Below are 1,005,710 nucleotides of genomic sequence, written 5' to 3'. Positions count from 1 at the left end.
CAGATCTCTAAGGAATTTTTTTTTCCTAGTATTAATATTCTCCCGGACAAGATTGTGAATTTGTCACTGGCCATACTTCCCTCCCCAGCTTTTTTTTTTTTTTTTTTTTTTTTTTTTTTATCATATGCAAGAAACCTTAGAATCTAACTTGTGCATTAAGTCCAGGAGAGGTAGTGAATGCTGTGCTTCTTGTAAACTCAACCCTGGCTTATTTTCTCTCTCCACTTTTTCTTTTTTTCATCCCATGTTACATGTGTATTATTTATTTTTGGTGCATACTTTTGAATTGAATTGAGGGTTTTTTTCTCCCTGGAACATGATGTGTAGAATAAAGTAAGAACTAAATGATGACACTTCTTCACTTCCTGGAGAGAGGCAGGAGCATTCAGGTTTCTCCCTGGTGAGGGAATAGTTAATCATCATCGAATAGCGGCCCCTTGTGGGTAAGTAGTGTCAGAGTTGCTAGAAAACTTTTTTTTCTTAGGTAATTTTATTTATTTTGAATAGGCAATACATTCAGATGGTGTGAAATTCAAAAGACACAACAAAGGGTCTTACAGTGAATACTCACTCTTCTGACCCTGTCCCTTGGCCATCTATTTCTCCTGCCCAGAGACAACACCTGTTTAGTGTCTGCATTACCTGCTCTTCTAAAGCCAATCTCTCTCTCTCTCTTCTCCTCCTCTCCCTCTCTCCCCCTTCCTTTCCATAAATAGTAACAAATTTGAAAATTACATACACTTTTACTTTCCCACACCTTTTTTTTTACAACATATAACTCAAGAATTTTTCCATATCAGTATATAGAGAACTTTCTCATTCTTCTTTGTTTAAATCATGGGCTGTAACACAAACAGTAAAGCACACACACACAAAAATACAGTAGTGCAATTTTACTTATTGTAGAGCAAAATTTTATTATAAAGTAACCACCATTTAGGCCAAGAAAAAGAACATTGCTAGAAGCCCAGAAGTCTACACGTGTCCCTTGCCTACCAGCCATCCTTCATAGAGGCAATTGCCATCCCGACTTTATCACTTTCTTGCTTTTATTTATAATATTACTGACATATATGCATCCTTAAGATAGCTTAGTTTTACCTCTTTTCGAACTTCAATATATTTTTTTACTTATTTATTTATTTTTATTTTTTTACTTATTTATTTTAATTGATTTACTTTTTTTATTTTTTCCTTATTTTATTTTACTTATTTTTTTTACTTATTTATTTCAATTGATTTATTTTTTACTTATTTTTATTTTATTTTTTTACTTATTTATTTTTTATTTATTTATTTTAATTGATTTATTTAGACAGAGAGAGAGTGAATGAATGAGTGAGGCAGAGGGAGAGAGAGAGAGAGAGAGAGAGACCTAAGCAGGCTTCATACTCAGCGCAGTACCCAATGCAAGGCTTGATCCCATAACCCTGGGATCATGACCTGAGTCTGAATCAAGTCAGACCTTAACCAACTGAGCCACTCAGGTGCCCCACTTGTAGTCATTTTAATTTATACTCTTTGTTAATGAAGTTACCACTGTTTCACCTGTTATTCACAATTTGCTTTTCTTTTTTTGCATAGTGCTTTTTTGTTGAGTAGTCTTTTTTTTTTAAGTGGACATTGGATTTGAGTTTTATTCTTTATATATGTTGCAAATAACATCTTTCATTCTTACACTCTTATATGTTTACTTTTCTAAATTTTATTTTTTATTTTTAAAAATTTACACCCAAGTTAGTTAGCATATAGTGAAACAATGATTTCAGGAGTAAATTCCTTAATGCCCCTTACCCATTCAGCCCATCCCCCCTCCCACAACGCCTCCAGCAACCCTCAGTTTGTTCTCCATATTTATGAGTCTCTTCTGTTTTGTCTCCCCTCCCTGTTTTTATATTTTGTTTCCCTTCCCTTATGTTCATCTGTTTTGTCTCTTAAAGTCCTCATAGGAGTGAAGTCATATAATTTTTGTCTTTCTCTGACTGACTAATTTCACTTAGCATAATACCCTCCAATTCCAGTTCCATCCACATAGTTGCAAATGGCAAGATTTCATTCTTTTTGATTGCCGAGTAATACTCCATTGTGTGTGTGTGTGTGTGTGTGTGTGTGTGTGTGTGTGTGTGTGTGAGAGTGAATATAGTATCTTCTTTATCCATTCATCCATCGATGGACATTTGGGCTCTTTCCATACTTTGGCTATTGTTGATAGTGCTGCTATAAACATGGGGGTGCATGTGTCCCTTTGAAACAGCACACCTGTATCCCTTGGATATACACCTAGTAGTGCAATTCCCAGGTCATAGGGTAGTTCTATTTTTAACTTTTTGGGGAACTTCCATACTGTTTTCCAGAGTGGCTGCACCAGCTTGCATTCCAACCAGCAGTGCAAAAGTGTTCCTTTTTCTCTGCATCCTTGCCAACATCTGTTGTTGCATGAGTTGTTAATTTTAGCCATTCTGACTGGTGTGAGGTGGTATATCATTGTGGTTTTGATTTCCCTGAAGATGAGTGATGTTGAGCATTTTTTTCATGTGTCTGTTAGCCATCTGGATGTCTTCTTCGGAGAAGTGTTTTATGCATATCTTTGCCCATTTCTTCACTGCATTATTTGCTTTTGGGGGTGTTGAGTTTGATAAATTCTTTATAGATTTTGGGTACTAATCCTTTATCTGATATGTCATTTGTGAATATCTTCTCCCATTCTGTTGGTTGCCTTTTAGTTTTGCTGATTGTTTCCTTTGTTGAGCAGAAGCTTTTTATTTATGAGGTTCCAATGGTTCATTTTTGCTTTTGTTTCCCTTGTCTCTGGAAACATGCTGAGTAAGAAGTTGTTGTGGCCGAGGTCAAGGAGGTTTTTTCCTGCTTTCTCCTCTAGGATTTTGATGGCTTCCTGTCTTACCTTTAGGTCTTTCATCCACTTTGAGTTTATTTTTGTGTATGGTGTAAGAAAGTGGTCCAGGTTCATTCTTCTGCATGTCGCTGTCCAGTTTTCCCAGCACCACTTGCTGAAGAGACTGTCTTTATTCCATTGGACATTCTTTCCTGCTTTGTCAAAGATTAGTTGGCCATACATTTGTGGGTCCATTTCTGGGTCCTCTATTCTCTTCCATTGATCTAAGTGTTTGTTTTTGTGCCAGTACCATACTGTCTTGATGATTACAGCTTTGTAATACATCTTCAAGTCTGATGATTGTGATGCCTCCAGCTTTGGTTTTCTTTTTCAGGAATGCTTTGGCTAGTCTGGGTCTTTTCTGGTTCCATACAAATTTTGGTATTGTTTGTTAGCTTTGTGAAAAATACCGGTGTTATTTTGATAGGGATTGCATTGAATATGTAGATTGCTTTGGGTAGTATCAACATTTTAACAAGATTTGTTCTTCCAATCCAGATGCATGGAATAACGTTCCATTTTTTTGTGTGTGTGTCTTTTTCAATGTCTTTCATAAGCTTTCTTTAGTTTTCAGTGCATAGGTTTTTCACCTCCTTGATTAGGTTTATTCCTAGGTATTTTATGTCTTTTGGTGCCATTGTAAATGGGATCGATTCTTTGATTTCTCTTCCTGTTGCTTCGTTATTGGTGTAACAGATTTGCAACAGATTTCTGTGCATTGATTTTATATCCTGCGACTTTGCTGAACTCATGGATCAGTTCTAGCAGTTTTTTTGGTGGAATCTTTTGGGTTTTTCCATACACAGTACCACGTCGTCTTCAAAGAGTGAAAGTGTGACCTCCTGTTTGCCGATTTGGATGCCTTTTATTTCTTTGTGTTGGCTGATTGCTGAGGTAAGGTCTTCTAATACTATGTTGAATAACAGTAGCGAGAGTGGACATCTCTGTCATGTTCCTGACCTTAGGGGAAAAGCTCTCAGGTTTTTCCCATTGAGGATATTAGCGGTGAGTCTTTCAAACATGGCTTTTATGATCTTGAGGTATGGTCCTTCTATCCCTACTTTCTTGAGGGTTTTTATCAAGAAAGGATGATGTATTTTGTCAAATGCCTTTTCTGCATCTATTGAGAGGATCATGTGGTTCTTGTCCTTTTATTGATGTGATGTATCACATTGATTGTTTTGTGGTTATTGAACCATCCCTACATCCCAGGTATAAATCCCACTTGGTCATGGTGAATAATTCTTTTAATGTATTGTTGAATCTGGTTGGCTAGTATCTTGTTGAGAATTTTTGCATCCATGTTCATCAGGGAAATTGGTCTATAGTTCTCCTTTTTAGTGGAGTCTTTGTCTGGTTTTGGAATCAAGGTAATGCTGGCTTCACAGAATGAGTTTGGAAGTTTTCCTCCCATTTGTATTTTTTGGAACAGCTTCAAGAGAATAGGAGTTAACTCTTCTTTAAATGTTTGGTAGAATTCCCCTGGAAAGCCATCTGGCCCTAGACTCTTGTTTTTTGGGAGATTTTTGATTACTAATTCGATTCTTTATGGGTTATGGATCTGTTTAAATTCTCTATTTCTTCTTGTTTCGGTTTTGGTAGTTTATATGTCTAGGAATTTGTCCATTTCTTCCAGATTGCCCAATTTATTGGCATATAATTGCTCATAATATTCTCTTATATTGCTTGTACTTCTGCAGTGTTAGTTGTGATCACTCCTCTTTCATTCGTGATTTTATTTATTTGGGTTCTTTCCTTTTCTTTTTGATCAAACTGGCTAGGAGTTTATCAATTTTGTTAATACTTTCAAAGAATCAAGTCATGGTTTCATTGAACTGTTCTACTGCCTTTTTGTTTGTTTGTTTGTTTGTTTGTTTGTTTCAATAGCATTGATTTCTGCTCTAATATTTATTATTTCCCATCTTCTGCTGTTTTGGGGTTTTATTTGCTATTCTTTTTCCAGTTCTTTTAGGTGTAAGTTCAGGTTGTATATCTGAGACTTTTCTTCCTTCTTTAGGAAGGCCTGCATTGCTATATACTTCCCTTTTATGGCTGCCTTTCCTGCATCCCAGAAGTTTTGGGCTGTGATGTTATCATTTTCATTGGCTTCCATGTACTTTTAAATTTTCCCTTTAATTTCTTGGTTAGCCCATTCATTCTTTAGAAAGATGTTCTTTAGTCTCCAAGTATTTGTACTCTTTCCAAATTTTTTCTTGTGGTTGATTTCGAGTGCCAGGTGGCACCTCCCTTTCAAGTTCTATCTCAGATGGGGCTGTGTTTCCAAACCTCTCACTTCTGAGGGCTCTGCAGCTCTGACCCCACTCCGACCCTCTGGAGGGAGGGTCTCACCGAGCAATGGCTGGTGCCAGCCGCCCCCAGGAATGTTCGCACAACTGTGCTGCTGCAGATGCCCAGAGACTGTGGCTGGGTGCCAGCCTGCCCCAGGAAAAGTTCGTGGGATTGTGTAGCCGCAGCCTTTCAGGGATTATGGTAAATCACAACACACATCTGGTGCCAGGCTTCACCACATCTAACATCCTTGTTCCAACATCAGCAAACATGGCTGTTCTCCAGAGTCTGCTGGGACCTTTGCCTGTAGGGAGGCCTCACATCCTCTACCAAATGTCATCTCAGCAGGGGAACTGCCTTTACCCATGTGACCTGACAACCCCTCGGACCTCCTCGTTGTCTGCTCCTGGGGATTTGTGCTTCCTACCAGAGCTCTGCCAGATATCAAGCTATGGAATTTCAGCCTCTACACTCCCTCTATTTATAGACTCTTAATGGTATCCAAACCCTCTCCTTTCTCCTTTCTCCCTTTCTTGTTAATGGGTGTTTCCACTCATTCTCTGTTTGTCCAGCTGCTTTCAGGCCAAGTGCCTGTCATATACTTCCCCCAGCAACCCCCCCCCCCCCATCCTCTCTCCATAAGCAAAAACAGCTCCTTACCCTACACGGCTTCTGTCTCCTCTAGTTCACCTCTCCACACTGTGTACCTGCATGGTTCAAGTTATGCAGATTTTTGAGTTAGTCCTCAGATCAATTTTCTAGATTGCAAGATGGTTTGGTGTTGATCTGGCTGCATTTCAGGGACGAGAGATGCAAAAAACTTCCATGCTGCTCTGCCATCTTGGCCTTTCCCTGAAAAGATATTCTTAATTTTACTATATGAAAATGTATCAGTCTTTCTCTGTGGCTTTTGCTTTATATCATGTTTTATAAGCTTTTTCATAGCCCAAATTTCATTTTCTTTTCCAAATGAATACGCAATTTTCACCAGCACTATTCAGTGAAAAGACTTTCCTTTTCCTAGTATTTCCTTTGGCATAGCTATAGTGTTCATGTATGTGTGGGTCTGGTTCCAGGTTTCTAATTTATTTCATTCCATCTACTCTGCATGTGCCTATGCCAGGGCCAATGCCATAGCCAAATTACTGTAGCTTTAAAATAAACCCTCATAGGGGTGCCTGGGTGGCTCAGCTGGTTAAGTGTCCAACACTTGGTTTTGGCTCAGGTCATGATATCACAGTTTGTGGGTTTGAGCCCTGTGTCCAGCTCTGTGCTGACAGTGTGGAACCTGCTTGGGAATCTCTCTCTCCCTGTCTCTCTGCCCCTCCCCTACTTATTCTCTATCCCTTTTTCTCTCAAAATAAATAAACATTTAAAATAAAATAAAATAGGGGCTCCCGGTGGCTCAGCAGTTAAGCATCTGGTTCTTAATTTTGGCTAGGTCATGATCTTACGGTTCGTGAGTTTGAGCCCCACCTCGGGCTCCACACTGACAGTAGGGAGCCTGCTTGAAACTCTCTCTCTCTTTCTCTGCCCCTCTCTCTGTCTTTCTCTCTCTCCCTCAAAATAAATAAAACTTAAAAAAAAAATAAAATAAAATGAAATAAACCCTGATATTTTGAGCAATTTCACCCACTTTGTTCTTCTTCAGTAATTTTCTTGACTATTCTTAGTGTTTTGCATTTCGATCTAAGTTTTATAATCAGTCGGTGAATTCCATAAAATACACACACACACACACACACACACACACACACACACACACACACTGAGATACTTTCTAGCTGGAAAGCATACCATATTTAGCATATTGGGTTTTTCAATCCAGAAACATGGCTTCTCTCTCCATTTGTTTGGGTCTTCTTCAAAATCTCTCCAATTTTATACTTTCTCTCAAAGAAGATTTGCCCCTCTTGTGTTAGATTTATTTCTAGGCAATTATAGTTTTGTTTTCAATTTTATAGTAAATGATATCTTAAATTTGCTTTCTGCTGTTGGTGATATATAGAAATATAATTAATTTTTGTCTGTTGAGTTTGTATCTAGCAACACTGCAAAACTCTTATTAATATTCATAATCTGTACATTTTTTGGTGTTTTTTTTCCTACCATAATCATAATGACAGTATTTTATTCTTTTCTTTTATTTCCTATCATTTGAATGATTGTCTTACTGTGCTGGCTAATCCCACAGTTCAAAAGAATAGCAGTACATTTCTTCAATTCTAAGTAGATAGGATTTCCTAGTTATCCTACTGGTATTGATTTTTAACAAAATTTCACTGTGGTCAGAGAATATGCTCAATACATTTTCAAACCTATGAAATTGGTTGAGACTTGTTTTATGGTCAGCAAAAGGTAAGTTTGCATATATGCTTTGCTTGTGCCTGAAAGAGTGTGTGCTCTCAATGTGGGCATTTTCCTATACATAATCATTAGGTCAAATCATGTGTTCAAAACTTGAGTATTCTAACTGAATTTTGGTTTGCTCATTTGGTCAAATACTGAAAGAGGTATGTTAAAAATCTTACTCTTGATTGGCATTTGTCTATTTCCTGAGAGTTTTTCTCTATATGGAACAATCCACATTTAAAATTGCTATATATCACTGGAAAAATAAAGCTTTTATCATTATGAAAGAACCTTTTTATCTCACGGTATGATTTTTTTTTCAATATATGAACTTTATTGTCAAATTGGTTTCCATACACACCCAGTGCTCATCCCAAAAAGTGCCATCCTCAATACCCATCACCCACCCTCCCCGCCCTCCCACCCCCCATCAACCCTCAGTTTGTTCTCAGTTTTTAAGAGTCTCTTATGCTTTGGCTCTGTTCCACTCTAACCTCTTTTTTTTTTTCCTTCCCCTCCCCCATGGGTTCCTGTTAAGTTTCTCAGGATCCACATAAGAGTGAAAACATATGGTATCTGTCTTTCTCTGTATGGCTTATTTCACTTAGCATCACACTCTCCAGTTCCATCCATGTTGCTACAAAGGGCCATATTTCATTCTTTCTCATTGCTACGTAGCACTCCATTGTGTATATAAACCACATTTTTTTTTTATCCATTCATCAGTTGATGGACATTTAGGCTCTTTCCATAATTTGGCTATTGTTGAGAGTGCTGCTATAAACATTGGGGTACAAGTGCCCCTATGCACCAGTACTCCTGTATTCCTTGGGTCAATTCCTAGCAGTGCTACTGCTGGGTCATAGGGTAGGTCTATTTTTAATTTTTTGAGGAACCTCCACACTGTTTTCCAGAGTGGCTGCACCAATTTGCATTCCCACCAACAGTGCAAGAGGGTTTCCATTTCTCCACATCCTCTCCAGCATCTATAGTCTCCTGACTTGTTCATTTTGGCCACTCTGACTGGAGTGAGGTGATATCTGAGTGTGGTTTTGATTTGTATTTCCCTGATGAGGAGCAATGTTGAGCGTCTTTTCATGTGCCTGTTGTCCACCTGGATGTCTTCTTTAGAGAAGTGTCTATTCATGTTTTCTGCCCATTTCTTCACTGGGTTATTTGTTTTTCGGGTGTGGAGTTTGGTGAGCTCTTTATAGATTTTGGATACTAGTCCTTTGTCTGATATGTCATTTGCAAATATCTTTTCCCATTCTGTTGGTTGCCTTTTAGTTTTGTTGGTTGTTTCCTTTGCTGAGCAGAAGTTTTTATCTTCATAAGGTCCCAGTAGTTCATTTTTGCTTTCAATTTCCTTGCCTTTGGGGATGTGTCAAGTAAGAAGTTGCTGCAGCTGAGGTCAGAGAGGTTTTTTCCTGACTTCTCCTCTAGGGTTTTGATGGTTTCCTGTCTCACATTCAGGTCCTTTATCCATTTTGAGTTTATTTTTGTGGATGGTGTAAGAAAGTGGTCCAGGTTCATTCTTCTGCATGTTGCTGTCCAGTTCTCCCAGCACCATTTGTTAAAGAGACTGTCTTTTTTCCATTGGATGTTCTTTCCTGCTTTGTCAAAGATGAGTTGGCCGTACGTTTGTGGGTCTAGTTCTGGGGTTTCTATTCTATTCCATTGGTCTATGTGTCTGTTTTTGTGCCAATACCATGCTGTCTTGATGATGACAGCTTTGTAGTAGAGGCTAAAGTCTGGGATTGTGATGCCTCCTGCTTTGGTCTTCTTCTTCAAAATTACTTTGGCTATTCGGGGCCTTTTGTGGTTCAATACGAATGTTAGGATTTTTTGTTCTAGTTTTGAGAAGAATGCTGGTGCAATTTTCATTGGGATTGCATTGAATGTGTAGATAGCTTTGAGTAGTATTGACATTTTGACAATATTTATTCTTCCAATCCATGAGCACGGAATGTTTTTCCATTTCTTTATATCTTCTTCAGTTTCCTTCATAAGCTTTCTATAGTTTTCAGCATACAGATCTTTTACATCTTTGGTTAGGTTTATTCCTAGGTATTTTATGCTTCTTGGTGCAATTGTGAATGGGATCAGTTTCTTTATTTGTCTTTCTGTTGCTTCATTATTAGTGTATAAGAATAAAACTGATTTCTGTACATTGATTTTGTATCCTGCAACTTTGCTAAATTCATGTATAAGTTCTAGCAGACTTCTGGTGGAGTCTATTGGATTTTACATGTATAATATCATGTCATCTGCAAAAAGTGAAAGCTTAACTTCATCTTTGCCAATTTTGATGCCTTGGATTTCCTTTAGTTGTCTGACTGCTGATGCTAGCACTTCCAACACTATGTTAAACAACAGCGGTGAGAGTGGGCATCCCTGTCGTGTTCCTGATCTCAGGGAAAAAGCTCTCAGTTTTTCCCCATTGAGGATGATGTTAGCTGTGGGCTTTTCATAAATGGCTTTTATGATGTTTAAGTATGTTCCTTCTATCCCGACTTTCTCAAGGGTTTTTATTAAGAAACGTTGCTGAATTTTGTTAAAGGCCTTTTCTGTATTGATTGACAGGATTATATGGTTCTTATCGTTTGTTTTATTAATGTGATGTATCACATTGATTGATTTGCGAATGTTGAACCAGCCCTGCATCCCAGGAATGAATCCCACTTGATCATGGTGAATAATTCTTTTTATATGCTGTTGAATTCGATTTGCTAGTATCTTATTGAGAATTTTTGCATCCATATTCATCAGGGATATTGGCCTGTAGTTCTCTTTTTTTACTGGGTCTCTGTCTGGTTTAGAAATCAAAGTAATGCTGGCTTCATAGAATGAGTCTGGAAGTTTTCCTTCCCTTTCAATTTTTTGGAATAGCTTGAGAAGGATAGGTATTATCTCTGCTTTAAACGTCTGGTAGAACTCCCCTGGGAAGCCATCTGGTTCTGGACTCTTTATTTGTTGGGAGGTTTTTGATGACTGATTCAATTTCTTTGCTGGTTATGGGTCTGTTCAAGCTATTTCCTCCTGATTGAGTTTTGGAAGTGTGTGGGTGTTTAGGAATTTGTCCATTTCTTCCAGGTTGTCCAGTTTGTTGGCATATAATTTTTCATAGTATTGCCTGATAATTGCTTGTATCTCTGAGGGATTGGTTGTAATAATTCCATTTTCATTCATGATTTTATCTATTTGGGTCATCTCCCTTTTCTTTTTGAGAAGCCTGGCTAGAGGTTTATCAATTTTGTTTATTTTTTCAAAAAACCAACTCTTGGTTTCATTGATCTGCTCTACAGTTTTTTTAGATTCTATATTTTTTATTTCTGCTCTGATCTTTATTATTTCTCTTCTTCTGCTGGATTTAGGCTGCCTTTGCTGTTCTGCTTCTATTTCTTTTAGGTGTGCTGTTAGATTTTATATTTGGGATTTTTCTTGTTTCTTGAGATAGGCCTGGATTGCAATGTATTTTCCTCTCAGGACTGCCTTCACTGCATCCCAAAGCGTTTGGATTGTTGTATTTTCATTTTCATTTGTTTCCATATATTTTTAAATTTCTTCTCTAATTGCCTGGTTGACCCATTCATTCTTTAGTAAGGTGTTCTTTAACCTCCATGCTTTTGGAGGTTTTCCGGACTTTTTCCTGTGGTTGATTTCAAGCTTCATAGCATTGTGGTCTGAAAGTATGCATGGTATGATTCCAATTCTTGTATACTTATGAACGGCTGTTTTGTGACCCAGTGTGTGATCTGTCTTGGAGAATGTTCCATGTGCACTCGAGAAGAAAGTATATTCTGTTGCTTTGGGATGCAGAGTTCTAAATATATCTGTCAAGTCCATCTGATCCAATGTATCATTCAGGGCCCTTGTTTCTTTATTGACCATGTGTCTAGATGATCTATCCATTTCTGTAAGTGGAGTGTTAAAGTCCCCTGCAATTACCACATTCTTATCAATAAGGTTGCTTATGTTTGTGAGTAATTGGTTTATATATTTGGGGGCTCCTGTATTCGGCACATAGACATTTATAATTGTTAGCTCTTCCTGATGGATAGACCCTGTGATTATTATATAATGCCCTTCTTCATCTCTTGTTACAGCCTTTAATTTAAAGTCTAGTTTGTCTGATTAAGTATGGCTACTCCAGCTTTCTTTTGACTTGCAGTAGCATGATAAATAGTTCTCCATCCCCTCACTCTCAATCTGAAGGTGTCCTCAGGTCTAAAATGAGTCTCTTGTAGACGGCAAATAGATGGATCTTGTTTGTTTATCCATTCTGATACCCTATGTCTTTTGATTGGCGCATTTAGTCCATTTACATTCAGTGTTATTATAGAAAGATATGAGTTTAGAGTCATTGTGATGTCTGTAGGTTTCATGCTTGTAGCGATATCTCTGGTACTTTGCCTCACAGGATCCCCCTTAGGATCTCTTGTAGGGTTGGTTTAGTGGTGACGAATTCCTTCAGTTTTTGTTTGTTTGGGAAGACCTTTATCTCTCCTTCTATTCTAAATAACAAACTTGCTGGATAAAGGATTCTCGGCTGCATATTTTTTCTGTTCATCACATGGAAGATCTCCTGCCATTCCTTTCTGGCCTGCCAAATTTCATTAGAGAGATCGGTCACGAGGCTTATAGGTCTCCCTTTATATGTTAGAACACGTTTATCTCTAGCTGCTCTTAGAATTTTCTCTTTATCCTTGTATTTTGCCAGTTTCACTATGATATGTCGTGCAGAAGATCGACTCAAGTTACGTCTGAAGGGAGTTCTCTGTGCCTCTTGGATTTCAATGCCTTTTTCCTTCCCCAGATCAGGAAAGTTCTCAGCTATGATTTCTTCAAGTACACCTTCAGCACCTTTCCCTCGCTCTTCCTCCTCTGGAATACCAATTATGCGTATATTATTTCTCTTTAGTGCATCACTTATTTCTCTAATTTTCCCCTCATACTCCTGGATTTTTTTATCTTTTTCTCAGCTTCTTCTTTTTCCATAATTTTATCTTCTAGTTCACCTATTCTCTCCTCTGCCTCTTCAATCCAAGCCGTAGTTGTCTCCATTTTATTTTGCAACTCGTTGATAACATTTTTTAGCTCCTCCTGGCTGTTCCTTAGTCCCTTGATCTCTGTAGCAAGAGATTCTCTGCTGTCCTTTATACTGTTTTCAAGCCCAGCGATTAATTTTATGACTATTATTCTAAATTCACTTTCTGTTATATTGTTCAAATCATTTTTGATCAGTTCGTTAGCTGTTGTTATTTCCTGGACATTTTTCTGAGGGGAATTCTTCCGTTTCGTCATTTTGGATAGTCCCTGGAGTGGTGCGGGACTGCGGGGCACTTCCCCTGTGCTGTCTTGAATAACTTGCGTTGGTGGGCAGGGCCGCAGTCAGACCTGATGTCTGCCCCCAGCCCACTGCTGGGGCCACAGTCAGACTGGTGTGTGCCTTCTCTTCCCCTCTCTTAGGGGCGGGATACACTGTGGGGTGGCGTGGCCCGTCTGGGCTACTTGCACACTGCCAGGCTTGTGGTGCTGGGGATCTGTCTATTAGCTGGGGTGGATGGGCAAGGTGCACAGGGGCGGGAGGGGCAGGCTCAGCTCGCTTTTCCTCCAGAGATCTGCTTCGGGAGGGGCCCTGCGGCACCAGGAGGGAGTCAGACCCGCTGGAGGGATGGATCTGCAGAAGCACAGCTTTGGGTGTTTGGGCGGTCAAGCAAGTTCCCTGGCAGGAACCAGGTCCCTTTGGGATTTTGGCTGGGGGATGGGCAAGGGAGATGGCGCTGGCGAGCCCCTTTGTTCCCCGCCAAGCTGAGCTCTGTCGTCTGGGGCTCAACAACTCTCCCTCCCGTTGTCCCCCAGCCCTCCCGTTCTCCGAGCAGAGCTGTTACCTTATAACCTTCCAGATGTTAAGTCCCGCTGGCTGTCAGAACACACTCCTCTGCTTTTGCCAGCCAGACTCGGGGGCTCTGCTTGGCCGGCGGGCCGCCCTTTCCCACCCCCCCCACTCTCTCCCGCCAGTCCGTGGAGCGCGCACCGCCTCGCCGCCCTTCCTACCCTCTTCCGTGGGCCTCTCGTCTGCGCTTGGCCCCGGAGACTCCGTTCTGCTAATCCTCTGGCGGTTTTCTGGGTTATTTAGGCAGGTGTAGGTGGAATCTAAGTGATCAGCAGGACGCGGGGTGAGCCCAGCGTCCTCCTACGCCGCCATCTTCCCAGGATCCACTCATGGTATGATTTTTTACCTTGAAGCTTAATTGTCTGGTATTCAGATTTCCTTTGTGTATTTGTTTAGCATTTGCATATTATATCTTTTCCAACCTTTTAATTTTATTTTTTTTAATTTACATCCAAATTAGTTAGCATACAGTGAAACAATGATTTCAGCAGTAGATTCTTTAGTGCCCCTTACCCATGTAGCCCATCCCCCCTCCCACAACCCCTCCAGTAACCCTCTGTTCTCCATATTTATGAGTCTCTTCTGTTTTGTCCCCCTCCCTGTTTTTGTATTATTTTTGTTTCCCTTCCCTTATGTTCATCTGTTTTGTCTCTGAAAGTCCTCATATGAGTGAAGTCATATGACTTTTGTCTTTCTCTGACTGACTAATTTCACTTAGCATAATCCCCTCCAGTTCCATCCACGTAGTTGCAAATGGCAAGATTTCATTCTTTTTGATTGCCGAGGAATCCTCCATTGTGTGTGTGTGTGTGTGTGTGTGTGTGTGTGTGTGTGTATATATACACCACATCTTCTTTATCTATTCATCCATCGATGGACATTTGGGCTCTTTCCATACTTTGGCTATTGTTGATAGTGCTGCTATAAACATGGGGGTGCATGTGTCCCTTCGAAACAGCACACCTGTATCCCGTGGATAAATGCCTAGTAGTGCAGTTGCTGGGTCATAGGGTAGTTCTATTTTTAGCTTTTTGAGGAAATTCCATACTGTTTTCCAGAGTGGCTGCACCAGCTTGCATTCCTATCTTTTCCAACCTTTTGATTTAACTATCTTGTATCTGTATGCTTTTAATGTGGCCTTTGTGAACAGCATTCACTTAAATATTTTAAAAACCCAATCCACAATATTTATATTTTAACTTGAGTCTTTTGTTTTCTATAGTCTTATTAAGATAGATCTAGGTAAAGATTGTGTATCCTAATAGGGAACCATTTGGTTTCTTACATATGTGGATTGGTTTCTTTCATCAGTTCTAGAATAATCTCAGCCACTACCTCTTCAAATATTGTTTAGATTTCCACATTGCTTACACTTTCACCTTTATTTTTGTTTTTTGACTTTTTGTGCTTTGTTATGCATAGCCTTTTTAATTGTTTCCCAATTTATCAATTCTCTTTTCTTCTGTGTCTAATCATCTGATAAACCCATCTATGGAGGTCTTGATTTTGACTATTGTCATTTTTAGTTCTGGGATTTTTATTGGGTTCTTTTTCGTATCTACTGCCTGATTTTTATTTTCTAGTATCCTTCCTCAAATTCTCAAACTTGTGTTTTGTAACTTAACATAACAAACATGATTGCCTTAGGGTCTGTGTCTATAATTCTTACAGTGGTTGTGGGTCGCTGGTTATTTATTTATTTTGGCAGGGGGACAGGTACCCATGATCTCCGATTTCCATGTACACATTTTAAACTGAGCGCTCAAAATTATATTTGAAAGAAAAAAATAGGGGTAGTTTGAAGCCTAAGATACCAGTATAATGCTTTAGAGAGGATTTATTTTTGCTTCTGCCATTTTCTGTGGGTGTTCCAGCACTTATTTGGTGGGTAAAATTAGGATCTGTCTGTTTCTAGAATAGTTGTTCCTTTAGTATCTATATGGGTCCAGATGAGACTAAGCTAGTGGCCTTCATTCTATTTGCCCTCTTTTAGCCTAGGGATTCAAAACGTTTTTTACACAACAAGGATGTGCCCATTTTGAGTGTTATTCACCTGGAAGACATGGAAGTACTCATATTGGCAGTTGGGCACAGATAAGATATCCCAACATTTACACATAATTCTCTTTTTAATAGCTGGAAAGCCCTCTCTCTTTAATAGCTGGAGAGCCCTCTCTCTTCTATTCAAAGAAGCACATCTGCTAGTATATCATTATCTGAGTAACATTGCATCTCAATTACTTACAAAATAACTTTTAAATTGATACTTCAACTCTTATGAATGTCTGTATTGGCTCACCTCGCAAATGATGTAATTAAAATGATGATTTATGACATTGAGATGGACTATGAGGATGCTGATAGCTGTTGTTCTATGACATTTCGAGATTATTTATGAGGTGGGTCAAGTTAATTTCCAGTTATGGGCTAAAGAAACATGTATCAAACAAGTAAAAGAGATAAAAAAGGTTAATAATGAATCGTGCATTTCTAGACAGCCTTTAAACAATATGCTGATAGACTGACAGGTAATGATTATCATTATTTTTTGTAAGTCCCGCTCTTTTCTCATTTCATTCTCAGTGGAATAGATAAAATTACTTTGTACTGTTAACTCCCAGGAATTCCCTCAGTCCCTGTAACAGGGAGAGTCCATATTACAGGACTTTCTCCTGGTAGGTGACAATTTTCAAGTCACATCTTGCCTTTCTCTTTCTTTCTTTCTTTCTTTCTTTCTTTCTTTCTTTCTTTCTTCTTTCTTTTTGACAATCCAAATCTAAGTGAAATTTGAATGTATAAAGTAGCTACATTTTATAACAATATCTGAATAATGTGGATTTGATGTCCCTTGGGTTGTAAGAAGGAAGAGATAATTAACTTTTTGTATAAGGTTGGGCAGGGGAAAACGGATTTGGGTAGAATGTCATAATTTATGACTTTTGGAAATTGAAAGATAGCATGAAGGTCTTGGGTGCCTGGTAAGGTAACAGGGTGTCAAAAGCTTAAACAAAGTTTATTGGTTATGAAACTACAATTTTGAGCATGGCTAGTTATCCCTCTATTGTTCCTAAAAGTCAGGAAGAAACAGTTGCCCCTGGGAGGCCTCAGGAAGTTAAAGATTATCACACCTTCTTTCTCTGGAGGGCTTTCTTGAGGGTGAGGAGAAATGAAGAACCTGGTTTTCTCCCATCCTCTGAGCGTGAAGAACTGGAGGCTGTGGGACAAGCTAGGGATTATGGGGTAACTGCTGTGTCAGGAACAGCTGCAATTCAATCTCTTTGGGATTCAGTTACCTGTTAATCCCTAAAATAGGTCCTTTCTACCAGAATGACTCCAAGAGGAGTGTACTTTATACTATGCTTTACAAGAGACAGTATTTCCATTTCTCTCTGCATATATTTATATATTTATTTATACCAATAAATCAGTATTATTGGGAAGAATAAAAGTTTATAAAAAAATTAGCAGAGGGGCGCCTGGGTGGCGCAGTCGGTTAAGTGTCCGACTTCAGCCAGGTCACGATCTCGCGGTCCGGGAGTTCGAGCCCCGCGTCGGGCTCTGGGCTGATGGCTCAGAGCCTGGAGCCTGTTTCCGATTCTGTGTCTCCCTCTCTCTCTGCCCCTCCCCCGTTCATGCTCTGTCTCTCTCTGTCCCAAAAATAAATAAACGTTGAAAAAAAATTTAAAAAAAAAAATTAGCAGAGATTAGTTAATACAATATTTGCTCTGTTGTTTTCGTCATTCTCCTATGGTTGAAACAGAATATTATCTCACTTTGACGAATGCAGCTTGCTCAATAATTGTTTATTCATTTCACCAGGGCCTTTACACTTGCAGCTATTTCCTGGAATGCCTCTGTCTTTGTATGGCTAGCTCTCAGTGTTCAGGTTTCAGCTCCAACACGATATCCCTAGGTTTATCACTCTGCATAAAAGAGGTGCCCCCTCCATCGTTCTCTAAACATCTTCCTGCTTATTTCCTTTATTACCTTTACTATTATATGAAGTTTACTGTTTTTGGAAACCTGGTTTATTTATTTACTTATTTCATTAGCAAATAAATACTAGTGGAAGTGAATGGGAAGGAAAGTCGATGGACTCAAGATATAATTTTGAGGTAGAATGGCCAGGATTTGTTGGTAACTTGGGCATACTGTCTGCATTTGTTGGGGAATGAGAGCAGAGTTCAGAAATCAAAGAAGACTCCCAGGTTTCTAGCTTGAGTAACTGTTGGAACCATTTACTGAATATGAAAGAATGGGGAGGGGGCGGATAGCAGCTAAGACATCGTTTGGGATAAGTTGGAGATATGAGTATTGAGTTAGGTAACTAAATAGGGATATTAAGTATGTAGTTTGATACATAAATCTGGAACACAGAGGGCAAGTCTAGGCTGGAAAAATAAGTTTGGAGGCATCTGTACATAAGCATGAAGGTGATATTGAAAATCATGTGAAGGGATAACTCACCTTGTGAAAGAGGAATGGCTAGGAAGATGGCTGAGAAAGAGAATAATAGCATGTGTATTTCATTCCTATTTACATAAAATTTGTAAAATGCACTAAACTGCATATTTTTATAAGAACACATACAAATAAAATGATAGAAAAACATTATAGTAGTTTTCTAGAGTCTAAAAGTAGTAGGGGATGAATAGAAAAGAAAAAATATTGAAATCAAATATGAATTGACTTTATACTTTATAATGTGGTATAAAGTTAAGAGTGTGGTTAACTCAAACCTCTCTATGGTAGCTTTAGCAGAATTTTTAAAGGAAGAAAAAGGAAAGATCATCTAGCATTGATCCCTGGGTCACTTCTTCATCTACAAGTGAAGAGCTGGGGAAAAATAGTGTGAAGAAGTAGCCAATGAAATAAAGGGTGAGTTCAAAATTACAAAGATCAAGAAAGATATTTTCAAGGGGAGAGCATGTCAATTGCATCAATACTGCTGAAAATGCAGAAAACTGTCCATTGAACCTGCCCCTTGGTTAGTGCAAGGCATTGGTGACCTTGACAAGAGCAGTTATCAGTGGAGTGATGGGGACTGAAGGCAGCCTGTGACTGAGGCAGGCCCTCTCACTGAAGAGAGAATGAGGGGTGAAGATGTGAAGATGATGAATAAATACAGTATGTCCTAGAAACAGGGAGGTAGTTGAAGTGGGATGCAAGGTCAAGGCAGGTTTGTTTTTTAAACATGAGAGAGAATACAGGAAGTTATAGCATTAATTCGTGGCAATGGTCCAATAAACTGATGACAGAGGGAGAGGGATGGAAAATTTAAGGAGCAATGTCTTTATGGGGCACCTGGGTGGCTCAGTCAGTTAGGCATCTGACTTCAGCTCAGGTCATGATCTCACAGTTCATGAGTTCGAGCCCGGTGTCGGGCTCTGTGTTGGCAGCTCAGACCCTGGAGCCTGCTCCAGATTCTATGTCTCCCTCTCTCTCTGTTCTTCTCCCACTCATGCTCTGACTCTCTCTGTCTCTCAAAAATAAATAAAAATGTTTAAAAATTTAAAGAAAGGAGCAATATCTTTGGGAGGATATGGAATCCAGCATATTAGTACAAGAACTGATTTTTTTCCTTTATTTTTCTTAGGGAACAGAGAGGCAGCTTGTGTTGTTGTTGTTGTTGCAGTTGTTGTTGTTAATTGTAGTGTATTGCCAAGGTTATTGTACATTGTTTTAAGAATCAAGAAGTTCTACAAGACATTCAGCATAAACAATAATCACTCTCTACCTTCATCTTTTCCAGCTCCAGGTATATGTCTATCTCTAAATAACATGCCAGTACTGTTATTTCTTGTTTCTTTTAGTTTATCGTTTTAGGTAATGACTTCCCACTATCAGAGAGGAGGATTAATGTGTTTTCATCTCTTTATTCTTTTAACATTGCGTCATAAATTTTGTTAGGTCAATATTGAATATTTGATTTATTATAACTGACTATTCAAATGTAATAATGATTATTTTTCCTTTCCTGAGAAATACAACTATTTTTTTTCTGGATTTAATAGTTGTCTTGTTTTCCTTTGCTGAATTTTCTAAGACTTATCAGAAATTCAATTTCCAAATTCTCCTCCAATAATCTAAATCTCTTCTGAATATATTCCAGGCTCTAAAGATTTTATATTCTGGAAGAAATACCTCCTGGGGCCTCTGATTTGCTTCATTCTGTAATGGTTGTTCTATATGCTAAGTGCAAGCTGTCATATGTTCATCTAGAGAATTCTCCATGTCTCTGTTGCCTGTGTTGGAGACTATTTTCTGAAGCCCATGACTTCCTTTTCTTGGTTTACTCCTAGTTTTGGTGGATCACTTTCTCTGGGGATTTTTTGAAAAAGGATAGATGGGAAGCAAGTTTTTTTGAGAACTTGCCCATGATAAAATATTTTTACTCTATCCTTACACTTGATTTGGCTGGGTATAGAATTTTAAGCTGGAAATAATTTTCTTTCAACAATTTGAAGACATCAGTCAACTGCTCTCTACCCTCCAGTGTTGTGGTTGAGAAGTAGTAAAGATTCCTAATCCTCTGCATGTGGCTCATTTACTTTTTCTCTCTGGAGACTCTTCTCTTTGCTCCCCATGTTCTAACATTTCTCAATGATGTGACTTATTCTGTCCTGTGTTCCCAATTGTTCTGGTCACTTGGTAGGCTTTTATTCTGAAAACTCATGTCTGCTGGTTTTAAGATATTTTCTTAAATTTATTTGCTTAATGGTTTCTTCTACTTTGTTTTCCAAAATCATTGAGATGTTGGACATAATGGACTGTATTTCTAATTTTATTAACTTTTGTCTCATATTTTCTTCTCTTTGCTCTACTTTCTGGAAGACTTCTATAGCCAAATCTTCCCACTTTGCTACCAAGCCTCTTCTAAGAAATTTCCTAGTAATCTCCCAGGCTTGGAGAGATCCTAAAGTAGAATTTTCAAAGTCTTTACTTAGGATAATGAGGATATTTAGATTGATAGAAATCAAAAGTTACTATCAGTTTTGGCAACAAGCTGTTGAGATTTGGGACAGATGAAAGAGAAAACTATTGCATTGTTCAGTTGGCTCATGGCAGGACATCAAGTTATGACTTGAACAGAACGTAAACAAAATAGAAACAAAAACAAAACACAAATATCAACAAGAAGAAAGCAGGTCAATATTATTATAGACAAAGTTCAAGGTAAAAAAAAAAAACTACCTCTACATAAAATAAAAAAAACTTCTTTCACATGGATAAAAGTTTGTATCTGAAAATGAAAGTATATAATGTCAATGATTAACTCAAAGGTATTTACATTATAATTTCATTAAGTAATGAAATAAATGAACTGGCCATTGTTTACCAAATCTCAATTATTGCATAACACCTTCATAATATAATTAATATTTTATTTCAAATTGATGTACATTTTATTTAAATAAAAATATAAGTTTATATTATGGTTTCAAATGGAAAATCAGTTTCATTGATGAGTAGAAGGGAAACATAGAAGTTGTAGCAGAATTCTATACCTATAGATGAACTTTCACCAAAGACTTTCCCTCTATTTTTTACAAAAGGATATACATTTTCTTTTTTACAAAAAGATATTAGCAAGTGTTACAAAGATGTAAAATATATATTTGCACCAAAAAAAAAAAAATACACTCTTTCTTACTAAATGGGTAAGGCTGGAAGAAAATAAAAAGTGAGATAATGATCAGTGTTAACTAATCACCTTCAATCACCGGGGTACGAACATTGGTATACATCCCACCCTTGCAGAAACTCCGAATTAGATTTCAGGTCAGGAAATGGGGAGGGCGGGCGGGAGAACCCAACAAAACACAAAACTAGCCTAAAGAAAATAAGAAGAAATAAACCAAAAAAAGCACGTTAAAAAAAAAAAAAACCAGAAAAAAGTTGATATATGAAGCCATAATTCCATTTCTAGAAAATTCAAGTTGTCATCGGATGATGCGAGGTGAGCTGGGCTCCTCCCCCAACAAACTCCTAGTGATGATCACCTTTCCTCTGCTCCCAGTAACAGGCTTACCAGAAGTCATAGGAAATTTAAAAAGTGTCAAAGGTAAGTCTGAGAGGGCTAGAACAACCAGTTACAGTTTTTTTTTTTAATTTTTTTTTAATGTGTATTTATTTATTTTGAGAGAGCGAGAGCAAGCCAGAGCATGTGAAAGCAAGGGAGGAGCAGAGAGAAAGGGAGAGAGAATCCCTATGTGGGGCTTGATCCCACAAACCATGAGATCAAGACCAGGGCCGAAATCAAGAGTCTGACACTTAACCGACGGAGACACGCAGATGCCCTTCCAACTTAAAAATTACTTTCTTGAGTCCTATAAGACCGATATGCAATATTCCCAGCGAACAAGGCAGAGGTGACTCACTGAGCTTAGAAACCTAGAAAGAGGTGGGCTAGATGGGTGTCAAAGCAGAGTGCCAACCTAGGCAGGAACAATCAAAATATCCCTGGAACACATTGCGGGTAGGGTGCCAGGAAACAGAGATTTGCACACATGACTCCTTATATGGAGAGTCTTGATCTTCCTGAAGTAGACAGACATTGAATGGAAATGGGAATAAAGAATCAAATTTAAAATGTTCCTCTCTTAGTGACACAGTACAACCAGAGACTGTATCCAGTCCAGACTGACACTAAACCTAAGAAACTCTCTTGGGAGTGGCAGTCAAAGTCAGCTGAAATTCTGAAAATGCGGCATAGTGCTGTGAATTATGCAAAAGATTTAATTTGTAATCTAAGTTTCACACCTTCCAATAGTTCTGTTGCAGACAGAGTATAATGAAAAAAGGAACAAGAGACATAAAAAGGTAGGAAAGCATATTTCCTATTAAAACTTTAAAACATTCTCAGTAAATATCTTTGTAACTGTGTTCATGAGTTGTCTCTACTCTTTAAAGGTTCAGTGAGCAATGCTGCCCATTAGAATTAAATGAAAACTTTTTACGTGAAAGACAATTCTAGAAAAGTTACATTACTGTGTTGAGTACATCTGATATATCTCTAATTTTTAAAAATGATGTTTTCATGAATTTTTTTTCAAAGCTATGCTTCTGATAATATTTTGTTTGTTTTTGTTTTGTTTTATGTTTTATTTTTTTAAATTATATCCAAATTAGTTACCATATAGTGCAACAATGATTTCAGGAGTAAATTCCTTAGTGCCTCTCACTCATTTAGCCCACCCCCCCTCCCACAACCCCTCCAGTAACCCTCTGTTTGTTCTCCATATTTATGAGTCTCTTCTGTTTTGTCTCCCCTCCTTGTTTTTATATTACTTTTGTTTCCCTTCCATTATGTTCATCTGCTTTGTCTCTTAAAGTCCTCATATGAGTGAAGTCATATGATTTTTGTCTTTCTCTGACTGATTAATTTCACTTAGCATAATACCCTCCAGTTCCATCCACATAGTTGTAAATGGCAAGATTTCATTCTTTTTGATTGCCAAGTAATACTCCATTGTATATATATACCACATCTTCTTTATCCATTCATCCACTGATGGACATTTGGGCTCTTTCCATACTTTGGCTATTGTTGATAGTGCTCCTATAAACATGGGGGTGCATGTGTCCCTTCGAAGCAGCACACCTGTATCCCTTGGATAAATGCCTAGTAGTGCAATTGCTGGGTTGTAGGGTAGTTCTATTTTTAGTTTTTTGAGGAACCTCCATACTGTTTTCCAGAGTGGCTGCACCAGCTTGCATTCCCACATGAAAATTTTTAAATAGAATTAATAGTACATGGCATTTACGGGCACCTGGGTGGCTCAGTCTGTTACGCATCCGGCTTTGGCTCAGGGCATGATTTCGTGGTTCATGGGTTCAAGCCCTGTGTCGGGCTCTATGCTGACAGCTCAGAACCTGAAGCCTGCTTCGGATTCTGTGTCTCCCTCTCTCTCTCTGCCTCTCCCGCACTCACACTCTCATCTTTCTGTCTTTCTCTCTCTCAAGAGTAAACATTAAAAAAAAAAAAAACATTTAAAAAAATAGTACATGGCATTTTAATATTTTAACTAGATTATCCCATTCTGCTTTGCCAGTGATTGATTTGGAAGCGTCATATGATCTGATATAGCTCAATGAGATGTGAAGAGAGGTTTGCTAAGGTCTTCTGGGAAAGTTCTTACTCACATCTCAGGGGAGAGTTTCTGGAAAGAAGAGTTCCCCTCTTTCACTGAAAGTGAAAGACTCAAAGTTTGGCATGGCTGCCGCCATCTTGTCCCCCCTGAAGATGAAACCTACACAAAGAAAAGATGTTTGTTCACAGCCTTCTTGGTCCTTTCCCCGGTGTAATCTGAAACCCACCCCCAAATGTAGAGGGCAGGGAGGAACTCAAGAGAGAGGTAGGCCACTGTGGGTTTGTAGGTAGCTGTTTTAATAAGCAAAGGGAACTTGTGTATGAGGCTTATCTTGAGTTGTGGCAAGACTAATGGATCCCCACACCCAACTTCCAAATCTTAAAAGTTTGTGAAGAGGTCCTAACTGGGCTCAGCCACGTGTACCCCGCGATGTTTTCAACACATCATCATCTCAAGCCTATGTCCTTGGAGCAATCTCTAGGGACAGGAAAGACATTCCAAGGACAGGGGAGGGGATTAGGAGCCTTGAATACACTGGTCTAGCGCATGGGTCAAGCAGTGGTCACATCTTTTTGATGAAGTTCAAAAACAAAAGGGCAGAACCAAGGGCAGAACCAAGAAGAGAAGCAGAACTACAACAGTGAGGTTGGAATCTGTTCTATTTGTGGGCTTCCAGTTATGCAAGTCCATCAGAGTTGTGTATCTAAGATGCCTCACTCACAAGGCTGAGAACTTAAGCTAGGTGTCAGCTGGGAGAGCAACCAGGGCTGCTGACTACAATGCCTGTGTGTGTGTGGCCTCTCTGGCATGACTGTCTTAGGGTAGTCGAACTTCTTTTTTTTAAGTTTATTTATTTATTTTGAGAGAGAGCAAGCAAGCAGGGGAGGGGCAGAGAGAGAGAGAGAGAGAGATGGAGAGAGAGAATCTCAAGCAGGCTCCACATTGTCAGCAAAGAGACTGATGCAGGGCTTGAACTCATGAACCATGAGATCATGACCTGAGTCAAAGTCAGATGCTTAACCAACTGAGCCACCCAGGTGCCCCAGGGTAGTCGAACTACTTACATGGTGGCTGGCTTACCACAGAACAAGTGTCTCAGGAAACCACAGGGAAGAGACATGAGCTTTTCTGACATAGCTTCAGCTGCCACTGTTCTGAGTCTATTGGTTATCAGCGAGGCATAAGGCCAGCCAATATTAAAGGGGAGGGTATTTAGACTCTTCTGTGGCAAATTTATACTATGGGGGGGCATATGGAATGGGAGATACTGTTACAACACTATTAGGAAAATAAACTTTGCCCCAACTTTTATTTATTTATTTATTTATTTATTTATTTATTTATTTAGCTAGCACAAGTGAGGAAGAGGGGCAGAGAGAAGGAGAGAGAGAGAGAGAGAGAGAGAGAGAGAGAGAGAGAGAGAGAGAATACTTAAGCAGACTCCATGCCCAGTGCAGAGTCTGATACAGGACTCAATCCCATGATCCCAAGGAGATCATGACATGGGCCTTAGTCAAGTTGGACACTCAACTGACTAAGTGACCAAGGCACCACATTTATTATTATATTTTTAATTATTTTTAATCACTGTGCAGTGCCAGGCACCATTTCCTGAGAAATATTAATAATGATGCAGAAAATAAGTCCCACAATGTGCCTGCAAAATTGTTAAGTCGAATGCCCCTAAGCATTCTTTGATTGTTAAAAGAATTAATGCATAAAGTGCTTAGAAACATTTCTGGATTGTAACACGCATCAACAGGTTGGAAGGGATTAAAACCGACCATTTATTAAAAATCTACCAACTTGGATTTTAAAACATTAAACTGTGTGGTGGAAACAGGAGGTATGCTCAAAGCAAAAAGGAAACAAAACTATCCAAAATAAAATGAGAAACATACATGAGGCAAATAGTAACTAACTAGCATAGAAATATCAATGCTGAAAAAAAGAGTTCAAACTGATAAGCAGCAGTAGGAATATAGAGTGATGTCATTCCATGATGTGATGTTACTCTATGATCTATGAAGAAACCATAAACTTATGTTCACTGAAGCACTGTGTATAATAGCAAAAGATGCCCTTCTTCAAGAAACTGTATAAAGAAAACATTTTATATTTATGCAGTGGAATACTAAGTTTAAAAGATTGTTAAGAAAATGTGCTAAATTCATGTGATGGGAGTACTATTAAGTTAAAAATACCATGGCTAGATCTCAAAAACAGTTTAGTTATAGAACAGTAAAGCTTTAAAATTTTAAACCCATTGTGTTTGCATATCAGTATACAAAGCAAAAAATACACAGGTAAACTGAAAGGATACACAGCAAAAATAATGATAGTTTCTGGGAAGATGGGGAAGAAAATGCCTCTCCGGTGTTAGTAATTTGTTCTTTCTTTTAGTTTATGAAGGATATGCAGCAAATGCCTCAAAATGTTAGCATTTTCTAGGAAATGATAGTGATTGTTAGTAAACGTTCCTGTAGTTTTCTGTCAAACTGATGACAACACTAAGAATACTACTTACACACTAAACTTTGTGTTGTTTGCCTTTTAATTGTGGGAAGCCTAAACGAATGGGATAGGGGGTTCATTGCTTTCTGAAACCATTGCATTACCTTTTGATTTCTGAATTTCTTTTATTCTGTCCTTCTAACTTCGAAGTAACTGCTGTTTTCACTTTTTCATCAAGTATTTTATTTTTTTTAAAGTTCATTTATTTATTTTTGAGAGAGTCAGAGACAGCGTGAGTGGGAGACGGTCAGAAAGAGGAGAAAGAGAATCACAAGCAGACAGAACCCAATGTGGAGCTTGAAGCCATGAAACGATGAGATTATGACCTAAACTGAAACCGAGTCAAATGCTTAACTGACTGAACCACCCAGGTGCCCCTCATCAAGAACTTTAGTAATTTCTGAATCATGAGTTGACACAGGGAGGTGACACTGAGGTATAAAGAGTTCTGGTGAGCTTTTTGGAGTGTTTTGATTGTAGTTCAAGGATCATGCTCTCTCATTTAAATTTTCATATTTTAAATACATGAGTCAAATTCATAACATAAGCAGTGTTACCCAGGGGTTTGACAGAGGCTAACTCTTATAATAAGCCTGGCTTTGCAAGTCCTGGACTTTTGACTTCTGGACATCATCCAATGTTTTTCTTTCGTGATTAACTGTCATCTGGTTTCAAGGAATACAAAGCAGAAGAGAGAAGAGATAAAACTGTGGTTCACATGTAATTTTATATCAGTTCGTGCTTTTCTGTCATCACCTCATACTAAAACAATATGCCTTTAATGTGAACATGCATATATTATCAGTGCAAAAAAACTTGGGAGAACCTAAATGTAAATAATAAAGATTCCAAAGTCACCTGTAACTGTGGACACCTTCCACACTACACTTTAAAAGAGAGTTCTTGAGTGTACCCGTTTAGAAGAGAAAGGAAATTGCAGAGACCTCCACATGACTTTTTAAGTGTTGGCATTATGGATAATTATTATTTCATTGTCTATACTTCGCTTCGATTTCCAAAATTTCTATACGGAAGACGTCATCTGGAAGAAATTTTATTTTATTTTATTTTATTTTATTTTATTTTATTTTATTTTATTATTTTATTTTATTTTATTTTATTTTATTTTATTTTATTTTTTAACGTTTATTTATTTTTTGATACAGAGAGAGACAGAGCATGAACAGGGGAGGGTCAGAGAGAGAGGGAGACAACAGAATCCGAAACAGGCTCCAGGCTCTGAGCCCTCAGCACAGAGCCCGACGCGGGGCTCGAACTCACGGACCGCGAGATCATGACCTGAGCCGAAGTCCGACTGAGCCACCCAGGCGCCCCCTGGAAGAAATTTTAAAAGATTCCAAAGAGAGAACATGTAATGAGTGATTATATGATAAATAAATATTTCTTTCTAGAATGTCATCAACCAACACTGACTCATTCACCAGCTAATACTCTCGCTGATCCCTCAAACAGCGATCAAGCTGTTTCAAAGAGGTTTCAGCGTAAACTTCCTTCCCCATAATTCCCTTCTCCCTGGTTTCCAATGAATCCGAGGGCTTCCAGGGTCCGCTCAACTACACGGAAGGTAAGCCCGCCCCCTCTCTCTTTACTGGCCATTCACGATTGGTCCCACCCCACCCCCTCGGCTTGATTGGATAAGAGCGAGGCGCCGTGGGAGGGATGTGTTCAGACAGCGGGCGTGGAGGCGTGGCCTCAACCGCCCCCAAATTCTACCCAGGCTCCCGGTGCACCATGTACCGCGTCGTCCGACTCCTCGCGCGCTCGCGTCGCCTCGTGCGGCCTCCCGGCTCAGCCTCAGCTCCCGGCCTCGGAGGCGTGCCGGGCCTCCCACTGCGGGCCCCGAACGCCGCTGGAATGGTGAGCGCTGGCCGCCCGAGCCCCGGCCTCCCCGCGGTGACCTTCAGCCCTCCGGCTCGCCGGCCCGGCAGGCGGGAGGGATTCCCGCGGCGTCCCGGCCGACCCCGGCCTGGGCCGCGCGCCCGCGTGGCGGGCTTCCGGGCCTCGTAGCGCCGCCTCCTCCCCGGGTGAGCGCGTGGGCAGGGGCTGCAGCCGCCGGCGAGGGTCCTGCGGGGACCCCTGGGGTGGGCCGTAGGGGCCCACCCCAGCCGCGCGTTCTGCGGCGATCCGGCCGGTGCGGAGGCCCCCACCCTGGGGCGCTGCCCTGGGGACTGTGCCGGGGTGGGAGGCGGGGGACGAGGGCCGCTGCCGCCCCTGCCCCTGAGCAGGCCCAGTGTTGATCGTCGCCCCGGACCTGCGGCCTTTTATCACCACTGGGCGGTGAACTTCTTTCAGGCCTCGGGGTGGGGTTGAAGGTTCTTGGGAACTTCAAAGACTTTACTTTTCACGAAGTTGCCAATTTTGGTAGGCTGACGATGGTTTTCCCCACTTTTGTAAAACCTTGAAATTTGTTGAGCGGGACAGTGTGTCCTTAAGTATGTTAGGGAAGTTTGGATGGGATCTAACTGTAGCTGAGTCAGTATTTTTTAATTCAGAAAGACCAAAGGAACGTCAAGGTCCAAGTTCAAGTCCTTTGCTTTTTCGAGTGTCACCTTCAGTAGTTTGGGCTTTGACGAGCACTTTAAAAAAAATTTTTTTTTTCAACGTTTATTTATTTTTGGGACAGAGAGAGACAGAGCATGAACGGGGGAGGGGCAGAGAGAGAGGGAGACATAGAATCGGAAATAGGCTCCAGGCTCTGAGCCATCAGCCCAGAGCCTGACGCGGGGCTCGAACTCATGGACCGCGAGATCGTGACCTGGCTGAAGTCGGACGCTTAACCGACTGCGCCACCCAGGCGCCCCTGACGAGCACTTTAAATACATAGGCGCACGCGTATTGGTAGGAGGAGTTTGGAGAGTAAGTGGTAGTTTAGTAAGAGTTACAGTTCTGCACAAGTTCACCGTGCTGTAGTATGAGCTCTGCAGTCAGAGATGTGATTTCAAATCCTACTCTGCTGCTCAAAGTTCAGATTTGGGGCAACTTGTCTTTGTGCCTCAGTTTCTGCATGTAAAATGGAAATAACAGGTACCCAGCAAGATTGCCCATGTGAAAGTACTTTGACAGTGTTTGGCAATAGTAGGTGCTCATTAAATAAATGCCTCCACCTAGCATACTTCAAAGGCCCAAGACATGTTCCGAACTGTGAACTTTAAGATAATTTCATGACATTACTGTACTTGAAACTACAAAATCAGGGGTGCTTCATATTCCTGCAGTTTCCTGCTCTAATAATTTTGGTGCATTTAGAGCCTTTAAAACATTTATGTATTTTTTACTGAGTGTTTTGTAAAAAGGGAATTGGCGGCTGGAGAACTGAATCTGTCCTGTTATAAATATTGAAAAAATAGCACTGCCTTGCTTTTTTAATGTTGTAGTGTTAGCTAAGATCAAATGGAGGTAGGATTCCCCCCTCGCCCGTAATTCCAAATCTATCTTTTGCCCTGTAATCTCAGTTCAAAATCTTTGTGTTGATTTTATTAAAAGCCTTTTTTTTATTGCTACTGTTGAGAATTTACATAACCATAAATGCCCTAAGTTACCTTGTATCCAAATGAGCCATAAATGTTCATCCACTAGGAAGATAGCATTTATTGAGTGCAGGCTGTGCATCTGAGTCCTGTGAAAAAGACAGTCACTACAAGCATAAGATAATGCATTTGTTGAACACCTGCTATGTATCAGGCCCTTTGAAAAAGACAGTTGCTACAAGCATAGAGTTTAGAGACTACTGGGGGTGTTTAAATAAGAAAAGAAATGATGCACAGTTAATTACAATGTGATAAATACTGCCTAGGAGAAATAGCACAGTGAGAGTGAGAACATGTAGTGGAGACCAGCTTTGACAGTGCCTTGCTGGCATGGTGGATGGAAAGCCCCACATCTTTTAAAGTTTCTTTTCTGTATTTCCTTAATGGTCTGCAGGATGGCCATGAAGACTGGAAACAGATTATATCTTCTATGTTACAATGTAATATCAATAAAACAGTTATTGTATATTTGCCAGTATTGCAAGACTTTGTGGTCACCCTATATTTTAAGTTGAGCCAGAGTTTTCCTGAAAGAAACTTAAAACCCAAACACTGTGAAGTCAAACTTTGGATTTTTATCTTTGGAGATTGTCTTTTTACATGAGAAATGACTTGGATTTTCTTGAACACTGAATATTCTTTTAAACCACCTGAAACTGAGAATCTGAAAGACATTTTTTAGAAAGTGCCATGGTTTAGTTAATGGTTATCTTACACATGCATGTGCAGGGGGACATCTTAGAGGCTCGAGGCCTGTATTTATTGACTTTTCTGGTTTAGACTGGCAGGCAAATTTTGAGACCATTTCATCAATTTCTGAGGTTCCTGAGTTAGTGGCTGCTAACAGTACATGGTATTTCTGTGTCTTAATGGCAATAAGCCTGCAGAGAACAGGACCATTACCCTTCATGCTTCTCCAGAAGGGGGGCTGATTTTAAATGAGCACAAACCTCACAGGAACCATTGGGAAGTCACACTTTGTGTCTGCCTCATGCCCAGCTGGTTAAACTCTTTATTTTTTTTATTCTTTTTTTTTTAATTTTTTTTTTAACGTTTTATTTATTTTTTTTGAGACAGGGAGAGACAGAGCATGAACAGGGGAGGGTCAGAGAGAGGGAGACCGAATCTGAAACAGGCTCCAGGCTCTGAGCTGTCAGCACAGAGCCGACGTGAGGCTCAAACTCACAGACCAAGAGATCATGACCTGAGCCGAAGTTGGCCGCTTAACCGACTGAGCCACCCAGGCGCCCCTGGTTAAACTCTTTAAGCCATGGTGTTAAATACCTGAAGTGATAAACTGCCTTCTGCTAGAAACTCTCTGAATTATGGCATAAAAAGGCATGGTTTTCAGAAATGCTACTTTTTTGTAACAGTGGATTATATGAATTAAAAACTTCTATTTAAGAGATGCCATTCATCACTTCATCCTCAAAAGCACTGATAATTTTCAGTTATTTGAGGATGAGCGTTCTCTTCATGCCCAGGCCACTGGGAAGAGATGATGTATGTGATAATGTGGAAGATTTTGAAAACCACACGAGTGCTTTTCAGACCTCAAGTGGACTCATAGGTAGATGGTGGAATCAGTGTAGTGGGTAGCTACCAGTATTATTATTATTATTATTAATATTTTAATAGAATGGAAAATACGGGTGTGTAACATACTGTTTCATGAAATTTTTGTTTCAGCCTTGTGTGCGTGTATGCACGTGTTTATGTATGTACCGGATCACTGTTGGTAGGTTTTTTCTGTGGGTTATTATTGTAAAGAACATTTGAAAGAATGTTTGAAGAGACCTGGCAGTTACCTGGTTTGTTGTTCCCCTATCCATATACATATGGATACATATATATCCATATATATGGATACATATATCCATATATATATATGGATATGGATATATATGTGCTTATCTAACTGATGCTAACTCCACATAAGCATAGCCTCCTCTGACAGTTTTTCTCTAATTCCTGGTGCCTTTCAAAGTGTTTTACAGCACTGCTTCAGTTTCTGTTCAACAAATGGATGCAACCTATATATTTCCTGGGGTTAAATGAAGAGATAACTGTTTGGCTTTTTGGAATGGTTTGTTGTTAGCTAGCTAAGCTGCTGCAGACGGTGTTTATTGTTGCAACTTTGGGATGTTTATTTTTATTATAGGGACAGTAAGCATATTTTTGGAAGTTTTTGCTTAGATTATGATTTTGGCCATGATTGACTTCTGTACTTTTCTAATGATCACTGTCAGGATCCTAGAATTTGATTAGGTTGTTGTTTCTTGATTTGGAATACAAAAATTGTTAAGGTTTAAGCTGAAGAACATGGTAAAATGTATTCGTCTAGATCTTTCAAGTAACTTTTAATGGATCTGAGTTTCATCATAGCAACCAGTTACTTAGGGGGCAAAGATACTGCTGTTTTATGATGAGAATTTAATAATTTTGAAAAAAAAAATTTTTTTTAATGTTTATTTATTTTTGAGACAGAGACAGAGCATGAATGGGGGAGGGTCAGAGAGAGGGAGACACAGAATCTGAAACGGGTTCTGGGCTCTGAGCTGTCAGCACAGAGCCCGACGCGGGGCTTGAACTCACGGAAGGCGAGATCATGACCTGAGCCGAAGTCGGCCGCTCAACCGACTGAGCCACCCAGGCGCCCCGAGAATTTAATAATTTTGAAGCAGAAAGTGGTGATGTAAATCTAAGGGGTTGAACCTGATTTCACAAGTGACTGATGGAAACCATTCTCCTTTTAGAGCTGGCATCTTGTTGCTGTCTCCTAACAAGGTGATGAGAAGAAGAACACTGAGTTTATGAGTTGAGTGCCCCTGCTGTCAATGCTAGTGTCATCCGGTCAGAGTATACTTTAACATACGTGAAGATTTATTTAGGCTACCCAAAACAGAGATCGTAATGCAAAATATTTTCATTAGCGCTTCAGAGATACAGAGCCCCAGGTGCTTTGGGTCTACAGGGTAGGAAGCAAGTTATAGTGATGTATAGTGGTGTCAGTATAACCAAGCCGTGTTAGAGAAAAATCTAACCACACATGTCCACCTCCTTTTATTCTTCAGGGTTAGGGGCACAACTCAAGGCTCTGTTGTGGCCAGTCTGGAGTTACTCCCTCTGTTTCTTGGCTTATGGAAGTAGTAATAAAAAAGTAGTAAATCCAAACAGCTTTTGGGTTTTGCCACTCCAGGCTTTGAGGGTTTCAGGTCTTTCCCCTTGCTAACTGGGTGATCTCCTGAGATTATTTAATCTCTTCAAAGCTCCAATTCCTCTGAGGTGCAGATGCAATAGCACAGTCTCCTAGAGTGATTATAAAAGTCAGATAAAGTGATGCTTGAAAAGAGTTTGCTGCGTAGCATACTGAATGCTGAGGTGTGATTATTTTTATTAGCTGCTGCTGCTTATTGGCTTAAGCTAGTCCTCCACAGACTTAGACAATAGAAGAAAATGTACCTCATTGGTGATACTACTATATGTCTACATAGATACAATGATACTTTTCTGTTTCTGCAATCCAAAAGGCTTTATAACATATAAAGGGTTTTGTAAATCTGTCTAGTCCCAGGGTATAACTACAAATTACGTTTTTCTTTTTCAGAGGACTATTAGTAAAACAGAATTACTTGGCTAGGAATTTTTAAATCTTTTGAATCATCTGACCATGTTTATTTCATAATGCACACTAATTAAAGCTCTGAGTATCTCTCTGGAGACTCCTTGCTATAAAGTATCATGTAAATTCCAACTTTTTATTATTTTACAGTAAGTCTTTTTTATAGTATTCTAAAATATTTGTTGAGCAGTTAATTTTTTATTAGTGTAAATATATATTTAAAAAATTTTTTATTAGTATAAGTTGATGTACTTGATGGAATCTTGGAGTCTCCATAATAGGGACTTTAGATCATGGGCTCTTATTCTGGGTAGTGGATTGGCTTCAACATACAAACTCTCTAAAATCATATGTAAGATTTTGCATACAGTATATGTATTTGTGTTCATTTTCCTAGAGAAAGGATCCATAGCTTTCCTCATATTCTCAAAGGGTTCCATTGCCCTGAAAAGGTTAAGAACTGACCTAGCCCATCCTCCCTTGTCTGTACATTTAATTTATAGATGAGAAAAGTTGACTTGTTGAAGGTGACACAGCTACTAAGTGGGGGGCTGTCTTGACTGCAAAGCCTGGGCTGTTCATATTGCACTCATGTATCTGTCATGCCTGGTATTTGTAGACCATGGCTGAGCTCTGCTTCAGTATGTAACATTTACAACCTTTAAAGTATCATTTTTAGGCCATTTTCTAAAGTTTCCTGTAAAATAAAGATTAACCCAAGCACTGCACATTGAATTGGTCAAAGCTTTTCCTACAGGAGATATACTTCTGAACTGGAAAAGATTATTATTTTTACTTCAGAGTCTTTCCTTTATTTAACCTCGGCATAGCATGTGAATTCTACAGTCTGTCCTTAAAATCTGCAGTATTTGCAAATGATATCTGATAAGAGGTTAATGTACAAAATATATAAAGAAGTTACACAACACCAAAAAGCCCAAATAATCTGATTGAAAATGGGCAGAGGACCTGAATAGACATTTGTCCAAAGAAGATGTGTAAATGGCCAACAGAGACATGAAAGGATGCTCAACATCACTAATTTTCAAGGAACTCCAAATCAAAACCACAATTATGTATATTACCTTACACCTGTCAGAATGGTTAGCATCAAAAAGACAAGAAATAAGTGTTGGTGAGGATGTAGAGAAAGAGGAACCCTTGTGCACTTTCGATGGGAATGCAAACTGGTGTGGCCACTGTAGAAAACAGTACGGAGAATCCTCAAAAAACTAAAAATAAGGGTACCATAAGATCCAGTAATTCCACTACTGGGTATTTACCCAAAGAAAATGAAAAAAATTCAAAAAGATAGATACACCCTTGTGTTTATCGTAGCACTAACAACAGCCAAGATATGGAAACAGCCCAACTGTCCATTGATAGACCAGTGGATAAACAAGATGTGATATATATACACAGTGGAATATTACTCAGCCATCAAAAAATGAGATCTTGACGTTTGCAACATGGGTGGACCTAGAGGGTACTATTCTAAGTGAAATAAGTCAGAGAAAGACAAATACCATATGATTTCACTTCTATGTGGAATTTTAAAAACAAAGGAATAAACACAAAGCAGAATCAGACCCATAAATACAGAGCACCAACTGCTGGTTGCCAAAGAGGTGGGGGATGGGGGAGGTGGGCAAAATGGGTGAAGGTACAGGTTTTCAGGTATGGAATGAATAAATCACCAGAATAAAAGGTACGGCATAAGGCAATAGTCCATGGTATTGTAATAGTGTTGTGTGGTGATAGAGGGTAGCTGTACTGTGGCGGGCACAGCACGGACATAGAGTTGTGGAGTCATCATGTTGGACACCTGAAACTAATGTGACATTGTGGGTGTCAACTGTATCCAAATTGAAAAAAAAAAAAATGACAAAAAAATTCTCAAGAAAAGAACTGGGTAGTAGAATGAGAATCCAATGGGATTTTTTGGTCTTTGTGGTACTTACTAAGGTTTCTTTCCCCTTACAGCTGACAAGGTGTTATTGCTTTGATACTCGGTTTCTTTTTAAGCTATAATAGCATCTTATTTTTCTCTTTAGGCAAGCCAAAATTCCTTTCGGATAGAGTTTGATACCTTTGGTGAACTCAAGGTCCCAAATGATAAGTATTATGGCGCCCAGACTGTGAGATCCACGATGAACTTTAAAATTGGAGGTGTGACGGAGCGCATGCCAGTAAGTGGTTTTGTGGAAGTATTGGCTTTATTCAAATGAGTCACTTTACTCTATAAATACTTTACAGAGTTAAAACATGAAGTTATTATGTAACTGGCTTTGTGAACAGTAAGATATTTCTCTTTAAAATATCAAAGACCTTTTTGAACTTTAATACTATTATTTTGAGCTGTGACTTTGAATATTTTAGAGTTTTATTTGATAGAACTCAGTGACTTGTCTTTTTATTCTTGCTGGGATTATTCAGATTTTTACTAGAATTTTACAGTTTAAACATTTTTAGTTTCAATACTTAATTTTTTAAACTGGTTTAAAAGAAAGCATTTTTCTTCAATATTATATTTTCTATCTTGGTTGCAGTTTCTAGGAAAGCATACACAAATACATAAAAATATTCTTCTTAACCATATCTGGCATATAATAGGTAATATATAAGTATATGTTCATTGCTACACGAATGATTGATTAGAAAACTTTCTACCATGTTTCGCTAAATTTTTTTTTTTTAAATTTTTTTTTTTCAACGTTTATTTATTTTTGGGACAGAGAGAGACAGAGCATGAACGGGGGAGGGGCAGAGAGAGAGGGAGACACAGAATCGGAAACAGGCTCCAGGCTCTGAGCCATCAGCCCAGAGCCCGACGCGGGGCTCGAACTCACGGACCGTGAGATCGTGACCTGGCTGAAGTCGGACGCCTAACCGACTGCGCCACCCAGGCGCCCCATGTTTCGCTAAATTTAAGATGACGTCAGTTAGAAGATACACCATTATGGAGCCCCAGAAAAGAAAGGCTGTCAGAGCTGTGACGTGTCATTGATGCGCCTTGGTTTCAGAGATGTCAGAGTGTGAAAAGAACTGAAGGTGTAGATTACCTGTGTTACTGGAGCCCATCTGCACTATGAGCACTAGTCGGTGCCACAGTGCAGGATAGGATGGGAGCCTAGGAGTAGCCAGCCTTCCTCTGGTGAGATATGGTTTAATAGCTGTCTTCTAAATACACTTTTATCATACAATAATTTTAACTTCCATGTGGAACTTCAACCCATTCCTAAGCCTTTACGACTGAATCTTTGACAGGCTTATACAATTTTACAAGTGGCTGCAGTTGACTCCTCTTTGAGGAAAATCTTTTTTTGTCATTGTCACTGACAGCTGTCTTGGTGATGAGGTAAACTCGGGTCAGACGACGTGGTTAGGCGACAGAGGGTAGCAGCTGATCCTAAAATATCCTCATCTAGTTCAACTCTTGGGATTAAGGAGGTCAGTCCTAATCAGTGTTGGTAGGAGTAAGCGTGTCACTTCTTAATGGTCCTGCTTCAGGCGGCGAGGGATGGGGTTCTGGGGGGTGTGATTGCCGCTGCTCCTCCAGAGACTGGGCAGCTGTGCACATGACAGGTCTGTAAAAGGTGGACTTGTGGGGTATCTGTTTTGTCACGTTTTGTTTCATCTCAGTTAAGATCCTGAACTTTTAAAAATATAAAGCAGACGATGATGTGCCCTGACCTGAGTAGTATGAGTGAACCCAGCCCTTTGCCCCTGAGGTCCAACGGAAAACAAAACCAAAAAAGATCATGAACTTCCAATGTGAGTCAATTAAGAATAATGAGACCCTTCTTTTCTCCCCAGTGTCCTTTTACCATTTTATTGTAGTAGTGTTCAGTGAAACTCTGCTGTGACCCTCTTTCATTTTTACGAGTCTGTAGACACTGGGGTGAGTCACTTCATTTGGGTGGCCAGAGCTGACAGGCTGTCACTTATGACTTTGGCAGTAGTTTAAGCCACCACCAGTGTGCTCCTGTAGAAATTTCAATTCCCATCTGTTTCATGTTTTAAAAAAAAATTTTTTTTTTATTAGGTTTATTTACTTAGAGCACATGCATGAACAGGGGAGGGACAGAGAGACAGTGAGAGAGAATCCCAAGCAGGCTTTGCACTGTCAGTGCAGAGCTCGATGCAGGGGGCTCGATCTCACGAACCATGAGATCATGATCTGAGCCAAAATGAGAGTCAGATGCTTAACAAACTGAGCCGCCCAGGTGTCCCGCATCTGTTTCAGGTTTAAAGTTTTTAAGTTTCTAATCCTATGTGCCATTTGTCTCTATCTCATTTGGGTAGAACACTTAAAATGTTTTAATTTTAGTTTCTTTGAATTCAAAATAGAAAAACTCTTTAGTTATTTCCTTTTCAGTTTGCCCCTCAATGTATCCTCTCTTTGGCCCAGGTTTAACGTGTCCTGTTCCTTCCTTTTCTTTGTTTTTTTTTTTCACCTTGATTTCCCTTGAGGACTGTAGCTTCCATTGTGCTATTCCTTCCTCTTTTCCCCACCCTTCCTTTCTTGCTTGCACTCTTTCTCCCTTCAAACCTGGTATGGAATCCAGACTACCGTCTGCACTGTTAATTTTGGCAAGAACACATAATTCTTTCATCTTGCAAAAACCAGATATCATTTCATTAAAACGTCATCAAAAGTTACTCGGTTTCATCCCTTTAAATTTGGTGAGGTGATTCCGAGCTGGAAGTGAAAAGATCTGCAAACTGAAAGGGTTTGAAATTCAGTTAGATGTATCAGTGTGTAGTACCCTGGGCTTGAAGAAATATTCAATGACTTACAGGGTGTCAAGCCCTCAATAACTAGAATATCATGCTTTTTGACTTCGGGATGAAATGATACCCATTTAATAACTGGTTATTTAAAACTTATTGGCAGTTAAATATTATTTTTATTTTTATTGCTTTTAAAGAGAAAAAAGGAAAATAATGATGTGGTATGAGATCCAGTGAGGGAAAATAATGGTGCTTGCTGGTGAAATGATTGAGCACCATTTGTTTTTATGTATATAAACACATATACATTATAACATATTATAAAAAAGCAGAATGAGTGGTAGATACATTGCATATGTGCACGTGTTTGTGTGGAGGGAATAGACACACGTGTAAAACGAGTCAACATACTTGCTTTTGTTTGGTTCCCTAAACAGATACATGACGAATCTTTGTCCATTCCACGCCTATCTGTCTGTAATCCTATGTTACTGTAGTGTTGCTTCAGTTAGCGTTTACTTAGTTTTTGCACTTGCATAAAATATTAATCTTAATTTTTTATGCTAAACAAAACTTGATAATTTGAGATGTTTTTCTGATTCATTTTAGATCCCAGTTATTAAAGCTTTTGGTATCTTGAAGCGAGCGGCTGCTGAAGTAAACCAGGATTATGGTCTCGATTCGAAGATTGCTAATGCGATAATGAAGGCAGCCGATGAGGTAGGAGCCCATAAGTGTGCTGTTTACGCTGTGGCATCAGGCCCCTTGCGTTTACGAGATGCTGTCAGGCCTGGGCGGAGGAAAGGGCCACTGAGTTCCTGAGTTAATGAATTTCAGAGTAATGTGGCAGCCTTCTTGTTTGGTTAGGATGAATATTAATATGGTGCTTAAAATACTGTGGCAGAATTTCTGGATGATCTTATGCCTTTTATTTTTAACTCTCTTGACTTTTCCTTTTAATTTATATAATTTAAAGAAAACTTGAAGAGGCGGTATTAAACTTACAGATTTGACTTTTTATTTTACGTATACATGATTCCTTTTAAAACTAGTTGGTTATTTGATGATGATATGTATGGAGATGTAATATCACTAATCCACTTTTCATGTAATCTTAAGAACATAGTCAGAAATAACAGTTAAAAAACTGTATATATAGTGGTGTTCATTGCAGTACTATTTATGATGGTAACAAATTAGACTGTATCCGACCATAACAGATGCTTATACAAGTTATATTGTGAGGCGATAGAAAATTGGTTTCTTGAAGAATGTTCTAGGATAAACCTAGCATGGAAGAAATATGGGGTGAGGAGAGTAGCAAAATATGTATTCATTTATTTTTAAAAATTAAAAAATATTTTTTTAATATTTATTTTGAGAGAGAAGAGAGAGAGAGAGAGCATGAGCAGGGAAGGGGCAGAGAGAGAGGGAGACCCAGAATCTGTAGCAGGCTCCAGGCTCTGAGCTATCAGCACAGAGCCTGACATGAGGCTTGAACTCATGAACCATGAGATCGTGACCTGAGCCAAAGTCAGACACTTAGCCGACTGAGCCTCTCAGGTGCCCCTAAATAAATATATTTAATGATCATAATTGTGCGCCGAGAGTCACTGTTCCTGAGGGGTAGGGCTGTTGTAATTTACAACGTTTTCACTTCTCAAAATGTTCCACACTGATCATCTATTATTTTTATATAACTAGGAAAAAAGTTTTACTTTAAAATGAACTAATTATTTAAGGTGCTAATTTTCTAAGGTGCATGCTGATTTTTTTCAAGCTAAAATCATTCTAGAAGCTGAAGTTAACCACTAACTCTCTTAGAGAGCTTATAATTCAAGAACTGATACATAAAAATATGACAGAAGCAGGGACAGATCTGGACTGTGTGTATGTCTCTGCACTTGGCAGTTGCTACTCATTGGACATCTGCAGTGAAGTAACTATCAGCGAACTCATTTTCAAGTAATTCGTTCATTATCATGCTGACTCCAGCTGTAACATCTGTTGGATGTTCCTGCTGAGCACTGCAGTCAGTGTACCTAAAAACTTACCACATGTGCCAGCCTTTACAGGTGGCCCTATCTGGATGTTATTAGAAGAGGCAGTTGGAGATACAGAAGAAAGATAGCTTTGATTCAGTTTTCATTTGGAATCCATGAAGTTGCATCTTTCAGAATAGATGAAATTTTCGTTTTATAAGTAGCAGTGGTTGGAACATGGGATCCTGAAGCTTGGACTTCCTGGACAACCACAAGCTGTGCAGCACCATCTGAAAATCATGTAGCATATGAGAGAAGTGGGCATCTTTAAATAGCACTTTATAGGCGATCACTTACTTGTAGTCGATTATGGTAGTTTATGTGAATATTGAATACTGCTTATTTTTTAAAAATTCGTTTCTTAAATTTGTTTTTCTGCAGGTAGCTGAAGGTAAATTAAATGATCATTTTCCACTTGTGGTATGGCAGACTGGATCAGGAACCCAGACAAATATGAATGTAAATGAAGTCATTAGCAATAGAGCAATTGAAATGCTGGGAGGTGAACTTGGTAGCAAGAAACCTGTGCATCCCAATGATCACGTTAATAAAAGCCAGGTCAGTGGACCATCTCCTCTTTTCTTGGTTATAAATTGAAAAGAATACCTGAGATTATTCTTGTAAAACAGGCGTTAGCTTTTTGGCAAAGAAGCTTCGTTTGGCTTATATTCTTTAGTAGAAAGGACTTCTTACATGGGTTCTTACTTCTTTTAAGAATCTTGGGTCTATGCCTTAAACTTCATAAAAATCCCTATTAGGACACCTGAATTTAGTATATGTATATTTGTATTGTTTGGTTTGTTTGTTTATTTATTAATGTGTATTCCTATTTGAGAGAGAGAGAGAGTGTGAGCAGGGGAGGGCCAGAGAGAAAGGGAGACATAGAATCCGAAGCAGGCTCCAGACTCTAAGCTGTCAGCACAGACCCGGATGCAGGGCTCGAACTCACAGACTGCGAGATCATGACCTGAGCCGAAGTCAGAGGCTTAACTGACTGAGCCACCCGGGCGCCGCATTATTTGGTTTATTTTTTAAAAACTCTTTATTTTTGAGTAATTTTAGAATTCTGAAAGAATTACAAAGATACCTCAAAGAGTTCCTGTATACCCTTCTCTCAGTTTCCCTTAATGTTAAACATTTTTTATAACCCTGGTATGTTTACCACGCAATGAAATTAATATTGGTATACGATACTATTAACTAAACAGACGTTTTTAGGATTTCCCTAGTTTTCTACCGATGTCTTTTGTTTTCTTGCAAGATGCAGTCCAGACTATACATTGCATTTAGTCATGTTCTCTTAGTCCACTCCAGTCTCTCGACAGTTTGTCTTTTGTCAGCTCAACACTTGTGAAAGTAGCGGTCAGGCATTTGGTGGAACGTCCCTCAGTTTGGGTTTGTTTGATGCTCTCTCATAATTGGACAGAGGCTGTGGGTTTGGGGACGACTGCTCAGAAGTGAAGGGCTCTTCTTGCTTCACGGCAGGGGTATGTGATGGCATGCGACTTGGGACTGGTGATGCGAGCTTTAATCACTTGGTTAGGCGGGGTCTGCAGGGCTCTCCCACCTTCCATTTTCTGTTGGAAGTGAGTCACTGACGTCTGCCTGTGCTCGGGCATTGCACTTAAGCTTCACTTGCTAAGGGAAGTAGCATCAAGAAATTTTTGGTCGTATGTTAAAATCAACACAGAATTGATATGTAATGTTTAGACTGCAAATATCTTCTTTCTCCTTAAACTTTTGCCCACCAGTGTTAGCATGCGATAGTGGATCTTGCCTATAGCAGTTACTGCTGTGGCGTTTTAGTGGTGATTTTCTACTCCTCTCAGTCCTTCTGCATGTATTTATTGAAACTTGTCTGTAAAGATTTGTTCTCTTCTGTTTCCCCCCCCCCCCCCGCCACTTACATATTTATTTAACTGTTGATGTGTATCGACATGAATTCGCGAATATTTATTTTATTCCTAAGGTCCTAACCCAGTACTGTTACTTATGTTGTTGCTCACATCGTTCCAGCTTTGGAAGCCCTCTGGGTTGGCCCTGTGTCCTTTGGATGTGCCACCATCCTTTTTTTTTTTCTTTCTTTTTTTTTTTTTTTTAAAGCAGTTCTTTGCTTTCTTATACCACTAGGTGTTCCATGCTCATCAGTGTTTTCCCTATCCTAGCCCCCGTCAGCACCCATTTTTCCAAGGAACTCTCAGAGGATCTTACTGGAAAATATTTAGAACTCAAGATCTGGTGCTAGGTGTTATTTAAAACGTTTTTAAATGTTAACGGGGAAGTGTTTTCACATAAATTTATTGTATGAAGAATTTTTCAAACTTATTACTTGCAATTAAATATAAACTTTTATATATACTTCAGTGTGAAGTCTGCATGAGAATAATCCAGTATGTATGGTCTGATGGAGGAGTTGGGTAGAGCTACAGGTGAGGCAAGATTGGCTTGTGCTGATAATTGTTCGAGCTTTGGTGCAGGTACTTGAGTGTTTATTATACCATTCACTCTACTTTTGTGAGTGGTTTGATATTTCCATAGTAAAAAGTTACAATATATCATTTTAAATAACATAATAGTTTAAAAGTATGGGGTTTCAGTTGATTACAGAGCGTGGAGTGTGAACTACCTTGTCAGGTCCCAGTTCTGCCAGTTCCTAAATATTTTGGCAAGTCACATATCTTTGAGAGCTTGGCTTCCTATTTTTAATTTTTTTTTTTTTCCAACATTTATTTATTTTTGGGACAGAGAGAGACAGAGCATGAACGGGGGAGGGGCAGAGAGAGAGGGAGACACAGAATCGGAAACAGGCTCCAGGCTCTGAGCCATCAGCCCAGAGCCCGACGCGGGGCTCGAACTCACGGACCGCGAGATCGTGACCTGGCTGAAGTCGGACGCTCAACCGACTGCGCCACCCAGGCGCCCCAATGGCTTCCTATTTTTAAAGTGTTGACCTATCTTATAAGAATTTTCCTCAAGTTTAACGAAAGAAGAAATGTTTGTAAAGGACTGTTTGCACTGTATAACTGTAAGATGTTTTATTATTGCTTTCCTTACATGCAGTTGTTAATTGTACTTCTTTAGGTTTTGTTGTCATTTATTAGCAGATACAATAATAATATATGATAGTAAGCTGCATATATAATCCAGTCCTGAGTTGGTTAAACCGGGTTGCTGCTTATTTGACCTCAAGTGACCTCTGACTTGCCACACATAAATGTAATTGAGCACTAAATGCATGAGTTTCGAGTAATCATTTAGCGAGATGTTTAATAGGGATATTCAAGTGTGTTTTTTGTTGCTTCTGATTTAACATTTTGCATTTTTTGTAAATTTTCCAACAGAGTTCGAATGATACCTTTCCCACAGCGATGCACATTGCCGCTGCTGTAGAAGTCCATGAGGTGCTCCTGCCAGGGCTACAGAAGCTGCATGATGCTCTCGAAGCCAAATCCAAAGAGTTTGCCCAGATCATCAAAATTGGGCGCACTCATACCCAGGACGCTGTTCCACTCACTCTTGGGCAGGTATAGGAGTGTGATTGGATTTGATTCAATTTGGGGGTTGCTGCAGATGGCCGACACATTACCCTCCAAGTCATACTAGTTCAGAGGTCCAAGTTCATCACAGTTGAGTTCACCGGAACAGATTGCTCTGCATTAACCAATCAGTAGCTTTATTGACATCCTCTGAGAAAGGAGCACTGAGCCGGTCTGGGGGCAGTCAGGCCTGGTGAAGAGCTTAGCGTTGCTGAGTACAAGCTGTGGGACCTTGGGAAAATTACTTAGCTTTTCTGTGCCTCAGTTTTCTGAGCTTTAAAATGAGGAGAATGCTATCTCTATCATAGCGTCGTTGTGAGGTTCAAATGAACTGGTTCACTAAGTGCTTAGAACCATGGGGACCACAGTAAGAAGCACGTGCAGGTGTTAGCTGCCATCATCCCCATCTTCACCTTCACCAAGATCAATTATCTTGTCTCCTTTTGTCTCTTACTCTAGACTCGTAGGCTCCATAAAAATTACTTTTAAATTGATTAATCACGGCATATCTGACTCTGTAAGATTGTATTGGGCCACATGTGAAAGAGGATTACTCTCTTCCCCCAAATACCAGAAGGTATTTTTGTGTTTCTTGATCGGTGCCTTGAAGAATGTCTAATGGCATGCACCGTGAAGGAAATGACGGGAATACGGATAATAGTTTTTGATAGTAAAACTCTCTCATAGTTTAGTTTGGGAGATAGAGCATACGTAAATTTGATACCAAAAGATGGTTATATATACCAAATATCAAGTGATAGAGTTGCAGAAATTGAGGTGAGGTGAGGTGAGAGTGTGCTGCTTGGTTACTTGAAAAGTTTCTCACTTGTAGTTTCACTAGGATGAACACTGCAAAAGCTTGACTACTTAGCTTAATCTCATTACAGAAGGAGTGGGGAAAATAAAATGATTAATTGGAATACAGATGCTAGGAGTGAAGCAAGCTCCCTGGCTTCAGCTGCCTCTGAAGGCTTGGTCTGTCTTCTCTTTGCATCGTGGGTTCTTAGCCCTAGGCATGGTTCCCACGGAGGAATAGTGTATGTCTGAAGCTGGAGGATCCCCTTGTTTCTAACGTTTTCCTTTCTGTTTGTCCCGTGTGGGAAAACCACTGTGCCAAAGTCTGGTTGGGCTGTGCCAGCCTCCTCTGTAAGATCATCAGTCCCCCTGTTACGTCAGAACCGTTTTCTCTTCTACTTTATCTTACCAGAGCATTTACACTTGCTTTTATTGGAACTGTCTTTTGAGTTTATGCAGGTTTTCCCCAGTAAAAATAGACTTCTTAAGTGAATCCAGCCAGTGTACGTACTAGTGATCCTGGATCGATGGATCAGGTCTACCTGAAAGGAGTTATATCTCCTAAAATGTTTTATTTTCAAATAGTAATATATCCTAATACTAATCAAAAGTATTCATGGTTTTTCAGTGTTTTTAGGCAGAAAAAAAGACAACTCTACTGTAACCATACATCCTGGCTTGCTCAGCTGAGTTCTGGTTTATGCCTTTTGTCCCTGCATAATTCTTTTTTTTTTTTCTTTTTCAGTATATGAAGTTTATTGTCAAATTGGTTTCCATACAACACCCAGTGCTCATCCCAAAAGGTGCCCTCCTCAATACCCATCACCCACCCTCCCCTCCCTCCCACCCCCCATCAACCCTCAGTTTGTTCTCAGTTTTTTTTTTTTTCAACGTTTTTTTATTTATTTTTGGGACAGAGAGAGACAGAGCATGAACGGGGGAGGGGCAGAGAGAGAGGGAGACACAGAATCGGAAACAGGCTCCAGGCTCTGAGCCATCAGCCCAGAGCCCGACGCGGGGCTCGAACTCACGGACCGCGAGATCGTGACCTGGCTGAAGTCGGACGCTTAACCGACTGCGCCACCCAGGCGCCCCTGTTCTCAGTTTTTAAGAGTCTCTTATGCTTTGGCTCTCTCCCACTCTAACTTCTTTTTTTTTTTTTTTTTTTTTCCCTTCCCCTCCCCCATGGGTTTCTGTTAAGTTTCTCAGGATCCACATAAGAGTGAAACCATATGGTATCTGTCTTTCTCTGTATGGCTTATTTCACTTAGCATCACACTCTCCAGTTCCATCCATGTTGCTACAAAGGGTCATATTTCATTCTTTCTCATTGCCACGTAGTACTCCATTGTGTATATAAACCACAATTTTTTTTATCCATTCATCAGTTGATGGATATTTAGGCTTTTTCCACAATTTGGCTATTGTTGAGAGTGCTGCTATAAACATTGGGGTACACGTGCCCCTATGCATCAGTACTCCTGTATCCCTTGGGGAAATTCCTAGCAGTGTCCCTGCATAATTCTTAAAAGGGGCCTTGCTGTGTTCAGACACAAGAAATTCTGTGGCTACCTTTTTAAAGTGTGTCCTATTTTGAGAACCAGTGTGACATTAAGAGCAGAATTAAATTGCATCCTGAAGCTATAATCTTACTCTAGCCTGTTACCTTCTTGTGCTGCTTGTGCTGTTCAGTGAGTCATTCAGCTTCTTGAGACCTTGTGAAGCACCTTTCTGTTCTCTGTTAGGTTTATAAACTGAAATTGTTCGGAGAAAATGTCTGTGTTTCCATTTGTCATGGGAGAGTTGTCTAGGATACACCAAAAAATAAGAAATCACCTGCAAATAAACCAACAGTTTAATGTATTAAAGCTCTTTTTTAAGCCTGATTTTCTGTGTTGTTTTTCTTTGCTTTCTAGTAAAAGAGGAGATTATAAACAGGCTACATATCATCCTCAGTGGCGTCGTCCCACCTTATAGGTTTACAAATCCTCATTCTTCCTTATACTTTGCTCATTATATGAAGTAAAATAGTACAAATACCACTTGGTAGCTCATAACTTAGTAGCTGAAACATATTTAAAGGAATTCTTGTTTCATGCAGTCAGAGTAACTTGTCAGCCATTAGGAAATTCTATATTCTCACCTTCTTTTCCTTCTGTTTTCAGGAATTTAGTGGTTATGTTCAACAAGTGAAATATGCAATGACGAGAATAAAAGCCGCCATGCCAAGAATCTATGAGCTCGCAGCTGGAGGCACTGCTGTTGGTACTGGTTTAAACACTAGAATTGGCTTTGCAGAAAAGGTTGCTGCAAAAGTGGCTGCACTCACAGGTTAGTGATAATATGAATTGTGACTCATTTTTATTTTGGTCCATATATTTTCTAGGTGTTTCTCCTTTAAATTCTTGTGAGTTTAAAGTTAAAAATAATATTTTCCCATCAAGCGTGTGTTTTATATCCATTTTAGAAGTGGTAATGTTAGTCCTTTTGCCTTTTAAAAGTTTCCCACCTATGATTCATACAGTATGCAATTAAAATCTGTCAGTGCTAGCTTGTTTACTCTGTGGTGCTATTACAATTATTTTCCCTTTAAAGCTGTTTTGAATACCCATTTTATTCTTCTGTTGTTTAATTTTCATTTAAATTTTAGTTCATATACAGTGCAATATTGGTTTCAGGGTTAGAATTCATTGATTCATTACTTACATCCAACACCCGGTGCTCATCACAAGTTCCCTCCTTCGTACCCATCCTCCATCTAGCCCATCCCCCACCCACCTCCCTCCATCAACCCTCAGTTTGTTCTCTGTGAACAAACTCTCCTCTTTTCCCCCCTTCCCATGTGCATCTGTTTTGTTTCTTAAATTCTACATATGAATGAAATCGTATGGTATTTGTCTTTCTCTGATTGACTTATTTCGTTTAGCATAATGTATTCTAGCTCCATCCACATCATTGCAAATGGCAAGATTCGTTCTTTTTTGATGGTCGAGTAATCTTCTGTTGTGTGTAGGCATACACACACACACACACACACACACACACACCCACATACGTATATATACACCACATCTTTATTTATCCATTCATCATTTGATGGATACTTGGGCTCTCCCCATTGTTTGGCTATTGTTGATAATACTGCTATTAACATTGGGGTGCATGTACCCCTTCAAATCTGTACTTTTGTACCCTTTGCAGAAATACCTAGTAGTGCAATTGCTGGGTTGTAGGCTAGTTCCTTGTTTAGTTTTTTGAGGAACCTACATAGTGTTCAGAGTGGCTGTTCTAGTTTGCACTCCCACCAACAGTGTAAGAGGGTTCCCCTTTCTCCACATCCTTGTCAACACCTGTTTCCTGAGTTGTTAATTTTAGCCATTCTGACAGGTGTGAGGTGGTATCTCATTGTGATTTGGATTTGTATTTCCCTGATGATGAGTGATGTTGAGCATGTTTTCATGTATCTGCTACCCATCTGGATGTCTTCTTTGGAAGTGCCTATTCATGTCTTCTGCCCATTTCTTAACTGGGCTATTTATTTTTTGGGTGTTGAGTTTGATAAGTTCATGATAGATTTTAGATACTTTCCCTTTATCTGATATATCATTTGCAAATATCTTCTCCCATTTGGTAGGTTACCTTTGACTTTTGTTGATTGTTTCCTTCCCTGTGTAGAAGATTTTTATCTTGATGAAGTCACAATAGCTCATGTTTGCTTTTATTTACCTTGCCTCCGGCCACTTGTCTAGTAAGAACTTGCTACATGGAGGACAGAGAGGTTGCTGGCTGTGTTTTCCTCTAGAATTTTGATGGTTTTCTGTCTCACATTTAGGTCTTTCATCCATTTTGAATTTATTTTTGTATGTGGTGTAAGAAAGGGGTCCAGTTTCATTCTTCACATCGCCATCCAGTTTTCCCAACACCTTTGTTGAAGAGACTTTTTTCCATTGAATATTCTTTCCTGCTTTGTCAAAGATTACTTGACCCTATAGTTATGAGTCCATTTCTGGGTTCTCTGTTCTGTCCCATTGAGCTGAGTGTCTGTTTTTGTGCCAGTACCATACTGTCTTGATCACTACAGCTTTGTAGCACAGCTTGAAATCTGGAATCGTGGATGCTGCCAGTTTTGTTTTCCTTTTCCAGAATTGCTTGGGATATTTGGAGTCTTTTGTGGTTCCATACAAATTTTAGGATTGTTTGTTCTAATTCTGTGAAAAATGCCCTTAGTATTTTTAATAGAGATTGTATTAAATGTGTTTGGGTAGAAATGACTTTGGGTAGTATAGACATTTTAACAATGATTGTTCTTCAGTCCATGAGCAGGGAGTGCTTTTCTATTTCTTTGTGTCCACTTCAGTTTCTTTCATAAGTGTTTCATAGTTTTCGGAGTACAGATCTTTTACCTCTTTAGTTAGGTTTATTCCTAGGTATCTTAGTGTTTTTGGTGCAATTGCAAATGGGGTCGATTCTTCAATTTCTTTTTCTCCTGCATCATGTTTGGTGTATAGAGATGCAACAGATTTCATGTTGTCTGCAAATAGTGAAAGTTTGACTTCTTCCTTTCCAGTTTCTATGCCCTTTATTACTTTTTGTTGTTTGATTGCTAAAGCTAAGACTTCCAGCACTATGTTAAGTAGAAATGGTGAGAGTGGACATCCTTGTTTTCTTTCTGATTGTAGGGGAAAGGCTATCAGTTTTTCCTCACTCAAGATGATATTAGCTGTGGGTCTTTTGTAGATGGCCTTTATGATCTTGTGGTATGTTTCATCTTATCCCTACTTTGTTGAGGGTTTTTTCAAGAATTGATGCTGTATTTTGTCAAGTGCTTTTTATGCATCTACTGAAAGTATTCTATGGTTCTTTTCATAGTGTGGTGTATCACATTGATTGATTTGTGAATATTGAGCCAACCCTGCAGCCCAGGAATAAATCCCACTTGTCCATGTGAATAATTCCTTTAATGTACTGTTGAATTCGACTTGCTAGTATTTTATTGAGAATTTTTGCATCTGTGTTCATCAGGGATATTGGCCTATAATTCTCCTTTTTAGTGGGGTCTTTGTTTTTGGAATCAAAGTAATGCTGGCCTCATAGAAGGAGTTTGGAAGTTTTCCTTCCATTTCTATTTTTTGGAACAGTTTGAGAAAAATAGGTATTAACTCTTCTTTCAATGCTGGTAGAATTCCTGTGAGAAGCCATCTGGCCCTGGACTCTTCTTGGTTGAGAGATTTTAAATTACTGATGCAAATTCTTGGCTGGTTATCAGTCCGTTCAAATTTTCTATTTATTCCTGTTTTAGTTTTGGTAGTTTGTAAGTTTCTAGGAATTTGTCCAAGTTTATTGGCATATAATTCTTCATAGTATTCTCTTATTTTTATTTCTGTGGTGGTGGTTGTGATCTCTCTTCTTTTATTCAAAATTTTATCAATTTGGGTCCTTTCTCTTTTTGATAAGTCTAGTTGGGGGTTTATTAATTTTATTAATTCTTTCGAAGAACCAGCTCTTAGTTTTGTTGATCTGTTTTTTTTGTGTTTCTGTATTGTTTATTTCTGCTCTAATATTTATTATTTCCCTTCTGCTGGCTTCAGGCTTTATTTTCTATTCCTTTTCTGGCACCATTATTTGAGACTTTTCTTTTTGAAGTAGACCTGTATTGCAATATACTTCCCTTTTAGGACTGCCTTTGCTGTATCTCAAAAGTTTTAGACTGTCATCTTTTCATTTTCATTTGCTTCCATGCATTTTTTTATTTCCTCTTTAATTTCCTGGTTAACCTATTCATTCTTTAGTAGGGTATTCTTTAACCTCATGTATTTGAGGGTTTTTCAGATTTTTCTTGTGGTTGACTTCAAGTTTCGTAGCATGGTGGTCTGAAGATATGCATAATTTGATCTTGATCTTTTTGTACTTGTTGAGGGCTGATTTGTGACCCAGTATGTGATCTATTCTGGTGAATGTTACATGGGCACTCAAAAAGAATGTGTATGCTGCTGCTTTAGGATGAAATGTTCTGAATATATCTGTGAAGTCCATCTGGTCTGTGTGTCATTCAAAGCCATTGTTTCCTGGTTAATTTTCTGCTTAGATCTGTCCATTGTTGTAAGTGGGATGTTAAAGTCCCTTACTGTTATTGTATCATTATCAATAAGTTTCTTCATGTTTATCATTAATTGATTTATATATTTGGGGCTCCTAAATTGGGGGCATAAATATTTACAGTTGTTAGATCTTGATGGATAGACCACTTAATTATAATACAATGCTCTTCTTCATCTCTCGTTACAGTCGTTTTTATATCTAGTTTGTCTGATATAAGTATGGCTATTCTGGCTTTGTTTTGGTGCCCGTTAATATGATAGATGGTTCTCCACTCCCTCACTTTCAGTGCAGGTGTCTTCAGGTCAATAGTAGTGAGTCTCGTAGGCTGCTTATAGATGGGTCTTGTTTTTTTAATCCATTCTGATACCCTGTGTCTTTTGATTGGAGCATTTAGTCTATTTACATTCAGAGAGATTACTGAAAGATAGGAATTTAGTGCCATTGTGTTACCTGAGCTGGTGTTTGTAGTGATGTTCTTTGATCCTTTTTAGTCTTTGTTACTTGTAGTCTTTTTTTTCTCCATTCAGAGCCCCCCTTAAAATTTCTTGCTGGTTTAGTGATCATGAACTCTGCTAATTTTTGTCTGTCTGGAAAACTCTACTTCTCCTATTCTGAGTGACAGCCGTGCTGGATAAAGAATTCTTGGCTGCATATTTTTCCCATTCAGCATGTTAAATATATCCTGCCACTCCTTTCTGGCCTGCCAAGTTTCTGTGGATAGGTCTGCTGCGAACCTGATCTGTCCTCCCTTGTAGATTAAGGACTTTTTTTCCCTTGCTACATTCAGGATTCTTTCCTTATCTGTTTCCCCCATAGTAGCGGACTCCAAGAGTTCAGGTTTTTCGCTCCGCTGTGGTAGCCTCTGTAAGCAGGGCTCCCTCTTTGCTGCCCTATCCATAGTTCTATCTCCCTCGCACCTCCTACTTTCCAAAAGGTGGTTGCTTTTGTACTTGTAGACTTGCAGTTTTTATTCTCTCAGACCCCGGATTGATTTCTTGGGTGTTCAGAATGATTTGATAATTATCATGCTGTGTTTGTGGGACAAGACAAGCTTAGGGTCCTGCCATCTTTACTCTGAATACCCATTTTCAAAGCCGGCAAAATCGATGGATAGTTGAGAGACATTTATTTCAATGGTAAATATGTTTATTCTGTTTTTGCTTTTCATATCCTGGAACTTTCTATTTATCTTGCTGAAATTAGAAAACTATTTAATTTTAGACGATAACTCATAGGGTTATTTTTTTTCTTCAGGGTTGCCTTTTGTCACAGCTGCAAATAAATTTGAAGCTCTGGCTGCTCATGATGCTTTGGTTGAACTCAGTGGAGCCATGAATACTACCGCCTGCAGTCTGATGAAGATAGCAAACGATATTCGTTTTCTGGGTTCTGGTCCTCGCTCAGGTCTGGGAGAGCTGATCTTGCCTGAAAATGAGCCAGGAAGTAGTATCATGCCAGGTAATGACTAGCTGGTAAAGATTAGTGCTGGAACTTGACAGGGACCCAGGCGTTCTCATGAACAGAGCATGTCTCCTTGTGTTAAGCGTGATCCCAAACATAGATAGAGACGTGTGTGGCACAGTTATTTCAGAATATCTTTGTGGGCCACCTTTGGTCAGAATTGGGGAACATCACCCAACATTATAGGAAAAGAGAATTTTAATAGCATGTATGTGGATTCCTACATTAGAGAAGAGAGGAATCTCTCTTTCACAATCCAAAGCCAGAACAATTCTGAAACCAGCTGTGAAAGTGGTCAGCCTGGGTTGAATAAAAATGAATTATTCCAGTTGCCTGTTATTTCATTTTCTGCTTGGGGTTTTGGCCTGTTCAGTAAGGGAAGTGACACAGGCTTTGGATGTCTGGATTCTAGGAAGCCATTTGACAGATTCATGTGACATTCACTGAATCCTGAGGGGAAGTGTTGGTAGCTCTGTTAGACGAATGTAGTGGGTGAACAGTGACACTTACGTGACAATAAGGAGGTGACTTCAGACTGGAGGCATGTCTCAGTAGCAGGCCGCAGGTTTCTGCCACTTCACCACTTCCCTGATGACTGAGGGTGAAAGCAGAGAATACGTGTGGGTCACACGAGCAGGTAAGGAAACAGCGGTACGCCAGAATTGAGGCCTCTGTGTGTTGGGCTAAAACTGACAAGGTGACAAGGTGACTAATAGTGAAGAAGAAAGACCTGAGTGTTGATTCTTTTAAATCTACACATGTGTACAGAATGAGAAGAGATCTGATTTTAAAATAATTCATGTTCAAAAATGACTTCAGTTTAGGTGATGGCAAATGCAAGGTGATTGCCTAGAAAAGAGAAACCCAGATCCACAGATGAGGAAATAACCTTCCCAGTGTGTTGCCTTGTACTGGTCGGCAGAACCTGGTATGTCAGGTTCACACCTGAGCTCGTCAGAGGGGTGCTCCCAGGGGTACTGGGACTCTGGGGACTCAAGACGAATAGGAACATTCCAGTGTAACGTCCACTTCCTCTGAGCAGTCTCCCAAGTGTCAGCGAGGTGCTAAGAGTTCCCATAGCAGCCTGCTTCTCTGTATTTACCCCTCAGGTCCTATAGCTGCCTGCTGTCTCTGCTTGGCCTCCCAAGTTCTGCAGCGCAGGGGCTGCGCCTTTCTCACCCACTGTTGCATGTTCAGTGCCTGGCTTCGTAACTATGCCCATGATGAATGGAAGCCGAGAAGATGGGGTGGGCTGGACTCAATGTGCGGTTGCCCAATTCCTCACACATTAGCTGTTGAACCATTCACGGTCTGTGGCAACCTGTCCTTCCTTATTTGGTTGGTTTGCTTCATTGCATCAGCACTGATGGTTGGACACTTGCTTTCTTATATGTCTTACTTTATTTAATGAAGTCAGATTTCCTTCTTTTCTTGATAATTTGACATAATACCTAATCTTGAAGCCACGAGCATGTTTTTTTTTTTTTAATATGAAATTTATTGTTAAATTGGTTTCCATACAACACCCAGTGCTCATCCCAACGGGTGCCCTCCTCAATACCCATCACCCGCCCTCCCCTCCCTCCCACCCCCCATCAACCCTCAGTTTATTTTCAGTTTTTAAGAGTCTCTTATGGTTTGGCTCCCTCCCTAACTTTTTTTTTCTCTTCCCCTCCCCCATGGTCTTCTGTTAACTTTCTCAGGATCCACATAAGAGTGAAAACATATGGTATCTGTCTTTCTCTATATGACTTATTTTCACTTAGCATAACACTCTCCAGTTCCTTCCACGTTGCTACAAAAGGCCATATTTCATTTTTTCTCATTGCCACGTAGTATTCCATTGTGTATATAAACTTGCACTGTTGGTAGGAATGCAAACTGGTGCAGCCGCTCACAAGCTTGTTTGATGTGAGTCTTTCCTTGGTGGCTTTCTTGAAGGCAAGGTGAACCCTACGCAGTGTGAAGCGCTCACCATGGTTGCAGCCCAGGTCATGGGGAATCATGTCGCCGTTACCGTTGGAGGCAGCAATGGACATTTTGAGTTGAATGTTTTCAAGCCAATGATGGTAAGCTTTAAATCTGATTTTTAATTTTTTTTTGACTGAAATCTAAGTGTATTGTTTTTTCTTTCATAAAAGTCTTTGGAGGTTTCACATTAGGTACTGGGATGATAGAAATAGCAATTGGAAGTCCAGCATATGTTAATGTTAGCAGATTAAGCCTGGAAGGAAGCCTAGGGGAAGTGTGAATAGCCCTATTAGAAGACTTTTAGTTCAAGTAATTTGATGACTTTTAGGTGACTTTTAACTCAAGTAATTTGATGGTTTGCTTTATTTAATAGGAAGAGAAAGTGTGGAAATAGGGTGTGGGTTTCTTCCTTATCCCTCACCAATGAGGATGCCAGTGGCTAGAAAGAAGTCAGGTCTCCTCAGGCTGTCCCTCAACTGTCTCCTCCTCATGCTGCTGCTTTATTTTTCTCTCACGTTCAGTCTTTTAGAGGAAAAACCCACATTCACTTTCAGGCAGATTCATTACTCTTGGCTTCCCCCCGCCCCACTTGTGCTTGAACTGTTCCCCTGGTCATTTGGAACCCCCGCAAGCCCATAGACTTGCTGACCTCTGAGCTTGGCCATGACTCCCTTCTGCTTGGCATCCTCAGCACCCTCCTCCCATGCCCTTCTGTCCCTCTCTGGCTTTCCTTCATCTGTTTTCCCTCTTCCACAGACCTCGAAAACATTCATGTGTCTAAAAATCGTTCTTTTTCTTCATCTTCATGAAGATGGAATGAGGTGACATCATCTTTCATCCATTTTCCTCTGCTTCGGATAACAGGGCTGTCGTCACGTGGAGTCTGTTACTAGTGTAAAGTGTTATATCTAAAATATATTAAGGGCTCATTTCCAGTTTGTATCTGGTATAAAGTCTGGTTTTAATTTGATAAGAACATGCAAATGACAAATATTAAGAATATTCATTCAGTGTATTTGTCAAATCTAGATCAGGCACTGTACTGAGTACCAGTGGTAGAATAATAAGGAAGACAAGATATTTATTTGTCCTCAAGGCCTGTACGTTCTTGTGAGAAATAAAAGGCCAAAGCAGAGCTCGCACATGTAAGCTTTTGCTTTCCTGTTGGATTCCAAACTATACGAGCTGCCTGGCAAATAGAGGTGTGCAACAAATGTCTTGCTAATCTTTTTATGTTAAAACACAAAAATCTATTTTTTTGTCTTTAATAGAAAATACATCAGGGTAATCAAATTTGCCTTACATTAAAGTCATTAGTATCAGATTTAACCGTGAGGTTCTGTGCCTTCTAGTAGAATCCATTGTTGGGAGTATAGTTTTCAGATCCTGATGTTTTAGAACAAAAGAGAGTAGGATGTGACTATAGCTTTTTACATATTAGAAATGTTGCCAAAAAGGAAAAACATGCTAAAACTAAAAAACTAACTGATTTTATGTTGGTTTTAAAGTAATGTGTGAAAGGTTATTTTAAAGTTCCTGAGGAATATTTGTTTTGTTAAGCATAAAAAATGTGATCAGTGAGACCTGGGAAGTCCTCACTTCATTCACTGCTTCCAACAGGCTGAACATTCTAACCTTTGCATCTTTGCTTCTCTTCCGGAGGATTCTTTTTCCATCTCTGGTTGTTTGAGTCCCCTCCATCAAATAGGACTTCACCAGTTCCTACAACTGGAATTAATTTCTCTTTCTCTGTGCTAACATTTCATACCCATGTTTTATCACACTACAGGGTCTCTTGTGTTTCAGTTTATTTGTATTTATGGCTTTTATGTTTTTTAGATTTCAGTGTCCTCAAATGTTCCATGGATATAGTGCTTTACAAGTTGTAGGAGTGCTGTTTATCAAATTACGTATTCATTTATGAGCCAGCAAATAATACATGCTAGTGAACAAAAAACGTTAGGGTTAATAAGCCTCTCTCTTCTGTGTCTCTCCCTCCCTCCTCCTCCCGTGCCCTACTCCCCTCATAGATTAAAAATGTGTTACACTCAGCCAGGCTGCTGGGGGACGCGTGCGTTTCCTTCACAGAAAACTGCGTTGTGGGAATCCAGGCCAACACAGAGAGGATAAACAAGCTGATGCACGAATCTCTAATGTTGGTGACAGCTCTTAATCCTCATATAGGTAAGGTTTAAGGAATAATAATGTCATTTTGAATACAAAATTTAAAAGCTAAATATTTTTAAGAGGTTATTGGATCAAGGTGGACAGCAAATTCCTTTTGGGCATTGTTTCAGTAAAATCTCGTAAAATATTTGAAATTGCATTGAAAGACACTGTTTATATATTAGTATGCTGTCTGTTAGGTTTCATTTTATTTGAAATGTGGTAAACTCAGAAGTTCAAACTTCCATGAATCCTAATGGAATTGAGATGCTTAATGTTCTGTGCAGCGCCTGGGCCCTCACTTGGTAACGTCACTAGGTGGCACTGGCTGATTAGCAGTGTGGGATGAACTCACTTTTCTGCCTTCTCTAGAGGCTCTACTACACTTTGATTTTCTTGTTTTAGTCAATTCAGAAGTGGAAAGCTACCAATTAGAACAAAAGAAAAAGGACTAAAGTATTCATTGCTTTTAGGGAAAGGGGGGGGAAATGCAAATATTTTATCTAAAACTGTGACTCTTATATTACAAGCCTTTTCTAGAATTGCAAATATTTTATTATGTATTCAAGCATATCGACTTGGATTGCAGACTGACCACAGTGATCCTCACCAAAGATACTCGTCTGACTTGTAGGTCTTGACACATTCATTGCATTACATTATGGTGTCTTAAAAGCCTTTTCCCATCTTCTGCTAAGCCGAGGTTGTTAACATATTGTTTGATTTTCTGTTTTAAAACCAGTTCTGATGTAGTCATTTGGCATGATATGTTTGCTGTTTAAAATATTCTTCTATATGGGGCCCCTGGGTAGCTCAGTTGGTTGAGAGCCCGACTTTGGCTCAGGTCGTGATCTCACAGTTCGTGAGTTCAAGCCCTGAATGGAGCTCTGTGCTGACAGCTCAGAGCCTGGAGCCTGCTTCCGATTCCGTGTCTCCCTCTCTCTCTGCCCCTCCCCTGCTTGTGCTCTGTCTGTCTCTCTCTCAAAAATAAACATTAAAAAAAATTTAAAAAAAATTCTTCTATAATGCTAAACTTCCAAGGCAGATTTTCTACTATTGGCCTCACATCAACATATAATTTCAGTTTTATAAAGTAAGAACTCATTTGACTGCTTCAGGTAACTCTGAGCCCAATGTGATATATCCTATTCTTTGATGTAGTGTTGAGATTGGTAATATTTTGATCCTTTAAAAGTTATTGTACATGGGCCACCTGGGTGGCTCGGTTAAGTGTCCAACTCTTGATATCAGCTCAGGTCATGATCCCAGGGTCATGGGATCGAACCCCACATTGGGCTCTGCGCTGAGCATGGGGCCTGCTTGGGATCCTTGCGCTCTCTCGCTCTCTCTCATAATAAATAAATAAACATTAAAAAAAATCATTGTACATTAGCATTCAGCCAGAGAGCTACACAGGGGATCCCAGAGGCTTATGTGAGAAATGTTCCCTCACATCTGTACTTCAGAACCTGTTGCCAAAACACTGAAGCTAGAGGTGCTCTTAAAGCTGGACGATTGGTTAGTCTTTTTTGGAATCCGTGTTCTGTGAGGTAAAGGCCGTGCGAGGATAAACCACACCTTGCTGGTGCAGCGTGAGCCTTGCAGCTGCATGTCCTCGGTTGTCTGTGTGCTTATTATGTGGTGGGCTGGGTGGGAACAGGGTTTTGTAGGACTTGAAGAGAAGAACTGAATGGTTAGCATAAGGCTTAGACGCGAATGTCATCAAAATAAATGTACACAGTTCCTATATTGACCCTGAACATTTGATGAACATTCTTCCTCAAAGTTCCTCTAATCAGTAAGCACCCTGTTCAGTATGTTTAGTATTTACAAATTCAGTTGAGTAAAAAAATGGCTCCTAATTAGTTCATAGATGGTTACTGGTTACATGCCAGCTTCACAATAGTGTTGCCTCAGGAAGCTTTGTTCCTTTGACCATAGTCCTCTGATCTGGGGGTATTTGGGTTTTTTTCCTCCTTCATTGGTTTCATTTTTGTTTTTTTTCTGTTTTTTCTTGTTTTGCTTTCTGACCTTTTTAAAAAATTGTGTTAAGTGCAGACAGCTTGAAGAGCTGCCCTGCCCCTTTGTTCATTCCAGAAGCAAATGATTGAAGCAGACAACGTACCTGGGTCTTAGTACATGATTCCATCTGTGCTGAAACTTCCCCACTGCATCCTTGTGGCTTCTGGGAAGAGGTCAGGGTACTAGGCACTGCCCGTAGAGAAGCACGTAGAGAGGTGCTGTTGGAAGCAGCTGGCAGGTGCATCCCTCCCCAAGGCCCTCGTTCCCCTGCCTCCCACTGAGAGCCAGTCCCTGCAGCTCCCGCACAGGGTGTGTTTGCTGTGGCACAGCAGCAGTTAGCTGGTTATGCTTTGGTGCAGAGATCGCTTCTGGTTAAACATGTTAGAAACAACACGTATTTCTACTACTCAGATGTTTTTTCATGTCTTGGTGCTATATTTTCTTTTTCTTCCCCCTGCAAAAATATCTGAGTTATTCTTTGGTATAATATTGAGATTGGTAATAATGTTTTGATCATTTAAAAATTATTGTACATTATGGGTGCCTGGGTGGCTCAGTTGGCTAAGTGTCTGACTCTTGATTTCAGCTCACATCATGATCTCATGGTGTGAGATCTCATGGTGATCATGGTTTGAGCCCCGTGTCAGGCTCTGTGCTGGTAGTGCAGAGCCTGCTTAGGAGTCTCTGTTTCTCTCTGCTCCTCCCCCACTCACATACTCTCTGTCTCGAAATTAATAAATAAACTTAAAAAAAATAAAAAATGAAACTTTTATACACTAGAATTCAGCCAGAGAGCTACACAGGGGAACCCAAAATCTATTGACATTGGTAACTACAATTAGTAACAAATCTGTTGTCCAAAGTGAGGTATGGTGAAGTCTGTATTAAGAAAAGTAAAGGTTTTATCCTGTATCAAACATAACTCTGAAGATGATCACTGTTAAATATTTTTAAGATTAAAAATGTTATTTTGGATGTCAGTAGCCTCAGTATCAAGTAAGTAATGATTATCTTTTGCTTTAGAAAACCAAATTTCACTACTAACTCCTACGTTGCCTGTGTTATTTTTCTTCAGGGTATGACAAGGCAGCCAAGATTGCTAAGACAGCACACAAAAATGGATCAACCTTAAAGGCAACTGCCATTGAGCTTGGCTATCTCACAGCAGAGCAGTTTGATGAGTGGGTAAAACCTAAGGACATGCTGGGTCCAAAGTGATTTAAATGAATTTATAATAAAAAAAATTATGTTCTATAAAATAAAAAAAAAAAATGAAAAAGACTGCTTTTATTTCTTAAGCAAAAATGGATGAATGTGAAAGGAAACCACTCCTGAACTTGACTGTCTCTAGCAGAGCTCTTTGATCGGTGTGTAAAACCCTGGGATGTGCTTGGGTCCAAAGTGAATTTGAAAAGGGTAAAATGAAATAATTAAATTGTATGAAGTCAAACAGACTCATTTTTTTCTTTTATGTTAATTGTCGGTGAATCTCATATTTGTGACTGTGTTTATTCATATTATAAAAATTCCATATCAATTTTTAAAGAGTTTTAATTTTTTTAGCCGGTGTTTTCAATTCCCCTGTAGTGAAAAGGTACTTGTTATCTGATTCCTAATGATATACTTAGACATCTGTTATTTTCCTGTGATTTGGGGGCATAAGGTAACCAAGCACTGGGCCTACTATGTGGGGATGTCAGTGTCTGTGTGTACGTGTGCGCATGTGCATATATATGTGTGTCTATTAGGAAGTAGGACAGGTTAAAAAAAACTGGGCACATGTATTCTGTGTGCTGATACACACACACCTGGCCTTAGTTGAATTACCACAGAAAGGCTGCAGACTATGGGTCAGGAATTCTAGGATGTGAATTAGAAAGGACCAGGGTACAGGCCTGAACTTGGGAAGTGAGGACGGTGTTGGGAAAGTGAGTCTGCCCCCTGGTCTCTGCGCACCACTGCCGGGACTTTTCAGCACGAATTTGCTCGAAACAACCACAGGGGATTTTGAACAAGCAGTTCTAGGGAGATCCAGGCCAGATTGATCCAGGTTTAGCTTCTAAACCTGAAGCTAAAGGTGCTATTTAACTCAATCAACCTCCATTGTGGAGGGAGCTAACAGTTTGTTTTGTTCTTTCTTGCACTTTCTCTCATGATAAATGACAGGGTTGTGGAGAGACAGTCCCACTGGTTAAAGTATCTCGCATCTCCTCTATCAACTGTGTTTTTTACTTCCCCCTGATATTTATTCCTGGAAAATTGGCCATCAGCACCCACTCTCTGTAGTATTTAGATGGCAGTGTAGATAGCATGTAAAATTGTAATTAAAACTTCTAGAAACATTGTGATGAAAGGTGAGATTATGTTCTTCTAACTAATCTCTTAAGCTTGAGTGGACACTTTTTTTTTTTAGCTGTAAAAAGGATTTCAAAGCTGTTTAAAAAAAATTTTTAATGTTTATTTTTGAGACAGCACGAGCAGGGGAGGGGCTGAGAGAGAGGGAGACACAGAATCTGAAGCGGGCTGCAGGCTCTGACATGTCAGCACAGAGCCAGACGCGGGGCTCAAACTCACAAACCACAAGATCATGACCTGAGCCGAAGTTGGATGCCCAACCGAGACACCCAGGCACCCCTCAAAGCTTTTTTCATGCAACTGTGGAACCTATAGGATCTACTTTTCAGCCCATCAGTGACTGTTTCTGCCAGTGTTCTTCACATGGGGATGGTGTGGTGTTTGTGCAGTTTGCTTTAAAACAAAGCGCCCATTGTCTTTGTTTTGTTGGAAAAAAAAAAAAAAGATTTTTATTGGAAAACATAAAATCAAATTGCTTAGCGGTGCCTGAAAGCCAACAACCAAATGGGCAACCGATCTGTAGTTGTGGAACTTCGTGATGTTGGATGTTCTTTCTTAGGCGTCTTCCATCTAGATAGGCTGTTGTTTAAGGGCTCAACTAGAGACATAACCAGTTACATAATAAGGACAATAGTGGATTGAGTTCCTAGTCTCAGTCTATGTACACCTGTCTACCATATCCTGAATGACATGTTATAAATCGTCATGTCCTGATGACTTAAGTCGTCACTGAATCTTGTGAGCTGACTGCCTTCTTTGATGTTTGTGAAGGAAAGAAAACTGCTTTCTGATGTAATCCTAAGTAAGGTTTTTAGAATTCCCTGGTGAAGGGTTGTACTGAAAGTCAACTTCAGTGTTTTTACACTGGGGAGTTTTGTCTTCCATGGGACATTCAGCAATATCTAGAGACCTTTTTGGTTCTGATGACTGGAGACGGGGTGCTACTGGCCAGAGATGGAGTGGGTGGAGGCCAGAGATGCTGCTGAACATCCTATAAGGCACAGGGCAGGCCCCTACAACAAAGGATTTTCCAGCCCAAGATGTCAATAGTGTTGAGACTGAAAAACTCAAATCCGAAAAGTATTCTCTTTGGAGGTGCTCACCATTCAGTTAGGCTTCACTACTTCCTGGTGTATGTATGGTGTCCTGGAGTTGCGGTGACTTGATGAATTGAAACTGTGAGCTGTCTCATGCCCTCCGTGTGAGCGTGAGCAGAAAAGTGTTCGTGAAACATGAAGTCAAGCACAGGTGCTCCTGCCTGCAGTGACCTGTTCCCAGCAACATGTCCAAAGATTTGTACTGGATAAACCTGACGAGGGGCAAGGACTGACAAACGTGGTGGGTAAATGTGTTTAAAATGGACACAAAAACAGTCCATGGATTGTGCACGTGTGATTGTGAAGAAGCCTGTAGAATGATGAAGGGCTATCTTGAGAAACTAATTTCAGGAGAAGAAAGTCAAGGGATTCATGATCCACCTGGAACTACCACCAATTTGACCCACAGAAGCATTAGGGAAATTCATAGTCACAAGGTAAATTTAAATTTGCTCACTTAATAAACTAATTTGGTTGACAGAAAAAAAAATCTATGTTCAAAAATTTGGTAGAATATTTCATACTCAAACATTTTAAAGACCATGTTCTTGACTATGGCTTTTCTTACATGTCTTCATTTGTCCCTTTGCTTTATAACTATGACAGCAAGAAATCTGGAAGAGACAAATTTAATACATGTTTTGAAAGATATAAGCTAAAAACTGGCAACCTAGAATGAATTTAGTGGTAGGGATTAAGAGGTACAAACTTCCAAGTATAAATAAGTTATGGGAGTGCAATGTACAGCACAGGGAATATAGTCAGCAATATTTTAATAGCTTTCTATGGTGACAGGTGGCAACCAGACTTGTGTGGAGCATTTTGTAATATATGAAAACGTTTAATCATTATGTACACCTGAAACCAACAGGATATTGCATGTCAATTATGCTTTGATAATTCTTTAAACTTTGGAAGAAAAGCTCCTAATTGCATACTGCGTCATAAAAAGAGGTTTTTAAATAGCAAGTTTATTAAATTTACATTCAGTAACTGGCTTTTGAGCGACTGATCTCAAGCTGCTCCCACCTGCAGTTTGGGTGAGGAGAAAGAAGCTGCTGATTCTTGTCTGCTATTTGTGATGTCGAGAGGCAGACATACGCAACACTGTCACGCCAGACAGCTGAGGCCACTGTGTTGGTATCTTCTGATCATCCTGGAGACCTCTGCCAACATTGCACCCACCCTGCACTTCAGGGTTTTCTCCCAGACTGGAGACGGGTCCCCAGCTACAGATCAGTTTGCTAAGATGAGCACCAAAAAGCTCACTGGTGGATACCAAACGTATCCACCCGTGAGCCTCTGGAATGAGAGGTCTCTGGGATTGAAGGGTAGGAGAGAATGAAGGTTTCCTAATGCAAACACTGCACTCTGATGAGCCTCCTCTTTAAGAATCTGTGGTCAAGGGGCACCTGGTGGCTCAGTCAGTTGAGCGTCTGACTTCGGCTCAGGTCATGATCTCATGGTTCGTGAGTTTGAACCCCACATCAGGCTGTGCACTGACAGTGCGGAGCCTGCTTGGGATTCTCTCTCTCCCCCTCTCTCTGTCCCTTCCCTGCTTGCTCTTTTTTTTCTCTCTCTCTCTCTCTCAAAATAAATAAACTTAAAAAAAAAAGGAATGATTTGCAAAAACTAAATAAGGAATCTGTGGTCAAGAATATTCATTTTGCCTCAGTCCGATGAGAAAGGAATTCTCACCTCTTCATGAGAGCTGCATGTTTTCTTCAGCAACTCAGGGCTATTCATCACAACAGATGTTCAAGCAGAGATGAAATGCGAAGCTGTATGGAGAATGGCCGAGCAAGACACACAAGGAAAATGAGAGGTAACCACTGAAGGAGACAGATGTGGGCATGGAGGTTAATCGAGTGGCTCATACTCTAGGCACTTGGAGGAGGAGGAGGAGAAAGCAGGTAGATCCAGTGGAGTTCAGTTCCACCTCTGCTGCCTCCTGGGGGGCTTTCTGGTCATAACTCAAGACCTGTAGACCCATCACCTTATCCTTACAATGGAGCTATTGATACATATTCATACTTATATCCCTAGGCTCATGCGAGTATAGAAAGTACCCAGCACAATGCCTGCCCCAGTTAGCTTCTCCGTTTCATTCCTTGAAGACAATGGGCACAATTGCCAAATACTGAACCGATTTTTAAAAGGATGAGACTGGGGTGAGATCAGAGTTGGCCATTTTTCCCCTCAAGAGTGTCCAGCTGTGTAATTTATCAACCAAGCTGGAACACTTTGTAGAATTAAAGGAGGCCATCAAATAATTAAAATTATACAATTTTTGAAATGTTTATGAACCAATTATTTTTATCATATTGGTGGGCCTACAAATAGTGCTACTCAAAAGCTAATCTCAAAAATAGAATTCTCTCCAAAATAATAAACAACACATATGTATGTGTATGTACATTAAAAAGCAAAATTTTAAAGAATTCTGATTTTCTGAACATTAAGAATAGAAGCAAAAACTCTTGGTACATATTCGTAGAATTTGGTCAGTTCCTTGTTTTTTTTTTTTTTTTCTAAAGTTTATTTATTTTGAGAGAGAAAGAGAGTGTTAGCAGGGGAGGGGCAGAGAGAGGGAGAGAGAATCCCAAGCATGTTCCAAGCTGTCAGTGCAGAGCCCGGCGTGGGGCTCATGTCCACAGTTCGTGTCGTCAGACTCATGCGGGGCTTGAACTCACGAACCATGAGATCATGACCTGAACTGACTGAGCCACCCAGGCACTCCTGGTCAGTTCCTGATTATCTTCCTCTAATAAAATGTCACTTTTTTTTTTTTTTTTTAGGAATGTATTTTTTCCAGTAGGGTCTTATTATTTTCAAATTTTACACAAAATTGTCTGTAATCTTTAAAATTGTGTTAATGGTTAATAAATGTGAAAGTTTGCTATTTTAAATTTACTCTCCTTTGTAGACTATATGATATTTTTAATTGAGCAATTAGTCTATAGCTGCTGATGCACCTGATAAGCTCATAGTAAATTCTGTTAAATTGAGGATACTTATAATATTATTTTTTGTATTGACATGTGTAGTATTTTGACCCAATTTTCTCTTTTTGCCCCCATTCAGGCTAACTTTGATAGGTTTTTGTTTTTTTTTTTTTTAATTTTTAAATTTGAGTATAGTTGACACACAATGTTACATTGGTTTTAGGCATACAATATAGTGATTCAACATCTCTATGCCTTATGCTGTGCTCACCACAAGTGCAGCTGTGGTCTTTCACCAACGCTATTACAATGCCATTGACTATATGCCTGTACTGTGCTTTCCATCCCCAGGACTTATTCCTTCCATAACCAGAAGACTGTATCTCTCACTCTCTTTCACCCATTTTGCCCATCCCTCCCACTTCCCTCTGGCAATCACCAGTTTGTTCTCTGTATTTATAGGTCTGATTCTGCTTTTTATTTATTCCTTTGTTTTGTTGTGTTTTAGATTCCACATCTAAGTGAAATCACATGCTATTTGTCTTTCTCTGGCTGACTTACTACACTCAGCATAATAGGTTACATGCTAAGTGTAATACGTAAACAAAGAAGTTTTTTTTTATTTATGATTTGTTTGCCATATTTAGATGCTGTGAAATCGTAGGATTTTGGTATTCATCCTATTCCAAAACAGAATGTTAACTTGCACAATTATAAGTAGGAATTTCATACAAAAAGTTTTCTCAAAAGCTGAGATGCTCCAAGTGAAATCATGCATGGTTGGAGCATTCATCATAGAATTGGCTTAGTCCTCTTGTTTTTGTTGGGACAAATTTCAATGTCTTCCTTGTTTGTAAGCTTTGTTTTCAATCATTGCAATTCAAATTACAAAGCTAGAATACCTGGGGCGCCTGGGTGGCTCAGTCGGTTAAACTTTGTCGGTTTGACTTTGGCTCTTACCATGGTCTCTCAGTTCGTGGGTTCAGGCCCGGTGTCGGGCTCTGTGCTAACAGCTCAGACCCTGGAGCCTGCTTCGGATTCTGTGTATCCCTCTCTGCCCCTTCCCCACTCGCACTCTGTCTCTTTCTCGCACTCTTCTCTCTTTCTCAAAAATAATAAATAAACATTAAAATAAAAAAAGCTGAACTACCTAAAGCTGTTGGTGCTCCATTTATCAAATATGTAGATTAAAAATCTCCAATTTTATTAGTTACCTGTGGCTACTGTAATGAATTACTACGCATTTGATGGCTTACAACACAGACATTTAGTTCTGGTTGCCCAAAGTCTGAAATCCATCTCACTGGCCACAGTCAGTGTCTACAAGGCCACATCCCTCCTGAGCTCCTGGGGAGAATCTCTTCTCGCCTCTCAGCTTCTGGTGTTTGGGGGCAATCCTGCGGCTGCATCCTGCCAATCTCTGATCCCATGCTCACATGGCCTGCTCTTCTGCCTGTGTCAAATTTCCCTCTTTGTCTCTTACGAGAGTGAAGATACATGTGGCTGCCTTTGGGGTCCACCTGGATAATCCAGGACAAGCTGACCATCTCAAGATCCTTTACTTGATCAAATCTGCAGAGTCCCTTTTACCATATGAAGTAACATTCACAGGATCTAGAAATTAGGACCTAGATATCTTTGACAGTCATTATTTAGCATACTACACCAAACAATTCTGAACAAAATGCAATTACAATTTAGAAGCTGCATTTACAAAAAATTCAGTTCTACTGGATGTCACAATGATTTATGAAGTCATTCTTTAAAAGCATTGTGTGCTACCCTAGCTTAAATAATTTTCAAATGTCAGCTTGTTCGCAAGAAATTTTGATTAAGTAAGTATGTAACATGTTTATATATTTTGATAAGGACATCTTCTATTTCAGCGAGGAAAATATCACAGCTTATTTGAATTGTGTTTAGACCATAACCAGTTCCAAGTATGCTTTTGCTCCATAAGCTTCTTAATTTCGTGAAAACATTGTTTTTACCACCACACTGTGTTTCACCAAAATAAGTATCTATATTGCTACAAGATTAAAAACATTTATCCTCAATGTTGAACTTTTTAATAGCATTTACAATAATACCCATGATGCTTTTTCACTTCCAACAACTCAACAAAAATAGATTTTGATCATCATTGGAGATAACTGACTTCCTGTTTGAAACACTTGATGACTAATACAAAAATGTAACTCTTCTGTTAATGAACCCGACTTTATGGCTCCTTTTTTTTTTTTTTTTTTTTTAGTACTTTATTTTTCTTTGACTAGTTTTAGGTTTACAGCAACATTGAGAGGAAAGTAAAAGATTTTCCATTTATCCCTGCTCCTACCCATGCACAATGGCCCCTATTATCACTATCCTGCATCAGTTGTGCCAGTGATAACCCTACATTAACACATCATTATCACCCAGAGTCCATGGTTTACATTAGGGTTCCCCCTTAGTATCCCACGGGTTTGGACAAATGCACAGTCACGTGCATTATAGCTTCACTTCTGGTGTGAGCACAAGAAAACTTGCAAGCAGGAACAAATGACATTCACTTTGTAGGACTGTCATTAAAAGTAAATGAAAAAGCTACGCTTCAGAGTGAATTGGAAATGCACTTTCTGAGGTGCCTGGGTGGTTCAGTGGGTTGAGCTCAGGTCATGATCACGTGAGTGATCCATGAGTTCGAGCCCTTCATCAAGCTCACTGCGGTCAGCATGGAGCCTGCTTTGGATCCTCCATCCCCCCCCACCCTTCTCTCTTCCCTCCCCAGCTTGTATTCTGTTTTTGTATTCTGTCATTTTTGTATTCTCTAAAAAATAAACAAACATTAAGAAAAAATTATTTTAAAAAATGAACCTGTTTTTGAGTTTATTCCTTCTGACGAGGCTTATTAAAATCTTAAAAAAACCATTTACCAAATAATAAGTAAATAGTTGTATATTTGTGGTATACAATAAACCTCAAAACGCTTGTGGCAGGAGCGCTCAAATCATTCGCCATATGCTCTGTGGCAAGATGGCTCTGCCTGTATTTCCTACCCATGTGTAATGCAATATAGGCCTATTTTGGTTTGCTATTGCTGGAGTAACAAACTGCCACAAAATCAGTGGCTTAAAAACCACACAGAGTTATTCTCCTATAGTTAGTTTTGGAGGTTGGAAGTCCAAAGTCAGTTTCACTTGCTGGCAGGTCTGGTTCTTTCTGGAGGTTCCAGGGAGGAATCCATCTGTTGCCCTGCCTTTTCCAGCGTCTACAGGCTGCTTGCATTTGCTTTCATGTCACATTTTCCTCTGCTCTTTCTGGCAGGATGGCCACGTCACATACGCCTTCCCACCACCACTGACTATTTTTAATTTTTATTATTTTAACACTGCCATCAACTACTGGCCACTCTTCTCATTACTTTCCTAGATACACAGTACCGGGAGGTTTGGGGTGTTGAGAGTATGAACTTGGAAGAGTACTTTTGATATATTCCATCGATTCTCATTTTTCCTGGCAGTTATGTTCTGTAAAAGTCATGGCAAAGACCAAGTTAGCAAATACTGAACGACCGCCCCTGCAAGAAATTCAAGGTTGGGATCCTGCAAGACTCTGGTCAACACACTTCCTCAACTGATCAATACCTTGTTTTATGTGTTTATGCTTAAAAATCTTTTATTTAATATACATTGTTGATTCGTTAATGTAGAACTCCTGGCTGGCAGCGCTGTGACTCACGCCTAAATTAAGCTTACCTGACAAATGTACTTTCTCTGTGAGGCACACCACAGCCTCTTGTGCCTGAGGGCATCAGAGAGCCCTGCATTTGGTGGCCATTTTAAACAACAAAGTCACCAACAAAAAGCACAGAACGAGAAAAACATACTGCTAAATAGACCATGAAAAGAACACTGTTGGCGAAAGAAAATTTTTCCTCCACTCTCAAGGTCTTCCAGCTGGATTAAAAATTGAATTGACATGGGATAGATTAACAGGAGCAAATACCTCCGAAGTTTTATTATGTGCACTCAGAGGACCAATAATGAACTTGAGGAATTCTAAGCAGCTGAGGTAGTAGATGGTAAAGTAACGTTTATTTCTGCAGGTTTTTCGACTTTAAAGTCACTGTCTTAAAAGACTGAGGATTTTTTTTTTACTTCTTAGTATAGGGAAAATGTTTTTCATATGGGAGATTTGTTTCCTGCTTTCAGGGGGACACAGGAGAGTCTGAGTGTCTTGTGCTGGTTGTTTCTTAACAAACTTTTATTTAAGATAATCAATATGCCAAGGTGGCACATTTTTGGAGCCTGCCCTTGGCCCCTACACTGCTGTTTGCAGAATGAAAGCTGAAACAAGAAGGCAGAGATTGCCTTATTTGAACGCACTGGGAGTGCAGGTCACGTGACCCAGGTTTTGCATTGTATTTTTCATGTCCACCAATGGCCTCAAAAGTGCTGGCAGTACTGACTTGGGGTTACAAATATATTTTAGCCAGGAGGTGAATTAGCAAAGATAAAATCCACAAATAATGAAGATTGGCTGTATTACCAAACTCTTTTCCAGAAAAGTTTTACAAATTTATGTTGCTAGTAGCAATTGTATGAGGATACTATTTCAGCTTATAATAAGCATTGCCATGTCAAAAAATTGTTGAACGTTTTTTTTTTTTTTTTTCCTTTTAAGATACCTCATTGTTTTAGTTTGAATTTCTTCTATTACCATTGATGTTAATTTTTGGATTCATTTGTTAGTCATTTGTTTTTCTGTGAATTTTTTGTCCTTGAACTTTGCTTATTTTTCTCTTGGGTTTTTTGTCTTCATATTAACTTCAATGAGCTTTATATATATCAAGTTGATTGACTCTTTGACATATTTCATGTATATTTTCTCCCAGTTTTACTTTTGCTTAATAGCTGCGTTTCTGAATGTTTGGTGTGCAGGAAATCCATCAACTTTCTCCTTGAGCTCTTTCGAGATATTTGGAAACAACAACAAAAAAGACAGGGCTGTAGTTTGAGAGATAAGAGAGTTTGAGAGACAAAACAGACAAAGTGAACTGTCTTTCCAGCCAAAGGCTAACCTGCAGGATTTTAATTCTGTACTGCATACTGAAATGCTGAGAAAACCACCACCCAGATTTCTGGATCAATTCTCTAAATAAAACCTGTATGTTTTTGCAATCATCAGACCAACAGTAAAGATGATGGAAATAGTCACCTCACAACAGTAGCTAAAAATGTGTTAATTTTAATTAAATCTATTCCAAATACATTTCACAGTTTTTACAAGGTGAGAAATGCCTTGCAAGCAAATAACTCAGCAGAGGATTGTTTCCTTGTGTGTATATGTGTGTGTGTTTAATTATTGATGCATTAATCAAGAATATTAACAAATATAAGTTTTGAATTCTTGGTTTTGGATTATGTAACTACGTATGATTCTATTTGATGTATAGATAGACACGCAAAACAAAAACACAGGTTTAGATTCACACACTGTAGTCTTTTTCAGAGAGGGTTGCTGGGTGTTTAAACTGACCACATTTTTTATAGTAAAAAATCTTAAATAGGGTGAGTTTTCATTTTACTGAGATGAGATAATGACAAACTGAATTCTGATTGTAATAATCTTTGGTCATGTTTATACTATAATTATTGACATTCAATTTATTTAAGATATTTTCTGGCATTAATTTTTTTGAGAGAGAGACAGGAAGAGAGAGAGTGCAAGTGGGGAAGGGATGCAGAGAGAGAGAGAGAGAGAGAGAGAGAGAGAGAGAGAGTCTCAAGCAGGCTCCACGCTCAGCATGGAGTCTGACTCAGGGCTTGATCTCACAACACTGTGATCATGACCCGAGCCAAATCAAGAGTCAGATGCTCAACCACTGAGCCACCTAGGTGCCCCAACCAAAATGTAATTTTTGATTACAGGGTTTATCTTGTATATCACATTACAGATATATTTGAACAAAAAGCAACTAGAAGAGTTTTTCTCACCACAGCTAGTGGGGGAAGGGCAGCATATTAGAATCTCTGGCACCTTCTAAAAAATATCAATGTCTTGCTCCATCCCTCATGAATTAAATCAGAATTTCTGAGGAATGATGACAGGCATTGGCATTTTTTTAATGAAAAGCTTCTCAGGTGATTTTTATGGATCACCAGGGCTAGGAACCACCAATTTGTATAACATAATGATAACATTTCAATACATAAGTAAGCAACTCATTATATTCCAGATAAAATTAAAATCATTTTTAGTATGTCTAATAAATGTACCTTGTGCTATTCATGTTATAAAGCTGTTTAAATCATCTGGCAAGATTTTGCATGACCAATCACTGTTGTTCTTGTAAATTCTCCAGTTACTTCTTTATTTTCTCAAATCTTAAAGGCACTCTGATTATTAAGGGAGAAATTTTCATGGACATTTTATCTTAATGATTAAACATTTTTCATAAACAGTTTTTCTGTATTACTAACAGCCTTCTGATGAGAATAGAGAGACCATAGTTTCTTGGAATTTTTTGATATTTTCCCAAAATAAGAAGGACCCCCCCCAGACTCCCCACACTTAGTACGTACTGTCTATGGTTATTCTGATTTTAACTTAAGCAATATTTGACTTTATATTTTCATAATTATTAGATGTAGTTTTACTGACATTCCTCACCATGACTTTCAATACTCCCTAACCATAAAAGAACATGTATTTCAGAAGATCATCCTAACTTTACAGGCATAAAAGCTAAAACACAGTAATGTACCACATAATGCTTTCTCATTTTATATAATTATCCTTGTCACAGGATATATATGAGATAAGGAAACTGAAAGACTCCATAAAAATTTGTTTTTGGTTCCTTTTTCTGCTTCTATTCTTTCTAGGACCTGAACCCCCACCTTACACTTGTCTTGTGTCCTCCTTATAAGGTCAAGGAGTTAATGATATGCACCTGGGTGGCTCGGTTGGTTAAAGTGATCAACTCTTGGTTTTGGCTCCGATCATGATCTCACGGTTTGTAGGCACAAGCCCTGTGTCAGGCTCTGTGCTGACAGTGCGGAGCCTCTTTGGACTCTCTCTTTCCCTCTCTCCTTGCCCCTTCCCTGCTTGCTAGCTCTCTTTCTCACAAAATAAATAATAAATAAACATTAAAAGAAAAGATTTATGACTTCATTAGCGTCTTCCATCACACTAGGTAGCATCTAAGGAAGGGCTGGGTGAGAATGATCAAATGAAGCCGTCATGTGTGTATTCCAGACCCCAGTGCTAGACATGTCGATGTCCAGACCCCCAGCTCCAAGGAACAAGTGACTTGTGAGGACACCTACATCTTTGTCCTTGTTCTGACCAGTTGCTGGATGCCTGAGAGGACACGTACACTAGACCATGTTCCTCAATAAAAACCCCAGATCCCAAGCAAAGACCAGACTTTCTCTCCTTTCCTTTCTAAGTCTCCCAGATACTCTGTATCTGCTCTCTCTTTATACCCTCAGCAAACTCTGCTCTCACTTCCTGTTGGCTCACATTTGATTTCTATCCTGCGTGTAGCCAGGGACCCTCTTGGCTGGTCCTGCCCAGCCCCCTCTGGGCCCTCGGACCCAGCTTGCCTACAACAGCAATGGTCAAACCTGAGCTAAAACCAGGGTATTTGTGTCTACGTTGCTTTGGGTAAATCATAGCACTTTTTCATTTCAATTTTTTGAACTGAAAATTGAATCAAATCCTGCTTGTCATCCAACTTCACTTCATTTTTCCAGCTGTTTCATTAAAATCCTAGTGTTTGCCTCATTGATCACCACTATTTTTATTTTCCTTTTTATAAAATAAGATTCTTATTTTGAACTATTTTAGATTTACAGAAAAGTTGGGAAAATAATATAAAAAGTTCCTTTACATCTTTCAACCTGTTTCCCCTAATGTAAACATCTTACACAACCACAGTACTGTGCTCAAGATCAGGAAGCTAATGTTGGTAAAATATTACTTTAAAAATTTTTTTTAAGACAGAGAGAGACAGAGCATGAGTGGGAATGGGGCAGAGAGAGAGGAAGACAGAATCTGAAGCAGGCTCCACGCTCTGAGCTGTCAGCACAGAGCCCAACGCGGGGCTTGAACTCGTGAACTGTGAGATCATGACCTGAGCCGAAGTTGGACGCTTAACCAACTGAGCCACCCAGGCACCCCGGTACAATATTATTAATAAACTATAGTCTCGTTCTCAAATTTTATCATATGCCTCACTATTATCCTTCATCTGTTCCAGGATCTTGTCTGATGTCCCAAATTGCATTTAGTTGTTAACCCTTCTTAGTCTTTCCCAGTCTGTATCTGTTTCTCACACTTTTCTTATCTTTTATGACCTTGATACCTGGAAAGAGTATAGACCAGAGATTTTATAGAATGTTCTTCCATTGGATTCTTCTGATATTGTCTCATGCTTGCAATGAAATTATCCATTTTTTACATGAATAGAACAGAAATGATGTGGTGTTCTCAGTGCATCATACCAAGAGGCACATGATGTCTATTTCTTATTACCAATGCTGTTTACCAGAATCACATGGTTAAATTTATGGCTGTTGTTGGTTTTTCTATGGCAAAGTTACTGTCTCTCCCTTTGCAGTTACTATCTGAGGGAGATATATTGAAACTATACAAATCCTATTTCTCCTCAAACTGTCACCCACCAATTTTTGCATCCATAACAGATCTTATCTGCAACAGTTATTGTGGTTTAAAAACATTTAAACACAAGTTAGTTAACATATAGTGTAATAATGATTTCAGGAATAGAAGTTAGTGATTCATCACTTATATATCACACCCAGTGCTCATTCCAAGTGCCCTCCTTAATACCCTGCTTAATATGATATCGCTTAATATAATACACTCTAGTTCCATCCACCTTGTTGCAAATGGCAAGATTTCCTTCTTTTTGATTGCCAGGTGAGATATATATATATATATATATATATATATATATATATATATACCACATCTTCTTTATCCATTCATCTGTCAATGGACATTTGGGCTCCTTCCAGACTTTGCCTATTGTTGATAGTGCTGCTATAAATATTGGAGTGCATGTGCTTCTTGAAAAACATGTACAGGGGCGCCTGGGTGGCGCAGTCGGTTAAGCGTCCGACTTCAGCCAGGTCACGATCTCGCGGTCCGTGAGTTCGAGCCCCGCGTCAGGCTCTGGGCTGATGGCTCGGAGCCTGGAGCCTGTTTCTGATTCTGTGTCTCCCTCTCTCTCTGCCCCTCCCCCGTTCATGCTCTGTCTCTCTCTGTCCCAAAAATAAATAAAATACGTTGGAAAAAAAATTAAAAAAAAAAAGAAAAACATGTACAGCACACCTGTATCCTTTGGATAAATACCTAGTAGTTTAGTTGCTGGGTTCTAGGGTAGTTCTATTTTTAACTTTTTGAGGAACTTCCATACTGTTTTCCAGAGTGGCTGCACCAGTTTGTATTCCTACCAGCAGTGCAAAAGGGTTCTTCTTTCTCCGCATGCTCACCAACATCTGTTGTTGCCTGAGTTGTTAATTTTACCCGTTCTGACAGGTGTGAGGTGGTAGCTCATTGTGGTTTTTATTTGTATTTCCATGATGAATGATGTTGAGTATCTTTCGTGTGTCTGTTAGCCATCTGTATATCTTCTTTGGAAAAGTGTCTATTCATGTCTTCTGCCCATTTCTTAAGTGGGTTATTTGTTTTTGGGTGTTGAGTTTGATAATTTCCTTATAGATTTTGGACACTAACCCTTTATCTGATATGTCATTTGCAAATATCTTCTTCCGTTCCGTTGGTTGCCTTTTAATTTTATTGATTGTTTCCTTCACTGTGCAGAAGCTTTTTATCTTGATGAGGTCCCAATAGTTCATTTTTGCTTTTGTTTCCCTTGTGTCTGGAGACTGGTTGAGTAAGAAGTTGCTGAAGTCAAGGTCACAGAGGTTGTTGCCTGTTTTCTCCTCTAGGATCTTGGTGGCTTCCTGTCTTACATTTGGGTCTTTCCTCTATTTTGAGTTTATTTTTGTGTATGGTGTAAGAAAGTGGTTCAGGTTCATTCTTCTGCATGTCACTGTCCAGTTTTTCCAACACTGTTTGCTGAAGAGGCTGTCTTTTTTCTCATCGGATATTCTTTCCTGCTTTTTCAAAAATTAGTAGTCCATACATTTGTGGGTCCATTCCTGGGTTCTCTATTCTGCTTCATTGATCTATGTGTCTGTTTTTGTACCATACTGTCTTGATGAGTACAGCTTTGTAATACAGCTTAAAGTCTGGAATTTGATGACTCCAGCTCTGGGTTTCTTTTTTAGGATTGCTTTGGCTATTTGGGGTCTTTTTTGGTTCCATACAAATTTTGGGATTGTTTGTTCTAGCTCTGTGAAGAATGCTGGTGTTATTTTGACAGGGATTGCATTGAATATGTAGATTGCTTTGGGTAGTATCAACATTTTTTTTTTAATTTACTTCTGAGACAGAGAGAGACAGAGCATGAGCAGGGAAGGAGCAGAGAGAGAGGGAGACACAGAATCTGAAGCAGGCTCCAGGCTCTAAGCTGTCAGCACAGAGCCCTATGCGAGGCTCAGACTCATGGACTGTGAGATCATGACCTGAGCTGAAGTCGGACGCTCAACCGACTGAGCCACCCAGGCGCCCCTGGGTAGTATCAACATTTTAACAATAGTTGTTCTTCCAATCCATGAGCATGGAATGTTTTTCCATTTCTTTGTGTCTTCTTCAATTTCTTCCATAAGCTTTCTATAGTTTTCAGTGTGTAGCTTTTTCACCTGTTTGGTTAGGTTTACTCCTCGGTATTCTATGGTTTTTGGTGGAATTGTAAATGAGATCAATTCCTTGATTTCTCTTTCTGATGCTTCATTATTGGTGTAAAGAAATTCAACCAATTTCTGCACATTGATTTTATATCCTACAACTTTGCTGAATTCATGTTCTAGCAGTTTTTTGGTGGAGTCTTTTGGATTTTCCACATATTGTGTCATCTACAAAGAGTGAAAATTTTACTTCCTCCTTGCCGATTTGGATGCCTTTTATTCCTTTGTGTTTTCTGATTTCTGAGGCTAGGCTATCCAACAATATGTTGAATAACAGTGGGGAGAGTCGACATCCTTGTTGTATTCCTGACATTAGGAGGAAGCCTCTCAGTTTTTCCCCATTGAGGATGATATTAGCAGTGGTTCTTTCATAAATGGCCTTTATGATCTTGAGGTATGATCCTTCTATTCCTATTTTCTTGAGAGTTTTTATCAAGAAAGGATGCTGTATTTTGTCAAATGCTTTTCTTCATCTGGTGAGAGGATCGTGTGGTTCTTATCCTTTCTTTTATTAATGTGACATATCACATTTCCTTCTGGTTTGGGGCTTTATTTGATGTTCTTTTTAAATGTTTTAAAAAGTGTTTATTCATTTAAACATTGTGTGTCATTCAAAGCCATTGATTTCCTTGATTTTCTGCCTACATGATCCATGCATTGTTGTAAGTGGGGTGTTGAAGTCCCCTACCATTATTGTATTATCAATACACGTTTGTGATTTATCGATTTATATATTTCATACTGAGGGCATAGATACTTACACTTGTTAGATCTTCTTGGTAGAAACCCTTAACTGTGGTATAATGCCTTTCTTCATCTCTTGTTACAGTCTTTATTTTAAAATCTAGTTTGACTGATATAAGTATGGCTACTCCAGCTTTCTTTTGATGACTATTAGCATGATAGATGGTTCTCCATCCCCTTACTTTCAACCTGCAGGTGTCTTTAGGTCTAAAATGAGTCTTTTGTAAAGTAGCATATAGACAGATATTGGTTTTTTTTTTTTATTTATCCATTCTGATACCTTATATCTTTTGATTGGAGTGTTTAGTCCATTGACATTTAGAGTGAGTACTGAAAGATATGACTTTAGTGCCATTGTGTTACCTGTAGAGATGGTGTTTCTGGTGATGTTTCCTATCTTTTCTAGTCTTTGTTGCTTTTGGTCTGTTTTGTTTTGTTTTGTCTTTTCTCCAAAGAGTTCCCCTTAAAATTTCTTGCAGGACTCTTTTAGTGGTCACGAACTCCTTTAGTTTTTGTTTGTCTGACAAACTCTTTACCTCTCCTTCTATTTTGAATGACAGAATGCTGGATAAAGAATTCTAGGCTGCATACTTTTTCTGATTCACCACGTTGAATATATCCTGCCACTCCTTTCTGGCCTGCCACGTTTCTGTGGATAGGTCTGCTTCAAACCTGATCTGTTTTCCCTTATAGATTAAGGACTGTTTTTCTCTTGCTGAGTTCAGGATTATTTCCTTGTCTGTGTGTTTTGTGAATTTGCCTGATATATGCCTTGGTGATGGTCAGGTTTTGTTGACTCTAATGGGAATTCTCTGTGCTTCCTGGATTTTGATGTCTGTGTCCTTCCCCATATTAGAAAAGCTTTCCACTATAATTTGCTCACATAAACTTTCTGCTCCCTTTTCTCTCTCTATCTTCTGGGACTCCTATGATTCAGATGTTATTCTTTTTTAATAAGTCACTGAGTTCTCTTAGTCTTGTATTGTGCTCTTTTGCCTTTGTTTCCTTCCTTTTTTCTGCTTCATTATTCTCCACAATTTTACCTTCTATATCCCTGATTCACTGTTCTGCTTCATCCATCCTTGCCGTTGTGGCATCCATTTGAGATTGCATCTTGGTTATAGCATGTTTAATTTTGTCTTGACTAGATTTTATTTGTTTTATCTCCACAGAGAGGGATTCTATGCTTTTTTTCAACCTCGGCTAGTATTCTTACTATAGTGGTTCTAAATTCTAGTTTAGACATCTTGTTTATATCTGTGCTGATTTAGCCCCTGGTTGTAATTTCTTCCTGTTCTTTGGGGTGAATTCCTTAGTTTTGCCATTTTGGAGGAGGAACAAAATTAATAAAATAAAAATTAAAAACAAAACAAAAAAATTAAATATAGGAAGCTAGATCCTAAGCTTATTTTGGTCTTCTTGTTGAAAGAAGATTGCTAGAATAGAGAAAAAAAGGGAAAGAAAAGGGAAAAAATAGAAAAAAGAAAAAAAATTAAGAAAAATTTAAAAATTAAAACAATAAAATGATAAAATAAACTAAAATAAAAAATTTAAAAAAATCAAAAATAAAGTAAAAAAATAACATAAAAAGGAATTTTTCTTTCTGTATCCAATGAGGATGAAATGAAAGAAAACAGAATACAATTTAAGCAAAAGTAGAAGCAAAGATAATGAACAAATAAGTGAATCAGCAAACAGAATGAAACCCAAATGAAGATACTCCAGTTTCCCCTAGAACTAAAACTATGAAGCCCTCTATAGTCCATACACTAAGCAGGTGGAGGGACTTGTGCTGGTCTTCTAGGGGATGTGTTTGGAGGGTGTAGTTGGCTGGGGCTTGGTGTAATTGCTCTGTTCTCTACTACGTGGCACTGCTTAGCTTGCTGGAGTGGGTGGATCTCTGTGCACGTGCACATGGGCCTGCATGGGAGAGGTGAAAAGGGCTTCACCCAGCTCCCTAGTCTCTGGCACAGGAACTTTGAGCTCTCACCCACCTGTGATCAAGCACTCCTCTTTTCTCTCAGGTATCCATCCACTCCCTGCTTCTACCCTGTCCATGCCCAAGCTGTCTGACTGCCAGGCAGCACCTCCCACCAGAGTTTTATCTCGGATGGGGTTCTGTTTCAAAACCCCACACTTGGACCCATGCCAACTCTCTGGGGGATGGTCTTGCTAAGCAATGGCTGGGTACTGGTTTCACCCAGAAAATGTTCATGCAATCGTGCAGTGGAAGAAGTTCAGAGAGTATGGCAAATCACAACACATAGCTGGTGCCAGGTTTCACCACAGTCTCTTGTCTTTGTCCCAATACCAGCAAACATAGCTGCTCCCCAGGGTCCGCTGGGAATTTGCCTGTGGGGAGGCCATATGGCCTCTACCAAATGCTCTCCAAGCAGGGGAACTGCTTCTCCTTGTGTGGCACACATACCCCTTAGACCCCACTGTCTGCTTTTGGTGATTCACCCTATTTCCTCGCCAGAGCACTGCCAGGCACTGAGCTCTGTAACTTCAGGCTCTGTGCTTCACTGTTTATAGAATCCTGGTGGTATTGAAACCCTCTCCTTTCTTCCCATCGGTGGCTTTGGGGAACAGATTTCCCATTCAGTCCCCAGAGATTGTTTTCCTTCTTTCTTTCCAGGTACTTTCAAAAGAGTGTTTTTCTTGCATGATACCCATGGATGCACTCTTCCCCTTTCTCTTTATCTATCCTTTCTCTGCAAAAACAGTTCCCTACTCTCCACCGCTTTTTTCTCCCTCAGTTCACCTGTCAAGTTCTGTGGCTAAAATTTGCACATTGTTGTGTTAGTCCTCAGATCAATTTCCTAGGTGTTCGAAATGTTTTGGTGCTGATCTAGCTGTATTTTAAGGAGGAGACAAGCTCAGGGTCTCCATGCTGCTCTGCCATCTTAACTCCTCCCCCCTCCCCTATACCTTACTGTAAGGCAGATCTGTTTCTTCTCCCCAGTTACTTGCTTATTTTTTTCATTTATTTGTAACAGTATGACATTATGAACTTTTATTCTCCATGTTAAAATTTCTATTATTATTATCTGTTTTGTGATTCAGTTTTCTCTAAATTCAGCCATTTAGGTTGGAGCTTGTGTTCATGTGACAAGTTGTCAGATTTTTGTGAGTGTTTCCTTACTTTCCTAGCACCATAGAATGGTCTTCATTTTGTCTGTATGTAATCTTCAAACATTTCTATGATGAAATAAGACTGATTCTATGTGGACAAAGTGTTACCTTTGAAAATTCATGAGTTAACATGACTAGTAATTATTTACTCTGTGAATTAGTTCACTTCTGTTATAACCAATATGACTGTAAAATAAAAATTGTGTGCCTCTGAAGTGATGACAGTGCCACACAATACTTACAGGTAAATAAATATTGCCAAAAACCACTCGTAAATGAAAAATAAAAAGCTGAAATCACATCTAATGTATGGAGTTGTGTGTATGGTGTGTGTGTGTCTTCGAATGAAACCAAGAATAAATACTTCAGATTATTTTCAGGGGTTTTAAGGTATCTGGGAGGGAATCAAGGAAGGACATGACCACAAGGTGGCAGGAGTATACACAAGTCTTGCTGGGTGATCCTGACAGATTTGCTGGAGAGGGAAGTCCCTCACAGAGAGAGACCCTCCAGAGTCTCAGGTTCAAGAAACCACTCAGAGGAGGAGGGCAGGGGAACTCCCAGGTTAGAGGAGAATCTGGAAAGGGGGTTTCTGTATCCAGGGAAAGCTACTCAGAGCACATCAGGAGTCTTGGAGTCAGAGAGCTCCAAAGGGCAACAGCAGCTTGAGGTCTTTATGACATGAGGCTTATCTTCTCTATTGATAGCAGATGTTGGCTGCGGTTATATGAGGTATACAAAACAGGAAAGATCTAAATGGCCAAAAATCTGCTTTTTTTCAGACAATATTTAAGAGAACTGGATATGTAAAAATTTAAGTTTGGTGATAGCAGGCTCTTGAACTAATAGGTCTTTGTCTTCAGTGAAGAAATGAATAACCTAGGGACCAATAAACGGAAGCCATCTTGGGTTCATTTATAGAATAAATGTAAAGCAGAACCATGCTCTTCTCATGCTTCATCAACTCCTCGTACCACCAATGTAATGCATGATTATTGAGGGTGAGCTGAGGGACTAAGCCACTTGTTGATCAACTGACATAAGAGAATGATGAGTAATGGGTGGCAGATTTGTACCTAGAGATAAAGTACCAGACAGAAAAAGACCAACTGTAATCTACCCACAGTGCCATATTGACACTTGTGGCGAAGACATGGAAATAGAGTGAGTTTATAAAGGACAAAGATGGTACTGGCTGAATGACTCTAGCCAGAATATTTTATGCAGTAAGAATGACACATTATTAGCATAAGGCTATTATAATAGTAATAGCTTAAAACTATCTTGCAGTCCTATAATTCCAGTGGGAAAGAATGGTGTGGTCTAATGAGAAGCTGAAGATGGCATGTGATTCCTGATTATCTACCGAGTACATATCCAAGTGGCCTTGGGAAGGACTTAAAGTGACACCTATGGTTGGATGGACAATGATGGACTTAGGATCCAAAGTCTTCTCCAGATCCTGACACTGTTACTCGCTTGTCCCGTGACCCTAAGTAGAGAGGACTTTGTGAAGCCAATTTCCTTTGCAAAATGAGTATAGAACTTTCTAACTCACATGATTGTTGTTTGTGCTGGGATGTGTTCCAGAATCTAAATGCTACCAAGAATGACTTAAAAATTTCTGCAATTCACGTGGTGACCAAGTAGGTAGTCACCCTACCTGATGTGATTTAAAAGGTATGAAAATGTATGGAGTTGTGGGTCTGGTGTACTCTATATAACGTTGACTTAAGGACCCACTGCATTATAAGGCTCCATGAAAATAGGGCCTAGGGACTAATGTAGGAAACAAAGGCAGAAGGAAATGGCAGATAAAATTAAATGCCCTTATAACCTGCAGTCTACTGACAAATACTTGAGACAGGCAGAGTAGTTTCTCCAGGAACCCACTACTGTCGTAATGTTAATACTTTTCTAGAGGGAAAAAACAACCTTAGTTTGACAATACGTAGGCTTCCAGTATCCTGTGGGTCTTCTTTAGCATATGAAAATCTCTTTGGAAACTTCTCCTTGACTTTACCTCCCCCAACTTCATAGTGTATAACAAATCTCTCCTCAAGGTCCCTGGGCAGCTCTTCCTGCCCACAGGTCCTGTCCCTGCGGTTTAATAAAATCACCTTTTTATTAGACATCTCAAGAATTCTTTCTTGTCCATTGGCTCCGAACCCCACCACCATCACCCCAAAACCTTATCAGGGACCAGGTACATTTTGTCTGCATCTGAATAACCAACGTCTCACACAGTCCGTGGAACATAATAAGAACTTCATAAATATTTGCTGATCAAATAAGAACTTTATTTGAATCACTTCTTTGAGAAAACCTCAATTCTAGGTGACCATCCCTGATAAACGCAAACATTATCTATTAAATTATTAAGGTGTTGGCTTACAGTAATCAACCAAGTTGGCTTCAGTCACATAACAGTATCTTAGAGGAATGAGACATAATTTTGATGAAAGAAGGTCAGGAGTGCAGGATACTATTGGGTTAGGGAGGCATGGCTGTGCTTTGGGGGCAGGCAGTTGAACAGCCAGTAGGGAAAAGCATTGGAAGAGGATCACTCAAAGCAAGGAGTAAATTCATGAAAACAGCCACTTAAATAAGGTATGGACAACTTTCCAGGGTGAGTTCTGTGCCGATACAACATTTAATATGTTTGAGTCTCTATCTTACTAGAAATGAGTTGCTGTGGAATTAATCATATCTTGGGCGTGGTTAACATTTCCCAGAGGTGTAACCAGAAAGGCATTAACACCCATTTTTGTAGGTCCCACACCTAGTTGTCTCTGAGGTGTAAACCTCAAAAGGCCAATATGCACAGAGAGAAGGATGGAAAAAGGAAGACAAAGGAGGGAAAGAGAAGTGATGGACACACGGATTGAGTGAAGGGAGGGAGAAGCCAGGGAAAACAAGGGAAAGAAAGAAAAATAGGATGCTAGCCATCTTGAATACTGCATGCCGTCAGCTACGTGAGCTGCATTTCAGACTTTCTGCTCCACTCAATGACTTCTTGGCATAAGCCAAAGTCCCAGATAATGTTTTTTCCATGTTTCTCACCCACATCCTCAACTACAATTGCCTTTGAAAGGTATTCATCTGCTTCTCAAATGTTGTTCCTACAGAAAAAAGCCTTTGGAAGCAAAATATCATCGTGCGTCTCAGCCACCAAAAAGAACATTTATGGAAAGTAATTGGGCAAATTGAGGGTATGAGCCCCAGAAGAAACAATGTATTTTGACAGGAAAAATTGTTTGGCAAATGTTAAGGTATTTATGCGTAATCATAATGATTCTTTAAGTAATTATAATTTGTTCTGTACTCTGTCACACTTGTTTCGATTTGTGGCTTTTATCAGTGAATCAAGTTTTTTAGTTGTCTTTATTTTTAGGAAGAGATTCACAGTATTGAAATATTTCAAATGCCAATGATGTTATGTTTCTTGAATATTTTCCCTTTCTAGCGCCTGATGAGTCATTGGACTATCATTTTGTCCCAAGAACATTATGGTGACACCAGTCTTAGTCACAAAACCATTACTGTGGTAGGGGCTGGGGGGGGGGTGGAGAGGTAGCATAAGGGGAGAAATCTACATAATAAGAAGAATCTAGCTTAATGTGAAGGTTGGAATCATTACCCACATTTTCAAAGCAAATTGATTTTAATTTTTATTTTTTTTAATGTTTATTTATTTTTGAGAGATAGACAAAGCACAAGCAGAGCAGGGGCAGAGAGCGGGGGGGGGACACAGAATCTGAAGCAGGTTCCAGGCTCTGAGCTGTCAGCACAGAGCCTGATGAGGGGCTCGAACTCACAAACTGTGAGATCATGACCTGAGCCGAAGTCGGACACTTAACCGACTGAGCCACCCAGGTGCCCCTAAAGCAAATTTATTTTAAAGTAGATTTCCAAATATACAATTGCTTAGCTGCCCTGTTATAGTTCTATCCTCAGTTGTATGAAGTTCTGTGTTTCAGGGATAGGCAGTTAGAATACTGTCACTTCATAATTCAGTTTTCATTTCAGCTGTGTGATAAATAGGGTTTGGGAGGATTATCTCACAGGAGACCAAGCATTGAATGTAAGCCCTGACGTGCTGCTACACCACAGAAGCACAAAGCTGGCACACATCCAAAGGTTATCTGGTTTAGTCTCCTATTGAAACATGAAACTCATTGTAACAAGCTCTCATGAACTGTTTTCCAGAGGAAACATACACCACGTGTTGGTTGATTAGTAAAGCATTTGCATTAGCGAAGCATTGCATACCGTTGAAAAACCTAAACAGAAGAGCTGTTTCCAAGCATGATAAATAGATCAAATAGTCCTGTGAGAATTAAAATAGACAGCTTCCCTAGTTACAACACAGCAAAATATAACACAATATTGTGAGTTTCATTTTTCAGTGGGAAATGAATTACAAGTGGAACATCTAGTAGTATTGAGTTTGTTTATCACTACATCTCAGAGCTGGAGTGTTCAAAGATTTGATACTGGCTAAGGAAGACGACCTGAATGGCGAATGCTGTAAACTTGTCTCCTTTATTAATACACAAATTCAAACTCAAAGACACTGGTGAGGTGTATATATATATATGTGCTATGTAACAAACATTCTTTCAACAATATTTAACACATTACGTCTTTGGATCTTCATTAGCCTTAAGGTCTAAATGATAAACAAGAATCTAAGTCTAAAGAATAGAGAGCTCCTCCAGGCATGATGGGAGATGCGCAGAGGATGGGGAAATATCTCTAGCAAATAGCTTGGTGAATGGGGAGCTGAGGGCCAGTGCTTGGCATCATATTTTCGAACTTCACTTTGAGAAATGACCAGCGAGTCCTTATGTAAGCAATGCACTTTCAGTTATAATAACGTGTTAATGTAAAACCATCAGTTATAACAAATGTCCTACTCTGGTGGGGATTCTGACAAGGGAGAAGGGCTGTGAGTATGTGGGGGCGGGGCTGTGTGGGAAATCTCTGTACCTCAAAAATCTCAATTTTGCTGTGAACCTAAAACTGTAAAAAATAAGGTCTATCAAAAAAAAAAGAATACTAAATAGTTAAATATCTGCTATAATTTCTGTCTTTTACTTCTCCTCATATACCTAATTCACTTGCAATTCATTCAAATTTATTATTATTATCTCAAACACAGTTACTAATATATGCATATATTTGACACATAACATTTTGATTTATGGACAGTCGAAGCAGCCTAAGAAATAAACCACATGCCTCTAGTTTTAGTCTATAACCAAGAAATATCTGTAAAATGAAACCTCTCTGTATCCCTGACCTCTATCTGCAAATACAGGGATGGCAGTAGGAAGGAGAAGGTACTTTATAGCTTCACTTTTCCCCATAAAATAGAAGGTTCTCTTTCCCATCCCAATATATAGAGATTGCTTGGGTCAGATGCCTACATGGATTTTCTCTACTTCTTCATAATTAACACTTTAAATTGCCAAGAGCTTTAGAAACAAAATAAGTGTATATAGAAGCTCTATGAAAGATACCTTTGTCCTATTTTATATAAATTGCATCTATACATTTTGAAAAAGACTCCAGACAAGGATATCTGAAGATTATTGGCCACTTAATCCAGTTAAACAAATAGTTCTGGCAATCAGTTTTAGCTGGTTTTTTTTTTTTTTTTTTTACCAATACTGAAAATAAAATAAAAAAAAAAAATAAAGCAGCTGCCAAGATCCACCCCTCAAAATAAACAAACAAATAAAAAAAACAAACAAAGAAAGAAAGGCATTGACTGAATCTACAAATTGTTTGGTCTTTTGTATATATATTATGATGATATATAAGATGAGGCTTTCTACCTGATTATCTGCACGTACTTATCTAAATTCTTCCACTTTCGTGTGTAAATTGATTGCTTAATGAGAAAATATTTTTTTTGCTTGATTCTGTTAATCAATTAGTAGTCAATCTTTCACTATTAATTGAAGTTGAAAAGAGGAAAATTATTTATCTGACTGCTTAATGATTTCACATTATAAGAAGTTTCTGGGGTTTGAAAATAATTTTATATAAGATATTTTACAGTGGAGAAAAATGAGATTCATTTTCTTACTTAAAGTTTTATTTATTTATTATTTATTTATTTATTTATTTATTTATTTATTTATTTTAACATTTATTCATTTGTGAGAGTGGGAGAGATAGAGTGTGAGTGGGGGAGGGGCAAAGAGTGTGGTAGACAGAATCAGAAGCAGACTCCAGGCTCTGAGCTGTCAGCACAGAACCCAGTGAGGGGCTCGACCTCAGGGACTGCGAGATCATGACCTGAGCTGAAGTCAGACGCTTAACCGACTGAGCCACCAGGCACCCCAAGGTTTTTATTTTTATTGCTAATGCAAATTTCTCATTCTGATGAAAATTATTTATACTTTATTTGTCAATTATTTGTTTATTTATTTATTTTTAAATGCTTATTTATTTATTTTGAGAGATAGCACATTCAAGTGCACGAGTGGGGGAAGGGCAGAGAGAGAGAGAGGGAGAAAGAGAATCCCAAGCAGGCTCCACTCTGAGTGTGGAGTCAGTTGTGGGCCTTGATCCCACCACCATGAGGTCACGACCTGAGCTGAATTCAAGAGTGGGACACTTATCCCATTAAGTCACCCAGGTACCCCTATTTGCCAATTATTTAAATTATTTTATTTGTGAATTATTTAAACTGTCTTATGAGAAATTTAAAAAGTAAAATATACAAGGAAGTCTTTAAATTTAACAATAAACATAAAATACCCCAATTAGAAAGTAGGTAAAAGATCTGAGCAGACACCTCAACAAAGAAGATATACAGATGCAGATAAGCATATGAAAAGATGCTCAACATTATATATCATTGTCATAAGGGAACTGCGGGTGAAAAGACAAGGAGATACCATTACCCCCTAGTGGAATGGTGAAAATCCAAAACCCTGACTCCCCCAAATGCTGGTGAGGATGTAGAGCAACAGAAACTCTAATTTACTGCTGATGGGAATGCAAAATGGCACAGCCACCCTGGAAGACAATGTGGCACTTTCTTACAAAATTAAAAATACTCTTGGGGCGCCTGGGTGGCGCAGTCGGTTAAGCGTCCGACTTCAGCTCAGGTCACGATCTCTCGGTCCGTGAGTTCGAGCCCCGCGTCAGGCTCTGGGCTGATGGCTCAGAGCCTGGAGCCTGTTTCTGATTCTGTCTCCCTCTCTCTCTGCCCCTCCCCCGTTCATGCTCTGTCTCTCTCTGTCCCAAAAATAAATAAACGTTCAAAAAAAAAAAATACTCTTACCATAAGATCCACAAATTTCACTTGGTACTTACACAAATGAGCTGAAAACTTACATCCACACAAAAACCTGCACATGAAGTTTATAACGGTTTTTAAAAGTTTTAATTTAAATTCCAGTTAGTTAACATACAGTGTAAAATGAGTTTCAGGTGTACAATATAGTGATTCAGCCTTTCCATACTTCACCCAGTGCTCATCACAAGTGCCTTCCTTAATCTCTATTTCACCCATCTCCCCATCGATCGCCCCTCTGGTAACCATCAGTTTGTTCTCTATAGGTAAGAGTCTGTTTCTTGGTTTGCCCTTCTCTCTCTTTCCCTCCCCTTTGCTCATTTATTTTGTTTCTTAAATTACACACATGAGTGAGGGAAGCCATATAGTATTTGTCTTTCTCTGACTGGCTTATTTTGCTTAGCATAACACTCTCTAGCTCCATTCATGTCATTGCAAATGGCAAGATTTCATTCTTTTTTTATGGCTGAGTAATATTCCATTGTATATACAAACTACATCTTCTTTATCCATTCATCAGTCGACGGACACTTGTGTTGTTTCCATAATTTAGCTATTATGGATACTGCCGCTATAAACACTGGGTGCATGTATCCCTTTGAATTAGTATTTTTGCGTTCCTTGGGTAAATACCTAGTAGTTCAATTGCTGGATTATAGAGTAGTTCAATTTTAAACTTTTTGAGGAACCTACACACTGCTTTCCAGAGTGGCTGCACTTTGTATTCCCACCAACAGTGCAAGAGGGTTCTCTTTTCTCTACATCCTCGTCAATACCTATTGTTGTTTGTGTTGTTGGTTTTAGCCATTCTGACAGGTGTGAGATGATATCTCATTGTGGTTTTGATTTGCATTTCCCTGATGATCAGTGATGTTGAGCATCTTTTCATGCTTCTGTTGACCATCTGGATGTCTTCTTTGGAGAAATGTCTATTCATGTCCTTTTCCCATTTATTCACTGGATTATTTGTTTTTTGGGTGTTGAGTGTGATAAGTTTTTTTATATATTTTGGATACCAACCCTTTATCAGATATGTCATTTGCAAATATCTTCCCCCATTCCATAGGTTGCTTTTTGTTTTGTTGATTGTTTGCTGTGCAGAAGCTTTTGTTTTGATGTAGTACCAATAATTTATTTTTGAGTTTGTTTCTCTTGCCTCAGGAGACATGTCTAGAAAGAAGTTGCTATGGCCAATGTCAAAGAAGTTACTGCCTGTGTTTTCTTCTATGATTTTTAAGGTTTCAGGTCTTACATTTAGGTTTTAATTCATGTTGAGTTCATTTTTGTGTTTGGTGCAAAAAAGTGGTCTAGTTTCCTTCTTTAGCATGTAGCTGTCCAGTTTTCCCAACACCATTTGTTGATGAGACTGTTTTTTCCCCCGTTGGGTATACTTTCCTGCTTTGTCAAAGATTAGTTGAGCATATAATTGTGAGTTCATTTCTGCATTTCTATTCACTTCCATTGATCTAAATGTCTATTTTTGTGCCAGTACTATACATTTTTGATCACTACTGTTCTGCAATATAATTTGAAGTCCAGAATTGGGATGACTCCAGCTTTGTTTTTCTTTTTCAAGGTTGCTTTGGCTGTTAGAGAGGTCTTTTGTGATTCCATAACAATTTTACTTACAATTTCCAAAAATTAAAAACAGTTAAGATTTCCTTCAATAAGTAAGTGGATAAATAAACGGTGGTACATCCAGACAGTGGAATATTATTCAGTGATAAAAATAAATGAGCTATCAAGTCATACAAAGACATGGAGGAACTTTAAATGCACGTTCAGTGAAAGATGCTAAGTGAAAGTGAAAAGAGTCAGTCTAACAAGGTTACATACTATGCGAATTCAACTCTATGACATTCTGGAAAAGACAAAACTATGGAGCTTTACTGATGTCCTAGTAATCCTATGGTTACCAGGAATTTGGGGAGAGGGAGGAAGGCAGGGATGAGTAGGTGAAGCAGAAGGGCATTTTTAGAACAGTGAAAATATTCTATATGATTCGGTGATGGTGCATACATGACATTATGCACTTGTCAAAACCTGCAAAACTGTATAACACAAGAATGAACCCTGATGCAAAGTGTAGACTTTAGTCAATTAACAATGTATTAATACTGACTGACCAATTTTAACAAATGTACTACAATAATGCAAGATGTTAAAAATAGGGGGGAACTGGGAGCAGGAGAGAGAGAGTGTATCTTTCCATAAATCTAAAACCTCTCGGGGGCACCGGTTAAGCATCCAACTCCTGATTTCGGCTGGGGTCATGATCTCACAGTTTGTGCTATCTGATAGCACAGAGACTGCTTGGGATTCTCTCTCCATCTCTCTCTGCTCCTTCCCTGCTCATGCACGTGCTCTCTCTCTCTCTCTGAAAATAAATAAGTAAACATTAAAACAATAAATAAAACCTCTCTCTCAAAATAAATAAGTAAACATTAAAAAATAAATAAATAAAACCTCTCTAAAAGTGTATTAATTGAAAATTTTAAATATGCAAAAGTAGGGGCGCCTGGGTGGCTCAGTCGGTTGAGCGCCGACTTCAGCTCAGGTCACGATCTCGCAGTCTGTGAGTTCGAGCCCCGCATCGGGCTCTGGGCTGATGGCTCAGACCCTGGAGCCTGCTTCCGGTTCTGTGTCTCCCTCTCTCTCTGCCCCTCCCCCGTTCATGCTCTGTCTCTCTCTGTCTCAAAAATAAATAAACGTTAAAAAATAAAAATAAAAAAAACATGCAAAAGTATACAGAATATAACTGGATTATGTTCCTGGATTTTCACAGAGTAAATGCTATAAAATCACCAACTGTAGGATCAGTGAAGATTTCTATAGAATAAGCAACTAATTAAAGTAGATGGCTGAATCTATTGGGTGTGGGTCTGTGCTTGGTTTGCACCTGAAATAATGGAAAATCCTGCCTAGATGAGCTTCCACTTTATTTGGGATCACTGGGGATTTCTATTAGCATATTTTTTTAGTTCTAAGATGCTTTTCTAAGATAGATATATCATCTCTAATATATACATAATAAATTATGTGTATATATCATAGAATAGCATCTCTAATATGTAATATATATTATATATCTCACATATATTATAAACTAGCATCTGTAAAATTGGTAAGCATCTTGCCATTAATGTACTTTCATAATTGGTAATCTTTCTTTTCTTAGTGGCTCATAAAATTTATGAAATCTTGAAATTCAACAACATATGGCAGCTGCTTTCTTGTAGTCTCTTAGGAGAGAACTTTCTCTCCCAACTTAAAGACAGCGATTTAAAGGTCTAGGAGACCAGGGGCCTGGCTCTGTCATTAACTAGGTGTTGTTTGGGGCCATCTCCGTTAATGTTTCTGATCCCTAGTTTCATCACCACCAGTTAAAATAGTGCTAGCTCAACATTTGAATCTAGGCCACTTGGTAGACTAAGACAGGGAAGGTGGCAGAGTAATAGAATGAAATTGAATTTCTCTCTCTTCGCTCCCTGTGAAGCACGCGGTCTGTTTCCAAATAGATAATGCAGTTTAGTAATTGTAAGGAAAGGTCCTTGCCATGCTTAGTGAGGAAACAGCAGAATTGCAGGACTCAGGGGATGTGACCACACATTTTATATATTTGCCACCACCTTAGACTTTCATATGAATAGAAAGAAAAGGCTTTTTAGTTTTCAAAAATAAAATGTTTCAAATTTGATCTGCCTTTGGATTATACTTAGAAATAAGGGGGAACTAGCTCAGTCTCCAAGGCACCCTCCAACTCCCCATCTGCCTGCTCACCCCTGTGCTTTCCCAACACCCTCTGCACTCCCACACCACCACCAGTGTTACTGGGTATTGTTCCCATGACCCCTCCCCCCACTCCCTTCTCCAAGCATCTCCCTGGATTCCAGTCTCTGCGTACAAGTCTACACTTTGCAAACCACCTACAGCTGCTCGGAGTGAGGACTCCATCCCTCCAAACCCTCCCCAGCAAGCCTGTGAATAATACTCCAAATGTCTTAGCTAATATCACAAGCCAGTAAGCCTCCTCTAGGGCTGATTATGTAACTCTGGATTTTGTTTCCTATAGTTGTGATTTGTGAGCAAATTAACAAACCCAGAAAGGCTGCTAATCTTTGCTACTTGCCTGTATGATGCTGCTGTTAATAACAGCATTGTATTATTTGTTAATGATAATCATGTGTTTTGATATGGTAATGATTCTTTCAAATTAACTCCACAAGGGCACTAGTCTAGCCTTTAGTCATGCCTCAATCTATCAATTAAGTTGCCAGAGATATCTGTGAAAAGTCAACCACTTCACCCACCACTGAAACCTACCAGCTGTCCCCATGACACAGAACTGTTGATTACTTCATTGAGAATCTGTCTCCTGACAGTTCTGGCCAGAAACGAAGATGAGTAAGATAATGAATAAACATCAGAAGGGGAAATTTAGGGCAATTTTTAAATTATATCATTTCTGTTTTGCTGAATTGCCCACATATCGTGTGATGGAAAAATTAATACACGATTTTAAATACTGGAGACATGAAAGCCTACTATTTGCTTTCTAAACCCTTGAGAATAGATATACAGCTCTGCCTTCTTTTTCAGCTTATTGTCATTTATTACTTTATAAGTTCTAAAATTTTTTTTTTCAACGTTTATTTATTTTTGGGACAGAGAGAGACAGAGTTTGAACGGGCGAGGGGCAGAGAGAGAGGGAGACACAGAATCGGAAACAGGCTCCAGGCTCTGAGCCATCAGCCCAGGGCCCGATGCGGGGCTCGAACTCATGGACTGCGAGATCGTGACCTGGCTGAAGTCGGACGCTTAACCGACTGCGCCACCCAGGCGCCCCTATAAGTTCTATTCTTGTTGCTATCTTGGTTTTGGAAGATAATAGATATTGAGGAAAGCCAATTCTACTCTCAGACCTCCTGCCCCTCTGGTCCTGGACGATTTCAGCTGATTAAAAATGATCACTCATTTCTCCCTAATTCCCTTCCTTTTTCCCCATTACCTAGCCGTAATTACTCCCTTAGGTTTAGATAATTACAGAGATTGAGATACCCATGTCATGGTATTCATGTGTTCACAACCAAAGTTGATTTGATAACAGCATTGAATTGAAGCTGAGAGCTGACTGGTAAGCTGCCTCCCAGGTTTTTTGCTAGTGGGCTTGCTACCCAGTAGAATACCACAGAAATAACTTTTGAGCAAGACGGTGGTGTGAGGAAAAGGCATTTTTATTTTTCCTTTCAAATTTCTATTTAAATGACCAGCATATTTTTTAAGTAGCTGAAAGCTAGAGACAGAAATTACCCTTACCCTGTAAGCGTTGGAGGAATGCTGTGATGATTGTATTTGAGAAAGCAGGGCGGGAAGTGGATGCAGAACCCTGGAAGAGCTTCTCAGACAAGCGATTAGCTCTAGAACTGAAGCCAGCAACAGGCTCTGGGGATCTAACTCCCTCCTGCCTTTTCCCACTGGGAGGGTTTGGGTTCCAAGAGTAAACCCTTCATCCTGTGTTCCTTCTTGTTTCCTGGGGTCTGGAAAGTAAGAACAAGCACCAGCTAGACTTGGCTCCCCACCCTGTGAGTCTAGGAGGAAAACAGGGACAAAGACTTCTCATCTGGGGAGTTGATAATGCTGGTGGCATGGGTGATGTCCTTTAAGTGACAATCTATGATTTATGTTCCCTATCCTTGCCCCAGGCCCTTAGACCATGAGAATGGTTTGTATCTGTGGACTTTTCCTTAAAGGGTATGGGGCTGGGACCAAAAATATGCACCCTAATTCTTGCTTGAGTCAAAACTTCACCTTGAGATGAGTGAACTGAGATATTATAGGATCTATGATAATATGCTGCACTCACATGAAACGGGTTGCTCAAATATAATTGTGATCCTATTGCTTTCTTCTGAAATAGATCTTCTGCCTGACCGAGAAGGGTAAGCTCTAACGGCTTACAAAACCGTGGGTCTGAAAGGGCGGGCCTACGCCGGCGACTCCATCTTGTTCTGTGTCCTCCGCCTTGAGTGACTATGTCCCCGACATGCCCCCTTTCCGGGGAAAATCGCAGAAACCTCAGACCACGCCTCCTTCCCTTGAGTAACCTCCCGCTCACCGGTTGGATCAAAACACGCCCGGCGACCTGCACAACAGGACTCCGACCCTTCCCCAAGCCAAATGGCCGAGGCCACGACCCTTCCCCAGCCAATCGGCTGAGGCCACAGCCATTACCTCACCAACTGCCCCTGGACCCCTATAAAACCTTTGTGCTTTTGAAACTCGCTCTCTCTCTCCAGCATCTCACCGCTGCGCGATGGTGCAGGTAGGGGATTGAGCTCGAGCTAGCTCGAATGAAAACTCTTTTGCTTTTGCATCGGACTCGGCTCCCTGGTGGTCTTTGGGGGATCGCGAATTCTGGGCATAACAGAGGCCATCCCATAAGTGATTTTAATATTTCTGAAGTGAAGTTTTGGGACAGAGGATTACATGGGGATGCTGAATATATGTACTGCAAACGCAAAGATGATTAGGTGAGGACACCGGGAAAAAGTTACTAATTAATAATTGTAAATGCTAGGGGTGGGGGGAGGCATCAAATTAGTCTTCCATCCCTGATGTGAGAATCAGAGAAACTACACAATAATGAAGAGAAAAGAGTTTCCCAAACTCAGTCCATATAGCAGAATATGAAAAAGTAAGGAGAGTACATATATCTTTATGAAAAAAAGGAAAAGCAGGGGTGCCTGGGTGGCTCAGTCAGTTGAGCATCCAACTCTTGGTTTTGGCTCATGTTATGATCTCACAGTTCATGAATTCAAGCCCTGTGTCAGGCTCTGTGCTGTCAGTGCACAGCCTGCTTGGGATTCTCTCTCTCCCTCTCTCTCTCTGCCCCTCCCTCACTCGTGCTCTCTCTCTCTCTCTCAAAATAAATAAACATTAAAGAAAAAGACGGTTAAAAAAATAAGATAATTAGTATATGTTAAACATATCAATTTACAATGTAAATGGATTAAATTCCCTGATTGAAGTGAAAAACTCTTAGGTTGGTTTAAAATGAAAACAAAATGCAAATCTCATAATATATTGTTTACAGGAATATACCTAAAATAAGGAAAATGAGTTTTTAAAAATAAAGAAGTGCAAAGATTTATTAGATGAACACAAAATAAAGGAACACGGATTCACAGATACTAGTAAGCAAGCATTCAGTCGTTATATTTCTGTTTATTCCCTTTCGTTTTTATGTACCTTGTATGTATCTGGCAGTTTCCTAGGCACTGAAGATATAACTCAGTAAAACAAAGTTCACGCCTTAATTGAACTCACTTTATTCAACGGAACTAAACAAATAAATTACATAATGTAAAGTCAGATAATGGTCACTGCTACAAAGGAAACTAAAGCAAGGTAAAGGAGGCTGTTGGAGACAGCTGCTTTAGAGGGAATGTTCTCCAAGGAAGTGATTTGTGTTCAGGGACCTGAGTGAAATGAAGAAGAGCTGTGTAGTTATCTGTGAATGTGTTGGTGATCTACAACAGTGATCCTCAAAGTGTGGTCCGTGAAATGTTTGCTTCCAGGTAGGGATAAGGTGAAGAGATCGTCCCAGAATGTAAAGGAGCGGTGTAGTGAAGTACAATCTTCAGGCCAGCTGGCATTTTCTTTCCTGCGGAAGGAAACAATGTGTCTGTTTGCAGTCTGGCTCATTGTCTCCGACTGCTACCTTGTTGTGCTTTGAATTACACTGGGACAGAGGACAAAGGCCTGAGGCAAAAGCATAGTTAGCATATGTGACAAAGCAGACTTGTGGAATAGGCAAAGCTAAATACGCACACTTAGCTTGAATACACAAAACAAATGATTATTTGACTTAAAAGAATTATTTAAGTAATAACATTCATTTCTTATATATTAACATCCAAATTCCGTAAAGATCTCTTGTCTTAAACTCACAACTTGTGTCGGCATATATAATTTTCACCTAGAACTCTCATTTGACATCTAATAAGCATATAAAATATATCATGCTCCAAACTCAAGTTCTGATGCCAGCTCCTCGAGTCCTGCTGTCTTGTGCTATGACTTGTCACCACCTCAGTGTAAATCAGCATCTTCCATTGTAGGGATTGTTGCACTAGATCCCTGCATGCTCTCTCTGCTTCTCCATTCCTCTCTCCCAGTCTAGTCTCCACTTGGGTCCAGACTAGTTTCATTAAAAAGTCAGACCACGGCCCTACTGCTCACATTCCTTGCTGTTGTTCCATCTCACTCAGAGTATAGATCAAAGTCCTTGCACTGGCTTATAAAGCCTGTGTGGTCTAGAACATGCTACTCTCTAATTTTATCTCTTGCCCCTTGCTTATTGTGTTATAACCAAATTTGGCTCCTGGAAATTCTGTGAACACCCCAAACATACCCTAAAAACACATCTCAGAGCCTTTGCACTGTTAGCTCTCTCCACCATTTCTTTTAGGTCTATTTGCATACGTGAAACCTTATCTGACTATCATGCATAAAATTTCAACTCATCCCAAAGCCAGGGTACCCTTTTCCAATTACCTTGCTTTATTTATCTCTGAAGCACTTCATATTATTTTATGTTTATTGTTTTCTTCTCTCTCTCTCTCTCTCTCTCTGTCTCTCTCATCTTCTTCCCCAATAGCATAAGGCCATGAGAGAGTTGGCTGCTTTTATTCGTAGCACCAAGATTCAACCCTCTCTTTCTGTATTGGTATGTATATATTTGTTTAATAGGTGAATACAAGAAAAATCATGTTTAAGAGAAAATGCAAGAGGTAGAATATAAAATGTAGCTTTCTTTTCAAAAAACAAATCTGGACCTGGATGAGGAGAAACTCTAATCACGAGGACCACTGCAATAGGAAGAAGGCTCTGACTGTAACATCTAAGAGTGTCTCAAACGTTGGGCAAAAAGGTGTTTTCTTACACGGGAAAGAGTAGTGACAGCTACGGAGAAGTGAATGTTCAGGGGTAGGGTGGGTGAGCAAGGGGTGTGAGTAGACAGCTTGGGCAGGAAAGGGCCATTAAGGGGAGGATGTTCTGCATTTTACGAAACCTTGCTTAAGCTTAGGGGCAGGCAAAGTTCTGGGGCCTGGGGGAAGGAGATAAGCTTGGTCAAGTTTAATCAAGTTAAGTTACTGGGCATTTTTCCAAATTGGTCAGCTAGTCATCTGTGGGAATTGGAAGGGTCTGTGTCTGGCCTGGTCCTAGGTACTTCAGGAAGTCTCCCTGAGCCCTGTCTAATCCTATCACATAGGGCTGGGTGGTCTTTGCAGACAGCCATTTCCCAGAACACAAAGAGGGGGGGATTTCTTGCCCTTGACTGTTTTCCAGGCTCCCAGGCTCAGCTGAAGTTCCACTCTGTTAGCTCCTGGGAGTGTCGTCACCGGGAAGTCTCAGGACCGGAGAATGATGGCTGTAGCTGCATCCCTGAGCTGGCTTCATCCTCCACAACGTGGTGCCCCTAAGGAACTAGAGGTGAGGGCGTGACCTAACACTCTGTTTCCAGATGTCCTCAGTCAACCCTAAGTGCCAGTCTGCCTCCTCCACCATCTTGACTCATTCTGCCACCTTGTTCCTGGGTCACTGAGACAGACAAATTAAAGGTGATTCGATAGGGGGAGTCAGAATGTGTATTTCGGATCGTACTCATCACTCTGCCAGCCAGTGTCATATGGTATTACCAGAGCTAAAACAGTGATGATTTCAGTTATAAATCATTTACTCTACCAAAAGAAAGCTGGAATTCAGTTGGTTATGTTTTCTTCTGTGTAAATAGCTCGTTCAGGGAGCCAGCCGTGTCTTTGAAACCCGGTTTGGCATCAACTCTCAGGATTCTGTAGATCTTATTAAATACATAAATCTTGTGTTTTCTAAAGCGCTGCTTTATGTGAGCAAACCAGCTCAATTTCTGACCTTAAATATTAAAGGAGAAGAATTTTGGGAAATACTAGGCATCTATCGAGGCCCTATCCAGCCATCCAGGTAATGTTAAAGTTGTGTTTACAGAGAAAGATCTCAGGACACGAGTGCTGTGAGAATCATCTCCTGGACCCTTCTACCATAACTTGGAAATATGAGAGAAGGTCGGGTGGCCCCAGACAGGAAGGGTTAGACTGAACCGCTCTAATAGTCTGGCACTTGAAAACTTTTTTCAACAAGCAGTAAAAATAATGCCTTCCACTTGTATGGAACTTACACTCTACAGAGTGCTTTTAAATATACCATGTCATTAAATTTCACAACAATTTGGCAAGAAAGAAATTATCATCTCCATTTTGTGGATGAGTAATAAGAGCTATTATCTATTTCATACCTATTTCTTGCCAGGCGCCACGCTCAGTGCTCATTTAATCCACACAATCTTATCACGTGTGTGCTATTATTATCCTGCTAATACCCAGATGGAAAGTTAGGCTCAGAAAAATTAAGGGATCTGCACACAGGCGACTCATAAGTGGCAGAGTGGAGATTTGAACCCATGTTTTCCTAACTGGTGGTGCTGTAAGCTGGTGGCCTTCACCCTATTTTGGCCACAACATTTAAAGATTATTCGCTCCTATACTACCATGTGCCTTAAAAACATACAAGAATAGAAATCTAAAAACATAAAGGTAAAATGCAAATTGAAGTTCTGATTGTTTCTCCTCGCACGCTCTCAGAATACCTTGTGCTTCACCTTGATCAGTGCAATCGTCCAGGGACGTGTCCAGCATGGACATGAGGATGAGGAAACAAGACTCACTGTGTGCTGATCACTGGTCCATGATCACATAGTCAGTGGCGTCTCTAACTCTGCCTTGTAACTCAGAGCCTTTGTCACCATTGTATCCCCTGCCTCTCCGTCTGCCTCTGGCCACAGCACTTAGTCACAGTCTTATACTTGGCCAGACCCCTAAACCCCCAGGCTGGGCACAAAGACCTACCTTGCTCAGAGTAGCTCCCTCCTTCGACTCTGTGAGGAGTAAGAGATGTTAACACCCTAGCTTTTGTAATTGTTGGTATGAATCAGGCCAAAGTCCTCTTTAAAGCCAATTTCTCTGGGCAGAGGGCCTTTCCTGCTTTCATGGGATGGTTGCTAACCTCTCCTCGGAGTGATGCCTGCCGAGCATGGTCCAAAATAGAGTTATGTGTTTGTATTTGGGGGTAGAATTTGCATTTGACTGTACTCTTCTTTGGGGACTGAGCACTCCCAAATTTCCTGCCCATCACTTTACTTGAGTGCTTTTGTGAAGTTCCAGTGATTTTCTATGAGTTTACTTTCACAGGAGCAATACAGACTGTGGCTCTAGGCATTCACATTCTAAACACTGTGATTGTGATTAATGAGCAGGTGTCCTCAGCTACAAAGAGCTCTTTGTCTGGAGCCCTCAGGGCAAGATGGTGCAGTGGAGAAGCCCATGGGATGAGGTGTGGTGGGAAGTCTGGCATGATGTCTTCCCCAGAAGGGAGTCTGAGCATGAACAAACTGTGTCTTGTCACCAACTGTCCTTGACAGAAGTCCACCAGGGACGGTTGCACAAACACACAGGTGGCGATGGGTGTCCTAAAAGCTAGGACTCTTTATGGCCACCGAGAGGAGCTATTGCTTTATCAAGCTTCTCATTCTAGCACTCCAAACCTTTACCTTCAAGGGCCATTTAAAAACCTCCCTCTCCAGCCATTTATTTTCTTACAGCAGTTCACTCTCACCACATAGAATACAAACCAGACAATAACAGAAATATTATCATTTCTTAGTTTCATTTGCTTCTAAGAGGAGTTTGCTGAAGGAAAGGAAGTGGGTACCACTGCCGATCATTTGATTTGGTCTCACTTGTTCAACAGCTGCCTTAAGTTCCCTCCACTGGCCAAGCACAAGGCAGTACACTGGATGGTGAAAAGAGAAACAGACAAGGTCCCTGTCTTCCAGGAGCTGATTGATGATGGTCTGGGAGGGAAGGTACACAGTCAGCTGGCAGTGGTTTGGGCTGTAACTGTAAGCATTCATTCCAAACACAGCATTTGTTAACTCCCTCTATGTCATCCGTGCTATGACACTGAGATGTCAGGTGGGCTAGACTCTTGGTGCCAGGTATAAATACAACCCAGTGCGTGCTTTGGGATAACACTGGGATCTCTGGGTAGCTAGATGGGTGTCCTCGCCATCTGGCAGCCTGGCCTTCCTCCTCAGGGCTTTATGATTTTATCGCTGTTGGAAGACATCTCAGGGCTTCCTTAGCAATGGTCCCCTTAATCTAATAGCAGTGACAATGACTAATCGCTCACTTGGCTTCTTTAAGTGCTCTCTGGGGGATGTTGAGAGGAGGCCCTAAGAAGATGGCCCACCTCCATGGCACAGAGAGGGGGTTTTCATATTTATTCTTTTAGAGCCTCTAGCTCCAGCCATCTGCTCTCTTTTTCACTGACCCCTGGGAAATGTAATTTGCCATGGTTTAGCTCATCCTTGGGTCTAACCTACACCAGAGTGATAATAAATACAGAATGTAGTGATCCCTCTGACCACCTATCGACACTAGCACTCACCCTCCTGTGCTTTATTTCTTCCCAGTTGTTGCCCAGTATAAGGTATCTTTATATGCTTTTCTGCTTGGACATAGCTACCCAATAGCAGGGCCCTGGTGTGGCTTGTCCACTACTGTGTCCCCAGTTCATAGAACCCTGCCTGGCCCAATAACAGTTGGTTGAATGAATGAGCAAAGGAACAAACAGATGACTATCTTGCACAGAGGCTAATTCTATTAAATATATTTTTTCAAGTTTATTTTTATTTTTGAGAGAAAAAGAGAGAGTGAGCACGAGTGCGGGAGGGGCAGAGAGAGAGAAAATCTCAAGCAGGCTCTTCAGTCAGCATGGAGCTCAATGCAGGGCTCCAAGTCACTAACTGTGAGATCATGACATGAGCTGAAATCAAGAGTCGGACGCTAAACCGACTGAGCCACCCAGATGACCCAGTTCTATTAAATTCGTACCGAAGAGGAGCTGTGATATTTAAGGAAACCAAAGATGGCCTCCTATAGTCACAATCCTTCATTCACTTTGTTAATTTACATGTCCACAAAACCATGTAGAGTTATCGCTAAAGTTCTCTGCGTGACTCTGAACTCATAGAATGACCTTCACATGTTCCAGATGTCAAGGTTCCCCCCAGGGGAGGCAATTTTAATAGGGTGGCAGGGTGTTCAGAACACTGGGTTCCCAAATTTTCTTGGCAACCCCTCAGGGAAAAGTCTTTCTATCATATTTTAAGCAACCATTTTTTAAAACCAAGAAACAAAGCATCTTCATGCAACTTTAGGTAATGGTGTGTGTATGGAGGATGGGTGTGTGGTTATAATAACATATACACAGAGGAATGTAGTGAAATCTGGACAACCAGGGCTTAAAAAAACAATTCTGGATGGAAGGCAATTGCAACGGGAAAAAATGGTGGATTTGTTCACATAGTTTCTACATGCTCATGTCTGTTTCTACTAACTCTCAATTCTAGATATTGATATAAATATGAATATTGGGATAGATGTCTCTGTTTACTTTATAGCATCTGCTAACTCACTGTTTCTGTTACCACATCATGTAAAGCTCACACAGGTCCATCATGACTGTCCTCCTACCCCTCTCTACCTGCCTCTCTCTACATCAGGATCTTTGTAAGGACACACAAATAAAAAGTCTTAATTCTCCCATTGAAATTAGAAAAGAGATTTCCCTCCCCACTTTTTCTTTGAGCATTTACTTTAATTATAATTATACATTACCTATATATTAATTTATATTTAAATATATTTATATTTAAATATATAATAAATATATAAAATATACATAATATTATATAATAAATATATAAAATAAATAAATAATTTATATTCAAATATATTTAAATATAATTGAATTATTATAAATTATAATTATTTAATGATGTAAATTGAATTATAATTAAATTATAATTATAAATGCTTTCTCTTCTCTGAAATGTATATAAATCCTTCTGAAGATGAGATAGGACTTGTATCAGCTTTATGACCATGAATGTCTTTCTCAAGGAAGAAGGAGCCATCTCTTTGGAATGTAAACATCAGAGGAGTTAGGGCTCCCATCTCCTGGTTTCTGTGGGAGGGTAGAGGCCTAACTTTAGTGGGTTCCTTGCTCCAAGTTTCCAATCTACTCCTGCCAAAAAGATATGAGATGCTTGTTTTACCTTTGGATAAAGCCAATTAGCTAACAGAGATGGTTGCCCCAATACCAGGTAGAGTTAGGATAAACTCTGGATGACAAATGGTGCTGGCAAGTCATTACACTCAAGGACTAGTTATTGTTTATCATGAGAACATGTACGTAGCAAGTTGTATCTGCTTGTCTGTATAAAAGGGTAAGATTTCTTTCTGTTTTTGCAATCTCTGAGCGGATCGCCTGTGGTGCTCCTCGCATTCTGGTTTAATGCTTATTCAATAACAAAGGTGTTTTATTTCTCTACTATCTTTGTAAGGAGGACTTCTGTTTTTGTTTTTGAAGATTTTTGTTTTTACTTGTATTTTCCAAGCACCTTTCACTTTTATCTCTCTCAGGGCTACCTGCCTGATTTTCCTTTCAAATTCCTTTTAAAAAAAAAGTCTATTACTGGTCAGTTTTCCTTTGGAGCAAGGTGGCCAACGTATGAACTGGCTACAAATGGGAAAAGTGCCTGCTCTTGGTCCAACCATGAGTCCAGGGATGAAGCTGGGTCTTCTGTCCTACTCATTGTGTAGAGGTCTTCTCCACAGTGGGGATTGTGTTTGAGATGGATTGTCTCAGTGGTTGTGTGCCAGCAAATTTTTTTAAAGTAGGCTCCACACCCAGCATAGAGCCCAATGCAGGGCTTGAACTCATAACTCTGAGATTAAGACCTGAGCTGAGATTAAGAGTCTGGATGCTTAACCCACTGAGCCACCCGACGCCCTGCCAGAAAATATTTTTGACATGAACACATGCCTACTAGCTTATCACCTGATGCTCAAGTTGGCAATTAGAATTTAAACCTCAGACAAGCTTACCTAGTTTCTCACAAAGAAATTCAACTCATCTCTAGAATCCAGGTTCTATTCATAACGTTGGAGAGCCATCTTGTAACCTAAGGCACTAGAGACAAAGGAGACCATGAGGAATGGGGAGCTGAATATGACCCCATTGGGGAAAATCATTCAGGAAGTACTTTGTTCTAGTGATAATAGTAGCATTTTCACAGGAAAGGGGAACATGGAGTATAATATTCACAAGGAAAGAAAAGATGCAGATTACAGCAGAGAAAAGAATGGAAAGTGAGAAGAAACACCAAGTACAATCTGGAGACAAAAGGAGGATGTGTAATGAACAAAAGCAGAAGAAAATGAGATTCCTAAATCTCAGATGATTGGATGAGAAGAGGGAGCCATTGCCTGGTTCAAATGGCCTGCAGTGATTTTTAAGTACTATGGACACTTAGTGTGTACAAATATTTTGGGGGGAGGGGCAGAGGGAGAGGGGCAGCCAGAATTTTAAACAGGAGCCATGCCCAGCATGGAACATGATGAAGGGCTCTATCTCAGAAGATCATGACCTGACCTGAAATCCGGTTAAGGATGCTTAACTGCCTGAGCCACGCAGGTGCCCCAAGTTTGTACATATTTTAAGAGTTTAAGTAGAATCATGTTTCTTTAGCAGAAAATTCTGCGATTCCCTCCTTTGATGCAGAAGTTTTGGGTTGTTCGGCTGACTGCACGGCAATGACCACTGTGTTCTGGGAAACTTCCCTCTCTGGAGGAACCTCATGCAGTTTCAAAAAATTACTTTTTCTTTGGGACGGAGGTTTATTGGTTCTCTGCATGGCCAGAAAATCATCCTGTTTGGACTATGGAGAGTCTTAATTACCCCTTCCAAATTAGTTTGTTCTTCCTCTATCGGAACTTTTAATCAGTACAGTTTGCCAGGCGTAAGGCTGTTTATCCAGAAAGTGGAACGCCTCCAGGTTTTGCAGACAGCCATCTTGCAGAGGGCATATCATTCTGTATTTCTTCCTAACAAAGGACAATGGTGGAGAAAGGAAACAAACACATATTGAAATATACTATGATCAGACCCTTCCATGAGGTGCTTTGTATGGAATGCTTCATGGTAAATGATATAGATACCATTTTATTTATTTGCCTATTTACTTATTGAAGGATAGCTAACACGCAATGTTATTAGTTTCAGGTCTACAACATAGTGATTTGCCAATTCTGTGTATTACTCAGTGCTTACCACCATAAGTGCAGTCACCATCTATCACCACACAACTATTCTTTTAAGTTAATTTATTTTCGGGGGAAGGGAGGCAGAAAAAGAGGAAATAGGAGAGAGAATCCCAGTCTCCGTGCTGTCTCTGAACCTGACTTGGAGTATGAACCCACAAACCATGAGATCATGACCTGAGCCAAAACCAATAGTTGGATGCTTAACTGACTTAGCCACCCAGACACCCCGATCACCACACAACTTTGTTATAATATTTGTAGATGCCACTTTTACTATTTAAAAAAATTTTTTTTAGTATTTATTTAGTTTTGAGACACAGATCAACAGGGTGTGAGTGGGGGAAGGAGCAGAGAGGGAGAGGTTGACATAGAATCTGGGGCGCGTGGGTGGCACAGTTAAGCATCTGACTTCAGCTCAGGTCATGATCTCATGGTTCGTGAGTTTGAGTCCTGCATCGGGCTCTGTGCTGACAGCTCAGAGCCTGGAGCCTGCTTCAGATTCTATGTCTCCCTCTCTCTCTGGCCCTCCCCTATCTCTCAAAAATAAATATACATTAAAAATAATTTTAAAAAAAGAATCTGAAGTAGGCTCCAGGCTCTGAGCTGTCAGCACAGAGCTGGACACATGGCTCAAACTCACAAACTGTGAGATCATGACCTGAGCCAAAGTTGGATGCTTAACTGACTGAGCCACACAAGTGCCATGTAGATGCCACTTTTAAAAGGTTGCCTGACACCCCAAAAGACTGAGTTATTTGCCCAAGGGCTATACTGTGTGAAGTGGTGGGACACGGATTTGAATTCAGCCTTGACTCCAAACATTTGCTGGTTGCAATGTAGCTAGTTAATACTCATTAGTCTCCAATTAGGCCTGGGCTAAAGACGAGGAAGAAAAGACGCTAAATTCATTGGATTAATGCAGTTTAACCAAGCCTTTCCCATGTACACAGAGAGGTAAAAATCTTACAAACCTCTCCTCTTACCTAGTATGGTTCCTCAGCTCTGATTTTACTCCTGTATTGGAGACATTATTTTCCAGAACTCTTCTGGATGTTTTCTTTTTCATTAATGCAATCTTTATTCCTCTCTCCCTCCCTCCCTTCCTCCATCTCTCTCTCTTCCCCTTTCTCTCCCCTCCCTTCTTTTCTTTTCTTTAATTTTCTTTTCTTTTCTCTGCTTTCTCTCCCCCCCCGTAGCCTTTTTTTTTTTTTTTTTTTTTTTTTTACCATTACAGCAAATTAGTAAGCTTTATTACCCAAGTGAAGGGCAACAAGAATAGACCCACACCATAGAGTAAGAGAAAAAAACTAACTAGGGATGTTTCTCCCAGACAGAAAGGGGAAGTAGAAGTTTTCCTGGTCTATAGGTCAAGGGAAAAAAATTCAGAGATGATCCAAGGCTTAGGATGTAACCTGGGTCCCTCAACAACCTAGAACTTCCAGCTTTCAGGAATTATAACCCAAATTGAGGACAGTAGGAGCCAATGACAAGGAACAGAAGCTTCCCTACTAATGCTGAAGGTTTTCTATGAACTGCCATGTGCTCTAAATACCTACAGGAAAAGATGGGAAAGGAAAGACATTTTGGAAGGAAAAAACATCATGGATAGGGAATTGAATTTTAAGTTGTTTTAGATATGAAGTAGTTTTTACCATGAAAAGTAAAGTTACCTTATCCTGGAAGTTCCAGGCTTCCTCACCTGTGCCTCTCAATCAGGGGGGTTGGGGGATAGGGCCTCTCAATCAGGATGAGAGAAATGAGAGAAAATGGAAAAATCTGTATTTGTAGCACACCCCTTGTTTGTATTGTATAAATTTTGGACAATAGTATGCTTCCATAACTCATTCTTTTGTATTATTAATAATGACTCCTTGAAATACAAAGAGATTATCTGAGAGCCATTACATGTCAAGCTGTGATGAATATCTACACTATGGCATGAATTAGATCATTGCAGCTCATTTCCACACCCTGTGGGTCATGATCCTCAGGGTAAGTCTCTGATGAGAAAGCAGGTGCAGGAAAGACCCTATTGTGCAGAAATATAATTCAAAGGCTGAAAAGTGAACACCTGGGCTCAAGGTCCTTGGGGAAGGCTGGGAAACCAATGTGGAAAGGCGGACTATGAGGTGGAGTCAGGGGCACTGGTAAGACCTTCCTCTCCTTAGCTCAGCTTGGTGTAGTGATCCAGGATGGGTTTTGGATTCAGACATCCTGAGGCTGAATCCTCCTGGCTACTTGCTCCCTGGTGCCTTTGGGAAAACTCATTTGCATAAGGAAAGACCATTAATTTAAGGGATTTAGGGTTTTGTGAGGGTTAAATGAGAGGATATTTATCAAATGCTCAACCCTGTGCCTGTCACATGGTAGCTATAAATTTTAAAATCTGAACTAAGGGCCACACTAATTTGCTCTGGAGCTTTCCCTGAAAGGATGGAAATAAATAATATGCTCTATGACATGGGTGGCCCAGGAGCACGTGATGGCATATGTAGGAGTTTATGTATCTTTTTATGAGGGTTCTGAGTGTTCTGGACATGAAATAATAGCCCTGTGTAACTCTTGTTAACTGACTTAGTGGTCTAAAAAGGGGGCAAAACAACATCTACCCTCCTAAAAATTTCCCAAACCTTATTTTCTTTTGGGCCAGTTTTATAACTTTTTCTGAGTTCATTTTGATTTAAGGGTCTACCACCTGACTTATCTATGGATTTGCCAGTCTGTCCTACTTATTAAGTTAGGACAAAGAGCTCTTCAAGTGTTGACCCAGGGAATGTGTTTGGGGTTCTGGAGGTACCACCAGCGCTAAGTGTGAGTAAAGAGGGTGGACACTCTTTTTCTAAGAATATGGTTTACTGTCCTTTCAGGGTCCTTTGTGCCACCACTTCCTACTTACTGTTTAAAAAGGATAGAAATTGGGAAGCATTCAAACCAGAATGGGAGTGGAGAAGTCCCAGTCGATGAGAAAGGAAGATCTGGGGATTCTTCTGGTGTGTATGTAACCCACATATCCCTGGCTCTCTTTGCTTGTTCACTTGCCTTTGTTCTTCCCAACACCTGACTTAGGAGGAGTTTATCTGTTGTCCCATCTTAACTGCTCACCTCTTGTGCCCTCCCTCACTTCAGTCTCAAAGCAGGCAGGGTATGAAGATGCTTTATTGAAGTTTAAATGAGGAAACTGTTCTCTTGGGGGTGGGCAGGGGATTGGGGCTCAGTCCCTGAAGGCATTTGTGGATCAAGGCTGACAGAGGCTCTGACATCATCAGCACACAACCCCTGATGGCTCATTGACACCAGAAGGGAGAAAAGGCAGGGTGATAAGACACATCTCCATCTTAACCACTTCAACATACATCTCTTCTATAAATACTGCATTGGTGAGGCTAGCCACATGGCCTGACCATGAGGAAAGAGATTTTGTTTTGTTAACTTCTGTGTTCCCCACACTTGTAGCAATCTCTAACACGTACCAAGTGCACGACAAATAGTTGTTGGATTTATTTCTGATTGAGTGAATCTTTGTACCATTAGCACAGCATCCACACAGTGCCTTTAAATACATACTTAGAAATAAAATACGGTTTCCCATCCTACGCTGTGAGCATTTCAACAGAGATATTCCCATTTTCCAACTAATGGCCCCACCATCTCTAAACTCTGTTTTTCCAAATGAGTTCTACTTTTATGATTTTGTCTTATTAGCTACATGAGCCCAATTATTGGTGTCAATCATAAGAAATAATCTAAATAGGATTTATTTTCTTTGATGTTTACAAGGAAGCAAAAACAGTACTCTAGGTGGAAAGAAATGTATAGATTTCCCTGAAAACTGATGCCTAATCACTTAAAATGGACAGTTTGGAGATAATGGGTAAACCGAAATCACCCTGTGATTGTGAAAGCCAACTTGCCTTCTACAGATCATTAGCACAAACACAGTTTGATCTATTCTTGAATAGAGTCCTTGAATCTGTGGCTCCCAGTTACTCTTAGATTATTCTTCCTTGAACTTGTTTTCCAGTCCTAATCAAATCCAAAACTCAGTTGAGAGCATTGAAAGATCCTTCATGAACAGTGTAAAAAGTATATATTTCAATAAGATTAGAAAGTAAAGCTATATTTTAGGAACCAATGTGAATAATGGCAAACATATGAATGATATTGTACATTTATTAGAATGACAATATTCAAAGCAATATGATGATTCAGAGACCCAAGTTTGAATTTCCATTCTGCCAATTTCTAGCTGTATGACCTTGGACATCTTACTTAACTGTTCTGAGTTTCATTCAGTCATTGATCTTTAAAATAATTGTCTCTTCCAACTTCAAAGATTTTCTTAACAAGAAATAAAGAATGTGAAAATGCCACTTAGGCCATTAAAAACTATAAGCTATCATTAATATAATCCAACAAACAGGCCTCATGTATTATGCCTTATATATGTATCTGTGTGGCTCTACATATCTCTAAAGTTATGAGGGCAAATGTGTGTCTTTCACTAAGAAGAATCCTTAGTGTTCTCAGTACATTGTTATGGTATCTTATTTAAAATCCTGTGTGCTCTACATTAAAAAAATACCTATGATCAGATAGAATAGACCAAAATATCCTCTTGTTCCTATTAGTTTTAGCCCTGGAAATGCAACAAGATGGAGGAAAACCATCTGAAAGCTAATTAGATTTCAACAATTGCTTGCTGTGTTAGATAGACTTGGGATAAAATTTGAGTTAATAATACTGCTAGACACTGGATTTTTTTTTTTATTCCACATGTAAGTATTTGTGTTTCTTTGTCCGGTTTATTTTACTTAGCATAATGCTTTCCAGATTCAGCCATGTTGAATCAAATGGCAAGATCTTCTTTTTTCATGGCTGAATAACATTCCATTATATGTATCTCATTTTATTTATCCATTCATCCATGGAAGGAAGTGAAGATTGTTTCAGTATCTTAGTTTTTATGAATATTGCTCCAGTGATCATGGATGTGCATGTCCTCTTTGAGATACTGATTTCAGTTCCTTCATATATATGCCCAGAAGCGGGATTGCTGACTCATATGGTACTTCAATTTTTAATTTTTTGAGGAATGCTTCTACTGTTTTTCCTAATGGTACAAATTACTAATTTCAATTATTTCAAAGGGTACAAATTTTCAGTTATAAGAATAATAAGTGCTGAGGATTGAATATAGAGCATGGTGACTAGAGTTAATAATGTGGTGTTGCATACTTGACAGTCATTGAGAGTAGATCTTGAGTATTCTTACCACAAGAAAAAAGAGTTGGAGTGCACGGGTGACTCAGTTGGTTAAGCATCCGACTTCAGCTCAGGTCATGATCTCGCAGTTTGCGGGTTTGAGCCCCACGTTGGGGGTCTTTGCTGTCAGTGCAGAGCCGGCTTTGGACCCTCTGCCTCCCTCTCTTTCTCTTCCTTTGCCCCACTAATGAGCACACGTGTGCTCTCGCTCTCTCTAAAAGATAAATACACATTTTAAAAAAAGAAAAGAAAAAAGAGTTAACTATGTGAGGTGATGGATGTGCTAATTATCTTGACCTTGGTAACATTCTACAATGTGTATGTATATCAAATAATCACACTGTGTGCTGTAAATATATACAATTCTATTTTTCAATTATATTCCTCAATAAAGTTATTAAAAATGCTATTAGACACATGGAGTGATAGTCCTGAAAGACTAGGGATTTGGAGAAAATGTCCTGCTTCTTCATTAAGAACTTGACAAAATTTTCATAGATTTATCAGGTCAGGGAATACAGATCATTGGCTCTACATATCTCTAAAGTTATGAGGGCAAATGAGTGTCTTTCACTAAAAAGAATCCTTAGTGTTCTCAATACATTGTTATGGTATCTTATTTAAATTTTTTTTTAATTTAAAAGGTTTTTGAGAGAGACTGAGCAAGCACAAGTGGGGAAGTGGCAGAGAGAGGGAGAGAGAATCTCAAGGAGGCTCTGTGCTCAGCGTGGCATCTGATGTGGGGCTCAATCTCATGAGTCTGACATCACAACATGAGCCAAAACCAAGAGTGGGATGCTTAACCAACTGTGCCACCCGGGTGGTCCTGTTACAATATCTTAAATTTAATTGCTAGATTCCCTACATGAGACCAACACAACTGACTTTCTAAAAAGTGAGGAGAGTAGACTTTGGTATACAGTATTCTAAATGATAGATTTAATTAACCTTTAGTCTTTGAGATGACTGGGTTTTGGTATGACTTCAATAAGAATATGAATTTTGTTAATCTGTTGATAAGAGGATAAAAGATAAAAGGTCTTTAAAAGAAAACGTTTAACCCAATGCAATTCTATGACTGTACATTTGTTTGCTCTGGAAGTGAGAGGTGAGAAACTATAGAAACAAATGTTAAAATGGGAAGAATCTTTTGTGTATTTTAAGTTTGGGTTAGCACTGAGTTATATTTTGACACTTTGGGGAGGAAGTGATAGTGAGCATCGCCAGTGGCATCTCTCATTTTGAAGCCAAGCACCTTATCAGTAACCATTAAAGTATAAATGACAGTTGATGATTCATTTTATATATAGAAGATATTTTTTAAGTTTATTTATTTTGAGAGAGAGAGAGAGAACATGAGTAGGGTAGGGGCAGAGACAGGGAGAGAATCCACAGCAGGCTCCATGTTGTCAGTGAGGAGCCCAATGAGGGGTTCAATACCGTGAACCATGAGATCATGTCCTGAGCTGAAATCAAGAGTTGGGTGCTTAACCAACTGAACCACCCAGGTGCCCCTATATAACAGATATTTCTTGATTGGTGCTGGAAGAAAATATTCTCTAAACATTTTGGAAATTAGCTGATGCATTGTATTTGGTTTTAACCCATGTGAAATCATCAATAAGCAACAATGTAATGCCATGGAACAGACATTTACATGACAGTTCTTTTTTTTTTAATGTAACAAAAACTTTTATTAGGACATTAAAAATATTTCATTTAGTCTTTGCAAAAACTCTAGCAGATTGGTGTGTTTATTAGCTCCCAGCTCATTAAAATATGAGAAAATCAAGGCACAGAATTTACAAGAGAACAAAGCATTTATTGTATATGTGTGATATAAAGTTAACACAGACACCAAAATACATGCAAACTTGAGCTAGAATCCGTCAGCCCGGATGCTGATGTCAAAAGTCAGCTTGGGAACTATAGTGGGTTGAATGAGGTCTCTTCAAAATTCATGACCACCCAGAACCTCCAAATATGACCTTATTTGGAAATACTATCTTTGAGATATAATTAACTAGTTAAGGATGTTTGAGATGAAATCATCCCGGATTTAGGTTGTTCCCCAAATCTATTCACTGCTGTCCTTATAAGGAGGGGAAAAGTCACAGAATGAGACACATAGACAAGGAGGCCTTGTGAAGACAGACAGAGGCTGGGGTTATGCTGCCACAAGCCAAGGAACACTTGCAGCCACCAGAAGCTGGAGGAGGACAGAAACATTTTTTCCTGGAGACTTAAGAGACAGTGAAGCCCTGATGTCACCTTGATTTCAAATTTCTAGCATCCAGAGGTACGCAAGATAAATTTTCTGTGATTTTAAGTCATTACACTTATGCTTCTTTATTATGGCAGACCTAGGAGACAAATCCAGGAACATAGAGGCAGGACTTACAATATAATAGAGTGAGACATTTGTACAATCTCTTTCCAAAAAATAAGTAACTGGAAAAACTCATTTCATGGCTATAGAAATTAATAAAGTAATAAACTTTGAGAAGCAGTTATTCATAAAAAAAATGACAACTTTGGGTGAGAATAACCTGAGGCATGCATCTCTCCAACTTGGGTTTAAGAGTTAATTTGAGGTAATAGAAGAAATAATCAGTGAAGTTGAAGATAGATGAATAGAAATTACCAACCTGAAAAATCATACACACACACACACACACACACACACACACACACACACACACGCACGCACAAAAGAATGATGAGAGATCTGAATAGATCTTCAGAGGCTTCTGGTAGTTTCAGAAAGCAATGAGAGAGATGAAGGGGTAGACAAAAAACATTTGAATAAATAATGGGTAAAAAATTCTCAAGTTTGATGAAAAAAAAACATTAATGTTCAGATCCAAGAAGTTTGACAGAGTCCAATTAAAATAAACAGAAAGAAAGCCACATCTGGAAAATCATACCCAAACTGTTGAAAACCAAAGACAAGGAGAAAATCTTGAACACAGCAAGACAACACTGACTGGTCATACACAGGGGAGCAACAATGTGACTAGCATCTACTTGGCTTGTCATTTAAAAAGAGAAGGACTGGGGCGCCTGGGTGGCGCAGTCGGTTAAGCGACCGACTTCAGCCAGGTCACGATCTCGCGGTCCGTGAGTTCGAGCCCCGCGTAGGGCTCTGGGCTGATGGCTCAGAGCCTGGAGCCTGTTTCTGATTCTGTGTCTCCCTCTCTCTCTGCCCCTCCCCCGTTCATGCTCTGTCTCTCTCTGTCCCAAAAAAATAAATAAACGTTAAAAAAAAAAATTTAAAAAGAGAAGGACTGAAGGCAATAAAATATTCGAAGTGCTGAAAGGGAAAAATGTCAATCGAGAATTCTCTAACCAACAAAACTATCTTTCAGAAAGAAAGGTGGAATAAAGAAATCTGGAGATAAAGACTGAGAAAATCTATTGCTTGTGGACAAGACTTACAAACAATACTAAAGGGAGTCATCTAGGCAAAAAAAGGAAAGAGCATCAGTAACTTAAATTACACCAAGTAGTGAAGAGCATTGGAAAAAATAAAAATGTGGGTAAATATAAAACGTCATGTGAATACATGTTTTCTTTTTTCTCTTCATTTCTTTAAAAAACACAAGTTTGCATAAAACACTAATTATAATTGTTGGATTTGTAATATACATAGATATAAAATATATGACAATACTAGTACAAAGAAGAGAAGGAATAGAGTGATATTGGAGAAAATTTCTTATCTCTTACCAGAATTGTTAGTATTAATCTGAATTCGACTACTAATTTAAGATGCATATTATAATAGAAAAATAATTAAAAGAAGATTTAAATGATATACTAATAATATTTATTTAACAAAAAAAGTAAGCAGTAAAAGAGGAAAACAATAACAACAAACATGAGCTGTATAGAAAGGAAGTAGTAAAATGGCAGATACAAATCCTGCTTTATTTTATTACATAAATATTATTACATTGAATGTATGATTACATGAAGTGTGAATTGACTAAGCACTCCAAACAAAAGGTATTAAATGCCTTACATTAAAATGCATTAAATGTGAATGAACTAAACACTCCACTAAAAAGGCAGATATTGTCAGATTGGATATAAAAAGAAAATAAAAACAAGATCCAACCATGAGCTGTCTACATACTTAAATTCAAAGACACAAATAAGTTGAAAGGAAAAGGAAAAGATACGACATGGAAATAGCAATCACAGCAAAGAGGAAGTGTTTATATAATACAGACTAGATTAACAGACATATCACTGACTTTAAGAGAAGAAATATTACCAAGGAGGGACATTTCATATTGGTAAAAAGGGTCAACTCATCAGGAAGATATAATAACTAAAAACATATATGCAACTGACCATAGAATTCCAAAATCCAGGAAGAAAAAATTTACAGAATCAAAATGGAAAGTAAACAATTCAATAATAATAATTGGAGACTTCAAGAATCCACTCTCAGTAATTGATAAAACAATATAGAAAAATAGCAATGATTTATAAAAATTCATTAAGACTATCAATTGACTTATACTAATCAATATTTATAGAATGTTCTACCTAATAATAGCAGAAAACACAATCTTTTCAAGAGCACATGTAACATTCTTCAGAATAGATAATATGCCAGATCTTAAAACAAGTTTCAATAGATTTAAAAGTATTAGGATAGCAGTATTTAATTCTTTCTCATTTCCAAGTAGTATTCCATTGTATGTGTGTGTATACCACAACTTCTTTATCCATCTATCAGTTGATGGGCATTTGAGCTCTTTCCATGATTTGGCTATTGTTGAATGTGCTCCTATAAACAACGTGGATGGAACTAGAGAGTACTATGCTAAGTGAAATAAGTCAGTTGAAGAAAGACAGATATCATATGTTTTCACTCATATGTGGAATTTGAGAAACTTAACCGAAGACCATGGGGGAAGGAAAGGGGAAAATACCACTGAGTGTGGTATGTAAGCAATGAATCAAGGATTCTAACTCCAAAGCCAAGTACACACTGTATACACTGTGTGTTAGCTAACTTGACAATAAATTATATTAAAAAAAATAACATACGGTTGATTTGTTTCCAGTTTGGGGGCTATTATGAATAGTGGCTATTATAAAAATTCATGTGCAAGTTGTTTTGTGGCCATATGTTTTTGTTTCTCTTCCAGAAACTTAGAAATGAATTACTGGGTCATATGCTGAGATTACATTTAACTTTTTAAGAAAAGGCCAAGCTGTTTTCCAAAGTAGTTTTACAATTTTAAAGCCACTCATACAATTTCATATATAGCATTTTTGTTTATATTCAGTTTAAATATTTTCTAATTACTCTTATGAATTGTCCTTAGAGGAAAGGATTATTTAATTTTTTTAATGTTTATCTTTGAGACAGAGAGATAGCATGTGAGCAGGGGAGGGGCAGAGAGAGGGAGGGAGACACAGAATCTGAAGCAGGCCCCAGGCTCTGAGCTGTCAGCACAGAGCCCGACGTGGGGCTCAAACCCATTAACCATGAGATCATGACCTGAGCTGAAGTTGGGCACTTAACCAACTGAGTAACCCAGGCACCCTGAGCAATGGGTCATTTAAAAGTGTGTTTTTAAAATATCAAAATATTTGAGGATTTCCCAAATTTCATTCTTTTGTTAATCATTCCAATCCTTTTATTTTTATTTTTTGAATTGGTTTGTTTATTTATTTATTTATTTATTTATTTATTTATTTATCCATCCACCCATTATTAATTTATTTTTATTTTTTAATATAATTTATTGTCAAGTTAGCTAACATACATTGTATACAGTGTACTTTTGGTTTTGGGCGTAGATTCCCGTGATTCATCACTTGTATACAACACCCAGTGCTCATCCCAACAAGTGACCTCCTCAAAGTCCATCACCCACTTTTCCCTCCAGTTCCATCCACATTGCTGCAAATGGCAGGGTTTCATTCTTTCTCATTGCCAAGTAGCATTCCATTGTCTATATAAACCATATCTTCTTTACCCATTCATCAGTTGATGGACATATAGGTTCTTTCTATAATTTGGCTATTGTTGATAGTGCTGCTGTAAACATTGGGGTACAAGTGCCCCTATGAATCAGCACTCCTGTATCCTTTGGATAAATTCCTAGTAGTGCTATTTCTGGGTTTTAGGGTAATTTTATTTTTAATTTTTCAAGGAAACTCCATACTATTTTCCAGAGCAGCTGCACCAGTTTGCATTCCCACCAACAGTGCAAGAGTGTTCCTGTTTCTCCACATCCTCACCAGCACCTGTTGTTTCCTGATTTGTTACTTTTAGCCACTGTGACCAGTGTGAGGTGGTATCTCATTGTGTTTTTGATTTGTATTTCCCTGATGATGAGTGACGTTGAGCATCTTTTCATGTGTCTTTTGGCCATCTGGATATCTTCTTTGGAAAAATGTCTATTCATGTTGGTCTGCCCATTTCTTCACTGGGTTATTTCTTTTATTGGGGTGTAGAGTTTGATACGTTCATAGATTTTGGATACTAACCCTTTATCCGATATGTCATTTGAAAATATCTTTTCCCATTCTATTGGTTGCCTTTTAGTTTTGTTGATTGTTTCCTTTGCTGTGCAGAAGCTTTTTATCTTGATAAGGTCTCAATAGTTCAATTTTGCTTTTATTTCCCTTGTTTTTGGAGATGTGTTGAGCAAGAATTGCTGCAGCTGAGGTCAAAGAGGTTATTGCTTGTTTTCTAAGTTTTGATGGTTTCCTGTCTGAAATTTAAGTATTTCATCCTTTTTGAGCTTATTTTTGTATATGGTATAAGAGAGTGATGATACTCTACGTAGAAAACCTGAAAGACTCCACCAAAAAACTGCTAGAACTGATACATGAATTCAACAAAATCGCAGGATATAAAATCAATGTACAGAAATAGGTTGCATTTCTATACACCAATAATGAGGCAACAGAAAGAAACATCAAGGAATTGATCCCATTTATAATTGCACTGAGAACCATAAAATACCTAGGAATAACCCTAAACAAAGAGGTAAAAGATCTGTACCGTGAAAACTATAGAAAACTTATGAAAGAAATTGAAGAAGACACAAAGAAATGGAAAAACATTCCATGCTTATGGATTGGAAGAACAAATATTGTTAAAATGTTGGTACTCCCCAAAGCAATCTACATATTCAATGCAACCCCAATCAAAGTTGCACTGGATTCTTCTCAGGGCTAGAAGAAACAATCCTAAAATTTTTATGGAACCACAAAAGACCCCAAATAGCCAAAGTAATGTTGAAGAAGAAAACCAAAGCTGGAAGCATCACAATCCTGGGTTTTAGCCTGTCTACAAAGTTGTAGTCATCAAGGCAGTATGGTATTGGCATGAAAACAGACACATAAACCAATAGAATAGAATAGAGAACCCAGAATTGGATTCACAAATGTATGGCCAACTAATCTTTGACAAAGCAGGAAAGAGTATCCAATGGAAAAAAGACAGTCTCTTTAGCAAATCGTCTGGGAGACTGGACAGCAACATGCAGAAGAATGAAACTAGACCACTTTCTTACATTAAATGTATGTTAGAGGGCAAATGGATCAACAAAATGTAGTATGTCCCTACAATGGAAGACTATTTGGTAATGAAAAGAATGAAACTGATACATGCCATAAAATTAGATGAACCTCTGAAACATTGTACTACATACTGTATGATTCCATTTATATACAATGTCCAGAAAAGGCAAATCTATGGAGACAGAAAGTAGATTAGTGTTTATCTAGATCTGAGGTTGGAAGTATGATTGACTCCAAATTAACACAAGGGAAGTTTTAGGAGGTGAGAGAAATGTTCTAAAACTAGATTTGTGTAATGGTACACGACCTTCTAAATTTAGTGAAAATAATTATTTTGTGCAGCAGATGGGTAGGGGTGGGGAAGTATAGATGAAACAAGATTGACAATGTATTTATAATTGTTGAAGCTGGTTGATTTATCATTATAATATTATACAATTTCTTCTACTTTAATGTATGTAATATATATGTATAATTATATACTTTAATGTATGTAATATATATGTATATGTATAATGTATGTGATATAATAATATATATTATTATTATACAATTTCTTCTACTTTAATGTATGTTTTAATATATTTTATAATAAAATTATTTTCAAAATAAATATTAAAACTAAATTAATAAAATGTAAGCTTGGTTTTCCACACTTTTGGTGTCTAAATTACATCTACCTCTTTTACACATACATGGCATAAGTCCTTAAGTGTCTATAATTCAACCATGAATTAACTCAAGTCCATTCAACTTAACAAATTTTTTTATTGAACATCAACTATGTGCAGGGTTTTGTCTTGTTGCTTACTACATTCTTTTATTCCTCCAGTTCCTGGCTGGTTTAAGCAGATAGTCAATGTTATTGTCTTAAAATTTGGTGTTTTTTTGTTCCTTTTCACTGAAACTTTATTAGTGTCAATTGTATGAACTCAGACAAATTCTGTTCTAGATTTCTTATAGATGATGGGGGTTTTTACACCCACAATTCAAAACATCCAATTGCTAAAGTAAGATACCTTGCAATCTGGTAAGATAATTGGGTTTTGGAAAAAGTAATTAGACCCCTCAGGTGTTGTCCAGCAGAGACAGTGATTCAATGCTATGGTCTGAGTGGCAATAAGGTCTCACTCTGGGAAACTGATTTACTTTATCTAGAGATGACATGGGTGAATTCCTCCCATCCAAGGGTAATTAATAGATGTACTCAAGTGAAGTAGCTATTTGTAATTCTAGCTTCACTTATTCGAACACCTGAAAAAGAATATGGAATAGGAAGAATAGTTTTAGAATGTTTTGCAGTACTTGCTGCCCATAAAAATAGACTCGCCTATAATTGGATATTGGAGATACTACATTCACAGAACTTATTAAACTATGTATTTGGGGGAAATGGTTAGAGCCAAAGGAAGGGTGACTTCTTTCTCTTGACAGTCCCCCAGGGATCATCAGGCCCAAGTAGTCTTAACTTCTAGAATTTAGGTACAATGTCAAAAAAGTCAACATAAATGAAAAAAATTAACTGTCTGTAGTGGTAACTACATAAGAGATAAGATTTTGAAATATTTCCAAAGCTCAACCAAGACATGGGAGAATCTTTGAAAACTTTATCAACAAAACAGAACAAACAGACAAACAGACAAAAATCCTTCAGGTGTTTCTGAAATCTCCACCCTCCTTCATAGAGCTCAGTAAAAGAGCTCCAAGATTCAAAGAGCTCAGTAAAAATGCATTGAACTCAATGTTGAATTTATTAGCATTAACAGTAACTGGTGTAAGATAAATTGTATGCTTATTAATGATGTTATACCTCAAGTAATAACAATACCTAAGTATTGTGGTATATATAATCAAGGAGAAAGAAAATTAAAGATTATACGTGTGTGTGTGTATACACACAACTTTTATATGTTTAATTTTCTTTAATCTTATACACGTATATATTGTGACTAAGGAAAAAGACACCATCTCTGAGAGATTTGAGAATATATGTCACTAGAAAAGGAGACTACAGAGCAAAATAGGAAAAAAAATATACAGATTACACCACTACCCAGATGAAACGTTTGATCTGTTTCACCAAACAACCATCTGATTATTTAATCTATATGGGAAAAACTTTCAACTTGAAAGGAACAAGGCAACATACAAGTACACTAGTCATTGAAAAGATATGTGCCATTGGAAATTAAAATCGAAATTCTGTTTTGTAAATCAGTGTTTAGTCTTAATTCAGCATACTAATGTGTTGTTTGACTTTGAGAAAATAATTCACCTCTCTGTATTTCAATTTCTTCACTTCTACAATTGAAACAGAAATTAGGTCAGCATTTTCCCAATTGTCTCCTTCAAAATAAAAGTCTTAAAACAGAGCAGTGCTCAATCTGTTAGAATAACTATACATCCACATGCAAGAGGAAGAAGAAGAAGAAGAAGAAGAAGAAGAAGAAGAAGAATTTAGACACAGACCTTACCCCTTTCACAAAAATCAACTCAAAATGGATCCTAGATTTCAATTTAAAATGTAAAATGATAAAACTCCTAAAAGTTTACATAGGAGAAAATCTAAGTGAACTGGGTTTGGCAATGACTTTTTAGATAAAACATTGAAAGCATGATCCACCTTAAAAATATTTATAAGTTGGATTTCATTGAAATTAAAAGCTTCTGCCCTGCAAAAACACTCTGTTCGGAGAATGAAACAAGCCACAGACTGGGAAAAATATTTGCAAAATACATCTGACAATGGATAAGTATCCAAAATATACAAATAACTCTTAAAACTCAACAATAAGAAAAGAGCAAAACAATAAAAAAATAAGCAAAATATCTGTATATCTCACCAAATAAGATATAGAGGTGGCAAATGATCATATGAAATGCTGCTTATTTTAGTATATGTGCTGCCGAAGCGAGCACAAATGCTGCTTATTTTATCTTTACGCTTATTCCACATCATATGTCATTAGGAAATTCCATACTAAAACAACAAAAAAGATACCACTACATACCTCTTAGAATGGCTAAAATCCAAAACAGTGACAATACCAAATGCTGGTGAAGATGTGGAGCAACAGCCCATTCATGGCTGGTTAGAATGCAAAATGCCACAGCTACTTTGGAAGATAGATTGAAGCTTCTTACAAAAATATGATCCAACAATTGCTCCCCTAGTATTTATGCAAATGGATTAAAAACTTATATTCACAGAAAAACCTTCACATAAATGTTTATAGAAGACTTATTCATAGTTGTCAAAGCTTAGAAGCAATCAAGAAGTCCTTCAATAGGTGAATGGGTAAGCTAACTGTGGGGCATCCATACACTGAATTCAGTAATAAAAGGAAATGAGCTATGAAGCCACGAGAGTCTGAATGAACCTTAAATACATATTATTACTAAGTAAAAGAAAAGAATATCCCACATGATTCCAACTATATGATATTCTGGAAGGGCACAGTGTGGAGACAGTAAAAAGATCAGAAGTTGCCAGGCGTTTGGGGAGAGAGGAAGGGATGAATAGGTAGAGCACAAGAGAGTTTTAGGGCATTGAAATTCTTCTGTATGATACTGCAGTGGTGGATACAGCTCATTATACATTTGTCAAAATTCAGAATGTACAACCTAAAGAGTGACACCTAATGCAAACTATGGACTTCAGCTAAAAATAATGCATCAATATTGGTTCATCAATTTTAACAAATGTACACCAATGTATGCATGTTAATAGTAGAAACTAAGGCAGAGGGAAGGTTAAGAGGGTATATGGGAACTTCATACTGTTTGAGATTCTCTTTGTGGTTCATACAGAATTTTAGATTTGAAAGACTGGGAAGGTCTGTGATAAAGGAACATGTTTAACATTATTTAGCCTAGAATTTCCTAAACTTACTTGAACCTCAGTATTACCCCAAGGAAAATTATTATTATTATTATTATTATTATTATTATTACTGAGAGGGGGAGGGGCAGAGAGAGAGGGAAAGAGAGAATCCTAAGCAGGGTCCATGCCCAGCACAGAGCCCAATGCGGGGCTCCAACCCACAAACCGGGAGATCATGATCAGAGTCAAGATCAAGAGTCACACACCTGACTGAGCCACACAGGCACTCTTCCCCCAAGGAAAATTATTAACATCCTGAGGAACTAATGTTTCACAGAACATTCTTTGGGGATTATTGACTTCAATGATTATTATGATTCTTCCTAAATTTGAAAATCTGAATTTACCTGTTTTGTGAATTTCTTTAGTAGAAATCAATCATCACCAGATGATTTTATAAAGTCAATTTCTGACCCTGCTAAGTGAGAGCCAGATTCTAGGCCCAGTAGCCCCAGGAGAGGATGCTGGTGCCTTGTGAGCCCACTATTCAGCTCTCTGACTGGCACCTGGTTTTACTACTGTTAGTAGTAGTGAGTTCATTATTTTGTTAATAAATTTTATGGAATTTAACAGGTTAGCTACTTATTAAATATAAAAGATAGCATATTCATGTCTAAGATTACAAAAACTAGTAACAATACAGACATTGCATTGATATTATTGAAAGGATTTCTCAATATCACTCCTGGGGCGCCTGGGTGGCGCAGTCGGTTAAGCGTCCGACTTCAGCCAGGTCACGATCTCGCGATCCGTGAGTTCGAGCCCCGTGTCGGGCTCTGGGCTGATGGCTCAGAGCCTGGAGCCTGTTTCCGATTCTGTGTCTCCCTCTCTCTCTGCTCCTCCCCCGTTCATGCTCTGTCTCTCTCTGTCCCAAAAATAAATAAAACGTTGAAAAAAAAAATTAAAAAAAAATATCACTCCTAATGTGGGAGTTAACATGAGAGATCAAAGCTGGAAGTGGTGTTTGCATGAGAGGTGTGGAGTGTGGTTATACATCTTGAGGGCATTTACTCAGTAAATACTCATTCACTGACTTGCTGATGATTTTTCATTGTGTCCATGTACATCGATTAAAATTTACTGCATTTTTTGAAGCATATTTTTACTTTAATTTTCTTTCTGGCTTCAGAGTTATCAAGTAATATTCTCTCTGATTTGAGGAAGAAAATATTTCCCTATCCTGCCTCTTTTTCTAGTTTCTCTAGGCTAAACGTCTTCTGTAGAAGTGTAAAAACAGTATCAGTGAAGAAAAAAATCTCCAGACTGTCAGAGAAACGCCTGGCATGGCCATGGGGGATGCTGTTCCTTATGTGCAGGACTTTCTAACAGACTTGGGCCACTCCACCTCCAGAAACACCTTCTCCAGTCAGCCCTTTCAATGCAGCTGCAGGACATGGCTGCCTGCAATGACTTTCACTGAGTCCATTTACCTCTAGTCACTTTTAACCTTCTTGTTCTTGACCCCTTTTCCTCTTTAATCCTTTCACTTAAGCTTTGGCATCTGGGTTCATGATGTTTTTGCTTTGATGATGTTTAGTTGGGTTTCTATGGCTCTGAGTGGTCAGCATTTTCCACCACTATCTTGTCCATGTTCAGTCTGTAACTTCTGTCACCACAGTCGGGGTAAGGTGTGCTCTTGCCTGTTCTCATTCTCATATCCCCACTGGCCAGATCCTCCAGTGAAGAAGAGTTAGAAGAGGTTTGATACCTGCCTCTTAACATTTTCCCCACTCTGCTGCATAATTCCCTGTGCAGAGAGTTTGGGGACACACTATGGATCTCTACAAGTACTTTCAACTTTCCTTTTTGTCTCCTACCTTGTGGGAACTGCTGAGGGATTAGAGGAAGAGAAAATGAAGAGACTCATGTTTATGATGTGCCCATTGCATCAGGAACTGTGCTACTTGCTCATTGAATATCTACATCACTGCCATTTCACAAAGGGGATTACTAAAGCCCACAGAAATTTACTTAACTTTCCCTATGGCAAAAGTAGTAAGGGGAAGAACTGTGATTTGAACACAGTTATAGGTGATACCCAAGCCAGTTTCTTTCCTCTACATCTCAGTGGAACATCTATTTATGGAAATAAGACCCAAAGTCTGGAGAATCACATATAATTAACTTTGAATTTCATATTATTTCATGAAATAATTTCATTATTTCATATTATTTTTATATTTAGTAAATGATAATAAATACTGAACATATTTCTTCCTTTGTTTATCAATAAATATTTATCAAATAACTTCCATATGTCAGACATTCTTCCAAGCATTTTAGGGTACATAAGTTTTTAAAAATGACAAAAATCACTGCTCTTGTATTGCTCACATTCTAATGGGTGAAGAATAGAAAATAAGCAATAAGCGCAATAGTAAATAAATAAATTGTAAAGTACAGTAAAATCTTGGTTTGCGAGCATAATTCATTCCAGAAACATGCTTGTAATGCAAAGCACTTGTAAATCAAAGCGAATTTCAAGACCCATTGGCTCAGTTGTGACATCATGTGACATCTGACATGACATATTGCAAGACATCACTCGTTTATCAAGTTAAAATTTATTAGAAATGTTTGGTCGTCTTGTGGAACACTTGCAGAACAAGTTACTTGCAACCGAAGGTTTTCCTGTATATTTAAAGTGTAAATAAACTGGAGAAACCAGTGTAATAGAGCACTGGGTGCGGTTTGTAAGTGATGAATCACTGAATTCTACGCCTGAAGCCAATATTGCACTGTATGTTAACTAAAATTTAAATAATAAAAAGAAAATAGAGCAAGATAAAGGGGGTCAGCATAGGGTGTGGTTTGGAGTCGTTACATTTTATTTTTTTTATTTAAAAAAAATTTTTTTTTCAACGTTTATTTATTTTTGGGACAGAGAGAGACAGTGCATGAACGGGGAGGGGCAGAGAGAGAGGGAGACACAGAATCGGAAACAGGCTCCAGGCTCTGAGCCATCAGCCCAGAGCCTGACACGGGGCTCAAACTCCCGGACCACGAGATCGTGACCTGGCTGAAGTCGGACCCCCAACAGACTGCGCCACCCAGGCGCCCCTGGAGTTGTTACATTTTAAAATGGGGTGGTCATTGAGAAGATGACATTAGAACAAAGATTCCAAGGGAGGAGCTGGCTGGTAGCAGACTTTCCAAGGATGCTGGTAGGACTAGAACATAATAAGCAGTGTGGAGAGGGAGGAGAGGGTGAGAATACAGAGATACAGACACATGAAGTCCACTGAAAAGGCTTTCCCATTTCCTTTCTGCAGTAGGGAGCCACTGAGTGTGTTTGAGCAAAAGAATCATTAAGTTTAAAAGAATACCATGTTGAGAATTGCCTAAGATAGTTGAAACATCCAATGTTTTCAATGTGCATTAACGATATCTCATGCAGATTTAGGCTAGATCTGATTTAATAAGATCAAAACCATGACAAAAGTTTATTATCCTCAGATGGACCACTGAGAAGAGCTGGTTGTATGTGAAGTCTAGAGTCAGTGTAGGGATGGGATGAGGGACATAGGGCAAAGCTGTGATTAGAGAAGAAGAGTGTGCCCCAGGCTTAGGAAACTCAGTCTAGAACCTCAGCCATATTCCCAAGTTTTTTTCTTTGATATGCAATATTCTTTTCTCCATTTCGTGGAATGGTTTAAGAAATTGAATTTGCTCTTAAAGATCCCATATTCCATTACATATAAAACTTTAAATTTCAATGTAAATGACAAAAGAAAAACCACTTTGGGCCCAATTCAGATTTTAAAGTATCTATGTATCTATCTATGTATCTATGTATCTATCTTCTATTTTGTTTTATTTTATTTATTTTTTATTTTTTTTATTTTTATTTTTATTTTTTTTCTTCAACGTTTTTATTTATTTTTGGGACAGAGAGAGACAGAGCATGAACGGGGAAGGGGCAGAGAGAGAGGGAGACACAGAATCGGAAACAGGCTCCAGGCTCCGAGCCATCAGCCCAGAGCCCGACGCGGGGCTCGAACTCACGGACCGCGAGATCGTGACCTGGCTGAAGTCGGACGCTTAACCGACTGCGCCACCCAGGCGCCCCTTTATTTTTTATTTTTAATATAATTTATTGTCAAATTGGCTAACATACAGTGTGTACAGTATGCTCTTGGTTTTGGGGGTAGATTCCCATGATTCATCGCTTACATACAACACCCAGTGTTCATCCTGACAAGTGCCCTCCTCAATGCCCATCACCCATTTTCCCCTCTCCCCCACCACACCCCCCATCAACCCTTAGTTTGTTCTCTGTATTTAAGAGTCTCTTATGGTTTACCTCCCCCTCCCCCGTATCTATTTTTTCCCCCTTCCTTTCCCCCATGGTCTTCTGTTAAGTTCCTGAAGTTCCACATATGAGTGAAAACATATGATATCTGTCTTTCTCTGACTGACTTATTTCACTTAGCATAATAGCCTCCAGTTCCATCTATGTTGCTGCAAATGGCAGGGTTTCATTCTTTCTCATAGCCAAGTAGTATTCCATTGTATATATAAACCACATCTTCTTTATCCACTCGTCAGCTGATGGACATTTAGTTTCTTTCCATAATTTGGCTATTGTTGAAAGCGCTGCTATAAACATTGGGGTACAAGTGCCCCTATGAATCAGCACTCCTGTGTCCTTTGGATAAATTCCTAGTAGTGCTATTTCTGGGTTTTAGGGTAATTTTATTTTTAATTTTTCAAGGAAACTCTACACTATTTTCCAGAGTGGCTGCACCAGTTTGCATTCCCACCAACAGTGCAAGAGTGTTCCTGTTTCTCCACATCCTCACCAGCATCTGTTGTTTCCTGATTTGTTACTTTTAGCCACTGTGACCAGTGTGAGGTGGTATCTCATTGTGTTTTTGATTTGTATTTCCCTAATGATGAGTGACGAGCATCTTCATGTGTCTTTTGGCCATCTGGATATCTTCTTTGGAAAAGTGTCTATTCATGTCTTCTTCCCATTTCTTCACTGGATTATTTGTTTTTCAGGTGTTGAGTTTAGTAAGTTCTTTATAGATTTTGGATACTAACCTTTATCCGATATGTCATTTGAAAATATCTTTTCCCATTCTATTGGTTGCCTTTTAGTTTTGTTGATTGTTTCCTTTGCAGTGCAGAAGGTTTTTATCTTGATAAGGTTCCAATAGTTCATTTTTGCTTTTAATTCCCTTGCCTTTGGAGACAAATCCAGCAAGAAATTTCTGTGGCTGAGGTCAAAGAGGTTGTTGCCTGTTTTCTCCTCTAGGGTTTTGATGTTTTACTGTCTGACATTTAGGTCTTTCATCCATTTTGAGTTTATTTTTGTGAATGGTGTAAGGAAGTGGTCTAATTTCATTCTTCTGCATGTTTCTGTCCAGTTCTCCCAGCACCATTTGCTAAAAAGACTGTCTTTTTTCCCCATTAGATACTTTTTCCTGCTTTGTCAAAGATTAGTTGGCCAAACATTTGTGGGTCCAGTCCTGGCTTCTCCATTCTCTTCTATTGGTCTGTGTGTCTGTTTTTGTGCCAATGCCATACTGTCTTCATGATTACAGCTTTGCAGTAGAGGCTAAAGTCTGGAATTGTGATGCCTCCCACTTTAGTTTTCTTTTTCTACATTACTTTGACTATTTGGGGTCTTTTGTGGTTCCACATAAATTTTAGGATTGTTTGTTCTAGCTTTGAGAAGAACGCCTGTGTAATTTTGATTGGGATTGCACTGAGTGTGTAGATAGCTTTGGGTAGTATTGACATTTTAACAATATTTATTCTTCCAATCCACGAGCATGGAATGTTTTTCCATTTCTTTTTGTCTTCTTCAATTTCCTTCATAAGTTTTCTGGTTTTCAGCATACAGATCTTTTAACTCTTTGGTTAGGGTTATTCCTAGATAGTTTATGGTTCTTGGCAAAACTGTAAGTAGAATTGATTTCTTGATTTCTCTTTCTGTGCCTTCATTATTGGTGTATAGAAATGCAACCGATTTCTACACATTGATTTTGTATTCTGTGACTTTGCTGAGTTCATGTATCAGTTCTAGCAGCTTTGTGGTGGAGTTTTTTGGGGTTTCCATGTAAAGTATCATGTCATCTGTGAAAAGTGAACGTTTGACTTCTTCTTTGCCAATTGTGATGCCTTTTATTTTGTTTCATTGTCTGATTGCTGGTGCTGGGACTTCCAACACTATGCTATACAACAGTCTTGATAGTGGACATCCCTGTCGTGTTTCTGATCTCAGGGGGGAAAGCTCTCAGTTTTCCCCCATTGAGGATGATATTAGTTGTAGGCTTTTCATATATCGCTTTTATGATGTTTAGGTATGCTCCTTCTATCCCAACTTTCTTGAGGGTTTTTATTAAGAAAGGATGCTGTGTTTTGTCAAATGCTTTTTCTGTACCTATTGACAGGATCATATAGTTCTTATCTTTTCTTTTATTAATGTGATGTATCACACTGATTAATTTATGAATATCAAACCAGCCTTGCAGCCCAGGAGTGAATCCCACTTGATCATGGTGAATAATTCTTTTTATATGCTGTTGAATTCGATTTGCTAGTATCTTGTTGAGAATTTTTGTATCCATGTTCATCAGGGATATTGGCCTGTAATTCTCCTTTTTTGCAGGGGTCTCTGTCTGGTTTGGGAATCAAGGTAATACTGGCTTCGTAGAATGACTCTGGAAGCTTTCCTTCTGTTTCTATGTTTTTGGAACAGCTTGAGAAGAATAGGTATTAACTCTGCTTTAAATGTCTGGTAGAATTCCCCAGGGAAGCCATCTGGTCCAGGACTCTTATTTGTTGGAAGATTTTTGATAACTGATTCAATTTCTTCACTAATTATGGGTTTGTTCAAATTTCCTATTTCTTCCCATTTGAGTTTTGGTAGTGTGTGGGTGTCTAGGAATTTGTCCATTTCTTCCAGGTTGTCCATTTTGTTGGCATATATTTGTTTATAGTATTCTCTGATAATTGCTTGTATTTCTGAGAGATTGGTTGTGATAAGTCCTATTTCATTTGTGACTTTATCTGTTTGGGTCCTCTCCCTTTTCTTTTTGAGATGTCTTCCTAAGGATTTTTCAATTTGGTTTATTTTTTTCAAAAAAACAGCTCTTAGTTTCACTGATCTGTTACACAGTTCTTTTTTTTTTTTTTTTTTTTTTTGGATTCTATACTGTTTATTTCTTCTCTAATCTTTATTATTTCTCTTCTGCTGGCCTTGGGATTTCTTTGCTGTTCTGCTTCTAGTTCCTTTAGGTGTTCTGTTAGATTTTGTATATGGGATTTTTCTTGTTTCTTGAGATAGGCCTGGACTATAATGTATTATCCTCTTAGGACTCTCTTTGCTGAATCCCAAAGGGTTTGGACTGCCATGTGTTCATTTTCATTTGTTTCCATATATGTGATCTATCTTGGAGAATGTTCCATGTGCATTCAAAAAGAATGTGTATTCTGCTGTTTTTGGATAAAAAGTTCTGAATATATCTGTCAAGTCCATCTGGTCCAGTGTATCATTTAAGGCCATTGTTTCTTTATTGATTTTCTGCCTAGATGATCTGTCTGTTGTTGTAAGTGGAGTATTAAAATCCCCTGCAATTATCACATTTTTATCAATAAGATTGCTTATGTTTGTGATTAATTGTTTTACCTATTTGGGTGCTATCGAATTGGGTGCATAGACATTTATAATCCATAGCTCTTCTTGATGGATAGACCCCATAATTATGATACAATGCCCTTCTTCATCTCTTGTTACAGCCTTTGGTTTAAAATCTAGTTTGTCTGGTATAAGTATGGTGACTCCACCCTTCTTTTGACTTCCAGTAGCATGAGAAATGGTTCTCCATGCCCTCATTTTCAATCTTAAGGTGTCCTCAGGTCTAAAATGGGTCTCTTGTACACAGTAAATAGATGGGTCCTGTTTTTTTCTTTTTTTTTTAATACATTCTGGTACCTTATGTCTTTTGATTGGAACATTTAGTCCATTTACATTCAGCATTATTATCGAAAGATAAGGATTTAGTGTCATTGTGTTATCTGTAGTATTCATGTTTGTAGTGATGTCTCTGGCCCTTTGTGGCCTTTGCAAGATTCCACTCACAGAGTCCCCCTTAGGATTTCTTGTTGGGCTGTTTTAGTGGTGATAAACTCCTTCAGCTTTTGTTTGTCTGGGAAAACCTTTATCTCTCCTTCTATTCTGAATGACAGCCTTGCTGGATAAAGGATTCTTGGCTGCATATTTTTCCTATTCAGCACATTGATTATTTCCTGCCACTCCCTTCTGGCCTGCCAAGTTTCAGTGGATAGGTCTGCTACTACCGTTATGTGTCTACCCTTGTAGGTGAAGGACTGTTTTTCTCTAGCTGCTTTCAGAACTCTCTTTATCTTGTATTTTGCTAGTTTCACTACAATACACCATGCAGAAGATTGATTCTTGTTACATCTGAAAGGAGTTCTCTGTGCCTCCTGGATTTCAATGTCTGTTTCCTTCCCCAGATTGGGAAAGTTCTCAGCTATGATTTGTTCGAGTACAACTTCTGCCCCTTTTTCTCTCTCTTCTTCTTCTGGAACTCCTATGATACGGATATTATTATGTCTCATTGAATTACTTAGTTCTCCAATTCTCCCCTCCTGATCTAGAATTTTTTTATCTTTTTCTCAACTTCATCTTTTTCCATAATTTTATCTTCTATTTCACTTATTCTCCCCTCTGCCTCTTCAATCCTTGCCGTCACTGTATCTAGTTTATTTTGCACCTCATCTACAGCATTTTTTAATTCATCATGTGTTTTAAAGGCTTGTTATGTGTCCTGTACCTGCAAGCACTATATTAAAGAGGTGTCATACACTGTCCAGGGTCTGGCCCTTCAGGAGGTGTTTTTTGGAGTGTGTTACTTGCTCTGTGTTTTTGTTACTCTTGTTGCTTTATCTCCCTACTCATAGTGATATTTTGGAACCTCCACTGGGGGGTGGGGGAGGCTTTGATTTGTTCGTTGAAGTACCCCTGGAGAAAACAAACAAACAAACAAACAAACACCCAAACAACAACAACGACAATTATCCCATACAAACAAATAAATGACAGGAGCATGGAAAAAGAAAAGAAAAGAAAACTGACCAGGCCGAGAAACTATGTGGCTTCATCCAGAGAATAGAGAGAGGAAAATAAAGGAGGAGATATAGAACAGGTATAAAGAGAATAGATTAAATATGTCTGCTTAAACACACCAACAACCAGAATAACTGGATTAGAGGATATATATATATATATATATATATATATATATATATATATATATATATAATAAGAATTGTCCAAGAATTAAATCAGAAAATGCAAACCCACTGGGTGCCTTGGAACCCATGGCAGTGCTTGTCCTGAGGGGCTGTCTGGTTGGTTAGTGTCAATCTCCAGTGGATACTGGAGCAGTTACCAGGTGCAGTGGGGTATGGTTTTGTGTGGGCAGGCCCTGCCTCCACTGTGGGCTCGCTGTTCATTCCCTGAAGCCCCACCTTGTTGGTGATGGGGAGAAAAATGGCGACACCCCAGTCTCTCTTCCCCAGACCCAGTGTCCCAAACCACTGTGTTCAGGCTGTTCTCACAGTGCCCTGGGCACGAACGAGGAGGTTTGTCTTGCTTTGCAGACTCCCGCACCTCCCTGGCACTCAGCTGGGATTTAAACTACGATGTCTTGAAGGGTCCCACTCCATGTACTCTGGTTCCAGGGAAATGCCTTCTGCCCTGCCGATAAATGGCCTCTTGCTGGCCAGGACAGGCAGGAACCTTTGTCCTTTGAACGGCTGTATACCTTCTTCCCACAGCACTCCAAGGAGGGGATTGCTCTCTCCCTCCGCAGACTGTGTCTCTGACCTAGTTACCAAGCCCAGGGTTGGCTCCCCTCCTCCCCAGGTGCACAAACTGGGCAGCCGGGCCCAGTCTGGAGAAAGCTCCACAGTTAGAGATCCTTCTCCATCCCCATCCATGGTTTTTCTCTTGTCCAGTTATAGTCCTACACTTTCACAGCCTCTCTTTCTCTTTCCTTTGTCTCTCTGCAGAAGGGGATACCTCCCTTCTGTGTCTATGCTGTTGGCTTTATCTAATTTCGCAATCATGCACCTATGGCCCGCCAGGGTGTCCCCGTGGGCTCCTGGAGACATCTCTGTCACTCTGCAGCCCGGACTCTTGGAATTCAAAGTCCTTTGGCCTCAGCACTGCTGTGTTTGAAGGATGAGGGTCCTGCCACTTCTCCACAGATGTTGGATCTCCTCAGATTTTTAAAAATATTTTTTGAGCATATGCCAGTAGTTACATGAAATTCTCTTACTGCCCATTGATTGATTCTCTTCTATGCACTGTATTCCTTCCCTTTTTGCCTGTCTAGTTTCACTTGAATTCAAGACAAGATATTCAAATTCCAAATATTCAAATTATTTCAGATAGCTGTGAAAATTTTATCCTGTTTTGTTTATACCAGTTCTGTCACCCCAACTTCGAATTTGGGACGTGGAAGAGAGATGCTTCTAGTCTCAGAGAGCCACATGTGTTGCGCTCACATTCCTCTCCCACTTGTCTAAAGCATGAATCATATTTATATGTATTATAATAAGTTAAAAATACATATACCAAGCACCGTTTCAATTCAAAGCACCAGGCTGGGTAATGAAGTATGAACGTGGGCAGGCCTATCCTCTGAGTTCAAGGAGTTCAAAATCTAGAGAGTGACTGTCAGTCCAGTGGGAATTTTATTACAGGACTACTGTTAAAAGCATTCTCTACTACTTGAATTCTGCACAGCCATTGATTCTGACTGAGGCATTGAATGACTCCTCTACCTGCCCTGGTATTAGGAAATAGACAAGAGATTAGAAATTCTTGCTAGCCACATTATAGCCCAGAGTCACCTTACACCTTTGGTGACTTCATCTGCTCATTATGATCCTGTAAAATCACTCTTGGGCTTCAGACTTGCAGGAGTATCTCTTGTGGTAGAAAGATTTCTAATTAACCCAGTATATATCGATGTAGATTTAAACTAAGTCAGTTATACATTTTACCAAAAGATTTGTAATTGATTGCTTGAAGAGGCAAAAATCCTCTTCTACATTAAAAAAATATGGTTCAATTGATTAAATATTCACAATGCTACTCTTTAGGGATACAAGTGTTAGAGAGAGGTATCTTTGTATTGGGCTGCAGTAATAACTCCTATTAGCTCTGTGAATGAAAAGATAACATTATTGGAACAAAGGATCCCACAAAGATAAAAATCTGTTTCGCAGAAACTGAAGGCAGTTCATTATACCTCAGGGCAGCGGTGGGGGAGGAATTCATTGTCATTTCCTCAAGGGCATACCAAGGAGAAGAAAAAGGAATTGTACTTTTACATTTCCCTCTTATCAAAGGGACAGCTTTTAGATGGTATTGTATTTTTAAATGCTTTTTCTATTTCCTGTGATTGTGTTCATGTTTGTGCATGCAAGTATGTATATAAAAATACTTGTGATGAATATTACTGTCTAATGTATAATACTATCTCTATTTTATCTATGTATCATATCTGTTATTTTTATCGTATCTATCTATTCATATATCTATCTGGCCATTTATCCTCTCTATCCATAAATACTCTAAGATAATTACATTTTTCATGAAAATCTCTCCGTTACTAGTTCTGCCTCACTCTTTTCTGAAAGAGCTGTGGTTGGGCCCAGGCTTCTGGGGCCACTGCCCCGTCATGTCCAGCTCTTTAGGACCATGGTCTCCAGGCCACCAGTGACCGGCATGGCTCAGGGTCAAATGTCCTTCCTTGTGCACATTAATCCCACTGCCAGCATGCTCAGGTTGTGGGAGGCCATGAAATGTCCACAGTCCAGCAATTTAATGTATTCTGATGTGCCCTCCACCACCTTTTGATCAAAAGGAGCTGTAGGAGAGAGACTGAGGCAATTCAAGCCAAGAAAGTGCAGCCTATTTCCAAAGGGAGCAGGTGTCGCAGTTTGAGAGCACCTAGACTTTCAGGCCCCACAAGGGCATAGCTGGCAGCCCCCAGGGGTAAGAAGAGTGTGAAGACACTTGGCCTATTCCTGTTAATTGCCGCTGGTGGTCATCTTGCTCATGTGCCCAAGTACTATGCCCTCAAGCCATGCTCTTACTGTGGCAATTTAGTAGCAGTGATTATACACGCTTGGCTTAAAAATGAAGCATATGCCTGGAAGAGCCTGACTCATTATTTTCTGATGTTTACATCCTGAACAGTCTATTCAGATAAAAACTACTGTGCATTTGGTGGTGGTGTTCGCATGCCATGCAGCTCAGTGCTGGAGTGCCGGCTCTGTTCTGTGCATGTGAAGGACTCACCTAGTTTCCGCAATGGAACCGCTGTGTCATACAGTGATGGGGCACGCTGACTTGCAATGTGTTTCTTTCATTGTCAAAGGTGCAGCTTTACCCTAAACACAGATTAAATGATTAAAATGATTCAATAATAAAGGGCACTAGCTTTTGTAACACTCAGATCTCGATTCAAATAACTGTTCCACTACTTAGCAAATGGGTGAAACTGAAAGCCCCCCCCTAAGCTCTGAGCCTCAATTTACGCATCTATAAAGTGAGGATACAGTAAAACCTTGGCTTGTGAGCCTAATTCGTTCTGGAAACAGGCTTGTAATCCAAAGCACTTTTATATCAAAGCGAATTTCAAGAACCATTGGCTCAGTTGTGTTCATGTGATGTTTGGCCTCAGGTGCTACTTTTGTATTGCAAGACATCGCTCGTTAGCAAGTTAAAATTTATTAGAAATATTTGATTGTCTTGTGGAATACTTGCAGAATAAGTTACTCGCAACCCAAGGTTTTACTGTACTAACATACCACCCATTGCAGAGGACTGTTGTGAGAACTAAAGTAAATCATGTACCTAAGCTGCTCTTCAAAGAAATTGGCATGGCCAGAGTGTAAGAAATACTCGTTAATATTATTGGCAAATCTGTCTCCAAAGCTCATTTCTGTGAACTGGGTAGTAGGTGACTGTGCTCCTGCTGATTTATTCAGTAGCCACAGCAGAATCTATCCTACCTGACAGAATTTTTTACCTGGAAGGGGATGTTGCCAGTGAGATTCTAAAATGTGGAGTTGGCTGAGTGGGGCTTTGGGCAATGGGGACTCTGATAGTTCAGGCTACAAATATGGTCACCCTCATTATGTGGTGGCAAAACGTTTGGTCAGATTGTCACCTGCCACACAGACCATGTGCATGAATAAGTAGTAAGAAAAATTCAGAACCATGTTATGTGGTTATAGATTTTTCCCCAAGATACTGAGACTACAGTTAGCCAGTCTGTACCCAGAGACAGGAGAGGTATTTTTTTTACCATTCAAAATTGACTGAGAGTCCTGTATTCTGAATACATGCAGAATTTTAAAAATAAATGTATTTTTACCACACTGAGATAGGTAAGGAGAGTGGCATGAAGCACAGACTTTGCCTTTCATGTGTATATGTATATATGTATATATATGTGTATATATATGTGTATATATCTTTATGTATATATACACATATATACATTTTATATATGTGTATATATATGTGTATATATATGTGAATATACACATATATACATTTTTTAATCTGCTAATTATATGAGATATGATTTTAGGACTAGAATCTTCTTTCTCTAATGAAGATATAACTGACTTCTAGTCAGGAAAAACCATTACATCTTGGTTACCTCTATAAACATTGAAATCATTTTACTGGTCTCTCATTTTTCCTGATTTCTGTTCTTGCATTTTAATAAATTACAAAGGAAAAAGCCCTCTAAGACACAGCAGACTTCCAAGCTCCAAGAGGACCTGAATTTGGAATGTCTAAGGTGGAAAGCTCTGATAATAAATTTGCTCAAATCAAGTAAAGTTCCCCCTCCTAACATGCATAAAAATGATCACTATAGTTAAGCAGCATGCACCAGATGTTGTAATTTGCCAGTCCCCTTTAATCTACTGATAAGTAAACAACATATGATATAAAACAGAAGAAGGGGGGAGGAATCTGCCCACCTTTGCTATATCCCCTTTTGCCTTTCTTGTTACCAGCTTCAGTGGGGATGATAAGACTATAGTGTTTTGTGGGCCAAACTTGGCTCCTAGGCCAGTTATGTTCAGCCCAGTGTTTTAAAAGATTTTCTAAGTACTTGTTTTTAAGCCAATGGGCCTGAGACTATAAGGAACATGTCTGTAGTTAAGGACATTAGGTTTTTTTATATTGTTACAGCAAGCGTGATTTCACTCTGGGGAAACCTCAGGGGTATCTGGGGAAGGGGTTGTTAAGAGGGTATTTCAGAGGATAGATGATTCTAAGGGGGAACTCAGAAGTGGAGACTAGATTTGGATTTGGGGCTATCAAGAAGCTAGGTCAACTCAGACCCTCCTAGTTCCTACCTAGGAGGCAGGAACACTAAAGTGAGTCTAGAGGTATAGCTGCTGAAAAAGAGCATCTACTCAGAAACAGGTGATGTTCATCAGCAGAGGAGGATGGCTAGTCATTCTTGTGTCATGCAGTGGCCTTATCTGTGTCTTGTTGTGGACGTGATCATGGAGCGACCTTATTTACACATCTTCTCTTGAGGAACATGATCTGGGAACACTGTGGTCTGGTTCTCAACAGTGGTCTTTTTTAAATTTCTCATCATCAACGTTTAAAAATCAGGCGATCTTCACCTAAATGTAGGTTTGTCTTATTTTGGGAAAAAAAAAAAAAAAAAAAAAGGAAATATTGGGCAATGCTGGCCTTTGTTTCCAGATTACACAAATTGTTTATCTTATTTCCAGTTGGCCACAGTCTCCACCTACTTCTTAGTATTTGATACCAGGTGAACTTTATTCTTTTATTTTATCTCCCTGGCCTTTATAGACATATGCATTTTGCACTTCTGGTCTAGATAATTAGCTAGCTACTATTTTGCAATGGCCTTGGTCTTGCCAATTATTAAAAATGTTTAATTCTCAAAATTCCATCACAGTTATTAAAGTGAAATCATGTACCATCATTTAACTAAATCATTATGCATTCAATTTTGGCCTGTATTACTTTTAGGAAAATAAAATGAAAGCATCATATATCTTATTTCAACTGATTGATCAGTCTCTAAATGGCTCAGGTGATTTATGTTGAGTTTAAAAGATAGTAAACTGGAACACACTGTACCTCTTTAGAGCTAACCCCCAGAGGATGCCTTTAACTTGCCTATCAGTAGGACACTTGAGGACCACTGACAAAATAATCTCACTCAATCTGGCTTCAATAAAAGAAATTTATTGACTCATATAACTAAAAAACCAAGGGGAAGATTTGTCTGTGCAGCTAGATCCAAGCACATAAATAGAACCATTTCTGGATGCAGTCTTCTCTCATTTCTCATCTGGTCTCCTTTACATTGGTTCCATGCACAGCTTGGAAAAGGCAAATATATATGAAATAATACAAATATAGTTTAATGTGTGAGTGTCTCTTTACTTTTTGAAAGCTGCACATTCATGTTTTGAACGTTCTCAATTCAATTTATCTGTCTTACTCCTTCTATGAATAAATTAATAAAATTTTTCCCATCTCCTCCCCTCTTCTCCTCTCCCCCACCAACAAAATTAATTTTTTTTATTAATGAAAAATCAGCGATGCTGACTATATTTTAGACACTGTGCAGTGATAGGAATGCTAAAGCAAGCACAATACATTCCCTTCCTTCAAAGAGCTGATCGTTCATTAGGGGATTCAGACAAATAAGTAAATCATTACAGTCTAATAGGATGAACACTATTATAGCCATATGTGCATGGGGCTAAGAGACCCTCATAAGTTATTAGATTTAACTCTGCCTGCAGTGGGGGTGAGCAGGGAAAGTTACATATGGCAAATACTCACTGAGAAACTACCATGTTCTGGAAGGTATGCTGGGGTGTGGAGTTGCAATGGAGATAAGAAAGCCTGCACAGACTTTACCATCCTTAATAGATGAGGAGGAGTTTATCAGATGGGCAGCTGTCGGTGACATTCCTAGCAATGGAATAATCATATATGCTAGGATTTGGGGATATCGTCTAGAGAATGCCAAGAAGTTCAGTGTGCCTGGTGAGGGTGAAAATGGATAGAAAGAAACCTGATCACAAAAGGCCTCAATGAATGAACAGCAGATTGTAAGAAATTAGGAAGTTTGAAGTGTGTTAATTAGGGGAGTAATGTCATCAAATTCTAGTGTTTATGTGGAAAAGATTACAGAAAGCTGAAACATGAGGATGCAGGCCATTTGGAGACCATTATACACATTGTTTTTTAGTTGAGGGTTTGGACTAAGGCATGAGAAATGGAGGGGAGTTTTAAGAGATATTAAAGAAGTAGAATTAATGAAATTTTGTGAAAATATGAGAGAAGCCCACGAGTGAAGGCTGAGCTGATTCTTGGGCTTTGGCTTTTGGTGACTGGATGATTAGTGGTACCATTAACGAAGACAAGGGAAAACAGGAGCAGAAGGTGGATGGATCGTGTGAGAAGGGGAAGTAATTAATTCCATTTGGGGATGTCAAGTGTGACAGCAGACATGACAGAAAGCAACTGGATGCATGGGGCTGAAACCCAGGAAACTGGAATGAAGAGCTATAGATCTATTGACAGCACTTCAACTTAGATTGAAGACAGGGAGAGGTTGGGATTATTCAGGGAGAGTGTTTAGAAATCGTTGAGGGAGGGGCACTGGGGTGGCTCAGTTGGTTAAGAGTGTGAATTCAGCTTAGGTCATGATCTCGTGGTTTGAGCCCTGTCAGGCTCTCGGCTGTCAGCACAGAGCCCGCTTTGGAGCCTCTGTCTCTCTCTCTCTTTGACTCTCATGCTTTCTCTCTCTCTCAAAAACAAATGAGACAGTTTTAAAAATAACAATAAAAAAAAACTTGTGAGAGAGACAAGGATGGTGCCTGGAGTAGACCATGCTTTGAAAGTACTAGTTGGGCAGAGAGAACCAATGGATAAGGGTGACGGGTAAGAGGAGTGTGATTTTCTAAAGACAAGGGAAGGAAGTGTTTCAAGAAGGAAAGTGTGGACAGGAATGTGAACTGTTGCAGAGAACTGAAGTAGAATAAGAACAAGAAGTAGTTTTTAGATTTAGCACCTTGACTGTAATTGGTGCATAAGGAAGGAGGTCAGCTTAAAAATTCTGAGGGTTGAAGAATGAGTGGGAGACGAAGAAACAGTGAGTAGGTTGTTTTTTCCAAAAACTTGGCTATTACGGAAAAAAGGGTGAATGCCATAGGACTTCTCGGGGCAGAAGACTAACTTTTTGTTTGTCTGTTTACTGTTTTTTATTTCCTTTCAGGTGGAAAGACTTGAGTGTTTGTATACAGCAAGGTACGGCCATGGACAGTAAGCACTTAGGTGTGACAGGGATTCCTGGTGGGAGAACAAACTGGAGGCAGAATAAAAAAACAGCTAGAGCCTTTTGGGATGAGCACTGGGTGTTGTATGGAAACCAATTTGACAATAAATTTCATATATAAAAAAAAAATTGATCAACCATAAAAAAAAAACGAAAAAACAAAACAAAACAAAACAAAACAGCTAGAGCAAACGGCTCACTGGTTTGCAAGCCTGTCTGTGCAGTGGGTTCACCCGGGAGCTCTAACGAAATGCCAATGCTGAGACCCTATTCTGTCCTGACAAATTAAATCAGGATTTCTGAGGCTGGGGCCAGGGCCTGGCTATTTTCTGAAATTATTTTTTTTTTCAGATAACTTCAACATATACTCAGCACTCCCTAAACAAATAAGATGCTTCCGACCTTGTCAGAAACAATAAAGAGTGAGAAATATCTTCAAGGCTAGAAAATAAGGACTAAAATATGAAGGTAGTTGGAGATGGTTCTCTCCCAGTCCTGGACACTCGTCAGGCTTTCTTTTCATGTTTCTTTCTGTCATCAGACAAGTTATAGAAGTAAGATATGGAGGCCATGAAAGTGGTCCACAGGAGTGTCAGAGGGTGACAAAGGTGAAGTATTTGTCTTCTAGGCCCTGGGTTTCAAGGAATCGCATTAATTTTGCCAGAGAAGGCTGGAGAGGTATTTATTATGGTCAGTTTTCACTCAAGGGAGATGGGATGTCTGTTCTCTTTGATCACTAAGGACAAAGGAGAAATATAATTCAGCAAGATGCAAATTAAATACTAAGAAAAACCCTCTAGTCATATATATGGGTTTTGAGATGATGGAAAAATGAGGAGGTTATTTCCTTTAGAAGATGTAGGCAATATAGACATAAAAATGGAGTAAATGAATTCTAGTGATCCTTTTGATCCTTGGGAAAACTTTATACTGAAGGGGTTTCATAAGCTGCCTGTCATTTCCATGAGGAAGGCCTAAGACAGAGTTGTAAGTCTTTCAACAACATTCTCCTGACGCACACACACACATGCATACATACACACACATATACACAGACATATGCATATACATGCACACACATGCACACACACGATCATGGAGAAAGGAAGCTAAACCCCAAACCAAAAGACAAATATTTAGGATTTTTATCAGTTATGAATATTTTCATCTGAGGCAGCAGAAAATGTGACTCCAGGGACTAAACAATTAGGAGTTAGTCACATGTTATAATCATGGACACAGCTGTTAATGTTGGTTCAGTGACTTGACAATGACGAGGCCACAAAACCTGTGATCCACTTGCCTTTGCCTTGCATCCCACACTCATCACTGCATGCTGGAAGATGGGCATTCTGCTTCTTGGTCTCGGCACATATTTAAGGCTAGAAGAGAGAAGGGCAAAGGGCTATGCAGACTGCGACTTTTCTGTTTCATCTGGAAAGCAAAAGCTCTCCTGAAGTCTCCTTCGGTGACTTCTGCAAAGGGCTCCCTGACAGATTGCTAGCTGCTTGTCCAACATTTAGTCGCCCCTATTCCTCAATAACGGAATCCAGTTTTAGTTACAGGGTCACTGTGCTCAGCTAAAACACTATTCTGGACAGAGCCTTAACATGAGTGGGTTCTGCCCTGTGGCTGCCACTGTTTCTGGGGTGTTTTCCCCTGCATGTCCCAGGGCTGCCTAAGGAATTGTTTTATCCCCTGAAACCCATTGCCTGTGGGGCAGTCTTTCCTGATCCCAGCTTGTCTCACTTGTACAGTCTTTCAGCAACTTCTGTGGATGTTTTGAAGCTTTGGAGCCTAATGAGGACTAAATTTTCCAGTGTTGCCTCAATATTCCACCTTTTTCTGCAGGCGTGGGACAGAGCTCTGCTAATTGTCTTCTGTTCAGAACTGCTCAGCTGTGTTTATAACACTTTGAACTTGCTGCTTTTATTGTCTCTTGTTTCTCTAAAACTTGCAGGCATCTTTTAGCCCAGGCAACACCTGAATGTGCTGATGTTGTCTCCCCACTTTGAAAGCTCGTTCAGGTTCAGTTCCCTTGAAGTCTTTTTAAAACACGTTCAGCCTTTGGATGAAATACATACATTCAAGGCTATCTACTCACTGTTCCTTACCCCGGAAGGCAGGGTGGAATTTGGGCAGAGAATCTAGCATTTCCACTTAGGCTGAGCATGAATAATTTAAAGGTAAATCCCCTCTAGTGTCTTTAGGGAGGAATGTAGGTGCCTTGACATTTGAAAGCAACAATGATTTTTCTGCCCAATAATGCGTAAAAGGCCTATAGATAAAGGACTCTCTTTGTCCTAAAGTTGAATCCTTACCTCAGCTACAACTGCTTAGAAAAATTACACCTTCTAGTTTCAGGTCAAGCTGTGGAGGCTGGCACCTTCTCCTCACACTGTCTCTTTGCTGAGGCTTTTACACTGTTTTCCAAAGCTCTAGTGCACACAGCTTGGTCTCTATAGAAACAGCAGCTCACTGTGGGCAAAGTTGCTGTGAACCACCAAGATGAGAAATCCCATATGGCTGTGCCTCACGCCTAAAGCTACACACCTTGGTAACCACAGCTAAATGCTAAATAAATATGCAGTTGTAAGAAGCACCTACTCATCTCAGAACAGCCTCTTTATGTGGCCAGGGTCAAAGTTGTGCTTACCGAAGTCCACACCTAAATGCCCATGCCCTCGTCTCGACTAAAGACTTACCACATCATTTTGGTTGGGTTCTCAAATTTCTGGCTGAATGGATGTTTTTTCCCCCTGCCCAAATACTGAGCCGATTAAAAAAAAAAAAAAGCCATCCTCAATAAGACAATATGTCTCCCCAGAATTAGCATACTGAAACTTAATCCCCAGTGTGATGGTATTAGGATGTGGGGCCTTTGGGAGGTGATTAGGTCTTGAGACTAAAACTCTTATGAATGGGATTAGTGCCCTTATAAAAAAAAAAAAAAAGGAGGCCCCAGAGGGCTCCCTTGCCCCTCCTACCACATGAGGACACAGTAAAAAATGGCCATCTATGAACCAGGAAGTGGCTCTCACCAGGCACTGAATAATGCTGACACCTTGATGTTGGACTTCTCAGCTTCCAGAACCATGAGAAATAACTTTCTGTAGTTTATAAGCCACCCAGTGTGTGTTATTCTGTTATAGAAGCCCAAATAGACTAAGACAGGGTGTATTGGAAACACATAGCAAGTCTGTTATGAGTAAAGCTATTGCTTAGAACATGATATATATCTATGGCACGTGTTTTCAAATAGTCCCCACCCTGAATCTGAAAGGGCAGACCGCTAGCACCACATGGCAGGGAGAAGAGCAAATTCCTGGGGTCTGTAAACAGCCAGAGTCAAAGAAAAAAGAAAGAGGAAAAGGGTAGCACACGTGCTTGCTTTATGTCCCAAACTTACCAATTAAATTATTTCTTTTCTGGGGAAGAATGAATATTACAGCAAGGGAACCCTTGTGTCCAAGATTGCAGGATTAAGTAGTATGAATACTGGAATTTGAACCTGGCTAAACAACTCCAAAGCCAGTGTACCTTGATATCTAGGAAGTGGCTAACCACTTCTTCGTTTGCACACCTCTGTTCTTTATACATAAAGCTCTTATTATGCCTATAATTTTACTTTGTTGTAGTTGTTCACAATGTGGCTGACTCCACTACCTTGCAGAGACTATAACTGTATGACCTTGGACTCTCCATGTGCTGGTACCCTGCATGAAACATAATAGAAATTGAATACGTGCTTGTTGAGCTCAACTGAATGGAGCTGCTGTCTTTAGAAGGAACTCATGACTGTTTCTGTTCTGATTAAAATTGCTGCATAACAAATTAATCCCCAAAGCAAGAACTTGAAATAACCACTTGAAAAAACTGTTTCCTGGATGATGTTGTGGGTCAAAAATTCTGGGAGGGTTGGGCTAGACTGTGCTTGCTTGGGGTCTCTCCTATAGTTTTAGAAGATGTCGGTATCAGTCATCTGAGGGTCTGGCTGGGCTGGCATCCAAGATGGCTTTCTCTGGGTGGCAGCTGAAGCTGACTGTTGGATAGATGGAAGTCCATGAAAAGTGTCTCCTCTGCCTGGGGCTCTAGGGTAGTCAGACTTCATCCATGGTGGCTGACTCCCCCTGAACAAGTGGCCCGAGAGAACCAGGTAGAAAGCACATAGCCTTTTCTGACCCAGCCACAAAGCCTGGGAAGACACTGCTGTGGTGTTTTATTGGTACAATTTAGTTACTAAGGCCAGCTTTCATTCAAGGTGAGGAGAGATAGACCCTGCCTCTTTTTTTTTTTTTTTTTTTTTATAATTCATTGTCAAGTTGGCTAGCATACAGTGTATACAGTGTGCTCTTGGTTTTGGGGGTAGATTCCCATGATTCAATTGCTTACCTACAACACCCAGTGCTCATCCCAACATGTGCCCTCCTCAATGCCCATCACCCACTTTCTTCTCTACCCTGCCCCCCCATCAATCCTGTTTGTTTTCTGTATTTAAGAGTCTCTTATGGTTTGCCTCCCTCCCTCTCTGTAACTATTTTTTCCCCTTCCCTTCCCCCATGGTCTTCTGTTAAGTTTCTCAAGTTCCAAACATGTCTTTCTCTGAAAAGAGAAATTATGCCATTATGCTTTTTCACTTAGCATAATTACCCTCCAGTTCCATCCATGTTGCTGCAAATGGTCAGATTCCATTCTTTCTCATTGCCAAGTAGTATTCCATTGTATATATAAACCACATCTTCTTTATCCATTCATCAGCTGATGGGCATTTAGGCTCTTTCTATAATTTGGCTATCGTTGAAAGCACTGCTATAAGCATTTGTGTACACGTGCCCCTATGAATCAGCATTCCTGTATCCTTGGGTAAATTCCTGGTAGTGCCATTGCTGGTCACAGGGTAGTTCTATTTTTAATTTTTTGAGGAGACTCCACACTATTTTCCAGAGTGGCTGCACCAGTTTGCATTCCCACCAACAGTGCAAGAGTGTTCCTGTTTCTCCACATCCATCTGCTATTTCCTGATTTGCTAATTTTAGCCACTCTGGCTGGTGTGAGGTGGCATCACAATGTGGTTTTGATTTGTATTTCCCTGATGATGAATGATGTTGAGCATCTTTTCATGTGTCTGTTGGCCATCTGGATGTCTTCTTTGGAAACGTGTCTACTCATGGCTTCTGCCCATTTCTTCACTGGATTATTTGTTTTTCAGGTGTTGAGTTTGGTAAATTCTTTATAGATTTTGGATACTAAACCTTTATCTGATGTGTCATGTACAAATATGTTTTCCCATTCCATTAGTTGCCTTTTAGTTTTGTTGATTGTTTTCTTTGCGGTGCAGAAGCTTTTTATTTTGATGCGGTCCCATCGATATAAATAAGAGCTTTATGCTGGGCTCATTTTTGCTTTTATTTCTCTTGCCTTTGGAGACATGTCAAGCAAGAAATTGCTGTGGCCAAGATCAAAGAGGTTGTTGCCTGTTTTCTCCTGTAGGTTTTGATGTTTTCCCATCTCACATTTAGGTCTTTCATCCATTTTGAGTTTATTTTTGTGTATGGTGTAAGAAAGTTAAACCCTACTTCTTGATGAGAAAAATGTCAATGAATTTGTGGACCAATTTTGAAATTACCACGTGACCTTTCCCATTCAGTTACACGTCCTCCTCTCTCCACCTACCTTCTAATAAGCAATCTGTAATTTACATCCTTTGAACTGCATTCATCACTTAACTGATAAGTTAACTCATTTTATCTAATTTAATGAACTCTGACAAATAAATATATTGCTTCTGTAAAGAAAATGTTTTCATTTTAAAGAGGGCTTTCAGAACTGGAAAGAATAGCTTAAAATAGCATAACTGTCAAGAATGATCCTATGTGGAGAAATTTTTGAGAAGACAAGACTTTCAGTGGTCTGAAAAGCATTTGTAACTAACTATAACTAAGCTGAGTGGTCACTCAGTGTTTGTAACTAACTACATATAGGTGGATCAAAATATGAAGATTCTGTCCTAAGTGAACAGATTTATATGAAGTCCCAGAAAATCAAATGCAATTCATCCATTGCCAAACTTAACTGAGGTAGAATGTATCAGTTATTTTAGTGTACTGACTGCCAAACTGGAAAGGTATTACTTATCGGAAAGTGTAGAAAATTCTCAAAAAACACGTTGCAACTTGAGAAATACATATTGTGCAGTACTCTTCAGAAGAGAAAACTATAAAGTGGGGTCAGTTTAATAGAATGCCATGGTGCTTCAAATCCGCGTATTGGTTCCTTTAGGTTGTTTGGTGATCAGGAGCAGAGCAGAGGGACCTAAGATTGAGGCCATATTCAATGAAGGAGGGAAGGTGCTATTTTGGAGAGTGGAAAAGGCAATTTATATTTCAATAAAAAAGGTGTTTGTATGTTTTCCATTGGGGCGATGTATCAGACTATATATTCTTTTAAAGAAAAATCTCCTGATAAAAAACCCAATAGAAAATCTGTTTTGAGGATACATTTCTATGTTGAAATATAATATACATACAGAAATACATAATATACATGCATACACAACTCATAAATCTATAGCTCTAAAACTTTTGATTTGGCTTATTGAATATACCAGTGAGATCAAGAATATCACCAGCATCCTGAAAGACTGTCTTGTGCCTTTCAGGTTATTATTTCCTCCAAAGTCCACCACTATTCTGATTTCTATAATCATAGGTTTGTTTTGTGTTTGAACTCTATATAGAGAGAATGTTATGGTATGAGGCCAACTGTCCCAGTTTCTTTCATCCAACATTCTTTGTGATATAGATTAATAAACATATACAATATGTAATATTGTAATGAATTAATATTTTCCAATGATTTATTCATACTATTGTTAATGGGTATTTAGAGTGTTTACATTTTAGGGTAATGGTTTTCAACCAGGCATGATTTTGCCCCCCAGGGGATATTGGCGATGTTTGGAAACATTTTTAGTTTTTATGGGCTGGGTTGTTACTGGAGTTCAGTCCAGAGTTGCTGCTAACTCTCCTTGAAAGCACAGAAGAAGCTTCTCACAATAAAGAATTATCCAATCTAACATGTTAAAAGTACTGAGGCCAAGAAACCGTGGTTTAGGATTATTACAGTAGTTTAGTTATGAACTCTGTTGTGTGGGTATTTTTGTGAATTTACATTGCATTTCTCTTGGGTAGATACGTAGAGATGGAATTCTTGGCTAATAGGGTAGGTTCATGTTTGACTTTAGAATATATGATTCAAATTACTTTCCAAAGGGATTTTGCCAAATTACATTTCCACCAGCAGTGTGGAAGAATTTCAGTTGCTATCTCCACACCAAGATAGTTTTTCTCTGACTTTTAACTTTTGGTGTTTCTTGTGGTTGTGTAGTCATATGTTTTTGTGCTTTTGACTTCCATTTCCATGATGACAAATGATTATGAACCCTTTCTCATATGTTTACTGGATGTTTAAATATCCCCTTTTGTGAAGTCCCTGTTCAAGCAACACACCAATTTTCTGTAGGGTTGTTTGATGTTTTGTTATTCACTTCCAGAGCTCTTTATACATTTTTGTGTATACATCTACATCTGGGACTTCTCTCTCAATGCCACAATGTGTCCATACATATGCACCCTGAAGTGCAGGGAGTTACCATCTTTTAGGTAAAATTTGACCACGGGAAGATGGGAGTTGATGTATTGTTTTCCCTTTTTATCTCATACTGAACAAACACCCTGAAACCATGCTATTATGTTTACTCAGCCAGTCCATGGACTTGACCAACCTGTTGTCCATGTCAGAGGCCAAATTAATAATTTATTTTTAAACTCCAAAATGAAAAAAAAACTTCAAAATGAAAAGTACTTCTCCAAGACATTTTTAGAGCTATCTTCTGCCAGAACTCAGCTTATTCCTTCGTTCAACTGCTCTAAATATCATGTATGATATTTATGAACAATCCAAATTTATTCACCTTTAACTTCCACATAGCAATAGATAACTCTGACAGTGTATTTGCTATATTTACAGCACTGTGCTAAGCCCTTTATATATATATATATATATACATATATATATATATATACATATATATGTATATATATATATCTCACACACACAATAATTAGTATTAGTATTATTTACTCTATTTTACAAATGAAAAGACTGCACATAGGAGTTTAGCAACTTACTCAAGATTATGTAGATAGTATGTGCTGAAACAGAAAATCAACTCAAATTTTTTTTGATTCAGAAATCCTGTTTGACTCATTTTATGAGGCCAGAATTATCTTGATAGGAAAACCAGAAAAAGACACTAGTAGAATAGAAAACTACAGGCCAGTGTTCCTGATAAAATAGATGCAAAAATGCTTAACAAAATATCAGCAAGCTGAAATCAGCAGCACATTAAAAAGATCATTCACCATGATAAAGTGTGATATATCCCTGGGATGCAAGGATGATGTAACATATGCAAATCAATCAAACTGATACGTTGCATTAATAGAATGAAATGAATCAATCGACATGATATACCACATTAACAAAATTAAGGATAAAAATTATATCATCATCTCAATAGACACAGAAAAAAACATTTGACAAAATTCCACATGCACTTATGATAAAAAAGACTCTTAAAGAGTTAGACATAGAAGGAGCATATCTCAATGTAATAAAGGCCATATATGACAGGCCCACAGCTAACATCACTGTCAGTGGTGAAAGGATAAAAACTAAGGTCTGGAACAAGACAAGGTGCCTGCTCTCACCACTTCGATTCAACTTAGTACTGGATGTCTTAGCTACAGCAATCAGAAAAGAAAAGAAATAAAAGGTATCAGAATCAGAAAGGAAGAAGTAAAATAGTCTCTATTTGCAAAGGATATGATCCTATTTGCAAAAAAAAAAAAAAAAAAACAAAAAAACACAAAAAACCTAATTAAAGACTCAACCAAAAAGCTCTTAGATATTATAAATGAGTCCAGTAAAGTTGCAGGACACAAAATTAACCTCTATGGTAGTGTTTCTATAAACTAACAATAACATTTCTGAAAAAGAAATTTAAAAAATCAATCCCATTTACAGAAGCATCAAAAACAATAAAATATTTCATAAATTTAACCAAGGAGGTGAAAATTCTATTCACTGAAAACTATGACAGTGATGAAAGAAATCAAAGAAGAAACAAATAAATGGAAAGGTATACCTCGTTCATGGATTGAAATTATTAAACGTCAGTGCTACCAAAAACCATCTATAGATTCAAAACAATCCCTGTCTATTCCAATGGCATTTTTACAGAATGGTACTTGCATAAAAATAGACAAATACACCAATGGAACAGAACTGAGAGCCCAGGAATAAATCCAAGCATAATATGTTCAACTAACATTTGACAAAGGAGCCAAGAATAGCCAATGAAGAAAAGACTGTCTTTTGAATTAATGGTGCTGGGATAATTGGGTATTCACATGTAAAAGAATGAAACTGGACTCTATTTTATACCATTCACAAAAATTAATTCAAAATGGATTAAAGTCTTAAATGTGAGGTATGAAATAATGAACTCTTAGGAATAGAGCTCCTTGACATGAATCCTGGTAATGTTTTGAATATGACACCTAAAGCACAAGTAACAAAATCAAAAATAAATAAGTGGGACTACATGGAACTAAAAAACTGCACAGTAAAAAGAACCATCAACAAAGTGAAAAAACAAAGTGTAGAATGGGAAAAATATTTGCAAACCATATATCTGATAAGGTGTTAATGTCCAAAATACATACAGAGCTCATACAACTAAAGAACTAACTAAATAAATGAAATTTTTAAATAGTCCAATTAAAAATGGGAAAAGGATCTGAATAGACAAATCTCCAAAGAAGATACATGAAAGACGAACATGTACATGAAAAGATTATCAATGTCACTAATCATCGGGGAAATATGAGTTAAAAGCATAACGAATCACCTCATGCCAACTAGAATGGCCATCAGCAAAAAGACAAGAGACAACAAATGCTGGCATGGTTGTGGAGTAAAGGGAACTCTTCTGGACTGTTGGTGGGATTGTCAGTTGGTGCAGCCCCTATGGAAAACAGTATATAGAACCTCCAAAAATTAAAAACAGAACTTCCATATGATCTAGCAATTCCACTTCTGGGAATATATCTAAAAGTAACTATAGCACTAATGTGAAAAGATACCTGAACCTTCATGTTCAAAGCAATATTATCTACAATCATCATGATATGGAAACAACCTACGTGCTCATGGATTGGCAACTAAATAAAGAAGTTGGGACACACACACACACACACACACACACACACACACACACACTGAAATGTTATTTAGCCACAAAAAAGGGGAAATCATACTGTTTGGGACAACATGGATGGACCCATGAGGACATTATACTAAGTGAAAACAGAGAATGACAAACACTGTATGATCTTACTTACATGTAGAATGCAAAAAAGAAAAAAATCAACCCACACCAACTCGTAGAAAAAGAGATAAGACATAATGACTATAACTATGATATGTAGGAAAGTTAAGAAAGTAAACCCTAAGCATTCTCATCACAGGAGAAATTTTTATTTCTTTCTTCTTTTCTTCTTTCTTTCTTTTTCCTGTATCTGTATGAGAAGGTAGATGTTAGCTGAGCCTGTTGTAATCATTTCACAATATATAAAATCATGCTCTACATCTCAAATGTATACAGTGATGTATGTCAATTATTTCTCAATAAAACTGAAAAAAAATTCTGTTTGATTAACTGCAGTGTTCCACTGCTTCACTTTGATCATAGTTTTAAATCCAAATAAATCTGACAAATCTGCTGCTGGTATCATTGTGACATAATTTCAAGTATATGGAAATGACCACCATATTGCTCCTTAAGGCTTCTTAGTGTTTTCATGTTGATGATGATGAGAAGGAGGAGGATACTGATGAGGATTGTGACAATGAAGCACCTAGTCTGACTTCCCTTATGAAGTAAAAAGTAGGGAAATCTCGGGGTGGGGGGGCGGTTGGGGAGAATTTCATTCACCTCAAGGGGAACAGATGGCTCAAGCTTAGAAGGAGCTAGACAAACACAACTAGGAAACTGGAGCCTGTTCCTAAGCATACAGTGGGCTAATAAAAGAAAACAAACATTTAGCAACCAATGTTGAATGAGATAACAAGAAAAAACACCACAGCCACAACAGGGCAAGCCAGGAAAGCATAAAGGGAATCTTACTTGTACAACAGCACATGTAGCTTCCTATTTACCCATCTTTAAATGTTTAATCTCCATTTTATTACTGGTGACTCACTGAAGGCAGAGATTGAAGTGAACAAACCAAGACTTTGGGGCTGCACGTGCTTGGGTTTAATACCAGTACTTTTGCTGTATGTCTTCAGAGAAGTTGCTTGATCTGGGAGGTTCAATTTTCTCATCTATAAAATGACTGTGAAAAGCCTTCTTTTCTAGGATTTCGGAAGGGTAATTTGCATGCAACAGTTTTATTTGGCTCTTCTTGGGATCACACCTGTGGGGGAGGGAAAGGAGCAAGATTGGGTTGATCGGGAAGTTGGCCTGCTGTGCATTTATAACAGAAACCTCCTCTGATCCTGTAGGGGCTCTGGAGCTAAGATGAGACATTGGCAATGGGTTGTGTCCAGGGAGGGTGTGTGACCTTGGGTAGGTGTCTCTCTTTAGCTTAAGCAGGTTGTTTGAGAGCTGCTACTCTCAAGGGCTGGGGGAGTGAGCACTTCCATCGTGAAGGAGGATCTGGGTAGTGCCACCAACTATCCACTAGAGTAGGTACAGTCCTGATCCCATGATTCAGTAGATGCCTCATCACCTCAGCTCCCTTCCCAGCATCTCACTGTGTTTTTGCTTAAGATGCTGTAACTGGACATTGAGCTGCCACCATTGGGCCCCACCCTAGGGATCATCTGTCTTCCTGGTCCTGGTCCGGAGCTTTCTATCCTAATAGCCATTTCCTGAGATTATAGCATGCTTTTCTGGCAAGTCTCAAGCCACTTAATTCAGAGACTGTCTTTGAGAGGTTCCTGACAGCAGCCAGCTTTTCAAGCCCAGGTCCTAGATCTGTTTACTCTGAGAGTCTTTGTACATTTATGCTCATCTCTGATGTAGTCCAGATACTAGAGCTTTATCTCCAAATGTGAACCTGGCACTAGTCAGAGAGCAAAAAAATACTGCCAAGAGCCAGAAAAATCAGGTAGGAGTCAACAGAACAAACCCCTGAAAGTATTTGCATTGAGGTTGGGCTTTTTTCCCATAACAGAGTCAGAGGAGTGACCTAGTTGGGAATAACTAGCTAGCTGTTGGATGGCACTCCCCACATAGCCTGGGGACCACTGAATCTTATTTTGTATACTATGTGAACCCTTCCAAAGCCTCAATGATGGCTTTGATTAATGGCAACTAGTATTTATTGAGCCTTAGCCATGTTTCACATGCTGGGCTAAGTGCTCCATGTGGAATATCCCACATTATCCCCACTGTGACCCTGTAAAGCTCTTGTGAGGAGAGGAGTGTTATTGTCTTCATTTGTAACTGAGGATATGGCCTAAGGCTTTGGGAGAGGTGGAGGGTCCAGCACCTGCTCCCTTAGATCCATGAATAAATAAACCTTGTGTCAAGGAGGAGCATGTGAGGTCACAATGTCATCTTATTTGGCAATAGGATCTTTGTAGATATAATTTGCCAAGGATCTCAAGATGAAATCATCTCCATATCCTATGATATTGTTATGAGTAGAGGACATGGAGAGACACACAGAGAAAGTCAGAGGCAGAAATTGGATTGATGTGGCTGTAAGCAATAGAAGCTGGGAGGAGCCAGGGAGGATTGTTCTCTAAAGTCTTCAGAGAAAGTGTGGCACTGCTGACTTATCTGCTCCAGAATCATGCAAGACTAAATTTCTTAAGCCAGAAAAATTGTGTAATCTGTTATGGAAGCCCTAGGAAACTGATACATGGTGTAATAGAAACTGAGATAAACTGGGAACCACTGACCCCAATGTCTTGTTCTCTGGGTCAATGGAATCTACAAAATGAGGATTTTGATCCAAATAGCCCCTAGAATGCCCTTCATCTTTGTCAGTGTAGGATGCTACATCATGCCCTTCCCTAACGTAATCTCTGTGCCAGCCATTTCATTTCATATTTGTGGGTCCAGCACACAGGCAGTCACTCAGCTCCTTCAATATACCTTTGTAAATGGCTTTTCTCTTACAAATCTCTTTAATAAATAAAGTGAAATGTAAAATTACTTCAATTTTACAAATACTCTTTATTTCTTCTTGCAATCTCTTTACCTTCTAAGCCAGTTACTTGTGGCACAAATGACAGGATCAAAAATTATTGCAAAGCACTAGAATTTCCTGACTCTGTCACTTTTCAGTGGACTATATTAGTAATGTTTACGCCCTAGAAAGAGCCTGAGTCTTAGAAACCATCACATCAGTGACCTGAAAAAGGTTGAAGGCCATGAAATGCAAGACTCTTTACCGCACGCAAAGTGCCCACATGAATGATCTTCCTTAAACTTTTGCAAGACAAGACAGTGACCACCATCTTTGCATCAAGGAGGCAATAAAATTAAAAGAATATAAGTGTAGGACACTTTGCTGCTCAGTGATCCCATAACTAGATCTAGAAATAGATCATACTCCCTCACTTTAGACATACTGTTCATATACCTATTCCTGATACCCAAAGCATCAGGGAACTGAAGTAAAGGAGTGTTAGTTAACTTGCCCAAGGTCACCCAGCCAATAAATAAAGGGACTAGAATCAAATTTAACTCAGTCTGACTCCAGAGTGTATGCTTTTTTAAAATAACAGCACTTCTTTTTTTTAAATTTATTTACTTATTTTTGAGAGAGAGAGAGAGAGAGAGAGAGAGCGAGCATGAGCAGTGGAGGGGCAGAGAGAAGAGGGAGAGAGAGAATTCCAAGTAGTCTCCACGCTGTCAGCACAGAGACCAATGCGGGGCTTGATCTCACCAACCATGAGATTATGACCTGAGCCAACATCAAGAGTCAGATGCTTAACCGACTGAGCCACCCAGGTGTCCCCAGAGTGTGTGCTCTTAGTTTCTACCTTATTTCCACCCTTTCCCCATACCCTGATTAGAGAATGTCTTCGCTGGAAGCAATAATGAAGACAATGAGACTAATTAAGACACTTTTTATTTTCCAGGCAAGAAACAATACACACTTGAATGAAGGTAGGAGTTGTACTGTAGAAAGAGTGACTTGCAATATTCAGAAGGTGGAAATTAGATAGCTATGGGGATTGATTTGCAGGAGGGTGATGGGGATAGATGACATTTAGTTTTCTGTCTTGGTAAGTGAGTAAATGGTGGTATTCTCTTAGGCTGGGAGTGCAGCAGAGATAGCTTGATGATACATAATGAGTTCAGTTTTGGACATGCCAATTGTATCTCCATTCCTGTGGAGATGCTCACTAGACAGTTGTCTAAATGGTATATATCAATTTTTATTTCTCCCAGATTCATGTGGCCTCTCCTGCTTCCCAAATAGTTGGCCACTTACTTAATGGAGAAAACTCAAACTGCTGCCACCTTCTTGTCAAGAATGCTGGGAGTCTCAGTTACCCCTGAGGAGGACCAGCCTCTAGCAACCTCCATTATCCTCAGTGTGGTGGAAGCCACTATGGCTCTGATCTCCAAATCTTGTCTGACTGGACCCAGAAGTGCTGGCTTCTTCCACCACTTCTGGGCTCAGATAAAGTGCCCTGGGATACTGGCTTCCCCAACAGCTTCTCATAACCTGGAAGTACAGGGGAGTAAATGTTCCATATGATAAAATTTGACTAATAAGAGACAAAAGATAGAGACATCCAGCAGATACAATATTTTTCCTTCTTCCCTATGATAACTGTTTTATAGCAAAATAGTTCCAAGACCCTTGAGACATCCTATGTGAATGAAGAAAAGAACTGCTTTCTTGGAGGTTGTAGCAACTTGGCCATGTACCACTATGTATTTGTTTTCTCTCATTTTCTTTTCCCTTCATTCTTAATTTCCTGAATAAAACTTCCTACCTGAATAAAGCATTGGTGTGTAAGATTAGCCTTTGATTCTGTTTTCCAGGGAATTTGGGTGATAAAAATTGATATAAGGAGTGGCTCTGGGAAGCAGACACTCAGCATGGGGTTTTGATAATGGTTTTTCCACCCATCTGAGATCAAAAAGAAACTGTTGTTGGAGCAAGTGTGATGCCAAAACCCCTCTGGCAATTAGAACATAACAAATACTAATGCTTTCACATGTATTTAATTGGGACAAGGTGCAGGTGGAAGGGAAAGAGGTGAGATCAGTAGATGCTGTACCAAAGGGTGTAACAGCAGGAATAATTATAAGCATTGTGGTATGAGGTGAGTATTTTTGAAAGAACTGATGGTCTTGTGAGAAAAATAAACAATTAGCTCAGGAAAGTTACTTGCCAATTTAAGAAATACTGTAGGGGCACTTGGGTGGCTCAGTCAGTTAAGCTTCCAACTTCAGCTCAGGTCATGATCTCATGGTTCATGGGTTTGAGCCCTGTGTTGGGCTCCGTGTTGACAGCTCAGAGCCTGGAGCCTGCTTTGGATTCTGTGTCTCCCTCTCTCTCTCTGCCCCTTCTCTGCTCATGCTCTATCTCCCTGTCTCGCTAAAATAAACATTAAAAACAAAAAAGAAGTACTGTAAATGTTAGAGATCCTTTGTGGCAGCTTTTAAGGGGAGTATTGTTCTCTGTAGCCCCAAGCCATGCTCTGCTGAAATATCAGGTCTGGGATCTGATTCTAAGTGTTGCTGAATTGCAAAGGAGACTGACTGCATAGCCTTGACAAGTTTTCTGTGTCAACGTCAGGGCTATCATAAGCGTACAGAAGACCTTGAGGCCTAGGATGGAGACACTTGGGTGGATTAACCTGAGCATCTTTTACCTATGAATTCCCCCAAGACCTCTGGCAGGTAGAGCAGTCTTCTTTCCTTTGCCATAGAAGAGTACATTTTCCTAGCCTGGAAACTGTACAAAATCTCATCTGAATGAAGTGACTTGCAGTATAATGTTAGGTCCCAAATTCTACCCTCTCAACTCCTCATTGGCTTCAGGCCAATAAACAGGGTCAGACCTCAGCATACCCTGAGCAGCAAAGCAAAACCTCTGTTTCAGGAAAAACGGAAATCATGTTAAAGAAATGTAGCACATGACTAATATACACTAATAGGAAATGGCAGAATATTTATGAAAGGGGGCATTTGGGGTATTGGATTAAAGTGCTGTGTGAGCTGGAGCAGAATGAATAGGGAAGAATTTATTGACATGGAGGATCTTACTCATGAGTTGAAATTTAATATTCTGCCCCGGAAAGTCACATGTGTGCCAAGTATGGGATATATAATCCATGAAAATTCTTGGGGCTGACATACTGGTGAGGCTTTTAAGCAAGGATATCTGCCTGAATTTGGTTCTTATATTTTGTTGGGATGGACCCTTGAAGCTTAGGTATGACCATGACTTAGAACAAAAATGAAATAGAAATGCCAAAATCTCCTTGGCTTAAGATTGAGGGGGTCAGAAGGCTCAGGGATATAGAGTGTGAGGGTGGATTTATATGTAAAACTCAAAACCCATCACTTGCCAAAGTAGTCAGAGGAAGGTCTTTCCACCAAGGCAATCAAGAGTGCATTTGCAAAGGAAAGGAGGGAACAAAATCTTTGAGAAGCTTGATGGCATTGAAGCTTGAAGGGTTGACAGTGGGAGATGCTGCCATGGAACTGGGCTCCCTTTTATCAATGGGTATAAGGGGGTTCTGGAAAGTCAAAGGCCAGGTATAACATTTAACTCTCAGAAGCCAAGTGGTGTCAGTTACATATTGCTAAGTGTACTTGTTAATTTTAACAGTTTGTCTGCAGATTCGTTTGTACTTTTTACCTATATAATCATGTTGTCTGTGCATAATGGGAGTCATGTTCTTTCATTCCCAGTCCATATTACCTTTTATTTCTTTTTTTTTTTTGCCATATTGCATTGGCTTGAACCTTTTTTACAATGCTAACGTCTGTCTCATCTCTGGTCTCAAAGAAAAATATTTCAGTGTTGCATAATTAAATATGCTTGCTGTTGGGTTTTTGTAGACATCTTTATCTAGGTTAAGAAAGTTTGCTAGGAATTTTCCTTATTATCATCATTATCATTATTATTAATGGGTGTTACAAAAATTATCAAAATGGAGAAAACCACCAGAAGACTAGAAGAACGGATTCTCTGGAGCCAAATGTAGACGACAGGCCCCCGGAAGAGGGTAGGATGGGCGGAGAGGCGGTGCGCACTACACGGACTGGTGGGAGGGAGCCGGGGCAGAGGGACAGCCTGCCGGGAAAGCAGAGCCCTTGAGTCTGGCTTGCAAAAGCCAGTGGGATGTTAAAGTCCCCTGAAATTACCACATTCTTACCAATAAGGTTGCTTATGTTTGTGAGTAATTGTTTTATATATTTGGGGGCTCCTGTATTTGGCGCACAGACATTTATAATTGTTAGCTCTTCCTGATGGATAGACCCTGTAATTATTATATAATGCCCTTCTACATCTCTTGTTACAACCTTTAATTTAAAGTCTAGTTTGTCTGATATAAGTATGGCTACTCCAGCTTTCTTTTGACTTCCAGTAGCATGATAGATAGTTCTCCATCCCCTCACTTTCAATCTGAAGGTGTCCACAGGTCTAAAATGAGTCTTTTGTAGACAGCAAATAGATGGGTCTTGTTTTTTTTTTTATTCATCTGATACCCTATGTCTTTTGGTTGGCGCATTTAGTCCATTTACATTCAGTGTTATTATAGAAAGATACAGGTTTAGAGTCATTGTGATGTCTGTAGGTTTCATGCTTGTAGTGATGTCTCTGGTACCTTGTCTCACAGGATCCCCCTTAGGATCTCTTTTTGGGCTGGTTTAGTGGTGATGAATTCCTTCAGTTTTTGTTTATTTGGGAAGACCTTTATCTCTCCTTCTATTCTAAATGACAGACTTGCTGGATAAAGGATTCTCAGCTGCATATTTTTTTCTGTTCATCACATTGAAGATTTCCTGCCATTCCTTTCTGACCTGCCAAGTTTCAGTAGATAGATCCATTACTAGTCTTATGGGTCTCCCTTTACATGTTAGAGCGTGTTTATCCCTAGCTGCTTTCAGAATTTTCTCTTTATCCTTGTATTTTGCCGGTTTCACTATGGTATGTTGTGCAGAAGATCGATTCAAGTTATGTCTGAAAGGAGTTCTCTGTGCCTCTTGGATTTCAATGCCTTTTCCTTCCCCAGATTGGGGAAGTTCTCACCTATGATTTCTTCAAGTACACCTTCAGCACCTTTCCCTCTCACTTCCTCCTCTGGAATCCCAATTATGGGTATATTATTGTGTTTAATTGTGTCCCTTAGTTCTCTAATTCTCCCCTCATACTCCTGGATTTTTTAATCTCTATTTTTCTCAGCTTTCTCTTTTTCCATAATTTTATCTTCTAATTCACCTATTCTCTCCTCTGCCTCTTCAATCCGAGCTGTGGTTGCCTCCATTTTATTTTGCAGCTCATTTATAGCATTTTTAGTTCCTCCTGACTGTTTCTTAGTCCCTTGATCTCTGTAGTAATAGATTCTCTGCTGTCCTCTAGTTTTTTCAAGCCCAGCGATTAATTTTATGACTATTACTTTAAATTCATGTTCTGTTACATTGTTTAAATCGTTTTTGATCAGTTCGTTAGCTGTCGCTACTTCCTGGAGTTTCTTTTGAGGAGAATTCTTCTGTTTTGTCACTTGGATAGTCCCTGGAGTGGCGTGGAACTGCAGGGCTCTTCCCCTGTGCTATCTGGAGTAACATGTGTTGGTGGGTGGGGCCGCAGTCAGACCTGATGTCTGCCTCCAGCTCACCGCTGGGGCCACAGTCGGACTGGTGTGTACCTTATCTTCCATCTCCCAGGGGCAGGACTCACTGTGGAGTGGTGTGGCCCCTGTCTGGGCTACTTGAACACTGCCAGGCTTGTGGTGCTGTTTCTATGGGATCTGGCATATTAGCCGGGGTGGATCCGCAAAGTGCCGGCGGGGGGGGGGGGGGGCCGGGGCAGACTTAGCTCGTTTTACCTTAGGTAGTCCACTTCAGGAGGGGCCCTGTGGCACTGGGACGGAGGCAGATCCGTCAGAGGGATGGATCCACAGAAGCACAGTGCTGGGTATTTGCTTAGTGCAAGCAAGTTCCTGAGGGGAACTGGTTCCCTTTGGGATTTTGGCTGGGGGATGGGCACAGGAGATGGCACTTCCCAGCATCTTTGTTCCCCACCAAGCTGAGCTCTGTCCTCTGGGGCTCAACAACTCTCCCTCCCCTTGTCCTCTAGCCCCCCGGCTCTCAGAGCAGAGCTGTTGAGTTATAACATTCCAGATGTTAAGTCCTGCTGGCTGTTAGAACACAGTCCATAAGGCCCCTCCGCTTTTTGCCCTCTGCCTTGCAGGGCAGGCTGCCCCTCCACCGTCGCGGCTCCCTCCTGCCATCCCGTGTAGCCTGCACCACCTCTCCACCCTTTCTACCCTCTTCTGTGGGCCTGTGGTCTATGCTTGGCTCCGGAGAGTCTGTTCTGCTAGACTTCTGGCAGTTTTCTGGGTTATTTAGGCAGATGTGGGTGGAATCTAAGTGGTCAGCAGGACGTGGTGAGCCCAGTGTCCTCCTCCACCACCATCTTCCTTCAGTCAAAATCTTGACTGTCTCTTTTTTCCTTTTAATGTCCATAGCAATAGTACTTATGGCCCCCTTTTCATTAGTAATTGTTTCTTTTCTGTTTTCTTGATTATCCTGGCTAGAGGTTATAAACTTTATTGATATTGTTAAAGAACCAGGTTTTGGTTTTGTTGGTTTTCTCTTTAACTTTTGTTTTTGCTTATTGATTTCTGCTCATATTTTCATTATATCTTTTCTTCTTTTTGTTTTGGGTTTAATTTGCCCCTCTTTTTTCTTGTTTCTAGATAACTGATTTTAGATCTATTCTAATGTATGCATTCAATATTATAAAGTCCATGTAAACAGTGCTTTTGCTGCATTCCACAAATTTTGACGGTTATATTCATTTTGATTTAAGTGACTTTTTAATTTCTCTTGTAACTTATTCTTTGACAATGTGTTATTTAGAAATGTGATGTTTAATCTCCAAATATTTTTACATTTCTTAGCTTTCTTTGTTTCATTGATTTTCAATTTTATTTTATTATAGGCTGAATGAATGCTTGGTATGATTTCTATTCCTTTCAATTTGTTAAAGTGTGTGTTATGGTCCAGGATGTGTTCTATCTTGGTGAACATTCATGTAAGCTTGAGAAGAATGTGTATTCTACTGCTGTTGGGTGAAATATTCCATAAATGTCAATCAGATCCAGTTGCTGGATGGTACTGTTTGGTTCAATGATATCTTTATTGATTTTTTTGCCTGCTGGACTGGTTCATTACTGATAAAAGAGGTGTTGAAGTCTTCAACAATAATGGTGGATTTTTCTACTTCTCCTTGCGATTCTACCAGTTTTTGCTTCACATATTTTGATGCTCATTTGCTAGGTGCATATATATTAAGTATTGTTCTATTTTCTTGGAAAATTGACCCCTTTATCATCATGTAATTCCCTCTTAATTCCTGATAATTTTCCTAGCTCTCAAATCTGCTATGTCTGAAAATAATATAGCTACTCCAGGTTTTTTTTTTTAAGTTTTTATTTTTAATTATTTTGAGAAAGATATATATATATATGCCACAGCTTCTTTATCCATTCATCAGCCTTTTTATCTTGATGAGGTCCCAATAGTACCATACAGTTTTGATGACTATAGCTTTGTAATATAGCTTGAAGTCTGGAATCGTAATGCCTCTAGATTTTCTTTCTTTCTTTTTTCTTTTTTTCTTTTTTTTTTTTTTTCAGGATTAGTTTAGATTACTTTAGGATTACTTTTTTAAGTTAAGGGTCTTTTGTGTTTCCATACAAATTTTAGGATTGTTTGTGCTAGCTCTGCAAAAAATGCTTGTGGTATTTTGATAGGGATTACATTAAGTGTATAGATTGCTTTGGATAGTATAGACATTTTAACAATGTTTTTGGTCTTCTAATCCATGGAATGCTTTTGCATTTCTTTGTGTCCTCCTCAATTTATTTGTTGGTTTTCTCTTTTAACTTTTGTTTTTGCTTATTGATTTCTGCTCAGTTCTATAAGTGTTCTATAGTTTTCAGAGTACAGATGTTTTACCTCTTTGGTTAGGTTTATTCCTAGATAACTTATGGTTTTTGATGCAGTTGTAAATGGGATCAATTCTTTGATTTCTTTTTCTGCTGTTTCATTGTTAGTGTATAGAAATGCAGCTGATTTCTGTATGTTGATTTTATATCCTGGAATGCTCCATTCATGTATTCTAGCAATTTTTTGGCCGAGTCTTTTGGGTTTCTATGTAGACTATCATGTTGTCTGCAAATAATTAAAGTTTAATTTCTTCCTTGTCAATTTGTATGCCTTTTATTTCTTTTTGTTGTCTGATTGCTGAGACCAGGACTTCCAGTACTATGTTAAAGAACAGTGGTGAGAGTGGACATCCTTGTTTTTTTCCTGACCATAGGGGAAAGTTTCTCAGTTTCTCCCCATTGAGGATGATATTAGCTGTGAGTTTTCCACATACGGATTTTATGATGTTGATGTATGTTCTACCCACCCTTATTTCATTGAAGGTTTTTATCAAGAATGGATGCCATATTTTGTCAAATGCTTTTTCTGCATCTATTGAGAGGATCATATAGTTCTTATGCTTTCTTTTATTAATGTGGTGTATCTTGTTGATAGATTTGTGAATACTGAACCAACCCTGCCACCCATGAATAAATCGCACTTGATCATGGTGCGATTAATGTACTGTTGGATTGGGTTTGCTAGTATCTTGTTGAGAATTTTTGCATCCAGTTTCATCAGGAATATTGACTGGTAAGTCTCCTTTTTAGTAGGGTCTTATTTTTTTTTTTAAGTTTATTTATTTTTGAGAGAGAGAGAGAGAGAGAGAGAGAGAGAGAGAGAACACAAGCAGGGGAAGGGAGAGAGAGAAGGGGACAGAGGATCTGAAGCTGTCAGCACAGAGCCCAATGCCAGGCTCAGACTCACTAACCATGAGGTCATGACCTAAGCTGAAGTTGGACACTTAACTGACTGAGCCACCCTGGCTCCCCTGTCTGGTTTTGGAATCCAGGTAATGCTGGCCTTGCTCTAGGAGTTTGGAAGTTTTCCTTCCATTTCTATTTTTTTGGAAGAATTTTAGAAGAAAGGTATTGACTCTTCTTTCAACATCTGGTAGAATTCCCTAGGGAAGCCATCTGGCTTTTGTTTGTTGGGAAATTTTTAATTACTGATTCAATCTCTTTGCTGGTTATTGGTCTGTTCACATTTTTAAAATTTCTTATTTCAGTTTTGACAGTGTGTATGTTTCTAGAAATTTGTCCATTTTTCCCCAGATTTCCCAGTTTTTTGGCATATAATTTTTCAGAGTATTCTCTTATGATTATTTGTATTTCTGTGGTGTTGGTTGTTATCTCTCCCCTTTCATTAGTGATTTTATTTATTGGGTCCTTACTCGTTTCTTTTTGATAAGTCTGGTGAGGGTTTTTATCAATTTTATTAATTCTTTCGAAGAACCAGCTCTCAGTTTCCTTGATCTGTTCTACTCAGTTTCTGTTTGTTTGTTTGTTTCTGTATTGTTTTTTTTCCTCTAATCTTTACTACTTCCCTTCTTCTTACTTTCAGCTTTATTTGCTGTTCTTGTTCTAGCTCCTTTAGTTGTAAGGTTAGGTTGTGTATTTGAGACTTTTCTTTCTCTTGAAGTAGGCCTGTATTGCAACATACTTCCCTCTTATGACTGCCTTTGCTGTGTCCCAAAGGGTTTGGACTGTCGTGTTTTCATTATCAATTGCTTCTATGAAATTTTTAATTTCTTTTTTAATTTCCTGGTTAACCCATTCATTCTTTAGTAGGATGTTCTTTAACTTCCATATATTTGTGGTCTTTTCAAATTTTTTCTTTACTTCATTTCATAGCATTATGGTCTGAAAATACACATGATATGATCTCGATCTTCTTGTACTTGTTGAGGGCTGATTTGTGACTCAGTATGTGATTTATTCTGGAGAATGTTCCATGTACACTCAAGAAGAATGTGTATTCTGCTGCTTTAGGATGAAATGTTCTGAATGTATCTGTCAAATCCATCTGGTCCAGTGTGTCATTCAATGCCATTGTTTCCCTGTTGATTTTCCGCTCAGATGAATTCACCATTGTTGTAAGGGGGGTGTTAAAGTCTCCTCCTACTATTATGCTATTATCAATGAGTTTCTTTATGTTTGTTATTAGTTGATTCATATATTTGGGTGTTTTAAGTTGGGGGCATAAATACTTACAATTATTAGATCTTGATGGATAAATGTCTTAATTATGATATAATGTTTTTCTTCATCTCTTGTTATAGTCTTTGTTTTAAAATCTAGTTTATCTGGGGGCACCTGGGTAGCTCAGTCAGTTGAGTGTCTGACTTTGGCTCAGGTCTTGATCTTGTGGTTCATGATTTCGACTCCCGCATTGGGTTTGCTTCTGTCACTCTGTCAGCACAGAGGCCTGCTTAAGATCCTGTGCCCCCCCCCCCATCCCTTTCCCGCTCATGGTCTCTCTCTTAAATAATACATAAAACAAAAAATAAAAAAATATAATAAAATCTAGTTTGTCTGACATAAGTAGGGCTACTCTGGCTTTCTTTTGATGTCCATTAACATGATAGTTGGTTCTCCATCCCCTTACTTTCAATCTGCAGGTGTCTTAAGGTCTAAAATAAGATCTTGTTCTCTTTTTTTTATCCATTCTGATACCCTATGTCTTTTGATTGGAACATTTAATGCTTTCACATTCAGAGTCGTTATTGAAAGGTACGAAATTAGTGCCATTGTGTTACCTGTAAAGTTGGTGTTTCTGGCCAACTTTCTGGCCCTTTCTAGCCTTTGTTGTTTTTGGTGTTTTCCACGCTCAGAGAGTCCCCTTTAATATTTATTTTAGGGTTGGTGTAGGGGTCACAAATTCCTTTATTTTTTGTTTGTCTGGGAAATTCTTTATCTCTCTTTGTATTCTAAATGATAGCCTTGCTAGATAAAGAATTCTTGGCTGCATATTTTTCCCATTCAGCACGTTGAATATATCCTGCAACTCTTTTCTGGCCTGCCGAGTTTCTGTGGACAGATATACTGTGAACTTGATCTGTCATACCTTGTAGGTCAAGGACTTTTTTCCCTTGGTCCTTTCAGGATTCTTTCCTTGTCCATGTATTTTGTGAATTTGACTATGATATGCCTTGGTGATGGTTTTCTTTTATTCAATTTAATTGGAATTTTCTGTGCTTCTTGGATTTTGATGTCTGTGTCCTTGCCCAGATTAGGGAAGTTTTCAGTTTATAGCTATACACATAAACCTTCTGCTCCCTTTTTTCTCTCTTCATCTTCTGGGACTCTTATGATATGAAAGTTATTCCTTTTTAATAATTCACTGAGTTATCTAAGTCTTGTATCCTGATCTTTTGCCTTTGTTTCCCTCTTATTTTCAGTTTCATTATTTTCCATAATTATAAATTCTATATCACTGATTCGCTGCTCTATTCTGTCCATCCTTGCTGTCATGGCATTCATTTGAGATTGCATTTCAGTTATAGCATTATTAATTTCAGCATGACTAGATTTTAGTTCTTTTATGTCTGCAGTAAGGGATTCTCTAGGGTCTTCTATGCTTTTTTCAAGTCTAGCTAGTATCCTTATAATTGTTGTTTTAAATTCTAGTTCAGACATATTACTCTTATCTGTATTAATTAAATCGCTGGCCATAATTTCTACTTCCTGTTCTTTCTTTTGGGGTGAATTCCTCCATCTTGTCATTTTGTCCAGAAAAACAAAACAAAAAAACAAAACAAACAACTATATCCTGGGTGTGTTTTGATCTGCTTGTTATAAGAAGCTAGATCCAGGGGTACCTGGGTGGCTCAGTTAAGCGTCTGACTTTGGCTCAGGTCATGATCTCATAGTTTGTGAGTTTGAGCCCCATGATGGACTCTGTGTTGACAGCTCAGAGCCTGAAACCTGTTTCAGATTCTGTGTCTCCCTCTCTCTATGCCCCTCCCCCACTCTCACTCTGTCTCTCTCTTTCTCAAGAAGAAATAAACATTAAAAAAAGAAGCTAGATGCAAAAAATAATACTAAACAAATATAATAAATAGATAAAAAATAAAAACTTAAAAAATTTTAAAAATAAAAAACAAAGAAGCTGGATCCTATTTCCCCTATAGCTGAAGCTTTGCAGCACTCTATATGATCAGCAGACTTAGTTCATGTGAGTGGTTTGTGCTGGTCTTCTGGGGGAAGGGGTTGTTGGGCTGTTACTCAGGCTGACTTGCCCTAGTGGAGATGTGCCTGCCAGCCATGGTGGGGGAGGGTCTCTACTTAGCAGCTCTGGTCTCCACTTGGTGGTGCTGTTTAGCTCACTGAGGTTGAATTGGTGCTGGTGGGCAGGGATGTGTGAAAATGGCCTTGCTTCTCTCTCTCATCTTCAGAGTGGAGGGAGGGGGGCTTATGCCTGTCACTCCTCAGGAAGTCTTCACACACATGCAAAGAATTATGTCTTCTGTGTCCATGCTTCCATCAGGTCCCCACCTTCTCTCTGTCTATGTCTGAACTGTGTACCTGTCAGGTGGTGCAGCCCTCCTGTGTTTTATGTCAAGCAAGAAGCATGGCTGTGTTTCAAAACTCTAAACTTCAGAGACCCCCTCTGTGGGTCCCCTTGCTGGTCCTCTGTGGGAGGGTCTGGCTATGCTGTGGCCAGTGCTGGCTTATCCCAGAAAGCAGTTTGGAGTTTATGGTAAATCACAGCACACAAAGCTGGCACCATGGTTTGCTGCCCTTGGCAAGTGTCTTTGTTCCTCTGCTGGTGTATGTACTGAATCATGCCCACCGGTCTTTTGCCCACAGAGAATGCTGTATCACCTCTACCAAATGCACTCCAAGCAGGGGAACTGCTTCTCCCCTAGTGACCCGGAGGATTCTCAGACCATGCTGCCTGCTACTGGGTCTCTGCCCTCCTTGCCCCCACTGGAGAACCACTAGGGGTGACCCTATGAAGGTGCTGACCTCTGAAACTTGAGACTCTGCTCTGTTGTTTGTAACAAAAACTTGTGGTATTTAAGCCTTCTCCTTTTTCCCAGTCAATGGTTTTAGGGAAATTTTTCTTGTGTAATCTCCTGGATGTGTTTTCACTCTTTTTTCACTCTCTCTCTTTTTCTGTCACCCTTCTTTCTGCAGTCAGGGTCCCCTCCCCTTTGGAACACCCGCAGCTCTTTTCTCTCCCAAATCAACTCTCCACAGTTCCTACCTTCCCCGAAGTGGTCATTTTTTCTACATGCAGTAGACATGCAGTCTTGCTTTCTCAGTCCTCGGATCGATTTATGGGGTGTTCAGAATGATTTGATATTTATCTATCTGTGTTCAAGTGAGGAGGCAAGCTTAGGGCTGCCCTATTCCCGTGTCATCTTAACCAAGCACTCCCTGCCACTATTCTTTCAGTGGTTACATGCATCACTCACCCTTGATTCATTTGACTACTTGCCCAATATTAGAACTTTAGAACATGTTAACTCCATTCAACTCCCTGCCAATGTTTTGTTACTCTCACCATGCATTTTAATTCTATATGTATTTTAAATCTTGTAAAATAGTTAAAATATTTTAAAAATTCAATATTTACTTATTTTTTACAAACATATTTGCCCATTCTATTGGTCTTCATTTCTTTTTTCATTTCCATCTTTCCTGGCAACAACGTCTTTAGTTTTAGTTTTAGGGGTTTTGTGTGTGTGTGTGTGTGTGTGTGTGTGTGTGTGTAAATATCTTTTTAAAAATATTTGGTGGATATTTTTACTGCTTATAGAATTGTAAGTTGGCGATTATCTTCTGTTAACACCTAAAAACTATCATTCTGTTATCTTCTGGGTTCCATTGTTTTGGTTGAGAATTCAGTTGTCATTTTAAAGTAATGCGTTTCTTTTGCTGATGTGAAGGCTTTTCCTTTATCTTTGGCACAGAAATTCTTTGCTATTAGGTGTTTACATCTTATTTGATTTACTTAGCTTGTGGTTTGCAGTGTTTCTTCTATATCATTTTCCTTCTCTCTGAAGAACTTTCAACATTTCTTGCAAGGCAGGACTACTAGTAAGAGATTTCCCCAATTGTTGTTTAATTGAGAAAGTGTATTTCTTTTCCACTTTTGAAAGCTAATTCTGCTGACTTTCAAAGGTCTTGGTTGTTAGTTGATCTGTGGGTTAATTTTTTATTTGTTTTGGAAAATTCTCATACCTGTTTTTGCCCTAATACTGTTTTTACCGCCTCCCTTCTTTATCTGTACATTATAGCCCTTCAATGTAGCTCACAATATCTTCCACTCTTTTCTGTATTTCTTCTTCATTTTTTAACCTCAATACTTCTGTCTATTTTCTGTTAACATGTCTTTGAGTTCACTAAGCCTGTCTTCTGCTGTGTCAAAACTGCTGCTAACATACCCATTTGATTCTGAATTTTAGTTATAATATTTTTCTGTTCCAGAATTTACATTTTAACATTTTTAAATTAGTTACAACCCTACGGTTAAGGTGTCCATATTTTATTCCATTTTCTCCATCTTTGCCTGTATATTCTTGAACATGCTAATCATCATTATTTTGAAATTCTTTTTTTATATGAAATTGTCAAATTGGTTTCCATACAACACCCAGTGCTCATCCCAAAAGGTGCCCTCCTCAATACCCATCACCCACCCCCCCCACCCCCCATCAGCCCTCAGTTTGTTCTCAGTTTTTAAGAGTCTCTTATGCTTTGGCTCTCTCCCTCTCTAACCTCTTTTTTTTCTTCCCCTCCCCCATGGACTTCTGTTAAGTTTCTCAGGATCCACATAAGAGTGAAAACATATGGTATCTGTCTTTCTCTGTATGGCTTATTTCACTTAGCATAACACTCTCCAGTTCCATCCACGTTGCTTCAAAAGGCCATATTTTGAAATTCTTAATTGTCAATTTACTATCTTGATTGCCTCTGGGTATCTTTATTGTTTTATCCCCCCTCTTAGCTTACAATGATTTGTTCCTGTGTCTTGGCATGCTTAGTAATTTTTTTTCAATTAAAAAGTAGACATTGTGCATAAAAAAAAATTATGGAGGCCCCAGCTTCTATTTTTCCAGGGAAGTTTTGTCCTTTTTTCTGCTGCATATATAGAGGGGGCTTGCAACTGTACTCCACTCAGGAAATGGGCCGAGTCAAGGCTATGCTTTATTTTTGAAAAGACTCTGTCTACCTTGGGTCATACCAAATCCTACGATGTAGATTTTCAGTGCATTCTTCTAAGAGCCTGATCTATTCACTAGGGACCTTCCCCCTAGCAAATCCTGAATTCTAATTCCTGTATCAACCCCCCAGTAAGAATGCAAAAAGCACTACTCTGAATTTCAGGGTATTTCTGCTCAGGTTTATAGCCTCCCAAGACATTTAGCTTCAGAAATAGGCAATTCCTGGAGAGGAAAGTGGCTCTCTACCAGACTCAGTTTCCACTCTTCCCTATTCTCTGCCTCCACAAGCTTCCAGTGTTGTCTCTCCACATTGTGAGACTTACATAGTATCTTCTGGTTTTGGTTCTCTTGCTGTGGCCACCTCCTGAGGAGAAGCTTAAATTATCAACCTCATGGCTTACAACTAGAATTGACAAGGGCCCTCAGTCAGAGTGGCTAATAAACACCAGCTTACCTTTTTGCAGTTTTTTTGTTCTCCAGAATCTTGGTTGCTTTGATCTTTTATCCTTTGGAAACTGTATTATGCTGTTAAATATTAAATTAAAAAAATTTTTTTTCTAGTCATCTCATAGGGATTATAGGTCTGCTGCAAGTTACTTTGTCTTACCTGGTAACAGAAATTTGAAGTTACCTTTACTTGAAGTGAGAAAGGTTGATGATCCTCAAGTAGATCTCTGCTTTTTCCTAAGAATTTAGAATGTAGGAAGATATCTCAACTGAGTGTGAATGTTGAAATAGTTGGCTTAAAAAGAAAGGCAGATGATCCCAGATTCTGAGTTCAGGGAAAACTGTCATGACTTAAGATGAAATGAAGTAGGTAAAACATGGTATGGATATTAAAATAATTTAAAAGTTTATCACACTAAATGAATAACATTAGACTGTAGAACCTATAATACCTCAATTATTCTTGCTAGTATTATGAAACAAAGTACCTTTGAAATATAGTAATAATTGTTGTTTGAATATATATAGAAATGCTTTAGACTAGATTTAGGACAGGTACCATGAGATAAAGTGTGAAAGGTTGGGTAGTAAATCCTAATGACCTGATCTCATTGAGTTCTTTGGGACTCTGGAGGTAGCAGTAGAATATTATTTTGGAGAAGTGACATGAATCAAACTGGAAAAGACTTCTATTACAGAGCTCACTAAGTCTTCCTATTTCTCCAGGGGTATTTATCTTATAAAGACATTTTATGTGAGCAATACAATGGAAAAACTCTGAAATGATGGCATTTCTAATACTCTGTAGTCTTTCAAATTTCTCTGTTCTGTAGGGTAGTTCTGTTCATTGGTCTTAAAGATTGGCATTTGTGGTTACACATTGGGGCTGGGGTTATGGGTCTGTTTGTTGCCTTGCATGCCAACCAATCTCATTTCCCCTAGATGGAAAGAAGTGAATTTATTGTCCCTTGCTTCTGTTCCATTCCCTTGCTACCTGTTTAACCAATGAAAACACTCTTGCCTGGCTTCTTTTAAGGATAAAGTATAGTTCTAAGGGAGTGAAACAGCTCTTGGTTTGAGGTTACTATCTGAACATGATACTATTGCCTTGAAAAAAAAAAGAATTTGCAGGTTTTGAGTTGCTGGCATCTATGAGTAAATAATAGAGTTGTGGGGGAGAGTGAAGAAAAACTCAGCATGATTCAGGGCTACTTGTAGGTTTTAACATTTTTATTGTTGCTAAATGTTTAAGGCTAGAAGTTATTTAGAAAAAAATCTGCATATGTAGAATTCTTTATCAGCTATTGCATGGTGTAGCAAATACATGATGTCCAATGGTTTTGATGATAATTTTGTGGTAGTTTGTTACAATTTTTGAAATCTTTTAAAATCATAAATTTGAAGAAAAAATGTGACACAAACTCATACTTTAAAGAAAATACCTCAATATTCTCACTGCATGAAAACTGGTTAGTGAAATTATCCTACAACGAAACAACAGGATAACTATTTTTAAGTTTTTGCAGGTTCACTTAGCTTTATGGACGTCATTTAACGCGGGTTTTGTGATAATTTCCTCTCAATCATTTTGTCATCTCTAGAATTAAAAAAAAAAAAAAAACGGGCTGATTCCTGTCAGAGGTCTTGTAAAACTCCTACTCATTTAACAAATGCAGATACTAGGCCCAGAGCAGTTAAATGGCTTACCCAAAGATACACAGCTGGCTTGTAGTTGATGGAGAGGTTGGAAACAAAAGAGAGAGCTATCTCAGGAGCTGTGAGAGCAGCTATCTCATGGATTGTGCCATCAGGCCTCAGGAAGTTACATAAATCTCCATCTCTTACCCTTGTTTTCTCTTTATCTTATGTTAGCTTCTTAGAGTAACTTGGCCTTATGCTGTGGGTGACTCAACTTGATAAAATCTATTTTATTCAGTAGAATTCCTGTAAATGACTGATTTTTAATGCAATATTCTGAATATTCTGTGGAAATCCTCCATGCCACTCTGTCACTCAGCCACCTGATTCAATTCCTCAATGGTCAACCTCTGTTATTAGGTTCTTGTGTAAGCTTGGAAATATACTTTATGTATATGCAAGGAAATAAACTTCATACATTCTTTTTTATCCCTGTTTTTGAAAGCAGCTTTCATTATGACAATGAACAACTTCAACTATCAATGGCTTATACCAAGGACCTTTTGCTCATAGGTCTGTGGGTCAACTTTGTCCCAAATGCGGCTCTGCTGGTACTAGCTTGATCTGGCTGGGTTTGAGCCTGGTTTGAGCCATATATCTATCATTCTGTACTCCGAGCTGAGGCAGCAACAACAATTTGCACTTGTTCTTCTCATGACAGATAGTGGGAGCATCAGAGAGACTAGCGAAAACATCACAAGGCCTCTAAATCCTTTACTTACAAATGTCACTCTTTCATTTTCATCGTATGGCATTGGTTAAACAAAGTCACATGATCCAGTCCGGAGTCAATGAGGTGGGGAAGCATATTCCTCACAGGGAGTGGTTGGTAGGAGTGAATATTCAAAGATTAATAATGCTGATTGTCCACCTAGTTTAAGCTTACATAATATACCCTGTACTTTTACTTAATATATCTTGAACATATTTGAATATCAGTCCATAAATAGTTTTGTTTTTTTCATTTTTTTATACCTACACAGTATCCCATTTTATGGGCATCCATAATTTAAGTAATTAGTTATTTATTGATGGACATTTTTATTATTTCCGGCCTTTTATTATTACAAACATTACTCCAGTGGGTAATCTCAATACATACATCATTTTGCATATGTGCAAGTTCTATCTGCAAAATAAATTCCTTGAAGTTGGATTGTTGGGCCCAAAAGCAGATATTTAATTTTGATAAACATGACAAATTTCCCTTCTGTAGGCACTATGTTTACACGGATCCCCACCAGTAATATGTAAAAGGACCTGTTTCAACACATTTCTGGCAACTCAATGTCATCAAGCTTTTGAATCTTTTTCAATCTGGTGGAAACTCATCGGTTTTATTGTTGTTGTTGTTTTGTTTTGTTTTAACAACAGCTATGTTGGGATATAATTCACTTACCATTAAGATTTGCCCTTTTAAAGTACACAGTTCAGTGGGCTTTAGTGTATTCACAGAGTTGTAAGAAAATCAGCACCATGTAATTTTAGAAGATTTTCATCTCAAAAAGAAACCCTACACTCATTCCCCCATTTCTAGGCCTTGGAAACCACTAATTTATATTTTGTCTCCATGGATTTGCCTGTTCTGGACATTTCATATAAATGGAATCAGATCACTGGTGGTTGGGTTTTTATACTTGGCATGCTATTTTCTTTTTTTTTTTTTTTTTTTTAAATTTTTTTTTTTTTTTTAACGTTTATGTATTTTTGAGACAGAGAGAGCATGAACAGGGGAGGGGCAGAGAGGGAGAGGGAGACACAGAATCAGAAGCAGGCTCCAGGCTCTGAGCCATCAGCCCAGAGCCCGACGCGGGGCTCGAACTCACGGACCGTGAGATCGTGACCTGAGCTGAAGTCGGACACTCAACCGACTGAGCCACCCAGGCGCCCCTGGCATGCTATTTTCAAGGTTAATCCGTTGAGCCTTGTTCTAGTGTATATCAGTACTTCATTTCCTTTTGTTACTGAATAATTTCCCCATATTCCACTATGCCACATTTGTTTATGCATTCATCCATTGACAGACATTTGGGTTGTTTCTACTTTTTTACTACTATGAGAAATGCTGATATGGACATTTGTTTCCAAGTTTTTTATATAGACAGATTCTTTCCTTTCTCTTGAGTAAATACCTACATGTGCAATTGGTGGGCTATGTGTTAATTCTATGTTTAATAATGTGAGGAATGGCCAAACTGTTTTCCATAGTGAAAGAACAATGTGACAACCTTTCAGCAATGTATGAAGGTTCCCATTTCTCCTCATCTGTACCAACACTTGTTATTATCTTTTTAATTTCAGCATCAGTTGTTTCTCTTTGTGGTTTTGATTTGCACTTCCCTAATGCTAATGATGCTGAGCACCTTTCCATGTACTTACTAGCCCTTGTTATGTATTCTTTAGCAGAAATCTTTTACCTACTTTTTTTTTTTTTAAGTAAGCTCTCCAACCAAAACAGGGCTTGAACTCATGGGTGTTCACTACCAACCAAGCCAGCCAGATCCCCTCTTTTGCCCACTTTTTAATTGGGTTATTTATCTTTTTATTGTTGAATTGTAAGTGCTGTTTATATATTAGGGATAGCAGCTCCTTATCAAATATATACTATCAAAATATTTTCTCCCATCCTGTGGGTTGTCTTTTCACTTTCTTGATAGTGTCTTTTGAAGCACAAAAGTTACAAACATTCATGAAGCCTAATGAATCTATTTTTTTCTTTTGTTGCTTGTGCCTTTGGTGTCTAGGAAATTATTCCTTAACCTAAGGCCATGAAGGTAACTCTTAGGATTTTCTTAGAGTTTTAAAGTTTTTACATTGAGGTCTATGATCTATTTTGAATTACTTTTTGTAAACGGTGTGATACAGAGATTCAACCTTATTCTTTGTTTGTGGATTTTAGTTGTCCCAGCACTATTTGTTGAATAAGCTATTTTTTTCTCTGTAAATGGTCTTGGTATCCTTATCAAAAAATCAATTGGCCATATCAATAGGCACACAAAAAGATGCTCAACATCACTAGTCATCAGGGAAATTCAAATCAAAACTACCATGAAATACCACGTCACACCAGTCAGAATGGCTAGTATCAAAAAGATGAAAAACAAGTGTTGGTGAGGATATGGAGAAAAGGGAACCCTCATGCATTGTTGTTGGGAATGCAAAATGGTTCAGCCACTGTGGAAAACAGTATGGAGTTTCCTCAAAAAACTAAAAATAGACGTACTGTTTGATTCAGTAATCACACTTTTGGGTATTTATCCAAGGAAAACAAAAACACTAATTCCAAAAAAAATATATGCACCCTTATGTTTATTGCAGCATTATTTATAATAGTCAAGATATTGAAGCAACTTAAATGTTCATTGATAGATAAATAGATAAAAAAGATGTGATAAATAGATAAAAAATATTACTCAGCTTCCAAAAGAATGAAATCTTGTCATTCACAACAACATAGACTTTGAGGGCATTATGCTAAGTGATGATACAGAGAAAGATAAATATCATATGATTTCACTTACATGTGAAAGCTAAGCAACAGAACAAGTGAACAAACAGTGACAAAGTAGAAACAGATTGATAACTATAGAGAACAAACTCCTGGTTGCCAAAGAGAAGAAAGGTGGGGGATGGATGAAGTAGGTGACAGGATTAAGAGGCACAAACTTCCAGCTATAAAGTAAATAAGTCATGGGGATACCAAGTGTAGCATAAGGGATATAGTCAAGAATATTATAAAAACTTTGTGTGGTGACAGATGGTAACTCATCACAGTGAACAATTTGCAATGTATGTAATTGTTAAATCACTATGTTGTAGAACTGAAACTAATATAATATACATCAACCATACTTCAGTAAAATTGATTCCATTAAGATAAGTAAAAAAAATAAAACAACACACGTGGAATTTCTTGTGATGAGAGTGAAAAAATCAATTGGCCAGGGTTTCCTGGCTGGCTCAGTTAGTGGAGCATGTGGCTCTTGATCTTGGGGTTGTGAGTTCAAGCCCCACGTTGGGTGTAGAGATTACTTAAAAATAAAATCTTAAAAAAATCGATTCACCATAATGTATGGGTTTTATTTTGGATTCAATTCTATTATTGTGTATGTTCATCTGTGTTCTTGTTTGTTGTGCCAGTGCCACACTATCTTGATTTCCGTAGCTTTGTAGCAGATTATAAACAAGGAAGTGTGAATCCTCCAACTTTGTTCTCTTTTTTAAAGACTGTTTTGGATATTCCAGGCCAGTTGAATTTCTATGTAAATTTTTAGGACCAGTTTGTAAATTTCTCCTAAAAGGTAGGTGGGTTTTTGATAGAGATTGCATTCAATCCATTATCAGTATAACTTTAAATTGCATTTATCTTATAAATTAGTCATGACATATATTTCATATTCTTAAGCCCACTTGTATGTATTTTTCTGGAATGAAGACTCATATCTTTAGGTCACTTCTTGCTGGCTGTCCATTCTTAGTCTGTTCATATAACCACTCAAATTATGTTTGAAAACAAGACTGGAGGGATGGGCAGTTTCCTAGCTACACTGGAATATCGATTTATATATGCCCTTCTCTATGCCCCCTTAAAAGAATTAGGTACACTGGTCTTGTAGTACAGGATATTTCTGATTAAAACAGCAAGATACACATTTTAATTAACAAGGAAAAAAACAGTTCTTTTTGCCCTTTCCTAATAAGACAAAGTATATGTATTATAATGTGCCCAGATTAAAAAATGTTCCAAAATAACTTTCATCAAAGTTGTCAGACATTTCATACTTGGAAGAAGTCATTTCATAAGACAAATCTATTTACTGATTTATTTATTTATCTATCTTTCTATCTATATATTTAATTTTTTTAACATTTATTCATTTTTGAGAGAGATACAGGGAGAGACAGAGTGTGAGCAGGGGAGGAGCAGAGAGAGTGGGACACAGAATCTGGAACAGGTTCCAGGCTCTGAAGTGTCAGCACAGAGCCTGATGCGGGGCTTGACCCACAGAATGCGAGATCATGACCTGAGCTGAAGTTGGATGCTTAACCGACCGAGCTACCAGGAGCGTCTCAATTTATTTTTATTGTGTATTTTTTTTATCAGTTTTTTTTCTTCATATGTCTTATCTGTTCTCCACGGAGAGAATTTGCTGAAATTGAAGAATTTCTTGCCCTCTTCTATTAAAGGAATTTCTCCTTAATTTTTTGTATGTTATTTCTCTCTTTTTCTTCCCTTACCTATGGGCTTATAATTATTTATGCTTTTATTTTCCACTTTTCTAACTATAATCTATAGGTTTTTTTTTAATGTTTGTTTATTTTTGAGAGAGAGAGACAGAGAGACAGAGACAGAATGTGAGCAGGGCAGGGGCAGAGAGAGAGGAAGACACAGAATTCCAAGCAGTCTCCAGGCTCTGAAGCTTTCAGCACGGAGCCCAAGGTGGGGCTTGAACTCACGGACTGCAAGATTATGACCTGAGCTGATGTTGGAAGCTTAACCAACTGAGCCACCCAGTCACCCTGTATAATGTATAGGTTTTTAAATTTAGCCCAATCATGCTCCTTGGAAGAAAACACCTTAGGCATATTGCTACATCTTGCCTAGAGAAACAACTCCCAGATGTGTTAAGGCCAGATAACCAAGTGTCAACCTGAGGCACACGATGATGGAGGGACAGGGACCATCACCCCCCATAATGATCATGGGTCAGCTGCCAGTGGCTTTGCTATTCTCTCAACTGTGCTATGAATGAGATTATGAGTTCAGGTCTTTGAGAGCTTTTGTTTCAAAGATAAAGACCTCTGATTCTATCTCCCTGGAGTGCTGAAAGGGTGCATTTTCATTCCTTCCAAACAGGCTGTCAATGCCAATGGGCATTAATAAATTCTAGATCACTAAAGGGCTCTGACTGTCCTTGATAATGCATTAGAGAAATGAATAAGGCAGTGGCGTTCTAACATAATTAAGTTTAACTCATGAGCAAGGTAAGATGACCAGGCATTTTATGCAAGTTTTCTCTAAGAGCCTCTCTTGTCCCTTGTCAAATCTGCTCCTGGGAGGAGTTAATGCTCACCATCTGTCCAGTCTCTCTCACCTGTTTATTCTAAGTTGCTCTGTATTGGATGCCATCATTATTTGTGGTGACAGATACAGCTTGTCTAAATACCTACTGAGGGGTCTCATGGGGACATGAAAGAAAGAAAGAAAGAAAGAAAGAAAGAAAGAAAGAAAGAAAGAAAGAAAGGTGCATTATAGAATTAAGCATGGCATTTCCACTGAAGAATGATAGGAGTGGACTTTTGCCTGTGTTTAACATCTTTCTCCTAAGGAGATCAAAGATCTTTATCAATGTGGCTGCGAATTATCTTTGCATTGGTGCCAAATTTGGAAGAATTTTCATGGCACTAGTATTAACAGATGGCACTGACATTTGCCGTTTCTGGTTAACCATGTTCTCTAGGCATTTTCAGTTTAGTTGTCTTAGAAGATAAGATTTTCTTCAGGTATGGGTAAAGCTATTTTATCAAAACATTGAGGAAAGAAAGGAACTAACCTCTATACAGGTCTTCGTATGTGTCAGGTGCCATGCTAAGGACCAAGAAGTATTACCACACTGATCCCTCAGCCATCTTATGAGCTAAGTCTTATTATCTTCACCTTTCGGATATAGAAATTGAGAGCTCTAACATGATGGGAGAGCACTCTGCATCCTGGTCTGACTGCATAGCCTGAACTTTCTCTTACATACTCACTAACCTAGTCTTGCGGAGGCTATATGAAGGGCCTTCACTCAGGATATAAAGGAAATGAGCTCAGATTTCCTTGGGTAAGAAACTCCAATGATGCTCCATTTCCATATAATTACGTTTCTATTATGTTTCCATGTGTGTATTTTTTTCCTATAAGGTTTTAGAAAATGTTTTTCAATTCCTTTCCCTTTTCTAGGACAGTGACTATATCTCACACTCTTAGCCAAGTTCACTAGAAATGAGCACTTTGTCAGAAGAGGCTAAGCATGATGGAAGCCCTGTTACAAGTCAGCTTTACTGAGGATCACTTACGGATGGCATTTCTGGGCCACATCGCTCTTTACAAATGGATCCAAGACTAAAATACTTATTTATGGAGAGTTTATAGTTTCTGCTGTTATGTAAACATGGCCAGCAAATGAAAGGAAAATGAAAATGGAAGTAGCTTAGACGAAAGTAGAAAAAAATTAAAAATATAAATGTGTTTGGAAGTTGATAGCCACACCATGTCAGCCCCATTGATGGTGCTGAGGCTGACACATAAGAGCTGTCAGAGTTGGAAGGAAACCTAAAGATGATCCAGTCTAATCCACCCATTTCTTCTAATGAAAAAATCAAGCCCCATAGAGATTAAATAACTTGCCCAGAGTTATACAACTCTGGTCCAATGCTCTTTTCCATGACACTATAGTTATTTTAAGGCTGTAAAATAGTAGATGGCTTATAATTTTTCTATATAATTTTCTATATTCAGAATATATGATGAATTTTATATACAGTAAATTTGACTTACTAATCTGGACTTTTCTTGATAAGAAATAGACCCTTCTTATTTTAAGTCATTGAGAATTTGGGGTCTGTCAGTTATCACAGCACATCCCACCTCTCCTGAATAATATACGCATCTATAAGACAATTATACATTTTTTCTCCCTGCTTGTATTTACTGGTATGTGATAGTAAAAGATTTTTATGATGTTGAGTTATCCTTGCATCCTTGAGCTAACTTTTAGATTATGATATAATTTATAGACATGTCAGGTGTGATACATACTACATTTAATAATTTACTACTTTAACTTTTTCTTGACTCTAGGACCACAAAAGAGATTGGTTAATCATGTGCTCTTTTTGTCCTGCCCCTGTCAAGTTTTTTTTTTAATTTTTTTATTATGTTTCTTTATTTTTGAGAGGCAGAGAAAGACAGAGTGCCAGTGGGGGAGGGACAGAAAGAGAGGGACACACAGAATCCCAAGTAAGCTCCAGGCTCTGAGCTGTCAGCACAGAGCCTGATGCAGAGCTCAAACTCATGAACCGTGAGATCATGATCTGAGCCAAAGTCAGGTGCTCAACTGACTAAGCCACCAGGTGCCCTGCCCTTGTCAAGTTTTGATATTAGGTTATACTAGATTTATACACTGCCTGATTTTTCCTCTTTTTCTATTCCCTGAAACAACTTGTATAAGATAAAGATAATTGAGCATAGTCCAAGATAGTAGGAAAACCCTGAACTTTCTTCCTTTGGTGGTCACACAAAATCTATATCTACATACAGAGTAGTTCCTCCTGAAAGAAGAATTGAGGGCTGATTGAACCAGTTCTGCAAAAATAATAGAAGGGACACATAGAGAAAGGGTAGGACAGACAGAGATATACTAATGATGGAAATCCCACTGCCAAAGCAGCAACCAGTGTTAAGGAGACATATCACTGAAGAGCCATGCACAGATTCATTTATCCTAGGGCACAGAAAAGAAGAAGAAGAAGAAGAAGAAGAAGAAGAAGAAGAAGAAGAAGAAGAAAGAAGGAAGGAAGGAAGGAAAGAAAGAAAGAAAGAAAGAAAGAAAGAAAGAAAGAAAGAAAGAAAGAAAGAAAAAGACAAAGGGGGGGTTTAAGAGGAAATTAGATTATAAATGAAGGAAATCCGTTTATTAACCTTACAACTTTGGGGAAACAGGTGGCATACTGCTGGAACTCTCTCCAGGGTCAGAGATGCCAACGATCACTATATTTTATGCTCCCCCTCCACCTTAATAGTGTGGGCCGGACTGTTGGTGGGAATGCAAATTGGTGCAGCCACTCTGGAAAACAGTGTGGAGGTTCCTCAAAAAATTAAAAATAGACCTACCCTATGACCCAGAAATAGCACTGCTAGGAATTTACCCAAGGGATACAGGAGTGCTGACGCATAGGGGCACTTGTACCCCAATGTTTATAGCAGCACTCTCAACAATAGCCAAATTATGGAAAGAGCCTAAATGTCCATCAACTGATGAATGGATAAAGAAATCGTGGTTTATATACACAATGGAGTACTACGTGGCAATGAGAAAGAATGAAATATGGCCCTTTGTAGCAACGTGGATGGAACTGGAGAGTGTTATGCTAAGTGAAATAAGCCATACAGAGAAAGACAGATACCATATGTTTTCACTCTTAGGTGGATCCTGAGAAACTTAACAGAAACCCATGGGGGAAGGGAAGGAAAAAAAAAAAAGGAGGTTAGAGTGGGAGAGAGCCAAAGCATAAGAGACTCTTAAAAACTGAGAACAGGGGCGCCTGGGTGGCTCAGTCGGTTAAGCGTCCGACTTCAGCTCAGGTCACGATCTCACGGTCCGTGAGTTCGAGCCCCGCGTCGGGCTCTGGGCTGATGGCTCAGAGCCTGGAGCCTGCTTCCGATTCTGTCTCCCTCTCTCTCTGCCCCTTCCCGGTTCATGCTCTGTCTCTCTCTGTCTCAAAAATAAATAAACGTTAAAAAAAAAAAATTAAAAAAAATAAAAACTGAGAACAAACTGAGGGTTGATGGCGGGTGGGAGGGAGGGGAGGGTGGGTGATGGCTATTGAGGAGGGCACCTTTTGGGATGAGCACTGGGTGTTGTATGGAAACCAATTTGACAATAAATTTCATATATTGAAAAAAATAAAAATAAAGAAGACTTTTAACAAAAAAAAAAAAAAAAATAGTGTGGGCAGGAGCAAGGTCGAGGTACAGCCCTGGGCCGCTGGCCCACACTAGACTCAGTCATGCCTCCAATGTGAACCTAATGTGGCATGATCTTCCCCCCACCAACTGTGCCAGTCCCTGCTATAGCCATCTTACCTAGGTGGCCCTAATGTGGTTCACACTGTCATGTGTCCACTACAGCTGGGACTGCCCTGGCACAGAGTGCCCTGGGACCTCCCAGCCAACGCCTGCTTTGGCTGTAGTCATCCTACCAGGACTGTCCCGAGACCCCCAGGCCTGCACGTGTCCTGGAAGTACAGGCCCTAGCATGGTAAATGCTGGGACCCTCAGACTGCACCAGCTGCATCCATCCTGCCAAAGCAGCACTGGTACAGTGTGCTCTGGGACCCCCCTACACTGTGCCCACACCAGCTCCAGCTTACTCACCAGGGGGGCCACGGCACTGTATGCCTTGGGACCCACCCACATGTGCTTCAGCTCCAGCTGGTCTGTCCAAGACTCCAGGCACTTGCAGTCTACACAGGACATATTCCTACATAAGGCCACTCTTTTGAGACCAGGAAAAGTATCTGTTCTGCCCAGTTCATAGAAACAAACACAGAAACAAGCAAAAGGAGACAATAGAGGGATATGTCCCAAATGAAAGAACAAGATAAAACCACAGGGATGAATCAGAGATAAAACTTTATCTGATAAAGAGTTCAAAGTAATGGTCATAAAGAGGTTTCCTGAACTTGTAAGAATGGTGGAACACAATGAGAATCTCAATAAAAGAGTAGAAAATATAAGAAAGAATCAGAGATGAAGAATATAATAACTGAATTGAAAAATACACTCTGATGCAGCTGAATGCATCAGCAATCTGGAAAACAGAACAGTGGAAATTATCCGCTCAGAACAGCAAGAAGAAAAAATAATTTTAAAAAATGAGAAGAGTTTAAAATCAGTGCTTTTAACTTTTATCATATTTAAACTTTTAAAGAATATGGGACATTTATTTTTTTTTATTTATTTTTTATTTTTTTTAAAAAAAAATTTTTTTTTCAACGTTTATTTATTTTTGGGACAGAGAGAGACAGAGCATGAACGGGGGAGGGGCAGAGAGAGAGGGAGACACAGAATCGGAAACAGGCTCCAGGCTCCGAGCCATCAGCCCAGAGCCTGACGCGGGGCTCGAACTCACGGAGTGCGAGATCGTGACCTGGCTGAAGTCGGACGCTTAACCGACTGCGCCACCCAGGTGCCCCAAGAATATGGGACATTTAAATTTGCAATAAAAAGATATAGAGATGATCACCTCTTGAGTTTTGAGCAAAAGGGATGAACTTGGAGAGGTCATGAGGGGTCAGATAACTTAAGGTCTTATAAGGCCACAGTAAAAGGTTTGGATTTTATTTTAATGGAATCGGGAAGCTGTTGAAGGATCTAAGCTGCTAAACATCACCATGATATGTTACCTATTTTAAATATACCACTCTGGTTTTATCTGGAGAATGCTAATCCTAAAAACTAGTCAAGAAACTACTTAAGCTGTCTAGTTAGGAGATGCTGGTGGCTTAAATGGGAAAGTGGCCGGCAAAGGGGGAGGATTGAATTATCTTGACATGATATTTATTTTGATCTTTATTGACAGGACTTGTGAGGAAAAGAGAAGGGCTATGACTTACCCAAATGATTCTTAGCCTTTTCTTGTGTAACTGGGAAAAGAATGCCCTACTTACCCAGAGGGGAATTCTGGGAAGGGAAAAATTGGGGATGTAGATTGAGAAACTTGTTTTGTCTTGGATCTCTTTAAATAGAAATGACTATTGAGCGTCCCAGTGAAGATGTCAAGTAAACAGTTGGAAATGTGAGTTTGGAGCTCTGGGATATAGGATAAATCAGAACTGGAGATGTAAATTGGTGTGCCATCAGCCTATCGATGGTATTTAAAGCCATTGAACTAGATGAGTTCAACATAGGACATAAGGAATATCTGGGGCAGCACAGAAGGTGAGCCAGGAAGACATGTCCTCTGGGGCACTTCAGGGCCTCTCTGGTGTTTCTGTTTTGGGTCTAGAAAATTCTGCATCTACTTCGGACTGTGACATTCATTCAGAAACTTCTGAGGCACAATGTAGCTGCTTAACGAATAGAGGATTGAATGATTCAGAAAAAAATACTGCTGTATCTGGCGCAGATGTTGGGGAATCTGCAGGAGTTCTTGCAGTGGCTTCCCAGCTTCCCTCCAACTTCAGAGGCTGAGTGGGGAGCTCTGGGTCCTCTCCCAAGGGATTCCCGGCAAGACAGTTCTGCCTCTGGTCAGGGTGGAATTGTGTCAATTGTGTTTGAGTCCAACATATGCTTCTTTGTGATGGGGGTCTGGGTGTTCACATGGGCGACTTGAATCTGGCACCTTCACATATGAGTCTGTGAAGAGAAGGAGCACCTTAGGCCAGATGGTCTGAAGGCCTGGAATGCCACGGCCTTTGCCAGGTGAGGGTTGCTCAACCTAGCATTCTTTCTGCTGATCCCTCAAGTGGCCACCTCTTTCTCAACATGCAGAGCTCAGGCATCCAAACAAAAACAAAACACAAAATGTTTTTGCCAATCAGGAATTAAACAGTTGTTAGATTTAAGAGCTGAGGTGTTTGGGAGGCTCATTTACATGTATTTAGGAGCCCGAGAGGACTGAAAGAGATGAATCCAGGACGTTGGCCTCTTGCTCAGGGAGGGTTGGGTGCCCAGGTGCCCACAGGCTGCACTGGGAATCTCAGGAAAAAAAGGAACAGCTTTGTTTTCCAAATATCCAGTTAATGAGCTCTTTTAATCAAAGGTAAACAATATGGATTTTCATACCTTGAACAATTATCCCTGAATAACACACGATTAGAAAGAAAAGGGTCTAATATTTAAAAAGAATTAGAGAACACCACCCTGTGCCAAATAGATTGCAAGCTGCAGAGAAGGTGGTTAACATGCTATAAGAGAAAATCTGATACAGCAAACAGAGAATCTTAATTCAGATACCAAGCTCTTTACCTTAGATTGCTTTCCAGTCTTTCAGTCACAGTGTTATTCTTATAATATTTGCCTTATTTTCATATTCAAAGTTGATGGACACAGCAAACTAATTTAGGGTCACGTTCCTAAATGTTTTTCTATCAATTACAGAAGTGTAGTAAGTAATTTAAGTAAAGCTTTCAGTTCCTTCATCTATTTTTTTCCTTGCTATTTCTTCTTCTCAACACAAGTTAGGTTTGTAGAAATTCAGAAGTGCTAATGCGTAGTTAGCTGATAGTGCTAAACAATATTTACATGTAGAGATGATAGAGAGTCAGAGAAAGGAGAATTAGAGAATTACAAGGGAGGCTTGACTTGGGGTGAGCAGGCGCCCTCTTGCCCTGAGCACGATAAAATCAGCATCTTTTGAGGACCTACTAGTCACTGGGCGGCAGATGCACTTAAGACAACCGTGTGGTGGAAACCATCCGCGTGAACATAGAAAATAAATGCTTCTGTATGTGGAGTGTCTGTCATGGTCACACTTGAACAACTGCCATTGCACCCCTCTTCCATCTACCAAATGTTCGAAGCTAAGTAAGTCCCCGTCCCACGTGAGGTCTTCCCTGACAACACCGAAGCCCAAAATGAACTCAAAGAGAGGCTGTGTTATGGCTTCACTCATCTGTCATTTTAAATATTTCCTGTCATTCTTGTCTCTGTTTAGATCAAAATCATTTTAAGTCCTCCCAGTAAAATGGTAGCATTTAGTTCTCAAGTTGCTTCCTCCTATGCCATCTCATCTTATAGTCAGACAACATGGAAGCAACTTTGGAGGTCATCTAGACCTAGGATCTTCAGTGTAGCAACTATCTCTTCCAGACCAGGGTGTACCCTCAGACACCTCAGATGCCTCCAGGGGTGTGCAATTCACCTCCTCATTAAAGCTGAACAGCCTGACTATTAGAAAGTACTTCCTGGTGCTGAACTGAAATCTATGCCTGAAACTTCTACCTGTCAAAGTGAAGTTTGTCCTCCGGGGCTTGAAAGATTGTTTGATTCTGAGAGTCCTTTAATGTTTTCAGATGATTATCCCAAATCGTCCAAGCCTTTTTCTTCACTGACAAAATATCTCTTTCTTCCAGTCATCAGAGTGGCTTTTTGGGGGCAGATGTGCGCTCTTTTTGAACAATATTGAGTTTGCTTTCAACTGCAACCCAAACAAACAAAAACCTAGTGTCTTTTTCATTTGAACTGATGTTCAGTCACATCTTGTCCATCCTGTATTTAGTATTTGGTCCGGCTGTCTTCGATCTGGATATGAGGCTTACTATTTCTCCTTGGTATATTCCATTTTATGTGGTTCATCAAGGCAGGTTCGTAGCCTGCCTTGATCTCTTTGGGTCCTACTGCTATTCTCTAGTGCATTAGCTACTCCTCATAGCTTTATGCCATTTATACATCCAGTCACACTGGGCCGTTTCCACCTGTAATAGAGTCACTGTTCACATGCCCAGTTAGAAAGGGAAATTCTAAGGTGAGAATTCTGAGCCTTTTCCATAAAGTCCTCCTGTTGGGTGGGTTCTGGTCAATTAATCAGTGCTCTTTTTTGCCGACCTTATTCAGTCTGTTATGAATCCAATGAATCCAATGAACTCTTATTTAAGCCCCTATTTTAGTATCATGTCTACAAAGCTATCACAAAAGAAACTATCACATGCCGTGCTGAATAACATATATTGCCATCACATAGCCCTCATTTGCCAGTCTAGAGACCATACTTGCAGAGGAGGTTAAGCTAGTCTGCATGGCACATAGCTGGCAGTCCCTCCCTGACTCTTTGTGATCACCACTTTTCCCTTTAAGTTTTCAAAACTCATCCACTCTCTGATTGCTTAAAACCCAAGCTCTGCAGCATGAGCTGTGTAGGCTCTTCACAAGCTGTCTCCAACTTGTATACCAGCTTCACCTCCATCAAAGTCTTTCCCTTTCTTTGAAACCAGCCATACCAATCTTTTTGCTGTTCATCAAACATTCATCCTTGCTCATGTTTCTGCAGTCCAGCACATGTTATTCCGCCCACCTGAAGTGCTTCTGTGTTATTCCTCCTCTTTGTCCATCTGGAAGATTCCCATCAGTTTCAAAGACTGATAAAATGTCCTTGCCTCTCAGCTCAGTGCTTTCCTAACACTTTATATGCACATATCCCGAACACATCACACTACAGTGATTTACCCATTTGTCTCCTCTGTCTTGGGAAGGTGTGTTCATCATCAGAGACTAACATGATGCCTGGTATCATGGGGACTTAATAAACATTTACTGGATTCTATGACAGAACTTTCCTATGGACAGAGTCTGTGTACCAATTTAATTTGGGTATCGATTTTCTCTCTTATTTCAGGCAAATTGGCCCTATTTTGCTATCATCTTTTCTCTACCGCACTTCAAAAGTTCCTGAGAATTTCTTTTCCAAGTTCTTTCAGAACAAAAGAATGGAACTGCTCTGACTCTGGAGACAAACTTTTTAAAACAATCAAGGGCCCTTTTACCAATTTTTCCTTTATTCTGAGTCTCGGTTGCCTCTTAGAGGCAACATCACATACTGGGAGAAGCATCAGGTTGGGATTCTAAAGATTGGGCTTAAGTCCTGGCTGTAACTCTGCTGAGCTGTGTGGCCTGGAGAAAGTAAGTTTGTTTCATCAAAATCATGTTTTTATATTTATTATTTGAAGATTATCCCTTCCATTTTTATTGTTTATTGTTCTAATCATGTCTTCTATCATTTCCAATTTGAAGACTGTTTCTGGCTAAGAGTTTGGAAATCAAATAAGAAATGAATTGCTCTGTTTTCCCATCTTCTGGGGTCATAACCCCATGGCCCCCATCCAGCTAGGGGTGCTCTGCCCCCGGCCCTGCTGCCTGCCGAAAGTTCCAAATATGGCCTGTTCTTGCCATGCTTAGCCCTCCTGCAGGGGCACTAACTTTTAGCTCTTGTTTTGCCATTCTGATCCTGTTACTTGGTTTTCACTACATTCTAGACACTACATCCTGCCTGTTGCACGGACTGTTTTCAATTACTATAGTTACAGCCACCCCTGGTGTCTGACCAGCAGAAGTGTTGGTCTATTTCTATGCCACTGCTTCTCTTGATGTGGTCAATATGATCACCACCAGACTGTCTTTCCAAAAGACTTCATTTGCCCTGAAATGTTATGTCATAATACATGCTCAGCTCACTTTCTAGTGAATCAAAAAGTGTATAACATTTAAAAATGGTGTCATTCTGAAAGTAATCTAGTTCAGAATTTAAACATTTCAACAGAAAGGAGAGAGGAATCAACTTCTGATAAGGACAAATTTTAGTTTTTTAGTCTTTTTCTTTGTCAGCCCTCTGACATTGTTATGGGAGTTCCAATTAGCAGGAAAATGGCCATAAAATGGACAAAAGAATGGTAAAAGTGGAAAATATTTCATTAACGGGGTTTTGTGATCAAAATAATTGAGAATTAACTACAGAGAAGAAGGTTTTTTTTTTTTTTTTTTTAACCTGTCCATGGGGTAAGATTTCACAAACCACTTTTCTTTTTTCACTCTGCTTCTATCAATCTCAAATCAATTATCCCTGAAAATGCCATTGCAGCATTGTGAACAGTGTAATCTCATCAACATTTTCCTCCTCTTTCTACTTGCCCCTGTGTCGCTCACAATTCTTTCATGTAATAAAAGCCTCAAATTAATAAAGTGCTTTCTCCTAGAAATTCAAAATGCCTTTTCCACATTACCACTTAATTAATTCTCAACCGTTCCTCTGTGAAGTGGGTGTACGGTGGGGAAGAGAATTATTCTTCTCCTTCATGACACACAGGAAATGCATTTTAAGGGTGGAGCATTTCCATCCACAGTGAAACTTGAGTTGAATTCAGTTTTGCTCAACGTTTTTGACTGGACTCCTTGAGTCCAGCCAGTCTTTCAACAGAATCGTGTTCATGGATTTATTCACAATAGATCAGCAAATAATTATTCGGTGTCAATTATATGCCATATTCTGTTCTAGACCCCAGGAATACAGCAATGAATAGGAGAGGGAAAATCCCTGACCTTACAGAATTTACTTCTTGTAGGGGGAGACAGACAGCAAACAGTAACTGAGTAGTACAGTATACTAGTAGGTGATGGATGCTCTGAAAACAAATAAAACAGTGTAATGAGAGAGGGGACTACAAGGAGAGCATATAATCTTAATTAAGGTGTGTAGAATAGGCTTCACTATTCTAGAATAGGCATCAAATGACAGGATGCCATTTGAGTAAAGAACTGAAGAAAGGAAGGGAGCAATATCTGAGGGACAAGCATTCAAGGCGGTAGGAACAGCCAGTGCAAATAGCTGTGGCAGCTGCATGCCTGGAATGTTTAAAGAATCAAGGAGGGCAGTGTGGCTAGAACAGAGTGAGTAAGAAGGCGAACAGCATAAATTGAGGTCAGAGGAGGTAACATGGTGTCAGAGCATGAGGCTTTTTGAAGATACCTTGAGTGACATGGGGTGTCTTTGGAGGATTTTACATGGACAAGTGACATGGCTTCATTTTAAAGTGATCACTGGCTGCTACATTGAGAACAGATGTAGATGGGGAAGGATGGGAGCAGAGAAACCAATTAGGTCATTGTATTCACCCAGGAGAGATTAAATTGTGGCTTAAGCCAGGTTGGGAGCAGAGGAGGTGGTGAGAATTCTGGACGTAGTTTGCAGGTAGAGGCCAACTGGATTTGCAGATCGGTCTGTGTGTGAGTTGTGAGAAAAAAGAGAAATTTTATCCTCTGAAAAAGAATGGAAACTTCTTGAGGGCAAAAGTCACATATATTTCTTTAGATTCTTTATATATACACCATATGTATATGTTATATAACATATACTTATGTTATATATGTGTATGTATGATCTAAAAATGAAAATGTAGGGGCGCCTGGGTGGCGCAGTCGGTTAAGCGTCCGACTTCAGCCAGGTCACGATCTCGCGGTCCGTGAGTTCGAGCCCCGCGTCGGGCTCTGGGCTGATGGCTCAGAGCCTGGAGCCTGTTTCCGATTCTGTGTCTCCCTCTCTCTCTGCCCCTCCCCCGTTCATGCTCTGTCTCTGTCCCAAATAAATAAATAAACGTTGAAAAAAAAATTAAAAAAAAAAATGAAAATGTAAAAAACACACTTCCATGCACAACTGATAAAAAGGAACGGAGGGAAGGAAGTAGCTCACGGTTTGGGAATTCTGGAGCCCCTAATGATTTGCAAAAATATGATTTGCAAAGAAATGATTTGCTGCTATGGGTTAAATTGTGCCCACACTGTGACCTGGTTTGGAGATTGGGTCTTTAGAGAAGTAGTCAAGTTACAGTGAGGTCAGTGGGGTGAACCCAAATTCAATATGAGTTTTGTCCATATAGAAAGGGGAGATTTGGACACAGAAACAAACACAGACGACAATGTGAGGAGACACAGGGAGAGACAGTGACCTACAAACCAAGGAGACAGGCCCTGAACAAATCTTTCCTTCAGAGTCCTCAGAAGAAACCACCTCTACCCACACCTTGAGTTTGGACTTCTAGTCTCCAGAACTGTGAGACAATACATTTCTGTTGTTCAAGCCACTTAGTGTGTGATAATTTGTTACAACACTCCTCACAAACTACTGAAGCTATGTCCAGTATTTAAAAAACAAATCAAATTCTATTTTTTTTCCAAGATAAGACTGCTGCAGCTAAAAACAAACAAAAAACAAAACAATAACAACAAAAACCACGAATGCCATTATTTGGGGAGAAATTCTATCCACCTACTGAAGTAACAGGGCTCTTACCTGGTCCTTGGAGTTTTATCTGGAATGGAAAAATGGATGCATTATTACATCTTACAATTTAATTTGTTTGACAGAAATATCACAAAACATAAGGTCCACAAGGAAAATGATAAAAACATGATTTTAGCTGAGGATCACATATTTACATGGTTTTGGAAAGAAAGAAAGACATGCCACAATATCCATGTTGTTTGCTGTTTACAACATAAAGGGCCACTATGTAGGAGGAGAGTACAAAAGAACCTATTAAAACCTTATGTTCTAAGATCCAGATGATCTAGTCTAATTCCCTCAAGGTTAGATAAGAAAAAAATGTGAGTCCTAGGAGTATTAAGGTAATAAGACATAATTTTGCTTCCAATGCACAGTAACACAAATTATGATCCGTCTAATGAGGCTTAACAATAACAGAAGAAGAAATGGTGAATCATGCTCTGCCCTGAATTTTGCTCCATGATATTTGCCTTGCAGCCATAAGTAGCCGTAAGTCATCTTGGGTTATTAGTGCCCAGTGAGAAAGGCGTGAGTTAGGTGTGTGGAGGGAAGACAGGTGCCAGGAGAGAGGAGGCAGACGGAAGAATGACAGGCATCTCTGTGGGAGACCCTCGGATTTTTAAAAACTCATTCTGTAGCTAGAGGCATTTTTCAGGTGTTTTTCATAGGGCTTTGGAGTCACGCAGCGGTGTGTCCGAGTCCAGACTCTGATATTTAGAAAGTATACACTCACAGTCAAGTTTCCTAACTGGAACATCAGTTTCTTTTCATAGCTTATGGGGTAGATTTTGTCAGAAATGGTGAGAATATTTTTAATGTGTTTAGAGACCGTATGGATTCAATGAGTGGTCGTCTTATTATAGTCATTGTCCTAATGGGTTTTAGAATTTGCCTTTGTGCCTGACTGGAAACTCCTTCCCTCATCACCTTTCAGGTAGACCTCCTATCAGTCCTTGAAGAGCCTGGTTGGAATATCAACTCTTTTCACACTTTCTGTGGTTCAGTTTTGCACTTTCTTGTATCAATGGCTTCAAGGTTTTTGTCTCTGTAACTTGGATTTCTTGTGGAATAGTGAAAAGTACCAGGAAGACTTGGATTTGAGCTCTGCCAGAGAGGTAGAGAACTCAGAGAAGTAGAAACACTGTGAACGCAATGGAGTAAGGGGTGTGTTATGGGAACAAGAGCTTATACAATTGTGAGGGAAGCCGGGGAAGTTAGTTTCTGGAATAAGGAATGGGAAGATCTGAAAAAAGACACTATTAACCCCCTGAGGTCTTTGGCAAGTGGGTGGGCAAGTTGAAGTCTACAGGGGAAGCTGGGGAGACAGGCATGGCCAGGTGCAGGAGGGGGACCATAAAAGGACGCTGGCAGGAAAGTCAGTGGAAAGCTGTGGTCTTTGCGTGGCTGCTGCCTTTGTAGGTCCACATTCAGGCTTTTGTGAAGTGTGTGGGGGTACCATTGCTCAGGAGGGGAATGAATTTGGAAGACCTGAATGTGAAGTGAGGGAGAGCAAGGACATACTAGAACCTTCTGGGACTTGGTACATGTCAACACACAGACTGCAAAGGCCACCAGAGAGGAAGGTGCTATGTTCCTTGGGTGCAGCCTCACTGTTTTCTCAATCTTGCACAAATTCCTCTCCTCACTTGAATACAAGGAAGGGCATCCTGGGAAATGTAGTTCCAGCTAATCAAGTTGACACAGCACAAACCACCACAGTCACTTAGTGGTTATGTGGGTTGTATGGGGCAGTTTACTTAACCTGTCTGATCCTTTCCTTCCCTATTGGTGCATTGATGTAAAAGAGATAACAGTTATAACCACCTCTGCAGGGCTTTAGAGGATTAAATGAGATAATAATGTAAACAAGGCATTACTAAATATAAAGATTATGTATCAGATTGTTGTTATTAGATACATTGATTCATTTAGTTAACATGCGTCTACTGGGGGCTAGGAACTATCCTATGCCTGGAATGTATGGCAATGAGTTAAATAGACAATATCCTTGTTATCATAAAGCTGAATCAGACACCAATTAGGTATCAAGTGGAGAGCCAGTTGACCGACTGGATTTCAGAGTACAGCCCTACATTAAAGTATACATTTGGAAGTTATTACTATTTAGGTAACATTTAAAGATGTGAGTCTGATTTAGCCCACCTAGGGAATGCATGTAAATTTAGAGAAGAGGCCCAGAGATTGAGATCTGAGGCACTCCAAAATTTCAGGGTGAAAAAGCAAAAGAGGAACAAGTAATAGCTTGATAAATAGCAACCAGAAATGCAGAGGAGAAATAATAGACATTGGTGTCCTGGTAGCTAAATGTAGAAAGTTTTTGAGAATGTGAAAGAGATCAACGTTAACGACTGCTGAAAAGCCATTTGATACGATAACTGACCGTTCACCATTGGTTTAGTAGCATGGAGATAGCAGGATAGAATAGGTTCAGGACAAAATGAAAGGAGAAGACATTCTTGGTGCCAAAGAAGCTAAAAAAATAGGGCAGAAATAAGCGGAAAGTGTGTCAAGGGAGATTTTATACATGTCTATACCTACATATAGATAACTTATGCAAGATAATCTAGATCTAGACCCAGGTATAGATATAGATGTTCTATCTATACGATGGATGGATAGATGGGGTCCCATGCATCTGGGGTGTATTTTATATCTCATGTATAAAATATACAAAGTTGGCTCTATTCTATATGCTAGTTTGTTGATTGATAAGAATGGTCCATCAGTGCTGAGCACGGGCAGGGCCCCCTTCGTCTAGCGATGCAAAGGAGAAACCTTGCTTCCTTCAGGAAGCTGAGTGAGCATACCCAATTATTCATTCCAAATTTATTAATCCCATTCACGCCAGCTTTCCAGAAGTAGACTGAGCAAAGAGGAAGAGAGAGGGGCTGAAGGCGGAAGAGGTGGGTTCCGGGTAGAACAGAACGTTTAGGAAATGTTAGAGAAAAAAACAAAAATGAAATGACAGTTTTGGCGAAAAACAGCATACTTTCCAGAGCACACAATGGAGAAACTTGGGGAACTGGGGAAGAGCGGGAGATGGGTCAGACCAGGGTGTGTACAAAGCAGTTTGGGATGGGAACCTTTGCCCTGTAGTACTTCGAACAGAGGTTAGAGAACTGTTTGTTCCTTGGGTGAAACCTGCCTGCCCAGATGGGACTGGGGCAAATGCACTGGGCCACATGGCTCTGGTGACACAACCAGGGGTCGCTTCTATTCTGTGTGCAGCTAGGATGTTGAGAAGGGGCTGTCTTGATTATCCTGTCTCTCTCTCCCCCACACCTGGCCCAGCTGAGGAAAGAAAGAAAACTTGATATTTATAGCTTCCCAAATCTGCCCCAGAAAGCCAGAGACACAAGTTTCTTTACTATAATTGGGGCGACAGTGGTTTTGCTTTTTCATGTCGTTCCAACCCTTACAGCGGAATTAATGCCATCGACTTGGAGGAATAATTCTGGGGGATCAGCACCCTAGGGCCTCTCGGAAACCTGCGAGCAGGTGGGAGCAGGGGCGGAGAGGTGGGTCCTCTGAGCACCTCCCTTGCAAGAAGGCGGCGCGCACGGGGGATGGGTGGCCCTTCGGTTTCACAGGTGGCGAGGCTTCCAGCTCGAGTGGGCAGCCTCCAAATCGCTTCCCATTGCTCAAACTTAGGACGAAGCCGACAAAGCCGCAGGCGGCGGGCCGCAGGGCTCCATCGGTCCTGGCCATTTTCTCGCCTCCCAGGACTCGCCGGCATCTCGCCCCGCCGTCAGTTAAGCACAGCGATAATCAATCATCCGCTGCCCTCGCACTGTCAGCGGAGTCAGCAGGCACGTGATGAAACGCGCCGGCTGCGCGGGACTCCATCCAGCCCTGCATCCCTCCATCCGCGCGCCCGCCCTGCCCTTCCGGCTGCCGCTCGCCGCTCTGCGCGGGCCCCCAGGCCGCCCGCGGCGCCCGCACCGGCGGCCGCGCGGGGTGTGCGCCCGCGGGGCCGGGGCGCGAGGGCGGGCGGCGGGGCGGCCTCGGGGCGCCCGCGCCTCCGGCCGCCCGGCCCACGTGACCGCCCCTCCTCCCGCCTCCCAGTCGCGCGCACGGGCCGGCGCCTCGCCTGCGGCGCGCGCTCGGCTGGTCCCCGCGCCCGGGAGCAGAGGCGGCGGCGGGAGCGGGCCAGCCAGGCGGCGGGGAGGGGGGGGGGAGCGGGCGCGAGCGGCGGGCTGCCGGGGCGGCCTGTGCACGGCGGCGGCGACGGCGGTGGCCTGAGCCGCGCGGTTCCGCATCCGCCGAGTGTGATGAGGCTGCCCTGCGTCGGGGCTCCGCTCGCCGCCAGCTGACAGCGCCGGCACCCAGCCCGCCCGCGAGGGCTGACGCCGCGGGGCCGTGACCTTGGCCGAGGAGGTAAATAGGGGAGGTGGGAGGGGAGGAGGCGGCGCCTCCCCGCGCGCCCCGCACCCACCCTCGCTCGGCTCCCCGCCGCGCGGCCGCCCCGGGAGCCCCGCGCCCCTGCCGGGCTGCGGGCGCCGCGCTCGCCCAGGTCCGCGGTGCTGAAACTGCTGCCATTTGTGGCGCCCGGGGAGCCAGGCGGCGGGAGCTGGGTCTCGCTGCTCTCCTCCGCTTGGGCTGGTTGCTCTGAGGCTCCTGCAGCCGGGCTGCCACGCGCGGGGACCCAGGTAATGGCCCGAGGGGTTGACTCCCACCCGGTCCCGTGTTCGGGACGGATTCTGGTGCCTTTTCGCACAGACCGGGCACGGTTCCCTCCTGACTTCCGAAGTGCAGTGGAGGGGAGGGAGCGGGTGCGGGCAGTGCCGGGCAGGTGCAAGTGGGCGAAGCTCCCCGGCTCCCAGAGGGAGACCCGGGGAATGAAGAGCGAGAACGGCACGCGGACTGGGCCTGTGCGATGCGCTGCCTGCGGGGAAACTAGCCGGATACCTGGGCGCGCGTGTGCCGCCGCAGGGTACTTGCCTTTCCGCCCTTTTGGGAAAACATCATCAAGTCGCTATGCAAGTACTGGGGACCAGAGAACTCTCTGTAGCGCGGAAACGGTAACCGTGGGTTTTTTTAGGTGAGCCTCAAACACTTTTGAAAACGAGTGTCCAGAAGATCAAGTCACTTAAAACCACAGCCCAATGACTATTCTAACTGAAAGACTGTCATTTCTCACAAATCCCTGGGGGTACAGTAGGTGTATTTTCAATTTTTAAAAATCTGTTTCTGTGCCGCTTCCTGCAGCCAGCCTCTCGGCAAGTGTGCCCGGTGTGGGAGCTGTGGATAATGAAGACGATTCAAGTCAACCCCCTGAGCACCACCACTCACGTCTCACTGAAGTCTCTCTAACCCTCTGCAGGGCAGACGGATCGTTCCAGTGCCCGAGAGCTGACCAAGTGTGGGGTGACATGGCCCAGGGGAATAATTACGGGCAGACCAGCAACGGGGTGGCGGATGAATCACCCAACATGCTGGTGTACAGAAAGGTAAGGCTTTCTTCACTTTCTTGAACAAAGGGAAACTTTTGTCTTCCTTGATTTTGTTTTCTCCCCGGAATATACACTTAACTTTGGCCTCAGACTTCCCGAATCACAAAGTGCTGCACACTGTACTTGAAGATGGTCTGATATTCTCAGGTGTGTAGGGACGCAGCGAAGTGAGTTGAGGCTGGCCGTACCCCTCCCTCAGCTTCCCTGCCGACTTCACGCAGATTAACCTGCCATCAGCAGCAGTACCCGCAAGTGTGGGCGTCACATACTTTGTTACACCTGTGATTTTGTAGCATCCGTAATAGTTTTCAGAAGCTTTTTCATATACTCCCCTAAGCATTTGAGTTATAAGGATTGTATAAAGGTATCGCATTTTAGAGATGAAAAGACCACTTTGCAGTTCAGCAAAGAGTTAATGTGCCTATGAATCTATGGTTGGTGTTAACAGTTTACTTGCGACTAAACTTTTCTTGTTGTTTTTTTTGTGTTTTTTTTTTTTTTTTTTGGTTTGTTTTTTTGTCTTAGCCTAAATTATTTTTTACTTTGGGTTATTTTTATGGTTTTGTTTATGGGTATTTATGTTCCAGTGCCATATGAATCCTACATAAACGTTTATGGTTGCTTTTTTTTTTTCTTGCCACCAACTGATCTGATAGCTTTATACATTTTATTGCAGCTATCAGCAACAAACTTCTAGACACTGAGCCACCATAATAAAGATGCATTTGAATATCGTGTGTGCTTTAGAGTGGTTGCTTAGGTAACTTCATTCTGGTCATAATCAGCAATAGTCCTAAAATTAAGGAAGCAATATTCTTTATTTAACTTCTGTGCCAATCGTTTCAATTGCATTTTATGCTGGGATTATTTTTCCTTAGCATATTATGTGTAGCGCTTATGGGGCAAGATTTCTTTGGTTAACATTAGCAATAACGAAAAGGAAGTCATACCTTGGAATCAAGAAAATTGTTAAAGGTTTTAATTAGCATGAGCCCATTGAAGAGTCCAGGATGAGTTTGTGTATGTTCTTTCATGAATAAAGCTGAAAAGCTGTCTGCTATCTTGACCTGTGCTAAATGTAACCTCTTCTATGTGGGCCCAAATCACCGAGAGATGGTGATGAGTATGTGTTTGAGGCAATATTGGTATTGCTTTCATGTGAAGGTGAATGGACATCCTGATGCAATGTTAGTTGTTTTTCTCTTTAGCCATACAAACAGTATGGTATTGTGTACCTGTGAATGCAGTTTTTTGTGTCTGGGACAACACAGTATGATAGGAAATAAAAATTGGAGATTAGTTGCTTATTTTAGACCTAAAGCATCCCAACTGGATAATCAAGAACATAATCCACTTGAGCCTAAATTATTATGATTGTATTGCTACATCGATCGAAATAACTGGATATTTGCCCATTCTAAATAGAATTCGTTCTGAGAAGAGCTGTTTGGAGGGCAGTTATGTGCTTTTAAGTAAGTTATGATATTTTTATTGTTTGGTATGCTTTGAATATTAAAATATGCAAGAGATGAGAATCATAAGTTCTATCTTATAGGCATGTGCATGTGGAAAGCTGGACTTTTGGATGTAAAATTACAGTAGTTAGCTACTCTTGTTTGGTCAAACACTATATTCTTTTTCTTGTTCCTTATAGAAGGTTAGGGTCACATTGATCAGACACCTCATGCTTATCTTGATTAGAAATAAACTTAATATGACATGAATCTGTGTGTCTCATTTAGTCAATTATTATGAGAATAAATGAAAATATGAGGCTAGGAGTTTCAGAAATAGTTATTAGATTATTTAGGGTACCTGAGCTTCTTAGTGCTAATTTTGAATTTGCTCTGTAAGTTGTTGTGTGACACCAAATTGCTACTAGGGCTACTGGTAAGTTAACAGACTATGTCTTCACGGAAAGAGTATAAATGCCTCATTCTTTTCAACATTATCATTTTGTTGGTTAAGCTTGGAAATGCTTGTATTACTTATTTTGCCCTCCTTTTATTACTGTGTTTAGTATTAATGACACAATTTATTTTTAGAAACTATTTCTCTGCTAAATCATTTTCAGAAAAAAAAATAACTCAGTTCAGTAAATTGTGCTCATAATGCTTGATTATGGATTGCCTATCTATCCTTTTATTCTCCAAGCACACATATTTTGTATTTGTGATATAAAGAATAATGTATAAATACCAGATAATTTATATAATAAGACACACATCAAAATGGCCCATGTCTGTTTGGAGACATACAACCCTGACGTCATGGTTTCATGTGACCGTTTTACCCCTGTTTCTTGCACCTTATTTATATTTATATTTTCAGTAGAGGCTAGATTTTAATGTGAAGAACAGCAAAGTAGTTGGAGAGACGTATAGGACTGGTATCTGTTACGAGGATGTTTCATCGCTACCTGCTTAAAGGAAGAAGCACTGGGTTACAAACGCGTAACAATCAAGAAGTCAATCACAGGTTTAGAAAAGAACTTGGGTACCATGGCACATTGCTCAGTAACAGCGGAGAGAGTGGATAAATTGCTGTTTTTATCCTCTCATGCCAGTTTACCACTTTTGCTTCATTGTTGAAACATAGTTCTTGGAAATAGGTTTTGAGCTAGACACATTCACCGGTGTTCTCACTGTTTCCCCTCCCCTGCAGGCCACCTCTTGTTTATACCAGGATTGTGGTGCTTCACACACACTAAAGACATGTATGTGCCGTTTCCGTTTTATCTGGGTAGGCTATGAATGACACGTCGTAACACATTCCTGTGAGAGAGGGGAACAGTGAATGGTTAGCAAAGTGGAATGCACAGACAAGAGCTGGGATGCATGCGTTTCTTGTGTTTGTCAGATGTGTCTCTCTCTTGTGATTACTCTCATCCAGATTATAGGAGTTCCTCCAAATGACGGGAGAATTCTAAAGGTCTCTTTCCGTGGAGAATTCCGTAGTGACGTTATGGAAAAATATACAGTGTGTAGAAGGATGATGCTCCAGGCAGAGTGAGTGCTGCTGTGGTGCAGGCTATGGACAATCGTGGTGCTGCCTCACGGTCAGGGTTGGGACCTGCAGGTCAGCCTGGGATGTCTGTGAGCAGCTTTTTGGTTTCACGTGAGGCATCTCAGGTGGAAGGATGGGGTAAAATACGTAAAGGGTATTAAGAGATACAAACTTCCAATTGTAAATAAGTCACAGGGATGAAAACTACAGCATAGGGAATGTGGTTAATATTGTAATGATGTTGTATGGTGACAGATGGTGACGACAGTAGGGTGGTGAGCAATGAGTAATGTATAGAGTAATGTATTAGGGTGTTGTACATCTGAAACTAATATAACATTGCACTTCACTAAAAGAATTTTAAAAAGAAAGGGCCTCTGTAGGCTTCATTTGATGTCAAGTACATTTTAAACATCCATATGGACACAGTATATGCCTTACCAATTTTTCAACTCACAACGCTGTTTTTTCATAAGCAAGTGATTAAGTTAGAGTCGTTATGCCATTTTATGTATTTGAGAACACTTTATTTGAAAGCTCATAAGATATGAGTCTCGGCCACATTTAATTTTCGGGCTTTCTAGGCTCTATCCGGTCAGGCCTTAAGTAACATTGGAATGAGAAGCAACCCACTTTCTTAAGAAGAGACCCACTGAGCTCCAGCTTGCCTTGGGTTCGGGAGGTTTCTTGAGACATTGGTAGAGGTGCTAGCCTAGAACGCAGTTTTGGCTTTGGTTGATGAGGCCCAACCACTGCTCCCTTCTCGCTCTGTTCCACAGGGCAGAATCCTTGTTCTGGACGCAGCACTGGCTGTGGAGGACGGCCGAGCTAGAACCCAGGGGGCAGGGACACACATTCCAAATCCGGTGTCTGGCCAGCATGCTGCCCACTAGACAGGATACATCACGTTTTGTCCAGCAGCTGACATTCCTGCATTTGAAAAACAAAATATCTAGGGCACCTTGGGGCCAGTATTTCAAATGGTCTGGAATGCCGGCCTCTCACCAGCAGAACTGCTCACAATGACCAATAATTTTGCTATTACTGCAGCAGCTATTTATGCTTCAATGGCCAGAAAAGAAAATCAAAATATTTTCCTCATTCACTACCTTGGTGGGATGAATGTGTTTTTGGATGGAGCAAACCTGTGCCCTCACCTTACCTCACCTGCCCTCTCCTCTGTCCTTTGCCCTCACCTCACCTCGCCTGTCCTTTCCTCTGTCCTGTGTCCTCACCTCACCTCACCTCACCTCACCTCACCTCACCTCACCTCACCTCACCTCACCTCACCTGCCCTTTCCTCTGTCCTGTGCCCTCACCTCGCCTGTCCTCTCCTCTGTCCTGTGTTCCTCTCCTCTCTTCATCTCCCATGTGCTCACTCTCCTTCCAGTTGCTTTTTCCTTTTAATTTCTTCTTTTAAAGACAGACCTAAATGTGAAGGTAAGTTTTCCCTGAGATGATGCTCAGTTTCGTTGTAAAAGATAAAATGATGTCTTTTGGAGAAGAGAGAAGATTCCAGTCTGGTTTGGGTGCGTGTTACGCACATGCTCTTGAAAGGGTGCTTTTAAACTTGTGTGCCATGGGGTCCAATATGTTGCTGTGTATGTGGTGTGGCAAAAGGTTAGTCTTTAAGGACCGACTGCTCTGTTCTTGAAGAGCAAGAGGGGCCCACTGGCCCTTCCTACAGAAAGATGCAGTGGGAGATGTCAGCCCCATAGGACGATTGCCCATGCTGATTGGCTTGACCTAGACTTGCCTTTGGAAGCTGTTTGTGAAGTCTGTCTGTTTCATAAGAGTACAGGTACCCATAAGAAAGGGGAAGGACTTGCTTCTTTGGGAGGAATTGAGCCACAGACAGTTACTAGTCTGTTAGTGGCGAGTTAGCTGACATTTTCTGTATTAACTCAGTGCATTTGTCTCTTTAGGATTGTCCAATCTGGTTAACCTTGAGGGTGTCAATATCCCCCCCCCCCCCCCCCGCTCCTTGAACTCCATTATCAAAAATAATTTTTGACATTTTTTAAATGTTTATTTTTGAGAGAGAGCGAGAGTGCAGGGGAGGGCAGAGAGAGAGGGAGACAGGATCTGAAGCAGGCTCCATGTAGACAGAGCCTGACGTGGGGTTTGAACTCCCTAACTGTGAGATCGTGACCTGAGCCGAAGTCAGGTACTTAATGGACTGACCCAGGTGCCCCAACTGTTGACTTTTTTGAACCTTACTTGTCTTGGTCTTTCTGGGTTTAGGGTGCTGATGAAGTATATTTATAAGTGATAAGAGAAAGGCCCATGAGAAAAGGAAGGAGTGCTTGCGAATAGGTAATCGGAAAAGGTCTGAGCCTTTACACCTTCAGATTTCTAAATTAGGGGCGTCAATGGGAGGCCGGGACCAGGAGAAACGTCTTGCCATTGCTCAAAAATTCTGAAATGGACTGTCTTCTAGAATTAGATTACTTGAAAGCTCCTTTCTGGACTAAGGGATATTGTCTACTATAAATATGAATTTAATCTGTCTGAATCAAATGCAGACCTGTTTTCCCCTCAGTAACATAAATACTGACATGTGCCCTGAGAGACAATAGAACCGTCATCTATGATATTTTTTTGCTGAGAAGTGGACATGTTATGAGTAATAATTCAATGATGGATTTTGGATAATCATTAACCTGAGTTCAGAGCCGGAAAGCCTTCCATGGTTGAGCTTTTCCCGCACCAGTTGTTGCTTGTCAGTGCTATTTGTGAGATTAAGATAAGGATTTGTGGCCTGAATTTTATTTCCTTTATTTCCCACCTCCAGCCTCCGTGAATCTAATTGATCAGGGGAGAGTGCAGATGTAGGAAAGAGAAGCTATCTAGGGATTTTATTGCCTTCTAATAGCCTTTGTGGTTCTACTGAGTGATGGAAAGCAGGGTATTTTTAGGTGGTATTGGTGATGGAATGCGATCGCTGCAGAGAATACGGAAATGTTTTGGATTCGGATAGTTTAGTGATATATGAAATGTTAAGTCTCCTTGAAAACAGAATTGTGGAAAACAAGCTCTTGCTCCTCCCGTTCATAGCAGTGAAAAGGAGGCATTGGAAGGTCAGGGTGACAGGGACTTCTGTCTTGCAAAATACCAATCTAATTATACAATAATTGTAAATGATAAAGTGGGTACCCGGTTCCTTAGGGAAAACAAGGCCCACTTCTTTCTGCCATTTGCCCAAGGCAATATGAAAATTTAACTTACCCTCTTTTCCCTTTGTCTTGTGTCTAATTCAATTAACAAAGGTCTCAGGACATTGGAGCTCTAACAGACAGTCATGAACTTGGTTCCAGTTTCATTAAAATTGCCACCTGGTCCAGGCTGGGATATTTTGGCTGAGGAGCCCATTCAGAGAGAAGAAGTTGCTCTTCCGTTTACTGAAAAAATAGGAAAATGGCAGCTTTGGGACATTAGCTGGGTTCTTAAGAGTAAGGCTGGGAGCCTTCTTATTTGACATCCTTCCTTGTGATTGGCAAGTAAACTTTTTCTTCAGGAGCCAGTGTGAAGTGGATGAAACATGTGCCCTGCAGTTGGGTGGTCTTGTTTTATTTTAATCTTTTAATGTTTATTCATTTTTGAGAGAGAGAGACAGAGAGACAGAGACAGAGAGACAGACAGACAGACACACAGCATGAGCAGGGAAGGGGCAGAGGGATGGAGACACAGAATCTAAAGCAGGCTCCAGGCTCCAAGCTATCAGCACAGAGGCGGACACGGGGCTCAAACCCACAGACCGTGAGATCAGGACCTGAGCTGAAGATGGATGCTTAACCGACGGAGCCCCCCAGGTGTCCGGGTCGTCTTGGTGTTAAATCTCGGCTCTGCCACTGTTGATCTGTCTGGTTGTGGGTTAGCAACGGACTACTTTCACTTTGGCTTCCTTATCTGTAAAGTAATGAAAACCAAAAATGTTTCCTTCGTAGAGCTGTTTGATGGCAAAATGAGTTACTTAGGGATGTGTCTTGTATAGAACCTAACATATATTAGATCTTCAATAAGTGTCTGTAACAGTAATAGTAATTATTATTATTTTCCTATTCCTGTTTATTTAAGTAAAATTATGAAACACCTTGGGGCGCCTGGGTGGCGCAGTCGGTTAAGCGTCCGACTTCAGCCAGGTCACGATCTCGCGGTCCCTGAGTTCGAGCCCCGCGTCGGGCTCTGGGCTGATGGCTCAGAGCCTGGAGCCTGTTTCTGATTCTGTGTCTCCCTCTCTCTCTGCCCCTCCCCCGTTCATGCTCTGTCTCTCTCTGTCCCAAAATAAATAAACGTTGAAACACCTTGTATGTGCCATGGGGTCTACTATGTTGTTAAATTTTTTGAAGGGAAAAAAGGTGAACATTTTCATGTCTTCCTGATAGTTAGTGAGGCAGATTCTGTGAGATACTTTGGTAATACCATTTTCATGACTCTCACAATGTCCTTTCTTGTATTATTTATCCCTATGTAGCTAGCTTTTACTCTTTTTAAAAATTTACTAGCTTCTTTTTAGTAAGCTCTTTGAAGTATTATCTTATATATCTTTGAAGTCTGCACAGTTCCTTGGATATTATGTAAAGTAAATAAAGCTTTTGAATCCAGGAATTTTGGAAATGAAAGGGAACCTAGAATGGATCTACCTTTTCACTTTGCAGATGACGAAATTTAGGATTAGAGAAGTTACGCAATTTGTCTGCAGTCACAAAGCTTGAATTCGAGTCTTTATTTTTCTTTCTGTGGCTCTCTGCATCTTTTAAAATAACTGCAATAAGTCTTCGTGTTTGTAATTCAGTATCAGTAGGGAATCAGCATCCTGGTTACCCCATGGCATCCTTGGATGCCTAGTCACTCACAAGAGATAGGTTACTAGATTCCTTTTTCCCTTCTACTGCACTCCAGCCTTTGGAGCCTCAGGAATGGTAAGATCGGGAACTTGGTCTGTCCTACTCTGAGAGTAGTTCTGTTCTTGATTTGATGCTGGCTGGAAGTCCTAGGCAGATGAAAACACAGAACATGGTGCTCTGTGGAGCATCTGTTGGAGCATCCAGCTGTCCAGTGGAACTTCTTACCATGGTGGAAATAATCTATATGTGGATTGTTTAATATGGTAGCCACTACCCACACGGAGCAACTGAACACTTGAAACGTGGCTGGTGTTACCCAAGACCTGGATTTTAAATTATACTTAATTTTAAGTAATTTAAATTTAAATAGCTTCTGTGGCTAGTGACTATTGTATTTGACAGTGCTTAAGGAGTAAAGACCTTTGGGAAAACAGCATCAAACCCAAGAGAAGAGATAAAGAATATGCTATACCTAGTCTGACACTAGGCACACAGTGCTTGCAACCAAGTGGGGGCTCAACAAATGATTTTTTTAAAAGAACGAAATAGAAGTGAAGTTTTGAAGGAAGACCCTGGCCTGATAAGGTGATGGTACATATTATGATAAATGATATCAAATGACTACTCTGTTTGCTTGTTTGTTTGTTTGTTTGTTTGTTTATTTATTTATTTATTTTCTCATCCTGTGGAAACTTTCAGCATCTGGAGAGGGTGGCTCTCCTAAGGTGAGATGATAGTGGTTGTGGGACCAGAGCCTATCGACACCATCCAGGAAGGGCACTTGTAGGTACTCAGATGACTTGATGTCAAAGGCACTTCAGCTAATCTCCCATCTTGTGGCATCTCAGGGATGCGTTGTAGCCTTTCCAGTTCCTAACAGGACTGAGAAAAAAACCAGAGGCTTTCAGTTTAAAGGGATTTACAGTGGTTGGAATCCTTGTTGAGAATTTAAAGTTGGGATATAAGGAATCCGTATTTTTAAAGCTCACTTCTCTTTCTTATCTCAGAAAGTTGAAAGGATGGTGGAAAGCCGTGGGAAGTGGCAGTGATAGAGGGACAGGGTCTCCCCATCCAAAGGGCTGTGTTGTGGATTCTTGTACTACCCTTCACGAGCCACATGAGCTTGGGCACATTTCTTACCTTCTCTGAATTTCATTTCCCTCATAAAATTAACAGAGACTGCTTCACAGAATCTTTGAGAAGATGAAATGAAATATAAGTGGAAATTCTTGACTGAGAATGATTGACAAATAATACTTGTAGCCTTTTTTGGGGGGGGGGGGAATTGCGGAAATTACCGAGACTCCTTGAAAGAATAAACTTTACAGTAGGCTTCCTAATAAGTCTTTTCCAGCTTGCCAAGTGTCCCGTGGCTGTAGGTCATTTAGAAGCTCAGTTGACATGATTTCCTCTGTTTGGTCATTGCTGGAAGATGTCAAAAACAGTTTAAATCTGCATAACCTTCTTTGGCCACAAAGCTTTTGAATGTCAAGCTAAACTGGTTCCAGTAGATACTTTTTCTCTTGTATAAAGATCTAGGGAGATTTTCACTCCTATTTAAGATGATATATCCCAAACATTTTGAAGAAAACTAAGCACCACATAGAAAGAACACATTGTTACCAACATTTTTCTCACTGAACTTTGCTAGGTGCATTTCCTCTGGAAGTTAATGCCATTTGTCACTTGCTCTGTCTTCTACTTAGTATTTTGTTTTGACTTTTGATTTGTTACTAATTAGAATAGTTGCCATTTATTGAGTGTTTACGCTGCTTCTTTACATATATTACCCATTTTCCTTAAAATAATGTTGCATGTTGGTTATTAGAATCCTGTTTTTCTGGTACCACAGCTGAAACTGACCCCTGCAGACTGAGTGACTGCCCAGGATTGCTCAGGGATTAGAAGCAGAGCCAAGGTAGAGACATCTATCTTTCATTGCTGTGTTCCCAGCACTTAGAAAAATGGCACGTAGTAGGTGTCCCAAATGTTGATTGCATAGATGCACAAATGAGTGAAGGAACGAATGAATGAATGAATGCTTGCTCCAAACACCCTACTCTCCTCTTCACCGTGTTGCTTCCAATTAAATTAGTGAACACTCATGACACTCAGAATTCAGTTCCTCTCACTACACATACATTGAGCCTTGGCTATGTTTAAACACCATGGTAGCACCAGGGATGAACTTGTAGACAAGGCAGACAGCATCTGAGCCCTGACTGAGCTTATTTCATGGGGGCAAAGACAGATGTCAAGCAACTCATCATAGGATGATTATTAACACAAAAGGGGAAGAAATGGGCGATATGAAAGTTTACTTGTTTTGGGTCATCTTGTTTTCTAAAATAAATTTTATGTTGATCTGTATCTTCTTGTTGCAGTTCTGTGCCCAAGGTCTTACAACCTCTGATGCTAAATTGAGCTAAGCTAATGTTTAAAATCCTCAGGGCTTTACTGAGACAACTGAGGCAAAGGTGTTGGTCTTACCCCTTAGAAAACGAAATGTCTCCCTCCATAGGTTCTCAATCAGGCATCAGTTCTGGCCACTCAGGATCGATGAAGCCATCCTTAGCTACCAAGAAAGGGAAAGAGACTCTTGTCATTAGAGAAAGGTGCTTGTTAAATTGAAGGCTTTGCAGTCAGACTCCTAGGTTAAAGCTGACATAATACCTGTGAACTTGAATCAAATTACTTTGCTTTTTTGAGTTGCAGTTTTCTCATCTGTAAAATGGGGATAATAATAGGTTATTGTGAGGATTACAAAAATAGTGCATGTAAAGTCTAGATAAGTAGGAAATATTCAATATATTTTAACTATTACTTACAAAAGCCCAAAGGATAGGAACTGGGTTTCTCTATCAAAGCAAGTGGTAATGTCTAAGGATCACTTCCCTTTGAAAATGTTCTTTCTTATACATATTGTAGAATTTGCTGCTCTTTAGTGGCTCTTGATAATTTTGTTTAAAACTGTTTCATATAGTAAGTGTACAATAAAAAGTGACTAAAACTGTTCAGTTATGGCACAATTGAAACAAATACAGCCGTAAAAAAAATGATATAAAGGACCTTCATGTGTCCATAGCATTGCGTCAGTGGTTATTAACCATAGGTGAATCTTGTTTCGCTGGTACTTCCCCACTTATGCTATCTCCCAGTTGATTATTTTGAGACAAATCTGATAAAAAATATCTTTTAAGATCTAAATTCCCTCATATATGCGTAGACTGCTAGATTACTTTTAAGGAAAAGTAAATGAAATGATAATTATTTTTTTATCATCTTGAGTCCTTAGTGTAATGGTACATCCTACTTAATGAGTTTTTTATTTTTTAAATATTTGCTCAAATTGGGGTGCCTGGATGGCTCAGTTGGTTGAGCGTCCAACGCTTTGGTCCAGCTCAGGTCATGATCTCATGGTTTGTGAGTTCAAGCCCTGCCTCAGGCTCTGTACTGACAGTGTTGGACCTGCTTGGGGTTCTCTCTTTCTCTGCCCCTCCCTCTCTTGTGTCTCTCTGTCTCTCTCAAAATAAATAAATAAACTTAATAAAATAAATATTTGCTCAAATGGGTCTATCATTTTTTCTTTTAAAATTTTTAATTGTGATAATATGTACATGACATAAAATTTATCATTTTAACCATTTTTAAGTGTACAGGTCAGAGGCACTAAGTATATTTACATTGTTGTACAACCATCACCACTGTCTATCTCCAGAACTCTTTCATCTTGCAAAACTGAAACTTGTACCCATTAAACACCAGTTCCCTGTTCTTCTCTCCCAGTCCTGACAACCACCTTGCTACTTTATAAATGTAATTGCTGATATAAATGGAATCATAGTGTATTTGTCCTTTTGTGACTGTCTTATTTCACTAAGTATCATGTCCTCAGGGTTCATCCATGTTGTGGTATGTGCCAGAAATTTCTAAGGCTGAATAATACTCCATTGTATGGATATGTATCATATTTTGTTTATCCATCATCTATGGATGAGCACTTGGGTTCCTTCCACCTTTGGCTGTCATTCACAGAATAATGCTGGAATAAACATGAGTGTACAAATATCTATTTGAGTCCCTGCTTTCAAGTCCTAGAATTGGAATTGCTGGATCATATGGTAATTGTGTTTTTAATTCTTTTGAGGAACCACCATACGATTTTCCATAGTGGCTGAACCATTTTACATTCCCCACAGCAGTACACAATGGATACAAGTTCTCTGTATCCTTACCAACACTTGTTCTCTTTGATAATAGTCATCCTAACAGGTATGAGGTAGTATCTTATTATGGTTTTTATTTGCATTTCCATAATGATTGAGCATCTTTTCATGTACTTGTTGGGCATTTTTATGTCTTCTTTGGAGAATCTGTGAGCTTTCAAATACAGATTAGACTGTCCTCAGGAATGGTTTTGACCTATGAACCGTATGACCGTGTAGATTTCTGTCTAACCAAAATTCTGTTATTTTTGTTTGAACTTCTGAACTAGCTTTTTGGAAAATTTTTAATTTTTTTTTGAGTGGGAGACAGAGAGAGAATGTGAGAGGGGGAGAGCAGAGAGAGAGGGAGACACAGAATTGGAAGCAGGCTCCAGGCTCTGAGGTGTCAGCACAGAGCTCAATGTGGGACTTGAACTCAACGAGCCGTGAGCTCATGACCTGAGCCAAAGTGACATTCTGAGATAGCTTTTTTATTAAAAAAGGACTTTAAAGTCCTTTGTTCTGTCATTAATTTCCAGGTTTTTAGTTAAGAGTGTAACCTCCATATTTGACTCTTTTGGGTGATGGTAGTGATGAAGCTTAATGAATAAAAAAACTTAAATAATAGCACATTTAAAAATAAATTCAGTTTTATTTGTTTTGGATCTATGAAATAATTGCCTTTGGGGGTATTATGATGGGGCAAGAAGTCTCACATCTCTTAGAAAATCTTGTAAATGCTTTAAAGAATATCACAGACCCTATCAAAATCATAACATTCATTGTCTTTCTTTGGCTTTTATGTAGTCTCCCCACACTTTTATTCCCAATGCATTTAAGTTTGGATAATAATAGTGAATACAGCATTTAGGAATTTTAGCATTTAGAGCACTTCAGCTCTATCCTGAAGACAGATGTATTCATGATTATAACCAGAAAAGATAATTTCAAATTAATCTCTCCTTCCATCTTAAATCTTGGCCTTATGCAGTTATTTATTTATTTATCTTAGAACACTTAATTTGAAGATGCCTTAGTATTAAGTCTCAGTACAGGTCATTTGGGCTGGGCGTTTTAATGGCTTGAGGCTAAAGCAGTTTATCTGTAGGAGGTGAGTTCTGACTCTTCCTGATAACTAGCATTATATTACATATGGCCTTAAATACTAAAAATACTGTAAAAACTCAGTGGTATTCTTACTCTGAGAACTGATTAGAAGCTAATCAACTTATCTGTACATATTGATCTGTTTGATTCAAAGCTCATTGTTGCTGTATAGAACTGTGGTAAACCTCTCTGTCCTGGACATTTCTGGAGTAATAGCACTCTGCATTTACATGGAGGCACATGGCCACTGGAGTGAAGATCACATTTCCTAGGCTTCCAAGACCTGGTGGGCATGGGATGCTTTCTGTGATGCTTTCTGGCCAGTGAAATGTAAGCAGAAGAGGTTTGTGTAGTATCTGGGACGTGCCCTTTAAAAAAAGGATATATCTTTCTTTCTTCCTTTTCTCATTCTTGCTGGCTGGAATCAGGTCATCCTGGTGTGAAGTGGAAGGTGAGAGACCTGGATGGCAGAACAACAAAAGGGAGGGAACCTGGGTCCCTGACCACTGACCTGGCTTGCCTACGTAAACTTTCATGTTAAAGGAAAATTAACTTATGTCGTCTTCTATTTTTTTAAGATTTTATTTAAAAAAACCTTTTTTTTTTTAACGTTTATTTATTTTTGAGACAGAGAGAGACAGAGCATGAATGGGGGAGGGTCAGAGAGAGGGAGACACAGAATCTGAAACAGGCTCCAGGCTCTGAGCCGTCAGCACAGAGCCCGAAGTAGGGCTCGAACTCACGGACCGCGAGATCGTGACCTGAGCTGGAGTCGGACGCTTAACTGACTGAGCCACCCAGGCGCCCCAAGATTTTATTTGTTTAAAGCGCTCTTAGGTTTACAACAAAATGGAGAGAAAGGTAGAGAGATTTCCCCTATACCTCCTGCCCCTCCATAGAGCCCCCCATTACCAACATTATTCACCAGGGTGGTATATTTTCTTATCACAGATGATCCTATATGGACACATCATCATCATCATCATCATCAACCAAAGTCCACTGTTTACCATAGGATTCACTCTTGGTGTTACATATCCTGTGGGTTTGGGCAAATATGTAATGACATGCACCTATCATAATATTGTAAACAGTTTTTCCACTGCCTGCCTTATCTTCCAGACATTGTAATTTGGGTATCTGTCACTTGCAACAAACCCAAATTCAAACCAATTTGGAAACTATATCCAATGCCTTTTATTTTGTATCTGTAAGATAGTAATAGGACTCAAGTTTTATTTGAAATACAAGTTTCTTGTTTAATTTTAAAAACAATCTATTTGCTATCTTGGAATAAATCTAGTTTCTTTTAAACAACTTAATTGAGAAATTTGGACTTTGGTTAATTATGCATATGGTTCAATTTAATTTAGCAGATACTTATTGAACAATTATTATGTTCAAGGTAATTTACTAGAAGTGTCAGGGGATAAAAAATCAGTGATGACAATTGTATGTTCTTTACCCGAGCACTTTGAAATGTCAAGATTGGAGAATCAAGAGATTCAGAAGTACTTTCACTCACGCGTGCACGCACACACACACACACACACACACACCCTCATAAAGTTGACAGTACGGTTATATGGTTTTTAAAAATTCTTGTTTTCCTGTAAGGAAACTGAGGTCTGGAAAGCTTATTTGCCTATGTCAAAAACAAATGCAAATGAAAACCATATTATTTATTTACTGCAAATTACTTGTGCTAGGGGTAAGAGGAAAAACTTTAAAAAATATTTGAACTTATTTCTTTGCCCTAGTACTTGTTCACTCATACCACAGGTCCTACAGCTGAAGGTGGTCTTCTCACAGTATCTTTGCTTACTTAGAAGTTTGGCTAATTTAAAAATGAGATAATTTTATATAATAAAAGCTGCTTAAAGTGGTAGAACTAGGCCAATTCTGCATAGATTTATTTGAACACTGTATTTGAACCTTGTTTTATGTTTAGAAGCATTTTGTTGAGCATATTTATGAAAATCAGTAGGAACTGCCCACCTTGGTAGCATCTTTGGTAGAATTTGTACATTCTTAACCATAGGCAAGAGGTGCTGAGTTGAATTTTAGCAAAGAGAGTTAAGTAAGCGCAGTGAGAACACTTTATTTGTACCATTTATTCCATCAATCCGCAGTGCCTCCATATTTCAAAAATATCCACACAACAAAGCAAAATATGGGCATTTCTGCTGTAGCACAATACATTCCTTAAAAAAAACCCTCACATTCTGAAAAATCACACACTAAAAATAACTGACATTTTAAAGGAAATAGAATTGGAATAAATCACTCAAAACATTTAATGTTTAATTAAACATTAGCCAAAACAATAGTGATCTTATTAAAAATGATAGCTCAACTACAATAGCATCCTATTTTCCCCATAAACAAAGGGATAACACAGTAATACAAGACTTTATCTTTAAAAGGTAAAGAAGAAGGTGGCTTGATGGAGAAGCATATAAGGAAGTATGGGGTCTGCCAGATTCCCAAAACAAGGATAGTGGGACATTAGCATCGGAATCTGCACATAGAGGAGCAGTGACAGGCTTGCCACAAAACCGTCCTGGCACCTTCTCTGGTGTTTGTGTATTTGTTTTGTTCAAATATCTGGGAGGAATGTGCAGTAAACCCTTTTGAAACCTAGTGTGTAGCCAGGTTGAGCCAAGAGGAGGAACAAGCCACGTGGGTGGTGATGCATCCTTCCGTGGCTTGCTGCGCCCACCTGTGTATGTGTGCTTTGGGTTTGGCTGCTTTGTCATGGTAGCACAAAATGTATTATGCTGGAAAAATTGTGCATGAGCCGTGGGGCTTCTGTGTTGGACTGACACGTTTCCCTGATTTACCAATTGTGTGTGGGCTAATTCTTGTTATAGAAACACACTGTGTATAAAACACACTATACATCAAAGGACTGTTAACACACTGCTGAACTGGGGAGGACTGCCAAATCAGGTGAGACGCAAGATGAGTGTGTTTGAAAAAAGGGTGATACAAGGGAAGGGGGTAGAAGAGGTGAACAATTTGGTAGAGCAAATTTGAAAAGGGTAAGTGAAGGGTGCCTGGGTGGCTCAGTGGGTTAAGTGTCTGAACTCTTGATTTCGGCTCAGATCATGATCTCATGGTTGTGGGATCGAGCCCCACATTGGGCTCCACGCTGGGTGTGGAGCCTGCTTGGGATTCTGTCTCTCTTCCTCTGTTCCTCCCCTGCTTTCTTTCTCTCTCTCTCTCTCTCTTTCTCTCTCTCTCTCAAAAAAAAAAAAAAAAAGGAAAAAGAACATGGGAGGTGAATGTCTTGAAAACCCATCATATGCCAACTTTGATTCTGTTTGATTTTCATAACAGTCCCATGGAGTGTATATTATCCCCCCATTCTTCATATGAGGAAATGAGGTCTAGAGAGGGTGAAGATTCTGCCTAAGGCCACCCAGAAGGAAAATGGTGGTGTCAGGATTTGAAGTCAGGTCTGTACCAGACGATTCCCTGTTGGATTGGATGGAATATGAAACTTGAAGTGAGTGTATTGAAGGCAGGGAGCTACCCTTCTATGGCTTTGGGAACTTGAGGGATCTTGTAAGCTCTTGGAGCTTCTTTCCCATTACATACAGAGGTGCTAGGAACAGCCGCTTCAGGGGATTATTGTGCCAATGATATAGGATAAGACATGTGGAGGTACTTTGAAAATGTTAAAAAAAAAAAAAAAAAGGTTAGAGTGGGAGAGAGCCAAAGCATAAGAGACTCTTAAAAACTGAGAACAAACTGATGGGTTGATGGGGGGTGGGGGGGAGGGGAGGGTGGGTGATGGGTATTGAGGAGGGCACCTTTTGGGATGAGCACTGGGTGTTGTATGGAAACCAATCTGACAATAAATTTCACATATTGAAAAAAAATGTTAAAACATTATGCAGCAGTAAGGCATTTTATTTTCCCTCCATGAAACTTTCAGCTCTTTACATTAAAAATAGTTATAAATATCAGTGGTTTTTCAGATTGTAGGCTTAATAGTTTTTATAGTTGCAAGTAGAAAAGGGGAAGGAGAAGAGTTTCTGGGAAGAGGCAAAGCTGATTGGTTACAAAGCAAAAGCCATCTGTATATTAAGAAAGCTGAAGAAGGAACTATCGAAGGTAGCTGCAGACACTGTGGAGAATTAACCACGAAAAGGGACAGGTGGCATATCACTGAGTGCTGTGTAGGGAGGTTGGCAGAAGCAGTTAGATTCTTACCGGGATCCCTGTACTTTATTTAGAGATCATCTTCCTCCTGGTGTTCCCACTTGCCTGTCTTTCTTCCATGTACAGACATGTATGATGGAATACTTGGCATGATTGAGAACATGTGGCAGGAGCATGCTCTGGAGGTATCTTCTAGGTTATAGAGTCTGATGGCTGTGAAGGTGGGGCTCAGGAGGGTGTGGGGCTGAGCCAAGTCTTGCAATGCTACATATTATAGACTGGGTAAAGTGTTGCCTTTCTTAGTTCTACCAGGACCTGTGGCTTGAATGCTAATCGGATGTGCCTTTAAAATGTCTCGGTTTTGGGGCACCTGGGTGGCTCAGTCTGTTAAGTGTCCAGCTCTTACTTTCTGCTCGGTCGTGATCTCAGGGTTCATTGATTCGAGCCCTGCATCGGGCTCTGCATCTGACAGCGTGGAGCCTGCTTGGGATTCTCTTTTGCTCCCTCTCTCTGTACCTTCCCTGCTCACAAAATGATTCCGTTTCTCTGCTCCTTAGATAATTGTAGTAACGCCAGGGCTGCCTAGAAAAAATGGTCTGGGATAAGGATATTGCTGCTAATACTGATCTAAAAAATACTTTTTTCCCCCTTTTCATTTACTTTATTTTCTGTATCTCTATGAGATGATAGATGGATGTCAATTAAAGTAATTGTGGTCATCATTTATGTAAGTAAGGTCATTGTACTATACAGTACCATACTATACCTTAAACATACACAGTGCTATATGTCAACTGTAGCTCAATAAAATGGGTAAAAAAGTTAAAATCAATAAAATACTCTTTTTTTTAAATTTGTTTTTTTAGTGTTTATTTATTTTTGAGAGACAGAGAGAGACAGCATGAGCGGGAGAGGTCAGAGAGAGAGAGAGAGAGAGAGAGGGAGACCTAGAATCTGAAGCAGGCTCCAGGCTCTGAGCTGTCAGCCCAGAGACCGACGCGGGGCCTGAACTCACAGACCGCGAGATCATGACCCGAGCTGAAGTCGGACGCTTAACCGACTGAGCCACCCAGGCACTCCTAAAATACTCTTTATAAAAAAAGTTGGATGCTAAAAAAAGTATAAAGAAGAAATAAAATCAATCAAAATTCCAACACTTTAAGGTAACAACTGTAAAATATTTGGTTAGTTCTTTTATGTGTGTGTGTGTGTGTGTGTGTGTGTGTGTGTGTGTGTAAATTTACGTAAATATATGTACAAATATAACTACAGTACTGGTGTCCTGGAGTCAGCTTAGACAAGTTTGCACATCTCTCCCCAACTCTGCATTTCATGATGGCATGTTGGCAGACTGAAATCAGCCACCGTAGGAGTATTTACATTATGGGAGTTAGCAAATGCTATAAGTCAGGGCTTCTTCACCCTTTCCTTCCTCCCTAATTGTTGTTAAACATTTACCAGCACCTCACTGGGTGTATGTGTGTCTGTGTCCGCATGCATGCTTTTTTGTTTTTGTTTTTTAATCTTTTGAGCTCTTTAAGAATAGGATCTGCGTCTGATTTTGCTTCTGTGTTCCTACAGACACTAATATATCGCTTGACAGATTTAGTGGCTATTTAATTAGCATCTGACAGAATAAGGATTGATGGCTAAAAGTTTTACAACAAAGTCAATACATTTGTTGACTAACATTTTATTAGTAAGTAGTTCCATTAACGAAGACAAAAATGAAAGTTTTGCAGTTTGCTGTGTAACTTGTTGGCTTAATGGCAGTGACATTTGCTCCACTTCCAGGAGCGCTAAGCGGCTAAGTAGCCCCCACAGAGTAGAAAGTACACGGGACTAATCTGAAGTCCCTGGTCTCTTCTTATCATTATTAGCTATTTTGCTGGACAGTGGGTCTGGGTCCTAATTTCTTGGTTTGTGCAGCATGCATGTGGCTGTGCACGTGGGAGGCGGGGGCAGGGGGTGTCAGGGGATAAAGATGATGTAAAGATGACTTCAGCGGTAAGTTTCCAAGATATGTGACACGGCACCAGAATAACTTCCTGCCCTTCCCCAATAACCAGAGAGATGTAACTCATCTCCTGAGGTTACAGCCCCCTGCCGTCCAGCCCTGCCCCTTACAAGTGGGCTCAGTCTTTAGTCTCTTGCTATGCTGTTTAATTTTATTTTGTTTAGCCCTACTTATGAGTGTGGGGATTGGAATAATCAATGTGCAGGAAATTAATTGCCCCATGGATATTATTTTTGATTGTTTGGAACATTAGACTGGCAGAACCCAGCACCCCTGCCTGCTGATTGTTAATGACAACTAATATGTCATAGTTTAATAATGCTTGTGGAAATATTTGCTTTCTTTTGTATCTGTGTACATTAAAGATTCTTTGGGTAACTCACCTGATGATTCTTGAAGTGATTTTATAACTGCAACCACTGGTGGGGCCCTTTGGCAAGGCATGACCTTTTTTGCTGCAATTTTCTCTTTTATAAAAATACAGAATGGTCATGGTGTTCAAAGGGAACAAAAATCCACAGACTTTCTTATGCTACTTAAAAAAACCTACAGTAAGGGGACACCTGGATGGCTCTGTTGGTTAAGAATCTGGCTGAGTTTCAGCTCAAGTCGTGATCTCACTGTTCATGGGTTTGAGCCCCACATTGGGCTCTGTGCTGACCATGTGGAGCCTGCTCGGTATTCTCTGTCTCCCTCTCTCTCTGCCCCTCCCCTGCTCGAGCTCTCTCTCTCTCTCTCTCTCTCTCTCAAAATAAATAAATAAACCTAAAAAAAAAGAATCTATAGTATGGAAGGAGAGTTTTGTCAGTTGAGTGGGTTCTACTGTTTGGGGGAAATAATGCTGACCCTGTTGCCCTATAATAATACAAAGGAGGGGATTTCCTGTCCTGACACATGCACCAGTTCTGCAGCCATGAACATATGAGCGGTAGTAGTGTCATTGATATTAAAGCATTACATGGTCTAGAATGGTCTTTATGACCCAGCTAACCTCATGACTGAGGAGGAATCCTGCTATTTCAACGACTGCCCTTGTGATTAGTGGACACCTTAATTACTCTTTAAAGGGAAAAGATTTTTAAATCTTCAGTTAACTGCTATTTTCATATTAGTCTAGAAGTTGAGAATGCAGAAAAACTTTTATTTCCCTCATCTGACCTCTGCTTATTCGAGATAAACATTTGATCTCTGGTTTACCTTTTTTTTGAAGGGATTAAACACTTTCCAGAAGTATATATATTGTATATATAAATGTGTATCATTGACTTATACACCAGTAGATTTTTGAGCAAGTTCTTTTGTGATTATTGCTTTTGTTTTGTTTCAACATTGCAGAGCCAAACAGTGTTCATGACATTATAACATTATAATTGCTATTTATGTAGAGCTTTCACAGAAACTTATTAAAATGGAAATATCAAGGACAACTTTTTGTAGAGATAAGAAAGCTAGGATATAAAATAAAAAGAACATTTTTGTACTAATAAAGAAATATAAAACTCCAAATTTCTTTTTAAGTAACCGTATTAATAGATCATAATACCCATGCAGATAGTTTTGATATTCTTGCAAAAAATTAAGAAAATATAGAGTATTACTTTGTCATTGCTAAATTATTGAGAGTTAAAGAGTCAAGTTATGATTATTAGGCATAGTAAAAGATTGCCACAACCTAACGTCTAAGTACCTTTCTAACTTTACAGAGCGCTTTTACAGTCAACATTTCTTTTAAGCCCTCACCAGTACCTTGTGTGAGTTACTTTCCTTACTGTGTAGGGCAGATGAGAAACCCAGTTTCAGACTTAGTCAAGATTGTAGATGTGGGGACATTAACCCATGTTTTCTAATTCACAAGGTTTTTAGAAAACCTTGTTTTCTAAACATTTAGAAAACCATGTTTCCTAATTCCCATTCTCCCTTTCCAAGGCTTTTCTTGTCCCCCAGCCCCTGGATGTCATTTTGAATACATCTGTTATAATGGACTCCAAGTGAGGATTGGAATGACCCAGATGAGACATAGCTAGTTATCACAATCAGCGGCAAATTTTCACCTGTGAAGACACAGACTTTCCGAAGTTACTCTCATCTTAGTTGCCTCATCTCCTCAACTGAGTGTTTTTTTTTTTTTTTTTTTTTAATCAAAACCAGGAGTCCAGCAGGCCCTGAGAGCCAGAGACACAAATGGGTCCTGTAGCAGATGCCTTTGAGGAGAGCCTGGGTCTGCCTCTTGTTCCGCCTTGGAGATTCTTTCTGAACTGTCACTCCTGAATTTCCTCCCTGTGAAAGATCCTTCAAAGCAAAATGAAACCTTGTGTTTGTTATCCTTTCCCTACAAGTGGGGAGTGAACTGAGGCAGACTGGAGGGCATAGTTCCAGATATCATCGCTCACCATTTTGGAATGAAACTCTCTCTCCCTGGCAGGAGGCCGTGAAAACAAAAGCTGGTGGGGAAGTAGACTATCTATTGTATGTAATATTGTCTGTAATGTCAGACACCCTACTAGATGGTCCAGAAGTTGGAACTGTAATTTTTTTCCTTAGTCTTGTTCATGTCAATTTGTGGGGAGGATTCAGAGGCTTTATTTTATTGGCATTCCATCTAAACTCTCCAGGAAGGCGAAGCCTTCAGTAAATTTCTGTTTCTCATTTGCTCACAGATAAGCAAATAGGAGATCTACACCACAGTCAAGTTTTGAAAACAGTTTGCACAATTAATTAGGTTTCCTCTAAAAGGAAAATGCTTCACTGTCATAGACATTTCATAAGCAAAGTGTGAAGGGGCCATGCATCCTGTCTCACACATTCTTCCCTACCCAGTGCCCCTCTGGGCGACCTCCATTAGTAGACAGGAGTCCACTTCCTCAGGAGGAAGCCATAGTTGGACACCACAAACCATTATAAATTAGCTCCTTACATGAACATAAAATGTATTTTTCTGGCACAGTTTCCCGTGGTTCTCATTTACATTTCTGGATTAACGTGGGATACCTCAACCCTCTTTCACACAAGAGCACTTTGCCTATACAAAAACATCAGTCATGGCTTCCCAAGCTTTCTCTTTTCCATGATTAATGTTTCTGTTTCATTTAGCCCTGTCACACATGATGTGGTTTGCAGATCCATTTCTTGATTTGTTGGTCTCCCCTGAACAAGCTCTAACAGGCTGATGCCTCACTTCACTCCAGTCCTCTGCTTGCACTTTCCATTACTATGTCTCACATGATTACCTTTTAAAACTACCTGGTACTTTTTAGAATAAATGTTTAAAAGTCAGTCCCATAGACATGTCAGGACTGGAGTGGAGGCTGAAGGTGCGGCAGGTGGGAGGGAGATTCAGCATAAAAGTAACCCCAGAACAATTTTAGAAACTAGATTGCACTCTTAGTCCATTACAGTTTTAATCTTTCTGGGCCAACCAAATCCCCCTCTATCTGCTGAACTCTCCCAGCATTTTATTGATGCTTCTCTATGACACTGATCATTTTTCATCTCTGTATTACCACAAGTCTTTGTGTTGTGTGTGAATGAATGAATAATCACCTTCTGACTCCATAACTTGGGGTATCTGAATATAAACTGTATCGCTCATTTTGCTTCTTGGTGAAACATTTCTGGTCACACTTCCAGCTGGCCAATAAAATTGCCCATAAGTCATTCATTTACTGCTGTAAGTCATTCATTTACTGTGGATTAGGTGAGACTGGTAAATAAATGCAGAAATAAAATGGCAAGAATGATTGCTAGACCCTAAGTCTAGAACTTAGTCTCATAGTGTGCAAAAGTAATAACTAATGGTAATAATAATGACACTAATAAGGATATCAATAACAACATAATAAACTGTATTTTTTTTTTTTACTATGTGTGAGACATTGTGCTAAGCACTTTACATATGCTATTTGTAAAATTCTTAAACTAGTTACATTTGAGAACTTAAGGAACATGCCAAGGCCAGGATGCCAATTGAAGAGCCAGGGTTCAAAACCATATTTTTTTCAAGGTCATTCTCTCAACTCTTATAATGCAGTAAATTCAGTAGATTGTCAGTAAAGTGTCATTAGCATTCTTTCACACTCAAAAGGAAGCAAAGAGGTTCTGTAAACTTAGTGATGACTTTCAGTTTAATAACAAAAGCACAATGAGTGAGTGACTGGCTGAATATAATACCTTCCTTCTTAGGTTAAGAGTTTCTCATTTTTTATAGAGAGGATCTGAAGTTGGCAACAAAATAGTATGTATATTTCAAACATCTCTTTAGTTGTTTTTTGATATCTACTGGAGCAAACAGTTTGGAAAAACAGAAGGAGAAATCCACTAAAGAAGAACACATTTAATATAGGAATCATGGAAAGCCAGACTAAATAGAGATGAAATGATGCATCAGTGGAAACATTTGTTGCATGCAAAGAGAAATAAGGTTTAATTTTGCTTTATATTGTGGAAGACTATGCTTCTAGATTCTAGGGTGAAATACAGTTTCATAAGAAAATTCATCCACTAGTTTGACTAGTAGAGGGTACAGTTTTCTGCCACCTGTTTTCTGGATATTATAATTCTCTTTTACATGAATGTTTTCAACAGCTTTTTGTTTGATTACCCCCCTTGCCATTTATTTCATATTGATCTTGCAATCATAGAAAGACTTTAGTTAATGTAGAGAAGCTGCTGTGTAGCTAGACCCTCTTTGAATACTACTTTGGTGATTTGATTATTTAAACCCAAACTCGGGCTTTATGTTGAAATCTGTTTAATTACATTTCATTAAATTCCATTCAGCTTTCTACAATGTCGGGTTTTTTTAAGCTGCCAGATTATAAGGTACATTTTCTTTCACGCTCAGATCTATGACATGCACCACTTGAAGCCAATCACATCAGAGGACCCAGCCATGAGGCCTCCCTTCAGTTAGAAATTTGCCATCAAGTTTTCATTGACTTATTGACCAGTGTTTTCTGGTGTACAACTGTAAAATCTAATTATAAAACATCATGTATCTTTTCTATCTACAGCCCATCTTCAACTTTGTCAAATGTCTTAGAAGATTTCACTTAAGTTCCTAGAGCTAAGGAACATCCTCCTTTTATCTAATTCCAAGGATGGAACCACATGGTCCAGCACTTAAGGACCCATGGGAACTTCCTCCTGAAGTGGTTATTGATGATTTTTAGCTACTTCATGCTCATTATGGAACAATATTAAAGGGAACATATGATATGCTGACATCACCAAGCCCCATGGAAGATTAGCTCTGCATTGCATTTTCACAATGGTTAAGCCTCCTGTGAACTATTTTGAGTAGGATAATGCGGGAAGGAGACAGGTCTTTTGTCATTGGTGATGGGCATTCTGTCTGTGAAGACCTTCAGGCAGCTGTAACTGGGTTTTCAAACATTTAGACATTTAAAACCCTTTAAAGCAAACTTCCCAGACAGTAGTCCAGCCTGGGGCTATGAGCAAGCATGCTGGAGAAAAGATAACTGTGACATACGTTGGTTATGGGGCATATGAAAATTAGAGGTGTGGGCAGGCAAAGATTTGAAATTCAGTTAGGCTAAATTGATGTGTTGAAAATTAAAGTGCTAGTCATCAGAGGATGGCTATATGAACTCACACTGGTACAGGAACTTGATTTAAAATCTGCCAGGACAGGTGTTAATTCCATGTTAAATATGGACGTGGGCCTGTGATTTCTGGTAGTTAAATATCTGCAGCCTGGCTTGGAGTTGTTGATTGACTAGTGGTCTTTTCAAAAGCCTACAGAGTCACAGAATTTTAAGAATATAATGGGCCAGGTAGTCCAACACTTTTATTTTACATATTGAAGAGATGAAACTTTCTGGAAGCCAAGTGATTTGTCCATGGTTGCTAGCTGGTGGCAGAACCAAGGCTCTGAACATGGCCACCCAGCACATATCAAGAGATGTTAAAATGGGTAGATTTTTGTGAGCAACTAGGATGGGCTTTTTTTTTTTTTAACTGCCTGAAAGTGGATCCATCTTCAGCCAAAAAGAAATTCCAGATTTTTCTGTGATAGTCCTGACTGCATAAAAAGTTTTAAAAGAGCCGTTAGATAGAAAATCAGTATAAGATGTACACAAATTATAATCTTTTTATACAAATAAAACTTCAAATATTTTTTCAAGCCATATGCCCCTATTTCTGCTCAATTTGAAAAATATGGTTACCTAACTTTATGGTCTGTGCTTTGATGTGATAATTGTACCCTGAGAAATCTTTTTCTATCAAAAACCTGACATACAAGAATAATGATTTCATTGGGAAAAGGATATTCAAGAGTTTCAGTCCCTAATTACAGTTATTTTTTTCCTGTAGGAATTTCAATAATAAGAGCTTTAAAAATACCCATAAATATATAGCTACAAAACCTAAACACATCTACGCACATTGATTGATTACTTCTAACTTTTGCTTGAGTGATGGCCTGTCTTTTCTGCACACCACCAGCTCTGTGATCAGCACAGCATTCTTACGCATGCTTGTCACATGGATCACTGGACAGCACAGCCTCACAGATGTGCTGTGGGGTCTAGCTCCTGATGCTGCTAGTTCTCATTACAACAGTGACTTGTATAATGGGATTGTAACAATTGAGGTCCGTCTACATGGTTCAGTTATGAACACTTTTGCTACAGAGTTTTCTTCTTGCTTGTTCTATATCATTTGATAAAGAATTCCATAAATATTGTCATTTAATAAAGAATTCCATTCCATACAAATGTTCTTTGGGCTGTTTTGTTCATCTCCTTTAACATTGTAGTATGAAAATACACCAAACAGATGAAATCTTATACAGTTTTTTTTAATGTTTGTTTATTATTGAGAGACCTAGAGAGACAGAGCATGAGCATGGGAGGGGCAGAGAGAGGGGGATACACGGAATCTGAAGCTGTCATAACAGAGCCCGACACGGAGCTCGAACTCACAAACTGCGAGACCATGACCCAAGCCGAAGTTGGACGCCCAAATGACTGAGCCACCCAGGCGCCCCTGAAATCTTATACAGTTGATGACACTGTAGGTCCTGTAAACAGTTGCAATTCCCCACAAATACGGGGATGTTCAGAGGCCATAGCTGTGGCCTTCCTTGCACAGAGGTATAAGAGGTGACAAACAGGTGTTATAATTACCTGACTGTAAGACCTGATCTTAATTTTTCTGTCATTTTTGTTTCTCCAATTTTCTAATCATTTAAATTTAGTGTATCTTTGTAATTGAACGTCTATATATTTTAAAATTGAAACATGATATAAGTAATTGTTTCATTATTTTTTTAAGTTTATTTATTTATTTAGAGAGAGAGAGCACACATGCAGGGGAGGGGCAGAGAGAAAGGGAAAGAGAGAAAGAATGCCAAGCAGGCTCTGTGCTGTCAGCCTGTCAGGCCCCCAGGTGCCCTGATACATATAATAATTTAGATAAACTTCAAGAACATTTTTTAAAGCACAAGATGAAGTTCAAAAAATAAGTAAAAACAAAATTTGGTACAGCTTTTGTGGGCATACCAATTGATACTGTTGGTTCATACCCTCGGGGGTCCCTGGCTGAAATCTGAAATTGGCCCCTGCAAGCAGAGAGCAGGGAAGGAGGAGGTAGGCACTCCAGATGGCAAGTGGCTGGTGTAATGAGCCAGGGAACTTACATAAGAGGTTTTATGGGGTGGACACAAGTCGAGTAGATTCCTGCAACTGCCCTCCAGAATCTTAAAGTTTATATAGTGGTCTTAATGGGGTTCAGTCACAGATACCCTACAATGGTGGTCTCAACACCACATTCTTGTCTCCAGGCTGTGTCCTTGAAAATGGCTCCCACTGTGGGAATAGAGGGTAAGAACTACATTCCAAGAACTGAGGGGAGGTGAGGAGCCTCCAGTTGCTAGAGGCTAGGTTGTTGGTCAACCTGTGGTCATGTCCTCTCGATGACCTCTTCCAACAAATACCCAGAGAAACACTTGCACACAGATGAAGAAAGGAAGGTGATAGCTGGAGGAGTCTGTACATAAAATAAGCTGAAGTGCAAATGAGGAAGATGTAATATATGCCCAGAAGACAGTCTGTGATATATCCAGTACTTTCTGGAGGGTCCAGACCGAATGGGGTTTCTCTGTTCCTCAATCAGGGGTTGATGCGGTAACACAGCTGGGGTCCCAGGAGGAGCATGTTGGGGGATTTCTTACTTCCCTCAGTCTTTTCCAATTAGCAGTGAAGCCATAGATGAGGCTCCTGTACCCATTCTGGGTATGAATCTTGAGGGAAGAAACTGAGGTTTCCAGTGCTTTGAACAAATTTATGATATTGCTGAGGAACCTAATAGGCCTTGGGGAAGCTGACCTTTGTTGTAGGAGGTGGCCGAAGGATCGCTCTGTTTCATCAGTAGATCCTTGTTACCCTGTACTTTAGTTTACTTAATGGTGTAGCCTGTAGAGGAGAGAGTACTTGGGAAATAATAAAGGAAGGATAAAAAAGTAATTGTTACAAGCCATCTTGTTTCTCTAGAGAAGTAAGAAATATTACATTTTTTCTCTAATCAATTTATAGATATTCTCCCCTCCAATTGGTGTGGGTGTGTGTGTGTGTGCGAGAGAGAGAGAGACAGAGAGAGAGAGAGAGAGGGAGGAAAGAGAGAGAGAGAGAATACTTGATGCTGACTTAAAAAAGTGATAATAGCTTGTGAGCAGAATGTTGTCCTGTAACATAAGAGACACATGCACAACAAATACCAGATCTGAAATCCATGCATGATGTTTAGAGTCTGCCAAATGGTCTCTATATAAAGTTGCCAGTGACCCAAATGGAGTGAGAGCCTCTTGCCAACAGGCATATGTTGTTACTTTCCGATAGTAATGACGTGAATGTCAAACAAGATTTATTTGGGATCAGGTTCAAGCATGTGCACCTGTGTGTGGAGTATGTTGTGCATACATGAAAGATGCCTTGAAGCTGTTCAGATCCTTTAATTTTCTCCTGCTTCCAGCTCTTACTTGATCAGTATAAATAATTCTTTTTTACTGTCCTGTGGTTGTTTTGTAATTTTGTATTCATGGCTTTGTGCGAGTAACTGTGGAGAGGCATACCATAGACTTTAATCAGAAGGTAGTACTTATTGTACGTTTTTTTCTTTTCTTTTTTCCAGTTTTATTGAGATATAATTGGCACATAATATTGTGTAAATTTAAGGTGTGCAACATAATGACTTGATTATGTATATATTGTGAAACGGTTATCACAATTGGTTGAACTAGCGTCTGTCATCTCACATAGTTACATTTTTTTTTCCTTTTCCTTGTGATGAGGACTTTTAAGATCTGCTCTCTTAGTGACTTCCAAATATGCAGGATAATATCAGCCTGTAGTCATCACGTACATCACATCCCCAGAACTAATTTATGTTGTAACCAGAGGTTTGTGCCTTTTACTATTTTTGCCCAATTCCCTGTCCTTCCCTCTGCTCCACAAATCTGATCTCTGTTTCTATCAGTTCTTGTTTTGTTTAATATTCTACATATAAGTGAGATTATACAGTGTCTGTCTTTCTCTGGCTGACCCACTTCACCTGGTACAATGCCCCGAAGGTCCATGCGTATCATCACAAATGGCAGGACTTTCCTCCCTCTGTAACTAAACAGGATGCCACCACCTCTACATCCTGCATCCTTTATACCCATCCATCTACCGATGGACGCCCAAGCTGCCTCCATGTCCTGGGTACCATAAACAACCCTGTAGGAACATGGGGGGTGCAGATACTCTCTCAGGATGGTAATTCTTTTCCTTCAGACATATACCCAGAAGTGAACTACTTGACTGCATGACAGCTCCATCCCTAATTCTCTGAGGAACCTCCATAGTGTTCTCTGCAGTGGCTATACCAACCCACATTCCCAGCAACGGTGCACAAGGCCTGCCACCCATTCCCACCTGCTCTTGCTGTCTCCCATCTCCCTGATGACAGCTGTTCCAAAGGTCTGAAGTGACACCTCACCATAGCCCTCATCTGTACCTCATTAATATCCAGTGATGCTGAGTACCCTTATGTGCACCTGTGGGCCACCTGAAGATCTTCTCTGGAAAAATGTCCATCAGTATTGTATGACTTCTGAAAAATTGGTAGGTGCAAGAATCCTCTGCTAGTTTTGGATCACAGTGATCACTCACTAAGAATTATTTCAAAAGGGCTGCAGAGCCCCCGACACCTAGTTTCACCTGTTATGCTCAAGAGCATCAGGAAGGCCTGGCATTGTAGCGAGTAGAAATGACCAACATATTAGGAAAGTTTGTTCTGTTGAAATAGAAACACTCTTTGTTGTGTAAATGATTGTTTTTTCTTAGTTAATATAATCCTTTTAATCTCTTTAGAATCAGGTTGTGGATGGGCACATGTGGACATTAAAATATATGATATAGAAGTTTCAAATATATTTAGCAATATTTTTCTCATACCAGTTACCTTGTTTACAAAATTTACAATCATATTTTCATTCCTTTTCATTTAAAGTTTAACTTTAGCTTTTTTTTTTTTAAAGATACAATCATAGCTTTCTAGTAGAATGTGATGTGTTATAATAGAAACATAGGTTACTCTTTGGCCACAGAAAAAATATTAATTCTCAATATAGGAATTAAATATATTTCACAAAGAAAAATAAGTGAGCTGAGCCTTACAAAGTAGCACAGATTTGACTAGACATATAAGTTAAAAGAGGCCTGTAGGCAGGGAAAATATTCAGAGAGAATGAACATATTGGAAAGGGCCATGGAAAGTTGGTGGGTAACAGTAGGGAATGGTGCCAGGAACTGAGATCAGATTGTGAAGGGTTGTAATGATCACTATAATGAAATTTAGTCTTTCTTAAGCATACAGTGATGCTGTATAGAAGAGTGTTTAGTTGGGGATGACCATGAATTAGGAGGATCTTCTGAAGCAGAACAAAGGATGCACACATGAGAAGGCAGGAGGTTCAATGATGAGGCCCTTGTAAAATCCCCAGGAGGGAATTGAGAGCATGAGTTATACTGTTTGCAGAGAAAATGGAGAAAAAAAAGGCATGGGTTATATATGAGATCTAGCGTCAGTGGGTGGCCATAGAAAGGCAACCATAATCTAGGTTATAAGGGAAAAAAAAACATTTCTGGGTTTCCACTTCCATGTCTATTATTTTCCATTCCAATTTGTCTCTAAGGCAATGCATCCTGCATTTAAAATATTAACTATTATAATAGTTACCTATTTTAAGTGAACAAGCTGGTGATAAGTGGCTATGGAGTTAGTTTAAATTTAAAGCTCATTTATTTCTCTGTTGAGCCATTCTACCACAGTGCAAAAGAAACTCTCATTGTTATCATCATCACAATTGTGATCATCATCCAACAACACTGAAGGCTAGTGCTGACCACTATGCATTCACCATCTCACCTCTTGCTCATAATAATCCTTCAGGGCACTCCACTTGTTCCCATTTTACACATGAGATATATGAGGCTTGGGGAAATTGAATAATTTCCCTAGGGCTGCACAGGTAGTAGATGATAGAACTGGGCTTTGGGCTCAGGCAACTTGGACTTGAAAAAACTGCACCATTTGCCTTTTTCTTTGCTATAGGAGTCTATCAAGAATATGTTAAATTATTATTATGGACCTCCATAATCTCTCTAACTTATTTGGGCATATTGTGACTGTTTTATTGGAGTTTGGGGTATATTTGAGGGAAGCTGTAACCCAACAGGTTGCCTGGAATCAGAATCTCAGAGTCTCAGGAACACAGACAGCTCTCAGGCCTGTTCTTGATTGGTAAAGACTTCCCTAACTTCTTCATTTGCCTTTTCTCCTACTGATTGGCCTTCACCCTGTACTTGGCCTTTTGTACTTCCTCACAACATTAAGTTATACTGGCTCACTCTCCTGATCTTCTGCCTCCAAAATTTTGAGTTTGGAATCTGATTGTCTAGTGTATCTTTTAATACTTGGGCATAGATTTGTCACAGCCTAGTCTGTGCATTAGATGTCCTTGAGTGAGGGCTCATTTCTTATTCCTATATCTGGACCTAGGGGAAGGGAGAATGGTATTAAGCCTGTTCCCCTAGGCCTGACTCTTCAGCACAGGCTCTGAGAGGTACCTCATTGGTTTAGAGGAGGTAGATGCTGTGTCTTGCAAATGCATCATTGTTGAAATGAAAGAAATTGTCACTACATCTACAGGTATTTAAAACATTGTGTATTAGCCAGAACTTGATGTATTCATTGGCACTTAATATGTCTACAGGAGCATATTATCAAGAACTTTTAGATTACCACAGAATCAGATGCTTCACTCTTTAAGAAGTCTCTCCTTGTATTTCCAAATAAAAAATATCACAGTAGTTTGGGGAGCATGTAGTGCATGAAAATAAATATATTTAAATGATTGAATCAAATCATCAAAATCCTTTGGTTTTTGTTTTCCACCCTGATAAAATTTATATATCTAATTCTTACTGTCAGGAGAATTCAGAATTCATTTTATTTCTCAGTCCTACCAAATTGATTTCTGCCCTTCAGAGCATTCCAAGGCTGCAGCATAAAAATTCAAGGTCTGAGCAATATTTGTGATTCTATTTTCATTTGTCTCTCACGTGGGAATTCATGAATGGTAATATATTTCGCTTACATTTTATAAAATATTTTTCTAGGAAAAGGTAGGGCTGATGGTATGACCATGAAGAACTGACACTTCACTGTTGTACCACTTAATAGGATTTCCAAAACTAGCATCTTAAGTAATAATCATGTTGGTATTTATCACTTAATGCCAGGAAGGTCTTAAAATTTTCTGAAGGAAATTTCCTCAGAATGTCTGAGAAGTTGCTTAGTATCAAGGCTCTGGGTTCACTCATAAAAGGCAGTTCATACAGCTGATAATTAAATTCAGGGTGTCAAATAATAGTAAAGTCCTGTTTCAGTGAATTTTTACAAGCAGGATATTCGAACATCAGATTATTTTTTCATGATCTTTCTTTATATGAGCAAAAAATGAATGGCAGATAAGCTGTTATCTATATTTACTAGGGATGTCAGCTATAGAGTAAACACAGAGTTCCCAGTATCTTACAACATCTGTGCCCATCAAATAATGGTAGTGGATAGGTGTGATTATGCAGAGAAATGAAATAATTCTGGAATGTCTTCTGAATAATTATTTTAAAAGGTCCTGTCACTTGCTTGTAGTTCTGTAATTATACACCTACCATGTGCTAACTGCTGCGGAAATCTATAAAAATGAGTAAGATATGGCAGAGGCGGGAAGAGAGATATAAACCAGAAAAGATGAATGTGTGGAGGGCAGAGACATTCTCCTCAGATGGGAGAATCTGGGAAGCTCTGTAGAGGAGGGCTTTGAATGATTTGGATTTGAATAGGTGAGCGGAGAGGAAGAATCGTCTGGTTTGAAGAACGGGGAGAGAACAGACATGAAGGTGCAAGATGCTCTGAATGCTCAGGGAACAATACAAGGTCTTTCGGTGATTGAGTGTAGATTTTGCAAAGGACACGGATAATCAGTGAAGAGGTAGACTGGAGGCAGTTTGCCAAGAATTGTCAAGAATCTTGAATTCTAGAGCAGAAGCATGGACTTTATTCCACAAATAATGAGCAAGAATTACACGCTTTTGAATCAGGGACACATTTTTGAGCTTTGTTTTAAGAGGCCTGCTACTGTGTGCAGAAGATACTAGAGATTATTTAAGATTACGATTACTAGTTCTGGGTATGATTTGTTATTTACGGTTGGGAGTAAATATAGGATACATGTGGTAATTCTCAGAATTGCAGCAACCACAAGGCTCCTATCTTCATGTTGTTATGTATAAATGACTGTATTCTGTGGTTTGATGTAACAATCTTAGGAAGAAAAGTTTGAAAGAGTCTGAATTGAAGTAGTTAAATATCTGGCTTGATTCTGAATTAAGCTAAATGTTTTTCATTATGTCTTTGGAAAGTAAATCTGATTTTTCACCCAGCTTTGTATTTGTGGAATGACATGGAGCCATAGTAGCTGGCTGAGGTGCAAGGGAGATTGGGTTCAAATCCAGTTGTGGATTTTCAATTATTGGAAGTAGCAAGCTGTGGAGACAAAAAGACACCGTGCTTAGGCTTTTAATATAGAGGCAACTTCATTTCTTTGGGGGACAGGAAAGACAATAATGTTTAAAGTGGAGATGGAAAATGTGACTCTGGTATTCTGCAGCAGTCTGATCCAGGCGAATTTCTCCCTGTGATGGTACAAGTTAAGGAAAAATTATCTCACCCCACTCCCACATTTCAGACCTAGGAGTTGGATTTGGGAAATGATAAGTTAACATGAGACTTCAATATTTATGAAGTCTTCATAAAGTTCCCTTTCCAGATCAAGATTTCTTGCAATGAGTGGCAGTCAGCACGTCCTCCAGTCTTCTACTGTGAGCCAGTGCTAATAGCAGTGAGGGTTGCCATTTCCTCTTGTCTGTTCAACTTACAGAACATTGGGTGTTTACGCTGATTATATTACTCGGGTTAATTGTCCAGTCTAATCTTTATTTTGCTTTGTATTGTAAACATGGCTGTATTTTAATTTAGTACATTGTTAGAACAGAGAAGGCTTGCTCCCACACCCCACACCACCCCTTTTTGCTGCTGCTACAGAAAGTGCATGCCTTGGTACCCTCTACTTTAACTGTATGTTAACTTCTATCTCCACTAGTCTGTTGACTGAGGAGAGTCACTGTCTCTCCATCCTTTATTCCAGTGCTTAACAAAGAACCTGGAACCTGCTGTGCCATCAGTTAATGTTTGTTGAATAAATACTGTTAGTTAAATTAGTGGATTGAGTTTACACAAATAACTGTACCCAAATAACTTTTTTTAAGGTGTCAGAACATGTTGTTGGTATAACCACTCTGGTCTATTCAAAGAGCCAATCATGGATAAAGAAGATGTGGTGTATATATATATATGTGTGTGTATGTATATATATATATACATACACACACATATATATATACATACATATATATACACACACATATATATGTATATATATACACACACATATATATACATATATATACATACATACATACATACATACATATATATACACACATACATACAATGGAGTATTACTTGGCAATCAAAAAGAATGAAATCTTGCCATTTGTAACAATGTGGATGGAACTAGAAGGTATTATGCTAAGCTAAATTAGTCAGTCAGAGAAAGACAAATATAATATGACTTCACTCATATGAGGACTTTAAGATACAAAACAGATGAACATAAGAGAAGGAAAGCAAAATAATATAAAGACAGGGAGGGGGCAAAATATAAGAGACTCTTAAATATGGAGAACAAACAGAGGGTTAGTGGAGGGGTTGTGGGAGGGGGAGGGGCTAAATGGGTAAAGGGCATTAACAAATCTTCTGAAATCATTGTTGTGCTATATGCTAACTAACTTGGATGTAAATTTAAAAAATAAATTAAATAAAAAGAGCCAATCACTTAAGTTAGAGAAAGGACGAAGGTCAGCCATTTGCTTAAATTATGAAAATGTCATAGTTGATTGCTGTTCATTCATTCATTCATTCAAAATAGTATATACTATTCCACAGGCTCTGTGCTAGTCCCTTGGGAATAACACACTCTCTGCAGTTATTACAGTGTGATAAGTGTTTTCTGATCAATGCATAGAAGGCTCTGTCCATTAAAACTGTTTAAAGCAGAAATTAATTTTATAAAATATTTTCTTAAAGTTATTTAACAAGTTAAATGAGATAGGATTATGCTCTCTCTTTGCTTACTCTACTAACAATAAAACTTTCTCTAACTCAATGGTAATATATGATCATTTTGAAAACTTGGACAACACAGAAAAAATTAAGTAAAACACTACCTATAGTCCCTCCATCCAGAGACACTACTGCCATTAATATTTGGTGTATTTTCTTACAGATTGTAAAAATGTCAACATTTAGCAGATACCATTAACAGTAATACTTTGATGTATTCCTATATGTTTTTTTCTTTTATATCAGTATTTTATATCTACATTCCTTCGATGCACATAGGAAAAACCAAAGTCAAGTAATGAATCATCACTAAATGGCTTTTATTTTATTTTATTTTATTTTATTTATTTTTTTTTTTAATTTTTTTTTTCAACGTTTATTTATTTTTGGGACAGAGAGAGACAGAGCATGAACGGGGGAGGGGCAGAGAGAGAGGGAGACACAGAATGGGAAACAGGCTCCAGGCTCTGAGCCATCAGCCCAGAGCCTGATGCGGGGCTCGAACTCACGTACCGCGAGATCGTGACCTGGCTGAAGTCGGACGCTTAACCGACTGCGCCACCCAGGCGCCCCAATGGCTTTTATTTTAGAAAGGGAGAAGAAAGTTAACATTTATTGACAACCTACCAGTTTTCATATTAAATATTATCAGTCAACCAGTTAAAGTTGCCAGAGGGATCCAGACTACAACGTCTAGGAGATAAGAAGTTCCTGTGGATGCTACTCTGTCTACATAGATTTCTTGTTGTTGCTCCAGCCGTTCACCTTAATCACTTTAGCAATATGATGAACGATTTGAAAAATTACAGATGACCCAGATGTCTTACTTGAGGAGCAATTTATGGATCCGTGCCCTTCATTTGATCATCTGTTTCTACCTTCCATGTTTTTTTTAAAAAAAGTCAAATGCCATGCATTTTTAAAGACTTAAGCCTATATGGCTTTTTACAAATGAAGCAGAGAATTGAATACTCAAATAGTTATTGCTTTATAATGATTACAAATAATGTAAATGTTGACTATTTCTGATTGTAAAATAAATCTCCCATACTGAAAGTACTCATGATAGAAGCACCTAAATGCTGGCAAGTGAACACATATACCCGAGGGTACATTAAAATGCCATCACATATGAGAATGGACTTTTTAAAGAGGAGAGTCCTTTGAGGCCATCCACTAGATACATTCCAACCGAGTCTAATTTTTTAATGTGAAGTGTTATACATGTATATAATTTTACTGTTAAATTTTATTATGCAAACTGTGAACACTTCCATTAGTGTTTCATGTTTGTATTCCAGTGTTGACTTAATAATGTTAATCTAGGGGCGCCTGGGTGGCTCAGTCGGTTGAGCGTCCGACTTCAGCTCAGGTCACGATCTCGCGGTCCGCGAGTTCGAGCCCCGCGTCGGCCTCTGGGCTGATGGCTCAGAGCATGGAGCCTGCTTCCAATTCTGTGTCTTCCTCTCTCTCTGCCCCTCCCCTGTTCATGCTCTGTCTCTCTCTGTCTCAAAAATAAATAAACGTTAAAAAAAATTAAAAAAAAATGTTAATCTATTGTCAGTGTGTATGTATTTATTTATACTTTCCTATCACATTTTTTTAATTGTTTATTTATTTATTTTGAGAGAAAGAGAGCAGGGGAGGGGCAGACAGAGGGAGAGAGAGAGAATCCCAAGCAGGTTCTGCACTGTCAGTGCAGAGCCTGAAGTGGGACTCGAACTCAGGAACTGTGGGATCATGACCTGAACTGAAATCAAGAGGCGAATGCTTAACTGACTGAGCCACCCAGGTGCCCCTATCAGAATGTTTATGCTTTGTCTGTAAACTCCTTGGTGGCAAGGTATATGTCTGTAAGGCATAGACAAATCTACGACACAAGGAATAAGCATTATGCTCAAACTCTCCATGAAGAGGGTGAAGTGAGTCTGCGGTAGTGTCAAGAAAAATGGCAGGAGATGGTTATCATGTGGAATACACAAGAAAGGATATACTTTCTAGAGGCAAGACAAAACCTTGAGAATGAATCTCAGAAGAACTAGGATGATATATGAATCAGTGTTTACTGCCAAATGTTATCTTCTGCTTTGGCAAAGGATATGATGATATTGTTGTCCTTGTGAGATACATTCAGAACCTAAAAATATATCCAACAACACCAACTGACGAGTGGCCAAAACACAGAAGTCTGAAACCTTGATAATCCAAGGAGGGACATTTGTAATGTCAACAATTGAGATGTTTATTTCATGATGTTTTCTAAAGGATGCATGCTGGTGTGTGTGGATAACCACTGATGATCTGTCCTTCCCACATCCATCATCAGAATCCTGGGTGGGTAGGCATGTGGTCCTCAGTGTGGTGTGTTCCTGGGTGAGAAGCCTGGCTCAGGGTTTAGGTTTGACTCAGCTAAAGAGCTGATAGCTTTCCTGCCACCCCTGCCCCTCACCAGGCACATTGAGATACCTAAGAAAAGATAAACGTAGAAAATAAGAGGCAGGTCGTTATCCTACATTGGGCTCCAGGCCATCCTAACAGGTTGCTTATTGGTGACCAGTGGTGTTCTGGAGCTGGTATGTGTTCTTGTCCATTGTTAAGTTCTCAGGAGGTCTCTGTCGGTTTTTAATATAGTTCAATAACTTATATTAAAGGATGTAATAAATACTTGAAAGTCATAAATTCCTCATTATTGTCCTACATTTCATAATTATGCTCCAAAAGTTATTTACATCTGGTAAATAAACTGCTCATCTCTTCCCAACTCTGGGTTCTGTGTCACACATTGGAATTGGAAGCTGAGAATAGCCATGTTGGGACTGTTTGCACCACAGAGATCAGCAAACAGTACAAATTAGCACTTGGTTGATTGTTTTATTGACTGTCTAGACTTCAGAAAGTTTTGGAGAAAACACTAGCAGTTCAGATAAAAACGTAAAGGTGCGTTGTATCTGTCGCTGTTGCATTGTAAACAGCAAAAATTTTTTAAAACAGGAGTGGAATGTTCTCTGGTTATTTGAAAACTGTTCACCTGAGTCAACCAAAGGAATTTGCTCACATCATTGATAAAGAAGTAAAATTTGGACATTCATCTTCCTTAGCTTACTTTCGTCTTACTTGTTAATATAAAGAAAAACAACAACCAGCATTCATGCCACACACAAAATTATGACAGTAACTTTATTGGGAAAGGAATTACGGATTGAGCTACAACTTCATTTGTTAACTCCCGGTTAAATTTCAGCCATGGGTTGGCTGGCTATGGATACAAGAATTGGGTGGAAACCGGTGTAAGCATCCTTGGGAGTATCAATGGGCTGCATGAAATTTACAGTAAGCGGTATTCTCTGTTTTATTCTTGATGAATTATGTGGGACATACTCTTAATATCAGTATAATTCATAATAAACTTGTATTTATTGAACATACATTTATGTGTGTAAAAATGCATACTTTTTTTGGAGGGCCAGTTATTACTCTGTTAGCACATTACTGCCAAACTAGAAGCCAAAAGCAACGCCACCTATCCCTTGACTTTCAAAGTTTGTGGCTGTTTATGACATTGTAGAAAAACCCTGTCTCCTCTTTCTTCTTGATGATCAGCAATATGTTTCTTGGGCTCAAGGCTTCCTGTTTGTCTAAGATGTTAACATTCTTGAGAGACGTGCCACATGATTTCTTAGTAGTCATTTATATCATAGTATGCTTGAATTTGTCATATTGCTTCACCGATTAGAGAAGCAGGGATATTGTTGATAGTGAAAAAGTTCAGAATGGGGAGTTAGACATCAAAGCTGAATTTTATCTACTTCATTATTTTGTCCAAGGCCAGCAAGAAATTTAGAATTAGAACTGTTTATGACACAGAAGAGTTTACATCCCTTGTGGGATGGTGGTCTTAAATAGTTTGCTTCTTTTATCAGGGCCATATCTGGTCAGCTAGTTGTGTTTGGCAGTCTGCAGCTCAGTAGAGGGGCGGTTAATAAGGTGGGAATTGTTGGTATAGTTGGAGATGTATTTTAGCTGAATTATCAAAAAGAGATCCTGTTAGAGAATCCATTCAAAACTTTGGTACCATGAGAAAGTGACTCATTGTTAGTTATTGACACATTTTTTTTTTAACCATTCAGTGTTTGAAGTATTTTTTCTCCTATTCTGAAATTTCAAGGCAATAGGGTATAACTGTTTTCAGACATCAGGAAGTAAGTGAGAGAGGAAATGCACAACTTGAGAGGGTCACTATTCGTTTAAAAGTGTACATAAAGTCAAACGTTAAAACTCCCATTATAAATGAAGCAGATTGTAAGATTGACCACCATTAAATTTAAAATAAATCACTGTGAGGCTTCTCTTGGGTTAAATATTGGCTGCTACTAAGTTGACCTTGATTTCTAGTGCCTCTCCACTCCAACCCAATCTGTGCCTGCCATCATCTGCATCTCAAACAATGGTGCCAGCATTCATTCCATTGTTTAAACTAAAACCTCAGTTATTCTCGATTCTGTCCTTTCTCTCACCCTGTGTCCAATCCATCAACAAGTTCCCCTGGCTCTCCCTTTAAAATACACCATGACTCTATCCACATTAAATGATTCCACAGCTATCCCTGTCATCTCTTGCCCAGACTGTTGCTACCTACTATCTGTTTAGTCTCTGTAGTGCAACCAAAAGGTTCTGTTAAACATTTCAATTAGCTTGTGCCATGGTGTACTCAAAACCCTCAGCGCACCATTGGTCCTTGCCTGAGCCTCCAAGCCCTACGAGGCCGGGGCCTGGCCATTGCTCTGACTGCCAATATCACCGAATCTCCCACTGGGGTTTCCCCCTGGCCCTTTGCTACATCAGTGCTGGCTTCTGGGTGGGGTTAGAATGTGCCAAGCTCATCTACTTCAAGTGATGGGCACCTGATGTTCTGTCTGAAATTCTCTTTCTCCATTTATTCATAAGAATTGTGATTCCTCTCAGCTCACATATCAACTTTCCTGAGCCCTCTATTTAAGATAGCCAGCTCCCCACTCCTTGCACTACTCTGTTTTCACCCTGCTTTATTCTTCCTAGTGTCAATCACTACCTGATATATATGATTTTAGTGTTAGTGATGATTCCATGATCCCTGCCCCTGTAATAATACTCTGCCTTTCCCTTTCCCTGATATTCTTAGTTCCCATTACCTTTTACTCTACGCCTACTCATGACATTTATTACCCTCTAACATTAGATGTAGTTTCTGTATTATGCTATTGTCCCTGGTCTCTTTCTCTTACTAGAATGTAAACTCCATGAGGACAGTATCTTTGTTTTGTTCACTGGTGCATCCTGAGTGCTTAGAATAGTGCTTGACACATAGTAGTTGCTTAATAAATAGTTACTAAATGAATAAAGATCAGGAATGAAAATTTGTTGCGCGGTTGTAAAAGGAAAGGAAGGGCTTCCTGTGGTTAGTAATCTAGCGATCTTAATTTTGTAATCAAACCTCCTTTGTGAAGCTCAAAGTTAATATTTCAGTTACTCACAGGACAGCATCATTGGTGTTTTGGAGCTAGATGTGCCTCTTGCTCTGGAATGCTAACATATTTTTGTGAGTAGAATCAACCATGGTGTTACAACCCAGCTCGCTAGAGTTCTTAAGGTTCCTTATGCCAGTGTGACAAATGGATTCTTTTAAACTGAGTTAATAAGAATGTGAGCACTGTGTGGTGAACAGTTAAACTGAGGCAACCATGGCGATCTGTGAATCTGCTATTTCAATTCCCACGTGAAGTGCTATGTTGTAATATGAGATTGATTCTAACATTTGCATTTTGCCTTGTCTCCTATGCCAAAGAATCAAATGTCACAATCTGTATCCTTTTCCACGACTCCTTTATAGGAAAATGTACTGTAAAGTATAACGTGATAACATAATGTTCCTCAGATCTGGTATTATACTGACTTTAACACATATAGCATTCTAGTAATACTTCAAATGATGAGTTTATTGTCTAAATCTTCTGTATCCAGTGGCAAGCATCAGATACCTACAATTTTAATTACAGATGCCACGACACTGAAATCATTTCTTTTGATAGTGAAATTTCTTTACGGCAGCCTATGGCATAACCAAGGTGATTGGATTTTCTGTTCCTTAGGGACTCCTTGGGTTTTTTATTCTTGTCATTTTTTGTTGAGTGCTTGCATACCTTGAATGTTACAGGAGAGGTTCTTGCAACATAAGCAAAAGCAAAACGGGAGGTTTTTGAGCTCCTGGTTTGCCCAGGTACTCGCTCACTGATGCCACTCTGACACGTGATGTTGGTCCTCAGTTCAGAAATGATGATGGAGAGCAGGTGGACAACGTGTGGAGTTATGTAAACTCCAAACATGTTTAGTTTAAAACTCTGTATTAGCTAGCTTTCCTTTCATAAATCCCCCTTTCTTTCCTGGGCTTTTTTTTTCTGTGTGCCTTAAGCTCAGAGCACTCGCATGCACTGTAAGTATTTGTGGTGTGGACCAATGAACAGGCCTGAACACCATGCTGTACGAAGCAGCCCAGAGTTACAGTAAAACTAGTAGATTAAGGAGACTTACTTCCAGGTCATGATAGAAACCTTAGAGAATACTTCGCAACTGTCTTGCCCAAGCTCTCCGAAGTACTTACAAGCTGAGCGTGAGCCTTTCTCAGTCTCTCAGGAAATGGACCAGCTGATAAAAGAGTTTCCTCGGTCCCTGTGGCAGGCTTGTTACTGGTAATCGTACAGGGCCAATGTCTGAAGTGGAATACTTTCTCCAGAGGCTTAATCCACATCTCTGTGAAAAGATAAGGCTGTTTTATATATATATATATATATATATATATATATATATATATATATATATATATATATATATATATATATATATATTATATTATTGTTATTATCCCCTCCCCCCACTTTTTAAAGCAATTGACTAAACAAGACTGAAATATGAGAATATAGCTGAGTTTTAAGCTAATATTTTGGTGGTTCTATTTTGAATACCAAAAATGGGATCACAGCTACTTCTAGCCTCAGTGGACTGTGAGGGATTTGATTGGGCGGCTGGGCTGGCCTTGTTTCTCAATTCTGGTCACTGTGCCCTGGGCTGCCGGCTAAAGAAAGCACTCAGTGCTTCCCTACCCCATTTTCTTCATCTCCCTAGCAACTGCGGGCACCGCTTCTAAGTGGCATCGTTGCCTGAAACAGCCCTTGACAAAGAATAGAGATCATTGTGTCCAGAGTTATTCCTAATATCCCCTAGGTAAGGATGTGTGCATCCACCCGCACATTTTAAGCATAGAATCATAACAGGGAAATCAGTTGTTGGACTGAGGTGAAAAGCTGAGTGTCTACATGCAACTGAATGAACACATTTCCTTATTGCCTCCTGTATCTGTATCCTGAGGCCTAGGGAAGACATGACTTTCCCTAAGGACACCCACGGGATGCTGTGGTGCTTTAGAGCAGCCGCTCCCCTGGGAAGACATTCCATTCACTCATTCAAGAATATTGACGGAGCACCTACGTTTGTCAGATACTGCAGGTGCTGGGGGACACAGCAGAGACACAAAGCAAACAAGGCTCCTACTCCTATGGAATTTCTGCTCCAGCATAGAAAATTTCATGTCTTGATAGAACTCAGAATAGGGCATGCCATATAAGGGGTGATCAGTGACCAGCATCTTTTCATGATCTTCTTCTTAGATTTTAATTGTACTGAAGGACACCTATATCTTTAGGTTTGAATGAATGAATAAAGCTCTTTTAGCAGTTTGTCGAGATCCTTTGGTGAGTTAAAAAATACATTTGAAAGACCTATTCACTGCCTTTGCTCCATGGGAAGTACCAAGGTAATTGATGCTCTCGAAACAGTCTGATGCTTATTTTTATATAATATGCATTTGTTATTTGCCTCCCTTGGTACTTGGTTACACAGAATTTCCATTAGAATCTTCTTCAATGTGGCATTATTAATACGCCAATGAATTTAGTAAGTTTGCCTTTAACCACTTTTAAATTCATTAGGATGGAGTGGAGAGAATGTGCTTTCAGGGACCACTCATGGTATTTTGGATGTTTTCAGGATTCTCTCTATAAATGACTCATTCAGTAAATTGCAAATAGAAATTGGACAGGAACAAGAGCATTTTCTATGGTCACCATTATAACAAAGCTGAAAAAGTAATATCTAAATCATGGGAAACACAATAGTATCTTTCAATAAAACTCTATTCAAGCAAAGCACACCCAGCAGGTGAGCAAATACTGGTTTGCCTGACAAGGGCTTTGATTTCATTTTTTGCAGCCTTTCTCCTTAAAAACCACCTCATTACCTTGTTGTTAGTATCCTATGAAAGGAGACACTGTGACAACCAGTCATGGGACATTAATTTTGTCAGTTAACTTCTTCTGTTCTAAAATGGGTGCCCAAATATGTGTCTGTGTATGAGAGAGAGAGAGAGAGAATATGATGTCCTCTTTTAGCTAATTGGGAAATACATTAATCTACCTTCTCTTTATTCTCATCTGAATTCCATGCTTCAAGTCCCATAAACCACTTCCAACCTCATTTCCACTGCTTAGTTACAGTGACCTTAGAGGGAGTCACTTTCCTCTCTACATCTTTTTCCTTCTATAAAAAAGAGCATGGAGAGAGTAATGTTTGTCAGAAGACCTTTGGAGCTCATCCAGTTATAAGATTGTTTTATTCCTTTTATAAATGTCTCAGAGAACATGTCTCCCACAGATTCTTGGCACACTCCCTGTAATATCCTGGCACACTCATTGGTGGCTTTGGCCGTGCCAGAGTCTAGGGGATCATGGTGGTCATAGAGACAGGAATGGATCTAGAAACATGAGGTTGAAAATGATGTGGGCTGAGAACCAGTTTTATATTAATGCCTGTTTCCCTGGAGATATATATATATATATATATATATATATATATATATATATATATATACACACACACACACACACACACACACACATACATATGTATATATATATTTTAAATTAATAAGTTTGGGAAAACTAGTCAGTGGGAACAGATGTGCTGGAAAAATATATATACATTTGTAAATTATTCCATTAAAACTTAGAAAAGGAAATTAGCCAAAGGAAATTAGGCAGTTGTACCACTCATACACAGAAGGTCTGAACATTTTAAAACCTTTAAATAATATACCAGGTGAAGTTTATTGTAAAATTTGGTTGTTAGACAATGGAACAACTTTTTCTTTTGATAGATCAAGAGCATTACAACAGACTATAATTACTACAATTAGTCATTGTATTTTAATTCATGACATACCTAAATATAGGTAATAATAAAGATTCCTGGTTACAGTGTGCAGTTAAGTAAGTAAATCTTTGACACTACATTCCCAAGACCTCTTCAAACACCACATATGTAGAGATACATGATTTTCTCAGACTTATATGTGTTTTATTTACAAGCTAGCACCGTAACTATCAGTAATGTTTGTTACCATCTTTAAGAAGCAGACAGCTGTAATTTTGAGCTAATTGCATATTGAGCAATAGACATGCAACCCAGAGCTTTGATAGGTAGGAAACCTGAATGGTACGTTCTTCCCTCTACACACTCCACTCCTACCCCACCTCACCCTCTGGCTGAGTGATTGGCATTTATACCCAAAACTCCCATTCCTGCCTTAGGTCTGTTATAAACTTTCAACTATCACTCTCCCACTGGACATGTGCAAGTGGCAAAAGCCATGTGCAGATAGCAAAAACCACACCTCCAATCCAATGAGACCTCTTGTTGGATGTATTTCAAGACAGATCTAGAATCTGAAGCTTCTCACGCTTCCAGGGTTACACCTGAGCCTTAGCCCTGATGGTGGCTCACACTTAACTCATCTATTTCCACACTTATCTCTACAGTCTTTTCTCTGCACAGCACTCAGTGATCCCATTAAAGTGTAAATTCACCAAATGGTTGATGAATGGAAATTTCTCTTATAAATGTATTCCAAGTAGTAAATGAAGGAAAAGTGATAGAATTAAAGAATTATCATTTTGAAATGGTCATTAGTAGACTGTTACCACCACAAAGTAAAACTTAACCTGCATTACTGTTGCCCCTGGTGAAAGAAAGTACTCTTCTGCCATGTGTGTGAAGTTTTGTCCAAAAAATGGACCCTGAATCTGAGCAAGGCACTTGTTCTTGCCACCAATTTACAGGAAACGGGAACGTGTTAAGTGAAACCACGCATGCAGTCAGCAAAATCCAGACTATGTAGAACTCTATAGGATGAGCAGCCTAGTTTCTTGGTGTTACCGAGTAACTACAAAAATGAGCAAGCAAGAAAAGTGAGATGTTGAAGACCCAACAGATTAAAAGAGGCTCAAGAGTATCAACAATCACAAAGTGTAGATCTTCTTTTGACACCTTTTCAAATATACAAACTAAAGAAATTATAAGCTTACTAAGGAACTGTGACCACTGAGTGGACATAATGCTATCAACAAGCACTGTTAATCCTTTCAAGCGTGAATCAGAGATGAGATGGTAAATATTTAACAGTTGGATCTCCAGAAATAGAAGCCCTGATTTGAGTGTTTGTGGATTTCCCTGGAGTACATACTCCCCCACGGCCAGTGTCAAGTTACAAGTGTGAAGCCAGGGAACCCCGAGAGGGTCAGGTTGCACACTTTGGTGCTTGCAGGCCAGACCAATATGAGCTGCTCCAGCCCACACTGGAGGCGATAATTATATTGCAGTGTTGTTGGAAAAAAGGGTGCCTGCTTTTTGGAGATTCCTACCAAAATGGTTATGGTTGAAATGACAAGATGTCTGAGGTTTTCTTTAAAATGATCTGTGGTAGGGGTGGGGTTGGGAGTATAAATGATACCGTATTTTAGACGAAGTCACAGATACACTGGGGTTTCTTACACATTTTTCTTTACTTGCCATGTGTTTTAAATTTTCTAAAATAGAAAAGGTTTTTAAAAATAAGTTATTTCTTCTAACTGAAACCCCTCCAGGGGCTTCCCTTCTGAGGAGAAACCAAAGTCCAGCCCGTGACTGAAAGGGCCTGTACCTGACCCTCTCCCTTCAGTCCGTTCTGCTCCCACTGGCCTCCTTGCTGGCCTCTCAGGGTGCCAGACCAGCCCCCTCCTTGGGGCCTTTGTACTGGATGCTGTCTCAGCCAAGAATGCTTTTCCCTAGATGACCACAGGGCTCATTCCCTCTCTTCCTTCAAACCTTTGTTGAGATGCCACCTTCCTAATAAGGACTCCATTTCATGTCCCATTCTGCCCACAGCCCCAGCCCAGTCCTCCTCCTTTATAGCACTTACCATCTTTTAACATACTCTACTATTTACATAGTTAAATCAATGCGAGCTTTATATATTTAAGTAGTTACAACAGTGCCTGGAATGCAGTAGTTACTAGAAACAATTTTTATTGAATGAATGAATGGGTGGAGGTGACACCCATGAATGTCACCAAAGTTTTCTTCCCTTTGCTTGACACTTCTTATATATTGCCCACACTGACTACAACATTTAAAATATGTTTTTGGAAGATTGAGCTGCTGGAAACACTTTCTGATATTGATTAAAATAGTGTGGACTGTGTTAAATTTCCCTCAAAAGGTTAATGTAAGTGTGTTTCTACATCAAGAATTCACAGGTAGGAATCTTTTAAGATACTCTAATATCATAAGTGTCTTAAAAACAAGATCAATAAGCTTTAGGAGGGAAAAGAATGGCAGTTTGATTAGTTTAGTCCCCAAACTTCTTGGCCATTATTTTAAAGAGTTTATAATTTTCAATTAGAATGCTGGTTAGCTCCTATGGGTTCTAGCACATTTGCTTAAATAGGAATGCCCCCCCCCCCACCCCAGATTCCCTCATTATCCTGCAGCATATACTTAGATAGCTTAGCATGTCTCTTTTTCTACAAATTCATTTGGAGGGGTTAAACTTCACCCTTCTGCTATCATCCCTAAATGCTTAGGGGAAGACTCTGAAAATTTCAAGGAAGAGTTAATTTGACAGTTGGGACTTTTAGACAAACACTGATAATTCTTTTTTTTTTTTTTTTTTTTTTTTTTAATTTTTTTTTTTTTTTCAACGTTTATTTATTTTTGGGACAGAGAGAGACAGAGCATGAACGGGGGAGGGGCAGAGAGAGAGGGAGACACAGAATCGGAAACAGGCTCCAGGCTCCGAGCCATCAGCCCAGAGCCCGACGCGGGGCTCGAACTCACGGACCGCGAGATCGTGACCTGGTTGAAGTCGGACGCTTAACCGACTGCGCCACCCAGGCGCCCCAAACACTGATAATTCTAAATGAACTCTCTTCATATCATGGCATAAGCAGAGAGCTTGAGAACATCTTTTATGTTGTTTTTCGTATGTGTAGGTAGGGTGCACGGGTCCCAATGCTGTATTGAATTTCCCACTTGTTTGCATTACTTTCCATTTCTGCGCAGCTTTCTTTGCTCTAGCAAACAAAATTAGCTATTTTTAGTAATCCAGGAAGAGGAGAGCTTCAGTGTAGAATATGAGAACCATGGTTGGTTCTTTGCTTAAATCAGAGCCAACTGATCACTGAAGGAAGGGCTTGTCTTCATTCTGTTGCATAGCATTCAGTGGGACATTGGGCCTTGGCATATGAAATGACTAAAAAGAAAGGCCTAGGAAAATAAACATATGAAAAGATGTTCAATATCATATGTCCAGGGAAATGCACATTAAAACAACAATAAGATACCACTCTATGCCTATTAGAATGACCAAAATCCAAAACATTAACAACACCAAATTCTGGCAAGGATAGGAAGTCGCATTCACTGATGGTAGGAATGCAGAATGTGGTGAAGTCATTTTAGAAGATAGTTTGGTGGCTTCTTACAAAACTAAACACACTCTTACCATATAATTCAGCAACCATTTTCCTTGTTACTTATCCAAATGCATTGAAAACTGCTGTCCACATAAACACCTGTGCACGGATATTTATAGCAGCATTATTCATAATTGCAAAACTTAGAGGCAACCATAGTGTCCTTCAGTAGGTGATTGGAAAAATAACCTATGGTACATCCAGACAATGAAATATTATTCAGCACCAAAAAGAAATGAGTTATCTGGCTATGAAAAGACATGAAAGAACTGTAAATGTGCATTACCAAGTGAAAGGAGACAATCTGAGAAGTCTACATTCTGTAGGAGTCCAACTATAGGGCATAACAGAGGCAGTAAAAAGATCAGTGGTTGCCAGGAGTTAGCAGGGAGGGAAGGATGGATAGGTGGAGCACAGAGGATTCTTAGGACAGTGAAACTACTCTATATGATACTATAATGGTGTGTACACATCCTGATACATTTGTGGATGTGACCCATAGGACCCATAGGATATACAGCATCAAGAGTAAATAAACCCTAATGTAAATAAATAATGGACTTCGGGTGATACTGATGTATCAGTGTAGGTTCATCAGTTGTAACAAATGTGCCACCTTGGTTAGGGATGTTGATAGTAGGGCAGACTGTGTATATGTGTGTTGGCAGGCCTGGGTTGGGGGGGGTAGACAGAAGGATGTGGGAAGAATGTATTTTCAGCTCAGTTTTGCTGTGAACTTAAAACTGCTGTAAAAAATAGTCTATTAAAACAGACAAAAAGAAAGGCCCAATAAAACTGAGATGACTTCATGTGACTAGTTAAGGAATAAAATGAAAGTCTCCTCCATTGTGCTGGTCAGTGTACCAGGTTGTTATCAGTTGATTGCAAATAGAAGCATAAATGGGTTTCAGGAATGAAAATTGAAGCTGTATTTTGAAATTTAGAGTGGATTAGGTCTCATGGTCTTTTCTGTTTCCTGCAAAAGATGCTGGTTATGTAGTGATACTTGCTGCAAATCATTTCCGAAATATTCCAGTTGCCATAGCAGCCGAAGCTGATGATGGAATTTATATACAAAGCTCTCAGCAAAGAGATTTGCCAAAAAAGTCTTTGGAGTTGCTCAAGATAGTTGGCTTTTTCATAGCTCACTTTCAAATATTTTTTTTTTTTTTTGCTTATAAGTTCTCTGCATTCTAGCAACTATGATAGTGTTTTTTGAGGTTAATGTATTTACCTATTATGTGAATGACACCCATGACATGGTCACTGTGGTAACTGGACAGAATAATTGAAACACAGACTTGCTTGGGAAATATGGAGACTGTTAGCAAGCCTATGTGTGCCAGAGATTAGAAAGGGAAGATAAAGTCTTTAGGACTGCATTCGCTCAGGTTATTTAGCCATCCCTTTCTTTTGAACATATCATCCTCTCTTGGGGACTGATCCTCTATTTAAGCTTGTACACAACAGAATTAAAATTAAAGGGAGATAAGAAGTACTTTTCTTGCCTGCAGAGATCAGTGTAGCAGTTCTGGACTCCCCTGTACGTGCAGTTTTACAGCCTCTTGTTCTTTATCTGCTGAGTTGTGGGATGGCAAAGATGTTCCCAGACCTGGGCACAGCTCACTGATCTTATTACATTTGTTTTCATATTTCTTTTCTAGAAGATTATCATAAGGTCACCAAAATGTTGTGGAAGGAATAAAAACAGTGAACCCCAAACTCTTTCTCCATGACTATGTGATTTTCTCCTTGGAAGATTAGATGATGAGAGTCTTGGAGACTTTGAAAGAGCTTGAGCTTTCGTGATATTGCTACCGCCAGTTAGTATGGTGTTGGCTGTACCACCCAAGTTTTTGCTTAATGTTTGACATACATAGAAGGAATAAGCCTTATTTGGGGAGAATTCTTTGTGAGAAGCTTCTTGTCCACTCTCTGTGGGCTCCAGGATTTTCTCTACAGTTGGGTCTTAGTTTCCACTTAGGCTAAGCATCTCTTTAATAACACATGAGGGTGCTGATGACTGCTGTGTGCTAGTTGATGGTGCCACCAGCAGATGTACGGAAAACTCTGTAGTTGGAGGGGTGAGAAAGGGAAGGTATCCCTGAACTGGTGACATTCAAGCTGGAACCAAAGAACAAGTAGATGTCAGTCAGGCAAACCCTACTTGGGTTAATTGCCCTTATTTCCAACTTTTCAAACAGTTCAAGATCCCTCATCAAGGTCTGCACACAGGCTGCTTCATGTTGGCTTGGGATGATGGTCTTCCCTTATTTCAACTTTTCAAACAGTGCAAGATCCCTCATCAAGGTCTGCACACAGGCTGCTTCATGTTGGCTTGGGATGATGGTCTTCCCTTATTTCAACTTTTCAAACAGTGCAAGATCCCTCATCAAGGTCTGCACACAGGCTGCTTCATGTTGGCTTGGGATGATGGTCTTCTCTTGGTTTGTAATTAATTTTTTTATGATTATCCATTTTATATCACGCTTCCCTAGTAATCCACAGTTAGGTGGTTAGATTTTTTTTTCTTTACATCTGGATTTGAATAATTTTGAATTTGTGATTCATTTTCTGTGTCCTATTGGTGTCTGTTCACCCACCTTCTCCTTTGAGGGGAGTGAATTGATGTACTGGTAGTGAATCCAATGGGAATTAAATGAGACTTGGCTTGAAAATTTTTCTGTGCTGCCCAGGTTGTTTTTAGTGAATGATTTTGCTGGTTTTCTGATTGAATGTTTTTCAAAAAAGTATTAATATATTGCTTTTCCATTTACAGTGATAGCACACCCCTATTTCAGTGTTTGATTTAGGTCTAGTAGTAATTAAACTTTGCAATGTATTAGAGTTGTTCCCTCACCATTTCATTGGACACCTTTACACAGAAGTAGGAGCCACTGCAAGGTACGTTGATGTTATTTTCTTAGACACTGTTCATTAGAGAGGATTCCCATTACCTGTACACTTACCTCTCAGGATTGAGACACTTTTAAAATGCTGTAATTCCATAATCAGTTACTGAAGCTTAGATTAATGAGAGACTTGAGGATTTATAAAGCCAATAAGGATCTATGGTGCTGGAATTGTTTTCATATCAAGAATTCCGCAATGCCTTTTGGGGCGCCTGGGTGGCGCAGTCGGTTAAGCTTCCGGCTTCAGCCAGGTCACGATCTCGCGGTCCGTGAGTTCGAGCCCCGCGTCAGGCTCTGGGCTGATGGCTCAGAGCCTGGAGCCTGTTTCCGATTCTGTGTCTCCCTCTCTCTCTGCCCCTCCCCCGTTCATGCTCTGTCTCTCTCTGTCCCAAAAATAAATAAAAAAAAAAAAGTTGAAAAAAAAAATTAAAAAAAAGAATTCCGCAATGCCTTTTATAGACTTCACAGCATCTCAAGCTTTACCATGTAGTTGTTTCTAGTATTGACAGATCACATTGTTGAATTTTTACCTGGTAGTGAGTTTCCTAGTAACAAGGTCATTCTTATTTGCTAAGGAATTCCCAGGTTTCCAAAATGAGGTTTTTAGGATCACAAAATTTGTTATTGATTTTTGTTCCAGTGATGCTGAATAATAAAAGCCACATTCAATATAGATATGAGGAAAGCTGATTGGTTATATATATCCTATACCTGATTGCAACAATATACATCTTCTCCCTATGTCTTTGCCCTATGCATCTTCTACATTGGTAAAACATTCTCGTATCTTCTCTGATTTTAATCCACTAACCTTGATCTTGCTCTGAAATGGGGCTGCTATCCTTCTAAGGATTCACTTTTATAATTTGTCTGTCCTTCCATCCCTCCTTCTACAAATTAATTCCAAAGGTGTCCATTGAGCACATTCTATGGGCCAGACGTTGATCTAGGTTCTGGGGACATAGCAGTCAACTAAAGACACAAAAATCACTCTCTTGGGGGAGTTCATATTTTAAAGGGATAAAATAATGAGTAAGAGAACTAAGTACAATGCACAGCATGTTAATTGGTGATGAGAATCATAGAAATAAAGGAGAGATTTGGAGTGTTGGTGGACAAACTGAAATTTTAAATCAGGTGGCCAGGAGAAGACCTTGGTAAGAATCTAACTTTTGAGTGAAGATGTAGAGGAAGTGAGAAGGCACTACTGAGGGCAGAGTGACCAAACAGAAAGCAGCAAAAGGGAAAGGCATAGAGGTGGAAAGATGTTTGGGATGGTCAGGGGACAACAAGTATACAAGAGAGGCTGGAGGGGAAGGGCCACAGGGAGAGGAAAAGAGGATAGTCACATATGGAACAGGAGGACAGGCCATGTGGGACATGTAGGCTACCTCAAGGACATTTTACTGTGAGGGAGATGGAGGACATTTTGCTGTGAGGGAGAGAAGTGACATGAGCTGATTTACACATGGAGGTATTTACTGTGGCTGTTGTCTGGAAATTAGATGGTAAGGGATATTGTTGGAAGCAGGGAGACTAGTTAGTAGATTATTGCAAAAGTCCCTGTAGGAGTAGGTGGTGGTTTGGATCAGAGCGGTGGCCATGGAGATGGTGAGAAGGCGGATTCCAGGTATATTTGGAAGATACATCTAATAGAATGTGGGGACAGATTGGATGTGGGATGTGAAAGAAAGCAACAAGTCAAGGATGACCCAGGGTCTTTTGGCCGCGGCACTGGAAATATAAAAGTTCCTACTGAGAGAGATGGGGAAGACCAGAGGAAGATGGGAAGTTTGAGACAAAGCCTTTGTCTTCTGCTCTTTGTCAGGAGCCAAGGCCATTCCTGGGCTTTCCTCAGGCCTGACGCCCACACACTCTCATTCTGCACTGAAGACAGTGGAAGTTGCCCAGCGGCTAGAATTTCGTTCAGTACTGACCTGAGGAAGGGGAGAGGATATGTGTAGAAATAGATTTTGCTGTTTTAAATAATTTGAATTTTGGATGGAGTCCTAGAGGGCCAAGACTTGAAGAAAAATATAAATTCCATAATAATCATCTCTTATGTTTAAGTAATATGACCTCACAAGGAATGAAATAAAGAACTTTGGTGGTAGCTGTTCTAATATGTTGGTATTTTCCTTTTTAACGTCAGCTTTGGTATCTCAAGCTAGAAACCGTTTCTCTGGGGGTTTCAAATCTCCAAATTCCCTTATTCCATCTCTAATCACTTGGGTCCCTCCTGCCTGGTTTGATGTCTTGCTCTCAGGTCTGTTGGGCAGGGACCATATCTGCTGTTCACTGCCTTGCCCTTAGTACCAAAGAGTACCTGGTGAATTTGTTGAATTGAACGGGGTCCAGATTCCATCATATGACTTGTGTCTTAAAAAGCTCTTTAGGTATAGCAGATCATCCTGTCATTTGTAATTAGATTTCCTTTACATAAAGGTCTCACATTGAGATTGAGCTTCATTCGGAAGGGGGTCAATTGAGATATGGGTACGTATGCTAATTGAACAATAACAAATGAATGATGCGCTACAAAATTTTCAAGTACAAAGAATAAATCTTGAAGATTCAGAACTCTCAGAGGTATTAACCTGTTAGTGGTTTGGTTAATTCCGTTTTGTTTGGTCATGTTTACTTGTTTTATACTATAAGGTCAGTTGTGTTATTACTTTGAAAAAGGCTCAGCTAAAAATGTTGATTTAAAGAAAAATTAAGTGAATAATAGTACAAGAGGGTCACAGTTGTAGCATAAATTGTGAAGGTGGGGATGTATATAAGTTTGGGAAACAGAGTTCTAATCTAAACATCTACTTGATACTTGGAAATACTCTTCCACATCTCTGTTCAGTGATGGTCCAGGCTATCACTGTTTATGTTGAGGACTGGAGATCTTGCATGCCACAAGGTCATATTGAGACAGTTGGGATTTGTGGGAGTTCTACCCTGCAATAGTGACACATTTATACCGAATATATGTAGTAATTGCAGGAGATGTAATACATGGATTTTCAACTTGAAGTTACCCTGGACTGTTTCTCAAGCAGGTTTTGTTTGTTGTTTTAGTACTGTTATTAATAACAAATAGGTAGCACAGATTCAAATAATTTTAAATACAGTTTACCCTTGAACAACATGGGTTTTAGCTGCATAGGTCCACTTATATGTGGATTTTTTTAAATAAACACAGTGCTGTAAATGTATTTTTTTTATTCCTGATGATTTTCTTAATAACATTTTGTTTTCTTCATCTTACTTTATTGTAAGAATATAGTGCATAGTAGATATAACATGCAAAATATGCATTAACCAAATGTTTATTTATATGGCTTCCAGTCAACACTAGGCTATTAGTAGTTAAGTTTGGGGGGAGTCAAAAGTTTTATGCAGATTTTTGTCTGTATGGGATCTGGCACCCCAATCCCCATGCTATTCAAGAGTCATCTGTATTTTCTACTTTACCTCATAGAAACAGATAAAAGGAGAATCAACTTATTTAAAAACCATACAGCTGGTTTTTGTCCTTATTCCAAACTGGCCCTGGGGGGCATGATGAGACATAAGCAAGACCCTTTTTCAGGGATATTTAAGTGAAAATTTCCTGTGTAATATTAAGGAAAAGAGTCACTTTGATGAATGCATTGCTAAAATTGTGACTTAAAAAAACTAATTAAAGCAAATCCAATTAGACTTGATAAATATATGTATTTTTAGTCCAGGAAGCTAGGAATGAATTGGTCTCTCCTACTTACTACCTAACCAAAGGACAGTTCCATCATTCCAGTAATTACAAAAAATACCCTAAATCAGACATTGTTCACAGACACCTGCAATCAGGCTGAGTCCCACACACAGCAATGTCTGGAAGAACAGTTTCATCTCTATGCAGGCCCCGGACTGGGATGTGGTTGGCGAAGGGCAGAGCTGAGAGCTACAGCAGCTGTTCTGTTGGTTGTGGTGGTGCTGGCCTCCAACTGGTAGCATTCCAGAGATGAAGAGCACCGGTGCATTTGAAAGAGGCAGAAATGATGCAATGCTTAGGGTACAGGACTCCAGGTGTGTTTTTACCATTATGGTTTCTGCAGAGACATGTCTATTCTAATTACATAACACAAGACGATTTCAGGCTTTATTTTTTACTTAAAAATGCTTATGTTAATTGACCTCCTTCTTAATCACCATTTCCAGCAGCCATTACTCAGTGCTCAGTCTCTTCGAACTTTGCACAGTGTTTACCATGGAGACCGACTCTCCCCTTGGCATCTTCCACCCCTTGTCTGTGGTGCTGAAACAAGGGCTCACCTTTCCATTTCCTTTCTTCTGGCTCTGTCAGTGCCTGCTTTTCTTCTTCTCTTATAAAGTGTGATTGTCCAATGTTGTTTCCTCTGTCCTCTGCTCCAACTCCTCTGCGACCCTTCTCCTTTCTCCCTCTCTTCCTGCTCTTCATCTCCCTTGTCTCCTCCTCTATTAGCTGACCACCTCTCATGCCATTCAGATGATTCCTGAATCCACATCACCAGTCCAGGCTTCTCTCTCAAGCTGCAAATTCATGTTTCTAACTCCCAGTTAGAATTCTCTCCAGTACTCTGTGGGCACTTTAAATTCAACATATTCAAAATGAACTCCTTCCTCAACTTTTGTGAATAATAAGGTTCTCTAGCTACTCAGAATCAGGGCTTTGAGGCCATCTTCAGTCCTCCTTTATCCCAGGCCATCTGTATCTAAACATTTGTGAGTCTTGTACCTGAAAGGGTGCCACTGAGACCACTTATCCAGTTACTTCTTGACACGTGGGCTATTAGAATAGCCCCTCACCTCTAATTCATTCAGGATGCTACTTGCTGGAGTAATATCCAAAAACTCAGCTTTGACCCACCCCTCCCTGATATTCAAAATAGATGCTGTGGACAGAAGAGAATCTGTGTCTCTGAGGGTGGTGTCCTTTTGTTATCTGACTCCAGTCCCTGCTTCCTGCCTCACCACAACTGTTGGCGCTCACACACCTGGTCCTTTGGCGACTCGGGACTTGGGTTGTGTTTCCATCTAGACTTGTCCTTGATGACATTTCCCCATTGCTTTGAAGACTCTTTCTCAACCTCTGTTCTTTTTACACTTGTAAACTTACTTATTTTTCTTAATATAACAAATTTTAAGTCATGGAAGTAACCAAACGACAGAAATTTTGGAAGACAGTAGAAAAATATTAGTAACTAAAATTCTTGCATAATCACATCACTCAGATGTAAGAATTATAGATAACTCAAATTTAATTGATATATATGTACCAAATATGCAGAATTTTGTAGTATTGGTAAACACTATGAATACAAGTTTTACATCAGCTATTTTCACTTCATATTACATTGTAATCTGTTATATTAAATGTTATTTGAAAACATGTGTCTAAAGTTTGCAAAATATTATGTCATATGGATATACTGTAATCTATTTGAAATCTTCTGGTTTCTGTAGAAAATAATTTTGAGAAGGTATATTTTTCCACTGATTTTTTAGGATGATTATCCCTATACTGTTTTATTTTCTTCTTTAGGACACATGGTTTATTTCCTTCCTTCTCTTCCTTTCTTTGTTTCCTCCTTATTTTCCTTGGGGTGAGGAGCATTTGATATAGATTAAGTATTTGGCTATAGCAGGAGCAGCTGGATTGTCCATGGATCTACCCACTTTTGGTTTGAATGCCAATAGTGTCTTCTTAGACTCACAGCCTGGGCTTCTGGTGCTGTGAGTAGCTTCTAGCCCTATGTCTAGACCAGTGCACTATGGTCTTAGATTAATGAGATGTTCTGTCCCTACTGTTTGTCTCTCTGATGGACTAAATAGACATATTGAAAATCCACAGCCCCAATGTACCCTTGCTACCAGGGCTCTTCTCCAAATTACTACACAAGCCACCATATTGCATTTTGCTTCTTAGGATCATACCCCTTTCCAGGGAGTAGTTTATTTCCTAAGTGATCCCATTGACATCCTCCCTTATTGTTATTATTATTTTTTTTGGTGGGGGGAGTTAGTTTCTGTATAAAGCTGTAGAGTGAATAGTATGGGTTAAGGTATAGGCCAGGACACAATTTCTTTTGTGGTTGCACTACTGAGGGAGAGCTCCTAGTGCTTTGGTTGAAACATTGGGAATTCTCTGGTTCAGAAGAAGAAAAAGGCATGCTGGAACTTCCCTTAGGTTGGTAGCACTGCCCTATTTTAGGTAATAACCCATATTTTGTTCTGTGGCGATCCTCAGTTCAGCTCCACAAGTTGGTGACCAGTGGAAATTCCCCCAGGATCCTTTATCAGAAGACCATCTGCCTTAGCTTCAATTTCTTTCTGTGTTACCATGTATAGTTCAGTTGTGAGGCTTAATTGAGAACTGTAAACCACACCTCAAGAAGATTCCAATTCAGTGGGGCCCATTAAAACACCGTCTTCATGGAGCTGATCCTGATGTCCAAGGGAACTTGACACACCATCTTCCTCCTTTGTGTTCTCACAGTACTTGGATTATTCTGCTCTTAGAGCATGTATCCCGTTTGGCATAACTTGTGTATATTTTATCCCTTTACCAGTCTGAGTTCCTTAAGGACACGGAGGTGCCTTATTTATCTTGACATTTTCCCAACAGAAATCTGGCAAAAAGGTGAGGTGGGTGGAAACAAAACATGAGTGTTCACTCTACACTAGATTACATGCATGATGCTTATGCCATTTTATGCTGCCATCATATTCTGGTTAATTGCATACATGCATGCAGATCTCCTTTGAAGTTTTAGTGCCATATTAGCAAGTAGAGATCACATAGGCAAGGTGTTTGTGACAAGTTTATAATTCATCTAGCCAATCCATGAGGTGTATACTGTCCCCGTTGGCAGTTGAGAAAACTGAGCTTTGGAGAGTTTATGTAATTTATCCAGACTAAAACAGCTGGAAACTAATAGACTGGTATCCAGATCAAGATCAAACCAATTATAAAGCCTCTTTACAACCCTCCCACACCACTTCCTTTTTATAAATTTTTGCCGAGGTGTTCAATTAATATTCAATTGACTGCAATGCTTATTATTCTAGGAGAGTTCATTCTCTTTTTTAATCAATCAAGCAACCTAAGTGGGGATGACAACAGGCCAAAATTCCCTTCCTATTTAGCATAAGTAAAAATGAAACAAACTATTTTTATTTTGAGCACTGAGGTAGTGGGATGATGAGAGAGATATTTGGATCTCACGAAACCATGCTAATTTTCTAAGCCAGTGCTTTATTTCAGTAAGCTTTTGTCAGAAAAGTTATTCATATATCTTAAAAATTCAATCTGTTGGCTAGTGGACCATGTCTGAGGGAAATTTGCACACGTTCTTTGGAATGCCATTTAATTTCTGAATCATCTGAATCACACATTTGGCATCAGCTGTTGCTATTTTTCCTCTTGATCATCTTGTCTATAGCAGTTCTAGGTGAGACATTATTGCATATGCACTCTCTAAAATATAGACTTCTCACTTACATACACCTGTAAGTATGAACCCTTCTTTCTAATCTGGCATTCAGGTTTAAGGAGAGATTTGCACACACATATACAACTAGCCAGAAGGTAAAAACACTGAGGTAGAAAATGCAGTGCTGCTTTAGACTTTGCAAGGGTTTGCATGGTACCGTCCCTAGTGTGATAAGGAGTTCCACAACTGAAAATTCCCACTGAGCTAGAATAAGTGATGGCACCAAGACCTTCCTCTTTCAGTGTGAGTACACAGGGCAGTGCTGTGGAGTGTCCTTCTGCTCTACCTCGCCTCCGTGGATCCTCCTCCCAGTTAGGTATCCCCAGGCATAGTAATGCCCCCACTCTGTCCTCCTCCTTGCCATGCCCTACTCCCCCCACACCCCCCAGGCAGATTATTTGAGTCTCTTTGATCTCTAAGGCACCTGAGAGGATGCAGTGATGAAAGCTTTCACAACCTAGAATCGGTGCTCAGGAACCCAGTGTTTTCTATATATGCTTTGTGGTTACTCCATAAATATTGTTCAATCATTGAGTGAGTCGGGTGCATGATGATTCATTAAGTACTTACATAGTAACTACTATGTTCTAGAATCTGGAACTATATAACCGAATAAGAAAACTTCCTCACATTACATAGAATCTAATTGTGGGGCAGGTTTGGTCAATTCATTAGTTGTTATTGAACTCCACTTGGTATGGGGGACCCAGTGGGAGGACAACCCCATCAATCAGGAAGTGTTTCCCAGTGACTGCACAATTGGACTAAATAGGCATTTGTTAGATGGGTAAGGTTCATAGGACAGAAAGAGGGAAGCTTTTATGCCAAGGAAAATGCAAAGTTAAGGAAAGGGTGATGTAGGGCCTTGTATGACCTAAGGGCCCTACAGTTAGTTTGAATTGACTGGAGAAGAAACAGAGTTGGATGCTGAGGCTTGATAGATAGGAAACAGACCATGAGGGCCTTGTATGCTAAGCATCTCATGGAAAAGGTGCTTGTGTTTTCCTGAGTGTGGTTCCTCCTTCAAGACCAGAACCCCTCACTGGAAGGAAGAATTGGTGACACAGTCTGTTTTGCATATTAAACCTTGTACAACCAAAACAACACCAACAAAGAATGGTCTGGGCATTTGCAAAAGTTGAATGGATTTACACAATCACTAAGCAGGAAGGTTGCTTTGGTTTTGACTGGCATCTAGCATGAAACATGCAGCCCTTGGGAGGCATCCTTGTGATAATGTTTCCTGTTCTCCAGAAAGGCTTATCTCCTGATGAATAGCTGGAGGGTGGGGATGGAGAGGTTCCTGGGGCCAGAACCTCTAATCAAATGTAGAACAGAAGTTCCAGGGGTTGGGGAGGAATCCTATCCTGAAAGTACTAAATTTCTTGACCAGATCCTTTTGGAAGGGCTCAATGAAGATAATTTTCAGGACTTTTCAGAAATGAGTGTGTTCCTTTAGAGGATTTTACAATTGTTGGAAGTCCTCAGTTTGAAAATGGAGGTAGACCTTTGGACTTACTTTACTTTTGCTTGCTGACAGATAACCTTGGTATCTGTGGCAATGCAGCTTCCCATCTGAGGTGTCTGGAGATCAGAAGGAAGTTTTGCTTCCCTTACATCACTGTGCCACACATACTTCTGCACAATTCATGACAGATTCAGATGAAGTTGTGGTGAGGACCCATTGAGCACTTCATAAGGCTCATGTCCTCCACAAAGCCTTGTCAGAGGGAAAAAATAAAGGCATGCTGGTCTGCTCACCTGCTCAGAGATGAAGGAGACTGAACTAGATACATGAGAAAGAGCAGGAGCCTTGGAGAAGAACAAACGTGGAGTCTAATCCCAAATCTCATTTCTAGCCATGTGATCTTAGGCAACTTGCTTTATCTCAGTTGGCCCAGTTTTCTCCTAAGTTTCTACATCAAATAAAAAAAAAAATGTTAATTGATCTGCAACTTGGTGCCTCTGATTTTCTAGAAGGGTTCCACTTTCAAGTGTCTTGTCCTGTGTCACATATTTGGTATTTTAGCCAGAAGATGTGGCTACTACAGATGTCTAAGCCTGGCAGTTATTTCTCTTAGAACAGAACTGGCACCTGACCCCTGGCAATGCATGTGATGTTTATACAGAAATCCATATGTCACATGACAGATGTGTATGTGTTAGGGGTCTATACAAGTATGGATAACCGGAAGAATTTTCCTTTGCCTCAGATCAGTATATGAGGCAGAGCACTTCTTGGGAAAATTTGAGCCAGGGCCTTACATATCATACACTATACTGGTGACCTCATTGCCATGTAACCTTTATGCCCTGAGAGGAGGGTACTACCTTTACTGTAATCCTTCTATGTTAATAGGCAGAGAAGTTCTTTTATGCTAAGGCCCCTGGACACATTGCAACTTTCCTCAGCATTGATCAGTTTAGATTACTTTTGCAGTATCTGCATGTTTCAATGTCCAGTGGCTTTTTAAAAATTATTTTATTTTATTTTTAAAAATATAATTTATTGTCAAATTGGCTTACATACAACACCCAGTGCTCATCCCAACAAGTACCCTCCTCAGTGTCCATCACCCATTTCCCCCTCTCCCCTGCCCCCCCCCCCCCCGCCGCCATCAACCCTCAGTTTGTTCTTTGTATTTAAGAGTTTCTTATGGTTTGCCTCCCTCTCTTTCTGTTTGTAACTTCCCCCCCTTCTCTTCCCCCATGGTCTTCTGTTAAGTTTCTCAAGATCTGCATATGAGTGAAAACATATGATATCTGTCTTTCTCTGACTGACTTATTTCACTCAGCATAATACCTTCCAGTTCCATCCACGTTGCTACAAATGGCAGGATTTCATTCTTTCTCATTGCCAAGTAGTATTCCATTGTATATATAAACCACATCTTCTTTATCCACTCATCAGTTGATGGACATTTAGGCTCTTTCCATAATTCAGTTATTGTTGATAGTGCTGCTATAAACATTGGGGTACATGTGCCCCTATGCATCAGCACTTCTGTATCCCTTGGGTAAATTCCTAGTAGTGCTATTGCTGGGTCATAGGATAGTTCTGTTTTTAATTTTTTTAGTAACCTCCACACCGTTTTCCAGAGCAGCTGCACCAGTTTGCATTCCCACCAACAGTGCAAAGGCAAGGGGACTAAAGGCTTTTTAAAAATACTGTAGTTAATTTTACCTTGAGCATTAATGCCAGGTTATTTTGTCATGGAATACAGAAATTTATATTGTGCGGCCTTTCACAAGAGTGTGTGCAGATGGTTGGGATCTGCAGGGATTCAGCACTGAAATCTAGATGCCCCCTGTTGATTGTGGTGGGTGGTGTAGGTCACCAAGGAGAAGAAGAGGGCTACAAGTGGCATGTTTATGGAACTGTGAAACAGCTTTAATGATTTTGCTTTTCTTGAGCAGTGTGACATAACTGGAGACTTCTGGAAAATTACAATAGTCAGGCTGGCCGCAACAAAGCTGCAGGGGGCTGGCTCTTATTTAGGATGCCGCAAATACCCGGTAGGAAGATCTCAGTTTGGGCTGCTAGGTGGGTAAGAAGAGAAGCAGCTCAGAGGTTGAATCAGACTGATTCCTGGTGAGGCAGCTTTGATATAATCTGTCTGTGATTGAACAAGGAGATAGTCTGCGTTCAGACTTGCTGATGGGATACTGTCATCCACCCTCCTTTTTGTAATACCGTGGGAATTCTTCCTGATAGTGTTTCTGGATTAGGTTTGGTAGAAGGAAAGGAAGTGACTCATGTATTAAATAATGAGAAACCAGTTCACACTTCTCTTCTAGAGCTGAGGAAGAGGGCCAGTGTGATGTGGTAGAAAGTAGACTGCATGGAGATTCTATGTTCCGGTCTTAGTTTTACCATGAGGAAACAGTGGGACATTGTCCAGGTCACTTAGTAACCTTATAACCTGTGCAGTGATCTGTAAGGTTCTGTTCTACCTCAGTGCCGCCATGGCTTTGGTATGAGAGAAGTTGACAGAATTGGTGGGGCGAAGTAGGAGCAAATGGGATGACTAGGGCTGAAGACAGAGAGAATGGAAGTGACCTGAAGAGGAGAAAATAATGATTACCTTAAATATGATGCAGGAGGAAGGTTGCAGAAAACAACAGTTTTGAATCCAAAAGGATGCAATCAATAATAAAAGGCTTATGATTACATTTGCAGTCATTTTCAAGTTGCTATTAATGCTTGTGGTAGACCTTCAAAAACCAGGAATGTGACTTATAATTTATTTTGTGTAAAGAACCTGAACCTCTTAGATTTGGTGTATGTTTGTGGATGAGGCATGGGGAAAGTCTGGGGCATGTAACCAGGACAGTGTTCCCCAGGGGGCCCTCCCAGTGATTGTATAATAGTCAGGAATCCAGCCCAGCAGGGAAAGGCCAACCAAGACCAGTAAAGGGTTTCCTCATGAACATTTATTACTTGAGAGGAGTTTTAGGATACTGTTTGAAGGCACTGACTGTGGAGACAAACTTCTTGAGTTTGAATCTGGCTCTGCCACTTTTAGCTGTATGACCTTAAGACACTTAATTCTCTGTGACTCCGTTTCTTCATATGTAACATGGAGATGATGATTTTACTTCAGAGGGTTATTGTGGAAATTACATGTAGAATACCTAGGACAGACTTTTGTGTTCAAGATGATGAAGTATATGTACCTTTCCTTTTTGGACACTCTAAGTACAGTTCAACATCTTGGAACCTAAATGTGAACAAACATGAGACTATGAAAGCAGGAGAGAGGAAGTCAGTCTGTTTAGGGACTTTGGAGAATGAAGGATGATATGGTTAATGACTTCTGTAGGCTTTCCCTTTGCCTCACATGCCAGGCATGGTATAGAAGAGGCCAGTGACAATGGACACAGACAAAAAAAAAAAAAAAAGGGTGGGGGGGGGGGGAAACAAAAACCTAATCTCTTTAGCCAAATGGAAGAAAAAGGACAACCCCAGAAGGCAGGTACTTTTGGGTCATGGTTCCTCTGCTCCAGCCTAGCACATAGAAAAAAAAACTATGACCTCACCCCACCCATGCCAGCAAGGGCTGAATGGAGAGGCTAGACTGCTACCCTCAACAAGACTATAATGAGGTGTCCAACACCCTCAGCAGGGTGGTGTGAAGAGAAGACCATGCAGGGAATTAGGACTTCCCTCCACCACCCACTGTCAGTTGGAGACTATGTGGGGAGCCTGGACAATAACAAGGCACCCTTCCCTCTCTGTATGGGGTGGTATCAGAAGAGGCCTACTGGAGACTTAGGACTTTCACCATTGCCCTGTGGTGTCAGTAGGTACCATGTGGGGAGCTGGAAATACCAGCCCTGTTGAAGACTGACAAGCCTGCTTCCCCAAGGGTTGTTGGAGGCCACATGGCAAAACTGCACTCTTGCTTCCACCCGGCAGTAATGAGGTAGAACCATCCCTTCTTTCCTGCCGGAGCAGTGTCAGCAAAAGCCAACTAAAACATGAGACTTAAATAAGATCTAACATGACAAAATGCCTAACATGACAAAAATGCCTAGGTTTTAACTGAAAATCACTCATCATACTGAAGATCTGGATGATCTCAAAATGAATGAAAAAAATCCATCAACAGATACCATCATGAAATGCCAGAGATGTTAGAATTTTCTGATAGAGATTTCTAAGCAGCCATGATAAGAATAATCTAGTGAGCAATATGAACACACTTGAAACAAATGAAAGAAAAAAAAAAAACTGCAGCAAAGAAGTACAAATTATCAACAAAGAAACAGAACATATGGAAAATAACTACATAGAAAATTTAAAACTGAAAAATGCCGTAACCAGAAGAAAAAGCTCAAGGGCAGAATGGGAGGGGGCAGAGGAAAGAATCAATAACTGGAAGGTAAAGTATAGAAATTACCCAATCTGGAAAACAGGAAAACTAGACTGAAATAAAATGGACAGATTTGGGTCTTGTGGGATTATAACAAAAGGTCTAACATTTGTGCCATCTGAATCCTGGAAGGAAATGAGAAAGAGGGTAGACTGAAATGGTGATCAAGGCAATAATTGCTAAAAACACTTCCCAAATCTGGCAAAAGATACACACCTACAGATTCAAAACACTGAATGAACTCCACACAGAATAAGCCCAAATAAAGTCACACAAAAACACCATAATTAACCTTCTGAAAATTTAAGAAAAAGAGAAAAACATTAAAAGTTACCAGAGAAATGTGACATTTTACCTATGGAAGGAAAAAAATTAAATTTCTCATCAGAAACATTCATTGGAAGCTAGAAGGAAGTGACACATTATTATTTAAGTGTTGAAAAAATAAAATAATTGTCAACCAAGAATCCTACACCCAGCAAAAATATCTTTTAGGAGTGAAGTGCAAATCAAACAACCTTCAAGATGAAGGAAAACATGTAGAATTTATTTCCATCAAAACTACCCTAAACGAATGGCTAAAGGAATTTTTTAAACAGAACATAAATGGTAAAAGAAAAAACCTTGGAACATCAGGAACAGAGAACATGGTAACTGAAAGTATGGGTAAATAAAATAGCTTTTTCTTCTCCTCTTGAGTTTCCTACAGTATGTTTGTCAGTTGAAGCAAACACTATAGCACTGTCTGATGTGGCTCTAAATGTTTTTAAAGGACATATTTAAGGCAATTATATTATAAAAAGCAGAGGATAAAGGGAAATAATGGGAGTTTTAAGGTTTCTATACATCAGTCAAATTGGTAAAATAGTGACACCAATAGGTTATGATAAATTATATATCTATAATGTAAAACATAAAGCAACAAATAAAAAAGTTATGGAAAGAAACTCACTTAAAAAGGCTATAAATATATCAAAATGAAATTCTATAAAGTGTTCAAGTAATCCCCAGGAAGATAGTAAAAAGAAAACCAAGATACAAAAAACAGAATAGAAAATAAAAATTACAAAGGCAAACTTAAGCCCTAACATATTAACAATTACATTAAAAATAAATGGCTTAATGCACCATACAAAACCAGAGCTTGGCAGAGTGAATTTAAAAACATAATTCAAGAAAATTAAATTAAAAAATATGATCCCATTATGATCCCATTTATAATCGCTAAAGATAAAAATGAAATATGTGTAAATCTAAATAAAACATATACAAGAATTATATGCTGAAAACTGTTCAATGCCGATCAAACAAATCAAAAGAGATTTAAATAAATGGAGAGACAAAAGAATAGTGTTGGAAGTATCAGTCTTACCAATTTCAATATTTATTATATAGCTATAATGATCAAGAGTATGTGTTACTTGCACATACATAGATCAGTGAAACAGAATAAAGTAACCAGAAACAGACCAACAGAAATATGGCCAACTGATTTTTCACAGAGGTTCCTAAGCAATTCAATGGAAGAAAGAGCATTTTCAACAAATGTGCTGAGAGAATTGGATACTTATGGGGAAAAGTGAATCTTAACTTCACAATTCCCATAAGTCTCACATCTTACACAAAAATTATCTGAAAGTAGATCATGAACTTAAATAGAAAACGTAAAACTATAAAGCTTTTAGGAAAAACATAGGAGGAAACCTTTGGGATATATAGTTAAAGTGAGTTTCAGTATTTGATATCAAAGCATAATCTGTAAAAGGAAACATCACTAAAATGGACTTCATCAAAATTTAAAACTTTTGCTGTCTGAAATACCTTTCTCAGAGGATGAAAAGACAAGCTATGGACCAGTATAGAATATTTGCAAACCATTTATTTGACAAAGGACTAGTATCTAGAATATATAAAGAGTCCTCAAGACTCAGCTGTAAAAAAACAAACAATCTAAGTATAAAATGGCAAAAGAAGGATATTTTATCAAAAAGGACAGATGGCAAGTATATGAGAATATGTTCAACATCATTCGCCATTAGGAAAATGAATTTTAATTTTTTTTAAACTTTATCCATTTTGACAGAAACAGAGATAGCAAGCTGGGGAGAGGGAGAAAGAATCCCAAGCACACTCCTCACTGTCAACATGGAGCCCGACACAGGGCTCAAACTCACAAAATGCAAGACCGTGACCAGAGCTGAAGTGAAGAGTCAGATGCTTAAATGACTGAGCCATCTAGGCACCCGAGAAAAATGAATTTTAAACCAACAATATGAGGTAACTATACAGCTGTCAGAATGGCTAACATAAAAAATAACAACAGTACGGGGCGCCTGGGTGGCGCAGTCGGTTAAGCGTCCGACTTCAGCCAGGTCACGATCTCGCGGTCCGGGAGTTCGAGCCCCGCGTCGGGCTCTGGGCTGATGGCTCGGAGCCTGGAGCCTGTTTCCGATTCTGTGTCTCCCTCTCTCTCTGCCCCTCCCCCGTTCATGCTCTGTCTCTCTCTGTCCCAAAAATAAATAAACGTTGAAAAAAAAAAAATAACAACAGTAAATATTGGTGTAAATGCAAAGAAATTGGATCACTCATACATGGCTGCTGGGAATGTAAAGTGATATAGGCACTCTGGAAAACAGTTGGAAGTTTCTTAAAAAAGTACAACTGTAAATACCATTCCATGTTCCCAGAATTTGCACTCCTGAGCATTTATCCCAGAGAGTTGATGACATATTCACACAAAAACTTGTACACAAATGGTTGCGGCAGCTTTGTTGATGAGATAGCCTTGTATTTATTTGCTGGGGCTGTCATAACAAAGTGCCAAAAACTGGGTTGCTTAATAACAAAGTGCCAAAAACTGGGTTGATAATTATTGTCTCACACTTCTAGGTACTAGAAGCTTGAGGTCAAGGTATTGTCAGGGTTGTTTCCTTCTGAGCTGTGAGGGAGAATCTGTTCATTTTGCTCTCCTAGCTTCTAGTGGTTTGCTGGTAATCATTGGTGCTCCTTGGCTTGCTGATGCATCTCCCTGATCTCTGCCTTCATGTTCACATAGAGTTCTCCCTGTGTTTGTGTTTGTTCACAAACTTCTTTTTTTTATACAGACATAAGCCACATTGGATTAAGGGCACCCCCTACTCCCATCACCCTCCCCTAGTATGGCTTCATCTTACCTGACTATATCTGCAACAACTCTATCTCCAACACATTACATTCTGAGGCACTGAGGGTGAGTACCTCAACATATGAATTTTAGAGACGCAATTCAGCCAATAACAAGCCTCAAAGTAGAAACAACCTCAATGTCTTTTAACAGGTGAATGGCTGAACTGCGATTTATCATATAAAATACTACTTGGCAATATGGATACATGCAACAACCTGGATGAATCTCTAGAAAGTTATGCTGAAGAAAGCCAATCCTGAAAGTTTACATATGGCATAATACCATTTATACAATACTCCTGAAATGACAAAATTATAGAAGTGGATAGCTGATTATTGATTCCCCAGAGTGATGGAGGAGGTAGAGTATAGGAAAGTGTGTATGACTGAAGAAGGAAGGGTGACATGAGAGATCCTTATAGTAATGGAAAAGCACTGTGTTTTGTACCAGTATCAATATTCTGGTTGTGATACTTTTGCAAGGCATTACCATTGGGAGAGATTGGCTAAAGTATTCACAGGGCCTCTGTGCATTGCATGCCTGCCTACAATTATCTCAAAATAAAGTTGTAATACCTAAAATCCCTCAGACTTAAGTGCACGCTACATAGCTAAGTGCTCAGTGAATGAACATTTGCTCACTAAATGAGTAAATTAGCACTAAGCGCTCAGTTATTACTTTTGATAAGTACCATTTTCCCCTATAACTCCAGCACTGAGTAGATCTATACATAATGCATTTGGCATTACTTTCCCTCAAAGAACAAATATAGAAACGGTAAGAAAATCGATAGGGACTACCAGCCATTTTTCTCCATACCTGGGCTCTGCCCTTCCTCGTCAGTTGTAAAAGGAGTTCTCTGAGCTTTCTTGGATACTGAAGAAAGTTACATATTTTGGGTTTTTTTCCAAGTTTATTTGTTTATTTGAAGAGAGAGAGGAGAGAAGAGAGAGAGAGAGAGAGAGTGGGGGAGGGGCAGAGAGAGAGAGAGGGGGAGAGAGAGAATCTCAAGCAGGCTCCGTGCTGTTAGCACAGAGCCTGATGTGGGGCTTGATCTCACCAACTGTGAGATATGACCTGAGCCAAAATCAAGAGTCAGATGCTTAACTGACTGAGCCACCAGGCACCCCCCAAAAGTTACATCTTTGTCCTAATTATCTTACATGTTTTCCAGTGTATTTCTGTGCTCAGTTTTATTACAGGGAAGTTCTGAGGTCTCATTGCCTTCCATATTGCCCATGATTTTCCATGGTCTTCATTGGGGAAGGAGCCACTGAGTGCAGGCACTAATTGTGTCCATTACGGGGAGGGTGTGTATGCTGGTGGAGGCCCTTAGGTGAAGGTTGTGGTTAGGTGTTCCTTTTATGATGGAGTTAGCTCCCACTTTTTATTCAGAAAATAGGGAGATTGGAACAGGAAACAACATCCATTTTCAGTGGAACTAGAAGGCATCTGGCATCCCATGCTACCATGTATGAGGAAGAGTGGGCAAGTGCACTAAGGCGAGGAGAGGTGTGCAGAGACATTGAGTCAGGATGCTCAAAATGACAGTTTATAGACAAAACCAACAAAGCACAGACCTTCAAAGTAATGTAGCACAATCTGAGGGGCAAAACAACAGTTCACTGTTGGGAATAGCAGTAATGAGGTGCATGGGCTGGTGAGGGAAGGATTGCTGGCTGTGGGCGAATGAGAAATCAAACAGATGCGCCATAGTTGTGAGCTGGGGGAGTGAAGGAGTGTATGCACTCTGAACAGCCTGTAGCTGCTGGAAGAACCTTCACCCAGCCCTGTGTCCCACAGAGCCTATCCAACAACCCGCTTCTACCTGCTCCGAGAGGAACTCACATTGTTCAAAGACACATGATAAGTTATGGGGGGCAGGGAAGGAGGTAAGAAGAACCAAGAACAAATTTTGCACTAAAGTAACACAGGAAAGATTAGACAAAACAAATACAACTGGCAGATGGAGAATGTACACCTAAAAAATAGTTTTCTGAACAGAATAGTATTTTATTTAATTTTTTCTTTTAAAAAGAAAGCAATAGCTTCCAGAAAACAGCAACTTAAATTATATATATAACAGGTCATGGAAGATGTGAGGCAATGGAAAAAGGTGAAAACGAGCTGGTTGAGCTCAGTAAATAAGTGAAACAAAATAAATAATCAATAAAATCATCAAATATGGAGTCTTGCTTGACAGCAACATAAAGGAATTTAGAGATTATTGAAAATATGGTAGGAGAAATGGGAGGTGTTAGTCAAATGGTACAATGTTTTGGTTATACAAGGTGAATTGGTCCTAGAGATCTACTGTGTGGCATAGTGCCTATAGTTATCAATACTGTATTGTATACTTAGAATTTTTCTAAGAGCATAGATCTTTTTTTCCCCCACAGTCTCTTTTATTTTATGTTATGTTATGTTATGTTATGTTATGTTATGTTATGTTATGTTATGTTATATGTTATGTTTTGTTATGTTATTTATTTTATTTTATTTTTTAAATTTATATCCAAGTTAGTTAGCATATAGTCCAACAATGATTTCAGGAGTAGATTCTAAGAGTGTAGATCTTAAGTGTTTCTGTGATAAATAATAAAGAGGGCAATAGGAAACTTTTGCAGGTGATGGGTATGTTTATGGCAAAGATTTGGTGATGGATTCATGAGTGTATACTTATCTTCAGACTCACATATTGTATACATAAAGCATATACACCTTTTTGCATGTCAATCATATCTCAATAAGTGGTTTAATAAATGATTACGAATATGAGTGTGACAACATCAAGAAAAGCAATCAAAATGAAGATGATAAGCAAAGTGTTAAATGATTTGAAAAAAAAATGATAAGTATGGAAGACAAAATGAAACCATATACACGCATTTCCTGTTCCTGAAGAAGAGAGTCAAACAATGAAATGGGAAAAAAGAATCTAAACATGCAACTCAGGAACAATTTTCATAATCAAAAGAAGTCTTAAACCCAAGATGCAAGCGCCAAGAAATGTTTACATGTAACAGTCAAAGTAGATACATATTGTAGTAAATTAGCTGACTTCAAAATTGAAAACAAAAGTCTTTGGGCATAACAAAATGAAAAAGCTGAGCCCAGTCTTACACTTTTCCACAAAATTATTTAGAGCAGAAATAGAAGAAATTGGAACAGTGTTCTATACCATTTATCCTCCCAAATTGTTTTTATAGCAGAAGAATCAAAACAACCTAAATGTCTATCAAGAGGGAATGTTTAAATATATTATAATTTTAAATTATAGTACATGTATACAATGGGAGATTATATGACAAAAGAATACAGCAACTCTAATAATAATAATACAGAATGATTTCCAAGATATATTTCATGGGAAAAACAGTGAAATGCTACTTTGTATGTGTATTTTAGGATATATTTTTAAAAACTAGTAATAGGGATTGTCACTAGGCAGAGGTAAGAGGGACACCTCCCCTCTTTTTTACTCTCTCTTTTTTTACTGTATGTGTATCATAATTATTAACATAAAGAACAGAAAAGAAAAGAAATAGACTTGTTTATTCAAAATATCCCCTTTAGAGTCACCCTTCACTTTTCTTCACTGCCTTCCATTTTACGATGCAAATATTCATAGGCAAAGTAGCAAATTATGAGTCCCTTGGGGGAAGGAGACCATTATAATTCTGCTGCTTTTCTTCAAAATACTTTTATGAAAGAAGATGCTCAATAAACACTGATTGTGTGGACATTTACTAAGCTAAAATGAAGTGACAAAAGAGATTGCTTAAGAAGATTCATATTGTTGTTTGAGTATGCAAATCTTACAAGATTGTCAGCATTGCTCCTTAAACCCATTTAACAGTATGAAAAAGGGAATTGAGCATTGGAAATAAAATTAGCACTTCCAAGGTATTTCTTACTCTGTTTTTAAGAACTGTATTTTTCCTTGTTGGGCAGAAAGGTATATCTGTGTCTATGAAAAGAATCATATTAACTTCTCAGGCTTTATCAAGAGCTAAATGTACTAATGGCAAGAGTTGCCCCAAGTTAATCGTGTTTAGCCTAAACTGTTTACAGAATATTTTTGAGGTCCCCAGCATCTTCTTGGGGCCTGATTCATTCTGAGCTGATCTTAAAGTCACTTATTTCACTCATTTCCAAGTTATTTAGGACAAATCTCACTGTAACCCTTATGTTCTCACTTACCCACACGAGTTTTATGACAGAGAAAAGGCTTTAAATGGGGGAAGATGATAAATCTAATTGGATCCCCCCCCCCCCCCAGTATCTCACCTACAACCATGCCACTGTTTCTCAGTCATCAGTGTAGCACATTTTGGTCATGATTTAACCCATGCAAGCCTGTATAGGGCATTTACATAGATTCATTAAAAATTTTGAATAAGTCTCCATTTGAAATATTGATACCTCTGCTAAAGAAATAGGTCTTTCTTTTACTGATTTGATTTCATTTTCTACTGTAACTCTGTGAGAGAGGTATGTACAAGTGACAGAACTGAGGGAAAAGTAGCAGCTAAAATGCCATGTGGAATGACGTTGCTTGGTCTGTGGCTGGTTGAAAGTGTGCATGCTTGATTCTCTCCCTGTTGTCAACTAGGGCTCTGCGATATCAGTGGAAGGAGTTCCCTCACATGCTTTTATGGATAAATACCCTGCCTGCTCTTAACTGTGTTTCCATCTGGGGCCATTACTAAAGATATTATCGGTTGATTTTAATTGCTACAAGAGAGAGAAAGATGCTCTCAAGGTTGGCAACGTTGCCTACCACAAAGCGTTCTAAAGAATCAAGTCAACATCTTAAACTACCATAGGATGCAAAAAGGAAGCCAGCATAATCCCTAGGTGACCACATTTAAGAATGTCTAGACAAGTATCCTGTTAAGGGTGTGTTATAACATGTATTTTTACTGATGCAAGTGACTCATTGTACAAAGTATTCCTACTGAATATTACCTTTCCTGAGATTGGAAAAATAGACAGCTTTCTTGGCTCATAATATGAATTAATAGGGACTGAGAAGTGTATTATCAGTCCTAGGTCAAAGTATTATTGTTGGGCTGCAGCTATTAATGTATGGTTCTAATAACCCACTCAGTTCCCCAACTAGAGCTGAATGGAGGTGAGCTAGCTATAGTCAGTCTGCATAATAGGGGAGATCTCTTTGTTCGGCTGAGCCATAGCTTGCTTGCGTGTGGTATTGGATGCCATAAGTACACTCGTAGTACACTGACTGTTCTGACCCTTGCTTCTCATTTCTGTCAGTAAAACAAAGTACCTATCCAGATAATACAAGAGCATGTTCACTCTGCCAAAGTGAGTTTGAATAGTCCATTCTGTATAAGGAAATGTTTTCTCAGTGCTCTGGTTGTGATATAATCAGAAAGCACATACTTAGAAGGGGGATGATACATTTAATTCAGCGTAGTTTCTCATCTTAATATGAGTCAGGAGAACCCTAGGCTTGTGATTTTCCGTAGTCCATCATGAAATTGAGAAGAAATATTGAATGTAACCACAGGGCATTTCCAAGAGCAGCAATGAGGTTTTACTGATAATATAATTATATTCATTTTAAACCTAGAAAAGTCATGAGTAATAAACCAGTTCAAATCTCCCTTAATTTTTTTTTCTAACTTCGTTTCTGTATTTTCCACATGAGTACGTTATAGTTTGTGTTTCTCTTCTCAGTTGATGTCGTAATCATACAGCATAGATTACATGGATTTTTCTTTATCTGCAAAATCTATGCAGCTATCCATGTCACAAAATCATAATACGCAGCATTACTTCCAAGCACAAAGTTGCCTTAGAATGGCAACATTACTAACATGATTTAAATAGTTCTATTATTTGTGTAGTCATCATCTCCTCAAAAAATTCAGGGCAAGTTTAGTTTAATTAATCTTTGTCCAGTTGAATACAACCAATTTACTGTCTAATTAATACCATCCTTCTCTTTTTACACATTCAACACAAATTCAATAGAGTGGCTATCAAGTATCAGCACCAGTCCAGATGCTGACAATATAGAGATGAATGAGACATGATGGTGCTTCCACTTCTAGTGGATGTAGGAAGTTACTGTCACTCTTACTCCAGTCTTGATTTCAAGCCAGATACTCTAGAGCATTATAGCCTTCCTAACCCATCAGAGCTCAGTATACAAAGAAAGCAGAATTTGCATTCCAGAAAGTGACAAACTATTCCTATGAGGGAAGAGACCCATAGTTGCTTTCATTCTTGATGTGTCAGTAGGAAAGGAAAAACGTATCATAGACAAAAGGATACAGAGAAACCACCTCAGCTTTTGACAGTTGTGTGTGAGTTGGCATGAAGGATTAGAATTCCAAGGAGCTTCAAACGCAGCATATCTGCTCCATCTGCCAGTTCTTTCCTAGGAACCTTCACCAAATGCACAGAAGTATGATGCCAAATGATGGAATCAGAGCAGGTTTGCTGACCTAATTTACCCCTGAGGTATGGGAAGCTTTTCTTAAATATAAGGCAGAAGAAGTCTAGGGATAGGGCAGAAGAGATGAGACGGATCTCTCTTAGGCATTTTGGGCCTTCATTTTGGGCCTTGCAGCAGTCCCCCAAACATTGGCAAGGGGCGGGAAAGCTGAGAGTCATCCCAGTAGATGAATCAGGGACTTCACAGAATGTACTGTGCAGGCCTTATAGCAGCTAGGAGTTAGGCAGCAGTACTAAGAGAGATATCTTGAGGGGTATAGAAAGCCAGAAGTGGGAGTGGAGGAAGAAAGAAACCTCTCTAGAGACCAAAAACAAAACAAGACAAAACGAAAAACAGTTATAAGATGGGATGAAAAGTAGATAGAGATTTTTTAGACCTTGAAAACTTGGTAGTTGGGTGGCATAGCAGAACAATATTTCCAGAGACTTGCCAATAACCCAGTCTTGCTGAAGGGAAAATCCTGATTGTGTCTTTATACTTTTGAAAGCAGTGGGTAACTGAATATAACTGAAGCTAAACTAAGCTCAGACTCATCTCAACTACAGATTAGCCTAACTCAGCCCTGACTGTATCTTTTCCTGGAAATTACTAATATTTTCTTTACTCTCTAATATTATCATGTAATATGTACTATACTATACTGATACTAATATATTATCTAATATATATTATTTAATATGCTAAAATGTCTGAACCACAATAAGAATTCATGAAATGTACAAAGAAGCAAGAATTATAACTCCAAGTCAAGAGAGGAAATAGTCAATAAAAGTAGAGAAGCTATCAGAAAAACCTTGAAAACCCTATGATATATTTGTTAAAGGATCAGTAGAAAAGTGGAAAATATATGAAAATGCATAGGAAAACTCAGCAGAGAGAAACTAAATAAAAAGGAACCAAATGGCTATGCCATAAATGAAAACTGCAAAAATAGAGAATAGTTTATTGGATGTGCTTAATAGCAGAGGAAAGGATCCTAAACTTGACCAAGTGAACCAGTGAACAAATGATCCAAATGGTAACATAAAGGGAAAGAGAAAAAAATGAAACAGGCTACTTGAAAGCTGGAGAAAATATCAAATGATCTAATAGAGGTAATTGGAACCTACGAGGAGAGAAGAAAAGAGAGGGAAGAACTGTTTGAAGAAAGAGTGGCTGAGAATTCTCAACATTGATTAAAGACCTCAACTTTGGAAAGAGAGCTAGGAGAAGACTGGGTATGGATGGGGTTAAGAACTTTTTTTTCAGACTGAGGGTTTAGGAATGCCTATATGAGGTTACCATAATTTGAGCAGAAATCATAAGCCACAGTAAAATATGGTTAAGAGCATTCAAAGGTAAGGTAACAAGTGCAGAAGCCCGAAATTGCTAATGCCGAGGTGTTTGAAGACAGCAGGAGGCCAGTGAGGGGGAAGATACAGAAAATAATTTGTGGAGGTCAGCAGGAGTGAGATCATGTGTGACTTTGAGTAGGTCTTTGCAAGAAGTATTGGGCAAATCCCTCTTTGGGGAGACATTGGAGAGACTGAACACATGGCAGTTGTTGGATGGCAGTTGTTTGGACTAGGGGGATGCTTGGACAGCTTTTCACATCTGATTCCTCCTTTTGAGACACAAAAATGATAATTTAGGAAAGATTCTCTAGTGACCTCTAGAGTCTGTACATCTGGAAGCTCAGAGGTCATCCGTGGGTGGGGATCCTAATAATTTTAAAGGTTATGAAATACATTTACAATTTTGGACTTTTAAATTCACATTATAAAATTTCCACCAGCAGAAAATACACAGCTTCTCTTTCCACATAGGTCAGAAGTGAGGTGATGTATGTTTCAGCCACTGAAATGATATTTAAAGTAGGACCCAAGCAGAAATCAAAAGGGATGTTATATGTCTGGGCAGGGAGTTTTATTTGTATGACTGTTACTTCATGGTCATTATGAATATTAAATCTTCTGTATTTTTCATGGCCTATGCCAATGACCTACCTGAGGAAGATAAAGCAGACTCACCAGAGCTCTAACTGGTCCTTGTATTCTTTAAACTAGGGCAGATACTCAATCTCTGAGTTATCAGTACACTTTCCAAGGCCATCAGAATGGACAGCATGGCTTCAGTTTGCTTGTAAGCCATGGGAATATGGCTTAAATTTTGCCCATTAAAAAAGAAGTTTAAGCTGGTTTAGGATGAAGTTTTATTCATGTAGGATTTGCAATGAAAAAACCAAAATAACACCCAAGGTCATTAAAAGATAGGTATTTCTACACTCCATGAGAGATGGAAGGAATAAATTTCTATTGTTCCATTGTCCAGTTTAATATATAGTGCTTTAGGCCAAGGGTATGGGCTTGCAAGGTAGACTGTCCTTAGACCCATTCTGTCCTGCCCACTGACGTGGAGAAGCTTGGTGGGAATTGGCCTCATGGGAGAGCGAACACCACTGTAAAGCTAAGGTTAGTGGGTGTAGTCGAGGAGGCAGGGGCAGACATTCATCAGTGGAACAGTGGAGTCAGGCAGGGCTGACACTGTAGACCTCCCACAGGAGATGAGGCTTAAGCCGGTTCTGAAGGAAATGAGGTGAACTAACTAAGATTTCATAATACTCAAGTTCTCTGAGTTCATTTTCAAAAACGTGTATCTGCCCCTGTGTGCCATCCAACTCATTTCACTTGCTGATAAACTCACTGCCAGAAGTAATGACATTCAGAAAGAATGAGCTGTATTTCATTCAGCTTCATAATGTCCTATGTTTGCCAACCAATTTTGAGTCCACACTGCTGGGTGAGGTACACTGAACACTTTGCTCTTGTGTTGTGTAGTCAGTAGTGTAAAATTCCACTGGAAAATCCACACAATAAGTTTTGAAAACCCAACAGGCCTGGTTTGGGATAAGTGTGGTGCATCTAGATGGAAGACATGTATTTATGGTTCAAAGAGTAGCAGATCTCCCTCTTGCCATGGGAGTCACTTTTCTTTTCAGATTCCTTCTGCCTCAAGGTTTCTCTTTCTTTCTCAGTTTTCCTATTCCATCTTTTCTCTTCTCTTTTCCTTAGTTTCTAAATCTGACCAGAGGCATATAGACAGACAAGTTGAATGCACATGTCTGGCAATTATTCTTGGAAGAGCTTTGGAAAATTATGTGATAAATGTATCACTACTCTTAGCACCTGGTGGAATCTATCATGATACAAATACACGATTGGGCAGGAGGTCTTGCTTGAGGGCCCTTGGGAAGGGAATGTGTGGTTGAATCCAGTCGTCCTTCAGGTTTATTTTTACTTGCTGGCATCCTTAGACATTGTTGTGTGTGTCCACCAGAAGGTGTCCACCCACGTTTCCACAAAATGCAGCATGGCGCTGGAGCGTCACCTCCACAGTCCTCCTACCATGTTCAGTTAAGGCTTTTAGGCTAGTTACAAAACAGATTTTTATAAAAGAGGCCCAAGATTCTGTCAACTCTTTCATTTTTCTTAAACTATTAAAACTAATGCTCTGGCAACATGTGATAGTTGGTTTGGATTAGGGGAAAAAAAGTAGCAGGGATGGTCAGTATCACTCCATATAATTAGTCAGAATTTCTAGAATAGCTATGGAAAAATCCTTGTATATTCCTCTAAACAATCAAATGTGTGAAATACTAGTACAGGTTTCTAGTTGAAAACAGACCACGGTTCACCTTAGCTCCCTTCTAAAAGTCCATGTAAATACCAGTAAAAGGCATAAAAGACAGGTCAGCAGTGAAGAATAGAGGAGTCAGGAGTAGGTAGAGGTGCCCATGCATTTTTGGAATATGTGAAGAGGTTGGAAGAGTAGAGACTGGAGAGAGAGAGCTGTAACTTATGCTGGCAGATGTCATCAAGCAACACTACACAGATTTCCATAAAGGCACACAGAGGCTCCAGATACCACAGACAGCATGAGGCAAGATTACAGGAAAATCTATACATACAGTGTTTAGACCTCTAGTTTCTATCCCATGTCCACCCCTACCCTTGCTTCTGTAGGAGCCCAGAACCCTACAACTGGAGAAACTCTGGTCTCAGGGAGCCTAGGCATATCATGGCCATGGTTCTCAAGCAGGGACTATTCTCCCTACCTGCCCAGGGGATATCTGTCAATATCTGGAGACATTTTTAATTATCACAACTTGGGGATCTAATGATTAAAGGCCAGGGGTCTGCTAAACATCCTATAATACATAGGACAGCCTCCCTAGCCCAAGTGTCACCAGAGTAGAGGATGAGAAGCCTGCCCTGGGGTGAGAGAGGCAGAGCGCTGAATCAGAGAATTAAGCCGAAGTCTGCATGTTGAACAGTGGGAGCCCCAGCTCTCCTCCCCACTCTGCTCCTAAATGATGAGTAGCAGGCAGAAGCTCAGATGATTCTTTCTTCAGGAGAGAAGAAAAGGCCTCCAGACAAGAGCTTTGGGGCATGCCAGTAAAAATGCCTCTCGCTGCCCACCCATCCAACATTGAGCCCCCCACTCACCTGGCAAGACCACCAATATTTTTGCAGAGGTCCAATAAGCTTATTATTAGTTTTAAATATCAGTGGCAGAAAGAATTTTAGAAATATTTCAGAATCAGACATTTTAGAACAACATCTAAAAGGAAATAACTGAAATTAAAAAATTTAAAAAGTGTAAACACTGGAAACTAATAAAGTATACAAAAAGGAACCCTTCAAAAAAATCTCATAATTAATATCCTCAGAGAGATAACAAGAGTCAACGTATTCTATGCTTAAAAGAGAAATCAGAGAACAGGAAAGAACTTTTTGAAATTAAAAAATATGTGGCATTAAAAAAAGTAGAACAGTCAAATAAAAAAGTTGAAGAACTTTCCTAGAAAGAAAAATAACAGGCAAAGAAATTGACAATTGGAGAGAAAACACAAACTAGGATTCTACCTTGTGACAATTGGAAGCTGTGAAGAATACAGATAATAAGGGCAAAAAAAAAAAAAAAAAAAAAGTTAAAACAGAGATGTGAGAATAATTCCCCAAACCAAGGACTAGGAGCCTCCAGAAAGAAAGATCTGCCAAGTATCCAGCACCAAAAATTAAAGTGGAATAATTGAATCAAATCATTGTGGATTTTTAGAGGGCCAGAAGGAAGAATAGGCCCCAACAAAGGATTGGGATTAGCACTGCCTCCTCTAGAAGCTAATAGAATTATCCCTTCCGGTCCTGAAGAACAGTGGCCTGGTCATAGTCATGTACCTAGAGTTCTGGACTCAGTCAGACCCTCCATTAGGCAAGCAGGTCTCCATTTCCACACAAGCAAGAGCCCCCAGACCTACCTCCTGTCCTTGATTTTGAGTAGATACTGGAAAAGAGGAGGAACAGAGGGATGAATTTGGGATTGTGGAAACAATGTCCCAGCCTTTAGGGAATGTCTGAGAACAGGTCAGAACCGCTCTGCAGGGGGCTGGCAAGCATGCAGTCCAGCCTGGAGACAAAGACAGAGGTCTCCAGGGAAAGAGAAATGAAACAGAATGATTTCCTGATTTGTTGGATTAGTGGAACACAGGTTTTAACTCAGACTGGCTCAGACTTGGCTGACTTAATTATGGCACAGACAGAGAACAGGGGTCTGAATTATAGGGCTGTTCTCATAAGTACAATCCCAGATCTAAGATCTGAAGAGGTTTTAGGGAAAAGAAGAAAAAAAAGAGAATTTGCTTGGTTTTGTTGTCACATTTTATATCCAGAAGATATGCTTAAATTCCTGAAAATAAAACTGTATTCTTCACTGTCTCTGAAATTCCTATCCAATGCTTAGAAAATGGTAAGTATTGGGGCGTCTGGGTGGCTCAGTTGGTTAAGTGCCCGACTTCAGCTCAGGTCATGATCTCACAGTTCGTGGGTTCAAGCCCTGCATCGGGCTCGGTGCGGACAGCTCAGAACCTGGAGCCTGCTTCAGATTCTGCGTCTCCCTCTTTCCCTGCCCCTCCCCTGCTCGTGCTCTGTGTCTGTGTCTCTCTGTCTGTCTCTCTCTCTCAAAAATAAAATAAAGAAAAAAAGTGTTCCACAAATAAATATGAGTTGAATAAATGAATGATGTTTTGCTTCCACAAAATGTGGAAGGATTGTGAAGACCACATAGAAGCCCTTACTAAATATATTGAGGGCAGATAACATGCAGGCAAAATAAATGTGACTTTGGATGAGAAAGCTCAAGAAATGAAGGGGTATTTAACAGTGACTGAAACCTGAATAGGGTTTTTAAATTAAAGGAAAAGGAATGGAGAGATTTGGCCAATTACGGAGCCGAGATAATCTGATAAAAGCCACTTTCAGAAATCAGATAATGGAGTCCATGTGTGATCTTGACAATACCCAAGTCCCCAGTCATAGTGGGTTAGTTAACAGATTTAATAAGGCACTTCCAATTATCTGCGAATCATGGAGACCTGCCATGAAGCCAGAATTATGCATAGAAGCTGCAAAATAATTTTTCAAATAGGTGAATAACAGTCTTGAAAGTTTGGTGTTAATCCTCAGAACAATACCTTGGTTACAGTGAGGTAAGGGCAGAAGAATGGGGTATGGCTCTGAGGTTCTCAGATCCCAAGTGAGAATCCTAAAGTTTTTGTGGCTCACGATTTTTCTCCAGCTCTCTGCAAGCTCTTTGTACAGATCAGCTCTACTGTAGCTCCTGGAAACCAGGCTGTCTTGTACATTGAAAGGCAGCGAGGAGAAAGAGGGAGGTGAATGTAATTTGCTCTAGTGTTACCCAGATAACTTGGGATCAAGGTGACGTGGATGCTGCTATTTTACTTCACAATTCAACCTGAGTAATCAAAGTTCTAGTTTTTCCTGGGACTAAATGCACATCTCCCATGTCCCATTGACTCATTTATATGTGGTTCTTTGTGCCTCAGTCCTTGTATTGTAACTAGTCCAAGTTCATCCTTTCTTTGGCTTTTCCAGCCCTGTTGGAGCCCTGGCATCATCCCTGCCCTCTCACCCTGCGTTGTGAGGACAGATGTCAATCTCATCAGGCTGCCTCTGGCTACACCTCTCATGGCTGTTGTCTACTTGCCTGTTGAAACTCTCTCGGCATCTTCCTGGCCTCTGTTGCCTTCCTGGATGCCCTATACCTCACCACCTTCTAGATACTCAGAATCAACCATATGCTTTAACTTTGTACTCGAACAGCTCTGTTTTGATTTCCTTCTCTTTGCCCTGGTGATGAGGGAGAAATTATCATCCCAGGGTTATAGGATGGCTGAACACATGGCACCCCACACTGGACAGGTGAGATCAAAGACAGTGTATTAGACACATATACTCACAGCCTGGAGGAGGAGAACCCTGCATCATACAGAGCCACATGGAGGCTGCCCTTGGGAACAGAGTGAAGAAGCAGGGGATGTGGGAAGCAGCCTTTGAGGTAACAAGAAGTTGGGGTAATGGTTCTTATAAGAAGATGTGATTGACTTGTTTGAGTAATTCCATAGGCTGATGGGGAGCTGAAGCCCACTACTCAGGGATAAGCAGGGACTGTGTCTGTCCTCCCTGAGGCAAACAGACAACTGTCCATTGTGTATTTTGTTTCACTAAGTGACCTTATCTGTGGAAGCACAATGGGGAGGGGAACTCACGGTTAGGCCATTCGAAGCCTTCCTGGTTTTCCCCAGATATCAAGACACATTTAATACTGGGCCTTATTTTTAGGCCTCTCCTGCCCTATTTGTGTGTTTATGTCTACATCATTCTTTCCTGCCCCATTCACTGCATTAACCTTTCCCTCTCTTGCAACATCATGAGAGAAAATCGATCCACATACACTGCATTGATCTGCTATTATTATAAAATAAAATAGCTTGATGGAAACCTCGATAACTTTGGTTCATAGCCGAGGGAATAAAGCTATGGCATGCCATGATCGTAGTCCCATAGTTATGACCAGAAAGACTATTCTCAAAAAATGACTGTAAAGTTTTAAGGGTTTTCCATCAATAAATAGAACCAATGCCATATTAAAAAAAAAAAAAAAGACATGTTCTTTTGAGAAGCTGTCCATAATTAAATTTATGGAAATTAAAAAATACTCCAACACAAGTTAAGCTGTTAACAGCTTACTTAAATAACCCTATCTATTGGATAAACTCTTAATATCTCTACAAATTCAGGGTGTTGTACGGTGGCTACTAATAAGCAACATGGCCAACTATCAGATTATCCATTATTTATTATAATTTAGAAAGGACAGTGTTTTCCCTACCTCCTATTTAAAACCAAAGATACAGCATTTATGTGAATCCCTGACATGCAGTTCTGTGACCTCTGACTTTTTCTGGCAGCATTTTCTATGGATAGTAGGCCATCCACATCTGTTTCCCCTGTCAGGGCCCCAGAGCTGACAGTGTCAGGATTTGCAACAACTTAGGACATGTAAGCTCTATGGGGCAGGCATTTCAGACTCTCTTATTCTCTGCTGCATCCTCAGTCCCTTGGCACATACCAGGTATCTTGTAAATGCCTGCTGAATAATGAATGGCTTGAGTGGTGTCCACACAGGTCCAACCTGCTTCCAGAAGATATCTTCTTGGCTAAGGAGTATGGACCCTGCCTAGTTCAGATCAGTGCAGGCTCCTCTGTCTGTTGTGTATTTAAAAGACACTGACAGATGGTCAGTGATGCTCTATTTTGTGCTTGTACAGAATGAGACAGAGAAGTGCCAGGGACCAGCCCTGTTGGTTTTACCGACTCCAGTCTACCCATATTCTGTCGAGCCATTTCAATGTAAAGATTCCTTTATGATTCCCATGTTTCATTACGTGTTTCCCAGACACAGGGCCATTGGCTAGAAGCAGATCAGAGGACCTGCAAGAATATGAGATGTTGGTATTTTAAATAAATGGGATAAATATTGTGATATATTGGATTTCTTTATGAAATGTGAATAGCATAGGTTGTCCATAGTCATGACTCTCTTGAAGAAGCTCAGTATCTCCATTTAGAAATTGAGAAATACAGACTCGGGGAAGTATCATTTGGGAATAACTAACCCACAAATTCTAAACAACAGTAATAATTATGTGAAAAAAAAAGGTCACGATTGTGAACTATTGATTCAGAGGCTAAGCTCAGTTTCTGTTTTGCTTCAAGCCTCACACAGGAATCTCTATTCCCACAGGGATGTTCATTAAGGACAGGTGTAAACAATCTGTCTCAGGAGGGTTATTGAGATTATTGATAGTGTCCGTGAACTTCTGGCAGCCCTTTTGCTGAAAGGTATTACTGCCTTGGGTATGATGTTATTAAGATAAAATATTCATTTACTTCACTGACAGATACTTTGCAATTTTATCCAGGAGCCATAGAATTCCTGGGTCCCTGAAAAGTGACCCTAAATATTTTAATTCTAATAGGACACATGTTGTAGACACACACATCTCTCCTGCCGTCTCTTTGTAGTGCTTGGGACTGCTCAGAGATGTCTCCTTCCCTTTCCGTTGCCAGGCACAGTGTAAATTACCAAGACACTGCAAGAGGGAATGAGGAATGGGGTAGGCAAGGAGGGCTCTCACCTTGTATGTGAGGGTCTAAAATTCAGACATTGAGGATATATGAAATGTACGCTAATGTTGAGACATAATTTTCTTTCTCTTGAAAAATCCTTTTCCACCTGTGCTTTGAAAATAACAGCTATTTCCTCTGGCCCATCCACATATATATATGCAGTTCATATTCATTAGTTTCATTTCAGTCATAAAATTACCCTGATTTATCTGCACACAATATACCACAAAGAATCAGAGAAAATAGCATTTTTGATTTAGTAGTCTTCTGTTGAAGCATACATATCTTAGGAAGGAATCTCATCTTAAGCTCATTTTAGTTCACTCCTTAGATATTTGTTAGACCCATTGTTAGACCCATGTTAGAAGGAATTAGCAGAATGAAACATGGGATAGATCTGGTTTTAGGGGCCAAGAAGAATAGGGATGGAGGAAATGGACATCAGAATGGTTTGTGGTTGATCTTCACAATTGTCTTTAATCTTCACAAGTATGTTTTCTACTTATAAAGTAGACATTATCTCCATGTGAGAGATGAGGAACTCAAGATTCAGAGAGGTTAAGTGCTTTAGGCAAGGTCTAGACACATGTGGAGCAACCCCCACAAATCTCCCCCCTCAAACTATAACACACTTTTTTTTTGCCTTTTCTAAACCTGAGTTGAATATCTTTTGAATTTTGATGCCCAAATGCTTATATTGGCTGCCCTGTGATAAAGCAGGAGTGCAACTTTGAAGAGAGGTGTGGCCTTTTCAGGCAATAGCAGGTTGTTGATACACCCAACCTAACTGGACAGAAATAGTTAGCTTCCATTAAATGATGACTCAGCCACTGAGGAAGTATTTAGACCTGCCTTGTTTGTGCCCAACAGAAGCCAGGAGCGAAACAGCAGTGCCAGGTAACCAGACTGTACCCTCCAATCACTCACCATGTACTTGGGAGTTTCCTACAGGAAACAATATGTTTGATAGGTCGGCTGCGTGGCTTAGCTTGTGAGTATTGTAGGAGCTCACGAAAGAGTGAGACCAGGAGAGCCACAGTGGTTGGGGGCACTCCGTGGTGAAAGTGGGGCTTTTCTCCGCCCAAGCACTGAGAATTCGGTGGGTACAGGGAAAATTGCATTTTGATGGGAAACTGTGGGGTATAGCTAAAAGAGCACAGGTGGCTGGGAGTCAGGTGACTTGCATTCATTCTGGTCTCCAGTCATCAACACATTATGGGATTATGGACCAAAATTTTCATCTCTAGCTTAAGTCCTAAATCGAGGGAGTAAAACTAGAGGAGCTCTAAGGTCCTTTCTAGTGCTAATATTTTACAGTTTTAAACTGTGTCGGTTGAGTGGTGTCAGTAGAGGCTGGGGTGCTAGGTTTTGAGGTGCAGTGGGGCAGATAGCTGGGTTTGGCACAAGAAGCCAGTGTCCTGCTTGGTTTGTCCTGGATACTTTCATTCTTTGGTGTCAGAAATGATTATCGTTGCCATTAGATTTAATATGTTAGTGTTACATAATTTGTTCCTAATCTTTGTGGTTTCTTTTTTAGCTTTTGTACCTTTCCCTCTTTGCAGGTCCATTAACTGGTGAGCTCGTTGAAAATAGAGCTATGCCTGATTCATACTTGCCCAATACAGTGTCTGCCACATATCTGCTGCTCAATAAATATTTTCCAGATGGAATTAAGCAGGATATTTAAAGTGCCTTCCAACCTTTTGGAACATGAGAAAAGTAGCAGTAGTTCTTAAAAGCGATGCTAGAAACTGAGAGGAAGGGGAGTGAGTGTAGAAGAGGGAAGTGGTCTTGGTTACGTGGACCAAAAACAAAAAAAGGAATCGGGTCTCATAGCTCTATCTTGCTATAATTGTCCTGCTGTGTAACATGATTCCCCCATTGTGACTGGCATTGCCTACAGTCTTGGAGAATCATTATTTCTGTTTAGATTTAGAAAGTTAAAAAAATGATGGTGTAGATTTAGAGTAATTGTTTTCTTTGGAGCCCTATAGGATAGCACTAGGGAAATGTGAATTACCATGTTGCTAGGCATAGTTCCATTGGTGTAAGAGACTTTCCTTGTGTCTTACCTCCTGTAGATCATTTGAATAGTCCTCCCCACCCCCTGAATTTTTGCTTGTTAAAATTCAGGCTGCAGTGATGTTCACAGAATTTCTAAAGTCAGTTTAATTAGAACCTCCCAAGGATTGTCTGTTTGAACACAACTGTAAGTGGTCTGACTTGTATGACCTTGGTCTTTGCTCATGGAGACATAGATTAAGACAAACCTGTGGCTACCTGAGAAAGAGTGTTGTATTTTATGATTTTCTCATTTCATCTGCTTAATTCTGTTCCTTTAAAGACATGGCATGCATGCGTGAGTACCGAAAGCCTGCTGTAGCTCTCACTAAATATTTAAGTAAATTAATTGCCTTGGAAAAGGTCACCAAAAGCTTTAAACATTATAAATTACGAGATTCAGTGAAACTAAATGCTGCCACTAAAATCCTTCTATCGCTTCTTGTGTCTGAAACATACAAGACCCCTAGTCTAGAGTAGTTTCTCTCATTTCTCTCCCACCCACGTTCCCTGTCAGTTTTATCTATTTTAATCTAAAGCTTTACCCTCATTTTCACAGAGGAAATGGGACTCACTGAGATTAAGAAGTGTCCCAATTAACTCTACTTTTGTAAGAAAAGGAAGTCTTTCCAGTTCCCATAAATCAAAATGAATGGGATGAAATGAAAAAAAAAAATTAACCTCTTGCCAACCATGTACATCAGAATTATCAGGGACAGTCTCATTAGATAGTCAATAGACTTTAAAAATTGTGTCTGAGGTTTTCAGGAGATCTAAAGTTTTAGGAAGTTGGGCTCTAAAATGTCTTTAAATAAACTATTTAAGTTCTTCTACCTGCATGGTATTATAGATTGTTAATTTTCAATAACAGTAAAGGTGATTGGTTCTGCCTACTTATTTAATGATTAGTAGAGTAAAAGGTAATTCTAATTCTAGTAAGCACTTTCTGCATGAAATTTGGCAAGGCATTTCACTTCTCTGTGAGCCAAGAACATAGCTTTTCTTTTCTCTCCTTTGTGTGCCTGCAAGCTGGTAAGAGAATGAGGGGTGGGAAGCTAAAGAAGTGGGGAGAGTTGGGGGAGTCTCCTAATTGTTGGCCTACTGAATTAAAAGTTGAGGGGTGCCTGGGTGGCTCAGTCGGTAGAGTGTGTGTGTGATTCTTTTTTTATAAATTTTTTTTTTTTTTTAATTTTTTTTTTCAACGTTTATTTATTTTTGGGACAGAGAGAGACAGAGCATGAACGGGCGAGGGGCAGAGAGAGAGGGAGACACAGAATCGGAAACAGGCTCCAGGCTCTGAGCCATCAGCCCAGAGCCCGACACGGGGCTCGAACTCACGGACCGCGAGATCGTGACCTGGCTGAAGTCGGACGCTTAACCGACTGCGCCACCCAGGCGCCCCTGTGTGTGTGATTCTTAATCTTAGGGTTGTGAATTCCAACCCCACACTGGTGTGGAGATTACTTGAAAATAAAATTTTAAAAAGAAATTGATGTTTCACTTACATTTTGGACAGAGTTAAATTCTCCAGAGGGAAGTATGCTCTTTTCTCTTAAATTAGATTAGAAGAATTTTAAAGACAGGAACTTGTACTTTCCCCATATTGCCTAAGACTGTACAGGGAAGCCTCAAAAATTGCAGATTTTTGTTTCATAGATTTGTGCATTCTGGAAAACTTTCAGCTGTTTTAATGTTTTGGGAAAGTGTTCAAAAATTTTCATCAGGAGATGGTAGCCTTAGAACAGTAATGTGTACATGTATTATTCTAATAATAGTTTAAAAGCAGTTGGGGTTTTGGTCTATGGGAAGAAGTTTGAGAATGTGCTTGCTATAGACTGAATGTTTGTGTCTGTCCAGAATTCATATATTGAAATCCTAACCTCCAATATGATGGTATTTGGAGCTGGGGCTTTTGGGAGGTCATTAGGTCATGAGTGTGTGGCCTCCATGGTTGAGATTAGTGTTCTTTAGAAGCAGAGCCAGAGGGGCTCCTGGGTGGTTGAGTTGGCTAGCGTCCAGCTTCGGCTCAGGTCATGATCTCATGGTTCGTGAGCTTGAGCCCTCCATGGGGCTCTGTTGGAGCCTGGAGCCTGCTTAGGATTCTGTGTCTCCCTCTCTTTCTGCCCCTCCCCCGCTCGTGTGTGCGCTCTCTCTCTCTCAAGAATAAATAAACATTAAAAAAATTTAGAAGCAGAGACCAGAGAGCCTGCTCTTGCTTGCTGTCATATAAAGATATAACAAGAAGATGCCCACCTGCAGACCAGGAAACACACTGTCACCAGAGAGCCAAATATGCTTCCAGTCTTCACAAATGTGAGAAATAAATTTCTGTTGGTTAGGCCATGCAGTCTATGGTATTTTTGTATAGCAGCCCAAACTAACATAGTGCTTTGAGAGAATACTCCTAATTGTAAATAAATGATCAGTGAGAATACCTCACAGTTACAATGGATCCTCGTCCTTAATGACTGGTGACTGTGTGTTTCAGTAGGTACCAGTTGTTTGATAGCTAATGTGTATGAAGGCTTTTTGAAATCATACTAGGTGTTGGACAAATATTTTTTTTGAGAACAAAGTGTTTTCAGTAATTATCTCTTTGGAGAAATAATGTAAATTTTTATACACACCCATAGCCACTCTAGAGTTGCATACATTTTAAAATCTTGACAGCTTAATTGACTAAACCATCTTATAGAAAACAAATAGTTTGATGGGCTAGGCTTACTAGCCAGTGAATTTGGAGGGCGGGGGGGGGGGGGCGTGTAGGATTCTAGAGCAGTGATTCCCAATAGGTAAAGGTCATCAGAGATCTTTAAACTTTACCTGATCCTTAACTACTTGTATTATTGTTCCTAACCTCTCCTCTTTTTAGTTTTGTAGTTATTTAGGGACTTCTCAGTCTGTTCTTTTCCCTATCTCTGGCATCTCACAATTTCAAGAAATATAGATTATTGTCATAAAATATTTTGGACTCCAAGTCAGAATTTCTGGTTTCTTTGACTAATGGAATTACCCGTGTCCTATTTTTCTGTGCATGCTTACATCATGAACACCCACTTGAGAATTTAGTGAAGTGCATAAGGGTAAGGAACACCTTCCTTCCAGTCAAACCCAAATTCAGAGCCCATTCCCCTCCACATCTATCTATAAAAAGAAACACATCACAAACCCCTCAGTGATGGAGCCCTATCTGCTTATGTTTGTGGACAATGGTGCCCTTAAATGCTGTTAGCAATTTTTCTTCAGCTACCTACCTCGTTTAAATGTAGTGATGATTGACATCTTTGTTCTTCCCTCAAGCTCAGTGCCTGTTCATTTTTATGTCTGCCTTTAGAATGTCTTACACATTAGTGTTTCCTGCTGTAGGCAGTTCATTCCTGGAACTCTGTTTGGTTCAGAATAACACTGTGTACAAGTCTTAGGCATTACTAACTGCACCTGTTGATGACATGGTGGAAGGTTTTCAGTGGTGATTAATGCCAGTCTCTACAAAACCTGGTTTTGGGAGTGAAATAATAGAGAGATATTTTCATTCCCAAGAGCAACTCAAAATACATTTATTTTTACGTCATAAAATTGGGCACAGCTGATCCAGAACCAGTGTTACTCTGGTTGTGTTTCACATGTATCACCTGGATGAATTGAAAAACAGTAGTTGCTGACAAATTATATAAAAAAGATCAGAAGAAGGTATTGTTTACTTATTTAGAAGGATAGTAAGAACTTCAGCAAGCTAGTTCTAATGTTATGTATCCTCAGGGTTAGAAAAGATTTACACAATCAGCTTCTGTCTTCCTTGAAACCTACTTTCTTCATCTTACAAAGGAATGAAGACAAGATAATTGGACAGGATGATCTACCTACTCTAAAATTCTATGTTGCTATGTTGTGGGTGTTTCAGCACAGAGTTGATGAGTTTTAGGATCAATCTCAGGAGTACATTGAGTATTTCTTGGAGAACATCAGAAATGTTGGTTTCTAGCACTTTCCAGGTGGTAAAAAATGCCAGACAGTATAAATTTTAATGTTATTATTGGTTTGCAATTTATTTGGTTATTCTGAGAATATTTTGAGATTAGTCAATGTTATTTTACGAATTGTCGGTATCTTATAACTAATTTGTAAGAATTATACAACGACTTCCTATGGAAGTTGCAAAACCCAGCTTCCTATGGACTGAAAGTTTGTGTTCCCCAAATTCCTATGTTAAAACCCTCATCTCCAGTGCAATGGTATTTGTTTGCTATTTAGGAGTGGAACCTTTGGGAAGTATTTGGGCTTGGGTGAGGGCAAGAGGATGGAGGCTTTACGATGGGATTGGTGCCCTTATGAGGGATGAGTAGTTTAGGTTACGCACTGTCTCCACCACATGAGGACACAGTAGGAAGGTTCTCTGCAAACCAAGAAGGCCTTCACCAGAACCTCACTGTGCTGGCTCCCTGATCTCAGACTTCCCAGACTCCAGGACTGTGAGAAATAAATTTCTGTTGTTGAAAGACTCCCAGTTAATAGTATTCTGTTACATCAGCCTGAATGGACTAAAACACATCTGAAGATAATCTCTCCCTCTCTTTGGATTACATTGCCTTTAAAATGAACTTATTCTAAATCTTTCTTATCCTTTAAATCATAGTTATATCTCATTTTTTAATAGCACCCATCAACCATCAAAACCAAGGGCCTCTGTGTAGTGCTCTTCTCATTCCTTAACCACGTGGGACACTGTCATCCTTGTTCCTGGAATTGTGTTTTCTTAGGTCTATCTCTGACTGCTCCTTTTCCGTCTCTTTGACAGAAAGAAGAGATTCCCTTTCTACTTGTAGCCTCTAAATCATTAATTTTATATTGGAGAAGAGAGAGGGCCACAGAATCAGAGACCCTGGGGGAGCTTATCAACATCCACATGCTCCACATTATTCTCAACCTCATGCATCATGAATCAGAATTGTAGAGGGAAAGAAATGTGTGCTTGCTCCATGTGCACAGCTGGCACAATGGTGGGAATGAAGTCATCAAACGGTAATTCTAGCGTCAGGTGCTATTTGCTGGAGTGTCACAAAGAATGGTATTTTTTTTATCTTTGCCTCTTGCACACTTAAGGGTCCACTTTCATTTCTGCTTCAAGCAGAAGGTGATTCTCCTTGTCAGATGGGGTTTAAACCCTCCTTCCTATCATCAGACTTCCCCAAAGGGTGCTCACGTCGTAGAGATCTGCAGCCACCAGGGAGACCTCATGAAGCAAGAAATGAAATGTGTCAGGTTCATGTCAGACTATAGAGAACAAAGCCCTACAACATGGAGATCCAAGCCAGACCCAGAACACTCTTCAAGCCATTCTGGCTTTCAGTTCTCATCTGTCTCTAAGTGAGAAGAAACTTGGAGACTGACACCAGTGTCTGCTGTTTATCTCCTACTTATAGTGTGTTATGTGTAGATGCACCTAGTGGTGCATTTTTCTAAACAACATTTTTTTTTCTTTCATTTTTAAGGGCTTTAGTTACTTTGTAGGAGGTGGGTGTCAAAAAAAATGTTTACATTGGTGACACCAGTTATTATTTAGGACATTGCTTTGCAGTTTATAGGTCAGAAGTAGCAAGGTGTAAATAAAGAATCAGTTGCACAATATTAAAAGGAAAAGAACTGCAAATGTGTATGTGGGCTGAATATTTGCATCCCCCCAAACTTGTATGTTGAATCTTAACCCTCAATGTGATGGTGTTGGGAGGTGGAGCCTTTGGGAGGTGATTAGGCCATGAGACTGGAACCCTCATGAGTGGGATCAGTGCCTGTATAAAAGAGATCCCAGAGAGCTTTCTTACCCCTTCATCCATGTGAGGATGCAGTGTGAAGACAACCATCTGTGAATCAGGAAGCAAACCTCACAAGACACTGAAAATGTTGATTCCTTAATCTTGGGCTTTCCAGCCTCCAGAACCATGAAAAGGAAATTTCCATTGTTTACAAGCCACACAGTTTATGGTATTCTGTTAGAGCAATCCAAATGGACTAGAACAGTGGATTTTGCCCTCTTTCACTAGTGTCAGATTTAATTTACCCTTATTTCCCTGCCCAACAAAATTGCTTGCTCTTTCCCTTAAAAAATGATTTTTAATTCAATATTAAATAGATAAGAATAGTGTAAAATATGTATATACTGTATAGGATAACACTTCAATAAGCGCCTGTGAATTCACCATTAAATTAAGAAAAAAACTTTGAAGCCTTCCCAGTCTCATCACTTTTCCCTAAAAAGTTACCCTTATTCTAAATTTTGTATTTATCATTCTCTAGCACTTCTTTACATTTTTACCACATATATTTGCATTATGAAACAATGTGTTACTAGCTTTACATATCTTTGTGTAATATTAATAGAATCATACTGTATGAAATGTTTTTTAAAATAACTGTTATGTTTGAGTCAATTCATTGTTGACTGCCGTATAATATCCCATAATTTATTTATGCACCAATACACCACCATTTATTTATCCTCTTTGCTGATGAAGAAAAACTTGTAATATCTTTCTTGTACAGGCAATGGAACTAGAAGCATCCTTTGATGTGTCTCCTGGCACATTGTCCAAGAGCTTCTAATAACATATATTTCTGGGAAGAATATATGGGTCATAAGGTAGGCATATACTCAAAAGATACAATATTATTATACAATGGAATATTACTCAGCCATAAAAAAGAGTGGTCTTTCCATTTGTGACAACATGGATGAACCTAGAGGGTCTTATGCTAAGTAACAAATATTAATATGATATGAAAGACCATTACCATATGATTTAAATTATATGTGGAATCTAAAAACAAATCAAACAAACACAAAACAGACTCTTAAACACAGATAACAAACTGATGGTTGCCAGAGGAGAGCTGGATATGGGGATTGGCAAAATAGATAAAGGGGATTAAAAGGTACAAACTTCCAGTTATATAATAAATAAGCCGCAGAGATGAAAAGTATATCATAGGGAATATAGTCAATAAAATTATAAACTTTGTGTAGTGACAGATGGTAACTATACTTATTGTGGTGAGCACTGAGTAATGAATGTAGAGAAATGTTGAAACACTATGTCATTCACTTAATATAACACTGCGTATCAATAAAAAAAGAAGACACAAGATTATTACTAGTTAATTCTCTCCCAGAAGATCTGTAGATTTAATGTAATCTGAATCAAAATCCCAGGAAGCTTTTCAGACAGACAGTGACATACTGGTTCCAAAATTTATATGAGAATGCAAAAGGCCTATAATTACTAAAACTATGGAGAAAAGGGGGTCAAAGTTGAAGAATTTACACTACTAATTTCAGGACTTACAAAGTAAGCAAAGCAGTGTGCTGGTGTAGACAGACAGATCAGTGGAACAGAATAGGAGTCTAGAAATAGACCACACATATGTAGTCAATGATTTTTAATAGAAATATTAGGACAATTCAGTGAGGAAAAGATAATATTTTCAACAAATTGTGCTATAGCAATTAGTCATAAAAAATTAGTCATAACCAATAAAGTGAACCTTGGCTCTTAACCTTATACCATGTAAAAAAAATGGACTCAAAATGAATCATATACTAAAAAAATTAAAATATAAAATTTATAAAAGAAAAGGTTAGTGTCCTTAGATTTGACAAAGTTTTCTTACATGCAACACGAAAAGCACAAAACTCTAGAAAAAAAAGAGCTAATAAGTTAAACTTCATGAAACTTGAAAATGTTTGCTCTCTGAAAAGTCCTGTGAAGAGCATGAAAAGACAAACTACAAACTAAGAAAAGTTTTTCAAAATGCATGTCCAACAATACATTTGTACCTAGACTATATAAAGAACTCTTACAACTCAACACCGTCCAATTAAAAATCAGGTAAAATGGTTGCCTTTTTTAAGGCCAATTTCAATATCTCTAATAGAAAGAATGCTTTATAACTTGATTAAAAAAATATCATGGTAGGAAAATGTAGATAGTATATCAATAGGCAGTTAACAAAAACAACAAAAGTACAAATGGGCAATAAATTAATTTAACTTCATAAATAATTAAAGATACAAATAAAAGCAGCTCAATATTTTTCATCCACCAGGTTTTCAAAAATTAAAAAATCTCAACAAATCCAGTATAAAGAAAAACAGGCAATCTCAAGTACTTTTTTTTTAAAATCTATTTTTATTTTTTTTACGTTTATTTATTTTGAGAAGGAGGTTGCAAGTAGAGGAGAGGGCAGAGAGAGAGGGACAGAGAATCCCAAGCAGGCTCTGTGCTGTCAGCACAGAGCTGGACCTGGGGCTCAGTCTCATGAACTGTGAGATCATGACTTGAGCCAAAATCAAAAGTTGGACACTCAACCAACTGAGCCACCCAGGCACCCCTCAAGTATTTCTGCTGATGTATATTCATAGAATGTTTGTGGAAGGCAGCTTTCTAAATGTGTATGAATATCCCAACTGCATTCTTTGGGCCTGGCAATCTCACACTTAGAAAATAATTGCTCAGGGCACCTGGGTGGCTCAGTCAGTTAAGCATCAGGCTTTGGCTCAGGTCATGATCTCACTGTTTGTGAGTTTGAGCCCACATTGGGCTCTGTGCTGACAGCTCAAAGCTTGCTTCAGATTCTGTGTCTCCCTCTCTCTGCCCCTCCCCTGCTTATACTCTGTCTCTCTCTCTCAAAAATAAATTAAAAAAAAAACCATAAAAAAAGAAAAGAAAAGAATTGCTCAGGGCACCTGAGTGACCTAAGCTCTAGGTCATAACAGAATGTTTGGTAGGGCCCAGGGAAGACTGTGCTCCCTGGGGTAGTATCTGCATCTGCCCCATGGACTGAATGGGCCTCCCTCCAATGACATTGGAGAAAGAAAGAAATAACCTAGGGAGATAAGACAGCCTTTGAGGAAGGAAGGGCAAGATGAAGATATTCAGAATTAATACCTAACTTGAATATTTAACTTAAGGTTATTTCATTCCCTAAATTGCTGAAGTAAAACATACCTGCTACATCAGTGTATGCTTATATGAAGAGATGTCTTGAATACAGTCACTTAGAAGTTCATGGTTGTCATCACTGAGAAGTGAGATTTCCATGACTTTAATTTTCTTTTAACTTTTTTATTGTCTGGTCTTTTCCCAACAAAAATAATTTTTTTACAAAATTCAAAGTATTATTTTAATAAAATGTTATTATATTTTTAATGTGATCATTTCATTAAGGAAATGAAGCTGGCTAATTTTAAATATTTTTAATTAGTTTTTGAACATTGAAAATGGTTTCAAGTATCTGCAGATACTCTTGTACAATCTTCTTGTAAAAGTAAAAAAAAAAAAAAAAAAAAAAGGAACTCTGTAAAGAAAATTCCTCTTTCTTTGACTTAGCAATGTTTTGATTTTGAAAACAGCCTGTGGATTTTCAAGAGTCTCCCTTTTATCCTGTTTTATTTTATGCCTGTTTTATTCAATTTTTACCCTTCTATGAATTATTAAGTTCAACAGAGTTACCAGAATTTCTGAAAATTGTGTTTTTTATACACATTTTTCTTCTGAACTCAGAGATTAGAGCAGAGATGGCCAATTAACAGTTTCTAATCTATTTAGAAATGGTCTTGAAGTCAAATTCCCACTGCATATTCCATGTAAGTCTTCTCTACAAGTGGTACTTCTCATCTCAGCAAATGACAACAACGTACAGTCAACCAACCTAGAACCTCAGTATAACCTGTATTTTTTCTTTTTTTATGGTATAAATCTATTTGTTGGTGCTGATTATGTAAGTCACCAAGTGTTACAAATCCATCTACCAGATATTCCTTAACTCTTTTGCATGCTACCCTTTCCCCTCTTAGATCGACCCTATCCATGCAATTTTTTAAAGAATACTTTTTAATACTTTGGGGCATTAATAATAAGGTTAAAGATGTTATGGGTGTGGGCTCCAGCGTATTACCACCTGGGTAAAAATCATACTTCTGCCACTCACTAGCTGAGTGACCTTATGCATTTTACCTAACCTTGCTCTGTGTCATATGTAAAATAAAGTTTTAATAATAACTGGCAAAAAAAAAAAAAAAAAGAAATGGTCTTGAAATAACTTCTGTAGCAGAGCCCACTTAATAACATAGTCTTTGGCAAATAGTTTAAAGTATTTCTCAGATAATATTAATTTGACAGTATTGCTCTGATAAATTTCTCTTTTTAAAAAAATGTTTATTTTTTAAGAGAAAGAGGGGCGCCTGGGTGGCTCAGTCGGTTAAGCGGCCGACTTCAGCTCAGGTCATGATCTCACAGTCCGTGAGTTCGAGCCCCGCGTCGGGCTCTGTGCTGACAGCTCAGAGCCTGGAGCCTGTTTCGGATTCTGTGTCTCCCTCTCTCTGACCCTCCCCTGTTCATGCTCTATCTCTCCCTGTCTCAAAAATAAATAAAAAACGTTAAAAAAAATTAAAAAAAAAAAAGAGAAAGAGAGAGATAGAGCGTACAAGTGGGGGAAGGACAGAGAGAGAGAGAGAGAGAGAGAGAGAGAGAGAGAATGGATCTGAAGCAGGCTCCAGGCTCTGAGCTGTCAGTGCAGAGCCTGATGTGGGGCTAAAACCCAAGAACCAAGAGATCATGACTGAGCCAACCAGGTGCTCCAATAAATTTCTTTTTTGGTTTGGCAGCCAGTAAGGGGGCTCCTTGTTATAGTAGAGAAAATTAGGAATAAGATCTACTTCCTAGCCTCCCAGTGCCTGGGCTGTGACTGTGTGGGAGTGTTGGGGGGACACAGTCTTCACATTAAGTCGACCTAGGTTGTTATTATACTGTCATTAGTTATTGTGAAATGTCTGTATAACTGTTTGGTATCTAACATAAAAGAAATCAGAGTAATTTTCTCAGATAGTATAAACTCTCCAGACTAAACCATCACTGTGTGCTCTTAAGTAAGTCATTACGTTTTTTCTGTTTCTATTTTTTAACTTTAAAATACAAATAATACTGGGGTATCTGGCTCAGTCAGTTAAGCGTCTGATGTTGGCTCAGGTCTTGATCTTGCGGTTTGTGGGGGTGAGCCTGGCGTTGGGCTCTGTACTGACAGCTCAGATCCTAGGGCCTGCTTCGGATTCTATGTCTCCCTCTTTCTCTGCCCCTTCCCCACTCATGCTCTGTTTCTCTCTCAAAAATAAATATTAAAAACAATAATAAAATAAATAAAATACAAATAATACTTACTTTTTTGACCCTTTTAAGTAAGTATAGATAATAGGAATGAAAATGTCCTCAAAATTATAAACAGGCAATAGAATAAAATTTACTTTCCCGGGCTCACTGGGAATTAGTAATTCTTAATTGCTGGGGATTTTAGGTAGATAGGTATGGATTAGATGCTAGAACACTTTAATTGTTTCAGATTAAAAATTAGACAGGATATAGTGTATCAGACCTGATTAGATTCACACTTCAGCATTGCCTATCATATTGGGGCAACCATAGGTAAGCCACACATTCTTGGACCTTGAGGTTTTCATTTATTAAATGGTCATAAGAATAAGACATGTTCTATTTATTTAATAAGCTTATTATGAGTGTCATATGAAATCATATATTAAAAAGCTTTATAAATTGTAGTTGCCTATGGATACAGATTATTAATATATCAAATATTTCCCTAATATAAAAAGAATGCACTAGATTAAAATGTAGCTTTATATATATCTACACACACACACACACACACACACACATATATATACACATACACATATTTATATATATAAAGCTACATTTTAAAATATATATACATATATATATACACACACTATATGAACTATATGTACATATCTATCTAATTTAAGGAAAGCATTATGAATATTTTTGCATGTCCTAAACTATAAATATAAATGTAATTGTGGTAGAAAAAAATTTTAACACTACCACTGTGCACAGCAAATGCACACGTGCCACGCTACCCAGTACTCACATCCAGTGACTCCTCCCATGACAAGCATATACAGCAAATTTTCCTAGTTTATTTTCTTCAAACACTGCAATACTGAAGTGCAGGTTAATTTTAAGCCTCCACATATTTCCCTCAGAGCTTCAGAACTATTCTTTGTTCTGTTGTTTTTCTTTATATTTTTATATTTTCTACCACTTTTTGTGTGATAATCTTTGGCCTATTACAGATAATTTTGGCCAGTCAGAAACTTTGTTTCTTCCAGATGAACAAATTACTCTGTGATCTATGCCAATCAGTATGTCTTACCTCTATTCACCTGTTGCTTATGGCCCAGAACCATCATTGCTGGGAAAACAAGTGTGTGTATGATCAAAGCCCATAAGTCATAGATCCAGAATATGAGAAAGTCCCAAGCCATATTAATGACAAAGAATACCATACCTATGAACATCATTACAAAACTTCTGGGGGAAAAAAAAGTGAAAAAAAAAAAAACCCAGAAATCTTGAAAGCAGCCACTTAAAACAGATGGGGATATTGATCAGGATCACAGATAATGACTCCCTAGGAACAATGGAGGACAAAAATCAATAGAACAACATTGCTTAATACTAAAAGGAAGAAAAAAAAAACATGTCAACCTAGAGTTCTATATTCAATGAATATATCTTTCAAAAAAGAAGATATATTTGAGATGAAGAAAAAATGAGACAATTTACCATTAGCAGACCTGCACTCAAAGGAACACTAAAGTCTTTTAGGCTGAAAGGAAATGGCAGGAAAGGAAATTTACCTGTAAAAGAAATAAAGAGAACTTAAGAAAGCAAATATGTCAATAAACATGAGATTATTTTTATTTCTTTTATTAAGTTCTTTGCAAGCCAATAGACAATTTAAAGCAAAAATAATAGTGCAGTATTTGAGATTTATATCATACATAAAATTAAAATATATGACAATTGTAACATTAAAACATATGATAACAAGGTATGTAAATAAAATTATAGTGCTTTAAGGATTCTTACATTATTCACAACTTAGCATGATATTAATTCAAGGTAGATTGTGACAAGTTAGGGAGGTATCATTTTATTTTTAGAGCAACTGCAATAGAGGGGACATCAGCAAAATGGCCAAATAAGATAGATTTCCTTCAATTGTGCCCCCCCCCCAACAACAACAGTTTGGTATCCATACATGGATAAAATTGCCTTTGTGGAATTTGTGGGAAATAAAGAGGTTATGAAACTCTGGAATAGTCCAAGAATGAGGAAAGCCATTTTGAAAAGACAGGTCTCAACCAGAGAGCTGAATCATCAACCATAGTCCTAGCTGTAGGCCTGGGAACAACTATGAAGATGTTGCTGTGGACCCTTTTGGCTTTGGTTTTGTCACCAGCACCACATGCCATGGGACCCAGGAGAAGTCTTTCCCACAAGTGCATTGGGTAAAGACATACAGGCCTCAGTCCTGCTTGTGGACCCTGAAGTTGACCTATGAACTGGCTCCAGCCACTCTGGGCCAGATGAATCACCCATGGATGAGACAGGGTTGGTGGAAGTCTAGGAGTCCAGTGGAGAAGTTTCAGTGGGCCATTGGATGCATTAGAGAGGGTAAGAACAGATTAACTTTTAGTCCTGTCACTCTTCCCTCAGCTCAGTGCCAAGAAAGCCCATCTTGGTCCATGGTTTTTCCTGTGAGGGAAAGTGATACTATGAGTGAGAACCTGGCTTCCTCAGCTGTGATGGATGCTGGGAGAGAGGTCTATTTCTCTTGTCCCATCTAGGGGATTTATTTTTAAGCTTCATGACTTGGAGGCAGTGAGTGGAAGCCAGGGCTTGGACCAAAATGTATCAATGGGACATAGACCTTGTTGACCATGTCATGGACTCCATTGGGAGGCCCACCCATGAGCCACTGGGAATGCTTTGCCTACAGATCACTCCAGTTGGCCCACAGGCACCCCTAGTGCTCCAGGCATCTCACCCACACATTCTCTGCTCTGTATTTGGCTCATGTATGCACTCCCAGTGGCAGAAAAAGCAAAATTTTGCAGATGGCTGGTGAGCATATGCAGAAACTAGCCTGGGAGAGACCACAAACTTGAGCATATAAAAACTTAAGAATTCTGCCACAAGAGGGAGCAAGAAGCATGGAGCAGGTGAATCCATAGAAGGTCTGAGAAAGCCTCAGAATACCAGCAGGGCTAACAGAAGATATTTCTCTACTGAAATCAATTAGTAAAAATTGGCAGAGTTGACTGCTGCTCTCAAATGTGAAGTCAACAATGCAAGACTTCAAGGCACATGAAATCAAGGAACATAACACTACCAAACAAACACAACAATTTTCCAGTAACAGAGCCTGAATCCATGGATATCTGTGATTTACCCAATTACAAAATTCAAAATAGATACTTTAAGGAAAACAACAAGTCACACGAAAACACAGAAAGATAATCCAGTGAAAGGAGGAAAACAATGCGTGAACAAAATAATAAGTTTAACAGAGCTAGAAATGATAAAAGAATCAAACTGAAATCCTGAAGCTGAAGAATACAGTGAATAAAATGGAAAATGCCATAGCATCAGTAGCTGAATGGGTCAACCAGAAGAAAGAATCTGTGAAGTAGATGATAGGACCTTTGGAAATATTTAGTCAGAGAAGAACACAGATAAACAAAAAATGAAAAAAAAGAGTGAAGAAAACCTATGTTAACTATGAGATAACATCAGGTTCAATAAAAAGAGAGGTAGAAGGTGGCAGAAAGCTTATGTGAAGAAATAATGAGTGAAAACTTCCAGAATCTGTGGAGAAATTTGGACATCCAAGTTAATGAAGCTCATAGGTCCCCAACAAATTAAACTCAAAGAGATCTTCTCTAGTACACATTATAATAAAACTGTCAAAAATATAAAACAGACGGAATCTGAAAAGCAGAAGAAAAAGCTTGTCACATAAAAGGAACCCCCCATAAGTTTGTCAGTGAGTTTCTCAGCAGAAACCTTACAGTTCAGGAAAGAATGGGATGGTATATTCAAAGTGCTGAAAGAAAAAATTTCCAACCAAGAACACTTTATCCAACAAAGTTGTCCTTCAGAAATGAAGGGAATAAAAACTTTCACAGACAGACAAGAGCTGGAGGAGTTCATTAACAGTAGACTTGCCTTATAAGAACTTATAAGAACTTCTTTCAAGTCCTTCGAGCTGAAATGAAAAGATGCTAATTACTAATTTAAACACTTGAAAATATACAACACATTGGTAAAGGAAAGTACATTGTCAGATTCAGAATAATACTGTAGTTTGTTGATGTATAAACCACTTGAAGCACGAAAGTATTAAAAATAATTTTAGCTATAATAACTTGTTAATGAATACACAATATAAAAAGAGATGGACTGTGACATCAGACACATAAAAAGGGGTAGAAAGTGGGGGTTTTGTATAAGATCCAAGTTATTTTTAGTATAAAATAAATGACTATATATTTTATATAAGCTTCACAGTAATCACAAAACAAAAATATACAATAGAGACACAGAAGATAAAAAGAAGGGAATCAAAGCATAATAATACAGAAAAATTAGCAATTCACTAAGGAAGACAGCAAGAGAGGAGGAATAAGAGGATTACAAAATAGCCTGACAATAATTATTAAGAGAACATTAGTAAATCCTTACCTATCAATAATTACACGAAATGTAAGTGAATTAAATCTCCAATCAAAAGGCATAGAGTGGCTGAATGGATTGAAAAAAAAAGACCCAACTAAACACTGCCTACAAAAGACTCACTTCAGATTTAGGGTCACATATAGGCTGAGTGAAGGGATGGGAAAAATACTTTATGCAAGTGAAAATTAAAAGACATCAGGGTTGCCTATTGGACAAAATAGACTTTAACTCAAAAACTATAACAGAGACAAAGAAGGTTATCATATAATGATAATGGGTTCAAAAAAGAATATAACAATCATAAATATATATGTATCCAACATTGGAGTGCCTAAATATATTGAACAAATAACTAATAGAATTTAGGGAGAAATAGATCAATACAATAACAGTTGGGGACTGCAGTACCCCATTTGCAACAATGAATTGATCGTTCAGATGGAAAATCTTAAGGAAACATTGAACTTGAAATATACATTAGACTGAATGTACCTAAACAACATATACGGAGTATTCCATTCAACAGCAGCAAAAATACACATTCTTCTCAAGTGCACCTGGGACATTCTCCAGGATAAACCATATGCTAGGTTACGAAACAACTCTTAAGAAATTTAAGAAGATTGAAATCATAAACAAGTATCTTTTTTAACTACAATGGTATGAAACTAGGAATCAATTATAGGAGGAAAAAAATGGAAATTTACAAATTCATGGAAATTAACCAACATACTCCTGAGCAAACTATGGGTCAAAGATAAATCAAAAGGAAAATTTAAAACACCTTAAAACACATGAAAATGGAAACAGAACCAAAAAGTTAAGGGATGCAGCAAAAGCAATTCTGAGAGGGGCGCCTGGGTGGCGCAGTCGGTTAAGCGTCCGACTTCAGCCAGGTTATGATCTCACGGTCCGTGAGTTTGAGCCCCGTGTCAGGCTCTGGGCTGATGGCTCGGAGCCTGGAGCCTGTTTCCGATTCTGTGTCTCCCTCTCTCTCTGCCCCTCCCCCGTTCATTCTCTGTCTGTCCCATAAATAAATAAAAACGTTGAAAAAAAAATTTTAAAAATAAAAAAAAAAAGCAATTCTGAGAGAGTTTATAGTGATAAAAGGCTCCTATAGTGATCAAGGCTCCTTGAACTACATGGGAGTTAGGGCCACTGACACTCACTTCCATTGGAAAATATGTAGATAACTTTTGAATCCCCAGAGGCTTAACTACTCAACTGTTGTTGACTGGAAGTCTTACCAATAACATCACTAGTTGATTAACACATATTTTGTATATAATATTATTATTTACTGTATTCTTACAGTAAAATAAGTTAAAGAAAATAAAATGTTATTAAGAAAATCATAAGAGAAAATAGATTTACAGCACTGCAATGTATTTATTTTTAAAAAGTGCATATAAGTGGACTGACTTGTGTAGATGAAACCTGTGTTGTGGAAGGGTCAACTGTGTTAAAAAAAAAAAAAAGCTTAAACAACTTAATACCTCAAGAACTAGGAAAAGTAGAACAGGCTAAGAAGGAACAAAATAACAAAGCTCAAAGCAGAAATAAATGAAATAGGGGCTCCTGGGTGGCTCAGTCGGTTAAGCGTCCGACTTTAGCTCAGGTCATGATCTCATGGTCCGTGAATTCGATCCCTGCTTTGGGCTCTGTACTGACAGCTCCAAGCCTGGAGCCTGCTTCAGATTCTGTGTCTCCCTCTGTCTCTGACCCTCCCCCATTCATGCTCTGTCTCTCTGTCTCAAAAATAAATAAATGTTAAAAAAATTAAATAAAAAAAAAGAAATAAATGAAATAAAGACCAGAAAAATAATGAAAAAGACCAACAAAACTAAGAGCTTGTTTTCTGGAGAGATAAACAAAACTGACAGATCTTTAACTAAACTAATATGAGAAAGGGAAGACCCAAAGAAAATCAGGATGAAAGGGAGACATTGCAACTGATCGATCTCTCTCTCTCTCTCTCTCTCTCTCTCTCTCTCTCACACACACACACACACACACACACACACACACACACACAGATTATTGTTACAAGAGTACTATGGCCAATATATACCAGCTTGGATAATGTATAGGAAATGGATAAATTACTAGAAACATACAACCTACTAAGACTGAATCAGGGAGAAATAAAAAATCTGAGGAGACTAATAATGAGTAAGGAGATTGAATCAGTAATAAAAAAAAAAAAACCCTCTCAACAAAGGAAAACTCAGGCCCAGATGGCTTCACTGATGAATTCTACCAAACATTTAAAGAGGAATTAATGCCAAGCCTTCTCAAACTCTTCCAAAAAATTGAAGAGGAAAAACATTCCCAAACTCATTTTACTAGGCCAGCATTACTGTGATACCAAAGCAAAATAAGAATATTAGAAGAAAAGAAAACTGATGAATATACATACAAAAAATTTCAACAAAATAATAGCAAATTGAATTCAACAGCATTTTGAAAGGATTATATATCATTGATGCAGTGGGATTCATCCCTGGGATGCCAGAATGGCTCGACAAACACAAATCAATCTATGATACACTACATCAATCAAATGAAAGATAAAAACCATATAATCATCTTAATAAATACAGAAAAAGCATTTGATGAAGTACAGCATCCTTTCATGATTAAAAACTGTCAAAAAGTGGGCTATAGAAGAAACCTAACTTAATGAAGGCTGTAAATGGCAAGCCCACAACTGACTTTATAGTCAGTGGTGAAAAGTTGACAGCTTTTCCTCTAAGATCAGGAAAAAGACAAGGATGCTTACTCTTACCAGAGCAATTAGGTAAGAAAAAGAAATCAAAGTCATCCAAATCAGAAAGGATGAGGCAAAATTGTCTTTGTTTAAAGATGATATAATCTTATAAAGAGAAAATCCTGAAGATTCCACCAAAAAACTGTTAGAAATAATGAACAAATTTAGTAAAGTTGCAAGCTATAAAATCAACATACAAAACCATTTGTGTTTCTATATACTGAAAGTGAAATGACGAAAAATAAGTTAAGACAACAATTTCATTGGAGCACTGGTGGCTCAGTCAGTTAAGTGTCCAACTTCAGATCAGGTCATGATCTCATGGTTTGTGAGTTAGAGCCCCGTGTCGGGCTCTGTGCTAACAGCTCAGAGCCTGGATCCTGCTTTGGATTCTGTGTCTCCCTCTCTCTCTGCCCTTCCCCTGCTCATGCTTTGTTTCTCTCTCTCGCTCTCTCCCTTAGGAATAAACATTAAAAAAAAAAAAAAACAATTTCGTTTATAATAGCATCAGAAAATAAACTTAAGAGTAAATTTAGTCAATAAACTGAAAGATCTGGGGCACTTGGTGGCCCAATCAGTTAAGCGTCCAACTCTTGATTTTGGTTCAGGTCATGATCTTGTGGTTCATGAGTTCGAGCCCTGCCTCAGGCTCTGTGCTGACAGAGTGGAGCCTTCTTGAATTCTCTCTCTCCCTCTCTCTCTGCCTCTCCCCCACTTGTGCATTCTCTCTCTCTCTCTCTCTCTCTCAAAATATAAACTTTTAAAAAAAGGAAAGTGAAAGATCTGTACACCAAAAACAATAAGATATTGATTTTTTTTAATGGGGAAAAAAACCCAGAAACAAATAGAAAGCTATCCCATGTTCATGGATCAGAAAAAGTAATATTGTAAAATGTCCACACTGTTCAAACCCATCTATAGACTCGCTGAAATATCTATCAAGATTCCAATGACATTTTTTACAGAAATAGAAGCAAAAAGAACCTTAAATTTTCTTGAACCACAAAAGATGCTGAATAGCCAAAGCAGTCTTGAGAAAGATCAGAGACATTACACTACCTGATTTCAAGCTATATTAAAAATCTATAGTAATAAAAAAAAAGTATAGTACTGGCCAAAAACAGATATATGGACCAACAAAACAGAATTGAGAGCCCAGAAATAAACTCATGCATACATAGTTAATATTTGATGATCCAAGACTACCTAATGGGGGAAATATATGATGAAAAACTTGGATATTGACATGCAAAAAATGAAACTAGATCCTTAGCTTGTACCACTCACATAAATTAACTCAAAGTGGATTAAATACTTAAATGTAAGACCCCAAACTGTAAAACTCCTAGAAGAAAATGGGATAAAGATCCTTGACATTGGTCTTGGCAGTAATTTTTTGGATATGACACCCAAATCACAAGCAACAAAACCAAAAAATAAACAGTGAAACTACATCAAACTAAATAGCTTCTGCATAGCAGAAGCATAACAAAGGGAAATATCAACAAAATGAAAATGCAACATACCAAATGGGAGAAAATATTTGCAAACCACATTTCTGCTAAAAGGTAAAATTCAAACTATACAAGGAACTCCTACAATTCAATAGTGATACAACAAATAATCCAAGTAAAACAATGGGCAGAGGAACTGATGGACATTTTCCCAAAGAAGATGTATAAATTTCCAAGTACCTGAAAAAATGCTCAACATCATTATCATGAGGGAAATGTAAATGAAACAATGAGATATTTCCTCAAACATTTTAGAATGACTGTTATCAAAAAGATAAGATACAAGAAGTGATGGTGAGAATGTGAAGGAAATCCCTATGCCCTGTTGGTGAGAATATAAATTGGGACAATTATTATGGAAAAGAGTATGGAGATCTCTAAAAAAATTAAAAATAGAACTACCATTTGATTCAGCAATCCCACTTCTGGGTATATATCCAAAGGGGAAGAAATCAGGATCTCAAAGAGATGTCTGCAATCTCATGCTCATTGTTGCATTGTTTTTACAATAGCCAATATATGGAAACAATACAAGCATCCATCTACAGATGAATGAATAAAGGTGTGAGATACACACGCGCACACACACACACACACACACACACACACACACACACACACATTTGTATAGGGAGATATTGGTCAAAGGATTCAAACTTCCGGTTACAAGGTCAGTAAATTCTGGGGATCTAATTTACAGCTTTGTGATTATAGTTAACAATACTTTATACTTAAAAGTTGCTAAAAGAATAGGTGTTAAATGTTCTCACCACAAAGAAAGGGTAAGTATTTGGGATTATGGTAGATGTTAACTAATCATTTTGCAATATATATGTGTGTCAAATCATTACACTGTACATTAACTTCTACATTAAACTTCTACAGTGTTATATGTCAATTATATCTTTAAAAAGGTAAAAACAGACAATAAATAAAATAGGAATACATTTTTAAAAATAACACTTAGCCCAAAATAATACAGGAAATGAGTAGGAAATGAAGGATAAAGCAACAAAGTTCAGAGGGAACAAATAAAAAAAAATGAAAAACTCAGCAAGATGGGAGACTGAAACAGCTACATCATTATTTACAATAAATGTAAATGGACTAAACACTGTATCTAAAAGGCAAATATTATTTGAAAACTAAAAAATCACACAACAAAACAAAAAACTCAGGATCCAACCATATGGTGTCTATAGTTAAGTGTTTTAAATGTTTTAAGTATAAAGACACACACTAGTTGAAAGTAAATGGATGGAAAAATGTATATCCTTGCAAACACTGAGCATAAGAAAGCTTGGTTAGTTATGTAAATATCAAAGACTTCATGACAAGGAATATTACCGTAGATAATAACAATTTTAAATGTTCATGTACCTAATAACATAACTTCATTATACACAAAAGAAAAATTCTCAGAAACGAAGGGGGAAACATATTTGGAATTTTTAACATTCCTTTCTCAGTAATTGACAGCACAAGTAGATGGAAAACCAGGGGAAGAAAAAGAAGACTTGGTCAACACCATTCATCAACTTGACCATGTTGACAGTCATACAATACTAATCCAATTAATGAAGAATACACATTAATTTCAATTTAGATGGATCATGTATCAAAAAAGCCTACATACTGAACCATAAAACAAGTCTATTGATACAAGACATTCTTTTTTTATTTCATCTCAAAGGCAAAGGTTTTTAAATGATTTTATTCTAATTAAATTGTTTTTATTTTGAAAAATGCTGTCATTTAAAAAAATATTTGTGCTTACTGGACAGTGTTTATGCTAAGTGAAATAAGTCATACAGAGAAAGACAGATACCATATGTTTTACTCTTATGTGGATCCTGAGAAACTTAACAGAAGACCATGGGGAAGGGGAAGGAAAAAAAAGTTAAAGAGGGAGGGAGCCAAACCATAAGAGACTCTTAAAAACTGAGAACAATCTGAGAGTTGATGGGGGGTGGGAGGGCGGGGAGGGTGGGTGATGGGTATTGAGGAGGACACCTGTTGGGATGAGCACTGGGTGTTGTATGGAAACTTTTTAATTACATTATTAAACTTAAATTCAAGGTAACATATGGTGTAGTCTTGGCTTCAGGGGCAGAACCCAGTGATCCATCTCTTACTTATGACACCCAGTGCTCATCCCAATGTTTATAACAGTGCTATCAACAATAGCCAAACTATGGAAATAGTCCAAATGTCCATCAACTGATGAATGGGTAAAGAAGATGTGGTAAATATATACAATGGAATACTACTCAGTGATAATAAAGAATGAAATCTTGCCATTTGCAACAACGTGAATAGAACTGGAATGTATTATGTTAAGTGAAATAAGTAAGTCACAGAAAGAAAGATAGCATATGATTTACACTTATTTTCTTATTAAACTTTCTAAAAGTATTTAGAGATCTAGCACACTATTGCTGTTTTGTTTCTTGTTTTTTGTTTTTCAGTTGGGAAAAGAACCTCAGTTAGTCCCCAGGCTACTCTAGCTAAATCCATGTTAATTCTTGTTCCTGGTAGAGACACCCACACCACTTACCTGACTGTGTTATATTAAGAAATCTATTACAGGTACTTACCCTCTGGCTCTCTTTGGCTGGCTGTCTCTGCTACTATTGGCAATGAACAATGACATGTGGCTATTCAACCAAATGATTTATGCACAGAAAAATCCATGTCTTCCTACCATTACAACTTCAAGCTCATTTAAAAGCAGTTATTTCATAACATTCATAACAATGGAATTTGTGGTATACAAATTCAAGAAGTATGACTTGGTGATGCTTTAAAACAAACTGACCTCTTTAAAAGGTTTGATTCAAAGATTTATTTAGCCTTTCATTCAGAAATAATTTTCAAATCTTTATTACCTGGTATATTCTTATTTTGAAAGAGCTTATAGCCTAGAAAAGGATATAGTCAAATGTTCCAGGGATGTCTCATTTCATAGACAAAATGAGGGCACATTCTCTTTTAAAGTCCAGATGTACAATGGCTCCAGCCTCCTTCCCTCCAAAAGTAATTCTAGTTTTTTGCTAAGTTCTCTTCCCATATATTTCTGATAGTCCTTGGGGGATGGTTACTATTAAATTTGTTCCTCTGGTTGCTGCTATGTGCCTCAGCCAGCTTCCATCTCAGTGCTGCCCAGTGGGCACTGCTTGCTTTCTTCTCTGCCCCCACTTCCTGGAAATGGCTCCCTTTGGACTCCTGCTTCTCTCCCCTGTGATGCTTCCTCCAAACATGGGTGTTTAATTTTACAAAATTTAAAGTATGTTCAGGAATAACAAAAGAACACAGCAAAGAGAGCAATTATAGTGGCTGTTCGATGTGGCCACCGTTAAAGCTGACACGCACATATCCCTCGTATTCTAGCCTATTACCATGTTCTGGAAGTCTGTTTACCTACCTCTAAAGGACTGCTCATATGTAGTTATTGCCTACTTGTAATCCAGAGCCATGGCTCCTCCAAGTCTCTGAGTAAGAATAAGATTTGTTCTTGTTATCTTCATTCCTTCTACTTTAAGGCATACCTTTCTAAATCTTATATCATTACAGGAATGAATCTCTCCATTGGAACATGGGCAGAGAAAATATTTACTTCCTTCAGAAGAAATTTCATCTTCTCTCTATATAGGGATGTGATTTGGCCCCAGGATTAAAAGCACATAGTGATGCTACACCACAATGGTGAAGCATCAGTATATTTTTCTATGTCTGAGTTATTGTCTGGAAATACACAGGTAGAAAAGTAAAGGTAAATTTAATCAAGCCACGTTTCATTCTATTTTACAGTCATGTCTCACTTTGAAGTGGATTCTGCGGCCTATATATACTTCCTGCTAATGTTGAGATATCAGTTCCTGATCTCTTTTGAGCTAGCCCACCCAATCTTCATCCACACCCTATCACCAAAGACATGCATCCATTTTTAAGGAAGACAATATGTAATTGTTTAAGCCAGTTTAAATCCATACTAGGGAAAGGAATTCTACACTAAAGAAAATAATCTGCAGACATTCTACACTGCCCACCACAAAGGAGCTCTTTTACATCAGTCTGCTCTATTATTTTTAGCTTCTAACACCTCTGCATCCAGAAAAATTTCTGCTGTGCATTTACTTATAGTCCTTCTGGAAAAAAAAAGTTCTTTGGGTAATGCGATGTGCTGCCTTCAAGACAAAATCAAGTGTTTACTTCTTGTAATAGAAAATCTCTCTGCTGGATGCTCCAATATCATTACACTTTCAGGTTCTTGCCTTTCCAATAAAAAGACTGTGACCGTTTTCATTCATTTTTATTTGCTTGCTTAGTAGGCATCTGGAACATACTGTGGCCAACACAGAGCTCTTAATTTCCTTTCTTCCTCCAAATTTATCCTATTCCTCTATATTTATGTCATTAAAGGGAAACCTTTTCCCTTTGTTGCTCAAGTAGAAACGTAGGTATCCACCTTGATTCATTCCATTTCCTCATAGCCCTCATTCTTTCTTCCTTCCAAGCCATTAGCAATGGCCTCGTTAACACCACACAAAGTGTATCCCAAAGTCATCTATTGTACTTCCCTTAGTCAAGTGACCCTGAGATTTTTCTAGGAAGCCTCTAATTTGTCTCTCTGCTCCCATTCTTGTACCTCCTAGAAACCAGGCTGTTCTTTCATTTTTTTATTTTTTTATTTAAAAAAAAAATTTTTTTTTTCAACGTTTATTTATTTTTGGGACAGAGAGAGACAGAGCATGGATGGGGGAGGGGCAGAGAGAGAGGGAGACACAGAATCGGAAACAGGCTCCAGGCTCTGAGCCATCAGCCCAGAGCCCGACGCGGGGCTCGAACTCACGGATGGCGAGATCGTGACCTGGCTGAAGTCGGACGCTTAACCGACTGCGCCACCCAGGCGCCCCACAGGCTATTCTTTTAAAGTGACAACCAAATCATGTAACTTTCTTGCTAAAACTTTCTTGCTAATGCAGTATATCTGATAGAATAAATACTGTATTTAGAATAACATTTAGACTCCTTTCCATGGCTTATTAAATCTTATGTGATGAAGGAAGGATTCTTTTTTATTTTTATTTTTTTTTAATTTTTTTTTTCAACGTTTATTTATTTTTGGGACAGAGAGAGACAGAGCATGAGCGGGGGAGGGGCAGAGAGAGAGGGAGACACAGAATCGGAAACAGGCTCCAGGCTCTGAGCCATCAGCCCAGAGCCTGACGCGGGGCTCGAACTCCCGGACCGCGAGATCGTGACCTGGCTGAAGTCGGACGCTTAACCGACTGCGCCACCCAGGTGCCCCACGAAGGAAGGATTCTTGATTCTTGGTGGCTCACTGGCTGTGAAGATAGAGGGAAGGTCAAGATGGAACTGTGTTTAATGAAATGTCCAATGTAAGTCAGGTGGCACTCATCAACTGTACTTTTTTTAAATTTTTAAATATTTATTTTTGAGACAGAGAGATAGAGAGCATGAGTGGGGGAGGGCAGAGAGAGAGGGAGACACAGAATCCAAAGAAGGCTCCAGGCTCTGAGCTGTCCACATAAAGCCTGATGTGGGGCTCAAACTCATGAACCGTGAGATCGTGACCAGATCCAAAGTTGGACATTTAACTGACTAAGCCACCTAGGTTCCCCAACTCTACATCTTTAGTTAAAATAATAGCTGTAGGATTCTGATGAAATCCCCTTCTGCAGGATAAAGACAAATCAAGATTGGGTTGGGGAACAGGAGTGGCAGTGGAGTAAACAAAAGGCAGAAAGAAGAAGAAAAGAGTAACAAAAGGTATTACAAATGTTTAGGAAGTAAATTTCCAAAAGCAAATGTATTGACACTTCTGAGGAAACAAAATAGATGCACCCTAGGTTGCTGTTTTTTGGGTGGCAACCCTGTCCAAGAATAGGCTTTATATAAAAATGGATAGTAGGGCCCTGTTCATGTTCATGGATGTGCGTGTGCATTCGCTCCAGTATCCGTCATTGGTACTAAAGTTGGGAGTGTAGGGATCATATACAGCTCATGCACACCTGAAAGGCAGAGAGAGTTTTTTAAGAACGCCCAAATCCCAAAGATATTTTTCTAAGTGTGGAACATATCTGGTTGCTAGTCCATGAGATTGCCAAGCACTCCTAGGAGGCAGAGGGGTTAAGATCAAAGGCAGCCCCCTTTGAAGGGATATGTGCCGTCCTTGGCTCTGTGACGTTTAGTCCATGGAATGTTGAGATGAAAATAGAAAACAGCTCTAAAAAGTTTTTGCTTAAGAAATACTGAGCTAAATTTATTTGCTAAGCACTGTTAATAGTGTTTACAGAAAAATGCAGCAACCCTTATTTAAAGGTCAGTCATGAGGCGCGTGTCAGAGAAGGACTGTGCCCTTTACCTGAATTGTGAAGTAGAATGCTTCTGTCCTCTGTTGCACAAATAAGTCTCTCCTGAGGCCCTAATTCTCTCACTGAGGAGAAGCAAGGGATCTTCCTGCAGAGGATCTGGAGGGAAACAAACAGACTCTTGTAGCTGATTAGGAGTGCTGGGGGGGCGAGCTGAGGCTGTCCTCTTAATTAGCTCTGACCTCCCAAGGAGGGCAAATGGACTACCTTTAATAAAGATGAAGAAATGATGGCAGAATGAACCTGTCAGAATGAACCTAAAGGCACTTTGATGTCAGGTTTTCCTGAAGCCCAGGAGGCCAGCACGAGTCCTCTGAAGAGTGCTTACCACGAGCAGGAATGGCTCAGGGAGTGGGGAAGTGATTTGTTGATGTTGTTATTTGCCCCCAAATAATAGCATTTATCTATTTTTTTCATGTTACAATTTTAAATTACAATGCTATTAAAGTATTATAGTTTCATTTAATTTTTAATATTATAATTAATATGTTATAATTTCATGATAGTTTCAATGTTATAATTATATAATTATATTCCTAATTATGTCTACAATTCCTAACTATACATACATGAATATAAATATAACATATATAATATATAGTATATAATTGCATATATATAGTTCCCAACTACATGTAATATATAGTTATATATATAGTCTTTATAATTATAATTTTTATGTACATTCTTATATATATTTATCTACATCTCAGTGTATATATTTATAGACAGAGTGTTTATATATACTCAGTATTTACACTTATATACACTCAGTATGCTAAGTATTTATATATATGCTGTATATGCACAGTGTATTTATATATGTATACATACAAATGTTATATTTATAAATAAAATAGATATTTAGCACACCCATGTTTCTATGAGATCTACTCTTTCATGTGGTTACTGTAACCTTAGAAGCAACAATAGATTGAATCTGATAGGCTCTGTTTTCTTACAGGTAATGTTTACACACCCACCTTTATATGGATAATATTTGCGTTCATGTTTGTTTGTTTGTTTGTTTGTTTATTTATTTATTTATTTATTTATTTATTTATTTATTTGCATTCATGTTTAAAGAACAAACTTTCTAGTGCCTTCACACTTATCCACGACTCGAGTCTGGTACTGGTTGGAATCATGTCAGCCTAACTGGGGTATTACTTACCTGGTGGCAGGGTGTCAGAACTGCAAGGTCACTGAATTATTTTGAGCAGCACATGTCACGGTTCTCATTCTGCCTCGGTGGCTTGTGTCAGTGGCCATTAATGGCTCAACCGTTTTGCCACACAGCCTTTTCCTCCCACAACACATTTGTTTTAGCTTTCCCATGACCATCTGTCTGACCTCAAGTAAGCTGCTCACCTTTTGGGGCCTTGTGTTCATTCTCTGTGAAATGATGAGATTGGACGACTTGACCTCCTGAGACTCATGAGACACTGAGAGTCTCTGCTTCTATAATGTTTATCTGACTCCTCAAGCCATGGGGCCCCTCTCATTATCCATTTACTCTCCTTTAGCCACTTCATTTTTAGTTTGAACAAGTGACCTGATGGTCTTTAGGCCCCAAAGTGCAGACAATGTAGTAATTGATGACATGCTACTTCGTTGTCCGGTTCTGTACTTCATGTCTTCCTAGATACAAGCACAGCAGGTAAAAGTATATGATATACATCATCTGTTGACAGATTGCTGGCCCCAGTGCCCAGATTTCTGATTCAGAAGGTCTCAGTGAAGCATTACTGTGCATTTCTTGCAAGTTCCCCTTGTTGATACTGCTGATGTTCCTTGAGAACTACCAATCTAGACTAAGAACAGGGACAGGTCATCCTTGGCAAGAGGAATGGCCAGTAAATGCAGTGGAGCCACACAAAACCATGGCATGTGTAAGGGTTTAACAGAGAGTTCTATTGTCTGGAGCATAAATAACAAGTTGAGTAAGTAACAAGAAAGGAGTCAGGTTATGGAGGGCCATAAGAAAGATTAAAATGTTTGGACTTTACCTTGAAGGCTATTAGGAGAAGCCATTGAAGGGTTTTAGATGGAGGAGGGACACCACCACATTTGTTATTTACAGAGATCATTCCACCTGCTGGGTAGAGCACACCCTGGATGGGGTCCACAGTGGACACAAAGAGACTAACCTGCAGATGCCATCTAGATTGGAACAAGAGAGGTTAATGGCATGGAACCAACAGAGTGGAAACAGGATTGAGAGAGATCCAACAGCTATTTGGATACTTAGCAGCCAATTAAAATCTGCAAAGCAGGTTAAAAATGTTTTATGACAAATTTCAAAACCTCATCAGGCTCTTTAGTGCTTCATTATCTCCTTATCTTTCCACTTTAGATATTTTTAGACATTATTTATGTTTACTTTATAACATTTAAAATTTTCTTTTTTTCATATTGTTTTGTCCTGGATTGCTCAATAGATCTAGTGTAACGGGTAAATGAGAGGGTTAGTAAAGTTACCATAAGAGAAAATAGTATTTATTAAAATTCTTGAGGCAACCATATATGTAATAAAGTTATAATTGGGATGTATTTTGATGGTGCAAAGTCATTGGCCCCAAAGTAGCTGATCCCAGATGGCATGTTGAGAGCATGCCCACTGGATATTTACAAAAAAACTACCTGTAGAAGATTATAGCCACTGCTGCATCCTTTTCTTCCTTCTCTCCAGACCTCTGAACACACACACACACACACACACACACACACACACACACACACACACGATAAATGGGTTGGCTGGCCCCACGTGGCTCCCTCTCTTGCTCCCACAACACCCTCCACCACATTTCTGTCATAGCCTCTTCCATGCCGCACTCTTGTCTTCTCCAAGTGCATGTGGGGCCCTGGGGGGAAGGGCCTGTTATGAAAGAAGAGGGGGAGTGATTTATCCCTCAGCTACCAGGCTTAGTCCCAGGAACTATCTTGGCAGGTGGAGTTTTAGGCTCACACAGAGAAGCTTTATTTCAGCATATCTGCAAAGCCCTTGATACACTCGTCTTGCCCAAGCTAGTTGAAATTCTCTGAGGAGCCCAAGAAAAGCCTTTCTTTCCCAGAGGATTCTATAACAGAGTCAAAAGTCGCATTAACGTCTTTCCTGGCCCAAATTATTCTTGAACACTGTGTGTGGAGGCTTTACCCTGTACTATGCTTTCCTCAGAGAAAATATTTAGAAACAAGATGTACAATATAAGTGGAGTTTCTTTGGTTGACTGGTCATGCATGCCCCCTTGCCTCTCCTGGCAGAACTTCCATCCAATATGGAAGATACCATTTCTTAACATTTAAAAACGTTTTGGTCTCTCAATAAAGCTTTCTTAATTTATCTTTTGTGTATTCATTCTTTCAGAGAAGGCTTGGTGGAATCTCAGTTTCTGTGGTTTGTATTAGACAAATGATTATATAAAATATGCTTCTAGTGACAGCGATTCTGAAATAGAGATTCTGATGGGGGTTCTTAAGGAAACACCATCGCTGTGGGTGGAGTTTGAAATGTACTGATCCATGGTCATGTGCACAAGGCCCCCATTTAGGAAGAACTGGGTGACATTTGCCTGCCTAGTACCATTTTTATTATAATCTGGGAGACACCCCAAGTTTTATATATTTCCTAAATTATACTCTCTGGATATAAATCAGTTTCAATTTAAATATTCTGACCTGTGATTATGAATTCTGTGGTCCAGAAGTAATGCCAATTCTTGAATGTGTTGAGAATGTGACAAAGATCTCTCGGTTTCAATTTTATGTCCCTTAATAGCTGGATTATTGGCTAACTTTTCCCCATATTTTCTTTCCTTTATGGTTTAAACCATCATCTTTGACCCAGCACTTGCCTGTATACTTAAATCACTTTCTCAAAAGGCCATTAACAAGTGCTTGATGTACTTTTTCCTTGGCCTGCTCTCCATAGAAAATGCTACATATGGATTAAAATGGACAAAGCAGAGCTTTTTTTTTTTTTAATTTTTTTTTTAACGTTTATTTATTTTTGAGACAGAGAGAGACAGAGCATGAACGGGGGAGGGTCAGAGAGAGAGGGAGACACAGAATCTGAAACAGGCTCCAGGCTCTGAGCTGTCAGCACAGAGCCCGACGCGGGGCTCGAACTCACGGACTGTGAGATCATGACCTGAGCCGAAGTCGGACACTTAACCGACCAAGCCACCCAGGCGCCCCGACAAAGCAGAGCTTTTGAAAAGAATGAAGAGTTTGTCTTTTTAGCATTAACAGGGCATAGGTTTTGCTCCTAGAATTCGTATGTATATATATTGAAAATAAGATGTATTTTTTTAGATCCAAAATTATGTTGAGTTCTTGAATTTTCTTCTTGTAGGTTTTCTACTCAGCCCTATGTTCAAGTTTTAACCTGTGTCAGCTTCAAATTCAAACCAAAATCATATTGCTTCTTTAGTGAAGTAATTTGGGCATAATAATAATAATTCTGGGACCTTCCACTTAAATTTACTCTGTCTTAGGTTGTTCATATTCTGTCAAGTCAAACTATGTTCTGCCCAAGTTTTACTTAGCCCATGGCTTAGTGGCCAATACCATGCACAATTTAATAAGATAGGAGGTCTTTCTTATATGTAATCAATGTGTTTATAAGCTAGAAATATAAAATTAAAAAATGAAAACTATGCTATACATGTTATGGGAATGCAGAAGTCCTTAAAGTCAAATGACAAGACGTTAACAAGAGAAATTAGCATTTGTGAGAGATGTAACTGGGTCATTTGATATCTGTAAATTTGTTTCATGGCTACACACTGAGGAAAAATAAAATCTTGAATTGCAAAATTACGTATTATATAACATAATATTCCTGAATACATGTCACTTTTTACTAGCTTTCAGATGAAAAGATAAGGGGACTGGTGACTTTCTAAGTGTTTAAAGGGGTACAATCATGAACTAGCCAGTTTGCTTTGTGGTATTCATGCACTCAGTGAATATGCAAAGAATGCATATATTAGGGACATTTGTTTTGGGAGCTCTGCTTCCTTCTCCCCTTCCCCACAGCTTCTCAGTGGGAAGGCACACTCTGGTGCTTGGCTTCGTACTGGTAAAGCTGGAGGGTCCCAGAGGCTCCTTCCACTGAATCGCTCCTCACACTGTCCCATTTCCAATCACAGCAGGCACTAAATGCAGAGTTGGCCACTCAAACTCTGTGTCCCTCAGACCCTCAGAACTTAAAATCCTGAGCGATGTATCAATTGGGATGTTCTGTGGCTGAAAGCAGGAAATGAGCCACTTATCGTGCTTTAGGCAATAAATATGTGATGTCACGTAACAAGAGATCTGGAGGAGGTCATTGGCAGGGAGGGCTCAGTGGCACAGTGACACCACAGGAGACTCAGGCACTTTACAGTTTCTCTTTACTGTCCTCAGGGTGTTGGTTTTCGTCCCCTACTTTGTCATCTCATGGGCCCAAAGTGGAGTCTTCACATATTCATACAGGTACATTCATAGAAAGTGAAGGGGAAAGCCAGGAAACCAGAAAACTCTCTTTTTCTGGCTGTCTCTCTCTCTCAGAAAACAAACACTTCCCAGAGCACCTTCAAGAGACTTCCTCATGTTTTATTTCTCTACATCAAGTTAAGGAAAATAGGAAAAATGGATACCTGGCATTCTCAGTCACTATCCTGGGAAGCAGATGAGTCAGCAAGGAAGGAAGGAGGAGAGGAATGGGAAAAATATATGTATATTATATTATATATATATGTATATATATATGATACCTATAAAAGTGATATATGATGTGTATATGATATAGATGAAAAATTATATGTTGCTGGAGTTTATCCATTCATTCCATTGGCCACATCAACATGAGCCCTGCAGCCAATATTGCCGTGGAAACCTCATAGAACTACCTGGTTCCTATCTGTTCCAAGTTTTTGATCTTGGAAATTCCCAGATTAAAAAAAATATTCCCCTTTACGCTTAAGTTAGCCAGTTTGCCTTTCACAACCAAAGGGACGCTAACTGATTCACAGAACACCAAATTGGAGGTCAGATGATCTGAGTTGTGACATTAGGTCTGCCATTCAGTGTTTGTGTGGCGCGGAATTAGTTCATGCCACGTCTGTGAACCTCAGCTTTTCATCTGTGGTATCCAGTTGTTTAACAGCTTGTATGCTATTGTCACTAACCATTCCGATTTTGTGAGATCTATTATTATATTCAATTACAGGCCTTCTGTCTCTTGAATATCCATGGAATCATTGAATAAATTTGCTCTTTTCTGCTACATGACCCCTGCAAAAAAATAAATAAATAAAACCCCACAAAACAAAACACTCCAGCTTATTAGTATCATGATAAATAAACTAGAATAGAAATTAGATGTAAAACTCTGAGATGTTTCTAAAGGTCATACTGTATACCTAAAAATTAGGATTTTAATACCATGGACATAGATTTCATGACTCTATGGTTCAGCATTGAATTAGAAGTTGATATCCCATGAAGTTTCTTTTTTCCACTTTTGCTTCTCCTTTGGAATAAATAAGCAAATATCAGTTAAAGCACCTACAATGTGTAGGCACTACTAAGGATACAGTAAAGTGTGGTGTAAATGTTTGGATTGAGTTTGACAGTAGGTAACAGAGAAACAACTGCTTAAATCAGGGAGAAATGTATGTCTTTCTGATGGAAAAACTGAGAGTAGGCTGTCCAGGCTGGTGTATGGAGACCCAGGATATTCCCGTATTATCACTTTGCTATGTGTGAGTCTCTTCCTACGGTCACTTCATGGTCAGGGGGGCTGCCCCAGGACAGCTTCAGCTATCAGGTCTGATTCTAGGTAGTGAGAAGGAGGAAGAGATAAAGGAAGGGAAGATCTCTGGAAGCTGCCTCATTAACCCCTGCTCACTGGCCACAGTGGTGTCACACTGCTGCATCTAACTCCTGGGAGATACAGTCTTTAATGTGCCCGGTGAAAACTTAGAGTATTTATTACTTTGGAAGGAGATGAATATTGATTAAAAAATAGCAGAATTTGCTGCACATGGTGTCTTAGTTTCTCAAGGTGTACATTTAAGTACTTAGTTAAAATGCAATAGAAAAAACAATAACAGACCTCTATTTTTAGAATTTCAGCAGCACATAAGAGCAACTCTGTGTATGTGTACATGCATTTCACACTTCAAGGTGAGTGGCATAACAGGTAGATAGAAATTAGAAAAGGGTTCTAGGATAAGGTGATGTGTAAACTAGACTTGAGATAGAAGATAAATTTAAGTAAGAAACATCATAGGGGTATAAGGTACTGCTAAGGGTTCAGCAGTAAGGAAACAAACACTATGAGCTATGCGTGATGGGAAATGATGTTAAAGTAGCAGCCAGAGATTGTGGCATGGAAATCTTTTTATGAAAAGAAAATCCATCATATGAATTCTGTAAAAAGATTATAAGATGTTATTTTATAAAGACCAGTGGTCTACAAATCTAATTGTATTTCATATACTAGCAATGAAAAATTCAACAACGAAAATAAAAACATTATTTTATTCACACTACCATCAAAAAACCCAAAACACTTAGGAATACATGTAATAAGAGAAATGCAAGAGGTGTACCCCAAAAACTACAAAACATGGATGAGAGGTATTAAAGAAGATCTAAGTAAATGCAGAGAAATTACATGTTTATGGATTAGAAGACTTAATATAGTCAAGATGGTCATTCTTCAGTTGACCTATAGATTCAACACAATCTCTAGCTAAGTCTTCACAGGATTTCTTTTTTCTTTTTTTCTTTCCAGAAATTGATAAGCTAATCCTAAAATTTATATGGAAACGTAAAGGACCCAGAATATCAAAAGCAATTTAGAAAGAAAATAGGCGGAGGACTTATACAACCCAATCCAAAGCTTATTATGATCCTGCATTAATTAGGCAGTGTGGGGGCGCCTGGGTGGCGCAGTCGGTTAAGCGTCCGACTTCAGCCAGGTCACGATCTCGCGGTCCGTGAGTTCGAGCCCCGCGTCAGGCTCTGGGCTGATGGCTCGGAGCCTGGAGCCTGTTTCCGATTCTGTGTCTCCCTCTCTCTCTGCCCCTCCCCCATTCATGCTCTGTCTCTCTCTGTCCCCCCAAAAAAAAAAAAAAAAAAAATATATATATATATATATATATATATATATATATATATATATATATAAAATTAGGCAGTGTGGCTTAAGAATACACATTTAGATCATAAAACAGAATTAAGAGATCCCAAAATAAGTTTTTTTTTGTTTTTTTTTTTTTTTGGGACAGAGAGAGACAGAGCATGAACGGGGGAGGGGCAGAGAGAGAGGGAGACACAGAATCGGAAACAGGCTCCAGTCTCTGAGCCATCAGCCCAGAGCCCGACGCGGGGCTCGAACTCACAGACCGCGAGATCGTGACCTGGCTGAAGTCGGACGCTTAACCGACTGCGCCACCCAGGCGCCCCTCAAAATAAGTTTTTATACTTAATAGTCAACTGGTTTTTCAACAAACATGTCAAGGTGATTAAAAGGGGATTCGGACAGGGTTTTTTTTTTTTGCTGTTGTTAAAATAGTAAGTGGGACAATGAGATATCCACATGGAAAGTGATGAATTTAGATCCTTATCTTCCATCATACACAAAATTAATATAAAATTGGTCATAGATCTGAACATAGAGCTAAAAGTATAAAACTTCTAGAAGAGAAAATAGCAGAAAATCTTTATGATCTTGGATGAGGCAGTGAGTTCCTAGATATGACACCAGAGGCCTAATCCACAAAATAAAAATGAATATATTAGATTTTGTCAAAATCTAATCTTTTGTTTTTCAAAAGACACCATTAAGAAACTGAAAAGACAAGCAACAGCCTGGAAGAAAATATTTGCAAATCATTTATCTGATGAAGGCATGTATTCAGAATATGTAGCAAAGTCTTACAACTCAATAACAGAACAATTTATTTAAAAAGTGGGAAAAGGGCTGAATAGACATTCAGCAAAGAAGATGCATCATATGAATAGTCATTAAAAGCACATATGAAAGCACATGAAAAGATGCTCAACATCATTTGTCATTAGGGAAATACAAATTAAACTACAATGGGAGACCTCTTCTCCCCACTAGAATGGCTATTATCAAAAAGACAGACACTTAACCATTGTTGGTGGGGCTGTGGAGAAAATGAAACCCTCTTGCGTCACTAGTGGGAATGTCAATAATTCAACCACTGTGGAAAAGGGTCTGACATTTCTTTTGAAAGTTAAATATGAACTTAGAATACAACTCAACCATTTTACACTTAAGTATTTACCAAGCAAAGTGAAATTATATATCCACACAAAAATATGTACTCGCATACTTAAAGCAGAATTATTCATAGTAGCCAAAATGGAAACAATCCAAATATCCTTCAAATGGTGAATGCCTACAAAAGAATGAGGTATATGCATATAGTAGAATATTTATAGCACTAAAAAGGAGCCATCTACTGCTAAAAGTTACATGTAGGAACCTCAGAAACATTAGGCTAAGTATAAGAAGCCAGACTTAGTAGGTTACATTTATCTGAAATATCCAGAATACGCAAGTCTGTGGAGACAAAATGTTTCCTGGGGCTGAGGGTTGGAGGCAGGCTTCACTACAAATGGACACAAAGAATCTTTTAGGGGTTAGAGAAATGTTCTAAAAATGAATTGTGGTTATAGTTTCCCAGGTTTGTAAATTTACTAAAAATCATTGAATTGTATACTTAAAATGGTTGAAGTAAGTTGTACTTCAATAGTGCTCTCAGAACACAGTGATCTGAATTAGACTGGTCTATGGTCTGAATTAGGGACACAAATCAGAAACAGAACAGAGATGTTCAGACTCCATGCCCTACGGTGGTTCTGATTCTCAAGGTTTTGGAGTGGGCTTGGGCACTTCTTTTAGAAAAGTGTTCCTGGGTGATTTGATGTGCACCCTTAGGCAATATCAGGGGTGGGAGACACTGAAGATACGCAGTCAGGCAAAGGCCTGGGTTATGTCATCTTTTAGATATGGAACAGTGGCAGTTTAGTGCAGGTGGGTTTGAAGATGATTTCACAGCACTTGTTTTGGGAAGAAATGATAAGGACCCAAATTGGAGGGGGCCAACATGCCTGTTTGCTGATCTGTAAAGTGGGGATATTAGACTTATGTCATAGAGTAGTTGCCAGCTCCTGGCAGAGTATCATCAGAGTATTTGAAGTTATGATCATGATTGTTGTTAGCAGCTGCTTGGGAAATGCCTAAGGATCGGAAATGTAGATTTGGATGATTCGGTGAAGGTGGTTAACACTCTGCAGGAGAGAAGGTGAGGGGTCAAGGTGACACAGGCCAGAAGTGGGCAGGAGAGGGTGTGACAAGAGGAACACTAGTATGCATGTCATGGCATGCATGCTTGGGGACGTGTCTGAGAAAGGAAACCAGCCCCTCAGCTATCCCCACGTTGGGTCTGGTTACCTCCCTGTGCTCAAGGAAGCAGAAAGCACACTTCTGTTGGCCAATATGGGCATAGGAGTGGACATGGAGAAGCAACTTATTCCTAATAAATTCTTGTTTCCTTATCTTTTCAGATTTTACCTCTGATCATTAATACTTGTTCTTAGATAGTGCCCTTTCCTGATGTCCTCATGACTAATCTACTCCTTAAATTCTCTACACTGTTGTCTTTTACTTAGATCAGAGCTTTCTCAAGTCATCTTTGATAAAACTAGATCTGAAATGGCCTCTATTTTAGTCATTTGTTCATAAATGTGATTGTATGATTGGACAAGAGGATGACATAAATGTCCCTGAGGCCAGAGACTAGTTTTGCATTTTACACAGCAAAAGAGCATCTATTTATTTATCCCTTTTGAGGACATAAAACATAACAGGCTATATGATGAAAATTAATAGTGTACCCCCTTTAGTTCTGATAAAAATAACTTATTAACATAATATAGTTATGAGGTATCTTCCTTTTAATGATTTTCTAGAACTCCAGGGGTAGAATCACATTTTGCTTCATACTAACTCTGGGAGATAGTTGAGGACAGGAACAAAGCAGCCTGATCTGGTAACTGTGGTACGGACCAAGAACTATAGCTTCTAGGGGGAATTTGACATCTCAGGGAGATAGTAAGATGTGATCTAATTTCATAAATAATAAAATTGTTGAGGAAAGAGAGATAAAAGATAATTTCTCCCAGGATATAAAGTAAAAATGAACAAAAATAGATAACGTTTGTATAATGAACAACTTTATCTAGTATGGTTAGAGAACAGTGACTTCTCATTATGTATGATTCTAATGCAGAGATTTCCATACAAACCCAAGGACAACTGATTTTCAAGGAATCTGCATAAGACAATATTGGACCCTATGGCTTTATTAAATATCATTGAATTTTACTTAATGATTCAGAAAATTCTCACTCATTGTACAAGCCTTAGGGCCAATATTGCTCACTCAGTATAGAACTGCAAGAATCAAGGGGCGCCTGGGTGGTGGTTCGGTCAGTTAAGTGTCCAACTTTGGCTCAGATCACGATCTTGTGCTCTGTGAGTTCAAGCCCCGTGTCGGGATCTGTGCTGACAGCTCAGAGCCTGGACCTGGAGCCTGCTTTGGATTCTGTGTCTTCCTCTCTCTCTGCCCCTCCCTCACTCATGCTCTGTCTTTCTGTCTCTCTCTGTCAGAAATGATTAAACATTTAAAAATTAAAAAAAAAAAGAATTGCAAGAATCAAAGTTGGGTCCATAGATCATGGCTTTATGGCATATTTTGCAATTTTTTTCTAAAAAAGTGAGTTTGTGTGTTTTGTTTCTACATGCATTCACATCCAGTAGGAATTTCCAAGAATGGTAAGACAAGGACTTTTGGTAGGAAATTAGCTTAATGTTAAAGAGAACAGTAGAGCACTGTAGAAAGAACGTTGAGTATGGATGGATTGAGGTTATTGGTTTTGTAAACTATGCAGACTGATCATCTTGTGGCCCAAATTCTGACTATTGAGCAACAGCTCTTCAGCTGAACTGTAGAGGTTATCCGTTTCCTGCCATGGATCCACAACAGTATATTTAAGAACAATTAATCCCCATGGTTTTGAGGTAGGAGGCCAAGCCCATTGCTATTCTATTTATTCAGTATCTTTATAGATATGTTTTATGAATGTTCCCAGGATTTGAAGATTTGCATTGGTGAAATTATTTTAAAATTATTCTGATAATTTCCCAGAAGTTTCCCCTTCCATCTCTCCGTCCTGGTATGGCAGGGTTCCCAGACCAGTCAGGTTCAATTCTGATGTAAACAGATAAGATGCATGTTTCCCTGAGGAGGAAGAAAGACGGAAGTGGCCTATGCACTGTTACAAAAAAGCTCCTTAAATATTTTATTAGACCATCTTTGGTGCAACCCCATTCCTGTCTCTTCAAATATTTAGAGCAGCTCAGTTAGCTTTGGAAGGCTGTTTCAGAGAGCTTTCAGCTAGCTCATGGCCACAAACAGATGGCATCAGACGACCGTGGTGCGGAGGATGTCTAACCTCCACACGAGGGCGAATAGATGTGGAGGCTGCATGTGTGAGGACTCTTGGCTGGAACAGAGCTTGTGGTTGCCAAGCAATCATAGGTCAGAGAAGAGGCGTAGAGATTTCACTCCTGTGGGAAGTTTCCCATTTCCCATCTCCTGCTTCCTCGGTTAATGTTCTCAGAAATTCCCTGGCTGCAGTGTGCTTGACTATAGTGATGATACGTGAGGACACTGCCTTGGAGAGCAAGACCTGAACCACGGTCAGCAGACCATCTGTTTTGGTTTTATCAGCAGGTTGGGATAGGGAAAGCATAGGGAAATTGTATTTGAATGCTTTCTAATTACCGACCATGACATTTTGTAAACACTATCTTAAAAAATCTTACTAAGTAGGTATTGGTTGTTGTTTTTATTTAGATCCAATTGTAGACTTATAAAAATTACGAAAAACAGTCCAGAAAGTTCCCATTTACCCATCACACAGTTTCCCTTAATATCAGTGTCTTATATAATCGTAGATGAATGATCAAATCCAGGAAATTAACACCAGTACAAATCTATTAAACTGCATACCTCCTTCAAATCACAGTGGTTTTCCCATTATTGACCGACCTATCTCAGGATTCTTCCTATTTTGAATATAAGGACACTGAGGCATTAAGTAAGGGTATAATCATTTTAGATCTGATTTCAGAACATGTGATCTTTTTACTGTATGATGCTTGGTCTAATATTTTGGAAAGATCTCTGGATTCCAAGAATCTTTAGGAAATCTCATTTCTTTTCCTGGATCTGCCTTCAACCATGTAACTTGAGCCAAGTCATTATTTCTCAGGGTTTCAGCGTCCTCAAACGAACTTTAGGTGATCATTTGATTGCCATGATTGTATAATTCTATTTATGATTCCATGATCTAATTGGCTTAATCTCTCTGCACCTTGGGTTTCTCTTGAGTTCAATGAGCTCAATGCCCATAATAACCTTTTTAAAAACAAACAAGCAAACTTATAAACATTTGTTCTAATAATTTATTTCTGTGTTACAAACCTCTCTAAGCTTAGTGGCTTTTATTTATGTTTACAGTATAATTTTATTATGCTTATGATTTCTGTGAGCCAGGTATTTAGGGTACAGGGAGGTGTTTTTCTTCTGCTCTGGGATGTCTGGGAGCTCAGGGGGGAAGACTCAAATTTCTCAGGGGATCACTTTTAAAATGGTTTCTTCATCCTAAATTTGTGGCATGTTGGAAAGGATCCTGTTGTGGGATGGGCAGACTGCTTCCATGGTGGATGGCCTCTCCAGAGCAAGTGTCCCAAAAGAACCAGGCAGGAGCCCCATGGCCTTTCTGACATAGCCAGGGCGTTCAGTATCACCTCCACCACATTCTTCTGGCTACCAGCAAGTCAAAAGACCACTTAGATTCAAGCAGAGGCAAACTGGACTTCACCTCTTGATGGGAGCATGGCAAGGTCACATTGGGATGTGGGATGGGAGATGTGGTGGGGAACATCTTCAGAAAACAATCTGCCACCACATTAAATAGAAGAATGATAATAAAGAGTTATCAGCTAAGTGGGAGATTTCCACAGGGTCCCTGGTTAATCACATCACTTAAGTGCTAAGAGTTTCCTCTACCTTTAATTTGACATGTCTTTTATTGGCCCCAAAAGCTGTCCTTTTGCATAATGAAGTCAAAGAAAATTCTGTCCTGGGATTTCAGGCTCCATACTCATTACCTGCTACCTAAGAGACTTTACCTTCTCCCTCTATCAACAAATTTCTACACAGACTTTGTTTCACCCTGAGACAGATTTCATGGCATCCCACAGATGGTGCCCTCGGCCGCCACACTTGCTGGGCCCTGGAAGAGTCTGTGTCCTCTCTGTGAGCTCTCTCCTGAGATTCGGGGAGTCAGGCAGATGGTTCCTGTGATCCCCACAGCCTTCATTCTCTTCCTGCATGTGTGCATGTGGAAATACCCTACATGTGGGTCTTATTTTGGCATATTGGATACCTCCCTAGAAAATTTTTCTGCGGGGCGCCTGGGTGGCGCAGTCGGTTAAGCGTCCGACTTCAGCCAGGTCACGATCTCGCGGTCCGTGAGTTCGAGCCCCGCGTCAGGTTCTGGGCTGATGGCTCGGAGCCTGAAGCCTGTTTCCGATTCTGTGTCTCCCTCTCTCTCTGCCCCTCCCCCGTTCATGCTCCCCCGTTCATGCTCTCTCTCTGTCCCAAAAATAAATAAAAAAACGTTGAAAAAAAAATTTAAAAAAAAAAAAAAAAAAAGAAAATTTTTCTGCAGTTGACCGAAGTGGATTTTAACATCCTTGGAAATCCTCATAGACCAGACCTTCATGTTGTCAGTTCATAGTCATTGCTGCACACAGATCCCCACACGTCCTTGTGCATTTGAAGGCCCACATAAGTAACATGAAAAGGTGATCATTTGTGATGGTGTCATCTGGGCAAATAAAGCCTATTTGCAATTACAGTGTGGTTGCTAAAACTTTTCAAATCTTATATTTAAAAAAAAAGCAACACAAAAACTACATGGTGAATAAGTTGTTAATGTGAAGAGTTTTGAAAAACAATTGTTTGCTTTTGCTCTCAAGTGTGAAGATGGCTTTCTCCAATCGCTTCCTGCTTATCTTTCAGTATTCGGCTCAAACGTCACCTCATTCAAGTAACCAGGTCAGATTTCCCTGTTATACAAATTCCTGGTACCTTGTTCTTCTTAACACTGGCCGCAAGTGTTATGTGATGGAATAATTTTTAGGTAATTCAGTAATTCACTGTTGATTATCTCCTGCCTCTGCCCCATGGCACCTGACTAACTCATTCTGTGCCTCATGCCTACTACAATGCCTGACCACTGATAGGCTTTCCGCTAAGGTTCGCCGTACAGTTGAGGAATGGGAAGCACTCTTAACTTTTTAGATTGAGGTGGATCATCTCATGCTAAGGACCAGACTCTGCGAGACTTGCCTTTTCCATAGCATGCTGGGAGGAAGTGCTCACAGATAAGGACCCAAGCCTTCTCCAGCCCCTCTCACGGAACCTACACACTTGTGACAGTAGGAAGCACATTATTTCGTACATTTTGGAGGAGATTTTGACATTCCTGCAAAACATTTCAGTCTTTCACCTACAGAATGGGATGGATTTCCTCCTCCTCGCTTTCTGTTCCTGAGGCAGCGTCTTCATTTGGCCAGCAGCCTCTTTTGCAAAAAGAGGGACTGATTATGAGGGACTTGGGGCACTCTTTCCTCCATCACTCTTAGTTTGAAATGTAGACACTGGGCTGTCCTTGTGGGTGAATCAGTGCCCTGTTGGACAGCTGCATACTTTCTCCTGGCTGTAACCCAAGTGTTGAGGGCCATCGTGTTAAAACCTAGAGGAGATTTTATATGTTTAGCACAGTGGACCCGTTTTTCCCTAACTCTAACCACCACTAAATGGCACTCTTTTCTCAGTGGCAGCAAAACAGAGCCGACGCAACATGGAAACTGCAATTGGGAAGTTGGCATACAGCTCTTGTTTATATCCAGCTCAGGCTGGACTGTTATCACTGCTGTTATCAGTACCTAACAAGTCAGAAATAACTGATCTCCAAGGAGTGTGCGTACTTTCACCTTCTCTGTCAACATGAACTTTAAGGTGCTAAATAAGTCATATGCTTAAAAAGAAGCTTGGTGGAAATATCGTAGTCACTCAGAGGCCTGGAATATTTCTCTAAAAGGCACATCACGCATTTCACATTCAAAGCCTGCTCACTCATTCATTTATTCATTCATTCATCCAGTGGGTCTTTGTGGAGCAGATACCGTGGTCCAGGTGCTGGGGGCACAGTGCTAAATATGAGAGAAGAATCCTCCCTGCCCTCAGGTGACCTGTCCATTTTATGAGAGGAAAGAGAGCACAGAGTTTTAGGATTTGTTAAAGTTCTTATGATATTAGCAATGAAATCAGGTATGTTATACCTTAAGATAGTTGGTATATTGGCTACATATGTCTTTTTTGCAGAATTGCTTGAAGTTTTGGCATAATTTAAGCCCCCTTCATTTAATTTTCCCTGAATTATAGGAACCTATCTAAATGTATTTTTCCCAGATTGTACATTTTCCTCAGTTCCCCACTATGCTTCAAGTGCTGGACCACAAGCAACATTTTGGGGTCTAGGTCATTTCCAAATAAAACTTCTGTTGAAGTCACACTGTGCTTCCTCTGCCCTGCTACACACTGCACAGGCTTCAAAACTATAGTGGGTCTGTTTGAAAAGCTTGTTCCGGAGAAGATGAGACAAAGCACAGATGCAGAAATGAAATGGAATGATTGACCATGGTAGCTTCTAGAGAAGAGAGACATGCATGGTCTTGCATTCTGTCTCTGGAAGTATTTTATCCACAATTCTGTGGTATTGAGATTCAGTGTAGTCCAGAGTTAGTAATCTCAATTCTCAACTCTGTGGTATTGAGATTCAGAGTAGTCCAGTTAGCCTCATGTTAGGTCTTCATCAAGCTACAACTGGTCAGAGTATTGCTGTGAACCTTCTTTTTAACATAAGTGATGGAAAGAAAGAGACTGTATGTTCTTATAAATGGTGTTGGAAACCATAGACTGTGTAAATGTAGTGTGTGTGTTCTGTTCACCAGTCACTAGATGAGGCATTTCACAAGACATCTTTCCTTGGGAGTCCAAGCCATGGAAAACTAGACTCTCAGGATTGGAATGGGACTTAATTTTCTTCTGTCTTGTTTCCTTCTAGTGCAGAACCACAATTTCAGTATCTACTTGAATGTTTCAGTGGATGGAACTTCACCAATGTGAGTGAGAATAGACACAAAAATACCCAGAATTTTATACACTTTTACAAAACATATTTTCTCATTAAAATTTCATAGCAACCTTGCTTGTTCTTTTTAGAATAGCACTAGTTATTGGAAAGTGTTCTTTATATCAACTAGAACTTTCTTTTTTGTAACATCTCACTTATGTCCTGGAGATTTAACTCCCTATAGATAAGCAGAATAAGCTTATTTTATCTGGTAATAACCATAATAACATCTTTCATATTATAACTTCTCCAGTATTAAAATTTTTTTAATGTTTATTTATTTTTGAGAGAAAGAAGGAGGGGGGTGGAGAGAATGAGCGGAAGGGGCAGAGAGAGGAAGACACAGATCTGAAGCAGGCTTAGAGCCTGATGTGGGGCTCAAACCCACGAATTGTGAGCCTATGACCTGAGCTGAAGTCAGATGCTCAACCTACAAGCCACCCAGTCACCCCTAACTTCTCCAGTATTTGAAGGCACTGTCATGTTTTCTTTTTCCAATATTTTTTTCTCTTTACTCATCAATTTAATTTTGCCTTTTTAAAAACCCAAGTCTTACATATTCTTTTACCTATTTCTTGTGGGACCTGCTTGCAGATTGCCCAGCAACTTGGTCCCATCTCTCTGATACAATTTTACTGTCATCTTTAAACTGTGGTTCTAGGCTGACCGGTGTGTTGCACAGTGAGCTTCTTGGTTATCTTCATCAGGACATTTTCTTTAGGTTAACAGGAGATTTTGCAGCTTAGACTTCAGAGTATGGACTATGGGATCAGCCAGATCACTAATTAAACTGTAGCTCTGCCCTTAGCTGTGTGACTTTGAACAAGTTACCTCACCTTTCAGTGTGAGCTTTGGTTCTCTCATTTAAAACGTGGGAATCGGGGCGCCTGGGTGGCGCAGTCGGTTAAGCGTCCGACTTCAGCCAGGTCACGATCTCACGGTCCGTGAGTTCGAGCCCCGCGTCAGGCTCTGGGCTGATGGCTCGGAGCCTGGAGCCTGTTTCCGATTCTGTGTCTCCCTCTCTCTCTCCCCTTCCCCCATTCATGCTCTGTCTCTCTCTGTCCCAAAAAATAAATAAACGTTGAAAAAAAAAATTAAAAAAAAAAAAATAAAACGTGGGAATCATAATAATTATGAAGTAGTTTTGTTGAGACATATGGGTATCTCCTCCTGTTACCATTAATAACAACAACAATGCTAACATAGCTCAAGAACTTTGATGTGTGCCAAGCACATCGCACTGTTCACTTATATTAAGCTTTTCACTCTCTTGGCTTTGCTTCCATATTGGTTTTAAGTCTGGTCTCTGTCATCCTGCACACCAGTGGTTCTTCAACTTGTCTGCGTTTCAGAATCACCTGCAGAGCATTAGGAAATTCCAGTTCTAAGGCTGTATTTTCGAAACTAATTAGTATATATTTCTGGGAATGAAGACTAAGCACCACTATCTTTTAAAACGTTAACATTTTTTCATATGCAGCTAACTTTGAGAATCATTGCTGTAGAATGTTAGAGAATCAAGGATATAATACTTCCTATTTCAACATCTGCTGTATTAGCCAGATTAAGTAATGCTTACAGCTGTAACAAACCCACAGATCTTGGTAGCTTAGCACCATGAGGGTTTCTCACTAACCCACGTTCGGTGTGGATGTTTCCAGTTGTCAGGAGGACTTCTGACATGGGAACCAAACTCATACCATTTTGTTTTCACTCTCCTTTAATTCTTAGTGTTCTTTCTAAAAAGTCATAGTATGAGTCAGGGCTCTGCAGAGAAATGGAACCAATAGGGTGCGTGCATGAGAGCGCACACACACACACACACACACACACACACACACACACACACACATTTATAGAGAGATTTATTTTAAGGAGTTGGGTCACACAATTAAGACAGTTGTCAAGTCTAAAATATTCAGAGTGGGATGACAAGCTTGAGATCCACAGAAAGGCTGATGCTGTAGAATTCTCTCTTGCCCAGAGGAGGCCACTCTTTTGTTCTGTTCAGGCCTTGGACTGATTGGATGAGGTCTATCCATACTATGGAGGGTAATCTGCTTCACTCAGAGTGTACCAATTTAAATGTAAATGTCTTCCCAAAATACTCTCCCAGAAACATCTAGAATAATTTTTGACCACATAGCTGGGCATCGTGGCCCAGCCAAGTCAGCACATAAAATTAACCATTATAATCATGCATGAGTAGTTTTTATTAATCAGGCCTGGATGTGGTGTTTATCATGTCTGTTCATACTCCACTGGCTAGAACTCAGTCATAGCACTACAACCAAAAATAGGAAGGCAGGAAAATCTGGTTGAGGTGTGTGCTCAGGAAGGGAGAAAATGGATAGCTACCTGGCCAGTCTTCGCTGCTTTTGCATTTAAGAAATAAAAAAAAAATATTTTTTCACTAATAGAGGATGAGTTCTTCTTTCTTCTTTCAGTGAAATGTGGAACATTGTGTTTGTATAATTTTTTTAGCTTTGCTTCATTTCTTCATTTTATTTCATTATAACCTCACTTCCTAATATAAAGAGCATTAACAATATTAATGATATTGATAATCACACTGTTAACACAGGAAGAGTCCACCTGTCCCAAGATTTAGAATGGTCTTTCTGATACATCAGTAGGACCCCTAAACAGCTAACCACGGCACATAGTTAGAACACCTGTCTCTATTCCAATATTTTCTTTCCTTTGGCTCTAATTTGAGGGGCATTTACCCCCTTTCCTACTTAAAAAAAAAGAGGAGGGAGGGCAAGAGGAAAGAAAAATAATTTTCTCTAGGGAATGTACTCTACTATCAAAGGATCTTAACCCTGATTACACATCAGAAATGACTGGTGAGTTTTAAGAACATTCTGTGTCTGGATCTCATATCCAGACATTTTAATTTAATTGGCCTTAAAAAAAAAGATCCCTAGGTGAATGTGACTGGAAGTAAGAATTCTTTAGGCTAAGAGTCATTTCTTTTCAAAATTCCATTCATGGTCAGGATTAAAATATTTTATGTATAAAGTCCTTTTCAGTAAGCAGCCTAACAAAATGAAGCAGTCCATATAGCAGTGAGGTGAAAAAAATTGATGACCGAATCTCTGAAGTAGAAATGTATTTCTGATTTACATATCAGGTTAGAGATTAGCAAGTGTCCTTGGCATGGGATTTAAAGGCTTCCTGTGATGTAACACACAACACGTAAAAGGTGTGCACTGTCATGTGTATTGGTGATGTGACATCGAGGAAGCACAGAACAAGTCAGCTTCTTCTTTTATTGGCCTGGTCATTCCAACTGGTGGCTTTAACATTCAGCTACATCAATATTGAAGAGTTGGGGAAGGTTTGGACATAACTATTTTCATTTTTATTTTAACTTTCATAACAGGAGTATCATATGAATAGAGGTATGTGTGCAGTGGGCAGGGGAAACAAAACAGTCCGTTCCCCTTCTGCCCGAAAATTTGGCCTTCACTTATCTTCCAGTTGTTTCCCTGGAAACATATAAAGATGGTTTGGGTCAACTTTGTTACTAGGCAGCATTGTAAAATTGACCCCTGATTAGTAATGTACTTGGACAGGGAGACCTATAAATGTCTGGCTGGAAGCCATAATTTTGATTCTAGATGATGACTCAAGTAATCAACATGTTTTTTTGGGGGTTCCGGGAAGCTACGTTTATAGGGTAATTTTAAAAAGATGTGAGGCATGTGATTTCTACGCTGAGATGCCTCTCAAACCTGCCAGATGTGAATCTTGTAACTGCCGATAACTGGGTGTCCAGCTATAAGGCCTCCTCCAGGAAGAACACTTGATGTCTTCATACTGGCAAGCTGTATCTCCTGTCCCAAAGCTTCTAGTCCGTGTTTCTCAAGGTGTGGTTTGCCAGTCCAGCATCATTATTATCCCCAGGAAACTGGTTAAAAATTCAAATTCTGGGTCTTACCTAAGGACTACTGAGTTAGAGACCCAGGTGGAAGGGGAGGGTTGGGGAGCAGCAATGTGTTTTAATGATCCTTCCAGGCGATTCTGACGCATGCTCAAGTTTGAGAACAATTGCTCCAGGGGGACTTGATGCTTGGTCTGAGGCCTATGGGTCTGAGTGTTTCGTTGACCCTATAACAGTGGTCTTCTCTGGTGGGCACTGTGCATTAACTAGATGTGAAAGCGTGTCAGGGGACTGTGCTTGTCTTCCCAGTGGGTTAGAAGTGGTTTTAGCATTTACTGAGGATGTACTTTGGCCTATATGTTATGGGTCATAATATAGATAAAATTCCTATTTGTGGCAAAACTCAGTGGGAGTCAATTTGACCCATTAAATCCCATTTTCTCTAAAGCAAAAGCTGTCACCTGAAGAAGGAGCAGAGAGGAAGTATGAAAAAAGATACTTGAGACTCTTGAAGGAAACACATTTGTGCCCTTTCCTCATTAGAATCTATCAGAACCTGAGGGTGAAGAAGAGTGTCATTCAAGGATACACACACACACACACACACATACACACACACACACACACACGGGCACACATGGGCACATACATACAAATGCATTTATCCATTTACCTATTTATATATTTTACCAAGTATTCTCGTATGATTCTTTCTTTTTATTAATGCCTCAAAAGATAGAAAGGAGTAACCAGCTAAATGGTTAGTTAGCTTTGCTCTTTTGAATTTTAGAACCTGCAAAATCAATTGAAGTCCATCTGAGGGCTTATCCTGCATTAGAGAATTCTTGATTACCATTTTCCATGTTACCTTTTTGTGTCAAGTTGAAATAATCTTGAGTCTGAAAGGCTCTGGTTTGAGAGGAATGTAATTAGCCTAGGCTTAACATGTATGTTCATTAAATGAATAATTGGTGCCAATCATGTGATTGGAAAACCCTTTAAATTTAATTGGAACCTGAAGTTTTGCAAGTAAGCCACTTGGAAATGTAAAAGGAGAATTTTTAAAGTGCATTTAGGAGGCTTTTGTTGGTACTGAGTGGATTTGCAGTCTCAGTGGGGTCTCATGCTGATCCCACTAGGGGGTCTTTGAAATCATTTGGGTTTTAATTGAAGGGAAGTTTTGTCAATGGAGTGAACTGGCATGATAAGGTTGCAATACAAATCTGCCTTTGGACTCTTACTTCCTGTATTATATAGAGACTCATAGTTTTAAGTAATAGTCCAACTCTACTAGTCTACTCAGGCTGCCATAACAGAATACCAGAGACCCGGTAGCTTCAACATTTGTTTTCTCACAGTTCTAGAGGCTAGAAGTCTATGATCAAGGTCCCAGTAAATCCAGTGTCTGATAAGGGCTCTCTTCCTGGCTTGTAGGCCTTCTCACTGTGTCTTCACATGGCCTTTCCTTGTGCATTCTCATGGGCATGGATGGGAAGGAAGAAGAGCTTTCTGAGATTTGTTCTTATAGGACACCAGTTCTGCTGGATCAGGGTCCCAACCTATGACCTCATTTAACCTTAGTTACTTCCTTAGAGGCTTCATTTCCAAATATAGCCACACTGGGGTTACAGCTCCACCAATGAATTTTGGGAGCACAAACATCCAGTTTTTAATACCAACTCAACTGAAAATGTCTTAAGGACAATTAGAAGATTAAAATAACTGAAAGTTCAGGTACACCTTCCAGAGCTTCAGGATTCTGGTTTAAATGAAGTTATTAGGACTCTTAGAAATATAGTATTTCTAAGCATTGTTTTTTATTCTCAGACTCTCCCTAAGAGTTGGCAGGATGGCCACCACTGGTTCTAAGTTTACATTCTACCCTCAACATCAGTGAAAGAAAGCTTCCCTTTACCAATTGTTTTGTTCATATTCCCAGGATTATATCTCTTTCAATTTATTTGGGCCTCAAGCTCATTCCTAAATCAATTACACTGATCAGGAGGCCAATTTCTCAGACCTGGGTTATGTGGCTAGAGCTAGATTTGGGGCAGACATGTCCAGTAGCACAGATGGAATAAAGGAGAAGTTACACAGAGGAAACATTATGTTATTGGGGAAAGGAGAACCCATCCTTGTCAGTGGAAATAACATCGCCACTATACTTTCTCGGTAGAGTGGACCTTCGCCCAGAAAACCACATCTCCCTTCTCACAAATATGGCTGGTAGTGACAAGATCCTGTCTCATTTGGTTTGTATTTTTTTTCTGAAAATGAGTTGGACTTAGAATGAATTCACTATTTGAAGGTTTAATTATAGTAAGTTATCATCTAATCAGGTGTTCTTTAAGTCTATAGAATTAAACTGGCCATGTTTTCTTTCCTTTCTTCTTTTTTTAAAGTTCAGTGAGGTTCTCAACTCTTCAAATGATGTGGGTATAATTCTAATTTAATTGGTATAATTCTCTACTGTTCTAGTCAACATTCTTATGTCTCTAACATGTGTGAACATTGATGCTTTTCCCTTCAAGTACTTTGGAAAAGTGAAGTTCAGTTATCTTATGAATTTTATTTTCCGTATATTAGCTTCACTTAATTTATAAATTTGTGAATTATAATGCAGTCTATTCTTTCAAGTAGATGAGCTGAAAGATGAAGGATTGTAATTATGTCAGTTTTAGGAGGGTGCTTTCTTTTCCTACTAGGGATTTAAAAGTGCATTATCTTTCTCACTCATATGAGAGACAAAAGGCTCAGGCATTGGAGAACAGCCTACTGATGTGCAAGATATGATAATGGTTATGAAATGGAAGATGTAACAATGGTTATGACTGTACTCATGTGCACTGGTGGGTAGAAGGCATAGTTAAGGTATTCCCATGAGAGAGTTTATAGTCCAGTCTGGGAGGCAGTCCACTCAACTGAAATGCAAAGCCATCTCAGTTTTCTGGGGTGGGGGAGAGGGGGAGGCTAGTGTGGAAATCGTGTGCCCTGAAGTAACTCTATAATTAGCTTTATGAACCTATACAAGTCACCTAAAATTTCTGAGCTTTAGTTTCCTCAGTTGTAAACTTAAAATAATAGAACCTATCTCATTGGGCCTGTCATGAGAATTAAAGAAGTTCATGTATGTTAAAATGATAAAAGAAATAGGGCACAGAGTAAATACTGTTATTATTATTTGTGGAGAGAGGCACATAGCCTTATCTATTTATTTAAAAATTATGGGGCACCTGGGTGGCTCAGTCAGTTGGAGCGTCTGACTTTGGCCCAGGTCATGATCCAGCACTTCGTGGGTTCGAGCCCCTTGTTGGGCTCTGTGCTGACACACTTAGAGCCGGGAGCCTGCTTCAAATTCTGTGTCTCCCTCTTTCTCTGCCCCTCCCCCACTCTGTCTCTCTTTCTCCCAAAAAATAAATAAACATTAAAAAAATTATTTAAAAATCATTTTGTTCAACATAACAACACATGTTTAAAAATTCAACTGAGACACGCTGGTCTTCATAATTGCAGAAAGGCTTGTGTAAAACTAACCCTTGTGCTGATAACAATTATAAAGCCTGGAAACATTTTTTTTTTTTTTAATTCTCATCACTGGAAAACAATCAAAAGCAGACAGGCATTGAGGGCATCCAACCCTTCAAATAAGGGAACTGGCATTGGTCAAGTCAACATTTGTAAACGTTTTCCTTCAGGAGCACTTTCCAAATCGCATTTCATGGGTGGCTAGACCTGAGGCAGAAAGTTAAAGTCCTATCAGCTTGGGGAGCCATAAACATAAAGAGAGGTTGGAATGGCCGGGATGGCTGGAAGTTGAAGAAAGAAATGCCAGAAAAGAGAGATAGAAGGAGGAGCTGCAAAATACGATGTAAACTCCCATCAAGTCCTTGCTTGACCCCTGAACTGCACATGTGCTGGTTGAGTCTCCAGAGAACCCAAGGAGAAAACATCAGCTGGAAGCTGAAAGAGTTTAGCAGGGATTTCAGCTGCTTCCTGTTACTAACAGCTTTGAAATTTGAGTCCTGTCAGGTTAGAGAATGTTGATAAACTTGTTTCAACTTTCCATTAAAAACTTCTAAATTCTGCCCTTAGGAATAAATGTTATGTATCCAGACTGAGATATTTGCTCTAAGACTATAGACATTAAAAATAGGTATATACTCCTGAAACATGAAATCAAATTTCACCTTGGTCAAGATGATTCACCAGTAGTTTAACTGCCTACTGGTACAAAAGTCAGTACTCTTAGGAGGGAGACAACCAACTCTAAGATGTTACAGTGAAACATTGACAATGTACTAAACAATCAAAAATTACTAGACCTAGCCAAGAAGAAAATAATTTTATAGAAACAGATCCACAAATAGTACTGATATTGCAATTAGCAGACAACTACTTTAAATTAACTATCATAAATATGTAGAGTCTACCAGAGATGATAGAGATAATCATAAAGAAGTGGGGGGTTCAAGGAAAAAAATAAGAAAAATGTAAAAAAAGCAAACCAAATAGAAATATAAGAACTGAAAAATATGAAAGCTGAAATTAATATATATATATATGGGATGAGATTAACAGCAGACTAGACACAGCAGAAGAAGCAATGTATTGGGTGACAAATCAATAGAAATCACCTAAAATGAGACACAAAAAGAAGATTAAAAATAAACAATTTCACAGTGATCTGAAGGACAGTATTCAACTGTCTAACACACTTTAACTATAGTCTTTGACAGAGAGAAGAGAGAAAATGAAGAAGAAAATATTGGTGAGGAAACTTTGGCAGAAAATTTTGCAAGTTTGGTCTAAAACAGTTAGTTTTCCACCAGTCCCAAGAATTTTGGTCAGTGACAGAATGAAAACCACATCCAGACACGTCTGCTGAAATCCAAAGGTTAAAAGGAAATCTTAAAGTCAGAGGAAAAAGAAGCATATTCCTGGATAAAAGTGATAAGAATCTTCTAGGATAGCTGATGTGTTGTTGCCAACAGTTGAGATCACACTGAAATGGAATGATACCTTTCAAGTGCTGGGGAAAAAGCCTGTCAATTTTATATTAAAAAAGGCCACATTTGGGATGCCTGGGTGGCTTAGTCGGTTAAGCGTCTGACTTGGGCTCAGGTCATGATCTCCCGGATTGTGAGTTGAAGCCCCACATCAGGCTCTCTGCTGTCAGTGAGGAGCCCACTTCAGATCCTCTGTCTCCCTCTCTGAAAAATAAACATTAAAAAAAAAAAAAAGAAATAAACAAGATCATATTTGTGAAAAACTAAGGCACAATAAAGACATTATCAGATAAATAAAATTGAGAGTTTGTTTCTGGCATGTCTACAGTAAACTGATGTAAACTCCCCTCTGCAATACCAGTTATGCTAAAATTGAGTTCTTCAAGCTAAAAGGAAATGATACCAAATGGAAACTTGGACCCACAGCAAAGAAAGAAAAGCAAAGGGCATTGTTGATATGTGCGTAAATAAAAGATTATTTTAGTTTCTTTTAAAAATTACTTTAAGTCAGGGTACCTGGGTGGCTCAGTAGGTTAAGCGTCTGACTTTGGCTCAGGTCATGAACTCACGGTTCTTGAGTTTGAGCCCTGCGTCAGGCTCTGTGCTGATGGCTCAGAGCCTGGAGCCTGCTTCGGATTCTGTGTCTCCCTCTCTCTCTGCTCCTCCCCCACTCATGCTCTGTCTCTCTCTGTCTCTCAAAAATAAATAAACATTAAAGAGATTAAAACAAAATAAAAATTACTTAAAGTCAACTGATGTTCATACCTAAGTTAATAACAGTGTATCGTGGAGTTTTTATAACATGGGTAAGAGTGCTTTAAACCACAGCAAAAGGATTGAGTGGTCTGTAAATGGAATTACACTATCCACAGGCCCTTACATTCAATATCAAGTGATGTAACATCGATCCCAGGCGTAAAACTGCGATAAGAATGCATATCCTAATCACTATGGCAGCAACTGGAAGACAGGCACAAAGAGGAATACCAACATTTTCAGTAGTGATTTTGAGCGTGACTATAAGGGAGGTGGATGTTGACTAGTTCCTATACAGACATCAATTAAATTTTCCTGTTTCCATTCCTGTGGCTCACTTTTACCTTCTGTCATATGTGGTTTCATTTTACATGAGTGGCAACAGCCTGAATCAGATAACTTGATGTGACTTTGGGATTCGCTCAGATTTGTATGCGAGGAGCATAAAGTAATGATCGGAGCAGAAGGCATTTCGGTGCTTAGCCACCGCAAGTGAGATTCATGGTTGGTAATTTAACATCTGATGCCCAAGGTCATGCTTGGAAACAAGACGTTATCTATCAATGAGTCCTCATCCCTCAGAAACATTTTGATAGGTAAATAACACAGCACTGTGAATGTGTTCCCAATAAGCAGCATGAGTGCAGAGCCCAAAGCCTGTGTCTGAAGGTCACCAGCAGGCTGTCAATACTTGAGGATCAATAGGAAAACAAAAACCTGTAAGGATCAGCCCATTTTCTCAGTGACTGATTTTAGGGGCTTAGTAGGAGGCAGACTATGAGGGACACCTGTGAGCTGGGACGCAAAGCCAGTCCTGCAACCACATCTGCTTATTCCAGGGCAGGTCATTCATTAGACAGAATGCAGGAAACACACCGCTGATGAGCGGGGGGGGGGGGGGGGGGGGGGGGGGGGGGGGACTTGGGCAAAGTGCTGAAGTTCTGAAGGGAGACCTCGATTTCTTCAACTGAAATCAGAGGTGGGTCTGAATGACTTGTGAGGTCCCTGTGATTTGGATTCAGTGCTACAGTCACATGCGGGAGCTTCCTTCACTGAGCCTGCCTTTTCCTCAAACCCGCCCACCCGTGGTAGCATCAGATTCAGCTTTTATCCCATGGGCAGGACCAGCTACATAATCTGTGAGGTCTTGTGCAAGATAAAAATGCAAGTCCTCTTATTCAAATACTAATGAGAATTTCAAGACAGAGACAGCAGAGCATTAAATCAAACATATGACCCTTCTAAGCATTGAGACCTGTGACTGCCTGGGTCGCCTGTCCAGGAAGCCATCTGTGCTCTATGGGATTTGGCTGTGAACACTTAGTAGGGATACAGAATATCCCAAGTGACAAATATACAAGTATTACAAATTTGATGTTGGAACATTTATAAACTGTAATTATATGTACCTGCCTCCTCATAGTACAAATTTCATACCTATTAGAGAAATGACGATCGTGGTTGAGCGTAATCATCGTAGACTGAGTTAACAACTAATACTGATGTTGCTTTTCCAATACCTTATTTTTAGAGCAGCTTTAGACACAGCAAAATCAAGTGGAAGGTACAGAGATTTACCACATACCCCCACCCCTACACATGCATAGCTATCTCTGTTATCAACCTCCCCCACCAGAGTGGTACATTTGTTACAATTGATGAGCCCACACTGCCACATCATCATCACCCAAAGTCCACAGTTGATATTAGGGTTCACCTTTGGTGTTGTGTATTTTTTGGATTTAGACAAATTTATAATGATATGTATCCATCATTATAGTATCACTCACTGACCTAAAAATTCTCTGTGCTGCACACATTTCTTCCTTCTTTCCTCTTAATCCCTGGTGGCCACTGATCTTTTCACTGTCTCCATAGTTTTGCCTTTCTCAAAATGTCACGGAATTGTCATCATACAGCATGTTGCCTTTTCACATTGGCTTCTTTCACTTAGTGATATGCACTTAAGTTTCTTTTGTGTCTTTTCATGACTTGGTAGATCATTTCTTTTCAGCACTGAATAATTTTCCATTGTCTGGATCTACGGTAGTTTAGGTATCCAACCACTTGCTGAAGGATATGTTGGTTGCTTCCAAGGTTTGGCGATTATGAATAAGGCTATGCCACTTACCATACGTGTCAGTGTGCAGGCTTTTGTATGGATGAGTTTTCGGTTCCTTTGGATAAGTATCAAGGAGAGCAACTGTTGGATTGTATTGTGAGAGTGTTTAATTTTGCAAAAAACAGCCAAACTATCTTCCAAAGTGGCTGTATCAATCTGCATTCCTACCAGCGATGAAAGAGAGCTTCTAGTGCCACACATCTTCTCCAGCATTTGGTATGAGTGTTCTGGATTTTGGTCATTCTGATAGGTGCACAGTAGTATCTCATTGTTTTATCTTGCGTTGCCTGATGGCATATACCACAGGCATCTCTTCATGTGTTTATTTGCCATCTGCATGTCCTCTTTGGTGAGATGTTTGTTCAGGTCTTTGGCCCATTTTAAAAAATTTTTAAAAAAAATTTTTAACATTTATTCATTTTTGAGAGTGAGAGAGACAGAGCGTGAGTGGGGGAAGGGCAAAGAGAGAGGGAGACACAGAATCAGAAGCAGACTCCAGGCTGTAAGCTGTCAGCACAGAGCCTGAAGCAGGGCTCGAACTCACAGACTGTGAGATCGTGACCTGAGCCAAAGTCAGATGCTTAACTGACTGAGCCACGCAGGCGCCCCTAAAATTTTTTTTAATGTTTATTTATTTTTGAGAGAGAGAGAGAGAGAGAGAGAGAGAGAGAGAGAGAGACAGAGTGAGAGTGGGCGAGGGGCAGAAAGAGAGGGAGACACAGAGTCTGAAGCAAGCTCCAGGCTCTGAGCTGTCAGCACAGAGCCTGACTCAGGGCTCAAACCCACGAACGGTGAGATCAGACCTGAGCTGAAGTCGGATGCTCAACCAACTGAGCCACCCAGGCGCCCCAGCCCATTTTTTTATTTTATTTTATTTTATTTTATTTTATTTTATTTTATTTTATTTTATTTTTTAATTTTTTTCAACGTTTTTTATTTATTTTTGGGACAGAGAGAGACAGAGCATGAACGGGGGAGGGGCAGAGAGAGAGGGAGACACAGAATCGGAAACAGGCTCCAGGCTCCGAGCCATCAGCCCAGAGCCCGACGCGGGGCTCGAACTCACGGACCGCGAGATCGTGACCTGGCTGAAGTCAGACGCTTAACCGACTGCGCCACCCAGGCGCCCCTCCAGCCCATTTTTTTAAAAACTGGGTTGTTTTCGTTTTGTTCAATTTTATGAGTTCTTTGCATATTTTTGAAAATAATCCTTTATCAGATGTTTCTTTTGCAAATATTTTCTCTCAGGGTTTGGCTTGTCTTCTCATTTTCTTGACATTGATTTTTGCAAAGTAGAAAATTTTAATTTTAGTGAAGTCCAGCTTATCAATTCTTTTGTTCACAGATTTTGCCTTTTGTGTCATTGCCGGACCCGAAGTCATCTAGATTTTCTATGTTACCTTCTAGGAGTTTTATAGTGATACTGATTTCTTATTCTTGTATAATTTGTTACTGTTACACAGAACACTTTTCATCTAACACAAGTATATTAGATTCTTAGAATTCTGTGAACAATACAGTTATTTTTTGGATTAAGAAACGGAGGCACTGAGACACAACAATGATTCCCCCCCCCCCCTTTTTTATTCACTCTTGGTCCAGATTTCCTTCTATGACACTGTTATACCCCATTGCATTATCACCATGAACTAAAGCTTGGTGGGGCGTAATGCCACTTTCGTTTGGACAGTTCAAACTGGGGTAGGAGCAATTTCATGTGGCAGATTGATTTCACTGCTTTGTATAAAATAGTACTGGTACAGCAGCCTAAGAACCTAGCCTCCATTCAACAAATTCTCATGAGTACCAACTCTATGCTGGAGTAGCCTTGGCTGCAAAGTCTTTTCTGATTTCTTTTGTCAAGTACAGAAGAGACCTACCTGTGAATGGCTTTGGTCCCCACTGCTTTGTGTTTCTTGCTATTGAGGTAAAGTGATGGGGTCTTTGTGAAGTTCAGAGACTGCTAAACTTTACAGTGAAGTTGCCTTTTCAGGAATGAGATGGTATGGTTCCCAAATAATTTTAAAACTATTATTTGCTTGATACTATACTATGCTGCCTTTTATTTCATGGTGGAATGTGAGGTGGATAGAGGAGGATAGCCTAGTGACTTAATACATAAGGTTGGGACTTTGAATTCTAGCTCTGTCACTTACTAATTGTGTGACCTTGGCTTAACCTCTCTGTGCCACTAAAATATTAGAAAATATTTGTACCAATTAAAAAAGATTATATATACTCCTTAAAAAATAGATAATAATTATTTTTTAGGAGGAGGTGAAAAACTTGATGGAAAATGTTCTAAGTGATTTTGTCAACAACTTGATGACACCCAGCAATGGGGATGAACCAGGGTGAACAGTGTTCAAAACGGGGACATAGTGAGATCACAGAAATGGGAGGAAAATGACAAAGCCAGAATTTAGGGGAAAATGACAATAGTAAGGGAACTAACAACAAACAACAAACAATAAGCAAACCAAAACCAAAACCAAAACCAAAACCAAAAATTCCTGAATTAAACTTCAGAAAGGTAAATTCAGTCAAATCAGATTATATGAGAAAATAAAAAGTAAAATCTTTAATCCAATTAATTTATTTACCTGGCACATGCATTATACTGAAAGGCAATTTAAAACAAATGCAAAATGGGTTTAGCAGTAGTTGAAAGCAAATACAGTTAAGGTAATCTGTGGCCAAATTCAAATTCAGATGGTGACAGTTTGGCTTTAGGTCAGTGCACTCTTGAAATATCTATTTGTTTCAAAACAATAGGTGATAGTTCTTTCAACATAGCTATTTCTATTCAGGGGGAAGTAAGCTGTAAGCTTATAAATAAGGCATGATCCCTGCCTCTGGCTAGTTGGGCATATAAAAGTCAGTAAGTGTTGCATTTAATTAGAACAGTTAGAGGTTCAGACAGAGAAGTCTTCTTAAAGGACTTTTAGTTTGGTTATCATAATTTACCATTTGCCTGGGATTTACTTATGCTGATGTGTTACCAAAATAGTATCTACAGGTGATTGTGTTAGAATCACAGAGTAAAGATCCCTGGTAGTCACTTGGTTCCGTCATCTGGTGTCCACAGCTCTTATATTGTCAGTGAGGTATGATTCCCATCTTACAAAGTCCCACTAGAAAGCTTTTTGTGGAGCTCATATTTATTTTCTTTTGCATCTAATCCTTGTTCTTTGTAATTTGGGAAACTGAGAGCAAATAGTCTACGGCATATGCTACCATGATTCCCATGACTGGCCTCTGAAACAGCACAGCCCATGTCTAAAGCAGCCGCTTGGGTTTGAGGATCCCCACAAGCTACGATGTTCCTCTCCTCTTTCTGTTCTTTGGATACCAATTCACCGGTCTTTTCCACTTATTTTTTTCTTTCAAAGTTGTTGCTTTTCTCAGAGCCCAGAACAGAATACAACAATTTAAGTGCAGTCTGATGTCATTGATTCTCTTGTTCTGGGCACCATTCTTTAATAATACCTAAGATAACACTAATACTAATACGATTGGCAATCACATTACACTATTGATTAATTTTCAGTTACTTTATGTCTTTGTGTCTCAGTTTCTTCACCTGTAGAATGAGGATACTGATACTTTACTTCAAGGGTGTTGTACAGATTAAATGAGTTAATAATACATTTTAATGATGAGAACAGTGCCCAGTACATGGTAAACCCTTGATAAATGTTAGCTGCTATTACTGTCATGATTATTATTATTACTGTTATTAATAGTCAATTAAAACTCCTAAGTTGTAATCATATTGATGTTCAATCACATTCTGCCCTTTCATTCTTGTAGAGTTTTTGTTTCATTTTTAAGATAATTTTGGGGTTTACTAAATACCATCTTGTTAAAATTTCATTATGTCCTCTTATCTGGACCAAGATGCTCCTGCCCAATTCATGCTGTGTTCCTCTGAGCTGTGTGTTATTTCACAGATGATAAGTGTGTCATCTGTGTGCCCCAGGTTGTCAAGTCACTGCTGAAAGTGTCAGATTGGACAGTGCCTCACACAGTGCCCTGCCATGGACCACTAGATACATTGCTCCAGGTTGACACTGATTTAATAATTAGTTTTCTATGGGGCTAGATGCTTAATAGGTAAAAAGCCACAGAATTTTTATTATTATCATTGTAGGTAAAAAGCCACAGAATTATTATCATTCAGCCTATATGCTGTAAGAAATGGGTTCCGCACTCGGGACATGGTGTTGGTGAAGATAGACTCTCTGCCTTCAGAGAAGCTCCTGTCCTGCCTGAGTGTTTACAGGTTTCCAACGCTGGCTCCAAGGCCTCTCAGCAAGTTCTTTCACTGTCTGGTAATGTGGTTAAAACAATCAAGGGTCCCCTTACCATTCCTGAAGATTTCTGCTAATTATGTTTTTTTTTTAACTTTTTTTTTTTCAACGTTTATTTATTTTTAGGACAGAGAGAGACAGAGCATGAACGGGGGAGGGGCAGAGAGAGAGGGAGACACAGAATCGGAAACAGGCTCCAGGCTCCGAGCCATCAGCCCAGAGCCCGACGTGGGGCTCGAACTCATGGACCGCGAGATCGAAACAGGCTCCAGGCTCTGAGCCATCAGCCCAGAGCCTGACACGGGGCTCGAACTCACGGACCGCGAGATTGTGACCTGGCTGAAGTCGGACGCTTAACCGACTGCGCCACCCAGGCGCCTCCTGCTAATCATGTTTTTAAATCTCTCAAGGTTTCCTCCCTTTGTTTGCCAGACCACATAGGCTGATTGGAAAAGAACAAGAGTATTGCAGTGTTATGAAGATTTTCAGGATCTTTTTTCTGGTTTTGACATGGGGCTGGGGAGGGACAGAGGGGTGGAATAAGGAAGGCATGGTGGTATACCTTTCACCTGCAATGTTCCTCTTTGTTATGGCAGAGGAAGCTGCATAGGGACAGGGCCAACTGGGAAGGGCTGAGGATTAAAATTAAACCAGCTCATCGAGATGCTCATCGTCACTGAGGCAGCAAGTCTGAGACAGGTGCTGGGAGAAAATTCAGTCTGTCAGGAAACACACACACACACACACAGCATAGCAGACAGAATCAGTGCCCTTTGTCCATCTTACAGCAACAGAATCCCATTGTGGTTTGCAAATGTCTCCAGGTTCATGACATCACTAAGCCTGTTGCAGCAATCTCATTCTGATGGCCAGTGTTTGGCTCAGACATGGGCATGAGATGCATGGTATGGGGCAAGGGCTAAATCAGAAGAATTATGTCCTCAGAAAAATGCAAGGATTATTCCTCTTTTTTTTTTTTATTTTCGAGAAAAAACAGAAGGCAACGATAATAGCGGTTCTACTTAAAACCTTAAAAGATTCAGTCTACTTTCTAATCTACCTTTTTCCCCCAGTTGGCAGCAATTCACGGAACCTTCCACTTGAGTGTAGTTTATGGCCAGTTAGCTGCTTCTGTTTGTGTTAGAGATACAGCAGAATGAGATATAAAATTGTAAAACACTTTTGCATCTCACTTGATTATTTTGGTGGGTTCAGCTAATGAACCCTTTTGAATGAGTCTGTCATAACTTTTTTGCTATTACTCTTTAAATTTCATTCCCAGCAGTTATCAGGGGCTGAAATTGTCTTGCTTGTTCTCTGTCTCCTCCAGCTAGGTGTGGGCTGCATAACGACAGTGACTTTGTCTGTCTCATATTCCAATCTCTGGTTATATAGGTGCTTGATAAATATTCACTAAGTGAACAATTGAATTTTGTAGATGTCTCTGTGACATCAACATGTAAACTATACACACACATTTTTAAGTATACACTCTGTTCCTGGAACAATGGTGGGAAAAAAAAATACATGCATGTTTCTTAACTTTTAGAAGAGAAAAGTGGAAAGGAAAGAAAGAGAGGGGGAAGGAGGGAGAGAAAGAAGGAGGAAGAAAAGAAAGAGTGGGTCACTTGGGGCTGCCATATTAAATACATAGACTGGGTGGCTTAAACAGCAGAACACTATTTCTCACATTTCCAGAGACTGGGCTATCTAAGATAAAGGTGCTGGCCAGTTGGTTTCCTAGTAAGGGCTCTTCCTGGTTTGAAAATGGCTGATTTCTCACTGTTCTCCCATTGCCTTTTCTTACTATCATACTGGGCATTAAGTCTTCAACATGTGAAGTTGGGATTGGGGGAGGGGCACACAGATATTTAATCCGTAAGAGAAAGAAAAAGAGAGCGAGAAGAGGAAGAAAAGAAAGGAAGGAAGGAAGAAAAGAAAGAAAGAAAGAAAGAAAGAAAGAAAGAAAGAAAGAAAGAAAGAAAGAAAGAAAGACAGCATTAAGTGCTATGGAGACAGTTAAGGTTCAGCCATGTAACATGACTCGAGATTATGTTAAATAGGCTGGACACATGACCTCTCCAAGGCAGTAACATTTAAATAAAGATTGACAGGTAAAGGTGATGAATAAGAGAGTTCCAAGCAGAATGATAGGCGGTGCACAGGTCCTGAGGAGGAAGTGGCTCAGTGTAGTTGAAGAACTGAAGACCAGTGGACGAGTATGGTAGGAGAAAAAGGTGGTGATAAGGGCTAAGATTGAGTACACAGATGGGAATTTCATGTAACGTAGATTTTGAAGTCAAAGCAAGAAGTTTCTAATTTGTGCTGAGAGCATGGGAAGCCAATGAGAAGTTTTTAGAAGAGAGGTGAAACCATCCGATTAGGTTTTTAGAAGGTCATTCTTGGGTCATGTGGAAAATGGATTGCAGGTGGGTTAACAGTGGCAACAGAAGACCAGTTAAGAAGCTGGTGTAGGAGTTCATTCCTTAATAATGGTGTGTGGTACCAGGGAGAATGGAAAGAAATCGATGTCTCTCAGGTATGTTTTGGGGGTGAGTAAACTGAATTTGCTAATGAGTTAGACATGGGGATATGAATACAGAAATTACAGCCAGGATTTTCAGCTTGAGCTGTTATGCGCAGAATTCGTGATCCCCAAAAGACCACCAGGGAGCCGAGTCCAATGCAAAAGCAAAAGAGCCTTTATTTGAGCTAGCTCGAGCTCAATCCCCTACCTGCACCGACGCAGCGGTGAGATGCCAGGGAGAGAGAGCGAGTTTCAAAAGCACAAAGGTTTTACTGGGGTGTAGGGGCAGTTGGTGAGGTAATGGCTGTGGCCTCAGCCGATTGTCTGTGGAAGGGTCGTGGCCTCGGCCGATTGGCTGGGGAAGGGTCGGAGTCCTGTTCGGGAAGTTTGAACGGGTGAGCGAGAGGTTACTCAAGGGGAGGAGGTGTGGCCAAGGTGGAGGACACAGAACAAGATGGAGTCGGCCAGCGTAGGTCCGCCCTTTCATTCCCCCCTTGTCATGTAGCTTACGGACCCAATCATGGGACCAGCTGCATTTATGGTGACGAGGGGAACAGAGTTTGGAGGTTTACTCAAAGTTCTGGGAACCAAGTGTCCCTGGGGTGGCTCTGGGAGGTCTGATTAAGTATTGTCCCCGAGCTGGTATCTATGATCTGCCAGGTGATGTTTTGGGGGGCGTGGGGACTCCCGGCAGCATGAGCAATGACAAGCAGAGTTAACAGAGTTACCAATATTAGGTGGGTCGAATGCACTGTAGCTTGAGCTTGAGCGGGTTGTGTTGGTCCCGATTGACGGCCCATCGCGTGATGAAGTCCTTCCGGATCAAGGAGGGGTCCGCTGGCCGAACGTGGGTGTGATGGACCCAGGTCGCGATGCTGTCTACTTTGAGAGCGGTGGGGGTTGTCAGCACCACGATGTAGGGTCCCTTCCAGCGCAGCTCGAGGGTCTCTCGGTGGTGCCTCTTGACATAGACCCAGTCTCCCAGCCTGTACTGATGAGGTGTCGGGGTCGGGCCAGCCTCGTAGATGGCACGGAGGCGTGGGCAAATGTCCTCGTGCGCCCTCTGGAGCCCGCTCAAGGAAAGAAAAAGTTCTTGATCTTTAAACTCAGCAATAAGTTCAGCTCGAAGGCTGGGAATAACAGGGGGGTGGCCTGCCAAACATGATCTCGTAGGGAGTAAAACCCAGAGTGTAAGGAGTGTTTCTAACCCGGTAAAGGGCGTACGGTAGGAGAGTCACCCAGTCCCCGTCAGTCTCCATGGTTAATTTGGTAAGGGTCTCTTTTAGGGTTCTATTCATTCTTTCTACCTGTCCTGAGCTCTGGGGCCTATAAGCACAATGTAATTTCCAGTTTGCCCCCACCGCCTTGGCTACTGCCTGTGTTACCTGCGAGATAAAAGCTGGTCCATTGTCTGATCCTACCATGGCAGGAAAACCATACCTGGGTAAGATGTCTTCTAGTAGCTTCTTAGCCACCGTCTGAGCCGTTTCATGCTTGGTTGGGTATGCCTCCACCCAGCCAGAGAAGGTGCCTGTAAATACTAAAAGATGTTTATAACCATACTTTCCTGGTTTGACTTCAGTGAAGTCGACTTCCCATTGGGCTCCCGGTCTGGTGCCTCTGAGCCTGGTTCCTTTTTTATTTGATGTGGCTCTCGCGTTGGTGAGCCGGCAGGTCTTGCAGGCAGATACAACTTGCTCTATTTTGGTGTCCTGTTGGCGAATCTTGATTCTGGCATGTCGGGTTAAGTCTTTTAATTTTTGGGCCCCCATGTGAGTAGACTGATGCATGTGCTCTAATATTGAGACTCCGAGCCGGTCCGGCAGCACGAGCTCCTTGTTAGGTGTATACCACCATCCCTTTATCTCCTGGGCCATGGGGAGTTTCTTGATCCGCTGTAACTCCTCCTGTGTCCATCTTGCACAAAGCTGCTGCCATCAGTGAACCAAGTAGCCTCGGCATCGGGGAGGGGCTGGTCCGTTAGATCCGTCCGGAATCTATGTACTTGTTCCAGGATTTCCACAGTCATGTAGTGGAGCACCAAGGTCAGGGTCGGGCAGCAGGGTTGCAGGATTGAGGGCTGCACTGGGGTGGAACCGCACTCGTGGAGGGTTGAGTAGGAGGCTTTGGTAATGAGTCATACCTGTGTTGCTCATCCATCTATCGGGAGGCTGTTTCAGGACCCCTTCAATGGCGTGTGGGGTCGTGATCCAGATCTCCTGTCCTAGGGTCAGTTTGTCTGCGTCCTTGACTAGGAGTGCTGTTGCCGCAATAATTCTTAGGCGTGGCGGCCAGCCGGCAGCCACTGGGTCTAGTTTCTTGGACAGGTAAGCCACCGGGCGGTTCCAGGGGCCTAAGGCTTGAGTTAGAACCCCTTTTGCTATTCCCTTGTGTTCGTCTACAAAGAGGTGGAAGGGCTTCGTAATGTCTTCGTAAGGGCTGGGGCACTTAGGAGGGCCTTTTTTTTAACTGATTAAAGGCAATTTCTTCTTTTTCAGCCCATTTAAATGTTTTCCTCTCTTTGGTAGCTTCATATAGGGGCCTGGCGATCTCAGCAAAACCTGGAACCCAGAGGTGGCAGTAGCCGGCTGAGCCTAGGAATTCCCTCACTTCTCTTTGGGAGGTGGGAGTAGGGAGCTTTAGGACAGTTTCTTTTCTGGCATCTGATAACCGCCGCTGTCCGCCCTCCAGGATATATCCCAGGTAACTTACCCTCTCCCTGCATATCTGAGCCTTCTTCGAGGATGCCCGGTACCCTAAGGCCCCCAGGGTAGCCAGCAGGTCCTGGGTCCCTCACTCACAGTCTTTGGCCATGTTGGCAGCAATCAGAGGCCAGGGTGCTCCCTTCTGTACTCACCCAGGTCCTCGTGTAGTGCCTCGTCGAAGATGGTGGGTGAATTTTTGATTCCCTGAGGTAGCCGTGTCCAGGTGAGTTGCCCACTGTAGCCCTCCTCCTGATCATGCCACTCGAAGGCGAACAAGGGTTGGCTTTGGGGTGCCAGCGGCAGACTGAAGAAGGCGTCCTTTAAATCTAGTACAGTATACCAGACCCTGGAGGGTGCCAAGGAGTTCAAGAGACTATATGGGTTGGGAACAGTTGGGTGTATGTCCAGGACCCTCTTATTTACTTCCCGGAGGTCTTGTACCAGTCGGTAGTCATTTGTGTGAGGCTTTTTGACCGGCAGTAGGGGGGTGTTCCAGGGAGACTGGCAAGGAACACTTAGTACCCCTAAGCTTCGTAGTCTCCGGATGTGTGGCTGGATCCCCTTCTGGTCCTCCTGAGACATGGGGTATTGTTTGATCCTTACCGGACTCTCTCCTGGCTTGAGCTCTACCAGGACTGGAGTCCTGTGAGTGGCTAGTCCTATTCCTTCCTCTCCCCCCCACCCCCGTCTCTGCCCAAACCGAGGGGAATTCTCGTAGCCATTTGTCTATATTATCCTCTCTCGGGGGCGCCTCCTGGTGGAGGCGGTATTCATCCTCCAGTTTCATGGTCAGGACCTGGATGGGGTGGCCCTTGCCATTGGTGACCTGAGGCCCCCCTTGTCTGAAAGTTATCTGAGCTCCAATCTTGGTCAGTAAGTCCGGTCCTAACAGCGGGTAGGGGCATTCTGGTATTACCATAAAGGAGTGGGATACCCGGCCCGTTCCCAAATCTACCGTTCTTCGGGTAGTCCATGAATACTGGCTCATACCAGTTGCCCCTTGTACCCAGGACTTCTTGCTGGCTAGTTTTCCTTGTGGGGTGCGGAGGACGGAATGTTGCGCTCTGGTGTCGACGAGGAAGTCAACAGGGGTCCCCTCCACTTTAAGAGTTACCCTGGGTTTGGGGAGAGGGTCTGAACCCCGACTCCCCTAATCACTCAGTTCATCTAGCTCTAAGACTTTTACTTGATCAGTCTTGCTTCCCTTCCCTCCGGCCTTTTCCAGATAATCTCGGGCCCAATGCCCTATCTCCTTGCAGTATGCGCACTGATCTTTCTGCAGCCTCTGCTTCCCCCACTTGGTGGTTCCTTTACCTTTTCTTGCGTCGTCTGCCAGCTGCCGGAGACGGCGGTCTCGCTCCTCAGGGAAGTCAGCAGTGGTAGCTAGTAGTATTCTGGCCAGGTCTCGAGTCTGCTTACTGCTGGCAGCCGCCATGGAGCGAGCCTGCTTGTCCTCAGGAGGCTCCCAGTTATTTTATACCTTTTCGGCTACCACCAGTAAGTCCTGCAGACTTTTTTCTCCTAGTCTATCTATTTTCTGTAATTTTCTCCTAATGTCTACGGCTGATTGGTTTACAAAGGCCATGATAACAGCTGCCTTGCTTTCCAGAGCCTCTGGATCCATGGGGGTATAGGTATGGAATGCCTCCATGATCCGTTCTAAAAAGGCAGCCGGAGATTCATCTTTTCCCTGTTGTACATTTCCTACCTTGGCCAAATTGGTTGGCTTTCTAGCAGCCATTCGGACACCCCCCCATTAGAGTCTGGCGGTAGACCCGGAGCCTCTCCTTACCTTCTGCCATGTTGAAATCCCACTGGGGCCGAGTTAAGGGGAAGGAGGCATCTATCTGAGCCTGGTTGGTGGTGGGATTCCCGTCTGCGCCCGGAACTAGTTTTCGGGCCCCATTGAGGATTCTTTCTCTTTCCTCAGTCGTGAACAGGACCTGCAAAAGCTGCTGGCAATCATCCCACGTGGGCTGATGGGTAAAAAGAACAGAGTCTAATAAATCAAGAAGCCCTGCCAGTTCCTCGGAAAACTTAGGATTCTGAGCTTTCCAATTGTAGAGGTCACTAGTGGCGAAAGGCCAATAGTGATGGGGCTGATTCCCCTCCGCGTCTGGGGGTCCGGTGGCTCGTAGGGGCAGAATAGTGGAGTTGGTGGTGGAGGCAGATTGCTCCCTCTGAGCCCTTTGTCTGGTAAAGAGCGTTTCCGCCTCCTGCTCTCAGAACAGTGTCTGCCTCCCCCGGAGGGGGAGGATGGTGTTCTTCTGGCGTCCTAGAGGGGTTATACGGGGGAGGAAAAATTAATTCTTCTTCAGTACCCCCCTGTAGGACAGGGTAGAGGGGTGCTGAAGGCTGGGTAAGACTTTTCTTCTTCTTTGTCCCCTGCAAAGCAAGAATGGGCTTTGGCTCCGGAGGGAGTGGGGCTAGGAAGGGCTTAAGCCAAGAGGGTGGGTAGAGGGGTAGTCTGAGTCTGTCCCATAACGTCTGTCCAGTAAGTCCACAGAACAGAACAGAGAAACACAGAAACAGACAAACAGAGGGCCCTTAGAGACAGTATTCCAACTCCGTGGAAGCAAAACTGAAAGCTAGCTCAGACCTTTGAGGGGATTCCACGTCTCTCCAAAACCGATGAGGGGATTCCATGTCCCTCCAGAAGGGAGGATCGGAATGACTTCCAAAACTCCCGGCCCGTGGTCCTCCAGTGCGTCCACTTAGACTGTGCCAGGCACCACCAGATGAGGGGATTCCACATCCCTCCAAAACCGATTTCAGAAATGAGCTCACACAGAAAAGACGGAACAAACAGACACTAACCGTGGCCAGTCAGGCTCTCCGATTCGGGGGTCCCTCGGGGGTCTTGGGGATCCCGGGCCGAGCCCCCAAATACTGTGCCCAGAATTTGCAATCCCCAAAGACCACCAGGGAGCCGAGTCCGATGCAAAAGCAAAGAGCCTTTATTCGAGCTAGCTCGAGCTCAATCCCCTACCTGCACCGACACAGGGGTGAGATACCGGAGAGAGAGAGCGAGTTTCAAAAGCACAAAGGTGGGGCGCCTGGGTGGCGCAGTCGGTTAAGCGTCCGACTTCAGCCAGGTCACGATCTCGCGGTCCCTGAGTTCGAGCCCCGTGTCAGGCTCTGGGCTGATGGCTCAGAGCCTGGAGCCTGTTTCCGATTCTGTGTCTCCCTCTCTCTCTGCCCCTCCCCCGTTCATGCTCTGTCTCTCTCTGTCCCAAAAATAAATAAACGTTGAAAAAAAAATTAAAAAAAAAAAAAAAAAAAGCACAAAGGTTTTATAGGGGTCTAGGGGCAGTTGGTGGGGTAATGGCTGTGGCCTCAGCTGATTGGCTGGGGAAGGGTCGGAGTCCTGTTCGGGAAGTTTGAACGGGTGAGCGGGAGGTTACTCAAGGGGAGGAGGCGTGGTCAAGGTGGAGGACACAGAACAAGATGGAGTCGGCCGGCATAGGTCTGCCCTTTCAGAACTTACAACTGTGAGATGTCGGCTGTCTTCATACCTCATCCACTGTTCCATTCCTCCAGGCTGTGAGTTTTCAAGTCTCTTTACCTCTCATTACTGGTGGGCCCCTATGGTGATTTTTTATGGAATTTCTTCAAAGTTAGGGTCAGGAAAATATTCAAGATAGGCCATTCTATCTACTACTTGCTTTTTCTTAATGAGCTAATTAGTTCATTAATTAAGCAAAAAAGTTCAAAAGTAATGACTGAAATGAATTTAGGGGACTGGAATGAATCCATTATTGATTCTTGAATTTCATGATCATAGATAAAAAGAGATGAATCTATTTTAAATAATTTTTCTTTCGTGTACCTGTGTGTTTATATTATTAATGTGGATATTATTTTACACTCAGCAGTTCTGATGGCAAGATGTTCAAATATGAATTTTTACTGTAAGTCATTTTGAAGCTCTCAGGGTATTTCATCAATGATCCTCTGTATATTATCCATTTTATAGTTCATGTAATTGTTGCTTTATAAAAAGCCAATTTAAAACATTAGTGAAAACTTCTGTCATTAGCATTTCTTTTAATATACTCATTCTTTTCTTTTCTTTTTTTTTTTGGTAGAGGATAGGAAGAAAAAAAACAGCACAAAGACACTTGAGACAATAGTCTCTTCTCTTTTGTTGATAAATCTAGCTGACTTTTGTAGAGAGTTCTCTAAATTAGATTCTTTTGTCTTTAAACATTTCTATTCTAAATTGGCAGGCACCACAATTAATTAGCTTTTCAAACATTAAGAAAAAGAATGCTACAGTTACTTTAATTTTAAATTTTGCTAGATGAATTTCTCCTTTATTCACCAACAAGATTGTACAATACCCATTGCAAATTTGTGATATGTGCTATATATTTTAAGAACTCGCTTATCACATCTCACCTATCTCAACCTCTCTTATGGCCTATAGGCTAAGAGAATATTCCAGAAAAATAATCAAAAAGTGAAAAAAAAAAAAAAAAAAAGAATGTTCCAGAGCTTGGCAAACAAACACAACAGTCTGGCCTTTTTGTTCTCCAACTTTCTCTTCTTCTGGGATCCATATGCTATATTTTAACAGAAAAAAAAAAATAGAATTGTTGGGATTAGCACACTGGTTTTGTGATTGCCCTGTATATGTCAATCAGAAGACTGGGATTGTATCAGGCAGGATTCTTGATTTTAAATCACAGAATCTTAGTTTGACTGGTGTAAGCAGAAATAAATCTGCTGAAAGGTTATAATTTAGGGCACTCAGTGCTCATGTGAGGAATGATCATCAAAGGAAAACTGGAGAACCCAGTTTGAAAAGAAGCAGGTGCCAAGTTCCCAGTAGGAAGGTATGGCAGCCAAAAATACAGATGCTTCTAGAGAGAGAGGAAGATATTGCAGAATGGAACCATGGCCTTGGGTTTGAATGATAAAGATACATGGATAAAAGGTAAAAGATCTTCTAAGCAGCAAGATTACATGCTGAGTGTTCAGAACAAAGCATTTCAGAATGGACCCACCTCTGTGCTAGATTCCTTCTATTTTTGGTGCTATCGCTCAAATTAGTTTGATAATTAGAGAGACCTGTTTTCTTATTAGGGAAGGGGAATACATATTAAAAGTAGGTTTGCCTCATATGTGAGCTACTTCTAGACTAATAACTATACCAAGTGATGTTGTTTTACTTTTGTTGTCCTCTATGTTTGTGAGTTCCACAGGGATAAATATAGCTCTTTTATTGTTAACATCTATCATAAAAACTGAGTAGATGTTTGTGAAGGGATCCTGGCAAAGTATCCATTCATTTATTCAACATTTACTGAGTCAGATTGTTATGAAAGAAACCCAGCTAGGGTGTGTGTGTGTGTGTGTGTGTGTGTGTGTGTGTGTGTGTGTGTATGCTAAGTTTAGGGAGGGGACAAAACTAAATAATTCATATTCTCAGCAATCTGAGAACATACATTCTCCTTAGGGCAAGTTGAATAGACAACCACTTAATAGAAATTTTTCTACAGAGTATAAAGAAAATTGAACTTGGAGTCATATAATTCTGAATTTTGTTTCTGGTTCCTGTATTTGTCTGACACAGTAAGGTCTGGGGTGAATCATTCAATCCTAATGAACCCCAGTTTGTTGTCACCTCTAAAATACAGCATTGCTGTGATGATTAAATGAATTATATAAAATGTCTATTAGAATGCTGGCACGAAGTATACACAAAATTGTTGTACTTTTTAAGTTTTAATGTATGTATTTTTTTAAGCTCTGGATTCTGAAATGGAGTGATTTATTCTGTGAGGATTATACTTGCCTTACTTTGAAGGATACATACTGTTGTAGTAGGTAGAGAAGAGGCAGAACATTAGAAACAAAAGCATAGTATTATTGAAATGTAGGAGCAATGATCCTGTAGGATCAAATTCAAATTGTATGAAGCTATTTCATAGTGGAAAGTTCTGGAAATGAGGCAGGTTGCCAGGCTAAGGAGTTTGGTCTTTATTCTGCCTCTAATGCAAAATGGCTGAAGCAGAAGCCTGCCATGATGTGACATGCATTAGGAAAATATATCAATTAGAGAATGGGAGATGGGTTGTAGAAATGAGACTGATGACTAGCAGGCCAGTCAGGAAACATTTGTAGTAGTGCTGGCAGGAGAGAAAGAACTGAGTTAGAGGAGTGGGGGAGGAATGGAGGGAAAGAGGTATTTCATTTCAGAGGACATTATGGAAGTAGAAAGAACAAGTCTTGGCAAATGAGCCAGGGAGAGGTGGTCATTTCAAGATTCCTTACCTGGGTCACAAAGTGATAACTGAAATAAAGGATAGGAAATAAGGAGAAAGTTTGGGGAGGAAAGATGAATTTGTTTTTGATAGGTCATATTTGATTTATCAACAGGACTTGAACTGGCAGTTGAAAACCTTGGACTGGAGTTGGGGAGAACAATCAGGATTTGGATTTACCCTTGAGAGTCACAGCACTAAAATGATCAGATGAAATTGGCCAGAGAAGGAGAATTGAATGAGAATGTGTGAAGGTGGGAAAGTTGAGGACAGGATTCCGTCTTGGGCAATGCAGGCATTCAGAGGATGGGTGGAAACTGAGCAGTGAGCCAGGGTGACTGGATAAAGCTCATGTAGGCTGAGAGGGACACCAAAGGAGAGACAAGTTTATTAGGGAGAGGGACTTGGTTACCTGCAGTATAGTCCTAGAACTGAAGTGTGACACAGGTGGGACATATGTTGCTCTTAGCTTCTAGATGAGGAAAAGTAGCAGAAAGGATATAAGGAAGACCCTAAAATCAAATAACACATTAAAAAAAAATTTTTTTTTTAATTTTATTTGAGAGAGAAAGAGAATATCCCAAGCAGGCTCCATGCTCAGCATGGAGGCTGACACAGGGTTTGACCCATGACTGTGGGATCATGACTTGAGCCAAAATCCAGAGTTGAATGCTCAACCAACTGAGCCACCCAGGCATCCCAAACAGTGCATTTTTAAGATTAGAATATGAGTTGCTTAACTTCAACCTGAGTTTGTCAATCTGAAAGATCTTCCATATGATCAAGTTATGGGAAGAACTTGATCTGGATGTTACTTACATGTATGTGTGTAGTTTATGAAAACCCAGTGAGTTTTACATTTAAGGCATATGTATTTTTCTGCTCACATGTATCATTAAAAGGGTTTTTTTAATCATAAGAAGGAAAGAATATATTATGGTAGGGCCAAGGAAATAGTTGACTAACACATTGATGTGAGTCTCACAAAGTTTTTATTATTTTAGGGGTGCATGGGTGGCTCAGTCAAACATCCGGCTCTTGATTTCACCTCAGGTCATGATCTCACTGTTCATGAATTTGAGTCCTGCTTCAGGCTCTGTACTGACATTGAGAGCCTGCTTGGGATTCTTTCTCTCCCTCTATCTCAGACCCTCTCCTCCCCTCTATATCAAAATAAATAAATAAACTTAAAAAAAGTTTTTATAATTTTAAACCATAACCTTTTTCAAATAATCTCTTAAAGCTGTTTATTTTAGATTTGGGGTGTGATTTATCCACACCTGAGATTAATTTCAGTGGTTCCCTTAACTGAAGGAACCAAGGCTTTGGAGTTGTTACTAATAATCTCAATAAAATCTGCATAGCATTTAATACCCATATCTAAAGATTTATACATCATATAATTTTATTCAGCCTTCACACAGACAAAGAGACACCCACATTTTGAAGATAAAAACACTGAATGCTACGTGACCCATGTTCTGGGTGATGGCAGTGCTTTTCGTCACCTGAGGTTCAAAACGGAATTCTGACTCTTACTGATGTCAGGAAAAAACAGCATAGCTATGCATATTGTTAATACTTCAGGACTGGGAATCATTAAGAGAAATATAGTAGACATCTGCTGTTGTTTTCATTCTCAGCCTCCTTTCTCTTTTTTCTGGAAGCAGTACCCTGTTTTCTTTTGGGGAACCAGCCATCTGTCTGTCTGTTGGGTTCTCGTGAGGTTGCCAAATATCCCCACCTCACTCCTCACCCCAACTCTAGGGGTAGAATGTGACACGTATAGTTTTCACATCTGTTTCCCTGGGGTTTTATATTCTAATGCCATAAGAGACAAGTTCTCTCATTTGGGAGCCTCACTAGCTGAGATGAGGTGAGCCTGTAGTCTCTGTAGCCATTGCCATTCTTCCACCTTCCCCCCCTCCCCCCCCACCTATAGGAGATACATCTGCAGTAGAAGAGAACCAGGCAAAGTCATAGAAAGACGCAAAGGAAGGGGGTGGGAGGGAGGCAGAGAGTGAGAGAGAAAGAAAGGCACACTATTTAAGTCATAGTTGTTAGGATTATTCATACTTTTATGTTTTGGAGGGATCATTTTGGTTAGCTTGTATTTTTCTAGTAATTTGTCCATTTTGCCTAAATTTTCAAATTCAGTGGCACACAGCTTCTCAAAATAGTCCATTCTTATCTTTTTTTTTTAAATTTTTTTCAACGTTTATTTATTTTTGGGACAGAGAGAGAGCATGAACAGGGGAGGGGCAGAGAGAGAGGGAGACACAGAATCGGAAACAGGCTCCAGGCTCTGAGCCATCAGCCCAGAGCCCGACGCGGGGCTCGAACTCCCGGACGGCGAGATCGTGACCTGGCTGAAGTCGGACGCTTAACCGACTGCGCCACCCAGGCGCCCCCATTCTTATCTTTTTAACATCTACAGGATTTGTAGTAAAATCTCATCTTTCATTGTTGATAATATTTATTTTTGCCTTTTATTTTTTCATGATTAATATTGCCAAGTGTTTATCAGTTATATTAGTCTTTTCAAAGAACCACTTTTTTTTTGTATCCCTCTCTCTATTGTGCCTTTGTTTCAGTTATATTAACTTATACTCTTATTTCTTGTTTCCTTTAATACTTTCTTTGCATTAAACATGCTCTTCTTTTAAAATTTCTTGGTATTCTTTTATCATTGATTTTCAGTCCTTATTCTAATATATTTTTAAAGGATGTAATTTTTTCTCTTTTTCTTTTAAAGTTTATTTATTTTGAGGGGAGGAGAGAAAGAATGGGGAAGGGGGAGAGAGAGAGAGGAAGAGAGAATCCTAGGCAGTGCAGAGACTGATGTAGGGCTGGATCCCATGAGCCATTAGATCATGACCTGAGCCAAAATCAAGAGTCGGATATTCAACCAGGCACCCCATAAAGGATGTAAATTATTTTCTAAGCACAACTTTGTAGAAAACGTCTAAGTATTGAGGTACAGTATTTTCATTATAATTTCGTTCAAACTATTTCCTAATCCTCTTATGATTTCTTCTTTGCTTATGAGTTATCAAATGTACAGCCTATTTCCCAAGCATGTGGTGTTTTCTAGTGAGATTTTTAGTCATTTCTAGCTTAATTCCACTAAGGTTAAAAAATATGCTCTATAATTTCAAACCTTTGAAATAGCATATGGACCATTATATGTTAATTTTGATACATTGTGTACTTGGAAAGAATGTTATTATATAGTTATTGATTGCAATGTTCTAAAAGGTCAACTAGATCAAATTTGTAATTACATTTTTTTGTTATGTTGTATCTCTTTACTGAGTGTTCTTGTTTGGTGTATTCATTCCTGCATAAAAGAATTGAATCTCCCACTAATTTCTTCATATGTTTTGAGGCTGTTTATTAATTGTGCACAAATTTTAAAATGGTTTATCTTCCTTATGGATTAACTCTTTTATCATTGAGAATAGCCATTTCATCTCAAGTGGTTCTTCTTGCATAAAGTCTACTTTGAGACTGATCGAAATACTATGATGGGTATTCTTGTGGTATATGTATTTCCTATTTTTACTTTCAACCTTTGTATATTCTGTTATTTCAAGTGTGTCTCTTGTTTTTTTTTTTTAACGTTTTTATTTATTTATTTATTTTTTATTTTTGAGACAGAGAGAGAGCATGAACGGGGGAGGGTCAGAGAGAGGGAGACACAGAATCTGAAACAGGCTCCAGGCTCTGAGCAGTCAGCACAGAGCCCGACGCGGGGCTCAAAACTCATGGATCGCGAGATCATGACCCGAGCTGAAGTCGGCCGCCCAACCGACTGAGCCACCCAGGCGCCCCTCAAGTGTGTCTCTTGTAAGCAGCATGTGATATATATATATTTTTTTAATTCAGGTGAACTGGTTTTTTGTTTTTAATTGAATAGTTTATCTACATTTGATGTTATTGATAAATTTAGTTTAAAACCATTTGTTTTCTGTTTACCCATTCTGCTCTGTATTTTCCTTCTCTTATATTCCTTTAGGTGGATTTGGTATTATTTATTTTTCCATTTCTCCCCATGTGAGCTGGTTAGATACACATTCTTTTACCATTATACTATTAGTTACCTTAGTTTATAAAATGCATCCTTGAATTATTGAAGTCTAATGTAAATTACCATTTTTTACCATTACCAACTCAATGCAAGAGCTATAGTATATTTTAATTCCACTTGCTCACATTCTAGTATGTTTCCAACCTTTGTTATGGGTTAGTGCCTTTCCCCCAAGCTAGCCCCCAGTCCTTGAAAGGTATTTTTCTACTGTCTTCTGATGTCTGTTACTTCAGTTGAGAAGTCAGCTCTCAGCTGTCAGTCTTATTGTCCACATCTCCTTGCAGTTAATATACTTTTTTTTGGGGCGCCTGGGTGGCGCAGTCGGTTAAGCGTCCGACTTCAGCCAGGTCACGATCTCGCGGTCCGTGAGTTCGAGCCCCGCGTCAGGCTCTGGGCTGATGGCTCAGAGCCTGGAGCCTGTTTCCGATTCTGTGTCTTCCTCTTTCTCTGTCCCTCCCCCGTTCATGCTCTGTCTCTCTCTGTCCCAAAAATAAATAAACGTTGAAAAAAAAATTAAAAAAAAATATATACTTTTTTTTTATCATATATCTTTTTTTAAGGTTTTCTCTTTGACTTTGGTCTTCAGCAATTTTACTATAATATACCTAGCTGGGTTGTTTTCTTTTTATTGATTCTTCTTAAGGTTCATAGCATTTTGAAAAGTGTTTTTATTTATTTTTGAGAGAGGGAGAGAGAGCACACACAAGTTGGGGAGGGGCAGAAGAAAGAGGAGGGGGGCAGAGGATCCAAAGCAGGCTCTGCACCCGTAGCAGTGAGCCCAATGCAGGGCTTGAACTCACAAACGGTGAGATTATGACTTGAGCCGAAGTTGGACACTCAACTGACTGAGGCACCCAGGTGCCCCTGTTCACAGAATTTTTAAGAAATTAGTAGCTTACAGTATTTGATCAATTTTTGAAAATTCTTTGTAATCATCTTTTCAAATATCGCCATTGCCCCATTTTTCTATTTATCTACTTAGATTTAAATTACATGTATGTTGGGACGCCTGGGTAGCTCAGTCAATTGAGCATCTAACTCCTGATTTTGGCTCAGGTCATGATCTCATGGTTTGTGAGATAGAGCCCTGAGTTGGGCTCTGCACTGACAGCATGGAACCTGCTTGGGATTTTCGCTCTCCCTCTCTCTCTACCTCTCCCCAGCTCATGTTCTCTCTCTCTCTCTCTCTCTGTCTCTCTCTCTCTCAAAGTAAATAAACATTAAAAAATAAATTACATGTATATTAATCTTTTCATTTGTGCATGTCCTATAAATTTGACATACTCTTCATTTTCTATCATTTTTTTCTCCTTCTTTTGATCTTAATATTTGACTCATCTTCCAATTCACTGATTTTTTTCCTTCAGTTCTGTATGACATACTGGTATATATATTTACAAAGTTCTTAATTTCAATTCTAGAATTTACATTGTCTTTGTTTTCATCATTGTTAACTCTGCTTAATTTTATCAAGTTATTTAACTATTTAATCTCAGTTATTTTGAAGTTTCTATCAGAAACATACAATAACTGGATTTCTCATGGGTCTTTATGCACTATCTGTTTTTTTTCCTCTTGTTATTTGGTCAGATTTTTTTAATATGCTGATTATTTTTTATTGAGTGTCATATATTGTATTGTCATATATAGTAAAAGAAAACTCGTGAGATATTTTGAGGTTAAATGAATGTTCTTTTTCCATGTAGGAGTTAGATTTGCTTCTGACCAGTAGCTTGGTCAAATGCCAATCACCTCAATCCTTTAAGGGGTTGAGCTGACCTAAGGCTTTTCTTAGGTTCTTATGAGGGCTGATCTGTTTTCCTTTTAACACTTACTTGTAGGCTGAAGTGCCCTGGGGTCCCTAATGACATCCTATGTCTTCACCTAAGGCTATTAATCCCTGGAAGACTCTGAACTCAAGTTTTTGTTGCCTTTTCCTGTGCAACTTTTAAATGTTTCATTCAATCTGTAAGCCTTTCAGCTGCTGCTTTGGGGGTAAACTTCTCTTGGCTCCCCTTCTTTCAGACTCTTGGCCATGAAGCTTCTCTTTATCTTAATGACTCTCTGATGACTTCAAACGTACAGTTTTATACGTTTTGTTCAGCTTTTATAGGTATTTTCAACAGGCACTTGGTGAGAAACAAAGTGATTTCCATTGCCCGAAGCAGAAATCTGCTTCATTTTTGAAGAACAAAAACTTTATCTTTGTTTGTTAGATTACCCATTTTCTGGAAGTCACTGGCTTCATTATAATGAAATGATTAACAATACCTGCTAGAGGGAAACAGTGGTTGGAAATCCCACTAGCTAATTTTCATGATCCAGGATGTCAGGAGATACCATTGTAGGAGACCTGACCAAACATGGCAGGAGCCAAGCCCTGTGCTGACGTAGGACGGTGATAAAGTGAGTCTGAGATTCAGATGCACAGGGCTGGCCAGCCCCATCCTCTGGTGCAGCAAAGGATGAAGGAAATTCTGAGGGGAGCTTAGGAGGCCAGTGTTCCTGGATTAGCCATCTCATTACAGGCTTAAAGAGGATGAGTTATTTATCAATTGATATACTTCCAGCCTCTCTCAGAATTGGCTTTTAGAACTGATGTCTGATCTTGTAGGTGTTGGATTTGGTTACAAGGAGCGAGGAAACCAGAGAAAAAAGAAAAACTTATGGTTCCCAATACAAACATACTTAATCCTTTCCTAGCAATGTGGCCTATTTTATGTCATTCACTAGAACCTTACTATTATTATAGTATTTTTTGTATGCAGGTTGTTAAGGTATTCTGAGAGAGACTTTGATTTTTTAACTTAATTTTCTCTGTTGTGTTTAGCATGAGAGTACCTAAAAAGTGAGTGATTAAAATATATGTCAGATAGATAGACATATATGTCTATATATGTCAGATAGATAGATAGATAGATAGATAGATAGATAGATAGATAGATAGATAATCTCTATTGGCTAGACTGATGTTGGAGTCAGCCTTAGAATATGCCTGACTTTTTGGTATTTTGGGGTCCTACACTTGCCTTGAGGGTGAGGCAGGAGTAAAGTAAGCAATGGCATACAAAAACTCTTCCATTTTCTCCTATTTTCTGTTTTTCTCCTTTCCTCTCTTGAGCTTTCTTCTCCTGAGACGTAGCAGACTGTCCATAAAGGGGCAAAGGATTAGTTTCATAAGTAAAGATTTGTGTTTTGATCAGGCTGTTTAATGTACCACAAGTTCATCTCTGTCAATTTATTTGAAACTAATTATTTAAAACTAAGCCCTGGATGACTTCTGTTTCTGAGAGGTAGAACAGGCATACTTTTCCCTGTTCATCCTGCTAAGTACAACTACAAAGTCTGAATACTACCTATAAAAAATACATAAGGAGACTCTGAAAAGTGGAGAAAATAAACAGACTCTTTAAGGTCTTTAGAACCTGAGACAGCATCCTGATAAGCTTTGAAAGCTGAAGAGCTGGCATCCCAGAAAGGTCCACAGACACAGAGGACAATACAAAACCAAAACAAAACCCAAGCCAAACCAAAACAGTAAGAAATGCCTGCTCTCTCTAATTAAAGGAGCAAGAAAGGGGCAGCCTTGTAAGACAGAAACTTCTTAGACAATAATCTCCAGCCAAATACCACAGAAAAAAAATGTGGCCCCACCACTATTCATGTAAGAAGAGGCCCAGGGGGATACTTGAGACTTTCACCTCCTGAGGCTGTAATGAGGTGAACAAATACCATCAGCAGCCTGATGACAGAGAAGTCCAAGTGGGGTGTTTGAATTTATATCTCCATTCTGGTTGATAGAAAGCATTCCTTTTCACCACAGGAACAACTTTTACACACATAAATGGTCCAATTCATCACAAAGTACCACAACTAACTCAATATGAGATAGATAATTTGAATAGCACCATAACTATTAAAGAACTTGAATTTATAATGTTTTAAATAATTTTTGTTTAGTGTGTGTGTGTGTGTGTGTGTGTGAGAGAGAGAGAGAGAGAGAGAGAGAGAGAGAGAGAACATGAGTGAGGAGAGGGGCAGAGAAAGAGAGGGGTGGGGACCAAGGATCTGAGGTGGGCTCTGTGCTGACAGCACAGAGCCAGAGGCGGGGATTGAACTCACAAATCCTGAGATTATGACCTGAGCCAAAGTCAGATGCTTACCCCGCTGAGCCACCCAGGCACCCATAGGCCCATTTGATTTCATTGGAGAATTCCACCCGGTGTTTAAAGAATTAACACCAATTCTATAGAATCTCTTCCAGAAAACAAAGAAACAGTACTTCCTAATTCATTTTCTGAAGCTAGTATTATATTTATGCCCAAACCAAAGATGATTCAAAAACAATAATGACAACAAACTGTAGACCCATATATTGCATGAATATACATGAAAATATCCTTAATAGAATATTAGCAATTAAAATTCAGTAATATATAAAAAGTTAAACTCTATTACCAAGTGGAATTTATTCCAGAAATGCAAAGCTGTTTTAATATTTGAGTCAGTCAGTGTATTCCACCCTATTAAGAGGCTAAAGAAGAAAAAAATTCCATGATCATATCAAATGGTTCAGAAAAAGCATTTTAAAAATTCGATAATTATTTATGATAAAAAATTCTCATAAAAATTACAGTAGGGGGGAATTTTCTCAATCTGATAAAAACATCTACCAAAAAACCCCCAAACAAAATAAAACAAAACAAAAAGCAAAATGAAAGGACTGCCACTATTTTCAGATGCAATGACTGTCTACATAGAAAATCCTAATAATCTACAAAATAACTCCTAAAATCAATTAGTGAAATCAGTAAACACAGGATATAAGATAAACATACAAAGACCTATTGTATTTCTCTATAAACACATGGATATGGAAATTAAAAGCCATTTACAATCATTCACAATTTTGAAGAAGTAAGTATTTAGGTGTAAATATAACAAAATGTGCAGGGTTTATATGCTGAAAACTACACAATACTGATCAAGGAAATCAAAGAAAGTCTAAATAAATAGAGAAAAATATCTTCTTTTTTTTCATTTTTTACTTAAGACAACAGAAATTTATTCTCTCATAGTTCTGGAGGCTAGAATCTGAAATCAAGGAGTCAATAGGATTGATTCCTTTCTGGAGGTTCTCTGGAAGAATCTACTCCTTGTTTTCTTCCTAGCTTTGTTCTTAGTGGCAATCCTTGGCATTGTTTGGCCTGTAGACTCATTACTCCAATCTATGCCTCTGTGTTGTCACACGGCGTCCTCATCTCTGTGTGTCTGTATCCAAATTTTCTTTGCTTTATGAAGAAGCCAGACCAGTCATTGGATTAGGATTTATGATTACATCTGCAAAGACCTTATTTCCTGCAAAAATCACATTTATAGGTTTCAGGCTTAAAATTTCAGTATGTCTTTTTGAGGGACACAATTCAATCCATAATATTATACCTTATTTTTAATTATATTTTCATAGATTGGAAGACTTAAAACTGTACTATTTGATATCTTTACTATTTGATATCTTTACTATATCAAATCCTTCCAAACTGACTTACAGATTTAACACATTTCCTAGAAAAATTCCAACGTGATTTTTATAGTATTATAGTATTATATAATATATTCATTATAGTATATGTATAGTATAGTATGTGTTATAGTATTTATTAGCCTAAAACTCATATGGAATTCAAAGAAACTAGAATAGCTAAAACAATTTAAAAAGAAGAATAAAGTGGGAAGAATCAGTGTACCTGATTTTAAGACTTAGTATACTGCTACATTATGAAACTGTAGAATTAACAGTGGGATACACACATAGATCAATGGAACAGAATAGAGAATTGGAAATATATCCACGCAAATATGACCAACTGAATTTGACAAAGAGTCAGAAACAAGTCAATGGAGAAAAGACGATCTTTTAGTAATTAATACTGGAGCATTTAGATGTTCATAGACCAAAAAAAAAATGAGAGTCTCAAAGTCTGATAGCTTATATAAAACTCAAATATATTAACCAAAAATGGATCAGACTTAAATATAAAATATAAAAGTATAAACCTTTTTAAAAAAAGAAGAGAAAGTCTTCAGTGTTTGGGCCAAGGCAAATAGCTATAAGACTTGATACCAAAAGGCTCTGTGCTGACGGCTCGGAGCCTGGAGCCTGTTTCGGATTCTGTGTCTCCCTCTCTCTCTGACCCTCCCCCGTTCATGCTCTGTCTCTCTCTGTCTCAAAAATAAATAAATGTTAAAAAAAATTTTTTTAAAAAGAGGGTAAAAAGACCAGCTACAGACTAGGAGAACATAATTGCAAACTCCATATCTGACAAAGGCCTAGTATCTAGAAAATATATACAGAACTTAGAAAATTCAGCAGTACAAGAAACAAGCAGTGCAATTAGAACATGGGCAAAGATAGGAAGAGATATTTTACTAGAGATGTACAGATAGCAAATAAGCACATGAGAATATGTCCAACATTATTATCAACGAGCGGAATACCAGTCAAAACCACAATGACGTGTCACTCTACACCTATCAGAATGGTAAAATAAATAAATAGTGAAAACCCCAGTGGCTGGTGATAATGAGGAGGCATGTAAACACCTGTATATTGCTCATGGTAATGTAAATTAGTCATTTTGGTTTAGTCATTTTGGAAAACAGTCTGGCAGTTTCTGAAAAACTAAACACACACCTACTGTACTCCTGGGCCTTCTTCAGAGAAATGATAACTTATGTTCACACCAAAACCTATACACAGGTGTTATAGGACCTTCATTAATAACAGTTCCAAATGGGAAACAATTCAGATGTCCTTCAGTAAATGATTGGTGAAGCAAATTGTGGTACAGCCATACCATGGAATACTACGCAGCAATAGAATGAAACCAGTGATCGATATGGGCAACAGCCTGTATGACTGATTTTCCAGAGAGTTATGCTAAGTGAAAAAAGCCAACAAAAAAGTTACCTACTACATGGTTTTATTTACATAGCATTCTTGAAATGCCAAAAGTAGAAAGATGGAGAAAGTAGATGGGTGTGGTTGCTAGGAGTTAAGGAGGGCGTGTGGTCAGAGGAGAAGTGAGTGTGGCTGTAATGGCATCTTGAAGGTCTGGTGGTAATAGAAATGGTCTGTAGCTTTACTGTATCATGTTAATATCCTGATTATACTATAGTTTTGCAAATGCTACCATTGGGGGAAATTGAGTTAAGGGTGCATGGTATCTTGCTGTGTCATTTCTTAAAAACATTTTTTTAATGCTTATTTATTTTTGAGAGAGAGAGAGAGAGAGAGAGCCGAGCAGGGGAGGGGAAGAAAGAGAAAAAGAGAGAGAGAGGGAGAGAGAGGGAGAGAGAGAGATATGGGGACACAGAATCTGAAGCCGGCTCCAGGCTCTGAGCTGTCAGCACAGAGCCCGACTTGGGAGTCAAACTCACCAGCTGTGAGATCATGACCTGAGCCGAAGTGTGATGCTTAACCGACTGAGCCACCCAGACATGCTGTATCATTTCTTACAGCTGCATGTGAACCTTACTATATTAAAATAAAAATCCTGATTAAAATGTAATAATTGAATAAATTGTTAAGATGAAGAACTTAAATCCATGAATATATTGACTGAGACAACCACTTGCTGACCGAGTTCCTTGATCTCATCTAATTTCTACTTCATTATTGCAGACCATTTCTTGTTCTTAGTGTCCATTATCTCAGCCTCCTCAGCTACACTGTGGACCACTTGAGCATGTCTTTTATATGCCTTTTGTCCATATTCTCCATGACTCCTAGCATAGCGCTGAGCAGGTGGAAGTGGACCTCTGTTAATGTTTTTGGCAGTTGGATAAATAACTGAAATAGAGGGCATTGTCACAAATGAGTTAGAAATCTAAAACTAAAATAACAGGATATTTCTATTTTGTTTCTTCATCCTGAATAAAACCTAAGAGATAATAAAGGTTAGATTTATAGAGCAGGTGCATTGTATTGGCTGATAGTTTGAATTTCTGCTGAATTTCTAAACATTCAAAGTACTTTTATGTTTCCTCATACAATTTTCAGCTAATTTTTTGAGGTAGTCAATAGGAAGGGATTCTTATTCTCTTTCCAAATAAGTAAGTCACTTATGAGGGGGGTTGATTTACTATGTAAGGTCACACAGCAATGTTGTCACAGAACTATGACCTCAGTCAATACCAGTCCTAGGGCTTTTTCTCAGTTTTCCAAGACTGTCACTAAGGTGATTCTTACTGTTCCTATCACTGATTTCTACTCTTAAACATGGTTTCTTTGTAAAACTTGTGAGGAGGGTTAATAAAACTATGATCATGAAATTACTTAAATAAAATTTTCATGGATTGAAAGCTGAAAATCATATTTTTATTACTACTGTGTTATAATACTTTGCTTTAAAAAGTAACCTTATAATTGATATTACCTTTTCATTTTTGTACATATTTCATGTTTATTAAAATTAAATGCTTTTTTTCTGAAAAACTACCAAACTTTTTAAAAAGTAGATTGATTATATCAATAATTAACCATATTCACTTGTGAAAAGCATTGCGTGTAATTAGTTAAGGTCTTCTTGTGTGTGTGTGTGTGTGTGTGTGTGTGTGTGTGTGTGTGTGTGTTTCAGAAATGAAAGGACTAGAATGGAAATGATAAAAATCTAACTTTACTTTTATCCTCAGATAAAGCCGTAATGCAATCAATGTGGTAGACCTTTGATAGTCCATACCCTGTGATCTAACATCAAACTCAATAATGGAATTACACTAAACAATCTTTATGTTAGATGAAGGGAAACAGATACTTGAAGGTGAATAGAGCCTTAGACAGTAACTTTTAGTTTTCTTATTTTAGAAATGAGGCAAGGTAAATGGCAGTATGCACTTGGTTAGTGTTGGTTTCTTCAAAAAGGCATGAAGTGGGGCAGCCACCCTGAGCCTGAAAGGTTTGACCTTTGGCATCCCACCTTTATTGAGCTGTACACCACAGATAGAACTGACCCTGAAAAGAACTGTCATTTATCACACACAATTGAAATGCTTTCTGTAAAGACCGCCTCTTTCCTGAAATAATTGTATGCTGGCATTTTATAATTTTTCCTCCTGAAATTAACACTTGAGAAAAAGTATACAATCTCTAATTTTGAGTTCAACTCTTACTTCACTTACTAGCAATAAAGCTTGGAAACTCATTCAAAAAGAAATATATTGGGGCACCTGGGTGGCTCAGTTGGTTAAGCATCCACCTTCGGCTCAGGTCATGATCTCGTGGTCTGTGAGTTCGAGCCCGCGTCGGGCTCTGTGCTGACAGCTCAAGCCCGGAGACTGCTTCGGATTCTTTGTCTCCCTCTCTCTCTCTGTCCCTCCCCTGCTCACACTCTGTCTCTCTTGCTCTTAAAAATACATATACATAAAAATTTTTAAATATATATATATATAATATATATATATATATTATATATATATATATTTAAGTAATATCTGTACCCAACATGGGGCTCAAACCCAGAACCCCAAGATCAAGAGTTGCATGCTCTTCCAATGGAGGTGCCCCAGCCACGGACAAGTCATTTATCTACTCCAAGCTTAGCTCTCTTTGTCTATAGATAGAGATCTATTATCTACCTCACAGGATTGTCAAGAGGATAAAATCAGGTGACATACTGTGTCTGATTTCCAGTAAGTAAGATCTTAGTGTATGTTGAACCTAAACTGAGATCTCATTTGTAATACTAAAATGCCCCTATTTATTGTTTTTTTTTTTAGTTCTTCTCTCCTCTATAACATCTACCCTTCCTTTTTTAAAATGATAATAATGACAGAGGTTTATATTGAATACTTTTCTCTGTACTATAACCTTTGCATACTTGAAAAACAACATTGTTACAGTTTTCTCATCTCTAAACTGGGCAATCTATTCTTCTTCAGTATTTTGGAGAAGCCATTGGGATTTGATATAAAAGAACATAAGTTACTATGAAGATAATGTGAGAGAATCATGATACCAGGCAAATGGAGTTAAGACAAAAGACCACAAGATCCATCATCTATTTGTTTTCATTCAGTGTGGAATTCATTGTCACAGTCGTATGCTAATGCCAGATAAGGAGCATGTTCAAGAAATGGATTTTTGAGAGAAAAGAAGTTTATGAAGTTCCACAAGAATCAGGTAAAAATGCTAGAAAAAACATCTTAGATGACGGATCTTGTGATCTTTTACATAATCAAAATTAACAACTTTTTCATTTCAAAAGAAGCCATTAAGATAATAAAAGAGAAGTTGTAGATTAGGAGAAAATATATATATCTGACAAAGGACTTGCATCTAGAATAGATAAAAAATTCTTACAACTTAAAGAAAAGCAACCCAATGAAATGGGCAAAAGCTTTGAAAAGACATTTCCACAAAGAACATCTACAAATGGCAGATAAACCTCTCTGAAAGGATGTTTAACATCACCAGTCATTAGGAAGAAGCAGTTAAAATACAAGGAAATACCACTGTCCACACACTAGAATGGCTGTGATCAAAACAACTGCAGTAGCAAATGTTGACAGGAAATGTGGAGAAACTATAACTTACATTTTTGCTGGTGGGAATGTAAACTGTAGAGACACTTCGGAAGACAGTTTGTCACTTTTTTAAAAAGTTCACTATACCTAACTATATAGTACAGCAATTCTACTCCTAGTTATTTACTCAAGAAAAGAGAAATGAAGAAAAAAATCTACACAAAGTTTACATGTGAATATTCATAGCAGCATTATTCATGAGAGTCAAAGTTTGGAAACAAATTGAGTGTCCATTAGCTGGTAATAGATCTAGAAAATGTGGTATATATTTTTCTTAAGTTTATTTATTTATTTTGAGAGAGAGAGAGAGAGAGAGAGAGAATGTGCATGTGTGCACATGGAGGAGGGGCAGAGAGAGAAGGTGAGAGAGAATCCCCAGCAGGCTCTGTGCTGATGCATGGAGACTGATGTGGAGCTCGATCTCACCAACTGTGAGATCATGACTGGGACCAAAATCAAGAGTTGGACGCTTAACTGACTGAGGCACCCAGTTGTCCCAACAAAATGTGGTAGGTATATTGATGCAATAGTGCTATGTGGAAAAAAAGAGAGAGAGAGAGAGAGAGAGAGAGAGAGAGAGAGAGAGAGAGACAGTCTACTGATACATGTTAACAACATGGGTGAACTAAGAAAAATTATATAAGCTGAATGAAGACAAACACAGCAGAACAAATACTGTATGATAGAATTTGTATGAAATGACTAGAAAAAACATTTAAAGACACAGAAAGTACATTAGCAGTTGCCTAGGATTGGGTGGGGATTGGTTATTGATTTCAAATAAGCACAAGCAAATCATTTGGGATGGTGGAAATGCTATAAAACTGAATCCTGGTGATGTTTGCACACTATATATGTTCCTAAAATAATTGAATTATATACCTATATGGGGTGAATTTTAAATTTCACTTCAAAGAAAATTTAAAAAATACGACTTTTTAAAAATTTAACAGTTTTTAATGGGAGTCTGTCTGCAATGCATGTGGTTATTTTTACACCTATATTTAACTTATCACTGACTTTGGAACTTGACCTTTGCCAAGATGCAACTCCACTGTTTTGTTTTAATTCAAAGTAACAGACAAATCACAAAATATGCAGTAAGGTCACAGGTAGTGTTTTATTCACGTTTTTCCTAAACAATAAAATTTACTTTTTTTTTGCATTAAAGTTCCATGAGTTTTGTCAAATACAGTGACATAACCACCATCACAATCAAGATAATGAACTATTCCATCATCCCCCAAGATTCCTTCATACTATCCTGCTCTAGTCAGTACTTCTTACCTCTCCCATTCCTTGGAAACCTTTGATCTGTTTTCTGTCCCTATATTTTTGCCTTTATAGATGGAATCATATATCTTAGATGGAATCATATATCATAAAGCCTTTTGAATGTGTCTTCTTACACTTAGTGTAACACATTTGAAATTCGTTCATGGTATTGCATATATCAGTATTCTTTCTATCCATTTTTATTGCTGAGTCATATTGTATTTTGTGGATGCCATTGTTTCTCTTTTCACCTGATGAAGAGTCTTTGGCTTGTTTCTAGATTTTTGAATTATGAATAGATTCTCTATAGGCTTTCATGAACAGGTTTTTAGATGAGCACAAAAGTTTTTTGAGTAGGTAAGAGTGATTTAACATCTAGTTATTAACATCTGTTTATTTTCTTTCAATATTTGTAGGATTTTATAGTGATGGTCCCTTTTATTATCCCCGATATTGGTGATTTGTTTCTTCTCTTTTTTCTCTTGATCAAACTAACGTTTGTCAATTTTATTGATTTTTTTTTTTTTTTTGAAGAACCAACCTTTGATATTCTCTATTGGTTTTCTGCTTTTGATTCCACTGGTTTATCCTCTTAACTATATTTCCTTACTTCTCTTTGTTTTGCGTTTAATTTGTTCTTCTTTTCCCACCTTTTAAGATGGAAACTTGGATTTTTTTTCTTAATTTATGTGCTTAATGCTATGAATTTTCCCCTAAGCAATGTCTTGGATACATCCCACAATATTTAATATGTTGGGTTTTCATTTTCATTCAACTCAAAATATTTTCTAGTTTTCCATGTGACTTTTTTTTTTGTTGGTGGTGGTTCATAGTTATTTAGAAGCATGTTTTTAATTTCAAAACATGGGGGATTTTCCAGCTATCTTTCTATTCCTGGTTTCTAGTTTAATTTTACTATGGTTAAGTAATTTGTATGGTTCTAATTTTTATGATTTCTTAATGTTTGTTTTAATGCCCAGAATATGGTCCATTTGATGAGTGTCCCAAATACACTTAGGAAGAATGTGCATATCACCTTTGTCAGCTTGGTTGGTACCATTGATCAAGTTTTCTGTATTCTTACTTATTTCCTATTTGTTATATTGATTACAGAGAAAGAAATGTTGAAATCTCCATCTACAATTTTGGATTTTAAAATTTCTTCTTTCAGTTTTATTAGTTTTTTGCTTCATGAATTTTGAAGCTCTGTTTTAAGTGATCATAGAGACTTCATGTTAAGATCGGATAAATTCTACAGAGAAAGAAACAATAGAATTATCTCTTGATTCCTCTTTAAGAAGTTACTTTAAAAGCAGAATTATTTTCATGCATCGACCATGTAGACATGGTTTCTTTCATTCTGTCCTTTAGATTGACTTGGTGGTTCTCAGACTTTAAAGTTAAAAATTCTACAGGATTGTGTAGACTCAAATCCATGTGTACTTCATGGATGATTTCAGGAATATACAAGGATAAATTTTACTCTATTGATATTTTTTCTCATATATTTACTTTAGAGCCCAGTCTCCTATAAAAATGCACCTGCACAATATTTTCTTTCTCTTTTATTGTACTTGGGAATATCCAAATTAAATGTTGCTTTCTCATCCAAATTTCTATGAACTACTTTTTTCCTAGTAGATTAATCTGGGCTTCCATAGCTCTTCAATCACATCTCTATAATGACATCTGAAATTCTATGATTTTTGATATATCTATGAATATCTTAACTTAACCATATGCTTCTGAGAATAACTTAACCATATGCTTCTCTATTGTTTGTCATAGCAACCTCACCTGTGGTTGTGTTTTAGGGATTGCATTTAGATAAATAGATGAATAAACTCATATAATTTTCTGATATTTTCAACAAAGTGGCTAGGTAATTTATATTTTCTTGGGTGTTGACCTCACTTAATAATTATGGAGTCTGATCCTTAGCAGGATACTTCACTCAATATATTTTTTGCTGATTAATTAACCACCCTGTTTATAATCTTTGAGTGCACAAATTGTCCAGTCAGGTACTAGATGAGATCCATTATTTCTTTGCTTATCCCTTCTCTGTTGACATACTTAGAATCCTTAGAGGTGAGTTACTGTCAGTGGGTAGCTCTTCACTCCCATCATCCAGTGCTCTGTCCACCTGCTTCAAGTAGCCAACACTATCACTTCTAGCTATTTCCATTTCTTTCTTGAATGAAGCCACAGATGTGCTTTGGTTTGAAGATCCCTATGGGATGTCAGGTTCTTTGATGTCCTTCATGTGCCAAGGCCATACAGAAGTAGAAAGAATGCTCTTTTTCATTAATGCTCCACTTTTCCACATGGTTCGCATATAGTTCTCTGGTGTTTTCCCATGTTTTTCTACACGTGATCTCTCCTTCCCACTTCCTGACAAAATTCAGACAGGAATGTATGGGAGGACTAGACTGGAGGACAGATTTGAACTCATAGAATCAGTCCTCTTCTCTACAGTTTGGCTTTGTACTTAACCCAGCTTGACTCCTTTCTTGAGAGTGATTTTCCCTGCCAGGAGACTTTTTGATACCATATGTCGATAGACTGACTGCAGGCCTGACTCACCTGTCTTCCACACATACTTAGATTGCTGAATTCCAGGGGTCATTACAGCTGTGACAAATGGAGCATGGTTACTGTACTTTGGGCATCCACAGGACATATTTAGTTATTTGCAACAGGATGGGCCAGACCAGAAAGATCCTAGTCCTCTTTGCTGAGATGGAGTGAATGAAGGTAGCTGGGCTGAGCCTTTTGTAAGTGCCGACAGTGCAAACGAAATACCACAGATAGCACACACCCAAATCATACTGCAAGTTGCTGATAGTGTAATAGACACATGTGTGAAGTCCAAAGACTGGGAAGCTGGAACATGATTTACTTGTATGTCCAAGCAGTAAGGCATGTGGACTTTGGGTGCTCTCTAACAGAGAGAAGGGCTTGGCCACCAGACTCAGTTTTGAGTCTGGGCTTCAGGTTTTAGATAAGGGACTAGATAAGGGACATGGCAGGGATCAAATGCTAGCAGAGGGTTATTAAAATGAAGGTAAGTGAACGGGGACTAGAGCATGTTATGCATACACTTATCCATTCCTTTTTTCAAAAGACATTTCTGGGAACCTAAATGTGCCAGGTGCTATGTTACAAAGCAGCTTGTTCATAAGATCTGGAAAACTAAGGCCCAGGAATGTGATGCAAACTCAGTTTTCAAAGCAGAGACACAATACCAAGGTCAGAATAGCAGCAAATGTAGCTCTGTGCTGACACCTGAAAGTCACTGTGAGCTGTCATTTAGAAAGCATTCCTATCCATACCAACACTGATGTAGCATCTATTATATGCTGGGAGTGTGTGTTAAATGATTTATATGCATCATTTCATTCAATTCTCTCCACTGCTTTGTGAGACGCATATTGTCTCCTTTTTTATAGTTGAAGAAATTGGTCATCAATCATTGCTGTGACAAATGGATTTCTGTGGGGCTTACTTAGCTTTTTGCAACAGGATGGCCCATGCCAGGAAGGTCCTAGTCCTGTAAGCTGACATGCAGCAGACAGGAGCTGAGCCGATCCTGTTGCTGGTGCTGATGGCAGGGACCCAGCTCAGGGTAATGAAGTGATTTAGTCAGAGTCCCCAAATCATGGGATTGAAGGAGAGTGAGAATTTCCAACCCTGCTTTTCTTACCTGCCAGTGCTGTTGATTGTATTGCCATGATGTGCTAATCCTCGCTGGTCAGCTAAGATGCAGGGCACTGTGTCCTTACTGTACAGGCTCCACACAACATTCTTTCAGAATTCTTATGCTTCTTCCCATTATTCTTCTGTGTTCTCCCGTAACATGTTTTCACCATCAGTATGTCTTCTTCTAGCAGTTCTGACTTTTCACTGCAATCAGCAACTTTTGACTTATAGGCTAAGAAACAAGATCATAGTAATAGCTGATATTTATTGAACACTGGCTACCTGGCAGGTTCTGTGCTAAGTTTTATCTCATTTAATTCTCAATACTGTGTGTTAGAGGTACTATTATTTGTTTTAAATAGACTTTAGTTTTTAGAGCCATCTTAGATTCACAGCAAAATTTAGAGTAAGGTACAGAAATTTCCTATATTCTCCCTGTCCCCATACATACATATAGCCTCCTACATTATTAACATTCTCTACCAGAGTGGTGCATTTGTTACAGTCGATGAATGCACGTTGTCCTGTCATAAATACCCAAAGTCCATAGTTTACATTAGAGTTCACTCTTGTACATTGTATGTGTTTGAACAAATGCATAATGACATTTGTCTACAATTATGGTATTATATAGAATAGCTTCACTGCCCTAAAAACACCCCCTGTACTGTATCTATTCATCTCAACCTCTGACCCGTGGAAACCACTTATCTTTTTACTGTCCCCTGAGTTTTGTCTTCTCTGGAATGTCATGTAGTTGGAATCACATAGTATGTAACCTTTTCAGGTGTAACCTTCTTTCACTTAGTAACATGCATTTCAGTTTACAGAGGTACTGTTCTTCCCAATTTATAGATGAAAAAATATATAATCTGTGAAAGCGGAATGACCTGCCTGGGATTATACAAAAAGCGAGTGGCAGATGTGTCTGACTGCAGAGCTGGAGAGAGCTCCTGACTCCCTGTGTCCATGCAGCTCTCTCCAGGATGGTGGTGGAAAGGACAGACGTCAAGTTGGTAGCAGAGTCAGGAAACTCCAACTTCAAGCCCTTTTGACTCCTGATTTTCTACAATGGCATGCTGCTTCTCAAATGAGGTGTTACTGTAATAGAAGAGGGATTATAGAGACAGAAACCTTATTCTCTGTTTGGAAACACTGTTCCACACCCAAGCTATTCTCTAGAGATTTCCTTGCAGCATTGTGCTTCTTTGTGGTTGCCATGCAACAAGAACAGGTATCGAGTTGGGTTGCTTAAAGTTGATGCTCTGGAACTAATTTTTATTTTAAGGGAGAACAAACCACCTGTATACGCACATACACACTTTATGTTACTGTGTTTATTTTTCACTTTCTGTATTTACCAAAAATTCCACTAAAGATTCTTACCCACCTTATATCTGAACCACACTGATGGGTGGATGACTGTGAATCGTATGTGACCTCATAACATTTTATCAATTCCCTTTTATTGTAATGTTAGATTATTATTTACTATTTCATATAATGAAAGACATCTCCTTGACTAGATTTTAGGACCCCTGGAGGTCAGGAAATGTATATGTATATGTGTATTTTACTTTTCTGATAGTACCTATCAGACTGTATCTTATGAGTATGATTTAATGTATATTTGCCAGTTAACCTATCACTAAAACTGAATTGTACTAACAATACACCATATAAAAAGAAACCCGAGGCAAATTCTTGTGAATCAAAAAACCGTCATATTTTCATGTTTTTCTGGAAGTTGGTGGAGAACTGGAATAACATGCTTTTCAGGAAGACTACAAATCATTAGACCTTCTTTTGGTAATTACTATGTTGAGGGAAACTGTGGATCACGTGTTGTCCATCTGAATCTGTGTGGTAATGAATCATGTGTTTGTGGAGATTTAATATGCAGTAGTATTATGAATAATGGAAGGCCTTTGCATGTGGAATGGGAGTTACCTGCCTTTGGCACTGTGCTTAGTTGTGGCCTCCTTGTTCCAGTATGTCAAGTGGGAGTGATAATAGCCCTTTACTTGCCCAAATTTGGTACTACAATGACTCATAACATTAACTGATCATAAATCATCTCATCAACCAATGTTTTTGAGAATATAAAAAATAGTAGACATTTGTTAAATCCTAAGACTGTATATGTGAACATATCAGGCATGTTCCCACCCTCCTAAAGCTTCCGGCAGTAGACATGTGGCCCCTGAAGCAGCATGGTGGGAGGTAATTAGCATGTGAGCTTCAGGCTGAGCTACAATGGAGTAGGCACCTTCATAATTCTACCCAGTGAGCACTGAAGAGATACAGCTCCTTTGGGTGCATATCAATCCTACAGTAGGATCTATAGCAGTTGCACAAGTTATAGTCGAGATGGTGATGAATAAAAAGTTTATTTCTGTGATTCCAAACATCTGGTATGAATAAATGGAGGTGTTCCCACCTCAGTACCATTGTAATTGCTCTTCCCTCTGCATCAGCCCTTTGCATGCTGACTCCTTGTCACTGCTGGTTCATGTGTTGCCATGGCCAGTGCTAGGATATAGGCTTCCACTTGGTTACTTTATGACATGATATGATTTTCTTTCAGAGCCCCTTTCTCTTTCTCTTTACTGACTGTTACAGTTGTCTTTCTCCCTGCATTAGAAGGGAAACCCCTTGAGACTATGCACTTATCCATATAGTCATCTGATGTTTTGTCCAAGTCAGTCAAACAGTGTTTGTAAATCACTTAGCTCTGTGTGTGCCCTCAAAGGCCTTCTCAGTTTGGTGAGTTAGTGATATGTCAATTTTACTCATCACCGTCTTACAACCTGAAACGCAGAGATGCATAGATTTCTTTTTCTGGAGATTGCTTCATGCCCAATCTCAGTATTACTCAGAGGAGGGAATCCCCACATTAGGCTACAGAGGAGCCTGCCATAGGGCTTCACTCTCCTGGGTTTCTCTCAGGTCATAAGGCTTCAGAGTAGAAGCCATTTTGCTCATAAAGTTGATAGTATAGTTGGTCCAAGACTCACTGTATCCTATAATGGGGAGACTGCACAATGAGTGAGCTTTGACTACCTGAAGTACAGCTCCTTTGTGTCTTTATGTAAAATACAAGCCTCAGTGCCCTGTTTCCTGCCCCATTGGTTGAGCACAATCTCAGACCCTCATTTACTACTCCTCAGTTTATAATCCTCAGCCAATTAGAAAAGCTGATCTGACTCTTCTAGGTGCTTAATGTCAGTTCAGAGGTAGGGGAGGGTGAAATGAGCACTTGAAAGATACTGACTCAAAAATAACTAAAACATTTTCCTCCATCCTTGAGATAAGCTTGTAAACAAGTAAACAGACCAAGAATCCAAGTTTTCTTTTTTCTTTTTTTTTTTCTTTTTTTTTTTTAATTTTTTTTTTCAACGTTTTTTATTTATTTTTGGGACAGAGAGAGACAGAGCATGAACGGGGGAGGGGCAGAGAGAGAGGGAGACACAGAATCGGAAACAGGCTCCAGGCTCGGAGCCATCAGCCCAGAGCCTGACGCGGGGCTCGAACTCACGGACCGCGAGATCGTGACCTGGCTGAAGTCGGACGCTTAACCGACTGCGCCACCCAGGCGCCCCAAGAATCCAAGTTTTAAAACAGTATTCTGGGAAGCTTTAATCTTTCCAAAGCTCATCTCTGATACCAACTCCTGGATAAAAAATTGCAAGTCTTTCTGTTGCTTACATATCTTATCTTAGGATAATATCCAAGGGCTTCTGACTTCAGCCTGTGACCTCTTCCCAACCTTATCTCTCATATCTTTGCTTCAAAGGACAGCAGAATAACAAAGGAAGCCGGGCCAGGCTGCCTGGTGGTTCTTGGCCAGTTAACTTCAGTGAGTCTAAGGTCCTATTGTAAGTGGCAATAGTGATGGTTCTTGCCTTATGTTGACAGAACATACTCTATAGCACAGACTAAATAAGACAATTGCATGTAAACCACTTAGGATAATTCCTAGTAAAGAATCGCTGTTGTTTAAATGTTAGTTATTCTTATATATCCACTATTTCTCTTAGCAAATGGGTCACTGAAATGGACACATACATTCCTGTTTCAATAGTTTGTTTATAGCTGCTCTTTCCTCCTGGAGTGCCCTCTTTTTCGTCCTCCCCAACTATCACCTCCTCGCTAAATTAGTCAACCTTCTTAGGCATCGGGTCTTTCCATGTTTAAATTTACAGACAGCGTATGCCTCTCTGCCTCCTCTGTCATGGATTCCTGCCAGCACATGGCTTGGCACACTCCTTTCTCTGAATTCTCACATTTCTCTATGGCCCTCTTATGGTACCTATCACAAACTGCTAGCATTCTGCCATTGTTGTACCATCCACTTTTCTTCTTAGATCGCAGGCACTTTGAGGTCGGTGAAAACTCATTAACCTTGGACCAAAGCCTGGCCTTCCCTCTGAGGAGGACTTCTTCTGCACCTGTGGAGTATGGGAGACTACCCAACAAGCAGTGAGTGAGAAATCCAGTGCTCACTCAGAGAGCTAGATGGATCCCCACCAAACTGGGGATGACCAAAGTGTCTCTGCTGTAGCACCTAACTAGTTTCCCTCTTCTTTGTTCTCTAGTTTGCTTGCAGTGATGGTATAAAGTTGCTAGAGAATCTTACAAGCTACTAATGTGTAACAGGAGACAAGAATGCCTTCTTTTTTTTCAACGTTTATTTATTTTTGGGACAGAGAGAGACAGAGCATGAACGGGGGAGGGGCAGAGAGAGAGGGAGACACAGAATTGGAAACAGGCTCCAGGCTCTGAGCCATCAGCCCAGAGCCTGACGCGGGGCTCGAACTCCCGGACCGCGAGATCGTGACCTGGCTGAAGTCGGGCTTAACCGACTGCGCCACCCAGGCGCCCCAAGAATGCCTTCTTTTTCTCATGCATCTTCCTTCTGATATTTTCTGTAAATTAGAGTCCAGAAACATATGGGAAACATTTTCTCTTTCTTTTTTTTTTTTTTAATGTTTATTTATTTATTTTGAGAAGGAGCTCAAGTGGGGGAGGGGCAGAGAGAAAGGGAGAGAGAATCCCAAACAGGCTCAGAGATGTCAGCACAGAGCTCGACTTGGGGCTTGATCCCATAAACCATAAGATCATGACCTGAGCCAAAACTAAGAATCTGACACTCAACCAACTGAGCCACCCACGTGCCCCAGATTTTCCCTTTCAAATACACTAAAAAGAACTCCATAATTTGTTATTCACAGTTCACGGAACCACCCCTGATAGAAGTCCTCTTCCTGTTGACCACAAAAGTGTGGAGGAGAAGGAAGGAGTTGCCCTCGTGTAACTACTTTTGGCTTACCTTTTGAAAACAGCTCGAGTGTGGTGTGTTCTAGCTTTGGATCCACCACCAACTAGTGGTTTTCTTGATGTACAAAATAGGAATCAGTGATAGCCCCATATAATAATGTCGTAAGGATTGATGAAAATACTTCATACAAAGCTCTTGGCCCAGTGCCTGGCAAAAAGGATGGCTGAGTTGAGATCTTAAAAATAAAAGTGTCCCTTGGGTGTGCCGTGCAGTACATTGTGTTCTCGTCAGTATTAATGGCTCACTCTAATTCTGTGGATCTGAACAGATCAGTGTCTTACCTGATATTGGGAATAAAATAAACTTACACAAATCTGCCAAGTAAATTTGGCCAAATCAAAGATTTGCTATCCTCAAGTTGCCCTTGCTTTCTGTCTCTGATTGGAGCATAGTTTTTGTGGAACATAGCTAAAGGGATGAGATGCTTCCATGTCAGATTTTCAGTTTTCTCAACGTGGTGCCTGAGGTAATGCCCCAAGCTCACCATTTTATTTAAAAATTGGATGCTATCTCACTAGTTTCTTAAGATCACCACACATATTGGGAAGGTCCCTAATGTAGTCCTGAAAAAGGATTGAAAAATATGAAAAAAAAGTTTATAGTTTTCATTGGTTTCCCTTCAGCAGACTTGAAGTTAGGTAGCAAGTGCTGGAACTCCCCTTGAACATATGAAGTCAACACACTTGGGAATAATTTGCGTCCTTAAAAGAGTCAACCTCTGTATCCTGTGGGTGTTAGGTTAAAACTGACTCAGAAACACGCATAGTATTTTCTCACTCAACCTTCCTCCAGGATAAATATGAGTAGGTGTTTTGGCTGCGTGTGCTGTGGGAGGATGGGAATGTGGACCACTGTGGCCTGTTACTCCCTCAAGCAGTATGTCTGACTGTAAAACTGGGCTTTTCTAGCTCGACTGGTGGAATAGTAGTGGTGGGGGTTGGGGGGTGGGTAGGAGACAAAAACTGTAATTTCAAATTACCATAAAAGTAACTAACCTAAAGCCAAATCACACTTTTCTCTCAGATAAATCAACCATACTTTCTGTATGCTTTGAAGTAAAACCTCCTGGCTGTTAAGTTCCTTTGAGGAACTTATTTCTATACATTATGATACTTGACATTCATAACAACCCTATAACCTAAGTAAGATGGGCATAGTTATTTCTCTGTACAGAAAAGGAAAGGAAGAGTCAGGGAATGAAAGTATCCAAAATCACTGATGAAATGAGCTTATTAATAATAGTAGAGGCCTGGGGTGTAATCCACGCTGTGGTTCAAATTCTACATCTGCCCCATAGGAATGGTGATTTTTTGCCAAGGGAAACAAAACTTCTGAGCTTCAGTTATTAAACTGAAAAATGAAGATAATTGTAGTCATCGTGTATGCTTTATTACAAGGAATATAATTTGGAAGTTGCATTTAGGATACAAGATGGTCTAATAATCTCTAAGGGAAAAAATGGCAATGGCCTATTTATGCTTCCCTTTCTAGGGCAAATAGTTACACCAAGCAAATTCGTTGGCTTTGGTTTATTGCAATAATTTGACAGAAAGAATGCCTGATTGGTACATGTATTCTTTTTTTTTTTTCTTTTAAAGTTTATTTATTTATTTTGATACAGAGAGCATGTGCATATACAAGCTAAGGAGGGCCTGAGAGAGAGGGAGAGAGAGATAATCCCAAGCAGGCTCTGCACTCACGGTTCCTAAATTTGAGCCCTGCCTTTGGGACTTACAAACAGTGAGATCATGACCTGAGCCGAAATCAAGAGTCAGGTGCTTAACCAACTGAGCCACCCAGCACCTTGTTACTTGTATTCTTAAAGTTGCTTGCCTTTTGTATTCTTTAAAGGAGTATTGTGAATTCTGGAAAATAAAAAAAAAAAAACCTCACAACAACAACAACAACAACAAAAACAAAAACGATAGCACAGTTACTGGTAAACAATCTCTAGTGTTTATTGTGTTGTCTCTGAACTTTGAAAATAAAATTTCCCTGCTGATTTTGTCCTTATCCATTTGACAGAAACAGATGACTCATTTCTCAAGGTTTGAGGATGGCAACAATTTAAAGTTTTCAAAGTCAACAGCAAATTAACTGACATAGAAACCAAAGCTGAGTTCAGACAACCAGATTTGCTTTGTCCTTGGATTGTCAGTTCAAAGGCTGGCTAATTCTAATGTGAGTCCAATTTGTTGTCCATATAGCATTAAACTATGGGTAGTACCTTAGCTTTGGTCAGTGAGTTAAACACACACACACACACACACACACACACACACACACACACACACAAATTCCATTAACTGTACCCATTCTTTGCCCTCCTCTTCTTGTTAAGTATTGGATTTTAATATATTATTTTTTTCTGTGAATGAATGTCATCATTTCAGATCTGCATATAATACATCTTTTTATTTTACCATTTTAATCATTATATTTCACCTTCTCCTGTCAAAGTTAATGTGTTCATTCATACAAAAGCATAATCAGCGATGTTAGGAAAGACTTTTGGACTCTAGATTGTCACATAGCTGTGTCTTTTTTTTGAATTACTAACTTGGCAGAATCAGAAAACAGACGACAAAACCAACAAGTATCTTGATAGAACAGAAGTGATTGCATAATCAGTGGAAACAATGGAAAAGCAGCTTCTGGTACAGCTGAGTCCTATTGGAGAAATCCTAGTTTGCTAAGGGCTCAAATGAAATCAGTTCAGTTGAGCTTTCTACTTCACAATTTTCTACTTGTTAAATGTGCTTCTTAACTTGGTTGCTAAGTGGGATATTTCAAGAAGAGTACATACACTAATCTACATATTATCGAAAGAAATCCATTGAAAAAGAAACATATAGTTAATCCATTTGTCTACAGATGCATTAGCTTTTTTTTAATGTTTATTTATTTCTTTTTGAGAAAGATTGAAGTAACAGAGAGGGAAAGAGAGAATCCTAAGCAAGCTCCACATTGTCAGCGCAGAGCCCAATGCAGAGCTCAAACTCATGAACTGTGAGATCATGACCTGAACTGAAATCAAGAATCAGACACTTAACCCACTTAGCCACCCAGATGCCCCTACAGAGGCATTAGCTTGACTGAATTTTTTTCTCCTACTGATTAACAAAACATTACAAAGTTGTTTAAATTAACTAATTATCTGAAGAGCATTCAGAGAAAGCTAGAATCCTTTCTATTTCATTTGCATATGTCACTTGTGAATTAAGTATAGAAATAATCCATTTCTGGGAGAGGAGGAAGATGGCGGCGTAGGAGGACACTGGGCTCACCGCGCGTCCTGCTGATCACTTAGATTCCACCTACACCTGCCTAAATAACCCAGAAAACCACCAGAGGATTAGCAGAACGGAGTCGCCGGAGCCAAGCGCAGACGAGAGGCCCACGGAAGAGGGTAGGAAGGGTGGCGAGGCGGTGCGCGCTCCACGGACTGGCGGGAGGGAGCCGGGGCGGAGGGGCGGCTCGCCGGCCAAGCAGAGCCCCCGAGTCTGGCTTGCAAAAAGCGGAGGGGCCTGACGGACTGTGTTCCGACAGCAAGCGCGACTTAGCGTCTGGGAAGTCATAAGTTAACAGCTCTGCTCAGAAAGCGGGAAGGCTGGAGGACAAAGGGAAGGAGAGCTGCTGAGCCCCCGGACGACAGAGCTCAGTTTGGTGGGGAACAAAGGCGCTCGCCAGCGCCATCTTCCCCGCCCATCCCCCAGCCAAAATCCCAAAGAGAACCAGTTCCTGCCAGGGAACTTGCTCGCTCCGCGCAAACACCCAACTCTGCGCTTCTGCGGAGCCAAACCTCCGGCAGCGGATCTGACTCCCTCTTGCTGCCACAGGGCCCCTCCTGAAGTGGATCACCTAAGGAGAAGCAAGCTAAGCCTGCCCCTCCTGCCCCTGTGCACCTTGCCTACCCACCCCAGCTAAGACGCCAGATCCCCAGCATCACAAGCCTGGCAGTGTGCAAGTAGCCCAGACAGACCACCCCACCCCACAGTGAATCCCGCCCCTAGGAGAGGGGAAGAGAAGGCACGCACCAGTCTGACTGTGGCCCCAGCGGTGGGCTGGGAGCAGACATCAGGTCTGACTGCGGCTCCGCCCACCAACTCCAGTTATACACCACAGCACAGGGGAAGTGCCCTGCAGGTCCTCACCACGCCAGGGACTATCCAAAATGACCAAGCGGAAGAATTCCCCTCAGAAGAATCTCCAGGAAATAACAACAGCTAATGAGCTGATCAAAAAGGATTTAAATAATATAACAGAAAGTGAATTTAGAATAATAGTCATAAAATTAATCGCTGGGCTTGAAAACAGTATAGCTGACAGCAGAGAATCTCTTGCTACAGAGATCAAGGGACTAAGGAACAGTCACGAGGAGCTGAAAAACGCTTTAAACGAAATGCATAACAAAATGGAAACCACCACCGCTCGGATTGAAGAGGCAGAGGAGAGAATAGGTGAACTAGAAGATAAAGTTATGGAAAAAGAGGAAGCTGAGAAAAAGAGGGATAAAAAAATCCAGGAATATGAGGGGAAAATTAGAGAACTAAGTGATACACTAAAAAGAAATAATATACGCATCATTGGTATCCCAGAGGAGGAAGAGAGAGGGAAAGGTGCTGAAGGGGTACTTGAAGAAATAATAGCTGAGAACTTCCCTGAACTGGGGAAGGAAAAAGGCATTGAAATCCAAGAGGCACAGAGAACTCCCTTCAGACGTAACTTGAATCGATCTTCTGCACGACATATCATAGTGAAACTGGCAAAATACAAGGATAAAGAGAAAATTCTGAAAGCAGCAAGGGGTAAACGTGCCCTCACATATAAAGGGAGACCTATAAGACTCGTGACTGATCTCTCTTTTGAAACTTGGCAGGCCAGAAAGAATTGGCACGAGATTTTCAGTGTGCTAGACAGAAAAAATATGCAGCCGAGAATCCTTTATCCAGCAAGTCTGTCATTTAGAATCGAAGGAGAAATAAAGGTCTTCCCAAACAAACAAAAACTGAAGGAATTTGTCACCACTAAACCAGCCCTACAAGAGATCCTAAGGGGGACCCTGTGAGACAAAGTACCAGAGACATCACTACAAGCATAAAACATACAGACATCACAATGACCCTAAACCCATATCTTTCTATAATAACACTGAATGTAAATGGACTAAATGCGCCAACCAAAAGACATAGGGTATCAGAATGGATAAAAAAACAAGACCCATCTATTTGCTGTCTACAAGAGACTCATTTTAGACCTGAGGACACCTTTAGATTGAGAGTGAGGGGATGGAGAACTATTTATCATGCTACTGGAAGCCAAAAGAAAGCTGGAGTAGCCATCCTTATATCAGACAAACTAGACTTTAAATTAAAGGCTGTAACAAGAGATGAAGAAGGACATTATATAATAGTGACAGGGTCTATCCATCAGGAAGAGCTAACAATTATAAATGTCTATGCGCCGAATACCGGAGCGCCCAAATATATAAAACAATTACTCATAAACACAAGCAACCTTATTGATAAGAATGTGGTAATTGCAGGGGACTTTAACACCCCACTTACAGAAATGGATAGATCATCTAGACACACGATCAATAAAGAAACAAGGGCCCTGAATGAGACATTGGATCAGATGGACTTGACAGATATATTTAGAACTCTGCATCCCAAAGCAACAGAATATACTTTCTTCTCGAGTGCACATGGAACATTCTCCAAGATAGATCATATACTGGGTCACAAAACAGCCCTTCATAAGTTTACAAGAATTGAAATCATACCATGCATACTTTCAGACCACAACGCTATGAAGCTTGAAATCAACCACAGAAAAAAGTCTGGAAAACCTCCAAAAGCATGGAGGTTAAAGAACACCCTACTAACGAATGAGTGGGTCAACCAGGCAATTAGAGAAGAAATTAAAAAATATATGGAAACAAACGAAAATGAAAATACAACAATCCAAACGCTTTGGGACGCAGCGAAGGCAGTCCTGAGAGGAAAATACATTGCAATCCAGGCCTATCTCAAGAAACAAGAAAAATCCCAAATACAAAATCTAACAGCACACCTAAAGGAAATAGAAGCAGAACAGCAAAGGCAGCCTAAACCCAGCAGAAGAAGAGAAATAATAAAGATCAGAGCAGAAATAAACAATATAGAATCTAAAAAAACTGTAGAGCAGATCAATGAAACCAAGAGTTGGTTTTTTGAAAAAATAAACAAAATTGACAAACCTCTAGCCAGGCTTCTCAAAAAGAAAAGGGAGATGACCCAAATAGATAAAATCATGAATGAAAATGGAATTATTACAACCAATCCCTCAGAGATACAAACAATTATCAGGGAATACTATGAAAAATTATATGCCAACAAATTGGACAACCTAGAAGAAATGGACAAATTCCTGAACACCCACACTCTTCCAAAACTCAATCAGGAGGAAATAGAAAGCTTGAACAGACCCATCACCAGCGAAGAAATTGAATCGGTTATCAAAAATCTCCCAACAAATAAGAGTCCAGGACCAGATGGCTTCCCAGGGGAGTTCTACCAGACGTTTAAAGCAGAGATAATACCTATCCTTCTCAAGCTATTCCAAGAAATAGAAAGGGAAGGAAAACTTCCAGACTCATTCTATGAAGCCAGTATTACTTTGATTCCTAAACCAGACAGAGACCCAGTAAAAAAAGAGAACTACCGGCCAATATCCCTGATGAATATGGATGCAAAAATTCTCAATAAGATACTAGCAAATCGAATTCAACGGCATATAAAAAGAATTATTCACCATGATCAAGTGGGATTCATTCCTGGGATGCAGGGCTGGTTCAACATTCGCAAATCAATCAACGTGATACATCACATTAACAAAAAAAGAGAGAAGAACCATATGATCCTGTCAATCGATGCAGAAAAGGCCTTTGACAAAATCCAGCACCCTTTCTTAATAAAAACTCTTGAGAAAGTCGGGATAGAAGGAACATACTTAAAGATCATAAAAGCCATTTATGAAAAGCCCACAGCTAACATCATCCTCAACGGGGAAAAACTGAGAGCTTTTTCCCTGAGATCAGGAACACGACAGGGATGCCCACTCTCACCGCTGTTATTTAACATAGTGCTGGAAGTTCTAGCATCAGCAATCAGACAACAAAAGGAAATCAAAGGCGTCAAAATTGGCAAAGATGAAGTCAAGCTTTCGCTCTTTGCAGATGACATGATATTATACATGGAAAATCCGATAGACTCCACCAAAAGTCTGCTAGAACTGATACATGAATTCAGCAAAGTGGCAGGATACAAAATCAATATACAGAAATCAGTTGCATTCTTATACACTAACAATGAAGCAACAGAAAGACAAATAAAGAAACTGATCCCATTCACAATTGCACCAAGAAGCATAAAATACCTAGGAATCAATCTAACCAAAGATGTAAAGGATCTGTATGCTGAAAACTATAGAAAGCTTATGAAGGTAATTGAAGAAGATTTAAAGAAATGGAAAGACATTCCCTGCTCATGGATTGGAAGAATAAATATTGTCAAAATGTCAATACTACCCAAAGCTATCTACACATTCAATGCAATCCCAATCAAAATTGCACCAGCATTCTTCTCGAAACTAGAACAAGCAATCCTAAAATTCATATGGAACCACAAAAGGCCCCGAATAGCCAAAGTAATTTTGAAGAAGAAGACCAAAGCAGGAGGCATCACAATCCCAGACTTTAGCCTCTACTACAAAACTGTCATCATCAAGACAGCATGGTATTGGCACCAAAACAGACACATAGACCAATGGAATAGAATAGAATCCCCAGAACTAGACCCACAAACGTACGGCCAACTCATCTTTGACAAAGCAGGAAAGAACATCCAATGGAAAAAAGACAGTCTCTTCAACAAATGGTGCTGGGAGAACTGGACAGCAACATGCAGAAGGTTGAAACTAGACCACTTTCTCACACCATTCACAAAAATAAACTCAAAATGGATAAAGGACCTGAATGTGAGACAGGAAACCATCAAAACCTTAGAGGAGAAAGCAGGAAAAGACCTCTCTGACCTCAGCCGTAGCAATCTCTTACTCGACACATCCCCAAAGGCAAGGGAATTAAAAGCAAAAGTGAATTGCTGGGACCTTATGAAGATAAAAAGCTTCTGCACAGCCAAGGAAACAACCAACAAAACTAAAAGGCAACCAACGGAATGGGAAAAGATATTTGCAAATGACATATCGGACAAAGGGCTAGTATCCAAAATCTATAAAGAGCTCACCAAACTCCACACCCGAAAAGCAAATAACCCAGTGAAGAAATGGGCAGAAAACATGAATAGACACTTCTCTAAAGAAGACATCCGGATGGCCAACAGGCACATGAAAAGATGTTCAGCGTCGCTCCTTATCAGGGAAATACAAATCAAAACCACACTCAGATATCACCTCACGCCAGTCAGAGTGGCCAAAATGAACAAATCAGGAGACTATAGATGCTGGAGAGGATGTGGAGAAACGGGAACCCTCTTGCACTGTTGGTGGGAATGCAAATTGGTGCAGCCGCTCTGGAAAGCAGTGTGGAGGTTCCTCAGAAAATTAAAAATAGACCTACCCTATGACCCAGCAATAGCACTGCTAGGAATTTATCCAAGGGACACAGGAGTACTGATGCATAGGGGCACTTGTACCCCAATGTTCATAGCAGCACTCTCAACAATAGCCAAATTATGGAAAGAGCCTAAATGTCCATCAACTGATGAATGGATAAAGAAATTGTGGTTTATATACACAATGGAGTACTACGTGGCAATGAGAAAAAATGAAATATGGCCTTTTGTAGCAACGTGGATGGAACTGGAGAGTGTGATGCTAAGTGAAATAAGCCATACAGAGAAAGACAGATACCATATGGTTTCACTCTTATGTGGATCCTGAGAAACTTAAGAAAAACCCATGGGGGAGGGGAACAAAAAAAAAAAAAAAAAGAGGTTAGAGTGGGAGAAAGCCAAAGCATAAGAGACTGTTGAGAACTGAGAACAAACTAAGGGTCGATGGGGGGTGGGAGGGAGGAGAGGGTGGGTGATGGGTACTGAGGAGGGCACCTTTTGGGATGAGCACTGGGTGTTGTATGGAAACCAATTTGACAATAAATTTCATATATAAATAAAAAAAATAAAATAAAATAAAATAAAATAAAATAAAAAAAAAAAAAGAAATAATCCATTTCTCAAAATACCCAAGGTATTCCCATATGTAGCTCCATGAAAGATATTATAAAGTAATTTAAAAACTCTAGAACCTACTTATCAAACCAAACTCCAGAGAATTTTTGAATCATGTCATATTATAATTGTGGACTTACATTCATAATTAAGCTTTCTGATATTTTATTTCATGGAACTGTGGGTCATATTAATGCTCAATAAGTGTGTGCTGAGTGAATGGATGGGTAAATAAAGGAACATTAATAGGAGTTAAAAGGACGGAGTCCTTGACTTGACTAAGATTAAGTGGTTGCATCTCAAATGAGTCATTGGCACAAGGGGAATTACCTCTGATTTATGGGATTATGGTGAAAAATGAGGAAAAATTTTGGAAACCATTAATAACTCTTTTCAAATGTAATGTGATGCTTTACTTAGTATGGTAGCATTTGATTTTTCCAGCATTATGAGAAAATGACATATTTGATGAATGAAATTTCAAGGCATTCACCTATTTAGGTAGCATTAAAAATAACTAATTTGATGGAAACATTTAACACAGTACATGTTTCTTTCCTTTATTAAATAGAACATAATGAACATAATTTAACCTCACTTTAATGACTCATGGCTATTATTACAAAGTGGGCTACAAAACCATAATTTTGTTCTTGATTATTAAAATTTGTAGAATTGATGGCTTCTACATCCAGTGGCCCCAGAGTGCTTTGCTCACCTAATTAGGTTATTCCTATCACCTGTCACTTCTCAACATCCTAAAAAAAAAAATGACACTATGTCTTCTAATCTTGAGTGCTCTGTAAGCTTGGGTGAGATCAGATTTACAGGAGAAAATAGGAATCTAAGCCTGTTAAGAGTAATATTGATTTATGTAAAATGCAAAATAAATAATTCCCTCTTGGAACTGGAGTGGTTCTCTATCTGTGCTACAATGGTAGAGTGAAACTTTCCCTACTTCACAGGCACAGCCACTATGATCTTCATCTGCCTGTTGAACACCGGCCCCCCTTGTCATTGTGCAGTCACTCTGCCAGCCTGACTCTTCCTCAATGACATGGTAAACTGGGGCAGGAATCATAAACTTCATACCTCACACTGCAGTGCTTCACATACATAGTAAGTTTAAAATAAATGTTTGTAGGGGTGGCCTGGCTGGCTCAGTCATGGAGCATGAGACTCTTGATCTGAAGGTCATGAGTTTACGCCCCATGTTGGGCATGGAGCCTACTTAAAATAAGTAAATAAATAAATAAATATCTTAAAATTAAAATAAAATGAATGTAAATAAACACATCTTTTCAGGCTGACTGCAAAGTTGTCTAGAATCAAAATATATTAAGAGATAATTGGTTTTGATAAAAAAGTGAAATGGATTACTTCACGTTTTGTTTTAAGTTTATTTATTTTGAGAGAAAGAAAGAGAGTAAGCAGGGGAGGCGCAGAGAGAGAGAGAGGGAGAGAGAGAATCCTAAGCAGGCTCCGCACTGTCAACACAGAGCTGGATCACAGGGCTCGATCTCACAAACCATGAGATCATGACCTGAGCCGAAATCAAGACTCACATGCTTAACCAACTGAGCCACCAAGGTGCCCCTAAAGTTTCACTTTTAAAATGACATTTTTAGGACATTATCCATGTGACTAATAAAAGGGAGGTAGGCAAAAGAGAAAGGAATATAAATGAAAATGAAGTTTACTCAAGTTTATTCATTATTTCCAGTCTTTGGATACTAAGAAAAACACAAGTATTTACTGAAGTATAAATGGTGCCCCTGACACACTTTGTGAGAAGGGTTAGCTGTCAAGGAAATTCCAGAAAACCTGTATGTGAGGATACTGCTATTGTTTGTACTAGTTAGCTGCCTTGGTGGTTCCCCTCATGCTGATGAGCATCTCTGAAGTGGGAGCCACATGGCAACTGTCCAATAGAGTCATTGCAGAATTTCATTAGGGATGTCACTAAGAGACCAGTTGAGATTTGGATGTATTCTTTATTGCTGCAGTTACCTATTCTCAGCTGAGCTAATGCCTAAAGAAGCACACATTTACATATATACATACATTGTCACATTCACACACACATTTGGATGAAAAAGACTCTTGATTTTCTTGTTTTTAAATTTTTTAATGCTTATTTAGTTTTTGAGAGAGAGCAAGCATGAGCAGGGGAGGCACAGAGAAATGGGGAGACAGAGTATCTGGAGCAGGCTCTGTGCTGACAGCAGAGAGCCCAATGTGGGGCTCAAACTCATGAACCGTGAGATCATGACCTGGGCTAAAGCCAGCCACTTAACCAACAAAGCCACCCAAGTGCCCCAAGACTCGTGATTTTCTTAAAGAGCATAAAATTAAGGAGTATATACATATACATGCATATATATGTGTATATAGTTTTTTATGTATATATAGTTTTATATTTATATATGAACATATTTAGCATACACGTGTGTGTATATGTATAGTTTTCTATAGCTGCAGAACAAATTACTACAAATGTCCTAGTGACTTAAAACAACACCCACTTATTATCTCCCAGTTTCTGTGGGTTCAAAAGTCAGGAGTCTGGGGAAAGCTTAACCGGTTCCTCTGCTCAGTGGCTCACAAAACCAAAATCAGGATGTCAGCCATGCTGCATTGTTACCCGAAGGCTCAACTAGGGAGGGATCTGCTTCTAAGTTCCTTAAGGTTATTTGCACCATTCACTTCCTCTCAGCTGTGTAACTCATGGTGGTTTGCTTCTTCCAAGCCAGCAATGGAGAGAGCATTTGCTTCTTCAAGTCTCTGACCTCTGGATGCTTTTAAAGGGTCAAGTCCCTGTAGGATAATCCCTGTTTTGATGAACTCAATAGGGGCTTTAACTACATCTGAAAAATTCCTTAAGCTTTGTGATATAGCATAACACAATCATGGGAGTGGCATCCCATCACATTTTCCGTATTCTCAGGTTTAGCTCATGCTCAAGGAGAGGCAACGTTATATATATAAAGGTGCAAATTCCAATAACCATATCTTATTCTTTGCCCTCCTCTTCTTGTTAAGTATTGGATTTTAAGGTATTATTTTTTCTGTGAGTACATTCATTATTTCAAATCTGAATATAGGAAATCTTTTTATTTTACCAGTTTAGTCTTTATATGTTGCATTCTCTTTATTAAAGTCAGTGTGTTCATTCATCTAAAAGCATAATCAGCAATGTCAGGAGAGACCTTGGACTCTAGATTGTCACATAAGTTGTGCTTTTTTTTTTTTTAATTAATAACTTGGCAGAATTAGAAAACGGAAGACAAAACCAGCAAGGTATCTTGACAGCACAGAAGTGATTGTGTAATCAGTGGGAACAATGGAAAGGCAACTTCTAGTGCAGCCAAGTCCTGGTGGAGAAAACCTAGAGGACTTGTATATATAAGGGCTTATATACCCCAGAGAAATTTCAGTTTTCAGTGAATTTAATGGAAATAAATATCTTTTGTATTTTACATGAGTTATAGGCAATATTTTATTTTTTTCCCTTTAGTCTCCTTATCCAGTTCATCAAAAAGTACTGTATTTTATCTCTAAAACATAACACAAATATATCCCCTTCACCCTGCCTCCATCACTGCCATCTTTATGCAGGCCACTATACTCCACACGGGCTGTACTTCTGTTTCTCTTTCCCATCATTCTTCACAAAGTTGGACACAAAATGTAAAGTGGGTCCTGCTGTCATAAGTGCCTGAAACTCTCTCATAAGCTGCGTGAAATCTCATGAGTAGGGTAAAATCTAAACTCCTGTTAATAATGGCTGAAAAGGGGCGCCTGGGTGGCGCAGTCGGTTAAGCGTCCGACTTCAGCCAGGTCACGATCTCGCGGTCCGTGAGTTCGAGCCCCGCGTCAGGCTCTGGGCTGATGGCTCAGAGTCTGGAGCCTGTTTCTGATTCTGTGTCTCCCTCTCTCTCTGCCCCTCCCCCGTTCATGCTCTGTCTCTCTCTGTCCCAAAAAATAAATAAACGTTGAAAAAAAATTAAAAAAAAAAAAATAATGGCTGAAAGTCTACATTGGTTGCTGTTGGATTATTTGCAAATAACAGAAACCCCAAATTGACACCTACATTTTATTTCTCTCACAAAGTCTTGAGGCATGTGGTCCAAGGCTCTGTTCCAATATTTTTTTTTGGTTGTCCACCCTTCTCCTAGCTCCCATTACCATACCACCCTATGATAAGGCCCTGGTTGTCTCTGTCCAAGCAACATTTGGGTGATAACAGGGTCATGGTAAGAACAAAACAAAAGGAGAGTCAAAGTTTATAACTTGTATTTGTATGGATGACTCCTGGATGATGTCACACAACATTTTTATTTATATCGTATTGGTTAGAACTTAGTCACAAGATCCCACCTAACCTCAAGGAAGGCTAGACAATGTATTTATCCTGGGTGGAAATATACTCAGCTAAAAGCTGATGTCTTTATCACACTGAAATGTGGAGCATAGGTAGTGGAGGAAATCCAACAATCTTTGCTTTAGTGTGCCCCTGGCCACCCAAATATTTGTGTTTTTACACCACACGTATAACATATCTCCTTTGATCCCCAAAGGAGGAAAGCCCATAGTCCTAACCAGTTATTGCATCTGAACCAAAGTCCAAGATATTCTGGGCCATCCTCACACGTTCTCCCATGTCTGAATAGTGTTTTTCTTTGTCTAAATGACAAGTTATTTGGCCCCCAACTCACCCATCTGCAATGGATCAGTGGCATAGGAAACCCTAATAAAAATTCTCGTTCATAGAAGAGGAGAATGGGGAACACAGGCCAGACACTGTTTCATCGTAATTATCAAATCTGACTGGTCAGGAATAGCAAAAGATTTTCTTCCCTGGTAGCAGAGCATTTTTTCTTACTGAGGTTATCCTGCAAGCCCAGGTTATGCCCTCTGAGAGGAACATCGCTCTTCACTGTCTTTGTGCCCTCTGACTCAGCACTCCGAAAGATTGTTCTTCATGCATTACTGCCCATGACTTCATTCCTGGGAGGACATTGGAGATCATGCCCTTCTTGGGGCTGTTCAGTTGATGTTAGTTTTAGAGCCCAGGGTTCTCTTGGATTCTGAACATTGGCAGGTTTTTGCAGGCTGGAAGTACGGTTTATTTGGCAGTATAGTCTTTCACAAACTTAGAAGTGTTCTCATCCATTTATTCACGACAGTCTCGTCTGTAAATAACTACAACCAAAGGCACTGTCTAGGAAAATTTTAAATCCCAAACCTCAGGCTCTTCCCATCCTAGTCTGTGTCAGCTACAGAGTGACTTCTTAGAGACCTCTGAAATAATGGCTTCAGCTTTTCCCTGTCCTCAGCCTTGGGGCTATACCTTGGAGCTGCTTTGGAATAGCTGATTTGGTCTCAACTCTCTCCATCTCTTCCTGCTTACTGGGTTCCAACCACAGGGGCTTCTTTTGGATATGCTCATCTCTTTCCTTGCTCAGTGTCATGGCCATATGCTACTTCTCCTTGAAATGTGTCCCCCCACTCATTGTCTTGTTCTTTCTCCTGTCCTTCAGCAACTGATTGCATCTCATCCGTCAGTTCCCAAGTTCAGATGTAGCCTATTAAGGGAGACTTTTCTGTCTACTGTAAGTGAACAAGTTCCCCATTTTTATTCTCTAAATTCTCTATTTTGGCTCCTTGTTTTCTTCATGATGTTCACTCAATGGATGATTTTAAAATTTGCTTTCTGTAGTGGGTTGAGTAGTGCTCACTCCATCCCAACAAATTTATGTCCACCCAGAACCACAGAATAGGACCTTATTTGGAAATAGGATCTTTTTTTTTTTTTTTTTTTTTTTTTTTTTGCAGATATAATTAAAGATCTTGAGATGGAATCATCTTGAATTTAGGGTGGGCCCCAAATACGGTGGCTGGTGTCTTCACAGGAGGAGGAGAGGGCATGGAGAAATATACCAGGAAGAAGGCCATGTGAAGATAGAGGCAGACGTGAGTTATGTTGTCACAAGTCAAGAAATGTCAGAGGCCATCAGAAACTGGAATAAGCAAAGGAACATTTTCCCTTAGAGCCTTTGGAGGGAACATGGCCCTCCCAATACTTGGTTTCAGGCTTCTGGACTCAGGAACTGTGAGAGGGCTAATTTTTGTTGTTTTAAACCAGCAAGTTTGGGGTAATTTGTTATGACCTCCCTGGAAAACTAATACACTTTCTTTTTTATTTGATTTTTTTAAATTGTCCTCTAGAACGTTGCTTCTCGGACATGAAGTATCAGAGTCACCACAAAGTCTTAGTAAAACAGATTGCTGAGCTCCACCCCCAGTGTTTCTAAGGTGGGCCCTAAGAATTTACATTCCTAATAATTTCCCAGCTCATGCTAATGCTTCTGGACTGGGGGTGGGGGGAGGAGTGTCGGACTTGGAGAACCAGAGAACCACTGCTTTTAGGTACAAGTTTTTGAAAGTTCAGTATCAGATTTGTCTTTTTCAACACTGTGTGCTCACCCTTGGCATGGAGTCTGACACCCAGTGTACAACCACTGAATATTTGCTGAGTGAGTTAATAAATTGGTAGGTTAAGAAAATCATATTTGTGTATGTTATTCATCCAACATATTCCACTCCCAGAATGAGCCAACTGCTTAAAAATATAGACTTCTGTGTCCCCAAATCAAGTTATATATAAACTTAGTGCCTACCTCTTGCTATCACAAATATCTAGGTCTCCTAGCTCTTTACCAGAGTCAGTCCATCAAATCATGAAGATTCACCTACAAATCAGTGAGCTCTTTACACAGAGGAGGCTGAAGATTTGAATAGAATGGAAATTTGACCAGTGAGATTGTATGTGAATGGCCTAACTCAGTATTTTGTTTATGGCTATGGCTGTTTGAGATAGATGTTTTTAGGTGGTGTTCAGTTTATATTAGACCTTATTGACAACTCTGAGAATAGTTCCTTAAATTCAGACACTAAGGAAAAAAAAAAGTTTCCTTCTTATTAAATTTATTGATCCCAAGTATGTTAGCATATGCTCCTTGCAAACTGGTGGTCATGGGCAAAATCTGCCACGTGGACACATTTTGTTTGGCTTATAAAGTATTTGTAAATGTGGAAATCTTCCCATACATATTCAGATGTCTAGTTTCTTTAGAAAAGTCCTTTCCAATGGTTTGCCAGATCTAAATAGCAGCTGCCCCATTTAGTTGGGTCAAAGGCTCCTAAGAGTGACAGTCACCCCACTGTTCATCTTATACCTGGCTTTCATTCATTTACATTTGCTTGCTTGGCCCTCCTGTAGACAACTAAATTTTCAACCTGTTGGGTTGTGTAACAAACATCAATGAACATGTATTGTGTATCAGGAACTGAGAATGGATGTGAAGGAATGATTAAGACAGCCCTAGCCCTCCAAGCACACGAGGTCTGCTGGGAGAGACCGGTGCTGAAGTAAATAATCTAATGGTAAAAGCGCTGTAATGGAGGTTTGCATAAAGTATTATAGGAGATACTGCTAATTATTACAAAGGATCAAGAGAGAGAAAAAAACAAAAGGATCCAAAGGTCTTTTTTGTCTTTCTTAGATGAATTGCCACTGATGTGAGGAAGATAAAAACAAAACAAAACAAAACAAAAAACAAAGCAGAATGATTCTCAGCAAAGAGCATGATTTCCACTGAGATTTTCCTGTGCTTTCTTTCCTTTTTGTGTGTAACTGTTCTATTTATTAAAAGCATTTAGTTTGTACTCTTCTTATCTTTGCCACTGAAGGTAGTGATATGATTACAAGGCTATCGATTTTGGTTTTTACTTTCTTCATGGTGTCAAGCGCATGATAAAGTATTTCATTTCAGAGTCCTGCTTTTTCAGGGTCACCAGAAACAAATGATAATAAAAAACAATGAAATAAACAAAGCACTACCGCCACCACCACCAACAGGCTTTGTACTTGGTGAGCACTGTTTCAGTTTTAGCTAACTCTGGCCTACAAGCCACTCTTCATCGACTTGTTTTACTTTTCACCAGAATTACCATCCTTAACCTGGATGTATGAAGCAGGATAATTCCTGGGCAGTTATGACAGAAGTCCTATTTAATGTGGGATTTGGCTAGGAACACTGGGAGAAATGTCTATATGTAATTTGTGATGGCATCCGTACATCTTTCTGTTTGTGACCTCTGCCCAAAGGACTTTCCGTTACCTCTCAGGAATATGCACTTGATTATCTGTGTTAATTACTGGTGGAAAAAGAACAAAACGCCAGGACCAACACTGAGAGAGGAGAGGTTCTCAGACTTGAAAGTCGATAGATGTTTGTACATGAGACGATCTTGAACGACATAGTGGGGTCCACCAACAAAGGATTTTCACCAAAATGAAGGCTGGATAGTAAGTGTAATTACTATGTCCAGGGATTTCAAGGTGTTCTGAAAGTGACTGTCAGTGCCAACCATTTGATTTTGTATGAGTCTCATTTCTTGACTATGTGTGCTCCATGCCCCTGCACCAATGCTTCTGCTTCTGTCTCTATTTCTCTGCAGTTCTACTCAGCATTTTTACTTTCTTCAGTGTTTTCTCTTGGTCAAGCGTGCTTAAGTTATCTTTGCTTTTTGTTTTTTTTTCTCTATAAAAAGAAATACTTTTTGCCTCTTACGTAAAATGATAGTGATAAGGGGGCGCCTGGGTGGCTCAGTCAGGTAAGTGTCTGACTTCGGCTCAGGTCAGGATCTCACGGTTTGTGAGTTCGAGTCCTGTATTTAGCTTGCTGCTTTCAGCTTAGAACCTGGAACCTGCTTCAGATTCTGTGTGTGTGTGTGTCTGTCTCTCTCCCCTGCTTGCTCGTTTTCTCTCTCAAAAATAATACACATTAAAAAAAATTAAATGGCAGTGGTGAGAATTAATCTGCTAAAGTGCAGAAAATAATTAGATATATATTATTATCAGATTGTTACCACCAAATAAAGACCGTCCTAAAAATTTCACAGAACTATGGCAAATGTTTCTTGAAAGTCAAACTCTGGAAACATGAAGAATACCAAGCATTATTTTGTACTTAACATGTTCAGGGTAGTGTGAATTCATTTGGTATGGAATATTTCTTGAGAAGGTAATGTGGTCTGGTGTATCTGGCTGCCCTGAGAACTTGGCGGTTGTCAATCTGAGAAGGACATCCTACTGAGTACGTTGTTAAAAGCCCTGCTGTGCTTTTCATTCTTTTACCCTTTCCTCTGGGGTCAGCACATGGGACGGATTGTTATGACGGGAATTGGCCACCATGTTTAAATTTCCGGCAGTGCCAGTGTTCTTTATTTTCTGCCGGCCAATCCACATGTTACTTGTCCCAGAACAAAGTGACATTTTATTTGAAGAATGGCGAGCCTCAGAAAAAACTCTAAAGAAAGTATAGGGAAGAAGTTGGTGCAAATCATTAACCTTCAAGATGACTATTCTAGTATGTTGGAATGAAAGTTCCAATTTGATTTGCTTTGGCTTTAGGAGTTTTGAATGGGAGGCACAAGGGAAGCTCTTGGGGGTTGCTGGGGTCTGCCTTTGTCCTTTTGCCAAACAGTCCCTGAGCATGATTTCAGTGGGTTTAACCCACTGTGCTGTAAGGGTGGGCCTGGCCCTGGGGACTCGGAGACCTGATTTGGTTGGCACAACCGAGAGTCGGTCCGTCCCTAGTATGGAAATACGTATGATCCCAGCTTATAAAATCGTACCTAAAGCAGAGCAGAACTTATTAATTTGCAGTGGAAATTGGCAAGAATTCTGCCAACTTATGTTCTCTAGTCAATTCAAATACTCTTTACAGACAAAGTAATTAAGAAGCCAAATTACAAATGGAAAACTGGTTGCTGGCCTTGTGCTTAAAAAGAAGCAGTTTGCCCAGTTATCTCCACAAAGCCACATTTAGCATTGGGACTGAAAGCGTTGAGCTAAATCACCCTTTTGTCCACTGAAAGTGTTGGAAGGTCACTACAAGGCTTGCTTCAGGTTCCTTCTTTTCCTGGCTTCCTCTGATGAAGCCCATTTGTCACCCCTGTTAAGCCACAAGTTGTTATGCTTTCCTGGCCATGCAGCCAGCCTGTCTTTAAAGAGACTTTTCACATATCTGTTCTGATCATATGGTTTTCATAGTGGCAAATATCAGGGCAGCCTAAGTCTCATCTTTTATAAGTTTTGGAATGTAACACTGTCATTTCCAATATAGTGACTCTAGGTCTGCCTTCTAAGCATGGGGCAGGCTTTAACGAAGGCAGCAATGATCAGAACTGGAAACTGGTTTAAAAAGCAGCTTCAGATTATCTTAACTCAAATAACTCCTCCACTATTTACTGGCTGCATAAACTTGGAAAATAAATTTCTAACTTTTAAGTCTGAGTTTTCCATCTGTAAAATGGGAATAATAATAACATATGCTTAATAGAATAGTTAGGATCCCATGAGATAATACACACACAATGCTGAGCAAATCTCCTGGCATATATTGAAATAAGCATTTAAGTTCAATGTTAGTTATTATTACTGATACTGTTATGGTCCATGCCATTTGTGTGAACATTTTTAACCATGTTTTTGAAACACCATTCAGGTAGAGTGGACTGGCCACATCTGAATAGGGATTTTGGCTCTGTCAGTGGAGCGAGCTCTGTGCCGTGTCAGTGGCAGAACTTTCAGCGGACTTGTGACTACATTAATAGTGTCCTTTTTCACAACTAAGGCCTGTCAAAAATTATATTTCAGTTATCCTGATACATCTGCATATACAGACAACCTTGGAGTTATGTCGTTTCTGCTTTGGAACTCCTCCTGAAAGAGGATGTTGTATTTCATGAAGATTTCTTAAGCATTTTTGCAGATGGTTTGGGTGTTATTAATTCATGTTTAACCGAATTCCAAATGCGTCATCTTCCATATTTGTTCTCAATTCTTCCATATTCCAGCATCTAACATAGTCTTTTCAAACTCACAAAATGTGATAAACAATATGAGTTCACTTTGAAAAGTCCTGCTGTAGAAAGTAAGGCCTGGGTGGTTTTGTAGGGTCAGGAAAAGGGAAATGGAATTTCAGTTGAAAGATTGAATGAGATGCCGTGAAACAAGATATGCGACTCCTCCATGGTTCTAAGACAGTTTACGCATCAAACTGACTGATCACCATTTTAATTCTGAATTGATTCATCACCTTTGTGGAAACAGCTTATTTTATTAGGTATACTGATGATACATATGAGAAACCAATGCATAAGACTCACAGAATTTTTTGAGCGTGAAAGGTATAAGAACAGTCCATTTTAAATTCAAACACTCCTCTCCGTCCCCATTCTTGATGGCTGTTCATTTCTTCCGTTTCACAGACCATTCAGGTGATGAGTCACTCACTCTCCCTCATTTGGAAGAACAAAGTAATATCTGCCATTTAACATCTGACGTGAATTTTATAAAGAGGACGAGAATCTTACCCAGAGCTTTGTGGCCTATTCAGAAGAAAGGTGTTTTGTTGATCTTGAGGGCTGAGTCATGCTCCGCATCACAAGATGATAAGGCAAAAACGATGGACCATGGTTTTTCCAAAATCAATTCCAGGACTGTGCCTAGCCCAAATGCTTCCAGATTGATGCTGTACAACTGACAGATTGTAAAAAGAGGAGCTAAAATAGGGATATCAGGTCCATATTACTTAACGATAGCATTAAGTTCCAAGTGCTCTATCAAAAGTGTGACAAAATGGACTTAGGAAAAGGTTTTCTTCCTACCATGTTCACTTAACCTTTTCAAGAAGTTTCCTGGTTTCTCCCCTGCTATGCCTTTGGCCCAGAATACCTTCTCCCCTTTCCCATCCTTCATCCCTGCATGTACCTAACTCAGCATCACCTCCTCTTAAAGATGTTTTCTACACTGGTGTACTATTGGTCTAAGTGTCTTTCTTCTGTGTTCTTTTTTGATCTCATAAAACTTTGCTCATACCTCAATGCTCTTATTAAGCAGAAATATCTCATTTTCTTGTCTATTTTTGAGTGTATAGTAGATGCCCAATATGTTTTTTTTTTTAAATAAAGAATAACAAATGGGTGGAAGTAATGTTTATTTCTCCTTGGGGCAGTTGGAAAGTTCCTACATTTGCCTGTTCTAGAAAGGTTGGTAGGTGTTTGTCAATAAGGGAAGAAAGAAAAGGGGATTCTGGGGAAGAAGAACAAAAGACATACAGTTACTGAAAACACATGGTGAGTAGGGGAAGGACTTAATGGTTTGGTAGATAGTGAGCCAAGTAGATGAGGTAGAGTGAAATCAGGTGGGTAAGAGAATGTAATGTTGGACAGGTCAGGTGAGATTAAATTATGGAAGGTATTTAAAGCTAAAATAAGTGGAAAAGAAAATATTGTCACTTCTAAGGTAATAATTGATGTAACAAAAATGGGTTATGTGTTCACAAAATATTTTTAAAAATGTATTTATCATTTCTTTGTGAACTCTGACTCCCTCAAGTTCAATATGCCTTGAAAAATAAGAGTAAGCTAAATTCCTCAGTGCCCTTTTGAGAAACATTGCATAAATAAATTCATGGAGAGACAGATAGATGACTTCATGGGTAGATTTGTAACAAATTGATATTTATGTTTTGCAGTGCTTATAGGAACCCCAGACGTTTTTATATTTAATTGACCTTTAACGTGAACTTTTAGGATTGAACATCTCATTTCTAATCTTCTGATATCTTTGACTACATAATTTTTAGTATCTGAAGAGTAAGTGCTGTGTCAAAGCCATTGACACCCAGGGATGAGTTAAATTTTTGGAAATGTTAGGGAAAAGTCCAGGGAAAATATTTTCTACCTTACATTGAGAAGCAGATCTAAAATATTCTTTATACCACAATGGGCATCATCATTGCTGGCACATTTCTCTACTGCTTAAATATTAGAATATGAAGCCATTCATTCACCTATTCAACATTAAAGTGGCTCCCATTTATTTGACAAATGTTATTTTTCCAGCTCCATACTCAATGCAGATATTTTGATGTAAAAAGATGTGAAGAAAGACAGCCTTTATGTTTGAGCTTGAATTGGAGTCTATAAATCATTGTGTACTTTTGTGGAAGGTGTTTAGAGTTTTGTGAGAGGCTAGGCACTTACAGACTTGTGTATATGTAGCCACTCTAGCTATGTGAAGACCCAAATTGGAACATTCACCAATAACCAGATGTGTGATATTTTGCCCATGGAACCCTAAGTTATATAGCTCAGGAGTTAGCAAACTTTTCCTGTAGAGGGCCAGATAGTATATATGTTTGACTTTGTGAGCCATATGACATCTATCACAACTTCTCACCTCCACTATTGTAGGGCAAAGGGGCCATAGAAAATATATAAATGAATGAGCATGGCTGTGTTCTAACTACAATTTTATTTATGGATATTGGGATTTGAGTTTCATGTAATTTTCACATATCATGAAATATTATGCTTTTTATTCTTTTCAATCATCAAAAAACCCAGAAAACATTTTTAGCTCATAAGCCATACAAAACCAGGTGGCAGGCCAGATTTGGCCCGTAGGCCAATATTAGCTGATCCCAGACAAAGATGATTGTCTCTGCTGCTAGAATGGCCATCTGGATCTGCTGGATGGATTTACTCCGAAGCTTCATGGATGAGAAGCTTCCCTTTTTTGCAAACGGTTTTTACTTAAGTATTAGTAGGAATGATTTTCACACCAGTTACTAACCATTTTCTATGGCAGGTGGTTTACCATGTGGAGCACAAGGAACACACTCTGGGTTGTGGAAGGAAGGAAGTGTGGGAAGTCCCTTTGCGTACTTCCAAAGCTTTCCTAGCCTCAACTCCTTGCCTCCTTCACTGACTCATGTTAGAGCATCAGACTTTCAGAAGCTGATGCCAGCCAGGGATCCTAGAGGTAGGAGGCAGCAATATAAAGGGATGTCCAGCCGGGAGCAGAGTGGCACTTATTTCCAGCTTCCATTTTTTTTTTTCTTCTTTCAAGAACTGCCAGTGGGATATTTATGCAAGTTGCACTGTGGAAGTAAGGGTTCTAACAGCTTGAGTGGCAGGTAGCATGCTTATGTTTGGTAAAGACTTGTTAAATATATATGACACTCATGCATCTGTACGTATGTATACACATGTACATGTACAGGAAGCAGATTGTAGTCAGAGTTTGGGATATGAAACACTGATTAAGAAGTATTCTTGGGACCAACACCTGGAGGGGAAGAGAAGGAGACAAGAGGCAGAAGAGGAAGAATTCAGGCTACAATGCAGGCCCAGTGGCAGAGACCCCATGGGGATTGCTGGAATTAGAGTGACCTTCAGAGTTGTCCCAAATTGGGCCAAGATGGGCAGGTCTTTATGCCCTCACTTGATTGCGTTATTAGATTGTAAGCCACCCAGGAAGGGATATGACCTTGTGTGAGGCAGCTGTCTGCAGCTAGGGCAATCCCTGAAGTGGTTGACAGCTCAAGGCTGTCTACTGTCTGCTCTCTCAGACCCAGACTGTAAGTTCTTCAGTGCTGGGATCCAACTGTCTATCTGTGTCTCCATCTATTCATCTGTCTGTCTGTGTATTAATCCTCTAGTGTGTATGTGCACATGTGCATGCATGTGTGTGAAAATTTAAGAATTCTAATATTATAGCTCCAAACATAGTGGTTAGCACTTGAAATAATTTGCTGGAAGGATTAATGACGATTGATGTCTGACTACACATCATAATTTTTGTGATGGTTACTTTAATTTGATTTAGTCACACAGGAATTACTAGGAAGTAATTGAGGCTTAGAGAAAAGAAGAGGGAACTCAAAGAAGGATTTCTGACTGAGCCTGTGATCCATTTGGCCTTTTCTAAAAACCAGACAATACGTAAATATTGGATTTGAAGAGTCATACTACCTGAAACATAGTGTTCAGTTGTGAGATTAACTGTCTTCATCTGTGTTTGTTTTTCATATTTTTAAAATAGAAGGCTACTGGAAATCTCATTTTGAGACTGGGGAAACAACTTTACTTTAAACATACATATTTTAGGGGCAGCTGGGTAGCTTAGTCAGTTGGGCTGATTTTTTATGACTCAGGTCTTGACCTCATGGTTCGTGGGATCGAGCCCCACATCGTGCTCACTCTGATGGAGCAGAGCCGGCCTGGGATTCTTTGTCTCCCTATCTCTGCCCTTCCCCCACTCATTCTCTCTCTGTCTCTATGTCTCTCTTTCTCTCTTTTTCTATCTCCCTCTTTCAAAAAATAAATAAAACTTAAAAAAGTAAATTATAAATATGCATATTTTAAACAACTTTATTTAAAGGTATTTGGTTTCTTAGTTGACTAGGCATCACAGGAATTTGGATTATTTTTCTTCAAATGAGCATAAATTTTGGACTATGTATTACTCAGGGCTTTCTGACAGTTCTCGAATTTCTTGGTTTTTCACTGGGCCCTGAAAAATACAAAAGATACCGTATTTTTTTCTAACAAATTCATGTATGCAAATCTCCATTGTTCATGTTTGAAGGTGTATAATCAAAATGGTTGTATTTCAGTATTAACTGGCTAAAAGGTATTTATTTTGTTTTCATTACTAAGCATGACATTTTTTGGCAGTTTATCTTGAGTTTGGTGAGTTTGTGATAAGGTTTCTTTTTTATTACCTTTATTTTGATTTTCTTATTTGTATCTTTTCTTTAAAAAACATAGCTGTTTGGAATATATATATATAATCAATTACTGTCATTGGTGACTATATCTCCCTTTGGAGTGATCATTTATGAGGTGCCCTTATGTCCCATCTCTGCCATCATTGGCAGTGAAATCAGGTCAGTGACCCTGACTTGTCTGTCATTTCTCTCTCCTCTTCGCCCTTGTCATCCAATATGTTCCAGAGCTCTGCCAACTTATCTTCATACGAGTTTGTATGAGTTTTCAGATTTTGGCATCTGCAGTAACTGCCTAAGGCTGGGTTCTAATCATTTTACACCTGAAATATTTTAATGGGCTCTGGCCAGTTTTCCTGGTGGTTCTGGAAATACCCTACACCCAGCAGCAGATTCGTTTTCAAGAATGTTCTAATCACTTCACTTTCTCTGGGCTCTGCCCTGGCGTTCACTGGCCCTTTCTTAAGGTGCCTCTCCTGCCACTGCCAGCCTATTATCACTTGTGTGCTGGGCTCCCACCCCCCCACCCCCATCTTTTCCTCTCCCAGGAAGCCAGACCAGTTTTCCCTCAGGGTGTGTACAGCTGCTCTTCCCTGAGTGTGAGATTATCCCCTACCCACGTCTCCTCAGGTTCTTTCTCTGTTCAAATACTGTTCAAATAACTCTGTTCACATACCAGAGCTCCCTAACCACCTGTCCAAAAGAGCCAACCCCCATTATTCTCTGCCTTCTTGCCTGCCTTTATTTGTATTCCTGGGACTCATTAGTGTCTATAAATGTTTTACATACTTATCACTTGATTTTGTCCATCTTCCTCCATTACAGTGTTGCCCACAAAAGCAGTATGTGTCTGTGCCCTTCACTGTTAATCTTGTGTCCCTAGAAGAGGGCATGAGGTCCTTATACTGACCATCTGAAAAATCAAACACTTCTATCATGTAGGTGAAAGCCCTTGAGAGAATTCAAAATACATTCAGCTAAGAATATTCATCCTTGATTTTGTGCAGCACCCTGCACTCTGGAATATTCCCCCACCTCTCTCACATCCAAACCATATTTCTTCCCTGCTTCCAAGCTCAGGCTAACACTGGACTTCTCCATTACACATTTCTGTTGCTGCATCTGAGGGGCCAACAAACAGTGCCCCCTCCCTGCCCAGATTCTGGACAAATGGCGACACAGAAAAGAGCAGTAAGGGCAAGGAGATCAAATTACCACTGATCAAATTATTACTGATAAGGCCACATAAGAGATGAGGATCTGCAGGTGAATGTGCTGGCCATTGCTTGCTGGGCCCCAGGCAGCAGTAGCCTGGGCCATGCCCCTCCCCTGTTGAAAGAATTCCCCAGAGCAGAATATTTCCCTTAATGCATTTTCCCTGTAAGCCCTTTGTGAAACTAATCACTTTTTGGGGGGTCAAATCTGATCTTACATGTATAACTTTTATAACTCTCCTCTTCAGCGACTTGTACAGTACCTCATCATGCTTGTTATAGTGTGATGCTCATAGAAAACAGTGATTATTTTTTATTCTAAAGTGTATTGAACTGAATTGCATGCATCTTGCAGACAGTGAGTGGGTCTCCCGGGAATGCTCTGGCCTCACTTCAGCTGCCAGCTGTTCTGACACCATTCTCTGCACTGGATTTACACAAAATCCACAATGACTGTTCACTAGCAGCAGATGTTTATTTAAAAAAAAAAATTTTAGTGTTTATTTATTCTGAGACAGAGAGAGAGCATAAGTGGTGGAAGGGCAGAGAGAGAGGGCGACACAGCATCTGAAACAGGCTCCAGGCTCTGAGCTGTCAGCAGAGAGCCTGACACGGGGCTCAAATCACGAACCACAAGATGATGACTTGAGCTGAAGTCGGACGCTCAACCGACTGAGCCACCCGGCTACCCCATCAGCAGATTTTTATTTTGAGTGACACTTAAATGAGAAATGTATTATCTCTATTAAACTGAATTCTAATTATACAACTCAGAGTTATAAAAAATAAAGATATTATTGCAGTCCAGGCATACTTAATAAGTGACCCCATCAACATATATCTGTCAAGTGACAGGCAATAAGACATTTGTTTCAATCAGAGTAGTTTAAGGTACAGAAACAAATAACTTCCAAATCTCAGCGACTTAGAACAAAGTTCTGTTCCTCACTCTTGCTACGTGCCTGCACAGCCAGCTGAGGGCACTGCCCTGTGCTATCCACATCCACTGAAACACTGCTGGCTGCTGAGGTAGGCAGGAGAGGGTGGTCTCACACCAGTAGATATGTAGAATGCTTGTCAGGAGTGGCACATATTTACCACTCACAGCTCCTTGGCTGAGCTGGGCCACATGGCTCCATTTAATACAGGGGTCCACCTTGTACTCTCTTATCATCTCCCTGAAGTGGAGACTCTGAAATACTTGGGGAGGAGCATTAGGGACTATGTCAGTGTTGCTGGATACACTGAGTCGGCAAGATCAAAGCACACTAGAGCATGGCTGAAAGCATCTAGAATGTTCCACAACTTTAATGAAAGAGTTGCATTCAATGACAAAAAAAAATAACAGTTGCTATTGGTGACATTCTCAGTATTTCTGAACAACTTGAAAGAGCCTTTACTAGGGTACTGCTGCTCTATTTTCAATGAATGATAACATTTTCAAGAGTGATGCAAATCACTCTTGACCAGTATTTCCTGTTTTGTTTTGGTTTTCTTTATGTTTAATTTTGAGAGAGAGAGAGAGAGAGGGAGCGCAAGCAGGGAAGGAGCAGAGAGGGAAGGAGACACAGAATCCGAAGCAGGCTCCAGGCTCTGAGCTGTCAGCACAGAGCCCAATGCGGGGCTCGAACTCATGAGCATGAGATCATGACCTGAGCCGAAGTTGGACACTTAACTGGCTGAGCCACCCAGGCACCCCTACATTTCCCTGTTTTTAAAAAATCCATATTGTCAAATGATGTTTTCTTGATAATTTCAAACTGGGAATTTTTTTTGTTCCAGAGTTAGATATAAATTATCAGGAAAAGTATCAAATATACATGGCTTTGGTATCCAGCTCTTCATTTTCATTTTTCCTCTGGACTTTGGTCTGTCCTAAAATCCCCTTTCCTTGACTCTCTCAGTGAGCTAGAAGTATTGGCACATTCCTTCCTCATTTTCCATTAAGTCACCCATTAAACATAAACATTGGAATCAATGAGAATGCTACTTACCGGGCCAAACATTAGGTTATAAAAGCAAATGAGAAGTAAGTATGTGGAATGTTCTGGAATAGCTTTGTTGATGAAATGAATGTACCATAGACATAGTTTGCAAAGGTAGCTCAGTCCACAGCCCAAGGTAGAGGAAAAGTTTTTATAGATAATCATTTAGTATTAGAAGTTGGTATTCCATTCACAATACCTGTAGATGCCAACATGAGAAGGTATCTCTCCCTCTGAGACAAAGTTCATTAATATAAATTTGAGATGCATTTCATTTGATATTTTCCTAGTTCGTCTAATGAATGTGTTATATATTATAGTGCATCTTCTCACTAGAGTAACAAACCAGTGGAAATGGAGTCATTGTATGAGATGTAACCTAAGTATGTTGGCAACCTGGAGTTCATACCTAAAAGGGCTCTTAGCCCACCACCCCTCTGTTCACTTGATATCTCCCATTTCCAGTGTCCTTGACATAGTTGAGTGTTTCTCCTCTGGTAGTTATTTATGATCCCTTCTATAATCCCTGAATACTGGGTAATACCCTTCAATTTCCTTCTGTTGGAGCCTCCTCACATATCTGGGCTGTCTTCACAGGCAGGGTCCAAGGAGTCTACCTCAGAGCCTTCTTGCTGTGGGGGACTCTGGGGACACAGGCTGCAGTACCTTCTCTTCAGGGCACCGTCACCATTGCTTGTCAGCTACTATCTCTCTTCCTGTATAGATTTTTAGGTATGAATCAGACAGACGTCAATCCAAGCCCCAGGGGATATGTATCAGTTTTCCAATCCCCTCAGATGGAGGGGCATACCCTACATACCCTACATACCCTACAGGATGGGGCTTATACTGCAGCTTATCCAAGGAAACCCTATTTTAATCTCCAAACCTACCAGTTTGAACTCTCAATATGACTGAGGTATTCAGTCATGATTTTTTCCCCCTGACCATCTGTTTTTCAAATCCTGGAAGGACTTAGTGCTTCAGGTAAAACTGAGACTGAAATAATTTTATTTTAAATGGGAGGGGGTACTAGTCCAAGGGCACAAAGTTTCAGTTCTACAAAATAAATAAGTCCTAGAGAGATTTGTTTTTATTTTCTTAGAGTTTATTTATTTATTTTGAGAGATAAAGAGAGAGTGACCATTGAGGGGGCAGCGAGAGGGAGAGAGAGAATCCCAAACGGGGTCCATCCTGTCAGCACCGAGCCTGATGTGGGGCTCCATCCCATGAACCGTAAGATCATGACCTGAGCCTAAATCAAGAGCCAGAAGCTTAACTAACCGAGTCACCCAGGTGTCACACAGCCTATAGTTAACAAAACTTCACTGTATACTCAAAAATTTGCAAAGAGGGTAAATCTTATGTTAAGTATTTTTATCACACACACACATACACACACACACACACACACAAATAATCATCTTAAAAGATAATATAAATTTAGGACAACCTTAAATACACAAATAAAGATTAAAAATAATCTTAAAAGATTATATATATAATGACCAAACAAAACGTATTATAAATTCAATAATGCTTTTAAATGATCCTCATTTCCTTAGGCACAAAAATCTACATACACTGAAACTGTTTTGTTATTATATTAGTGTGTGTGTGTATGTGTGTGTGTGTGTCTATGTCTGTGTACATATGTGACAAATAATGTATTCAGTCTTTACACAGGCTTAGAATATATATGGATTTTCGGGTCTTTACAATAGCTCCAGTCTTGACCCAACTGGTTGGGAAACACCGGCCTTGTCTATCTGTATCATTTTGCAGGTCAGGAAAACATGAGGTGAAATTGGAGGGACTGTTGCCATTTAGCATTATGATTATTTTCTATAGTTCAACTAATCCTTAAGTCTCTTTTGTGGTAGGCATGAGGCTAAATGCTGGAAATAAAATAATGAGACATAGTCTATGAGAAGTTAAGATATACATAGGGAAACCAAGGGGTTTGTTTTATCCTGACCCTGATTATCAGTAGAACCTATTCATTACCATTTGACTAAATTGAAGCAAAGTCAATAGAAAATTTGAAACAACCATATAGACCAATTCAGATTTTCTTGTCACCAGGCACATGAATATAGTTACAGCCTATGAGGCCCAATACACTTATTGGAAAAATAGTAGTCTCTCAATAAATATTTGTTAAATGAACAAATGAGTAAAAAGAGGGGTAAGAAAATAACGTATTGTCTAGGTATTGTATTGACTCCTTACATGTATACACTTAATCTGGATGGGATATTTAATCTACCAAAAAAGGGAAAAATATCAAAATTCTATTGCTTTGTGGACTGACTTGCCAAATGATTTAAAGATGTGTTTTTCTGGGACCTTGCATAGGAATTCCATGTTGAGACTATGTTATTTACTTATCAGTATCGGCACTGTTTTGTCTAAATCATTTATGTCTATAATTATCAAAACTTTTTCTATTGTTCCTTAATCATAAAATATGGAGAAGGGAAAAGTCATTGTTTTATAGATGGTGGAAGACCAAGACAGGGAAAGGTAAGTGATATATCATATAACGAGCATTTTCATCCAATACTGAGAAAATAATCCTAATTCTAAACTATGGTTTGCTAACCACAGCAAATGATAATGGTCGTCTCACTTTACAGCAGATTGAGATTAATTTAGATTATGTAGTTCTGGCATATAAGGAATTATCACATTGGATACAAATGAGTGGAGGAAAAGGATGGGGGCATGACTTTCTTTGCATTATTCACTGGCTTTCCTGATTTTTGCAATGATCTCTGGACCAGCCAGAGAGAATTTCTTTTTCTTTCTTTTCTCCTTTTTTTTTTTTTTTTTTGAGCTGTTTCTTTCTGGAGATGCCTTTGGTGGAAATTAGAATCTATATGTATGTGTTATCAGTTCCACGTGGCAGGCTGGAGGTGGTGATTGGTAACACCAAGGCAGAATGGCAAAACTTAGCTATTAAAAAAGCAAAGGAGGAAAAAAAGAAAAAGAAGCATTATATACTTGGGAAAGACAGTGACTGACCTCTGGGGAGAAAGAAGATAACTCCTGATTTTTTTTTTTTTTGCTTTGTCATATAGTGTAGATTGGGAATCTTGTCCTTAGTTTATTTATGGTCAGAAGTCAGCTATTGTGACACCATAGGGTTTTCCAGATATTTCCTCTGATGCTGGCATCTTACTAAATAAAGGTAAGGCAGCAGTTGTGTGACTACTCTGCTCCTAGGTCACTCGCTTCGGGAAATGCTTCAGCCCAGAGCACACTTGTCTCCCTTCATCAGCTGCCTCTCCCACCCCCACAGAGCAGACCTGTGATTACCTCCTTATCTTTAGCCAACAGATATAAAAACTTTATCCTCTTCTGACTGTGATTTTTCCCTTTAAAGGAGAACTTAAGTGACAAAAATCTTATAACTTGTATCTTCTCCAAAATGGAGAGGATTATCAGGAAGTATGCAAGGTAGGAAAATGCAAATTTCATTCTAATTTCACCATTAGAAGTGCTAATTAAACCAGAAATAAGACCATGCAATCAGAATTTTAAAGTAGCAGAGGACTTTGAAGGTTATCTAACCCAACCTTGAACCAGAAGTGGAAGCCCTTGTCAAAAATCCTTTTTGAATGCTTCTGGAAGTGGTAGGGATGCCTTCTCTCAGGTCAGCATGCTCCTTTTTTATAGAGATCTAATTGGTGTGAGTTTCTGTCTTCAGACTCTGCCTGGACTCCTTCTGTAGGCTTTGGTTGGGGCTCTGTTCCTCTCTTGCCCTCACTCCTCGTTGGTAGAGAAGTTTGATGGTCAGCCATCCGTAATTCCAGTCTGGGTAGAGAGTATCTTTTGTAAAGGCCCATAGGCTCTAAAGGTGCTTATACTCGTGGACTACAGAAAGCTGCTTAGTAGACTGTAGGGAAACCAAAGTGTGGCTTTCCCATAATTATGCCATTTATGGTAGAGGTGGTGGAATTTCTTCTATTATGAGTGACTACAAAACAAGACAGGGAGTTCAAGTCCTCAAGAGAAGCCCATATGCTGTGAGATCAGAGAGGGATGAACATAATGCGTAACTGCCAAATATGGCTGAAGCAACTACTTTAAGATAACTGTAGTATTAACCTTTTGTTTATATGAATCTATGTTCTGGTCTTGCATTTAAAAGAGGAGTTTTGCTCACCCTCTGTATCAGTCAGTGTGCCACCAGGAAGAAGAATACACCTAGGACAGGAGGTATTTGAAGAGAGTGAATGATGGCCCAGAGGATGGCAAGTATAAGGGACCATCAGGGAATAGAGAACAGTAAGGGAGATGTCACCACATGAAGCCCTTTCCGCTGCTGGAGCTGAAGATACCAGGGTAGGGACATCTTGGTGGGAGATGACAAGAGAGAGCATCTAGCCACAGGAAAGGGCCTGCCTGTCAGGCAGGAGTCACTGCCAAACTGCAGCCCACAGGGAGGGAGCAGAGGGAGGATGTTCTCCAGTTCCGCTTCCTTCTTGCGCATGTTCCAGTCAGAAGCCGGACACAGGGAGCTTGGCATAGAGGCAGCCTGCAGAGCACAGAGTAGGGGGGAGAAAGAGCAGGGCAGATGTGGAGGGCCAGCAAGGACATCCTGCAGGTCCCTCTTGGCAGGGTCGCTCGCCTAAAAGGGCATCCTCAGAAACAAGATGTGTATTGTATAGAATCTAATCAAGGTTGGCACCAAGATCATGACTGTAAATATTAGATGAGGCAAAACTCCTAAGACAAGGAGAATATCTTCTGAGATGGGGACTTATAATAAGAAATTGATAATAAGACATTTTCTTATATAAGAAAAGATTCGTTGGGATTAGTGAAATGAATGTATTTTGAAATGGTCCCTTTATTCGAAAGTGTGCCCTAAGCACAGGAAAAGATGCTGAACATCAGTAGTCATTAGAGAAATGTAAATACCACAATGAGATACAACTACACACCCAGTACAATAACTGTCCTCAAAAAGACACACGGTAACAAATGTTGGCCATGATGTGGAGAAATGGGAGCCTTCACACTTACTCATGGGAATGGAAAATGGTGCAACCGCTTTGGGAAACAGCTTGGCAAGTCTCTGAAAAAGCTCAACAGAAGCTTACTGTCTGACCCACAAATTCCACTCCTGCTCTCTACACAAGAGAAATAAAATACGTGTCCATTCAAAGAATTGTACATTAGTGTTGCATTGTTGATAATAGCCCCAAAGTGGAAACAACCCAAATGTCCATCACAACTGGTGAATAATCTTCATGGCTGCTTTGGGGCCCTTCTAGGCCTCACATGTGAAAATTATGCATTTTTTACACAAAGGGAAGAGAAAGTCAGATGCTAACACCCTGTGACAAGTAAGGATAGTACAGTCCCCATTTCTAATTTTTTAAACAAGTGTGTTAACAAATGTACTTGAGCTGGGAGTAGGGGCCATCCCAAAACCAGTTGGAAATGAAAACAGGGTAGAATAAAATTAAGCAACTTTTTTGTTCCTTAAAAATGGAGATTATACCCATTTTCAGGTAACCAGATGGTTCTGTTTCTTCTTCACCCCAGCTTTGTTGCCTAATGGGCTTTGTGGCTGGAGCTCAGTACCGGGATGTCCAGTGTACCACAGGGGGCGCTCACCGTGAAATTGAGCAGGGAGGGGGCGGGACTCAGTGGGGCTGGGCAGTGCCCTGGGGTGGCATCCTCAACTCCCAAACCACTAGAGCAGGTTTTCACAAGGTGCTATCCCAGGCAAATCTCTATCACAGTCACTTGTGGAGACAGTGGGGATCTCTGTTGAAAAAGGAGGATTCCTGGACCCCACCTCAAACTTGCAAACTCAAAATCTCTGGGAGTTGATCCTTGAAACCTGTATTTTTATTGAGTCTCTGAAGTAATCGTTACACCTTTTAGAGCGCGTTACCATATCTGATGTTGCAAAGTATCAATATATTTTTGTGATTGAACCAAACTTTGTTATCCACCCTCCACTGTCAATGCTCGCTCATTGGAAACTGACTGGCTAGTGAAGAAATGATCGGCTAGACCTGATGTATCTTGTTTGGCACATTTTATTCTCTTCAAGAAAATTTATACTGTGTTCATAATGCTGTTTATCTTTTGTTGTCCACAGTCAGTAAATTTTCTCATTTTTCAAACATGTCTTTTTAAAAAATAGTTTTCATCATTATAATGAGAAAGCCAGTACATGGGCATGATTTTATTAAAAAGAGAGTCAAAGCAGCATCACATGTACAGGTGTGTACCATTGTGTGGTCACCTTCAGGTGGTGACTGCTGACTCCCCTCTGTCCTCTTACTGGTTTTCTAAGACCTTACTTCACTCCAGGGGAGGAACTTATGAATTTTATAGACTATTGAAGAGGGATAGGGTGTCCAGAGTGGACATTTTGTATGGAATACTCAGGGAGATAATCTTGGCTGGACATCTTTATGCAACTGGAGTCCACATTTAAACTTCAGGGGTCAGTCTGCTTCCAGGCAGCTCCCATGGTGGCTCCTGGGAATCTGTCAGTGGGACTGTGTGCCTGCTTCCCCGTGATTACTCAGCTTCTCTTCTTAGGAGTCTTGTGTAGACATGGGAGTCCTGGAACGTAGGTTTCCTCCAACCTAGACGAACACAGTCCCATTATTCTCTCAAAACACTGCTGCAAAAACTGGGAAGAGATATCCCAGAAGTAGTGAGGATAGAGTGAATCTCTTTACAGTTCTGGCAAATCTTCTCCTCTCTGGGCACCTGCTTCATCTCTGCCATTCATTGCCTGCCAGCCACTCCTCTCTCTGGGAAAATGTAGGATGCTTTCCCCTCATAGACTTTATAGAGCTAAGGATGACTTTTCCTTTTTTTTTTTTTTTTTTTTTTAATGGCTTATTTACTTTTGAGAGAGAGAAAGAGACAGAGAGTGAGAGGGGGAGAGGCAGAAAGAGAGAGGGAGACACAGAATCCAAAGCAGGCTCCACGCTCTGAGCTGTCAGCACAGAGCCTGATGCGGGCCTCTAACTCATGAACAGTGAGATTGTGACCTGACCTGACGTTGGATGCTTAACCTACTGTGCCACAGAGGCACCCAGATGACTTCTCTTTCTAAGGAGTCGGTGTGGGGATGGAGTGAGTATGGGAAGAAGGAAAGGCCAACGTCTTTTAAACTTGTAAACTTCTCTGTTAGTATATCTATGTGCCCTTCTTACAGAACATCTGTGGAGACACCTGTCACTTCTCTCAGTTTTGGCCCATTCACCTTAAGAAATAAATAACCTGTTTTTCTCCTAACACAAGTCTACTTCCCTGCTACACACACACACACACACACACACACACACACACTCCATACTTCCGCCACTTAAAAAGGAAATATTGATTGGGGCTCTCAAGTAGATTTTCTGTGAATCCAGAACCAGGAAATGGACTTTTGTAGTAAAGCTGATCATAAATTAGGGTCAGTACTGTCAGTACTGTCAAGTGTCAGAAGTAGCCAGAAGTCCCGCCCTCTAATTTACTCTGCATTTTCTCAGATTTTTACTCAGAGAAAAAAATATAAATTTCATTAACCTTTTATGTTGAAAATGTCCAACGTTCAGAAAAGTTGGAGGAATAATGCGGTGAGTATCCATATGCCACCTCAGTTCAACCTTCAAACATCTTAGTTTTCCACAGCTGCCTCACTGTGGTCTTAGCAGCTTGAACCAGCACGTCTCTAGTAGCTCATGGTTCTGTAAGTCAGAAGTCCAGGGGGCTCAGCAGGGTTCATGCCCAAGGTCTCTCAAGGCGAGTCAAGGTGTCACAGGGCCGCACTCTGATCTCAAGACTTTGGGAAGAATTTGATTCCAGGCTCATTCTTGTTGTAGGCTGACTTCAGGTCCTTGTGGTTGGAGATACCCTTGGGGGTGTTGTCTTTCTGCCCCTCCATGTTGAGCGGAGTTCCTGGCCCTGGGCCTTCTCAGAGGCCCTCACACAATGTCACAGACCGCACTAGAATCCTCCAGTTAAACCCCCTCACCTTCAAATGTCTGGCTTCCTTTCTGTAATCAATGGAAGAAAACTCTGCTTTTAAAAGGCTTAGGTGATTAGATGGATAATCTCCCTGTCTTGAGGTCACTGATTATTGGCCTTTAATTACATCTGTAAAGTCTTTTTGTCATGTGACCATAGCACAGTCAAGGGTGGGGAGGGGGGGAGATCCTGGGAGTTATCTTAGGATGCTTAGGGAACAGAAATTTAAATTTATTTAAAATAAATTACTTTAAATCTAAATAGTTATAAGTGGCTAATGGCCATGGTATTAGTGCCGGAGAAGACACTGGGTCAGATTCAGGATAAACACTTTGGGCAGGAATACTTCATAGATGATGTTACGGACTTCTTTGTTTCCTGGCTTTCTCTCTCTTTCTCTCCTTCCCTCCCTCTCTCTTGTTGTGAATCCATGGGAGCTCTTTCAGGCTCCTTTGAGTCCTTTGATATAGTTTGATTTAAATTAGTTTTTGGCACCCCAAACTGTCCCAAGTTCACCTTGTCCAGACCTAAACTTGGACTCCACCAGCTCTTTATCTGGTGGGAAATGTATTTGGAAACCAGGACCAAGGAGCTAAATTTTCTCATTGCTACTGTGTTGATGTCTCTGAGCTTTTCAGTAGAAAGAACTGTGGGAAGAAAATGTGTACATATTTTTTTGTTTACACTATTTTTTTCCAATTTAAATTTAAAATCGCAAAAACAAAAAGAAAATTGGGCATCGGGGTGGCTCAGTCGATTAAGCATCTGACTGTTGGTTTTGGCTCAGATTATGATCTCATGGTCTTGTGAGTTTGAGCCCTCCACCAGGCTCTATGCTAGGACTGCGGAACCTGCTTGGGATTCTCTCTCTCCCTCTCTTCCTGCCCCTCCCCCACTCACACTGTCTCTGTGTCTCTCAAAATCAATAAATACACTTAAGAAAACAATTAAAAGTAGTATCATGAGTGTTTTTGCTTTCTTTTCTTTTACATTTGTATTTCCTTTCCCTCGGAGTAAGCATCATGGTTGCTGATATCAACACATCTGCTTAGTTTCTTTACTGTACAGTGTGCACCCAAAAGTCTCAAGATTAGAATACATATTATTACAAACAGCAAACCCACTAATAAAATGTAGAGCTTGTTTTCACACTTTTTTTTTTGTCCTTAGACTTATATATCACTAAAACTGCACAAAACTATACTGAAAAGTTATTTGAAATAATTTTTTGTTCTTTGTGGTTGTCAGCTTGATATAGAGCTAATCTCATTTATTTCTGTTTATAGTCAATTTTAGGTAAACAAAAGTTTATTTTTTAATTATTTTCTCTTAACTATATTTTCTAATCTTTACCAATGTAAAGAAACACTATTCCATATTATTTTGTAACTTGTTCGATGTATTATAATATAACTTCACTGTTTCACTATGTTTTTCAGAGCTTTTTCTACAGAGAGAACCCATTATTTTAAGTTGAATTATTAATGCCTTTAATAATAAAACCAATTTTTAACTTTGAGATTGCTTGTATTTTATGAAGTTTTGGGCTAATAATACACCTCTCTGAAAAAACTCAAGTATCTCTTCTCACAGATTTGTACCATGAGCTCCAGATTGTCCCACCCACCTGGCAATTATATTTAATTATTTAGTTGTACGATCATTTTCTCCTTTGATTAAAAAAAGCATTGATTGGAACTTTGCTCTTTACCAGGTGTTGTTAGTAACTGATAGGCTGTGAACTCCATGAGGACAGGCATGTCTCTACCTACACAGACCTTGCCCAGTGGGCGTGCTCTGTAATGATTACTGAGTGGCTAATGAATGAACACTTCTCTGGAACAATTCAGTTCCCTAAATTCTCCTACTTTTTAATTATTTCTGTATTTGACACATAAGAGCAAGTATAATCATGTCTGCCGTCTTCAGGCTTCCGCAAAGGCTTCAACTGTGTCCATGGGAGTTTCTGATTAATGAAAAAGGGAGCAGAATCCCTGGCTTGTGAACGGTGACAGTCCTTTGAGAGGTGTACATCACAGACCACTCCTCCTCTGTTTCCTTTCATTAAATCTGATCCTTCACATTTTCCAGTCAGCATGGGTGATGATGCTACATTTAGTCTGCTGTGTTTTTAAGCATCATCTATTCTTAACAGGATATGTAAAGTGATTCAAGTTGATTAACAAAATGTCTTTCAGTCTTTGCTTGACTAATAACTGTTTCCTCTGCATTTTGTGATGGGGCAGCTAGCAAAGGGAGCCAAAGTTTGTTGTTGTTTTTTTTTTTTTTTTTTTTTTAATTTCCTTAGAAAAAAATTAGTTAAGTTACATAGGATGCTGGGCCTTTGCCAGCTGCAGCTTGAACATTTTTACTGCTTACATTTGGCAAAAAGTGAGGTTGGGATGTAATGAGATTCAAATTCCCTTACATTTCCAAATATCCATTTGCCTTCTTTCTCTGTGTTCTGTGAGTGTTTAATATAATTTGACAATCAGTATGACTCATGTGTGATTCTGGAAAGGTGTTTTTGTTTTTTATGGTACAGAGAGTGAAATCTAAAGGAGAAAAACATATTTTTCTCAATGTTTTTAAAAAAGGGAGACATGTCATTGATACAACGACATCATTCCTTATTTTTTAATGTTTATTTATTTATTTTTAATTTTTTTAATGTTTATTTTTGAGGGAGAGAGACAGAGTGTGAGTGGGGGAGGGGCAGAGAGAGAGGGAGACACAGAATCTGAAACAGGCTCTGGGCTCTGAGCTGTCAGCACAGAGCCTGACGCGGGGCTCAAACCCACAAACTGTGAGATCATGACCTGACCCGAAGTCGGACGCTTAACCAGCTGAGCCCCCTGGGTGCCCCATATGTTTATTTATTTTTGAGAGAGAGAGAGACAAAGTGCCAGCAGGAGAGGGGCAGAGAGAGAGGGAGACCCAGAATCCAAAGCAGGCTCCAGACTCTAAGCTGTCAGCACAGAACCTGACGTGGGGCTCAAACACATGAACCGTGAGATCAAGACCTGAGCCGAAGTTGGAAGCTTAATGGACTGAGCCACCCAGGCGCTCCAAAGATGTCATTCTTCAAGCTGGCATTAAATAACTCTGTAAATGAGTTATGTTGCTTTCAAAATCACTGGCATCACTATTTTGTCACAACCAACTCACCTTTCAGACCAGAATTATCCTGATCTCTTGTTCTCTTTCACTTTGTAATTAAATCTTTTTTCCTATCATTTCTCATTTAACTGCTTTATTTTATTTTATTTTTTGTTTATTTTTTATTACAAAACTTTGTTTAATGTTTATTTATTTTTGGAAGAGAGAGAGAGAGACAGGGCGGGAGCAGGGGAGGGGCAGAGAGAGAGGGGGACACAGAGCCTGGAACCTGCCAGGCTCTGAGCTGTCAGCCCAGAGCCCAGTGTGGAGCTTGAACCCATTAACTGTGAACTGTGAGATCACAGCCTGAGCTGAAGTTGGATGCTTAACCGATTGAGCCATCCAAGTGCCCCATCATTTAACTGCTTATAACACCTGTTTCCAAAATGGATGGGACAGAGAAAGGAGTTGTCACCTTTAGATTATGTGTGGAAGGAACACTGAAAAACAAAAAAAAAAACCCAATCCAAACCCTCAGTGGGTCAGGTGAGAAAGCCAATGCTCAGAGAAGTTAAGTGACTTGAAAAAATTTGGGTCTTTGGTGGTTTAGCCAAGTTGCTATTTAGCCAACAAGAAATATGTATTTTTGGTCATGAAGTCATCATTGAAGTAATTTTTGTGTTTTTCTTATAATTTCCTTTCTTATTAACAAACATTAACATCTGAGTATCCTGCAGGATTTGTAGAAATAATTACTTGCTTAGTGTTGCCAAGCAGAATAGCAGATTCATTCCAGGACATTTTTTGCATGTCAAAATGATTCTAGTTCTTAAAAATGCAAATGAACAATGGTTCATAGTACAATTAAAAGCATCAGTACAGAGCTTAGTGTTTTTTTTCTTTTCCTTTGTTGTTGTTAATCACTTAAAATGGATAATTAACTCTCAAATTAATCCCTGGAAAATTAAAAGAACATCTGGTGAAGTCCATTCTTTTGGATTTTTTATGTAAAAGTGGTTACCAAGTGGATGCTTGCTGGGCTAGAAAAATTTTAATCTCCACCTTCTTTATTCTTTTTTAAAGTCAGCCAAACAATATTCATTTTTTTTTTTTAATTTTACTTTATAGAGAAAGAGACAGAGAGAGAGTGCTAGCAGGGGACAGGGGCAGAGGGAGAGAATCCTACACTTAGCATGGAGCCTGACATAGGGCTTGATCCCATGATCATACCTGAGCCAAAACTGAGTCAGATGCGCAATCACCCAACTGATTGAGCCACCCAGGCACCTCAACAATATTCATTCTTATTAGAAGTTTGGTACTGTCATCTACATGACACTGAATCTGAAGAATGCAGTTACTGATCAGTGATAGTAACTTTCTGACTGTATCCTTACCCAGAAGTGTGGTCATATCATTAATTTAATATAATAGTTGTTAAAAAAAAAAATCCAACTGAGTAAATTTGAAGATCTACTTGGTTTTATTAAATGATCCATGAATCAGACAGCTGCCCATCTAGCAAGCAGAGGGGAGCTCTGAGGAGTTGTACAAAGGGAAGGTTTTTTTATAGGGAGGAGACGGGCAAGGAAGTTGTAAGCAAAATAAAAAGGATTATTCTGGGCAAAGTCATTTTCCCTTGGAGGAATAAGGACAGAGTCTTATCATGGAGATTAACTCATCTTCCTTTGGAGACTTGAAGAGGGTCCAAGTGACAGATTATCTTCTTGTTGTTTATCAGAAAATTCCCAACTGATCCGTTAAAACATTTCTTGGGAAGTTTGAAACTGAAGTCAGGTGAGGTACAGTGACTTGGCCTAAGTGGTACTCATTTCATACCTGTGATGTCCTTTTAACAGGAATTCTTGAAAAGGAATTTAAAATTCTCGAAAAGGAATTTTAAAATAATAGTAACAGGTTTAGGACGAACTTTGGTTGATTACTCGAGTCATTACCCCTGCCCCTCTCTTAACATATCCCTGAATTTATGTAGGCTTTCACGTTCCCACATGGTTTCGGGCAGTGTAAGACATGCACAGACAGGCCAGAGCCACTAGGAAGCTTGTTAGAAATGCAAACTCAGGAACCCAACCCTAGACCAACTCAGAAATCTGTGTTTTAGTAAACCCTCCAAGTAACTCTGGTGCACATTCAGGTTTGAGAACCACTGCTTTTCTGGGAGGTTGATTATATGTAGTCCATTCTCTTTGCCAGTGATTGGTTTAAGGAAGCACACATAGCCCAAATCTGGGTGACTTAACCTAAAGGGATTTTTTCTCTGTGGTTGCTAAGAAAACCGTTTTTCTATTTAAGGAAGTAAAAGTAAAAGACAGACTTTTTTTTTTCCTTCTTTTTTTCCTCTGTCTTTGGACTTTGATATGTGAGAACATGATGCCTGGGGATGCTGCAGACATCTTTTGATGATGAAGGTCACATGCTGATAGTATAAAATGGAAATATGGAAAGGACCTGGTTTAATGAAATCTCAAGTCACCCTAACTCAAGATTTCTTATATTGTGGGATTTTAAAACAAACAAAAAAAAATGGGCACGTGGGTGGCTCAGTCGGTTGGGTGTCCGACCTCCGCTCAGGTCGTGATGTCACGGTTCGTGGGTTTGAGCCCCGCATGGGCTCTGTGCTGACAGCTCAGAGCCTGGAGCCTGCTTTGGATTCTGTGTCTCCCTCTCTGTCTGCCCCTCCCCCACTCAAGCTTTGTCTCTGTGTCTCTCAAAAATAAATAAACATTAAAAAAACTTTAAAACAAAAAATGAAAAAAACAAAAACAAAAAACAAACTGCCTGAAGATATTCAGGTTTAGTTTTTTCATTTATTTGCTCATTTGTTTCGAGTATCCTGTAACTTTTAGGTATACTTGAATATACAAGGTCATTTATGGCATTTTGCAAGTAAGTCTTCTGGTAAGTTTGACTATTATTTTAAGTAGAGACTGAGGGTAAAAACTCAGCTCTTTTCATATCACTTCTGTTTTGAAAATTCTTTTTCAAGATGTTAGAAGAGTTTAATTTTGAGAAATTCTTCAAAATGATATTTGCCCCTATCCTTCTGTTAGTATTTCTAGGAAGTAGCTATCCTTCTGTTAGTATTTCTGGGTGGGAACATCAGTATAATTATTTACTTGTTTATTAACTTGTTTAAATTATTTATTTAATTTATCTTCTTTCTGGTCCCAAGAGGGTAGATCCATATGGGAGGAAAAATATGAGCTGTATCCAAGGCTGAAAAACCTTAAAAGAGTTACCACCTCTTGACATAAGATTCCGTACTCACTCCTCAGAAGAGCTGCTTTTCTTTGCTTATTATTCTCCTGTCCAAAGAGAATTTGCATAATCAGCTCGTGAGAAATTGCTTTACAAAATAATTTTGAAATAGTTCATAGAGATGCAGGTCTTTCTTATGTGCTTACATATATACATGTATTCCATAGTTCACATTTTTTGATGTTGTGACATTTTTTGAAGTTTTTTATAATATGTATCTTCATAATTCCCCCTTCAAATCTATTCACATATACTTTTAAAAGCTGTTTTGTTATTCTCAGTTGAAAGTAACATCCTTATATATTTATGAAATATGTTAAATTATTTGTAGAGAACAACCTCTAAAACTATGCTTTTATATTTAAATATATAGATGACAATAAATATAGATACACAGCAGTGTTACTCTGTAGTCTATACTATTTAAAGATTTACCCATATTTTTGTTTTAATTGATAAAATAGCATGGAAATTTATAATTTTTTAAACAGCCATCTAATATGCATTGTTAATTGTGTTAGTAACTGATGTATGGCTTAATAGAATTGGGTTTTCTATATAGTTTCAATCCATTAAATGTGTTGAAACATGATTTATGACCATATAAAATATGGTTATTTTTATAATTGTTGCATGTGGGCTCCCAAAAAATGTATGTATTCTGGAAAAAAAATCTCCCAAATATTGTAAGTGTTTTTACTTGGCAAACTCCTATTTATCCATCAAGATTCAGCTCTAATACCTCCTTCTCAGAGAAGTTTCTCTTGACAGTTTCACATAGAATTAGATACTCCTTTATCTGTGTTCCTCCTATAATATTTCTTTGACAAAAAATTTCAATTTGTACATTTATTTGATCCTAAGATCCTAAGTCACAATTACCTTCTAATTTATCTTTACTACTGTATCTAATCTAATACTGTACCATTGTCACATAGTAGGCACTTAGGAAATCTTTCTAGAAGGAAGGGAAGGAGGAAAGAAGGAAAGATAGAGAAAGAGGGGCAGAAAGAGACAGAAAGGGAGAAAGGGACAAAGGAAGGGAGGAAAGAACAGAAAGGAGGAAAGAAAGAAAGAAAGAAAGAAAGAAAGAAAGAAAGAAAGAAAGAAAGAAAGAAAGAAAAAGAAAATGGAAGGAAGGAGGGAAGGAAGAAGGAAGGCAGGGGAGTGAACAATAGAATGGTAATATATTGGAGTTAATCATATGCTCAGGATTCTGCAAGTTTAGTTTCTATAGTTAGACAATGCTGTCACCCAGGCAAAAAAAATCAACTCAAGTTACTAAATAAAGAACGCACAATTTGAAAAGAAGAAATAATTATAGTTAACACTTTTGTGGTGTTTCTCTGTACCAGATACTTTCCTAAGCTCTATATTGAGTGTATGGGGGGCTGGGAGTGGGAGGGTGTAAATTCACTTAATCCTCATAATAACCCTGTGAGGTGGATACTATTATTTACCATTTCTATTTTTCAGATGCTGAGATTGAGACACTTAACTGTCAGCTGACTTACCCAGGATCAGACACTAGAGAGTAGTAGCAGAGCCAGGGTTTTTACCCCAGCAGACTCATTCTGGAGCCTGTGGTTTGCCATGGTTTGTACCCCAGCAGACTTGTTCTAGAGCCTGTAGTTTGAACCCCATGCTATACTACCTCAATAAGTACAAATGGGAAAAGCTCCATTTTTAGCATTTTTGAGGGCAGAAGGAGCAAACCTTGACAACTGTTTGTGAGGCAACCTTGTGTTCTAGCCCTACAGTTGGGTTCCCCAAACTGGTGGTCCCAGCTGAGGTTCTGTGCTGTGCTCCTTGTGGGCAAGCTTGGAAGCCCTAGCTCATGTACATCTCTGGGCTCCATCTCTAACTGGAGACAAGGGCATTTCTTCCTCACCTTAGGAGCTGTGGGTGTTAGTGAGATTGTGTCTGAAAGTACTTTAGGTTTCTAAGAGGGAATAAGATCTATGCAGTACAGGGGATTTGATATATGCCTATCCTAATCCTTTAAACATTAGATGGGGAACATAAAACTCTCCCTCAGCCCCAGGCTGCTTCCATGCCAGGTCACAGTGAAAAGGACTCTACCCAGAACAACTTATGTACCTATCATATTCTGAGAGCCTACTATGTGTCGAAATTACTTTAGTTTGGAAAGACAGAGAAATTGTTTTATTCTTTTAACAGCTGGCAGGAGAACTCTTCTTAAATAGAGAATGAGTTTGTTGGGGGAAATTCCTTGCTGAGCCTACTTGGGTAGAAACTGAAAGCTGGGTGTGGCGAAGCTGTTCTCAGAGCAGAGGAGGATGGTTTTTTCTCAGAGGAAGGGGAGTACCAGGTCGGTGTGTGTACATGTGCTTCCAAGTGTCTGGCCACAGGAGAACCCGAACACTGCAGTGAGATGTAGCCTCTGTCTTACTCCCTTGGATGCTAAGATGATCTCACAAAATATTGGAGTGAGTAGCATTCTTGTAGAGACCCATGTGAGGGCCGAATATGAGCTCAGTACAATACAGGCACAGAATAATGACCCTGGGTTTAGACAGAGCTGAGCCAGAAAGGGAATTTGCGGAAATCTCAGGGTGGCTTAAGACTTCCTCAGATTGTCCACTGGAAGGTCAAAGTAATCCTCCATGAACTCAAGGGCACAGAATCCCAGCTGTGTGGGTTATGGTTCATGAAGCAAGAAGGCAAGACCATGCCAAAAACATTGATGCATTGTTTTGAAATTGAAGCATTTTCTGCCCGACATGTTGGGAGAGGACAAAGGCTCTGAACACAGCCCCTCATCTTCATGGTAACCAAGGTCCTTCAGGCCTCACCAGTCTAACAATACAGAAGGAGGTGATACCAGGAACAGTCCAGCCTCCAGGCACTACAGGGACCCCTGATGTGTGTCTCGTGTCCACCTGACCAGAGCAACTCTCCAGGGCCTTCCATGAGGATCAAGTGGTTCCAAAGCAATACTTCTGGTTCCCCCTGACACTACAGTTTTAATGGAACAACTTTTTATTTATTTTTTTTTCTTTGATTGCCCCCCCCCCCCGCCCCTTACCTCAACCTTCTGTAGGAATGAGACAAAAATCTGAAGGGAGACCAGCGGTCCTTAAAAACTCTCTTCCCATTGGTTGACTAATGCTTTGATAAAGCTTGGTGGTGGAAAGCCTCTTTCCTCTATCTCTGGTTCTTATAAAGAAGCATTTCTCCAAGCATAGCCCTTGATTATCCCCACTCCTGTTTTAATTCCTCGCTTGGGAAATTGGCATGATTAATTTGATCAGTAACTTTTGGAAGGATGATAGAGAATTCTAAGTCCAGCTCCACCTTTATTCATTCCCTTGGGATCAAGCTTCCCTCAAGGAGCACAAGATTCTCTGCTTCTCCTGGGGAGGGTGGGAGGGTGGAGGGGAAGGCTGTGTGTGCCCAGTCCACTGTGGCCACAGCTGGGGGATAGATCTGCATCATTCTGGGGTAACATGTTATCAAGCATGTTTGGTGTCAAAACCGAAAGCCACATTCTCTCATCTGGCCTCTAAGCCTTGATGGGTTGTGGATTTTTTCTTTTTTTTTTTTTCTTTTTTTTAGGGAGAATACACTTGCCAGGGAGTAGCGGATTATCGGTAGAGGGAAGGACATTCTCTCAGATTAGTCCAGCTGTAATTGTCTGAACCAGGGAAGTTGTTCCATTGACAGAAAGGAGCAGGTGGTTTGGAGAGCCATTGATGAGACAGAATCAGTCACATATAGAGGCTGGTTAAAATAATGGAGAAATAGGGGTGTCTGGGTGGCCCAGTCAATTAAGAATCCATCTCTTGATTTTGCCTCAGGTCATGATCTCATGGTTGTGAGACAGAGCCCTGCATCAGCATCTGTGCTGAGCATGGAGCCTGCTTGGGATTCTTTCTCTCTCCCTCTCTCTGCCCCACCCTTCTCGCTCTCTCTAAAAATAGATAAATATTTATTAAAAATGGAGACACGGGAAGGAGAAGGGAGCTGCTGGGCTGCATTAGATTTAAGATCTCAGAGCCATGGGTGTTAACAGAACTTCGGGGCCTGGAGGTCACAGTAGGGAAGGCTATGGGTGAGTCATCAGAGCCTGATTGAGGCCACCCTTTATTTATTTATTTATTTATTTATTTATTTATTTATTTATTCATTCATTCATTCATGTCCTCAGGGGTTCATGTGCACTCATGAGAGCAACCATGCCGAGCTGGTCACACAAAAGCAGGAGCTTTTCAGCATTTGTTCAGTCACTTAACAATTGTTTATTGAGCACCACATGAGCGTTAGGCATTTGAATGGTGAAGAACAGGAAGAGTACTAACCAGAAGGTACAAGTGCTCGCTGAAGATCACATATTGATTCCATTCTTCACTCTGTGCCTCTTGCCAGCAGGATGAAGTGCCAAGTCGTTGGATTACTTTAGTGTGAATCCATTGACCAAGGTCACTGTTGGTGCCAACTGTGTTTGCATAGCACAGACTTTGCTAAAGGCAACCCTATAAGGGATTTTTTAAAAGGAATCTTGCGACAGAGCTTGATAATTCACTACCTTTAGAAAACAAGTTGGCAATGATAACACAGGAGAACCCCCGCTTTGTCTGTCTTCTGTAAACCTCAAAGTTACAAGTGGATTCTAACTAGATATTTAGAGTAGTATGGTCTCCTAGAAGCTTTCATACAATTAGTTTTTCCCCCAGATTTTTCCATTGGAAAGTCAAACCGTAGTTTGTTACATTTGATGTATGGCTGCATCAGTTACAGGGTTCATTTCTGGACAAATTTTCAAATGACAGTTTTATCGTTGCCACTTCCTGGGGGAGTTGTGTTATGTTCCTTTTCCTTTGTTGTTCTTTCATTACTAGACCCTTGCATGCCTCAGGGTCATTCCAAGTGTATTCTACTGAGCATTACTTTCTGATATTCTCCTATAAAACATGGTTCTGCAGCCCCACTGTTTTGGAAGCACTGCATACCACAGTCCTCTCTTAGGGATCTTGGTGCAGTTGGAAAAGTGAGACTTCTGGAAGCCTTATATTGGAGACATCTGTTCAGAACTTTTTTTTTTTTTTTTTTACCCAACATTCCACAAACAGTTTGGCACTGAATCCCGCTTCCTGATATCATCTATGAACTGTCCAAATCCCTAGTATTCTGCACTCCGGGTATCCTTCAGAGTCAGGAGAAACATGTGAGGCCAAGGCAAGGTGTTCCATGGAGTCATGAGAGTAATATTCATGGGGACACATTCTCCTGGGATCACAGCCTTCTCCTGGGATCTCAGTGTGTATAGAAGCTTGGCCTCTAGTCAGTCTTTCCTCCAAATTCAAAGTGGTATGAAGCAGGCTTATTAAATCTGTTTAAAATGTGCTGAACTGGTACACCTGTACTCCAGATCCTCCATGTGGGCACCAGTCTCCATCACCTGCTGCTGTGGTGTCTGGAATAGCCCCTTTCTGCTAAGCCTGCTGTCCTTACTCACTTCTGCTTAGAGGCCCATGTGTTTCTAGGTCTGAGACTAGTTTTGCCCATGAACAGGAAGTATAAGGGAGTCCAAGGGATCTCTGGCCCATTCACTCGCTCATTCAACAAGTGTATTTCTGACATATAATGTATCCTAGGTGAAAAGATTTCTGTACAAGATACAATTTTGATCCATAAGAAATTCATAGTCTAATGGAGAGACAAATAGATGACAAATGCAATATCAGGTGATAAGGACTATAATAGAGGTATATGGAGAGCAATGTGCATGAGAGAAGGTGTTTTGCAGCTATGGACCCTTGAGAAGAATCTTGTAGGATAAGCAGAATTTTCCCAGGTAGGCAGGCTGTCCCAAGGCTCAGAGGCATGAGGACAGCTCACTTGGGAAAATGACTGAAAACTGTAATGTGGGAAGGAAAAGAGATGAGAATTTCAGTATGGGGAGGACCTCATACAGTGCCAAGCACTTTGAGCTTAAGCCTAAAGACAAGGGAGAAACACCAAAACATTTTCAGTAAAAGCAAAATAATTGAATTCACTCACATCACTCTACCTACGATATGGAAGATGGCTTTGAAAAGGTGATGACTGCTTGCCTGAGTACGATGTTGTCTCTGGGAACAGCACTGTGCCACTCTTTGAGGGGCAAGCTGACCTAGTGTCCTTTGAGTGGAACACCGTTGTTACTGGAAAGAATGGCCAAAGGACAAACTCTATTGTTTCAGACTCGAGTATTTGGAAGACTTGTTCATTCATTTTAATGAACAAAATGCAGAAACTCAATTCAATTCAATTCAATTCAATTCAATTCAATTCAATTCAATTCAAGGAAAACAACTGACAATGTTAGTTGCCCATAGACAAAGTTCAGGCTTTCACATGAAAGGATTCTGGAAAATGTGTAATTGTCATGCATGGTGAATCTAGCAGCTTCCCATAGTTAAGGCTTCTCAGTGGATCAGAGGTGATATTAACAAGTGCCATTTTTGATATTGTATCATGAAATGTGTCCGTATTTGAGAGATCTTCCTAACTCAGTGAACCAATATTTTCCAAACAACCACTGGCACTATATTCCTGGGTAAAAGATCCATTCAAAGACCAATGTATTTTAATGTAATAGAGAATGAAAAGTTCACTGATAAGGCTTCAGATTCTATAACTCAACTAACCATTAAGAAACTACTACCTATAGTGTTTGGTGCAGTGTCAGAGTATCCTCAATTGTATGAAAAGGCTATTAAAATACCTATTCATTTTCAAAGTATTTTCTGTGTGAGGCCAGATTTTATGCAACCAAAAAATATATTGATGGTCACTAGTGAGGAGGAGGATGGGGGGGATGGGTGAAATAGGTGATGGAGTTTAAGGAGCACACTTGTGATGAGCACTGGGTGATATATGGAATTGTTGAACCACTATATTGTATATCTGAAATTAATATAACACTGTGTGTCAGCCAACTGGGATTAAAATTTAAAACTTAATAAAAAATTTAAAAAATAAAAACACTAATATCTGGAAAAGTATATATATGTATTGCAACAGATTACAGCATAGATATGAAAATCCAGCTATCTTCTCAGCTAAATTTGAAAAGATTTGCAGAAGTGTAAAATAATCCCATTCCCTTTGCTAAATATGTCTTGGGAAATATAGTTATGTTTTTGACAAACATGTTAACTTGTAATGGATTTATTATACTTTTGATGAAACAAGTATATACATATATATATATATATATATATATATACACACACACACACACACACACACACACACACACACATACATAATTTAGGTTATTCAGTTTTAATTTCAAAAATGGTAAATATTAATATATCACAAACTCTTTAGGATTCTTAATAATTTTTAAAAATATGAAGGGGTCCTGTGATCAAAAAGTTTAAAGACTGCTGTGTTAGCTCTTTCTAGAAGGCAAGAGGTTTAGCTTTAAATGAAATGAGATAAGATAGTGGCAGAGGAGGGCAGGTGGGTTTTTTTTATTTGTTTAATTTTTGTGATTGGATCTTAAGGATGGAAACTGCATGCTTATATTTACTTCTTCATGGAATGCACTCAGTGGAGTAGCATTTTACAAACTGCCTGTTGAATTGTGTTCCATTAGTAGGTTGTGAAAGCAACTGAGAAAGTAGTAACCAGTATTTTTATTTTAATATGATGGAATAGAATGGAAAATACCAGAGAGTAGGGTAAGGTAAGGGTTGGTTTGTGAAACGTTTGTTTCAATTAAATCTATGTATGTAGGAATACGCATGTTTGTACTGAGTCAGTGGAAAATGTTTATCTTACTGGACGGGTTGCTGAAAAAGTGTGAAAGCCTTTGCAGTAGAGAATCTTTATCACTCTTACAAATGGTCATATTAGCCCAGCCTTGGCTTGGATTCAACCTTGTGCTGTTTTGATTCTCTACAGTGCTGGCTATCATTCCCAAAGCCATTACCTGTTTTCTTGCCCAAGGTCCTTTCTGTCTTTGTTGGCTTCTCCATCAAGACCTTAGATTATCCAGATTTGAATTATATTGCAGCTTTTCTTTTTCCTACGGTTTTCTCTCTGTCACCCTGGTCAGGTTTCCACTCAAGCTTCTGTGTAACACTCTTCAATTTAATCCTACAGATAGTGCCCGACAAACTTTCTGTTCTGGTCCAGTTCATCCAAAGCCTTGTCGCCCATGGTTTGGCTATGTCCCTCCACTCATTGTCTCTGATTTGTACTCAGGGCTAAAAGCAGAAGTTGAAAAACCCCTTCTCTGGGAAAGTCATTCTTCACCTCCTTTCCTGTCACAAACCACAGACCACAATAAGCATTTAACCTTTCAACATGGTAGATTCACAATAAATACCAGCTACTTTAGTGAGGCATTTTGAGAGAATCATTACACATTTGTTTTAACAACCGTCTTAGAGATTGAATGACGTGGATTGTGTAGTTTCAAAATTATATTAATCTTAGCAGCAATTCCAGGGAATGTCAGAAGACAAGCAGAACTTAAAGTGAGAACATTTCAAGGTCTTGGTTGAAATGCAAAGGATTGCTGTCATTGTATGCAACCAAGTGAAAAATTTTCAGGGTGGTATAAATCTTTTCCCCAAATTTCCCCGAGAGGGGACTGTATTACAAAAACATTTATATTTTATTTGAAGAAAAAAATGATGTTCATTTTTCTTTTTGGCAGTGTATATTTTTGGAAATATTATTCCGTATTGTCCTGTTCTACAAGTGTGCCTCACGAGAAGGTCCACTTTTTACCAGTGTGTAACCTTGAGTCTATCCTTGGGTCTGTCCCTTGACTTTCCAGACCCTTATTTCCATCATCTGTACAAAGGAGTTAATAAAAATGATGTTATCTATGAATGTATATAAAAGTAGAGTATAAATTTTACTTTATTAGTATATGAACTGTTCTCTTTTGCTTATTAAATAAGATCACATCTGATGCCAAAGTATCCGCAGTGGTAGGAGGCCAGCAGCCAAACTGTGACACAGGAGCCCAGTTACTTCTTATGTGAGAAAGTCACCCTAACTGAAAAATCAATATACATTTTCTTAAATAATACTATTTGTAGAGGGAGTGTATATTCCTTTTAAAACATAAGTTGGTGTAATAAATTGATGATTGCTACAGCTGAGTGATGAGTACACAAGGGTCCAATGTATTCTGTTTATTTGTGTCTATTTAATTTTTTCTGCAGTAAAAACTTAAAAATTGCACATATAATGAGAATTTTAGAGCAGTCTAAGTGTATGTCACATAACATTTGGTTTCATATGACTCTACTTTCTAAGAGCACAGATTTCCTAGACAGGACATATTTATCACCTCCATGTCTGTCGATACCTAACACCAACCGCGAAGATACAAAGATGGCCCTTTAACGGCAGAACAATGTTCATACTCCCCAAGGATACTGATCCAAAACAAGTGTCCAGGGCTGGCGAGAAGAAAAGAAGTAAGCCTGAGCCACACAAGACAAATACAGTGGGGGGAAACAATCATTTTTCCCCACTAGGGCCTGAATTCACTGCCAGTGCCCTTGTTCTCGCCTCTCTATTTGAGAATTAGTATTCAGGACCCTCAATGGTAGGTAAGTGGATTTTTGAAAAAATGAACTGATATTTATTTAATAGGAGGGTAAATGTATCCTGGAAGAAATCCTGTTAATTTTATACCCATAGCTTTTAACTGAGCAGTAAGGCATTGCTGAGTTTGAAGTGGGAAGTTGTAGGTGAGCATCTTAGATGATTGGTTGAGGGAGCACATTTAGCTTTCTCTGGTTGATCCTGAGAAAGAAGCAGGAGCAAAAATTGAGGAAGCCAATAGTCATTACCAAGGTCCTAACTCTGGGATCACTGCGATGTTGTGATTTTGGCTTCCTGGGTTGATTGAAGAGGTTGTGGGGCAGCGTTCCATTGTCGTGTGTGGTCTGCCTATTGTCTCTTTGTGTATTCAGTCTCTCAGAAGGTACTGTTCAGGATACACATACAGATGTAATTAAACCAGTATTTATCCTCAACTATTTATCCCCATTAAAAAGGGACAGAACAAATAAGAGATGTATACAGATGACTATAATGTAATACAGAGTGTGATATAAAAGTGTAACTGAACTAATGTGCACTCGCTCCTTGGTGAGTTACAGGGGGAAAATACACCAGGAGGGCTGTCACACAAACTAATCTTTACTTGCAGCAAATAAGGAGATCATGGGGAATAATTTCCAAAGCCGTGACTCCCTGAGCAGGGGTGAGGAGGTTCTTTTTGTTTAGGGTTTTGGATGAATATTTAGAAAGGGGAACTTTGTCATCGCATGTAAAGATGGGCACAAGGTTGTGCAGGCATACTTAGAAAACATGCCTATATGTGCATCGTATGATATGTTAGTGAACCTTGTGCTCCCCCTATAGTGGGGACTTTAACATTATAATGAAGCAGAGGTAACTGCTGTCCAAGGGGAAGGGACTATGGGTGTGGCCTGAGAGTCTGTATAAAATGGATGGGGTCTTAGGCTTTTTATCTCAGGTGAGGTATGCAGGACTTGCTTGTTCATAGGCTGGAATCAGTTGACCTTGAGTGCAAGCTTCTGCAGAGAGAGCTAGTAGATTTGTTCGTGGGGTCTGAAAAGAAACAATAACTGATTAGGGAAAAACAGTTCTCTGAAAAACAAGCTTTAAATATTCTGCTAGTTTTAACCTCAATAACCCTATAGGGCACAGTTTTAAAAGGGAATAGAGTCACAATAGCCACTCAGAAAATAGGGTAGTTTCACTTCAGAGTAGGTGCTTTTGGAAATAGTGTCATGTCAGGGTTTATGGGGGAAGAGGGAGGGGGAACAAATGTTGAGTTGAAAAGCATGTGTTTCATCAAGGAATTAGAATTCTCATTTTATGGGGAAGGAGATTAAGGCTCAGAGAGGTTAAATTACAGTTGATCTTTAAAAAAAAAATAAATTACAGTTGATCTTTGAACAACATGGGTTAAAACTGTGTGTATCCACCTATATGCAGATTTTTTTCAGTAAATACAGGACTATAAATGTATTTTTCTGTTCCTTATGATTTTCTTAGTAATGGTTTCTTCTCACTAGCTCAATTTATTGTAAGAATCAGGATATAATATAGATAACTCACAAAATATGTGTTAATAAACAATGTTATCAGTAAGGCTTCTGGTCTGCAGTAGGCTATTAGTAGTTAAGTTTGGGGGGGATCAAAAGTTATATGTGGATTTTCATCTGTGTTTAGTGGGGGTGTGGGGCAGTGTCTATAACCCACATGTTATCCAAGGGTGAACTGTACTTTTCTAAAATCGTTCAACAAATGACAGAACTGAGACTTCCACCTGGTTCTGTTGGACGAGGGTCATATATTTCTTTTTTTTTTTTTTTTTAAATGTTTATTTATTTTTGGGACAGAGAGAGACAGAGCATGAACGGGGGAGGGGCAGAGAGAGAGGGAGACACAGAATCGGAAACAGGCTCCAGGCTCCGAGCCATCAGCCCAGAGCCCGACGCGGGGCTCGAACTCACGGACCGCGAGATCGTGACCTGGCTGAAGTCGGACGCTTAACCGACTGCGCCACCCAGGCGCCCCGGGTCATATATTTCTTAATTGTAGTTCCCAAAGTTGTATATCCATGAAGGTATCAAAATGTTAAGGAAGCAGATAACAGTTTTAAAATTTTATTTAATTTTTATTTTTTTCTTTAAGACAATGAAAACCAAAGGCATTGTTTTCTTTATTCTAGCTACAAAAAGTAAAGTTCACAAGCTTTTCTTGACTGGAGACTTGAAGAAATTGATGATTCTCAGTGGGGCTGTTTCAGATTATCTTGGAGTCCCTGTGGGATTTACACTTGACAAAGGGGGAAATCATTGTCAGTGGTTCAACATCACTGTGGTTTAGTGTTTCCATGCAGATTGATTCACAGCTGTGTATTGTTGGGTAGGTCCCAACCTGCTGAGCCTCTTTTCTCCTCAGTAGCATAAAGACAAAACCATATATGGCGAACTTTGAGCTGGACTATCCCCCACTCACCCACTCATCTGACTTGTGGTGAATATTTATACTTTGGAAAAAGTTATTGCTTGGTGTATTTGTTAAAAATACACTCATTCAGAGTTTGTTTACAATATCTGATATTTGAAGTTGTACATAATTATTAAATGTATGTTAAGTGAATTTGCCTCTTTTAAAAATTAATCCCAGTACATAAACTTTATAAGTATCTGAAAGTGTCACTGATTGAGCTGGCATCCAAGTGACAATGTTTTGTGGAGCACATGTTATCTCCACGTTATCAGGAACTTGGTAAAACTTCATGTGTAAATATGCCCCATCTTTTCTGATAGATAATTATTGGGGGGTTATCACCTTATATTTAATCATATTCAATAATACCTAATTTGCAATTGTTACGAATATGTAATTAAATGTGTGTGGGGTACTTGGCTCATATTTGGTGTACAATAAATGTCACTTTCCCCTTCTTTCATATCAAGCCGAGTTAAATGTTCTAGAACCTCCTGATACTCAATATTAATCCAGTAAGCATTATAGCTCATGAAGACGTGGTTTTGAATGTACTTTATATGTTTCTTGTTGGAGCGCCCTTAGCTATAATTCCCATTAAGGTCCTCCCTGTTTATTCAATAGACATTTGATTAGACAAACAATGAAACAATGAAGGACTAAACAAAAATAGACTGAGTATATTTTGTTAAAAGATAAAGTGAGGTTGGGGCGCCTGGGTGGCGCAGTCGGTTAAGCGTCCGACTTCAGCCAGGTCACGATCTCGCGGTCTGTGAGTTTGAGCCCCGCGTCAGGCTCTGGGCTGATGGCTCAGAGCCTGGAACCTGTTTCCGATTCTGTGTCTCCCTCTCTCTCTGCCCCTCCCCCGTTCATGCTCTGTCTCTCTCTGTCCCAAAAATAAATAAACGTTGAAAAAAAAAAAAAAAAAGATAAAGTGAGGAATGTTAAAAATGTTAAGAATTTATCTGAGCAAAAATTGATTCCAATAGGCCATTACCAAACCAGAACTGGTTAGCAGCATTCTGGAGATGGGAGCTGGGAAAGTCTTATCTAGAGAAGATATAGAATCAAAAAAAGGAAATTGATGGGTTATAGCTTCAGGCATACTTGGCTGTTTATGATTGGTTGTCCTTAGTATTTGCCTTATTTGGAAAAGTGTAGTTGGCTGACTGTTATTGGTTGGCCTTGGTTTCAATTTCTTTTTTTTTAATTTTTTTAATGTTTATTTTTGAGAGACAGAGAGAGACAGAGAATGAGTGAGGGAGGGGTAGAGAGAGAGGGAGACAAAGAATCTGAAGCAGGCTCCAGACTTGAGCGGTCAGCGTAGAGCCTGATGTGGGGCTTGAACTCATGAGCTGTGAGATCGTGACCTGAGCCAAGGTCGGACGTTTAACTGACTGAGCCACCCAGGTGCCCCCTTAGGTTTCAATTTCTTAACATTGAGATATTTACAGGCTAAGGTTGTAGTTTGCTTATATAGGCCACCAAAGTATTAGAGCCACTTAGATCTAATGGCCTCCTTGTTTAATTTTCTGAATTAATCAAATTAATTACAAACTAATTTTTATTAGTCATTATTTTCAAATTATGCTGATTAATTAATAAAATTAATATTAATCATAAAATTATTAATTACAAAAATAAATTAATTAATACCACATGTTAGAGACAGTATGTCAAATCCCAAACACTTAGAGGTAAGAAACATAATAGAAATTTTAAGTCAGACTTAAGTCAGTATGTGATGTGGAGCCATTAAAGTTTTTTTTAAATTTTTTAAAAATATTTGTGTATTATTTAGAGAGAGAGAGAGAGAGATAGAGTGTGAGCAGGGGAGGGGCAGAGAGAGAGAGACACAGAATCCAAAGCAGGCTCCAGGCTCTGAGCTGTCAGCACAGAGCCCGATGCGGGGCTCGAACTCACGAACCTCGAGATCATGACCTGAGCTGAAGTCAGACACTTAACCATCTGAGCCACCCAGGTTCGCCAAAGATTTTTCAGTGTGTAGTTGGTGGTAGGGCTACATATAACGAACCCACTGGCTTGCTTTGACCTATGCTTCTGAAACGTTGATCTGGCAGGATTATCCAGAAAGAAATGATTAGGGGAAGCGGTGGCTGGAAATGGGAGAGTAATCAGGAATCTGTAGCTGCACATGCACATGAGTGGGATAGTAATGTTCATGGTGGCATTAGTAGCAAGAGAAAAGGGATCAGATGCAAAAAGGTGTGTATGTTGAGGCGGGGGCAGGGAGGGATTGTCAGAAATCAAAGACTTCACTGAAATTCCAGCATGGGTGGGTTGGAAAATGTTATATACATAGAAAAGCATGTACATATACATGCATGTGTATGTGTATGCATGTCACAGGGCACATTTTAAGGTCATCACTGAAATGTAGACTTGTGTATTATATGGAAAACCATCTACTTCCAAGTGGTTCTTGTTTACCCTCACACTGCTACCGCACTCACAACACTTCTAACACCAGTCATGTGGGTTTTTTTCCACACCAGTTATTTAAGATACCAGCTGGGTGTCCTACAATTCAATTCAACTGTGACACTCACTGGAGTTAGTGCAGACCCCACAGGTGAAGTAAGGGCTCAGTCCCATGAGGCTGTCCCCACCTTAGATGTTGACAAGTAGTAGGTCCCAAGGTTACCCGCAACTTTTGACCCTTGATCCGTCCCCTCCTTGGATTTAATTATTTGCTAGGAAAGCTTACAGAGCTCAGATAAATACATTTACTGGTTTATTATATAATAAAAAATACGCTATGGTAAAGGATACAGATGAATAACCATGTGAACAGATGCATAGGGCAAGGTTTGGAAGGGTCCTAAGAGCAGAAAACCCTGTCCCCTTGGAGTTGAGATGTGCTATCTTCCTGGCAGGTAGATCTGTTCACTAACCTAGAAGCTCTCTGAACCCCTTACTTCTGGGGGTTTCATCACCTAGGCATGGTGGATCCTTAACTCCATTTCCAGGCCCTCCCGCCCAGAGAATGGGGGATGGGACTGAAAATTCAAAGCTTTTAATCATGGCTTGATCTTTCTGGTCACTGGCCCCCACCCAGGAGCCCATCAAGAGTCATCTCATTAGAACAAAAGACACTTTCACCTGAGAAATGCCAAGGGATTTAGGAGCTCTGTGTCAGGACCCCAGGGCAGAGATCAATATATATTTTTTTCTATTATTTCACTCCTGTGCTTTAAAAACATGAACATCCTATTACTACTCACCCACCCTCCAAAAAGATGCATACAAATTCCTATATATATAACATGTGGAGTTAGTTGTTCTGTGTAGCTGAAATCACGTTTGCCCCAACTATCTCTTTAATAGCATCTCCCCTGATTCCCTTTGCCTGGACTCTTTTTTCTTTTTTTTTTTAATTTTTTTTTCAACGTTTATTTATTTTTGGGACAGAGAGAGACAGAGCTTGAACGGGGGAGGGGCAGAGAGAGAGGGAGACACAGAATCGGAAACAGGCTCCAGGCTCCGAGCCATCAGCCCAGAGCCCGACGCGGGGCTCGAACTCACGGACCGCGAGATCGTGACCTGAGCTAAAGTTGGACGCTCAACCGACTGCGCCACCCAGGCGCCCCTGGACTCTTTTTTCCATTCACACAACCTGTGTTACCTAGTTACACTGTGTCATATTTTACTTTCCTTCTTTGTAATGCTAGGTAATTGTCCGAAGTTAATTTCTGTTTTCCCTGCTTGACATATAGCTCTGTTGTTGCCTTGGTGATGTATGTATTACACAGCATATGACACTGTGCTTTGTAATAAGGGATGTTGGCTTAAAGGAGAAAAGCACTTTGTAATGAAAGACACATCCTGCCAAGGGTTTAAACATGCATAAGGGACACTGAGATCTTTCCTAGCCTTTTAGGTGAATTTATGCTTTTAGCATTTATATCTGTTTTCTCAGTATTTTCTGGCTACACTTCAGCCACATTCACTGGAAGAAACAGAATGCATTTAGGAACTGAGTAAGTTAGTAGATATGAATGAAAAATGGAATAATATCATTACAAATTGTATATACACATCCAATCAATCTTATTACATTTCCTTACGAATATGGCTTAGTTTTTAGTATTTTGTGGTGCTACACATGCACATAACATGCAAGGAAGCACTTTACAGATTATAGGGTTAGACAGTTTTCCCCATGTAACAGCATCATAATGTGGCTTCTTGTTGCATGCAAGTGCACATATTGCAGGTCACGTTAGATCCAGGAGACATAATAGTTGTAAACGTCACACAGCTTACGGAATCTGGAGGGGAAGTATTGTTGATATAAGGACTAGTCCTTCAAACCAGTATTGCAAATGATTACATTCCATAATTTTGTTAGACACATGCACATATAAATAATATAATAATTATTGTAACATTACATTTGAACTATTTTGGGCGTGGTACGTGTGCCTCTGACAATAGCCAAATACACTTAGGTTTTCAGATCAGGATTTCTGGCTGGTGCTGTGGAACAGCTGCAAGCCAGCCATAGTTGCTGAGTCTATGTGACCTTCTGAAGTCCAAAGTTTAAGATAATAGATACAGGTTGTCTCGCAGTAAGTAAGGCACATTCCTTTGTTTGTTTTGTCTTTTCAGTTTATCATGAAATCTTTGAGAACTTTTGTCGGGAAGAAGGCAACCAAGAGTTCTGATTCCTTGGTATGGAGAAAACAAAATCACGGGGGATATAAAAGAAAGTTATTGGGCTAGAAGTTATCCATCCAGTTGTCTGGGCTTAGACCTACTTTGCTTAGGGATTCTGGGTAAACAAATCCACAATGCATCCTAATTTCCCTCTCTAGAGTACAAGAGAATTAATGAGCAGTTGCACTAAGCCTGTATGGAGAGCGCTCTTTCATAGGTGGATCAGCAAGGAGGTTGTTTTGCCTGTTCCCCATGCCCAGCCTTGCACATGTAAAAGATGAACCAGAAAATTTACATTGAGTTTTCTCTTCTTTAGAGCTAACTGTTCAGTGGGTTTGGAAGATCAATATGCCTGTTCAAATGCTTCTGAAAAATAAAGTCCATTTTAACTTTGTAGTGCCTTGAATTGGCAGCACTTAGCAAAGGGACAGTTAAAGGGGAAGTGTTTTTCCTTTTGCCTTTCTACGATTTACTCATTGATCTCAAAAGAATTCTAGAAAATTGAAATTTAAAAATCAATGTATGAAATAAGTAAACCAAGGAATGTCACACAGAGGAAAAGGTCAAGCTCAGCAGGAGCAAAAACCAATTTAAAACCTTAAAAAGCATGAAACCTAAGGCAAATGGCCAAATCACTACACATACATTTATTTTTAATGTGTGCATCTGAAGTAGATGATCATGGCAATCATGATGGCCGTGATTATGCTTTTGTCCTTCTAAAGTGCTTTTGCCTTGCATTCAGGTTATAATCCCTTAAAAAATGTTTTTGGATGAGAGTCACAGGCAGGGTATTAATTCTTAGACTAAGCAGCCTGGATGAACCTCTGCTAACACTAATCATGTACAGGTATCCTTGCTTTTAGAAAGTTCTCTTTATGCCACTTTGCTTTTATGAAAGAGATATTTTAGTACCTGTTTTTACTAACCAAAATACATCCAAAGATGGTTTTCATTTCTACGAAAAAAGGCCCAAACTGGAATATTAAGCATCCTTTCTGCAGCAAGCCCTTAATAGAGGCAGTGCTTACCCCAGTCAGTGAGCGTGGTGCTGGCTAGTGCCTTCCCCAGGAACTACATTCAGTGTTTCAGCATCATGCCACCAGAGCTTTGAATTCTGTCCGTGACCATCTGTGCTTTATCTCCACTTATTTTGTGTAGCTGTTGGCAAAATGTGACCTAAGGTATCAGAAAAGCCTAGGAGACTTATTTTGGGGGTCTGGGAATGTCCAGAAAACTTTCCAGATAAATTAGTGGTAATGGCTTCTTCACCTTAAGCCATTATGGCTTATGAGAGGTTTCATGGGAACGTTACTTTTTCATAACGGGGGAAACCTACATGTTGTGGGGGTGACCGAAGGTCATCTTTTTGATCACTTCTGGCAAAACTACACAAAAATTGTCCCGGAGACATCTCTGAGCCCCCATTTTACAAAAGAATTTATCATAAAGTAAGTTACTTAAGTAATATATCTTGGTATCACGTCATTGAAAATACGGGTCTTCAGCCCTTATGCCTACACTTAATCCAAATCCCTTGTTTCCTCTCAGGGGAAGCAGAGCACAGCTATTGCTTCTGGCTCCAAAAATAGCACTCCATGCGCTGACAGGTTTTGTCCAGAGCAGCACTCTCAACCTGGATTTTCTGAGAATATTAAGCCCTAATTGCCTGAGGGAGCCATTGTATGTGATAAATTAACCTCTCTCCTATGCATTTGGAATGCTGCTAGTCCTCTACCAACCTTGAGAGAATTGAGAACATAATTATTCATATTCTGAAGGGCTTAATTCTCTTACAGAACCCTCACTGAGAAAGAAGGCTGTGTAGGACATGACTTCATTTGGCATTATTGTTTGCATTTTTATAACAGAAGCGTCTAACTCAGGTGAACCTGTACATCAATGAAACCACTGGGAAAGCATCCTTTCATTATCCTTAGAAAGGACCTCATACCTTTGGCTTCTGAGCCCTGGCAAGAAGTTTCAGACTCTAGATTCCCAAGAAGGCATATGGGCAAAGAGCTGCCTGGCTGTTCAAGGTTGGGAAATGGTACATTCCACGGTGAACACAGATGCCTTGTCTCTCCAACTTAGAAAGTTTGTCATGTTTTCCCACCATGATCACTGCTGCAAGAACATGTATCTCTTATATGTCCTCACTCAGTGTGCTATCCTTTCTGGTCTTGACCCTCTTGATTAGTATCTGTATCTGAAGTCTCCCTGACAGTGCTTGGACTCTGAGAACTTCATCGCACATTTATAGCTCTTACCAGGCTAAGGGTACAGAAAGGACAAAAAACAATGAGTATAAGATGGATCAAAGGTCAAGCTTCTTGTTATTTTTACTACTTCTTACTTTACCACTGAATGCTTGGTCTTCTGAAATCAGAATTCAGTTTGACTTCTGCACTTAAGAAGACCCTGGTACATGTGCTCAGTGACTTAAGGATAGTATTCATAATAATACTTGATAGTTTTTATAACTATGTATCTTATACATATATGTCACTTGCTCCTCATTGAACATGAGAAATAGAATTATTTCTATTAGAATTAATAGAATTAATAGGATTAATTCTATTAGAATTAATAGAAATTGTTATTAGAAATTATTAATTTATTAATAATATTAATAGAAATAATAATATTATTAATAGAAATAATATTTCTATTAAATTACTAATAGAAATTTCTAATAGAATTAATAGAATTATTAGTAGAATTATCTCCATTTAATGGATAAAGATACAAACGTTTAAAATGGGAGGCTTCCCCAAGATGAGTGAACTAATATGCCTCCCAGCTGAATCTTTAACTTAGCCTCATTTCACATTTGGACTGGACTACATAGCATCCTCCTTCCATTATCTCCAGACACTCGGCTAACTCTGGAGCTTTACGTGTTCAAATTAATTGTGCAGTCTTGCCTCACTTCTTGCCTCCTGTGTTTGATCCTACTGTTCCCAACATCATTCCACATCATGCCAAGTGTCATTATGGAAATTGTGTAATGACAAGAGACCTTGAAAGAAGAATTTTCATGTCTTTCTCTGAGAATCTCTATAGATTCTTACAGAACAAATCATGAATGTGTGGTAATATCTTTAATGGAATGGTGAAACATGGCATCCATATTTCTGTCTTTACTTTTATTTGGTTGATTTCTAACTGTTACCTGCCCCCCATCCCCTGGCTAAAAATACTATGTAAGCTTGATGATATGAGAACTCCTTAATGAGGCTGAGAGGAAGAAAGGAGGGGATGAAATAAAGTCAGGTTTTTGTTGTCTTTCTTGTTATTTAAGCATGAATGTTCAACTTCATTATGTCATATTAATGACATTTTTGTTCACAAATACTGGATGCTTATTGAATTTGTGGAAGGGTGGACTTCACTGCATTTTATAGTTTGTAGATAACTGTGTTGAAACTGAATTACAGGTTAAATAATTTATATTTTATTTTTTTTTTTAAATTTTTTTTTCAACGTTTATTTATTTTTGGGACAGAGAGAGACAGAGCATGAACGGGGGAGGGGCAGAGAGAGAGGGAGACACAGCATCGGAAACAGGCTCCAGGCTCTGAGCCATCAGGCCAGAGCCCGACGCGGGGCTCGAACTCACGGACCGCGAGATCATGACCTGGCTGAAGTCGGACGCTTAACCGACTGCGCCACCCAGGCGCCCCTATAATTTATATTTTAATGTAAAAGCTAAAATGAATCTGATGTCTCCTGATTTAAATTCCATCTTCCCTTCATAGCCATTCCTATCTCTTTTATGCTCATGAATTCTTATGAATTTGTATTCGTTGAAACCTTTTTGAAGACATTCACATTTTCTGTAATCAAGTGAAGACTTCAATGACTGATAATTTTGACATAATTTTTTTATCTAAGAGCTCAGGAATATATCACAGGTGATACTCACCCCTTTAGGCAGTAGGTGTGAATGTTCTTAAACTATAATAAAAGATTTTAACATAATGATCCTGGAGAACAGAGGTACCTAGAAAACAGTGCTGAGTGAATTTCTCCTGAGGGATGAGTCTGAGGAGAAAGATGAAGGACAAAGTCATTAATAGAAGCATCATTTGTTTTAACAGTTCCCATGCATGAAATTTGCAACTTTGTAGGGGGTTTACAGAATAGTGGGGCTGTTCTAGGCCTTCAGCAAATGTGGCATTTTCTGAGTCACAAAACACCATGATGAGAGCTTTCTTTCTGCCACTGGGTTGATCTCTTGATCTCAGTCGCTTTATGTAGATGGCTAAGATGCTGTCCGTCCATTGTATAAGATTGTTCTTAATCTTGGATGGAGGATGGATAAGGTAGTAAGCATAAATTTCTGTTCTGCCAAGTGTGAAGGTTTTGGAGGAAGGGATAGAGTTTATTTCACAGGCTCCTGGAAATGGGTCTGTGGTGCTGAATGGCCAGCAATAGACCAGGATTTCTTTATCATTTAGGGCTGGCAATACCAAGGGAGGTACTCTATGCAGAACTTTGTGAAAGGGTGGGCCTCCTTATTAGGGGAAGGGGATAACACAGGATCAGAATTTATAATTTATGTACCATGAGTATGATAGACAAGGTCTTAGTCACTAAAGTCTTGAATTTTAAGATGAAGGTGCATCTTTTAAACTTGGGAAAGTCCAATATTAGTTAAAAAATTAAATAATACCTATGACTTCAGGTAACAGAATGTATTACCCAAGGAGCCACTTGGTAACTTAAATGGGTTCGGAAGGTGTTGGATGCATTTATAAACAATGAAGACATACATGGTTCTAAAGAGAAGCTAAGGTTTGATCAAAGAACTGAAACACTAGCATAATTCCAAAGCTATTGCTGAGCTCTTGTACTCTGTGACAGTACTTTGAGGCCCTTTCCATTAGTGAGACTGTGTTAAAATGGCAAGCTCAGTCAAGAGCCTCCTGACATCTCTTATTGGTCCTTCCTCCTAATGTCAGAGGATTAGTAAATACAGGGTATATTCTGCATTCTCTTCCTTTTTCTCTCACCCAAGGCAATGTCTTTAGATCATTTGTTTCCTAAGTATTCACTGAGAAGTTATTTTAAGAGAATGACGGGTCTGTCTTTGCTAAATCCTGGAGGCTGAGGAATTTCAAGCGAATTCCAGAAACTAAAATAGGAAAAGAGCTCATTCAGAATCAGGTATCTGCATCAAGGAGAAAGTTAGCAAGAAAGATTTCTCACTTATCAGGATTTCTCCGGTCTCCTGAGTGAGGGCTGATGATAAGACTATTGATTCTGTCTACCAGGGTGATAATGAGGTGTGACTAATTTAAAAAGAGTGTAAACAGTTTAGTCCATTAGCACTGAATTTAAAAGGCAGAGAAAAAAATAATTTCTAGATAGACCGGTCTAGTTGCTGAAGACCACTAGTCCTTGCACAGAATGTTTACATACAGTATATTACAGCACATAACTGGGGACATTTGACCCCAAAATGTGTGATGATAGATGTTTGAATAGTTTATAGTATAAGATTTTAATCTTATTATTTGAGCATTCTCAATCCAAATTTTTAATGAAAAAAATTATAAAGGTAATATATAAACAAGGTGCGTGGTTAAAAGACAAACAAGCCTACAGATAGCACAGAAATATGTAAAGTGAAAAACAGAGGATCTCCACCACCAATTCCTTATGGTCTCTGCCCCCAAATACATAATGGGGGCTCACCATCAAAATATTTGTAATCTAAAAGGAATGAGGGGCACTTGGGTGGCTGAGTCGGTTAAGCATCTCTGACTCTTGATCTTAGCTCAGGTCTTGATCTTAAGGTCATGAGTTCAAGCCCTGCGTTGGGCTCTGTCCTGGGCATGAAGCCTACTTAAAAACAAAAACAAAACAAAAACTTAGGGAGGTGCCTGGGCATCTTAGTCAGTTGAGTGTCTGACTCTTGATTCCGGCTTAGGTCATGATCTCACAGTTCATGAGTTCAAGCCTCACACTGGACTCTGCAGTGCTGAGCCTGCTTGAGATTTTCTCTCTCTTTCTCTCTCTGCTCCTCCCCTGCTCTATCTCTCTGTCTCTCTCTCAAAAATAAATAAACATTAAACAATTTTAAAATATTAAAAAATAAAAGAAATGATAAATAGGTAAAGAATCAACTTATACGTAAGTCATTTAAAGTAAGGTGGGCATAAATAAAAAAATAAAGTTATAATAAAGTTATCTATGAGTTCCAAAGGAGCTATGATTGTATTCAGTTGGGATGAGGGAGGCAGGGGAAAGGATTAGGGAAGATTTCAGTAAGAAAATATGGGGCGCCTGGGTGGCGCAGTCGGTTAAGCGTCCGACTTCAGCCAGGTCACGATTCTCGCGGTCCGTGAGTTCGAGCCCCGCGTCAGGCTCTGGGCGGATGGCTCAGAGCCTGGAGCCTGTTTCCGATTCTGTGTCTCCCTCTCTCTCTGCCCCTCCCCCGTTCATGCTCTGTCTCTCTCTGTCCCAAAAATAAATAAACGTTGAAAAAAAAATTTAAAAAAAAATTAAAAAAAAAGAAAATTAATGTCAAAATTATCTTAAAAGTATAATAGAATTGCCCCCAGAGAAGGTAGAAAAAGGAAGGACACAGCTGGCAGAAGAAATGATATGAGAAAATGTGAAGCAATGAGCCATAGCTGGGCATTTGTAGAGCATGAGGTGTTGTGAGGAGAGCGGGGATTTTCAAGGCTGGAATAATTGTTTTGGACCTTACTGTGGATAAATTTGAATTGTTATTTAACTTACAGAGAGTTTATGAGGTCGTCAGGTCAATCAAAAATTGAAATAAAGGGTGACATATTCAACTTGCTCCCAAGTTAATTTGTCTGTTGAGCGGACTAAGATAGGTGCCAACAGGTGTCCATTGCACAGAGAATATCAAACAGGCTACCCGTGAAGTAAATGATGACACGGTGGACATGGGTTTGAGAATCACTGTAGCCTTCAGAGAGGTGGGCAGAGCTGGATGAGGTGGCAGCAGGATTCTTGTACAGGTCACCATTGTAAGCAAGAGCCTTGCTCATTCTCCTCTTGAAGCCAGGATGAGCAATTGATTTAGGATTCACATGTTCTGCATCCTCCTTCTCTTTCCATTGCTTTATCCTGGCTGCCCTGTAGGCTCAGCTCAGTCTTATCTTTTTCATGAAACCTTTCCCAATATTTCAGGAGACACTGGCAACTCTCCTACTTGAACTCTGACTGCAGTAACAAGTAGCCATTAGCCTCCTTTTGAAAGTTAAACAAATGGCCCCTCAGAGGAACAACAACAACAAAATAATCTGAAAACGTAAGTTATTCTGTCATAGATATGTAATATTCTTGGGTTTTTTTGTTTTGGTTTGGTTTGTTTTTTTACAAGCTATAAAACTCAGAAGGTAGGGGCACCATGTTGCCTGCTCTATCCATTGGAGAACGAGGAGAAGCTTCTGAACGGTGGAGAAAAGTGAAGCAGACATGAAAGGGGCCAAGATGAAAGGCAGAGACAATGTTCTGCCTGAGACCCACTCACATTTTGATCTTTGAGTTACATAAAATATCCCACAATGCTTACAACACATTTCCTTGTTTGTGACAATTTAAGTCAGAATTCTATCACTTGTAACCCGAGTAATCCTAACAAATCTAATGAGCATAGTTGTTTGTTTGTTTGTTTGTTTATTATATTCCTTAACATAGATGAGAGAATTGCTTTATTTAAAAACAAATGAGAATAACATCCATAAACTGGAAGAAATCTTTCTCTACTTCTGTAAAATCATAGAAACATAAAATCTCTACCTTCTTAAAATTAGTTATTGCTCTTGAAAAATAAATCTACACTCAAGATGAACTAGAACAGGTTTACATGTAACTAGATTTTATAAATGTGTTTTTTCGTCATAATTTATTCATGAAAATGGTAGCTTTTTCATGTGAAAGAGCAATTAATTCTGGGTTGAGAAACTGACTGCCATCACTGTAACATGCAGGAAAATCATACCAATTAGAAGGCACTTTAACTGAATTATTGTAGCAGAAAACAGTTTGGGTTGCAAATTTTAATCTCATTACTCTTATTTAACCTTCATTAGAGGCGGACTCTGCTTTCTCGCTGTCACCACTGAATTCAGAAGTGCAAATCATATTCTTCTTTAGCAAGGCTTCTTGAAGGGAAAAGAATTATAGGCAGATTTAAGTTATATAATACCTGCCACCACTAAATTCTAAGGTATCCAAGAAGCACCTGTGTAATTGTTTCTGTCATAGCTAGCACTTGAAATGATGGCCACACACAATGATTTGAAAGCATGTGCACGTAGGAAAAAATCCATTCAATATGCCCTTTCAGGCTCTCATTTATATTTCCAAATGTCTGTGCTTAATGGTGAATTACAATAAGAAGTTGGGAAACTTCCTTTGTGAGATTTTGATTGACTCATTTCTCTTTTAGAACTACGGAGAACAAAATGTTTTCGCTTTGTTTCATACAAATGTTTCGCCTACAATCAGGGTGTCTCTGTACAACTATTGGCTTCATGAAATCAGTAGTACTGATATTATGATAAAGTTCTGGCAAATATAGCTGCAAGTAAATCTAATTAAACTCCCATCATTGTTTAGAACATTAGGGAAAAAGAAAGGTTTCAAGGCAGTGATTTGGTTTTCATAGGTACGTGGGAGTCCCCCGTCTGACGGGCCCCTCTTGAATAATTAGTAAAGCTCCTCAAAGATGTACCTGCATAATCTGCTCTCTCTTTCATTCCACCAAGTGTGAGGGCGGGCACTGTTTAACCTGAGCAGTATTTGAAATACATCACAAGCATTGAAGTGACATCTAAACTATTCCAAAGGAAAGGCTAATTATGAATTCCTGGAGAAAGAGCAGTGTGTTGGAGTTCAGTAGCGCCTTTCATCTCAAGAGCTTACACGTACGTGACAGTGAACTTGAGTGTCACACCGACAAGTAGGAAAACAGCCTCATCAACAGCCACTGATTTACCCTCATGTTTTGAAGGAAGGAATTCCTCTAATAAACAAGTTGAAGAACCCCTGCATAAAATAGAACAGAAATAACATTTTAGCTTATTGCACATTGAGCTCTTCTGTTCTAATACTTCTGACCCAGGCTAGTTTTTCACCAAATGTCAGATAAAAGGAAAAAATAAATAAAACATTTTCAAAATCTCAAAGTAAAATCTTAAAATGATTTAACTTGCACTTTTGCTCTAGGTCTCAGAAAAATCAAACATGTGCTATAAACAAAAATTCAGTGCTTCCCCCTGCCCCACCTTGTGGGCCATATACTTTACATATTAACAATACAAAAATGAGTAAGGTGAGATTTCTTTTTTTGGAAGTTCACATCTGAGGGAGAACAGAGAGATGTAAGATAGTAATTAAAATGTGAAGCACTCTGTAATAGAGGTCTAAAACTTTTTTGAACAAATTGAACCATGGATATTCTCAAAACTACTTTGCAAGAGATAATTTTTACTCTTTAACAAATAGAGATTTAGTTCGGGTCGAAAAAAAGATTACTTTTGCAAAGAGTACTCAATCTCAATTCAATTTTTTTTCTATTTTTTACTTTAGAGAGAAAGAGAGAGAGAGAGCACAATCAAGGGAGAGGGGCAGAGGGAGAGAGAGAGAGAGTATCCCAGGCATGATCCCTGCTAGGCGCTGCGCCTGGCGCGGGGCTCAATCTCATGACCCTGGGATGATGACCTGAGCCAAAATCAAGGGTCAGACGCTCAACCAACTGAGAAACCCGGGTGCCCTGTAATTCAGTCTTTTGACCCTCTAAATTTCAAGAGGCAAATTCATCAAGAAAATATGAGAGCAGGGACATTTTCACTTTGTCAGAAAAGAATGTAATTCATTCCCCCCTTTCTTCTAAATATTATTTTTCATAGTTTACTTAGTCCTTGCTTATATGCAAAAATATTCTTCCTGACATTTCTTCTAATCAAATCTGTCTTTTGAGGGGCAACACGAACCCAGTCTTCTATTAGAAATCCAAGAGAGAGCTTGTCCATAGGTACCTCTGTCTACTTCGTGATTGGTAGTTGGTTGCCTCTAATAAGTATTTGGCATTTGACCACAGCTGTCTTTGCCAGCCCGATTGTCAAAGAAAGAGAGCAGGCCTGTGGCTTCCTAGTATAATGATGAGAGAAGAAACTTATGTTGATGAGGATGATGATGATGAGGAGGAGGAGGAGGAGGAGGAGGAGGAGGAGGATGATAGCAGTATTATGGGTACACATTTAATTAGCATTGATTCATCAATCCTCACCCCTGATAAGATGTATACTATTAGTATTATCTCCATTTTACAGATGAGAAAACTGAGTCTCAGAGTTGTAAAGGAAGTTAACCTGTTCATACAATTTGCAGGTAGCACAGCCAGGATTCAAACAAATTTGGCCTCAGTTCATGCTCTTAATCCCTTTGCTATATGCATTGAAATTAAAATGTGCTGACAGTTGGAAGCAATTTGTAAAAGTTCCTGATCAATTTAATGGGTTCATCTATTTGTCTCTGACAGGGAACAGGCTCTTTTATTTATTTATTTTTTTAAGTTTATTTTGAGAGAGGGTGAGAGAGAGTAAGCAGGGGAGGGGCGGGGCAGAGAGAAGGGGAAAGAGAATATCCCAAGCAAGCTCCGCACTAATGGTGGGGCTCAAACTCACTAACCATTGAGATCTCAACCTGAGCCGAAACCAAGAGTCAGATGCTTAACTGACTGAGCCCGAGCCACCCAGGCACCCCAGAAACTGGCTCTTTAACTTAAGTGAGGAAACTTACCCAGTTCTGAAAAGTGATGATTATTTCCAGACTTCAGTGATTTTGTAGCTGGAAGAAATCTTACAGATCACATGCCTCTAACTTCTTGTTTGAAAGGTGAAGAAAATAAGACTCAGAGAGAGCCTCAGTGACCAGGCATGCCCAGTGACCAGGCATGCTCAGTGTTCTGTCATCCCATGCTGAAATTTTCCTCACCTTAGGGCTTGAGAGTGAACACAGTCTAACCCTTCACAGCTCAATGGCACACTGATGAAGATGACAGATGACAGACTGATTGATCAATAGATGGGTGTATGTGTATATATCTTCTTTTGGAATGTTGGAGCTATCTGAGAGCTATCTGAGTCTTTTGACCTTAAATTTATTTTTTTTATTTTTAAATGTTTTTTTCAATGTTTTTTAATTTATTTTTGGGACAGAGAGAGACAGAGCATGAACGGGGGAGGGGCAGAGAGAGAGGGAGACACAGAATCGGAAACAGGCTCCAGGCTCTGAGCCATCAGCCCAGAGCCGGACGCGGGGCTCGAACTCACGGACCGCGAGATCGTGACCTGGCTGAAGTCAGACGCTTAACCGACTGCGCCACCCAGGCGCCCCTTGACCTTAAATTTAAATCGTCCCACAGAGGTTTAGTATTTATTGGAGTTACTTTATATATTCTCTTGTCCCTCTTGCTGCCTAGCTTTCTCTATTAGTTTCTCTGCTTTTAACATTCTGTTTTTCACCGAAGTTGCCACTGCAAATAGTGGGAAAGCAGATAATCAAGTGTGTTAAAACCATGCTTAATATAAAAATAAATACACTCCAAGTGAATGCTTAAGGAAACTTTATTAAGTAAGATGGATATGTTTTTTTACATGTGGCTTTTGGGACTGATGTTACCTTTTAGAAACCAGATTGTTTTTGTTTTTGTTTTTGTTTTGTGTTTGATTTGTTCTTTGTTCCTTCTAGGTCATGGTAAATAATCTTCATGGATAAATAATACCTGAATAAAGATAAGAACAACTGAATACCTTTTGATGATCACATTTTCAGTCTAGAACACGCATCCTCTTTTTACGTGGAGTTTAATTTTTTTTTCTATTGTGGAAATTATGGCTCAGAAAAAAAATTGAAACTTTCAAAATAAAACCACAGAGCTCACTTTCAATTCCCAGTTTCCTAATCTCATTCCTTTGGGATCCAGTGAACTGAGAGGCGGTGCGACTTTGCAGAGAAAACACCTCTACTCATAGCAATGAACCTTAATTCATCCCCCACCAGAGCTGATTGTTGCCACATCCTGGGGTGTTGGAGGTACTAATGGGTGTCAGAAGTTTCCACATCTGTCTAATCTGACCTACTTTAAACCCTTAAACTGATAATCCAAGGGTTTACAGGCTGCCACTATACATCGCAGAACAGCTTATTTTCCATTCCTGGACACTGTCAGGTGAACAAAGGGCAAACAGTAACAAAACAAAAAGTCATAAAAGTATAACTATTTTCAGTTTTCTATAGTTAGATGAAATGTGTTCGTTATGTGAAACGATTTAGCTGTTGTTAGGGTCTCTGGAGGGCCGATTATAACACCTTCATTTTCCGAATTCCGAACCAGTTGAGAACCACAGCTAAAGCGTAAGGCAGAAAGAAATCACAGCATCAGCTGCGTTGCAGGTACAGCTATTATTGAAGAATGTTCATGCACACATAAACTTTAATCCTGAAACCCAGTCCTCATCAGTCGTACTCGCTCACTCGGGCAGGTCTCTCACACAGCAGAGTTAGATGTGGGCTTCCCAATGGAAGGAGGATGGGCCCACAACCAATTGCTCATTTCCCAGTTCTTCTGCCTGATCAGTCAGCCCAGGCCTGGAGTGGCAGGTGTGAGGAGCAGAAAGGTGTAGGGAACTGAGGCAGTGGTGCTCCCTCTGAAGAAAAACAAAAAACAAACCAAAACATGGGGAGTGGAGAATAAACATCCCTCAGCATTGAGGGTACATGTGGATATTTGAAGTCCAAGCTTTATTATCTGTGTATGGTGCTTTATGTATGTTGTATCATTTAACCTTAAAATCATTACCCCGGCCCAGCCCCAACCCCACCCTATGAACACTGTAAAGGAGTAATTATAAATATTATTATCACCACTTACAGGTGACAAAGCAGCCTTAGAGAGGTTGCTTACTTAGCTCAAAGCAACATGGATGGTCATAAGAAGAGCTGAGTCAGAAACCCATTCTTCCCACTTCTCCAGTTTCTGGTGAACAGTTTCTCATGTTGATAAGTGTGAAAAATACTCATCCAGGCAAATAAAATTTCTTATTTGAAAACCATTCTGAAGCTGTGTTGGTGAGAATTTGGCAATTCACTGTTATAGGGTTTAGACTGTGATTTTTGTTAACTTTTTATTTTGGAATGATTTCAAGCTTTTAAAATTAAAACTTTAAATATTTCTGTTTAAATAATTAAAATAAATCATTTTAATGTTCATTTATTTTTGAGAGAGAGACAGAGCATGAGTGGGGGAGGGGAAGAGAGAGAAGGAGACACAGAATCTGAAGCAGGCTCCAGGCTTGGAGCTGTCACGGCACAGAACCTGATGCGGGGCTCGAACCCATGAACTGTGAGATCATGACCTGAGCTAAAGTCAGACACTCAACTTACTGAGCCACCTAGGCGCCCCTAAATAATTTTACACAGAAAAGATGCAAAAATAGTTCTGAGAATTCCCAGATGGGCTTTACTCAGCTTCTGCTAATATAAACATCTCATAGAATTCTAGTAAAATTACCAAAAACAGGAGATTGATATTGGTACACTATTAACCAAACCACAAACCTTACTCCGATTTTACCACTGTTTTCAGTATTGACTGTGACTTTTTTTTGAGGACAGCAACTGTATTACATTCATTTTCATTTCCACGGTGCCCATCAGTAAGTCTGATTTAGGGTTGGTGATCCCAGCTGTTTGTGGAACGAGTCCGTGAATGACTGGATGTTGAGCTCCATGACACCACTTCTGTGTGTTTGTGCGTATATGCGTGCCACAGGTTTAGAGACACACAGCGGTAATGATTTGCATGAATGTTATTCAGAACTAAATTCCACATCAGGCTTTGTAAAGCACAGTTCTTTAAAACCGTGAAAACTTCTCAAAAGCAGGAGATAGTGTACTAATCAGACTGAAACATAGATACGGTGGAAATGGGCCGAGAGCTACAGTGCTGCGTGCATCTGATCATGCGGGTACGAATCACCCTTGAGTAAATGCCTGGGCAAGAGAAGCCTCAGTTGCTGGCAGTTGGTCCTGCTTTTCAGGGTGGGTTAAAGTTCACAATAAACCAAATCATAGAAAGTCTCTTGCTTGAAGAGGAAATCCACACAGACACTTTTAAGGTTTCTCTTTTCTTTTGCACTGAGTTCCATAGAGAAAACATTAACGAAGGGAGAATTTTGCTATTACAGTGGTTTCTGACAGCTTCAAAAATAAACACTCTTTTATGTCGACCTTTATAACCAAAGAATGTGAAACCAGGAGAGAGAGGTGCTATTCAAAGCACAGAATTCCTTTTAGTGGCTTAATGGAGTTTAAAGTGGCCACTTTGCTTACTGTTTTCTCCATCGTCTTTTAACCAAAATAAAATATCAATATGATGAAGTGTAGAAAGGCAAGAATGTGGTATTATACTCAGTTGGGGAAAACTGGTGTAATTGTTACAAGAACTGATTTTTCTAAAAAGTTCAACTTTTAAAGGGTTTTAATTATTTTGTTACAGATGGAAGACGTCATAGCACGCATGCAAGATGAAAAAAACGGAATTCCTATTCGTACCGTCAAAAGCTTTCTTTCCAAGATACCTAGTGTCTTCTCTGGTAAGTGTGTATTCGGCACAGCACTCTTTTCTCCAGCACCTTTGACATGACTATTAAAAAACAATTGTAGCCACTGAGAATGGAAACTCTCAAACTCATGTATTCACCAACTCCTTGTAAAATACTCATGTCAACATCACGTTGGATCCTTGGAGTGACAGTAAAACAAATCCAAAAGACAAAAAAGAAAACAAGTAAAACTCGTGACTTTAATTGACTCTGGGTCAGTTGCAAAGACATAATGAACAAATGTGAAATGACAGAAGATGATATTAAAGATGATATGAAACAATATGGTATAGCTTATATATAGGGATCGAGAGCATGAAAAAATCAATGAGGAGTCAGGAGTCAGGAAGGGTTTCCTGGACAGCAGAGGCGAGCTGAGTTGGAAAAGTGAGGAGTCCTGTCAGCCTCAAGCCCCCCAGCTGTGTGTGCAGAACTGGGGGTGACCAGGGTGAGGATGTGTAGAGGGAGCAATGTGTGGAGGGGCTGTAGAGAGGGAGCAGGCAGACTTGGGTCAGAGGATGAGGGTCTTGGAAGCCCATCCAATGAATCTAACTGTGACGTGTGGAGAATATGGAGACACACTTTAGACTCTCACAGAGCACGTAGGCGCTCAGGGTGAATTGGTGTTCAGTGGGGGCTGCCTGTCACTGTGGTAGGTCTAAGGCCTGTGTAGGAATAGTTTGGGTGCCAACATTCTGATATCCAGGAAGTGAAGGCATAGAGAGGATGCCTTCATTCAACATGAGGATTCAACATGAGGATCTGTTGAATAACTGGGAATATAAGCTTTAGGGGATATGACCCAGTGGTGTTGGTTTTGTTTTTCACTTGGGTGGCTGTGAGACAGAGGACTCGTTAACAGAAATAGGCAGACCCCACAGGTCTGATTAAAAGGGACTAGAAAAAAGCCTAGAGACATGGATAGGAGTAAGTTAGAAATCTATGCTCTGGCTCCACGAGAATGAGGCTGTGCGTGAGCTGTGGGGCTTGGGCATGCTGGGCCTGGGCAAGCACAGCTTGGAGAGGAGGCAGAATCAGACAGGCCAGAGCCTCCACAGTGAGTCAGTAGGCTGAGGAGGCTGGTGCAGAGCATGTGGACGAAGGGTGTTGATGGGGCTCCTGAACAAGAGTTGTGTGGTGCTTCGTCGTGAACAAGTGTCGAAAGAAGAGCAATGGTTTTCAGCCTTGGTAAGAGGGTAGTAATTACCAGACTGCAGATAGGTAGGCCTACATGTTTGTGTCAAGTGGCTAAATTTTCTCTGATGGAAAGGGAGAGAGAACAGGGACCAGACAAAAGCTGCAATAGAATGGGGGCGCCTGGGTGGCACAGTCGTTGAGTGTCTGACTTTGGCTCAGGTCATGATCTCACAGTTTGTGAGATCTAGCCTGGGAAGGGCTCTGTGCTGACAGCTCAGAGCCTGGTGCCTGCTTCAGATTCTGTGTCTCCCTCTCTCTCTGCCCCTCCCCCCCCCCCATGCTCTGTGTCTCTCTCTCTCTTTCAAAAATAAACATTTTTTAAAAAGCTGCAATAGAATGAAATTTGCTCTCACAAAATATGCCCCCTTTTTTCTTGTTATTTCCTTTCATGCCCACTTTGTTCCAGTTCCTTGTTCTTTGACAATAGCCTATATTGTTTAACATCTGGGACTGTACTCCATCTCTTCCCTTCTCACCATCTCACTTCCCCACTTCTGGGTCCTTCTGACTGCAGAATTTTGTCCATTCTTCAACTGCTAGTTCAGGGAGCTCTTTGGAGAAAATCATCCTGAGCTTTCATTATCTGTGCTCTCAAAAAAAAAAAAAAAAAACAACAAAAACAAAAACTTGTCTTTTTGCTTCTCTAATAGCTGTTATTATGCTCTACTTTGTCTTATAAGGTTTTTTGGTTTTTTTTGTTTGTTTGTTTTTGTTTTTTGTTTTTGTTTTTTGGGTTTTTTTTGTTTTATTTTTTTTGTTTTTCTGGTTTTTTTTTTCATGTGTCCTATATCCCCTAGGAAATATTTAACTTACAGTCAGGAACTTAAAGTTAACTTTACATCCAAATGCAAATACAAAAATTACTCATGTTTTGATGACCTATGAGAGAATTTGCCTCCTTAAATATTCTAATACGAGGGTTACAACCCAAAATGCAGTTAGATTCTAGGCAGATAAATGCTCTAAGTTACCTACCCATCTGCCCTGGGAACTGTGGTCAAGTCAACAGGGCATGGCCTATGTAAAGGCACTGCAGTTGAGGAATTCTTAATGACAATATCCATAAATGAAAATGGCTGAACAAGAAAAGTCTAGCCCATCAGATTAAGCTGGGCTGCACGTTTGAGTTACCCACTGTAATAGTAAATCTAAAATTTTTGGTTGACTTCTTTGAGGAGCAGTACCTCATACGATTCCATAAAAATTCATACTATTCTGATGTAGCATCCTGTTGGAAGAACTCTTGCTTGACAATATTAAGATCTTAATTAAAAAGTAAAATTGGAGGGGCCCCTGAGTGTCTCAGTTGGTTAAGCGTCTGACTCTTGATTTTGACTCAGACCATGATCTCACAGTCATGGGATCAAGTCCTGCATTGGGCTCTGTGCTAGGCATGGAGCCTGCTTGGGATTCTCTCTCTCTCCCTCTGTCTCTCCCCTGCTTGCACTCTCTCTCTCTCTCTCTTAAAAAAAAAAAAAAGAAAGAAAAAATTAAGGTAAGATTGGACATATAGATGAAGAATGTTCATTAACATAAAACAACAATGGTAGTTACTACATAAAGAGAATATCCGTGACATTTTCATATTAATGTAATTAGTTTCTAAGTATCATTCTGTGTTTCCTGGGAACTTTTCAGGAGCTCTCTGCCTCACAGGTTTAATGAGATGTTTTTCTATAGATTTAATTGGCATAATAGTATTATGTCTAGTATTTACCAACCTCTTCTTCTTCATATCCCCAAATTATAATGGTATAAAGCCTCATCTGCTTGACTAGCAGTTTTTGGTATTTGTGGTAATTTTTCTCCCCTGATATTTCTTACAGTGATTTGGGATTAATTCCTGTGTTCTTTCGTGGCCCCGGTTGACACCTGCTGCTTGCTCTCCTTCCTCTGTCTGCCTCTCCCTCTGCTCTCTAGGAGGGCCCCATATTCTACTGCAGAGCTCCTAACGAAACAAGGAATCTACTAGCTTCACGACCCTTAGCAGAACCAGAAACCGGTTGCGATGAATGAGTGATGTCACATGTGAGAGGAGGGTGGCGTGATTGTTGGGAGTCTGTCTTGTGTGGACTGTTCCACAAGGGAAACGTGTCTCAAGTATTGTTAGCCCAGCTCTTTCAGGTCACCCGTTGATGCTCCCTAAAGTCTTGGTGCTCAACACATGGTCGCTGGACCAGTTGTGTCAGTATCACCTGGAAACTTACTAGAAACAGAGTGTGTGGGCCCACCCCAGACCCACTAAATCAGAACCTCAGTTTTAACACCAAAGCCTAAGAAGTGTGCCTTAAGAAGGGCACTGGAATGAGTTCTAGGCCACACCTGTGTTTCATCCAGGGCACTGAGTGCAGTCATCAACTTGCTTGTGCAAAATTTTCTCAGGCTTTCAAGGGCTCTGATTATTATTATTTTTTTCTTTTCTACAATCTGGCCTCAATCGAGCCTATCCCCGTCCTTTCTGAGGTTACATATGATGATATAGAAGCCTTTGGATTAGGTAGAGAAATGATTACTTACATACTACTTTGTTAACTTTTGAAAAATATAAATTGAGGATATTTACATCATGTTCATTACATTGCTTATGACAGGGTCCATGGCATACACTTCTTCTATAATAATACTAAGAAAATTTTGTCTTTGATGATAAACTTGACTTTTTCCTTTTGTAAAACAAAAAGAAATGTGTAACTTCTATTTTCCTTTTCTTGTTTTCTCTAGTTTCTAGAAAGCTCATTGCAAAATTGAACATCTCATTGGTACTTTCTCACCTGATTCATCACTGACATATCCACCTTCTTTTTTCTTCTAATTGTTTTTATTTTTGTCTGTCTTTTCTTGCTGCTGTTGTTTTAATCTGGTGTGTGTGTGTGTGTGTGTGTGTGTGTGTGTGTGTGTGTGAGAGAGAGAGAGAGAGAGAGAGAGAGAGAGAGAGAGAAACAGAAAGACTAGTGGGATTAACATTATAAATTGCTTCAAGTCATGTTTTAAAGATAGATAAGGAATAAATCCAGAAGTATCTGAGAAGTGTCCGTGTACTTAGGAATTGTTTTGTCCAGAATCCTCACCATTTAAGTGGGGCTACATCTTGCCTTTGAACTCAAACTCTCCATCACAATATAAAATGAAAGATGAAGCTCAAATAATACTGCATAAAAGTATCATAAAAGTGCTCATTGCCTTTTTATACAATTGCATCTTCAAATTGGACAAAAATAACTATGAAGCTAAAAATATAATATTTGCAGATTTTGCTGGGGATTTTCTCTGAATGAGTCTCATAAAACTTACTCCTATGATGTAACTATTGCCCTAGAATTCATATCCTGTAACTTCCAATGTTTATTCATCTCTCACCTGAAAATCCTTGGTAAAGCAAACTGTGACACTGATATCAGCCACAAATCCTTTGTGTTTAAACTCTGAATGGAAGCAGAATATAGATCCAAATCCAGATGGAGCACAAGTTTGTGAATAAGAGGAAATGATTAATTTTACATTTTCCACAACATTTGGTCCATCTTTGATAGTATTTTACTCCTGTACCATTTACCTTTGACTACATGCATATTTGAATGAATTGAAAAACTGACTACATAGTTTTTTAGTTGCTTAACAACAAAATGTTGAAATGGGGCTTTTTTGAGTGCTTTATTTCTGGAAAATACATTACATTTTAATAATATTGAATATTATTTGGATGTAGATTTTTTGTTCATTCACAATCATGGACATTTATAGAGTTTAAGAGTCTAATAAGAATAAATAGGATTTAAGTCCTGATGAGATAAATAATTATTTGTTCAATATTTAATGTTTTAAGAGTTTGAATCATATGTTGGCATTTTCTTTTTAATAATAACGGTTTCTTTTATAAGGGTTTGTTATTTTGGTTTTATATATTAAAATAGCAACTGCTTATGTATCATATTAACAATTACAATAGCTTCTAGCTTTATATTAATTATATATTATATAGTTTTATATATTTAATATATATTTTAAAATATATATAATGATATATATATATATTTAATATATATAATTATATATTATATGTTTTATATATGTTATATTAATTTTGTATATCATATATATAATGGATGAAAAACATTTATTTCTACTTTCAAGGAAAATGTTAGTAATTTGAAAGCCTACTATCTGGTTAGTAGCTTTTAGTATATCAGTTTTATTCCTTATAACACTTGAAGGTAATTAGGAAATAGGGGGTTAGAGAGTTCAAGTTTTTAGTCAAGTTTTGCAGTAAGCAATATTTGCTTACTAATATTCAAACCAAGATCAGTTCAGCTCAAGATCCCACTTCCGTTTTGCCAGCGCTGTGGGTTTCCCCATAAGTTTCGTCCTTTGCTAGAGCCTGTGTTTTTTCATTATGATGAATGAACACATATCAGAATCTGTAGGATTCTGAGTACTGGGGACGCTTACATTTATCTCCCAGCATGTCCTCATGTCCTCACTCCAGGTAAAAACTGGAATGATTGACAAAAAGACCTGAGCTTTTGTCTGTTTTACCTCTGGGGACCTTCAAGACCTGGGGAAAACAGCTGCATTTTCTTTGCTTCTAAAACACAGAGGTTACCCGTAATGATGTCAAAGGTTCCTTTCCACATACATTCTAGAATTCAGAGAACCCAGTGTGGGGGAAAGTGTGTGAAAAGGATTACTGGAAGAGAACACAACAGAGTAGACTATTCATGAGATAGCTAGACTGATGAAGCATCAATGGAAATCTTAAAGATATTTTCTCCCTCACCAGCGCCTCCATGCCCATAGCTTTAATGACAAACTTTATTTATTCCTCTGGTACAGATCTTTTCTCAGAAACTCAACATATTCAACTCCTTATGCAATGCATGTCCCAAAGAAGCCTCAAACTCAACGTGTCACATCTCTTCCACAAATTCACATCTCTTCCACAGCCCCTTCCCTGTTTCCTGACTCAGGAAAGATGGCATATGCCAGAAGTATCAGAATCACCTTGGAGTCACCTTGACCTCTCTTTTACAGCCCTTTCTTCTCCTACCTATTTCATTAACAAGTCTTGTTACCTTTTTCTTCTAAGCAGCCATCAAATCTGTTGGCTTTTTGCCGTCTGCTCTTATATTGCTATAGGTCCATACTGTCATCTCCACTCGTCTGAATTATCACATTGATTCCTAATTGGTTTCCACATCCACTCTATGCCGTATCCTCTCTTTCTCCGCACTGGTATTTTCAAGTTGCAAATCTGATCCATTTAAATCCTTTTCTCATTTTAGAATTAAGATAAAATCTTGAACAAGATTCCCAACAGCAACATAGTTCAGCCCCTACCTACCCATCAGACTCCATCTCTCAGAGGACTCTCTCTTGCTCCCTTGGTTCTAGCCGCAGGGGCTACTTTTCATCTCCTACACGTCACCATGCTCCCTTTTGCCATGGAAGATTTCCACTGCTAGGCCTTTTCCTCGTTTTTTTTAGAATGCTTCTTCCTCTTTCCCCTTTTTTTCAATTTAGACCTACCCATCTTGGGTCTAGGCCAGTTTCCTTTCTTATCTATTCTCATAAAATGAGACTATTTTCTTTTGGAGTACTTTATTCTATTGCATAGTTATAAACTCATTAGTGGTAATATTTGATTAATGTCTATCCTCCAGACAATACGGTAAACTATAAGAAGGTTCCATATGCTCAGTTTTGTAACCCCTGCACCAAAAACAATGTCTAACATAGGGGTGTTCATTAAATATTTGTTAAGTGGATAACTAATAATAGTAATTATAGAGGAGATATTTGCATTCATATGAACCATGAAAGTAGTTACACTATTGTGTGGCTTTATCAACACATAAATTATTTGGATTTTTATAAACCTTTTGTCAATGATTGTGGCTTTTAAATTGTGTTTAAGTAAAAAAAAAATTTTTTTCCTCTGGAATCTAATGATATTATCTTTATTTATAATATAAACCACATGAACAAGAACCTGGAAATTCATTCCGTGATGTTTCGAGGTGGGTGTCTAGGGCTGGTTGTAGCAGGTTCTATAGATTTCTGTTTGTTACTAATAAATTACATACGCCATAGGAGCCTCCTGTATTGTGAACATTTTGCCAGGCTTGGAGATACAGAGAAGCGAGACATGGTCTCTGTCCTTGAGGAGACTACTCTGTAGTGGGGAGACGGACAAATAAGGTGAGGTAATTTTCATGTTGGGGTAAACCCAGAGCACTGAGGAGTGTGTGAAGTCTAACCCATGCTCTTGGGGTCACAGGCATTTCTTGGAGAAGGTGACATCTAAGATTCACTGTAAAGGATGAATCAGAGTTAGGCAGACAAAAGGGGAGCAGTTGTTCAAAAACTCAAGATATGAAAGGGCCTAGTAAGCTCAGGGAACTTCATAAGTTGTAGTGACCTTGACACAGGATGAGGCATATGGAGAGTCTAGAGAGGAAGTTAGAACTGATAGCAGTAGTTAGAATCTTAAGGAAACAGAATTTTATCCTGTAAAGAGTCAGAGGCAATTGATGAATTTTAATCAGGGAAATGGCATTATCAAAACAAAATTGTAACGTTTTTATTTTATTTTTTGAGAGACAGAGACAGAGCGCTAGTTGGGGAGGGGCAGAGAGAGAGGGATGCGCAGAATCCGAAGCAGGCTCCAGGGTCTCAGCTGTCAGCACAGAGCCCGATGAGGGGCTCAAACCCACGAGCTGTGAGATCATGACCTGAGCTGAAGTCAGACGCTTAACTGACTGAGCCACCCAGGTGCCCCTCAAAAATTTTAAATGGCAGTTTGTCTGGGAAAAATGTAGGGAGTAAATATCAGTTTATAGACAAGGCAGACAAGGATGGGAGCTGAGGCTGCAATCTAGAGCAAAGATTATAACAGCCTGAGCCTTAGGGCCAGTGGAATTGAAGAAAAAATCAGATGTATGAGAAACTTTAAGGACTGAGAATAGACTTCATTAGTTCAGAGGGCAGGGTGGGGGTAGGGGAAGAGAGAGGTTAGGTCAAGTAAGAAAGAAGGCACTGCCCACAAAGACACCCATATTTATGACCTGAAAATGAATGCACAATGATGCCTTTTACAGATGAACTGGTAAACACAGGAATTCTCTCTCTCTCTCTCTCTCTCTCTCTCTCTCTCTCTCTGTCTTTTCATGGAAATGATGGAGAAGGGATGGTAAATTTTGAACATGTTGAGTGTCAGATCATCCTCGCAGAACAACCAGGTAAAATGTCCAGCTGTTGAATATACATATCTGGAATTCACAGGTATTTAGCAGTACAGTAAGTACATGAGATCTGGTCTGGGTAACTTGTTGGTTAGAAGCTGAGTAGATGAGATCTCTTTTGGAGTTTTGTGTGGAAGGAGGATATCAGAGGACCAAAGGTGCACTTTGAGTGTGAGCACTTAGGGGTGAGCAGAATATGTGGTTCATATATGGCTGCTCTTTAAGTCCTGGCCTGCAGAACCGTGGCCTCACTTCACTTCCATAAAGATCTCATGTAAGTGGCTGAGAATCACATTGTTCTGTGTCTGGAAATGTAGCACTCGGGGGAAAAACCCTCCAGTGGTTCTCTTTGAGTCTTAACAAAGAAAACCAATTAGTACATGAGGTTCAACCCCCCCCCCCCATTAATCTGCTTTATTCAAAATGGATCATGGTCTGTGCACTATAGAAGAATGTGGAGCGAAGCCATCATTGTGTTTGTGATAGATAAGCTTAAAACCAATGCTCGCCAAACCTCAGGTAATAGTTCTAGAAATATCCACTACCACCTCCCTATTCCCTGTAAATTAATTTCAATAGCAGGGAATAAACCAGAATTCTCCTCTCACTTTTTTTTTTTTTTTTTTTTGTAAATGATGTGGGTTTTCATTAAGCAGCCCACTGGGATCAGAAAAGTCTGCAGGACTGCCTGTTGGCAACTATCAAATAAAAATGCCCCTATTAAATCAGTTATTTAACATATTTGAAGGTTCAACTTACTGAACAAATTTTCAGGAGCCAAAAAGGCTGGTGCCTGTTCTAAATCACCAAGCACTGTAAATAGAGGAGAAAATGGTAGAAATTAAGAGGGACTTCTAGTCAGCCATTCCTGCATTTCTATCTTTTGTCTTTTATTAGCTTGAGAAGGTTCTCCATCAGAAACCTGTTGATAATTAGTTGAATCTCATTGCTGTCCTTCTTTTGCAACTTAATTCCATTTCTCATCAGAATTAGTCACTTTTTTTTTTTAATTTTTTTTTTCAACGTTTATTTATTTTTGGGACAGAGAGAGACAGAGCATGAACAGGGGAGGGGCAGAGAGAGAGGGAGACACAGAATCGGAAACAGGCTCCAGGCTCTGAGCCATCAGCCCAGAGCCCGACGCGGGGCTCGAACTCACGGACCGCGAGATCGTGACCTGGCTGAAGTCGGACGCTTAACCGACTGCGCCACCCAGGCGCCCCCAGAATTAGTCACTTTTTAAAAAATGTTTATTTATTTATTTTTGAGAGAGGGAGAGAAAGAGAGAGGGAGAGAGACAATCCCAAGCAGGCTCGGCACTGTTAGCATAGAGCCCGATGCAGGGCTAAAACCCACTAACCATGAGATCATGACCTGAGCTGAAACCAAGAGTCAGACACTTAACCCACTGAGCCACCCAGGTGTCCCTGATGAGTCACTTTTAATGTGATTTCATGTAAAGCACTTAACACCAATTGGCAAGACCAAAATTTATGGTCAAAAAAGTTGTCTAATAGTTTGTATGTTGTGTGTGTGGGTTTGGCTGGTCTCAAGTCTTTTTTTTAGACTACTTTACATATGTAGGTATTATTAACATGAGAAAGCTATACATATTTAATGTATACAACTTGATGACTTTGGAGATAAGTATAAACTGGTGAAACCATCAGCAATATTTATGCCATAAACATATCCATCACCTCCTAAGGTTTCCTCCCACCTTATTTTATTTATTTATTTATTTATTTATTTATTTATTTATTTATTTATTTATTTATGGGTGATAAGAACATTTAACATAAGAGCTACCCTCTTAGCAAATTTTTTTAAGTATACAATATAATATTGTTAACTTTAGGCACTATGATCTTGTAGATCTCTAGGACTTACTCGTCTTGTATAACTGAAACTTTGTACCATTTCTCCCTTTCCCAGCTGCTGACAACCACTGTTCTACTCTGTGCTTCTATGAGTTTGACCAACTTAGATTCCTCATATATATGCTATCATGTATTTGTTCTTTTGTATCTGGCTTATTTCACTTTAGCATAATGTTCTCCAGGCTCATGCATATTGTCACAGAAGCCAGGATGTCCTTCTTTTCCAAGACTGAATATTATTCTGTTAGTCTCTGGTCTTAGGGCTCAGAAAAACATTTTAATTCTCTAGAATTTATTCTGACCATTTTTTTCTCTCTCTGTCCTACTTTTTCTCTTAACATGTTTGATGTCAAAAGGAGTGACATGTTGAGTTACTCCAATGCATCGAAATAGGAATTGTTATATTTTATAGTACTGGATATAGAATCATTACTTATATTTTATTATTAACTTGACTGTCTAACAATGTACACTGTTCTCTGTGTTTCCTTGCTGTTTTCAGTCATGTATATGAAAATTGGGCAGTGTATATGAGCTTAAAAATCAAGTTGCCTTTAAATGTAATAATATAAAGATGTCCTGCCTCTTCTCCTTTATTCCTCTAAGGGTTATATTCATATTTATTAGTGTCATAGAGGCATAATCTGTAGGTTTAACTTTGTCATGTGGATAGTTGTAGAGGTAAGAATTAAAAAGAGCCAGCTTGATGATATGGTCTAAGCCATACAGGTTTTAATAAGTACATATTTTACATCTAACTGTTTTTGAGAATAACTTTCAAGATGCCTTGTATGACTTAACCCTGATTGTATTTGGAATCAATTTAAAAACAATAAGAATGAGTAATCTGGAATGTTTTTCTGTGGAGCCTGTAAGACTATCTGGGTAATTATAAGATGCTTCTAAGAGTCTAAGATGTTCCTTTCTGAAACTGACAGCTTACTGTGAAATATATATTTTTGATATCATGGGGTATACAGAAACTCAGAAAGAGATTGATTTTCAAAATACTTATAAAATATGCTGGCAGAAATTATGCTTGTAATATTTTGTTTTTATGATGTCCCAAAGAAAATTCAAGAATGCAAAAGGGAAATTTATGGGTGGTAAATAAGAAAGAAAAAAAGTACTCTAAAAAAATATTGGCAGTTTTTAAAGCTGAGTTCTGAAAAAATAAGTTCTTGGAGAAAACAAGATGCTAACTAGATCTGTGAGAGAGGAACATTTGCAAAAAGCCCATCCTTTCTTTGTCATCTCCTTGCCACACCCTCTCTGACAAAGTGACAAGGTGACTGGCACATAGTAACTACACAGTCAGCCAAATGGGGGAATGAGAGGAGAAGCTGAACTGTCACATAATCAACTAGGTGTTTAAATTATCTTTGCTGTGAAAGGTTCTTCACTCCCTCTTCGTTGTCACTCTTCCCTTATTGTAAAATAGCACCAGTAAGAAATTCTAATTTCAGAAGAAATTAGAAACAGCAAAGAATTCTAATCTCAGCTGCTTGGACATTCTGGCATATGTTCTAGATAATTCTTTTTCTAATAGCTCAATGCTATTGGGAAATGATAAGGTTAGATATTTATTGCGGGAAATGATGAGGTAAGACATTTATTGGGCTCTTTCTGTATTTATAGGGAAATGATTTATTATATAATATGGTTGGATCAATTTGTTATGACTAAGATGAATGGCAGGCTTTTACTTACCTTATTTTCACCAGAATGTTAGAAGAAACATTACAAGTTGAGCAATATATAAATGCTGATTTTAGCTTTAGCTTCTTTATTGTTATTTTTTTAAGTTTATTTATTTTGAGAGAGAAAGAGGAGAAGGAGCAGAGAGAGAGGGAGAGGGAGAATCCCAAGTAGGCTCCGTACTGTCAGAGCAGAGCCTGACATGGGGCTTTATCTCATGAACCATGAGATCATGACCTGAGCTGAAACCAAGAGTTGGACGCTTCAGTGACTGAGCCATGCAGGCACCCCACTTTAGCTTTTTTAATGGACATATCAACGAGGACCATTAACTGTTTCTCTGTCCAGGTAACTGGAACATGGTGGTTCTGCTTCCCTGTGGTGCTTTCTAAGCATCTTATTTTGCCATTTTATATTTTAAGTGAATATTGTTGTGATTGGGGTTGATTTTGTTCTCCAGATTACTCCATTCCAAGGAGGAAAAGCTCTGTCCAAATACACAAGTATGTCTGTCAAAGTCTACAAATAAGACTTCTCTCTGACTACCAACCACATTGGTTGTCTGGAATGGTTCTGTTACCTTATCTTTTATTCAGAATACCATGGCTTCTCCCTCTGATGTCTCCCTAGAGGAAAGCCTCTTTCCAACACAACTGACCCATTTTATTGCTGTATGACCAACAGCTGTAAATAAATCTCTGGAGATAGATTTCTCTATTTAAGATTATATACAGACCTCAAGAGTAAATCATTCCAGTGGGCCAAATGCTACTTTAAGGGACAGATATGCCCATGCCTACAGAATACTGGATTTCTATTCTTAAGGAGCTCACCAGAAAAGAACTATGTGTATGAACTTACAGTTCTCCTGTCCCTCCCTGGGAATCTGATGGGATTCATAGTTAAATACAGAGTGAATGGGCAAACACATAGCCAAGATTCTATGAAGGAATGAGCTTACTGATGTTGTAACTTCTTTTTGAGACGTTATGAAAGGGGCAATTGATATCATTTATTTAGAATTTCTACATGGCAAAGTTGGGACTATTTTGGCATGGTTAAGGGACAATAGAAAAGGAAGAAAACATACTGCAGTCATAAACAAACAATGTTCTGGAAGTCTGGGGAATCCCAGCTGGTGCTGAATTTTATCTTAGCATTTAAGAACTATCTTTATAGGCATCTGGACTCTTCAGATTTACAGAGGATGCCAGATTGTACTAAAAAGTGACAATTCAAGCCAAAAAAGAAAAAAATTGAAAGATGAGGACACCAGAATATGTGAAAGTCCTGAAAGTTATCAATACAGATAAGATTGAGCCACATAGAAAGTTAATTATTTTTAAGACATAAAACAAAATCAAGCTTTAGGATGACAGGTTCAGCACTACAGTTGAGACCTGTGAAATGAATCAGAGGGCCACCAATAGTCCAGTCTCCTGAAGTCACTGCTCCAGTGTGTTCCTCTGATGAACAAGACCACATGAGGTTTTGAGTAAGGCATTGAAGATGACACGGAAGGAAATTGGAGAGAAATAGAAAACCATCCTACCCATATTCAAAACCAAATGAATATGAGCTCCTCAGAATTGAGACCATTTCATGCCATTTTTTAAGAATCAAACCTGAGGGTTGACTTAGCAGAGTTTGGAAAGATCAGTAAAAGGGTATCCCTTAAAAAGGTTAGCTTTTACATTAAAGAGATATGAAGAATTTATGGAGTAAGTAATTAAAAGGTAGATCTTGTTACTGGTCCTGTGTTAAAATACAGTTTGAAAAGAGATAACTAGACAATAATACATGCATAAGAGATGACAAGGAAAAAAGGGGATATTTAGGCTTTGTCTTTTTTTGTTTTGTTTTGTTTTGTTTTGTTTTTGATGTTGATGTTACTGGGAAAGTCACTATTTCTGTGTGTGACACATAGAAAATGAGCAATAATTAGAAACATTATTATAGTTATGCTTTATATTATGATGATGATTTTTACTACCCGTTCCAGAGGCTTGGTTTTGGCCTGGATTTGGAATTCCCTTCCCTACTAGGCAGCTAATATGTTGCAAGACCAAGGAATTATCTATGTTGGATGCTCTGTAACATCTGGTACAAGGTCTGCTTAGTAGGTACTTAAAAGGTATTAACTTAAGTCCTGTCACTTTAATTAAATAATCATTCTTCACATTGTCAAAGTGCCTTATAGCCTTAAATACTCTTTAATGTGTCCTATCTTTTATTCCTCACAACAAAATAGCTGTACATATCAAAGTGAAATCTTTTAGGGACATAAAGATTTGTTGATTGGTCTTTTCACATCTTACCATTTGAACTTAAAGATCATTGCATATTGATATCGGTTTTCTTCCTTAAATAAATCATATTTTTACTTTTTTTTTTTAAAAAAACAATTTAATGTTTATTTATTTTTGAGAGAGAGAGAGACAGAGTGCCAGCAGGGGAGGGGCAGAGAGAGAGGGAGACACAGAATGTGAAGCAGGCTCCAGGCTCTGAGCTGTCCGCACGGAGCCCAACATGGGGCTCAAACCCATGAACTGTGAGATCATGACCTGAGCTGAAGTCTGGTGCTTAACCAATTGAGCCACTCAGGTGCCCCACATTTTTACTTTCTTAACTAATTTCTGTGTTATTATAATGTCAGTACTCAGGGGGTTGTGCCATCTGGACATTTACTGAAAGAACAAAAGAGTGAAAGTCACAAGCAATCTTGCAGATTTATCTTGGGAGATTTCACTGATGCAGACATTTTCATTTTGTAGTAATCAACTCTGGAAATTATTTCTCACAAATGTCAACTTGTCTTTAAGTCAACAGACCTGAAAAGCTTAATTTTGTTCCTTGGTTAGTTATTTTCTAAAAACCTAGAAATGATAGGTTGCGAAAGAAAAGCCTATTAAAGAAGAGCTTATTTGTTTGAATTAATCCATTAACATTGCTTTCTTTTGAGAGGAAATCCAAATTAACCGTAGAATTAGACATTTAGTTAGGATGACACTAAAGTCTTCATTATCCCCAAGTATGAATAAATCTTGATGACTGAATTGTGAGCGTGGAGGTGTTTTGTGAAATAATGAATTATTATTCACACATGTTCAAAGTGTGTCTATCATCTATGTTTTGTGCTGTCTTTTTATCCTGATGACACCATCTGGTTTTCCCTTCATTCCTCTCTCTGAGAACATATGTAGAATGGCTTGTAAATTCTCACCTCCCAGAACTCTAGGATAGAGAGCTTTTTCATCCTTTACTCCCTCCCATCCCAGCCCCCTTCCTAGGCCAGCCTGCCATAATCATTTGTACCTGTGGGTTTTCCTAGCACTGCATTCTTCTTCATGGAATTTCTTTTACCTGACATTTTATCCTCAATGGGCACATGATGTGATTCTTACTAGAGGCTGTAAGCATCTGGACAATGAGAATAATCTTTCATTTCAATTCGTATCCTCCGTAGTACTCAGTAGAAGATACTCAGCAAATGTTAATGACTTCTCCTAGGACAGCTGATGTCCTGGGCATTCAGGTACATTCACAACAAGTTTCACTTCTCGATTCATTGGCAGTGGAAAGAGCACTCAGTCTAATTATTTGCTCTGTTGGCATCCAGCACTGCACGAGGCCTTTATCTCAGGGGGGAGCACGAGAATGATGGCAGTTCTGTTCTGCTGTCTGTTACTGGCTGAGATGGGTTTCAGGATGGAGAGTCAGGAAATTGAACACAATCTTCAAATTTCTCCAGAGGCCGAAAACACTCTCAATTTAAATTTTATTATTTGGCTTAAAGGGAATTTTTAGAACATTGGACATCCCCATATTCAAATGTAAATATTCTTCAAAGCCCGTCTGGAATAGTGGAAAGAGACGTGGATTTTAGTCCCATTTCCCATGTTGCAGAGAACATTATATGTTAAAATGACAGTTCTGTCTCTGATGCATATGAATATGCAAACATTGCATATATGCAAATATGCATATATGAATATGAAAACATTTAGGTCAAAGAAGCTATCATAGCAACTGCTTACATTTAATGAGCGCTTACAATGTACTTGGCACTCAGTAAATGTTAACCTTTTAGATGTATTATTTTTATATTAGTGTTCTTACAAAGATAAGTAAAAGAGTGGTTAAATAACTTTCCCCAGGTAATACCATTAGTAAGCAGTAGAGTTGACATTTGAATCTAGGTAAATCTAATAATGTGTATATAGTTGTACATATTATGATGGTATAATTATATAATTATATTGTCGTATTATATAACATAGCTACATGTTATATGAAGTATAATATCTATCATAATCTGATTCCCTAAAATAATTTGAATTAGTTTTCCTTCTTTGTTTCATTATGTGTTCGGCTAGAAAATGTCTCTTTCTTCACAGAGAAACCAGTCCAGTAAGAGACTTCTCAAGAGAAGGTGGCATGATTAGTAATCAACTGGCTTTTTTGTTTGGTTTTAAGACTTGATTACAAGTATCAGTTTGTTCACATTAGGACATTGGTGCCTTATTTGGTGAGAAAGTGCCATGTTTATTTAGGAGAAGGAGAAGAAAAACAGCATGCTTACCTGTGCTGAAGAAGTATGATGTGGTGCAAAGAAACACAACAAAACAGAACAAAACAAACAGGACAGTGGCTAGCCTAAAGAAGGAACTGTGTTTGTGTAAACTCCCTGGAGACCTATCCCTGAACCAGAAACACTGGACCCTCTCCCTTTTGCCTTCCCTCCTTCTTTGCCCTCCTCTGACTGAGCAGCAGACACACGAACAAAGTACCGAATGTTCCCAGAACCTGGGCCAAATCTTGGCCCATCCAAATTCCACAGCAGTTATGTCCCTTACTTCTCTCTAAATACCACGATTATCACATTACACGGTTTTCAGACTCGTTCTTATCATTGATCACCACAGGACATATTTGTATCCTTGTTAGCCACTTTTGTCTTTTTCATTTATTCTTTGGGTCAGATTTCCACCAGCTCATATCATTTGCATAACTGCTCAGCCTGTTTCCAGGGAAACAGTTGTGCTTTTTGTGTAAATATGAGATTTTGTCCTAACTCCCCTTTGTCACATTTTGTTACAATGAAATATTTTGGGTAGTTGTTTATTTTTAAATTTCTTCTTCAAAAATTACATACTAAATTATTTTTCTGTGCCAATCCCATTTTTCCCCTGTACACAGGGCTGTATTGAGAAAAGAAAACAGTTGATTTAAGAGTGTTTGTTTAGACCAGGGAGAGCCAGAAGAGGAAAGTTAAGGGCTTGGACTTTCAATTTTGTCTCTAGTCTGTGCTGTGGGATGGACTTAGACCATGACCTCTTCTAGCTGGAGGTTTGGAGAGTCATTTTCACCAGGTCAAATTTTGCCGTGCAAACAAAAATGAGTTTTGAAAACTACACCCTTTCTTTTGTGGTATTGGAGTTCCTCACTGAGCAAAATTTTCCCCCATATTTATTGCAGAGTGCTGAATTCTCATGTTAAAGAACCTAATGTTCAAAGAATTACCAGGATGTAAATAAAAATCAATTGGCCATTAAGTGCAGCACAGATGAAGGACAATATTCTTTCTTTAAACAGAAACTATACACCCAGCCTCAGACTAAATAGATACTAAACGAAGTCCAAAGATCTCTTTAATGTGATTTTCAGTCTAATTATTGTTGGCATAAGCAATAAAGTTTCTACCTCATGATAGTACTGGGATTTTAAACTTCAATAATCATTCCAACCTAAATATGTAGTGGGAGTACCTGTGTATGGAGCTTCAGATCGTCTGCTCAGAGATTGTGCAGTGAAGTATCGAACCAGAAGGTATTTATCACAGCCATGCTAAAATTCTTGTGAGGACAAAATTTCACATTTGAAATAATTAGGTAGGAATGTAAAATGGTATATTGTTAAATGCTGAATTGTTCATGCTGTGGTGTTCAGAGTGGAGTGGAGCCACCAAGAAGGTCTGTGATGGGGGCGCCTGGGTGGCTCAGCAGGTTAATCATCCAACTCTTGATTTTGGCTCAGGTCGTGATCCCAGGATTGTGGGATTGGGCCCCATGTGGGGTCCACACTGAGCATGGAGTCTGCTTGGGATTCTCTTTCTCCCTCTTTCTCTGCCCCCCTCTCTCTCTCTAAAATAAAAAAAATAAAAAATAAAGGGGGTTTGATATCAGTGAAAGACTTATCAAGGAAGAGGAGAGAGGTATGGAAGCAAATGAAGAGCATCCTAGAAGAGAATCAGCCTGAGAAACATCACACCTGAATCAAATGGAACTATCTGTTCCACATACCATGGCAGCTCTGGATACTCCTCTGTGGGGTCCTCCAGGTGAGCTGCCCTATGCTCAGTATAATCTTAGGATGGGTTGGGTGTTAAGTCACAATTTGAAACCTAAAACTGCCAACTTCAAGTGAATTTGGAGCAGAGTTTGGTGATGGATGTACCATTCCAAGAGTCAACTTAGAAGATGCATTCAAAGGAGTTGCACCAATGATTTAAAAGGTTTGAAAAGCAAACCTTGACAAAAACTTGATGCAAAGAATCAATGGCCTCTTGATCACTCATTCCACAGATAGGTTTCTTAAGGTGACAAACTAATTTAAAAGGACAATTGTCATGGCCTGTGGATCTATTTTTATGAGATCATGTTTTTTTAGGGACCTTTCTCTCTCAGAACAAGTCCCTTTTAGAAATCTTCCAGGACCCATCTGGGGACAATACTGAGACTATAGACAACTGGATTGTACATGGAACACCTGCTTTCTCCCCTTTATCAAGGACTTGTTAATACAGGGTTAACATGTACTGGGTATAAAACCTTTGGGTTTTAAAGCTTTTTGCCATCAGACCTGTTTCTCCTCTTAGCCGAAGCCTTAAAGAACCTAAAAACAGAGTTAAAAATAGAACTAACATTTTCTTTAAAAATTTAAGGAATCTTCCTCTTTTGGATGAGAGCAAGGTTTCCTTTAATATTTGACTTTTCCCCCTTCTCTTTTTGGCAGCCTTCAGATGCACAAATCTCATTGAAGTCATTCCAGGCTGAAAGCATTTATGATCAAATACCAGAAAGCTAAAAATAAGTATTCTACCCTTTCTCTGGAGGTTACTGAATATTTTTCTTAACCTTTCTGGTCAGGTGGCCTTTTAGCAAGAGAGGGATGTTAACGGTTGATGGGGGCAAATGCAGTGGAAGATCAGTAAATAATTCAAAAATAGCTACACTCAGAACCACCCCTTTGTGCTAAGCAGTCTGGCTTGTTTAGGAACTTAGGGAGTTTTTGAAAATAGTGATGCAGCCAGAACTCCAAGGCCAGTGTTATCTTACACCAATTAGTAGCTATCATATTTGATGGCTTAAAAGCCATCCCTCCTCTTCTTAGCACCATTTACTTGACTTCCTTTGGGTAACCACCTCACCACACTCTCCATCTATGTGGTTTGAGTGGAACAACCTAATCTCCAGATCAATGGCGAGGGAGCAAACGTGACTTAGGCTTGGGAAATCAGAGACTCATAGCTGGTACATTTGTGGAAAAGACTTTCTATTCCTGAATGTTGTTAAGCTGGTAGGTATAAACCTGAAAGTGGGAAAATGTCTGAAAGTGAAGCCAGCGCAGAAGAGAGCAGAGCCATTTGCTCCTGGCAACAACTTTTAAGCACCTGGATCCAGTGGTTCCTAAAACTTTCAGCTACTGAGCCAGTGAATTCCCACTTTACTTAAGTTAGCTTAACCTGGGCTTCTGGTAATGAGCCCAGAATAATACATTCCTCTTAATTATCCTCAGTCCATCTGTATCCCAGAGGTTCTTTGTGTCTGGCACCTGACTTGGTTATATCAATTTTTTTTTCCTTTGGGTGAAAATTTCTTTTTTTTTTTTTTTTTTAATTTTTTTTTTCAACGTTTATTTATTTTTTGGGGGACAGAGAGAGACAGAGCATGAACAGGGGAGGGGCAGAGAGAGAGGGAGACACAGAATCGGAAACAGGCTCCAGGCTCTGAGCCATCCGCCCAGAGCCCGACGCGGGGCTCGAACTCACGGACCGCAAGATCGTGACCTGGCTGAAGTCGGACGCTTAACCGACTGCGCCACCCAGGCGCCCCGAAAATTTCTTTTTTTAAGTGGACTTTAGGCTGAAACATCAAAATAAAGCATCATTTTTTTTCTCTCTTAAAATTAAAGTAAGCTAAGCTACGAAGACAGCTTTGCTTTGTCACTGCTTCTGTCACTGAGGTCTACAGCCCACATTTGATTTGCTCCTTGCAGGGATCCAAAGAAGAAATGGCATTTATAAAGGGTGAATCAATCCCACAGGGTATTGCCCATTAACTTTTAAATTATCTGAATGTAATCAGGTTTCTGCAGCTTTCTCTTCCTCCAGATGCTAGAAACCAACACTAGAAACAAGCCTGGGTGATGCATACTCTGGTTCCCACTGTGATTTTTCAGACTGCCCTTTTCCAAGAGGATTTCATCACAATATGGGTCAGGGGGGGAAGAGTCATGTTTTGTTTACCCTCATGCCCAGTGTCCATGGTCCTGGCATGGGATATGTGCTCAGAAAATACTTGTGGAACCAAACTAGTCTAACTTTGCAAAGTGTACATTTGTCCTATGCAGCTGCCTCTTTAGTGATAGTTTCTTGTTGGGCACCTTGTACAATTAGACACTGTGAAATGTGTGGATGTCACAGAAACCAGAAGGCATACTCCACCTAACTGCGCTGGGGGTTTCTCATTACACATGGTGGAACACTGACCAGGACAATTTATCTTCTGTTCTTCCTCAAATCCACAGAAGTGTTGATAAAAGAATATTTGAAAAGTGTTAATCCACAAGGACAAGGAGAACAGGCGGGAGAGAATAAAACAATGGGTGAGATATGCAAATATATATATATATATATATATATATATATATATATATATATATAAAACCAAATATATATATATATATATATATAACCAAATATATATATATATATATATATATATATATATATATATATATAACCAAATATATATATGTTTGGTTTGGAATAAGGGAAGCTATGGAAGAGAAGTAAGTGTCCACTCTTAGCAGAGTAGACAGAACTATCACCCAACTTGCAACAGAGGACACCAGTGAGAAATGAGCTAATTTACCCCCATAGAACTCTGTACTATGAAAGACTTAGCTGAGGAGCAGGGCTGAAAAGAGATGAATTTATTGAAAGAATGGGAATCTAGAGCAACTGGACCCAGGTCTCTTTTGTACCCCATGCAAACTTTCAACAAACTCACAGCTGATTTTCTGGAAATCTTGAGAATCTCCTGATATGAGAATATCAGGTACAGTAGGGAGAGCTTGGGTGGAAAAGGCAAATAAATGCAAATCTATATTACTGAACCCAGGGACATTTACCTCCTTTCCCCAGCCTGTCTCCAGAGTGCTGACAATCATGTGCACACTACCTAGCTGGGATCTTAGGGGACACCCCTCTGAAGAAAGTCACTGGCCCCAGAGCAATGGCCTTCCTGTACTAGTAGTTTTTTCAGTCCTGCATTTATTTGGGGGTGTAAAGAAATAACATTACACAGGAAGACAGGTGAACACATGCACATGCCTGGAGAAAGGTATGCCTCTGGAACATTTTTTTTATATTATATTTTTCTTAAAGTTTTTAAAAATCACTATCAGCTTCTTACATTTATGATCATCCCCTTCTGACTTTTTTTTTTTGGGGGGGGGTCTGGTGTTCATTTCTATTTCCTTAATTTTGGTTTGTAAATTCCTTGAGATTAGGACTAGATCTCACCCACTTCTATATCCCTCCCTCCCCCCCCACACACAGATGCTAAATAAATGCTTGTTAATTTTTTTAATTTTAATTTTAAATTTTGAGAGACAGAAAGAGACAGAGCACTACCAGGGAGGGGCAGAGAGAGAGAGGGAGACACAGAATCTGAAGCAGGCTCCAGGCTCCAAGCTGTCAGCATAGAGCCTGATGTGAGGCTCGAACCCGAGAACCGTGAGATCATGACCTGAGCCGAAGTCAGACACTTAACCAGCTGAGCCACCCAGGTACCCCTAGATGCTTGTTACGTTTTTTATATACCTATTGTTGAGCAGTCAAGCGATCCTTAAGCAATAGCACAGTGTCAGCTACTAATGTGGTATGTCAACCATATTTTTTATTTCCCATATTTTCTGCTGCTTTGACATCTTGGGGCCTTATTACCCTGGAACCACTGCCACCCCCAGGGCTTGCCAATTTTTAGAGATAGTGAAGGTCTGGCCTGCAGGGACCTTTCATATGCAAACCAACAAGTCCAAAGCCCATACCCCAAACTTCCTCCTCTGTCTGGCTGTCACAGAGCTCTTGCACTCCTGGGCCACTACCCACCATGGCCAGGTATCAGACAGCTCAGGACAGCCCCTATTCCTCAGAGCCCCCTGAAATTATTCAAACCAGGCAATCCTGTTTCTGCTGTCTTTATCTTACTTTGCCTTCCTCATGAAAATGATAATGAGGCTCTTGCCCATGATTTCCCCTCGACCTCTCTGCCTCCTGACTGACCCTAGTACTTCCCTCTGTGGCCCCACATGGCGCATAGGTCCCTCCTGTGTCAGGGAACTGTAAGCAAAAATGTCTTCCTTCATGACCATCATTTCTGTGTCTGCATATCTTACCATACCTGATTAAAACAATGTTTTTACTCATGTGTTATCTTGAGAAACTTAACAGATGACCATGGGGGAAGGGAAGCGGAAAAAAATAGTAACAAACAGAGAGGGAGGGAGGCAAACCACAAGAGACTCTTAAATACAGAGAACAAACTGAGGGTGGATGGGGGTGTGGGGGAGAGGGGAAAGTGGGTGATGGGCACTGAGGAGGGCACTTGTTGGGATGAGCACTGGGAGTTGAATGTAAGTCAATTTGACAGTAAATTATCTTCATAAAAAAAAGCATGAATATATTTTTAAACACTTGGCTTGCCCTGTGTCCATACATTTGGTTGGTAAGGAAGCTAAATGCATTCTGAAAGTCTTTATTTATACAGAGAGCAAAAGCAAGGTTAAGATGGTGTCAGCCCATGACATACCTGTTCCTGCAGGATGTCACCAAACCCAGGGGCCCAGATGACATACAGAGTAAGTGGTGTGTCAGTTCTACACTGCAGCTAAGTGGTTTTATAGTCTGTGGTTCTGCCCAAAGAAGGAGAAAGTGCAAAATTTCATGCCCGCTGGAACCAGGGAGGTGGATGGAAAGCAACCCTTTCCAGCCTCCTGAGGGATAGATAGTCTTCTGCAAGATGGACAGTCTCCTGCAGGATGGACAGCCTCCTGTGAGATGGGCAGTCTCCTATGGCATGGACAGTCTACTATGGGATGGACAGTCTCCTGTAGGATGGACAATCTCCTGAGGGATGGATGGTCTTCTGTAGGATGGACAGTCTCCTGAGGGATGGACAGTCTCCTATAGGATGGACAGTATTCTGAGGGATGGACAGCCTCCTGAGAGATGGGCAGGCCACTGTGGAATGGACAGCCTCCTGAGGGTGGACAGCTTCCTGAGGGATGGACAGTCTCCTGTGGGACGGACAGCCTCTTGTGGGATAGACAGCCTCCTGAGGGATGGACAACCTCCTGAGGGATGGAGAGCCTCTTGTGGGATGGACAGTCTCCTGTGGGATGGACAGCCTCCTGAGGGATGGACAACCTCCTGAGGGATGGACAGCCTCTTGAGGGATGGACATCCTCTTGTGGGATAGACAGCCTCCTGACGGTGGACAGCCTCCTGAAGGATAGACAGCCTCCTGTGGGATGGACAGTCTCCTAAGGGATGGACAGTCTTCTGTGGAATGGACAGCCTCCTGTGGGATGGACAGTCTCCTGTAGCATGGACAGCGTCTTGTGGTATAGACAGTCTCCTGTGGGATGGACAACCTCCTGTGGGATAGACAGCCTCCTGAGGGATGGACAACCTCCTGAGGGATGGAGAGCCTCTTGTGGGATGGACAGTCTCCTGTGGGATGGACAACCTCCTGAGGGATGGACAGCCTCCTGTGGGTTGGACAGCCTCCTGAGGGATGGACAACCTCCTGTGGGATGGACAGCTTCCTGAGGGATGGACAGCCTCTTGTGGGATGGAGAGCCTGCTGCAGTTGAGGCTGTGTGGCAGCTCCTCATGGCCCAGCATCTTGCCATGTTCCAGGAAGAATCTCAGAGAACATACTGCCAGACAAGGTTGAGACTGCAGTTGAATGAGCCTTGCCTGCAGGGGCTGTGTGGGCACACGTCAGGTCACAGGGCACTCTAGCAGCAGAGCTGTCCCTGTCCTTGTCACTTCTCAAGGCCTGGGTTTTCAACACTGTGATATTTAAAATAAATTTTTCTAATGTTTATTTTGAGAGAGAGAGAGAGAGAGAGAGAGAGAGAGAGAGAGAGAAGGGAAGGAGCAGAGAGAGGGAGACACAGAATCCGAAGCAGGTTCCAGGCTCCGAGCTGAGCTGTCAGCACATTCTGATGCAGAGCTCAAACTCACAGACTGTGAGATCATGACCTGAGCTGAAGTCAGATGCTTAACCCACTGAGCCACCCAGGCACCCCTCAACACTGTGATATTTTAAGGAAGTACATCTATTCAGCTTACCAGATGTGCTGGGTTTTGTTTGATGCCTTCCAAAATGTCATAAATGTTATCTAGTTCTACCCATTTCTTAAACTAACAATTTCAACTTCACTCTTTTTGTGTAATCTGAAAGTGATAATAAATTCTTCAAAAACTATAAAATGCTAATTAAGAATTAGTAGTACATAGAACTTCATTTTCAACATGAAGATCTTCCTTCCTTCCTTCCTTCCTTCCTTCCTTCCTTCCTTCCTACCTCCATTCCATCCTTCCCCTTTCCTTTATTTTTGCCTTTAGTAGGGTAGGTGGTATAGTCCCATGCTTATCCAAGGATGGGGCTACTTCACAATGGGATTTAACTGACTTTGGAGAGTGAGAGTCAGGATGCACACTTGAACATCCACCCCATATTTTGTTATTGGACCTTTGATTATTAACTTTTTTTTTAATTTGGTGCATTTAATCAGATAAGAATTAAAGAATGTATACAAATTTAAGTAGCAAAGAATATTTTCGGGGCGCCTGGGTGGCGCAGTCGGTTAAGCGTCCGACTTCAGCCAGGTCACGATCTCAGGGTCCGTGAGTTCGAGCCCCGCGTCAGGCTCTGGGCTGATGGCTCAGAGCCTGGAGCCGGTTTCCGATTCTGTGTCTCCCTCTCTCTCTGCCCCTCCCCCGTTCATGCTCTGTCTTTCTCTGTCCCAAAAAATAAAATAAAAAACGTTGAAAAAAAATTAAAAAAAAAAAAAGAATATTTTCATCCTTCTTAAAATATATACCTTGAAATTCTGTTTTAAAATTAATTTAGCACCTGAAGATTAGTAAGTGAAGTACAGATAAATTTTTTTTGCCATTTTATAGCAAAGTAAGTGAAGACTAGAGGGCAAAACTGTCTTGACCAAAAGGACAGTGTGAGTGAATATGGAAATAAGACATGAACAAAAGCCTGACATATTTTTACTTAGTTATAATTATCTTTAATCTCATACATGTTCTCTAAGGCACTGTTTTGCATGATTGCATCCCCTCCAAATTCACAGGTTGAAGTCCTAGTCTCCAGTACTTCAGGATATGACTGCATTTGGGGATAGGGCCTTGCAAGCAGTGATTAACTTAAGTGAGTCCCTTAGGGTGCCCCCCCCCCCATCCAATCTGATTGGTGTGAGGATATTAGGGCACACGCAGAAACACCAGGGGTGCATGCAGAGAAAAGTCCATGTGCGGACACAGTAAGGAGGCCATCTCCAATTCAAGGGGAGAGGCTTTAGGAGAAAATACATTTCTTTTTTTCTTTTTTTTCTTTTTTCTTTTTCTTTTTTAAATTTATTGTCAAATTTTTTTCCATACAACACCCAGTGCTCATCCCAACAAGTGCCCTCCTCAATGCCCATCACCCACTTTCTCCTCTCCCCCACCCCCATCAGCCCTCTCTTTGTTCTCTGTGTTTAGGAGTGTCTTATGGTTTGCCTCCTTCCCTCTATGTTTGTAACTTTTTTACCCTTCCCGTCCCCTCATGGTCTTCTGTTAAGTTTCTCAAGATCCAAATATGAGTGAAAACATATGGTATCTGTCTTTCTCTGACTGACTTATTTCACTCAGCATAATACCCTCCAGTTCCATCCACATTGCTGCAAATGGCCAGATTTCATTCTTTCTCATTGCCAAGTAGTATTCCATTGTATATATAAACCACATCTTCTTTATCCATTCATCAGTTGATGGATATTTAGGCTCTTTCCATAGTTTGCCTATTGTTGAAAGTGCTGCTATAAATATTGGGGTCCATGTGCCCCTATGCATCAGCATTCCTGTATCCCTTGGCTACATTCCTATCAGTGCTATTGCTGGATCATAGAGTAGTACATTTCCATTGTTGAAGTCATCTGGTCTGTGGTATCTTGTTATGAGAGGTCTAGCAAACTAATATAAGAACAGCAACTGGGGAATTCATTAATTAAACCCCATTCTGTATTTCTCTTGGACCAAACCAGCCTTCTCTTCAGGACGGGTTCCTAACATAAACCATAGAATATCTACTAAATTATGCTATGAGAGGTGAATGGATATCTTTTTAGATTTGTGATAATTTTCAAAATATCTGGCAAGGCATGCTGGTTCTGAGGAATACCTGTTACCTAAGATGTAATTGGTCCCAAACCTCCCACCTAGAAAAGGAAATAGGAAACTCAAATTGCAGAGTATGTTCTTTCAGCTATAAACTAAGTTCCTAGGGAGACAAGAAAAGATTGAAAGTAGTCATGAGTGCCAGGTTTTCACAGAAATGCCACTAACCACCAAGATAGCCGGAGAATACATAGTTAGTAAATGTCAGTAAAAGGAAGACAATCAAGCCCTTTTTACTCAGTTTTCACAGAAAGTGCACAGAATGGAAACCCAAAGCTATTGTCAAATTCTTTGAAAAACAATGGGAATTTTTTTACTCCCATCACTTACCCCTCTGAGTTATGTGGGTATGAAAGATTCTCTCCTGTTTTTCTCCTCTAAACAGGGAGTATCCCACATTGTCCTCAATAGCTAAGCACTCAAGTGTGGCCTTCCACTGGGCTGTTCTCATAATATTTCCCCACGGTGACATGCCACATTCCACGCCTAATATAATTATCCCCCTTTCCCAGCTCACCTTGCTTGTCCTCTGGGGTTGCTTAAGCCCATGGTTGGTTGCCCTCCTTTGCAGGCTCAACTTGGCCCCTGACCAAGGCCCGAAAAGACACTCACAGCTGTGTGTAAAACAACTTTCCTCAGTGGGGCGCCTGGGTGTCTCGGTGGGTTAGGTGTCTGATTTTGGCTCAGATCATGATCTCATGGTTTGTGAGTTTGAGCCCTGCGTTGATGTCTATGCTGATAGCTCAGAGCGTGGAGCCTGCTTCAGATTCTGTGTCCCTGTCTCTCTCTCTCCCTGCCCCTCCCCGCTTGTGCGCTCTCTCTCTCTTTCTCTCTCTCTCTCCAAAATAAATTTTTTTAAAAATTAAAAAAAAAAAAAAACCTTCCTCCGCTTGGTAAAGCATTTTGCGAGACTATCTATAGGTGGGGGTGAACTTAAAAATCTAGCCCCTCTTCAGTGGCCTCTCCAGTTCTCCCTGCCTGCTCCCTTACCTGGGGATCAGGGTGCAGGTGGGCTGGTAATCTCCCTGTGAGCACTGAGAACTCCACCCTTCTTGGGGTGGCCCTGTGTTTGGATGGTTGTGCCATCTGAGCCTCATTGAAACCTGCCTAACTTGTGTGTGCCACTGGGCAAAGTACATGGTATATCTGAGACCCAATTATCTCATGAGTAAAATGAAGGTGAGAATACCTTTCTCATAAAGTTATTATAAGCATTAAATGACCATATACATGTGTGTATATATAATATATAGATATTACACATTAATATGTAAGTAACAATATGAATACAAATATACATATGTAATAAACATAAGGTACTCATAGCATGTGAATTGTTCCTAATGCAAATTCTATTTGATTTTTTGTCAGTTACTTTTCTTTCAATGTAATTTTCCAATATCCTGTTCCTATCAAGCACACTTTTTTTTTTTTCAGTTTTATTTTTGAGATAACTGTGTAACTGACTTTTTACAGCATTTTGCACATTTCTGGATTCGACTTATTTCCCCGAGTCTACCTAGGAACCATGAACTAACCTATACCTTTACCTATACCTAAACCTATACCTTTACATCCGAATCACTTTTAATTTCTGCCAAATCAGTCCCTTAAATCACTGATTACATTTTCATTGATATCCATATGTTTTTATTTAAAAAAATTTTTAAATGTTTATTTTATCTTTGAGAGAGAGAGAGAAAGCATGGGCGGGGTAGTGGGGGGCAGAGAGAGAGGGAAACACAGAATCTGAAGCAGGCTTCAAGCTCTGAGCTGTCAGCACAGAGCCTGATGTGGGGCTCGAACTTCGGACCATGAGACCATGACCTGAGCTGAAGTCAGACACTTAACTGACTGGGCCACCCAGGTGCCCTGATTTTTATGTTTTTTTAATTAAAGAAGTTATTTGCCCTTGAGGAAACATGTTTATTATTTACATCAGTGGGGCAGTACTCAACATATCTAATAATTGGTATTGCACAGGCATCCAACAGTCAAACCAGAAGCTGGCCCTCTCTGAGGTTCAGCTGCTAGACTGGGGAGTGACATGTGTGGTAGATGGAAAAGACTCCCTGGGGTGGCAGCTGTTCACCTACCTGTACATGGCAGTGACCAAGTAAATGACAGGGGAAGAAGGTATTTCAGTGTGTTGACAACTCCAGTAGATTCCCCACATCAAGGGCACTCTTGGTTAGCACAATTTCATGTCTCAGAAATAAGTCAGCAAGAAACCAAAGTATGTTTCTCCTGTATTTTCATACAGCCCTCAATGTCGTTTTCACCCATGTCCTCATGTATGCTTTACCATTTCAGTCATATAAAAAACCACATATGAAAATTTGAATAAGTCGGAATGATGTGATATTCTTCCCTCTTCTCCAAAGAGATCCAATGTCATTGTATAATTTATTTTCCTCAATAGGGTTGCCATTCATGTAATGCTTTCTTTTCTCTCTTACTGATTTGTACAGGGAAGATTTACCAAGATGTAACTGGTTCCGCTAGTAATCTGTATTGACAAATTTTCCCCTGTTCCTCTTTATTGCTCTGAGGTATTGGAGTATCTCTGGAGTATCTGGCAATATTTTAAGGCACCCACTGCTAGGTGATAATGCTTTTAAATTATTCATAGAGCTGCACTGCATCCATGGAGAAATGGAACATGAGGGTTATGAGATATATCAATGCATTACCTGTACAAAAATACAGTACTAGTGTCAAAATATCTATGTATCTCTGATAATATAAAGAACATGATATTGACCAAAATTGAAAAAAAATACTCCTAATGTTCTTCTTGTCTTTTAAACATCTTTTACCTTCTTGCCAAGACTATATTGCTTTCTTCTGTTTTCCATTTCCAAATCCTATCAGAGAAGAGGAGCTGTGAGGTCATGATTAGGAGTGCAAACCCAGGGTGCCTGGGTGGCTCTGTTGGTTAAGCGCCTGACTTCAGCTCAGGTCATGATCTCACCATTCCCGAGTTTGAGCCCCATGTTGGGCTCTGTGCTGACAATTCAGAACCTAGAGCCTATTTCAGATTCTGTGTCTCCCTCTCTTTCTCTGCCCAACCCCCCCCCCCACACTAATGCTCTGTCTCTCTCTCAAAAATAAACAAACACTAATTTTTTTTTAAAAAAAGGAGTGCACACTCAAGCCCTCCCTGCTTAAAACCCAGCTCTTCCATTCATCAGCTATATGACCTTGAACAGACTATCCAATGCCATTGTTCTGCCTCCTCATCTACAAAAAGAGAGTGGGAGTAATTGTAAGAATATGTGTAATATATATTACTGTATCATCTGGATGATTGGTAAATCCTCAGACTTCAGCTACAGTTACTGGTTATCATAGAGCAGAATAAGGAAGAAAAGCCAAATGAAGTCTATGCTGTTCATAATTCTTTGGCTTTGGTTATCATATGGGTCCTTAGAGACTGGCAAATAGCATTGACAATAAATAGTATTGACAAATAGTGTTCAATTAATACATATAATATATGCATAGAACCCAAAAAGCTCAAAGTAAACTTTACACTACTCAAAATTCTGACTGAATTTTGCACTGAATTAGTTCTGTGAATACTGTGTTGGCTTCTTTGTTAACTTCATCCCACTATTGGCTGCTGGAGGGCAACAAACCTCGTGAGTTCCTGTCAAGTCTGCTTCATTCTATACTGTTGTTTTTTATATATTTTTTTTAATTTTAAGTTTATTTATTTGGGGGGGGAGAGAGAGAGAGAGAGAGAGAGAGAGAGAGAGAGAGAGAAAATGAGCAGGAGAGGGGCAGAGAGAGAAGGAGAGAGAATCCTAAGCAGACTACATGGTCAGTGCTGAGCCCGACGTAGGGCTTGATCTCACAACCTTGAGATCGTGGCCTGAGCCAAAATCAAGAGTAGAGTCGGTACCTCAATAGATTGAGACACCCAGATGCCCCTATGCTGTTACTTTTAAAATATCCTCAGTATAAGGCTTTACTTTTATGATTCCATCTTCTTGAACTCAGAACGTTCATTCTACTCTGTCTAGATCATTTAGATGGGAGCAGTTACCTATGCATCTCACTAACCTATAGGCCAGAAACTAGTTACATAAAACACAATTTTCTTGTTCTTATTATAATGATCTCTGTAATTATTAACCTATTTGCAAATCTTGTTCTTAGAAAAAAATTCTCATTTCTTAATTTTTTCATGTATGTTCACTAAGTGGGTATGTAGGTTGTTCAAAGCCCTGGAAAGACAGTTTTAGTGGTTCTCATGTAGTCTCTGATTATTTAACAAACATTGATTGAGGGTCTACTAAGTGTCAAGGTAGGATCATGCAATAGAGTTAAATCAGGTTCAGTCCTTATACTTAAAGAGTTTTTGGCTAATGGGGACAGAGGGATACACAATGATCTTTATAGTACAGTGTCACAAAACATTAGAATAGAAATAGAAAGGAAGAACCAACTAAGTCAAGCCCAGACACATAACAGAGATCATTCATTTAGCTTCATTTAACTATTGTGGCATTTCATCAGAAAAGGGAACATTAAGGCTTAACAATGCTCAACCAGCAACTTCACCTGGGAGTTAGCAGTTACACCCTTTGGAAAATCCAAGCCCCTGATGCTAAGCTATGCAGGGTTGAACATACTGTACTTCAGCCCAGGAAGGAAACATTTATCCTCTTTCCATCACAAATCAGTTGGTTATTTCACTGATCCCAGAGGCTCCTTAATAGCCACCTTTGTCTAAAGATTCTATCTTATTTTCTCCCCCAGCAAGCAAAGCAAGGGATCAACAGTTTAGCTTCACCTTAACTTCCAGGAAGTCTTGAAATAATGTTGTACACAATAAACAGATCCCAGTTTTGGTGTTCTTGTTCCTGAGTCAATCAAATACCTTAATATAAAAGCTTCAGTGAGAGTGTTTAAGTATGTTTTAGATGTGATGGTGATTATTATTTAAGGAGCAAATGAAGTTTAGACAATTGGGTTTGTCTACAGAGGTGAGGGTCCTTAGGGAAAAAGAAAGAAGGCTATAAGAACTACGTGTTGAGGGAACAGTGTTGCTAAATGAAAATACTAAATCAAGACCTCACATTGTTTGATTTTTAATAGTAATGAACCTAGAGTATGGGTAGGGATAAGGAAATAGAAGTGAGCTATTTAGCTAACCACTTAACCACAAAGGTCTTATGAGTGTAGTTCCTTCCTTTGCAAACCTTATGCTAGGGAGACAGAACAAACCAGTGCTGAAGGTGTCTCTGTTTGAGTGGGGACCATCCTAGAATGGACTAGATGCTTCATAGGTCTACTGGTCTTCATAACACAAATCAATGGAGTGTGCATGAATGCATATACATTTCTGATTGCTCATCCATTGATTCATATAGACAGTCTCAAGGAAAGTAAATGAGGAATGTCTTCTTGAGTAATGGGTTAGAGCTAGCATTGATGTCAAGATCAATATTACATAATGATGGTAGTCAAGTTGTTGTTTTTTTTTTTTTGCATGAGATAAAGGAGCCTATCATTTACTACATTATTCACTTATATGCTTTATATTACATTTACTTTCATGGAATATTTGAGGTAGTTTACATGCCTTTTTAACCATATATCTTCACTAACTACTCTCCATGTGGTAAATAATACTAAATAGCATGGTCAGAGTGCATAGCAAATGCCAGATAGTGTTCTAAGTGCTACTTATGGTTTGTTTTATTTAATTTCCATAACAATTCTATGAGAAAGGTACTATTATTAGCCTAATTTAGTATTTCAGGAGTTTGAGGCTAAGAAATAGTTCGTCCAACATCTTAGAGCTAAAAAATGAGGTTTATTTATATTCAAGTAATCAGATTCTAGCTTTTCCACTTGTCAGTATACCCTCTCAATAAATCTGTCGAATGGCTTAAAAATTTTATTGAATAAATGATATTAAAAAATAAACATAAGCAGTCTAGAGACAGTAAGAAGTGTTTCCTGTTACTGAGTATTAATGTTGTATCCAAACTTTGTGGTAGAGGTAAAAGAATGCATGGTGGTTTAAATAATTCCCATTGATGTTATACAGAAATATGTAATGTTTTAATGAAAATAATGAACTTGATCCTAGTACCTCATTCTGTAAGAAATTTAACATTTGTTATTTCATGCAACATAAAGGCCAGTGTCTTCAAGAACAGCATTTTAGAAAAGATTTTAAAAGAATTTTTATACAGCTACTCTCTAGAAGCTGACAAAATTAGGGAGGGGTGAGGGGTGCGTGCCTGGGTGGCTCAGTCGGTTAAGCGTCCGACTTCAGCTCAGGTCACGATCTCGCGGTCTTCGAGTTCGAGCCCCGCGTCGGGCTCTGGGCTGATGGCTCAGAGCCTGGAGCCTGCTTCCGATTCTGTGTTTCCCTCTCTCTCTGCCCCTCCCCTTTTCATGCTCTGTCTCTCTCTGTCTCAAAAATAAATAAACATTAAAAAAAATTAAAAAAAAATTAGGGAGGGGTGAGGCTTAAAATTTGGAGAATACCCAGTATAAACCAACTCTTTGGTTAAGTATTTAACTGTCAATCTTCTAATCTGAACAACCACCTTGTTGTTATTCCCTGCTATTGACCCAGTTTTATAGAGGAGAAAAGACCCACAGAAATTAATTAGCTTGTTAAACATACCCAACTAGTAACTAGTTGAGGGGTATCTTTCTGATTCCAAAATCCATGCTTGCTCCAATGTTGCATGCTTAAAATATGATGGGTCAAACTAGAGCCCCATAGAGAAAACTATCTGGTGATCTCACACTTTAAGTGGTTTCCAAAGAAGCTCTAGCACTGAAATCCATTGATTTTGAAGACTTCATACAGGAACTTCAATAAAGTGAAGACATAAGAGTGGAGGTGTTCCTGTTGAAGGGTGTGTGTGCAGACTTCCATCCACCAACCCTTTAGAGGAGGATTCCTCATGGAATTTTAGGTGCACAGAGAACACCAAGAGTACGGATTAGAAATGTAGATTCCTGGACCATGACCCCAGATAGTCTCATTTGGGCCTTTTAGTCTGCATTTCAAACACACTTCAGGCGATTCTGAAACAGACGTCTTTGAAAAATATTGACCTACAAAATGTATAGCCTGCCCCTTATCTGATTTCCTTCAGATATGAGTTGCCTTTTGATAAGATGTCTCAGATTCTTCAGTCTAGGTAAATTTTTCTTGAATTGGAAAAGCAAATGATGACTTCATTTTGCAAATGTAATGTAAAACCAGAGCAGTGAGTGGCTGTCAATAATACTTGCCAAGTGAATGGATGAATAAATGGTATAATTGCAAGAAATTGCTCTATGTTGGAAAATAGGAAGGGACACAGTGCATGGGTTCAGTTAAAAAGAATATTAGATTGAGTTGGGGTGCTAAGGCATGAAAACTGAAGAGTGTCAGGGATCAACATCTGAGTTTTTATACCCATGATTTCTTGCTAGTGGTTGTTTTTCCATTTTGAATATTTGCAATAGTTTATCGAGAGATTAATAGCCCACTTTACTGAAACTCAGTAAAGCACTAATGTTGAAATCCTATCAATTCTCTGTATATTTGTTACCTTTTTTTAATGTTTATTTATTTTTGAGAGAGAGAGAGAGAGAGACAGAGCATGGGCATGGGAGGGGCAGAGAGAGAGGGAGACACAGAATCTAATACAGGCTCCAGGCTCTGCACTGTCAGCACAAATCCCAATGCAGGGCCCAAACCCACGAACCATGAGATCACGAACTGAGCCAAAGTTGGATGCTTAACCTCGTGAGCCACCCAGGCACCCCGATATTTGTTACTTTTAAGAAGCTTCTGGAAATAGAGAGTGGCACCAAAAGGAAATAAAGGCAGATGAAAACAGTCTGTTTTAAATGGCTATCAAATAAAATAAACAAATCCTGTGTCTTTAGAGAGACCAGGTCCATGTTTAAAATACTACTTTGGGGCCTATTGAGTAAGTCACATGCCCCCTGGGGATCCCATGTTGAGAACCTGTAATTCTGCTCTGAATCTGTATGTGGGAGCCTGTGGTTCTCCTGAAGTTGGCTGGGCCCTAGTCCAAGCCAGAAACAAGACGTCTTATGGAGGAGAATATCAAGTGAGTATATGGTGATCAAACATCCATTTTGTATTCACCATCAACCCAATAATGGAATGTCTGCTTAGACTGCAGCCCTATGGTTCAGTGCTAGTGTTCTCATTTCTTAGAATTTCTATTTTTATTTTCAGGTTTTTTTCATTCAAGCAGTAACTACTACAATTATAAAAGTTGGAATAAAACCCACTAGATTACACAAGTAAACACTTAGCATCGAAGAACTGTTTACTCTGTGCTTGTTTACTGTGGTTAAATACAACAAACATCAAAAAGATACTTGCTACTTTAAGCTTCTATATAAAGTCAAAATAAATGCCTCAGACTACACAGCACTTATCTGTCAGCATATGAATTCAATGGAGGGAACAATATAGCATTTCCCAATCTGACATTCCATGCAGTAGGGTTGCTAAGGATATTGTTGAGGGAGAAAAATCTGTTAAATCTGTTTTCATTTACACTTGTGAAATGAAAGGTTTAACAAAGTAAAACTAGGCTACTTACTGAGATACCATGGTGTTTAAGACGCTAGTGTTTACTGTGCATCTCCAAACCAGGGCTATCCAATGCAGTGTTTCCCAGTTATTTCCCAAAGAAGCCTTTTTTCTAGAGCACCTCACAAGATCAGTGGTCTAAGGAATATCCTTTATAAAATATTGCCTTCGTATTCATAGAGAAGCAAAGAGTGATTGCAGAAGTAGATTGCATTTGTTTATTTTCCTTTTCAGAAAGAACTGAAAAAAATATTAGCAGCCTCCAGAGACAATTCAGGAGTTGCAGATTCTCGGGGAAACAAGTTTTGTTTCAGGTCATCTATTTCGATATTGCTCCCATATGAAATGCCCTAATTCTTCAAAAACGATTAAGTTCCATCAAGAGATTTAAGTAATTTCCTACTTTGCTCCCTCTGATAAAATTTTTGCCAGTAATCTGACATTTGTGAGAAATTATGAGAAAACTAAGTGAAAATTCAATGAGCCTTTGTGGCCATACTGTGTGGGTGTTTCTCTACCAGGCATTTGAGATGATGACAGGACGATGTGAAGCAATGAAAAATTGGATACCTTCAGCTGAGAAGTTCACAGTCTTGGCTGAATAACATTAGTTATCACTGGCCATACAGATATGTATTTTCTTTGAATATATATTTATGAATACACAATTCTAAATAGAATGTATTGATCACTTTTCATTAGAAGGAAGGAGGCCTGAGGTGCCTGGTCGGCTCAGTCACATCAAGAGCATGTGACTCTTGATCTTGGGGCCATGAGTTCGAGCTCCATGTTTGGTGTAGAGATTACCTAAATAAATAAAAAAAACTTAAAAAAAACTTAGAAGGAAGGAGTTCTTCAACTGTATGCTTCTATCCACTGTGAAAGACTGCTTAAGAAAGATAATTTTGAATAAGGTTTTGAAAGATAGTGGTGATGCAAGCTGACATTTGCTAATGGCCAAGAGAAGTTCAGGTGATCCTGACAGAAAAGCAAAATAAAAACTGTGAACAAACCAGCCTCGTTGGGATGGGTGTTGGGATCCAGCCAAGCATAGGGCTTGTAAGCTCGATAAACCTCAGAAGTGGTACAGTGGACACAGAGAAAGGGTTCAATGTGGCAAATTGGATAGATAATAGAGAGATAAGAGATGATGCTCTAGGCTAGCGGAAGTATTGAAGATCTAATTAAATGTGATGAAAGGCTCTCACCAAAGGGTTGCCTGTCTCTCCCAGCTCCCCAAGCCTTCACCTGTTTCACTTGTCCTATAACACTTAGCTCAAACATCATTTCCTCTAAAATGCTTTCTCTTCTCTAAGCTCCCCTCCCCTGCTTTAACTGGATTCATTGTTTTTTTTGTGTGTTCCCATACCATCCTATTTATGTCTTTATCCTAGCACTTATTAGAGATGGATTAAGACTCTTAGAGGTCCTTTGTATTCGGAGGATGAGACTGTTGTGTAATCTTACTTATTGTGTAACCTTAAGAAAGGTTAAGGGAGGAAGGTTAAGGAAGTCTTCAAAGCTCTGAATTTGTTTATTGCTACTTGCTTTGCTTCCTTTTTATAACAACTATATCAAACTCTTCTAATTGTTTTCTTACTGTCCTTAGTGCTCCACTATGCTGATATCCTAAATATGAGTTTAGTCTTCTTGTTGGATAACATTTTTTTAACATTTTTTAGCCATTTACTCAATGACTCATTTACATATTTATTTCCACCAATGCACAGTGTTCCCTTAAAGGAAAAGAGAGCATGACTTGTTCATCATTATATTCCAAGAATTTGTCAAAAAATATTTGTTCAACTGGGCTCAACTAAACCTTGGTAGGCAATTAAGAATTCGGTTGCACTAAGTCAATCAATAGGCTTTAGTGAACTGAGTCTTGAGGTTTGGGGCATCTCCAGTTCTTTTTTTTTTTTTTTTTTTTTTAGGTTTAACCAATAAACTTTTCTCTTTTTTTATATGAAATTTATTGTCAAATTGGTTTCCATACAACACCCAGTGCTCATCCCAACAGGTGCTCTCCTCAATGCCCATGACCCACTTTCCCCTCCTTCCCACCCCCCATCAACCCTCAGTTTATTCACAGTTTTTAAGAGTCTCTTATGGTTTGGCTCCCTCCTTAACTTTTTTTTCCCTCCCCCTCCCCCATGGTCTTCTTTTAAGTTTCTCAGGAGAGTGTTATGCTAAGTGAAATAAGACATACAGAGAAAGACAGATACCATATGTTTTCACTCTTATGTGGATCCTGAGAAACATCTCCAGTTCTTAAGAAGGAAACTGGGAAGTGAAGAAGAGATGAGAGTAGAAGAAATGAAATCACTTCCTAAAGAGAAATGAGAATGAGACAGTAAGAATGTGAATGTGGAGTTCAGTATTGGGGCTGCAAAAGCATCAGGTGTGATTTCATACTGAGCCTAGAAGTGTTAGGTCACTATTCCTTAAATCCACACTGCTCCTTAACCCCAATTTAGATTGAGATGGATTCTAGATACCAGGTTGAAAATATGAGCTTGCTGATTGAATTCTTCTCTCATTCACATTCTTTTGTTGGTTTAACAGTAGCCTATTATATGCCAAGCTATGTGGTAAGGATACAAAGGTTGACTCTGACCTACCCAATTTACAACATCACAGTTTACAGACTAGTAGGAGATACAATTGCACAAATAACCTGGCTTGTTCAAAGTGGTGTTTACAACAGTTTCTCACTGTGAATTCTTTGGCATTTGTTCTGACTAGTTGGTGTCTATACAATTAACAGTTAGGTATTTTGAATACCACCCATATTTTATGATGAGTAAATACAGGATAATTAGAATACAGATTTTCATTTTATTAGTCACTGGTGTATAGAGAATAAAATAGAAAGGGCAGACTGGTGACAGAAAAAAAAAAAAAAAACCAAACCAGAAGGTCATTGTAGTAACCCAGGAGAGAGAAGAGTTGGTGGTATAGATTTGAGAAATGCCTGTGGATATGGAGAGAAATGGGTAGATTAGAGAATTATTTAGGTGATAAAGTTGATGGAGCTTGGTAATTGGTTGAATTTGGAGAATGGAAGAATGGGAGAAGTTAAAAGTAATGTCCAGATTTCTGGCTCAGACCATGAGTGAATGCAGATGCATTCACTGAGTATGTAAAAGACATTACAGGGAGGAACAAGTTCATGCAAAGTTGATCAGTTCAGTTTTGGACATGTTGAACTTAAGATACAAAGCACTATGCAGTAGGTGTTCAAGATACATGAGACTTCTTAAACTTTGTGTCTGGTAGGACCAGTCATTTATAGGGTCAGGTCAAATGACAGCATTCTTTGTGAAGTGAGGAGACACAGGTCTATCAAGGGTAGCCCTTGAGTGATGCTTCAGAGGGATGAACTGCTGGGCTTGCTTGATCTTTACAGCCAAAAACACAGTTTGTACATCTCTCATTTCATAAGCAAAATTTTATTTCTAACTTTGGCATCTAGTTAAGCCTTCTGGGATACACTATTATAATATGAAGCAGTTATGAAACCACCTCTAGAATATGGATCCTTGATTAACTCCAAATGCTAGTTATCCATCCCTGGATTATGGATTCTTTATTTGGACACTTCGGATGCTAACCCACTCCACACATGTATTGCACCATCTATAATGAAGTATTGTTAAGAGTAAGTTATCAGTTTTTACCGTTATACCAGGTGTGAAGCTCATGAGAGAGATCTGTGCTGGAGGTATAGATTTAAAATTGGAATGATTATCTATTAAAACCTATTAAGTCTACTAAAATAGATTTATCATTAGTGTTTAGATGATAGAGCAAAGCCAAAGGAGCAAATACAGTGTTCGGAGGATAGTGCATGAAGGGCCTATGACAGAGTCTTGGGAGATGCCAATATTGTAGGTATAAGGTAAGGAAAGTGGATCCTGAAATGGAGACCAAGCACAGCACCCTGAGAGGTGGGAGAGAAGCCAGGGGGGTGGTGTATCACCCAGTACAAGGGACATGAGTGCTTTAAGAAAAACGGGGTGGGCAACAATATCAAATGATCTCAGAAGAGACCATACACAGAGATAAGAAACTCTTTTGCAGTTTGTTGTTGACTTTGGCAAGAGCAATTTCAGTGGCATGAATGGAGTGAAAAGCATACTGCAGTAGATTGAAGAATAAGTCAGAGGTGAGGTCATGCAGACACAGCCCTCCCTTCAAGAAGAGAATTCAACCCCTGAATCACAGACTCTCAGAAACAACCTTAGATTCATTTCAGTTCATCTCAAAATTGTGGCCTGAATTCATCTCCACACTGACAATTTTTTTTTTTTTTTTTTTTTAACGTTTATTCATTTTTTTGGGACAGAGAGAGACAGAGCATGAACGGGGGAGGGGCAGAGAGAGAGGGAGACACAGAATCAGAAACAGGCTCCAGGCTCTGAGCCATCAGCCCAGAGCCCGACGCGGGGCTCGAACTCACAGACCGCGAGATCGTGACCTGGCTGAAGTCGGACGCTTAACCGACTGCGCCACCCAGGCGCCCCGACAATTTTTAAAGTAAGTATTGAATCCTACTGCATGCGAGGCACTAGGCTAATTGCCCCTGATTATTCAAACACGGGCATAGTCTCTACATTTAAGTAGTTTACAATCTGCCAGATAAATGAGATAAGTATACAATACGCTAACATAAGATGTAAGTATACAAAACATGTAAATTTAACTCTTAACAGTTAGACAAGACTGTAGATCCTAAAGAAACATAGGTGAATAAGAATATGGGTTCTGGAATCATACCACCTAGGTTCAAAGCATCTCCACCACTTAATTGTCTGTGTTACTTATTCTCTCTCTGCCTCCTTTCCCTCATATGGAAAATGGGCGAATTAATATAACCTACTCCAGAAGGTTTGGTGAGGATGAGCTGAGGATTAATTTAAAATAGCTCTTGGAGTACAAGGACTCCCAATAATGAGTAGGACTTTTGTTAACCTAAACTGGTGTCTTTTTTTGTACTCATGAGAAAAGTGAGGCTCCAGGAATTTAGGTGACTTACCCATTTCTTTCTGCTAGTAAAGATTAGAGCTAGAACCAGGACACTAAATAGCTGACTTCTCATCTCCTTCTCCTATTAATTTTCTTTTTTTTTTTTTTGTACTTTTAATGCTTATTTATTTACTTTTTGAGAGAGAGCAAGCAGGGAGGGACGGGGGGGGGGGGGGGGGGAGACACAGAAGCCAAGGCAGGCTCCAGGCTCTAAGCTGTTTGAGCACAGCCTGACATGGGGCTCTAACTCACAAACCATGAGATCATGACCTGAGCCAAAGCTGGACACTTAACTGACACCCAGGATGTCCATTGTTCAATGAATCACGTTCCATCTACTTCCAAAAAAATTCAGGGAAAACAATGCTTACGAAATGTATATTATATAAAATTATCAATTTGACTATTCTCTACAATGAATGAAGAAACTAATTAGTGTCTAAAATAATGTTAACTAAGTCAGTAATGCCAGAATAACATCGCTGTCTTGGAAGTAAATAACTATTATAAAAAGTTACTTGATCATAGCAATGATGTGCATGTTGGCATGAACTAAGAAATCAATTGGGAGGAAGAGCAAAAAAATGACTCCTTATTCCAAGCAGGCAGTACACATGACGGTGAATGAAAGAGAAATGGAAACTATTTAGTCAGTATGTCCTAATGTCAAATAAGTAGCTTTATTGATGTGTTTGAGCAATTTTAATAATGATTTCCCTGAAAGAAATCATTACCTATTACGTGACTATTTAATAATAACTATTTATCCTTTCTACATAATAGAAGAAGGTGGACCCATAATTAACAGCGTAACGTGCTGAAATGAATGGCCTCTTAGACTGAATACAAAGCCAAAATGAGGAGTTTTGGATACTAATCCCTCTGCGTTATCATCTCTAAATGGAAGCCTGAGAAGCCCAAGAGAGACTACAGATGTCCCTAGCTATGCCCCCATAGGAGAGAATTGGTCTTCAGTTTCCTTTATTTGTCAACAGATACTTATGAAGCACTTATTGTATGACACACACTATTCTTTATACCAAGACAGAGTAGTAAATCAGACAGATGTAACCCTGAACTCGTGGAGGTTTACGATCTAATACAGAGATCAAGAAAATAGATGCAAGCAAATAAGTGAATGGATAAGATGAGGTGACGACAGTGTCAAGAGGAAGCTTAAATAGGGTGATGTGATAGTCACAGGACACAGTGCGGAAAGGAAGGTATCACTTTTGATAGGGCACCTATCGCTATACTTGAATAGCGATCCATAATAAGAAAGAACCAAACATGTAAAAATCTGAAGATAAATCATTCGCAGGGAGAGTAGTATGTGCAAAGGTCCTGAGGCAGGGATGATTTTCTTGATTGGGGACTAAAATGAAGGTCAGTGGGGCTGCAGTGAAAAAGATAGAGTGTGGTGTGAGAAAAGATTGGAGAGGTGGGTATGAGCCAGATCATGTAGGTCAGGGGCTTGCAAACATTTGTTTAAATGTTTATTTATTTTGAGAGATAGAGCATGTAAGAGTCGGGGAGGGGCAGAGAGAGAGGGAGACAGAGGATCCAAATCAGGCTGACAGCAGAGAGCCTGGAGAGCCCAGTGTGGGGCTTGAACTCATGAAGTGTGAGATCACCGACTGAGCCACCCAGGTTTCCCTATGCAAACATGTTTTGTTAGATGCTACTCATATTAATAAATACATTTTGCATTGCAAACAAATACACACATAGCCTACATACATAAAACTAAAAAACAAACCAAAAATAGTTGCTCCTACTGTATATGGTATAACAAGGTATTTTTTAGTCTGCACTAATATTTTTAACGTGGGTCATAATGAGCCAAACTGATATGATTAATGGTTCATAACTTATTAATAGGGTGGGGTCTTGTAAAGCATAGTAAGAGAGTTTGGATTTTGTTAGTAATGGAAAACCAGTTGGAATGTGTTAAGTGGGGTGCTGACTTAGGCTGTTGAAAAGGTAACTTTGCTTGTTGGATAGCAGGCATGCAGAAGTGGAGCAGAGAAAAAGAATTGTGGCTTGCACAAAGGTGGGGGCAGTGGAGAGGGTGAGAAGTGATTGGGTTAATCTGATATGAGTGCTGATGAATCTGCTGATGAATTATATATGTACAAAAAAAAATAAAAAAGAGTCAAAGGTGACTCCTAGGTTTTGGTCCAAGCAACTGGCTGGACTTTGACATCTTTAATGGATAAGTGGGATACTTGGGAAGCATTGTAGGATATTGGGGATATTTGGGAGAGTTTAAACGTTCTGTTTTGGACATATTATGCATTGAACAGCCTACTGGATATGGAATATGAGGCTGTCAAGTAGGTGGTTGGATCTTCAAATCAGGTATTCAAAGGGGAGGTTGGCATGGGAGACATTGACTGGGAATCATTGGTATGTGCTCCATGTAACTGAATGTTTTCCCCTAAAGGAGACAATGCAGATAGATGTGAGAATGATGAAGATTTAAGCCCGGACATCGTCAGCATTTAGAGAGTCTGATGGAAGGAAGAGGCTGGCCAGGAGGTTGGCCACCTTGGGCATTAGAGGTTTTGCCTTTTACACAGTTATCTCTTAATACACTTCCCTCTGACTCTTCTGCTACACCTGGTGTCACCCTTTGCTGAGCTATCGTAACCAAATCACAGCTTAGCCCTTAGTTGTATTTCTATTGTTCTGGGATGATTTATGAATCCCCATTTATATATATTCTCTTCCTGACTTTATCATAAGTCTAATGAGATCAAGGACTCTCTTCTACTTCTTTTGTTCTGTCATACCCATTAAATCAATACATACCTGTTAAGCAGGACAGGCATAGATCATAGAACATTTCTGAACACAGAGGAGTAGATGCTTAATATATATTTTATGCATCAAAAAACTCATTATGACAATAGTGAGCAGTAATAACCTTATTACTAGGTAGGATCACCAAAGGTAGAATTATGTAAATATATCTATAGTCAATCTAGAAATAATAGGTGGCCAAAAGGCACATTGTATTATAACTGGTATTTGCTATATTCTTTGACAAATATGGATGGGAACTTCATTTCAAAATTGTCAAAATTAACTTTATTAATTTCCTATGCCCCAGGGGAAACGCTAGGAAAATGCTCCATCCTCTAGGGTCAGTGTGGGCAGTATTCACTAAAGCAAACTAAGTAGAGATCTACAAGGTGGCAACTGAGAGTATCCAGCGGGTAACGAACAGGGATCTGTTTGTCCTATATGGTGGGCGGGTGTCTTTCCCAAATAACCTTGCTGTAGATATTCGCGATAACAGTTGAGATTTTGTGTTGTGTGGCCAAGAAATGAGGAGGGAGGTCTAAGAACAAGAAGGAAGGGATACTATTTTCGTTAGAAAGTTTATTTGGCCTCAATTTTCACTGAGTTCTGGTGAATTACTTCCCTGTATGACATCAATCTTCATTTTATTCCTGAAAGTCTAAATATATGTCAAGAGGTATTTTCAGTGCTATTGCTTTATGATAATGGATTTCTCTCTCAGATTCATATGCCTTTAGGAAGAAACAGTATACATTTTTGAAACACCTAGAATTTAGTCAAATATATGTAGGTGTCTTTCAAATCAAGCGGAGGATGGTGTGAATTAGGGTAAAATTTGTCTTATTCTGGGAGACAGATGACATGATTAGGCCGTTTAAGTTCAGCTGCACAGCTTGCTTCTACTCATTTTCAGAAATCAGTGTTCTGTCAAAAAAAAAAAAAAAGCACCCACACTATGCAGTAAAATTCAAGTTTTTAAGACCATATCTCCTGAGAGAATTGCTTTGTCTCAGGGGAGAGCCATTAATTTGATACTTTTGCTTGGGAATTGCTAAGAATTAGGTTAGGTTTATTGTGGGATCCCTCAGGTTAAATCATCTCAGGCAATTTTGAAATAAAATAGATAGTTTCCAACCTTGACAGGAGGGAGGAGTGACTTCATCATTTATCCAAATAGAAAAGGTGAAGCCGAGATACGTGGCTTTCCAGAGTGTGGATGGCAAAGGGTTCATGTATAGCTCTGCGAATGGGGCATGCTTCCCATGTCCCTAGGCCTCGATGGTGCCTCTGTCCCTGACTAGAAACTCCATCCTTACCTTCTTCACCTTGTATTCAGCAATTAAGATCCATTTCAAGTGTTTCTTTACCTGGAAACTTGAGTCCCCCCACCCCACCCCATTCCTTTTCCTCAGCAGCGCTGGTGGAGGGCCTCTCCGTTGGGCTTCTGTAACATACTATGCATACCTCTATCCTAGCCCCTAACATGCCGAATTAACATTTCATGGTATTCCCATTTTCCCATATAAACCATAAGATTTTGAAAAGCATGGACATTTGTTTATTCATATTTGTAGGCCCAGCATCTAATTCAGGCCCTGATACATGTTAGGCTCTTGGGAAATGTTGAACTGATTTGAACCAGCTGGTCATGAATGTTGTGTGTGGTATGTTTGTGGAGGATGGACATATCCCTGGGGAAGCTCAGTGAGGATTTGCAGGTAAGATCAGAGTAAAACCATGCACTGTGGGCCTGTTATGTGGCCATGAGGGTCTCAGCGTGGGAGTCTAGAGCATGGCTTGAGGACTGACTTTGCCACTTAATACTTGTGTGATTGCAATCTAGTTATTTAACTGCTCCAAATGTCCTCATCTGTGAAACGAGCCAGGAGTAGTGGCAGTCTCTACTGAATACAGAAACTGTAAAGAGTGAGTAAGATAACACATGTGAAGTGCTTAGAATGGTATGCAACATAAGCACTCAGCTTACGTTAGCTGCTACCTGTTACTCAGCAGGTAAAGTCATGTGCCTTGGTACTCTGATTTCTTGTGCGACTCTGAAAATCTATCCAGTCTTTGTATTTTAAGCTCTCTCTACCCACACAAGCTATTTTTTTTTAATTTTTTTTCCATTTCTTTATTTTTTTGAGAGACACAGAGAGACAGAGCACAAGTTGGGGAGGGGCAGAGAGAGAAGGAGACACAGAATCCGAAGCAGGCTCCAGGCTCTGAGCTGTCAGCACGGAACCCGATGCGGGGCTCGAACTCACAAACTGTGAGATCACCACCTGAGCCGAAGTCAGACACTTAACTGACTGGGCGCCCCCCACAGAAGCTATTTAAATGGTTTAGGTTGGCTGTCTAATTAAGTGTGTGGGGAAAGGGGAGAGGGGGTAGAAAAGGAAGGGGGAGAAAGGTGAGAGAGAGAGAGCAAGCCGTAGTGAGACTGACATTTTATTTCACCAAGAAAGGAAGCAGTGGACAAGGGCTTGGTTGTGGAGTTCTCGTTTCACTGTTATTTGCTCAACTCCTTCCATCTTTCTTGCTCTGAGGGCTCCTGTCACTGTAACCACAGAGTGTGATTCATCCCCTGCCACCTGGTGACATACCTGAAGATGTGTGGCTGGATGCGGCCTGCGGTAGGCACGATCAGGGCTGCAGGGCACCTGGCTGGCTCAGTCAGTGGAGCATGTGACTCTTGATCTCGGGGTTGTGAGTTCGAGCCCCACACTGGGTGTAGAGATTACTTTAAAAAAAAAATAAAATCGTTAAAAAAAAAAAAGAATCAGGGCTCCTGAATTTGTCTATTCCCTGGTCCCTGGGACCCGTGGTAAATGGGGTTACCCAGCAGGGGGATTAAGGCAGCTAATCAGCTGTCCCTGAGATGTGGCCTGCAGTGTCCAGGGGAACCCAGTGAAATCACAGGCGTCCTTACAAGAGGGAGGCAGGGAGAAGGCCCTGGGCAAAGCAGGTGGAGAGGCTGGATGTGAAGAGAGAAGCAGAGAGGTCAGAGTGCTCAAGGAGCCAAGGTAGCCACAAAAAGCTGGAAAAGACAAGGATACAAGTTCTCTGCACCTGCAGAGGGAGAACAGCCCTGTCAACAATGGTTTTAGCCCTGTAAGCCCCGCTTCAGATCTCTGCTCTGTAGGCCTATGAGGGAATAAACTTGAGTTGCTGTAAGTCCTGAGTTTGTCTGTGGTAGTGGGTTGCCCACACTCTGAGGCAGCTCTGAGGCAGAGTTAGGCAGCTCTAACTCTTTGTGTTAGAGACAAAGCTTTACCATCAGATCTGGGTTTGAAGAGACTGTCACTGTCTACTTTTTAAAACTCAAGTAGGTTAATCCTTCTGAATCCCAGTTTCCTCAGTTATGAAGACAACAACGTGTAACTTACTGCGAGGCTTAAACACTATGTAAATCACCAGGCACGGGGTGCATACATTTTCCAGTTCCCTCCCTCTGTGGTGTGGCCCATGAGTCAGGGCCCACCTTTCAGTGGATGGGCCACATTTCCTCATGAATAATGGTCATTTCATTCTCTGGTTGTTGAGGGCCAATGGCTTTATTTGAACATGGATTAGCAAGATTAATTCCAAAACTTTTGTAAAACATTCCCAAATTTCTCATAATAGAGGAAAAAGAAGACTCAATATATGAAGATAGCATATTTCTTGGGCCTACTGTATTTTCCCCAGTGTTGCAATGTCAAATAGTGAATACTAGACTCTGAATTTAAAATAATTTTCTAAATTTTCCTTAATTCCTATACTTCCTATCAATGCCAACTTTGTCCAAATGTTAGTGAATGTTGGCTGCGGATATTTAAATCAACTCATCATTAAAGGGGATCGTTCTAGTCAAGATGAATTTGGATTTTTTTAATAACATTTAGTTTTTTTTTAATCTTAATGTGTTACCATTGCAAAAAAATTCAATCCATTTGTTAGCAAAATGGAAAATAGGGGAAAACTATATAAAAGGTTTCAGTGAAAATAACCTGATAAGATAAATAATAAAGCCCAGTCTTGCCCTTCTTTTTTTTTTTTTAATGTTTATTTATTTATTTTGAGAGACAGAGAGAGTGCAAGTGGGGGAGGGGCAGACAGAGAGGGAAAGAGAGAATCCCAAGCCGGTTCCACAATTTCAGTGATGCAGGGCTTGAACGCATGAACCTCGAGATCATGACCTGAGCCAAAACCAAGAGTTAGATGCTTAACTCTTGGTTAAGCATCTGGTGACTGAGTCACCCAGGTGCCCCCAAATTTTGCCTTTCTTAAAATGCATTTTTTCCTAAACAAACAAACAAAAAAAAAAGCATGTTTTCCTCACGATCCCCATCACTTCAAATTTAAAGCCAAGGCTTCAGTGAAAGCAGTTCTGAGGGGAGTGTGAGAGGCTGTGTGCTCTGGGGCAGGGACATCTGCGGAAGTCCTTGTACGCAGCCCCTGGCAGAGCCCCTGTCTCAGAATGGTCCTGACAGGTCTTCCCAAAAAAGTCAGAGCAGCATCAGTCAAAAGAGAAGTAGCTAGAGCTCCATGGTGGTTTGATCGGTTTGTGTGAATTATGAGAATCTGGTTAAGATAAAAGGAAATTAAAATCATTCTCCCAAAGTAACTTAATAATACTTGCTGCAAGAGGGGTGTTGGATAGATATGTGAACACGATTGTTATCAATGCGCTGGACTACTAGCACCATGAGAATGAGAGACACCATGAAACACGGTGAAGAGAAAGAACCCTAAGTAATTCCAGATTTCATAATGTAAAGAAAGTGCAATGCAGTGGAATTGACCTGCCTATGGATCCTATCTCTACCCTTGTTTAGGTACGTGATGTGGGACCAGTGACCTAACTTCATTGAACCTCTGTTTTGTCATCCCAGCTGCTTCCCTGCTATTCTCTGTTCTTCCTTGGACCTACAATTACTCCCGCTTGTTCTTTGGGGGTGCATTGTGGCAGAGGGGCACCTAGACCCACTCTTAACATTTTCAGGGCAGGAGCACAGATGGGGACCCTCATAATCTAGGCTTACATATTTGAATTATGAATTAAGCTAAGAAAATGTTCAGTAATATATGTTCTACCTTCCCATCTTGATAAGTCTACCTTGATAATGACCAGGAAGGCCAGATTCTTGCACTCCTCAGATTTCCATGATGGTTGGAATGCCATTTGCCGGCCTACTGCCTACTTCTGCTTCTTTTTCTACCTCTGTTTTTCTCTTACATGCCAATCAGCCTCATGGAAAAATGTATGGATGCTCCATTCTGCATATCCAAGCACTATCCATAGCAACTCTATGAATAGCAACCCCTTGGCCACCCTTCAAGCCTGCTGTATGCATACTGAATGAGCAATCTGCCATCAGGATGATAAATTGGGGGAGTGGACCTGGGAAGGCCATGGAAGAGGAATCAGGTCTATTTGGGTACAGAGTTTCTGAGTACCAAGAGCATGGCCTAGAATTAAGAGCATAGACAGTAGGTGGACCCATCCCCTTAGCTGTGTGGAACCGTCACCTGATGGAGGTCCGAGGAGGGGGACTGCAGCTTGATGCAACCAGATGCCAGACCTCTCTTGCCCAGGTCTGAGGGAAGTTCTGGATACACCCAAGTAACGCATACGTTCTGTGCCTCACTGTCTTATGGAGAATCTCTTTGTGTTTATAAAATAACTTTTTTTGATCAATCCTAAGTGAACCACCCCTACTAACATGGACCCCAGACTTCAGTCCCAAGGGCCTGGAGACAAACAGAGTCATAGAACTTACTGAGATATTCAACAACTCCCCAGCCTTTGTATAGCCAGAGCTTTCTTTCTAAGTTCACTGGGCCAAGCTTCATCTTTCCCCAAAAAAATTTCTTACAAGAAGATCTCCTGGCTCCTGGCGGTATGCCAAAAGCTTGCCAGATGCACCAGATGGGTCATCCTCCCACTTACGGTCAAGCTAAGTCTTCTGAAACATTGGGATGCAACTCATTACAAAAGTTGTGCACAGTAAATTGTGATTAAAGGGGGAAAAGCCCTTTTTACTGATCACCTATTAGAATAAGATATTGAGACACTTTAACAGAAGCATGAGGAATAAGATGTCTCTTGATATTTGAGCTGACTGGATAGTCTTTATTTTCAGATGTTTTACAAAGGTAAGGAAATATCCAAAGGAATAAAGATTTCTTTGCTTCTGATGCATCTGCGTTGTAAATGAGAAGTTATAAAGATAGCTCAGAACTCTGAAAACATGGATATGGGACACCATCAGTAATTCCCAGTTCATTGTAAGAGGCATAGAAATCAGATTTTAAAGAACACATCGAAATATATTTAACTCAATGATCCAGTTTTCCAATCTTAGTGAATGTTGTGGGTTGCATCATGTTCCCCCAAAAAGATACGTTAAAGATCTAACCCCCCACTATTTGCGGATGTGGCCTTATTTGGAATATATCAGGAAGCTGATGTAATCAAGTTAAGATGAGGTCACTGGTGTGGGCCATAATCCAATATGCATGATGTCCTTATATGAAGAGAAGAGACTCAGGCACAGAAACAGAAATGGAGACACCATGATGACAAAGACAGTGGTTGAAGTGTTATAGCTGTAAGCCAAGGGATGCCAAGTATCATCAGCAAAACACCAGAAGCTAGAAAGGAGCAAGGAAGGATTGTCCTATAGTTTCAGAGGAAGCATGGCCCTGCTGGCATGTCTATTTTAGAACTTCTAACATCCATAACCATAGACAATGAATTTTTCTTGTTTTAAACCAACTGGATTGTGACATTTTGTTGTGGCAGCCCTAGAAAGCTGATACAGTGCTGAACAGTGGGATGAAAAGACCAAAGAATCACAAGCTCTTGTGTGTGCCTGTCTCTTAGAGGCATAGAATGTTACCTCCGAGGGACAGGAGCAGTATATTCCCTAGAAAAATTCTTGACTGATTGGTTGCCCCAGAAAGTACGTGACTCACCCCAGGTGATGAGCTCATGGTATATCAGACAGAATGCTGGAATTCAGGTGTCCTGACCCACAACTGTTATATACCTTTTCCACTTGAGCGGGTTGCATCTTCACTCAATGGATGTTATTTAATAGCCCTGATGACAAGTATGGAGTTATGCAGGTGCAGAGATTTGCTAAATGTTATTTGATATGGATGTGATTTTTTTTCCCCAATGAAATGGGGCATAAATTTAGTAGCAAACTTTCTAGCTGCATCCAAGATGTTATAAATGATTTGGCATTATTTAGCAAATTTAGAAACAAATTTGCAGCAGACTTATATAACATCTTCCAGAGAGTTTAATTAGAAAGGGGGCACCATGTACTACTTTTAATAATAGTCCCATTGCAGTGACACCATGACCTGTGGGTGAGAGGCTGGGAGGCCATGCCCTCGTGGTGGGCTTCTCTCATCAGATTTATGTAGACCTCGAGTGGAGGTTGGGAGAGGGAAATTATGAGGATAGAACATTCATTTACTCCTTAAGAAAATTCTCTAAAGTTTTTTTTTATTCCTTAATAATTCTAATGAGATTGTAAGAGGTGATATCAAACTTACTTTTATATTTTGTTTATGTCCTTCATTAGACTCACATGTGAAGAAATTTGAGTCTGGTTTCCAGATCATTGACCCTGTCTTGGGGTTATGAATATAGATGGACCTGAAGCAGGGACATGAGAACATCATATGAACACTTTATCCTGAGTCAGGGGAATACTCTCTAGACTTAAGACTTTGTAGTGACCTGTGGCTCCCCACCCCCACCACACACACACACACACACACACACACACACACACACACACACACATACACACATGTACCATGATGGTTTCTGAAGGCCATTCACAGGCCATTGGGAATTGTAAACAATTATTTGACCGAGAAGATTTGAATAGTACCTAGTGTTTAATGGCTTAGATATTTGTGTGATTAGTTAATTTTTTCATGAAAGTGATTCTCTTCTTCTATTAAGTGGTAAGTAGTATTAGTGACCATTGAATGCAGAGTTCCCTGTCTGAAGTACATTAGAGAGTATAATAAAGGATATAATATGAAGATTTGAACTGTATTGCTATAAAAGCACATATGTCAGACCATAGTACAAATCTGACCCCATGTAAAAGAGGAAGAGAAAGAAGGAAGGAGGGAAGGAAAGTAGGAAGGAAGGAAGGAAGGAGGGATGATGGAAGAAAGAGGAAAAGGAGAGAGGAATGGAAGGAAGGAATGTTGGATGAAAGTGTCTCCGATTCCAGTGCAGTTCTATGAAAAGTTCAACAAGGCCATTTGGAAGTTCTCAAGCTAAAATCATAGTCAGAATGTGCTGTGCCTCCCAGGAATGGCCTGTTTTTTTTGTTTTGTTTTTTTTTTTTTAATTTTTTTTAACGTTTTATTTATTTTTGAGACAGAGAGAGACAGAGCATGAACGGGGGAGGGGCAGAGAGAGAGGGAGACACAGAATCGGAAGCAGGCTCCAGGCTCTGAGCCGTCAGCCCAGAGCCTGACGCGGGGCTCGAACTCACGGACCGCCAGATTGTGACCTGAGCCGAAGTCGGACGCTCAACCGACTGAGCCACCCAGGCGCCCTGTGGAATGGCCTGTTTTAGTAACCCCATTATACTCAATCATTATATGTAGTAACCTGGAAGAGATGTGGCCTCAGTGCAAACCTCAGAAGGACTGGTTCTCTCTATAACCTCTCCTTTTGCTCTGAGTAAAAGGTAATCAAGACCATAAATACAGGCTTTAAATCCCAGCAGCCCTCTGCCTCTAGGCACACCTGAGACTTGGGGCCTGTTGGCTATTAGGAAAATTTGCTGCTGTTGGAAGAATAAGCCATTGGAGGAACACTAGCGTTTATCTTCATCCTGTTTCTTCTGAGTTCATTTGGGCATTTAGGGGTAGTAAAATTTAAACCTGTGTGAATTGCACATACCTTTTATAAGGAATTGCCAGTTTGAGAAGGATAATAAAGAGGAAGAAAAAAGCCTGGTGGCTAAAGAGTAGCATAAGAACCTTCTGTCTACAGATTTGAGGTATAGATCATTCTAGTTACACTCCAAGGGAGAATTAATCTTTATGTAGAGCACCTGGGCACTGAGAAGACAAAGATCAGAAGAGTCTTGTCCTACCACAAGTGACAGTTACAGTTTAGTGAGAAAGACATGTGTAAGCAGATGATTGCAAGTATTGTGGGGAGTGCAAAGACAGAATTATGCAGAGGATGCTATGGATGCCCAAAGGAGTTGGTTTAGTCTGAGGGGTCAGGGGAAGTTTCTTGGAAGAAGTGACTTTTCAGCTAAGTTTTCTTCAATGTTTTATTTCTTAACTCCGTATTTTACTTTTTATTATTATGTTTTTACTTGATAATTACTTTTTTGGAAAATATTTGTACATCTTTCTCTCTTAATGCCCAGAGCTTCTTAAGCATCTTCTTGCAGTGAATTTGAAATATTCCCTGAAATGTGTTCAAAGTCCTTGTTGGAGACGGGAAACCACTATATGGCTCTCACATGACCTCGCTTTCCTGGAATGGTAGAATTATTGTTAAATGAACAAATTGATGCAATAACATGATAAGTAAGAAACTATTATTAAAAATGAAGCCCTTTAAAAAGTAGCCCCAACTTTAGAGAAGTAATTTTCCTGCAAAGTATGTAGATAATTTTTAAAAAGGTAAGGCATTTTTTCCCTTTAAAAGGCCTACAACTTGTAAGAGATAAAGGAATGCACACAAAATGACAGCATAATACAGACAGTTGCCCAATTATTAATAGATTTTAATTCATAAGTTATTTTGTCATCTGTTGGATAAAATGAATTTTCCCATCATGTCTCATTTATAGAATTTCATCTTTTTAGGCCAGCCCACAAAATGGCATAAGACAACTAAATGTAGCACTAATAATCCTGATCAGTAATTGTTCCAAAGTCCTCCAGTGGTAACTGGATGGCTGTCGATTTAGGTGTTTGTCAGGGGCACAGTAGAGTTAGGATCAGGAAGAAATTTTCCAGAAAAAATACTGTGGATTTTAGGCTCCTGATTAGTATAAATGACACTGGGTTTATAAAAAAAAGTCTATTAGTGGGGACGTTTGAGGTCAGATGAAACACTTCCAGACAGGAAAGGCAGGTAATAAGTCCAACATGCACTGGGGGTTGGGACAGAACCTTCTAGGAGCAGTTCAGCTTTTTCAACAACTCTAGAGCCTCTCCTCTTAAAAACTCCGGGTTTCAATGAAATTTTTCCTCATCTGATCTACCCAATTGTCTCCCTCTGATTTATAAAATTTTCTGAGTATTAAGAAATCTCAGGGGGAAAAAAAGGTAATTTTATACTTAAGTTCACGGTGTTTTGTAAAAATGTACCTTCATCCTAAAGAAAGTTCTCAATAACATGTTAAACACTTTCAGTGTCACTACAGAATCATTTGTACAAACTAAAAGAAATACATGAGGATTTGGGAAATCATTCCCATTTGGAGGGATCGCTGAAGCATGAGGGGAGTCTCAGGAAAGAATTCTGAATACAGTGTCACTGGTATTCTCTAATTTTGAGACACTGAAGTTTTCAGGGTATGGGCAGTTCAAAGAAGATGCGGAATAATTCAAAATTTGTCCTCCCCACTAAAGACAAATGTTTTGTCAAGGCCTTTACTTGAATGGCACCAAAATATTAACCACTTCCCCTTTGGCAAGTTAAGAGACAATTTTTTAGGGATTGAATGTCTCTACCTACAATGTCAGCAGAAAATGAAATAGTTGGGAGACTATGAAAAATTCTTAAGTCATAAACTACAAATGTATCACAAAACGTTTGGCCATTCCACCCCAAAAGTAGATAAATAAGTCAGAGTCCCAAAGGGACTTTCTACAGACCAGGGCACACTTTTAGTTTTGTAAAGCTAGCTAGCCCTTGGTGCTGGGGATTCAGAGTTATTAATGTAGGAGAGAGAAAACAGAATCACCTGACTATAACTACTCAGGGCCCTTTTCCCTTCTCTTACAAACTCCTTCTTGAAAGACTTTTTAAAAAGAGTAGATAAATTTGGGGCACCTGAGTGGCTCAGTTGGTTAAGTGTCCAAATTTAGTTCAGGTCATGATCTCACGGTTCATGAGTTCGAGCCCCATGTGGGGCTCTGTGCTGACAGCTCAGGTCCTGGAACCTGCTTCAAATTCTGTGGCTTCTTCTCTCTCTGCCCCTCCCTGACTCATGCTCTGTCTCTCTCACTCTCAAAAATAAACATTAAAAAATAATTAAAAAGAGTAAATTCTAGTCCTCCTGCTCATGTTCTAAAGAGATTTTCCCAAACAATATTCAAATAAACAATGATGAGTTTCAAGGAGAAACTATCCATTCTAGTTTGGGACAAAAGACAGGCTTCCATGGAATAGTTCTCACTATTCAAATATACCTAGATATAACATAACTTGCCTATGTTAAGTATGCAAAATGTAGCCCAAAAGTAAAAGAACATGAAAAAGATTGTTTAAGAACACATTTTGGGAAGGCACATACAAGGAGTTAGAAGAAATTTTTGGACAAATGTTTTACAACATGAAGGAATTTAGTAAAATTTAAAGCATACCATCTAATGTTTTGAATGAAGAGATCAAAGATGATAATACAAGGGAATTAGATGTAAAGGGAGCTAGTCATAATAAGGAAAGAAACTGAAGAGAAAGTAATTGCCATTGCAGAAATTAAAAATTCGTTAGAAACTCAAAGTGAAGAATCAACACTACAGAGCTGAGTCAGTAATAGGAGGAGCAAGACCAAGAAGTCAGCCTAAATATAAGAAGTAAGGAGAGGTTAAAGCAACTAATGATATTGGTGGTTAGTATTCTGAGCACTTACTCTGTTTAAAAACTACTCTAAATTATTGTGTTGACTTATTTAATTAGAGAAAATATCATAGATATGGGAGCAAGAAATGAATATTAAGCCTACAGATAATGGTTATACCATCAGAACAACAAGAATGATTTTTAAGATAGATCCAGACTCAAATCTATAGATTAAAATGAGCCAAGGTGTTTCAGGCATATTTATTACAAAGCAACATGTTTATTACAAAGCACCAGAACCCGACAATAACAAGTAAGGAAATTGAATCTATAAATAAAAATACTCCCATAAAAGAAAAGCCCAGGACCATGTGGTTTCATTGATGACTTCCTACCAAGCATATAAAGAAAGAATACCAGTCCTTCTCAAACTCTTCCAAAAAACTGAAGACGAGATAATACTTCCAAACTTATTTTATGAGGCCAGCATTACCCTGATGCAAAAATCAGACAAGGAGACTACAAGAAAAGAAAATTACAGACCAATACCCCTGATGAACATAGATGTGAAAATTCTTCTTAAAAAAACAGCAAACCACATACATCAACTCAGTGAAAGGATTAGACAGCATGCTCAAGTGAGATCCTTGTGTTGCAAGGATGGTTCACCACACAAAAATCAATAAATGTGATATACTACATTAACAGAATGAAGGATAAAAATCATATGATCATCTTCATAAATGCAGAAAAAGAATTTTACTAAATTCAACATGTTTTCATGATAAAATTTCTCAACAAATCAGATGTAGAAAGAATATACCTCAACATAATATGACAAGCCCACAGCTAACATACTCAGTGATGAAAAACTGAAAGCTCTTCCGTGAAGATTAGGAATAAGACAAGAATGCCCACTGTTATTGCTTCTGTTCCACATAGTACTGGAAGTTGTAGCCAGAACAATTAGGCAAGAAAAAAAAATAAATAAAAGGCATCCAAATCAAGAAGGAAGAAATAAAATTTTCCATTTGCAGATGACAATATTTTACATATAGAAAACCCAAAAGACCACCAAAAGCCTGTTAGAACCAATAAACTAATTCAGTAAAGTTGCAGTACACAAAATCAACCTAAAGAAATAAGTTGCATTTCTATGTACTAACATTAAACTATTTCAAAGAGAAATTAAGAAAATATTCCTATTTACAATAGCAGCAAAGATAATAAAATACTTAGGAAAAAATTTAACCAGGAAGAGGAAAGAACTGTACTTTGAAAACTAAAAGACGTTGATGAAAAAAAAAATTGAAGAAGACACAAATATATGGAAAGATATTCCATGTTCATGGACTAGAAGAACTAATGTTGTTAAAACATGCATTATACCCAAAGTAATAAACAGATTCAATGCCATCTCTATACAAATTCCAATGGCATTTTTCATAGAAATAGAAAAAATCCTAAAATTTGTATTAAACCACAAGATTCCAAATAGCCAAAACAATCTTGATTTCAAACTATATTACACAGCTATAGCAATAAAAATAGTATGTGGCTGGCATGAAAGCAGACATATAGACCAATGGAAGAGAATAGAGAGCCCAGAAATAAATCAACATCTATACTGTTACCTATTCTTTGACAAGGGTGCCAGTAACACAAAATAAGGAAAGGATAATTTTTCAATAAATGGTACTAGGGAAACAGGATATATGAATGCAAAAGAATGAAATCAGATCCCTGTCTTACACCATACACAACAAATTAACTACTTGAAATGGATTAAAGAGTTAACATTTTTTAACATTTTTATTTATTTTTGAGAGACTGAGAGAGAGTGCAAGTGGGGGAGGGGCAGAGAGAGCGGGAGACCCAGAATCTGAAGCAGGCCCCAGGCTCTGAGCCCACAGCACAAAACCCAATGCGGGGTCCCAACTCACCAACTGTGAGATCATTACCTGAGCTGAAGTCGGATGCCTAACCAACTGAGCCACTCAGGTGCCCCATGGATTAAAGAGTTAAATGTTAAAACTTGAAACTTTAGAACTTCTAGAAAAAAAAACACAGGAAAAGCTTTTTGAGGTTTGCTTTGGCAATGATTTTTTTGGACATCACACCAAACACACAAGTAGCAAAAGCAAAAGTAAACAAGAAGGATTATACAAAACCAAAAAACCTTCTGTAAAGCCGAGTAAACAATCACCAAAATGAAAAGACAACCTGCAGATTGGGAGAAAGTATTTGCAAACTCTGTATCTGATAAGTGGTTAATATCCAAAATATATTAAGGAACGCATACAGTTCAATAGCAATCAAACAACCTGATTAAAAATTAAAAAAAAAAAACCAGGCATGAGACCTGTAAAAACATTTTTCCAAAGAACATATACAGGTTAGCAACAAGTATATGAAAAGATGCTCAACATCATTAACCATCTGTTAGAATGAGTAGTATCAAAATGATAAGAGATAAGTTTTGGTGAGGATGTGGCAAAAAGGAATCCTTGTGCACGGTTGGTGGTTGTAAATTGGTGCGGCTGTAATGGGAAACAGTACGAAGGATCCTCAAAAATTAAAAGCAGAACTACCATCTTATCTGGCAATCCCACTTCTGGGTATATATCCGAAAGAAATGAAATCAGGATCTTGGAAAGGTATTTGCACTTCTGTGTTGTTTGGAGAATTATTCACAATAGCCAAGATGTGGAAACTTAAGTGTCCATCACTGGCTAAAGAAAATGGAATGGAATGGATGTGTATACACACACACACACACACACACACACACACACACACACACACACACTGCCACACTGCATTATTTTGTCCTCCATAACGTGGAGGACATCATGATAAGTGAAAGAATCCAGAGGAAAAAAGAGAAACACTGTATGATCTCACTTACATGTGGAATCTAAGAAAAAAACTGTGAACTCTCATAGAAATAGAGAGTAGAATGGTGGTTGCCAAGAGCTGGGATGGAAGAAATAGGAAGCTGTTGATCAAAGGGTACAAATTTCAGTTTTAAGGTGAATAAGGTCTGGGGAGCCAACATACAGGATGATGACTATAGTTAATAATACCATATTGTATATTTGACATATGCTAAGAGAGGAGATCCTACAGGTTCTCTCTCTCTCTCTCTCTCTCTCTCTCTCTCTCTCTCTCACACACACACACACACACACACACACACACACACACACACTACATCTATATGAGTATGGAAATGTTAAATTGATTGTGGTAATCATTTCAAAATGAAAGCGTATATGAAATAATCACATTGCCCATATATACAATTTTATTTGTCAATTAAATTAAATTTGTCAGTAAAACTGGAAAAGGAAAAAAAGACAACTGTGGTAGTTATTGGGATGCAAGGATCTATAAATATTACTACAAGTATACACGTAAAATAAATTATAAAGGAAAAAACTACCTTGGATTCAGACTTTTTCCTCTGCAACATTGTATTGCAAAAGAGATTGCAACAAGATGTACAAAATTTGAGGCAAAACTGTGTAATTAAGTTATATTTTAGTCAACTATGCTATTGTCCACATAAAAAGAAAACAGAAGCACTGAACACAAATTCAAAGATTCAGAGCATTTCGGGGCACCGGGGTGTCTCAGTTACTTAAGCATCTGAATCTTGATTTTGGCTCAGGTCATGATCTACATGATCTCATGTAGCCCCTGCGTTGGGCTGCATGCTGACAGTGCAAAGCCTACCTGGGATTCTCTTTCTCCTTCTCTCTCTTCCTATCCCTCCTCCCCCCAAATAAATACACTTAAGAAAAAGATTCAGAGCATTTCAAAGACAGGAAATGTACTAGAAGGTATAGTTTACTGAACTGAAAGTGGATAATAATTTTTTTAAAACTCATATGTAGAATGAATGGTCTAATAATGAGCATTCAAAATCATTTGAACATGTAATCTTTCACAATGTCTATTGGAAATACTACACAAAAGAAAGGAAATGTTATACTACATACAATAATTAATGACAATTTCTCTAGGATAAGAGGGCGTATAAATCCTGGAGCATGCTACAAGGAAATGGAGATGAGAGGAAATATAAGTAAATTGCTGTTAGTCTTTTTTATAGTTTTCATTAAGAATTGTCTTATATTTGAACTTAATAAATTAAAATTTTGTTGAAATGTACTATTTAAGAAACAAAACAAACAAACAAATAAAACAAAGGGAGAGAGAGAGAGAAACAAACCAAGAAACAGATTTAAATCTAGAGAACACACTGCTGGTCACCAGAGAGGAGGTGGGTTGGGAATGGGTGAAGTAGGTGCTGGGAATTAAGGGGTGCACTTGTCATGGTGAGCACAGGGTATTGTATGGAAGTGTTGAATCACTATATTGTACTTCTGAAAGTAATATAACACTGTATGTTAATTTACTGGAATTAAAATAAAGCTAAAAATGTATTATTTAAAGTTATAGAAGTGACCACTAATAAAATAAACAAGACACATATACATACCACCTTCATTTTTCAAGAGGAAGAAAAGTACAACTCATATAGCAAAAAACAGAAATAAAAATAAATTATAGGAAGCATAACCATAGACATACCTTAAAAACCTTACTGGAAACATGTTTACACAAATGGTGGGAATTTTTTCCTGTGATAGACTTTTAGGAGATTTTTACTTCTTGGTAATCTCTTCCTGTGTTACCTGAATTTTCTACAGCAAGTATTATATATGTTGCTAAACAAACTAAATGCATAGATTGTAGTTACCAGAGGGTATATACTTACAGGCTCCCACACACATGACAGGATTCACTTGGAAGAAACTGCAGTCATCACTAAGTATTTTCTTTCTCTGTCTTATATGGGGGATTCATATCACCTTAGTTAATTTAGGAATAGCAGGTGTTCCATTGCAGTATCTTAGTCAATGTGGTTGGTCAAGGATGTCTTGACTTCTTCCTTACTATGCCAACCCACAGACATTTTCAGACAGCCCATCATGCCCTAGTACTTGATAGATTCTGAGGATACAACAAACAAGACATGCTTCCAATCCTCCAGAAGTTCAAAGTCTAGCAGGACAGTTTGTTCTCGAAAGATATCATCTCTCCTTTATCAACAGTGGTACTAAGTTAGTTCACAGCCAGGATCCTGAGTTTTTGAAACTCAGTCTGAGTGCTCAGAGCCTCTAGAATCCTAAGTGCAGTAAGTGATGTGAACCGCCAGTCCCCCTTTGCCCTGCTTGTAACTGAGAGTTTGTAGCTGTGACATCAGGCTGGTTTGGGGCCTGATATCTGGTGGCTTCATTTCTGTGGATGACATCAGCATGAGGGTATTGGGAAAAGTGGAAGTTTTGAGACCAAATATAATGGGGCACCTTCGCCACTGGACAAACAGAAGGGACATCTTTGCAGGGATAACTCTGTAGAAAGTATCAGCATTTGGGGCTTAACCTCAAGATTGGGGTAGAGCTACATTTTTAGGGGTTATTGCTATGTTCAGTGTTTGTAAGAGAGATTGGCTGCACATCACAGAGGGATATAAAGTCACATAAACTTCTACAGGTAGTTTCTCTAGGCCTCAGCCTCTCCAATTAATAAAATAAGAAGTGAGATGATGAGAAAGCCGAGTATGCAATACCAAACTTTGGATTTTGAAGTGATTAGAATTAATTTGACGTTAGTGAAATATCATTGTAGTAAAACTCAGTTCCCAGTAGTGCCAGGGGAATTCATAAAACTAAAAAATGGAAACAGAAGTAATAAGCCCCTTGTCAATTTTTCAGAAGTGTCTATAATTTGCTAAGTATTTTCTTCTTTCAGTTCACTTTCAAAAGGTAATAATCAGAATAAAAATATGCCTCTAAAAGCATGTTATATTTTCAGAGAGTCTCACAGTTCAACATTGAATCTATGAATTCTAGCATAGCCTTCTATCTACACTTGCCTCTGAACTGCATATGTAATTTAATCATATGCGCACACACACACACCTGTTGGATAAATACAACAACTTTACATAAAGGAGAGTTGCAGAGACATGTTCCTACAGAGGTTAATATATGCTGTTGGTTATTTAGAACGAAGATTTATAATAACCAGAGCGAGATTTCTGAGAACAGGAAAAGGTTTTTAAAAAGGTAAAAATGTGAGTCTACATATTTTTCCATAATTATCTACACATGTCAAGCTGCTTGCAAGAAAACCTTGGGGAAAAGGACATTCAGTAGAAAAAGCTGTTCATTAAACACCCATGCCTATGCATGTCAAATATATTTGGAAGCACATTTGCCAAAATCAATAAAACTCTTTGGAAAAGAACCTTAGTCTAGTGGCTTCGGCATAAATGATGCCTCTACTTTTCTGATGGCTCTAGCCCATCAAAGCTCAGTTTTCTAAAGAATAGACTCAGTTTACAGCAAACACTAAAAGGCCAAGAGTGGCCAAGGGAAGATATGTCCATCTTGGGTTATTCTTCATAGTTGCTCTACAGGTAAAAATTGTCTTAAAGAATAAGTATATCTGATTGGTTTCTGTCCTTCCTAGTGCATCATCATAGTGAGATTAGGGTAGGATATTAGGAGAAGCAGCATTTGGACCCTTGAAATCATTTTGTGTTCAATTTTCTTTAACACAGGTATGAATCTACTATTAGAGTAACGCTGTCAGTTAAAAGCAAAGACCCTAAGTCTTAGTGGCTAAATACAATAGAAGTTTATTTGTTGCACACACAATCCAAAGCAAAAGTGTCCCTGAGCAGCCATCATCTCTCCTCGAAGTAGTGATTCATGGATCCAGCCTTCTTCCGTCTTATGGCTCTGCCATTGGCACCAGGTGACTTTCAAGGTCTCTGGCTTGTGTGCCTCAACCTATAAGAGGAAAGATCATAGAGTATCATGTACAGGAGATTTTGGTGGCCAGGCCTAGAAAGTAGCACAGATCACTCCAGTCATTCCACACGGTTGGAATTTGGTCACACACCACAGTGAATTGCAAAGGATCATGAGAAATCTACTCTGGATGCATGCCAAAGAAAAAGAAGATGTGCCAGCAAGAGGCAATTGTAATAAATACAGCTATGAATCTAACTTTCCCTGTTCACTTCCCAGAGCACTTAGTTGGTCTACACATCATTGCACATGATGATGGGCTTATGTTATCCTCAGTAACACAGATCTCCATCTTTCCAACCTCAGATAGATATTTCCTAGCCATGTACTCTGTGACTATTAAGCCAACTTAAAGCTTTCATTATAGCAACATCTCACTTCCAGATGCCAATTTCTGTGTTAGTAACGTACCTTGGCTGCTCTAAAAGATAAACTCTCAAATCTTAGTTCATTAGTTGATTCATTATAATAGACATTTTTTTTCTTATCTGTGTAAAGTCCAAAACAGTTGTCCCTAGTAAGCTTTCTTCCAGGTTGTGACTCAGCCACTCAGGCTTCTTCTACCTTGTGCTTTTCTTCAGCTTAACTTTGTGGCTCACGTGGTCACCATGTTTGTCCATGGATTCAAACAGAAAAATGCCTGAAGGTTCATATGTGGGAAGTTTTTATGAGCCAGCCTGGAAATTTCCGCTCAGCTTACATTGGCTATTTCTCAGTCACATGACCACAACTGCAAGGGAAGCTGGGCACATGTGTCTCTGTGTCCAGGAAGATTTGGTTAGTTGGTCTCTACTACAGAACACTTACGCAAATCACTGGATCCCTGCTCCCAATTATCCATATTTGTACAATGGAGCAGCAAATAACTTATCACGTAACTTCACAGGCTTCTTCAGGAAACTATGTTGATTGCTCGTTGAAGTGGGCAAAGACACCTTTGGAATGAAAAGTATACTAACTTTGTATGTGCTTTAGAATTAGATTTTTTTATGTGATAAATGTTGCTAAAGACAACCACCACCGACCACCGCAAGCACCCAGCAACTACAGCAAAGCTGTTTTCTGGATGACACTTCTTTGCCCTTTATGCCTTCAGTGGCATGACTAACGAATGAAAATCTGTTGCAAATCAAGAATGTAATGCATAAGTAGCCAATAGCATAATTATTCTGTTTTTTTCAATGTGATATGTACTTGCACCCTTACTATGCTAATGATTAACTGATAGTTGGTATCACAACTAATGTAAGATTCATGTGTAATTTGTCTTTTATTTTCTGGTAATTTTGGGACAGAGAGAGACAGAGCATGAACGGGGGAGGGGCAGAGAGAGAGGGAGACACAGAATCGGAAACAGGCTCCAGGCTCCGAGCCATCAGCCCAGAGCCCGACGCGGGGCTCGAACTCACGGATCGCGAGATCGTGACCTGGCTGAAGTCGGACGCTTAACCGACTGCGCCACCCAGGCGCCCCTATTTTCTGGTAATTTTGAAGATACACAGTTTGACATAAGTAAACGAAGGTAATTAATTGACCTCTTTGAATGATATATCCAAAGGCATGTTTGTATTCCAAATGACAGTGAGTCTTCAAAATATCAGATCATTTTATTTTTATTTTGTTTGTTTACCAAAAAAAGTTTATTGTGCGATTATTAGTAGCTGGGTACACTGAGAGGCATAAAGTGGAACCAGGCACAATATGTCCTTTAAAAAGTAAATAAGTAACATATCTGTATTACAATGTAGAATTATGTTCTTTTCCATTAAATAATTGAGTTTATAGAGGAAGAGGAAATCTCAATGAAGGGAAGGAGATTTTCAGCTGAATGTTGAAGAAAGTTTGCACTTAATGAGTTAATTCATGTAAAGCATTAAGAATAGTGATAAACATGCGGTAAGTATTCCATCTCTGTTAGCTATCATGACGACCAGGATGATGATGGTGATGGTAATGATGGTGGTGATGGTAGTGTTTGTGATTGTATGAGTTGGTTTGGCCATAACTTTCAGGAGAAACTTTAGTACACCCTTAGAACTGTCAGTCGCTGAGAGATGTCACTGAGAAAGCACACTACATAATTATTCTGAGTGTCTTTTGCACTGTGCCCCAGTTCTGAATTTTTTCCTAATCATCCCTGAGACGATGTTCTCTTCTCTGAATTACTTCGGATCCTTCTTTGAAATGATGATCTTGGAGTGTTGTTGTTTTAACATCCCTCTATTTGATCCCCGTGTTTTAGAGTTAAAGGTAAACACACTGTGTGTGTGTACCTGGAGAAAGTCTGCATCCCTGCCTTTTTCCATGTTTTAATGATCTCTGGCCTGGAAACTCTAGGGATAAACTTAGACATTCCCTTTACATCACGTCACTTAACTTCAGAGCAGGTGCGGGACTGCACACTACCTGATGCCTGTATGCTGTGACCTAGCCTTGCTCTCCTATTTCCCTGCCACCAAACACTACCCCAACAAGAGATGATGTCTTCCCTTGTATCCTGAGACCTACAGCCATGCTTGGATCCTGAGTCCACAGCAAAGCTGTCTCCCCCCTCCCAATAATCCCTCCCTGTTAGTACTTTCTTTCTTAAAATAGTGGCCATTGTACCCTGAGTATCTATTAAGTATGAAAAGAACTGGAGGGTTAGAAGAATGAAATAGGATGGATGTCTCTTTCTTCTTAAATGAGTATTACTTCATACTCTCATTTTCGATCAGTGATACAGATGTCTATTAACATCTGTCATTATTCTGGTTATCATTCTTTGCCCCTTGTCCAGTCTACTTAACATTAGTGTATGGGCTCTCTCACTTCTCCACATGGCCTCAATAAATTCTATCTAAATGAATAAATCAGAACCCCTATTGCTACTCCATGGATGACACAGCATAAGACCTCTCTCTAAACAAATGCTGATTATAAAACTACTTGTGTCCTGTTATGTAACCAGCATAACTTTACAGCAAGAAGCATGTTACTTGGTATTTTTGAGTTTTTATGGTTTCCTTTTGCAGGGGAGCTGAGTGTAACTGTCTCATGACTCTTTGTCATTAAATTGACCTTGTTAGCTCTAACCTACAGGTACAGGAATGATAGCTTTGTAACATCCTGTTCCATCACAAGTTTCCAAGCCTCTTGCTTTATTCAATGCTTGATACCTGGAGAGAGGGATATTTTTGTGCCTTCCCCTGCCTGGTGATACTTCATAGTTACTCTGGCAACAGTAATACAACTTCAGACATGGTCTAAAGATATTGTTTCAAACTCTTACAAAGGCTTGTTATCTCAGTCATTTGGGAATATATAAGCATGTGAATGAGAATTACTTTTTTTTACAAATGCGCAGACCAAGCTAAGAAAAGAATATTTCAAAAATACTAAGGTTGTAATCAAGGGTAATATGACACTAAGAATTTACATCTTAATTTTGTTTGTGTTTCTTCATTTTCTCTTTTTATAAAAAGTATAATGATGCATTTATATTTACCAGCAAACACCAAATGTTTGAAGTGTTTCATGTGTTTCTAGATTAGCAGTTCCCGGGATAAGTCTCCTAGGTTGATTCTTCATGAGAAAATTCCTTGGCCAAATAATTGTGGGATATGCTATATGCTGAATCTTTTGGGGGGAGGGATTCACGGTGTATGGTAGCATTTTTAAGGTCATGAAAATTTCTGTAGGAGGATACCTTTTTCCTCTTTTTAAATATTTTTTAACCCAGCACTTCTGAGCATATTTGAAAATAAACCAATAAACTTCTTCTATCGTTTTGTGGCAGGCAACCTCAACTGCAGTTTGGAATATACTTCAGGGGGCGCCTGGGTGACGCAGTCGGTTAAGCGTCCGGCTTCAGCCAGGTCACGATCTCGCGGTCAGTGGGTTCGAGCCCCGCGTCAGGCTCTGGGCTGATGGCTCGGAGCCTGGAGCCTGTTTCCGATTCTGTGTCTCCCTCTCTCTCTGCCCCTCCCCCGTTCATGCTCTGTCTCTCTCTGTCCCAAAAATAAACGTTGAAAAAAAAATTTAGAATATACTTCAGAAATGCGTGCTTTAAATTAAGGATTCCCAAAGGTTTGGGTATTATGAACAAGTAAAATTAAATAATATATTTGGGGACTGTCGTAGTGTTGCTAACCTTATTTTGCCAAGTAAAGACAACACAGGAAAAGCTGGAATCTGCTATTGCTGTAATTTGTTAGAAGGGAGGGCATTTTATCACCAAAAAACTAGAAAGGACAATAACAATATAGAAAAATCTTAAATTGAATATATTTAGCTTTATAAAAATTTCAACATGTCATATTTATTTTTCTCATTTTATTGTGAATCAATCTGAGAATTTCATCATGAGCATATAATACACATCCATTGTTTTTTCGTATGGATCATTGCTTTCCCTTTCTTCTGATATCAGAGCCCCTACTCTTTTATAAGGAGAATTCATTCAGCATGGTTAGCTTGGGATATTGTGAGGAGGGCTCACTGTGTCTGTTGGTCAGAGGGGTGGGGTATGACTTGGGCTGGCCCAATTGAGATTACTGTCCCCTGATCACAATCTTGGACTATCAGCTTCCATCCGTGGTAATATGTGGAGAGGATTTTTTATAGGAACATTTTCAAAAGGTTACTTTGGCTTTTCTGTGGAGAATGGCTTTACAAGGAAGAGTGGAAGCCAAGAGACCCATTAAGAGGCCCATGGAGAGATGATGGTAGCTTAGACTAGTGTGGAGACAGAGAAAGTGAGAATGAATCAGGTTTTGAGATTCTTGTACTAACAGAGCCAATGGAACTTGATGATGGGAACAGTGAGGAAAAGAGACAGAACAGGTAGGTTCTAGGTTAGGATTTGCACAGCTGGATAAGAGCCAGAGCCACCTACTGAGGAGTGTGTGTGTGTGTGTGTGTGTGTGTGTGTGTGTGTGTGTACATTTTTAAAAGTTACATAAGTTGTGACAAAATCAGACCAACTTAAATGAATTACAGTAGAAATCCACATCTGTCAATCAGTATTGGAGGCACCTGTTGTCTTGACAGACCATGTTGGTGTAAAAGAAAAAAAGACACCACCTCTAAACCTTACAGTCAATCCAGTATTGTCTTGATAACAGGAGGTAAAACACTACACGTAGCTTATTCCTTTAAATAAATTGCCAAACATCAGTGAGAAAGTGGCAAGCTAAGAAGAGTAATCTTTACACTCAGCATAATAGTTTAATCAAATGCTCTTGGACAAACATGGATGCTGTAGTATTGTGTCGTACATCATTTGGGAATGCCTTCAGCAGAAAGCTGCAGAACTATCATCAGTATAATGTGTCTGTGGTTTGTGTCTCTCCATTTCACATGTTGTCACAACCAGTTTTGTTTAAAAGGTGAACACCACCAAAAAGAAGTGAAATAAGATTAAGCTAATTCAGTCTTTTTGGCAGCTGTGGCTTATGTCAGACCTTATGCACATAAGCAACTGTTTCCTGCATAGTATATTTATGTATCGATGCTGTGGAATCAGGGAGTTTGGGGGCAAGATGTCAGTAAGAGTATATTATCCCCTTTAGGGAGAATTATTCAGTTTACCTATAAATAGATCAGCATGCTGAGAAAACTGATGGCAAATGAGACCCAGGGACGCAAGGTAATTGGATAATCATGGCATTTATTCTCGTTCAGATGTTGTAACATTCATCTTGAAGGCTTGAAATATTAAATGTCTTATTTTCCACATGCCACTGAACAGAATATTCTGATCAAATGGCAACAACAGGTTCTATAGCAAATGTGTGGAAACTCATTTCTAAAATGTTTAGCCTACCACCCAAATTGTCATAAACCACAATTCCAAACCCCGTGTCAACCTTTTTTTTTTTTTTTTTAATTACAAAGCTAGATTTGCAGGGGGGAAGGGTTGTTTTTTTTTAAAATGAGTGAATGTTTGGGGCGCCTGGGTGGCTCAGTCGGTTAAGCGTCCGACTTCAGCTCAGGTCACGATCTCGCGGTCCATGAGTTCGAGCCCCACCGTCAGGCTCTGGACTGATGGCTCAGAGCCTGGAGCCTGCTTCCGATTCTGTGTCTCCCTCTCTCTCTGCCCCTCCCCCGTTCATGCTCTGTCTCTCTCTGTCTCAAAAATAAATAAACGCTAAAAAAAAATTAAAAAATAAAATGAGTGAATGTTAACTGTTTTATTTTTAATTTCCTAAAAGATCACTTAAAATAAGTACTGGTATCTGTACCTGAAGTTGAAAGAAATTGGATGCAATCCATTTTACTAGGTTGCTACTTTTTTTTTTTTCTCACTGTAAGCGTTGTGTCCGTGAGAAAACAGTTGCTTTCTTTTTCACTTCAAAAACCTCACCCTGGAACCCTACTGAACCACCTCAACATAGGTGTCCTGTTGACCTCAGCCTCTTCAATTATATCCTCCATTATCCTGAGGAAAAATCTCTGTTGCAACCCAGCAATCAAATGATTTCTCCCACTTGCCCACATTGGTCAAACACCTTGCCTAGAACTTCCTTTCTCCTTCTCTTCTCTCATCTAATTCCTAACTTCTTGAAGATAAGGATCAAGTCTTATATCCTTGGAAGCTCTCCTGTCTGCCACAGCTCATCCTTCTCTGTGGCTCTTCTGGATCATTGATGACACTTGACTACAACTGCCTTGTTGGTTTTGAAGATGTATCTTGTTATGAATCCATCCTGTCTTGCTTCTCAGATTGTGAGCCTTTCAAAGACAAAAAACATTGTTGTTGACTCTTGTCTGTTTTGTGTCTCGTTACTTGTCCTTTGCTTTTCTACCTATCCAAAAGGTATCTGTACCCTGACCAAAACTCACTGTGCCTCTCTAGGTTCTCACTGGTCTCCACCTTCTTTGCTGACTCATAACTTTCTTGACTGAGACACTTTTTTTTTTTTTTTTTTTTTGGTTGGCTTTTGCAATGCCATGCTCTCCTGGCTTTCCTACGTGTCACCCTCAATCTAATATTCCTGGCTCAAAATCTAATATTGAGATGAATTCAGTGGCACAGGGCTGTGTATTATTCCCTCTTTTTCCATTCTCTAACTATACATCATCTCTAGCTGTATAACAAGTATATATTGCAACATTCAAGTTTTGGCTATGCATACACTGTAATTGTACTTGTTTCTGTAAATTGAGTATGAATTCCAAACTTTTTCCTAGCAGACAACTTAATGTAGACATTTTCAATTCAGTAAAGTGATTTCTCAGTCAAATGGAATATTATTAACATAACCCGTCACCTCGTGATTCCTCTCATAGTATGCTTTTGATTTTCTTCACAGCATTTAATATCTGAAATATTTTCATTTATGCAACATTACAATTATCTGTCTCTCTCACTGTAATGTAAGTGCCATCCGAGCCTGACTTTGCATGTCTGGTTCACTGTTAGAAACATGGTTACTGCCCATTCAGAGCTTAATGTTCAAATAGTGGCAGTAGACACTAAACAAATAGCTGTTCAGTTAATTATTTATGGATTGTTGAGTGCTAAGAAGAAGTTCTATAAAGAGATAACTTACCAGTATCCACCCAGTAGTGTCATATTTAGAATGTATGCCTACATCACCATGTACTGTCCATTCTATGTAGTGACTACAACAGCCTGAAGAATTTAGACTCTGTTTCATGTGAGATATGTCATCCTATTGTGATTCAGTTTTAACACCAGTCCGCCCTCACTTCCAGGAAGTTAGTGCACTGTCAGTTATATTTATAGTATTGACTTTGTTCATTATCTAGTAGACCTCTTGGCATTTGGGTTCTGTATTCCCTTCCAGTAGCTCCATCAGGTAACTGAATTCATTGTTATAGTTAGTTATAGTTATAGTTATAGTTAGTTATAGTTATAGTTGCTATAGTTATAACATAACCTGTTATAGTTATGTCCTTATATGAACTGTCGTATCCTCCACTCAAGGAAAAGCTTTTACAATTTCCCATGCTTCATCCTCTGTAGCTTTCCAGGTGCAGATTAAAGAAAAGAACAGTCCTCCCTCCTACAAATTTGGTCTTAGTGATTTTCAACAATACATAGTATGAAGTGCTCCCTCCCACAATCACAATACCCCTTAGCATTAGTGGTTAAAAGAGCATGAACCTGGTGTCAGCCTGTAGGTTCAAATCTCAGCTATCCAGCTGTATGGCCTTGGGCAATGACTGAATTTCTCTGTTTTACTATTCTGGGCTATAAATGGGGAATAATAATAGCATCTAAAGTATTTTTTGTGAGGATTAAAATGCCTAACACGTGGGGCGCCTGGGTGGCACAGTCGGTTAAGCGTCCGACTTCAGCCAGGTCACGATCTCGCGGTCTGTGAGTTCGAGCCCCGCGTCAGGCTCTGGGCTGATGGCTTAGAGCCTGGAGCCTGTTTCCGATTTTGTGTCTCCCTCTCTCTCTGCCCCTCCCCCGTTCATGCTCTGTCTCTCTCTGTCCCAAAAATAAATAAACGTTGAAAAAAAAAATAAAAAAAATAAATAAAATAAATAAAATGCCTAACACGTGTCAGGCCTTTCAGCCATTCATAGGCACTTAGTAAGCATTCAATAAAGCTTAGATTGCACATTCCAGTTACTGCTACTACCTACTAACCACTGGCCTATCATCCTTAAGGACTGTGTATTTTACTTTCCCTAAAAGCTGGTCTCCTCAACTCTTTTGTGCATTTGAGAGCACATTAAAAGGCCTAAAATACTTTGCCTTTCATAAATTGCAATGTGTTTTCTCTACCAAGATGGCATTCACTCTTCCTGAGAGCATTTTAGACTTCCTCATAATAGAGCTTGAAACCAATTGACCCTTGAGGCAAACTCCTGGGGACAAAATAGAATGGAAGCTACTGAGGAGTTTGAAAGTTTCTAAAATCAGTAGCTCTCAGTAGGAATTTATCAAAAATTAAAATGGGTGGAAATTAGCATTTTAATTTGCAATCAGGGGTTGCTTTGACTTATTCTAGTTCTTGATAAAGGGATGAGACTATCACATTTGCTTTTCTAATATGGGCACAATACAAAGCTGACCTAAATTGTCCTCAGTTAAAATTAATACATAAGCATTTCAAATCAATGAGCTACAAGGCCTTTTTGAGCATAAAGAAACATGTCTTTCCACAATTTCCTTTGTTCTCTGTGTATATATATTAGTTTCTTGACTAAACTTGACTTTGCACTCTGTAATTTAGTCTTCCGTTTGGCATCCTTAAACTTATCAAATGACATTTACATTAGATGTGATTATCTTTAAAATGGGCCAGTTCACATTTATTTCTTGACCTTAATAAGTAATGTAGTGAGATGTCACCCAGAAATGTCACACACTAGCTCCTTATCCCTCAGTAGTGTTTGTGACCTTCTTGTTGGAAGGTTAAGAGAGGAGTAAAGCCAGTGGAGGAAATGAGGGCCCTTGGACTTCCACTCAGCCACAAGGACAGACAAGCACAAACCTCAGGAACTGTTACTGTGATCACCCAAGGCTGGAAGGTTACTGAGAAGAACCTCCTGCATCTGAACCAGATCTGCTTGACTTGAATCATATTTCCCTTTTTGTTCTTCATAAGCATGGCTTTCAGCTTTCAAGCACCTATTATGTGAAGGCACATGTTTCCCCATAACACTGTGAATATACTATTTCTCTTTGAGTACAATGATTCATGCAGGACTCTAAAACTAGACTGCCTGAGTTCTAGCCCTGGCTCTACCAATCATGTGATCTTGGGAGAAATAGTTCATCTTTGGGCTTCAGAGCTCTTATTTTTAAAATGGTGTTAAAAAGCACTATCAAAGCAAAAATTGCACTGGACAAATTTAAACAAGTAAGGAAAACTTTACTTGGACTATCGCAAAAGGGAGAGAAAACAGAAAGCAATCTGAACTCAACTCCACTGAAGTCGAGGTGGGAGAGTTTTTAAGAATTGGGTGAGGAAGATCACAGGTCATCTGTGTTTGTCAATTGGCCTTACTTAAAGAGAAAGTCATCTTTCTTGTGTTTTTCTGAGAGGAAATAGTTGTACAACTTGGGTCAAGACCCCGCTAAGTTTAGGTTCCTATCCTCTCACAGACATTGGGACTTAGGGGTGCTGTCTTCTGGATGATTACATTTCATGGGGTTGGCTCCCAGCTCTTTGAGACAGACAGTCCTAAGTTGTAAAACAGGTTAGATGTGTTAAAAGATTTACATCCCCGGGGCGCCTGGGTGGCGCAGTCGGTTAAGCGTCCGACTTCAGCCAGGTCACGATCTCGCGGTCCGTGAGTTCGAGCCCCACGTCAGGCTCTGGGCTGATGGCTCGGAGCCTGGAGCCTGTTTCCGATTCTGTGTCTCCCTCTCTCTCTGCCCCTCCCCCGTTCATGCTCTGTCTCTCTCTGTCCCAAAAATAAATAAACGTTGAAAAAAAAAATTAAAAAAAAAAAAAAAAAAAAAAAAGATTTACATCCCCAAAGGTCAGGGAAAGGGTTTACAGTTACAGGTTTTCAAAAGTAAATGCTCTAAGAAAAGGGAGGTTGGGGCTAAAACTCAGGAAGAAGCCTGTCTAAGCTTTAGTCAAGCTGAGGAAAATATCCTATCTTGGTCTGTACCTACATCCTATAGTTTTTATAATTATTAAACAGATAAAACCATGTAAAGTATTAAAAACAATGTCATGGGTGCTAAAAAAAAGTATTACTAATTATTCATGATAGGGATAGCATCTGTGGTTTAGAGAATGGAGTTTGGAATCAAACAGATCTGCCCATAAATTCTTGCTTAGTGAGGTCATTGGCAAGTTACTTGACCTTTTAAGCCTTATTTTTATCATATACAACATGAAATTGAAAGCATTTATGATAGGGCTATTGTGAAGAATAATGAGGTTTTGAATATGAAAAGCCTTGTGTATAATTGGTTATCAAGAAAGGGCAACTAATATTGTTGTCCTAGGTCCCTGCACTGCACCTAAAATGGCTTTCTTAAACAGTACAGCAGAACATCCAGTTGTCAGAGAGAATCCACAAGGCCACCTTCCTGTCACTGTTCTCGCCCCCACACCTCAGGCCATCCTTTCCCACTGTTTTTCTCAAGTTGAACAGAGCACATACTTGTGTATTGAAAAGTAAAGTACAGCTATAGTGGTGGGGCACCTAGTGATTAATGATTAATGGAAACAAATTAAATAGATTTTCATAAGGTATAAAACTGGGATATTATCATATCCATTAGAATGTTTCCTCTGAGATTTTTAATAGTAAAGAAAAAAACATTAAGTCCTAGTTAATAGTCGACCCTCCACTTACTTTTATTTTCCTATATAGGTTTAAAAGTTATGAATACAGAATCTAAAAGTGTCCACATTCCACTGAGTCAGCTAATACCTTGTTCTTACTCTGAAATTGGATAAATGTTCTTGTGCATCCATCCTTCCAGTAAGCTGTACAGTTTGGCATTGCTCTGCACCAATCAGAGGTGTGCTGCTGTCCAAATGCTATGTATGTTCTCAGGATTGAAGCCAAAGCATTACATCCAAGAGAATATCTAAACAGTTTGAAAATGAATCACACACCTTGGAAATTAAGACAGTAAACTGGATTTTGAAACAACTTTTTTTTGTTTAGAAATGGAATGCTATTGTCTCCTTGCTCTCCTGTTTACCCGGCCCTCCACCCCAGCCCTGGCATGAGTGCTGAGCCAGTGAGGAAGAAAACAGCAAACCTGCTTATCGCAGTAGAATGAGGACTGCCAAGCAGCTGCTGTGGTTGCACAGACGAAGATAGCTAAGTGGAAATTGCTCATTGTTACTGATGCATGCAAAATAGAACTTCTTTGGTGCTGGAGCCCAGATTGAAATTTGAGAAAGAAAATAAGAAGATGAGGCAGTGCAGCTATGTTGACAGCACTAATAGGGAGCTCTACCAACACTGCAAGTCTTTCTGTCAGCATTTCTAATTAAACTGTAAACAGTAACTGGCTTACCCTTCTGTCTTAATTTTCCATTTATAATATAAGAGCCATATTATTTGCTTCCTCTCTATTCAAAGGAATCATCCAAAATTGCCTCTGAAGACAAAATATTGTGACCCATTCTGGGACAAAACAGTAAGTTGATAACAATTGATCATGTTTCTTTGAGGATCTAGCCCTGGTGATTGTATCACAGAATCCATTATATTGGACAAGGAATAAAAACACCCTTCTCTGTTCTTCTGGGGCAATCTATAACTTTACACAGAACTTTAATTGTTTAAACAAACCGATAGGCTTGCCCAGTGCCATGGCTAGCTAATGCATTTTAGTCGGTCAAGTGGTTGTTTCCCCTAAATATGTCCACATCCTGAACCCCAGAACCTATTAGTGTGAACTTACTTGGCAAAATGGCCTTTGTAGATGTAATGAAGTTAGGAATCTTGAGATAAGATCATCCTGGATTAAGTGGATGGGCCATAAATTTAATGACAAGTGTGCCCTTATGGGAGACAAGAAAGAAAAAGACACAGAGAAGGCCAGGTGAAGATGGAGACAAAGATTGGAATTAAGCAGCCACAGGAATGCCTGGAACAACCAGAAACTGGGAGAAGCAGGGAAAGATTTTCCCTGAGAGCTTTCAGAGGGAGCATAGCCCTGTCGACACCTTGATTTTGGACTACTGGCCTCCAGAACTATGAGAGAATAAATTCCTATTTGTTGAAGGCCCACATGTTTGTGGTAATTTCTGTGATCGCCCTAGGAGAGTACGCATTCATATTTTATTGATTAGAGAGACCATATCACTGGAATGAGCAATTCATTGGATTATTCTCTTTTGTTTAGATACAGCTTACGAAACAGCCATTTGATCCACTATTATAAAAATCCACTTACCTATAAAAATATGTTATGTTTATAGAAATCAGGGGAGCAAATCAATAATTCATTCCTTTTCATGCAGCCAAACTAGTTACTTGGCATTATGGAGTATGGGGATAGCATTAATTGAGCCCCTACTTCATGCCATGCTTTGTAGCCAATGTTTTCTAGAGCTTATCCCTTCAAAGCAACTTCATGAGGTAAATCACTCTGCACCCATGTTTTCAGATGGAAAAAAACGTGATGCAAAAAGAGATTTAGAAACTTGCTAAGATTCTCACAGATAAGAGGATACATAATTTCTACTTTTTTCTCCAACATATTAAGAGTTTGGAATTCATCACTCTTGTCCTTACAACAGGAAAAACTGGAACAAACTTAAAACCAATGATTTTTCTTAGATTTATCAGAGAACTAGGGTCATAGGTCAACCTGCCACCCCAAAACCTGCAGATAGAGTTTCATCCAGGGAAAAGCTGCCTAGGGGTGGGGATAGGGACACAGGCTTGTGTACCAGGAGCAGAAGATGCTAAACACCACACACAAGCTGACAGGAACACTTAAATGGTAACTGTGATGAATTACTGGAGGCTTAGGGAGACTAGCATGAGAATGAGAAACTCCTGGGTTCATAGTAAGGCCCTCACACATTCTGTACACATTCTGGGATTTCCCTTCAGGAATCAGACCAGGTTCTCCCGGTTAGGCTCTAAGAAAGATTTCTACATGGCCTTGACAGTGGGCAGGGAAAGGAAACTGTCCCAATCTCTTTCGCCCAAAAAAGTTCTTGTCTCCAGGGGGAAGCAATTTCCCAGAGTGCGATTCTGGAACCTTATTCTAGCTAGGGGAAGAGGATTCCACCCCATTTCTGCACTACCTAACCTGAGGGGAAAAAAGAAAAAAAAAAAAAAAACATAGTCACCAGGGGGCAGGACTTCAAGGAAATATATTGGAAACACTAGCTAGGGAAGGGAACAGGAACCCCTCAAGGAGAGTGGGACAGAAACACATGTGAAGCCCATAGCCCCACTAAACAGTCCCACTAACTAGCTGACAATCAGAAGATTATAGAACACTCCCATCTTAATAGAAATAGTCACACTAAAGCCTCATTTACTTCAATCCTGATTACCTTATACAACTTGTATGGCTTTCAACACAAAAATTACAAGAGATGCAAAAATGGGAGAAAAACACAGTCTAAATTTCTTTAAGCATTTATTCATTTTTGAGTGAGAGAGACAGATCATGAGTGGGGGAGGGGCAGAGAGAGAGGGAGACACAGAATCAGAAGCAGGCTCCAGGCTCTGAGCTGTCAGCCCAGAGCCCGACGCGGGGCTCGAACTCACAGACTACAAGATCATAACCTGAGCTGAAGTCGAACACTCAACCGACTGAGCCACCCAGGAACCCCAGAAAAACTGTCTAAAGAAACAAATTAGGGGCTCCTGGGTGGCTCAGTCGGTTAAGCGGCCGACTTCAGCTCAGGTCACGATCTCGTGGTCCGTGAGTTCGAGCCCCGCGTCGGGCTCTGGGCTGACGGCTCAGAGCCTGGTGCCTGCTTCCGATTCTGTGTCTCCCTCTCTCTCTGCCCCTCCCCCGTTCATGCTCTGTCTCTCTCTGTCTCAAAAATAAATTAAAAAAAAAAAAACGTTAAAAAAAAAAAAGAAACAAATTAATCATCGGAACCAAACTAAGTATAGAAAACATACTGGGATTATCAGATGAGGAATTTCACATAACTATGACTAATATGTTAAGAGCTATAGTAGAAAAAAATAGGCCTAAAAGAAAGAGGAGTAGGATTTTTTTAAATAATAACAACAATAATAAAACCAAAATCTAGGTATATCATATTCAAACTTCAGTAAACCAAAGACAAAGAGAAAATCTTGAAAGAAGGAAGAGGGGGATAAAAACCAATGTATCAATAGGAAATGCATGAGAATGACAGCAGTCTTCTCACTAGAAACTATGCAGTCAAGAAGAGAATGGAGTGGAATCTTTGAAGTACTGAAAGAAAAATCTACCATCCGAGAATTCTGTGTCTAGCTAGCTTATGCTTCAATGTGATAGAGAGATAAAGATTCTCTCACACAAGTAAAAATCGAAGAAAGTCACTGCCTTCAGCCTTGCCTTGCAGGAAATGTGAAATGTGGTTCTTCAGGCAGAAGTAAAATGACTTAGGTCAGAAACTTGCACGTGCACAAAGAAAGCAGGAGCATCAGGAAAGAAGTTAATGAACATTAAAATAAAATAAGTTATTTTTCTTAATTTGTCTAACATATGGCTTTAAAATTTTTTTTAATGTTTATTTATTTTTGAGACAGAGGGAGACAGAGTGCAAGTGGGGGAGGGGCAGAGAGAGAGGGAGACACAGAATCCGAAGTAGACTCCGGGCTCTGAGCTGTCAGCACAGAGCCTGATGCAGGGTTCGAACCCATGAACCGATCATGACCTTAGCCGAAGCCAGACACTCAACCGACTGAGCCAACCAGGTGCCCCTAAAATATGGCTTTTTAAAATCAATTATAGGCACAATCATTGGGTGATTATAGCATATGGGTAAGTGAATTAAATGACAACAATGTCACAAAGGACAGGAGGAATTAGAAATTCTCTGTTAGAAGGTACCTGCACTTATAATGAAGTGGTGTAATGTTACCTAAAGTGAATCGAGAGGATTTCATTTATATGAATACTCAAAAATAAACAAATCTTTAGAGACAGAGAGGCAGTTAGTGGTTATTTAGGGCTGAGGTTGAGGGTCAGGTATAGATTTATACTGACTGATAATGGGAATGGGGTTTCTATTTGGTGTGATTGAAATGTTCTGAAATTGTGGGAATGGTTGCACAGTTCTGGGACTATCCTAAAACTACTCCAGGGTAAACTTTATAGTGGTGAATTTTCTGGCATGTGAATTATACCTCAATGAAAGTATTAAAATTAATTTTTTTTCAACGTTTTTATTTATTTTTGGGACAGAGAGAGACAGAGCATGAACGGGGGAGGGGCAGAGAGAGAGGGAGACACAGAATCGGAAACAGGCTCCAGGCTCCGAGCCATCAGCCCAGAGCCGGACGCGGGGCTCGAATTCACGGACCGCGAGATCGTGACCTGGCTGAAGTCGGACGCTTAACCGACTGTGCCATCCAGGCGCCCCATGAAAGTATTAAAATTAAAAAAAAAAAACAAAAAACCATAAGGGCCTGCAAGAAATGTGCCCAAATGCTAACAAAGTTTGTGTTATTAGAAGTCACATAACTAGGAACAGCGTTTACACTGTGCCAGGCACTGTTGTAAGAGCTTTACAAAAATGTATTGATTATTCATTGCAACTCAAAGAAGTAGGTACTATTACAGTACCATTTTAACAGAGAAGGAGTCTTGCAGCACAGAAAGACATGCAGTGTGAATTTGAGCCTCGAAGACTGTTCCAGAGTCCATGCTCTTCACTACTGCACCATGTTACCTCATCACCAAGGTCTTGAGTGTTATCTTTCTTCATCATCCTCAAAATTTGTTTCCCACGATGGTGATTTGATTATACAGAAAGAGGCAAATACAACCTGGTTTGTCCTTTCAAAAAAGTGGATTTAGATCATTTAAAATTGTATATTGTCTATCATAGGGCAACCATTAAAAATTAAAAATAAGCATAAATCCTATGCACCGAGAGAGGAGATAAAATAGAATCATATAAAATGCTCAATCAAAAGAAAAGACAGCAAGAGGGGGAAAAAGAAATAAAAAACAAGTGCAATGAGTAGAAAACATGTACAAAGATGGTCGATTTTAATCCAAATATATAAATAATGACTTTAAATATGAATAGCATAAAAATGCCAGGTAAAGACAGAGATAGTCAAATTGGGTTTAAAAAATTAGATTCCATAATGCGTTGTCTGTAAAAACCCGGTGAGAACATAAAGACTCAGGAAGATGCTGCGTAGCAGGAAAGAGAAAGATTTTTCTAGTCTGGATTCTCTCCCAGTACGGCATTGCAAAGTCACGTAAACTTTCTAGACCTAATTTCCTTATGTGTATTCATTTTCATATCAGGAGTTTTCATGTAACATACATACATACTATTTATGTATGTATGTATGTTTGTATGTATGTTTATTTATTTTGGGGATAGAGAGAGAGTGCACAAGCAGGGGAGGGGCAGAGAGAGAGAGAGAGAGAAAATCCCAAGTAGGCTTCATACCTTCAATGCAGAGACTGATGCAGGGTTCAAACCCACAAACCATGAGATCATGACCTGAGCCAAAATCAATATTCAGAGGCTTAACCTACTAAGCCACCAGGCGCCCCTCATATAACATTTTTGCTAAGGAATTTAAGCTTGGTTTGGTATGATATAGGGGCCAACTCATCATCATTCCCCATATGCCACATAATCCCACCCTGCCTCATTCCCTACATGTGACTTCTTCCATAGTCTTATGAGGTAGTTCTGCCTATTTCCTGATTATTTTTAGCTGAGCACTTTTCTAGTAACCTTATAAATTAAATAATAAATTCAGATCCACTTATGGATTGAGCAAACAGCTTGACTCCATTACATAATGGTCTTAAAATTCTGTGATTTTGATCTATATGGGAGTTTTCTAACTATAGTACAAGACAGAACTTGGTTAATTTTCCAGCTTGAAGAGACAACTAAAATGGAGGATCAGAGCAAGCCAATGTCTTATTCTGATCTGACTTGATTCTTTATAACAGATATTATCCTAATGTTAATCATTGGAAAGAAAGAAAATACTTGTTCTTAAAAGGCTATAAATCTTAGTGAAATTATCCCAAATAATTAATTTCTTCAATTAAATTAATTTAAATAAATTCAGTTGATAATGATAGACCAAAATTTTGAGGAAACTGACATGAAAATAATGGAGGTTGACATTTGTTCAGTGCTGTCAATCAGTATAAGATCAATCATTTAATCCATAGTTTACAAGGTTATAACCTTCTGGGAAGCAAATTTATCTCAGAGCACATACTTTGGCTCTTAGTATCTCTATGAAATCAGGATATAAATATCAATGGGTTAACGTCTTATTATTAGACTGTTTTTTAATTGTTCAAGCCAAGGCAAATTGAATACAGCTTACCTCTTTAGCCACCAAGAAAAAGTGGTGAAAATCTTAACTCAGAATGGGAACTTCTATCGAATGATTCTTGCATTTAATTTTGTCTTCTAAGTTGTATCAGAACAGTGAGCCTAGAAAGTATGGAACAGATGAACATATGAAACTTAAAATTTCAGGTAAAATGAAAATGTATTATTGAAAGTCATGGCTTTCTCTCAGCTTCCAAGAGATGGCTTGCACTTTCTGCAAGAACTTGGAGATAAAAAATGCAAATCTTTTGAAATCATGAATATTTGTATATAGGTATTTTAATCGTGAATCAAGAACATGAGAGAATTTTTCAACTCATGATTCAATGCTTAGAAACATATAGGAGAGGGAGGCCTGGCTGACTCGGTGGATAGAGCAAATGAATCCTGATCTCAGGATTGTAAGTTTGAGCCCCACATTGGGTATAGAGATTACTTAAAAATAAAATCTTAAAATATATATATATATATATATATATATATATATATATATATATACAGGAGAATGAAGAAGTCTTCTGAAATCTGGCAACTTTTTAAAGTTTTATCTCATACTGTATCCCATCTGAATTGAACTATGTGGCACTTCCATTAAAATTTTTGCCTTTAGTGCAACCTGTGAAACCTGCTTTACCCCATGTGCTGGTCTTATGTCAGTCTGGTGAAAACCTACTCAGTCTTCACAGCCGGCTGAAATGCCTTTTGTCATCACCAGAAGCAGGAAATATTTCTTTTTCCCAAGATTTTCATAGTTATTTCTACTACTCATATGGAAGTGTTCATACTGTATTTATTTATGGGAATGTTTTACTTCCTTCATATGACTAGGCATTCTACTATCATGGTGCTTCCTGGAACATAATACATATTCAAAGAATATTAATGAATATATGAATGAGTTGAGCAGTTTTCCTGTGTAGGAAATGGCTGTACCATTACCCACTTGTTGGCCTAGGAATTTCTTCTGTCTTCGTCTTGACATGATTTGGGTCACAGACAAAATGACTGGAAGGAGCTTGCAAAAGTTTAATTCTATAAATTCATATAGATAGGTAATGTTGAATGCATTTGTCCAGTGGATTTAAAATTGATCAAGTGCTGTGTGACCTGTTAATATTTAAAATTTGATCATTAGATAGCATTGCATGAAAGATTAATATCATAAATACATATATATACTATCTATACAATGCTATCTGACTATTGGACAGACTCAAGTTTTATACATGGAGGGGTGGATGCAAGCATAGAGCATGCACAGAAGAAAATCATTTTCATTTTCCATGTTAGGTACTGTGGAACTGTCTGGACTTTGTATTTTAAGACTTCAAATAAAATAAATGTAGACCATGAAAGTGTATGAAGAAAAAGAGAAATTATTTCATGAAGACAAGAAGGTGAAAACGTAGGGTTGGTGATTTGAATGTGATATTTGACAGCTGAGATCTTTTTGGAAACAGCGTTTTAAAGTCTATTATCTAGAGCAGACCATCACCACCATTTCTCAAGTTAATTCCCTGATGCCACTGAAGTTATTCAAGAGGGACATCTTCTTAGTGGCTCTCACTCCTTAGAATTTTACTGCGAATAGGATTTAACAAGGTTAGTAACATTATCAGCCAGAAAGGTCCCATTAATATTCTGACTCTCAGAAGTGACATTTCCTCACTTTGTCCCCTCCTGCCATTATGTCTTTTACTAATATGATATGGTAGAGACATTTTAATTATGCAGTGTAACACTAAGGACCTGGATGTAGGTAACATCTCTGTTGTTCCATTTTATGGTAACAGTGTCTTAAATTCATTGACAAGGGTCATTTCCTTGGACCCTGCATGAGTGGGAAGAGGCTCATTTACTGAGCTGGATTTTCTCACCAGCAGGGAGGAGGCAATAGTCAAGCCTTCTGAGTTATGAAATGGAAAGAAATTTCCCTTTCAGATTGCTATTGCAGCTTTTTAAAATTAACCACCATAACACAATGAGGTTGAACAAAATATACATCTTTTTATTTCTGTAAAACTGACCTGAACTCCTTCATGAACCTAATTTCTATTCATAGATGAAGGATCATCAGGAAGGGGGATAGTGAGAGACTGGGAATATGGCTTAATCTTACCTATTATATAAAACTGAATCACTTCCTATTTATACTGTCACTTCCCTGGAGATTTACTGTCGTTTGGGTAAAGTTTCTTCCCAAGTCCCTTCCTTTTCTCCCCCTTTTCTTAGATGACATTCTGATCCAGCCCAATAAATGAGCCTCTTCCCACTCATGCAGAACAAATGGAAACAGCACTTGATCATAGATTTAAGAAGCTGTTACTGTAAAATGGAACAAGAGAGACATTACTGACATCCAGTTCCTTAGTATTCCACTGCATAATTAGGTTACATGACATGGCTTTGCAGGAAGGGCCTCAAACTTCTCACAAGCATCTTGTCCTTGTCCTTGCCCCTCAGGCTCTAACTGGCCTTCATTGAGGTGTCTTGTGTCTTTGAGTCTTGCCTTCTGGCCTGGCTGCACCCACACTTCCCAGCATTGGTGCAGCTCATGGTCTATTCTCTGGACATGATCAATGTAAGGCACCCCCTCTAACCACCACCACCACCACCCCACCACCATTGTGTTGTCTGTAGCTGGCCACCCTCGTCTCTAGTTACCCTATTCCATGCTGGCAAAAACCCCAGTAAGCCACATATTTTTTAATTATCATCTGGCTTCCATGCCTAGCACCCAAAAGCCTCGAAAATTTTCTGGATCTCTTCCATCTCCCCCAGGTCCTCCTTGAGCAAACAGTCCAGATGCTATTGTTTCTCTACTGAGGCTGTTCCCCTTTGCCGTCATTCCCATTCCACAAGGCCAGCCCCTGCCCTGGTGCTAAGAAGTAGCACATGCAGCATTCTGCCTTTGGACCCACAAACATTTCTGGCTCTTCAGGAATTATGGGTTCTGTCCTTTTATGGCAGTCAACCAGTACTTTCTCCTAAATGTTGCAGTCCAAGAACTCGGAAAAAAATCCTTTTATGTTTCTGAGACTAACCCAAAAGGATTAGCTCTCCCAGGAGCATACTCTTTTACAGGATTTTCTCTGCTTGAGACAAAATAAACCTTACTTTTATATCACTAGAGTTATGTATTCAGTTTTAATTAAAATTAAACACATACAGTTCTGGTTAGAGGCCAAAACAATTTATGTGGTGCTTATACATAATTTATGAAAACTGTCTCATTATACAGATTTTCCAGGCCTAGGGGCCACATCAAGAGAGGGGAAACTCATGTGGCAAGAGAGGTGGTGGTGATATTTCTGATAAGAGGATCAAGACTTCGGTGGAACTCATCACTCTTCCTTGGGAGGCAGTCCGCACATTTCCCTCTTATGGCATCCTAGATGCTGAGATTCCCAGACGAGATCCACTGATAGGATCAGCAGGAGATTGGAGAAAGATATTAACTTAAAAGTCATACAACCACCAAGGGACCACTCTTATAAATGTTAACCAATATATGGATGCATTTCTGGAAGACACGCTAAACTTTTGATCTATGGGTTTCAATTTAATTTCTGTCTCTTGGTCTTTTCTTCTAGGAAGGAGGACAGAATAAAATATTCTAAAATGCAGTTACATTCTTGACATATTACAGATGATCAGCAATTGTTCTTTTCTGGGTGTTGAACTGGCCAGAGAAAGAGCATTACAAAGCAGGGTTCCTCATCTATTTGGGACTTCCCCTGGTGTGTTTGGGTTAGAAACACAAAAGCGTAAGTTGCTGATTTTTTTTTTTTCATCTTAAACATCTATATACAGGTAAATGTTTGTATTTTGCTGTCAGCATGACTCCATAGAGGACCCCAATGCTTTGACTATCCAGTAAGTACATCATCAGAGATTCATCATAGCACCAATGGGCAACCACTTCAGTGCCATGTCCCCTTTAGATCCCCCAGCCCATAAAGTCACACCATGCCTCTTATACCTTTATTCTAGGGCCTACCCAAAGGCCTTCTTATCTACTCTGTTGGTTGCTTGGGCTACCATAACAAGGTTCCACAGACTAGCTGCCTTCAATGATAGAGATTTACTGTCTCACAGTTCTGGAGGTTGGATGTCTGACATCAAAGCATCAGCAGGCTTGGTTTCACGTGAGGCTTCTCTTTGGCTTATATATGGCCACTGATCAAGTTTTGGAATGATGGTGGGGTTTGGAACCAATGGCCAAGAAAGAATTCTTGAAGACGTCTTTGTTGCAAAAAAAGTGATTTTATTAAAGCACAGGGACAGGACCCATGGGCAGAAAGAGCTGCACTGGGGTTGTGAAGAGTGACTGATTATATACCTACAGGTTGGGAGGGGGTTAAGGAAAGCATAAGTCTCTAAGGAATTTTGGAAGCGAGGTTTCCAGGACCTTGAGGGGCTAGCTGTTGTTAGGAAAACACTATTTATTGCTGGTTAGTAAAACCTCAGTCATGAGACCCTTCAGATGTATATCAGGGGCCATATGCTTGGAGTATAATTGCCAACATATACTTGGGAGTTATAGGTAAAGGAGGTTTGCAAAGGAATTTTTATGTATTTAAGGAGACTCCTAGGATTCTGGGGGGTTAGGATAATGTTAAGCCAAGATTCCCTTTTTCCCTTAGCAAAGTGTCATTATTGAGGCAGCTGAGTCTCTAGAGAAAGGTCACTCTGCCTGTTTCAAGGACTTGTCAATGGGCTGTAGACAGTAAGGGAATTTAATTTTTCCTTTGCCTTTGTTTCCCACATTATGATGGCAACCCCCTTAACATCTTGATGAGGGTGTTATTAGGGCTCCAGGCAATGAAGTCTATAGGTTTCTTGAGATTAGGCTACGGATAAGATTGCCTTTTTCTTGCAGTTTACTAAGATATCTGTAGACTGGAGGAGACTCCTGCTGTGCATGATTGATTTCTATCAGTCAACCATTTGTTTTCTTTCCTTTCCTTTGTTCTTGGGCAGCCAGGAGTGTCCAAGAAATATCACACATATCCCATCTGGAGGGGTGTGGTGCTGTTAGCCTGTACTTGGGCCTCAGCTTGCCTTATGCTCTCTCATCAGCCACTTTCTCCCTGTCTCCACAGGGTTTTCCCTCTGTGTATGTCTGTGTCCTCATTTCCACTTGACATAAGGACACCAATTATATTGGATTAGGGCTCACTCTTATGACCTGACTGAACCTTAGCTACCTCTCCGAATACCTCTGGTCACATTCTGAGGTATTGGGGGTTAGGACTCCAACATAGGAATTCGGGAGGGACATCATTTCAGCCTATAACATTTGCTGAACTCTTCAGTTTTGCACTGTACTTAGACCTAATCCTTCTGCCTTCCAGTCTGTCCCCCATTACTGACTCTGCTTCCAGCCATTTACAATGTGCCTTCCAACATACATACTCATTTGTAAAGATGACGGAGATGCCCACTTCCCATTTCTGGGTCTACTGTCATATGTCATTCTACCCTGGGGTACCGGCTAGTGCTGGTCTAGGTAACTTTCTATCATTCAAGAGGAGACAAACTAGAGTTTTATATAAGTTACTGAATCTTGCTTATATATACAAACTGCCTTGCAGATTCCTGGCCTTAACAGAAACTTGGTCTTTCCCTGAGGGACACTGCATCCTTTGCCACTGTATACAGCAGAGATTGACCATTTGCCCATACATCACATATTTGTGCATTTGTTGTGGGCTAAGAGGAATGACAGAATTTCCCTACCTTTATTATCACTTCAAGACTTTTGAATCTCCTCTAATTCTTTCAACAGTTTCTCTCAACCCCCTCAACCAGTGAATGACTTCCAGGGCTTGTCTTTGTGCCATACACACCATGAAAACCTCCTGCTGCCTTTGTTCTGTGGTTGTGTCTGCATAGCTGAGAGCTGTGTCACGGTGGGGGCTGGGGGAAGTGTGCAGAAAGGAGGGGGAAGTCCTTGATGCAGGGAGGGGGGTGATGGAGAGTGTGAGGGGAGGAGTGATGGGGTGATGGGGGTTTGAGGGAAGGGGGTAATGGAGGGGAGTGCAGAGGGGGGTGATGGGGGCGTTGGGAGAGGAGGGCGATAGGGATGAAGGAGGGAAGGGGATGATGGAGATTTGGGGGATGGGGGTGATGGAGGAGAGTGTGTGTGTGGTGGGGGAGGGTGCCCACAGTCCAGATCCCAAGCTTCCCAAACTCACCCAGTAGCAAACTGATCCTGCATCAGCAGCCTCTCCCGCTTTTCTTAGAGGCACTACCAATTCCTCACATCTTTCTTCAAATTCCAAATGTCACCCATAGCTGCCTCAAAAAAACTGTTATGCTTCCCAGTTCACAGGAAAAATTGAGATGTAAACATAACAATTTCCACACTTTTATTTTTTTTATTTTATTTTTTTTTTCAATGTTTATTTATTTTTGGGACAGAGAGAGACAGAGCATGAACGGGGGAGGGGCAGAGAGAGAGGGAGACACAGAATCGGAAACAGGCTCCAGTCTCTGAGCCATCAGCCCAGAGCCCGACGCGGGGCTCGAACTCACGGACCGCGAGATCGTGACCTGGCTGAAGTCGGACGCTTAACCGACTGCGCCACCCAGGCGCCCCTATTTCCACACTTTTAAAATACTTTCACTTTCTAGTCACACTGTTTCTTTCCATCTCATAAAAAGGGTTTTGCTTCACTTCCTGCCTAGATCACATCCCTTGTAGTTTGATTCTAATTCTGGTCTGTCTGCTCTGGGACCTTCCTTAGCTATAATTCTCCCTCATGCATAGTTCAACATTTTCTATCCAATTGCTTAGAGAAGCCTCCCAAGCTTGCAAGCTAAACCAGGATCCTTTGTTTTCATCTTTCCTTGTTCCCTTTACTTTGCATTCACATTTGTCACTTTAGTTACCTATTTGATTGTAGTATTGTTTGTGCAATATTTTCTCACTTGCTAGAGTCTGAGTGCCATGCTGTTGTCTGTAAAGCTTCATTTTTTTTTTTTTCAAGTTTGAAAAAGACTTCAGGGCAAAGTATAGTGAAGCTCTTGAGGAGAGGGAAGAAAATAAGATCAGGAAGGATTCACCTTGGGTAGGAAGGTAGAACCGTCTTCCTCAGAAAATGGGAGAAAAGAGGAGAGGAGAGATTTAAAGACAGACAAATTTAAGGGCACCTGGGTGGTTCACTCAGTTGAGTGCCTGACTATTGATTTTGGCTCCGGTCATGATCTTGTGGTTCATGAGATCAAGCCCTGCATCAGGCTCTGTGCTATTAGTGCAGGGCTTGCTTGGGCTTCTCTCTCTCTCTCTCTCTCTCTCTCTCTCTCTCTCTCTCTCTCTCTCCCTCTCCCTCCCTCCCTCCTTCCCTCCCTCCCTCTGTCTCTGTCCCTCTCTCTCTGTTTTTCATAAATAAATAAACATTAAAAATAAATAGAGACAAATTTGTACATGCGGGGATGGTAAGTTGATGGAGTTAATACTTGCTAAACTTCATTTTTTATTTTTATTTATTTATTTTTTTTTTCAACGTTTATTTATTTTTGGGACAGAGGGAGACAGAGCATGAACAGGGGAGGGGCAGAGAGAGGGAGACATAGAATCAGAAACAGGCTCCAGGCTCTGAGCCATCAGCCCAGAGCCTGACGCGGGGCTCGAACTCACAGACCGCGAGATCGTGACCTGGCTGAAGCCGGATGCTTAACCGACTGCGCCACCCAGGCGCCCCTAAACTTCATTTTTTAATTGAAGTGAAAGCAATGAGAGCTATACTTCAGGCCAATTCAGTATCAGATTGAGATTTATTGACCCGCTGAAACCACTGGCATTTGTTTGCACTCCACCTTCTAACTTTTAAGGTTAAGAAATATTATATTCTGTCTTTGTCAAAAGCAGGTGGAAGGTATTCACAGAAATAAAACAAATAAAATAAAATAAAATGAAAACGTATGTCTACAATAAGATATGCACATTAATGTTCACAGCAGTTTTTTTTTACAATGACCATAAACCAGAAACAACCCAAAGCTCTATAAACAAACTGTAGTATATTCGTACAGTGGAAACAGCTCAGCACCTAGAAGGAGAACTGATGATGCAGTAAATGAATGACTGTCAAAAACAGTTGTTGAGGAAAGAAGCCAGGCACAAGCAAGTGCATACTATGAGATTTTGTTTTATAAAGTTCTGGGACAGGCAAAACTAAAACATGGTGCCAGAAATCACAATCCTAGTTTTCTTTGTCAGCATATGAGGTCATCTTGACTAGAAGCAATCATAAGGGCATTTAAGATACCACAATAATGCAAATGTTTTCTTCTGTATGTTAATTGAAGTGGTATGTATATTTATCAGAATTCACAGATTTTATACCAAAAATCAGTGTGTGTAAATTATACCTCAGTAAAAGTAGGACTATACACTTTAGTTACCTTAAACTTCCATACTTTGCTTTCATTTTGAGAAACCTCATAGAAAAATTAGAACCAGCAGCACAGAACCTAACATTTCTGTCATTGGAGTCCTGAAGGAGATGAAAAACAAGGTTAGGGCAAAAAAGTACTCAAAGAAATAATGGCTGAAAACTCCCCAAACATAGCATGCAGATCAAGGAGCTGAGAGAACAGGATGCATTGACCAAATGAAATCAACACCAATATACATCATAACTAAACTTCTGGAAACTACAGACAACAATAACAAGAAAATTGAAAGCTGTCAGAGAAAAACGACTCTTTAACTGGAAGGGAAAAACAATTCAAATAGCCACAGGTTTCTCATCAGAAGCCGTGGAAGACAGAAGGAAAGCACATGAAATTTTTAAATGCTGAAAGAAAATAGTTGTCAACCCAGAATACTGTGCCCAGTATTATTTCCTTGGGAAGTAAAGGGGAAATAAAAACATTCTCAGATGAAGGACAACTGAGAGAATTTGTCACTAGCTAACCTACTTGAATAGAATGGCCAAAGCAAGTTTTCTAAATTGAAAGGAAACACTAAAAGAAGGAAGCTTAAAAGATCAGAAAAGAAGAAAAACATAGTAAGTGAGTATATAGGCAAATACACTAGGTTTACCATATCTTCAGTTCTCTAAATTGTTTGTTGAAGAAAAAAATATAACAAAGCACGATGTGGTTATAAATATATATAGAATAATTGCTTAGGAAAGACTATAAAATGGAGATTAAAGGGACATGAAAGAACACAAGATTTTTATTGTCATTCAAACTGGTAAAATGATGACACACTAAGAGGCTGTGATAAGTTCTGTGTATGTAATGTAATTTTAACAGTAACTATGAAAGGCTATACAAAGCAATACCCTGAAAAACACTTAGAAAAATCAAAATAGATACATCAAATAAGCATATGAAAACATGCTAGTATCATTAGCCATCAGGAAGATGCAAATTAAAATGACAGTGAATTTTCACCACAAAATTTTCACCACAAAATTTGTGGCTATGGAAAATAGCCACAATGCAAAATAGTTTGGCCATTGCTTTAAAAGAAAAGTGGAGAGGGGTGGGGGGCGCTGGGTGGCTCAGTCAGCTAAGTGTCTGACTTCAGCCCAGGTCATGATCTCATGGTTTGTGGGTTCGAGTCCCGTATCAGGCTCTGTGCTGACAGCTCAGAGCCTGGAGCCTGCTTCAGATTCTGTGTCTCCCTCTCTCTCTGCCCCTCCCCCCCAAAAAAATAAACATTGAAAAACATTTTTTTTTAAATGCGACACTGGGTGTTGTATGGAAACCAATTTGACAATAAATTTCATATTAACAAAAAAAGAAACACCAAAAGACCCAGCAATTGTGGTTGCAGACATTTATCCTAGAGAAATAAAAATATATGCATATTCATACAAAAATTTGCCCAGAAATGTTTATAGCACGGCATCTTTATCCATAATAGCCAAAACTGACAAATATGTTCTTCGACGGGTGAATGATTAAATAGTCTGATATGCTCATAGCAGTGTAATACTCAGCAATAAGAAGGAATGAACTATTGATATGTGCAACAACTTGAGTGAATCTCCGGTGATTTATGCCGAGCAAGTGAAAAACAAAGTCAATGTTAAAAGTTTGTGTATGGTATGACCCTATTTACATAATATTCTTAAAATATTCTTAAAATGATAAAATGTAGAATGGAAGAATAGATTAGTGGTTGCCAGGGGTTAAGAACAATTGAGTGTGACTATAAAAGACCATCATGAGGGACACTTGTAGTGATGAGGATGCAGTGATGCAGTGATGTAGTGATGAGAATATAACTTCACTGTATTAATGCCAGTATCCTGGTTGTGATATTGCACTATAGTTTTGCAAAATGTTAACTTTTGGTGGAAATTGCATAAAGGGTGCATGGTATTTCTCTGTCTTACTTCTTACAACTGCATGTGAATCTATACTTCTTTTTGAAATTAAAAGTTTAATTAAGGAAAATTAGGTATAAATCTAAGAAAATATATGTAGAAGATCTGTATGGGGAAAGCTAAGAAACTCTGATGGAAGAAATGAAAAAAGAACTAAATAAATAAAGAGAAATTCCACATTCATGAAGAGGAAGACTTAATATTGTTGAGATGTCAGTTCTTCCCAACTGGATCTGTAGATTCAGTGAATCCCAATCAAAATACCAGCAAGTTATATCATTGTTATCAGTAAACTGATTTTTTTTTATTTTTAAAAAAAATTTTTTTAACATTTATTTATTTTTGAGACAGAGAGAGACACAGCATGAACGGGGGAGGGGCAGAGAGAGAGGGAGACACAGAATCGGAAGCAGGCTCCAGGCTCCGAGCCATCAGCCCAGAGCCCGACGCGGGGCTCGAACCCGCGGACCGCGAGATCGTGACCTGAGCTGAAGTCGGACGCTCAACCGACTGAGCCACCCAGGCGCCCCAGTAAATTGATTTTTAAACTTATATGGAGAGGTGAAAGATCCAGAAGGCCAACACGGTATTTTGAAAGAGGAGAACAGAGTTGAAGGTCTGACACCTTACTATAAAGGCACAGTGATCAAGGCAGTGTGGCATTGGTGAAAGAATAGACAAATAGATCAATGGAACAGAACAAGGATGCCAGAAATAGATCCACTAAAATATAGTCAACTGATCTTTGACAAAGAAGCAAAGGCAAGGCAATGGAACAAAGGTAGTGCTTAAAAAAAATTTTTTTTTAGATTTGTTTACTTTTTGAGAGACATAGAGAGACAGAGCACAAGTTGGGGAGGGGCAGAGAGAGAAGGAGACACAGAATCCGAAGCAGGCTCCAGGCTCTGAGTGGTCAGCACAGAGCCTGATGTGGGGCTCAAACTCACAAACCGTGAGATCATGACCTGAGCCGAAGTTGGACACTGGACTGACTGAGCCACCCAGGTGCCCCAAGATAGTCCTTTAAACAAAAAAAATAGTGCTAGAGCAACTGGATATCCACCTGCAAAAAAAAAAAATAATAATAATAATAAATCTAGACACAGACCTTATACTATTCACAAAAATTAACTCAAAATGGATCATAGACCTTAAAAGCAAAATTCAAAATTATAAAAATTCCAGAAGATAACATAGAAGAAAACTTTTGGTCCAAAAGTTGACTTTTGGTATGGCAAGAACTTTTTAGATAACAATACCAAAGCCACAATCCATTAAAGATATCGTTGATAACCTGGGCATTATTAAAATTAAAGACTTATATTCTGTGAAAGACAATGTCAAGAGAATGAAAAGGTAAGCTATAGCCTAGAAGGAAATATTTGCAGAAGGCACATCTGATAAAGGACTGTTATCCAAAATATACAAATAATTCTTGAAACTCAACAATAAGAAAACAACTTGATTAAAACCTGAGCCAAGGTTTAAAGGTTTATTAAAAGGTTTATTAAATCCAACGTTTATTAAAACCAGATTCCCCCCCCCCAAAGGAAGATATACAGATGGCAAATAAGCACATGAAAAGATGTTCTACATCATATGTCATCAAAAAAATGCAAATTTAAACATTTTACCACCATACACCTGTTAGAACCGCCCAAATCCAGAACACTGACAATACGAAATACCGTTGAGGATGAAGAGCAACAGAAAATCTCATTCACTGCTTGTGGAAATGCAAAACGGTACCGCCACTTTGGAGGACAGGTTGGTGATGTCTTATAAAACCAAACAAACATGCTCTGAACCCTACAATTGCACTCCTCAGTATATATTCAAAGGAATTGTAAACACAAAACTTGCACACAGATCAGCTTCATTCATAGTTGTCAAACTTTGGAACTTGTCCTTCACCTTAGTCAGCTCAGGCTTAGTCACTATAGACCGGATAGCTTGTAAACAACAGAAATTTATTTTCCACAGTTCTGGAGACTGGAAGTCCAAGATCAGGATGCCAGCATGGTTGGCTAAGAGCCCTCATCCAGCCCACAGACTGCGTACTTTTTGTATCTTCATGTGGCAGAGAGAGGGTTAGGGAGCTTTACTGAGGTATAATTGACAAATAAAAATTGCATATATTTAAGGTATACGGTTTGATCTTTTGATATGTGTATACATTGTGAAAATGATTATTACAATCAATCTAATTGACATATTTATCCCTTCACATAGTTACCATTATTTGTTGTGAGAACACTTAAAGTTATACTCTTGTAGCCAATTTCAGGTATACAGTACAATACCATTAATTATACTCACCAGGTTATACACTAGCTGTACAGAATTTATTCATAGTGTATAACTGACACTTTGTACCTTTTGGCCAACATGTTTCCATTTCACCTCCACCCTCTACCCTCTAGTCCCTAGCCACTACAATTCCATTCTCTGCTTTTATGAACTCAAGATCCCACATATAAGTGAGGTCATGCAGTATTTGTCTTTTTTTTGTATCTGGCTTATTTCACATAATGTTCTCCATCTGTGTCATTGCAAATAGCAGGGTTTCCTTCTTTTTTAAGGCTGAATACTATCACACCTATTCTTTATCCATCTATCTGGCCCTTTGCCCATATTTTTTCTCTATTGAGTTGTAGGAATTTCTTATATATCTTGGATATTAACCCCTTATAAGATTGTTTGTAAATATTTTCTCCCAATTCATAGGTTCTGTGTTCATTGTTCATTATTTACCCTGCTATTCAGATGCTTTTTAGTTTGATATATTTCCACTTATTATTTTATTTTTGTTTTTGTTGCCTGAGCTTTTGATATCATACCTAGAAAATTGTTGCCAAGGCCAATGTCAAGGATCTTCTTTATGTTTTATTTTTATGGTTTCAGGTCTTAAATTCAAATCTCTAATCCATTTTGAGTTGATTTTTGTGTATGGTGTAATTCAAGGGTCTGATTTCATTCTTTTGAATGCGACTATCTAGTTCCCCAAGCAACTAGGATAGCAACTATCCTTTCCCCATTGCATATTCTAGGCACCCTCAAGCAATGCAAAGTGCTAAGAAATGAGTTATCAAACCATGAAAAGACATGAAAGAAATTCAAATGCATATTACTAACTGTAGAAGTCAAATTGAAAAGCTTACATACTGTATGATTCAAATGATGCAACATTTTAGAACCAGCAAAACTATGGACACCATAAAGAGATCATTAGTTGATGGAGGTTAGAGAGAGTGAGATGAATAGTGGAATATGGAGGATTTTCAAGGCAATGAAACTACTTTGCATGATACAACATGGTGGATACATGTCGTTATAAATTTGTCTAAACCCATAGAATGTAGAACACTCAGTGAACTCTAATATAAACTAGGAACTCTGGGTGATAGTGATGTGTTAATGCACCTTCATCAACTGTAACAAATGTAGGACTCTGGTAGGGTTTGGTACTGGGAAAGGTTATGCATGTATGAGGACAGGAGGTATATAGGAAATCTCTGTACCTTCTGCTTAAGTTTATGTGAACTAGAAAATAAAGTCTATTTTTAAAAAGTTTAATTAAAAAATAAAATTACCAAAATGTAGTTGTGGACCACGTATAATTACTTTTCAACTCTGAATATATTAACTTTATTGACCAAATGAGGCAAAGTAGAAGTGCTTAAATATAAATATCATCAACAGGATACATGTATTTATCTCAATAGTACCATTATTATTTATCAAAATGAAGAGTTTCCAGTTTAAAAGGTACTGTTCAAAATTACTACCTTTTTACTCTATTTAACAATTGTTATTAAAATTCTGATTATTTACAAGATATTGTTAATCCAAAGAAATCAAATACCTCTTAATTTCATAGCATTGAAAATATAAGCTTGTTTGGTTAGCAATAACAGCTAAAGAATTCCAATAACTACCTCAAAATACAAGAAGATTCCATGGTGTTCAGGAATACTATATTCTGAGTTTTGTCTTCGGGAAATTAGTTTCAAATCTTGACTAGTAGTTTTTGAGGCTCTCCCAGGTGCTGTACTCAAGTACTGGAGGATTCTACTCTAGCGATACATGTTTAGATGCTATATGTTCAACGTGGTATGTTGTAATGGAAGAATGGAAATGGTGCTATGAGATCCCAGGGCAGGAACAGGTGCAACAGGAGGTGAAGGAGATAATAACCAAGACAACTTCCAAGAGAAAGTGATACTTGGGCTGTGTCTTAAATGGAGGAAGTTATTCCAACCAGAATATACAGTGTCTGTAAAAGCATAGAGTGTAAAGTATCATGCTATTTATGGTCAAAGAAGTTCAAATTGATGCTGTTAAGTTGTAATATCCAGAAGATGGAAGGGTGGGATCTGAGGCTGAGAGGTAGAGAGGAGGCATGCCATGGAAGACCTTGTATGCCATTCAAGTCTTCAGATTCCAGATGCCAATGAAAAGATCATTGCAAACTTTTCATTAGGAGAGAGGCATATTTAAATATACCTTTGGGATGGTTCATTCTTATTTTGGTTCTGGATATTTTCATTTGGTATATTTCTGAGAAGTTACTGTTAAAAGCTGAAGTAGAGATTTTAATGGAAACTTATGTGAAATACCTACCATATTATGCACCCAAAACTCAGTAAATGTTAGTTTGCTCTAACTTCCTACTGCAGCTGTAGACTTCACTGGAGGAAATTTTTATTTATCAATAAATACATATTTTCTTCATCTCATAGTTCCTCACAGAGACAATGAGCCATAGCCTGTGTCTAGTTTTAAAGAGATTTAAGTGTTGAGGACAGGAATGGTCTACAATCTTTTCTTTATGCCTAGTGGCTAGCATATAGAATTGGTAAATTCCAATGATTAGCTAACTCATAGTTATTTTATTTGCACATTAACTCATATTTTATTTGCACATCTTCTACTTTTATTAATTATTTCATTTCTTGTGAGTCTGAAGAACTGTAAAAACAGAAAAATAAAATAAAATAAAATTTTAAAAATGGTTCTTCAAAGGGATCCTCTCTCCCTATCGTGAGGAAACATTATGGCAAACTCATCCTTCTCATGATTTTTCACAGTGTTGTGTATCACAACAAAGACTACAGCAAGGAACCATTTTCCCCTTCCCTTGCCTAATTCCACAACATTTCATGTATTCTTACCATCTTATAGAAGAGACAAGTGGTGTTGCTGAGCAGACAATTTGGAAAAAAAAAAAAGCTTCTCTGGTTGGTCAGTAATCATTTTGAGTTCTGGGAGAGGGTGGGAAACTGTCCTTAGGGTCATCTTGATATTCTCATATCCTTTGATTATTGCCATCTTTGCTGCTTTGCTGTTTTTACTTTCTAACTTTACAGCTTCTTAGGCTTTGAAGAGTCACAAAGTCCTTGTTTTGTGTCTGAAGAAATCTTTTTATGGTTTATGGAACTTACGTAACAAAGTTTAAAAAGTGCAGATAAACTGTCATGATCTTGATTAAACATCTGCTTGAAAACCTATCCAGGAACTCTACCCCAGGCAAAGAGCCTATTTACTTTCCTGAAAGAGAAATATTGAAAAGGAATATTTGGGCGTCTTCCACTGATTAAGAGCTAAAATTTTCATTAATGGCTTTAGCAGAAATTACAAAATGAGTATTTTCGTAAAGGATACAAATCAAAAGTGTAACATTTTGGTTGCTTTACAAAGTCCTCATATATATGTGCAAAAGTTTCACAATGTTTTTCTCTTTGTGAGCCTCCCATCAGGTTCAGTAGCAGATAGCTATAGCTGACACTTATAGCTGAGAGAGTGTGCTCTAATCAGTAGAGGGAACATGGGTGTAATGGAAGTAATGCAGGTGTAGGACAGGACTTGGCTCAGGTCTTGTCACTCTGCAACAGAGCCAGAATCGGGGAAGCCCCTTCCACTCAGTTCCATAGCCTGGGTGAGGAAATAACACTGATGTCTAAATGTCTTACTTTGTTTTGCTTTAATTGTGGGTGGAGTGGTAAAGAGATAGCCTTTAAATGGGACAAGTATCACTGTGAAAGGTGATTATGGTGGCTGAACACTATATGCCAATCTAATATTCTTTGTATGATGGATGCCATCTTTTTGTAAACTTTCTTAGAGAATGATCTGGAGAGGGAACCTTGCGGTCATTTCATCCATTCTTTCAACATTTACTGATCATCTTTTACATGTGAGGCACTGGTTTGGGTGTTTGGGATCCAAAGATGAATACACCCCCCTGCAGGAGGAGTGGGTAGAGTAGGTTTCCTGGAATCGTTAATGTGTGACCTGAACTTTAATGGGCTGAGTTGAAATTGGCCAAAGGAAAAAGAGATGGAAATGGAATAGCACCATCAAAGGCATGGAAGTAAGAAACAGTACAGCATGTGAGCAACTACGAGCAGTGTATGAGGAACAGTCTTAACGTGTTTTCATTTCAAGTCATAGATTACTGGGATTACACAATAATAAAACCTGTACTGTTTCTGCTAAGTACAGGGAACACATAATTTTGTAACTGTAAAGGTTACAAGAGTAACCTCTAAGAATTCAAAGCAATAATAGGTACTGCTCAGGGCTAAAGTTTCTGGTAGTTATAGTCATAGAGGTATTTTTTTTATTCCTTGGGGTTTAAGATATTGTTGCATCTCTTAGCTAGTTTCACATTATAGCTATTCAATAGCTCTTTGCCATCTTTTAAAGAAAAGAAAAACAATGAGAAAACAATTCTTCATGTTACTGTAAGGCACTGAGAATAAAGATGCATGCATGCTAAAATACTCTGGATATGTACATTATAGAGATCTGTTCATTTATTCATTAAACATAAGGCTGAGACACATTGCTAGAAATGTGCCATTCTTTCCTACACCCCTCCTGGCTGTGATGCACCCTTTTAAGTTTGAATTGTAGGTCTCAATATGACTGTGATACCACATTTCTCTTTCAGTTTTCTTTTTCCATCATGATGCTGGATTTTTTTTTTTTTTCTCTGTGTGTCCTACCTTTCTCTTGGAGTTAAGATCTTGCTGTCATAGATGCAGAATAGGTGAATATGGTGAGTTTGGGTATACATTTAACAATAAAGTAATTCATAATATTCCACTTAAAGCCATAAATATATTGAGGTGACCACACGACAATAAAACCACTATAGCATCTGCTAAGTGATATTGACAAGTGGTGCAATCATCCCTTTCAGAGCTGAGCAGAGACTATGACCATAATAGAAGTACTCAAATCTAGGCTAGGAAAGAAAGTTTCCTGTTTCCTGAATTAAATGTAGTTTCAAATTAGGCTTTTTTGATTTCTTTCTGCTCAGAAAAAAAAAGAAGAAAACTTAAAAAAAACTCCTTCTAAAAGCATTTTTAAATCATTTTTTACACTAAGAGAAAATTATAGTCTTGGAACCAATGTTTGGCTCTCTTCGAAAAAATGGAAAAAGTCCAGTGGCTGCTCACATATGTTCCCCAAGTAGATGCTCAAATGTGGAAAATGAGCAAGTTACCTGGAGATAGCACATAAGATTTGAATACCTGGAATTCTACATTTGTCAAGTATTAATACATACATATTTGAAAAACTGAGTCCTCTTTTTTAAAGGGGTGACCATGCCTCAACCTTAGGCTGTAATCCTGAACATAGCTCTCTGAAATACCTGTGTTCTCATGAGTGGTTTCCCTTCCTCCCTTACCTCAGAGCTGCTTTAGGATCTAGGTGAATCCATGTTCTCACATGTATTGAAATCAATGGCAGTTGTAAACAAGACAGATATAAAAGAATATACGTTAGATTCAACATGTGAAGTCTTTTTAAAAATGCCCATGCATATGGAAATCAATGTTGAGTATTCGTGTTTTTATAACTTTTAGGATATTGTTCTCAAATTTGATAATCAAGTGTATTTATTTTATTTTTAAAGTTGTTTGAAGTAATCTCTGCACCCAAGATGAGGCTTGAACTCATAGCCCCAAGATCAAGAGTTGCATGCTCTACTGACTGAGCTGGCTAGGCTCCCCCAGATTTACTTTGAAGATAGCTTTGAGCTATTTTGCCTCAAGCAGTAATAATTATTCAGCCATTGTTAATGTCAGTCATGTGTACATATACACATCTGAGACGCAACTGAGGCCAGTCCCCGACAGCAGTAGAAGTAGAATCTCAGCTCACATGAAAGTTCATTCATGTAGTCCTGATGCAGCTTGCTATGTAGACAAAACTATTTTCATACATATTTTTTGCTGTTTTATGTATAAATGAATGATGCCAAAAGCCAAATTTAAATAGGAATTAATATTTCAGGTAGATCAAGTCTTCTTCCTGAACCTCCCATTTCTGCTCATATTTTCACCATCCTTTTCGTCCACAGTGCTCCTGCACTGGAAACCTTGAGTTCTCTCCGTTCTTCCACTGGCCACCTCCATACCAAATTAGTCACAAAGTCCAGAAGCAAGCCTCTAATTTTGCTTTAACCCACTTGTACACTGAACTAGTTCAGTACTCTTTCTTTCAATCCTGGATCTCAACCAGTAGGAATGTTGGCTGCCCTGCTTTCTTTTTGACTGGCCCAAGGCACTTCCTATGTATTGCCAATCAAATTCCTTAAACTTGTTTTGATAAGGTTATTCTTCTGTTCAAAACAAAACACAACAAACATACCATGTCTCCCTTTCTCTGCCTGACTTATGGGGAAAAAAATCCAAATTCTTTGGCCTGGAGTTCAAGATCTGCTGAATACCCTGTGAATACTTTTATTAGTGTCAAGTTCCTGTTATTCCCAGCATGGAGTATATAGAAAGAATACACCGGATAGTTTTTGCGGGCTATTTTCCCCTTTTTAACTTTGACATAGGCCTCCAGCAACTGAGTTTTGTCTATCATATATCAAAATCTAGCTCAAACATTACATTTTCTGCAGACCATCCCACATTCCTTCTTTAGGAAGTAAAAACACATATTTAATAATTTTTTTTATTCATCCTACATTATTAACCACTTGCTATGTTCTGAATATAGAAACATGAATATGGTACCCCACTTCAAGGTACTTCCTTGAGGGCATTATTCAAATAAACAGCTGTAACATTGTGTGATCTATTCTACAATACAATTCTACACAGGTACCAGTGAATTCCAATGGAGGTTGTTGTAAACTCAGTGGACAAAAGTGAGGGTTAAGGAAAGTTCTATTGTAAATGAGTCTTGAGTGTCTTGAAAATAGTGGTAAGACATTTCAGTCAAAGGGAATAGTACTATAAAGACATGGAGACTTGAAACACACAGGAGTGTTTAAAAGCTAACAACAAATTTGGTTTAGCTTGAGAGTAGATATAAGGGACCATCTTATGAAATATTGGTTATGCCATGCTCAGAATTGTGCTTCACATGGTTATGCCATGGTCAGAATTGTGCTTCACACATAGTGGGCATTTACTTGCAACAACATAGATGGAGCTGGAGTGTATTATGCTAAGCAAAATAAGTCAGAGAAAGACAAATACCATATGATGTCACACATATGTGGAATTAAAGAAACAGATGAACATATGGAGGCAAGAAGGAACAAAGAGAGAAGGAAACAAACTATATGAGATTCTTAACAATAGAGAACAAACTGAGGGCCGATGGACGGAGGTGTGTGGGGATGGGCTAGATGGGTGATGGGTAATAAGGAGGGCACTTGTGATGAGCACTGGGTGTTGTATGTAAGTGATGAATCACTGAACTCTACTCCTGAAACCAGTATTGCACTATATGTTAACTAACTAGAATTTGAATAAAAATTTGAAAAAAAAGGAAAAAATAAACATAGTGGGCATTCAATAAGCATTTATTCAAAGAACAGATGAATGAATCATTTTATCCAGTACAGGTATATTAAACCTTTGTGCCTAAATATTTAATATTAACTAATTTATTAGTCTTCACCTGGGCTCATTGAAAACAAACTATGTATTCACATTGTTTTCAGTACTCCATATGTGGTTGATCTTTAATGTTATTGTAACAATTAGAAACAGTCTTGCCATTTGAGTGTGGATGGACTTCTATGGGGGTATTACACTAAATGAAATAAGTCAAACAGAGGAATACAAATGCCATATGATTTCATGTTAGATGTGGAATTTTAACACAAACAAAGCAGAAACAGACTCAGAGAATTACATACAGAGAACAAACCAGTGGTTGCCAGAGGGGAGAGGGGAGGCGGTATGGGCAAAATGCGTGAAGGGTAGTAGGAGGTAAAGACTTCCAGTTACACAGTAAATAAGTCATGGGGATGAAAAGTATTGCATTGGGAATAGAGTCAATGGTATTGTAATAGTGTTATAGGCTGACAGATGGTAGCTATGCTTGCCGTGAGCACACCATGATGTGTGGACTTGTTGAGTCGCTATGTTGTACTCCTGAAACTAATGTAACATTGTGTGTCAACTATACTTTAATAAACATATATATATATATATATATATATATATATATATATATATATATGTCTTTAATATATATATATATATTTAAATGCTCAAAAACATAAACTAAAAAAAATAAGCATTCTTACTAATGTGAGTGACAAAAGTTGCAAGTTCTTAGAGTTAACATATATAAACAAATGTTCACAAATATTTGTGTTTTTCTTTTTCTAGGGTCAGACATTGTTCAATGGTTAATAAAGAACCTAACTATAGAAGATCCAGGTAAATAAATCATTTTCCCGTTGATAGAATTATTTTCTTTGTGGTTTTAAGAAATATGTTTTTCTCAGGGCTAATATGACAAGCAAGCCAATCTGAAAAATTGTAATTACATCTAAACTATGCTTTTAGCATTTATACAAATTTTGTGGCAATCAACATATATTTAACTAAAATTTATTTAGTGTATTTTAACAATTTTTCACATATTTAATGTTCCATTTCATAAAATTTGATTCAGATGATTGGCAATTGCAGAATGGGTAATCTGTATACATGCTCGTAATTGATTGTAGATATAATATATGTGATTATATTATATATGACTATGAAGTAATGAAATTGCCCTTCATAAAACACATAAGGGTAAATTTCATTAATTTATAATCTTTCCTTAACTTCATTTTTGCATGAGGTTGAAGACAATGTTATTTGTAATTTTGATTCTTTGATCATGCCTACATGATTTTTTAGTGCTCTTATTTAAGTCATGGAGCCATTTACTGTGGTGGACATTATGTCTGTTCTGGAGCACTGAGCTAATTTCCACAGTTTGGGAACAGTTTCTACCAGCTCACATTGTGCATTGCCTAGAACAAATTCTTCATATGGAAGGCATTTAATGGCTTTTTTAAAATGTCATGTAAGAGCTTTCACATGCAGTAAACAGTTTACATCCCTAAAGTGAAAAATAAGATGTGTTTTGTTTAGAGAGGATGCTGAGAAATCAAACAAACAAAAAACTTACAAAAATTGGTATTACAGTGACTGAGAATGACTTGGTAGGGAAAGAGGGCAATACACCAACCACACAATAAACTGTCACATCAATTAGAAAAGAGTTCAGCATGGCTTTTGCTGCTGCCTGGGTTGGTTACCACCTTAGAATGGTTTAGAAATAACAGTACATTGAAAGGCAAAGTTTGTATTTTTCCTTCTTTTAAGCTAACTTTATAAAGCCATGTTATCAGAAACTGTAGGTATAATTTCATACATAAATGCCTGTGCACACCCCCTGCTCATCTGGCATGTGAGCTTTTAGAATACCTATCCTAGTAGGTTAAAAAGGATTAAAACAATTAAAGTTGAAACACCTATGGCCAGCATCATATTGTTACTAAGTGAAAAGAGGAGATAGTTACTGGCATAGGGAGCCACAGTCTTATCAAGTTTACATTTTAGCCTCATGTCAGTCTGACTTTACAAACTGTAGCACCAGACCAAAGCCCCATTTGGCACAGTCACTGAAAACGAAGAAACTACTGATTTACAAGAAATATTATTGCTCAAAGGGTGAAGTGGATTCAAGAATATTTCTTGTAAGCTAAGACCAAAAGTGCACTTTGGTAATAGTCTAAGAAGCAGGAAACAGGTACAGATATGATAAGCCAGTAGGAAACAATCATTGTTTATAATTTACACATGAGATACAATTTTAGCTATAATGTGTCTGAAAACTGATTTTATTTGGCTGCTCAACAGTTTAAGGAAATTGTACAGCTTCATTAGAAGGTACATGGGAAAGATAAATTCAATCATATCCAGGAAGGACATATATGTTCTTTAGTCATATTTATGACTGGCCAAAAAAACAGTTTTTGATTGGTTGATTGGTTTGAATGAACTAGTTTAACCTCTGCAGAGTAAAAGGCTAGATTTTAAGAAGAGTGAGAAGCATTGATGACTGCTCTCAAGATATAACAGATGTGCACACAGAAATGAGTCACTCTGGCAGCATGATTCTGATTAAATATGGTCAAGAACATAACTGACATCATTAAACTCACTCTGATGGATGCAGATATGAAATTAATCGTAGTATTTTGGAATTGCTCATAGAGACTAAATAATTGTTATAATAAAAGGTCTAATTTTAACCATACAAATTTTCTGAAAATTTCAAAAGAAGACAGGAACTTCTGTCAGGCTTCTATCTCGTTGTGAAGTGGTTGTTTGGAGACCTCTAGGATTGTTGGAAGTTCTAGATGTCAATCATTTTTGAAAGGATTTTATGGCAAGTTGGAAGAAGACACCAGTTCCTGGGGAAAGGAGCAGGTTCTGATGCCCATCTGGGGACAAGGGGCGAGAGTTGCACCGTCAGGAGGCTGTTGCAATCTAATCCAATAGATTAGTCTAATAGTATATTAGACTTTGGAGTGATGTGTTTTGGCACCCTTCCCTAATTTTTAATACTGGATGCAGGTTTCTGTTTGTGTGATTTGTTGTTGTTGTTGATGAGTTAATAGTTATAAAGTTAGCTTATGTTTTTGTGGTGTGAAGAGTCAATACTTTTATTAATACCTTTCAACTCTATTGCTGAGAACATAGAATATGTATGAAAACACAAAGCCCAGAATAAATTGCATTAGTCTCAGAGTTAGAGTCTAGCTGATAAAATAAAGTGGTACTTTGGTTTCATAGAGAGGAAATTGATGCACATCAACTGTTGGATGGGGGCAGGAGAGTAAGAGGAGGAATTTAGCCCTTGGTGGATCTCTGTCTATATCGGCACCTACTGGGAGGCATAATGTCCACCACCAATGTCTTCAGTTGGTGGTCCACTCCATTGCTTCTGTGTGATTTCATGTTCACATTGACAGGACCTCTTCTGGCTGTCTATAATCTTTGCTTCTACCAAGCTTAGATTGGGGGCACACCAAGTGATGCTGCTTCACACTGGGAAAGTACGCTGTGCTTCCCAAGACCCTATGGTACTTTTCTATTTTACTTTTGGTGGTACAACAATATTCTGCTTCTCTCCTATCATCCTGAGGTATGGGGTTCTTTAAGGATGTCAAAACCCTTTATGCCTGGACACACACACAGTCCTTGCAGTATGATCCTTCTGGATTACGAGGTCTCTATTTGGGAAACAAGTATGTAATACCTTTTGCTTGTTTTTCTCATTGCTTGAAACAGTATTCTATCATATCAAATAGCTTTTGCTGTGTAAACTCAATGGCTTAAAATAAACAACCATTTTATTTAGTTTATAATTCTGTGGATTGGCTGGTCACATTTTCTGGGGGTTTGTTTGGCTGATATCTGGTGGGCTTTCTTCTTCTGGATTGTAGCCAGGTGGTTGGGTGGATGATCTAGGATTTTTTGGTGTATTCGATACTGGGTAGGTTGTCAGCTAGGCGAATCTCATTCTCTCACCCTTTGGCCGGCTGGCATTGGTGTCTTACTATAGTGGCTTGTACTTAAGTCACATTTTCTATAGTTTCATCTGCCAAGGCAAGTACCATGGCCAAGTCCAGAACCAGTGTAGGGAACGACTATCCAACAGCATGGGTACAGAGGTATGTGAACAAATTTGGGCCATTACTGCAAAAGTCTTCCACATCTGTATTTCTTCTGCTTTTCAGATCTGCCTTTCTGTGATATGTATTATTATATTTTGGCTTCTGTTTGCAAAATTTATCCTCCAGAACCTATTCATCATTTGTTAGTAAATATGCTTTGCGTCTAGTATCAATCATGTCATTAATTATGGATGATATTTTGAGAAAATTTATCAAAAGGCAAAGCTTCAATGAAGTTTACATCCTTCACAAAATGACTGGCAGAGATTAATAACTTCTTGACATCACTCTGCTCATTTGTAATCTTTGCTGCCTCTCACTGGAAGAATCACCCTTGCCAAGCTCTTGAAGTGATGCTGACCAAGGTGAGGAGTACTTTAAGATCCTCAGTCCAATGAGTAGCCAAAATCTGAAATGAGCCTCACTATGACTACTAGATATTAAAGAATATTAAGTACATTCTCTGTGTTCCCTTAATGGTACCCTGCTTGCTCCACTTTTCTCTTTCTCTCCATCCACCCATGCTTCTTCAGATCTCAGTATTCCTTGAGACGCTACCCGACATTAAAAATGAGTCGGGGCGCCTGGGTGGCGCAGTCGGTTGAGCGTCCGACTTCAGCCAGGTCACGATCTCGTGGTCCTTGAGTTCGAGCCCCGCGTTAGGCTCTGGGCTGATGGCTCAGAGCCTGGAGTCTGTTTCCGATTCTGTGTCTCCCTCTCTCTCTGCCCATCCCCCATTCATGCTCTGTCTCTCTCTGTCCCAAAAATAAATAAAACGTTGAAAAAAAAAATTAAAAAAAAAATGAGTCATAGGCTCTGAAGACATACTTGAGCTCAAGTCTTGATTCAAGTACTTACTGGCTGTAGGCATGGGCAAGGTAGTTAATCTCTCTCTCTTTTTATTCTTCTTCAGCAAAATGCTTTTATTTTTTTTTTATTTTTTATTTTTTTTATTTTTTATTTTATTTTATTTTTTTTATTTATATATGAAATTTATTGTCAAATTGGTTTCCATACAACACCCAGTGCTCATCCCAAAAGGTGCCCTCCTCAATACCCATCACCCACCCTCTCCTCCCTCCCACCCCCCATCAACCCTCAGTTTGTTCTCAGTTCTCAACAGTCTCTTATGCTAGCAAAATGCTTTTAATACGGTGTTTTGTGAAGCTTAAATGAGTCAACATTCTAGTGTGCCCAAATCTTGATTTTATTTTTAAATAGGCCAGAGTCCTTTAAAACTCTGAACATTTGCAGGCATATTTAGCTAACTTGGATTCTTTAAAATGCATGCAATTTTTATACTAGCCTTCAAACACAACCTATTCATTCTATGAAGACTCTCTCTATAATGCAGCTCCCAATTGAATTTCTTTACCATGAATTATTTACACTTGCTGCTACTCAATTTATTGATTAATTTTATCTTTTATTTTTTATTTTACATGTTAGCCTTATTGCTTTAGTCAAATCTAAAAAAAAATCTTAATGGCAGAAGACATACATCCTCTCCAGTCATTGACTGAAGTGTCAAGATCAGTCAGTTATCAATAATCGCTTGATTTTTACTAATGGGAATCCACTGAAGTGACATTAAGTTTTTGATGACCAATGATTCAGTTTGTGTTCCCCTAAATAGATGAGGAAAAGTGAAGAGAAAGAAATGTCAAATGAATTTTTCTTTATCTAAACCAAACCCAATTTGAAAGAAGTGGTTTAAAATGCAGATAGAAGAATGAGATTAAGAACAAATAGAGATTTATCCAGGATAAAAACTGAATGTTGAATAGTTGTAAAATTTCTTCTTCTAAAGGTATTATCTATTGTAAAAATATCTGGAAAATTGAGATTCAGGTAAGTCAACCAGACATTTTGCTTATGCATCATTCAACTGGATCAAATATCTTGTTCACTGAATTAATTAAATCAACCCATTATGCTCACCATTAGAGTCCGTCATCTACCTCCCAATTCTCTACAAGTCCTCTAGACAAAATGATCCAAGTTCTGTTAATGAATATAATAAAACTGTGTTACAAGTAGCCTTCATATCCTGTGGATTTGGTTGGCCTTCCAGAGAAATCAGCTCGAGGAACATGAGGGTATATCAGAATTGAGAACGTATAGAATGTCTCTGTTATCCTTGATAATATTTTGTATTTGCAAAGCATTTCATGCTATTCTAAATAATTTAAAACAGATTGTTTTACTTGAATACTACAACAATAGTATGAAGTAGCCATGCAGACATAAGACATATTCATTTTACAATTGGAAAGTCAACTGAGAAAAACGTGAATGTCCAAAATCACACAAAAACCTGTTCAAAGAAACAGAACTTTGATCTCCAAATCTCTACCCTGTGTGTCTTCTCCTTTTGGCACAATTATTTCAGGCCTAGATTCTGCTTTTCCTTACATGGTTAGCAACCATGAGAGGTGCATGAATCCAGCTGATCAGATGGTCCCTTACATAGTGTCTTTTGGAATACAGTAACTGATTTTCTTAGATTTGGTGTTATATTTAGCTAATGCATCCTGGGTATACCCTTTGTTAAAGCTATTTTCTACATATTCCAATGCATATATCTTACATTCAGAATAAAGAGAAATCTTTTCTTTTTTAAAATTTTTAAATGTTTATTTATTTTTGTAAGAGAGACAGATGTGAGTGAAGGGGGAGAGAGAGAGAGAAGGAGACACAGAATCTGAAGCAGGATCCAGGCTCTGAACTGCCTGCACAGAGCCTGATGTGGGGCTTGAACTCATGAACTGTGAGATAATGACCTGAGCCAAGTCAGATGCTTAACCGACTAAGCCACCCAGGCACCCCAAATTAAAAAGAAATCTTTTCTGTGTGCTCTTCATATTGCTTCAAACAGCAATCTTACTTGGGTGGCAGAGAATAGAGACATTTAAAACAGTCTTTCAAATTATATCAAGACCCTCTTGTAAAAAAAAAAAAAAACCTTATAAAATACATATTTTATTGTCCATTCTGTAAGCTATCATGTCAATATGAAAGAAATAAAGTGACTCCCTTATTATTTATTGTTCCAATACTAGTAAACCATTTTAGGAAAACATTCTGAGTTTTTAAGGCATCATTTAACCTTCTGGTGATAACATGCAAGAAATCATAAATCAGAGCCATCTCATACACCTCTAACAAGATTGATTAGTTTGACTTAGTTCAAGGTAGTAGACATAACCCAAGTATACATATTTCAAATATGCACTTTCTGTTTTAAATAACACCTAAAGAGACGTGAATAAATGCTTCATATCTTTGGGCACTTGCTCCCAACCCACGTGTCTGCTACCACAGCCAAACCTTCATAGTTAACTACACGTGGGAAACTATTTGTCGTTCTAATTATTTTCACATGAGATGAGCAGGAGCCATGGGTTTCTTCATGTATTCTTTTCAGTGTGTTACTAGCTTCTCCTTGGAAGAAAACAGTAATTCCTTTTTGCATATATTCTATTACCACCCCACCTTTAAAAAAGTATGGTATCCGGGGCGCCTGGGTGGCACAGTCGGTTAAGCGTCCGACTTCAGCCAGGTCACGATCTCGCGGTCCGTGAGTTCGAGCCCCGCGTCAGGCTCTGGGCTGATGGCTCAGAGCCTGGAGCCTGTTTCCGATTCTGTGTCTCCCTCTCTCTCTGCCCCTCCCCCGTTCATGCTCTGTCTCTCTCTGTCCCAAAAATAAATAAACGTTTGAAAAAAAAAAAAAAGTATGGTATCCTGTACATTTCATATCATCAGGAAAGTGTCTCTTGGTGCCCATTGCCCCTTGGGAATACTCTACAAATGCAGAAAGTGAAAAAGTCTGCAGATGTTTGCTGCATGATGTCTCCCATTCAAAGTAATCAGTACCAACAAGTAAAGCCCAATCACATCCAGCCTGTTGAGGCCAACTGTCTCATTTAACTTATTACTTAACAATATCACTTTTTCTATGTATGTATGTATGCATGTTCTGCATTTGCATTTAAAAATGCACTTTATAATGGAACAAGTGACTGCTATTGTCATTTGACGAATGTATCTCTGCAGTTGCTCTACGTAATTAAAACTTAAAATCCAAAATATACTGAAAGGTCTTCGTAAAGTCGATGAATAGAAGTTTTCATTACCAAAATAGAAGTCATTATTCCTCGTATATCTGCTATGGTTTCTGCCACCAAGAGGGCTTTTTTTTTTTTTTTTTCCTGTTGCTAGAAGCCTTTTCTGGTTTGGGCTTCTGGCCTTCATATCCCCCTCCATCACGATATTGCAATAACAATGGAAAATAATTTTACTACATTAACATTAATTAATTGGGTGCCTTCCAGTACCATGCTGGATGTTTCCTTCCTATTTAGTTCTTGGAAATAGGGAAGAGACAAGAGAACTCAGGTGTTCTCTTGAACACTGAACACCAACAATGTGCAAACACCATGTTGAGAACTTGATATGTGTTATTCAGCCTTAAAGAAAAAAGAGAAAGAAACTTCATGAAGTACATGGTATATCAGAAATCTAAGTCTCAGATCATGAAGCTACTAAAAGATAGAACCAATACTCAAACCAGATACATTTGATATCAAAACATTAACATTTTCAGATCCAGAGAAGGAGTATCAAGTTTATTTTATAGATGAGGTCTCTAAGGCTTGGAGAAGAGCTGAGACGGGGAGCTAGGATTCATACCTGATGGATATAAGACATGATATCAACACTGCACATTTTTTAGAGATTCGGCAGATGCCATCTGGTTACGCCATTTTCCTCTTTTGGTTTGTACTGGCCAGCACACGCACCTGTAAATGCCAGTCCCAGGGTTTTATGATCTTTCCCATTTTTACTTGATTGGCAGATTTTTTTTTTTATAGATTACTTATTAGAGTTGCCAACAGTTAAGGAAAATACTAAAAACAGCTGGGAATCTAATTAGAATTGCTGTCCTTTTGCTTGTAAAATTTGAGCAAGCATAATGATGCTAGAATTCAGTGTACTTTTAAATAGTTGTTTAACTCACTTAGGAACATTCCATAAATCAGCAGAGGTTGATATTTCTATCCTATTCACTAGAAAATAAAAACAAAAACAAAAATAAAGACCTAATGGAAAAACACAGTTGCCCCGTGGCATTGTCTAATTCTTCTAACAGCTGGTTGACCTCTCTGTTGTTTTCTTCTTTTTAGGTCTTCACTGTCTATTTTATTAACTTTTTTGTGTACACATGTTTCTTTTATAAGCCAACTTGATTTTGGGGGGAGAGGAAGAAATATACACATTTTTTAAGTTTATTTATCTATTTTGAGAGAGAGAGAGAGAGAGAGAGAGAGAGAGAGAGAGAGACAGCATGAGTGGGACAGGGGCAAAGAGGGAGGGAAAGAGAGAATCTCAAGCAGGCTTTACAATGTCAGTGAAGAGCCCAACTCAGAGCTCTACATCATGAACTGTGAGATCCTGACCTCAGCAGAAATCATGAGTTGAATGCTCAACCGACTGAGCCACCCAGGTGCCCCGAGTGTACACTTTTAAAAAAAAAAAAGGTAGGAGGTTTGGATGGAAGAAAAGAAGGAAGAAAGGGAGGAAAGAAAATTGTAAAGAAGGAAAGGAAATTATAAAGGAATTGGTAAAGATAATAAGGCCTAGAGCATAGGACATTGTTGAAAATAGACCAGTTCATCAGGATCAGCCACTCAAAAAGGACAGGGAAATGTAAGTAATTATATATGTTATCCAGAGAGAGCCATAGACTGTTGTCTAAGAGCTGTCTGAAAAGTCAGGCTCCTTTATCTTTCACTAAGATAGCAGATTTTTCATTTCCCAACCGAAGAATGAATTGGGATTTTCCTGTCTTTATTTGAGCTGAGAACAAGGCTACTTGTGTTATTCATAAAGTTTTTCCAATTGTTATATCTAAGAATGGCAAGAAATGCTTGCAACAGCAGGATAGAACATGTGATATCAGTGCTCACAGAAGATTTGTGACCAGAATGTGATCCTACCATGGCATGAATGCACCAGTCTCTTCACTATCCTTTGGCTGCAAACCACACATAAAGATTCCTGCTTTTACATAAAAAGAAGACCTTTTTTTTTTTTAAATAATGACTCTAAGAAACTCAGTGAAACATATAATAGGATTTTTATACTTTGAAAATTCCCCTGTAAGCCAAGAAGTCCTTATGTCTAATAATAATAATACCTTTTTAATTTTGCAATTACATTATAATTTAAATGATTGGTATCTCTAGATTATTCAGAATTGTTCCTTTTTGCTGCATTCACGAATACCTGGACATTGAAGCCCACTAGGGTACATCATGTACACTACATAGAATTCTGATTAACTCCATTTCATGTAAGGCACAGGTTTGGACTGTGACTTTGTCATTTTCTATAAATAACTACTCCTTTTATTTAATCCAGGTTTTTTGGAAGGCGATCTGCCAGACGTCATTACGACTTTGATCCTAGCCAGAAAAAGAGAGGATGTCAGATTTTTCAGACTGTCAAGGGTTACTTGGCTATTTCAGCAAACCTGACATTTGATTTTTCCTCTGCTGGGGTTCATCCATGGAAATATCTGTGGTCTGGGTAGTTGTGGGCCTCGTTGTAAGCAATGATATGGACACACACTTGTTTATTATCCTTCTGGGGGCTTTAGTGCTGAGACCTTAACCTTCACTAAGTGATCTGCCAGGTTTTCCTTGGTTATTTCCTCAAGGGCCCCCTAGTAGCTGCTTGGTAGGTCATTCAACAGACTTTTCTTGGGGATGGATATCAGACGGTCACATATAGTACTATATAGAGCACACATTAATGTTGTTAAAACATTTTGAATTACAAAACACCATTATAAGCCCACTATAGCTAATATGGCAAGTATAAAGAAGAGAATAAAAGCATTCATAAAAAACACTCAGGTAGTGACAGCTGAAATTCTAGCATATCTGTCCAGTCTCCTTTGACGACGTGAGCTCTCACTGGCTTTGTTATTGGAGCTAGTCCCACTCATGTCTTCCCTTCCCCATATCTTATATTTTTCCTGGGCCGCTCATGAACCAGTATCTCATGTCCCTTCCCTCCACCTATTTGTGATGTCCACATCCTTACCAGAGCCACCATTGCCCTTTTGAGATTGCTGTGTTCCAGCACAGTGACCATCTGCTACCATCACTTGGACCTTGACCAAGGGCACCACTCCTACTTGGGTTCTTTGAAGAGTGTACATCCTCACAGACTCCCACTTTCATCTCCCAGACTCTAAGTTTTCACAAGATGTTTTTGAGCGTCACAGATAGTAAAAAGAAAATACATCATGGAAAGTAACTGTTACCCCTTCACAGTCCAGATCTGATGGTAAGTCCTTTAGAAACTGATTCCCTGTTGCCTTCCTCACATCTAGGCACAGTGGTCAACATCCCAAACCCTGAAAATCTTCCAGGCATATTCAGGCCCAGAGTCAGGGCTTATAAGAGTCAATAAGAAAAGGATACAGGTATTCTTCATCCTACTGTTGGCCACAGTTTCTGAATTCTCATATCTGACTCCAGGATTCACCTCTTCCTAGGACATCTTAGGACTGACCTCTTTTTAGGGTATGTTTGAGGATTGACCTCTTCCAAAGGCATGTTGACATAATACCACCCTTGTTGAAAGGGACATGGGCTGTCCCTCCACTGTCACATGATGGTCTGACTTCAGGTCATTTAAAAAAATCTGAGGCACCTATTCATTAGAATGTGCGTTTTGAGGGGAGCCTGGGTGGCTCAGTTGATTAAGCGTCCAACTTCGGCTCAGGTCATGATCTCGCTGTTCCTGAGTTCGAGCACCGCGTCGGGCTCTGTGCTGACAGCTCAGAGTCTGGAGCCTGTTTCAGGATTCTGTGCCTCCCTCTCTTTCCCTGCCCCTCCCCTACTCATGCCCTGTCTCTGTCTCAAAAATAAATAAACACTGGGGGCTCCTGGTTGGCTCAGTTGGTTAAGCGTCCGATTTTGGCTCAGGTCATGATCTCGCAGTTTGTGAGATCGAGCCCCGCGTCGGGCTGTGTGCTGACAGCTCAGAGCCTGGAGGCTGCTTCAGATTCTGTGTCTCCTCCTCTCCCTGTCCCTCCCATGCTCATGCTCTGTCTCTCTCTGTCTCTCAATAATAAATACACGTTAAAAAAACTTTAAATAAGTAAACATTTAAAAAAAAGAATGTGCATTTTGTGAGCAGAGTCTTTGTTTTGTATTTGCTCTGCCTCTGGCATCTTTAATGTGCCTGGCACTTATTGGGCATTTAAATATTATTGAATTGAATATTTTTAACAAAGCAAATATTAACATATAAATAGGCTGTTATTGTTTTTTATCTTTCATATTTCAATATTCATGGTTCACACTCTAGATGGAAGTTTACCTCGAAGTGCGAAACAATAGGTTCCCATGACCCTCCGTGCCATACAAAGTGTCTAGTTATAGAACAGAAAGTGAAACTTTCCAGGTTTATCAATCCATAGATTTCAAATAATCTATTTTCCTCTAAGTAAAGTCAAGGATATATATGTTATCCAACCACAAGAAATTACTCTAATGTTCTGAAATAGCCTAAAGGAGGTTGCTTTTATTCCATGGAAAAATGAGTTTTATGAGCAAATAGTAGATCCTATTAGAAGCAATCTTGATTTATTGGTTGAAATATTAGAGTACACTGGAAAACCCAAGCAAAGGCATAGCAAGGACATAATAAAGTCTCATAAAAATCATTAAAAAAAACAAATTTATCATTTGGAAATTTATCTCTAGGCCAGAAATGATATTATAGCAAGTGAAATAACTGCTTTAGGTTATGCTTTTTTTTTTTCCTGAGAATTTTTCAACAAATGTAAAGCCATTGGAAAGTATCCTGACCCCTTCAGATATCCTATCTTTTCTAACGTGATTCAAGGTCGGACCACATGCTTCTAGCTTAGAAAAGTAGCAGTTGTCGACATTTCTTTTCCTATGGTTTAGGGAGAGAAAGTAGGTCAGTTTTTTTGGAATGACACAGGAGATAAGATGAAGGTGTTGGGTGGTTGGGCATGCAAAGCCTAGAATTGCTCTCCTGAGACATTTCTGCTCCATCTGGTAAGCAATGATCAGCCATCAAGGAAGGAGAACATCTTGTCCCTCTAGAAATAGGTATTTTCCCATTTCCTTGCCTTTGTATAATCATGAACCCCTATATTTTATTAATGTTTTCCAGCTCTCAACTGGGCCCCCAAATTTGATAAAATGCTTAATATACTAACATATGTACAATGGTAGCCTAATAAGTTCTTGGTCACTGATGCAGTATCATAAACAGGAAGAAATTATTCAAAGTATAAAGGAAATTTTAATTTGGTGCCTTAACTTGCCTTTAACTACACCCCTACTGTTCCACCTAGCCCTTTATAAGAAAAATAAGAGCACAGAGTTGAGCATGAGTACCTGGCACCTGGGAGCTCCCCGCCCCCCTCCGCCCCACCATCCCCGCCAGCATTGCTGGAAAGGAGGAGCTCATGCAGCTCCTTCTCATGCCTATGCTCATTGTCCACCTGCACTTCTGCAGATTCTGTCAAATGTTCCGTCACATTGCATATTCGCTCACTTAACCAAGGCATTTGAGCAAACAATTGATTTTAGGCACACCATGTCACAGACAAAGTTTCAAGCAAGTTGACAGAGATGCAGACACTTTAAAAATAAAGAATGGGGCAGAAGTGTAAGCTATTGCTTAGATTATATCATACAAATGATGCAAAATTCTCCCATCATCTTAAACAACACCCCTGTGGGATGTTATATTCTTTGAGTAATGAGGATGTTAGAAGCCCAGGCTTCTCCCTGTGATGTGATGGTGTGATTGAACAGTAACCGGAGACCCAGGTTTGAAGATAGGACCATTCATGCATTTAACAATTATGCACACGCAAAATGTGCTTGTTCTTGTATTTGAGGTGCAGTGGTGTCAATATAACCATACTGCCCCTCTCACAGGCAAGACAGACATTAGAGGAATCATTGTACCAGGAGAAAAACAGCCACTTTAATTAACAAATGCTTTCAATTTTCTCTTGGCTTGTCCTTCCAGTGATCCACCAACAGAGTGTATAATCCTGGGTCAGTCTCGCCAAGGGCCTGTCTCTATCTGAAATTGTGCACATGCTATGGAAAAGACACTCAGTGCTATAGATTATTGTCCCCAAGGTGTCAACCCCAATCAGTTTCCAAACCCAATCAGGCCTTCAGGGTCTCTTGGCAATCATGTTTTGTAGTCATAGCTCCTACTCAATGGGAGTGATTATTCAAAGCCTTCTTCATTTTCCTGAAGTCTCCCAATAGACTTTCTCTGCCATTCTCAACAGCAGACTGTAACTTTTAGTGAAAATATAAATCAAAGAGGAAATTTGTCACCTTTCTGACTCACTATGCTTCACAAAAAAACATGACAGTGTCTATAACCATTCTTGTCCCCTTGCCCATCTGGGTTAGGCTTCCTGTGCTTGTTATCCTGACCTTTTGCACCACCTCAGGGTTCTTATTGCATCCTTCCTATTTCTCTTGTCTATCCTGAACTGCCGTATATTTATCAGTGTATTCACCACTGGTTTTCCCCATTACAAAACAGTTCTATGTCGATAGATGGTCCATCCTGGCTACTTTCTTCTCTCTTAGTTTTATAAACTCAGCTGTCCTGTCTCTAATTCCTCTGTCTATAACTCATCTCTCAATTCACTGGAATCTTGCTTGTATCTTCTGCTTATAATCTGAAACTTTACTTAGTGTGGCCAGTAATATTCTTCTTGTTGCTAAATTCAATTATCATTTCCCAGCCCTTAATTTGACCTCACTGTAACATTTTTGACTCCCTCTTGTCTTACATTACTCCATTGTCTGGTTTGCACTAAAACCTTCTCACCCTCCGATTTAGTATTCTTCACAGATTTCTCTATTTGCCTCTTAACTGTCAGGGTTTTTCAGACACAAACATGGTCTTTCTCCTTTATTGGCTCTCTACAGGCCATGTACTTCTTTATTTAATTCACTGCTAGTGTGTACACGCACGTAGAATTCCTTCTGACTTCCTGGTCTATAGATCTAACTATATTACAGAGATTTTCACTAGGATTTTCAGCAGGCATTTCATTTATTCAACAAATAAAAACTGACCCCATCATTTTATCCTCAAATCTGTGTAGACGTCTCTTAAATATCTCTCCACTGCTCTTTCCGCCATCTTTCTGTGCTGCCATAATGGTGCTCATGAATGTTCTAGCAGATGCTCTCTAGAGCATTAACAATGCTGAAAATACAAGCAGATGCTAAGCTCCCTGTCCATTCAGGCCATGTTCGGAAGTGATTGTCCAGTTTCTAACTGTGATGAAGAAGCATGGTTAGTTACATTGGTGAATTTGAAGTCATTGATGATCACAAAACTAGGAAAGTTGTTGTCAACCTCATGGACATGTTAAACAAGTGTGGAGTGATCAGCCCCAGATTTGATGGACAACACAAAGATCTAGAAAAATGGCAGAATAATCTTCTCTGGTCCCACTAGTTTGATTTCATTGTACTAACAGCCTCAGCTGACATCATGGACCATGAAGAAGCAAGATGAAAACACATAGAAGGGAAAGTCCTGGAATTCTTTTCCTGGGGGTATAATATATACATACAAATAAAATACCTCAGTGGAAAAAAATATCTCTGCATTGCCTAATTCTAACCATAGTCACATCTTATGGGGAATGACCACAGTCTTCTAACTCATGTCCCTTCTTCCTTGTCCCACACCCATATATTCATTTTACTGCATCTACAATGACCTTTCCAAAACCCCATCTAAGCATGTGTCTTCTGAGATTTCATAACTCCAATTGATCCCGCATTGCCCGTAGGATACAGTCTAAACTTTTTAGCTTGAATATGTAACCCTTTCTGAAGTAACCATATTTACCATTGTGTCCACTCAGATCACAATTTCTTGCCCCACCCTGTGCCTCACAGCCACCAGATTGCTGGCTGTTTGTTAAATGGCATTATCCTCTTGATCACAAGCATTTCCATGTGGTGTTTTCTTTACTTGGAACCTCCTCTTTGCTTCATAGCTCCTGCCTTTTATTTAGGTTTGAATTATATATCAACTCTTTCAGAACAGTGTCCTGACCTCTCAAGATTGAATTGGATGTGTTTTTAATGTGTTTCCAGAACACTGCACTTACTTCCTTGAAATTCTTATTACATGGTGTGGTTGGCCCATTTATTTGCCTGTTTTGCCTATTAAAATACACTACACACTTCCTAAGAATAGGACTGGCACCTTGTTTCCCCCTGTACTGACTAAGTGAATGAACGAGCTATACATTTGGAAATCAAAGCTTTGAAACTCGATGAGCTTGCCAAAGAAGAAAGCATATAGAAAAAGTAAAGGCAAATGGGATCCCTTGCAAAGATAAATTTCAAGAGAGTTCCTCACTATAGCATTTGGGAGGACAACAACAGAGAAGAGTCTGGGAGCCAGTGGGAAATGCAGCAAAATAGATAGAGTTTGGAGGGCATCAAACAGAGGTTCCACGAAGAGAGATTCATCAGTGGCTTGTTAAGGAGAGAGCACCGAGAGAGCAAGGGGAAGCTCTCCTTTGTACGAGGTAGTCATCGGTGACCTTTCTGAGAGAGCAGATTTAGTAAAGCTTCAGGTTCAGAAGACAGAGTGCAGGGAGCTAACAACTTCATTACATACTGTAATCACAAGGAACACTTCAAATTTAAAGTCATATAGCGCACGCCAATAGAGAGCGTACAACTCATCAAATTCCTGGTCTATGCCTGCTATGTTTGGACACCTCAGTTGGTTGCACAGAAGTTTTCATTCGAAGTAAGTAAAAATAAGCGTGAGCATAATAGTAAAATATTTTTGCATCCTGTAAATTGGAGTTGTGATTTCTACATAGAACAGATGGCACTCCTGTGACTGCTTACTAAGCTACACCTATACTGAGTCTTTTTTAATTAAGTTTTTAATTTTAATTCCAATATTGTTAACATACAGTGTTATATTCATTTCAGGTGTACAATACAGTGATTCAGCAATTCTAGACATCACTCAGGGCTCATCGTGGCAAGTGTGCTCTTAATCCCCATCCCCATCACCCATTTTGTTCTCTGTAGTTAAGAGCCTGTTTCTTGGTTTCTCTCTCATTTTCTCGTGCTCATTTGTTTCGTTTCTTAAATTCCATATGTGAATGACATCATATGATATTTGTCTTTCTCTGATTGATTTCACTTACCATTATACTCTCTAGCCCCATCCATGTTTACTGCAAATGGCAAGATTTTATTTTTTTTAGATTGTATCCTTTTTTATGGCTGAATACTATGTATACATACTACATCTTCTTTATCCATTCATCTATCGATGGACATTTGGGCTGCTTTCATAATTTGGCTGTTGTAAATACTGCTGCTATAAACATAGGGGTGCACTATCCCTTTGAATTTGTGTATCTGTATTTTTGGGATAGATACCCAATAGTGCAATTGTTGGATTGTAGGGTAGTTATATTTTGAACTTTTTGAAGAAACTTCATACTGTTTTCCACAGTGGCTGCACCAATCTGTATTCCTACCAACAGCGCATGAAGGTTCCTTTTTTTCCACATCCTCATCAACGCTTGTTTCTTGTGTTTTTGATTGTAGCCATTCTGACAGGTGTGATCTGTTATCTATTAATTACAGTAAATTTCTGAAGATGCTGATTAAAACTAAAATGAGCTCCCAGTTTGTAATAGATTGTTTTGATATAAGGCAGATAAAATGTTGGTGTTCATCCATCAACCTGGTACCTACATATTGATATCACTGTTGTATTAACTGAAACAAAGGAGGAGGTGGCAAAGAAGATTGAAAGCGGAAATAAATACTACTATGAAGCTTTTATTTCTCTGATACAGTATGTTTCCCTATCATTGCATACTTGCTAACTTTAAAAAGGGTGGTATTTTATTATCATTGATACTAGTTTTTATCTTTAACAACTTTGCTCTCTTCATATTCAAATTGTACATTTACATGCCTTACTTTACAAATTATTTTTACCACTTCCACCATTTTCTGTAGTTTTTTTTTAATCTTTATTTATTTTTGAGAGAGAGACAGAGTGTGAGCAGGGGAGGAGCGGGGAGAGGGAGACACAGAATCTGAAGCAGGCTCCAGGCCCTGAGCTGTCAGCACAGAGCTCGATGCGGGGCTCAAACTCATGAACCATGAGATCACGACCTGAGCCGAAGTCAGACACTCAACCGACTGAGCCACCCAGGCACCCCTACTTCCACCATTTTAATCAATAAAAACTAAACAATTCAAGTAATTAGTTCTATTATTAATGATGTAAATAAAAATTTCTGAAAAAATAAATAAAAATTCTGGAAGCAATTATTTATATAAAGCTTTTGTCTTTTTTCTTCCAATTTCAAAATATATTTTGTTACTCAAATTCAAATTCTGAACATGCTAAATAATTAATATGATTAAAATGGATTTTACCATATCTTTATTCATAACCACACTTCATAGACCATTCCCATTAGACATTTTTGTAATTAGACTAAAGTTCTTATTAACAGTTTTTTTCATGTGAATAAAATATATTTTCTTTCTTTTTTTTTAAACATAGTTAAGTCTCAAGCTGTGTTGCTTTTGTGAAGTTTTTACATTCAGAATTTGTTTCAGCTAGTTACTCTAAAACTGTGGTTTAGGCAATACAACATTTCTTACCGTGGGCAAAATTAAGGGACTAGACTTAGGCCCATTTACGTCATCAGTGGAGGAATGGGTAAGGTCCCAAGTTCCAGGAGTCTCACCTCAAATGCCTTTAGTCTCAGTATTTTACTGTTTGTTTTTGTTTTGTTTTGTTTTTTAAGTTGGGTTTAGGGTAGCCTGAGTGGCTCAGTCAGTTGAATATTCAACTATTGATCTCAGCTCAGGTCTTGATTTCAGGATTGTGAGTTCAAGCTCTATGTTGGGCTCAGTGCTGAGGGTGAAGCCTACTTTAAAACAAAGTTGGGCTCAAAGATTTCTGGAAGAAAAGTAAATTGGGTTTTAGCTGTTTTCTATCCAAATGTATGTAAGCATGTACTTGGATGTAAAATGTGGATTGATTGAGTTGAAATAATTTTTGTGTTTGCGCTATGTGTTAATTAAAAATTGAGATGATGACATTTGAAGTTTTTCTATCCTCTGCTATTTTCAAAATTTAATAAATTCTCAAGTTTTATTATAGTAAACACTGCAATTTATAGGTACAAAATAATAAATTTAATAATCCTTTCATACAAATTACGTATTTTCTTCTTGTTATTCTTAGAGCAACTATTAGATGTGAGGCTTCAATCAAGACATTAACTCTTAATTTGGTCTTTTAAATGTTTATTAATTTATTATTTTGAGAGGGAGAGAGAGAGAGAGAGAGAGAGAGAGAGAGAGAGAGAACAAGTGGAGTAGGGGCATTGAGAAGGGAGACAGAATCCCAAACAAGCTTGATGCCCTCAGCGCAGAGCCTGATGTTGAGCCCAGTCTCACAAACTGTTAGATCATGACCTGAGCCAAAATCAGGAGTTGGACACTTAACCAACTGAGCCACATAGGCTCTCCAACTTTGTCTTTTAAAAGTAATATATCAGCCCCTGAATTGCAAGCTTTAATTGTATCTATTATCAAAGTGGGAATTTATTATAGGTATCAAAGAAATACTCAAAAGTAAATATTTTTTAAAGTTAAAGTCATTTTTCCTTTCTTTATTTTCAACACAATTGATAAATTCCACATGTAACAGGTGTAGAGTGCTTGGCCAGGGAAATAAAAAGGGTTTAAGCAGATAACCTATCCTTCAGGATCTTTGTGAAATAATATGAAAGACTAATACCAGAACACAATTAGTTACAATAAAAGATATCAAGCATTGGGAGCTCATTGGAGGGAGGGCGCACTCCTGGCGGGTTTAGAAAAGACTTCACGAGGGAAGGCTGTATTTGAGTGGACCCTGGGGATTGCATAGAATTTCACCCGGTGAAGATAAGCCAGGGGGCTTTTCTGGATATAATAAATACCAGAGTAAAGGCACAAGAGAGAAAACCAGCCTGCTCCAGACCATCTAGTTTGACTGAAAGAATGAGTGAATATAATGCAAAGGCAGGGCTTGGGCAGGATAATTTATCAGAAACAACTTCTTTGTAGAGCAGAGATGAAACTTGCCCCCAAGGACATCATTAAGGACTGAGTTGGGTGATAGGGAGAAGTTGGTAACTTTGAATAGATTTAAGTTGGAAAGCAACAAAATGATAGCCACATTTGTTTGTTTCTACTCTGTTCCAGAGACTATGTTAAATAACTTTAGTTGCATTATATTTGATCCTTAGAACAAATACAAAGTTAGAGTTTGTTCTTTAGAAGATCAAAGGACAATATTGTGGAACATAGATCAGAAGACAGCCAGGTTGGAAGCCCTTTGGGGATGTGACCAATGCATCTTTCATTTATCTTTATTCTGAGTTCTTGAAAACAACTTCAACTCTTCCATGCTATTGAATACAATTTCATTGATTGCTCTCCGCAATTTCTCCCACCCCAGTTCCTTTGTTATTGATGTCTTATGTTAGTATGATACATTTGTCACAATGAAGAAACCAATATTGATACATTATTAAGTCCATAATTTATTCAGATTGTCTTTCTTTTTACCTGATGTCCTTCTTCTGTCCCAGGATCCCATCTAAGTTACCACATTACATTTAGTTGTCATGTCTTGGTAACCATCTCTAAACTGTGAGAGTTTCTCAGACTCTCCTGTTTTTTATGACCTTGACAGTCTTGAGTAATGGTCAGGTATTTTATAAACTGTCCCTGGATTGGAATATGTTTGATTTTTTTTTTTTTTGCATTATTAGACTGGGATTATAGGTTTGGGGTGGGAAAACCAGATATAAAATGTCATTTTCATCACATCAGGCAACCATTGATCTGTTTACCATCTCTCTTGCTTTGCCTTTTCTAGAATGTCATATAAATGGAGTCATACAGTCTATAATCTTTTTAAGCTTGCTTCTTTCAGTTAGTAATATGTATTTAAGGGTACACATAATGATGGAGGTATGCCAAGGGGACATGGGAGCCAACTGAAAGAGTTCCCAGTGACCAGAGATGGAACAATTTTTGCAACAAAATAAAGTACCACTGGATTATATTATAAAATATTTTTTTAAAAATGCATCCATAGGTTCATACTGATAGAGAATGAATGAATGAATGAATGAATGAATGAATGAATGAATGAATAAATAAATAATAAATAAAGGATAAAAACAAAGGTCCATTGCCAAAAATTTACAAATAATTTATGTATACATTTTACCCTTGATGAGATGGAGGGTAACTCCTCACTCCTTTAGTTTGGGCTACATTGCATAACTTCTTTCCAAAGAGAAGTATGAAGGGCGGGACAGTGGGGCATCACTTTACAGTGAACCTTACATCATCTGTGATAATGTAAGTGTCTGTATCTAAGTTCATCGGGGCTTTTTTTTTTTTTTTTACATAACAATTGGTTGTGTAAAACCACAAATAATTCCTGGAAAAGACTATCCTTTTTTTTTTTTTTTTTTTTTTAATACCCCTTACATCTTTGTCTAAGATCAATTGACTATATTTGTATGGGTCTATTTCTGGGCTTTGTATTCTGTTCTGGTCATCTGTTTTTCTTTTCTTTTTTTAAATGTTTATTTATTTTTGGGAAAGACAGAGAGACAGAGTGCAAGCTGAGGAGGAGTAGAGAGAGGGAGACACAGAATCTGAAGCAGGCTCCAGGCTCTGAGCTGTCAGCACAGAGCCCAACATGGGGCTTAAACTCACAAACCATGAAATCATGACCTGAGCTGAAGTCAGACGTTTAACCAACTGAACCACCCAGGCACCCCTGGTCATCTATTTTTCTATTCTTTAACCAATACCATACTTTCTTTATTACTATAGCTTTAAGGTAAATCTTGAAGTCATATAGTGTGACTCTTCCAACTTTGTTTTTATTCTCCAGTATTATGGTGCGTATTCTGGGTCTTTTGCCTTTCCATCTGAACTCTAGAATGATTCTATCAGTGTCTACAAAATAGCTTGCTGGGATTTTGATTGGTATTGCAATGAATCTGTAGATCAAATTGAAACAAAATGGCACCTTAGTGTTCCAATCCATGAAATATACTGTATTTTATTTCTTCTGTCAGTGTTTTCCTGTTTTTTACACACTGATCCTGTATATATTTTGTTAGGTTTATCACTAATGGAAAGAAAGGATGAATTGATTCTCCAAGTGAGTAAATCTGGGCTATGTCTCTGAATGAGCCTGTCCCTGCAGATTTTCAGGTAGAGGTTTGTCCCACAACCTCAGTTGTCTGATTGCTCCAGGAAAAGTTGATTTTCAGCTTGTTCAGCTTTTCCTTGTTGTAACGATGGGAGTGACAACTTCTAAGCTCTTTATCATGTCTCATTTGAAGCCAGAGTCATTACCTGCTTTCTTAAAGCATATTCTACTGCATTGTGTGTTTTGAAGATATAAACAGAGAGAATGTTATGTTCACTTTTGTATCCATGGAATGAAACCAAGCATAAAGTGAATAATTATATGTTAGATGAATAGCAAGATGGATGAATGAGTGGAAGGATGGATGGATGGGTGGTTGGGTAGATGAATGGATAGATGAAGAAATGAAGACTCATGGAGTAAATTGCTAAAGCCTGGTATGAATCAATAATGGAGAAAAATTAAAGGAAGTATAAAAGGTTTTATAATGTAATTAAGTAGGTAAGTAAGATAAATCCTAGGGAAAGAAATCAAAAATGAAGAATTAGAAAGGAAAGCATTTTTAGGAGGATTGGAGAGAAATTGAAGACTTTACTCTTCCCACGGGTCTAATACCCTTCCATGCCTGGTCTAACCCAGCCTTTCTCAAAGCCTTCACTGAAAACTTTGTATGTATTTTTCTTTCACTCGTGCTAGATATATTAAGACTGGGGTGTTTTCTTTTCTTTTTTTTTTTAGCTAAAATTCAGTATAATGTATCACAACACAAATTAATTCAAATTAAAGCAGGACATTTATTCCAGCAAATGAAGAATGAGGCAATGAATCCTAATGCAAAATGGTTCATAAGTTTACAGGGATACCAATACAGTTATAACCTCCTGGTGAGAATTTAAATTATATACACTTTTAGAAATTAAGTTTGCAATATTTAGCAGTGCTTTAAAAATGTCTGTAACTTTTGACTGTATTATTTCTAAGAATTCATTCTATGAAATAATATAGGATTCTTGTGTCCATTCTTGCTGCTAGATTTTTTTTTAGTTGCTTGTAATATTACAGACAATTTAGGTGCTGATAAGATAGCAAACCAAAAAAGTAAACAAACAAATTAAAAACAACCAAAAAGAAAAAAAGAGTTCCCATTCACATGGAGCTTGCATGTTCATTGGAAGATTAATAATAAATAGATACATGTGTAATATGGTAAGTGGTGGTGAGTGCTATGAAGAGAAGACAAAGTAAAAAAATGTGTAGAGAGTGAATCCTGTTTTATACTGTGCAGTCAGTGTGTGTAATCACTGATGTCGTGGCCTTGGCCAGAGATCAACTGAAGGAATGAAGTGGGATGTCCTACTCTTTGGACAAAGAGTGCTGGCATTCCAGGCGGAGAGTGCAAAGCCTCATGGCAGGCACATGCCTGGTATGTCTGAGGTACAGCAAGGAGGTCTATGCTCTAGGGCAGGATCTGTGAAGGAGTGAATAATAGAAGACAGATAAGTAACTGGTGGCCAGATCAGGTGGGATTTTCTAAGGCCAAGTCGAGGAATTTGAGCTCTGTTCTGAGAAATATGAGAACTTGTTGGAAGAGTGTACTAAGAATGACATGATCTTATTTATATTTTATTATTGAAGAATAATGGACCTACAATATTGTATTAGTTTCAGGTGTATCACACAGTGATTCAATGTTTATATACATTAGACAGTTCTCAACAGTCAGTCAAGTTACCATCTGTCACCACACAAAGTTGTTATAATATTACTGACTGTATTTCCTATGCTGCACACTATATCCCTGTGTCATATTCTTTTTATAACTAGAAGATTGTACTTCTTTTTTTTAATGTGAAATTTATTGTCAAATTGGTTTCATACAACACCCAGTGCTCATCCCAACAGGTGCCCTCCTCAATGCCCATCACCAACCCTCCCCCCCTCCATCAACCCTCAGTTTATTCTCAGTTTTTCAGAGTCTCTTATGGTTTGGCTCTCTCCCTCTCCAACTTTTTTCCTTCCCCTCCCCCATGGTCTTCTATTAAATTTCTCAGGATCCACATAAGAGTGAAGACATATGGTATCTGTCTTTCTCTTCCTGACTTATTTCACTTAGCATAACACTCTCCAGTTCCATCCATGTTGCTACAAATGGCCAGATTTCATTCTTTCTCATTGCCAAGTAGTATTCCATTGTATATATAAACTTCATCGTCTTTATCCATTCGTCAGTTAATGGACATTTAGGCTCTTTCCATAATTTGGCTATTGTTGAAAGTGCTGCTATAAACATTGGGGTACAAGTGTCCTATGCATCAGCACTCCTGTATCCCTTGGGTAAATTCCTAGCAGTGCTATTGCTGCATCATAGGGTAGATCTATTTTTAATTTTTTGAGGAACCTCCACACTGTTTTCCAGAGTGACTGCATCAGTTTGCATTCCCACCAACAGTGCAAGAGGGTTCCCATTTCTCCACATCCTCTCCAGCATCTATAGTCTCCTGATTTGTTCATTTTAAACACTCTGACTGGCATGAGGTGATATCTCAGTGTGGTTTTGATTTGTATTTCCCTGATAAGGAGTGATGTTGAGCATCTTTTCATGTGCCTTGTGTCTTCTTTAGAGAAGTGCCTGTTCATGTTTTCTGCCCATTTCTTCACTGGAATTTATTTGTTTTTTGGATGTGGACTTTGGTGAGTTCTTTACAGATTTTGGATACTAGCCCTTTGTCTGAAATGTCATTTGCAAATATCTTTTTCCATTCTGTTGGTTGCCTTTTAGTTTTTTTATTGTTTTCTTTGCAGTGCAGAAGTTTTTTATCTTCATGAGGTCCCAATACTTCATTTTTGCTTTTAATTCCCTTGCCTTTGGAGATGTGTCAAGTAAGAAATTTCTGTGGCTGAGGTCAGAGAAGTTTTTTCCTGCTTTCTCCTCTAGGGTTTTGATGGTTTCCTGTCTCACATTCAGGTCCTTTATCCATTTTGAGTTTATTTTTGTGAATGGTGTAAGAAAGTGGTCTAGTTTCATTCTTCTGCATGTTGCTGTCCAGTTCTCCCAGCACCATTTGTTAAAGAGACTGTCTTTTTTCCACTGGATGTTCTTTCCTGCATTGTCAAAGATTAGTTGGCCATACTTTTGTAATTCTGATGGAAGATTGTACTTCTTAATTCCCTTCACCAACTCTGTTTAGCCCCCAACCCCCGCCTCTCTAGTAATCATCCAATTTGTTCTCTGTATATATGAGTCTGTGTTTTGATTTGTTTGTTCATTTTTTTTAGATTACACACATAAGTGAAATTATCCAGTATTTATCTTCAATCTGTATTATTTCACTTAGTATAATATCCTCTAGGCCCACCTGTGTTATCACAATTGGCAGGATCTCATTCTTTTTTTGTGTCTGATTAATATTCCTGTGTGTGTGTGTGTGAGTGTGTGTGTGATCACATCTTCTTTATCCATTTATCTATTGATAGACACTTGGGTTGCTTCCATATCTTTGCTATTGTAAATACTGCTACTATGAACATAGGGGTGCATGTGTCTATTTGAAATAGTGTTTTTGTTTTCTTCAGATAAATACCTATAAATGGAATTGCTGGGTTTACATTTTAAAATGATCACTGTGGCAAAGAGCAGGGCATGAAGGGAAACTAATCTGAATGTCATCTCCTCTCTGAATGAGATCTCATCAAGAGATGATACAAGCTTGGGCTGGGTGTGGTGGAGGTGGGTAGATTCTGGGTTCACAAAGAACAATCATCAGAATATGCTCCTGGGCTGGATGTGATAAGTGAAAGAAAGACAGACATCGAAAACAATTCAAGTGTTTTGGCTTGAGAAGTTAAATGAATATCACTGACGTTTGCTGATATGGGAAAGACTGAAAAAGAGCAGGTGTGAGATGAAAGTCAGCAGTTTGGTTTTGCAATGATAAATGCAAGGGGCCTATACAATATTCAAGTGGAGATGTCACACAGGCTCTTGGATACAATATAGTTATTCAGGGGAGAAGTCAAGCAGGAGGTATGTCACCAGAATGTTTATCACAAGGTTGTTCATGATAGTGAAAGTTTTAAAAATTCAAATCCAAAACCAGAGGATTTCTAATATGCAGCACAGCCAGACAATGTTGCTCAAAGTCTGTGCTCTAACTACTGCCTCATAAAGTGCTGTGCACTTTCCAGCAGGTGCAAGCGTAGAAGGGCGGTCCACAAATATTACAAACCCACTGAGGATCAGTCATGTCTTATTGTTCTCATCTATATAGCATCTAGAATATCTTGATTTGAATTTTGGCAGTAGGGTTGTCTACACACTTTATTAGAAGAATCTTATGAAACCATATTTTTAGATTGGATTTTAATTTAAAAACATCTGGTGTTGGGCGCCTGGGTGGCGCAGTGGGTTAAGCGTCCGACTGCAGCCAGGTCACGATCTCGCGGTCCGTGAGTTCGAGCCCCGCGTCTGGCTCTGGGCTGATGGCTCGGAGCCGGGAGCCTGTTTCCGATTCTGTGTCTCCCTCTCTCTCTGCCCCTCCCCCGTTCATGCTCTGTCTCTCTCTGTCCCAAAAAATAAATAAAAAACATTGAAAAAAAATTAAAAAACAAAAAACATCTGGTGTTTAAATTTTGGCTTATTGTACAAAAATAAATTTTTTAGGGGGTGTTAATCCTTTAATTAGCTCATCTGTATTTCTTCATTCTGGTTTGTGAGACTGCCTCATTCTCACTTCTGTGAAATGTCATAACTTTTTGATATTTAAAATTAAAGTCAGATTATTGATGGATGGCTATGCTGTTTTTAATTTTTTTTTTTTCAACGTTTATTTATTTTTGGGACAGAGAGAGACAGAGCATGAACGGGGGAGGGGCAGAGAGAGAGGGAGACACAGAATCGGAAACAGGCTCCAGGCTCTGAGCCATCAGCCCAGAGCCCGACGCGGGGCTCGAACTCACGGACCGCGAGATCGTGACCTGGCTGAAGTCGGACGCTCAACCGACTGCGCCACCCAGGCGCCCCGGCTATGCTGTTTTTAAATGGAAAAAAGAGCAATCATTTTAATGATTGCATCTCATTTAACAAATTTACACCTTCTCATTTCCAAACTTTGTTCCTTGCAAGGGACCATCTCTATTGAGTAGAACCATGGCATGTATTGTGTATTAAAAATCAGGAATTCCCAGACATTGCTTATTTCCAGGTTAACTGGTTTCCAACACACACAAAACCCAGCATAAAGACACAAACGTGAGAAAATGAAACTGATAAGTTACATGGGTTTATGCCAACTGGTATTTTTATTTTAAGAAGAGAACAGCGGGTGGTAAAGGTAATCTAGAGAGTTTCAGACATTACTTCTGATGCCCCAAACTGCTCCTCCAGCAGAAGCACTGGCTTCTGCAAAGTAGTATTAAAGGAAATCACATCTGGCTTTGTTTAGAAATTTCATAGTAACTGTGCCTTTTTCTATGACCAAGGCTATGGATCTTGGATGCTAAGTCTTATACTTAATCATGATTTAAAGACATTAATGAATAGTGAATTTTTTTTTTTTTTAAAAAAGAGATACTATTAGGTATTATCAGAAGACTATGTTGCTTATTCTTTAGGAGTGACATTTGATTTTCAAACCAAATGCATCCAGGTCATTTTGTGACACGGGGTGAATTACTGGTTATTCCCATATCGTGCCTGCATTTTTACAGCTAGCTTCAGAAAATATATAAATATAAAATACTCATCAATCCAGTTCCTATTTGTTTGAAGTAAGTGTGATATTTGCTCTGGACACACAAAATTCTTTACTGTAGCAGCCCTAGGTCATCATGAGGACTGAGTTTTAAGCAACTGAAATTCAATTCAGGTAGTATACTTTATACTGTACTTTTTTTCTTTTTTTTGGAGAATTGGCCATAGACACGGAAGGATTATTTGCAGAAGAAGAAAAATCAATTTCCCTTTGACACAAAGAGGCAAAATAAGGGTGCAGCATTTTTGCAACAACTTCCAGTTGAAGCTTGGTTGAATGCCAGAGAATCCAAGTTGGAAAGAATGTGGCAATCCAGCCCTGCACTTATGGATGCTGACTCTAAGGTCCAGAGAAACAAGATGACTTAGGATATGCAGTCACAGAACTAAACTGGGATTCAAATTCAACCCCACGACCTGCAGTTGAGCATGTTTCTCCTTGATACGCATGTGTGCTTGTTCAGTAGCATGTACTGTTGCTCATGTGAACCAACACATGCTGGGGAAACCCCCTGTCTAATAAATTAACTCACTGCATCCCCCCTCCTTTCAGCTCATTCAGCCAGGCTCACTGGTGGAAATTTTACAGAATGTATGCTGAATTTTATTTTATTTATTTTATTTTATTTATTTTTTTTTTAATTTTTTAGAGAGAGCACACATGGGGAAAGGAGAGAGAGAGAGAGAGAGAGAGAGAGAGAGAGAGAGAGAGAGAATCTTGAGCAGGCTCCATGCTCAGCACAGAAGCAACATGGGGCTCGATCCCACAACCCTGGGATCATGACCTGAGCTGATATCAGGAGTTGATGCTCAACCCACTGAGCCACCCAGGCACTCCAGTATGCTGAATTTTAGAGGGAATGTTGCTTTCCAGAATAACTTATTATTGCCTTGGCTTTTGTGACTATTACAGTTTCCTTACACGGTTCTTGGATGAACTCAAAGTGATTTTCTCTTATATGAATTACCATTCTATGCACCTATAATACATATAAATATAATAGAGTCTTGTTGAAATGTAGTCCATTTTGTACAATGATGGAACTACCAGTTATACAGAGGGATATACTGTATTTGTGAAATAAACATCTTGATATCATGTAGTTATTATATAACATAGACCTTAAACCAGTTCTCCACACCAGTATTACATAGGTCTCTCTTAAAAAAAAAATTTCAGCAGGGGCACCTTGGGTGGTTCAGTCGATTAAGCATCTGACTTTTGACTTCAGCTCAGGTCATGATCTTGCAGTTTGTGAGTTCAAGTTCCAAGGCAGGCTTTGCGCTGGGATCCTCTCTCTGGCCCTTCCCCACTTATGTTCTCTCTCTTTCTCCCTCTCTGTCTAAATAAATAAGTAAACTTAAAAAATAAAATAAAATAAATTAGCATCGCTCTTAATATTTCAATAATTTCTTAATACCTGCTGATATTAGGTAACTTGACTGTTCTACTCTGTCTCTGATAAGGGCCACTGATTTATGAGTGTGTTACTCTCAATGCCAATTGCGATTTTCTTAATGGGTTGATTTTTTGGAATCCTGAGCAAATATTATGGTTTCCTAAGAATTCATCTGTGTTCTGGCTGCTGTCACTGTGATTCCCCTGTCACCAATATTTCTCAGCAGTGTCAGCTCAGCATGTCCTGGTCAGTCAGTCCTGCCCACCTCTCTCCTAAGCCAGGGGCTTTCTCGATGATCCCTGGCATTGTCAGGTTTTGGATTGTAAACCCAGTGTGCAGGGTATATTACCTCTGGAAATCTTTCTTTATAACTATGACACCAAATCTTTGGGATCCTAGTAGTGTTCTTTGCTGTCTAGGAGAAAGTAGAGGTATATTCTAGAGCAGATTCATCGTCTACACACAAAAGACTCCACTTTGATCACCTGGAGGACTTTAAAGATGTTGAATTGTAAGTGTTTAACATGACCTGGAGGCTTAGATCAACACCAGCGACCAGTTTCCTCATTGTTTTAGCACTAGACTAAGTGCTACTCGATGTATGCTTTCTTAAGTATCAACTAACTGATAATAACTCAAGTTTTAGAATGCTTTTTACGTGGCAGACCGTATTTTAAGCACATTGCACATATTATCTCTGTTTATCCTCACAACAAAACTTTGATGTGAATATTTTATTATCCTCATTTTGCAATGAGTGCACTGAAGCCCCGAAAATGCCAGTCTGTTGCCAAGTCACACAGCCAGCAAGTGAGGGAGTCAGGATTTGAACCCAGGCAGCAGGTTTGCATGGCCTGGCTGCTTCGCCTCTGTACTCTGCTCCTTTATTTGGGAATATTATGTACTTAATTACCTAGTGCATTCCTCACGGTTGATCTAAACTATGCCTCTGTTTTTATTTCTTCCAAACAGAATCTATTTTGTCTTATCTATTCTATATCACCATATTATCCACTTCTACTTCCTGATTATGATTGTTAAAAAGCAAGCAGCACAAGATTTTTCTATGTGGAAATGATGCTTTTAAAAAAGATCAATGAAATCTCAAATACCTACTTCTTTCAGTAACCATAGAACTATTGAGAATGTGGACTTACCTCACAAATTCCTAAATATAGTAATAGTTCACTTTTATTTGACCTTGTGAGAGAATAAAATGTGCTACCTATTTGATTTTTCCACATGACTAACTTCACCTTTTGAAATGCCAACTCTAAAAAAATTATAATATTTTGAAGTGTTTCTAAAATGACCACTTCCCCGTCTCCTTACACAGAGAGTAAGAAGTTCAACAAAATCTTTATGACTCAGAATCAGCTTGATGAAGGCCTGTTATTTTATAATTTAGCAACTAACCTCTGTCTGCTTTTTAGCTTTTTTCCTCCCTAATATCATATCATCAGCTGTCCTTTTTTTCTATTTTGAGTGGATTTCCTTCCAAAATATTTCTCCCCACATACTAATCACATTTACTACCTCAAGTACGCTGTGTGCTGCTGCTGAAACAATACCATTCTTAAGTATTACACAGAAAATAAAAATAAATAATATATGATAGAAATAAAAACATAATTTAGCAAGATTATTTTATTATTATTTGCTTGATTCAGAGACGTTTTTCTATCACTTCACAATTATGGACTACATTTGGGAGGAGCTGGGACTTCCAGGGGTTGGGACTCTGGATAAGGAAAATATTACTGAGTTTTGAAAATATGTTGTAAGTATAGAAATCTATGTATGTTTCTATGTACAGAAATCTAGCACTGAACAACACAAGCCTATTTTATAATATGCTTTTCATCCTATTAACTTTCTCAAGTACTTGTGATTCAAAAGTAAATTATGTTATGCAGAATTCTCTTTGCTTTTAAAGAATTTTGACAATTCTGTTGAGTCAGGGTTTGGAGTGTAGTAATGCAATGAATAGATCAGGCTTAACAAAGCTGCACTAGGCTGTTCCCATCGTAACTGTGGTTTGGAGATGGATTTTTATCTCTCAGTTTGTTCACGGCTTGACTATCCAAAAGAAAAATAAACTGGAATTTTATGGTAGGTTTGTTGTTGAACTTTATTTAGCTGTGTGGGTGACGCAAATAACACAAGTACAAGATTAATTAGTGATTATTTTGCCGAGAAGCGTAATGTTGTGGAGCCATCTGGTGTGTCATTATTGGAGGGCCATCTTGATGGATTACTCATTAAACTCTTTCAACACTTTGTTCCAAGACTGTCAGCCGTCCTCTGGATTCTTATTAGGTTAAGGCTGTGCTGAGATTCAGAAGCGGAAGGACCATGGGGAAGTGCAGCAGGAAACAGTTCAACCTTGACAACGCTACACCATGCCCACTCTCAGATCTCTTAGTGGCATTTATGCCATTAAGCTCGTGATTACCTTTTCCCGTAGTTAAAATACCTACCACAGCCTCACCTCAAAAGCTTACAAAAGTATCGTGAAATGAGACTATGAATATCTGCATTATCTTGGAAGAGCGGAACAAGGTGCTCATCATCACAACACAAAATAGCTAGTGTTGTCTTTTTTCATGCAGCGCTACGTTGTTCATATTTTTGATATGTCGTGATTCATAAATTTGCTTATTTACTCATTCAGCAAATATTGGCTCAATAGCTCTTACCACTCTTGATATGCTAAGTGCCAAGTTTAAAAGTTTGAAGGAAAACAGACAATCCACCCCAACTCCCTGGTTTTTCCTCTGAGTATTTTTCGGGTCCTGGAGCTACGTTCTCTGGTGGTCCTGTGACAAAGCACATGACTTGTTACAGTCTGACTATGCATGGTAGTGCTACATGAGGAAAACCTCCAGACATGTACCTACCCCTCCAGAAATGTATGATCTCTCGGAATCAGTATCCAGTGGGTGCAGGAAGGTCAGAATGCGCTTACGTTTGTTTGCTTCTGATTTTCTTCCTGCAGCTTCGCTATGTTTACTTTCACCATATTTTTTTTAATCCTGATGAGTACTTTAGCACCCCACTGGTTTTGTCGTTCCTTTAGTCACACTCAGTCCTGTGATTAGAGTTCAGAAGGCTTTTTCTATTTATCTTTCTGGGCATCTCGGTTTTCCTTTCCTGAATCTACTCCCTGCAAACCTTCTCATGTGCCATAATTCAATTCTCTTTCTGGAAAGTAGTGCTAATCATGTTTTCCTCAGCCATAGACTGCTGGGAATATAACAAATAAAGATGGTTATAACATTATAGGTGCACCATCTGACTTTGAAATATGAAAACAGATGTAATGGGTTGCTCTGACCTGTGCTACCTGACAGGAGAGTCCAAGGACTCAGAATATGAACAAGTCTATAAGCACCTGCACATTATTATGAGCTAGCAATCCTTATAGATTCTCTTACTATTTCAATTTTATAAGTGATCCACACATACACAAAATAATATGTAAGTGGCTACTTAGGATGCTATTTAGGACTGCCAGTTTCTCTCACTCAGCCTACTTGAACACAAATTTATGCAACTGGATTTCCTAGCAGTGATTTGGATTAAGGTAACATGAATTCATGTGTAAATCTTGAAGGCACAACAGCTACCATATACTGAATGTCTCCTATATGCAGGACACTATTCCAACTTCTTTACACATATTCTTGTTTGATTCTTATAACAACTCTGTAAGGTGGGAGGAGCACACATTGTTTAAGTAACAAAAACTAGTGAGTGCCTCCAAAGGTTTTGTTCTTCTTACAACACCACACTAGCTCCTGAGTTTCAGCAAGAGTCAAAGAATATGTGCATATATAGCTGTAAGCAGCACAGGCTTTGAAAAGGTCTTGGCTTTGAGCTAAAAGGATATAGACATTATACACACACACACACACACACACACACACATATAATTGATGAAAAAATGCTCCTTTGTAGAAAAATAAATTCTGTGCAGGGAAGGACTTAATTCGTAGTGTGGATAAGATGCCTGGGACACTTAATAACAGTCGTCCAAGAACGTGGCAAAGAGGATGATTGGCAGTTGTTCTTTATTATCGACAAGAACAGCACAGAGACAGGCCAGAAGTAAGTTACCAATTGAAGTGTTTACAAGAGGATAGATGACAACTAAAAGGGGCACTGTCACAGATAAAATTTAACAATTATTTTTATATTATATATAAAATATATATTTTTATATATTTTATAATATAATTATATGATATTATTTTTATATTATAAAAATTAATTATTTTTATATTAACTTTTATAAGCATGGGAGGGTGGCGGGGAGGGACAGGATTCTTATGCTCATCTGCACCACAGCCAGCAGCTTAGTGACTCAGTATTGGCTGGAGAATCAAAACTCCCAGGATTGATGGCTAGAAATAAAGATAGATCTACACAGTCCTGGAACTATTGCAAGAATTCTAGAATTAAAGAACCACTTACTTGTCTAAAAAACAGAAATAAATCCATTACAAAATTGTATAGAAAGATACAACACAGATCAATAAATCTAACTTGTTGATGGACTAAAAAATTATTTTATAGAGTTTCATATTTTGTAGAATTCAAGTTAGCCAAACTTCACGTTGTCCCTGTACAAATGCAATAATGATTCTGTTGACCAAATTTTATTAACCATTTTATTGGCTGAATAAAAGAAATTGTTGGCTGCTATAAAAGGACAATGAGCATCAAAGTATTATGTTCCAAACATTTCTCAGCCTTCTGGGAAACCGTAATATTTTCATTGTCAAATAAACATCTTCATAGTCCATATCTAGAACACTGAATATAGAGCTGTAGAAGCTAGAGCAGTCCAGATGATCGCAGGACTGTAGTAGCAGCATGAATGGTTGTTTAGCACTCACTTAACACAGCATAAACGGTTCTAGATGCCTTAATGTTCCCCGATGATATCATGTAATAGTAATCCATGTCATTAGAAGAATTGTTGATAGTATTGGATATCCATAACATAGGCTGGGGGGTGATACAAGTGAGAATACTTTTAAAAGTTTAAAGTGCTATATAAATGCCAAATAGAATTGTTTGTGGAAGACATTAACATACAGCAAAATATGTCTCACCTGTAAAATGAAGGACTCAGATTCTGTGATTTCAGAATAACTTTCCAGTCTCAATGTTCCATAATGCTGTGTTTTTGTCCACCGTTCGTCATGCAATATGGCTGGCCATTGCACAGTCACTACCAGGAACCGGAGCCATCTCAGTACCCTGTGTGAAAGAACTGGAAAAAAGTACAAAGCCAAGTTGTTTAGGATGCCAGGAATTTGAATGTAACAATATACTCTAAAGAAAATAAAATCCTTTACTCCTGTAAATCAGCATTAAAAAAAAGATCTTATATACATTTTTATTTGTCTGTTTTCATGAAATAGTGGAGGCACTACATTTGGGAACATTAATGGCTGCCCACGGCTACTTCTTTCCAATCTCGGATCACGTCCTCACACTCAAAGATGATGGCACCTTTTACCGGTTTCAGGTGAGTTTGATGAAAATATTCCTTAACTGTAAAATAGAACTCTGCATTTTGTTTGTTGATTGTTGTTACAAACAAATTTTGAAAATAGAACTTACTTTTTTGACTTAGCTAGTTAGAAACGAATTAATATTAAATTTAAAACTGAAGAAACAGTAAGCGGAGAAAGATGGAATGTGCTGGGTTAAGATGACTTGTGAAAGTTAAAATGTATAATGATTGAAGATATGTTTTATATAAAATGTTAAGAAAAATTCAGAGAGTGGCTTACTGGAATTCAGGAGGTGGGAGAGTTATTCATGTGTAAGCTGCATTAGCCACTGGGAAGGAAGTTGAGAGGTGTAACTGAATTGATTATACTCTGGATCCTGTCCATGATATAAGACTGCCTTCAGTCAAAGCAAATTCTCATGGGAAAGCTCCAATACAGAATTTAGCTACTTATAAGGCCTTCTGCATGTTGGTATCTGAGGCCTTCCTACAAGAAGACTGCGAAGACTGACGTGCATGATGCTTCGTGTGTGTGCACTCATCTGAGACAGAAGTATACCTTAGATAACCTGTAAACTGACACGAGTTTTTCTAAATCCTTTTCAAATGAAATAGATGCTCATTCTTTCAAAAATGCAGATTCTTTCAAAAATGATTGTGGACTCTAATATTGGTCATTGAGCATGCACTTGACACTTGAGTTCATAATGATTTACCTGAAGTGTGTTCTACATTTCATTAGACATTATGATTTCTTAATAACTGACTGGTGGATTCTAGCCCATAAAATTAGGGCACATATAATGCCAGAGTTGAGACTCTTGCTCTAGGTATTTTTGGAGGATTCTCCCCATTGTCAAACTTGTAGACATTGGAGAATTCTCTCTCATTTGTTCTGAATATCATTAGATATTCTATAAATAAATGACAAAACAATAACCTGGGTACCAAAGAACTTGCTTGGGCAAACAAAGAACAAAGAGGTAATATGTTTTAAAAACATTTAAAGATCTTTGTCTTCCTGGAACACTCTCACTGTCACTTCCTTAGGACCCTTTTATACAAGGCAAATAGTCGTAGGATTTCATGCACTGAATACCTAGGAGATAAAGCAGTCTCCTGAAATCATGATACTGACCTAAATATTCAAGCAACATATGTTAGTCAAATTACATAATTTTAAAAGGCTTTAAAATAGAGGAATATTATCCTTTTTTATAGTTAATGTGGTGGTAGCTTAAAATAGCTTATTGAGAAGTTAAAGTACCTTGTGGTCTTAAAAGGTAACATTTTGATAAATAGAAATTATTAGTTATTAGCAAATAAATTATTTGCATATTAGGAACACTTTTTGATTTTTTTTAAGGGAGTTACTTTTCTACTGGAAGATTGCATTTTCCATATAATCTAACTTTCTTTAAAAATTTTTTCATATAGGGACACTTGAATAGCTCAGTCGGTTGGGCATCCAACTTCAGCTCAGGTCATGATCTCACTGTTTGTGGGTTCGAGCCCCATGTCAGGCTCTGTGCTGACAGCTCAGAGCCTGGCCCCTGCTTCAGATTCTGTGTGTGTGTGTGTGTGTGTGTGTGTGTGTGTGTGTGTGTGTCTGCCCCTCCCCCAATATCTATTGTTGTCTCTATCTAAAAAATAAAGTAAACATTAAAAAAATTAAAAATGTTTTTTTCATATACAGACTATAAGTAAACTTTAGGCCTAATAAAAATCTCAAAAATTATGATTTTTGTTTTTACAAAAATAACAACTTTTATCTATCCTCACAATCATATTACAAGTAAAACTATCTCTGTGCAAAATAACATATCTGTAAGGGAAGCACTGTATACAGTCTATTTATTTCTGGAGAATTACCTAGTTTAAATTTTTTTTCTTAAAGCAAACTAGCTCAGACATGGCCCAAAGTTGGTGATGATGTTGTGAGTTAACATGATTGACAATGTTTGACTCTGCTCTTGTCCTCCCTGTGTTGAAATTAGTAGGCAGACAAGGTTTATATGTCTTAGTCATGGCCATGGATCAAAGATGAGCAGAGCTGGGAATGGGTCACCCTACATTCTGGAGAGAGGAGAGACTGTTTTTAAAGAGCTTTAGAACAAAGCAAGGGAATGGGTGCAAGTGATAGATGTATTACATCACTGCTAGGTATTGGCAGAAGGCTAGCAATTTTTCAATGTGCCTACATAGATGACAGATGATAGATAGTCTTTTAAATTACATTAATTAATGTTAAATATTAAATGTTAAATGTTTTAAAGACCTATTAACATTTGAAATAGGATCTAAATATGACATATTTGTATATCTAATAGTCATAGGATCTTAAAACTGAGATTTAAAAAGCAAACAAAAGAAGCTCCAGAGAAGTCAGGGGTCATTGAATTCCTGCTGTAATGACTGTGAAGGCATTAATCGGTTTTTATTTGAACAGCTCTAGTAAGAGAAAACACATTCTTGTTCAAGGTGTCCACCTCCATTTTTGTGTTGGTTCCAAGCAGCAGAAAGTTCTTTATTACACTGAGCTGCAATTCAACTCCCTGGGAGGATTTCAAAAATCATGAATTAAAATAGGAAACTTGCCATATCATATTTACTACTCTACCAGTGAATGACTGAGATTTTAACTATCATTAGGAATCTGAAGAAGCTTCTGGGCATGAACTTGAGACAAATAGAACTCTTCATTTAATTTCATTGATATGCTGCAGTATGTAAATTTGTCTCCATTTTTCAGCACAATTTAAAGCATGTGATTTCTATATTTATTGTAAACTTGCAATTGTCTAATTATCCTCTATTAGCTAGCTGGAATTGAGATCTGACATGATTCTCTAGGTCAGTTTCATGACTTTCATTACATTAGTATATGTGCTAAAGGTTATTGAGCAATAGCTAGCTCAATTTTATCATAGTTGAAAGAAGCCAACTCTGAAAAGCAAAAAGAAACTCATATATTAAAATGTCCTGAAATCTAGTTGAACTTTAAAAGTAAATTTTTAAATTTCAGTGAATTATAAGCATTTGTTATTCTTTAAATTCTCTTTTACTATAAATTAAAATACTTTTCCTAGAAAAAAATCTTGCAATATTAGTGAAGAATGTTGGTTTGATGGCATTTCCACATAATATCAGAACATAAAATAGCTTCATTCTGTTACTTTTAGTCAGGGAATTGTCACTAAAGTAAATGATGGAAGAATAAAGAAAAATGGTGAGAATGAAGATAAGAACATTCTTTGTGGCTTTGAGAAAAAAAGTACGTGTCTGACCAGTCTGACTAGAATAGGTGTTTTAAAAGTAAGGTACATGTACACACACACACACACACACACACACACACACACACACACACGCCCCTCACAAAATAAAGAAGCAACCCTCAGGAAATAACACTTTTGAGAAGTATCTCAAAAACCAATGGCCCTCGGGGCGCCTGGGTGGCGCAGTCGGTTAAGCGTCCGACTTCAGCCAGGTCACGATCTCGCGGTCTGGGAGTTCGAGCCCCACGTCAGGCTCTGGGCTGATGGCTCAGAGCCTGGAGCCTGTTTCCGATTCTGTGTCTCCCTCTCTCTCTGCCCCTCCCCCATTCATGCTCGGTCTCTCTCTGTCCCAAAAATAAATAAAAAAACGTTGAAAAAAAAAATTTAAAAAAAAAAAAAAAACAACCAATGGCCCTCATGAAAGCAAGATTTTTAACTACTTGTCCCCCTATGTTTCCCCTAAATCCTGACCCAATTTTACCCTCAAAGCTCTATCTCCCAAGGAGTCAAGTGGGATTCAGGTGAGGATGGGGTTATAAAAATTCTTGATGTCTTGCTTTTTCTAGTGTTTCAACTCGCCCCACCTCGAATTCTTGTTGTCATTTTGTTCACATGTGTACACAATTAACATCAGTAGACTTCTTTATTATATTAGCAATTCCCAGAAGGAGTAGAGGCTAAATCAAAATCCCCTGAAAGTCTCAAGCAATTTGAAAAGGCTCTCCTCAGAGATTCAAACAGTTCTCCCCAATGATCCTTTCCCCCTTCTTGAGAATCCATCTTCTAGAGGGAGAATTATCAAATGGTTCATCAGAGATTACCTCAAATATGCTCATTACACATGGATAGCTAATGTAATTGACTAATAAATATAATTAAACCCACAAGTTTGATGTCTGCAGTCATTTGTTCCGTCGAGTCCTGGAGTAATCATCAAAGTTTGAGAGAGTACACAGTAGTCATTCAGTTTCCCCATGGTCTGGAGCCATGCATGTCCAACTAGTGGGACTAGAAAAGCACTATTAGAAAATACAAAATTTTGCTGATAACAGGGTTTTCCTGGTCAGTTTCTTTGTGGTTTTGTCAGTCAGGTTGTAGAATTTCACAGACTGAGATTTGTCAATTGTTAATCACACCAATCAATTAAAATAGATTAAAATTAAATCAATTAAGATTAAGTAAAAATTAGTTTTTAAAAAATCACTTCTGGCTGTGCAGTTTAAAATTTTAAAACAGTAAGTGTTTTTATGAAGAAATGTATTTTTTAGAATTTATTTATTTATTTTGAGAGAGAGAGAGAGAGAGCATCAGCAGGGGAAGGGCAGAGAGAGGAGAGAGAGAGACTCCCAAGCAGGCTCTGCACTATCAGCATGGAGCCTGATGTGGGGCTGGAACCCATAGACCACGAGATCATGACCTGAGCTGAAATCAAGTCGGACACTTAACTGACTGAGCCACCCAGGTGCCCCTATGAAGAAATATTTTTTTAAACTGAGACAGAAAAGTTTAAATCTAGTTGGATAACGTTGAGAGCTACATCATATAATTAACAGAGCCAGATCTTAGGGTAAGTTTTCATAGTTGAGCTTTTGGGTCTACTGATGACAATAATGAGATATATGAATCAAAAAAAATGATTTGTTATATTTAAATATATTTTATCTTGAGTCGTGGTGAATTTAATACTCTGCTTTCAGTCTTTGTGGATGAAAACTTTTTTTTTGAATGATGCAATCACACCTTTTACCATTATGTCAGTTGACGTCAAATTGCAGCAAATGTATGACATTTAAAGAACCTGCTGGTGCTGCACATATTTGGACTGAACAATTGCTCAGCAAGTAATCGTAGAAGGAAAGTCTTACAATGCCTGTTTGGGTACTTTCCCTGTATTACAAAACATACATCATTAGCAAACCATTCTGGATAATTGCCAAAGATGAACACAGCTCATAAACCAAGAACTCTACTAATTTTGTGTCTGCTTAACCTGGGTTCCACTTCTTTTTGTTCCACAGACACCCTATTTTTGGCCATCAAATTGTTGGGAGCCAGAAAACACGGACTATGGTCAGTACAATATCTCCTCATTTTATTATTGACAGCCAATATGTATGGATGAACACGTGCTCGCATTTTATTGCTTTGTGATTGAGAAAAGAAAACCACAATACCACTATGGGACCAATATTGCCAACATCAAATTTGTGAATGGCTTTGTTTGGAAAGGCACAAACCTGGTGGCAACGTTTTCCATGGTATAACGCCCCACACAACTATTAAAAACCGTTTCTTGTGAATAGGTTAAAAAGCTATAAACAAGCTTTAAAAAGTTATTGTTATTTTTCTGTAGGACCTTGGTCCACTAGAAAGAATAACAAAGGGGCTCAGAGACCCAGAGTTCCACTTTACTCTCCCACTTAGCTATGTGATTCGTGGTAAGTCCCTTGACTTTCTGGGGCTCCATTTTTCTCACTATTATTTCAGGCATCCTATGATTCTGTAAGCAGAAGGTATATTAAATATGGTGAGGGCAAGCAAAAGAAAGCTATAACAGAAGTTTAATTGTAATAAATCAAGTTTAGTGAGCTTAGAATGAACTTGGTTCAACAACCATGATTTTAGGTAAGCTCTTCAAGAACATAGACCCCCAACAAGTGCACATCTTTTCACATCTTCCTGAAGAATACAGTTTTCCAAGATAAGACTGCATGGTTTTAAAGTGTCATTTCTACAAATATTTATTAAGGATTTTTTTCTTACACCAAATACTGTCTTAGGTGCTAGGGTAACAGGGTGACTCTGACTTCATCTAAAAAGTTGGGTAACTCTTGGTTAGATGAGAAGAAAGAATTATACAGGAGTTCCTATAGAGTGCTGAGTGAATGTAACAGCAGTGTGTGCAAAATTATGTACAAGTTTAAAATAAACAAGAGATTGAATTTACTCAGGAAATTGCAGAGTGATTTCACAGAACTGAGAGCCATTTGAGTTGAATTTTGAAGGAGGAGGGGAAATTTGTCAGGAGACAATGCAGAGAACACATTTGAAGCAAAGGACCAGCATATGCAAAGGCAGTGAGAAGCTTTACAGCATCTGGCCTTCTTTGGCATTGCTCTTAGAGAGACATCTTTATAAGAAGGCTGTAGAAAAATCCAATGGAGCTATCCTTCACTTCTGTCATTTCAGAAACTTGAATTTAGTACTTCATCCAAGATGCCAATCAAAGATTCAAACTAACATGGGAAACCATCTAAAAACCGGAATACTTGTAAATTAATAGAATAGATGATCATTTCCAGTAGTGAGAGCACTGATTTATTCATTCAGGGCACACATTCTTCAAGACTGAGGCACTTAGAGAAAGAAGTTATTAAAAAAAAAAAAACAGCTGCTTCTTTGTGGGTCGGATCTAGAGAGTTTTGTGGAGATCTTTTCTAACCTGGGATATTGCCTGGTAGTTGTCTCACTACAAAGGATGAAATTCTGGTTGAAACACGTGAACAGCTGAGAAAGAGCTCACGGACAAAGCCCCATGAGCCGGAGGCAGACAGACCCAACTCTGTGACTTTGGGTGAGGCATGTAATATTTCTGAGTCCCAGTCTGCTCACTTTTCAAGCAGAAATAATAATACTGACTTTCTAAAGTTATTGGAATAATCAAAATTAATATGCCTAAGGAAACTGGCATTGCTCCTGTCATATTCAGTAAATCAATATTGTTTTTTGCTCATCATCATTATTGCCTGGCAGATACATCGCCTCTGTTCCTTGCAGAAAAGCAAATCCTTACTCTCAGTGTTCTCTCTAGACACATCTTTTGTGTTCTTCACAAATATGTTAGTGTTCACAATAACGGCTCATGTTTCATTTCACAGTAGATTGATGTTCCAATGGAAAGCCTGAGGAAATGGCATGGCCTACACAGCAAATCATTTACAGAACATCCCTCAGAGTCAGTCATCTCAAAATGATTAATGTAATTCGGTGTCACATTAACTCCTACTGTGTCCATTTTAGAGAGGGTCACCATCTATTTTCTACCCAAAGCTGGAGTACCTGCAATTTGTTAACTAACCGTAGACATAGCTTGTAATTATCATATTTTATTTTCCCTCCTGAATAAACATATAGCTGTTTGTGTCTAGCTTGCTTGGATTATATACAAGGGAAGGAAAAATAGTTATTCAATAAGATCTTATAAAAAAAAAGAGAGGAAGTAAATAATCATGATCTTAGACACTGCATCACCTCCACAGGCGATGATGCCACATCTTCTATGATTTTTCTTTTTAGGCACAAATAAATCATAGCAGCAATACAAGTTATCCCACTTTGAATTTCCTACCAGCATGTGCTTAAAAAAATACTGTTATGAAATGTGAGCTCCTGTTTATAAAGAGTATATTGATGGGTGGCACAGTCAGTTGAGCTTCCGACTTTGGCTCAGGTCATGATCTCACGGTCCGTGAGTTCGAGCCCCGCGTCGGGCTGTGTGCTGACAGCTCAGAGCCTGGAGCCTGCTTCAGGTTCTGTGTCTCCCTCTCTTTCTGACCCTCCCCCATTCATGCTCTGTATCTCTCTGTCTCAAAATAAATAAACATTAAAAAAAATTTATAAAGAGGATATTGATGCTGTGATGTGGTTGGGCCACAAAGCCCAAAGCACAGTGATTACTTAGTCTGTCTTTTCTAAGATAACTTGGGGCAGACAGGAGTTTAGTGCTTAAGCAGGTTTGAGGAATGTTTTCTTTCACTATATATTGGCATCCCAACCTCTGTTTCCACCACCAGTTTGAATTTACCAAGTAGGTTCTGCAAAAAATAAACCTTTACAGGTCAGTTTATGTGGAGAAACACTTTTCTGTATTCACCTCGGTGTTGTAGAAAAGCAGAATATGTTGATTATGTTTAGTGCTTAAGACAAGCCAATGGGCTGCAGGGCTACACATCTACGAACACCACTCTTTGACAATCAACTTAAGTGAGATTTCTGATATTTTCCATCCAAGAGCAAGAATCATTCCACTCCAAGCCAATTAAAATGGGGTCAGGAATGGACTTCCCCAGGTGTATGTGCATCAAGAATGATCTAGCACAAAGTGCTTGCAGTGAGGGCTTGGAGGACAAGGCACGAGGAAGCTCAAGAGTACTGTGCTAGTACTGTGTAACAGAGTTGTGCATTGAAACAGAAGCCATGAAAGAACTTCACTTTTCTAAAAGTAGGCATTGTTTGTTTCCTGCCCTAAAACATTGCAAAGTTTTCCAATGAGTCCATCCCATTAACAAAACTGCAGGGCGGGGGGGGGGGGGCGCCTGGGTGGCGCAGTCGGTTGAGCGTCCGACTTCAGCCAGGTCACGATCTCGCGGTCCATGAGTTCGAGCCCCGCGTCGGGCTCTGGGCTGATGGCTCGGAGCCTGGAGCCTGTTTCCGATTCTGTGTCTCCCTCTCTCTCTGCCCCTCCCCCGTTCATGCTCTGTCTCTCTCTGTCCCAAAAATAAATAAAAAACGTTGAAAAAAAATTTTTTTAATTTCTTAAACTATTTTTTTAGCGCACATTATTTACATTTGTATGCTAATGTTAATGGTACTGCATATTTCATTTCTAATTCGAATTGTTCATTATTGGATTACAAAAAAAGCAAATTTTTATCATTCAAACTTGTCATAATCACTTAGTAGTTCTAAGTGTTTTTTGGTCGCTTTTTAGATTTTCTGCATAGATAAACATGTCATTTGTGAACAAAGACAGTTTTCTTTCTTCCTGTCCAAATTGTATACATTTAATTTATTTTTCTTGTAGTACTGAATTAGCTAGAACTTAACAGAAGATACTGAATAGGAGTGTGCAAAGGGACACCTTTGCTTTGTCCCTCACCTTAACAGGAAAGCATCTAGTTTCTAACCATTTATTATGCTGTTAGCCATAGGGTTTTTGTAGATGTTCTCTACTAAGTTGAGGAAGTTTCCCTCTATTCCTAGTTTGTTGTGAGTTGTTTTGTTTTGTTTTAATGAACAGGTGCTAGGTTTTGTCAAATTCTTTCTCTGCAATGGGGCGCCTGGGTGGCTCAGTCGGCTGAGTGCCTGACTTCACCTCAGGTCATGATCTCGCAGTTCGTGAGTTCCAGCCCCGCATCGGGCTCTATGCTGACAGCTTGGAGCCTGGAGTCTACTTCAGATTCTGTGTCTCCCTGTTTCTCTGACCCTCTCCCGCTCACACTCTGTCTCTCTCAAAAATAAATAAACATTAAAAAAAATTAAAAAAAAATTCTTTCTCTGCATTTATTGATATGATCATATGGTTTTTATTTTTTAGTCTCTTGATGTGATGGGTTTCATTAATTGGCTTTCAAATGGTCAGCCAGGCTTGCATACCAAGAATAAATGTCACTTAGCTATGGTATATGATTCTTTTTACATTGTTGGATGTGGATTGCTAATATTTTATTGGAGACCTTTGTATTTATGTTCATGGGAATATTGATATATACTTTACCATTTTTGTAATGTATTTTTATGATTTTACTCTTAGGATAATACTGTACTCATAGACTGTTATAAATGACTCCTTTTTATTTTGCCTCTTTTCTGGAAGAGACTGTGGAGAGTTGGTATCATTTCTTCTTTAAATGTTTGGTAGAATTCACCATTGAAAACATCTTGGTGCTTTCTGTTTTGGTAGATTCTCAGTTATTGATTCAACTTATTTAACAGTTATAGGTCTATTCAGATTATGTTTTTATCCTTGTGTGGCTTTTCTTAGATTGTATCTTTCAAAAAATGGGTGTATTTTATATAGGTTACCATATTTGTAGGCTAGAGTTGTTTTTAATATTCCTCTACTATCTTTTTTTGTGGGGTGCCTGGGGGACTCAGTCAGTTGAGCATCTGACCCTTGGTTTTGGCTCAGGTCATGCGTGGATCCTATGATTCGTGGGCTCAAGGTCCGCATCAGGTGCTGTGCTGACAGCATGGAGCTTGCTTGGGATTCTCTCTTAATTAATTAATTAGTTAATTAATCAAAAATATTCCTTTACTGGGGAGCCTGGATGGCTTAGTCAATTGAGCGACCGACTTCAGCTTGGGTCATGATCTCGCAGTTTGTGAGTTCCAGCCCTGCGCTGACAGCTCAGAGCCTGGAGCCTGTTTCAGATTCTGTGTCTCCTCCTCTCTTTGCTCTTCCCATGCTCCTGCTCTGTCTCTGTCTGTCTCTCAATAATAAATAAACGTTAAAAACAATTAAAAAATATTCCTTTACTATCTTTTTAAAGTCTATGGTATCAGTTGTAATAGCCCTTTTTAAAATTTATTATATTAGTAATTTTTGTCTTTGTTTTCTTGGTTAGCTTGCCTAGAGGTTTATTAATATTGATCTCTTCAAATAACCAACTTTTGATTTTATTGAATTTCTTTACTGGTTTTCTGTTTCAAGTTCATTAATTTCTGCTGTAAATTCTTAGTATTTCTCTTCTTCTTCCTTTGGATTTAATTTGCTCTCTTCCTTTTCTTCACTTCCTATTTTGGAAGTGTAGTTTATTGGTTTTAGATCTTTTTTAAAAAATGTATGTATTCAATGCTATAAATTTCCCTCTAAGCACAGCTTTCACTGCATTACAGAATTTGATAACTTGTATTTTTAGTGTCCTTTAATGAAAGTGTTTCTTTTTGTCTTGAGATTTATTTGAAAACGCTATTTTCAAGTGTGTTGTTTACTTGCAAACATTTGAGGGCTTTCTAGTGATCTTTCTGTTACTAATTTCTGGTTTAATTTCATTGCTGTATGAAAGCATACTCTGTAAGATTTCTATTTTCAAAATTTGTTAGAGTGTACTTTATGGCCTGGGACAGGGTCTGTTTTGGTGAATGTCCCATTGGAGCCTGAGAAGATTATACATTCTGCTATTGATGGATATAAATGTCAATTTGATCTGATTGATTGAGGATGCTCTTCTGTTCAGCTTGTCTTTACCAATTTTTCCACCACGGGATCTCTCAACTACAGATAGATGTGTGCTGAAGTCTTTAATCATAATATATATTTGCCATTTCTCTTTGAAGTCTCTCAGTTTTTGTCTCAAGCGTTTTGATGCTCTGTTATTAGGAGAATAAACATGGATTTTTATGTCTTCATGAAGAATTAACCCCTTCATCATAATAATGTCTCTGTTTCTTCTTAATAGTTGTTATTTTTTCTGAAGTCTGCTTTGAAATTAATTTAGCTACTCTTCTAGCTTTCTTTTTATTAGTGTTAGCATGGCAAATTTTTGTCCTCCCCTTTATTTGTAATCTATCTGTGTCTTTATTTTTAAAGTGGGTTTTTTGTAGACAGCGTATAATTAGGTCCTATCTTTTGTCCACTCTGAGAGTCTTTGTCTTTTAATTGGCATATTTAGACCATTACATTTAAAGTGATTATTAATATAGTTGGATTAATATCTATCCTATTTGTAGCTATTTTCTATTTATTTCCCTTTTTCTTTGTCTTTCTTTCTTTCTTTCTTTCTTTCTTTCTTTCTTTCTTTCTTTCCTTCTTTCTGACTTCCATCTTTTCTCTGCCTTCTCTTCTTTTAACTGAGCATTTCATATGCTTTTAATTGTTTAAAGATTCCCCTAGAGTTTTAAATATGCATTTACAACCAATCTAAGATCACTTTCAGATAACACTATAAAGTTTATGGGTAGTATAAGGACCTCATAAGAGAATATCCCCACTTTCTTCCTCCCAACCTTGCAACACTGCTGTCATTCCCTTCACTTAATTATAAGCTATAATCACTGAATATATTGTTGCTGTTACTATTTTGAACAAATGATTATCCTTTAGATCAATTAAGAATACTAAAAATAAAATACTTTGTTTTGCCTTCATTGATTCCTTCTCTAGAAGTCTTCCTTCTTTATGTAGATCTGAGTTTCAAGCTATATAACTTTACTTTTCTTTGAAGAACTTCTGTTAGCATTTCTTATAAGACAGGCCTACCCCCAACAGATATCCTCAATTTTCATTTGTCTGAGAAAGTGTCTATTTCTTCTTCACTTTTGGAGGATAATTTTGCAGGATAAAGAATTCTAGGTTTTCAGTCTTTTCTTTCAACATATTAAATATCTCTTTCCACTCTTTTTTTGCTTGTGTGGTTTCTGATGAGAAATTTCATGTAATTCTTATCCTTTGTCCTCTAAATGTGTTCCCTCCCATCTTCCCCCCAATTTCTTTCAACGTCTTTTTGTTCCCCCCAATTTCTTCCTTGGTCTTTGGTTTTTCACCTTCAGAATATAATAGAGATAGATGATTGATAGATAGATAGATAGATAGATAGATAGATACAGATATAGATACAGATAGATATAGATAGATATATAAATATAGATAGAAAGAGAGACAGAGACAGAGAGGGAAAGAGGGAAGATGTTTTGGTATTAATCATATCTGATGTTCTATGAGCACCCTGGATCTGTGGTTTGATGCCTGCCTATATTTGTTTTCTAGGGCTCCCATAACAAAATACCACAGACTAGGAAGCATAAACAACAGAAGGTTTTTTTTTTTCCCCCTCATTGTTCTGGAAGCTAGAAGTCCGTGATCAAAATGCTGTTAGGATAGTTTTCTCCTGAGACCTCCCTTCTTGGCTAGTGATGGCCACCTTTTCACTGTGTTTTCACATGGTCTTTTCTCGATGCATGCATATCCCTGGTGTCTCTTCTTCTTCTTATAAAGACATCGGTCATGTTGGATTAGGGTCTCCGTCTTATGATCTCATTTAACCTTAATTATCTATCTAAAGGTCCATTTCCAAATGCAGTCCTATTCTGAACTTACTGGGAGTTAGGGCTTTAACATATGAATTTTAAGGGGAAACAATTCAATCCATAGTACTGACTATTACTAATTTGGGACAATTCTCAGTCATTGTTGCTTCAAATATTTTTTCTGTTCTTTCTTTGTTCTTTTCTGGTACTCTCATTGTATCTCAGTTTTGCAAGTTTCTGTTGACATCCTCAAGCCCACTGATTTCTTTCCTTAGCTGTGTAATGTTAATATGAATATATTTAATATGATATTAATGTAATATAATTAATATAAATATAATATTAATATTAATAAGCCCATCAAAGGAATTCCTCATTTCTAGTACAGTGCTTTGATTTGTGTTTCCTTTTGATTGTTTTCTTAGTGTATCCATCTCTCTGCTTACATTGCTCTCCTGTTCTTGCATGTCGTCTACCTTTTCCATTAGAGCCCTGAGTATTTTAATCACAGTTGTCTTTAATTCCATGTCTGATAATTCCTGTATCCCTTCTACATCCGAATCAGCTTCTCATGCTTGCTCTGCCTCTTCAGACTGTTTTTTTTTTACATACCTTGTAATTTTTTGTTGAAAGTTGAACATAATGTACTGCATAAAAGAAACTAAGATGGCCTTTAATGTGAGGTTTTATGTTTAACTAGGCCTTAGGCTGCGTTCCCTGTTTCTGTAGCTATAGGTTTTTGGAGGCTGTATTTTCCTCTGGTGTATTTGTTTTTGGCTCCCCTATTGTATTGGGGTTTCCTTAGATATTTCTTCTAACATAAGGTCTGAGACATGAGTTTTGTTTTGTTTTGTTTTTTACATTTGCTTCTTCTTTTATACAGGAACCTTTTATCAATGCGGAGGGAGTCGTGTGTAAGTGTGGGAAGGGAAGCAGTATATAGTCCAATGATTAGATCTCAGTCTTTTATTGTGCCCCTGAGCTGCGACCTTCACAGATGCAACTTGGCTGTTTGAGATGATGTCCCCGGCCCCCACCCTCCCCCCTTAAGTGACATAGGAACAGTATAAGGGGCTTAAATTGGTTATTTGTTTATCCCCCAGAAGCAGACAAGACTGGGCTGGAATTGGTATTTCCCTTCCCCCCAGGTAGTTTAGACTCAGATATAACCCCAGTTTATTAGGCACCGTAATATAGTTTCGCCTGAGAAAAGCTTTGTTAAAAAGAACAGAATGTTCTGGGTGCATTTCAAAATGGTTGCTATTTCCCTTTTCTTGTTGGAAGCACGAGGCAATTTTTCTCAGATCTTCGCTGCGAGAAGCTGGTAGGGCCCCTGGAGGTAAAATTCACAAATGGGTGATGTCCCCAGTCCCCTGGAGTTTTTAATGTTCTAGCTTGTTCATACTGAGCTTCCAGCAATAAGTCAGTTAACAGTTTTAATTTTCCTACCCCAGATGGAGGTTTCTGCTTTTGGGCTTCTGCTCCAGTGAGTCCTGATTTTCTGTATATGCCTGTCTGCCTCTCTAGTTTAGAGACAGTGACTTGCCCTCTGGTCTCCATTCTCTGATGGATCTAGGAAGAAACAGTTGGTTTTTACTTTATTCAGCTTTTTAAAGTTTTGTGAGGATAGATGGGAGTAACGATTTCCAAGCTGTTTACATGCTGGGCCAGAAACCAGAGAGCAGATTTTTATAGGGGAAAGGAAGAACAAATCACTACTAAGCAAGTTGTTTTTGTCTATTTTGTTTCTGCTTTTATTTCATTTTATCTTCAATATTTCATCATGGGATCATCTCTCAATCAACATCTGAGAGAAGTGGGAAACAAAGTTGGTTGTATCTTTTCCATGTGTTCTCCCTTTCCCCTGGCCTTTGGAGAGTGTCTGAAGTCCAACCATCAGTGTCATGGAAAATTTGAGGCTGTTATTTTCCTCTTGATTTCCCTGTAGCTTTGGAAGTGGCCTAGAATGGAAAAAGAGAGGAACCTGGCACACAAAGTTGGCAGACCTTGATAAAAGGGTAGACAAACAAAGTAAGAGTGCATCTAAACTGAATTCTAATAATCCTTGCACGTTTTTAAACTTTATATCCGTTCCACCATAAACCTGTGATGAACAGAATTAACATGTTAATGTTCTGACATGTTTTCCCCAAAGCTATCATGATCAGTGGTCACTTGCAAATTAATGTGCCCTGGCACAAGTTCAGAGATGCATCTGGAAAGAAAGATAAAACATCACACCCCACTAAGAATGTCACATCATCATTCAAAATTACAGAGGCTCTGGGATAATTAAAATTTTAAAACACAAAATTAAAAAAGTAAAAATCTCCACTGATTCAGCTAAATTGCATCAATCTTCTAATTTGTAGAATTGATGAACACCCATGCATCTCTGTTAACAAAAAAGAAAAGCTATACTGTATTTTTATTACTATAGTTATAAAGGGTAGTATTGGTATTATAATCTATTTTGTAAATTAAATATTCACCATGAACTAGTTTAGCCAAAACAAAAAACAACAAACCATGTCCTAAAGACAAAACACATTTACCCAGTATAATGTGAGAATTAACTCATCATCCAAGACTTTTAGTTAAAAAGAAGTAAAGAATTTATGACATCTTTAGAATGTATATATTGGCACAAATCATTCTCCTCTTTTATAAAATGTCCCACACTTCGTCATTTCAAGACACGAAACTTACTGATAAAAAAAAAAAGTAAGCCACTAAACAGTTGACTTTTACCTGACTCTGGCAAAAATGAAGACACCTGATTTACCCTCTTAACTTATATTGACATGTACATATATACATTTACATATGTATGTGAATATCACACACACGTTTAAGTGTATTATATGTATACTTGTATCATGCCTACATACAATACACATATAGTTATCCAAATGGAAAATTTAAACATCCCTAAACATGGTATCTACAAAATAAAATTAAGACTACATTAGTATTTTTGAAATGCATCTCTAGTTCTAATCTCAACTCTAGAAATGTTCCCTGTTGTACTGAAAAGAACTTCACGTATTAACTGAGCCACCAGCTTGGAAATCTCTTGATGCTTGTTTGTCCAAATAGTGAAGCGTATCTGTTGAGAAGACTCATGCCTAATGACTTGCATTATCTACTGGTTTCTGGTTTGGCTCTTCCTTAGCAATTCCCTGGCCTCTGCTGGCTTGTAGTCTTTTCTTTATGCCACCCACAATCAACAGCATGACAAGAAAAAGAGAAACACATTTGATATCTTATAGCAATGCATATTCAACTTTTAACTGCCTAATTAATGTCTGCATTATTTTGTGTCTTTACATTATTATTTATTCACATATTACGAGGAAAAATTTTTCCATTAATCAGTCTATGATACACATATGTAAATATACATGTGTATGTTTGTGTATATGTATTGGGGGTGGGTGATGGATGATTGCTCTGTGTACAAAGCCCAAATTTGGAAGCCTTGAAATCCATTATAATATGAAATAATCAAAATGCTTCCTAATAGGAGATTAGTCTGGATGCCTTTGCAAGTCACTAGAATGGAGTTTTGGGGACCTGTAGTCTCTCAAGTGCCTAATATTTCACTCTTTCTCAATGTATGGCCCTAACTTATCAGTATCAACTGGGATAATTTTAAAATGCAGAAACTGGGGCGCCTGGGTGGCGCAGTCGGTTAAGCGTCCGACTTCAGCCAGGTCACGATCTCGCGGTCCGTGAGTTCGAGCCCCGCGTCAGGCTCTGGGCTGATGGCTCAGAGCCTGGAGCCTGTTTCCGATTATGTGTCTCCCTCTCCCTCTCTCTCTGCCCCTCCCCCGTTCATGCTCTGTCTCTCTCTGTCCCAAAAATAAATAAACGTTGAAAAAAATAAAAAATAAAATGCAGAAACCTGGCCTCTTTCCCAACCAATGAAATCTAAGATGCCAACCCAAGAATTGGCATCAATAAGCACTTCCAGATGTACACTAATATTTGGAAGCCATGCAGTCAATATTTATTTAGCTTACCAAGTCAGATTAATTATTTTTAATGTTTATTTTTGAGAGAGAGAGAGAGAGTGTGTGTGCGTGCGTGCGGGAGGAGCAGAGAGAGAGAGAGCAACACAGAATCTGAAGCAGGCTCCAGGCTCTGAGCTGTCAGCACAGAGCCTAATGGGGGGACTCAAACTCGGGACCGGCGAGATCATGACCTAGGCCAAAGTTGGACTTAACCGACTGAGCCACCCAAGCGCCCCTGCCAAGTCAGATTAGTTTGATATTTGCATTCCTGGTGGTTTTACATTTAGTTTCACTTTAAATGGATATCCCTGTTTATCCAACAGCATTTCAAATAATAGTATATCAGACATTTGAATAAGAGTTCACAGCTTATATCGCATCTTTACGTACATTATCTGATTTAATCCCTCACAAAAAAAATCTTCAAAATGGTATTAGCCATAGTCAACAGATGGAAAAAAAAAGAGCCAGAGAGATAAAGAGTCTTCCCTGTTTGCTAAAAATGACACAGCCAGGATTGGAGCCAGGATTTCTGAGTTTTATGCTTTTCCCATAAAGCTCTGCCACACTTGCCTTACTTTCATGGTCCACTGAGCATGAGAGTTTCTCAGATTTGCATACCATGGTGGTGTTTACAAGACTTACAACTAGCTGGATGTTTAGCCACACATGGTCAGTATGCAGCTGCCAATGTAATTCTGGAGTAAAGGAGAGAAGTCAGCATCAGATGGGAAGATTTTTGAGTCCTCGGTGTCTACAATGTAGTTCAAGGCATGGTTGTGGACAAGATCATTCAGGAAGGACATGCAGAGTGAAACAAAGAGAAGGACCCGGTCAGAATTTTGAGAATATCAACAATGTAGGGAGAAATTGCCAGAAGAGGAGCCAGCAAAAGGGAATGAGAAAAGGATGTGGAGATCAGATTCCAACGAGGGAATGGGCAGTGAGGAAACTGGGCAGCTGGGACTGCTGTCTCAACTACTTGGCAATGGAGTGGGGAAAAGGAAAAGAGATGGATGGATAAATAAGGGAAGAGAGAAAAGAGGTAAAGAGTGAGCCTGCTCACTGGATGGAAATGGTGTTGCAGGGTCAGTGGCATGGCCTTCAATATGGAAGAAAGTGGGGTTTATTTGGAAAATAAGGGGAAGCTTCAGTGAACAGAGAGGCATTACAGTAGGGTGAGCAATACATCTGTCACAGGTGGTTAGCTTCTTGTCCAAAAGACAATAGGAATGAGCAGAGTATTCCTTTCTCAGTCCAGAATCTAGCACCTCCCCCTCTCTAGAATACTGATCCTTAATGGGCAATGCTGTTTAGGAAATCATTTTCTCATCTATCTATGCTATAACTTACAGCTGAATTTCAACCACTCTATTATGGCACATTTAGGTAAGGTAAAAGATAATGTCTCCATTATCTCACCCACGTACGTTTTAGGTAGGAAAAAAAAGACCATAAGGTGGCACTGTATGGGAAAAATTATGAATTAGGTGTATCTATTTCGGAAAAAAGGAGTATGGATAACTCATATATGAACTTTAATGTATGTGTGCTGTTTACCTGTGAAATTATTGGAAGCTTATTGCCTAGGAATGCCACTGATACAAATATGCATCATGGGATTAACTAAACAGTTCAGAACAATCTAAGTGGATGATGATGACGTAAGATAAGCATTAATTTTGAATTATTTAAAGCCATGGACATCAGTCACTGAAAATCATGACCAACTGAAAACAACACTGGGACTTCAGTAATGATAAAATATTCTCCTGGAAAATGATTGGAATCTCAATTATCCATGGATATGTGTGTTCAAAGCTTTGCAACGTTCTGGCCAAGTATCATGTGACAGACTTCTCAGCAAAGTCTGCATTAGAAGCCTCAGTAAGTTCTATTCACTAGCTGATTTTAGTTTATGCATTCCAGATTTTAACGTAACCTTTTTGCCTGATATTTCCTGATGCAAACTGAAGCAAACACTTGCATCACTGCGTCGTTTTCAGCCCTCAGGATCCCTGGAGCAGTGCACTGCAGGCCTTGCATTGACAAACACAGCTGTAGGGGTTTGTTTGAGTTAACAAGCTCTCCTAATACCAGTTCACTGAGGACACCTTCTAGCTTCCTTGTGAATCACTTGACTCACACAATCAGGTGCCTTTCTTCAAGTGACACAATGGAAGCACTTAGGAAATTGTAATTGTGGTTATTATGTTTTGGGACCTGAATCAGGATGGAAACATTCTGGTTGAAGTGGACCTCTTTTTTTTTTTTAATGTTTATTTATTTTTGAGAGGGATAGACAGAACATGAGCAGGGGAGGGGCAGAGAGAGAGAGGGAAACACAGAATCTGAAGTAGGCTCCAGGCTGTCAGCACAGAGCCAGATGCAGGGCTCAAACCCATGAACCACAAGATCATGACCTGAGCCAAAGTCGGATGCTTACCAGACTGAGCCACCCAGGCACCCCAAGGTGGAGGTGGAATGGGAAGAAGGTAGGGAGCTTTGATGGTGTCAGGGTACAAGCGAAACATCCCATTATATTTAGGCATAATAACAGGAAGTACATTTATTTCATTTAAAGTCTTGGGGCGCCTGGGTGGCGCAGTCGGTTAAGCGTCCGACTTCAGCCAGGTCACGATCTCGCGGTCCGTGAGTTCGAGCCCCGCGTCGGGCTCTGGGCTGATGGCTCAGAACCTGGAGCCTGTTTCCGATTCTGTGTCTCCCTCTCTCTCTCTGCCCCTCCCCCATTCATGCTCTGTCTCTCTCTGTCCCAAAAATAAATAAAAACGTTGAAAAAAAAATTAAAAAAAAAAAAATAAAGTCTTAGTAAGCAGGGGCGCCTGGGTGGCTCAGTCGGTTAAGCGTCCGACTTCAGCTCAGGTCACGATCTCACGGTCCGTGAGTTCGAGCCCCGCGTCGGGCTCTGGGCTGATGATGGCCCAGAGCCTGGAGCCTGCTTCCGGTTCTGTGTCTCCCTCTCTCTCTGACCCTCCCCCCGTTCATGCTCTGCCTCTCTCTGTCTCAAAAATAAATAAACGTTAAAAAAAATTTTTTTTAAATAAAATTAAAAAAAATAAAGTCTTAGTAAGCAAAAAATAGCTAGTCACCATGGCAGTGATGAAAACAAAAACGATCTGGACTCCCCATGCAGACTTTTTGAAGATCAAAGAATGAAAAGGAGAGTTAAAAAAAATAAAGACTATAGGCAAGATCATTTATAATTTAAATAAATATTAATATTCCTGGATTGTATGAATTAGAAGTATTATTTCATGAAGACTCAATTTTCTCAGGTCTGGCAATTAAAGCTGAAAAGACAGTTTTGGTTAATAAGCATATCAGCAGGAGAGGTATTCTTTTTTTCATTGTTTGAGTATTGAGTGGCAGGGGTGGAAAACAGACTATTATAGCTCACTTAGTTTTCAGTCTTACTTTGAAATGTTAACCTGGGAAATTAGAGGCAGAACTTTTATGCCTGAGTGGTAAATAGTCTACACTGTGTGATTCTCTGGTTGGATAACAGAGGTTTTTTTGTAACATGAGCTGAAACAACAAACATAACAGTACTTCTAAGTCCATGTGATTTGCCAAAAAAAAAAAAAAATCCCTTAATTAAAACCTGCTTAGGGGCACCTGGGTGGCTCAGTTGGTTAAGCTTCCAAATCTTGTGGTTTGGGCTCAGGTCATGATATCATGGTTTGTGAGATCAAGCCCAATATTAGGCTCTGCATTGACAGCACAGCATGGAGCCTGCTTGGGATTCCTTCTCTCCCTCTATCCCTCTGCCCCTCCCATGCTCAGGTGCACAATTTCTTTCTCTCTTTCAAAATAAACTTTAAAAAAAATTTAAGTACCTGCTTAAAGGGAGATTTGCATATCTGTTTTTATATTCCTCTTGAGCAAAGAGAGCGTGGGGGGACTTTTAGTATTTTGCTTCTACATTCTCTTAACAGAAGGGAGATTTAGATTTTTTTAAATTTTTTTAATGTCTTTTTATTTTTTAAAGAGAGAGAGACAGAGCACAAGTGGGAGAAAGGGCAGAGGCAGAGGGAGACACAGAATCTGAAGCAGGCTTCAGGCTCTGAGCTGTCAGGACAGATCCCGATGCAGGGCTCGAACTCACAGACTGCAAGATCATGACCTGAGTCAAAGTCAGACGCTTAACCGACTGAGCCACCCAGGCACCTCTAGATTGTTTTAAATCACATTAGGCAAAGGCTGTCATGAGAACCCTGGAAACTGAAACAAGAGAGAAAACCTGAGGACCCTGGCCAGGATCTGAATTTTCTGTGGGTGTAGGGGCTGTATGCACTAAAACTCTTCCCTACCCCAGAATGCTACTGTCAGTGTTAGACCATGACCTCCTCCAGCCGTGGAATGTCAGAGCTGGAGGGAGCCTGAGAAATGATTCAATTCAATGGTCTCAGCTAACGATAAGGCAACTGAGCTCCAGAGAGTGGCAGGACTTACCAGGCCAAGGTCATACCCCTCATTATTGTCCAAATTTAGAACACACTATAAAGTGAGATAAGTAGGAAGATACCTGAAGCCCTATTTAGCAGAGCATCCAATACAAAATTTCAATAACTTAGTCTTAAATGGTTGCAACTGTTCTCAGGCTACCAAGTATATACTAAATGTGCTCTGCCATTGTGTTTCTATTATTGCTATGGAACAAATTCTGGCAAGCTGAATTTTCTGTGATTGACCTGGTCTGTGCTTTCATGCTAAGTTAGAGGTGTCAGATTCTTGTTGAGAAGTTTCTCTTTAAGCCAAGAAATATTTTTCTAAGGCTGCCCAAACTCCTGCTGTTGCTTTATGGTTTCTTTATAAAGCCTTGGCTGGCTCCCAGCTGTTACAATAAAAGTGATAACACATTGTAATCCCAGATCACTGTGGTATTTGTCAAGTTTCAGGCTATACCTCAGGCTTTTTCCTTGGGGTGGCAGGGAAGCAGAGGACAAGGCTTGCAAACTCTTCTTTTTGTTGTTGTTGTTGTTGTTGCAAACCCTTCTGAAACATATTTCTGTTTTAGACATATGTTGCCAGCTGAGTAACTCTGCTTACTTTATAGAGAGAACCCGAATTCCACTGCCTACCTGACTATTGCAATTCTCTGTTCAAACCACCCGATGAAAAGACCCTTAAGATAAAATGTGTCAGGAGTGAATTCTGGGAATGGAATCACCAGGACACTACGTAGCAGTTGCTGAGTGCACTTTGGAGGTTCAATCCTGCACATCGGCTCGTGCAGTACCTTGAGAAGACATTTAATGAGATACTGGCAGTCTTTCCAAAGCGCAGTCACACAGAAACACAAGGAGATATCAAAGTGAATAGTTCCACAACCTCTTTCTGAAGTGACCAGCACAAACTTGGGGCAAACTTTATAAACATTTGCTTAGAGATCCTGGTCCCATGTAGCATCTGTATGCCTCAGGCCACTGTAGCGAACACAGACACAGAGGACTTCCCAACTGAAGTCTGTGTCACAATATAAGTAGCAGGACCATGCCAGATGGCATGTTAGATGGACCCTGGGAAATTAGAAGTTGAAGATTCAAAGCCCCAGGTGACATTTTCACAAATTAGTTTTATTTCACACCTGACACAACCAATTATGTCAATGCAATTCAACAAATACTGAGCATTTAGGGGTGTGCAAGGCCTTATGCTCATGCAGTGGCAGGAACAACGGTAAGTGAGAGACGGTCCCTAATCCACATCAGCCAGCAGTCAAGGAGAGGTAACAGGCAGGGCCCACAAATGAACCTTACCCTTCAGCATACCTCCAGTATGACCTTTCTCTCACCTCTCGCTCTTTGTCTCAGACATACATCAGCTCTGGACTTGAACTCCACACCTTAGAACTTCCGCGAGGACCCTGAACACGTTGCACTTCACTTACCATTCTTTCTGCATGATGCACTGGGAAGACCATGAGTTTGGGAACCAGGAACACTGCTTCATATCCTCACCCAGCATTTAATAGCTGTGACCTTGTGCCAGTGACTTAACTTGTTGAATTTCAGTTTCCTCATCAATATAATGGGATCTCAAAATCAAATCGCATTTTACACCTAGCAGAGCATCAGTCATAAATGTTTACTCAATCAGTAGCTTTCTCTCTTACTCTTTTGCACATCCCCACAGATTTGTGGGCTTTTTGATGCTCTTATTCTCTCTTTTTTTAAGGTTTTACAGAATCTAAGTTCGTAACAAAGGACTCTTTTATGTATTCTTCATTGTATTCAAAATATATTATGTTAACGAAGCAGAGAAGAAACTGAGGGCTGCTGTCTCAGTTATTGCTGGGTTTATGAATATAAGATTTTTTCTGGCTTTCTAAAAAAATGTGGCAAGCACCAATTAACTCATAATGATGTGACAACAGTCTTAAGTGGATTTTGATTTGCAAATCACATTAATCTTGTCTTGAAACATCTTCATTGGTTTCCTTGGAAACTTTGAAATTGATTTTAAGGTGCACACTCTAAGTTTCAAGGCTCATAACCATAGTGATATGGATCATTTTAGCTCCTCATGGCATTTAAATCTTCTGCCCTCTGAGCTGGAAAAAAGTATTAGCTACTGCTAACCTTTAATAGTAGGTGCACTGCAATGTTTTAGTATCATTTATGATATTTGTATATTTAACAATGTATGAAACATTTTAAATAATATGAATTATTCACTGAAATTGGAAAGAATATGAACTGTGTTTTATTTGTTTTTTTAATAGGTTTATGTCCATCTGCTTGCATTATTTTTCTGCAGTCTAAGGCTAATATCACACATTATCCAGCATGGTTGACTAATCAATATTCTGTGTTAGGCAATGCATATAAACCTTTACAAACCTTCTCTGCCCAACCCCTGGGGAATAACAATTTACTCTATAATAGTAAAGAAGTATTCTCTTTCAAAGCAGATTTTCTAAACTTTAGATTTCTACTGCTTAATCTTTCTGAGCAAGTTGAGAATAACAGAAATTTACAGAGAGAGAAAAAGGAAGACAGAGAGAAAATGTTATCCTTTTGGAAAACTACAGGGGACTGGCATATATTCAATAAGAATACTCAAGTCACTCTAAATTATTAGACTTACTCCAAAACTACAGAAGAAAGTAAATTTATGTTGTACTCACACCGTGCATGTATGTCTGCGTATGTGGACCACACAAAAAGCATAGCAAAACATGCTTTAAGTAACGTCAAAGCTGTATATCATTAACAGTCTCTATCTTTTCTGGGAGAAGGTTATGCATTGTTTATTTTTAGTTAATGTATTATTTTGCTAAAAAAAGTGCAGTGGATTCCAGTCTCTTCTCCACCCTGACTCCCCTCTTCCAAAAAGAGGGAATGACTTCTATTTGTATCTTGGAAATTATGCTGAAAAGGAAAGAATGAGATGCAAGGAACAATGATAAAAAATTGACAAATGCCAAAACAAACACTGCTTTTTAAAAACTAATTAATTTTAGGGGCGCCTGGGTGGCTCAGTTGGTTAAGCGGCCGACTTCGGCTCAGGTCATGATCTCACAGTCTGTGAGTTCAAGCCCCGCGTTGGGCTCTGTGCTGACAGCTCAGAGCCTGGAGCCCGTTTCAGATTCTGTGTCTCCCTCTCTGCCCCTCCCCCGTTCATGCTCTGTCTCTCTCTGTCTCAAAAATAAATAAACGTTGAAAAAAAAATTAAAAAAAAAAACTAATTAATTTTAGAGTTTAAATCAAAGTGGAATTAAAAAGGCAGACGATAATAATATATCAGTTCTGAAAATCTCATATATCTCCTATGTTTGACAGTTTAAAATCACTCTTCAAAATGGTATTCTCAGGGAAGAAAATCACATTGGAAATTTCAGAATAGTTAGGACTGGGCTACATTTTCCTCTGGAGGTATTATTCACAGACTTGTCAAGGTTTCCAGGGAACCATAGATTTAAACAACTATGTTTCCTCATTTTTTTTTTTTTACAGTGGACTTTCTAACAGTTATGAAATTTTCCCATTAAGAAAAAGCTTTTATATTAAGTGAAAATTTTGCAATAAGGTTTCACTTTTTAAAAATTATTCTTTAGAAAATTTTGCAATATATTTATGTTTTTTCATAAACTATAGATTAATAACAATTGTAAAGATGACTGAAATCAGAAAAATTTTTCATAGAAGCCTTATAATCATAGGAAATTTTCAAATGTCAACGAATTTCTAAATATAGTTCTGTTATAAAGCAGACTAACAAGTGATCAGTTCTATAGAGATAGTGTAATTAATATATGAGTTCAAGAAGAAAGAATAATACAAATTCCTCCCACAGAAGAGGTTGTCCATGTATTTTCTTCGCTGTTTGGAGCCCATATTTTTTTAAATGTGGGTATTTACATTTTAGAATTATATGATTTATTAATATTTAAATTTATGTCAGGGGTGCCTGGGAGGCTCAGTTGGTTGAGCCTCTGACTCTTGATTTCAGCCCAGGTCATGATCCCAAGGCCGTGGGATTGAACCCCACCTCAGGCTTCACACTGAGCATGGAACCTGCTTAGGATTCTCTCTCTCTCTCTATGACCCTCTCTCCTGCTTGTGTTCTCTCTCTAAAAAATTAAAAATAAGCAAGTTAATAATAAGTTATGTCAAAATTTTTGGAGTCAAATTAAAAATGCTTTCTTTTGGGGCGCCTGGGTGGCGCAGTCGGTTAAGTGTCCGACTTCAACCAGGTCACGATCTCGCGGTCCGTGAGTTCCAGCCCCGCGTCGGGCTCTGGGCTGATGGCTCGGAGCCTGGAGCCTGTTTCTGATTCTGTGTCTCCCTCTCTCTCTGCCCCTCCCCCGTTCATGCTCTGTCTCTCTCTGTCCCACAAATAAATAAACGTTGAAAAAAATAAAAAATAAAAATAAAAAAAATAAAAATGCTTTCTTTTTTTTTTTCCCTGAGGTGAGTCCATGCTTTCATAGAGGGCATCCTTGGAGCAAGGTTGGGCTTGACAAATTCCAGACAAATGGGTTCTAAGACATATTCAAAAATAACACCCAGAAAAGCATGGTTAAATATTTGATTTCAAGCTCCATTATGGGAGAAATATGTATGATTTTAACATAAACTATATAAATAAGGGAAAAAGAAAAGTGAGTCCTACTAAGTTCCTGCTTATCTAGAAGAAGATTTTTTTTTCTTTTTTTTTTTTTTAATTTTTTTTTTCAACGTTTATTTATTTTTGGGACAGAGAGAGACAGAGCATGAACGGGGGAGGGGCAGAGAGAGAGGGAGACACAGAATCGGAAACAGGCTCCAGGCTCTGAGCCATCAGCCCAGAGCCCGACGCGGGGCTCGAACTCACGGACCGCGAGATCGTGACCTGGCTGAAGTCAGACGCTTAACCGACTGCGCCACCCAGGCGCCCCTTTTTTTTTTTATTTCTTAAGGATGTCTTTATGTGTAACATTTTATCACAATAGATTTATCCCCATCATGGAAAGGAGAAGAAAATCGAAGGAAAATTGAGTCATGTAAAAATGTCATGGCTAGATTAACACAGTTGGATCTTTAGGACTAAGCAAACATACCGTCAGCTTAGGGAAGCCTTTCTTGCCCCCATCCTCTCTGCCCAGATGAGAGGGGCAGGCAGCTATCTTTTTTCCCTGGATTGTGAGTCACTTGAATGTTTGTGGACTAGATCTTATTTCACTTTGTATCCCCTGTGCCTAGGACAATAGCCGAAGTTTCAGTAGGTGTTCAATAAACATTTTTGAGTGAATTTTTGAGTGATCCCTAGGATTTATTTTGTGGTCCAATGAATTATACTTAGCTTTAAAGACGCCAACTATCTATGCTCAAATTTGTAGGAAGAAAACAACGTAGGGATTGTGAACAGCAATATTTGAGATGACCATCTTTGAATTTCAACGAGGACCTCTATACTTGTCCTATGGGGCTTGAAATTACAGTTAAGCAGTCATAAAACATCCCTTGTCCTAGAAATCAAGAGAGATTTTTAAGGGACAAAATTGTAAGATGTCAGAAGTCCATCAAAAGTTGTAAATCGATGAAAGCAATGTGGAATCGTTGGTTTTAATTTCATATTCTAAATGGACATACAATTGTTATGAACCTCAAAAAAGAATAGAAGCATTGTATGAGAGAAACTAATTATAGGATACATTATACATACTCTGATTTTTTTTAATTTTTAAAAGTTTATTTATTTTGAGAAAAAGAGCAAGCAGGATAGGGGCCAAGCGAGAGGGGAGAGAGAGAGAGTCCTAAGCAAGCTCTGCACCGGCAGTACAGAGCCTGGTGCGGGGCTTGAACTCACGAGCCGTGAGATCATGACCAGAGCTGAAATCAAGAGGTAAGCAAGCTCTGCACCGGCAGTACAGAGCCTGGTGCAGGGCTTGAACTCACGAGCCGTGAGATCATGACCAGAGCTGAAATCAAGAGGTGGACACTTAACTGACTGAGCCACCCAGGCACCCCCATACTCTGATTTAATTAACTTATATGAACACCAAATAAGGAAGCAGTGTGAGGGATTTTACCACAAACTACCACTGCCAGGGTCAGCACCTGATAAGATACTCCTCATGGAGTCTCTGGGAACTTTTTGTCCTAAAGCCTTGAGCTGAGCCCTTCCTCTTCCATTTACTACCTCTGAGAAATTTAGCCACACTCTTCCATCTTCAGCCTTGTATTTCCAACTATATTGCATATACATATACATATATATATATGTGCAATATAAGATTAAATGTATCTGCAAATGTAAGATTAAATGTATCTGCAATGAAACTGATTATCAGCTTTTTAGCCTAGTCTGACGAAAATTCTAAGTATACTTCAGATTGAAGGGACCATGTAACTTTTTGTTTTAAAAAAAAACAAATGTCCTTTTTAAACATTGGAAGGCAAAGAGTGAGCCTGCTCACTGGATGGAAATGGTGTTGCGGGGTCAGTGGTATGGTGTTCATTATGGAAGAAATTGGGATTTATTTGGAAAATAAGGGGAAGCTTCAGTGAACAGAGAAGCATTAGAGTAGGGTGAGCAATATGTCTGTCACAGGTGCTTAGCTTCTCGTCCAGAAGAGAGTAGGAATGAGCAGAGTATTCCTATCTCAGTCCAGAATGTAGCACCTCTCCCTCTCTAGGTGGGGTACATGTTTGTAGCTCACATCATTTCTGTCAGGCGCAGAGAAGGTGGAGAGGAGATACGTGGAAGTGACTTGTACACTAAATTGGCTTGCAAAGTAATGGTGGTCATTCATTTATTCAGGAGATGTATAGTGAATACTAAAAATAATTATTGTTTACCTATGTATTCGTCTCCTCCCAGTTTAACGTAAGGATTGAGGCAGCTAGGAATATTGGCTGAATTTTCAGTGTATCTAAGTGCCTAGAACCTTACTTGGCACACTGAATGAATTAATGAACAAATGAATACATCTCAGTTTATATGAAGTTACAACGCAAATTTGAAAAAACAAATGTATCTTTTTTTTGTTTCTTAATATAGTTGGCTAATCATAGCTTAAAGAAATATATGCATTACAGAGAGATCTAGACTATAAATATACTGTTGAATATTTAAAATGGAATTATTGCCAAGGTCATGAAGTCAAATTCTTATTTCTAAAAATTATGTGTTCCTTTCAATCTGAAGTGTACTTAGAGTTTTCATCAGACTTGGCTAAAAAGCTGATAATCAGTTCTGTTGCAGATACATTTAATCTTACATTTGCATAATACCTTATACATTTTCAAAAGGTCTTTACATCGATCATTTCCTTCAATTTTCACAGCCATCATATGAAGTCAGAAAAAAATGTATTAAAATTCCCATTTGTCAGGAATCAGACTCAGAAAGGACAGAAAACTTTGTCACCCACCTGGGAACAGGCATCACTTGTTGATTTTTGAAATTATGTCTCATCTGTTCATTTGTCAAAGCCCTAACTTATACCTGTTGTGTGTTTTTCTTGGGTTTGTGAAACAATCTGGTTTATTTAATTTCTTTACAACCTTAATTAGAATAATTTACCATTTGCAGACCTGTAGTGCTGCTCTGGTCATGGATGCTTTTGCTAATATCCTTTAATCAGGACACCTCTGGGGAAGGTCCATGGAGGGAACCTATCAGAATTTCCAAAGAACAAGAAAGAAATATAATGAACACGTAAAGTCAAAGAGCAAAACGTAAACACAAGAGTTAAGGAAACAGGTCCTTAGATGTTTAGCAAAGTTCTGTCACCCTAATCCTCTTCTGCCTTGATCAGGCTACTTTACTCTTACTTTGTACCGTCCTGAACATCCTAGGCCTCTTATTTCAGCCTGGAGAGCCATGAAACTGTTCTCCAGGTTACTTTGCATTTTAGGATACACCCTTGACTCAGAGCTTGTACTGAATATTTCTCCAAATAAGAATAGTTCTTTCCAGACAACTGGGTTCAAATTTCAGTTCAGCTCCTTAGTAGCTATATACTTGAACAAGTTAACTCTCTGTGCCCAATTTTCTCATCTGTGAAACAGAGATAACAGTAATACATCCACCTGATGGGGTTGCTTGAAGGATTAATTGTCTAATTTATAAAGCATTAAAATGGTGGCTGGCACATAGCAAGAGCTAGATAAGTGTTAGCTATTACTATTATTATTAGTATTTTCATCACTACTCTTTTTATATCCCTTATTATTTTCAAGCTTTTATTAGTATAAGCATTATCTTCTCCTTAAAAGAAGAGAAACGACCTCAAAGGTCATTGTGGTTCTGTCCATAAGGAAGCAGATGATTTCATTTTATTGAGGCTACTTTATGTAGTGCTGACAGGGGTGGGGGGTGGTTGGAGTGCAGAGGGGGCGGGGAAGCCAAGGTTCTCAACCAGTTTTTGTTTTGGCAAATAGGAGTGAAGAAATAAGAGATGGAAGGGAACTTTGAGAGGGAAGTTGCATATAGGTCAGCCAAGTTACTTTTAAAAATCAGCTTTTCCTACCCTATTGGCTGCTTTTCTGAGCCACCATCAACCTCCAGTATACATTGGGAGAGGTTGCCATAAAACTGACCCAGGGCCATTTTGAGATTCACTGTCATTTAGAGATTTTCTGTGTTCAAGTTTCAAAATCACTATGTGAGTCATATCAGATTCTCTCTGTTTAGATTTAGATTCTATTTAGATTCTCTCTATATTAGATTCTCTCCATTTAGATAAATAACAGAAAACAAGTGTGCTATTTTCTAACAAAAAATAATATATTTCAACCACATTAACATAGCAACTATGTTGTGTTATTTTTCTATTGCATTGTTATTATTAAAAATTATGTTATCTGTTCTCTCCCATTTACTATCCATATACCTCATATGAGCTTGAGTAATTTTCTACAAAGTTTATTTATTTATTTTGAAAGACACAGAGCTAGCGCAAGTGGGGGCTTCACCCCAGTATCTATCATGGTTTGGTGATTAACCAGTGTTCTTGGATGTCTAATGTTTGACTTTGACTCTTGCCTCAACTAAGAATTACTTAATCTCCTCCTACTTGCATTACCTCATCTGCAAAATGGGAAAACTACTAGCACCTGCTTGGTGTGGCTACACCACTTGGACAAGATAAGTATGTGAGATGTTTGAATAGTTCCTGGCACATGGAAAGTATTCAATAAATATTGGACATTGCTTTCACGTTATTCATAGTACTATACATGCCCATCACTCTAGACCAGTTCCCTATAAGCTAAGAGCAGTGATGGACCACTGACCTCATCACTTTATCCCCAGGGCTTAGAAGAACACGGGTACTCTGTAGGCACTCAATGAATATTTGCTGAATGAAGGAATGCATCCAATAGCCATCACATCTCTTGCACTTTTTCTTCTTCTTCTGTTTTTTTTTTTTTTTTTCCCCCTCATAAAGGCAGATATTCAGTTCTTCTCCAGGAACTAAAGATACTTTGGAGACTCATGTAATTACTTCACATAGACCCCTCTCATCCTAAGATTCTTAAAATCTTTATAAAACCGACAGTTTTCCGTTTTTACCAGCCAAGGCTGAAAGAGTAATTGGTATGATGTGGCCCCCTGCGGGTAGAAGACAGTATTACAGTGAACCCAGCTCCAGGCTTCTGACCCCCATCACCCTGTACTTGGGCAGTTGGAAGTTCTGTCTTTTTTGCCCTCTCGGGGCCCTCTTCACTTTGAATTGCTCTGGAATGTAAGCTCATTGAGAAAAGGACCCTTGTCTTTTTGTTTTATTCACAGTTGTACTCCCACCATCTGGCGCATAGCAGGCATCTAGTAAATGTTTGTTGAATTAAATAAATAAATGAATTTTTAAAAATCGTTTTCTATCATTTTTCTCTCCTGATGGCCCAAAAATCTGGTGCAGCAATTAACATAAAACATTGATAAGTTACTTAGTTTTATATAGAGTTTCAGTATTCAGATGATGAGAGATAATAAGGGTAAAAAGAATGAGAAAATAGAGTAAATAATGAAATTAAAAATATAATTTAATGGTTGCCTGTTATGAACAAAACTGGTCATATGTTTAAAATTGAAGTATGTTTTGGGGCGCCTGGGTGGCGCAGTCGGTTAAGCGTCCGACTTCAGCCAGGTCACGATCTCGCGGTCCGTGAGTTCGAGCCCCACATCAGGCTCTGGGCTGATGGCTCAGAGCCTGGAACCTGTTTCCGATTCTGTGTCTCCCTCTCTCTCTGCCCCTCCCCCGTTCATGCTCTGTCTCTCTCTGTCCCAAAAATAAATAAATGTTGAAAAAAAAATTAAAATTGAAGTATGTTTTAACATAAAGTTTGGAAAATATTTCAAGATTGTTGGACAGTGTACTTCAGATGTAACAACACACATGTACTTAAGTTTATTATTTAAAATTCTTAGCGGTGCTAATTCATGATAGTTCTGCAAGGAAGAGACAGTTCACAAGTGAGATACTAAAAAATCTCAAGGGCCCTCTCTGCAGTGTCCCATTTGGAACAAAAAAAAAAAGCTTTATGTAGAAATCCATACCCAACAAGGCTTTTAAAAGGATATTTCACTTGTAAAAGTACTCTGTAATAAGAAGAAACTTGTCCAGTGAACCCGAAAAACAGTATAGCTAATAATTCCATACATTACTATCCCTTTGGAGTTAACACAGCACTCTTCAGTATATCATGTCCTATAATCCTAACCTCAATCTTGTGGAATAGATGCACCAAGTATTTTTATACTCATTACACAGGTGAGCAACTGGAGTCTCATGAAGGCTAAGTGACTTTTCCAAAAAATCCCAGTTAATGAGGGTGAGCAGACTCCAGATCTGGAAACTCATGGACCATTGCTCCTTCTACTTAGTATACCCCATGGCCTCTCCTAGGATATCTGTGATTTTGTCTTTCTAAATTGATGATCGGGGATTAGACAATAGGCATAGCATGAGTCTCATGTCCCGAGTTATCAGTAATTTCTGATGTCAATCTCATCCTTTTATAGATTATAATATTATTTTATAACACACTGCCTGTGTCTTTTTCCTTTTATCTAAGAAACCAAGGAAAAGGAGTGGGGAGGATCCAAGTTCAGATATCCAAAAATACTATTTATGACTTTTTTTTAAAGGTTTATTTATTTTGAGAGATTGTGAGTGGGAGAGGGGCAGAGAGAGAGGAGAGAGGGAGAATCCCAAGCGGGCTTCATGTTATCAGTGCAGATAGTGATGTAGGGCTCATGAATGGTGAGATCACGACTGGACCGAAATCAGTTCAGTTGGACACTTAACTGACTGAGCCACCCAGGTACTCCCATGACTATCTTGATCCCAGTTCAGTGAATGTAGATTACTCATTCATTAGAAAGTTACACAGCTCTTTGGCATTATCTGTTAGGTTTCCTATTCCTACTGGATGTTTTATTGATGTACTCTTGGAAAAGGCACCGATTTTCAGAACCTATTGCTTCATTTGATAAATTTAAATAAGAGAAAGAGAAATTAAGTGCTCCTGACCTAGTATTATGGGAAAGTTACTTGAAATTTAATATTTTTATCACAACACTGGTTCTGAAATACCATGATAAAAGTCAAACTATGGTGTTTTTTATTATGCTACATTAAAAAATACATTATTGGTTTAAAAACCTATTAAGTGCTATAAGCACCAGAGATAATAATGCCACATAAAAAAGAATGAGAAGTCAGGTACTACTACGAGTAACTTCTGAAAGAGCTTCTGAAAGTTTTGAAGGTATCTTTGTTATCATAGAAAGCTCTGTTTAACTCACTGCTCTCCAACAGAGGGAATAAGGTACAAACACATGCACTTGATTCTTATTATTTGAGGTAGTCATGTCCTATAAAGTTGCCACAAATACTGTATTAGTGGATACTGAGCTGTTGTTCCTTGTGGAAATACAGGGTTCACTTCAGGCAAGCCTCAGGTACAGTAATTATATCATTATGATATATAATTATATAACATATAATATAATATAATATATATAATAATATGTATACTATGTACATTATATATATAATGTTATATATAATCATACAATTATATATAATTAACATATATATGTTAAATATATATATACACATACACACACACACATATATATGTATACACATAATTGCCATTGGCCTTAAAACCAACAGCATCCTAACTCATGCATGAATGAAGTTTATCCAACATATATATCTTCTTCAAAAAGTACATAGCAGTCTTCTCGCATTTAGGAACACCAGACATCACGGCACCACTGTTCTTGGGGGTCATTTTAGGTAGCAAAATCACCAAGAAAAAGCACAAAAATGCAAAAAAGTGGCACTAAAAATACCACAAAAAGGGCACTTGTGTGCAGAATGAGCTGGAAAAGGAAGGCAGAGCATTGCCTTCTTCCACCTCAACCGAGAATGTGTACATCAGGAAACTCAAGTTTTGCTGCTCTGAATGGCTGTGAATGACCATGAACACATCACAAGTACTGACTGAGGAGCAACAAATAAATTTTAGCAAGCAGGAAAATTTTCAGGTACAGAATCAGCAAATGATGATCAGCTATAATTTTTAAGAGAGAGAAAGAAAATCTGAGGAGATAAAATATCTTGGCAACACACGGAATTACAAATTGCCGAAACTCATGAGCCTTAGCAAAGCACTCAAACCTTTTAGGAACCATTGGTATATTTACAAAGAAAGACAAACTAAACAGCTCTGTTTCATTTCTTTAGCAGTGTAAGTGGTTGGAGCATACAGTCTGTAATATAATTTATGGATGAATGCCCACAGAACTGGATTAAAATAAGATTCACAGTGACAGGGGGCGCCTGGGTGGCGCAGTCGGTTAAGCGTCCGACTTCAGCTCAGGTCACGATCTCGCGGTCCGTGAGTTCGAGCCCCGCGTCGGGCTCTGGGCTGATGGCTCCGAGCCCGGAGCCTGTTTCCGATTCTGTGTCTCCCTCTCTCTCTGCCCCTCCCCCGTTCATGCTGTGTCTCTCTCTGTCCCAAAAATAAATAAAAAACGTTGGGAAAAAAAAATTAAAAAAAAAAAATTTCACAGTGACAGTAATAGTTCTTATATTTCAGGGCAACATTCTCAGAAATTAAGAAAAATGGAAACCTGTAGAAAACAAATGCAAAAGACTTCTCTTCTTAGCACTCTCTGAGAGCCAGTGTGGGGCTCCTATTGCTGCTGCCTTCCTAATACTGCGTGTGATAAGTATCTGCTATGTGATTACAAACCCAAGAATCCTCTGACTCACCTACTTATTATTTGGATGGCTCTGGAGATAGACTTAATCTCTCTGGATTTCACCTACTTATTTGGATGGCTCTGGAGATAGACTTAATCTCTCTGGATTTCACTGTTGCTGTCAGTTGAATAAAGATGATGATAACGTTTTCTGAGATAGTTGATGTAAGGCTGTGGATGACATAATACATGTAAACACCTTAAGATGCAGCAGTCTGGGTGGTAGAATCATCAGAGAGCACTTCCTCTTCCTTTAGGAGGAGATAGAAGTCCACAGCTCTGATTCTTTTTATTTTGTGGTGTTTGGTTACTATTCCAGAGATGCCCTAAAGGAATTCTTTCTTTTTACGATTAGACCTTCAAGGCAGTTATTTGAAGACTTTCACCATCCAGGTGTTCAATTACCATAGTAGATCTCTCTTATCTTGATTAATCTTCTTTAGTTAAGGTATTTCATCTCATACAGTAGTGAAGTCCTACTTCGACTTTATAGTAACATGGTCTTCATTAACATATATCAAAAAATTAAAGAATTTTAAAATTATTTTCATAATATGTCCTCTAGTTACTTTTCTGCTAAGATTTAATTTCTTTCAGTTAATTAATGTATGAGTTGCTGTTGAGTTCTAAATTTTAAGAAAATAAAATTCCCTAAATTTTTGCTATTCATTACCTTTCATTCCTACAAGTTCATTCCCAGTGGTTGAATCATTAAATGAGTATTAGATTTTATAGGACTGTGTGATCATTAAATTTAAAATTCCTTCAAAGAATTGTTTTGGAAATTCTGTTCTTAAAGAAGATAATTACCTCTTCCCTTTAGAGTGAAATTAAGGGTAATGTTTTTAAGCTTTTCTTGTTTTTTTAAAAATCCAAAACTCGGGGCGCCTGGGTGGCTTAGTCGGTTAAGCGGCTGACTTCGGCTCAGGTCATGATCTCGCGGTCCGTGAGTTCGAGCCCCGCGTCGGGCTCTGTGCTGACAGCTCAGAGCCTGGAGCCTGTTTCAGATTCTGTGTCTCCCTCTCTCTGACCCTCCCCCGTTCATGCTCTGTCTCTCTCTGTCTCAAAAATAAATAAACGTTAAAAAAAAATTTTTTTTTTAAATAAAAATCCAAAACTCATCGAGGTTTTAAGGGTATGTTCATTCAACATAGATACAATTACAAAACATGTTTGCATCTTGAACTTACACACTATACTTCCAGGACAAAAATGAACTTACACACTATACTTCCAGGACATCTTCCAAAACTGCTCCCGCTGCCCCTGCATGGAATAAAAAGAAAAGAAAACAAAACTAGAATGGAAAGAACTACTAGGACAGTGTGGAAATTAGAGAATGGCACCACATACAACTCACTTGGAAGATGTATTCTTTCTGGAATCAACAGAAATTAGCCAAATGAAAGGAAGATTAGCCAAATGAAAGGAAGTGATATCAGACTTACAATTTCTTTTCTCAAGAAACTAGGGCAGCTTTAAGGAATTGGATGAAATTCAGACCTACCCCATTAATGAGTCATCAACCCATGTGGGCTGCAGATAAAAGTAAGTATTGGGAGGGTAGGGAAAGGCTTGCCCTGTCTTGGATTAAGATTTCTTAGCTTAAACTCAAAGCACTCAAAGAGCACTCAAAGAGACAGTCCTATGCCTTGTCTGATGTTTTGTCTCTGGCGTGGATTTCATAAAGCAGCTCAGGCTCTCGGACGTTTAGGGAGCAAGCTTAAGAATAAAGGGGGGAAAGTGGGGAGAGGGGAGGAACGTAGGATCCTTGCAGGATTGTTGTTGCTTTGGGCCGACAGCCGCCACAGCAAACCCAGGGTTCCCTAGGTCAGCTTCACCAGTGCAGGGGCCTCACTCCAAAATGAGTGAGCAAACACCAGGGGAACCTAGAAATAGACAGGGTAGCCACAATGGGCCCTGGCCCTCCTTTTTTGGAAGATCTGAGTTGTGATAGAATAGTTTTCGCAAATTTAGTTTTAAAAAGAAATGTGCAAAGCAAAGTTTACTCACCTTAATTTTCCAAGACAACAGCTTTCTCTCCATGCCCTCCAGGATCTAAATAATTATGATAAAAGGAATTCCAAATGGAATGTGAATACTATAATTAATTTTTATAAAACTGTAATAGAGCATACAGTCAAATCTAGTCACTAAAATTATAAAAATAGCAGAGAGTCAAGATGTATTATTTTCTTCATCGTTTATGGGGGGCAGCACTAGGCTGTATTTAATTTCTGCAGCTAAAATTCAAGAAAAATATGTTAGATATTTATTTAAACATATGAGAATGGCCACTAATGGAATAGTAACAAGTTTTATTCTAAATTATTAAAGGATGAATTAAAGAAAACTCATTCCATGTCACAAAAAGTAGATAGCAAAGAAGTCACAATCCTGGAGGAGAGAGAGACAGAGGCATGAAGATGTAAGACAAGGAATAACAAACATAGCTGATACAAGAATGAGTGTAAATATTTAAGTCCATCTATTAAAATAACAGGCATCTTTAAGTTAGCTCATAAATAAAAACCAATAATATCTGTCTGCAAGGAAGTTAAGTAAAACATGCTGACTCTATCAGTTATAGTGGTGAAGCAAAGCTATATCACGCAAATACAATTAGAAAAAGGAACCAGGGTTTGCAATATAGATAAAATGAAAAATAACCGGGGTACAAAGTATTAAATAGAGCCACATTAGTGAGGGGGGCAATCCGTAGACATCTTTCCCATTAAAACCTCTCATGTGCAAGCAGTGAAAATATAAGAAAACAGATAAACATAATCAAAGTGTCTCTTTCAAGCCAGATTGGCACAGAATCAAGTCTGGCCTGAAGGTGAGGATACTGGCATATTTGGGAAGGCATACTGGGCAGAAGTTTGGCAGTGTCTTAGAAAATGCATGCTGTGCCTGTCCCACAAATCCCTGCTACCAATTCCAAGAAAATATGCTAACGGAAGCCTATATGGAGTCATTATTTATAATAGCTCTGAAAAATGAAAGCATTTTCTCACTACTATATGGAGTGTGAAAGAAAAAAAACAGATTCCTAGGAAGATAGAAAAAGATCAGAGGCAAGGGGTGGGAGGTGGGGGAATTGCAGGAAGGGGAGTCAAAATGTACAAACCGCCAGATACAAGATAAATGAGTTCTGGGGATATGATGTGTGCCATGATGACTACAGCAAACACTGCTGTTTGCACAGTTTGAAAGTTGCTAAGAGAGTGGATCCTAAATGTTCTCATCAGAAGGAAAAAAACCTTATTTTTGAATGTTAACTGAACTTATTGTGGTAATAATTTCACAATTCTGTAAGTCAAGTAATTACACTGTGCACCTTAAACGCATACAGTGCTGCGTGTCAGTTGTGTCCCAATAAAACTGAGAAGAAAGAAAAAAGGAGAACAATCCAAGTATTTAATAATAGCTGTATGGCTTAAACAATGTGTGCTGCGTTCATAGGATAGAAGAGAGCGGTTAAGAGATACAAACTATGGGGCGCCTGGGTGGCGCAGTCGGTTAAGCGTCCGACTTCAGCCAGGTCACGATCTTGCGGTCCGCGAGTTCGAGCCCCGCGTCGGGCTCTGGGCTGATGGCTCAGAGTCTGGAGCCTGTTTCCGATTCTGTGTCTCCCTCTCTCTCTGCCCCTCCCCCGTTCATGCTCTGTCTCTCTCTGTCCCAAAAATAAATAAACGTTGAAAAAAAAATTAAAAAAAAAAAAAAAAAAAAAGAGATACAAACTATGGAAAACTGTGTGAATCTCAGTAATGTCGAGTGAAAAAAGCAGGTTGTGGAACATGTCCTATGAATGCTACACATACATATATATAAGTTAAAAGTAAATCAATGTTTGCTGAAGTATGCTCAATATTATCTGTATCATTTATTAAACTTCTCCTCAAAAAAATGGGGAAATATATGTCCTTCGTATATACCTAAAAATTAGTTTCTATCGCTCACGTATAAAGAGGACTTAAGTCCAATAAGAAAAAATCAAATCCCCCGAGAGAAAAATTAGCAAAGTCATGAATAGCTAATTCACAAAAGAAAAAAGACACCCAAATGGTCAGGAAATATTTAGTGGTGTTTTTACTCAACAAGTATGTCCTGAGCACCTAGTATGTGCCAAGTATGTTCTAGGCAAGGGGACACATGGACTAACAAAATCAGTAGAACTCCCTGTGCTTGTAGAGCTGGCATTCCAGGGCAGGTGGGAGGGGGTGAGAGTAAGCTCCTCACCTACTCATGTAAATGGATACAGAAGCTGTGTATGAAGGGGCGCCTGGGTGGCTCAGTCAGTTAGGCGTCCAACTTTGGCTCAGGTCATGTTCTCAGGGTTCATGGTCCGAGCCCCACGTCAGGCTCTGTGCTGACAGCTCGGAGCCTGGAGCCTGCTTCAGATTCTGTGTCTCCCTCTCTCTGGCCCTCCCCCACTCACGCTCTGTCTCACTCTTTCCCTCGAAAACATATAAACGTTTAAAAATTTTTTAAAAAAGAAGTTGTGTGTGAGGAGGTGGAAAGTTGTGTGGAAGAGGATGTTGGGCTGGGGGGGGGGGGCAGGGGGAGAGGTGTCACTGGGAAAATGGCAGTTCAGCCCTGAGGAGGGAGATAAGGAGCTTGGGCCCAGGGGGACACAGGTACTGCCAGAGAAGAGGGAAACAAGGTCCCAGGATAAAGTAATGGATGAGCAAGGACTCTGGTTTTTACCTGAAATGAGATAAGATAGGAAGTAGTTGAAAAGTGGGAAGTTAAAATAAAGTGAAATCAGATTTAAGTCTTTTTTTTAATATTTATTTATTTTTGAGAGAGAGAGAGAGAGAGGCAGAGAGAGAGGGAGACACAGAATCTGAAGCAGGCTCCAGGCTCTAAGCTGTCAGCACAGAACCCAATGTGGGGCTTGAACTCACGAACCGTGCTTGAGATCATGACCTAAGCTGAAGCTGGACGCCTAACTGACTGAGCCACCCAGGTGCCCCAGAAATCTGATTTAAGTCTTAACAGAGTAACTCTGGTTGCTTGGCTGAAAATGGACTCTCCAGAGTTGGAGAGGGTATAAGAAGACTTACTCATGCCTAAACTCAATGGAATTTAGTTCCACAGATCAAAGGACTTGAAAGGTGCATTGAAAGGTGCACACATCCTCATGCAGCAATAGTACTTTAGGAAATTAGCAGATACCTAAAAAATATACAGCCATACATACTTGTATACATATATGCATACATGTTTGCAGAAGTATTAATAAATAATGCAAGACAAAGGGTATAATCCAAGTGTTCAACAATAATGGCTCATTAAATAAATAATAAATGGATTGTCATGAAATAATTTTTATGAATATTACCAAACAATAGTTATTGATATGAAGTTAGCCACAATATAATATTAAAGAAAAAAGTTAATAAGACAACATATGTAGTAAAGTTTGAAAATGTTTTAAGTAAACATATGCAGATTATGTAAATATATGCAGATTTTTGATATAAATACAGATATTCATGTGCATGTTAGTGGATGTATATAGAAGGGAAAAATCCGGAATATGTGGCAAACAATGACAGAAGTGAGATTATAATGATTTTTTCTTTAATATTTATATATTTTTCTTTATTGTCTGAACTTTTACAATGAGAGATAAGGACTTTAAAAATCAAATTATTTCAACTTTGAAGTTAACCAGTTTGAGTGTATCATTTTTTTTTCATGTTTATTTTTTGAGAGAGAAAGCTCACATGAGCTGGGGAGGGCAGAGAGGGGGGACAGAGGATCGGAAGCAGGTTCTACCCTGATAGCAGAGAACCTGATGGAGGGCTCGAACTCACAAACCATGAAACCGTGACCTAAGCCAAAGTCAGACATTCAACCGACCAAGCCCCCTAGGCACCCCTTTGGGTTTATCATTTTTAGTGACAATATAACATTTCATTGAATGCATGAATTCATTGCCCCACTGTGTACCTATATTCCTTGCCATGAAGGCTTACACCTCTGCTGTTTTTCCTGCTGTTTCCCTGGGTTATATTCTCAGAAGAGCAAGCACGGGAACAATGGCCGTGAATGTTTCAAGGCTTTGTTACTCATTGTCAAAATCTTTTCCCCAAAGACATCTTTGCTGTTCACATGCCCACCCACAGTGTTGTTCCACTGCTCTATGGCCAGAATGGGTTATTGCCACTCTGTAACATCTCTGCTCTTCTGATGAGTGGAAGGTGATTTTTGTAACTGGGTGTTACAAAATGGAAATCCAGCCAAAGTGTTAAGTGGATCAAGACCAGGTGTGAAAGTGCTCTGCTACACTGACATACAAATTGTCACACTAGCTACTGTCAGCTCACATTGAGTGTATTCAAGGATAAGATGTTGGCTTAAAGACTAGTTTTGTAGCCGTTAGGTCATCAGAAGTCATTGGCCCCATCAGCCCCAAGTGGGAGGAATGAATGGGGAATGCACCTCACCTCAAGTCCAGTGACAAAGATTTCAAGGCGTTTCTAGGAATACTTGACAGGAGTCACCTACTTCTGGGACACAATGGATCATGAATTCCAGGCCTTGGAATTACAAAGGGCAAGGGACAGGCTATCTTGTTATGGATGGAGGAATTGAAAGGCAGGTGGCTATGTTCTGTGGCAAAGAGTGCATGTGTAATCTAAGCTGTATGTGAGAGATGGTCCTGTCCTAGGGAACAGCCTGGACAGGCAAACACACTGGAGAGAGAGGCCAGAGGTACAGTCCAAGGGCTGTGGCAGTGATCAGCCCCAACAATGGCTACAGGTGAGAGATCTCCGGCAATGGTGGGATGGGTTTTCTCCAAAGCATCCTACTAAGTCACATGAGAAACATAATCAGCTTTAAACCTCTGCCCAGTCCAGAGAATGACAACACTAGATCACCACACTGGCATCAGTCGAGTAAGAACAGCAGCACCCCCCTTTGTTCCCCTTCCTCCTTATCCTCCAACTCCAGAAGGCTTAGAAGCCCTGGTCAGCAATACTTGGCAGGGACACAGAAGAACAAGGAAGACAAAGAAGACAATCATGCTTCTCTTACAGAACCTGGGGGAGAAGGGCAGACCTCAAGGCTTGAAACCAGACATGAATGTTTGACAGTTACTCAGGATAGACATTCTTGTTTATAAGTTGGGACTCTGAATTACCTGAGTGACAAGCAAGAGTGTAGATACTGCTTCAGTTTTCACTCAGGGACTGTGGAAGGATTTGTTCACACAAATAAACTTGAAAAGATACACAGTTTCATCATGGCAGTATATGTTACATTTGTATGACTTTGGTTGCAAGTTGGATATTTTTCAAATATGTATGTGGCCATTATATTTCTAGTCTTCATGAATTATATTATATACTTATGATCTTTTAATGTTTACATATTGGTAAACCTTCATGATTTTCTCACAGACCTCTGTGATATAGCTCTGAACGCTTTTGTCATAGACATCGGTTTTTGTTCAACAGAGTATTCCACCTTGGAGAGCTTTATGAAATTAAATGGAAAAAACTAATGCCAGCATTCACTCTATGTTCAGTAGATGTGTGATCCAGAAACTTTTACACCTAAGGCATATTCAGGCCACATTCTATGCATTTACTCCGTGTCCATTTTAGCCAAAGTGGTACGTGAAGCCTTCTCGAACTTTCTTCCACTTAGTGGCATATCCTTCTATTAAATTTCTTGTTTGTTTGAGCCTCAGTCCTCAAAACTGTCTTCTCCAGTCGAAAATTACTGCAGAGATATATTTAAACTTGAAATTTAAATTAAATTCTCAATAATGGAAAACATTTAAAAATAACCCAGGAAATGATTTTTTAAAGTTGTTTTCAATATGTTGGCACTGCAGAAAAAAAACTCAAGGGTTCTGTTAAGGAATATTCATACTTGCACTTGGGCCTATGTCCATATATAGTATCCTCTGGAGCACTCTGGTGCCCTAAATGATTAAGGATTAGTACAAAAACACTTGACCTGAGCCGTAGTTTTGATGATGCGTAACTACTCTCATTTTTAAAATCTTCAATAAACTGTAAATAAGAATTGAAACCCTCTTTCACCTAAGACACCCCTTCTCATCTGCATCCTATTCAATGCTGACACCCTCTTCTGATAAAGAATGGAAGGATCATCTCTACCTGTCCACATACTGTCCTGTATCTAGACTAGTTCAGTGAGGTTTGGGCCCTTTCAGTCCCAACTGTATTTGCAGTATCTTTAACAGTATCCAGAATGTTCCCCACTTGCTAACCCAGACTTTTTCCTTCTTCCTTTTTACAAAAAAAGACTAGCAGAAATCACTTTAGACTTGACTTCCAAATAACCCCTTTGGAAAAGACCCTATGTAACAAATACATGTGGAACAACTAGTATTTACCTGGTTCTGCCCATCCACGCCTCCACTTTGTTTCCTAGAGAATTAAAGAAAACTGCATTAGGGGCGCCTGGGTGGCGCAGTCGGTTAAGCGTCCGACTTCAGCCAGGTCACGATCTCGCGGTCCGTGAGTTCGAGCCCCGCGTCAGACTCTGGGCTGATGGCTCAGAGCCTGGAGCCTGTTTCTGATTCTGTGTCTCCCTCTCTCTCTGCCCCTCCCCCGTTCATGCTCTGTCTCTCTCTGTCCCAAAAATAAATAAACGTTGAAAAAAAAAATTTTAAAGAAAACTGCATTGAAGGACAACTATATTAAAGGATGCATAACTTCTTAGTGAACAGGCATCTAAAAAAAAAAATCACCCTGCTCCTGCTTTTATTTATTAGTTTACCTAATGAGGGTAGAAATATGTTTCCCAGAGGGGGGTCTGATTTTGAAAAGAGCGAAGATTAGATGACCGGAATAAATGAAGCAAGTAGAGGCTGGTGCAGGAGGACAGGCCCATGGAGCTTGTAGTTCAGGCTTGAAATTTGGTTAAAGGTAATTCTATGGGAGAGCTGAAATTATTTAATTTAGATATCTAGGAAGATTTTTGTCTTTCTCTCAAGAAGAGACATTCTCAGGGGTATTGCACATACACTACAATCTCTTTTAGCAGCTGCTGAGAACATGTTAGATATTTTGTTAAGATCAGTGTATTGAGGAGGGCACCTGTTGGGATGAGCACTGGGTGTTGTATGGAAACCAATTTGACAATAAATTTCACATTAAAAAAATAAAAAAATTAAAAAAAAAAATCTGCCCTATCAGTAAGAGTTTCTTCAAGAGTGAGCATGAACTATGGCTAATTAGAAAATGAATGCATCATGTCATTTTTGTTTTTGAAGGTTGTCTTTTACTAATTTTGAGAATTGGAAATTTTGAAAATTACCACTACTAGTAATACTAGTGGAAAAATAAAATTCCCATGGTTGCTTATACAAAGATATGCTCTCAAATCACCTCCTGGGTTCTTACGTGTCTGTAGTAATGTTAGCATTGGGCCTTGGTTGGCTTTCTCCTTTGCCTGGAAGCAAAGCTTCCATAGAAGCTTTAGAGAGCAGAAACTGAAGACACAACACCAGTGTTTGCAGAGATCTCAGATTTTCTGTGTAAGATAATTTCCTCAGTGGTATCAGCTGGACTTCGTTGTCGAAAACTGAGGGTGGCATAGCTTAGCGCAATGGTGGGAATTATAAAAGCACCTCCAGGGGTGCCTGGGTGGCGCAGTCGGTTGGGCGTCCGACTTCAGCCAGGTCACGATCTCGCGCTCCGTGAGTTCAAGCCCCGCGTCGGGCTCTGGGCTGATGGCTCAGAGCCTGGAGCCTGTTTCCGATTCTGTGTCTCCCTCTCTCTCTGCCCCTCCCCCGTTCATGCTCTGTCTCTCTCTGTCCCCAAAATAAATAAACGTTGAAAAAAAAATTAAAAAAAAAAAAAGCACCTCCAGAACTAACCTTACAAAAAAGTGAAATTTACACTCTTCATCCAGCAGATCTATTCAGCACTAACCATATATATAGTTCATCTTGAATTTCGTGAGATTCAAATATCATATGTTATGGAAAATGACAAAAAAAAATGTCCTGGAAATCAGGATTGTACCAGAGGGCTCTGATTGTCTTGATGGTATCATAAGAGTTGCTAATAATCCTGAAATAACTTAAGGAACATTATTTGTCAATGACAGAGCTGCTGTGACCTCCGCACTCCCTCTGGCACCCATCCTGTAAATCTGTTGCCCAGGTGGGCTTCCCCTGGCAGCAAGGACACGGAGTCCTCAGAAAAATGGAATTAAAAAGTCATCATACTGTAGTCAGGGAAGATGTTACAGCTTTCTCTCTCCTAGTGGAAAAACAGCTGATGATTCTGAAATGTAGTAAAGGAGATGCCAAGAAGCCTTCAGTTTACAATAAGAGATTCTTTCAGTTGACAAAAGATTATGGAAATAATCAAATGTGCCAATAATGATTCCTTCTTCATGCAGTTCCTTTTAAAAAAATGGTGTTATGTGTGTCTCTAGATGTTTAAGCTCATTTGATGTGTTATTTCAAAGGCTTTATTTTCCCTCTTATTTAATAAAAATAAAGAAAATTTCTAAACATATATTTTTTCCTTTTTTTAATTTTTAAAAATATAATGCATTGTCAAATTGGTTTCCATACAACACCCATTGCTCATCCCAACAGGTGCCCTCCTCAATGCCCATCACCCACTTTCCCCTCTCCCCCACCCCCCACCAACCCTTAGTTTGTTCTCAGTATCCAAGAGTCTCTTATGGTTTGCCTCCCTCCCTCTCTGTAATTTTTTCCCCCTTCCCCTCCCCCATGGTCTTCTGTTAAGTTTCTTAGGATCCACATATGAGTGAAAACATATGGTATCTGTCTTTCTCCGCCTGACTTATTTCACTTAGCATAATGCCCTCCAGTTCCATCCACATTGCTGCAAATGGCCAGACTTTATTCTTTCTCATTGCCAAGTAGTATTCCATTATATATATAAACCACATCTTCCTTATGCATTCATCAGTTGCTGGACATTTAGGCTCTTTCCATAATTTGGCTACTGTTGAAAGGACTGCTATTAACATCGGAGTACACGTGCCCCTATGCGTCAGCATTCCCATATCCCTTGGGTAAATCCCTAGCAGTGCTATTGCTGGATCATAGGGTAGTTCTATTTTTAATTTTTTAAAGAACCTCCACACCGCTGTTTTCCAGAGCGGCTACACCAGTTTGCATTCCCACCAACAGTGCAAGAGGGTTCCCGTTTCTCCACATCCTCTCCAGCATCTATAGTCTCCTGATTTGTTCATTTTAGCTACTCTGACCAGTGTGAGGTGGTATCTCAGTGTGGTTTTGATTTGTATTTCCCTGGTGATGAGTGATGTTGAGCAACTTTTCATGTGTCTGTTGGCCATCTGGATGTGTGCTTTGGAAAAGTGTCTATTCGTGACTTCTGCCCATTTCTTCACTGGATTATTTGTTTTTCAAGTGTGGAGTTTGGTGAGTTCTTTATAGATTTTAGATACTAGCCCTTTATCCATTATGTCATTTGCAAATATCTTTTCCCATCCTGTTGGTTGCCTTTTAGTTTTGTTCATTGTTTCCTTTGCAGTGCAGAAACTTTTTATTTTGATGAGGTCCCAATAGTTCATTTTTGCTTTTAATTCCCTTGCCTTTGGAGATGTGTCGAGTAAGAAATTGCTGCAGCTGAGGTCCGAGAGGTTTTTTCCTGCTTTCTCCTCTAGGGTTTTGATGGTTTCCTGTCTCGCATTCAAAGTCCTTCCTCCATTTTGAGTTTATTTTTTGTGAATGGTGTAAGAAAGTGGTCTAGTTTCATTCTTCTGCATATTGCTGTCCAGTTCTCCCAGCACCATTTGTTAAAGAGACTGTCTTTTTTCCATTGGGTACTTTCTTGCTTTGTCAAAGATTAGTCGGCCATACATTTGTGGGTCCCATTCTGGGTTCTCTATTCTATTCCATTGGTCTGTGTCTGTTTTTGTGCCAATCGCATACTGTTTTGATGATTACAGCTTTGTAGTAAAGGCTAAAGTCTGGGATTGTGATGCCTCCTGCTTTGGTTTTCTTCTTCAATATTACTTGGGCTATTCAGGGCCTTTTGTGGTTCCATACACATTTTAGGATTCTTTGTTGTAGCTTTGAGAAGAATGCGGGTGCAATTTTGATTGGGATTGCATTGAATGTGTAGATTGCTTTGGGTAGTATTGACGTTTTAGCAATATTTATTCTTCCAATCCATGAGCATGGTATGTTTTTCCATTTCTTTGTATCTTCTTCAATTTCCTTCATGAGCTTTCTATAGTTTTCAGTATATAGATCTTTTACATCTTTGGTTAGGTTTATTCCTAGGTATTTTATGGTTCTTGGTGCATTTGTGAAGGAGATCTGTTTCTTTATTTCTCTTTCTGTTGCTTCATTATTGGTGTATAAAAATGCAGCCAGTTTGTGTACATTAATTGTACCCTGCGACTATGCTGAATTCAAGTATCAGTTCTAGGAGACTTTTGGTGGAGTCTTTCGGGTTTTCCATGTATAATATCATGTCGTCTGCAAAAAGTGAAAGTTTGACTTCATCTTTGCCAATTTTGATGCTTTTGATTTCCTTTTGTTGCCTGATTACTGATTCTAGGACTTCCAGCACTATGTGAAACAACAGTGGTGAGAGTGGACATCCCTGTCGTGTTCCTGATTGCAGGGAGAAAGCTTTCAGTTTTCCCCATTGAGGATGGTATTAGCTATGAGCTTTTCATAAATGGCTTCTATGATGTTTAAGTATGTTCCTTCTATCCTGACCTTCTTGAGGGTTTTCATCAAGAAACGATGCTGTATTTTGTCAAATACTTTTTCTGCATCTATTGACAGGATCATGTGGTTCTTATCTTTTATTAATGTGGTGTATCACATTGATTGATTTGCAAATATTGAACCAGCCCTGCAGCCCAGGAGTGAATCCCACTGGATCATGGTGAATAATTCTTTTTATATGCTGTTGAATTCGATTCACTAGTGTCTTGTTGAGAATTTTTGCATCCATATTCATCAGGGATATTGGCCTTCTTTTTTTTTTTTTGGTTGGGTTTCTGTCTGCTTTGGGAATCAAAGTAATGCTGACTTCATAGAATGATTCTGCAAGTTTTCCTTCCATTTCTATTTTTTGAAACAGCTTGAGAAGGATAGGTATTAACTCTTCTTTAAATGTCTAGTAGAAATCCCAAAAGAAGCCATCTGGTCCAGGACTCTTATTTGTTGGGAGATTTTTGATGACTGATTCAATTTCTTCATTAGTTATGGGTCTGTTCAAATTTTCTATTTCTTCCTGTTTGACTTTTGGTAGTGTGTGGTTGTTTAGGAATTTGTCCATTTCTTCCAGGTTGTCCAGTTTTCTGGCATATAATTTTTCATAGTATTCCTTGATAATTGCTTGTATTTATGAGGGATTGGTTGTAATAAATCCATTTTCATTTGTGATTTTATCTGTTTGGGTCCTTTCCCTTTTCTTTTTGAGAAGCCTGGCTAGAGGTTTATCAATTTTGTTTAGTTTTTCAAAAAACCAACTCTTTGCTTTATTGATCTGTTTTTCTGTTTGTTTGTTTTTGGATTCTATATTGTTTATTTCTGCTCTGATCTTTATTTCTCTTCTTCTGCTGGGTTTGGTGTTTCTTTGCTGTTCTGCTTCTGTTTCCTTTAGGTGTGCTGTTAGATTTTGTATTGGGGATTTTTCTTGTTTCTTGAGATAGGCCTGGATTGCAATGTATTTTCCTCTTAGGACTGCCTTTGCTGCATCCCAGAGGGTTTGGATTGTTGTATTTTCATTTGTTTCCATATGTCTTTTAATTTCTTCTCTACTTGTCTGGTTGACCCATTAGTTCTTTAGTGGGATGTTCTTTAACCTCCATGCTTTTGGACGTTTTCCAGACTTTTTCCTGTGGTTGATTTCAATTTTCATAGCATTATGATCTGTAAGTGTGCATGTTATGATCTCAGTTCTTTTATATTTATTGAGGACTGTTTTGTGACCCAGTATGTGATCTATCTTGGAGAATGTTCCATATGCACTCAAGAAGAAAGTGTATTCTGCTGCTTGGGATGTAGAGTTCTAAATATATCTGTCAAGTCCATCTAGTCCAATGTATCATTCAGGGCCATTGTTTCTCTACTGATTCTCTGTCTAGATGATCTATCCATTGTTGTAAGTGGATTATTAAAGTCCCTGCAATTATCACATTCTTATGGATAAGATTGCTTGTGTTTGTGTTTGTTTTAAATATTGGGGTGCTTCCGAATTTGGTGCATAGACATTTATAATTGTTAGCACTTCCTGATGGATAGACCCTGTAATTATTATATAATGCCCTTCTTCAACTCTTGTTATAACCTTTAATTTAAAGTCTAGTTTGTCTGATATAAGTATGGCTATTCAAGCTTTCTTTTGACTTCCAGGAGCATAATATATCGTTCTCCATCCCCTCACTTTCAATCTGAAAGTGTCCTCAGGTCTAAAATGAGTCTCTTTTAGACAGCAAATAGATGGGTCTTGTTTTTTTATCCATTCTGATACCCTATGTCTTTTGAATGAATTTAAATTTTTTTATGTTTATTATTTATTTTTGAGAGAGAAACAGAGTGTGAGCAGGGGAGGGGCAGAGAAAGAGGGAGACACGGATCCAAAGCAGGCTCCAGACTCTGAGCTGTCAGCACAGAGCCCAACATGGGGCTTGAACCCATGAACCATGACACCATGACCTGAGTTGAAGTCGGACACTTAACCAACTGAGCCACTCCCCATGAACATCTTTTTTCTTATAAATACCATTATGTTTGAATTTCAGTAAAAATGTCATACCTTCTTTATTTTTGTCGAAAAAATAAATCATTGAAAATGATGAGTGGAAAAAATTGGCAAAGACCGAGATGTCTTGATTTATAACACTATCTTTTATTTTCAGTACGTGCCTTCATGTTAACAAGCAGGGAAGATGTAATTAATTTTTTTTTTTTTCCTTTTAGCGGTTTATCTCTGCAAGAGAACAATGCAAAACAAGGCAAGGCTGGAACTAGCTGACTATGAAGCTGTAAGTACTAAGGACTTTCTGGCAAAGAATGTCATAAAACGAACAGGAATAAGGCCTATGGTCATTTCTGGGAATTCTGTTGACTTTCTACATGCCTGGATTTTAAGGACCAGATTCCCAGGGATCAAGCATCATAATGGCCCAAATCCCTGACTTGCTTGCTTCCTTGGAGACGGTGAACTTCTACACACACAAATTCATGAGAGGAGGAAGGAGTATGTCTTACTTGCTAAACTCAAGTGTGAAAATGTGAGATGTGTCCTGCATATAGTAAAGACATCCAAACTTAGAGAAGTAAAGAACATTCACTTTGGGTAAATGGTTTTTGCGGAACCTTCAGGTTGGTCACCATCAGCAGGTAAAATTAACCTGATGTAATTTGTTCCAACAATTGCTATGTTGTGATTTACTGGCTTTGAAGCACTGACTAGAAATGGTAGTAGTCTTCTGAGGGTTTACATTCTTGTCAGGAACTGGATGGATTGACTGAGTCAATAGTAAAAATGTACCGCTTTTCTGTTCCTCACTAAAATGGGCACAGAAAACTCCAATAGGTTAGTACTGAGCACTGTTTATATACAAAGTAATTTTAGTATTTTAGATGTTTGCTTGTATTCTCTCAAGTCAATTATTCATAAACATTAATATTTGTGATAGGTTTCCCTGTTTCCTCTGTTAATATGAGGATGAGTTATATTCAGTGAGCATGACTCATCATTCAGAACTGGAGTACACTTACTACTTTAGAGACTATATTTTCTTGACAAATTCATACGGTAGATAAATGAGAAGGGAGTAGTGATCATGAGCACCAGAAAGTCTTCACCTGTGGTGTATTTTTCAGGAGAGCCTGGCCAGGCTGCAGAGAGCATTTGCCCGGAAGTGGGAGTTCATTTTCATGCAAGCAGAAGCACAAGCAAAGTGAGTCCTTGTGAGTCTTTTGGGAAATTTGTTCAAGTTGCGGCCTTTTGTCCAGAGAGGTGCTACAATTAATATCACTTATTATCCATTGTTACCATGTTGACAGAGTGGACAAGAAGAGAGACAAGATTGAAAGGAAGATCCTCGATAGCCAAGAGAGAGCGTTCTGGGACGTTCATAGGCCTGTGGTAAGCATGCGTGCACACGTCATCTCCAGTTCATAATCTGAGCCTTTGGAAAGTGAAGGATGCCTGAGAAAGTGAGGGAAGAATGAGGTAACCCCATCACTCCTCCACAGATCTTGATGATTTCATTAAGGAAAGATTGCCACTTTCGTGTAAGATGACCAGAATTCGGTAGCGTCACGCTTAATTTATAAAGTTATGCATTTTCCCAATATGACATCACTCTTGGCATTTGAGGTACCTGATACTTCTATACGCTTGAAAGAAAAAAGACTTCAACAAAGCAGTCTTACATAAGCTGTGTGACCCAGAGTGACAAATAATGAATGTCCTTGATTAATGCCAGAAAACTCTGTAAGGAATTCAACACTGGTTATGGGCATTCCCAAGAAAACATGTCTGATCTCATATTTTTCTTTATATTTTAATAGTATGTCTTTGTTTTCCATATATTTCTTTAAACACAAGCAGGCAAGACATTAGAGAATCATATTTCTGTAAGTATTATTAGAATAAATATCAGGATCACAGCATGAGACAAATCAAGATTGATGAGACTATTTCAAAATTTTCCTCTCAGCTTCCTTCAGGATCAGACCAAAATAGATCTGCTTTCCAAAGATTTACATATATATATATATATATATATATATATTCAATTTCAGATAACAATGTAATTGTTAAATTCTATATTGAATTTTTCTCTCTTTGAGTTTCTAGAAGATTAGAATTGAGAATTAACTGGCTTCTTTGCTCAATATTCAGTTTGAGTTTTGTTACTCATGGTGAGAAAGGATTATAAGGTCACATGCATAAGAATGGAAAGAATATGAAGTAGGATTTTCCTTGCTTATTTGTTTGTTTTAAGCTGTCTTTGGAAACCAGTCAATACATTATGTTTCTGTGTTTATCCACTTTATGCCCCTGGACATCTGGTGGCCCATCGCTAGCCTTGTTCAGCTTTCATGGCCTGCATCCTCCTGTCAACTCAAGAGGGTTGCTCATGAGGACTTATTCCATGGTCCTTGGCCCTCTGTGTGGCCCTGTTGGAGACAGAACTTGTACACAGTTGTTTCTGCTCTGTCTAGTGTGAGTCATGCTTCAGTCCTCTGTGTCTCCCTGCAGCAAGGAACACATATGAATGCTTTCCAAGGGGTCCCCTGCTGCAGCCCTTACTAGGCTTCCAATTAGAAAATCATCCTAAGGAGCACCCAGAGGGAGAAACCACCCTGAATATATATAATTCATTTCCTTTATTCAATGTGTAGGTGCTGATGACAGCAGTTACAAATGTTGAGGAAGCTAATCTGTGGGATCTCTCTCTTAGTATCATTCCTACACTTTTCATTTTATTTAGGCTATTATTTTCGAACTTGAAATCTATCTCTTAGGTTTAGGCAATAGGAGAATTATAACATGAACTTCCTTGGTGTTTATCAACTAATATATCTGGAATGATCTGATTGTGTTGACTCTTCTCTTCAAAGGGATTATTCTCTATTCACCTCTAAAACTTACTTTTTGAAACGTCTGAAGGACAGCCTTTGTCCCCAACTTTTTTAGGTAAATGGATCAGCCCTGTAGACACATGCCAACACAATGACTAATCACCTTTTCCTTCAAAAGCCGTATCTGAACCCCATGAAACACAGAATACCTCAGCATGCCACCCTTCCTACAATGTGCAACATCATGTAAGAATACTACTTACTCTGTATCAACATGTGCCAGGCATTGTACTGCATGAAATGTTGATTAAAACATAGTCCTTGATTCCTAAAATTCACGTCCAGTGGAAGCATTTTATGAACATAGTCATGAACCCTTTAAGACAGGCATGACTGCACATGTGTTTTCTGGGGGGAAAATACAGATGGTCATGGGATTTATATGACTTGCCCATGTACACAAGGCTGGTAGTGGCCTGAACCAACTATTTTCTACTCCATAGTCTGATTCACAAAGGAAGGGGAGCAACAGGGGAGTAGAGTGGCTCCAGTCAAAGAAAGCAGCTGCAGCAAGAGTGAGATGCTCACCGCATGCCTCCATTCTGAAAAAAAGAGGGGATAAAAAGTTAGCAATATTGCATGTGTGATATGCCTCTATTTATAGGTGTCTTGTTATAGGAATATTTTACTAGTATATTTTACTTCTGGTTTTTGAATATTCATTTTTCATTCATTTTACTGTTTTCAAGAGCCCAAAGTTAAAGCCATCTTTAAACCACTGTAGGCCACACATCCCTGATCTAGGGGCAGGCACCCAGCTACCATGTAGGGAACACCGTGGTCAGGTGTTGTTCTACAATATGAAATCTAAAGGGCCAGTTCCAGTAGTGTTTCTCCAGTAAGTACTATCTCCTATATTCATATAGAATATAATCTTGTGTAACTTATTACTATTTCAAGAACAATCTAAAATTTTTATAAATATATTGATAAATCTAGTCCACATAAATTACTAGTACATTTAAAAAGATCACAAAGAATGCCCTTGTTTTTATTTTGGTTTCAAAAAGACTAATTATAAAAATATTAACTGACCACTGTAAGTCTTAAAAGTCTAGAGATCGATATTCCCATTAGAATAAAAAAAAAAAACTCTACTCAAATTTCACTGGTTTATAATATAACCTAATTGAAAGACCTTTAAGTCACATAATTACATTTTCCTGGATTGATTTTAGCTTCATCAATATAGAAAATATCTCTGTTTTCAAAAACCAGAAATGGAGTTACTTTAATAGCATTATTTGTTGTTGTTGTTGGTTTTTTTTCATTTTGTCTCTTCTTATAAAATCCTACCATTAAACATTTCAATAAAAAATATAACAGAGATGGGCGCCTGGGTGACTCAGTCGGTTAAGCGGCCGACTTCGGCTCAGGTCATGATCTCGCGGTCCGTGAGTTTGAGCCCCGCGTCGGGCTCTGTGCTGACAGCTTGGAGCCTGGAGCCTGTTTCAGATTCTGTGTCTCCCTCTCTCTGACCCTCCCCCGTTCATGCTCTGTCTCTCTCTGTCTCAAAAATAAATAAACGTTAAAAAAAATTTTTTTAAAATATTAAGTTGATCATATATGCATGGATTTATTTCTAGACTTGATTTTGTTCCATTGGTAGGTATGTCTTTTTTTTTTTTATTTCCATTGCATACTCTCTTGATTACTGTAGCTATGTAATATCATTTGATATTGGGAAGTGTAATGCCTCCAGATTTGTACTTATTTCTCAATATTACTTTGGGTATTTGGTGTCTTTTGTGCTCCATATGAATTTTAGGATTGTTTTTTCTATTTCTATAAAAACGCTATTTGAATATTGATAGGAATTGCATTGAACCTACAGATAGCTTTAGGTAGTATGGACATTTTAACAACATTAATTCTTCCAGGCCATGAGCCAGAATATCTTTCCATTTATTTGTGTATTCAGTGTACAGGTATTTTACCTCCTTGGTTAAATTTATGCCTAAGGATTTTATTGTGCTTGATGCTATTGTAAATAGTATTGTTTTCTTTATTTCTTTTTAAAATAATTCTTTGTAAGTGTATGGAAACAGTACTGATTTTGTATGTTGACGTTTATCCTACAAATTTACTGAATTTGTTGATTAAATCTAACAGGTTTTTTTGGTAGACTCTTTAGGAATTTTTATATATAATAATGTCATTTGCAAACAGAGGTAATTCTATTTCTTTCTCTCTGATTTGGATACCTTTTATTTATTTTTCTTGCCTGATTACTCTGGCTAGGACTTCTGGTCGTATATTAGCATTTTTAATGGTTTCATTGACACTAACTTCAGAATACTTGTTTTATATTTGTCAGACCATGGTCTTAAGAGCAAAGAGTGTGTCTTCAGTGCTTCAATGTAGCATTTTGTAGGATACAACTTAATTTGAAATCTCAAACCAAGTAATTGAGAGATCAGGGAAATATGAAATATGCAAAGGACTTTTCTAAAAGTTAGGTGCAGATTTGGAATGCTGAGTTTGTTTTAGGGCATGCTGAGTATGACAACATAACATCCAGATGGAAATGTGTATTGTTATAGATTTGTGACATAGTTTAAGGGATGTTTTAGGGCCATCAAATTAATTTTGAAGCTCATTATGTTAAGGGTAACAATTCAGCCTCTGAGGCAGGAACTGTTTGTCTGTGGGAAGCAACAGAGTCAAAGAAAATTAGTAATTCATTTAGAAGTTTTCTTATCTTTCTTCTTCCTTATATATAGTCCCATAAATCCAGAAAATGTGTTTAAGCTCCCTATACATTTTTTTCTTCAAATAAATCAGTATGAAGCAGTATTATGAAGCATGTGTGTGTGCATGTGTGTGTAAATTTATTAAAATGTGAAGTTTTGGGGTACCTGGGTGGCTCAGTTGGTTAAGCATCCAACTCTTGATTTTGACTCAGGCCATGATCTCACGGTTGGTGGGATTGAGCCCTGCATCTGGCTCTGCACTGGCAGCACAGAGCCTGTTTGGAATTCTCTCTCTCCCCCTCTCTCTCTGCCCCTCCTCTACTCACACATGTGTATTCACATGTTCTCACTCTCTCTCTTTCAAAATAAATAAACTTTAAAAAAAATATGAAGTTTAAAGGTGTCTGGGGGAAGAGGTGGTAGATCTGCATAAGTCCCATAAGATTCAGAGTTGCTAAGACCTATTTGGTTAGATTTTGGTGATTCTGCCTGAAGTCCAATAATAGAAAGGAGCAATAGGGGCGCCTGGGTGGCGCAGTTGGTTAAGCGTCCAACTTCAGCCAGGTCACGATCTCGCGGTCCGTGAGTTCGAGCCCCGCGTTAGGCTCTGGGCTGATGGCTCAGAGCCTGGAGACTGTTTCCGATTCTGTGTCTCCCTCTCTCTCTGCCCCTCCCCCGTTCATGCTCTGTCTCTCTCTGTCCCAAAAATAAATAAACGTTGAAAAAAAAAAATTTTTAATAAATAAATAAATAAATAAATAAAAATAGAAAGGAGCAAGAGGTTCTTGAAATAAAATCATCATAGAGGAAAAAAGGAAGTCTAGTGGAGACTTTCACAATGGTGGTGGTGTTCTGGGTCCAACCAAACTTGTGCTCCACAACTGTGGATCCAGCTTACATCCTTTAAATTGACTTTTGTTTTGTTTTGTTTTGTTTGTTTTTTTTGCATTTCTTCAGCTTTACTGAGGCATAACTGACAAAATTGTAAGATATTTTAAAATGGATAACATGGTGATTTGATATACGTATACATGGTGAAAGGATTCCCCCCACCAAGTTAATTAACACTGACTTTGAGGGTTAATCCAAAAAGCTGTAATTTAGGGAACATAGGCCCTTTTACTTCTGGGCATAGTCAGATGTGTGCCCTGAGAAGTGGGGTTGGCTATATATAGTGTGCCACCCTTCCTCTTCACCTTCAAACCCACAGTTGCCTAGTTATACTTTGAAGACAGGACTAAAAAGAAATATTATTTGTACCACAAACTATAAAGCACAAGACTATTATTAAAAATATTCCTGCAGATATGCTATTGGAGACACCAACATGGCACATTTTCTTGGGAAAAGGGTAGGGAAACCTAGCATAAGGTCAAGGGACAGTTATCTTTTAAACTTTTATTAAAGTATAACATACATACAGAAAACTGCATAAAGCATAAGTATCAATGAATTTTCACAAACTGAACACAGCCATGTAACAAGCATCCAGTTTAAAAAATAACAAAAAACAGGGGCGCCTGGGTGGCGCAGTCGGTTAAGCGTCCGACTTCAGCCAGGTCACGATCTCGCGGTCCGTGAGTTCGAGCCCCGCGTCGGGCTCTGGGCTGATGGCTCGGAGCCTGGAGCCTGTTTCCAATTCTGTGTCTCCCTCTCTCTCTGCCCCTCCCCCGTTCATGCTCTGTCTCTCTCTGTCCCAAAAATAAATAAACGTTGAAAAAAAAATTAAAAAAAGAAAGGAAGAGGGGAGCCTGGGTGGCTCAGTGGGTTGAGCGTCTGATTTCAGCTCAGGTCATGATCTTGCAGTTGACGAGTTCGAGCCCCGCGTCGGGCTCTGGGCTGATGGCTCAGAGCCTGGAGCCTGCTTCCCATTCTGTGTCTCCCTCTCTCTCTGCCCCTTCCCCGTTCATGCTCTGTCTCTCTCTGTCCCCAAAATAAATAAACGTTGAAAAAAAAATTAAAAAAAAATAACAAAAAACAAAACAACAACAAAAAAACATTACAAGCATCCCAGAGCCCCACTAGTGACCATTCCAGTCATTACACTCTCTACCAGTAGTAACTTCCCATACAATGTAGATGTTTGCCTACTTTTAATCTTTATATAAATAATCAATTTATAGAAACTATCAACATACACTCTTTTGTATTAAGCATCTTCATATGAGTTTTTTTTCATATCATTGAAGGTAGTTGTACTTTGCTATCCTCAATATTTTATAACTTTCATTACATGGGAGAAGGAGACTTCATTATATGCTGATGATAAATTACCTTCCATATGATTAATACTCCATCATCTCATCCATAATTTTGATATTCAAGTTATAATTTTCACTAACTCATTATATTCAACTTGAGTTCAACTTGAGTTCCTTCAGACTTATTTATCACACAAAACCATCAATTCAATCTTTTTTGTGTTTAGGTTCAAAAGTGATACACACCACAAAAACAAAAGAGAAAAACAAGGTAAATGACACCATATTATATATAGCAAAAGAGTGATCTTTTAATAAATATAGAACTTGTAAATCAGTGAGAAAAAGTCAAAGAAATGTTTAAAATGCAATGAAAAATGCTTACTTTTTTTTACCTATCAAGTTTGCAAAGATTTTTTTTTAAATAGGAAATGTATTGTCAAATTGGTTTCCATACAACACCCAGTGCACATCCCAAAAGGTGCCCTCCTCACTGCCCATCACCCACCCTCCCACCCCCCATCAACCCTCAGTTTGCTCTCAATTTTTAAGAGTCTCTTATGCTTTGGCTCTCTCCCTCTCTAACCTCTTTGCAAAGATTTTTTTTTAAAGGATAATACCACAACCATTTATTTTATATACAGTCTTACCATCTTAGGCCCAGAGGTAGTTATTTGGTTGTTGCAGAGGAGTAAGTGGATAGGTAGATAGTTGGAAAAATGGATGGATAGATACACAGATTGTTACATAGACAGGCTGATGTGTGCATAGAGAAATCCCTGAAAAGGATAGATACACAAGTATCAACAGTAGTGTTCTCTGAATGTTGAAATTCTGTTTATTTTGTCTTCTCTCTCTCTCTCTCTGTCTCTCTTGCTGATTTGTATTAAAATTAGAAACTAATGGGTGTTTACATATATAGGTGTGGGTTCGGTTTCAGCTTTGTCCAGCAAAGCCAAGGACGGCAGAAAGTATTACTCAAGACTCCATGCAAGTCACGAGAGGTGAGAGGGAAGCCAAGGGAAGTCTCCCTGAGCTGCTCTCAGGCTCCCGTATTTATTGAGCATACATTCAGGGAAACATTGCACAATATGTCAGTATTGGCTACGTGCCAGTAAGAACGTATAGAAAGTGTGCAGAAAAACAAGACAGGATAAAATATTCCATGAGATAACATGGTCTAAGGAATTTATGAGTATAGGTAGGACCTAACCCCTAGATACACATTAACTAGATAAGCAAAGTGTGGCTGCTGTTTTCAGCAAGGCCAGAAAGCAGTGTTCTGCTTTCCAATGCATTTCCTATTATCTCCTAACCCAGGACATAGCTATTTGATTTCCAACATATAATAAGAAAAAACAATAATAGTTTTAAAAAGTGAATCAAGACTTTCAGTCCAGCATACAAAGACCTTGGAAGTTGTCACTTCCATTCTCATAACAGGAAAAAGCTGAAAATCAACAACCATTTTTAGATGCATGAGGGAATGATGTCTCAGGGCAAACCAGTGTCAGTCCTCAAAACTGGAGAGGCAGACAGGCGGTTACAGGAGATCACAACTGACCAGGGAAAATCCCAGGAACAGAAACCTCTACAGGACCCAGTGCTGGGGTAAGAAATCTTGAGCTATAATTGACAAATTGCTAGAGGCTCAGTGTAGACAAGCTTCACAATGACAACTCCAGGGGAAGCCAGTGTTAGGGGCAGGCCCCACACTTTTGTGAGTTTTACCTCCAGAATCTCTACTAGATTCAGACTAGATTCAAAGATCTGAGAAAAGTCCCTTCCTGCTTTTCACAGAGGAAAGGGAAAAGAAACTATTTTTAAATATGCCCAGAATATTCTCTTCTTTGTAAAAAGACTAGGCTTTAAGAGAAGCAATAGAGCCAAACTGACCAAGGTTTTACCAAAGCCTAACCAACTCAAGCCTCCCTCTAGCTTGAGAGAGGGGAAAATAACTTGTAAAGGTTACAGCCCAGGAGCCACAGGCTCCCTAGAAGACTAATACCTAACCATACACTGTCCAGTGCTTCCCCTCACCCAGGTATAACCACCACATCAGTAGTGCTAAGTAACAACAGAGGATTACATGGGAAGGAGCTACACATCTCAGATCTTAAGATGCCTAGGTTGTCTCCCCAAGACAGCTGGGGAGATAAAAACAAGAACCTCAGGGAAAATTTATCAGCAATTCTATTGCTGATAACTACAGCAATAGAAAACAGTAAACACAGTCTAACCCCTAGGCAGATAAACATAAACCACACACTGAATGCTTTTTTACCTCAGTTACTTTTATCCAGAACATCATGTATGTCTGGCTTTCAACAAAAAATTGCAGATATAGAAAAAAAAAAAAAGAAAAAGAAAAAAGAAAAACAGTTTAAAGAGAGATAAAGCATTAGAATCAGACTCAAATATGGCAGAGATAGTGAAATAATCAGACCAGGAATTTGAGAAAAGTATGGTGAATAAGCGAAGGCTTCTAATAGGAAATGTTGACAACATATAAGAGCAGAGGTATGATATAAACAGAGATATGGAAACTCTAATAAAAAGTCAAAAGGTGGGGCCTCTGGGTGGCTTAGTTGGTTAAGCATCTGACTTCAGCTCACCTCATGATCTCACAGTTTGTGGGTTCAAGCCCCGCATCGGGCTCCATGCTGACAGCTTGGAGCCTAGAGTCTGCTTCAGATTCTGTGTCTCTCCCTCTCTTTGTCTGTCCCCTGCTTATGGTCAGTCTCTCTTTCTCAAAAATAAATAAACATTAAAAAATGTTTTTAAGTCAAAAGGAAAGGCTATAAATAGAAAAAAAATACTGTAGCAGAAATGAAGAATGCCTTTGATGAGCTTATCAATAGACTGGACATAGCCAAAGGAAAAAAAAAAAATCAGTGAGTTTGAAGAAGTATCAATAGAAAATTCCAAAACTAAATTGTATAGAGAAAAAAAAAAAAGAACAACAAAAAAGAAACAGAACAAACTATCCAAGAACTGTGGAACAATATTAAAGGTGTGATAGATAAATAATGAGAAGACTAGAAAGAGAAGGGAGACAGAAAGGAAGAATTGAAACAATGACTGATTGAAGCAACAATGACTGTTAATTTCCAAAAATCAGTGCCAAATTACAGAGCCACGAAGCTCAGAGAATGTCAAACAGAGTTAATACCAAAAAATCTGAGCGTAAGTATATTGCATTCAAACTGCAGAAATCAAGACCAAGAGAAAATCTTTAAAGAAGCCAGAGGGGGAGAAACTCCTTACCCATACAGAAGAGCAAGGATAACAGTTACACCAGACTTATTTTCAGAAAGCATGCAAACAAGAGAATGGAGTGAAATATTAAGTATTTGCATGGCTAATTTGGAAAACCATTCTGCGTTTCCTACAAAATGAAACATGCTCTTACCATATATTTACCAAAATGAGTTGAAAACATGTCTACACAAAAACCTGGACATAAATGCTTATAGAAGCTTTATTAACAATTGTCAAAACTTGGAAAAAAGCAAGATGTTCTTCAGTAGGAAACTGTGGTCCATAAACTGGAATATTTTTCATCAATAAAAGGAAATGAGCTGTCAAGCTACAAAAAAGACATGGGTGAACCTTAAATGCATAGTGCTAAGTGAAAGCCAATCTAAAAAGGCCATGTACTACATGATCCCAGCTCTGTGACATGCTGAAAAAGGCAAAACTAGACAGGAAAAATATCCATAGTTTTCAGGGTTTGAGATAGAGGCAGGAACTGGTGAACAGGTGGAGCACAGGAAATTTGGGGAGCAGTGAAACTAATCTGGAGGATATCATAATGGTGGATACATGTCCTACATTTTTCAAAACCCATAAAATTACAGCACAAAGAGTGAACCCCAGTGTTTGCTGCTGACTTTAGTTAACGATGTATTAATACTGACTTCTCAATTGTAACAAAAGTACTACACTCACATAAAATGTTAATAATAAGGGAAACCACAGGGTGGGTGAGAGACCATATGGGACATCTCTGTACTTTATGCTCAATTTTTCCGTAAACTTAAAGCTGTTCAAAAATCCTATTAATTTTTTTTTAACCTCAGATAAAAACATCTTTTTAAAGTGAAATAGAGGGCATGTCCCAGGAGCAATGAGCCCAGAAAAATGTCTGATCACAAGGACGCACCAATGTCATATGACAGTAGAAGATAAAAATGAATTCTATCCGCATAATGTCAGGTCCAGTGTTGCAGAAAACCTGCTGGTTATTTCACTGCATGTCTTTGTTCACTGTATAGTCATGACCTTGAAATAAAATATGATAAAGCCTATTTATTAGTTTTCTGTTGTATTCAGTATACTTGGTTTATTTGCCTTATATGGTGGATGGGTTTTTGACATCTGAAATCGGAGTGGTAAAAACCAAAGTCCCACAAAAATGAATTGCAGGCATTTTTATCTCTTTGAAGGATGAAGCTAATGCCCTGTAGGCCATGAATATAGTATTGGGAAATCCTGCCATTCATTTCTCCTGGATGGGAATAAATACATTCAAAATAATTCTTCAGAGAAGGAGAAAAAATCAGAATTCCATTTTTAAGGATTAGTTGTACTACTCTATGTGTATACCCCTATGCTGTTTTGATGCATGATCATGTATTCAGTGTGCACGTTAAACAAACGAGTACATCATGAGATTTCATTATTGCTATGGAATACATTTTTCTAAATATACTATCGGGGCGCCTGGGTGGCGCAGTCGGTTGAGCGTCCGACTTCAGCCAGGTCACGATCTCGTGGTCCGTGAGTTCAAGCCCCGCGTCGGGCTCTGGGCTGATGGCTCAGAGCCTGGAGCCTGTTTCCGATTCTGTGTCTCCCTCTCTCTCTTCCCCTCCCCCGTTCATGCTCTGTCTCTCTCTGTCCCAAAAATAAATAAAAACGTTGAAAAAAAAATTTAAATATACTATTAATATACTAAATATAGTCCTGTATTAATAGGATAAGTGGTTGGCCAGAAAAAAAATGGAATAAGGTAAAAATATTGTTTTCATTGGAAAAGACTGTTTCTTTAATTGACCCATTCATTTGGTATATATTTCCACCAACATGTATGGAAGCTTGCTGTACTGAAGGCTAAAAACACAAAGAAGAATGCAATGCTGTCCCTGTGATGGAGAAATTCTTATCTTGGGATGAGTGGGATGGAGACTTATAAGGATAATTATCATGAAAATGATGAGATCTCTAATGGAGCTGTAATACAGTGCTTTGGGGAGTCATTGGTTAGTTATGATTATCCCAAGGAAGAAAGACTTAAGAGAACAGAGATCTTTTTCTTACATACAAAAGCCAAATGTGGGCTGGATTTGACTTAAAGACGCTGAGTGAAAATGGTATGACATATGCCAGTGATTGTAAAGTAACTATTTTAGGTTCCTATTTTCCTCTTTAAATACATCCTACCATGCTAGTTCTTCTGTACCCAAACAAAAACTTGTATGGACCCCATGACTTCTCTGTTCGGTCTTAGGTGAAACATCCTATGGGCTACAGTAAATCCCAAACATAATTTTGATCAAATATGCAATTACAAGACATAATCAAACTACACATCTAATTTGAAATTGAGGTTTCTTTTTTCCAGGCTCCTAGAGGTGGGAAGGGAGGCAATTGTTGTTTTCTTCTGCCTTTTCCAATCTAGCTTCTTATTCCCTATTCCCATCTCACTAGCCATGATTTCTGACACATCCAGGGATAGAGTGGTGGGAGCTGGAGACGCTAGGAGCAGATATCTTCTTAACTGACTTGACTGATGGGTTGACTTAGCTTTCATAACCCCTGGGTTTAGAGATGTGCAAAAGTACCTTTCTCTTGTGGGAACTTGTGTAGGCCCTTGGCTGACCACACCTCTATCTCTGGGGATTTATTGCTTGCAGCTGTCTTTGATTAGGGACAATAGATCCCTAATCTGGTTAGCTACATAATTCTTCCTTAGCCCCTAGGGTTGTAGCAATATCTACAGCACTCCCTGCTTACTTGTGGTTTGACTTTCTGCAGTTTCACTTACCCAAAGGTCTACCATGGGGCCAGAAACAGATGATCCTTCTGATGGATGGTCCGAAGGTTAGTAGTAGCCTAATACTGTATCACAATGCCTACATCAGTCACCTCACTTCACCTCACCACGTAGACATTTTATCATCTCACATTGTCACAAGAAGGGTAAGTACAGTGCAGTAAGCTGGTTTAAAGAGGGAGCAACTGGGGCGCCTGGGTGGCGCAGTCGGTTAAGCGTCCGACTTCAGCCAGGTCACGATCTCGCGGTCCGTGAGTTCGAGCCCCGCGTCAGGCTCTGGGCTGATGGCTCAGAGCCTGGAGCCTGTTTCCGATTCTGTGTCTCCCTCTCTCTCTGCCCCTCCCCCGTTCATGCTCTGTCTCTCTCTGTCCCCAAAATAAATAAATGTTGAAAAAAAAATTAAAAAAAAAAATAAAGAGGGAGCAACCACATTTACAAAACTTTTATTACAATATATTGTTATAATTGTTCTATTTTACTCTTAGTTATTGTTGTTAATCTCTTAGCGTGTCTAATTTATAAATTAAACTTTATCATAGGTGTTTATGTATAGAAAAAAAAATCATGGTACATAGAGTGTTCAGGACTATCTGCAGTTTCAGGCATCCACGGGGGTCTTGAAATGTATGCCCTGAATAAGGGGGGACTATTGTATTTGCTGTCTCTTCATCCCTCCAGGAGGACCTCTTGGATAGGCACCTTAGAAGACCCATCCAGCTTTCTCTTCTCTGAACTACAACTGGACTTCTGGAAGCCCATGTTCTCTGTCCCATTGAACCCTAGGAGCACACTCATTTGCAAAACTTCAACTCTTTTTTGTTGCCACAGGCTGGTTAAGCTGCCTCTTGTGCTAGTTTTTTCAATATTGTGCCATCACCAATCTATGGTGTCCCTGACACTGTAGGAGACACATACTAAAGTCTCACAAAAGTCTCTTAAAGCCCTTCTCTCCTGGCTTGGACAGAGATAAAGCTGGACTTAACTGAAGTGCTCTTTACTACAGTTCCCACCTGTTCTCTGACTCCTGATGTATTCATTCTGTCCACCCATCCCCAGATTTAGCAAGGGATTTAAGACTTCTCCATTGTACTAGTTAGTACCTCCAGTCATTGATAGAACCAGTGAGAGCAGACACTCGTGTCTTATTCTCATTCTTAGGGGAAAGGGCTTCATGTTATACCATTAACTGTGATGTTGGCTAAAGGATTTTCAAAAATGAGTGGGAGGGTTAAGGATTGTCTGGTTCTTGGCCTTCTATTTGAACTTTTCTACCACTCTACCTAAAATGAGCCTTTCCATTCTCAAAATATTGCTACATTTGGAAGTTACTGAGAACATATATATCCACTTATTCAAGTTAAAATTTTGTTTTCATTAGCTCTATAAATTAAGAAAAAATTAACTATAACTATATTCTGTAAGTGCAAGAAAAAAACACTTTATATTATGTGTACTAGCCAGGTAGGGAAAAAAAAGTATTTAGCTAGCTACATATAATCAAAATTTTGTTTCTGCTGCAAGACAGCAAAACAACATGTATGTAATTTAAAGGAATAAAGATTATATGTAATTTGTCTTTCATGTACAATGAAAATACAGAAATTCTCAGGTATAAGTGAAACTATGTTACTATATCACCCACATAACTGTTTTGGGGGGGAAAAATCTTACTTGAGAACTACTCCAGTTGACCAAAGGTAAATGGAATTAATAATTCATATATGTGAAAACCATGATCTAAAAGACTGGTGGTATATGTGGAAATCATTCACATGTTTATTTTAATATGCAATAAATAAAACCTTATGATAATGGTAGAATAGATAGCTCTGAAATGAACATAAGCATATTTAACCTCTTGATATATAATAAACATCACATAATAATGAGCACAAGGTAGACTATTCAACAAATGCTCTTAAAAGGAGTCAGTTGGAAAAAATAACTTTTCACCTTATTATTCACATCAAAACATATAAAATTCATTTAAAAGGCATATTTTTTTTATAAAGGAAAGGAAAAGAAACGAAGGAAGGAAGAAAGAAATCAAAATAAAAAAGGTGCAAAAACCTGATTTAAAAATATATTTACATTTAGTTAATGTTAGGATAGGGGAAACTTTTTGTGCCTAAAGACAGCAAAAGAAATCACAAAGATAAGTGGCAAATAAATTTAACTTAAAAATTAGTTTTTATGTTTAAAAACAAAAGGAGAATAGATAATCTTTGAAAATTATTTGGAACAAGCATGACAAATAAATTTTAGTGTTCTTAATGTATAAAATAATATATAATTCAGAAAGGAAAAATACTGTGACTTCACATAAAAAGTGGAAAAAAGCATTAAACTGACAATTCACACACAAAAATATAAATGTCTATTAAAAATAGGAAATACGTTTAGCCTTTCTAGTCATAAAAAGAGCAGCTTAAAAGAAAGATATGCTGATTTTCTTCAGTCCATTAAAATGGGCTGAAATTTAAAAGTTTAAATTAATCCAGGGTGCCTGGGTGGTTCAGTTAGTTGAGCGTCCGACTTCGGCTCAGGTCATGATCTCGCTGTTTGTGGGTTCAAGCCCCGCGTCAGGCTCTGTTCTGACAGCTCAGAGCCCGGAGCCTGCTTCGGATTCTGGATTCTGTGTCTCCCTCTCTCTCTGCCGCCCCCCACCCCCCGCCCCACCACTCACACTCTGTCTCTCTCTCCTTCAAAAGTAAATAAACATTAAAATTAAAAAAAAAAAAAAAAAACAGTTTAAATTAATCCTACATAATCCTGCCAAGATCAATAGGGAGAGAATCACTCCTAAGTGTTATGGTAGATGTGTGCATTGACATTACATTCCTGAAAAGTAAGTAAGCAGTATGTTTTAAAATCTTTTAAAACAGTAAGTTAATCTATCCTAAACTAGGCGAAATTACAGTGGTTAAATATATCCGGGTAGCTAAAAATCTGAACTAGCATAGATATTCAAAAATAAGAGGTAGTTAAATAAGGTGTATTCATAATATAAGCTATTATATAACCATTCAAGATGAGCATTTCAAAGAATTTTTTTTAATGTCGAGAAAATTTGGGGCAGCTGGGTGGCTCAGTCAGTTAAGTGTCCGACTCTTGATTTGGGCTCAGATCATAATGTCACAGTTGGTAAGATTGGACTTCACATTGGACTCCATGCTGACAGCACAGATCCTCCTTGGAATTCTCTCTCTCCCTCTCTCTCTGTCTCTCTTACAAAAATAAATGTAGAGAAAAACTATGCTGAAATATGAAATGAAATTATATGCATATATAATTATATTTAATATGATCCCAAGTTTGTTAAAAAAAAAAAACAGCTGTTTAGAGAAGCAGTTAGGAGAGAATATGCCAAATGTTGATTTGTAGTAATTGTTGGGTATTTGATATATAGGTAATTAAAATTTTCTACAAGGAGCATGCATCACATTTATACTTGAAAAACTAGGGGCGCCTGGGTGGCGCAGTCGGTTAAGCGTCCGGCTTCAGCCAGGTCACGATCTCGCGGTCCGTGAGTTCGAGCCCCGCGTCAGGCTCTGGGCTGATGGCTCGGAGCCTGGAGCCTGTTTCCGATTCTGTGTCTCCCTCTCTCTCTGCCCCTCCCCCGTTCATGCTCTGTCTCTCTCTGTCCCAAAAATAAATAAAAACGTTGAAAAAAAAATTTTTTTAAAAGAAAAACTACACTTGATCAAATAGTCTTGGAACCACTTAATTGAGCCATAACATCCCAGATGAGGGAAGGCACACTTCTGCCATGCTCTGAAGTGGTCACAACATACTTAGAGAGTGGTACCTCACCCCAGGCACGGCATTCTCAGGGCTAACTAGAAATGCTGGCCATCTTGTGAGGAGCGTGAGTAGGATGATGGGAGGCGGGCAGGAAGGTGTGATAACATGTACAAGAGTGAGAAGGGCTAAGAAATTAAGCTTAAGGCAGAAAAGCTGGATGCTGTTAATCATCTGTTTTCAAGTATCTTAGCAGCTGTCCCTGGAAAAAAGAGAATTATCCTTCTTTGGATAAAAAGGAGGCAGATTTTCTTTAAATGAAGAATGTTTTTATCCCTTTAATTGTTCAGTGGATGGCATCAGAGAGCAGGGAGATCTCATGTTCTGAATAGCCCCGGACTGCTGCATAAGGTTCCCTTCTCTTAGGTCAGAACTTGGACCTTACCTCCCTCCTCCCCCACCTAACATGATTCAGCGCTTCTCCCTCCGGGAGGATGCACTCGGAAAGTTATTGGTTAAAGGACTTCAGACGGAAATTCGAGAGCATCATATTTCAGTCAACATAATGAAAAGAAGTGATACATGATGCTTTTTTATCTATACAGATCTTAAATTCAGTACATTATGGATTATATGTGTAATAAGCTCACTAGGAACACAGACGGAAGAGGGAAGAAGAGGTTTGAAGGTTAAACCCATCAACAGGAAGGTCGCTCCTTGATTGCACACGTTTTTTTTGGTGAACCAAAGTCTATTACTTTGCATGTGGAATTAATATCTGATATCCTTTTAGCCAATGATGTGGTGTTGGGTAGGACCAGAGCATGATTTTCACACATGTGAGAGCAATCACCTAAATTGTCTCAATGCCACTCAGCCTCGGAAGCAGTGACAGCTCTCTGGAGTAACTCCAGAAAGGAGGATGGATGCATTCCCAGAGAACTTGACTGAATATTTTTTTTAGCATGTTTCATAGTCAACATAGCTTTTCATATCTTTTCCATTTCTAAGATAGATAACGTGCTTTTGAAATTTGGTGTGCATTAAGTGACTGCTCCTTTTTCTTATTGGATCAAAAACTGAATCGATTTTTGCAAAAGCAGTACTGCTGTTTTCTGGCTGTTGTTATTGTGAGGAGTGGTGTTCAGTTTTCAAATAACTTATGCCATTGGCTTCATTAACTCAAATATTGAGAATGTTGGTAGTTTTTGTGTGAATGTGGACCTAGTAGCTACATCTTACTTTATGTTTGAGAGGATATTATCATCATAAAAATAATATAAATTTCATAATAATTTCATGTTCATATAATGTTTGGTTATCCTGAGGAAAATGTCTCCACTCCACCACAGAAATTTCTGATAAGACTATTCTTTATTTACTACTTTAAAGAAGTGATTGCAACTTGGGATACACTCTCCACAGGAGAGTGGATATTTTCTTCGAGAGAAAATATATTTAGCATATTTTCTTTCTGAGAAAATGAGGCCTAGAAACCTCTTAAAATATGCAAGTAGCTATGTGATTTCTTCATATGACATCCTACATTTTATCTCTTCGTTTTAAAATGCTTAAAAATGGGCCAGAAACGGACACCTGTGTGGCTCGGTTGGTTAAGCGTCAGACTTCGGCTCAGGTCATGATCTCACAGTTCATGAGCTCAAGCCTCACCTCAGGCTCTGTGCTGACAACTCAGAGCCTGAAGCCTGCTTCAGATTCTGTGTCTCCCTCTCTCTCTCTCTGCCCCTTCCCTGCTCATGCTCTGTCTCTCCCTTTCTCAAAACAAATAAACATTAAAAAAATAAATAAAAATAAAAATGGCCAGAAAAGACTTACATGATTATGTGGTATCCTCATCAATCTTCATTAATGTCTGATATTTCACCACACTAACAAGGGTAATTGCATTGCTCTGCCCTGCACCCCCCGCCCCCCATCAACTTTCAAGTTCCTGAAAAGTAGCACTTAAAGTGACAAAAAAAACCCTAGCAATCCCAGAGACTGAATGGTTGTTTTTGTGCTTTAGAAACAGGAAAGGTGACATTTATATTAATGATTTTTTTGTCTTGGTTGGTTCTTTAGTTTCCCTTTTAATTATGAAGGAGGAGAATGAGGTCCAGGTTGGGGATTTCACCTGCTGCACCATGACGTTTTGATCTCAGTCTGTTTTAATGTGTGGTAAGGCTGCTTCCTCCACCTCGGACTCCACTTCTCACCCATTGTTCTTCATTTTAGGTTTTTGCTATTTTTCCATAGAACTTTGGAACCATTTGTCTAGCATCAGAAGAAAAAAAAAGAGTTTTTAGCATTTTAACTGGATTTGTTAAATTTATACAAAACTTGGGAGAATTGACTTCTTTATGGTGTTGAGTCATCCTATCCATTTGTTCATATCTACTTTTGTGTCTTTCACAAGCATCTTAAATTTTCCTCATGCAGTTTTTACACATTTCTTGTTACATTTTTTTCTTTCTTTCTTTCTTTCTTTCTTTCTTTCTTTCTTTTTCTTTCTTCTTTCTCAATTGTTGTAGTTATAAAAATGGCTTTTCTTTACTTTTATATCTTAAAAAAAGCAACTAGGTATATAATTAAGAAAGTGGACATTAACTTGTATCTTATATAGGTGTGATTTTTCAACTATTTAGGTCATATTATTATTTTTCATTCCCAAAAATTATGATGTGCCCTAAAGAATTTTTGTTTATGTGAGTTTTCTCTATTGGTAGCTACTATATTAAAAATTAAAACTGGGGTGCCTGGGTGGCTCAGTCAGTTCAGCATCTGACTCTTGACTTTGGCTCACATGATCCCAGTGTTGTGGGAGCCAGCTGGAGTTGGGGTTCATGCTGAGAGTGGAACCTAGTTAAGATTCTCTCTCTCTCTCTCTCTCTCTCTTTCTCTCTCTGCCCTTCTCCTGCTTGCATGCACGTGTACTCTCCGTCCCTCTTAAAAAAAAAAACTGATATATTTAAAAAAATATTTTTGATTTACTTAAAATGACAACAAACCAGTAACAAAATAAATTAATTAGTAGAATTTCAATGGAAAATGGCATATTTTATATACTAAAGAAAAATTAGCGAGAAGAGTGGCACTGTTTTACACTTTTGCAAATCATTTTAATCAGTAGAAGACAGCTGCATCCTCACGTCTGGTTTCCGATCAATCTGTTGTTGTGTCACATGCCATGTAACTCCTGGGAAACTGCTGTATAGCCACGAGAGAATGACAGTGTAAACGACAAATAATGTCATAGTAGTCTATGAAAATATTTTTGATCTTGCAGAACCCTTGAAAGCGAACTGCTGGTGTAGACTGTTCTTTTGTTTTAAGTAGGAATGATTGAGGAATTTTTTTCTCAGGCTTTTTTCATGTTTTCTCTTCACATGTGTTAATAATATGCGAGTTCTCTTAACGGAGTTCCTAATGCTGACTGATCCCTGAAATCCCAGAATAACCCCCACTTGGTTGTGACGCACTGTTTTCTTAGTGTAATACTGGATTTTGTTTGTTCTTATTTATTTAGGATTTTGATATGGACATTCAGAAGTGAGATTGGGGCCCCTATTAGGTTTCTTTTTGATTTCTGTAACAAAATCGTTCATGTAAAGAAGGGCCATGGTATTTATCTTGGTATGCTTTCCCATGATTCAGAAAATCTTGATAAGGGATTATCTCTCCTTCATGTGATGAGACATAAGGTAGAGCAATATTTGATTGTGAGCTAAATCCAAATGATAGATTACATAAAGCTTGACAGAAAAATCGTGCTTCTCACTTCTGTCCCCACTCCTCCTACGATGCAAACTCTACAAACCACAGCTTCTCTCCATTTATATTCTCCCTGTCTTGAAAGCTGAGGGCCTGAGGGGAGCTTGCACAGCCACTCAGTTCGATGTACTACATCAGGAGAACAACTACAGCTAAAAACACTTGGCTCCCATGCCAGCTTACTGCGTAGGTATGTGATCTTACTAAACACCTTCAAGTCTCAGGCTCCTCAGTTGTGAAAGGTGGGTAGTAACAGCTGCCTCGTAGACCATTGACAATGCACCGAGATAAAGTATGTAAGTTGTTTATATGTACATAGAACATAGTCAGTGTTCAATAATTGGTAGTTAAAGTTCCTTTGGCAATCATGCTTTTGAAGGGAGACAAGAACGCAAAGGGTAAGATTGTGAAAAAAAGTTGGCAGATAAGTATGAGCTGGTGGCATCACTGAAGTCTTTTGGGAACTAAAAGAGCTGGATTTGAAATTCAAAGCTTTAATAAATGTAATACTGTCTACTTTTGCGTAAAAAGTTACCCCCCCCCCATCCAAACTTAGCAGCATTAAAAAAACCACACGTTTGTTATCTTACACTGCTTCTGAGGGTCAGGAATCTTGGAGTTGCTTTCCTGGATGGTTCTGGCTCAAGATCTCCCATGAGGCTTTAGGCAGGCTGTTGACCAGGACTGCAGTCATTTGAAGGAGTTGGGGAATCCACTTCACTCATTCCATGGTTGGGAGGAGGCTCCAGTTCCTGACCACAAAGACCTCTACGTAAGGGTACTCAAGACATAGCTTCCCCACGACACCCCAAGATAGAAAGAGGGCCCCAAGTACTCCTTTATAGCCAGATTTCAAAGTATCACACCATGACCTCTGCCATAGTCTATTAGTCACACAGACCAATGGCAGTAAAGTGTGATGTGCAGGGGTATGAATACCAGGAGGATATCGCTAGGGAACATCACCTACCATCTTGGTGAGTAACTACCACAGTGAAATTTAGTCACTGGAAAGAATTTGAAAACAAAACTGGATAGAAAAGAGGAAACCAGGTCCGATCCTACCATGAATGAAATCCCTGTCATTGCTATGGGTGATCCATGCAAGTGCTGAGGGCAGTGCCTCTAGGAACCTCTAAGTAGGAAGTGGAGACACAGGGTTCTAGGTCAATGGGAAAGAGGAAACTGTATACATGTTTCACAGTTGTGCCAGGTGATCTCCTTGCCAAATCCCCAGAGAAGGAACATGAAGGTATAATTCCTAAACTAAAGAATGCCTCTTGCTGCCTATATTGACCTTTAGGCAACATTTCTCAACTTTAATTTTCACATTTTTCAAAATGTATTTATTTTGAGAGAGAATGTGAACAGGGTAGGGACAGAGAGAGAGGGAGAGGGAGAATCCCAAGCAGGCTCCGCACTGTCAGCACAGAGCCCGACGCAGGGCTGCATCTCACAAACCATGAGATCATGACCTGAGCTGAAACCAAGAGTCAGATGCTTAACTGACTGAGCCACCCAGGTCCTTAATTTTCACATTTTTAAGAGAGCTAAAAATTTCTGCCACAATACTGAACAAAACAAAATTATGAAGAGGAGTATGACAGTACCTCATACAAATGATTTTTATTACTGAGAATGAGATGGCAGGCATGCAGGAGCACCCATTCCTTATAAAAATACAGAGTCCTCACCCCTGCAGTTAGCTTGCTCCTGACTATGTCCACCCCAGTGCCAGGCACATGGTTGATGCTCTGTGGATACAGTTTGAATTTATGAGCAAATTACTAATACCTGCTCTCCCTCTTTTCTACATGCACCTTTTGGGTGGCACTCAACACACTGATGCAGGACGTAGGACAGGTTTTTCTGTCACAGGGCTCTGATATTTGAACCAACCAGGGCATCAGTGACCAGGTCTGAGTCAACAGAACTTTGTCAGCTATCACAAAGCTCATCGATTTATGGCATCGTCTGTGAGCTCCAGATACTTAGCTGTTCAAGCTGTGCTTCTGTTCAGACGTACATTATTCAGCGGAAACACATGTAAAATACTTGCCACATGGATTCTTCTCTGCAAAATGTAAGGGAATAATAGTACTTGTAGATTTATGTCAATAACAATAAGATCATTGATTAATACCTTTATACAAAGGCATTTTACATTCATTATGTCACTCATTCCTTACAGAGATTTTGTAGGGTGGGTAATTATTGTCCTTACTTTACAAGCAAGACTGTGAGGAGTTGAGTTTTGTTAACCATCACAGGACTTAGACTGAATTCCTTACTTAGGGCTAAAAGCCTGGCATTTGCTCCAAAACCCTATGCAATCTCTATTTAAATAGTAATCAATCATTCTTTGTAAATTCATAATACACATCTGTCTATTTTATTGCACCAGCGTCAGCTTTGTGCATAGCAACTAGTTGTTTTTTTTTTTAATTATTAATTGAACTTTTCATTTGTTATGTGGTCTACTGTGCATTGCAAGTGCCCTCCTGCTTAACCCACCCCCCATCCTCTCCCCTCTGGTAACCATCATTTTGTTCTCTGTAGTGAAGTCTGTTTCTTGGTTTGCCTCTCTTTCTTTTTTTTTTTTTTCACTTTGCTCATTTGTTTTGTTTCTTAAATTCCACATATGAGTGAGATCATATGGTATTTGTCTTTCTCTGACTTATGTCACTTAGTGTAATATTCTCTAGCTCCATCCATGCCATTGCAAATGGCAAGATTTCATTCTTTCTTCTTGTTTGATCTCTGAGGCAGGCAAATAGCAGTATATGTCTGTTATCACAACATCTCTGAAAAGGAGCTAAGTATTATAGCCATGTTAGCCTGCTGGAAAGAGCCATGATGTGGAATGTGCTGTATAAGTGGGACAGGTATAAAACCTAGAAACTCCCAGGGCTGACTCTGGACTTGAACGAGCAGGTATAGTAGTCAATAGATTGTGTGTGTGTCAGGGGGTAGTTTTTACTTCTGTACTGTATGCATAATTTATGTACATAATTCCATGTGTTCATTTGGAGCTTTAATATATTTCCTAATATATTTCCTAATATTGTAGAAAAGTCTCAATGATATTCCTGTTGTAACTTTTGGCATTGTCAGTTTTGGGGTGTCCATGAGAAACAAATTATGCTGAAGTCAATAGAAATGCTGCAATTTTCTGTCCTCAGTGCTCAAGTAGGCCTACCAGTGGTCCACAATCCAGCTTCTGATTCTTTTCACTGTTTTAGGAAATCCAAAATGTGTTAATCCAAATTTAAATCTTCTTTTGTATTATGAAAAAAGAACAGCTTTTCTATCATTCTGATCTGTTCCTTTGGATTAAAAAATATTTTGACAATGTAACTATCATGAGCCTCTGTGAGTGAAACTGTTCTTTTTTGCTCCCTGGTTACATCTTTTATGCTTCCTCTGTTCTTTCTATCCTGGAATAGATTTGGAGATATAGTGTCCTATTATTATGTAATATCTGATGCTATTTATGTGAGCCATGGCTAGAGTGAGAATAAAAACTGTCTTCCCCCTTATTAACTTGGTGTTTCTATAGCCTGTGTGTTGGCAGCTTTTCAAAATGTTGTGGTCAGATTTCTATCCTGTTCCTTCTGAAATGGTGAGGGTGTGGATGTGGTTGTGGAGGTCCTGGGAGCAAGGCCCTAGGGCCACAGCCGACATCTCAGGGAAGTGAGTAGAGGACAGTTTTGGTCTTGCATCTGCTGGGCATCTGGGCAAGTGCTAGGAAGAAAAGAAAACCATTTCTATGATAGCTGAGGTAAAGTCCTGTGTGCCACCACAGTCGCCAGTAACTGGTCTTTTACTATAGGCAGAGAAGTAGAATAAAAATATTTGGAGAATCTGAGAGTCTATGGAGTTCTTTGAACTTCCTTACAATTTTTCCATAGGTTTGAAATCAAATGAAATTTAAGTTAAAAACATGTGTGCATGCGTGTGCACACACGCACGCACATAAGTGCACATGGTCTATAAAGGGATAGCTGAGCAAGCAAAAATGGGCTCAATCTGCCAATACTGCCAGCATGGATTCTGATTCCATAGGGAACAGTGATTATTTGGGCTCTGTTTTTTCTGTTCATTTGATTTTCCTCAGATACAATTTCCCCAAATTGTATTGAAGGAAAGAAGGAAACAAGGAAAGAAGGAAAGAAGAAAGAAAGAAAGAAAGGCTGTGCTCTCTTAATCCAATGTCAGGTGTCAGCTTCAAATGAACTTTCTTTTCCTGATAAACATAACTAAATTGAAATTTAAAACAATCTAAATTAATGAGAACAAAAATAAATTCTCTTTCAAGCCCAGAAAGCTCTAAAAATTTCTCCTCGGCTCTGCTATTCCCTTTCAACAATTTTATGTATCTTCTCACAAGTCACAGCTAGATTTTTCCAAATTACATTTCATGTAATAAACTCCAACATAAAGACGTTTGTCATTACATATTTTCAAACGTTAGAAGCTAGCCCTTTGAGAAGCGAAAAGTTAAAGCAGTCATTGAGGAAGGCAAACTCAAACGTATGAATCTGGTGCCTGACTTGATGGAGCCGAAGGATTTTGAACTGAACAGAGCTCTCTGCACTCTTCCCTCCACAATACTTTATAATTAGTCCCCAAAAGGTACTCACTCATTTATTGACTAAATATGGTATCTGGTCTTTAATTGCTAAAGTTTGTTCGTTTTGTTTTCTGGTTCCATTCGGTAACTTCCTCAAATTCTAACAGTCTGAAAGACCCAGTTTCCTGCTGTGTAATTATTTTCTGTTTGTCAAACTTTACTTCCAATAATAATAGCAGCTAACATGTGCTCCATGTATTTTGCGTGTCAGGAATATGCTAACCCCTTACACACATTATTGTGTACAACAACGAGTTTGGTGCCATTACTCTCACCTCCACTATGTAGGAGACACTCAGGCTCCCAGGGGCTACTTAACTTTTCCAGGAGTTAATACAGCCCATGATCCTAACTGTTTTGTAGTCATGTTGTTTCTCTTTTTTCATGTGGTAGTAACATTTTAAAAGATAGCATAACCCTGTCAATAAGTGACTTATTAAAAGATTTTCTACATTCTAAAGAATGTACATAGATGGGGTAATTTTAGGGGAAAGTGTGATGCTTGTAGCAGCTAAGGTTGAATGACTTCTGTTAGAGAAGTTTCAGAAGGAATCTTGAATTGGGTGCTAGGTTTGACCAGATAAAATTGATGCCTTCTTCTAATGTGCAAGTCTTTGATGTTTTGTTTCAGTAAAAATTAGTTTCAGAATGACTGAACCTGTGTGGTTTATAAAATGCTTTACAAAACTCAAATGACAATGGCTGCAAGATGACCAAGTATTCCATGATGTAAGAACTGTTCTTATTATCTGTATTATTTGTATGCTTTACATCTTGAATCTAGATTTTTTTTCCTAGGGGTTTTTAATCTTTAATTCCATAATACAGAGCAAGGAAGAACAGTGATAACAGAATGAGTCCTTTGGAAATTAAGCTCTTTTATTCTATGTCTAAAACTCACATTTGGTTTTAATTTTATATTATAGTAAGAATACTTAACATGAGATCAGATCTCTACAGCTTACTCATTTTCCTTAACTCAAATGATAAACCTGTTCATTAGAAATTCCCTATTTCCACTTCCCTCCAGCCCTTGGAAACTATCATCCCACTTTTGGGTTCTGTGAATTTTGCTATTCTAGATACCTCATAAAAGTGCACTCGTGTAGTATTTGTCTTTCTGTAACTGGCTTGCTTATTTATTTATTTATTTATTTATTTATTTATTTGTTTGTTTGTTTATTTAATTTTTGAATAGAGTTGACATTAGTTTCAGGTGTACAACTTAGTAATTTGACAGTTTCTACACTATGCTATGTTCACCACAATGTAGCTACCATCTGTCCCATTACATGGCTATTACAGTATGATCCACTATATTCCTTATGTTGCGTCTTTTATTCCCATGACTTCATCATTCCAAAACTGGGGGGCTGTATCTTCCTCTCCCCTTTTACCCATTTTGCCCAACCCACTCTCCTCCCCGTGGCAATCGTCAGTTTGTTCTCTGCATTTATTGTTCTGATTCTGCTTTTTGTGATTCATTTCATTTTCCCATAAGTGGAATCACATGGTATTTCTCTTTATCAGTCTGACTTATTTCACTTAGCATCATACCCTCTAGGTCCATGCATGTTGTCACAAATGGCAAGATCTCATCACTTTTTATGGCTGTACAATATTCCATTGTTCCGTATTTTTCTTATCTATTTGTATATTGATGGACACTTATGTTGTTCCCATGTCTTAGCTATTGTAAATAATGCTGAGATAAACATGGCACATAGATCCCTTTGAATAACGTTTTTGTATTCTTTGCATAAATACACAGTAGTAATTGCTAGATCATAGGTTAGTTCTATTTTTAACTTTTTGAGGAAACTCCGTACTGTTTTCCACAGTGGCTGCACTAGCTTTTATTCCCACCACCAGTGAAAGAGGGTTCCTTTTTCTCTACATCCTCACCAACACTTGTTTTTGCTTGTCTTTGTTATCTTAGCAGTTCTAACAGATGTGAGGTGATATTTCATTGTGGTTCTGATTTGCATTTCTTAGAGGATTAGTAAGGTTGAGCAACATTTCATGTGTCTGTTGGCCATCTGTATGTCTTTGGAAAAACGTCTATTCAGGGCCTTTGCCCTTTTTTTTTTTTTTTTTAAATAGGATTGTTTGATTTCTTGGTGTTGAGTTGTATGATATATATATGATATTAACCCCTTATGGAATATATCATTTGCAAATATCTTCTTCCGTTCAGTAGGGTGACTTTTTTGTTTTTTGATGGTTTCCTTTACTGTGCAAAATCTTTTTATTTTGATGTAGTGCCAAAGTTTATTTTTGCTATTATTTCCTTTCTTACATGTATCTAGAAAAATGTTGCTATGGCTGATGACAGAGAAATTACTGCTTGTGCTGTCTTCTAAGATTTTTATGGTTTCAGGTCTCATGTTTACCTCTTTAATCCATTTTTCATTTATTTTTATTTATGGTGTAAGAAAGTAGTCCAATTTCATTCTTTTACATGTAGCTGTCCAGTTTTCCCAGCAACATTTATGGAAGAAACTGTCTTTTTCCCATTGTCTATTCTTGCCTCCTTTGTCATAGATTAACTGACCTTATAAATGTGGGTTTATTTCTGGAGTCTCTATTCTGTTCCATTGATCTATGTGTTTATTTTTGTGCCAGGACCATACTTTTCATTACTACAACTTTGTAGTATATCTTGAAATCTAGGGGCGCCTGGGTGGCTCAGTTCGTTGAGCGTCTGACTTCCGCTCAGGTCATGATCTCGCAGTCTGTGAGTTCGAGCCCCGCGTCGGGCTCTGTGCTGACAGCTCAGAGCCCAGAGCCTGCTTCCAGTTCTGTGTCTCCCTTTCTCTCTGCCCCTCTCCCACTCATGCTCTGTCTCTTTCTCTCAAAAATAAATAAACGTTAAAAAAAAATTTTTTTTTAAAGAAGAAATCTGGAGTTGTTATACTTTGTTGTTCTTTTTTCTCAGGACTGCTTTGACTATTTGAGATCTTCTGCGGTTCCCTGGAAATTTTGGGATCATTTGTTCTAGTTGTATTTTTTTTTTTAAGTGCTGTTGGCCTTTTGATAGGGATTGCATTGAATCTGTAGATTCCTTTGGGTAATATAGATGTTTTGACAATATGAATTCTTCTAATCCATGAGCATGGGATATCTTTCCATTTGTGTCATCTGTAACTTCTTTTATCAGTGTTATATAGTTTTCAAAGTATAGGTCTTTCACCTGTTTGGTTATGTTTATTTGTAGGTATTTTAATCTTTTTGCTGCAATTGTAAATGGTGTTGTTTCTTAAATTTCTCTTTCTCGACTTCATTGTTAGTGTTTAGAGATGCTACCAATTTGTAATTTTGTACCCTGCAACTTTACTGAATTTATTTGTAATTTCTAGTAGTTTATTGGCGTAATCTTCAGGATTTTCTATGTATAGCATCATGTCATTTGCAAATAGTGACAGTTTAGCCTCTTTCTTTACCAATATGGATGTCTCTTATCTCTTCTGTCTGATTGCTGTGGCTAGGACTTCCAGTACAATTTATCATGAATGAATGTTGAATTTTGTTAAATGCTTTTTTCTGCATCTATTAAAATTATCATATGAGTTTTTTCCTTTGTTTTCTTGACATGGTACGTGATGTGATTGATTTTTGTGAATATTGAACCATCATAGCATCTGAGGAATAAATCCTACATTATTGCGATGAATAATTTTTTAATGTATTTTATGTAGTTGCTAGTACTTTGTTGAGGAGTTTTGAATCTATGTTCATCAGGGTTATTGGCCTATAGATTTTTTTGTGTGTATGATGACTTTGTGTACTTTTGGTGTCAGGAAAATCCTGGCCTCATAGAATATATTTGGAAGTTTTCCTTTCTTTTCTGTTTTTTGGAATAGTTTGAGGAGAATAAGTATTATTTCTTATTTAAATGTGTGGTAGAATCCACTTGGATCCATCTGGTCCTGTACTATTATTTTTTCATAGTTTTCTGATTACTGATTCTGTTTCATTACTTGTAATCGGTATATTCAGATTTTCTAGTTCTTCCTGGTTCAGTTTTAGAAGATTGTATGTTTCTAGGAATTTATCCATTTCTTCTAGGTTGTCAGCTTATTTAACTTAGCACCATGACCTCAAAGTTCATCCATGTTCTTACATATTGTGGGATTTTCTTTCTTTCTTTCTTTCTTTCTTTCTTTCTTTCTTTCTTTCTTTCCTTCATTCTTTCATTCTTTCATCCTTTCTTCTGTTAAGACTGAATAGTATTCTATTGTATGCATTTACCACAGTTTATTTATCCTTTCTTTGTCAAGGGACATTTAGGTTGTTTCCACATCTTGACCATCGTGAGTAGTACTGCAGTTAACATGAGAGTGCTTCTATCTCTTCAAGATTCTGATTTCAGTTGTTTAAAACAAATACTCAGAAGTGGGATTGCTGGGTCTTTTGACAATTGTGTTTTTAATTTTTAGAGAAATGTCCATACTATTTTCCATAATGGCAGCACCATTTTGCATTCCCAACAATAGTGTGCAAAGGTTCCAATATTTAACAACAAACTTTCTATAGAGGAAATTAGGAAAGTAATCCCATTTACAACAGGACACATAAAAAGAACACAATACTTAGGAATAAACTTAAATAATGAGGTAAAAGACTTGTATATTGAAAACTACAAAATACTGATAAAAAATTAAACAAGGCACAAACAAATGGAAAGACATCCCATTTTTATGGATTGGGTGACTTTATATTGTTAGAAACCCACAAGCTTTTGAAAACCAAAAACTGACTCATGAGCTGTGCTATTATGCCCTATAGCTAAGTTGTTTCATCTTAACTCCACTGTGCCTTAAACATCCAGGTAGGGAAAATGGACAGAGGCACAAGTTTTATTTGTCCTTGAAGACTGTAGGTCAAAATGGAGACAGTTTGAATGGAAATTGTAAATGCAGGGGCAGAGGAGTTTGCTCATATTGCCTTCTCTAAAACTGAGCCTTTGTAAGTTCCCAGTGTCCTCCTGCTTTTTAAGTATTCAACCCCCATAAAATCTGGAAGCAATATACCATTAGCCATATATACTTATCAACCAATGGGCTACTTATAGTTCAAGAGAAAAAAATATTTGAGCTAAATTTTCTTGAAACAAATGTTTCTTTGAAGCCTAACTGAAGAATTAGACAATATGTTTCCTGTTCATAATGTAAGATAATAATGATAATTTATGACCAATTGGTCTGGGATTTAAGTTATAGGTACCAATATGCTTGAGCATACACACACATATACCAAAACACAGTAAATAAAACTCATTTCATCTTTTTAGCATGAGTAGTGTTCAGAAATAGCTATTATGTAAAATGTATGATTTCTCTCATTCATTCATTGATTTATTCATTAAATATTCATTAAGCACCTACTACGTAACAGAAGAAAAATGATGGCATTAAACATGACAGGCAAAGCCTCTATATTTGAGGAGCTTACATTTTGGTAGAGAAAGAATAAACAAAGATAATATATAAGAACATTACATGTAGAGGCAAGTGCCATAAAGAAAAACAAGGTGATATGATTGGAAGCATTATGTCGGACCCAAATGGCAAGGGGCCAGCTACATAATATTTGTGGAAAGAAGTAGCAGCCAGTCCAAAAGGAAGAACCTGACACATATAAGGAATAGGAGGGAGGTGGATGAGGTTGGACTGAAGTGAGCAGAGGCAAAGAGATACCAGAGTTGGAAAGGTAGACAGAGGCCATTTATGTAGCACCTTGTAGAACATGGGAAAGGGTTTGCCTTCTATCTGAAATGTGATAAGAAGAGGCTTGAAGAGGAGAGTGGTGACATGGCTACATTATTGAAAGGTCAGTCTGGCTGCAGTGCAGAGAACAACTTGGGTGTAGAGTGTAAAAAGCAAGAAAGGATTGGTGAAGACAAATCAGAAGTCTGCTGAGATAGTCCAGGTGGGAGATAATGGCAGCTTGGACCAGGATGGTGGCACGAGGGGGAGCAGATAAATTCAGGATGTGTTTGGAGTAAAGTGCACAACACTTGCCGTTGAATGAAATGTGGGAAGGAAGGGAAAGCAAGCTGTGGCTGACGACTGCCAGATCATAGCATGAACACCCTGGTGGATGGATATGGCCTTTGCTGCAAAGGCAATGAGGAATGGAATGGGGAGGCTAGGAGGAGCTCAGGGCTGGTCAGTGTCTTTTCTGAGCAACTGATCTAAAACTAGTACTGTGTCTGGAAGGCTTCTCCCACCAGTGGTTGGTAGAGCAGGGGCATGATTGTTCACTTGCAGGATTTGGGGCAGACACTCCTGTAGGGCACTGCCCAGTGTCTCACTGCACTTCTCCTCCCGCCCCTGAGCACAGAATGAATTGCCAGCTCCCCTTCTGTGTGAAGTCCCCGTATCTCAGAACTCCAGAAAAAGTTTTCATGTCATCTACTCTGATCCACTTAATTAGCCTGTAGGTATTTATGTCCTGATAAGTTTTCTGAAAAAGATGAGAAGTTACCTACATTCCCTTTGTCAAACCTCTTGCATTTCCTTCCTCACATATCCAAAAACCTAATTCTACCTAAAACTTAGCCAAGAATAAACTCCAAAAATTTTAGCCAAAGAAATTGTTAAAAACACCCACACTCTAACTCAGGTGCTTTGGTTGGCTCATTTGCAAAAATATGAGACACTGTGTTCAAGAAGCATTTTTCTGCTTTCCTGACCCCTGTCAGAACCCAAGTAACAGATTTGAGGATGATGGGTTGGTGCTGGGAGGAAGGACACTGAGAGCAACAAAATTGACAACTGACTGGCAGAAGGCAGAGGCATTCAAAAAATGACCTAAAATGTCATGAAAGCTCAAAAACCATTAAGAGTTAAGGCCATCCAGCCTCACAGGCATTGCTGTCTTAAGGATGGCACAGTAAGTGTAGTTCTCAATAATGACCTTGAATCAACAAGAAAAGATCGCATTGCTTTGGATATAATTGTGCAAGAATCTAGGGATGTGTGGGAATTATTTTAGAATACCTTTTTTTTCCAATGGTGAAAATAAAATTGAGTTTTGGCTCTCAGTGATAAATATTTAATCTGCAAAATAACTTTATGTGAACCTCTCTTTTCTGACACCACTAGATAAATAAAACACTTATCTTTTCCTACCTTTGGAAATCAAGTTTAATGCAACAGAGTGTGTCTTTGAAATTCATCTTCTTTATAGAGGTCTTGCTGAGCTGAGTTGTGTGTAAAGACAGCCTTTCTCTGTGTTATCTGGTCCGGAGAGGGAAATATGCCTCTTTTCCATTTGGGAACATATGACTTAAGACTCTCCCATAGCCTTTGTAATTCAAGGCTATTGAATTCAAGGCCAATTCCAATATCCACTGATTTTCATGAAGTTGTTATTTTCTAGTTGTCCCATTGTCATTTGTTGCAACAATTATTGTAAGCCTTTTGAAGTTACTTATTTGTACTACTTAGGAATTTTAGTTATTTTTTGGTGAGTTATTTATACTATGAGGAATTTTATTTGGTTCTGTTCACCAGTTACAGCACACCATTAAATCGTCAAGACCAACAATAGTATTACCTGCAAAATTGTTTTCACCAATTCAGTTAAGTGATCCATTTTCCTACTTTTCAGCTCTTAACTTTTATGCTGGGGAAATTTCCATTGCCATCAGAGATCTGGTTTAGGTTTATTTCCTTCATGCCTACATTCAACAAACACATTAGGAGTTAAAGTAAAAAAAAAAAAAAAAAAGTGAAGACATTTGATGATATTAAGCTTATGGACGAGGAATCCCAAAATCATGTTGCTACTCACCCTCCCATGAATGAGATCCCAGAAGGACAGCAACATAATGCCATCCCAAATGCCAGTTAGCTGTAGGTTATGAAAATGCCCTTGATGCGAACCCAGGACTTCCTAGTGCACAGTAAGTTGGAGTGTGTGTGTTCAGTCTAAGAGGGGTCTTTTTCATTCCCCAACTAAAAATCTTCCCATGCCCTCAAATTGCAACCAGCATTTTGTGAAGAAAAAAATCATAGGACATGAGGGAGATCAATCACTTGTATGAGTGGTAGACCCATGCATACCTGCCTCAGGCTTTTGTCACTTCCTGAAGGAGCTCATATTTTATTCAAGGTAAGTATGACAACTCAGCCTCTACCCAGTGATTTTTTTTTTATTCCAAAGAAATTCTAGCTAGAAATATTTTAAATGTCTAAAAACTGGACATGAAACATGAGCAATGCCTGTGATCACAGAGAAGCCATAGCAAGCTCACTCATTAGGGTCCTCTTGGTAGCTTGTTGAGAACTGTGACAATCTGGCTGTACTTGTCTGCATGGCAGCTGCTAGTCTATAAAAAGGGACTATCACAGAAGGATGAACAGACAGTTACTAGATATTAAGTAGAAGTGGTCTGATTTCAACCAGAGCAGATTAAGAGAGTGTGGTAGGATGCACTGGAGAAGAATTTAGAGAAATGTAGTAGATGCTCTGAGTAATGGGATGCCACTCCACCAGGTTTTCCATAACTGACTATCAGACATTGGTTTTGCACACTCAATGATATGCACCTAAAAAGTCAAAGACACAAAAGGATGTGGCCGGCCAGGGACAGATTATTGTATAAGCATTAATGTTGAAGTGTTCTGAGCCATGAACCTTGACAATGACTGCATAAAGAGCTGTATTCTAGTTGGAGAATTCAGTAAAAATACTAAAATTGTGTGTAAATGAAATCCAGGAGCCATCCCTGATTTCTCTCTTTGTTTACATCTGTTCCTCTCCCAGCCTTCCTCGTCTCGATAAATGGCACCACCTCACCCAGTTGCCAATAACTAGGGGTCATTGTTGACTCTTTTGCCTCACCATGCTCCTTAACCCAATCCATCAGCAAGTTGTGTTGATTCTGACTTCAAAATGCATCCCTCACCAGGGTGGTACCTCTGCTGCTATCAGAGAGCCTGCACAGACACATCATTGTCACCCAGAGTCCATAATTTACATTGGGGTTCACTCTAATGTAATGGTGTTGTGCATTCTATGGCTTTAAACAAATGTATAATGAAATGTATCCACCGTTATAGTATCATACTGAACAGTTTCACCACCGTAAAAATTTTCTGTGATCTGCCTAAGTCATCCATCCCTCTCCCTAACCCCTGGAAACCACTGATCTTTTTATTGTTTCCATAGTTTTACCTTTTCCAGAATGTCGTATAGTTGGAATCATATAGTGTAGCCTTTTCAGACTGACTTCTTTCACTTAATAATAGACATTTAAGGCCCTCCATGTCTTTTCATGGTTTGCTTATTTCTTTTCATCCGTAAATAATATTCCATGGTGTTCCATACCACAGTTTATTTATCCATTCACCTACTGAAGGATGCCACATTTTGGCAGTTATTGTGACTAAACCTGCAATAAACATCCACGTGCAGGCTTTTGTGGGAACATAATTTTTCAACTCTTTTGGATAAATACTAAGGAATACAATTGCTGGATCAAATGGTGAAAGTATGTTTAGTTTTGTAAGAAACTGCCAAACTGTCTTCCAGAGTGGCTTCTTTTGTGTTGGTCTCAGCCTATCAATAACCAGTGTTATGGTTGGATCAATGATGTGGTTCTTATGTGGTTCTTCTGCAAGTTGCCCTTCCACAACAATTATCAGGAAACTTTGAAAAAAATAATGCTTTACAACTTACAGAAAAAAGTAATTACATAGCACATCTGGGGCCACATAATAAAGTTGAGGAGAGGGGAGAGCGCATGAGCCCCAGAGTACTGCTTTTCTTGGGGTTGAGGTTGGGGGCCTAGGGTTTCATGGGCTCACTCTTTATTGGTGAATTTAAAACATAAGAGTGGAAATTTAAACACTGGAAGAGAAAGAACAAAAATAAAATAAAAACAAGTAGCCAAGATGATCAGTATTGAAACCAACCAAGATCTCCAAAACAAAGGAGCATCTGTGTTGGAGACAAACTGCTTCTTTATCTTTGAAGTGGGTTCCTCTTTGAAATGGTTGCTGACTCATCAATGCCTAAATCACGCACTTGAATTACAAAAAGGTAAAACAAAAACAAAAACAAACCCGTCAAGGCTTTCACTACTGGGCTGTACCATTTTGCATTCCCACCAGCAAGGAATAGGAGCTCTTTTTGCTTCACATGCCCTGTAATATGTGATGTTGTCAGGGCTGTGGATCTTGGCTATTCTAATAAGCGTGTAGTGGTATTTAATTGTTTGAATTTGCAATTCTCTAATGACACATGACGTACAGCATCTTTTCTTACGCTCACTTGTCATCTGTGTATCTTCTTCAGTGAGGTGTCTGTTCAGACCTTTTATCCATACTTATTTTTTTATGTATAATTTATTGTCAAATTGGTTTCAACACCCAGTGCTCATCCCAACAGGTGCCCTCCTCAATGCCCGCACCCACTTTCCCCTCTCCCCCACGCCCCATCAACCCTCACTTTGTTCTCAGTATTTAAGAGTCTCTTATGATTTGCCTCCTTCCCTCTCTGTAATTTTTCCCCCTTCCCCTCCCCCCTGGTCTTCTGTGAAGTTTCTCAGAATCCACATATGATATACCACCTCAACGCCAGTCAGAGTGACTAAAATGAACAAATCAGGAGCCTATAGATGCTGGAGAGGATGTGGAGAAATGGGAAACCTCTTGCACTGTTGGTGGGAATGCAAACTTGTGCGGCCACTCTGGAAAATAGTGTGGAGGTTCCTCAAAAAATTAAAAATAGATCTACCCCATGACCCAGCAATAGCACTGCTAGGAATTTACCCAAGGGATACAGGAGTGCTGATGCATAGGGGCACTTGTACCCCAATGTTTACAGCAGCACTTTCAACAATAGCCAAACTATGGAAAGAGCCTAAATGTCCATCAAATGACGAGTGGATAAAGAAGATGTGTTTTATATATACAATGGAATACTACTTGGCAATGAAAAAGAATGAAATCTGGCCATTTGTAGCAATGTGGATGGAACTGGAGAGGGTTATGCTAAGTGAAATAAGTCAGGCAGAGAAAGACAGATACCATATGTCTTCACTCATATGTGGATTCTTTTACCCACCTTTAAATTAGGTTGTTCATTTTCTTATTGTTGAGGTTTTTTTTCTTATTGTTGAGTTTTAAGAGTTCTTTGTATATTTGGGATAACAGTCCTTCATCAGATGTACCATTTGCAAGCGTTGTGGTTTTTTTTTGTCCCCAATCTGGCTTGTCTTTCACAGAGCATAGTTTTTCAATTTTAATGAAGTCCAATATATCATTGATTTCTCTAATGTATGGTGCTTTTAGTGTCATGTTTAAAAAGTCATCACCAAACTCAGGATCACCTAGATTTTCTCCTATGCTATCTTCCGGGGGGGGTTATAGTTTAGCATTTCACATTAAGGTTTATGACCCATCTTGAGTTATTTTTTTTGAAACCATAGTGAGTTTATATATTATATATATATATATATATATATATATATATATATATGTTATTTATATATATATAATATATGTTATATATAATATATATGTTATATATGTGAATATATATAATTTATATATATAATATATAAATACATATAAATATATATGTATATATGTGTATATATATACATATATATATATTTTTTTTGAGAGACAGAGAGTGAGCAGGGGAGGAGCAGAGAGAGAGGGAAACAGAATCTGAAGCAGGCTCCAGGCTCAGAGATTATTTTTTTAATTTTTTTAATGTTTATTTATTTTTGAGAGAAAGAGTGTGAGCCAGGGAGGGTCAGAGAGAGAGAGGGAGATGCAGAATCCAAAGCAGGCTCCAGTCTCTGAGCTGTCAACCCAGATCCCGACTCAGGGCTCAAACTCATGAACTGTGAGATCATGACCTGAGCCGAAGTTAGACGCCCAACTGACAGAGACACCCAGGTGCCCTACAGAGATTGAGTTTTTAAAAATATAAATCATATTAAGTCACTTCCCTTATGACATCCCCTTATGTTTAGACTTAAATCAAAGTCCTTACTGTGGGCTATAATTTCTACCTGACCCGACCACTTTCCACAGCTCCAAGCATCTTGGTACATTTCCCTCCCCTCTGATGCAGGAGCCTTCCTTCTGTCTGTTGACTCCCAGAATTTGTTCATAGCCTACACTGAAGCAGGATTACATAATCCAGAATCTGTGTCCAGCAAATAAGATTAAGTAGTAATCAGATGAATGAAAGGGTGAATGAAAGGAATTCCAGTGTAGTTACCTTAAACAACTTCCTTTGTGTGTAGCATTTAGTAAGCCCTGTTGGCCCAAGAACAGAAATAAAAGCTTCAATTGAATGTTTAAAAAAGTATCCTGAGATTGATCACTCTAAAATCTATAACCACTTTTTATGAGGATAAGGAGAGAATCATTTTCATTGAGGTAAAATACATTGCAAATTGGACTTTTAAACCTTGTACTGTGTTACAAAAAGACAAATAATTCAACATTCAAAGTCTTGATTTTCCCAGAATCATGTCTTTTTTTTTTTTAATTTCCAGGAATATGGATATTATCAGTTCTATTTGCCACCTTATTCTTAACTCTCCATTTATTTGTCATTTAGGACATTGTTTTAATCATTTCAGAAAATTTCACTTCAGCTACTGGGACTGAATTAAAGAAAGTGGTTCTCCATTACTCTCTTCACTGAAGAGTCCTTAAGTTTCCCCAGTTATCCTGAGCAGAGTGTGCCTTCTGCTACAATAATGTCATTTTGCATGACAGGAACTAAATGATACTCAGATTGTTTTAAGTAAAATGATGGTTTCATCAATGATGAAACCAAAATTTCATCTCTGTTTTGCAACTCATTGAGACACTTACGTGTACACTATGGCAGTAATATTTCTCAATAATATGATCCTTTTCCTCCTTCAGGAATGGATTCTAAGGAATTCAATTTTACTTTTTAATAAATAGTGTTACAGTAATGTCACAACACAGCTTAATTCTATTGAAAATAAATTTATCTTTGAATCACTAGAAATAATTTATGACTCTTTTTAGGTCAGTGTAAATATTATTTCATTATTCCTTAAATTGAACAATACTATGAATTTAATATTATATCTGGCCAGGAGTACATGTTTGAACATTTTTATTGAGTGCTTACTTGGTAATGGTGATGTTATTTGTATTTTATTGGGAAGCTATGCTTAGTAGTGCAGAAAACCAATTTAGCCATAACATTTCATGTGGATCTGGTGCCAGCTAGTGGTACATTTTACATATTAAAATAACCAAAGATGGGCACCTAGGTGGCTCAGTCATTTGAGCATCTGACTCCTGTTTTGGCTCAGGTCCTGATCCCAGAGTCATGGGATTGAGCCCCTCATCGGGCACCATGCTTGGGATTCTCTCTTCTCTCTCTCTCTCTCTCTCTCCCCCTCTGGCCCTCTCCTCCACTTGCACTCTGTCTCTCTCTAAAACTAAAAGAAAGAAATTAAATAACCGAAGACAGCATGGTCTTATTGGGATCAAATTTGCTCAAACGATAAATAAATATATTTCAGCCATGTTGGTGAGAGCCAAGAGGATGTACATAACAATGGATATATGAAATGTTCTGTTGCATAATGCCTTGGCCAAACTTCTCTCCAGTCCTGTGCTCCTACAGTGTGATGATTCACATACTTACCATGCTTACTATATTAGAAGATCATCCCTTTGTCCTTGTATGTCACTATTTATCACAAAATTTATCACAATATCAGAAATAAATATTTATTAAATAAATAATAAATGGTCTGTCTTTCTCCAGGTCATGGAAAGGCATGCCCTTACTATTCCCACCCTTTAACATATAGAAGAAGATTTCTATGATCTGTCTTGCCATGAATCAATAAGAGCATAAAGAATTTCAGTGCCTTGTCTTCCTAATGGACCGAGCCTTACGGGTGGAAGGCTGCAAGGAAATGGAAATTGAATAGGAAATGAAAACACTTTAATATTACTTTAATAGTTTTAAACCATTATCTTTGTTATCTTTGTTATCAGTGGTTGTGAATTCTGGCTGCATATCAAACTCACTGGGGTCTCTTGAAAAATACTTATGCTGCTAGTAGCCACAGAAAAATTAAATCAGAATATCAGACATTGATCAGTATGGTGAGGCAGCTAAAGTGAGTTACTCAGTGTCAATTAGTAACTACATCCCACCCATGTGGGTGTTTTTCCTCCTTACTGCCAAGCAGATCACGGTTTATATATATGGTTTGCATATATAGATATGCAAACCAAATTTGTGATTTATTCATTTTTAGTGCAGTGTGTGTGTGTGCATGCACATGCATGTGTGTATTTGTGTGTCTGTAGTATATATATTTCACATGCAACCTATGTAGAAAAAAATCAAGAAAAAGGGCTTTCTTTACTTACTTTTTTATCCTTTACACTATTATGGTGGAGCTTCTTCCCAATGGCTGTGCTATCAGGAGAGGGTTCTTCAAGGAAATTCCTGCATGCAAGTCTTCATTAAACCAAAAGTGAAGCCCCTTGCCTGCCAGTGAGTGTGGAGAACAGCTTATTTCCAGAATCACATCACTGCTGCCTTTTTGCCCCGCCGCCTCCCGTAACATCCCAACTGTGCAAAAGTCTTTTTCCACATTCATAGTTTCTCTGTAATCACTTTCAAGTATATCTCATGTTTAACGATCTTACATTCTGTGGGAAAAAACAGAGAAACTGCACAGAGTTATACAACATGATACTTCTTATACTAGTACCAGAGATCCCTATATCTGGTACCAAAACTTGAAAGTTAGGGAAACACAACCCACAAAAGTGTTTCCTTCCAACCACTTCTAAAGACTAAGTGATATCTAAGGACCTTTCCAGATATAAGGTCCCCTGTATTCTTGAATCTCCTTTTTTCTCTTTTTCCTCCCACTACCTCTCCCTTCCCTCTCCCTCCCCCCTTCCTTTTCTCCCTCTCCTTCCTCCTCAGCCCCATCCTCTCCCTCTTTTCTTACTCCCTCCCTCAACCCCTCTCCTCCTCCAAATACAAAAGAAGGTTTACAGTTCTCTGTTTCTGTGCAACAGAACAGTAAGCCTGGCAAAATGATGCCCCTGAGATTTTCAGAGAACCAGTAACAGGCTGACCACAATCCTATTCTGTGTATGGAAAACAAATATTCCTAGTCCCCCAATTTCACGAATCATTGCAAAAAAAATTCACCTGCGATTTGAGCTGGGTCAACTAATTGTAGTTTTCCAACTTGGGAAGCAAACAGCCATGTGATAACAGTGTCACCTCACATAGAGGAGTACTCTGAGCAGGGCTGTCTGTAGGTACCAGCTGGGCCATCAGCCGCTTGGTCTCTGGACACCCTTGCTCCCAGTCTGTTGGATTAGCCCCTACTAATGTCAATACCCACTTTCAAAGGCAGAGTCTGTGCATTTCTTGTCCCTGTTTCTCTGGAATATACTCAAGAATGGTATCTGAAGTCCTTTATGTGCAAGGAGTGAGAGTGTACTATATTTTTTTTTACTATCTCCATTGATGGGTGGCTGTGGCCATTTAGAAAGAACTTCCAGAGACCTGTGTCATCACAGCTTTTGTTCAGGTTGTGGATGGCAAGTCATTAATGCATGAATCAAAACCTCATCCCCAAAGATTCCTTTGTCTCTCTGTTTTTCCATTTCCAGCCTGGATGTGTAAATACCACTGAAGTGGACATTAAGAAGTCATCCAGAATGAGAAACCCACATAAAACACGGAAGGTAAAAAACCCACCTTTGCTGTGCTGACCTCGGTAATAAGTAGCACGTAGCACACCATAGGAGGACGCCATAGGAGGATGCCAGTGATAAAAAATTTTCTCCCACTTCCTGGAATATATTCTAGCATCTTCCCTGCTCTTCCTTGTTCCTTGGCTGGAAGGAAATCTGGGAGCTCACACCCTGGTCTTCCGTCAGTCCATCTCTCCTGACCAAGTAGAACCATCACGGTTCTCCAGCATGTGGTTTTCCAGCATGCACAGGTCCCAAGGCGTGCAAGTGTCCCTGATGGGGCAAAGATGCCAAGGATACCTCCTCTCTCTATTGGAAAGAAGGGTCATCAACAGAGAAAGGCTTCTCTTTCAGGACCCGGAGGATGAGGAAACACAGATGGAGATTATCTTGGAAAAAGTGATGTTGATGAGAGAAGGGCATTTTCAGAGAAAATTCTGAAGGAAAAGAGACATCATAAAGATGCAGGACTGCAGAGTTTGCATGAGGACCCCCTTTTAACACCAGAATTTTGTGACACAACCGTAAGAGAGTGGTTGTTTGTTCATTTGGTATCTGTTACATGAGAGAATACATCACAAACAAACAAAAAGAAACCTATCCAGAATTCAGTGGCATTGTAAATAATCTCTTGAAAATATATAGCAATAGTACCTACATATTTATTTAAGTAACACAGACACACAGAAGGCATTTTTATTCATTTCGTGAAGAACACTTGATGCATATCAGAATTTCTGGCTTGAGGACATAGCCCATGACTGGCACCAATGAATTAAAGCATCCCAGAAGTTTAAGACCTTCCCTTTTATGGCTGTTTCCTTATGTAGCATTAGGGCTTTCCAGGGTGTATGTCCCTGCTATAGGCACTAAACACTTTTTTTTTTTAGTCGTATTTCTTGTGGTCTTTTTCCTCTATCCCTAGAAATATCATGTTCAGAGGCCCCAGTGTGATCCAAGTACTTTTTTATTTCTTTTAAGGCAGTTTACCTTGATGTCAGGATAAAGAAGCCAAGGGAAGAGTGCCACAAAACCTGCTCAGATGCAGTGCTCCAAAGCTGTGGCTCCCAGGGGCTCTCTGAGAGAAAGAGGCAAAGCCAGACCAAAGCAGGCCTGTTGGCCCTGCTCTCCTGTGACTGGCCTCATGCAGTTCCTTCCATCCTCTGCACACAGCACAGCCTGAGGGCACTAGGGACTGGCTTTGTGCTGTGGAACAGCATCCAGAGCTGCAATCAGCTCTCCAAAAGCACATTTAGCCACCTATCACTACTTCTGAATTTTGAAGAATTACTTTTCATGATACCTTACTTTGTGTCAAGTTTTCCCAACAGACACCAACTGAGATATGCTCTGACTCGGAAAGAGAAAGCATATGGATGGGCAGATAGGACTTAAAGATAAGAGAGCCATCATTTACACTGTCTTCTTAACGCCATCCGGTATTGTTATTTTAACAGTGTTTCACATGGCATCGTGCTTTCTGATCGCTTGAAAAGCATTACTTGGCATTGCTGTGCTTCACTTAACAATGGGAAAACACCAGGCCTGGCAAGGTGAAATGCTGTAGAGATGGAACTACTAAGCTCTATTTGTCTTGGTTGTGGTAGAGTTTCCTGTAAATCAATAATGGTAGAACCACAGGGCCTAAAGCAGAGCTCCCTAACTCGAAAATTACCAGAGAACAAAGACAGTTTTTGCCCTTGTTTTCATGCATGCCCTTGTTTTCAACAATTGGAGAATGCTGATTTTTTTTTCACCTTTGGATATATATAGCTTCTCATATTCAAACATGTTGAATTTTCTAGAATCTTCACAAGTGTCATTTTACATAGAAGGTTATAGGACTCTAAGCCACATACTGGTTTCTTTTTTAGAATTATGACCACTGCTACTTTAGCTCATATTTGGTTAGTAACTGGAATGAGCCATGCAATCAGTAGATTTAACAGGTCTCTATGCTAGGCTTTTACTGGCGTTTAGATGATAAATGGGACAGACGTGACCTTGCGCTCATAGCTCATGATCTAATGACAGTGTATACCTTGAGCAAGCAGACAAATGTCTATACATATATAGCCACATAATTGTGTTAAGTGGTATATATTAGTCTGCTCAAGCTACCATAACAAAATGCTCCAAATGGCTTACATAATGGGAATTTATTTACTCAGAGTTCTGGAGACTAGAAGTCCCAGATTAAGTTGGATTTTGGTGAGAGCTCTCTTCCTGGCTTATACACAGCTGTCTTCTTGCTCTGTCCTCACATGGCAGAGAGCTATGGTGTCTGTCCCTTTTATCAGGACAGCAGCTCCATGGGATTAGGGTCTTACCCAATGGCCTCCCTTAATTTTGATTACCTCCTTACAGTCTCCATCTCCATATACAGTGACATTGGGGATTAGGGCTCCAACATGAATTTCAAAGGGATGCAACTCAGTCCATAACATGTTATCGAGGGAATTTAAATGATTTGGGATTCTCAATTGCCACACCATTTTATTTTAAAAAATGGCAAAACATCAAACTATCCCACTCTCCTCTGAAGTGTTCACAGTTATGTCCTTGGGGAGCAGGCAAGTCTGTGGGATTGTAAGCCCTAGACACAAATGGCAGAGGCCAATCTGTCACCTCTGGAAACTGCCTTTGTCTTCCACAGCTAATTGGGCTGTGTCCTTTATTCCCTTAGCTGTGAGACCACGCTCTGTCTTAAACTACTGCTAGTAAGAAAGTGGAACCCCTGAATTATATTTAATCTTTGCAAACAGAGAGAGCTTAGCAGAGAGAGCTGCTGTTAATTTATTTGGCATTCAGCTGCGATAATATTTCTCACGATTATATAACAAGAATAAGGGACTCAGTAAATCCCTAAAGCAGTAATCTATCACATGTACCTAAATAATATCAGGGTTTGGAATGTTATATTTAATTGTTGAATTTCAAATATGTATATCAAATATGTGAAGAGAAGGCTTAGATGTATATCTTATTTGAGATATGTTTAAGTATTTAGGCAGTTTTTAAACCTGTCTTTACTAAAATAGAAAGAAGTAGGTGAAAATGTGTTTCCGTAAGTCTCTATGGATGATAAGGTAGCATAGTCAGAAAGAAGTCAGCCTAATCTAGGCAAATTTTAAGGGGCACTGTGTGCTGGCTTTCTTCAGCCTGCTTCTAAAATTTTAATTATAATAGCTCAGCCTGTGTATTAGTCAGGGTTCCCCAAAGGGGGCAGGAGAGAGTGACAGAGATAGAGAAAGATTTATTTTAAAAAATTGACTCACACAGTTGTAGAGGCTTGGCAAGCCCCAAATCTAATGAGGTAGACCAGTGGCTAGAGTCCCAGGGAAGAATTGTCATCTGCTGACAGAATTCCCTCTTGCCTGGATGAGGTCTATCTTTTTGTTCTTTTCAGGCCTTCAACTGATTGGATGAGGCCCACCCACATTATGGACAGCAATAGGCTTTATTCAAAGTCTGCTGATTTAAATTTTAATCTCACTCAAAATACATCCTCAAAGAAGCAACCAGAATAATGCTTGAACAAATATCTGAGCACTGTGGCCCAGCCAACCTGACACAAAAAATTAAGTATCACAGGATGAATCCTTCTCTACGACAATAACTAGAAGGGTCCGGGTCCTAGAACAACACAAAACCTGAGGAAAATTAAAAAAGCATTTGTGCATACATGACTGAACCCACACTTTGGATGACTTCCTATAACTCCAGAGCCCATATTTCAGAACAACAGTAAACTGTTTCTTGTCTCATTACTTTTCTTTTTTCTATCACCTTCATTTAGGCATTGAGGCACTTCATATTTTAGCTAATAGCTAATGTGCACATTCTGGAAGAACGGTTAGCAAATTCACAATTAAATGTCTAGTTTTTCTGCTTTTAATGCAGTGGCTACAGCTGTTTATACATAAAAATACTGGCATTTCCTCCTGTCTGTATGCATAATGTGGCATTTTAATCTTAACAGAAGAAACTACTCATGCCTTACAGTGACACAAAAGGGTTTTAAGTAAGAAGGACAATAGGGACGCCTGGGTGGCGCAGTCGGTTAAGCGTCCGACTTCAGCCAGGTCACGATCTCGCGGTCTGTGAGTTCGAGCCCCGCGTCGGGCTCTGGGCTGATGGCTCGGAGCCTGGAGCCTGTTTCCGATTCTGTGTCTCCCTCTCTCTCTGCCCCTCCCCCGTTCATGCTCTGTCTCTCTCTGTCCCAAAAAAAATAAATAAAAACGTTGAAAAAAAAAATTTAAAAAAAAAAAAAAAGAAGGACAATAAACTTGCAGGCAATAGACACTCTGATCAAAATGGCTACAAGCAGGGAATATTCTAAAGCCTTGGGAGCCAGCAGGGGCAGAGTTAGCCCTGGGGGTGATGGACCCAGGGACTCATCAGGGTCTCTCTAACCCTGCCCTCTCTTCTCTGCCCTCTCTCTGCCAGGGCTTCCTGCACATGGCAGCAAATGTGGTCACAATCCATTTTCTAGCTGAGCTGAGCAATCCAGAAGAAAGAGAAATACCCCCTCCCTCCACCACCAGTCAGAAAAATCCCAGAGATTTCACTCAGTATAGACAAGCATAAAAACTGTCTGCACTCTTTCGTTTCTTGCTTTAAAAGTAGAGAATTTTCTTAGACCTCTTTCTTCTAAGACGTGAAGGGAAATCATATATGAACATATTTATGTAGAACATCAGATCTGTTTCATTTTATGAATAACTTACCCAGTATTCATTTGGATGATACCCTATATGAAGAAAGCTGGTCCAGGATCACATCAAAGCATCTTGATTAGTAACTAGCTTTGCTAACAACTCAAAATGGATCCCAATTAGTTAATTTTCTTTACCCCCAGCTGCAGACATTGAGACATTCAGACAACTTCATGTCCCTTTCTCTCCATTCCTACCTGTTGCTAGGTCTACTCCACCCACCCTAGGCCAATATTTTAACATGTTAACTTTAAAAAAAATTCAAAGCCTTTTACATTTCAGATGATCCTCATAACCTGTCTGCCAAACTCGTATCAATTTCCTTACCTCCTTTGTTCATAAAATAAGCCCTCTATGTAAAACTTCATTATTCGTGGCCATTTTCACTGTAACCAAGAATCAAAGTTAAAAGCTATCACTTTTAAAAGCCAGAAAATTAAAGGCACTCTGACTGATGAAAGACAGGACACCTGATGTTTACCTGCATGTAAGACAAAAAATGGAAACTCCACAGTAACCTCAGAGCCAGTAGCGAGACTGCTAGAAGACAGCTTTAAACACCACCTTCCAGTGATGTGATTCTTCCATGGACCTTCCTGAACCTATGTGCTGTGCATACATGCTGAAGTAATCATAGAAATAGAGAGACAGAAGATAATTTATACATCATTTTACTTCCATGACACCACAAAATGTAGTATTTTTTCCAGCAGTGTTTTAAATTGTTTTTAATCTTAACCCAAAAACTTACTGTTAAAATAGTCAGCTATCTTATCTTATAAGCATTTTTATATGAACTATAGATTCTTACTAAGTACTTCAATTAAACTAAGGTAAATAAGAATGTAATGTTTAAACCTTAGAGTCTTTTTATTTTCTTTATAAAAATTAATGTAATATACCTGAAAAATAATAAACATTGGACAATGTCTACATTTATTCTCTACAATTATTGAATAATTGGTGATCTTTTACTCACCCAATTTTAAAAAATCATCAACCTCAACTGTCACTTCAGAGTTCAAAGTTCAAATATGAGTATTAGTAGTTCACATAGGCCTTCTCTGTTTCTTCGGTGAAAATTAAGTCTCCTGTACACAGGCCCTATGCTCTTGTTTTTGTTTTCTTTCATGATACTTACCACAGTTTTAATCATATGTTTATTTGTGTGGTTATTTGTGTAACATGTTTCCCCTCCGCTAGGTTGTGAATTCCAATGGAGGAGGAAGCATACCTATCTTTGTTTATTTCTACATCCCTAGTGCTCAGCATTATCTCCAGCATACAGTAGGTGTCAATAAATGTTGAATGAATGGATGGAAGAACAGAAAAAATTAAGCCATTCAGTTCACTCCTGTTAATAATTAATTCACGGCATATGTGAATACAACCCATATTTGTTGGGTTGAATTGGATGCCCAGTGACAGAAATTAAGTTCTGAGAGGTTGACACTAGGTCAAGAGAGGGCAGATTGAAAGGTTTACCAAAGATAGTCTAAATTGGATAATTCAGGCAGGTTAAATCCAAGTGAGTATCTATTGAAGAAATGCTAAGAGCAAAGTAAGGAGGAGTTACAAGGGAAAAACCAAGTCCAAAGGTCCATGTATAGAGCTAACAGGTTAACATTAAGAAAAGATAGAGTCCGAGTAAAAACAGGTCAGGAACAAAACACAATAGAATGTAGAGATACTTGTATGGTTAGTGATGGGCCTGAAAATTGGCTCATTTAGACATCTGTATCTACCCTCTTCTGATTTCAAGAGTTTCTTCCAAACCTATCTGGTAACTTCAATTTTGTGGGGCTTGAGCGGTTTTATTATGTCCTTATCTTTCATCCTCTTGTCCAAACAAAAAGTGCTCAGTAGCTTATATTAAATCCTTTATTTTAAAGTCATAATTCTTTGATATGAAAGAAAAAGTTATTTGGCTTCTCCCTTGAGTTGATATGTGAGATGCCTCGCCTTCAGGTGAAGACTTTTTTTTGTCTCTGTAAGACTCTAAATATTTATTTGTACGTACTAAGCAGTGGGTCTTTCTCAAAAAAGAGTATTCCTAAACAGTAGATTTGGCCTTTTGACAAAATACTAAAGAAGCACTGGGGCATCAAGGATTCCAAAGATAGGAGAAAACTTTGCAGTCACCGATGCTTGCAAAAGGCACCCAAAGGCACCAAATGTCAAGGCCCGTGTGGTGAGGTAAATAACCCAATGCTGAGGTGGGAAATTTGGAGCACTCTGGGGTGTCCTTGATCACACTAGCAGAAACCAAATCAACAACAGAATTGTTGACGTAGTCTCTCTCTTCAGTATTCCATTTTGTAAAACTCAGATTCTTTTCATTTTCTTTTGGTTTATAAAGTGTTTAATCTATTCTATATCCACCCCTATTTTATTTTGAAATCAATATTTATTAAATCCTATACAGTGTTATTTCCCAACTTAGTACTCTCAGTCCATCCCCAAATTTTATTATCAGACTTACCGTGATCTTTCCATATAATCGATTATTCTGTCAAAGTTAATAATCTAACCACATATTTTTTCAAAGAGCTGGGCTTCTATTTTATATTCATAAGATATTTATGACAGCAGTGTCTTTGAATTTTAATGAGAAGCTTAATCAAATATGTAACAAAGCTTTGCGTTACCTTACTGAATATATAACACAAAATTACCTTTTAGAAAGTCTGTGGCTATAAATGATATTTTGTCCTAAAATATTTCTTTTTTACTTTAATATAGTCTGTCTATGGTTTACAAAATGACATTAGAAGTCACAGTCCTACCCACACACCCACACCAGAAACTAAACCTCCAACAGAAGATGAATTACAACAACAGGTGGGTCTACCTAAAAAATGATCTGTTAAGGGTTTACAGAGTAGTAGCTATGAAGACTACATGGTGAATCTTAATGACAAGGGTTCTCAAAGGTTATTTGAAGGGTTGACTGTTTCATAGCGAAGATTTGCAGTTAAAAGTTAGTGAAATCACTTATTTTAAGGTGTGTAGTCCCTCGAAAATGTATCAATATAGAGAGGTGTTTTTCACATCTCTTCACTCTTTAATTCCCCAAATCCTGCTTCCTCTAACCAATTCTTTAAAATGACCTACACTGATGATTAGGCGTCTCCATTTCAAGAGTTATTTTGTACTCTGGAGCTCTTCTTGAAGAACGGAAGACTAGAAGCTGGTGACCGTTGAGTCACGTGTTTTCTGTATCCAATCATGTGACATGATCTTCACGGAGAGCTTTTTCTTGCTTCTACCCCCCCCTGCTCCGCATAAGCCTCTGAAGTTTTCCTGAATTAACACTGGTGTGCAGTAATGGCATATGTCACTTGTTGTTTCGCAAATTGATAAATAGTTTGGTCCCCAAGTAATATTCGAGAGCAAACACGAGGGTCACTCATATCAAATAATAGTGAAATCTCTTGGTTTGGTTCAAAATAACTTTTTTATTCTTTTCCCTGATATTTTATTGTGATCTGGTTTAGCAATAGTGTAATGATACTTTCTCTAGTATATTTATAATAACCATGAATGGAAAGTAATTTAGAGAGTTTTGAAGTTTTCTACGTGTGATTATGTCCCTGTGAACATTTGTTATGAAATGTTGGTAAAATTATTCCCCAAACACCCTCTGATGCTTTCTTGGGCTAGTATTAGGAAGTAGGGTTTACTTTGAAATTATAGTACATGGGGCACCTGGGTGGCTCAGTCAGTTGAGCCACCGACTTCGGCTCAGGTCATGATCTCGCAGTTCGTGAGTTCGAGCCCCGTGTCGCGCTGTGTGCTGACAGCTCGGAGCCTGGAGCCTGCTTCAGATTCTGTGTCTCCCTCTCTCTCTGCCCCTCCCCCACTCATGCTCTGTCTCAGAAATAAACATTAAAAAAAAAAAAAGAAATTATAGTACAAATAACAAATATATTTATTTTCTGAATTTAATATTGGGGATTGATTCTGATTTGACTTTTCACTCTGAATAAATGTTTAAAATCTCTATAATGCTTTTAAAATAAAGTTATATTTTGTCAAAGTATGCAGAATGTTCAAATTCATTGCTGTTCTAAAGGGATATTGACTATGTTTTTTCAAACACTTTAATTTTCCGAGTCATCTCATTTGATTTTTCAGACTTTGAAATTTTACTGACTTGGAACATATTCTTATTTAGAATTGCCCAGTGTATCAGAATTTCGAGTTGAAAATTTTGAGAATGTCACTACTTACATAACTACTTCTTTAATTCTTTTCAGATTAAATATTGGCAAATACAGTTAGATAGACATCGGTTAAAAATGTCAAAAGTTGCTGATAGGTAAGTATTTCAAGATGCCCATATAAATAAAAAAAATTCATGTGATAGTTAACTGTGTTTAAAATGGGATCCTGTAAGAAATTGTATTTTTCCTTTTGCACATAGAAAACTTTCAAAAATGGGGTGCCTGGGTGGCTCAGTCGGTTAAGTGTCCAACTTCAGCTCAGGTCATGATCTCATGGTTTGTGAGTTCAAGCCCCACGTTGGGCTCTGTGCTGACAGCTCAGAGCCGAGAGCCTACTTTGGATTCTGTTTCTCCCTCTCTCTCTCTGCCCCTCTCCTGTTTGTGCTCTATCTCTCCCTGTCTCTCAAAAACAATAAACCTAGAAAGAAAGAAAGAAAGAAAGAAAGAAAGAAAGAAAGAAAGAAAGAAAGAAAGAAAAAAGAAAAAGAGGAAAGAAAGGAAAAGAGAAAAGAAGGAAAGGGAAGGAAAGGAGAGGAGAGGGGAGGGGAAGGGAGGGAAGGGAAGGAAACTTTCAGGGAACTCTTCTGTTATAGTTTAAATGAAAGAATGATCATTACTGTCTTCAGTCTCTCGAGATCCAGTCCTGCACAACTAGAATCAGATACAGAAGATATTTCCAAGGAGTTGAATTTTTCACTCCTGCTGAGAGAAATGAACCTTTCGATTTATCAAGTTACTTTTTGGCAACTTAGAGCCTCTCTGTAAATTCATCTTAACATTGACACTTTTCAGTTATTGCATGACTTCAGAATTTGAATTAAACACAGATTTTAGATATTTTCCTTTTCTTCATTTAAATCTGTTATTAGTGGCACACATGTTCTTCACTTTGGAGTATTGCCAAATCCCACCTCTCCAACTTCTTTCCTTTCCTCTCCATCTTTTTCTTTTCTTTCTTTATTTTTTTTAATACAAATTAAAAAAAAAAATGTTAGTGATTCCCCCCTTACCTAACTCCTGTAGATACTTTTAATAAAAATTTCCTTTACCCATTCTCCAAGTTTGCTAAAATTTCAGCTGTGAGTGGACTGGTTGGCCAAGGATTGGAACTGACCCTTAGCACTGTTTTTCACACACTGACACTTTCCATTTTACTTCATTTTAATGGACGGGTGTTGCCTCACTTGGTTTGGGCATGGACAGACATGGACTCCTTAGCTACATTTGTCTTCCAAGGTGCACAATAAGTTGATGCACATAAGTTATTGAAACGTGGAAACTGCCATTGGGTTTTACTCTATAAGCAAGCGATTCCTTGCCCAGACCTTTTTATATCGTATCCCTTATTTGGGGCTGGGTATAACCTCAGCGAAAAAACTAACGAAGACGAAAATATTTTTGTTTCTCTCTAGTCTGTTAAGTTACACGGAACAATATGTAGAATATGACCCATTTCTTGTGCCACCTGACCCTTCTAACCCATGGCTGTCTGATGATACTACTTTCTGGGAACTTGAAGCAAGGTATGTGACATGTTCTTTTCTCTCCAATTATTTCACTTATTTCAGGTTTTGGGTAACATAACTGATCATGGTAAGGCTAATTTTACTCTGTGTCTCTATTAGCCCGTGATATAAAGTTCTTGTTCAAGGTAATGGTTTTTAAACCTTAAATACTTGCATTTGTGTTCAGATGCACATTGCCAGAGGACTGGCACAAAATTAGAGGTACAGGAGTTTCAGGATAGATTATTCAGAGTTGGGCTCTTCAGTTCTTGAAATTTAGCTCATGGGTTTTGCTTCTTTGAAACTCCGCATAGCCACACAGGCCCCTGTATTCAAGCAAAATGATTGTTAAATCCATACTTATTTAAGCACAATACAGGTATGGCTCTATCCATTCAATTTTAAAACAAAATGAACTTGCCATTAACACCCTAAGAGAATCTGACAAGATACTGACGTCTTAAGAAAACCAAAGCACAATTTAAGATTCCCTGGTTTCCTTCATGACCTGTATAAGGGAAGACTTATATCATCAATCTTGACAGAGTCATGAGGAGAGCAGTGCCTATCACTATACAGAGTGAGGATTTCATATCCTATGGCCTTTCTCTAGACTGTGTTTATGGACTTTTTCTTTCTTTTACCTCCAGACAGTGTTCTTAAATGCTTGACAAGTGCAGGCTCTTCGTCCATAAGGTCTAGATTTTATACATGAGGAATTGGGGCCCCAGAATGTTGTGATTCAGCCAGGGTTAGGTCACACATTTCATCAACAACAAACTCATAACTAGAATTTAGGCCTTTTGGTTCCCAATGCATTTTCCTCCAGTACAACATACCACCATGAGACTCCACACTATACGCTGGTTAAGAAATTGTGCTTTGAGGTGAGAATGTCTAGAATATTGCCCCTTATTACGTGTCATACATTGGCAAGTTAAAACCCTCTTTGTGCCTTGATTTCTTCATCTATAAAATAAGAATTATAATAGTACCTGTCTCAAAAGTTGCAGAAAAGAATCTAAAAGAATCCCTCTAGAGCACTTAGTGCCTAGGCTTGATAAAGATTAGACTGTTGTTAATGCCTAATGTATACTTCACTATGATTTCGTGCACAGCCATCGATCACAGATTTTTTTTCCTGAAAGATATGTTAAAGATGGGAACCTCAAGATATATATGATTTTGAGGGGAGATGTAATAGCAGAAGACAGAATTGGCATGAAAAGAGTATATTTTTCCTCATTTTATCTCCTATAGCAAAGAACCAAGTCAGCAGAGGGTAAAACGATGGGGTTTTGGCATGGATGAAGCATTGAAAGACCCAGTTGGGAGAGAACAGTTTCTTAAATTTCTAGAGTCAGAATTCAGCTCAGAAAATTTAAGGTAAGACACATTGTTTGTATCCTATTCTATGTCAGAGAGACTTACTGTGATATGGCTGGTTATTTTGCACCAAATAGATCAGTTACCCTCGTACCAACATGATGACAAGATGAACGCATTGAATTTCTGCCTCCTGATGGAGGGACAAGGGTAACAAAGGAAAGCCTATCCAGAATTATTAGTTCCTTATAATGGTTTATTTTTACATTACCTCTTCATCTATTAAGTATATAAGTGTGATGCATTTGAAATGGACTCCATAAAGAAGTATAATACCTGAACTAATGTTTGGCAAAGTGAAGAATGGCCAATAATATTTATGAAGTTAAATTATCATTATTTATCAGTATTGGTCTTCTTAAAGTAAGGTCTGGGTGCCTATTAAAAATAACTTGAAACAACACTGTGGGGCAGTTCATGCACTTGGCACATTTAAATATAGCTTCAGGACAGTTGAGGGCCGCACCACACTGAGCTGTTAGTAGGAGAGGGGTGTGCATTCCACGCATCTGTTGTATGCATCATCCTTACATATTTTTGAATTTTTTCAAACTTAAGAGGCACCTGGAAATTGAATTTTTAAATGTGAGACACTGCAATAGATTTTAATGGCTCTTTTTAAGATCACCAAAGTGAGTGATAACTTTCCACTGCATAAAAATGTTTTTCCATGAGCTCTTTAATTCATTATTCTTTTGAAAATGATACCCTAATTTACTTTCCCATGACTTATGCGGTCCTGTGGAACTCATTTATGGTAAGGTCCCAGCATTCATTTATTTTCATTGGAACTCTGCAGCTCCAGGCATTGTCACATTCTTTACAGATGATTTAACAGATACCAATACCAAACCATTCAGAAGCATGTAGAACTTTGACAGATGTCCTATGGTTGAAGCAAGATGATCACAGTTGGAACCTGGAATAATTTTATTATATATGCATGCCTGTCATGAATTGTTGGGATGCAGCCTTCTATTCATTCAAGTTTGTGCAAACCCATCTTGGGAAGGCTTTTAGAAGATCTACACTGCTAAGGATTTTTTTTTTTATCAAGGTCACATCATCAATTATTGAGTAAAGGAATGCATAAAAAAATATAGCAGAGATAAAAGATATTTTTAGCCTTTTAGCAGATGGGAAGATGGAATTTCCTCTAGTTCTCTAAGTTTTTAAATAAATGCCAACATCAGGGGTATCATGATGAAAAAGTAAACAAGAAATGGGGCACCTGGGTTGCTCAGTCAGTTAAAGGTCCAGCTCTTGGTTTTGGCTCAGGTCATGATCTACAGTTTGTGAGATCAAGCCCTGCATTGGGCTTCACGCTCACAGTTTGGAGCCTGCTTGAGATTCTATCTCTCTCCCTCTCTCTCTCTGCCCCTCCCCTGCTCGTGCTCTCTCCCTCTCTCAAAATAAGTAAAAATAAACTTAAGAAATAAACAAGTAATAAGCCTGGCCAGTATCACCTAACCAAATAAAAATGGTTCCTGATCTCATTAAAACTACAGCCTAGTGGTGGATACAGAGAACAAAGATCACAACACAAAATCGTGGTTATTTAGATCTGAGAAGTACAGAGGGATAGCTAACCTAGAGTTGGAGGTCAGCAAAGGCATCCTAGGGGAAATAGCTTTAGGCTGTGGTTTGGATGTCAAGATATAACCAGCCAAAACGTAAGAAGAAAGAAGCTCTGGGCAAAGGAAATAGTGGCAACTGTGTTTGTTTCATGAATGAATTGAATCACTGCTGATTCCTTAGTTCAAACCTTAACCATTTCTTATGTCAATAATTTTATGCCATACTAGTTTTCTTTTTTTTAATTTTTTTAATGTTTATTTTTGGGAGAGAGAGAAAGAAAGGGGGGGGAGGGGCAGGGAGAGGGAGAGACACAGAATCCGAAGCAGGCTCCAAGACTCTGGGCTGTTAGCACACAGCCTGACGCAGGACTTGAACTCAGAAACTGAGAGATCATGACCTTAGCTGAAGTTGGACACTCAACCGACTGAGCCACCCAGGCACCCCTACCATGCTAGTTTTTCATCTAAGTCATTTCATTTAAGAAATATGACATATTTAATATATTTTATGTTCTAATCATATCCATACTGTTATAAGTATGCCATGGTATATTTAGTGTTCACTCTTTCTGATTATCAAACATCTAATCACCACAACAAAAATGAAATTTAAACATTCGTGCCCCATTTTCCGATAAGCAAAATATGTCTGAGGGAGGCTAAGCATCTTGTCCGAGTCAGATGGGCTAGTAATTGGAATCCTAGGCTTTCTAAAAGCCAATAGAGGCTATACTCCACTGCTCCCCAAATCCGAGCCCACTGTTTCTGGTATCACACACTGAGGAAGAAAGAATAGTCCAGTTGTCCAGGAGGGCTAATTGAGCTTAAGTTAGTCTCAGTTTGTCTTATCAAGCAGCTGCCTGTAAGTACCTGCTCTTTACAGAAGCATGACACTCCTATGTTCTTCCAGAATTAAGACAGGAAAAAAAAAAAAAGTCAAGAAATACTGTTTATTGATAACTTATTCCTTAAATATAACCTCTGCTGTCCATTGGTGTGTTTTTTACTCATTCCCTTTTCAGGTAAAACATGCAGCAAAACATAGTGGAAGTACTAAGGAAATATAGTAATATGAGTTTTATTGTTGAGTGTCTAAAAATGTGTCAGGCACTCAGAAGTGCCTCTTACATAATTTATCTTGTCATCTAATGGAAACCTAGTGAGATAGACATTATTATCCCATTTTACTGATTAAGAACTCAAGACTCAAAGACATTAAAACACTTACTTCCTCATATTCCAGCTACCATATATTAAGGTTGATGGGATTTTACCAGTGCCCTTTCCATTCTACTGAGTTATTACAACATCTACAGTAAGGCCGAGAATAAGAAAGGTGATGATGTGGGGCACCTGGGTGTCTCAGTTGGTTAAGGGTCCAACTTTGGCTCAGGTCATGGTCTCACAGTTCATGAGTTCAAGCCCCACATCACGCTCTGTGCTGACAGCTTAGAGCCTGGAGCCTGCTCGGATTCTGTCTCCCTCTCTTTCTTCCCCTTTCCCACTCATTCTCTGTCTATCTCCAAAACAAATAGACATTAAGAAAGAAAGAAAGAAAGAAAGAAAGAAAGAAAGAAAGAAAGAAAGAAAGAAAGAAAGAAAGGCGATGATGCTCTTAGGGACAGTTATGAGCACATCAACTGCTGCAAATTATCCAGGGGCAAACCCCAGCTATGACACTCATAGTGGGCAACCTTAAATAAGTGACTTAATCTTCATATCCTCAGTTTCCTTTTCTCAAAAATGGGGGAAATAATAGCACATACTCTAGTGCTGTAGAGATTGAATTAGTAAATATGACTAAACCACTTAGAATAGAGCCTGCACTTATTACTGTAAGTGTTCTTATTAATTTTTCTGTGTTTTCAAGTTTATTAAGATGTCACTGCATCTATATCAACTTTCCCTTACCAGCCCAGTGCTTTGCCCAGCAGAAGGCTTTTTCCTGCTTTGCACTCCCACACTATGTGGTTTGCCCTGTTCCTTGATAGCTGCTCCCGGGGTCCTAATGTTAGGCAGTTATTTGAATGGTGTACCTTTTTCTCTAGTGCTTCTTTGAGGACAGAAAAATTCTTTCAATTAAGGTGTTGAAAGCATGCTGGAATGGACTTGAATGAGCGTTCATTACAACATTTATGCTCCCTCAGATGGCAATTAGATTGCACAGTGTCCAAATCTCTTATTTTTGGAGGAAATAGTCTTGAGCCTTCCCTTCTGAAGACAATAACGGTGGTTTCATGTGTAAGGCGTTGTCCAAAATTGGACTATCTACTGTTACATATATCTACAGGAAAATAATCTCTAGAAACTGGAAACTCACTAGATGGAGTAGTATTTGATTTTCTAACTCTAGCTCAACTGCTTTATTACTTATTTCTGACCTTTCATTAATGCCCAAGTTAAAACTTAATAATTATGAAGGTTCTGTTTGTATGAAGGTTCTGTTTATAAAGGTCATATTGTACCTCTCTTAAGACTCTGTAGCCTGTAGTGAACTTTGTCTTTTGTCATTTTCCCATTTCATGACTACATATGCCATTAGGGTGATAATGGTCTATGTTGAGGGTAACATAGACCTAGTATGTTCCGTTTTCAAGTATTTTTTTTCATTTTAACAAATTATAGTGATATATATATAATATATATATATATCATATATATATTCTTTTTTTAAGTTTATTTACTTATTTTGAGAGAGGCAGAGGCAGGCCACGAGCATGGGAGGGGGAGAGAGAGAGAGAGAAAGAGAGAGAATCCCAAGTAGGCTCCATGCTGTCAGTACAGAGATTAACATGGGGCTTGAACTCACGAAACCATGAGATCATGACCTGAGCTGAAACCAAGAGTCCGATGCTTAACCAACTGAGCCACCCAGGCACCCGCCATCTTCATCTTTTCAACATTATTTCTAGTCCTAACCAAAATGATATAACACAGAGCAAAATTTAAAGAAATGAAACCTATTAATACAATGTGACCCTTTATTATTAGACATTGCTATTTGCTCTTAGCCAAAACATGTTCTGGTGGGTTTTTTTCCTTACAGCATATATATTCTATACAGAAGCATATAAAATATATTTACATATTTAGAAGAAAGTCAGTATTTGTTTTGTTTGTTTGTTTTCCAGAGCTTCTGAATTGCTTTGATGCCTCTGCAAATTTAAACCTTTCAAACAGTGGCACGTGAAAGCTTGTTGCTTCTGTCATTCCATAACTCTCTGAATTAAACAGCCTAAAATTAGTTACTTGCCCTGATTTCTCCAGCTAGGGCCTTTTCTGATCTTGTGTCCAGGCCTCTTTTTTTTTTTTTTTTTTTTTTTAACGTTTATTTATTTTTGAGACAGAAAGAGGCAGAGCATGAACGGGGGAGGGTCAGAGAGAGAGGGAGACACAGAATCGGAAGCAGGCTCCAGGCTCTGGGCCATCATCAGCCCAGAGCCCGACGCGGGGCTCGAACCCACGGACCGTGAGATCGTGACCTGAGCCGAAGTCGGACCCCTAACTGACTGAGCCACCCAGGCGCCCCTGTCCAGGCCTCTTTTAATTCCAGTAAAGCTTCGCTGTGATTCCCTTGCCACGTAGAGCAGAAAATCCTCTCCATACTAACTCTCATTGCTCACATGGACAACAGATTCAAAGAATATAGTACAACGCACTGCTTTATCCCCCAAGCAGATGCTCTGTGTCATTCACTCTAATTCCCTACAATCTCCTCTTCCTCTCTAATAAATGGTTCTTTAGTGGTGCTATTTTGCTGTAGTAAAAATTAAAGTTGTGAAGAATCAGGGCTCTGGGAGATCTGCTTTCAATAGCAAACACTTAAAAGAGATTGTTTTCAATATTTCCTTTTGAAAACATTTATACTTTTGAATACAACTAATGAAAAAAAATTCAGTAAAGGCCATATATTGGAAGCCCTGAGAAAAAAAAGGAGTTTATTGTTATGCATTATTGTGAATTGTGTGATCAGTCAATATTATAAGAAGTTGCAAATTATGAGGCATCACTGTAAATGCTTGGTGTCACATTTTCCATAGATTCTGGCTAGCAGTGGAAGACCTGAAGAAAAGGCCTATTAGAGAAGTCCCTTCCCGAGTTCAGGAAATATGGCAAGAATTTCTGGCTCCTGGAGCTCCCAGTGCCATTAACTTGGATTCTAAGAGCTATGATAAAACCACACAGAATGTGAAGGAACCTGGACGATACACATTCGAAGATGCTCAGGTTGGTATATGGGTGGGCCTCACAGTATGTCACAAATGTGTTCCTGGAAAATTGACGTTTGAGGTATTTCTGCTTTATTTTCATTGTAATTGGCAGCTAGACTTAATATTTTCAATTTAGGTAACTGTATGTAAAATAATTCCAATTGATTTGGAAGAAAAGAGAGACACATTAAAATGAACAGTTTCTGAAGCTTGGGAATGTTTTATAAATTTGAATGTTTTTATGTGAACATTTCTTAAAGAGGAATATTTGAAATATTTGAACACTTTTACTTCATTTTTCTACTTCATCTCCCAATATGCGAGAAAAACACTTATCTAATGATGACCTCAGCTCAGTAACACATAGTTGAAATCTTTAAGGTATCTTCCAATGTGGAGATTCTAAGATGCTGACATTCCTAAATTATTCATCATTATGAATAGTCAGAGCTAAGCTAGAGTAGGTTACAGTTATGTCACACTCAAGCCAGTTTTGTCTCTTATGATACAATGAAATAATACAATTAGGCATATGAAATTTCCCAAGTTAAGTTTTTAATCTGTGAAAAGGAAAAAAGGAAATTAATATTAAGATATTAATATCCTAAGACAAATATTTAGATTTTTTTTCCTCAAACTGGGCACAGTTGCCTCCTTAGACACAGTCTGAATTTTTCCTTCTCTAAAAAAATATTGTGCTCAAGAAGAAAAGTAAACTTTTGGGTATTATTTTCCTAATGATATGCTGTAATTGGCTTTTTAAAAAAAATTTTTAATGTTTATTTATTTTTGAGAGAGAGAGAGAGAGAGACAGAGCATGAGCGGGGGAGGGGCAGTGTGAGGGAGACACAGAATCGGAAGCAGGCTACAGGCTCCGAGCTGTCAGCACAAAGCCTGACCCGGGGCTTGAACTCATGAACTGTAAGATCATGACCTGAGTCGAAGTCAGACACTCAGCCAACTGAGCCACCCAGGCGCCCCTGTAAATTAAATTGGCTTTTAAATTGGAACATGCATACATCTTAATTTCTTAAACCTCTTCAAAAGAAGAATATTAGTTCTAGAAAGTATCTTGTTTTTCAAATAACAATATTACTAAAATAAAATCTAGAAGATTTTAAAATCTAAAAGACCTTATTTTCACTCCCGGTGGAAAGTACATTTCTCCTGGCTTTGGTCTAAAGAAACGAGCCATCGTATAGAAAACTAACACAGGTTGAGATAGCTAAACAGACACCCATCTTTGCTTTCCCATGGCCTTCTATGTAGAAATAATTATAGACACATGCAAGAGAGCAGGATGAAAATTATAGTCCTGTTGCTTACTTCTCTGTGGATTTATCTTTCTTTCAGCTCAAGATAAAATTTCAAGCATTTTTCTAGAGCCAACAATATGTAAAATGTTTGAAATGATCTCCCTGAAGTCTTAAAAAGAACATTTCTTTGTTATCTGTGGCATTAAAAATATTCTTGCTTAATAGGTCTTCAGTAAAATGAAAAGGCATAATTTTCTATAGAAAACATTACCACCTGACCCTGGGCTTCTTTTTCAGTTAAGCTCAGATATTTAACTCCAGTTGTTGATAGGTTTTTTAACCCCATCCTCAAAAATATAGTAATGAAAATTCCTGCCATTTTTTGAGAAAAGAAACAGTGTAATGATTAAGAAAGCAGACTCTAGAGCCAAATTGCCTGGGTTCTAGTCAAAGCTCTGTGACCTTCTTCATATTTAAAATGGGTATAATAATGGTTCCCATCCTCACTGAAGTTTTGTGAGGATTAAATTAACTAATACAGGCAATCACTAGAAGTGTGCCTGGTATATATGCAAGTATATCTGAGCACTTACTATGCATACCCCCCTACTTTGCTAAATATATATCATTCCTTTAAGCCTCACAACAACCCTATTGTACAGAGTGGAAAACTAAGGCTCAGAGAGATGGGATAATTGACCTAAATTTACATGTTTGTAAGTGGCAGGTCTCGAGCAAGATAAGATCTGAAACCTTCAGTGCTTGACTCCAAAACAAGACCTCTCTCCACTTTTCCAAGAACAAATTCTGACAGGGTCTTGAATGTACCATACTTTTGGAGGTGAGCCTTGGGCTAGATATTGAGTGAGAATAACTCCAAATCATAGCAGAGAGGATTTTCTGCTCTACGTGGCAATGGTGTGTTTGGGACTGGGGAAACCGAGTCATTTCCTAAAATATATTTTTTTCTGCAAACAAAAAGAGATTGGGACATCCAGGATACTCTCTACACCTAACTGATTTTTCACTAGACTAGAAAGAGGAAGGAGCATTTATGCTCCGTTGAACTTCAATAGGCCAGACCAGAATCTCCCTAGATGGGGCTAACAACTGAATGGGATGAATATATTTTTTTCCTTGACTTCTTTGTCTATCAATATTCATCATCATAATAGGACATTGTGGACTGATTATAGGTTTAAATTATTAAATATTTACCTAATCTGTCACTGAAGGAGGTTTTTTTTAATGCATACAAATTAGGAGATTTAGCAATTAAATATCACAAAATATTTCTTGGATTTGTGCTCTGGCCCAAAGTGGATGTGGATGACATTTTTTTAATATAATTTGTACCGAAGAGATGATTCATCTGGGCAGTCTGCATCCTCCAAGTAGATAGCTAGTGTGATTACTGAGTCTTGACTTCATATCATTCACTTTTGGCCTGGAGTAATTTTAAGAGATAGTAGATTTATTTATATTCTCAAATGACCTATATAAATCAACAACTTGATTTGAAATAACTTCATGACCTTCCATTAACTGAATTCCATGTTTTTCAAGGACTGGGTATGATTTGCCTCCTCTGTAGCTCTCAACCCAGTTTAAATATTGATCATGAATAAAATTATAAATCTGAAGATTCATATGTTCTGTAAACACAAAGTATTCTCATCAACATTATCATTATTAATTTTAGCTGTTTCCAGATTTGTTTTGAACCATACCCTGTATTCTTGACACAGGATTTGATTTTCCCTGAGAAACAATAAAGAAGCGCTTCAACCATTATTTCTTTTTAGGAGCACATTTACAAATTGATGAAAAGTGATTCATACCCACGTTTTATAAGATCCAGTGCCTATCAAGAGCTTCTACAGGCAAAGAAAAAGGTATTGGTTCTTTGTGACCTTTTTCAATCTGGTTCTCAGTTATAATTGTATGGAGTAGTTCCTTCTACTGAGGCCAGGGTATTGGACAAATGGTAAGTGAACACACTCCAAGACCTTCCCCAAACCTTTGTGTTTTATAAGGGCCATCTGAGATGTTTTTGTTTTTGTTTGTTGATTGCTTATTTTCTTTTTTGTTTTGTTTATTTCTGCAGATGTTCATGCTTTACAACGTTTTTTAGAACCTGTTTTCATGTTTCATGTTAGTCTCTTGTATGGCCAGTTTATGGATATAAAAATATAAAAAATTAAAATTAATGAAAAGGAAAGAATAACATCATTAGGTCAAAAACTCGAAGACGGTTTGCTTTGTCCAGGAAGCTTGAGTGTAAGGATTTGGCCACATACCCCATAACCAAATATAGACTTATTATTTTCAATGATAGTTGCCAAAATGTAGTTATGTTCCATTCAAACTATCTTAATTTGGCATTCATCCTGGATTACTTAGTATCCTGATGGTGAACTTTACACACCTAACAAGGTAGCCAAACACATTTTGGAAGAGCTGCAATAGACCTCATTATTCAATTAAAGTTTATAATCAATGTAATCATTAAGGCAGGGTATGGAAAATCTGAATATAAAAATTGAACATCATTCATTATTTTTTAATGTTAAAATAGTCCATAGCTTCCTGAAACTTTTGAGATGAAATTATAATTTTGTGTAATTCATGACTGTCATTTAGGCTAATAGGATTTTTTAAAGTCAATTGCCTTTGCCAATAAATACTCTGTACTTGCCCTGTTCAATACAGCAGCCACTAGCCACATGGGGTTGTTTAAATTTAAATTTAAATTAATTAAGAGTACATAAATTCTAGCCAGATTTCATGTACTCAATGGCCTCAGCTTCTGAAATATTGGACAACATAGAATGACATTTCCATCCTTTCAGCAAATTCTATTGGACAGCAATGCTTGACAGAATTGACATAATCAACAGAAATCTAGTCCTAACAGAAAAGTATGAAGAAATTCTGAAGATATTCCACTGATTTTCAAATATGTAGGCTTTGCAAATGTCAACGTAAAACCTTCATGAATCTACTTCATTTTAGTGTCATTTGATTTTGCCTTGAAATCATACCATTTTGTTTGCACAGGAAGAGTTTTGGTGTTAAAAATAGAAGTTCTAATAAAAAAGAGCCTATGTCCTGTGTCTAGCGTCCTTCCTTGGCAGCTTTCCTACCTTCCCGGTCCCTGTGACTTAGAACATGGATTTGGCATTGCCTCCTTTCATCATCCTGTCTCTTTATGCTGTTTTCCTTGCTTTCTTTTTATTTATGTTCCCTATTTCCCTTTGCCACACCCACCCCATTCATGTAAGTCGGAACACTCAATGGATCGCAGAACATCTTTTGAGAAATTTGCACAGAATGTGGTAAGTTTTCTTTTTTTTTTTTTTTTTTTTTTTGGAGGCATTACAAATCATTAAGTCTAATTGGGAAATTTTCCCAATTCCTAGCCCCATCACTCACCTTTCATCCGTTGATGTAACAAAAGTATTGTCTTTATTCGAACTCAGAACTTCTGCTTCCTGCTTATCTTTCTGACCCAGCTCTTTCTAGAGTAAAGATGTCATCCGTAAGAAACCATTTGTGTCAAACTAAGGTTTGGAAAGAAGTATATATTATGGCATAGAAAATGAAGAAAGTATCTCTTATGTATTTTTATTTTCATTCCATGTATCCCTTTCTTTCTTAAAGATAGTGCATGCATTTCTACATGCTCTTTCTCTTAGCCCTTCCTAAGGCTTTTTTATTTTTTTTTTATTTTATTTTTTTTATTATATATGAAATTTATTGTCAAATTGGTTTTTTAAAAGCTAAAGAACATGAGGGTTCTGTGCTTTGTACTTCTGCAGAGAGAAAATGGCCTAATGAGCAGTTTAAAGCCAAAGACTTGGTATGAATGGTGGTTGGTGACAAGATATGCCCACCAAAGACCCACCAGCATGCCTCTCTTATGCTTTGTGTTTTGGGAAGGTGTTGAAAACTGTTGCATAAATCATCCAAGAAACCAGTAGTTTTCGTACCACTGTTTTCTTAGTATCTTGCCATGTGTTTTGGTGATATTTTGGTGGTATATTTGTATGTGGGATTCCTTTTTTTTTTTTTTTTTCTGTATTGTGCCAGTGCCTTTGCAACTTTCTGACGTTGTGTAAGCTCAAACTAAAGCCTTCAACACATTTATTTTTATAGGGCAGAAACATCCCTATTTTCCCATGCCATAAAAACTGTACACCAACACTGAGGGCCAGCACTAACCTGTTATGAAAAAGAGGTAGAACAATCTTGGTTTATACTCAAGTTTGTCTGCATTGTCTGTTGAGTTGTGTGGTTAGCTCCATGCTGCTGTGTGTGTGTGTGTGTGTTGTGGCTTTTGCTGTGATGGCCAGTTAAGTGGAGTTATGTGTGTTGAAATGTAAGCAAATTGGATTCAACAAAGATGCTGTTTTTGTTTTTAGTTTCCGTCAAATATCTTTGTGGTGGGGAATGTTAATCAGTTCTATTTATGAATTGCCAGTTGTGACTAGGAACAGAGTATTTGAAAGACTTTAAAAAGCTGTATATACTTTGAACAGTCAATGTGATTGCAAAAATTAAAGGGCTGGAAAATGAAGAACTCTAGGAATTAATCACTCAATAAACTTCAAAAAATGTTGGCTGGTTCTGTTGGAATCTCTGACCTTTAAAATAAAATTTTCCTAACCATGCCTCATAAGTCATCATGGGAAGATAAAGACAATATTTTTTAAAAAGCCTCAAGATTTTGCTGGAGAAAGTAGCTGTAGGCTGTTGCACGGTGCTCTGTGCAATATTTAATAATTCTTCCAAATTCATCCTTTCCTAACATGATGCTGAAATAATATTGTTCTAAAGATTGGAATGGAATTTTCTTTGATATGATTACAAGCAATAACACAACATATGGAAGATGGAAAAGGGAAACAAAATAGTTGTCTTTCCTCCAACACCATCCCCAATTCTGACCTACTTCTCCAACTTTTAAAATAGTCCCACGTTGTCACACACTGCAAACTTAAGAAAAGATCAATAGGAAATAAGGGGAAGGCAAGCCTAATCATCTACGCCTTCAGTCAAAATTCATACAAGAAATGACAGTTATATTCCAGACATTGTGCTGTGTCTCAGGAGGGTGTATAAGGTAGATACCTTAATTGCTAAGGAATCTAATGGTATAAACAAGATGTTGTGATGCACAGGAGAAAGATAAACTTTTCTGCTTGGTGTTGGGGTGGGGAGGGAGCACCCACAGGTAATGCGAGAATTCCCAGAAGAAATTACATTTAAGTGCATTTCACTAGGACAAGAAGGACATCCATCCTTTTAAGGAGAAGGGGAGAAAAGGCTGGAATTACTGAAGAAAACGAGGTTGAGTCACATTCACACATATATACACACAACACACTAATAAATTACAGATAATCTTCAGACACAATTGTTTGGGGTTATTTTTTCCATCCAGGAAAACAAAAAGTAATATTTTTCATTGGATATTTTGTTTCAGTAGTACTCTAAAGAAATGGAATAAGGGAATTAGAAAGGCTCTCTGATTTCCTCAGTAGATTACAAACAATTGTATCTATTTTATTACTCATGAGAAGAAAGTTTCTATCCTGGCAATTATTTATATACAAAAATTAAAATTAATATACTATACAATATTAAATCTTAGGATGATTAGTTTCTATTTGAAGTTCCCTTTAACTCTTTCTATCCTCATTTCTTTTTTTTTCCCCTTGGTTCTGTGTTCCTCCATGTTTGTGATTACTTTTAGGGTCAGCAGGTGTGTTAGGAATCCAATGTACCTACATAATAAATTTAATAGGCTATCTTTACAGGATCAATACAATAATTCTAACACAGGATGAAAAATGATTTTATTATTAAGCAGGTAGACATAATGAAGGCAATATGGAGTTTAAATAAATATTTTAAAGGAGTCCTATGTGCAGATTAGTCTGGCAAATACAGGGAGGCTACGGGATAGACAGTATTCAAGGAAGAAACAGAAGAGGGAAAATATAGGTAAACAAGTATGTAGACTATGAAAGGGCCTGGGCAAAGTGAGATAGTAATGACTCCCCTTCTTGCCTTGTACCAGTCTCTGCACTAGGCACTTTATATTCTATAATTTAATATAATCTAACCCTGCAAGTTAGGTATTATTATACTCATTATGTTACCCATTTGATAAGTGAGAAAACTGAAGGGTCGGAGGAGGTACAAAATTTGCCCAGAATCACAGTTATTAGGACCTGGCACTGACCCCACATTTATTTTGTTCCCAAATTCTTTCTTTCCCCATTGATCGCCTTGCTCCTTCATACTCTTCCAACTGATAGAAGATCAGCCACCTGCCACTCCTCTAGAGTCTGAGTCCATTTCCAATTAGTATCTGTTTGTAGAAGTTTATTTACATGTTCTAACACAGTTACTCACAACCTGGCTTATAAAAATGGCATCACTGTTTTGTTTCACACAAGAATCAAAAATGTTTTGCTCGACAGTTCTTCCCAATACCGTTAAAACCTCTGTTGGTTGCTGAGACTAATAAACTCTTGCCAGCACCTTACAGAATAAACAGTTAACAGTTGCACAGCATTTTACAATGTTCCAAAGACACTCATTCTTTCTTGCTTGTTTTGTTGTCACTGTTGTTGACATATATGACAATCTGAGGAGGTGGTCGGGCAGGTGTCACCACCCTTTCATAGATGAGCAAATTAAGGAATAGCGAGGATAGATCACTTCACCAGTATCAATCAGTTGTTGAGAATTAAAGCCAAGACTGGAAGCAAAGTTTCCTGACTTTAAATTCACTCCTCTGTAGATTACTTATTTTCTTTTCATTTTGCCCAACACTGGAGGGTTAAGAATTAAATTTGTGTAATACCTTCACCTTGCCCTTGCTGTCTCAAGGCATCTCATTTCCTGTGATTTACTTTTTTATTACTTTGTTTTCCTTGCCATCAGATAAGACCTTAAGGGTAAGGTCTTTCAAGGTTTGCTATGTTCTGTCATGCCTTTAAATGTTATTCTTACTACGTAGGCATCATTCCCTTTGACAAAGTTCATGTGCTGTGCTAATTCTAACAGCTGTTTTCTTCCTCCATCACCATCACTAAATCTGACACCATTACTCCAACCACTAAAGTCTCATGGCATCTGTCTGCCACACAAATCACAAGGAGAATGGATAGGAAATAAGGGGGGAGGGGTGGGAAACTGGGTAAGAGGATTGATCGTCCACACCTTCAACCAAAACTCATATATCAAGTTCTGACTGTACTGCTTACCTCCTCTCCTTAGTTTGTGTGAAGGGGAAATTAAATCAGCCTGGCTCTGGGCTATAAAAGGAGAAATGAGAAATAGAGAATGTTCATGTTGAGCTCCCAGGAACTTGCCTAATCGAACCTCTTTTGGGGAGAAAGTTTACTCTATCTCAATGAAGCCCAGTATCTGCAGAGCCTTTAAAAGAATTGGCAGAAGGGGAGCCTGAGTGGCTTAGTTGGTTAAGTGTCCAACTTCAGCTCAGGTCATGATCTCGTGGTTTGTGAGTTCGAGCCCCGCATCAGGCTCTGTGCTGACAGCTCAGAGCCTGGAGCCTGCTTCAGATTCTGTGTCTCCCTCCCTCTCTCTCTGCTCCTCTCTCTCTCTCTCTCTCTCTCTCTCTCTCTCTCTCAAAGCTAATAAATAAAAATTAAGAAAAATTAAAAAAAAGAATTGACAGGATATCATGACCTTCTTGGCTGTCCCAACCCTGTGGCCCCAGTACTTATGCTAGTGCATTAGGCTTGGAAGGCATGCTCTGGAGATGGTCATAAATTACCAGAAGTTGTGAAAACTCTGTGAGAGAATTTTAACAAAAGCATTGAGTTGACTCTGAAATCAGTTAATCTTTTGGGATCAAATCTTTATGTAACACTATGATTGGTATGCGTACTGATAAGAACAAATGTAAATAAAATCCTGTAATTTCCTTGGAGTGTTAATAAGTGAGAAAGATAGAATACTTAGTTCTTTTAGAATGTCCTTTTTGTTTACATCTAATTAAATTTTTTACCTGAGCTCATTATGGAGATGCTGGGTAACACACCTCATGTATATTTAATATAAGCAACAAAATGAGGTTAAAAGAGCCCAGACCTGAAAGCTTGACATGTTAATATTTACATTTGAAACCTAATCCATGTTTTCGTGCCATATGAATTTTTAGAAACTGCTGAACCCCTGCTTCTTTATCTATAATCTCTCTAGCCAGGAATAGCTTTAGTTAGCACTTTGCACAAACATATATAAATGAATATAAGTATTCTTTATATAAATACATAAATAAATGGGGTTCTACATTAAATATGCTTTTGAAACATGCTTTGTTTGCTTAAAATGCATCACAAATATCTTCCAGGTCTTTTCATATTCTTCTACATAATTTTACTTATTGTCTACACAAATTTCCTCTGAATAGATATACTTGAAATTTATTTTCCAATCTTCTATTGATGGATATCTACATTGTTCCTTCTTTCTTTCTTCATATTGTAGATCAAAGTATGATAAATATCTGTCAAGTAAAATATTGGTTTTTTTTTCTTATGGTCATAAAAATTTTAATTGCTTGGTTAAACGGGATGCAAAGTTATAAAAGATGTTTACTTATTTATTTTTCCTCCTCTCTTATCTTTATATTTTCCCTAACACGAGAGCACACACTAGATGAGAAAATAACTGGTTGAAGAAGGCAGGAATCATACTTTGTATTCTTAATTTCAAAACTACTGTGTTACACATTAATAAAAAGTTGGTTACCATTTGGTCCTCAATCTATGAAGAATTGTAGTCACATTCTGGAAGTCTTTGACTGTTTTTTTTTTTTTTTTTAAGACACTGTCAAAGGCTCTATGGATTGTTTCTAGTCATGGTTAAATGATTTTTAATTTGGTTTTTCATCAAATGTGAAATCCAGCATAAAATCTCCACATACCCTAATAACCGCCAAGATTAGACATTGAGACCATTCAGTCAATTCAGTATAATCCTATGAATAATACAGATTCCGGGCTTGGGAAACACAGCCCCAGACTAGCTGTGGGGCAATGCCCGGAGTAGGGCAATGCAGTGTGAAATCTATTCATGTGGACCTCCCAACTGCCCATTGGACCGGACATTGGTTCCATTTAGGATTAAGCCCTGGCACTTCTGGTCGAGTGCCCTAGACTTTCCTTTGGGCTTACAGGTACCTTAAGTGCAGATAAGCTTTGTTAGGAAGGATCCTGTATAAACTTGTCACTTGTTCAGATTTGTTCACTATGAGTAATTCCAATAGAGAAAAATGACCTGGTAATCTAAGATCCACCCATACACTACATTTTTTATCATTGTTTTTATATACTGTTTTACTAGTTCTGGATTATGCATTCACTCGGTGTACATTAAGCTTTGACTATCCTGTAGCCTGTCTTTGCTTTCATTTCCCTTGATACCAATTTCTGCCACAATACCTTAGAGTATTCAGAATGGTCCTTCTCCAGATTGTGTTTTTACCAATGAAGTTGCATTACAGCAAAGGCTTCAAGGACTTAGTGAGACCCTTGATTTACATAAGCATCCCTCATAATGAAGCAGATTCTCCTTCAGATAAACGTCCATCACGAACATACCATAGATTAGGGAAGGTTTTTATTTATCTTATATCTGTACACCTGTGAATGCATACTAATGCATACTAATCTGAAGGAGAACTTTGTGCATATTCTTTTCTGGTTGAGATTCTTTGCTTGAGATTACAGGTATATTCATAGAGATCTCTATGTTAGAAAATTCCTAGAGCATCTTAGGTAAATATAATTTATAAACTGGTTGTTGGGGTTTCCCACCATAGATATTACCAGTAAATACCTAAAATCTATCTGCTAAAGGATGAAACATTTTCTCCTCTTTCTTCTCTTCTGGACCTGAAACTATCTCATTTATCATTTTGTTGTTGGCATATATGGCTATCTATCTTGTTTTACTGAAACTGTGGTGATAACTTGCCTAAGAAAGCAATTTCAGGTTCCCTGCAGCATGTGGTAAATTGATTGGTGTGAAATGTAGCCGATTTCATTTGGACAGCATATCTTTATGTTCCCCTAGTAACATCATTAGTTCTTAAATTGCCACTCAAGTTTTATAAGCTGTGGATTGTACGGTGGTTTTGGTCAGGGAGCATCTAATGCAACCCTGGGGGTTCCTAAGGAATGTTTTTTTTAATATGTATTTTTAATGTTTATCTTTGAGAGGGAGAGAGAGCATAAGCATGGGAGGGGCATAGAAAGAGGGAGACACAGAACCTGAAGCAGGCTCCAGGCTCTGAGCTGTCAGCACAGAGCCCAATGAAGGGCTTGAACTCACAAACCATGAGATCGTGACCTAAGCTGAAGTTGGATGGTTAACAGACTAAGCTACCCAGGTGCCCCCTAAGGAATGGTTTGAGGCTACTGAGTAGACAGTCCCCAGTGGGAAACTTCCCCATTCCTAGTACATATCCCAGAGGCAGAAGTTTAATAGCATTTCCCAAGGTACTGTTCTAATATACGGGAAGCCTTGGGTTAACACCAGTAGTTACAAGGTCCCAGTTTCCTGTGTAATTGGAAACCACCCTGGGGGCTCTGCATAACAAGTTTATAACCCAATAGTACTCATGTATCCAAGCACTATTGGATTCTTTTATCCAACAGCAACAGCAACAAAAACAGCAATTGACCACCTACTGTGGGTCAGACACTTTGCTCCCTATCTTAGAGTACATAGATAATAAGAAATAGCTACTACTGTTAGGAAGCTTATAGTTTATAGCAACAGATATTAACAGAAGTAACTACTTTTGGGATGCCACTAATGTGTACCTAAGGTGGTTCATTCTTCTCAGGAAAGTTAACTGTTCAATGAACAGAACGAAATTCCTACTAGCTTCCCACTAGCTTACTTCAAATAAATCATGCTTAAAGCAGCACAGAGTACGCAGGGAAAAGAGTTAAGTAAGGCCTAAGCAAGAGACCTGCCTACTGGATAGTTGGGGGAGCTGGCCCTGAAGGAGAGAGAACAAAAGTAGAACTGGAAAAAGTGTCTGAACACTTGATACACACAGCTGTGTCCCAGGCAGGGACTGCCATGAAGTCTCCAGTTAGAGGAGCATAGTACAAAAGAAGGTCATCAAGGAGACACCTTGTATTCTGGTTCCACACACTAAGCCATCTTCATCTCTGCTGAAGTTGTGGGTGGAGGGCAAGTTAGGAGAACCTAGAGACAGGAGGACATGTTTGCAGGATTAGCAGCTACTATATTAATCCACACCTGAAGATAACAAGAACTTGGCCAGTAAAATAGAAAAAGTATAGGTGGAGTGTAGAACTTTTAACACCAGTAAGTTTACATATAGGCTAAAACAATTTTGAACCAAGTTTGTTGGAAGAGTTGATAGAAAAATAAACTTCAAACTATCAGCTAGGAATTGCAAAAGTTACGTAAGAAGTAATTTTACATTATCACTTTGATTTTATTTGAAGATATGTAAAATTGAAAATTACTCAACTATATCTGAATCTTACATCAAGTCGCAGAATTTAGCTGGGTAAAGCAAGAGAATATGGAATGTTCCAGTGTGCTTATGTACTCAGCCTTACAATGTTTGGCAAAGTAGTTGCAGATAATCAACTGAATCTCTGTGTCAGTCTCAATTACCTCATTGAGTTAAATAGAATTTAAGAGAATTACATAGAGTTAAATACAAGTTCATCAATGGTCTAAAGGCAGCATGTTTACATATTCTTTTCAGAAATTTGTTTTATGTAGCTAGGAAAATAAAAATGGAGCTTAACTTGATAAAGATTAGTTTTGTTATGATGTCTAAATTTAATTTCCGCTAAAAGTAGATTCATATGTTAATTATTTCTAGATATGAGGTCTTACTAGGCAACGCTATATCATCACCAAGCCATCTATTTCTCATTTTTTCTTACCCATTCTAAAGCCACATGTACCATTGCTATGTGCTCATCAGCACCATTTTTATACTGATGACCAGCCATGCTGGTCAAAAAAAAAAAAAGATTTTTACTTTTCTATAACTTTTGCTAGGGCTTAAAGGCAATACAACTAAAATAGGCGATTTAAAATTAAAAAATAGGCATCTTTATATAAATTGCATACATGTTTATTGACCTAGATATGTTATGTTCAATCCTACAGTCACCCTGTTACATTTTCTTAGGCACCTCCAGATACCCTCCAGCAAGCCCAGACTGGGCAAAATCCCATATCTCCTGCATTATGCGTCACATTTTGATGGCTGTTTTTTTTTTCGTTGTTGTTTTTAAGTGGCTAGGGTCTACGAGTAATAAGAGCAAACATTGGACAATTCCAAATACAATGCTTATACCTATAATTTCAACCAGAAAAGACCATTATTAAGATAGACTTGTGGTATTGAAAATTTAAAACACCATTTCTAAACTCTACTGACTATTGTTTCTGGAAAAGAAAATTTCTGCTATTATTTTTATTTTTATTTTTTTTGGTTTATGAAGTCATTTTGATTTACTTGCTTTGATATTAAAGATTTTTTTCCCTTCTATTTCATCAGGAACAGAAAAATTACCCAGTAGACATGGCTGAATCACAAAAGGGGATAACAAACACCTATTATCAAGGGTATTCACTTGAAACATGCTTATTAATATCTAAGAGGAACATATTTCTAATAAAACTAGTAAAAGATATTGGGAAGTCTTTATCTTTTCTAATTATAAAAGTTAAGTCCTCAAGGTACTTTGAGGAGATACTGAGAAAGATGAATTTTTTAAGCCTCTGAATTGAAAAGGAATTTAGAGGCTTCAATTTCCCCAGGTCCAGTGTCCAGCACATTGCATCAATCTCTTCTGTGGATGCAGTCACAAGTAGGCATCTAGCATTCCCTGGCTCGTAAGTTCCAGAGATGTGGTACTCTTGGATGGCACAGGAAGTCCATGCCCCATATTAGAAATTCATTTCTTATTTTCAGCATAATCTACTTTTCTGTAGCTTCCATGTAATATCCCTAGTTCTGTCTCCGGAACTGGACAGAAGAAAATAAACATTTATCTAGATCTTGACAGCTGTCAAATTTCTTGAAGGCGTGATTACATAAACTCCTTTCAAATGTTCTTTTTATTTTCTTTAGCTAAAATCTCAAATTTACTGTTTTTCTGTGCAGTTCAACTACCCATATCCCATAATCTCAAAATCACTGGGGCTTGGAAAATGCAGATTTCATTACCTCATACAAGATAAACTGAGTCAGAGGCCTTCTCTCTCTCCTTTTGCAGCTCCGCCCCCCATTTACATTTTGTTACAAACATGTCAGAACAATGACGTTTAAGAACTGTTATCTAGGTAGAAGCGTTCCTACCTGACCTCTTCTTACCAGAGATCCATGGTTCTCATATTTGGCTGCAGCAGAAACACCTGATGAGACAGATTGCTAAATCTCGCCTCTCATAAGGTCTGATTAGCAGTTTTCTGCTGAGATCCAAGAATTTTCATTTTTAATTAAGTCTTAAGTGATACTGCTCCTATTGGCTTTGAGACCACGCTCTGAAAACCACTGCTCTAGACTAATGGACGCTCTCTCCCAACGGGTAGATGCCAAGGGCACACCAAATGTCACAGCTAAGAGGCAACCCTCCAGTTGTGCCCACAGAGTTCGGCAACTACCAGTTGAATTATGTGGTTAACAGTCAATTATGTTTGTTGCCATGTTCATTTTATCGTAGCTGAATTGATACTAATTACATAACTAAATATATCAGCTTCTGAAATTTGAGTATGAAAAGATGTTTCTATGAAAACTAAGCTGGATACTTAATGGGACTCAATATTAAAGATGCCTTAAATTGCTATTAAATTAAATCTGAGTAAGACTTGCATCATAAAAATGTATTTCTAATGTTTTCTCACGTAATATTCTCATGTTCTTTCATCATCTTGTTTGCTTACCTCAACCATTTGCTCCAGTCAGCAGTCCTCCAAAATGGTAACTGAATACAGTACTAGAGACGTAACCTAACCAGCACAGATTGGGGATACTGTCTTCCCAATAGGAAAAAAAAAATAGAGGGTCACCTGAGTGGCTTAGTCAGTTAAACGTCTGACTCTTGATTTCAGCTTAGGTCATGGTCTCACGGTTGGTGAGATCAAGCCCCACACTGGACTCCATGCTGACAGCACAGAACCTGATTGGGAGTCTCTCCTCTCTCTCCCTCTCTCTCTCTCTCTGTCTCTCCCTGTGCCCCTCCCCCATGCACACATGTGCATGCATGCTCTCTCTGACTCTCAAAATAAATAAACTTTAAAATAAAAACAGAAAAGAAAAAGAAAGAAGAAAGAAGAAAACCGTGTCACGTAACTTACAAACCAGCCTGAAAACTGCACCAGCTTCCCTCCCCTGCCCCTGGTTCCCAATCACCAGAGCCATGTCAAAATGTAGAGTCATTTGGGGCTTAAACTTAAAAAAAAATTTCTCATCAGTTCAGAGTACGTCTCTTCAATCTTGCTAGGTTTTTGGTGAGTGGTTTATTTTAATCTAAATTTGGCTTTGTATCCTTCTTTTCATTAAACTTTATCTTGTACGTTATAGCTTTATGTAAGTTTCTAAAGTATCTCTTAGTTACCCAGCCTTTTAACCAAGATTACCAAGTTTGCGTATGCATATATTTTATCAGAACTACATCAGTTTAATGGTGAAAATAACTGTTTAAAAGACCACAGAGAACAGAGAGGCAGACAGAGTTCCGCTACTCCAATAATTAGCACACCTTGAAGATAGTGTTTTGTTTAATTACAAACTTCATTGACCCTTCTGTATCTTGGCCACAGAGATACCACAAAAGACTGCTACATGACTTACTCCACAAACCTTTGTTAAAGCAACCAACCTCCTATCCTCAAGTCTGCTAAACCCTTTTTATTTATTATTATTATTTTTTAATGTTTATTTATTTATTTTTAAATATATGAAATTTATTGTCAAATTGGTTTCCATACAATGTTTATTTATTTTTGAGAGACAGTGAGAGAGAGAGAGAGAGAGCACACACACAAGCGGGGGAGGGGCTGAGAGAGAAAGAGTCACAGAATCTGAAGCAGGATCCAGGCTGTCAGCACAGAGCCCAATGCAGGGCTTGAACCATGAATCATGAGATCATGACCTGAACTGAAGTTAGACACTCAACTGACTGAGTCACCCGGGTGCCCTGCTAAACCCTTTTTAAAAATGAGTAAGTGAACATGTACATGACAAAGACCTAGCAGAGTTTACACAGGAGTTCTTTGCAAACAAATATTTACAACAGCAATATACCATTCAAAAAAGGAACAAAGGACTTGAACAGTTTTAAAAGAATGCAAATAGTCAATAAATATGACAAAACAGAAAGAAAATCTATCTTCATTAATAGTCAAGTAAAATTTTAAAAACAACAAAATAACCTTTTCCTCCAAATAGGTTATTTTTTTAAATGATAATATCTAGTGGGGTGCCTGGGTGGCTCAGTCAGTTAAGGGACCAACTTCTGCTCAGGTGATGATCTCATGGTCCTTGAGTTGAAGCCCCACGTCAGGCTCTGTGCTGACAACTCAGAGCCTGGAGCCTGCTTTGGATTCTGTGTTTCCCTCTCTTCACCCCTCCCCTGATCATGCTCTGTCTCTCTCTCCTTCAAAAATAAATAAACATAATTTTTTTTTAATTCTAAAATGATAATATCTAGTGTTAGAAAGGGAGTAAGTAAATCAATGTTTTCATACATAGTTAATAGGAATACAAATTGCTAAACACTTTTTTTGAACAGAACTTTACAGAATATGTCAAAAGTTTCAAAATTCTTTCACTTTCAATCAGTAATTCAACTTCTAATGATTTAATTCTGAGAAAACCCGGATGTTCACACATATACAAGAATATTCATTGTACCATATAACTGCCAATCAAAAACACAACCTTAATGTACAACAATTGTGAATTTCTTACATACATTAAGGTATATCTACCTAATGGAATATTATACAACTATTGAAAAGTATATTTCAGAACAGTGGCTTTCATCTTTTTTGTATTGTCACCCACATTTGACATAATAATTAATATGTGTTTGTGTGTGTGTATATTGTATTACTGTATAATCTGCTTGTGTGTGTTTATATGTGTGTAGAACTAAAATAATATTTCAGAAACAGTACATCCCCTTATGATGTGTGATGCACTTTGATACATGCTGATATTAAATTTTTTTCTTAATGTTGGTAGCATCTGTCTAAATTGATTTCCTTTTTCACTAATGTAATGAATTTGAAATTATTTTACAAAAAAAAAACATATGTAACATGAATAATATGTATGTTACTCATAATAAGCCAATGCTATGCACAAAATGGCTTGTAAATTTCAGTTTTTTGTAAAAACATAAAATTAAAAAATTCATACAACATAGAAGGATATATTAGTATGTAAATAACTGTATTTAAGTAATGTTTATTTCTTATTTATATTTTTCTATGTTTCCCTCATTTTTCTAATGGATATATACCACTTTTATTTTAGGAAAATATTTTAAACTAAGGAAATGAAAGTATTTGATGTTACTTGTTCTTTCTCAATATGCACAGGAAGCTAGTAATCTACCCTTAAATGTAAATGTGTTCACAAACCCTCTCTTTTTAGTCTAATGATAGAATTTTTTCTAGTGCTCAACATCACATATACCATCCCCCAAACTAGCTACCAAATCCTTCTTTTCCTTCCTTCCTTCTTTTCTTCCTTCCTCTCAACAATTTGATTACATCTTTAACTTTTTTAAAGTTAAATTTTTAACTTTCTAGGAACTGACACTCCCCATAGGTTTGCTAAAATTATTCACATGTTCAGTAATCTCACCTGCAAGTTTACCCAGGAGAATTGGTTTCATTTTAAGCAGGGGAGAGCTTTCCAAACACGTAGTCTAGCTTCAATTCCTTCTTAACACCTTTCCAATTAATTTCCTTGATAGGAGCACCCAGGGCAAAATAAGAATTAAAAAGACCCAGATTCTGTCATTTAATTAGTCAATATTTAGGGTATGACTAGAATGTTTCCCATTTTTCACTCTACTGTGCCTCTCCTCCCCCAAGTCAAAATTTACTTAGCCCAAGACATTTGAATCTCATTTCCCTGGTTTCAGAAAGTTTAGTCTTAAAATATGACTTCAGGGGCGCCTGGGTGGCGCAGTCGGTTAAGCGTCCGACTTCAGCCAGGTCACGATCTCGCGGTCCGGGAGTTCGAGCCCCGCGTCGGGCTCTGGGCTGATGGCTCAGAGCCTGGAGCCTGTTTCCGATTCTGTGTCTCCCTCTCTCTCTGCCCCTCCCCCGTTCATGCTCTGTCTCTCTCTGTCCCAAAAATAAATAAACGTTGAAAAAAAAATTAAAAAAAAAATAAAATAAAATATGACTTCAGCCAAGGATCTCAACTCATGCAAAGGATCAAGTATGTATTTGAGGACTTCTATAATGTTAATGTTGTTTAACAGCTATTGATTTTTTTCACCAAACCAATCGACTTACTGAATTATACAAAACGGCTTGTAAATACACTAGCTCTGATTCTACGGGCAAGGAAGCCAAGAGAGGGAATCAGCAGAGCAGTTTAGGGGGCCAGTTAGAAGACTCTAGTAAAGACATTGATAAGGTTGTCTTTGAAGAGTGGATAGGATCTGAACAGGTAGATGCATGCATAGTGGCCCAAGCTGATAGAGATAAAATGAACCATATTATGGAGTGATGATAGGCAGTTTGAAAGGCCAGGGTAGCCATGTTATGAAGTATTTGGGAATTCAGGCAAAGACATTTGTACTTCTAAGTGAAACAAGGGCATTTTTCAACATGAGAGTAAAAAACCAAACAGCATCCTTGAGTTCAGTGCCTCGAATTGCACACCCCGTCTCTGGCCCAGCAGTATCACATCGTCACCAAGCAGTCAGCTCCTTATCACATAGGGGTGGGGCTGGCCTCTGTGAGACAACTGGGTCACATACACCAACAGGCACTCAATGGCAAGACTTGCATTTTCTTGTTCTCAATCCCTCAATATGACCTCTGGAGCCTACAAGACACTCTAGAATGTACTCCAGGGTCTAGAGCAACACTTAGGAGACAGTAGGATGCAATGACAGGAAACATACAAGTTGGAATGGTAAGGGAATGCGTGAGTTAAGAGGTTAACTATTTTTTTTAATCCAAAAGATGCTAATAATCCCCTACTTTTCTCTTTAAGCTCTTTCATGGCTGTCTTCTAAACATCTATCCCTTCATTTCTCCTTGGCCTGTTGAGTGTCCTATCAACTGAGAAAGACTGCTGTGTGTTTTTACAACAGTAATAAAACAAGTGGCTTAGTCACCCAAGCATATGTAGCTTCTCTGCACTCCCTTTATGGATTAGTGTCTGTAGGAGAGGAGTATGGAGAGTTACCTCCATCTCCATAGTGTCTCAGGCTCTCAGAGTAGAATTAAGAGCCTGGCTTTCGTATTCATGTCTACTGATTCACAGTTCCTTATTGCCAACTTTGTGTTACTACTTTGAGACCAAGAAAGATTTTTAAAATCGTGTAAAATTCTTAAACATTGTTAGTTACTTTAGAAGAGCTAAGAACAAACACATAGGTTGCTTGTTTTGTTTTGGGGTGTGGGGCATATTTTCCTAACTATAACAAAATCTCTATGCAGCATTTAAGATAAGGAGGAATTGATTTGATGGAGGTGAGGTTTTACTGTGAGACGCCAGAAAACTCTCCTTGTTTATATGAATTTTTGTGACAGCTATATTGTTTGTAGATCAGGTAGATACAGTATTCACCTAGATGCCAGCAAAATCTGAGGTGTATTTTGTCCTGAAACTGATTATGTGCTTCTTTTTTTTTCCCCACTAACTAAATATTACAAAATCTCATAGGATTTTGAATTTTTGTTTTGTTTTGTTCTGAGTTTCTGTCTTTGTCTTTCCTGTGGATTGCTGTTTCCAATGTAATCCTTATTCTTTAGAATCTTATCAGAAAGGGATAAGTGACACAACACATATGTAGTCATTTGGTTAAAAATAAATGTTATTCATACAGAATTCAATTGTAAGCAATTTGGTAAAAATTGCAATTGTTTAGGGTTTTTTAGCCCTCAGTTCCCAGTATTAAGATTTTAGAACTTAGTTATAAAAATTTCTCAGATTCTTCAACTTGAAAAAATTATGAAAAGATAATTGGCAAGGGCTGATTCCACACAGCCTCCAAGGAACTGCACTGGAAAGGATTTTTACAAAACAGCAGGTGAATACATCCTTTCTTACCTACAAGAAAGGATCGGTGTTATTTTTAATTTAAGGTTTTCCTCGTCAGGCTCTGGGCTGATGGCTCAGAGCCTGGAGCCTGTTTCCGATTCTGTGTCTCCCTCTCTCTCTGCCTCTACCCCGTTCATGCTCTGTCTCTCTCTGTCCCAAAAATAAATAAACGTTGAAAAAAAAAATTAAGGTTTTTCCAATAGAATGATTATATTTCCTTCTGCACTAGAATAGTGCCTATCTTTTTCTTTTTTTCCAGTGTGTGAACAAGGCAGGATTTGAACAGGGTTTACCAACAGATTCAAATCAGATCTTCAAATCCACATGACTCATTGCGTACCCATGTTGTTTACTTTGACCCCAGACTGGGGAATTTAATTTTTTTTAAATGTTGTACCCCAATTTGCCTTTTAGTTGTCTCAGTGCACAAAACGAATATCCTTATTACATTGAGTTCATATCAAACAAAGTGTTTCATCATGTGATTGCTTCCCATTTCTGTTCATCTGTTTTGCTATTATCACAAACTTCCAGATTGACTGTAGGCCTGTACTTTTCTATGGGGTTCCATGAAAGAGTGTTTTTTAATTATCTCCTAGGACAATAGCCTTTCAAGCTAATGTCGTACTTCACTCCCTTTTTAGTGAAGCCCATACCATCCCAAGTACTAATAGCTTCAAGGATGTTTCAAAAATCTGGAGAAAGAGAGCCATGTTAATATTTATTAGATTTTTTTCAAAGATAACAGTGGTTTTCACAGTCCAAATAAAAACTGATTATATGAGTTCCAAATGAATTTCTTTCAGTGTTACTATTTCATTCTTCTTCCCAGTAGCTTTTAACAAATCGCACTAATCAGTAGTCTTAAAAGTAACAATTTTACGTTAGCATCTTTCCCCTCCTCCACTGCCGTGCAAGCATTCAGTCTTATGCCTCAATAAATATGACATTTTCTTTATCCCACAAATGACATTAGAGATAGTAAGCACTTTTTAAAAATATATCGTTCAGCCTCAGAATATATATGTGTGTGTGTATATATATATATATATATATATATAAACTCATGTACACACTTATAGTAACAGCACAAGAATTGAATATAGTAGTAAATGTAGGAAATAGTGTGGTCTTCAAGTATAGAAGGGTAGCTTTTAGATTCCAAAATTATTTGATCAATTTGCCCGCGTTTGGAAAAGCAGTAAAACTTTAGATTCCAATTCATTAGCAACTCTATGCCCTTCTTAGAGTCAGAATAGTGACTTTGGTCTCAGTGTCCTAATTAGAAAACTATAACAATAAAAACAATGATAGCAATAATATAGTGAGGTAATAGCCAACATGAACTTAGTACATAGAATATTCCAAGACTAGTTTTAGGCAATTTAGCTTCATTATTCTTCAGAAGAAAGCTTTTAAGTAGGTACTGTGATTATCCCCATTTTATGGAGAAGAAAACAAACACAGAAGTGGAGACAAAAAGAGCAAACATTTTGTTTATAAGGCCAATATATAATGTAAAGTAGGGTGTCTTGTTAACAAACTGCTTTTTCTTTTATTTTTTTCCTCCAATAAAGTGACTAAAGCATAGCCAGTGAGAAATTATCTTCTACTATTAGTTGCTGAAAGCTAAGTTTTGATCCCTTTTCCCCAATTAAAAGGAAACGGTGCTTGGTTTTCATTGCTGCTGTTCATGTCATCCTAAGACCCTTGTCAGTTACTGTGAAGCGTGTAAAGAAAGCTTGATTTTGAAATCATTGATCATATCTTAAACATATTGCTTTTTTTCTCCGAAATATGGCCATGAGTGATGATTTGTCTCCCAACAGCAGACCACTTTTTATCAAAATCTGATCCATAGTAGTAGTAAATCAAGACTATTATTATGAGTAATTTATTACTAAAATATTATATTTCTCAAAAAATCTTTTGTCTTTCCATTATTATTTTATCCTCTGAGAACTATAAATTTCATTCAGTAAGTGGACCATCTTATTTTCATTACTAGTATATATAAAATGAAACATGAAACAGAAACTATCAATTGACAATCTGTTACGTTGATCAGAAATTTAAATTTTTTTATCTCTCTAGAGTACTAGTATCAACAGGGACAGTGTTGGTTTTCAAGATTTCAAAAAAAATGAATATGTACTCTAGGCCTTAACACATATGTGGAATCAGAATATATGGGATTTTTCTGAGGTTGGGGTTGGAGGAAATTGAGTGGAAAAGGATAAGAAGATGTCTATGGTTTGAAGTCAGAAGCAAATAGACTTTTACCTGTAGATGTATAATTGGCACTTTTTTGTCCATTATCACATAGGATGGGGGACAGACTCAATGTGAGTTTCTACCACCTTCAAAAAAAATGAATTTTATTTAATTAAGTCATACACTCTGCATATCTAGATATTTATAAACATGACACTAATTCCAGCAATTGAACAAGAATGCATTCACATTGCTATCTTTCAGAGCAGTTTACTAAGGTTTGTTGTAACATGTTTAGAACCAGTTGCAAATCTAGGTGTTGCATCATTGCTAAGCCTTGATGAAACGTTTACGAACATGTTTTATTATTTGCTAATCTGTGCTGTGAACCCATCAGTCTGTTTGCAGTGGGGAGGAAGTGGGTAGAGGGGTGGGAGGGTAGAAGAGGGGTGGATCATTTTGTTTTGATGTGTTGGTGGAGGGAGGAAGGAAGTTGAACTAAGGTGTATCTAAAGGGTTCCATTTTGACCCTTGCACTAAAATCAACTGCAGTAAATAAATGCTACTCCTAATCGGGTTTTCAGTGATCATACTCTTTTTTTCCCCCCTTGTTTTATATTTTTTTCTCAGGGGAAATCTCTCACGTCAAAGAGGTTAACAAGCCTCGTTCAGTCCTACTAAAAGGATCATCTTGTAGCATGGAAGCAGACTGGAGTCATTGCATATACTTTGTAGCTCTTTGTTGTTACCTGGAGCAGAGGACATTAGGCCAAGATGTTGCATGAGCAAAGGACCTGAATTGTTCTCTCTTTGTGTACATTCAGGCATTGCCATTCCAAGGGACTCTACCGTCTCAATGCCTCCACTGCAAAATGTTGTCTGCTTACTTTCTCCTTGTACTAAGCTGGATCTGTGTCGTTTCCTTTTTAACAAGTTCAAGTGGAGTAAACCTTTTTTTTTTTCTTTCTCTTAAAGCTTCTGCTAGACACACAGTTCACTGAAAATTCACTCAAAAACTGGAAGAATTGTAAAAGAAAAAAGCATATATCAATAAGTATACATATGGCTTCACGTTTATTAAACAATAAGTTAGCACAGAAAGTTTCATTTCACCAATGTGTTCACAGTCAGAAACAAGCTTTGTCTTTGTCTGTTGTCTATACATTCTCAGTTAATGTTTCTTGCATTTATTTTTATACCATATTTAAATAAGAAACACCTTTTATTCCAAATGTATTAAAGTTGATCCCTTCTCTGTAAATTTGTGTATGTTTATATTGTTGTTTTATCTTTCATTAAAAGATGCAGAATCTCCTTGTTTTTGTAATTTTGACTTCCACACGCTGATAAAGAAAATGCTGAAAAACATCCATAAATGTAGACTTGCAATTTAAGCTATCACCCTGCAAGTTTATTTTAGGGCTTTAAGGCAAGCTTGGATGGTACAGGAGTCAGGAGCTGACTGAAAGTGTTTCATCTGGGGGCTAGGCCAGGACTGGGTAGATGCCTTTTCTCTCATGCAGGAGCAACACAAACTGACCTTTCACATTTTCAGAGCAATTTACCAGCCCTTTCAGCCTCATTATGAATATGCATCTCTATGTTTTGCTAATGGCTAATGGGAATTAGGTTTGAGTGTGACTTCCCAACTCAGAAACTGGTATTTTTCTTTCAAGTATAATTCTAAAAATGCCTTAAGCCAGTGGCTTTTAACTCTTTGGTGGTTACAAATTCTTTTGAGAACACAATGGTAATTACTAATCTTTAGTGTGTGCTTAGTAAATGCCAAGCCACAGTACTATGGGCTTTATATACCCATAAAATCTTCACATTTAATCCTCACAGCAGCCCGTTTCTGCAATTTTGAGAATTTTAAAGCAGAGAGAGGTTCAGTACCCTGTTCAAAGTCACACAGCCATGTAGTGAGTTGCTATACAAATTCAGGCAGTCCAACTCCAGAACCCACTCTATTGCACCAATCCACTGCACCACCTAACTTCTTTTGGTAAAATTTATGAAAATCCACATACACTCTCACACAGGAAACATTTCCACTGACTTTTGGAGCATTCACAGAATACCCTCTGAAATTCATCCATGGGCCCCAAATAAGAAACCTGACTCCCTTTAAGAATTGGGTCGGGAATAGGGGCACCTGGGTGGCTTCTGTCTTTGGCTCAGGTCATGGTCTCACAGTTCGTGAGTTCGAGCCCCACATCAGCTCTATGCTGACAGCTCAGGGCCTGGAGGCTGCTTTGGATTCTATGTCTTCTTCCCTCTCTAATCCTCCTCTGCTCATGCTCTGTCTCTCTATCTCAAAAATAAATAATAAACATTAAAAAAAATTTTAAATGTTGGGTCAGGGACACAAAAGGTCACACAGTGGGGAAATGGGCCTAACTTGTTTACTTTTGCATCCATGTAGGCATTGCAGACTCTGGATATTTAAAAAAGAGAAACATAATATTGTAAATAAGGTAATTATTAATTATTGTAGATAAATTTAAATTCTAAAAAAAATTACCAACATCGGTGAGAAATCAGTAGTAAGTCTGTGAACTAGTGTCTAGAACTGTCACAAAATGGAAGCCACTTGATAGGAGAAATTTACATAGGAACAATAATCGGAACACTGTAACTACTTTAAGACTTTTAAAAAAGAGTTAATTATACATCCTATGACTTTTTAAAAGGAGTACATAAAGTGCACATAAATATAAATATATAGATGCTCTCTCCTAGAAACATTCAGGACAGCCTTGGGCAGATGGTACTGAAGCTACATTGAAAGGCTACTTCAAAGAAACATTATTTGAAAGCAATACCTATTAGATGAATAGACAATGAATCTTGCACAAATAGAATTGGTTCTTTTGGAGGCTATCTCTTATAAATTGTCATTCCTTGGATGCCCATCCTTACTGAAAATTTTAAATCAAAAATTTATACAGAAATGAAAGGTGTAATAATGTCAACAGATGATAGGAAAAAAATATTCAGGCAAGTATCCTCAAGTCAGGAGCTCTTAATAAGCCTGTGAGTCAGTTTCTGACAAGTACATAAAATCTTTAAATAACCTAATGGCTCCATTTAATATACTTTCGACAAAGCTCGGTATACAAAACAGTGTATTTTAGGAGGAGAATATAAGAAAATGTTGGAGTTCTTGGAGTTCACTCAAAGAAGCACATGGCAACTGTCTCCCACCCGACTCTGGGACAATTTGATCTATAAAGCATAGAAGAAAAGCTCTCAAGTTTCTAATGATTAAAATGGTTTTTAAGAAGTCTTTTTCTCCCTTAAAGCAATTTTAAAAAGTTATCCACTGAAGCAGTGGCCCAGAGTGTCCACACTCAATTGCAAAACTAATTCATCCTCTAAACTGCATTGACCTGATTCTTCCCTTTGCAATGTCTACAGCAATGTTTCCTGTGGAACTTCAATGGATTTTCTGCTTGAATAAAAGTAAGTGAAATATGGTCAGCAATTCTACCCGTCAGGGACCAGTAAAATAAATGCAGGCAAAAACGTTCCCTCTTCATTACAAGTATGTGAGTGCATGTTGCTACTCAGAACTTTCATGCATCCGCCATTCTCCTTGTTGAGTGCTCATTTCTCTTTATACATGTATGATGGTTTTTGAATAATTTTGGTCTATGAGGAAAGCAAATCTTGGCTAACTAGCAGAAATGTCGTCCAAGTAAATGCACTGATTGTCTCCACACATAGGATTTGTGTGTCCTTAATTATATACTTGAAAGAGCACATTGAAATAACCAATGGCTTTACTGTTGTCCATGACTATCCCTTTGCATATTCTAATACCCTCTAAAACATCAACCAGAGGTAATTATCTACTTGAAAGAATACATTGAAATAGCCAATGGCTTTACTGTTGTCTAAGAGTAACCCTTTGCTTATTCTAATACTCTCTAAAATATCAATGGGAAGTAAGCCATTTTGAGAAAATAGAGAAGAATTTGATGAACATGAAGAATTGAGAGAGAACTAAAGTCATGTGTCACATGCAGGTATCCCACATATTTTGTTGTACAACCATGTTTTTGTATCTTTTTATTCAGAATTTTGTGCACCAAATTAACCTTTAAAAAATACCAAATGATGTATAAAACATAAGACATCAGTATTCAAAAGTCAGATTAAGACAGAAACTATTACATATGCCGTTGAATGCCTAGGGAAGTTTCCCTGGAGCTGAAAATCCATTTGCAACTTCATCTTTGCAAAGATCATTAGTTACTGGGTAGACATGAGTACTCCTTGATTAATAAACTGATTACTAAATCTTGATGTCTTTATTAAGTTATGACACTTTAATCATTTCAACTTGTTTGGAAATCAAATGAATTGGTGTTTGTTATCTTTTTAAAGGTTAGTAACATCTAATTCCAGTATTGATTGAAAGGATTAAGACAACATATCTAAACTATCAAGCGCAGAATTAGGCACATAAATAGAAGTCAAAAATAATATGTACTTTACTCTTTTCCCTTTCTTTTCCTCCAAAAGGTCATTTTTCTAAAAAGATAAAATACATGTTCAAACACCACTCCTAGCCCAAGTGGAATCATTTGGTTTGACGTGCAGAGGGCCAAAGCCAAGTGGTGAATCAGAATACCAGAGACCAGAGGAAAGACATGGAGAGCAGTTAGGTGTGATGGTAGGTTGGTTACCAACCATATGGAGTCAATAAACATCAGGACCAAAAGAGTGACCAAAAAATGAAACTTGGCTAAGTCAAGGAGACTGCATCCTGAACAAATGAAACTGGAAACTGCATCTCTGGAAAATAGGAATAGGACTTGTTAGAAAGCAGTTGTGGTCTCAACTGTGTGTGTGACAGAAACTCTTCTAGGAACCTAGCTAGTGTGAGCTAGAAGTACAAGGGACAGAAGATGGTAGTAATAAGGTATCAGGGGTAAAATCATCCGTCTTTCTCAGTGCAGGATGACTTTTGGCCCCAAAGTACAAATAGAGGAACTTCTCCTTCCCCATACACTACATTTCCAGAGGTTTCCTGGACCAGAGAAGTGGATATGAAGTATAGGCAGACTGAATTATTTGTTATGAAAGGTCTTACACACTCTGAAACCTCTTGATTCCATGATATAGGGCTGTGGTGTTTGTCATGTGAGCTCTCAGGTCCAGGCTGGGTGATAGTCCCAGTCAAGTAAGAACTGGCCATTTGGCAGGTGAGATTGCAATGCACAGGCTACAGAAAGAGATGGAAAGTGGATCTGAAAGAGTTGCCCGTAGGCCAACTCAGTGGGGTGACACAGCAATGAGGTACATAATCAATTCCACATACTAGTTCTTATCCTAGTTATTTGCCCTGGCACTTTTGCGGCTGCAGATATATAAGGGAACCAACTTTATGATGGTACATACTGCAATTTGCAGTGTGCATTCTCCATCCCATTTCCCTGATTTATTCTTACCTTTGGTCTTCCTAAATTTCTTCAAGTGTTCAGGCACAAAAGCCCCTCTACTTCTTTTCCATAATAAGCCTTAATGGCCCTAGCACAAGATTGCCTGAAAATAATTTCAGCTTCCTCTAGACTAAGATCTAATATTTATGAAGGTAGATTAAACACATTCTAAAATCTCCACTCCAAATGGAAATAATTTTTACATTTTCAAGATTAAAAAACACATAGCTGCTTATGAAAGTGATAAAGGGAACCATTTCTAACAAGAAAATAATCAAAGTGAATATTGTCAGAAACTAAAATAACTTGGCACTGGAGAGCTAGGCATGGATCTAAACAGAAAGTACAGGGGCAGTGGCCAGAAACTCTCATACTTCCATGACCATAGACTCAACACTACCTCCAGGGAGCTTAGACTGTGAAACACAACACTCTGCCATGAGCAGCGACTGGGATAGCTTTGCACACTTCCCAAGGTTACTAGAGAACTAAGCCATTTCCAATGGCCATAGTGTCCAGTATTATCCTGCATACATGAAAGGTGTGTGCTGTCATGTCACCAGCATGTGCAGGGCAGGAAATAGAAGGGCATTCCCTGAGCATAAAGTGTACCCTGACCCAGAGATATGAAACAGACTGTGGCTTTCCATGGGAGAAAATACGGGAGAAATATGTGAAATGTGAGCTTATAAACTATGTTCATAAAAATGCTTATAAGGTAAGCATTGTCCATGACAGAACATGGAAGAATTTACACCAAAGGAAAAAGACAAGGTCAATCTGAAGAGTACCTCAAAATAAGTATTTTTAAAGTTTTAAAGCAATAAAGTATTTAAATATGAGAACAGAGGAGGCAGAGTTATATATATATATAGATAGATAGATAGATAGATAGATGTTAGATAGATAGATAATATGAATTCATACCAAGAGTTTCATAGTGAAACTTTACAATACTAATGAAAGAGAAAAATTTTTTTAATGTTTAATTTATCTTTGAGAGAGAGACAAAGTGTGAGTGGGGAGGGGGAGAGAGACGGAGACACGGAATCTGAAGCAGGCTCCAGGCTCCAAGCTGTCAGCACAGAGCCCGATGTGGGGCTCAAACTCACAAACTGCGAGATCATGACCTGAGCTGAAGTCGGACACCTAATCGACTGAACCACCTAGGCACCGCTAATGAAAGAGAATTTTAAAGTATCCCAAAAGTTACCAGGGGGCAAAGAAACAGAAGTCTGATTTATATTATCTTTGGCAATGTGAAATGTCAGAAGTCAGCAAAGTGAAAATCCGATTTTAAAATTCTATATTCAACTGGACTTCTGGGGAAGATGGTGGGATAGGAGGACCCTAAGCTCACCTCATCCCATGGATACAACTAAGTAACACATCAGTGTAAATAACTCAGAAAATGACCAGAATACTGGCAGAACAGACTCTCCACAGCTAAATGTAGAGAAAAGGCCACATTAAAGAGGGTAAGGAGGGTGGAGATGTGGTTGAGAAGCTAAATGAATCTGTAGAACATTCCCTGGGATGGAGATATGCCGTGGGAGCAGAGAAGGTAAAGAAGAAGACCCTCATGCCAGCCACTCCAGGCATGGAGGATCCCTATAACATTGGGCTTTGAAAATCAGAGGGGCATAATTTTACAAGTTCTTACAATCAGACTTTAACACCTTGAACTTTAAAAATAGCAGACTCAGGAATGGGAGAACCAGAAGGGTGAAAGGAAATTGAGTCCTTGCCAAGAGACAGCATAACAAACACCCAAGGAGATACAGCATAAAATCAGCAGTTTGAAAAAAACCTGGGGCATATGGGGTGGGGGAGATTTCTTTACTAATCTTAGAGCCTGTGCTAAGAGGTCAGGGATCTTTGGGAGATTTTGTTCTACAGGAACAAAAAAGCTGGTTGTTCTCATTTCTCTCCCTGGCCCCCCAGCCTAAACAGATGAACACTTGTGGAACAAAGTGCCAACACTCACTACCTAACTTGCTAACAATACTGCCACCTTAGCATTCTGTGGACACACCCCCTCCAGCCAGGCCTCAGCTCCAGCTCCCCTCCCACAGCAGACCTGAACAAACCTTGCTAACACAAGATGCCACACTCCTACATTCTCCTTTAGACCTACTTCCTCCAATATGCACGTGGCTGGAGCCCATTCAAAGCAGCACCACAAGGTTGGCAGTGTGCAAGCAGCCCCAACAGGGACCAACACCACTCCAAAGTGACTCCTGCCACAGGGAGAGGAGAAGATAACCACACAAACCAGTCCAACTGTGGCTGCAGCAGTGGGATGGGGAAAGACAGCTGATCTGACTGCAAGTCTCACCCAACAAAGAAAGCTTCTCAAGGGACACTGGGAAGTGCCCTGTAGTTAAGTGCTACTGCATCCCTGCAAACAGCTAGTCTGACTCAACTCAAGCCCAAGGAAGCCCCAGACTGACCCATTACAACACAGGGACCAAACCCTGCAAAGAAAGTCACTGCCGACAATTGGACTGATGGAAAAAGCAGCTCAGTCACAAAAGCAGGGTGCATGCAACACATATAGGAGACACCCCTGAAGCACCAGGTTCCAGTGAACAGGGGACACTGCACTGCAGGACCTCTTCTGTATAAGGCCATTACTTTCAAGAGCAGGACATATAGCTGACTTTCTAATATATAGAGACAGACACAGAGGTTAGACAAAAATGAGGAGACAAAGGAATATATCTCAAATGAAAAAAAAAGGACAAAATCACAGCAAAACATCTAAACAAACCAAAGGTAAATAATATGATAAAGAATTTAATGATCATAAATATACTTACTGAACCTGAGATAAGAGTGGAGAACCTCAGTAAGACAAAGAGATAGAAAACAAACAAAAAAAAAAAAACAATGAAGAACTCAATAAAGAAAATTGAAAATATACTGGAGAGAAATAATAGTAGATTAGAGGAAGAAAACAATTACTAAAATTAAAAAATTAAAAACAAAACAAAAAAATCAAATAAAGGAAAGTAGATCCTAGGTCTGTTTTGGTTTGCTTGTTGAATGAAGCTTGATAGAATAGAGAAAAGAGGGAAGGGAAAGAAAAAAAAAGTTAAGAAAAAACAACGAATATAAGAACACTAGCTAGGCTTCTGAAAAGCATAGAAGACCCCGGAGAATCTTCTGCAGAGATAAAAGAAGTAAAATCTAGTCAGACTGAAGTTAGAAATGCCCTAACTGAGATGTAATCTCAAATTGACACCATGAAGAAAAAAATGGACAAAGCAAAGCAGAGGATCAGCAATATGGAAGATAAAGTTATGGAGAATAATGAAGCAGATATAAAGACGGGAACAAAGAAAAAAGATCATGATACAAGACTTAGAGAACTCAGTGACTTATTAAAAAGGAATACTATCTGAATCATAGGAGTCACAGAAAATGAAGAGAGAAAAAGGGGCGGAAGGTTTATGTGAGAACATTGTAGCAGAAAACTTTCCTAATCTGGGGAAGGACACAGACATCGAAGTCCAAGAAGAACAGAGAATTTCCATTAGATTCAACAAAAAACAACCATCACTAAGACATATCATAGTCAAATTCACAAAATACACAAAGAAAGAATTATGAAAGAAATAAGGGAAAAAAGTTCTTAACATACAAGGTAAGACAGATCAGGTTCATAGCAGATCTGTCCACAGAAACTTGGCAGGCCAGAAAGGACCTGCAGGATATATTCAACGTGCTGAATAAAAAATACATAAATATGTAGCCAAGAATTCTTTATCCAGAAAGGCTGTCATTCAAAATAGAAGGAGATATAAAGAGTTTCCCAGACAAATTAAAACTAAAAGAGGTAGTAACCACTAAACAAGCCCTGCAAGAAATTTTAAGTGGACTCTTTGAATGGAGGAAAGACAACAAAACAGAAGAGACCAAAAGCAACAAAGACTAGAAAGGACCAGAGATGATTACCAGAAGCACCAACTTTACAGGTAATAAAATAGAATTAAATTCATGTTTCAATAATCACTCTGAATGTAAATGAACCAAATTCTCCAATCAAAAGACATATGGTATCAGAAAGGATAAGAAAACAGGACCAATCTATATGCTGCCTATGAGAGACTCGTTTTAGACTTAAGGACATCTGCAGATTGAAAGTAAGGGGATGGAGAACCATCTATCAGACTAATGGATGTCAAAAGAGACCCAGAGTAGCCATAAGTATATCAAAGATTTTATTTATTTATTTATTTATTTATTTATATGAAATTTATTGTCAAATTGGTTTCCATATAACACCCAGTGCTCATCCCAACAAGTGCCCTCCTCAATGCCCATCACCAACACTTCCCTCCCTCCCACCTGCCCCCCCCCCATCAACCCTCAGTTTGTTCTCAGTTTTTTAGAGTCTCTTATAGTTTGGTTCTCTCCCTCTCTTTTTTTTTTCCTCCCCCCCCCCCGCCCCCATGGTCTTCTGTTAAGTTTCTCAGGATCCACATAAGAGTGAAAACACATGGTATCTGTCTTTCCTTGTATGACTTACTTCACTTAGCATAACACTCTCCAGTTCCATCCACGTTGCTACGAAAGGCCATATTTCATTCTTTCTCATTGCCACGTAGTATTCCATTGTGTATATAAACCACAATTTCTTTATCCATACATCAGTTGATGGACATTTAGGCTCTTTCCATGATTTGGCTATTGTTGAAAGTGCTGCTATAAACATTGGGATACAAGTGCCCCTAGGCATCAGCACTCCTGTATCCCTTGCGTAAATTCCTAGCAGTGTTATTGCTGGGTCATAGGGTAGGTCTATTTTTAATTTTTTGAGGAACCTCCACACTGTTTTCCAGAGTGGCTGCACCAGTTTGCATTCCCACCAACAGTACAAGAGGGTTCCCGTTTCTCCACATCCTCTCCAGCATCTATAGCCTCCTGATTTGTTCATTTTAGTCACTCTGATTGGCATGAGGTGGTATCTCAGTGTGGTTTTGATTTGTATTTCCCTGATGAGGAATGATGTTGAGCATCTTTTCATGGATGCAAAAATTCTCAGTAAGATACTAGCAAATCGAATTCAACAACATATAAAAAGAATTATTCACCATGATTAAGTGGGATTCATTCCTGGGCTGCAAGGCTGGTTCAACATTCGCAAATCAATCAATGTGATACATCACATTAATAAAAGAACAGATGAGAACCATATGATCTGTCAATAGATGCAGAAAAAGCATTTGACAAAATTCAGCATTCTTTCTTAACAAAAACCCTCGAGAAAGTCGGGATAGAAGGAACACATTAAACATCATAAAATCCAGGGGCGCCTGGGTGGCGCAGTCGGTTAAGCGTCCGACTTCAGCCAGGTCGCGATCTCGCGGTCCGTGAGTTCAAGCCCCGCGTCAGGCTCTGGGCTGATGGCTCAGAACCTGGAGCCTGTTTCCGATTCTGTGTCTCCCTCTCTCTCTGCCCCTCCCCCGTTCATGCTCTGTCTCTCTCTGTCCCAAAAATAAGTAAATGTTGAAAAAAAAAATTAAAAAAAAAATCATAAAATCCATTTATGAAAAGTCCACAGCTAATATCATCCTCAATTGGGAAAAACTGAGAATTTTCCCCCTGATCCCCCTGAGATCTGGAACACGACAGAGACGTCCACTCTCACCGCTGTTGTTTAACATAGTGTTGGAGTTCTAGCATCAGCAATCAGACAAAAAAGGAAATCAAAGGCATCAAAATTGGCAAAGATTAAGTCAAGTTTTCACTTTTTGCAGATGACATGATATTATACATGGAAAACCCGATAGACTCCACCAAAAGTCTGCTAGAACTGATACATGAATTCAGCAAAGTCACAAGATACAAAATTGATGTACAGAAATCAGTTGCATTCTTATACATGAATAATGAAGCAACAGAAAAACAAATAAAGAAACTGATCCCATTCACAATGGCACCAAGAATCATAAAATACCTAGGAATAAATCTAACCAAAGATGTAAAAGATCTATATGCTGAAAACTATAGAAAGCTTGTGAAGGAAATTTAAGAAGATACAAAGAAATGGAAAAACATTCTGTGCTCGTGGATTGGAAGAATACATATTGTTAAAATGTCAATACTACCCAAAGCTATCTACACATTCAATGCAATTCCATTCAAAATTGCACCAGCATTCTTCTCGAAGTTGGAACAAGCAATCCTAAAATTTGTATGGAACTACAAAAGACCCCGAATAGCCTAAGTAATATTGAAGAAGACCAAAGCAGGAGGCATCACAATCCCAGACTTTAGCTTCTACTGCAAAGCTGTAATCATCAAGGCAGCATGGTATTGGCACAAAAACAGACACACAGACCAATGGAATAGAATAGAGACTCCAGAATTGGACCCACAAAAGTATGGCCAACTAATCTTTGAAAAAGCAGGAAAGATTATCCAGTGGAAAAAAAGACAGTCTCTTTAACAAATGGTGCTGGGAGAACTGGACAGCAACATGCAGAAGAATGAAACTAGACCACTTTCTTACACCATTCACAAAAATAAACTCAAAATGGATAAAGGACCTGAATTTGAGACAGGAAACCATTAAAACCCTAGAGGAGAAAGCAGGAAAAAACCTCTCTGACCTCAGCCACAGCAATTTCTTACTTGACACATCTCCAAAGGCAAGAGAATTAAAAGCAAAAATGAACTATTGGGACCTCATGAAGATAAAAAGCTTCTGCACTGCAAAGGAAACAATCAACAAAACTAAAAGGCAACCGACAGAATGGGAAAAGATATTTGCAAATGACATATCAGACAAATGACTAGTATCCAAAATCTATAAAGAACTCACCAAATTCCACACCCGAAAAATAAATAATCCAGTGAAGAAATGGGCAGAAAACATGAATAGACACTTCTCTAAAGAAGACATCCAGATGGCCAACAGGGACATGAAAAGATGCTCAAAATCACTCCTCATCAGGGAAATACAAATCAAAACCACACTGAGATACCACCTCACGCCAGTCAGAGTATCTAAAATGAACAAGCCAGGAGACTATACATGCTGGAGAGGATGTGGAGAAACGGGAACCCTCTTGTACTGTTGGTGGGAATGCAAACTGGTGCAGCCACTCTGGAAAACAGTGTGGAGGTTCCTCAAAAAATTAAAAATAGACCTACCCTATGACCCAGCAATAACACTGCTAGGAATTTACGCAAGGGATACAGGAGTGCTGATGCCTAGGGGCACTTGTATCCCAATGTTTATAGCAGCACTTTCAACAATAGCCAAATCATGGAAAGAGCCTAAATGTCCATCAACTGATGTATGGATAAAGAAATTGTGGTTTATATACACAATGGAATACTACGTGGCAATGAGAAAGAATGAAATATGGCCTTTCGTAGCAACGTGGATGGAACTGGAGAGTGTTATGCTAAGTGAAGTAAGTCATACAAAGAAAGACAGATACCATATGTTTTCACTCTTATGTGGATCCTGAGAAACTTAACAGAAGACCATGGGGGCGGGGGGGGGGGAAGGAAAAAAAAAAGTTAGAGAAGGAGATAGCCAAACTATAAGAGACTCTAAAAAACTGAGAACAAACTGAGGGTTGATGGGGGGGGGGGGGGCGGGTAGGAGGGAGGGAAGGGTTGGTAATCGGCATTGAGGAGGGCACCTGTTGGGATGAGCACTGGATGTTGTATGGAAACCAATTGGACAATAAATTTCATATTTAAAATTAAAACAAAGACTGTAACAAAAGATGAAGAAGGGCATTATATCATAATCTTCCATCAAGAAGATCTAATGTAAATATTTACGCCCCCATCTTGACAGCACCCAAATATATAAATCAATCACAAACATACAGAAACTCATCGATAATAATACCATAATGATAGAGGACTTCAACTCCCCACTTACAACCACAGACTGATCGTGTAAGCAGAAAATCAACAGGGAAACAATGGCTATGAATGACACACTGGACCAGATGGACTTAACAGATATACTCAGGACATTTCATCCTAAAGCAGAGTACACATTCTTCTCAAGTGCACATGGAACATTCTCTAGAATATATCACATACTGGGGCACAGGTCAGCCCTCAGCAAGTACAAAACAATTGAGATCATATCATTCATATTTTCAGAATAGTGCTACAAAACTTGAAGTCAACCACAAGAAAAAATTTGGAAAGGCCATGAATACTTGGAGATTAAAGACTATCTTACTAAAGAATTAATAGATTAACCAAGATATTAAAGAGAAAATTAAAAAGTACACAGAAACCAACAAAAATAACATGACAGCCCAAAATCTCTGGGATGCAACAACTATAGTCCTAAGAGGGAAGTGTATAGCAATCCAGGCCTTCCTAAAAAAGGAAGAAAGTCTCAAGTACATAACCTAACTTTATACCTAAAGGAGCTGGAAAAAGAGCATCAAATGAAGCTCAAACCACAGAAGAAAGGAAATAGTAAAGATTAGAGCAGAAATCAATGATACTGACAACAAAAACAAAACAAAACAAAACAAAACAAACAAAAAACAGTAGAAAAGACCAATGAAACCAGGAGCTGGTTCTTTGAAAGAATTAACAATATTGATAACCTTCTACCAGAATGATCAAAAAGAAAAAGGAAAGGCCTGAATAAATAAAATCACAAATGAGAGGAGAGATCATAACCAATACCTCAAAAATACACACAATAATAAAAGAATATTATGAACAATTAGTTGCCAACAAATTAGGCAATCTGGAAGAAATGGACAAATTCCTAGAAATGTATAAACAACCAAAGCTGAAACAGGAAGAAATAAAAAATTTGAACAGACCCACAACCAGTAAAGAATTTAATCATAATCAAAAATCTTCCAACAAATAAGAGTCAATGACCAGATGGCTTTCTCTGGGAATTTTACCAGACACTTAAAGAAGAGTTAACACCTATTCTTTTGAAGTTGTTCAAAAAAATAGAAATGGAAGAAAAACTTCCAAACTTATTCTACAAGGCCAGCATCACCTTGATTCTAAAACCGAAGACCCCACTAAAAAGGAGAACTAAAGACTAATTTCCCTGATGAATATGGGTACAAAAATTCTCAACAAGATACTAGCCAATTGAATCCAGCAATACATTATAAGAATTATTCACCACGGTCAAGTGGGATTTATTCCTGGGATGCAGGGCTGGTTCAATATTCACAAATCAATAAATGTGTTACATCACATCAATAAAAGAAAGGATAAGAACCACATTATCTATCAATTGATGTGGAAAAGGATTTGACAAAATACAGCATCTTCCTTAATAAAAACCCACAATAAAGTAGGGATAGAAAGAGCATACCTCAAGATGGTAAAGTCCATGTATGAAAGACCCACAGCTAATATCATCCTTAATGGGAAAAAACTGAGAACTTACCCCCTAAGGTCAAGAACAAGACAAGTATGTCCACTCTGAACACTGTTATTCAACATAGTGTTGGAAGTCCTAGGCTCAACAATCAGACAACACACTCTACATGGAAAACCAAAAGACTCCACCCAAAAACTGCTAGAACAGATACATGAATTCAGCAAAGTCATAGGATATAAAATCAATGTATAGAAATCGGTTGCATTTCTATACACCAATAATGAAGCCACAGAAGGAGAAATAAAAGAATCTATCCCATTCACAATTGCATCAAAAACCGTAAAATACCTGGGAATAAACCTAACCAAAGAGGTAAAAGATCTATATACTGAAAACTATGAAAAGCTTATGAAAGAAATTGAAGGAGACATAAAAAAAATGGAAAAACATTCCATGCACCTGGATTGGAAGAACAAATCTTGTTAAAATGTCAATACTACCCAAATCAATCTAAATATTCAATGCAATCCCTATCAAAATAATACAAGCGTTCTTCACAGAGCTAGAACAATTCTGAAATTTGTATGGAACCAGAAAAGACCCGAATAGACAAAGTAATGTTGAAAACGGAAATCAAAGCTGTAGGCATCACAATTCCAGACCTCAAGCTGTATTACAAAGCTGTAAGACAGTATAGTATAGGCACAAAAACAGACACATAGATCACTGGAACAGAATAGAGAACCCAGAAATGGACCCACAAACGTATGGCGAACTAATCTTTGAGAAAGCAGGAAAGAACATTCAATGGAAAAGACAGTCTTTTCAGCAAATGGTGCTGGGAAAACTGGACAGCAACATTCCGAAGATGAACCTAGACCACTTTCTTATACCTACATGAAAATAAACTCAAAATGGATGAAAGACCTAAATATAAGACAGGGAGCCATCAAAACAAGAAACAACTTCTTTGACCTTGGCTGCAACAACTTCTTACTTGACATGTCTCCAGAGACAAGGGATATAAAAACAAAAATGAACTATTAGGACCTCATCAATATAAAAATCTACACACAAAGGAAACAATCAGCAAAACTAAAAGGCAACTGATAGAATGGGAGAAGATATTTGCAAATGGCATATCAGATAAAGGGTTGGTATCCAAAATCTATAAAGAACTTACCAAATTCAACACCCAAAAAACTAATAATCCAGTTAAGAAATGGGCAAAAGACATGAATAGACAGTTCTCCAAAGAAGACATCCAGATGACTAACAGACACATGAAAAGTTGCTCAACATTGCTCATCATCAAGTAAATACAAATCAAAACCACAATGAAATATCACCTCACCTCTTAGAATGGCTAAAATGAACACTCAGGAAACAACAGATGTTGGCAAGGATGCAGAGGAAGGGAAACCCTTTTGCACTGCTGGTGAGAATGCAAACTGGTGCAGTCACTCTGGAAAGCAGTATGGAAGTTCCTCAAAAAATTAAAAATAGAACTACTACATGACCCAGCAATTGCACGACTAGGTATTTACCCAAAGGATACAAAATGATGACTCAAAGGGGCACATGGACCCCGATGTTTATAGCAGCATTATCTTCAATAGCCAAATTATGGAAAGAGCCTAAATGTCCACTGATTAGCAAGTGGATAAAGAAGATATGGTATATGTATACAATGGGATACTACTTGGCAATGAAAAAGAATGAAATCTTGCCATTTGCAACAATGTGGATGGAACTAGAGTGTATTAGTGTATACACTAATTAGTGTATACTTACACACTAGAGTGTATAAGTGAAATAGTCAGAGAAAGAAAAATATATGAGTTTATTCATATATGGAATTTAAGAAGCAAAAGAGATAACATAGGGAAAGGGAAACAAAAATAAGACAAAAACAGAGGGAGACAAACCATAAGAGACTCTTAAATACAGAGAACAAACTGAAGGTTGCTGGAGGGGTGTTGGGTGGGATATGGGCTAAATGGTTAGTGGGTATTAAGGAGGGCCCTTGTTGGGATGAGCACTGGGTGTTATATGTAAGTGATGAATCACTGAATTCTGTTCCTAAAATCATTATTACACTATATGTTAACTCACTTGGATTTAAATTAAAAAAAAAAAAAAGAAGCGATCCTTTTAGGCCTAAAGTCACCTGCAGATTGAAAGTGAGGGAATGGAGAGACATTTATTGTGCAAATAGATGTCAAACAAAAGCCAGAGTATCAATACTTATATTAGACAAACTAGATTTTAAAACCAACAATGTAAAAAGAGACAAAAAATGACAGTATATTATCAAAAAGGGAAAAATCCAACAAGAAGATCTAACAATTGTAAATATTTATGCACCCAACTTGAAGCACCCCAAAAAGTAGAGCAGCTAATAACATACATAAAGGATATAATTGATAGCAATACAATAATAACTTTAACACCAACTTACATCAATGGACAGATCTTAGATAAACAGAAAATCAACAAAGTAACAGTGGCTTAGAATGACACATTGGACCAGATGGATCTAACAGAGCAGTCCGTCCTATTCATCCTATTCAGAACATTCCATCCTAAATGGCAGAATACACATTATTTTCAAATGCATATAGAACATTCTCCAGAATAGACAGCATATTAGGCCATGAAACAAGACTCAACAATTTCAGAAGGTTGAAATCATATCATGGATCTTTACCAATCACCACGCTAAGAAACTGGGAATCAACCATGAGAAAATATCTAGAAAGACCATAAATACATGTAGGTTAAATGACATGCTACTAAACAATGAATGGGTCAACCAAAAATTCAAAGAAAAAATTAAAAACACTTGGAGACAAATGAAAATGAAAACACAACAGTCTAAAATCTTTGGGATGCAACAAAGGCTGGTCTAAGAGGGAAGTATATAGAAATACAGGGCTACCTCAAAAAGCAAGAAAAATCTCAAGTAAACAACCTATCATTACACCTAAAGAAGCTAAAAAGGAAGAACAAAATGCAAAGCCAGCAGAAGGGAAGAAATAATAAATATTAGAACAGAAATAAACAAAATAGAAAATAAAATTTTAAAAATAGAAGAGATGAATGAAACCAGGAGCTGGTTCTTTGAAAAGATCAACAAAATTGATAAACCTTTAACCAGAGTCATAAAAATAAAAAAGGAGTCAAATAAACAAAATTAGAAACAAAAGAGGACAGGCTCTCTGCTCTTTCCCATTTGACAGATAGGTGGTGCATCTTTTGGTGCAGTGCCAGCCATGTCCCTGATACATGATGGTGAAAGTTCGAGTAAACAGATTTGGCCATATTGGGGGGCCTGGTTCCAAGGCTGCTTTTAATACTGGAAAAGTGTATATTGTTGCAATCAATAACCCCTTCCTTGACTTCAGCAACATCGTCTACATGTTCCACACTATGATTCCACACATGGCAAATTCCACAGCACAGACAAGGCCAAGAACAGGAAACTTTCATCAGTGGAAAGCCCAGCTACATCTTCCAGGAGCATGATCCCACAAATATCAAATGGTGTAATGCTGGTGCTGAGTATATTGTGGAATTCACTGGGGTCTTCACTACCATGGAGAAGCCTGGGGCTCACTTGAAGGGTGGAGCCAAGAGGGTCATTATCTCTTTTCCTTCTGCTGATGCCCCCATGTTTGTGATCGTTTTGAATCATGAGAAGTCTGACAACTCTGTCAAGATACTTCCTGCAACACCAACTGCTTGGCCTCTCTGACCAAGGTCATTCATGACAACTTCAGCATCATAGAGGGACTCATGACCAAAGTCCATGCTATCACTGCCACCCAGAAGACTGTGGATACCCCCTCTGGGAAACTGTGTAATGATAGATGTGCTGTCCAGAACATCATCCCTGCTTCTATTGGTACAGTCAAGACTGTAAACAAGGTCATCCCTGAGCTCAATGGGAAACTGACTGGCATGGCCTTACATGTACCCACCCTCAACATGTCAATCATGGATGTGACCCCCTGCCTGGAGAAAGCTGCCAAATACAATGACATCAAGGAAGTGGTGAAGCGGGCATCAGAGGGCCCCTTCGAGGGCATCCTGGACTACACTGAGGACCAGGTTGTCTACTGAGACTTTCACAGTAACACTCACTCTTACACGTTTGATGCTGGGACTGCATTGCTCTCAATGACCACTGTGTCAAGCTCATTTCCTTGACACATTGAATTTGGCTTCAGCGACTGGGTGATGCACCTTATGGTCCACATGGCCTCCAAGGAGTAAGACCCCCCTGGACCACTAGCCCCAGCAAGAGCAAGAGGAAGACAGAGGCCCTCAGTTGCTGGGGAGTCCTTGCCCCAACTCACCTGCCAACATACTGAGAAGCTCCCAACCTCCACAGTTTATATTGTAGACCCTCTGAGGAAGGGGAGGAGCTTGGGGATTCCTACCGTGCCATGTATGATCAATAGAGTATATGGTACTGTCTTCAAAAAAATGAAATGAAGGAGGGAAAATAACCAACATCACAGAAATACAAAGAATTATAAGAAAATATTAAGAAAAATGATATGCCCACAAATTAGATAACCTGAAAGAAATGGAAAAATTCCTAGAAACATATAACCTACCAAAACTGAAGCAGGAAAAAATGGAAAACTTGAATGGATTGATTATCAACAATGAAATTGAATCAGTAATCCAAAACTCCCAACAAAAAAAAAGTACAGGACCAGATGTCTTCACAGGTGAATTCTACCAAATGTTCAAAGAAGAGTTAATAACTATTCCCTCAAATTATTCCAAAAAATAGAAAAGGAAATAAAGCTTTCAAATACATTCTCTGAGGCCATCATTACCCTGATATGAAAACCAAATAAAGACACCACAAAAAAAGAAACACATGATCTTGTCTCTGATGAACATAGATATAAAAATATTCAACAAAATATTAGCAAACTAAATCTAACAATATATTAAAAAATATTCACCATGACCAAGTGGAATTTATTGCTGAGATGCAAGGATATTTCAATATTAACAAATCAATGTCATTTATCACATAAACAGGAGAACGAATAAAACCATACAATCATTTCAATAGACACAGAAAAAGTATTTGACAAAATACAACATCCATTTATGAAAAAAATTCCAGTCCTTAACAAAGCAAATTTAGAGTGGGGATATCTCAACATAATTAAGATGATATATGAAAAGCCCACAGCGAACATCATTCTCAATGAGGAAAACCTCAGAACTTTTCCCCTAAAGTCAAGAATAAGAAAAGGATGTCAACTCTCACCACTTTTATTCTACATAGCACTGGAAGTTCTAGCCACAGAAATCAGACAACAAAAAAGAAATAAAATAAACCCAAATTGGTCAGGAAGAAGTAAAACTTTCACTATCTGCACATGACATGATACTCTACAGAGAAAACCAGAAAGAAGAAAGAAAGAAAGGAAACCTGCTAAAACTGATAAATTTAGTAAGGTCACAGGATGCAAAATCAATATACAGAAATCCATTGCATTTCTATACACTAATAATAAAAGAAATAATACACTAATAAAAATCTAATAAAAAATACACTAATAATGAAAGAAATAATACACTAAAAAAAGAAAGTAAGAAAACAGTCCATTTATAATTACACACAAAATGATACAATATCTAGGAATAAACTTAACCAAGAATGTGAAAAATGTTAACTCTGAAAACTAGAAAACATTGATGAAAGAAACTGAAGATGATACAAACAAGTGGAAGGCTATTGCATGCTCATGGATTGCAAAAACAAATATTGTTAAAATGTCAAACTTCCCAAAGCAATCTACATATTTAATGCAATCACTATCAAAATAAAAACAGAATATATTTCACAGAGCTAGAAAGAATAGTCCTAATTTTTTTACGGAACCACAAAGACCCCAAATAGCCAAAGCAATCTTGAAAGACAACAAAATAGGAGGAATCACGATCCCAGACTTGAAGTTATATTACAACTTTGATCAATGTAGTGATCAAAACAGTATGATACTGGCACAAAAATAGACACATAGATCAATAGAACAGAATAGAGAGCCCGGAAATAAAGCCACCATTATATGGTCAATGATTCTTCCACAAAAGAGGCAAGAATTTGCAGTGGAAAAAAGAAAGCCTCATCAACAAGTGGTGTTGGCAAAACTGGACAGCCGCATGCAAAAGAACGCAACTACACCACTTACACCATATACAAAAATAAATTTAAAATGGGTTAAAGACCTAAATTTGAGACCTGAAACCATAAAAATCCTAAAAGAGAGCTCAGGCAGTAATTTCTTTGACATCAGCCATAACATTTTTCTAAATATGTCTCCTCAAGCAAAGGAAACAAAAACAACATAAATTATTAGGACTAAAAATAAAAAGCTTCTGCACAAGGAGGAAGCAAAGGAAACAATCAGCAGAACTAAAAGGTAACTTACGGAATGGGAGAAAATATTTGCAAATGACATATCTGAAAAAAGGTTAGTATCCAAAATATATAAAGAACTTATACAACTCAACACCAAAAATAATCTACTTAAAAATGAGAAAAAGGTATAACACTTTTCTCCAAAGAAGACATCCAGGTGGCCAACAGACACATGAAAAGATGTTCAACGTCACTCATCACCAGGGAAATGCAAATCAAAACCACAATGAGATATCACCTCACCCCTGCCAGAATGGCTAAAATAAAAAAATAAAAAAATAAAAAAATAAAAAAAAAAAAACAAGAAACAACAGGTATTGACAAGGATGTGGAGAAAAAGGAACCTTCATGCACTGTTGGTGGGAATGCAAACTGGTATAGCCATTGTGGAAAACAGTATGGAGTTTCTTCAAAAAGTCAAAAATAGAACTACCCTATGATCCTATATTTCTACTACTGAGTATTTACTCAAAGAATACAGAAACACTAATTGGAAAAGATATATGCACCCCTATGCTTAGTGCAATGTTATTTGCTCTAGCCAAATTATGGAAGCAGCCTAAGTGCCCATCAATAGATGAGTGGATATAGAAACACAGGCAGCTACCTCTTTGACCTTGGCTGGAACAACTTTTTACTAGATAAGTCTCAGGAGGCAAGGGAAACAAAAGTAAAAATGAATTTTTGGAACCTCATCAAGATAAAAAGCTTCTGCGCAGTGAAGGAAACAACAAAACTAAAAGTCAGCCTAAGGAATGGGAGAAGGTATTTGCAAATGACATATCTGATAAGGGGTTAGTACCCAAAATCTATGAGTACATATCAAACTCAACACTCCAAAAAAACTAATAACCCAATTAAGAAATGGGCCAAAGACATAAGTACACACTTCCAAAGAAGACATCCAGATAGCTAACAGACACATAAAAGGATGCTCAACATCAATCACCATTAGGGAAATACAAATCAAACCCATGGTGAGATATCACCTCACACTTCTCAGAATGGCTAAAATTAACAACAAAAGAAACAACAGGTGTTGGTGAGGATGCAGAGAAAGGGGAATGCTCTTGCACTGTTGGTGGGAATACAAATTAACTATAAATAACTATAGGCATCCATTATACACACACACACACACACACACACACACACACACACACACAGACAATGTACTCAGCCATCAAAAACAATGAAATCTTGCCATTTGCAATGACTTGGATGGAGCTAGAATGTATTATGCTAAGCTAAATAAGTCAATCAGAGAAAGACATATACCATATGATTTCATTCATATGTGGAATTTAAGAAACAAATCAGATGAAGATATGGGAAGAGGAGTTGGAAAGAGAAGAAAAGGAAATGAACAAGAGACTCTTAACAATACAGAACATACTGAGGAGTGATGGAGGGAGTTGGGTAGGAGATGGGCTGGGTAGGTGATGGGTACTGACTGAGGAGGGCACCTGTTGTGATGAGTACTGGGTGTTGTATGTAATTCATGAATCGCCGAATTCCACTCCTAAAACCAATATTGCACAGTATGTTAACAGACTAAAATTTAAATTAAGTTTAAATTAAAAAATAAAGTAATGATAATTATTTTTCATCTTTCTGGAAGGGCAATGTTTTAATATCCAGCTGTGTTAAATATTGGTGACAGTATACAAATCCACATTCTCCAACACTTCCCTGATGGGAGTAAAAATCATTACAACCATTCTGCAAGCAATTTGGTTGTATGTATTAAATGTGAAAATGTATATACCCAATCTCTCATCAATTCTACTCTCAGGTCTCTGGATTAAAGAAATACATTTGGATAAGGAGACAGAGACAAAGGTTAACATTTCATATGCTTTATTATGGAAAAGAAAATAAAGTGACCTCACAATGCAATAGGGAAATAATGAAATTAAATACCATGGATTATCATTCAATTGTTATAAGAGTGAATTATTCTGTCTGTATTCACCAATACAGAGAGCCCTCAAAAATAATGTTGAATGCAAAAGTAAGCTGATAAATCAAGTGTACAACTATTTTATGTTTAAAAAAACTCAGAAAAAAAAAACTGTGTGTGTGTGTGCGTGTGTGTGTGTGTGTGGTGTGTATAAAAGTGCATAGAAACATTCTGATAAAGCAATTGTCTGTACTTGGAGGTTGAATCTATATGGATCATGACAGAGGTGACGGTGAAGATAAAAGTTTACTTGGAAATGGGAGTAACATTCTAATTTTTCAAGAAATTTTTGTATGTTCATTTATAACGTGCATTTTTTTTAACCTGAGGGGGGAGAAACAGAAATAAATATGCTAAAAAGTTAATATGCTTAACTCCAATTGGTGGGACTGTGGATGCATTTTCTTGTATTTCTTTCAAAATGTATTCTCTTTTCCCCATTCCAGTAAAGGTGATGTTGCTAACATTCAAAATACATAAATACTACTCTTCATTGGTTTAAAATAATTTATAAACTCTTGTATGCCCTAAGAGATTAAAATATCTCTAAGTCCTGCCCTAAATAAAAAGTCTGATTTACCAAAAAGTTCCATTTACTTTGGACTTTCTGGGATATGTTTCTGAAGAAGATTAGTTTGAGGGTGAATGTTAAAGTATTCAAATATATTGCATTTCAAATGAGTTAAGAATGAAAAGGCAGAATTCTTTATTACTAATAACTTATCAGCTGTTATAAGAAGAAAGCATGGTATTTTCTTTTTTTTTTTTTTTTTTTTTTTTTTTTTTTTTTTTTTAAATTTTTTTTTCAACGTTTATTTATTTTTGGGACAGTGAGAGACAGAGCATGAACGGGGGAGGGGCAGAGAGAGAGGGAGACACAGAATCGGAAACAGGCTCCAGGCTCCGAGCCATCAGCCCAGAGCCCGACGCGGGGCTCGAACTCCCGGACCGCGAGATCGTGACCTGGCTGAAGTCGGACGCTTAACCGACTGCGCCACCCAGGCGCCCCAAAGCATGGTATTTTCAAAACGGTTGTGGAGAGAGAATAGAGGCAATTATCTATGAAATGTATTCCTTATAGAGAAACAAATTAAACCTAGTAGAGATAAGGGAAGATTATGACCTGCAGTTTCTACACTCCATTTAAGACACTTGAGTACTTAATACAGTGAATCTTTGGGCAGTCTAATACCCATTTTGCTCTTGGCTTCTGGCTGTAAAAGGTGAGTGATAAACTAATTGTGAAACCAACGGAGCTTCTTACAGACTTCACTGGCTTGGTGCATCTAAACGCAGACTAGTCTCAGGGATGCCATGTCAGTTGAGAGTAATCTACAGCCCTCTTAGTCTCTGGTGGTTTTGAAGCCTAAAGCCCTGAACTCTGAACTCCCTGATTACTGAGTGAGGAAACAATATCCCAAAGATGTAAAGCCCCAGATCTGTGTGGGTGTGGATTTGTGTTCCAAAGACTGAAAACACTGCATGTGGCTGACTAACATCTATGACATGATGGCCGATCAGCCATGAACTGAAGATCTTGATCACCTAGTAAAAAGGGAAAAACATCTGACACATTCATCTGCTTTCACTGTAGATATATGATATCCAGACAACCAAATTGTGTTGCTCTTGGAAAGAAGTCAGGCAAACAACCAGCAGGCATACATTGTGTGGAAACAGCAATCTAGAGATCACCTGGGGCACACAGTGAGGAGGTTATTTGCTTACCTTGGAGCTGTCCCAGAGAGACAGTGTTCCCAGAGAGATCCCTCTAGAACAAAGGAACCGGCTGGTGCTACTTCCTTCCCTGACACCTCAGCATAAGCACAGAGGCACCTGTGGCAATCAGCAAAGCCATCTGTGGCAACAGAGCAAACACTAACTACCTGCCTTACTTATACCAAGTCCTGCCTCCCCTAGGCCCTGGTGGAACAGCCCTTCCTCAGTACCAGAGAGGTGGCCCCTCTCCCCAAGAAGATAGGCACAAACTCCTGCCAACACCACCTCTCTTGACTCAAAAGACTTGTGGAGCTTCAGTTCCAATGACAATGACAGATGTTGATTAACAAACAGACCAGAGCACAGCTAGTTAAAACATGGCACATTCAGGCAAGCAAGTTCCCTGGCAGGAACTGGTTCCCTTTGGGATTTTGGCTGGGGGATGGGTGAGGGAGATGGCGCTGGTGAGCGCCTTTGTTCCCTGCCAAGCTGAACTCTGTCATCCCGGGCCTCAACAACTCTCCCTCCCATTGTCCTCCAGCCTTCCCGCTCTCTGAGCAGAGCTGTTAACTTATAACCTTCAAGATGTTAAGTCCTGCTCGCTGTCTGAACACACTTCCTCCGGCCTCTCCACTTTTGCAAGCCAGACTCCAGGTCTCTGCTTGGCTGGCGTGCTGCCCCTCCCCCCCCCCCAGCTCCCTCCCACCAGTCCTGTAGTACGCACCACCTCTCCGCCCTTCCTACCCTCTTCTGTGGGCCTCTCGTCTGTGTTTGGCTCCAGAGAATCCGTTCTGCTAGTCTTCTGGCGGTTTTCTGGGTTATTTAGGCAGGTGTGGGTGGAATCTAAGTGATCAGCAGGACGCGGTGAGCCCAGCGTCCTCCTACGCTGCCATCTTCCCCTCTGCAAACTAATTAAGTGAAACTGAAGAGAATAGCTTTTAGGAAGTCAGTGACTGCATCAAATGTAATAATATTTGTATTATAGGAATCACAGAAGAAGAAGAAAGAGAAAAGGTGGCAGAAATTTCATTTGAAGAAATAATAGCTGAAAACTTCCCTAATTTGGAGAAGGAAACAGACATCCGGATCCAGGAGGCACAGAGAATCTCCATCAAAATCAACAAAAGCAGATACACATCAAGACATTTTGCAATTAAATTGGCAAAATATAGTGACAAAGAAAAAAACTTTAAGAGCAGATAGACATAAGAAGATAGTACTATACAAGGGAAATCCCAATAGGATATCAGGGGATTTTTTAGCAGAAATTTTCCAAGCCAGAGGGAGTGGCATCATATATTCAAAGTGCTGAATGGCAAAAATCTGCAGTCAAGAATATTCTATCTAGCAAAGCTATCATTCAGAATAGGAGAGATAAAGAGTTTCCAGACAAGGAAAAACTGAAGGAGTTCATGACCACTAAACCAGCCCTGCAAGAAATATTAAAAGGGATTTTTTGGATGAAAAAAAAAAAGCCAAACATGACAGTATGAAACTAGGAAACACAAAAATAGTAAAAATATTTTTTTCTATAAAAAATATGTCAGGGAACTCACAAAAAAAAGGATGTAAAATATGATACCATATACTTAAAACGTGGGGAGGAGAGGAGAAAAGAATGGGTTCAAACCTAAATGACTATCAACTTAATACAGACTGCTATAAGCAGAAGATGATATACACACACCTAATGGTAAACACAAAGGAAAAACCACTAACAAATATGAGAAAAATAAAGATAAATAAATGCAGATATATCACTAAAGAAAACCAGTAAACCCTGGAAGAGAGAAAGACAACACAGGATTGGAGAAAATCTTTAGAAACAACCACATAACAAGTCATAAAATGGCAATAAATGCATATCTATCAATAATACTTTGAATGTTAATGGAATAAATGCTCCAATCAAAAGGTATAGAGTAACACAATAGATTAAACAAACAAAACAAAGCAAAACAAAAAACAAGATCCATCAATACGCTGCCTACAGTTGACTGACTCATTTCAGACCTAAGGACACCTGCAGATTGAGAGGAGGGGATGGAGAAACATTTACCATGCAAATAGATGTCAAAAGAAATCCAGAGTAGCAATACTTATATCAGACAAACTAGATTTTGAAACCAAGAATGTAACAAGAGGTGAGGAAAGACACTATATCATAATAAAGGGGACAATCCAGCAAGAATATCTAACAATTGCAAGTATTTATGCACCCAACATGGAAATACCCAAATACATAAAAAGGCTAATAGCAAACATGAAGGAACTAATTGATAATAATACCATAACAGTGTAGGATGTTAACACCCACTTACATCAATGGGCAGATCATCTAAACAGAAAATCAACAAGGAAACAATGACTGAATTGCATACTGGGCCAGATGGATTTAACATATATTCAGAACAGTCCATCCTAAAACAGCAGAATACACATTCCTTTCAAGTGCACATGCAACTTTCTCCAGATCACATATTAGGCCACAAAAGAAGCATCAACAAATTCTAGAAGATCAAAGTCCTACTCTGTACCTTTTCTGATCACAATGCTATGAAACTAGAAATCAAGAAAAAAATCTGTTAAGACTACAAATACATGGAAGCTAAATACCATGTTACTAAACAATAAATCAATCAACCAAGAAATAAAGAAAAAATTTAAAAAATACATGGAAACAAATGAAAATAAAAGCACAGTGGTCCAAAACCTTTGGAATGCAGCAAAAGTGGTCCTAAGAGGGAAGTATATAGCAGTACAGGCCTACCTCAAGAAGCAAGAAACATCTCAAATAAACAACTGAATCTCACACCAAAAGGAGATAGAGCATGAACAACAAACAAAACCCAAAACAAGCAGAAAGAAGGAAATAATAAAGATTAGAGCAGAAATAAAAGGTATAGAAACTAAAAAATCAATACAACAAATCAATAAAACCAGGAACTGGTTCTTTGAAAAAATCAATAAAATCAGTAAACCTCTAGTCAGACTTATCAAGAAAAAAAGAGAAACAAAGCAAATGAATAAAATCGCAATGAGAGAAAAGAAATAGCAATCAAAATGACAGAAATACAATTATAAGGAGTATTCTGAAAAACTAAATGCCAACAAATTGGACAAACTAGAAGAAATGGATAAATTCATAGAAACATATGAACTTTCAAAACGGAAACAGTAAGAAATAGAAAATTTGAACAGACCAAAATTTAAACTGCCAAAGACACTGAAACAGAATAATAAAAAAAAAAATCCCAACAAACAGAAGTCCAGGACCAGATGGCTTCACAGGTGAATTCTACCAAACATTTAAAATGTCTGCACTACCCAAAGCAATCTACATATTTAATGCAATTCCTATTAATACCAGAGTATTTTTCACAGAACTAGAACAAACCATCCTGAAATTTGCATGGAACCACAAAGACCCTGAATGGCCAAAGCAATCTTCAAAGAGAAAAGCAAAACTGGAGGCATCACAATTCTGAACTTCAAGTTATATTATAAAGCTGTAGTAATCAAAACAGTATGGTACTGACACAAAAACACAGATAAACTCGTGGAAGTTGGGGGCGGGGGAGCTAGAGGAGCCCCAAGCTACCCTCAGGAAGAACTGATGCCCCATACAGTCCTAATCCTTCCAATCCACTCCACCACATGAAATGCCTCGCCCACCAAGGGACCTGATTGTGCAATAAGGATTGTTCTTCATGAAGTTCTGTTGGATGTAAATATAGTAAAAGCTCCTTCTTTTTCTTTATTGTTGTTCTTTTAATTTAAATTTTAGTTATTTAATATACAATATTGGTTTCAGGAGTAGAATTCAGTGATTCATCACTTACATACCACATCTAGTGCTCATAATAAATGTCCTCCTTAATACCGATCACCCATCTAGTGCATCCCCCACCCTCTTCCCTCCATCAATCCTTGGTATCTTCTCTATTGTTAAGAGTCTCTTGCGGTTCATTTCCCTCTCTTCTCTTTCCACCCTCCATTCCCATATGTTTATTTGTTTTGTTTCTTAAATTCCATATATGAGTGAAATCATATGGTATTTGTCTTTCTCTGATTGATTTATTTTGCTTAGCATAATACATTCTAGCTCCAGCCAAGTCATTGCAAATGGCAAGACTTCATTCCTTTTGATGGCTGAGTAATATTCTATTGTATAGCTGAATATGGATATATATAGGTATATGTGTGTGTATGTGTGTGTGTGTGTGTGTGTGTATATATATATATATATATATATATATATATATATATACCACATCTTCTTTATCCATTCATCAGTCGATGGGCATTTGGGTTCTCCCCATAGTTTGGCTATTGCTGACAATTCTGCTATAAACATTGGGATACATGTACCCCTTAGAATCCGTATTTTTGTTTTCTTTGTGTAAATACTGAATAGTGTAACTGCTGGATGATAGGGTAGTTCTATTTTTAGTTTTTTGAATAATCTCCATACTGTTCTCCATAGTGACTGCACCAGTGTGCATTCCCACCAATAGTGCAAAAAAGTTCCCCTTTTTCCACATCCTTGCCAACACCTATTTTTTCTTGTGTTGTTATTTTTAGCCATTCTGAGAGGTATGAGGTGGTATCTCATGATGGTTTGATTTGTATTTCCCTGATGGTGACTGATGTTGAGCATCTTTTCATGTCTGTTAGCCATCTGGATCTTCTTTGCAAAAATGTCTATTCATATCTTTTGCCCATTTCCTAACTGGTTTATTAATTTTGGGGGTGTTGAGTTTGATAATGTCTTTATAGATTTTGGATACTAACTCTAACAGATAGGTCATTTGCAAATATCTTCTCCCATTCCTTAGGCTGCTTTTTTAGTTTTGTTTAATGTGTCCTTTGCTGTGCAGAAGCTTTTTATCTTGATGAAGTCCCAATAGTTCATAGTTGCTTTTGTTTCTCTTGCCTTTGGCAACTTTTCTAGTAAGAAGTTCTTCTGGCCGAGGTCGAAGAGGTTGGGCCTGTGTTCTCTAGGATTTTGATGGTTTCCTTTCTCACACATAGGTCTTTCATCCAGTTTGAATTTATTTTTGTGTCCGGTGTAAGAAAGTGATCCAATTTCATTTTTCTGGAAGTTGTTGTCTACTTTTCTCAACACCATTTGTTGAAGAGATTGTCTTTTTTCGATTGGATATTCTGTGTTAAAAATGAGTTGATAATTGTGGGTCCATTTCTGGGTTTTCTATTCTGTTCCACTGATCTATGTATCTGTTTTTGTGCCAGTACTATACTGTCTTAATGACTACCAGATTGTAATATAGTTTGAAAACTGGAATTGTGATGCCTCCAGCTTTGTTTTTCTTTTTCAGGATTGCTTTGAATATTTGAGGTCTTTTGTGGTTCCAAACAAATTTTAGGATTTTTGTTCTAGCTCTGTAAAAAATGCTGGTGGCCTTTTGATAGGGATTGCATTAAATGTGTAGATTGCTTTTGTTAGCAAAGTTTAACAATGTTTGTTCTTCTAATCCATGAGCATGGAATGTTTTTCCATTTCTTTGTGTCCTTTTCAATTTCTTTAATTAAGTGTTCTACAGATTTTAGAGTGAAGATCTTTTACCTCTTTAGTTAGGTGTATTCCTAGGTATCTTATGGGTTTTGGTGCAATTACAAGTGGGATTCATTCTTTGATTTCTTTTTCTGCTGCTTCATTATTGGTGTAGAAATGCAACCAATTTCTGCACATTGATTTTATATCTTGCAACTTTGCTGAATTCATGTATTAGTTCTAGCAATTTTTGGGTGGAGTCTTGGGGTTTTTTTTTTTATCATGTCATCTGCAAATTGTGAAAGCTTTACTTCTTCCTTGCTGATTTGTATGCCCTTCATTTCATTTTGTTGTCTGATTGCTGAGGCTAAGACTTGCAATACTATGTTAAATAGTAATAGGGAGAGTGGACATCCTTGTCTTGCTCCTGATTGTAGGGAAAAGCCTCTTAGCTTTTCCCCACTGAGGATGATAGTATCTGTGAGTATTTCATGTATGCCATTTATGATGTTTAGGTATGTTCCATCTATCCCTACTTTGTTGAGGAGTTTTATCAAGAATGGATACTGCAGGGGTGCCTGGGTGGCTCAGTCGGTTAAGTGGCCAACTTCAGCTCAGGTCATGATCTCGTGGTTTGTGAGTTCGAGCCCCACGTCGGGCTCTATGCTGACAGCTTGGAGCCTGGAGCCTGCTTCAGATTCTGTGTCTCCCTCTCTCTCTGCCCCTCCCATGCTCATGCTCTGTCTCTCAATAATAAATAAGTGTTAAAAGATTTTTAAACAAGAATGGATACTGTATTTTGTCAAATGTCTTTTCTGCATTTATTGACAAGATCATAAGGTTCTTATCCTTTCTTTTACTAATGTGGTGTATCACATTGATTTAATTACAAATATCAACCAGCCCTGCATCCCAGGAATAAATCCAACTTGATCATGGTGAATAGTCCTTTTAATGTACTGTTGAATTCGATTTGCTATTATCTTGTTGAGAATTTTTGCATCTATGTTCATCATGGATATTGGCCTATAATTCTCCTTTTTAGTGGGTTCTTTGTCTGGTTTTGAAATAAGGTAATGCTGGTCTTATAGAATGAGTTTGAAAGTTAACCTTCATTTCTATTTTTAGGAACAGTTTGAGATGAATAGGTATTAACTCTTCTTTAAATATCTGGTAGAGTGCATCTGGAAAGCCATCTGGCCCAGGACTCTTGTTTATTGGGAGATTTTTGATTACTGATTCAGTTTCTTTGCTGTTTGTGGCTCTGTTCAAATTTTCCATTTCTTCCCGTTTCAATTTTGGTAGTGCATGAGTTTCTACGAATTTGTCCACGTCTTCCAGATTGTCCAGTTTGTTGGCATATAATTTTTCATACTTTCCCTTATATTTTATTTTTTGTGGTGCTGGTTGTGATATTTCCACTTTCATTTGTGATTTTATCTATTTGAGTCCTTTCTCTGTTCTTTTTGATATGTCTGACTAGTGGTTTATCAATGTTGCTTATTCTTTGAAAGAACCAGACCTTAGTTCTGTTGATCTGTTCTATTGATTTTTGTTGTTGCTGTTTCTATACTATTTACTTCTGATCTAATCTTTATTATTTTCTTCTTCTGCTGGCTTTAGGCTTTATTTGCTATTCCTTTTCCAGCTCTTTTAGGTGTAAGGTTATATTGTGTATTTGGGACCTATCTTGCTTCTTGAGATAGGCTTGAATTGCAATATACTTCCTTCTTAGGACTAACTTTGTTACATCCCAAAGGTTTTGGACTCTTTTTTTCATTTCCATTTGCTTCCATGTATTTTTTTTTAAATTTCTTCTTTTATTTACTGGTTTACCCATTCATTCTTTAGTAGAATGTTCTTTAACTTCCATTTATTTGAGGGTTTTCCAATTTTTTTCTTGTGATTGACTTCAAGTTTCATAGCACTGTGATCTGAAAATATGCATGGTATGATCTTGATCTTTTTGTACTTGTTGAGGGTTGATTTGTGACCCAGTATGTGATTTATTCTAGTGAATGTTTCATGTACACTTGAGAAAAATGTATTCTGCTCCTTTAGGATGAAATGTTTGGAATATATCTGTGAAGTCCATCTGGTCCAGTGTTTCATTCAAAACCATTGTTTATTTGTTGATTTTCTGCTTAGGTGATCTGTCCATTGTTGTAAGTGGGGTATTTAAAGTCCCCTACTATTATTGTGCTATTATCAATGAGTTTCTCTATTTTTATTATTGATTTATATATTTATGGATAACAAGTTGAGGGCATAAATATTTATAATTGCTAGATCATCTTGATGGATAAACTCCCTAATTATGTTATAATGCCCTTTAATCTCTCATTAGAGTCTTTGTTTTAAAATCTAGCTTGTGTGATAAACGTATGGTTTCTCTGGCTTTCTTTTGATGTCCATTAGCATGATAGATGTTTCTCCATCCCCTTACTTTCAGTGTGCAGATGTCTTTAGATCTAAAGGCAGCATTTAGATGGATTTTTTAAAATTCCATTCTTGTACCCTATGTCTTTTAATTGAATAATTTAGTCCATTTACATTCAGAGTGATTATTGAAATATATGAATTTAGTGCTGTTGTGTTACCTGTAGAGTTGGTGTTTCTGTTGATGTGCTCTGGTCCTTTCCAGTCTTTGTTGCTTTGGTCCTTTTTTTTTTTTTTTCACTAAAAGTGTCCCCCTTAAAATTTCTTGTAGGGCTAGTTTAGTTTCCATGAGCTCCTTTAGTTTTTGTTTGTCTTGGAAACTCTTTATCTCTCCTTCCATTCTGAATGATAGTCTTACTGGATAAATAATTATTGGCTGAATATTTTTCCCATTCACTATGTTGAATAGTCCCTGACAATCCCTTCTGACCTTCCAAGTATCAGTGGACAGGTCTGCTGCTAACCTTGTGTCTACCCTTGTAGGTTAAGGACCTTTTATCCTTAGCTACTTTCAGAAATCTCTCCTTATCTTTGAATTTTGCACATTCATTATGATATGTCATGATTTTGACCCGTTTTTGTTGATTTTGAGGGAGTTCTCTATGTCTCTTGGACTTGAATGCTTGTTTCCTTCCCCAGATTAGGGAAGTCATCAGCTATAATTTGTTCAAATAAACTTTCTGCTCCGTTTTCCTACTGTTCTTCTGAGACTCCTATGATATGGATATTACTTTGCTTTATGGAATTCCTGAGCTCCTTAAGTTTCTCTTCATGATGTAATAGCTACTTTCTCTCTTTTTTTTCAGCTTTATTATTTTCGGTAATGTTATCTTCAATATCACCTATCCTCTCCTCTGCTTCTTCAATCCTAATTGTAACTATATCCAGTCGGTTTTGCATCTCATTTATAGCATTTTTTAAATTTCAGCCTGATTAGTTTTTAGATTTTGATCTCTGCAGCAAGGGTTTCTCTGGTGTATTCTATGCTTTTTTCAAGCCCAGCTAATAGTCTTACGACAGTTGTTCTAAATTCCTATACAGATATATTGCTTACATCTGTTTTGAGCAAGTCCCTGGTTGTGATTGCTTCTTGACCTTTCTTTTGGGGATAATACCTCTGTCTTGTCATTCTGGCTATCTTTCTGTCTTTTGTGTGTTTTTAAAGCTTGTTATGCTTCCTGCCCCTGAATGTAACCCTATATTAAGAAGGAGTCATACACTTTCCAGGGCCTGGCACTTCAGGAAGTGTTTCTAATGTATGTTTTATGCATTCTGCTGTTGCATTTGGCTGTTCTTTCCCACTGCTCAGTCCTCTGCAGAGTTCTTCATTGCTTGCAGTGGGGAGTGTTTGGACATTTAACTAGGTATGCTTTGATTTGTTTGTTAAAATAAGTCTGGGGAAAAAAAGGTAAAAAAAAGTGTAATCCAGAGAGAGAGAGAGAAGGAAATGAAATAAAAATAACCAAGCAGATAATCAAAAAACTATATGCCTGATTCCAAAGAAAAAGAAAAAAAAGAGAAAAAAGAAGCCCGATCCCCAAAAAAAGATAAAAGGAAGAAAAACAAACAAATAAACAAATAAAAAATTATAAGCATGATTCCAAAGGGGAAAAAAAGAAGAAAAAAAGTAAACCTCATTCTATTTCCCCCTGAACTGCTTTAGAGTGCTTTGAAGCACTCTATTTTCCATATACTTGGTGCATGTGGAGTGCTGCCTGTGCTGGTCTTCTGGAGGAGAGGCCCTCCATGATAACTCAGAGTCCGCCGTCCTGCCCCAGGAAATAAACAGTTGCATGCACAGGGGAATGGGGTTTGATGCAAGTGATCCCGCCTCCACTGGACTCTGCTGTTTTTGCTCTCTGAAGTCCCACCATGTTGGTGTTGAGGGAGGAAATGGTGCTACCCCACTCTCTTGTCCCCAGACAGGAGACCTCACAACTTCACTGTTCAGGAAACCCTCACAGAATAACAAGGGCAGTCAATGTGCCCTGTACCACAGCTCTCCTGCGTTTTTCCTCTGGCACCTGGTTGGGACTCAAAACCCAAAATTTCAAAGGACTTGGCACCACACAGACCTGTCCCTCTGCTCCTGAATGGACCCTCCCCAGTGTTGTGTCTGATGTCCTTTGTCCCAGAAAAACAGTCCCATGTCTGTGCAGTGCTTGGAATCTGTAATGTAGCACTGCTAAAAGCGGGAACCAGGTTATCTGCCCTCTGTGAGTGCCTCTGTCCCCTGTCAATGAAAGGCCCTTAGCTGGCAAATGGGTCTTTCTTCCTTGGAGAGGTATTATACCCTCTTCAAAAGTACTCCAGGAAAGGTAATGTTGTCTCCCAGTGGGACCCAGGAGATCCCTACACTACACTATGCACTCTAGGGCCATATCCTTCTTCTTCCCAGGAGCTTACACCACAGCTTTGTTTTGTAGAAAGTCTTGCACTTCTAAAACCTCAGAGTTTGAGGACCACACGTTCTTTGCAAACAAACAAACAAACAAACACCCACAATACTCGTTATCTCTTGCTCCCCAGTCCAGGTCCCAAGAGGTTTTCCTCTTGTTTGAACCCAATGCTGCAGTCTTTCAACTCCTCTTTCTTTCTCTCCCTTTTGTCTCTCCAGGTAAAAGGGTTCCCTTCCTTCCACAGCACAGTTATTATACTTTCCCCTAATTTTTCTCTCTTCCACACACCTAACAATTGCCATGCTGTCTCCCTCCAACTGTGGAGACCCTTCTGCCTCTCCACAAATCAATTTCCTGAGTGTTCTAAATGATCTGACCTCAACACAGGTGTGTTTGAGGGACAAGGAAATCCCAGGTTCCCCTTACTTCTCTGCCATCTTAACTCTTCCGTCTTTAAAAAAATCAATATACAGATCAATGGAATATAATAGAAAACCTAGAAATAAACCCACAGTTATAAGGTCATTTAATCTTCAACAAAGCAGAAAAGAATATCCAATGGGAAAAAGACTGTGTCTTAAACAAATGGTGTTGGGAAAACTGGACAGCAACATTCAAAAGAAAGAAATGGATCACTTTCTTACACCATACACAAAAATAAATTCAAAACGAATTAAAGATCTGAATGTGAGGCCTGAAACCATAAAAATCATAGAAGAAAATACAGGCAGTAACTTCTCTGACATTAGCTCTAGCAACTTTTTCTAGAAAGGTCTCCAGAGGCAAGTGAAACAAAACAAAAATAAACTACTGGAACTACATCAAAATAAAAAGCTTTCACGCTGTGAAGGAAACAATTAATAAAACTAAAAGGCAACTTATGGAATGGGAAAAGATACTTACAAATGACATATCTGATAAATGGTTAGTATCCAAAATATCTAAAGAGATGTACAAGTCAACACCCAAAGCAAATAATCCAATTTAAAACTGGGCAGAAGATATAAATAGACATTTTTCCAAAGAAGACATACAGATGGCCAAGAGACTCATGAAAATATTTCAATATCACTCATCATCAGAGAAATACAAATCAAAACTACGAGATATTACCTCACACCTATCAGAATGGCTAAAATCAAAAACACAAGAAACAACAAGTTTTGGTGAGGATGTGGAGAAAAAGGAATCCTCATGCACTTTTGATGGGAATGCAAATTGGTGCATTCTGGAAAACAGTATGGAATTTCCTCAAAAAGTTAAAAATAGAACTACCTTACAACCCAGCAATAGCACTGTTAAGTATTTACTCAAAGAACACAAAAACACTAACTCAAGGTATACATGCATCCCAATATTTACAGCAGCATTGTTTACACAAAAAAGAATGAAATCTTGCCATTCGTGATGACATGGATGTTGCTAGAGTGTGTAATATTAAACAAAATAAATCAGTCAGAGAAAAACAAGTACCCTATGATTTCACTCATATGTGGAATTTAAGAAACAAAACAAGCAAGCACGGGGGGAAAGAGAGAAAAATTGAGAAACATACTCTTAATTAGTAAGTAGAAACTGATAGTTACTGGAGAGGTTGTGGGTGGGGGAATGGAGGAAATAGGTGATGGGGATTAAGAAGTGCATTTGTGGTGATGAGCACCAGAATGATGTACAAAATTGTTAAATCACTATATTGTACACCTGAAACTAATGTAACAGTGCATGTTAACTAACTGGAATTAAAATAAAAACTTAAAAAGATAATTAAAAAATAAACAATATTGTGTAGACTTTGTGGAAGACCCATAATTTCAAGAACTGTTTCCAATAAAGAAGAAAACATTATTTAGGCAATCAACGTCACAGAAATCAACAGAGGTTTCACATTTATCAGACTGAAGTTTTGACTGGTGTCTGTGGAACAACTGACTTAATAAATTGACGTCAGCTTATATTAAAGGAAATAATACACTTGTGTGTTATCTAATAGATCATCAAAATTGAAGACCAATTAGTATCCAATGTTAGATGAGACAGATTTTTTTTTTTTTTGGTTCTTATATCTCACATTAGGCTATTCAGCTTCTTTAATATATACATAGTTCTATCATTCTTACCAAAGACTAAATCTTGACTTAGCTTAACATTCACCTTCAACAACTGAAGAATTCAGGGAAACCTAGTAAGGTGGAAATTGTTTCTCTTGGTGAGGAAGGTTTTTGTCATACATCATTGTTTAATACCTACCTTTGGCCTCAGGGATCGTTCCCCATGAGGCTGTGCATTTCTTCATCTTAACCAGAGACAAGTTATATCTGTGTTATTTTGCGTCCCTGTCTTTTATGTGGACAGCTGTTTGACCTGCCATGCTCCATCCAGGAGTAAGCACAGGGCATGGAATACAGTGAATTTTGGACAGAAGCTTTTAAACTACTGTGCCACCTGCCATGGAAGTTCTACATACCTTTACAATGAAACAGTGTTGAGAGTGTGTGTGTGTGCTCCCTGCTTCTTAGGATCTAAAGTGAACTGCAACTTCAAGTATACAAGGCTTCTTTGGGTCCTCATGTCTGCCAGACTCAGAGGCTTGCTGACACCTGGCTCTGAACAATAAGCAAAGCAAGAACGTTCTAAGTAATTTTGGCCTGCTTTCCAATGTCTAAGACTTGTTCATGGGTTCATAGTACTCACTTGGAATAGTTGTTTAACATGCTATCTCAATCTTGCATTCTGACCTCTGGCTTTCTTATAAGGCAAAGGAAGCACAAAATATAAATGTATAAAATATAAAAATAGGACCCAGCAGCTTGGTATGGTGAAGAACAGATTAACTCATTGGAATATTACCATATTTCATCACATCAAAGATGCATCAACTGTAAAATGAACTAGTTTATTATGTACCACTCTAAAAGGGTGGGGAGAGCCCACAAACACTGCCAATCAAACCAACACCATGCTTTTATATAACAATTTCTATTTTTAATGTATTGAAACCTTCTTTAGAACTTATTCAGCTAATACTTAGTCACATTATCATTTCTACAAAGAGGAAAATGGGAAAGGAATAGGTTGTCAAAAGATCCCAAAAGTTTCTCCTCATTCAAAATCTGGCTCTTCATGGTCACTTTTGGAACCAGAGTCATTGATGTCCTCATCTTTCCAAATAGCATTTTCATCTATATCATCAAGGGCTGGTGGTCTAGCACTTCTTAAAAGAGGGCTGCATTACTATAACTGGGTGTTGGCACCCAGGCTGTAAGTTTTGATGTTGGCCTTTTCTTTTTCCCCAATTTAACTGAGGTAAAATTGACATAGACCACTATGTACGTTTAAGATGTACAGCATAAAGATTTGACTTTCATATATTGTAAAATGATTACCAAAATAAGTTTAAGTAACATCTATCATCTCATATAGAAAGAAAGAAAGAAAGAAAGAAAGAAAGAAAAAGAAAGAAAAGCAGGAAGGCAGAAAGAAAGCAGAAAAAAAGAAGAAAGAAAGAAAGAAAGAAAGAAAGAAAGAAAGAAAGAAAGAAAGAAAGAAAATGTTTTTTTTCCCTTGTGATTGGGCTTTTAGGATATGCTCTATTAACAACTTTCAAATATGCCATATAGCAGTATTAGCTATAGTCATCATGCTGCACATTACACCCATTGTACTTGTTTATCTTATAACTGGCAGTTTGTACTTTTTGACAACCTTCTTCCAATTCCCTCACCCCCAACCGTCACCTTTGGTAATTGCATATCTGATTTATTTTTCTATGTGTTTGGCTTTTGCTTTTGTTTTTTTGTTTTTAGATTCCACATATAATTGTTATCATACAGTATTTGATCTTCTGTTTGACTTATTTCAAGTAGCACAATGCCCTAAAGCTTCATCTATGTCATTGCGAATGGTAGGATTTCCTTTTTTTTTTTATGGCTAAATATATTTCATTGTGTGTAAGTGTGTGTGTGTATGTGTGTGTGTGTGTGTGTGTGTGTGTGGTGTGTAAGAAAGGGGTCCACTCTCATTCTTTTATATGTTAATACCTAATTTTCCCAGTACCATTTAGTGAAGAAACTATCTTTTCCCCAGAGTGTACTTGGCTCTTTTATCATATAGTGATTCGACTGTGTATGATTTGGCTTATTTCCGGGCTCTTGATTCTGTTGCATTGGTATATTTATTTGCTTTAATGTAGGGATGCCAATCTTTTCTTGACCTTACCAGAAGGTGTCAATGGAAGGTTTTTCAGGCAATAGCCAAATCTCTTATTTCTTCCCCAAAGGGTCTGCTTACTGAAGCATTCCAATCCTGCACCAAGAATAGCAACGGAGGGTTGCATACACAGGCAGCAATGGCTAAGACAGGAGACAGTGATTGCATGATGCTGTTGGTTATAAGATGCGTCCCAATTTCAGAGAAGTAAAATATGCAGGGAAATGTATGTCTTGGAGCCCATGAGTCTGCTGTTTGCTATTTGTGTCATCTTAGGTGACAGAAGAAAAATATTTAGTTCCCAGTGTTTGGAGTGAGAGGGGAGACACAACTCTAAACCTGATCCTCTTTAGCTGTGGGACTTTAGGCAAGATACTTAATTTTCTACAGATTCAATTTCCCCATCCGTTAAATAACAATAATAGAAATACTTTGTTACTGAAGCATTATGTGAGAAATTAATTCAAGATAGCTAGTGGAAACTCAACAAATATTAAGTATACTAATTATTAATATCTTTGAATCTGAGCTTTCTCATTTATATTACAGGGAAAATAATGATGGCATTTATCTTACTCTATCCACAGAGCTATTCAGTAAGTATCAAATGAGTTAACATTTTTTAAATCACTAAACAAGGCAAATATATAATATTTCAAAGAATTAGTGTGCATTTATCTGTGTCTCCATTGATTTATCCATTATTACAAAATTGTGTGACTTAAAGGCGAGGGACAAAAAGAGATGATATTCCTTCCATGAGATGAGACTCTCCATGTCACTCTTCTAACCATAAAGTGCTAAATATTCAAAAGTATCTTAGCAAAACATTATGCTAGAACAGTTCCATCATTCAAAGTACATCCTAATCTCATTCACTTGAATGTTAGAATACAGCATGTTACAGAATATTGAAATTTTAGAATATAAGGATGCTTTCTGTCCCTTTTTATAATAATATTATAGTGCTGACACATATCAGGATAGCTGGATTCCAATGCTGTAGAGAATGGGCATAATCATTATTATGTATTATTATTACCATTAATTGTCCATATTAATGGCATATCTCTTCATAATATTATACAGACGTTTTAGATTTTTACTTTCTAATCTGATGGAGGAAATGCAATTTAAATATGCTTTAACAATGAAATTTAATTTCTGTTCATTTCAGTACCCAGGAATTTTGGAACATTTGGGAGCATTGGGAGAGAGCATATACCCTATTATGCCAGCTGAAAGGTAGTGTTGATATTAAGAATAATTTTCGGGGCGCCTGGGTGGCGCAGTCGGTTAAGCGTCCGACTTCGGCCAGGTCACGATCTCGCAGTCTGTGAGTTCGAGCCCCGCGTCAGGCTCTGGGCTGATGGCTCAGAGCCTGGAGCCTGTTTCCGATTCTGTGTCTCCCTCTCTCTCTGCCCCTCCCCCGTTCATGCTCTGTCTCTCTCTATCCCAAAAATAAATAAACGTTAAAAAAAAAAAAAATTTAAAAAAAAAAAAAAAGAATAATTTTCTGTCTAAAGCAAAGAAAACAAAGAAGTATATATAAATAACTTAGTCACTTGTATAAAAAGAGTTATATAACTTAGAATATCAATTTGAATTCTTCATTTACAAACAACAGAAACCCACTATAGTTCACCTGAAGGAAAGGGAAATTTGGGAAGGCTTTCAGGACTCACACAAGATGATGGGAAGCTGGAGCATCAGCCCTGGAAATGAGGATTCCTAGTGGCCTGAGTAGTAGGAACACTGGTCACGTCACTTGGGCCCACAGGGCAGTGAGAGGACTCCAGCCATCTTCCCACACTCTGTCCCTCTATGTCACAGTCCTGGTGAAAAGTTTCCAATGTTTTGAACACAAGTCAAAAGATTGCTGGGTAACAATTTCAGGACTAGTGGATAGAGGCACTTCTTTGGAGCATTATGCTTGGATTAGCTTTTTTGGAATAAGCAGGTAAATTCCCAGAAGTGAGTGGCCTAAATGAAGCTCTGGTCACATCAGTCAAGGATCCTCCATTTCTTGCCCAGCTGGCCTACCCCTCCTACTTCTGGGTCAGCCCCTCCAACTGACATAGCCAGATGCATGTGGGTGGGAAATTTCAATGTGATTTTCCTAAGAAAAACCTCTTAATGGCTTCCAGTTGCCATCTAGGTAAAAATCCAAGCTCCTTATCTGGTCCTTCATAGTCTCTGGAGTCAGAATGTTTATGGCTGAAATTCTGGCTAAAACAGTTGTTATCTCACTTTCTCTGCCTCACTTTTATTATCTGTAAAAAGAGCATAGTAGTTGCTTTGTGATTAAAAGAGTTAAAATGCATATAATGTAGTTACAGCAGTGTCTGACACATAGTAAGACCTCTCTATGCATGATTATTGATCTTGTCAGTGCTTTTATCTTTATAAGTATCCAGTGAGAAAGGCATCCAATTTAGTCTCAGTAACAAGATTACAGGTACCTAAGGTCCCACTGTGAAAAATGGTGTGTGTAATATGTACACAGTGTGAGTGAAATAATTTCCAAGTGGGATGCTGTTGGAAATGAAAAGTAAATGTTGGAAGATATATAGTCAGAATTCTCCAGAGAAACAGAACCAGTCGAAGATTATATGATAGAGGGTAGATACATAGATGATAGGTAGATAGATAGATAGATAGATAGGATATATATAGGTAATAGATACTGAGAAAGAAAGAGAGAGAGAAAGAGAGAGAGAGAGAGAGATTGATTTATTATAAGGAATTGACTCATGCAGTTATGGAGGTGGTGAGTCCCAGGATCTACAGGGTAAGTCATGACCCAGAAGAACTGATGGTTCAGTTTGAGTTCAAAAGCAAGAAAAAAAAAACATGTCCTAGTTTGAAGGCATTTAGGTGGGAAAGAATTCTCTTACTCAGGGCAGGATCAGTGTTTTTGTTCTATTTATGCCTTCACTCAATTGGATGAAGTCACATAAGGGAGTGGTGATCAGATTTACTCAATCTACTTATTTAAATGTTAAAATAGAAACATTCAGAAGAATGTTTGACCAAATATCTGGGCACTCCATAGTCCAATCAAGTTGGCACATAAAGTTAACCATCAAAGGTGGAGAAAATATAAATAAATAGCAACAATGTTCTACATACAGTAATTTGATTATGGTTACCTTGGCAGAACATGGCAATGTGTTTAAGTACTCAAATTCATCATCAGCAACACATCAGCATTGAAATGTCATTGTTTAGGGAAAGTGGTATGGGCAGGGTGGAATTAAATATACTAGCTATATCAACAAGGTTAATATTTGGATATATTATAGATAGTTTCTTTTTGAACTGCAATGTATATCAATTTAAAGTTTATTTATGATACAACTTGGAGCCAGAAATCTTGCAGATCCAAATGTGAAATATTCATAGGGTTAATAAAAAACCCATTCCAAACTGAATTAATAATGATGGAGTTAACTAAGGTAATAATTAGGAAATTAATAAAAATTAATAGAAACTCAAACCTGGTTAGAACACTGATAGAGCATCTTTGTCCTGAACATAGCAGAGATCATGTAGGAAATGTTGCAGAGTAAAGTAGAGGTCTGAAACACTGTCAGGTGTTAAATAACAAAACTTCTCAATCCTAACAATATGATCTAAATCTGCTAGATTTTCGGTAACTAGTGCTTAGTGTAGAAAAAAAATAGAAATCAGTGTAACGTCACGCCATTTCCAACAAGAACCAAGAATGAACTTGCATTTTGGCCTTAGGTTGAAGGGCATCTGAAATGAACTTTTTACCCACCAATGGGCAAAACAGATCTCCCACATGCCAGAGAGATTTGGGAAATAGTGTATGAGTCGTTGAGCCAGACTCACTTTATATTTAAATATATCACTAGGATAATTAGTTCAAGAAATCATGGACAATTAGTTTGAGGACTTTTCATCCACTTAAGCCCCAATATTTGCTATTTTTATTGGCTATTAGCAAATCAAACCCAAAAGAGAAGGGGGAGAGGGAGTCGAGAGAGGAAAAAAGAAAATTTGAAAAGGAAATGAAAGAAAGAAGGCAGAAGAATTCAGAAGGGAGAAGAGAGGAGAGGAGGAAAAGGGTCCTGTATTTATATCACTGACGTCAGAAGGCATCATGTAGGAATCCTTGATATTACTGCTTTCTCTAGGAAGAATTTAAGCAGGACCAGTAAGAATTGCCATGGCATTCACAATAGGACAGCTCCCCAGACTTCTCCATCAGGAGCCATCTGGGGATTTAGAGGTAGGATTCAGGGTTCCCTGAAAGTCTCACCCACTTATATCCTTTACTGCATACCCAGCTCAAAGGTCCTCCCTTTTTTTGAATTTTAATCCCGCTTAGTATACAGTACTATATTAGTGAGGTCCTTCTTGATTTCCTTCGCCAAAGTAATCACTTCCCCCTCAGAGCTTTTGAGCACATTTTTGCTCTTCTACTATTAGACATATAATGAGGATATTTTTAGAAATAAAAAATTCCCCAAGGAGTTTTTCCAGCATTTGAATGTATTTATATGCAAGTACATAAGGACATGCTGACTAATGCAGTTAATTTTATTTTATTTGTAGTTATGTATTTCTATAAACCATTTTCAATCTCTTAGAAAGAAGACTAGTATAAATAAAAAAGGTAACTAATCTAAGCATAGAAGAAATCTTACAGAGAAAATTTTTTACATATTTTACATATTTTTTAATGTTTTTTACATTTTTTATGTTTTTTACATTTTTACGTATTTACATATTTTACATATTTACACTTTTAATGCTTTACACATTTAATATATTCTGTTGCATGAAATTTGATACTGTCGTGGAAAATCCAGATGATTTTTCAAATTATGTTACCGTGTTTTACATTGCACAAGTTATGCCCATGTCTGCTTTTTCTTCCGAATTCTCAACAAACTACCTTTAATTCTGACTGTAATAATAGGCTAACTGAGCAGTTTAACCTTAACAATTGATTTTTCTGTCACTCTGAGAATTAGCTCCAGGCTAATTAACAAGTCATGTAGGTTTTAACTCTGGCCATGCATTCAAACCCTGTGTTCACTCCACTAATTGACAAAATTTTACTTGATTCCTTTTGAAAGGGTTCTCCAACCGATAAGTTAAGATCCACCCCTTTTTTCTTCCCCTATGTCACTGGTAAAGGAATAAACCTTTGAGAGAGAGCAATGTCTCAGGGGGTTGAGTCTGCCAACTGCGCTCAAATTCTGAAGATTTATAGGCACCTGGGTGGCTCAGTCGGTTAAGTGACTGCTCTTGATTTTGGCTCAGGTCATGATCTCACAGTTCATGAGTTCAAACCCTGCGTTGAGCTCTACAGTCACTGAGCAGAACCTGCTTCAGATCCTCTGTCTCCCTCTTTCTGGCCCTCTCGTGTTCTCTCTCTCTCTCTCTTTCAAAAATAAATAAAGTATTATTATTTTTAATTCTGAAAGTTCATAGTAGGGTCCCCTTAGCCATCACCATTAAGAGATGTTGTGCTATATCCACACCAGGGAAGCCTCCCTCTCCTGTTTGCTTTGTGAAACATTGAATAATCCTGTCTTACATGAATAATTAAAATGTTTATAAGATGTAAATGAACTCCAAGAATTATCTCAGGCTGACTGAGATCTTGAGCAGTAAATTTATCAACTCCAGGAGGTGTTCGCTTCTCTTTGAAATATAAGTAACTGGGATGGATACTCTCAAAGTTTCCTTCACCAGAACAGCAGAAACACCAGAAAAGCATTTTTGAGATCTAGGGTGAAATATAAAGATAGGATAATTAGAATAATATTGCCTTTTATGGGACAATGGTATAGCTACATGGGGTTCCATGTGTAATGGTTAGCTCTAGACTGTGAAATGCACTTACGGTGCAAACTTACAAACTTACATTCTGGGTATGACTGTTCGCAAATGAATAAGTTGTATTTTTAATTCAGAGCTTATAAACATAGGTAGGGAAAAAAGTGAACTAATATAATTTTCTTATCAAATTTATTTGTTTTCTTGGTTTATGCACTTTAGGCCCTAGGAACCTACATAATTTGTAAAGTACAATGTTCTTCCTCTTGTGTGCCTTGGCAAGCTTATTCTTCCCCCAGAGGGCTCTCTTCTGTCATTCATTCTTCTTTTGCTCTTTCCTCAGTCCTATTATGGCTCACTTCCGTCATTATATTCAGACATTTAAAATGCCTCTTTAAACCAGACACTAATGTTGCTAAGCAAAGGCACTTATGCAGGCTACCCTCAGAGCCGGTTCTTTAACCAGCCCTTCAAGATTCCAAGCTCACATGTCCACCGTCCAGTTTCAGGGTCCCAGTGCAATTAAGGGAAAAGAAGACACCTTTTATCCCACACACCTAAATGTCTAAGACAGAATTTAGTTGCTGTTTAAAAAAAATCATACTAGCTGTTTTCTTTCCGATGTAGCCTCTGATTGTCGCCACCCTTGGACCATTCTCTGAGCCCGGTGTCTCTTCACCATTTGATTTCCGTAGAGCTTTGCAGTTGTGTGTCTTCTTCAACCTAACTCGGGGCCATGGATGTATGTGTGTGTCAGTTGCTTCATCGCATGAGCACAAAGACACTAGAGTCTGTCCTTAAAGTTTTATCTTTGAACAAACCAAATTATACTGGCATGAATCACAGACTCACAAACTCAGATAAAATTGAGCAGCATACTGGAACATTCTAAACCAGTGGCAACGTGACCGTCATGAGACTGTGGTCAAATGCACTGAAAATTTATTTAAAAGGAGAAGAAAGGTTTTAAAAAAAGAGAAAAAAAAATGTTTCTGAATTATAGGGGTGAAAAATACAGTACATTTTAACTATTTAACAAGCCTGACATCTAGTGGTCACTTAGTATTTCTCAGGAGGCTGAAAGAGGCAGATGTTCAAGTTCACAGAAGTGTTGGGTATACATTTTAAGCATAGTTCTGACTGACAGATTCAGTGAGACTGCAGTATAAGGCGAAGGATGGAAATTATGAAAATCACTCTGAAGTCTACTATACCTGTTTATAAGCAGAAAACTTAATTTACGGCAACTCAAAGATGTCATTTCTAGTCACTTCACAAGGAAGAGAGGGACAGAAAAATGAGAATGAGCATGGAGTAGTACATATCAGTTACTAACAATCTTAATAATAACTATTTTACATGATACTAGGGGACAGATTTCACACTAAATGCTTCAAAGATCATCGTCTTCCCAGCAACCTCAAAAAAATAAATATTACAGGGGCGCCTGGGTGGCGCAGTCGGTTAAGCGTCCGACTTCAGCCAGGTCACGATCTCGCGGTCCGTGAGTTCGAGCCCCGCGTCGGGCTCTGGGCTGATGGCTCAGAGCCTGGAGCCTGTTTCCGATTCTGTGTCTCCCTCTCTCTCTGCCCCTCCCCCGTTCATGCTCTGTCTCTCTCTGTCCCAAAAATAAGTAAATGTTGAAAAAAAAAATTAAAAAAAAAAAGACATGGACTGCTTGTCCTTTGAAGTAATGCTGACCCTTCCCTCTTGCAGAAGCCTTTGGGCAGCTCTTTGTCATGACGTATGCTTGCCAAGGACACTGCTCTAGACATTCTTCTAACCTCAGCCAAGCCCTCCCGAAGCTTGGTGACTGCCTCTAAGATTTTAAATTTATAGGTCATGGGCCCCGGGTGATAAGCACACTGCACCTTAAGATGATTTGCAGACTGAGGTTTGAATCACTGTGGAAGCTGGATGATATTATTCAGTTTGTATCTCACAGTTTCTGGGAGAACTCTTCTGAATCCCTGAAATGTCTAAGAGCCTACCCAGAGGATCCTCCCAGATCCCTTATCTGAGTCAGAAATCTCTAAAAAGTTAGAAAGAGGCTTCCAGGGGCAGCATGATCCAAAAGGGCACTGAGCAAATGACTTAGGACATGTGCACAAGTGTGATAACAAGGGACGGGTGTGTGGTGACATCCAGGAGGTAACAGGTGTCCAGAAATTCACTGAGCTCTGGCACTGTCACTGTCTACAACAGTCATTGGTTGTTCAACAACAAGCTAAACAGGAGTTCTTTGTACAAAATGAAATACCAGAGCAGGAAATTGGCAGGCCTGGGATCAGGACAGACAGAAAATGTCTCTCTTGTCCCAGGCCAGGATGTTGCTTCATGTTAGAGGCTGACTGGGCACTTGTCAGCCGCCTGACAAGGCGGTGCCTTGCAGACAATGTCTGTGAAGCTGTTTGCTCGGAGAGCTGTGCGGCTGCAAAGCTCATGTAATGGCAGCCCAGCCTGGGGTCAGGGAGCAGCATTGAATCCTAATAGGGAGGGATTTCTTGGCCCATACATGCTGCAAAGGTCAGACCTCTGCAACCAGGGTGGCATTGGCTAGGTCACCGGTGGGCGAACCAGGCTGCCAGAGATGTTTTCAGTAACCAGCCCTTGCAGCAGCAGCAGCCACAACCCTGAAAAACACCAACGTGTCTCTGATGAAATGGAAAGTATCTAGGAATGAGCCTTCGTTCTGAGAATTATCCATGAGGCTTTGGTACTGGCAAGGTGGGGCTTTCAAGAGGGAGAAAGGTATTCAAACAAGAACAGGATAACAGCTTAGGGACGTTTAAAGTCAAACGTATAAATAGATGTCGCTTGACTTTATGCCTAAAGTAGGTGAAGCGGGATGATACTTAGAATCCCATGATAAGCCTGTTAAAAATCATCAATACTTTGACGTGCCACCTCCAAACTTTCTGTGTTCACGCGCTCACTCAGAGGAGCTGTGACTGAGAAGGTGTTTTCAGGTGCCTTCTATTCTAATTACCGCTTGACTTCCAGCTATGGGGGTTGGCTAGCATTAGACTCGTGGGCTAGAGGCTCTCACTCTAATAACAAGTTTTAAGGAGGGAAGGTAGAAATATAAAATTTATTTCTCTGGGTGCATTTGTCTTCTTTGACATTTTTTAAAATGTTTTTTTCATTCATTCAAAGTACCAGGGATATATATACCTTTATTCTTGAAGTATGCACCTCTGACCCTGCCCTTGTCCTGACCACATGCTGAAAAAAAGATACCCGGAAGAAAGTAAGATAAAGTGAAAAATTCCTCTGTTGTATAATTTTTTTCCTATTTACAGTGACAGTACAGGAGAGCTGAGATCATCGGATCTCGGCAGATGGTTATCACCATGCCTCCCTCTCCTACCCAGCCTTCCTTCTTTTCTGCAAAGGGCCTGAATACTTGTTTCTTTACATCATGCTTGGTTCTTCGTGGTTCCTTTTATAATTTCTAAGTTCTTTCAATTCCTTATTTTTGCTATCTAGTATTTAAATTGTGGAGGTAGTTGAAAACTTAATTCTAAGTGTTTCATATGCTTTGGTAAGGAGAATAAATACATAATTGAATACATGCAAATTAATGAGTAAGCTTATACTGAACTTGGACCTCATCTCATCTCTTCATTTCATTTCTAGGTGATCTCATCATTTCCTGGCTTTAATTTAAAATGTATGTGCCAGTGACACCCGAATGTATAATCTCCTGGCCAAACTCCAGCACCTCTTCCCCCACCCCCTTTCCAAACCCCAGTCTCAAACATCCATGTGGATGTCCAACATATCCCAAACCCAAACTCTTGAATCCCATAGAGCAAGGGCTACACCATGTCACCCTGGGGGCCTTGCATGTATCCAAAGAGGCCACGTAGGCAAAGGCTTGAACCACAGCTATTCTAGGTCTTGGCGGAACGCCTCGTGATTCCCCAAAAACACAAGATAACAGGAAGCCTGGAGGTTGTGGCTACAAGACCAGCCCTTACTCGCCTCTCCATATCCCCTGAGAGGCTGTCATGAGACAGTTGCTCATCGCCTCCCAAGCTTTCTGCCTACTCACCCTGAGAATAGAGCTGCAGACTAGAAAACCACTTTGCTTCTTTCAAGAGGTAGCTTGAGCAGAACTGCCCCACATTCACGTTGCCATCAGTTAGCCCCTTCTTTTTTGGGTCATCATTTTGGTGTGTGGGAACTGGGAACTGGCACCTTGAACTTTTCTTTTCACTATGTAGGTAAGTAATGAGCTGTTGAAATATAAAACTATACCTTTACCAGTAGGATAAGTCAGATCCGGGCCTTAGCCTTGGCTTGTCTTGTGTGACTTTCATTTTCTTCACCACCCTGGCCTGCCTCCTTCCCCTGAAGTTTCCTCCACCTCAATAGATGGTCACAACAACATTCAAGTTTCTGAAGCCCAAAAGTGTGGAGTCTTTACTTCCTCATTTTCTATTGCAATCCACATTCTACTATTCCAAATCATACTGGCTCAAACTGCAAACTGTACTTAGAATCCAGCCATTTCTCCCCAACCCGTCAGCTCTTCTTCCCAGGGTTACAGCATTAGCATCTTTCATAGTCTCCCCAATCTGTCCTTGTTCCTCTTCAGGCTTCTCTACACAGCACCCAGGATGTTTCTTTTAAAACACAAGTCAATGCCAGCTTTTCCCTGTTCAAACCCTCCACCTTCCCACCCCAATCACCTACAAGTCTCTCCAAGATTTGACTCTGTCTTATTTGATCTCGTCTCCTGCCACAGCCTCCTTTAACTGGCTGCTACCCACCTGCCCTCCTTCCTGCTCCTCAAAAGCCATGTACCCACCCCAGAACTGTTGCTCTGCAGTTTTCTTTGCTGGAGCATTTGCCTTCAGGTATTAGCATGGCCAGCTTCTCTACCCTCCTTGTGCCTCTGTCCAAATATCCCCTTACCCGAGAAGTCCTCCTTGCTCGCTCCAGGGCAAGCCCCTGACCTCCATCTTTTGTATTTCCTTTCCTTCTTACACGGTCTTACTTCTCTCCACGGGATCTATATCATCTGCTATGGGATTCAGTTATTGTCTAATTATTTTCTATCTGGTTCTTTCAAATAGAATGTAAGACCTGTGAGGTCAAGAGACCTAAAACAGTTATTAGGCACCTAGTAGGTGTCCAATTAAGTGTCACAAAATTGAGTTGCAAAAAAAAATGGGAATAAATTCGTGAATGAAACAATAAGGATACACTGTTATAGAGTTTATACTCCAAATGTGTGAAGTTGAATGAATCTGCCATGTGCTTGACTAAATTTTCCCACTTTGAAAGGATAATATCTACAAGCCTCATTACCAAGACTGTTTGTTGATATTTAACTCAATTAACACTGAGTGGGTATATATAATAGCATATCAAATTCCTGACTTCAGGAAATCCCAATCTATTAAACAGACCCAAATGCAAATAATCCTATTTTTAATCATGTAGCGTTTGCCCATTGAGGTGAGCATTGACCTCATCAGCTACATAAAGTGCTAGCACAGGCTAGCACTCAGTAAATGGTAGCTGATGTTATACTTGTTTAGGACTAGAGAGGTGGGAAATTGTTCTGAGAGGTGGGAAAACAACACATTGTGTGGCCTTTTGAATGGATCTTCTTGGGCTAAGCAGAGACTTCCTGGTGGAAAGCAGGGAAGGCCATGTAGTTTCAGGATGCCCAGCCACACTGCCTGAAGACAGCCAGTATGCAGGAATAGGAAAAATAACTGCCCAGGTTTGGGGATGAGTGAAAGTGGGAGATCAGAAACAAAGATTAAATGTTTCAAATTTTTAGTTGTCTTTGCTTTGAAAGCAGGATTTCTGGAGTGCTACGGTTTTAAAAAATTCACACAGAAAAAAATAAGAGTAAAATTATGTCAATGGAGAATCTGTGCTGTTCACATGACACAAGTTTCTACTGAGTGAGAAAATATCATCTTTCTTTAATTTCATTTCCCTTGAAAATAGTGGTTTCAATTAAGTGAGGAAAAAAAAACTTGAAGAACTTAAGCTCCAGGAAATAGAATTTTTTTTAGAAAATAAAAATATACAAAGTAGTTTGGTGAAATCAAGCCATTACCAGATTCTTTTTTTTTTCCTTTAAACAGATTTGATAGTTAATCTAATTGGCTATTAAATGTATTCTTCTTATAAAATCCATTATGTGATACTCTGTTTCAAAACCTTGGAGGAGAAATAGAAATAGTATTTAATCCTAAGCAAAATTAAACAAGTATAATTTCATTTGGAAGTAAATACTTAGGAAAACTTACAAATGTTCAAAAAAGTAAAATCTGTTAAGAGTCTGACAAAATTGTTCACAGTAAGATGACAGCTTCAGGAAGAAAGACTACCTGCTGTCAAACTAGAAAAATACAATTAAATTATAGACATTTCCCTGAGAAAAGAAAAACATGAGTTGTGAAAAAGTCAGGTGAAACAAATGATGTCATGCTAACAATAGAAAGACAGATCCCTCTTTAAAAGATGCTGTCACCAATAACAGACATATATTTTTGCAAATAGCCTGTTTCCTCTAGTTTAGATTTGCAAAACATGACAATTGAGTTCACCAAATCCCTAGTGGTTGCCTTGGGGAAAGAAATGGAGGTCATTCCCCCATTAGCAAACCTACTGAACCCTCTTCTGCCTCCTTAACTACCACCCCAAATTCCCATCTGCCATATAGGAGAATGGGACTTTATTTAAAATAGGTATAAGATGAGACTTTCATAGGCATTACGATGTCCTGGAATTCATCCTACTTCTTTGAGATGTATTGTTAGATGGCTTACATATTTCGCTACTTCTCTTAAGAACACATTCTAATAGTTTCCAACTCTTAATATCAGGAACACTTCTGAAATGTTTACCACAATCTACAGCTGCCAGTAAATCATTCCTTTATATAAGGCAGAGGGAATATAAAAATGAAACCTTAGCACAGCCTTCCCCAAACCTACACCTTCACGTACATTACTTGGCTTTCCTCAACCCCAGGCTCCATGGAGGTACTCATGTCTATCTTTCCTTAAATCTTCGCCATCATCATTGATCTCCTCTAAACTGACTGTAATCCACATTTTAAAAATTAATGCATTTTTTATTATATATTGCACTAAAGTAACACGGGAAGGTCTAAGCTGCCTAACATTAGGTCCTTAAAGGAGCCACTCATTCAGAGGCAGAATACAGCGTACACCTGAAGTAGGGACTCCTGAAATGATTCATTCCAAATATACTCAGAAGAATAGAAAATAAAACTTTTTCCAGCCTAAAACACATTAAATGGCTATCATTTACCAAGACAAAGCCATTTAGATGTGGGTTCAGGGAGAGTAATGACACTTGATTCTAAGGAACCAAGGATATGTGTGAGTACCCTTGTGATCTCTGTGTGTGTGTGTGTGTGTGTGTGTGTGTGTGTGAGAGAGAGAGAGAGAGAGAGAGAGAGAGTTTGTGTGCTGCTAAGAGGGCTCTTAAGTCCTTTTGAGGGCCAAATGACTCTTACAAAACAATATTTTGATGAGTTAAGTGTAAATGAATCAGAAACATACGGATTAAATTTCCCTTAATGCACATGGATTTAAAAATTAAGGGAAAAATGCTTGGCGAAGCCAACTTTGGCTTTTGCCAACCCCAAAGCTTTGGAAAATAGTTGGAGATGTTCAATGATCCAACTCAGGAAAATGTGGCCCACTTCCCTCCTCCCTTTTATAAAATCTTTATTTGTTCACACACGTGGTATCAAAAAACTCCATGGAGACATTTCTATTGGGAGTGACGCCTGGTTCTAAACAAGACTTTATGAGAAAATCCCTTGTTTATTTGTGAATTTGCCAGACATTTGCATTTATGGTGCATAATTAATTCAGGAATCTTCTGAAGAGGTAGTGTTCTTCCTTATCCGTCAGGACAGAAGACGCAGCATCCGTTTTTGCCTGTGTGCTAGTGTCTGTCTGTCTCTACATCATAAATATATTTCCAAAGGATTCTCAATGGAAAAATATCTTCCCTTAATTTTCTCCAGATGTTGTTCTTAGTAGGGATGATTTTTCTGACTGAGCGTCTCCTAAATCCTGCTGGGGAATTCTGCACATGGTCATGGTTAACACAAGCGTGTGACGAATCCCAGATGTGGAAGTCATCAAAGTGATGTACAGATCTGAGGCGGTACTCTGGGGAACAAATGAGGGCTGTTGTGAGGTCAGAGCAATTAATGAGGGTCACACTGAGAGGTTTGGGAGTTGTGGGGTGGGGAAGAGCATAAGCAAGGAGGGGGGGTGGTGAAGAACACAAATCCCACATATTCGAGAGTTTCCCTTCCTGTCTTGGAGAACAGGGATAGGTAAAGGAGGAGGAATTAGAAAAGCCTTTATAATTTAGTTATTATTGTGTGGATAAATATCCTTCTACATGTGTTCTGAAGGCAAGATGACTATGTCTCTCTCCCCTACCCAGAAAGCAGTGCTTGGTATGATTGTTTGAATGAAAGCCACTAGACCAGTGTAGAGATATGTAAAATAGAAGACCCAAAATAGATATGACAATTAAAAAAAAAAAAAAAAGAAGGTCTGGATTATGCATGGCAGAAGACAAACCAGCAGAAATGTCTAGGTGGTTTTGGATGGCAGAAAGTGGATGTGGAATGGGAAAATCTTGGATGCAAAAGTCAACAACAACAACACTTATTTGGGGAAAAACAGGGCAAAATTCTTTTTTTTTCACTTGTAAAATGAAGATAATACAAAAATCTCATGCATTTAGATTAAAGGAAAAGAAATTCTATTTCAAATGTTTTCTCAGCAAGAAAGGCCAGGCTATAACTGATTTGGAGGACTTTACTGGGGAGAAATGAAGTTGTCATAAGTATTTAATATTATCCTTCTTAAAGAAATACATAAATTTTTAAAAATAAGAATAGGGCCATTAAATATATAGTACATATGTGTGTAATTATAATGTACATAATTGTGTAATATGTATATTATATATTATTATATATATTTATAATATAGGAGGAGGAAGAGACATTTTAACTTTATTCCAATTTGCAAGAATTAAGATATTATTTATGAATAAAGATGCAAACATCTGCCTTACATACCATAATAAAAGAATAATACCAGAGTAATTTAATTAAAAATACAATGATGGTTCAATACCAATGAATTAAAGCAGATAAACCACATAATCACTTTGAAAGATGGAAAAAATTCTTTTGACAAAATCTATCAGTTTTTGGTTTCAAAATATCTCTTCATAAACTACTAAGAGAAGGGTATTTTCTTCATATGGTAAAGCATATGAGTATCAAATAATAGGCAATTTCATATTAGCCAAAAAAATAGAATTGATCTAAATATATGAGGAAGAACATAAAGATTTTTGCTATTAACACTTTTTTAGTGTTTTCCTGAAAGCCCTAAACAATGCAATGAGAGAAAAAAAGGAAAATACTCATATATAAAGGAGATGAAATGTAACAGAAAATCAGCTGAAACACTATTGTAACAAACAATAGAGAGCTGGGTAAGCTGACTAATTACAATTATACTAAAATCTCAATGCTTTTCTTTATATCTGCTACAATAGAAAAATGGAATATTGTAAGAGAAGGTGATACAATCCACGATAGTACTAAAACACACAAAAATGGAATGGAATAAATTTAATAAAACATACGTGCAACTTGTAGAGATAAAGTAGAAGACATTGCCAAGGCACTAAAAGGTGACTTTATTTTTTTTTTTTTAACGTTTTATTTATTTTTGAGACAGAGAGAGACAGAGCATGAACGGGGGAGGGGCAGAGAGAGAGGGAGACACAGAATCGGAAACAGGCTCCAGGCTCTGAGCTATCAGCCCAGAGCCCGACGCGGGGCTCGAACTCCCGGACTGCGAGATCGTGACCTGGCCGAAGTCGGACGCTTAACCGACTGAGCCACCCAGGCGCCCCTAAAAGGTGACTTTAATAAATTAAGAGATACTTTATGGACTGGATGAGATGAATTAATACTGGAAATACATTGATTCTTTTCTAATCAATCTATAAAATAATATAATTGCTATAAAATTCTGATTTTCTTCATAAACTTAATTTTTCTAAAGCTCTAGAAGAATAAATGATAGCTTTAAAAAAACAAAGGTTGGCATGTATTAAGAGACATAATAAAGTCATGATTATCAAAACAGTGTTCAATATTGCAGTGACTCAGGGACAGGTAGAAAGTACTGGGGTTTTCCCAGTACTTTCTGGGAAAGATTCTGATAGATTCTGATAGATTGATCAGAAAAAAAAAAACATGGATTTTTAATATAGTGTTAAATGACAAAATAACACTGCTGATACATAGAAAAACTATGGATCATAGAATAATTGGTGTGTACTTACTGCCTGACTATTAGAAAGAAGGAAGAAAGAAAGAAGGAAAGACAAAGAAGAAAGGAAGACAAGCAGAATGCAAGAAAAAAAAAACAGCAGGGAGAAAGCAAAAAAAGAAATGAAAGGAAGAAAGTTTGACCTTCAACACCCACCACAAAGTCAATTGCTGATGCATTCCTTTTAATAGAAAAATGAATATCAAAGAGGCATTTGGGGGAAATTTAAGAGAATATTTTTTTCAATATCAAGAGCTGAAAAACTTTCTTAATTCTTTTTTTTAATGTTCTTATTTTTACTTTTGAGACAGAGAGAGACAGAGCATGAGCAGGGGAGGGGCAGAGAGAGGGGGAGACACAGAATCTGAAGCAGGCTCCAGGCTCTGAGCTGTCAGCACAGAGCCCGATGCGGGGCTTGAACTCATGGAGTGTGAGATCGTGACCTGAGCTGAAGTCGGACACTTAACCGACTGAGCCACCCAGGTGCCCCAAACTTTCTTAGTTCTTAACATAAATTAACAATGAACAAGATGGGTGAATTTAACTGAATAAAACGTTTAAGCTTCCTGTATAGAAAAAACACTAAAATCAATTTTGCAACAAAGGGGTGCTGGAGTGGCTTAGTCGGTTAAGGGTCTGACTCTTGATTTTGGCTTAGATCATGATCTCACATCGTGAGATAGACCCCTGAGTTCGCTGACAGCATGGAGCCTGCTTGGGATTCTCTCTCTCTCTCTCTCTCTCTCTCTCTCTCTCTCTGCCCCTCCCCCACTCATGGGCTCATGTTCTCTCTCTCTCTCTCTCTCTCTCTCAAAATAAATAAACATTTTGAAAATATATTTGCAGCAAGAATGATGGCTGATCAATTTCATTGTCATTTCCCTTGTTGAGCTCTAGCATCTAGTCATGGTAAACCTCTTTCATCTTAAAAAATGCTCCACACTCTGTCACCCCTAGCTATCTACACAGGAATTGCCATAAACTTTCCAAAGTTTCTTTTAGTATGTATCACAAGCTCTTACACAGCTCTTCTCCTAAAATCTCTCTTTCCAAAGAAAGAATCTTATAGACACATGAGTTTGATTTACAAAAGAAAAAAAAAAAGGAAAGAAAGAAAGAAAGAAAAAAAAGAAAATACACATTACCACTATGCTGACAAGGTGTAGTGCTCAACAGGACACAATTATGACTTTTCTTTTTATTTGGGTACATCCCCAGAATAAAGTATGCTGTCATTTAAAACGCTGTTCTATTGGAGAAGTTCGACCCCAGCCTGCTACCCGTTTGTGTAAATAATGTTTTACTGGAAAGCAGCCGAGCTCACTCATTTACATATTGTCTGTCTGGGGTTGTTTACTCTGAACAACTGCAGAGTTGAGTAGTTGCAACAGATACCTTGTGACTCAAAAAGTAAAACATTAATTGTGTTGCCTTTAACAGAAAAAGTTTGCTGACCAAATTACAATAGAATATTTGGTGGCCATGTAAATGTTCACAACTTGCTATTAGATTTGTTAAAGCAGAATATATAGTAGCAAAAAAACCACTCATAATGTAAATTTAAATATACACATTAGATATACACATTATATTTAACTACTATTTAATTGTAATTTGAAATACATATATGTATCATGTCAGAAGTCCATCAGTGAAAAATGTTACTTGGAGATCCTGGGATTATCCAGTGTCTTTTTCTTCTCTATTTTATCCAAACTTTCAATAATGAATATATATTATTTTTAAAGCAGCCAAGTGTATTAATAATATTATTTAAAAGCAAAATGTCCATGTTACATAAGAACACCAGTCTCTGATTACCAGTTCCCCTAAAGTTCATTTTTATGTGGACTTTATGAAACGCAAACCCAATTTTCAGAGTTTATGCATACCTCACCCCCCCCAATGCCACACACACATACACATGCGCACACACACACACACACACACACACACACAGACACACACACATTGGGTCCAGCAGCTTGCATTTGTAATGACATCACAATGGGGGGCGAGGTGTCTCATAGAGCACAAGAAGTTTCCTGTTTTCTCTCAATTTAATTTTTGCTCCAGACCTCCACCCACTTCAAGGAAAGAATTGGTTTTCTTCAGATTTGTTTACTCTGTGTTCACCTATCTTTGGGAAGACCAATTGCTACATTTCTGGGGTTTAGTTTAATAACTTACACCAAAAAGCTATTCCATAAAGTTGATGGTGAAGAAGAAGAAGAAAACAAAACTATGTGTGGTTACTATGGTAACAGGTGAACCCCTCGGTAGTAGGAGCCTCATCCTCCACACTCCACAGCTAGCTTTAACGTGAGGCCATTGAATGGAAGCCCACTCCTCACAACTAGGTGGTAGAAAAAGCTAATTCTATCCTCATTCACCCCCAAGTTCTCAAGGAGACTGTTTCAGGCTTGGTACCTTAGTTTTTACACAAAAAGGAAGAGGTTAAATAATTTGCCTCATATTTATTAAATACTTATTAAATAAGCACTGAATTAAGTATCTAAAAATAAACGCCTTTCTCTCCTGGAGACTAAAGTGCTCTAAAATTTAAATGTATTAATGTTTTATATTTGCATAAAAATCTTACATCCCAAAGCAGTCTGCATTTCTGAAAGCTTTTTTTTTTTTTTTTGAAATGCCAAGTTGAATTTGGCATCTATTTAATAATATGCAGAGACAGCAAAGAATAGTAATAATATGTGCCTGGTCACACAGCAGAATGTGAGATTAAGAAAGATTCTAGCCTTTTCTTCCCCTCAGGAAAACAGAGCTAACTCTTCATTAGGGTTAGAGAATGAGTGAAAGCCTGAACATTTTGCCAGTACCCCCATCTATACTTGGTTGGAGAGGAGAATTCTAGGGAAGGTGAAATCATCTCAAAGAATCCCAGAGCACTGGTGGTGAAAAGGACACTAACATGCTTCTAATTATATTTCCAGAATGGGGAAACTGACAACCAGAGAGAGGATGCCAATTGTCCAAGACTGCTGAATGAACTAGTAGCCTACTGAGCTTTTGAACACAAGGTCTCTCTATTTCTCTATCTACTGCCTCTTCAACTAGCCTTTTCTTTTCCCCTCTGGTCCAACCCTTGGGTGCATTACTGCTAGAGTAATTGCAGCTTGGCAGGCAGAGTGCTACCCTAACAGCTTTTTTCTCATTTAGATTCTCACCACAGCACTACAAGGTACTGTTATTTTTCCTTTCACAGTTGAGGTAACTGAGCCTCAAAGAAGTGACATAACTTGGACACAATCCAGAAGCCATTTCTGTTTAATTTTCCTTTTTAAAAAAAATTTTAATTGAATTTTATTTTGAGAGAGAGAGACAGAGAGAGAGATATTAAGCAGGCTCCATGCTCAGCACAGAACCCAATGTGGGACTTGATCCCACAACCCTGGGATCATGACCTGAGCTGAAACCAAGAGTGGGACGTTCAACCAACTGAGCCAACCAGGTGCCCCATTCTGTTTAATTTCAAACCAAGGATCACAACTATTGCAGTTGGCTGCAATCAATTCTATCATGCCTCCACCCCCACCTTGCTTGTTATCTGTCCTTTGGGGTCTCTGGAAAAACTTTTTATTAAGGTACAAATGATTACACACACACACACACACACACACACACACACACACACATGCTTTGGAAGGGAAACATTTCCTACCTTTTATCCCTCTCTCTACCTATACATTTTGTAAAGTGGACAGCAACATTTTCCTCCATACCTAAGAGTAAATAAGCATAATCACCATTCCAATTCCCAAAGCTCTCTTTCACTAAGTGCCTGTTACGTATCATGCAATTTAAAGATACAATCTCTAATCTGCACAGCAACCCTGAAAGTTAGAGATGACATCATTTACTTCTTTGTGTCTTTCTTCCCCCCCAAAACCTCGCTCGCTTACAAGTGCCTAGTAGAGGTTCGATACCATGTGATAGGTTTAATTGAATTGGCACCAGTTTCCCTGGAGACCACAGAGAACTTGCATAACTTTCAAACCCCTGGAACCCACTATTAATCACTGGCTCCAGTGTCTACAGAAGAGGAGAAACGAAGTCCAGCCAAAATGTGCACAGCCATCTCCAAGCAGCAGGGTGCAGGTCCCACTGGGTTGGTGTTGTTTCACAGCCTGTGGCATCTTGTCATCCGTCACAACGGGGCCAGCACTTCCCCCTCCGGGTCTGAAATATGTGGCTTCCCCTCCTGCACTGGTCTTCGTCACAGAGGCAGCCTTGCTTCTGACAGCCTCCCCTTGGAAGTAGACAGGCTTGGAGCCTGCCTGCTGAGTTTGGAATTGATGTGACTCCAACCCTAAACCAAGATGCAAAGTCTTTTATAGCCAACTTTAGAGGAAGGAGTGAATAGGGTAGTGGGGGAGGAGGTAGAGGTGAAGGAGAAGAAAGACATGTTGAAAGGTGTAAAAGACCTAAATAATTCTGTTTGGAAAGCCTTTGGGGGAAACTGTTTCTCTGTTAACCTTGAAGCACGAAGGCAGAGGGCTCTCAGGGTACCCAGCCCTTGTGCAATTGAATCCTGTGCAAGCCCCTTTCAGTCTTTTGTTCAAGGCAGTGAGAAGTATAGAACAAAGTGAGGGCTCACAGCTTCTGTCAGCCTATCATGTCACAAGAAAATAGTATGTCCTGAGGACACTCACAGCTTAAATGACTTAAAAGGATTTTTCTTTTTCTCTCTGAAGTTGCTTTTTCCATTCTGGGAGGCATGGTATTTCCAGAGAAATGATATCATCTCTTGCTGTGTTTTGGCTGCTGTTGTTGGTAGTTTTGCTTTGATAAAGTATATCATCATCCTAACCACGTCATCTTCCTTCTACACCGCAGAATGATTGGGTACACATCTGTTTTTGGTGATTTACTACAGATTGCACAGTGTAAAGAAAATGAAATAGTCCTACTCAATGGAAACTAAGGTAATAATGCATGTAAAAGCAGCTAGCACAGTGCCTGGCCCTCAGTAGTTTTTTAGGCTATGTTACAGCATCCCTTCTTGCTATGAAGATATGGATAACTTAAGACAGGGTACTGATATAGAAACAGATGAGATCACTATAAACTCTACCAACACATCACTAAACAAAATGAATAAATGTAATTATATCTAAGCAAAAGAATATTTAATTGAAAAAAAAAGAAAGGCTAATCCACATTGAGACAGGATGGTATTATGTCTTTGTTTGGGCTCCTATAACAGAATATTATAACCTGGGGGGCTTATAAACAACAAACATATATTTCTCATTGTTCTGAAGGCTGAGAAGTCTAAGATCAAGTTTCCGGCAGATCCAATGTCTGATGAGAAGCTACTTCCTGGTTGTCTTCTCAGTGTGTCTTCACATAGCCGAGGGGAAGGAAGCTATCTGGGATCTCTTTTATAAGGAAACTAATCCCACTCATGAGGGCTGCCCTCATGACTCTAATCACTTCCCAAAGTCTTCCCACAAAATACCATCATATTGGGGACTGGGTTTCAACATATGAATTTTAGGGATCCAAACATTCAATATGTAGCAGATTGCATGAGAGTAAGTAATCACTTATCTTTTATTTAAACTAAAAATTATATGGACAAAGTTTGGATTCAGAAGCTGTTTGGGAGATGAAAGAAAGTGATAAAGCAAGCCTGGAGTGAGAGAAGTGTGGTTAAATAGCAGCTTATACAGAGGTCCACTTAGTATGGCTTTTTGGAGGGCCAAGGAGAACATCTTTTAGTTCTCCAGAAGAATTCAGAAACTTAGTGGGAAGAATGAGAAATCGTGATGACTTCAGTGATGTTGACACATGGGTGAAATAGTGTAGACTGCAAATGGATAGATGGATTGATGCGATTTGAAGGAGGGCAGTGACATTTGCTACTAGACTACAATATCTCTCTGTATACAAGTTAATGTATATCCCAACCAAATCATGTTGATGCTGACACAATTTTCTGACGTCAGCTACATTATCCACAGATGGGTTGGGAAATCTAGATCCAATAGATTCTCTTTTGTCAATATTGTCAAACCCAGCTGTGTAGAGATGCTTAGCACACTGTCGATTGGCACCATGCTTGATTCCTTTTCAATCAGACTGTGAAAACCGTCCTTCCAAAGCCCTGTACCTGCCCTTCGTGTAAGCAAGGCACTTCTGTGATTCCTTAAAGCCCTTAGGGGTCAGAGAACGTTGGAGGTAGAGCCCCTGAACTAGCAGTAGAGTGCCATGTAGCAGAAGGCTACAGATCAGGGCCCCGATGGAGGAGTGCAGCAAGAGAGAGGAATATGGCAGGAAGAAGGCTGAAGAGAGAGCATATAATAATACAGACTGTCTCAGAGCTGTTGGAGGTGGAATCTCTACTCCAAAACCACAACATTAAAATTTCTCTAAAGACTAAGGTCTGTTGCTATATTTCAACAGTCATAAATTAATGTATCCTGGGACACTGAATGCAGAGAGTTCATCTCTTCCTCAGTATTCCTATTGTGCACTGTTGTTCCTCTTTTATATTAATTTGTCTTACTAAAATGTGTTTTAGAGAATGATAGGGAAAGTGCGGCAAGAAAATTTGATTAGTTTGTCTTGTTATTTACTATCTGTCAGTGAAGTTTGAGAATAGTGGACAATAAGGGCTTTGGAGGTCTCAGCTGAACCAGAGTCAACCAGCCAATTGTCATTTAGGATGTAGATTCTATATTTATTACTGGCTGGGGCAAGGGGACTATTTTGAAATCAACGGGGCTCTTAAAGCCCTAACTAGAATGACAAACATAGAAGCATAAAATGAGAGGATAATGTATTGACACTGAGTAAAATACAAGAGAAAAGGGGTAAGTAGCAGTTGCAAGAGAAGTAAGAGAGATAAGCCGTTAAGACCAGCTGTGTTTCTTAGGGAAGACTTGAGGGCAGATGCAGAGCAGTGCTGAGACTTACAGCATTGGTGTTTCAGGGAGAGGCCTGGGTAAGAGGGTGCAGCTTGGGTGTACCCTGGATACAAGAAAGACTATGGCATGAAGACTTTAGGGCAAGAGTGAAGGTGATCAGTAGCATGGGAGTAGAAGATAAAGAGTCTTAACATCCATACTTGTAATTCAAAGTAATCAACCCATTGTGCACTTTATATTTACACAGTGTTCTGTGTCAATTATATCTCAATAAAGCTGGGGGAAATAAAGACGTTCAATGTTGATTAGTACAGTAAAGAATGGAAGTGAAGGGGTGCCTGGGTGGCGCAGTCGGTTAAGCGTCCGACTTCAGCCAGGTCACGATCTCGCGGTCCGGGAGTTCGAGCCCCGCGTCAGGCTCTGGGCTGATGGCTCGGAGCCTGGAGCCTGGTTCCGATTCTGTGTCTCCCTCTCTCTCTGCCCCTCCCCCGTTCATGCTCTGTCTCTCTCTCTGTCCCAAAAATAAATAAATGTTGAAAAAAAAATTTTTTTTTAAAAAAGAATGGAAGTGAAGAAAAGTTGAAGGTGAGATTCCAGAATGGAATGAAAAAGCAATGATTTAAGCATGAATAATGAGATCCTGACCCTGTATAGATATGTAGTAATAGCTGTAGAGAAAAGCTTCAGTTGCTGAAGACAACAGCTCGTATGCTGGGTTTACTTTACGAAATGGAAATCCTAATAGCATCTAAATATTATTTCTTTTAAATCTAGGATTTGGCCATGTTTGTATTTTTATCATGCAAAGCATTTGATTGGTTAGCTACGCTGTGGGACTGTTACTGTTATTTTTGTATCCAGTAATTCACTTTAAAACTGTCAGTAAAATTTCTGCATTATGTTGCTTCTGGTTTAGTGGGAAAGAATGTGCTATTTAACCTCCCTCAGTAGGAAAGGAGACTGATAGCTGTTTATTTTAAATTCTGAAGTTTAGAAAACTAAGGCTGGTGCCTTCATGATCAATGTTTTTAGTAAAAGCCTGTCTGGAATGAAATGGAATGGATATGTTGCCTTTTAAAATTTATCTCTTTTTTTGTTGTTGTTCGTTTCATTCAAGAGACCATTAAGTGAAACTTGTTTTGTCTGTTCTAAGGATAGAAAAATTTCCAAGAAGAAACTCTTTCAGATAACCTCTTTCTTCTGGAAATTGTTTTACTGGTTCGTTCAGGGGATTTTCTAATCCTGTGAACATAATTCATTTTAGCCGAAGAGATGAAGAACCTTCTGGTCAATATATAACAACTAGCATTCATGCCAGATGCTGACCTCTCTCATTTAGCCTTTCACCAAAGACCTTCTACCTACAGGAGTGACCTTGACTGGGACTCCCAAGTCCATGAAGAAATGAAGTAGCATTTTTGTGCATGGAGCAGGGAGAAGGGAGGAAGGTGTGTAGATATTACACGTCTGTTCTTGAAACTTCTTGCTCTGTGTTTCTAAGCAGTGATATAGCATCTTTAGATTTAAAAACAGAGATTTGTATGTGCTTGGTCATTCAGTATTACCAGTAATTATCTCCATCCTAGGAAGTTGCAAGTGACTTTCCAAGGAATAAGGGAAACATTTTCTTCACTGAAAGTCCGTAAGCACCCGTAAGCTCTGTGCTATCAGGTTCTTCAAGACTTGCTAACTAACATTGAGAGTACCAAGAGAGATTTATATTTTAGAGTATGTCATTCCCTGGTGGGTTCAGTCTCTTTCAGTTTGTCTGTTACGAAGTCTGGTGACTAATCGATATTGCTTCTTTATTTGAGCGTGCGCCTCTCTGCCACAGTCTTTTCCCTTTTCTTTCATGACACTTATTGATTCTTGCCTCATTGTTTCATTGATTACCCTCCTTAAGTTTCTTTTCTTCCCTCTGAACAATGTGTCGCATCCTTCAGAAATCAATTTAAAGTTTCCCCTCTCCAATAATCCTAGATTATTGTATTCCCTTAGTACCTAAGTATTCAGTGTGAATCTTAAAAGATGGGTAAGAATTTCCCTGGAGAGGTGTTCTGGACTGAATTCTGTCCCTTTTCTGCCCCCTTTCCTCCCACCAAAATTCACATGCTGAAGCCCTACTACTCAATGTAACTCTCTTTGGAAACAGGTTTTGGGGTAAGTAAATAAGTTTAAGTGGGGTAAAAGGTGAGGACCTAATCTGGTAGTACTGGCTTTCTTACAAGAAGAGGAAGGAATATCAGAGATCTCTTTCTCTTCTCATGTGCTCAGAGGAAAGACCATTGGAAGATGCACAGAGAAAGTGCCTCCTGCAAGCTGAGAAGAGGGCACTCACCAGAAACCAACTCTGATGGTACCTTGATCTTGGATTTCAAACTTCCTGAACTGTGGTAAAATAAATTCTTGTTTTCAAGCCACCCAACTGGTGATATTCTGTATGGGAGTCTAAGCATACCAAAAAAAAAGTGTCACAAAACAGAACTTTTAGGAAGAATGAGAACATCTTGCAAAGACCCAGAATGGAGAAGTGCGTGTTGTTTTGAGGTAATGTGATCATAGTGCAGGGTGCTTGGATGGATTGTGAGAAGGGGAAGGTGGGTTCTAGGGAGACTGGGAAAGATCTTGTATCTGGTGCAAAGAACTTGTTCTACAGGCAGTGAAGGGGCCATTAGATGATTTCTACCAGCTATTCAGATATTTTTTGTGACTGAAAATTCCAGCATCTGTCAAGGTCTATGGGTGATAGAATTGGCCTCCTGGTTTGTAACAATGACTGTTGTCCATCCCTTCAATTTTCTTCATCATCCATGTTCAAAGACAAAACTCTGGTTTTGTCCAAGTCTTTTCCACAGTGGCCCTTTGTATCAATGTAAAATTTTCTCAAAATTCTTCAGCATTACTGAAAGCTTGGCCTTCTCTTCTTTAGTGTGCTCCTTGGAAGACAACATGCTTGATCTGACCTCACACTGAATTTAGAAAGTAAAACAATAATGAAGAGCTGATAAGTACTTTTCTTAGGTTGGGAATCAAATAAAATTGCTAATGTGTAGCTTTATAGTCATCATATATCCAAATGAACTAACATGAATTCCGTGAGATGAACGTTTTCCTTGTCATAAAGGTAGGAAGTCTATGATCATATGACAATGATCAAGTCTCTATGTATAAGATTGACCTACTATTGCCTACCTTACCAGCTTCACGGTACTTCTGGACAGTTCCAGGGACTAAAAGAACATGGAAAGTCTTCCTTGTGGTTCATAATGTTATCAAATTTTTCTTCAGATTCTATTCATTTTATTTACATAGTCATTTACCAGTTTGTATGCTAGGCTAGTACTCATCAAGGGCTGACTGTGTTCCAAGCTGTTGTGTTAGATATCGAGGCTTCAGCACTGAGCAAGTCATAGGATCTTATGATTGGGCGGAGAAGTACTGCACTGATAGGTCATCAGAAGAATGATGTGTGTGTTACTAAGAAATCAGGGGCTAAGGACGCAGAAAACAGGCTCTCCTAACATAGCTGAGGGGGTTTGGAAAACCTTCACGGATAAAGTGATATTTAAACTGAGACTTGAAAGATGAGTGGGAATTAGGGAAAAAGCTACAAAGAGCCTGGAATGAATGTCCTCCTAAGCATCTATCATTTATCAGAGTGCTTTCTGACGTCACGTAAGAGACATTTTCAACGAATGGCCCTTTGGACCAGCCATCCATCACTGCATCTTACCTGAAATAAATTCATCTAGCAATTTAACTACGACTAGTGATTAAATATGGCATGGAAAGAGCAAAGGGATATAAATATCTGACATGTTTGGCTCCATCTCAGCGTTATGTCTATGAAGAAGGATAAACCCAGGAAAAGCCTTGCCAGGGAAAATGTGAAGGCATCTCATCTTGGCAGTCAAGGACTTTTGAAATCATTGGCAACTATGTTTAATATGAACATGCAAACTTCATCTAAACTAATTCACCATACCCCAATTACATCCAAATTATCAAACTAAATTTAAAAATTGATGAAACTCTGACCTCAGGAGAGTCAAACATCTGATGATTAAAGTGTTTGCTGATGACCACTATGCCCTACTTTTCACCCTGGCGCATTCAAGTACATTGAGGCTCTATATAATTTCTTTAAGAAGAAAGTGAACATTTGACAATCTAGGTATTTTTTAAATTAATATCCAGTTTTAAGGCATTTTATTAAGCACAATATTTAAAAAATGTTTTTACTTCTAATACTTGTTCTGAACTGGCTTTCACTGGCTTTTGATTTCCTACCCAATGATTCTATTCCAGCAGTTTTCCCTTGATGATTCCCATCTTCACTGGCTTTATTCCATTTCTCTTAGACATGCTTTCTCCTTTCGTGGTGCCAGGCTGCTTTGTGGTCTTGTCTTTCTGGTGTATGCAATTCCTTCCTTCCATTCTTTGCCATAAATATTCTATTTGTTTGGGTTTTTTCCATGAATTTTCTCAGGATTCAGAATTTTCTGTATTCACTTCATTTTTTATCTTCTGGGTTTTTAGATCTCCATTTATATCTTCTTCAAACTAACTTGTCTGTTTGCTTTTTTACTTTATTGGCACAAGTAAATATTTTCCTTTTTTTTTTTAACCCCTGTTCTATATGTTACTTTGTATATTCAAATAAGCTGATAGCTGTACCACTGGAAAAGAAAATACCAATAGTGACATCATTCAAGACTGCTTAGAAATCATTAAGCTTCAGTGACTGGTAATAATTAGGGTATTTTCACATTCAACAATTTATATTTCAAAATTATATGTATTAATACATCTGTATATGCATGCACAAACAATATACACTTTAAAACCCCTGTGATGTACTAGGAAATTTAAAGATTTCTTCTTATCCATTATTTATGTCGATACTTACAGCGTAAAGCTTTGAGGAATAGGATCATGCATCTCATAGGAATCAGAGCCCAGAGGGGTTAAAGAACGTTCCCAAGCACCACAATCTCCTAAGTGGCAAAGCTATAATGCAAACCATAGAATTCTGCCTTTGTGACCAAGTATCTTTCTGCTTCTGTTACTGTCATCTATACTGTTATTGGCATCATTCTTCAGGTAATATATGATGAGATGCTTTGTATAAGTGCAAATGCTACATAAATTTTAACAAGAATATCAATAGCTTCCTGAGGGAAAACTATTTCATCTTTGACTTATAACTGGTGGCATGACATAAGGCATGTGGCATGTGTGGAAATGGAACAAGGATGCAAGAGGCAGAGGGTCCCCTTCGGAGTCAGCTTATGCTTGTGCCCTTTCAATGCTCGTCAAAGGGAACCCAAAAAAGAAGGAGCACAGTAACTCGGAGTGTAACTCATCTTTTCAGTGCTGCACATCTTTTAGATGCTCTTTCTTAACATCTCTGTAGATGAAGTCTTTGGGCATGATATGCCAGAAGTCATGTGCTCGAGGCACATGAACTTTTGCTATGTTTTGGATACTGCTCTTTCTGATTCTGGACTAAGCCTTTCTTAGATCTATTTGTCTGGCTCTTTACTCCTTAGAGTAGCTATCCTGTTGGAGTATAAAAGCCAGGCTGGGTAGTGGATGGAGGGGAAGAGCTGCATTCAATAGTTTGCATATGAAAGGCACACCCCTTGGGCAAGTTTGCTATCTGTGAGAACTGGTTAGCCACATTGGGTCTCTCCCTAGTCGGTGAGGCCCCAGCTGCCAGACCATCAAGAACACAGAAAATAAGAGAACGTAGTTAACATATACATTCCCAAATACTTGAGGCTCTGGAGGTGTATCAGGCTTTCCTTGGTCCTCGCTGCTGCCTCTAAACCACCTCTTCTTCATTCTTCAAAGCCTCCGTATGGCTTGCTACATAGGTGATCAGAAGTTTACACCCATTACTCCTCTTGGTGCTATCATTTGTCAGCCTCTTGGTTACTCGACCTCGTACTGATGAATTTGATTCTGTGACCATCTTTCTTTCCATTGCTACTATCCCTGTCATACCTCCGTCTTTGCAGTCCACACAGTGATTTATCTTTCATCCTGGCTTTTCTGACCACGTTCTCCTTTGCTCCAATAATCTTTTCTCTACCCGGGACATCAACTCACATTGCCTCACTCTAAATGTGGTTATCTTTTTGTAACATGGCCCAGCCACTTTCTACTTACATGACTTGAACAAGTTGCTTACTTTTTGTTCTGTAGTTTCTTCTGTAAAATGGCTGCATCTGTGCTTCCTGACTCTGAGAACTGCTGGGTAGTTTGAATGAACTCATGACTCTGAACCTCCTGGCATTTTGCCTGGCACATTGTAAGTAAGCAATAACAGTTACTATCATTTGAATTATTGTCACCACCTATAATATCTCCACTTTAAATATCCCACATCTCAACATCACTTTCTACTAATTTCAGCGAACTTACTCAAGTTCTCACCTATAACTAATTTAGTTCATTCCTTCTACCATTTTCCATCATTTATCACCCTCACATGTTCTTCCTCCCTTTCTTAACAAGCTTAGCTTCCATGATCCTCCTCAATAACCACTGCCCCACCAACATCCTTCCTTCTGTTCCTCCTCTTTCCCACAGTCATACTTGTCTGGAATTTCCAAACATCTACTTACTCCATACCACCCCCCTCCCCAGAGCAACTGAAATAGTCTGAGAAAAGTCACACAACCAGGATAACTGAATACATATTAAGCTTAAGACCACAAGTATGAAGCAGGCGTTTAGCAAAGCCATACACTCTTTCCATGCTGCCCTAGTCACTTCTCCTTCTCTCCCTTCTAGAATATCCAGTACCTCACCTCCTCTCACCATCAGATGTTGCCTGCACCTCATGCTTCATCCAGAATGCCTTTATTGTTATACCACCCAGAGTCAGTGCCCACACCTGCCTCCCTCCTGTTTCAGTGGAGTAAGTCACTGCCCCTGCCTAAGGCAACCTCTCCACTCTGTGCACTAGGTCCCTCCTTACTGTCCTGAGACCTAAATGCCTCCACTTATCTCCTCCTCAACTGCTTGAGAAGTGGCTTTTCCTCGATGTGCCCACAACCATCTTTCTCATCATTCAGATAAAAATTCAACTGTTAGCTACTCAGAAAGGTCTTTTCTGATACCCTAAAGAGCTTCCTCCATTACCCCCTATCACATTGCTTTATGTTCTTCATTGCTCTTATCAGGACCAGAAATTATCTTAGCCATTTTGTAGACTTCTTTTTTCAATCTCATTTGAATGAAAGTATGCTCTATAAAGACAAGGGATGCATCTCACTCCACTGTAACCCTTGCACCTTGAACAGTGCCTGGTACCCTGCAGGCACTTGGTGAATATTCTTTGAATAACTGGCCCAAGGGCTTCTGTTATTTCTATAGAACACACTATCTCTCCAGGGCAGACAATCCCAAGGAGAAATGGATGAGCATTTCTGGAGAAACACAGGAGGCTCTTTATTATGATAGAACTTGCCTAAGGGAGCAAGAAATGGTACCAGCAGTGCCACAATGAGGGAGAGAAGAATGGATCCCATGAAACTGAAACTACCTGGAGAAAGAGCTCAGAGTCTAAAAGATTACATTCGTAGATGGGCAGAGCTTGCATAGAAATAGTGTACATAAACAGTTTGCACACAGAGATGGTTTAAACTAACATATAAATGCCCTGGGATATTTCATTCCTAAAGAAATATTCACAGTGCTGCAAAGCAGGTTTTTTGCTGTAACCAACTGAAATATGGAGAGTTCCAGGGTCAGCTATGTGCCTTAACAAAGTGACCACTGGGATCTTCATTAACAGTGCTCATTTGACAGCATTATAGTAGAATAATTAAACAGAAATATTCCTTTGGATTTGAATTTGGCATAGAAAAGTTTGCCAGAACCAAATATTGTTCATCTAATATTTGATTTGCATAAGTGTCAAAATATGGCATTTTGGAGGACGCTATTTTCTCTTTTTTTAAGTTATTTATTTTGAGAGAGAGAGAACAAATGCACATCTGAGGGAGGAACAGAGAGAGATTGGGAGAGAGAGACAATAGCAAGAAGGCTCCACACTGTTAGTGCAGAGTCTGATGAGGGGCTCGAACTCACAAACCATGAGATCATGACCTGAGCGAAAATCAAGAGCCAGAGGCTTAACTGGCTGAGCCACCCAGGTGCCTCTGTATTTTCAGTTCATATAAGAATACTTTTTGGAGTTAATTTTTATAGAATACAATATATATAATTAATTAGCTTTATTCTCAAGTTAGATAAATAAAGGACATATGTGTCTTCTGCTATGATGGCTGAACTGTAATTTTACAATGTATTTCAGTTCCACTATTTTAAATATTCTTGCTTTATAGTTGTCATAAATATTTTAGCTATCAAAGAGGTAAAAAATTTGTTTACTAATTTTATGGAATAGGAAACATCTCATTATTTTTAAGAGTTCTGAAACATTGGTATATGTTTTGGTCTGGTTCTAGGGGAAGCATATTTCTAGTTTTTATTTTTATTCTCAGGATTTTAATGGAGGTAACTTCTTTTAATTTTGCAATAAATACCAATCAGGTGGATGGAGGAAAAATGAATAGATAGAAATGTGATACAACAAATAAATTAACAGTTTAAGGTAGAGTATAGATGATGGCTACGTGAGAGTTTGTTGTACAATTACTTGAACACCTCTATTAATTTAAAATTTTCATAATAAAACATCAAAAAACAAATTCCAACCAAACTAATCATCCACATGATATGCTGATTATCAGCAGAGATTTTTGGTTCTCTGCTGATTATGCCTTGCTTCAGGTATCATCGAATTAGTAGTTTAACCAAAAGTTAAAGAGAGAATGTATTTTCTAGTTAATGGAAATAAAACTTAATGATATAATTCTTGGTTGATATGGTTCTATTACTGGTTGGATTTTTAAGAGGAATAATATGTTGTGGGGTTTATGGGAAAAGAGAAATAACCATTTATTTGGAATTGATTTTACATCAGATCTTGTGTTAAATGGCTTTGTGTACATTCCCTTAATATACACAGCAAGTGAGATGGGTAAAGAGCTCACTATTTCATAGATGAAGAATGTGTGGCTCAGATACTAAGTGTGTTACTCAAGATCCCAGTTAGGAAGTGGCAAAGTTGGCCTTCAACCCAGGTTTGTTTGACTCAAAGTTGTACTCTTGAAAAGTACGTTAATACCTTGAGAGCCTTATTAAATTTATCCGTGTTATTTGATTCAGAATCTTAAAGATAGTAGAATAAGAAACCAGTCTATTTACAACCTTCTTTGTTTACAGAAAAGGAAATAATGTAAAATCATGCTGAGTAATGTATTCAAAGTCATACAGCCTGTTCGTGGCAAAACTAGGAAAGATTTAAATGGCCATTCCATTGTATCATAGTGCTATTTTAATATAAAATGCAAAAATAGAGGTGTAAATTAAATTCATCTGATTGTTTTCTTATGTGCCACATTGAGTCTAAAATCAGCAAGCTGTGTCTGCTTTGGGATGCCTGGATTTCTTATATCCATTTCAATTGTTGGTTTAGCTCATTAGTGCTAACCATTCCACTATTCCATTCAGGGATGGAAAGAAAAGAGCAGAAGAACAAGCAAGTAAATAATGCTTTTTGTTCCATATTATGGTTTTGCTATTTAAACACAGATGATATTATGTCATGAAAAATAGTGTCAATAATATATTTCAAGTTTTCATGGGATTTGTAATTTTCAATGGGCAAATTTAAATACAGGAGAAATTGACATTCTCTGGTAGGAGAATTCAGGAACACATTTCAAAGCAACCCCATGGCAAACATGTTACCAGGACCTCAACTATATTATAGATCAATTCTGATATGTGTTTGAATACTCTAGTATTGATTCCAAACTCACTAAACACTAAATCAAAATCCCAATAATATGGGTTTATTGATCTTCTGCCAAGATCTCTTAATAAACATGATATATTGGATTTTTGAAGAGGAATAAAGGAGAAAGAAACTCATAGAGACATCCAGAGAGAAACGGAGTTAGTCCAATCTCTTCTTGTTTTTAAGTGTCAGAGCTCCTAACTGGTGAATGTTATCTGTAGGACTAAGAGTTAGTAAAAGGTATACTCCACAAACATTCTCTGCAGGATCCAGCAACATGTTTATTCAACACCAAAGTTGGTGCAATGGAAGAAGAAGTCAAGGAGGATAATGTGAGCTTATTGTAGGAGGGAGTCAAGTGGTAGGTCTTAACGCCCTGCGAAGTTTATAGATGACAATGCATACATAGCTCCCTGCTGGTTTATGGCCACTTTAAAAAAAAAAATTTTTTTTTTAACGTTTATTTATTTTTGAGACAGAGAGAGACAGAGCATGAATGGTGGAAGGGCAGGGAAAGAGGGAGACACAGAATCGGAAGCAGCCTCCAGGCTCTGAGCCATCAGCCCAGAGCCTGACGCGGGACTTGAACTCACGGACCGCGAGATCGTGACCCGGGTGAATTCGGACCCTTAACCGACTGAGCCAACCAGGCGCCCCATATGGCCACTTTTAGAAGCCTAATGAATACTATTTACTTCTTCTGGATTCTCAAATATCTAAATTTTAGGACTTGTTGCCTTGTGCTGTGTTCACACATTTATGTACCTGTTTCGATGGTGAGGACCATGTCTGATCTGAAGCAGAAAACAGCCTAGAAGTCAATTGTTTGGATTCCAGGAAAAGATAGGGTTCAAATCATCCTCTGCTACTTACTAGATTGTGATACTGGCCAATGCACGTAATTGCTTTGTCACTATTGTCTTATCTTTATATACCTGTTTGTTAAGAGGATTAATGAATTAATATATGAGTAATGCTTAGAAGGGCACTTGATACATGGTAATATATAAGCTCTCAATAAAAGTAAGTATTCATTATTATTAATTGTATGTCTTCATACATGACTGTGAATGACACACTAATGAATTTTATTACTTTTATTTTGATTCAATAAAAACTATAATTTTTAATGATCACGTGCATTCACACTTCTCACAAATGCATACTTAAAGGGTAAACCAAGGCAGATCTATAATAAATATCACATTGAAAACACACAACTAGCAACCTGAAAAATACATGCATTTTTCAAAGGATGAGGAGATTTTAGTGCTAATTCTAAACAGATAAAGCATCTGTTTATCTTGGATAAGTCTTTTGACCTTTATAAGTCCTTCTTCCCCTCTCTGCAAAATAAACATATTAGGCCACATTATCCCTTCTTATTTAAATGTTTCTGACTCTCAGACAAAAGATAAAAATACAACAGTAATTGCTTTTGGGGTCCAATCTTCACACATAATATTCTACGTAAGGATTTGGCATATACCTTCAATTTCTCTTTCACAATTCATGTGTTCGAAATTTTTGTCCATCTGTTTGAGATCAGAAACTGTTAATTCATTTGTTCAATGACTATTTATTAAATATCTGCTAAGTGTAAGGCAACAAAACCTAGAAGTTCAGAGTAATTAAAACATAGTGTTTCTCTTCCATGAGATTACAGGCTAATATATGAGAGAGATATATAAACAAAGAGTTCAACAAATGTTGTAAATCCACATTCTACTGTCTGTATGGAGTACAATCAAAGTATAAAAGAGTGAGACTGTACTATGAGATGGCAGTGGTTAAGTAAAAGTTTCACAAAAGAGGTAAACACTGCTTCAATTTTGTCATTCTGATCAGTGTTTGACACTCCCCCCCCCCACACACAAAAGATTATTGTTGAGATACAATTGAGATACAATTGATAGCATTGTGTAAATTTAAGTTGTGTAATATGTTGATTTGACGCACTTATGAAATACACTTGCAGTGTTAGCTAACATCTCCATCACATCACATAGCTACCATTTCTTTTTGTAGTGGGAACATTTAGTGGAACTTTTAAAATAAGTGGAAGCTTAATACCCACTTACAAAAGATTGTCTTTACAGATATACATTATTAGATAAACTTAGATATATGGTTCATGCACGTGCTCATGGTTTCTTGTCAGTAGATGCACACATCACAGGACCCGGCCGATCACAGCATATTTCTCATTTCCAATTTATAGCATTGTCTATTAGAATTCACAAAAGGATGAATTACTCATCGAATTACTGTTACCTTATCCTCAAGGTGGCTGATATTGACAAGCTACCAAATAAACTTTCAGAGGATAGATGTGTGCTCGTAACATGCAGTGAAAGAAATATTTCATATCATCCTATGCAAGACTGAGAATGAAAACAAAAAAAATCCTCCTCATTATCAGTTAAAGTGTAGAGATGACGTGGCTCTTTAAAGATTGATGACACTTCAGGAAGGTGCACTACTGGATCCTGGATGTTAACTCAACCGTGAAAGGAATATGAGTAATTATTTCCCCAAAGCCAAATGTGACCCATGGTTATTCACTTCAACTTAATCTGTAGCTCTGTTACAGAATTTATATAGTTTATGCTATAAACTTTGTAGGACAAAACTATTCTTTATCTCATGAAACAGTGCTAGGAAGTGAGAAACTAACACTGAAGGAAGGCAAAATAGAGATTTTCTATATAATCCATTAGCAAATTCATCGTGATTGAAACTGAATAAATGGATGGGAAGAGAAAATAAGTTCAAAGTTTGAAAAGGCAACCTATTCAACACTTAAGCTCAGATTCCTTCCTAATGCGTACAATTAAACAAAATTGAGTCTTTGCTTTGAATTTCTAAAATTAGTATCTGGGACAAAAAGAAGTGAAAGGTCTTCAAAAGAAGACATCAGACCAAACACTGACTATATTTAGGAAACTGCATTTGGCAGAAGTCAGGGAGGGCGATATCTATAATCAAGAACTAAATAGACCAACAATGAATTCAGATAAAATTTCATTTTACTTGGTTCACTTGAGAATTGCCACTGGAAGACACATTACTGTCGGCATCTGGAAATTTAAAAATGGGATCATTTACGGAGTCTGATTTAGAAAGTAAAGTGATTCAGCTTTTGGAAGGGAGGGTGATGTGATGACTTCAGGACAAAAGATCATCTTTAGATGCATATCTTCTAAATTGACATCTAGAATCTTACTCACCAGTAACTCTTTGTTCTACATTTTAATTCAACATTTATTGAGTAGAGGTTCAAAACGTGTAATAATGACCAATGGATTCTATTGTCAATGATACAAGACACCTTGCATTCGATTGGACCTAACCTATATTTATTTGCACACACATTTTCCTTCGTACTGAATGTCATAATATGGAAAAAATAATCACATTTTAGTGAAAAGAAAAAAATGTCCTGAAAATCACTGTAGCTCATTCACTATGGGAAAGGTGGCTGCTTTTTTGGCATGAATCCATAGCTGCATGACCATGGGGATCTCCCTGGTAAAGAGGACACTCCCCATCCCTTGCTTCCTCTAATTCCCATTCCTTCTTCACTGTGAGCTGTGGTAAGGTGCTTGATGGAAGCAGGGAACACAGTAGAGGGCAGCAGGTAGCTGCCCTGTCCAACACTGGTCAGCAGCTCACTTCCAAGCCAGCACAAACCTAGTGGAATGGAGGGGCTGACCTGTTAGAGTCCTGTGCTCATTATCTCATATTCTCCCTCCACCTTTCTGCCCTTCTTGATAATGAAGAAACACCTCATTTCATAGACACACAGCAAACTAGAAACAAGAGGAGAAGAGAAAAGCCTGGGTTTGGCTGTAGCAACTGAACTGGACCAGAGCCAGCGTGAGGTGACCTAGGAAGGCGTGCCACTGATGTGGCAGATCATACTTGGCCTCCGCAAGCTGTTGAGCAATTCCTTGGACTCACGTCTGTGAACACTCATCCCATGCCAAACAATACTTTGCAGTGTTATTTTATCGTCTTTGCAACTACCAGCCTTGCACGGAGTCCACTGGAGATGCAGGTAGCAAAAAAGACCTGAGATCCCACTGCAGTCAATCCAGAAGCCGAGAGATAAGCCTGGATTTTACTAACTCAGCCTTGGCAGACCACATCAGAGCTGCCAAAAGGCTATGAACTGCTCTGAGTTCCTGTCTTTAAACTTGTCCTGTTTAGTTCAGCTCAGAAGCCAGGAATTTGTGAAGGTAAACATCTCTTATCCCATGGATAAACTGGATAATGCAATTTAAAATACAGATGTATGTTCTTCAGACAGACAAACAAAACTGCCCTGACATTCACGGGGCCATTTATCTATGTTGAAGTCAGTAGGCTGTAAGCACTATTAGTGATGTTGGGATTTGGGGACTATAGGTTTGGATCCCAAGTGACCAACAAGAACACAGGATGGGAGGTAAGACAATTGCTCTTATCTTTTGGGATCATTAGATAACTTGCATCCTTTCTCCTTCATGCTAAAATCTAGAGGGTAAATTTGTTCTTATGTGCTTTTTGTACAACACAGATAGCCCAGTTTATTTTTCATAACAAACAACGATGTACTCATCCTGGTTATTCAGTATTGTGATAAGCTGGGTTAACTAAGGTTAAAATTTTCATAAGATCAGCCCTTTAAGAAATTAGGATTGTGGGTCCAACACTTTAACTCCCTGAGTTCAAGATTAATAAAAATAACTTCATTACTGAATGGCATTCATAACCTGTGCATGCTTCTTGGTGGGTCACTGACTCGTAGTTCAGACTTTTTTATGCACTTAGCCTCAGCTATCCTTGGCTCTCCATTCTCAGAAAAACAGCAAAGGTTTTATCAAAAACCAGCCTATGGATTTCCAAATACAGGGCCCATAGAATGAACACTGAATAAAGAAAAAGGTAGTTTTGAGGAAAACACTCAAATATATTCTCAGGTGAAGCAACGTTTCAAGTGTTGTCTCTTGAAATGTTAGCAGAAATTGGGAGAACGCTTTCGTAAGCAACTTTTGTGTTCTGAGTCTTTGGCAGTACCAGCCATTTGACTAGGTCTTTGGTTTCTCTCCAGTAAACATTAATTAACATTAACTGACTCAGTGGGTTAAGCATCCGACTTGGGCTCAGGTCATGATCTCAATGGTTTGTGAGTTTGAGCCCCGCATCGGGCTCTGTGCTGACAGCTCAGAGCCTGGGGCCTGCTTCGGATTCTGTGTCTCCCTCTCTCTCTGCCCCTCCCCCACTTGTGCTCTGTGTCTCTCTGTCTATCAAAAATAAATAAACACATAAAAAATTTTAAAAAATTAACGGATTAGGAAGATGAGTAGTCTTAGCTGAATGATCACTTTCCATCTACCTTAATGTGTAAATTATGAAATAATACGCATTACATCAGTTTGCCAGTTCAAAAGTATGAACCTATTAACAAATTTTTAAAATTTTCAAATCACCAAGGGATGTTCTTTAATATTCCTTGTTCTTTCAAAATGTTTTAAAAGCACTTTGAAAAATCTAACTTTCAAACTTTGACTTTTATCCCAGTCAATTGTCCTCTGACCCAGTTACTGACAAATCACCTCCCCAGAGATCTTGTAGGAAGGTAATAGGTGGCTGTAGGCTGGTATCTTTGAACGAAGAATGAACTGGATGAATATGGTTAGACTGTAGGCTACCCAGACAGCTTTGTGGGTCTGTGATGTAAGCAAAGCTGGGGGATAGATGAAGGTGACTGCATTTTTCTTTAGTAAATAGAATATAGCAATTCCACTTACTGAAATCCCAAATACCTCTCTGGAGCTAGAGAGCTAATTCTCTATACAGTTGGCAATTTCATTGAAGTGAATTATGGAAACAAGATAGCCCTTAAGATAAGCAGGAAACTGTCATTGTGTCTAAGAATGGAAGGCGAAAAGCAGAGAAGGTCTTTCAAGAATCTACCAGCATAAAATTTCTTAGGAACAAGTAATTTATTTGAATTCCTCTGAGCTAAGAAAGCTGAGGGTAATTGAGACAGAAATGAAAAAAAAAATAATATTTTAAAAGCATCCCAGAAACATAATAATTAACAACAATAACAAAAATCCTGTAGCAACCAGGGTGGGCAGTCACTGTTCTGCCAGCCCTTCAAAAGTAAGATGAGAAGCCAAACACAGATTTCTGCTTTTCTGAAAGTTGCCCAGATGTAGACAAGAATAAAATTTTTAAAAAAACACAAAAGGCGGAACAATATGATCCCTTTACTCTTAATAATTCAGAAAATAAACAGAAATGATGGTAGCTTAGGCAAGCAAGAGAGACCTAAAATTTCAGTACTTTGTATAAAACCCAGAGACTGGGTGTGTTTTAACAAAGAAGCAATTCTAATTACAGTGGCTGTTAACCTTTTGGAAGCATTGGATTGCTCTGAGAATCTGGAGAAAGCTATACAACCTCTCTCCAAAAATAAACATATGTATCCATACACGATTTTGCATTCAGTTCATGAAATCTCACTGACAGTATAATTCTTTAGCAGATACAATAGATTAATATCTCCTGCTGTGCAGGCTAGCTTTTTAAATGAGTTTTGAAAATGCTTGAGAACATAGGGTCAGTCAAGGTTATTAGTGAGGGACAGTGATTAGCTGTGTCCCACAGATTTATTAGTGGCGGGTCATTCCCTCCTACCCTGCCCCAAAGAAAAACCAGATAAATAAGAGAAGACAACGGCATACCAAGAGTGGTGAATTCCAAATGCTCTCCAGTGTAAATTGGCACTTAAGCATGTGGACCCTTTTCTTCTATTTCTATTTATTGGCAGTTTTTGTTCCGATCATTAAGACCTTTGCACGATTATGTTGGTCTTATGTCTTTTACCTAAAACAGTTACCTGCCATGGCACGAAACTGTGTCTCCCAGCTCTGAAACAGTATTGTCTCAATCATAGTTTGCATTGGGAATGGTCTAGCTGTCTGGTTACATTCCCGAAGCAGGGGGAAGGGGCGGGGGAAAGAACCCTTCTGAAGCCAATGAGTTCCAGTCACTATAAGATAATAATCTGAAAGGGCAGAACACAATGACTGTCGTTCAGAGAAAAAGGAAGAGATGCACATTACAGATGGGAAATCGGTGAACAAGAGGAGAAGGTTTGAAACTTTATTTGGCAAATGTGAAACATATGTGGTGCCTAGAGCACAGATCCAGTTTCCTAGATGCAAATTTCATGGCAAAGCAGCAAAAGCCTTAAGAACCACTTAGTTTGTAACTGACTTAATACCCAGCCTCACTTTCCAGTTTTTCTGCTACGACATGCTCTTATGTAAAGCCAGAACACGCAGATCACTCAAATTCTCAGCACTAAAAGGTAGTGGGCCTGACTTGAGAGCTCCAGGGAATAATGCGTCTGGGCCGACATCAGCCTCCAAAGCCTTGAAAATATAAAATAGTTGATGGCTCATCTCTCGTATTAATAGAGTTCCTCCTGATGTAGTGGATTCTTGGTGAAAAGCAGAGAGAAATCCCCTAAAATAATCTGCTTAACCAGTTCAACACCAGTAGTTTGATTCTCCAAGTTTCTTTACCCTAAATAGCTAAATAAATAACAATGTAAAGTAGAAACACCAGTGGCTGATCCTACCCTCTCTACCTCCCTTACTTTGGCCAAATGGGAATGTTTGACGCCAGAAAGGAAACCGGGCCTGAGCATTTACCATTTGTAGACTGGTGAATAGATTCAGAACAGCCACGTAATAGAAATTTAAGTGAGAACGGCACGTTGGGGGCACAGAGTTCATGCTAAAACTAGTCCCAAAAGAGTTTTGCCTGTTTCTTTGATACTTTGTCAAATTAAAACCAAGATTTTCATTGCAGGATACCACGGTGGGTCTGGGTAGCAGATATTTGATATAACTTGGGGGAAAAAACCCACCCAAACAAACAAACAGACAGACAAAAAACCTTGTTTGTTTGGCTGGAAATTAAAGCATGGCCTTCAGACCAAGTCAGATACCTGTTCTGCCTGACAACTGGGGTTTTTCCTACTCTTTTCTCCTCATCCCAGCTAAAAATTATAATAGATTTGAAGCTGTAAAAATTTCAGTCTCTTGTAAGAGTACAAATGACCCAAGTGCAAGGCACTTTACCTGAATTTGAAGTGTCTATACCGCCAGAATGGAGACTGTTTTCCACTTTGTTTCATTCCAAATAATAATAACAATTCATTTTAGCTCTGAATGTCCTCGTGTGTTACAGAGGAGCCTCCTTGCCCCGGCCTAATTTACAGAATACACAAGAGATTGGCATTTAAGAAACAGTGTTCTTCTGGGGCGCCTGGGTGGCGCAGTCGGTTAAGCGTCTGATTTCAGCCAGGTCACGATCTCGCGGTCCGTGAGTTCGAGCCCCGCGTCAGGCTCTGGGTGGATGGCTCAGAGCCTGGAGCCTGTTTCCGATTCTGTGTCTCCCTCTCTCTCTGCCCCTCCCCTGTACATGCTCTGTCTCTCTCTGTCCCAAAAATAAATAAACGTTGAAAAAAAAAATTAAAAAAAAAAAAAGAAACAGTGTTCTTCAGTTGTTTGTCAAAATTACAATAAAGTGACCAGGTCCTTCTGTTAAAGGTGAATGAGCTCTTCAGGTATCAACCAATGATGCTTTCAATTTCAGAGGGAAATGATGTGTTTACTGATAAAAGAGAATCCCTATGATTATCGTTTTTGTGAACAACTTCATATTTTGGATACAATCCCATAGTATTGCAGCAGCATATTTATAAATTAAATGACTGCATATAAGTAGATCTGTTTCTGCAGTCTTCTTACATTTACAGTTATCTCCTTATCTGTACTTCCCCCAATACTGCATAGTTTTAATTGCTATAGCTTTAAGACAATTCTTGATATCTGTGGGTACAAGTTCTTTGTGGTTTTTTTCCTTCAACATTGACTTAACTATCTTTGCCATTTCCATTTTAGCATGAAATTCAAAGTTAGTTTTTCATTTTCCCATACATGCAAAACTATGTGCAGGAATCTTACATAGGTTGTATTCAGTTTATAAACCAATTTGGGATCAATTTATAGTTTTGCAATGTAGACATGATTTATTCCTCTATTTACTTTGGTGTTTTAAAAATTTCTTTCAGTAATGTTTTATAATTTTACATATAGAAGTCTCATTTATCTTCAATTTTATCCCTAGTTTGATAAGAGACATTAAATGTATCAAATACTTTATTGAATCTATTGAGGTGATGTTATTTTCTTCTCCTTTATCCTATTAATGAGGTGAGTTACATTATTTTCCAGGTATCTAACAATTTGCATTCCTGAAATCAACCCAATGTGGTCATTATCTATTGTCCAATTGATATGTTGCTGGAATTGATATGTTGCTGGAATTGATATGTTACTACTACTTTGTGGAGGATATTCTTATGTATGTTCATATTCCTTTCTCCTAATATCTTTTTCAGGAGTATTAGTAGTCAGGTTACGCTGGTCTCAAACGTGAGTTTGGAAGCGTTCCCACATTTTCTATTCTCTGGAGGAGATTCTGAAGCATTGGCCTTATCTCTTCCCTAAATGTTACAAGAATTTACCAGTAAGGACAACTGAGCCTGGAGTTTTTTGGTTTGGGATTTTGTTTTGGTGTGTGTGTGGGGGGGGGGGGGTGGGGAGGTGTGGGTGTGTGTGCGCGTGCGCGCATGCATGTGTGTGTAAAGGTGTGTAATCACAGATTCAATTTTTTCATTATTTCATTTTTCAGAATTTCTGGTTTTTTTTCTTATTTTGGTTTTATTAAGTAGTCCTTTATATTTAAAGAATGTTGTCCATTTGACCGTAACCTAATTTTGGCAAAAGTTGTTCATTATATCCTTTTTTAAACCTCTTCAATATCTATGAGACATGATTATGCTGGCAATTTGTGTTTTCGTCTCTTTATGATATCAGTCTTCCTAGTAGTTTATGGACCTTAGGTTTTACAAAGAACTAACTTGTAGCTTTATTGATTTTCTCTATATTATGTTTGCTGTTTCACTGATATCTGCCATTTGCTTTGTTATTCCACTCCTTATTCTTTCTTTGGTCTTAATTTACCATATTTTCCCCAGCTAATTTGATGAATACTTAGATCGTGCTCGCTTCGGCAGCACATATACTAAAATTGATGAATACTTAGATCAATTCTTTTTAGCATTTTTTTTTCAGTTCTAGAATACGCACTTACATCTTCTTCCAGGCCTTGCTTTAGCAGAATCCCACAAGGTATATGTTATTTTTCATTGTCATCCATTCAAAATATTTTCTTATTACTAATATTCTAATTCCTATGTTCATGTCATCTTCAACCTGTGAGTCACTTAGAAATGTATTGCCTAATTTACAAATACTTATAGATTTTGTAGTTCTCTTCCAGAAGACTCTCATTGAAGAGTATTTCCTCGGTCTCCTCCTGCATGGCATACCCTAAACTACCTCTGTCTTTGCAGCACTATAAGACTGATGAAATCTCTTCCTAGCTCTCTACCCTTCCAGTAAGTTTGCCTCACCTAGGCACATATATATTTTTTTAATGTTTTACTTACTTTTGACAGAGAGAGAGAGAGAGAGAGAGAGAGACAGAGCATGAGCGAGGGAGGGAAAGAGAGAAAGGGAGACACAGAATCCGAAGCAGGCTCCAGGCTCTGAGCTGTCATCACAGAGCCTGACGCGGGGCTCGAACTCACAGATGGAGAGATCATGACCTGAGCTGAAGTCGGATGCTCAACCAACTGAGCCACCCAGGCGCCCCATCACATAGGTACATATTAAGCAGCAGCAGCATCAACAACAACAACAACAAAACTGCGGGAAACATTTCACACAGACTTTTAGGCTCAAGTCTCTAGAGTTCTATTTCCTTCTCTCTCTGATCTGATTTTCATAAGTAGTGCATGCCTTGGAAGCATTGATCTTTGTTCTCTAGCTCTCTAGTTCAGAGAGACTGCTGCAAGCCCCACACGCTTCTCTACACGTGGCCTCTACTTCACGTGCTGCAAACGAGCACGTGCTCCAAACAGAAAAAGAAAAGGCGATGTGGTCCTCAGTTCCATGTGCTTCTCTTGTCTCTGGGTTTCAGCCTCTCAACTCCTGGCTGCCTTAGGACTTGAGATGTCTTCAAGCGGTCGTTTTTGTAGTTTTTCCAGCTTTTATAGTAGTTCCCAATGTGAGGCTAAGTCCAGTTGAAGCTACTTCATCATGGCCAGAAGCAGGTTTTTTCAACCAGCATTTTAACTTACCACAATGTAATACATTTGATTGTTGTTCAAAAAATTCCGTTCCTTCTTCTAACCACTTTGGGAGAAGGGTACTTCCTTTCCACTTGGCCTTGGGTTTGGCCTTGTGACTTTCTTTGGCTATAGGGATATTAACATTAAGGCATGATGCAAGCAGGGGCTTTAGGTGCATGTGCTTGGCTCCACAGCCCTCTCAGCCCCTGTCATGCCATCAGAACTTGCCTACTTGGCTTGCTGCCCCAAGGAGGATGAGAAACATGTGGAGCTGAGCTTACTGGCCAACCCACAGACCTGAAGCAAAAAGTAGAGCTATACATCTGTGTCCCAGCTAGATCAAGAAATCCAAGCCACCCTACATGAATGAGCTCAGTCACAAGCAGCAGAGTCACCCTAACCAACTAGCACATCCTTGAGAATATGTTATTATGATTATTAAGATACTGATTATGGGAATGTATGGTACATAGCATTAGTTTGGCAACACCAAAACACTGATACATAAAGACTTCCCTTTAAGGGGGTTATAATTTCCTTCCCTCCCACCTACAGCACAATCAGTTCCCTGTAAACATGCTATCATGTTTAAAAGTGGGACAGTGAGCCCAAAGGTATATGCAAGTTTGAGAACTCCACACAGTTCAATATTCTCTGACATCTCAATATGGAAAGCATTAGTTATTGGTCGGCAGCATGGATGTCAAAGATACAAATACTAACACAGATCTTTTTTCATAATTTTTAAAAATTGGATATAGTTGATATATTAAGTGTATAAGTTTAAGGTGTACAATATGTTGGTTTATGCTTTTATCATGTCACATATTTATCATTTCTTTTGTATTGAAAACAGTTACAATTTAGTCTATTAGCAACTTTAAAGTTTATAATACAGTATTGTTGACTATAATCAGTATGTTGTGCATTAGATCTCCAGAACTTACTTATCTATTAGTTGTAAGTTTGTACCCTTAAACAAAATCTTCTCAATTCCCTTAGCCCCCAGGCCCTGCTAACCACCATTCTACTCTATGTTTTTACAAGTTCAGTTTTTCTAGATTCCACATATAAGCTAACACAGATGTTTTTATCAGCTTTTTCTCAATAACTAGAGAAATTTAGATTAATGTACAAGATTTGTTAGTTCTAAAAAACAATTTAAAGCAAAGGAGTTGGACAAATCAGCAAGACAATCTTTAGTGTTTCTAACTTCTAAATTTGATAAAAAGAGTTATTCATAAATGGTATGAAAATTGTTATTCCACATGCATGGAGATTAGTTATGTTAACATAAGTCAACCTTAGCCCACAGGTCTGGAAAAATGCAAACCAAAAACCCGAGTATATTCTCATGGCTTATATTGTGTCTGAGAATTGCCTGACTTATCTTGAAACATCCAGTTGTCTCCAATGAGTGCAAATACTGAACTGCCTACAAGCCAATGAAACCACATTGCACCATTGGCATTGATCTCTTTATGTGGGAAATAATAAGTCACATTATCACTAGTAGATTCTTTGAATTGGAAAGACTGAATGGTACCACAAATACCACAACAATCTCCATTTGAAGGCTAAGTGTGCTGATCACGGAGTCCCTGCGAAAAATTATTGCTGACAATAGCCTCAGTATTTCTCAAAGGAATCTAATGATTTTGCCAATGCACAAGGTTTAGAACAAAACACAGAGGCCACAGAAATCCTAAAGCAGTGGATTTAATGAAAAAAATTCATTCAATAAAATAGATTTAGTATTGTTTATTGTTTGTTTGTTTGTTGGGAAAAACTAAACACATTTAATAAATCATCAACTGGTTTAAAATTTTGTATTGGGATGCCTGGGTGGCTCAGTCTGTTGAACATCTGACTTTGGCTTAGGTCATGATCTCACGGCTGGTAGGTTCGAGTCCTGAGTCAGGCTCTGTGCTGACAGCTCAAAGCCTGGAGCCTACTTTGGATTCTGTGTCTCCTTCTTTCTCTTCCCCTCCCCCACTCATGCTCTGTCTCTCTCTCTCTCTCTCTCTCTCTCTCTCTCTCTCAAAAATGAATAAACTTTAAAAAATAAAAATAAATAAAAATTTTGTGTTATAAAATAATTAGTAACATTTTGAAATGTTTTTTAAAAAATTTTTAAAAATGAAATATTTAAACATTTAAACCTAAGAACCCAAAAGAAATCAGCCACTAATATATTCACCCTGTGGTCCAAACACACTGTGATAATGGGTATTATTGTGAAATATAAGGTACTCTGCTTGTTCATGTCTTATACTGAAGAGCTAAAATAAGGCTGGAGATCATGTTTCTTTACCTCAGTCAATTCCTTAATATTTCTTTTTATTAATTTTCTTAAAAGCTTTTTTTCTGTTTTCCTGATACAAAAATGACAGATGTTTATAGTGGAAAATTATACATAAAACTATGATGAAACTAAAAATAAACTGTAATTTCACCATTTACCGATCTGGGTATATGAGTATATATGGGTGTGTTATATAATTTTAAAATGAAGTTGAGTTCATAGTGTATGTCTGGATTTGTGCCCTGCTTCTTACACTCACTATCATATCATGAATACATTAGTATGTGATTTAACATACTTTTATTCAAATTTTCTAAGATGCTGATGGTTCTGTTCCCTTGTCCTGAAGTATTTTATCACATTCATTCCTTTTTTTTTTTTTTTTTTTTTTTTTTACTTCATCCTAGAATAGAAGACCTCAATAAAAACTTTCAAACCCAACAGCCTTCTTGGATTATTCTTGGCTCATTCATTCTACTCACGTTGACTCTGGCTGAATCCACATTTCCTATTAATGGAGGGAAGGTGGGCTGATGCGCAGAGCCCCTCAACCAATTGCAAAAGTCTGGAGGGCTTTCTTTCATGTAGTATCACTCAGCTGTCACGAGGCTGGATCTCTTATCTCAATGCTTGGTGACTTCAGAGTAAAACTTTGTTCTTGATGACCATAATCCTCAGCAAATGTTCCTGTCAGACAGCCTTTTCCTCCTCATTTTGTGGATCACTTGTGAAGACGCTGTGCTTCTCCTGTGAGTAGTTCTCCTCCAAGGCAATATCACATCACTGCCTCCCTTCCCTTCTTCCTGCCTCTTCATTTCCTGGGTTGGCCTCTGAGTGGGTGCTGGAGAGAAGTGGAAGAAAAGGTGCTGGAGAGTTCAGACCTGCCTTTAAGAGCAGCATCTTTGCAAAATACAGTTTTCTAGTTTTCCAGTTTATTTATGTTTGTTTATAGTAAACAGCTGGGGAAATAGGAAGTGTTTTCTGACCTTATTTCAGGCCAGCAGACTTGCTTTGTTTGGTAGAATAACACTGGCATCTGCATTTTTTTAAGTTAGGCAATTTAAAAATTCCACCCAGATTGCTATCTTTTCCTATGCTTGTTTTTCTGTCTTGTTTGGTATTTTGATGGGGTATTTGTTAGGAGAGGCTGGATTAGAAGCTGCTAACATAGTATCCTTTTAACATAAGGTCTCTCTTTATGTCTTTAAGCGTGAATAAGTGTGGATGTCTTTCCTTACAGCTGCGCTGACACTGCCATGGCTGAGATCTGAAGCATGAATCTTGGAGAGATACAAACTTGTGCTAGCCTCCCACTGCATAAGAAAGCCCCTTACGATGTGGCCATTGCATATCAGATAAAACACTCTGCTATGATGTACAGGAATCCCCTCCGATTCCTGAATGTAGATCAATGGCATTTATTACTGCTATTTCTTAGATGTATGTCAGGGAATCTTGAGAACATTCATTCTGTGTTGTCTGTAAAGCATTACATCATGTCAAACAAAACCTGTTTACTTTTTTGAGTTGAAATTGAAAGGAAATAGTCGCATTATTTCTGACAATGTGGTCATAGAAATCAAAAATAGTATTTTTGCCCAGTGTATTATTTTTACTCTTATTAGTAATAATAGCTGTCATTTAATAAGTAACGCTCACACTACTTCAAATGGCATTTAATATCTAAATTGACTCAAGTACAGAAATATAATTAGACCACCATTATTATGATAGATCTTTATTAATAAATAAATAAACCTGGAATTAAGGTTTCAGGAGTCTATGGATTCCATGAAATGAGATGTGAATTTCTGTCTGTGTGAGTTTTTCTATTGGGAGTATCCAGAGTTTTCAGCAGATTCTCAAAGGAGTTTATGATCCAAAGAAGATTAATTACCATCTTTACGGGCTTAAGAAATATTTTGATAAACCAGGTGGGTTTTTTTTTTCTCTGTATTTTGGAATAGCACCATGTTCATGCAACAACAATTAAAATGTTATCAGGAAGGCTAGAAGGCTCGTCTTGGGAAAACATACCACAAAATCACTAGCAATCATCGAGTCTTGAGGCCTGTCCCTTACTAACCTCCCAGGATGTCAATTGCCTTATTTGTAAAATGAGGGGTTTGGACTAAATGAATAAATTCTAAGATCAGTCCCAGCTGAAAAATTCTAAGACTTGTCAGGAAGATTCACATATGAACTTAAAAAGACACATGGTTAAAAAAATCCTTACAACAGATATGATTTTATTAATGCAATCAATGAACATTTAAACAGGAAATTAAAGTCTTCATGAATTCTCAGAACCTCATAAAATTAATTGTCTCTCAACTGCAAGTCTCTTGAAAGTTAGATATTTGATTTCAGATGAAATTACTTAATCAGTTTATGTATTCGACTGTTTAAATACTTTTCTGTTGTGATACTTTGTGTGATGTTCAAAAGCTTAATGAGAAAAAGCAAACAGTGTGGTCACCTACTAAGACGGAATAAGCAAGCTAAGGAGTAAAAAATGGGATAAACACAATGGCTCATGTAATCTAAACATGCGGTCCAAAAAAAAAAAAAAAGAAAGAAAGAAAGAAAACAACTCTTGTTCCCTCTAAAATACTTGTTATAACTTAGCAGCAGGACAATCAAAATGTGGTTGGAAATGAGTGGTATATAATCAAGCTGGCTGAGAAATAGTGGTCAAGTTTAAATACTGTAGGGGAGTCTTGTTTATTTGCTCTAGAAGCTGTCCAGGCACTCTGTTAGCCAGCACCCTAGGATAAGCCTATAAATATTTACTCTCTTCTTGGCTCAACCACTGGACAAGTGACTGAAAATTACTCCCTTCATTGGACTGGAGTAGGGACCACACATCTGACATTTTCAGGTCATTCTGAGTAATTGATCACATCATAAAGAGCTATTTTTTTTAATGAAGTGGATTTTTCAGTTTGCAGATAAACCAGTTCTCCATGTGCAATGGGTGGGCTCAGATTGGATTCCACTTGACTTAACAGAGGTGTTGACAGCTCTTTCTATATACATCTAGTACTCTATTTCCTTTAAAATGGAGCCATTACCCTAAAGAGTATTGGCAGAAACAAAGTTTGAGAAAAATTCCAAACCAGAAAATAACTATGTCTTCAGGCAAGAAATCAACATACATAAAGTGGAAAATTTTTTCAGCCACATAGATTGGCTAGTTTTTGATCACATTAGGAAAATTACTAGGAAATAAGAATTTATTTTCCTATTTCAAAATTTTCCTCTTTATTTATTATTAGGATATAATACTTAACACTTACTGTGTATAGAGCAATATACAAAATTCCCTTTTGCATACAATCCTAAGCAAAAAGGAGAAAGAAACTGTGGTTGAAAAGAGACCAGTTATTTTCTTAGGGTCAAACTTGTCTACTGTAAAGCCACAGCTTAAAGCTACTTCATTTTTTTTAACATGAAATTTATTGTCAAATTGGTTTCCATACAACACCCAGTGCTCATCCCAACAGGTGCCCTCTTCAATACCCACCACCCACCCTCCCTGCCCTCCCACCCCCCATAAACCCTCAGTTTGTTCTCAGTTGTTAAGAGTCTCTTGTGGTTTGGTTCCTAGCTTAAAGCTACTTCAGACTTAGGCTCAAGCTGAAGCTCTTTTCCACTACATTATTTTACCAATCCACTAATTAATGTTGATATTTACATTTGGACTTTGTGACAACCAAAATAACAAAAAAAAAAGGGTTTTTTTGTGTGTGTGTAAATGGTGTTTTGTGGGTGATAAAAATAGCCAGTGAAAATAACATTCATTCAATCCTGAAAAGAAGCACTAGAAATGGCAACATGCCCATTTTAGAAGAAAATGAGGATGATTGCCCTGACATTATCAACTAAAGTTATTGCCCCAAAAATGCACAGTGCTATATAAACATGCCTGCTATTTATACATGCATTATAATGTGTTTCTTTAATTACATGTGGATACTATGATAACACACTATAATGATCTTCCATAAAATTTCATAGTTTCAATGTACTGGTTTTCTGGAACAAATAAAAAGGAAGCATTTTCCATAATCCAATGTTCTATTTATTGTTTCAATACAATAAAACAACTACTGTAATGTGCACCATTTTGTGAGAAATAGTATTACATAGGAACGCCATTGTTGTCCTCAAAAGTCTTACAAACCATGAAGGAGAAAGCCACACAATCAACTGATTTCAAGAAACATCTTTATTTATCAATCATCTTCTGTTTTCAGTACTGTACCAGGCATAGAGAAGTTGTGATGTTTAATAAAAACAAATAATTACAATATTTTACTATAACAGCATGCATGATATATGTCATTCATTCACTGAACAAAAGTTTATTATAAGCCCACTCTTTGAAGTTCACAATCTAGTGAGGAAGATAGAAAATTAACTGGCAAACAAATGAATGCAGCTGTAAATTATGTCTTGAAAAATGTGTCATATAGGAAAAATGGAGAATAAAGAGGGACATCCACTTTATGAGCTTTATTAAGGAAGGCTTATAGCAGGGATATCTTGAGAACTGAGATAAGTGTCACCATGCAAAGAGTCAATAATTGGAAATCCTGTCAGACAGGAGAGGGGTGGCAAAGGCTCCAAGGCAGAAAAGTCCATGGTGGCCCTGGAGACTGAAGGGAAGCCAGGGTGGCTGAAACACAGCGAGCTAGGAGAAGAGCACTTGAACTGAAATGAAAAGGTAAATTGGAACAAGATGAGGTCCACAAGGTGTGCAAACTACATAAGAATGCAGAGGATGAAGGAGGAAGCGGGATCTAGAACATACCATGGAAGAGTTGGTATTTGAAATACGATTTGAAGAAATGATACACTTTCTGCTGGTTTGGTGGTGTATGTAAGAGGCCACAAATAAGACAGTTGCAAAAACACTGTCAACAATGGTATGATGATTCAAACATTTGTGCAGGGGGATGTGATAGGTTAGTTTACCATTACACGGTAATGGTAAGTTTGAATGTGCAGGGGGATGTGATAGGTTAGTTTACTATTACACAGTAATGGTAAGTTTGAAAGGTTTTAAATAATAAGATAAGATTTATGATTTGAAGTATTCAAACAATAAGGAAACCACTTCATCTTTATAAACAGGGAATGGTGTGATCAGAGGCAAATTTTGAAAGATTAGTCTGGGGGAATATGTAAGACGCGTTGTTGGCAGAGATACCCATGTGAGAGCCTGTGCAACCAAATAAGTGTGAGGCTGCTGGTCTAAACTGGGGTGATCTCAGGGAAACCCTCATGAAGAGACGAATATGGAAACCACTATTTTATTAGAAATCACTAGATACTGTAACAATCTCAGCTCACTGACACCCAACATTTAGGAACAACTGTGGAGAGAAACAACTTTCAGGATAGATAGACTCAGTCATTTCTCTTGTGGCTCTAAATTTCACCCATTTATGGAGGCAGACCATCCACAAGACGTGATTTTGAACCTTAGCATCTTGACCTCCTGTCAAACCACATGAATTGGATCTCATTTTCATGTATACCTCTGAGGAGGGTAATGTGAATCAAGAAAGATGCCCCTGTGGTGTTATAATACCTTAACATTGTACTGACATTAATAATGTTGAAGGTATGAGTCAGAATAACACACTGGACAATCTTTATGCTAATCTGGGCAGATATTCCACTCTAGTCTGTTAGGAATGCTTGCACTTCTTCAGAATCTTTGATTTCATTTATTCTGATACATAATTATGAAACTAGTGACTAATCAGACTTCCCTTTCAAGAGTCACTGCTGGACACTCTATAGGCAATTTGTGGCCCTCATATAAGTTTGTCAATCTTTATTGATTGTCTTATTGTCTGAGCTTCCACGTTATGCCCTTGTCTCTTTCCTTTTCCTATTTTTACTCTATTTATTGCAGAATTCTTCCTGAAGTTCATAAGACTTTGTAAACTACCTTAACTATTTTCTAGAACAAGTAATTAAAATAATGAGATAAAATGCTGACTAAATGCTAATTCTTTTTCTTCGAGCCTACCTTTCCTACTTTTCTCAATGGACAGGGGTTTTAAAAGGAAACAGACAGGACCAAAGTCTATCTTTTTTAAAGAAGCATAAATTGTGTTTACCTATTCAATACCTGCTATTTTGAAAACACCTTAACAAAAAGACAAAAAGTGTAAAACCAGAGATCTACAATCTCAGACAACCCTTTGCATTTATAGGAGGCAGAAGATCTGGAGAAGACTGGATGACCTAAAATTAAGGAAAGTAAATTTTAAAAGAAATTAGAAGAAAAGCAAGGATAAAGTGGGAAGAAAGGGAAAGAGCCAAAGGAAATATTTCTGATTTTAACCACTAGATGGAGTAAAGCCAAAAATATCTGCTTGGTATTGAAATGTTGAGAATATCCCATTACCTACATAGTAAAGGGTTCTCACTGACATGGACGTTGTGAAATTCATTCTGATAAGGAATTCTGAATGTGTTCCCTGTCACGTTCATAATTTCCTAGACTGACCAGACTTTCAGGTAAGAAGGATGTGATGTACCCTATGTAGGCAATAGAAAGGACCCAACTAGGTAAAAAAAGAAAAAAAAAAAAACTCAAGATGTCACAGGGATATAGAGTTGGTGATGGAAGCCATCATCCTATGCAGTAGTTAACAGTTGGTTCAGACCTGTATTATACATTCTATTGGATTAATGAAAATATAAAATGGTACTATGATGTGAATCTCTTTAGTCACCGGTCAGCCCCTCATCTCCAATGAATGACTGTGGGAAGTAGCTACAATGCCGTCCCTCCTCACATGTGTCATTGGCCCCATTTGCTTGTGATCTGGAGTTAAAGAGCCACAGACATGAACACAATCCTATGATTGTAGAGGTGAAAGAAAACATGTGATATGTTAGAGATACAAAGTTTTAGTCAGTCTTCAAGACCATTTAGTCAACAAATATTTATGGCCTACTCTGTGCTAGGCGCTGGGGAGCAGAATGAACAAGACAAACCTGGTCCTTTCCCTATGTCATTTAATAATACTACTAACTGTCAATTTAGTACATGCCGGGCTCTGCTGCAATTTCTACATACCCCTTAACTCATTTAAACCTCACATCAATCCTGTAATGTAGATATGACTCTACTCATTGTATAAATGAAGAAAGTAAAGTACAAAAAATTAAGTCATTTGGAGTTCCAGTTTTTGTTCCAAAATATAAGAAAGTTGGAAGCCATCTCTCCTGTCCTCCTAACAGGAAAAAAGGAAAGCTAAACAAACTAAACTTCAAGGACTCTTCTTAGATGCATCAGATAATTGAGGCAATGAGGTAAACTGTTGCCCTGAAAACTGGAGAAACAAACACATAGATGCAGAGAACCACAATTTTTGAGGAAAGGAAGCCCGGGAGCAAAATTCCACAGCTGGATCCAGTATCAGCTTGAACACTTAAAACTGTAATTGGTGCATTGTTGGATGCTCAGTGTAGATTAGCTTGAGGAATAAACGTACTGGGATGCAGTCTTGGGTGGCTTCCACATTTTTGTGAGTTTTACCTCCAGGATCCCTACCAAGTTCTCACAGTGAAAACCTGAGGAAAAAAAAATCCTCTCCTTCTTCCAGCAGGAGAAAGAAAAAGTAGCCATTTTAAATATGACCCAAATCCTCTGTCCTCCTTAAAAATAGGCTGCTTCAAGGAAAATGCTCTTACTGGATCCTAACTAGCAGGAGTTGTTACCAAAGCCTAAGCAACCTGGAAAAATGGAAAAATCCAACTCCAGTCTCCTCTAACTTTTTAAAATTTGTTTATTAAGTTTATTGATTTGAGAGAGACAGAGACAGTGTTAAGCAGGAGAGAGGTAGAGAGAGGGGGTGAGAGAGAATCCGAAGCAAGGTCTGCACTGTCAGCACAGAACCTGATGTGGGGCTCAGACTCATGAAATCGTGAGATCATGACCTGTGCCAAAACAGAGAGTTGGATGCTTAACCGACTGAGCCACCCAGGTGCCCCAGTCTCCTCTAACTTACTGAGTTTGGAAATAGCTAACTTAGACACACTAAAAGATTGATACCTAATTGTAGGACTATGTAATATTTTCCCTCCTCTCTACCTTACCCCCTACTTCATGAGGGTTCCAGAAGATTAGAGCTAAAATAACTGCAAGCCTCATACCCTACTTAAATAGTCTATAGAAACACTCAAAACCAACAGGGGGGACAAAAACAATAACACTAGATGAAATTTTGGCCTCTGACATCAGAGCTGCACAGATTAACTCCTAGCGAGAAACACATATTAACTCCTAGCCACAAAGTCATAAGACCTCAGACTAAAGGCCTATGTATCTCTGTTCCTTTTACCAGATATCTTACATCCAGCTTTCAATAAAAAATTACAAAGCATGCTAAAAAGCAAAAACACAGTCTGAAGAGACAGAACAAGCATCAAAAACAAACTCAGACACGGCACAGAGTTTTGAATTATGAGGCCAGGAATTTACAATAACTATGATTAATATGCTAAGTACACTAGTAGAAAAAGTGGACAATATGCAAGAACAGATGTGTAATGTAGGCAGAGGGATGGGAAATCTAAGGAAAAATCAAAGAGACATGCTAGAAAAAAAAAAACTGTAACAGAGATGCCCGACGCACTTCACAGGTTGATTGGTAGACTAGATATATAAGAATTAGTGGGCTTAAACAGACATCAATACATCAAGCTTCTAAAGCTGAGGTGCAAAAAAACACCCCAAAACAGCAAAAAAAAAAGAATAAGAAGAAAGAGGGGGATAGAATACCCAAGAACTCTAAGGACAATTACAAAATATACAATATGCACGTGATGGGAATGCCAGAAGGACAAGAGAAAGAAACAGAGGAAATAAAAGAAAACATAGGGCTAAGCTCCTTGATACCAGTCTTGACAATGATGGTTTTGGATTTGACACCAAAAACAAAGGCAACAAAACCAAAAACAAAACTCCAGTGCGACTACATAAAACTAAAAACTTCTAGATAGCAAACAGAACCATCAACAAAATCAAAAGGCAATTTATCGAATTGGAGAAAATATGAGCAAATCATAAAGGCTATACATGGGGTTAATAACCAAAATATATGGGTTTAAAAAACCCATACAACTCAATAGAAACAAACAATCTAATTAAAATTTTAGGATCTGAATAGGTATTTCTCCAAAAAGAAATACAAATGGACCACAGGTACATGAGAAGATGCTCAACATCAGTAATCATCAGGGAAATGCACATCAAAACTACAGTGAGATATCACTACACACCTGTTAGAATGGTTTATCATAAAAAAGACCAGAGATAACAAGCGTATGTGTAGGATGTGGAAAAAAGATAACCATGATGCACTGTTAGCGGGATTGTAAACTGGTACAGCCAGTATGGAAAACAGTTTGGAGGTCCCCCCAAAATTAAAAATACAACTACCATGAATTCATCAATTCCATTTCTGTGTATTTAAATAACCTATTGTAAATAACCAAAACGTATTCAGTGTCCATCAACAGGAATGGATGAGGAAAATGCGATATATATATATATATATATATATATATATATATGAATATATACATAATATGAATATATATAATATGAATATATAATATATATGAATATATATAATATATGAATATTAGTAATATTCATATATAGGCCTTAAAAAGGAAGGAAATTCTGCCATTTGTGGCCTTGAGGGCATTTTGCTAAGTGAAATAAGTCAGACAAATGCTGTATGATAAATGCTGTAAAATAAGAAAGACAAATACTGTGTGATCTCACTTATATATGGATTTTAAAAAATCAAACTCAGATACGGAGGCCAGATTGGTGGCTGCCAGAGGTAGGGGGTAGAAGGGTTGGCAAAACAAATGAGGCAGTCAAAGCTACAAACTTCCAATCACACAAAAAATAAGTCCTGGGAATGCGATATTTAAAAAATTAAATTAATGATGCAACAGAATATCCAAGAACTATGAGACAATTATAAAAGATACAGCATGCTTATAATGGGAATGTCAGAAGGAGAAGAAAAAGAGAAAGAAATGGAGGAAATGTCTGAAGTTATAATGGCTGAGAATTTTCCAAAATTAATAACAGACATCAACCCCTAGATCCAACTACTTCAGAGAACACCAAACAAGTGAAATACCTAGGAATCTACACACAGACAAATTAATTAAAACTGTAGAAAAATCAAAGGAAAATAAAAATCTTGAAAGAAAAATCTAGAATTCTATATCCAGCAAAACTATCTTTCAAAAATAACACAGAAAATAAGGATCTAGACAAATATAGATTGAGGAAATGTGCTGCCTGTAGACCAGTACTGCAGTGAATGTTAAAAGAAGCTTCAGAGAGAAGGAAAGTGATATAGGTCACAAACACGGATCTACATAATGAAAGAGAAAACATTAAAGGAAGAATAAATAAAGGTAAAATCCAATATCTTATTTTTTTATTAATTGGTCTCATAGAGATTGGGGGGCGGGAGGGATGAATGGGATGAACACAAGGATTTTTAAGACAGCGACACTATTTTGTATGACACTGTAATAATGGTGGATACACAATATCATGTACTTGACAAAAACTGGAGAACTGCACAACACAAAGAATGAGCCCTAGATTAAACTCTGGACTTTAAGTTAATAATTATGTACCAATATTGGATCATCAATTGTAAAAAAAATGTATCACATCAAAGCAAGATGTTAAGAATAGGGAAAATTGTGGTGAAGGGGAGAAGGAGTATATGAGAACTCTGTTTTTTCAGAATTCAATTTTTCTGTGAACTATTTTCTTAAGGTTAAGTAACCTGCTAAACTGCATATAAATAATAAATGTTACAGCTGGAATGTAAACCCAGAAGATATGACTTCCATGTGCATACTGTAACTGCTATGGCATAACACATGTCTGTCTGAAGAGGAAAAAATACATTGCACGTGTAAGGAGTGCCATGAAAAATTAGAGTGTAATGAGAATGTATACATGGGAAATCTAACTGAACCTGGGATTCTGTAGTGTATTGGAACCAGCTGAGGGACAGATATGGAAATCATAGAAGTTCAACATAACAACTTTATTTAACAATAAACAGGTTCAGAGAAAGTGGCTTGGACCCAATGACAAAATGGACTGCCTGAGAATAGGTATAGTCCATATAGTCATGAGTGGCCAGAAATATGAGATACAGCCAAAACAAACAAACAAACAAACAAACAAACAAAAATGGAGATCTGCACTGTTTTCCCAGTTTCCAGCCAGGTAAGTTACTCCTCCTCTGGAAGGAAGTCAGTAAGGAATATGGAAAGCAACTGAATGAAAAAAAAATCATTCCCTCCTGGGAGGCAAGAACTCTACCCCATGTTAGAAATATGAGGCATGGAAACTATGCATCCAGCCAGGGAGGAAGCAACCTCTGTGCAGGGCTAGCTGCCATCTCACCTCTTTAAAAAAAGGTTGTCTATGAGTGAGTATGTCTTTCTTTAGAAAAATATATTTATATGTGAATCAGTACACTCATTCTTTAAACAAGCAAACAAAAGGGCTCAAAGAGTTTGGCTAGCTGAGCTGTTGTCTACAGAGCTCAATACAAACTGCATCCATTGTATTTTTCTTGTCCGAATGCTTTTCTGCCCTGAATTGAGTACCATTTGTTTAGGAACCCAACTGGACTATTATTTTTGTTTTTATTTCCATTGCTTTGTGAGTAATTTCTATGTCCAGAAATGACCTATAAGTAGGCAATGAGAGAATACCTACTTAGGAGGATTTCAGGAATGTGACAAATTTTGCCAGTTGTAGTCAGCCTCCAAGATGACCCAGTGATCCCTGCCTTCTGATATCCAGATCACATTGTATCAGTGTTGGTTTTTGTGTCCAGTAGAATACCGTGAAGTAATGCTACAGCACTTCTGAAATTAAGTTATAAAAGGCAGTGTGACTTCATCTAGATTATGGTCTCTCTTTCTCTCTCAGATCACTCACTAAGGGGGAAACCAGCTAGTATGTCATGAGTAATTCTGTGGAGATGCCCATGGAGAGGTTAAATGAAGTGTCCCTGACAACAGCCATGCGAATGAGCTTGGAAGTGGATGCTCTAGCCATATCCAAACCCTCAGGTTACTACAACCTCAGCTGACATCTTGACTTCATGAGAGACCTTGTGCTAGACCCATCCAGCTAAGCTACTCCTGGATTCTTGTCTCTCAGAAACTATGAGACATAACAAATATCTGTTATTTAAAGCCTCTAAATGTTGAGGTAATGAAGCAACAGATAACTAATACATACCTATGGATTAATCAATTTATTCAGTAGGTATCTGTAGACATCTACAGTCTTTCAATCTTTATGATACACTTCAGAGACACAGTAAAACAAACTATCTGCCCTCAAAGAGCTAATAGAACCATTTGAAATATGGATACACAAATAGTTTTAGTTCAAGTTGATAAGTGCAATGAAAAAGTTACATAAAAACACACACAAAAAGAGGGACTTAATCTACCCAGGAGAGTTTGGCAAAGCTTCATAGAATTTTTATACTTGAATTATATCTTAAAGAACATCTAGAAGTTAGCCAATAGGGAAAAAATACATTTCAAAAGGAGAAGACATGAGCCAAAAACGGAATTCATGAGATAGGATGATGTATATGGGAATTTGGAATCTGTTTTATGCTGTTGGAATGAAACACTGGAAGCAGAAAATGGCAAGATAGGTATCCATGCCTCTAGCCAGGGATGCTGACCCAAAATTACAAAGGGTCCTGAATGCCATGTCAGAAAATATGGAGTTTTTTCTGTAGGTCTTGAGGACCAGTGAGTATTTGTAAACAAAGAAGTGTCCCATCAAATTAACGTTGGTAATGACAGATACAGAGAATGGATTTGAGGGAAAACGAACTGAGGGCAAGTACACTAGATGGGAAGGCCATCTTGCAGTTGTCAGGTAAGATGACAGGGGCCTGAATTTGGCATTGGTGGCAGGGATAGAGAGGACTAGATGGTTAAAGAAAAGCAAAGGAGGAGCAAAGGAGGATACCTTCAAATTGGATGATGTGGTTAAATGTGATACTATTATGAGGGAAAGTGTGTGCAAGAGAAGGACATTGTAGAGAACATTTGTGAGTTCACCTTGGTATATGCTGAGGCTGACACTGTTTCTCCCTTATATGAAAAATCACATAATCGGTATTAATATCTTTGTCTACAATGAAAACCCCAACATTCCTGATCGGGAGGCATGGCATGCCAGTTCATACCATGAGGTAGTGATGTGTAGAACAGTGAAAAATCAAGAAATATGCACACATTTGAATGACAGTCTTCCACTAACAGGAAGAAACTGGATGTTATGTAAATTTTGGTGGTCTTTGGGTCACAAGGAATCAGGGAAAGGGGTTGGTGATTCAGTGGTGAACTGGGGAATCTGGGGAAATGATATCACATGCAGTAAACTAAATCTCTGGTTTAAAATAAAACCTGCCTGAATCAAGATTTTTTTTTCCAAAAATGCTATTATCAAGAATAATTGGATTATTTCAAATGTTGTTTCTAGACTTTCATTATGAAATGAAATTATATTGACCATTCAAAGCACAGATTGGATTGTCATCTGTTTCTTCCGCCAGTATTTTCTTGCTGTCTGGGTATTTGCCTTCTCAGAGAATGAAAGAGAAAGCAAATGGCTTGGAATTTAGAGAACATGCAATAGGACTTATTAAACATGGCGGTATAACCCATTTCTTTTTCCTTTCATTTGGAAAAGCTGTTGCTGGAGGATAAGGAAAATGTGAGAAAGAGAAAGAAGTTAGGTTTTTTTGTTTGTTTTTTTTTGTTTTTGTTTTTAAGTGATTATCATGGGTTAGGGTCTGCTAAGTGTTTTCTGTTTGGTCACTTAATCTTTTTTATTATTATTTAAATATATATATTTATATTGAGAGAGACAGAAAGCAGGGTAGGGCACACAAAGAGGGGAGAGAGAGAATCCTAAGCAGGCTCCACATTGTCAGTGCAGAGCCAGATGTGGGACTCGAGCTGATGAACTGTGAGATCATGACCTGAGCGGAAATCAAGTCAGACGCTTCCCCAACTGAGCCACCCAGTTGCCCCATCACTTAATCTTCATATACTTGTAAGATGTGTTATTAATTCTTTTTATAGAAATAAGGAAATAGAGTTTCAGAGAAGTTAAGTAATTTGCCCAAATCTACAAAGAACACTGCATTCAAAATCTTCTTTTTTCTTTAATATGGCTCAACTGTTGACTCATAGATAATGTTAAATGCAAGGACAAAGTTATCCTTTCACTTCATAAAGCACGTTCTTGAATCATATGGGAAGTAACTTTACTCCAACAACTCATGTAGGAAGGGCCAAGAAGACCTGGCAAGGTAAATAAGAGGAAGGCTTTCTCCTCCCCAGTCTCAACATAAGAATAACCCTCCTTCTAGAATTGAAGTCATGACTGTTCAACTTTAAAAAATATTCTAAGTGAAAATATCCTCATTGCTCTTTTGAATTATAAGCCTAATATTTGCTTATGGTTAGAAAGACGAAGACAAAGAGACTGAAATAGATAAGGAGAAAGTATAGTACCTTAGTAGTACCATGCTGCCCAGAAATGACCATGTTAAAAATTTGTACATATTTGGATGAACTTTTCTAGACAAGAGTGTGTATATGTGTATGTGTGTCTATGTCTATATGCATGCACACAAAATGTGAGATTTTCCTCTAAGGACCTCACTAAAATCTGCTTTTCTCTTTCATTTAACAATATACTGTATAAATATCTTAATATGCACATATCTTCACCATATTCTACTATTCAGAAATGGTTGCCAATTTTAAATAGCATTTCAAGAACAAAGGAAAACTAATAAAGAGTGCAGCATGCAAATCTACAACTACTTTCTAGCTAGTTGGCTCAAGAATAAGATGCTTTCAGGGAGGCCTGGATGGCTCATTCTGTTAAGCATTGGATCGTTGATTTCAGTTCAGGTCATGATCTCACGGTTCATGAGTTTGAGCTCCACCTTGGGCTCTGTGCTAGTGGCCTGGAGCCTGCTTGGGATTCTCTCTTTTTCTGCCTCTCTCTCTATCCCTCCCTTGATTAGGCTCTCAATATTTCTGTCTTTCAAAAAAAAAAAAATATATATATATATATATAATAAAAAAGAAAGGACAAAATACTTTCAGATGAAATTTTACTGGAGGAGAAAAAAATTAAAAACCTTAATTGGACTATGAATTACTGGAGTCAACTAGTCCCCAAGGTGATCATGTCACCCTTCTCCCCAGCTTCTCTTGTGTGGATGTAACCTTCCTGAACATGCCCATTAGCAAGGTCTTGCTCACTCCCACTGTCTCAGCTTCTCTGTACTAGGGCTCATTCCCCTCGTATGTTATTATTCCCTTACACACCAGGAATATCCTAAGAGATACAGAGAGAGGTGGCTACATATGCAGCAGCAGCCTGATTCTGATAAAAATCTAATTGGGGCTTATACTTCAAACAGTTGTTTACTTATCTGTTCTCATTGCATGATACAGTTACTACTTTAGAAAATGATTTCTTATCTCTTTAGCATGATTCTAGACCCAGCAAAAGAGAACTTTTCATGAAGTACAAAGCTGATTTCTTTACATCTGACCATTCTAAATGAATCTTCCAAATTTGCTGAGAATTTCATCCAGCCATTTTCAAATCAAATGGTAAGAGAAACGGGGGGGGGGGGGAGGAAGAAAAAAGAAAAAGTATAATTAAACATCGTGTTGTTTATGTAGATAAGGAGTCTACAAACTAGGGACAATGGTTCAAATCCAGCCCACTACCTGTGTTTATAAATAAAGTTTTATTGGAACACAGCCACACATATTCACTGATGTATTTTTTTTTTTTAATTTTTTTTTTCAACGTTTATTTATTTTTTGGGACAGAGAGAGACAGAGCATGAACGGGGGAGGGGCAGAGAGAGAGGGAGACACAGAATCGGAAACAGGCTCCAGGCTCCGAGCCATCAGCCCAGAGCCCGACGCGGGGCTCGAACTCACGGACCGCGAGATCGTGACCTGGCTGAAGTCGGACGCTTAACCGACTGCGCCACCCAGGCGCCCCTCACTGATGTATTACCTATGGCTGCCTTCATTCTATGATGGCACAGTTGAATAGTTGTAGCCTAAAAGCCCGAAAATATTTACTTTATGGCTTCTGCTACATAAAAGTTTGCCAATTCCTGATATAGATCAATATTCAATAATAACTTCTGATTATTTCATGTACTGTCTCGTCTAGAATTCTAATATTTGTGGTAGAGACACAGTGCCTTATTTAATGAACTACTCCCGGTGGTCACAATTCTTAGAAGAATAGCTGTTTAATGAGATAGGTTTTTCTCTTTGGGGACAGTAAAATGTGTCCTTGTCCCCTGTAAAGACATCACTCTGAAGGTTTCTCGAATGCCTTCTTATTACATTAATCCTTAGCACCACAGCTATGCTTGGAAAAAGCCATACCATACGACAGCAAGTTTTCTCTTTGCTTACCAGAAAGGAAGAAAAAAAATTAAAGAAAATGTGGGTGGAAGGCAGATGACTTACTGGTATCTCCTCCGCCCTTCCTGTCTCCTATCCCTACTCTGATCACCAGTGGGAAGCCTGAGGTGTGGGGGGGGGGGGGGGGGGGCGGGCAAAAGCACGAGTGCCTGCAGATGTGGGTGTGTGCATATGAGAGCAAAGCTGTTGGAGAAAGGATGTGTGCTCAAAGGAGAGAGAATGTGTCTCCAGGGACAGAGAGCATCTGTAGGAAATTACAAACTTGAGATCATGTGTAGTTAAGAGTGAGAAACTCAGTGTGTAAGAGGCTTCGACAGGATGAGTGATAGGGATGTGTATGTGCCCAGGACAGTGAGCGTGTGACAGAGTGAAGAAGGCAAGATGAATACGTGTCACAGAAACACCATATGTGTGACTAAGTGTCTGTGTGAAAGAACAGAGAAGGAAAATAAATGAAAGAAATGAGAAGAGAGAAAAAACATGGATGAAACTAGATTCTTTCCAGCAAGAGGGAATTTGTGTAAATACAATGTCACTCTAGTATAACTGCATTGGATGTCAATTCAATGTCATTAACAAGAAATCCATTTTATTTTATTTTTTATTTTATTATTTTTTATATCATAAATTACCTTTAATCTCTTAAAATAACAAAGGAGAAATAAATTTAAAATGGGTGCCAAAGTAAACGTCCCCCAAATAAATTATTCCTAAATGCACATTTAATAATATGAAATATGTTTTTAATACTATTTTTTAAAAAAATTAGAGATAAGCTGACAAGAAATCCATTTTAAACCAACATTAAACTCCTCTGGGCTGAACAGGGTGGTAGAATTGGATGACAAAAGGGTTAACTAAATTCCTGCGTTTTAGTAAGTTGAAGTAATTTAAATAATGTAGACTGGAAAAGCATATTAAGGAGAGAAATAAGAACCACCTCACAAAGTATGTGGTTTTTTAATGTTTTGTTGAGATTTCTATTCCATCAATTTTGTAATGTATTGTAATTATCAGTTTCCCAGCCGATAAGCTGAGTCTCCTCTACAATGTTTGGTGCATAGTTATAATCATGAAGATTTTGCTGGATGAATTAATTATTACATAAGTGAAGTAGGTTAGTTCTAAACTGAAAATCATATCTCTAGTCTCCAATCTGCCAATGATAAAAAGATGGGCTACTCCTAGTTTCCTTTAGACTCTATTACCTCCTCCAATGTAAGAATCATGGCTATTGTCACCACAAATGAAAGACGGTAACCTATGCACAGTCTTCACCGCAATGGTTTTTAATATCACTCTCAGAACAGCAAAGTATTAGTACTGGCTCATGGTTACCCAGATCCCAGGTTGTAGGAATAAAACATTCTCTCTTGGGACCTGGATATCAACCCATGTGGGAGAAGAGTGAGTCTGGAGTTGGGTTTTGCTTAGATAAGACATAAGAGACCTGACTATTCCCTAGCAGCAACCCAAGCCCTAACATTTACCTCTGCTGTACCTAAGAGACATAAACACTTCCATTAAGTTGAACTATTCTCCAAAGCAGAATAGACACATCCTGCCCAGAGGAAAGTTGTAACATAAAGACCAGCCCAGCGATTAGATTTGGGTACAGACAGTAAACCTGAGAACCATATGGTTACAGGGCTTCAAAACTCCTGAGAGAGGAATGACTATACATTCTGGTTTCCCCAGGATAGTTCCAGTGCATTCCTGTGGCTAGTATAATTCACTTGAGAAAGTAAATTATAGGATCAACCCGCTCAGAAATAATCTATTGTCCATTTTACAGAAGAGAAACTTGTGGCCTGGAGCAGTGAAGTGACTTGCCCTAAGTCACATAGCTAATATATTTAGTGGTACTTTAACTGAGATTTCCTATATGAGAAGAATGCTTTTCATTCCAAACAGTAGCCAAAATGTTCCTTTCAGCAGAAAACTCGGGAGAAAGTTTTCATGTCTCAATCAGGCAATTCTTAAACTACTTGTGCAAAAACTGAAGGAAAACACTTCAAAGAGAGTATTGTTTCCCAAGGTTTGACTTCTAGAAGCATTTCTTCATTCCTAAAGGAATTGCATATATAGGGGAGGAAACATTCTGATTTGACCATGATACTGGCCTCATCTTAAGTAAAACTCATAATCCTGGCCACCCTGAGGATGGTGAATTTCAGCTTGGTGCACTAAGCAGGACTGAGCCTGCTCCTGGTATGGGAGCCTATTCTGGCTACCAGGAATAACATTTACTGCATTTGTATTACAACACTGGATGTTTATAGACATATTTTTTAAAGGATTTGTTATAAAACATTATCCATTTCTTGCTACATAATACATTGGGCCCTAAAACAACTTAGTACAGAGATCAAATTTTGAAGGGCGGTGAAAGTCTCCAGTAATCTTAAGCAATCCATTGGGTCTTCACTGACAAAAAAGCTATTGGATCATTTCATGAACACACAAAGCATAGTGAAAATATGTGTAGCCCTTTTGTCAGAGGACTAGCTTGTTATGCAGCTGGCAGATTTTCTTAGTTCAAGCTTTTCACAAGAATATGGGCTAATCTCTCCAGTGGATGGTCCAGTTGGCTACATTAATCCCCTAGTTTTAAACACAGAGAACCCATGGGTCTAAAGGGAATTTTATTTATTTATTTTTTTTTTTAATTTTTTTTTTTCAACGTTTATTTATTTTTGGGACAGAGAGAGACAGAGCATGAACGGGGGAGGGGCAGAGAGAGAGGGAGACACAGAATCAGAAACAGGCTCCAGGCTCCGAGCCATCAGCCCAGAGCCTGATGCGGGGCTCGAACTCACGGACCGCGAGATCGTGACCTGGCTGAAGTCGGACGCTTAACCGACTGCGCCACCCAGGCGCCCCTAAAGGGAATTTTAAAATATTAACAAAATTTAGTAAATATGTATCCCAAACACTGGGCCCTTTTTAAAAGATGTCTTCTGTCTCCTATTTTGCCTGTGACATTACCCAGGAGTGTTCACAACTCCAGAAATAGGAGACCAGGTGATTCTCCTTTCCTTCCATTTATAGTTTATTGCCTGGGAATACATAGCAGTCCCAAAATGTTTCCTCCCAACCTAAAACTTTCTCTTTTCCGAATTTCCCTAATGGCTCAGCTGTGGAAGAGTCTACAGCGCTGACTGTTTCTATTCAGAGTAGATGAAAACTCACTCCCAAACCTGAAGAGCTCCAGACTCTCAATAATAGGATCTGTGTGCCCTTTTTCACAACTTCCAAAATCAAGATGTCAGCAGAGTTGTACTTCCCCTGACGCCTCTCACAAAGGATCCTTCCTCATCTCTTCCAGATTCTCATGGTCCCAGGCACTCCTGGCCTTGGGGCAGCAGAAGTCTAGTCTCTGTCTCTACCTTCACATAGCTATATTCTCTCTGTGTCTATGTCTGTCTCTAAATCTCCCCCTTCTTGTAAGGATATCTCTCATATTGGATTAAAGGTCCATGCCAATGACCTCATCTTAACCTGATTTTATCTACAAAGACCTCATTTCCAAATAAGGTTACATTCACAGGTACCCAGGGTTAGAACTTCAAAATATCTTTTTAGAGGGACACAATTCTGTTCATAGTAAGAACCATCGTTGGTTAAACATTTCTTCCTCCTGCCCCATCATCCTATATGCTTTCTTGGTTTTTGTCTTTCTATATCCTTTCCTATGGAATTTTGGTCCCCTCCCATAACTTCAAACTGCATCTTGATTCAGATGATCCCAGTGTGAATCCTTAGCTCAACTTCCCTCTGGAGCACTTTGTAACTACCTGCAAGAAATATCACCCGGATGACTCCCTATCACTTCAAACCCATTATTTCCAGAATGTTATTATTATGGAATATTCTTTTCTTATTCAGTCTAATTTTCATTCTGACTTTCCAATTTCAATTAGTATTGCCTTAATTGTCTCCCTTACTCTGGTCAGTAAATAGTCATTTTTGACTCCTATATTATTCATATTTTAAATTGCAGTCTTCTTGTCTCTTCCATAATGATCTACCTCTTAACTATCTAGTTTGTCACTTCCTTTCTCTTCATTCACATGACCCCTCCCTGGTTCCAGCTGCGTCACTTTTTGTATGATAATCAAATAGCTTTCTCTTCTTCATTCCAGTCTACCCTGGAGAACACTATAATCTCTGCTTTGATTGGTTTATTTACTAGATAAAACACCTTTAATGATTCCCCTTTGTCTATATGATGAAAATCAAAGAAATAAATGTATAAATGAGTGAATTAATTCAAAAAGAATAAAACTCTTAGCATGGTACAATAAATTGTGGCTGTTACTGTACTTGTTTTTTCCAGGAAGCTTGCTCATTTCTCATAGGATGACAGGGTGGGCATGTGATACAGGCCTGGCAATCATAATGGCAATTCCCATTGTTACGTGATTGGACTAGGGTGGTCATGTGACTGAAGTTAGTAAATTAGAGTCCAATCACTTTGTTTCCTGATTTAGAGCAGAAGAAGAGGCAGCTTTGCCTCTAACATCATGACAGTAGAGGTATGTGAAGTGGGGGTTTATAGGTGGCCATTGTTTTTAACTCTATTCTGCAAAGATTTGTATAACAGAAAAGAATACAACTAAACAAAAGGGATAAAATAAAGCAAATGGAAGGGGGATTTGGAGTCCTGGAGTCACTGATTGCTGGTTATATCCCTTCTTCTGGTTCCTATAGTCTTCTCTTGATTCTTTGAAGTGCCACGGGGTATTTCCAACACCTTATTTTCCTGAAGCCTGGAATCGTATTAATTTTGGGTTCTTTTGTTTGTTTTCCTGAAGAGTTATAAGTCATTTATTTATCTTGTATTTTGTTATTTACAAACTAATGAGTCCTGATACAGCTGCCATTCTTGACCTTTCTAGTGACTTTTGTCTACCTTGCAAATATTCCTCCTATTCCTTCTCAACATAAAAGCTCCGTTCTGGGTAAACAAGCCTGTATGCATTCCTGACACATTCCTATAATCTGTTAGCTCTGTCTCTTTGTTCCTTATTCATCTACCTTTTGGGAAGTTTCTCCCACCATATTTCTTTTACTCCATTGACAAAAATCCTGCCCATACTTCAAGGTTGAGTTCAAATTTCACCTCCTCCAAAGTCTTTCCAGCTCACTAGAGCCAGAAATGATCACTCTTTGTTGAACTCCATAAGCGGTATCATTTTTTGCTTTTGCTTGCATTTTGTATAATTGTATACAACCAGACTCTTATTTATCCAGAGCTTTGTTGTATCACTTTGCATTTTCCAGAATTCTTATCAGAGCCTTATGCACATAGTGCTCAAAAATGTTTGTTGAACAAACATTCTTATAGGTATAAGTGATTGATTTTAGGAACCAAATGAATCTCTCCAACAGAAACATATCTTATGAAAGAGGACCATAATCTAGAAATGAGGAAGGAAATCAGTGAAATCTTTTGAATAGTCAAACATAAACATTACTTTTCCACCTCACACACACGTGTGTGCCTATACACACATACACAAACACACAGACAAACTTCCTGTCTGAGAATAATGATGTAGGTTACTTGACTCATAAGGAGTATGTGTGGATTTAAGAAAACTGCATTATCTCCATGGGAAAATGTGGAAAGTTTTTAGATGGAAAATTGCACTGAAATATGGAGATGTATGTGATAGTACACAAATAGTTCAGGGCATCTTACCAGACATTTAGAAACAACAAACCCGTAAGTATGCAGTGGAGTTAGAGAAACTTTAACTTTGAAGGTGGACATACACACTTGCAGGCTTTTCTTACTCCAGACACATCCACTTGGAATTTTTTTAAATGTGCTTCCAAAAGTAATTTCTGGAATCCTTTGGGAATCGTTTTGGCTTTCCTGTTTTTCAAGTGCATCCACATGGCTCTAACACCTCAGGCAAAATATGAACTAACACCATGCTGCTATGTCCACATGGCAGTGAGTTTGGGAGCAGTTTTCTCACTTTGATAATGGGGATAAATTTAGGGAAACAGACTATGGGCAGAGAGAAGGCAAGCCATTGGATTGGGTAGTTGCCATGGCTGGGTCAATTAAAAAAGTACATGGGGACAAGACTGAAACTTAGCTGGCCTGTCACTTAATGTGATATATCTCAAAAGCATGCCATCCAATTCTTTCTTTCCAAGTTTACAGGGATGCTGACAATGTGTTGTCCCAGACCTGGTAAGGAAAAACTTCTGTCTTACCCAAACCCACTGCATACTTTTCATTTTTTAAAAAAGCAGCCAAACACATTTTCTAGCAGGGACACTTCAAAGCAATTTCTGACTCATCAATCCATTCATTCAGCAAGCATTTATTGAGTATCTGTTATGTGCCAAACATCATGGTAGACATTCAGGGAAATTAATAGAAGTAAGATATGACCACTACTCTCCAAACTTACTCATAATCTGGTAAGAGATGAACATAAATGAACAGTTAATTATAGTACAACTAATGAATAAAGTCAATGGTATTAATTATTAAAAATGTGTAACATATGCCAAGCATAATGATAACTTCATTTACATATCATTTCATTCTTATCACACCCTATGAGTTTGATTATTATTATTCAACTTTACAGATGTGGAAATTGAGGCTTGGAGAAGTTAAGTAATTTGCTGAAAATCAGAGTTTTTTCTACATCCAGTATTTGAACCCAAGTTGATTTGCCTCTAGGGCTTACGATCTTAACTATTAGGTTAAAGGGAAAGGGCTATTGACCTTACAGACAATGGAAATAAGAGAGAATTTGTGTGTATAGTCAGAGAAAGCCGGGGTGAAGAAAATGGTGTGAATCTCCTCCTGCGGAGCTGTTTGGGGTGGGCCTTACAATAAACACCTGGTATAGCTCAGGACAGGCTATCTCTCAGCAGTGTGAATCCTTAGGCCAGAACAGGCAAGCTTCCGTACTGTCAGTCTTCATTCTTTGTGAAAACATGGATCATGTTCTCAAAGCCCCATGGGCCAGAGTATGAGCCCCAGCTCACTGCTTTCTAATCCTATTCCTTGGCCATGCTCAGATGTGGAATGAAAAATGGAGCAGGCTGCTTTTGAACTTAATACTTGGCTAGGGGTCTGTAGAACACACACAAAGCCTTGGATTTTCTCTACAACCAAAGTGACAGAATAGTTTTGGAGCTACTCCCTTGGTGCCTTATATGTAGGCCCTTAATCCTCTCTATCTCTTCTACTTTAGGCCCCCAAACTGACTCCTTCTTTAGTTTTCAATCCCATTAAAGCTCACGTCTTTTAAAAACTCTTCCATGGTACTGAACGTGGGAAATCCTCTCCAAAAGGATGCTTTCATATCTGGAAAATTAAGGGAGAGATTAAAAAAAAAAAAAAAAAAAAAGAAAAAGCAAAGAACAAACAGTCTAGGTTTTCACAAACATCCATGCCTTATTTCAAGTATTTTATTATAACACTTGTTTAAAACAAAAACAAAACAAAACCTTCCGGGCAATCTGATTTTTAATTATATCTGCAAAACCAGGGGACCTTAAACTTTGCAGTAAAACTCATCTTGTGTCTATCTTCCATTTGAAAATCAAGTTTTAAAATATATGTGAAGTGTATTGAAAACAAATGTATATAAAGGCTATATCTATTTTCTCCTGCTGCATAAGTACTACAAACATAGACGCTAATCACAATATCCATAATACAAGTTCACTATTCTGGAGATCCAAAGTCTAGATGGGCTCATCTGGGTACGATGTGCAGTTTGCCACAAAGCCAAAATCAAGGTATGAGATGGGCTGAGTTCTTATTTGGAGCATCTAGGAAAAAAATCCATTGCCAAGCTCATTCACGTTCGGGCAGAATTCAGGTCCTTGCAATTTTCCCATCTTCTAAGCTGCCCATACTCCTTATCATGTGGTCCCCCTCCATCTTCAAAGTCAGCCATTGAGTGTAGAGACTTCACTTTGTCCCCACTTTGAATCTCTCTGATTTCTTCCTCTGCCCTCTTTTCTGTTCCCTCTTCCTCCATCATCCAGGGAAAGCTCTCTGCTTCTAAAAGCTTATTGGCTTAGATCAGGCTCACTGGAAAACCTTCCAATCTTAAGGTCAGTTGTGTTCTATAGAACTGTATATATCATCATATAATCATGGGAGTGGAAATTCCTCGTGCTCACAGTTTCCAGAGATTAGGGTGTGGAGTCCTAGAGAGCCATTTTTAGAATTCTGTCTACCACATTAAGGTATTAGACTTAGCCAAAGGAAAAAAAATAAAAAATAAAGTATAGAATACCCAGTTAAACTGAATTTTAGGAAAACAACAATATATATCTTTAGTCTATCTCATACTAAAGTATGAGAAACATACTTATACTAAAAATTTTTGTTGTTTATCTGAAATTCAACTTTAATTGGGCATTCTGTATCTTACCTGGAAATCTTAACAAATACAAACCACTATTATCACTCTTTCTCTGCTTTATTATGCCAAAAAAGTAGGATTCCATATGAGTAGATACATTCACTTAATATATTATAACTCCTGGTTTGATGCAAAGTGATGTTCTAATGAATCTCCTCTCATGCAGAAACTAATTTATATCTACTAACTCAAGATTATTATTATATTTAAATATAAAAAGAAAAATGAATACCAAGCACCAAACTAGACGTATTAATAGGGGACAAAGAGAGAAAGAGAGAGAGAGAACAACATAAAATTATACATATATATTCTGCTGTATGCTTCACAGCACAACTATTACAAAACAACTTTATTACTCAGTCTATGTCCATTTCTCGAACTGTGTTAATCATTAATCATAGCTCTTTATTTTCTGTATTTTTGATGCTTTGATATCTTGAGGTCTTGCTGATGCTGGTTCTGACCAGCCAATTCCTAGAGATAGCAAACAGTTCACCTTTCAGTATGCCTTTCATTGGCAAACCAACAATTCTGAGCCCATATACCCAACCACCTGCTTCGTGGGCTCTCACACTCTGGGTCACTATCCACCTGCCCTAATCACCCGAGGGTCAGGTACCAGACAACTCGGGACAGCTCCTTGGCCCCAGAGGCCACTGAAATAATTCAAAATAACTGATCCAAAACTCACTTAGCTTGTTTCATCCATTCCTTCCCATAGAAATCACAGTAAAGGCCCATGCTCTTACCTCACTTTCTCTACCTCCTGACTGACCTCAGTGTTTCCCCACGTGGCCCTGCATGACATGCTGTGGTTCCTGTTTCCAGAGTCCGTGAGTGTAAAACACTTCTTTCTTCACGACAGTCTTTTCTGTGTCCACATATCTTACCATTTATGATAAATATAAATCCCAGGTCCCCATAAAAAACAAACATTTAGTGAAAAGCCTACTTCACGCATGTGACTTTGAAAGTCACTGGGTAGCGGGAGGGATGGAGAACACAAGGAAGAGTAAGACCCCACCTCGGCTCTCAGAGGTATTGGTGTTCAGGATGGAGGGTGCACTCTGGTCTATACACACTTCTAGGCAGTGAATGGTTTACATGGGAGAAGAAGGACTGAGGGTACATTTCCTGTCTCAAGTTTCTGGATGGAAGCCTTGGTCTTGAAGCACTGCCTTGATATTGCACTATCATCTCATTGCTTCCTCTTCACTCAGATGCTGAAGACTGGACAGCAGGTCTGTTGTAGTATTTTCAAATCTTCCACCTCAGCCATTTTTAGGATTTTTTCAATAGGAATCATGGGAAGAAATCTAATTTTCTGAATTATAAAACATAAACATAATTCACATAGCAACTGTGTATACATACATAAATATGTAATCATGTACAGGTCTGAAACAAGTGAAACAAAAAGTTCACGTAAGAAAATTTGTCCTTATTACGTGCACTGTGATATTTTCTCCTCATTTCTCTTTTCTATTTTGTCTTATTTTATTATTTTTAATCACGCAGGCCACAACCCACTAACTTGATTTCATGACTCACTAATGAGTAAGGGCATAGAATTTAAAACCCATTCCTCTAAACACGGTGGGTGAGAAAAGTATGGTGGTGGCAGTTTTCTCTGTAAGTTAACAAATACAACAACGTTCACTAGGAAAACACGGTTTTCAGAGTCTGGCACCCAGTTATAGATGTTTCTATCCTTGCTCCTTCACTAGCTATCAAGTAGAACTATTATTTGGGGGAAGAACTATTATTTCGTGCCCCTTTTAATGTGGAATAATGATTCAAAATTTAAGATTTAAGGTGGAATAATGATTTAAGATTGAAGACCTAGAGGGAGAGAGAGGTTAAGGGCATTGTATAAAAACTTACAATAGGCTCCGCTCGTGCTCTGTCATGTGTGAAGGTCACGTTGGATTGTAGGTATGTGCTTATTCATTGTATTATTCTCCGTGCTTTTTACATCACGGAATTATTTTATAATAATAAAATAGATGGCAAAAATTGGAAATATCAATAAGAGTGAGCTGTGAAAAGGGAGATTAGATCTCTGAACAAAAATTTTATATGTGACATATAAATTTGGAAACTTGGAAACTTAGCCCCCAAATAGCAGTTGCTTAATATGAACTAGAAGCTTATTTTTCAGCTATTTTCCCCATGTGCATTTTTTCCTCCTCCAAGACTTATTATATATTACATGTAATTATATATTATATATATCTTATATGTAACATAACTAGTTATATATATTAATAATAGCTAATATTTATTGAGTACATATTATATACCATAGACTATGCAACTCGTGTTACCTGCATTTTCTTAATACTCACAATAACCTTTAAGGGAAGTCACTACTATTACCTCTGTACAGGTAAGAAAAATAGGGTTAGGAAGATTAAAATCTGCACCAGGTTACAAAACCATTAACGGGCAGACAGAGCTAGGATCAAATTCAAGTGTATTTCCTTAACCTCTAAAGCCTACGCCTCACAGAGGACGATGAAGGAAGAGTTGATATGCTGTTTAATTCCTGATTAGAAAAGATCACCTGTGGGCTGCCTGGGTGGCTCAGTTGGCCGGGCGTCCGACTTCGGCTCAGGTCACGATCTCGCAATCTGTGACTTTGAGTCCCGTGTGGATTTCTGTGTTGACAGCTCAGAGCCTGGAGCCTGCTTCGGATTCTGTGTCTCTCCCTCTCTCTGCCTCTCCCATGCTCATCCTCTGTCTCTCAATAATAAATAAACATTAAAAAAAAAAAAAGAATAGATCACCTGTTCAAAGTGAGTACATTATACTATTAGAATGCCCAATCATTAAATAGTAGGACAGAGATGGCTGTGCTACTTGAGACTTGATGATAGTTGTCCAGCAAACAGAGTAGTTGGGGAAATCTGGAATCTTCTAGGCAATCTGCAAGGCCAAAAGAGTTTATTAATAAGCTGGATATGACCACACTGACCACATCAGTCAGATACATATGTGGCACAGACTGCCTTAAAAGCAGCCATGGGGCCTGAGCTAGAGGATTCCAGTAATAGGTTTTACACGGAGTTGGTGGAGACTTCATGTAGCCACACAGTAGCAAGTTGCCTTCTTGGGACGGCCCTACCCAAGGGCTTTTTCATATTTTTGTCTTTTACTCAATCTCTGTTGTAAAAGCGTCTAGTTCTCTGCCTTTTCCACCCTAATGGAATAAGAGCACTACTTAATCCAATATCTAAATAACGGAAGCTATAAGAATTGTTCTTATATATATAGAAGTATTCAGGCTTAGATGACATAAATAAGAGGCGCTGAGGAACAGAGGAGGGTCAAGTGTATAACAACATTGTGTTAGAACTTGGCAGAATTTGTTGCCACTTATCAGCTGTGTGAATTCAAGCAAACCAATTAATGACTGAGTTTTTTAGTTCTTCCTCTGGTGAAAAATTGTATCTGACTTAGTCCTTTAACACGCTTCCAAATTTCCCTCCCCAAAGGATAAAATGTAAAGTTTTTTCAGTCAGATACACCTATTATGGGCTAAATTTTGTCCCTCCAAAATTCATACGTTGAAATCCTAACCCCAAGTACCTCAGAATATAACTATATTTGAGATAGGATTTTTTAAGAGTTAAAGTTAAAATGAAGTCATTAGGTTGAGCCCTACTCCAGTCTTACTGGCCTCCTTATAAGAGAGAATTTAGACTCAGTCCCACAGTAGAAAAGCCATTTGAAGGCACAGGGAAAAGACAGCCATTTATAAGCCAAGGAGAGGGGCTTCAGGAAAGCCCAATTCTGCTGTCATTTTCATTTTGGACTTCCAACCTCCAGAACTGTGAGAAAGTTCTGTTGGTAAAGCCTCCTGTTCTGTGTACTTTGTTATAGTAGCCTTAGCAAACTAATGTAACACTTGATAAAAATTAGGAAATTCGTGTTATGGTAGCTAGGGGTCCTACTCAAAAGTGCATGGGGCCCAACTAACAAGAGTACCAGAGCCTTGTATGCTGCATTGTGCCCAGTGCTATCGTGAGCACTCGGTAAGGATTGAATAATTTCACCCTCAGAATGAATTCTGCAAGTATTACTATTACCCTCATCCTACAAATAGGCAAGTGGATAGTTAGAGCTTATGCTACTTGCTCTGAATTTCAAAACTAGTAAGTGGAATAGCTGAGATTTAGTCCAGAGGCTATTCTCCTAACAAACGCGAGGTGTTTTCGAACCTGCAAGAAAATAGTGGACCATCTCAAAAGGGCAGTTATGCTTCAACTGCCGCTCTTCCATTTTACTCTGCATTTCTTACCTATTCAGATCTGCTTTCAGATCTTACCACTTTGCAAAAACCATTCTTTCACGGGTCACATGTAACTTGTTCATCCCAAAATATTGGATAAGGTTAACTGACATTTGGTATCTATTTTTCCTCAATCCTCATCCTCCTACTCAAGGTCGAAAGGGATGAAACGATAAAAACAATTTTCAGACTCCATTGCAAGTACAGCTCCAGGCACGGTTAGGTTTCACCAATGAGATGCATCCCTGTGAGACTCAGAAGTCTGAATCGAGGTGATCACCATCTTCCTCCTGAAGTGGACAAGTGTGGTCAGCTCCCTGGGTAGAGGGGTGTGGTGACACCAGCAGGAACAAAAGCAGAACCATGCTGACCACCGATTTCCACGAGGACCATGTGAGTTTGAAACCAATCATCAGCCCCTGATTTTCACTATTCCTTCCCTGTCAACAACTTCATAAATACCTAATTTCATCTAATAAGTCCCTTTCTGCTTGAAGTGCCCAAACAATGTCTATTCCTTGCAAAGAAATTTTACTCACATACATAGAATCTAATAGATTCTTCTCTGTCCTCATCACACTTGATTTCTGTGACATTTAACACTCACAACTTCCTCATCATCTTGATACTTATTTTTGCCCAAGTTTGCATATATTTTATTTTGTTCCATTCCTTTTTTTTTCTGGCATAACTTTCTCCCTCTCTTTCTCCATCTCTAATTTCTTTGTCTTTATCTCATTTGTTGGGTTCACTTCTTCTTTCCCACCCTTAAGTGTTATCACCCAGGACTCTGGCCTTGATTCTCTTCTTTCTCTTCCACATATTCTCCCTTGATCACATCTCCCATGGCTGTGTTTACAAATTTTAAGCAGATAATTTTCAAGTGTCACCCAAACTCTCTAGTCAAATGTTTTGTAACTGCTGGAATCTCCTCATAATGTACCCTGCTGTTACCGGATACCCAGTTGAGCTCAGCACCTAGCTTTCTGTGCTCTATCTTAACCTTTCTGTCATTTTGGTTTTTCCCAGCCTCCCACCATTTCCAGTAATGCCATCATCATTCATTTCCATCACGTGGGCTCAAAGTGCTCTTTGGCCTCTTTTTTCTCTTATTTTCTCTATCCAAACATGAGATAGATCTCTTTTATCTCTCGTCTATTTCCACAATTCTATTCACATAGTTTGAGCCTTATATAACATATAACATATAACAAATATTATATTTATGACAAATATTTATACATATTAATCACACACTTTATACCTAATGGGGAAACAGTAAAACTTTCACTTATTACCATTCAAATCAGGAGAAAAACAACCATTCTGTTGATTAGTATCTATGTTACTATGAAAATTCCCATAGCCAATAGGATCAGGACCATTATTCTGTTAGCGAAGGGCTGTTTAAGCAGAGAAATGGGTATATCATTTATACAAAATATAATCAATATATAAAACATATATAATCTAACATACATACAAATATCTAGTCTAATATAAATTAGAAGTATTAGTTATTCACCAACCATGTCACCTTACACTATGTAATGAAATACATTTTACCTAACTTAAATTTTTTTTTTTCCACGTTTATTTATTTTTTTTGGGACAGAGAGAGACAGAGCATGAACGGGGGAGGGGCAGAGAGAGAGGGAGACACAGAATCGGAAACAGGCTCCAGGCTCTGAGCCATCAGCCCAGAGCCTGACGCGGGGCTCGAACTCACGGACCGCGAGATCGTGACCTGGCTGAAGTCGGACGCTTAACCGACTGCGCCACCCAGGCGCCCCCTAACTTAAATTTAATTTACTTCATATTACTTAAAATTAACCTGTATTAATATATTATTCTTTGTCAAATTTTATAATTCAAATATAAATAAAAGCAAATATAGGCAAAAATTGACTTCACCCTTGGATGGGAAATAGATTTCAAATGTTGCAAAATAATGAAAGACATAACAAAGAAATATATTAGCATATTGACAGAATATACTTTAAAACTTTTATGCTATATTTCTAAAATAGCATGGGTAAATGTATAGGGAAACAATATACTGTGGGAATATTTATGGTAAACATGGCAGATGATTAAGACCGTTGCTATATAAAGAACTACTTCATAGATTCAGAAAAATACATACTAAGATCTTAAAAGTTAAAGGAATACAGCATATACAAAGAAACAGTTTACAGAATACCAAGGCACATGGCTGTTGTAAACACTGGCTCCTACAGTGCAGATGAAAATAACACCTAATTTGGGTTGACTTGCCCAGGGTCTTCTCCTTGGTCAGGGTCTGCCAGTTCATGTGAACCCAGACTCACACTTGGCCACCATGCTCTACTGTCTCCTGGAAGCCAAGAGTGGATGGCAAGAGGCAACTGTAAGCAAATAAATTGGTTAACACACACTGATAATTTAAGACACACACACACACCTAATTGTCCTGTCATTAAAAACAGGAAACAACAAAAGACAAATCCAAGATTGGACAAATGAGAAAAAAATGATTGATACCTGTAATAAGAAACTAGCAATTTCATAGATTATGGAACAGCGGAGCATAGAAAGTTTTCAAGCAATTTTAGATATGTGTATGAGTAGCCTTTACCAGTATTATGTACTATAGACATTCCTTGAATTTATCACATATTTCTGAAAACCCACTCAAATGCCAAACATGGAAACGCTGACCAGTGGAAAAAGAAGTTTTAAGGGCAATTGTTTTCAAAATTTAAAGTGGTGAAGATTCTCCTGAGAAATGTATTAAAATGCCATTTCTTATTCCACCTCTCACTCCTGGTGGAAGCAGAGGAATTTACATTCTTCAAAAGGACCCCAGGTTATTCTAGCACAGACCATCCACAGGCCACAAACTAAGAAATCGTTCTAAAGAGAAGTTTCAATCCCCAAATTGCTAAAATCATTCTAATATCCCTAATTTCACCTCACTGTTTAAGCACTATCTTTTACATGCATTTTCAACATTTCATATGTTTCTTAATTGTGTTTTCATTACTGAACATACACATAGTCAAATAACTGAAGGCTGGTGAGGGTCAAATGAGGATAAAAATTTGCCACTTTGGCTATACATGATAATTTCCATGTAGTTTTTGTCATTAGTTTTTGTAAAATAAATAGGATAAATACTATAAAATATTAAAATGATTGACAAATACCTGGTGTCATAGAAACAAATAAAAGTTCACTTAGAAATGTACTGGAACCTGGAAAATACCTGGAATTTCTTTTCTGGGAAAACAAGATGAAGACTGATGCACCACTCCGGGTCATAGAGGACCAAGGTACTCAGGCTTAGAATGTGAGTTATATGAATTCCTTGCGGTTCACATGAAATTGGCTCTGTCTGGAATCCTCTCTGAGGGGTGTTAATCACCAATAAATAAGTGCACAAACAAATATTAAATTAAGGAAGATATTATCAGAATAGAAGAGCTTGGGGGCGCCTGGGTGGCGCAGTCGGTTAAGCGTCCGACTTCAGCCAGGTCACGATCTCGCGGTCCGTGGGTTCGAGCCCCGCGTCAGGCTCTGGGCTGATGGCTCGGAGCCTGGAGCCTGTTTCCGATTCTGTGTCTCCCTCTCTCTCTGCCCCTCCCCCGTTCATGCTCTGTCTCTCTCTGTCCCAAAAATAAAAAAAATAAAAAAAATAAAAGAATTGAAGAGCTTGAAATATTTGTTAGTTAATGCACAGAATTCCAGGGGCGCCTGGGTGGCGCAGTCGGTTAAGCGTCCGACTTCAGCCAGGTCGCGATCTCGCGGTCCGTGAGTTCGAGCCCCGCGTCGGGCTCTGGGCTGGTGGCTCGGAGCCTGGAGCCTGTTTCCGATTCTGTGTCTCCCTCTCTCTCTGCCCCTCCCCCGTTCATGCTCTGTCTCTCTCTGTCCCAAAAATAAATAAAAACATTGAAAAAAAAATTAAAAAAAAAAAAAAAGAATGCACAGAATTCCAAATTTAGCAAGAATAGGTGGCTAAGAATGTCACAATGAGAAAATTACTGTTACTTAAAAGTTAAATGTACATAGGGCACCTGGATGGCTTAGTCGGTTAAGCGTGCTTCTTGGTTTCGGCTCAGGTCACGATCTCACAGTTTATGGGTTTGAGCCCTGCATTGGGCTCTATGCTGAAAAGTGCAGAGCCTGCTTGGGATTCTCTCTCTCTCTCTCTCTCTCTCTCTCTGCTACTCCCCACTCGCATTCTCTCTCTCTCTGTCTCAAAATAAATAAACTTAAAAAAAAGCTGAATATACAAAAACCCAGAACCATCTCTCAGAATGTATCTTTTACGATATCCACAATGTATAGCTATTTTTATATAATAAAATGTATTTACAAATTTATTTATAATAGCAAATCTGATGATAATTCAAACGTCTGATAAGAAAAGTTGGTTTAATGTATTCATAACCTAGAATATTATGTAACCACAACATGCTTTATAAATAATTTTGTTTCATGGGGCGCCTGAGTAGCTCAGTCAGTTAAACATCTGACTTCAGCTCAGGTCATGATCTCATGGTTCGTGGGTTCAAGCCCTACATCATGCTCTGTGCTGACAGCTCAGAGCCTGGAGCCTGCTTCAGATTCTGTGTCTCCCTCTCTCTCTGCTGCTCCCCTGCTCACATTCTGTCTCTCTCTAAAATAAATAAACACTTAAATTTTTTTTAAATAATCTTGTTTCAGATTTCAAATGTTCAAATATAATACTAAATAGAAACACAATATGGAAGTTTAATATAGAGTATGATCTCAACTGAGCAAAAAAATGAACAGTCAGAAAACAGAATACTAAAAAGTTAGTGATGGAATTATGGTTGATATGCTTTCTTTTAACCGTGCATTTAGAGCTTTACATTAGAGCTTTACAGTAAGAATGCATTATTTTTCTTATGGGAAAATATTTATTGCAAGACAGAAAGCATAAGTTGTGGAGTATGGAGAATTGAAATTCATATTTGAGGTCTTAAATTTGCTGGCTGGGGAAGCCTCTGATTTTTTTACCTGTAAAATGAGAACAATGCTATTTAAATTAAAGTATTATAGTTAATCTTAAATGAATTAAACCACTGAAAGTACATAAAGCTTAATATACCCATAAGAGATGTTAGTTCTTTTAATTTATCCCAATTTGAGTGAAGATGTGGTAAGGAGTTATTCAGTATTCAAGAGGAGAACAGAGGGACAAGGTACTTCTGTTTGTAATGTGATTTATATGAATGCCTTGGGGTCTCACACTAAACTCAACTCTGTCTTGCATCCTGTCTACAAGTGACTGTCAATACATACACACATACATACATGCATATATGCAGGCACACACACGCACACATACATAAATATTAAATTAAAGAATATTTTTGATAATATGGAACCAAAGAATAAACTTTAGACCTATTTGCAAAGACACAGGGTATGTCTACTGGTTTTGATTTCTTTACCCACCCAAGGTCTAATTCCACTGCCTGAGTTAGAGATCAATGTTACCAATCAATTTGGTTCACTTTATTAACTCCTAATATGCTGACACTTGGGTACAGAAGTTTAATCAATATTTTCTTATGGTGACCACATGCATTTCTTCAATATTCATGAATTTCTGAATTCTTAAGACTAACAGAACATAATCCTATTGTTACCAAATCCCCATAGATCTGTGACTCCTTGACCCTGGTTCTGTAACTACCCTTGATGAGAAAGTCCATACAAAGGCACCAGCTGGGGAGGAGTCTGTTACCCTTGCTTTTCTAACAGGACAGCCCTGCAGCCCTTATGGGGCCAAGCTTGTTCTGAGGCTGGCCAGCTGTCCCCCTGTCACTGATCCCACAGGGAGATATGTCACTTTCGGAAATTCGTGTAGGGCAGCCTAAGATTCACATTAATATAAGACAGAGGTCAAATGCTGTTCCGTACTAATTTTTGTTCCCTTCCAAATATATCAGGAACATTTGCTTTGGGTCCTTTCAGACAGCAGGAATGTGTGTGTGGGAGAACAGAAGCGACAGTGATGACTGTTTTATTTTAATTCTGGCTCTGAACTGGAGAGGGGTGACCCGACCAATGTACATTTTAAATAACCCAGACTAGAGTTTAAAGAAATAATAATATTGTATATTGCCATTCTTAACAGAAATTAATTAAACATTAATACCTTCTACTATTATAAGCACAACCAAAGAAAATCACTTCAGAGTATTTAAGTTCTGGCTGTTCCCCCAGAAATTTTTCTGAGATGTAACCAATGGATGTTACACAGCAGTCATGGAACGTGTCTATTAAATAGAATAGACTAGAAGAGAGGGAAAAGTAGAGTTTCTTTCCACAATGGCACAAGCAGCCTCTTGTTCATTTAACAAACTTATTTGTATGTCTACTGCCAAGAAGTCTACCAGATACATACATGAAGAAGGGTTATTGATATCCCTCTTATACATGGGGAACCGAGTCAGAGAGAGATTGAGACACTGATGGAGTGAAGGCTTGAACCTGGGCTGTCTGACTCCCAAATTCTTTGTCTTAATTGTGAAGTTAATCTGTCTGGGCAGTTTGCAGTAAAATATGGGCAACATATTATATTCACTAAGAATAACAAGACAAAGGGAGACTTTCTATAATGGGAATTTTAGAAGGAAAGGAATGTCTGATCCACTACAAAAAGAGGATGCTGAAGGACAAGGTGGCATCAGGCTGAGTCTACAAGGAATGGCAGGAATTTTCAAGGTGAAAAACTATTTCAAAAAGAAGAAAGTGCACATGAAAATCCACAGAGGTGTAAACACACATCACTGTTTGCTCAACACTTTGCTTATATTATGGATGGTTTTTACACAATGTCGGGTGATAAGTCTTAACATTCCCATCTTACAGATGTGGAAACTGACTTCTATAACAAAGTGTGATATATCAGTAAGTCTGGTAAGAATTAGAACAAACCCCCCCTTTGCTATTGTCCTCCCTAGGAGAGTCACTGAAGAAGGGAAGGAGTGATCAAGACACATTCAGAGGTCCTGTTGGTGTGGATGTTGATTCCAGCATGGGCCCCTTCTGGAGCATCACAGTTGTCAACCCAATGTGTCCTCTGTGGCCTCATGTCAGGAAATGAGCTTCAGAAATATTCACCAAATGATTCCTGATTACACATGAGCCTTGTATTCAGAAAGTATATGGCACTGGGGTGAACAAAGCTTGAACACAGAAGGGAGAATTAGGTGCCAAATCTGATACTTCTTTATTAGCATTTCATTACATAGCATTTATATTAGTGTAATATCCAATGTAAGTAAGACAAGTGGATATTTGCCTATTAACAAGCATACTGGATCTTATCTATGCAAAAGAGCTCTGGTATCTTAAGTGACTTAAAAGTGTGTGGTATCAGTCAGCTGAAACTATGTTCTGTTACAGTCACTAGGTGATCACAATGTCACAGTGGTTTATGACAACTAAAGTTTATTTCTCATCCTCATATCTGTATCAATTTGGCTGTTCTCATGCTGTCCTGATTCAGAGACCCAAGGACCTTGCTGGTCTCCTGGAAGAAAATGAGAGCCGGTGGGGAACTGGGAGCCATGCGTAGCTCTAAAAGCTCTGTTGGGGAAATAAAATGTAACCTATGACCAGAGTAAGCCAAATTGCCAAGTCTTAGTCAAGGAAGAGGACTTACATAACTCTCTCTTAGGGATGGGTACAATAGAGTGGGGAAATTAGTATTTTGAACAATAATACAATCAAGCACCATTAACCACTTACTTCAAACAGTATTTCTCTTGGACAAAACCGATTGGAACCCCTTTTTTTAGAATTACATTCCAAGCCAATTTACAATCCATATAAAGAAGTTATCTTTCCATTAACAAACCAACTCATCAATCAGTCAATTTTCTCATAAAATTATTTATAAAATAAGTCATTCAACTAAACTTTAATGAGTGTCAGCTATGTACCAGGAACACTGGTAGGCACTGGATATAAAAAATCAAATGAGACATAGTCCCTGCCCTTAGGGAGTGTTGAGAGACTCATCATATAATTGTATTGTCTTAATTTATTCTAAAATAGAAATAGGCAGCCTAGTCTCTTCCCATATGGTACAGCTCTGAGTGATTTGGGATTATCTCTAAAAATCAAATCAGTAGACTACATTGTGGGTGTTAAAGGCAATCCCAGAGAGGACAATCTCTTCCCAATTCATTTTGAACATAGATTCTCCCATCCGCATTCAAATGCTGGTTAGTGAATTTCTGCAGCTCTTGCTATCCATAGCATATGAAATGTCTGCTCTATTGAGTTTGGATTCCTTATCTTATTAAGTATTTTCTCTGGACCAAGCATTGTACAATCTCTCTGAAGCAAAATCTACTTTAATCTTCCTTGAAGTCTAGACTGTGGGTATTTTAACCTTATTTTATATATGTAAAAACCAAAACCCAAGAAGAAAAGCAGAAATCACAAACAGTAAGTGACTCAGCATTCACCCCTGTGTTGACATCAAAGTCCACATACCAAATGATAGTGCAGTAATGTCCATCGTCCAAAACTCAGCCTGCGGTTAATCTAAACTTTTCAGATTATGGGAGCTTCCCCCATATTTCACTGCATTCTTTTCCTCTTGTAGTATCATTTCCAAGGAGGAGAAACTCACAAAACTTACCTCAAGCATTGGGAGATTTAGTATAAGAATGCATACAAACAAGAGAAATATAAATAGAGCCAGTGGAAGCTAAGAAAGATTGAACAACTGGACCTCATCTTGGCTTGCATTCTTAGTGCTGCATTCTTAGCCAAAACTTCATAAATGACCATTTTTAGCATGATCATAAGTAGGATATTCTCTTTTCTCTGATTTTCAGACTTTTTAACCTTATGTTATTGCTATCAATTGCCAACTATAAGTGGATAGATGGAAAGATATAGATAGATGGATAAATAGGTAGGTAGACAGAGAGAGAGATACATAAATAGCCTTAGTTCAAGATTCTCAAAAGAGGAAATCTCCTTGACAGTTTACCACCATTATCTTTGCATGGATTGGCTGCCATTGAGCCTAGTCCAGTCTGATATCTGTAGCGGTAGGGACATGAGTTTGATGCATTTACACTCATCTATGAAACTATCTAGTACTTCCTTAACTGGGCTGTGAGGTTGGGGAAAGAGCTGTGGGGTGGCAGGCACTATAATTGAGACTGTCCTGGCCATTATCTCAACTACATTTGTCATTACTAAATCTTATTTTAACTATCTCCTCTATTTGCCGTGTCATAAGCACATTGAAGTCAGAGGTGCTTCTATCTTCCCTTTACTCTGAATCTGCCCTCTTAGCTTCTTTCCATACATATCTCAGAACTAAGAGTACAGTGCAGAGGCCTTGCTGACATCTAATGAACAGGAACTAATGAATCAAAAACACCCACAGCCACCTGCTCCCTGGGTCTTAAGGGAAAATATAGAGCTTGAGCTGAATATGTGGTCATTCCCTTTCCTGTTAATTTCCCAAGCTCCTCTGTGGGTTGTGCTCTCTGCTCCATTGGGGTGACACAAACATGACAGATGGCACTCTCATGCTCAAGGAGTTTGTTCTGCAACCCAGTAAGGGCTATATTTTTTGCTATAAAACTCATATAAATCTTATAAATCACTTGTATGCATTTGGAGCAGGAAGATTGTGACACAAGAGAGATAAATGTTATTCCATACATGTAAACAGTAGAAATGTGTGAGTGGTAAAACTGTAGATTCATATATATCAGGGAATCATAAATATTATTTCATTTGGAGATTTTGATGAGAGTATACAACATTAATAAACAGAGTTTCTACCTTCTATAAAATGAAGATTTTTATCTGATGTATGACTATAAATTTAAATTGAAGAATTAAAATTTTTCACATAAAAAAATCATTTTAATAATTTCAAATTTAAACTGTCATAATAACCTAAGGGAAATTATTATAGCAATAAAAGGACTAAACAAGCATTTATTTATACATTTATCAATAAATTGAGAGGTTAAAAGAAAGCTACTAAGATGAATATGAGATAAGCAAGAAAAAATATCAGCATTAAAAAGGTATCTAATATAAATTGGAAAGAAAATGGTAAATAGGTATAGGAAACATCAAGTATGATGCTTATATTATTAGGAATGCAATCAGTCTTCAGTATGCTAGTTATGTGGAAATCTCATATCTTTGAATAGTAGAGAAAAATTGCAACCTCTTTTATTTTTCCCCATACATCATTTTTTATTTTTTTCCTATTACAAACTATACATATTATAATACCTGTAAAACGTTACAAGACTGCCTGTAGTCATTTTTAGTCCAGAAATATACTTAGATCATAATCAAAGCCTTTTTAAACTTAATAATATATCATGAAGATCATGTGGTGAAACTACAAGTTCTTTTATAATATCTAAAGGCCCATAACAGAATCAAAGATGCTGTCAAACTGAAATAGACCATGGATCATCCGGTTTGACCCTTTCTGTGATGCTTTAATCATCTCTTTCAGTGAATGTGAGCCCTTTCTTGACTACTTCAATCCTTGGCAAAGCATCGGTTTGCCAGGAAATCCTCACAATTAATTGCATCCCCTTATTATGAGAGATCGTACCCTATTTGGAACTTAGTTCACCTTCTTTACCTTCTCCCCAGAAGAGCACTGGGCTTGGAATGTTTTTCAAGTTTTTCCCATCTTTTACTGGCTTAACCGTAACTAAATCATGTTAGTTTACTATCCTTTTCTATACAGACTTTATCTGTAAAATCAGGCTAATACTACTTATCCTATATTCCTCATAGGGCTCTTAAAAGATTCAAGAAAATATTTGTGAAAATGACAATACATGTGAAGCATATATGGAAGATAAATATATTTCCTTTTTCACATATATTATTTGAAAATTGTTATCATGTTCACCTCAAGTCCTTTCTCCAAGACAAACTTCCCAATTCTCACCATCATCTCTTATCAATTATAATATCCAGAATCATTTGTCCTATTGACTCCTCTGGATACATGCCAATTTGTGAACGTCTCCTGTAAAAAGTGCCACACACAGTGACCTTAACAGGATGATCCTGATGTGGCTGAATGAGTGGAAAATAAAATAGGATTGTTCTGCCATTAATCTGCTGGCCGGTCTACCGTAGCACACATTCTGAGATGCAGTTTTTCTTATTACTGCCACCTATGTCATGTACAAAGAGCAAATTGGATTGCAGCATTTGAGAAAGGTATTCGAAAACTATCTTTTAAGAGTAGCAAAATGATCAAAAGAATAAAATGTAGAAAAATAAATACTAATTTATTTTCTCTTAATCACGTGACTAATTGGTTAGAAGAGGTGTCTCTTAACCATCCAGTTTTGCTCCTCATTAATGAAAAGAAAGAAGGCTTGAATTATCACCTAGAATAAAGTTTAAGATTTCTCTGTGACTTTAAGTTATCCATGATTTTATTTACGCTGTCTTTTCAGGGATACAAAGAGTGATAGTGAACCCCCAATAACAAGCAGAAAATATAATAACCTGCTTGTTTTTATCAGTCAATTCTTTCTTTCTAGAAAGACAACTCTAAGAAACTACAAATTATTGGCAATTTATCAGAACATATCATGACATGTCCTGGAATAATGTGTAAAATAACTATTTACCAAGTTGATCATATGATTTCACGAATTGTTAGCTCTTCTTTGCAAAGGCACATGGGAATCCAAAATCTGCTGTATTAACACTTTACTTTCCTTTGAGTTGAATAATTTGTATAGAACAGTAATCTCAAAAGATAAGAAGGAAAGCAATCATTGAATCCCCCAGCTCTGTTTGCTGTCTACCTTCATAACCTAAGGCAAATCACTTTATCACTCTCTGACTCTGTTTCTCCACCTGGAAAATCTGGAAAGTCTTACCTATACCTCCTTTCTTTCTACACATGTTGAGACCTTTAGAGGAAATACACTTCACACATTCAAAGATTTATGACAGTGTTATTTTTTTAACTAAGGAAAAGGAACGGACTGGAGTTGTAAAAGTAATAAGGAGATGCCATTTCAAGTTGGATTGTGGTTGACAGAAACCAATGTGGATAAATGTGGTTTTGTTTTGTATTTCTTTTGTCAATTTCGGCTGGTTTCAGGTTGGCCTCTTCTGAAAATAAGGCTTCTTGGAACATGGCCAAGCAAGAAAAACAAGCAGGTAGTTTGTTTGGTGATAATAAATTTCAAAACTAATTTTTATTTCCTGTGACTTTGCAACAAAATGTGTTGCGAGCTGGGCTGAAACCAGAATATCAAATACTAAAATAGTATACAAAAGTCATAACATCGGGAAAAAATCTCAAGTCGAAAATCAAAATAGAGCTCAGTATTTCAGAAGCAATGTTTCTTATCAAATATAACTGTCATTAAAATTTTCACAGGCACAAGTAAAAATGATTTTAGGGGGGACGGAAGCTAAGGGAAGGTCTGTTTGAGAAAACACAGTGAAATTTTATTTTATTCTTAATTTTCCAAGCCAAGTTTGTCAGACTCAGAAAATTCTTCTTGGGCTCCTTCTCTGCTGAGGGGCCCATTTCCTCACTATTGGCATATACAGATTGAAATTTTTAATTCAGGAAACTTTATCAGCAGAGTCTCACCAGCTTTCTTTGGCCAGTGAATCACACTAAGAGAGTGTCTGTCTTGAGACCGTCAGTGGACCGAAGACCAAAAAATAATCAGAGAAAGCATGCAGGCGTCACTGGAGCCTTCTGATACAACACACGGAGCCCACGCAGCACAAGAACTGGTCTGGCGTCATTATTCCATGTTCACTGGATGCTGTAAGAGTCTGATTTGCATTAAAAACCTCTGCATTCAATAAACAAAAATAGGGATAATGACCAAAGCTCTATTTGGAGCAGAAAACAAACTCAAGCAATGAGTGTTTTCCACTGAATTCATTCAAGATTTTATTAGTTGAGCTCTCACTTAGGTTATTGGGCTCAGCTTGCCTTTAATTTCACTGACCTCAGTTATTCAAAACAAAAGGAGTCTGGTGTGTGTGTATGTGAGTGTGTGCGTGTGTGTGCGTGTGTGTGTTCGCGCGCGCGCACACACGGACGCATCACACACACACACACACACACACACACACACACACACACACACACAGGCTTTGTACATTCTTCACATTGCAAACCCATCAACAAAAGGAGGAAGATCTGAGGGGAATGAGTGGTTTTTGCGGGTTTGGAGGATGGAGAATTTCTCTACATAAACAAGAAGGTTTGGATTGGAAGTCTGCTAAAAAAAAAATGTTACAGCTGACCACAGGGTTGTAAATCCAGACTGGAAGGAGAAAAAGAGAAACACTGCAAGCGAGTGAAGTGTGTGTGGCTGCAACGTTTGTGGGTTAGATGAGAAACAAGCGCTGAGTGAAACCGAGAAGGGGGGTGGCGGGTGTGATTTGTTTGGTGCGCGGAGCCAATAGAAATCCCAGACCGCGGTAATACCCCGGTGCAGCGCCGCGCCGAGTCAGAGCTGAGTCTCGCGCCCGTGCACATCTGCGAGCCGCAGCCCAGCGCGCCCCGCGGAGCCGGCTGCCCGCGGCCCCCAGCCCCGCGCGCCTCCGCATGCGCGTCCGCGGCACTCCGGCCCCCGAAGGCGGCAGAGGGAGAGCCAGCGCGCGGCCGGCAGTGGACTATATAGCTCAGAGGAGAGGGACCCGAGGAGGAGGCGTCCATCACGTCATTGCAGGTATGCAGCTTGTCACGACTAATGTGGCACAGACAAGGTTTCTGGTTTCTACGTTCGCCAGGCACTTAAAAGTAATGGACATCGTTGGTTCCACTGCCGGTCAGAGTAGAAAGCACTGAGTGAGTGGCTCGCTTGATTCACCCTGGATAATCAAAGCTGTTAACATGTGTTTGGGGGCCACAGGGTATATTCACCTATCGAATTATCCGTGAGTGTAAAACAAGGAGCTTCAAACTTGACCGTCATCTCTTCCTTTAAAATAACATCAGTACCTGCATGTTGCCATGCTGCCCACTTCTGTATCTCGGTGACCTCCGTTGTAACTGTGACCTACAGCAACTCAAACACTATCTGATTGTTAGAAAGCAGGCTTTGAGCGTTCCCACCTACCTATCAGGTTAATAGCCTCCCCAGAGGAACAGGAACCAGAGCGGACTTGAGCATGGTTTTGATCTTTAAAGCGAATGGCCAACGTGGACTAAGCTCTTGAGTGAAATATCTCTGTATCGCTTTGCTGTGGTTGAAGAAGAAGCGAGAAGGGAGAAAGAGATTTCTTAGTGTAATGGTCAGTGACTCTTCTTGTGTACCTGATTTATTTTTACATCGTCTTATGAGTGGAAAATGCATTTGTATTCTGCACCCTCAGGCAGGATGAGTTTCAAGACCTCATATATTACTACATGAAAAAGTCGTGAATTGGAAATGTATTATAAATGTGATACTTGTCAGGAAATGCCCATTTTTGGTTTGATTTTATTTGATACTAAATTCGGTAGACATCTGGCCATTTCTTTTCCATTTTTTCTTCATTTCATTTTGAGACATGAGTTTTGTTTTAAAAAAAAATCTACTCCCTGGGTTTTTACCATGTTTGATTTCAAAATTTGAAGATGGTTATATAACTTTTTTTTTTCCTGTTGATTACTTGTGATTAAATTAACATTGCTTAATGAGTTCAGTCTTGCCCTTCGAAAAGCCAATAGAGATTGAATGAAGCCTGAGTTAAAAGATTAGTCTTGCTTTGGGCGATCCTCAAATAACTGGTGTATAACTGCTCTGAATGCCTGGAAAACCAGCTTTTCCTGCAGTGAAGAACATATTCGGATTGAGGCTCTAGTTCAACAAGAGAATGTCACTGTAGCAGGTGCAGGAGCAATAGAATACCTTATCTTACTAGCACTGTTCTCTGTGGATTCTTGGTGGAACATATTCAAACCATCCGTTGGTAATTCGCAATCAATTCCCCATTCTGTCATGGCTGGTTTTCAGGGCACTCCTTATCCAAGACATGTGCCTGCCCAAGGTAGATAAGGAAGTTATAAGAAAGGTATTTGTTTTACATATCACAATGGAGAATTTACATTGACCCGTGTGTGGGTTTTTTTTTTTTTTTTTTTTTATCAAATGAACATGTTCTTTTGTCATTAAGGAAAATGCAGGCATGTAGTCATGAAAAATGTCCGTATTTTTGCCCATTGCCAAGTTTGAATGATTTAACAGGGTATTTTTGAAATCATGTCAAAGAATATACATGGCAAATGAATATTTTATTTAGGAGATAGCATTTTTATTTTATAGATGAATACTTTTCTCTTTTTACATCACAAAGGAAACTGTGAAGAATTCACCTATTTAAATAAATACTAATTAATTGACCCAACTAAATTCTATTTATAGTTAAAAGTGTAGTCTTGTGTCACCATAAACATTTTCAATCTATAAATATAATATCTGAAATAAATTGAGGCCCATTTCCCTCTTGCCATTCAAACTCTAAAGCAACTTTGGTCATGTTGGTGGCGACAAAGTAAATTTGAGACTGAATGTATATACACACTTTGTCTGAACTAAGAGACACGATGGCTTTTTGAAGATAAATGTAAACAATGCTTTGATTACTCATTGTTTTGTGCTATCATTCTTCACTGAGAGAAGTAATCAAAAGTTCATTCCCTGTGCCTTTTAGTATAGCCAGCCAGAGCTTTAGATGCCCGCAAGTTACCCGTTTGGTAAAGTTTAAACAAGGTACATGCCTTTAAATCTCTTTAGAGTAAACACCTCTTCCTTAGCCCTCTTCTTCTAAAGCAAAGGAATGGAATTAGGCTTCCAGTCTGGGCGCCCGAGTTCCTATTGATATGGAGAGGCCTGGCCGGCCTAGGTCAAGGACAAACATTGAGAGGCTGTGCAGTCACAGGCACACAACAGATTAGACCAGCCATGTTTGTACCCCAGGGTCGCTACAGCAATCATGCCAGATTGTAAGCATTTTCTCAGTATCAGGGTCCTTTAAGTATTTAGGAGAAAGTAATGAATTATTGCAACCAAACGTGCCAAGTATTGGGCTTAAAACAAGTCACACAAAGGACCAGCACAAATAAGACAAATTGTTTCGAAGGGGAAAACATGCAATTATAAATTCGGCCTCCGGTGCCATCTATTCCTGTGTTCACTTAGCTGTTTCTCTTCCTACGACACAGTACTCCTTTATATGAATTGGACGTGCTGACTAATAATGCACAGAATTAATCTTGATCACATGTCAGGCTGCAGTATGGTCCTCAAACCACTAATCTAAATACAGATATTTCCCATGGCCACCACTTTTTGTTGGGAAGATGTCTTTGGCCAGCACATCCACAGGACCCAGCTCATGTGGAACACTGATTTGCAGAGCAGAGTCCCACATGGCAGTAAGAGGACGAATAAGGAGAGGGTCAAAGCACTAGGCTATGAGAGAAGATGGCATAAAGATTGGCATCCTTAAATATGAATCCAAGAGTCAAAGCAATAATGAGTTTATTTCCTCAAATAAGCTTCAAGTATAAAGTTTAGTGAGATTTTCTGAGTATTCTAAACAGTCTCATGTGTACACAGGTACCTTGCACACAGGTATGGGATGAAAATCGATACACTTGATGAGCTGTTAACACTCCTGTATACACAGGCCAGGAGAGGGCAGCATACAAACTCGGAAAAGTGTTGCCTCCTATTGACCAGCGGGAGACTCCAATCCCCAAATAGCTGAACCTGTCTCCCTAATTGTCTGCACCTTCCTTCTTTTGGAAAGCAGAGTCTAGGGCCTTACTTAACAAGGGATACCACATTCAGAAAGGTTTGTTTCCACTTTTGCCTCCAGACTTGGTGCCGCCTCGCAAAATAAGGAAAGCAACATAGTTAAGAGAGAACTCAATTTCTCTTGCTTTGAATTAACTTCACTCTTTGAAGCTATTCAGTCTTTATCTTTGCTCTGCCCGCAGGTGGGTGGGGAAAAGGGAAGTAGAATGCAGAGAATAAAAGATAAAAAAAGAATAAGGTTTCTTGAGTTGGTTCTCCAGGGGAAAGGCTTATGAGCTGCTTTAGCCATAAACCTAGCCTTTACATTAAGCATGTGTCAAAGGCAGGTTCAAGGCCACAAGAATACATTTTATGTGCTGGCAATCAATAGTGTGTCTAGAATCCTCGCGAATTTGGTTTCAAAACAGAAGGGCTGGAATAGCGTCTCTTAGTGTTCCAGAGTTTAAGACCATGTGCTAAAAAATAAGAATTATGCATCCACCTCTTAGAATCTCAGAGATGGTCAAACCTAGTCCTTAGCACACCTGGTCCAGCCTTTTAAAAACTCAAGGCTCATAAGCCTCGCACTGTTGTCTCTTTCACGGATCAGCCAAATCATGGGGGCAAAGTATAAATGTGCATAGGAGAGATAATCATTCTTAAAGTGGGAAGCCTGTAACTGGCAGTGGTAATTTCTGCACATTTCGTCTCAATTTAGCTAGGTTGGTGATTTTAGCTACAGGATACTTTTGTCTCTTGGCCCTCTTTAGTTCAAATGCCACACAACTTGCTACTAAGTATGAAGGCCCTAGGAGGCAGCTCAGGAAGGTGCTTTAAAACAAAGTCTGAGAGGCCCAGAAAAAAACATTCTCCGTGAAAAGCTGAGGTTCCTCCTGGGAGAAGAGGAGGCAGAAGGGACATTGGGCTGGGGACAGGCACATGAGGGTGAGGGAAGCCATGACCTCTGTGTCAAGAAAGGATGATTCTGAGGCTAATTCAGGAAAGTGAACCCTGGGACCTTCAGGGGCTGCCCAGCAAGGCTCAATTTGTGTGTACGAATGAGGCCTTGGAGGCTCTGATCGCTGCTTCTCTCTGGTGCCACTCTACTCTGCTAGGAGGTATGGTGTCCTTGAATCAGAGAAAAAGGTTTTTTCAAGGACAAAGTAAAGATTTCTTGGTGTCTGGGAAGAAAGGGAGGTCACTGTGTGTCCTCCGCATTTGCAGTCAGATTAGCCTCTGTAGCACTCCCATGTACCGTCTGGAACTATGCAGTGCCCCAGTGCTGAGAAAGCTTGGATGAAAGGGGAGGATTCATCCAGGGTCACCACAGAACCAAACACAATGCTTTTTAATAGTGGGGTGTTAGCAACAAGGGAGGAAGAGATAAATCCTCGAGGCTGAGAATCTCCACCGTGGCTTTCCAGTTATTGTATCGCTTCGAAGCTCCTTTCAGTCAGAGAAACTCTGGTTTCCGTCTCTTTTTTTTTAGATTACTTTGCAATAAAGGAATCCCATGGCTGAAGGAGAAATCTCTTTGAAGGTACTTACCTGTTTGAGAGGCAAAACAGGGTAAGTAAGATCATCGTGTTCTGGCAGATGCAGGAACCCTCAGGAAAAGACATACTTGAGGGTATGTTACGCTAAGAAAACATTTCTGAATTATGAATGCAAGGGAATTAGAAACAAAGGAAATACATGACTTAATGGAAAAATTCTCCTGAAATAGAGTTTTTGAAGGATATGATGCCAAGAGCACAAATATTCGCAAACATGACTTTCATGTTATGGATTAGTGGCAGTTCCAAGCTAAAATTCTCCTCTCCTATAATTTATTTAAACAGCAAGAGAGCGGAGAAAGAGCACACACTGAGCAGGCGAACACTTGACTAGCTCATGTGAAATGCTAAGCCAAATTGACTTTGTCTAGTACAAATACTGTCTGCATTAAAAATCATTCCACCTGGTTCTATGACCATGATTCTAAAAGCTGGAGGAAGCTAATCTTATCACCTGTGGGAAACTTGCCGCCTTCGCTCTGCTTTTATGCAATTACAACACAAACCCTGAGTAATGCATTATATTTTCTAATTGCAGTAGCGGCATTTGGGGAAAGTTGATAAATGTGTGGTATTGTACTTAGAGTTCATTTAACTTCAGCAGCTCTGTAATGAGATTTCATTGCCAACTGCTTTTCTAGGAATCTAAGTTTCATCAAATTTTCAAGCTATCTTTAATTTTTCCTTATTAATCACTTTACAAGTTAAGATTCAGCTAACATTTCTTGAATGCTTAACACTTACCAGATTATACTAGACACATTTCTGCATATTATGTAATTTAATCTTTACTACAACCTCAAGGATTTATCTTCTGCAAGTTTTATTGATTAAGGCAGTTGATGATAACCACAACATTTGATAGCTAAGAACGTGGCCATTATGCAAGCATTGGTTCAACAAATAGCTCTTGAGCTTCTTGTTTGTATAGCAGTAACAACAGCAACAGTAATAAACTAGTATGGTTATTATCACCAGCATGACCCTTTATATTTCCACATAACATTGTTGCATTTAATTCCTATATAAGCCATTTACTCATACGGTTAAAAACAACATCAGCAAACTTCTTTCTATATCACCAACTCATCACTAAATGATTAAAATTATGGAAATAATCTTGATTGACTGTGGCTTGATTTATATCTGTAGTCATAGGAGTGTCTCATTTGATAGACTATAAACAAATGAAAAATATTCATCCTCAAGCCTACTATCTGAGAGAAAAATAGATAGGTGTCAATTTTAACACTTTTGCTAAGGATGTGCTCGTGTCTCAGGGCCACATCCTCTAGCCTGCAGAGAGCATGCCTCATTGTTCCTCATTAAATATTTGGAGCAATAGAAATGCTTCAGGTATATATATCCAAGACTTCAACTTGACAAATAATATGGGAAAGGTACTTAAGGTATCTCACTTTTATGAATTCAGAGAATGTAAACTTTGGAGTAAACAGACAATAACATTACTTTGTTTTAGAGAACCAAATGGTATTAAGACTCTTTTGACCTAGAAGAGTGTTATCTGGTTGTTATTAAAACTTACTAAGCTAGGAAACTCAGGAGAACTGGGATTTCACCTGTTTCTGTTTTTCACACTGGAAGTATGGCCTTAGGGACAACCTACAATCTCTTGAGTTCACTCTTTAAAAGGAGAAAGTGGAAGTGGATCATCATATTTCATTCCAGCTCTGAGCATCAGTTCTACATGCTTCCTTCTGTGACGATAGCTGACATTCCTTGAAGGATGATTGTTTGTTAAACAGTTTGTAGGTATCGTATAATCTATACCAAAATCCTAGTATTCTTGTTATTATCCCCGTTTTACAGGAGAGATAACTAAGGTTTAGAGAGAGATTAAGAGCGTTCAAATTTAACACAGCCAAGCAAATTGCAGAACTGGGTTTCAAACCCCTGTCCTCCACCTTTCCCATAGTATGTTACACCTTCATTCACTTATTTATATTATGTGTGGAGAGGATACCATGTGGGAGGTGCTTCAAGGTTATTTTGCCTTGTTAACAAAACCATTTGATTGACAATACAAGTCTACTGATTATTATCTTTTCCTTACATTATTTGGCTATTTCTTCCCTTCCAATAAACGATGGTTTTAGTCTCCCTTGTATAATTGTTTTTGTCATATGTTTACATCTTTCAATAAATTGTAGGTTCCCTTGTGGACAGAAGCCATTTCTTATTCATCTTTTTATTTCCCAGAGCAGAATTGGTGCTTAATTAATTGTACCTCTATTGAGATCCAATTATATCTAGTTTATGGCTAGGATCAGAGACTCCTGCTTATTATCTGTTGAAAGGTGCAGTCTTCAGAAACCTGTAAATACACACATGTAGCATAGGCCAAAAAAATGACACATTCAGTCATCTTGGGAAAAAAACTTTCATTTTTTGCTTTGTGTTACTGATGCCTTGTGTTACACATTTGTTTAAAATGATTATTTCAGTAAGAAAATCAACTGTCATTAAAAGTCAATGACTCCTCTTTTTAAAAAAGTATTGCTTTGACTTTAAAATGCTTAATGACCATTTTGACAGATTTTTCTCCTGTGAGAGACAACTTCATTATGAGAGGGTGCCAGTGCAAGTTTATCCTTCATCCCTTTGGGGTTTTGTGGGCTAGTTGTAACACACTGGAATACTTGCTGACTTTCTGGTCTCAGTGCTTTAATTAGGAATTAGCAAACTATCTCATACAGACAAAGTGAGAAGGTTACTGACGAATATGGAAACAATGTCAGTTTTTGAATTGGAGGGCTTAATTTAGGAGAAGCAGGAGAGTTCAAGAGGACTTATTTGCTCTCTGTGGTTGCAAGGAACAGTTTTTTTAAAAAATCTCTGTGAAAGAATTCTTTACTCTGGGGTAGTCTATGAGAACTCAGGGGAGTCTGTGAATTTGGGTGGAAAAAAAACTGCATCCTTGTTTCCACTACCCTGTGATTGTAATTTCCCATTTCTTTTAGTTATGAATGTGAGCAACAAACCACAGTAGTGTTAGCAGAACCATCACTTTGTCACCAATAGAAATCAGAGCTATTTTCTTTTTTTTTTTTTTTTTAATTTTTTTTTTCAACGTTTTATTTATTTTTGGGACAGAGAGAGACAGAGCATGAACGGGGGAGGGGCAGAGAGAGAGGGAGACACAGAATCGGAAACAGGCTCCAGGCTCCGAGCCATCAGCCCAGAGCCCGACGCGGGGCTCGAACTCACGGACCGCGAGATCGTGACCTGGCTGAAGTCGGACGCTTAACCGACTGCGCCACCCAGGCGCCCCATCAGAGCTATTTTCATATCACATTACAGTTGATACAGATGTCTCAAAATATCACACATATCACTACTTCAAAATTATGGTAATTATTATACCTATTTCTAGATCTTATTATTAATAGGTTATAAAAAAGACCACATGAATCTATATCACACTTTGTTTTTAATATATGTTGTTATACTTTATTATATTACACACACACACACACAGTCTTCTATTAAGAGTATACATTTCTGAACTTAGCAACATTATCCTGAAAAGGAGATTCATCAGACCCAAAGGAAGTCCATGGGGGACAAAAATGTAAGACACCTCACTCTATAGGATGGTAAATTTGGCTTATTCGATGGCAGACTTTCTATCAGCTGAAGTTGCTTCAACTGGAATGAGCCACCCTGTGAGCCAAGGAAGCTTTGCTGGCAGGTGGCAGTGAGGGGGGCACTGGATTGAGTTCAGTTGAGGGGAGTCATACATCAGATACGGAGTTGGCCCTTGATGCTTCCACATAACACTGAGGCTACATGGTCAAGACCAAAAGACAAAGACGTTGCTTTATTCAATTTGGATTTGCAAGGGTTTGAGCCAACCAGCTTCTATAAGGAGAGAAGAGTCCTGAAAGTCGTGCCTCATGCCACATATCTTTGCGAGTGTTTCTAGGCTAGTCTCAAACATCAGGAAGGACTTGTTGGTTGAGTGAATTGGATGGCTGAAGGCCACAGTTGCTGATCAGGTCTGGCGAGTGCCCTAAAGAGTCAGAGACTCTCTGCATGGCTTTCCCAGTCAGTCATAGGTAGCTCTGTGCTGCATTCTAACTGTCTTTTCATTTCTTTTCTCCCCTGCTGTCCTGTGAGATATCTAAGGGGCCATGCATTTTCATCTTTACATCTCTAGTCCAAGATACTTAATGTTTGGCAAATGAATCGATGAATACCCCTGTAGAGGTCACTGTTGTTGCAGAACCAGTGGCCGCATTTTTAAAAAATAAGGAGGAAAATATGAGAAAGGATACTTGTGATTTTACTCAATATAAGTATCATCGTGAGATTGGTTCATGGAGAATATAGTTCTGGACCACGAAGTACTCAAATAAGACCCGAAAAAGAATCCTGTATATGGCAGGATGAGCAACTTCCATTCAACTCAATGGAAGTGTTGATAGCAAATGGCTTTCAGGATGGCTGGAGCCTTGGTGGCTTCCGGTAACTTCTAGGGAGGTAAAGCATTTTTTATACAGACTTTGTTTGGGAAGGCAGTGCCTATGCTGAAAGGCAGATTCAGGAGGGGAACAAAGAAGGACTTATCGAGCACATACTATGCATTTCAGGTATTTCGACATACAATATCTCATTGAATTTTTTTAAAAAACGGATTGAGATAAATGCTATTGTCCACATTTTACTGACAAAGAACTGAAGCTTATTAAGCTTCAGTAAATTTCCTAACGTTGTGAAGCCATCAGGGGACTAAGCGTTAAATTAAGAACTCCAAATAAAATTCACTGCCTTTTCACTACAACAAAGCTCTTACATACTGCCTTTTTCTTCAATGATTTTAGCTGTATTGCCTCACATTGATGTAGGGTTCCTACTAAAGACTCACAGAGACAACAGTCTAGGTAGGTTGTGTTGGGTGGATAATCAAACACAGAGGGAGCATGCACTGGTAAGCATGAACTTTGGAATCAGATAAACCAGGCTCCATTCCTGTCTGAGTGGCACTATGACTTAGTAGCTACTTAGTAGCAATATTCCTCATTTAAAATTCCATAGTGTTGTTTTAAGAATTATTTAAGGTAATATGTTCAACCCAGGCACAAAAATGTAACTCTTGTTTGTATGTATGTATGTATGTATGTATGTATGTATGTATGTATGTATGTATTTAGCAGGCTTCTGGTATTAGTGCATTGGGGCAAAAAAGCAAAGGTTCTCAGAATGAGTACCTGTGAATGTTTAATCAAAGAACAACTCATTTCTGTGAATACTTTAGAATTGAGAGTTCAAATCCAATTTTATAAACTGAGATCAATGTTTGAGTCTTAATTTTATCTTTCAAATGTAATAACTTGTAGAAGAATTAAAGTTAATTAAAGAATTAAACATTAAATCCGAACCATTGATTCTTTGGACGATTATTCATGGGTCCAGAGCTAGAAGTGGCAGAATATCAGAGATGGACTATATTTTCAAGGAACTTATAGCTAATGGGGAAGACAGAACATATATTTCAATAATAAAAACACAAGATGAAAACTGGATGTAACTGGTAAGGATGTGGGCAGATAAGGTGCCAAGGGTGTTGGAGGACTGAGATGTCACTTCCATTGAAGAATGTCTGATGCTTTGGGCCTGGGCAAATCATACCGTGTGCCGTTTTTCATCATTACCTTTCTGTTTTCTCCACCCTATGACCTGTGTTATGTATTAGTCTTCTAACTTACAGTTTTAGAGATACAAAGAAACAACTCATTTAATCTTCTCATTTTACAGATAAGGAACTGATAGCCCAGAAAGTCATGTGATTTTTAAGACTGCTCACTGGGGGCCCCCCCGGGGTGGCTCAATGGGTTAAGCGTCTGACTTCAGCTCAGGTCATGATCTCACAGTTTGTGGGTTCGAGCCCCACATTGGGCTCTGTGCTGACAACTCAGAGTCTGATTTGGATTCTGTGTCTCCCTCTCTCTCTGCCCCTCTGTCTCTTGCACTCTGTCTCTCTCTTTCTCTCAAAAATAAATAAACCTTTTTCAAAAAAAAATTTTTTTTTAAAGACAGTTAACTAGCTTTTTGTAGAACTGGTAGTGGAATCCAGGTCCCCTGTCTCCCTGTCTATTCCTCTTTCTACTACACCACGTTCCCCAGTGGACCTCCACCACTACGCTGAGCCTAAATCAACAGTACATGAAGTGCTGTAGGAGATTTCACAAAGGTCCAAGGTGCAGCCTTCAGGATATGTGCCAAAGTGGGGGAGAAATCACTTTGCTTTGGGGACAGTAGAAGGATTTTGTATAAATGCAGTGGAGTTTGTTGTTGTTTAATTTGGATGAACTTTTCTCCTGCTCTCTGTAATACTAAATAATCCCGGAGCTTGAACTCTCCAAGGCTGAGGTCCATTGAAATAGTCCCAGTCATTTTTAGAAGTCCAACCGTGTCTTCAATGCAAGTGATGAACAGATAGAAAATGGAATAAAGGAGGAGGAGGAGTAAAGTAGCCTTAAATTCTTCTTCTCAGGTCTCCAAGTGTCATAGTACATTTTGGCTTACTGAAATAATGGCAATGACTTTCCTTTCCTTCTGTTTGGATCAAGGATGCATCTTTCTTATGATGTATGTAGTCAGGTCTTTCCTCATCCCCAACAACTAGTGTCTTCTCTGGTTCAAATGCCCTAGTTAGACTGGTTTACTTGGTCATACTTAGAATTACTTTAACCAACAAATGCAGCCTCTGGACAGGATTTGGGAAAAGAAAAGAGTTGGTGTCAGAGTCCATCCAGAACCTTCTCCCTCTTGTTTGTCAGAGGAAGGTCACTCTCAGGAGGAAAACATTCTGCTCTTCCTTAGCCAAGTCATGTTGGCACAGTGCTTTTTTTCCTTCCTCTTTCCTTTTATTTCTGGAACCAGACATGCACAACCAGACGTCCACCTGGGACAGATCCCCCAGTAAATAGTGGGCACCTCCCTCCTTTACTGTCTATTGAATGAATGAATGAGGCCCAGCAGTCCTTACTGTGGTGCCCCCAGATTACCATGAGAGTTGGCAACAGATGGACTGTTCAGTGTGGGAGAAGCATTATCCTTTGCAAAGTCAGGAAGATGTTTTACTCCAGGAGAGGAAGCAGCAGGAAGCAGGGCATAGATGAAGCAGGGTCTGTTCAAGGCAGGAAAGCCATACTCCTTGGCTACTTCATTCATGTTTGCTTCCCTACTCCAGTTGAGTTTACATGCCATTGACCTCAAGTAATTGGGCTGTGGGAGATGAAACAGCTAACTCTTCATAAAATGTCTTTTTATCCATATTTGGAGCAAAAATTGTGAACTCTATTCTTGGGGTTGAATTAGACAGTATTGCTGATGACTGATGTCTGAATAGGCACCATATGGATTTGTACAAAGGGAAGAAAATAATCCTCAGTTGCAAAAATATCTTTGGTCTTCACAAGGGTGATATGCACCCACATGTTTCTGTCAGGTGGTTTTGCTATAAACGATTATTCTTGGACTAATAGGAAAATTTCCTTTTATAGTGATTGTACATTTTCCCAGATTATCAGTGTAGCATGCAAAATCCCACAACTTTAGAAACTCAAAAGATCAAAGGCAGAGAGGCCATTGGAGTCTTTAGACTCACCACACACCAGAACAATAGTTTGGCTACCAGAAAGCCCTTTTAATGACAACAAGAAAGTGTACTCTCATAATTGCCACACTGCACTGTGAAAATTGATATGCATTCCTAATTCCTGCATTAGATATTCCTGTTGTTTCTCAATGGCAGTAAAATTCAGATTGTCTCCATATGATTAAAACATTGGCCAGTTGAGGTTTGGAGCTGTTTAGTCAATAGTAACTGCTGTGGTGTTGAACTGATTTTCTGTTTCAAATGACAGCCAAGACTATCAAATAAACCCAAAAATATTTATTAGGGAGGCTTCTGAATATATAGACTGTGGCTCATGACACAGACTCAATAATCTCATTAAAGGAGGGGAAAAGATTTTTTCCATCTGTGTAAACCCCTTCAGTAGCTGGCCTGAAGGGTAGGTGCATTGAAAATGTTTTTAGGGTGCGTGAAAAAACGAGTAACTTGGAGCATGTGGAGTTGAAAGTAAGGATCTATAACTGTTTAAATGTAGAAAAAGTCACAGGTAATATTAGCAAATTGGCCATCAGTTTAGAACTTCTGCCCTGTTTCGTCAGGGTTCTGATTTACACACATACGATCAACACACGTTATTGAGTGTTTACAGTGTGCCAGGCACTAGGAATGTAAAAAAGGACTAAGCTGTGCTCCGGGCCTCCTACAGCACCTGGTCCAGCAGGGGAGACACACGCCAACCAGATAACAGCAGCATTCAATAGGGAGGGTTACCTCTGAGCTAAGTGAAGTGGGAACGGGGCAAAAGGGGCAAATGTGAATCACTAGTTTTGCTTTGTAGAGACTGGGAAGCACACATTGTACTGGAGGAGAGCGTGTGCCTGGTATGCTAAGCAGTTTACAACTCCCACACATCATCTGCTTAGCAGTTTCGTTTTTGTTGTTGTTCTGTTTTTGTGAGAGTACAATAGATGTGCTGTGCAACTTTTTCCTAGTTCTTTGAACTAAGAGTAGATGCAGACAGTCCGTGGCATCTAAAATGTCCTGCTGGTCTGCCTGCCCGTGGCTCAGGAGGCTCCCTCGGCACTCTGCTCTCGGAATGCTCTGGCTTCTGGGTTTTGCTGCACACCAGAGACAGGGGTCTCATTACTGGCTTTTTCCGAAAGGATCGTAACCACGATCATAAAAAAGGATTATTGGAATCCCAGCAAGTCACATTCAGGTGTAGCTCTTCGGAAAAACATGATCCGAGGAAGGCAATGTGCCTCAGTAGAGTAGTAATGCTCCTTGTTTCTGGTTTCATATCTGGCGTTGGCTGGATTTTAGTTCATGACGAAGAATGGCACAGCAGGCTTGTAGTTTCCAGCCTTTATTTACTTGTCCACTGGCCAGAACGCAGGATGGAGAAAGTGAATATCAAAAGGTCAGATCCTTTTCTTTTTTTTTCTTTTTTCTCCCCCTCTCCCCCAAGTACGCACAAGGAGATAACCAAATGTTTGTTTTTCTGTCAGAGCATAAGTTTGGGTACATCTACGTGACTAGAGGCAGCTGACCTGGAATCCTGTTTCATAACAGCGGCTTACCTGGAGTGCTCTAAACCGCTCTCCGCAGCCCAAGATGGCATTAAAGATAGATCCAGTCACCTTGTCATATCGGGTGGGTGCATGCAAATGACTGTGGTAAGTGGTGATGGGGCACAGAAAATAACAAGTGATCTGTATGTACTTTTGCATTTCCTTAGCTTCTCCCTGGAAAAACATAATGGATTTCAAACACTGACTAAGTTGCCCCTACATAAGAAATGTTATTATATAAAATGATTGATTAGATTCAGGGTTCTACCTTATGTTGAAATAAGGAAGATATCCATCTCTCAGACGAACTCAGAAATGCCAAAGATTTGATAATAACAATGACAAGAAAAATAATCTCTATCATTCATTGGGCCCGTCCATAGTAGAGCAATCTAATTATAGCTGTTATTATAATAGCCACACCTCATTTAGGACTTACTATGTTTCAAGGACTGGAGTCAGTCTTTTTTACATGCACTTAAGCCTTAATAACCATCCTGAGAAAAGCACCACTATCTCTGTGCTTCAGAAGCATGGGTGTCAAGTTATTTCCCCTTAAGCAAAAGTTAAGCCCTCTGTCTATCTACTTCCAAAGCTCTAACTCATAACCTTCAGCAAGATTACAACCTACACACGTATTATTAGGTGTTTTACAAAGACAATCCCATTTAATTTTCAAAGCAACCTTAGAGTCAAGTCTTATTGTTATTCCTTTCACACAAATGAAGACCCAAAGCCACACTTCCAGTAGCAAGGAGCCAGAATTCAGACCCAACTCGGCCGAACTCCAAAGCCCATGCTTTCCATCCACTCAATATGCTGCCTCCAGACGTGTTCCAGGATGCTATCCTCATCCTCAGATTGCCTTTCCTCCCAGTGGGTTTTCTGGTGCCTGAAATTCCCTTAATAGGAAATAACACCTTCCATTCCATAATTTGGAAAGTGACTTGGAAAGAAAAACACTGCTGGGGTATTTGAAGATTGACCAAAGAACTCTGGATTGCCAAGGCCAGTATACAGGTGCACAGGGGGAGAGAGACACAGGAAACAGGGTACACAGGGAGGGGATGGGGGCCTAGTGCTGAGAGAGCAAAATAAGTTAAGAAAAGGAACCTGAGGATTAATGAGGAAGCTAGTACTGCACCATTTTCCTGAGGGCTAGGCCAGTGAATCACACTGCCTAGAATCAAAAAACAAACAAGCAAACACCCAGAAAACTCTGAACTAAGTTTTTTCTTTAAATTTCATAGTAGTATTCCCTGAAAATATTATTCATAAGTAGATCTGAGGCCAGACATATATATAAGCATATATACCCTTAACTTGGGTTTTTCTTTGGTCTTACCCTTATATCTCATTATGGATTTATTATTAAATGCTCTCATGTTCTACCCATGTAGGGTGATGCCACTTCTAATTCTAAATGGCAGAAAGAGTTTCTCAGTCCAATATTCCTATCTTCCTAGACTCACATCCTGTATTTCACCCTATTTTATTTCCCCCCAAAAAAGGAAAATAATGACTCAATTTTCATCCATTTATTTTTATCAACTATTTATTGAATATTTCCTCTGTAGGAAGGACTTTAGCTCCAGAAAGCAACTGATTGACTGTTCCCCACAATGTCAAATGTAGTATGTGTTCTGTACATCAAGGAACTTAGTTTCTGGGAATAAAGCTGATGAGATGCCTCTCAGAACTAGGTGACCATAAAACTTATTGTCCAAACCAGACATTTTTCGGAGGTTAAGTGGGTGCTGTTAATAAATATTCTGGGACAACAGGCAGAAGGAAGGCCATTGCAGGCAAACAAGGGCATGGAAGAAGAGTGGTCTGGCCCCTCGGGAAGTGTAAGCCCTTCAGGAAAACACGGTCCTGGAAAATCACATGTGACACTGAAGGCAATCACATATATTCATTGACAAGTACTAAGAACCTCCTGTGTGCCAGGGTGGGGCTGGGCACTATTAAGAAATCACTATTGGGGCACCTGGGTGGCTCAGTCAGTTGAGCATCCGACTTCGGCTCAGGTCATGATCTTGCGATCCGGGAGTTTGAGCCCCGCGTCGGGCTGTGTGCTGACAGCTTGGAGCCCGGAGCCTGCTTCGGATTCTGTGTCTCCCTCTCTCTCTGCCCCTCCCCACTCATGCTCTGTCTTTCTCTCTCTCTCTGTCAAAAATAAATAAACATTAAACAAAATTAAAAAAAAAAAGAAATCACTGTTGACACTCACAATCTAGTGAAAAAAGTTACATGCATGACTTATGTTAGTAATAGTAACAGTCCCAGCCAGCATTCCCTGAGAACTGTCCATATGACACCCTCTCTGTTAATTGATTTGTTGTTCATTATCCCGTGTAATTCTCACTAAGTCCTATAAACTAAGTAGTGTATTTATGCTGGCCTTTCAAACTGGGATACTGAGACTCAGCAAGGAGAACATGTCCAAGGTCTGTCAGCATACAACTGGTGGAAACAGGTTACAAGCCTCGATGCGTGCAGGTTCCAGGCCTCAGCTCATAGCCACCATGCTTTTCTGCTTCCCAGTGGAGGACACTAAGACAGAGGTCATGGTGGACGTAGATGCCAAGTGATGGTGGAGCACAAAGAAGCCTCCCATTTCCTGTGGTGCACGTGGAGCATGAGGGGAGGGAAAGCATCACAAAGGAGGTAGCATTTGCGATGGGCCTTGAAGAAATCCTGGAATTTCATCAGGGAGTAGAGGAGTGGGATGGAGACATTCCAGGCAAAGGGCCAGCCAGGGAAGCAAATTTCTCCCATTCAGCATCATGGTGTAAGGGGCAGTGACAGGACCTGTGTCTTCAGAGTGCTTGTCTCTATGGTGGAGAGCAGGAGAAGGCCCAAAGTTGACAACATTTGGAAGGTGCATAAGCATATGATTTTAGGCAGTTTTCTGTAAGTTTGAGATCACTGTTAAGGCCAGAGATGGATGCAGAACCTCGGTCCCCACTGTACCTCGAGCATTTCCTTTCACATGACAAACTGAATCCAAATATACTGCTGTCACTAGAAAGTAGTTTCCGTCACATCTCAGAATTGTGATAGACTCCATGTTACACAGTAAATCAAGGAATAAATCAAGAACAGAAAGACTTCAGAAAACCCTATTTGTCAGATGACATCAGGTGTTGGACTTCCAGCCTATGTGAGTTTTGAAAATTATCACAATGTACCACTCTAACTGCTATTTTTTTTAAGTTTAAATGTTTTGTTTTCCCTGATGGAAATATTTTCAAAGTTGCTAATTTTCCTGCCCTATTAAACATAATGTACTAAAAGTGATAAAACCCTCCTTTGTAAAATCATTATCATCCTAGAGAACATCAATTGTGCCGTAGGCCCTCATGTTTTATTAAGCACACATTTATTTATATTAATTTAATAAGTATCTATAGTGTGCTTGCTATGTGCCAGGTACTGTTCCAAATGCTTTTTTTTTTTTTTTTAATTTTTTTTTTCAACGTTTTTATTTATTTTTGGGACAGAGAGAGACAGAGCATGAACGGGGGAGGAGCAGAGAGAGAGGGAGACACAGAATCGGAAACAGGCTCCAGGCTCTGAGCCATCAGCCCAGAGCCCGACGCGGGGCTCGAACTCACGGACCGCGAGATCGTGACCTGGCTGAAGTCGGACGCTTAACCGACTGCGCCACCCAGGCGCCCCTGTTCCAAATGCTTTATAACTAAGTCCTGTCATCTTGATGAGGCTGAGACATTTCTCATCTGTATGCTGTGTACTGAATCACATAAGAAGTCTATTCCTTTTCCTCCTTCCAATCTGTGGTTTCTTATTCCTTACTTTTAACCACGGTGAATTTGTTTTATTAGCAACAGAAAGCCAAATAACAGAGCTTAGTAAAATTAAGTATTAAATAAAGGTACACAAGCTTGTGGAAGATGGTCTTCTAAAAAAATGTAGAAGATTTTGTGCATGAATTTTCCACCACCTGTTTTTGTTATTCAGAGATCACTTTAACTTGGTTTCCAGTTCTTGACTGCATTCAAAGGTGTGAGATAAATAATATTTACATATATGAGGAGCCACTTTAATCATACAGCTCTAGGAAATACAAACTTTTAACTTCCCTTCGAGCCATGGATACTTACCTACAACATAACTTCGGGCAATTCATATACATATGTTCCTTGGGTTATTCTAACGTTGAAATGTTGAGAATGAGTTGTGTTATGTTCGTGGAGCTACAGCAAGAAATCATGTGCTTGAAGAGGAAGAAATTCCACATGATAAACAAAGGTAGGGCTTCCCTTTAAATATCAAAACTGCCACTACTGTGATGATATCTCATTGTGTCCATTTATTGGCACAATAAAAATAATTATAAAACAAGTAATTTCTTTCCATGTGAACTCAGTTTAGGAATAAACTGTGTCTTACAGTTCTGATTGCCTTTCACTCTAGAGATCATTGGGTGTGTTAATTAATGTTCTTTCATTCAGCCTCCAGGTGAAACTTAATTTTAGAAGTAGTCTTAATTCAGGCCTACCAACCTTTATACATTGATTCTTTAGTTTGATGCATTTTTTTTATTCGAAAGCCAGGAAGAAGTGTCTCTCAGCTGTAGCCTCAGCTTTATGATTCTTCCAGTTGTAGCCTGGAGTAGAGGCTCCAATCACAGATTTTTATATCCTTGAAACAAGACTGTAAAATTTTATAGCCAATTGTAGAACCATGGTCTGAAAAACCTATTCAAACATTTCAAATATGAACTTCATCATACAGTGGAATTAAGAGTCATTTATTTTCTATCAAAAGCATCATAAACAGCTCCGTACCTCATAGTAAATCAGGAAACCAGATTGCCAGGGAAGGTGCCGGGTCTACTAGTTTGGATGCTGGAGGTGTTTCAAAAGCTGCTGGATGACCTCCAAAGGCCCCCTCCACTTCAAAAAACTCCCTTTCTTTTCAGCAAGTCATGACTTATGACCAGGTCTTGGGCAACTCAGTCGATGGCCATCTGCAAGAGAGCAATCCATTTCCAGATCATTAGGAAAATTACCAAGCCTAGCACTTAGTTGAAATAATGGCCAGAAAATGCTGGAGGTGGGAAATGTGGGGAAGAAGGAACAAATGTAGTGAAAGGAAATTCCACCTAGAAACGATGCATCAGCTAGCAAGGAAATCCAAAACTGTATGATATTCTACACACTTGAGCCAGTATGTTTCAGAGACCTTGATACAAACCTCCATAATCAGATGCCGAATACCTTATTTAGAGATATCTCAAAGCAGTGTAATGTCTTTACAGTTTTCTAACAATATTAATCCTACTTCATTCAATCTATTCATTCAACAATTTTTTTTTTTAGATTCTTGTATGTGTTAGTCACCCTGCCGAGCTCTGGGGATGCCCCGAAAGACCGTGACTATAGGATCCGTGCCCTCACGAGCCAATTACAGTGGCAGAGAGGGTACAACAAACAAATCATAAATAACTTTGTTAGTTTCTATGTAGAAAATTGCACAAATGTTACTTTAGATTGGGTGGGCAAGGGGATTTTCTTTGAAAAAATGTCAGTTAAGAAGAAGCCAGCGCAGAATTGGAGGAAGGGGGTCAGAAGGCATAAACTTGTGGTGCAAGACAAGTAAGCACCAGGATGTGACATGCACCACGGTGACGACAGCTGCCGCTGCTACAGGATGTACAGGAAAGTTGTGAAGAAAGTAGATCCTAAGAGTTCTCCTCACAGGGAAAAATGTCTCTTTCTTTTTTTTCTTTCTCTTTTTATTGTTTCTATATAGATGACGGATGCTCACTAAACTTACTGTGGTAACCACTTCACAATATATGTAGGTCACACCATTATGCTGTATACCTTAAATTTATGCAATGATCTGTCAGTCATTCCTCAATAAAACTTGGGGGGTGGGGGAAGGAAGCCAGTGGAGGCTGGAAGGAGGAGCAGTGTGGAATCCCTGGGCCAGAGATGAGCAGAAGGAACTTCCAGGAACTTCTAGAAGCAAATGTGCTCAGAGCTAAGTGTACCAATGGCAGTGGCACGATTTGAGGTGGAAAAGCAGGCAAAGCCGGATACTATACAGTGTCAGAGTCATGGCAAAAGACTGATGTTATTCTGTGTGAACTTTATTCTATAGCAAAAAGATGACTGAGTACAACACAGTAGCATTTAATAAAAAAAAAAAAAACTGTGTCTTCAGATAAATATTCTTCAAATACACACTAAGTAAGACACTTCCTTGCTCACAGATCTGCTGCTCACCAAATAAAATGATACCCCCCAGGCACTAAGAGTAGAGTCCTTCGGCATGTAATGTTAAACACGTCTCTCCCATCTCTGACGATGTGCTCTGTGAACCCGTTACCCCACTCCACCTGACATTCCCTGAGCACATATTTCATTTTTCTTTGCTCATGCTGCTCTTTTCTCCTTGCCCCTCCCCACCCTGACATCCGCCTGTTGAAATCCTACCCATCCTGCCAAGGCCAGCTTAAAGGCCACCTGTTCCATCAAGCCTTCCCTGCTCCCTCGGCCAGAATTTATCTTTCCTTCCTCTGTCCTCCCAAAGGACCTTCCACCTCTCTTACAGTGCTTACCGCACACTGCCTTGAACTATAACTATGCACATCACTGTCCCCCCTTGAGTCCAACCTACTAAGGTTCAGCTAAATGGCACTTATGAGTTTATGACCCCATAGAGTGCACGGCAGAGACAGTTTACCCTTAGGTGACAAAGGAAGTGAAAGAGGTGCTGCAGACGTAACATAAAGAGGATGGGAAGCGGAGATTATGATCAGGAATAAAGCAAATAACTATGCTTTTAAAATACTCTGAATAGACTGCACATTTCAAGGTTGAGACTTCATAAAAGATATTCAGGCAACATATCCATCCCAAGCTAACCTCACTGTTGAAACACAACTGCTACTTGGTAAAGATGCAATTGTCTGATAAGAAAACAGATCCTCTGGTAACTAGCTGCATGACCTTGTACAAAATATTCTTAACCTCAGAGTCTACAGTTTTTCAATATGAAAAATAAACGTGGCCTTCACTGCTTTGCTTTTCTGTGAATACATCAAATGCTATACGGATGTGCAGTGAGGAGAGTATTCCTGTCTGGCGACTGGGTGAATTCCTACATTACTTCTGCAACAACACAGAGGGGGTGCCTTCAGCACCCTCCTGGTGAAGAGACCGTAACAGGTGTCTTAGTTTGGGTAATCCCAGAAGCAGACCCTGGGCCAAGGATTCAAGTGCAAGCAGTATATTGGGAAGTGCACAGAAGTGACCAGGGAAAGCAAGGCAGTCAGTAAGGAGTGCATTTTAAACCAGCAACCATGGTGAGCAGTTGGCTCTAAATCCTGCGGGACAACACCAAAGTACAGTGCAAAATTCAGCCTCAGAATTATCTTTGCCCAGAAGTGAAAGAGCTGAGATATTAATACATCTACATCTGTCAATCAGTTACCGGTTGAGGGTTGCCCCAGGGAGAACATGGACTCCCAGGCACTGCCAGCTGCCTGTGCATGCAGGCACAGTGAGCTCGGTGTGGCGGTGTGATGGCAGTCTTCCATCAAAGAGGAAGGCGTTAGTTCCTGAGAACCAGGTTGGAGTGCACAGAAGTGGTAAGGAGACTGAGGGAACATGGTGGGGCTCTGGCAGGCTTTACTCTTGTGGCCTGCACATCAGGTCAAAGATTAGAGATTACACCACATACGTGAGTTCCTAGTAAAGACCATATCTAACATAGGGTTTTTTTTTTTCATAATTTAAAAAAAAAAAAAAAAGAAAACCAAGCATTTGTGGTCTCTCTGGACTAATGAGGATGCCATTCATTATAGTATATTTCAGTCTAATCTAAATTTAGCATTCATAACTTCTATGATGTCTACACAGTGGAACACAATTCAGTGGGTAAGAATAATGTATGAAAGCTTATTTATTTACATGAAAAAATGCTCATTAAAGTGACAAGTTAAAAATTTTTGAACATATGTATGAACATATGCATATGTATATAAGTATGCATAAAAGTCTGGAAGGAAATATTTATACACAGTGTACATTTTAGCAGAGATTATTTTTGGGTGACAGGTTTCTCAGGGATTTTAGTCTCCATTTATCTCTGCCTTTTTATTTTTCTCTGACATATTGCTTAGAACAATTTAACTTTAGAATAGCAAAATTAATCATACCCAAGAGTAGGTCAAATAATCAGATTAGAGAGAGAGTAAAATCAATTTAATCCAGAAATATCTATAATATATGTCATATCTATTTCCAGAATTCTCCACTGACGGCTTTAATGACTGATATGTATTCAGCCCTTTTCTGCAGTCTCTGATTTTGTCCAATTTAATTCACTTTCAGTAGAAGAGTGGGTTGCATGGAACCCTGGGAGGATATTTTCAAACATGTTTCTTTGCCTGAAGCATCTTTAGAGATTGAGTAAATCCCTGAAATCAACACTTTTGAACTTCATTCTTTAAAAGCCATCTTATTTATAGTGAGGTAAATGCTTTTTCAGCTCTCTTTGAAGGAGGCAACATATGAAGGTTGAAGGCTGCCTAACTCTGTATTCTCTGGAAAATCGCCTTGAATGTGTAGGGTTTCGTTATTATTTTCCTTTGGGATTGGGGGCCTGGATTGTGGGTCTTTCCTGGGCCTTTCTCCCCAGGCCCCCCCTCCTTCCTTACATGCCAGCCATTGGGCACTAGATATCTTTTATGCTAATAATCATAGCCCTGGACAATTTTCTGCACTTGGAGAACTCACTGAACATAGACAGGGTATGATAGAGAGAACTATGCTGTAAGGTTACTCGGCGAGAAGTGTAAAGGTCTACTTGTTCTTTACAGAGAAGGGAGTCAGCATCCATTTCTGCTAAGCAGCAATCAGGAGAAAGTCAAATTAGATTAATTACCTAGAATAAAAATGGACTTGTACTTTTGCTAGTAATGGATTCCTAGTCCAGAGAACTTTGCAAGTATTAATAGCATGCTAGTTCTTGGCACATGATAATCGTTAGTGAGCAAGGAACTCTATCCTCCTGAGATGATTTAGCTTTGTCACTATGTAGTAATCTTTGTCTTAATGTTATGTTGAGGCAGGGAGAAATTTCCCTTCAATCTGCTTGTGAAGCATAACAGTTTCTAGGATAAGTCAGAGAGAGGGCTTCCTGCTCTAATTATGTGTGGGTTTTGTTTGTTTTTAATGTGGGTTCTGAATTAAATATAGTAAAATTCTTCTAAATTCTTTTCTTTGAGGACCCAAGTGGGAAAATTGTTCTGAGAAGGCACTCAGTCAATGCAAATTCTTTTTAAAAGTGCAAGCTTCCTCCCTGCTAGTACTCTTCAATCAGTGTTTTTGAAACCCAGGATTAGCCTTATTCGTGGGTAGAGTATGTTGCCATGTATCCATTGCGAATTTTTGAGGGGGTCTTTCACCAGCTAGGAGCTTTATTTCTTTTTCTTTAATCCCCAAACTGTTGTCTCTGTTAATTACATCTCCCCTGGGAAAAAGAATAGTGTTTAATCTATTTAATGCCAGTTTTTCATTCTGATTTTAACCCCTTAATCACAGCTGAGTTGCATGTGACAACAACAGTTAAGAGTGGAAAATTGCAGGCAGCCTTCACTCTGCGTTGGCACAACCCTGAGAGTGAGCACCTCCCTAAATGTTGCACCCAGGTAATTCACCTGCTTTACCCTAGTCCCAGCCCTGTCATGTAGGTTATGCTTACATAGCATACAAAGAAACTTACCTGGATTATCTAGTTTGATTCTCACTACCATCTCATGAAATCAAACAAATATGATAAGGAACCTAAATTTGTAGGTGAAGGTATTGCAGTTAATGGATAGACTGGAGCCTACAGCTTCATTTTAATGCCACACTGTGTGTACTAAACCACACTCTTTTTTCCAAATGGAAAGGAGACTACAAAAATGGGAGGGTGGCAGCAGTGACCAACTCTGAAGTATTCCTTGCACATTCTTGTTCAGGCACCAGGAAGGGAAGGAGATAGCCGTGTGTCTAGAAGATTCAGGTTCAAAACTAGATGTGATGCAGAATCAAATGGACAAAAACAGGATGAGGGAAGAAAGCAGGAGGAAGGGGATAGAAGAAGGTGATTTAGAAGTCTGAATTCATGTAGAGCGTATTTTGGTCATCAGAGCAAAATTATAGAAGGCGATTCAAGCCCTGTTGTTTGAATGGAGCACTTGCCTCAAAAAAAAGGCACCGACTTCAGGCATATTTGGTGCAGCACCTGCAAGGACAGTTCCTGGTATGAATGTTTGGTGAAATAGGAAAATTGGCAACTTCTTATTAGCTATTTGTCACATCTTTTTATTTTTCCTCAATGACATCTGCATTTTCTGTGGTCGGATACTTCTGAGGTTTACTCAGGCTTGAACATATTCTTATCCTCTCTTGCCCCTTTATCCTCCATGAAATTAGTGCACATTATGCTGAATAAGCAACATTTTCTGCAATTAAGGATTATTTCCAAAGTGTCACCTTCCAGAAATTGTACTTCCAGGTGGCAATTCAACGTAACTATAGATTATAAGACAATGTACAGGTAGATACACGGAAATATTTTTTTTAGGACTTAGGCAAAGAAAAATCCTAAAATCCCATAAAGGGAGATTGTCATTATCACTAAAATAAAGTATGGTGAGGAGGAGAAATAAAATACAAAGAGGTCTTAGTAGAGCATATCTAAAGTGGAAAAAAAAATGTCAGCAATGGAATCCAGAAATCGTTTTCCAAGAAACAGATTTTCCTAGATTTTATTTACTCTTTGAATTCAAGAACAAATATATAGAGAAGTTGAATCACTATGTTGTGCACCTGAAACTAATGCAACATTGTGTGTCAACTGTACTCAAAGAAAAAAAAATCTAAAGAGAAAAAAAAGAAAGACAAAAGAAAAACACACAAATAATTGGTCCTTGGTTCAAAGAAGAGAAAAATAATATAACAGATTTCTTAATAAAGTTTTGTTCATATGAGACAATAAGAATCCAACATTTTTAATTCTTGGAGTGAATTATAGCAGTGGTTTTCAAAGTGTGGTTCTCTGACCAGCATCATCAGTATCACCTGAAAACTTGTTATAAAGGCAATTCTCACCTCCACCCAGACCTCCTGAATCAGAGATCTGGGGATAAAGCCCAGAAATCAGTGCTTTAATGAGCCTTCACATGATTCTGAAGTTTGAGGACTACTTTATTACAGAATCTCCTTACAGGTTCCAAATAGATATCTATTGAAGAGTTTACTTGAATTATTAATATTAATGCTTTACTTTGGTGAACCACCATAATCAATTATATATTCATATTAGTTTATTTTGTAATTAATATCTTTTTAAAAATTAAAGGCATAAATCTTTGTATTGACAATTTGATGTCAGAACCCTTATTTAGTCAATAGCTATTTATATATGTAAATTAACAGGCATTAGAAATGCTCAATTCCAAGTTTAATTCTTTATCTAGAAAATATTTCATGCCCAAAAATGCTTCTGGAAATCTAAAGCAATACAATTGAGAAAGAGAATTCATTTTTAATAAAATGTCAATGAATTATTCTTTTATATATGTATTATTTATTATATAATATATTAATATAATTATATAAATAATATGTAACACATATATTATGTTTATGTTTATATTGTTTATTTTTATTTATGTTATATTTATTATAATATCACTGTATATATTCACATTAATGTAAAATATAATTATATAAATCGCATATAATATATTATATATGTGTTATATATTACATTATTATAAGATGCATTACTTTTGTAAATAATAAAAACGTAAATTAAGTAAAATTATTAATTTTTATAACTTAATTTAACTAAAATGTTATTTGATTTAATATATTTTATTAACATTTTTATGAGGCTATAAAACTCTCTTTAAGCTTTTTGATAAAAGTCAATTTGATTTAACATATTTGGACTTAATATTAGCTACAATCCATTCAGAATTTACTACATATAGGGTCCTCCTAGTCTTTATAGCAATTGTAAAAGATGGATACTATTAGCTGTATGTTGCACATGGTAACTGACAGCTAGAGGCTGAGTAACTGGTTTGAGATCAGAGGGCTACTGAAATCTCAGAGCTGTGTTACAAACTCAGGCCGTCTGACTCCAAGTTCATGCTCCTTTTTTTTTTTAATGTTTATTTATTTATTTTGAGAAAGAGGGTACTAGCAGGGAAGGGGCAGAGAGAGAAGGAGAGAGAATCCCAAGCAGGCTCCATGCTGTCAGCATGGGGCCCAACGCAGGACTCAAACTCACAAACTATGATATCATGACCTGAGTCAAAATCGAGAGTCAGATGCTTAACCAACCAAATCACTCAGTTGTCCCAGAGTTCATGCTCCTAACTAGCTGGCTACCCCCTCCATTATTTCAGGTTTTTAAATGCAAATATTTATATAATATATACAACATCTTGAATATTTTACAACTAAATTTTGCATGGAAGATGAAGCATGTAGTAGTGATTAACAAGTTAAGACAAGTGTCTCCATAAACATTTTGTCAAAGAGAGTTATCAATTTTTTAAACAAGAACTATGTATTGATTAAGCATGCCAACAAATGAAAATACTTGTTGATGATTAGTATGAAGAGAAAGCTTGTGAAAATTCAAACAATTTTTATTTCCAATAAGCTAAGAAGAGAAATTTAACAAAAGCCTAATTTATCTATTCATGTTCCACCCTTGCATACGTATTACTGTGAACCATTTGAGCATTGACATGAACTTCTGATAAGGTTTTACAGTTGTCCAAATTTCAAACATCTTGGAGACAAATCTCCATTTTTAGAGACATACTGGCTTAGGTTTCTTTGAGTCTCATGAAGAGCAACGCATATATGGCTGACCCTAGCTACTCTACTTTTATAGCTGTTCTCTGTACTGCCACATGAAAGAGTATGGTCCCAAGGTGGAGATGGACTTAGAGGCAAAGTGTATCTTCTCCCAAGCACATCTTCCATCCTTGAAAGCCTACATTGTTCCTCATGTCCTTCCCTTTCTGAGAAATGACCATCTAGTTACTCGTCATTTGAGATCCTAACCACACTTCAAAGCCCAAATAATATGCCATTATGCACTGCAACAAAACTTTCCATGTGATCCCAGACAAAATCCTCCAGAACTTTAGCATTTCATCCACTCCCATGACATTCACACTATAGCTGCTCGTGTAGATGTCAATCCCTTATGACACTGCAGTTACTCTGAGGGGGGAGAAAACATGTCTTCAACATCCTTGCATTCCTGTAACCTCTACTGCAGCATCTTGCACATGGGAAAAAGAATGCTTGCTCTGCATTAGAGTTTATTTATAAGGTGCCTTCACCCCAGATACCACTTCATCCTCACATCTACCCTGTAAAGTAGGCATAATCATGATTCTCTTACGGTACATGATGAATCTGAGAGTAATAGAAAGTATTTGGCTTAGTGTCACTCTGACTCTGTGCTCCTTCTAATGCACATCTGTCCTCAAATATTTGTTGAATGAACTGACAAATTTAAAAATAAATTAATCAATTCTGGGGTAGTTGGGATCCTCCTGTAAAGTTGATGTTACGGCCTTCCATTGCTTTCCCACAATTTGTAGACTTCTCTACAAATCTCTACGCTTCTCCACAGAGAGTAGTGGCAGAGAGAATTTGGTATGGATGTAATTGCTATGTGGAATCTGGCAGCTATGGCTTAGGGAATTCATCTCTCCTCCCTGAAGGTTTTCGAGAAATGCCCTCACAACAAGTGTCTGAACAGGAGGGAGAAGATCTTCTAGTCTCAAAAGTGCCAAATACCAGATGAATTCCTACCTGAGTGTGAAGATTGTTCCCTTTCAATCAATTTCCTTCTTATGAGACTCAATATATACTATTTATTGTATTCTGGATAAGTATCATTCCAGTAAACAATTGCCTACCATCCCTTCCAAATCATTGCAGTTGGGAATCTCAATGAGAACTGTAAACTAGGAGTCTAACCAGGGGAAGGAGGAAGCTGAGAGTAGCAGTGAATGACAGCAGCCGCCCTGATTTCAGCTGATATTCAGCTCAAGCTTGTTCTCCATGCCCCATTGTGTAAAGAAAGCCTGAGATATAAAATTCTCAAATAAGATTCACCAACTCCCTAATCTTGAGATTTTTTTTAAGAATGCAGATTTTCAATCTCTGCTCTAGGACTTCTGATTCATTAGTGTCTACCAAAGTCTTGTAATCTACGTTTTAACGTAATTCTAATAAAAGTGATTAGTAGATCACAATTTGGGAAACAAGGGAATATAATGTGCCCCTGTGAGTCCAGCATGTGGATTACTTGTGTGATCATTTTAACTTGCTGTTTCCTCCCAAGAGCCCTTCATAGATGTTAATCTTATTAACCCTCATAAGCAGCCGTAAAGCTTGCCATGCATTTGGCTGAAACCCGTAAGAATTTATGGCGAAGCATCTGTTAAGAATTCCAATTTCATTTATTTTACCATCAGTGAATTTGAGATCTCAGAACCTGGGTGGAGGCAGGTTGGAAACAAATAAAAACAAAATAATTGGGAAATATGACATACAAACCAGAAGCATTGTTCAGAAAGCCTCTGTCAGGCTAAATAGTAGAGTAGCAAGTGCTTTTATACCCATTGTTTAGAAGAGCACACTGGAGAAAGAGAATTGCTTTGCCAAGGGTCATGGAGTGAGAAACCAGAAAGAAAAGAATAAGCCAACACCCTACAGTCTTCAGACCACACACCTTCAGCTTCCTGCTCTTTGAATTTAATGCCACATGTATACAAAGATTCATGTCTTGCTCTCAAGAAATGATGGCCTCAAATTCTTGGATATTTTATTTTTAGAAAATAAGTTGTTTAGTCAGCTCAATTATTCTAAAAAATGTAGATTTGCTTGCATGGATTTTATTTGTACTTGATTAATATTCATTGTGAATTTTCCATAAACCTATAGCTAAAATCACAAAATATTTTATATAGAACATACACATAGGTAACCATAAGCTTATGATTTAGAAATTGCTAATATCATTAACCAGGTAATTTAATAATTTGTGAATTAATCGAACTATCTAAAAACTTGGCATTCAGACTAATATCCCAAACTATAATTTCTCAAAGAAATATGTTTCATGATGCTCTGGTTTTCAAGTTAGGACTAACACCCTATTTAAAAAAACATACGTGTAAATAAATAGTAGACCCACCTCTCATTATCATCCATGTATATAAACTTTATTTTTTAATGCTGTGTCCAAATGGTGGGAACCAAACATAAAAAAAGAAATTCCTTCAATACTCAAGAGTAGCACAACATATTTGTGTGTCGTTGTCGGAGAAAGTTATGTTTATAGTAGAGAAGAGGAATCTAAATTAGGAACACACTGAGTTTTCCTTTATTTCCAATTTTTTTCTTGTATGACACATGACAGAAGAAACATGTTTTTAATTTTAGAACTTCTCTTTGTTGAAATAAGTTGCGACAACATCACTTTTATAGCCGACTCAGTTCCATGTTAGTTTTCAGGAATGGAACTTCTATTTATTTTGATACTGACACTGCCAGGAATGTTTTTAAAACTCACTTAAAGAAGAGATCTTGGCTTTGCATGACTTTGTAAAGGAAAATAAGAAAGACCCACTATAAGCCAAAGACGAATTTTGAAGCCTACTATAAATAGAGACAAAATAATTCATTTGGAAATTTTGTATAAATATTTCAAATATAAATCTGTTGATTTGTTTATTAGATGAATACTGAGACTGAGCAAGGAAACCATGTAGCACTTTACTAAGAAATATACATCAGAAACAGAATAAAAAATATTACCAAGTATTCTTATGTATTCTTTTCTGAAATATTGATTATGTGGTTGTTTTAAAAATAAAATACTGGAAGCAAATGTAAAAAGAACTAGCAGAGCTCAATGAATCTCAGTTTATTGGGTGCAATATAGTTCCCATTGGGATACTTGAAATTTTTAGAAAAAAAGTTATAATTTCTGATATATTCTTTATCACATCCAAATGCTTAGTTGTTTTTACTCTAAAGAGTTCAGTTTAAAATTTTTGAAAGCCTTCTGAATATTTTAACTAGAGTTGTATTCTTTAAGTTTCACCCCTCCCCCATTTCCACTAAGGTACTAAGTCAACCAGGGATGCTTGGAAGCCTTTGGGGCTATGGACTCGTGTGGTTTCATGGTTTCTTAAAAAATATTTTGTAACCAAACCAAACCAAAGCTATGATTCTCCAGAATTTGTGGCTTGCCTGATATCTGAACAGAAAATATGGAAGGGTGATGCTAGTAATGTGACCAGCTGTCACAAATGCTGCATTACATTCCCTAGAAGAAAGCAGGAAGCTCAGTCAAGAAAGGGAAGGCAGATCCATTTACAAGATTGGAAAAACACTACATTTGGGAGGAGGGGGGTGGAGGAGCTAAACCAAGGTGCAGAGAGAACATAGCCAATTCTATTGCTGGCCCCAGTAATTCAAAGTGAGTAATCTGTGAATTCAGACTTCTAGTTCAGCTTTCATGCCTGCCTTTATGGATTAGCTGGTGTACATCATTGAGCTCATAGGTTTTCTTTCTTCATTGTCTGTTTTCTCCAGAGAATTCATTTCTATAAGATATGCGGTTGTTTGCCGTGAGGAGTTGGAAGAAATGTTTTTATTTATTTTTTTTTTAATTTTTTTTTTCAACGTTTATTTATTTTTGGAACAGAGAGAGACAGAGCATGAACGGGGGAGGGGCAGAGAGAGAGGGAGACACAGAATCGGAAACAGGCTCCAGGCTCTGAGCCATCAGCCCAGAGCCCGACGCGGGGCTCGAACTCACGGACCGCAAGATCGTGACCTGGCTGAAGTCGGACGCTTAACCGACTGCGCCACCCAGGCGCCCCAAGAAATGTTTTTAAAAGTTACTTCCGTGGGACACATAGCAATTTGATTAATTTTGCTTCTTACTTTGGGAAAATAGCCTTTCTTTCTTGGGTTTACCACTGATAATGCTCTATGATTTTACAGAAGTGATTTTGTTCTTTCCTCTTTTTTTCCCAGTATAGCATGTATCACCCATGTTATTCATTCTCCTTCTGTATAATCTTTTTTTTTTTTTAATGAACAATCTTGCTGTGATGGTACTTGGAATGAACAACATGTTAATAATATAAATGCAACAACACACTAAATGGAAGAGAAGAGTTACCCTTTAGGAAAATTTCCTAAATGAAAAATGAAATGTTATTGAAAACTAAGTTTCAGTTAAGTAAATCTTAGGTTCGTATTCTCTTCCACCATGTAATCTTAGATTTGTTCCCATTGGAGTATGATCTTGTGGTCTTATTTTTTGTGAAAAAATTAGAATAGCTCTCACCACACTTACCACAAAGAGTCTTCCAAAACTGTCCACCTCTTTGCCCTCTCCTTCCACATTCTCACCACCCCCATCTGCCCACCAATAGTTCCAGTGTTCTACTTCACTGACTTCCAAGCTGGCTGTCTGGAGCAACTTTAACTTTACTAGTTCTACCTGCAAATATCTGATATTCCTCTTCTGTTCTGCAAGTAAGCATTTTCCCTTATTTTTAACCATTGACATCTTCTGTCCTATCTCGGAGGAAAGCACCCCTTCCTCTTCCAAGGGCTTACTTTTGTGTACCAGAGCTCTTGCTTGCATGAAATAAATGCACAGGTGAGGTAACATCAGAAAAGCACCAGGACTATGTTAGAGAAGTTATTGTTTCATCATTAGGCTATATAAAACTAGATTCTTCTCTGAGAAATTTCTCCTTAGATGTTACCATTTTGCATTACCAGTTCCTTTTTTTTTTTTTTTTTTTTTGTCTTTTTAGGGTTGAATCCTGTCCAATAACAATAACAAAAAAAAAAAAAATGTAAAGATTCCTCTGACATGAGATAATTGGTTCTTAACTCATTCCTGGATCCCTGTCAAAGTTCAGTCTCATCTCTGAGATTGTTAGCTCTGGATTTACTATCCCAGTCTGGAAAGAAACAAAGCTGGTTTCTCCAGAGCCGTTAGACTGCACAGCCACTTTAGGAAGTATTAGACCACAGTCCTCAACAGAAGGCCTGATGAGGCCTAATGTTGAATCCAGACTTCACCACTTATTGACTGTGTGACCTTGGAATATCAATCCCTGACCTTGGGCATTGAGGTAGAAAGCCAGGGCTGGGACAAGGGCAAGACAAGAACACCTCTGGTACAACATTCAAGAGCGTGCCAAAAACCTAAGTAATCAAGATAAATACTATTTTAATGCAATATTTTAAATAATAAAAATTAGTGCAAAAAAATCCATGATGAACAAAATATCAAAGTTTTAAATATAGATGGTGTCAGCAATGATACTGTGTGAAGTTATATATATGAAGCTCAAACCACAAGGGATAAAAATCCAAATAATATTGATTTTATCTTTATTAAAATTTTGATATTTTTATTCATCATGGAAGTTTTGCATGGACTTGATGTTTGGCTTGGTTTTGGGTTTTCTTTTTTAGCATCTTTTAAAAATGTTGTTTATCTTAATTACTGAGTTTTTTTGCTCCTACTTAAATTTTGATTTGAGGGAAGCACCTTACTTGCTTCACCCTAGTCCCAGCTCTGCCCACATGTTAGCACTATTTTGATAGATTCACTTCCAAAGGCAGGTGACTAACTCTAATACAAGATTAAAGACTCTATGATTCAAATGAAAGATACATCATTTTATTTTGCCAGTAAAGCAAGTTGAGAATTAGTGTCAGCTGTGTTATCACAACAAAACTCCTTTTTCATATCATTTCCCTCCTTATACCTCAATGTGTAGTGCCAGTCTAGACACTTGGGTAAAACAAATGCTTAATTTAATGATTATGCAACTAGTCACCCTATTTGACTGCTTGCCTGAAATAGTTAGTGTTTTCAGTCAACATTTTTGAGTTGGTGATATCCCATACAACCAATCCACCAAGAAAAACAGGGCCTTATCTATACGAAACAAGACTTATGGGAGATTACTTCAAAACTGTAAGAAAATTGATTTTTAACTCTCTATAATCATTAGTCAAAGGCAAAGTCCACCTGGGGATAAAATAAACCAGATGTTGTCAATGTCTCTCCTTTGTTGACATAGGGATGTAACTTGTCAGCTGCTGGAGAAGACTTAACTCTCTAAGGTAATTTGAGTTAATGGTGGTGTGTCTAATTATATAGAAAAATAAGGTTTAGAAAAGTCATTCTATGTCTCATCTGTCAAGTACTTTCGTTATTGTTCCCGTGCTACTGATTCATTCTATTACCTTATAGACAGTTAAAGCAATGGGAACACACCAGTGCGATAAACTCAATTCCCTCATTAGCTACTGCTTGAAATTCTTCTACAAACGATGTGCAATGTAAAAGATTTGTCTGGATGCACCAGAACACAAATATCTTTTTAAGTTATAAAATAAAAGATTCCTAATAAATTTATTGGAATATTCCAGCTGTACTTAAAACTAGAGAAGACAAGAGAAAGAGAAGAATAAGCTTATTTATCATTATTTCGGCATCAATTACATCTTGGATCAAAAGGTGCCAAAATTCTCGTGGGGCCCTGTGGGTGTAATTAGACTCCCTCTTGCAATCAGCCAATTCTCACTGGTGATGCTGACGTAGATGCCTGATTCTGGCAGTCAGAATGTCTCCGGAACTAGAGAATTGATGATGAACCCAGCACTTGCATTTGGCTTCATTATTTCCTCAGTGCTCAAACACAGTAATTCAGATTCTTCAATTAGAAAACTGAGAAGTAATTGGTAGTGGAACTTGAGGACCCATGTAGCACCCCTAAAAAGTTCATTGCATGGCAGAGACTACCATAAATACCAGATATGAAACTGACCTGAATCCTTCTCTAAAGATATGTCCTAATCAGGTATGTAACACTGGGAGGGGTCTTGGAAATCAGTCAATCCAAACAGCTCTCATTCTATAGGTGATAAAACTTCTTCAAGGCTACCCACCTTTTAGAATAGAATACAGTTTTATGGAATTTGTTATCCAATGTTCCTTCTACTAGTCAGTTCTGCTTGCTCATAAGGATTGCCAGTTTTAAGTTGAATATAATTAGAATATCATGGAGTAGAATCAATTTTTTTTCACGAAGTAGAAAAATACATTCACGTGAAATTTCAGTTTAAAAAATCTGGATGTTTCTTTTATAGACATACCAGTTTTTTTTTGTTGTTTTTTTTTTGTTTTTTTTTTTAATTTTTTTTTTTCAACGTTTATTTATTTTTGGGACAGAGAGAGACAGAGCATGAACGGGCGAGGGGCAGAGAGAGAGGGAGACACAGAATCGGAAACAGGCTCCAGGCTCTGAGCCATCAGCCCAGAGCCCGACGCGGGGCTCCAACTCACGGACCGTGAGATCGGACGCTTAACCGACTGTGCCACCCAGGCGCCCCAATGATAACATTTTAAAGGTGTTCCAAATGTTGAAATATTATATGAATGAAATTGGTAATACGCAGATGTTTAACCTGGATAGGCCAGGTCTCTCCTATATGCACTGTTTCCTACTTAAATCATAAGATTCACTAATTGTATGCCCATAGGGTATGGGGCACTTGGCTCAGAACAGTAATGATTAATATCAAAAGAGCAAGGAATTTAACATAGAATTATATGCAGATGATTACATCTTGTACATTTTACTAATATACTCACTCAAAAACAATGTGGCACATGACCTACAAATACATGATTACTTAGGTTACCCGGCACTGTCATTTTTGGAATGACTTTATTGGTGGTAATAAATGAAGAAGTGAAACTACAAAACAGAATTATCAGTACTACATTGACTTTTCCAGGAAGACACTTTGAAAATCCCTGATACAGAACACAATTCCATCAGTAGAGTATTGCTGTCTAGACAATAAGTGTTTCAGGCATTTTATTAAAATGAGGCATATTTGTCCTTTACTAGAGCTTCCTCAACTTTCTGCAACTTATTCACAAAACCTTCATATCCTAATTAATTTAGCTTTAAAAAGGTAGTATCAGAGACCTAACACTAAGCCCAGGGAAAGTATTTCAATGCCTATGAAAATCAAACAAGCAATTCCATCTGTACATCTGCAACTTGAAGCTTCTGAAGAATACAAGAGATTTCCAACCAAATTGTAAGAACATAATGGATCAGAAGTCCACACGACCACCAGGAAACCAGCGGGAAGCAAACAACAGCCAATACAGAATTAACACACATTTTCAATTTCATTTTTAGAAAGCTTTAGGAAGGTATAATTGTACAATAAACTATGCTTAGTTAAAATGTAGGATTTTGACATATATCACCACCATCAGGACAGTGAGCTATCCATCACCCTCAGAAGCTTCCTCTAGCCCTTTGGAATCTCTCTACCACCCAGTGCATTTTCTAGAGTTTTGTATAAATGGAAACATTAAGTGTGTCTGGCTTTTAACTTGGGTGATTGTTTTGATATTCATCTATGTTGTTTCATGTATCCTTTTGTTCAATGTATCCTTATGTTCAGTCTTTTTTCCCTCTGTTTGGCTCTACCACAATTTGTTTATCCATTTACTTTGTTGATGTGCATTTGAGTTGTTATAAATACAGCTACTACAAACATTTTTGTGCAAGTCTAGATACAGAAATACTTTCTTTTCACTTGGTTAAAGCCTAGAAATGGAAAGACTGTATCAAATGGTAGGTGCAGGTTTAAGTTTTTTATTTTAACTGCCAAACTGTCTTTTAAAGTGGAGGTACCATTTTACATTTGCACCAACAGTGAAATAGTTCCAGTTGCTAACACTTGATATGGTCACCCTTTTTAGCATTTTCACAAGTATGCAGCAGTATTATTATGAGCTTAATTTGCATTTCCCTAATGACTAATGATGTTGAGTATCTTTTCATGTGCTTATTTGCCATCTGTATATCTTCTTTTTTTTTTTTTTTAATTTTTTTGTTTTTTCAACGTTTATTTATTTTTGGGACAGAGAAAGACAGAGCATGAACGGGGGAGGGGCAGAGAGAGAGGGAGACACAGAATCGGAAACAGGCTCCAGGCTCTGAGCCATCAGCCCAGAGCCCGACGCGGGGCTCGAACTCACGGACCACGAGATCGTGACCTGGCTGAAGTCGGACGCTTAACCAACTGCGCCACCCAGGCGCCCCTGTATATCTTCTTTAATGAAGTGGTGACTCCGTTCTTTTGCCCATGTATTAGTTTATTTTCTTATTAATGAATTTGGAGACTTTAGGATATACTGGGTCTGGATACAAGTCCCTTATCTGATATCTGTTCTGCAAATATTGTTTCCAAGTCTGTGGCTCTTGTCTTCATTTTTTAAATAACATCTTTCACAGTTTATTTTGAAGAGCAGACATTTTAAATTTTGATGATAAAATCCAATTTATCAGGCTTTTTAAAAAATACATTTTACCTTGGGTGCCATAGCTAAGAAATATTTGCCTGGCCTACAGTCACAAAGATTTCTTCTGTTTTCTTAAAGGAGTTTTTATTTTAAGTTTTACATTTATATCTATAACAAATAAATTTATCACAAATAAATTTATATCTATCACAAATTTGTGATTTTATATGTGATTTTATATCTATCACAAAATTTTTGCATACAGTGCAAAAGTATGGATCAAAGTCCACTTTTTCAAATATGGATATTCGGTTGCTTCAGCACCATTTGCTGAATAGTTTGTCCTTTCTCCACTGAATTACCCTTACATGTTTGTCAAAAATCATGTGTGGATACATGTGTGGATCTATTTCTGGACAATCTATTCTTTTTCTTTGATTAATTTGTCTATCTTGATGCTACACCACACTATCTTTTTTTTTTTTTAAGTTCATTTATTTATTTTGACAGAGAGAGAGAGAGAAGGAGGGAAGGCAGAGCAGAGAGAGAGAGAGGGAGAGAATCTCAAGCAAGCTACATGCTGTCAGCACAGAGCTTAATGCGGGGCTTGATCTCACAAACCGTGAGATCATGACCCAAGTTGAAATCAAGAGTGGGATGCTTAACCAACTGAGCCACTCAGGCACCCCTACACTATCTTGATTACAATAAATTCATAAAAGGTTTTAATGTCAGGAAGTGTTCACCTACAAATATTGTTCTTCTTTTTCAAAATTGTTTTGGCTATTCCAGGTTCTTTTCATTTTCATTTGAACTTTAGACTCAGCTCAGTATCTACAAAAAATAGCCTGTTTGGGTTTTTATTGAAATTGAATTAAATCAGTAGATCTACTTAAGCATAGTTATCATCCTAACAATATTGAGTATTTTAACCCATAGACAAGATGTCTCTCCATTTACTTAAGTCTTCTTTAGTTTATGTCAGCAATGTTCTATAGTGTATAGTATACCTTTTGTTAGTTTTATCCCTAAATATTTCATATTTTTGTTATTATTATGATATCACTTTTTAATTTCAATTTACAAATGTTTCTTCCCATTAAAAGTAAAATTGATTGTGTATATTCACCTTGTATTCTGTAATCTTTCTAAGCTCATGTGTTAGTTCTAGTACCTTTTAATAGATTCCATCATATTTTCTACATAGACAGTTATGTCATTTGAGAATAAAGACAAGGCTACTCCTTCCTTTCCATCTGGAACCTTCTCTAGCTTTCTTTTGATTGGTGTTAGCATGGTGTACCATTTTGCACCCATTTACTTTTAATCTATTTTCTTATTTATTTTAATCTAACTTCATATTTAAAGGGTCTTTATTATAGATATAGCTGCTTTTTCATCCAATCTGGCAATATCTTCCTTTAATGGACTGTTTAAACCATTTACACTTAATGCAATTATTGATATCGTTAGGTTTAAGTCCATCATCTAACAATTTATTTTATATCTGTTCTCCTTTACTTCTTTTTTGCCTTCTTTTGAAATAAGAATTTTTTATGAATATATCTTACATAACTGCTTTGTTGGCTTATATCTATAATTCTTTGTTGTTATTTTAGTGTTCGGTGTAACATTTTCTTTTAATAGTTTAAAGATGTTCCCCTGTCTTCTCGCTTGCATTCTTTCAGAAGTGAAATCTCTTCCTATCCTTACCTTTGTTTCTTTGTACATATGTCTCTTTTATATTGCTGCTTTCGTAATTTTTGTATTTCCTCACTGTTTTTGAGCAATTCAATTATGATGGTCCTTGACATAATTTTCTCATATTTCTTTGCTTGGTGTTCACTGAAATTCTCAGGTCTGTTGGTTTATAGTTTTCACCAAATTTGGGAAATTTAGACTATTTTTTTCAAATTATTTTTTTCTATTTCAGCCCCTCCCTTGGGGATTTCAACTGTACATATTAGACCAAATGAGGTTATGCCTCAGTTCACTGATGCTCTTTTCATTTTTTAAGTTCTTTTTTTAAGGTGACTCTTGGACAACACAAGTTTGAACGGCACAGGTCCACTTACATAGGGGTTTTTTTTTATAATAAACACAATACACGACTGTAAATGTATTTTCTCTTCTTAATGATTTCCTTAACAGCATTTTCTTTTCTCTAGCTATGCTATTAGAATATAGTATATGATACATATAACATACACAATATGTTTTGATCAACTGCTCATGTTATTGGTAAAGCTTCTGGTCAGCAGTAGGCTGTTAGTAAAGTTTTTGAGGATCCAGAAGTTATGTGTGGATTTTCAACTACACAAGGGGTCAGCACCTTTAATTCCTGTGTTGTTCAAGTGTCAACTGCAGTTCCTATTGCTGTGTCTTCAAGTTCATTAATCTTTTATTCTGCAATATATAATCTTCCTTTAATCCTTACCCAGTGTATTTTTAATCTCAGATATTGTAGTTTCCATTTCTAGAAGTTGTTTGGGTCTTTTTATATTTTTTGTGTCTCAACTTTCTGAACATATAGCTATAATATAATAACCTTTTAGTATAATTCTTTGCTAATTTTATCGTTTGTGTCCATTCTTAGTTGGTTTCAATTAATTGCTTTTCCTCTTCATTGTGGTTTATAGTTTCCCAATTCTTTGCATTCCTGGTAATCTTGGATTGGATGCCAGACATTGTGACTTTTACCTTGTTGGGCACTGGATAATTCTATAATGCTTTAAAAATTCTTGGGTTTTGTTCTGGGGAGTAGTCAAGTTACATGGAAGCAGTTTGATCCTTTTGGATCTCTAATCCATTTAGATAATTCTTTTCCTGGCCCTGGGTAGTTTCTTCACATGAATTCTGTGATCAGTACTCAGCTGAACGCTAGAAGAGGACCCACGAAAGACATCTGAAATTCTCTCCCTGTGCTGTTCTTTCCACTTATAGACTCTCTTTTGAGAACTCTAGCTACCTTGATCTCCCCAGACTTTCAGCTTTATCTCTTCAATTCAGGAGGTCTATAGGGCTCCACCTACAGCTGAACGCTATAAGAGGACCCACGAAAGACATCTGAAATTCTCTCCCTGTGCTGTTCTTTCCACTTATAGACTCTCTTTTGAGAACTCTAGCTACCTTGATCTCCCCAGACTTTCAGCTTTATCTCTTCAATTCAGGAGGTCTATAGGGCTCCCTCTCCCTGCAGCACAACCTAGAAACTCTCAAAGCAGTAAGCTGGGGCAATCATAAGGTTCATCTTTCTTGTTCTCCATCTCTCAAGGATCAGTGTCTTTTGTTTCCTTGGGTTCATTGTTTTGAAAACCACAGTTTCAAATATTTTGTCTGTTTTATTTGATTTGATTTTGGTTTTGGGGTTTGGTTGTTTGAGGCAGGAGCACAAATTCAGTCCCCTCTTTTCTAACTTGGCCAGAAACAGAGGTCCTCAATTTAATTTGTAACCTGTTATAAAACAAATCTACATTTTCTTTTGAAGGGTGTTGTGTTTTTATATGTCTCAGAATCTTTAACTAATAGTTTAAACTTTGATGCTGAAATATCAAAGTAAGAAATGTCCCCCGGTTTCAAAGAAAAACACAAAAGCTCAAAGATTAAATGATTTAGTGTCCATCTGTGGCTTTGATGCAAAACACTGCAAATAAAAAATCTTACATGAGCATTCAGAGTTAAAGATGACTATTCCCTACACTGTCAAATAATTCAGTGACATTAAGTTTATGGAGGAAACAATAAATAGGAATAACTTCAGGTAACCAACAGGTAAACGTCAGGTATGTACTGCCTAAAACATTGCTTTAATTGATGACACTCACTGCACTTAGTAAAAACATAGTCCACAAAGCCATATGTAAAATATTCATATCTCAAACCTTTCTCAAAAGTAAATACACTATAGCATTAGAACATATAGAGGCTATGCATAACCCTGAATAGAACACTGTCCTGAACTAAATTTTTAAAAGTGTAATAAGGATTCCACAATCATACATTTAACAACAGGAAATCTTCTATCCATAGAGAATAAAATATTAACATAAGGCAAACACCAAGAGACGTATAAAAGAAAGTCAAGGGAAGATCCAGGTTTCGTGGGGCTTAAAAATTAATTTGAGGAACCTCTTCAAGGAACAGAATCTAAAATTACAAATATATAGCTCTGACAAAAAGAAAGTCAATGCACTATTCCTAAAAGGCATCAGTTACTGGAAGTTCATTCAGCCATGTACGGGAGTGACTGTGAACCACATAAATACATCCTACCAAACCCAGAATGAATGTATTTCCAACTCTGCTTCTCCTAGAGATGAAAAGTGCAAAGTAGGCCCCTGGCCATGCCAGTATTACCTGACGAGGGAAAGTATGCAGAAGGGCAGGTTGAAATGGAAAGATTTTCAGTGTTAACCAATTGCAGCTAATAGACCTTACCTTTGCAAATGTTACAAAACCATATGACCATGTGAGTATATTGCTAGCCTCTAGGAGACCCTGAGGTTACACGTCATTAGCTTTATCCTAGATTCAGCTCAGAGAAGGAAGGGCAAGAGACATGGCAGTAGTACATACTGATAATAGGGCTTAAAATTGTCACACCTTCACCTGTCTCCAAAGTAGTTTTAGAAAATTCAACTCTGGGTGCTCCTATGGATCTTCTTTTTATGTATCCCTAAACACTGAAAGTTCAAAAGCCATTGGGAACGAGTCTGTCTTATTTTTTTATTCGACCAGGAACATAAAGTGGAAGGAAGGTTAATGGAAAAAAGTGGGTAAGGGATGGGAAGGTGGGCGAGGCAAGGCCATCTAGATAATGTGGTCCTGCCAACACAGACATTTGCAAAATGATGTGGGATTCCAGGTTGCCCCGATCATGCTAGCAGTTGCTATGGAGACTACCTAAGTTACACATGGGTCCCCTTGACTAACATCCTGGGAAACTCAGACAAAAGGTAGCAATCCTATCCCATACTTGGATTAATAGCTGGGCACAGAACATTTTTTTCCATCCTCGGCTATTTTGTTCTTGTCTAAATCAATTTGTTATGCCATTATACGACAGAATGTATTCATACAGGGAACTTTGCTAACTTGCTTCTTACTCTTTAATGTACAGCAACAAACAGAAGTGCATCCTCCCTGAATTTAGCCCAGGGAGCATTGTGTTCTCCAGACACAGGACTTCATACTTTTTGGCATATGCAGTGGGTGTGTAAAGAGATGTTAAATTCAAAACAAATATGTTTCTGCACACATACACTACAAACTCTGTAGTTCTACAAATGTCTATATAGGAAATTCTAAAGGGAAAGCCCTACGTCAGATATAAATAATTTCCTCTAGAGATATTGGAAATCCCGGGACATTCTCCAGGATCCTGTCTCTTGGTGTCTTTCCCACAGAGAAATATTAAACTAATGGCATGGATTACACCTACAGTGAAAGGCGAAACTGAACACCAAGGCAGCCCCTGGAGGATTAGGTTCTGCTTTCTGACACCACCTGTTAGCGTAGGAATCGTAATCCCTCAGAGCACAAAATGGCTGTGTCTCAGAGGCAAGGCTGCTTCTAAAGGTTACAGCAGCTCTGTCATTTTTCAATTTCAGTTATTTCATTAGACTGACAAGGTAAAATGATGTAGTAGAAGGGCATCCAGTGCCACAACTGGAGATTTGTTGAGCTGGCGTCACATAGTTCACAAAAGGAATGGGACCTTGGGACCATCTGTTTATGTTTACAATCGCTTTGCCCTTCTGAGTCAGCAACAAGCAGGCGATTGCATCACCTGCCTCTAAACAACTACCATCACCCCAAATGCACACCTCATCCAAAAAAGTTTATGTTTTTTTCTTTTGGTAGGGCATCTTTCAACTAGCAAGAAGAAGCGTAGTATTGCATTTAGTAGTCACAGAGTAGCTTATGATACATTTAATTAGTCAATATTTCATCAGGCTATTTTACATCTTATTAAAACAAGAAATCCCTTTATGGGATAGAGAGAAAAGAACATGGGTTCAGACTATAGTGCCCAACACTGAAGCCACACTTAGCCATTCTGTGACTTTGGTCACGTTTCTTACTCTTTCTAAGTGTCAGTGACTTTTTCTCTAAATGAGGATAAAAATACCTATTTTGAAGACATGGTGGGAGGACTAAATAAGTGATATCCAAGTATCTGACAAATAATAAATATACAATAAATATTTCCATTTCACAGTTTCTTTGGTGTTTTTTTTAAGTGCTGCATTATTTTGTGAGATTGATGACCAAATCTCAGTTTTAAGCAAGTGTCTCAAGAAAATTTTTTCAGTAAAAACCTTGTATCAGGACACAAAAATGACTGATTCTGTGAAAATTTTATCTTACTATTATTGAAAGAGCTATTTTATGTAAAGTAATCTATTTATAGAACCAAAAGGCTTTATTCTTTTTAACTGCATTCTTCTTTTCCACTCTTGCCTGGGCCTATTATGGTGGACAAATAAAATATAATGAAAATCAGTTGGAAAACTGGAATCTACCAACTTTACTTAGTTTTGCTGCGTTCAAACTTACCACATACAACCCTTCAAGTCTTTTAACTCCCTTGTGGATAATCTTTCTCCCAAATAGCAACCCTTGCTTTCTGCATTCAATTAATCTACAAGTATTTATTGAAGACCTATAATAAGCCTGTATCATATTAACACTATGGAGTCTGCAAGAAAAATAAATGACAGATTATGTAATAATTATTGGTTCACAAGCCACTCATTGAACTTGTCTCCTTCCTTCTTGGGCTCATCTTGAAAGAGATGATTTCCACACTTCGAGAGCTTGATGTCTAGGGAGATAAGATTAATACCCATGAATCAATTAGCAAGAAATTGACTGCTTACTTATAAAATCTTAAGTCATGTGATCTAAACCTAACCTAAATCATTGGCCAGGGATGGCATATGTCACTAGGGTCAGGTGACCAGGAAATACATCATAAAAATGTTTGGATTTTAGCCAGATATGAAAGACCAGGGAAAACGTAGAGAAGTTAGGAAATAGTAGAAGGCTATTGCCTGTAGGGGGACAGAACAATCAGCTCTTGGAAAGAAACCAAGTAATTTATTAGGGATCAGGGAAAAGAAGCTATAAAGGCATTGGTTTCAGCTGGATGGAGAAGTCTTGGATGCAAGGCTTGGCGTAATGCTGATTTATTCTATAGGCCAATATAGTGCCAGTTGGGAAGCAGTAGGGGAGGTGGAGGATGAGTGGAGGGCAAGGTTTAAGGAAAATAGTAAGCAGTAATATCATACAGAAGTTTAAATTTGTTATTTGAGGGTCTGCGTCTTGTTACATTCTCCCATTAATTTACTATTTTCCACGTAAATGTTGCATTCAACTATCTTCATTCAAGTCATTATATTTTTGACCATATATTATAGAAACAAAGAAGAGTAAGTAAGGATTAATCACCACTTTCCAGGAGCATACTATTTAGCCCAGAATGAGTCCCTGAAACAGTTTCTGGCAGTCCAAAAGGTCATAATAATACTAAGACATTATTGGTCTTTTTAACTGTGTTGACATTGGCAATTATGGTACAAAAGCAGTGGCGGCTAAAACTTAAAGTGTCTCAGCACCAGTCAGGGCAGTGTCTCCAAACTGTATCATAGTCGTATTTGACCATGCAATCACAGTCTACGGCCATACCACCCTGAACGCGCCCGATCTCGTCTGATCTCGGAAGCTAAGCAGGGTCGGGCCTGGTTAGTACTTGGGTGGGAGACCATGCAATCACAGAAAAAGAAAAAAGAAAAAAAAAAGAACCCTGCCAGCTTCAGTTTCACCTAAGGACATTCTCAACAGAGTGGTAAAAATTCCTAATTTTATTAAATATCAACCCTTGAGTAGATGTCTTTTTAATACTGTATGTGGCAAATGAGAAGCACACAAAAAATATTCTTGCTGCACACTGAAACACCACGACTGTTTCAAGGCAAAGCACTTGGGTGACTGAGTTGAACACCATCGGGTACCAACAAACATCAGGAAAACTAGGGTTACTCCAACATGTATATCTGGAAGAATTTAACAAAATGGAACCAAATGAGTCTGTCACTTCAAGGAGAGCAACTGACAGTATTTATTGCCAATGGAAAACTCCGAGCTTCCAAGAAAATACTAGAAGTTTGGAAAATTTTATCTGCCACAGTAGTTTGACAGCTTGTCAAAGACTTTCTTGATGAGACTGGCAGTGATATAATGGCTGATTTCTTTCATATTGTATAAGTGTGTCAGCATTTTCAGGATCTTTGCATTTCAGGAAGCCAGTGCATGATGTTGATAAAATCCTGTTTGAATACAAGATCCATTTGAAGTGAATGGTAGACCGATGAGTTTTAATGTAAAAGAGTTCAGGAAGTTAATTGATATCATTTTAAATTCCACATTTCAACTAACCCTTAGAAACAATTTTATGTCAGGTTTTGGTGCACTACCAAAGAACATTCACAATAAGTATCTAGAAAGGGTACATAATTACATATCTTTGTAAGGCCAGATTTTCTTCATGTACTTCAACACAACAGTTTGAATGCAGAAGCAGATATGAAAATCCAGGTGTTTTCTGTTAAGCCAGATATTAAAGAGATTTACCAAAGATCTAAAAGAATGTTACTCTTCTCCCTATTGACAAATATACCTTTCATAAAACACATAGTGAATCTATTATAATTATTTGTAAATGAATTACTAAGTTAATTTAAAAATTTCTAAGTTTTAATTGCTGATACGATTAATATGATAGATACAACCCACAGAAACAAAAGCTCTTCATGATTCTCAATAATTTTTTTAAGAGTAAAAAAGGTTCTAAGACCAAGTTCAAGAATTGCTGGAGTAGCCAGTTGTGGAGTGTCCAAGGAAGACTTTATCCACTTTTCAGTTGTTCCCTTATCTTTTCAATTAGTAGAAATCAGTGTAGAAAAAAAGAAAAAGAAATCAAAGTACTTCACTAATTATCAGAGTTTAAATTATAATTCAGGACTTGCTGAACTTCTTCGATCTGCTTTTACTTGTTATGTATTTTCTTTCCATAGTTACTATTTTATTTATTTATTGGAACGCTTTATATACTTTTAGGCTTTTTTTCTTCTTGAGTTTATTTTTTTAATTCATCAAAGTTGCATTCTCATGGTTTGGAGGCAAATTTTTCTACAAAGCTTAATTAAGAAATCAGAAACCCCTCAGGTGCTAGTCCATCACCAAATTTTCAACTTTTGAAAGGCAATTCTTTCCAATGTCAACAGCTAATCTTTTGGGTATTTACCTCTATTTCTGTATATAACTTGCTTATATTTTGAGATCTTAATTTTTCAGCCGTTAGCATCCGTGGAAGATGAGGATTGAGATTTGTCACCTCATGGCACCAAAACCATCACTGCCATCTCCCAAATACACACACGTGTTCCCTAATACACATCCTCCTAATACTAAAGATTTGGTTAGGTAAAATATTAACTCCATATACCATTATAAATATGTAAACACAATTCACTATGGAGCTATGCAGTGCACTAGTATTAATTTCCCTTTCCTGCATCTTTTATTTTCCCTGAGTTAATAATTGGTTGTTATTTTTATATTCTTTCTATTTATTGCTTCTCCAGCCACAAACTTTCCATAGTTGCATCATCTCCTGTTGATATTTTAATCACATTAGCTGTTCTCTGATTTTCATCTTACTGAGGTAGTGTTTGTGAGTGCCCTCTGACCTGGTCCAGTCCGGAAGCTGCTCTGGGGCCAGCTGCACAGCAGCCATCTTTGGGATCTCTCACACCAGCACAGCTCACCAAATACTGCATCTGTTTCTGAGCCCATGTCTTTCCCTTTATTATGTTTCTCCTTAATTTGATGTGGCACAGTCTGGTAACTTCATCAAAAAAGATACATGGGAGATTGAACTTCCTACAATGTGCATGTTTGAAAATACATGTATTAATTTAATTGTTGATGAATAAATAAAAATAGGTTTATTAATTTGAAAGAGAATTGCAGTTTGAAAATCATTTTGCCTCAGAATTTTGAAACCCTTGTTCCATTATGCTCTGTCTTTTAGTAGAGCTGTTGAGAAGTCCAATGCTATTTTCATCCTTGGTTATTTATGTAAAAACTATTCTTGTTTTTTGTTTGTTTTCCTTTCTGGAAGAATTTGGGATTTTCACCTTGCCTCACTTTTGAAAATTCTTAACAATGTATTTAGGTATGTAGTTTTCATTCATTATGATAGATAATGGTGGATTCTTCTATTGCTTGAACATTTTCTTCAATTATTTTCTTGATAATTTCTTCCCTTCTACTCCTTCTGAAATTCCTTTTATTCAGATAAATCTTGGACAGGTCCTTTAATTTTTTTTAATCATCTCTCTCCTGTTTTCCATTTTTTATTGTTTTGTTTTCAGTTTGTAAAGATTCCCTCAACTTTATCTCCCCATTTTATTACGTTTTTCTAATTTTTTGCGTTATTATTATTATTATTAATTATTTTGCTATAGAATTCCTTAGCTTTTATTCCCTGAAGAGTCCTTTCTTGGTGGTGTTTTCTTTTTTCCCAAAGGTTCCATTGAGGATGTCTTACTTGAGGATGTCAAGATTTTTTCTCCCTGAATAGTTCTTTCCTCTGAATTGTTTCTGCTCATTGGTTGGCTGATTTGGGGCTTTCTTTAATACTAAAGGCTTTCCTCAGATGCCTACCACACATCCTCGCAGTTTTTGGTACAAATTTAAAATTGAACTAAAAAACTGATTGGCAGTGCAGTACTGCTGAATAGACTTGCTAATAGTAAAATGTACTATGAGTGATCTATGTTAGTTCTTTATTTGGGGAGACCCCAAAGGCAATATCACTAGGCCTTTTCCACTGCACATTGGGTTAACAGATTTCCCTGGGAAGGCTCTTCCTATCCTGTCTAGGAGATGGCTGCCAGAGCTCTGGTTGCTGAGTTAGGAGGGTGTCTGGAGACTTCCTGTTCCAACATTCCCTCAATCACCCTCTTTTTTTTTTTTTTTTTTATATATGAAATTTATTGTCAAATTGGTTTCCATACAACACCCAGTGCTCATCCCAAAAGGTGCCCTCCTCAATACCCATCACCCACCCCTCTCCTCCCTCCCACCCCCCATCAACCCTCAGTTTGCTCTCAGTTCTCAACAGTCTCTTATGCTTTGGCTCTCTCCCACTCTAACCTCTTTTTTTTTTTTTTTTCCTTCCCCTCCCCCATGGGTTCCTGTTAAGTTTCTCAGGATCCACATAAGAGTGAAACCATATGGTATCTGTCTTTCTCTGTATGGCTTATTTCACTTAGCATCACACTCTCCAGTTCCATCCACGTTGCTACAAAAGGCCATATTTCATTTTTTCTCATTGCCACGTAGTATTCCATAGTGTATATAAACCACAATTTCTTTATCCATTCATCAGTTGATGGACATTTAGGCTCTTTCCATAATTTGGCTATTGTTGAGAGTGCTGCTATGAACATTGGGGTACAAGTGCCCCTATGCATCAGTACTCCTGTGTCCCTTGGATAAATTCCTAGCAGTGCTATTGCTGGGTCATAGGGTAGGTCTATTTTTACTTTTCTGAGGAACCTCCACACTGCTTTCCAGAGCGGCTGCACCAATTCGCATTCCCACCAACAGTGCAAGAGGGTTCCCGTTTCTCCACATCCTCTCCAGCATCTATAGTCTCCTGATTTGTTCATTTTGGCCACTCTGACTGGCGTGAGGTGATACCTGAGTGTGGTTTTGATTTGTATTTCCCTGATAAGGAGCGACGCTGAACATCTTTTCATGTGCCTGTTGGCCATCCGGATGTCTTCTTTAGAGAAGTGTCTATTCATGTTTTCTGCCCATTTCTTCACTGGGTTATTTGCTTTTCGGGAATCACCCTCTTTTTAACAAGTGTCCTCACTTTATAGCTGTCTTTTAGTCCAGAGACCTTCTGCTTTGACCATCTCCAAAGAATGAATGTACATGTGTGTATTCAAAAAATAAACATATACATCACACTCTGGGGCAAGATGATCTCTTTCTACATAGAGCAGTAGAGGTGCTAAAGTCTGACTCTGTCCTAAACAGACCTTAAACCAACTTTCCTGTTTTTAGCCCCCAATTCACCCCTATTTGTGAGATTCCTTGTGTACTTAACTACTTTTTGACTGCTTCCCTGCTGGCTTATGGTCTTTAGAGAATTACCAACCCCATCCTTCCAGCCTCCAACATTTTGTTGCTATTGTCTGTTCTCCTGTTTGGATTTGTATGCATTTTGATTTATATCTCTTTTTTAACCTAATACCTTCATCCTTTTCTTTAAAATTTTTTTAATGTTTATTTATTTTTGGGAGAGAGAAACAGAATGCAAGCAGGATAGGGCAGAGAGAGAGGAGACACAGAATCTGAAGCAGGCTCCAGACGCTGAGTTGTCAGCACAGAGCCCGACGCAGGACTCAAAACTCACAAACTGTGGGATCATGACCTGAGCCAAAATTGGACATTTAACCGACTGAGCCACCCAGGTGCTCATCCTTCATCCTTTTCTTAATATCCTGTCATTTAAGCAGTTTTTATCCACCCTTCATCCTTTTCTTAATATCCTGTCATTTAAGCAGTTTTTTTGGGAGGCATTGGCAGTTTTTGTATGTGTTCAACTTGCTACCTTTAAATAAAAGCCTACTTTGATTTTTATTACTTATTGCTCAGCAAAATTTCCCAAACTTGTCAGACATTTTATATTCCAGGATTTGCAAAGACTAAGAAAATTTTAAAGATTTTGTTAAATTTTGAACTAATTTATAACACTAACTGAAGATTTATTCATTTTCAAACATCAAACATAACTTAAATGAATATAGTATGGAAAGCCGCATACAGATACTGGAATCTGATGACAGGGAAAACTGTAGCTCGTTAATAAATGGTGACTAAAGTCAGTCTCTCAGCATTTGCAACAAGTATTTATTGAATAAACACTTTTAGGATATGTTCTACTAGAAACTCATATAAACTGTAAAGAGATGTCACAAAGCTAATTTTTGTCCCACCTTGGAAAAATAAATTTGACAGAGAAAAGAAAACCCAAGGACTATTAAACCAAAGGTGACTAAAATGTCCTGGCAACTAAAATCTATCTATTCTGTGGGAATTATGAATTGACTGCAGGTTTTGCATCTGTTTCAAATAACATTATTCTCCAAGGATAGCTGGGGTGAGTAGTTAATGAATAACATGCTTTGAATATCTTCCCAGTACAAATATCTTAAACTCAAATCATTGAAGATCTATTTTGTACTTATCTCTTGATCTGCCGATAAATTACTCCTAAAAAGATCATCTGCAACCAAAATAAGGGTGACATCAACATTCCCTGAGGTATATACACTCAATCCTAATTTATGTACAGCTTTCTTTTCCATCCTCAGAGACGGTAGGAGGGCACACCAAATACTGTCACAGTGTCATTTTGCATCATTTGCATCAATCATTTCTGCTTGATCTTGGTACTAATCCTCTTTATTTAAAATGATATTTGAGGTATACACCCCACTTTAGAAACCAACATGTACTCATTTTCACATTGGCAATAATCATAGCTATTTCTTCCTTTTTTAAAACTTTATTCATTTTGGGGGGGGGGAGGGAGAGAATCCCAAGCAGGCTCTGCACTGCTAGTGCCGATCGAGGAGAGGCTTGATCTCATGAATCACGAGATCATGAACTGAGCCTAAATCAAGAGTAGGGCACTTAACCAAGCCAACCAGGATCCCCAATCGTAGCTATTTCTAATGCTTTTTAGGCTATGTTTTACACATATAAACTGTATCCCGTCCTTATAACAACTCGTTATTATAAATGTAGAACCAAAGCACAGTGAGGCCTGAACTTGGATACAGATTCTGCATTATTTAACATGACAAAATATGGCCTCCTAGTTATGTGGCCATAATTCTTAAATTACGATTGATTCCTTTTTTAAAATTTTGTAATTCTATTTTAGGGGTGCCTGCGTGGCTCAGTCAGTTAGTGACTGACTCTTGATTTCAGTTCAGGTCATGATGGCACAGTTTGTGGGATTGAGCCCCACATTGGGCTCTGCACTGACAGCACGGAAGGAAGTGAGAGGGAGGGGACAAGATATGCCAACATCAACTCTAAAAGGGGAAAACATGCTGTGGTTATGGGAATGAGATAAAACTGTGAAGAATAAAGGAAATGCAGGGCACAAACGATGAAACTTAAATCCCGATTCTGTTTTCTGTGACGTGAAATTTTTTTTTTTTTAATTTTTTTTTTCAACATTTATTTATTTTTGGGACAGAGAGAGACAGAGCATGAACGGGGGAGGGGCAGAGAGAGAGGGAGATACAGAATCGGAAACAGGCTCCAGGCTCTGAGCCATCAGCCCAGAGCCTGACGCGGGGCTCGAACTCACGGACCGCGAGATCGTGACCTGGCTGAAGTCGGACGCTCAACCGACTGCGCCACCCAGGCGCCCCTGTGACGTGAAATTTTTATAACAATTTAGTAATCACTGCTGCTCTGCTTATGCAAATGTGTTTGTCCATGTCAACATTTACTCGTGGACATCAGTGCTTACTTGGACAGCTGTGGTTAGGAGATATCACTACTGCAACCAAATACTATCGGCTCTATGGGAAAAAAAAATCTCATACTGTACCTATGTTCCTGGTGGTACCATTCTGGAATAGATTTAAGCACTATGAACTAATGCAACATTTGTGTATTTACCAGCTTTTCTGTCTAGGATTCCTGGGCTGAAGTCTGAAAATTTTTAGCATTATACCAAAAGGACTATCAAAATTAAATAGGTACAACTCAGGAACTATGTAGTATCTGAAAATTATACACCATGAAACATTTCAGCTTATTCAGTTCTAACTTTTCTTTTAAAACTAATTAAGGATTTCTAAAATCTGAACTTTAAGTTTAGGTGCTGAAACCTTCCAAATTAAAAAACACACTTTTTCTAGAAATTATAGGCTAACATCCCTGATGAATATAGATATAAAAATCATCAACAAAACATTAGCACACCAAATTTAACCATACATTAAAAGGATCATACACCACAATTAAGTGAGTTTTACTCCTGGGATGCAAAGATGTTTCACCATACACAAATTAATACATGTGATACACCACATTCACAAAATGAAGCATAAAAATCACATGATCATCTCAGCCTAAGGGTTGGTCAGCAGATGAATGAATGAAGAAAATATGGTATATATGTACACGGTGGAATATTATTCAACCCTTAAAAAGAAGGAAATGCTGCTATTTGCAACAACCTGGATGAACCTAGAGGGCATTATGCTAAGTGAAATAAGCCAGGCAAAGACAAATAATGCATAGTATTAAAAAAAAAAGTCAAATCTGTAGAAAGAAGAGTAGAATGGTGGTTGCCAGGAGCTGGAGAGTGAGGGAAATGGAGAAGTTGGTAAAAGGATACAAGCTTTCTGTGATAAGGTCTGAAACTGAATGTATAGCATGGTGACTATAGTTGATAACGCTGTATTGTGTAATTGACATTTGCTGAGAGAGGAGAACTTAAGTATTCTCATTTTAAAAAAGAAAATGAAAAAAATAAAGAAGGTAAATAAACAAAAAATTTCTGCCTTCTATTTGTTCTTGATCATTCTTCTGAACCAGAAGAAAACAAATTAAATTTCTTAAAAATATTCTATGGAGCTATAGTTATTGTAAATAATGTAAAGACAAATAAGACCCTGTTTCTGTTCTCAAAAGAACCTAAAACCAAGTGAAAGAAAAATAAAGTGGAGAATGGCTGAAACATGTTTATAAATTATTATAACAAGAAGCATGAGATGATGTACTTCAAATGAGATGGACAGTGCAAGAGAATCGCTTATGTGACTGGAGAGGAGGCAATTATCTCTAATTTCCATGGGTTTCTCAGGGCAGAGAAATACTTTGGTATCCTGGCATTATTGGTCATCTATAGACTGTGTGTCATGAATCTATGAGCCATATATGCTTTGTTCTTTTTAGTAGTTCCAGTGCCTGGAACATAGAAGATGTTCAAAAAATATGTTTTGAATTTGCCAATTCATTCATTTTTTTATTAATCCATTCAGTCTTTTGTATCTTCCCCACTGCTCTTCCAGAGTCATTAAATTCTCATTTTTTAACGTCAAAGAATTATTTTTTTAAATTTTTTCTAATATTTCTGAGACAGAGAGAGACAGAGCATGAGTGGGGTAAGGGCAGAGGGAGAAGGAGACACAGAATCCGAAGCAGGCTCCAGGCTCCGAACTGTCAGCACAGAGCCCGACGCAGGGCTGGAACTCACAGACAGCGAGATCATGACCTGAGCCAAAGTCGGACGCTCAACCGACTGAATCACTCAGGCATCCCAAGGAATTATTTTTAAAAATCTAAGTGTGCTACCAAAAAGGACACACTTAGCAGAAGGGAATGATCTACCCCAAAGGGACCTGGGCAGATTCATTTTTATTTGGAAAAGGGAAGGGAAGATGGCAGCAGAATCAGATAGGCATTCATGAGTTGGTTTATTTTTTGTCTGTTTATCAAAAGTTTAAGCTCCAAGGATTACTGCAGGGTCCAACTCTAGGTGTCCAATAAATTATATTTTTTTGAAAGGAGGATTTTAGATAGTGACTTCAAAGAGAAAACACCTAAAAGACAGCTTCCCTAATGTATAATTTTCTTTAGATTATTTCCATATTTATGCATTTATTTCTGACTCTAACTTATATGTCAAGTGTCTTTGAAGACTCATGTTAGAGAAAAAAAATTTTTTTTCATTTTCTACCTTCCTCATTTTCAAAGTGAAAATCAAACGGACACATTACTTTTTTCTCAATTTAATTTGAATTGGAATAAGTGAATTTTTAAACTTCCAACTCACAACTCCATTTTACTGTGTTATGTGGCTTTCCTGAATGTGTAGGCAGAGTTAAAGGCAGTGATAGTCCTCTGCTCAAGAAGTTATTTCTCACTAGTTGCAAAGAACATCTCCTTCCTTCTTGGGTTATAAGTAGTATTTGAGAAAGAGGTGCTGACTCTAGAAACTGTTCCAAAAAACCTGGAAAGTGATAGATCATAGGTCACTGCTTTCTTCCAGGATAAAGAAGAAAGAAATGATGCAAAAAGGAAGACAAGACATTAATGCATTTAGCATCCAAGTCTGGAGTTGATGATTCAAGCAACTCTAGAGGCTGGGGACTTTCTAGACTCATGGGACACTGGCAAACCCCTCAACCAGGGATGATTGTTCATTCTTGGAGAAGAGTTCATCCACCTATACCTGGAATTTGTTTTTCTTCACTTTTTTCTCTAGGTCAGTGTATTCTAAAGCAGATTCACATTGTCTGTAAATCTGTGGAGTATTTTCCATGGAATTTTAGGAGAGGAATTAAGAAAACCAAAGTCTGTAAGAGTTCAGATGTTATCTGTTGAGGAACTGAATTCTACTTAGATTATTTATAGACCTGTGCACAGCATTTCTTTATACTTCTCCATATACATCTCATTTCAATTGGTCTCAAAAGTATTCATTGTGTAAATAAACGGTGGCAAGCCTGAGACCTCATACTGCCTTAAACATGAAGTGTTAACTGTTTAAAGTGTGTGAGCTCCTCTATGATTGTTCATTGGGAACGTGTGCCCAATTAAATGTGGAGTCCTGTCAGATTGTGTCAATGTCCATATTTCGTGTTGAATTTAGGGGATTTTTACACATCTGACAGATTGGCCAGTATGTAGAGAGCCCTAGTGAAGACATCAAAAGAAAACCATGTAATTTAACTCCTAGAGAATGGGGAAATGACAATACAAATTGCATGTGCCATTTGCCCTGTGGCCACGAAAGCTGCAACATACCAACCGCAAGAGAATTGAAACATAGTTTAGCCTTCCACCCTCTGGCTAGATTCTCCTTTTAGGCCCTATCATGGTCAAGATGGAAAGTACCTTTACTTTTACAATGTATAAGCTTAAGATGTACAACATAATGTTTTATATGCATATATTATAAACGAATTATCACAATTAGTTAACATTCATCACCTCATCTAGTTACAATTTTTTCCGTGTGATAAGAATTTTTAATATATACTTACTTAGAAACTATCAAATATACAACACATTATTATTAATTATAATTATCATGTTGCACATTATCTCCCCATAAGTTAATTATCTAATTAGCATAAATTTGTGCCTTTTGCCCATCTTTACAAAATTCTTCCACCCCCTCACCCCTCCACCCCTTCCACCTCCACCTCTGGCAACCACAAGTCTGATCTTTGCTTCTAATGAATATGGTCTTTTTAGATTCTACAAATAAGTGAGATCATATAGTATTTGTCCTCTGTCTGACTTATGTCACTTAACATTTGCCTTCAAGGTCCATCCACATTGTCACAAGTGACAAGATTTTGATTCAGGGGTCACTTTAGCTCAGTGGTCAGGATGCAGACACTTCAAAGCCTCTGTGATTTCCCGTAGACTTCTAACATTCTTTGGTATCTCAGCATGCTGAAATCAGGTTGCCATATACTATTTCCCATACAGAGTCTCTTGCAGAAATACCACTGAACTTCTTTCTTATAAGATGTTTTCCAGGTACCTAGACAAGAATGCAATTGATAGAAGAGAAATGTTTAAAATGAGATTGAGAATCTTCAAATATATAGAAAGTGGTCACCAACTACTCTTAATATCCATGGAATACTACATAAGAGAAGAGCTTAATAATTAGGAAAAGGTGTTATCAATTTACATAGGCATTTTTCAAGAACTTTAAAACATAACATCTTATAAGATTCATCCCTACATCAAAGTGGGCTAGAAGAACTTTATCATTCTTCATTTACAGCCAATGAACATGAGCTCAAGAAGGCTGGATCTTGCATCACACAGCTTGTAGACAGCAGATCCATGACAAGACCAAATCTACTGATGCCTGTCCTGGGACTCTTTATGCTTCACCAAAAACTGTTTTCCTATGTACAAATACATTTAAAAAATAAATAAATAAATAAAGCCTACTGCCAAAGAAGACATACAAATGGCAAATAAGCATATGAAAAGATGCTCCACATGATATATCATCAAGGAAATGCAAATTAAAACAATGATAAGATACCACACACCTATAAGAATGGCCACAACCCAGAGCACTGATGACACCAAATGCTGGAGAGGATGTGGAGCAACAGGAATGCTCATTCACTGCTGGTGGGAGTGCAACATGGCACAGCCACCTTGGAAACAAGTTTAGCAGTTTCTTACAAAACTTAACATACTGTTACCTTATGATCCAGCAATCATACTCCTTGGTATTTACTCAAAGGAATTGAAAAGTTATACCTATACAAAAACCTGCATAAGGATGTTTATAGTAGCTTTATTCTTAATTGCCAAAACTTGGGAGCAATTAAGATGTCATTTAATAGATTAATGGATAAATAAACTGTGATATATCTAAACAATAGAGTATTTTTCAGCACTGGAAAGAAATGAGCTAACGGACCATTAAAAGACATAGAGGTGGGGCGCCTGGGTGGCACAGTCGGTTAAGCGTCCGACTTCAGCCAGGTCACGATCTCGCGGTCCGTGAGTTCGAGCCCCGCGTCAGGCTCTGGGCTGATGGCTCGGAGCCTGGAGCCTGTTTCCGATTCTGTGTCTCCCTCTCTCTCTGCCCCTCCCCCGTTTATGCTCTGTCTCTCTCTGTCCCAAAAATAAATAAACGTTGAAAAAAAAAAAAAAGACATAGAGGAACCTTAATGCACATTATGAAGTGATAAAAGCCAAACTAAAAAGGCTACATACTATGTGGTTACAACTATATGACATTCTGAAAAACAAAAAGCCATGAAGACAATAAAAAGATCAGTGGTTGCCAACAAGGGGTGGGGGTGGGGGGATAAACAGGCAGAACACAGAGGATTTTTAGGGCACTGAAAATATTCTGTATGATATTATAATGATAAGAGACACATCATTATACATTTCTCCAAACCCACATGATTTACATCACCAAGAGTGAACCTTATGGTAAACTATGGACTTTGGGTGATTATGATATGTTCATGTTGGTTCATCTTTAGCTAAAAAAAAAAGGTACCATTCTGGTGAGTGATGTTAATAATGGGAGAGACTATGAGTGTGTGGGGACAGGTGGCATATGGAAAATCTCTCTACCTTCCTCTCAAAAATTTTGTCAACCTAAAACTTCTCTAAAAACATAAAAATCTCTTTTAAAACTATGAAGACTACGAAAAACTGGAATCTCTTTCAAAGATAACTATTAGAAATTATTTTAGTTGAATACTTTAAATGTAGCTGATTCCTATAGGGAGAGAAATAAATTACCCTAGAATGCTATTGCTACAAGAAAAATAGTATATAAGAAAAATAAGTATACAAGAAAAATCTATACTCTCTATGGAAAGTTGTTCAATTAATAAATTATTTGGGTTAAGAGAAACTTCTAAGAGGCAGCATGATGCAATGGAAAGTTAGCTAACTAAACTGACAGTTCTGGTGGATTGTCCTGGATTATTCAGTAAATAGGTGTGTAAACCTAGACATATCATGTTATTTTTGAAGTCACAGTTTTCCTGATATACAAAATTCATAAGGAATGGTGACATAATCTGTAGGATCCTTTCTGGCTCTAAGAACCTCTGATTTTCTAAATGATTTTTCCTCCTGTCTCCATTAATTCAACAAAGATTTGTCTTCAATAGCCTCAACTAGTCTGAACTCAGCATTCAAGGAGGGAAAAAGAAAGAGAACACACATCTGATTTCTCTGTGTGTTTTTCATTCTTATTTGTGCTTAAACTTCGCAGCTCATTCAACTGTTCATTTAAAAAAATGTTTAATGACAAGGAGGCCCCAATACTCAAAATATGTATTCGTCACTGAACTCAGATCTCAACACGAATCAACCAGATTTTTTTTCAAATGTCAGGGACTTAAGATCCACAGTCATTTCATTTCAAAGAACCAGTGTTCCATCTAGCTTTGAATCCTTGTGGATGAGATCCAAATGCAAAGTCCCTTCCAATGTTAAAGAAGACTCTGTGCTTGGATCAGCTCCACTGAAAGCATGGGGAAGATGAGAAACCAGCCCAATTCAGAATACAACAGAATAAATCAAATGGAAGAACATTTTGCAATATTTAGCTCATTATAGAACACTTTTAGTAGGTTCTTGAGGCCATGGAAGATTATTTTTTTCAAAATCAGTATTTTAAATTCTAAGTTTCCATTCTAATTGACCTTCATGGTCTTGTCATACTATTTGCAATATGTCCAGATATATGAAAGACCTAATTTAGAGAATAAGTCTGGGAATGTTTGAAAATGCCCATTTATCGCATACGTCAGCACAATATCTGCTTTTGATCAATCAAAACATTGCAATTTGCAATGAAAACCATTTTAATTAGCATATAAGAAAAGTATCATTAAAATCTTTTCAGACTGACCAAAAAGGAAATACCATTATAAAGCTAGAAAATTAAAGATTAGAAACTGGGTGTTGACAATGTTTAAAAGAATTCTATTTTCATCTTTCATTTTAACAGAAAGCAATCCTTTCTAGCTTTTGAGTTAATGCCATTTTTGGCCTTATTCCATTTCCTCTTACTCCCCAACCCCCCACACCAAATCTCACTGGGGCCTTTAATTATGCTGCCCCCCACATCCTGAGTCACATCCACATTCACTCAGTCTTCTGAGCATTGCTGGAGAAAGCAAAAAATTGTGCCATGCGTTTAAAACTTACTCATTTATAAGCTCATTATAAGGTCTTCATGGTTTAAATTTGCCCCTAATCCTGTTTTATCTTGCCTCCAGAGTCTTTTCTCACAGTTCTATCCTTCTCAAGGGCTAACTTCTTTCCATAAATGGAACTCTACCTTTCTTTTTATTCCTTGCCACCTCTGCACAACTCAGAGCCACATCTTTTTCACATGCTCAAAGCACATATTCATAGCTTGCCGGACCATCTTATCTCAGAGAAAGAGCCGCATCTCCTCTTTTACAAGACTAGTCCCCCTCTAGTCATTCTGTACTATAAATTCCCATATCCTCTTGAACATTCTGCTGCTCTGATGCACAGTATTTCCTGTTCCATCTTTAATCTTTTACTCCTTATGGATTCTTTACCTTGTAAATCTGCTCAGATCTCCTAACACCTAGGCACACCCTAACTTCTTTTTTAACCCTATGGTAACTTATCTCTTTCTAAATTTGACTCAGTAATTAACATATTACCTTCAAGCTCCTTCCATTTTCTATCTCTGCTTCTTGCTTTACTTCTTAAGTCTGATCTGACTTTGGTTGCTACTTGGACTGGGTCTTCTTTTTTTTCAACAGTTAGCAGTGACCTTTTAAATACCAAAACCAAAGATCTTTCTTTCAGTCATTATTCTCCTGGATTACTCTTATCTTCTTCCAAAATTCCTTTCCTCCTTTAGTTTCTGTGATTCCACATGGGCCTAGTTCTTATTTTACTTTAGAAATTTTCTTTTAAAGGAAATTCACTGGCTTCATTTTTCTTCATTCCCTCCCTGAACGTGGACATTCATTTTGTATAACCTTTTTCCTTTTCTCTCAGGAATCTCAACTGAATGTTTTCATGGCTCAAAGGGACACTTTTGTCAAATCCTCACTCTTGAACTCTTTATCTTTGCCTATCGATTAGACACCCCTTACTAAAAGTCCTACAATTACTTCAAACTCTCAATATCTTAAACTAGACTCATGCATTTTTTTTTTTTTTGGCAAAACTAGTTATTCTTTATAAGTTATTGGAAACACTATTTTCTTATCAACCCAAACCCAAAGCTTTTGAGTCTTATACTAAAATAATACAATATAGACCATAGCATGAGAGCTTTAAGAGAACTGCTTACAAAGTTCTAAGGACTAGGATGGAGAAATTAAATCTGAGCAATTGGGAAAGATTTGGAAGTTTCAAAAGAAAGTCTTAGATATTTTATGAGATTAAATAACCTAAATCCTATTTCTATGTTTTTTTTATATAAACATAAAAAAAATCCATATAAAATCTTCCCTTTTTAAAAGAGCAAATGTTTGGGGCGCCTGGGTGGCGCAGTCGGTTAAGCGTCCGACTTCAGCCAGGTCACGATCTCGCGGTCCGTGAGTTCGAGCCCCGCGTCAGGCTCTGGGCTGATGGCTCAGAGCCTGGAGCCTGTTTCCGATTCTGTGTCTCCCTCTCTCTCTGCCCCTCCCCCGTTCATGCTCTGTCTCTCTCTGTCCCAAAAATAAATAAACGTTGAAAAAAAAATTTTTTTTAAAAAAAGAGCAAATGTTTATCACTAAATCTTATTGTCTTTCTTTACAGTAACTTAACAGTCCCTTCTCTTTCTCCTATCACATAACATATTTGTGATTCTCAAATCTATTTACTCATTTATTCAATAACTTGTCAGTCAGCATTTAAGGTGCCATAACCTGACTTCTTGTTTTTTTTTAATATAATAAGTAGATGATTATAATTTTCTCCCAAAGACTTCCTGTTCCCAGAATTTTCCTTTAAGTGCCATGTTAATCCTCCAAAAACAGCTCTTAATTCATTGACTACTTTGTTAAGGATCTTTTCAGTTATCAAGACCAATCTAAATTTCTTTGGTATCTGACATTCTTAGTCTAATGCACCACTCTGTCTTCTTAGAGACACCTTCCTAACCTTCTTTCACATAAAAATACTCCTCTCCCATCTCTCCTTTGTAACCATGCTAAATGCATTCCAGCTTCCAAGGCATTTCTTCACATTTTTTTGCCAAGAATACGTTTCATCATTCCCTGCCCTTTATTTTTTATTTACAAAAATTTTTTAATGTTTATTTATTTTTGGCAGAGAGAGAGAGACAGAGCATGAGCGGGGAGGGGCAGAGAGAGAGGGAGACACAGAATCTGAAGCAGGCTCCAGGCTCTGAGTTGTCAGCACAGTGCCCGACACGGGGCTCGAACTCACAGACCATGAGATCATGGCCTGAGCCGAGGTAGTATGTTCAACTCACTGAGCCACCCAGGTGCCCCAATCCCCTCCCCTTTAAATCTCTTTCTTCCTTTTAAGGTCAGGCCAATTTTCACCTCCTTCATTAGGGCATCTACAGGGACCTTACGGTTCAGTGTCTTCTCTCTTGTGAACTCTGGTGTCACTATTTCCTTCCTTCCATTGGCATTTTCTACGTGATAACCTGTGTTGCTATGCATTTTTTGACATTGTGTGTGTGCATTTTACTTTCCTAATTGTATTTATTATAAACCCACAAAGGACAAGTTGCTTCTTTGTGTTGCCAGCATCTAAAATGGTACTTTAAAATATTAAGCAGACAAGGCAGGTGATTAATATTTATGAGCTGACAACTACTTCTTTCAATTAAATACAAATCTTACTTTATCTCTCATTTCCAAAAGGTACCATGGACAGTGCCAACACATTGCAGTACATTTTACTAACTTCTGAGAAGCCTACCTTTGAAGCGCAGATGCAAGGAGTGTTGTTTGCAAGCTTCTCTGTAGTGCATACCTCCATTGAATTTAGTGAGTTATGTGCAGAACTCTGTGATAGGTACTGTGGGAGGGCAAGATAAATGTGATGAGACACATGCACATGTCCCTACCTTTCGGCTCTGGCAGTGAGCGGTTTTGTGAGACGTACATAAAGTGGACAAATTATGAAGTGACAAATTCTTCCTAGAGAAATTGGAAACAACTGTGAAGAGATGGGGATAAGTTGGGAGTAGTTAATTAGTTAGTTTTGTTTTAAACATAATTTATGGGGCACCTACCTGGCTGGCTCAGTCAGTAGGGCATGCAACCCTTAATTTTTTTTTTTTAATATTTATTTTATTTTTGAGACAGAGGGAGATAGAGCGCGAGTTGGGGAGAGGCAGAGAGAGAGGGAGACACAGAATCTGAAACAGACTCCAGGCGCTGAGCTGTCAGCACAGAGTCCGATGTGGGGCTCGAACTCACGGACCGAGATATGGTGACCTGAGCCGAAGTCGGACGCTTAACTGACTGAGCCACCCAGGCGCCCCTATAGGACATGCAACTCATGATCTCAGGGTTGTGAGTTCAAGCTCCATGTTGGGCATAGAGATTACTTAAAAATAAAATCTTAAAAATAAATAATAACATATATTTTGACTTAAGTGATAACTAATTAATAAGTATTACTTGGTTAATTAAGCAACTGTCATTGTTTTTTTTTGTATAGTTTTATGCAAAACTGTCTTTTGATTGTATTATGTTTTAGTGATCTGTAATATTCAATCTAATTTTGTCTATGAAATGAATTGGTGTGGATAATGTGAAGTCTTGAATTTTGAGAATTGTAAAACTTTTCGTGGGCCAGAGAGATGAGAAGATTTAGAGTGGTCTGATAGTTTAGTTCTTTACAACACATACACAAATCATACATAAAACAACATTAGCAATTAAGATCAGAAAAGGAAAAGAGTATAGCATTCAGTATGCCAAAATCACATATTTCAAACTACAAAGATCATAAAATAAAAGAGATGTGTGAAAGGGCATAGATGAACTTGAAAATGCTTAAAAACATGGGAGTGGAATCATTTTTCTAATAATAATAGAAACCACATAGCTGTGATTGATACAAAGAGTTTTTCAAGTCACAGTTGGGGCATTTTGAATATATGAACCTTAGTTCTATTCTTGGTTCCATAGCAAAGGATATAATATGCTTTTAAAATTCTAATAGTCTTATATATAGTTTTTCTCTTAAAATGTCAAATTTCAGAAATAGTGCTAAGCCTATGTATCAACCTTTTTAAAATGTAATTATTTACTTATTGCTAGGAAAGATCAATGTCAAGGTAGGTTTACTATTATAGCAAGTTACCTTTGATGACATATTTTGTGTTTATGTCAAATATTTTTTAAAGGTGTACTCTGTTCCTAAAACTGACATGAAATATTTGTGATAATTTCTAGACTAATTATCTGACACATTTTACTGAGCACTTTCTCTGTTTACTCTGCTGGGTTGTAGAGTCATCCTAACGTGAAGCAAGCTTGGCCCCAACCTTAGGTAATTCATAATCTGATGGGGGGATAAAATTACAGACAAATAAACATGATATAGTGATCTAGAAAATTCAGCCTAGGACATTTAGGGATGCTTCACAGAGGAATTGATGTTTTAATGAGATCTTGAGAAGGTGCTGGAAAGAAAGTAGGAGGCTTCAAAAAGAAGGTGATTTTTTTGTGGGATTTTATAGAATTTGTATAAATGGAAGGAACTTTTTCTTCCAGTTGGTGGTGAATAATTTTATAAGAACCTCTAATTTACTAGGAAAAAATCTAGATAAAAATCTACCAGGCATAAAAAAATATGACACCTTTATCCCAAATCAGAAGCATTAACAAAGTTTTATAGCAGATTAGCTTGGTGTTAATTTCTTACGCCAAAGCTTCTTATGATTCCAGTTCCATTAAAACTGAGTGAAAAAATCCAAAGAGTTATCCAGCATTATAGAAAAAACGGAGCAGCTCCTAAGAAAGTAAAATGCTGAATCAGTTGCCATAGAGTAGTGACGAGAGATAGCTCTAAATTCCATCGCATCTGAAAAGATGTGAGAGAGCAGCAAATTATCAATTTGTCAATTGGAAAGGTTTGTCAATCTGGAAAGATGTGAGAGAATAGAAAATTGTCAGTTTAATTCATGATTTCTCATGAATTAAATTTCTTGATACTATTGACATCAGGGACAAGATAATTCTTTCTTGTGGAGGATGGTCCTGAGCACCATAGGATGTTTAGCATTATCCCTGGAGCCTATCCTTCTAGATTCCAGTAACACTCCACTCTGCAGTAGTGACAACCAAAAATGACTCCAAACATTGACAGACATCCCCTGGGGAGCAAAGTCACGTCTGGCTAAAAACCACCAATCTAATCAATATCTAATTATCACTCCTAGAAATGGGACACAGAGATTACTCTATAATAAATGTAATAAATTAGTCTGTAATAAATTACTCTGGATAAATGAGTGACAAAGCCCGCAGCAGCACCGTTCACTTCCAAGTGTGTAGCTGCCCAGCCCAAATTACCTACGCCTATCCTAGAGCCAGTGACCAAAGACACATCTGGGACCTTCACAACAATGGTGCCCTCAGACTTAGAAAGAGAAACTCAAGCTATTTCCTTGTTCTGCTAGGAAAAACACAGCATCGGTTCTTCAATTTACACCTAGGTTGATGATTTATCAGTATATTTAATCCAGAAAAATATCTTTATCATGCACAATTTATGAAGATGCAAAAACAAACCTCTGAAAACAAAAATAAAAACTGAATTTTTGGTCCACTGAAAGTTCATTTAACCTAGCTCAAAAGTAGATCAATCAAGGGAAACATAATGGAGACACAAGATAGCAGTAAAATGAAACCCATCATCATGTCCTAGGAAACCAATAAGTCTTTGCTTATGGCAAATGGAAATGCATGTAATGTTCCCAACAGAGGAGAGGTGGGAAGTCAGTTAACCAGCAGGCCTTAAGAATTTGGCTAAAGAGAATGTCTCACAGGAAAGGAGTTTCTAGGGCTCCCAGCCAGGACTAATGTTCCCATGGCCTTGGCCTGTTGACAACCAAAGGAGCAGCTGCAGCCCAGGAAGAGCCAGCCTTGCCCTTTGGCCTTTCAGTTCACTGTGGCAATCTATGAGCATCTCTCGTGCTCCTCTTCCTAGCCTTAAAGCCATACGATCTGTAAATATCAATATTTGTTTTCATCTCTAGCTTTTAAGGATGGTGAAAATGCAGCCCAAGTTACTTGAGCTGATCCAACCGCTTTATCTACGAAAAACAGTTTTCAAAATGGCTTATAGCTGAGACATTAAATTTCTCTTAGTGTTCACCACAAGAATGAGCCAAAGAGAAGCCAGGTTATTCCACACAAACCCATTTACTTTCAGTCTGAAAAGACAAACTGGGAAAAAGTCAAGAAAGCAGACCAAAACAGAATTTTCATTATTGCTGGTGATGTAGGAATTGACACTCATCAGAGTGTCATTTTCCTGCTAGTGACTGTTTTCTCTTATGAAACACCTTTCTTCTTTGGGTTTATATATTGTTTAATGTGTTTTCTGATGTAGTGATTCCGGTCTTCCTAGATCACAGACTCCCAGATCAATTTTAAATCAGCGTGTGCTCTAGGAAACAGTCCATTCAAGGGCAAATCTTCTGGTTCTGTTCTATTTGTTTTCTTGGTTCTATTCATGTCTTTCTCTCCTCTTTACTTGGCAGGAATTGAAGGACTAACGATGTCCCTTTCACTCCCACCCCCACTCCTTTAGAAAAGGAGCTTTTCAATGCAATAAGTTAGTCTAGACAAAGAAAATTAAGGTAATTAGTAGAAAGCTTGCAAATGTGCTGTGTAGGAGGCCCTGTCATTACAGACCCTCACCCAGGCTCCTGTGGTTTGGTGTGTGTACAGAATAATAGTTCTGGGTTTCCTCTCTGTAGAGAGGACTCAAATAATTTTGGCTTTCAATTAGAGACATAAGTGCAGTTTAGTCAGGGGCATGGAACAGGGTAGCTGACTACTATGCCAAGCTAATGTCATAAGACATGAAATCCCAGCACATAGCAAGAGACCCTGAGGCATCTGAGTTACCACAGCCCTCATACACAATAAGACACCAAGACTAGCAATTAGGATGCAGACAGAACAAATATTTACATTTTGAGAAAACAGAAGAGGAGGCATCAACAACAGAATGAATCGAAAGCCACAAGATCTCAGATGTGGGTAAGCAAAGTGTCGCTGTCAGTGTGAAGCAGGAAAGCAGAACTGGTTTCCAGTATTTGCAATTCAGAAATCTAGATTACTGGAAAATTTACAATAACATTGCAGTTTAAAATCTCCACTTCATCCGTGTTACACAGAGTTTAACATGACAAGTCAATTGCCCTTTCCTCCTTCTACCCTCCAAAGCCTACTGTTAGCTCCAAGTCATTTCTTCATCATGTGTGTATGGATTATGTGTTCCAGCGAGTCTGACTACATTATTTCAGGAGGTCTTTCAAAGTCCTGGAAGTATTCAAGCACATTTTAAAACTATGCATCAATTCATAAATTTATTTTGTTAAAGAGCCTGATGTGAAAGAGCGACCAGAGAATGTGGTCTAATAGAAGAAAATTAGGCCCTTGGGTGGGGGTCCAGGAAAGAAGAGCGGTGTTTGACTTTTCCCTTCTCTAGGAGTATTAGAGTTTTTTTTTTTTTTTCTAAGTACTTTTAGATGGTTCACTCATGCACGCTTATCTGGAGAGGGGGAAAGATTCTGGCTTATCAGGCACATAGAGAGGAGACCTATCACCAACAGGAAGACCCTAAGTCAGCCTTTGTTGTAACTGGAGTGAGGCACTTAGTTTTGACTAATTCTGGATTCACTGGCTATTATAAGAAACCCAGAGGGGGTGGTAAATAAGGATGGAAGGAATGGGTCCTGCCTAGTGAGGAAATGCAGCTCAGTGCACATGGCTTGGCTTTCACGTGGCAAATGATGCTAACTTTTCCCTTCCAAGTGTCTCTAATTCTGAAATTCTATAAGCATGAGATGGTGTCTCAGCCCCTTTTGATCTACATCAACCCATAATGGATGTCTGCCATGTGCTTGGCATCGGTACTTGGGAAAATGACTTTGCTGCCAATTATCTGATACTGTTATTTCATTTCTAAAATGTAATATCTAAAAATTGTTCATTTGAGAGATGTTTCAAAGCATTTTTAGCCAGTGTGCCAAGTTTCAGATTCATTTTGGGAGAGACACATACACATAGTATTTCACTGAATTTAATATTTTATAAATAGGCAACATTAATTGAGTATATGCTGGCTGCCAAACTTTGTTCTAAAAAGTTCTTACATGTCCTTAATACAGACGTGGATGGAAGGATAATTTGATGATTCCATACTCCTGTAAACCTTTTCCCAGGTTATTGAAGTTAAGGAAGCTACTTTATGTTATTTCTACTTAAATGGGTTGACATTGTTAGGGGAATAATAAATCAAGAAAGAGCTAAGAAAAACCATTCTCAAGATGATTTTTAAAAAATCTCTTTTAATTAAGACAGTCAAGACATAGGCACAGACCTTGGCATTTGGGGACACACTAAAGCTTAACCCCTGGACATTTTAAGTTAGTACAGAGGTAATAGGAGTAATGAAATTTAAAGCCCCTGTGGCCAAGAAATTTTACTTTCTAGACAATCTTATTTGACTTTTTCCTCTCTCTATTGACTTTTGTTAGTTTTAAATTCTATTGTTTCAAATATATGAAATCTATTGAGGTTTAATGTTTCTTTAGATTTAATAAGGCAGAACTCAGTCTTTTTATTGGAGGAAATGGAGTCTTTTGATCATTTCAGGGCTCAATGTCTGACACAAAGTTCCATAGGACATTATGGAAGTTATTGAGTAAATCATGTGTATTTTTCAGAATTTATATCATTGATTTTTTTCATTTTTATAATGAACAATATCAGATAATTGGCAGCAAAGTCATTTTCCCAAGTCATCCCATGTTCACAGTCATGTCAACACAGTAGACAGCTTCACAGAATGGAGAGGCTACCAGACATGAATCTCCTCCCCTAGAGAACTTACTTCCATCCACAAGTCACCATTCTTTTCTCCCTACTTTCCATCTTAGAGAATGCAATGTCCCATCTTGCCCAGTCTTTTCTCTGTTTCCTCTATTTTCACACTCCATTTTTTGCTCTCAATTTAAAACATATTGAAATAGCTTTCACTTAAAATTGAAATTTAAAAAAGAGTAAAGAAAGAAAGGAGGAAGGAAGGAAGGAAGGAACCAGAAGAGAAGAAGGGAGGGAGGAAGGAAGGTTGTAATTTCTAAGGTCTGTTCTAGTTCTATATTTATTTTCTCTCCCACAGCATAAACAAAACTGCTTTAACTAAGGTACCCACTTTGTTAGGAATTAACTGGTCATTTCCATCCTATCTTCTCTAACATGGTGTGGCAGTATGCTTTGTTCAGCACTCAGCTCTTTGGTACTCTTGCCTTTCTTGGATTCTGCGTGATGCTCCTTCCAAACTCCTCCATCTCCTTTGAAGGAATTTTATCCTCTGCTCGTCCCAGGTATCATTTTTCTCCAAGGTTCAATGTTTACCTACTTTAAACCTCACATCACTCCTGGAAGATCTTATCCTCATGCACATAACAGATGGCTTCCAGATCTACAACCCATGCTGGAACTTTGTGTTATACATGAAACCCGTATTTTCAATATTTCATACTAGGAAAAAAATTGCCATACCCCCTCCTGGATTGAGAAAATTAAATGGCTCAGGCACAAGCATCAACTTCTCACTCCTCTTTATACAAATGTACCAATTTACTCTTCCATCATTACATATTTTCCCTGGAGTCAAAGGCAAATTACCCATTGATCATTTCAAGGTCAGCACATCTACCTGTGCATTTGGCTGAATGCCCCTTCATTCTCATTTCATTACACATCTTGTTCCAGGATTCATTATAGTCTCTTACTATATGATTTGGCTATGACTATTATAATTTAAACCTCTTGCTTCCTTCTACTTTGTCCCTTTCTGCTTTGAAAATACATGTACTTGTAATCTAGCAAAATAAATTAATGGATAAATAATAAACTACCTCCTTTGGAGCTGCCTTTCTTTTAACCACTCTAGTTGAGTGCTGATCTTTTGCCTTCTCTCTCTTTCTCTCTCTTATGTTTTCAAGTCAATTTTTTATTAAGGAATTTCACATGTGATTTCTTCCACTGTCAAATACCTTAGTTCCTCAAAAATCTGAGTCATGATCTTCAAGGTAGCACTTTCATTTTTTTAATGTTTATTTTGAGAGAGAGAGAGAGAGAGAGAGAGAGAGCATGAGCAGGGAAGGGGCAGAGAGAGAGGGAGAGAGAGAATCCCAAGCAGCTTCTGCACTCTAAGTGCAGAGCCTGATGTGGGGCTTGAAATCATGAACTGTTAGATCATAACATGAGCCAAGAGCAATAGTAGGATACTTAATTGATGAGCCACCCAGACACCTCAAGAGAGCTCATTTAAAAAGAACTCTTCAGGGGCACCTGGGTGACTTGGTTAAGCGTCCAACTTCAGCTCGGGTCATGATCTCACAATTTGTGGGTTTGAGCCCCAAGTCAGGCTCTATGCTCACAACTCAGAGCCTGGAGCCTGTTTCAGATTCTATTCTCCTTCTCTCTGCCCCTCCCCTGCTTGTGCTCTGTCTCTGTCTCTCAACAATAAATAAATGTTAAAAAGGTTTCTTTTAAGAATTTTTACTCAAACCCCAGTCATCATCGTTAGCCCAAAATTCCCTTGGTTTGTTTGGGCTTCTTTGATCTCTGCTTGAATATGGATATACTTCAAAAATTCTCTATCTGCAATCTTTAAGATCCAATTTCTTCAAGCAATTTACTTTAGGGCCCTAGAAGGCAAATTGTAGGAAATACATTGATTGCTATTTTGGCAAATCATCTGAGATACATTATTCCTTAATAGTTTCTAATATTGAAAAGTCTAGTTGCATCCACTGTTTACTCATGAACCTAGCAAAAATTGTTACAGGTCTTATTGTCACTGTTGTGATGGGAACATAACCTGTGTCTCAGTGTAGCCACTTTTGCCTTCCCTTCTTAATCACTTTTCTTGAAAGACTAGTCTGTACTGGCAGCCAGGCTAGGCACCAGCCCTACCCACCCTTGCAACATGGATGTGGCCTCAAAACAACAAATGCATGTATGCATCTCACACAGGGATGACGCTTGAGCCCTAGCTCTAGTAGTCAGAGGGAATTGTGCTTTGAGCTCCACATGACATCTCTTACAAATGGCCACTCCTTCAAGACTGGGAAAGTTAGTTGATTTACCTAATACAGAGAGTCAGGCAAAGTGAGGAGACAGAAGAATACATTCCAAACAAAAGAAAAAAAGAACAGAAAAAGACATTAGTGAAATTGGAATAAGCAATCTATCTGATTGAGTTCAAAGCAATGGCCATAAAGATGCTCACTAAACTCACAAGAAGAATGGATAAATACAGTGAAACAGAAAATATAAGAAAGATCCAAAAAGAAGTTACAGAGCTGAAGAATAAAACAACTGAATTGAAAAATATAGTAGAGGGGTTCAACAACAGACTGGAGAATCTGAAGATCAGATTAGTGACCTGGAAAAACAAAGTAATAGAATTCACCCAGGTAGAGACACAAAAGGGAAAAAGAGTTTTAAAAATGAAGATAAAGGGCTCTCTCGGACAACATCAAGTGGAATGACATTGGCATTATAGGGGTCCCAGAAAGAGAAAAGAAAGAGGAAAAAGCCAGAAAACTTACTTGAAGAAATAATGGCTGAAAAATTCCTTAATTCTGGAAAAGAAACAGACATACAGATCCAGGAGGCACAGAAAGTCTCATATAAAATGAACCCAAAGAGAGTCACACCAAGACACATTATAATTAAAAAGGTAAAAGTTAAAGATAAAGAGAGAATCTTAAAATCAGCAAGAGAAAAACAGCATAATACACAGAAGAAAAACCCTACAAGGCTAACAGTAGATTTCTCAGCAGAAATCTTTCTTTGCAAGACAGAGTGGCACAACATATGTAAAGTCCTGAAAGGAAAAAAAAAAAGTGCAACGAAGACTTCTACCCAGTAAGATTATCATTCATTATTGCAGGAAAGATTGACTTTTTTTTAGATAATCAAAAGCTAAGGTAGTTCATGAACACTACATTGTCCTTATAAGAAATATTATAGGAACCTCTCTAAACTGAAATGACACTAATTAATAACAGAAAACATACAAAAGTAAAAATCTCACTGGAAAAGGTAAATGCATAGTAACGGTATGCACTTTTAAAGCAACTAGTTTAATCTTCATAGTAAAATAGTAAGAATCGTAAAAATAATTAAAAATGCAATAATTATTTAAAAGATGCATAAAATAAGAAAATTTGAAGTGTGACAACAAAAAGGCAAAACATGGGTTCATCTATCAATAGACACTTGGGTTGCTTCCATATCTTGGTCATTGTAAATAATACGGCAATAAACATAGAGGTGCATATATTTTTTTAATTAGTGTTTTTATTTTCTTTAGTTAAATACCCAGTAGTGGACTTACTGGATCAGATGGTAATTCTATTTTTAATTTTTTGAGGAACTTCCATACTTTTTTCCACAGTGATTGTACAAATTTGCATTTCCATCAGCAGTGCAGGAGGGCTCCTGGTGGAATTTGAGAAACAAACAAACAAAAAGAGACAAACAACAGCAAACAGACTGTTAAATACAGAGAACAAACATGGTTACCAGAGGAGAGGCAGGTAGAGGATGGGTAAAATAGATAAACGGGATTAAGAGTACACTTAATGAGCACCAACAAGTGTACAGAATTATTGAATCATTACATGGTACCCCTGAAACTAATGTAATACCGTATGTTAATGATACTTGAATTAAAAAATATAAAAATAAAAAATGCAAAATATTCAGGGAGGAAAAGAAATAAAGTGAATCAACATCAGAAAGGAAGGAGTAGGGGCGCCTGGGTGGCTCAGTCGGTTGAGCGTCCGACTTCGGCTCAGGTCACGATCTCACAGTCCGTGAGTTCGAGCCCCGCGTCGGGCTCTGTGCTGATGGCTCAGAGCCTGGAGCCTGCTTCGGATTCTGTCTCCCTCTCTCTCTGCCCCTCCCCACCTCATGCTCTGTCTCTCTCTGTCTCAGAAATAAACATTAAAAAAAATTTTTTTTTTTAAAAGAAAAGAAAGGAAGGAGTAAAACTGTCACTATTTGCAGATGACAAATAAAGAAAACCCAGAAGACTCCACCAAAAAACTGTTAGAGCTAATAAATGAATTCAACAAAGTAGCAGCATGCATAATCAACATACAGAAATCTGTGGCTTTCCATACACTAGTAAACTGTCAGAGAGAGAAATTAAGGAAATAATTTCATTTAAAATTGCATCAAAAAGAATAAAATACCTAGGAATAGATTTAATCAGGGAAGAGAAAGATCTGAAAATTATGACACTGATGAAAGGAATTGAAGAAGACATAAATAAATGGAAATATATTCTATGCTCAGGGACTGGAAGAATTAATATTATTAAAATTGTCCATACTACCCAAAGAAATCTATAGATTTAATGCAATCTCTATCAAAATTCCAATGACATTTTTCAAAGAAGTAGAGCAAACAATTCCAAAATTTTTATGGAACCACAAAAGATCTTGAAGAGTCAAAGAATCTTCAGAAAGGATAACAGACCTGGGGGTATCATGCTTCCTGATTTCAAATGATACAACAGAGCTATGGTAATCAAAACAGCATGATATTGGCATAAAAAAAGACACACATATCAGTGGAATAAAAGTGAGAGCCCAGAGTTAAATCCACACATATATGGACAATTAATTTATGACAAAGGAACCCAGAACATCCAAAGTACAGTCTCTCAGTAAGAGGTGATGGTGAAAGTGTGCAACCACATGCAAAAGAATGACACCAGACCACTATCTTACAATATACACAAAAATTAACTCAAAATGTATTAAAGACTTGAATGTAAAACCTGAAACCGTAAAATTCCTAGAAGAAAATGTAGGTAGTAATCTTTATATTGGTCTCAGCAATACTTTTATGGATATGACTACAAAGGCAAGGGATCATGCTTCCTCAAGCAAAGCAAACAAGGAGGATTGCATCAAACTAAAAAGCTTCTGCACAAGTGAAAGAAACCATTGTCAAAACAAAAGGAGACCTATTAAATGGGAAAAGTGTTTTGCAAATCATATATCTGAGAAGGGCTCAATTCCAAAATATATGAACAATTCATACCAGTCAACAACAATAAAACACCCAATTAAAAATGAGCAAAAGATCTGAATAGACAGTTATTTCTCCAAAGACATACAGATGGCCATCAAGCACATGAAAAGATGCTCAGCACCACTAATTATGGAAATACCAAAATCAAAACCACGATGATATATCACCCCATAGCTGTTAGAATGGCGATATCAAAAGACAAGAAATAACAAGTATTGGAGAGGATATGGTGAAAAGGGAAACCTACACATTGTTGGTGAGAATGTAAGTTGGTTAAGCCACTACGGAAAGCAGTATGAAGATTCCTCAGAAAATTAAGAATAAAACTACCATATGACACAGCTATTTCACTTCTGGGTGTATTCCAAAGAATACAAAAATGCTAATTCAAAAAGATACATGCATTCCAATATTTATTGCAGCATTATTACAATGGCCAAGAAATGGAAAAATGGAAACAACCTTAAGTAGCCATTGATGGATGCATGAATGATAAAGATGTCACACACACATACACACACACACACACACACACACACACACACACACTGGAATATTACACAGCCACTAAAAAGAATGAAATCTTGTCATTTACAATATTGATGTACCTTGAAGATATGCTAAATTAAATATGTTGGAGAAAAACACTTACTGTATAGTCTTATACGTAGAATCTAAAAAACAAATACAACCAAACTTATGGGTACAGAAAATAGATTGGTGGTTACCAGAAGGCAAGCGGGGTGGGGAATGGGTTAAACGGGTGAAGGGGTCAATTGTATGATGATGAATGGTAGCTGGATTTTAAGACTGAACACTCGGTAGTGCATACAAATATTGGATAATAATATTTGACACCTGAAACTTCTACAATGTTATAAACCAATTTTACCTAAAACGAAGAGCAAATAGTCTGCACTGTGGTGCCAAGTTCTCACATCCTTGTCAGTTTTCAGCCTTATGCAATTTGGTCTCTGTGACACCTGCTACAGTAAAATTGCTCTGACAAATATCATTCATACCTTGCATATCTCCAAATTCAAAGGATTCACTTGAATCCTTATCTTATTCCTCCTGGCCATGGCTAACATGGTACATTACTGCCTATTTCTTGATATTATCTTTCTGTTGGTTTATATGAAAGCCTTGGCTGAACTTTGCTTTCTATCTTTTTACCCAAAATTTGCTGTACAAATGCTTCTTTTTCACATTTGTTCTTTAGACGTCGTCATTCTTGGCTCTTTGTTCTTTTTATGATCTCTCCTTTTTATAATCTTCCCTCTTTACAAACTCAAAGAAGTGTTGTGGCTAAGAAAACAAACAAAACACTGGTTTTGAAGACAGAGACAAACCTGAGTTTGTAAGTGTCAGCTCTTACACTTAATTTCACTAACAGCATAACCCTGGATAAGTTACATTATCTTATCCATATTTCTCGTCTCTATAAAAAGGATTCATATCCAGATGTTTACATCCAAACTGTTATCAGGGTATTAATGGGGTAATGTATGCATCAATATAAAGTATACACTACTCAATTCCTGTACATAGGGATTAAAATTATAGTTTTATAGTTTTATTAATATTATTGCCATTATAATAATTTTTAGCTAATACCTATGCCTAATACACATTTGACACTGTTATTTGTTTATAATCTGTCCTTTTCTCAAATATATATGACCCAAGGTAAGCACACCATGTCTTATTTGATATGTGGTAGGAACATTTACCTACCTGAATGAAACTTCACAGGCAACTCAAAAATATCATGTTCCAGACTCAACTGTGTGTCTCTTCAAGTCTTTCCTCCTTCTGCTGACTAGTTTCCCAAGAATAGAGCCAGCTACCATCCGTTTTGTCAGCCGAACCAGAAATTTGGAGACACAGCCACTAGTATCTCCTTCTCTTCTACTTCCAATATCTGTGCCATCACCAAAATCCTTCCCATCCTGCTTCCCCGCCTCCAAACATCACTCATATTCAACTGCTTCTCTATATTCCACCAGTTGAATCCTTTGTTTGAGTTTTGGGTGGGGGCTGCATATTCTGAAACATTTTAAAATCTTCTTCCTATCTCTAGACAGGGCCACCCACACCCTCCATCCTACTCATGCCTTATCGCTGCTTCTGAAGAGACTTCCCTATTACATAAACATATTTAAAATTCTAGAGGGACTCTCGAATGTTTTCAGGATGGAGTTCCATACAGTCATAGAGTTTTACGGAGTCATCTCCCGGTATTTATCATTCACACAGTGCCTCAGTTATGGAGAGGCACTGTGTGTATGATAAATACAGTCTTCAGAAAATGTGATACCCTCACAAACCCTTGAACTCATCTGTTCTCTTTGCCTGGAATGCGTTTCCCTTTCCTAGCCTTTTCAGCTAGCACATTTCTATTGGTTCTTAAAGTGCCTATTCAGATATCCCTTCACTTCTTGTTCTCTGAAGAACTGATTCTTATTTCCCTGATCTCTACTTTCAGGTACCATGCACACCTGTCTCATATATCTCATAGTACCTACTACATTTTATTTTAAACACAACCTTTCTTGCCCAACTCCTTAACAAAACTAGAACTCTTCCTGCATAGGTTTAATGCTGTAGTCACCCCTGTATTGTAATATCAATCATAATGCCTATGGTATATAAGCACTCGAATGCTGCTGGTTGAATGAATGAATGCACCAATACAAATAAAGTTCAGAAAAGTTAAAAAGCTTGAAAAGTATGAGGGAACCAGTGTACAATTCAAAGCAGAATTCTAGGGGCAGTAAACTGCATTGGTTGTGAGCATGACTTTGGAGGATAAAGAACCTGGGTTTGAATTCCACTTTGGCTAGTCACTAGCTATCTATTTTTGATAGGTACTTCAATTCTCAAAGCATTATTCCTTACCTGTGAAGTGGTAACAGTGAGGTTCTTGCACGGATCAATTCATGTAACTTCTATGATATGGTTATTACAGTACCTGACATAGATTGGCCCTTAACAAATGTCATTTACTATTTTTATTACTTGTGTCTGGCAATTTGCTTTAAATTGTACTTTTTAATTTATTAGTCCTTTAATTAAAATTTGTTGTAAGAATGAAAATAAATTGTATAACTCTGGTTTATTTTGGAAAATTTTCTTTAAGTTCAAGACTCGTAGATGTTTGGGATGGAAGGGACGATAAAGACCATTTAGTTCAAAACCCTCATTTTTTATAACAGGAAATAGGGGCTAAAAAAGATGAAGAACTAATAGATCGATCACATGGCTTGTTAGAGGCTAGTTAGTGAAGATCCAGGACTAGAACCAAAGCATATATCAATGCCTATTATTCCCAGTTGTTTGGATTGATGAAATTTGTGACTGTTAGATCTGAAGAACAATGAGAGCACCTTAAGATTCTTGAGTCAATGTCAGGGAGGAGAAAGATGTCAAAAGGGTGGAAAAGTGACTGGCCTTGCTGCATAACCACACACCAACTATACTATTCAGTTTCTTTATTTCCTTTGTTTGGGAGGGTTTTTTTTCCAAAGAAAGGAAAAAGAGCTCTGTGGAAAATTATGAAATGCTATTATATACAAATCTGATTAAAACTCCAGTGACTGTAAACCATGAGTTGAGATGGACACATTCCCCAGGGCTGGCACGCAGATCTGATCATGTTTAATCTCACCACTTCTGTCTAGCTCTAACTATGTTGCCTTCCCCTATTAACTTATCTCCCAGAAAACTCAAAATTTTAATTATACCATCAATTTGTTTGAGGTACTCCAGAAGGGTAGGGTAAAGAAAGAAAATCTCTATAAATGGAGATTGAGAGGACATACAAGAAAAATATCAGTTTGTGCCAGAAAGAGAAAAAAAATTGCTAAATAGCTGAGACTATTTCTTCCTCTTGTGGGAATCTAAACGGGAGCTTTTAAATGAGTCTTCCTTGGTTAAGCAAGTTTCTTAATCCCACAAACTTCTTGGGAATAAGTTCAGTTATCCAAATTATTTGTCAACAAATCCGATTGAGAACTCAATAGAATAAAATAAAGCCCTTAATAGCACAGGCTTCTACATGTCTGTCTGCATTTCAAAGTGTACAGGATTGTCTATTTTTCTTCTGAAATTTCTTTAAAACAGCAAAAGTTAGCTCTAGGAACAACTGTCTCTCCATCCAGCTTATTGGTTCACTTTGTACTATTGTTCACAAGCATTTGGTTGTTAGACAAAATGAATGATTCCCTCAAAGTGTGAGGCCCAATTTTTATAATTTATATGCAAGGAAAAATATGAGAGACATAACATTCAACTTGGAGTCCTTTATACATACATGTCCACTGCAGAAAGACTCTCTGGCTTTTTGGTAATAGCTGCTCTCCATAGAGCTTATCATTTCCTTGCCTGGTATACATTGATCTTTTCATTTTTTTTTTTTTTTAATTTTTTTTTTTTCAACGTTTATTTATTTTTGGGACAGAGAGAGACAGAGCATGAACGGGGGAGGGGCAGAGAGAGAGGGAGACACAGAATCAGAAACAGGCTCCAGGCTCTGAGCCATCAGCCCAGAGCCGGACGCGGGGCTCGAACTCACAGACCGCGAGATCGTGACCTGGCTGAAGTCGGACGCTTAACCGACTGCGCCACCCAGGCGCCCCGATCTTTTCATTTTTTAAAAGAGTGATTTCATTTAGTATTGTTCCATGTCAGAATGGTTAGTGATGATAACATTATTTAAAACTATGTGTAAAGTTCCCCTTGAATTGTATGGTTTTTTTTTTTATGCACTACAATTTCAAAATACCTTTCTTTTCATGGAAGCCACATGTGATCCTTTGATCCTTACACTCTAAAGGAGTCATATATTTTAGAAAGGAATGTTGAGAGCTGGGCGTATAGGAAGTATCTGGAGAATAGCTTGGTTTTTCGTGTGAACCAAAGATTATCAGAGAATTTAGAGCAGGAAAAACTTTTAGAAATCATCTTGTCTGGAAGGTCCCAAAGTATGTCCCTAGCTTGTAACACTAGTCCGGTGAGATACTTCTCCAAAGTTTCCATTGTCTGGGAAGTCAGGAAATACTTCACACTATAACTCTCTTTTAGAGACTCACATATCACATTAGTCACATTTAAGTCTTTCAGAAAAGGAGGCTGTATAGCCATGTTAACCCTAGTCTCCATAACTCATTTGGTCACAGAACTCTATTATTCCATGGAATGAACATTCTGAGATTCATGTTTTAGGAAACATTGAACTACTCCCTTTTCTTAAGAAACTTGGGGCCCAATCACGTTGTCAGTGGTCAGTTATTATCTAAAACCAGAATCTTGGAGCTGAAACATTAACTAGCATTTAGAGATAACCTATGTTCTAAGATTACTTTATCAAAGTCCTTGGGTAGTAAATGTAAGGACTTGCTTTGTGTTTGCTTATTAATAAAATACATTGTTTTTATCTAAGCAACAACGGTATGGTCGGTGTCTTAGTGTCTGTGGAAATGAACCTGAGAAAGCCCAGCCTAAGGGAGATCAATAGTACACTGACATCCTTTGGGAAGTACATCACCAAAGCATCTACTCTCCAGGAGCATAGGGAAATGTATACAACTTAATATACTCACTACACTACCATTTTTCTAAGTCATTAAATATATTCGGGACTTTTTGACAATCCTGGAATTTAGTGAATAAAACAGAGCTGTGAGCAGACTTAAGTTGTTTCTGTTTTTTTGTTTTTTTGTTTTTTTTTTTAATTTTTTTTTTCAACGTTTATTTATTTTTGGGACAGAGAGAGACAGAGCATGAATGGGGGAGGGGTAGAGAGAGAGGGAGACACAGAATCGGAAACAGGCTCCAGGCTCTGAGCCATCAGCCCAGAGCCCGACGCGGGGCTCGAACTCACGGACCGCGAGATCGTGACCTGGCTGAAGCCGGACGCTTAACCGACTGCGCCACCCAGGCGCCCCTGTTTTTTTTTTTGTTTGTTTGTTTTTCTTTGTTTTTTATTTATCTGATATTTTCATTTCTAACCATTTTGTATAATAGACATATCAGGTAGATATTTACACTAGCTTGCTTTAGGGTAGAAGCCCCGTGGGTTAGGCTGCTGGGAAGTCATGTCGAGATGAGGCAGTTCTTTCACCCTGGGCCATGAGATCAGCAATTTGGGAGGATATGCCATTTTGCTAAATGAGCTGTCACTTTCCTATGTTCATTCTGGTTCTGACTTTCTATGCCTTGTTGTCATTTCCTAAATTCTTTGATGCCAGCATGCTGTCACAAGCTTAACATACTGTAAGAAAACCAAAGTCATAGGCAATTTTTAAGGAGAAGCCTATCCAGTGGCTCAAATGAGTCAATCAAAAAGGCACAATATAAATGACCATGCCACCTCTGGGACACGACTTTGTAAGAACCCATCCATTTTGACTTCCTTCACCTCACAAGAAAGCTCTGCAGAAAAATGTCTTCCCCAACACCCTCACATACCTACTGAACTAAGGCTAAAAGTCATCTTAAGTGGTCAGATAATAAAGGAAACTGAATCCAAACAGTTTTGGTCCTGTTTCACCTTAGGGCAACTCTGGCTGCTGATATAGGGATTCATCAAATGCTCCCTTTAAAAAAATCCCCAAGACCCTTTCACTGGGGTGTCAGAATCGGAGATGTAAAACAATTCAAGTTAAATGATCCTCCTTGATGTGGCTTTGGCAAAACTTGACGCTAAATCTAAAGCTCTACTTGGATACAAAGAGCTGTTCTAAGGCTAGAAAGTCATAAAACCCCAGCAGGCAGGCTGTTTATCATTTCCCTGGCAAGGCCCTGGGTAATGTTGGAACTGAGGAGCCAGAACACTTGGACATGCATGGAGGGGGCCTGTGAGATGTGTTTTCAAGTCAGACTTGCCTAAGGAACTCACTGAACGTGTTGAGAATGGGTTTAGCACTAATTATTTATTTAATTAACTTGATGTAGTTGTTTTGTGGTTCTAGGTTGGTTTTTTTTTGTTTGTTTGTTTTTTTGTCTGTTTTTCGTAAAGAAAACAATTCTTACCATTTCCAAAATATTTCTTTTTCAATCCAGATACAGCTTTCTCCTTATGGCCAATTATGTTTCTGAAATTTTAGGAATTGGAGATAGATGAATAAAGAAAGAGTGAGTAGCCAGTGAGAATCATGGTTATTTGGGACGTAGAATTTACCAATTGAACAAACATTGTTGAGCACCTACTTCCCTAAATTCACATAGTAGATCCAATATCAGAAATTTCAAAATCCCGTAGGAAATCTCATTATTTAAAAGGCAATTGTATCCTTCTGAGTAAAATTTAATATTCAAATAAATTTTTAAATAGAGTTCCAACTTCCAGAGCCTCTGCTTCCTCAAATACAACAGAGGAGTAAGGAGCCTACTATGCCCCTAAAGGTCCCTGGAGGGACTAAATAAGATGTGTGTTCATTACCTGGAACACACCATCAAGGATTCTATTGTAAGTGCATTTTTTAAATACCTATTTTTTTGTATCTGTCTGAAAATTATTTTTGGGCATTTCCACTTTAACCCACTTTCTATAATTTCATATTCCTCTGCTAAGAAAGCAGAATCAGTCATGGGTGATTTCTATAATCTTACATATTGCATGATGGGATACGCAAAGACAGAATTCAGACACGAGTGGATTTGCTTTTGTCTCCACATCTCAGTGGCTATGTGATCTCGGACAAGTAATTAAGGCCTTACTCTGTGTATCTATGAGGTTGGGAAAACAGTATCACATGTGGGGGCCTGCATTAAGGATGAGAGATTATAAATGTTTATTCCACCTGTACAATAAGCACTAACTAAATGACACTTTGGTGCAGCTAGAGTCCTTCTCCTCTTCCTTTTCTGCCACACCCACCAACACACATACTCAAAACACTTCCTACTGTCAACAGCAGAAACGGCATTATAAAATATTTTTATTTTCTCTCTAGTTCTATTGGGTTGTCGTAAACAAGGTATTTTCTGTAAAATCTGAGTATACCCTAAGAAGTTGGTCCAAAACCAAAAACACTAAAATTAATTCTAATGTTCTTTAATGATTTAAAACCGCTGCAATTATCTTTATTTTAAAGACTCTTAGTGACACCTATAAATGGCTTCAAGTTACAAATAGAGAGTGATCTATGAAGATAAACAACTGTACATATTGTTAAACCTATCAAGATAAAATTTCCCTTTCTTTAATAAAAATTAATGCCATTTCGTATATGGGCTCCTGAGACAGCGGTAGAAAATGCCAACAGACTTTGAACGAGATTAATCAACATGCCGTGGATACCAATGAATGTATTGAAGAAGTACCCTCTCCCCAGAGTTGACTTAATTCGGGCTTCCGGTTCACCAGCTCGCTTTCTGTTTCCCTTCCTTGACTTCTCAAACTGTCTTGTCACTAGTCTGGGCTTTGAGGATCGCTGTTAGTGAGTACTGCTTAGCTAGTGGAACATCAGCTAATAGGGTTAAAAGGTAACAAGATAACTGACCCCATCCTAGGGGCTCAAGTTTCTCTCCAGCCAGTGCACTTGGGCCATCTCTTCATAGGCCCAGAAAAACAGTTTAGAAATGCAGTTTTTAACCTGGCAACATTAACTTTTTGTGCTGTGTGTCAATATTAAGAGACTTTCATTATAGCCCAGTTTTTTGGAAGCAATGAAAGAAGTGTGCACCTGCCCAATAGATGCTCTTAAAGACACGTTCATATAAGCATGGAAATTTGGAATTGCCAAAAAGATGGACGGGGGTCAGAGAGTGCCTGGCAGATCAGTAATAGAATATTTAAATCAAAGTACTTCTTGGGAGGGAGCCAAGTTAGAGAAGAAGGCCAAAGTAACCTGATCCAGGCCATGGCACGGATGATAGCCTGAGCAGCTGCACCCAGGGCCTTTCAGACTGCTTGCCTGGATGGCCAAGCAAGCCAGGGAGAACACGGGTTTAAATGCTTGCTGGATTAATGCTAGAGGCAGAGAGGAGATTGAGTTGCTTTGATTTCTACAGGAACCAGCATATTAAAATCATGTGCTGGTTATACAAAGGGCCTTAATTTTGATAAAATCATCACCCCAAACGACCCAGCCAATGTATTTATCGTGACGACATAATTATAAAATATGATTCCCAATGTCTCATGGATGGTTTGCCCACCACCCAGATCGTGCACAGCATCCAGATCATGTTATAAAGGTATGGTAGACCAAATAATGTCTTCTCAAGGGTGTGTACAACCTAATTTCTGGAACCTGTGAATATGTTACCTCACGTGGCAAAGGAGCTTTGCAGTGGTAATTAAGTTAATGACCTTGAGATGGGGAGATGCTGTAGGTGGGCCCAAAATAAACACAAGGGTACTTAGAGGAGAACCCTTCCAGATTGGGTCAGAAGGATATGTGACTACAAAACAATAGTCAAAGAGATGCAACCTTGCTGCCTTTCAAGATGGAGAAAGGGAACCATGAGCCAATGAATGTGGGCAGCCTCTGGAACCTGGAAAGGGCAGGAAGTGGATTCCTTCCTAGAGCCTCCAGAAAGGAACATATCCCCGTAGACACCTTTATTTCAGTTTACTGAATTCCATGTCTACAGAAGTGTAAGATAATAAATCTGTGTTGATTTAAGGCATCAAATGTGTGGTAATTTGCTATGACAGTAGAAAATGAATACAGGAGGATTACAGATTCCAGGGCAGGATCCTCCCCTGTCCTTTCAATCTCAAAAATTCCCTTGTAGCTCCAGGCTCACAGCCAGGAGAGCCTTAAGAAACATACTTGGGGCTTGCTGTTCATCTCTCCAAAGGAGGTACTTTGGAGAGAAGACAAGGAGCCGTAGTCCTACCTACAACACTGCCTCTAAAAGGAGACTCAGCACCAGGGCACAGCTAAGTAATCTTGAGCCAAGAAATCATGACATTTCCTACTCAGTAAGTGTGTAATTGGAGATGACATGGGGGTAGAGGAAGAAGCTTGTACAGAATCTGATGTTACAGGGAGAAGGGAGAGCAGGGGAATGAGCATCAGTCATTTAGCACCTACACCCTCTAGGCGCTTCACATGCCTTATAACATTCAATTCAGCTGAGGTTATGAGAAAGTGAAGACAACTAAGACTCAGAGCAGTTGTGTGAATTGCCCAAGGTTCTATAGAGTCTCTCCACAGCAGGAATACAAGGTGAGAACCAGGTGTGCCTGGTCCACAAGCCCACGGACTCTCCACAGTCCTGAGCTGCTCCTGGGGTGGCTGTTAACGCCCAGTGCTTCAACATCGTTATCCTGAGGTCACTTGAGGCTTGTTCTAAAGGGGCTGAGGCCCTGCTGCTGATATGTCTGTTTTGGTCTTGGAACGAGTTCAGAAAATCGTGGTAGGAAAAAAGGGTGCAAAAGAAAGGGCCTCAAAAAGGAAATGTATTTCAACCTAGTATGTTTTGTTTGTTTGTTTGTTTGTTTTGTGATACTTGGGAACACCTTCTCTATACCTAGATTATTAAAAAACACTTCTCTGGCTTCTTCTGATTCTTTACTCGTTTAGTTAAATCTTTGATCCATGGGAATTTATACTGGTATAATGTAAGCTACTGACTCAACTTTATATTTCACACGTGACTTTTCAGTGGTCCCAACACCATTTATTGTATATCCTATTAATTCCTCACTTATTCAAAATACCAACATAATCACTTTCTAAATATCCATATGTATCTGAGTCTTTTTCCAAACCCTACATTCTGTCCTATAAGCCAATCAGAAAACAAAGAACTGGATAAAAAAAATATTGCAATACATATCACAAAGAATGTATGTAAAGGATTTCTAAAAGTCAGTTAAAATAAGTGAAGGATATGAACAGACATTCGTAAAAGGGGATATATAAATAGATCTTCAAATAAATGAAAAGCTACTTAATCTCTCTCCTAATGTGGGAATGACAATTAGAAGCACATTGGAACACTACTTTTTAACCTATGACATTGGCAAAAATCGAAATGTTAACAACACACTATGTTCGCAAAAAAATCTCGTCACCAAGAATGTAAGTTGATTGGCCTCTAAAAGGGGCTGTTGAGAAATACCTATCGAAATTAAAAACACACATAACCTTTGACCCAGCAATTTACTTCTAGCAATTTATATTAAAGGTGAAATTACATATATTGAAATAATCCATGTGTGAAACTTTTCACTGGCATCCCGAATATATATGCACCCTGCATATAACGTTTCACTGGCACCTTTTTTTATATAAAAAAAATCTAAAGGAATATCAATAAGTTACTAGTTCAATAAATTCTCATAATGCATTTAATGAATTATGGTGTGGATCTCCCAAATAGTGAGACCTCTCTTTATGGAGAGTTACCGTTATGGAGGTTTTTTTAGGTATATTGTTAAATGTCTCCCCAAAGAACATTTGGGACTATCTGGGGGACATTTTTTGGTGTTGTGTCTGTGAGGGAGAGAAGGGCTGCAACTCGTATCCAGTGGGTAGAAGCCAGGGATGCTACTAAACATCCTACAATATACAGGATAACTTCCCCCCGCACAGAGTTATCCAGTCTAAAATGTCAATAGCGCCAAGAAGGAGAAATCCTGCTCTAGAATAACGATCAGAAACTGATGATATTATATGCCTATTAGGCTAAGAGAGGGATGACAGAAACTCTCCACTCTGTTCCATTTTATTACATGCTTGTATACGTACTATTTATTTTAAAAGAGTCATTGTTGGGGTGCCTGGGTGGCGCAGTCGGTTAAGCGTCCGACTTCAGCCAGGTCACGATCTCGCGGTCCGTGGGTTCGAGCCCCGCGTCAGGCTCTGGGCTGATGGCTCGGAGCCTGGAGCCTGTTTCCGATTCTGTGTCTCCCTCTCTCTCTGCCCCTCCCCCGTTCATGCTCTGTCTCTCTCTGTCCCACAAATAAATAAAAACGTTGAAAAAAAAAAAAAAGTCATTGTTGGATCTCCAAAAAAAAAATCTGTAGGGGGTGTGAAAAAATTTTGGATTTTCCTCATTTGGTGTTTTGTTCTTGAGTCCTCTTGTCCCTTGGAAAGTTTCAAGGACATATGTATTGATTGTTTCAACATAGATGGAATGTTCACTCCTGGAAAGGTACTTCAAACAATAGAGTAAAACAGGAGAATGAAGTTACAGTGTATTGTATCTGGCCAAACAGGCTTTGGTCTTAGCAAACACCAGAGAAAATTGTAACCTAAATTACTAGAAGTTACAAATGTGTAAGTCAATGTTTTCTCAGGGGCAAGGACAAACATTCCTATACAAGGGAACCGATAGGGCAGAGGTGCCTTTTGATTAGAACTCCTGACAATGGTGCCTTTAGAGGTTAAAGGACCTATAAAATTTTCTCTGGAATCATTTCATAAATCTACTGTAAATTTTCATTAGTAGTCATTCCCGCTCCATGTCACTGCTAGATACTGACAGAAAGGTGTTAAAATTGTATTTCCCATTAAAACTCTACCTTCCCGTTTTAATTACTACTGTTCCAAAACTGCTTTATCAAAGTAAAGCATTCAACAGAGCCTTGAATGTGTCAGGAGCCAAATTCACTGTGATCAAGGTAAGACTCTGCCCAGAGTATTATTTATGGCTTTCCTTGACAAAGATGTTCCACAAGTCTGTGCTTTATATTTACTTTTTATTTTAGTTTCAACACTTTCTCAATCCCTCTCTCCCCACCTCAGGATTTTCTGTGACATTTCAATTATTGTTGTAGGATTAAAATTATATTCAAAAACACATATCACACACAAATATATATATATCACTTATATGAACAACCCAAGGTCTAATAAATATTACCAGTCTTATCAGTTTGTTTTCTGTATTTATGAGTCTATTTCTGGTTTTGTTGGTTTATTTGTTCAGAAGGGGTTAAGAGTTACAAACTTCCAGCTATACAATAAATAAATCACAAAGATGAAAAGTATAGCATAGGGGATATAGTCAATAATATTGTAAATATCTTTATATGGTGAAGATATGACTATACTTATTGTGGTGAGAATTTCATAATGTATAGAATTGTTGAATCAATAGTTGTACACCTGAAACTAAAATAATACTATATGCCAACTAAACTTCAATTTAAAAAATCCAGTCCTCCACTTTTATTTGTAAGACACCTGATTGAATTGCAATACATATACTTCCTTAAGGATATATCTTCTATCCTTGAGGATAGAAAGAGTTGGCCATTGTAAGCACAATATGAGAGATCTAAAGAAAACTCTCCATTGTGAATAGATAATATTCTAACAGATGTCATTAATACATGATATCCTGTCATTTGTGCTTCCTTTGGGATACTTTCTGTCTTTTTCTGTTTCATATTTAAAATATATAGAAATAAGAAATCCTAAGCAAAAGCACACTAATGACATTTATAAACTGCTTCCATCACTCACAAGACAGAGTCAGGAAAATATGAAGCCTTTGCAACTCAGAGCAGAGAAACCAGAAGAGACTAAGGGACTCAAAGACAGAACTTAGTGGGATCATAAACAAAGTTTACCCAAACTACAGTTATATTAGGAGTCTATTTTGGTACTTTATTCTACTTTTCCTGCTTTCCAAAAAAAATATGAAAGACAGGATGCTGAAGCAGATTGTTGATTCTAAGCTAAATTGGAAAAAAAAAACTTTTTTGTTCACTAATACAAAATATTATACAAAAAAAAACTTTTAAAAGAAATATATATGTGAAAAAATAATTCCTCCTCTCAATGAATTTAAAATCTAGATGGAAAAACAAAACAAAACACTTTCATGAAAGTGTTTTGTTTTCCATCTAAATATCCATCCATGAAATATCTGCTTCATGGCTGTACCTCGAAGCAGCTAATCTGCAAGCAGAGTGTACATTTCACTCTGTCCCAGAGTCTCACCCGAGTGTCACTGCTTTTGAAAACAAAGTCAAAAGCAAGGTAGGTATTCTGTAGCTTGGATTCCTGTGTCTGAAGAATGAACAAGAAGACCACTAGGACCCATTCCAGTTTTAAGACATGACACCTATACTCAAAGACTTTAAGAGCAAATTAGGGAAACTGGACATAAGGAAAATGCAGAAATGGTGATGAGATGAGTTGCCCCCCCTCCAAAAAAAGAGAGTAGGAGAACCATGATCTTGGGATATACACAGAAAATGTTTTCAGAAGTAGGTGAGTTCGAGCTGGCTTTTACAAATTAGAAAGCAACTTCTGACAACCTGTTGATGACCTTTTCATAAAACATTTTTAACTCTTTTTCATTTTGCTTTAAATTTATTTTATGGGGAAATGGAAATACTTCGATTATATCATCAAAAACAAGAAGTGGGCCTTTCTGTTTCCAGAACGTACTAGACAAACACTAGGATTAACTTTAGGAGACCAAGAGAAATTGAAAGGTAAAGGAAGAAAGACCAAATGTGGCTTCACTTTTTTTTAAGTGTCAGGTGAATACCATATATGCTAATACCCAGCTTATCTTGACCTAAAGTCCAAAAATAAAGAAACTTAGTATGATTGGTTGGTTTACCAATGAGAACAAAGAAATTCCATTTTTGGAAATGGTGATCATAAAAGCTAGGTCCTATTACGAGGAAAAATAAGAAAGTGAGAAAATAAAGATGGCAACTAAAATGAAAAGGAAGGAAAATAAAAAATGAAGAATCTAGAAGAGAGACATGATAGAAGAATCCATCCAGAGTGACACAAGCAAAAAGCTATTATTTTGGTCATGGAGAGAAAAAAATACCAATTACAATTATAGCCCCAACCTAAGAGCATTGAGTGTATGACCAAATGTATTGAGTATTCACATCACTAACTTTTGTTTTTCACATACTCCTAATATGTGAAATGTACCTTTGGAAAACTTAAGGGGTGGTCCTTCAATTTCCAAAAATATCTGCTTTTTAAAAGAATGCATTGCAAGAGTCTTTCATGTAGTGATGAACTTTTAGCTTTAATACATTTAAAATGAATCAATTTCTAAAATGTGGTTTCGACCAAGACAATTATCTCTTGAAGCTGACAACCAGTTCTCTTCCTTCCCCAAACTCAGGAAACTTGAAAAAGCAAAACACCATCAACACCACCACTTTATTGCACTCCGAAAACCCACAACAACACTGGTCTTTAGAAGTAACTGACATTCTATCAAGAAATAAATTAATCAGGGGGGCACCTGGGTGGCTCAGTCAGTTGGGTGTCTGACTTCGGCTCAGGTCATGATCTCATAGTTGGTGAGTTCAAGCCCCGCATTGGGCTCTGTGCTGACCGCTCAGAACCTGGAGCCTGCTTCGGGTCCTGTGTCTTTCCCCTCTTCTCTTTTTGTCCCTCCCCCACTTGTGCTCTCTCTCTCTCTCTCTCTCTCTCTCTCTCTCTCTCTCTCTTTCTCTCTCAAAAATAAATAAATAAATAAATGTTAAAAAAAAAAGGTAAATTAATCAAGAAATAAAAACATGCTGTCCTAACATAAAGACAGTCTCTACTTTGAGAGTTTTTATTTTCCAATTACCATCCAGTAATGCTGTGCAATCCATGCAATTTTTTTTTTAATCCAAAGCCTCTTTGGACCAAAAGCACAAATTTGGGGCAGGATCAGAGTGAAATATGTTGCTACACAGAAGGGTGTTTCTCTTCGTGAAGTGGATGTTTCTGAATGTGATATACTTCTTTGGTCAAAACATAATTTTTGAACAGAGCTAGTTCTTATAAATTCATCTAGTTAGCAATCTAGAAACTCTTACACTTCAATAGTTGACGTTGACCTTCAGACATGGGAAGAATTAATAGCTAAAAAGTGAAAAAAAGGAAAGGACACATTTCTCTCTACATAACATAGACCTTTCAGAATTGTTCCCGAACCTTTAGAGAAAAAGCAAGTACGTCTAGCAAAATTATTCACATTTTTCACCATGAGTTAATTAGCCATGTCTCTCTGATGGCTGAATTTGACAGGTGACACTATTTCAAAACTGCAGTTTTCACTTCTTCAAGAGCATCTCTCTATTCCCTTGCCTTCCAAGAATGTATAGTCCTTTGAAAAGCACAAGTAAGTCAACTACAGCCTGAATTAACTGGAAAAAACTGACATCTTTAGATACGTGAAAAACAACTCTTTGGCTTATGTGAAAGGCGTTTAACAGGCATGTTTTGCAGGAATGATGATATTTTGTTCTCAACACTGTGAAAGGGAATAGAAAAAACATTGATGACAAAACCTGCTGTTTCATAAGGTATCACCTTCACTGTCTTGGCATCTCTGAAGTATCTTTGAATGATGCTACACAGGATTTGGGTTTTTTAAGGTAACGGTTTATGTATGTAGTGGGTCTAGGTCACAGGACTCTTATTTTCTGCTGGCACTAGGTATACTCCTAGCTATAATGTGGTATTTCAGGATTTAAATTGCTTTCAACAAATTCATAATTAAAAATAAATCAAAGAATTTATCTTGAAGAAACACTTGCCATCCAGTGTTAACCAAGGGCACACAAATGGGCCCCAGCAGATTATAAATGTGCTGGAATAATCCCCTTGGAAATAGAGGGCATCCAGGAGAGGCCTGGAGCAGACAGTTCCTGAATTCTTTGCCTCTAAGTGTGAACACTCAGAGAAAATTAAAAATATGGGTCTCCTTATACAAAATTTACGAAGAATTTCAAAATAGCACAATAAGTTCCTTCCATTTTTAAATATCATTTTGTGGTTTTTTTTTATATTTAAATGATAGAATTAGAAGGACACATTGTTAAACTATACATAGGTAAAGGAAATTTTCATTTTTTAGTAATTGTGGTATATTTGGAAAGAGCAAGGAACATTTTGTCAGACATAAATTTGAACCCTGGCTCTTAATAATGATGGAGTTTCAGTTTCCTTAGCTGGTCATAGATGAAGAAACCGTGGTACAAGGAGAGTTCAAAACTTGCTCAAGATTTTACCAACGGAAAGTGTTGGAAATTGCAACCAGTGTTGCATTTCCATTTTACCAATGGAAAGTGTTGGCATTGCAACCCAGACAGCTTGGTTCCAGGGCAACCGTATCACTGCTTGCCCATCATCTTCCCATATATGTTGCATAACTGGATCATATTGGACACTTGATCATCATAAGAACGAAAATAAAACCCACAATTCAGGCCCAGATTTGAGGCTCAGTCACTATACGATGACTCTTCTATACCTACAGTTTTCTAGGTCTCTGACATTCAAACCTTGAAACTTTTGCACTTTTGGAAAATAATATAAACCAATTGTTTTTATTTTTATTGCTAAATCTAGACATATGATTCCTAGAAGCAATGAAAGCAATAAATAAAATAAATAGATCAATCAATAAGCAAATCAAACAAATTAATCAACAAATCTTTTGCGCACAGTAGATGGTACTCTATCTAATTGAAATCCTTACGAAAAATATTTCCTGCCAAGATGACCCCAAATGTATTTTTTCAATTTCCTCATAGATGCTCTTCTGATGCCACCGTTTTAAAAAATAAAAACAAAAATCAAGTCCAATGAAATCCCTAAGGAAGATAAGAAAACTTAGGGAACAACAGTATAAAAATAAAATCACCACTATCCACTTAATGCCTCATTTTGATAATGAGAAAACAGACTAGATTTTCGTTATCAAACATATTGATTTATTATACAATTGCTGATAATTGTGAATTTGCAGATTTGACCTGGGAATACTTTGTAGCTCCCAAAGAATTGCTATTAAGAGTCAGGGTTGGAGAGAACTCAACGACCTTGATTCTAAAGCAAACTTCTCAGAAGTCCATGGAGCACACTGGGGGCAGGAGTGGGGAGACTGCATGGGAGGTCTACCATAAAGGCTTAGATCTTTCTCATTAGAAGAAAGATCCATGATTTCAGTGACTGAGATCTAGAAACCTTTAGGAGCCAGAAGAGTCATCACCTAGTAATTTAGCATCAACTCTGTGGTTTAGTGGTGGTCTTTTTCATGTTTAAGAGGGGGAATTGTTCAAACAATATAGTTGGTTTGAAATACATCCAGGACCAATGCAAACACCAAGTGGGCTGCCCAGAAACCACACATTGTTTCCTTCAGACAAAAGATAATGATGCACTAATGAGTTTTACCCTTTATTGCCCTCTCTGGAACACAGCCTCAGGAAGAAAACCCACAAAACAAAATTGTTAGTCCCAAAATTTACAATATTATGCAATGACCCCTATCCCTTTTTCTTTAAGTGCTAGTAGTTGTGTTGTTAAGTATTTGTGTTGTTTAACTCATAAATCCCAACCTCATATAATCTCAAAAGTGCCCTCCCAGAGAGAGAAAGGAAATGAGTAAATGAGGAAAAATAATAAAAGCCTTGCTGATATAGAGTACCTCCAAGGGACTTAAAGCGCTTCTGAGATATTATCTTATACTAATGTCTTTTGACCTTATCAAAGGAGAGGTAACAAAAATTAATACTTTAAATTATTCAGGGGGAAAGTGAGGCAAAAAGACATTGGACTAATAGGTCCATTTAATAAAAAGCATTTAATAAATAATCAAAACTGTGAGTGAAGAAAAAGTTAAAATTCAGTTGGTTAGACCTGAAGATTTATAGGATAAGTTGGAGTCATTCGTTGTTGTTTCAGTGAAGAACAAGCTTAATGGCATCACTGCACACACATACACTGAAACAATCCATAACCTTTCCATAACCTCATAATCTGCCCCCCCTCCCCATTCCAACTACCATCTCCTTCCTATGTGCTCATGCACAGCAAAATTCCAAAAAGTGTTGTCTATAGCCACTGTTCCTACTTCCTCATCTCTCATTTTCTCCTCATCCCTGTGTAATGTGGCCTCCTTTTAAAGCATCTCCACTGAAATGGCTCTTGTTCAGTTGACAGTGGCCTCCATGTTGTCAAATCCACGGACCATTTGTTGCTGTTGTTGTTTTTCTTTTCACCTACTTGATTTCAGTAGCATTCCAAAGAGTTAACCACTCCCTCTTGAAACATCTTCTTTTCTTGGCTTATGTGACATTTACTCCTCATTTACTTTATTCACCTCTGGCTGCTCCATTTCAATCTTTCTTGCTGGTTTCTCCTTCTCTGCATACCTTTGTAAGGCAGGAAGGCCCCAGAGCCGTTCTTAGCACTCACTCTTCTCTAGTGTCTGCCTAAATATGCTTATCTGTGTGCCTGGCTTTGAACACCATCTCCCCTTCACTGTCACATCTCACCTTTAGACTCATTAACAACTTAACTGATCCTTTCCATTTGGTTGTCTACTAGACGTCTCACTTCACATGGCCAAAATCAAATCCTTGATTTCTGACCTAAAACCAGTTTTCCCTTAGTCTTGTTTATTTCAAGAAATTTGCTTCACTCTCAAATCTAGCCAAATATATGTTGTGTTGTTCTCATTCTCAAAACATGTCTCAAAACCATTTCCTTCTCTTTTTCTCTACCACCATTACTTCTCATCTAGATTATCCCAGTAGCCCCCCAAATGGTCTCCAAATTGCTTTCAAACTAATGTACTCTCCTGTCTTCACAGAGCAGTTTTTAAGGCATGAAATTATAGCATACCACTTTGCTACTTTAAACCCTGTACTGGCTACTCACTGAACATACAATAAAGTCCAAACATTCATTGTAGTCCAAAAGATCATACATGATCTGGTCCCACTTGCCTCTTCCCCATGTCTCGATACTGTCCCCCAGCTCACTAATCACTAGCCACACTGGCATTTCTCTTGCAAGAGCATGACAAGCTGTCCTCGCCCCAGGCTGTTCCCATGCTAGCTCTTCCCTCTTTCCGGAAATCAGAGTATCATTCCTTCTTGGGCTCAGGTTGTATGGCCTCCTCAGACAGGCCTTCCCTAACCACTCGATCTAAGGACACCACAGCCAAACCATTTTTTTCTCCCATCATTCTGGTGTTCATTCTTCATAGGACCTCCTGCTGTCTGAAACTTAGTTTTGTGTCACTTACTGTGTCACTGTGCACTTACCTGGGCACCTTCACTAAATGTAACTTCCAGGAAAAGTGGAACTATGAAATAACAAATGAACTACGAATTTTTAGGTGAGCATTTTAGTGAGTATTTTACTAAGTATTTCGGATGAAAACTTTATAGGGAATGATTAAGACACTTTATTTTTTTACATTCTTTTCACGTTTATTCATTTTTTGAAAGAGTGAGTGGGGGAGGGGCAGAGAGAGAGGGAGACACAGAATCTGAAGCAGGCTCCAGGCTCTGAACTGACAGCACAGAGCCCGATTCGGGGCTCGAACTCACGGACCGTGAGATCATGACCTGAGCCGAAGTCAGACGCTTAACCAACTGAGCCTCCCAAGCACCCCAAGACACTTTATATACAGCACTTGCATTGCTTTTTAAATCAATGTGTCAGGTAAGAAATGTAGTGCCATTAGTAAGGAGCAAAGCAATTGCAATTGTTAGAAATTCTTACTATTAAAGCCCTCTACCTATAAGTTTCGTAATAGAAAGCTTATGTACAAAAAAACCAGAATCATCAGTAAGGCTTGTTAAAAGGTGGATTATTGGACCCGAAAACATCCCATCTCCTCCCCCAGAGTTTCTGAGTCAATAGATCTGGGGGATGGAAGTGAGGGACAAGTTCTAGAACATCCCCAGGTGATATAAATGTTGCTAATCAGGGAACCGCATTTTACGAAACTCTGATCAAAATGTATCTGTAATTAATTGTGACAAGAGGAAAAGGGCCCTAAGGAAGAAAATAGGAAATTTTATCCATAATTTCCGGAATTCTTCTACTAACCTATTATTGAGTTACCCAGAGAAATCATTTTTAAAATATTTTACATTTATTTTCATATAAAAGGATATTGTCCCATTTGATGTCAAGACTCCTCCTTTTATTTTTAATTATTTTTTAGTTGTAGTTTTGGGAGAGAAAGAGAGAGAGAACATGAGCAGGGGAGAAGAAGAGAGAGGGAGAGAGAGAGACTCAAGCAGGCTCCATGCAGAGCCTGCCACAGGACTTGATGGCATAGCCCTGGGATCATGACCTCAGCTGAAATCTAGTCACACGCTCAACTAAGCCCCCCAGGCACCCCAAGACCCCTCCTTTTATTACTAGATATTTATTGAGCACACATATAGACACTTCATACTGATACTCTGCTCACATGTTTCCTTTATTCTTCACCAGCAAAGTCTTCTCCTGTATTTCTTTGAAGAGAACCTCCCCCAAATAATGTTTTCTTCTCACTGTTCTCCTGTGTAGGATCTTCAAAAATGTCTATTATATTTACAAATCTTTGACATGGTAAACTGAGAAGATAGTAAGTCTATCAAAGGTCATTCCTTCTATCAAAGGTCATTCCTTCTATCAAAGGTCATTCCTCTGCTTCTGCTCAGCCCCTGTCACTTCTGTGGGCTCTTTCACTGGTCAGGAGTTCTGAACTATTGGTTTCCACACTCGTTCTTATCAAGGCCTGCAGCAGCTACCTCAACCATCTGTCCCTGGACCAAGACACTCGATTTCCTAAATAAATGCTCAAACCCATTAAATTTTAGAGTCCAGAGATCTCTGTGTGATACTCCAAACTTCACATACACAGGTAAATACTTACAGCAGTAATACTTACAAAGTTGAAAATTGGGACACAATCTAAACGGAAGAATAATTAAGTACACTGAACACATATGTATTAGAAAATTCTATAGTCATTGAAATTTATTTGTATTTCTCTTTACTGTTTTCTGAATTATCCAAATTTTCTAGAAGTATAAAACAGAATTTTTGCCACCATATGAAAATATTATTCCAAAGACAAAAACATTGTTTAAAAAGAAAAGCAAATTAACGTGAGTTATACATAATGCTATTTTTCACCCAAGGCAGACATCTCTTTTATAATGTCCTTGAAGGGCAATCATGGACCTTTTATTTACGTATGTTCTCAGAGATAAAGTATTTTTGTTTTTAATTTTTTTTTTCAACGTTTATTGGGACAGAGAGAGACAGAGCATGAACGGGGGAGGGGCAGAGAGAGAGGGAGACACAGAATCGGAAACAGGCTCCAGGCTCTGAGCCATCAGCCCAGAGCCCGACCCGGGGCTCGAATTTACGGACCGCGAGATCGTGACCTGGCTGAAGTCGGACGCTCGACCGACTGCGCCACCCAGGCGCCCCTCAGAGATAAAGTATTTAATGTGCTATAAACCTATTCATGTACTTTTTTTTAAATTTCTCTGCTATTTTTTTAAATTAGGACAAAATTCACGTACTATAAAATTAACCATTTTAAAATGCACAAGTCGATGACATTTTAGTACATTCACAAAGTTGTGCAACCACAAGCTCAATCTAGTTTCGAAACATTTTCATTACCCCGAAAAGAAATCTTGTTCCCATGAATTAATAGTCCCCCATTCCCCATGCCACTTCCAGCCTCTGGAAACCTCCAATCTGTGCTCTGTCTCTGTGGATTTATGTATTCCGGACACCAGTTCACTTTTTAAAGAGCTATAGTTGTTATCTTTTAAAATAACATACATTCAGTAAGAATACTTCGCTTTGGCCTACCTGCTTTGGAGCAGCCAGGAGCCCTCTAAATACTGATGGTAGCTCGTAGGGATTACTCTCCCTTAACACCCACCACTGCCATTGCCAGTACCTCTACCAAATACCTATGGTTTTCTAAATATTAAATGTACAGATTTCCTTATGTGGCCCTTTTTACCATAGTTGATACCTGCTACGGATTCTCTTTAGCTTTTTAAGCTCCCACTCCATGTGTGTTACCTGAAAGAGACCCAAGCTTCATGGAAAAGTAGAAGAGAAGGGCAGGCAGGTCATGAGAATCAAATGAGTTGGTTCCTTTGCAGGCCTCTGCATGCATGTGAAAGCCAACATCCACTACAGCTGAATTGCACTGGCCGGGTCCCTGGTCCAGACCCTCTCACCGGGGCCCCATGCAGGGATTTCTCCCAACGTTAAGATCCATGGAGCTGCAGAGGCCACAGTACACAGGCGTGAGAGAAAGGCATCCTAAATGGAAACATACAGCACAATTACTTGCCAGTCATCTCCCTCACATCTTCCTGTCACAAACCATTAAAGAAATCCTCTACTCTAAACATGGGGAAATTGCTCACAGAACGAAGAGATGTTAGATCTGAATTTCAATTAACGTTAACACTGATTGCTCCATATCACTGGATTAGTCTCTAGTCCTTATTAATGAAGATATAATTAATGAAGTTTGCCCTGGGCAATGGACCAGAACCTAGATAATTATATTTTAGACAAATAACTTAGGCTGTGTTTTTCAGAATATGGAGTGCTTATTACAAATGCTATTTCTCAGATTCCAGCCGAAATCTTGAGAATCAGAACTCCTGCAGTATGAGGTCCTGGGATCTGCATTTTTAACAAGTTCCCAGGTGTGTCTCATTTATAGTGAAGTTTGAGGACCACTTATTAAAGAAAAAGAGTCCTATGTTGAATCTGTATTGAATGCAGATAGTAGATATTGTCAATAGAACTTGCTCTATAGAAATATGTGCCAATACTTGTGTTTGGAAACAATACACTAGAAAATATTCGATAAGCTTGACGTAAGGTATAACTGGCTTTATTTGACGTTAACGAGAAACATTCTCTAGAATTACTTCAAAAGTTCAGTAGAAGTCTTTTTATTTACATTATTTCTAATTAGGGTGATCCAAGAAAAGATCTAAACAGAGAGTTATAAAAAGCAGAATGGACACCAAACATATCATGAGCACATGTGCACTCAGTAAATATTTGCTGCCTGAATGGTACACTTAAAGTTACTTTATTTCCTAAATAAAAGGCAAAGGACTGATTCCTAATCTCTCAGGCTTTCTTCTTTCTCAAATATCAGTTGTATTATGGCTGTTTGAATATTAGCAATTATGACATCTATAATTTCTCTAAAATATTACCTATTTGTTCATTTAGTCAATAAATATTTATTGGTCATTTTCTATATGCCAGGACCCATGCTAAGTTCCAGGGATATGGTAGTGATCAAAACAGACTTGATATATATTCTGATGGAGTCTTCCACTGAAGAGGACTAGCAGCTTAGGTGTTTGGGGAGAAGATTATCTGAACATCAAGGAAACCTTAGGAAAAGTACCAGGAACCTCAGTCACAGGCATCAGCTTGGCACTTGCCTCATTTTGTTCAGCTTCTCGGGTGATATTGGTTGGGTTGCTGATGTGGTTCAGAAAGTAATTTCTGTCTTTCCCAGTTGGTCCTTTTACTCCATTTGGAGTACACTGTTAAATATTTGGACGGTTAGATGAATTCCTGCTTACCAACAACATTTCAAGGTACAGAAACCAGAATCTATTACCTATTATGCTCACTGCAATCTTGCTCCCACCCTATCAAGTCTCTAAAACTCCTCCAGCCAACACTGATGAAACATCAATCCAGTGAACACTTCTCAATCTTCTCTCATCTGGCTTCTTAAAGCCTAGCTCTACCCTTCCTCTGCCTCCTTTGTAGGTTTCCTCTCCTCAGTGTCTGGAAAAGCTTATATCCCAGAGTTCCACCTGCAGCCCACTTCACGTCTTGCTCTACCCCTGAGTGATCTTATTACCCCCACATAATGATATCACTTCAGATCTACACTGTGAGGCCCATCTACCAGATTGCTCTTTTGAGCCATGGAGACTCCTTTATCATTGCCAGCCAGCTCTTCCTCTCCTATTCTCTGTCATGGGAAAGGCAGCCTTTCATCATCTTCCTGTTGCCTGAGGCAGATACCTGGGTTTCCCAAACTTCCTCATCCACATGTCCATTCAATTACGACAACATGCTAAAGTTCAAATATCTGAAATGTTTCCTTCTCTTCTAACTTCATTGCCCCTTCGTTCTGTCCCACTTGGTTTCTTTCATGGATTACTCCAACAGCTCACGAACTAGTCTCCTACTTCCAGAGTCAATGTGACTTTATCTTTCTTTATCTCATTTCTATCATGAAATTGATATCTTATTCATCTTTATATCCCAGCCCCTAGGAAAGGGCATAGAACATGCATAATGTGCAATGAATGAACAAACCAATTAATGTTTATACCGTTAGTAAAAGTATTGTCTATTATAGGTGTATAGAGATGGGTTTGCGTATTAGTATTCATTTTAAATAAGTTTTTCAGGGGCGCCTGGGTGGCGCAGTCGGTTAAGCGTCCGTCTTCAGCCAGGTCACGATCTCGCGGTCCGTGAGTTCAAGCCCCGCGTCAGGCTCTGGGCGGATGGCTCGGAGCCTGGAGCCTGTTTCCGATTCTGTGTCTCCCTCTCTCTCTGCCCCTCCCCTGTTCATGCTCTGTCTCTCTCTGTCCCAAAAATAAATAAACGTTGAAAAAAAAATTTTTTTTAAATAAGTTTTTCATACTTTTTTTTTTTTTACTTTTCCCATGACTCCACGTCCATTGGCATAAGTCTTTTGGTTGTCTTTGTTATGTTTGTTTTCTTTGGTCAAAAGCCTTAAATTTACCCTTTCATTGGTCCGAATTCACTATCAGTTGTCAATAGGAGCTAACATGAAAAAGGCAAGGTGCGTAAGATTTAACAGCAACTGAACCAGACTTCTTGTTTCCATGAAATTACTTAATACGGGACTTTCCAGTCCTCTGTGGACCCACTAGCCAACAGAGTGTTTTGAAAAACCATCAGAAAAGAGAGGCTGCAGAATTCAAGAGACTGAGCGTGTGAATAGAAGAGGAACAAAGTCTGAGATCTTTCTTCATAACATTTACTTGCGGACATAAAATTTTTATGTATCACAGAATTCAAGAATAACTTATTCTTCTTGCCCAGTATCATTAACACAATTCTAATGCTTAGAAGTAGTAATATAATAATATACTTAGTGTACCAGCCTATAAACATTTTTAGTTCTAAATCTATGTAAGCTCTCACAGTCTTTAACTGACATCTAAAATTTGCAGGGAATATCATTTAAAGAATATTGCAACACTGATGTTTTAAAATTAGATTGTTACAATACTTTTTAATGTCTCCAGAGGAGTGTAAATACTATCATAGCTAATTACCATAGCTATATTTTATGCCCACTATTACACATTTTAAAAAAATACATGTAGACACACTTCCTGAAAGGAAATTTTACATCATTTTTCCTTGAATTCATATGTCTTTCTAGTTTCCCCCCTAGAATTTATCCTGTTATAACACGCTTTATGTTTAAAAGTCTTTTCTTTTCACATTGTCCCTCCTTTTCTGTCACCAAAAGGTATATATACAAATTTTAATTCTCTTGTTGTAAGCTTTAAGTATTTAAATATTTCCTGCTGATTGTTTACTCATTAGAGTATAGATAGTATTTGATCAAAATAGCGTAAGTCACAAATTAGTAAACGAATTATTAAATACAAAAAGGTAAATTTTAATTATTTACCTCTGTTAAAAAGATGCCCCATACATGGAGACATACTATTGTTATTTATAATTTCATGAATAAATACTAGTTATTGCCAGGAAGAAACAAGATTCAGCAAATCAGCAGAAAAATTTCTACCATATAGTTTGTGTGTGTGTGTGTGTGTGTGTGTGTGTGTGTGTGTATGGTTATATTATGTGTACAATTTATGCTAAAGAAATATGTTCACAAGAAAAGGTTGTAATAGAAATGTGTTTTCTAATAACAATGTCTCAATTTCTTAAAACCTTTCAAACTTATTTACATGTAAAATATCACATCAACAAAAAATTATTTTTGGTGACAGATCACCCAACAATTTAGGTCTTCCTTCAGGTTGATTTAAAGCAAATTATTGGAAACAATCTGGCATGGAAAAGGATCTATGAAAATGACTTTTACTTTTTAGCGAGAGCACCAATATTTAGAATTGTCTTTTCACTTTGTACCCTGGAATCTTTGTTATACCCCAAGCAATACAACACAGTAGAAGCAGGGTGGATGAAAGCTGCCATTTCCTTTTGTCAAGTGGGGGAAGGGACACTGATAGAGGCAGGAAGCAGCGGACTTGCCTGTCCCATTGCAGACACCTTCAGTGTAAAGACAACTTCTAGGGCAGATCTCTGAGAAGAGAAGGAACAAATGGAGGTTGAGAATTTGAAAATTGCTTCCTTCAAAGCCACCCTTGAACACATACCTCTTGGAAAGACCTTCTGTAACCCCCAGGACTGTACTTCTGCCAGTTGGAAGATGAGAGATGCCAAAAACATTAGGTCAGTGGTAGAAAGTACAAAAAGAAGTGGGCAACAGCTTGAAATAAAAAGAGAATAAGGACCCAAAAAAATATAACTACTGAAATGTAAGCAACAGTTTATTAGATTGTAAAAAAAATTATTCTACTTTAAAAAGTTATGTTGACTTCTGATTTTGATAGCCTAATATGCATTAAATCATCATGATTAGACTCTTGCGTAAAAAGGATCATTACTACTGAAAAGTTAACCCAGTTTCAAGTTCTTCTTTATAGTTTTTGAAAATAAGGGCACCTTGGGGCACCTGGGTGGCTCAGTCGGTTAAGCATCTGACTTCGGCTCAGGTCATGATCTTGTAGTTCTTGAGTTTGAGCCCCACGTCAGGTTCCATGCTGACAGCTAAGAGCCTGGAGCCTGCTTCAGATTCTGTGTCTCCCTCTCTCTCTGCCCCTCCCAAACTTGTTCTTTGTATTTGTCTCACTCTCAAAAAATGAATAAACATTAAACATTTTTTAAAAAATAAGGACACGTCGGTGGCTCAGTTGGTTGAACATCCAACTCTTGATTTGGGCTCAGGTCCTGATCCCATGGATGGTGAGACTGAGTACCACGTCGAGCTCTAAGCTGACAATTTGGAGCCTGCTTGGAATCCTCTCTCCCCCTCTGTTTCTCTGCACGCCCCACCCTTTCTCTCTTTTTCAAAATAAATACACCAAAAAAAAAAAAATCAAAATAAAAACATTCACATCTATACCAGTGTAGCTAAAACCTACAAAATCATTCAATCTTTCATTCATTCATACGTAAATAGGCATTTGAAACTATTCTGCAGACCCACCACAAGTCAGTATGGAAACAAAGATTAAATATCTTATCTTCCAATAACGTACACGCTAGTGAGGGAAAGTGTGCAGCAAATAGCCATCCAGTGCCCTGTGGTTGTAATGAGACAGGGATGATGGTGGCAGAAATGAAGAATACAGGAAACACAGATGGTGTCACAAAGGAAGTGGCATTTGAATGAAACTTAAATGCCCAGTGGTGGTCAGAGAAACAAAAGAAATAACTGTGCAAATGTTTGCAGGTGGAAAACAGCCTTGCATGTGGTAGGACACAAAGCTTTGTGTGTTTCAAGCATAAGGCCATATTGTGAGGAGATAATGTGATAAGACGGGAGGAGACAAAGATCACAGAAGTTGTATACACTGTGCCAAAGACTTTGAATTTGCACATGATGGGAAATCTGAAAAGGGTTTAACTGAAAGGGATAGACAGATCTGCATGTTAGGATGTTCATGCTGATAGGATTCTGGAAGGTGTATGTGAGTGTGAAGGCAGGAGGCCAATGAGGAGACTGGTGTAATATTCAGCACCCAGACCAAGATGAGCACCCAGACCAAGATAGTAACAGCAAGGTTTAGCAGTGAGGCAAGAAAGACAATAAGGTCTTATTAATGGATTTAATATGGGAGAAGATAGGATACTCTCCATACCCAAATAAAAGTGATTTAAATACTAAAGAGTTTATTAACTAACAACATTGAAGTCCAGAGAAGCAGCTCTAGGGATAATTAATTCAATGGCTTTCCAACATAATCAAGAATCCAGCAGCTTTCCATTTTGTGCTTTATATGGCAAAGGTTTGACGTTCATCCCATGCTGTATCTTCATGGTGGCTGCCGAAGCACCAGTTATCAGATCCTTGTGTCACCACGACCCAGACCAGAATAAGTTCTTCCAGCATGTCTCTTTTTACTGGGGAGTAAAACTCTTTCCCAGGGGGTTGTTTCTCACATTTTGTTACTCATTGACTTAGACCTATCAACTCTGTGCTCCATGGTATGTGGAAGCATCCATGAAGAACCTGGGCTCCAGCACCTGAACAGCATCGTGCCTCTGGCTCTCAGGCGGTAAATCAACGAGAGCCTGCCCTAACTCTCATCTCTCTGGCCTGGCTGAAAGGATAGGTGTTGTGCTCTTCACTGAGATAGTAACTTTCCAAAGAGATGAGTGAGAAAATAGGATGAGATTTGGAACACATAAAATTTGAGGTGCCTACAGAGCATCCAGGGAATATTTGGTGGAGTCTGGGAATCATAAGCAGATAGCAGCTGGTGGCTGAAGTCGGCACAGATGAAATTCTTAGTAGGAATGCGAGGAAAGAGAAAACAGGAAAAATCCTTGGGGAACACTAACCTCTAAGAGGAAGCCAGAGAGAGAAAAATCAGTAAAACACATCAAAAGACTAAAGAGAAACAATAAAAATACTCTTGTCGTGAATTCCAGGGGAAGTGAGCAGGGGGTACACAGTTTTGTGAGGCTTCGGTATATGCTATGCCCCACTGTCATGCACTGTCACGCTACAAGTGAAACAAAGTAGCTGGAATTAGAGAGTGAACAAGAAAAGTTGATGGGGTGCTTGGGCAACATGCTTTTTATTTTGCTCAAAGCATTTTGGACAGGCCACTCTGTTTTTATGTGTACGCTGATGGAAAATCTTTACCCTGCTGTCGAAGACGTGGAAGTCTGTTGTTCTAGAAGCTCATCCTGAACACACAAGGCTGTCCCACAAGGGCTTGGGAGTGCAGAATTACTGAAGTATGACGGATTCCTTGAACCACAGCCTAAAATCTTCATCTGAAAATGATAATAATAATAATAATAACTATGATGATGATGATGATGACGATGAAGGTTCTGCTAACGGCTGCAGAGAATAATGTCACTGGCTATAAAATCTTTAATAGATTGCTCATAATTTCTTCCTTCCTTTCAAATAAAACTCATGGTCCTTTCGTTCAGAGAGTTCTTGGACGATGACTGGATCTCAGTTCCACATTCCTCATAACAGAAACATGGAACGGGGGGTAGCAAGTGCCTTTAACACCATTTTACAGGGGAGAACCCAGAGAAGCTTAGGAGTGAGTCACATAAGGTCATGAGATGGGCAGCCTCAGGCCCAGAAACCATGTTCTCACTCCTATCCCCAAGTGACTCTGCTCTAGAGAAAAGCAACCGTGTGTGGATAAGCTTACAGCTTTCAAAGAGCTTTCCCATCCGTTTTCTTATTTAACTTAATGCTTTGCTGCCATCTTGCCTCAGTGTTACATTTCCCAGACTGAGTTCATCCCAACAATTTTTTCAAAGATTAAGAACCCTGATTACAAATTCCTAAATGATACACTTGCTATCCAGAAGTCAAAGTAAGTAATGATAGTATCATTTCTTCTTTGGTTGAAAACCTTTTTTAAAAACATAATTTTTCCAGATGAAATTAAACTTCTCCTGGAACAAAATGATAGTCAGTGTTCCATTCAGGCAATTTCACTTGGAAAAGTAAATGAATCCATTTGGATTTGAAACTTTTTTTTTTTTAAGATTTTTTAATCTTTATTTATTTTTGAGAGAGAGAGAAAGTGACGGACAGAGCGTGAGCGGGGGACGGGCAGAGATGGAGAGAGACACAGAATCTGAAGCAGGCTCCAGGCTCTGAGCTATCAGCACAGAACCCGATGCAGGACTCGAACTCACGGACTGTTGAGCCAAAGTCTGACGCTTAACTGACAAAGCCACCCCGGTGCCCCTGGACTTCAAACTTCTGAGTCATGTGGGTTTCCCTGATCATTCTGCTCTGAAATCATAAGCCACTTCCTATTCTTCTCATGACAGTTCAGATTTATTTGACAATAAATTTCATATTAAAAAAATAAAAATAAGTAAAAAATAAAAATTCAAAACAAGAAGATTTATAGTTACTACTTCTTATTTCTCCTTTCCTAAAATTTTAATTTTCCTCCTTAACTTAGAATAAGTTGCAATCACTCCCTTTCAGTGTACAACTACAGTATTTGAGCTCGGTGATCAACTCCCTTATAATGGGAAGAATGCAACTTAAAATAATAATAAGACATCATTTCAAATTTTTCGGATAGGCAAAAGGAACTAAATCGTTAGCACCAGGTGTTAGCAAGTGTGTGTAGGAGCAGGGACTCACATATTACTCAGGGGAAAGAATACTGGTGTAAGCACTTGAAAAGTAACTTAGCAAAACTTAGTCAAGCTCAAGTTGTACATATCCCATGACCCAGGATCTCCACTTCTCGGTGTCTCCTCTAGAAAAACTGTGACAGGTGGGCACAAATAAATACACACAAAACTGTTCAGTGCAGCATTGCTGGTCATAGTGACAAAACAGAGGCAACCTCATTGTCCTTCAATAAGGTGAATTTATAAACTGTTATTTAAGATTCAGCAGTGGAGGTGAATAGATTCCTCCTAAAAACGTCTACATGTGTAAAATCTCAAACACCTATTGTTGAATTTAAAAGTTGCTCAGAAATTTTTAAAAATTAAAATAAAATAAAGTTGCTCAAGAAGAGTATAGCTATATATATGTGAAGTACATATATATATATGTATATCTATATATATATATCTATATATATATGTATATATATATATAGATATATATATATATGTATATATATATACTTGATATGTGAAGGTCAAACATGTGCACAAAAACCTGCCCTCATACACAAAACATAACCAGTAAACACGGAAAAGCATTACTAGGAATGATATAACCAACTTTAGGATGCCGGTCCTTTCAATGAGTGTAGAAGGATAGGAGGACAACACTTTAGTATCACCCATATTGCTTTATTTCTTTCGAAATTGAAAGCGATAGCAAAATAAAGAGGGGAAATATTAATATTGTTTTAATCTTGTTGGTGGGTAGAGAGAGTTTATTATATGTTCTAGCTTGCCCTATGTTTGAAATATTTCACAGTTAGAAATTTTAAAATTCAGAGCTACTTTTCTTGCAGAAGAGAACAAAGATAAAAAGAAAGCAGGGGCGCCTGGGTGGTGCAGTCGGTTAAGCGTCCGACTTCAGCCAGGTCACGATCTCGCGGTCCGTGAGTTCGAGCCCCGCGTCAGGCTCTGGGCTGATGGCTCAGAGCCTGGAGCCTGTTTCCGATTCTGTGTCTCCCTCTCTCTCTGCCCCTCCCCCGTTCATGCTCTGTCTCTCTCTGTCGCAAAAATAAAAACGTTGAAAAAAAAAAATTTAAAAAAAATAAAAAATAAAAATAAAAAATAAAAAAAAAAAAAGAAAGCAATGACTGAATTGGGAGAGAAAAAGTTTGGAACAGGATTTGGCAAAACTTTTCTGTGAGAGGCCAGGCAGTAAATATTTTTGACTGGTGGGCTCTACCACCTCTGTCCCCACTGCTCACTCTGTTTTTGTGACACAAAAGCAGCCATAAAGAAAATGTAGCTAATAGGCATGGGTGTATTCAACGTGACCTTGTTTACAGAAACAGACCTCAGGTTGGGGTAGGCCCACGGGCCATAGTGAGCTGCAGATTACAGTTGCTGAAAGCAAGTGGTTTTAGCAGACAAGCGATCTAGGCTAGGAGGAGGAGGCCTGAGCCAAGGAATATCCACCACCAGTTGGAGAGCTCAAGCACAGCCTCCCAGCCCAAGAATCCATGTCGAGATGAAGTACATTTGGCTGTTGAGGTGCTAGTAGTAAAACTCACAAAAATAATCTCTAAATGCTAACCCTGTTGGGGGTTTTGTTTGGAGTTTCCTGTTTGATTTGGATTCTGTTTTCACTTGGGCCATGGGAGCAACTTTGTCTCAGATGTGTGTGCTGACATTCAGCCTTGGGTGCTTCCCTTCAACCTTCCAAGGATATCCTAGAATTCTCAGGTCACAGAAAACGTTCGGGCCGCATCCTACCTTCCACTAATGCACAGCTCTGTACTGTCTTGACTCGACCTCTAAAACTCAATAAGGTCACTCTGGGAGTGAGTTAATCAGCTTAACTGAACCTTGGCCTTTGGTCACTTACATACACCTTTTGGCAGGGAGGATTCAGCACTGCCACGGCCTTTCCTAGAAATTAGGAAGCATTATTGCTCAAGCTCTTATTGTAGAACCCCTGGACACTTCTAGGAAAGGCTGACAGAAGGGGCCAGTTACTCTTTAGCTGCCCACATACTACCCTGGTCTGTGTAGCCCCTGTTCTGATAGCAACAAAGGCCAGGCCCGGGGGGTGTTACTTAAGACGAAAGTGCTTCTGGGGCGCCTGGGTGACTCAGTCGGTTAAATGTCCAACTTCGGCTCAGGTCATGACCTTGAGGTTTGTGAGTTCGAGCCCAGCGTCGGGCTCTGTGCTGACAGCTCGGAGCCTGAAGCCTGCTTCAGATTCTGTGTGTCTCCGTCTCTCGGCCCCTCCCCTGTCTCTCTGCCTCTCAATAATAAATAAACGTTAAAAAATTTTTTAAAAAGTCAAAATAAAAAAAAAAAAAAAGAAGAAAGTGCTTTTGCTACCTCTCTCTCCCCACAGCCTACTTTGACCAACCCCGCTGCTTAGCATATCAACATTTATGGTCCTGGCACCCCTTGCAAATTTATAACTTTGTCAGGCCACAAGGATGGTTAATAAAACCAACAAGATTTATTTACGAGTTTCTTCTGAGACAAGCCAAACACAAGATGTGAGGGTAAGATGAAAGATGTTCGATGCAAACAACAAAAGGCAAATTGTATGCATTTCTCTGAGTAGCAAAGTGCTCCAAGGCAAAGCTGGACTCTGGAGTGCTAAATTCAGGACCTGGTGGGGCCACCGACATGTGTGTGCAAGTGTGTGTGAAACAGTGAACTGAAGAAAGAGGCATGCCTGTTCTCTCCTGAGGAGCCCCACACACCTAAGGGCCACTGTAGTATCGGCCATGAGCAAAACCTGGCTCAGAGCCTTTAGTGTGCCCTTGAAGTGAAGAGGATACAGCCTAACAGTGGCTGCAGCAAATACTTCTTGCCTACTTACCTGTCCTGACACTGAGATTCCAGATCCTTGACAACCTTCCTGTTGCTATGCGTGAAGGAGTATAAAGATATGAGATGGAGGAAAGGAAAGACAGGAGCTTGGGCTGATCCCAGTCACCTAGCTCTCATCAGCCTCTTCTCTTGGTCTCGAAAATGGGGGATTTGCTTTTCTTCTTAGGTTCTTAGGAGGCATAACTTCTAAGGGTGATTGCCAGATGTTTTGAAAATGTTTCCAAGTGTTCAGAGAATGCATGTTGTTAGTCATCACATCGAATACTGTGACCCTAAGGGGTTTTGCCCCAAATTGATCAGAACATGTTTTAGTTCTGTTCTCCCTGACAACAGCTAGGACCTGTTGAGTGAAAGCATGCATTTTTTAGCCTATCAGAGATGCATGTGGAGCTGTTCCTGGAACTAGGTATGGAGGACCAGGGTGACTCTGTAAATCTTTCCTGGCCGGGACTTACAAACTTTTGGTTGTGTTTACTCAGAATGTTAATAATTTTGGAAGTTATTAAAATGGAACCAACATACTTTCTTTTTAAGAGACTATTGAGATCACAAATCATTCTGCAAATATAATAAGCTGTGTAAGTTGAATGAGTCCAATGCTCGATTGCTTGCCATGAGTCTGCTAGAAGCATGGCCATTTTAATATGACAATTCGTGTTGGAACTAAGGAGGCATGAGGAAAGTCCTTTAAAAATTCGGCCTCATAATTTCAGTAATTGCATTGCACAAAATGTTTTTACAAAAAAAGAAAATCTTTCCCTTTTTCCCCGGTCTGCTCTAAATGTTTTTACTTCCCTTGCCTCTTGTCATTACATTTATCTACCTCTGCACTCTTGTCAGTGTCACTGCCCGGAAGAATGTTATTTGGAATTTAAGCCACCCATTTACCTGTTACTTCCTGGGCATCTCCTGCTCCCTCTCCAGGAGGAACTGATGCTCTTTCCTTGTGCCCCTACCCCCTGGGGGCACTGGTGCCAATGGAAATCACCCAAAGCATTTTTTTTTTTAAATACAGATCTCAAACTCCACCTCAACTCTACTGATTCAGAATGTTTTGGGGTGGAGGTGAGGAATCTACATTCTAAAGCATCCCAGTGATTCAGATGTTCTCTGTCCCAGGATCACCACCACGGAAACCTATGCCATTGTGTCTCTAAAACTATAGCACCGTCAACTGCATGCCTTTCTCTAACTTCTAAATTGCAAGCTCAGGGGCGCCTGGGTGGCTCAGTCGGTTAAGCGTCCGACTTCGACTCAGGTCACGATCTCGCGGTCTGTGAGTTCAAGCCCCTCATCGGGCTCTCGGCTGATGGCTCAGAGCCTGGAGCCTGCTTCCGATTCTGTGTCTCCCTCTCCCTCTCTGCCCCTTCCCCGTTCATGCTCTGTCTCTCTCTGTCTCAAAAATAAATAAACGTTAAAAAAAATCAAAAAAAAAAATAAATTGAAAGCTCATTGAAGGCAGTGAAATGCATGGCATTCATGGTTCCTTCAGCGCATATTTATTGAGTACCTATAATGTACTAGGCATTGTTCTGAATGCAAGACATATAATAATGGAAAACAGGCGGCCCTTCCTTCTTGGACCTTAAATCGAGTTGGAAAAGTCAGACAATGCAAAAATCAGTAAGATCATTCAATTCTATAGGATGCTAAGTGCCATGGAGAAAACCAAGGCAGGGATGAAGGAGACAATGAATGCCAGGGTTATGGTGAAGTTACCTATTAAGGCCTCACTGGGGAGGCGATAATTGAGCAAAGACTTGAAGACTGTAGGAGAAGGCCATGCAGATATCTGGGAGAAAGGAAAACATAAGGCTTTAGAGCAGAAAAATGCCACATATGTTCTGGAAACAGAGTGAGTGTTGCTGGAGCAGAATGAGCAAGGGGGACAGTGTAGGTGACGAGGCCCGTGAGGTAACGATGGGGACAGCAGATCTTGTCAGGGCTCATCTGACACTGGAGGAATTTTAGCTTTGTCTCTGTGGGAGGTGCTGGAATTCACAAGGCTTATTAAAGTTTATTCCAGAATAAATACTCAACAAAACTTGATGAATGAAGGAATTCTCTGCTAGATGATTTGCAAAAGCCTCTTGTGGCTTACACTTAGACTAATAATAATGACATAAAGAAATATTTTAGCATAGATATTTTAACACCAATATTTTTAACAATGAGATAGGTATACTCACCTAGAGCTAGCATGCCTGGAGCTAGGATTCAAATACTTCACATACTGGCCATGTGATCTTGATAAGTTGTGAAGCCTCTCAATGCCTCAGTTTCCTCATCTATAAAATGGGAGATGGGGCGCCTGGGTGGCGCAGTCAGTTAAGCGTCCGACTTCAGCCAGGTCACGATCTCGCGGTCCGTGAGTTCGAGCCCCGCGTCGGGCTCTGGGCTGATGGCTCAGAGCCTGGAGCCTGTTTCCGATTCTGTGTCTCCCTCTCTCTCTGCCCCTCCCCCATTCATGCTCTGTCTCTCTCTGTCCCAAAAATAAATAAACGTTGAAAAAAAATTTTTTTTAAATAAAAATAAAAAAAAAATAAAATGGGAGAAATAATAATAGCTATTTCGTAGATGTTGATGATTAAATGTGCTTATACATGAAAGGAAAATGTAAGAGCAATGTTTTTTTTTAATGTTTATTTATTTTTGAGGGAGAGGCAGAGAGAGCCCTCAAGAGCAGAGGAGGGGTAGAGAGCAAAGGAGACAGGAACCGAAGTGGGCTGTCCTCTGTGCTGACAGTGGAAAGCACAATGTGGGGCTCCAACTCACGAACCCTGAGATCATGACCTGAGCCACCTAGGCGCCCGAAGAGTGATAGGTTTTGAGCACCAATAAATACGAACTATTATTATTAGCAGAAATATATTTAAGACGTTGATAATACTTCAGAGAGTTAATATACTTACTATAAATTTTAGCCATGATGTTTATGCCTGTTATGTAATTAGTATACACTCTACAACTATATAATTTTTATATACATATAACTACATGCCATTTTGTACATGTTAAAAGGGTGTACGTGTTAAAGGGATGAGAGTCTCATGCAGTTCTACAAATGCTAAAATACCCAGGGAGGCAATGAACACATGTGAGTATGACAAGGGTGAAGAAGGAACTACAGGTGTCAGGATATAAGAATCATCTCTACTGAGAGGTATTGCTGTCCCTTGAGGGTATTAATGTAAATATTACAATGGAAACTGTGACTTAAACTTCAGAGACATCAGTTTACTTTCTACAAAACATGTTTCAAAGGAAGTTTTCTTCCAGCTCCCATCCCTGCACACTTGTGTCACCAGGCCCTAATATGCAGACGGAAGATACAATCTATTGCCTTGTCTAAGGCAGTTTTAATACAGCCTTCGTTTCTTAATTCACAACTGGGAAGTGGTTTCCACTATAAGAAACTAACTCATGACTCACTTGAATTAACTCGGATATCTTCGTGCAGATGTGAAATGTGATTTTTTTATTCATAGCAATTAACAGAGGTGTAAATACTACTTTTCCTAATCTGTGGCCATTCCTAAGTTTAGTACTCATTATGTATTTATTTATTTATTTATTTTATTTATTAAATAAATATTTATTTATTTATTATATTTATTATTTATTTATTTTTTATTTATTTATTTATTTATTTATTTATTTATTTATTTATTTTGGGGAGAGCACAAGCTGGAGAGGGGCAGAAAGATGGGGACACAGGATCCCAAGCAGGCTCCAGGCTCTGAACTGTCAACACAGAGCCCGAAGGGGGCTTGAACTCACCAACTGTGAGAGCACGACCTGAGAGGAAGACTGACCGCTTAACCGACTGAGCCACCCAGGCGCCTCCCCGCCCCACCCCGCACCAGTACTCACTGTTAAGAAACTTGTGGAACCATACCCACCATTCCTTTACTTTTTGTGAATTTTCTTGATCACATCCATGCCTAGGCGGTTACTTTCGGTGGCTCTGGAGGCAGATGCCTGGCTCGAAATCCTGGGACATTCTTAGCCATTGTGTGACGTTGGGCAAATTACGCAATGTCTATGGGCCTCAACTGCCTTCATTACAAAGTAGGGCTAATATATGCCACCTCCAATCCACTGTTGTTTTGAGAATCAAATGAGGTAGACGCGTGATGCGCCTAGGGTAGCACTGAGCAAGTACTAAGTGAAAATGCAGTGACATTTCTTGACTATTACCGGCGCTCCAGCAAACTGGCTTGGGCTATTTTGGACAACATTTGCTTTTTAATTCTTCTGTAGTTGTCCAACGTGTGTTCGTGTTCCGACTGTACTGCCACTGTCTCGCCCCCGTCTTGCCTGCGGGGCAGTATTTAGGACAGCGTCCTTGCAGTCTCCCCTCCAGCGGCCCCACCTGACTGCGGCCCTTCTTCATGAACCCACGAAGGCCGGCTGCCCGCCAGCACCCGCCACACACGGCCCCTCTAACTCTTCTCTCGTTGCAGGATGTTCTGGAAGCTCTCCCTGTCCTTGTGCCTGGTGGCCGTGCTGGTGAAGGTGGCGGAGGCCCGGAAGAACCGGCCGGCGGGCGCCATCCCCTCGCCCTACAAGGACGGCAGCAGCAACCACTCGGAGAGATGGCAGCACCAGATCAAGGAGGTGTTGGCCTCCAGCCAGGAGGCCCTGGTGGTCACCGAGCGCAAGTACCTCAAGAGTGACTGGTGCAAGACGCAGCCGCTGCGGCAGACGGTGAGCGAGGAGGGCTGCCGCAGCCGCACGATCCTCAACCGCTTCTGCTACGGCCAGTGCAACTCCTTCTACATCCCGCGCCACGTCCGCAAGGAGGAGGAGTCCTTCCAGTCGTGCGCCTTCTGCAAGCCCCAGCGCGTCACCTCGGTCCTGGTGGAGCTCGAATGTCCCGGGCTGGACCCTCCCTTCCGACTCAAAAAGATCCAGAAGGTGAAGCAGTGTCGGTGCATGTCGGTGAACCTGAGCGACTCGGACAAGCAGTGAGCACCTGCGGCGGGACGCAGCTCGCCCCGCGCGCCAGTTGGCTGGGCCGCCGCCGCCTGCGTCCCCGTCCTCCGAGCCCACGCACGCGCTGCCCGGTGGCCCCTTCCGCAGCAAGCACGTTTCCCGGGGCCCACGGCGCCCTTGTCACACGCGCGGGCCGCAAGCGGAGCTTCGCTGCGATGTGTTCCTGACCGACCGCGGGCCTCTCCTATGCGTCCCAAACGGGCTGCGTTTCAGGCCCGAGGGACGAGGCTGGAAACCCACCGTCCACCAGTCAGCGGCCGGAGAGGGCCTTTCCCGGGCTGCCCTGCCAATCCGGCATTGATGTTTCCACCATGTGGAAAAGCGAGTCTTTCCCTGGCCTCACCCTACACTCCAGCTCCCCCTTCCCAGGAAGTGAAGGATGCGGCCCTCACGCCTCTCCCGCTGGGCCAGGGCCCTCCAGCTGAGAGGTTCCCTTGGGAAGGGAGGGCTGCCCTCGCGCTGCTGTGATGCGGTTCTGGACAATGTCCGGACACAGGGAGGTTCTTCTAAAAACCCAATACTGAGAAGACGACTTGAGCCACTGGGATCATGAAATGGGCTTCCCTGGGGACCTTGCTCAGCAGGCCACACTCTCCCCTACCCCCGGCCCGCACCACCTCTTCCTCACTTCCCCCACCCCCCGTCCCCCGCCCCCCGCCCCCATCTGTGGACTCAGATGAACCCTGATGTGCATGCTATTATTGCTGCAATTAGAATATTATTACACACAAAGGTCTCCATATTAACGCTGGTTTTGTAATTGACCTGTATTGTAAAGAGCTGTTAAAAAGCACTATAGACCTATCCATGTATTGTTTCACGTGTTTGGACTCTGGCTTTGCAGCACTATTCTGAGTCAGGCCCACAAGGTGCTTCACTCAGAAATAATGCCTAGTCAGCAGTTCATTGTCATGCACCTATTCTTAGATTGGGCAGGGAGACGCCAGGTGATTTTACATTGTGATTTGACAATGAATAATATTTGACTGAAGGTCCTAAAGCATTGCAGCACAATATAGGAAGTGGATCGGGATGGAAGGGTGTAGGGAGGGGACTCACTGGGAAGTCATTAAGGGGGAGCTTAAAAGCCCTATAATATTTAATATGCATATGTGGTGTGAGAAGTTATACTATTTTACTGCCATGACACTAAACAAAAGATATTTCCTGGTAAAAGAAATATTTAAAAGTATAAGGAGTCAATTCACTTTGTGGTGTAGGAGGAAATAAAAAATAAAATATATAGAACGGAAAGCTAGTTAAACTATCCTACAGAAGCTTCCTTTTCAAAGAATGGAATTTTTGAAAAAACAAAAAGATGACCAACTCATTTTTCATTTTTATGAATCATTGAGGTTTTCATGTCGTGAACTCTTGGCATAAGAAAGTTGACATAATTTATCATCCTGAAAACTTATACTTACATTGAGTCCCTTTGCTAGATTGCCCCGCAAAGACTTCCCTGTGAGTAACGTTTATGGAATCTGTAAATGTGAATTAGATGCCATTGGCGGGAAGCAGCACACTTTGAAGACCTTTCATTGGTAATTCCCCCGAGCACTCAGTCTCAAGTGCTGTTGCCAAAGGCACTCAGAAAAACCCATTTCCAAGTTTGTGAGACCCTCTACAAGCTGCTCGGAGAGCTGAGGCTTCCTGACCTTTGACAGTGATGGGGGATCTGGAGGTGTTCACCTGGAGAGCAAGATGTGGCATGACGGTGAATCCATCTCCTGCCTCTACGCTGCGGGTTTCATTTCTATCACTTCTGTAACTCCATGAGACCTGAGCAGAATGTGCTGTTGCACAAGAGGGCATTGGTTTTAGAAATGGTTATACACAGCCCTAAAGCAGGAGGCAGAACTCAACAGAAATCCTTGAAGGCTGGAACCTTGGGATAGAGAGAAAGAGTGGAGAGTGTGTCCAGCTTTCGAATTTATTTTTCCATTTAATGGAAAACCTCAAGCCAGACTCCGTGCAGGACCCACAGCAGAAACGCTGTGAAGGAAGGAAGTCCACATGACTGTACCTGAGGTCAATGGAGTAGAGTAGGGTAGGGGTGGATGGGAGTCTCTGGCTGACCACAGGGCCAACCCTGTCATTTTATTAACACAGAACCCAAGTAGATAGGGGAAGGATTAAGCTATGAACTCACGGAATACAAACATGAGCACACACTCTTTGAACCCAACTGTGGGAGTAGCAATGGAAGCAATATGATATGCTGCAGTGTGAAGCTCCTTCTGGGGGTATGTACAAAGTTTACCTTACAATGGCTCAAATTGTATTTAATTGTTTTTTTTTTTTGTCTGTTTATAAATGAAGAAAAGCTATAAGTATAATGTAATTATTTTATAGGTGTACTATTAAATTATAGAGCAAATAAAGATACTCTAGGATTATATGTGATCCTGGTGTGATGTGCCATAAAAAATGGGATTCAGAACTTGTTTCAGTGGGCAATGAAGGAGCACTGTGTTCAGAGTGCTTTTGTCCAGTCATGGTGAATTCAATCCTTAGTCTACATCACGCAACCAATCCCTTTGGGGCCTGGCACCGTCAAAGAGAATCAGAATCAGGCATTCAAGGATCAGAGGTGAAGGGGATGGCTCTCAGTCCTGGTCTTGGGGAGTTTCCAAGCCTCTTACAGATTGGTCAGCAGCTGAAGACAGAATTCTTGAGCTCTTCTCATTGTGTTCTTTGAATAAGAAATACAGAAGTTCATCTTCCTTGTAGTGACCAGGGTACCGCATTTGTGTCTTCAACAAGCCAGAATTTGTCCTGAGTTTTGTCCGTTTTCACAATCACCTTTCAAACATTTCAACATTTCTTGATATCACAGTGTTTCTGTTTTTCAACTAATTGACTTATATGACATTCACGTAACTCAATTACCAATAAAAAATAAACACTATAATAAAATTGCATATGGTTGATTTACTCTATGGATTTCAAAGGAATGATGTTTAACTTAATAAATAATTTATCTTAGTTTATTAAATGGGGCAGAATATTCCACTTAAATGAGGATAAGATATTTCAATTCACTTGTTTCTGAAGTTGGCTGATAGATTTTTAAGTTATAAAGTCAATGAAAATGAATTTTTGCTATTGAGTGAACAACATAAGAATGTATGTATCCCTAGAAAGTTCCTTTGATGAGTGATCTGCACCACTGATGATTAGCTCTACATCATCGATAACCAATAAGACAAAATCATAAATAATACAGTTAAAACTTGTTTATCATTGGATTATCATTTGAATCCTTCTTTTTTTAATTAAAAAATGTTTATTTATTTTTGAGAGAGAGAAAGAGAGATATAGAGTGCAAGCGGGGAGGAGGAGAAAGGCAGACACAATCTAAAGCAGGCTCCGGGCTCTGAGCTGTCAGCACAGAGCCCAACGCAGGGCTTGAACTCATGAACTGCAAGATCATGACCTGAGCTGAAGTTGGATGCTTAACTGACTAGGCCATCCAGGCACCCCACATTTAAATCCTTCTTAACCTCTACCCACCCTTGCCTCTTCCCCCAATCCCACTGCTGCTAGAGTGGGACAGCAGTGATGCCAGGCACAGCAGTCAGTGATGCCATTTACTATAAGGGAAAAGTGGGAAAACAAGTAGTTTCTGTTGTGGTGGTGGTGGTTGTACCTGTTGGCATTTCTGGGTTGTTGGTCTCTCTATTACTTAGTCTGGGATACATAAGGGAGGAGGGCGGAAGCAAGGGAAATCCCTGTAATGTCATTCCTTAGATCCCAAGTTTCCTCCTTGATCTGCCTTTTTTTCTCCACCTCTTAGAGCCTTATTATATTGGATATATCTATCAAATATAATATAAATATAAATATATAAATATAGAGCCTTATTATATTGGATATATCTATCAAATATATATATATATATATATATATATATATATATATATATATATTTTCCAGAGTCTATAGTGGGAGAAGTAGGCAGATTGTGTCTACTCCATGTTGTCTGGAGCCAGAAATCCTATAAATCTTTGTAGATGTACTACCTATTCTCGAAGGTTTATGGTGTGTAAACCTTATAATTTGGTGTTTATATTATGTATAAGCAAAGGCCTCCAACATACTTGCCTTATATCTCTCATCTGTTACTATTACATGATGTCAATCATATGGTGAATAAATATGACATTTTACAGAATGTCCATAAAATCCAGGCTATTTCAGATTACATCTTGGTAAAGGATGTAAGAACTTGCATAGACTTGGGGGACCTGGGCGGTTCAGTCAGTTACGCATCCAACTTCAATTCAGGTGATGATCTCGTGGTTCATAAATTCGAATCCCGCGTGGGGCACTGTGCTGACAGCTCAGAGCCTGGAGCCTGCTTCAGATTCTGTGTCTCCTTCTCTCTTGGCCCCTCCCCTGCTCACTCTCTGTCTCTCTCTCTCAAAAATAAATAAACATTTAAAAAAAAAGAAACAAAGAACTTGCATAGACTTGAGGGCAAGACCATAAACATAAACCACTGTTCATCCCATGGGAACACCAATGAAATCCACTTCTCTTTCCTGATAGTTACAGCTAAAAATATATTTCCTATATCAAGTGATGAGTGGTGTTTTAACCTGCTCTAGCAAAACAAAAACAAGCAAACAAAAAAACACATTGAGCAAAGTAACTACAACTGGGGCTACTGTCCTATCACCTGCCGTGTTCTGTTTAATTTTTGCAGGAAATGGTCTGATGAAATACATGGGGATATGATAGGAGTTACCATGATATTCAAGTCTTTGAAAGTTTCATTAATTTACTCCATTCCCTTTGGGATTCAGCATTGTTTTTCATTTACTCTTTTTGCTGAGGTAGGAAGCTTTAGAATCCCTACTTGCCCCTCCCTACTACATTCGTGCTTACTCAAGAAGTCAAGGAATTAATGTGAAGGTTCTTCAAACTACCATGGGTGTCCCTACCAGTTAGGCATTTGGAGATTAGGGGAAGGACCAATAGACGAGTGGGCCCTCTGAGAACCAGACCTTGGCTAGGACTCTGATGGCCCTTATATATCCCTCACTTTAATATGGAGCCATGTTGGCTTACTGGGTCTCCAAGTATTTGTGTAAATTCAGAACCAGTGTTCAATAATCTTCAAAAGTTCTGAGTATTCCCCTTTATCACCATAGCACATTTACCTTAGTAAGTAGTTCTAAATTCTCTGGTTAAGTACTAGGGGAATAACAAATGAATATATATGCCTTGGTATTGAAGAGTCCTTACTTCTAAAGAATCAGCCCCTCCTTCAGCCAATGGGTTCCATTCTGATCTGGAAACTGAGCAAGGAATTGTGATTTTTACTGAGATACTGCCCTGTCTCTGATAATCCATCATTGATTTTTTTGGCTGTATAAATTAAATAATATCCTTGTTGGTAGCCCATCTATATCATATCCAGGAACACCATGTTCTATTATCCAACTCCAAGCTGGGATTTTCTGGATATCACTCCAATCCCATCAGTCTTTGCAATAATTTTGCCCACAATACTCCTGAAAGTTAAGCACTGGCATCTGGCTTATATTATTTTGAGATCTTGCTCAAAATAATATAAGATCCATCAGGGAGCCTAGTTTTGTAGCATCTCTTCCTACCACTAGCTCTGGGCTACAGACAACAGGCATGGCTGAGCTTCTCAATGCTGCTGCTCTTCCTGACACAAACATAGGCAACATTGCTTTGGTGAATGTAGGCTCTCCTGGGACCTTCACTGGCTGTTGGGTTTTTTTAGCTTCACATAGCAGACACATAGAGAAGCATGCCCACTTCTCTAAGCCTATGAATACTTTCCTCCACCATACACCATGGAAGCTCTTGCAATTTTGTTTCATTGAATATGGATCAGTTTTTGTGATACCCTGAGAATCAGGCTAGTACCTTATCATCATTCCTGGGGTGTTTGCCACAACGTTAAATCCTTAATCATGGGAAAGTGTTCCCATGGTTATGTCCAGCTTAATGTTCTGCTCTCCATCCCTGATCCGGTACCCTCAGGACATGATTCCACACTTACTTTCCTGGTTCCTGCAGTGACTTCACTCTCATCCCTTACCTGACCCAGCACATCTTGAGTAAGGGTGGGTGCCTAACAAGAGGCCTATCAGGTTCAAGGGAATCGGGGAATCTGAGACTCTTGACCACATTTACCAAGGTATTCCCATCCCAATTTCAGGGGTTAGTCCTTCCTTATTAGGCCTAACCTTGGCACAGAAGACTTGCTGGAGCTAAGAATCCAAACTTTTCTAAGCAGCACCATTTGTACAATTGAGTCTGCCTGACTGTAGGAGACTAATTAAACTCTGTCAGACCATATTGCTTTTGTATTCTGAATGAATTGGTCATAAATCACCCTGAGTCTTCAACAAATCAATGCCAGTTGGAAGTTGTTCCCCAATTCCAAAGTCCTTAAAGTCACACTGTACCTTATAATTCTTTTTTTTATGTTTATCTATTTCTTTCGAAAGAGAGAGACATAGAGAGCAGGGGAGAGACAGAGAGAGATGGAGACAGAGAATCCCAAGCAGGCTCCATGATGTCAGTGCAGAGCTCCACATGGGGCTCAAACTCATGAACCCTGAGATCATGACTTGAGCCAAAATCAAAAGTCAGACATTTAACCGACTGAGGCACCCAAGTGTCCCATGTACCTTCTAATGTTTAAGCACCAAAAGTATTGCACTGTCTAGGAGTCCCCACACCAACATCCCACCTCAGTTTATGCCTGGGAAAAAATATTAACAGTTCATGCTACAGCATGCCAGGGCCCTGTCAACTGACTGGCAAGTGATCCATCTCCAAATCCTGTGTTAGAGTACACTTCCTGGGACCACTCCTGGAACTATCTTAGATTGGTTTCCCAAACTCTGAGACCAAGTGTTTTGTGCAGAAGATTTATTGGGGAGTGGTCTCAGAACATAGACCTGTAAGGAAGTGAGGAAATAGGGTTGTGTAGCAGGAAAATCAAACTGGTTGCAACTGAGGTCTCATCTGATCCTATGTGGAGTTCTGGTGCTGTGATAGTGATTAGAGTTGTCCCAAATGGGAGCAAGGAGGACAGGGGTTTGGATCCCACATTAGCCAGTCACTGGCTTCAGGCATCCCCTGGAGGAAGCAGGCATTCTCTTTCATTAAGGTCCCCTCTTGGTGAAGGATCCAGCTTTGAGCCATCAGCAGCTGATATTCATTGGGGTCAGGGGGTGAGGTGAGATGGGATGGGTACCTCATACTCTCATACTCTGAAGAGAGCATCTGAGTAGATACCATAATTTCCACCTTTGCATGTGTGTGTGTTAGGGGAGAGAGGACAGAGTATGGGAGGAGGGGGGAGACAGTAAAGAATGTGGGTGACCTTGCAAGAGAGGCAAAGGAGGTTCCACTTGATTGGATAGGAAATAGAAAATTGCTGACAAATTTGATTGAGGATCATTCCAGTCACAATATGCAAGATGACTGGAGGGAACAGAATCCATATCCAGACAGGCCAACTCAGTAGCTCTTATAAGAAGTTAGACTGAAGATTAGGGCCAAAGTAATAGAACTGAATCTGAAAGAGAAAAGTACATGAAATATTTGCAGAATTTGGTGACTGAGGAGGAGTCTGTTAGTGTAAAAGATGGGGAACCCCACACAAGTGAGGTGATGATGAGGGTTTTTAGAGATGTTAGGTCTGCAGTGATGGTGAAATATTCTATTTTTAATTTTTTTTAACGTTTATTTATTTTTGAGACAGAGAGAGACAGAGCATGAACGGGCGAGGGGCAGAGAGAGAGGGAGACACAGAATCGGAAGCAGGCTCCAGGCTCCGAGCCATCAGCCCAGAGCCTGACGCGGGGCTCGAACTCACGGACCGCGAGATCGTGACCTGAGCCGAAGTCGGACGCTTAACCGACTGAGCCACCCAGGCGCCCCTGATAGTGAAATATTCTAAATAAATCTGTCCCATTTGAAGAAATAGGACTGGAATAGAGCAACAAGCTACACCTGGACAAAACTAGTAAAGAAGCGAAATCATTATTAAACCCATGAACACAGGTGAGACTTCCAAAAGAGAGTGAGAGAATAAGGAAAGAGAGAACAAAGTTACATTTGGAAATACAGATGACTCTTGAACACAACACAGGTTTGAACTGTGCAGGCCCACTTCTACACTTTCTTTTTTCAATAAATACAGAACAGTGCTATAAATGTATTTTTCTTTACTCCTGATTTACTTAATAACATTTTCTTCTCTCTAGCTTACTTTATTGTAAGAAAGCCATATATAATACACATAAAAAATATGCTTTGAGCCCCTTGGGAATATGGCAGAGTAGGAGAACTCTAAGCTCACTTGTTCCACATTTACAACCAGATATTACTTACATCTAAGAAAGAAAGAAAGAAAGAAAGAAAGAAAGAAAGAAAGAAGAAAGAAAGAAAGAAAGAAAGAAAGAAAGAAAGAAAGAAAGAAAGAAACCAGAGAGTGATCCAAAGACTGGCAAAAAACACTCCACAACTAAATGTAGGGAAGCTGCATCTGAGAATTTAGAAAGGACAGAAAGTGTGGTTGGGAGCTGCCCGCAGGAGGGAGGGCATTGTGGGTGCAGCGAGGGGAAAGCACCAGAGAGACCACACAGGAAAACAAATCTCTGTAACGTCTGGCCTGGCAAACCAGAGGAGCTGAATTCCATGAGTTTGTATAACCAGTAGGACTTGGAGCCTGGAGCTTTAGAAGTCAGCTGACTCAGCACTGAGTGATCCTGGAGAGCCAGTGATAACCCAGTCCCTGCCCTTAAAAAGACAACAACCCATGGAGAGGCAACAAAGAAGTGGCAGTTTGTACAACAGGAGGGAGATGTATTTATACTGATTTTGGAGTGTGTTTGGGGACCTTTCTGGGAAAAAAAGTAGCTGGCAGATTCTATTTTCCTCCCCTGCCCCTTAGCATAAACACAAAGCCATCTGCAGGAAGTGGTGTTGCAAAAACACTTGCTACCTAACAGCTAAAAGTGCACCCTAGGTGCACGATGAGGACTTGCCTATTCCAAGCCTGTTGGCCTCAGCCCTGGACTCGGTGTAAATTTTGTTAATGTTGTGTTGCACCCTACCCAGCTACCATCTCCACACACCATGCCTTTGCAGGCACCATGCTTTGGGGTATCTATGCTAGGACTAATGGCTCAGTGCAAATTTGCCCTGCCCAGGTACCCCACACACAGACACTGAGTGCCCCCAGCCATCACCACCACTGTCATGTGCCCACCAGGCAGTAGAGGATATGACCCAGGATTAGTAGCTCAGTGCAAAATTTCTAATACTTGATGGTTACCAGAGGGGAGGTTGGTGGGAAAGATGGATAAAATAGGTGATGGGGATTAAGGATAGCACTTGTGATGAGCACCAGGTGTGGTATGGAAGTGCTGAATCACTATATTGTGCACCTGAAACTAATCTTACACTGTATGTTAACTAAATGAAATTTAAATAAAAACTTTAAGTTTTTTTTTCTAATATTGCTGCCTCACACCGTCTCAGTGCTGGTTGGCCTGGGTTTCAATAACATCACAGAGAGCAAGCACAGTCCACAATAGGCAGAGAGTCAGTGCAGATATCTGGATTGAAAGGAAAAAGCAACCCAGACAAAATAGCAGGATGTAAGCAACACACATAGGAGATTCCCCTGAAGGGTCAGGTCCTGGTGAACAGGGGACACTCCACCACAGGGCACTACAGGGCTTCTTTAAAAAGCCCCTACTTTTAAGAGCAGAAGATGTACCTGACTTTCCTAACACAGAGAAACAGACACAGAGAGGTAGACAATGTGAGGAGATAAATATGTCCCAATTAAAAGAACAGGAAATATCACAGTAGAAGATCTAAAAAAACAGAAATAAGTAATATGTCTGATAGAGAATTTAAAGTAATTATTTTAAAGACACTTACTGGAGTCAAGAAAAGGGTAGAGGACACCAGTGAGATCCTTGGCAAAGAGATTCATTCCCAAAATTAAGAAGGGAAACAGAATCCAGATTCAGGAGGCACAGAGAGCCCCCAACAGATTCAACCCAAGGAGGTCCACATCAAGACATATAGTAATTAAAATTGCAAAAAAAAAAAAAAAAGTGAAGGAAAGAAGTTTAAAGGTTGCAAGAGAAAAGAAGATGCTTATATACAAAGGAAACTCTGTAAGACTCTCAGCTGTGGCAGAGTGGATTAAAAAAACAAACAAGACCTATCTCTATGCTGCCTACAAGAAGCTCTTTTTAGATCTAAAGACACCTACAGATTGAAAGTGATGAAATGGAGAAACATTTATCATGCAAATGGATATCAAAAGAAAGCCAGAATAGCAACATTTATACTGGACAACAGCCCAATAAAAAGAAAGTCTATAAAAAAGACAAAGAGGGGCACTATATAATCATAAATGGGACAATCCAACAAGAAGATGTAATCATTATAAATATATGTACCCAACATGAAAGCACCCAAATATAGAAAACAGTTAATAAAAAACATAAAGGAACTAATCAACAGTAATACAATAATCATAGGGGACTTTAACAACCCATTTACATTGATAGATGATCTAAACAGAAAATCAACAAGGAAACAGTGGCTTTGAATGACACACTGGGCAGGTGAATTTAACAGATATATTCAGAACATTCAATCCTAAAACAGCAGAATATACATTCTTTTCAAGTGCACATGGAACATTCTCCAGAATAGATCACATATTAGGCCACAAAACAAGTCTCAACAACTCAAAAATATTGATGCATCTTTTTTTATTACAATTCTGTGAAACTAGAAATCAACCACAAGACAAAATATGGAAAGACCACAAAATACAGGGAGGTTAAATAACATGCTACTAAATAATGAATGGGTCAACCAAGAAATCAAAGAATAACCAAAAAGTACATGGAAATAAATAAAAATGAAAACACAATAGTCCAAAACCTTTGGGATGCTGCCAAAGTTGTAATAGGAAGGAAGTTTATTGCAACACAGGCCTACCTCAAATGCAAGAAAAATTTCAAATAAACAACCTAACTTTACACCTAAAGGAGCTAGAAAAATAATAACAAACAAAACCCAAAATCAGCAGAAGGAAGGAAATAATAAAGCTTAGAGCAGAAACAAATGATATAGAAATGAAAGGAAAAAAAAGGAAGAAGAGATCAATGAAACTAGGGGCTGGTTCTTTGAAAAGATCAAAAAAAATGATAAGCCTCTAGCCAAAATCATCATCAAAACGAGAGAGAAAAAGAGAGAACTGAAACAAAATCACAAATGAAATAGGAGAAATAACATCCAACACCACAGAAATACAAACAATTGTAAGAGAATATTATGAAAAGCCACATGACAACAAATTAGACAATCTAGAAGAAATGAATTCCTAGAAACATATAAACTACCAAAACTGAAACAGAAAGAAATAGAAAATTTGAACAGACCAATTACCAGGAAGGAGATTGATTCAGTAATCAACCAATTTTTTGTCACCAACAAACAGAAGTCCAGGACCAGATAGCTTCACAGGAAAAATCTACCAAAAATTTAAAGAAGAGTTAATACCTTTTCTACCCAAACTATTCCAAAAAATAGGAAAAGAAAGAAAACATACAAATTCATTCTATGAGGCCAGTATCACCCTGATATCAAAACCAGTCAAAGACACTATAAAAAAAAGATAACTACAGGTCAATATCTCTAATGAACATACATGCAAAACTCAACAAAATACAAGCAAACCAAATCCAACAAGACATTAATAAAACCATTCACCATGATCAAGTAGGATTTATTCCTGGGATGTAAAGTTAATTCAATATTTACAAGTCAATCAATGTGATACGTCACACAATAAGAGAAAGGATAAAACCATATGATCCTTTCAATAAATACAGAAAAAGCATTTGACAAAGTACAACATCCACTCATGATAAAAGCCCTCAACAAAGAAGGTTTCAAAGGAACATACCTCAAATAATAAAGGTGACATATTGAAAACCCACAGCAAACATCATACTCAACGGGGGAAAACAGAGCTTTCTCCCTAAGGTTAGGAACAAGATAAAGATGTCCACTCTCACTACTTTTATTCAACATAGTATTGGAAGTCCTTGGGGTGCCTGAATGGTTCAGTCGGTTCAACATTGAACTCTTGATTTTGTCTCAGGTTATGATCTCAGTTTGTGAGATTGAGCCCTGCATCTGGCTCTGCCCTGACAGCACAGGGCCTGCTTGGGTTTAACTCTACCTCTCTCTCTGCCTCTCTCTCTCTCAAAATAAATAAATAAACTTAAAAAAAAAATAGTTCTGGAATTCCTAGCCACAACAATCAAACAAGAAGAAGAAATAAAAGGCATCAAATTGGTGAGGAAGAAGTAAAACTTACACTATTTGCAGGTGACATGATACTATATATAGAAAACTCTAAAAACTCCACCAAAAAAAATGCTGGAACTGGGACGCCTGGGTGGCTCAGTTGGTTAAGCATCCAACTCTTGGTTTTGGCTCGGGTCATGATCTTGTGATTCGTGAGTTTGAGCCCTGCATCAGGCTCTGAGCTGACAGTGCAGAGCTTGCTTGGGATTTTTTCTCCCTCTCCCTCTCTCTCTGCTCTTCTCTCTTTCTCTCTGTCTCTCTCTCAAAATAAATAAACTTAAAAAAAAAAAAAAACCTGCTAGAACTGATAAATGAATTCAGTGCAGATGCAGGTTTCAAAATCAATGTGCAGAAATCTGTTGCATTTCTATACATCAGTAATGAAGCAGTAGAAAGAGAAATTAAGAAATCAATCTCATTTACAATTGCACCCAAAATAGTAAGAAAGCTAGAAATAAACCTAACCAAAGAGGTGAAAGACCTGTACACTCAAAACTATAAAGCATTGATGAAATAAATTGAAGATGATGCAAAGAAATGGAAAGACATGCCATGTCCATGGATGGAAAGAATAATTATTCTTAAAATGTCTATACTACTCAAAGCACTCTGCGCATTTAATACAATCCCTATGAAAATAACAGCATTTTTTTAAGAACTAGACCAAACAATCTCAAAATTTATTTTTTGTGTTTGTTTATTTATGTTTTCCCATTATCTTTCTTTTTTTATTTAATGTTTTATTTATTTATTTATTTATTTATTTATTTTTATTTATTTATTTTTTAATTTTATTTTTTTAAATTTATATCCAAGTTAGTTAGCATATAGCACAACCATGATTTCAGGAGTAGATTCCTTAATGTCCCTTACCCATTTAGCCCATTCCCCCTCCCACAACCCCTCAAGTAACTCTGTTTGTTCTCCGTATTTAAGTCTCTTATGTTGGGGTGCCTGGGTGGCTCAGTGGGTTGAGCATCCAACTTCAGCTCAGGTCACGATCTCACGATCTCGCGATCTCACGGTCTGTGAGTTCGAGCCCCACGTCGGGCTCTGGGCTGATGACTCAGAGCCTGGAGCCTGCTTCCGATTCTGTGTCTCCTTCTCTCTCTGCTCCTCCCCCGTTCATGCTCTGTCTCTCTCTCTCTGTCTCAAAAATAAATACACATTAAAAAAAATTAAAAAAAAATTCTCTTATGTTTTGTCCCCCTCCCTGTTTTTATATTATTTTTGCTTCCCTTCCCTAATGTTCATCTGTTTTGTATCTTAAAGTCCTCATATGAGTGAAGTCATAAGGTATTTGTCTTCCTCTGACTGACTTAATTTCACTTAGCATAATACCCTCTAGTTCCATCCACATAGTTGCAAATGGCAAGATTTCATTCTTTTTGATTGCCGATTAATACTCCATTGTGTGTGTGTGTGTGTGTGTGTGTGTGTGTGTGTGTGTGTGTATATATATATATATATATATATATATATATATGCCACATCTTCTTTATCCATTCATCCATCAATGGACATTTGGGCTCTTGCATACTTTGGCTATTGTTGATAGTGCTGCTATAAACATTGGGGTGCATGTGCCCCTTCGAAACAGCACACCTGTATCCCTTGGATAAGTACCTAGTAGTGCAACTGCTGGGTCATAAGATAGTTCTATTTTTAATTTTTTCAGGAACCTCCATACTGTTTTCCAGTGTGGCTGCATCAATTTGCATTCCCACCGGCAATGCAAAAGAGATCCTCTTTCTCTGCATCCTCACCAACATCTGTTGTTGCCTGAGTTGTTAATGTTAGCCATTCTGACAGGTGTGAGGTTGCATCTCATTGTGGTTTTGACTTGTATTTCCTTGATGATGAGGATGTTGAGCATTTTTTCATGTGTTGGTTGCCCATCTGGATGTCTTCTTTGGAGAAGTATGTATTCATGTCTTTTGTCCATTTCTTCACTGGATTATTTGTTTTTTTTGGGGGGGGTGTTAAGTTTGATAAGTTCTTTACAGATTTTGGATTCTAACCCTTTATCTGATATGTCATTTGCAAATATCTTCTCGCATTCCATCAGTTACCTTTTAGTTTTGCTGATGGTTTCCTTCGCTGTGTAGAAGTTTTTTATTTTGATGAGGTCCCAGTGGTTCATTTTTGCTTTTGTTTCCTTGCCTCCAGCACGTGTTGAGTAAAAATTTGCTGTGGCCAAAGTCAAAAAGGTTTTTGCCTGCTTTCTCCTTGAGGATTTTGATGGTTTCCTGTCTTATGTTTAGGTCTTTCATCCATTTTGAGTTTATTTTTTTGTGTATGGTGTAAGAAAGTGGTCCAGGTTAATTTTTCTGCATGTCGTTGTCCAGTTTTCCCAGCATCATTTGCTGAAGAGACTGTCTTTATTCCATTCGATATTCTTTCCTGCTTTGTCAAAGATTAGTTGGCCATATGTTTGTGGGTCCATTTTGGGTTCTCTATTCTGTTCCATTGATCTGAGTGTCTGTTTTTGTTTCAGTACCATACTGTCTTGATGATTACAGCTTTGTAGTATAGCTTGAAGTCTGGGATTGTGATGCCTCCTGCTTTGATTTTCTTTTCCAAGATTGCTTTGGCCATTCGGGGTCTTTTCTTGTTCCATACAAATTTTAGAATTGTTTGTTCCAGCTCTGTGAAGAATGCTGGTGTTATTTTGATAGATATTGCATTTAATATGTAGATTGCTTTGGATAGTATTGGCATTTTAACAATATTTGTTCTTCATATCCAGAATCATGGAATCTTTTTCCATTTTTTTGTGTCTTCTTCAATTTCTTTCATAAGCTTTCTATAGTTTTCAGTGTATAGATTTTTCACCTCTTTGGTTAGATTTATTCCTAGGTATTTTATGGGTTTTGGTGAGACTGTAAATGGGATCAATTCCTTGATTTCTCTTTCTGTTGCTTCATTGTTAGTGTATAGGAATGCAACCAATTTCTGTGTAATGATTTTATATCCTGCAACTTTGCTGAATTCATGGATCAGAGCTAGCAGTTTTTTGGTGGAATCTTTTGGGTTTTCCATATAGAGTATCATGTCACCTGTGAAGAGTGAAATTTTGACCTCCTCCTGGTCGATCTGGATGCCTTTTATTTCTTTGTGTTTTCTGATTGCTGAGGCTAAGACTTCCAATACTATGTTGAATAACAGGGGTGAGAGTAGACATACCTGTCTTGTTCCTGTCCTTAGGGGGAAAGCTCTCAGTTTTTCCCCATTGAGGATGATATTAGCATTGGGTCTTTCATATATGGCTTTTATGATATCGAGGCATGATCCTTCTATCCCTACTTTCTTGAGGGTTTTTATCAAGAAAGGATGCTGTACTTTGTCAAGTGCTTTCTCTGCACCTATTGAGAGGAACGTGTGGTTCTTGTCCTTTCTTTTAGTGATGTGAATAATCACATTGATTGCTTTGCAGATATTGAACCAGCTCTGCCCCCCCAGGTATAAATCCCACTTGGTCGTGTGAATAATTCTTTTAATGTATTGTTGGATCATATTGGTTAATATCTTGTTGAGGATTTTTGCATCCATGTTCATCAGGGAAATTGGTCTATAGTTCTTCTTTTTAGTGGGGTCTTTGTCGATGTGGGGATCAAGGTAATGCTGACATCATAGGAAGAGTTTGGAAGTTTTCCTTAAATTTCTATTATTTGGAACAGCTTCAAGAGAATAGGTGTTAACTCTTCCTTAAAGGTTTGGTAGAATTCCCCTGGAAAGCCATCTGGCCCTGACTCTTGTTTTGAGGGAGATTTTTGATTACTAATTCAATTTCTTTACTGGTTATGGGCCTGTTCAAATTTTCTATTTCTTCCTGTTTCAGTTTTGGTTGTTTATATGTTTCTAAGAATTTGTCCATTTCTTCCAGATTGCCCATTTTATTGGCATATAATTGCTTAAAATATTCTCTTATTATTGTTTTTATTTCTGCTGTGTTGGTTGTGATCTCTCCTCTTTCATTCTTGATTTTATTTATTTGGGTCCTTTCCTTTTTCTTTTTGATCAAACTGGCTAGTGGTTTATCAATTTTGTTAATTCTTTTTTTTTTTTTTTAATTTTTTTTCAACGTTTATTTATTTTTGGGACAGAGAGAGACAGAGCATGAATGGGGGAGGGGCAGAGAGAGAGGGAGACACAGAATCGGAAACAGGCTCCAGGCTCTGAGCCATCAGCCCAGAGCCTGACGCGGGGCTCGAACTCACGGACTGCGAGATCGTGACCTGGCTGAAGTCGGACGCTTAACCGACTGCGCCACCCAGGCGCCCCTCAATTTTGTTAATTCTTTCAAGAACCAGCTTCTAGTTTCATTGATCTGTTCTACTGTTTTCGTGGTTTTGATAGCATTGATTTCTGCTCTAATATTTATTATTTCCTGTCTTCTGCTGGTTTTGGGTTTTATTTGCTGCTCTTTTCCAGCTCTTTAAGGCATAAGGTTAGATTGTGTATCTGAGACCTTTCTTCCTTCTTTAGGAAGGACTGTATTACTATATACTTCCCTCTTATGACCACTTTTGCTGCGTCCCAGAGGTTTTGGGCTGTGGTGTTATCATTTTCATTGACTTCCATATACTTTTTAATTTCCTCTTTAACTTCTTGGTTAGCCCATTCATTCTTTAGTAGGATGTCCTTCAGTCTCCAAGTATTTGTTACCTTTCCAAGTTTTTTCTTGTGGTTGATTTTGAGTTTATAGCATTGTGGTCTGAAAATATGCACAGTATGATCTCAATTTTTTTGTACGTGTTGAGGGCTGATTTGTGTCCCAGTATGTGATCTATTCTGGAGAACATTCCATGTGCACTGGAGAAGAATGTATATGCCTCTGCTTCAGGATGAAATGTTCTGAATATATCTGTTAAGCCCATCTGGCCAGTGTGTCATTCAAAGCCATTATTTCCTTATTGATTTTCTGTTTAGATGATCTGCCCATTGCTGTAAGTGGGGTGTTGAAGTCCCCTACTATGATGGTATTATTATCAATAAGTTTCTTTATGTTTGTTATTAATTGATTTATATATTTGGGTGCTTCACATTTGGAGCATAAATGTTTACAATTGTTAGGTCTTCTTGATGGAAAAACCCCTTAATTATGATATAATGCCCTTCTTCATCTCTTGTCACAGTCTTTATTTTAAAGTCTAGATTGTCTGATATAAGTATGGCTACTCCGGCTTTCTTTTGTCAACCATTAGCATGATAGATGGTTCTCCATCCCCTTTCAATCTGAATGTGTGTTTAGATCTAAAGTGAGTCTCTTGTAAATAGCATATAGATGGATCTTGTTTTCTTATCCATTCTGTTACCCTATGTCTTTTGATTGGAGCATTTAGTCCATTGACATTTAGAGTGAGTACTGAAAGATATGAACTTATTACCATTATGTTTCTTGTAGAGTTGGAGTTTCTGGTAGTATTCTCTGGTCCTTTCTAGTCTTTGTTGCCCTTGATCTTTTTTCTTTCTTTTTTTTTTTTTTTTTTTTTGTCTTTTCTCCCCTCAGAGAATCCCCCTTATAATTTCTTGCAGGGCTGGTTTCATGGTCATGAACTCCTTTAATTTTTGTTTGTCTGGGAAACTTTTAATCTCTCCTTCTATTTTCAATGACAATCTTTCTGAATAAAGAATTCTTGGCTGCATATTTTTCTGATTCAGCATATTGAATATATCCTGCCACTCCTTTATGTCCTGCCAAGTTTCTGTGGATAGGTCTGCTGCAAACCTGATCTGTCTTCCCTTGTAGGTTAAGGACATTTTTTCCCCTTGCTCCTTTCATGATTCTTTCCTTGCCTGAGTATTTTGTGAATTTGACTATGATATACCTTGTTGAAGGTCGGTTTTTGTTGAATCTAATGGGGGTCTTCTGTGCTTCCTGGATTTTGATGTCAGTATCTTTCCCCACATTAGGAAAGTTTTGTGCTATGATTTGGGCACATAACCCTTCTATCCCTTTTTCTCTCTCTTCATCTTCTGGGACCCCTATGATTCTGATGTTGTTCCTTTTTAAGGAGTCACTGATTTCTCTAATTCTTAAATCGTGCTCTTTTGCCTTAGTCTCTCTTTTTTTTTCTGCTTCATTATTCTCCATAAGTTTGTCCTCTATATCACTGATTCTGTTCTGCCACATCCATCCTTGCCACCATGGCATCTATTCGAGAATGCAGCTCAGTGACAACATTTTTTATTTCCTCCTGACTACCTTTTACTTCTTTTATCTCCGTGGAAAGGAATTCTAATCTATTTTCAACCCTAGCTAGTATTCTTATTAATGTGATTCTAAATTCTGGTTCAGACATCTTGCTTGTATCTGAGTTGATTAAGTCCCTGACTGTCATTTATTCCTGCTCTTTCTTTTGGGGTGAATTCCTTCATTTCATCACTTTGAAGGAAGAAAAGGAATTAATTAGGTAAAAAAATAAAATTAAAAAATTAAAAACAACACACACATACACAGAAATCAAATAAATAATGCTAGATCCTAGGTCTGTTTTGGTCTGGGTGTTGAACGGAGCTTGATAGATTAGAGAAAAAAATGGGAAAAAGGAAAAAAAGAAAAGAAAAAAGAGGAAAGAAAAGTGTTTGAAAATTTGAAAAAATGAATATAATGAAATAGAATAAAATGAAATGATGGAAGTAAAATAGAATTTGAAAAAATTACAAAAAAGTAAAAAATACAGTAGAAAAAAGAAAATATTTTTAATAAAAATTGAAAATAAAAATAATTTTTTTCTTTTTGTATTCAAGAAAGAAAAGAAACAAAAAAGAACAAAAAATAAAATTGAATAGATTGACCAGTGAACAGACTGAAATATGATTGAAATTACATCATTTCCCCTAGAAGTTAAACTATGAAGCACTTTATAGTCCATAAACTAATCAGGCAGAGAAACTTGTGGTGTTCCTGAAGAGCAAGGTTGGTCCAGTTGGGTGAGTCTTCATGTAACAACTCCGTTCTCCACTAGATGGCGCTGCTTAGCTTACTGGGGTGGACTGTTGTGGCACTTGTAAGTGTGTATGTGCATGCACGGGAGCAGTGAAAATGGTGTCACCCAGCTATCCAGTCTCTAGTATCGAAACTCTGTTCTCCCCCATCAGCAATCACAAGCCTGTCCTTTGTCTCTGGCTTCCATCTACTCTCCACTTTTACACCATCTGTGATCAAGCCATCAGGATGCCAGGCGGCTCCTCCCTCCTGAGTTTTATCTCAGATGTTGCTGTGTTTCCCAACCCCTCACTTCTGAAGGACTGCGGCTTTGACCCATTCTGACCCTCTGTGGTAGGGTCTCATTGAGCAATGGCCACGTGCCAGCTGCACCCAGGAACGTTTGAGGGACCATGCTGTTGCTGATGCCCAGAGACTGTGGTTGGGTGCCAGCCCATCCCAGAAAAAATTCACATGATTGTGTGGCAACAGCATTTCAGGGATTATGGAAAATCACAACACACATCTGGTGCCAGCCTTCACCTTTAACATCCTTGCTCCAACACCAGTGGATATGGCCATTCTCCAAGGTATGCTGGGACCTTTGCCCATGGAGAAACCTCACCACCTCTACCAAATGTCCTCCCAGCAGGGGAAGCACCTCTCCCCATGTGGCCCGAAGACCCCACGAACTTCACTCTGCTCCTGGGGAGTTTCCCTTCCCACCAGAGCACTACCAGGTATTGAGCTGCAGAGTTTTAGACTCTGCGCTCCCTCTGTTTATAGAATCTTAATGGAATTTAAACCCTCTCCTCTCTCCTTTTTCTTTTAGTTCAGTCCATGAGGCTGTTTCCGCTTTTCCACTTTGTCTCCAGCTGCTTTTGGGGGAGGGGTGCTTTTACCATACTCTCCCCTCCCCATCTCCACCCTCTCTCTACCAGCAAAAACAGCTCCCTGCCCTCTGCATCTTCTCTCTCCCCCAGTTCTCCTCTCCTCACCGCATACCTGCTGAGTTCTGTGGTTCAGGTTGTGAAGATCATTGTGTTAATCCTTAAGTCAGTTTTCTAGGTGTGTAGGATGGTTTAGTGTTGATCTGGCTATATTTCATGGATGCAAGACGCAAAAAACTTCCAGGCTGTTCAGCCATCTTGGCTCCTCCATCACAGTCCCAAGATTTATATGGAACCACAAGTTACCCAAGATAATGAAAGAGATTTTGAAAAAGAAAAGCAAAGCTGGAAGCATCACATTTCCATGCTTCAAGTTATGTTACAAAGCTGTAGTAATCAAAACAGTATGGTACTGGCACAAAAATAGATCAAAGGGACAGAACAGAGAACCTGAAAATAAACCCACAATTATATGGTCAAGTAATCTTTCAAAAAGCGGGAAAGAATATCCAATGGGAAAAAAAAGTCTCTTCAACAAATTATGTTGGGAAAACTGTACAGCTACATGCAAAAGAATGAAAGTGGACCATTTTCTTATACCATACACAAAAATAAATTCAAAATGAATTAAGGACCTAAATGTGAGTTCTGAAACCAGAAAAATCCTAGAAGAGTGCTCAGGCAGTAATGTCTCTGACATCTACCATAGCAACATTTTTCTAATATGTCTCCTAATGCAAGGGAGGATAATAATAGTCCAATAAACTATTGGGACTACATAAAAAAAAAGATTTGGCACAGCAAAGTAACAATAAAAAAAAAAAGCAACCTCCAGATGGCCAACAGACGCAAGAAAAAAATCATGTATTACCAGGGAAATACAAATCAAAACTACAATGAGATTATCACCTCACATCTGTCAGAATGGCTAACATGAAAAACACAAATAACAGGTGTTAGAGAGGATGTGGAGAAAAAATAACCCTCTTGCACTGGTGGTGGGAGTGCAAACTGGTACAGCCACTCTGGAAAACAATATGAAGATTCCTCAGAAAATTAAAGATAGAACTACCCTATGATCCAGTAATCACACTACTGTGTATTTATCCCCCAAATACAAAAACCACTAATTCAAAGAGATACATGCACTCCTATGCTTATTATAGCATTATTTACAATAGCCAGATTATGGAAGCCCAAGTGTCCATCCAAAACTGAATGACTGAAGATGTGGTATATACATACATATGTACATACACGCACACACATACACATACATAATTACATACATACATATATATACATATACATAAACATAATGGGCCATGTGTATGTATGTATATGTACATATGTGTGTATGTATGTATATATGGATGCATATATAATGTAATATTATTCAACCATAAAAATAATGAAATCTTGCCATTTGCAATGACATAGATGGAGCTAGAGTATAATGCTAAGTGAAATAAGCCACTCAGAGAAGGACAAATACCATATGATTTCACTCATATGTGGAATTTAGAAACAAAACAAATGAGCAAAAGAAAAGAGAGAGAGAGAGAGAGAGAGAGAGAGAAAGGCAAACCAAGAAATAGATTCTTAACTTTATAGATTAAATTAATGATTACCGGGCGGGGCTGGTGGATGGGGGAGATGGGTGAAATGGGTGATGGGGATTAAGGAATGCACTTGTTGTGACGAGCACTGGGTGATGTGAAATTGTTGAATCACAATATTGTACACCTGAAACTAATATAACACTGTATGTTACCTGTACTAAAATAAAAAATAAATTAAATTAAATCAAAATTGAAAATATGTGCTAATCAACTGTTTGTGTTATCAAAAAAGCTTCCAATACAGCAGGTTACTAAAACTTAACTTTTGGGGAAGTTAAAAAGTTGTTATATGTGAATTTTTGACTGCAAGGGTTGACACCCCTAGCCCCCTTGTTTGTGCTCAAGGGTCAACTGTACTCCTTAAAAAGAACAGGAATAAAGGAAATGAGTGACAGTCCCCAGGCAGTGTCTGTTCACTACCTGATATAGAAAGTGGGGCCCTACTGTCATTTCACTGAACCCCTCTTGTTCTGCACAATGCTTCTATCTGTCATTTGTCTCATGCATCTCTCTGCTGAGCAATGCCAAACCTTCCTGATGAAGCACTGTTGGCTTGAGCCCCATCTCCAATCCTGAAGGAAAGAAGTGTGTTTAAAAACCTGGCACACATAAAGAGTTCCTAACCACTACTTCCATCCGTAAAATCTGTTGCCAGGACATTCTTCATCTAACAAAAGTGTAGCCATGAGAAAGATGCAATTGCTAATGTCTGGGGAGTAGGTATTGGATACAGATTATGAATTGGGTGTCTAATCAAGGCTGGAAACTTTAAATTTTATGTTTGAAAGTTCAGCAAAAAGGTTTGAGAGTTATCCAAATATTTACATCTTATAGTTTTTTGCTTTCTGTTTTTATTTTGTGGTGGTATATATTTTTTTCTAATTTTTGTTTTATTTGAGGAGCCAAACAATATACAACTGGTGTTACCATAGGCACCACACGTCTGTTTTTCCGTGTGCTAGAAGGCACTCTAGTGCTGGGGTCTATTTCTGGATTTGTCCTGGAAGTCTGTAAACTAAATATTAAAATTCTTGATTCTCACCCTTTGCTATGCTAAGTGACAGATAGCATTTACCAAGTGAAATATATGGATAGAAAATAACATTATGGAGCTGTATATGGCTTACTATAACATGGCTTAAGCATATTGCCAGTTTCTGACTCCAAAAGCCTCAAACCAACAGAAAAATCTCATTGTTGATTACGTTGTAAGGAGAGGGTTGGTCCTGTGATCCATTGCATGGATCAGAAAGTGTTTAAGAGACTGTTGAGAACTGAGAACAAACTAAGGGTTGATGGGGGGTGGGAGGGAGGAGAGGGTGGGTGATGGGTATTGAGGAGGGCACCTTTTGGGATGAGCACTGGGTGTTGTATGGAAACCAATTTGACAATAAATTTCATATATAAATAAAAAAAAAAAAAGAAAGTGTTGTTAATCTCTGGAAAATTTACAGTGTATGGTAGGATTATAGCCATAAATTAGAAACATTTACATAAAGACAATGAGAACTGTATGAAGTTAACTCCAAAATTGAAGTGAATGGGGTTTTGCATAAAAATTACCAAAATGGGCCATTGTGAAATAAAAAGCCCAATGTTACTGTGACAATCAGAACACCAGACCACCATAGGAGAAAATGTGTCCAGCGGCCTACCGACCACCCTGACTTTTTTTCCTGAGTTTTTTTTTTTCTTTTTTCATTCCTGCAACAGACAAGCAAAGTTGGCTTCCAACCCTTGCAAATATCCATAATGGTGTAATGTGAGAATTTTCCTGATCTTCGCTTTGGAGGATATCTGATAGAGCTGCTATAGTGATGTACAGGCATCATCAATTACCCAAAGCATATTGTCTTCTTGATTCAACAGAAGTGACCAGATAGGTGGCATTTGATAATTGAAATGGGACACATTCCAAAAATTATAAAATATTTCTATATTGACTTGTTTTTCAAAATTATACAAAATGCAGAAGAACCAAAGGATGTAACAGTGAAGAGATCTTTCTCTTACCTATCCCATAGGCGACCAGTTTTCTTTCTCCAGAAGCAACTCATATTAGCAATATCTTCGGAATGCCTCCAGAGAGATCGTCTATGTATGTTAGTTTCTGAATTCAGTAATCACATTGCCCCCATTTTTACATAAAGGGGAGTGCAGTATACAGAGTTCTGCTTCTTTTTTTTTTTTCACACAAAAATGACAAAGACATTAGCTTTTATTCATGGGTTCTTTTAACAAAATGTTGTACATCTTTTATATCAGTACATAAAGTGTCCCACATTCTTTCTTTTTTAAAGTCTGCATATTATCTCCTTATTTAGAAATTTCCACTATTTTGCTTTTACAAATACTTATTGTCACTTTCTAATATGTTTAATAGTTGGGCCAGCTCCTCCTTCTACTGCTCCTCCCCCCCCCCAAATTTAATGACTATTCTTGTTTTTATATATGAATTTTAAAAATTATTTTAATGTTTATTTTTGAGAGAGAGGAAAGACAGAGTGTGACCAGGGGAGAGGTGGAGAAAGAGGGAGACACAGAATCTGAAGTAGGCTCCAGGCTCCCAGCTGTCAGCACAAAGCTTGATGCAGGGTTCGAACCCACGAACCGGAAGATTATGACCTGAGTGGAAGTTGGACGTTTGACCAACTGAGTCACCCAGGCGCCCCATGAATTTTAAAGTCAACTTCTTCAGTCCTTATCACCCCCCCCCCCAAATATTCTGTTGACATTTTTATTTGGATTGCATTAAATTTAAAGATTCATTTAGGGAATACTGACATTGTTGATTATATGCCTTTCTATTTCATGTTGTCTCTCAAGTTGTTTTCATATAGATCTGATACATTATTCGTTAAATTCATTCCATGCTATTCGCCTTTTTTGTTTGCTATTTTAAGTGAGAAATTTTCCCAGTTATATCTCCAATACACGTGAAAGTTCTTGATTTCTGTATATTAAATTTTACTTAGTCAATTTACCACATTCTGTTATTGTTTCTAATAAATATTTGGCTGATTATTTTGTTTTCTGAGTAAATAAGCTAATAAACAGCAAATAAAAATTATGTTACCTCCTCTCTTTCAATTTTATCCTTTAATTAAAAGATTTTTTTTTTCATCAGAAGAGTGATAAATGGTGAAAGTACACATCTGGTCTTGCTGCTGATTCTTAATGAGAACATTTCTAATGCTTAAATTATGGTCAAAGCTGACTTTGCCTTGAGGTATTTGATCTTTTAAGGACATACTTACATCATTCTGACTTTTTTCATAAAGAATTATGTTGAATTGCATAAATGATTTTTTTAGCAGTTGGAGGAACTCACATAATTTTTCATCACATAAAAATATTATTTTAAAATACACATATATACCATGTAAAGCTATAAACATGATCTTCCTGGCATCCCAACTTCTTCATGGTCCTTATGTTGGCTAATATATTCTTGGCATTTTTGAAGTACTATTCATAAATGTGTTCTATAGTATTCTCTTTTTTAAAAATAATTTTTAGGAGGGGTAGGTGAGGCTCACCAGCTATTGGTGGGAGGTGTGTTGGGGAGCAGACTGGGTTGTTTCAAGCTAGCAAATATTTCATTACAAAGTAATGTAGAGAGCATGACTTATTCTTAAACTTATTACTCCAATTCATAGTAATTTTCTCACTCTTATTGTATTGATAGACATCTTCCTGCAAATTTGACTTGTCTGTCCCATTGTTCATTTAGGCTTCCTCCCTGCTTAAAAAAAAAATAATAAACCACATACAGGAAGCTTCTAATACCAGTTGGGCCAAAGTACATTATAGCAAACACAGGATTCTGAGATAGCACCTAAAGATGTGACCTCATCTTAGAGAAATCTTTCCTGGCCTTTTCTGTAATCTGCCTCTGTGAGCATCCTTTCTCTGCCTCTTTCCATACCCACACATTTGGAAGATCTTCCATATAATTTGTGGTTTGGGTTTGCAATACCTCTAATTTTAATCAAAGATGAAGTTTGTGCTTTTGCTCCTTATTACTTTGTGATGATTTCTGAGAAGAGAAAGGGTAAATATTCCCTTTATCACACCATTTTAAAACTTAAACCTCTTTCTATTGCTTTTGATTACATAATTGAAGATGCACTTCATGGGAAACAAAAATTTAAAAATACAGCCTCGCAAGGTCTGAGTTCATTGATTGGCTGAGAAGTGAAAATGATCATGACTGATGGGTGTAACACATGGAAGGGTGCACAGGATTCCAGAGCACCCTGGTCCTGATAATTCCTTTTCTTCCCTAGTCCTCCCACCTAGCATCCAATCAGTCTCTTACCATATTCTGTTTTGCTTTGCTTTTTCTTGCTTTTCTGACTTTTCGTTGAATAGTTGTAATTCCCTCTTTGCTTTCAGTTATTTGTATTATTTTATAGAAAATCCTAAAATTTTCACTTATAGTTAATTTCATATTTTTGTAACAATGTCTAAACATATCCAATGTCACTATCTTATGCTTTTCCTTTTCATCATAGCACTTAAAGCTTAGATAACACATACACACAGAATGGCCAGAGTTTGTATGGAATGGTGTTAGTTTATAGAGGTTTCCCTGGCATAAGAGTACTGCTTGCACCTTCAAAGGTATTCTGGTTCTAAGAACAAATTATTGATCACCCTACTTAAATTATCATAGCACCTGACATTATTTTTCGTGATTTTTTGGTTTCCCCTACTAGAATGTAAGTTCCATGAGCATAGGACATTTTACTGTTGGTCCTTTACTCCCAAAACCAACAACAGTTTCTGGCATGTATTGTCCACTTTATAAACATTTTCTGAATGAAATGAATGAATAGACTAGGCAAGACCCTTCACATGCTTGAATTATTTCCTTAATTTCTCTTATTCATCTTATTACTCAAAATTCTAGTCCCCTTTATAAACACACTCATTATAGTTATTACTGTTTACAATCTAGAGTTTATTTATTTCACTAATTTCTGTGATTTCTTGTATCCTGACTCTTCATTTCGTCTTCATCTTTTTTTCCTTGCTGAAGTATACCCTTTAGCAGATCTTTCAGCCAGGTTTTTGAGTAGTAAAGTCTTAGTTTTCATGTGTCTGAAAATATCTATCCCCTCTTCCATGTGAATATGATACTTAAACTGGGTATAATGGTCTTGATTCATTGTTTTCATTACACAAATCAAAAAGGAACTATTTACCTTTGTCAATATATATTGCTGCTGAAGACAAATCTGCTTTCAGTATAATTATCATTCCATTGTATACTTTCTCTCTGCGAGTCTTGAAATTTTGTCTTTATGTAGCTGGAGATTCACTTTGACTTTTCTAGGTGTAACTTTATCAGTATTTATCCTGCCTAGAATATGTTATGCATTTTCAAGCAGAGAATTCGTGTCTTTCTTTAGTTCTCCATATCCTCAGCCATTCCTCTCGCCATTATCTGGTTTCTCTACCATCTCTGTTAGTTTCTCCTTATAGGATGTCTCTCAGATTGGCATCTCAGTGTATCTTGTATCTAACTTCTCTCACATATTTAAAAATGTTTTATCTCTGTGTGATATGATTTCAGTAAATTCCTTGGCACTATCTTCCAAATCGCTAATGATCTCTTTGTGTCCATCTAGAATTATGTTTATATGTATGCTTTTATTTCGATGATTATATATTTTAAAATTTTAAGGTTATTTATTAACTCATGTCCATTTTGCTCTATTGTTTGCATTTTTTAATTCGTTTTTATTGCGTTGATTTATTCTTTCTTACTGACATTTTCCTCTAGTGCTTTGGGAAGTGTGTTTTGCATACTTATCTTGAGGAAGTATTCATGCTTTTTCTCCCCTTAGCTCTCTATATCTAGTCATTTTCTGTCATTTCCATCAATCCCCAGTTAGAATTAAATTTTTATTGGGGAGCACTTGGTTCCTGGGGAGCAGTGATACTGGAGACATTGCAGGAATAGGCATGGGCCAACAAGTTCGCTGGCCCTGTTTGCTCTGCAGGACTTTCTCCCGCTATGACGCATCGGCTGCTTTATTTGCCATATTGTGTAGCATCCACTGGAGTTATTTTTGATTGACTTTCACTGGTGGGTAACCTCATTCTAGTCCCACATCTCTGGTGTTAAGCCTGATTTGGTTTCCCTCCATAAATGGGGCATGATTAGCTCCCATTACCCTGTAAAGATTCCTCTCTCACTCAACCTGCACTCCCTAACTTCCCTTTCTTCTTCCTTCCCTCTTTACAGCCCACTCTCCCCTTCCCTTACTGATTGGTTCTCTAGTTTTATCAGTTAGTAGGAAAGGAGTGTGAAAACCTCCAACCATTATTATGGAATTGTTTCTTCCTTAAGTCTGTCAATATTTACTTCGTTTATTCTAAAGCTGGTATCAATACCTACCTATATTTATGATTATATCTATTTGTATCTTTTTTTTTCAACGTTTTTTATTTATTTTTGGGACAGAGAGAGACAGAGCATGAACGGGGGAGGGGCAGAGAAAGAGGGAGACACAGAATCGGAAACAGGCTCCAGGCTCTGAGCCATCAGCCCAGAGCCTGACGCGGGGCTCGAACTCACAGACCGCGAGATCGTGACCTGGCTGAAGTCGGACGCTTAACCGACTGCGCCACCCAGGTGCCCCTATTTGTATCTTTCTAATTTGTATTTTGTAGGCAGAATAATCTTGCCTCTCAACAAAAGTACAGTGTGATAATCTCTGCCTTTTACAGTGTTCAGGCCATTAACATGTAAGGTAATTGATAAGGTTGTGTTTAAGGCTGTCATCTTGCTGGTTATCCTCTATCCTTTTTAATTCTGTTGTCTCCAAACTTTCATGTCTTCAAGTATTCAAATAGATTTTGAGTTCCATTTTAATGTGTCTATTGACTCCTTAGATATACTTGTTCCCTTACTTTTTAGTGGCTGCACTAAAGGTTATACTATGAATTTTGAGGGTATACATCCTTAACTTTTCAGTCTATTTGGAATTAATATTGTACTACTTCATGTAAAATATAGAAATCTTGCAATTTATTCTCTCTTCCTGTGCCATCCTTTGAAATTGCCTTATGCATTACATTTACATGCATTATGAACTCTTCAAAGAAATGTTAATTTTTTTTGCTTTAAACTGTCAGTGTTGGAGCACCTGGGTGGCTCAGTCAGTTGAGCGTCTGACTCTTGATTTTGGCTCAGGTCATGATCTTGGTGTCTTTGGGATCAAGCCCTGTGTTGGGCTCAGCACTGAGTGTGTAGCCTGCTTAAGATTATTTTTCTCCCTCTCTCTGTTCCTCCTTCACCTACGTGCACATGCTCTCTCTTAAAAAATAATAAAATAAACCATCACTGCTTAAAATAAGTTAAAAGCAAAAGAAGTAGTTTTTTTAAATGTTTTTAATGTTTTATTTTTGAGAGAGAAACAGAATCAACCAAAGTTGGACACTCAACTGACTGGGCCACCCAGATGTCCCAAGAACTGGTCTTTTATATTTTCCTAGGTATTTACCATTTCCAGTGCTTGCTGTTACTTCTTCAAGATACACATTTTCTTTGGGTATCATTTCTCTTCAACTTGAACTTTCTTTAGTGTTCTTGTAGTATAGGTCTACTAGTAACAAATATGAATAGCTTTCTTATAAATGCAAGTATCTTTCAGTCTTGAAGTATATACACTTCCAGTCTTGAAGTATATTCTCACGGGATATAGAATTCTGGTTGACAGGGTTTCTCCTCCTCCTGGGGACTTTAAAGATGATATCATCTAGCCAAAAAGACTGCTGGTTTAGGAGTTTTTAGCTGCTGGATGCAGTACCATTCCTGCCCTCAGGCCCTGGGCCATTCTTGTAAGTTCCACCCCCACTGTGCCCCCAGAACCTGCCTCCTTTGTTCATTATCCAGGGCCTCCAAGTGGCTGCTTTTATATTTTGTTCGGAGTTTACAGTTACTGTCTGGGGAGGATTGTCTCTTAGAAGCTTACTTAGTCATACCCATAATAGAACTCCAGAGCTGTTTTAAATCTCTTTTCTACACTGCTTCCCTAAAATAGCTTAAACAGAATATTGAACAAGTCAATCCATCATATATATTTTATTACATTTGTTATTTACAATAGTAGCATGTTTGAAGGGCAAAAGGATGGTGTCAGTGGAGAGAGGGTTTCTTTTTGAGACGCTGTTTACTTTGACTTCTGCACAACTACTTCTTCCTGGTTCTCCATTTTTAATTCCCCGATTAATCTTCTCGAGGTTCCTTCTGTGACCTATTGTTTCTCTTTTAAACACTAGTCTCAACCCTATGTGATTTTTTTTAACCTCTGTTCCAGATTTCCCCAGGTAATGTCAACAATCCATCTGATTTCAACTATCACTTCACTGTAGATGGCTTTTACCTCAAAATCTCCACAATTACATCTCTCGAGTTCCTCAATATCTTCCATCTACCAGAAATCCCAACTGCATGTCGAGCACATGTTGTGGATTCTCCATTCCCTTTCAGCCCTTAACTTTTTCCTTTTCTGCCTCTCATTTATTTCTTCATGAAATCAATACATCTTTATTTGAGTGTCACATATTGCTTTTAATGTTATAGATTTAGTCCTGAGGGAAAACAGTCTCTGTCCTTCAGGACTTAAATTTCTTATTTCTTCTTAAAACTTAGTTTTTAGAATTTTTAGAGAGGGGGAGCATGTGAGTTGGGGACAGGGGAAGAGAGAGAGGGAAAGAGACAGAGAATCCCAGGCAGGCTCCATGCCGAGCACAGAGCCTGAAGTAGGGTTCAGTCTCACAACTGTGAGATCATGACTGAGCTGAAATCAAGAGTCGGACGCTTAACTGAATGAGCTACCCAGGTGTCCCTGTCCTTCTGGATTTAAACTTGAGAGAGCGACAGGCTGTGTACTAATAACTATATAGAAGTAGATTTAAGGATAAAGACTTGGAGATAAAGTTGCTTTTCTTGAAAGGCTTACCAGAGGTTTCTCTGAGGCACTGATATTTATGAAGAAATTTGACTAAAGCATTTCCCCACCCCCTTTGTTGATACAGAGCCACACTTTGCCAAATAACCCACTCAAGAATCAGACTGTCAGCTTAAATTCAATCTGCTTTCTTGTTTTTCACATCTAAAACTAAATTCTCATATGTATTTTAACTCCCTAACAAATCTTTTTTCAGCTCCAAGTTTCCATCTCTACAACTATTAAGTCCTATCTCTTCCTTTGAATTGTAATAGTTTCTTTAAAGGTGTTCTGGCCTCCAGGCTTATACTTTTCCACTCTCTCCTCCACGCTGGTACCAGAGTGGGCTTTATTAAACCAAAAACAGTTAATGTTACCACTTCAAAATAACTTATTGGCTCCACAACGTACTTCGTACTGTTTCTTTGTATTAAAGACTTTCATGCTCTACCCCTGATCCTATGTGTTTGTCCTTATCACTTACCCTGCCTTATACCCCATTTCTTATTCTTCTACAGGTGTGGCAGACTATTTTGCATCCATTTTCCATGCTTTTTTTTTTCTTCTCAGCTTGCTACCTCTATTAGAAGTGCAGCATCATCCCCTCCTCACCAACCACTTGGAAAACTTTTAAAACTGCATTTCAAACAAGCTTTTAGGTGATAGTGCCACTAATCCACTGCCTTACTGTGAGTAGCAAGGGCATAGATGACTTTAAGATAGTCTTGATCCCAAACCAAAAGAAATGATGGTTTCCATATGTCTTTGAGCACTGTCTTTCCATTTGTAGAATTCTCTTCTCCCCTTTCACTTGCCTAATACCCACCCATCCCTTGAGATTTAACTTTTTGTGCTCTCTGTCCATATTTTTTTTTTAATTTTTTTTAACGTTTATTTATTTTTGAGACAGAGAGAGACAGCATGAACGGGGGAGGGGCAGAGAGAGAGGGAGACACAGAATGGGAAGCAGGCTCCAGGCTCCGAGCCATCAGCCCAGAGCCCGACGCAGGGCCCGAACTCACGGATCGCGAGATCGTGACCTGAGTTGAAGTCGGACGCTTAACCGACTGAGCCACCCAGGCGCCCCCCATATTTTTCTAAAAGTAGGCCCCACTACCAATGTGGGGCTTGAGCTCACAACCCTGAGATCAAGGGTCGCATGATCTACCAACTGAGCCAGGCACCCCAGCTTTTTGTGCTCTCTAAATTGGACAGTAGTGAACTGTCATTGCTGCTTTATTTCCCCCCAACTTGATTAAGGAATGTAAACAAATGATGTTCATAAAATTGTTCCTTGATCTTTGAGACGTTCAGTTATTAGCACCAAGCCTTGCCACAAAGTAGGTAAGTCAATGTACAGGTGCTAAAAGAGTTTAAATTGAAAAATTATCAACCTAAACGCAAAACTTATAAAGAAAAGGAAACTCTTTTCATGCTTCTCTGTTAGCAGAGTGCTTAGTTTTTATTCCTTCCATTTCCTCATCTATATCCATCCCATCTATACCATCATTTTCCCCTTGACCTTATCATCTTCCAATAGTCCTTCACCACTTAATCTGTATCAAGTGAATTTTTGCATCTAACTTTTAACTTTTGGAAAAAGGATTCCTCAAATATTAACATCTTTCAATTCATAAGTGGAAAATACTTTTTCCTTAAGATTGTGTAAGAAGCATTCATTTTTTTTAACACTTACCTACTAACAATTGTTAAACCTGAAATCAGAACTTTTAAAAAATCTTCAGAGTGTAACTTATTTTCTCCCAATGTTGAATATGATGACGGTATTTTGGAAGCATCCTTAGGCAATACACACACAATAGGCACAGAACGCTTTTATTATTCATTTTATTTTCATATAAATTAACATCCTAGAAAAATTGAAATAGAAACACTAAATACAGTATTGCACATAGCGATCTTTGTTAAATGCCCTATTATTACAGTGAAGAATGGTAATATACACATTGGAGGGACTGAAGGAGACAGGAAGACTAGAAAACAAACCAAATCCACTACTGTTTCTTTGCACTTAAACTATAAACTAAAAGGTAAAAGACCATACTTTACATAAATGCAAACATACTTGTGATTCAGGACATTTTCTTTTTTAAGTCTTTCCATAATTAGTTTCTGATAGCAAGAAATTCTCCCCTTTATCAACATTGATAAGCCCCAACAAATATCATTAAAAGAATTAGAAAAAAAAAAAACCACCTATTAATATTAGACAAAGCCATCACAATGTATCTTGAGCTGACTTTAAAATACTCTCACAAAGAGTGGGAGATTTACTCTTCTTCCCCCTTGAAATAAAATAAAATCCTTTCCTAGGCTCCTTCAGGTAACAAATCATTACATACTCATTTTATAGCTTTTAATCACCTGCTGTAACACATAGAGATGATTCTAATAATGTAAAAACAGGCAGGTACGTGAATTAACAGATGCCAATCCACCTGAAAACGTACTTTTTTTTTGCCAACAATTAGTCATGTTTGGCAATTTTATGAACATCATTTATTTAAATTCCTTCAACATATTGAGTCATATTTTCTTTGTGAAGGCCAATGGTAACATTATAGAGAGGCACAACTTTAATTTACTTTAGCTGAAGATTAGTTTTATGTACGGTCTCAAAGAACACAGGCTGATAAAAGCCCTCATTAAACTTAATACTCTGATTTCTGCCTATATTAAATGACTTACAGGAAAGGGCTTTCCTTTTGCTATATTTTTTACTTGAGTAAAAAAATGATAATCTTCTTTCACAAATATATAGTTATGGAGAGCAACCCAAGAGTTGGGGAAGCCTTGATTATGATATATAAATGGTACTTAAGTTTTAAAATAGAAAATTTATATGTAGACATGAAACTGATACAAACAATTCACTAGAAATAACATTTTAGCCATAAATCTAAATGCAGTGAAATGGAGTACTGGTTGTCAGTAGAAAGGAAAGTGTCTTGCTGGGATAAGGAATATTCTCACAAAAGTAAATTGTAAGTTAACATTTAGCATGTTCAGCATTAATGCAAATATTGCCTCTTATACATGCTGTTTTGGTCTATCAATATTATACCATAAACTTTACAAAAAGAAAAGGTGTCAAATTCTCCACCGGTCTACTGCTTTTGCATTTTTATGAATGTACAGTAAAATTCAACAACTGGTGAACTGTCTAGAAAACACAAAGATTATGCTAGAGGTCAAGAGGAAAAATGAACAAAATGGTATAGTTTCCTTCCCACCCCCAGGTCAGCTGAATGTTGTGGAAGTGGTTGCAGTGACTCATGTTCATTTTGCTTTTCATTGCTCAGGTTTTCATGCTTATCTTTGCTTTCTGAAAATAAATGCACCAGAGAAAAGTTACAGTTAGAAGTAAGAACTTTCAAAAATGCACGGAGTATATAATAGCCCAAACAAGATCTTCTCATTTGGATTAAATTCTCTAGGAAAAGGTTGAAGATCCACCAGCCCAGAAAGGAAGAATATATAAGCAAAATCTGTTTTATCTGTAAGAATTTTCCCCAGCCAAATCACCAATTATTTTTGAGACCAAAAAAAAAAAAAAAAAAAAAAAAAAAAGGCTTTAAAAATTCAGCTTCTCACCAGTGTGAAAAAGTACCAGCTCACCTTTCTCATTCTCCATCCTATGCACAAATACATAAAGACTGAACCGGGTGTTCATTCTCTTATATCCTTACAATAGCATGATTAGGTTAATTAATGATTTTTCCCTTCTCATTCAGTGCACCTTTAAGGTTATATTCAAATCAAAAAGGCAGAAAATAACCTAAACCATAAGGTAATACTTGTCATTAGATAATATTAATTTTGATATAGAGAAACTAAAGGGAAAATATATTTTAAGTGGAGATGTAATTCCTAACTTTTTCTAAGTAGGGTTTAATCATATTCCAATTTGGGTTATTTTGATATCTTTTCCATTTTTTAAATGTTATTTATTTTTAAGAGAGAGAGAGAGTGTGTGAGTGAAGGAGGCACAGAGAGGGACAGAGGATCCCAAGTGGGCTCCCCACTAACAGCAGAGCCCAACATAAGGCTTGAACTCATGAACCCCGAGATCATGACTTGAACCAAAGTTGGGATGCTCAACTGACTGAGCCACCCAGGCACCCCGTTATCTTTTCCATTTACACTATGTTAGTCTAATCCAATTCAAAGTTTTCCTATTTTAAGGCCTAAAACAACTTTTCACTTAAAACAGCATCATTTACTGACTCTTGTGGTACCAAGTGATAAAACCTCAAAACATTTAAAAAAAAAAAAAATACTGGGGCGCCTGGGTGGCGCAGTCGGTTAAGCGTCCGACTTCAGCCAGGTCACGATCTCGCGGTCCGTGAGTTCGAGCCCCGCGTCAGGCTCTGGGCTGATGGCTCGGAGCCTGGAGCCTGTTTCCGATTCTGTGTCTCCCTCTCTCTCTGCCCCTCCCCCGTTCATGCTCTGTCTCTCTCTGTCCCAAAAATAAATAAAAAACGCTGAAAAAAAAATTAAAAAAAAATACTGACAGTGTGTCATAAAGGAAACTTGTCTTTTTTTTTTCTTTTGAGAGTGTAAGCAGAGGAGGGCAGAGAGAGGGAGACTGAGGATCTGAAGCGGGCTCTGTGCTGACAGCAGAGAGCCCAATGTGGGGCTTGAACTCACGAATTGTGAGATCATAACTTGAGCCAAAGTCAGACGCTTAACCTACTGAGCCTCCAGGGCACCCCAGAAAACTCATCATTTTTACCAAGCCCTGCCTCCCAGGGTGTGAAAGTGGTGTTTTAAAGAAAGTGGGTAAGTATGAACGCTAAATAAGCTTGTTGAGGTCAGGCTGTTAGTTTACAGCTGATACACAGCCAACTCTATAGAGCCATTTGTGAGTACAAGCCGGGTCTGAGCCCCCTGGTCTGAGCAAAGGGCAATGCTACTAGTACTCAGCATTTCCCATCGTGTTTTAGATCCCAATGGTGCCAATTCCAATTATAACAGCCACTCTGGGTTCAAATATGGCCCTGTACTGGTGATACATGTGTAATGGAGAAAGTGAAAAATTGCTCCCCAAACCTCACCAACACACACACACGCAGGTAGATGCATTCCTTTAGGAGATTTGTCTTAAATCTTAAGCTCTGAATGTCGATACTGAGATTCTCTTAGCCTTTGAGCCTGATCAAAAGCATACAGAAAAGGAGATTCTTCAAGTCAGAGCATGGCATCCACTCATAGTTAAGAGGAAAATAATTAAAGTGTCATTATGTGAGTTTGAATATGTTGCGGAAATTATGTTTAAAAGCCAAAGAAAATCACAAGTTAAAAAAGGGGAGAGTTAAATACTTACAATTCCAGAGTCATGTCTTGGTTTTATTTTATAAAGTGATTTTCCCTTTTTCTGCCTACACACCTCTTCGGCTTCTTTTACTCTGGGTGGAGAGAAAACACATGTATTTAAACAGAGTCCTACATAGATCACTGGAATTCACCTTATGGTAGGTGAGCAAGTAGCAACTCATTAAGGATTTGAATCATTGGAGAAAATATCACATACACAAGAACATTATCTGACCTTTGATTCAAAAACATTGAACTAGAGGCTAACTCATTCACGGGTTCTCACCCTGGAATCAAAGGGGGTCAAATGGAATGATATACAAACACATGAAAATGTTTATATCTACATTTCATCCTATATTAAAGGAGTCTTTTCTAGAATAAATTAAGGAAATATCCCTCATTTTCAGCTAAGGGTACTGAGATTGGCTCTACTACATAAATCTGAAGCATTAAAATCAATCAATCAATAATATCATATAAAAATTCATATGCCTATTTAAAATTATTTTAGATTCAATTTCCACATCACACTTACCCATGTCTGAAAGTCATTTGCAGTGAATACTTCATCAAGCCACAGAACCAACCATTTATTTGAAAACAGAAAATAGAGTGCACAATAATAATATTTTGACACTTCTAGGAGTTATTTTTTTTTTTTTTTTTAAATTTTTTTTTTTCAACATTTATTTATTTTTGCGACAGAGAGAGGCAGAGCATGAACGGGGGAGGGGCAGAGAGAGAGGGAGACACAGAATCGGAAACAGGCTCCAGGCTCTGAGCCATCAGCCCAGAGCCCGACGCGGGGCTCGAACTCCCGGACCGCGAGATCGTGACCTGGCTGAAGTCGGACGCTTAACCGACTGCGCCACCCAGGCGCCCCTAGGAGTTATTTTTAAAAACACGCTCCAAGGAAAACAGCACCAAATTTACTAGAGGTATAGTTAAGAAAGGATGTTACTCAGAGGTAAGTTCTCCATTAAGGTCTGGATCTGCTATTTGATACTGGGTAATGTCCTCATACCATCAACTCTTGTATTCCCTCAAATAGTAAAAAGGCTTAATACTATTTAATAGTATTACTATTATTACTACAGAGTTGTTACAAAGATCAAAAATATTTTATTTAAAATGTTCCTTATAAACTGTAAAATGCTATAAAAAGTATATGTGATTGTTTTAATTAAACAAATAGTAAGAAATTTTTAAACTGGGATTATACTAATAAAAAGGGATTCCATAAGTAGGAAAAGTAGCCTATCAGGTTAATTTATTTTTTTATTATCAGAATACCCTTGGAGATTAAAAGTGGAGCATTTCTGGAAAAACTTAAAAGGCTGTGACTTATCTTAATAAAAGATTTTTTAAATTCAGGTCTTCGAGCTTATTTCCTGAAAGAAATGAATTACAAATATATTTCTTGAGCCCTGTGGTAAAAGATTTAATGGCAGAATTCCTCTATCACATAACTGAATGAATACCTGTTTTGAAACAGTGAAGGAAGCAAATGATCCAGCATAGTAGCTCTAAGATTGGTACTAGAGTTTACATTAAAGCGTGACGAATGAAAGTAATTCCTTTTGGACATAAAATGCCTGAGTTGATCTTATTAGTAATTCCAGAAAATGACGACAATTTAGAATATGCTCCATTGCAACTCCTTTTTATTACTTTTTGTCCGAGCCATAAATTGCCTTTAATCCTTCCTCCAAACATTTGAAGACAAAAACATTTTCTTTATAACAAAGGATTGCAGGAGTTCCCATCTTCCTCTGAAATAGCTACCAGTAAATTTAAGTGTAACTATTTGGACGGGGAATTAAAAAATCTTTTTTTGTAAGCACTAAGCCAAAATCCAGCGGATCCCCTCTTAAAGTTACTTGGAGCTCTTTAAACTATTTCGTGACATTTATTTAAAAAAAAATAAAGTACTTCACAAAAACTTAGATCACCAAAGCATTTTTATGTTCTCACTGTCATATTTATTTTGCTTTAAAATTTTTTTAATGTTTCTTTATTTTTGAGAGAGAGAGACAGAGCATGAACAGGGGAGGGGCAGCAAGAGAGGGAGACACAGAATCTGAAGCCCGCTCTAGGCTCTAAGCTGTCAGCACAGAGCCCGATGTGGGGCTTAAACTCAGGAACTGTGAGATCGTGACCTGAGCCGAAGTTGGACTGAACCACCCCAGTGTCCCTATTTTGCTTTCACAACACATTTTTCTAAGGATCATGGGAAGACAAATCTAATACAAACATATTTAATTTTACTCAAAAACAAATTCAGCCATTCCTTACAGCAGAGATGACGAAAATTACAATGTGCGTCAAGGAACCCTCACAAGATTTAGCTCGCTCCTTCATTTGACGATCATTTATGGAGCAGTGACTCCAGGCCACGCACTAGGCTTGGCTCAGTTTTATAAGAACAATTACATTCACTGTCTAATTGGAGAGCTACCCGCGTAAGTAAATTACGTGTGTGCATTAAGCACCACCACCTAGGATTGTAGAGGTTCAGCCGTGTCCAGGAGGAGGGTAGGGATTGTGGGAATCTTTCTGGAACAGGTTGACAGCTGAGCCTTGATTCAAAGAGAAGTCTTAACTGCTCTTACTTTTCCCAGAAGGGGAAACGGGACAGAAGATGAAAGAATAATATGTGTAAAGACCGAGTGAGACAAGGAATACCACAGTGAGATTAGAGAACATACACACTTCCCTCCTGTGCTGCCATGGGATCCCTACACCCTTAGAAGCCAATGATTGAACTGGCGTCTGCCTTATGTTCCAGTTTCTGACGTGCATGGCTCAGGTGAGTCAGTCACTGCATCCTAGGCACCTCTAGATAGGCACAAATAAACGATTTGGGGACCTGAGACCCTAAGCACCAGAACCTTAAGTAGTTGCTATTCAGATTTAAGGGCACAAGCATGGAACAGATGTTAAAATGCCGTTCTCTCGGCCCACCTCACTCTGGTGCAAGCCCCGTAATGGGTGGGAATCTAAGCAGCACCCCAGAATGTGATGAACACGGCCAGTGGGCAACACTGAGAAACTGCACCCTGGCCCCAAGGTATTCCCCTGAAACCTGGACTGGGCAGCCGCCCTGAGCCCCTAGCCACTGTGCTTCCTCACCCCTCTCTCTTCCCAGTGCACACTGGGTCCCAGCCCGTACCCCGAGAACTTGCTCGCTTCAGCACTTTGTGGAGTTGCACCCCTCCTAAGCTTCCCAGCAAATGTGGCTTCTTCCAAATGCCAATTTTATTTCAACAAAACTCTGACAACAAGACATTTTTTCCACACTTTAGGCAGGAAAAAAGAATGTGTCCCTGGAGGTGAGATACACTGCCAGAGTTGGCAGAAATAAGAAGCATAACAAGGGAGAAGCCGGGAAGGAGAGAGAGGGCTGAGGCAGCTGTCCTTATGAGCGTCTCCCGTTTGCTCTCCATCTGGGCGAGTGTGGCGGGCTCGTCGGCTGGCTCATCCAAGTTAGGCCTATTGAGTAACTACTTGTACATGTTCCACTCTCTTTCCCTCCTGCCTCGCCCCTCATTCAATCATGCCGAAAATTTCTTAAATGGAGAAGGAAAAAGATGTTTATCTCACAACTAGACATCACAGGCTTTAAGTGAAAAAGCATGGTGGTGATAACATTTCAAACAATAAATAAAGGCGACCACTACGTCCTGTTTGGAAAGGAGATGGGGAGTAAAAACAGGGACGATTCTTCATTTATAAAAAGAGAAAGGAGAGAGAGGAAACCATGGGTAGGCCAAAGAAGATAGCCCGTAGCTTTCAAATGTTGCCTGCACTTGAGTTTAAACTCTGATTAGGGTGAGGACTGGGATGGTGTACCGACCTTGCATGATTCATGAAGACATGTTCTTTTGAATCTGGTTGCAGTCACACAAAGGGGACTGCCAGGGCATTTGTTAATCAAGATTTCACCCTATTAGAGAACTAAAAAGGGAAGTAAAAAATTTCAGATGACATCTTTGATAGGCTCATTTAACAGTTGCAACTTCTAATCTGCAATCTAGATTACAGAAAGAAAATATGAGCAAAAACAAATCGTATGATAATGAAAACTCTTCCACTCATCACCTCTAGTGATCTTGGAAAAACAACACAGAAAGCAGAGACTAGAAAACAGGAAATGTAGCATTGCCTTTTAGACCGAAGAGAAGGATACTCAGTGGTATATAACGGCTGTAGAATTTGACGTTTGTGCTAATATTTCGCTGTTAATAGCCTTTATTGTCTGCAGAACTTAAGAAACAAAACCAGGCTGAATAAATATTGAAAGTACATATTTATCCCTTAAATGAAAGGTCAAAAGTAATCATAACATGAGGCATTTTTTTAAAGGGAGAATTTAATTATAGGAAATAACCAAATGGCATATATGGAATCAGGTTTGGCAAATAGAGTAGGTGACCAATTTGAACAAAATAATTTTTGTTCTAAGCAAGGTTTCATTCAGGCAACAATTAGAAAGAGTGACACGAATCGATATGCGATTCCCAAAAGATGGAGACTTGCTCCCTTCAAGGGCCAACTTTGTATAACCAATTTTGAATAAAGCCTTTCTGAAAAAAATCAAACTTTTCTCTTCAATAAACGGAGGCACAATCTAACTTTTACTTGATGGCCCGTGTTCGTCACTGCCTTCATCACTGTTGTAATGTGCTGATACAGGGCCACCCTCAAGGCCTCCTAAAATATATACCCATGTGGCAGCTCACCCCTGCATGGACCTAACACTTGTACTTTGCTGTGTTTACTTTGTGTCCACGTTAAGCTTTCTCTTTCTAAGATAGCAGGTTGTGAGCACTTCTCACTGGCACCAGCACGCCTGCTCGAGTAGAGACTCTATCTTCAATAATTTCTATCTTCTCCACACGGGAAAACCAGATCACCAAGCTACTTTAAATGGGCTTCAAATTAGAACACCGAGTTCAATGCTAGCTAAACGAAGGGAGTTCCCGGACCTGGAGGCAGTAATTGTAGCCGCCACAGGCCTTCTCCCCACCTCCCACATACTTCAGGGCTCCCAGCTGTGTCTGGAAGGCTGGCAAGGCCAGAAGTCGGACTTACAGATAGGCAGGGCTTTAGGGCTCTAAAGGTCTAAGACTCTGAGATTCTAGGACACTGCACGCCTCTCATCATATTGTACCACCCAGCATGCTTACTCAGCAGGTTGTCCTCAAAGATGGAAAGCAATTTGGAATGAATATAAAACCTGAAATTCAAGCTTATCAAGGTAAAGATGGGTGACACCATTAATTGGTAAGGACAGATTTTGTAGGCCTACCTCAGGGTAGGGAGGGAATCATTTTGTGAGGAATAGGACTGTGAGATTATCTCTCAGATGAGACTGTTTTTGCAGTCCAGGGCAAAGTGACCAGAGAAAAAGAAAACACTTTCAAGTATTAAAGCTTAAACTTAAATTTACTTTAAAAAACTTTTATGGGGCGCCTGGGTGGCGCAGTCGGTTAAGCGTCCGACTTCAGCCAGGTCACGATCTCGCGGTCCGTGAGTTCGAGCCCCGCATCAGGCTCTGGGCTGATGGCTCGGAGCCTGGAGCCTGTTTCCGATTCTGTGTCTCCCTCTCTCTCCGCCCCTCCCCCGTTCATGCTCTGTCTCTCTCTGTCCCAAAAATAAATAAATGTTGAAAAAAAAAAACTTTTATATTACATTTATTTTCTAAAAAATAAAGCTGTAAATGTAACCTAAAAAATAATAGACTTTAATACATCTATAGGTTTTTTCAATTTCTTATATGCAAATATCCTAAGTTGTAACAACTTCATTTGGTTTGAAGCAGTTATGGATTCAGAAATTATGAAGCACAGACAATTTGAGCCCAGGAGAATGAAAATATGAAAAATATCTTTTATCACACAGAATTTGCTGAAACTAATTTGCATTCCAATTATTTTTATTTTGGTATTTTTCAGAACAAATGGAAACTTTCTCAAATTTTTCCCTTAATATAACTGGGCACATTTAACCTAAGGGTTTTTCTAAACAGAGAGAGTGGTTTCTTATTTCTCTCCTAATAAAGACGTATTTTTATCTGCACTTCCCCCGCTCCTCCCAGCCCCAGACTCATTTGTTGTGAGGCAAACATATACAAAAAGTTCAGTGTGATTAAGTTTAAGGACAGTTTGTGAGATGAATAAGGGAGATACACTCGGCACAGAAACAGAGAAAAGAAACCAGACATCCCTGTAGCCTGCAGGCAGAATCATTTTATCTAGCTTCTAGAGGAAAGGCCACGCTGGCCACAATCTTATCAAGAAAACAGATGTGCTCTCATCATTCAGGGGAAGGAGAGAGGGAGTCACTTTTCCGCCACTAAACATTAATAATTTGGTTTAAAGAAGTATCTGTGGCAGACAGATTCACTTCCTGCTGGCTCCAATGAGGCTTGCTGTGAGCAGCCGGATTCCTTGCTGGACTCTACAGCCTGTGAGAGATTGAAGTGTAGCCCAGCACTGGCATGTCACACGCTGGAGATCCCGATACAGAGAAGCAGCAGCTAAGAGTAGACCTCATTATCGTTATTACCAGTTCACGATGCACTTCACTGAAACGCGACACCATTGTGCCTGACTACAAAATTTACAATTTTCTAAGAGAAAAAGGAAAAAAAAGACCCACATATAAACACACAGAGAAGAGGGGCCGTGAGAGATTCTAGACAAAGGCTGGTTAGGAGTGCTGGCTTTAAAGTTATGGCTGTCTCTCTCCAGGTAAAGATGGAAGTAGGTGTTAGACGCCTTGTGGAATTAAAGGTGATCTGGGGGGAGGTTACTCCTGGCTCTGTCTTCCCTCCCTTTGACCTTAACGATGTAAAATACGCGCACAAAAACATCACAAAACCCCTAGGGACACAATGGGAACAATCAACCAACAATGTCACGTATCACCCTCAAGTAAAAAGGACTTCAGTTTTCTCAAGAACTTGTGAATTTCTGAATTTCATCACTGACAGTATCCAGCTTTTCAGAGAAACATTGCATTTGCACCTCAAATGGTTTCCAACTGTTTTTCTGGACATGCTTGCTCAGTCTCTTCTACTGCTTATTTATTAAACTCCCTCCCCCCACCCCCCACCGTCCAGGGTCTAATCTTGACCCTGTGGTGTCTACAGGCAATCCCTACGTGATAATTCCAACTATGCTGAAGACTTTCAGATCCACACCGCTAGTTCCGATCTTTCCCCTGAGCTCCAGATCCCAGTGGACATGCTTCTTTCCTTTCCCACCCAGGCCTTGGTTAAGGACATAACCATCCAGGGCACCTATCTGGATAGTAGATCAGTTTATCGTCCGATTCTTGATTTTAGCTCAGGTCATGATCTCACAGTTCATGAGTTTGAGCCCTGTTTAGGGCTCTGCACTGACAGTGCGGAGCCTGGTTGAGATTTTCTTTCTCTCTACCCCTCTTCCCCAACAAATAAACAAACATTAAAAAATTAATGTTTTATTACTTGGATTAAAATTAAATAAAAAAAAAAAGAACATAACCACCCATAACCATTCATCCACTGAATTCTTTCTTTCCCTCTTCACCAACCCTCCATGCATCTGTAAATGGTAACAAGTTCCGTTATCAATGATTCCTTAGTAATGATGTTTAAATCTGTCCCAACCTAAATTCCACTATTTCTGATTGTTTTCAAGACTCCTCCTTAATGCCACTGGACCACTGCCACACCCTCCAGAATGGCTTTTACACTGTTCTAATCCATCTTTCACAAATTCCCCAAACATGGGAATCACATCTGAGCCACTTATTCATTTGCCAAGAAAATACTAAGTTTCCTAGTGAGGTACTCAAGGCCATTTACAAGTAACCTAATTTCTCCTTAGTCTCCACAATGTTCCCTGGGCTCCAACTATGCATAACCACTAATCATCCCTGTAGGAGATCTTTGCTAGATCAGTTTCTATGGGACCACCCATTCTCTTTCTTTTCCTTCCAAGGGTCCCTCAAGTTAAGCTCAAAAATACCATCCTATAGAAAGTATATAGGACCCTCCAGGAAGGCGTATTTTAAAGACTTACAGCTACGTTTATGTATCTGTCTTTTGCCTTGTTGAATACTAAGTTCCTTGAGATAGGGGATCATGCACATTCATTTTTACATTCCCAGGAATAATAATAAAGCTCACACAGGTGAGTATTCACTGGACATTTGAAAAATAACTGAATAAATGATGATGAACAGAGAAACTAAGAGTAAGCTAAAAAATGCACGGGGATAAAGTTTGACCAATAACTGGGACTTTGATTTAAATATCTTTTTTTGCCTTCTTCTTCCAGTGAACTCTTAAGCAATGAGTCTGGATGTCCAATTCACATGCTGAGCAAACTATGCAGGGTTCTATCTGACTTGATCTTTGAGTTTACTGATTTGCTACTATAATTCCAACCATAAATAACAATTTAGTTGTGAGTACACATAAAATTTATGAAAATTTAGTATATCATATTCACTTTCTTCTATCTTATAGAAAAATTAAGTTTATATACACTATATGAATCATTAGAAGCCTGTAGGATTTAACATGAAATCATGTCAAACTACTCTCACTAACTCTTACTAGCTCCTAGGTTAGTGGAAAAGATAAATGACATAGATGTAATGCATCTTCTTTTCAACAAAGCATTTGAAGAATCTCTAATGGGATGTCTGCAGACTGGAAAGTGAAATGATAGGTGATAGGACACTTAGATGAGTTTATGATGGTCAAACATACTAAAAAAACATAACAGGGTGTCACTACATCTGGTTACGTTCTTGCTTTAAAAAGCATCCCATTGAAGAGGATCGAGCACAATTAACTGGCAAAATTTATATGAGACAGGTTAATCTGAGAATGGAGAAAACTGTCCTAACAATCACAGATGCCAAAAAATAATGGAGATGTTTTTTTATTTGAGGAAAGTGAACAGTAAGCCAGTAATGTTTCAGACACAGTGAGTGCTCCATGTGACCACCTCATCCAACCATCCGGCAACCAAGCATGAGAAATGTCATCATGCTATTCTAGAAAGGAGGAGCGTGGGATTCAGAGAGGTTCTTGAGGTCATATAATAATGGAATGAGTGATCTGGTCAACTTCAGAGTCTGTACTCTTTCCATATCATTCTCCCTAGAAAGGGTACAAAATCATGAGCTTAATGTCTACTTATTAGTACTGTAAAAATGGTATTCCTATAATGGGAAGTGACTTGGGATAGATGATCTTCATTTTATTTCCCAAGTTCAATATCTTTTTCCCTTTAGAGAGCTTCCACAGAACGAGCATCTTAAAAGACACTATGATATAAGCTCCTTGAAGGCAGAGAACAGAACGTCTTTCCACTCCCATTATCCCATGCCCAGCACAGCACCTGGCTCATCACTGTAGCATCTAACACTTACTAAGGACTTGTTAGATGCCAGGCAATGGGCTAAGGAGGTATTATCTCCTCTAAATCTTGTAATATAATCCCATGGGTAGATACTATAGTTACTCAACTTCTACAATGAGGAAACTGAAACTTAAAGTGGTCAAATTATTTGCTCGGGGTCATACACCAAGTTGTGGCAGATCTGTGGTTCAAATCTAGACAAACACAAAAATCCACCTCCAGAGTTCTAGTTGTAGCCACTGAACTACATTGTCTTTCGCTACACAGACACATGGGGAAGATGAAATATACAACCATTTATACCTTCCCCTTTCTATTTACTTCCATTTATATATTTATCACATATTTATATATATTTCCATTCACTATATTAATTTGTATTATTTAATTTTTATTTATTTAGAAGTATTTGATCCTTCAGACTGAATCTTTTAAAACTCTGAACATATAAAATGTGGCAGTTTAAAGTGATTTTTGAGAAGAGAAACTATTTACAAAAATGGACACATGTGTTTTACCAGATACTGGGGAGAAGCACTATAAATGGACAAGTTTTGAACTTTATTCAAGGAAAAGTATTAATGGAAACACAATGGGCTATAAGCGTTCATCTTTGAAAAAGGAAAGCACGTAAGATTGTCTGGATAAAGCAAAACTAGCACCACATTTTCTTGATCCTAATTTTTTGGAGAATTTTTTATGTGGTTCTCTGAATAAGATATGTGAATTGTAATCAGTACAAATCTAAAAATACAGAAGAAAGAGAAACTTTTCCAATGTTTTTTTAAAATACAAATCCTCAAAATAATTGGAGATTAAATTTTAAACTGTAACCCAGCGAAGGCATCTCCAAAGACAGGGAAGTCAACACACACTTCAAGAACGTCCTGGTTCTCGTTGGTGATCTCATCTGATACAGAGATACAGGTCTGTAAAATTCAGGACAGCCAGCCTATTTTCTTAATTATAGCACATTGAAGTGGTCTGGAACTGAATACCAATAGGTGGCTAGAGTCTTGGGTAAGCATCGGAAATGCTAACGTTCTGTGCTGCTGAAGGAGACTACAGTTACCTCATGGCATCAACAGCAAGAGTCACATTCCAACTGTGTAAATGAAGTGACTCAAACGAAATTCTGTCAAACCAAGAGTATCCTTTTTTCATGTTATGCCACAAGGAATTTAACATGGTATCAGAAAAAAATGTGAGAAATGTGGAAGTCACTATTTAGAACTTTTTAAAATACAGGATTTTTAAACTCCTGATCACATATTTTTCATCACTAATTTAAAATCTCTGACCTAGGGGGAAAAAAAGAGGTTTGTTTTTCTCATGGATCATGCAGTAGAGGCTATTTTAATTCTGTATTAGAGGTAGACTCACATGGAATTTACAGAAGTAGTTCAGCTGATGTGCCCTTTATCTAAGTCCCATAAGAAGGACCATCTTCTTTTTGTATATATTGAAGATTTTTAATCTCCTCAATGAAATGGTCAAATGACAATCCCTTGTTCTACAAATTTACGATAGCAAATAAAACAAAATTCTGTCATACATGATGGCCAAAACTGTTACAAAATCACATGTGACAGCAAAATTAATCTTTTATTACAGGAGAAAATGTTGTTTACTACATTTGACATTTTTCACGTGAATATCATTTTACTGTTTCCACATGCTAAGATATTTTCTTAATGTCAGTGATTTTTTTTTTGCATGTGGTTCAGAAACATTTTTGATTATAGCTAGCGAGAGATAAACTTAAGCTGTTGGTACGTACACTATGGCTTTTGTTTTGACACTTCTCTAGCAAAAGATGACATGTATGAATAACTTGGATCCTATTTTTTAAAGACTTTTGTTGGGGGTTGCCGGGAGGAATTCAAGGGCTATTAGACATGGAAATTAGTTTATAGAGAGTTTATCACATTTCCTCCCTGTAAAACTCATAAAAGAGTACAACAAAGCTATTTATATCATGATGCTTTAGGATTATGCAAGAGGAAGCTCAGCTTAATTAAAGGAAAGATGTGGGAGATACAAGGCAGGAATGGGATCAAGGAAACATACATAATAAAGGAGAATAAGGGTCATGATATTTCCTCTCCTGGATTATTCCTATCTGGCTAGAAACATGCTGTTTATACCATCATCATAAAACAAAACAAAAAAGAAAAAACCCATAATTCACCTTCCTCTCCAGCTGGATCTTCTTTCCTCTTTGATTCTTTCTATGCACAAACTCCTGTGGACCCCATTTCCACTCTTTCTGCTCCCATTTCTTCAGACGTCTGTCCCCGGCTACTGGCAAGAGACAGCTCTTGTGGATGCTATTATTTCCTTTCAATTCCAATTCCAAGGTCCCTTCTTTGTTCTCACCTCCCTCAAGTGAACCCCAGTAGCATTTTACATGGTTCTTCTCGTAAGCTCTCCTTCTTGAAGCCCCTTCTGTACTCTGTCTGTGAGGCACTCTCTCTCTGCACCCACCTTTCACCTATCTCTCCTTGCTTACTCTGTTTCAGCAACTTCAGCCTCCTCCCTAAACATGTTCATTCCTGAGGCTCTGTACTTACCGTTCCTCTTGTCTGGAATGTTCTGTCTCCAGATTTCCCTCACTTCCCTCTCAAGTCCCTGCTTATAGTCAGACAACCACCTCCTACAACTCGCTTTTTGCTTTGCCCTACTTTATTTTTCATCTGAGCCTGTACCAGTCCTGTTGTGTATTAATTTAGCTTCAGAAGGCCAGGATTTGGTTTTATTTACAACTCCAGTGCCTGGCATAATAGTAGTCACTTAATAAATACTTGTTGGATGACCTCAGTAAGGTATGTGGACCAGTCATAAGTTCACAGTGAAGAATGCAAAACCAGTGTTCAGAGATGGGAGAAAGTAGAAGGTGGCACCCCAGGGAACAATTATAAAGGCAAATTAAAAGTTGAGGGGTGCCTGGGTGGCTCATTTGGTTGGGTGGCCAACTCCTGATTTCGGGACAGGTCATGATCTCACGGTTTGTGAGTTCAAGCCCCGCATTGGGCTCTGTGCTGACAGCGCAGAGCCTGCTTGGGATTCTCTCTCTCCCTCTCTCCTTGCCTCTCCTTCACCTGTGCTTTCTCTCTTTCTCAAAGTAAATATTTTTTTTAAAGTTAGATAAAAGCATTCTTGACTTCTCATCTCCTTCATGTTTCCCAGGATTTATCTCAGAATCTCCATTCCCTAGAGAGTCTACCTTAGGTTGGAGACAACGGAGTTTTTTTTTTTTTTTTTTTTTTTTATATATGAAATTTATTGTCAAATTGGTTTCCATACAACACCCAGTGCTCATCCCAAAAGGTGCCCTCCTCAGTACCCATCACCCACCCTCTCCTCCCTCCCACCCCCCATCAACCCTCAGTTTGTTCTCAGTTCTCAACAGTCTCTTATGCTTTGGCTCTCTCCCACTCTAACCTCTTTTTTTTTTTTTTTTTGTTCCCCTCCCCCATGGGTTTCTCCTAAGCTTCTCAGGATCCACATAAGAGTGAAACCATATGGTATCTGTCTTTCTCTGTATGGCTTATTTCACTTAGCATCACACTCTCCAGTTCCATCCACATTGCTACAAAAGGCCATATTTCATTTTTTCTCATTGCCACGTAGTACTCCATTGTGTATATAAACCACAATTTCTTTATCCATTCATCAGTTGATGGACATTTAGGCTCTTTCCATAATTTGGCTATTGTTGAGAGTGCTGCTATGAACATTGGGGTACAAGTGCCCCTATGCATCAGTACTCCTGTGTCCCTTGGATAAATTCCTAGCAGTGCTATTGCTGGGTCATAGGGTAGGTCTATTTTTAATTTTCTGAGGAACCTCCACACTGCTTTCCAGAGTGGCTGCACCAATTTGCATTCCCACCAACAGTGCAAGAGGGTTCCCGTTTCTCCACATCCTCTCCAGCATCTATAGTCTCCTGATTTGTTCATTTTGGCCACTCTGACTGGCGTGAGGTGATATCTGAGTGTGGTTTTGATTTGTATTTCCCTGATAAGGAGCGACGCTGAACATCTTTTCATGTGCCTGTTGGCCATCCGGATGTCTTCTTTAGAGAAGTGTCTATTCATGTTTTCTGCCCATTTCTTCACTGGGTTATTTGCTTTTCGGGTGTGGAGTTTGGTGAGCTCTTTATAGATTTTGGATACTAGCCCTTTGTCCGATATGTCATTTGCAAATATCTTTTCCCATTCCGTTGGTTGCCTTTTAGTTTTGTTGGTTGTTTCCTTTGCTGTGCAGAAGCTTTTTATCTTCATAAGGTCCCAGGAATTCACTTTTGCTTTTAATTCCCTTGCCTTTGGGGATGTGTCGAGTAAGAGATTGCTACGGCTGAGGTCAGAGAGGTCTTTTCCTGCTTTCTCCTCTAAGGTTTTGATGGTTTCCTGTCTCACATTCAGGTCCTTTATCCATTTTGAGTTTATTTTTGTGAATGGTGTGAGAAAGTGGTCTAGTTTCAACCTTCTGCATGTTGCTGTCCAGTTCTCCCAGCACCATTTGTTAAAGAGACTGTCTTTTTTCCATTGGATGTTCTTTCCTGCTTTGTCAAAGATGAGTTGGCCGTACGTTTGTGGGTCTAGTTCTGGGGTTTCTATTCTATTCCATTGGTCTATGTGTCTGTTTTGGTGCCAATACCATGCTGTCTTGATGATGGCAGCTTTGTAGTAGAGGCTAAAGTCTGGGATTATGATGCCTCCTGCTTTGGTCTTCTTCTTCAAAATTACTTTGGCTATTCGGGGCCTTTTGTGGTTCCATATGAATTTTAGGATTGCTTGTTCTAGTTTCGAGAAGAATGCTGGTGCAATTTTGATTGGGATTGCATTGAATGTGTAGATAGCTTTGGGTAGTATTGACATTTTGACAATATTTATTCTTCCAATCCATGAGCAGGGAATGTCTTTCCATTTCTTTAAATCTTCTTCAATTACCTTCATAAGCTTTCTATAGTTTTCAGCATACAGATCCTTTACATCTTTGGTTAGATTGATTCCTAGGTATTTTATGCTTCTTGGTGCAATTGTGAATGGGATCAGTTTCTTTATTTGTCTTTCTGTTGCTTCATTGTTAGTGTATAAGAATGCAACTGATTTCTGTACATTGATTTTGTATCCTGCAACTTTGCTGAATTCATGTATCAGTTCTAAGCAGACTTTTGGTGGAGTCTATCGGATTTTCCATGTATAATATCATGTCATCTGCAAAGAGCGAAAGCTTGACTTCATCTTTGCCAATTTTGACGCCTTTGATTTCCTTTTGTTGTCTGATTGCTGATGCTAGAACTTCCAGCACTATGTTAAACAACAGCGGTGAGAGTGGGCATCCCTGTCGTGTTCCTGAACTCAGGGAAAAAGCTCTCAGTTTTTCCCCGTTGAGGATGATGTTAGCTGTGGGCTTTTCATAAATGGCTTTTATGATCTTTAAGTATGTTCCTTCTATCCCGACTTTCTCAAGAGTTTTTATTAAGAAAGGGTGCTGGATTTTGTCAAAGGCCTTTTCTGCATCGATTGACAGGATCATATGGTTCTTCTCTTTTTTTTTGTTAATGTGATGTATCACGTTGATTGATTTGCGAATGTTGAACCAGCCCTGCATCCCAGGAATGAATCCCACTTGATCATGGTGAATAATTCTTTTTTTTTTTTTTTTTTTTTTTTTTTTTTTTTTTTTAAATTTTTTTTCAACGTTTATTTATTTTTGGGACAGAGAGAGACAGAGCATGAACGGGGGAGGGGCAGAGAGAGAGGGAGACACAGA

The 1,005,710-nt window shown here is 38.7% G+C and overlaps 4 protein-coding genes and 2 pseudogenes across 12 annotated transcripts in view; 5 read left to right on the top strand and 1 right to left on the bottom strand.

Moving 5' to 3' along the window:
* Nucleotides 1-27,746: 27,746 nt before the first annotated feature.
* FH (fumarate hydratase) lies at nt 27,747-59,484 on the top strand. Its single transcript, XM_025926298.2, has 10 exons — nt 27,747-27,916; nt 35,263-35,397; nt 38,552-38,662; nt 40,366-40,542; nt 43,326-43,508; nt 46,481-46,646; nt 51,669-51,872; nt 53,817-53,944; nt 55,877-56,030; nt 59,110-59,484. Exons 1-10 carry the CDS (start codon nt 27,791-27,793, stop codon nt 59,250-59,252), a joined length of 1,527 nt encoding a protein of 508 aa, XP_025782083.1. The 5' UTR covers nt 27,747-27,790; the 3' UTR covers nt 59,253-59,484.
* Nucleotides 59,485-190,205: 130,721 nt separating this feature from the next.
* On the top strand, nt 190,206-715,281 carry RGS7 (regulator of G protein signaling 7). Of its 7 annotated transcripts, none has more exons than XM_086694010.1 (19): nt 190,206-190,356; nt 191,303-191,429; nt 446,959-447,055; nt 547,892-547,942; nt 582,174-582,280; nt 587,565-587,616; nt 631,987-632,051; nt 632,896-632,972; nt 633,079-633,160; nt 673,437-673,511; nt 680,981-681,079; nt 682,498-682,559; nt 683,877-683,987; nt 685,230-685,355; nt 690,973-691,159; nt 694,205-694,294; nt 695,684-695,737; nt 696,558-696,639; nt 714,598-715,281. In XM_086694010.1, the coding sequence occupies exons 2-18, from the start codon at nt 191,352-191,354 to the stop codon at nt 696,630-696,632; spliced, it is 1,488 nt and encodes a 495-aa protein (XP_086550136.1). In that variant the 5' UTR covers nt 190,206-190,356; nt 191,303-191,351; the 3' UTR covers nt 696,633-696,639; nt 714,598-715,281. The 7 variants fall into 7 exon arrangements, with proteins under 7 accessions (XP_086550136.1, XP_086550139.1, XP_086550141.1 ...); XM_086694012.1 differs by having other exon boundaries at nt 190,224-190,356; nt 191,284-191,429; XM_086694011.1 differs by lacking the exon at nt 190,206-190,356 and adding an exon at nt 190,491-190,628.
* On the top strand, nt 562,509-565,568 carry LOC147572729 (small ribosomal subunit protein uS8 pseudogene; annotated as a pseudogene).
* A 16,779-nt stretch (nt 715,282-732,060) lies between the features above and the next one.
* On the top strand, nt 732,061-733,162 carry LOC112863155 (glyceraldehyde-3-phosphate dehydrogenase pseudogene; annotated as a pseudogene).
* Nucleotides 733,163-842,956: 109,794 nt separating this feature from the next.
* Nucleotides 842,957-957,271, top strand: GREM2 (gremlin 2, DAN family BMP antagonist). Of its 3 annotated transcripts, none has more exons than XM_086694453.1 (3): nt 842,957-843,095; nt 847,639-847,718; nt 953,816-957,271. In XM_086694453.1, exons 2-3 carry the CDS (start codon nt 847,663-847,665, stop codon nt 954,321-954,323), a joined length of 564 nt encoding a protein of 187 aa, XP_086550579.1. In that variant the 5' UTR covers nt 842,957-843,095; nt 847,639-847,662; the 3' UTR covers nt 954,324-957,271. The 3 variants fall into 3 exon arrangements, with proteins under 3 accessions (XP_086550579.1, XP_086550581.1, XP_086550580.1); XM_086694454.1 differs by lacking the exon at nt 842,957-843,095 and adding an exon at nt 843,102-843,660; XM_086694455.1 differs by lacking the exon at nt 847,639-847,718 and having other exon boundaries at nt 842,986-843,095.
* Nucleotides 957,272-986,994: 29,723 nt separating this feature from the next.
* Nucleotides 986,995-1,005,710, bottom strand: part of FMN2 (formin 2) — a 399,417-nt gene continuing 380,701 nt past the window's right edge. Inside the window, exons 17-18 of the mRNA XM_086694490.1 lie at nt 990,512-990,593; nt 986,995-988,510 (exon numbers count right to left, since the gene is read on the bottom strand). Coding sequence (XP_086550616.1) covers nt 988,484-988,510; nt 990,512-990,593 — 109 coding nt within the window. The 3' untranslated portion in view covers nt 986,995-988,483. The remainder of the gene's footprint in view (nt 988,511-990,511; nt 990,594-1,005,710) is intronic.

This window comes from Puma concolor, chromosome E4 (assembly GCF_028749965.1).
Source record: "Puma concolor isolate L17-30 chromosome E4, mPumCon1.1.hap2, whole genome shotgun sequence".
Taxonomy (NCBI): domain Eukaryota; kingdom Metazoa; phylum Chordata; class Mammalia; order Carnivora; family Felidae; genus Puma; species Puma concolor.
Note: the sequence above shows the minus strand (reverse complement) of the source record. Positions and strands in the feature narration are given on the sequence as shown.

What these genes read in the sequence shown, in the direction of transcription:
- FH (XM_025926298.2), top strand. Translation starts at nt 27,791, where the DNA reads ATGTACCGCGTCGTCCGACTCCTCGCGCGCTCGCGTCGCCTCGTGCGG. An exon ending in GTGTGACGGAGCGCATGCCA is followed by an intron (nt 35,398 to 38,551) that starts GTAAGTGGTTTT and finishes GATTCATTTTAG; the next exon opens with ATCCCAGTTATTAAAGCTTT. An exon ending in TTCCACTCACTCTTGGGCAG is followed by an intron (nt 43,509 to 46,480) that starts GTATAGGAGTGT and finishes TTCTGTTTTCAG; the next exon opens with GAATTTAGTGGTTATGTTCA.
- RGS7 (XM_086694010.1), top strand. Translation starts at nt 191,352, where the DNA reads ATGGCCCAGGGGAATAATTACGGGCAGACCAGCAACGGGGTGGCGGAT. An exon ending in ACATGCTGGTGTACAGAAAG is followed by an intron (nt 191,430 to 446,958) that starts GTAAGGCTTTCT and finishes ATTTTGTTACAG; the next exon opens with ATGGAAGACGTCATAGCACG. An exon ending in ATGTCAAAAGTTGCTGATAG is followed by an intron (nt 682,560 to 683,876) that starts GTAAGTATTTCA and finishes GTTTCTCTCTAG; the next exon opens with TCTGTTAAGTTACACGGAAC.
- GREM2 (XM_086694453.1), top strand. Translation starts at nt 847,663, where the DNA reads ATGGCTGAAGGAGAAATCTCTTTGAAGGTACTTACCTGTTTGAGAGGC. An exon ending in TGTTTGAGAGGCAAAACAGG is followed by an intron (nt 847,719 to 953,815) that starts GTAAGTAAGATC and finishes CTCTCGTTGCAG; the next exon opens with GATGTTCTGGAAGCTCTCCC.